The sequence below is a fragment of the Canis aureus genome, chromosome 33 (assembly GCF_053574225.1).
Source record: "Canis aureus isolate CA01 chromosome 33, VMU_Caureus_v.1.0, whole genome shotgun sequence".
NCBI lineage: Eukaryota > Metazoa > Chordata > Mammalia > Carnivora > Canidae > Canis > Canis aureus.
This window is the reverse complement of record NC_135643.1, coordinates 23,361,199-24,383,105: the sequence shown is the minus strand read 5'-3', so window position 1 is coordinate 24,383,105 and position 1,021,907 is coordinate 23,361,199. Positions and strand designations below refer to the sequence as shown.

General features: G+C 36.8%; 3 protein-coding genes, 8 long non-coding RNA genes and 3 pseudogenes across 33 annotated transcripts; 6 read left to right on the top strand and 8 right to left on the bottom strand.

The window, feature by feature from the left end:
* The first annotated feature begins 2,861 nt into the window (after positions 1-2,861).
* Positions 2,862-10,370, top strand: LOC144303772 (uncharacterized). The gene is made up of 2 exons (XR_013370758.1): positions 2,862-6,893; positions 7,030-10,370. It is a non-coding gene; the product is annotated as an uncharacterized LOC144303772 (long non-coding RNA).
* Positions 8,678-127,835, bottom strand: NFKB1 (nuclear factor kappa B subunit 1). 5 transcript variants are annotated; one of them, XM_077882143.1, is made up of 24 exons: positions 127,818-127,835; positions 100,763-100,808; positions 95,791-95,866; positions 91,929-91,969; positions 87,345-87,443; positions 60,326-60,474; positions 48,828-48,991; positions 46,838-46,996; positions 45,262-45,366; positions 42,769-42,860; positions 41,241-41,379; positions 34,268-34,411; positions 32,673-32,762; positions 30,091-30,276; positions 28,824-28,965; positions 25,390-25,504; positions 18,988-19,189; positions 18,345-18,514; positions 17,915-18,017; positions 14,389-14,513; positions 12,929-12,995; positions 12,094-12,266; positions 11,215-11,395; positions 8,678-9,528 (listed from the first exon to the last, which is right to left on the bottom strand). In XM_077882143.1, exons 2-24 carry the CDS (start codon positions 100,799-100,801, stop codon positions 9,371-9,373), a joined length of 2,919 nt encoding a protein of 972 aa, XP_077738269.1. In that variant the 5' UTR covers positions 100,802-100,808; positions 127,818-127,835; the 3' UTR covers positions 8,678-9,370. The 5 variants fall into 5 exon arrangements, with proteins under 5 accessions (XP_077738269.1, XP_077738271.1, XP_077738268.1 ...); XM_077882145.1 differs by having other exon boundaries at positions 91,929-91,966; positions 127,818-127,832; XM_077882142.1 differs by lacking the exon at positions 127,818-127,835 and adding an exon at positions 126,903-127,047.
* Positions 72,784-75,373, bottom strand: LOC144303773 (uncharacterized). Its single transcript, XR_013370759.1, has 2 exons — positions 75,308-75,373; positions 72,784-73,637 (listed from the first exon to the last, which is right to left on the bottom strand). It is a non-coding gene; the product is annotated as an uncharacterized LOC144303773 (long non-coding RNA).
* Positions 112,358-115,881, bottom strand: LOC144303768 (SURP and G-patch domain-containing protein 2 pseudogene; annotated as a pseudogene).
* On the top strand, positions 126,112-158,814 carry LOC144303771 (uncharacterized). Its single transcript, XR_013370757.1, has 4 exons — positions 126,112-126,255; positions 151,352-151,492; positions 155,621-155,747; positions 158,669-158,814. It is a non-coding gene; the product is annotated as an uncharacterized LOC144303771 (long non-coding RNA).
* An 89,516-nt stretch (positions 158,815-248,330) lies between these two features.
* SLC39A8 (solute carrier family 39 member 8) lies at positions 248,331-321,804 on the top strand. Its single transcript, XM_077882141.1, has 8 exons — positions 248,331-248,564; positions 271,912-272,074; positions 280,765-280,934; positions 282,068-282,190; positions 282,890-283,057; positions 316,946-317,153; positions 317,348-317,532; positions 320,021-321,804. The coding sequence occupies exons 1-8, from the start codon at positions 248,346-248,348 to the stop codon at positions 320,168-320,170; spliced, it is 1,386 nt and encodes a 461-aa protein (XP_077738267.1). The 5' UTR covers positions 248,331-248,345; the 3' UTR covers positions 320,171-321,804.
* Positions 321,805-342,426: 20,622 nt separating this feature from the next.
* LOC144303766 (uncharacterized) lies at positions 342,427-350,732 on the bottom strand. Of its 2 annotated transcripts, none has more exons than XR_013370754.1 (3): positions 349,938-350,732; positions 344,656-344,949; positions 342,427-342,575 (listed from the first exon to the last, which is right to left on the bottom strand). It is a non-coding gene; the product is annotated as an uncharacterized LOC144303766 (long non-coding RNA). The 2 variants fall into 2 exon arrangements; XR_013370755.1 differs by having other exon boundaries at positions 344,809-344,949.
* On the top strand, positions 350,269-485,427 carry LOC144303762 (uncharacterized). Of its 16 annotated transcripts, none has more exons than XR_013370741.1 (11): positions 350,755-350,865; positions 353,130-353,245; positions 357,384-357,565; positions 358,452-358,582; positions 363,399-363,528; positions 395,865-396,010; positions 396,083-396,140; positions 412,835-412,968; positions 433,630-433,711; positions 434,688-434,805; positions 485,298-485,423. It is a non-coding gene; the product is annotated as an uncharacterized LOC144303762 (long non-coding RNA). The 16 variants fall into 16 exon arrangements; XR_013370740.1 differs by lacking the exon at positions 485,298-485,423 and adding an exon at positions 438,527-438,737; XR_013370743.1 differs by lacking the exon at positions 434,688-434,805 and having other exon boundaries at positions 485,298-485,427.
* Positions 411,972-442,885, bottom strand: LOC144303765 (uncharacterized). The gene is made up of 3 exons (XR_013370753.1): positions 442,664-442,885; positions 433,862-434,031; positions 411,972-412,295 (listed from the first exon to the last, which is right to left on the bottom strand). It is a non-coding gene; the product is annotated as an uncharacterized LOC144303765 (long non-coding RNA).
* Positions 446,953-728,272, bottom strand: BANK1 (B cell scaffold protein with ankyrin repeats 1). 3 transcript variants are annotated; one of them, XM_077882140.1, is made up of 17 exons: positions 728,071-728,272; positions 694,457-694,855; positions 650,679-650,833; positions 644,131-644,269; positions 635,330-635,466; positions 618,457-618,562; positions 598,896-599,092; positions 492,419-492,497; positions 488,398-488,697; positions 483,998-484,300; positions 471,491-471,556; positions 459,426-459,601; positions 455,052-455,115; positions 450,145-450,174; positions 449,290-449,345; positions 447,913-447,977; positions 446,953-447,658 (listed from the first exon to the last, which is right to left on the bottom strand). In XM_077882140.1, exons 2-16 carry the CDS (start codon positions 694,833-694,835, stop codon positions 447,918-447,920), a joined length of 2,247 nt encoding a protein of 748 aa, XP_077738266.1. In that variant the 5' UTR covers positions 694,836-694,855; positions 728,071-728,272; the 3' UTR covers positions 446,953-447,658; positions 447,913-447,917. The 3 variants fall into 3 exon arrangements, with proteins under 3 accessions (XP_077738266.1, XP_077738264.1, XP_077738265.1); XM_077882138.1 differs by lacking the exon at positions 728,071-728,272 and adding an exon at positions 727,690-727,769; XM_077882139.1 differs by lacking the exon at positions 728,071-728,272 and adding an exon at positions 727,690-727,769 and having other exon boundaries at positions 483,998-484,297.
* Positions 728,273-841,080: 112,808 nt separating this feature from the next.
* Positions 841,081-843,339, top strand: LOC144304179 (uncharacterized). The gene is made up of 4 exons (XR_013371132.1): positions 841,081-841,154; positions 841,315-841,410; positions 842,205-842,324; positions 843,093-843,339. It is a non-coding gene; the product is annotated as an uncharacterized LOC144304179 (long non-coding RNA).
* Positions 843,340-875,217: 31,878 nt separating this feature from the next.
* On the bottom strand, positions 875,218-892,205 carry LOC144303960 (small ribosomal subunit protein eS17 pseudogene; annotated as a pseudogene).
* A 13,646-nt stretch (positions 892,206-905,851) lies between these two features.
* LOC144304178 (small ribosomal subunit protein eS24 pseudogene) lies at positions 905,852-906,324 on the top strand (annotated as a pseudogene).
* A 55,456-nt stretch (positions 906,325-961,780) lies between these two features.
* Positions 961,781-1,018,954, bottom strand: LOC144303760 (uncharacterized). The gene is made up of 5 exons (XR_013370735.1): positions 1,018,754-1,018,954; positions 1,016,181-1,016,323; positions 985,573-985,646; positions 967,189-967,223; positions 961,781-963,615 (listed from the first exon to the last, which is right to left on the bottom strand). It is a non-coding gene; the product is annotated as an uncharacterized LOC144303760 (long non-coding RNA).
* Positions 1,018,955-1,021,907: the final 2,953 nt, after the last annotated feature.

The window sequence follows — 1,021,907 nt, the reverse complement described above, 5'->3', positions numbered from 1 at the left end:
CTTACTTTTATGTTTGAGTTCCAGATGCACACTAGTAGGCTGTTTGACATTGCAAATAAGTTACTGAGTCTTTCTGTGCCTTAGCTTATCTTTAAAAGTGAGAGGGGCTCATGGGTGGGCTCAGTCACTTAAGCGTTTGCCTTCAGTTCAGGTCATGATCCCAGGATCCTGAGATGGGGCTCCACGTCAGGTCACTGCTCAGTGAGAGTGTGCTTCTCCCTTTCCCTCCCCGACCTTCTCTCTCTCAAATAAATAAATAAAATCCTTTAAAAAAAGGCGGGGGGAGTAATATGGGGAGCCTCTGTGGCTCAGTCAGTTAAGTGTCCAACTCTTCATTTCAGCTCTGGTAGTGATCTCCAGGTTGTGGGACCAAGCCTGGCATCTGGCTCGCCACTCAGCATGGAGTCTGCTTGGGACTCTCTCTCTTCTCCCTCTACCCCCATCCCCGCTTGTATAATAAATAAATAAATAAATAAATAAATAAATAAATAAATAAATAAATAAAGCTAATGAAGACTAAATTAGATGATGCATAGAAATTGATAGCACACAGTAACTATTCAACAAAATGTTAGCTATTATAATGATCATTTCCTCTGTGTTAAGTCATCAAAGAAAGCCTAGGCAAGTGGGCAAAACAGGAACTTACTCAGGCACTGGGTGATGGCTGGGAACAGTATCAGTCAGGGTCGCTGCTGGGAGTAAGGGGCCAGCAGTGGCTCCCGGAAGGGGAGAGGTAAAGACCTTGATTCCTTCCCAAAGCCTTAAGCTCATCACCCTACCTGGTCATCCTGAATGTATAATTGTAGGAAGCTTGTCAGGTCACACAGGTCATATTTGGCCAGCAGATCATTTTGTTGGTGCTAATAAGGATTTGAAGAGTTAAATTACTTGCTAACATTTTTAAAAATGTGAAATCTAGATCTATCTATCTCTGACCTTGTAATGATAAAAGAAAACCACTATTGGTTTAATCTAATCATAGTCAAGTGTTCTTACTTGTAATCAGAAGCATTCAAACAGATGCAGGCATGCGCTGGGAGGTTAGACACAGCTGGGCCTTGGAAAGAGTGGTGTGGGCGCCTGGGTTTTCTCTCAGCCCAGGGCCTCCTAGTCATCACTTCTCTGCACTTGCATGTCTCTAGTAAGGAAGGCTATGGAGGCCCAACTTGCCCAGGTGAGTGAAGAGCCCTGCTTTTTCATCACCGGAAGCCAGCCTAAGTTGGGTGATTGGCATGCTTCCCTATCCCTATTTTTGGTACTTGAACAAAAATAACTAGATTTTGTCTTGTTAAAGATCCAAATCGTGTGTGTGTGTGTGTGTGTGTGTGTGTGAATGTGAGTATGTGTACACACATAAAGGCCCCATGTAGTACAGTGCCTATGAGTTCATGCTCAGATATGGAACCTCCGATGTACAAATTTGGTTCCAAATCGTACTGAACTTGAGCAGATCACTTAAGCTCCACACCTCTGTTTCCTTATCTTTAAGATGGGATTAATAGTAATTAGGATCTCATAGGATTGTGAAGATTAAATAAGATGCAGAACGCAAAATGCCTAGGATGAGCAAGTAGTAAATGCCGGCTTACAAGGCTTATTCCTCTCAGTAAGGTTGCCCTGGCTGGAAGGATCAGGCCTAGGAGAGTTTACATTTTTCTTGCCAAAAGAAAAAACAATTTAAGTCTTCTCTGCTAAGGGAAAATAATCATCAGGCTTCTGTGACCTGAACTGAAGGAAAAACACTGAGGCAGAAAGCCCAAGAAGTTTCTAATTCCCTTTTCTTGTAAGCCGTTTTCCAAATTTGTCGAAGTAAAAAAAGTTGAGTAGCAAGAGGCATACCAGCTGTTGCATGATTGTGCAAAATTCTGCTGCTTCCAGCAGAGGCCTCCTGTGCACAGGAAATGGGGCTGCTGATAGGGGAGGGGACGGAGGCGGGCCAGGGCACTGGTTTCCAGGAGGCTTCCCCTGAAGAAGGTAGGGAGGAGGCTCTGGGGAAGAGCCTGCAGAGTCTCCCCCTGCACCCGCCCCCCAGCCCCTCTCTGCCTCAGAGTGCTGGAACCCAGTGCCCTGGAATGGATGAGTCTTCTTCAAGGAAGGAAAGAAAGAGGGAGAGGAGGATGGGAGGAGAAAGGAGTGGGGGGTGGGGGCAAAGAGAAAGGAAGAAAGAAAGGGAGAGAGTGAAAGGGAAAGAAAGAGGAAGAAGAGAGAAGGGGCCAGAGGAGGAAGCCAGGCAGACAGGGGAGGGAGGGAGGGAGGAAAAATAGAAGGCATGAGGGAGTGGGGAGGGATTATGGTTTTTAATCCTAATTTAGTTACTACAGGTCATGAAAACTTGGCACAAAGCCTCCTGGAGAGGTGATGGATGAGGGAGAAGTCAGAGGAGCTCTGGCAAGGTGCAGTGGAGGCGAGCAGTGGGAAGGGGCGGAAACCCAGTTCAGGCTCGTCTGAAGAAAGGCAGGACCTTCTGGTGACGAAGAGGGAGATGGAGACTGGCTAAGGAGGCGGCCACCTGGGCGTGCGGGTGACTCGCCGCCCACAAATTCTGTCTTGAAGCTTTAAACCTGGTATCGCTTTGCCTTTTAGAGCTCAAGTGGTCCCTGGCTCATGTAAGTGTGTGTAGTATGATGACTGTCACTCAAGAGGTGCTCTGGGCCAGGTAGGAAGGAAGTCAGGGCCAAAGAGCAAAACTGGGAAGGAAAAGGCCTCTAAGGACCGCTGGGTCCAGGAGTACCTGGACCTCCTGGGCGGCTGGGCCCCTGCGGGGGAGGTCACGTCCTCCCCCCCACTGCAGTGGTCTTAGGTGTGGTGGGAGGGGTGCAGGCCGGGGACTCTAGGGAGGGGGTGCAGTCGGGCTTCCTAGGGCTGTGATTTCTGGCCCTCTGGCTTCTCCGGGCCAAGCAGCGCTGCAGCTGTGGGGCGGGATCCCACGTAAACTTGGGGGGCCCTCGGGAGAGTTTGGAGGTCTCGGCTGAATTGTTGGGGGAAGAAAACACAGAACCGGACAGAGTGTGGAGAAGCAGCTCCCGAGAGCCCCAAAGCAAAGGAGGCCGGGAGGAAGGACAGGGAGGACAGCGGGCAGGAAGAGGAGAGCGGCCCCTGGGGGGCTGCTCGCAGGGCCTGGTGCGGGCGCCCTGTGTGGCCCTGGGCACTGCTGATGGGGTGCTGCTCCCGGCCACTCCCGCCAGCCTTCAGTGCCTGCACTTGGCCGCTGTTCCTTCCCTCTCCCGGATGTCCTTGTGACCTTCCCCTTGGGGCACAGCCACTCGTTCAGTGAGGGGGCAGTGCGAGCACTGAAGGCCGAGTCCAGCCCTCACTGTTTACACCAGCTCAGGAAATCCCGGGTACCTCGGGGGCTTTGCCGTTTTGTGGAAAATGGTGGGAATTAAACCCCTCCCTGTTTACTCTTCAGATTGCTATGGGAATAAACATTTGGAAATATTGTGTAGGGGAAAGTTTGGGATTTTGCTTTTGGGTTTTTTCCCTTAAAACTACAAAAGGAAATGTATTTCAAAAGCAAAAGGGGACGTTTACATCTGACAAAGTGATAAAAGGGTGTCCTGCAAAAGAAAAAAAATCCATTAACTAGAAGTATCTCATTTGAATTTCTGAAACAAAAATAATTTGTTGTTGATTCTTTTTACGTTAGGAAAGGGAAGGGGAACGGCACAACAGTTTGGAACTGAGAAAAAAAAATCTTTTTTGCCAGAGAATAGTCCTAGCACCCTGTTGTCTGGTATCCAGCATCAACTCATATAACCTCCTCTGATCCTACACATTCCCCTCATGTGCCCGGAGGTTTCATCTGACCATCTTCAGCACCAACTCGGCTTCCTGGGTCCTAAGAAGGAACCCTCAGAGAAGGGGTTTCTAGAGTTCTGTTTCATTTGCTATTCTGGCCTGGAGGGAATATTAGATCCCCAGGAACCCACTGCTGCTCCTGATTCCATCTGAGGAATGGGAATCAGGGTCCTGCCAGTTCTCTGTGGATCGCAAGGATGATAAACCTGCCTGCCCCTCTCCTTTGGGTGGGACCTCAAGGCCACCCAACAAGACTCTTAATCTTGGCATCAGCAAGCCCATGGTGTGTTGTGCGGCATTCAAGGAACCACAAACCTCAAGGCCTGGAGAGCAGGAGTCCTCCTGGGTCAGTGCAAGGGCCACACGACTCTGCTGTAATCCTCCTCTGCCCGCCTGGTCTAACACCCTGGGTCATCTCCCAGGAGTTCCTGGAAGGAACTGCGACTGTCCTCACAGTGCATCTTCCATTCTTAATCCTAGGAAATGATTTTGCTTTTGGTAATGGCCACTTACCATGACTGCAGGGGGACTTTCAGGGTGAGTGAATTTTTGCATCTAAGCTGGAATTAGAAAGATCCTTTGGGTTCAAGCTCCTCTATCAGTTGGGTAAAAAATTTTGATCTGTGCCAGAGCCTGGGATCTGTTCACCAAGATCAACCTCCCTCCTAATATTGGGAACAAAAGTTGATCACGCCTATAGCCTCGCTGCTCTTAGCATGGCCATGGGACTGAAGTCTTTCTCTAGTGCAATGTGAGAGGAAATGGCCATTCAAAACTCGGACATGTACTTCTCCATGCCCTTTTGCCCTTCCAGCTGCCTGGGACCCTGGGAGCGAAGGGTGGGAAGAAGAGGACTGTCAGCCAGGATCCTTTCAGGACTATACGTACATGATCTATACATGCCCCAGCCACCCTGTCCCTGCTGCAGGTGTGCCTTATGAAACCACCTTACTGGAATCAGGAGATCCTGCGGTTAAATGCTTTATGTGTGCTTTAGTTTAGTCATCTGTAAAATAGGGACTGGGGGTTTCTTCACAGGTTTTTCAAACAAGGAATATGAAATTATGAATGGTGACCACCCATTGTAGTACATAAGCCTGGCATGCAACAAGTGCTCAAAAAATGTTGACTGAATATATAACTTCATACCTGGAGGATTATTGTGATATTTCAATGAAGTTACCATTTTAGAAAGAGAGAGATCAAGATGGAAAAGCTAGTTGATGGAAGTAACAAAATGATAATTCAGTCCCTTCCTCCCTCTCATTCTAAGAAGCTTGAACATTTTGTAGGACTTGTCATTTGTCCAGGGTAATGGAAGCAGGCCATTGGAGGCATAATGGAATCCATAACAATGGAGAGTCAGGGAATCCATTTGATTTCCTCTTTTGCACCTCCCTCAACCAACAGGACAAGAACCTACAGTCTCTGGGATTGGTGTTTAAATGAAGCAGCAGACTCTAGTAGGGATTATACAGACCAGATACTTTCTATCGTAGGTGTTTAAAAAAGATAACAACTTAAATGATTTACTTAGGTGATCTTTAAGATACCGTCCAGCCCTAAGTTCCATGATGCTTAAGAAAATAAGCAGCATTAGAAAAAAGTAATCTCTGTGTCCAACATGGGGCTCGAATGAATAGTCCTGATATCAAGAGTCGCATGCTCTACTGACTGAGCCAGCCAGGCGCCCACAAAGAGAGAGCACTCTGGTTTCACCTGCTCTTGATTCCTGTGCCTCCCCAAGCCCATTACCTGGCAAAGCACAGATCAGAGGAAAATTTCCCCCAAAAGCACAAGGAGAATGAGATGCACCCAGTGACCTTCAGTCCATGGATAATTCATACCTAGACATCTTAGCTTGGTTTTAGAAGGAAAATCAAGTCAGGTTAACACTTAAGGAGCATACCCATTTCATGATATTCCGGGTTCATTTTGTATTTTGGTTGGGATATATTATGATCCCAGCCTCCTTGTATAGAATTGTATGGAATTTGTTTTTCCTTCTTTCTTAGACACAACAGCTTTCCTTCAAAGGTCTTCAGACATGGTTAAAGAGTAACCTTGGGCTCTGACAGACCTGCATTTAAATCTGGGGTGAATTAGTTAATATTTAGATCATCCTCCCTGTAAAACTGAGGTTAAATACCTCAGAGGGATGTCCCCCATAATTGTCATTTAGAAATCATTAATGCAAAGGGGATCGCACATGAGTTCGCCTGGCTCCTCCCGTTCCTTTCTCTTGCTAAGGTGTGGAAGGTGTGGTTTGTGAGGCTGCATTCCACCTCCACGGCAGTGACCAGGAATATCCACGGAGGACCCCTTGGCGGGGGGGGGGGCCTGGGTGAGGAGGCCTCCCTCTGCCAGGAGAGCCTGCCCGTCCTGCGAAAGCCTAGGTGATGCCTGCAGAGGAAAGATGACAAAGTTCTGAGAAAGCTATTTTTAAAAGGCTTCCTGCTGAGAGACCAGCTTTCTGGAAAGGTTTATTCTGGGCCCATTGTAGCATCCCCCTGGTCTCCCACATTCCTCCTGGTGTTTATCTCCATCTGCTGGTACAATAGGAAAGACGCTCCTTCCTCAGAGGCATAGCCTTTTTGCTCGAGCAACGTGCAGAGGCTCAAGCCACACGGAGATGTGGGAGGAGAAAGAGGAAGTTTCTGGAACAGAAGAGAAACCAGGTTTCTTATTGAAGAAGGGGAATGTTATTTTTAATTCTCGGCATGTTTTGCTTAGTGGTTCCTCCTGGAGTCAGCTTCCCTTTAAAGTGGCTTTCTGGCATGGGAGCTATCAGGTTAGAGACCGGGAGAGTGGTAACACTCCACAGGTAGGACTTAGAACATCGACCATTGACCATTATTTCACTCGTGAACCTGCCATTTGCGCAGGGCTCGCCTCTCCTTGGGCAGCATCGGCAGAGGCAGCGTGAAGGTTAGACCCGTGTGACTCAATGGCTAGCACCTGAAATCATCTAGAGGCTTCCCACCCTCACACATCTGCTGGTTGGTGCTGGCGTTGGCTGTGACCTCAGTGAAAGCTGTTGGAACACCTACACATGGCTTCTCCATGTGTCCACTTGGCTCCCCCAGGGCATGGTAACTGGGTTCCAAGAGGGAGTGACCTGGGGCTGGGGGTAAGGGGTGGGGGCGAGGGCCCCGATGGACAGAGCTGCATTGCAGTTTCCAACCTAACCTTGGAAGCCACTTACCATCACTTCTACCCTTGTCATAGGCCTGCATGGATGAGGGAGGAGCACAGGCCCCTCCCTCAGTGGGAGGACTATCTGCCTTCACACGGTAGAGAGGAGACCTGGTGTTGGCCAGCTGGAAGAGGCCACTGAGAGCAATGGGTGAAGGAACACAGGCACAGGCTTGTTGTTGGAAAATTAAGGAAAGTAAGGTTTTGTTTTTGTTTTTTAAGATATAGCTTTCAAAAACTGGAAGAATGGATTGGAGCATGTGGAGAAATGGCAATGTAATACAAAATAGAAGTCAAATTTTAAAAACGTATTTCATTTTTTTTTTTTTTTTTTGTGAAATGAAGAACCCAAACTGTATTACACCAAAGAACAAAGCCTTGCTTAAAAATGCCTCCTCTATTTCAAGATTATTCATCCATGATTTCTGGTATTTCTAGCATTTTAATGGTTTCATTTCTGATGTATTTGGAAATTATTTGATAAAAGGAGGGAAATGGGAGTTCAGATGGACTTCCTCCCAGTGATGAACGAGATGGAGTATCTACTTATTAACTATCTTTTCCTCATTGAATTGAAATTTACCATTATACTAAATTCCTATATATTTTGGGGTCTACTTCTAGACTCAATTATTTTAATCTATCTTTTTATCCCACAGCAAGATAATTCTCTAACCCATATGCTCTGGAACTAGACTTGGATATAAACTCAGAAGCAGCTTAGCCACTGCCTCGTTGAATTCTTGGGGCTCAATTTCCTTTGTACATTGGAGCTAATTCTGTCTGCCTGATTGGGTTATTTTCAGGGTTGCATGACTTCAGGTGTTGGGCACTAGAGGTTAGCATTAGCTCCCAGCCCCTGTGCTGGTTGGGCTCTGTGGCAGCCGGCTCTGAGATGGAGCCTGGGGCCCTGGGAACAGTGCCTGTGGCAAGCGGGGGAGGAAGCCGTCCTGGACAGAGGGTGGGTAGAGGGAAGGCCGGTGCTGTGATGCAGACCCAGACAACAGCTCAGCCAGTAAGAGGGCCCTACAACCTAGTCCTGGGCTGAATAGCCTTTTGTATGCCATGTCAATCAGTGTTACTTGGGGCCATCAGGGAAATGAGTGTGACCTGTTGAGGTGGCTCTCTGTGCCTGAGACAATCCCAGAAGGAACTGACAGGCAGAGAGAGCTTTGGCCAAGTGGGAGCCCAGAGGTGGGGTTGACATGGCCTTTGTTAAAGAGGGTTCTTGGTTGCAGATGACAGTGTTCATCACAGCACCTCCTCCAAATGCTTTTCATTTCTCCCCTCCCTTGTTTCTGAGCCTCTGTGTGTAGAGCAGTCAGCCAAGCCTCATGCTGGAAGGCCGCTGGCCCCAGGCCCCTGGGGTGCTGAGCGGGCAGGACTTGAGGCATCACAGACCCAAGAGAGCCCACTGTGGGGTGGGAGGAATGGCCCTGCATGAGGAGGAGGGGGTGAGGGGGATACAACTGAAATGAAATGAGCCAAGTGAGGATTCGATTTGGCAAACCCAAAGCTTTCATCTCAGCTTAAAATACGGCTCTTTTGATCATCTTTTGGGTTCATTTCTGGGTCAAAAACTTGACTCTAAAGGGGAATGTGAATGTGATAACCGGCTGTGGAATGATCCCATGATTACAAGGAATCATCGTAGAAAAGTATTTCTGGAGATCAAACAAAATGAGGTCATCAATTTGCTTTTCCTTTTATTATAAAAGTAAAATAAAAAATAGCATTTATAAATCCAACATTTTTTTCCTTTAAAGTATTTGATCTAAAAAACATATTTACAATAGCAAAATGCAGAAAAAGGGGGAAAAGACCATTTTCAGCACTGATTGTAACCATGTTTACATATTGACATTATATGTTCTTTTTTCAAATCACATAGATAACCACATTAGAAAAAGCAGTAAAGCCTTTTTTTATTATTATTATACACCACATAACTTTCATTTAAAAAATATCCCTTTTCTTAATCCTCAATCTGAATGCACAGCAGTGCTGTGGACGGCGAGAAGGAACACCAGGTGGGGACTGTGCCACCTTTGAATGCCAGCAGGAGCGCAGCGAGGGGCAGCAGTGGTGACAATGGAAGCAGCTGGAAAAGCTCAATAAGCAGACTGGCCCACATGGAGGCGTCAGGCCGGCTGAGGCCTTGACTGCTCCAGACGCTGTGGCCGTGGGCCAGACCAACGTTCCTGTGAGAACCGAGAAAGAAAGCCTACTTCAAAAGGCCTTGAATTAAATTCAGAGAGATTCAGGCAGGCCGGTTTTCTTCCAAGCACCCTGGGATGCACTTTGCCTTCTTTCTTTTGGACAACGGTGGAATCGCAGAGCTTTGGTTGACCTAGTGTGGGCAATGGGCAGTGGGCTAGATTTTGCCCTCTATCGGTCCTTCCTGCCCGTACTCGTGGGGCGCTTTGTTAAGAGTCAGCAAGGAGCTGCCACTGGTCAGAGACTCTGTGAAGCTGAGCTTGCGGAAGGAGGTCTCCACGCCGCTGTCACAGATGCTGTCGTCTCGGACCTCGTCTGCGGGGAGAAGCACAGATTCACTGGGAAGCATGGCTGGGAAAACGCAGAGCCCTGGCCCTCGGACACCTGCTCTTCCAGCCAGGCTCCCAGCAGGCTCGTGGGCTGCTCTTGCCCATCAGCTGCCACGGGTCCCCGCAGCGTGCCCCTGTGGCCCGCCTGTCCTACGCAGTGGCTGAGGGCGGGAGAGCCCTAGGCAATGGAAACACCGCGGAGACAGCAAAGTTCGTCAGGTGTTTTCACATCTCTTCCTCACCCTCACGTTTATCAGAATCCCTTCTGAATTTTCCTGACTCACAGTGTGCCTTTTTTTTCTTAGAAATCGAGTCTATTTTTCCAACCACCAGGTTACCTATTTTATAGCTGGGGAAATGGCTGAACCCAGGCAAAAGAAATGGGTGACCGAAGTAGGAACTAAAAATGAGATATCTCTCTGGGCCTCCTGTGCTATTAAATGCTATACACTGCCTCAAAAACATTCTAGTAACAAAAAAAAAAAAAAAAGGTGGTTACGGTGAAAATGAGCCTGTGATGAATAATTAAGTCATATCCTCCCTGTTAAGAACCTCTTTAGAGACCTGAACAATGTTGACTTATTTCCTATAGGGAGAAAGTGACCAAGAAATAGAGTCTAATATACACAAATCAAAATGCCATCTTCTTGTATCTTAAGTTCCAATATTAAAATATGAAGACCTTAATGGCAGCGACATGCTATTGTTTTGTTATAGATTTGTTGATTTATTTGGTCACCCAATCTTTATTGGGTTTCTATTATGTGCTAGGACGTATTTTTTTAAATGACTGTAAGTCAGGGATCAAATAAAAATTTAAAGATGTAAGTATTTTCCTATTTCTTTGTGTGGAAGGAGTCATTAGGACACGAGGGCTGTTATTTCTTTCCAGCGTGTACAACATCTGTCCCGACTCTCCTAGGAAGGCCCCTCAGAAGGTGACACTTGTGCTGAAACTGAAGGGCAAGAAGGAGCCACCAGGTGAGGATCTTTGCAGGGGAGGGGAAGGGAAGGTTCGGGTTCTTAAGACAGGATCAGACTTGTGAGAGGAGTAGTTGGGGTCAGGAGGGTGCAGGAAAGTGGGGCGGGAGGAAGGGCCTATGAAAGGGATAAAGGAATGTTGCCTTTATTACTAACTGCTCCATCTTCAAACCTCGAACAGTGCTAGGTGCAAAGGATGTGCTCAGTAAAGATTTGGCGAATGGATAACTGAGAGGTATACAACAGGTACAGGTATCACACTAACTTAAAAAGAATCTCCTTGCCTGTTGTGTCAGGAGTGGACCGAAGGGAGAGGGGTGGGCTGGAAGCAGGGAGACTGACTAGGAGTCGCTGCCACAACTGAGGCAAGAAACGAAGGTGGATGCACAGGGGAGGCGGTCTCAGAGGAAGCTGGGCGGGGTGCGTGCGCAGTGGTCAAGGGGCAAGTGCTTCTGCCTGACGTGGCCAGGCCAGGCCAGGCCAAGCATTGAACTTTCAAAGAGGAGGGAATCCTCGGTGCTCAGAGTGGTTGTTGAGAGTGCGAGCGAGGATACGCTGGCAGGGACACAGAGGGTTACTGGGCTGTGCTGCGAGTCCGTGCTGTGTGTCTCAGGGGCAGTGCTGTGGGCCGGGCAGGAGGCCCAGGGGAAGCAGGAGATGATCTCAGCTGCTTTTTCTGTTTTTCCCTTACCTACTGGCGACCTCGTGGAGGCAGATGAGAGGGGCAGCGAGAGGGTCTGAGGTGCACCCTTCCCTGGGCTGGGGGCCGCAGTTTCCGGAGCGCAGAAGGCCGCCTGGATCACTTCGATGGCTTCGGTATAGCCCATCTGTCTCAGGGCCTCCACCAGCTCTTTTATTGTCCCCCCGGAGACCTGCAAGGAAGACGTGAAGAGTGTGTTCTGGTGTCAGGAGCCAGCAGGCAGGCTGTCACCGCGACGCAGGCCCCTGCGAGAGCCCGGTGGTCCTGGAGGGGTCAGAGCCAAGAGCGGCTAAGAAGACAGGTGACCTTCGAGTCGAGTTTCCTGTTTCAGTTCAGAGACCACTCAGGAAATCACAGAGAAGCGGCTTCCAGTAAGCACAGAGGACAGAGAGGGAGAGAAGTGCTGAGGCAGTGAAACTCTACCTGCCATGAAGGTCATGCAGTATCCCTGCTTAGGCTGGAGCTCTGAAAACCACTGAGAAACAAGAACTACCAAGGAAATTTCAGTAGACAATCATTTCACCTCACAGAAAGCTGACTCGGTGTCCTGACATGAGATCAAGGCGTGCGCTTGGGGACAGAAAGAGAATGCATGTGGATCACAGTATATCACGTTGGTTCAAAGGGTCAAAGTTCTGCGACAAACCTGACCTTCTAGTAGGGTTTCTGCAGGAAATCTCAAGGTATTTGAAAATAGGGAACACCTTGGGATATCTGAAAACCACCTTTCTCACGAAGGCAGATTTTCCACTCTGGCCTAGGTCATGACTCATCTTCCTCCTCGGGGTCGAGGGAGGGGGAAGGGGACCATGCTTGGGTCAGTGATGTTAACAGAGGGGAGTCAAGTAAAAATGTGAGCTGATGTGTTACCTCGTAGTTATCCATAAGAGTTTTAGAAGGAGCAGGACTCAGCCGGAAGGCATTATTCAGTATCCCCAGACCTAATTTCTGTGCCAGAGTAGCCCAGTTTTTGTCCGGATCAGGGATCTCTAGCAACTTGTAGAGCTGCAATTTAGCATCCTCAGTCAGCTGTTTCATGTCTCCTGAGGGAATGAAGAAGAAACACAGCTGTCCTGAGCGACCAGAGACCCTCGGGGGGTACTGAGCATGGCCACACGGCTGCCCTCTGACACCCGGTGCAAGCAGTGAGGCTCCTTTACTTGGTGTCAGCAGCAGCCCCGCTAAGGAAGGCGGTATACGTGTCTTAGCAGATTACAACGGGATGTTCTCCTTTGCATCCGCCCAGGAACTTTTGATTCTGAAATAAGCTGCTGTGCCTTTTGCAGGACAGCCTGGATAAATGCTGGTTCTCCCTTGCCCCCCTTTTTTTAAAATTATTTTTAATTTTTAATAAATTTATTTTTTATTGGTGTTCAATTTACCAACATACAGAATAACACCCAGTGCTCATCCCATCAAGTGCCCCCCTCAGTGCCCGTCACCCATTCACCCCCACCCCCCACCCTCCTCCCCTTCCACCACCCCTAGTTCGTTTCCCAGAGTTAGGAGTCTTTATGTTCTGTCTCCCTTTCTGATATTTCCCACACATTTCTTCTCCCTTCCCTTATATTCCCTTTCACTATTATTTATATTCCCCAAATGAATGAGAACATATAATGTTTGTCCTTCTCCGACTGACTTACTTCACTCAGCTCCCTTGCCCCTTTAAATGACAGTGTGGATCGAACACTGGTTCAGAGCTCACCTTGTGCAAGTAAATCGTCAGATGTAAACTCTGGCTCATATGGTTTCCCATTTAGTATATCAAACACCTGTTGGGAAGATAACCGTGGAAAAACGTTATACATGAAAGGGACCAGGCAGGGAATCAATCTCTTTGGAATAAAGAATTCACTGGGTCCTCCTGCAGGGGGCCTAGTACCCCAAAGATGGAGGAATGCCAAGAAGTCAGTCCTGTGGCCCACAAAGTCATGACAATGCCCTCTGGGAAAAGAAAAGCCCCAGGGGCTCTGGGGCCAGGAGGCTGTGCCTTACAGGGGCTTCTGAGGTGGGCAGGAAGACCCGAGCTAACCTCACAGAGAGCCAGGGCCATGGTCCTATGGAAGGACAAAGAGTCCAGGCCACCAGCTCAGCCATGTGTTGGTCAGAGAGTCATTGCTAAGTGACATTTCCCTGAGAACCGGGATGAGGAACGAGCTTATATACACAGAACTGGAGGCTGTGCCTCCTCCCTTGCCCTCCACCCCAGAAAATGGCTGCTGAGAAGGAATTTTAAAAACCTGCTCACACTGAGGTATGGTAATGCTCACACGGCTTGGTGTTCTCTTTCCAGCACCGTCTACATTTTAAACTGAGGTGACAGGAAAGCCTTAGGTTAAAAGGAAAAACAACATTCTGTAGCTCTGGAGACCTTTCTGTGTCTTCACAGTTACTCGGTGCTCGCTGACTAGGTAAGGACAACATGGGGTCACTGAAGTGGGTTATCTTTCTGTGCTCTGTGGTAAGGCTTCTGGGAAAGCCAGGCGCTCAACATAAAAGGGGAACTGTGTGGTCTCTGTGAGGGTCACTCAGCTCAACACCCACTTGGCGGGCTGAGAAGAGGAGAACGAGCAGTTTTTGGATGTGGAGCAGCACTTGTCCCTAAGAAAGTCGATCTGGTTGTGCTGGAGATGTGTCTGCGGCCCTTCTCCCTCTGGCTCTCCTCCCTGGGCCATAAACACCCACTCACGGCTTTTCATCTCAGGTCACTGGACTTTTGGGGAAGAGTTAGTCTATTTACTAGATTTATATTTATTAAAATTCTCAAGAATCCCTCGGTTCTTTTTATATAAAGAAATCACTTGCGAAAGTTCTAAGCAAACTAACATTTATCCCAGCTTCAGAAATGGAGACGGGAACAATTCTGGTGTGAGTTCAGAACGAGGAAACTCTCACGTGAATTTCGTGTTTTCTCTTGCAGAGCCCTCTCTCACAACTGAACTGTGATCTGATTAGGCATACACTTTTACACTCAGAACTCCGCTGACCTAGATCTTTCATGGATAGGCTTTTCAAGATAAATATGTCTCTTGATAAGCAGACTTTCTTAAAAATAAAAGGCATGTGCTTTGGGGGATAAAGACCCAAAAAGACCATCTGTTCGTACATTCCTGAACCATTAGCTCCCTCTGGAGCTGCCATCAAACAGACTGAAGCTGCACTCACCTGCCAGTTGGTGGCCATATCTAGAGGTGTGGTTCCAGGCACGACTCCTTCATCCTCTCCATCTTTTTCCCAAGAGTCATCCAGGTCATAGAGAGGCTCAAAGTTCTCCACCAGAGGATCTGCACCTATGAAGTCAAGTTACACAGCATTAGGCAAAACCCCGTGTTGTCAACTCTGAACTACCTGCCGGCAGAGGTCAGACTTCCAAAGGCAAAGCGCAACAGCCACTCGAGGCAATTACTCAGATAATTTTTAATACATAACATGTTTCTACTGAAATATTCAGAGAACTTCTTTTAAATTCCCATTTATTGGGCAGCCCAGGTGGCTCAGTGGTTTAGTGATGCCTTCGGCCCAGGGTGTGGTCCTGGAGACCCGGGATTGAGTCCCACGTCAGGCTCCCTGCATGGAGCCTGCTTCCCCCTCTGCTTGTGTCTCTGCCTCTCTGTGTGTGTCTCTCTCATGAATAAATAAATTAAGTAAATAAATAAATAAATTCCTATTTATTTTGGTGGTAAAGATGTCAGATGATACTCTATATAGCCAAGGACATTTTAAAAAACAGAAGACTTGGAGTACCCTGAGCCTCATATTTAACTCTCTAGGGCAGTTTTTTTAAATTATTTTTTTAATTGGAGTTCAATTTACCAACATATAGCGTAACACCCAGTGCTCATCCCGCCAAGTGCTCTCCTCAGTTCTAGGGCAGTTTTCAACCAAATGATGCACCTGTACTCTAAGGAGTTAACAGCAGCAGTTTTCAGGGGTTGGGGTGTGCCCTGTGGATCAGGGACCTGAGTCAATGTTCAAGTTTGTGCCCACCACTGAGCATTTCTCAGGCTATTCTCCCACTTGCTCAAAAGGGCAAAGACGTTTGCTGCATTGGGACAACATGCTCACTTTTATTCTTGGGTACAGCACTGCCAGGGTCCCAATACTTTAAAGAGACAAACAACACAAAAACCTTCTACTAAGATGGATAGTTATTCAAAAGTTTAGGGCTGATCTTGGAAAACCCTAGTCTGTTTCTTAATGTGCAGCAAGAAAACACCAAAAGTAACTCAGAGATTAGAGCTAGAGTTACTTCTTAGAAGCTATGTTGATGAGAGTGTTTAGTCTGATGTCTAACAAACAGTAGTAAGTTCAGCACACCCTTCTGGGAAGAGCTCGTTTTTATCTTGCTGGGAGATCATTTGATTTGTGCCAACTTCAATAACAGGAGAGGGCCTAATGAGAGTCAGAGAAGGATCTTCATGCTGTTTCTTATTTCAACCCTCCAGCCCTGGCCTGATCTAGAAGACAGTGAGTGCCATCTGACCATGGAAACAGAAGAGAAATTAAGAGGAACAATTTATGGACTGGAGAATGCTGGAGGGGCTGAGCCATATCGGTTCCTTAAGTGACCTTCATGACTCTGAGCTCAGGATGAGGTTTTCTTTTTTTTTTTTTTTTAAGATTTTATTTATTTATTTATGACACACACACACACAGAAAGAGAGAGAGAGAGAGAGAGAGAGGCAGAGACACAGGCAGAGGGAGAAGCAGGCTCCATGCAGGGAGCCCGACATGGGACTTGATCTCAGGATTCCAGAACTGCGCCCTGGGCCAAAGGCAGGCGCTAAACCGCTGAGCCACCCAGGGATCCGCCCCCCACCCTTTTTTTAAAGATTTTATTTATTTATTTATGACAGACACACAGAGAGAGAGAGAGAGAGAGAGAGAGAGTCAGGACGAGGTTTTTTATCTGAGTGCCTTCATTTATGTAATGGAAAAACCGTTACTTGCTGCTCCTTTCATGGGATATTGAGAATTCAAGAGAAAGCATTTTTGATAGGGCTATAGCTTCCTGTCTGAAGGCATTTCTTAATTACAACCAGTGACTTCCCAAACAATTCATACATACTGCAATCAGAGTCTTTTATTCCAGAGAAAGTTGGGAAAAAGAAAAAGTTTGACTTGACTGAGACTACGAAAAGGCTATTGTTTATTTGGATATGCTTTTATTTGCTTAGAAATATGTGGGGCTCCTAAAGAAAAAGTTTCTACATCTTCCTGGACTCAGTTTTTTTTTTTTTTGGACTCAGTTTTTATTTTTATCTTTATTTTTATTTTATTTTATTTTTTTAATTTTTTTAAAGATTTATTTATTTATTTATGATAGACATAGAGAGAGACAGAGAGGTGCAGAGACACAGGAGGAGGGAGAAGCAGGCTCCATGCCGGGAGCCCGACGTGGGACTTGATCCTGGGACTCCAAGATTGCGCCCTGGGCCAAAGGCAGGCACCAATCCGCTGAGCCACCCAGGGATCCCTGGACTCAGTTTTTAAAAGGGTATTTAACTCTCTCTGTTTTCTTTAATTTATGAAGCATTTACTGTCTAAAAAAAGTTTGAATAACTTCTATAGTAAATCAGATAGCTCAAGGTTTGAGAGACTACTTCCATTAAACATTTGTTGAGGTTCTAAATATACAAGGCAAGAGAAATTTAAGAGTGAGCAGAATAATGTTCTGTACTTCACAGGACTAGAGAATAAATGGAATAACACCTGCAGGTCCTAGAGCAGAACAGGGGAGAGAAACAGTAGAGAGAAGAAAGTCTGGAAGTTCAGATGGATGAGCTGTGATTCATAACTATGCCCTTACTAGGACCCCGGGACAGGGTCCCACAGGTCTCTCCATGGTTTCCTTGGCTGTGAGATGGGAAAAAAAATAATGGTATTTATCTCTAAGGGTTATTGCAGATTAAATGAGACAGTGCATCTGACAGGCCTAGCACAGTGCATGGCACATAGCAAGGTTAATAAATGCTGGCAATTTCTAGTGCCTCACATATGGTAGTACTTAATACACCGCCCATTTGTTTTTTCCCTATTATTTCAACTTCTAAAGGACCTCTCTTGCTGAAGAAAATTTTAAAATTATGTCATATACCAATAAACTTTTTTTTCCTGGAGACTTCTGACATGATCTGAGGTTGGTACTGCCCAGAGGTTTTTTTTTTTTTTTTTTTTTTTTTTTTTAAGATTTTTATTTATTTACCCATGAGACACACACACACACACACACACACACACACACACACACACACAGAGGCAGAGACACAGGCAGAGGGAGAAGCAGCCTCCATGCAGGGAGCCCGGATACGGTACTCGATCCTGGGACTCCAAGACCATGCCCAGGGCTGAAGGCAGGCAGTAAACTGCTGAGCCACCCAGGGATCCCCTGCCCAGAGTTCTTTAAGGAATCTAATTCAACTGTAAGAAGCTCTCCTGACATGAGAATCAACCTAAACAACCAACATCCAAAACACATGAATCAGAGAGTACAGACTGACATGACCATCAGGACCAAGGCCAGGATTGCGAGTCCCAACAGCTCCATTACGTCTGTGGAAGTGTGATTTTTATTTACTCTTGCCTTTCAGCAGTAGCTCCACGGCTTAAAGAGGGAGACGTGGCTGCTCTAGTGGAGTTTCGTTTGCATTCCTGACAGTATTTTCCATCACTAACCACCAGGATGCCTTACCTGCTGCTTTGAGAAGAGCTGCCAGCCTGGTGGACCCTCTCCCGGCTGCTATGTGCAGGGGTGTAGTTCCATCGTAGGTCGTACTGTCTACATGGGCATCACCCTAAAATCCAGTCCACAGGAAAGAGTTAGTGGAAGGTTCTCTCACCCTGTAGTCCCCACCTTCTCCTGTTTGCATGATGTGTAGGTCATATAAAAGGTCTTAGTACTACCCAGGGTGCTATTTGGGGCAAGCTCTGCCATTGGAGAAACCCCCAATTAGAGACCTGGGGCCGATGGTATGAGGACTGCCCAAAGCTGACTACTCTGAAGCCCTGAGTAGATATGGAATAAATAGAGGTGACTGTAGGGAGAAAGGCTGTTCCTGACATCATCCTTAACTCCCCCTCCTCGGGAATTTACTGCAAAGGCAAATAGGGGCGTCCTTCACCTCCAGGAGCAGGCAGCCAGCCAGGGAGATGTTGTCGTGCTCCACGGCCAGGTGAAGCGCCGTGCGCCCCGACTTCCGCTCCTGGGCGTTGACGTCGGCCCCGGCGGCCACCAGCAGCAGCAGACACGGCATGCTGTTGCTCATCACGGCTATGTGAATGGCGTTTAGACCTGCAGCCCAAGCACAGAGACAGTCATGGAGCTGGAAGGCTGCTCTCAAGATGACACAACCGGGCCCTAGGGAGGGAATGCTGTCGAGTTATGGCACATCTAGGGTCTTTCCTCCGGAGATCCTAAAAAGGCGCTGTGAGTCTGCTGTTCTGCACGTAAAGCCACAGTCTCCTTATGTGCTCTCAGGAGACACTGAAAGCAAATAAACATTCTCTGGATAAATGATGCTTTCTACACTCCAAGACCAGCGTTGGCTCAGTCCTCTGTCTTTTCCCCCTACTAACTGTTCCAAATCATCTTAAAGACATTAGTTATGGCGAGCAACAGAAATTCTCACGAGAGATTACAAACTCCAGGTGACTAAGGGAAGCATTTCTGGGTGCAAATCAAATAACACACATTTATCAAGTAGCTACAAATTGTTTAGAAAGCAGAGAAAGAAGGTTATTGCATGATGCCTGATTGTCTCTTACCTTCCCCGTTAGGGTGGTCCATAAGTAGTGCTGCCTTTTTGTGCTTGAGTAAAATACTGAGAATCTTATCTTGTCCTTCTTTGGCAGCTAGGTGCAAAACAGAGTTACCCAAGCGGTCCAGAAGGCTCAGGTCGGCCCCGGCCCTCAGCAAGTCGTCCACCACAGCCTCCTGCTTGGTAATCACTGCCAAGTGCAAGGGCGTCTGGGAAGTAGAGAAGGGTTAGGAGAGACACTGGTCAGTGGCAAACACTTCAAATGCCTGGGCTTGAACCTATGGGCTTGGTAGCTGCCACTGCAGTAGGTGGCATCATACTTCAGGGCCATTTCCCGTTGCCAACTCCTCACCTTTGCATAACCCGTGCTAAAGTACATATGCTGAACTGATACTGAGCCATGGGATAATTAAGATTTTTTTTTAATGTTTGCAATTCTTTTAAAATTTTATTTATTTATTTGAGAGAGAGAGAGAGAGAGAGAGAGAGAGCACGTGCCAGAGAGCCAGAGAAAGAGCATGAGCGGATATGAAAGGCAGAGGAAGAAGCAGACTTCCTGCTGAGCTGGGAGCCCAATGGGGAGCTCTACCCCAGGATGCTGGGATCATGACCTGAGCCCAAGGCAGACACTTAACTGGACTGAGCCACCCAGGTGCCCCTATATTACAATTAATAACTTTCTTGTTTCTCAGTATTGCCTGCTGACTGTTGATATATTAATTCTTCTATTAATAAATTTAGCTTTCTTGAATTTCTAGCAGGAATCTATCTTCAGCTGCTAATTCTGTATATTAACAGATCAAAGCAAGACTTAGTTTTACTAAAGAAGTTGAAATGAACTACTCAATAGAAACCAATTAACAAAAGTGCTGTCATTCTATTTTGACATAGAAAATGAGTTTGCTGAATTAAAAAAGTATTTTCCTATGGACTGGCTCCATGAGGAGAACAATCAATAGAATAATGGCACACCCAATTTTTTAAAGATTTTATTTACTTATTCATGTGAGAGACAGAGAGAGAGGCAGAGACACAGGCAGAGGGAGAAGCAGGCTTCATGCAGGGAACCCGACGTGGGACTTGATCCCTGGACCTAGGATCACACCCTGAGCTGAAGGCGGATGCTCAACCGTTGAACCACCCAGGAGTCCCTGCAAGCTTTAATTAGTAAAGAATTTTAAGCAGAATTTGGGCTGAGATAGATTAGTAAAAAATTAACAAGGTTTTTATTTCTATAGCTTTTTCAACGTTAAAGTTCCTATCGCTGGTGAGAGGGATGTGTTCTACTTCCCAGTACAAGGAGGGTACCTTTCGTGTGGGAGAGGTGTTTCCTGCTTTCAGGGAGTCAGAGGAGGGTCTGAGCGTCCCTGCACTGGCTGCTTCCCAAGTGGCTCCAGTTCAAAATAATCAGCATGCTACTGTGGGCACCCCCATTTTATAACAGGTTATCAAAGGATTCTAAATATTATAACCAGGACCACAGAACCATCTCACTAAGAGGGCTCAGATGAACATACTGAATTGCTGACACCTAACAGGTGCATAAATAGTCCATCTGATTACTCTGCCCAGAAAGCAGGGCCTCGGCGAATGCAAATGAGATGTTTTGCAAACCGAGTGTTTTCAAAATGAACAAGACAAACACAATCATCAAAGGATCTTTCAAAGAACTGAGGTCACTGACAGAGAATAGTGATATATTTTTATATAGATCATTGTATTGCACAGGAGTTTGTGAAATCCAGCCTGTCTAGTGACAACTTGCCTAAACTTTCTCTCTCAGTCAGCGATTGCTGGCCACAGCAGTGACAACAGGATAAGTCGTCGATGCCCTGGCTGGTGTAGGAAGATCACAACACTGGAGGTGCTGAAAGATGCTCCTGCGGCTTGTGCTCAGTTAATTGCATACAGCAGAAATAAGACAGGCTTTTTGGCCACATTTCCATACTCTCCTTTTTTTTTTTTTTTTTTAAAGATTTTATTTATTCATTTGACAGAGAATGAGAGCACCAGCAGGGGAGTGGCAGGCAGAGGGAGAGAGAGAAGACTCCCCAATGAGCAGGGAGCCTGATGCGGGGCTCATCGCAGGGTCCCAGGATTAAAATCTGAGCCAAAGGCAGACACTCAACCACTGAGCCACCCAGGCAGCCCTCTCTCTCTTTTTTCTTTTTTTTTTCTTTTATACCCCAGCTTTAAAGAGAATGATGTCTCCAAAAGTTTAGATACTGTAGCGAAGAGCCTTCCTCTCAAAAATATATATGTAAAAAAAAAAAAAAAAAAAAAGGTTGCATTCATTTATCTGAAATGCTATTTGGGGAGATGGAAAAAGTCTAGAAGAGAATGAGATTGTAGAAAAGAAGATCTGAAATTATAAACTATTATACCATTCAGAAATTAGTAATTATCTCTAGTTTTAACATGATTCTCTTCACGTTATACAATTTCTGTTACCATGAGTAAGAGCTTTTTTTTTTTTTTTTTTTTTTTTTAAGTTTTCTCCCACAGACCCACCAAAGGTTTTCTACAAAATTTCAGGCATTAGGTCTTTAACCCCAGGACTATATCATATAGTGTGGTTTGTATCTGAGAGCATAACCAAAATATCTCTGTATTTCAAGTGTGTATGTTTATGTTGCCAGTCTCTGGAAACATATTTACAAATGCAATAGTTATACTTGGGAGTGGGGTTGGGGGACTTATATACTGCCGGGGAGGGCAATTTTTGATTTTCCAGTGTATTCCCTTATGTATGATTTAAAGAACTATGAACATATGTTATATTTTTAAAAACCAAAAACATAAAAGAAAAAATCCACGTGCACGAAAGCCCTCATTAATGTTATATAGGAAGACACGCAGATAAAACAATCCATATCCACCACACTGGAGTGGTGACCTATGGCACAGGGTGGAGGAAGAGAGAGGGTTTGACGGCAACAGATTTCAGAAATAGTTCCAGAAGAACCCTAACTCTACGCACTGGGATTATTTTGAGTGTATCTCCAGAGAGTGGGTGGGGAGAGAGATCTGCTCATGACAGATGGCCACCAGAATGTACTAAGATTAGTGAATGGTATTTCAGGAGGTTGTCTAAGACAATTGCCAAATAATCCAAATTACTTAGAGAACTGTGTCATTTTTCTGTTGAGAATAGATAACAGGAGAACCTTTACAAAGATAAACGAGTCCAAATTTTAGCCTTGTCTAGTTCTCAAATCAGAGTTGTCATGAGGTATAAGTTTGAGACCTAGATGGCATTAGCAGGGGATCCTAGGATCCTCGTCCATGAATGAGCGCGGTAAGTTGGGGGGAAATGGATCTGTGTTCTCCTGAGAGGCCCCAAATCGGAAGGCAGGAAGTATCAAAGGTGGTGGTTTTGAGATTTTTGTGTCTAGCACACCAGAGAGTCTCAATATATGTAACCAATGATACAGGAAGGAGGTTAGCACATAATAAATCACAACTACTAATCCTCTTGTGCGGTGTCCTTTGCAGGGCCTATTTATAAACAGAAAAACAAGTAATTCCTTGAATCTGACCTACAGGCAGTGAAGTTGAGCAGTCTTTGAGAGGAGGACCAAGAAACGACAGCGTCCCGTTCCCAGTTTTATTCGCATGCTTGTGATGGTTTGAGAGGAACAATCAGTCCTATAAAGCCTGAGAGAATGGAGCTTTAAGGGCCAGATGACTCTCTAAATACCAACAACCCTCAACATGGTATGAAAATTTGAAGACATTCTTTAAATGTCTACCTAAAATTAGACTTCACCCTCATTACTTTATATTATGAGTCAGTGAAGAATCCCCGACTTCATTCTTCCTCTGACATTAGGCACTACTGCCAGGGGAGGAGCTTAAAGACTTATATCAAATGGCAAAAACATCTTTCCCTTATCAGGAAACACCTATTCACACTTAAAAATCTAGTGAGAGGGGCACCTGGGTGGCTCAGGGGTTGAGCATCTGCCTTCAGCTCAGGTCATGATCCCAGGTCCTGGGATCAAGTCCCGCATCAGGCTCCCTGCAAGGACTCTGCTTCTCCCTCTGCCTATGTCTCTGCCTCCCTCTGTGTGTCTCTCATGAATAAATACATAAAAGCTTAAAAAAAATCTGAGAGCTATACGTAAACATTTCAGTTCTGCTTCGAGGAGATCAAAATGATTCACACTACCTGCCTTAACAACTGAGAACTGGAACAGGTGCCTTTCCTGTGCAGTTAATTGCAGATGATTATCAACATTTTTAGAGTAATGGGTATGCTTGGACCAGGGATCTGAGCCCACCGCCAAGGCCAAGGAGGGCTGGGAAGTCACTTTGGGTGGACTGAAGGGAAGGAGAAAATGGGAAAGGTGATACGGAGTGAGACCAGGAGCCTGGCACCACAGCCAGGTGGGTGGAGGTGAAGGCAGCTTGGAGGGGAGAGTGCCCCGAGCGAGAGACAGAGCAGCCCTGGAGGTAGCACGCCCCTTGGCCAGAGTGGCTGGACCAAGTCTCAGGCTCCCAACACCAGCAGCCAGGCTTTGGTTCTGTCAAGTGGCAATTTCAGTCTCCTATCTGCTTTTCTCACCTGAAGTCTGCATGTGCCCATCAGGCAGCCTCCCTGCTCCCAGCTACCTTTTCTCTATTACATCTGAAGACAAGTTCTCTGTAGCAGGGTTCACCAAGTTGCTTTTGAACCCACTGAATTCCTGCTCGAACCTGATCTGTGCAAAACTTTGGTATTCCCTGTTTTCCTCGATTTGAGCTATCTTTCTGTTTTTGAAAGACACTCTCTCCTTAACCAATCTGTTTACTTTCCTGTGTTCTGATTTCAGCACCCTTTATTTGATATACACTTAATTCAGATGTTGTCAAAATGTGTTGCAGCCTCAAATTCTTATATATTATTGGTTTTCCAAACTTGATTTTTTTCAATTGTATTTTTCTTGACAGATGTGGCATATTTACCGTAGGTTCTCCTGTATTGCTTATTTGAAAGTTTCTAAGACAGTGGATCTTAAAAGTTCTATTACAAAAAAAAAAAAATCTGTAACTATAGGTGGTGATGGATGACAAGTAAACTTATTTTTGTGATCATTTTACAGTATATACAAATATCGAGTCACTGTACACCTTAAACTAATAGAATGTTACCTGTCAATTATATTTCAGTGAAAAAAAAGATAACATCACTCATCATCAGAGAAATACTAATAAAGCCTGCAGTGAGATATCACCTCACAACCTGTCAGAATGGCTAAAATAAAAAACACAAGAAAAAAGTATTGGCGAGGATGTGGAGAAAAAGGAACCCTTGTGCACTGTTGGTGGGAATGCAAAATGGTGCAGACATTATGGAAAACAGTATGGAAGGTCCGCAAGAAGTTAAAAAAAATAGAACTACCCTATTACTCAGTAATCGCACCCACCCCAAAATACAAAAGCACTAACTCAAAGGGATACACGCATGCTGATGTTTATAGCAGCATTACTGACAACAGCCAAACTAGGAAAATAGCCCAAATGTCTACTGACAGAGGAATGGACAAAGAAGAAGTGATACACACACACACACACACACACACACACACACACACACACACACAGTGGAATATTAGCCATAAAATAGAATGAAATCTTCCCATTTGCAATGAGTGGATGGATCTAGGGGGTATTATGCTAAGTGAAATAAGGCAGTCAGAGAAAGACAAATACCATAAGGCTTCACTCATATGTAGAATTTAAGAAACAAAACAAATGAGCAAAGGGAAAAAAAAGACAAACGAAAAAACAGACCCTTAACTACAGAGAACAAATTGATGGTTACGGGGGGAGGAGAGAACCTTCAGAGAAATAGGGGAGGAGGATTAAAGACTACACTCACTATAATAAAAAGAATAAAGTAAATTTGAAAAAGAAAAAAAGAGAAAATGGATCAACTCTTTGACAGATATCTTTTTTTAAAATATTTTATTTATTTATTCATGGGAGAGAGAGAGAGAGAGAGAGAGAGAGGCAGAGACACAGGCAGAGGGGGAAGCAGGCTCCATGCAGGGAGCCCGACATGGGACTCCATCCCGGGTCTCCAGGATCACACCCTGGGCCTAAGGCGGCGCTAAACTGCTGAGCCATCTGGGCTGCCCTCTTTGACAGATTTCTAATGTTTAAACCTTGCTTTTCCTTCCAGCAGCATGTTGAATTTCACTGAGTGATTTCTATTATACTCACAGGTTAAAGGATCCTAAATCATAAATAGTATTCCCAAGTAATGGGCTTTTAGGATATAACCTAAAGAGATGCACTGTATTTTTGTTACTGTTCACATTATTAGAAATAACACATACACACATGTGAGCATGTACAAACTGTGGATTTTTCTTTTTCCTTTTTTTTTTTTTTTTGATTTTTCTTAGTTGATATGTCTGCTTACCTGGTAGAGATCATTCCTCATATTGATAATGTCGTCAGAAATCAAACCAGATGTGACTTCTAGTAGATCCCTCACAAGTTGAGCATGAAGATGGATGATCGCTAAGTGTAAGACACTGGAACAGAAACAGAATGGCAACAATCAACTAAAGGTTAGTGGAAAAAAAAAATCCCCAGAAAGGATCAGACCTGCAAACTGTACCTGGGTCTCACACTTCATTGTATTTGGCCCCCAGATGTCTTGAATCTCAAATGTCTTAAATCTGAGGCAGGAATGTTCTACTGCCTAGCCAGGCAGCTACACTCATTAACCTTGCCTGCCTCACCTCTGGGGGCATATTGGTTTGACCCCATGAGGTGTAAAGGTACCTGGGCCTCGAGGTAGAGCCACCTAAGTTCAAATCCCAACTCTGCCTTCCTGGGAGTGTTCATGACATTTTCTCCTCTAGCTTTTTCCTGGCTTCCCTTGACATAGAGATGATGTATGCAAAATGCCTAGCACTTGGAACTGTTTAGGAAAGTGTAGTTGCCTTCACCTAGCCTTCTAGCCTCCTCCAAAATACAGTGTGGTGGCTTTTCAAAGATCTTCCCAGATCCCAGGAGGGATGGGGTTAGGGTTTTAACTACTGGGATAAGACTCTTGAGGTAAACTTCTGAAGGAACAATGTGATTTTATTTCTCCCTTGCAAATATTCCCTCTGCCTGGAATGGTTTTGCTTCTCTTCTCTGCCTGGATAGTGCCTGCTCCATCCTTCAGATTCCAGTTCAAACCTTCCCTCCTCCCCAAACTTCTCAGGCAGAGCACACAGTCTCCCCTCAAGTTTACTGCTTGGTTATGCAACTACAGTTTTCTATCTGTCTTTCTCCCTCTCTGGCCTGTGATCTCAGGGCTGGTCCTCCCTGGGTTGGCCCTACAGCCCTGGCACACAAGTTAGGCACTAAGACAAAGGTGATAGAATGAGCCAAGGGGCTTAGGTTAAAGAGGTCGAAAATATTGGCAGGTGTCAAGCATCACTCCTAGGGACACAATTTTTTAATTAACAAAAAAACCCTTACTATTAAAATTACTTGAAATGACTCAATAGTAACAACAATAAAATGTGGCTGCTATGGGTTTATTAGTTTCTATTTACCAGACCCTGCTAAGTTGTTGACATATATGGCTTTATTGGTCATGACAAGAAGCCCTACGAGGTAGGTAACATTATATCCTCATTTTTCAGCTGGTCAAACTGGGACTTGTAGGTCTAACAGAACTCAAACCAGGTCATATAACTATCGAGTGGTGAAGCTGGGAGTCCAGCTCAGGCTCATCTGGCTCCAAAGCCATCTCTTGATCCCTTAGACCATCCTGCTGAAGGGGTACCCAGACACCCGAGATAGTGAATACTCCAAAGAATGGGCAGATAGTGACGCACAGTATACTCAAAGCATAGCACGGAGGCAGGCTGTCTGGGATTCTAAGGCACAGGCTAGACTTTCTCCAACTGAAAAATACAGGGTGTCATGTTTCACAGGCCTCTTTCTTAGCAAAAGCAAGTGCATCTCGGGGGGGTGGGGAATAACGGTGCAAGAGGGCTGAAAAAACTGACCCTGTGACTTCAGTACTAGAGAGAGCAGCTGAATGATGTCGAGGTTTCACTCCTGTTTCTTGAATATGAGGCTGGAGGAAGACTTCTAAAAAGGGCCTGAAGTCTGACGCAGACATGATGCACATATACCAAGAAAAAGGTCATACTTCAAAACAGCAAAAAATTTCCAGGCGCAGCTCAGCAGTTCCTAACAGAGGTACATTCCCCTCCCCCATAAATCCTCACCCCCTCCTGGGAATTTCCCCAATACAGAAGTTCTCTTCTCTTTCTTTTTTGTATTTTTTCTGTGATGACTAATGGCCTCAGGATCCAGATTATTAGCTGAGCGTGACAAGTTCAATGAAAACAAGAGACCTGAGGTGTGAGGACCAACAGCATTCATGTGAGGGTTCCTCCTTGGTCTCCCCTCTCTGCTCTTTAGCTGTGGCCAACCCTAAGAGCCTGCTCATGGGAGTCCATCTGTGGTCCGAGGAGGGGATCCTATTCACATTCAGCCTGGGCAGGGAAGATCACCTCCTAGGTCCCTCCACATGTGTCCTTAGAGGTGCCTGCACCTTCCCCTTGGTGCACCCCCTTGAATGCACACACTGTGTATCTTTTTCACAACCTCCTCCCCACCCCCCCAGTCTACCAGCAGTCTCTGGCTAATTTCTACAAGCGCTCATCTTTCTTCGGCTCCTCCATTCCGCAGGCCCCTAAAAATGTCGCTTGAAACGCTGTCAGTTCTGTCTCGGTTAATTCGCTGCTTTCTCTTGTGGTTACATGCTATTGAATGCTAATTGGATTCTTTAACCCTGTAAAACATTCTGCTGTTCACAGCATTACACAAAGAAGGCTCTACTGGTTCCTCTCATACTGTATAACAGGGCCAGTGGTTATACCACATCCTTGGTTACGCTGCAAGGAATGAGAACAAAGGTCTTCGTTTGAAACCCTGAGGTTGGCACTTTCCTAAAGCGTTTGATTCAGTTTTTAAACCGAGGTTTAAAACACAGCACTCAAGAGCTCCTCTGCAGAAAAGGATTTCTCAGTGTTGAAACTATTTTAGGAAAGTTTTTAGATAAGGCACTTGACTTCAATCTGAGGGCTGTTGTCTCTTGTTATTCTCACAGGCTTTTGAGATCATTTTAGAAGTCTCCATGAAAGGGCCGAGAGAACTGTTTTAGAAAGAAGCCAGGTGCTTTGCAAATATAAGCTCAGTAACAGCAGAAACGGACGCATGGTGATTGGAATGCTGGCCGACTGCCGCATGAGTCAGAGCAGTCGCAGGAGCCCCATCCAGTCACAGACTGGTCACCAGTAACAGAGGCAATAGGGAAGGAAATAGTAACTGGGAAAGAATGACAGTTGCCTCTTACTTGTTTTGTTGTTGCTGTGCTGTCTTTATTGGGCTTTTTCTTGAATATCCTACCATTATAAATATGCAGTTGGGATAATGAGTGCTTTAGGGATCTGGCTGGATCAAATTTTACTATTATGCCATTTCAGTAAATAAAACAAATGTTATTAATCCAATAAATATTTATTAAAATTTATTCCAAATTTATCCCAATAAATAAGGCAAGGTTTCTGAAAAAGTACCATTCCCCATACACATCGTAGTTTTCTTGCTCAGAATGATGGACTCTTAGATGAGAACTAGCTATTCTAGAACCCAACAGGTGGGAGCCACAGGACAGGAGCAGCAAATTACGGAGTCAACCTTACTGACACATTCTTGTCCATGATAGTTTTCCAGTTATTGGCCCAGTACCTTTAAACGATTATTTTGTCTCCAGCCAGTAAGCACACAATGATTTTCTCTTCCTTCCACTAAAACAGCCTTTGTTTACAAGTGACTTACCTGTCCCCATTCTCATCCTGCACTGCAGTGAGATGGCGCTGGACAGCCAGCAGCATTTTCACATCTCCTGTCACCGCATAGTCAAAAAGGGCATTGGCATGCCGCTTGGCAAGCTGCATAGCCTTCTCTAGAAAGAGGTTATCTGCAAGGCAATGACCACAATCACAGTTGAGTTTCCTATACTTGCTCTACAGGTATGGCATGCTTGAGGTCAAAACCATCAGCATCAAGTTCTGACACCTCGACACACATCATTTTAGTTGCAAATGCTCCTTTCAGTACTTCTGGATTGTGTTCACTAGAAAAAGCACAATTGGACATTGGCTTACTGACAAATATAGAGGCTGATGTGAAAAATCTGTCTGTGGTTTGTTAGGGGAAAGACATTTCGAAATATCTGTTATCCTAGGGGGAACACTCAACCTCTAAATACTGTTGATTCGATTTACTATACTGTAAATAATCAATCTCATGATGAAATAATCCTCCACTGGAGTCTTAAACAACTCTCTCGTTAGGCAAAGTGTCAAAAAACACAGTTTATGCCACAGACAGACTTTCCATAAGCCATTGGTATTCTTGTGAAGTTTGCTTCCTGAAGGTAAGGGGAAGGCAAATTGACTCCTGCAGGCCAAAACCATGGGTGGCCTGTTTTTCTATGATCCCCCACCCAATAGTGCTTTGTACATTTTTAAGGTGGTGTTAAAAGAAAAAAAATATGTGGTAGAGAACGAGTCAAAATATTTGCTATCTTTCCCTTTCTTTTCTCTAATGAGCACTGGTTCAAAATATGCAGAATGGACGGTCCCTCTCAATCCTAATTGTTCAAAGAGGGCCTCAAGGTAAGAGGAAATTTTCTTATTTTCAGGCAAAGTTCTATTCAGTATGACAGTCAAGCTATAGTCTAGAGAGAGGAGATTATTAAAGTCATGAAAACTTTTCTCTATTATCTATGATAGAAATGAACTGGATTATCTCTCACGATACCCCGAAACTGTATAATTATGATGGAAGAATGCATATGCAAACTTCAGTACTTTATATTTGGAGAAAACACAGGGAAAACAGAAATATCAGTGTGAATAAATAATCGGACACATGCTTTTCAAAAGCTACAGAAGTCTGAAGAGCATGTTGAAGTACATATTGATATATCATTTTTAGATTAACAGAAAATAGACTTGTTTTCTGGCAATAGTTTCCACACCTCGAACCAACCCAGCTTCTCACCAGTCAGTACAATGTAATCGTGTGTGTGCTCACTTACCTTGAAACCTAGAATTCTCTTCCTTTATGCCCACTGTATATGTCAGAGTAACCTCATCAACCTCCATGCTGGACTCCTTATCTTGTTCTGTGGGTTTAGTTACTTTCCCAGAGAGGTTTACTGCCTCTCTGTCCACATTCTTGCCACAACCTTCAGAATCATTTTTAGATGGGGTGTCTATGGTTCCTAAGATAAAAGCAGAAACATCAGTTTCTTCTCAGTAAAATCTATTAAGTTATAATTTGCTGTTTCAATTGTCAGATAAAGATGGGAGGCAAGTTTACTGAAAAGGGAAAAGAAAAACTAATTTTTAAAAAAGATTTTATTTATTCATGAGAGACACACAGAGAGAGAGGCAGAGACATAGGCAGAGGGAGAAGCAGGCTCCATGCAGGGAGCCTGATGTGGGACTTGATCCCGGGACTCCAGGATCACGCCCTGGGCAGAAGGCAGGCGCTTAACCGCTGAGCCACCCAGGCATCCCAAAAAACAAAAATTTAAAATTCCTTTTAAAATAGTCAAATCAGGGGTGCCTGGGTGGCTCAGTCGGTTAGGCATCTGCCTTTGGCACAGGTCATGATTCCAGGGTCCTGGGATTGAGCCCTAGGTTGGGCTCCCTGCTCACTGGGGAGTTTCCTTCTCCCTCTCCCTCTGTCTCTCCCCTTGCTCATGCGGTCTCTCTCAAATAAATAAGTAAAATCTTAAAAAAAAAAAAAAGTCAAATCATAAGTAACTTGTTTTGAAGGTATTTTAAACTCTCACTTCTAAAAGACACATTTTTTACTGAGGTATATAACTGACATATAACATTATATTCATTCAGGTATTTTATATATATATAGTGTAGATTATATATATAGTATATTATACAGTATAATGATTTGATATTTTTATGTATTGTCAAATGATCACAATAATTCTAGTTAACATCAGTTAACATGTGTAGTTACAGAATTTTTTTTCTAGTGATGAGAGCCTTTAAGATCTTGAAAAATTTTTGTTTATATTTCTAAAAACTTCCATTTCACTTTGATTATTTGTGAAGGAGAAAAAATGAAATACAGCTCTTTTGTGAATTACAGGGAAGTGGATTTTTTCTTTTAATCAATGCATGTGGAGCCCAACGTGGGGCCTGAACCCATGACCCTGAGTTGAAATCAAGAGTCAGATGCTTAACTGACTGAGCCACCTAGACATCCCAGAGAAGTGGAATTTTTAAAGTTTAAATGAAAGCAGAGGAATTATTTTTTCCTGATGCTAATTAACCAAGCAAGTTGTTAAGACATGCTATCAAGTCACATTCTTCAGCGTGGGAGCTACTTGGTGTGCCATTTCTATGCTCCTTTTGGTCCGACCATGTCATCTGACAGGTACTATGAGAACACCTAAGTTTTGTGGGCATAACTGGCTCAAATCCTGGTTCTGCCAATAACAGATATGTGCCTTCAGTGAATGACTGAACATTTCTGAACCTCAGTGTCCTCTGTAAAATGGGAGACACTACTATTTTCCTTACAGAGCAATCATAAAGTTTACAGTCAAAAAATGTAGAAGCACCTGACATGAAACCAGCATTCCATACCTGGGAAGGCTTTATCGTGTTACTTCTTCAATGGATACACTAGAATGGACATGTTATATAAACTATGAACCCACGGTGTGACTACTGCAAATTAGGGGATGCATTTGATGAGAAAGACTATTTTCTAAAACTCAAAGTGTCTTCAAAAGTATAGTATTTGAGGAAAAAAAAAGGGAAAGAAAAGGTAAGTTTGGCTACCTTTTTATGTTTGAATGGTCAAGTTTACATGTCCCTTTTTATTTTATTTTATTTTATTTTATTTTATTTTATTTTATTTTATTTTATTTTTTGTCCCTTTTTTTAAAAAGATTTATTTATTTATTTATTTATTTATTTATTTATTTATTTATTATAGACATAGAGAGAGAGAGAGAGAGAGAGAGAGAGAGGCAGAGACACAGGAGGAGGGAGAAGCAGGTTCCATGCCAGGAGCCCGACGCAGGACTCGATCCCGGGACTCCAGGATCGCGCCCTGGGCCAAAGGCAGGCGCTAAAATGCTAAGCCACCCAGGGATCCCCTACATGTCCCCTTTTAAAGCACTTCTCTTCTCCCAGTTCATGCCACTTACAAAGTAAATATGTAAGTATAAACATAGCATTGGGAACAGAATTTATACTTGCCATAGCAAATCATATTTTTTGGAAAAGTATCTTCTTAGTTTATTTACCTTTATCATTTTTTTTCAAGATGGCAATGTTGTGATAGGTAATGATAAAAAACTTTTTGGCATTAATTTTTTTATTCTATTCTCACTATTAAAACAAACAAACAAACAAACAAACAAACAAACAAACAAACCAAGGACGCCTGGGAGGCTCAGCAGTTGAGCGTCCGCCTTCAGCCCAGGGTGTGATCCTGGAGTCCCGGGATTGAGTCCCACTCCTGCATGGAGTCTGCTTCTCTATCTGCCTATGTCTTTGTCTCTGTCTCTCTCTGTGTGTCTCTCATTATAAATAAGTAAAATCTTAAAAAAAATAAAAAAAAACCTATATTACTTACCATGTTTCATCCCGGCATTAGATTTAGTGGTTCCAGGATGGAAAGTAATTCCACCATATGTAGGAAATCCATAGTGAGGGAAACCATACCCTGAAATGGCAACCAAAATGATTAAAATCTCATGATGTTTTGTTAGTTAGTTTTTTTGTTTTGTTTTGTTTGTGTTTTACAAAGACTTAACAAAGCTTGGTGTCTTTCCCTAAGGTGAGCACAGGCTTTGGTGTGGAAAGGCAGCGTGCTGGACACAGTGCTTCCTTTGAGTTAGTAAGACACATTATGAGGGATCATGGGATGATCAGAATTCCACTCTGACCAAATTTACATTTTGGCAATTCAGACAATACCCAGACTTGGGGCAGCATGCCCAGGCGTGGGGCAGCATGGAGTTCATGCTGGAGAAAGGCTCCCACTCTGTGTGGAAAGGAGAGGCTAATGGTGAGTGGTCACCAACCATACTCAGACTTGCTGACACAGAGGACCTTGAAATAACTTCTGGCGGGAAAAACTGAACCAAACAAAATACAGAAAAAATACTGACTCCTCCAAGGAAACATGACCACATTGCTCATTCTCAGGTATTTTTGGTGGAAGCATAAACTCGTACTTAAAACTCTTTGCGGAAGCAGCTGGTATTAGATGTCATACTCTCTGACACTGTAATTTTACTTCAAAGAATCTAATTTACAAAAACAATCTGGAATAAAAGAACAGCAATATGGACAAAGGAGTTCAGTAAAAAAACAGTAAAAAACAGGAAACAGGGATCCCTGGGTGGCACAGCGGTTTGGCGCCTGCCTTTGGCCCAGGGCGTGATCCTGGAGACCCGGGATCAAATCCCACATCAGGCTCCCGGTGCATGGAGCCTGCTTCTCCCTCTGCCTGTGTCTCTGCCTCTCTCTCTCTCTCTCTGTAACTATCATAAATAAATAAAAATTAAAAAAAAAAAAACAGGAAACACATTCAAGTAAGTAATACTGTGGCATGTTCACTTGATGAAATGATGCTTAAAATATTATGCTTACATAAAATTTATATTGCCATGGGGGAAATGCCTAGGTTAACCCATTAGGGGAAAAGCAGCATATATGATTCTATATACACAATCATGATTTGTTGATAATAAATAATATAGGTAAATAGGCTAAATGCTATTTTGAGGATTGCAGCTGTGCTCATGAAAATGCAAAAAAATACATAGTATAATGTTTGCGCAGAAAAAAATTGAGAAGTTACTCTTCAATGACCAGATTTTCTGTATCTTCAGACTTTCTACAATGTAGTATATATAATACGAAACCCTTCCAATATTTCCAAAGAAAACCAAGACAGTATGGAAGGGAAGAAAGGAGAAATATGCCAAAATGTTAACAGACATATTCTTTAGATAACCAGTCTAGAGTGACTTTTCTTTCCTCTTAGAGTTTCTGGTGTTATCTATGTACTGCAAAATGAACATGCATTTCTCTGTTGGGAAATTTTAGTTAATTTAATATGTCACAGCCGCTCAACCTGCAGACGGTCTGGGAAATCTAGGAAAGGAAAATTCTACCCTCTCCAATGTGAAAAGCTCTAGAAAGAGCAGCTTTAATTCATACCTGGACCCGTACTTCCAGCACCGCCTCCTCCACCACCGCTGCCAAACATGCCTCCGCCTCCAGCTCCTGCTCCACTACCGCCACCGAAACTATCTGAGAAATTAGGCATGAGCTTCTGCCGTTTCCTCTGCACTTCCTCTTTATCTGTATTTAAAGGAAGAGAAACCAGAGGAGAAAAGACTGATTCCATTCCACTACTAGCCACAGAAAGAATATTGATTCTGATGGTATTTTTAAACATCTTAAAGGGAAACAGAAATCACCCAAGGAGGAAGAGATGCCAAATTTCAAGAAGCATTATATTTATTCCAATGGATTTGAAGACTAAGAACCTGCCTCAGAGACCACAGAACAGTACACACCCAAATCCTCTCCACAACAGTTTCTGAAGTCCACAATGTCATTCAAAATAGTGAAAGACTAGATTTCCCTTCAAAGGTTAAGATACTGAAGCTACCGGAATAAGAAAAACAATATTGAGCATTTTCATTTGGTCATACACACACGATTACCAACCGACTAACATTTATAATGCATCTACATGAGCTAAGTGCTAGGGAGAAAGAGAAGTAGAAATAATGTCTTTGCTGTCAAGAACCCTCCAATATAATTTTAAGGTTGTGGAGGAAAGACTTGGAGAGATAGCACCATAATGCTATGTATGCTTAATTGATGGTGCACATCAATTTTTCCAGGAGTTTAAAGAGGGACTTTTAGGAAAGTCTCTGTGGGCTAGAAAATTCAGGTAAGGCTTCCCAGAATCAACTCTGTATCAGGGGAGGGCAATGGGAGGATTTTCTGGAAATGAGATCTAGAGGGAAAATAATGAAGGATAGATGCAAGTTGTGTGCTTCTGAGAGCTGCAGTGGATCGGTCCAGCTGAAGTTAAAGTTTAGCATGAAAAATGCCTGAGAAATGGGGCTGATTGAGACCACACTGTAGAGCTTCTGGATTGTAAACTAAGGGATTTACAAGCAGGAGAGCCACTGTGTGTTTCTGAACTAGGGGAAGATGTGTACTGGGTGGTATTTTAGGAAGCCTCCTCTGTCACTGGTGCATAGGACAAAATAAAGAGTCAAAGTGAGAGGCAGAGACAGCACAGACTAAAGAGATGGGGGCTGTTCCTTACTGGGCAACACCATGACAATACAAGTGGGCAAACCCCAGAAATACAATGAAAGAGGGATTGGTAGTCACTGGTAACTGATGAGACTCCAGGAAAGTCTAAGACCACTACATGACTAAAATACAGTGATGCTCTCTGAGATTTTTGACTCTCCAGGTCTCGACACTAGCTAGACTGTTGTCCCTCATTCCTGTAGTTGCTGTTTTTCTTTTGCTTTTCACTATCTGTTGTTCTCACCAGCCCCACTGCCTTTGTGGTCCATTATTGTGTTATTGTTTCTTCTTTCTGTTTCTGTTTCTTTCTCTTTTCTGATCTTCCTACCATATCTTTTTTTTTTTTTTTTTACTCCCTTTTCTCTTTTGGGCTAGAAGGGTGATGGAAGGTTTTTGTTTAAATAAATAGCCAACGTGGTGTTCTTTTTTTTCAATCTGCAGGCTGATACCTAATAATTGTCCTATTTCTGATTCTTCAATGTTGATTCTGGCCATTGTTTATGTTCAGAAAGATCTTCACTTACTTCTAAATCTGTCATTGTTCCAGTCATCTCAGGGCTCAAGAGATTTCTCCTACTGATTACCTCACAGTCACCTCAGTGCAGCTGGAAGACTGAAGAATGGAAGAGTAGGATACAGAGAAACACCCATAAAATAATCGTTTAAAAATGGATTGTATCCAGACGTGTTAGGAAGAAAGCCAATGTAGGTCAACTTGAAGAGAAAGTGCTTCCACTAGAAAGGGTTGGCCTCAAAGTGGAGAAACTTTAAATGTCCTTATCAAAGGTTTTGGACTGATTTATAAAATTTTTCCATCCATTGACTATAACCAACTAATAGTCATACTTATTACTCATCCTATAAACTGTTGATCTCACATAGAATATTAGTTCATTAGAAATATGAAATACAAGAGGGAAGCAGACAACTTCATTCATCTTCAGGGATAAATGTTATCTACTGACATATTTTCTAGCAAAGCATTTGGTATTTGCTGCTTACTCCTTTGGACTTAGAAAACAGATGTTCACTATAAAATGGGAATTTTTGAGTCGACTTAAAAAATACCAACTATCCTATATTCATTAAGATTTCAATGTCAAGAAACTGATACAGAAAATTTCATTCTCACAAATTTTTAAATAAAAGAATCTGCAGTCTAAATTTCCCCAGAAGTGACCATGGACATTTTCCCATTGTATTCATTTATCTTTGTGGTCTGCCTTTGACAGTGGCACCATGGGTTGTACTATGAAACATCAATCTATTCTAGAAGGGACCAAAGTGGTCACTTACTATAAGCCCTCCTTTTACATAAGAGGAAATAGAAGCTAGGATGATTAAGGGACTTGTCAGAGGTCAGGGCATGGTGAGGAGCAGATCCAAAGTCTAGTCAGCTTTCCATTATATTAGGCTGCCATTCTTTGGGAAATGCCCCAAAATATCTCTGCTTCCCTCCCCCCACACCCTGTCCACCCCTCACTTTAAAGATTTTATTCATTTACTTAAAAGATAGAGAGGGTGAGCAGGAGGGAGATGGAGAGAGAATGTGATGCCGACTCCATGCCCAGTGTAGTGCACCATGTGGGGCTTGATCCCATGATCGCAAGATCACCACCTGAATCGCAACCAAGAGTCGGACACCTAACTCACTGAGCCACCAAGGGGTTCCTCTGTTTCTTTTAATAACTGGTGATTATGATAATAGTTTAGTTCACAAACTATTATCTAGATGCACTTTCAGTTTTTACCCCTTTTTGCTATGTGTATGCCTTAAAAGGACTTCATTCTCATTTCCAGGTTCTAAGTATTCTAGTAAAGATGTCTGCATTCCTTTCATAATTTAAATATTATGATTACATTTCTTCTGAATCTTTGTCTTTTCAGACTGAAAAATCACATGGTCTTTTTTGCTTACACACAGCAGTTCCTCAACTCTCTTCTTCCCTTTTCAATCATCCCTCTCTCATTATTTTAATTGTCTTCCCTGAACCCAACCATCTTCATGAAGTTTGTATGAGGTATAATGTCAATAACCATACAGGGTGCAGAGTTCTGGGCTGGCTATAAAATAAAAAGGAATATGTTATATTTCTTTGCTTGATGTCCTCCTTGATGGCACCCAAGAAGTTACTAGCCAGCCCAACTTGGATGAGGATGGCAACTTGGTCAGTCAATCAGTAAGTCACCTTTCATATTTACAAGAGCCAGGATATGGAAGCAGTCCAAGTGTCCATTGATTAATGAATGGATAAAGATGGTGTGTGTGTGTGTGTGATAATACACACATATATAAAATGGAATATTATTCAGCCATAAATAAGAATGAAATCTTGCCTTCTGCAACAACATGGATGGAGCTAGAGAGCATTATGCTATACGATATAAGTCAGTCAGAGAGAGACAAATATACGATTATATGATTTCACTCATGTGGAATTTAACAAAACAAACAAGCAAAGAAAAAGTAAAGAGAGAGAGAAATAAATCAAGAAACAGACTTTTAATTACAGAGAACAAACTGATGGTTACCAGAGGGGAGGTATGTTGGGGTGATGATGAAATAGATGATGGGGATTAAGGAGAGCACTTGCTGTGATGAGCACTGGGTGATGTATGGAAGTGTTGAATCACTACATCGTACACCTGAAACTAATATTACACTGCATGTTAACTACTGTAATTAAAATAAAAACCTTAAAAAAATAAGTCAGCTTTCAGATATATCTCAGCATCTACCATATGACATATATTAAGGGGTGCCTGGCTGGAACAGTCAGTAGAGCACACACATATCTCTTGATCTCAGCATCGTAAATTCAAGCCCCACATGGGCGTAGAGCCTACTTAAAAAAAAAAAATATATATATATGATTTATTTTGTTCTAGATGTTGGAAATGCAGCAATGAACATGAAAGACCAAATCTGTGACTTAAAGAAAATTTTTCCTATTGGAGATGGAAGAAGACAATAGATATATAAATTAATAGATAAGAAAAAAAAATAGATAAGACAATTTTACATATTGATAAAAATGATGAATAATACAAAATTAGGTAATGACATAGGGAGGGACTGCAGGTGCTGGAGCAGTGAAAGGTGTGTCTAATAACTTCTAAAAAATGTATACTATGATTCCCTGGGTTGTATAGTTTGGATTCACTTTCATACACTCACTCTTATATTAAATGGCCTGCTACTTTTCTGACCAGTCATATGCCTAGTGTGATAATTGCTCTTTGTGATTATTTCATCTTGGGATTTTATAATCCAGACAGTTTTACTTACTAAGGTAATTTGTTACCTTCAATAAAACATTTCTAGTCTCACACTACTTATCACAATGTATTTTGGCCATTCTTTCTGTGGAGCTCAACTTCTAATTCTTTATTTTTCCAGATGGTTCATCTTATTTGTTTGTATTACATGGAGCTTTTAGTCAATGACAGTCTGAAAGTGTTTGAAGCATGCAGGTGGGGATTTTGAACTTTCAGGAGACCCCATTCTTTAACCCCAACATCTGATAAATCCTATTATGGATGAATGTCTGAACATGCCCCTGCTGCATCTTACTCTTTTGATGAACAGATACTACTGGAAAAGGTAGACAGGCAGCCTAGAAACCAAGCTCAGCTTTGTAAGTTTCTAGGCTCATACATGTGTAGATAATCTTGGTATCCTTTTAAAATATAATCCTCTGTGTTGAGAAGAACTGACATTATGTTAAGACATATTTTAGGAGAAGAAATCTATTTTTTCCCTCAGAAAGTCCCCCCAAATTAGCCATATTTCTCTTCTGTATCTATTAAAGAAGAGTGTTTAATTGAAAGCAGTGATTTTCATCTGCAGCATCTGGAAGACCTCGGGCTGTTGCTGGGTGGAGAAATAAGGGTAGATGGGCTTCTGGGAAGGCTGAATGGGTTGGCTCCCCACTTCCACTTTAACCAGAGGCCATCAGGCAAATGTCCTGGGATTTTGCATGAGATTTTATGTGGATGGGGGAAAAAAAGGCTCTTCTGTTGACAATGTTTTCACACCATGGTAATGGAATGCACTATCAATTGGGTCCATCAGTGGACAGGTCATAACCTTTGAAAAGAAACAAGAACTCATGGAATTATCTTCTAAATGCCTCTGCCACAACACAAATTCTAGGAAAAGCACCTCTCTTCAAGGAATACGCATCACATGTTTTTATCACAGGATCCAACACCCACGTGGATCATCACTATGGCACCTTTGTGGCTTCAGATGCCAGTCAGGATGTGCCCTGTAATAATCATTTCATTGACCTCCCCCTGTGACCTCCCTCTAATCCAGGGATTTCTGATTTTGTTTGTGCTAGGACTCCTTTTTCAGTCCTGCGAAGTCTATGGATCTCTTCTCAGAATCATAGTTGTATATGTAAAATACAAAATAGGATTATAAGGAAAGCTGATTATATCAAAGTCCATTTCTTAACTTTAAAGACCCCCGCCCCTCCTTGGGAGTCACTGGATCTAGGTTAAGAAATATCTTTGAACAATTATCTCATTTAGGAGTCTATCACACTCATTCTGAGAGGATTCTCAATGCTGAATTTCCCACCCTGCCCTCTGGATTTCCAGTCCTATCTTTTGATTGGCTTGTTAGGAATTTGCCAGAGGAACCTAAAATGCAACATATTTTAAATTGAGGTCCTTCTTTGCCTACTCAAACCTACTTTTTTGCTCCCTTGATTGTTTCATCAACTCAACCACATAACAATTGTCCTAGGCCGGGATTCCTCAAACCATCTATGATTCCCCAATTTTTCCTTCACCTCCTACCTCAACCAGCATCTGGGTCTTCTTGACACCACCTTCTCCTTTCATTCTTTGCACTAATATCTTTATGAACCTCACCATTTCTCACGTGGACTCTTGCATTACTCTTTGGACTTGTCTGTTGGACTTGTACTCCTTATCTGCTGCCCAGATGGTCTCAGTGTCCACAGAAGGAAGTCAGAGCCAACATTCCAAATCCAAACAGGCCTGGTCATTACCCTCTCCAGAGTCAATCAGAGCTCTCAGCTGCCAATCACAGTACTTCTGAGCCTGGCCCTGGCCTTCAGTGGTCCATTCTGGTGCTCACAAGGCTCACTTCTTTCTGAACAAACACTAATTGTTTGGCTCCTCTAGTCCACTAAGCCCAGGAAACCCTTTTCCTTCCTTGTTTCTCACACAACTACTGAAATACACTGGCCCCCCTTACCCCCACCTGGGCTGAAGGACCTTGAAGAAACTGACTTCTTCATGGCTTCTTTCAAATCAACAGTCCTCAGCAGTCTCATATGTGTTTGTGGATGCTTCTCTTTGGAGCTTATCAAAATCATAATTCACATTATAACTATGCATGGAGACTATTCTTTCCCCTTCTTGGGGTATCTTTTGTGAGGAAAAGATTGGTGCTTCATTCATTTTTATGGTTCCACACTGCATGGTGGCTGAGTCTCCTGTTCTATTGCCTGAGGCCAGTTGATGGAATGGCTGATTCTCCTGAATAGGAAGCTATCATTCCATCTCAGCTGCCTGAACCCCAAGATCCTCAACAAATGACAGACTCTCAGATTCAAAGACCAATTCTCAAATATCTAAATCTCATACAAGTTTGGTAAAAAAAAAAAAAAAAAAAAAATAGCATTGTTTTGAAAGGCTGGACTTAATTCCATGAACCCCAAAATAGTATATCACTTCTCTCTTCCCTAAAAATAAGTACCATGGGTCCAGGGGCCAATTCCTAGGAAGTCATTCAAAGGAAGTGGCTAACAGATCTTTTCTAATCAGCTTTGTCCTTTAATGGGAACAAGCAGAAGTATGTAAGCAACCAAGTTACCTTTGATTTCAGGGTAGTAGAGAAAAGGTTTGGGTTCACTAGTTTCCAAATCAGATTTCCTCCGAAGCTGGACGAACACAGAGGCTGGTTTTGTGATGTTGACATCTTTATACTTTGGCGTTTTGAAGACAATGGCAAACTGCAGGATACAAAGATCCAAATGTTGGGGTAGGCCCACTTTTTCCCCCCAGCAATGCTACTCATTAAATGTATTCTTTATGCCCAATGTTTAGACATATTTACTAAAAAATACAGCAACCTAGAGAAAGTTACAAACCCAGAATTCTATACTCATACATTGTGACACAATGGCATTCACTGAAAATTCTCCTTGCCACCCCTAGCACTCCAATCCAGGCAATTTCTACTGTGAGCCTGCTCCCAGAGGGAAACACGACACCTTATTAATTCCTTTTGTATTCTCCCAAAATTTCTTTATGCATATGCAAACATGAACATTCTATCTTTTTTATATCCACTTTGTTTTATATCTTTAAAAAAATTTAATGTTATACTTCTGAGATTTTTTCCATATTAGTTCATAGATTACTCATTCTCTTTAATAAGTGCATAATACTCCGTCACACAATACACCATTATTTAATTGGCCACTTCCTGATGTACATTTGGATTGCTTCCAACTTTGGGGAGTGGAAATAGTATTTCTCAATCACTCAGAGTGATTAAGATGGGATACAGCATTTTCATTTCTTAGTCATATACTCAGTTGTCACTGGGAACTCTTGATTGATTATGAGGATATCAGCCTCAAGTAGCAGACTCTTCCTTTCAGTGCTTTTCATTAGAACATCTCATTAAGAGATCTCATCATAATTACTCTGGTGAACACTTAATGCACCAGCTGTGTCCCCTCAAAATTCATATGCTGAAGCCCTAACCCTTAGTGTGGCTATATCTGGAGAAAGAGCTTTTATGGAAGTAATTAAGGTTAAATGAGGTCATGAGGGTAGGGTTGTGACTGGACAAGATTTTAGTGTTCTTATAGGAAGAGACACCAAGAGCTTACTTACTCTCTTCTCTCTGCCATGTGGGGACACAGCCAGAAGGTGGCTGTCTGCATGCCAGGAGAAGAAAGCTCTCACCAGGAACCGACCCTGTCGGGCCTTGATCTGGGACTTCTAGCCTCCAGAACTGTGATGAAATAAATTTCCGTTGCTTAATACACCCAGTCGATGGCATTTTGTTATGGCAGTCTGAACAGACTAATGCAAATACTTAAAATAGTTCCACTAAAGGATCCAAGGGCCATTGCCTAATGGTTAGGTGATCAAACACCCAAATGAAATGTCTTGACAAGGTCTCAGAGCCAGTGGTCTAAGGCCTTGCTCATAATTCTATGGTAGATAACTTTTCTGGAAAACCTTCAAGAGTCTTAAAAATAGTATCCTTTTATGCAAATTAAATAAATATTTATGATTTTTTTTTCTTTTTTGTACATGGAAATTAAGCACTGAACTTCAACAGGACAGAAAATGAAAAATCATCACCATCACCATAATCCACTTACTTGTCTATGAACATCTGTGGGGGAAAAATCCCCAAATCCTTCCCAGATCCCACCATTTTCTTCCTCTTCATAAAATCGAATCTGGATGTCATCTGCAAACAATCACATTTAGGTATATAATTTCACATGGAGAAATAATATTTATAAGCCTGCTGTTTCCAGATTCTACCTACTATGTATTTAAACTTAAAAAAAACAATTAATATGAAAGATACTTTTAAAACCTTTTAAAATGTTCACAAATTACTGAATTTTTTTGTTACCACACTAATGGATCTTGAGTTTCATTTACATTCAAAGAATACTAGATTTACCTCTTCAATCTGCCTTTTCTCTTACTTAGTCTTTTTGACCTTCCCACTTTCCATCACTAGCCCAATTCACTCCTGAGAAATATGAAGGATACTGAGGAGTATTATAATCCCCAAAGGTGGTTCAAACTCCATATGGATCTACATAATAATATTTAACTTATATGAAGTTAAAGTTAAGTATACTTAGTAAAGTATACTATATGGCAGGCACTATTTTAAGTGATTTATATGTACACATTAACTGATTTCATCTTCACAATAACTGCAATGCAGGTATACTATTAATATCTTCATTTTGCGGAAGAGAAACTGTAGTCCATGGAGGTTAAGTGACTTATCCAAAGTTGAATAGCTAGTAAATGGAGAAGTCAGAATTTGAACACAGATTCCAGGCTCATAAACATATTCTATGCTGCTTCCCTATGATACTTTTTCAGTCCATACTGACAAGTTGTTAAAAATATTGTATCAGTCAAGTTCCTTTGGATGAGATTAGAATGCCTAAATTTTACACTTCTGTCATGGATTCTACTTCTGCAGAAATATCATAATATAACTCAGATTGGCATCTCCCTGGCTTCACTTCTCATTTTTATAGGAAGGACTGCACTATTGACTTATGAAAACTAAGTTCATATTTCTATTTAAATAGAATTTACAGGCAGCCCAGGTGGCTCAGCGGTTTAGCGCCGCCTTTAGCCTGGGCGTGATCCTGGAGCACCGGGATCGAGTCCCACATCGGACTCCCCGCATGGAGCCTGCTTCTCCCTCTGCCTGTGTCCCTGCCTCTCTCTCTCTCTCTCTCTCTCTCTCTCTCTGTGTCTCTCATGAATAAATAAATAAAATCTTTAAAAAATAAATAAATAAATAGAATTTTAGGAATATTAGGGTTAGATAAAACATCTCATTAGCTCCTGGTCAATTCCTTTGCCTTCAGGTAGGACTAAACTGGACCTAGTTATTCAGACTCTTCAAGCCAGGTACAAGATTTTTCTTTTTTTTTTTTTTAATTTTTATTTATTTATGATAGTCACACACAGAGAGAGAGAGAGGCAGAGACACAGGCAGAGGGAGAAGCAGGCTCCATGCACCGGGAGCCTGACGTGGGATTCGATCCCAGGTCTCCAGGATCGCGCCCGGGGCCAAAGGCAGGCGCTAAACCGCTGCGCCACCCAGGGATCCCAGGTACAAGATTTTTCTTAATGAGCCATTCCAATGTAATGATGATGATTAAGAATCACATTCATAAGCAAAGGTACTCAGATTGTGTTTACTCATTGAATGTACACATATTACTGGATAGAATGGGTTAAAAGAAGGCTGATACCAGATTATGCAGAGACAGTGGAAACTTTTTTTGGATAAAGATACATATACCTTTACCTTAAAATATGATCCCATCTTTTTCTGACTTTTTAATCTCGGGCCATTTTCCTCAAATGATAATGTTCTTTCTTTTTTTTTTTTTTAAGCCATCATTCTTTTATTTAGTAGCTATATTTTCAGTTATGCATTCTTTACTTTGAAAACGCTCACCACTTTGTCGTGAGTAGAACTTTATTATACTATTCTATTACTGTATTTTAAAAATGAGCTGTTTGAGAAAATACTACAATCGCTTTCAGCTTTTGCTTATTTATAAATCTTGTACCATTGCTAATGAAAGGTAAATGCCAAGAACCTCTTCTGAAAGTGAAAATTATGAGAAATATGCTCTGAGAATTTCCCCATAGTCCTTATTCTCTTTTTCTTAATTGACATCAGAGTGTCACATGAAAGTTTTGGAGAAGCCCTCTCAGTGTTGCAATAAAGCCTTATAAGATAAATTAAATTAACAATTTTATACTATATAAAATATTATTTATTCTGTGTGGCATGTGTGTGTGAAACATGGGCTATTACTCATTTATTTTAGTTTAACTAAGTTCAGATGCCAAAGTTTAAAGTACAGAAATATTAAAATGTCACTGATTACAATGATCACTATTTTTTTTTATTTCGTTTTAAAATTAATTAGCTTAAAAAAAACCCACAGACACACTTGGAAGAGGTGAAATGTGTACATTTTCTAAAAGAGTTCCATGTAGAAAAGGGATATTACTGAATCTACTGCCAAAAAGTGACTTACAGACACACTCAGAATTACATTCCACATCTTGAGATGGGAGCATATATTTACCTTTCTGAACCTTGTCACAGAGAAGATAAATTTCTTCCCCTCCTGTTACGCATCCAGCTGTCCTGTCCATTCTTACAATTTTCAAGTTGGACGCATTGGGGGCTTCTGATCACAGGAGAAAAACAACAACATCACAATTTATTCTCAGCTTCATAAGTCAATCTCTTATGGGAAACCCGGCCCTTAGCACACATTAACCAAAACAAAGTTCAAATAGTTTATCGTGGTGAGCATTGAGCAATGTATAAAACTGTCAAATCAATATGTTCTATGTGTAAAAGGAATATGATACTGTTATGTTAATTATACTTTAATTAAAGAAATAAACTGATGTCTTCACTTACATTGCTTTAACAAGGATACAAATAAAAAAGCTTCTGGAAGTCCTCAGAAGTCCTCACTTCTTGAACATGGATCATTCATTACTACCCAAACAGACTAGGCAGAAAGGAACAGTATTTGTGTCTCCCACTAAGACAGTAAGAAAGATTCATACAGAAAGAGAAAGAACTTTTCTGATGTTTCAGGAAGTACCAAGCCAATGGATTTGTGGAATTTCATGTAGGTCAAGACCTTCAATTATTTCCATGTTACCGATAGGCTGTTTACAAGAGTCTTCAAAATTTAGAAAAAATACAATTTTCTTAAGCTACTCATACATTCTTATTTTACAGAAAAGAAAAAGGCAGAGGTTATAGTTCTTTTCCCCAGACTAAATTAGAATTCTGTGTGGTTGGGGCAAAAGTTTCTTGTGGTAATAGTATAAAGCTTCCTTTTTTTTTTTTTTCCTCCCACAGCTGCATTTTAAGGTGATCTTTAGTATACAAGTCTACATCATTTTATAACTCTTTCACTTCCCTTCAAACTTGTTTAAATTAAAGAAATTGGCCAGTTGTTGTACTTGGGGCATGGAGTTTTCTACTTAGACCAAACTCTATAAACTTTCAGTGAGCCTAAGTACCACACTTGCAGGCTTCTTTGATTTGTTTAATAAATCCCATGCATACCAAACAAGAAGTGTGCATGGTAAAGGTTGAAGACCATGGTAAAACTCTTAAAAAGTTCTAGGAACTACAGACTGAAATAGAATTTTGAAGTCACATGCTGTTCACACTACTCATTTGGTTAACATGTAGTTCTTATCTTGTTAAAAGCTAGAACATGCAAGTACAAAGATGGATGAGAATAATAGTTGTTTTTATTAACATCTCTTTAGAGCCTCAACAAAAAATATTGAAGTGTTTTTCTAGGAACACTAATAATATATCCTCATGGCAAAAAATTCATAAATAATAAAAGATTTGCCATCATCAAATGGCATGTGAAAGACTAGCATGCACATTTGAGGAAGGAGAACCACATTTATTGCTCACCTCATAACATTCACTTTTAATCTAGACGTCAACTTTTCCAGCTAGATTTTAGTATTCCCATTTGTAGATGACAAATGTGAGGCTCCAAATGATTTAGTTACTTGCCCTGGGACTCTGAGCTAGTAAGTAACTGCCAGGGCTGGGTTGAAAGTCTGTACTTGACACTATACCAAGCTGCCTCCAATTAGAAGTCAAGGACTCACTGCTGTCGTAGATGGCATCTGACACTACGGGTTCCAGGCGCCTTGTGAAGCTGCCGGTGCTATCTGGAAGAAAAGCTGTAAACATGAGCCGCACCACACTGAGGTCCATCTCCTTTGTCTGCTGAAGAGCTGCCTGGCGGATGATCTCCTTTTCCCGATCTGGGACCATACAGCACAGCGCATTCGTGCCCAGGGAAAGAGTAAAGCATGAATGTTTTAATAAGATGTCTTTATAATGCCCAAATAAAGAATATAAATTGAAAATAAAAACCTGTTTTTTTCTTTTGAAATTATTTGTATTGCTAATAAAATTTTAAAAATGGTTTCATGTATGTCATCCAAATTAAAGGTATCCAGAGAAGCCCTCCCTGTATTTTCTGTGAATATAGTGAAATAGTGAAAACTGTCCTCCACTGGCTCTCTCCTTTCTTATCTTCTCCTGAATTCTCCTTTTTCTCCCTACAAGACATTACAGCTGAAGCCACAAAAGATGTGATGCCACAATAAGCTGATTAGGCATCAGCTGTATTGTGAAATGTGAAAATAAGTATTCCAAAAGCTCCCTAGCACAGGGACCATGTTCCTTTCACCATGCCTCGCACAGTGCCTGGCACATAGGAAGTACTCAAAAAGTGCTTCTGGAGAAACTGAGTAGCTCCATTGCATCAGACTCCTTCCTCGCCTCCTGATGGAGCTTCGTGCTGATGGATCTAGCTGTATTTAACTCATAGTGTCACCAAAGGTGGTGAGTACTGTTAAAGAGCTACAAGTGAAGAGAGATGGAATTACAAAGGAGGGAAGAACCCAGAGGCTTTGGAGCAGAAGAGACATATGCTCTATATCTTGAAGGGCTGGTACAACTTGAATTTATGAAAGCGGTACATAAAGGCATTCCAGGAAGAGGGAACAGCAAAAACAGAAAGAATATGCCAAGGTGAGGAAGTGAGAATTCCTGGTGCTTCTACGGAATAATTCAGTTTGATGTGAAGGGGTGTAGTAGGAAAGAGCATTGGAAATGCACATGGGGCCAGGTCTTGAAAGGCCTAAAATGCCAGCTTACCGAATTTGGATTTTGTAGGCAGCAGGGAGATACTGAGCAGTGGTGTGGCAGGGGCTTTTGAAAGATTCATCTGGCCACAGGGTGCAAACTGGTTCAGAGGTGGAGATGGATAGCAGCAGAGCAAGAAAAACAGAGTGGGCAGTGGAACTTGCTAGAAAGAGGACAGAAGAGTGGAGCTACAGACTGGAGATACAGCATAAGCAAGGAGGAGGATTCAAAGTTGATGTGAAGGTTTTGAGTCTGGATGTCAGAATGTGTTTAGTGAAATAACAGTGATTGGTTTGGGGTCGCCTGAGTATCGGATGACAACAGGGTGACCAGACTAATGGACAACATGTAAAAGCAGCAATGGCACAGGTGGGTAGGACAAGGATTGGGGCTGAAAGAAAAAAATATAGATAAAAGCAGGAAAACATAAAATCTTAGCATTTTTACAAGAAAAAGAATAGTTTATGATGTGCCTGAAGAGTACGAAGAGACCAAAGAGGTTCCTTCTAAGAAGGTGAATAGCAGGAGGTAAAATGGCAGGAAACTAAAACAGAGGAACTAAGTGTTGAATTATGAGTTGGTTTTGACAGGCTGAAGAGGGCAGGGTACGTGCTTTAGGTAGGTAGAGGAAGACACATACAAAGGTGTGAAGATGTATCAGGTGTTCAGAGGGAGCTGATGAGGAGAGGAGGTACATGGTGCAATTGGAGGTAAAGCTGGAAAAGCTGGCTGGGGCCAAACTGAGTGAGGGCTTGGTAAACTAGGCCACGGAGGCACAGATTTTATTCTAGAAAATAGCAGGATGCCATCAAAGGTTTCTGAGCAGGGAAAGTGGGGTAGCAGCTTGAGGTACGGTCTGGGACATACGGAAGAGTGTGTGGTCTACACACGAGCAAAGGAGAGCCTGACCTCAGGGGACCGAAGTGGGGAGAGGAGGCTCACCTGTAAGCTGCCGGTCTCCTCCGCCTTCCGCTTGCAGATAGGCGAGATCCGGATGCACCAAAAGGCCAGGATTGTAGCCCTTCGTACATGCCTCTGTCATTCGTGCTTCCAGTGTTTCAAATACTTTTTTCTTTGTCACATGAAGTATACCCAGGTTTGCAAAGCTGGAGAAAAAGCAGTAACAGCAACAACCATCACCAAAAGTTAGGCAGTCGATAACAAAGAGTCCAGTTTTCCATTAGCACGGTGGCTTTTAAAAGATTCCACAGGCCCTTGGTTGCTGGAGCCCACACTATAATCAAACACCTTACTATTTCTGCAGTGGAACATATAAGGTAGACTCACCAAATGGAATAATAAAGACTATAAATCACTGCACATCAGGTCAGATTGGGTTTTGCCACCAAATGAGTCTGGCAAACTGAGCAAAATCTTTTGGTTTTCAGGGTTTATTACACTTTCAAATGATTAAGGGAGTGGGGTACACACACACACACACACACACACACACACATTTTAGTAAGGAAGTTTTACCCAGTCTCATTTTAAAGTATTTTCTAGGAGAGTTGTTTAAATTTTTTTAAAAAATTCTGAATATGGTAGTAACTTATCTAGTTTTTTGTTTTTCGTTTTTTAATTTATTTTTTATTTTTTTGTTTGTTTGTTTTGTTTTGTTTTAAAGAATAAGAGGAATGGGCAGCCTGGGTGGCTCAGCGGTTTAGCGCTGCCTTCAGCCCAGGGCCTGATCCTGGAGTCCCGGGATCGAGTCCCTCATTGGGCTCCCTGCATGAAGCCTGCTTCTCCCTCTGCCTGTGTCTCTGTCTCTTTCTCTCTCTCTCTCTCTGTCTCTCATGAATAAATAAATAAAATCTTAAAAAAAAATAAAGAGGAATGTTTTATTTGGAAGGATTTTTTTTTCTTTTTTCATTTGGATCATCCTTGGGTTTCTAGATGGGATTTAAATGGAGTGCCATTTCCTCTTTGGTTATCTGTAAGGATGGAATTATTTATTACTACTATAATGCCATCCAATTCTTACATGGATTCAGGATGGAGAACCTTTTATCTTATGAAGCCTACATACCTTTTGGGCAAAAACATGTTAATAAGCTAAAAGTAAGTTAAGGGATCTCAAAGAAAAAATATGAAATACTTCAGCCATTCATTTAAAAAATATGAAACACACATACATGAAACAAAATAAAAATGTCCTTTACCAACGAGACTTGTTCATTAAACAAATATTTGTTCAGCTCCATAATTTAGAAGGTAGTAAGTGTTACCAAGAAAAATAAGTTAGGGATGGAGAAAAGGAAAGGCAGTAATAGAAGATACGATGTTTTAAAATAGGGAGAGGTCAGAAAAAGCCTCATTGAAAAGATGGCAACTGAGCAAAGACTTTAAGTGAGTGAGGGAAAAGATGTGGATATATGAAGAACAGTATCAAGACAGAAGGAATAGCAAATGCAAAGACCCTGAGGTCAGACATGACTGGTGTTTTCAAAAGATAACAATGGCAAGGAGGCCAAAGTTGCTGGAGGAAAATCAACAAGAGGTCAGTAGTAATTGAAAAGTTCAAAGAGGTAACTGGGGGCACAGATCTTTTAAAGCCTTACAAGCTTTTCAAAAACTTTTCTTTTGCTCTGGCTTTTACCCAGAAAGAAAGAAAGAAAAAAGATTAGTAATGGAAAGGCAGAAATAGGGGTACCTGGGTGGCTCAGATGGTTAAGTGTCGCCTTTCGCTCAGGTTATGATCTCCAGGTCCTGGGATCTAGCCCATGTCGGGCTCCCAACTCAGCGGGGAGTCTGCTTCTCCCTCCCCCTCTGACTCTCCCTTGCCTCTCCCCTTGCTTGTGCTCCTTCTCTCTCTCTCTCTCTCTCTCTCTCAAATGAATAAATAAAATCTTAAAAAAAGGAAAGACAAAAATATTATGACAACTGGACTAGATGAAACAAAGAATAAGATACTGCATGAATGATGAACTACGGGAAGAAAATATAGAGGGTGAAGGCAGAATGAGATGAGCATTCATACAGAGGTCCAGGGACACAATGAGAAACGTGTCCAGACAGTGATAGAAAAAAGTAGGACATGAACTAGCATGATGTATAAATTTGTCAAATCACTATCTTGTGTACCTGAAACTAATGTAACTGTGTGTCAGCTACACTAAAACAAATAAATAAATAAATAAATAGTTAAAATAGCTGAGATACACAAAGAAGAAAATAGACCAAAAGAATATAAGCTTCCAAGGTCAAAGATCTCCAATGTCTAGAACAGTGCTTGTCATATGAGTGTCTAATAAATGTCAGTTGAATTAATGAATGCATGAATACAGCAAGAAAAATATGCAACATGACATACTGATATGTATGGAAGCAGAGGCAGTTTTTCTGAAACGACACCTTCATCTTTTGGCCTTTTAGGCTGTACTCCTACACAGAACATCCACAACTACCTATATATAGGTAGTAAGAGTGACAAACACCTATGTTACACTTTACACTTTGCCATTTTGAAAGTAATTTTAATGTATATTATTTAACTAATCCTTGTGAAAAGGGCATCAGCCTTATGTGAATAATTTCTTTATTCTGATAATAAATGAAACAATACAGAAGCCAATCTTCTGTTTCAGTTAGTGATGGGAGTAGATTGAACCTTTTACCTTAAGTAAGTAACATGAAACCCATGAAAAAATGGTCTTCCAACCCTGGAGAACAGGTAGCATAGGATCGTGATCCTTAAGAGAAACAACTAAGATGAATCCTGCAATTATGCTGGTTTAATGCCTAGAGTCTCCAGGCTGCAGCAGAGGAAGGGAGACCCTGCCAGGACCTGGCAATCTCTCTGAGTTTTGGAGACAGAGTTAAAAATTTGAGGAGGCCAAAGAGGCTAGAATTCACAGGCAGAGAACCAGAGAAGAAAGAACCATATACAGAGATATATTCAGAGCTGTACAATGGCCCTGCCTTGAGTCTTCAGTTAAGTACTGATCAGAGCATGTGTGTGAGACTGGGGAAAAAACCACCAGAATGGGGCAGGCAAAACATTTCTTGGAGCACACATGGAACTGGAATAGTTTAAGAAACCTTGTAATACATGAATCATCAGGATGAATATTCAAAAAGTTATTGGCTTAGTTATAGCATCAAATTAACCCTAGACTAAAGGCTGCTCTACTTTCCCTAACAAAGCTTAGAAATAAATCTAGAGGGATCCCTGGGTGGCGCAGCGGTTTGGCGCCTGCCTTTGGCCCGGGGCGTGATCCTGGAGACCCGGGATCGAATCCCACATCGGGCTCCCGGTGCATGGAGCCTGCTTCTCCCTCTGCCTGTGTCTCTGCCTCTCTGTCTCTCTCTGTGTGACTATCATGAATAAATAAATAAAATCTTAAAAAAAAAAAAAAAGAAAGAAATCTAGAAAGGATCAAAATGTTCTTGAATTTAATTTCATCCAAATGTTCAAAAATATTTAAAGGCATACAAAAAAAAAAAAAAGAAAAGCCAGCATGCAACTGTCCAAAATTCAAAATATCTGCCATTCAATCAAAAATTACCAGGCATGCAAAGATGTAGGAAAATGCAACTCATAATTAGGATAACAATCAATCAATAGTAACAGATCCAGAAATGAGAAAGAACACAAAATTTGTAGAACATACATTAATATAGCTACTATAGATATATTCCATATAGGTAAGAGGGTAAAAAGCTTTAATATGTTAAGGAGTACCTGCAAGATATAAAAGAGACATCACACAAACCTACAGAGATGAAAACTGAATTCACTGAAAGAAAAACACATTAGATGGAATTAAGAACTTGTTAGACACTACAGATAAGAGGATTAGTGAACTTGAGGACACGGTAATAGAACTATTCAAAACAAAACACAGGAAAAAGAACAATTTTAAAAAATAATAGATCACCAGTGAGCTATGGGACAATTTCAAACAGCCAAACACACAAGTAGTTGGTGTTTCAGATGAAGAAGAAAAGGAAGAGTGGATGGAAAAAATATTTTTAAAAAATAATGGCTGACAGATTTTAAAATTTAATAAAAAACTATAAACCCAGAGATCAAAAAATCATAATGAACTCCAAAACACAAAAAGTCATGAAGAAAACTACACTAAAGCCCATAATAAAACTGCTTCAGACTAGCAAAGAGAAATGAAAACTAATGAAGAAAAAATCTGGAAACCTGATAGAGAAAAAAGACCCGCTATGTGAAAGGAACAAAATGTCAGAATGATGGCAGAGGTCTGAAAATAAGGCAAGCCAAAAGACCCTGGGGCAGCATATTTTAAGAATGTGTAAAGAACACTGTCAACATGGAATTCTATACTCTTCAAAAATATCTTTCTAAAACAGAGACAAAATAAAGAGTTTAAAGATGTATGAGAACTGAAGAATTTATCAGCAGCAGACCAGCAGTAGAAGAAAAAGGAAAGGAGGGTCGTTGGGCAGGAGAAAATGCTACCAGACAGAAATCTTGATCTATGAAACAGAATGAAGAGCACTGCAAATGATAAATATGTATTTCAATATAAATATTTTTTTCCTTATTTACAATTTCTTTTAAAAGATAATTGAGCATGTAGCCACTCTGGAAAACAGTATGGAGATTCCTCAAAAAGTTAAAAATAGAGCTATCCAATGACTCAACAATTGCACTACTTGGTATTTATCCAAAGGATACAAATACAGTGATTCGCAGGGGCATCTGCACCCCAATGTTCATAACAGCAATGTCCACAAGAGTGAAAATATGGAAAGAGCCCAGATGAATGGATAAAGATGATATGGTGTGTATATATATATATATGTGTGTGTGTGTGTGTGTGTATATATGTATATATACATATACATACAATGGACTACTACTCAGCCATCAAAATAAATAAAATCTTGCCATTTGCAACAACACGGACGGAACTAGAGGATATTATGCTAAGGAAAATACGTCAGAGAAAAACAAATACCATATGATTTCACTCATATGTGGAAGTTAAGAAACAAAACAGATGAACATAGGGCAAGGGAAAGAAAAAATAAGATGAAAACAGAGAGGCAGGCAAACCATAAGAGATGCTGAACTCTAGGAAACTTTCAGAGGGTTGCTGGAGGGGAGGTGAGTGGGGGGATGGGGTAACTGGGTGATGAACATTAAGGAGGACACTCAATTTAATGTTATATGCAACTGATGAATCATTAAATTCTACCTATGAAACTAATTTTAAAAAGATAATTGAGCATTTAAAGCAAAAATAAAAAACCTGTATATTGTGGAATTTATCACATCTGTAGGTACAGATATAGTACACAAAGCACATAGGCTGATAGAAGAGAAATGGAAGTACTATTCATGTACTATATATAAAAAAGTATAAAGTTACTTAAAGGTAGACTATGGTAAGTTAAAGATGTGTAGCATAACAAGCTGTAAAACAACTTCTAAACACTATATAGAGGTATAAACCAAAAAGAAGATAAAATCTTAGCAAACAATCTAAAAGAAGACAGAAAAAAGAGGAAAAGTGGAACAAAAATCAGATGTGATAAGCAGAAAGCAAATAGCAAGATGGTAGATTGAAACACAGCCCAATCAATAATCAGATTAAAAACATTGTTTTTAATACCTCAATTATGAGGCAGAGAGTGTCAAATCGAATTAAAAAAAATAAGACCCAGGTATATGCAGTGTATATTTACTCTAAATATAAAGACACAAATAGGTAAAAACTAAGAGGATGGAAAAAAAATGTTCCAAGCTAACATTAATCAAGAGAAAGCTGAGGGATGTCTGAGAGGTTCAGTTGGTTAAGCATCTGCCTGTACTCAAGTCATGATCCCAGGGTCTTGAAATTGGGCCACACTGAATGAGCACTTCCTGCTCATTGAGTCTGCCTCTCCCTCTGTCCCTCCCCCACCCTGCTTGTGCTTTCCCTATCTTGCATAAATAAATAAAATCTTTAAAACAAGCTGAAATAGCTCTGTATTAGTATCAGTCAAGGTGGATTTTAGAGCAAAAAAGTATAATCAGGGATAAAAGAGGGTCATCTCATAACGATAAAGGGATCAATCCATTAAGCAGACATAAGAATTCTAAATGTTTATGTATTGAATAAAAGATCTTCACAATATAAGAAACAACATCTTATAAACTGGAAGAAGAAATAGATATATCTATAATCAGAGATTTCAACACCTCTCTCTCACTAACTGATAGAACAAGTAGGGAGAAAGTCAGTAGGGATACAGAACTCTTGAACACTACTATCAAACAACTTGACCTAACTGACATTTATAGAACACGCGTTCTATAATGTGTTCTAATACGCGTTCTATAGCACGCGTTCACCTTGATTAGACTACTCATTCTCTATAATTGCACAATGAACATTTACCAGACGCACCATATTCTGATGTATAAAAGAAGTCTCAATAAATTTAAGAGGATTGAAATCATACCAAGTGTCCTCTTAACAGAATGGAACCTGATCAGATATGAATATACAAAAGATAACTAGGCAGGGGTATATTTAAATCAAGATGTAAAGATTAACTGTCAAAGCTTGGTAATGCGTACAGTGAGGGCTCATTGTGGTATTCTTTCTACTTTTGTGTATGTCCAACAATTTCTAGAATAAAATGTAAAAGAAAACAAGAGCAGGCATTTATTACTAAGCACATGCAACTGAAAACACTGAAGATCATAAACATTAATACAGGGGAATGCAAGATGGTATAGCCACTTTGGAAAACAATTTGGCAGTTCCTTATAAGACAAATGGACCCTACAATTCTACTCTTCAGAATTTACTTGAGACCAAAAGAAATGAAAACTTATGTTCACACAAAAAGTGGTTTCATCTTCAAAAACAAGAAATAAACGAAACATTCTTCAACAGGTGGATTGATGACTGTGATATACATGAGTACAACGTAGTACTACTTTGTAATGAAAAGGAGTAAACTGCTGATACACACAACTACCGGGAGGAATGGCAAATGCACTCTGCTAAGTAAACGAAGCCAGACTCAGAAAAGCTACGTGGTGTATGATTCAATTTTTATGTCATTCTGGAAAAGGCAAAACTATAGGGAGAGAAAACAGATCAAGAGTTGCCGGGGCCTGGAGTGGGAGGTAGAGTTGACTCCAAGGGGCACATAGAATTTTTTTTGGTGGGGGGAGGGACAATGGAACTATATACTTTGATTGTGGTTCTTATTCGAGTATTTGTGAAAATTCATTGAACTGTGCACTTTAAAGGGTAAATATTACCGTTTTTAAATTATACTTTAGTGAAACCCGACAAAAAACTTTTAAACAGATGGCTATCACAGCTAATAATAGGACTGGGACTACAATCTTGTGTCTTACTCAGGAATGCCATATTCTATACTAGTGGTTTTCAAAATGTAATTTCTAGAGCAGCAGCATCAGTGATTCCTGAGAACTTATTAAAATGCAAAATTTGAAATCCTATCCCAAATCTACTGAATCTGAGACTCTGAGAGTGGGGCTTGGCAATTTGTATTTCAGCAAATCCTCCAGGAGATTCCAATGTGCCTAAAGTTTGAGAACCACTACTCTATGCTATGCGAGACCAATGAGATCAGAATCTCTGAGAGGAGGGCCTGGTCCAGTATTTTTATGAAGTGACCAAAGGTGACTTTAATTAGCAGTCAGGTGTGAAATCCTCTACACTGTGCCAGATGTTCTATCATCATCATTATCAGTTGCGAACTACTGCTGCCCTCTGGGTAGGTTCAAACCCCCATGTCATTAGGTTGGGATTCTCAAGAGGCTCCTTCATCTGGCCTTTCTTCCTCTCAGGACTCAAACACTGATACTATAGCTGGTACAAGATTCAAAAGTACCCCTTACTCACAATCTACACCCTAATTTGGAAGTTGGATACTTCTAATCTCAGTCCATACTTTGTTCATTTTCTCCAACCAGCATTTTTTTTCTGTGTATTTGGGGTTAACACTATAAGACTGCCAATAATCAATTGTTTTTGGACCTACAAAAATACCAATTTAATACAGTTTGTACTAGCTCATTGAGAGAGGTCTTGTTTCTCTTTTGTATTTATATATCCACTTCTAGTGCAAACCAATTGGTAAATGCTGTAAATATGGGTTTAAAAAAATGACTTCAGATCTCTCTAAATCAGGGCTGCCAGGAAACAGGGGGTGTGGTGATTATTGGTGAGGAAGATGGCTTAAAGCAAAGTCAAGTAACATAGTTTCCATTGATTGAAATTTCAGAGAACTAAGATGTTGTTGAAGCAAACTGTCGATATTCAAGGTCAAAAATAAAATACTGAACTAAAATTATTTTTATGAGGACAGGCACTAAAAGCTAACTAAGCAAATAAGTCAGAAATAAAATTTAAAACATTAAAGCTAAATAAAAAAAAAATTTAAGGCAAAATCCCCCAAATGTAAGCATTTAAACCTACAGTTGTGACTCAAATTATCTAAAACATGAATATTTTAATCTAGATAACAAAATATCTTTGAAAATAGAAACTAAGTTTTATTGAGAACCCCAAAGAAAAGTATTTCTTTGGCTTTGATAATTTATTTTTTAAAATTTGCCTTTATTTGTTAAATTTTAATTCCAGTATAGGTAACATACAATTTTGCATTAGTTTCAGGTGTACAATATACTGATTCAACAGTTCTACACATTACTCAGTGCTCATCAGGATAAGTTTACTCTAAACCCCTTTCCCTATTTCAGTCACACACACCCTCATCTCCCTTCTGGATTTGATAATTTAAAAATTATTTATCTTCTCAGAGTTATTTTTTAAAATTTTTTTGTATATTTTTTATTGGTGTTCAATTTGCCAACATATAGCATAACACCCAGTGTTCTTCCCGTCAAGTGCCCCCCTCAGTGCCCGTCACCCAAGTCACCCCAACCTCCCGCCCACCTCCCCTTCCACTACCCCTTGTTCGTTTCCCAGAGTTAGGAGTCTCTCATTTCTGTCACCCTCACTGATATTTCCCACTCATTTTCTCAGAGTTATTTTTTATATATTCTTTTTGATATGCTGGATTGGTGCCTTGTTTGTGAATATATACTCAGCCTAAGCTGTGTTACTGAAAACAGGTTATCTTGGTTCCATTTCTAGTATTGACAAGTCTAAGGAATAACTCTGGCTATCTTCCTAAATTTTTCTAGGTGCTATTCTTACCTACAAGTTAGGGCCAAATAATAGTAATCGATGACATTCCATAAATACATATGTTGCAAGTCTGCTCGTGTCATTTTATAATATTAGCTAAGTCTAGAATTTTCGAGAGGTAAAGGGCCTGGAGATTAATTACAGAGCCCAACACTCATATTTTATAAAGGAAGGAATTAAAGTGCTCAAGAAGTCATACAAATTGCCCCTAATCCAGATTACTAGCACATTCTCTCTACTAAAATGCAAGAGGTTCTGACATTGGAAACTTAAAAAAAATAAATAAATAAGAGAGACAAATCATGAAGGAAATACTGTAAGCAAAAGTTTCTCAATTAAAAATCAATTATATTGGGACTCCTGGGTGGCTCAGCAGCTGAGTGCCTGTCTTTGGCTCAGAGTGTGATCCCAGAGTTCCGGGATTGAGTCCCACGTCGGGCTCCCTGCGAGGCGCTTGCTTCTCCCTCTCCCTATGTCTCTGCCTTCTCTCTGTGTCTCTCATGAATAATAAGTAAATAAAATCTTTAAAAAAAATAAAAATAAAAAAATCAATTATAAAAGGAGTACCAGTATTTCACAGAACAAACACTCTTGAATAAGAAAGTCTACTGAGTCTGTTGTAACTCCTAAGTGGCATCCTCTTGACTAAATTTCTCAGTGAAATTGTTGTATAGGGTTACAAAAATCCCACAGTGCTATGATGAGACATCTTGATCAGTCTTAGGAGTGTAGATGCTCAAAATGTTTGTTGAATGAATGAGTTCTCCCAATAACAGAACCCCACTGCAAGAGAGTAAAGGATTTCCTTCCTTTCCTTAGAAACAGGGAACTTACTTCTATTCCCACTGTAGGTTTCAAACCAAATAACCATTAGTTCCTTCTAAAATCCTAGAAGATTACTAAGCCAAGCCACAGAAACACCAAATTATAGACAACATACTAGCAGTTTTACAATAACAAATATTATTCGTAAGGAACTTCATCTATAATTTCCTCTAAAGGATATGATTATCACACAGATTAGACAGGACCAACACTTCAAACTGACAGCAGCCTACTGGGGTAAATCCGCAGAAACACTAAGTGATCAATTAGTCTGAAACCCTGACAATTACCCTACATTTCAAAGCTCTCATAGGTCAGTCAGGAACTGTAAGAGTATTCCAAAACAGACGATGAACCAACTGTGACATACAACAGGAAACAGGCCAGTCTTTCAAGAGAATGTTGAAACAAGTTCATATAAAGCACAACTGAATTTTTCAAATCAATTTAAGCTTCTTCCTCCAATCTAGAGTCTTTTTTTTTCTCACATCAAAAGAATCAGATTTTAGTGACTTAAAAGAAAGCTCTCTCTCTAGGTTTTTCACACTTGAATATTTTCACAGTCAAACAAAGAAATACCTAGGAACATGAAAGCTCAACCTCCCCAATGACAACCAACTTAAAACTTGATCGGAATTCAAAGCCTGAAATACTTACCATCCACTTAATTACAGTTGATTTAAACAATTCCTTTCTTTTGAGTGAATAGTCCAGATTAACTGGGATTTTATCACTAACTGTTTAAAACAGCATTAGGAAACCCTAGAAGATATTCTTAAAAATGAAACAATTAATTTAAAGTTTCTTACTCCTTTTAGGCTGCATCTATTTTATAATATTTCATTCATTTAAAATTGCTTGTTCTGTCTGCATTTAAGATTCTTAAATGAATATGTCTGAATATGTATTTGTGTTTCAAGTCTATGAATGTCAGAACAAATTTGCATTCCTTATCTGGGCACACTTTCTAAACAGCATAGATCTGAAACAGTATTGATCTATTTCATGTTTAAAATGTTCATACCATAAATCTAGGCTCGATCGCTCATTAAAAGAATCATCAAGAGTATAAAACCACCTATTAGGTGTTTATTTCTGCCATAGTTAGGTTTCTTCTAATTTGTCCTTATCTTTATTTCCAGAAGGAAGATACAGCTAAAAGTGGCACAAATGCTTCATAGGTTGAGTGACCATTTAATTTATCATCCAAACTGGGCCATTTCTGAGACTGAAAGGGGGTGTGTGTGCTATAAATAATTAGGCCAGAACCACGGTGCAAACTTAGGAAAACTTAGACATGTGGATATCTTTCCCCTTGGAGTCCAAGTGAGAACTCACAGTTTTATTTCAAGGCCCTCTGAGAGTCTTGGGAAAGTTCTGTATGAAAAGGACATAATCAGTCAAAGTCCCATGTTGTATCCGCTCCTACCTTCCACAGTATCACATGCTCTCACTTACCCGACCACCATGTCCTTGGGTCCAGCAGTTACAGTGCAGATCCCATCCTCACAGTGTTTTCCCACCAGGCTGTGTGCATGCAGGTGGATGTTTTTCCCATTTGTGACCAACTGAACAATAACCTTTGCAGGTCCCACATAGTTGCAGATCTATACAAGAAGCACATTTAAAAAGTTAGTACATCTGACTATACTGCAACATGGAAAAATGCTGATGACAAAGCCATAAGAGTAAAAAGTATGATACAAAATTAGGCATACCTATACATATATGATCACAGTTCCATTTAAAAAAATATATGATGAATAAATGATGGGATGGAAATAAAGTACAATGCTAATGCTGGTTGTTTGTATATGGAGGATATACTCCAGGAAGCAGGCCGCTTATAATGTTGTATATATTGTTAAAGTTGGGACAGCACATCTTGGAGGATGCTGTGTAGCCACAAGGCATCCCTCTTCCTATTAGCCAAGAACCCATTTTTATCTGCATTCTCATCACAGCTTTCAATCACAAATGCTGGGTAAAAGATCCATGAGAAGGGAAGGGGGGATTGGTGGATTGATGGAAATCAAGGGAAGGAGAGGGGGAACAGAAACAATATACCCCAAGTCTCTGCCATGAGATTAGGCAGGAGACGGAATTTTGCCAGGGATCTGGCTCTGAAGGTTGGCCAAGGACACTCAAGACCATGGACTTGGCCTGTGGTGATCTGTCGGGACACTGCAGCCTTTGGCAGCACTCTCTGCTATGAGCTCTGATAACTGGGTTACATATATCCAGGTCATAGTAAGTTTTTTCAATTCAAATAAGTGCACTCCCTACACACAAATCCTTAGATCTGACATCTATCTAGCTCTTGTTTTATAAAATCGGATTTTTCCATGTAAGGTAATTTATCTTTTTAATTGTTATATCTTTAAAATGATGACAATAGCCATAAAAAGGAGTAGCACAGAGATAATGGCATTTTCAAGCAAAGACAGCTCGAACAACCTTTCTCCTCTAGTTGGTCCTCCAGCCCCCATAGTAGACCACAGAGTCCTCCCTTGAGAAAGCCCCAATACTAAAGTCATACTAACTGAATAGACCAATGACTTTATTTTTACTTTTCTGAATTCTGTAAGTCAGAATTCTATGATAAATTCAGCCAAACTATTGGAAATACATTGTATTTCCTCAAAGGGTGACCAGCCATCCTGGTTTGCCTAGGATGGAGGGTGGGAAGGGAGGTTTCTAGGACTTTCAGGGCCAACACTGGGAAGAGTTGGTCATCCTATATCCTTAGCTCATATTGTCTCTTTTTGAGGAAGTGACCTAAATCCAGGACCTCCCAACTATACAATCATTAGAAATATTTTAATCTGTATAAGCAGCCCATAGCTCAGAAGGAAAAGAAAGTAAATGGAAATCCCATCTAGCAATGAATCCTTGATGGAAGTCTTTCTGACATTGACTTAAGGAAGAATCTACCCTTGCCAAGAAAATTTCTTGGAAAAAGATCCCCTTCAGCCAGTCTACTTCTATTAGCAATATCATCAAATGGATTCAAATGCCATCGAGATAGGGTTTTGTTAGGATTTTTTCAGTATGGATTTTTTTTTCCCCAAACCAATCTCTCACTTCAAGAGTTGAGGCAAAGTAGATCAGAGCTGGGATTAGGGTTTTGAGGAGAGAAGTTTCCCACCCTGAGCAAAGGACAGAATCCTTTCTAATCAACAGTGTAGCTCCCCTAGAAACCTGGGGCCTCTTTGCCTGAACTTCGGCCCAGAACTTCTGCCAAAGTTTGCTTTCAAACCCTCTAATACCCATTCTCAAGGAGAAGGCCCTTACCAAGAAGTGGCCTCCTGTCCTTGCAGATGTGTCTTTCATCACAAAGAACCTTTAGGATTAAATTCAGTTTTGACCACCAACTCAAAGCACAAATAATTTCTAAAACAGGTATAGCACTTAAAGAAAGCCTTCTGGGTATAAAAACAATTATGAATTTAGTGTTTTCCCTTTTAAAATAGGAAGAAGAAAGCCTCTGCCCCTCAGGGAAGGACAAGGAATGAAAAGTTCTGGGTTTGCTCCAAAATTGGCTGCTGTGCCTGCATAGTCCCTACAGAGCCAATGCCAGTTCTGGGCCTTGGTGTCAACATGTGAAATCGGCCTTTGTTAGGCTGACATATTCTACAGGGACTTCTTTAGCAGTAAATGTACAGTGAAAAGCACTAAATAGACCATGTAATTTCACTTGTAAGTGCTCAGAGCACAGGAATGCAACAGTGTAAGGCATGATGAAATGCTTCACTTGGGTGAAATCAGGTAGGATTTCTACTTAAGCAGAACACCCGAAGGAATCTAGTGATGAGAGCCCAATCCCTTTGGATATCAGGACGCTTCAAATGTCACCACTATGAAGGAACCCGTCACTAGTACTGAAGGAAGGAGTGGGAGGTGTCCTCAAAAAAAGTACTCACATCTTTTTCTTGCTATTACTTCATGACCGAAGGGTGGCAAGAATGAGGAACTGAGTAGTCTCTGAGGTAAAAGGACCTGAAAAATTTGCCAGTGACTAATGCGCAGTGTGATCCATTTAAAAGACTTCAGGTCAGCATGGCATCATCTGGTTTTTACATCAACCACAGGGCAACGACAGGGAGGCCCCTGGGTTTTGTGGACTTTCCAAAATACTGACTTGAAAGAAGAAAGCTGAAGTGTGGGGACAGAAAAAAAAATGATACTATTTTCAGGTTGTATGGCAAATGAAGACAATGGAATTCTAACTCAGAGGAGGGCATACTTCAGAGAATGCTGCCATGACTTGAGAGCTACTAGCAATTGATTCAGAAATTCATCTGTTCCTCAGAGAACTGGGGCCTTCCTTTTTATTCAGCCTCCCTTTTACTTCTTTGAATAGTGGTTCCCTTGAAAATTCGGTTTCCAGAAAGCAATGTATCTGCCAGGAAGGCTGGGTTATTCTTGAAAGAGTCTGCACAGAGCCCGCTCATAAATGCTGAGGGCTTAGACACCAGTGTCAGCCAGGGAGACGACGGCGAAAACGTGAGTAGTCAGCTACCAAGGGACACCGTACAAACATGTACTCCAGGGGCCGACTAGCTAGGTTTAAGGGCAGTTCCACCATTTACTAGCTGTATGACCTTGGGCACTGTTCAGTTCCTCATCTGTAAAACAGGGATCAAAACGGAGCCTTGCAGGTTTGTTAAGAGGGTTAAATAGGTTAAAGTTTGCAGAACACTACCCAGTAAATTAGAGCAATATACAGTGTTAACGATTATCTTATTGATCACTGTAATGCACTCCCCTATTTAGAGATATTTAAATGATACAACTGGCCTGAGATGACTTTTTAAAAATCCTGTCTAAAGGCAGGAGCTGGAAAAAAAATGACCAATTCTAAGCACTTTTATTCCTAGGGTTAAGTTTGTTTTTTTTTTTTTTCCCCAGAGTGCCATATTTTACTGGTCTTTCTTAATTTTCTAGTAATAATTGTGTTAATATTATAGTAACAGCTATCATTCTTGGAGGTGCTTGGGATTTATCAGCTTCCTTGATGAAATTAAACCTTTCTTCCAGGAGCTTTATGATGCAATAGTACTGACGATCACAGGCTAGATCTGCTTTCTGAGTAAAAAACAGAAGCCTCGTGTCGCAGATAATACTGAACTTAGTCAAATCACCACCTTTTATTGAAAGTTACTCTGTCAGGCTCTAGTAAAGTTCATACTGGTTCTTAAAAGGTGACTAAGAGAAGGAGTCTAAAATTTTCTGGCAATCAGAATTTGAAATGTCCTGTTTACTGAGGAAATTTGACCAAATCACTTTGGCAGAAGAGGGAACATGAATGTATGACATGACACACGAAGTAGTTCTTTTCTGTTTATTTTTTCTCAAGAAGTGATAACCGTGAAGAGGAGGGGAAAAAAATCCATAATTTTCAAACCAATCTATCCTACCTTTACCTGTGTACCTAACTTTGCCCCTCTACCACTAAAGCAGCAGAGCAATCTGAGTCGATCCAAGAACTCTGAAGTCAAGCTGCCAGGCTCAAATCCCTCTGTTGCCACTTATTATAGCTGGGTCAATAGGGAAAGATGGTTAACATCTCTGGACACCAATTTCTCCATCTTTAAAATGAAATGAAGTGCACTTAATTTCACAAATTGCTTTTAAGGATTAAATGAGTAAATACAGTGCTTCCATCTAATGGGATTAGCAATCTCAACTATAAACCCTTTCTCCTATCCAGACTATTACTTCCCTGAAAACTAAAACATATCCATCTCCTCAGGGAGTAGATCTTAGGCTCCTTCTATGTTTCATGCACTGCAATAGGTCGGGGAGTGAAGGGATACAATGTGAGTGCAAAACAGACATAACCTCTGTTCTGATGGGAATTAGAGAGTGGAGCTGAGAGCACTCTAAGAAAGAAACTCACAAATGAATGTAAATGCCTAACTGTGAAGCCCTTACAAAAGACATTCGAAATAGGGATCTGACTGTGTCAGGAAATGGAGAAAGGTTCCTGAGAGCAATGAAAGCTGAGCTCCGAACAGAGGGTAGGAGTGTAACAAGGGAAGGGGTAGGTAGGAGACAGGAGCTTGAGAAGAGTATTCCCAGCAGGGAGTACAGCATGTACAATGGCTCTGTGGTAAGGGTCCTCCTCATTGTCTTCCCAGCCATACTCATCACCGCTTCTCAGTGTTTCCTGCAAGTGGTTCCAATCACCCCAGGGGTGTCCCTCCCATCTCTTCCCTATCTAGAACCACTACTCATTCTCTAAAGGTAAGATCTAAATATGCATCCTCCATGGCATTCTCCTCACCACTTTAGCCCACAAAACTCCACGACTGTCCCCTTTTGGGGGAATGTGATTGGAGTGGGGCAGGAAAAGCAAATGCAATTTTTTGCAATAAGAAGATGGTAAAACCGGGGATCCCTGGGTGGCTCAGCGGTTTCGCGCCTGCCTTTGGCCCAGGGCGCGATCCTGGAGTCCCGGGATCACGTCCCGCGTCGGGCTCCCGGTATGGAGCTTTCTTCTCCCTCTCCTCTGCCTGTGTCTCTGCCTCTCTCTCTCTCTCTCTCTCTCTCTCTATGTCTATCATAAATAAATAAAAATAAATTAAAAAAAAAAAAAAGAAGATGGTAAAACCAATGGACAATTAAAAGGTTACTGGTTTACCTTTCTTGGCTTGTTAAACTCCCAGAGCACATACATCTGTGCTTCCTAACTTACTGTTCTTATAGAAGGGAAGGGAAAATGTTAACTCAGCTGATCCTCCCCTCAGCTCTATGGGGTCAGCAGTGGTAGCCCATTCCACAGATTAAGGACTGAGGCATATTAAGGTGAAGCAAACTGCCATCATTCCTGTAACTGGTGTGCTGGGCAGCCGTGTGAACCTGGGTCTGCCCAACTCCAAAGCCCATTCTCATTTTCCATTACACTGGCTGCCATTGGCTCAGTGACTTTCCTTCTGTAAACATCAGGTCTGCCCCGTGTTGTACAGTTCCCCTTCGCCTAGTATGGTGCTGGTACGTGACGGATATTCCTGAATAACCTGTTTGTTTGGTTTTGTTAGTGTGTGTTGTGAGGAAAGAAAGGAGGTCTCGGAGTTAGTAGTGAGGAGGCAAAAGTGTGCCTGTCCTCTCGCAAGGCTCCTTTATTTAAAGAAAACATGCCACGGACACTATTCAACCATGCATTCATTCTTCTCTGTTAGGCTGAAAGTCAGATGATAAGACAAAGAAGAAAGAGAGGAGGAAGCACAGAGAGGAGGTTGAAGGAGGAGAAGGGGGAGGAGAAGAGGAAAAAGGAGGAAAAGAATAGTTTTCATTATATATCTTCTCTCCGTGGTGACAAACTGATTTTATTGTTATTTATTTGTTGAGCACCCTGGAAGAATAGAATAACCTTTATTAAGTGAGACAAGATAGAACCCTGTCTAACACAGCTTCCGGCGTAGAGTAGGAAGATGCTCTGTGTCTTCTGAATGGAAGTAAGTGAGGTGAGGCGGGACGATGTGAAAATATCCTCTTCCCCCCCCAATTCACTGGTAATGAATGGCTGTTTTTCCAGGAGTTGCTCCTGGCTGTGCATTGATCCAGTCACATTCTTTTACCTTGTTTATTGTCCTACTTATCTGACCAAGAACACAGATGACTCAGATGTCAGGCTGGGGTAAGAAAGGCACACTCTGCCATTAATATGACATGTGCTAAGAGGGTGTTCTCAACTAATACAGAGAGAGGAAGAAAACCTCTGGCTACCCTATTAAATCTCCGTTCTATTTTAATTTTCAGTTTAATTACATTAATATCACTGCTCATAAATCATGATTATTTCAGAAGATAAGGAACATGCTTTTCTTTAAGAATTGTTGAGACTTGGGGCACCTGGGTAGCTCGGTGGTTGAGCATCTGCTTTCGGCTCAGGTTATGATTCCAGGATCCTGGGATGGAGTCCTGCATCGAGTTCCCCACGGGGAGCCTACTTTTCTCTGTGCCTATGTCTCTGCCTCTTTCTCTCTGTTTTTCATGAATAAATAAATAAAATCTTTAAAAAGAATTGTTGGGACTTGTACCTCAACAGGTGTCATCACCTCATTAAGAAATTACAAATAAATCCTTACACTTACACAGCCCAATCATTCATGGTTGCAAAGGAATAGATGAGGAGTGCACACTATGTAACTTATGGATCAAGTGTGTTCCAAATGTTCACTTATAAGCCAGTTTTTTGGAATTGGGATTTAGACTAGGGTAGTGGTATCCTGGTCCATCTCTTACCTTCCTTACTGCACTATATGCATTCTCAAATTATTATTATTTTTTGAACAAAGCATGACATATATAATTTCTAGTCACTCTCAAAAAATATCCCGACTAGCCCCAGTGGCTTAGAAGTTTAGCACCGCCTTCAGCCCAGGGCGTGATCCTGGAGATCTGGGATCGAGTCCCAAGTCAGGCTCCCTGTATGGAGCCTGTTTTTCCCTCTGCCTGTGTCTCTGCCTCTCTCTCCCTCTCTCTCATGAATAAATAAATAAAATCTTAAAAAAAAAAAATATCCCAAGCCTGACTGCTTCTTCCCACTACCATGGCTGTTCCTTGGGTTAAAACCATTGTGATTCGTTTCCTAACTATGTTTCCTGTGCCTGCCCCACTTCCCCACCACCTATTCTCCCGAGTGATCCTGCTCAAGTCAGGTCATGCCAAGTCTTGTCACTCCTCTGCTCAAAGTCCTCCCAAAGTGAAAGCTGTTGAAGCTGAGTGATTAGTACAAGGGGACTCATTATATTGTTCCAAGTATAAATGATTAAGATTTTCCATGATAAGAAGTTAAAAAACAACAACTCCAAACCCTCCAATGCCTTTCTGTCTTAGAGTCCTGGGCGATCTGACACCTCCACTCCCATTTCCTCTTTGATCTCAGCTGGGCAGTCAAATTAGCCTGCTTGCTGTTCCTGACTGGGCCAGCTCAACTCCCCTCATCAGAGAGCTTCTGCACTTGCTGTGTCCTCTGCCTGGAATACTCTTTTCTCTGGATACCTGTATATTCTCTTGCCATCCTTCAGGCTTTGGGGCTTTCACTGCTCACCCTACTCCTATCTAAACTTGACCACTCCAATCCCTGCACTCCTGGCTCCTTTCTCCTGCTTTATTTTTCTCTATTCTACTAGTTACTACTTAACTTACTACACATTTTACTTTTATTGATTATTGCCTACGTTCCAGACTAAAATAGAGGCTCTGTCGGAGTCGATTCCTTTCCTAGTAAATCCCCAGTGCCTGCAATGATATTTGTCATATTGTGGGTATACAATGATTCATTCTTTAGTGAATGCACGATTAAATAATTAAGCTATGATTAAAATGTTACCCATGGAAGGCAACTTATTAGCATATAAAGAGCTGTGTGAAGTTGAAGATGGAAAAAAAGTAACTATATTCTTTCTCGTATTATCTTTTCAAAAAAATAAAACATGGCTAGATCCCGATATAACCTCTTACTAGGCTATTTAAATTAGAACATGATTATTATGCATCAGAGCACAGCATTGGGCTAAATTGGTGGAAGGGTTCTGGATGGGAGCTCTAGAACCCCAGGACAAGTAAGAGGAATCTGACTGCTGAGTAGTAGGAATTCTGGTAGCTGTGGTTGAAAAGGAAGGGAAGGCCACTCTTGAGTCATCTCCCTTGGAAAACCAAGGTAGCATCTCTCTTCACATCCAAGACACCCCCGTGTACTTCCTCTCCCCACCCTACTGCTGCTGCCCCATCATGCATTCTTCCACAGTGCTAAAGAATCTTAGCACCTGACTCCAACATATCTCTATTCTTTGCTTTGTTATTACCCTTAGAGGTCCAGAATTTACATTTCTAGTCCACCTCAATTTCACAGTCCCTTCCTCCTCGTGTGAGAGGGCTCTTCTTTGATTGATGTTCACTCTGGTGACTGACAGGAGTAACCACCTCACAGGACTTCATCATGATACTGAACAGCTATACTTGCAAGATCTCAATCTACTGGGGCTCTCTATCGCCCCCTCCCCCGCAGTCTCCCTTTCAAAAAAAAGCATCAGGCTCTGGAGTCAGATGTCCTGGCTCTGAATCCTGGCTCCTCCCATTACTAGCTATGTGATCTTGAGAAAGGGGGCTATGTTTTCCCATCTGTATAATGTGAATCACAAATACATAATCTCTGAATTTTCACAAGGATTAAAGGAGATCATTTAAAGTGTCCAATATAGTTCTCGATACATGGCAGGCACAAAATAAAGGACAGTGATTCTCATTTGTCTCTTTGTTCCTTAAGCAGATTATCTGCAGCTGAGATTTCCTCCGGCTTTGTGGAGAAGGTGGAAACCATTGCCTTCGAATCTCTTTAACCTCCTTCTTACTGTTCCCCAGGCTCAAAATGTCCCTGTTACTTCACATATCCTCTCCTAATTCCGAGAAAGGTAGTTCTGTTCCCTTTTCCAGAGTTAACCATTCTGTTTTTGCCCTTAGTGCCATGCTTGTTCCAAACCTCCTTGAATTACCCTCCTCCCTTCCTCTCAAAGGGATCTTTCTCCTTAGTCACAAAACATGTCCAATCTTCTCCCTTAGTCTAAAAAAAATCGCTCTCCTGATAATAATGATGACAACAGTGAAGGTTAGCATTTATTCAAACCTATGGGCCAGGTGCTTACACCAAGAAATACAGAAATATAAAATGATTCTTTCATTTCACCTTCCCCCTATTAACTCAGCGAGGAAGGTTTTTAAAAGATACCTACACCTGCTTCAGTGCCACTCTCTTTCTTTCCAAGTGTGCAAGCAGAGCTCTGATCCCCTATGCTGTACCTAATCTGTAGCCTTTTGCAAATGAATTAAATCCCCTATTCCTCAAATGAAAGAGTGCTTCAACGTCATGGTCAGACTCCCTGTTTCCAAATCCACTAGCCATTTCTTATTCTTTATTCCACTTAACTTCTCAGAAACCTGGAATGTACTACCATTCTCTCGTAGAAATTCTCTCCTCCTGTATTTTACATACTTCTGCAAAGGTGCTCTCCTTCCCCAAAGAGAAGTCCCTTCAGAGATTCAGTCATTGGTCCACTTCTAATCTTACCATGATCACTCTCTTGATGTTCTTATCCAGTCTCCCAGATTTGATTATCTGTGCCAAGCAGATAACTCCTTGATTTAAATTCCCTGTGCTTACCTTTCTTTGAAGTGTCTGTAACACTGCCAGCTGTCTGCAGAGCACCTTCCAGTCCATAACGTCTTTATAACTCAATCTGCCCATGACTGAACCTGTCACCTTTGTTCTGAAACCTACTCAACCGTTAGATGAACCCACCTCCTTTCAAGCAGTGGAACTGGAATCCTCCTCATCATCTTAGATTCTTCCCCATTTTCCACATTCAAACAGTTGCCAAACTTTGGCCAGGTCATAGCCCTAAGGTCTCTGGCATTTATCTTTCTCTTCTATTCTCATTGCCTTAGTTTTTATCCATCTCGGCCTGCACTCTGGGTTTAACTCCTAAAGAATCACTGCAGTTCTCCTACCTGGTGTCTCTGTGCCTTTCCCTTCCAAAACCCCTTAGCACATTGCTACCATGCTATAGTCCCAAAGCACAATGCTGAGTAGAGCATCACATTCTTGTATTGAAACCTCTATGATAATCTACCCATTCGTCGCAAAACCCAGCCTAAATTCTTGAACCTTGCACAGTTTGGGCAGTCATACCTCTCTAGCCTTATTCCCACCTTCCTCTTTCATGTATACTCTTCAAACCGGCAGAATTATTCACTATTTCCCATTCAACCTCAGATTTCTATTTGTGAGGCTTTGCTGCTGATTTTCCTGCTTGTGCTGTTTTTGCCAGTTAGATGTTAGCTCTCAAACTTCCACCTGTCCCCCAAGATTTAGGCCAAAATGCAATCTCTGCCTCAGGGTCTTCTATGACCAACCAAAGTAGCGAGCTCTTACAAGTCTATCTTTGTCTGGGAGCCACTGGGTCATCCATTCTTCTATTCAAAACAAAAACAACCCGAACAACTTTATTCAACCATCTCTACCTGGCGGCTACAGGTGCTGATTATGTAGCGGTGAACCAAACAAACATAGTATTTTCATCTTTCAAATATTTTAGGGCATATTTTAGTTCCTCTATTAAACTGACTGACCCTTGAGGACAAAGGCACTAGTTATTTCTTCTGTTTCCCCAAACCCCAGCACAAAAACAGTATCCCATTAATCAATTCTTAAAAGAACTAATGACGCAGGTTTGACCTTGGGTTTCAACACCAAATAAACAAACAAACAAACAAACAAATAAACAAACTAATGACTGAGTAAATCATTGGCTCCAGGCTACAAGGAGGAAGGAAGGAGCAGTGAAGTGGTTAGCCGCCCCAGGGCACCAGTGAGGAAAAGCCCCCCCACCCCCCACCCCTCCCAACAGCAGGGCTCATCAGGCTATCTTGCCTGGAGGTCACTGTCCTGTGACAGGGTTTCTCACTAACAGAACCTGGAGGGACTGCCTGGAGGAGTTTCTGAAAAGTTCTAACAAAAGGGGGATACAGGAAGCCAATAAACTTATAAAATTCTATTAACTCTACTAACTCCTTGGCTTAATCAGTTAGGCCATGGAGCCCTGGCACTATTTTTAGTCCTAAGATTATTTTTCTAAGAACTTGTACTCCCTTAGGCTTTTCCACTGAGAAAAAAGAACTGCCATTTATGCAGAGACTGGCCTCAGAGATGCTACCTCTTTAACTTTTATAAATTCAGTTTTTAGGCAGGATTTAACCCTGACATGCAATTTCCCAATTGTTCTGGGGCTTGGCCAAGGTGGTAGGATGGGTGGAAAACAATCATCAAGGTCAGTTCCAGGTAAAACAGAAGTGAGAGCCAGAGGAGGGAAGCACTGTTTTGGCCACAGGCTCTGTGCGATCGGGACGGTGGACCTCACATTCACCATCCCTGCCACACTCTGCCGGGGCAGCGGCAGAGCAGGGCTTTCTCCGCCAGCATCCCAGAGCCACGCTGTCACCCTCCCAGCCAAAAGCAGTCCGGACCTTAGAGTGTCAGTTTATGTTTTTAAGTCACTGAAAAATATCCCAGGAGTGCAAAATCTGGAAACTTTAACCTACCTAAAGCTGTAACTTATTCTCAAGTGTGATCCCAGGTTTGGAGAAAACAATAGGGGTGCTAGCACAGTTTGCAGAAAATGAATAAATTGTGCTGAATATAAGTGCCTCAAAATGCTTACATTTGTGAAAGAATGTTCTCAAGTCTGCAAATTTTCAGATAATAGCTGGGTCAATTTTCAGTGTGAAGTTTTAGTGCTCCAGTGAGCATAGCATCCAGAGCTGTAGCCACCAGTTACTGCTCTGATCTTGGGCTAGCCACCTGTCCTCTTTGGGCCCCTGAATCCTTCGTGTGTAGAACCACTACGTAATGCCTAATACATCTTCCAGCTCTAAAATTCTATGATTCCTGTTTATATGTATAGGACACACAGGACAAAACCCAAAGATCACATTCTCAAACTGAAGAAAAAAGAAAGTTTAAAATCACAGAATTTCTGAGTTGGAAGGAACCTAATAGATAATTTTAAAACTGTGAACATTTTAAAAACATTTCACCACAATTACAAACTGAGAAAACATACAATTAACACTCAAATTACCTGTTGCAATGGGGCCTCTGATAGCATGGAAAATCAAAATTCAGAGACAAAGAAAACCTTTATGTTAGGCACAGATTTCAACTTTTGTCATTAAAACTGAAATTGAGTACCCAAAGAGTTTATTTTCAGTTAATTCAAGGAGGGCCCTGTCCTGGGTAGGTAAGTCCTAATAATAAAGATCTGTCTTTCCGGGGGGATAAGTAAAAAATGCGTCAATTACACAAGTTGGGGGGGAGGAGAGACAGACAAGCAAAACAAAGTCAGAAGGAGAAATTTTAGTCTACGAAAGTTTTTTTTTTAATCCGCACAAATTACACGAAAATAACTATAAGGATCAGACCACAGATATAATAAGACTGAAGTATGTCCAAAACAAAAACTTTAGGTTTCTGATTTATGTATTCTTTGAAAATAGAAATTATTAATATAACTTTTTAACATTATTTTTAAATAGTGTAAAGTCTCTCAACACTTTGTTTTTGACCCAAACGTGATTTGAAATAATTAAGATTATCTTCTGATTCGGATACTCAAATTGTTATTAGATACCACTTATTTCCTTCTTCTTCAAGGCGTACAGTCATCCTCATGATACATTTTTCTTGCTTACAAAATCTATTCTCTTACTTCCACTGAAACCCACTGGTTAAAGAAGTAATTAAATAATTTGGCTCTCAATGACTGAAAGTACTTAGAGACATCATTTTCTATAGAGTTTAATTTGTATCGGATCAAATACAGCTGCCTGGACAGGAATGTGGACCACTCTGGGAAGAAGACAATTAACTGGTTCTTTCTTCAGAAGGAAAGTACATAAGATAAGGCATTTCAATTCTTCTTCCGTGATTTCCTGTGGAAAACCCCTACTAAATCAGGAGAATGATGAGCGAGTAGAACTGGGAAATTTTCTTTGTCTGATTTCTCGTTGCCACTTTACTGGCTAATTTGTATCCCAGACCATGATGGAGCCAAAGAGAAAACGCGACCAAAGTGTCAGACTGAGGTTAACCAACATTTTGTACCATCTACACACTATGATGTAAGCCAAAGGAGGAAGGGGGAAACACCAAAATTTCTAACGAGCTCCTCATCAGTGAGGATTCTGGAAAAATGGCAGGACTTTAACCCTGTTAAAAAAAAAAAACAACCCTTCAATATGATAACTTTATATTGTTCAGCCTGTGTAAGATGACTAAAACACAAAGTACATGAAATGAATCATACACTTCGATGCATGGATGAAATATTCTGCAAGTTATTAATTTTTATCATTTTTAGAGATTTGTCAGAAAATGATAACTGCCCTATAACCAAATCCTGATTTCCCTTAATATAAAGTTATTAATTTATTAAGCAAAAAATATCTTCAAAGGCATTAAAAAAAGGAAATTTTCTGACCCTCAAGGATCTTCCACCAGTTAGCTTCCCTGCCCTGTAGTATTCCAGTTTATTTCTGAACTAGCCCAGTGGCAATTAACTTCATCCTGAGGCTATACGTTCCACCTCAGGCAGCTCTAACTCTCAGTAACAACCGAAACCTCTCTCCCTGGAGGGCTTCCATTCATTGCTCCTCATTTCATCCTCTTGTGATAGACAGGATAAAGTTCACCTTTTCTTTCCCATGATAGCCATTCAAATATTTGATGACAACCAAATTCTCCAGGCTATAATCTCGGGTTCAAAGACTACTCCCCTTTGAAGGAGGTTTGAGTTCTGTCATCATTCTGCCCTGAAAACACTCAAGTTGGTTTCTATTTGTCTATGTATGTGGTGCCTATCAGTACACACAGTACTCCTGGGGTAGTCTTTCAAAGAGTGGGAGGGAGACCACCACATCCGTGGTCTTATACATCCTACTTCTGTTAATGCAGCTTAATGTGGAATTACTGATTTGGTGGTCATATCACATTGTTGTGATGTTAAATTCACTATTACCTAAAACTTCTAGATCTCTTTGCCCACAATGTATTTGTGGTAATTTGTTTTCTGGATGCATTCATCTCCTTTAAATATCACTGCTTAAGAATTTAGCCCTTTGCTCCCTGCTCAGCAGGCGTCTGCTTCTCTTTCTCCCTCTTCTCTCTCCCCCTCATTCTCTCTCTTACACATTCGCTCTTAAATAAATAAGTAAACAATCTTAAAAAGAAAAAGAATTTAGCACTTTGCCTTGCTTTTCAAAACTAATTTGAACTCAAATTGTTTGTTACCTATACTTCATGTTTCTGCAAAAGTGATAAGGCCTCCATTGAAGACATTAATAAAATACACTGGAGTGGCTGGGGAGAAAGATCCCTAAGGCTGGAACTATTCCTCCATTGACAGCACCAACATGAGAAATACTGTTAACCCCTGAAGTAACAAATCAGAGGTCTCCAGCATCTCACCGTTACCACTCTAAAAACCTGCTAAACAAGAAACAGGAAGTACATTTGGTGTGATCTGTTCTTACTAAGGGGCTTGAGATGGATATCCAGCTCTCTAGCCTCTGGTTTGCCAGGAGCATTCAGTCACAAATCGGGGTGGGCAGTGGGTTGGAAGTGTGGAAACCAGAAGGTGATCTCAAGTAAGGCTGTGTTTTCCCCCAACCCTCCCCAAGATACACACATGCACAAACACTTTCATGCACGCACACACATACACACACACTGCAGAGCATCCTTGGAGAGGTATTCCTTCAGCAAATCTGGGTAACATCTATATTATCATCCTGTATATATCTGTTTCTATGAAACCCTGGGGACAGAGATGATCATATTCATGTGTGTGACCACAGAGCATAGCTCAGCACCCTGCTTACCATGTGGGATGCACTAGATAAACATGTGCTAAAGACAGCCAAGCATCCTTTGAAACCTAGAAATGGAATAGTCTAGGTTTAGATGGATTCAGGTTTCTGAATATTCCAGAACACAATTTACATCAAGGCTCTCACTGATTCCTTTTGTATCTATATTGCTATTCTTAAAAATAACAAAACAACTTGACTTTACCATGATTTCTAAAGAGTCTAGTTAATTTCATGTAAATAGCAGATAATGAGATTGATAAATACTGATATTCAAAAAATAAAATTACATCGATAAGGATGGGAAATTCCTAAAACTGAAAACAAACAAAAAGGCTGATTACATATCCTAATGATACCATATCTACAGAGAAGGATAAAAATTTAATCTAAGATACTTTTGAACACATTGCTTTGAATATCCTCTCGTGAATATATTTGAAGATCAAAAAACAAAAAAAAACAAACTGCAAAGAAAGTCTGAACTGTATTTAGTAAGCCTGCAGCTAGTATTGTTATTGGTATAGCAATTTAGAAGCTATTCTGTGTGTACTACAGGGCTGAGCAAAATGAGGAGGTATACTGATACCATTGGCAACTACGGTTTTCATTATTAGAGAAAGGTGATACAGATATGGAATGGGGGAAGGAAAGGAAGAAGCCTGTGGGGTTAGACTGGAACTAGAGGTATCAGAATGAATTAAAATTTTTTAAATTAATTTTCTAGCTCTGTCTAGTGAAAGCCTGAAGAAATTTCTCTGATAAAAGGAGCTAGGGCTTCTTGAAGAGATGGATGATTCCAGGGTTGGCTCAGGGAATGTATAGAACGAGCCTGCTGCATTATATTATTTCAGAAACAAGAAAGTATTCAAAAAGTGAGTGGGTACATATCAAAAGGATAGAGGAGCAAATACAAATAACTTTCACTGGCCAAGACTGGGACCAATTTAAGCATCAAAATAAATAATGACAGGAATGGCTTAAAATACATGCACTAACAAAATAACCAATGAGTACAACTGATACTAAAAAAAGATTTTTAAAGGAATGTGAAGAGAAAGTTCTGTGTTTTTATTTTTTCGAGAAAGCTCTATTTTTTAAACAGAATTCCAATTGACAAAAAGTAAAAGGAATGATATAGGTAGAAAATCACCAATTGCTAATAATAATTAATTCAGGAAAGAATCATCCATGAATGTAAAAACCACTGGAAGAAAAAGACAAGGATGGTGGCTTGTATCAGGGTGGCAGAGTGAAGGTGGTGACAAGTGATTAGGTCCTGGGTAAGATTGGAAAGCACAACCAGTAAGACGGCCTGACAGATCAGATGTGCGGTAGAAGAATAGAAGTGTTCAGGATAACTCCAAGAGTTTTGGCCTGAGCAACTGGAAGGATGGAATTGCCATTTTCCAAGAAGGGAAAGATACTAGGAGAAGTAGTTTTGTAAGGAAGATTTGCCATGGAGAGAGTCCACTGAGGAGCCCAAGGGAGAAGAGGCCCCATTTCAACTCAGAAAAGTTGGGAGACTATCTAGGATATGATCTCACACCCGTTTTCTTTACAAAATTGTGTAGTGGTACAAATGGCATCGGTCTGGCCAGCTCACAGGAGTAGATGGTTAAATTTTCAGAAATATTGCAAGCCAGCACTTCACACTGATAGCTTGAAATTGACCATGGTGGGAGTATTTACATCCAGGAAATTGACAAATACTACAAATCAGGGTTTTTGCTTTTGTTCTCCAGGAAAGCTGGTTATCAAACATTTACTAGCACACAACTATACTAAAGGCCCGACTCAGTGGGGAAATAATATAGGAATTACTTTCTTAAATAAATTATTCAAAACTCTGCCAAACTTCTCTAACTTGAAAGATTTTCTACTACTCCCCAAATATATAATAATGATATATAAGGGAAAACAATGGATACATATGTGTAAATATCTTGCTAAGTGCAAAATGGGACTGAAACGGTCTTTATCCCATGCTTTAAGACCACTATTTATAGTGGTCATATGCGTAATGAGTTGAATAGTATTCCCCTGAAATTCATGTTCACCCAGCACTTCAGAATGTGACCTTATTTGGAAATGGGGTCTTTGCAGATGTAATTAATTAAGGTGAGGACATACTGCATTATGATGGGCCTGAAATGCAATGACTGAGTTTTACAAGAGAAAGGAGAGACAGATTCAGACAGAGGGAAGACAGCCATGTGAAGACAAAGGCAGAAACTGTGGCGTGCTGCAGCTAACAAGTCAAGGAGTGTCAAGAATTGCCTGTATGCAATCACCAGAAGCTAAAAAGAAAGCAGGAGTCTTCCCTGGAGCCTTCGGAGGAAGCATGGCCCTGCTAACAACTTAATTTTTTACCTCTGGCCTCTAGGATTGTGAGAGAATAAATTTCTATTGCTTTAAACTACCCAGTTTGTGGTAATTTGTTATGGCAGCCCTGGGAAACTAATACAGTGCTCATGCAAATGAAATTCATGTATGCGTAGCGTCTAAGAGAACACAGTTAAGAAGCCTAACAAAAGTTTAATATACCCCTTTCTGGCTTCCTACTACCTATATTTTCATAAGAAATCATGTGCTACATCTAAAAGTAAGCTTTTTGGCACAGTATCTCTTTGCAATCTCCTACTTTAACAACTCCAGATAAAAGGAAGGACATGGTGGAAATAGAGTGGAAGCAATACTAATTAGTGAAGTTGTGCTAAAAATAAATTAGTGGACTGGTGAAGCTTTTGTATAACTCCATGATTCCATAAACCAATCAGCATAGTTGTCATTCAACATTCAAATTAGTGCGGGTATGCAAAAATAAAATTAAAGGGGCGCCTGGGTGTCTCGACTAGGTAAGTGTCCAACTCTTGATTTCGGCTCAAGTCATGATCTCAGGGTTATGGGATCGAGTTCTGTCTTGGGTTCCATGCTGGGTGTGGAGCCTGCTTAAGATTCTCTCTCTTCCTCTGCCCTCCCCCCACAACCCCTGATCACACATGTTCTCTAATAAATCAATAAATAAATACACCTATAGTTTTTAAGGCTTACTATGTGCTATGCACTGAATAACTCAATTTTATACATATATCTTATACAGCAGGTATTATTTATCTTAACTTTACAGATGAAGAAACTGAGGCTTGGCTGAGTTGAGTGACACTGCTAAGTAAGTGGCAAAACTAGAAATCAACATCACACCCAAGCCTAAAGTAACTAACTTTAGAGCTAATGCTTTAAAACCTAAAGGTGTGGTCCTCAAGCCACCTGATCTTACCTCCCACCTTAGAACCTCTAAGTGTAGAATGGGAAACCTGCAGCTTTATCACCTCCTTCCAGGACTTCGGTCAGACGCCTGTTGCTCTGTCTCCTGTATCCCTTATCTCACCATTTCCTTCAAGTTTTCCACCTTTCTGTGCTACATCCCAGGACATTATTTCAAATATATTTAATAAATGAAATCAACTCTCTCTAATCTTGATTTTAACTCATTCACTGAGTTAAATCATTTCAGTGACTATATTTTTAATTTGGAATCCTGTTTTCTTCTTAACATTAGTTTATAAGCAGTATTCCATATTATACAGAGTCTTCATATTATTTTTTAAAAACAAGTAGCTTCATATTTTATCCTGTAGTTATATCATGATTTACCTATGCACTCATCTGTTGTTATATCTTGTCATTACATGACATGAGTCTTTAGAAGTTATCATAGAATTACAGAAGCCCAGATTGGCTAAATGATCCATTGTGATTAAGCATGTGTGGAATAGGGGATCCCTGGGTGGCGCAGCGGTTTAGCGCCTGCCTTTGGCCCAGGGCGCGATCCTGGAGACCTGGGATCGAATCCCACGTCGGGCTCCCGGTGCATGGAGCCTGCTTCTCCCTCTGCCTATGTCTCTGCCTCTCTCTCTCTCTCTCTCTCTGTGTGTGTGTGTGACTATCATAAATAAATAAAAATTAAAAAAAAAAAAGCATGTGTGGAATGGGTCCCAGGCATCTCTGCAGTTACTCCTGGGTGATTCTGATGTCTCAGACCACAGATTTAAAGGCCCCTCACACAGACCCTTAATATTTCAATAACAAATAGTATCCTGTGATGGTTAAGAGTGCATGGATTCTTAAAGCATACTGCCTGAACTGACATCTTCACCTCCATCCCAGAAAGACTATGAGACTCAGGGTAAGCTTCTTAAGTTTTCTAGGCTTCAATTTTCAATTTAACAAATGGAGCTCAGAGAACCTATGTCAGTAGATTATTGTGATACCTAAACGAGATAATGAAAGTACGCACAACAATCCATTCTTATAATTGTTCTGTTGGGTGGACAGGGACCTCAAGGGAGAGGAACCGTCTGTGAATGTCCACATGCACCTTCCAGTCCACCCTCAGGAGACCTCAGGGAGGCAAATGTAGACCAGAGGGCTCTGATCTGGAACTCCTGTGCAGGTGAGAAGAGGAGGCTGAGACTTCAGGGTAGCCTACAGCCTCACCTCTAGACCTGCTGACAGGCAGAGAAACAGCTTGTCTGTGGAGGAAGGGATTTCGAGGGTTGTAGTACTTCCAGATACCCTTATCTTTTCAAGAAGAATTACCAGTATATGACTTTATGAGACCTGAATTTTTGAACGGAATAAAGAGACACTACATATAATCTTCAGACAGAACCCAAAGGGGTTAGAAGCCATCAGAAATTTGCTATAGACTGAACAATGGTCCCAAGACAATCATGTATTCAGAGAAGAGTAGAGGGAAGAAAAATGGGAATGGGCAGCAGAAGAAGGTCACCAAGCCAGACCAACAAAAACAAAACTAAAAATTCAGGAATTTGTGGTTGGTTCCCTTGATAATCTCTAAGGGTTAAGACTCATAGCTATGATCTCTGCCAGAAGTTTCCTCAATGAATAGCTCACTCTAGTTCATAACAGAGGCAATGAATACATACAGTGAATTTAGAGGGCTATTTTATTTTTTTTATTTTTTTTTTTTTTAGAGGGCTATTTTAAAAAATATTCTACTGGGTAATATTTTATTCTAGAGGCTGAATGCAAAACTTCTGAATTACTTGAAAGAAAAATTGTCTAGAAGTCTAGATTGTGGTTACACATGGAAGAGAATTTTATCTGCTTGCCTAGAGCAGGACCGGATACACAGGGCTCAATGACTATTTGTTAAAGGAATTTTCTCTCTTTTGACTTTAATCACTAATGGTTACTTCATGCTGAAATCAGTATCAATATGGAAGGGCAAGAGGGAAAAAGCAGTGAGGCCTATTCACCTTTTTTGTTTGCTGATAGTAAGTTTCCCTTCTTTTTCATCCTGTAGTCAAAGTAAAGGGAGGCTTTCCTGAGCTTTGTGTTGGCACGCTGAAGTATTTCAACTCACTTAAAATGGATTTTAAAAAAGGAAAAACATAACTATAAAATTAAAAGGTACAAAAATTAAAAATTTATAAAGATATAACATATATATATATAAATACACACACATCAATCTTTTAATTAGCTGCTGTCAAAAAGCTAAAGAGATATGTACTCTATGGCATTGATTCTTAACCCTGTTTGAGTCCCTTCCTTTGAAAACCTGATAAAAAAGTTATCTCTTCAGAAAAATGTATATACATTTACATAAAATTCTGCATGGAAATTCAGAAGTCCTAAAATTCTCTGAAAACACCCAAAGGGACCCAGGTTACAAAGCCTTCTCCTCAATATACAGAGCAGAGGGCTCCCCTAGGGGGAGGTCTTTTTTTTCCCCTATGAACATATGCAAATAGGAAACAGCTTAGGGGTGTTGATATAAATTTTAATAAATGCTACGAGCTTAGGTTCTATATGCATGCCTCATTGATTATTGGTGATTTTCTTCCCTGTTGCTTTTAGAAATTGAGTCAGATTAAATTATTCAAAATTAGTCTTAAAACCATATCCTCAAAATGACAAACCTCCTGGATCAGACAAGTCTATACAAAGCAAAGGTTATGCAAGGATATGTGATATCTCTAAATGCCACAGCAGATCAGCCAGTCTTTATTTGACCTCGACACAACTTAACATTTAGGATTTTTAAGTGAGAGACACCAGGAGTGGGGACTTAAAACAAAACAAAAAAATATTCAAGCGGGCAGGAGGGACCACCAAAAAGCTGTTGCTGACCTACATATCTCAACACGTGCCTTCTGTTCAACGTACAACACTCGGGAAAGAACACATATGTGAGAACAAGCTTTCAGAAAACATTTGATTAAAAATAGTTATGCTCACATCAGCTGTGGTTCAAGTTGTAGTCCATCGCATTTGATATTTATAACTGAAGAGAAAATAAAAATACCAACTGGTAAGCTATTTGTATTTTCGAATCAAGGTCACTGACACTGCTTTCTGGTTGGCATTGAGTGGGCTCTGCTGGAGGATGTCAAACTGGCTGAGGATGGGTGCTTTCTGCCGCTTTGGAAGAGAACACTGAGAGTTTCTAAAACCCCACGGGGCTGCTCCTGTTGGCACCCTTCCACCTCTGCGAAGAGGAAAGCGGTTTGATTAATAAAAAAAAAAAATCTGATGCATAACTTTCGGGAAAAAGAGGGAAACGAGCCTTCCTTGGCACTCCTTGCTGAGTCAAAAACAGGCAAGGACAAGCTTGGCCCGGAGGAAGAAGAAGGTACTTGTGCTTTTCTGCCAGCCTCTCCCATTAGGAGTTCCGTGATGAAATGAAAACTGAGGAAACTTTAAAGAGAAACTTTATTGGAGAGTATAATAGAATATTAAATGTTTAACAACAGGAAAGCTATTCTTTAAGAAGGGTGAGGCATAAGGGTTAGTTTGCATATTTACTTTCCCAAGATTTTTCTCTTAGTGCTATTTTTTGTTGTTGAGTCAGAATAAACTCCATAGTGTAAATGAATACATTTTATCTAAATGATAAAGAGGAATCAGTAGGTTAAAAGTGAACACTGATCTTCAGTGGAGCCTAGTTTCAACTCCTATTTGCCCTGAAACGAGCCATGATATATAATAGAAAAGTAGGGTGGATATCAGTAAAATCAATTTTCTTGAAAATGTCAGTATTTATGGAAGCATACTTACGCAGTAAAAATAGCAAAGCATATTAGAGAATGAAATTTCACAATAGTGGTTTACTTACCAAAAGAAGGAAAAAATTATAGGTGGATAGAGTTATAGCCATAACTATGTTTCATTTGAGAGAGAGATCAGAAGCGAACATGGGAGAATGTTAAGATCTATTAAATCTAGATAGCATATGCCATGTTTGTTGTACCAATTTTTAAATACTCTTGAAGTATGCTTGAAGTATTTTGTAATTAAAACAATTTTTTGAAAAGAATGTGAAGACTTACACAGCAAGGCTCTAGAAATCTGATTGGGATTCTGCCTTGAAAGAAGCATGCAGAGCACCAGATGGTCCCATAGCCTATAGCCCGAGTTCTAGAAATAATCTCTACCCAGTAAGAGTGGGTCTAAGCCTACCCCAGAGCCAACTTATTAGAAATAGGGTTTTAGGCATGGGACAAAATTCCAGTAGAAAAAGTAGAAGTGGGTAGACCCCTAGCGTTGTTTTAAAATGATAACTTGAGTATCATATTTGGACAATTAACAAGAGAGTAACCCAACTAGATTTTACATTCACATACTGTGTAAAGTGTAGTTAGAGGTCTGCAGCTCTGAAGTCACAGCCAACCCCAGGAGCTTTCTGGATGGCCCCCAGCCCTTTGCTGGTGCCTGCATGTGACAGAATGCATGGGGAGCCACCAGCTTCTCAGAGGCCCGTCAAGGGAGTGCTGTGCTCCAAGAGAGGGGTGAGGCAAAGAGAGGGAGTAAGAACGGAGAGGAGAGAGAGAACAGGAAGAGGCTGGAGATGAGGAAAAGGCAGAGCCTGTAATATTTCACTGTTACAGCTAAAGCATATGTAGGCCTCAGAAATGGCATTTCTTCACAGTAAATCTAAATGACCCCTTCTGAAGTTCCTGCAGGAATGGATTCTGGGGTAAGTGCGGGGCGCCCTCTATTATACCTTCCTCCCTCCACTGGAAGGGAGGATGAAGGCCATTCCAATGATGCTACCATTGTTCACAACCTCGGCTCTGCAGGTTCACTGCCTTGGCTAAACCTATTTCACTTTCACTTTCTCTTCTGTTGTTTCTCTTCTGCAACAGTTCATAACCGAGTGCCAACAGAACTCCTAAGTTAACTTTTAGATATGCAGTTATCATAGAATATGGAATGTTTAAAACATCTTTTTTCTTCTCTTTAATATCCAGATATGCTAGCTCAGAGATCCCAGAAGAAATTATATAGTCATCATGATCATCTTGAAAATAAGTATCTTCTAGTAATGGAGAAAAGTATGTATGTTTGCAAAATAATATACTTAGGCAATTCGATATAACTCATGTGCTACAGCATTAGAGTAGAAAAATACACATAGGAGAAATGTTAAGGTTGATCTGACCCTGCATCTAGATCAGCAGTTCTAAAGCAGGTTCTAAAGCATTTTGCCCCCCACTCCCAAAGTCGGCATTTGGCAATGTCTAGAGACATTTTTTGGCTGTTGCAACTATAGAGAGGCTATTGGTTTCTAGCAGGTAGAAGCCAGGGATGCTGCTGAATACCCTGTGATGCACAGGAAAGCCACCCTAACAAAGAGTTTTCTGGGCCAAAATGTCAGTATTGCGGAGTCTGAGAAACCCTGACAGAGTTGTACCCGGCCCACCCCCTTCCAGCCCCACACAGAACAAGAGCTTAGTTCACTACAACAAAAGACATGTATAATTGGAAAGATCCTCCTGATAAGAGATATATACCAAGAGCAACTCTTTCCTCCGTCTAAATTTTTACAGAGAATAAGGATTGAAAATCCATTTGAACCTGAAAGGTGACCCTTTTACTATCACTGTTAACAGTGATACTGGGAGAAGAGCTCTGGGACAAACGCCTCATGGTTGTGTCTTTCTCTTCCTCCTCTCCATCCTTCTGATTAAGAGCTTTTAAGATAAATAAAATGACTTCCTTTAACTGTTATGAACAACAGAGGCACTAAAACTCTCACTGAACAATGATAGCTAGGAGAACAGTGACAGTTTGTAACAGATTCTCTAAACTGTTCTTCCTTTTCTTACAATTGGACTAAGTGCTTAATGAATGTATCTTGAATTAGTGAATAAAAAATAAATGATTGGGTGAAATAATGACACGTATCTCAAGTTCAATAATGAGCAATCTTACACATTTATACTGACTTTATTATTTGTTGTTTATATACCTATTTTCCCCCTAGTATTAAAATCTTTGATATAGAAACTATGATTTGATAAGAACATCTAATGTCTCCATTAGGATGCTTCATTTCTGAATTATTTTGTAAATGTGAGGCAGCAACCACTACACGAGGAGGATATATGAAGACTGAGCATAAATGGATGAAGTTTTTAATTAGGTGATACATTTACAACAAATATGCTATGTATTTGTTAGTATCAAAAACTGTTACTTAGCCACAAAAGACTGGAGCAGTACAAGTAAATAGTTCATGAAAATACCGTAATTTACATTTTTTGTACAGAACCAGTCTAGAAAAAAAAAACAAACATTTTTTTCTCTTGATGTTAATTCCTCAGTAGTTAGAACCAGTATCAATGCTGATAACATGTATCTTTCAATTATCCTTATTATAAGCACATACACAAATGCATAAAATACTTATATATATATATGATACACAGACACATATGTTAAAAAGATAAGTACTAGGAGTGCTTGGGGGGGCTCATTCAGTTAAGCATCTGACTATTGATTTCAGCTCAGGTCATGATCTCAGGTCTTGAGATCAAGCCCCACATGGGGCTCCATGCTGGGTGTGTGGAACCTGCTTAGGATTCTCTCTCTTCCTCTCCCTCTCCCTCTGCTTCTTTGTCACATTTGCACACAGGTACTCTCTCAAAAAGAAAAAGAAAAGAAAGGAAAAGAGAAGAGAAAAGAAAAGGAAGGAAGAAAGGGAGGAAGGAAAAGAAAGAGAAAAGAAAAAGAAAAAGGAAAAGAAAATGAAAAAGAAAAAGAGAAAAAGAAAAAGAAAAAGAAAAAGAAAAAGAAAAAGAAAAAGAAAAAGAAAAAGAAAAAGAAAAAGAAAGATAAGTGTTGGATCTGACTCCTTACCATCAGAAGCCTCTTGGCCCCCTGAGCCTCTCTCCCTCTCATCTTCAAGAGTTCCAATTCTCTGCTCTTTATTTTACTATAGTCTCCCACATCCTATTCCCGAGGCCCCTGTCTCCAAGACCCTACAGGCACACACTCTGCGGGAGAGTGCAATAAGCAACAGTCTGCTGTTGGAAGAAGAGCCACCAACCATTGAGAAAGGCAAGTGAATTCCTCTGTCTGAGCCTCAGTCTCCTCACAGACATTATGCTTTTCACCTGTCAGAACTGTTAGGAGGATTAGAGGAGATTATGTATGTAAAGCACTTGGCAACTCTTTGGTGCTTAATAAATGCTAATTCCTGTGTTTATTGCTGCTCCTCTTTCCTTGCCCAGATTCTAAAGGACTTGAGCCCCTAAGACTGTGGTCTCCTTCCATGAGTTAAACACATTATATTGACCCCACCTAATGACCCTGCATGGGAAAATCTTTCATTCTGTAGGGCAGCGAGGACACTTCCAATGCAAATATGACAAGTAGGGCTGAGACCATGTAATAGGGGTGAATTTCACTCAAAAGGTAAGGAGTAACATCACAGTATTTTGTCTTTTGTCTTGGGACTGGGATGAGACACTAGAGAGTTCTGGACCTAGAAGTGGAGAGGGAGGAGAGGGAGGAAGCAGAACACAAGGCTGGCAAAACCAAAGGCAAATTTCCTCCACATCACGGTTTTACTGAGGGTCTGTCCTGTTGCCTTTCACCTTCTCACAAAGACAAACCAAGAGTAAAAGAAATAAGTATGTTCTACCCTGAGAGGCACACACCCCTCGGTGGAAACTGAATTGATAACCCTTTGCCAAAGCCTAGTATTACTGGACAAATAAAACTTTTACAAATAGCCAAACTGTAATTATCAACTGGCTTATCTGCAAAATTCTTACCAGTCCATGAACCACGGCATCATGTTAGAACATAAGAAACTCAAAACCACTCTGAGAATGATATTCTCAATTAAACTAGTGAACAGAAAAAGAACCTGAAGATGTGTAAAGGTTTGACCAGGCACGCTCCAGACATGTCAGAAAGCAGTGGGTTCTGAGGACCAGCACGTGTAGTTGCATGGTTGCTCAAGAGAGGCCCTGCAGTACTTTCAAGCTCTCTGAAAACACTCACACACACTCTCTCATTCAATCTCTAGAAGACTCTATGAAGTACAGACCATTAACATTTCTGCAATGTACACAGTAGGGTCCTGAGGTTTAGAAGTGTCAGATAACCTAGGCAGAGGCAGACGGCTAGTCACAGAGCCTGGATCTTAGTCCAGGCTCTTGAATACCATGCCACATAATCCACAAACCCAGTCATCTGTTGTTTTTCACTAAATCTTCAAAGGGCAAGCATCACCGGGGTGGCTCAGTCAGTTTTAAGTGTCTGCCTTCAGTCTGGATCACGATCCCAGGGTCCTGGGATCAAGCCCCACATTGGGCTACCTGCTCAGTGGGGAGTCAGCTTCTCCCTCTGCCCGTCCTCTTACTTGTTCTGTCTCACTCCCTCTCTTTCTCTCTCAAATAAATAAGATCTGGAAAAAAAAATCTCCAGAAGGCTGAAATTAAGCACTTCTTTCAAACACTTATTAAAATTTCCAGAAGTATACAACTAAAAAACCCTTGGAGATGATCAAGAAATAGTAAAAGTCAGTCAACATTGTAACGATTTTGACTATATGGAAATATTAATCCAATTTAAAAATTTGTCACTTCTGCTAAGAGACAAATTTCTACTTAAAAAGTAGAAGAATCATTTAAACATCTTAGAACCAAAGACAGACTATATTCACTTAGAGCATCCCTTTCTTTTGCTCTTAGGAAATCTAGTCTTCCAGAATCATATAACTTACTTTGACCTGAGGGTAGGACTTCTTGTTCTTTTCACTAGATGCACCAGGGAGTCCACCATGGGATGGGCCTTCACATACATAACGGAAACGAAATCCTCTCTGCAAAGGTGAATACAGAGCCAACAAACTTGAGAAATACTCATTACAAATTATATGAACAAAGTTATATATAAATGTTTAATTCTTGTGTGTATTAGGTGAGAGAGGAAAAACATAACCTGTGAAAGAGGACTGCAAACGAGACCCACTTTTCCCATAATCTTATTATAAACATAGATGTTAATCGATACTTGTGCACTGAGCTGTGGCTTAAAAGCCAGATCCCTCACCCTGCAGAACCTCTTCTGCTGTGCCTACGTGGGGAGTGAACCGCTGAAGAGTTTAAGCCTTGGACTTGACATGCTGCAGCTTGTTTGAATCAGAGCTTCCTCATCTCAAATTGCCGCTGCCAAGCTCCTGAACTTGGCCATGTTACTGATTTGTGCTTCTTTGACTTTTACTAAAAGGAGTTCTTTTATCTACTCTGATTACAGTTGGTTCAGAAGGGAATACAGAAATGTCCTGTTAAATATATTGCTTCAGTGTTGTAGAAGACACTATGCAACAGTTCAGAAGATAAGATTTTAGGTTTTATGATTATTGATATTATTAAGCTCCAGCTTGATATATTAACTGACCCGAATAATCCAAAACCAGATAATGTCTTTCAATACTATTAACTCAAGAATTCTACAGATGTAGTAAATCAGTGAAGAGATAGCTGGAAGCCTTTAGCACGTGAACTACTGTGGGCAGATAAACACTGAAGTTCTATGTTTGTTTTTTTTTAAATCTATACATATGAGAAGATAAGACAAGACCATCTGTAAGGTTTATTCCAGTTCTAGCATTTTATGATTTACAAAGCTAACAGTTATAACTGTATATATTTGCATACTAAGAATAAAACTAGGACTATTATGACAATGGATCTGATATTAGGGAAGCTTAATATTAAGGGAGCTTTCAGAATTTTTCCTAAAAGGCTCAACTTAAAATGATGTCAATCAATATGTGGTAGTGTTATAGTTTAAACTTAACCAAAGGTTTTCTTCTTTCAAATCCTTTTCAAAGATCTTAATTAAATTAGTTAGTTCTTTAAGGAACATCCCCACCTTTCAATTATTTTTACAGTAGGACTGATTTCATATAAACGCTAGAGCACTAGGCTATCAGGAGCTCTGCACACCCACTACCTGGTGGTAGAGGCTTTCTACCTTGCATACTCAACAACCACAAAGCCTGGCAAATGCAAAGGTTTTCACAGCTTTGAGCTCATGAGCCAATGTAAAAACTCTTGTCCTCCTTGATCGCTCTATATGCACTATGTATCATAGGGTCTTACAAAATAGTCTGAGTGGTCCAAGGGCCCTGAACTAATTTACACCTTTGATAAACATCTGGAAATGTCCCTATATTTTCTGAGAACTTTCTGATTTCCAAAGAGGATCAGTCCGAAAGCATATTTTATGGGATGAGTAAGGCCCAAAGTAAATTCCCTAGTGTGGGCAAGTTCCTCAAGTCATACGTGGACCCAGAGTGTATCATCAACTCAATAAACTGAGACTTAAAATACTTTTGCATATGACTCCTCAGGAGATTTCAAACCCAATACCAGGGAAACCCTGAGGTATGGTTAGTCATTAGGAGCAATTTTGCGACTTTGCTTCTCACAAAATTCAAATTAAAACTAAGTTACAAATTCAGCCCTATGCCTTTTGTGGACAAAGGCTGCTGGCTTATTTTTAATATTTAAATGAAATTTCTAAAAGCATGAAAAAGCAGCAGCATGTGCAACATGAGCCTCCAGAATTGGCTAACCATAAAGATAGAGATTTATTGACTGCTAATCTATTTAAATACAACTTCAGTTTTTATTTTTTATTTTTTATTTATTTTTTTTCAACTTCAGTTTTTAAAAAGCATTAGATAATTAGCACTGAATAATATGCAACAGAACTGGATATTCTAAAGATTAGTGGTCTACGCTATGACTCATCTCTGTCTGAGCTAGGGAAAATTGCAGCAAAAAAAAAAAGACAATTTTTCTAACTTTTTAAAAAATATTTTTTAATGAACAATTTTAATAAAGTAATTCGTTATCTTTAATCACAAAATTCCTTTAGGCAGGTGGAGAAATATATACATGTATGCTTTTATATCTTATTGGGAGTAGTGTCAAATACAATATGAGTAAAGAGACATGTCTTAATAGCTTGCTTACAGTTTAAATGGTTGCATAAGAATATCTAAACTTCTATGCAAAGGAATTTTTAACCTGAGGATGGAAATTTATTACATTTTTTTTCAGGAAGATAAGCTGTCTCCACATGTATAGTCTAAATGTGTTTCTGATTCTAAATTTTTGAGATTAGAGGTTTGTTGATCCACAACCATTCATTTTAGTAACTCCATTTGCTTACAATGAATCATCAACCTCAAAAGCAAGGGCTACATCTATCCTGTCAGAAAGTCTGACTTAAATACAATTTTTTACTTTCACTGGAGTCAGACATCAAAATAACATTAGTTGGTAAACAAACACATTGTTTTACTCAAGTGAGCTTTTCGACATTTACGTGTAGTGAATTAAATTTTGAATTTTGGAACTACATAGCCCTTTAGGTAAATCATATGTGTCAATTTTTCTTTATGACTGGTAAACCTGTAATAAGGAACTGCATTTTAAAATTCTTATTATTTATGCTTATGAAAATAGATACTTGAAAAACATGCTTTGCCTAGTATGTAGAGAAACAGATTTTAGTTTGATTTCTCACTTTCATGGGTTATGCAGGTTTTGCTAGCTAGAAAAATTTCCAGGCCAGGTCATTGCATAGACTTCTAGGGGATAAACTTCCACTGGGAGAGTCTTTCAGAAAATTAGCTACCTCTTGTGAGAATTGGACATGGAGGGCAGCCTGGGTGGCTCAGTGGTTTAGTGGCGCCTTCAGCCCAGGGCCTGATTCTGGAGACCCGGGATTGAGTCTCACGTCGGGCTCCCTGCATGGAGCCTGCTTCTCCCTCTGCCTGTGTCCCTGCCTCTCTCTCTCTCTCTCTCTCTCTCTCTCTATGTCATGAATGGATAAATAAAATCTTTAAAAAAGAAAAAAAAGAATTGGACATGGAGGTAAAACAAAGGCAAGTCATGTTGGCAGTCCATGGACTCTGTCTGTCACTGCAAGCAACTGGAACAATAATACTACGAACTCTCATGGGGCATTCTGTCTCCACATCAAAAACTTTTATCCAAGTTCAGCTTTATAATAATAGTTAAGAAAGTTATATCCTTTAAATTCCAACCAAAATCCAAACACATGTCACAATTACAGTAACCACAATGAATGCTTTAAGTTCTTGACCTAGTTAGCATGTGTTAAATGTTATACAATGCAAAAGTGTTACACTCACTCAGTTGAGCTACTAAAAACATTTAGAAAAGTTTTGGGTAATAACTGCAAGACAGCAGGTATACTCATCTCCAGTCTCACACTAATGTGGTAAGCACATCCGTTCAGAGATTTACTTACTTTTTTCTCTCTCTCTCTTTTTAAAAAAATATTTTATTTATTTATTCATGAGACAGAGAGAGAGAAAAGCAGAGACACAGGCAGAGGGAGAAGCAGGCTTCATGCAGGGAGCCTGATGTGGGACTCAATCCGGGGTCTCCAGGATCATGCCCTGGGCTGAAGGTGGTGCTAAACCGCTGGGCCACCAGGGCTGCCCTTACTTTGTTCTCATTCTGTGGGGGGACTATACTATTCTCCTGAAAATCTCATAATAATTGAGCTGTCCCCAATAAGAAAAGTATTAAGACTTTTCTTCTTCTTTCATAGCAATGGTCCCACCCAATTTCCAATAAGTATTCATCTACAGAGTGGGGGGCATGGTAAGGAAGCCACTTCAATTCCCAGGTATCCTCAACAAAATCTAGTGGTAAGAGGAAGAGCCTGACAAAATAAAATGCTCCTGTCCTGTCTCCAAAGGGGCTGACTCTAAAGTTAACACCAGAGGGCAGAGGACCCAATCGTCCATTCTAATACTTTATCTACACCCCACTGGTACTTATAGTATCTTAGGTCACATGTTCCAAAGAACAAATAGAAAAGGGTGGGGCTTCTAAAGGAAGGAGGAAGGCTAAGAAGTACCGCATGTACATGGACAGGGTTGATGGGTGTATCTCAGTATATATAAACTGCATACATGGCTATTTCCTTATAAATGAAAATGAATGGAGACAACTTAAGTTTTTCCTAGGGAGTGGCTGCTAAGAAAAGATGGTGGAGACAGTGAGATAGCAAGGATCTATAATCATCTAGGTTTCACAGAACTACTACTGAGGCTCAGGACACTTGGAAGAATGACTAAGAGAAATATGAAGTAGACAAATGAAATTGTCACATAAATTGGCAGGGTGTTAAAGTTCTAGATAAACTACTTCCTTCGTAAAATTCACTTGTTATTCTATTCAGTGCTTGAGATATGAATTCAGTGCTTATGGATCTAGCATTTAAAGAGGAAGTCCCATCCCTTTAACCCTCTTACCTGTTTAGGTTGCTCTAATATTTGAAGATATGGACCATCTGCTAAAAGCAAAAACAACAAACAGAAAGCAAAAGAAGTGTGAGGCTTCTGAAATTTGCTACAAAATATAAAGCAAGTGAAAAACTCTGAAATTATGTTTTTAAATAGAGGTTTCAAAAAATTCATTTTTTAGCTACAATTCCATACTGATATAATCTACCTTCCTCACCTGACTAGCAAATTTGTGTTTAACAACAGTTTTATGCCTTTAGAGAGCCACAACAAATAAACATTTGTTGAATGGTGATAGCATATTGCACAACCCAAGAGAAGGTGGATGTTCGTCTGGCAAGGATGAAGATGTCAACAGCTTTCAGAATCTTGACTACTAACAAAGCACTTTTAAAATGACACAAATACCAATTAAAAGCAGCAACCATTTCCTGGGCACCATGACATTTCCTTTTGCCTTCACATCATTAGACACTGACTTCCATTCCTCAAAGAGAATGTGCTTAATGTGAAAGTATAAGAGGCTGAGCTAGCACCCACATGTGTGAAATACAGAGATAGTGATCTCAGGCTACCTGCCTTTCTTGAGCTAAGTGTTTGGTTCCTTTCCCTTATTTGAATCCCCAAGTACTGTCTTCATTCCCCAAATGGCTAGGTTGTTTCCCCCACCCTCCCAAATATCATTTGGCCTATCAGACATGGTTGACTTCTCTTGTTAATTCATAGTTTTGATGTTTGTATACAATTTCCGAATACTGCGTACTCTATCAACTCTTCTGAAACAGCACAGGCATTTTATAAAATCTTGAAAATAATTTAATTGAAGATAGGCACATTCCAATTAATTAGTATGAAAACATAAAGAAGACTAGAAGCTTAATCCATACCTTGACTATATTTGACTTTGGAAAATTCAAAGGCAAATTGGAACCTCTGGTAGTATAAAATCAAATTGTTCAATATGAGAAAGTCCCTAATCTCCCCAGCTAGTTTTTATGTCAATAGTATAACAACCTATAGCTCTGCAATACAGGCATATGGTGTTTCTCACTCATTTGACAGTAAATTAAGGTGTTTGATACTAACAAAATTCTAGGAGAATGTTTCTGTGTTCATTTCAGTCTTCACTGTCTCTTGGCCAGAAGTTCATTCTTTTAGATAACAGAGGTTCATATTATTTTAGATAAATAAATTTACAAAGATTTAAACCTTCACAATGAAATTAAAAATAAACTATAACTTAAGAGAGAATTTATTTTTATCTTCTCAATGTTATGATGAATCAGGATAAGGCTAGAGAACTGGAGGAAACAAAGGTATAATTATTTCCTATTATTATGTAAGAAATTTATAAGGAAGTCAGTTGAAAAATATACTGTACAAAACATGTACAAGAAAGGAAAAATTGGTAGTGACTGGGCAATGCCATATAATTTAAGAAAATTATCTTCTCTTGCCTATATGGAATTTATCCCTGGATATTTTAAAATACTTTTAGAAAAAAATTCCAATTTAAAAATTCCCCAAAATGGCTAGAATTTAATTTTTGGTAAGGAAATAAAACTGCTTAGAAATAGAACTATTCTCACACAACTAATATAACTTGTGTGATAATGTAACAGATCTATTCATAAAAACATTCCCTCTAGGATGCTAAAATCAAGAAGAGAGGCCTCTAAAAAAGTAAGTTTTATATGTCATGGAACATACAGAAGAGTTACATCATGTTTACATTAAACTCCAAGCCTCTCACTTATTAACTCTTCTAAAAATACTTGAAGGTTTCCTATTATTTTTGCTGTATGGTTTAATTTCATTTAAATACATGAAATTCTAAGGTTTTGGAATTTTATTACTGAAATGGGGCCATTTACTCTTTTAGGGAATACACTCAAAAGTTAAGTCAACTAGAAAATTAGATTTAATATGCATGTAGTCAATTTAATGCCAATTTTCTTTTGGCCACATTTCTATGCCATGAAGTAACATCCTACTACATAGAGAAATTTAACTTACAGTACATATAATGTTACAGACCTAAAAGTTGGATATATCACATAGAGTTTCCAACAGGTAGTAGAACTAATAGTCTCAGATTTCAAGGAGATAAAACAGTCCAAATGAGAATTACAAGTTAATATTGGTTTACATAACCTCTCTACCCCTTTAAAATGTGAATAAAACATCTATACATCTTCCTGGATCATAAAAATTGGACTATACCACCACAACAGACAGGGGAAAACATAATAATAAAAATGATGAGGTAATAATTGGGATATGAGATTTTAAGGTATAATTTTAAGAGTTTTTCAAATATTATGGCAAAAATTATTTTTACAATGTGAAGCTCTGACCACATAATATTTACTGAGATGTTTCTTTTGATAATCTTATTTCAACCTCCACAAATTTGATGAAATAAAAACATCTATTTAATTAGATGAAATAAAAACGTCTATTCAGGGTACTGTTTGGAATTTACAAGGCATTAAATGGAAATGTTTATGTTTTCTGAGGGCAGAACCAAGTTCTTAGGCTTTCAATAAAGCACTGATACTAAGAAAGAACTTTGAACCCCAGAATAAAAAGTTCACAGGAAACACAGAAGCTACCAAGATATTTACTTGTTCACAGGAAGCTGACCTACAGCTCAGATTGGACAGCACTTCATGAGACCTCACTTACAGCAGCCCACAAAATATGTTATGTGGAGTAAAGAGAGAAAGGCCTCAGCAATACAACTTCTGCTAGGGAAGGTGAACATATAGCAGATTTGCTTTTTCCCTCCCAAGAATTCCTAGAAATACATAATAGAGATAAAAATACAGAATATTTTCATCTAAAAAAATGAAAAGTGGGTACCAGAGTAACAATAATAATTTCAAACAAGAATGATACAAACTGGATGAAGTCTCCCAATGAGGACAAGCAAGTCCACAGTAAATAGAATACCTGATGTCCACTTTGGTGATTACAAAACTCTCTGGATCTTTTTCTTTTTTTTTTTGTAATTTTTTTCAAAGTAATCTCTACACCCAATATGGGACTCAAACTCACAACCCCAAGATCAAAAGTGGCATGCTCTACTAACTGAGCCAGTCAGATGCCCCAAATACGAAACTCTGTTTTATATACAGCTTCCATAATTTACTCATATTGCTTCAGAACATATGTTAAGTCTCACTGGTGATATGAGGAGCACATAAAAAGAGCCATCACACAAAGCTTACATACAAATCAATAAATAAAAAGAGACTAAATGAGCTGATTTAAAAATCATTCATATGAGATTCAACAATTTGTCCATGGTAATAGTATAGTCATGTTAGAAGGAAGGATGATTATCATGAGTTCCACCCAATTGGTTAGAATGTGAAGTCAAAGGTTTTTAGAAAGATGATTTTTCTACAGAGATGATTTTTAGGATTTTTGTAAACTTTTATAACCTTGGTTTCCCCAGTACCTGGCATACTGGACAGCACACAAGAGACTCAAATAAATGTTTGGGGAATAGATCTGAGAAGTTCAGAATACCTCATGCGGATCTGGGATAAAGGAAACAGGAGTTATAAAGAATCCAAAAGCTAAAAAGATTGGGTGAAAAGGAAAATGCTACCAGTAAAAAAAGCCTTTCTGTGCCATCCTCAGAAATCACTAACAATTATATAAATCAGATAATGAGTAAGGGGGTGGAACACTTTGTGCAAATATAGTTCCAAAAAGTCCAGTTAGTTTTTAAAACATATAGTACCATTTCCTTTCTTGGCATATTACTGACTTTCTAAAAGAACTATTAGCAAATCTCAAATTTAGAAAAAAGCAAAAGCAAAATAAATGACAGAGCAACAGGCATGAAGAGTGCTCTTACCTGTGGGTAGTGGCATCTCTGGTTGAAATAATTCTGGATTAAATATTGTATGAGTCAAAGGATCCAAATGAAACATCTGTAAAAAAGAAAATTTAATTTGATCCTTATTTGTCTGACATTGCATTAAATATTTGAAGTTGAAACACCTAAAACAATTACTGGAACAAAAACTAAAGTAAAAAAAAAATCTGAAGATATTTCAAATCGGGATTTTAAAAACACGTTCATGAGACTTAGCCAAATTCTCATGTGTACAGAACTCTACATGTCTGGGCCATGTTTATGTGACAAAGGAATTTGAGAAGAAAGGTCAGAAGCCAGCACCCAGTGTGGCTTGCTTACTAATATTTCTTCAGGGTCCAGTATATGTTGATCACAGAGGGGATATTTAATATCTTTTGAATGAATGATTTAAAGCTGTACTCTCAAAAATACGAGCATGGGGATATAATCCTAGAAATCCTAGAAATATTTGATGATGGTAAAATAAACTCCAACTCTAGCCATACAACTTCAAGGCCTGTAAGAATTAAGCATAAACCCTGGAGCAATTTACCAAAAAACTGAAAATATAACCTACAGTTGAAGCAGCAGATATAAATGAGCACTGAGCTCCCTCACTTTTTTTTTTCACCTGTACTTACCTAGCACAATGCAAAATACCTGGAATTTAGTGGGTGTGACAGGCTGGATAATGCCCCCCACCACCACACCGCCCCCCGCCCCCCGCCAAAGACAACTACATCCTAATCCCAGAACCTCTGAATGCTATTTCATATAGCAAAAAAGGATTTTGCAAATGTTATTAAACTATGAATATGGAGACAGAGGGGTGCCTGGGTGGCTCAGTCGGTTGAGTGTCTGACTTCAGCTTAGGTCATAATCTCAGGGTCCTGGGTTCGAGACCCACATCACACTCCAAGCTCAGTAGGGAGTCAGCTTGTTCCTCTCCTCCTCCTCCTCCTCCCCCGTTCATGTTCTCTCTCTCAAATAAATAAAATCTTAATTAATATGGACATAGAGAGAAAATCCTGAATTATTGAAGTGGGCCCAGTAAGAAGGATGGAGGGGATCAAAGTGAATGGCAGGAGGTATGATGATGAAAATAAGAGGTTGATGTGATGAAGGGGTCACAAGTCAAGGAATGCAGGCCACCTCTGGAAGCTCAACAAGGCAAGGACAGGAAAGCCTCCAGAAGGAATGCAGCCCAGCCAACACCTGGATTTTAAACTTCTGACCTTCAGACTGTAAGAAAATAAATTTGTGATGTTTTAAGTAACTAAATTTGTAGTAATTTGTTACAGTAGCAACAGAGAACTAACAAGCAAGCAGTATGTATTGAGTGATTTATATATTCTATCTTGATAAGTTACTAATAATTACTTATCTCAAGAGAAAATTTTCTTTTCATTTAGTTCATTCAGGGCTTAAAATTCATATTTCTGAGCTAAGCATTTGTTTCAATGTAAATAAGTCATCTGTTTGAAACATCTGTGGACTGCACAAAAACTAGCCATATTCCATTTTTTATGATATGCTAGTTAGTAAGTGTGCTGGAGCTGGTATTAAACAAAAACCAGCATTATGATTTACTCCTTTTTTTTTTTAATTAGTATATTATTGGAGGTTCCTGGAACCTAAGAGCCTAGTATGCCTAGTTAAATCAAGAGTAAGAAACAGTGTTTAAATAAAGAACATTTCAGATCCAGTTGTGAGGTATGCAAATTTTCAATTGAGGAACAGTAAATGTGCTCCACTTCAATGCTGAACAGTGAAGCTCATCTACACTACTCATTGTTCACTGTAAAGGAAATATAGGAATCAAAAAACATGGTATTATAAGAAACAGGCCCCACCTTACGGAGAGTATTCACAAGTCTCAGAAGAGATGACCTAGCAAAAAAATGTCTTCCCTATTGTCCTGCAGGTGGCTGAAATCACTGAGGAGAGGGCAGAGCACTGGTCTCAGGAGAGAGACACACAGTCCACTTCAGACAAGAAAGACAGAAGCCACGTTGTGTGCTGAAGCTTGCATTGTGTATTGGGCCACAGCTGGAGAGCAAATTCCGGAATACATTAAAACACTGAGGATATTTCGCTGAGGACATGTAAACTTCAGGAAATATACACCGTTAAGTTAGAGACAAGGGAAAAAAAAAAAAAAACCCTCCTACCTCAAGGACCTCTCGCCTCAAAAATGGAAATATCTGATCGTACCGCACCCCTGTTGCTGATGATCACAAAAGTGCCCACATAAGAAAAACTCTCGAAATGAATGTTTTCAGCAGGTTTTACTTTTGTGTGGCATAAAGGACCATCTCCTGTTGATAAGATTTCCTGTGTATAGACAGGAAAGCATGGTCTAAAACCAAGCAGAACAACCCTAATGCTGGCTAGAGTTTGCCTTCAAATGTTCGAGATAGCACATTAAAAGTGAAAGGTAAAACATGGGTTTTAGATAATATGAGTAGCCAAATATCTTTTATGCTGTAATCAAAGAAAGTGTTCCTAGATTGATCCTATAGACCATTTGCACAATAAAATGCAAAAGGAGCATCTTAATGTGAAAAGCAATGCTTACTTTCTAAATAAATCAGAACATTGTCAAGAGTAAGGAATGCTACACAAGTCTATTTTATTTGAAGAAGTGATACAGATCCCTTAAAAAGTATTTCACTTTTGGTTTTATTTTTCTGACTGATTATTTGCATGTGTAAATTTGGAAAATCCTTTTTTTTTTTAGGTGGTTGCCATTAAAGTTTTAATGTGAAATGATTATGAATCTTGGACCAGGGTCTTCTCATACCTAGTGTTCTCTCTCCTGGTGTAGTCTAGCAAACTACATCTTACAAATTGCAGCTTACATAGACTTTTTCTGGAAAGTCCTTCATAACCCTATTCTTCTCTCCAGGTAGTAGAGTGATCCCTTTCAACATTTCTAGCTCATTCTGTGCAAACTACTACAACAGCATTTACCACTATATAGAAACTATGTTTCTGTCTCTCCTATTAGAATGGCAGCTGTACCACTTACTTTGTAGTCCTTCTTAGCCAGGGTTCTGGTAGTCCATAGTAATGCCTCAATAAATAGCTGATGAATGAATAAATCTCAGTATTTTAAATACTTCTTAAAAATCATTACATTAAAAGTTTAATATTGCTATTGTAATTACCCTAGAGTCTGAAAGCTGCTTTCAAGTGGTTCATTTAATATACATTTCATATAAAATACATACATATGTATGCATGTGTATATATACAGAGAGTGGGGGAGGAGGAGGAATGGAAAAGAAACAAAATATTAATAATCAACAGAGATCTGTTGGACTATTCATTTTTTTAAAGATTTTATTTATTTTATTCATGAGACATGCGCAGAGAGAGAGAGAGGCAGAGACATAGGCAGAGAGAGAAGCAGGCTCCGTGCAGGGAGCCCATTGTGGGAGTCGATCACGCCCAAAGGCAGACGCTTAACCGCTGAGCCACCCAGGCATCCCTTCAATATTTCTATAGACCTGAAGTTTCTCAAAGTAAAAAGCTGGGAGAAAAAGGGGAAAAGGGGGCAGCCTGGGTGGCTCAGCAGTTTAGTGCTGCCTTCGGCCCAGAGCGTGATCCTGGAGACCCTGGATCGAGTCCCGCATTGGGCTCCCTGCATGGAGCCTGCTTCTCCCTCTGCCTGTGTCTCTGCTTCTCTCTCTCTCTCTCTCTCTCTGTGTGTCTCTCATGAATAAATAAATAAAATCTTTAAATAAAAAAAAGAGAAAGAGGGGAAAAGGACACGAGGTATCCCTTCACAAGTGAAAATAAAATTATAATGAATAGTTTTATGTTCCCAAAACACATTCATTGCCTATTCAGTCTTTCCAACACCCCTGTGAGTGTGGGGCTAGCATTCCTATTTTGCAAATGAGAAAAGTGGGATGGTGGGGGGTAAGTGATTCTTCAAATTTTATGAGCTGATCAGTAGCAGCCAGCACCTGCATCAAGATATCTGAATTCTATGACCAAAGGTCTTTGCACTACACTAATCTGCCTCCTCATTAGATGAGTTTTAAATATTGTATTTCCCTCAACAAAGAGACATTCAAGTCCTAATCCCTAGTGCCTACATACGTAGCTTTGTTTAGACATGAGGTCTTCACAGATGTCATCAAGTCAAGATAAGGACATACTGAAGGGTGGATTCTAAGTCCAATGACTGGGAACTTTATAAGAGAAGAGAGAGGGAGACTTGGATACAGTGATGCAGGAGAGACACATAGCAAAGAAGGTGGGTCTGCAGAAACAATGCAGCTACAAGCCAAGGAGTGCTGAGGACTGCTGACACCCACCAGTGGACTAGGACAGAGGCCGAGCACAGATTTTCCTTCAGAACTTCCAGAAGTAACCAGCCTTGCCATCGTGTGGATTTTGGATTTTGATATTTTCTAGTCTCCAGAACTGTGAGAGAATATATTTGGTTTTTGTTTGTCTGTTTTTCTTTGTTTTTTGAGAAGGAGAGGGGGAGGGAGCAGAGGGTAAGGGAGAGAGAATCCCCAACAGGCTCCACACCCAGCGTAGAGCCCAACATGGCTGGATCCCACAACTCCAAGATCATGACCTGAGCCAAATTAAGAGTCGGACGCCCAACTGACTAAGCGATCTAGGCACACCATATATCTATTTTTTTCAGCCATCTGGTTTGTGATAATTTGTTACAGGAGCCCTAGGAAACTAATATGGTATTTATCATTTGACTTGTAGCATATATAATTTTTATGTAGTCGTGTGTGTGATAAGAGGGTTTAAGTTACTCATTTTATGTAACATGTCCTCTCTGACCTCACATGGAGAGACACAGAAACTGCAAAAACAATTTAAAATAAACTTTTACCAACGTTAGAATTTTTCTGATAAATACTACTGCTGCCTCTATATATTTTAAAGTATGAATACATTTACAAAAAATTATCAGTGAGATTATAATACTTACTTGCTCATGCGCTCCCAAATATGTATCGTCTTCTGCCATTCTGGAGCTGTGCATCAAAACAAAACAAAACAAAACAAAACTGTAAGAATGGAATGACACTTAAGAAATCCATCATGCAGGAGAACACTATATTATTCCATTACAACCAAACTTAATCTTTTTTAAAAGATCTTAGGAAGAGGCATCAACCTTAGAAGAGTAGTTCCTTTTTGGAATCTAAATCTAACAGCAGGAAAACTGCACAATCAAGGAATTACCATTCATGTACAATCCAAAACTCTGTCAAGCTCACAACAGTGTCCTGGAGTTTGGTGCAACCAATCTTCACCTTCTGTATAAAAGTCAGATGTACTGAAATTCTTAGAGGTCATTTCTATTTGTCACCATCTAGACATCAAGGATTTAGTCTTAGCTTTTTGTGTAGATTATTTTCCAACCTTTCATGAATTCAGTGATGGTCCTAGAACAGTACTCAAGATTTCTGCTCACTGCTCGAGTTGAGGAGCTCAGAGAAGGTCCTCCTGCTGTCAGAAGGCCTGATCAGTGCTTTGCACAGCACAAGGGGAGGACAGCCACCGTGTGCCATGCTCTGCTCTCTAGTGTGTTCCACTGCAGTAAGCCATTTCCTACCACTGTCAAAGTGGTACAGAAGGGCATCTGGGTGGTGGCTGAGTTGGTTAAGTGTCTGACTCTTGGTATGGGCTCAGGTCATAATCTCAGGGTCATGAGATTGAGCCCTGTTGGGACTCCATACTCAGAGAGTGGAATCTGCTGGAGATCCATTCCCTGTCTTTGCTTTTGCCCCTCCTCTCACTTGTGTGTGCACACACACACTCTCTCTCTCTAAAATAAATAAAACTTTTTTAAAACAGTGGCAGAGAAAAACTGTAAGAATCCTTATTATCAAGGCTATAGTCTCAGATTTAAACAACCGTAGCCAGATACTAACATACTGCAGGCCCTAGCAATCTTCAACTACCCAGAGGCCCTGAGAAAAGTGAAAAACCACATGGCCAGATAAAAACAGTGTCTAAAAATCACATATCATTTTGGATTTACTTACTTTAGAAATATCCTTATTATTACTTTAAAGATAGCTGATTTTATTTAAATTTATCTAGATCAAATTTTAGATCTATTTACATGAAAGATTAAAGGACAAAAAAGGCTGAAAGCAAATATTAATTCCTGAGATAAATTTTTCTTTTATTTTTTACTGAAATATAGTTGGCACATGATTTTACATTAGTTTCAGTTATACTGCATTTCTGAGTCAAATTTTTTCTTTCTTTTTTTTTTTTTTTTTTCTTCATGAAGTCTATAAAGCACTCAAGGGCCCTTGGGACTTGGGCTGAGAATGTTAATTACATGCCAAAATCTGTTCTTTCCTTTTGCACGGTGATAGGAGCTGTAGCTGGAAATGTGACTGCTCAGCTAGAGTATACCTCTCCACTTCCTTTGGTGAAATGCTCACCAATGGAATGTCAAAACTATTTGTGTGCCACTTTCAGGTCTGGGCGTAAGGCCCTTGACATGCTTCCTTCATATTTTTGTTTTTGTTTTTTCTCTTTGCTGCTGGATAAAACCTAGACATGAAGAAGACCTAGCTTCTTCCACACAGATGATGATGAATAATAGCTAATACTGGCGATGATATGAGAAAGAAAGAAATTTCTTTGTTCTTTGACCTAGAATATTGCTCGGTCCCTCTCTTAAAACAGACTAGCCTTTACCCTAATGAATACATCTCCAGTAAGAACAAAATCCTCCAAAGAGGACACTGACTTCAAATGAAGTCCTCTCTTGTCAGAGACCTCTGTGCCTGATGAGGAGTGAGCAAGCCTTGTGAGGACTGCTAGTGGGATACAGAGCAGTGTCCACCTGTAGCAGAAGGTTGAAAGGTACATTCTGTAGGATTAGAACTCTAGGCAGATTTGAAAGAAATACTTGTCTAAAATATAAAACTGCTAAAGATTGACAAATAACTGTAATCAATTAAGATAAGCAATTAATTTTCCTTTTAAAAAAAGGAAAATTGCCCTGATGCAGTAAAAAAGGAATTAAGTCATTCAAAACTCCAAAGTTCTTCCTGCTGCTGGGTGTGTGACTCTGGATACACAATGACACTCACTGTGGCCTCTGTTTCCTCATCTGTAAAGTGAGAAGTTTTTGTTTTTGTTTTTTAAGATTTTATTTATTTATTCATGAGAGACACACACAGAGAGAGAAGCAGAGACCCAGGCAGAGGGAGGAGAAGCAGGCTCCATGCAGGGAACCTGATGTGGAACTCAATCCCAGGACTCCAGGATCACGCCCTGGGCTGAAGGCAAGTGCTAAACCGCTGAGCCACCTGGGCTGCCCAATATATGAATTTAATATAAAATGGGCCTCACTTAGATTTAAAAACAAACTTCATTTACTTTCTTAGAACTGCCACAGGATTCCTATCATGATCTTTATTGTAGTTAAAACCTTAATGAATATGTAGGCATTAGACACACTATGCTACCTAGTTAAACACAGTCCTCCTGCCAATATTATCCCCATGATTTATGCACAAACGTGTGCCAAAAGATCAGTTTTAAAAGCCTAACAGCAGCGGTGCCTGGGTGGCTCAGTCAGTTTAACTGTCTGCCTTTGGCTCAGGCCATGATCTCAGGGTCCTGGGATTGAGCCTCACATTGAGCTCCCTGCTCAGTGGGGAGCCTCCTTCTCCCTCTCCTTCTGCTTGCTGCTCCCCCTGCTTGTACCTTTCTCTCTGTCAAATAAATGAAATCTTTAAAAAAAAAAGTCCAATAGTAGCCCAAGAGAGACGTGGGTGGTGATTAAAATCTGAACTTTTATAGTTAAATGCACCATACAGAGCTAGAGTAACAGTAACCCTCAGAATGATGTCAATGTTAAATCATAATTTAAAAACAAAATGTCAAAAGAAACCAGGAATTATTTAGAAAGGATGAATCAATGAGAATTATTTGCATTAATTGTAAAAGCAAGTTTTATTTCAAAATTTTGAAATACCGACTAAGCCTTCAGAACTGAAGGATTAGGAAAGAGCAGGGAAAGCCCCTAATGCCCCCCAGCTCCCTGAGCCCTTCCTCTCACTTTCCCTTTGCACAGTTCCGTGCTTTTGAGGAAGGACCTTGAAACAGAAAGGGAGATAGTGGGTTGACTGGTGAGAAGACGAGCCTAAGCTCTCTGCATCTCTCTCCCCCAAGGGTGAGGTTTTCAGGAAAATTTTCACACAGTGGAAAGAGAAATAGAAAATGTGGCTTGCTAGCAAGAAAAACAGCTTCTCCAGCACATTGTTTGTATTTCTCACATGAGAGGCATAATGTTATAACTGGCTAAATTCGAAATATGTGACAAATTCTATAGGAAATGCCTAATGGATTATTTTCTACACATCTGTGACAATCTCACTACTGACATCAAAGGCTGGCACAGAGAGTTCTTAGTGAAGGCAGCAAGCAAGACCAAGGCCACTTCCCTCCTTATATCTGGAGGAATTTTCTAGGATTAGATATATTCACATTTTTTGGTCAGGGTCCACTGTAAGAAAACATACTTTTTAAAATTCTATTACATTTCATTAAAAAGAAAAACAACAAACTTCTCAAACACATTGATTTCATGACCCACCAGTGGGTGACAATCTGCAGTCTGAAAAACAGAATGTTAGGTCATTCAGAGGATGCAGCTGGGAATGAGAGAGATACAGTGTCTCTATTTTCAAGATTATATTCAGCTGTACAGACACCACCTAGGTGTCACTTTAATACCTCATCCTGGACAACAATGAGGATGAAATTACAGGAAAAAGAGTGATTTTTTGCTATTTCTTTGTTAAATAATAAATTGATATAAAGGCTATTTATCCAGATAGAGAAATTTTTTGGAGAAAGTGTACTGTAAAGCACAAATACATGTGTACTACATATAATGTGAAATATTCAACTGACATTTATCTTTTTGCTCTGCAATCCTACTCCCAGAAATTTGTACTAAAGAATTAGATGAGCAAGTGTGCAAAAAAAAAAAAAAAATAGTACAAGGATATGCATTGTTGCAAAAAACTGGCAACAATCTAAATGTTCTTTGATAGCAGATGTTTGATTATAATTATGTTACACTTACACCTTATATATTATGTAGCTGTTAAAAATAATTCAGATCCATATATAGTGACATGGAGACTATTACTCCCTAAGTTACACCTTCCTTTTATAATTCTTTTTTTTTTTTTAAAGATTTTATTCATTTATTCATGAGATTGAAAGAGAGAGAGAGAAGCAGAGACACAGGCAGAGGGAGAAGCAGGCTTGATCCCGGGACTCCAGGATCATGCCCTGGGCTGAATGCAGGTGCCAAACCGCTGAGCCACCCAGGGATTCCCCTGTTTTAATCTTCTAACTCATATATGTAATTAGAAATATATGTTTTTAAGGAAAAAAGAGAAAATCAAACGCCATGCTGAACTTAAAAGTTTAACATGTTTAACAATTAATGACATATAGTGAATAAAACATGAAGTATGAGTAAGTGAAAAATTTCTAAACACTACTGGAATCCTTTTCATAATAAATATGATAGAAAAAATTAACTTTAAAGAGGATATTTATTTATATCTTCTGATATTTTGGTTTAGTGATCATGAAAGAAAAATTAATGGTGGGTTTACTTTTCTCAAAATAGCTGTTTTTTTTTTTTAAATCAATATTTATAATCTATCACATTTAGATAGATTTGTATAAACTCACTTTCCATCTTTTTCCACACTTCCATCCATTTTCAGTTCCTTATTGCTTTATTTGGGTACAATGCAACCAATTTAATCAATGTAGAATAGCTACCTCATAAATACAAATACATTGTGGCTGGAGCTGGTATAAGGTTCCTGTTCATAATGGAATACCACTCTAATAGATGGCAGATACATACACAACATTCAAATATTAGCTCATGGGAAGCTTATTAGCATAGCCAGTAGCACACAGTAAATGTTAACCATTTTGTTAGAGCATAATAAATAAGTTAACTTATGGGAAGAGTAATAAAAGACAGTAAGGGTTTTAGGCATTTTGAGAAGAATCAAGTACTTCTCTTTCCTATCCTACATTGTGGGTACATTGCCACATTCTTCTTTATCCCTATCCTTATAACTGTTGAATAAAATGTTTGCATATTTTGCCACTAGGGACATTTGGCAATGTCTGGAGACATTTTTAGCTGTCACACTGGTGGATGGTTCTATTGGCATCTAGTGTGTAGAAGGCAGAGATGCTGCTAAACATCTTGTAATGCACAGGACAGCTCTTTATAATGAAGAAATATCTGACCCCAAATGTCAATAACACAACAAAAGAGAAACCCTGATGAATGCCTTCATACGCCAGTACTTTGGTTCACATGTAAAAAGAACTAAAACTTCACTGATTACCTTCCATAAATCAGGAATTATAGCTAGTGCTTCACAATTTAATTTTCACAATATTTCCTGAGAAATATGGTCCCAGATGAGAAAACAGATTTACAGAGATTAAGTCATTTGCTGAGGTTGACAGAGTAATGCTAGCTAACCTGACTCTACAGACTATGGTTCGTTCATTCACCCAAGAGGCAGATATGATTTTTTTCCTTGACTTACAATTTTATTAATTTTAATACAGCATCTTTGCTCCTGGTCTCCTGCATGTTCAGGTTGGAGTTAGTCTACCTATAGCAGAGCCTGAGAAGGGGAATAGGACTGTGACAACGCATCCAAGTGAGTTCTTCCTGAGACAATAAAATGCGAAGGTGAAAATACCAAACAATCATAGCTCAAGCAATAGTTGCTTTTTATTTTGTTTTGTTTTAAATATCTTCCTTGTTCAATTATAAAGGATAGGAGGAGAATCTAGAGACTTTCTAAAATATGTCCATAGAAAACACCATACTCTCTAATGGTATAATAAAAGTATGTATATCTTTAAGGTATATTGAAATATTCCTTGAATGTTTTCCTCCTTTCATTAATTTAGTCACTCATTAAAAAAATATTTAGGCTTCCTATGTATCAATTACCAAAGAGAGCAAAGTATACAAGAGCGTATTCCCAGAGTCTACAGTTGTGGTAGATTGAAAGCAATGACCAAACATTCTTTGTAACTCCACCCAACAAATGGTAAAATCTATTTCTCCATTCCTTGAATCTTGGAAGGCCTGTAACTTGCTCTGACCAACAGAATGAGATAGAAGTATGATTTTTAAATGCAAGCTTCTAGAGGCCTTGCAACAACCATTCCTGCTCTCTTGGAACTTTGCTGCCATGTGAAGAAGCCCAAGCTAGCCCACTGGAGAATGAGACATGTGGAGCAGAGAGGTCCTACTGGAGGCCCCTCTAGACCAAACAACATCAGATGTTAAACAAAAGTCTTCAGAGATCAGCAGAGCCAGCCCAGACCATACAACCTAGAGAGTCCACCAAATTGAGAGAAATAACAAATGTCTGTGTTTTAATTAGCTTTGTGGTAATTTTTCACACAGCAAAAGCTAACCAATGCAACAGTTTAGTAAGGAGGAAGACAAATAGGCAAAAGCAATCCAACATGGTAAGTGTCACAGGAAAAGGAGAGTGTTTAAGGGCATGGGTTAGTTATCTTGGTAATTGAGTAATTACATTTTCTTTGTTAGGGTCCTATTCAGAACCTACTTCCCAGCCCCCACCCCCCACTTTGTACTCATTTTTGCTGTATTTGCTTATTCACTTCCTAATAAAACAAAGGAAACAAGTTCATTAGCTAAAAATACTGTGATGTAAACAGAAATAAAATTAGCAGTATAAAACCTTCAAAATGTAAATATTTATACATTACATTATACTGCCTATTAGCTTTAGGCAGTGATACCACTAAAAAACAAAATATAATGCTTTTAATACTTTCAACTCTCTAATAACTAATTAATCATTCCTACAGCAATGGCCCTGCTCTTACCTTCCTAATTTCTGCCAATAAATCACTGTCTCAGGTACTCAGGGTCAAAAGTTCTGTCACCTTTTCCTCCTTTCCCTCTCCTTCTCTCACACATATTCAGTAAATAACCGATCTGCTGATTTCTTCCTTGTATTATTTCTTGTATCTGCCCATCCTTTCCATTCCCACTGTTTGTATTTGAGCTTTCACTGCCTCAGTTCTGCATGACAGTAGTAGCCTCCCTACTATTCACCCTTATAAACCCAACAGTCCTCAACCACTCAGCTTATTATATTGCATTAAATCACATTATAAGCATCATCTATTTCTATATCCTAACCAAAATCCTTTATTATAAGCAGACTGAGTTTTGTTCATGGTAGCCTTGCATCCTGAAATGCCATCTCTCTTACTTAAATATTACCTACTCCTCAAGCTTCGACTCAAATCTGACCCCTGCCCAGAAACCCTGTATTTACTCCATAACCTATAGCTCTGCAGTTCACATAAGGGCTATAACACTTATGTGTACTGGTTATTTTACACTTGACAACATACTGCTCTACTACAATTTAACTTTATATAGTTGCCATCTTAAGTGGGTATAAATGCCTAAAAAGTAGATATAAAAGCTTTGCTTTTTTGTATCATCAAATTAGTAAATTGTAAGTACTTTTAAAAATTGATATTGTATTAATAGTAGGAAACACTGTAATTTCAGATTTGTCAAAATGTGGACTCCTGGCTTCAGTCATGACAGAGTAATGATTATTAAACTTGCCTGACTCAACTGTAAAACTATACAAAATACTTGAAGCAATAATAGCAGACACTGGACATGGCAACACTTGAGGTGAGCTCTAAATTCACTTTTTGACAGAGTATGTCCCAAACCATGATACAAGGAAGTAGAATTGAAACAGAGAACAGCAATCCCACTCATCAGGGGTCAGAAATGAGTAATTTACACTGACAAACTGGCTCAGAAATCTGCATACGAGTGACTTCTACTCAACAAATACATATTAAACTGTATTAGTGCAGGACAAGATTCCACCAAGCCTACTAGAAAAACAGCTGCCAGTGATCTAAAAGCTGAACAGAGATTCCATAAGTTTTGGGAACTTATGAGAAACATTGAAGTTCCAATCATCCAGGGCAAAGAGATAAAGAGATATTACTGAACAATCTGAGCATTCACCTGTGACCCCAGAAAGACCATGCTATGGGAATAAGGGGCATACTCTAGAATAAAGGCTACTCTAAACCGAACTTTATAAAACCAGATGATTCACCAGTAAATTTATTGCCTATTACAACAAAACTCAACATTCAATAAAGGAAGACAAAAATACATACTCTACAATGTGGTACCCACAGTGTACTACAAAAAAGCATAAAACATGCAAAGAAGCAAGAAAATATGACTCAAAAGAAAAAAAATGACACAAATTATGGGATTAGCAACCAATGACTTTAAAACTGTTAATAGCAATACGTCTAAGAATATAAAGGAAAAGATGAACATAATAAATGGATAGGGAATCTTGGAAGATAACTGGAAATAAAAAAGAAAAAGAACCTATGGAAAATTCTAAATCAAAATGGGATTTTACTGGGTGACCTGATCAGCATATTAAACACTATAGAGAAAAGGATCAAAAAACTTGAATATTAGTCAATATAAACTATCTAAACTGAAACACAGAGAAAAAAGGCAAAAAGAAATTAAGACACTTTCAGTGACCTATGAGATAATACTAGGTGGTCTTACATATGTGTCATTTAGAGCCCTAGAAAGAGAGAGAGAAAAAATATTTGAAGAAACAATGGCCAAGAATTTTCCAAATTTGGTTTAAAAAAAAAATAACCCATAGATCCAAGAATCTCAAAGATCCCCATGTTGGATAAAGACAAAACCATGTTTAGTCATATCACAACCAAACTGATAAAAATTTATTCTAACGAAAACAATCTTAAAAGCACCCAGGGGACAAGGGGGAATAATGATAAGTATGATGGCTGACTTATCAGAAACAATGATGGAAATGTTGAAAGAAAAAAAAAAAAGATTAGTGTACAGTTCTATACTCAACAAAAATAACCTTTAAAAATTAAGGTAAAATTGACATTTTTCAAATAAACTACAGCTGAGAGAATTCATCCTCAGCAAGCCTGCAGCCTGTTAAAGAAAGTTCTTTATGCTGAAGGGAAATGATACCAGACAGAAATTTGGATTTACATGAAAGAATGGAAAATGCCAAAGATGATGAAAATGTGGGTAGGTATAAGACTTTTTTCTTGCGAGCTATTAAAAAAATATGGTATATTTTGGGTTCTATAACATATGCAGAAGTAAAATGTGTAACAAAAATAGCACAGAGGAAGGGAAAAGGACAAGTGGAAGTATACCACTGTCAAGTTCTTACATTATATATGAAATGTTAAAGTATTAATTTATGGTTGACTCAAGGATGCATACTATAATCCCTAAAGTAACCAGTTTAAAATACAGCCCATAAAGGAGATGAAATGGAATTTAAAAAACAAACTTATTCAAAAGATGCAGGAAGGAGGAAAAAACAAAGAACAGATGGCACAAGTAAATAATAATGACCAAGATGTAGCTTAAGCCCAACAATATCAATAATTATATTAAACGGAAATGGACTAAACAGACCAAAGAAGGTAGAGATGGTCAGACTGGGCAAAAACAAAAACAAGACTCAAGTATATGGTTCTCATAGAAATTAATATTACACTTTAATATTAAAGACTCCAATAGTTTAAAAGTATCAAGATGGAAAGTTATGACAGTTATACCATGGAAATGCTAAATATAAAAAAGCAGGCTATACTAAAATATCAGATACAACAGACTTCAAGAAAGGAAATATTACAAGGGGCAAAAAGAAACATTTCTTAAGAATAAAAGAGTCAATTCATCACAGAGAAATAATGATCTTAACGTGTATGCATATATTCAGAGCTTCAAAATACAAGAAGCAAAAGTGTCAGAATTAAAGGAAGAAACAAATATCTACAATTATAGTTAACATTTTTAACACTCCTCTCTCAGTAACTGATGAAAGCAAATCAATAGAACATCATATTCAGTAGTAAAGATATATAGTAAAGATATAGAAAATGTAGGAACGTCATCATTAAAACTAAGTGCATGTATAGAACACTCCAATGACTGTGGAAGACACATTCTTTTCAAGTGTACATGAAACATTCACGAAGACAGACCATATGTCAGACCATAAAACAAGTCTCAATAAATTTCAAAGAGGTGAAAGGATACAGATATGTTATCTAAACACAATGAAATTAAATTAGAAACCAATAATAGGTATCTTGAAATTAAATTAGAAACCAATAACAGAGAGATACCTAGAAAATTCTCAAACGCATATAGTTAAGTCAAGATGTTAAACTGGGGGAGGAGGGGAACATACCTCTTAAAATCAATAAAACATAGTAAACATAACCTCTTTCCCTGTGTGAGAGCAGCATATAAATTCTTGCTGTATCATGTCCACTGCAACCATGGAGGACAGGGATTTTCTTTAAAAAGATCAGAATGTATTCTAATGTGTTCCATAAGTATCAAACTTTGCCTACGCTTGTATTCTTAATCATAGATGATTAAAGTTTATAGGATCAAAGAGATGTTTTGAACATTTTCTAATCATTTTATAATTAAATGTGATATATATTAAATGGCAGATTCCATTCTAAGTAAATTTTTGTTAATAGTATAGAATAAAATATGGTGAATCTAAATTTGTATAGCTATAGAAGTTCTCTAAAGATTATAGTAAATTAGATAAAACCTTACATGTTATAACTAAAGTCACTTATGAGATATTGCTGACTTCCACTTCCACATAAAAACCAATTCAATAAGTTTTCTCAAGGTTTGAAGTCTTTCATTTAGATGGCATCAGAAAGAGGTTTGATTTACTATAGATTTCTTCGCTAAAAATGAAGTGTGATGGTGGGGGTAGGGAGTGAGGAATGAATAAGTGGAACACAGAGGATTTTTAGGGCAGTGAAAATACTCTTGTATGATATCATAATGATGGATACATGTCATTGTACATTTGTCCAAGACCACAGAACACACAACATAAAGAATGAACCATATACAAACTATGGACTTCGGGTGCTTACAATGTGTCATTGTAGGTTCATCAACTGCAACAAATGTACCACTCCGATGGGAGATGCTGATAACAGGGAGACTATGCATATACAGGGGCAGGGATGTATGGGAAATCTTTGTACCTTACCCTCATTTTGTTGTAAACCTTAAACTGCTCTAAAAAATTAAGACTTAATTTAAAAAAATGGAGTACAACCAAATTTTAATATCATCTCTGGCCTTTGTCTTGAACACCATTTTGGAGAATTTGTATTTTCAGATCAAAGAAGAAGTAGATATCAAAAATTATGAATTAGAGATTAATATTATTTTAATCAGATATAGAAAAAATGATCACGTTCTCTTGAGTATGGCAACTTCAATTTGGATTTTCATTTTTATTAATCTTCACATATTGATAAAAGTATATCCTTTATTATTTATTTATTTATTTATTTATTTATTTATTTATTTATTTATTTAGGGGGGTTTCCTCTACATTTATTGTAACTGCTAAATGATTAACAACATTCACAACTTCTTAGATTAATAAAAAAGAAAAAAAAACCCCAAAAACTTCCATTTTGTAACATCACAAATGTCTTCTAGGTTTTACCAAGGACCAAAAATGCTAAAATTCTCTATATGATTTCCAGTGATGGAAACAAGCCAGAGACAGTAAGCACCCAAAGTGGTGAGTTAGCACTTTCTGGATGCCTGTTGTCCTCATGGAAGAGTCCCTGGAACTATTTGTTGGCCCATTTGTGTCTGTACATCTGCATCATCCTTTGACGGAACACGTGTCTTCCTTGTGCTCCTGCCCGTCAGCACCTAACGCTTCCCCTTCCGATGCAGTTCCCATGCTGACGGGCTCCCTGATGCCCTTCCCACAGGAGCCCAGGCCGTGGCCCTCCTTCCAGCCCATCTTCTGCAGCATCTGGAACCCCAGGTTCTTGTCGGTCAGCTTCTGCTGGGCGAAATCAAAATCCTTGGGTTTCTTCTTTTTGGACATGGGACAACCCCGAGGTCTGTCGTAGGCAATTCGAACTGGTTCATGAACTTTGGGTTCCTGGATGAGACACAGCCTCTCTGGAGCCGGAATCATGCCAACCTTCAAGGACTTGCTACTGACCCTCTTCCGAGGGAAGCAGGCCCCTGAGGTGGCCTGTGATAGGGCAGGTGCACCCGCCGGGCCATCTTCGGCTGCCTCGCTCGGGAGGCCATGGGGGGGAGGGGGGCTGCCCTTATAGCCCTCGGACTTGGCAGCCCCTCCTGGTTGCCTGGAGGCCCCTCTAGGAGTGGAGGCCTCTTCGGTCCCCTCCTCATCCTCATCTTCCTCGTCTTCATCATCCTCCTCAGGCATCACCTCTGGGCTTTCCAACTCAGCCTCATGCTGAGGGGGCTCATCTTCAAACTCTCCTTCCCCTTCCATGGGATCAAGGAGGCTCTCTTGAGAATCAGTGCTCTCACTGGTGTGGAGGTTCAGTGGAGATGATGTAAAACAAATTGATGGCATAGTTCAAATACTTTCTTTCGATAGAATTTGAAGGCTGAACTATTTTGGTCATGGAGAAACCACAAGTCAGGGTTGTCAGTACTGTTTTCTACGCTGAATTGTTCAATTTCTGGTCCCATCTGAGCAACAAATCTGGCCAGTTTCTCTGCAGTCTCCATTGTCTTCATGTCAACGTCAGCAGATGGGCAGGGAGAGGAGGATTGAGGAGCTTCAGAGACTTCCGCTCCTGCTGGCTTGGGGGATACGCCCAAGACTTCTGGGCTGGGGTCCCCAAGAGAGGGTCCAACTGGGTCAGGTGGGCAGTCCTTGACAGTATCATTTCCATCTGGCTGGGACAGCTTTCCCTGCAATGAACCTGGAGCCTGCCGGCCATGGTGTTTCAGTCTGGTGCTTGAGGAGAGGAGGGTCTGGGTTCCAGTGGTTGCTTTCCTCACCTTCCAGCCCAGAAGCCCTTGAGTGTGGAGCAGCTCCCGCTGGAGGCCTGGGAGGAGCCTCTTCTTGAGGCTCCGGATTGTCCAAGCATACAGCATGGCCCAGACCCCACATTCTGCTGCTATTGGCTTTTGATCTGCTCCTGGCAAGGTGTGGCTCATCCGCTGCATTTCTGCCAGCTTCAATTTGTAGTATTTATACTCCAGACTACTGTCATCAGACAAAAACCAGTAAGCAGGGTCCTCCTTGAGAAGAGCTCTCTCTTTGGGAGATAGGCTGCCTCTGACAATGCGAGTGGGACCAGCTGATCGATGGTGTCCACCACCTTGTGATCTGCTCGCTGGGGGACAGCATCATTGAGACCACTCGGAGACTTGGCCTGAATTTTGGGTTTGGTAGGAGGAACAACTTTCTCCTCATCTTGGGTAGGCTCAGGTTCAGCTTTCTTGACCTGAAGTGGACACCCACTGGTGACCAGCCAGGCCTTCAGGTGATCGATGTATTCTCTCCCAAACAGAGTAGAGTCCTCAAAATTTGGAAATGCAGCAGGAGAGGGAGCTATATCTTGGAAGCCAACAGCTTCTAAGATTTTCTCTTGCTGGAAAGAAGAGGCCAAGGAGAAAGTCTGTCCCAAAAGGGCTAAAGACTTCTGGCAGAGAGAATTGGTGGTCTCCAGGGCAACAGCCAAGTCCAGGGGGTTACTGAGGGTTTTCATCTTGACACTCAGCTCATAGGCATTGCAAGCCATGAGCAGGGGTGTGACACTTCAGAAGGCCGTCTTGAAGCCTCATTATGTACTTGTCAAAATGCTTTATGATTTCAAAAAAGCAATTTTTGGTCTTCACAGCACCTTTGTCTAAAAGCATGTTTAAAAACTCATTATCAACTCTGGGTGTTTTCAAAGCAGAGTGCTTTAAAAATTTGATCGTAAAAAAGTAAAAATTTCTGTGCTCTGGTTTTAAGGAGCATTTGAATGAAGCGAGCATTTTAGCACAGGTTTTGGTTTCGAGTTCAAAGAGCGTCTGGAAAAGCTGAGAAAATTTAACATCATCTTTTATGGTGTGGAATCCTGCCCATTTGATATCCCAAATCTTGAAAAAACATCAGACTTATCTATGAGGTCGAAGCTCATCTTTCTTCTGGGAAGCCGAATATCCTTCAGATTGAGCCCCAAAGGGATCTGAGTGGGAAACTGGATATCTTCTGTTCCTGGGTTTGTCCCCAGGGTCACATCAGGACTTGAGGTGGTTTTCTGGATTTGGTTGGTGCCCTGAGTTTTGGGAGTAATATGATTTACAGTGGGTACGTTCTTCGTGCTCACACTTCTTAGTGTGACAAGTTTACCAACTCCCCCTTTAGATGGGAGCAAGCCCTGAGTCTCTCCCTTTCCTAAAAGGGTCCCTTCCTGGTCAACAATGTTTAGACCTCAGCCTCTGCCCTGGACTTGGCCACTGCCCCTGAGCACAGAGTCTGTGTCCCCTGGACGGTCCACGTTGTAATCCCGACTTTTTTTCTTCAAACACTCTTTCTCAATCAGCCTAGAGGAACCAAAGTCCCCAAGCAGTGCAGAAGGACCAAAATTACACTCCTGTGACAAAGGGGATTCTTGAGAAACGGGGTGGCCAAAGTCTTGTTCCCAAGAGCCACGGAGTGCAAATTTCCAATCCTGAGAACGGAAATGTCCCAATTTCCGGTGGCCAAAAACTTGGTCTCGGGAATCAGGGTGGGAAAACTCCAGATCCTGGCCACACTCTTTGCGAATGTAGTTGTCTTCACTTACAGAAGGATTGCTTGATCTGAAGGAAGGTCCTGGAAATACATCACCTCTCAAGCTTTCTCTCCCAGTGTCTCGAGGGTGGGCTATAGATCCAGCCAGAGTGTATCTGCTGTCACTAGGAATGTCATCATACATATCTGCTCTTGCTCTTGGGACTGTCCTTAGAAGATCTTGAGCTTTAAACTGAAGAGCTTCACCTACAGCCTCACCACTGGGGTCCATGTGATATTGGTTAGCTTTTTCTTGCAATACAGCATCAAAAGTCTCCTGTGCAATTCGCCTAGCTGCCATGAGCCGCCCCCCACCCCCAGCTGCCGCCTCACGCTCCTCACCCGCACGGCAGCTGGGGGGGGGGGGGGCTCCTTTATGTTTTAAATGAAAAGGATTAATTATGTGAATCATCAATACTTGCTTGGTTCTACAGATATGGTGACAATTGGTCTGGAGGAAGAAAAGCATTTCCTTGAAGAAATAAGCACAACGGTGACCTTCCAATTGCACATACACATAAATGATGATTTGTAAGCATCAAAATCAGGCCTGATATGGGAAATTTCAGTCCTTAATTTAGTTATGAAGGCATTTCCACATTGACCATTCACAGAGATAAATCCTTCAATTTATGCAGATGTGAATGTATAAAGTGAACAGGAAGAAAAAAATGAACTACATTCTCTTCCATGTCTGATATGGTCTGATGTGAATACTTCTTTCTCCCGTGACTCTTTGTCAGTGACCTTGACTGCTGGGCAATAAAGAATAGTAGAATAAAGTGTGAGTTAATTTACTCACACTCAAAAATGACAAATTAACATGAAAGTGTGATTTGTTTTATATTTTTACTAACATATTTTGTTTAGTGATTAAAGTCTCAAGTGAACTGACCTAAGGGCTTTTAACCACAAGTTCATACTTGTGTGAAGCTCATTATTAGCACCTTGGAGCAATGAATTTATTCAGTCAATTCTCAATTTTATGTAGATGAACTTCTACGTGGACTTATGGACTCAACATGCATAAGGTCCAAAAGTCATTAGTGAAACCTTTTATTTTTATATTTTGTAAGATATTTATTTATTTATTTGACAGAGAGAGACCAAACAAGCAGGGGGAGGGGTAGAGTGAGAGGGAGAAGCAAGCTCCCGTCTGTGCAGGGAAACTATGTGGGGTTCAACCCCAGGATCCTGGGACCCTGACCTGAGCCAAAGGCAGACACACAATGGCTGAGCCACCTGGGCACCCCCAGTGAAACCTTTTATATGACAGTGAAGTAGGGTAGACGGTCCTGAACATGAAGGGACAGAAATAGGTTTTTCAGGGTACTGGTAACATTCTTTCTAGAGCACCACCTAAGATTCACTTTGAGGTAAATCATTAAAGCTGTAGTCTTATGATTAATGCAATCTTTTACTTATGTGATTCTTCAATTTAAAAAAGGCTAATGTAAACAGAAAAATTTTAAAACTGAAAACATGACATGATCTAAGCTCTGCGAAATTATGGATTTCTGTCTTGTTCAGTTTTCCAATGTCTAGTACCTGGCACATGTAAAGGACCCAACATATATTCAAATGAACAATGGCTAAAAAAGAAATCCTACTATGCAAACATAGACGATCTCCTATAAGAAAGCAAAGATTCCCCTACCTTACCTCTCATCTCCAATCCTGCTTTTCAGAGTGACTAACTTTTTAACACTTTTAACTCTCTTTTTGGTTTTCCTGGGTGTTGTTTCCTATTTCCAAATACTATGTTTATGTCTTTTTTCTTCATTTGTCTATTTTAGACATTATGTTCTTGTTCTGACACACTGAACTCACAATACCATCATTTTCCTTTTTTCCTCCTCTAACTATAGCTATAATGAATGAGAAGTTGAACCCATTTAGAATTAAAATACTGAATTTTATATTCAATTTCTGTATCCAGCTTGTCTTCAATTTCTTTGGAGAAATATGAATGTAAGTTCATAGCAGAGATTAATTATTAAGCAAAAGATGCAACCCCAGAAACACCTGAAGCCAGAAAGAAACTAGACTGAGACCATAAATGATAACTAATAACCCCAAAATGAACAGTTCCTTATATTATCATAATGACAAAAATTGTCTTTGTACCTTCCCACATACATTTTTCTTAAGGTGACCTGTCTCAATAAAGCAAGAAAATCTCAAGTCTTCCAAATACTACTACTCTATCAAAGAAACAAATAATTTTAGAACTAGATGGTTTAGTCTAACCCTTTCATTTTTATACACAGAGAAAATGAGACCCAGAGAAGTTAGTTTGCCCAGAGCCACAGAGCTTAATCAATAGCTACCTAGTCAATATCTGCTGACATTCCATCTAGTTATTTACTTACTCATTTAGCAAACTTACCGGGTGCTATGCAAAGAAAAAGTAAGATGAAATACCTGCCCTCAAGATATTTTCTGTCTCGAAAACATAAGAAGTCAAGAGAACACGGATTGGGGGGCACATAACTCTTCATGGAGACGTCAGGGAGAATGGATAGAAGAGAGAGAGAAAGGATGTCTGAACCACCTCTGAAGGTTGAGTAGTTGGCTAGGGAGGAAAGGACACTCCTCACATAGGGAATGTGTATGCAGAGGCATTGAAAATGAGAAAACATAATGGATAAGGAAATGAAAATTGATGTGGATGATTTGAGAAATAGGGGATTGGTGAAGAGCAAGAGTGGGAGGTGAGCTGTGCAGAATCAGCTTGTGAAGACAACAAGAGATTCATTTCAGAAATATAAAGATTATGACAGGGGCAGCCCCGGTGGCACAGTGGGTTTAGCCGCCACCTGCAGCCCGGGGTGTGATCCTGGAGACCGGGGATCAAGTCCCACATCGGGCTCCCTGCATGGAGCCTGCTTCTCCCTCTGCCTGTGTTTCTGCCTCTCTCTCTCTGTGTCTCTTATGAATAAATAAATAAAATCTTAAAAAAATATATAAAGATTATGACATGATCAGACTTGTACTTTAGAAAGCTGACCTTTATGCTGGAATGAAAGATGGAATAGAAGGAGATAATGAATGAATCAGGAGACAATGCAAAAATGAAAGTTATAAATTCAGCGAGGAAGGGATGGATTCTGGGTATGAGGAAGAGGCTGAATTAACAGAACTTGATGATTGGAGGAGATAAGTGAGTATGCATGAAGAATAGTTTCCTAGATTTCTGGCATTAGGAAACTACTGAATGGATCACAGTGGGCTAACATCTGCATTTCTTTTTTTCTTTTTAAGATTTTATTTATTTATTCATGAGAGACACAGAGACAGGCAGAGACATAGGCAGAGGGAGAGGCAGGCTCCCTGTGGGGAGCCTGATGCGAGACTCAATCCCAGGATCACCACCTGAGCCAAAGGCAGATGCTCAACCACTGAGCCATCCAGGTGTTCCTAAAAACTTCATTTCTTAATGTGTGTGTTGGGCTGGGAGGTTGCAATTTGGTAAATGAGGATGACGCTAAATTTGATACTGACATACTGATGGGGATATCTATATGAAGATATTTAAGTGGCTCAGCAATAAAATTATTTTCTGTGGCTTGCCTTGAATGACCGGGTTCCTTCAGTTTAACAAATATTTAGTAAATATAGCACAACTGCCCCCCAAATCATCCATCTTTTTCAACACAGGACTGGACTACCTTTCTAATTCCTATTTGGCTATTACAGTAGACTTTCTAAGAGAAATGGGATACTTTCCCTGACTATCATAAAAAGAACTTGAGCTAAATTATTGTTTAGGTAATGTTTCAAAATAGGAACTATTAAGATGTTCTAAGATGTGCTTGTTAAATTCATTTAAATGACTAAAATGGGAAATTGGGTAAAGACATGAAGAGAAACCATAAAGATATTTTATCAAATGAATGCTATATCATGACATGAGAGCAAGGAAATACATTTAATTGTTAAACACATGCTTTTAAATTTACCAGGTGTACTGAGGTTTCCTTAATCACAACTGATTTCTAAAATATTTTAGGAATGAAGGGGAAATAACCATTGTTTTCAATTAATCAAAAATAGGATAATCCGCAGATGAATGCCTATAAAAATGTTCTTTTTCAATCTCTCTTTTCATTATGGCCTCTCCTTCTCATCCATGGTACAGAGAATTTATTCTTTTCTCTGGAATTCTGATTCATTTTCTAGGTTATTTTTCTTGTTCATATTCAAGTCAGTAATAAAGTTCAAGATCTAATTTTATAGAGAACACTCCCACTAAGTCCTTACCTATGCTTTCATTATCCTTGATTGTGACCAAATCTTTGAGACTTATAGGTTTAAAACACACACATACACACAAATACTTAACTTACATACCTTACTATATGTTAACTTCATAATGAATGAATTAAATAATATAGTATGGGATTCGCTCTGGTTTTGGTTCATTTTATCCATCTCCAACAAAAAGTATTTTCCTAGGCTTCCTGGTTCGCTTGAAATCAGCAGTGTGAATACATTTTATAAAATAATCTTTTCTAGGCACCTGGGTGGCTCAGCTGCTTAAGCATCTGACTCTTGATTTTGGCTCAGGTCATGATCTCCAGGTTGTGAGATCCAGCCCTGCATCAAGCTCCGTACTGGACATGGAGCCTGCTTAAGATGCCCTCTCTCTCTCCCTTTGCCCCACTGCACACCCCCTCCATTAAAAAAAAAAAATATATATATATATATATATATATATATTTATATATTCTTTTTGACTGCCTAGATTCTATATTAAATTTTAATTTTATATAAACCAATGGTTTTGTGTATTCCCTCAAGTACTTCTCTGAATATCCAACAGAACTGAAAACATCCAGTTTATTTTTTTTTAAATCTAGTTTAATTTTTATTCTTTATCTTCTTCATGTTTCTTCCTACTCTAAATTTCCTCTGTATAAACAGCCATTCATACTCCTTCCAACCTTTTTGTATTACCTTTAACTTTCTAAGCCATGAAAATGCTTATATTATTGAGAAAGCATTACACAAAATGCTATAAATTGTAAGGGATTCTTTTCCTTTCACCTCACCACTATACCTAGCCCCTATTTAAAAGAAAAAAAAAATATTGAAGTTTATAAACCAGGTCTTAATGATCAAACACCAATAAATGCTTAAATCCTAAAAAAACAACCTTATAATTAAGAACTAGCAGACAAATTCTTCAACTATCAATAAGATTTGAGGAATTCAAGTTAAAACATTAAAAAAATAGTCATTCTCTCCATTCCTAAAATTCGTGTCTTGGAAGGCATATTTTCTAAGACAATCAAGTAACTTCTTCTCACTATTTGAATGAATTGCAGGTGTGGACACAGGACCAATAGGCAGGTAGACTGATTAGGGAGTCCGTCATCATTTTTTTCTTCTTTCATGCTTGATATATGTTAGAATTGATTTCTGGAGATAAAAACTGACTTCTGGAGGGAGAGATATGTCCTGACATTGAAATAAAGTGTAATATGTTCAGTCCAAATCACATGATAAACAATAATAACAAGTTTTTTAAATGACTGCTATATTGACAAAATTCATTATAGCAACTGAATGTTTTTAAATGTTAAATGCTTTCTATAGAGGTGTGTTTAACTTTATGCAGGTTTTGTATTTTTTTAGTTGAAGTTAGAAAAAAGACACTTGCCTACAAATACTCATATCAAAAGCCTTAAACCTAAGAAAAATCCAGAGCTTTATTTTTCAGGATGGAATATATGAATTGTCCATAGATTTTTGACTAATACAGTAAACCTAAGGACATTAGTTTTGTGTTTTTGTTTATGCTTCTCTTTATGCCTAGGAGCTGTAGACTGAGCTGATTATGTAATGGAACACAGCAGAATGTATCCTTCTCTGCAACTTCTTGCAGGGAAACTTCAGGCAAGGTAGTTGGATTATTTTATTATTTTAACTTACAAATTGCTGCTGGGAGTAGTTTTCAACAATAACAGCTTTACAGTGGACTTACATATAAGTAAACATTTAGTTTCTTTTGCAGTTTGTTGGCAACAATAAAAATGATTACACATATCAATATTTGTAAACAACTTTTAAATTTAATTTTTAAAACCTGAAAGTATGTTGGTAAGTGATTCAAAGACAGGTGAGTGTCAGAACCAGAATTAGGTGGGCAGCAAAACACAGTGGACCAAAATCAGCAATTTCCAATAAAATGGTTCTAACTCTCCCTGGGGTCAGGACACCAGGACTGGGAGTGCTGGCATTGTATTCTTTTCTGGTCTGGATGGTAGATTTCATAAATTGTGTCCACAGACAATACATGGTTAGATTTAGAGTTTTAAGGACAGTTTTCTGAAAATGCTACAAGTGAAAAATAATCAGCCAAACCCTGACATGAGGAGGTCCTGGGTATTGCAAAATCACTAAAGTATGAAAGTGGAAAATACAATAAACCTTACTAACTGCCTGCTTCTTCCTAAGATTTCCTGCTAGTAACTATTTCCCCTCAGTTTTTTATAGGTGGTAAGTATTTAATTCTGGATGGCTTAACTTATTTTGTTTTTACTTTTTAATTGATTAATTTAGATAGGCTTTAACAAAGCTTTGGATTACAAAGAAGTGCATGTAGCATTGTTTCCTTTTTTAGATACTAATGTTGAAATTACAGTTTCAATGGAGAAATTCTAGAGTAGCCAAAAAAGTCAAATTTATTTACTTGCTTAGGCACCTTTTATCATTTCAATTACTTTATTACCCTGCTTCATAAGTGCCTCTAAAACCTGGAAACTAAAAGCCATTTTCTTTTCCAGTTCATAAACTCCCTTTCAGAATGAAATGCTTTCCTTTTGAAAGGCACTGGGTACTTTTTATTAAGCTCCTTGTTCTAGTAAACTTCAAGTAATCTTTAGATAAGAATATAATATCTAGGAAGCCATAACTAGATTTTGGTTTCTTTCTTCCCTAAAGGCAAGGCAAAATAGTGTAATTTTTGTTCCTTGCAGAAAACAGCTGTCTTATTTTTGAACAAAGAAAACTTATGCCATTCCTTCACTCAAAAAATAGTTATTGATGACCTACTAGGTACCAACAAATACAATGCTGAATGTCAGATATTTCTTTGTCAGTGTAAATTAGATATGATCTCTTTTTGGCTGGAACTATAGGATTTTTATTCTTTCAGATAGTTCTTTTCTTCTCCTTTCTATTATCTTAAAAAATAATTAGAATAGGCCATATAGTCTTTATATTCTTCTTTAAAGCTCTACTAGTCAGAATCTTTTTTCACCATTTAAAGAACTTGAGTATCTATTGAAAGTATGGGTCAGAATAAAAGCCAGTTGTAAGATTTTTGGCCTAATGGTGAAATATAAAGTAATAAGCCAATTTGTAATCCATTTCATTATTCTAACTTCAAAAATAGGCAGCAAATTAAAGCAGTTCATGAAACCTGTACTACTGATAATTAAATCTATGAGTTACAGAAAAATAAGGAAAATAATTAATTGATTTCTTTTTAAGATTTATAATGCAATGATATTTTTATAATTAACACTCTAAATATTTTAATTCATAATCTACTCTTAAAGATTCTGTAATCTTTAACAAATGACATCTTATACTACTTTTATGTAAAACTGTTAGGCCTGGGCAGCCCAGGTGGCTCAGCAGTTTAGCACCGCGTTCAGCCCACCGCCTGATCCTGGAGTCGCAGGATGGAGTCCCAAGTCAGGCTCCCTGCATGGAGCCTGCTTCCCTCTCTGCCTGTGTCTCTGCCTTTCTCTCTCTCTCTCTCTCTCTCTGTGTGTGTGTCTCTCATGAATAAATAAATAAAATCTTTAAAAAAATAAAATAAAACTGTTAGGCTTTAAATTATCTGTAGTGAAGCAATAAAATATTATTTCACAACTTATTTCTAAACTATTAGTTGATTTTCAAGGGTAGGTCTGTCAACCTCAACCAAAATATAAAAGACAGCTCTGTAATTTGTACCCAGGAACACTCTCTCAAATATAGCAGAGACCAAAGGTACAAAGCAAGTTTATCATCATGAGAAGAATGCTATTTTTTTTTTCCAATAGTGAGACACTAGAGACTCATGAATGAAATATCACAAACAGTCTCAGTTATGTTACTCTACTAACTCTACCAAATTATATGGCTTGAAATATTAATCTTTATTGTTTAAAAAAAAAAAAAAGTCAAGGAGCCAAACTAACTTGTAGGACTGTGTCACAAGTCTAAACATTCCTTCCTAAGGCTGAATGCTTCTAGTTCTTGAAAATCCTCAAGGTCCTCCTAGAAATGACAGGGTCAACTCATAGGGGTATATGTGCTTCTGACGGTTTAGCTGCTCACCTCTAAGAACACTACAGTGGAGTTCAGGATTTGTGGGAGGTGCAAGAATGCAAACGAGAATTAATTCCCAGAAAGCAGCACAAACTGCTTCTACACTGAAGTGTAGTTTACTGGTCATCAAGAAGCAGTTGTCAATTAACTCTAATCAGACATAAATGTAGATCTATGAGTAAGACATTTTAAAGTGTCCTATGACACTAAAATTCTTTTCCTCCTCCTCTTCCTTCTGTTCTTACAATGTTAACAATCAGGCCACCTTATATGATTCATACAATAAACAGAAAACCAATAAAACAAACAATCTCCCTACTAATTTGCATAGCCATTGACTCTTATACATCCATTCCTGATAATATGATTCCTGTTCAATCTGTAGACTAGAATAGCATAATCTCAATATTTACTCTATTGGTTAAACTACTCTGCATTTCCAGATACACATTCTACTGCAGTCATCTCTGTGCTCAGAAGAGCATATCTACTAACATGTTCTCAGAAGAAAAAGGTATTTTCACTACTTTATCAAGAATCCATCTGGAAAGTCGTATTTTTTAACTTATTATTTTAAAATGTCAATACTGTTATTACTTCTTCCAAGTTCAAACTAATTGAAGGTTATGAAGTAACCACTTCCCCCCTCAGAAGCCAGAACTTTCACCTCTTCTGAACAGGGGAATACCTCTCATAAATTAGGTAAAAAAAAAAAAAAAAAAAAAAAAAAAATCTTGCTGATTGAATGATAGTCCAAGATTCCTGCAGCTGCCAATTCTTTATCTAGACCTTCTATCTTACCACAGTGAGCAATCCCTGAAAGGCAAGCTAGTAGCTTACTTCATCAATTATCTGGAAGTCCGAAAGCAGTAATAAAAACAACCTGCCTAAGAATTAGTTTCTTAAACTAGCTTCAGTTTGTTCCAAGAACAGGACAAGGGAAATAGGAGGAATATGATCACAAATCTAACATTCTGCCTATTTCAGACTGAGCTTTTTTTTTTTTTTTACCAACGGCAACTCAGTCATCTCAGATGAACTTGTTTAAGAGGTAGAAATAAGAAGGAAGTGCAAAGATCAAAGTAGTGCTTACAAAGGGGAACGACTATTTTTGTATGTATACTCCAGTATTTACTAACTGGGTTTGAAAAACAAGGTGTTTATTCAGCCCATCTGAATGCCAGCTGCAGAACATAAGATCAAGTCGAAATCTGAAAATAAAGATAACAGACTTTCAAACCATAATTTTCAAACCCACCAACACCTAACTGGATTACATTTCCCTTAAAAAGTCTTTCAAACAGATTGGAAGTGATTTACTATCCACAGCAAACAGTATTTCAGTGCCAGCATTAAATCTACACATAATGAGCCTTTCTTTGTGTTCACATTTGTCCAGAAGGCTGTGGCCCAGGAAGACATTTTATCTAAACAAGCTCCAGAGGGCATTGAGAGTTGCAGGTATATCAATATGGATGAATAATTTCAGGAGATTTCATGTTTCCACTTACATGTTCAACTCCCCTTAGCAACTTAATTACATGATAAACGTAAAATGCTACAGGAAACAAATCTCTGTATCTCCTGTCTTCCCAAGCTCATAAGCTCAAAAAATACTTTATTTACATTTCTTTAGTGCATCAAACAGTAAACTGGTTTATCTCTAGAAAGCACAATATTAAAATTAGGAAAACAACATACTTCAGCTAAGAAGTTCTGGTTAATCAAGACTCCCTTTGAGTTTTAACAAACGCTATGCAATTTAAACTACTCAAAAATATTCTGCTGAGATGTTTGCTAGAAAAACAAGCACTGAGCCTCTTGATCCCAAACTTCGCTGTTTACCAAAGACCATCAGTTTATAGAACATTTGTACTCCAGAGTTTATTAAAGGTTTTAGTAATACTATAGTCATTTTCCCCGATTATGGGCCTTATAACAAAGCCTTTAAGTTAAATATAGTCATTTAATAAGCTGCAATGCTGAAAAACCTTACTTGGCAAAGTCCATGAAAAGGTCTTAAACCTAATTAAGCACTGTATCATCAAGTCCCATCCAGATTTCAGAACAGGCCAATAAATAAATCAGGGCGAACTTCTACACTGGTATCTATTTTTAAAGACCATAAGAAAACTTGTATTTAAAATAGTCTTTGTCTATCGCATTGTTTTTGTTTTAGAGGTCATGCATGATACATCGTGGCGTTGAGACGTGCAGTCCCAGTGTTTTACATAATCAGTGTTTAAAAAGTGCTCTAAGTAGATCGTTTCTTTTCTCAAATGCCAGGCTGTGTAGGATCAGTACCAGGCCCTCCTTGGTTTTTGAAAACGAAGATACAGATCCTCTAGTAGGTGAATATATTCCGTCCTGGCTGGTCAGCGTGTGCGCGCGTGTGCGTGTGTGTGTGTGTGTGTGTGTGAGTGAAGTGGGGGCTTCTTTTTGAAGTGGGAGATGAAGGAATGAGGCTGTTCTCTCCAACCGGGGGGGCTGGGAGGGCTTTCCCAGTCCAGAGGACTGACACACACTTCTGCTTTCATTTCATGGACCGCCCTTAGGTGAAATCTGGTTCAGCACTGCACCAACCACCTTCCCCTCTCCGAAGCGCACCTCGACACCCTCCGGCCACCCGGCGGGAGCGGGTGGAGGTGGGGGCGAACCTTAAAAAAAATTAAAAAGTTTGCAAATGCGAGCGTTCCCCTCGGGTTCCCGCTGCCGGCGGGCGCTGGGACGCGGGCGGGGAGGGCGGGGAGGGCGGCCGCGGCCCGCGGTCCCGGGGTCCCGGGGTCCCGGGGTCCCGGGTCGCGGCGCGCCTCTGCCCCGGGCCGGTCCCCCGCGCCTCTCCAGCGCGGTCACCCGGGTCCCGCGTCGGCTCCAGCCCCGCGGCCAGCGCGGGAATGAGGAAGTCCGAGCAGCGCAGGGGGTGCGGGGCGGGAGGTGGCGGGACGCGGGCCACACGTCCCCGGCGGGGCCCCCGCTGGCCCGAGTTCGGCTTACCCTGGCGGCGAGTCCGCGCTCGGCCTCCCCGCGCCTGCGGGCTCCCCTGCGGGCTCCCCTGCGGGCTCCCCTCCGGGCCGGCGCGGGCCTGCGGGCGGGCGAAGGCAGGAGCGGCGGCCGGGGCCGGGGCTGGCGGGCGGGCGGGCGGTGTCTCCGGGCCGGGCCGGGCCGGGCCGCTCAGCGCCGCGCCATGTCCGCAGCGCGGGCCGAGGGAGGCGCAGGGCGCGCGGTGGCCGGGCCGCGGCGGCTCCGGCCTGGGCTGCGCCGGGCGCTGTCGGAGCAGGGGCGGCGGCGGCGGCGGCGGCGGCGGCGGCGGGGCTTGGGGCGCGGGGCTTGGGGCGGCGGCGGCGGCGGCGGAGGAGGAGAAGGAGGAGAAGGAGGAGGAGGCCCGACCGACGGGAAGGGCAGGGGAAGCTGTCAGCGCGTCGCCGGCCGCGCCGGTGGCGAAACCTCCTCTTCCTGCCCCGGCTCGCGGGTGCACTTCTCTCTCGGCCTCTCTCGCTCACTCTCTCACTTCCTGGCTGGAAATTCCCACTGACGTCGAGAGAGAAGACAGACCGACGGACACCGGCGCGCACGCAGCGGGGGCGGGAGGTGGGGTCGCCGCCGGGGGCGGGGGAAGCCCGCGCTGCTGGGGGCCCCCGTGCGCCCCCCGCCCCGCGCGCCCCGCGCGCCCCGCCCGGCCTCGCCGCCCCGCCCCGCCCGGCTCCCGCCCCTCCCCGCAGCCGAGGGGCGCAGGCCGGGGGGCGGCCGGACGCGTGGGCGCCCCGCGGAGCCCCGAGGGCGGGGGCGGGCGGGTCCGGGGCCCCGGGCAGGCCCGAGCATCTGGAGGCGATGCCGGCGCGGCCTGGAGCCCGGCGTGCGGCGCGGGGAAGGGGATCTCATGTATGGACGCCTCGGAGCCGTCTCGTTTACGCTGAAACCTCTCCGCAGGCTGAAGCGGGACTGCTGCATCCTAACCGACTCGTGTCCGGTGGATCCCGAACATCTTTAAGACCTTCTGCGAGGTCCTCAATCGCCTTCCTGCTTGTGACAGTTCTTCAGAACATTCATCCGCAGGGTGTTGTCAGGCCTTTAGGATAATCGCCGCGGATAGAGTCATGCAGCGGCGGTAGCGCTACTTTTGGGTCGCAGCTCGTGAAGGAAAAACTAATCCAGCGGATGGGAGTTTTTCTGTCTTTCTTTCTGGAGGGGCCACTACGAGAACCCCAGTGACCACCATCCACTAGCTTTGGGGCTTCTTCATGTTCCAGGCACTGTGTTAGGCAAGGGCTGGGGATACTTAAGGAAAGACTAGCTCCCAGAATAAGAAACCTTGAGCTAAAGTAGATACTACAAGGCTCATTATCCCACCACTGAGTTCCCTGGCCACTGTGTAAATTTAACTTAAAACCTTAATAATCTCGCAATAACTAGGTGGTGTTATGGTGTTGCTATGGCATTTGATTGCCCTTGAGAGTTGGCCATTGTTTTCAGGCTGCTCCCAGCCCCCCCCCCCTTTACACCCCCCCTTTCGTCCCTCCCCGAGGCTATGACAAGGTTCTCCAGTGCTTGGCGGAGGAACAGAGACCCATTTGGCTGGGTCTGGGGGTCTGGGGGGAGTCTCTGCAGATGAATGTATAGTGTAGGTAAAATGATTTTTGCCACTCACACGAGTATAAAGAGTGCAAATTTCCATTAGACAAAAGAGCGTTAGGGGAGTAGTTTTCTTCTTTATGGGGCAGATGTGAACATTCACAGGCTTCATGGAGGGGTGTGGGGTGTGGGGAAGTGGGGATGGCATGGCCCATTGATGAAAGAATGGAGAGATAGGATTGCATGACATATTTTGGGAACAAATAAAAATTTTTTTTAAGATTTATTTATTTATTTATGATAGAGAGAGAGAGAGAGAGAGGCAGAGACCCAGGCAGAGGGAGAAGCAGGCTCCATGCCAGGAGCCCAACGTGGGACTCGATCCAGGGACTCCAGGATCGCCCTTGGGCCAAAGGCAGGCGCTAAACCACTGAGCCACCCAGGGATCCCCAGGAACAAAAATTAGAGAACATTATTTAGTAAAATGGAATTAAATCAAATTTCAAATTCAAAATTATCCCACAGGAGAAACATAAAATTGAGGATGGAGTGGGAAGAAGCAAGTATATTAGTTTCCTGAGGCTGCCATAACAGTTACCAAAACTAGGTGGTTTAGAATAACAGAAAGTTATTCTCTCACAGTTCTGGCAGCCAGAAGCCAGAGATCAAGTTATTGGCATGCTCCCTTTGAAGGCTCTAGGGAAGAATCTTTCCCTCTTCCTAGCTTCCAGGGGCTCCCACAATCGCTAATACTCCTTGGCATTTAGCTGCATCAGTCACACATCTCCCTCTGTCTTCACATGGTTTCTTCTCTTTGTCTCCTCTGTGTCTTTATAGCTGTATCTCTCCTTTCTCTTATCAAGACACCAGTCATTGAAGCCCACCCCAATCCAGTATGATTTCATCTTAACTTGATTACATCTGTAAAGACCCTATTTCCAAATAAGGTCACGTTCATAAGTGCCTTGGGTTAGACTTCAACCTTATCTTTTAGGGGAATGCAATTCCATGTATTATAGTAAGCAAAGCTGTAAAATTTCCCCATCTGCTCTTTTTGGTTCACCGGTTAATCTTCCTATACTCTTGATTTGTTTCCTAACACTTTCTCTACACCTGGTACATACCTGCTTTAAGGAATGTTTCTTATAAATTCACTACCCTAAAGTGTCAAAGGGCATTTGCCATTATCAGGCTACAAAGAAAAAAGAAAGCCTAAATACAGAATTTCACACATCAGGACTGTGGAAAGGGCAAGTTGTGTTGTGTTTGTCACCAGTCTTTGAAATTACATAAACATCCCTTCTCCTGAAGCTGAATGTTGGAAATGTCAGTGCCCAGAGAATTTTGAGGTTGAGAACTCTATAGTGTGTGCACTGACAATGAAAAAATGAAACAGGGTGTGAAGGGGATTCACAAATACAGATCCACATATCTGAGTCTTACAAACTCTCAGACCCATCTTAGTGATATAACAGGCCTAAATTGTATTTCTGTAGAGGTTGCAACTTGCTTCAGGTCATGAAACTACCTCCAGATGCTTAGAAACACCCAGGTTACAGGCCTTGGCCATGGGCGCCAAGATGAAATAGAAAGGTTTTACTAGATTTGAAATCAGACTTGAGGTGGAGTCTTCGATTTGCCTTGAATTATCTGTGTAATCCTCTTCCAAGTAATAGTTTGTATGAATTTCAGTTTCTTCACCTGTACAATAAGCATGACATTATGGCTTATATTGTCTATTTTGCTGTATAATAGCTTTCTATAATGTCTTACATTTATATGTTGTATTGCTATGATCTGAATATTTGAATGTTCATATGTTGAAGTCCTAACCTTGAAAGTGAAGGTATTTCATAATTGATTTAGTATCCTTATAAGAGACCCTAGGAGCTTCCAGTCTGGTGAACACATGGAGGTGGGGGGGGAAATGGCATGCCTGGAGTGAGCATGGAAGCTCTGTGCCCTTTCCCCATACCTTGCCCTGTGGATCTCTTCATCTGGCTATTGATTCACATCCTTTATCATGTCCTTCAATACACTGGTAAATGACACAGAAATAATTCAACACTATGGACCATTTTTCCACCTATGGACTATATATCATCCAATGACTATCAGTTTGATGGAGAAGCCATTGAGGAGTACATATGCTCCTCCATTCAGTAGAGGCACGAAGAGGGTATCATTTGACTAGTGGCAGCTGTGTCAGACAACACACACACATCAGCCAAAAAATCAAAAATTATTTGGAAGCTATTACAATGGTTTGTGGAACAATTTGTGCTACAAGCAGATCTTCTGGCATATATAAACCAATTCCTGAAGAATGGACAGCAGCTGCAAATATACAGCTTTAGTACTGCAAAGGCTGGTTTCCCTACTTCCTATCCTTCAGTGCATTCAGGGATGTTAAAAGAAAATATCACATTCAAACAACTAAAGAGATTATTAAATTCTCAAATATACAGCTTTAGTACTGCAAAGGCTGGTTTCCCTACTTCCTATCCTTCAGTGCATTCAGGGATGTTAAAAGAAAATATCACATTCAAACAACTAAAGAGATTATTAAATTCTCTCGTATGCTGTTGATAAAAAGAGGGAGAGACTCCAGAGACCTAGCTCCTCCCTTCTGCTATGTGAGGATACAACGAAAAGTCTGCAACCAGGAAAAAGGCCTCACTAGACCATGCTGGACTTTCAGTATTCAGAAACGAGAGATATAAATCTTTGTTGTTTATAAGCCACCCCGTTTGTGGTATTTTGTTATAGCTGCCCGAGTTAGCAGACTAAGATATATACAAAACAAAAACGTATGTATAACGTTATTAACAACCTTACCTCACAAAGTTCTAGAGAAAAAGAGGAGATAAAGAATGTAAGGCCTATACAAATGTAAACATTTATCCTAAGAAAAAAGACTTGAAATTAATTTTTGTCATAGGCTTCCAGGGCATATGTACTTGCACTATTGAAAGACACTGAGTAATAGTCTCTCATCCTTGCAACATCTCTCCGTACTGATAGTGGAGTATTTCATTTCACCACCATTAAAGTGCTTGCCATATTCTGTGTTGTGCTTGCACAGTTAGCATGTCTTATTGAAGGGACACTCAGCCTATATAAGTGGTTATAAAAGAGAAAGAAGATACAATCTCTACTAGAAGAATGACTCCTTATGGAATAACCAAGACAAAAGCCATTTGTACAATGGATTATTTCACTAAGAGTAAAACCAACCTGATAGGGCAAAGAAATCATCTTCCTCTTTCAATTATATAAAGAATTGAGAATTTTATTCCCTTGGCAATGAAGACACACTGAAATAGAGACAGCAACACATTTAAAAGAAGAATGTCACTGGGGCACCTGGCTGGCTCAGTTGGTAGAGCATATGACTCTTGATCTGAGTAGTGAGTTGGAGCCCCGTGCTGGGAATAGATTTTGCTTAAAAAACAAAACAAACAACAACAATGACAAAAACCAAACAGTATCATAATTCTAAAAAAAATAATACAATAAAAATTAAAATATTAAAAGAAGAATGTCCCTGTATCTTTCCTATCAGTTCAAACAAATATTTATGTACGACCATCACTGCCTTCAAAGAGTTCACAAAACACAAAGGAGTGCTTAAAATTATTATATAAGGCAGAATATAGTGAATGTTTTCATGGAGGTATATTAAATACTTAGGTATAGGTAGAGAGAGATACCACAATGCTGTCAGTATCGTCGGGTGCTTATGCCCTTGGACTGCAGAGTCGGGTGCTAAGTTCAGATCTGAAGCTGTACCTGTTTGTGCTCTTCACAGGAAGTAATTCCCTCCTGCTCTGCCCTGACTAGGTGTATGACCCTAGAAAAGGAACATCATTATTCAAAGCCTCCTTTTTCTTACGTGTTAGACGTGATTACAATGAAATCCAACTCATATTGGTATTGTAAGGGTCAAATGAGATGCATACCAGATGCTCAAGAAACTCATTTATATTGTTTATTATTATGGATATTGTTGTTTTTCAAAGGAAAAACTTGATGAAGAAGATAGCATCTAGCGAATGTTGGAATAGTGAATAAGATATGATGGTGAATTGATGAAGAGAAAGAAAACAGATTGGATGAGGGGGTGAGACTTAAAGGCATGAAGTCTGGCTTTAAAACACACTTAGTGGGGCAGCCCCAGTGGCCCAGTGGTTTAGTACCACCTGCAGCCCGGGGTGTGATCCTGGAGACCCGGGATCGAGTCCCATGTCAGGCTCCCTGCATGGAGCCTGCTTCTCCTCTGCCTGTGTCTCTGCCTCTTTCTCTCTCTCTATATATATCTCTCTCATGAATAAATAAATAAAATCTTAAAAAAAATAATAAAACACAGTTTGTAACAAAAAGACTTCCACTTCCTAAAAGTAGAATTGTATGTTGTAATAATTAATATAAAAAAATCTAGATTTAGAGGCACCTGGGTGGCTCAGTCAGTTAAGCGTCTGCCTTCAGCTCAGATCATGATCCTAGGATCGTGGAATCAAGCCACGGTAGGCTCCCTTCTCAGTGGGGAGCCTGCTTCTTCCTCTCTCCACCCTTTCCACCCACCTACAACCCCCCCCCCCCGCTCATGCTCTCTCTCACTATCTCTCTCTCTCTCAAATAAATGAAATCTTAAAAAAAAAATCTAGATTTATTCCCAGACACCCACCTGCAAACGTTTTTTGTCTGTCACCTCTCTAAAAGCACACTCATAGCATTTAAAATATGTCCCATAAATATTAAGAAAATATTAAAAAAAGACTATTCTCTTAAAAAGTGTAAACTAAGGGCTTGATGGAAACAAGGGAAGCACATATTGTTTCATCAAAGAATTGGCCATAAAAGCATATCCTATACATGGAGAGACTCAGGAAGAAGGAGAGGATGTGAGAGAGCCAGGATTTTATTCTAAGTCAACCTGACATCTACATGTGGGAGGCTGAGATGCAGGTGGTGGGAAACAAGTTGCAATTTGTGAACATGTAGAAGTCCTGGCATCATTTACACTTTTCTTTGAGTCAGTAAAGAAGGAATGGAATATATATTGTTTTTCTCTTTATGGATATCACAAAATAATAGTCTTTTGCTGCTTCTAGACAATAATCATTCTGGAATTTACCAACAATATAAGTGGGCAAAACAAATACTTTTTTACAAAAACTTGGATAGTACAATATATCCTAAATAAATGAACTACTCAGTAAAGCCAGAAAGAGTTGATATTTTACGGGGTCCTTTCATAATCTAAGTAAAAGATGATTTGGACTCAAGCTAATATATGATAGTAGAAATAGTAATCTCTATCATTTATTGAATGCTTACTATTTGTGACATTGTTTCCAGTCATATTTATATGCTGTTTGGAGTAATAATACTAGCAACTATTTAAAAAAAAACCCAAATCAAAATAAAATAAAATAAAAATTTAAAAAACCCAAATCTTGATGGTTTAACACAATAAAAGTTTTAAAGTTTACTTTTCTTTCACACAAAACTCACTGCAGAAGTTTGTGGTTGGGTAGCTCACCTGGGCAGCTCTTTTGCAGTGATCCAGAATCTTTCCATCATCTAACTTCACCATTGTTATGTGTTGTTTCCAGTGTTGCCTCAGAAAAGAAGAGAGAGCAAAGGAAATGTAATCTTCTTTTAGCCGTCCTTTATTGTAAGTGACACCGTACTTCTGTTGACATTCCATGGTCCCACTTAGATGCAATGGACCTGGGAAACAGTTTGGCTGGGTGTTTAGGAAGAGGACACAGGTTAAGTGAGTGTATTGTTAATAATCGCTGTACATTTATTAACTTATTTAATTCTCAAGCAATTGTATAAGATAGGTTATTTTTTTTTTTAAGATTTTATTTATTTATTCATGAGTGAGAGAGAGAGAGAGAGAGGCAGAAACAGGCAGAGGGAGGAGCAGGCTCCATGCAGGGAGCCCGATGTGGGACTTGATCCCCGGTCTTCAGGATCAGGCCCTGGGCCGAAGGCGGCACTAAACCACTGAGCCACCTGGGCTGCCCCAAGATAGGTTGTTATTACTCCTGTTTTGACAGATGAGAAGTCAAATCATTGTTCTAAGGTTTCATAACCATTATGTAGTAGGGGAAAACAGATTTCATCCCAGTTGATTTGGCTTTAACACCCATGCTCTCAGCCACTAAACTAAATTATATTTCCAACAAAATGAAAAGGAGAAGAATTTAAGAGATTTTTTAGAAATTAAGGCCAATAGGACATGTTTATAGATTATATGAGAAGAAGAGTGAGAGACAGCTCTGAGATTTTTCATCTGGGTAATCAGAATGGTAACATCACAACTGAGAAAGAACCTATGGGAATATGATACATTCAGTTTTAGACATGTTAAGTTTGGTAAACTCAATGAGATCTCCATGTGAAAGTGACTCATGCTCAAATGGAAATTAAAGCCTGAGGCTCAGAGAGACATAGGGTTGGAGCTCTAAATCAAGAAATAACTATAGGAGCACATGGGTGGCTCAGCTGGTTAAGCTTGCCTTTGACTCCGGTCATGATCCCTGGGTCCTGGGATCTGGGATCAAGCCTCATGTGGGGCTTCCTGCTGAGGGCTTCTCCCTCTCCCCACTGCTCCTGTTCTATCTCTCTCACTATATCTCAAAAATAAATAAATAATAAATAAATAAATAAATAAATAAATAAATAATCTTAAAAAAAAAAAAGAACTTAAAAGATGTGATAATTGTAATGAACAAATATTAGTGACCAAAGAAAGTTGGAAGAAAAGAGAACCAAATACAGAAATTTGAGGAATAATTATTGCTGGGATTGAGATATGTGTGTGTGTGTGGGGGGAGGTCAGGAGATGCTTAAAGGCTCCCAAGGTGCCATCAAAGGCAGGTAGAAGGCCGAGAAAACCAGAGGAGAGAGAGAGAGTTTCCAGGAGCAGAGTGCTCAACAGTGTCAAATACTGAAGTCAGCTCTTGAAAGGTGGGGATGAGAAAAGACAGTTGAATTTGTAAATTATGAAATCCCGAGCATGGCTATAGGGGATGGTTGTGCAGCCAAGGGGGGAAAAAAACAGTCTGCATTCTGCTTGTCCTGTTTTCTCTGGAAGAAAAGGGAATTTTATTAACTCTCAAAATGGTGCTGATAACAGTGGCTGTGGTCTGATGTTACTATATGCAATTGTTTCAGTATAATGATGAGAGCCAAGAACCAGATCATAGGGGGCTGAAAAGTGAGTGGGAAATGAAGAGTAAATGCAAAAGAATCTCAGAGTTTGGAGGGAGAAGGAAGGAAAGAGAAGTTAGTGTGATTCTTCATTTATTTGACTAACATTTATGGAATTTTGGAAAGGTTGAAAGATAGTTTAATGGGTTAGTAGAGTTCATAAGAGAAAGAGGATTAACGTAGGGGCAAGGTGCCAGAAGAAAAGAGAACTGGGATCTGTGGAGGTCATAATCTAGGTAAAGAGATTAGGGAAGACAAGTCTTCCTGTGTGAAAAATGAGGAGGCAGAGCAAAGGTAAAAGAAGATTAGAAGATTAGACTCTAATCACCAGCTATAATGCACTAAACTTCAACTAAGAAAAGTTTATAAGGAGTATATTAGTTTGTCAGGGCTGCTGTAACAAAATGCCACAGGCTGGGTGGCTTATAAAAAAATTAATTTTTGTATTCTCCAAATACAGTCACATGCTGAACTACTGTGGATAAAGAATTCAGCATGTGAATTTTGGTCAGGACACGACTCATCTTATAATAGAGATATCCTCTATTGATTTTCATGAATACATGGAGCTAAAAAACCAACTCATGCCAGTTTGCCCAGAACTATTCTGGCTCAAGCACAGAAATCCTTTGTCTAAGAAACCTCAGTCCCTGGCAAACCAAGGTAATTGATTAGGCTACATGAAGCCAACAAAATTAGTTTGAGTGAAACCAGACTGGCTAATGGGCATCCCATTTAGACAGGTGCCAATTACTTGTTTTTATGAAGGAAATTTCTATTTCCTGAAAGATTCCATATCTAGCTGTCAAAGCTATTCATAAGTGATGGTTTGAGGCCTGTATATCTCTCTTTCTGTATATATCTTTAATATGTTTAATAATCTATCTCTCTCTCTATTTATATCTTTAATAAGATAATTATGTCCTTGCATACATCTTTTTCGTGACAAGATTTTCAAAGAATCCTGAAGAACTCATTATAATAGTAATACCCATTATAATAGATCTCTATTCATGATATTGGTAGCAAGACTTCTATAGAAAACATTATCAGGACTTGTCAAAGTGCAAATTCAAGCAATGCTGTTTATCAATTGACTATTTGACTGTTTCAACAATTTTTAAAAACTTTCAGTTCAGTATACTTTAAAATTACAGCCATATCACATAAGTAAATTATTTTAGCAGCACTTATATTGTCCTTACAGCCAACCTTTTCTGAGGGTGTTAGTGGTGTGTGTGTGTGTATACACATGCCCACACAGTTGTAGGCAGATGCCATTAGATCTACTGAAGAAAGTTTGGAGTGACACTGGGAGAAACAAACCCTGGTAGTCCTGAGGCTATCACGCAGTGAGACCCACAGATCCTGAGTTGAAAGGGCAGTGAGGTTACCAAACCCTACTGACCTCAGTGGAGTCTTTTCCATTTGCCAAAGTTGTCTAAGATCCTCCTATTTGCTTCTCTAGTACCTGGACTATTAGCTCATTGTATTGAATTGTATTATATTGAATTGTATTATATATATCATACAAATCGTTAAGTCCATATTTAATTATTTTTTAAAGGTTTTATTTATTTATTCATGAGAGATACACACACACACACACACACACACAGAGGCAGAGACACAGGCAGAGGGAGAAGCAGGCTCCACGCAGGGAGCCCTTCATGGGACTCCATCTCGGTCTCCAGGATCACACCCTGGGTGGAAGGCGGCGCTAACCGCTGAGCAACCCGGGCTGCCCTCCTATTTAATTATTTTTAATATAAAAAATGTAAAACTTTCAAACATAATGTCACAAATTAAAAGTACAGAGTATAAAATATAACCAATTGGACTTCCTCTGTGTAGCAATCCGAGTGCGGATAGAAAACAGATGGTATCTTAACAGTCATGAAAGAGAATTTAATGAAGAAATTATTGACAAGGGTGGGGCAAAGTTAAGGGAAACCAATAAGTGGTGGTGAAGCATCCCAGAGATAACAAGAGCAGGGAGACTTTATCACGCCTAGGCTTTTAAGGGCAAGGAGAGACAATGGTTGCTCAGAATCAAGAAAGAGCTTGTAGGGGCACCTGGGTGGCTCAGCGGTTGAGCATCTGCCTTCCCCCCAGGGCGTGATCCTGGAGCCCCGGGATCAAGTCCCACATCAGGCTCCCTGCATGGAGCCTGCTTCTCCCTCTGCCTGTGTCTCTGCCTCTCTCTATGTCTCTCATGAATAAATAAATAAAATCTTTAAGGAGAGCAAGCAAGCTGGTGGCTGTAGAAGAGTTTTCGAAAAGAGTTGGGCACTTCACTAGAGAAACTGGCCAGGGACCACTCACCACATGGCAGGAAGGGAAACAACAGAATATATTACTCAACCTCTCCCCCCAATTCACATCTCCAGTGTTTCCCGTTAAGAGGACTGAAATGCAAGCCAAAGCCACAGAGCAGGATGGAGAGAAGTGGAGAGAGAGTGGATCTGGAGGAGCAAAAGCAGAGTATCCAGACCATAATGCATATCCAAAGTCATTATTATAAAAAGAATTCAACTGGTCAGTTTATAGTGGTACACGCAGACACCTGCTGTTAATTCATCTGTCCTGACGGGAACAGAGGGTGGTTGTGGGGCGTGGAATAGTACAATGCCTGGAAATATCATTATACAAGTGTGATTTTAAATACCCAGTAATCCAGTTCCGTTTACAAGCGCGTTAAAGGGAGATTATAAGTAGGCAAGAGAACTACCTATTCTTACAACAGACTAGATCAGCAGAAAGCCCCTCCTAAAACCAGATTACATTGGTCCATGGAAGATTAACTTTTGGTGGTTTGAACCTAAATTATTTCTAAAGCATTTTATCCACCTGGTCAGATCAAGTCACTTCTCAGTTCAAGATCTTCCAAAGGCTTCCTCAATCACTCAGCACAAATAGCAAAATCTTTAAAATGATTCAAAAGGTCCTTCAAAATCTGTTTGATGCTTCTCTGATTTCATCTTCTACTTCTCTGCTGGTTACTCTCTCTGTCCCAGGAAAGATGTTATTGCTGTTCCATGAGCACATCAAGCACGCTCCCCACATTGCCCCCAGGACCTTACATATACGCTGTCTTCCATGCTCGAAACACTTGGCAACGCTCCATATGGTTCACTCCCTCACTTCCTTCACATTTCTGCATAAATGGCACTTTGTAAAATAGCAGCATCAGCCCTTCAGCCTCTGGAATACAATTGAAATATGATTGAATACAATCATATTTATGTAACACTGTTAATTCGAGTCACTTTTTTCTTTTTCAAAGTGTGATCTGGCTATATTCAAGTAGCAAATCTTATATTTTGGAATTTCCTTTAGTGTCACTTGATTGTCATTGTTCTTAAGAAATTGTTTCATTGAATATGTAGTCTAGATTAGGAGTTACTTTCTTTTCATACACCGAAAGTTTCATTGTACTCTCTTTAATTTTCATTGTTGCTTTCAAAAAAAGTCAGCCTGGATCAGCCTGATTGCTCCTTTTTTGATCTTTTCTTTTCTTTTTTTCTGATTTTGTTGTGATGGGGGTAGGTGTGGTCTACTTTTATATGCCCTATTTAGATTTTATTGTGTTTTTTAGTTTTATTTATTTTATTTAAATTCAATTAGCCAACATATAGTACATCATTAGTTTCAGATGTAGAGTCCAGTTATTCCTCAATTGCATAGAACAACCAGTTATCCTCACATCAAGTTCCCTCCTTCATGCCCATCACCCAGTTACCCCATCCCCCACCCACCTCCCCTCTAACCACCCTCAGTTTGTTTCTTATAGTTAAGATTCTCTTATGGTTCATCTCCCTCTCTGATTTCTACCCATTCTGTTTTCCCTCCTTTCCTCTGTGCTGTTTCTTCTATTCCACATATGAGTAAAACCATATGATGTTTGTCTTTCTCTGACTGACTTATTTTGCTCAGCATAATATCCTTCAGTTCCATCCACATCAATGTTATTGTTTTTTTTTATAGGGTTTTATGGATCTCAGAATTTAATATCTTTCTGGAAAAATCCTAATCTATTACATTTTCCAATATAGCCTATTATTATGACTAATATTATATTACTGATTACTAACATTACTACTAATATTATAAATACCATTATAAAGTTATTACTGTAACTTTTAGGTCTCAATATCTCTTAATATCTTTATCTCTTTATGGTACATTCTGAATAATTTCTTTACATTTATCTTCCAGTTTACTAATTCTCTTTTCAGATTTGTCTTCCAGTTCATCAATTCTCTCTTGAACCACATCTCATTTGCTATTTACTACAGCAACTGAATTTAAAATAATAAATTATCCACATTTCTTGAAACGGTATCTTTGGAAATTGTTTGAAGCTTGGGTTGACATTGAATGCTCTAAAGAATATTTATGGGTTTTTTTTCCCCTATACTTTGGGCACATTATTGGGTTGAGAACACTTATAACAATTTTTTCTATTTTTTAAAGATTTAATTTAATTGAAAGAGAGTGAGAGCACACAGTACATGAGCCAGGGTGAGGGAGAAGATGACTCCCCAGTGAACAAGAAGCGCTACTATGTGGGGCTCAATCCCAAGACCCTGGGATCATGACCTGAGCCAAAAGACAGATGCTTAATCTACTGAGCCACCCAGGTGCCTCTAGCTTGGGAACACTTTAAGTTAAATTCCCCACTTAAGTGTATTTGACCTCTACATATAGGGTGAGTGATTATGAATTCCCAGGAGAGAATTTTTTCCTCTTTTTACACAGTGACAAGGCTTAGACAGGCAATTTTTTCAGCTGTTCATTCCTTTTTTTTTTTTTTTTTAAAGTTTTATTTATTTATTTATTCATAAGAGACAGAGAGAGAGAGAGGCAGAGACACAGGCAGAGGGAGAAGCAGGCTCCATGCAGGGAGCCCGATGTGGGACTCAATCCCGGAACCATGAGATCAGGCCCTGAGCCACCCAGGCATCTCTCAGTTGTTCATTCTTGCTTTCAGCTTTGAGAATGTATGAATTTCTGATTTTCATGCAACCTCAGCAATTCATCAATTTTTAAAGCATGTTATGTGGGATTTTAATCAGTTATTTCTATTAGTTATTTCATTTTAGTCACTTCAATCAGGAAGTGCACACTGAGAAACACATAGTTATTTTTAAATGATAATTTTCCCCTCCAGTTATAGCATCTGCATAGATTTAACTGTTAATCTCTTAAATTTTAGTTATATCTTCTCGAGTGATTTTATTACTTTTTAAAAAAGTTTTCATCTGATTCTGCCAACAGATCTATTTCAGAGAAACACCTGTTTGAAGTGTTTATCTTGGTTTTCCTCTCTGGCTTGTTGGTACTACTAGGGCAAGTAGTTATTTTCCATTTCCTGCTCAGACCTCAGAGTTTGTATACACTGACCTATAAGTATGGGTCAAGTAGTTTAGGGTCTTTTATGTAGTGGCAAATTTGCAAGGAGGAAAGTTTCTGCTCTGGCGGACTGGTGGTGAAGCAACTGGCAATAGTCAACGTCCAGCTGAAGCTTTGGAAGAAAGCCTTTCTTCTTTCAGATCTCCCTGGGTGCAAGTGGAGACTCTTTCCTAGCCTCGGGGGCCAGGAGCAACTCATCTCATGGGTACAGCTCTCCTCCATACTATCTGTCTGGATGAGGTCACCTCTCACAAAAAAACAGACACATAAATAAGCATGTGTAGCTCTTTTCTGAAGGTGTTAATATGTTTCTCAGGACGATCTTTCACTAGGGACCATGAAATTCAGAACTTTGCTTTAGGCAAAGAATTCTATCCTGATTGCATATTGTAATTGTTAATGTGATTCTCAAATGAGAATATGCTTATCTTGGTTAGGATGTTTTTCACTGCAAGGTGTAGAACCCTGACTCAGGATGATTTAACAATTATGGAATATTATTAGATCGTATAGTTGAAATCCTTAGATAAAGAGGACTTCAGATCCAATGCAATCAGGACTTTGGGCCCCTTCTCCTCAGAGGCATTTGTTTCTGCTTTCCTGTCTCTGTGTTAGCAATTTTCTCTTGCTGGCTTTCTTCTTGGTCAAGAGATGGCTTCCAGCTATACCATGGACAACATTTTTTTTTTACACTGAGAAACTGAGAGAGAGAGAGAGAGAAAAAGAAAGAAAGAGAGAGAGAGAGAGAGAGAGAGAGTTTGTTCTTACAGTTTTTTGTTTTTTTTTAGATCAAAGTAGAACTTTCCCCAAAACTTTCAGCAACCTTTTCTTTGATTCTTACTGGACAGAACTGACTCATACACACATTCTTCTTATTTTATTTTATTAAGGATTTTACTTATTTATTTGAGAGAAAGAGAGCAGAGTGAGCGAGAGAGATCACAAGCAGTGGGGAGGGACAGAGGGAGAGGGACAAGCAGAATCCCTGCTGAGCAGGAAGCCTGACACAGGGCTTGATGCTAGTACCCCAACAGCATGACCCGAGCTGAAGGCAGATGCCTAACTGACTGAGCCATTCAGGCTCCCCCATGCATTCTTTTTAAATGGCTTTATTGAGTTATAACTGACATACAATTAGCCACACATATTTAAAGTATACAATTTGGTAAGTTTTGATATGTGTATACACCATGAAATCATCACCACAATCAAGATAATGATGATATATATTATCCCCCAAAGTTTCTTCATGGCCTTCTGTACTCTCTCATTTTCACTCCTCCATCCCCAATTGATGTACTTTCTGTCACTATATATTAGCTGGCATTTCCTAGAGTTTTATATAAATGGCATCATTCAGTGTATACTCTTTTATTGGGTTTCTTTCATTCAGCGAGATCATCTTGAAATTCATCCATGTTGTTCTGTGTATCAACAGCTCATTCCTTTCATAGTTGGGGAGGATTCTGTTATATAGATATACCACAACCTATCGACTTATTCCTCTGTTGGTAACCATTGGGTTGTTTACAGTTTAGGGCTGCACAAATAAAGTTGTTAAAACATTTGTGTATAATTGTTTGTGTAGACATATACTTTCTTTGCTCATGGGTAAATGCCCAGGAGTGAAATGGCTGGCACAAATGGTCAGCATATGTATAACTTTTTAAGAAACAGCAATCTGTTCTCTCAAGGACGATAGTATTTACAATCCCACCAGCAACTTATGAGAGCTCTAGATCCATCATACTCTTGTCACATTTGGTATGGATGGTCTTTTTAATTTTAATCACTATAAATAGGTATGGTGGTATCTCACTGTGATTCACTTTGCATTAACCTAATGTCTAATCTTTTCATGTATTTATTTGCTATTTGATGCAATGTGTTCAAATATTTTGTTCATTTTTAGTGGGTTGTTTGTTTTCTTATTACTGAATTTGAGAGTTGTATGTTCTGGGTAGAACTCTTTTATCAGGATGGCTGGGTGGCTCAGTGGGTGGCTCAGGGCATGATCCCAGGCCCTGGGATCCCTACCTCAGGCTCCCCACAGGGAGCCTGCTTCTCCCTCTGTCTATGTCTTTACCTCTCTCTGTGTGTGTCTCTCATTAATAAATAAATAACATCTTAGAAAAGAACTCTTTTATCAAATATATAATTTGCAAATATTGTCTTCCAGTCTGCAAAGCTTGTCTTTTTATCCTCTTTTGAAGAGCAAAAGGTTCAAATTTTGATGAAGTCTAATTTATCCATTTTTTTGACAGCATTATACCCAAGAACTCTTCACCTAGTTCAAACTCATAAAGATTTTCTCTGTTTTCTTCTATAACTTTTGTAATTTGAAGCCTGAATTTAGATCTATGATACATTTTCAGTTAAGTTTTGCATATAGTGGTGCAAAATATGGATTGAAATTCCTTTTTTCTTTTATTAAAGTATGGTTATCCAATTGCTCCAGTATCATTCGTTGAAAAGACTAATTTTTCTCCACTAAATTGCCTTCACAACTTGTCAAACAATTGTCTATATGTGTGGGTCTATTTCTGGAGTCTTTATTTTGTTCTATTGATCTTTTTTTCTGTCTTGATAATATGATGTTTAACCATTAGAGTTTAATAATACATCTTGAAATCAGGTAGTACTAGCTTTCCAACTTCTTTTTCAAAGCTATTTGGGCTATTTTAGATCCTCTGAGTTTCTGTATGTATTTTAGAACCAGCTTGTCACTTTCTACACTAAGTATACCAGGATTTTGGACCCCTTTAAAATTACAGGTCAATTTGGGGAATATCATTGTGTTAATAGTGAGTGTTCTTGTCCCATAAATAAGGGTCTCTGTTTATTTAGAAAATCTTTTAATTTTTGTCAGCAATGTTTTGTAGTTTCCAGTGTTTTAAAATTTTCATAGTTTTTTGGTCAGATTTATCCATAAATATATATATATATATATATATATATATATATGTGTGTGTGTGTGTACATATACATATATGTATATATATACACACACAGAATCTTTAATTAAAGATTTTTATTTGAGAGAGACACCGAGAGAGTGTGTGCAAGAGGGGGGAGGGGCACACAGCGAGGGAGAGAGAAATTCAAGCATACTCCTGCACAGAGCATGGAGCCTGATGTGTGGCTCAGTCCCAGGACTTGGAGATTATGATCTGAGCTGAAATCAAGAGTCAGTCATTTAACTGACTGAGCCACTCAGGATCCCCTCGTATTTATATTTTTAATGATATTTGTTTATTTAACTGGTAATTGGCTAGCTGGTAAATACTGATCTGTTCTCAATTTCTATATTTTTGTTATATCAAAGATGTCACATAAATGGAATCATACAGTATGTAACCTTTTGAAAAAAAATTATTCACTGAGTCTAATTCCTTGGAAATTCATACAAGTAACTATATGTGTCAATAGCTCATTTCTTTATATTGCTGAGTAGTATTCTGTGGTATAGATGCTTCAGCTTCTTTGCCAGTTGAAAGACATCTCAAGGGCAGCCCCGGTGGCTCAGCGGTTTAGCGCTGCCTTCAGCCCAGAGCCTGATCCTGGAGACCCAGGATCGGATCCCATGTTGGGCTCCCTGCATGGAGCCTGCTTTTCCCTCTGCCTGTGTCTCTGCTTCTCTCTCTTTCTCTCTGTGTCTGTCATGAATAAATAAATAAAATCCAAATAAAACTTTTTAAAAAAACATAGAAGGAAATCTTTGGGATACCAGCTAGGCAAAGGAGTATTAGATTTGACACAAAAAGCATAATCTGTGAAGGAAAAAAAAGATACATTGGTCTTTAACAAAATTAAAAACTTTTGTTCTGCAAAAAGGTGGCTAAGAGGATCAAAAACCAAGCTGCTGCCTGGGAGAGTATATTTGCAAACCACATGAGCAACAAAGGACAAAGTATCTAAAATATAGAGAGAACTCTCAAAACTCAAAATAAACAATCCAGTTAGGAAATGGACAAAAGACATGATCAGAAACTTAATTGGATAGACAGATGGCAAGTAAGTACATAAAAACTTCATTAGCCCTTAAGAATGTATACATTAAAATCACAATGAAGTTTTATAATACACCTATGGCTAAAGTAAAAAATAGTGACAATGTATAGCCGGTCAGTGTGAAGAAACTGGAGGACTCCGATATCACTGGTTGAAACGTAAAAATGATATATAGTCATTCTGGTAAGCAACTTAGCAGTTTCTTAAAAAATTAAACATGTGGGGCACCTGGCTGGCTCAGTCAATAGAACATGTTTTTTTTTTTTTTTTTTTTTTTTTTAGGAGAGAGAGAGAGAGCAGGGAGGAGGGGCAAAAGGAGGAGAGAATCTCCGGGAGGTTACATTCTGTGACCTTGTTGGACTTTCTTATTAGTTACAGGAGCTCTTTTGTAGGGCCCTTCTGATTTTCTACATAAAAAATCTTATCTTTAACAGAGACAGTTTTATTTCTTCCTTTTTTGACTGTATGCCTTTTATTTGTTTTCTAGTTTTACTGCAATAGCCAGAACCTATTGCATTATGTTGAATAAAAGTGGTGAGAGTGGGATGCTTACCTTGCCCCTATTTGAGAAAGAAAGCATTCAATCTTCAACCTTTAAGTGTGATAATAGTTGTGAGCTTTTATGGATGCTGTTTATGAAGTAGAGGAAGTTCTCCATTCTATTTTTTTTATATTTTGTTTTTATCATGAATGGTTTTTGAATTTTGCCAAAAGTTTTGTTGCATCAATTGGTATGATCATGTGATTTTTTTTTTAGTTTTGTATACTGTGAATTATATTGATTGATTTTTAAATATTGAAGTAGACTTGGATCCCAGAAAACAATCCCATTTTGTGACAGTATAACTCTTCTTAGATATTGCTGAATCTACTTGTTAAAACTTTCACATTTTGGGGATCCCTGGGTGGCTCAGTGGTTTGGCGCCTGCCTTTGACCCAGGGCGCGATTGTGGAGTCCCGAGATCGAGTCCCGCATTGGGCTCCCGGCACGGAGCCTACATCTCCCTCTGCCTGTGTGTCTCTGCCTCTCAATCTCTCTCTCTCTCTCTGTGTCTATCATAAATAAATAAATAAATAAATAATAAAATATATCCAGTATAAATAAATCTTTAAAAAATAAATTTTTCACATCTTTTTTCATAAAAGTTATTCATCTATAGTTTTCTTTTTTGTACTGTTTTTGTCTGGTTTGGTATCAGGGTAATACTAGCTTCATAAAATAGATTTCTCTTGTGTTTGCTGGAAAAATTGGGTAGAATTGGTGTTAATTGTCCTTTCAATTTTTGGTAGAATTCTCCAGAACAATTCTCTGAGCTTGGAGATTTCTTTTTTTGAAGCTTTATAATTATGAATTCAATTTTTTAAATAGTTATAGGGCTATTCAACTATTTTATACTGGATAAGTTGTGGTAATCTGCATTTTCCCAGGAATTGATTGATTTCACCTCCATTGTCAAAGTTGTGCATGTAGAGTTGTTTCTTTACTACCTTGTGATGTCTTCAGGGTCTGTAGTGATTTCCCTATTTTATTCCTGACATACCTGTTTGACCCTTTTTTTTTTTTTTAAAGATTTTATTTATTCATGAGAGACACAGAGAGGCAGAGACATAGGCAGAGGAAGAAGCAGGCTCCCTGTGAGAAACCTGATGTGGGACTAGATCCCAGGACTCCGGGATCATGACCCGAGCCGAAGGCAGGCACTCAACCACTGAGCCACCCAGGTGCCTGGTTTGACCCTTTTGGATTAAAGTTTAGTTACAGGTGAAATGAGAGGCTTTATCCAGTTATCCTTTCTGTCTCTAAAGACCTGCCACACTGTATGGAACTGTGATTCAGAACAACACATGCTTATTCTCATTTTAAGTGGAATATTTATTTCCAGCCTCCCTCTTATAAAGCACTGATGACATACTTAAGATTGGAATTCAAACTCTTATAATACCGTAGAAGTTGTTTAGAGTTTAAGTTTTTAAAAACTAGTAACAAAGAAGTGACGAAGAGTTAAAGAGTTGCTCTTTTAAAATCTGTTCTTCTACAAAATAATCTATTTTACAATTTCATAGGGAGGACTCAAACTTTCATTCCCAATAACTCTAAATTTGGGTTTTAACTGAAAGGATGTGAATAGTAAACTGTACTCCCTCAAACAGTTCACATTTCTTTTATCAACAAGCTTAAATCCTGCTGAGGGAAGGAAGTTGAATACAGGAAATAACTCATTTAATGACGTGATGCATTGAAAAAAAAAAAAAACTATCTCTACCATCACGACCAGCATCACAGACTTGGATCAAATCTGTATCTATGCAGCCATTAATAATGGATCAGAAATTTTGTGTTGATTCACTTCAATTAGCTGTATTATCAATTGCTTTCTCATTTTCTCCTGTATATATTTCTAGTGAGATTTATTGGCAATTTATGTGAGCCTTCTATAAAAATGCTTGCTATACTAAAATTTACATGCAAGAAGAAATTCAGTTGTTGTGGCAGTGGTGGTGGTTGTGTTTCTATAACTATAGGATAATTGGCTAGATGTTGCATTATCGTGGAAGCAAGAGTAGGGAGCTTGGTGTCAAAGCTATCTGATCAATCTTTGTATTACAATTTATTAACTGTATGATTTGGGAAGTTACTCAAGCTCATTGAACTTTAATTTCCTTATGAATAGTAAGATTAGTAACAATTACCTTTCAGTGTCATAAGAATTAGAAAAAGTTTAAATAAAGAGCCTACCATAGTGCCTGCCTGATAATAAACATCCAGCAAGTGGTGGGTATTATTATTGTTCTACAAGAAGAAAAAGAAATAAAATAAATAAAGATTTCAGTATTACTTTAAATATTGAACTGGAGTTTTAAATTTAAATGACAGTCTAGCAGGTACTGTTTTAGTAACTCTTTGAATTTCTCAAAAAATATTTATGAAGGCACAGTAAAGGATGAAAACTTATAGCAATGAAAACTAAGCTGGACAGCATTTTTTTTCAGGTTATTTAAAGAGTAATCATATTTGATGGTCATGCTCATAATTTGTGACCAGTGTGGGTAGGTAGTTTTGTTTTGTTTGTTCTTTATTCTCTTTCTTTCTGAAATGGAATAAACATATTTCCTTGAAAGTAGGTTAAGAAACTTGTCATCTGCTCCCTTCTCAAAAAAAAAAAAAAAAAAAAAAAAAGAAAGTTCTATGGTGATGGACAAAAAGTGGGGCAACTGTCTCTCTGTAACCCAGGAATTATTTTTTGAGCACCAAGAAGATGCTTCCTATTCTGACCCCAATCTCTTTCCTATTTAATTGGTACTCATCTTCATAGATCCATTTCGAAACTGTAATCTTTATGTAACCATTTAGAAACAAGACAGGACATACGGAGTTTTGGCGATCCTGTTAGACACTGTGCTAGTGAGAACAATAGTGGCTCATTGTATACAAAGAAATATAATCCTGAAAGAAAATGAACTTATTCAGAGTAAATATTGGGAGAGCACTGGGTTGTGGATTATGTGTATTCTGTGGGATGAGAAGGTCAAAGAAACTGGCAGTCTGGGTCTCAGAAGACTGACTCTAACTCAGGTTTATTAGTTGAGAAGATTAAACCAGTACATTTGCATATCAAGTTGCCTCCCAGAAATAGCCTATAAGAAGAGACTTCTATTAACTTCATATACTGAGGTATGACTATGGGCAAGTAAGACTCTGACAGTTGGCATTTATAAGGGCTGGATAAAAATCTTTCTTATTCAATGGAATTAAAGAGGGAAAAAGTTAACATGTGCTTTTTTTTTTTTAAGAAATATTTTATTTATTATTTGAGAGAGAGAGAGAGAGAGAGAGGCAAAGCACAAGCCGTGGAAGGGGCAGAGGGAGAGGGACAAGCAGACTCCCCACTAAACAAGGAGCCTGATGCAGGGCTCGATCCCAGGACCCCAGGATCATGACCTGAGCTGAAGGCAGATGCTTAACTGAATGAACTCACCCAGATGCTTCTTAACATGTGCTTTTAAAAGAAAAAGGAAGACAAAAAGAAGTCATTTTTTTTTTACCTCAAAATTCAGAAGGATTGTGTATTTTGAAATGATTTACTACTAGAACCAGGAGAATGTTTTGGGAAACTTTCTGGTAAAATTACTAAAATGCCAGAAAAGATGTCTTTGTGAAGTTGCAACATAAATCTGAAGAAGAGAATACAAATTAGTTTAAAGAGATAGCAGTATAAAATGTGCTGGAAATATGTGATAAACATAAAATCATCTGCCTGAGATGAGGAAATTGTCGAGAAAATGAGAAATCCAGTAGAATTAAAATCAATAATGTAGTCAACAAAAGTAGACTTGATTTAACAGGAAATTTAATCAATGATATAAAAGAATGTCTTGAAAAAATTTTCCTAGAATGTAAAGGCAGAAAAAAAACTATGAAAGAAAAGATGATAGGTACAAAGGATAGAGAACAATGATCCATACTAAAAATTATAGGTTTTCAGAATGTGAGGGTGATCTGGCTGCAACATCTGTCACCTCACTGATCACCAAGGTTGGTTTGGCTGATCTGGCTGGCTAAGCAGGTGTCCTGGTCCTCCCTCACTGCTCCATGTGTTCACCCTTCCGAAAACTGTGTGCTCAGTCTAACACTAAGACCTTCCATGATAGAGGGCCATTTTTTGGTCATGGGTATAGGAGTAGCTGTGTTTTCCCACCAGAACTTCCAACAAACTCTTGAGGTCTATTTGTAGGAGAATGTGGGTGGTCAAGCTTCCAAGACTCCAGACACATCCAGATGAGGTCTTGTGTATGGCAGTCTGCCTCTTTAAAAATAAGAAAAAAGAAAAAAAAAAAACATAGGTTTTCAGAGTTTTAAATCAGAGAAGTATTTATCAAAGATTAAAATTGGAAAAACCAACCAACCAATCAACCAACCAATGCTTTTCTGAGCACAAAAAGAGACATCCTAATGCTTATTGGTTTTTAAGACTTACCAAGTGGGACGCCTGGGTGGTTCAGCAGTTGAGCCTATGCCTTTGGCTCAGCGCATAATCCTTGGTATGGGGATCGAGTCCCATATCAGGCTCCCTGTGAGGAGCCTACTTCTGTCTCTGCCTGTGTCTCTGCCTCTCTCTCTGTGTATCTCTCATGAATAAATAAATAAAATCTTTAAAAAAAAATAAAAGACTTACCATGTGGGCGCCTGGGTGGCCAATCAGTTAAGTGTCCAACTCTTGATTTCAGCTCAGGTCATGATCTCAGGGTCTTGAGATCAAGCCCTGTGTGGGACCCCACACTGGGTTTGGAGCCTGCTTAAGATTCTCTCCCTCTCCTTCTGCTCCTCTTTGCTTTCTCTCCCTCTCTAAAAAAAATAAAATAAAATACTTACCATGTTACAAAGAAAATTAATGGAGGGAGAGGCATATCTTAGCAAAAATTTCCATTTTAAGGATAAAGCAAAATAATTTTTAAAAATTTTAGATAAAAAAAAAATAAAAAAAAATAAAAATTTTAGATATAATCATTTTGAAATAAAACATGTTACTTTTAAAACAAAAGTCAACAGATTTGAGAATTTTCTTTCAGAGTAGTAAATATCAGTTTATAAGGTTATCTTTTCTACAGAATTTTGAATGTATAAAACTGTTGTCCAAGAATTCTAAATCCACTCAAGTTTTTGTTTATCTGCAAAGGCAACACAAGGACACACACACACACACACACACACACACACACATATATAAAATGGCTCAGAAAACACACTGTCTGAATGCTTTTTATTTTAGAAAACCTACACAAAGACATATTTCAGATGACTGTGAGGTTAATCAAAATGTTAATCACATGTTGAAGTGTTTATACATACACATACACACACACACACATATGGACTTATAGGGTACGTTGAAATAATTCAAACATAAAAGTAAGTGCATTAGGGTTCTCCAGAGAAACAAAGCCAATTGAAGATTATATATATAAAATAATATATATAATGAAAAACTGGTTGTGCAATTATGAAGGCAGAGGAGTCCTAAGATCTGTAGTCAGTAAGCTGGAGATCCAGGAGAGCCATGGTATAGTTTCAGTCTACTACATCTAAAGACCTGAGAAATAGGAGGGCTGATGCTGTAAGTGCTAGTCCAGTCCTAACATAGGAGACGACTGATATCCCAACTTGAAGACAGCCCGGCAATGAGAATAAATTCTCCCTTAATCAATCTTTTTCTTTTATTCAGGTCTTCAGTGGATTGGATGAGGCTGACCTGCATCGGTGAGGGCACTCTGGTTTACTTACTCTACTGAATCAAATGTTAATTTCATCCAGAAACACCCATTCCAGACCCACCTATGATAGTGCTCCTCAAACACATCATTATGTGAGTACTTTGTGATCTAGTCACCTTAACCCATAAAATTAACCATCACGCTAGATTGTAATACTTTGTTGTGGGTTTGGTTATAAAAAGTGAATGCAGATGTCAGAAATTGTTCTTTGAAAAGAATAATCTTAAAATTATATATAAAACTAAGTCACAATAAAGTGGGCCTAAATGTCCAGATACTATGAATGAAGATAATGAATCACTGTGAAGAGTGCTAACTGGGAGAAAGTAAGAAGATAGCATATTACGTTTTAAAAAAGTCTTACGTGAAAGTCAGCAAAAATTAGAAAAGAATAATTTTTAAATTATAGCAATATAACTTAAACAGGACTGAAATCTTCCAAATCTGTAGAAGATAAAATCAACCCAAATAGCAATGACAGAAAACAGAGGAAGTGACATAAAAGCCTGGCAAAAGGAAGAAAAGAAAGCACAACCAAAGATAGTAAAATAAGATGAAACATATCAATTCTGATAATAAATTTAACTGGGTTATGCTTCCTAACTAAAATAGAGTTTTGGGGGATGCCTGGGTGGCTCAGCAGTTGAGCATCTGCCTTTGGCTCAGGGCATGATCCTCATCTGGGGACTGAGTCCCGCATTGGGCTTCCTGAAGGAAGCCTGCTTCTCTCTGTCTGTGTTTCGGCCTCTCTATGTCTCTCATGAATAAATAAATAAAATCTAAAAAAAATTAATTAAAAAATGAAACAAAGTTTTGTCAAATAAAGAGGTTGAGAAACAGTATCTCTGGGCTATTTTCAAGGGGCACTTCTAAAAAAACCCCAAATTTTAAATATAAGAGATTGAACAAAGATTCATAAGGTAAATTGAAAAAAGAGATGTGATTAATGATTTCAAACAAAATACATGTTAAGGGTTAAAATATTAAAAGGCTACAAAAACAAAACAAAACAAAGCTACAGAGGTAATTTCTCTCATGCACACAACATTACACAATCAAGTTATAACAATCATAAATTCTTATACACTGAGTAAAATAGTATTCAACAACGGAGCGAAAAACCATTAGGAGGAAAAAAAAATGAACACAATCCTATAGTTGCAGGAAAATTTAACATTCACATCTTGGGCTTTGAAGAACAGAGTGGGCATCTATTTTCTTCTGTTCCACATCACTTCTTTGGAGAACTGCCTCTGCCAACCCATCAGAATATTTTGGTGGGTTCAGGGCAAGAGGCTGCTGCATTGTGACTATACAGGACTGGGTGAGTTTAGCAGATGCTTGATGCCCCACTCAGATTTCTTTGGATCCCTTTTGACAAGTTTTGTGAGTCCATACCCAGCTTGTTTGTTAGCTGAGCTCCTTAGAGGCTGGCATTTGGGTGCTGGGTCTGCTTTGGCCTGGTCTCTTTCCCTGAGGACAAACTTGGAGGTATAACTTAGACTCTGGAGCTCCCTTATTTGGCTTTGGGAATTGTAAGCTTCTTTTCCTTCCTCTTGGGCTGTCCCTACTCCTTTACCATTTTCTCCTAGAAGCTGGTCCTAATAAATCACTCTCAGTGGATTTCCTGACTCAAGATCTGCTCATGTGAAGCCTGACTAGAGATGGCAGGTGACCCAAATGGATCAATTAGGTTGGTTTGTCTTTCTAACCCAAGGATTGGCCCGAGATGGACAATTTACTGAAACTGGGTCAATCAGGATCTTTTATCTGGTCTTGGAATAGTGCTGGGAAAAAGGAAGAATGTCTTTAGAAATCCCTGTGATTACAACGTGCAAGCACCACATAAATCTGGCTTTTCCAGGAGCTATGTCATTGCTGAATAGACAGAGCCTGAGTGAGGAATGAATTCAGGGAAACAAGACTAAGAGAATAAGAAAGACAGTACCAGTTCCATCATTTGAACCCTGAGATCCAGCCTTTGCTGAAGAAGTTTGTACTTCGGAAATTTGAGTTGTATTATTTCACTAGTTCTTGTAATGAATTGCCCTGTTTGAATTGGGTTTGTTATTTGCAATGAAAAGATCCCTAACAACGTAGCAGTTCAAGCAGGAAAAAATAGGTTTCGGAGAGTTTGAATAATAAAAGTAATAATGGATTTGGAAAGGAGATGTACTGTACTTCTTTTTAAAATAGTATATGGGGTGCCTGGGTGGCTCAGGTGGCTAAGCTTCTGACCCTGATCTCAGATCAGGTTTTAATCTTAGGGTTGTAAGTTCAAGCCCTGGGTTGGGCTCCACAGTAGGCATGGAGCCAACTTATAAAATAAAATTTAAAAAATAAAATAAAATAAGCAGTATACTAGCTACAAAAAGAACCTCATTTTATTACTCAAAACATAACTTTCAAAGAACACATTCTTTTAAATGTAACATCCTAGAAATTAATTGTAAAAGGTTAAAGAAATACAAAGACTCATAGAGAAATTTAAAAATCTTTCTCCTGGGATGCCTGGGTGACTCAGTGGTTGAGTGTCTGCCTTTGCCGCAGGGCGTGATCCCCAGATCCTGGGATCAAGTCCTGCATCAGGCTCCCTGCAGGGAGCTTGCTTCTCCCTCTGCCTGTGTCTCTGCCTCTGTCTTTGTGTCTCTCATGAATAAACAAATAAAATCTTAAAAAAACAAAATCTTTCTCCCATAACCTTAGGATAAAAAAGAGAATCTAAAGTTAATAAAAATGAAAACGTTAGTACTATGGGGATAATAATTTTAGAGACAATTCTCCATCTGACCCATATTTCTTTTTATTCCCCGTCATTGTTTCAACATTCAAGCATCTAGGCCAATCTGTACTCCTTGGCTCAGGAAAGGGATGTGACAGGGTAAAATGAAATAATAATTTATTTCTTATAGTTATGTAATCTGTCTTTTAAAAGTGTAGGGTCTTTAGGGAAATACTGCGATTTGGAGAAAATGTTTGAGCACTGGTGGTAGGATATTTTCTGCTACTCCACTGAATACAGAAAGATTCCTAAAGCTGGAAGGAGAGGACATCATCACTGGAAGTTCTGTATAGGGTCCTTGTATCCTGTCTTATTAACAGAGCTTTAAGAAATGGCATCTGCCCAGAGAAGGAAAGACAGGCCACCTTAGAGTGGCATCATGTCTCATTGTCACCTAGTTTGGATTGATGATGTCCAAGCCCTGAGGAATAGACTTGATGAGGAACATCTCAGCTGGTGCCTATATGGATGGTCAACCCGAAGAGCAAATGTCCTGCCTTTCTATATAAACAACGTTAAAGGGGCGAAGGGAGGAGTCAGGCTCACTTTGACTGGCTCCTGGTGGAATGGGATCTTGATGTAGATCTTGAGTTGATTTGTAGAAGAATAACGTAAGTTTTATTCCTGATGCTTTTGAGTTTGTGACTAGAATTTAAAGTCATCACACTTTCTATTAACCCTTGTGGATATGGTCAAAGGAGCTTGGGTAATCAGAACTTTGCTTCTTTAACTCCAATTCTCTCACCTCAAATGGAGACTTTGTTCATGTAACTGAGGTTCATTGAGCTAGTTTAACACTTTTTTAGAAATATGCCAATTTCAACTTCAATTTTTTTGGCTTTTGTATTCAATTTAGTAACCACATTATAATAATATTTACAATATAATTTATAATATAATCTGGCTTTTTTTTTTCTTTAAAGATTTTATTTATTTATTCATGAGAGACACAGAGAGAGACAGACAGACACAGGCAGAGGGAGAAGCAGGCTCCATGCAGGAAGCCCGACGTGGGACTAGATTCCAGGACCCCAGGATCACGCCCCGAGCAGAAGGCAGACAGGCTCAACCGCTGAGCCACCCAGAATTCCCTCCTTCTGTCTTTCTTTCTCTCTTTTCGCCGGGATCCAGAAGAACTTTCATTTTTCTGATGTAAAACTGTATGATGTGACTGACTTGCAAGGGTATTTATCATCTTGCTACAAAATTCTGTTTGGATGAAACAGTTGATATTACCCTGGTTCTTCTGTTTGTATTTCTCCTAACCCAGGAAAATAGTTACTTAGGGAAGACTAAGGTGGAAGTCCCGTGTCTCCAAAAGTAAAGAGAAAGGCACATTGATAATTCAAAAATGCAAATTCCCTTTTACTGAAATTATACATTGAAATGTGCAAATACACTTTATTGTGAATATATGTATTTTTATACTCCACTTTAGGTCCCACTCCTTCACTTGTGGTCTAGGCTGTGGTGGAGACATTAGACAACTTTATGTCCATGGATTTGGAGAATGTGCATATGTTGTGCTACCACATCTTAAAGATAGTTGAAGTATGAAATGTAAGGTGAGTTGAAATTATGTTCCCATCTCCTTCCAGACTGTTTTTGGTTAGACAGCGGAAGCATTTGCTATATGGTGCCTCCCTTCACACTATTTTAGTGAAAAATTTACCCCAAATTTGGCTTAGGGCCTTCTAAGTTTACTGAACTATTTCAAGTTTAAAAACAAAACTAACTGGGGCACCCAGGTGGCTCAGAGGTTGAGTGACTGCCTTTGGCTCAGGTTGTGACCCTGGTGTCCTGTGTTACAGGATGAGTCCCTCATCAGGCTCCCCATAGGGAGCCTGCTTCTCCCTCTGCCTGTGTCTCCGCCTCTCTTTGTGTGTCTCTTATGAATAAATAAAAAAATCTTAAAACAAAACAAAATAAAAAACCAACTATATTCATGTTTTTTGTTTTTTTTAAAAGGTTTTATTTATTTATTCATGAGAGACACACACAGAGAGAGAGAGAGAGAGAGAGAGAGAGGCAGAGACACAGGCAGAGGGAGAAGTAGGCTCCATGCAGGGAACCTGATGCGAGACTCGATCCCGGGACTCAATCCTGGGACTCCATCCTGGGACTCCAGGATCAGGCCCTGGGCTGAAGGCAGGCGCTAAACCACTGAGCCACCCAGGGATCCCCTATTCATGGGTATGTTAATGAAAAGTTGGAAAGAAGCATATTAGGGGAAATTGAACCTGCCTCCTAAAGTCCTGAAAAATTTTCTCTTTAATTTTCTTCTTGCCCACAAAACAAAGAAGTACTTTCCCCCCTGTAATTTCTCTGTGATATAGCAGAGTTTCCTTGTACTTTTGTTGTCACAAAAATGCATTAGTCCATTTCATCTCTTTTCCTCTTCCACAAATACTTGTGCCACTCTAAGCATTTTCTCCTCTTTTTAAACTACACAGGTACGTAGATGTTAGTATTGTCTCTTTTTAAGCTTGCTATAGTTAAGTGTATGCCAGGCTCAGCCAGAGAGAATCTCATGGAAAGGCCTTTTCAAGTAAGAAAGCATGTAACTGGCTGTATGCAATTCACATTCACATGATTAGTAATGTAACCTTTTTTCCTGAAAAGAAGGAAGACTTCAAAACCAAATACTTTAAATTACATATGTATATGTAATTTTTAATTATGTATTACAAATATATATGTAATTATATATATATATAATTTGGATATATGGATATATCTGTGAATATATCATGGATATAGATAGAGCCACAAATATTTTGAAATAACATGTTTTAAAATTTTTTATTTAAGTTCAATTTAATTAACATATACTATATTAGTTTCAGAGGTAGAATTTAGTAATTCTTCAGTTGTATATGGCACCCGTGGTCATTGCATCAAATTCCCTCTTTAATGCCCATCCCCCAGTTAGCCCACTGCCCCCTCCAGTAATCCTGTTTGTTTCCCAGAGTTAAGGGTCTCTTATGGTTTTCCTCCTTTCTGTTTTTATCTTATTTTTCTTTCCCTTCCCTGATGTTCATCTGTTTCTTAAATTTCACATATCAGTGAAATTATATGGTTCAAAATAACATTTTTAACATTTAACAATATAAATCTTCATCGAATTCTTTAAATTTTCTCATCTATTATATAAAAATGTTATGTTATCTATATGCTTCTCTGCTAGCTCTAAATTTCCCTTTTGAGCCTTAGTAAAGTAGAATTTGGTGGATTTTTAAAAAGCAGTTTGGGTCACAAACTTGCACATTTTTTTTTCTGGGAAATAATTTATAACAATTAGCATGTCTATTCTTTAGAATTTTGAGTCATTCCAAACTGCGCATGAGTCATTGCTTGTTCATTTTTAGTTCACTCTGGACGAAAAATTCACAAGATACAAGATGATGTCTAGGGAGACATCATCCTAGAATATATTTTAGTCTTCAAAGATTTGAGCTCTGTTTCCGATAATAAGAATATTATACATTAATGATGAAGTAGAATTTTGTAGGAAAAGAATAGATGGGCTTTTAATCAACATAACTTGAAGTCTTTTTTTTTTTTTTTAAGGTTTTATTTATTTATTCATGAGAGACACACAGAGAGAGGCAGAGACACAGGGAGAGGGAGAAGCGGGCTCCATGCAGGGACCCTGATGTGGGACTCGATCCCAGGATTCCGGGGTCACACCCTGGGCCAAAGGCAGACGCTCAACCACTGAGCCATCAGGTGCCCCCACAATTTGAAGTCTTAACAGTGTATCTCAATGGGATATATACAGGCCACTTTTTTAAGTTAGGAAAGGATTTATTTTTTACAAATTATTCATGATTTAAAACGATGAGACATATGATGAGTATCTTTCTGTGCAAGAGCATAAATTAAGCCACTGATTCATGATAAGAAGGGAGACCTTTCAAATTGAACATCGATATGAAGCTGTGGCAACCAGAATAATTGTGTCTTATTGTTAGCTTGAAGCCTTGCTCAGAAAGAACAACTTTATTCCTGATTTCCTCTCTGCCAGGTTTGTCTGCTACTATTTCGCAGACATCCATGGCTATTATATTTTTTCAATGACTTTTCTGTGGGGAAAGTGTGAGAAGCGAAGACACAACTCCTAGGGATTGAGAAGTAGCTAGGAACTATGATCCGTAGTGCAAATCTTCTGCAATAGTGGGGATAGGTTAAAAAAAAGAATGAACATTTATTGAGTTTTCTTACTGTGTACTTGGCATCATGCCAAATTGACACCAATATAATGTATGAAGCAATTCATGAAGACAGTTGCAGAACTACCCTTTGGTCCTTGTCTCTCAATTAAATCTGTGCTCTCCTCGTGTCTCTCTTTCGATCCTTTGAAAATTGCAATAATTTCTTTTTCTTCTCACTAGCCAAGATTTTTGTCCTATGTCCCCAGGTTAATTTCACTTCAAGTACAAAATTAAGTTATAATATCGTCCCAATGCCTTTTCGATCTAAACAGACTGCTGCCACATTACCCTTATCACACTCTCTTACTCCCTGTGAATGGAATGTACCAGACCATTTTCTCTGAGAACCTCTGGTTGAATTACAATCACACAAGCTGCAATGAATGCTGCCATCTCCTGGTACCTTTTGAAGAGATGAAATCTGGTAAGCAAAGACTTCGCACTTGGTTCTCATGCTATTTGCCACTAACTACACTCCTCAGACATGGCCCTTCATGTATTTATTCTCTGCTTGCTTAGAGTCATCCATGTTGGGGTGCTTATGGGAAAACAAAAAGATCTTGGGTTGGGACATCTGTTCTCCTAGTATGTTCAACCTGATGGAACTTGAAAACCTAGTTGGTGACTCTATTTTACCATTTAATATGTATCAGGGATAGCACTCGATGCTCCTGAAAAAAAGTGAAATTTTTGATGAGTACAAGATTTACGCTGTTTATACTATACATAGAAGTTTGAGGTAGAAGCCATGACTTTAATTTGAAGCACTTGGCCATACCAAGCCAAAATTAACTGAAGATTTTCTTGCCATGTTACTATGCATATTTGCTTTAAATTTAATTGATATGCTCAATTAATTAATTCATAAGATTAATTGATTACTGCAATGCTTGCAATAATGTAGTTGCTAGTAAATTATGCCATGCATATGAAAAATTTAAAAATTTTATCACTAGTTAATTCAAAATAAGCCAACGCTGGTTCATTGGATTAAATTGCCACAGTGATTTTCAACATGTAAACAGTCTGGCTGAATTCCTAAAAATATGTCTGGAAAAAGTTAACACAAGGAACACATTAATTCATTTTGACCTGTGAATTAAGAAAGCTCATTTATTTATTGACTGATGAAAAGTCTTTCAGTCCATGTTCCTTTTGTTCTTTTTGGGGAACAGTCAAAAGTAGCTTTATCAAAGGCACCTAAACCTTAAAAAAATTTATTTTTAAAAAAATGAACTTATTAAACAGTAACATAAAGAAATATGTATGTAAAATAACTATTTTTCCAAACTAATTTCTCCAAAACAACATTCAATGCACTGAAGACATTATTTTACATTTTTGCATGTCTCTTTAATGCCTGGCTTAATGAACATGACTGAATTTTCATATCTACTTTTACTTTCAATCTGTTGAAATATGTTGTTTCTAAGGCACTTTTTGGTTTAGTTATTGTTGAATGCCTAATAACCACCACAAAGCCTAGCACATACTAAGCTCTGTAATGCTAATGAAATGAATAATTCCCAGCCTCTTCATTTGTAAAGGTTCCTGAATTCTTTATTATTTTTTAAAGATTTTATTTATTCATTCATGAGACACACACAGAGAGAGAGAGAGAAAAAGGGAGAGAGGCAGAGACATAGGCAGAGGGAGAAGCAGGCTCCTTGTTGGGGAGCCTGATGCGGGACTTGATCCTAGGACCACCACGGGATCATGCCTTGAGCCAAAGGCAGACACTCAAGGACTGAGCCACCCAGGTGGCCCAAGGTGCCTGAATTCTTTACATTAATTTATAAAATTCTCTTTAAACTTATCAATGGATATTGCCATTGCCATAAGCAGGGTCATACTCTTCAATTGTTACTGGTCAGAGTGTGTTTTGGGGGTCAGCAGTACTGGTATCACTCAGGAACTTATGAGAAAGGCTGAATGTCAGACTCCACCCCAGACCTACAGAATCAGAAGCTGCATTTTAACAAGATGCCCCAAGCAATTCCTGTACCTGTTAGAGTCTGAGAAGCACTGCTTTGAAGCATCTTTGCTGCCTTTATCATTTCTGTGTGGCTATAGAATTCATTCTTCCATAGCTTGCTGTTTTCCTAAATAAAATTCTTTTATGACTAGACTTTGCACTACTTTCTAATTGAGTGTATGCAAAATAAGTTTTCACATCTTTGTTTCTTTTCTAAGGGTGGTCAAGCTTAGAAACTGTGAATTCCTACTGCTGAGCTGTGAGTCAGGGGGCTTTCTATAAGGGAAACTCCCTTCTAGGACCATCTGATTAAAATTTTTAAATGATTGGACCAGTGGGTGGCTATGAAGATATTGCTGCTTATGTAGTTTTCTTCCATAAAAGAATGTTTGTTTAGTATGGTATAGACCTGGCACAAATTTAAGGGAAGACTTCCTGCTTCAAATTATTTTAACAGCTCCTGAAGGAGAAAGTAATCATCACAAGTCATTTAGGTCTTTTTCTTTTTCTTTTTCTTTAGGCTTTCTTCCCTGGCTGAGATTGGCTATGTGTAAATTTATGGAGGAGGTTGGGCCACCAATTTGTAAATTATTTGCTTTTCACTTAATTAACTCAACAACTTAGTTTTTATTAGAAAGGCAACTTTGGCTGATTTTTTTTTTTTTTAAGATTTTACTTATTTATTCATGAGAGACACAAAAAGAAAGGCAGAGACATAGGCAGAGGGAAAAGCAGGCTCCCTGCGGGAAGCCGGATGCGGGACTCAACCCCAGACTCCAGGATCATGCCCTGGAAGGCAGATGCTCAACCACTGAGCCACCCAGGTGCCCAACTTCATCTGATTTTAATCTGCCTGAAGTTACTAAGATTTTTAGTATAGTAAAGCACTTACAGTAGTTGTTCTTTTACTTTTCAATGTAATGAGATGCTTCTCTTAAGTTTATACATTTAAAGTCAGCTCCAGTAGACAAAGTAAGCTGTACCAGTGCCAGCTGCAGTTTGCCTGGGGCCAGGCCATCTTTTTCCTGATAAGAGGTCTGTATGCAAGTCTGGAAACCTGTGGCAAGAGAAAGAAAACATATTTAGAAAAAATGAACTGCTAACACATGTGCAGGTCTCTTCCTGGTACTTAATCACTCTTTGTAGAAATGATCCGTGTACTAGTAGGTGGTTAAGGATCCTGGAAAGAGCCTGGGACTTTAGAGTCAGACAGATCCAAGCCTGGTGGGACATCGTGGGTCTTCTCAGAAAAAAAAAAATTTTTTTTTAAGTTAACAGTGGTAGGTTTGAGCTGTGGTTTAATGGTGTTAAAAAACAAAATTTAGAGATGCCTGGGCGGCTCAGTGGTTGAGCATCTGCCTTTGGCTCAGGGCGTGGTCCCGGAGACCCAGGATCTAATTCCGGATCGAGCTCCCTGAAAAAAACAAAATTCAGTCGAGTAAATTTGAAGTCTAATTGGCTTTATTAAATAATATGTGAATTGGGCAGCATCCCCTCTAGTAGGTAGAGGGGAAGTTCTGGAAGGAGTTGTACAAAATGGAAGATTTTTAATAGAAAAGAGGTGTGGCAAGAAAATTCCTAGCAGAAGAAAAGGATTGTCTTGCAAGTGCTCAATGTAGGTGAGCGCATGAATGAAATAGTGTCTAGGTGCTTGCTAACAGTTCAGGCACCACCCACTCATGTTTTCTCACTTAATCCTGGCAATACCCTTATGATGCAGCAATAATTGACTCAATTGTTCCAGACAATGTTCTAGACTCTTTATGTGTATTAACTCATCTGTTGCTTGTAACAATTGTTTGATTCTTGAAAATAGGTACTACTGTTATAATTTTCATTCACAAATAAGGAAATTAAAGCACAAAAGGGTGAAATAAATTGCTCAAGCAATGTTCGTAGAGAATCAATTTCTACTGATTGATTTTGAACCAGTTTGACTCCAATGTCCGTGCTCTCAACTACCATGATAAAGTTGTTCATCAATTTTCCCATTTTGTGAGTGAGCAAGTTGAGTGTGAGTTTCGTTAGAATCACACATCTATAAATTGCTAAAGCAGGGAATTGAGTGTGAGTTGCCCACCTATAGGCTAGGGTTCTTTCCATTACAGCACATTTCTAGACATTTCATTATGACCCCAGAGGCAGAGATTTCCAAGAAGAACCTATTTAAATCTCCATTGCCAAAAAGGCCAAGAAGATTCACCATCTGCAGCATAGTCAAAGCAAAATAAAGCTTTCCTGCATTTCAACAAAGCCCCTGTTATGTATAAATCTGTAATATTCTTTGTGGCTCCAGTCAACGCATTTTTAAAAAAAAAAATAGAAAGATGTTGTAGAAGGTCCAAGAACTACCTGGAAAAAGGATGATGGAATTGCTGTGTATGGGCATCTTAGCAAATGAGGATGCTTCAGTCTAGGAGAACAAACCTGACCATGTGTAACATTTAAGAATTACAAAATGTACGACCAACTTTTAAAACAAATGACAAAATACTATTGAAGCTTGAATAATTTAAGTCTTGAGAGTTTAGTCTAAATAAAAAGTTTCAGGTATTGGATTATTCTACACTAATAGAAGTAACTAGACCAATTGGGATAAATACATGAATGTGTGTTTTTAAAGGTTTGATCAGTTAAGGGACACATATCCCTAATGTGTAATTGAGGAAATTTGGCGTTATTATTTATCTCTTATTCTTGAGACATCCAAGAGCTTGGTGGCAGGAACCAGAGAGGCCTAGGTTTGAGTCTTAGTTCTGCCTCTTGTTATATGACCCTGGGCAAAATTCTTAACCTCTTAGTTCATCAGTTTTCTCATCTGTACAATGGGACACTGGTGATCCTCACTTTGAATTAATTTTGAATTGAATTATACTCATTGAATTTAAACACATGAAAAGTGTAAAAAACAGAGATTGGTACATTGCCAGGGCTCAGTGATTGTTGGCTAACATTATTAGCCATTGTCAATGCACAAGATGGCATGAACTACTTGTCTTTTGTCCCAGTCAGACTAGTCTCGGTTTTAGGAAGATAATGCAGAAGTATCTCAGTAAAAAACAAGATCTTTTGTTCTTCCATACACAAAAGTTTCATGTGAAACCCTCTAGTGATATGTGAGGTTTGTCTGTGGAGGGTAGAGTCCATGTCCTAACTGTTTCCAACTGTTTGCATATTGTCTTGGAGCTCTGAAGATCTTAAATCTGACAAGGATACTAAGAGTTTTCTTATTAAACCTGCATCTTCTGTGTTGCTTCAACTTGACTACATATTAGGCATGTGGGAAGGATGCTGAATGAAGAGAATGACTGGGTAAATACCTACTGAATGGTTCAGTGATTGGGGAGAAAACTCCCATGAACAATGAATTCTGGCCAAGATGTTACCTTGTTCTTGATTGAGTCAGAAAGAAAAAAGTCATGCAGAATATGAATGCTAGGAAGCTAATCCTCCTGTGTGTGGCAGTGGTCTAGGTTTTAGTGGAACAAGTGGTTAGAAATTAGAAACCATCTTATCTGAAATAATTTCCAGTGTACACTTATAAGAATGTGTGACCTCTGTTATATGCTTGTTGGCCACAATTCCAAAAAAAGCTTCAAAAGCACTGCCAGTTTAGTGAGGGAAACATTCAATTTTGTTAATAAAACAAAGATTGTGCTTAGATATTTTTCTTTTCCAGGATGACTAAAGAATTTTAGATATTTACATATATTAAGAATTAGTCAAAAGGAAATGCTGTTAAAAAACTGGAGAAACTTTTACACTCATGCATTTGTAATGTAAGCAGTTTCATTTTTTTCAAAGAGCCATTGATACTTTGTAACAAGAACCATAAAAAATTTCATGCATGTCTCCTGGAATCCATTATTGGGAATTTTAAAAAAGATTTTATTTATTTATTCATGAGAGACACACAGAGAGAGGCAGAGACATAGGCAGAGGAACCTGATGTGGGACTTGATCCCAGGACCCCAGGGATCACAATCTGAGCCAAAGGCAGATGCTCAACCACTGGGCCACCCAGGTGCCCCGGGAATTTGTTTTAATCAAGTAATTGTCTTTCTGTCTTTTGATAAAGACTCTCTTTGATCAAACGTTAGTAAGGCTCCTCTGAGCATTCTTTTCAACTAAGACCTTAACCTTGGCCTTCCTTGTCTGTCTTGTCCTAGCTGGGCCTGCATTAGATTACTTTAGCAAGAATTGCCCCACCCTTGATATCTGATCAAGTTCCTTATCCCCACCTTCAAAGTCTAAGTCCTTGGTTGGCTTTAGCAAGATTCATGTGAAGTCAGTTTAACAAGAATCCCCCCCATCTCTGATGGCTCCTCTTGCTGATTTCCCATCCACTGACCTCCTCATTTTGCTTCTTGGCTCTACATTCCCATTTGTCCTTGCTGTATTTGGAATTTAGCCTAATCTTTCCTTCTTATTGCAGTACTTTTATTGTAATAGCATAATATAATATAATACTCTATTATAATAGAGTGAACAAATTCTTTACTATTTTAACATGTATCAGAATAATTTGTTTTTAACTGATTCACTCTATCATCTATCTATGTATCTATCTATGTATCTACCTACCTATCATCATCATCATCTATCTTGTTAGAGTAGAGAATTGGAAACAGCCTTAATATTTAATAGTAGTGGGTTGACTAAATAAATTCAAAAACAAAATCTTTGCAACAGCATGCTGGCATTAATAAATAAATAATTGCCAACACTCATAGAATACCATTGTTCACACTGAATTAAGTGCTTTATCTGCTGGCCTCCAAAAGAAATTACAAGTCACCAGGAACCTAAAGCAGCAGTGCTGCTCTTCATCTTGCATCCTTTGCTTCATTATTCTCTTCAGCAGCAGCTTCCTCGTCTCCTCAGATCTTAGAGCAGAAAACATGGCCGCTGCCCAGCTGCTCACGTTTTTAGAAAGGAGCAGACCCTTCGCCTTTCCCATCCAGAAGGGAGCAATATCAGAAGAAACAATTCTGCCCTTTTTTCTATTCCTGTGGCATGTTCCTGCTCATAGGAGGAGGACTAGACTATATTACTGGTGACATGGAACCATGACTGGTATACAATTGAGTTTTCTTTCTTTCTTTTTTTTTAATAATAAATTTATTTTTTATTGGTGTTCAATTTACCAACATACAGAATAACACCCAGTGCTCATCCCGTCAAGTGCCCCCCTCAGCGCCCGTCACCCATTCACCCCCACCCCCGCCCCCCTCACCTTCCACCACCCCTAGTTCATTTCCCAGAGTTAGGAGTCTTCATGTTCTGTCTCCCTTTCTGATATTTCCCACACCTTTCTTCTCCCTTCCCTTATATTCTCTTTCACTATTATTTATATTCCCCAAATGAATGAGAACATATAATGTTTGTCCTTCTCCGACTGACTTACTTCACTCAACAAAATACCCTCCAGTTCCATCCACGTTGAAGCAAATGGTGGGTATTTGTCATTTCTAATGGCTGAGGAATATTCCATTGTATACATAGACCACATCTTCTTTATCCATTCATCTTTTGATGGACACCGAGGCTCCTTCCACAGTTTGGCTATTGTGGACATTGCTGCTAGAAACATCGGGGTGCAGGTGTCCCGGCGTTTCACTGCATCTGTATCTTTGGGGTAAATCCCCAGGAGTGCAATTGCTGGGTCGTAGGGCAGATCTATTTTTAACTCTTTGAGGAACCTCCACACAGTTTTCCAGAGTGGCTGCACCAGTTCACATTCCCACCAACAGTGTAAGAGGGTTCCCTTTTCTCTGCATCTTCTCCAACATTTGTGGTTTCCTGCCTTGTTAATTTTCCCCTTTCTCACTGGTGTGAGGTGGGATCTCATTGTGGTTTGGATTTGTATTTCCCTGATGGCAAGTGATGCAGAGCATTTTCTCATGTGCCTGTTGGCCATGTCTATGTCTTCCTCTGTGAGATTTCTGTTCATGTCTTTTGCCCATTTCACGATTGGATTGTTTGTTTCTTTGCTGTTGAGTTTAATAAGTTCTTTATAGATCTTGGAAACTAGCCCTTTATCTGATACGTCTTTTGCAAATCTCTTCTCCCATTCTGTAGGTTGTCTTTTAGTTTTGTTGACTGTATCCTTTGCTGTGCAAAAGCTTCTTATCTTGATGAAGTCCCAATAGTTCATTTTTGCTTTTGTTTCTTTTGCCTTCGTGGATGTATCTTGCAAGAAGTTACTGTGGCCGAGTTCAATAAGGGTGTTGCCTGTCTTCTTCTCTAGGATTTTGATGGAATCTTGTTTCATATTTAGATCTTTCATCCATTTTGAGTTTATCTTTGTGTATGGTGAAAGAGAGTGGTCTAGTTTCATTCTTCTGCATGTGGATGTCCAATTTTCCCAGCACCATTTATTGAAGAGACTGTCTTTCTTCCAGTGGATAGACTTTCCTCCTTTATTGATTATTAGTTGACCATAAAGTTCAGGGTCCACTTCTGGGTTCTCTATTCTGTTCCATTGATCTATGTGTCTGTTTTTGTGCCAGTACCACACTGTCTTGATGACCACAGCTTTGTAGTACAACCTGAAATCTGGCATTGTGATGCCCCCAGATATGGTTTTCTTTTTTAAAATTCCCCTGGCTATTCGGGGTCTTTTCTGATTCCACACAAATCTTAAAATAAGTTGTTCTAACTCTCTGAAGAAAGTCCATGGTATTTTGATAGGGATTGCATTAAACGTGTAAATTGCCCTGGGTAACATTGACATTTTCACAATATTAATTCTGCCAATCCATGAGCATGGAATATTTTTCCATCTCTTTGTGTCTTCCTCGATTTCTTTCAGAAGTGTTCTATAGTTTTTAGGGTATAGATCCTTTACCTCTTTGGTTAGGTTTATTCCTAGGTATCTTATGCTTTTGGGTGCAATCGTAAATGGGATTGACTCCTTAATTTCTCTTTCTTCAGTCTCATTGTTAGTGTATAGAAATGCCACTGATTTCTGGGCATTGATTTTGTATCCTGCCACGCTACCAAATAGCTGTATGAGTTCTAGCAATATTGGGGTGGAGGCTTTTGGGTTTTTTATGTAGAGTATCATGTCATCGGCAAAGAGAGAGAGTTTGACTTCTTCTTTGCCAATTTGAATGCCTTTAATGTCTTTTTGTTGTCTGATTGCTGAGGCTAGGACTTCCAGTACTATGTTGAATAGCAGTGGTGAGAGTGGACATCCCTGTCTTGTTCCTGATCTTAGGGGAAAGGCTCCCAGTGCTTCCCCATTGAGAATGATATTTGCTGTGGGCTTTTCGTAGATGGCTTTTAAGAGGTCGAGGAATGGGGATCCCTGGGTGGCGCAGCGGTTTGGCGCCTGCCTTTGGCCCAGGGCGTGGTCCTGGAGACCCAGGATCGAATCCCAAGTCGGGCTCCCGGTGCAAGGAGCCTGCCTCTCCGTCTGCCTGTCTCTCTCTCTCTCTCTCTCTCTCTCTCTGTGTGACTATCATAAATAAAAAAAAAAATCAAAAAAGATGTCGAGGAATGTTCCCTCTATCCCTACACTCTGAAGAGTTTTGATCAGGAATGGATGCTGTATTTTGTCAAATGCTTTCTCTGCATCTAATGAGAGGATCATATGGTTCTTGGTTTTTCTCTTGCTGATATGATGAATCACATTGATTGTTTTACGAGTGTTGAACCAGCCTTGTGTCCCGGGGATAAATCCGACTTGGTCATGGTGAATAATTTTCTTAATGTATTGTTGGATACTATTGGCCAGTATCTTGTTGAGAATTTCTGCATCCATGTTCATCAGGGATATTGGTCTGTAATTCTCCTTTTTGGTGGGGTCTTTGTCTGGTTTTGGAATTAAGGTGATGCTGGCCTCATAGAATGAATTTGGAAGTACTCCATCTCTTTCTATCTTTCCAAACAGTTTTAGTAGAATAGGTATGATTTCTTCTTTAAACGTTTGATAGAATTCCCCAGGGAAGCCATCTGGCCCTGGGCTTTTGTGTCTTGGGAGGTTTTTGATGACTGCTTCAATTTCCTCCCTGGTTATTGGCCTGTTCAGGTTTTCTATTTCTTCCTGTTCCAGTTTTGGTAGTTTGTGGCTTTCCAGGAATGCGTCCATTTCTCCTAGATTGCCTAATTTATTGGCATATAGCTGTTCATAATATGTTTTTAAAATCGTTTGTATTTCCTTGGTGTTGGTAGTGATCTTTCCTTTCTCATTCATGATTTTATTAATTTGAGTCTTCTCTCTCTTCTTTTTAATAAGGCTGGCTAATGGTTTATCTATCTTATTAATTCTTTCAAAGAACCAACTCCTGGTTCTGTTGATCTGTTCCACAGTTCTTCTGGTCTCGATTTTGTTGAGTTCTGCTCGAATCTTTATTAACTCTCTTCTTCTGCTGGGTGTAGGATCTATTTGCTGTTTTTTCTCTAGCTCCTTTATGTGTAAGGTTAGCCTTTGTATTTGAGTTCTTTCCAGTTTTTGAATGGATGCTTGTATTGCGATGTATTTCCCCCTTAGGACTGCTTTTGCTACATCCCAAAGATTTTGAACGGTTGTATCTTCATTCTCATTAGTTTCCATGAATCTTTTTAATTCTTCCTTAATTTCCTGATTGACACTTTCATCTTTTAGCAGGATGGTCCTTAACCTCCACTGTTTGAGGTCCTTCCAAACTTCTTGTGATTTAGTTCTAATTTCAAGGCATTATGGTCTGAGAATATGCAGGGGACGATCCCAATCTTTTGGTATCAGTTCAGACCTGATTTGTGACCCAGTATGTGGTCTATTCTGGAGAAAGTTCCATGTGCACTTGAGACGAATGTGTATTCAGTTGAGTTTGGATGTACAGTTTTGTAGATATCTGTGAAATCCATCTGGTCCAGTGTATCATTTAAACCTCTCGTTTCTTTGGAGATGTTGTGCTTAGAAGACCTATCGAGTATAGAAAGAGCTAGATTGAAGTCACCAAGTATAAGTGTATTATTATCTAAGTATTTCTTCACTTTGGTTATTAATTGATTTACGTATTTGGCAGTTCCCACATTCGGGGCATATATATTGAGGATTGTTAAGTCCTCTTGTTGGATAGATCCTTTAAGTATGATATAGTGTCCCTCTTCATCTCTCACTACAGTCTTCGGGGTAAATTTTAGTTTATCTGATATAAGAATGGCTACCCCTGCTTTCTTTTGAGGACCATTCGAATGGTAAATGGTTCTCCAACCTTTTATTTTCAGGCTGTAGGTGACCTTCTGTCTAAAATGAGTCTCTTGTAGACAGCAAATAGATGGGTCCTGCTTTTTTATCCAGTCTGAAACCCTGTGCCTTTTGATGGGGTCATTAAGCCCGTTCACGTTCAGAGTTACTATTGAGGGATATGAATTTAGTGTCATCATGATATCTATTCAGTCCTTGTTTTTGTGGATTGTTCCACTGACCTTCTTCTTAAAGGGGAATTTTAAGAGTCCCCCTTAAAATTTCTTGCAGAGCTGGTTTGGAGGTCACATATTCTTTCAATTCCTGCCTGTCTTGGAAGCTCTTTATCTCTCCTTCCATTTTTTTTTTTTCTCCTTCCATTTTGAATGAGAGCCTTGCTGGATAAAGTATTCTTGGTTGCATGTTCTTCTCATTTAGGACCTGAATATATCCTGCCAGCCCTTTCTGGCCTGCCAGGTCTCTGTGGAGAGGTCTGCTGTTACCCTAATACTCCTCCCCATAAAAGTCAGGGATTTCTTGTCTCTTGCTGCTTTAAGGATCTCCTCTTTATTTTTGGAATTTGCAAGCTTAACTATTAGATGTTGAGGCATTGAACGGTTTTTATTGATTTTAGGGGGGGATCTCTCTATTTCCTGGATCTGAATGCCTATTTCCCTTCCCAGATTAGGAAAGTTTTCAGCCATGATTTGTTCAAATACATATTCTGGCCCTCTGTCCCTTTCGGCGCCCTCGGGAACCCCAATTAAACATAGGTTTTTCTTCCTCAGGCTGTTGTTTATTTCCCTTAATCTATCCTCATGGTCTTTTAATTGTTTGTCTCTTTTTTCCTCAGTTTCCCTCTTTGCCATCAACTTGTCTTCTATGTCACTCACTCGTTCTTCCACCTCGTTAACCCTCATCGTTAGGACTTCTAGTTTGGATTGCATCTCATTCAATTGATTTTTAATTTCTGCCTGATTAGATCTAAATTCTGCAGTCATGAAGTCTCTTGTGTCCTTTATGCTTTTTGTAGAGCCACCAGTAGCTGTATAATAGTGCTTCTGAATTGGCTTTCTGACATTGAATTGTTTTTGTTTTTGTTTTTTTTTTTGTTTTAAAGTGTATAATTTAGTGGCATTGAGTTCATTCACAATGTTGTACAACCACCACCACTATCGAGTTCCAAACATTTTCATCACTCAAGAAGAAAACCCCTTACCCAGTAATAGTCACTCTCCATTTCCCTTCCCCCTCAGCCCCTGGCAAACACCAATCTGCTTCCAGTCTCTGTGGCTTTGCCTATTCTGTGTATCTTATGTAAATGGAATCATACAATATGTGCTCTGTTGTGTCTGGCTTCTTTCACTCAGGATAATATTTTTGAGATTCATCCACATTGTAGACCATTGCTGTACCCTACTGTCCTCATTCTTTTTTTTTTTATTTTTATTTTTTTTAATTTATTTTTTATTGGTGTTCAATTTACTAACATACAGAATAACCCCCAGTGCCCGTCACCCATTCACTCCCACCCCCCAGCCTCCTCCCCTTCTACCACCCCTAGTTCATTTCCCAGAGTTAGCAGTCTTTACGTTCTGTCTCCCTTTCTGATATTTCCCACACATTTCTTCCCCCTTCCCTTATATTCCCTTTCACTATTATTTATATTCCCCAAATGAATGAGAACATATAATGTTTGTCCTTCTCCGACTGGCTTACTTCACTCAGCATAATACCCTCCAGTTCCATCCACGTTGAAGCAAATGGTGGGTATTTGTCATTTCTAATAGCTGAGTAATATTCCATTGTATACATAAACCACATCTTCTTTATCCATTTATCTTTCGTTGGACACCGAGGCTCCTTCCACAGTTTGGCTATCGTGGCCATTGCTGCTATAAACATCAGGGTGCAGGTGTCCCGGCGTTTCATTGCATTCTGACATTGAATTGTAATCCAGATTTTGTAACTCTGTGGGAGAGAGGAGTGTTTCTGATTCTTTCTTTTGAGGTGAGGTTTTCCTTCTAGTCATTTTGCTCAGTGCAGAATGGTCAAAAACAAGTTGTATTGGGAAAAGGAGAAAAAGAGACGAGAGAAAGGAAAGAAAAGAGAAAAAGAAAAAAGAAAAAAGGAAGAAAAAAAGAAAAAAAGAGAAAGAAAAAGAAAGAAAGGAAAAAAAGGGTGGGGGAAGCAATCAGAAATCAAAAAAAAAAAAAAAAAAAAAAAAAACCACGGGGGAGTATCTTCTGATTCTGTATACTTTAAGTCCCTTGACTTCCCTAGGAACTTGTCCGTCTAGCTGGTCTTCTGGGGGAGGGGCCTGTTGTGCTGATTTTCAGGTGTTAGCACTTGGGGGAGACACTTGAGTTTTCTTAACCAGCAGTGAGATCATGGCTTTAGAATGTGGGTAGCAATGTTTTGTCTCTGGTCTCTTATGGACCTCTGTTGACACTTGTCCTTTGTCTCCTGGAAGTAAGGAGGCCAGACAAATCATATCTGCAGCAGGCCGTTTGAGTTCTAAGCCTGCTAATGGGTGAGTAGATCAAGTGAAGCTGCTCTGTGGGGCCAGAGATCTCATTTCAGGAAGGGCCTCAGCTGAAAATTGTGTGCCCCATTATATTACCCAACTCTCTGCTTGGGGATTATTTGGTTTTACCTGACCTCTAATGCCTGGCCAGTACTTTGTTCTCTAACTGGATACTTTGAATATTTGTCAGATTTTAGAAACCAGAGGTAAGAAAGCAGTGGTGTGCCAGTAAACCGACTTTTGGTGGGGGAGGGGAAGAAAGGGCTGGATTTGTAGCAGTTGCTGATGTTTGTAATGTAAATGGTCCATCACGGTATATTTCCAGCTCCCAACAGGCTGCTGGACACAATTTCTGAGTGTTTAACTATCAGCCCTGTGAATGTGCTCTAGAACCACATGGGAAGGAGGACACCCATTAAGCTTCATCCTGTGTGATTTACCACAGTGAGGGAACAACTTTTTCTCATTCTGTTTCCCAAATTCTGGGGAAAATTCTTAGTGACCCAGCTTGTCTATCAGGCTTCTGTCCCTGTGGCCAAGGGACCATGACTACATAGTAGAAGTAAGCATGGTTGCTGGAAGTCTCTGCAATGGATCAGAGAGGCAATTGGGAGTCAGTGTGTGCTGGGATAACATCCCACTCTTAGTTTGGGTCTCTCCAAAGCAGAACTTGAGACAAAGGCTTATGTACTTAGGTATACTTAGTACATCTAAGTTTATCTTAGAAATAGGGTCCCATAAAGCCAAACTACAGAACCAATAGGGAAAGGGAGAAAGACAAAATAAAGATAAATTACTAAGTTTACAAATCTAACCCTTCTGCTAATATTGAGTTATAAAAGGGCAATCTCCTCAAATAATACATGATGAGAGATGAGCTGGGGTTGCCCCAGGCCATCACTGGAGCTTGAGAACAAATCCAGTGCAGATGAGGGGAGAGCTAAGAGAGGAGCACAAGCCAATCCATAACAAAGATCACATCATAATCACATTGTCTGTTAGTGTCTTCGCCAAGAAGTTGTTGCCTCCTTGAGGTCAGGGCTTATGCATTTTATTTAGCTTGTATCCCCACACCTAATAGAGCACCTGGCACAGGGTAGAAGTTCAGTACATGTTAGACTGAAGGAATAAATCTATAATGGTAATTTGGCATTGTTAGTATTGGTCCTTTTAAGTCTCTTAATGCTTTTATTTTATTTTATTTTATTTTATTTTATTTTATTTTATTTTATTTTATTTTATTTCATTTTATTTTATGTAGGCCCCAGGCCCAATATGGAGCTTGAACTTATGATCCTGAGTTCAAGAGTCACATGGTCCACTGACTAAGCCAGCCAGTCACTCCTGTTAATGCTTTCTTAAAGAATTTATGTGGGCTGATTTTTTTTTTTTTTACTGCAGACAGGAAAAGCAGATGACAATTTATAAGAAAATCCGATGAAATACATTCACTCAGGAAAAAAAAGAGATGGTTAGACCAGAAAGTTAACATTTATTTAAAGATTTCCTATCAAAAGTACATCTCTTTAGAACATTTTTTTCTTTCTGATTATAATAGATCTAAAAGGTTAGTAAGATATAGTCATAATTGATTGATTTTGAACTGTAACTAATATAATGGAAATTTTTTTTCTGGTTTTATTTGTATGGACAAAGTTATGGAAAAGAAAATGCTATGATGTTGATAATATTCTATCTTGCTTAGTCCTAAAAGAGAGTTATCATGGGGGTACCTGAATGGCTCAGTCAGTTGAGCATCCAGCTCTTGATTTTAACTCAGGTCCTGATCTCTGGGTCCTAAGATCGAGCCCTGTGTCAGGCTCCTCAGTTGGAGACTCTGCTTGGAATTCTCTCTCTCCCTCTCCCTCTGCTTCTCTCCCTGCTCTCATGAACACACACACACTTTATCTCTCAAATAAATAAATAAATAAATAAATAAATAAATAAAATCTTAAAAAAGTTATCATGAACAATTACAATCTTATAGATTAGAAACTCACAAAAGAAAAGCTTATTGCATATTTAAAAGTTGCATGGAGAGATCTTAAATGTTCTCATCACAAGAAAAAAATTGTAGCTATGTGTGGTGATGGATATTAATTAAAATTATTATAGTGATCATTTTGCAATGTATACAAATATCAGATAATTATGTTCTACACCTTAAACTAATATAAATTATATGTCAATTTATATCTCAATTAAAAAAAAGAAAAGCTCATTCTATAGCCCACTTCATCTCTTTATATTAAGACTATCCTACTTCATCCCTATTAATTGAAAAACTTTCTGATAGAGAATCTGTAAAGTTGGAAGTTCAGAAAGCCCACAACTATTCACTCATTCATAATTCTTTCTGCATATTTTGCAAATGATTTATTGAGGGAACATTTAAAGCAATCTTTATGTGAAAACTTAAAACTATATATGATCATCCAAATTGAACCATGAAGCCATTATCTGAGATGCTCACTTTTGGCAAGAAACTGGAGTGCTATCCAAATCTATTTCTCTAGAACATTTAGAACAATAGAAACAGATAAACAAAAAAAAGAATATATTTTATTTTTTTTAAAGATTTTATTTATTTATTCATGAGCAACACACACACAGAGAGAGGCAGAGACACAGGCAGAGGAGAAGCAGGCTCCATGCAGGGAGCCTGATGTGGGACTTGATCCTGGGTCTCCAGGATCACGCCCTGGGCTGAAGGCAGGTGCTAAACCACTGAGTCACCCAGGGATCCCCTATATTTTAATAATAATATATTGAAGACCACAATAAATTTAAAGCAAGCTACAAACTTTATTTTCCTTTCATAACCCCAAATACCAGTTTTCATCAAGTCAAAATATTAGCAGCTAATAAATTTCAGTCCCTAAATAAACCTCTTTTAGACTAGTGTAAAAAATTAAAAAAAAAAAAACCCACTTTTTTAGTCAAAATTCCAGACTGAATCAAAAGAGGAAGAAAAATTATATCTTCCTTGCCTTTTAGTAAGGAGCAAACTAAGTTTGATAGAAAGAGTGCTTTATGATTCCCTCTTCCCAGATAAGGGGTCGAATGCCATAACTGACTTTTGTTAGGTCTGATGATGCCCCACTTTCTCTGGGTTTGTGAGTAGCTGTGTTAGTGTTTGGGTATAGTCTATTATGGAAGCCAAGTAGACTATTCATGGATGTATTCTAGGCATCTACAGAATTGGAATGAGTAAATAACTTCGCATTTCTAAAATGCTTGTCTTTATTTGTGAATATTCACTTTATGTTTCCCATTCCAGGAGGCTTTTGAAAATAGTTTCATCTTGATTAATTCTCCTTAATATCATTTATGTTAGAGAAATTATTAAAATTTGAAAAAAATCAAATGTTATAATTCTTCAGTGTGAATTTGAGCTTATAATATTTTAAATGAATGAATCTCTCTAGCGAAAATGAAATATTTCACCTCCCAGACTATTTGTTCTATATGTAATCATTTTCATGATTTCCTATTATTTTTTTCTTGAAATTGTTAAAGCTTAAAATTTTTTTTTGTTGAAATACAGATAGCAAACATTATATTTTGAGTTTTATAGCAATGATATGCTAACTTTTGAACTACTTTCCAGATGTTTTTTAAACCATTAAAAAATTTATTTGTACTAAAATATCCTTTCTGTAATTAACCAAATTTTGTTACAGGGTTAGATTAGCATCTGGTCAGAGTGCAGGAAGGCGGCTTTAAAATCTAAAATCCTCTCTTGATTTATTAAGAAATCTTCTCCTCTCCCTTCCTTCTTCCTTCCTTTCTTCCCATCCTCCCTCCCTTCTCCTTTTCTGTCCCACCCTGTCTGTCTCTCTTTCTTTTTCTTTTTTAAAGATGATGATCTCAGTCTGGAATAAACATTCTTGCGAAACTGGCCAGGAATTTTGCCAAGCATAGGGTGTACACGTCAGCTGTTTTCTGGAAAATAATTACACCATGTGACAATGTCTGTGATTTTAATTAGTACTGAGGACTGCCTCCAAGACATTTCATCAAGCTGGTCTTTCTTACACAGGCAATGGCTTTTTAGTTCTTCAAGTGCTGATTAAGCAGATAGATGACATTTGACATTTCGTATAGGTGAACGAAATAATTGTTATAATTAATAAGCCAGAACTCACAGAAGCAACAAGCCACTCCTTAAGTATACAGAAGCTTAAAGACCTGCATCCTTGCAGTGTGGAGCTTAGTCAGTCATCTGGGGTCTGTTGTGTTTCCAGGACACTTACATATGTTTGTGTGTTAAATGTGTGAAGTCTTCATTCCAGGATCGGAACAAAGAGCCACCCTGTGAAACTGTATTGAGAACAGTGCATCCAGAAATTCACAAAACTGAAAACAATGTGTTTCCAATAGTGCTGAAGTGGGAAAGGGAAGCTTTGTTTCCTCTTTTCACAGCTGTTCCCCCCAAATCACTGCAAGATGACTAAAGATTAGGATGAGAAGTGTTCATCTGACAAGGAAAGCAAATGTATAGTCGTTATGCTGTGCCACACGGTATCAATGTGGTTTTGTAAAACACACGTATGTCTTCTCGGTGAATAAAGGTGACTGGTCAGTTTTAAAATGAGGCTTTGAGGAGGCTGGAAAGCCACACCCCTGTAGGTGAATATGATCTCCTGTTAGAGATGGTAATCCCAGATGGTAGGTGCTCTGGGAAGAGGAGATTTTCAGACTGGAACCAGACTGGCATAGGGTGGAGGAAGGAATTCCCTTCCTCTTCTGAGTCTCTTAGTCTAAGTCTAAATACATCAGAAGATCCTGGACTATGCCTGTGGGAGGCGGTTGCTGATCACTGAAGCGCTGGACCCCGATCCTGCCAGGCTTCAAGGAGTGCACATCTTTATGTGCAAGCTCTGTCATCCACATAAAGAGTCATCTTGGAGTGGCAGGTGTCAGAAGTGAATTTCCTAAGGAGAAATGAATCTATCAACTTGATATGGTCTTCATGCCTCTGCTGTTCTTTTTTGTGTGGCAATCCTTTGGCCACTTGGGAAGATCTGGATTTTATTTATATTAAGGAAAGAGACAAATTTTTGTACAAAGCGCCATGGCTTTGCTGGGTTCTTATGTATTATGTGGCACTTGCTGTTGCAACCAGGGAAGCCCCCTAAACCATGTGTCTTGTATTTGTGTTTCTTTTTCTTTTAGATTTTACTTACTTATTTGTTTTAGAGAGAGAGGGAGTGAGAGTAGGCAAGCAGTGGGGAGAGGGGCAGAGAGGGAGGGAGAGGGAAAGGGAGAGAATCTTCAGTGGACTCCTAGCTGAGCAAGGAGCCTCACAGGGGGCTTGGTCTCAGGACCTTGAGATCACCATATGACCCCAAACCAAGAGTCAGAAGCTTAACCAACTGATCCACCCAGGCGCCCTGTTTGTGTTTCAAGGTGACATGGCATTTCATTCTCACAGGAGAAATGAAAAAGAATCCTTAGCTCCGGAAGCTCAGAAAAATGGGAAGCTGAATGACAGTCACAGGGTTCCTCCCTCCATCCCCATATTCCTTTCTTTATGTTAAAATAGTATATGAGTAAATCTAAGCTAACTAGTTGCATAAATTTCTCATTTCTGTCTCTAAGTCATGACTTAGTCAAGGTTTGTTAATTAGTAACTATGTTTAAAGAGTCACTACAGCTGGATTTTTTTTAGTGCTAATCACAGGAAAAGAGAAAGAGAGAAAATTTGTGAGGTTCTGTTTTCTAGGTTGGACATGCTCATCTAGGAAACAAGTAGTTATTTTAATATTTTGCTTCTATTTGAGAACTAAATGATGATTAAAACCATGAAAAATAAGTCATTTAAAAAAATGCGACCAAACTATGTTGCAAATATTTTGAAAGCATGCAAAACTGTGGCATATTTTCTTTGCTTTTGAGCTAGATTTATAGCTATCCCAATATTTTAAAAAACAAATTGCCCTTGAATGTGACTAATTTCCAACTCTTTAGAAAAGAATCTACTGCCACCTAGCGTCTAACTCCTAGAATAACTGAATTACTGTGTTTAGCAGTAGTTGTAAACTGATAGTGCCTCTTGGTGGCGCTATAGACAAGTACATTCGAGGCACAATTCACCATTTCCGTATTATTTGCTTTAGCTTTGATTTTAAGAGCTTGTTAAATGTGACAAATACATTGTTTTCCTTTTTAGATGAACAGTGCTATATTTTCTAAGACAGTCTGACGTATTTTTGGAACTGCTGTTTGGGTTAACCTCATACATAAGTCATGAGAAACCTGAACACCTTCAGATTTAATTTCTGATTCTTGATGTTTTATGACTTTCAGTAATTCAAACTAGATTGTCCTTTCATCTTTTCTCCCCTTTATCCATAAAACTGTAATCCAAACCAATTTCAACATGAGGACAAAGGTTTAAAACATTTGCAAAAACACGAAGTGAATATATGCAACACATTTCCCACATACTCCAGAAGAAGAAAGAAAGAAAAAAAAAAAAACCTCAGATGAAACCATAACAGGGTTTTTTTTTTTTTTTTTTGTATTTAAAAGTGTGTTATCAGAGGGGATAACTTGTTTTAAGGATTATATCTAGTGGGGAAAATGTACCCCCTATCAAGAGCATCTACCAGAGATGAGAATTCATTATAAAGTGATGTATAGCTTGGGTCCAGAAAATCAAGAATGTCAGTATGGAAATTTTTGTAATCTATTATGTGAGCATACTTCAGGTTTTGTTTTGTTTCTTGATACCATCAAATTTTGTAGTAGTGACTGACAGTGGGAAATGAAATTAATTCCATTTCCTCTAATTGGCAAAAAAATTCTTGAGGAAATCGCTCTAATAAGCTGACTTCCCTTATGGTTATGCAAGCAAGAGAAGGATAAAACAAATCAATGTTTGAAAACATAACAGCTGGCTAAAATAAACACTGTACCCTAAACACATTAAAACAGCAAGTACAGTTTTGGTATTTAGTATCATCTATCTATCTATCTATCTATCTATCTATCTATCTATCTATCTATCATCTATCATCATCTAGCTATCTATCTGTCTAGCTATCTAGCTATTCATCTGTCCACCTATCCATCATATGGCTATATCATATACATCCATATTGTCTTGTTTAGCTTTTACAATTTTGTAAGTCTAATATATTAATGGCAAAAATATAATGATTCTGTCTAAATATTTTTGCTAGGGAAATACAAAGAATAATTGCCAAAATGTTTCTTTGGTGTATGTTCTGGTAATGACTATCAAGATTTTAAAGGCTTATAAGAAAAGAGTTCCCATGGCTTGTCACAGAGCAATAGAACATACTTGTTTGAAAAGCAGAAGCAGGCTGTAAATACAGAGAACAAACTGTTGGGTGCCAGAGAGGAGGAAGGTGGGGGGGGGATGGGCAAACTGGGTGACGGGGAGAGGGAGATCCAGGCTTCCAGTTGTGGTATGAGTAAGTCACCAGGATAAAAGGCACAGTGTAGGGAATATAGTCAATGATATTGCAACGGTGTTGTATGGGGACAGATGGTAGCTACACTTGAGGTGAATATAGCACACTGTATAAACTTGTCCAATCACTATGCTGTATACCTGAAATTAATGTAACGTTGTGTGTTAAATATACCCAAATTAAAAAAAATTATTTGTTTGATTAGATTTCTTTGTCATCCCTGCTAGCCTCTATTCCAAATCACCATCATTCTCTTCCACATTTGACTCCCAAAGCTCTCAGTGGAGAGACTTGTCTGTTAACTGACAGAGTTGTGACCACCTGTCAGGTGTTAGCCTACCCTCCCCTCTTACTAATGTAGAAGCATTTCCTGGCCTCCTTCCTTCATCCTCAGGGGATGATGTACTCCTGTTTCTGCTCAAAGCCAGACCTGGAGCCCTTCATTTGAGCCCTCGCTTCCATCTCCCTTGCTGGAATGTTACCTCATCAGTCACTTCCATTTGGTTCTTTAATCTTGTTGTTGGCTCTGATCCTAAATCCACAAACCCAAAGTCTTTCTCATCCCTAAAAAACAAACAAAATACCCTCTAAAACAATTTCTAAAAATCCTCATAACCAGTAAGCAAAACAGATACAACATACAAAAAATCAGCTGTTTTTTTAACCTGAAATTCACCCTTGACTTGCATTCCATCTTTTCCTTCCTTTGCTGTCCATGAGTTGTCTCCATTTTTTCACGTTCTGTTTGCTCCTCAATTCACTACACTCTAGTTTCTTCTCCCCTCACTAGATTGACATAATTTGTGAAAGTTGCCAATGACCATTTTAGCTCTTTATTTTGTTGGACAGCTTTGCCAAATTTTCCTGAATTTATCATAATGTTTTCCTTAAAATCATCCACTGTTCTCTTTGTAGTTTTCTTGTAATTTGTTTGATCTTCTCTTACTCTGTTTATTCCTTAAATGTTGATTTCCTCCTGTTTGATTCTCAAATTATTCCTCTTCTCATTTGGCATCACACATTTTTAAACACAGGTGGGGCTCATGGGTGGCTGTCAGTTGAGCATCTGACTCTTGATTTTGACTCGTCATGATCTCAGGATTGTGGGATTGAGCATCTCATCAGGCTGGTCCTTAACACAGAGTGTGCTTGAGATTCTCTCTCTCCTTCTCCCTCTACTCTTTCCTCTCCCCCACTTGAGTCTGCATTCTCTCTCTCTCTCTTGCAAATAAATAAATTAAAAATAATTTCTTTAAATACAAGTTCTTCAGGGGTCCACAGGCCTCCTGAAACTGTGTGCAGCATTTTGAGGGTTTGGTTATATGTAATTTTTTTAGTGGGGAAGTCCAGAGTTTACAGTAGATTCTAAAAAACATATCTCTTAAACAGTTAACAATCACTGTTCTGTGTGGTCTTCCAAGGTTATCTTAGCAATTAATTTAGCCTTTAAACAACTAACATACATCAAGGACTAACTAAAAGATATAATAGTTTTATTAAGTAACCTTCAAAACAACTCTATGATAAACCCCACATTACAGATTAGGAAACTGAGGCACTGAGCCATAAAGTGATTTGGCTAAGGAGATGCAGGAGGTCGTCGCTGTCATGGTTTTAACTCTCCATTTGCTGATAATTCCCAACCTCTCATCTCCTGTCTCTATCGTTGAAGCTTTGGATTCATGAATTACTCAGCAAGTCATTCCCACAGATGCCCCAACGGGTAACAAGCTCAACATTTCTGACACCAAATTGTCTTCTTTCCCCAACCTGTTTTTCTGGTATTTTCCATTCAGGGGCCCCATGCTGTGGGAGTCATCTTCATTGTTTCCTTTCCTCTCCTACACTCAACCAATCTTCAATCCTACTGAATTTAAATCCGAATTATTGCTGCTTCAGTTCAGACCCTAATCATCTTGAATCTGGTTTTAAGTAACAACATCCTGCCCACCAAAAATCCTTGGATGACACGGTGTGGTGTGGTAACAGGATCAATGAGATAGGCCTTCCCTGATCCAAACAAACCGTACCTACTTCTCTCCAACTATCTCCAGCTCCTTTCTTCCCATTAGTTACCCTTGATTTATGCTGAATTATGAGGTGTTCCCCCAGATACCCTGGTATTTCTGACTTTAATGCTTGTACTAATGCAGTCCCCTCTATCTGGAATTTTTTCTCCAGTTGGGTCCTCTTCATTCCCAGGTGTCACACTGTGAAGACTTGTGGGCTAATTCCCTGTGTTACATGACTTGCTGATGGGGTAGATCAGAAAGGGAAGAACTGAAGAGGACTTCCAGGTTTGAGTTTCAGCACCTAGAAGAATGGGATTGTCATTCTTTGAGATGGGAAGGAGTGAGGCTTTAGAGGCTAAGATCATGATCTGGTTTTGGACATGTTAATGGAGTTTGAATAAATATTAGATATCCAAAGGAAGTTATAGATTTTTTAAAAAGACTTTATTTATTTACTCATGAGGATACAGAGAGCCAGAGACATAAGCAGAAGGAGAGGCAGGCTCCCCACAGGAAGCCCTCTGTGGGACCTGATCCCAGGACCTTGGGATCACGACCTGAGCCAAAGGCAGATGCTCAGCCACTGAGCCACCCAGGCATCCCTCAAATGGAGTTATAGATTAGGCATTTGGCTAAAAGAGACTGGAATTCAGAAGAGAGGCCCAGACCAGAAGTAGATGTCAGCATATAAAGGGTGTTTAAAGATAGGAGACTGAATGAAACTACCAAGGGAATGAATGAAGGTCCAAACACTGAGGCACCCATGTCACGGTAATCTGTTTATGTATCTGTATCCTCATCAAATGATGAGAGGGTTTCTGTCATCCCTTTCTTTTAAGTATTGTGGAATACTGTGTTCATAAGCTTTGCTTAATAAATGCTCATTGAATCAAACGAGTAAGAGAATAGATGGGTGGGCCAAAATGGGTGATAATAAATAGAGATTACTAAACCCAGTATCTACGGAACTCAAGCAATAGTGCAAGTAAATGAAACAACTGAGGTGTAAGTAATAAGAAGTGGTACAGATCACGGGAAATTAAGAAATACATGCCCTGGAAAAATTGGGAAGCCATAGCTGATCTCCATTTGATTGCTACTATGCACAAATGTGGGTCAAGTGTAACTAATTGTTCAGATTTTAAAAAAAGCTGGAAATCTCTGATTTTTTTAGTGTAAAATTTTCTGTGAGCCAACATTCTGCACATCAAATGAAATTTGTACTTGAATCTGTTCATTTTCCTGCCAGGTCACACCCTTTGATTAAGTAGTTCAAAATCATTTTATAGATGGAAAAAAGCAGGCCATTCTTTAATCTATTCTTTTTATGTTTATCTATTTATTCTAGAGAGAGAGTATGCACCTGGGGGGAGGGGCAGAAGAAGAGGAAGAGACAGTCTCAAGGAAACTTCTTACGGAGCATGGAGCCTGATGCAGGGCTCAATCCCATGATCCTCAAGATCACTACTCTGAGATCACGACCCGAGACAAAACCATCAGTTGGAGGCTTAGCTGATTGTTCCACCCAGGCACCCCACCTATTATCTACTGTTAGATGGGATACTACACGTAACAGACAGCAAATTTCTCTTTAACCCTTTTGCCAATATTTATGCTGCTTTTTAGCTTCAACAGAGATGTGGAAAAATGTAACCTCGAAAGCTGTTCAGTAGATATTTTTCTGCTTTAACTTGATTTCTTAAATCACTCTTAATTTGAATTCCAGAGTTTTAATTATCACATGTCAGTTTTGCCATCTGAAAAATGGGGATAATAATCTTTGCCTTAATTTTCTAATGGGTTATTATGTAAATCAAAAGAGATATTCTATATTTAAGTGATTTGAAAGGCTTAAATAGAAAGCAGCGGTAATGTGTTTTTATCACATCATTCCAGAGGTTATCCCAGGATAAGACATAAATAGCTAGCAAAGCTTTATGATCTTAGCCAGTTCGATATCATATAATGGATTCTTTCCCCTGACACTTAATTATTTTTCCCCCCAATTTTAAATTCTTACTAGACTTTGGAGTCAAGAATTATGTAGAACAGTGTGGTATGAGCTATTCTATTAATGGAAAATTTAAAATATTTCTCTTAGTGAATAGGATATGACATCACATAAGTCCTTTAGAGATTAGGCAACGCATTGATGAGGATGCAGGGAAAGGGGAACCCTCTTGCACTGCTGGTGGGAATGCAAACTGGTGCAGCCCCTCTGGAAAAGTATGGAGGTTCTTCAAAAAGTTAAAAATAGAACTACCATTTGGTCCAGCAATTGCACTACTAGATATTTACCTGAAGGATAAAAAAATACAGATTCAAAGGAATACATGTACCCTGATGTTTATAGCAGCCTTATCAACAGTGGCCAAATCATGGAAATAGCCCAAATGTCCACTGACGGTTGAATAGATAAAGAAGATGTGGTTTATATATACAATGGAATATTAGCCATCAGAAAGAAAGAAATCTTGCCATTCACAATGATATGGATGGAGGTAGAGTGTATCATGCTAAGTGAAATAAGTCAGTTTAGAGAAAGACAAATACTATATGATCTCACTCATATATGCGATTTAAGAAGGAAAACATAAATATATGTGAAGGTGGGGGGAAGACAAAGGAAAATAAACCATAAGAGACTCTTAATGATAGAGAACAAACTGAGGGTTGATGGAGGGAGGTGTGTAGGGGATAGGCTAAATGTGTGATGGGTATTAAAGAGGGCACTTGTGATAAGCATACAACAACTGGGTGTTGTATGTAAGTGATGATCATTGAATTGATTCATCTAATACTCCAGAAACCAATATTGCACTCCATGTTAATTTATAAAATTTAAATAAAAATAAAATAATTAAAAAACAAAGAAATTAGGTAATGCAATGTCATTTGAGAGCAAAAAATAAGACAAGAGGTACTATACAGCTTGAAAAAGTTACATAATTCAAACCTGAAGCCTTTAGGGTGCATAGCATAAAAGTGAAATTTTGCAATCAAGTTTTTCAGGTAGGAAAATATTGTTGGCTGGAGTCTAAGGCAGTTCTGCCTTGTACAGAATTCTGCTCTTTATCATTAATTTATATTATTATGAGGCTTCACTGAGTTATTTTAAAGCAAATTTCCCCTTCCTCATTTAAAAAATATTATATGTTCCTTGCAGAATATTTGAAAAATATGGAAACTGAAGAGAAGAAAATAAAAATTACTATTAATTCAAAATCCAGAGATGCACACTGTACGTAATTTGGGATATTTCCTTTCAGATACACAAATTTGTGTGTATGTGTGTGTTGTGAGTATGCAAACACACAATATATATATAATGTATATGCATATAAATACATTAGCAAAAGTGGAATTCTAATGTTTATTCCACTTATTTTTAAACATTACATCGTTAATTATCCCTCAAAAGTATAATTTCAGTGGCTTCTTATTTTTCCTTTGTCGTGTGTAAACTAATGGAAAAATATTTAACCAGTTCTTTGATCTTCTCTTCATCCAATGATAGGAGCTTCTTACTGTGTTTATGAATTTATTTTGTAAAAGTAAGTGGGAAAAGTTCAATGAGGATAAAGGGGTTTTATACCCTGAAATAACATCTGCACATCTCTGTAATGATTTGTCTGACTAATGAGCCATATTTAATCCATCAGTACCTAAATGCAAATTGGTTATTTGGCTTGAATGTATGGATTGTCTTGTCACTACAACTGCTGATAAGGTAATTAAAATGAGGGAGCCAACTGGTGCCCCTAGCATTAAAAATCTGCTATGTCTTGTCTAAGGAGATGTGACCCAAGATGCACTTCTTAAAGCTTTACTAATTATTCAAAGTGTATCTATACTCAAAAACTGTAGAACACTCATGAAATAAATTGAGGAAGACACAAAGAAATGGAAAAACATTCTATATTCATGGATTGGAAGAACAAATATCGTTAAAATGTCTGTACTACCCAAAGCAATCTACACATTCAATGCAATCCCTATCAAAATACCACCAATTTATTTCCAGAGTTGGAACAAATAATCCTAAAATGTGTATGGAACCAGAAAAGACCCGGAATAGCCAAAGGAATGTTGAAAAAGAAAACTTGTGGTGTCACAATCCTGACTTCAAGCTCTGTTACAAAGATGTGATCATCAAAATAGTATGGGACTGGCACAAAAACAGACACATAGAGCAATGGAACAACAATAGAGAATCCAGAAATGGACTCTCAACTCTACGGTCAGCTTATCTTTGACAAAGCAGGAAAGAATACCAATGGAAAAAAGTCTCTTCAACAAATGGCACTGGGAAAATTGGACATCCACATGTAGAAGAATGAAACTGGACCATTTCCTCACATCATACACCAAAATAGACTCAAAATGGATGAAAGCCCTAAAAATGAGACAGGAATCCATCAAAATCCTAGAGGAAAACAAAGGCTGCAACCTTTGTGACCTTGGACACAGCAACTTCTTGCTGGACATGTCTCCAAAGGTAAGGGAAACAAAGGTAAAAATGAATAATTGGGACTTCATCAAGATAAAAAACTTTTGCACAGCAAAGGGAACAGTCAACAATACCAAAAGACAACCAACAGAACAGGAGAAGATATTTGCAAATGACATATCAGATAAAGGGCTAGTATCCAGAATTTATAAAGAAGTTATCAAACTTAACACCCAAGGAACAAATAATCTAATCAAGAAATGGTCAGAAGACATGAACAGACATTTCTCCAAAGAAGACATACAGTTGGCCAGCAGACACATGAAAAAATGTTCAACATCACTCGGCATCAGGGAAATACAAATAAAACCACAATGAGATACCACCTCACACTGGTCAGAATGGCTAAAATGAACAAGTCAGGAAACAACAGATGTTCGTGGGGATGTAGAGAAAGGGGAACCTTCATACATTGTTGGTGGGAATGAAAACTGGTGCAGCCACTCTAGAAAACAGTATGGAGATTCCTCAAAAAGTTGAAAATAGAGCTACCCTACAACCCAGCAATTGTACTACTGGGTATTTACCCCAAAGATACAAATGTGTGATCCAAAGGGGCACTTGCACCCCAGTGTTTATAGCAGCAATGTCCACAGTAGCCAAACTATGGAAAAAGCTCAGATATCCATCAACAGGTGGATGGAAAAGAAGACGTGGTGCATTATATACAATGGAATATTACTCAGCCATCAAAAAGAATGAAATTTTGCCATTTGTAATGACGTGGATGGAACTAAAGGGTATTATGCTAAGATAATGAAAAGTTTGGTGAATTTTTGGTGCAGGTTTTATTTTTGTGATAAGCTCCAATGCAGAACAAATCTTAAATGGCACCTCTTCTCTCACCCAGAGCTGGGACTATTTTAAAGGTACCATAATCATCCTGGATGCACTGACTCTGTCTTCTCATTTCCTTCTCTCAGAGAGGTAGCCCTGCCCTTTGTTCAATTGATTGAAAGGTATGCATTTATAGGCACTTGGACACTTTTTAATTCCTAGTCTAAACTAGGAAATATTCTGGTGTGTTCATAAGGGATAATCTATTTAACATAAGGGGTAGAAGTTTTGTGAGCTTTTAACCAAAATTAGAAAAGTGGCTTTTTTCTACTCACTTCATAATAGAGAAAAAATACCAGATTTTTAATCATTAATCCCCAAAGGCTTATCACTGCTCTCTATGAATAAATTTAGTGAGAAATTTTTGGTCTCCTATAGTAATACCAGAGACCAGAAAGCCAACTTTATTCTTTCACCAATATTTCTAGTATTATGGGGTGCCTGGCTGATGCAGTCTGTAGAGCATGCAACACTTGCTCTCAGCATTGTGAATTCAAGCCCCACACCGGATATGGAATCTAGTTAAACAAACAAACAAACAAAAGAAATAATACTTCTAGTATTGTATGATATAAATTTGTATGTACAAGTGAAAACTTTTCTGATGCCTTAGTCAGTGTAGTGTGCAACTCTTGATCTTGGGGTTGTGAGTTTGAGCCCCACGTTGGGTATGGAGATAACTTAAAAATAAAATCTTAGGAACACCTGGGTGGCTCAGTTGGTTAAGCAACTGCTTTCAGCTCAGGTCATGTTTCTGGGGTCCTGGGATCCTGGGATCGAGCCCCATATCACTGAGCTCCCTGCTCAGTGGAGAGCCTGCTTCTCCCTCTCCCTCTGCCTGCTACTTCCCTTGCTTGTGCTCTCTCTCTCTGTCAAATAAATAAAATCTTAAAAAATAAGATAAAATCTTAAAAAATTGTTCTGTTTTTAAATTAAAAATGTTCAATTTGTTGACAAGGAGAATTTGATAGAGTAATAGAAGATAGTACAGACATAGAGACTGTATGTAATCTAGTGCAACTGTGTTAATAGATTGGAAAATATTAGCTTTTCTCTCAAAAATAACACCCATGTATTCTAGTCAACTAATTCACTCTCTGCCATCTGGGTTAGCTTTAATGACTTTTTGTTTTCAGTCTTCTGACAACTGAGTAGCCAATTCCCTATTTTAAATCTCCATGTCTGAAATAACTGGTGTGTTTTTTTGTTTTCTTGGCTGGACACTGGCTGAAGCATTATATTTTAAACCGGATAAAGATAAAAGTGTGTTTTTCCCTCCTCCTAATTAGTGGCTGGCACTGAGCAACAAGACCATTTTAAACTGAGGCAAAACAACTTTTTTTTTTCTTTGCATATCTGAATTACAGCATGAATGAAATTTGCAACTTCATTCTACCTCTCCACTTCTACATTTTGGCAGTTCAGAATTTCACTTAGGATTAATGTTTCTTTGACACAGTTTGCTAATAAAACTTATAAATTCTGATCAAGGCAATACCAGACTTTTCAAGATTTTTACAATTACTATTCAGAGTAAGTGTTTCGATAGAAATGTTGAAAACTGAAAATTGGCTCCCTTTTGAGATTAGGATACTATATATTATTATTTTCACATAAACCAGATCATCGTTTTTAGTAATTTTCATTTAGTTAAAAATATGTGATACCTTCAGGGATATCTGTCATGATTAACACAGTAGTGTCTTTACAAGCATTATCTATTCTGCTTCTTACCGAATCCTACCCATTGTACAAATGCTTAGAAAGCTTTCTTATCGCAGGATCATGATCATTTATTAAATTATAAGCTACTTCATTTCTTTTTTTAAAGATTTTTTAAAATTTTTATTTATTCATGAGACACACACACACACACACACACACACACACACACACAGAGGCAGAGATATAGGCAGATAGAGAAGCAGACTCCATGCAGGGAGCCTGATGTGGGACTCGATCCCGGGACTCCAGGATCACACCCTGGGCAAATGCTCAACCACTAAGCCACACTGGAGTCCCAACCTACTTTCTTTCAAAAAAGTTTTGAGATATCTCACTGGATCACACACAGTATAATAATATAAAAATTAAAGAAATTTATTTTCAAGGAAAAGAGATTTAGAATGTTGAAATATAATTTTAGAAAGTTATTAATACACAGAAATATATGCTGCAAGGTTCCACACTACCATTAAAAGAGAACTACATATTAATATTTGATTCCAAACTTCTGGTTCATCAAAGTCAAAAGGACACAATTATGAAGTGAAGTATTGTCTGTATAGTAATAATAATAATAATAATAATAATAAATGCAGATAGAACTAAAGAAGTCAATATTCTTCTGCTTATAAAATTTGAGGAAAATTTCTGCACAAATTTAGTATTTTGTATACTTAAGAATAGGACACAGAGTCTTGGAATGAACAATATTAGCAACAACACCCTTAAAATTAAAACTGCTTGTTTTTTGCAGCTATTTCCTACAATGCCTTTCAATGGAAGTGGAGGGCATAGGGCCAATACTACCACGAGGTAGTAAATGCAATTCTCTGTATGTGGGTAGTACAAAAATAAACACAAAACAACAAATAAGTTTTCTTAATGTCTGAGTTGATCTAAGGATCAATATCTAAATTACTTACTGGGCTGAATGGATTCTATTCCCCTTAATAAGTCCTTCAGGAATATTATTTCTTGCTCTTTGACTCTTTTTTTTTTAAGATTTTATTTATTTATTCATGAGAGACAGAAAGAGAGAGAGAGAGAGGCAGAGACACAGGAGGAGGGAGAAGCAGGCTCCATGCAGGGAGCCCAATGTGGAATTCGATCCCGGGACTCCAGGATCACGTCCTGGGCCAAAGGCAGGCACCAAACCACTGAGCCACCCAGGGATCCCTGCACTTTGACTTTTAATTAAAGTTGCCAGTGACAGATAATTGGGGTAGTTATTCGAGTAATTATTTGGTGTTATTCATTGAAGTACATGTATTTTTAAAACTCACATACTTTGAAAAGTATTTATTTTAAAAATCAGCTGAGCAAAGAGAAAAAAGTAAATGTCCCCTTATGAAAATTAAGGTGCTTAACTTAGACTTTGTCTTGAGCAGGCATTGGCCTACCCCTGCAGAGCAGAGGCCTGGGGAGCACCGTAGACAGTATAAAGATTTTTCTCAGAAAACAATTCTGGGTCTGCTCCAGGATAAGGGCAAATCAATAAACAAGGTTCCAAAGTTCTACACTGTAGACCATGGCTTTGACAATTTTAACCTAGAAAATCTTCAAAGCAGAATTGCCCACAGAAAAATTTTAGAAATCCATTTGTGAAATGTGTGAGTTTTGAGAGCTTCCCAGACAATCTTCTAGGGGTACTTATGAAATGTACCCTATACTAATAAAAAGTATTGACACGGTGTTTAGAATTGTTGATTTAAGTCAATTAAACATTGGAAGACATCTGCCAGAAATGTGAATTGTGTGTTTAGAGATAATTGACCTTGAATGAACTCTTTCTGACCCTTACATGGTAGGAAGATTGTATATGGAGCCCATTACAATCACAAAATAGTTTTCTTTTTCAGTTTTTTTTTCCAAGTTATAAATTTGAGATTGATGTCTCTCAATTTCTGATAGTCTTAATGAGATTGCTGCTGCTAACTGGGTATTTGTCTACAAGTTATTAACAAATTGTAAATATTAGGATTTCCTACACAATAGCTTGAGAAAGGTGGAATATTAGAATAACTACTCCGAGGCCTTCAAAATTTCCACTTAGTAGATATGGACCAAAACTGTGTATGGGGCACCTGGCTGGCTCAGTGGGTAGAGCATGGGACTCTTGATCTAGGGAATGTGAGTTCAAGCCCCCTGTTGTTTTGTTTTACTAAAACAAGAAAAGTATATGTGTTGAAGGAGCCTTCAGTGACTGAACTTGTGTATAATGAGTCATATTCCATTTTACTTGTGTACAATGGCTTTTCTCCTTTGAGTGAGCTCAAGCCTCCTTCCTCATTTCTACGTTTAACTCAGGTGCTATCAGAGTCTGATGAACAAACATCATCATAGGAGGATAGGAGGAAGGGGGAAGGAAAAAGAAAGTTGACATGTTCTACAGCTTTAAAAAAATTAAAACAACAATTTTTTCACCTTTTTTATTTTTAAGTAGGCTTCATGTCCAGTGTGGGGCCCAATTTGTGGCCTGAATTCACCACCCCAAGATCAATGCCACAAGATTAAGAGTAGGATGTTTAACTGACCAAGTCGCCCAGATGCCCCAACAACTTTTAAAAATCTTTTTATCTTCAATTTTTGAAGAGAGATTAAATCATTTTTAATCTCTCTTCAAAAATTGTGAAAGTAATGTGAGTTTAGTGTGAGTAAAATAGTATAAAGATAAATTTAAAAAGTGAATGATTAATAATTTTTCCCACCTCCTTTTCCCCCACTCCCCTTCTCCTAAGTCCTCACAAGTGACAGATGTTAACAATCTGGCGCCCACCCTTTCACACATTTCTACATGCTCATTCATTCCTAAACCTGTATGTACATGCATGTGAAATCCCATGAGTCTTGAATTCAGCTTCTCCTTTCTCTCAATGGACCTGGACTTGGACTATTTTTTTTCTGCTTCTGTTGTTTTTTTCTTTAAGGTTTATTTATTTATTTGAGAGGACATAGAGAGAGAAAGTGTGAGCAGATGAAGAAGGAGACAATCTCAAGCAGACCTCTCTTGAGTATGGAGCCCAGCTTGGGGCTCAATCTCACAACCCTGAGATCATGGCCTGAGCAAAAATCAAGAGTCAGTTGCTTAACTGACTGAACTACCAGATGCCCCTGGACTATATTTTTTCTTATGGACATTGGGTAGCTGCTACAGTAACCTGGACTATGAAATGAGGACTGGTAAGAAACTTAGAAAGAGCACAGTGGAGATGGCTCTGGGGTCTCAGCTAGGATGATTCAAATGGCTGGGGTGACTTGAATGATTGGGGGTGGAGATCAACTTCTAAGACAGCTTCTTCATTACACATCTCTCTTGGGCTGTGATGGCTGAAGAACTAGCTCAGCTAGGATTGTCAATGGAGCCTCTGTCTGTGCCCTCCGTCATGGTGGACTCAGGGTAGTCAGATTTCTTCTATGATGACTCAAGTGATTCTGACATTGAGCAAGGTAGAAACTGCATGGCTTTATATGACCTCACCTCAGAAATCCCATTATTCTGCTTCTCTGTATGCTCTTGGTCAAAGGAGTCATGGGCACCCAGGTTCAGAGGATGGGCACATGGGTCCCACCTTTTGATGGGATGTCAGGTACAAAATTTGTGGTCATTATTTAAGAGCCCTCATATGAAATAGTTATCTGAGAAGCTCATATTTGCATTCCATCAAAATGGAGTACAGAAATGTTAATGGGCAGATGATTTTGTGTCGCTCTTTTAAAAGTTGCTCTTTGAAAACATAGGGCTGGGTATATTCTGAGTCTAACCAGGCAGGACCATATTCTTTCAGGTTATAAGTGCCAAGAGAGATTTTAAGTGTGAAAGTCAGCTTGCCAGAAAAGACTTTAACTGAACCATGGCAAGAATTCCTCATTAAGTACTTTATTGAGCTTGAGTTGTTAATCACCTCTTCTAAAGGTAAAAACTTTACTAACACTGAGGTAGAAATAAGCCTGCATCACAAAGTTCAGTCATTGCCCTAAAAATAAAGCTGAGAAAAGCAAGCTTCTCAGGCATCACGTGTGATTTGGACGTGCATGATCTCACCCAACACAATGATAACGTCGGCTTCTCTATCTCCACATCTGCCTTCATTAGTGGTTCCAACAGTGGAATGCAGGCCCTGCACAATCATTTATTATACTTAAGGGTTCACAGTGCAGCAATAAGTTTACAGTAAAACTATGGCTAAGTGGTGGGCATGGTATCAGGTGCTTAGATACAAAGATGAATAAGGCAGGATGGCTGCTTACAAAGAACACAGTCTGGTGGGTGTTTTGGGCATGCCAACAGATAAACTGCAACACAAGGCATTACTTGTAAACGAATCAGGTGATCTCAGAGGGAGATCTTCCTGCCTGGGTGTTCACCTGGATTAGCACCTATAACCATTACTTCTCTGTCCGCATCTGAGCCTTTGAATCTTATCTTTTATCTGGCCTTCTAGGATGTCTCTTTGATAGTCTTCAAGCCCAGTTTTTCCCTCTGCTTAGATTTTTTACTTTAAGTTCTGACCTCTATTTTAATCTCTTTCCCTGGCATTCATGTCCTCCTATTATCCTATCTCAAAGCTGTTTATTATATCTGTGCTCTAAAGCCTGAGGGCAAGAGATTCATTCATTAACATATATAAGCTGAACAGTGACTATATGCTGGGCAAAATGTTAGATGCTGGGGATATAGTGGTGAGCTGGTTGCAGGGAACTTAATTCTAGTATGATGCCTCCTCAACTCTTGGAATTATATGCCCAGCATAGTCAAATGTAGGGTAGTGGAGACCCTGAGAAAAATCAGAGGAGCCTTTCTAGTCAGGTGACATTTGATTGGTTGATTGATTTTTTAATGAAAAAAAGTAGAAGTTTTCCAGTTTGGAATGGAGATAGAGTGGGGAAGATCAGACATTTCATGCAGAAGACATAACACATATAAGAAGTAGCAAGGGCGTGGGTGGTTTGGGAGATGAAGAGAAATTCATTTTTGAGCATAGTGAGGCATATCAGTGAAGCTGGAGAAGTAAGTTGGGGTCATACAGTGAAGGGCCTTGTATGGATAGCTCTTCTGATTAAGTTTGGGCTTAATCTTAGAGTCAAGGGAGAATCAGCAAAAACTTATAGGTTTGTGACAAAATGGGATTTATTGTTCTTTAAGAAGATACACCCAGTATCATATGGTTTCATTCATATGTGGAGTATAAGAAATAGTGAAAGGGACCATAAGCGAAGGGGGGAAACAGAGTGGGGAAAAGTTAGAGATGGGGACAAACCATGAGACACTCCTAACTCTGGGGAACAAACAAAAGGTTGCAGAAGGGGAGGTGGGTGGAGGGTTGGGGTAACTGAATGATGGCATTACAGAGGACATGTGATGTGATGAGCACTGAGTGTTGTACTATATGTTGGCAAATTGATTTTAAATAAAATGAAAAGAATTAAAAAAAAGAAGATAGACCCAGGAGGATGGTCTCAGAAGTGGGGAAAAAACAATTGACAGGAAGGTCACTTAGGAGACTATTGTATTAGCCTAGATTAGAACACAGAGGAATGAAAGCCAGAGAAAAATATGGGAAGAAGGAACAGAGCATAGAGGTTAATTCTGTGACAGCATTTTAAGGTGGAATCAAGAATGCTTGGCCACTCATTAGAATGGAACATTTGATGGATGGTAAGATCATGAATCTAAGGTGGAGAAAAAGGGAAGAGGAACAGATTTTGTAAAATGATATCAAGCTTTGTTTTGGATACTTGGATATTCAAGTGAAAAAAATAGGTAGTTAGAGACTTTGATATGAATCCAAATAGGGAGAGAAGATGGGGTAGAGACTCATTTTTGGAGGCCAGAAGAGAGGCAAATGGACAGAAAATTAAGCAAATATTTGGCAAAAGAGAAAAAAATTCAACAAAGATGTGAAATCAGTGGATAAGGAGGAGAACCAGGGCAAGATTAGCCTCCTGGAAGAGAGGAAAGGTCAAAGAGATGAGTAATGTTGCTTTGCTGACCAAAGTTCTGTGAATGCCAGTGTCAGATGTTGGCCATGTCATGACAAAGATATAATAAGGGTCAGTTGTCAGTCTTGGTGCTTGGGAGGTTGCCATTGATGGTTGCACTGAAGGTGGTATCCTGTGTGCTTCCTGGCCCTCCCTCTTGGTTCTTGCCAGTCAGGAGTCAGAAAGGAGTTAGAACACTTTCCAGATTGGTTTTACTCCCGAGAAAGAGAAGACTCTAGAAACTTGGACACGATTTTCCAAAATGTGAAAAACATGGAAGACATCACTGCTGTATCTTGGGAGGTAACAGCACTTAGGTTTCAGCTTTAAGCCTGGTTTTCTGGGGATGCCTGGGTGCCTCAGAGATTAAGCGTCTGCCTTCAGCTCAGGGCGTGATCCCGGTATCTGGGATCAAGTCCCACATCGGGCTCCCTGCATGGAGCCTGCTTCTCCCTCTGCCTGTGTCTCTGCCTTTTTCTCTCTGTATCTCTTGTGAATAAATAAATGAATCTTAAAAACAAAAAACAAAAACAACAAACCTGTTTTCTGTGCCCGAATTTCTTTTGCCCTGTTATTTTCTGGTCGAATACAAGTTTTTGCTTTCTATTATATTAGAAATGTTTTTGAGTGTACATGTTATGAAATTTTATGCTGGAAAATTTTTCAAATTATTCTAGTAACTTCCTCTCTGGGAAACGGGTAAGAATTTTTCTCTTTCCTCATCAAACGTAAATATACAAGCTAGCTGACCTGAAGAGAAGACTTGTCCAAATGTCATTTGTTTCCATAGTTTATTTATTTCATTCAGTTTACACTGGGAAGTGTATTAATTATAAATGCTCCAATTGTTTAAGATGAATCATTTAATTGCCCAGTCACTTGTGAAGAGTGTTTGATATCAAAGAATCTGGGCTCAGTTCAGATGTTAAGTGACACTTAACTCGGGTGTGGTGGAGTTAGGGCGGAATGATGTTGGCTAACTGTGCCGGAAGGATTAATATCCAAAGGCTGGATTATCTAGTTGGATGAAAGCACTGCTTGTAGAGTAGAAGAGAGTATATAACAGCCAGGTGACCTAGAAATAATCATAACAGTGGAGGAAAGTCACAATAAAAACCAAATCAAACCAAGTCAAACCACTTAGTCTGCCCTAGGAGGGTGATACTGGGACAGGGCTTATGGGAGCCCTGAATTTCCCTTCCAAGATTTAGTCTTTGCACTCCCTCATTGTTTATAGCATTTTCATTTTTATTCCTTCTAAGTGATACAATCTGTGTGATGACTCCTTTCTTCTTTTTAAAAATTAGATGTTAATCAGCAGTGCAATTGAAGCTTTCCTGTTTGGCCTGTGAATGAAAGTGCTCCATTATATGCATTTAACTAGGCTTTCTTTCAGATCAAAATCTCTGTTGTTAAATACAGTGGCAATCACGCAACATCCACTGGCTTATATCCACTCAACTATCTGTATACAAGTTGTATTTTTCTTGCTTTATAATAATAAATATCTTGAGGGTAGGAAATACTAGCTTTTTACCCATCTGTCCATCCAGCCATTTAGTTAAAATATGAATATCTCTGTGTCAGGCACTGTGATGAATTTAGGAATGACCAAGAAATCATCCCTTCCCTCAAGGAGTTCATAGTCTAATTACAGCAGTGGCTCCCAACTGTGGCTGCACATAAGAATCACTTGGGTTGCTAAGCTTCACTTTCAGGAAGTCTGTTTTCCTGGTGCTAGAGTGTCACCTGGGTACTCCAATATATTTTTTAGAGCTTTCAAGTTGATACCTGGAACAAATAGATTGAGAACCACTGAGTTAGGCACATGGGCCTATATTATGTTAAGCTCTATAACAAAGAAAAAGCAGATTTTTGCTGGCAAGCAGAAGGAAAGATAGTCATATAATTTGTTTTTTTCTTTTACTCCTTGAATCACCCACCGTAGGGCACAAAGTCTTGAATATATTGAACATTTCTTTAATTAATGCACTCATTACTGTTAGACTCAATCATCTACTTCAGCATCATTAGGTGCCTTTCTGTATTGCAATTAAATTAGGACAATTCTTTCATGTATTAATCAGCTTTCTGTCCCAACTTAAACAGAGTTTGGGGTCCTTTTTAATTAACCTTTTATTTTTAAAAGTTTATTATTTTATTTATTTGAGATATATATAGAGAGACAGAGAGAGCGAGCACAAGCAGGGGGAGTGGCAGAGGGAGTGGGAGAAGCCGATTCTCTGCTAAGCAGCGAGCCCAACTCCGGGCTTAATCCCAGGACCTCAGGGCTTGATCCCAGGACCCTGGGATCCTGAGCCAAAGAGAGATGCCTAACTGATTGAGCCACCCAGGTGTTCCTGCAATGTGGTTTTATATATCTTTTTACCTTCGCCTGTGCTGTTCCCTACACCAGAAATGCATTTTCAAATACATTTTCTCCATCAGCCAGGTAAACTCCTACTTGTTTTTAAAGACTCAGATTAAATATTACTCTCTCGGAAGTCTTCCTTGATATTTCCATGCAGAAGTGAGAATCTTTTATGATTACCTTCAATAGACCTTGTACATAATTACAATAATGACAATATATACACTTTATTGAGTGTCTACTGTATGTCATGTACTTTATTTTTTTTTATTTTTTATTTTTTATTTTTTTTTGTCATGTACTTTAGATTTGCTTGGCATATATAGCTCATTTGCTCTTACAAAAGTTTTGTGGGGTATGTGTATTAAACTCATTTTATAGATGAAAAATCCAGACTTGGAGAGAGAGGCTAGATAATTTGCCCTAGTTCATAATGTTAGAATAAATAAGAGAGCTGTAATTCAAACTGGATTAACCTGGTTCCAATTCTATGTTCTATCTACCCTGTCTTCATTATAGCACTTCTTTTTAAAAATTTTTTTAAAGGTTTTATTTATTTATTCATGAGACACACACACACACACACACACACAGACATAGACAGAGGGAAAAGTAGGCCTCCCGCAAGGAGCCCGATGCAGGACTCGATCCTGGACCCTGGGACCAAGCCCTGAGCTGAAGGCAGATGCTCAAACGCTGAGCCACCCAGGAGTCCCATTATAGCACTTCTTATATGGAATCACATTTATTCATTTACATACACACCTTGTCCAATGATATGCTGGATTCCTCACATCTAGCTCATTGTGGGAGCTCAGTAGATACAGGTTAAATGAACTGAACTACTCAATTTTCCTCACCAGTTACCTTCCAGAGTAATGGTACAAACTTTAGAAAGAGCACCATGCTGCAGGTGCAGGGCCAAGGGTAATCACTGTTTCATATTCTGATGCCTCTTTAGATTGTGTATCTGTAATTGATCTAACTCTCCATATGCTTTGCTAGGCAGTATATTAGTCCGCTAGGGTTGTCATACCAGAATACCCTAGGCTGAGGGGCTTAAACAACATAAATTTATTTTCTTGCAGTTCTAGGGTCTGGGAGTCCAAGATCAAGGAGCTGGCAGGGTGGGTTTCTGGTGAGACTCCTCTTCCTGGCTTGCAGATGGCTTCATTCTTGTGTTTTCATATAGCCTTTACTCTGTGCCACACATCCCTGGTATCTTTGTCTCTTCCTTTTTCTAAGGATACCAGTCTTATCAGCTTAAGCTGTGCCACCTTTATGACCTCATTGTTCAAGTGAATTTCTAGACCCAAGATGGAGCCACTCCTGCCCCAGGTGCTAAGTCCGTACTTAGATAATTTTCCTTCCCTGTAAATGTTGGGCTTGACCAGAAACATAGTATACCCAGTCAGTCAATTCCAGAATGCCAAGCCAACTTTGGGCTCTATATTTATTTTATTGTTTTTTTATTTTTTATTTATTTATTTATTTTTTTGGTATTTTATTGTTTTTTTAATTCATTTTTCTATTTTGTTCCTTATCCTTTATGCTATTAAAGTTTTCTGCCTTCCACCCCATTTTGCAGTTCTCTGGATCCTTGTGAAGAGAGGCTGCCCACTTCATGAAGTGTTGGATGAAGTTGTTGGTGTTACCTAAATTGTTTTCTTGAATCATTTTTAACACTATACACACAAAAAGCTCCCCTCCTCATGATGTTCTAGTACGCTGCTGTCCAAATGTGTCATGAAGATGTACAGTATGCCAGCTCAGCCTCCCTCATCCTTAGTTTTCTAATATTTGAGATGGGAATAATGATAACAGTCCTGTGTAGCTCACAAAAGTTTTTTTTTCTTTTTCTTTAGTGTTAAGTGCAAAAATATTCAGAAAGTGCTTTACCAATTGGTAAAGCAAAAAATCTGAAATGTTCTTTTCTGGACTGCCTGGTAAGTGTTGACTCATTTTTAAGTCTCAGTTTAAATATTACCTCCATTGTGGAACTATTATTCTTGCTTTTCATAAGTATTGACTGGTGGATGGGTGAAGTTTTTTACATCCCCAGGGGCCAGGTCTCATTCAGTTGGAACATTAAAAAGAGCACAGACAATTTGCTGAGAGGTCTTGCAGGTAACCAGCACCTACTTTTCTAACCTTAGAAGTCCATTGTCCTGAGTAGGTCCAGACACAGAGCAGACTTCTTGTTATTTCCTTCCTTCTCATCCGTGTCTTACAGAAAAAAGAGTAAGATTTGAAGTCAGATCCATCAGGGTTTAAGTCTTGATTCTGAGACTACCTACTTATTTGACCTTGTGCAGCTCATTTTAGCTCTATGAGTCTTAGTGCTCTATGAGTCCAATTCTTCAGATAGAATTGTTCCTCTGATTTGGTTCCTATCCCTGCATGGCCGTAAACTGCAGGGGGATGTAGGTGCAAGAGAAAAGAGGGGTGGTGGAAAGTGAGAGGGAGAGGTACTGAGAACTCTGAAGATAAGTGGCATTTGTGCCACTCTTTGAGTTTTTAACTGCCATGTGTGTCCCCAAATTGGGATCTATCTCTAAAATCTATGGATCTTCTATGTTAATTTCCCATGGAATAAGATAAGGCTTGTATTATCTTTCATAAGTGGTATTCTTTGTGTTTGGGGGAGACATATGTCATAGCTTATGCACAGAGTTCCAGGAGCTGGAGGAGGAAGGAAACAGGAGGCATGGCTGATAAAGCAGGTGGGCAGGCCGAGGATGGCCATAAAGTGTGTGTGTGTGTGTGTGTGTGTGTGTATGTGTGTGTAGTGTTGGTTATTGTGTTTACTTGACCTGGAGCATAGGAGAGCTTGAATTTTCCAAGAAAGAGAAAGAATTTTTTTTTTGGCACGTGGGATGGGACAAAACTCACCTTCTCTGACGGTTTCAGATTTGCAGGGCTCTAAGGAATTTGAAAAGGGTGTGCCAATTGAGCAATAGTGGAAGCTCCATAATGTGAATCAACTATTTTGAGGCTTGCACAAGTACTGAATAAAGGCCAGGCCTTTTCAATAAGCATTTATTATATTTCTCAATTCTGAGATAGCGAAAGAAAAAATAAGGAAGCACCTAAAAAAGAAGAACCTATTTATTTATGAAAGGACAGAAAAGGTTTTATCGTAAGACTTCCAGTAAATGCTGTTTTATTCCAAGATGATCTGAAATGCTTAGTAGTGACTTAGAGGCTTCATCTTCCCCTGCTCTAACCTGCTGTCGGGTATAGATTCATTCTTTTATTAGAGTGATTTTTTTTCAATGAACAATGTTAATTCTTACCCATCCAGTGATTTAACATTAGCAATGTAGATGTGGTTTGAGAGACTCCAGGGAAATGAATTGACAGGTACCTAAGAGCAAAGTTCGGTAGTAATAATTGGGTTATAACATTTGCATCTGGGAAAGGTGTTTTGACACCAGGAGAGAGGAAGTCCTGGGAAATGGGTGGTATAAAAGGCATGTGTTTCCCAATCCAAGCAGTATTTCCTCCATCCTGTCTTTATGGTCTGTCCTGTCCCTTGAAACACCTTACTTGGAAAATCTTGCCCAAAGAAGCAAAACCAAGCACATGTGTATCCATCAAAAGGTGACTGATACCTTGAGTGGCTCTTAAATTAAGGAATCCATGCCTCAGTTTACATTCTTTTAAGCCCGTTTCCTTCTCTGAAGAATAAAGACAATAATAATAGCTCTGTATAGTGAGCACCTACCAGGTGTTTCACATTCATTATTTTTGGCTATAAAACAACCTTATAGGGGCAGCCTGGGTGGCTCAGCGGTTTTGTGCAGCCTTTGGCCCAGGGCCTGATCCTGGAGACCTGGGATGGAGTCCCACATCAGGCTCCCTGCATGGAGCCTGCTTCTCCATCTGTCTGTGTCTCTGCCTCTCTCTCTCTCTCTCATGAATAAATAAATAAAAATCTTTAAAAAATTAAAACAACCTTATAGGGGCGCCTGGGTGGCTCGGATGGTTAAGTGTCTGCTTTTGGCTTGAATCATGGGATTGAGCCCTACTTTCTGAGCTTCCCTGCTCAGCGAGGAGTCTGCTGGTCCCACTCACTCTGCCCCTCCTCCAGCTCATGTTCTCTCACACGATCTCAAATAAATAAATAAAACCTTAACAAAAAAACCCAACCTTATAAACTAAGCACGATTTTCTCATTAATAGAAGAGAAAATGAGGTACAAGGTGGTTAAATAATATACCTGAAATCATCAGGAGTGAGTGCCTGAGCCAGGATTCAAGGCAGACCTGTGGGGCTGACAGCCTGCTCCTACAGCCGGCACCACAGGCCTGGAGGCCCCGGCTCTGTCAGCACCATCCTTAACACTGTAGTGTGAGCATGTCCTGTGTGGAGTTGTACATACTGGGCATTTTTCACATGTTAGTTCCCTAACCCTTTACTTCAGGTGCCCAAACCCTGCCCATGTCAACATTATTTCCTTCTCCGAGATATACTTGTATGTATGGGATACAGGGCATTCTCAATAAGATGCAGTACCACAATGATTAATCATGAAAAAGATGTTCAGCTCTTGGTCACTTGATTGTCATTTATTATCTTATTTTTATTTTTTTTAATGTACAGAGAGAGGCAGAGACATAGGCAGAGGGAGAAGCAGGCTCCCTGTGGGAGGCCGGATGCGGGACTCGATCCTGGGACTCCAGGATCACACCTGAGCCAAAGGCACGTGCTTAAACACTGAGCCACCCAGGTGCCCCTGGCATTTATTTAAGGAACAATAGAGTTCTATCTTTCTCTGTACTTTGGGCATAGATATGAGGGGAAGCCTAAACATTGGGGGATCAGAGGAAGATACATACTTAAAATGGAAACTGTGGTACCACATCCAGTACATATGAGGGCAAAGCAGAGCCTCTGTAAAGGGATGCCAGAGGAGGCCAACAGTGGCAAATGTGAAAGGCTCTTCACCAAGGAGTTCAGGATGAGCTGAGTATTGCAGGACAAGAGCTCAGCAGGCTGGTGTGAGATTAAAGTTTCACCCATGGGCCAGGGTCTTAAGGTGCAGCAAGTTTTTTTATTTGAAGAAAGGACATACTTTCTAAGAAAATAATAATGAGGCAAGATACCTCAGGGTCAGTGGGGTTATTTAGCAATCGGATAATGGTGATGTGTCTCTAATCTCTGAAGGGCCTTTGACCATATCTACTGAATAGTCTAGCTCTGAACATTCTGAGGTTGTGTGTGACTGTATTCTTTTTGAAGAGAACTTTGAACTATAGATTCAAACTAGAAAGAAAAAATAATCAATAGTCCAAGAAAATCCAGGCAGGTAAAGAGCCCTAGTTTTAGGCTGCTGAGCAGTGAAATGTTCTGCAGATATCTGCCAGGAATTTATTCCAGGAGGTGATTTGAAGCTGAACCTTCCTGGAAAAGCTCTCAGTAAACAGTCTTCCTTTTTTTTTTTTTTTTTTTTTCTTTTTTTAAGAGACTGCATCTATTCCCATTTTTGCTGAATGGAAAAAATAGCATGTGAATGGACTAGGATGGCCAGAGTGACAGCTGAATTTTGCAAAGCACAAACCACCCTACGTATCTCCCTCCAGTATGCCTGCATATGAATGCCCCCCTCCCCCCGCCCCCCTCCACTCTGAGTTTTGCAAATCATCCATCAGCCCTGCTAAAATCAAGAAGAGAGAAGTTTGGGTTAACATCCCTCTCTTCCCCACATTGCACCACCACTACAAAAACAAAAACGAGAACAAAAACAAATAAAACTTAACAAACGAAAGCAATATTCTGTACAGGAGGGTTAGTGATTTACTCCCACGGGGATTAAATATGACTGAGGCTGAACTCCTTAAACAGTATCTGAGTAGCTGTTACAGTGAGACTATTACCATTGTTTCAGTCTAGTCCAGACATGCTGTTTAATTAAAGAAGGTACTAAATTTAGGGATTGGGTTTTGGAGATCTAATTATAGATCATGGTGACTTGTGAGCCTTCACCATGCCTGAAGCTAGAGGTGAATGACGCAGGTCAGGGCTCTGAGCCTGTGGCTTCTTGTCTGGGGAGCTCTCTCCAAAGGAATTTTCCTCACAGATTTCTCTTAAACTCTCTTTCTGATCCAAGAAAAGGGCACTAAGTGTTGTATATGTAATCCTTGAAAAGTGCCTTTGAAATTCACATTTTAGCAATTACTCAATTTTATATCTGATAATCTTTTGTACCTTGGTCTACAGTTGCAACTTCCAACTTAACATTCTGTGGTGTGTGTGTGGGTTTGCAGGAAGAGAGAAGATTTGGAGAGTTCTTATTTTCTCCTTTATGCTTATTTCTGTTTTCTATAATAACCATATTTTACTTTATAATAAGAAAAATTCATGTGAAGTGTCACTCTCATTAATTTATCTTTTTAGCTCCAAAATGCTCAATGAAAAGCTAAGAAGTTCATAATACCAATCATGTAGAGAAAGATTGCATGCATAAGCCAGGTAAAACAGTTTGGAGAAGTATCTATCTATTTTAATTTTGAAATAGTTTTAAATTTACAGAAAAGTTATGAGAATATTCCAAAGAACTCCCATAAATCTTTTGTTCAGAGACTGCATTTAAGTTTCCCATTATTGTAATAATGGCTTTTATAGCAAAAGGATCCTCTTGGGCACAATGTGCTATATCCAGTTGTCAAGGTCTCCAGTCTGCTTCATTCTAGAATGGTTCCTCAATATCTCCTTCACTTTCAAGACCATGGTATTTTTGAACACGATAAATCAATCATTTTATAGAACTTCTATCAATCTGGATTTGTCCATTATATCCTCATGATTATGGCCAAGTTTTGTATTTTTGCAGAATATCACATTTTTGCAGAATCACAGAAGTAATTTCTGTTCTCATTGTGTCCTATTGGGAACATACTGTGCCTATTTGTCCCATTACTGGTGCAGTTAATATTAGTCACTTTATCAAGATGTATCTGCCTGGTTTTTCCATTATAAAGTTGCTACTCCACCTAATTAATAAATATTTGTGGGGAGACACCTGGAGATCAACTAAAATCTTTTTTTTTTTTTTTTTTTTTACTACTTGATTCTTTTTTTTCCCCTTGTTTTAAAATTTTATTTATTTTCAAGTTATTTAACATATACTGTGGTAATGGTTTCAGGAGTAGAATTTACTGATTTGGGCAGCTCCAGTGGCTCAGTGGTTTAGCGCTGCCTTCATCCCAGGGCCTGATCCTGGAAGCCCAGGATCAAGTCCCTCGTCCGGCTCCCTGCATAGAGCCTGCTTCTCCCTCTGCCTGTGTCTCTGCCTCTCTCTCTTTGTGTCTCTCATGAATAAATAAATAAAATATTAAAGAAAAGAATTTATTGATTCATCACTTACATATAACACTCAGTGCTCATCCCAAAGAGTGCACTCCTTAAATGCCCATCACCACCTAGCCCATCCTACCACTCACCTCCCCTCCATTAACCCTCAGTTCTCTATATTTAAGAGACTCTTATGGTTTGCCCCACTCTTTATTTTTATTTTTGTATTTATTTATTTGACACAGAGAGAGTATGAGTGTGAGCGGGGTGGGAGGGGCAGACGGAGTGAGATAGAGAAAATCTTAAGCAGGCTCCATGCCCAGTGTGGAATCCAATGTGGGGGCTCAATCTTGCAACCCTGAGATCATGATCTGAACCAAAATCCTGAGTCACATGCTTAATCGACCGAGCTACCCAGGTGCCCTTTAAAAATTTTTTTTAAATTTAAATTCAATTTAGTTAACATATACTGTATTATTAGTTTTGGGGGTAGAATTTAGTGATTCATCAGCTGCATGTAACATATACTGCTCATTACATCAAGTGCCCCTTTTAATGCCTATCATCCAACTACTCAACCCCTATTCACCTCCCCTCCACCAACCCTCGCTTTGTTTCCTACAGTTAAATGTCTCTTATGGTTTGTGCCCCCCTCTGTTTTCATCTTATTTTATTTTTCCTTCCCTCTCCCTATGTTCATCTGTTTTGTTTCTTAAATTCCACATGTGAGTGAAATCATATGGGATTTATCTTTCTCTGACTTATTTCACTTAGCATAATACCCTCTAGTTCCATCCATATCATTCCAAATGGCAAAATTTCACTTTTTGATGGCTGAATAATATTCCTATATATATGTATATAATATATACATATTATATATAATGCACATTATAATATGTATATATTATATATATTAATTATATATAATACATATATAATACATATTATATATAATATTCATATATATAAACATACAATTTCTTCTTATCCATTCATCTGTCCATGAACATCTGGGCTCTTTCCATGTTTTGCCTATTGTGGACATTGCTGCTATAAACATTGGGGTGCAGGTGCCCCTTCAGATCACTACATTTGTTTCTTTAGGGTAAACACCCAGTAGTGCAATTGTTCGGTCATAGGGTAGATCTATTTTCAACTTTTTGAGGAATCTCCATGCTGTTTTTCAGAGTGGCTCACCAGTTTGCATTCCCACCATTGGTAGAAGAGGGTTTCCTTTTTCTGCATCCTTACCAATATCTATTGTTTCCTGAGTTGTTAATTTTAGTCATTCTGACCAGTATGAGGTGGTATCTCATTGTGGTTTTGATTTGTACTTCCCTAATGATGAGAGATGTTGAGTATTTTTTTATGCGTCTGCTAGTGATTTGCATGTCTTCTTTGGAGAAATGTCTGTTCATGTCTTATGCTTATTTCTTGACTAGATTTTTTGTTTTTGTTTTTTTTGTGTTGAGTTTGATAAGTTCTTTATAGATTTTGGATACTAATCTGATATGTCATTTGCAGATATTTTCTCCTATTTCATAGGTTGCCTTTTAGTTTTGTTGATTGTTTCCTTAGCTGTGCAAAAGCTTCTTATCCTGATGAAGTCCCAATAGTTCATTTTTGCCTTTATTTCCCTTCCTTCTGGAGATGTGTCTAGTAAGAAGTTGTTGTGGCCAAGTTCAAAGAGGTTGCTGCCTGTTATCTGCTCTAGGATTTTGATGGTTTCCTATCTTATATTTAGGTGGAGATCTGGTAAAGTCTTCTTCCTTTTCCTACTCTCACCTATTAGTTTTAGCATCTATTCATAATAATTGTGCAAATAATTATGATGGTGATTGTCAAATTGTGATTTTTAATGTTGTCATTCATTCTACATTTATTAATTGGCATTCGACTCTAAAGAGAAAATTACTCCTCTCCCATTTATTTACTCATATATTTATTTATATCCACGATCCTTTGAATCCTTATTTTAATAAATGGGTTACAATTCATTGCTGTTACTACCTATTGTGATGCTCAGATTATTCCAGATTTGGCCATTAACTGTCATTTCAAACAGGTTTCTAAATCTTTTTGATGCATCTCTATCATTTTTGGACATATTTTAGAATCATTTTGTTCTTTCCGTATTCAAGTCCTAGAACTAGCCACTTTTTCCAAGCACCTTGGTTCTGCTTAGTGGAGAGTGATATTTAGAAGCCCAAGATCTGGGTGATAGGTATCCTTATTGCTGCTAGAATATATAGGTATGCACACATCCCTATCTTATTTATTTCTACATATATTGCAAAACACGAGTTCACACCCATGCTTCCTATTCAAGCTCAACACCACAAGGTATATTCCAGCTTTCCTCCTTTCTGTATTTGTACCTTTCTTCTCTGACATTGAGTAACATTGCTACCATTATTCTCTTCATACCTAATTTTTCAATCCCTCTAAATATTGCTAAGTTGATAGGTTACAGCCCCATTTCACCACTCTCTTTGTGTGAACCCTGACTCACTCAGGCACCGTTCTTGTATGGACTCTGATTTCTGTTAGGTTGCTTTCTTGTTCTCTGGGACCCTCATGTGGGCCTGGCCATCTCTTGGCTGCCATCAGGAGAGAGTGAAAAAAGAAAAAAAAAAAAGAAAGAAAGAAAGGGAAGAATTTGAAGAAACACCCACAATGTTAATGGTATAAAGGAAAGCCATTTATATAGTCATTAACTTTTTGGAAACTCAAGTTATAGATTGTGTTGCTTTATAGCCATTATTATAGAATTGTTACATTGAAGCCTAAAAGAAAAGTTAAAGAGTATTTTTTTTAAGATTTTATTTATTTATTCATGAGAGACACACACAGAGAGAGGCAGAGACATAGGCAAAGGGAGAAGCGGGCACCATGCAGGGAGCCCAATGTGGGACTCGATCCCTCAACATCAGGATCATGCCCTGAGCCAAAGGCAGACGCTCAACCGCTGAGCCACCCAGGCGTCCCAGCTAAAGAGTTTCTAATCAAATTCTCTCATTTAACACAGGAGATAGATATTCTGAGAGGATAAGTTATTTGGAAAGGATACATAAGTAATTAGAGCCCTTAGTCTAAACAAGAAATCAAGATATCTGAGTCTCTGGAAGGTTCTGTCTTTGCTAGATTATTCTGGGGCTTTAGAAAATGGTTTATTTTTTTTTAAGCATCAAATATGATTCCATATTACAGTGAGCATTTGTTGTTTTTGCTTTCTTGGTTTACCATTTTTTCCTTTTGGGAGATATCTCATTGCCACCATTGGTTCACTCTCAGCTATGACCAAGTATGGGGTTGACTCCACTCCCTGGCTCCAGGAGTGGGCATGGCCACAGGCCTGTCTAATGAGAACAACTGGGGGCTTTTGTGGGGCTTTCACAAGGGAGGCTCTCTACTGCAATTGTCAAATTGATAGGAGGTAAATCTGGCACTGTCTGGAAAAATAGAGCCTCAAGATGGACTTGATTATAATTTAGGAAAAGGCTGATTATTAATGTAGCCAAGAGATGAAGAGAGCTTCCTGATGACACCCTTAAGCCCTGGAGCAGTTTGTGCTTGAAACTGTTTCATATCCCTAAACTTCAATGTTGTGTAATCAGTAAATCCTTTTGTTTGCTTAAGACAATTTGAATTGGGCTTTTGTTACTTGAAACCTAAAGAGTAATATGCTCCCAATTAATATCTCTGTCTCTAAAACTGGGAAGAAGTAAAACAGAGCTGAGTTTATTTTCTGTTAACTTGATGTCAAGGAGTTCTTCCTTAATACTTAGCTACAGGATGGGAGGGGCTGTGAGAAATATTTGTTGAATGCCTGGTCTATTAGGAAGAAAGCCAGACCCCTTTGCTTAATTAAATAAGTGCAGTTTCACTCATGTGAAGTTTCTAAAGGTGAAGATTATTACTTAACAAAATAGATCTTTAGTGGAAAGCCATATCATCTTTCAGGAAACAGAGGACTTTATCTTTGCTTTTAGTAATTAGCCTCCCTAACGAGATGGTTCTTACTATGAAGCAATGATGGTTCATTTACCTCAGTTGAAAAATAGAAATGTATGTACATCAGACTGGTTCTGTTTTCTCTGAAGAACACTAATATAATAGCATACACTTTTCTTCTCATAAAATTCTTACTAGACTTCCTAAAATCAAGTGATTAATGTTTCTGCTTCTTTGTGTCCTCCTGAACCTTAGGAAAGACTTGCCCAATATACAAAGGAAGAAAAGAAGGGTCAAAGGAGCTCAAGAAATCCAGCTATTTAAATAGTCAGCTGTTAAATAATTGAGACTTTAGTCATAGTACATTTCTGAATATCTGAGCAAAAAGAAATAAGGCAGGAGGAGTTGACTAAGGCCAAAGGAAGGTAAAGAGTTTATGTTGACAATTTTTTTGTAAAACTTGTATGAGTTCAAAGGTTTTTAAAAATATCTAGAACTGTGGCCATTAGAATCTTTTATGTTTGCCTAACTATTAAAATTTTTTGGTAGCTATAGTACATACTCATCTTATTTCTGTTTGAATGTTGTCACAATAAACTAGCTCTAATGTTTATGAACAGGTTAAATGACAGTCTCCCCTTTGAACATACCGTCAGTATGACCCTTTCCCTGGCAGCCCTGTTCTCACATGTGACTGCTTTTCTAGATTGTGCTCTCCTTTGAAATTCTTCTTTGGTGTTTCCTATGACAATCTTAGAACTCCACAACTCTTCTCACTGTCAGATCCAGAAATACTGGAGAAGAGTTACAATTATTTGATATTAAAAGATATATGAATTAAAGGAGATTAATATATACGTTGCTCAAGTAGAGTCATAATTCAACATCTGCCACCTGAGTCAGTCTTAATCACACTCACTAGAGGAGCTTGAGATTCGTAGCATGCCCCAAATAAAGCTATGAATTGGCATAGGGAAGCAAAAGTCCTTCTAATATGGAAGTGTTTACTAATGAACTTTTACTCAAAAAGTTAGTCCTCACTTATACTTTTCTTCCTCTTATCACCACTGAAGATTTTGAGACCTATAATGTGCCTTCTCTATCTGCACCTTATAGATTTTTGGATACCAAGATAAAATGCAAATCAATTGCAATGTGAAACTTCATATCTTGCAAAAAAAGGAGGATTATATACAGTGTTGAAGAATTTCAAGAATTTCTCAACCCTTTTTTTGCAAAAAGAACATCAAGTGCAATTAAATCTGAGCGATAGAAGATAGCAAAAATCTACATAGATGATAGAATAATTGGAACTTCAAAAGATTGATTTGAATACATTTTGAATATCAAAGGATAAAGAACTGTACATTAGCCCCCCCCCCTTATCTGCAACCATGGTCTGGAAGCACATGATCCTCCATTTGACATATTGTCAGAAGGTCAACAGTAGTCTAACACTTTATCACAATGCCTACATCATTTACCTCATTTCATCTCATCATGTAGACATTTTATCTTCCCACATCATTGCAAGAAGAATATGGGTGAATACAGTACAATAAGATATATGGAGAGAGAGTCCACAGTCACATAACTTTTATTACAATATATTGTTATAATGACTCCATTATATTACTAGTTATTGTTAATCTCTTACTGTGCCTAATTTATAAATAAACTTTGTCATAGGTATGCATGAATAGGAAAAAACAGTATTTATAGGGTTTGGTTCTATCCATGGTTTCAGATATACAGTGGAGGTCTTGGAACATATCCATATGGATAAGAGAGGAGGCTACTGTACCAGCACTCAAATATTTCTACAAAAATGATTACATTTAGACCATGCTGCATGATCAAATGTGAAGGATACAGTGACCTCTTGGAATTTTGTTGGAAAAATTCTACCAAAAAACGCCCAAATCCAAATAGTACTTTGGCTCATATTTTTTACTTTCTACTCCTCTTTTGTTTGATTACTAGTGGAAAAGGTTAAGTTAATAATACTTTTTGCCTCATGGCATACCGTTACTATTATTCTATTAGGTCCTTCTCTTGTTCTGTCTGTTTTCTATCTACTTATCATCATCAACAACGTCACCTATCTATTCATATCTCATCTATCTCATCTATTCTGTTTTTACCCTATTTCCTAATTCTGTTCAGCAACCTCCCATATGAACTCTAACATATTTATTGTGTATCTAAGTGATGTCATCCTTTGACCCTTGGCTGTTGACTTTTAGACTCCACATTTGAGGGACCTGAATATCACAAAAACAAATTTATTTAAGAGCACCAGGAGCCTCTATCACTTGAAATCCAGTGTTCAGAGATACAACATAGCTTGTATCTCTCAACATTCACACTCCTGATTAACACCTCTTACTACTCCAGGGAGAACATCTGTGTCTTTTGTCTGTATCCTTTGTGGGCCAATACACAGAAAGTTTGTGCATTGTGCTGTTGCCACCATCAGAACAGACAATGTCTACAGTGCAGGAAGGGTTTGAGCAGGGCAAACACTACTTAGGTAAGAGAAAAGACAAATTACTTTTTCAAATCCTTGCTCTTAGTATGAATGTCACAGATTATGGCTAAATTAAATATCATTTTAAGCATTCAATATTTTCTTGAATTCTCTTTGGGTACATTTCTTGCTTCTTTTTGTGTTCAAGTTATGTGGTTCAAGAAGGATTTGTAAATTAGGGGGTTATTTGCAACAGTAATACCTGGCAGCTAAGGAATAGTCTGTAATTCAATAATTACTCAGCCAAACATTGTTATACTGTAGCAGAACTCCTAGCTATGTGCATCGTAATAATGAAGTTCAATCTCATCGCTGATATTTTGTCTTTTACATATATGTATTTGTAAAGATATCTTCACATATGCTTTAAAATTATATCATTAGGAAGGTATATTTGTCAAAGTAAAAGGATAAAATATTTTATTTCACAACTTATTGGCTTAATTTATAACTCTTAAATCTTTAAATATATGCAGACCTTATTTGCATTCTTATTCCAGGCCTTGCAAAATTTATATGCGGACTTGATCCATTTATTTGTTTGTTTTGCTAAATTGTATAGTTGTCTATGTACATTTTTAAAGAGAGATTATAGAAGTGCTATTCTTTTGTAGATTCATCTCATTATTCCCCCCTTTTTTTGAACTTGGCTTCTTGATGTAAGATCTATCCATGTAACTGTGTAAATAGCATAGTCTTTCCAAATATTGTGTAATATTCTTTACTGTGCATCTGTCACATTGTACTTATCAGTTCTCCAGAAAGAAGGCTGTGAAATTGTCTTTGACTCACTTTTATGATAGTGCTGTGATGAGCAGCCTTGAATATGTTTCCCACAGACTTATGGGATTATCAGATTTCTTTCCAGAAAGACTGCACCAGTTGGCACTCCTGTCAGTAGGGCATGGGGTTCCTCTATCTGTATATTCCTGCCAATACTTGTATTACCTGCTTGCTTACTAATTTTTGACAATATAGCATGTAAAGTGAAATTCTCTGTTGCTTAAATTTGAATTTCTCTAAGAGCTGATAACTTTGGTTTCTTCTGTGAGTTGCCTGTTCATACATACACCTGTCTTCTTTTTTTTTTTATAGTTTATCTATTTTACATATTAGATTCTAGTAAATAGCACATATTTATTTCAATCTACCACTCATTTGCTTATTTTATTGACATTGTTATTTGTTGGAAAGACAGCTTTACTTTTGGTCTAATCAAGTGAATCAAATTTAACCTTATGGTTTGTACTACTGGGATTTTATATAAGTTCTTTCTCTTTTTCATGAAGATACTCTCCTACATCAGCCTCTCTAAAGCATATCATTTTAGCATTCTCTCTTGGGTCTGTAATCCTCTGTGACCCCATGATGCTTATCATGTTAGATCTTCAATCCATACAGTTTTCACCTTTCCACTGGCATCCACTGCAACAGTAATTACTGTCCCCATTGATTTATGATGTCTTTTTAATTATACTAAATTCCCATGTATACAATAATCTATTTTTGAGTAGTTTATTCTGGTACATTGTTTCATTTTCTCTTCTTGCATTATAGTATCATCATAATAGATTTTAATATCTGGCAAGGAGGTCCTCCCCTTTGCTCTTTCATTCAAAGTTGCTTTAGTTATTTGTGGCCATTTATTCTTTCATATCAATGTTATAATTACTTCACTGAGTTTCTTGAGTTGAAAAATTCACTAAAATTGAGAAGTTATATTATATATTAAGAAATTATATATTTTCTCTCTTTCTAGGATCCTATTTTCAAGATGCTGGCATTTCTACTTCTGTTCTCCATACCTATTAGTTTTTCTTCAATGTTTTTATTTATTTATTTTTAAAAGATTTTATTTTTAAGTAATTTCTATACCCAACGTGAGGCTTGAACTCACACCCTGAGATCAAGAGTTGCATGCTCCACTGAATGAGCCACCCAGGCACCCTTTCTTCTATATTTTTGTCCTTTCACACTTTCTGACAGTTTCTGGGAAAAGTTCCTTCACTTTATCTTCCATTTTATTGACTTATTCATTAATAGTATCTGCTTATTTACCCAGCTTATTGTGTTTTAGTTCAATTATGATATTTCTTCAACTTCTATGACTTCTTTTCCTTTTTCATATCACTACTATACTCTTGTGTGTCTTTAAGGACAATTATTATGCTTACTTTCAATTCTTCTCCAAGTGGTAGATTCTTTTCATTTTGATTTGTTTCTTTTATACTGGTAATATTGCTTACAAGATTAGTTACATAGACAGTTCCTAGTATTTCTATGGAGATGCCAGCTTCTTGTCTGGAAACATGTATTTGGAAGACCTTTAGATTTTTATTAAATCTAAAGGTCTAAAGGTCTACTACTACATTTATTCCAAATGAATAAATCATTTCAGTGAAGGTAAGTGGTATGTGAACAATAAATCAGGCCAGTGTGATGGAATGGACGTGGGAATATTAGGTATGGTAGCATTGACTGGTTGGTAAGGGACAGTCTTTCTGAGGTTATAGCTGAGCTAGGAGTGGACTGGGAAAGAACAGCAATGAGCAGGTTTGGGACATGAGGATTCCAGGTAGACCCATATGTAGACATTTTGAGGACAAATAAACTTGGTGCAAACTTAAGAGTAGATGAGAGACCAAAATCATTGGAGCAAAATGACATTGTGATGGAGTCATTTTGGATGAAAACAGAGAGCTCTCTTGGGCCTAGATTATACAGGGCAGTGTAAGCTATGCATCAGGAGTTTGTGTTTTATTCCAAATGAGATGAGAAGCTTCCTCAGGTTCTATATAAGGAATGAAATTTGCTCCTCCATCTAACATTTTATTATGATAATTTTAACATACAACAAAGTTGAAAGAATTTTACATCCAATACTTGTATGTCCTTAGATTCTACTATTCACATTTTTCCAAACTTGTTTTATCACATACCTATTTACTTGTCCATCCATTAATCTATAAGATTTTTAAGTGCATTTTATAATAATTTACAGACTCCAGTATATTAATTAATTCAGTGTGTGTATCATTACTTAGAGTTTTGGTTCTTTTTATTTTGATGAAAAATTTACATAAAACGAAGCCCACAAATTGCTATCTTTTTTAAAACTTAAATTTAATTTAGTTAACATATACTGTATTATAGTTTTGGGGATAGAATTTAGTGATTCATCAGCTGCATGTAACATCTATTGCTCAAGTGCCCTCTTTAATGCCTATCATCCAACTACCCAACCCCCATCCACTTCCCCTCCACCAACCCTCACTTTGTTTCCTATAGTTAAGAGTCTTTTATGGTTTTATCTATATCTATCTATCTATTATCTATCTATCTATCTATCTATCTATCTATCTATCTATCTATCTAATTTCTTCTTATCCATTCATCTGTCCATGAACATCTGGGCTCTTTCCATGTTATGCCTATTGTGGAGATTGCTGCTATAAACATTGGGGTGCAGGTGCCCTTTCGGATCACTACATTTGTATCTTTAGAGTAAACACCCAGTAGTGCAATTGCTGGGTCACAGGGTGCTCTATTTTCAACTTTTTGAGGAATCTCCATACTGTTTTCCAGAGTGGCTCACCAGTTTGCATTCCCACCAATGGTATAACTGAGTTCCCTTTTTTCTGCATTCTTGCCAATATGTATTGTTTCCTGAGTTATTAATTTTAGCCATTCTGACCAGTATGAGGTGGTATCTCATTGTGGTTTTGATTTGTACTTCCCTAATGCTGAGAGATGTTGAATAATTTTTCATGTGTCTGCTAGTGATTTGCATGTCTTCTTTGGAGAGATGTCTGTTCATGTCTTATGCTTATTTCTTGACTAGATATTTTGTTTTTTTGGTGTTGAGTTTTATAAGTTCTTTATAGATTTTGGATACTAAGCCCTTTATCTGATATGTCATTTGCAGATATTTTTTCCTATTTCATAGGTTTTTAGTATTGTTGATTATTTCCTTAGCTATGCAAAAGCTTCTTATCCTGTTCAAATCCCAATAGTTCATTTTTGCAAATTGCTGACTTTTGACAAATACTTCCACCTCCAGCTTGAACTCCTATCAAAATACAGACAATTAGCATCATCCCAAAAACCTTGTGCTCTTCTCCAGTTAATGTTATTACTCTCTGCTCCAGAGGAAGCTACTGTGCTCATTTTTCTCACACTATAGATTAAGGAAGCCTATTGTAGTAATTTCTATAAATATATTTGTACAGTATGTGCTCTTTTGTGTAAGATATCTTTCATTCAACATGTTTTCTTTGAAATTCATTCATATTTTTTCATGTATCAGTAACCTGTTCCTTTTTATTATGGAATAGTATTCCATTATATAAATATTCCAGTTTATTTATTTAATTGGTGGATATTTGGGGGTGTCTGTGGTGCTTGGAAATTATGAATAAAGCTGTGATGAAAATTATTTTTTTTAAAAACATTTTATTTATTTATTTATGAGAGATACACAGAGAGAGGCAGAGACAGAAGCAGGCTCCCTACGTGGAGCCTGATGCAGGACTCAGTCCTAGGAACCTGGGATCATGACCTGAACCAAAGGCAGATGCTCAACCATTGAGCCACCCAGGGGCATCTGTGATAAGAATTCTTGTACAAATCTTTCTATAAACATGTACTTTCATTTCTCTTGGGCAAATACCTGGGAGTGCTGATAGGTCATAGAGTAGGTCTGTTTCATTTTACAAGAAACTAGATGACCCTTTTTGAATTGCTCATGCCATTCTCATTGAGTTTTAAAAACCATTTTGATTGCAGTGTGGAGAGGTTTGAAAGGGGTTGGGAATAGAAGCTGGGAAGCCAGCATTTTGTCCTAGCCTGTAGCCAGAATGTATGTGTATGTTTCACCCAGAATTTTTGTAAACTATTTGTATGATTTTTAATTGCTAGCAAAGCTGATAATTTACCTCAGAATGTGATAACTAACCACTGGAGCAGTTTCAACTGTGTACTTTGTAGATATGGAAAGAATTTAAAACACTTGTACTTACTGGAAAGAGCTCTTCATTTTAGAGAAGGCAATACTTGTAAATCATGCAGGGAAAATATTTGAGTGAGCCTGTGTGGTGTTGTCCATGTGAATGATGAGGTGTCAAATAAAGATAATTTGTTTAGTTGCTGTTGTTTTTTTTTTTTAATCACAAGGCATATATATATTATTGTAAAATAAAATACAGATCAGAAAAACACACAAAAGAATTGTGTGGCTTCAAATTATTATCAGCTGGACACTCTTTTTTAACTACCACTCAGATCAAAATGTAAAACTTTGCCAACCATTCCAGAAGCCTTCCAGGTGATCTGTTCTAATTACACCTATCCCTCTCCAAAGATGACCACTATCTTGGCTTTTATGGTAATCACTTCCTTCTTTAGAATTTTATATCATGTGGGTATGCTTTTTCCGATAATATAGTTGATTTTGCCTGTCTTAAAAAAATTAGTACGACTTTTATGTTTCTTATGTTTCTATAGGCTTATCCTCCATCACATTCTTTGCCTCAGTTTATCTGTTGAAGAACGTAGGCCATTTAACATAAAGTGTCTTACACCCTGGACTTTTCTTATTGCATCCTCATGGTGAAGTTCAGCATTCTCTTTTATATTTTGTGTTTCCTAGACATTGGCAGATGGGTTCAGGAGCTTGATCAGACTCAGATTTTATTCCATTGACCCATATGTCTGGCTCCTTTACTTTATCTAATGTTAGCAGACATTAACACTTATTGCCTCAAATTATTCATTCATTGAGGATTGTAAAAGGATAATACTCTAATTCTATCATGGTTTTCCATTATTATCTAAAATACTTTTATGAAGAGATGCTTCCTTCATTTACTGGGTTAGTTCTACTAGTGCAATGTATATAGAAAAGGCAGGTTAGATTTTTGATTAATGCCCTCTTTTTAAGTAAAGAATTGGAATTGGTTCCATATCACCCTCTGAAAGTGAATAATTAATTTTATGTATGTATGGGGGAGGGGGTTTGAAAAAGGTTTTTAAAAAATTCTCTTACCTACAATGCTAGCAATTGTGCTAGCATTAAAAAAAAATGGCTGTTTTGGCAAGGTATACATCATGAGCGTGTGTGTGTCACAGGAGAAACAAACTAGCACAATAAAAACGTTGATGAATAATGGTATTTGGCTAATTTAAGTATTGCTCTTCACTTTCCACATAATAATTTTTCTGTAAAGCAAGGCAAATTACTACTGTTTGTCTGCCCTATGACATAATACATTGTACTAAATCACTATCCTTGTGGAAGTTTCTGTCCTTGTGCTTATATAAGAAATTTTACTTCATAAATTACTCGGCAATAAAATATTGCAGGAGAAAAGAAAGTTAGAAATCATAGAGTTACTTCATTGAGTTAATATGTGAGGATCAAAGTTGACAATATTCTATTAATCTCACTTTATTTCTTTTTAAAAAATATTTTATTTATTTAAATATTTTATTTATTTATTCATGAGAGACACGGAGACAGGGAGAGAGAGAGGCAGAGATACAGGCAGAGGGAGAAGCAGGCTCCATGCAGGGAGCCCGACGTGGGGACTCGATTTCAGGTCCCCATGATCACACACCGGGCTGAAGGCGGCGCTAAACCGCTAAGCCACCGCGGCTGCCCCTATTTATTTATTTATAAGAGACACAGAGAGGACAGAGACAGAGAGGACAGAGACACAGAGGCAGAGACAGAGACACTCCCACTATGTGCTACCTGAGGAGATACAAAGGTGGATAAAACATGCCCCCATTGTCTAGGAATATATATCCAAAAACAGTGCTACCCAAAGTGTGGGTCATGGACCAGTGTCAGTCCACATACTGTTTCTTATCCAGTCTATTGTGACATAAGTACAGTGACTGAGAGTAACGTTTAAGAAATATATAACAGGGAGCCTGCTTAGGGACTCAATCCCAGGATCCTGGGATCACACCCTGAACTGAAGTCATACTCTCAGCCAATGAGCTACCCAGGCACTCCTCACTTTATTTTTTTCATTTAGGAAATAGAATAACTTCATCTCCAAAAAATGAAAAAGAAGAGATGTACTTTCATGAAAGGCTGTCCTGGTGGCCAGACATTTTGGGGCATGGGATCATAGCCATAATCTGGGTCCATAGTTGTGGATCCCATTCAGAGTATCCTATTCTGGGTAACTCCTGTGCACCAGCACTTCCCCTGCCTCACTTCTTTTTTTATTTTTTCCCTGCCTCACTTCTTTAAAGGCGAGCAACCATAAGAAAGTTTTGTTCACTCTCCAGTGGTGAAAAGCAGATAAAGTTAGCATGGCATACTTTTTCAAGCCCTAGGTAGAATTGGGAACATTCCTAAGACTAAAAATCTTGTCCTCAGGAATTTTTCAACTAACATTTTCTCCTTAGGTGGGGTTTGTAGAGACTTAAAATCATTGTTCTATAAGTTCTATGCAATAATAAAGGGGTATAGGTATCCACCACTTTCCAAAAGTTTGCATTACCCCACTTTGTTTTTTAAAAAATTTATTTATTTATTTGAGAGAGGATGTGAGTGTGTGCATATGGGGTGGGGTGGGGAGTGAGCAGAGGGAGAAGAAGGAAGGTAATCCTTAAGCAGACTCCCCGCTGAATGTGGAGCCCCATTTGAGGCTTGATCTCACAACCTTGTGATCAAGACCTGAGCCCAAATCAAGAATTGGTTGCTTAACTGACTGAGCTACCCAGGAAACCCATACTCTGTTTTGCATTTATGAAAGACCTACATTAGTCTCTGTTTTCACTAAAAGAAATCCAAAGAGGATTTTCATTTTTAGGAAAAACACCATTACTGTAATAGTGTGGATCTTCCATAAAAATGAAATAGACCAGCATGAATTTTTGGAAATTTTGGAAATTGAGTTATACTCTTCATTTTAGGCCATTTGGGCTTACAAACATTTTCACAGGAACATCCTGTTTTCAGATAGCAGAGGAAAACTGTATTTTGAAATCTGCTGTGGCGCCCTAGCCCAGTCACAGATTCCATTTCTCAGACACTTCTCATTCTCTTGGTTGTAAAGACTTCTAGCAGCCACTTCCATAATTGCTAGCATTTCAAATTCTGCACCCCTGCCCCCCTTAAAAAAAAAGCTAGGGCTATTCTCAGTAACATTAGGAATCACTTTCTGTAAATAATCTATGAATTCTGTATGAAAGTTTGATGCAAAGTTCTTTGTCATTTTAGAGCTAAAATGGTTCTGTCTCTATTTTAGGCTTTGTTTGGATTATGTAACTGAACTCCTAAAGATGTCACCCTACTTAATGAAGTTAAGGTATAAACCTATGAAGTGAGAAAAAAATAACTACCATTTAATGTAGAAGAATAATTAGTGCTGCCATTATGAACCGTGACTCTGTAGGTACTAATTTTTGTTGAGCTGATTTTAGCCAATATCTATTGCCTGAGTTTTGAATCTAAGTCTTTTCATCGGTTGTTTGAATTATTTATCACTGAAGCTGCTATCTATAAGTAGATTGATTAATCTAATTCAACTTGCAATCAATCCATCTATGCTACCTGGGCCCACTCTGTGCTACCTGAGGAGATACAAAGGTGGATAAAACATGCCTGCATCATCTAGGAATATATATCCTAAAGCAGTGCTACCCAAAGTATGGGTCATGGACCAGTGCCATTCCACATACTGTTTCTTATCCAGTCTATTGTGAAATAAGTACAGTGATTGAGAGTAGTGTTTAAGAAATATATAGCAATTTAACAGAATAATTTATGTTGATTTTATTCTACTAGTAATTTATTCTTATTATATTTTTAAAAAGTCTGAGACAGACTGAAAACAAAGAAAAAAGTTTTATCCTGGTTTGAGAGTCACCTGTTAAAATACGTCAGACACATAAATAACTACAAGTAATCAAAAGATAATCAAGGACTATAAATAACTGATGACTAGGTTTCCTGTCATCAAATTAATCTCTGATTTAAATATTTTCTTAATATCATAAGTAGTTTATTTTTCTCTTTTATTATTTTAATTGGGAATTGATTCATATACAGGAAAATCAACCCTTTTAAAATATACAATCCAATAGTTTTTGGTATATTCACAAGACTGTGCACTTCACACCCCTATCTAATTCCAGAACATTTTCATCACCCTGAAAAGAAACCCCAAACCCGTAAACAGTCACTCCTCATTTCCCCATCTTCTTAAGCCTTGGCAAACACTAATCTACTTTCTGTATGTATAGATTTGCCTATTCTGGGCATTTCCTATAAAAAGTATCCTATAAAAATGACCTTTGGTGTCTGGCTTCTTTCACCTAGTGTAATACTTTCAAGGTTCATCCATGTTTTGACTGATATCACTAATTCACTCCTCTTTATGGCTGAATAATATTCTAATGTATTGACACATCACATATTGCTTCTCCACTATTTTCTGGATGGTATTTTTAAAACACAATTTTTTTTATTATCTATTATTTTTAAATTTTATTTGTTTATTAATGAGAGATACAGAGAAAGAGGCAGAGACATAGGTAGAGGGAGAAGCAGGCTCCCTAAAGGAAGCCTGATGTGGGACTCGATCCCAGGACCCTGGCCAGGATCCCGACCCAAGCTAAAGGCAGATGCTCAACCACCGAGCCACCCAGGTGCCCCCAAACACAAATGTTTTTAATTTTGAAATTCAAATTTATTTATATTTCCTGTCATTACTTGTGCTTCGGTTGTCAAATCTAAAAAACTATTGTCTAATCCATTGTCACAAAGATTTGCACCTATGTTTTTCTAAATGTTTTATAATCTTATCTTTAACATTTTGGTCTTTGATCCATTTAGAGTTAATTTTTGTATATTGGTATGAGTTAGGGGTCTAACACCATTCTCTTGCATGTGGCTAACCAGTTGTTACAATATCATTTGTTGAACAGCCTATTCACTCCTAATTGAATTGTCATGGTACCTTTGTAGAAAATCAATTTCCACATGTGTAGGTTTATTTTTGGACTTTTAACTTATTCCATTGATCTTTATGTTTATCTTTATACAGGTTTTATTGCTGTAGCCTTGTAGTAAGCTCTTGTAGTAAGGTTTGAAGTTGGAAAGTATGAAATATGAAAACTTGTTCTTCATTTTCATGACCATTTGTCTAGTCTATGTTTCTTGCATTCCATGTGAATTATGGGATCAGCTTGTAAATTAAAAAAAAAAAAGCCAACTGGGATTTTGGTGGAGCTTCAGTGAATCTATAGATCATTTTGGAGAGTATTATCATTTTAACAATATTAAATTTTATGACCAGTAGAAATGAGGTGTCTTTCCATTTACTTAGTTCTTTAATTTATTTCAGTGTTGTTTTGTTGTTTTTAGTGCACAAGTCTTGTGTCTCTTTTAATTTATTTCTAAGCATTTTATTCATTTTGATGCTATTTTAAATGAAATGGTTTTCTTAGGGGCATCTGGCTGTTCCAGTTGGAAGAGCATATGACTTTTGATCTCAGAGTCTTGTATTTAAGCCCCACATTGGATATAGAAATTAAATAAATAAAAGTTGAGAAAAAAAGAAATGGTTTTCTTAATTTTAAGATTGTTCATTGCTACTGTATAGGAAAGCAATTGAGTTTTGTATATTGATCTTGTATCCTGTAACCTTGTTGAACTCATTTATTTATTCTAATATTTGTGTATGTGTATTTCCTAGGGTTTTCTATATATAAGAATGTATCATTTGTGAATGGTTTTACTTCTTCCTTTCCAATCTGGACATTTTAAATTATTTTTCATGATTAATTGCATTAGCTAGAAATTCCAATGGAATATTGAATAGAACTGGTGTGAACAGACATCCTTGTCTTGTTACTAATCTTCGTGGTGACCCTTCTGTTTCAATCAGAGATATATAAGATGTGAGCTGTATCTCCACTGTGTTTTCAGCCCACTCCTTCCTGTGAGGGTTCACTTTATCATTTTTTAGGCTATTCAAAATCTTAACACTTTAAGATTCTAAAGGGTAATCCTTTATTTTATGTAAAGTATAAATAAATCTAGACTAGGATATTACAAATTATAATATGTACAGTAATCTTTTAAAAATCCAGAAGATAATGTATAGAATGTTAGATTAAAGAGCTAGTTCTTTTATAATTTGTCATTCACTCTAAATTTTATTATTGTTACTGTAATGAACTACTGTATGCTAAATAAATTTCAGGACATATTTTAGAGGTGAATTGGAAGGGAGGGAAATGATAGTTCTTGGTTGTTCAAGACTTGCTTATTGAGCAAGTAGAATTTAGAATCATAGGATTTCAAGGTTGGAATTACAAGTCCACAAAGTTCAACCATTATCCAATGTTTGAATTCCCTTTACACTTAGTTTTTCTTTTTTTTTTATTTTTTATTTATGATAGTCACAGAGAGAGAGAGAGAGAGAGGCAGAGACACAGGCAGAGGGAGAAGCAGGCTCCATGCACTGGGAGCCCGACGTGGGACTCGATCTCGGGTCTCTAGGATCGCGCCCTGGGCCAAAGGCAGGGGCTAAACCGCTGCGCCACCCAGGGATTCCTACACTTAGTTTTTCTAAGTATGTATGTAACCTGTGATTCAAACCCTCTGGTGAGAAGAAATTCTATCATATAATGCCACCCATTCCACCTTGAGCACTTCAGAACATTTGTTGTTTCAATGATCTAAACTTTTTTCTCATTAAAACCTTCTGCAGAGAGTGGTAAAGCAAGCTAAATAAGATTATTATTATCAGTAGTAGTACAGTTAGCTAGAAGTTAAAGTGAATCGCTCCCATATAATTTAAGAATAATAAATATTAATTTCTTTTAACTTAGAAAATGAAATTTGATGGAAAGTCAAATATCAAAAATAAACTGAACAGTATTTCTTTAAATTTATAGTCAAATTTTCAACTACTTAGGTCATAGTGATCATCAAATTTATCAGTTAAGCATTCTTAGTGAGGACTTCTGTTGTAGGTGCTGTGGATGGTGAAGAAAATCTCGAGATTCTGCCTTTTAATGGGCTTATAATTTCTTTGAACAGGTAAGATAAAAATAGAAAAAAAATAACTGAAATATGAGGACAATGACAGAATGTCCAATGAATGGTTAAAAATGATAAAATATAGGGGTTCCCAGGAAGGTGAGGTACTGAGTGATCAGTGGAAAGCACTGTAGAGTTTGGAGGGTCTGGGGATTGTTGGAGGACAGGACTTATCTATGGAGGATATCGGGCAGGGGATTGAGCTGTGCCTCCAAAGATGGTGTGATTCAGAACACTGACGATGAGGATGTGGATGAAGATGAGGAGGCCATTTCAGGCTGAAGGGTGTGAGCACAGCCACAGAGACAAGACAGGAGAAGAATGCCTGCAGGGATGTATAAGAGTTTTGGGGTGGTGGTGGTGGGAAGTGTTGACAAGGTGAAATAGGGGCAGATGGTAGAGGGCCAGGGTAAGGAATTCAGGTTTTTGTCCTGCAAATGTTTGAGAATTAAAAATGAGTTTGGATAGGGTCATGCTGTGTTTCTGAAACTCTAAAAACCCAGAAGAAAAACCAAGACTACAGTTATGTAGACTTTGTGATTATTTCAGAATTGAAATGAAAGTCCAATCTATGTCAATAGTGGTGGGAATAGGAGAGCAAGGCTGGGTGTTAGTGAAGCTATACAAGAAAAATCAGAAGAATTTAGCAACTTAAGAGTCAAGGGGCAAATAACTCTCAAACTTATTGATAATGATTATTATAAGACAGACATTTATATATTTCACATATAAGAATATATATGAATAATACATGTATGTGTAAAACAGAAACAGAAAGGAAAATTGTAAGAAACACTTAAACCTTTAAGTGTTGCCTGGACATTTCTATTTCATTAAAAATAGCCCAGTGTTAACCCATTCAGTGGACTGTTATCCCCAATTTGAGTACTATGTCCCAAGGGGTATGACTTAAAGGATATCACAAAGGTATCTTTCCCTAAGACCTTTTACTGATGTTGCATTTCTAGCACTAGAAATGAGCTTTCGGTTCTCTGTTAAAGAAAACATCTTTGGAATGGGGCTAATTTTTGCTAATCTTGTACTCGAGAATGAATGATTTATTAATTTTTCTGGAAAGCAAGTTGCGTAAGAGGGAAGAGTGGAGAAAAACTGGAAGACTGAAATGTGTACCTGAAAGGGACCAATGAGAGAGGTGCTGAGATAAATGTTACCTTAACCATTTTACCTAGAGTTGACTGCTATATGTCCAAAATAAAAGTATTATTTCTTGCTAAGACAAGACCTTAGTGGTTCATACTTTGAATGAGGAAGAAAGAATTTGGGAAGAAAGTTAAACCAGGATTGGCAAACAGGTCACTAATACATCATTTCTTAATTATGCAGATAAAGGATTAACCAGCACAGCTGGAAGATGGAAGACATGAAGGGGAATGGTCTAGAATTACCAGAAGAGGAAAGGAGGGAAAATATAGGGTTTACCTCATATATGTATATATATATGAGTGATCAGTGATCACCAGTGATCAGATATATATATATATATATATATATATATATATATATATATATATATAGAGAGAGAGAGAGAGAGAGAGAGAGAGAGAGAGAGAGAGCGCGCGCGCGCCTGGGAACCTGGCTCTGCAGGGGGAGGGACAGAGGGAGATAGAATGGGAGAGGAAGAAGCAGACTTCCTGCTGAGCAGGGAGCCCAACTTGGGGCTCTATCCTAGGACCCTGAGATCATGACCTGAGCTGAAGGGAGCCGCTTAATGTCTGACAGAGCCACCCAGGCGCCCCAGAGTTTACCTCTTTTAAGCAAGATGTGTTAATGGGCCATAATAACAGTGACTCTGGTCCTCAGGTTTACACAAGTTGCCTAATCTGGGTCCTCTATCTTTTGTTACCAAGACTCAGCCCCACCAGAGTAATCTGTCCAAACAAATCAACAGTTGGAGAATTAAGAAAATTGGTTCAGAGATTATCAATAGTTTTGTCAGGAGGACACGAGAGTCAGGCTGCTGGTAATCTCCTAGTGATTCTACAGATGGAAAAAAATCATATTGGAAAATAGGCTTAGAGAACATGTCTAAATTTGTGTGCATAGAGAAGGAGTCTGCTACCAAGCTTGAATTTTGCTGTGTTGGGGATGTTCTGCACTTCCATGATTTTGTCTGGGCTGAGGGGTTACTTATTAACAATGCACTTATTTGTACCAGGCCTCTTTGTCAGTATGTAGAATTTGGCAGTTTAACCCTCAAAACTTAGGTGTTAATTTAGTACAAAAGGTAACCAGTGAGTGAAGTCATATAATTTAAATGGATCACAATGGATGCATTAAATTTTATCACAGTCTGTTATCAGTTGTGTGAGACTACTTTCTCTGGAAGGACCAATGCCTGCAGAAGAAAGATCAATTTTCTTTTATTTAATCAATAGAGGCATTATATATTAAGTTGCAATTCAACCTTCAAGATTTCTACCTAAAAGTTTCTCTTTAATTTGAGAGCAATTTCCGTGGAACTGGAATAACCAGATGAGTTCATCTGTTTTCTCTTTATCAACTTACAGAGAAGGAGTCAGATAAAAGGATATGGCCACATTGCTTTCATCCCAGAATAACAACACTCAAGTGCCTGAGAAGCCCAACACAGAGTTCAAAGTCTTTAGTCTCTGGTGAGAGTGTAAAAGGAAGAATGTGGGCTTGTTCTTACCTGCCTGAGATTGAAGAGGAAGGGAAGGGCGGGTGTGACCATCCCATCCCACCTAGTGACTTTGCCATTAAATCCTTGTGTTATGCACATAGTCCCCACATGCTCTAGACTGGTAGCAAGAGAATTTAGTTGGGTGGTGGGGATCAAGAATCCCCCCTGAATGTTGCGCCCTGAAAAAACTTTTGTCATTTCTAATAATTGTGTAAAATAACATACAACTAACAGATGGCTGTGACTCCTGCTCCTCAACACAAGTGCCCCTCATTCTCTACTCCCTCACAGAGATAGAAGTAAATCCTATCTAAGCCACACTTGTGATGCTGCCAGCCTGGGGCAGAAATGAGAGTCTGCAGAAGAACCAGTGGACCACAGCACTGGATCTGGAAGTTCTGAGTCTCTCTCGTTGAGAAGCAGAGAGTACCTGTTTGAGATCTTTAGTGAGTAACAACACCTGTTTCCTCTGGCAGTACTCCTTCATCACTTCATTGATTCTGCAGTGAACCATACTCTAAAGGTTTTACCGGGGGATCTGGTCTGTGAACATTCACTCCTAGTTCTGTTTCACAAGAAGAGGTGTGAGAACTTCAAGATCATAAACAAATCAAATGACCACCTTGGAAGACTAATTCGCTGTCTACAGGAGGATAGCATTTGCACATTTGATATGATTTCACAACCGTGATAAATAACTAAGAGTAGCATGGAACATGCAACCAGGCAACTGCTCAAGAATGACTTCAAGGGATTGCCTCTCCATCCTCTGAAACACTAGGCTGAAGAGTCCTGATTTTTGTAGCACATCCCTCTCCTTTTCTGACTTGTAGTTGGATAAAACATTGGGCTGTATACCAGTGATTCCTAACCCACCTGGTACAGTTATTCACAAAGGCATGGTGAAATGAGAAAAGTCACAAAATTGCGTGGGTTGTTCGTGAGACCAAGCTTATTGCATTTAATAGAATTTTTCTCACTTTAAGATTGTGCTTTTAAAAAAAAAAAAAAAAAAAAGATTGTGCTTTTACATTTAGGTGATAAAATATACTTCCTCCTAAAGGAATATTATGTAGAGTGAATGTGGATATATGTGTATGTGTATGTGTTCACATGTGTATGTATTCAATGTACTTACTTGGCAAAGGAAAGTGGAAAAACCTATCTCTGGGAAATTTTACCAGTCTCTGAAGTTCCAAGATCTGGGAGCCACTGTTTCGTACAGTGTTTTGTATACTGGAAGGTAAAAGAGATAGAGTTCATCTTAGCTATTTCTTTAGAAAATTTAATTGATTTATTTTAGAGTAGTTTTAAGTGTACAGAAGATGAGTAAAAGTACGGAGAGTTTGCATAAATCCTGTTCCATTCACTCAGTTTTCCCTTAAAAATACGTAATGTAGTATTCATTTGCTACTAATAAAAGGATATTTATCACGAAATGTCAAAAAGTACAAGAAATATAAAAAAGAAAATAAATGTAAAAAAGGTATTGGTCATCTCACTCCAAAGATAGCACTAGTAAGTCTTGGTTGTGTATATGTACTGTTTTTTCCCCTAAATCTGTATCTAGCTACATGTGGAAGCTATCTGTATGTCTACATATGCCTCAATTAATTTTTTTTACAAACTTAGGAATCATATATATAGAGAGAACTATATCATATACATATATTTCACTGTACATATATTGTATATAAATAGTTTTGTATCCTAGTCTTTTTCCCACTTAAAATGGAAACATTATGTGTACATATTTTCAAAGCTTTACATCTTATTCTTCGGGAGATGATATTTAAAACTACACAGTGACTCATCATCTGATAAGTGTTTTTTTAAAAATGAACTATGTGTTATTTCATTCTACTCCTACTAAAATATGAACTCTAAGAAAGCAAGGATTTTAGTCTGTTTTGTTGTTTTGTTCATCAAAGATCCTTTAGTATATGGAAGAGTGCCTGGCAGACACATAACAGGAACTCCGACAACATTTGTTGCATAAATGAAAAAATTGTATTTTGGAAATTTGTGTGATTTCATTAGCCAACTCTTTCGAGTCACCCAAGAACTTATAGTAAAAGTTATTGCCTGCTAAATTGGGAATTGAAATAACTGTGCAGTCTCAAACATAGCATTTTTAAGGAACTGAGTACTTGTAGCTCTCTCATAAACTTAGTGATGACAATATGTCTACAATTTAGGGTATTTCAGTGAAGGGGTAGTTTGGTGCCTGCCTTGCCTCTTCTCTTGAAAACAATGGCACTGTGTTGCCAAAAGGCTGAGCAACACTGTTTGGATTATTCTGAAAACAACTCCTATGTGGCAGCAGTGATACCCTGATGATAGAGTCTCAGCTAGAAAATGCTTCTCAAGTCTTTCTGGGATGGGAATCATTTACCCAGAGTGATTGGTAAGGTTCCACAAATTTCCTATAGAATGCCCAGAAAACCAACCTCCTCACCATAGCTCACCTCAAATTCCCACTCATGCACTCAAGTGCTGTCATTTGTTTGTATCTAACAAAGTGGAGAGGAAGGGAATGGTAATGACTATACATTATTTAGATGGTGGATAGCTGGGAAGGGCCATTTACCAGGATATCTGGTAAGACTCTTAGATTCACCAAGGGGCAGGGAGGGGGGTGGGCAGACATAGGAGGCTTCTGACTTTAGAGCACAGACCTGAGGTAGAAGTAGTGAGAGGAGAATGCATTGTCAGAGTGAGAAATCATGGAGTCAAGGCCTAAAACAAGTTTTACTTAATTCTCAGTCTTACTGAAAGGGCAGTCCTGTTTAGCACCTTAGTGTTCCATCGAGTGAGATCATAAATTAAAACCATCTCATTAAAAGTCATTTCAAAATTCATTAAGTTGTGGTATTGACTTAATTTTCTATTGAAAATGCTGGCTTTGTATTACAAGCTTTTAAAATTGCTTTCTAAGTAATAGATTTAAAAAGTCTGAGTAGGCATGTATCCATGGTTACAGCAGTAATGGTATCAAAGATTTCTGAAGATAGCATTTTTGTCCTAGATTTTTATAGAGTTTCTATTTATTAATCTTCCTTCTGTTTTGCTTCAGCCTTTCTATATGATATGATCACTTGTTTGCCAGGTTCTCTGTTGTAAAAATGTTTAGTAACATTATTCAACACTTTTCCTTTCATTTCTCAATTCATATTTTTAACCAATATTTATTGAATATCTGTGAAGTACTTGAGAAATAATGGGAAATAGAAACCTTCAAAAATTATAATCAAATATTGGACATAAATAAACCGGAAATTAAGATATAGCATAATATGTCTTGAGAGCAAATAGAAGAGGCACCTAATAAATCAACAGTAGAGGTTTTTGGCAGTAAGTGCCAACTAAGCTAGGAATGGAAAAGCTGAGTGGCAGTGGTGATGGAGAGTGGAAAAAAAGCATTTCAAGAGCAGGGAGCAGCATGTGCAAAGGCCCTGAAGCAAGATATTGCATGGCTGATCAGAGACCTAAAAATAGCTTAATAGATTTAGTCTACCAAGTGAGAAATGAAAGATGAAACTGGGGGGGGGGGGGACTAAAAGACCTTGTAAATCACGTAAAGGACATCATGCTAAAGACAATTGGGAATATTTGAAAGTTTTTATGAGTGAGTAAGTAGGATCAGATAGTCTATTTAGAAAGCACACACTGACTTCCCTCGGTAGAACAATTTGGTGAGGGGCAATTCACAAGGCAAGGAAAATTAGTGAGAAGATTCTAGCATAATCCAATTAAGAGTTGATGGCAGCCTGAACCCAGGATAAAGGCTGTGGACTTAGAGAGAGTAAACTAATTTGAAATCCATGGTAGGATCACCAGAATTTAGTAATAGATGGCCAGATAAAATGATTAAAGGAGAAAGCTATGAGAATGTTGTTGACTATCTTCATGTGGGTTTCCTCTCAAAACAAGTTTGAGATAAAGACTGGGGTGCAGGAGGCTTATTTTAGAGGTGATCCCAGGAAGTAAGAGTGGAGGAATGGAGAGAGTGAGTCAGAAAAAGAGAAAAGCCAATTTAGGAAGGAGGAAAACCAAAAATTTATACATTTACTGAGCCGTTTATTGCTGCAAAAACTGGAGCACAAGCTTTGAGGGGGATCTGCTTTCTTTCTTTTTTTTCTTACCTTTTTATTTTTTATTTTTATATTTTTTTATAAATTTATTTTTTATTGGTGTTCAATTTGCCAACATACAGAATAACACCCAGTGCTCATCCCGTCAAGTGCCCCCCTCAGTGCCCGTCACCCATTCCCCCCCACCCCTAGCCCTCCTCCCCTTCCACCACCCATAGTTAGTTTCCCAGAGTTAGGAGTCTTTATGTTCTGTCTCCCTTTCTCATATTTCCTACTCATTTCTTCTCCCTTCCCTTCTGTTCCCTTACACTATTATTTATATTCCCCAAATGAATGAGACCATATAATGTTTGTCCTTCTCCAATTGACTTACTTCACTCAGCATAATACCCTCCAGTTCCATCCATGTTGAAGCAAATGGTGGGTATTTGTCATTTCTTTTTTTTTTTTTTTTTTTTTTCATTTCTTTTTTTTTTTTTTGTATTTGTCACTTCTAAACCATGTTGAAAGCTCCTCGGAAGCATCCCTCTGGATCACTGGAGATGACCTTTATTTCTGGACTTTCCTCTCTTTGGTTTGTTGTTGCCTCCAGGGATAACTCCTCTGCACTTGAGAACTGCTGAGCAAGTTCTTAGAATTTTGGAGAAAACTCCAACACACAAAATTGGAGAGAACTACTTGAGATGAAACTGGTGTTTGAGGTGGGTGAAGGAGTTTGACATGGGGCACAAGTAGCATCCACCACAGTGACCATGCTCCCGGCTTGGGCAACCAGATGCCCCAACATATGGTGAATTCTCAAAATATTTTTGAGACACCCATGCAGTGAGATTGAGCAAGAGTGGGATATGACCTGGTGATTAGAGATGACACCACAGTAATGAGTTTAGGAGCCACAGCCTAATCACAGGTCATGCATGAATTTGCTGGGGTTGCCAGGCAAATTCTACAGACTGAGTGCCTAAAACAACAGAAATGTACTTTCTCACAGTTCTGGAAGTTGGAAGTCCAGGACCAGTGTGTTTGCAGGGATGGTTTCTTGTGAAGATTTTCTCCTTGGTTATCTCCTTTATCTTCATCTTTTGTCTGTGTCTACCTGTGCCCAAATCTCCTCTACTTATAAGGACATCTGTTATATTGGATGAAGCCCACTCATATGATATCATTTTAATGCCTTTTTAAAGACCATTTGTAGTCACATTCTGAGGTATTGGGCATTAAGATTTCAACATCTGAATTTTGAGGGGACACAATTCAGTTCTAACAGGTAGTAACTGACACAAAGGGAATAGACAAGCTTATTCAAGAAAAGAGGAGCTAGAACAGAGTTCATTTATTTTTAACTATTATTATTATTTAAGACTTTTCTTTTTAAAGTTTTTTATTTATTTAAGCAATCTCCAAATCCAACATGGGACTCAAATTCACGACCCTGAGATCAAGAGTTGCATGCTTGGGCAGCCCCGGTGGCGCAGCGGTTTAGTGCTGCCTGCAGCCCAGGGTGTGATCCTGGAGACCCTGGATCAAGTCCCACGTCAGGCTCTGCATGGTGCCTGCTTCTCCCTCTGCCTGTGTCTCTGCCTCTCTCTCTCTCTCTCTCTCTGCATCTCTATGAATAAGTAAATAAAATCTTAAAAAAAAAAAAAAAAAAAGAGTTGCATGCTCTTCCAAATGAGCCAGCCAGGGGCCCCAGAAGAGGCTAATTTAGAGGGATACCACCATTTAATGGGAGTAACACGAACTGCTAGCAGGACCCACATATAACATTAGCAAAACAGACTGATAAGGAGTATACAAAAGTAGAAGAAAAACAAGGTGAGTGTGGCTTCGTGAAAGACAAGGAGGGTTGTTTCAAGGAGAGAGTGGTCAGCCGATGGCAAATGCTGCTAAGAGGCCTAGCAAAGGAGGGATACAATGAAATAGGTGAGCCTGAGGATTGGTCATTGAAAAGAAGACTTTGGCAGGGAGAAGAAGAGTGTTGGCTCCAGCATGGCATGGAGTATGTGGATGGGTTTGAGTGCTGCTGGGAAGAAACCGAGGACCAGGAAAAGGCTGAAGGTATGGGGGAGAGAGGAGACCATTGGTGAGCAGTGCCTCAGGTGTAGGGAAGGGATGAGGGTTTGTAGTTCAGGTATGGAATTGTCTTCAGATAAATGTAGAGATGCCTCTTCCATTTGTATAGGATGGAAGGAGGAGATGATGGGAAATCTGACTGAAGAGTAAGGAAGGGTGATTAAGAGGCAGAGTTTTGAAGGACAGGGAAGATAGTTGAATTAAACCAAGGGTTGAAATAATATTTCAGGGATGCCTGGGTAGCTCAGTGGTTGAGTATCTGCCTTCAGCTTAAGGCATGATCCTGGAGTCCAGGATCAAGTCCCACATTAGGATTCCTGAAGGGAGCCTGCTTCTCCCTCTGCCTATGTCTCTGCCTCTCTTTCTCCGTGTCTCTTGTGAATAAATAAATAAAATCTTGACAACAAAAAAAGTAATGCAAATTGCTTTAACAAAAAGAAATAAGATTTCATAAAATGGAATGTAAATGTATTTTTATCAATACTTATTGTATTGTTAAATCCAATATCACTTTTCCTTGAAGTTTCTGGAATTTTCTTCATGAAATTAGTGAGTTAACATAATTTTTAAAAAGATGAGGCGAGTGGAAATATGAAACACAGTATTCATAAAAGTATTGGTCAGCCGATATTGTTAATATATATATATATACACACATAAGTGATTAAAATACCTATTGTTATATTACTCCTACTTCCAAAAAATAGCTTGAAATAAAATTAATAGTGCTCTTTTTCTATAGAGGCCTCCATAGGAAGTGTAATAATGTACCTCTGATATCTTCATTAGCAAAGATTCAATATCTTGAATTTGCTCTCTTATCTTGCTGTTACTGATATGCAGGGCAATGAGAAAATGGGAAGACAAGTTTATGTGGCTATAGATGATTGATGACTGTGAACTGTTACATCATAGACTAATGTGAGCATAGTCTTGTTCACATTGTAGATAGTACGCTTTATGAATACGTTTAGCAGTGCTCCTTAATTTTCTCTTTTTACCAGTTCATTACGCTAAGTTTCTGCTGCTCCTCAGAGCACTGACCTGAGCAAGGAATCTTCATTTATTGCATTTGTTTGCATAATATATCTGATTTCATACTCCTCATTTATAAATTGTCATAATATGCAGGAGGAAGTTATTTTTTCTCATTTAGTATAATCAAGATAATAATCTTAAATGTCAATGAAATTATAAGGTAGGGTTGATGATGGGTGATTTTAGTGGAAATTAAACTGATTTGATCAGTTTGCATTTTCTCATTTACCTACTTAGATGTCACAAGAAGGCCCATTAATTCATAAGTCACTTAGTTTCCAAATCTGTAAGATAAAAGTTAAAAAAAATTGCCTTTCCCCAATACATAGGATGAATGCGAAGATTAATAACTGTTAATAGCTTTTGAATGTATGATATAAAATAATGATGTCATAGTTTACCTTAGGGTGTGATATTAGTGATAATGTATGATTGCAAAGCATAAATCACTTTTTATCGTCTTCAAATTCCTGAAAACTGCAACAAATTCCATATGAAATTTCTATCATTCATAATTGAGTATTTAAATCCCAATAGAAGCTTTATGTATCACATGTAATTAATACCCTAAAAGTAAATGCATTGCATCATTCAACAAAATATCACTAAGGACCTACTGAGTGCCAGGACTTGGAGGGTGCTAAGTGAAGACACATCAATTCCCTGTCATTTTGGAGCTTAGATTCTAGTGAGAGAGATAGACAATAGCTAAATTAAGAAATAAACATATACTATTATTTGTTTTGAAAAAAAGTTATCTTGACAAAAATGGTATTTGAAGACTGGTGATAGGGGTGAGGGTATTGACCAGAATGAGTACACTAGAGGACAGGAGGAGGGTAAGTAATGGCAACACTTAGAAATGACTCTAAAAAGACATTTCCTATAAAAATGGAAGTGCAGGAATAGGGTGCTAGCTTAAGGAAGATTTAGGGCCAAGGGAATTTTTAAGTGATAAAAGATAATGTTTTCTGCTCATGGGAATGATCTAATACAGAATGGAAATGATCTATTAAGTTTTCCAGAGCTGCTGTACCACAAAGTGAGTGGCTTAGAACAACAGAAATTTGTTGTCTCACGCGATTCTGGAGGCTAGAACTCTGAAATCAGATTGTTCACATGGCCCTACTCCCTCTGAAACCTCTAGGGGAAATTCTCCTTGCTTCTTCCTAGCTGCTGGTGGTTTACTAGCAATCTGGCATTCCTCAGCTTGCAGCTGCACAACTCCAATCTCTGTCTTCATCATCACGTGGTGTTTCCCTGTGTGTCTCTGTTTTCACATGCCCATTTTCTTCAAGACACCAGTCTTATTGGATCAGGACCCACCCTACTCCCATGTGACCTCCTCCTAACTAATTCCATCTGCAATGACCTGATTTCCAAACAAGGTCGTGTTTTGAATTACTGAGGGTTAGGACTTCACTCTGTCTTCTTTTGAGGAAAACAATTCAACTTATCACAAAGAGTGTGATAGCTTGACAGATTTATAGGATGCAAGGAACTCTTAAGGAATAAGAGAATGCTTTTTGCTTGGGTATGATCTATTACAGAGGGAAAAACCGATGATGTGGTAGGAGAGAGAAGGTATAACGTGGGGACAAAGAACCTGAGTAAGGAAAAGAAGATATGATCCATTGTTCCAGTGGAGGGCTGGTCCTGAAAAAAAGCCTAGAATGTTCATTTGCTCTACCAGAGGGGAAAGTTGTTTAAGAATTCAGGTAAGGGTGGGCTATAGATTTGATGTAGGAAAATAATTTTCTCTTTTGGGGGTTAAAGAAACAAATGTTCCTGATCTGAAATTCAGATCAATGTCATAATCGCAATTAGTATTATTTTAGGGAACCGGGGTGGATATGACAGTACAGTACAGTCCCCCCCCACCACACACACACACATGCACACGCACACACACACATCTTTATGCCTTTATGCTAGATACTCTACATATATGACCTACTCTAATTCTCACAATATTTGAAAAAGGCATCTCCTGGCTAAAGATCTTCTTTTTCTATATACCACAAAGGTTTGGATTAAGTATTAAATATGTTCACATAGTAGTCCAGAGGTTAACTAATAGTGCCTTGACATGTCAATTAGTCCTGTGAAGGTTGTAATGTAATCAGTGCAAAGTTGAAAAGAACAGTTTAACCTTTTTTAAAAGAAATATTTAGGATACAGATTAGTGAATATTTACCAAATAAATCCACTTTATTAAAATAATTGTTGGGATGCCTGGGTGGCTCAGTCAGTTAAACATCTGCCTTTGGCTCAGGTCATGATCGTAGAGTCCTGGGATCAAGCCCCAAGTTGGGGCTGAGCAGGGAGCCCACTGAGCAGGGAGCCTGCTTCTTTCTCTCCCTCTGACGCTCCCCTTGCTTGTGCTCTCTTTCTCTGTCAAATAAATAAACAAAATCAATGTTTATCAATAATCAACCATGTTCTATAAATGGCAGGATCAAGTGGTCCCAAACCAACCAAAGCAAAAAGTCCCTCTTTTGTCTTTTCAAATGTTTAGGAACTCCATATTATTATTTTTGTCATATGTTTTAGATAATAGTTGGTAGAAGAATCCAGCCAAGAAAAGAAGTGGAAAAAAACCCCCCAAAATAAAAAAACAAAATAAAAAAAACAAAATGAAACAAAGGAGAACCCATTCTAACAGTTCTAAAAGAGTTGCAGGTAGAAAAGTACCATGAACAAGCACACTTGGATTCGTCATAACCCACTTAACCGGCTGGTCAAACACTGCAGCTTCTTTGTACTTTGACCTGGCTTCTTGGCAAGAAGCCCAGTGACAAGACAACTGCTGAGCCACCAGGGCTGCCGGACATTGTCTCATTTTGTTTTTTTCTCAAACGTACATCAATTTGTTAGCAGGTAGTGCTTTTTACCATCCTTATCAATATTTATATTAAAAGAAGATTAAAAATTTGAAATATACGCTGCTTATGATTTTATGTTGGTCTTTGTTTGAAATGAGGCAACATTTAAAAACCAATTTGCCTTTCTGTATTTGGCCTATCTTTGATTTAAAGGGACTCCCAATATTTAAGAATGTAAACTATATGTGAAGAGTTCTGGTGAAGGCAATGAATTAATTTTCCAAATGTTGACTTGTTAGAATTGAAATGCCAGGTGGCAATTCAAAGACATATTATATGACCAAAATAACATCTGTAAGAAAAAGATGGCATTTGGCCAACTACATATGAATCTGGATGATGCAGTGAAAATGCTCTTATCTTCATAGTAGGCCTCCACCAGACCTGTCCCATAGACCAGATTGCTTCAGAGTAATTATGTTGCTGTAGTAACTATGGATTTGAGAGAGCAAATTACAGATATTTTGTTGATGACATTGGAGCTGTAGTCATAAATATTAAGTTCTAAAGTTTCAGCAGGGATTTATCTGAGTAAAACATGACAGTGATATAAATGTTCTCTAATTATCTTAAAACCTAGGCATCTCTGAACCTACTTTAGAAATGGTTTTAATATGATCTAGTCTGTGATGGTGCCCAACCCTGTTCTTTGGTTCTATATCTACAACAGATCCAAGGGCAGTGTATGCAGACGGTGGTACTATGGCATACCTCTTCCTTTTCTAATCCCAGCCATTTTGCTAGTCTTATTCTCCAGAGTTGGTCAATGGATATTGTAAATCTCTTTTAAAATAAAAGAGCAGAAAAGACATTAAGTTTTATTAGCTTCACTTTCTGTCTGAGCTCTCTGGTATGACAAATTTATTTTGGCTCCAAATTTGTTCCAAGATTTTTCCATCTTCTTTGAAAATTTAAATTCTAGAATCACAATTGATGTAGAACAAAGTAGGCAGACACCTAATAGAAATAATTTTGCATTATAAATATTAAAAACTTGAATATACTATTGGTAAAGTCCTTTTTATATTAACTTTCAGTGGATTAAGTAGGAAGAAACAAGTTGGAGAAGTTACTTATTCTAATTTTAGATATTTTAGATGAAATGCTTTAGATTTTTTAATTTTAAATTGTTAGTTTTATTTAGGTGTTTTAGTTTTTAGATATTTGATAACATTTTTTTTATTTTTTTTGTTTTTTTTTGTTTTTTTTATAACATTTTAGATTAAAATTCTCTAAAGTAATTATTATTTCTATGTAATATTTTATTTCATTATTATTTTTTAGGAATTTAGTGATTCATCACTTCCACATAACACTCAGTGCTCATCACAAGTGCCCTATGTATTCCTATGAAATATTTTATCTAAATATATAATATTTAGATAAAAACTTGCAAAGTGGTTACCGCTTAGAATTTTTTTGGCAATTTATTATATCTTAATCATTTAGATTTTAAGGTTTTAGTCTATCTTTTTCCTTTGTTTGTAGAAGGGAGCAATTGCTGCTGGAAAGTTTTATGGAGCATAAAAATTCTGACGGAGATTTTTCCCTGCTACATGTTGAGTTTGCTGACTCAGTTTTTATTCTTTTTTTAAAGATTTTATTTATTTATTCATGAAACACACACACACACACACACACACAGAGTGAGACAGAGACATAGGCAGAGGGAGAAGTAGTCTCCAGGCAGGAAGCCTGGTGTGGGACTCGATCCCAGGACTCTGGGATCATGCCCAGAGCCAAAGGTAGATGCTCAAGTGCTGAGCAGACCCGGGTGTCCCTCAGTTTTTATTCTCAGTGTGAGTCTGTAATTAACCTTATCAATAAGGAAAAGAAGAATTCTTTCCTCAAATTAAAGGAAATCCCACAGATATGAAACCCACAATGGGGATACCTGGGTGGCGCAGCGGTTTGGCGCCTGCCTTTGGCCCAGGGCGCGATCCTGGAGACCCGGGATCGAATCCCACATCAGGCTCCCTGCATGGAGCCTGCTTCTCCCTCTGCCTGTGTCTCTGCCTCTCTCTCTCTCTCTGTATGACTATCATAAATAAATAATAATAATAAAAAAAAAAAAAAAAAAAAGAAACCCACAATGGGAAAATTTCACCCCATCTTAACATTGGCTTTTCAATGAAAAGTTGTGCATATCCTCATTCTTCTTAACTCTCTAACTTTTCATTTTATTGTTACTGTTTTAAAATTAATATTAAACATTTAATTGTTTTTATTTTATTCTGCAAATGATTTTGCAGATTTCGAAAATATAAAAAAATCATAAAGAAAAAATTTCATATTTCCACCATCTAGAGATGATCAGTGTTGATAAATTTATGCATTCAAGTCTTTTCTATGTGCACAGTTATTAACTTATTTTTCACAAAAATGAATTCAAGCTCATTTAAGAAAATTAAGATGATCTCAGCAACATTTTCCCATAACATTTAAAATAATGAAAACTGCAATTAAAGAGCAATGGTCGTAGGGTGAGAGCTCAAATACATAATAAACCCTCAAGTTCTCTTCAAAAGTTAAAACAGTTTAGAAATCACAGTTTGGAGATTAGATTCCATTTTTAATAATAAAACTAATTGAGAAGTGTCAAAGGAAATAACTTAATTCAGTATGTGCAACTCATTTTATCAAATTTATATCATTATAGAATATCCCCTCTACTGTCCTTTTCTCCTCTCCTCAAATTCACAAATGATAATCAATGATGGAGAAGGAATCCATCTAAACTCTCTATTTTCCTGGAACTAACACCATTATAGCAAGTCTTTCTTCTTTAGAAGAGAGAAACCTAAGCAATAGTTATGGGGCTCTGGAATAAAGTATCTACTTATTCCTACATGTAATAAGCTTAAAAACTCATGATGTTTTTGTGTGAATAAATATTTAGGCTTCTTTTTTTTTAAAGATTTATTTTTATTTATTTATGATAGACACAGAGAGAGAGAGAGAGGCAGAGACACAGGCAGAGGGAGAAGCAGGCTTCATGCCGGGAGCCCGACACGGGACTCAATCCCAGGACTCCAGGATTGCGCCCTGGGCCAAAGGCAGGGGCGAAACTGCTGAGCCACCCAGGGATCCTCTAGGCTTCTTTTAACATGAGTTTTTCTCATATCTAACTGAGTTACCAAACTTCAGTGGAAAATATATTTTTCTGTTATGAAAAAGAGCCATCATGGTTTGAGTAGCTTGAATTACAAAGCTGTGGAGATCCTAGAACACACCCAAGGGCCATCAATTGTCCATTGGTTGTCTATGTCTTCCTCCAGACAAAGCATTTCTAGAGACTGTGCATGCAACTTAAAAGACCTTGGACATCAGTGAACCCATAATTCTCTCAGTGGCATCAGATTTTATGTCTGGAGAATATTTCTTCTATCATAAATATAAGTTGAAAACTACTCTACAGTTCTTAGGCTACTAGGATATGTTATTTTTAGATAGCAAGTTTTCCATATATTCTAACCATTATCTTTCCCTGCAATATCTATCCTACTTTTATTTCATTTTTGTGTAAATCATACTTTATCCCAAGTACATTTATCCCCATTAAGACTTTCATATAAGAGTGGATCATATTTGAGTGTAAAGCCACAGGTATCAAAGCTTGGTTTTTCATTTTTGTGTGCCAAGAATAATTTTCCTCCTTCTAAAACATACCAAACAAAGGCATCAAAACAAGAAATAGAACTAGAAAACATTAAAGTTTCTTTGATAAGGTGACAAACCCCATCCAAGTTAAAAAAGAAAGAAAGAAAGAAAGAAAGAAAGAAAGAAAGAAAGAAAGAAAGCTAGCTCTCTGGACCATGTTTTGGCCCTACAGAGAAGCAATTTTCTATCTGGAGAAGATGAACTTCCTGGCTCATTTGATGTTGTGTGCCTCAGAGAGACAAATAGTGTCATGATGTTGCAAACTGCTGAAAATGACGTCTCAATCTCGTTTGGAATTTTAGTATTCCTTAGCTTTGTAGTTTATAAAATGCTTTAATTTGTATTCTCTCAGTGAATTCTAATAACAACTGCAGAGATACCTGGAAGAGATCAGGAATTCCAGCTACAAAACTGTTCACATGATTCAGTTAGAATGAGAAGTCAAGGGATCCCTGGGTGGTGCAGCAGTTTGGTGCCTGCCTTGGCCCAGGGTGCAATCCTGGAGACCCGGGATCAAATCCCACGTCGGGCTCCCGGTGCATGGAGCCTGCTTCTTTCTCTGCCTCTCTCTCTCTCTCTGTGACTATCATAAAAAAAAAAAAAAAAAGAATGAGAAGTCAAGTCTTCTGATTCTTACTTAATTTTTTCTTCCTCAATGCCTTGCTGCCAGAGAGCTTGGGTGGGAGTAGTCTCTTCATGTTGCTTGGAGATCATTCGACTCTCAAACAGGGTTTCACTGCTTTATCAAGAGTCCTAGATGAATGTGTAGTTAACAGTGAGAGTACTTCTTGTTCAGCAAAAATGTGGTATGAATGAGTTTCTGGAAAAAGACTAGAAGTGAAGTTGGTCAAGCAGATTCTACTAGTGCAGACACTGAAGAGACAACACTTAGTATTTTGTTTTCTTACTTTCAGTAGACTCATTTAAATTCTTGAGTTGAAAATTGTTTTGTGAAGTAGAAAAGCCAGTGATACCATTGGCAAAAAACAAAACAAAACAAAACAAAACAGAAAGAAAGAAAGAAAGAAAGAAAGAAAGAAAGAAAGAACAAATAGCCACTTATCACTTTTTAATTCTAAATCTTTTATATTTTAATAGGAACGGGAGATCCTGGGATTAGATTATATGAAGAAAGAGAAGGCAAAGGAGAGGGTGTGAGTCCCAGAGATTAAAGGGATGAGAACCCAGTGGAGAAAAGAGTTCCTTGTTATAGTTTCATTCTATAATTTCACCCAAGGCTAAGCTTTGTACTAAATTCTTATCTTGAAAACAAAATTCTTAATTGTTCTTACATGATTATATTTCCCAGCAGCTCAATTTCAATCAAGTTTTGGGACTCTGAGCCTCAAGTTTTGGGAGAGTTGAGATATGAGTAGTCCCGTGGAGATTTACTTCTTCATGCTTCTGTTCAACTCAGCTCGGTCCATTCCCCATCAAAGACCTGGGGCTATTCTGGATTCATAGAGTGAGGAGTGGATGCCTTTTGGAGCTATTTTTATAAATCTGTGTTATTTTTGTTAGTTTTCTCTGATAAAAAGAAACATGCCAGCCACGCAGCATGGGAGCTCTGCGTCTGCTGCTCAGGATTGTCCCCATTGGGCACATGGAGAGGCACTGACTGATTCTAACTCCCCATTTTAGAGGCCTTCTACCACCAGACTTCTACCACCTTCTACAGTTTGTAATTTTTTTGTTCCTTTAATTATAAAAGATATATACCTTAAAAAATTCAAACACCATGAAAGTATATATATGAAGAAAAAGGTATGTTTTCTAGAGAAAGATATTATTCTTCCCTTTGAACCCCCTGTCCTCCATATCTGCTCCCACACCTTTGTTAATTTAAGTACAAACACACAGACACACACACACTGCTCTTTATGTTGTTTTACAACACATTCTGTTCTTACTTGTTTTCATTAATTTATTCAACACCTTTCCATGTTAGTACATATAAATTTTCCGAAAGTCTTAAGAGTATGATAAAAATTGTATAGAATTACAAAGCACAAAAACCATGCTGAGATCATGCTGGGTAAGCTGAGCTGAATGGGAGCAAAAATCTTTGGGCTATTGGTCTGTTAGAAAAGAACTCAAGAAAAGGAAGGAAGAAGAGTGACAAAAAACAAAGGCTAATATGATTTCATTTAATTTACTCAAATTAAAATCACACAGGTATTATTTTTAAAACATTGACTGGTGGGTTTTGTTTTTGTTTTTGCTTTTTGGGTTTTTTTTGTTTTTGTTTTTGTTTTTGTTTTTGTTTTTGTTTTTGTTTTTGTTTTGTTTTGTTTTTTTGGTGGTAAAATGGAAAGAGGCTGATTTGGGCCTATGCTCCAGTCTAAATGTGTTACTTTGCTATTTCATTTGGCCCTCCTGAGCTTTCTTTTCCTTGCTCAAAAAATGACCAGATTAGACTTGATGATATCCATGGGTCTTTCTATTTCTGATTAGCGCTTTAATTTCCTGGAAAACAAAAACCTCAAGAATTTTGTTAGCTATAAAGTAGTCTTTTGTTCTAGGGTATTCTTGGTTGTTTTTGTCCATTTCTCAATGGCACTTCACTGGGCTGATCACACTGGCCACATTCCCCTACCATGTTAGCTTATAATAATACCGACATTCTGTTTTATGGTTTCTAAAGAGTTTTCACACACCTCATCACATCTGATTTTCACAGTTATTCGGTGACATAGATTGAGCAGATATTATTTTAATCCCTGTTTTATAGATTAGTAATTTAGTTCACAGAGGACTTGAAGAAATCTGATTCCTACCTACATTGTCTGTGGCATTGATGGCTGAATAGACATATTACACACGTAGGATATGGACAGAGCAAGGGTTACCTTTTATGTGTGGCATGTTTTTAATAATAAGGAATGGATATTATTTGGTGTTTATAATATAGGAAAAAGGAAGTTTAATTCACTGAGGAGATTTTTGTCACCGATGATCATAAAGAATCTTCCAGAGCGTCAGTAGATGAAGATGTCTTTGACCCGGTGGAACTTGGAGAGTTTTCTGGAATCCATTAGATCCTGCCGTTATGCTTCAGTCTCTCCAGTTCCAAAGACCCCTTTGTGGTTCTCCTTGCTTTTTCAGGCCTCTCAGCAGTTTGATTTTGATTTTTTAATTTTCAAGTCTTTCAGCATTTCTTCATCTTGAAATGTGCTTCCACTCCTAGCTTTTCTCTCACACTTCTGCTTATCCTTCAAGCTCAAGGGTTACCTGCTCTGTCAATTATTCACTCAGCATCTTCTGTAAATATAGGTGCTTTTAGCTCTCTCTACTGCAGCCTTTAAAATTGCCACTGTGCAATCATCTTATTTCTGTTTAAACTGAACTACAAGCTTTTTAAAGGTAAGATAAAAATGTATCCTTTCATTCTGGTATCCCCAGAGAGCATGGACTGTGATACAGATGTTAAAAATATGTATGAAATGAAGAAATTAATTTCATTGAATATTATAAGGTTGGGATTTTAGCAAAACTTTAAGATTTGATTTCTTTGCAATTTGTTGTGGGAGCTTTCTTCTTACCTTCAATATCCAATGTTTATTTTTTAAATTTTGAAGCAATTACAAACTTACAAAAAAGATGCAAGCAAAGACCTTTCCTCATGGAACCATTTGAGTGTAAGTTGCTGATCTAAACGTTTCATTATCTTGGAATAATTTAATATGTATTTTCTACATTCTCTGACCACTTCCTTGTTTTCAGGAACAACAAGAGACTCCAGGGTTAGCTTGTACTTTTACTACCTAGTCCTAGAATCAACCTTTGCCCTAGGGAACCCCGGTTCCTATTAGTGAAGAATAGATTTTATTTTATTTTTAAAAGTTTTATTTTTACTTAAATAATCTCTGTACCCATCGTGGGTCTCAAACTCACAATTCCGAGATCAAGAGTTCCATGCTCTTCCAACTGCGACAGATAGCCACCCCCTGAGAAGAGTTTTTAGAAGCCAAGCTGAGGGCCATAGGTATCCTCATTGATTGCTGTGGGGATCACTGTTTCCAGGACCTGCCAGTGGACAGAGCTAGGATATGTTTCACAACTATTTGTGTTTTTTACTTGTTTATATGGTGAAAATATGAATTTGCAATGACATCTACAATTCCAACCCCAAAGCATGGGGTCATTCTAAGTTTTCTCCCTCTCCAACTTTGCAGATTCCCTCCTTGGCAGTGAGAAAACTGGCTGTTATTCTCAATATATTCACTTGTTTGATGAATTCCTTCATGTATAATTAATTTATTTCTGATGCCATTTTCTTCCCCCTACTTGGATTCTGACACCCTATGATTCTGTACCCCAAATTCAATACAAGGGGATTTTACACACATATCTGACAATCCTCAGACACCAGCGGAGTGTCCTACAATTCAACTCAGTTCTGACATTATCTATCTGAAGATAGCATCAGAACCCATAGTTTAAGGGCTCAGTCCTACAAGATTGCCCCCTATCCCTGGCAGTTACAAAGTCCAGGTTGGCGTCTGTGCTCTGACAGAGCGACTATAGACTGGAGTTTCCAATGACTCACAGAACTCAGAGAAGCGCTTTATCTACTAGATCCCTTATGTGACTCAGGAATGGTCAGATGGAAGCGATGCACAGGGAGAGGTGTGGGAAAAGGGCTTGGAGCTTCCATGTCTTCTCCAGGGGTACCACTCTTCATGAATCTCCATGTGTTCACCAACCTGGAAGCTCTCCAAACTTAATCCTTTTGGATTTTCATGGGAGCTTCATCAACAGGTAGGGTTGATGAAATCCTTGGCCATTTGCAATGGAGTCAACTCCCAGCCCCTCTCCCTTCTCCAGAGGTCAGGGGGTGGTACTGCAAGTTGTAGCCTTATAATCACGTTGATTCTCCTGGCAGGCAGTCCCCAACTTCAGGTGTGGGCCAAAAGTCACCTCAGATACCTTGGTCACTCTCATAACTTAGGAAATTCCAAGTGTTTTCATTGCTGTGTGCCAGATACAGGGATGAAGATCAAATACATATTTCTTATAAATCTCACCCTCACACCTTCCATGTCAAGCAGTTCTCTGCTCACTGCACAGAGTCTGGTACCTCATGCTATTGTTTGGCTGGATCTCTCTCCTCACCCACCCTTCTCTATCTGACATTTTATGCAGGTCCACCATCAAGCACAGATGCCTTTCTCACCCATTCAGGCTCTGTCTCTCCGGAATCAGCTGCCTCTCTCTCCCTCCACCTACAGATGGCTTCCTCTCTTTGCTCTGACTCTGAGACCCCACACCAGGCCACTGCGGATGCACCCATCCTCCAGCCTGGGCTCTGACAAACAATGCTGGGAAGGCTGCTCCCCTCATATACCTGGGTGCTGACATTCTGGGGTGCATGCACACACTTCCCAGAAATATGTGCCCATTAGGGATACATCTTCTGATTTTCTATCTTCCTCCTACCATCTGGACACCTTTGTCACCCTGTGTGGACTATACATGCCCACACTAAATTTCCCTCCTACTTGGATACCCTTCTCTTGTTCAGGTTCTAGCACCCCTCTTTGGGCCACTGTGACTGCCCTCCATACAGATACTATTTACCATATTATGCTCCATGTTGTGATTTGAGACTGGAGGGAGCAGAAGAGAAAGGAAAGGGAAGAGAGGAAAGGATGTGCTGTCTCTAAGGTTTGCTTGTTAGATTTCCACAGGGAAATGAATGCATGAGAAAGTTTAAAAGATGCCAATTTGCTCCTTATTTTGCAATAGTAATGCAAGAATGAAGACTGAGAAAAATTTAAAGGTATTAAAAAAAGTAAGACTTGACTTTAAATGTCCTTTCCATTGGAGAATTGATTTTTTTTTTAAGATCTATTTATTTGAAAGAGAGAGTGAGAGAGAGGGCATGAATGTGGGGGGCGGGCAGAGAAGGGGGCAGAGGGAGAGGTTTAAGCAGGCTCCTCACTGATCGGGGACCCTGAGGACATGGGGCTGGATGTCATGAGCTTGAGATCATGACCTGAGCCCAAACCAAGAGTCTGTGGCTTAACTGATTCAACTACCTAGGTGCCCCTGGAGAATTGAACTTTTATTTCTCTTCTAGGAGTTTCATGTTTTGTTCTGAAAGGTGACTCCCAAATTAGACATTTAGAAATAAGGCTGGAGTAATGCCTGGGTGGCTCTGTGGTTGAGCGTCTGCCTTTGGCTCAGGGCATGATCCCGGAGTCCTAGGATCGGGTCCCACATCGGGCTTCCTGCATGGAGCCTGGTTCTCCCTCTGCCTGTGTCTCTGCCTCTTTCCCTGTCTCTCATGAATAAATAAATAAAATCTTTAAAAAAAGAAATAAGATTGGAATGAAATAAAATTGGAATGGATGCATGTTCTATCCCAGTTTTCCTGTTTGATAGGTGAGGGAATTGAACCCAAGACCAAGTTTCCCAGGTGACATTGTCAGAAAGAGAAAGCATCTTTTTATATCCTGGCTGGTATTCCCGGTATGCTCTCTTAAATATTACCATTTAAAATTACTTAACCTTTAAGGCAAATTTCTGAGAGATATTATAGTCATTAACATCACGCCTTATATTTTAAACTGTAAGTCCTTTCTCCAGTAATGATATTGCTGATAGAATGCCATATTTTGAGCCCCAAAACATTATCTGAGTAGTACTTTGGTGATCATATTTCATTAGAGTGGAAGATCTAGAAATTAGCCTTACCAATTTGGTAGTTAGTAGCTTGTAATTTTCTGAACACTCTCCCTTAATTGCATGCTTAAATTATGTTAACTGTAGTTGGAAAAGTTGCCAAGCGAGTTGATTATTATTTATTTTACTGTTTATTGTCTTTTGGGGTTGATGGGCAGGCAAAACATATGTATATAGACATGAATGACTACTACAAAATTTTTATTTAAAAAATACACAACACAAAATTTGTATTATTTAAAACCCATTTATATTTGTGGAGAGTCCAGCATCTTATCAATGTTGCAGTTCAAGCCATTTGCTGGATGTGGATGAACCACCTAAAGCATTCATTAATTTCCCAGAATCACTTTGAGTCACTGGGGCCAAAAGGAAAAATAGGCAACAAATTACATTTAAGAATCCAATAAAAATCTGGAAGAGTCTCATCTTTTGTGTAATTTAAGAGCTTAACTGTAACATGAACTTACTTCTGGCCCCCGGGTGAAACATTTGCCTTTTTGTACCATTGTAATTCCCTAAATTATTACTAACAAATATACAGATTTTATTATTGGAAGGGGCACGTCATCCAAGGTCATTTTGCTGATCTCCCTCCAAGACAAGAGGTAGGAGAACCTATCGCTTACCTGTGGGTTTGAAACACTCTGAATCATGGAGAAATCACTACCTATCAAAGCACTTGTGCTTTATCTTCCACAGAAACCTTCCTCTTGGGGACTCTGCCCTGTTACTAGTTAGAGCATAGTTAACACTTTCCATATGATAGCCTCTCAGTTATATCTCATCATTAGAATTTCCTAATCATTCTGGATTCTCACCATTCTGGAATTTTCTCTGTTTCTGTTTTTCACATTTGCATCTAAGTTCCTCATGGGAAAGGAGATTTTGTCCCTTTGCCTTTTTCTGCACTTAAAATCTGCTGCTCTGGGAGGCTGTGCGCTCTCCGTGTGCAAGGCAAGAGCACCGAATTCTTCTTGTACTTCTCCATGCAGCAGCGAATCGAGATTTACTTTATTTCTGGACAATTATATCCACTAGACACAACCTTTGTCCCCAAACACCGCATTCACTTTGCACAAGTTTGTTGATCTCACACCTAAGTCAGCCTCTCTTGATCCCTCACTTGAACAAACAAACATTCATTCTGATCTGCGGATATCCTGTGCGGCGTCAGGAAGGGCCGACTTGGGCAGTGCAGGCTCAGTTAGGCCGGCACCACGCTGCAGATTTGGTTTCCTTTTTTCCTCGGAGTTTACGAAGTAAGACAAAAAAGCAAATCCTGCTAATCTCTTAGACAATGCATGGGGCTCCTGACTCTATTCCAGGAAGTTAGTTTCGTCAAGGTAACAAAGGGACCACCGAGACCAGAAAGGAGGCTGGGGACGCCGACCCAGATGTGGCATCCAGGTAACCCCCCCCCTCCCCGGGGGGAGGGCGGAGAGCCCGGTCGGAGGAGCCACGCGCAGCGCCCGCCGCCCTGCGCCCCGGCCTGGACGCGCGCGGGAGCTCAGGCCGGGGGAGTGTGTGTCACCGAGTGCCAGAGAGGCGGGGACAGGGCACGCCTCTTATCTGTAAAGGGCGGAGGGCCGGACCTCGGAGTTCCAGAGCTGACTTGCCAGAGATAGTGTTGAGAGACAGAGGGAGAGAGAGAGTTGGAGAGAGTTGGAGAGAGAGAGGGAGACAGAGTTGGAGAGAGAGAGGGAGACGAGAGCGAGCGAGCCTGAGACTCACGTGGACACACACAGAGACGCAGAGACAGAAACAGGCAGGCGAGGTGAGAGGTCAGCCTGCAGCCTGGCCGAGCCGGCGCGGCCGTCGGGAGAGGGAGGGTCCCGCCTAGACGCCGGGTCCGGGACTCGAACGCGCTGTTGCCCGCGGCTCTTTGGGGCCTGCGCGTCTAAGCCCTTCCAAGTGTGCTCTCAGCCCATTTAGCAGCAAGACAGGAGCAAGAGGTGGGGTTCTGCCCTGAGAACGGTTTTCGCTCTTCCCAAAGTAACTGCTCGGTTCGGGACTCTATATCCGGGAGGAGCGTGCGGCCCCACACTATGCAAATCCCGGGACGTTTGCAAACCCGGCTCCGGGGCAGGCGGCCCCTGCCCGGCGGGCGTCCGAGGGAGCTCCCGGGGCTGGCCGGCGGGGGGCCCGCTGGCCCTTATCTCTGTCCCCCTTTGTCCTCTTTATCTTAGGCTCTCCAGGAGGCCCGGGGCCCCGCTCCGCCTATCGCTCCCCACGCCCGGCGGCACCTGCGCTTCGATGCGCCGCAGGTCGCGGGCTGCTGCTGTCCCGGAGGCGGCGGAGGCCCAGGGGCGCCCGCGTCGCGGCTGACCCGGACCCGCGCCGACGCCCGAGCCGCGCGCCCTTGGGCACCGACGGCGGCGCGCCCAGAGCGTCCCGGAGCGCTCCAGCCCGCCCCAGGCCCCCGCGAGGCGGCGCCGGCCGGCATGGCCCCGGGCCGGGCGGTGGCCGGGCTCCTGCTGCTGGCGGCCGCGGGCGTCGGAGGCGCGGCCGCGGGCCCCGCGCTGGCCTTCAGCGAGGATGTGCTGAGCGTGTTCGGCGCGAACCGGAGCCTGTCGGCGGCGCAGCTGGCGCACCTGCTGGAGCAGCTGGGAGCCGCCCCCACCCACGGCGTGGCCGAGCCCGCGCGGCTGCACTTCAACCAGGTACGGCGGGGCCCCCGCGGCCCTCGGGGCGCTCGGCGTCCGCCGGCCTCCAGGGGCCGGGACGCACGTCTTTGGGGAAAGCGGAGGGGAGAAGAGGATCGCGGCGTTTCCCAAGTGTGAGGCGGGAGCCTTTGCTTTTCCGCACGCCGCGCTCCTTGTAGCAGGCGCTCACTGAGGGCTGGTGCTGCTGCGGGAGCCGGGCTTCGCGGTGCTGCTCCCGGGGCGCTGGGACGTCAGACCAGTGCGGTTATAAGACTTTAGAGGACACTTTACGAAGGAGGTGAGGCCTAGAACACAGGTTTAGCTAGACATTTGGTAATGCCTAGGATTTCAGGACAGCCATGGGCTACCTGGGGGAATGTTAAGATCATACAGTTAGTACATTTCAAAAAAAAAAAAAGATGCACCTTAGGAGATACTTTTTAGATCGGGACGGTGTGCTTGAATTTTCCCAGCACAGATGGTGGCTCACACGCCGCCCTCATCAACAGTTGCCTGATGGAGAAGAACTGCCCACGAGGTACATACAGCGCAGGTGTCTTTCCTAGGCGGGTTTCATAGGCGCGCAGAGCTGAAGGGGCTGTTGTACAGAGATGGGGAAACCAAGGAGGCCCGGACCGAGATCACATACCCGGTTGGTGCCCAGACTGGGTTTAGACTCTTAGTCTTTAGTCATTTGTCAGGTCAAGTGTTTGATTTTAATTTTCATTCAAAACAACAACAACAAAAATATATTGCTCAGTACCTATACACAGGTTTAGCTAGACATTTGGTAATGCCTAGGATTTCAGGACAGCCATGGGCTACCTGGGGGAATTTTAAGATCATACAGTTAGTACATTTCACAAAAAAAAAAAAAAAAAAAAAGATGCCCATTATAGATACCTAGTCACCTCCCTAATAAATATCCTATGACTGAGTATTTCTTAAAGCTGTGAGGTGGGCAAAGTGCACATTTAGCATCCTCTCCAAAACTCCTCCCCGCTTTTGAAAATCCGGTTAACCCGGTGTCTTGATTTTTTTTTTTTTTCCCTTCTGTTCTTGTTCTGGTGACAGCTGATGATGAACAGCAGTATTCAGTAGTTTGCATAGTGTTTGCCACTTCTGAGCAATGTTCATTTGTGTTACCAGAAATTTTTGCATTCTGAGATGTTGTGGGAAATACTGTATACTCTATCTCCACTCAGGAATTTAGCATTTCCCAACATTATCTAATCTTAGATGCCAGCTAGGGAAACTTTAATCAGGTAAAATCCTTGCTAGTCACATTATAGATAGGCTGGCATTCTTTTCACTAGAACCCCCTTACCTCAATTAAAACATATAATACTTGGGAAGAAGTAGAACTTTCTGACGCCACAGGGGTTTCAGAGGGTGACCTGCCTTTGACCTGGAAGGGTTTTGGGGTCCGCTTATGTATGTTCTTTAGTAAACTGTATATAGGTTCATTTCTGGCATGCTATTTCCTTTTGCTTAGTATCCGAGAACTTCTGTGTTGGAAAACTGTAATGCCCTCATAGTATACAGCTATTTTAGAAAATGAAGCAAACACCTTCCTAAGTGTTTTCTGTCTAGTTGCTTTTTCTCCTTTTCAATTAGGGGAAACAGCTGACTAAAGTATTCTAGGTAGGAGGAGGGGCGGTCATCTGCTTGGAAAGGAGTGCGGGGATTTCGCTGGCAGCTGCATATCTGTGGCCCACACATTGTTTTGACTTAAGTTATCTCCTTATCTTGTCATGTCTGGAGGTGTAGATGAATTATAAAGCGACAGAAGACCCCGAACCATCTTTTGGCAAAGACACTGGAAAATATGCCTAAATTATTTAGGAAAATCGGTTAACTTTATTAGCAATATGATTCTCAGTTTATGAATAAGTCGGATGCCTTAATAAATAAATTATATGTATGTTGACACCTTGTTTCTTAATCTCGTGTTTGCATATTTAAGTACCATCATTATAGCATCTGTGGGCATCAAAAAGAGACAGGAAGAAACCCACAATTACTTTGGAAACAAAGGGAAGCTGAGGAAAGTTTATCATGTAATCAGGCCTAACAAACATCAACTAAAAAGTGCTAAAGAAAACAATAGTCATCAGTTAAATGGTGACAAATGAAATGGCATTCCAGAGAATCCATTAATTTGCTGGCTTTCATATCTGCTCCAGCAAGACACCATCCAATCTGGAGCAAAATTTAGAGCCATTAATCTCTCTCTCTTTTTAAAAATATATTTATTTGATAGAGAGAGAGAGCCAGAGTGCACATAGCACACATGAAGTGGGAGGGACAGGAGGAGAGAGAGAATCCCAGGCAGATCCCAAACTGAATGTGGGGCCCACCCTGGGGCTTGATCTCACTCTGAGATCAGGACCTGAGCTGAAACCCAGAGTTGGATGTTTAACCAACCGAGCCACCCAGGTTCCCCTTCATATCTCTATTTTGAAGAATACAACTTCAGTTTCCCCACCTGCAGTAAAGTAGAATAAATAATGCATGGGCCTATTGTGAGAAGCCTGACTTTCTGACTTTGAAAAAGGCTGAGAAAATAGAATTTATTTTGATACGCCAGGGATTTATCAGATTTTCTAAGAGATCTATTTACAAACGGCATTGTTCCTTTGGATGAGGGCTGTAATGTTTCTTAGGTCAGCTTTTCTCAAGTAATAGACTACCGTACCCTGGAGGTTTGTTAGACAATTTTGGAAGGGCTTCTAATATATATATATATATATATATATATATATATATATATATATATATATATTTTTTTTTTTTTTTTTAGTATCCCCAAGTACTATTAAATTAAGTTGTTGCTTTGGGAGACCAAAGTGACCCAAGTTCAAAACAGAGACAACAAAACAATTGAGTTTATCCTTCTGCTTCTTGTGGTTACTGACATCCAAAAAGCAGGTAGAACAGGCAATCCCAGACAATGAGAGGAGGGACCTCTTTGAGCTAACTGAGTCTTGGGCCCCTAGAATTGGATGTAAGTTTGATCCATCTTAGGGGACTCCCACCATAAACAGGGGCACCCTGGCTGAATGAATACCCCTCGTGATTGATTTAGGGGATTTAAGAACGGCCTCAGTGTTACCCTTTATTTGTTTGGATGTTCCTCTCTCCTCCAAATGTTCTTTTCTCTTCATTTTCTTTTCAAAAAAACCTTAGCTTCTAGTTCTTAGGTGTAGACACTGGTTAAACAGCTTGATAAAAGGGAACACTCTTATCCTCCAAATGATAACTCCAAGCTGCAGGAAATGTGTCTCTTCAGATCAATCAGTTGGCTAGTGAGGGTTAGTTGGGGTGCTGGAGACATGGGTGTGGATGCAGGAGGTTGGCCTGGAAGGTGACCTTTGTTTCACCCATCACCCAACCCTATGATTTTACTTCTCTCTCTCAACTCCTTCTCCTTCCCTTCTTCTTCTTCTTCTTCTTCTTCTTCTTCTTTCTTCTTTCTTCTTTCTTCTTCTCTTTCTCCTTCTCCTTCTTCTTCTTCTTTCTTCTTTTTGATATTTATCCTGCAGGACATATCCTGCTTTTATTTTTCCTTCTACATTCCTGCACCCTGTTACCTGAGCCTTGTTTTTAATCCTCTTCCAATTCATGTTCAATCTTCCTAACACAACACTTGGAATATGCTTCTCTCCTTTCAAAACTCAGCCAGGAGCCGGCTGTCTTTTTGTTGGTGAAGTTTAAATCCTGCGACTGACATTCAAGGTTGACCCTGAGATGCCAACCTATCTCTCTCTACACCTAGCGCTCACTAAACTAAATTATTTGCTCTTTGGTGAATTCACCTGAAACTTTTGCACATCTACTTCCTAGCTCATTATCTTCCCTGTATCCTTCCTATGTCCAACTAGAAAGTCCTCCTTTTCCTTGAATTACCCTATCAAAATTGTACATTTTTATGAGACCACCAAACTCCTCCACAAACCTTTCTGGGGCATCGAAGCCAGCACCAACTCACTGATTACTCTCTTTTTCAAATTCTGGAAGTATTTTTTTTTTTATTATGCTGTTTACACTTAACTATTCATATGTTCAACAGATAGTTTGAATGACTACTATCTAATGAAAATGGTCATTTTTAAAGTAGATGTAGATTCTGATCGTATCACTCCTCTTACTAAAGGAATTCAATTCCTTCAAGGTAAACTTCAAACACTTTAATGTAGTTCAAGCCCTTTTATGATCTGGTTGCTGTGTATTTCTCAAGCCTTATCCTTTGCCACTACTCCAGTCTTCATGGACTGCCCACAGTTCCTGGTTCTCTCTGTATATCTGTTGATGCTTCAGCTATATCAGTTTAGACGTTATTTCTTCAGAGAAGCCTTTCTTGATCTGCTCAAGTGTTTAGTAGGAGCCCCTTCTATGTGATCCTAAGTTAACTGGTGCCTATGCAATCGTAATATATATAGCAATTATAATAGTATGATATGTAAATAATTTCATGCATCACAATATTCTGTTTATATGCCCCCTTCCCCTACACTGATATCTACACATCTGATTTTAAACAAATTGAAGAGAATGACCTGACTCATCTCTGGGGGCTAGTATAGTGCCTGGTACTTAACACATATTTTATGTATTTCTTTTTTTTTTTTTAAGATTTTATTTATTTATTTATTTATTTATTTATTTATTTATTTATTTATTTATTTATTCATGAGACACAGAGAGAGAGAGGCAGAGACATAGGCGGAGGGAGAAGAGGCTCCCCATGGGGAGCCCAATACGGGACTTGATCCCAGGACCCCAGGATCCTGACCTGAGCTAAAGGCAGATGCTCAGGTCCCGATTTTCTGTATTTTTTGAATGGATGTGTGAAGATTGTTTAATACGAGTAATATAGTTTGGGTTCTCCCATGGCATTACAGTTTATTGAGTGAGGGATGACATACACACACATAACTATAATAATGCACAATAGCATGATATGTCTAATTAAAGAACAGCAAACGATCAGCCTTGTGTTTTCAGAAAACTCATCTGCATGAGAGTGTGGAATATTGGGTTGGGTCTAGACGGAATGAAAGAGGAGACTGCAGTGGTTGCCAGATGTAATGATGATTGCTTGAGCCTGGAGACAGTCAGGAGGTAGCATAAAGGCTCTGCCTCTTGTACTAGAAGGACAGGCAAAAAAGTATCCCCCAAACAAATACCTTCTACTTCCATCTTTTGCCTGTAGTGTCATTTAACTATTGTTAAATCTTTTACTTCATTAGTTTCCAGCCTAATGATGCCAAAGGAAGAGGCAGTGAGGGAACTCTTGGCTTTTTATTTCGCTGGATGGTTGGGCGAGCAGTGTGTAGCCAACAGAAGGTGTGTGTGTGTGTGTGTGTGTGTGTGTGTGTGTGTTCATTACATATGTGTTGTATGCATAGATTGTTGTACTTTTTCCTGGGGTGGGGGTAATGGCGGGTTAGATGAGGGAGATTGTGGGAAACCCTGACATGGACGGAGGAGAGAAAGAACATCTTTTTTTTTTTTTTTTTTTTGGCTTTTGTGTTCTGAGAAATGGGTGGGGGTAAATCTTCTAGGAATGCCTTCCAGCCGGCTTGTTCAGGTGAGAAATGAAGGGTGAGACAGAGGGCAGGACAGAGGGCGAGGCTGCATTTAGGTCTCTGGTTGCCTTTCCTTCAAGACAATGTATCTATTCTCATCTATTATTCACTCTCATTTAAGTTGACTGTGTACAGTTAGATCATTGTTTCCAAGAAGTTTTGGGAAAATGAAGGACACTCTTAATTCATTTGACTATGATGTCAAGAGCTTAGTTTGCCTCCATGCCAGGTATGATTGGGATCCATTTGGGAAAATGCCCTTTATTCTTTCTATATCTAACTATCCTATGAGTCACATGCACTCTTTTGTACTTATCAAAAAGAATTATATCTAGGAATTTATTGATCTTTTACTATGTGTCATACCTTTTAACTAATTTATTTGTATTATTGTATTTTATACTCACAACAATCCTCTGATAGTGGCACCATTATCATCTTCATTTTACACATGAGAAAAATGTGGCACAGAAAGGTTAAGTAACTTGACCAGTGTCACATAGTAAGTGGTGGAACCTCAGGTAATCCTAAACACTATCCCAGAATGGATGTTTTTAATTATAGTCTTGAAAAATCACACTCTTCCTAGCCTGGGCAACTATTACTTCAGATTTTGAATGACGAGTAGAAATTTCTCATCATTGATCACAATCATTTTATTGATTGTTTAGTCACATGAAGGGAACTGTGCCAAGACTATAGAAACCCCAGAGGTGATAATGGGTTGTCTTCCTTAAAGAGCTTCTAATCGAAATAAGGAATAAAACGGAGACTTATTCCTTATTCCTTTGCCTTGAGAAGGTGTGCAAGGCAAAATTGTGTAGTAGTTAAGTAATCACTGAGATAAGGTGAGAGATATCATTAGATTGGCCATGATTAACCGTCATATGAATGCTGGTGATAGCATATGCTACTGGTTTCACGGGAAGCAATGAGGGAAGAGTAGGTGAGGGGAATTACGAACTCTGACCGCAGGCAAGTCTGTGTTACGAGGGGGAGTTTGAGCTCTCACACACATTAACAGGAGAGGGCAGAGGTAAAAACTTTTTTCCTTAATGGGGGTAGATCTTTATTCCTCACTATGGGTGTTCAGAATAGAGTAGCCCGGTGGGAGATTTGCAGTTTTTATGTTTTCCAGGATTCATGCCCTACTCCTGTTTCCCAATGATACCCATTTTGGGAGATGCTGAGGGCCAGGGACTTCTTTCTCCCATCATAAAAATTCATTGCTTTTCAACTATGACTGTTGTTTAAAGGTTATTTTTTTTCTTTAAATTTAATGTTCATTTGAATTCTGTATGTCATCAGTTTCTTTTGGTGGTAGTAGGGGTTGGGGGAGAAAAATAGGAATATAAATTGGAATGGAAAATGAGGCCTGGAATTGAAAGGGATTGATATTTCTCAGGGAAAAGAAAAGCCACCCCTTTTTGAAGGCAGCTTAATGTGGTTGGTGATAAGAGTCTGCAAGTTACTTATTTTCAGAGTGGCATTTCCTTAAGGGACTGACCATATTGCTAGGTGCAAATGGTTAATATTACGATCTTTTACCATGAAATTTACTTTGAAAAAATAATGTTTCTAAACTCTAGACCACCTAAGAAGCTGTAGTTTTCAGAGAGTTTTCCCATCCTCAACTCCAGATAACAGTAGGTTCCTGCATGTAATTGAAACTAATTAATTTATTCTCAAACTATTCCAAGTTTTCTGTTTCAGGAGCCAAATGGGTTCACCAAGTCTTGAGATTTGTTTTATAAAGAAATGAAACTATCATTGAATTACCTTTGTGATGATGGGATTTGGGAGCAGAGAAAATCTCCCGAATGGAGCCTTGTTTCAGCTGGTTTCTGTCTGCTTCCAAAGATCCTCTGTTGTTTTTCTTGGCTTGGAGTATAAGGAGAACAAAAACAAAAATCTGTAAATCTAGATCAAAGGTGTTAACCTGAAAAGTAGTATTTTGCCTTTCAAGTCTAAATATTTAATACCTTGGCTTTTTAAATAACTAACTGAATGGCTAAAGAACAAAAACAGGTGTGCATTGATAAGGCCTCTAAGGCTTTAGTTCCATGAACCTAGCTTAAAAATAATCCAGAGTTGTCATCGATTTATTTGGTGAGCTTCTTAGATCTCTAACTATAGTAGCAAATACAACATAATGGTTAACAATTTGGCCTCTGGAATCAAACAGACCTGGGCTGAAATTCTAATTCTGTCACTTATTAGCTGGGGAATCACAGGCAAGACACAGGCAAGTCACTTAACTTCCTCAGTCCTTAGTTTTTACATCTGTGAACTAGAAAAATAAGAACCTTACTCATAGAATGGTTGTTTGAACTAAAAAATAAATAGGAACAATCATAACGTTTACTGAGCAATCACTGTATTTCAGGCACTTCTATATTTATTACATTACATGTAATAATGCAAATAAGATTTTTTCCCCATTACCTCTATTACTTCAAATAACATAACAAGTAAGACAATATGTGTAAAACACTTAGCATCATTCCTGCCTCAAATATATGCTCAATGCATAGTTATTATAATACTGTGTTACTTGATACATCTACACTCTTCTTAACAAAGTCGTCTTTCACTAGAGGCCTGAGGACCCGAGGGTCAGTCAACTTACAGAGGAAAGCACTACTATAAAAGGACAGCTAGGATTAATGAAATGAAGAGTTCAGTGAGAAATATGTCAGTCCAGTGACTTTGGTTTCATTGTTAGTTTCCATTGCACCTCTCACCTTGAAGTTCTTTTACCTTTTGCCTCTGCTTCCCTTTGATTGACCACTACTGATAAATTCCTACAAATGTAAACCTTAAGTGTATATAGGCTAATGAAATAATATTAAGTATTTCAATATGCATTGAAATTATGGACATTTCTTCTCCTCCAGATTTCTTCTTCTTCAGTGTAGCCTCCACTTCTGAGGCTACATTAAGGAGTTGGCTGTATTTTATTATTTTTGTCCAAAATTTACATCACTACTGAAATGTGAATGGTTGATAGTCTATGTTATATTTCTAGAAATTGATGCAATTGTGGTTTTAAGTTTAGATTTACTTCAGGGTCTCTGTATGGGTTTTATAAGCTGACTGAATCCAGGGCCCTTCACATCTAGCTGGCCTTGTTAGTTGATAGCACAGGAGCTGCTTTGGTCTCACTGGAATAAGTGGGAGATGAAACGTAGCCCAGACTTTAGATCAATGGGAATGGTAAAATCAGTAGGCCAGTTCTGAGTTGGGTCACAGATCGTTCCTGCTTCATATACATATGAGCACATGTGCAAAAAACACAGTTTCTTTTATTAAGGAATGCAAGCTATTGTCCTGGCTGATTGAGTTTCTGTATCAATCATGATGGATCAGGGATCTTAGAATTTAGGGATATTCTTCGCTTACTTTACCTACACACCTTAATGAGAAAAGCTAGACCTTGGCTCTATTTCTAATCTTGAGATGAATGCCAGTTAGGGAAATATTCTTTTTAAAAATTAATTAACAATTAATTTTATTAATTTTTATTTTTCTCTTTTTTAAAAGATTTTATTTATTTATTCATGAGAGACAGAGAGAGAGAGAGAGAGAGAGAGAGAGAGAGAGGGGCAGAGACACAGGCCAAGGGAGAAGCAGGCTCCATGCATAGCCCGACATGGGACTCAATCCTGGGTCTCCAGGATCACACCCTGGGCTGAAGGCAGCGCTAAACCACTGAGCCACCCAGGCTGCCCACAATTAATTAATTTTAGAGAGAGGGAGAGAGGAGGGGAAGGGGCAGAGGGAGAGGAAGGGAGAGAGAACCTAATGCGGGGCTTGACCCTGAGGTCATGATTGGAACCCAAATGGAGAGTTAGATGCTTAACTGACTGAGTTCCCCAGGCACCATCCCCCCTTTTTTCAGTTAAGGAAAGATTCCGGGTAGGACCTGCACACTAGGAGAGGAAGCAGGTTCTGTCCTAAGAGGAATGAGGCTAACATTTATGGAGTACTTATCATGTTCCAGGCACTGTGCCCAGTACTTCCTTAAACACCATCCCATTAGCCCTCTTAATCTCACCGGGTAAGTGTTCTAGGTATTTCCAAGAGAAAAGCCAGTCTTAGTGGGTTAAATACTTCACCCAAAGTCATAGCTCAGAAGTGGCAGAGTGAGAATTCCATTCTAGGGTGACTGGACTTTGAAGCCTATGCTCTTTCCACTTTTGTTCCTCATGCTGAGGAATATCATCCCAAGAGCGACTGATTGATTTTCCAAAAAGCCAAGTGTCCCCTACTGCCATCTGTGTACTTGGATGTCAGGGTAGAATTGCTGTGAGCTTCTTGAAGCCACTGGGAACTATACAGTCATTTGAAGCAGGAAAGTATTCTCTGTTGATATTACTCTTGTTTCAGTAAAAGAAGAAAAAAGTTGTTATTTTTTTCCTCGTGCTGAAGTTGTCTCTGCAATAGTCAGGACTAGCTCTAAAACCTGATGTTAATACCTTCATAGTTTTTTTTTTTTAACCTTGCAATGTTATTTCCTGATTATTGGCATTTGATACTCAAAACATTATTGTGAGAGAATGAAGCCATATATCAGTCTCCCCAGAAACTGAGACACAAATAAGTCATTTGTCAGAAATGTCCACATTTGTCTGGGAGAACAGGCATTCCGAGTCCGAATGTCCATTTCTTCTCCATTGTCCTGGTTTGCAGCAGATGCTGTGTTAGTGGGGCCCCTATGCTGTGAATCCCCTGAATATGAATATGCCTTTGTGCCCTGCTTTCTGTATATAATTGAACAGTGGAAATATTTGAATTCATATTCCATTTCCCCACCTTCCACAGCACATAGGGCTCTGGCCCTGTCCCCAGTGCTTTCATGAGATTACTCTGTAGGACATCCCCTAGAACCTTCTTATGGCTTCCCACACTGGGCGCTTCTCAGGCCTTACCTCTGCCAGCGCTGGTAGGTCTTACCTCTACTACTATTGAGCACATCCTACAGGAAACACACCCTCCCCTTGCCGGCAACCACATGTGCCTTGATTTTCTTATCTCTCTGCTTCTTTTTGATTTCAGTGTCCTTTGCTCATCCTTTAACTATTATTGTTCCACAGGATTCTGTTTCAAGTCCTCTTCCTTTTGATTTTACACACTCTCTTTGCACAACCGCAGCCTGTCCTCTGGCTGAGGTTATCACTCATCTGTCTATGCTCTGTAAAGAGAGGGCTGGGTCCAGATTTCTCTTTTGAGGTTTAGCCTGGCACATCCAGTTGCCCATTGATGTGCCAACTCAGCAGGTCTAGACTTGTCCCAAATGGAGCTCATCAACTCTATCCTTCCTCCGTCACAACCTCCTGGTAAGTCCATTTTGCCAATCTCAGTAATCAGCATCACCATCTGCTTGGTTGTTTGACTAAGCTGAAAACCGATGTCATTCTAGACACCTCTCCCCCATTATTGCACCTAAGTCCTGTCATGGTAATGTCAATGTCAACATATTTCTGACTTAATCTTTCCAAACTCCAGGGTTCTCTGTTGTCTAATGGGGGTAGTTTTACTTACTTGATGGGATTGTTGTGAAGATGAAATGAGTTATTGTATCTTGCCATTTAGTCCTCTGCCTGGCATGCAGTAAATGCTCAAAAAATCCCTGCCATGTTGCTGCTTCCGCCAGTCTTGCCCCGTGCCAGTCTGTGTGCTCCTCATTACTGCCTCCAGACTTAAATCTCTCATTTGCAAATCTGGTCATTGCATCATCCTCAAGTGGCTTCTCATTAGTGTTAGAATAAAATCTAAACACCTTGCCTGATACTTAAGGCCCTGCGGTAATAATCCTACCCCCATATTTCTCCAACCTTATTTCTCCTTTTTTCTTTACATCTCAGCTTAGATACTGTTTTCTCCTGGAAGCCTCTGACAGTTCCGTAACTCTAGGGTGGGTTAATTATCCTTTCTTCACATGAAGGAATCCAACTTTAGCACTTATCAGGCTATCCTATAGTTACTTATATTTATATCCAAACTTTTCAATAGTCTGTAAGATCTGGGAGCTTAGGGGTTGGGCTTTTTCAATCACTTTCTTTTTTTCTGTAACTAGCATAGTATCTGGCATTTTGTAGGTATTCAGGAAATATTTATTGAATGAATGAAAACTTCTACCTTGTAACACTAAGTTTTATACTGACATACTAACATAACTTTTTAAATTAATCTAGTTGCCTCACTTAATTCAAGGTAAGCCAGCCATTCCTTTATTTTTTTGCAGGCAAATTTTTAAAATAGTATAAAAGAAATAGTATGTTAAAATATAACCTGTGTATCATTGAAGTAGAAGGAAATAATAGTTTTTTATTCCTTCTAATTTGTGAATTTTGTCAGAATTTTTTCCTCATTTAGACTTGGATTTTCTCCATGGCTTATAGTTATCATTCTTAGGGCAAGTTGGAAATATTGGTGTCAGTATAGCTTATTTGTAGTATCAGGGCCACCGAACTGGTTCTGGGAAAGTTTCCTGGTATGAACAGAGAAAGTCGTGGTTGGAAAAATTGGCTCTTCAGAGATAAATGACTGGTAAGTGACTCTCAGGTTGTCCAGTTGTATTTCTCAGAATTATACTCAGGTACCATGTGCCAGTTTCTAATTTTTTTTTCATCCATCCTTCCTTTCCTTAATCTGGCAAATTAGTGATTGTTATAAATGAAGTATCTTACATGTCCAAAGCCTTGTTGGGGTTGAAGAAGATATAAAAGGAATACATCCACCCTTCCAAGATCTTCATGTGATCTTATTAGAAAGCTATCTATTTTCACCAGCAGGTGATTATATAAGGAAGCACACTGTGAGTGCTAACCGAAAATACCGTGGGTATGGTAGTCTGGTGAGCATAGCAGTATTAAGCAGAGGAGGTGGGGCCAAATGTTAGGACAAATAGGGATTGTAGATATATCCAAAGATATATATCACATATATATCTTTGAGAGGAGATATATCAGAATTGTAGGTGGGCGGCATGGGGCATAGAAGGTAAAATACAAGACACATGAAAACTTTTTAGTTAGAATAGCGAGTTCAAGTATGCTTTTGGAGGATAGTGAAGGGACTAAGGAAGATTGGACACAGATAATTGAAGTTCTTCAGTGTCAGGACTTTAGATTCTTGGCAGAAGGGAAATTTTTTGTTTTTCTGTGGGGAGCCAGTTTGAGTAGAAGAGTGACAAAGGCAATTTTTAGTAGAAACAATCTTTTGGGGATGTAGGATAAACAGGGTGAGAGGTATATTAGATAAGATCGATTAGAAGTTCTCAGGGTGACAGTTAAGTGGTATGTGTCATTCTTATGTGCCAGACCAGAGTTTGTAACCCTTTGTACTCTTACAAATTATTGAGAACACCAAAGACCTGGAGTATATGTGGTTTATATCTATTGGTATTCACCGTTATAGAAATTACTGTTGAAAAAATTTTAAATATTTGTTTACTATATTAAAAATAACATTAATAAGCCTATACCATATTAACATTTTTTAATGAAACATAATTGTATTTTCTATGACAAAAAATTAGCGGGAAGAATGGCATTGTTTTTACATTTTTTCAAATCTCTTTAATATCTAGCTTAGTGGAAGACAGATGTATTCTCATATATGCTTCTGCATTCAATGTTGTGACATATGTCACATACTATCTGGAAAATTCATTGTTCACTTATAAAAGAATGAAAGTGAAAAAGGAAAATGAAGTCTTCGTATTATTATAAAAATAAGTTTGACCTTACATTTTCTCTGGAAGGGTTTGGGTAATCTCTAGGGGTCCCTGGATCACATTTGAAAACCACTGTGCTAGGGATACCTGGGTGGCTCAGTGGTTGAGCATCTGCCTTTGGCTCTGGTTGTGATCCCAGGGTCCTGGGATTGAGTCCTGCATCCAGGTCTCAGCAGGGAGCCTGCTTCTCCCTCTGCCTGTCTTTGCCTCTCTGTGTCTCTCATGAATAAATAAATAAAATCTTAAAAAAAAAGAAAAGAAAACCACTGTGCTAAAGATAACTTTGAAAGATGAGCTCACTCTTGGTGGCATATGCCCCAGCTCTGCCTGGAGAACAGTCATACCTCCTACACCTTAATCCTGGAGGGACTGAATGGGAGGCTCTTGGTGAGCAGCAAGGCCCAAAGAATCTTCTGATCGTGGCAGCAAATGGGAGAGGGCCATCCTCACATGTGATGGAAAGTATGGTAGCTTCTACCATCTAGAAGCAGGTCAATGTCCCAAAGCCAAGAATCCAGACTGAGTATCTGTGCTCTGATATTATGTCAGGCTTTTAGGGGTGAGAGGTCCTTGAGAAATTGAATGTAGATGGGACAGGGCTGAGAAATCTGTCAACAGCTAAAAATCAGAAAACTTTGTAAACCTATTTTAAAAAAGTGCACCATAGCTTTTAAAATTCCTTTTTCTTCAGTAAAAAAAAAAAAAAAAAAAAAAAAAAAAAAATTCTAGCCTGTCTTAATTGTGTTTGGAGGTACCTAGAGAAGGAGATTTAAGAAACTCCTCATGATTTAACTTTATTTTTCTAATTGAGATAGGAATACATATATATTGTCTAAAACTTTGGCATCTATTGAGAAGCACAAAGAAAAAATAAAAATCACCCATAATTTCATCAGTGTTTATCCTGAGATAAACACTGTTAATATTTTGAAGAATACATTTCCAGATTTTATTTAACTTTTTTTATCATAATGATGTCACTCTATGCATATTGTTTTATAATACATCTTATTTCCTTGAACAAGGTTTCATAAAACAAGGTATCTTCTATTTTATTTTATTTATTTTATTTTATTTTATTTTATTTTATTTTATTTTATTTTATTTTATTTTATTTTTCTTAAGATATCTTCTTTTAATAGCATATCCAGGAAAAGCCTGTTTTGTCTCCTCTTAAGAAATAGTGTTGAGAGTGAATGTGAATGCATGCATATATGTGTATGTGTGTATGCATGTGTGTGCATGCATGTGTCTGTTTGCGTGTATATGTGTGCATTCTGGGTGGGAATGCATTAGCACTCTAGTGGCTCCAGGAGGAAGTATAAGAAAACTTGAGGGAAAAATGGAAAATAAACTGGGAAATCAGAGTTGGGAATCACTTGATTAGCCATTCCTTAAACCTAGAGAACACTTGCCTAGAATGTATTTTGCTCAAACCTTAGAAAAGTCTGTCTTATCTTGGTAAAATAGTATTGAGAAAACTCTGAAGAAGAAATTGAGAGAGAAAAAGTTCAAGAGAGTGTTGGTAAGTGTGACTCAGTGCATATATGCATTGAGCAACATCAAGGAGGTTCAGAAGTGATATTCATGTTCCTTGTGACTAAGGTTTGGTCGTTCCACTATTGCATCAGTAACAAATATAGAGGTGATGTTCTCAATCATTCTTACTTTGAATACTCCTGCTGCCAGTGTAGTTCTGTGCTGCCACTGGTTCTATGACATTGTGCAATCACCCCTGAAAGGATAAATGAATGGGACTATTCACCTGTGTTGGAGTCAGAAATGGCCTTCCAATTGTTAAACTCAAACTACCCTTTTAACATTTAAATATTTAAGTTGTTCTTTTGGGAACTTTGGCTAGTTGCCATATTTGAAACACTCTTAATGTAATACTTTACTTTCTGCTCTTGTTTACTTTTTCATTAATTTGCTTAGGTTACTACTATGAACTTAAAATGTTTTTGCAATTGGCTTTTAAAAATACCGTGAAGTGAGGGGTTCATTCATGCATTTACACATTTATTCATTCAACAAGTATTTACTGAGCCCTATTGTGTGCCAGGCACACAACATTATATTATTAGTATTAGCATTATTGAATACTGAGGTAAATATGATCTCAAGGTTTCCAGAGGTTTCTTTCCCATTACATTATTATTTTGGATCTTCTCCTTTTCCTCCTCTTAATATGTTCCAAAGAATCTATGGCCAGTCGTACTGGTGTCATAGTCGTATGGTTATGTGATAGTAGCTTGGGTGGATGAATTAACCGGTTGGCTTCTCTGCTTGAGCTGCAAAAACACTGACTTTAAAATAGTAACAGGGAAGCAAAGCATTCAAAGTGGCACACATCCAAGTATTCTAGGTTTGATGATTCTGTTACAGGAGGACTTCTTGGCAATGTCAGCAGCCATGGATAGGTAGTAGAGAGTATTGTGTCAGGTTCTGGGCTTTCTGCTGCTTGAGTGTGGTTATTGTACCTGTTCAACATTCCTGGTTGAGTGATGAGTAGGAGGGCTATTTGAGGGACAAAGGATTACAACTATCATGCATTTCCTTCTTAACTCTCACCATGGTGGGAAAACCTGGCTGGTGTTTGATTGTTCTCAAGGTTTCTCTTTGGGTATGATTTAAGAGTAATTTAACTCTGTGACTCAAGTCACTTTAAGGGCAAGAAATATTCTCCTTGCCAGAGTCTAAACAGTTCTCTCTTTCATTATTTGTGTTCTTATCAGTGTTCAACCAGCAAAACATAGGGGTATAGCAGCAAGAGTATTGGCTTAGAAGTCAGAAAGTGCAAAAAGACAGTCTGAATTCTGTCGTTAACAGTAATAAGTTGTTTCATCTTGGACAGCTTACTTTTCTAAGACATGATTTCTCCATCCCAGATTTCTCCTTAAATTTACTTTAGTAACTGGTGTAGGGATTCTAAGAATATTGCTTTTATGTGCTCCTCAGTACTCTTGTAATAACTATTGTTTAGACAATTCATTTTTCAATGAATCATATATTTACTTGCTTTACTGATTTCTGCCTAATGTAAGTTTTTGTTGGTCACATCTTATCTCTCCAGCCAGCAAAAGCACTAAAGAACATTTCAGACTCAGCACATGTATCTCATTCTTCAGGAAGTCTTCCCAGACCTTTTCCTTCACAGTACTTTGCACCTATTTTTACTGTTGCCCTTCCTACATTAAACTGTAGCTATATCATTTGTGTATATATATATAGAATCTACTGAATGGTAAGCTTATTGAAGATGGAATCATGTCTTGTTCTCAGCACCTATCAGAACATCTGGCCCAGAGAAGATGTGATCGACCTGTGTTTGGTGAATGAATATATGAATGGCAGTGAGGGATAAGTTGGATTGGCTTTGATGAGAGTAGGACAGATGAAGATTTTGGGTGGATTCTTATTCAGACTCCTACCTGTCACATATCTTCAAAAAACAGGAGATGAGTCCTTCACTTAGGGTATGGGGAAGGATGAGTTGTTTGGCTTTCATCTTAGCTCCATACTTGGCAAGTTCTGGAAGATGGCTATAGCTCCTGCTGTAAAACAACAGTGTGCAGAGCAAGGCAGTGTAGAGAAGTTACTAAAAGGAAAGGAGTTAGGGCTCTTTCAGACTTGGATTCTAATTCCCATTCTATTCCTAGCTCCCCTGGGGCTTGGTAATGAAATTTAAAGTTTCTGTGGCTCATTTACTTGACATCCTAGAAAACCGACTGGACTAGATCTTTCATTCTAGTTTTGATTGTCACAGAGTCTAAGTGCATTACAAGGTGCTTTCTCTTCCTACTTTCACCTTCACAAGAGAGTACATAGCCACACTTAGCAGTGTACTTACTGGGTATGTGAATGGTTCAGTTTCCACAGAAGCACAGATCATGAAAAAACAGAATCTGAAACCATCATTGGAGTGACTTTTGAATGGGATTAGATTTCATTTCTCATGGGGTGTGAAGGCCTTGGGACAATGGGTATGAGGTCAGATGGTCCTAGGATTCTGTATGACTTAATTTGTGCCATTCGAGTAGATATCCAAGTAGAGAAAATAGCCTACATGTTGAGAAAAGGAAGAATGGAGCAGATTTAAAGAGTGAAAAAGCTTATCTTTTCGTTTTCCCATAGGTTCTGGATGTAGCATTCATTTCCTAGTTTTAAAAATGTCTTTTGAATGATTATATATCAATCAGGACTCTTTCATTTGTAAGTGAAGAAACTTAATTTTAATTAGCTGAAGTCACAAAGACAATTCATTGTCTCAGGTCACTGAAGAGTCAATCTTTAGGCATAGCTGTATCCAGGGATTAGTTATGGTGCTGGAAGCCTATCTGTCTCTAAGCAATAGTTCACCTTCTTTCACATACTAGAAAGATGGCCTAAGGAAATCCTAGACTCATAGCAATCCTAGTCAGAAAAGAATTTTTTCCAATAGCTCTACTAGATAGTTGACAGGTTTGGGTCACATTTTCCATGGTCAGCCCCAACTACATCACATAGAAGGAGGCTCCCAAGACAGGAAGGTGGTCTGTTACAGGATGATGGGGGTCCTGGACAGGCAAAAACAACAGGTATTCAATATATTTTACTGGCCTACATGATTTCTTCTGTTTTGGGCTGGTCTGGCTTTTTCTTGTTCTCTGTCTCTTTTTACTGCTTTTGCACAATTTATATATGTATTCCCAAAGGTTTTCTCTTCTTTCTGTGCTCTGTCCCCTGATGATCTTCTCCCCTCCCACTCATCTCTTATCTCTTTACTGAAGACAGCTGCATCCTTATCTCTGGCCTCTACCTTTCTCAGAAAAAGCTCACTCATCATTTCCATCTGGTGACCCACAGGCATTATAACTTAAAATGTCTAAAACCAAACTGGCCACCATCCTCCCAAATATGTCCCTTTTCCTAGGTCCCTCAGTCACACTGGTGGCGCTATCTTCTTTCTACTTTCTCAGAGGTCTAACCTCAAAGTTGTTTTTGACGATTTCCTCTGCATATCATTTCTCCCTTATAGGAACTTTTCTAATGCTTTATCATTATGTATCATGAACTTATCACTTTTTCTCTCGTTTCACAGATATTAGTATGTGATTTACTTCTGCCATAATTACTAGATTTCTTGATGGAGGGTGTTAGGACTATTTTTTCTTGGTTGCCATCCTTCAGCTTCCCCCACCTGCTCCTTCTCCCATCAGTATTATGCCCAGACGTTTGTGATTCCAGAAATATTCGTTGGATGAAGGAAAATATTTATGCAATACCTAATATAATTACATTGTTATTATACATGTAGTATAATACAATAGTAGTTGAAGAGATAAAAACAGATTTTGTTTAAGAACTATTGCAATAGGGGGATCCCTGGGTGGCGCAGTGGTTTGGTGCCTGCCTTTAGCCCAGGGTGCGATCCTGGAGACCCGGGATCGAATCCCACATTGGGCTCCTGGTGCATGGAGCCTGCTTCTCCCTCTGCCTGTGTCTCTGCCTCTCTCTCTCTCTCTCTCTCTCTGTGTGTGTGACTATCATAAATAAATAAAAATTAAAAAAAAAAAAAAAAGAACTATTGCAATAGGGAAGAAGGGACCTTAGTGTAGAACTGGGCCCAGTTCCAAATACATCATGGACAAGTGAAGATTTATAGCCAAGGAGCAGGGTAGGGGTCAATGAATTGAAAATTGCTATGAGGAAACATCGTGTGTGTGTGTGTGTGTGTGTGTGTGTGTGTATGTGTGTGTGTATTTTGGTTAAACAAACTTAACAGGATTCTTGTTGAAGGCAGGCCAGGGTGACTAGATACCAAAGATGGAAGATTCTTTCTAAGCTGACTTAGTAGGATTCTTGCTAAAACTGAACAATGCTGGCCCTCCAAGGATGGACACAAGGCTGAGGCCTCACAGACTTAGAAGAGCCTGACCAAAGTTTTGTCAAGTACAGCGCCTGTATCATTAACCACACTGTGTCATTTCAAATCTTGCCTGATTCTTCATGTATCATAAGCAAGTTTTAACTCTACAAAATTTTGGAGGAGTACGTTGCCCTAATCATTCAACCCTGCCCCGAGCTCTCCCTGCATCGGTGTTTCCACAAAGATATGTCTGGGAAAGATGCAAAAACAACAAAACAAAACAAAAATTTCTGACTAGTCAGAATTGGTCAGGGAAAAAGAGTAGGGGAAGTAGAAGAAGAAAATGCATGGGACTCTGGTTTAATGATTTTGGATATAATTTGAGATCTTATTTTATGATATGAATCTAAACCCCCATACCTCTACTACTTTCTTACTTTGGCACTTCATCTATATAAGACCCATTTGAAATCACCTTAATGTGGCAAGAGACTAAAGGAGTTTAACTCAAACATTGAGAAAAGTTCTTTAAGAAAAAAGTCAACCCACTCAATAGTAGGGTGTTTGCGGGCTATAGTCTACCTCTGACAGCACAAAGCTCTGTAGTAAACAGCTGGGTGGTACTCTTGAGAATGGCAGTGTTGTAAAAACAGATGGAAAGACAAAAGCTCAGTAAATAAATGTAAAACAAATGGTAAAAAAGCTCAGGAAGTTTTATTAGGACACATACTATCCAGGCTTATCATCCTGGATTGTTTTGTGAAGAGCCCTTGTGGATCTACTGGTTTCATAATTTATTCCTTGTTTGTTTTGGAGGTGAAGGGGTGTGTTTGAGAGGATGTTTGACCTTCCTCAACGGTTCTACCGGTTTTGTTGTCACCTCACTGTTCAGGCACTGGGCTCTCATCCTGTTTGTCCCTGCTCTGGGAAACACCACCCTTTTCTTAGACAACTGCTTTCTTTGTTTCAGGTTCAACTTTGTTAAATCAAAGCATTATGAAAATTGAGATTGTAAAGCCAAATAGGCGATTGTATAAAGCTATTGGGATCCTAGTTACTGGTAGAGGACTATTTTAAATAAATCAGGCCTGCCATTAATTGAGTTTTGTCACACTGCTAGTATTCTGTTAATATTCTGTCCTCATTCTCAAAGGCAAAGCCTAGAGTTTTTTTTTTTTTTTAAGTTTTAATTTAAATTCCAGCTAGTTAACATACAGTGTTATATTAGTTTCAGGTGTACAATTTAGTGATTCAACACTTCCAGGCAACACCTAGTGCTCATTGCAACAAGTGCCCTCCTTAATCCCCATCCTCTGTTTTCCTCATCCCCCTACTCACTCTCCTCTGGTCACCATCAGTTTATTCTCTATAGTTAAGAGTCTGTTTCTTGATTACGCAAGGCTTAGAGTTTTGTCATCTCTCCACCTCCTTGTTCTTTCTGGAGATTGAGCAGTTGCCACTGTCAAGGTGTTATTGTTCCATGACCATCTATCCAGCCAAAATTTCTACACAGATGTTGCATAGATTGTCAAGACTCTACGCTCTCTTACAGTACTGATTATATGTTCCTTTGGCTGCACTATATATTTTTTTTCCCCAACTGTATGAAGGACAGTGTCTTTAATGACATATGGTGGGCAATTAAGGCATTTTTGAGGGTATCGACTTTCAAACTCTTAACTGCCATTTACAGTAAAAAAATGAATTTTACATTGTGATCCAGTATATATGTGCATGATGCATACATAGTTAGAGCAAAAGCTTCACTAAATAATAATTTCCCTTGTTGTGTGTGGTACACTCTATAGTTTCTATTATATCTTTTAGCTCCTTACAAAATGCTGACTGTGACATTGCATGTGGATTTCCTGACCCACTGAGTCACAATTTGAGTCTGAAAAGAAATGCTTAACAGTCACCAAGTTTTAGGAAGTCTTAGTATGCTAATTCTGAGAAGACTTTGGAAATTATCTATGGGCAGTTCCCCTTTTCATCCTAGTTTATAGTTGGAGGAACTTGAAGTCCAAATAGGTTAAGACTTCCTTGTGAGGAAACAGTGCTGTTTTATGTTTATGCTACTATATTCATTTATTTCTGGAATCTTGCAGTGGGCAGTTTGACCACATTGACTTTAACTTTTGAGTCTAGCAGTTATGCTCCTGGGTGGCTTCATGATAACAAATAAATTATTCCTACTTTCCTTCCTTCAGTTGACCTATTTTCCCCTTCCATTAGTTTATTATCCCCCCTAGTTTCTGCTGAAGACAAGACTGTTAACAGAGCGTTGAGTGTGCTGTCTCTTCTTCTAGGGAAGGCATGCAGCTATCATTGTCATGAATCCAAACCCATTGTCATGGGTTGAACAAGGAATAGCTTTAGGCAAACACTTAGGCATTAAAAAACAAAAAGTCTAAATGAGAACTTTCTTTAAGGCATCTGCAATTTTAGTTTTGCCCACTGCATACATCTTGGTGTATTTGATGTTTTTTCATCTTAATAATCAGTAGTGATCTCTTTATACCGATACCTTTCATTTTTAGTTTTATTGTTTCTGTTGTGAAGGAAATCACAGAACTTTGTGGTCAAACAGTTAACATCAACTTTGAGTTCTAAATACCATTCATAGAGTGTTAGTCAGCTTGGAGTGCCATAATGGAATACTATAACCTGGATAGCTTAAACAATGGAAATCATTTTCTCACAATTCTGGAGACTGGATATTCAAAATCAAGGGGTCAGAAGGGTCTGTGTCTGGTGACGGCTCTGTCTTTGGATTGCAAATGGCTGCCTTCTAGCTGTCTACTCACATGGTGGAGAGAGAGAGAGAGCAGGCAAGCTCTTTGGTGTCTTCTCTTATAAGACCACTAATCTAGTTGGACCAGGACATCACTCTCATTGCTTCATCTAACCGTAATTATTTCCCAAAGGTCTCAACTTTAAATATCAGTATATTAGGAGTCAGGGCGTTAATATATGAATTTTGGGAGAACATAGTCCAGTCTATAGCACAAAGCTAAGTTAGATCATAGTCGAGTTTAAATATTGGCTGAAGCATACAAAGAATTTTCTCAATTGTATTTATTAAAGATAGATTTTTCTGTTTGATTGAATGGATATTTTTCACAATCTGTAACTCTTATCATGATTATTAGCTATAGTAACACATTTAATTTTTTTTACATTCTTAATAAGCAAGTATGTGGATGATACAGTTAAAATATACCCAAGAAAAAACTGATACATCTAAAAAGTTATTTTCATAAAGAATTTTTTCCTAAAATTTTTTATTAATAGTTAATGAATTTCTAAGCAGCCCAAACACTATTTTCAAAACCTTACATGGTATAGAAAAGCTATCCGCCATCACTGAGAACCATACATATTTTAGCAAATAACCATATATGCTAAAGACATACTTTAAAACAACTTTTATATATTGGAATTATTATTGCAGTCTAGAAGCATGGACTAGTTTCTTAATTAAGAAACTATAAGGAAGCCAGGTGTTTGGCTACAAGAAATGTTACAGGGAGCTACTCCAGTAATATACACAAAATATCCATTCAATCTAAAGAAAAACAGAGAGGGGAGATTGAGAATATAGAATCATCTTTAAGTTTTTTTTTTAAATTTTTTTTAAATTTATTTATGATAGTCACAGAGAGAGAGAGAGAGAGAGAGAGAGGCAGAGACATAGGCAGAGGGAGAAGCAGGAGGCAGAGACATAGGCAGAGGGAGAAGAAGCAGGCTCCATGCACCGGGAGCCCGACGTGGGATTCGATCCCGGGTCTCCAGGATCGCGCCCTGGGCCAAAGGCAGGCGCTAAACCGCTGCGCCACCCAGGGATCCCCATCTTTAAGTTTTTGATTTGAAAGTTATTGGTCTACTTTTAATGTCTGTAAAGTCCTTGGAAACCCCCAAACCAGTTCTTAATCGTTTTGGCTGCCATAGGTAGACTGTTGATCAAGAAGAGTTTTTGTTTTGTTTTGTTTTTTTAGTTTGTTTTATTTTTGCTATTTTTTCTTGTTTCTAGGTTTAAAGAGGCATGGGCTATATTAAAATTTTAGGGTTTTTGTGTAGAGTTAGTTCTGTGTGTCTAGCTGAAATTCTCTGTCTCTTTAAAGTATCTTTGCATGCTTTTACTCTGTTAACACATATATGTTTACTTTGTTTATCCTGTTTCAGTGTCTATCAGCAGAAGAGATCTTTTCCCTTCATGGCTTTTCAAATACTACTCAGATAAGCAGCTCCAACTTCTCTGTGATCTGTCCAGCAGTCTTACAGCAATTGAACTTTCATCCTTGTGAGGATCGGCACAAACACAAAACAAAACCAAGTATTTCAGAAGGTATGTTGGAAGTTTTCTCTCCTATTTGTTTGAAAAGTCTACAGGCTTGTCTGAAATTAAGTTAACATGCTTCTTTCTCTGCTTTATTGCTTTTAATTAATCTACGGAGAAGTCCTTGGTAAAATACTTGCATTCTAAAAGTATTTGGAATAAGAATAATTAGAACTCATTTAAACTTCATAAGTTGTTCTCTTCTATTTGTGGAGTCAAAATTACACTTGGTATCACTTAAAAACATTTTAAAACTCAATACCTTATTATTTATTTAATTTTATTGATTGATTTTTTTTTTTTTAAAGAGATGGCGGGGAGGGGGGTAGGGGGTGGGTGGGGGGGAGGTGGCACTGAAGGGGAGGGAGGGAGGGAGAGAAAGAAAGAATCTTAAGTAAGTTCCACGCTCAGCATGGAGTCCAATGTGGGGCTGGATCTCATGATTCTAGATCATGACCTGAGCCAAAACCAAGAGTTGGATGCTTAGCCAACTGAGCCACACAAGCACTCCCTCAATTCTTGATTTTAAACAATATATGCTTTATACTGTACATGTTGGATCGTATATTAACTATTTTGCTCATAATTGATCAATTTTCATTACCTTATGCTTATTATATTATTTAAAATCTTGACAATTTATCCATAATTTTCAGTAAAGGGATAGGGAATAGCATGGTTCTAGATTAAATATTAAGGTACAAGTTATTACTGCTTTAATTTTCATAAAGGATAAAAAGTGCCAGTGACTATTTTAAGTGCCTCTAATAGTAGTGGCATAGATGTTGCATTTCAAAGGAATAACCTGCTGCAAGGAAATTTGAAAATATAAGAAAACAAGTGTGTGCTTACTATATGGTTCACATACTTAAACATATAGAAGAATTCTTTTGCAGAAAATAAACCACTTGTTCAGGGGGTCTATTTGCTATCTATGTGCAATTTCTTGATATCTTCAAATTGTTAACCTGACCCACATGGATATTTTAATTTTCACTTTTTTGGTACATTGTTCATTCAATAAATGTTTATTGAATGACATGTAAAGCACTCTTCTGGGCATTAGGATTCAGTAGTGAACAAGGAAAATTCCTTGACCTTTTAGGACTTATGATGTAATGGAGAAGAGAAAGAATAAATATTTATACAAAGAAGCAAATAAATAATAGAATTTCAGGGTGATAAATGCTATGAAGATAATAAAGTAGGTAAAGAATAGAAGGAGACAGTGGGCAAGTATGATTTTTGACAAGTCAAAGGAGGCCTTTCTGATGAGATTACATTTGAGCAGAGTCTTAACTGCAGGTAGGGAAAGGACCATGGCAAGGTCTTTTTTAGGAAAAGAACATTTTTAGTCAAGGAAACAGTCAGCATGAGCTTGGCAATGAGCTTGGTGTATGTAAGGAACAGCAAGAAAGCCTGTGTGTCTGACACATAGTAAGCAGGAGGGGGAATAGAAAGAAACGATGCCTGGGGCCTTGTAGGATACAGTGAGTTGACTGGATTTTATTCTGAATGTGGTATGAAGACACTAAAGTGTTCTAAACGGGGGAGTCACATAATTTTGTTTGGATTTGTAAAAGACTATTCTACTTGCAGTTTGAAGAATAGATTGTAATAAGGTAAGAATAGAAGCAAGGAAATCAGTCAGGAGGCAGTTGCCAGGGGTTGGTGCTCAGGATTGGGGACTTGGACTAAGGTGGGAGAGGTAGAAGGGAGGAGAAGTGATCAGATCCAGGACGGATTTTGGAAACTGTGCTGGAATGGTTTGCCTCTGGTTGGATGGGGGTGGAGGGAGGGTGTTGGGAAGGAAGAATCGGGATTTGAGCCACTGAAATTGGAAAGATGGTTGTGTCATTTCCCAGGATCAAGAAGACAGGGAGGTGCAGTTTCTTAGGGAGAAAGCAAGTGGTGAGCATCGGGTATAATTTTTCATATGCTTAGTTTGAGACATTGACATAGACCAACAAGGGGGAATTACCAGTAGGCAGTGGCATGCATACATTTATGCTTAGATTACAGGTAAAAGCTAGAGATTTGACTGCTTAGAAATGGCATGTGAAGCCACTTCTAACCTGAGCCTAAGAGACTATAAAGAGAGAAGATAGAGAAGAAAAAGGATACTTAAACAAAGGAAGTACTTATTCTACTGACTCTTGAATTCCTTTGTGTATATATGATCTCTCTCTCTTTGAGTAACAGGAATAACAACAATGACAAAAATAATGATAGTAGCCAACTCTTATGTCATACTTACCATATGGCAGGTACTATTTCAAATACTTGATCTATGTTAACTCATTTAATATACATAGAACTATATGGTGTAGGAACTACCATTGAATTGTCAAGCTTTTAAATAATATGAGTTTCAAGTATTTTGCTTAAGAGTACACAACTTGTACATAATCAAGTCTGGTTCAAACCCATGTTCTCTTTTATATTTTATATTTACATACATAAAGAACAGAAGGCTCCAACAAACATACTTTATTAATATAGTTAGCAATTTTGTGAATAACAGTAATATAACTAATTGTCTAAGCAAATATTTTTCTAAGTTATATACTGAATAGGAATATATTTGTATTTCTACAAGTTTGTTTAATACGGTTTGCATTTTATATTCAAAAGTAAATTCAGAAAATGCTTTATATACTAACATTTAATAGTAGTGTAACATAATAAAAGCATAGGTTCTGAAGCCAGCCCACCTGGGCCCAAATCCCAGCTCTCTACTTTTCCAGCTATGTTGGGCACATGACTATGTCTTTCTGCCTCAGTTTTCTAATCTGAAATAGCACCTTTATGATAAGGTTGCTATAAGGATTAAATAATATTTGTAAAGCTATAGAATATAATATGGCACATAGTTAGGCCTTATATATATATTAAATAAGATATACCTACCATGTACATATTTCGGGGCATAGGCGATGAAACTTCAGAAAAAGGAAGTCCTCTACTCCGTGCAGATTAGTAACTGACATTCAAAAGTGTTTTTTAGGGGCACCTGGGTGGCTCAGTTGGTTAAGGGTCTACCTTCAGCTCAGGTCATGATCCCGGGGTCCTGGGATTGAGCCTCACATTGGGCTCCCTGCTTAGTGGGAGCCTGCTTCTCTCTTTCCCTTTGCCTGCTGCTCCCTCTGCTTGTGCTCACTCTCTCTCTGTGAGATAAATAAAACAAATGTGTTTCTAACTTTAATTCCTAGGTTTCCTCTATCCCAGGAACCAGGAGGTAGGAACAGGGAATTGGGAAGCAGGAAGTGACACATTCCAGGGTCAACACTGCAAAGTCATAAAATGGAAAATCAATAATTCTACATTACAAGATTAGACTGGCACCAAATATTTGGATGGAGGCCCAATAAAGACAGAAATGCCTCTTACAGTACACCTTATCTTAGGAATTGAAATGGGGCTGGAGTGGGTGGGATGGGATAAGAGAAGAGAAAAAAACTCTGGAGAATTAGGGAAACTGGTAAAGTACTCATTATTACTAATCTAAGATGTTTATTTATTTAATTTTTTAATTTATTTTTTATTGGTGTTCAATTTACCAACATACAGAATAACCCCCAGTGCCCATCACCCATTCACTCCCAACCCCCCCGCCCTCCTCCCCTTCTACCACCCCTAGTTCGTTTCCCAGAGTTAGCAGTCTTTACGTTCTGTCTCCCTTTCTGATATTTCCCACACATTTCTTCTCCCTTCCCTTCTATTCCCTTCCACTATTATTTATATTCCCCAAATGAATGAGAACATATAATGTTTGTCCTTCTCCGACTGACTTACTTCACTCAGCATCTAAGATGTTTAATTTGACACTACATTGTCTTTATTTGATGTGCTATCTTATTTTAGTGCAGCTGTGTGTGCAGCTTGGTTGAACGATTTATTTAATATCTCTGTGCCTCAGTTTTCTCATCTGTAAAATGGAGATAATTATAGTACATTCCTTCTAGAATTGTTGGGATATTGAATGAGTTAATATATGCAAAAGTCTAGAATATCTATGTCTTCACTCCTTTTATACATGTTTTCACAGGTTTTTTTCCATTCCCTGCTCCCTGTGTAAGCCTATTCTTTTTTCACAAATAAAATATTTTTTAAGTATTAAATTCATTGGATTCTTGATGTAACTGTTCACTTAATATAGAGTCAATTCTGAGCTCATTCAAAGAAATGAAAAACCAAAATAAAACTAATCCAAAGGAGTCATGATATAAAGATTTTATAAATGTGTTTACACTGATGTTTCAGTGGGCAGATAAAATAGTCTCATTTATCAGAGACCTTGTATTTTGTGATTTTGAAATTGCCTTTCAGGTGTTTTATAAGCTCTTACTGATGAGCACAATAAACTGATGGTAAATTAACTTCTTTAAGAGAATAATTAAGCTTTAGCAATAATTTGATGGTCCAAAATTGGTGTGTTATTTTGATGGGGTCACAGAATACTGCTTCATTCAAATAATAGGTAAGAGGAAAAGAATTTTACTTATAACATTTCTGGAGATCACACTGTCCAACTCTGTAGTAGAACTGATGACTTAAGTCTAAGCACCAGAGATGTTGAATGGCTTCCTCAAGGTATAATATCTGGATGAGAGCACAGGGTTTTTAAGATCGTCTGTTTACTAATTTATTATTTTTAAATAATAATGATATGTATTGAAGGCTTACTGTATATTTTGGGGACTGCATTAGCTGATTTTATTTTATTTTTGTGAAAACTGTATGTAATAGGAGAATTAAATGAATCTAAGTGGATGCAGTTTTTAGAAGAATCTTAACACACAATGATCATTCAATAAATGTTAACTATTGGATACTAATTTTCCTTGCAAATTTATCAAAATCTTTCATAGTTCACTAAGAAGCAGAGAGGAAAAGATCCTCTTTCAATCAGATCATTAGAATGAGGCCTATGGGTATAGGAAGAGGTTCAAGGAATTTCCTTAGAGTAATTCATTCTGTTGTGCCCCACTTGAAGAGATGGATGGAATTTTTTTTTTAATAATGTCCTAACAAAACAAGAAGAGGAAGCTATGTAGTATGCCTAGAAGGCGATGATTCACACTCCCAAACTTCCCCAAGTGGTCCTGAAAAATGTGCACAATGGTAATGAAGTTGGAAAAACTGAGTAAGCAAATGATTTTTTTTTGACAGAGTTCTGGGTTCTACCATGAAATATGGCATTCATTCATTCATTAAAGAATGTGTGCTATTTGCTGGCAATATTCTAGACACTGTCTAGAATAAACTTAGTTCCTCTCCTTAAAAATCTCTTGACTTGTATGATGTAGACAAATATATGTGATAAAACTACTTTTGTACTCAAGATATGGCACGTGGTCCAATTACCTTTAATCAAAGCCTAAGGAGCAAGGGACAGCTGCCTGGAAGAGCTGGGAAAGCTTCATAGGAGAGATCTTGGAGTTGGCTTAGAGAAACACATGTGAATTTCTCAGGCAATGAAGATAGACGTTTTCGGATAAAGTTCCTCAAATAAAGTTCCTCATACTGCTTTGTGTGTGTATGTGCCTACACATTTACCAGTTCCCCAAGCAAAGATCTGGGCTCCCTTTTGGCAGGAATCATGGTTTGGTCTGCTAGGCTCCATAAACATTTGCTTAGATTGTTTATATGTAGATAGAATTGCTTGAACTAGAATAATGGTGAGCAATCTGGTATTCATGAAGCACAATGTAAATTCAGGCAATGAAGATAGACGTTTTCGGATAAAGTTCCTCAAATAAAGGCAATTCTGTACTTGGAAAGCATTCTGTTAGCATAAATTCCATGTTGAGAAGTGTGTAAATAACACTGGAAAAGTTGTGTGAGAGTCAGTTTGTGAACAGCAGCTTTGAATAGGGGCATGAGATGATTTGAGTTGTGGTTTCAGGATAGTCTGGTGGCCATGTCAAGTAGGGGTAGGAAGACTGTCATAACACCTCAGAAGAGGAAGTGAGAGATGATGCCTGAGCTCGAGACATTTCAATGAGGAAGAAGCTAGGGTGAGAGATGTTTCAGGCAAAACTGATAGAGTTCTGTCGCGAATCGTCTATGAAAATGACTGGTTGGGGTGAGAAATTGAAATTAATCCTAATGTATTTGCCACCTGTGGAGATCACAGATTTCTCAGGGGAAGGTGATGTGTTTAATATGTGTATGTGGTTTTGCCTCAGTTTGGTACTCACAAACTTCTTTTGAGTAACACAGCATGCTTCACTTGTCTTCCTGTCGTATCCTTAAGCCAGCCTCTCTAGAATAATCCGGAGGAAATAAAGGTCACACCTACCATTAGCTATAAAGCTTAGGATAACATTCGTTCATTTCATTGTCAGCGATATTTATTAAGCATCTCTTGGATACCAGGCCTTAGGGACAGAGAGTTGATTTTTTTTCATTCATTTCATTGTCAGCGATATTTATTAAGCACCTCTTGGATAGATAGCAAGCCTTAGGGACAGAGAGTTGATTTTTTTTTAGCATGTTTCAGCATGTATGTATCCTTTCTACTGGATGAGATTATAAATATTTGTTGAATGAAGAATGCGTATAGGTTAGTGAAAGGATAGAAGGCTATTTGTGTTAAGGGAAACTATACATCATTATACCATGGAGGCAGATGTGAGATTGAGAGCTCTCTCCAAGTGGAGAGTCTGAGGGGAGTAGCTAGTACTGTTTTAGGTGATAAGGTAGTAAATGGGAATGAGGTGGACCTTCATAGTTCCAATGAGATGACTTTGCAGGACCTGGTCAGGGGTCTGGAACTGATAGGTAAGCATCTGGAGAAGATAAAGGGATGGTCAGTGCTGTGAAGATTCTTGAGGTCAGAGTAACATTTATTTCTGTTCATTTCATTTGGTATGCAGGACAAACGACCTCATACTGCTTTGTGTGTGTATGTGCCTACACATTTACCAGTTCCCCAAGCAAAGATCTGGGCTCCCTTTTGGCAGGAATCATGGTTTGGTCTGCTAGGCTCCATAAACATTTGCTTAGATTGTTTATATGTAGATAGAATTGCTTGAACTAGAATAATGGTGAGCAATCTGGTATTCATGAAGCACAATGTAAAATACTTACAGTTTCATTGAGTCCCTTGGTCTTTTTAAAAATTAGAATACCTCTACAGGAGTAACGAAGCATATTGCTAAAATATGTCAGCACTGGAGCCAGACTGCCTGAGTTCAGAATCCAGCTTTTCATCTGCATGACTCGGGCAGCTCATTTGAACTCCATATGCTTTGGTTTCCTCAACTATATGAAGGAGGCAATAGTAGTACTCACCTCACAGGGCTTTGTGATGATCAAATTAATTAATACATATCAGTTTCTTAGCACAGTACCTGGCAATGGTAAACCCTCATAAGCAGTAAGTGTTGCTATGGTACTCTACTGAGACTGTCAAAGAGAAAAGAGGCCTAACATTTAAAAATGTTTTCTGGGCATTTTAAAGAAGTGCCTGTGCTGAGGCAGCTTCCTCATCGTTCACGCTGTCCTTCGTGCTCAGTGTGTGGGGCACAGGCAAAGCCACATGTTCCACGGTTCCAGGGGCCCGGGTTATGTCAGTCTGCACTGCCGTCCCAGTGTGTCCTGGGTTCACACAGCATGCTTCACTTGCCTTCCCGTCGTATCCTTAAACCAGCCCCTCTAGAATAATCCGGAGGAAATAAAGGTCACACCTACCATTAGCTATAAAGCTTAGGATAACATTCGTTCATTTCATTGTCAGCGATATTTATTAAGCACTCTTGGATACCAGGCCTTAGGGACAGAGAGTTGAAAGACTTGCCACCTCCTTCTGTCACCGGAGTTCTCACCGTATAGGGTATTTTCGCCTTCATCTGGGCTCAGCAGGGTGAGTTGTGCAATACAGCTCTCTCTGGTCCCCACGTGCTCCCCTCCTGACTGCTCACTGCACTGGGCTGTGTCCAGGTCCTAGAGGCCCCAGCTGGGTGAGGTGTTGCCTTCCCAAGGAAGTGCACTTCACAGGCGCCTGCAGACAAGTGATTATGCCAAGCACAGTGTCAGCAACTATGGTCACCTTGAAGCTAACCAGACCCACCCATCTCCACCCTTACCCTCCACCCATCACTTTGTACCTTTTCCCCGAAACTCTGTGTTCCTCTGAAAGGCTAAGTTTTAAATCAGGCTTTGAGCTACAGATGAAAGTAGGTGACTTGGAACCTGCAGCCCTCAGGTGGTTTGTCACACTCTTCCAGATGTTCTCCAAATTCCCTGCGAGCTAGAAATTTCTTTGTGTCTGTAGTGGTGATTTAGGACTGATGACAGCGTAAAGCCATGTTACTATTTGTATTTATTATTCTATATTTATATCACAGTTTTCTGTACAATTTTCACTGAGAAGATTTTGTTATTATTTTTTTAAGATTTTATTTATTTATTCATGAGAGACACAGAGAGAGGCAGAGACATAGGCAGAGGGAAAATCAGGCTCCCTGTGAGGAGTCCAATGTGGAACTCAATCCCAGAATCCTGGGATCACACCCTGAGCCAAAGCCAGATGCTCAACTGCTGAGCCACCCAGGTGCCCCAAGATTTTATTTTAAAGAAGATATCTGGTTCAGGCTTTCAAAGAAAAAGATTGTTTCAAGCTTCATGTACAGTATGACTTCATTTGGCTCCTTTGTTCTGATTAATTTCTCCTCTTTCCCTTTGATCTACAGTTTGGGGATACGGACTCTTGTCAGTGACAATTATTAATCTGGCATCCCTCCTCGGATTGATTTTGACTCCATTGATAAAGAAATCTTATTTCCCGAAGATTTTGACCTTTTTTGTTGGTCTAGCTATTGGGACTCTATTTTCAAATGCCATTTTCCAGCTTATTCCAGAGGTAAGGATGATAGCTATTTGTTTCTGTGAGTAATTGTTTCTTTTAAATGTTTTAGCACTTTGTACATTTTAAGGCTCTATAATTCTCACAGCATTTTATGGTCTGGTTGATAGGGTTGGATAAGAGAAAGCTGAATCACAGCAGATGAAAAAGCTTGTCTCAAGCTACAAGGGATACTGGTGTCAGAGATAAAATTAATATTCTAGGAGGCCAGCCATCAGGACGTGCCCAGACAGCTCTGGGACACCTCTAAGGGCCTGAAAACTTTATTTTGTCTTGCATTTGGCAAATGTAATTTTTCTACGGACTTTATTTATTTATTTTCTAAAGAGCCTGTGGTGTCAGGTTTACTGAAGATGTACCACCAAATGTCTCCAGACATTTACTACAGCTTTTATTAAAGTTCGTGTGTCTTGTCTGTTAGGAATACCTTGACTCTTTATAATTTCAAACTCTAGCTCTTGCCCTTGCCCTATGTCCTTTAAACAGTGGATTATTTCATTCTCCTGTGTGTGTGTGTGTGTGTGTGTGTGTGTGAAAGAAATCTTTTCTTCTTCATTCTCAGATCCAGCCCTTGAGTTTTTTTTATCTCTTTAGGACCAACCAGGATCCTCTAGGCTTAAAAGGATCTCTTTTGGGAAAACAGTAATCCAAGTGGCTTGTTATGTTTCCTTTAAGAATTTGAATCTGGGTATGATGGACAAATATATTACTTTTAGAGAAAATGGATTATCAATGTCTCATTTTTCTTCATGACCTAGATCTAATATTATCTGGAAAGGTGGGAATCAATGCTTCCTCTTTACTGCTAAAAGCTTGCTCTTGCAAGGCAAACATTGATGAAGGTAGGAAACTATAAGATAGAAAACTATCTTATAGCTAGGAAACTATAAGATACTCTGGGGTTTTATGAATAGAACTTCCTCTGGTTATAAGACTCCTCTGTGATCTCTTACAGTTTGGTTACTTAAATTTCAGAGTTTTTGTTTGCCTTTGGTGGTTAAATTCCCAATATTACCTGATCTGAGATGGATTTAGAACTTTGGTGAAAATCGTACACTGAAAAATTTTGTATTATATTCCAGAAATCAGGTTAAGTTACTTGGTTTTACCTGGATATTTTTCTCTCTCAGGCATTTGGATTCAATCCCAAAAGTGACAACTATGTTGAGAAGGCAGTTGCTGTGTTTGGTGGATTTTACATACTTTTCTTTTTTGAAAGAGTGCTTAAGATGTTATTAAAGACGTATGGTCAGGTAAATAGACTTTATTGAAATGTTTGATGTTTGACTCCTTAAAACTATGTTATATATTTTTATAGGCAAATGACAGAAATTTTATTCTTTTCTTTCCCTTTTTTTTTTTGAGAGAGATATAGACAGCATGAGCAGAGGGGAGGGGCAGAGGAAGAGAGAGAGAGAGAGAGAGAGAGAGAGAGAATCTTAAGCAGGCTCCATGCCCAACGCAGAGCCTGCCATGGAACTCAATCTCACAACCTTGAGATCATGATCTGAGCTGGAATCAAGAATCAGTTCCTTAACTGACTGAGCCACCCAGGTGCCCCAGGAATTTTGTTCTTATAATTATGTGAACAGCTCAGTTATTAGACTTGTAAATGTCAGGAGAAAGAAAAGTCAATATATTGAAAAGTATAAGAGAAGCAATTGATTCACAGTGTAGAATTTGGAATAAGGACCAACAATTTAATGTTAAGAAAAATGTGCCCAATTTGCATTCATTCATGTTCATCAAAATAACAAGGCATAGGTACCCTAACATGAAAAAACAGAATCTAATAAATGAAGATACTTTTAATCTAAAAAGATTACTTTACAGAATAGATATACACATTTTCTCTTACAAATAAAAAGCACTAAATTCTCTACTTTCTTGTATGTGTGAGCCATCATTTTTTAATTTTTATAATCTCTTCCTTTTTAAAATTTTTCATGCAGAATGATCATACCCACTTTAGAAATGATGACTTTGGTCCTTCTCATGAGAAAACTCATCAACCTAAAACATTACCTGCCATCAATGGTGTGACCTGTTATGCAAATCCAGCTGTCACAGAGCCTAATGGACACATCCATTTTGATAATGTCAGTGTGGTATCTCTACAGGTATGGTGATTCCATTTTCTCTTTACTATATTGCATCCTTTATATAATGTGAAGACTTCTGTCAATACAACCAAATCAGTATTATACACTTAAATGTGTCTGATTTATTCTATTATATGTGGGATAAGTGAAATGTAAGTCTATATTCTTTTTCTAATTTTCCTCCATACCCTAAACAAGTGAGTTCAGCAAGAAATTGAGGGTTACTGGATCTGAGACTTCATTATTCTTTAAGATTATTTAACTATAAGTGTGAGTTACTTAGATTTATATAGTAACATGTAGCAAACTTAATCAGAGCATTTCTCTTATTTTGGAATTCTTTCAAGATCCCAAACCAAAAAATCCCGTTGAGTAATTTTAGAACTGCAAGAAAAAAAGATTTGTAAGCTATTAAAATTGTGTTCATTAATTAATTGATTTAGAATTTGTATCCCACCTTCTAAATAATGTTAATAGATATCATTTGTTGAGTGAATATTATATGCCAGGTAGTATGCTAGGCATACTAATTGTTTTATCGCATTTACCTTTTATAACAGTTATTCAAAATAGGGTTTATTTTCTACATATTAGAAATATTTTGGTTTCAAGTGATGGATATCATACCCAAATTATCTACGCAGAAAGGAAACTTTATTGGAAAGATAGTGGGCTGTCTGATGCAACAGCTAGGCCAGAGGAAGAGCAAGAATCTAGGAACAATCAGAACCATTAGAACTCCTGGTCTTCCTCCTCCCTGTATGTTAGAGTCATTCTTTCACTGTGCACTGGCTCCTTCTGTAAGTGGGAAACAGAGCCACTAGCAACTCCTGAGTTTTATGTTTTACAATTTCAGCCACTAGAAGGAAATTGACCTGATTCTTTCAGCCCTAAATCCAAAATTCCTGGCAAGTGCCTCCTTGGTCTGGCTTGAATTAGATGTCCACTTCTAGACTAATCTAGAGGGTTGGCTACCTTGTATGACTGCAGGGCATATGGATGGAGTAGAGGAGTGGTTATGAAAAAGGGATACTAAGTGACAAGATCATTGATGTTCACAACAATTCTCTCTCTCTTTTTTAAAGATTTTGTTTATTTATTCATGAGACACACACACACAGAGTGAGAGAGAGAGAGAGAGAGTGAGAGAGAGAGAGACAGAGACACAGGCAGAGGGAGAAGCAGGCTCCATGCAGGGAACCCAATATGGGACTCGATTCCAGGACTCCAGGATCACGCCCTGGGCCAAAGGCAGACGCTCAACCGCTGATCCACCCAGGTGTCCCCACAACACTCTCATTTGACAGATGAGGAAAATAAATTCTCGAGGGTCATTTAGTTGGTAAATAGTAGATCCATAAGCCACAAAGTTAAACACAATATAAAGAAGAAAAATTGAGGGGTGCCTGGGTGGCTTAGTTGGTTAAGCATCTGCCTTCAGCTCACATCATGATCTCAGCATTGAGGGATTGCATTGAGCCCTGCATCAGGCTCTCTGTCAACAGTGAGTCTGCTTCTCCCTCCTCTTGCTCTCTGTCTGCTTGCCACTCTGCTTACTTGTGCGCTCTCTCTCTCGCTGTCAAATAAAATCTTAAAAAAAAAAAAAAACGGAAAAATTGAAAATAAAATCAGAGAAAGGCAGCCAAGAAAAAACAAAAATTAGAAAAAAAATATCTGGAAGAGGTTATGGCAACTGACCTGAGTTTCCTTCTGGAAAGAAAACATGATCAGTCATATACTTTGCCCCACCTGATTAAGGAAAATCTCAAGTGTGTTTGAAGAGGCCATTTTGTGTTTGCACTGAGCTAACAGAGGAAATTATTTCATGCAATGATACTTCCAGCCAAGATTTTGCAAAGAATATGAAAATGTTCAAGTAGATAATCTCTTACAATAATTATAGCTAACATTTATTAATGCTCAGGGATTCTGCCTAGAATGTTAAATGAATGACCTCCTTGGGCCCTAGTCATGCCTGGGAGACAAGTACTGTCATAATTCAGAGACCGTAGCTTGGAGAGATTAAATAACAAACCCAAGGATATGTAGCTCCTACACGGCAAAGCTTGGATCAAGATAGAGGCCAACTGATACAGAAGCCTGCACGTTTGTATACCTTACCAGATTATTGGGTCATGGCTCTACTAGAATCAAGATGATGACATTAGGGCTCCTGGGTGGCTCAGTCGGTTAAGCATTTGCCTTCAGCTCAGGTCATAATCTCAGGGTCCTGGGATGGAGCCCCACGTTGGGCTCCCTGCTCAGTGAGGAGTTGCTTCTCCCTCTCCCTCTGCCTCTCCCCCTACTTGTGCTCCATCTCTTTCTCTCTCCTCTCTTTCAAATAAATAAATAAAATCTTTGAAAAAAGAGATGATGACTTAACTCTTAATAAGTATTAATTTTTGTAAGGGAAGAAGATAATTTGGCCTGTGGCCATTACTTTCTGAGAACAAATAAATTGAAATGCTCAAAAGTTTGATTTTAGTTTTAAAGTTTTTGGTTTTATGATTTAAGATTTACTATGGCTAGAAGACAGGTTTGTAGTAAATATAAACACCATGACAAAAATGGGATCTTACACATGATGCTGTTTCACATAATTTAGAAATATCAATTGAAAAGCTATTCTTACTCTACTTCTCAAAGTAATGCTAGTACACAGGCTTTCATTCATTTACCCAATAAGCATTTATTGAGTACCCACTCATTGTCCTAGGCAGTGGGGATTCAGAAGCAAATGAATTCTCATGAAGCTTATCATTTATTTAGTAGACAATATAGAGAGGAGTAAAACAAGAAAATACCACATAGCAATAAATACTTTGATGAAAATAAAATATGATGATGTGGGAGTGACCGGTGGGGTCTTCTTTTTTGATCAAGAAAGGTCGGTCTCTTCAGAGATCAACAGATAATTAAATAATGAGAAAGAAGTGCCAGCCATGCAAACATCTGAGAAAAGAATGTTCTGAAATCTTTGAGAATAATCAAATGGGTTATGTACAAGGGGACTGGAAGCTAAATAGCATTGGACTTCGTGACGTCAATCTTGGAGACCAGTGGCACAATTCCATCGATATTCTGAATAGAAATGACTGTGGAGGGTGCCAGGGTGACTCGGTCAGTTAAGCTTCTGACTCTTGACTTTTGATTTTGACTCCGGTCATGATCTCAGGGTCCTGAGATTGGGCCCCGTGTCAGGCTCTGTGCCCAGTGCGGAGTCTACTTGAGATTCTTTCATTCCCTCTTCCCCTCCCCGCCAACCACTTGAGTGCTCTTTCTCTCTCTAAATAAATATATAAATAACTTTAAAAATATTTAGACTAGTTAGTGACCCTTGCTCCAGACCCAGTAAATTTAGGCATCACAATCCATGTGGTGTGCAGGAGTATGTGTGTGTGTGCACGTGGGCACACAGGTACTTGTACGCAAGAACACACATATTTCCAGGACAAGTTGGAGAATAATAAGAGGCAGTTATAGGAGAACACAGTTACTCAGTTATTGCCACTAGGTGTAACTGCGGCTGTGTTGCTGTGTTCTTTTCTCTCTTTGACTACTATGTAACCCTGTGGAGAAGTCATTTCAGTATCTGTGCAGCCAAATGGGTCTTTTTCACCTGAATCTACAGCTTTAGAAGGACTGTATTTTTATTAGGTGTTGATTCCTTAGGAATGTTAGATACTCAGGAGAGTGTTAGCTTTTCTAGGCCACTAGAGGGACCATCTGGCTTATTTCTCCTGTAGTCTGTAATCAGTCTTTTTCTAAAGGAAATCTCTTGTGCTTTTATTTAGGAATCGATGCCAATAAATATAAAGTGATAGGACTCACTTTTTTTTTTTTCCTAATAGAAGAAACATTAACATCAGCGATTTTATGTTTAAAATTGAGGTACAGTGAAGTGAAATATAGCTGCAAAATGTGGTGATGTTAGGACACTTCTTTTGTCAATAACTGACATGAAGTGACATTCTCCAAATACAAAGAGAACATTTTTGAGGTGCTTGGGTCTCTATGAGGGTCCAATAGATGTTAAATACATTTAATTCATCCATCAAATACTTACTGAGCACCTAATATGTCCTTGGCACTATTCTAAGTACTGAGTACACATCAATGGGATAGAACAGACAAACTTTATGCCCTTTCATAACATAACAAATATAGTGAAATGTGGAAAGAATTATTTTTAAAAAAATGTTTTATTTTTAAAAAATTTATTCATGAAAGAGAGAGAGAGAGAGAGAGAGAAAGAGAGAGAGGCAGAGACACAGGCAGAGGGAGAAGCAGGCTCCATACAGGGAGCCTGATGTGGGACTTGATCCAAGGACTCCAGGATCACGCCCTGGGCCAAAGGCAGGTGCCAAATCGCTGAGCTACCCAGGGATCCCAGCATTCTTTTTAAAATTAAGTATGAGATAGAAAAGCCTGATCAGGAAGCCATGGATGCGGGGCTTGTCTACTGGTCTTTTCTCTTGGATGGCTGGTATTTCTCCATTCTCACTTGGAAGGGGCAAAGGTGGTGTGCATTCCTGGCTGCCCATGTTGGGAGTGGGGTGGGAGCAGAAGGGGGCACTGTGCATTTCTCACTTAATATCCCTGTCTTCAGCACTGTGCGTCATTGTGGCCTTCAGTTTGCTTTGTGTCCTCCAAGTGAAAGTCTCTTTAGTTCAATATTCTCAAAGGGCAAATTTCAGGTGCCTGGATGGCTCAGTTGGCTAAGGGTCTGGCCCTTGATTTCAGCTCAGGTCATGATCTCAGGGCAGTGGGATTGAGCCCCATGTGGGGCTCTGTGCTCAACACAGAGTCTGCTTGTCCCTCTCCCTCTGCTCCTCCCCCTGCTCTCTCTCTCTCTTAAATAAATTACAAATCTTTAAAAAAGGGCAAATCTCTAGTCATCACTTGGGGTGGTTGCCTTGCTGCATTGTCTTGGAAGCAAAGACCTGTTTGGAAAACAGAAATCAGTTACTTTCCTATATGTGGTTATATTAGGCATTAATCAAAATGGAAAACCATGTAAGTAATAAAATTATCCAGAAGTGATTTGTGTTGATTTTGATTAACTGGTGTTTATGGAAAAGCTGGTTTAGTGGCAGACAGATGATGCTCCTAGACTGTCAGGAAGGGGACTTCTGGGTAGATCTGACTGTCAGTGGAATTTGCTCTCACTGGATCCGTCTCAACGCTTCTTGCCCCATGCATGGGCCATTTTATCTGGCTTTTGTCTTTGTGTCACAAACATTGATAACTGAATCCTCTCTGAATTTAGCCCACACTTCACTGGTATTAACTATACTTTTATGCATCTCTAGTGAACCTTTTCAAATTTTCAAGAATATCTTGAAATATCTTGAAAATATCTTCTAAAATCTTTTCAATGCTCTGCAAAATTCCCACTCCTACCATTGCTTCCTTTAGTGAGATGGAGATCATTATTTAGAATCTGTGAACTTTGCTGTTTTACCTTATTTGTTACATCCTGAAAACGGCTGTCTCCTCATCTGCTCTCCACCTTTTCATTTTTGTCAGGGCTTGTATCCTTTCTCTTTTTTAAGGCCAGTTCCTCTAAAAGTATCCATTGTTCCCATGGCTTCTTCCTGTTTTTCCAGAATATCTCCTTTCCCTATGTCTACAAACATGCTCAAGACTTTTATACCTGAAGGTATTCTTTTCTCCTGACTCTGCTTCTCCCCAAGATTTTCAACCCTACTCCTTCCCTGCACTGTCCAACTTCTTGAAGGACTAGTTAATACTGAAGACTTTTTGTCAGACATTCTTAAGTGCTTTATATATTAACTCATTTACTCCTTTCAGTAACAATCCTATGACATTAAGTATGATTATTATCTCCATGTTAATGATGTGGAACCTGATGTACAGAGAAGTTAAGTAACTTAACCAAGGTCACACAGGTACCAAGGTAGGATTTACATCCAGGTATCCTGATTAACCAGTCCATCTGGTTAACCCTACCCTGCGCTACTCTGCCTATCATTTCCATTTGGTAACTAGTCTTTATGTGCACCTTCCTCTTTTTCATCATTTTCTCAAATATTTAATCATGTATTACTTAAAAAAAATCAGTACCTGTTCTCTGAAATTTCTCTTTGGGGTGATACGAGTGATTTTTCTAGACAGTGTACTATATTCTTAGCACTCATTCTTTTTGAGAAATTCCTAGAGTTTAGCACATATTTGAGTACTTCTTGTTGGCTGAACACTAGGAATATAACAGCAGATTTTTCACTGAGAGCCATTGCCTCCGTCTTATAATTGCTCATTAGGTGGCTTCTGTGATGCTATACTTACCTTCTCTTGCCATTTTAGCTACTACTTTCCTGGTGCTTTCTCTGAAACTCCTTTTCCTTGTAGGGCAACTGGATGTGGAGGAGGAAGCAAGGGTTTTGGAGTGACATGGGCCAGTGCTCACATTTCAGCTATAAATTGTTCATTATATGATTTAAGGAAAATCAATTAATGAGCCTTTGTTTGCCTTCTGTTAAATGATGAGCAAAAATCCTTAAGCTAATGATTTTTTGCAAAAATTAAATAATTTGTTTTGGGTTAACTATGTAACAGTGTCTGGCACACTGTATGCTTGTGATAAATACATGTTTCTTTACTCCCATTCATTAGTTTTTATCCTTCTCTTTTCTTAGTTTGTAATCATAGTGATCTCATAAAATCCTATCAGTGGAAATTTCATTCCTCTGGGAATAACTTCTAAATCTATATGCTTAATTATTTACATATCAACCTTTCCAAAAGGCCTGCTTGTACTAAGTCATAAAGGCTTTTGAATCTATTTGCATTTTTCCACTGGGAAACACAAAGTAACACATTGAAAGGCTAAAACATACAGAATTTCATGCTTTCTCAGCTCCATTATTTACCTTTTTTATAACTTAAGTACTTTTTCTAAAAACTAAAGTTTGATTTTTAAAACTTGAAAGCCATCTGATAATAAAGACAACCTTCTAGATATAAATGCTTTCAAGTCAGACATTGACTTTCTGTTAAATAGACTAAGAGAGTTTGAAACATTTACTCTCACTTAATGGACTAAAACTTTAAAGTCTAATTTAATTTGCCATTTGAATGATATCAGTTTTTGTACCCCAGATTCTTTCTTTTAAGATTTTATTTATTTATTCATGATTGACACACAGAGAGAGAGGCAGAGACATAGGCAGAGAGAGAAGCAGGCTTCGTGCAGGGAGCTCAATGTGGGACTCGATCTCAGGACTCTAGGATCACGCACTGGGCCGAAGACAGGCACTCAACTGCTGAGCCACCTAGGTATCCCGGACCCCACATTCTTTATCAGAGTTGTTCAGCTGTGCACTTATAAATCCAGTTGTATCTGTCACACTATGACACATTCTGTTCATTTGAAAGGACATTCTAAAGGATGTTCCTAAAGGAAATCCCTAAGGAGGGACTTTGGGTTATCTGCTGGGACTCCTTAAATGAGCCAATCATTTGGCCAGCTAGGACATCTCTGATTTCACTCAGGGAGGCTGGTATTACCACTGACACATTAACAAAAAATGTTGGTACTACCAATTACTAGACCAGCTGAGAGAATAAAATAAGTTAATGTATATGAAAGTGCTTTGAAAAGTAGTCAAACCTGTACTATTTAATCTATTTGAAAGACAGACTGTTGCTTAAGGGTTTCAGTCAGGGACTGCTATGGTATCCAGATGAAAGGGGAAAATATAAGGTAGTTTCCCAATAAAGATTCAAATGGAAAAAAAAAAGATTTAAATGGTTACTATTCTTCGTGAAATTTATAATTTTAATCAATTGATATGTGCTATCAAGTCCATGTAAGCATAATTAAAATATTATTAAATTTGACTTTTGAGTATAACTTGAAGATTTTTAGGACTTTCTTTTCCCTTTGTATATGGATACAAACACAATTTAATTTCTGTTGAATGAATGAATATCTTGAAGTAAAAAAGAGGAGAGAAAAGATGTTCAAAGACAAGACTTTCCAAGAGAAGCCTTCTCAGCTTCCCTAGAAATTACCAGAGATATATTGAGTAATTCCTGTCCTACATATTGTTTGCCAAAGAATCCTTAAAATACTCTCAAAAGGTCCTACTCACAGTGGACAGAAAGAAACCTTTTATGAGGTATCAGGATAAGATGCCAAAAACGTCTTGGTTTTGAACTTGATTTATAAAACACGGAGTTTTCCCTTCCTCCTAAGGGAAACTACTATGAGTTCTAACATTATATGGTAGTTTTTCATAAATTATGTAATCATTTGTATCTTCCTTCTTTTGCTCAATATTACATTTGTGGAGTTCATTTATATTGTTGCTTATAAGAGTCACCCATTCATTTTCATTGCTTTATAGTATTCCACCATATGTATATATTCATGACATCAGTTTCATTATTGTGAATTTAATCTTACCATATCTATTCATACTCTTATATTTCTATTTATCCATATGATATATTGAACTTCACATTTTTAAAACTAAGTAAAAATAGTATTTTGGACATTTCATTGTATAACTTGCTTTTTTTTGCTCATATTTTAGTACTTATATTTCTACTTCATTTTAACTGCATGATGTTACTACTACTTGTTTATCCATTTCCCATGACATTGATAATTTTTTTCCTTTTAGCTTTTTGCTATAACAACAATGCTGTAATGCACATTCTTTTTTTCTTTGAGAGAGAGAGAGAGAATCTTAACTAGGCTCCACATCCAGTGTGGAGCCTCTTGTGGGGTTTGATCTCACAACTCTGAGACCATGTATGACGTGAGCAGAAATCAAGAATCGAGTGCTTGACCTACTGAGCCACCCAGGTGCTCCTGCCATGTACATTCTTATCCATGCCTCATCAGGTTTCCATGGAGAGTCTGTCTAGGACTGTGATGGGTGTTAGTGGCACTTCAGGCAGAACAATTCTTTGTGTTAAAATGCCCTGTACATTGAAGGATATTAAACGTTGAAGGCTCTCAGGGTGCTATTTATCAGACGTAGCACTCCAGTCATTAATAACAAGGGAAAAATAGCCCCCATTACCCTCACATTTCTAAATGACCTTGGGTGACATTAGGTAGTTTCTGATTCAGAATCATTGATCTTTTCTCAACTTGAGCTTTGTGAGACAAATTTTGTAAGACAAGAAAATGATTTAAAGTGACTATTTTCTCTCATCTTTTGAGGATGGTACATAGTTAATATCATTGTACATGCACAGAAGAGAAAATAATTTATTTTATTTATTTTTTTAATTTTTATTTATTTATGATAGTCAGAGAGAGAGAGAGAGAGAGGCAGAGACACAGGCAGAGGGAGAAGCAGGCTCCATGCACCGGGAGCCCGATGTGGGATTCGATCCCGGGTCTCCAGGATCGCGCCCTGGGCCAAAGGCAGATGCCAAACTGCTGCGCCACCCAGGGATCCCCGAGAAAATAATTTATTAAGCATGAAGGATACCTTATGGCATTAAGACTTGTCTTGCAGAACATCTGTGAGAAAGATTGGGGTATATAGCTAGACTTGTAAGAAATGGGTCATATATACACATATAGTTTTACTGAATACTAAAAAATTGCTCTATAAACTGTTATGCTTTTTTTTAACATTCTTATCGAGAGCAGAAAAGAATTCACTTTTTCTTCACATCTTTAGCAATACTTGGAAATTTCAGACTTAAAAAATTCGTTGCCGGTTTTAACGAGTTTGAAATGTTATCTTTTTGTGATTTGTCTTTGTATAATTCTGATTACTCGTGAAGTCGAGCATCTCTTTATCTGCTTATTGGTCATAAGTTTATTTTTGTGTTTCCTGTTCACCTATTTCACATATTTTTTGTTGAGTTTTTTTATCAATTTACATTAAAGAAAAAATTATTCTGATGTTTGTTAAAATGGTGAAAAAGACTTTAGTCTAGACTATAACAATGTGGGTGCACTCTATAGAGGATGTGGATTGGACTCAACTTGGAATACAGCAAAGCCAGGTGAGGATTTGTAGCTAATGAGCAGAGTGAAGGGCTCAATGGATAGGAAATCACTAAGAAGAGACATCAAGGATAGGGGACCTTTCACAAAACTGACTCTATACATTCTTGCTACAATTGGACCCTGCAAGGACACACACAGAAACCCAGATTGATGCCTTGATGACAAGAGGGCTGACTGAGGAGACTGACTGAAGGTTGGTTGAAGAATCTTTGTCATTTGCAGGAGTTTATATATATATATATATATATATATATATATATATATATTCTAGATCCTACTCTTCATTGAGTAAATGGATTGAGTAAATGGATTACACATATGTTCTTAAAGTCTGTGACTTCTTTTCACTTAGTTTGCCTTTTATTTTTATAAAGTTTTAGGGGTGCCTGGGTGGCTCAGTTGGTTAAGTCTCTCCCTTCAGCTCAGGTCATAATCCTGGGGTCCTGGGATTGAGCCCTGGATCCCTGTTCAGCAGGGAATCTGCTTCTCCTTCTCCCTCTGCCCTGCCCCCCCCCCCTTAGTATGCTCTCTTTCTCAAATAAATAAATAAAATCTTTTAAAACAGTTGTAATTTTAATGAGGTCAATATATTAATACTTTCTTCACATTTTCTATGCTCTGAATCTTGTTTAAGAAAGATTTGCCCTTTGCCAAATAAAGAAGAGATGTTTCCATACTTCTAAAAGTTTTAAGCGTAACTTCCCATGTGGAATTTTTTTTTGTATATGATATAAGAAAAAGATCTAGTTTTTTTTCTGTGTAGATAGTCAGTTATCTTAGCTTCTTTATTGAATAGATCATTTTATCTCTGTCATATATCAATTTTCTATAGATCAATGCATCTGTATCTGGGCTTTCTATTCTCTTTTGTTTATCTGTATAAAAAATTTCTGGTCCAATACCATACTACCTTAATTATTATAGTTTTTAGTGTGCATTGAATCTCCTAAGACAAGACTCCTGTTTTTTTTTTCTCCATTGAAATTTATCTTTGTTCTTCTGTATCAGTATGATACGGAGTTTTGAAATTTTTATTGACATTACATTGAACTTAGAGCTCCGTTGAAAGACAGCTGACATCTTTATAATATTTCAGATTTTCCTTGTTTTGTGATTTTTCACATGAGTCTCTTTAAGTTTAAAGCGAGTTCAGTTAGATGTATTCCTAATTATTTGTAGCCTTGCAGGTATTCCAAGTGTTATCCTTTTCCTACTATATTTTCTTTTCCTTTTTTTTAAAGATTTTTATTTTTAAGTAATCTCTACACCCAACATGGAGCTCAAACTTACAACCCTGAGAACAAGAGTCACATGCCAATTAACCAGCGAGGTGCCCCCCTAATATATTTTCTAATTGAATATTACTGGTATGCAGAAGTGACAAACTTCATTTAGTAACTGTATCCTGCAGCATTGCTGAATTCTCTTATTATTTCTTGTATTTTAATGCTTATTCTTTTGGATTTTCTATGTAGACACTGAAGAACAAATAAGTACATTTTTTTTTCTTTTCCAATTGGGCAAAAAAATTCTTATTTTTCTTTTCTCATTACATTGGTAAGGATTCCTGAGATAATACTGAATAGAAGTTGTGATGGTCAACATTTTGTCTTGTTTTTTTTTTTTTTTTTTTTTTTTTTTTTACTTGTCTTGTTTTTGACTTTGATGGGAATGCTTCTAAATTCAGTAGGTTGCTTGTTTTAGTTTTTTAATAGATATCCTTAATTAGATTAAGAAAATTCCTTCTTATTCAGAATTTACTGTCATTCTCAGTGTTAGGTTTTATTGGATTTTTTTCTTTTCCTATATTATAGCCAAATATTGATAATCTATAACTTTTTCTTTTAGAATTGAGGAGTCTTTAATCAGGGTGAAAGACTAAATGAATAAATTATTTTCTCACAAAAAAATAGTGTCACTTCCGAACTACAGTATTATTTATTAGATGTAATTGATTAGTAACTTTTAAAACTTTGTTTCATCAAAAGAACTTGAGTCAGATGGATTTGAGTTTAAATTCTGATTCTGACAACTAATCAGTTTACTTAACTTTTCTAAAACTTACTTCTTCATTTGTAAGTTTGAAAAATCTCTACCAGTCAGGATTATTACTAGGATTAAATGAAATATTTAAAAAGTAATGAATAAGTATAGGTATGCAGTAAATATTAAATCGTATTACTAGTATGGCCATACTATCAGACATCACCATGTTCCTGAGAAGCAATGGGGATTAGGTGAGAGTAACAGTGAATGTTGTATGAGGACTCAAAGCCATAAAGTCCTCAGTTCAATGGCAGAATATTGAGCAGTTCTGGAAAGGAAGCCTTGGTAGAAATTTGTGTGATCATATATATGCCAAGTTTTTAAGTACTTGTCAACTGGAAAGAGGAGAGCATTTTATGCATTTTATCTCCTATGAAGATATGGTCAGAAAACATTTTAAAGATTCAAAAGTAGATGGCTTACTTCAATGCAGGAGCAATTTATAGCTAAGAGTTATATTAATGAAGGTTTCTGGAATAGAAGAGGAGAACAGAGCTTTCATCACAATTTTCAGAGAACAAAACCAAGTAGTGAGTTTGAATAAAGGATCTGGAGGCAGTTGAATTGAATTTGAATGTTGATTTGCTTACCTTTCAGAAAAAAATTCCCAAAGTCCAGGTTCATTAGAAGAGACTTTGGTGGATAAAGTCCTGTATACTAGGCAGTACTATCTTCAGGGACATTAGAGAGAAAAAGTGGAAGAAAATGGCCAGGCATGAGGTGGTGCCAAGTTTCCATCTGTGATTGAAGAAACCCTGTATAGGTACTCCATTGTATAGTAGATCCTCCCTGATAAGATGTGTCTTTGTTTATTTTAACTCCAGCACAGAGTATTGAAGGTGAGTAATAGATCAGTGTCCACAGTAATAAGTTTACCTGAAGATGGAGAACTGGTGTGGGGTGGGGAAAGAAAATCTTGGAAGAGTTTTCAAGAAAGAGGAGATTGGGAAAATCTGCCCTGATGGCTGGAATTACCGGCAAGGAGAGAGTTCTGAGGGATATTTAGAAGTGGCGCCAAATGTTGAATAATTCCTTCCTCAGTGTTTTGGAAAAGGCTTTGGAAAAGAATGCATACATTTGCAATGCTTCTGAAGCCAGATATAGCTACCTTTGGAGGCATTATTATGCTGCAGTTGGCTGTTAGGAGAGGAAGGCCAGATTTAATAAGTACAGAAAAAGACTAGAAAAGTGAACTATTTCAAGGAGTTTGTCATTGAAGGGACAAACAATATTTGGGAAATCCAAGGGAGATTTCATACAGGTAGGAAAGCTGAGTGGACAAGGAGAGCTAAAGATGCAGAAGAGAATGGAAGTCATGGTAAGAATATCTGTTGGAGCAAATTCCTAGAAAAGAAACAAAGAAGGAATTAGAACACAGGTAGAGTTACTGATCATGAAAATGAGAAGGGGTCCTATTCTGAGATGGAGTGGAAAGTGGAGAAAATATCTGTGGAGTAGAGGAGAAAGAACGTGAGACAACTTCCATCTCAGGCAGGTGGGAAGTAGCAGTGAAAGAGTATGGGGTTGGGGAAAAATGGAAAAGGTTTGGACTGGACTCTGTTAATGTGGTGATCAGAACAGATCGAAACAGATTGCTGAGCAGAAAGGCAGAATTCTCAGCCTTGAGCCTGTGTCCTTACTTACAAGGATGGGTATGTAGACCTTTACAGTCTTGTGTGATGCCCACAAACTTGGGCACCGCTTTGCACACATGTGAGACAGAGCAATAGTCCATCTGCATAGAGTCCCACAGTATTCCAGACAGGGAGAATGACGTGCTTGCTACCTTCGGAGGCTAGAGGATTCAGGGAGCCAGGTGGTCACATACGGGAGTAGCTTGCTCCTACATTGAAGTTCCAGAAACATCATTTTGCACTCTATCTCCTGGAAGGCTGTTTCTGCGCAGATTTTCTTTTCTCTAGGCTCTAAAACATAGTATCAGGTAGAGCAACCCATTAATACTCATGTTAGATTTTTAATACTTGTCACTCCTGAATAATTCACAGCAATGAGGGTGATGGCGCTACTCGGTGTGATGGTGGTGGTACCTATTATGTGCAGGAAGTATATTCAGGACTTAACAAATATTACTCATGTACAACCTTGATTGGTAGTAAGTGTGATGATCTCCGTTTCATAGATGAGGAGATTGAATTTCAGAAAGGTCAGAATTTAATTGAGTGTAGATTGATCACACTCTTTTAACAAAGCTAAGTTGCTTCCTGATTTGCATGCTTCTCATCAACTAAAATGACTGCTTTTGATGAAATCCAAATCTAGGTAGATTTTTGTGAGAAAAAAATTCTTATGTACTTGACAGGCATCTACCAGGTACTTGGTACTCCTTACAGTTACTTATAGACATGTAAAAAAATAGTTGGAATACAGTGTGATGAGTACTGTAGTGGGGTGTACATAAGTTGCTGAGAAAGTTGTGGCACATGTTAGGGTGGGAAGTGGTGCAAGTGAAGTGAGCATGGGTGCTTTCCTGAGAAGGTGATGCTTTACCATCTTGAAGGACAGGTGGGAGGTTGCTAGGTAAATAAGATTTGATGAAATGGTAACCAACCTGCAGGAGATACTTCCAATTATTATTTTTAAACATTTGGCCATTTAAATTTTTGAAAAATTTAGGGAAGTGTGCCTACAGAGCATTCTTAATTATTTCCCTTAGGAAGCTGCTTGATGAAGCGCATTAACTTTTACAACAGAAGAATCTACATACTCACCAATTATTATATACAATTTAAAGGGGTTCATGAACCCATTGAAATGTTCCTATAATCTCCCAACTAATCCTCTCTGATATAAAGAGATATTTGAAAAAAGAAGATAAATGCCTAAGGGTAAGAGTGGGTAGCACTATATAGTAGGTGCTTTATAGCTGTTATTATGTTTGATTCATACAACAGCCCTGTAAAAGAGGTATTAAATTAATTTATGCATGAGTAATTTAAGACTCTTAAATCACTCACTCAAGTTCACCCAGATAATAAATGGCAAAGCTATAATGAAATCCCTTCTTATGGTCCTGAGTCCCAAGTCCATGTTCCTTCCACACACATGAGACTAACTTCCTCATGGGAACATTGCTATAATGTGTTCCAGTTTCTAACAAGTAACTTAGAGGTGAGCTTCTGGAGTACAACTTGTGGTGAGTTGAGGATTGTCTGCACAGTGAAACCTCCCTATTTTTGATTCTACTAATCTGTCCTAGGTGATGAATTATTATTTGTTATATTTTGTTTATATGCTAGGTTATATGCTGGGCTGTAGATTATCTTGGCAGCATCTACAAAAATTGCTTTTGAACAATTTGTAGTCAAGATGCATCTAAGGTTTTTAAGTTATCTAAAGAAATAATAACCAAGTTGTTTTTATGTAATTGATATGCTACATTATTCTTATCCATACAATGTGGCAGGTTTTCTTAAGGACCTCTACCCACCCTCCACCATGCTTGCTGTGGAAGCCATTTGTTGGTGTGAGTTCCAGAAAGCAATAATAGTGTATTTATCTAAACACACTCTATACTAAATTGCTTTCACTAATCAAGCAGGACTTATCCCTATTTAGAAGAATTAGTGAGAATTTACTCAATTAGGCTTGATGTCAAGTTAATTTTCCCCCTATTAGTATAATGAAGAATTGCTGTCTTGCTCTGTCATGCATGCTGATTGATAAAAAAATTTAGAATGGATGCCAACACATTTTTCTTTTTATAAGTGAGGAAGAAATTGAGGAGGTTCAAGTAAATTATTCTGGACATCAGAAAGTTGCTTAATTATTTTGTGTAGAAAGCCCAGTTACAAACCAGCATAAGTGATGGAAGAAGGTAAATACATATTCTATTGCTGGTGTGTCTTTAACATCAGCTTTTTCAAAATTTTTTGAAGATTGCATTATAAAGGACGTTTGTATCATAAATATCAGACTAGCCAACATAGGCCTCTGTCTTTTCTTTGACTTCTGTTATTTGCTTATTTGAAAATATTTATAAAGTACTATATTCTTTGCATGCTACATCTTGCAGTTTGGGACTAATGGATCAAGACCTGGTAAGTAATTTTTACTCAGTGGATTGCATGATGGGAAATTTGCCAAAGCTTGAGTTGTTTTATTATAATAAATGGAATTTATGTCTCAGGGAGAAGCAGTTGGGGAGGTAGAATTTATTCTATATTCAAATATTCCAGGTTGTATTTATTCCATATATTTAAAAATAACTATTCTAAATTAGAAAGATTACAAAGTGAAACCATCTTGCAAATGAAGTGTGGTCGTACCGAAATGTTTTTGGTTTGACAATACTACACTACTGAGTATTAGCAGATTAGCAGATTGTTGCACACACACACACACACACACACACACTCACTCATCTGTAGATATTTATCTTTTTTTTAAAAGATTTTATTTAATCATGAGAGACACACATCCACACACAGACAGAGAGAAAGAGAGAGAGAGAGAGAGGCAGAGGCACAGGCAGAGGGAGAAGCAGGCTCCATGCAGGGAGCCCGATGTGGGACTCGATCCTGCGTCTCCAGGATCACGCCCTGGGCTGAAGGCAGCGTTAAACTACTGAGCCACCTGGGCTGCCTGATACTTGTTTATCTGTCTCTCTATTCGTATCTATTCAGTTTTATGTCTGAGGCACATGTCCAGTCCAAAATATCACTTTTATAACTATTAATACCTCTCTGATAATCTTAGTGAATAAAAATACAATTGGAGGTGTTTGAAGACCGAATTAGGTGTTCACTCTTAACAAATGTACCAACAAGTTAGAATCAGATCATTGATTGGGTGGTAAAATTTGATTTTACTATATGTCTACTTTTTAGATAGGGGATTTCAGTCTCTTTCTGAGGATCTCATTCCAATTAAGTTAATAACTCATTTATTTTAGTTAAGTGGTGACTTTCTCCTATGTTTAACTTTGTTTGCTGTTTTAATCAGTGGATCAATTTATTCAGATATATTGTAAGTTTTAAGTTCTTATCAGTAGAGAAGACAGAGCCCAATGTGTGAGTCTAATGATTTTTGAAATGGTTGAGAAATTATTGCTTTATATTTCTGTTATCAGGTATCAGAGTATTAGAAGTAAAAAAAGAACAAAATTTATTTTATTGAGTCTTCTTCTTAAGAATACCAAATTGTTTAATGAAAATGACTTTATTTAACCTTTATAGCAACTTAATGAAAGTGCATTAAAGTAAAAAAAGTTCTATAGCTGAGAAAGTGCCAATAAAGATGATCTTTGCAGGTTCAGTAAATCTTGCAGATCTTTGGTCTAATACTTTCTAGTTCATCCATTTTAATTACTAGGTTATAAAGTATGTATCAGAAAAACAGAGGTGAGGGATCATCATCAATAGTTTTCTAGGCTGCAAAACAAATACTTAATCTACAGGTAGTTTTACTTTTTTTGCAAAAATCCTTTACTTGGAAGAAATAGTCCCCATTTTCTCTGGATTCTTTATATTTTTTGTGACTTTGACCAAAATTTCAGAGTCATGCAATGTATATATTAAAACAATATTGGTAATCTTTTTTTTTTAAGGATTTATTTAGTTATTTATTTGAGAGAGAGAAGGCATGCATGAACAAGCAGAGGGAGGGGCAGAGTGAGAGAGAGTCTCAAGCAGACTCTGTTCTGAGTGCGGAGCTCACCACAGGGCTTGGTCCCAGAACGCTGAGATCATGACCTGAGCTGAAATCAAGAGTCAGACATTTAACCGACTGAGCCACCCAGCATCCCAATAATGGCAATTTTAAATTAGGACTTCTGTGAAAACATTCATATTCTGAATGACATTCTAGTCTATAGGTCAAATCAGTGAACCTATATTAAAGGGCAGGAGATGGTATTCATTTATTCATCCTGTTGTTCACTCACTTGTCACGTATCACATGATCACCTCCCCAGTGCCATGCTCTGTTCTATGCCCTGGAAATACTGTGGCAAATTAGAAAATATTCCTGCTTTCTGACACTCTTTCTATTCCAGTGGGTCTCACAGCTCAGTATCCTAGTGTTACATATGATGTTTAAGAAATTAAAATGTGGTGGCGTGATGATGTTTGGGTGGCTACTTTAGTTTGGGTGGTCAGGGACACATTTAAACTAAAGTTTGAACCATAAAAAGCAGCTATCCGTGCAAAGATGAGGGTAAAGAAGGTCACGGCTGAGGGAACAGCCAGTATAGGTCTCTGGGGTGGGGGGAAGAGTTTGGTGGGTTTTAGCAATAGAAAAAAGGTCAGAGTAGCTAGGGCACAGTGAATGCTGGTATACCAGGATACTGGAGAAAATTCAAGATGTAAATCTTTCTTCAAAGTTTTCTTGTATTCTAGAACTTAAATATATCGATAACCTCAAATAAGTGCCTGGTTCTAAAATTACATTTTGTTATATGTAATAAACTCAGGAAGGCATAGTTAAGAAAACAACTACATTTTTCTATCCATAATGCGATCTGTAAACAACAGGTTATGGATTTGAAAGCCTAAGGATGGTGTCTTTTCCCTGCAATGACTGGAATTCTTTTCAGTGCATATGAAGTGTTAGCAAACCTCAGAACATCAGCTTAGTGTATTCTGCTCAAAACCAGAAGTATTTGAATCCCTGGTACCTAACGGAATGGAGGCTGGCAACAGCAGTAAAATAATCTATTATTGTAATAATAAACCACTGAACTCAGAAATTCTTACCTGAAAAAAAACAGTTCTTTTGAGCAGTCTCTGGCTTTTATTGCACGGGCTTAGGAGCCAAATCATGTGGGTTCGAATCCTGGCTTTTCCATTGTCAGCTGTGTGGTTTTGGTCAAGTCGTTGCCAGTGGTATCCTCATTGCTTCATCTGTGATTAGGGTGTTAGAAGTACTCATCTCATGGCAGTCAGGAGAATGCTCTGCAAACAGTAAGCACTCCTCAGTGTTAGTTGCATTTGTTGCTACTACTCTTATTTTTATGCCTCCTTCTCCATCAGTCTTCTGAGGTGAGTCTTGTAGAGGGAGATGCAAGATGGCTGCTGATAGAAATCTTCTGCTCTTTAACACCCTTACCAACACCTACTAATGTTAAACTCTGGGCTGAAATGAAAACAAATCCATGCCCCCAGGAGCTTTTGACACCTTCAACTTTTAGTCCCAGAGGATTGGTAAGGAAACAAAAGACCATAGAACTGCTTCTGTACTTTTAGTGGGTTTTTTTTTATGATGAACCAAATTTGGAATTGACTAATGAACATTCTTCTTTCTACCCCCTTCTCACGTTGTGTATGAATGCTCATGTTTGCTCCATGGGGAGATCGGAGTAGATGCTTCACATGGCAATGATTTGTGAGAGGAAATGTACTTTTACTATTCTTCTACCTTTCTTTGGACATTTCTTTGGACAACAAATATTCAGGGTGCCTGCAGCAGTGCTAGATGCTGGGTGAACTGGGGTGAACAAGAAAGAAAATAAAATTCCACATCTCCTAGAAATCACAAGTATGCTTGCTTGGCATAGATGTTTAAATCCTGTCTCTGCTCCTCTCTAGAGGTATGACTTTGGGTATATTATTTAACCTCTTTGTACCTTGGTTTTCTCATCTGGAAAATGGGAATAATAACCACCTAGGGATGTTGGGAAGAGTAAATAACTTGTATTGTTAATGTTATCATTATTACTATTCTGTGCCAGTGAGTATGTCCTATATCTTTCATGCTCAATTCTCCACATAATTCTTCTTAAACTGAAAAAAAAAAAAAAATTCTTCTTAAACTGGTGAGCAGATCTTCAGAGGGAACTAGGTCCTGGTACCCTTATCCCCTGTACATTTCCACTCCCCCTTTTCCAAATATGAAGTAAATTGGCCTCTATTTTTCTGAACTACTGAAATATAGATCGGGCTGCTGGCTGCCCCCTCACAGAGAACAGCTCTTTATTTCCAACTCTCTGTTGCTCATTTTCCTTTCTATCCCTGGCTGATTCCTTATTTCTCAACACCTCCACTAGCACCTTAGTTATCTACTCGGTCACAGTGACCACAGTTAGCTCTCGCTCTTATTTCTCCTGTCATCTCTCTTTCTTTGCCTCTTTTCACTTTTCCCAAGCTTCTTGCCCTAAGTGGCTTGCATTTCTAGATCTTCTCTGCCAATCAGAAAGCACTCCTTCCTCTTTTAATGGCTGGTTAATCAGTCATTTGTATTACATTGGGTGGGATCTTCTACATTTCAGTTCTTTTGACATAACTCATGTCAAATGGTAATTACACAATGCAGCTCCCACATGGGTCTGGTTCCTCTATCACACCCCAACCTACCCCTTTCCCTTGTCTGAACTATTCTGGAAGCCTTGAGGCTGAGCTATGTAGATATTTCTGGATTTGGGGAAAACTACTTTTCAAGAGCCTGGCAACATTCTTCAGCTTACATTAAAACTTAACCAATTTCCTGGTGCCTCTGGACTCCCTTTAAGACTTCTCAGTAACAATGAGAGTTGTGTGGGCTGGGGCGCACATTATACAGCTTTTTATAAGAAATGATATCCTGCTTCCCGAATGTGTCAGAGAACATTAATGCTATTCCCATCTGTAGGAGCAGTAGGCAACCTTTTAAAGTGGTGTAAATAGTCCATTAGGATAACTGCAAATACTTAATTAGTGTATACTTTAAATTCCATTGGCAAAATAGTAGCATGTTTCTTGAAACCTGTCAGATTTCTCCTAAGTAATTTTTTTCAAGACAGTAAAATGATATGGTCCCAGACTGAAAATGAAAGGCAATTATTTCAACTCCTAAAGACCAAAACAACTTTACTCACATTCCACTGAAGGGATGGAGGGAAAGGGAACAATTTTCAAGGCTTCTGGAAATTGTTATTTTCCTGTTAATAGTTGTTTTCATTAGCAAGGGGAGTTTTGGAAATAGTTAAGAGATTTTCCAAAACCAGATGACTAGAGACTAAGTGCATTTGAATTATGTTTGTTGCATACATTAAAGATAAAATTGATTTTTAAAAAGATTTTACTTATTTATCCATGAGAAAGAGAGAGAGACAGAGAGAGAGAGAGAGAGAGAGAGAGAGAGGCAGAGACACAGGCAGAGGGAGAAGCAGGCTCCATGAAGGGAACTCGATGTGGTACACTATCCTGGGACTCCAGAATCACGCCCTGGGCAGAAAGCAGGCACTAAACCGCTGAGCCACCCAGGGATTCCCGATAAAATTGATTTCTTCTTTCTTATATATATGAAGTTTCATTTTGGTTATAGTAATCTGAGACTGACTTTTCTGGGCCAGAGGAAGGACAAAGGAACCATCAGCTATAAAGTACATTAAGATTACTAGAAGATACTGTAATAAAACCAAAGCCCACTAAAATTTTACATTTGCTATTTTTCAAAAATTTTTATTATTTATTTATTTATTTATTTATTTATTCATGAGACACACACACACACACACACACACACAGACACAGAGGCAGAGACACAGGCAGAGGGAGAAACAGGCTCCATGCAGGAAGCCTGATATGGGACTTGATCCCCGGTCTCCCGGATCACACACTGGGCTGGAGGTGGCGCTAAACCACTGAGCCACCTGGGCTGCCCTATTTTTTATTTTTATAGTAGGAGAATGAGGGAGGGAAGGCCAGAGGCCAAGAGAGAGAGAATCTTGAGCAGGCTCCATGCCCAGTGTGGAGCCTGACGTGGGGCTCTATTCTCACAGCTCTGAGATCATGACCTGAACTGAAATCAAGAGTCAGACGCTTAACTGACTGATGAGCCATCCTGGCACCCTTAAAATTTTACATTTGTATGGCACTTAATCTTTATGATATCTTTATATCTATTTAACCCTTTTTGTAATCTTCATATCTATATAATCCTTTTTTTTTAATTTTTATTTATTTATGATAGTCACACACACACACACAGAGAGAGAGAGAGAGAGGCAGAGACACAGGCAGAGGGAGAAGCAGGCTCCACGCACCGGGAGCCCGATGTGGGATTCAATCTCGCGTCTCCAGGATCGCGCCCTGGGCCAAAGGCAGGTGCCAAACCGCTGCGCCACCCAGGGATCCCTATATAATCCTTTTTATAATTTTTCCCATTAAAATGTATTTGATGGTATATGTAGAGTCTGTGAGCATTCTCTGTGGAAGAGCTTAGGTTTTAGATCAATTGTGTTCTTTACAGAAAAAGGTGGCACATTCAAATAAGGATAAATAATAAATAGGAAAGGGAGAGTTTACAAAACTCTGAGCAAGGTTAAGCAAACCATTAGGAAGAGTGCAGTAAAACTGGGACTTAGAATAGTGGAGCTATGAGTAATCTTATCAAGCTATGAATAATCAAAGAGAAAAGGGAAGGAAGAAGTTACTAGAGCCTAGGAGGTACAGAAAAACACTGTACATGGGACAGTGATCTTCATCTGGGTGAAAAATGCATGTCCCCATCACAGAGACTGCATAAATCCCATCAACTACTGTGTGGTGTATCATCCCTGTGTGATAGCAATTCAGTAATATGCAATCTAGGACTAAAATGTTGGCCACCACTGGTATTCTTAATATAAAATACCAGGGGATGGAAATAGGAAGAAGAGATGCAATTAAGGAATATAAATTTAAATTGTAGCTGATCCTAGCTTCTGTAGATGGTTTCAAGGCCTAAGTTGGTAATTATAGCTGCCTCCTTCCACTAAACCTTGTATATTTACCTCACTGTCTGGCATCACCTTGACTGGTAAGGTCCTTTTCCAATTGAAGTGACCCAGACCTTCATTCCAGCCAGATCTGAGTCCTTGGTGGTCTGGGTCTTCACTGGGTTGTTGCTGTTGTTCCCTGATGAGGATCATTGGGAGGGGAGTATTAAGAAGTGCCCCACTGAATTTCCTGAGTTCCAGACATTGTTCTTATCTTTATTCTGTAGCAGAAACTCAGGTTTTCCTGCTCATTGGGTGTCATTATCCTAGGCAATATAGCGACCCCCTCATCTACCTCTTGGTTTAGGGATATAAAGAACTTTAAATTTCCTGGGGTAATCTCCACTTCCAATGAATTGGAAAATGACCTTGTTTTTTAGTGGAAGAATTGTTCCTTGGACGTTAGGATCTTCAAACTCACCAAGTCTAAGGTGTTGGGGATGGGAAGCAAGAATACTTCAGGTGGGTTATTAGGTGTAAACACAAGATGGGCCACCCTAACCTCCACTTCTAGGTCCCTGGATCTGTGCATCCTTTACAGCAGTGATAGCCTCATGTATTTGACTGGTGGTATAAGGCACATATCTACATCCTATGGGCAGAACTCCAACCTTCCAGAGTTTTATCTCTTGGCTTATACCCTAGCTGAGCCTTCAGTAGGGCATTCTATAATTCTGTCAAGCTAGTTTCTTCTATGAAGGGGCAGGTGATAGGATTTGTGAATTCTAAGGATTGAGCCCACCGTCTCACTTACTTTGCTTCAAAATGGTTTGGAGACAATTTATATGGGTTATCTTGGCTATATATTGGGCATACTATAAATCTGTGAATGATGCTGCTAGCAGAAACACTGCAAGTAGGGAAGGCATATTAAATATGTCTATCTTTGTGAGTGAAGAGTATCCCCTTATCATGGGGAAAATCATTAATGTGATCACCCTGCCTCTGTGTGTAGCCAGCTGGGCCTTCCTGCCCCATTGGGTGATGATGCCTTTTGTGGGGGTGGGGTTCAGCATCATTCCTGGTTTTTGACGGGTTGACGGGTTGGACCTTCTTCAGTGCTGGTAAGCCAGATCCTGGCTAGAGGAAGAGAATGCTGAGCTGTGAATAGTCTCTATCCTCACTATTCTGACCCCTTTGTCTATGGGCCCATTAAATCAACATTGGGATGACTGATGAAAGATACCAAGTGAGGTTTATAGTCAGATCTTGTTCACTTCATTATTGAGACTACACTCTGTGATAGTCTCTAATGGGATTTAACAGAGTAGAATTATCTTCATCTTCTGTGTCTGTCACAAGAGGTCCATCTGCATAGTTCTGTCCAGATATCCTTGCCACCAATCTCCAATTTTGGTTTTTGGAAGCTTCTGACCACCTAGGCAACTTTTTAAAACAATATAAATGTATTTTTTATTGGTGTTCGATTTGCCAACATATAGAATAACACCCAGTGCTCATCCCATCAAGTGCCCCCCTCAGTGCCGTCATCCAGTCACCCCCACCCCCCGCCCACCTCCCCTTCCACCACCCCTAGTTCGTTTCCCAGAGTTATGAGTCTCTCATGTTCTGTCTCCCTTTCTGATATTTCCCACTCTTTTTTTCTCCTTTCCCCTTTATTCCCTTTCACTATTTTTTATATTCCCCAAATGAATGAGACCATATAGTGTTTGTCCTTCTCCGATTGACTTATTTCACTCAGCATAATACCCTCCGGTTCCATTCACATCGAAGCAAATGGTGGGTATTTGTCGTTTCTAATGGCTGAGCAATATTCCATTGTATACATAGACCACATCTTCTTTATCCATTCATCTTTCGATGGACACCGAGGCTCCTTCCACAGTTTGGCTATTGTGGACATTGCTGCTAGAAACATCGGGGTGCAGGTGTCCCGGCTTTTCATTGCATCTGAATCTTTGGGGTAAATCCCCAGCAGTGCAATTGCTGGGTCATAGGGCAGATCTATTTTTAACTCTTTGAGGAACCTCCACTCAGTTTTCCAGAGTGGCTGCACCAGTTCACATTCCCACCAACAGTGCAAGAGGGTTCCCCTTTCTCCACATCCTCTCCAACATTTGTGGTTTCCTGCCTTGCTAATTTTCCGCATTCTCACTGGTGTGAGGTGGTATCTCATTGTGGTTTTGATTTGTATTTCCCTGATGGCAAGTGATGCGGAGCATTTTCTCATGTGCTTGTTGGCCATGTCTGTGTCTTCCTCTGTGAGATTTCTGTTCATGTCTTTTGCCCATTTCATGATTGGATTGTTTGTTTCTTTGGTGTTGAGTTTAATAAGTTCTTTATAGATCTTGGATACTAGCCCTTTATTTGATACGTCATTTGCAAATACCTTCTCCCACTTTGTAGGGTGTCTTTTAGTTTTGTTGACTGTATCCTTTGCTGTGCAAAAGCTTCTTATCTTGATGAAGTCCCAATAGTTCATTTTTGCTTTTGTTTCTCTTGCCTTCGTGGATGTATCTTGCAAGAAGTTACTGTGGCCAAATTCAAAAAGGGTGTTGCCTGTGTTCTCTAGGATTTTGATGGAATCTTGTCTCACACTTAGATCTTTCATCCATTTTGAGTTTCTCTTTGTGTATGGTGAAAGAGAGTGGTCTAGTTTCATTCTTCTGCATGTGGATGTCCAATTTTCCCAGCACCATTTATTGAAGAGACTGTCTTTTTTCCAGTGGATAGTCTTTCCTCCTTTGTCGAATATTAGTTGACCATAAAGTTGAGGGTCGACTTCTGGATTCTCTATTCTGTTCCATTGATCTATGTGTCTGTTTTTGTGCCAGTACCACACTGTCTTGATGACCACTGCTTTGTAGTACAACCTGAAATCTGGCATTGTGATGCCCCCAGATATGGTTTTCTTTTTTAAAATTCCCCTGGCTATTTGGGGTCTTTTCTGATTCCACACAAATCTTAAAATAAGTTGTTCCAACTCTCTGAAGAAAGTCCATGGTATTTTGATAGGGATTGCATTAAACGTGTAAATTGCCCTGGGTAACATTGACATTTTCACAATATTAATTCTGCCAATCCATGAGCATGGAATATTTTTCCATCTCTTTGTGTCTTCCTCAATTTCTTTCAGAAGTGTTCTATAGTTTTGAGGGTATAGATCCTTTACATCTTTGGTTAGGTTTATTCCTAGGTATCTTATGCTTTTGGGTGCAATTGTAAATGGGATTGACTCCTTAATTTCTCTTTCTTCAGTCTCATTGTTAGTGTATAGAAATGCCACTGATTTCTGGGCATTGTTTTTTGTATCCTGCCACGCTACCAAATTGCTGTATGAGTTCTAGCAATCTTGGGGTGGAGTCTTTTGGGTTTTCTATGTAGAGTATCATGTCATTGGCAAAGAGGGAGAGTTTGACTTCTTCTTTGCCAATTTGAATGCCTTTTATTTCTTTTTGTTGTCTGATTGCTGAGGTTAGGACTTCTAGGACTATGTTGAATAGCAGTGGTGAGAGTGGACATCCCTGTCTTGTTCCTGATCTTAGGGGAAAGGCTCCCAGTGCTTCCCCATTGAGAATGATATTTGCTTCGGGCTTTTCATAGATGGCTTTTAAGATGTTGAGGAATGTTCCTTCTATCTGTACACTCTGAAGAGTTTTGATCAGGAATGGATGCTTTATTTTGTCAAATGCTTTCTCTGCATCTATTGAGAGGATCAGATGGTTTCTTGTTTTTTCTCTTGCTGATATGATGAATCACATTGACTGTTTTACAAGTGTTGAACCAGCCTTGCATCCTGGGGATAAATCCTACTTGGTCATGGTGAATAATCTTCTTAACGTATTGTTGTATCCTATTGGCTAGTATCTTATTGAGAATTTTTGCATCCATGTTCATCAGGGATATCGGTCTATAATTTTCCTTTTTGGTGGAGTCTTTGTCTGATTTTGGAATTAAGGTGATGCTGGCCTCATAGAACGAATTTGGAAGTACTCCATCTCTTTCTATCTTTCCGAATTGCTTTAGTAGAATAGGTATGGTTTCTTCTTTAAACGTTTGATAGAATTCCCCTGGGGAGCCATCTGGCCCTGGACTTTTGTGTCTTGGGAGCTTTTTGATGACTGTTTCAATTTCCCCCCTGGTTATTGGACCTAGGCAACTTTTTAGCACTCACCCACCAGTTAGTGTAGATCTATATCTCAGTCATTTCTTTTACACTACACCTAAAAGTTCTGCCCATGTGGAGAATTTTCCTTTAAGTTCCTTTAAGTATTTTAAGTTCATTGTGAGTACAGTTGTATAGCTAGCTGGAGCTGGCACGCTTACTGATGTCTCCACAGTTGACTGGCTTTAGGGAATACTCACGAAACCTTATTGTTGTTGAGGGAAAAGAAATGAAGCATTAGGTTCAGATACTATGGAAGTCTGAATCATCTGCCATTGCGATTTGCTTGTGTTTTCTAAAGCTGGTGTGAGTCTGTTCATTATATATAATTTAATAAAGGAATGCTGGTGTGAACAGCTGATTTTATGACTTGCTGGCCCAGATAACATCCAGTTCATGTTAGGCATGATGCCATGGCCACTTAATATCCCATGGGCACAAGATAAGTCTCTATAAGGACCCAGGAACAAGCAAGGCATGCCTTGAAAAAAGGAATAGTTAGTGGCAAAAGAGGAAATGGCTTTATTTTAACACCTTGGGGTTTGTACTGTGATTCTCTGATCAGGACTTGCTGAAGGTTTCTTTCAGCATCTCTGTCTGCCATAGACTCTTCTAATTCCACTGGGTCTGCTGGGTCATAAGAACCAAATGACAGGAAGGTTTGCAACATAGCCCAGACCTTGTAGAGCCTTTTCATGTTCTGGGCACTACTAAAAATTGCAGACCACTTATGAGTGACCAATATGCCATTTCCCCATACTTAAAATATATGAAAAACCCAATTAAATTCCATTTGGGGGGCTGCTTGTTATGGCCACTTCTAATACCAATGATTACATCATTTAGGATCCCAATAGAAAGCAGATGGAATGCTCAGAATAACTTAAGGAAAATATATGTATAAGGTGTGAGTGGGGTGTAAGAAGACCACAGGAACCAGTAATTGCAAGTTTTTGCCACCCTGCCTGGACCCAAAAGGGTGGAGGGGAGAGAACAGTTACTAGAATCTGCAAAGAGAGTTGTCTTGAGATGAGCTGTGGCCTTCATTTGAAGGTCATAGACAGCCTTAGATGACTACACAAATGGGTATCAAAGAAATCAATACCTTGAATTCTCCCTCCTTTATCCTCTGAACTCCCTCTAGAGATCCCCAGTGGTCAATCTCAAATGAGAACTAGAGGACAAAGAGCCTGCAGAGGTGGCTCATTCAGGACAGTAGAGTGAGAGAGTAGAGAGTTATTCTGGAAGGTTAGATAAGAGCTATTTATCACAGGTCTGGAGCTTGAATCCTGGCTGTTCCTTTCTGGATTATGAATTCTAGCAAGATGGAGAGTCTCTGATTTATGTTTCTGTCCTCAGTTCTTAGCACAGTTCCTGCCTACTATATAAAATAGGTGTTCAGTAAATAATTAAGTAGCCTAATCCCAATAGCTCCCATATGACTTTGAGCAAGCCATTTATATTCTTAGATTGTCATTTTCATCATCTTTAAAATAAGGATGCCAGTATCTGTTCTGTTTCACTCATGAGGATGTTGTAAAGGTCAAAAGAAAATGAGGACACTAACATATGCAAGTGCTTTGTAAACTGTGAAGTGCTGAGTATGCAAGACATTACTTTACATCTTTGAGATTCATTTTCTCCCATACCCAGTCAACTATCTGATTCATATAAACTTACCATGTCAGATTTCAATCTTCTCACAGTAGGTTTTACTTTCTCACTAATTAATCTCTTAGCTTTCATATACTTTGGACTCTTGTAGTTGAAAGTTCTATGGTTTTCTTCAAGAGTATATTTATGCTCAAGCTCAAGCACTTTTGTTGAGTTTTCCTTTTTTTTTTTTTTTTTTTTTGGTTAACAAGTCTCTGAACACTCACTTTTCTAAAGCTCTTTTTTTGGGGGGTAGATTTTTCTCCCTTTTAAAAAAAATAATCTTAATCAATGTGCTCCTAAATATATTCAAGGATCATATGTGAGGAATCTCTTGTCTTGCACACTTGTAGGCAGTTTTTGTTTTCTTTCCTGTAATAAATCCATGTTCATCTGTACTGTTAGGTAAAGTGATCTGTGGGAGATGGTAATAAACATTCATGGAGTACTTGGTGGCTTATAAAAATCTCATTTCATCATCACAACAATCTCTCTCATGAAATCAGTAATATATTCTCCATCCTACAGATAAGGAATTTGAAGTTAGATTTAAAGTGATTTTTTTTAAGGACTTTATTTTTTAAAGAACAGTTTTCAGCTCACAGAAAAATTGAAAAGAAAGTATAGAGATTTTCCATAGACTGTCTGCCTCCACACATGCATAGCCTTCCCTGTTATCAGCATCCCCTGTCAGGTCAGGACATTTGTTGCAATTGATGAACCTACACTTACACATGATAACCACCCAAAGTCCATAGTTGGCAGGTGACTCTTGATATTGTATATTCCATGGGTTTGGAAAAATGTGTGATGACATATATTCATCAATGTAGTATCATGTAGAATATTTTCACTGCCCTAAAAATTCTATGCTCTGCCTATTCAACCCTCTTCTTCCCCCAATCCCTGGCAACCACTGATCTTATTGTCTCCATAGTTGTGCCTTTTCCATACTGTCAGATAGCTGGAATCATACAGCAGGTAGCCTTTACAGATTTGCTCCTTTCACTTAGTATTATGCATTTAAGATTCCTTATGTCTTTTCACAACTTAATACCTCATTTTTTGGGGGGGAGGTGTTAATATTACATGCACTACAGTCTATTCATTCATCTACTGAAGGATATTTTAGTTGCTTCCAAGTTCTAGCAGTTAGGAATAATGCTGCTATAAATATCTGTGTGCAAGATTTTTTGTAGACATAAGTTTTTAACTTCTTTGAAAGATACGAAGGAACATGATTGTTGGATCATTTGGAAAGTGTGCTTAATTTTATAAGAAACTGCCAAGCTGTCTTCCAAAGTAGCTGCACATCATGTCTAATGTACCATTAAACATAAGTTTTTAACTTCTTTGAGAGATACCAAGGAACACGATTGTTGGATCATATGGCAAGAGTATGTTTAGTTTAATATGAAATTACTTAGTTATCTTTCAAAGTAGCTGTACCATTCTGCAATCCCATCAGTAATGAATGAGAGTTCCCGTTGTTCCACATCCTTGCTAGTATTTGATGTTATCAGTGTTCCAGATTTTGGTGATCTTCATAGGTATACAGTGGTATCTAATTTTTGTTTTAATTTGTATTTTCCTATGATATATGCTGTGGAGCATCTTTTCATATGCTTATTTGCTATCTGTATTTTCTTTGGTAAATTGTCTGGTAAGGTCTTTGGTCCATTTTAAAATCATGTTTTTTTTTTCTTATTGTTTAGTTTAAAGAGTTATTTGTATATTGTAATAGTTCTCTATCAGATGTATCTTTTGCAAGTATTTTCTCTCAGTCTGTGGCTTGTCTTCTCATTCTGTTGACATTGTCTTTGGAAGAGCAGAAGTTTTTAATTTTAATGAAGTTAAGGTTGTCAGTTATTTCTTTTATGTGTTGTGCTTTTGGTGTATCTAAAAATTCATCACCCTATTCAAGGTTGTCTACGTTTTCTTCTATGTTATTTTCAAAGAGTTTTATAGTTTTAACTTTGCATTTAGGTCTGTGACCCATTTTGAGTTAATTTTTTGTGAAGGGCTAAGATGTTAAGAGCCTTGCTGATGATTATACAGTAGTTGCTATCAGAGCCAAGCTAGAACTTGGTTCTCCTGGGCTTCAGACCTAAGTTCTTTTCACTAGATTAAGTTGCCTCATCATGGCTGAGGTTAGAAATAGCCTAAAAAAAAAAAAGAAAAGAAATATCCTCAAGTGTACAGAAGCAAGCAAGCAAGCAATGACAACAGCAAACAAAAATAAAGGAGAGAGAAGAATACTCACTAACTTAACTAGAGGGATTTAAATTTAGTGTTTTCTTTGCTCAGTGGCTCAGTACCAGGTAGATTAAAAACAACTCCTTTGTGAATGTCTGTCTACTTATGTTTGTTACAAAAGTATTAAAAATGTATGGCTGTTAACCTATCCAACAGTGTCATTTGACACATAAACTTACAGAGCATAAGAAATATAGTTAATAATATCTGTACTTAGAGGTAAGAGAATCATGACTGATGTATTAATTTAATTTCTTTTTCAGAATTAAAGGAGTTTGTATACAGACTGTATGTAATATCAGGTAGTCAAGATTTGATCTTTTAATCTTTTCTGTAAATCCTCACAAGTAAATAAAGCCATTATAACTATTTGTTTAGGTAAACCAAGTTGGAAGACGAAAACAAATGATCTTATTAAGTGTCTCTTGGCAGTAAGTTTTCGCAAAGCCAATGTCTCTTCTACCGCTTTTCTCATGACCACTTTTGTTTCTTCTTTGGGAGCTATTGCTTCTGGCTCTGGGGCATCTCTTACCCAAGTCACCCATATGACCTTACTAAATTATGATTGTTTATTATGTTGTCCATTTAAGATGTATCAATTGTTAAATTAATTAAATAATGAGGCCATTAGGCTGGGGTGGCTCTAAGGCCTTGGCAGCCTATATAAAGAAACCAAAATCTAAACCTGTAAATGTCTCAAGGCTATGAAATTGAAACCTAAAGACAATTGGTCACAAAAAGCCAACTGGGCTTTAAGTTAGAGCCAATCAATAATTTTCTTTCTTTGCTTCTGCCTTTTCTCTGTGAAAGTCTCTCCTTGAGCTTTTGTTGATTGAGTGCTCCTAACCACATCCGGTTTGACACTGCCCAATTTGAATCAATTTTTGTTCAAATAAATCTCCTAAAGTTTTAAATTTACCTCAGTTCATCCTTTAACACTGTAAAGTAAAAACACCACATTTGAAGGCCAGATGGAATTCTTATGCTGCTGAGATTTACCTTTAAAATAAAAGAAAATTGAACACTTATTCCAACATTGCTTCAAGTGTTGAGAAGGGGGTATTCTCCTTGTGAATTGCCTTAAGAGCGTATTTCAACAAGAAGTGTCTCCTCACCCCCATAAATTCAGAGTAGGAAAACAGTTAGTAAAAATTGTCCACTTATTCCTTTTTCATCCCTGAGTAAGTTCACCAACATTTTGTAGTTTCCTCAACTCTAAAATGATAACAGTAATCCTTAATTCACAGAGTTGTTCTAAAGGAATTAAATATCTCAAGTGCTTAGAGCAATGCCTGCACATGATAGATACTATATGCCTTTATTTTGTCTCTTTCTGCTACTACTACACCACTGCTGCTACAAGTAACAATCCCTCCTCCTTCCATGTTAATTTAAGAATTTAGTGGCTCCAAATGACTTTTGGCTGTGTCTACAAACAAAAACATTCCCCAAGGATGAAGATTTGCCACTAATGACACAGTGAAAAGATGTATTGCAGGATCTAGTTAGTTCTGAAAGAGCAGTCCCCAAAGCAACTGAAGCAACATTGGGATAAATCTAAAACCTCTCAGATGATGACTTGGAAGGCAGCCCTTCTCGGCCGGATGTATACTGAACATTTTAAAAATAGTCAGTCATATACTTTACATCTTGTTTCTCCAATATAAATATACTTCTGGAAGATAGAAGTTGTATTTTCCACTTCTGTGCACTCCCCATAGCATCCAGCACAGTGTTTTACAAATTGCAGATGCTCAATAAATATGTTGATTAGCTGTTGAGGTAGAGTCGAGGGGAGGAGAATTAGGAATAAAATGTTCTCCAGTTAATTGCAAATTGCTTCCCTACTTAAAAATAAATTTGCATTTTATCATCTTTTTCTACAGTTTCTGGAAAATGCTTTAGTTGGCATTTGGTATTTGATTTTATACCATTTTGTAAATTTTATGGAAATCTAAATTTTTATAAGGGATTTTCTGTTTTTATTATTGTTTCAAAATAGAAAGAGGTGTTAGTGCAAAGGCAGGCCTGTTCCAATCACAGTTCATGAAATTTGTTAAGAGAATCATGGAAATTTAGAGCTTATAGGGAACACATTGTTACAGCTTAATTATCCGACACATTACTTGGAACACAATGGAAACTTAATAAGTCATTAAAAAATAAATGAATTATTTAGCCCATTATCTTCATTTCTTCATAATTGAAAAAACTGAGGCCCAGATAACCTACTCAGATGACATAGGAGGGATTACAGTAAATGTTCTTTATGTCATTGTGCTTGATTTATTATTTATTTATTTATTTATTTATTTATTTATTTATTTATTTATGAGATACAGAGAGAGGCAGAGACATAGGCAAAGGTGGAAGCAGGCTCCTCACAGGGAGCCTGATGTGGGACTCAATCCCAGACCTGGGATCACAACCTGAGCCAAAGGCAGACACTCAACTGTTGAGCCACCCAGGTGTCCCTGTTATTGTGTTTTAAATTTGGATTTCACATGTACATTTTAACATGGAAAATGACTTTAAATTTAGTCTTTGAAAAAATTCCTTCATTTTAATGTATGCAAATGAATCAGATTCTTAGGGTAGTACTGTTACTTTTTAGGAAGGTGATAGTAAGTATTTTTCATATAAATCAAAAGGATTTTAAAAGAGGAACCAGAGTAAAATGTCTTTTGAATGGCTTGTTCAAAGCCTGTCAACCTATTCATTTCTTTTCTCCCTACCATAAATTTTTGTTGTTTTTGTGTTCATTGTTGTTTTATTGTTATAAATAATTAGGAGTTCTTAACCACTATGAAAGATTCTCTGTTGGAACCATTGGTCTTTCTTAATATATATCTCCTACTTCTGTGTATCTATTCATTGAAAATCTACCTCTTAGACTTTCAAGAAATGTCGGTTATTGGGGTGCCTGGGTGGCTCAGTGGTTTTGGCATAGGATTCTTGATTTCTGCTCAGGTAATGATTTCCTGGTAGTGAGATCGAGCCCCATGTCAGGATCTGGGTCTGGATCCTGCTTGAGATTCTCTCTCTCTGCTCCTCCCCTCAGCTCACGCAAAGACACTCTCAAGAAAAAAAAAATGTTATTTTGTTGGTTGATTTTCTCTTATTTTACAGGATGGAAAAATGGAGTCAAGTTCATGTACCTGTTTGAAGGGACCCAAACTGTCCAAAATAGGGACAATTGCCTGGATGATAACGCTCAGTGATGCCCTCCACAATTTCATCGATGGCCTGGCGATTGGGGCTTCCTGCACCTTGTCTCTTCTTCAGGGACTCAGTACTTCTATAGCAATTCTGTGTGAAGAATTTCCTCATGAGTTAGGTAAGAGGCTCTGTTCACACAGTAGAAGTCAGTCACTTCTTGGTTTTGGTGGAGTGAGACATTTTAGGCGGCGCACTCTTAAAAATACCATTGGTGCATCACAATGAAGGAGCCCCTGTTGGACATTGATGCTTGTCTTTCCTCATCCAAAAAATAGCAAAAACTACTCACTTGATACTTTTTTCTTTTTCTAGGGGACTTTGTGATCCTACTCAGTGCAGGAATGAGCACTCGGCAGGCTCTGTTATTCAATTTCCTTTCGGCATGTTCCTGCTACGTTGGGCTAGCTTTTGGCATTTTGGTGGGCAACAATTTTGCTCCAAATATTATATTTGCCCTTGCTGGGGGCATGTTCCTCTATATTTCTCTGGCAGATATGGTAAGAAATTTTAATATTTTATTTTAATTTAAAATTTAGAAATAAACATCTGTGTTATGAGCTAAGGGTAAACTTCCACTTTCATATGTGAAAATTCTGTTGTAATTTAAAACATTCCTGGTTCAAGAGATAACTCTTCTTGTACTAACAGTAATTCCAAAGTAGATTCTCACTGATCTTTTGATCTATGATCTCATTGATAAAAAAATGAAATGATTTACTTTTGCTGAAGTAGAGATATTTTCATAGGTTTTTTGCCTAGTGGGAGGTAAACCTTGCATTCTACTATAGTGTGTCCGCATGGGACCTTACCCCCTCTTTTGTGAGGATGTCACATCTAGAAAGGGATAACTTGTTAAATAGCATTTTGTTATTTCAAAGTTCTTTAAAATTTTTATAAAAAATTTATTTGAGAGCAAGAGTGTGTGTGCGCGAATGTGAATGGGGGAGGGGCAGAGGGAGAAGCAGAGTCCCCACGCAGCAGAGAGCCAGAAGTGGGCCTGGATCCCAGGATGCTGGGACCATGACCTGAGCCAAAGGCAGACACTTAACCCACTGAGCCACCCTAGTGGCCTGTTATTTCAAAGTTCTGAACAGTGAGAGCCTTTTGGGCTAAACTAGGGCTGGTAAATTGAACTAACAACATTGACTTGGGTTGGTATGTATTTGTATCTATGTTTATGTCTGTGCTGTGTCTATGTCTTTATCTATGTCACTGTGTATATGTGTGTGTGTGTAAGAGAGAATATCAGTGTTTCTGTGCATTTTCAAATGAATCATGGACAGCTTTCTACAAAATGAAAATGTGCCACATATATGTAAATCAAGGAACATTTCCTTTGCATTTGGAACTGAATAAGTACTACATACATAATTTAATAAGTTAACTTCTTTCAAATGCATTCTTAGCTCCAAATGATAACTGTCTAGCTCTGGTCTTAGCTCTTTGCAAGCCCTTATCAGAGCAAGCACTTCATCTCTTGGCACTGTCACTGCATTTATATTTTTCTTCACAGAACTAATGTCTCATACTGTATCTATGCTAGGGCATCACTCGTTTCTCTGTTATAAGAATGGAATCTATTAGAATTGTTCAGTTTAAGGAAATAATACTAATAAATGATGCCTTATGTCCTTATAGCAGTTTTGGTTTTTTTTTTTTTCAGAATAGTTTCATAACTTTCACTCACTTTATCCTGCTAATGAGTTTCTTAAATCAGGCACATGGATTGACTGGATTCTGGAGACATCTTGAATGCTTTGGTACAATGTGCCATTGTATATGTAGCAAATCATTTTGGAATATGTTTTAAAAAGCTGGCATCGGGCAGCCCTGGTGGCTCAGCGGTTTAGTGCCGCCTTCAACCCAGGGCCTGAGACCCAGGATGGAGTCCCATGTCGGGCTCCCTGCATGGAGCCTGCTTCTCCCTCTGCCTGTGTCTCTGCCTCTCTCTCTCTCTCTCTCTTTCTCTGTCTCTCATGAATAAATAAATAAAATCTTAAAAAAAAAATAAAAAGCTGGCATTTACAGATCTTATGCAGCTTTTTTAGTAGAGTATATTTGCTGAGTGAGGGTAGATTTTAAGTACAGAACTTGGAGTTTTAATTGCTTTCACTATAATGAGATTGTTATAACCTTCAATTCTAGAATAGCACATAAAAACTGTAAGATTTTGTGAGGGGTAGTGCAAGTAGAAGGAAACAAATTGAAGAGAACAGAAATTAAGTATATAGTGATTTCTAAAAATTTACTTAATCAGCTACTATAGATTGACATTTCTGTGCCTGGCCTGGAATTTGTAAGGCAGTTGAGACACTGGAGTGAGGAAAGGAGCCACGGTCTCTGCATCTGGGGGGCATTCTGTCTTTAAAGAGAGGAAACTGGAAATTCAATGAACAAAGTCACACACCATGACTAAATAAATACAAGTAAAAAAAAAAAATCTGTGAGCTAAGAGGAAAAGCAATATATGTGGTGAGACATGATATTAGGGGGATTTATTATAAATTAGGAGGGGCTCAGGGAAGCCTTGCTAGAAAGTATGATTTAAACTGAAACCTCAAGGGTGTAGCTCACTGGAAAATTGGAGGGGGAAGAGTTCAGAGAGCAGTTTGGGTGGGTGTGAAGATTGTGACAGGGGAAAGTAGGTGGGTACATCTGAGGTCCTGAAAGAATGGTGTGGATGGAGCATAGAGAGTAAGGGGGGGATGAGAGAGAGAGAGAGCCAGATGGACAAAGGAAAACAGGACCATTAAAATGAGGTAAGTCCCATCCCACTGATTCACTCTCTTAGGGAACACTATTTCCATACTTTTATTCCTGTTAGTGTCTGATAGGGCTAGATGTCCCTTTTATGCTATCTCTACTAAAGCTTAAACGTCTGAATTAAATCCTCACCCCCCTCCGCGAAAAATCTCTAGGCCACTGTTTTACATTTTACCACCAGATGGCAACAGTTATCTAACAATCTCTCTCTCTCTTTCCCAGTTTCCAGAGATGAACGATATGCTGAGAGAAAAGATAACTGGAAGAAAAACCGATTTTACTTACTTCATGATTCAGAATGCTGGAATGTTAACTGGATTCACAGCCATTCTTCTCATTACCTTGTATGCAGGAGAAATTGAATTGGAGTAACAGCAAATGAAAGATGGTGTTTTTAATGAAGGCATTTAATAAATAAAAACATCTCCAAAGGGATTTTTAAGCTGATCCTGTTTAGTTAAAAGATAATTTTATTTTCAACTGTAGGTCAAGAAAACTGATTATTGGTTTTAGATCTGTGAAGTAAGCCATTGTTTGTTGTTAAAAATGCTTCAAAGGGTTTTCAGTTCCAGTCTGAGAAAGGCTGGTATAGGAGATCTTTGGTCAATACCCACTTCTTCATGTGTCATGCATTCTACAATCATTTAGACACCCAGACCCAGAGATGAATACAACCTTTGTATTGCCTTTAAACCTATTGTATAAGCCTTTAAACCTCTGTGGCAGGCTCAAAAGCTCAGGCAGTTTCAGAGTGGTTTTCTTTTGGCCAATTTGTTCCAGTGCTTTCATTAACATGTGGAAGAGAATCGACATGCATATAACACAGATATAAATGATTCCAAGGCCTTAATGAGCCTAGGGAAGAAAGATTGCTCACAGCTTTTCTTTGTTTTATATACCAGTTAGAGACCTGCAGGATTGTTTTAAAACCCATCCTAAAATAATATGAATTCTGAAACCAGTAAAATTTTGTTAGCCCTACTAAGTTCAGACTTGGTCTCACACTTCATCTCTAAGTGGGAGCTCTAGTGGATCCTGCACAAATCCGGAATTGCTTTTTTTATGACTTAGGTTGTAATTATACCATAACACCTGGGCCGCTCGGCTTCAGAATACCATGTGTCTGCCTATGAAGGGAAAGACTCCGTGGGTTTGGAGAAAGAAAATGAATGTAATTTTAAGCAATTTACTTTTAAAAATAAACACGATTATTTAGCAGAGGATGTTTTAAATAAATGCAAAATAACAGATGGACTGCTATATCAAGGGCTGATTAACTAGAAGACACATTGCTTATGGGTGATTGAGAGCAATCAGAAAAGACTTCTGTGTTCAATCTACATTTTTCCTGTATGGCATACCTTGAAAAAATTTCCACGTACCATGGTTATGTCTGTACCTATTTTAGGTGATAGGGCCTGTTTGCTCCGTTAGCAGCTATAGAAAGTTGGTCTGCAATTAAACATCCTAACCCCAATTCACACTCCCACGTCACTTCAGGAGAGATGATTGACAGTGAGGAAAGTGATGGATAAAGGGCAACAATGATCTCAGGAATCCCATTTGCTCACAGACCATACAGTGGTGTCACACAGCAATAATGCAGATTAGATCAATATTTAACATATCTGTTAATGTAGATTTCACTTTATGACTGACAATTTAAAAAAAAAAAATCTTCTTTGACCAAATAGTAAACACCGTTGAAGCCATCCATTGTCTCCTTCGTTGTTCATTTTAATATGTATCTTTTTGAGTGACTTCCAGGTATTTGGCATTACAGGGAGAGAGATAAGTAGGAAATTGGTGATGTGTTTATTGCAAAGATATTCAGCAAAATAAATACTGTAAAGATTAATCAGTAAACATAGAATCTATTTTTATCATCTAATCTTTTTACATTAAGTCTTAAGAAATAATCTTTACCTTTTTAAAGCACAGATTGTATGTCTGAGTTAAGAAACTATTTACGTGATATTAAAACAAGATAGTTTAACAAACTCTCATTCGGTGTAGATCATTGTGTGTGGGGGCTCTCTGGGTGCTTCATAGTACTCTCTCCACCTGTTGATTTTTTGGTCATTGCCCTCAACTATGAGGAAAACAGAGGTGATAGGACATGAAGGCCCAAAAAGCAAAAAGCAAAAAGAAAATAGCCTCTTATTGGAGGTTATGGTTGTGGGTAGAAGCTAGGATATGGAAAGCCATGATTATACTTAAATTATCCTAGATAACAATTCAAAAAATCAGTTGACATATACTGAGGCATGCATTAAACCAGTTAAATATTCCTTAATTTGAAACTTTAAAGATTCAACTCTGACACACCAAAAATTATTTGAATGCATTACATTTTGTGTTATGTACTTTCATTTTTTTATTATTGAACTTTCACAAAAGCCTACTGATAGCTGGCAGTTTTGTTTTTGTTTTTGTTTTTGTTGTTTTTTTAGCTGGCAGTTTTTTGAGTATTGAATTAGACCCTGTCTTTATCCGTCCAGGCTACCACAGACTGGGGGGCTTAAAAACAACAGAAATTTGTTTCTCACAGTTCGGGAGGCTGGAAGTTCAAGATCAAGGCACTGGCAGATTTACTTCATGGACAGCATCTTTCTTGTTGTGGCAGAAGGGTAAGGGAACTCTCTGGACCCTCTTTTAAAAGCACTAATCCCATTCATGTGGGTTTCACCTAAGGACTTAAGCACCTTCTCTGAATTCCCCCTCTCCTAATATCATAATCTTTGGGGTTAGGATTTCAGCATAAAGACTTGGGGGACATAGCTGGCCCCTATCACCATGCTGACCGCCCCCTGCCCCGCCCCCGAGACCCGAGGCTTACAATGTGTTATTCTTGTGCTCATGGGTCTGCAGGTGAGGTTTGGCTGATATAGCCTGGGCTCTGCTGGGTGGCTCCGCTTCAGGCTGGGGGTCATCTATGTGGAGCCACTATAGTGGGAAGTGCTACAGTCATGTGGTCAAAGGGCACAGGTGAGCAGTTCTAGTACAGAAGAGTGGAGAAATACAGTTTCAACTTACCTAGGTAGTCTCCAGAGACTATTATGTTACCTAGTAAAAAATAACTCTCATATCAATAATAATCCACCCACAGCTTCCAGAATTACTTCGTTTGAACTCTAATATTTATCCTTATTCCTTTTTTAAAAGATTTCATTATTTATTTATTCATGAGAGACACAGAGAGAGGGGCAGAGACGTAGGCAGAGGGAGAAGCAGGCTTCCTGCGGGGAGCCCAATGCCAGACTCAATCCCAGGACCCCAGGGTCATGACCTGAGCCAAAGGCAGGCGCTCAACCACTGAGCCACCCAGGCATCACTATCCTTACTCCTTTTATAAGAATATTATTTCCTTTCCTTTACTAGTACGTCATTGTGTGCAATATAGCACTGCTTTACCCCAAGTCAGGATAATTTATTTTTCTTCGGTTTGTGAGTCTCACCCTGCACGTTCATTTCTATGGCAGTTGCTTAGCATAGCCAACACAGAAGTCCAGTTGTATAACCATCCCTCAGTGGCATTTTATAATGATCTTGAGATGCTTGGTAAACCCTGCCATGTCTACAAGGGTTTCTTTAACCAGAGCTCAAATTTTTAAAAAATGAATTAATTGAGAAGAACCAAAACAGCACTAGGAGTTTACCAGATAATTAGCATGAGTGTGTTATCAGAACTAGTTCCTCATGGCCTGTGCCAGGGGAAGAACTGCTGGTCTACTCTCCATGCTCTGATTGGCATTGATTTCCTTTGGGTCTCACTTTAGTTTTTATCAGTGGGCTACCATGATTTCCAGACTTTCTTTGTGTTTGGTCTATTAGAGTTCTTAACCTTGCAATAAATAAGTTCCCTAACATTGATGTTGCTACAGCTGCTTTCTCACTGACACTTTGCCTTCTCCCAGCTGTAGGTTGCAATAGCAGTGTTAGATTGCATTTCCTTTAGCTGCCTTTCTGTGATGACTATGCACAAGGCATGCTCTCATGGCTATTCAACTTCCTATGCTGGAGGCTTCCAGCTTCCCTATGTCTCATAAGCAATGAGTTTACCAGTAAGACTGCAGGCAAGCCAAGGCAACAGGATGAATTAAAAACTTGAATACATGTTCTGTTAATTCTTAAGATGTGCATTTCCCCCCATATTTTAACATTTCCAAATGATATGCTGCTCTCACTGGCAACCAGATGGCATTGTTGAGATAGTTATAGTTGAGTGAAAATGAAAGTCATCTGTTGGGATCTGGTAAGGCCAAGAAAATGCCAGTATCACTGTGTTTAGGATTTGGTGGTATATGATGATAGGCGCCTAAACATGTCAGGTTTACTTTCCTTCTTACAAAAGAATGTTGCTGCAGCAGTGCAGGGCTGGCTGGCATGGCAGTTTCTTAGTCATTGGGAATCCGTTCTGTCATTTGTGGCTTCTGAGTTCAAGATGATTTCATGTTCTTAGATATTTGCTAGAGAAATCCAGTCTTAAAATCTAATTCCACATGGCGGAAGGGAGGAATGGGTAGAAAACAAAAATTCACACCCATCTCTTCATTCCCCATAAAGGAGCTTTCTCAGAAAGAACATACACCAATCTCTACTTACATTCACTGGTCAGAGTTAGTCATATGGCCACACCAACTTGCAGGAGAAGCTGGGAAATGTTGCTTCTAGCTAGATACACTACCACCAATAAAATCAGGGTAAGTTACTAAGAAGAAGTGAAGAATGGAATTGGGTAGACTAGTGGCCCTCTCAGGTATACACAGATTTGTGTCTGGTTCACTGGGGGAACTTATTATTCTAGATGGTTCTGGAATGGGCAGTTCAGGGAACTGCTTCTTTTAGGGATTCTCATGATTACTTTCAGACTAATTCCTTGCCACCTTGACTATTTTAATTATACTGACCCACTTGACCGGTCTTATCTTCAAACAGTATTGTTCATAAACATTTTTACTTCCTTTTATAGTCCCTCTATCTTGGTCTGTTGTGAGTACTACTGTACCTTGAAGACATCTCATGTTTTTTTATAGGATGGTCTAAATTAGAAGGAAACTGAAATAAAACTCTTTTCCTATGGACTTTGATCTTTCTGTTTAAAACTCTTCTGCTCACTAGGCTTATATCCAGAACTATGAAACTAAGTACTATTAGCAGATTTTGGCAGAAATAACATTTAAAAATCATTTATCCCCCAGCTGGATCATCACAGCTATTTAGCATAAGCAAAGCTGAGTCAAAAATGTTATTTTTTTACCTGATTTTGTAGGTAATTAGATGGGCCACTGGAGACATCAAATCTCAAGGTCATTTAGCTTGCGTGTGCATGGCAAGATTACCAAAGAGTGTTGCTGATGGTAGGGTTTGCATGAGTTCAGCTTTATATGATAGCTTAATTCCTACTGCAGTGATCACATATGTCATCCCCACAATCCTGTAGACCAATCTGTGGTAAAACCCCAGTAAGGCAACAAGTGGAAAATTTATGACCATGTTCATGGTCACCAAAGGGATATTTGATCAGGTGTCATGGGAAAGAAAAATAAAGATATAAAATTATGAGTTACAGGCAAAGTCTCTTAGGAAGATTTCAAGTCAGGAACGCTTCCCTCCCTCAAAAAGCTGAGGAAGTGCATAAAACCTCTCTCATTCTATATTTTGGGGCAGACTCCACCAGCATGCCCTACAGGATCCTCGGTGGGAGCTCGCTGCAGTCAGGATAGACAGGGTGAACTGGTGTCTGACTCCCCCCCCAGGAAACAGAGGCTGAGAGTTTCCTGGTAAGTGGCTCTGGAGGTCAAGTGGGGAGAGTTGCTGCTGCATTTGGCTAGACCTTCAGAACTAGAGTTCTTTGGACAAAGGATACATGAATATTTCCTTCACCTACTATGAGCCATGTGGTGGGTAAGAGGTCTGTCTGGTTTGAAACAATTTCAAGTCATGTGTAAGGGGGATAATATTCTGAGGACAGAGAAGGTGAGTACTGGGTGGACTTCCAGAAACTCAAGGACTTAGGTGGTGCAGGTGGAGAACTAGAAAATATCTTTGGGAAGGAGCCTCTCTGAAGCATCCTAAAAGTGTCAGTAAGAGAAAGAAAATTAGCCTTTAGCACCTATCAGTCCAGGTGACATGAAGCCACACTTTGTATCCATCAAATAAGAACTTTCTATGACTCTTTTTCTCTCCCCCATCCAAGCAGGATGGGGGAGAGAAAACTCTGGAGGGGCCAGAAGCCACAATCCGCAAACATGGGGAGTAAAAGAGATAAAAGACGAGGACTTTTTCCCACATGCCTTGTCTTTGAATAAAGATGGAAGTACTGATTGGTATATTGGACTAGATACTTTTTTTTTTTAAAGAGAAATATTTATTTATTTATTTATTTATTTATTTATTTATTTATTTATGAGATTTTATTTATGTATTCATGAGTGACACAGAGAAAGGCAGGGACACAAGCAGAGAGAGAAGCAGACTCCATGCAGGAAGCCCGACGCGGGACTCGATCCTGGGTCTCCAGGATCACACCCTGGGCTGAAGGCGGTGCTAAACCCCTGAGCCACCCGAGCTGCCTGATACTTTCTTTTTTAAAAAAAGATTTATTTATTTATCCATGAGAAACACACACAGAGAGGCAGAGACATAGGCAGAGGGAGAAGCAGGCTCCCTACGGGGACCCTGATGTGGGACTTCATCCCTGAACTTGGGATCACGCCCTGAGCCGAAGGCAGATGCTCAACTGCTGGGTCACCCAGGTGCCCGAAGGTTTTGTTATTTTAAAGAACATATCTGTTTCAAGATTTTAAAGAAAAAAGTTGTTTCAAGCTTCATGTACAATAAGACTTCATTTGGCTCCTTTGTTCTGATTAATTTCTCCTCTTTCCCTCTGATCTACAGTTGGGGGATATGGACTCCTGTCAGTGATAGGACGCTCAACCACTGAGCCACCTAGGCGTCCCTGGACTGGATACTTTCTATAATTGACCTGGGACTATGTGATTGTAGGATTTGTCCCCCCAAGTCCTGTGTCAGAACAGTCATTTTGCTAGCCTCAGTTTCACCCAGGGGTAGAAGGACTGCCCCGGTCCCAGGCCCCAGACCCCAGGCAGGTGGGGAATAAAATCAAAGTTGTTTTTGGTTCACCCTGTGTGAACTGCATGTCAGTATACTGATTATATATGCGTTTTAAAAATTAGTACTCACAACCATTCTGGGAAATGGGTTCTATTTTTAATAGCAGGCCGAGCTGGAGCTGAGAGCTTGCAGAGGGACATGGTGTCTGGTTGGGTGTATGGTTGGGGTACAGCATGACCGAAGTCCTGCCAGCCACACTGCTGAACTGAACAGTAGGAGAGCCCCTTCCTCCTGGCAGTAACCCCCAGGGCCTTCTCCTGAGAGCTCAGTATGGTGCTCCCTGTGCAGGAGAGGTGTGTAAAGAATTCTGTCCATCTGGGCAGAGCATGTACGAAGGGTGAATGTGGAGCTGAGGGGTCATAAATTGGTAAGTGGCACGGGGGGTATGACCCAAATGACATTGCTTTGTGATGATGGAACTTTGTGCATTTGCTATGTTGGGGACATACACTTTTCAACTGTACAGGAAGGAGATCCACTCTCCACACTTCTCTATCCTGCTATTTGTCTCAGAGGACCGACTTGTATGGCCATCAGAGGGCTTAGTCCATGGGGAACTTCAATAGGACATCAGAGGGAGAGAGGAGCATGAGGCTAGGGTATCAATTTCCTTGACTGTCTTTCCACTGGGTTCCCTCAGGTTGTTTGTGTTAGGTAACTTATGGGCAGCTCCTCTCTGGAAAGTCTCCAGAGCAGAGCTTCTTACATTATCCAAAATGAAGGGCTGATTTGTTTTTCTTATTTCCAGTTTGTGGCAGGTTGGTACTTTTGTAAATAAAGTGCAAAAGAATTACCAGAAAAATGAAGTAAAATTTAAAATAAAGAAATAGATAATCCACACTATTTTTATTATTAGATACAAGAGATCTATGATTATTCTATCAAATTGCTATCGAAATTTACTTTTAGTTTCTGGACCTACCTCATGGAACAGCTACTGGGCTAGCACCAGTCTGTGGATTTCCCTCCTTTGCTCCTTTGCTTCTCTCAAACACCCTTCCTGTGCCCTTGGCAGCTGGGATACTCTAAGCCCCAGGTTCACAGAGAAGGGCGGGTCCCTAAGTTCCACTTGTATATTTGCAATTAAACCTTTGTTAAATAAATGAACCCACCTCACCTTATCCTACCTTAGGTGGCCTTATTTCTCCTGTTGTGATTCCATTTGTTTCCTGTTGTGATTATGACTGATAAGCAGGAAATGTCTTAGCCCAGAAGAGGAGACGGCTCTGTGAATCAGGGGGGAGAGAGTAAGACACTAAAGTGGGTAAAATAGGAGTAGAGTCAATACAGTTTGACAGCAAACTGAAAATTCATAGGGCTAAAGATGATCAGAAGACATGCATTAAGTGTTCTTAGGTTAACAGGGAAGAATTGACTTAGATTAATTTGTCTGGCTGACTATTCAAACAGAGAATATCTAGGGTGTTTTGAGAGATTAGCTGTGAAATGGACTTATTACCCTTCTGACAGATAAATATCTTTTGAAGAGATAAAAAATCCCAACTACCTGTGTGGTGACGCTTCTTAAATGGAAGTATCACTCCTTTTTAAATAAAGACAGATTTCTAGGTAGAGAAGAGTAACTGCATTTCTGTAAACACTTGCTGAATAAGCAGTTTGTGCCTTATGAGGATCTTTCCCCTATAGAGGTATTATATTCCCTCATTGAAAATGTACTGTGAATTATTATGAGGCATATCTGAATGGGAAAAACAGGCAATCCAGAATATAACCAGAGAGCTGAGAGGCTCCTCCTAGTTGCTGCAGACACCTGTAAATACATAATGAGATTCATTATATTTGTTAGCCTTAATGTTATTCTTATAATTAAATGAGGGATGGTCAATGAACTTGGAAACATTGATTTTAGAAATCTTAGAAACTGTTGGGAAGGTACTTCCTATGCATCTTCTGCCTTTCTCCACCTTCATGTTTTGCCTTTCAGTAACAAATCTTTTAATTTGCAAAAACCAAACCTCAGGATTCTGTGCGAGCATTTTATAGATGTCTGTGAGAATACTCGACAGCACTGTCATAACGATCACTTACTATTGAAGGTTAAAGAGGTTTAAGACATTTTATAATGGTGAATATTCAGGGCAACAATTGTGTAAGATCAGGAATGGGCTGCCCTAAAGTCTTGTAGTGGCAAAACCGGTGAAAGAATTAAGAACACTGCCGACAGGGTTGGAGGGATGGGCTTCTGCTTATCTTGATGTCAGCTTTGTTCATGTCACAGCTTCACTCTTCCTCTTAGAGATGGTTGCTGCCATCCTCAGGGGCTCTGGAGGGCCTGTCAAGCACTGCACCTACACCCCCCCCTGCCCCCCCACAAGCTACACAGGATGCCCAGGCAAGGCCGGTCATAACCTTTCCATACAACTTCCCACAGTGGAAGCGAAAAGCCAGAGTTCTCACCTTTTGGACATGACTCCGGGGCTGCTGCTGGTCACATCCTTCATATGAAGAGGAGCCTGAGAATATAGGACTGAGGCCTGGAGTGAAGTAGAAGATACAGCTGAAGACTGGGGTAGAGAGTTATTCAGTCCTCAGTGGTTCTCACCTCTGACATCCTTGGTCTATTTCTAATTTTTAAGTGAGTCCTTCAGTTTTGTGAAGGACTTACTCTAATGTCTCCATATGTCCTTTTCTTCTTTTACTTTAGGTAATTTGATTTGAGTTTCTCTTACCTGCAATAGCTTTCAGAGGAACACAGTGGTTCATATTTAGATATTTATTTTAAGCACAATTTCTAGCTTTTCTAACTCTTGAATTCAGCACATGCTGAGTACTTTTTGGACCTCATTGTCAAATTGTGGGGTGGGCTTCCTATTTGGGGCAGCATATAGCAAAACCTTCATTATGATCCACTAGCGGTAGACTGAAGTCTTTCAAAACATGCAGATAATATCCAATTTATTTTTGTTTCACTTTGGAATATAGAAACATTGCAGGTATTTTAATTTCTGTGTTTCGCTATGTTAGCATATCAGAAGTGATGAGCGTTCCTCAGTAGTGACTGCAACTCTTTGGAACTAAGGGGGGCCTCAGTCTGTAATCTAAATAAGCTGAGGTTCAGAACAGATAATGGTGTTGAAATCATATTCTATGTATAGAACTGTGATTTTTAATAGCAGGGGCAGCATAGCAGAGGGAGTGACTTCTATGCCTTGACAAGCCATGCAAAATCAGACTTTTTAGGTAACTCCAAGGAAGATGTTTTATGTAGGATATGAATCTAGGGCATACTTCATACACCATGTGTTCACAGAAAAATGCAGTTTCTTAGCAACCATCACCTGGTTGTCAAGGTAGTACTTGATTTTTATAGACACTTGGCTTTTTTAGGCACATGCCTCGCTAATACTTAAACCTAATATCCAGGTTAGTATTGGAATAATTACATGTCACTTTCTTCCAAATCTTTAAAAACTAGCCATTCAAACTTTACCTCTTTTTTTTTTTTTAAAGGTAAACTAGTGCAGGGAATCATTACAGAGAATGAGAAAAAAATCTGAGCTTATTCTCTTGTGAATGAATGAATTCATTCATTTGTTCAATACAACATATACTGATGCCAGGCCCAGAGGATGCAAGATGAATCAGAGCTCATGTCTGCTCTAGAAGGATTGTGGGAAGATAGTCTTGTAAAAAAACCCCAATGATTCCACAATTCAGGGTATTATGATAGAGGACATGGGCAGTCAGATGAGCAGACACATAGACAAATAATAATTAAGCACAAATGGGGAATTTTTAGGCTGGCATGAGAGTCAGATAAGCAATAATTGACAGAGGAGGTAGCGTTTGACGATCTGACTTTGGCCTTAATGAATAATGTTTGATTCCTTTCTGAACAGACTTTCTCTCCCAAGCCATGGCTGGGAACCAAGAACTTCACTCTGTGACTTCACTTGAGATGGGAAGCCTTTGTAATTAATGATATCAAATGATACATTTAGTATCATCAGAATGATGCTTTTGGCATCATTTATAGTATCATTTATACTTTAACAGTCTGATTGATATCCATAGGTACCAAATGTATATATTTTGGTATATTTGCCCTGCAAAGTACAAATATGTTGGATGGAAGTTGTCCCAGATAGTAGGATAGTATCCACTGGTGCCAAATGTATACCTTTTCATATCATTTACGCTATAGATTATAAATACATTTGAGGTGAGGCACTCCAGATAATATGATTACTATGATCACTACAACAAAAAAGGAAATGTAAACAATTAGATTAATATTAACTAAAAAGAGCCTTTGGCTCAGGTCATTAACCCCGGGGGCCTGGGATCGAGTCCTGCATCAAGCTCCCTATGGGGAATCTGCTTCTCCCTCTCCCTATGTCTCTGCCTCTCTCTCTGTGTCTCTCATGAATAAATAAATAAAATCTTTAAAAAATAAAAAGAGCAGTCTTCTCAGCAATATACATTCTATAATTCCAATTTTTGTTTATATATGCTTAATATAAACAGATAAGAAATATATTCTTTAATACATCAGTAAGGGGGGATCTCTGTGGAATAATGAATGGTTTTAAATTGGTTCTTTGTAAAATATTAACCTTTTTTCTCAACTTCCTTCAATAAGCATGGATATAGCTGTGTTTCAGAAGAAATCTTAGTTGTTGGAATTTGAATCATTCAAAATTTGTCATTTTTAGTACTTTATTTTCTTCTGTGACTATTCTAAAAAAGCTAATAAATGCAATCAGCAAAAATAGAGACTTTCTCACAACTTAGATGACTGGAAAATATAAGTGTGCATCCCTATTACACGTGTAAATATCTCACTATGCTCTTTTTCCTTGTCTACAGTGGAGACAGTAATTTTGCCTCCAATTTCAACCCCTTTACCAGAGATTGGTTAGAGGTAGGCATATCAAACAGTTCTGGCCACCAAGAGAAGACAGTATGTGTCCTGAGACGTTTCTTAAAAGGAGTGAGAAAGAGATAGCTTCTACTTCCTTGGGACATTGGATCTAGATGTGATATTTGGAGCAGCTGTTTTTCTACTGTTATAGATCATATTATGTCTCCTCCCCAACCATGTCCCCCCCAAAATTATGTTGGAATCCTAACACCCAGTGCTTCAGAATGTGATCTTATTTGGAAATAGGATAATTACAGATGTAATTAGTTAAAATGAGGTCCTACTGGAGTAGAGTAGGTTCCTAATCCAGTATGCCTGGTGTTCTTCTAAGAAGGGGAAGTTTGAGTACAGATGTGCATGCAGGAGGACTGCCAGGACAAACTGAAGGCAGAGATTGGGGTGATGCTTCCACAAACCAAGGAATGCCAAAGATCCTCAGCAAACAACTAGAAGCTAGGAGAGGGACGTGGAACATATTTTCCATCATGCCCTTAGAAGGAACCAACCTCATACAGGGTTTGATCTTGGACTTCTAGCCTCAAGAACTGTCAAGACAATACATTTGTGTTGTTTAAGCCACCCTGTCAGTGGTACTTGGTTATGGCAGCCTCGGCAAGCTCATCCTGGGACTCTGAGAGGAAATAACCTGAAAGCCCAGGTGAGTCCTGAAGAAGCAAAGTAGAAAGTAGAAATGTGGTGTGAGGTGACATCCTTAGTGGCTGGATTAACAAACCTTCTCCTTGAGGTCTCCCTTCCTTGGGGCTTCTTGATGTGTGTAATGCCAGTTTTCCTAGTTGTACAAGCTCTTTGAGTTGCTTTCAATTACTAGCAATTAAAGCAAACTGATTCATCCCTCTCTAGTGTTCCCATTTGCAATCCAAATTCTCTTGTCACATGCTGCCCCTGGTCACCCTTCTCTACTTGTCCCCCAGAAGTTTCTCTATATGTCTTATCTCAAGAGGAATCATATATATATTTTTTTGTCCTTCTGTGACTAGATTATTTCACTTCACATAATGTCCTCCAGGTTCATTCCTGTTGTCACATATTGCAGAATTTCCTTCATTTTTTTTAAGGCTGAATAATATTCTGCTATATCTATGTAGAATTTTTTTCTTTATTCACTCACCAATGGACATTTAGATCTTTTCCATGTCTTGGCTATTGTGAATAATATACTGCTACGTACATGCAAATGCTAATATCTCTTAAAGATCCTGATTCAATTCTTTTGAATAAACACCCAGAAATGGGATTGCTGAATCATATAGTAGCTCTATTTTTAATTCTTTGAAGCACTCCATACTGTTTTCCACAGTGGCTGCACCATTTTGCATTCCCATCAACAGTATACAGAGATCTGAATCTCTTCTCTACATTCTTGCCAACACTTATGTTTTATTTCTGAATGTTTCCATCTATTTAAAGGCATTTTATCTAGGGGTATCTAAAATAGATACAATCATAGAATTGAAGAAGATAACTATGATTGTCTGTGCAAGGGGAAGGGGGTAACAGGGAGTTGCTAATCAATGGGAATAAAGTTTCAGCTAAGCAAGAGGAATATATATATTTTAAACTTTATGTATTTATTTATTTAAGAGAGAGAGAGAGAGCACAAGTGGGGCGGGGGAGGAACAGGAAGAAAGGCAGAAGGATAAGCAGACTCCATGCTGAGCACAGACCCCAGCACGGGGCTCCATCTCAGGACCCTGAGATCATGACCTGAGCCATGAAATCAAGAGTTGGTCGCTTCAGTGACTGAGTCACCCAGGCACCCCAAGAGGAATAAGTTTTAGAGATCTGTGGTACAACATTATGCCAATAGTTGACAATACTATATTGTACACTGGAAATTTTGTGAAGAGGGTAAATCTTATATTTAGAATTCTTACAGTAAATTAAAATAAAAATCCAGGAGGAAAAAGAGGCAAATTATTTATTTCTAACCCGAGGTTGCCCTGCTTCTGAAAAACCCAGAAGGAAGGGTGGTATCTTGCTCTTCCCATCAGTAGGAGTCAAGCCCCTTCATGACCAATGCTCTGCTATTTAGATAGCAGCATTCAATGAGAGACTAAACAGACCTGCCTGCTAGGTTTTCATCATTATGCATTCTTTACTTAGTGCTTTAGCGAGTGCTAGATTGTTGCTGGGTAGAAACAAAAGAAGCAATTTCAGGTCTATGCACTTGCTCTCCACTTCCTAGAGTTGGCTCTTGGGCCTAGGCTCTCTAGGCCTGAGGAGACATAGCTATTTTTATACACTGCTTTGATGGAGAGAAGCTTTGGAAAGTTTTGTGGTTGGACATAATCCCCAAGAGGAAAAGAGGGAAGAAAGTGCCTAAGGGGGCAGCCCGGTGGCTCAGTAGTTTAGTGCTGCCTTCGGCCCGGGGTGTGATCCTGGAGAGCCGGGATCAAGTCCCACGTCGGGCTCCCTGCATGGAGCCTGCTTCTCCCTCTGCCTGTCTCTCTCTCTCTCTCTCTCATGAATAAATAAATAAAATCTTAAAAAAAAAGATAAAGTGCCTAAGATCACAAGGCCTGGAAAATCAAAGACGACTTTGAGGTGGGCTATCATCCCTGAAAAGCTGGTCTGTCACATCTCCCCTTCCTGTACAACCCAGGTAGTTGCCAATGCTAGACTTCCCTGCTCAGGTACAGGGGCTGCAGTGTCCACATCCTGCAGGTCCCCTCTGCCTTTTGCTGACAGAATGGGTTCCTATGACTTCTTCATCTTTGCATGGTTTCCTTGTGTCTTTAAGCTGTGAGCTAACTCACACCTCCACAGGAGAATGGGACATGGGTTTTGAGGAAAAAATTGCTCTCATAAGCTATCTAGCCCCTGATTTCTAGATGGCACTCCTTATTAGCTGTCCTGCTTCCATTTGTGTTATGGGTCATGGGCTTGAATGATCTGCTGGCAAAACTATGTTTTTATCCTGAGATGTTGTTGGTGTGTGCTTTCACCTTATTTATTTGTCCATTGAAGAAATGTTAGTAGATTGATATTCAGGAAAAGGTATTTTTGAAGGTGCTATTTTCCTGTTGAAGAGTAAACTAGTGGGAAGAGTCGTCCTTGAATTCTTTGTTTATCAGAGCTGAAAGGAATGATTTGTGAGGTACCTACACAGAACTTGTGAAGGTAAAAAACTTTCTTAAAAAGGACTCAGAGGGTGCAAAGAAACTAGATCATCCTTCAACCTGGTTTTAAAATACAGAACTTGCAATTGCTATTTCAAGTTCAGTACAAAAATAGATAATATCGAGCAGAGAACATTTTATTAAATATAACTCTTGTATTTTTTTAGTGCTGATCTATTGTCAATCAATCAATTAATCAATCAATATTAGCCATTAAGTGCTTCTGCTATTTTAAATGATATTATGCTATTTCTTTCATGTATCATTTACACTACCATTTACTAAGTAGTACTTCTGTTAAAAGTAATTTTCCTTTTGAAATTTCTCCTATGTATGTAATTATAAAAATAAGTTTGGGGGGCATCTGGGTGGTTCAGTGGTTGAGCATCTGCCTTTGGCTCAGGTCATGATCCTGGGGTCCTGGGATTGGGTCCGCATCCAGCTTCCTGCATGGAGCCTGCTTCTCCCTCTGCCTATGTCTCTGCCTCTTTCTCTGTGCCTCTCATAAATAAATAAATAAATAAATAAATAAATAAATAAATAAATAAAATCTTTTAAAAAAGTAAGTTTTGGGGATAAACTATAGAAATGTTTTTTTGTGTTAAATATTTACTATGAGCTTATTTTCAGCTACTTACACTTTTAGATTTCATCTATGTCACCAAAACCACTTGTTTTTAGTTTATTAATTTTTAAAATTATTTTATTTCTTTAAAAAATATAGAAACAGCAGACTCACTGAATGGGAAAAGATTTTGGAATCAAACAGACCAGACATTTAATCCTACTTCTGATATGTATTTGCTGTGTGAAGTTGGTCATACTTCTGTGAACCTCCATTTCCTTATCTGTAAAACAGGGCTAATAATTTCTATCTTAGGGTGTTAAGTGGACCATGCATGAAATGTGTCTGGCGAGTGGTGGACACTTACCTCATTATTTTATAAGCCTCTTTATTTTCTGAATATCACTTAGGGAGGGTGAATGGTTTCTATTTCATAGTAACAAGGCCACAGAACTGTTACCATTTATAAAAAATTCTAATTGAAGGTATTTTTAAGATTCCACCATCATGCTAGATTTGCTGTCTTTGAAAGTATATATAGGTAGCAGGAATATTACTAACATTATTTTCAAAGAACATTATTTTCAAATTTTCAAAGAAAATTTCAAACAAAATTTTCATTACTAACATTGTTTTTCTTTGATGATTTCCATTACTTTGTAGTTTGTGGTGGTTTTCAGACACACATTACCCAAAATGCTATGGATTCTTTCCCTTTTCCTGTATTACCTCTGATGGAGGAAATGTGATTGCATGTTACAATTATAATAATAATAACATAGCATAAAGCATAGCACTTTATGCTCTTCATAGTTTTCTTTATTTCATTATTTCATTGTCATATTAACTCTACACAGTACACAGGATAAAGAATATTTGAATGAGGAAATTAAACCCCAGAGAAACTGTGATTTGTCTGAAATTATAAGCAGAATCTAGAATTCAGTGTTAATATCACCTTTGTAAAGATTATTTTTACTGTGTAAAGTACAGTTGGTTCTTAAGATTTTTTGGATCGTGAAATTATTTGAATGTCTGATGAACATGACAGAGACTCTTTCCATATGACAGTGGTATATGATACCACATAATAGAAATAGACGCATATAATGTCTGTAATTCATGTTCCCTCCCCAACTCAGGTAGTTCGTGAACTTCTAGTTTTATTACTTATTTATTTTTAAAGACTTTATTTATTTATTTAAGAGAGAATGAGTGAGTGAGAGAGCACAAGCAGGGGGAAGGGCAGAGGGAGAGGGAGAAGCAGTCTCCCTGCTGTGCAGGGAGCCTGATGCAGGGCTCAATCCCAGAACCCTGAGATCATGACCTGAGCTGAAGGCAGACACTTAACCAATTGAGCCACCCAGGCACCCTGAACCCCTGGTTTTAATAGTCTTGCTTATGGATCACATTGTACTGTACCTGAGAAGGCAGTCTTGTTTTTTTGATTTAGGATACTATGGTACATGTAAGTGTGCAGGGATGTGATGACCTGAGACCCACAGCACCAATCCTTCCCCCTAACAATGTGCTCTGTTCATTTGTACCCCAGAGAAAGAAAAAAGGCTGATTACTTCATTCACCCAGTGTTCTATGGAGAGTGGGCAATCTACAAAATGTTAACATGTTTTTCTAAAAAAAAAAAAAAAAAAAGGAATGCTGCATTTAAAAAAGTTTAGGAAATGCTGCATATTACAGTCATATAATGGAAATTCACTTTAGTTCATCAAAGACTCGGGCAGTCTTTCAGGAAAGAAATCTGTGTAACTCTTTGATCCAGCTTTTCCCCATATTATCAAATCTCCTAACCTGTCCCCATATTTGTAGAGCTCTTATTAGCATCACTCTGAATACACTTTTAGAAACAGTGGCTACTTTCTTTCAATTTTTACCATTCTTCTAACATCTGCCACTTTATCTTCAATACCTACTGTGTTGTGGTTGCACCAGCATTTGGGAGGTGTGGATTCCTGTGCTTATCCCCTCAGCTTGGCCACATCTGAGGGCTGCTGCTCTCATCTGTCTAGTGGTCCAAAGTACTGAGGCTGATAGGGAGCTCATTTTCCTGGTTTTTACTCTAAAAGTTTTTGGAGATACTAGATGGGGATCAAATGCCCCCTTTGTAGTAGTTACCTCCTTCTATACTCTCCACAGTTTCTATTTCATTTGTTTTTAAACTGTTGTATGTGCCATTTTAGTGATGGTTGAAACTAGAGCTTATCCTTCTATAATCTTCTGATTTCCCTCCCATCAGGCAGGTTTTAAAGGCAGAAGAAGGTTGTAGATGAACACCATCATGGATGGAACCAAGAGGGTAGACTCACATTCTCAATCCACTTGTAGTAGCTCTGTGAGCATGGCAATCTGCTAAACTGCGTCTGTGAAATGGTTATAGTGATGGTGCCTTACCCCATCAGTGACTGGAAGCAATCAATCAATGCATATGATGGAATCGGAACAGGGCCTGATTATAGTGAGTGGGTGTTATTTTTATTGAAAGTCAGTGGATGGTCAAAAGGTGCAAACTTCTAGTTATAAAATGAAGGGGTCACATGGATACAATATAGAACATGGTCACTTTAGCTAGTAATACCATATTATATATTGGAAAGTTGCTAAGAGAGTAGATCTTAAAAGTTCTCATCATAAGAAAAAGATTTTTTTAAGGGAAAAGTTTTATTTTATTTTTTTAGAGGGAGAGAAAGAGAAACAAGAGTGTGAGCAGAGGAGAGGGGCAAAGAGAAGGGAGAGAGAATCTTAAGCATGGAGCCTGACACAGGGCTCGATCTCACCACCCTGACATCATGACTTCAGCCAGGATCAAGAGTGTCCTTAACAGACTGAACCACCAAGAAAAAGATTTGTAAGTGTGTGGTGATAGATATTAACTGTTGTATTGTGGTGGTTATTTTACAGTATATATAAAAGCTGTACATGTGAAAGTAACATAATGTTATATGTCCATTATATTTTAATTAAAAAAAGCCGAATCTGGTTCTCATGACCTACTCATGGCCGACTACACAGAAAGCACCCAAACCTTAGGTATTATTGCCATTATCACCATTACTCTTTTGATAATTCGACTGATTATGTTCTCATGGTCTTGATTTATCTGACTGCAGAATGAAGATAACTTTGATATGAACCTATTAGATAAACTTTAATTCTGGCGCCTGAAGTTCCCCTTATGGAATTGATACATTATCTTGTTGTTGATTTTTAATAACTTATACCCAGTAAAGAGCAGACAATTTTCTTTCTTGCTTATTTGAAAGAATTTTCCTGCCAAACTGACCCGGAGGGTAGAAGAGCTAACCAAGTGTGAATGTGTCAGGATGTATCTAAAGCAGCTTCAGGAAGGGGGAAGAGGCAATTATGCTAAACCTTCTGGAAATGCACAATCATCAAGAAAGTCATAGGTAATGGAAAAAACAACCTGCTCCCTATTGTGTTTATTTTGTCGTTCCTAACCATTTCATTACATTTGTCACAAGTGAAGGAGTAGCTTCAGTGTAGTTTACTCTCACAACTTAAATTGCTCAGAAAAAAGAAAGTTAGGCCTACATTTTCTGTTCTTTGCTTGTTTTTCCTTTCATTTATTTACTTACTTAATTTATTTTTTAAGTAGGCTCTACCTCCAGCGTGGAGCCCAACATGGGGCTTGAACTCACAACTCTGAGATCAAGATCTGAGCTGAGATCAAAAGCCAGATACTTAACTGAGCCACCCAGGCACCCCTGCTTATTTTTCTTTTTAAACTCCATTTTGCCTCTCTTACTGTGGGAATAGTTGCTAAACAGCTTTAAGTGTGAAATAGTTTTGTGAATCAGATTAATTTCTTCATGAAAGGAAAAAAAAATTACCAGTACCAATATGGATTTATTTGTAATGGTCATTAGCCTTTTTCATCAATCAGAAATATAACCTTTTAAAAAGCAGAGCAGTTAGGTTTGAAAGCAGGTTGACTGGGATCTCTTGGGAAGTGCCTACTCTCAGTGGTCACTGGAAGAAGATACGTAAAAGAAGTTTTTGGCATAAGGGAAGCCCTGTTTCACTTAGGAAGTAGTTTTCGGATTTTTTTTTTTCAGTGGTACTAATTATTTGCATGAAATCTTATTTGGAACTCAGATATGAAAGAAGAGGCAATAAAAATGAAGTGTGAGGACTTGTTGGCTTCTCCTTGCCCTCATTTTTTTCTTCCAAGATTATCTCTGAGGAAACCTGATAACTCCAGGTTTGAGCATCACAGTTATGTGGAATAAATGAATATCCTTGATAAATTTATCACTCTAATATGAGGTGAAATCCTTAAAAACACATTTTGCTTTCATATTTGTATTTGGGACTCTAGAAAAGGAGTTGGCGTTTTCTTCTATAAACAAGCCAGATAGTCAATATTTTATGCCTCGTGTGCCACGGTGCAAAATTGAGACTATTTTGCAGATAATTATATAATATGAAAGCAAACAAATTTCCACAAAATGTTTTGAAAAAATTCAAAATGTAATAATGATTGTTGGATACAAGTTTTCATAATACAGGTTGGCTAATGAGAAGAATTGATTTTTTTTTTAAGATTTTATTTATTTATTCTGCCCCAGAGAGAGAGACAGAGACATAGGCAGAGGGAGAAGCAGGCTCCTCGAGGGGAGCCCGATGTGGGACTCATCCTAGGACTCCAGGATCACGTCTTGATCTGAAGGCAGATGCTTAACCGCTGAGCCACCCAGGTGTCCCTGAATTTTTTTAAATAACGTTTTGCTTAATTGGAGTTCAAGTTAGCATGGCCTATAATCAAATTGATTGCAAGTGTTCATCTGTAAAAACATTTCTTACCTTGTGGATGTGCAAAAGTAGACGGCAGGTGAGATTTGGTCTGTGGGCCATAGTTTGTCAATTCCTTCTCCAGAATAAACTTCAGTTGGAACATAGCAATTAGAAGATTTTAGTTAGCCAATAGAGTGCTTTTATTTCACACTGACAGCAATGAAACACTTTCTCACTGGTATCATATTGGCAATGCCTTTTCTCTTTGAAGGTGAAATTATAATACCTAGTGCTGTGGATAGTTTCAGAAAAAGAGAATTTCACATATTCTCAGTGGGAGTCTTTTCTGGAAGAAAATTTGTCAAAATGTGTCAAAAAATCTCAGAGAGTGTGCATTCACTTTGTTTGACTTAGTGATTTCACTTCTAGAATTTTAACGCAGTGAGGATTATATTGAAGTATTTATGTGCAATGTTATTTATCATGGCATTGCTTATTATAGCAAAATTTGGATGCATCCTAAAGGCTCAGCAATAAGAGGATCAGTGAAATAAATTATTGTAGAGCTATAAAAGAAAGTATTAAGTAGCCACTGGAAATTATATTGTGGAACTTTATCGACATGGGAAGATTGTTTTAAAAAAATGAACTACAGACATTATGGCATTGTATGATCCCATTACTGAATAAAAAAATATGTGAAGTATGCAAATAGAAAATAAAATGAAAGCCTACATGCCAAAACATTAATAGTGCTTATTTGCGAGATGGGGATATAGATCATTAGTAGTCGTAGCACAATAATCAGTACTATTTCTTGGGTGCTTAGCAACCGCAGGCACTCTGGGAAATGCTTTACATGCATAATCTCATGTAATCTTTAAATCAATGGTCTGAAGTAAAAATGCTTAGATCCTCTAATATAATGGGGATGCTGAGGCTTGGAGAAGTTAAATCGCTTCCCCAGTTGACACAGCGAGAAATGGGAGCGTCTAGGTTTTGTACTCAACTGTGTCTGATCCTGGAATTTTACTGTTATCTTGTATGCCATACTGCCTCTTATTTTCTTCATGCTAATTTATATTTCTAATTTTGCTCTAAAATATGAGGTGTATTTTTAAGAAAGTTGAAGATAAGAATATTGAGTGTAATTACACTAAAGCCCCTGAACTGCCATTAAATGGAACATTAAACCATTTCTTGTTCCACTACTGCTGATTCTGGGGATTTCCATCTGTCTGTCCTTTCTACTGGCTCAAGAGCTTCCATGAAGACTTGAAGATAAAAGTCATTACTCTAGCTATTGGAAAGAATGGGTATTCCAGCTACTTCTAAGTCTATAGCCTAGCCAAGAAAAATTTGCTTTATATAAGATGAAGAATAATCTTCCATATTTTAAACGTAAATTCCTTTTCTTCAGAGATGATATGACTCTCAGAGCTTTTTAGAATCAGTGCAAGAAGTGGGAGTAGTTGTCAACTGGTGACCAAAAAACTTCCTCGCACTTCTTCACTATTTCTCTCCTCCTTACCACATTCCCTCAAAAGTGGATAGGAACAGCATTAGTCCAGGAGGGGAGTGTTAACTTATTCAAATTAAAACCTTAAGTGCTTACTTAATAATGTGTCTACCAGACATAAATTATCACCTGGATTTAAACTTCATGATTCTTTTTTTTTTCCTGTATGCTAGGCCACAGATGCTATAAAAGTGATAACTATTAAACTCCGACATTTCCCATTCACTGAACAAGATGAACTGTTCTTTCCTACTAAATTGCTCTTTAAGGTAATGAGTCCAGTCACCAAATGATCTCTGTGATCATCTTGCCACTTTGGTTTGTGTGATTACTGGGTTATAGAGCATAGTCAACATGATCAATTTTTTTTTCTGACCTGTTTTGTCACATCTTTTGTTCCCAGCTCCTTGAAAACAGAATGATGGGTAAATTTATCTTTCTTAGGAGTTATGAAGAACCATAACTTTATTGAACTCAAGGAAAATGACCATTGTGAAATGATGCTGGATCACAGATAGATAGACAATAGGGTCATATAGGAGACACATGACAAATCTTGAAACACTGGTAAATTTTTTTTAAAAAAGATTTTATTTATTTATTCATGGGAGACGCACAGAGAGAGGCAGAGACACAGGCAGAGGGAGAAGCAGGCTTTATGCAGGGAGCCTGATGTGGGACTTGATCCTGGGACTCCAGGATCACGCCCTGGGCCGAAGGCAGGCACTCAACCGCTGAGCCACCCAGGCATCCCATAAGCACTGGTAAATTAAAAGAGATTATGAGCACAAATCTGGACATTGAAGTGAGCATATAATAGTCACTATTCAATCTGAATCATTTTGGAATAGGCAAAAATCAAGTTGTATGGAGGACAATAATAAATAGTTAAGTATAGTAGTTGGAGGTGGGGTGAGGGATAGAGGGAACTAGTCTATAATGGTATAAAGTCTGATTCCTTTTTAGTTCCTATTCATTTAACAATTAGCAGTTCTTTAAAATTAATTTCTTTTAAAAATTAATTTCTGTATTGGGAACGGTTAGTCTCTGATTTCACAGACTTTGTTCTGTTTTGTGCATAGTCTTAGAAGAGGGAAAAAGGAATTAGTTCTGGAGGACAAGATGGTGGCAGAAGCTCCAAGGATCATGGCCTCATATTACAGTACTGGGAAGAAAGTGGCCTTTTCTTATATTCCTTTATTCCAGAGCTCTTTGCCGACTTCCCATCAGGTTCATTGATCTACACTTAAGCCAATCACTATAAAGGTAAGTGGAATGACTGTGCTGCCCTTTAGGCCAGTCATGATTCACCCTCAGGGCCTGGGAGAGTTCAACTTTCCCTGTGGCCAAAGGCTTCTTGAAGAAGGGTGAACATAAGAGGGTTTCTTGGCACGAAGGAGAGTGAATGACTATTGGGTAGGGAAGGGAATATGTTTGCCAAAGTTGTTTTTGGCAAGTTAATATTATCAATTCTGGTTAAAAAAAAATCCTGTTATATTTTTTATTTTTTTATTTTTTTCTGTTATATTTTTTAAACATTCTTCTCAGTTAACAGTATTCTAATTCTTCTTCACATTGTTAATTTGCTAATCAAATGCATTGCTTATGGATAACAAGTCCAATATTTTAAAAATATATGAGTCAATATATAATGTTTTACTGTAATAACATTTTATTAGAGTGGATGTATTTTTACAATCACTATTTAAGGGGTACCTGGGTGGCTCAGTTGCTTAAACGTTTGCTTTCAGCTGATCTTGGAGTCCCAGGGTCTAGCCCCAGTCAGGCTCCCTGCTCAGTGGGGAGTTTGTTTCTTCCTCTCCCTCTGTGGCCTCCACCCCAGCTCGTGTTCTCTCGCTTGCTCTCTCTCTCTTAAATAAATGCATAAATAAATTATATATATATGTATATATATATATACATATATATTAAGATTTTATTTATTTATTCATGAGAGACACAGAGAGAAAGAGAGGCAGAGACACAGGCAGAGGGAGAAGCAGGCTCCATGCAGGGAGCCTGATGTGGGATTCGATCTGGGTCTCCAGGATCACGCCCTGGGCTGAAGGCAGGCACTAAACCGCTGAGCCACCCAAGGACCCCCATTTTTTTTTTTTTTTAAAGAACCACAACCTAAAATTTCAGGATTTAAGAAATGATCAGGGGTAGGTAAATAAAGTTTACAGTTTATTGTAGGAATAGGAAGTTATTATACAAAAATGCCTCTCTTTCTTCAGGCTGTGATAGTGGGAGTATTTAACTCCTATTTCTTTAGGTTTTGTTTGTTTGGTTTTTTTGTTTGTTTGTTTGTTTTTTTGTGGTATCTAAATTATCTGATATGAAGAATAGTGTTATGGCCTGAACTATATTTCCCCCAAATTTATAAATTGAAAGTAACTCTCCCCCTTTTTTATGGATTGGCCAATGATTTAATGATTATGATATCAAAAACATAGGCAGTAAAAGAAAAAAATTAATAAATTGTACATCATCAAATTTAAAAACTTTTATGTAAAAGACACTACCAAGAAAGTGAAAAGGCAGCCCACAGAATGGGAAAAAATATTCCCAAATCACATTTTGATAAGGGATTGAGACAATATGAGGAACACCTAAAACTCAACAACAGTAAAAACCCAATTCCAAAATGGGCAAAGGACTTGACTCCAATGAAGACATTCAAATAGAGTAAAGGACATGAAGAGATGTTCACAATCCTTAATCACTAAGAAAATGCAAATCAAAACCACCATGAGGCACCATTTCATACTCACAAGAATGACTATAATCTTTAAAAATGGGAAATAAGTTTGGCGATTTTGTGGAGAAATTGGAACTCACACATTGTTGGTGGGATTGTAAAATGCTGCAGCCTCTGTGGTAAAACAGTTTGCTGTTCTTCAAGAAGTTAAACATAGACTCACTGTAAGATCCGTTAGGTTGGGTCTTAATCCCATCTAACTGGTGTTCTTGTAAGAAGAGATTAGAACTCACAGAGAGACACCAGGGATGTGTGTGCACAGGGGAAAGACCATGTGAGGACATGGGCAGCCATCTGCAATGCAAGGAGAGAGGCCTCAGAAGAAATCAAACTTGCTGACATCTTGCTTGATCTTGGGCTTCCAGCCTCCAGAACTGTGAAAAAATAAAATTCTGTTGTTTAACCTATCCATTCTGTAGTATTTTGTTGACAAATTAATATAGATAGGAATTTTAATGAATACTTAAAAAAGTATCAAAAACTATAATAGGAGGTTTTACGAATTCCTCCTTGATGTAAGAACTATCCCATTTTAACAACTGAGAAACAACTGAGCCTCAGAGAGGTTAGGTAACTTGTAAGCGGAAGAATTGGGAATCACTTCACTCTAAATAGTTTCAATATATTGTACAGCCTGGATAAGTATATTTATGCTACAAATTTGGTAAAAACTCATCTTACTGAATTCTTCCTATTTGTTAGGCATAAGGTGCTAAGCATATTATATGATTTAGTGTGTTTAATCCTCACCATGACATTATGACATGTGTGCTATCATTATTCCATATTACAGGTAAGGCTCACAGACTGTAAGTCAATTTCCCTGGATCACAAAGCTACCAAAAGTTGCAGTGAGGACTGAGCTTGATAACCTGACTCTAGGGCATACTTTTTTTTTTTCCTTCTTTGAGGTTCATTCTTCAAAGTCAAGTTTTATTTTTTTAATTTATTTTTTAAATTTAAATTCAATTTGCCAACATATAGTATAATACCCAGTGTAGGGCATGCTCTTATCCAGCATCCAAACTACTTTCTATTTAATGGATCATCAGAAGGAAGATTTTATAATGTAACACTTTAATCAAAATGACACAGAGCACTCACAGTGTGGGAGACATGTCAATTCAATGGTGTGTTAATTGGTAAATGAATCTTGAAGAGATTTTTAAAAGGCAAATATGAAATATTTTTATGAAACTAGTACATACTTGGAAATAATTATTTACCATCATAGCACACAGGCTAGCCTTTTAATAAATTAGTCAAAGGATTAACAAACGAGACACAGGCAGCCCCTGAAATGGCATCTTGTTACCAGAATGGCCAAGTGAATTCCACTTATGTATAGGGACATGCTATAATTAGGGCTCTAACAACAAATACCCATTGTTAGATAATTTACACATGTGACCCAAATCTGTCACAAACAGGGAGATTCACTTGAATAAAAAACTGTAAGATATCATAAAATGAAAAAAAAATATATATGTTTAAGTCTCATAAAGTGGGCATTGGTATATTGCTCTTCCCTTTTCTTACCAACTTTAAGTTTCGAAAAACTGATAACAGGTCTCTCATATCAACTATGGAGAAGATGCAGAAGAAGCTGTCATTCTTGATGATAGCAGGTGGGGTCTATGAAATCAGAATGCAGCTAGAAGTCTAGGTTTTTTCACTAAATGCCAGCTATACCTCTCTCTCACAGCTTAACTTGAGTCACTGCCCAGAAACCAATGGATGAATGGGAAATGCAGCAAGATGTGAAGCAGAGTGTTAATTAGTAGCAATGAATGAAAACTCATGATTTGTGAAGAACTCAGAAGCAGAACTGACTGTAGGAATTCCTGTGATTCATATAAAACATTCTGACTTTCTGAGCTGTAAAATCCTTTCTTGGTTAATTTGAGTTTTATTTCTCTTGCCATTAGTAAATTATATGTAATAAGCCATATGGTCTGGAACTAAAATTAATTCAGCTTCAAGAAATTTTGTATCATTCTTTGGTATAAATATTTAAGACCTTGAAGGGAAGGAAAAATTCTTCTTCTATCCTTCAAGTTCTTCCAGCTGGACTAAGTATTAAATTGACATAAAAAAGATTAACAGGAAAAAAGCCCAGAGTTTAATTAAGTGCATAGGGATTTTTTTTTTTTTTGAGAGAGAGAGAGAGAGAGAAAGAAAAAGAAAAAGGACAGAGGGAGAGGGAGAGAGAGAGAATCTTAAGCGGCCTTCATGCCCAGTGCAGAGCCCAGTCCGGGGCTCAATCTCACGACCCTGAGATCACCACCTGAGCTGAAATAAAGAGTCGGACGCTTAACCAACTGAGCCACTCAGGCACCCCCCAATAATGAAATTGAATAACGAATTGACCAAGGCAGGTAGTTCTTATACCTTTTAGACAAAAGAGACAAAGACAAAGATAATAAATCTGTGAGGAATTGACAAAGGAAAACTTAATATTGGAAGCTTCAATTAGTAAGGAATGCCCAACAAAATTTGGGTAAGTAAATTCATAAAAAGTAACAAGAATTGTTCATATATCCTTCCTGGCTCTAAGTTTTCCATCTCTGGTGATTAGGATGTCTCTTTACCTCCTGGTACAGGGAGGGGTACCTTCACATGGGAGATTTCTTTTCAGCTTTCAGGAGGACAGAGGAGAGGCTGAGTGCCTTTCTTGCACAGGCTCTTTTAAGAAACTTTTATTTAAAATCCAATATGTTAAAGTGGACCATCTTGGAGTGTCCTGCCCTTGGTCCCCGTAAACTCAAAAGTTCAAGATTGAGAATGATTTCCTTTGAGTTGCATTTAGCATGGTACTGGTAGGAATAAACTTAAAAAGTATGTCACCTTAAATCATGCCATAGAGATTTTCATACCATGGAATAAAGGATAGGAATTGGAAGAAGTGAGGTATTTAAAAAATATACCTCACTGTCTTATAAAGGGAAATGCCAATATATTCAGCAATAAACTCTCCAAAATTCACATCTGGCATACAGAGGTAATAATAATGATTCAGCACTTCTGGGGAAGAATGAGAAATACTCAAACTGATTTCTGTCAAGATTAAATGGGGAATTTTCATAAATGAGTTAGGGAGTTTTTCATGATGGCTAAATCAAACCTTTAAATTTGACTCTTAAACTTACACTTTCCCTGAATATTTAGGTCACAGTGGTTAACTAGTTTCACTTTACATTCATCAAGGGGCCTCCTGTGCTGCTGGCATAGTCGCATTACAATTCTCAAATTCATTCCCTCCCAGTCTCCTAGACCACGACATAATTCCCAGCCATATGCTCTTCTCAAACCTCCAAAGCTCTTTTTCTTTATCCTTCTTACAGATGAGCTCATTATCTGTTTTCCCAGAGGAAAAAAGCAAACAGCAGAGAACTTCTATAAGGTTCCACAACCACTTCCACACAGCTAGATGCGTCTTTCTCTTCTGATGTTACAGATGGACAATTTGTTAGTAAAGAGAAAAAATTCTCATGCCTCCACTTGACTATTAGCTCTCATCCCTTGTCTATTCAGAGACATTGCTCAGTAATTCTTGCCTCTTGTCCCTTGTATTCAAATTGGTCCTTTCTACTTGAGTATTCTTAGGCTGCAGATATACCCTAAAATCTCATATTAAAGAAAGGAAGAAAAGAAAGGGGAAAAAAGTCACTTCTGATGACCTCATATTTCCTTCCATTGTCATTCCTTTTCTCAGCTCCTATTTACAGCTGAAGTTTTGAAATTAAATTTTTATACTGCTTCTTTCCAATTCCTCTTCTATTCATTCTTTAATTCCAAAAAACTGGTATTTTAATCCCACCAGTATATCTAACTGCCCTTGTGAAGACTATTATTCACCTGCATGCTGTTAAATCTAATTGTCAGTTCCCAGCCCTCATGCTACCAACTTTGAAGCATTTGACATCTTGATCACTCCCACTCTTTGAAATGTGCTCATCACTTTGTTTCAAGGACTTTCTTTTCCTATTACCTCCCTGGCCACTCCTCAGTCCCTTTTTGATGATTCCTACTCAGATCCCTGATCTTCAAACGTTGAAGTACTCTAGTATTTAGACATTGAGATTCTTTTTTCTGTTTATACTCACACTCTAGGAAACAGCACCCAGACTGGTGATTTGCAAATCTCTACCTCCAACCAGGTATCTCTCCTGCATTTCAGTCTTATAGATCCAGCCGTCCACCTGACATTGCTACCTGGCTGTCTAATAGATGATTTAATATCAATGTGTCCTCAAACCTTCTTCTCCCAATCTTCCACATCCAGTAAAATGCCGCTCCAATTTTGGAAATTCTTTCCAATTTCTCAAATAAAAAGCCATGACTTACCCTTCTTGATCTCATCTGCTTCTTTCACAAATTCGTTTGGCTCTGCCTTCAAGTTTTTTCTAGAACCTTACCATTTTTCATCACCCCAAAACTGCCAGTCTAGTCTTATCCAACATCATTTCTCCGTGAAAGACTGGAATACTTTCTACCTTGTGTCCTTTTTCTATCCTTGTGTCTCTGATAATCTTTTCTCAATTCAGATGCCAGAATGATCCTTTTAAACATAAGTCAGTCAATGTAATTTCTCGGTGCAAAATCTTGTAGCTTCTTTCCATCACAATTGGAATAAATGTCAAAGGTCATACAACTTGCGTCCTGTGCTGAAATTGTTATGTGTCACCTCAACTTCTACTACTTTCTCCCTCATTCACTTCCTTCCCTCACACTAACCTTGGAACATTCTTCTGATAGGCCAAGTATATTACTGCCTTGGCTTTTGCACTTGTTATTTCCTCTGCCTTGAACATTCTTTTCCCCAATATTTGTAAGACTTATTCCTTCATCATGTTCAGATTTTTATTCAAATGCTATCTTCTTTTTTAAGGTCTTCTCGTACTGGTTATTAAAAACTGCAACCCTCTTATTCCTTGCTTTATATTTTTCTGTAGCACTTTTCCCCATGTGACCTAGTAGCTATTTTACTTAACTTTATATTGCCTGTCTTCCCTCCTAAAATGTAAACTCTAACATGGTAGGGGTTTTGACTTCTCTAACTCCAGCACATAAAGTGCCACCTCGCACTTAATAGGTTCTTAGTAAACATTCGAATATATGACGTATGATTAAAATTGGATGGGCATCTAAATGTAACTTCTTCAATTTTTCAGATGTGAAATAAGGTAGTGATTTATAGCATTATGTTTTTTTCTGTCGTTTAACATAAAAATTCTGTCTTATAAGAAATAAAAGGTATTCTTTGCTCTGATTAGTTGGGCATTATTATAACTGGTAGGCAATATAGGAAATTAAATGAAATTAGTCAAACCAAAGATTACACTTTTCACTTTTAACTTACAGTTATTTTTCCAAAATAGATTTTTGTTCCCTTTCACTTCAGTGATTTTGAAGGCTTCCCTATATTTTTTGTCTCAAAAATGGATTATCTCTGTAGGTCATCTGTAGAAAAGTGGCATCTGTCACATTTATAAATGGTCTTTTGAATGCCAACATAGATAGCAGAGTGAAGGAAAGTTAGCTAAAGTTGGATTTTTGAGTAATCCTCCAGCTCTGAATGGTTTCAAACTGTAGGGTGCACAGGAAATGCCTGGAGCTTCTGGTTCAATACAACTTCTCTGGCTCTACTCCAAACTGGCTTTTCTAGAATCTCTGACAATCGGCCCTGGGAATCTGTACAGTGCGCCCAGGGATTCTGATGTAGGAGTTCCTGGACTTGCCTTTGAGCTATGTAGCTCTGATCATTCAAAAGATGTTTAACATCTTTCCTAGAAACCAAGCAAAAGCTCATGGTAAGAAGAAAAGTATCATAAATTTCACCCCTGTGGAGACCAATTATCTTGCTATGAATGGTGGCTTGTCTGTAGACTGTCCCCTATCCCCAGGATGCCATCTTACATATGTGCCATGGCGTACAAGGTAGGAGGGGGTAAGTAATTTCAACTAGGCTCTGCTTGATCAATACTAACCTATCACCCTTACTGAAAAAATAATTCTGAGGAAATGTCACGTAACGGTAGGTGGTTAGAATCACCTCCTGGCTCTGTTTGCTGACCTGTCATCATCTACTGCACAAATGACTACTTTTTTTTGTCTTAGGATTTTTGTCTCCTTGCTCTTTCTTTATCCTAAGGGAATCAGGTGATGAAAGGGGTCAGATTATGACACACTGTTACCATGGAGACCAGAAGCTACTCAGCTCCTGCGTGGGTTGATTTTCCCCCTTTCTAACCAGCTGTTATTCCATCAGAGTAAAAGATTTTTACCAGGTGGGAATATGAGCCTTTGAGATCTTTTCCTTTAGCTGTGGCTTGTGAGAGAGAGGAATGCCACAGAACACTTTTCATTATTCTGAGACAAAGTGCCAAGAAAATGTAGGGCTTGGGGTGGCGAAATTTCCTGTCATCATGGTGTTTGGTTTCTGGACTTGTAGTTATTTTGTTTTAAGCTTTGGTTAGCGTATTATAATTATAAATGGGAAGACATAGAGTGCTTTTAAGCACTCACCACGTGCTATGAGAGAAGGAAACGGTTATGTTCATAATTGCGAATTATTTGATAAAATTCTATCCATCCCTTTGAGTACTTACTATATCCAGGCACCCTTCTAAGTACTTTACATGTATTATTTCATTTAGCCCCACCTCAGACTATGAGGTGAATTTTATTATGTCCATTTTGTAAGGTGAGGAAGCTGAAAGACACTGAGTTTAAGGAACTTGTGTATGCAGACTTTCTAGTGATGAGACCAGGAGAAGAGCAAGGTCCACAGAGCCCACACTGAGGCCATGATCACTGCTCCAGAGAAGCTACTGCTAAGTCAGTTGTGTGTATTGTGATAGTGCTGCTCCATAACTGTAATTACGGTCATGTTCATGTTTGTATGAATGTATAAATCACAAGGATGAATCAATAGTTATTTCAGCAAGTTGTGAAATATGCTGGACTTACAGTACAGCTCACATGCTGGTGCCTGGACTATAGCCTCTGGGTCCAGCTTTAATTTCAGTAGTGGCTAAGGCTACAGGTCTCCTATAGCTCAGTCTCAACTCAACCCAGCCAAGTGCCACCTGGAGGCCAGGTATGGGTCTTTCTGGGCTTTACCCCAGGGTCTTCTCTGACTGTAGGGGCCTGTTATATTGTGCAAAACAACATCCAGAAATTGCAGGAGAGTTAACATGCCTAGGGAAAACTCTCAGACAACGGAGGTAGAGGTAGATTAGTGTGTAAAGGTTCCAGCCTTCCATTGACAGCTGGATAATTCCGGAAGGCATTCTATGTGTTTCTCAGAGGTCCTGGTAGAGAAAAGAATCTGTCCTAGGGGAATCCATCTGTGACCTTGAAAAGACAGCTTGCAATAGTTTTCCTCTCTCCTGTCTTACTATCGATACCCACTTATTTGCTCCTGCTTCCTGGGTTCAGTTCTTAAATAAACTACCTGCATCAAGTCTTTGCCTCAGGTTCTGATTTCTGGAGGAACCCAAACTAAGAACCAGAATCATTAATCATTGTTCAGAATTATGATGATTCTGCTATGTGGACAGTACAGTCACCAAAATATGGTCAAGTCCACATGCTCAAGATATACTTGTGAGTGTGTTTGGATCCTGGCTCTGTCACTATATACTTTACAACACTGTCAGGTAGATATTCTGAGCCTCAATAACCTTAAACGGAACATTGGAGAAAACACTACTACCTCATAGAATTGTTGTTAGCTTGCTCAGCACCCTGATAGACCAGTCTTGGTGTGGCTGTGATCCTTGCCCCATCTCTGGACTTCCTCCCACCACAACCAGGCATTGGGAAGAAGGGACAGCGTGAGATAGTCATGAAGACGTACGTGTGGCCAATGAGGACTTGGAATATGCATTTTCTCTTTCAGGACATCAAGGAGAATGAAATGCTGGTCAGCAGTCTGTTTATATAAAACATGACAGAGGATTTGTGTGGCAATGTTGTCTCAACATTCTTATAAAAAATTTTATAAAAAGCATCTACTTTCCTCCATTCTCCTTAAACAAAAAACTCCGAGTCTACTGTAACGTACAGAGAGAACTCTAGGGACTCCAAAAATGCCAAAAGCTTCCGTGTAAATTATCCTTCCATTTATTAAAATGCTTCTATTTTATTAAACTTTCTGTCTCTTGCTGTTAAAGAGATATTACAGTGAATGGGAACAGAAAGTGGGTGAATGTGAAATGTATCTAAAGTTGCCATGGAAACAGGTGGTACAACCAATCTATGAAGAGATATGTGTTCATCCAGGAAGTCTTCAAATTGTCCCCAAAGGCTGTCTGACACTAAGTGAACTGTGTAACCATGGCTGATGCCCTGGGCCCACTGTGCAGCCCTGTATCTAGGTAAGGGGGTAGGAGAAAGCTTATCTTCCACAAACTGCTATATGATTCTAAAGATGAAAGAAATCATCTATGTGTCAGTTCCCTCCCCTGCCTCTGCAGATAACAGGGGAGACAGTGAGGAAGGCAACAATAGTGGCTTACATGTGAATTGCTCTTCCCATATTTCCTAGGGTTTTTATGTTCATTGACCAATTTGGTCCTGTAAGACAAGCAGTCTTGGCCTTACTATTCCAGCAGCAAAAAGAGCACTGAGGCACAGAGGGATTTGTTCAAGGTCATACAAATAGTAAGTAATTAAAGTGGAACTAGATTCCTAAACTCTTGCATGTGCAACATTTTTTTTTTTTTCTGCTAAGGCATAGCCCAGGAATACCTTGGAAGACTTGGGTATCAGTTCTTCTGCAATTCAGAAGAAATCCTGGTGCTGCTGGGAGCTCAGTTGAAGTGTTAAACATGGGTTTCCCTTCTCTCCAGTCTGTCCACCATTTCTCCCCATATCCAAACCTTAATTTTTTATCCTCCATGAAGCTTTTCTGAAGTTAAGTTGTACCCACATATATATCTTTCTAATGCATAGTATGGAGATACTGTGATTCATAAGAAATATAATATTTATCACTCAGGTGACCAAATCATCCAAGGTTTCTGGCTCAAAAGTTTCCCAAAAGTCTCGGAATTTCTTGAGTGATACGAATAATGGGAGCATCTTTTGTCATAATATTGGATTTCTCATCCTCAGTTTCTGAAATTGTGAAGACTCATAAAGGGGTTATTCGAGGAGACATTGGTTTGGTAAATTTCCCTTGGTGTTATCCTTTACTTGTTGCAAATAAAACCCTTCCTTCTCTTATTCTTTGGCTTGATTGTGTCTTTTGGTTTGACATCTATCAAGAGATGAATCCAGTTTCAGGTAACACGGTGAGCCCTTTGCTTCTCCTCCATTTCTGACAGTGTTGGACACAAATTAAGCATTTAGATGTCCTGATTAATAGTGTGATGATTTGCAGCCCTTTCCTACTCCAGAGCTGTGGTTGTTAGCCTTTGATTGCTGTTTAGCGTGTCCAGAAATGTGATATTTCATTTTTTCCAGTTTCTGAAATTTTTATTTGTAATTATTATTATTTGTAATACATACATTTCACAAACAGAAACCTTCAAACACCACATACAATTCCATAACCAAATATTTAAGTTTTATCAATGTTCTTCAACTACTTACACTGTCTTCCCTGTGATATTACATTTTACACTTGATCTTAGCCAAAAGGCCGAGAAGCGATTGATATTACATTTTAAGAGATAATATCCCTTCATGATTCACCTGAAGTCTTAATAGAAGTGAAGTAAACAAGTTGTTAACACTACCAGAACTCCCTATCAATTGCTGTGGCTTCACTGAGCTTCTGTGCTTACTTAGTAAATTAACTTCTAGAATCTTAGGATATTTTACTGACCTTAGCCTGTGTTCTTACAATGAGTGAAGTATTGAAAGTCTAACTCAAAGGAGTTAAAACCGCTTAATATAGGTGAAGCTTATACGCATTGCAATATGCTTTCCTACTTCAGTCATTCTCTATACTTAGGGTAGGGAACTGCTATCATAAATACACTCTTAAATGAGTAATGGCTTAAACATATTAGAAGAATATTCCTGACTCATGTAATAGGCTTTAGAGGGTCCATAGATCAGAGATGCTGCTTTCCACTTATCATGAGGCTTGAGGTTGATTTAAGTCTTGCCTTCTTCAAGGAATGGCTTTCAAGTTCATCCTGAGGGTGTCTCCACTGGAAGAGAAGAGAGGAGAAAGGATTAGCTGGTTTGTATGGGCTGGACTTGGATCACATGCATTCATGTTTAATGGCTTCACCTAGTTGGAGGGGAGTGAGGAATCTAGTCTATGCACCTAGAAGATTTTGGAGCATAGTTAACAATCTGAGACACCTCTCTCCTTCATCACCCCAATGACCTATCTTCTATGTAAATACTCAGACTCAAAATTTTACCTGGAGATACCAAGAAAAGCAAAGAAAAGCAAATTTATGAATGCTTTCTTTATTCCCCCTAAAAGTTTGTCTTTGGAGGTATGGACCAGTAATCTTATGGTCTCTTAACCTCTTTCAGCACAGATTGAAGGGTTTACAAAATGTCCTTGGTGAAAAAAATTACCTGTCACAGAGGCTCTGCCTAAAGACAAACTAAAGACGGGGAGGGACACTGATTAACCAAGGAGGATTTGTAATGTTACAGATTTTCAGACTTGGTAGCCAGTACATCTCATTTCATTTGCTTGCGTATTTATTTCCCTGGTGACTGGTTATAAAGGAGAAAGTCTAAGGCTTTTGCAATTGCAAGGGAGGTGGACCCTGGCAGTTATGGAGCTGTGGGAAAGGAGACATGCTCAGGGCTTCATTTTGAGTAGCAGTTGATGGATCACCCCGTAGGGAGTGTGACTTGTCAGATTTCTATGAAATCACTGATGCCACATAGTCTGACACTTCTCTGCACCTCTTCATTAGGTTTCAAATAAAACCCTTCTTTTCCTTATTTTTTGGCTTGATTGTATCCTTTGGTTCACATTCTCTTTCTTTGTAATAACATTCAGTACCTTGGGCAGAAATTCCTCTACTTCGTCCGCCAGATTTTGCACCAGGGTGAAGCTAACCAGAAGTCACAGTACTTAGCACTTATTTACTGCTTGCTACATTTGCTTGTGGTTTTTTTCGTAATGTCAGTGTAAGATTGAGCGTTTCCTATTGTTAAGCAACTAGTAATAGAGTCTGTACAAGGTAGTCTTACTTGAGCTCATTAGTTGCACGTAGAGTCCCTCTGTTCTGGTCTTTCCTCATTCTCGGTGTTGACAGAGGGCAAGAACACATACCATGTCATTGTTCTATAGATTTTCTCTTCATTGTTTCTCTTCAGCTCAAAATTATGGCTGACCAGCATAGTTCAGCTGAATTTTCTAGTTTCAGGAGCCTGGAAAGGAGGCAGCATAGGAGGACCTTAGTTCACCTTCTCCCGCTGATACACTTGGATAACAGCTACCTCACTCAGTGTGTCTAACCCAGAAAATGAACTGAGTGTTGGCAGAACTGACTCTCCACAGTTCATCGTAGTAGAGAGGAAGCCACATCCAAAACAGCAGGGAGGACAGAGTCCCTCTTGGGAACCAAACTAACTGGCAAGACTGAATTTACTAATTTAGCTTACTCTGTTCTTTCTGCTGAAAGCCAATGTCTGTCCTCTTCGTCTATAATGGGGTTTTCCTTTCTCATCAACTTATTCCATTGTATTTTTTTAATGGTTGCATATTACTTCTTTGCTTTGTTCTTAGTTTTTCTCTCTGATGTCTTAAAAATGCAAATTGATCTGATTTTTCTGTGTTTTAGCTTGCTCGCTTTTAAGTGTATGACATATTTTAATAATTTAATAAACTTGGACTCCTAAAGGTATAATAAATACTAATAAGACAAATGCTGTCTTTAGTGGCAGAATAAGCATAGTATTTTGAAAAACTCCATACTTTTTAGAAATGAAGGTAAACAGTTTTTAAAGATGCATTTCATTTCTACCAGATTATTTCGAATCTAATACAGTTATCAACCATCCTTCAAAAGTTTACATTATGCCACTTCACTTTTGTGAAAGACCTACATTAGTACCCTTCTTTTTTTTACTAACTGAAAGAAATCCAAAGAGGATTTTTGCTTTATCGAAGAAAGGTGAAAAGTGAAAATCGCCTCCAGTGTTGTATTTGCAAGGAGCAGTTACAGAGGCGGCGCTCACCCCGAGTGGTGAGAGTGGTCCCACAGAGCCCCTTCCCCCGGAACCACGCTCGCTTAGCATCTCAGCTTTGAACTGCCATAGCTTTGAACTGCGTCTGTGAGCATCTGGGCTTTATCTCGAGTTTTTTGTGCATCCTTTAGCAAGACGTTTCCTAAGGTATCAGAAAATCCCAAGTTAACTTATTTTTTGGATCTGGGAAGGCTCAAGTATTTTTCCATGTAAATTAATGGTAATTGCTTCCTTGCCTCATGCCATTTCAGTTTATGAAAGTGTTCATAGGAATGCTCTTACTTTAGATAGTGGGGGAGACTTGCATGAAGTTTGTTTTGGCCTCAAGGATGTAATAATTTCAAATAAAATCTGAATAATTCTAAAATGACTTGCATACTGATTAAAACCAAATTGAAAGGGTCTAAGAAAACAAAAATCAGAAGATGGCTGTTCTACTCTATACTATGTATTTATTCCTGTACTTTTTCTTGTTTTCCTTTTGTGCTTGCTATTGAATATAGGTAAATCATGTCATTTTGGCTTACTATTTTCAAATCATGAAGCTAATTATATTTGACATGAAGAAGAGTAGGTTATCATATATTATTTCTACCTCCATAACACCTACATTTGTCTTTTTACAAAGATGTTCTAAAAATGATATACTGAGAAGCACTTCCAGAAAGATGCAGTAAGGATCTCAAAAAATGCATTCCTCCAGAAAAACAAGAACACTGGCAAAAATTATAGAAATCAACTTTTTCAGAACTCTGAAAATCAACTAACAGCTTGTCACAATTTAAAGAGCATTTATTCAATAGAAACTTGGTAAGAAGAGCAAGCTTTGTGGATTTATTTATTTATTTATTTAATTTATTTATTTTTACTTTGTGGATTTAAAATTTTCCTTATCCCATTTCTCTCTCTCACTTTCTCAAAGATTGGGAGGTTGCTGGTTTTCAGCAATTCCAGAGAGTTGTCACTATGTAACTTGTCTTTTTTAGCTTGCTTGCCAGCTGCCAGGATGGCGTTAGCAATGGATATTGGATAACACCAGGCCTTGCTGGGGTGGAAAGAAACAAACAGTGGGTGCAGACACCCTCTGAGCATTCCTCCCATTCCTCTCCTTTCAAAGAAGATGACATGATTTTTAGTGTGAGATGCTGGATTGCAAAGGAACGGTGCCAGAAGTATTGCCCTTAACACTAGAGGTTTTCCCCTTGAAGGGTATCTTGCCCCTCTCCATTACAGAAAGACCCTGGGCTCACACCCTCCTCAGAGGAATCCATTACTAGCTAAGCTCTCTAACACCATTTCCTACCAGGGGGGAAAAGAAGACATTTTAAGTTTGACATTATTTAAAAACACAACAAAGTTTGGAAAAAAGTATACTAGATTAACACATGAACCAAACAAAGAGTTTAAAATAAGCAAATAAAATCTTAGAGAAATGAGGGTTGTGGCAGATACTGAAGGTTGGCTCCCTCAATGTTCTTTCCAATGAATGAGCTTTTGCCATGTGTTCAACCACTATAAGAGTGTAGGAGGCCAAAACCTATCATCAAGAAGACCTTGCAGTTTGAGTTGGATGTGTGACACAAAGGTAGATAATAAGATAAGAAGTCTGTCGAGGATTTCTGGGGAAAATCTTTGCCTGATAAATGTATAGCTTTTTCTCTCCCTTCTCTTTGCTCTCCCTTCTTCCTGCTACCAGTTGCAAGATAGCTGGAGGTTGCTCACTATCTGGGCTCTATGAAGGAAAGATGTGGGGAGAAGAGACCTTGATCCTAACACTTGAAACTGCCAGCAATCACTCACTTATACATCTCTTGCTGTTTGTGAAAGGTAAGCAGTTTAATTTGCTTAAACCATTATCAGTTAGATTTTCTGTTACTCATAAGTAATTCCCAAATGATGCAGTTAGGAGATTGGACATATGAAACAAAAAGCAGTCATTTATACAATTCATTGGAAATATTTAGTATGAAAAATAGAGCTTGAATATGTAGCTCAATAGAGGGGTTAAATAGCTAAATAGGGACAATGGAAGTAAATTGGAGAGCTAGAAAAAGAAGATCCAGGAACTTTCTCAAAAGGCATCAGAAAGGGATAAAGAGATGGACCATGTGACCAAAATTTAAGAATTATGGAAAAGAATAGTAACATTAGTATCTGAATAAACGGTATTTCAGATGGCAAGACAAGCAATAAATAGAAGTAAATAGTTGAAAAAAAAGATGAATAAGATTTACTCAAACTAAAGAAAGATATTCATGTGATGAACTGACAAGTTTCATGCAATGTGAAACAAAATAGGTAAATGAGAACTTAAACATCTGCATATGATGATGAAATGTAAGAACATCGAAGTCTAAGGGGAAAGTTCCAATAGCTTCCAGAGATTAAAAGCAGATCGCTTCAATCATGATAACAAGAATTTCATTGTTATCATGCTGTGGCAATAGCAATGTTGGATAATGGAATACTATTTTTAGAGTGTTGAATGGAAAGATATTTGAATCTAGAATTTTTCCCAGCTGGATTATCATTTAAATTAATGAAAAAAACCCTCATGTGTACAGTGCTTCAAAAGATTTGCCACCTAAGGATCCTTTTTGAAAATACTCTAGGAAAGAGTCAGAAAACCACAGGCCATAGATAGGCCCAAACCGGTCTACCACACGTTTTTGTAAATAATGTTTTATTGGCACACAGTCTACTCAGTCCTGTATGTCATATCTGTGGCTTCTTTCCAGCTACGATCACTCAGTTGAGTGGTTGCAAGCAGATTGTATATAATCCACGAGCCTAGGCTATTTTCTGATAAAAGAAAAAGTTTGTCAACTCTTGCTCTAGGACAAAGTATGCATAACATAAGGGAAGTTAGGATGAGTAACTAACTTGGCAAATTCACTGCTTAAATAATAAAGGATGAGAGCAAGTCAAAATATGTCTCAAGCAGTCCAGAACTAAAGTGTTTTATGTGACGATCACACTGTCATGGAAAGGCCAGAGGAAGCAAATTTATGCTAAAGTATTTGGCTTGTTCAGGCATCACTGTAGCATAGAGGTCCTCAGGTTTGTGCTGCACGCTAGCATCACAGATAAGGAGACATCGTTTTCATTATAGGTACATAATCAAGGCCTGGATTCTGGCCCTCACCTTTCTATCTTACTTCCTGTAGGGTGGAGTGGGGGTGAGGCCAGAACTTGTCTGTGCTGCCACACTGTGATGTCTGAGATGCTGAGGGGGGAACATGTGTGAACATATGGCTAGTGGGGCTGCAGCTGGTCAAGGCTCTGGAAAATCCCCCTAACCAATTTAAAGTGATTCTTTTCTTGAGGAAGTGTTGTCTTCCTCTAACTCATACACATTTGCCCTCTGAGTGAGCAGCTGACATTTTAGAAAGGGAAAATTTGGCTTTGTATAGGTTTAAAAGTGGTAGGAGAAAGTAATTGGATGTATGCTATCAATAAATTAGTGGTATCCAGCAGAAGTATAGAAATTGACCAGCAGAATAGTCTATCCTTCCAATGGACAATAAGAAAGGAGGGAAGGGATAAGAAAACATGATAGGCAGAAATGTAAAATAGTCCATAAGAAATAAATCTCAATGTGGTAGTAATTACAATATATATAAACGCATAAAACTGATCCAAAGATAGAAATGCTCAGGTCAGATTTCAAAATGGTAATTGTTAAGCAAGAGAATCAAGTGACTGTATCTTCATGGAAACACAGACATGACATGGCAGTTGTCAATAATAGTTATTACGGTGCTTTTTCCATATCAAGTTAATTATTCAGAATCAAAGTAATATCTGATATCCTGAAGTCAGAGGTGGGCATCCTAAGGTGTTACTTTCCAATTAATGATCTGTTTTAGCAGTGATTCTGTTTAGTAAAGTCTTAACATGACAGTGATAAGAAAGAAAACTTTTAAAATAATTCTCAAGAGATCCTTTTGCATGGAAAAACTTCTGCCTTACCAAAAATAAAGCTTAACAAAGCAATACTTGGGGCACTTGAGTGGCTTAGTCAGTTAAGCATCCGACTCTTGATCTCAGCTCAGATCTCAATCTCAGGGTCATGGGTTCAAGTCCCGCACCATGCTCCATGCTGGATGTAGAGCCCACATAAAAACAAAACAATACTAAATATTATAATTTTGAAAATTTTGATTAACTTGCTTGGAACCAAACTTGTCAGGAAAGAGCTGTCAGCTGTGATAGAAAGGATGATTAACATGTGTATAGCGTCACAGAGAAATTCACAGACTCACATATTTTGCATAAAAGTCAACTAGTTCATTATGAAGAACAGAGAAACTATAAATCAATGAATTTTTTATTACATGACCACTTGTTTGAAGTGTTGATAGATTTCATCTGTAGACTCGATTCTGTTTTTCTAACTTTGGGTTATTAAGTTGCAAACTACTGAATATGATGTAGTTTTATTTCAGTTAGTAGGAACCAAAAACCTCATCTGTTTCTATGATTAAAGGCCACACACACAAAAAAGAGAACCCACAGTGGGTGATGTGTGATTGGACAATAATTACTATTTTTCACTAACAGCACTGAGTTCCAAAAATGCATTTAAGCGCCAAAATATAAAGTCATATAAAGGACATATATGGGATTTTTTTGGAGATGGTGAACAAAAGTCATTCTAAACCATACTTACTGAGATAGATCATGGCTTTGGTCTTTCATGATGTCATCTAACATCTAAGAATGTTTGTATTGCAGAAGTGCAAAATTTCCACTGCTTTGCTACATCTGGTCTGGTAATGGGAGAGAATGATTAACATTTAGGGAATGTTATACTAGTAACCATTCCAGCATCTTTTTCACCTATAAATGTTTTCTACAATAAAATCCTTAAACCTCCAAATATCCCAATGTCTAGTCCTTTTGGTTGACATGCTAAAAATCCAAAAGAAAGACGTATGATCTGTGAGTACATAGAGGAAGTTGGAAACCTAATATGTCAGCCTCAGCTCTATAGTCAGCATCTTGTGTCCAATAATGAGTTAAACTGAGCCCAAGGCAGGCATAGGACTGAAGAAAGGAAATACACAGGCTGACTGAGGGTGGAGCATCTGGTGAATGAAGCCCTAAAGAAAGTAGGGAAGAGGAAAGTGATAGGATTTGTTCTATGACTAACATTTAACATGTTTACCCAGGATATGGCAGGAAATCTTGTGATTACCGTAATGCTGCTGAGATTCATTTGAAAAATGGTAGCTTTAGGTGCTGCACACTTACTTAACATTCGGCTGCAGATAAATATCTACAAAATTTCTAACAGCTCTGGCTTCTTAGGCAAAATTTGGTGACCCCCTTCTAGTCAACAATATCAGCATTAAGTCAGAGATGAAAACAATCAGGGTGAATTCTGTACCTTTTTTCTTTTCTTTTCTTTTCTTTTCTTTTTTCTTTTCTTTTCTTTTCTTTTCTTTTCTTTTCTTTTCTTTTCTTTTCTTTCTTTTCTTTTCTTTCTTTTCTTTTCTTTCTTTCTTTTCTTCACATACATTTGTTATATATTTTTTTGTCATTTGAAAAGTAATTATTGAAAACCTAAATGTCAGGCATTTTGTTTGGTACCATAGTTAGCTCTGGTTAGAATAATATCCCTTCATTCGAGGAGTTAATATTTTTGTGTGAAGACAGGGAAATGAAGAGGCAATCACAATGTGGCATATGGTTCTAGGATACTTTAGGAGTCCATAGGAGTGTCACTTGACCTAATTTCAGATATCAAGGACAGCTGCTTGGAAAAAGTGCAGTTGTTAGCCGAGAGCCAAAGCATACAAATATTAGCCAGGTGAAGGCAGGGGTGGGAGGGGGTAGGTAGCAGTGTAGAAGTATATTCTGGGCAGAGAAAACTGCTCGTGCAAGGTTCAGTGGCAAGAAACATTGTGATTTATAAGGAATTCATTATAATTCAGGAATAGAGTAGCAGGTTGAAGGAAGGAGGGAAAAGAAATGAATCATTAAGAACTACTCTATAATTCGTGATAGGGAGTCTGAACTTCATGACAAAGCCTTCGGAAGTCACTGGAAGATTTAACTAGGGTTAGATTTGTGTATTAAGAAGATCATTTTGGAAGCAGTTTGAAGAATGACCTGAAAGGAGAAACCTGGGGCCAGGTGTGAAATTGGGATACTATAGTGTGAACCAGATAAGAAATGGAGGTGGTCCAATTCATATAAACAGCTGAGAAAATGGAGAGATGAGAAGGAGATTGGATAATTGGAACTGATGATTGATCAGGCATAAGGGAAGAAAGAGAAGTTAAAGCTGATTGCTGGAGTTTGTCATTTGGGCAACTGGGGGATGATGATATTCTTTGGAGACAGGGACAATCAAATCAAAAGGAGCCTACAGTCTCATGAGAGGTTTTAAGTAGCATTATATGCTTGCCGTTGTGCCTGACTTGCTTTCTGTTTCAAGGATTCTTATTGTTCCTCCTTCATTTTACAATTTGGTTCTCATTTCAAGACTTCCCTCATTATTTGTCTATTTTCCCTCTCATTGGGATGTTTTGTTTTTACTTCATTAATGGATATTGCTGGTCAAAATTTTTTTTGTTGTTGTGGAGGGCTTACATGGCTCAGGCAGTTAAGTATCTGACTCTTGGTTTCCACTCAGGTCACGATCTCGGGGTCATGAAATTAAGGATTAGTAACCTTAATTCCATTTGCAACTTTAATTCACATTTGCCATGTTACATAATATATTCACAGATTCTGGGACTTAGAACTTGGACATCTTAGAGTGGGTAAGTGGATCATTATTTTGCCTACCACACTTATGAAATTCAATTAAACAGTATTTTAATTATCAAGGTTTTTCTTCTGTTTTTCAGATTTAATCACACCGAGGTCATTAATAATTCTCATGTGGCAAAGTACAATGGAGAATTCTCAGTTCTCTACTTGACCTAAGAGCAGCTTTGATTTATGAATGATTTACTTCTCCTTAATGCCCATTCTTTCGCTGGCTTCCAGGACATTACATTCTCCCTTACCACTTTCTTCTGTCTCATGGACTACTTCTCAGTCTCCTCACTGGGTGTTCCCATTTCTCTGAGTGCATGATGATAGAGTGCCCCAAAGAGTTCTTTGTCCACTGCTTTCCAGCATTTGTACTCACTTCCTTGGCAACCTCATGGACTCTTAAGATTTTAATATTACTCATATGCTGACAGCTTTCATGCTTGTATTGCTATGTCTAAACTTCTCAAATTCCAGACCTTTATATTCATGTATCCTCTACATCTTTATTTGAAAGTCTAACAAACATTTCAAAGTCAGCATACTCATAACTGAAATTCTACTCTTCCCATCAAAATCTGTCCCATTGTAGTTTGCCCTATCTGTTGATGTCAACTGTGTCATTCCAGGATCTTAAGACAAAAATCTTGTAGTTGCTATTGAATTCTTCTTTTCCTTCACACCCCATATCCCTTCTGTTAGAAAATCCTGTGGCTGTGGCTTTAAAATATACCCAGTATTCATCACTTCTCAACAGCTTAACTACTATCACCGTGGTCTATGAACTATTTTCGGGACCTCATGACCCACACAACAGTGGTGAAAGTTATCTTGCAATAAGGAACATCAGATTCAGAAATATGATATATAAAAATTGAGAAATCTGCATTTTTATGCACAGACAATATCTTAATACTTTTATCATATGCTATATATACCTTATTGATTCCTGCATAAATGCATTATCAAGTACAAACTTTCTTCAATTCTATTTTCTAAGAAGTTTCATTCTTTAAGAAGAAAAGAAAGTCGTTGGACTTTAAAAATTATAAAAAAAATTATAGCAGCATTTCAAGTTAGTTTCCATGGCTGGCCAAATATTAAAATGTTCTGAACATGTTTTTGGTCAAGGTAAATGTGGAAATGCTTGGATTTGGATTATATTCACTTCAACCTTTATCAGACTATATTAACACTTGTCTCTAATGTTTGAATAAGAAATTTAGAGTACTATATCCTGATTACATATGGCGGTAAGCATCAACCCACAAATATTTTAAACATTCCTTTATATGCCTCCTAAATACCTGATAGTTCCTGACCAGAGTAATAGCATTAGGCTAAATTTGATGCACTGAAATAATTTTTAATTATAGAGAGGCTGCTTTTGGATTCATTATCAATTTGATCTCCCATTAAAATGAAGGCAAAAAGTAAAATTTGCAGCCCAGATAGAGATTATGTCAAACTTCCTGTATCAACAGATATGATGATTTTGCATTAGTATCTTGAGTGTTTCTTTACTACTAAAAAGGTTTTTATTTCTAGTTGCTGGTTCTGATTAATTTCTTCCTCCCTACTGCACTCTCTTGAGGATGTTTGTTTGAGATAAGTATTCCAGAAAAATTTCCTTGCTATTTTTTAGCTATCTTTTGAAAAGCTTTCTAATTTTTAAAGTGATATTCAAAACTAATTACTATGGCACACTGGAACTTCTCAAACCAACCCAATGTTTTTTAGAATATTGATGAGAACACACTGTTTGTTCCCAAGTCTAAACTATTTTTTGTCTCTTCTCCAAAGAGATCCATCAAAGGAGAGAAAGAAGATGACTTGGGACTTCTGAAATAAAATACCACTAAGAAAACTTTTAGGAATAGAAACAACAATAAATAAATAAACAACAGCAAAGTACAGAAGATCCTAATATTTAGGAAGATGGATTTGAAAGAACAATCAGGAAGGAGAAAGAAAAGGACTCTTCTGAGACACATCAGTTACTATTCTTCCATTTTAGAATGCTCTATACATTAAGCAATATAGGTCTGATGGACCCGCAGAAAAGGCAGGAATTATGACCTCAGCTCTTATGTTTATGCATCCCAGTGGCTATCCCGCTGACTTAGCACAGCCTGCAATATCCCATTTTATTTGGTATCTGATTCTCCAACTCAAGAGCATCCTTGGAGGCCTACTTGGCATTGAAGACAGAGCAACTGTTCAGAAAGTTTTAGCATCTCCATAAAATAAGTGACAATGATTTTCTCAATACCTAAGCAAAGTGGGAGGTAACATTTCTAAAAGATGCTTCCCATAGCTGCTCTCAACCCATCTTTTTTTTTTTTTTTCAACCCATCTTTTAAAATACTGAAATTGCAGATCCTAATTGGCCTCTGGCACACATTTTTCCTATGGTTGATCCTGGGGTAAACATAGACATTAAGTGTGATTGATATCCCTGGAGCTAAACTATTTGAGTTTATTTGCAGGTCATCACTCACTGGTTGTACAGTCTTGGACACATTAGAAAATTTCTTTATTTCTCAGTTTCCAATTTATACTATGAGGATGATGATAGTAATAATATAGGCCTCATAAGTTTGTTGACAGGGTTGGATTAGCACCCTCAAGTAAATGCTGGTCAACATCATTGGGAGGAGTGGTTCAAATTTTAGCAATGACAATTTTTCTTAAAGGTTTAAACCAGATTATTTACGCTAAAATAAGAATGAGATGTTTTGAGAGAAGTGGCCTATTTTAACCCTCAGAGTTCTAAACAATACTGGATTGAAAGATTTTACCAATATTGAAATTGTGTTGTAAGAAGGGACACTGATGATTAGAAATAGATGCCTGAGACTTTGGTAGGATAATCACAATATATTTACCTGAAAGAGTAAGTTCTGAAGCTCAAAACACTAGAGTTAGTTTTGTATAAGTCTATCAAACAGGAGCCCAGGTGGCTCAGTAGTTTAGTGCCGCCTTCAGCCCAGAGCCTGATCCTGGAGACCTGGGATTGGGCTCCCTGCATGGATCCTGCTTCTCCCTGTTCCTGTGTCTCTGCCTCTCTGTGTGTCTCTCATGAATAAATAAATAGAATCTTAAAAAAAATAAAAAATAAAACAGGTTATAAGTTATATCTTAAAAGTCTATCAAACAATACTGATGTCTAAGTGCTTGGGGTTTTTAATTGTCAGGAACTATCTAAAAGGCAGATAATGTTATTTTGAATATGTGCTCCTATTACTAATTGGCAATTGGGATAACCTGTGTGTTTGTTACCAATGACCATAAAATCAACAAACAAACAACACAATTATCTGGCTTCTTGATTGCTCATGGCAATTAAGAACTTCAGCCTTTGCCTGAATTCCCATGAGTTTACCTAGAAACTCAATTTCCAGGTTGCTGTCATCCCACTGCCCAGGGAGTATGTGCCCAAGGAAAAGAAACTGTAGTAAAGCTTATTTCAACTGATTCAATTCAAAAGATTATTAAGTACCTACTATGTGCAAAGTTAGTGTCAAGGACTGAGAAGAGATATCAAGGAAAGACAAATACAGAAGCAAATAGATTCATTAACAGATATTGTTCAGAGCTGAAAGAAACTTAGTCTATATGGTGCATAATATAATAATGTAACAAGCTTAATATTACAACACTGTGTTATACCTGATGGTCAATGATACTGGTGGATGTAAGATATTCTGTTTAGCTTTATTTATTCATTTTTTAAGTAGGCTCCACATCTAGCACAGAACCCCATGTAGGGCTTGAACTCATAACCCTGAGATCAAGATCTCAGTTGAGATCAAGATTCAGATGCTTAACTGACTCAGCCACCCAGGCATACATTTATTAATTTCTTTTTTAAGTGCTATCATGTGAAGAATGACTTACTGTCCTTCGCCCTCTCCTCCTAAAATTCTCTGAAATCCCATAGAACTTTATCTTTTCCTCACCTAATTTTCATCAAGTTCTATGATTTATTTAATTTACAAGATAGAATAGTTATTGCTACATCAATTACTGATATCAGAATTATTAAAAACATTCTCAGCTAAAACACTTACTGTGTAAACTTGGACAGGCCCTCTAATCATTTTGTGTGCCAGTCTCCTTCTATTTAAAATGGAAGCTAATGACAATACTTATCTCACAGAACTATGAGGACTGAAGGTGTTAATAACATGTAAATATGCTTAAAAATTGTCCATATTATGTACAACAATCATTATATTAAGATGAATTAGAATTTAAAAGTGTTTTTGTTATTCTTTTTTTGAATCACATTGAAAACTAAAAAAAATCATACATTTAACTAACACAAATTGACATAAACCATTCTACCAAATAGTGCCCATAACATTATCTTGAAACACTGGAAACTAAGGGATACCAGAGAAGATTGGAAGGAAGATTCTTTTTAGATTTTCTTTATTTATTTGAGAGAGAAAGAGAATATAAGCAGGGGAAGGGGCAAAGAGAGAAGCCAGACTGGGCGGGGGAGGGGCTTGATCTCAGGACCCTGGGATTATGACCTGAGCTGAAGACAGATGCTCAACTGACTGAGCCACCCAGGCATTCCTGCAAGAAAGATTCTTATAATTTGCTATCATTACATGTTTGATCATTGATTTTATTTTCTTCATGTGTAACTTGAAAATCTTCCTACAACAAAACAATTAGAAATTATGGTTAAGATACAGCAGTCATCCTTTTGACTGCATAGCTGAATTTATAGGAAATTTAGTGATAACCACATGGCCAAAACAAAGAATGAAATAATATATAACTAATATCATGGTTCCAAAGTGACTAGAAGAGCTGGACTCAATGATCACTTGAGGCAGAGAATTAGATTTGGATCTTATCAGCACAGAGAGTAGGAGCTGAGACATCTCTGAAAGCTGTACCCCTAGTGAGGTATGAATAAGGGAAAGAAAAAAAAGCTGCTTACAAAGATGGGAGAGGGCAGCCCCGGTGGCTCAGTGGTTTAGCGCCACCTGCAGCCCGGGGTGTGACCTGGGATGATTCCCACATTGGGCTCCCTGCATGGAGCCTGCTTCTCCCTCTGCCTGTGTCTCTGCCTCTCTCTCTGTGTGTGTCTCTCATGAATAAATAAATAAAATCTTTAAAAACAACAACAACAAAGATGGGAGATAATGAGGAAGTTTATATTTCTATTTAGTTCCTTGTGTGAAAAACCTCTCTTAATAACTTGTAATCATGTTTTTGACATATGTGTGAGGCTTGCGTTTATACAAACTGCATTATGTAGAAATCACTAACTTGAGAATTTTAGGATAAAAAAAATTGCTCTGCCTTTTGCCAGGCTGAGAGTGGCTGGTGAAAGTAAATACATACCCTTTTGAATAGGCTCACCCTAAACTTAGCCTGCACAAGATTGTCACAGATAGAGCCCCTCAACAATCCAAAATTCAAAAGACATGAGGAATATCTACTAATGGTTAGTGTCAGTAGACACACAAACAGTAGGATTAGATACCTAAGGACTTTAGGTATAAGAATTATTAGTAGACATCATGAAATATTTATGTCAGGAGATATAAAAATGAATCAAAATCATAACAAAAGAGAGTGTTAGGAATAAAAAGTATATTGAAAAGGAACAAAATTGAAATTGCAGAAATGAAACAAAAAATCTACTAAAAATAAAATAGAGATCTTAAATAGATATAGCTGAAGAGTGAATTAGTAAATAGAAAAGTAAATCTGAAGAAGTGAGCCAGAGGCAAAACAAAGGGTTAAAGAGACAGAAAATATGAAAGAGAGGTTAAACAATATGGTAGATATTACAAAAAGACCAAACATACTCTAATAGGACCTCCAGACAGTGAATTGAGAGAATGAGTGAGAAGGATTCAACAGATATTGAGAGCCTCCTCTGTGCAAGTATTATTCTAGGTCCTTGGGATACATCAGTGAGCAAAGCAAATAAGGGTACTTACGCTCATGTTGTTCACATTCTAACATAGAGAACAGAAAATTAAATATATATCTATGGATATAATACCTACATACACAATAGAGTACATTAAATAGCAAAAGTGCAAAAGTGCTACAGAATAAATAAAGAATAAAGTAGGATAAGGTATAGGGAGTATGTGATGCGTGTGTGTGTGTGTGGAGGGGGATAAGGTTGAAATTTACAGTAATGTGGGAGGAATAGGCTTCGTTCGAGAAAGTGACATTTGAGCCAAGATTTGAAGGAGGTGAGGAATTGCCATTCAGATTTCTTGGGGCACTTTTCCATCCACTATTAAAATAATAGTTCAAAAGCCCTAAGATAAGAGCCACCTGAGTGTTAAAGGACCTTGTTTTGTTTATTGTTGTTGCCACAACACAGTGAATATTAACTAGGATATAATAGCTTATCAATTAATATTTGTGAAATCAAAGAATATGATATATATATATATATCCTTGCTTATTTATTTTTTAAAAAAGATTTTTATTTATTTATTCATGAAAGACACAGCAAGAGAGAGGCAGAGACATAGGCTTAGGGAGAAGCAGGCTCCATGCAGGGAGCCTGATATGGGACTCGATCCCGGATCCCAGGATCGCGCCCTGGGCCAAAGGCAAATGCTCAACCGCTGAGCCTCCCAGGCATCCCTCCTTGTTTATTTCTATTGTAGAGGGTGTCTTTTCCTTTTTTCATTCTGAACTTTGTCTCAATAATCTGTGCAGACTTATCTTGAAGATTATTATGATGTTGATGCCATATCATCAATGTGATGTATGTAGGCAAGGTGCAGGTGTAGGGGGATTTTGTGGTGGAAGCATGTAGAAGTTATTTTTCTGATGGTTTCTAATTTTTTTTAATTAAATGAGAAGGAAGGCCACTACCAGGGAGTGAAGAAAATGGAAATAGTGTTAGAAGTTTGAGGAGACTAGAAAGTGTAAAATAGTGATCTAGGAGACCAGGAGAATGAGTTAGAAAGGGAAATATAATTGGATTACTAGAAAGTTCTTTTTTAATATTTAATTTTAATTTTTTTTAGAGAGAGATGGGACAGGACAGAGGGAGAGGGAGAGAGAGAATCTTAAGCAGGCTCCATGCTTAGTGCAGAGCCAGACACAGGGCTCAGTCTCACCAACCTGAGACCATGGCCTGAGCAGAAATCAAAAGTTGGATGTTTAACTAACTGAACCACCCAGGTGCCCCCAATTACTAGAAAGTTTTAAGGAAGATTTGTGGTTAGTACTCAAGTGACATAGTGAGTGATCACACCAGATACAGGGCATACGGAGGATTGGATTTGTCCAGTAATGGGGCTTGGTCAGGCATAAACAAGGGAATGAGAGGGACAAGAAAGTTATGGCTTATGCAGAAGAGTTGGTATAATGATGTACAGAACTCAAGGTGAAAGTAGAGGGGAGTAAGGATCTGAGGAGATGAGTTTCAGTTTAAACGTGGCCAGTGTGGTGAAGATCAAAGGGGGATGAGAGAATATTTAGAAAAGGAATAGCAGAAGACGTGGCATGCTTAAAATTGATATTATGAGGAACTGAAGATATTGGTAAATTTTATTGAATATACATGGGTGTGGGTGGCTGAAGTGAGGTGGGGGGCATATCTGGAGGAGGGCAGATTAGGGACAGGGAGTCCAGTGTGGGGGGATAGCCTACTTTATTGATTCTCAATCCTGGGTGCTTAGCAAAATCACCTGAGAGAATAACTAAAAAATATGAAACCTAGGTTCCATCTCAAGCTAATTACACCAAAATTTCTGGGAGTACGATGTAAACACTAAAAGTTCCTCATGAGATTTAGTTTGTAGCCCAAATAGCAAACCACTGATAGACGTGGATAGAAAATAATGATAGAGAAAGAGAAGATGGGCCAGAAGGTAAAACCTTCAAAGAATGGAGTAAGGGAGGTGATGACGGGATATCGGTAAATTAAACTGCTACAGACATTTGCAGAACTATAGTAGTGCCTCCAAGTGAAACATCTTGATTCAGTCTACAAGAATGCTTGAGGAATGTTTGGATTCCCAAGCCCTAGAAATAGCCCAGTTTTTGAAATGAAGAAAGAACCCCCTCCTTTGGTTTTGTCTTAGAGAATCCTTCTGGTATCTTGATTCTTCTTTAGCAACTCTAGTTGCATTTAATTCTGCAACTGTGGTACGTATTATAAAAGTGGCTTTCAAAATAAAATTTTCTATAAAATGCAGAACGGAGGAAAGAATAGTGAAAATTGAGTTAAGTATATATTTCTTTTTTTTTTTAATTTTTATTTATTTATGATAGTCACACAGAGAGAGAGAGAGAGAGAGGCAGAGACACAGGCAGAAGCAGGCTCCATGCACCGGGAGCCCGACGTGGGATTCGATCCCGGATTTCCAGGATTGCGCCCTGGGCCAAAGGCAGGCGCTAAACCGCTGCGCCACCCAGGGATCCCCTAAGTATGTATTTCTAATGCATGATATAAATGGTCTGGAGGTCCCCTGCTTCCAAAACAAACTAGAATAATTTCCATTAAAAAGCTGAATCTAACAGTTAATGCTCACCTTGAATACCCTGCTTTAATTATTCAGGAAGCTTTGCTGGTGTTACGATCTGCTGAGGTAGATTCTCCCCAAGTTTTATGTTGAAAGATGTGAAATCAGCCCTTACTGGGTTGAAATTTAAATTCTCTTTTGTCCTTGCAATCTCTCTTAATTCAATTTTGCAAACCTCAGCAAGAGCCTGCATAGCTGCCAGACCTTTTCACAAATGATCGCCATGGGTACTTTTCCCAGTAATGGCTTGGTCTTACAGTATATGTGCAAAGGTAGAGCATAAAACTATCTGTGCTCTCTTCATGTCTGTGCATTGTTCTTGTTGTATGTACATGTTTAAGGATGTTGATATAAATCATGTATCTTTAAAAAAGACAATGGAACTAGGCTTTTGATATGTACATGTAAAACTGTGGTTGACAGGGATTATCGCATTTGAGGGAGTAGGGAAGACGATAATAGCTCTGTTTTGCCTTTACACTCAGAAAATTGGCTACTGGATATGCTGTTGGGACCTACCATTCCTCTAGGTACAGTAGGAAGAGTCAGCTTTATGAGTGAGTAGATGGGAAGGCAGCGCTGTATACCTGTAATTTAAGGGCCCTGCAATGTTTCTGTCACATTGCCTAAGAGGTACATTTAGAGGTCTAGTTATTTTCAATTTTGAATTTTATTATCCTTTAAAAGCTCACAATTCAAATGTCAGTAACACCAAGAATCTATATCATATAACTTTGGGAGGCCGAAGACTTCATTTAGCTGAGCTCAGAGATGTATAGTTTTTTTTCTGGTAGGAAGTCAGAATGAGTGTGTGAGGCAGGAGGGGAAGACAGGAGAAAATCAACTAGAGGAACAGAAGAGGAGTGGTGTGAGTCTATAATTATATTGGAGTTTTGCCTTTTGCCAGGCTTGTCCCCATGGGAGTATGCAGAATGGAGGACTAAGGACACCATACTTATTTATGAGTTCAAAATGGTTTTTGCATGTGTTTGAGTGTGAGTGCTGGTGTGGGGACATGAGTTCATATAATAAACAAATTCCTACAACGGAGTGTTTGATATGAGGAGCTCAGTGAATCATCAAGAACAGAAATTAGTTTCTCTTTAATAAAATGTCAAATGCAGGTGAAATTACCAATGATGGAAAGTTATAAGAATATGAAACCTTTTTTAAAAATCAGCCTTTAATAAAATAGAATCTAGGTAATGAATAAGGATTTCACATTAGAAGCTCTTTAACAAAAAGATATCAGGAGAGGCTGATAATAAAATTTTCTTGGCAGTCATTCTCTTGGAATTCTACTTTGTATAATTAAACCGAGTGAGGAAAAAGAAAGAAAAATAAAATATAATATGGGATCTTTTGACCTCAGTTCTAATTTAATTGATTCATACTGGCAGAAAAGCATCCTAATGTCTACATTATTATAATGGAACACAATTATTATTTTTTTCACAATTATTATTTTTAAGTTTATTCAAGTTTTGGTATTAGTTCATTTATTTCTTTAAAAAACTTCTATTATAAAAATCTGAATGTGATATTTCAAAGTAAAAAGCAAGGGCCTTGATTTTACATGTACATACACATGTGTGCTCATACATGCTATATATATGTCCATATACACATACCGTACATACATATTTCTACATATACACTTAAACATCTACAGATACCCATAGGCACACACATGTGCACATGTATACAGTGTATGTATTTATGCACACTTATAATATACATATAAATCCACACACACATATATTAGGGTGACCTGAATGAGGTTAAGTCTTCAGGGGAGATTAGACATGTGAGACCCTGTATCCCCTTACCCCCACCCTGCGAAGAGAATTATTTGACTGAGTTGCATGCATAGGGACTTGTTTCTTTGATTGAAGATGGAGAGAGGATGCTAATATAAGAGCAACTGGGACAGAAAAAGAGAGGAGAAATGAATATCGGAAGGATAACATGGTGGCTTGGTACTGTGTCAGTTTAGCTAAGCTGGAACTCTGTTTCCCAGAATTCTACTCCTCTACAGTTCAGAGTTAGGGCTGGCCACAAGAGAAACTTGAAAAAGATATGGAAGCTGGTAGTAAAGCAGTGGTCATTACATTAGAAAGGTTTGTGCAAGAAAACAGGTGCTGTTCACATATCTTGTGGCTCATCTGCTGGCTCACTTTGGGGCATAGGCAGGGACTCTGGTTCTTGAGATGTTCCTCCTTCAGCTTCTCCAAGTCTTGGGCCAAGTGCCTGGACATCTACAGGGTGAAGGATACCAACTTCTCCTGCAGACTACCAAAGCCATTAAAGATAGAGGCAGTGATAGACACATAATCCTGTTTGTCCTTATGTGTTCTTATGAGGTCTGGTTTGTCATTACTCTTTTCCCCTTAATGTCTAGCTTTTCTTTCAGGAGCTGAGTTTTCTGAAAATTAGCTCACAGTCTAATACTAGGGGTGGCTATATTATCATGTCATCTCATGTCATCTCATCTCATCTCATCTCATCTCATCTCATCTCATCTCATATCATATCAAGTCTTATATATTATTGTATATATGCAAATTGAGTTCCTAACCTTGTAGATTCTCTTATGTAAAAGATAGACTTTGTTTGGGAAAGAGTGGAATTGTAAAAATTGGGATGGAGATTTTTGGACAGATTCTGATGAGGTCATATATTCCACCAAGCCTGCTTTTTCACCAGCCTTTCTTCTCGTCTGAAGAAGTTAGACTCCCTTTCCTGAAGGACTTGTAACTGCCTCTCTTGAGATAGTTGCATTGTAAGAGATTGCTGATACTTCTCAGGACCTATTCTTAACATCTGTTATTACTTCTAGAAATGTAATCATACTTAAGTTCAAAGATATCCTAGAAGGTGAGGTACAGAGAATTTGCCATGAGGAGTTATAGTACACACTAAAATAATTGCATAATTTTGCCAATTTATAATGATATAAACCTGGAGAACATACATCAGAATAGAACCTCAGCAAAGAGACCAGACTGAATTCATTGATATGGACACATTGAGCACAAATTCTGGATTCAATATATTAACATGAGCAGCTAAGAGTAGCTTTAAAAGTTTTTCAATTAGTTGACTTAAAGCCTAAATCCAAGATGCCCTACATTAAATCAAAGTGAAAATGTCAGAACTTCCTTGAAATACTGAGGAGAAAGCCTTTGGATAAAGGCTTTGGAAGGTCAAAACGTTACAGTGGATTTATCCTGTAAAATATGTTTACCCATCCCCTATTTATATTTCCTAAGACAGTGGAGAGGACACTTGCTTCACCAAATTTGTGAGAAATGTATTCCTGAGAGAGACCTCAGTAACATCACAGAGGAGCTCTGTGGTATCTGTTCTCTCTAGGCCAAGAATGACAGTAGTGATTGCTGCCATTGGAGTGAGCTCTCTCAAGTCAATGGAAAATGGAGTTCTGAGGTGGCAGGAGCTAATGGCGACAATTAATTGGCAGAGGCAATGTGGGCATGATTATGATAAAGGACAAAGGAGCCAAAACTGTTATCAGAATAGTCTGATTTACAGATATCTTTGGCATTGATAATCGATCATGGTGTCATTAATCTCCTTCCCTTTCCTACAAGCCACTGTGGTCCTTTGACCTTTAATTGACCCTCTGGGAACTTAGTCAAGTTACCAACTCCACTAGGCCTGGAAAAAAGGGCAGCAAAGAACAGGGCAAAACTATTGTTCACCTAGCACACTGACAGCAGAGTCTTGAGGAACGTCTCTCAATCATATGCTGGCAGTAGACCCCTGGGAGTATGTCAACTTTTATCATTAGAACTAATATAGAGTTTCTGACAGAGGTATCTTTGGTCTTTGATGTTGAAAGTGTATTTATTTATTGAGTATTTTTGTACCCCCCAAATAATTTCTCCTCCTGCTATTTATAACAATCACTTGAGGGACGCCTGGGTGGCTCAGTGGTTGAGTGCCTTTTGCACAGGGTGTGATCCCAGAGTTCCAGGATGGAGTCCCACATCAGGCTCCCTGTGGGGAGCCTGCTTCTCCCTCTGCCTGTGTCTCTGCCTCTCTGTGTCTCTCATGAATAAATAAATAAAATCTTTAAAACAAACAAAAAACCTCCAATCACCTGAAAGGCTCAAATGCATAGACAGAAGACATTTGATGAGAGAGGAAAATAAATGTTGCAGAAGTGAATAAAAAATCTTCCTTCAGTCAGTTCTCTCAGTTGATTCTAATTCTCACTTTATTCACTTTGTAGAGAATAAATCTAAGTCTTCTCTTACAAGTTCTCTCTCAAATTTGTTTTTTTCTGAAATAACATCCTTGTTTTCTTAGCAGCTTCTCATAATGCCTAATAAAGAGCTCTTTCTCTACCTGGCTGCCTTACTGTGAATTTCCCTGGGGAGTATGTTTAGGGGTTGAATTGTGTTTCCCTGTCAAATTTATATATTATAATTTTAACTTTCAGAACTTTAAAATATGACCTTATTGGAAGGTGGTATTTTTTTTTTACAAAAGCAATCAAGTTAAAATGAAGTCATTAGGGTGGGCCCTGATTCCCCTTATAAAAGAGGAAATTTGGACACAGAGACCCACGCAGAGGGAAGACAATGAGAAAGGACATAGGGAGAAGAGGGCCATCGATAAACTAAGGAACGAGGCCTGGAACAGGACATTCCCTCACAAGCCTCAGATGGAACCAACCTTACCAGCACTTTGAGATCTAACTTCCAGCCTCAAAAACTGTGAGACAATACTTTTCTGTTCTTTAAGCCATAACTTTTATGACAGTCCTAGAAAACAATTACAGGAGAGGTTGGCTTCTATAATTGACTCTCTGTTACATGAAGTGATGTATGGAAGGAGCTCTGAAACTGGATTAAGAAAACTTGGTTATTTATAGACTTGGTTTTCCCACTTTCCAATTATATGACTTTAGTAAGTCATCTAACTTTGCAGATCAAGTGTTTTCGCACCTTTGTAATCCTTTATTCTCAGGAATTGATCTTAAGCCAAAAGGATGTTCTAAGCAGCCTTAGTCAAAATGCTTGTAGTTGACACTATTGAACGTCCATAAGTCCCAGGGTGAGTGGATAGTACTAGTTTATATCTGTCATATGGGGGAATTCTTGATCATGCACCCTTTAATTCTTAGTAATGTTCCACCTGGCTAATAAATTATATGGTCTCCTTATCCTTTGCCCTCTTCCTAATGTCAATTTTGCCCAGATATTCACTCTATCCCTAGCTTCAGGACTGGATCCTGATTAGTTAATGTCAATGATGTTAATCTCATTCCTTGCTTGTGATTGGTTCAAGTACACTTGCTCACTTTAATTAGGAAATAGCATTTCTAAGTAGTTACTGGCCCTGGAGTGAGCACATGCCCTAATTTGGCCAAATCAGATTAAAAGGCAGTATCTGTAGACCATGACTGAGTGACAGCTTTTCTTAAATCAATGAATGAGATAGTATATTGTCCCATGGTCAATGGCAGGAACAAAATTTCACACAGAGTGGGCATAAATGGGAAGGCAATCCAGATCCTTGATTTTACCACACCTAAAATTTGCCCTAATCTAGATTTCCTGATACATGAAATCATGCATTTTCTTATTGTTTAGATCTTTTTGAGCTAAATTCATTGTAAGTGAGATAATGTTTTATTCATGTACTACGATTGATGTGACAATTTAACAGAACGTGGTGGCTTAAAACGACAGGAATCTCTCCTCTTATAGCTCTGGAGGCCAGAAGTCCTTAGTCAGTTTCACTGAGCTTAAATCAGTACACAGGACTGTTTCCTTCTGCAGGCTTTAGTGGAATATCCATTTCTTTACATTTTTTAGGTTCTGGAGGCCTACTGCATTTCTTGGCTCCTGAGCCCTTCCTTGCATCACTCCAACTCACTGATTCTCCCAGCACACCTCTTATGGCTGAAGTCAAATGTCCTTCTGCCTCTCTTATGTGAAGACATTCATGATTACATTTAGGGATCACCTGAAAAATGCAGGATAATTTCTCCATCTCAAGATCCCCAAATTAATCACATCTGCAAGGTTACTTTTGTCGTTGAAGTTAACATATTCATGGGTCCTAGGTGTCAGGATATGAATAAGTTTGAGGGACATTAATTCTGTCTACTACACAATGCTCTTTTTTTGGTTAAGATTTTATTTACTTATTCATGAGGGGGGGGTGGGCAGACACATAGGTGGAGGGAGAAGCAGGCTCCATGCAGGGACCCTGATGTGGGACTCGATCCCAGGATCCCAGGATCATGCCCTGGGCCGAAGGCATGCACCAAACTGCTGAGCCACCCAGGCATCCCCACAATGCTCTTGACTTTAAAGCAGAATGACAGAGATTCTGCAATGGTAAGATAGATGACACAGGATGTTGACTAGGATTTTTCCTGTTGTCTTAGAATTTCAACTGAGGTCATAAACCTGAGAAAGGTAAGTACACACAAATTTTAAAGAGATGCAGGGATGCCTGGGTGGCTCAGTGGTTGGGCATCTGCCTTCAGCTCAGGGCATGATCCTGTGGTCCCGGGATTGAGTCCCACATCAGGCTCCCTGCATGGAGCCTGCTTCTTCCTATGCCTCTGTCTCTGCCTCTTTCTCTCTGTGTCTCTCATGAATTAAAAAAAAAGAGAGAGAGAGATGCAAACTTGGGGTGCCTGGTGACTCATTCGGTTAAGCGTCTGACTCTTAATTTTGGCTGAGGTCATGATCTCAGGATCATGAGACTGAGCCCCATGTCATGCTGGGCTCCACACTCAGCACAGAGTCTGCTTGAGATTCTCTCTCTCCCTCTGCCCTCCCTCTGCTTGCATGCACACTCTCTCTCTAAATAAATAAAAATAATTTAAAAATCTTTAAAGAGATGCCAAACACACCCACAGCTAAATGACTGAAAGATAGCAAAACTTACCTAGGAAATCTCAACCCAATTGCCAATTTCTACTAGAGAAGAACACAAACTTTAAAGCATGATCAGAAAGAGTAGTTAAAATAGGTATGCCGGGCAGCCTGGGTGGCTCAGCGGTTTAGCGTGGCCTTCAGCCCAGGGCCTGATCCTGGAGACCCAGGACCGAGTCCCACGTCGGGCTCCCTGCATGGAACCTGCTTCTTCCTCTGCCTGTGTCTCTGCCTCTCTCTCTCTCTCTCTCTCTCTGTGTCTCTCATGAATAAATAAATAAAATCCAATAATATTGGAAAAAAATAGGTATGCCACTGAATTAAGAGTAGTATGGCATTTTCTGTCCCCTCCCAACTAAATAAGTAAGAATAGTATTCTGGCACTTTCCTCAAGCCAAATGATGGGTGTTCAAGAGACTGCAGATATTAGGAATTTGGAAAGTGTAGACTTTTATTTCCTGGCTGGATGCTTACATAGTTTCAGAAAATTAAGCTTGTTTAGTATTCCCACCAAACTGAGGTCTGGCAGGAAAATTCTCCAGAGATTTTGACAGGTCCCTTAGAGCAGAGACATACATAAACAGAGAAATTGGTGCTTGCTTCCTGTCTGCTTCCAGCCTGGAGAATTCTTAAGTCGTGAAGTTGGCTGACATTGTGCAGTGGCAAGAAGAGTGGGGAAGACAAAGCCCACACAATGGTATTCTATTATTTGGTGGGTTAAGAACACACAGTCTCCCATGGTCCAAGTAGCTTCCATGGAAGGGCACCTGTCTCACTGAGCTTTTATCCAACAAAGAAGCCTTCTGTGGAGAGGGAACTCCTAGGTAAGAGGTCAAGAGAGTAGGATTTGAGGGTAGTTGGAACAAGTCAGATGGAGATGCATCACTCATATAAGGGCAACTTGTAGGCTGGAGGTTCCTTATAAGTGGGGTTCCCAAAGAGGACATAAATGTGCCCCATGAGGGCATCTGCTATGGAAAAATTATAATTTATCTGCTATGTAAGTTATCCTATATACCTGACATATAAGACATCATGATCTCCCCTATCTATTGCCTTCACCCAGGGAGAAGCTGCAGCAAAAGACAGCGCAGATTCAGGAAGGAAGGGAGGAAACAGACAAGATCACTTTGTCATTGCAGTTATCTCTTTCAGTGATCAAGTTTGAACTGTGGGAAAGCGTGAAGTTTTGAAGTGAAAGCCATATTAAAGTCTTAATTTAGACAGGATGGGATTTTTTTTTTTTTGGTACCTAAGGTAAATCATAGTTACTTAAATGAAATTGTTTTTGATACCAAAAGAGATTGGATAGGTATGGGGTATGACTGGGATATTATCTTGGATCAGCGAAGGGAGCTGGCAACAGACAGTGCTGGTCAACAATGGCTGGAGAAAAAACTAGTTTACTCTTTTTGACAAACTGCTGTATAGGTAAGAATGTGTCAAGGAATAAAGAATAAAAGTGTGACTCTGCCAGCAATATGGAATAGTAGATCCACTATTAAGTATATTTTGAAGGTAAGAGAACACCCAACGTTAGAATAAAGCTCTAGGTCTCTTTAAAACAAAGCAAATAATAAACCAAGCCAAACCACCACCAATCTGACCAAATGCTACTTTTTCATTGAAAATTTGAATACCTTGGTTACATACTGACAGTTTGCAACTTGAAACTTAGTCAAATTTGCTTTACAATTTTTTAAAAACTTCGGGCTTTTTGCAATTATTTTATTAAGCATGGGATGGTATTTCTGAATTAGGGGGAGAGTCAGATTCCATTTTTTTTCTTACCCCAGCACATGACTCAAATGAAGAGGAGGTATTCATAGAAGTAAGAGCAAGCATACCGAATGAATAGTGTACATGGCATTTTCCTGCTCATTTTATTTAACAGAAATGTTAAAATAAGCTTTTCATGTGACAGATTAGGTAACAGCAACCTAAAAGATCTTCTTTTCACAGCTGGCTTTTACTGTGCCATTTCCTTTCATTTCCTATAAATGTGTTTGGCCCACAGACCTCCCATTAGTTTTAAAGGGATTCAGTGTCTAAATATATACAAGAACATGAAAATGTGTCCTACTAAGGAGAAAGCTCTATTGCCTCATGCAATAGTGCTTCAGGGGAATCCTGAAAGATTTGCTAGCCATTAATTCCATTTTCTGCCCCGGTCAATGATTAGATAAGGAAACAACATAGCTTTAAAATGAATCAACCACACGGAAGACATTAATAAAACCACCAACTTTAGAAAATAATGTAAGATTTTTTTTTCTTCTTAAATCTAAGTGTAAAGAATCAAAGGCTTTGTTGAAATGCCAAGGTAAAGCAGAGTCAATATATTTAATAATGAAGACTGTGTATCTGTTAAAAATATGAACATGTACATTAATTTGTTCAACTAATGATTTTGTGGCTATTGCTAGGCCCTGTTGTAGATGCTGGAAATATGAACAAAATGTACAACAAAGTCTATATTCATGTAGTTTACATTCTAAAGTGCAGAGGCAGATAATATATATAATAAATTTTATGTATATGTACATTTTATGTATACACACACAGTGATGAGTTCTATGGAGTACATATAACCAGGAAGTAGGTGGCAGGAAAAAGAAAGCTATTTTATTATTTATTTATTTATTTATTCATTTATTTATTTAGATTTATTTATTTATTCATGAGAGACACAGAGAGAGAGGCAGAGACATAGGCAGAAGGAGAAGCAAGCAGGCTCCTCACAGGGACCCCGACGTGGGACTTGATCCGAGTCCAATGTGGGACTTGATCCTGGATCCTGGGATCATGACCTGAGCCGAAGGCAGGCACCCAACCACTGAGCCACCCAGGTATCCCAAGAAAGCTATTTTAATAGTCCTGGGAATTCTCACCAATTAGATTAGTGAATAAATATCTGCAGGAAGTGAAGGAGCTAGACATGACAATTACTGGTAGGAGAGGTTTCTAGACAGAAGGGGAAGCAAGTACATATTTTGGTTGGTAGTTATTAAACCAGTATGGCTGGAGGAGACAAAGAAGGAAAGCCATAATAGATGAGGACAGAAAGACTGCAAGGATGTTAAGTTACATCCTTGTCTATAAGTCTATAAGACTTGTCCATAATGTCTCTAAGTCTTTCAGACTTTAGAGATCATTATAAGGAATGAAACATTTTTCTCTGAGTGGAATGAAAGCCACTGGAAGATTCTGAGATGTTGCATGATGTGAACTTCATTCTAGTTTTGAAAGAAAGTTTCTGTATTCAAGATAGATTACCTATGAGATGAAGGAAGACCAGTTGGGGGCCACAGCAATAATCCTGATAAAAGATGATGGCACTGAGCAGGGTAGTAGTGGTTAGGGTCATGAGAAGTGGATATGTTTTGAAGATAAGTACAGTAAGATTTGTTAATGCATTGGACATGGAATCAGAAAAAGAGAGGACCTAAGTGTGACTCCAAGGTTTTTGGTCTGAGGAATAGGAAGGATGGAAGTGCTCTTTACTGAAATTGGGCAGGTAGCGGGAGGGGCAGGCTAAAGGAAGTTCTGTTTTGGGTCTGTTAGTTTCAAAGTGTCTATCAGATATTCACGTGGATTTGTCTAGCAGGAAGTTAATCTATGAATTTGGAGATCTGGAGAGAGATCTTGGCTATTAATACAAATTTGGGAACCAGAAGCATATGTGCATGTAGATATCCTGGAAGTGAACAGGGATAAAAATTGAATCATAAGGGACCACTCATGAACCAGAAAAGATAAGAAGTGAACAGTGCAGCTAGAAAAAAGTCAGGAGAGTATGTTATTCCAGAAATCAAAGGATGGAAGTTTTCCAAGGGAGCATAGCTGACTGGTCAAGTTGTTGACTAGTGATTTTGTCAAAGAAAAGTTGGTTGGTGTCTTTGATAAGAGGAGTTTTGAGTGGAGTGGTAGTAGAGGGTGAAAGCCTTATTATATTACAGTGGGTTCCAAAAAATGGGGATAAATGGGATATAGCAGGTATAAGAAAATGTTAAAGGAGTTTTGTAGGACTATAGATGCAGATACATGGGGAATGACTGGAAGGAGATATGAGGTCAAGAGAATTTTTAAATGGTTTTTAGATGATAGAAATTATAGCAGTTTTTGCACACTGGTGGGAATGTCACAGTGGCAAGTAGAAAATTAATGATGGAAGAAAGAGAGATGGAGGCATTGCTGAACTGATGAGTTTGTGTAGGCGAGAGGCAATGGGATATAGTGCACCAGAGGAGTTGCCTTTAGACAGGAGCAGGGATAATCCATCTGAAGTAATGGGTGCGAAGGCAGACCACGTGGGTGCAGATGCTGGTACAGAAATAAATGTGGTGTGGGCGCCTCTGGAAATTCTTTTCTGGTTAATTTTCTCAGTGAAATAGGAAGCACATTCTTCAGCTCAGAGTGAGGAGGGCAGGTATTGGAGGCATGAGAGAGGGGAGATGGTGGCATGTGGTCTTTCAGGAGGCTGCAGGGGCGTGTGGGCTAGAGAAACCTAGGAGGTCAACTGGTCTGCACCAAGGCCTGACCACTTGCTTGCTGTTCTCCAACCTGGCACCTGAAGACTGTTTTTTTAATCATTTCTAAAGCAAGTCAGCATTGTTTTATAGGCTGACATTCAGTACATGGGGCAGGCACAGTACAAGGGAAATATGGCTGTTGGCAGGTTTGGGGTTTTGCCAAGTGAGTACGAGCAAGTGAGGAAGGAGCGAGAGAGAAGCAGATCTAGGCCAGGGAGGCTGTGTTGGTCGGCTGTAGGGCAGGTAGGGAAGTGGACGGAAAGAGAGGGAAAATATAATAAGGTGGGTTTCATTAATGATTTTTAGATCTTGGTGAGGTCAGGGGGCATTGGATATAGGTGTGATGGTTTCGAAGTGTGATGCTTGGTACCAGTCACAACAAGGTGTACTCTAAAGTGTGACAGTGGGAGACAACTCCAGGCTAGGAGGATGTGGTTGTTGGAGGAGTGGAGGACGAGGAACCGAGAAGCAAGGTTCGTACACATTGATACTTGGCATCTCCAAAACTGATGACTGAGTTGTGTTGGAGAAACAAACAGTGAGCCAGAAACTAAAAACTTCAAGGACTCAGAGAGAGTAATATAATAGAATGATTCATTAAAACAAAACAAACTAAAAAAAATAAATAAATAAAAATAAATAAATAAATAAATAAAACAAAACAAACTAAAACAGAACAGTGATATGAATATATATCCTAGGACACTCAAAGAAGTCTTATCTGCAAGAGCAAAGAACCCCAATTTAAATATCTTTTTTTCTTTTTAGAGAGAAAGAAAGAACCAGAGCATGTGAGTGGGGATGAGAAAAGGAGAGAGAATCTAAGGAGGCTCCACACCCAGCATGGACCCCAACATGGGCTCGATGTGGGGGTCCTTCTCACAACCCTGAGAACATGACCTGAACTGAAATCAAGAGTTGGTACTTAACCAACCGAGCCACCCAGGCACCCCTAAACATCTTTCAATAAGTGAATGATTAAGTAAATTATGGCATATCTATACAATGGGTTGCTCTGTAGCCCTAAAAAATAAGGCTAATAAGCATACACTGACCAGGAAATATGTTTATGATATATTATTTAGGCGAGAGGCCTAATATGTGGTGTACACAGAGATAGGTGTATGGCACATGCGCAGGGAGAGAAGTACCCAACAGAAGTTCTCAGGGGTTGGAGCCTGCAAGCCTGTTAGTTAAGGAGGAACTTTTCATTTCTTTCTTTTTCTTTTTCTTTCTTTCTTTCTTTCTTTCTTTCTTTCTTTCTTTCTTTCTTTCTTTCTTTCTTCTCTTTCTTTCTTTCTTTCTTTCATTCTTTTTCTTTCTCTTTCTTTCTTTCTTTCTTTCTTTCTTTCTTTCTTTCTTTCTTTCTTTCTTCTCTTTCTTTTTCATCTTTCTTTCTTTCAAAATATTTTATTTATTTATTTGACAGAGAGAGAGTATTAGCAGGGGGAGCAACGGAGTGGGGAGGGAGAAGCATGCTCCTGCTAAGCAGAGAGCCCCTATGCGGGGCTCCATCCCAGAACCCCAGGATCATGACCTTAGCCCAGGCTTAAGGCAGAGGCTTAATGGAACCATCCAAGCTCCCCCATTTCTTTTAGTAGCCATGTAAGTTTTTTTAACCTTTTTTCTTGTAAAATATAATATATAAATAAAAGTGCATAAACCTTGAAGTAGAGATTGCTGAGATCCCAAGCCAGTATTAGTGAGACTGCCACTTTGATCAAGAAACACAAGACTGCCAGTACCCCAAAGGCGAACCCCAGAGGGAGTACACTCCTGCTTCCTACTTTCCTCCTACTTCCTGCTCATCTCTGTTCCGGATATAAAAACTATCCCAACTTTTATGGTTACCACATTCTTGCTTTTCTTTAAAGTTTACTACCAAAGCATGCATTTTCACACACTGAGGTATAGTCCTGCCTATTTGCGAACCTCGGACAGATAGAATAATCCAATATGAATTTCGTTGTGCTGACTTCTTTTTGTTCCATATGTCTATCAAATTGATCCGAATCGCAGGGTGTTGAGTCTGTGTTACCACCACTGCCCCTGCCTTATGTATGTATGTATGTATGTATATGTATTTAGGTGAAAATATTTAACTTCTCCTCCCTTAGCAAATTTCAAGCATTTAATACATATAATATTGTTAAATGTATAATTAAGTGTAGTCACCAGGTTGTATATTAGATCCTCAGATCTTACTTATCCTATAACTGAAAGGAAGCAGTTTATTTTTATTTTGTATCCTATATATGAATGCATGGATTCGTTTTCCCGTCCTTCTATTAACGCCTTTTGGTTTATTTTCAGTTGCGGGCTGTCATGAGTAACACTGCTATGCATCCTTGTACGTAGTGTGTGGTGCTCTCGTGCATGCATTTCTGCGGAGCACACTTCTAGCTGCAGACTTGCTGAGTTCCAGGGCTGTGTGCTTTCAGATTAAGCAGATGACAAAACGTCTGACTCCCACCAGTGGTAGAGTCCCTTTTGCTTCATAGTCTTTTCAACATGTGGTATTGTCATTTAAACTTTTTTCCAAGATGTGTTTAATGGCAGCGTAGGGATATTGTTTTACAGTTTTAGTTTTTATTTCCATCATTTTCTGTGAGGCCATTTTTTTGGCTATTTGAATGACCCTCTGGTTCAAACTGCCTATTCATACTCAAGGCCATTTTTTTTTTCCCCCATTGGATTGTTTGACTTTCTCTTTGGATTTTTGCAAGTTTTGGGGTTTTTTTAAAATGTAAATTCAAGATGTGTGTCTTCTCTTGGCTCTATGTTTTGCGAATACCTTTTTTCATTCTGGACTTTGCTTTTTTTTTACTCTGTTAGCAGTGACATTTGACAAAGAACTTTAATATGGTCAGATTTATCAGTGTTTTCTGTGCAGTTCAAGCTTTTTGTGTCCTGTTTAAGAAGTCTTGCCCCACTTTAAGGATATAAAGATATTCTCTTTTATTACTTTTTAGAAAGTTCCCTGTCTTTTGTCCTTTACATTCGGCTTAATAATCTATCTGCAATTGATTTTTGAGTTTAGTATGAGGTAAGGATCTAGTTTCATTTTTGCCCCTATAGACATCCATATAGCTATCTAATTGTTTCAGCACAATTTTTGGAAAAAAATGTTCTTTCTCCACTGCTCTGCAGGGCCATATATGCAGTAAATCACATGTTCATCTCTGTATGAACTTATTTCTAGAATTTCTATTATATTCCTTTGGGTTATTTCTATTTTTATGGTAGTCCTTACTGTCTTAATCACTGTATGTTTATAACAACTATGTGGAGAATGTGGAGTGCATTCTCCAACCCATTTATTTTTCTTTAAGAATGTCTTGGTTAGGGGGATCCCGGGGTGGCTTAATGATTTAGCGCCTGCCTTTGACCCGGGGCCTGGAGCCCCCGGGATCAAGTCCCATGTCCGGCTCCCTGCATGGAGCCTGCTTCTCCCTCTGCCTGTGTCTCTGCCTCTCTCTCTCTCTCTATGTCTATCATAAATAAATAAATAAATCTTTAAAAAAAAAAAAAAAAAGAATGTCTTGGTTAGGGTAGTCCCCGTGGCTCAGCGGTTTAGCGCCGCCTTCAGCCCGGGGTGTGATCCTGGAGACCCGGGATAGAGTCCCACTTGGGTCCTGCTTCTCCCTCTGCCTGTGTCTCTGCCTCTCTCTCTCTCTCTCTCTCTGTGTTTCCCATGAATAAATAGATAAAGGAAAATCTTAAAAAAAAGAAAAAAAGAATGTCTTAGTTAAACTTAGCCCTTTCCATTTGTACCTTTCCATATATATTTTAGTACCGGCTTGTCAAGTACCACTTATACATACACACAACATTTGGATTTCTATTGTTATTAGGATTATATTGGATTATATCAAATCTATAGGTCAAACCGGGGAGATTTGACATCTTTATGACATCCAGCATTTAATTGATACCCATGGTATATTTTCTCATGTGTTGCAATCTTCTTTGATTTCTCCTTTATTGAGTTCTTCTTTGATTTCATTCAATAATAATTCATAGTTTTCTGCACTGAGTGTTTCTACGTGTTTTGTTAGATTTATGACATTAATGCATATACCGTCTGCAGTGGATGTCATGGTACACCCTCAGCTCCTCCCTCTGGAACTGGAGCACTTGCTTCCTTTTCTGCTGAGAGCATAGAAGTTCATGGTGCTCAGCTGAATCTCCTTGAAACTTTCCCTACATTCCACGATTGTGTGACATAAGAGATTAAAAGCCTGGCAGTCCCCCAAATAAAATTGTAGCTGTTTCTCTCTGTGTTAGTTATCTATTGCTGTGTAACAAGTAAGCCCCAAACATAGTGTTTTAAAAGAACATTTATGTTCTCACAGTTTCTGTGGATCAACAAAGGCTTAGGTGGGTCCTCTGGCTTTCAGACTCTCACAAGTCTGCTCTCATTTAATTCTCATCTGGGAAAGATCCACTTGAGGCTTACTCACAGATTGCTGGCAAGATTCATACGTTGCTGGCCCAAGGCCACTTTCAATTCCTTGTCACGTGAGCCTCTCCATAGGGCAACTTGCAAAAAGACAGCTGGCTTCGTCTGAGTAAAGAGAAAGAGAGTGCCCGCCAGAGAGAGCCTGCTAGCAAGACAGAAACCCCCATCTTTTGGTGACCGTTTTACTCCAGAAGCAGGTCACTTGGCTCAATCCATGCTCAAGGGGAGGGATTACACAGTGCAAGGATTCCAGGAGGCAGAAATTGTTGGGCATCATTTCAGAAGCCTCTTAACACACTATCCATTTCTACTTTTTGGAAAATTGTGTATAAGATTTGTGTTATTTCTTCCTATGTATTTCAAGTTATCTAGGACAAGAGAAGTTAATTTTAATGTTTTTAAATTGTTGGATGATTTGGATTCAACATCTTTAATAGTTAAAGGAATATTACATTTTTTTCTTTTGATAGTGTTAGTAAGTTCTTTTTTCAAGAAACTTGACCTATGTGCATGTTTAAATTTATTATCTATAACCTATTAATTTTTCTCTTATATTTCTTTTCCTTCCCTTCATTAGGCATGAGATTTTTTGAAAAGTCAGGTTTATAGACACAAAAGTTATATAAGGCAAAACTACAATTTTAAATGCAATGTTTGATGTGTTTTGATGAATGAATACATTCATATAGTCACTATAATTAAGATGTAAAACATTTCTATCTTACCTAAAAGATGCTTGTGTCAGAGATTGTGGTCAATCCCTTCTCCAGTCCTTTAGTCTCCAGTAACTATTTATTGATCTAATTTCTGTCCCCATGACTCTGCATTTTCCTGAATGTCATATACATGGAATCATATAGTATGTAGCTTTTGTCTCTGGTTTCCCTCATTTACCGTAAAGCTTTCAAGATTCATCCATATTGTTGTATGTATCAATAATTAGTTCTTTTTCATTGCTGAGTAGTATTGCTTTGTATGGATATATCACAATGTTTTTATCCTTAACTGATGGACATTTGTTTTTTTGTCAGTTCTGGGCTATTATGAATAGAGCCACTATAAACATTAGCACCTAGGTCATTTGTTGGCATGTTCTTTTAGTAATCTTAGGTAAATACCCATAAATTGAATTTGCACATCATGCAGTAAGGGTAAGTTCAGTTCCATAAGAAAATGCCAAACTGTTTTCCAAAAACAATACCATTTGTAATCCCACCAGCAGTGTATGAGAATTCCAGTTGCTCTGCGGTCTTGGTATCACTTGATATTGTCATTAAAAATTTTTTTTCTTACCAATCTAGTAGATGTGGATTATTTATCTCATTGTAGTTTTAATTTGCATTTCCAAGTGACTAAGAACCCTTTACAGCTAAGTCCCCAGAAGAGAGAGTTGCACCTGGTCAGTGACACTAGGGTCCTCTGTTCTACCAGCTAGCAATGCCATGAGACATAAGCCACAGAGCCCCCTGGAGGATCAGATAGGACCTCAGGTGTCTAGCAGGGTGTTGAGAAGGCTCGCTGAGCTGGGTAGTGGAGGCATGGATAACACCATTACACCTACATTATTTTATTTAATTCTCCAACAACATTAGTATTTCCTTTTCACAGATGGGGAAGTTGAGGTTCATCAACTTTGTATAATTTGCCCAGACCCACAGAGCTGGTAAGCAGAGGCACCAGAGTTTAAGCTCAGGTTTTTGTGGTTCCAAAGCTCATACTTGAAATGACTCTAAAATTTACAACTGATAAATATCCCCTCAGGGTTCTTTTCTCCAGACTGAATAACATCTTTTTTTAAAGCCTTATTTTTCAAAAACTTTCATCAAATTCAAGGATTTACTGTGTCTTTTTTTTCTCCTTATATCACTCTGGGTTTCTACACTACAGTGTTGAATAATTAAATCCATATTTGCTCCTTCGGTGACAATTACTGTCACCATCGTGTCAAGCTATTCTGATTGGGCCTATTGACTCTGAGTAAATGGAACATGGGACTGTTGGCCAGGGTTAGCACAGGCTGTTATAATGGAGCTTAATGTACCCGGAGGGTTCATGGATGGATAAGCTGCACCTAAGCAAGCCAGCTACACTTTATGGCAAGAGGTACTGAACATGTTTATTCCAATAATGCACAGGCTGTAATAATTTAACATTTAGCACTCATGAGTTGCTGTTTGACCTTTTATGTTCTAAAGAACGTGATTCAATTTAGAGGGTTGCTGTTATAGGTGCTCAATTCATACTATTGTAAGTTAATAGTTGTGGTCGGTAATGGGGCTATGGTCACTGCCCATTACAATTTATCTCTGAGTTTTGAGTTATATAAAAATATGGGGATTCTTTACTGCTCCCTTTCTCTTTCATACCACAAGTAATTAGCCTTACTACTTTTAGCAAAAGTTAAATAGTCATGTTTTATGGTACCTGTTGAGGTATTTTGCTATACTTTGACAATGTGTCCAGAATGAATCACTTTTAATGAGCTTTATTTAATCACACAGAGACAATATCTTGGGGGGAAAAGTAAGAGATAGTTTGTAACATAAGCATGTTTTGGCACATATTATTGGTGGCAGATGAAGTTGCATTTACTGAATTTTAAACTGGAGGGCTTATTATGCAAATGCTAAACTGGGTAGGACAGAGAAATTTGAACATAATTCTGATTATTTGGTTAGCTCTTACAGTATAGAGGGCAAAGCTGGGAATATAAATGGAACGGAGTAGCATTTAAAATTTTTAGTATGCTATTCTTTTTTGCCTTCCAAAAGACCTCCGACCTAATTTGTATGGGCATCTAACTACCTGGTGGCTGGGAGTGGGTAGGGGGCAGAGATTATAATTTATTAGGGAAGGAATACCAGGAAGAGACCAAGAAAATGTTCAGCTTTTACTTTTTTAAAAAAAGATTTAATTTTTTTATTCATGAGAAACAGGGAGAGACATACGCAGAGGGAGAAGCAAGCTCCCTGCAGGGAGCCCATGCGGGACTCGATCCCAGGACTCCAGTATCACAACCTGAGCCGAAGGCAGATGCTCAACCACTGAGCCACCCAGGTGCCCCAATGTTTAGCCTTTATTATTCTATAATACAATTATGTAGCAGGATCACAGTGCTAGCCTTCTGCCTGGAGAGACTTTTCTAGTTTTCCTGATTTCCTTCTTTAGTAGACTCGCAATCAAGGATGGAGGATTCAGCTTCCGGAGCTCCCCTGTAATAGAGCAGAGATGTAACAGCCTGCCATTAAAGATTGCCTGGAGTTCTGAAGAAGATGTCACTAAAGAAGGAAAAAACACTTTATTTCTATCCCAAGAAATAAGCATTACCTTATTGAATACCTCCTAGCTTTTGCCTGCTATCAGTATTTATATGTATATAGATACGTATTAACTCATTGAGTCCTCACAAGGACACTATGAGGTAAATTCTTATATTTCACAGTTCTGGGACTGGGGCACAGAGCCAGTGAACAACTCTTGGGAGATCACATGTCTAATGAGTAGCAGAGCAGCACTGGGCTGTCTTGCTCCACCAGCTCCAGAGAAGGTGGGTTAGTGAGGATAATGTGCAAGGCAAAGAGGGCAGTCAGCTTTTGTCCCTATGACCTATTTAGGACTAGGATATCACCTCTGAGCCTCATCTTGCACCACCTTCGGGCACAGCCATAGCAATGCTGCTGTACAATGTGGTCAGAAGAGGGAGATCTTACAGTGTGGCCTTCCTGAGCTGCCTCCAGTGGCCTCCAGGAGAGGCTAACCCAAGAGCGGGGGGGCCCCCGGGGTGATTTTGCACCCACCGTGGGTGCCAGGCTCAGGGACTGGAAGGAGACTGTGGCTGTCCTGCAGACATCTGTGGCCAGCAGGAGCAGAGGACAGACAGGGTTAACCAGGTTAATAGTACTCGGTGCTGACAAAGCCAGCCGACTGAAAGAGTCCTGCCATAGAATGGAACTCTGCAGCACAACAGCAGGCGAACAGCACCCAGGAGCCAGGGGTGTTGCCATGGAGACCTGTGGAAGCAGAGTACAAGCATTAAAGACTTTGACTCTTTATTTCTCCTGGAGGACTCAGAAACCTTATTCCCCACTCCCACTGCCATGCACCATGTCCTGACAGTGAGAAGTGCAGGCGAGCTGGGCTAGCTCAGGGACTAAATGATTTCTTTGCTTTTTCTTATTTTTTATTTTTAAAGATTTTATTTCTTTATTTGAGAAAGAGAGAGAGAACAAGAGAGTGCATGAACCCCATGAGGAGCAGAAGGAGAAGCAGACTCCATGCTGAGCAGGGAGCCTGATGCTGAGGCTCAATCCCAGCACCTTGGGATCATGACCTGAAGCAAAGGCAGACACTTCACCAACTGAGCCACCCAGGCACCCCCTAAATGATTCTTTTTTTTAAAAGTCTGAATATGTCCATAGGGGAAGTTAGCACTATTGGATGAAATTAAGTTATAACCTAAGTAAATCTGTTAATGAGTAGGGAGAGATCGGTAACAGAGGGCCCGAGTAAGTAGAGAACTCTAAAGAACTTGCGTTCTCTCCTTGAATCTGAGTTAAAGTGGGAATTAAATTTCATAAACCTGCTACAAAATCTGGCTAATCAGAAAAAAAGAAAAAATATATATTTTTATCAGCTGTATGGGCAAGGGGAAATGCACACATAAAACAATAAAAAAAATTAAAGGGAGGAAATGGAATTATAGAAAGAGGGCAACAAGATAATGATAGCCCTATTGATGGTAGCCAGTTATAGTTTAATTTAACAAAGAAGAATTTGCGAGGCATTTAATGTCAGTGCTCCCTTGCTGTAACAGAAATTTATACAGCTGTAAAAAAAAACAAAAAACAAAAACAAATACCTAAATACTGTGAGTAGGATGGAAAAATATATAAATTATAGGGAGAGAATAATAATTTCAGTTTCAATAGGTTGTACCAAGGCCACCCACACCTTTATTTGTCAGACTGTACTGTTTTTCCTCCCCAGTGCACTTCTGGGTCTGGGCCAGAGGGTGGTGGGTGGAGGGAGAACAGTCGCCTCCACCATTCTCCATAGCACTTAACCACCTCATCTCATTCCACATTTTCCTGTCTGCACCCACTGCTCTACTTTGTTCAGGCCCTCATTTGCTCTTACTTGGGCCATTGTGAAGGCTTCACAATTGAATTTACCTCCCATAATCTCTCTTCCTTTAATCCATCCTATATGACTTTGCCAAATTCAGTTTACAGAAGCATAGTTTTATCGTGTCACTCTCCTGCAAAGTATCTACGGAAATCCCTTCAAAGAGCTCTCATTTGGTGACTGAATTGGGTAAAAACTCTTTTTACCAGCATGCAAGGGGCTTCATAGGACAATAGCAACCACTCTGCTATCAAGGTCGAAGTGTTCCTTTCCTTGGAGGTGTTACAGTCACTACAGGGCTTGTTCCTTTGCTCCTGGAAGATCTATAGTTTTGATTATTCAGTAATTCTAGGCATGCAGATAAACATACAGATGGAGAAAGAAAAAAAATTGAAGAATATAACCATGTGATCAGGTTAGGTGGAAGCAAGTGGGACCTTAGATGAAGAATCATATTATTAGAGAGGAGATCTCTTAGGATTCCCAGAAGAGGCCCCATCAAGACTCTAGCCCATTTGGAAGGCCACAGAAACACACAAGATCTAGTGAAATGGAAGATATGATATTCAGCCTCCACTTCTGGTAATACAAATAGGAATAGTGGGTTGTTGAGCAAATTTTTGCAAACTCACATCTCCCTACCTCTGATATCCTTGACCACCATTTTTTTTTTTGTTCTATCAGAGATTGATTTCTTTCTATATCTATCTATCTATCATCTATCTATCTATCTATCTATCTATCTATCTATCTATCTATCATCTATCATCATCTATCTATCATCTGCTACCTGCTTTGTATCTACATATTTCTTGTCAGTTTTATTGAAGTATAATTTGTATACAATAAAATTTATCAGTACTGGTTGTGTAGTTCAATGAGTTTTCATAAAGGAACCCAACCAGGTAATTACCAGCACAATCATGACAGAGCATTTCTATCACTGCCTTCCTGCCTCTTTGCACATACTTCCTCTCTGATCTCTCTCTCCACAATCACTGATCTGCATTCGATCACTCCAGTTTTGCTTTTTATTGAATTTTATATCCATAGAATCTTATTGTATGCATTATTTGATGTTGGGTTTCTTTAACTTAATGCATTTGAGACCAGAGAACCCATTTTTATATAAATCAGTAGCATTTAGGCTGTGGAAAAAAACAAGAGTTCTCAGAAGGCAATGATTTCATTCCTAGACTTGATACTTACTATCTGTATGGATGTGGGCAAGTTAACTTTAATTTCTTTGAACATTGATCTCTTAACCATTAAAATGGAGGGGGAATATTGACTTCATCGGGTTGTTTTGAGAATGAATGTTATACATAAAAATATTTAATATATTAATAAGTAGAAAGCCAAGAGAACACTACACATCTGACACATTTTTGGCCTTCAAAAATGGTAGCTAGTATTTTAACAAAAGCTTGCTGTGCCCCAATATCTGAGCTCCCTGGGATGACCATTCGTCCCAGACTATGTGTGCTGTCCTGGCATAATAATAATTGTGCCTTCTTGGAACTCAATAGTTTCAATTTGGGAGATAAATTATATGTTAACTCTAGATTTCCCCTTCTTCCTCAGTACTGAAATTCCCAAATTTTGATTGGTATGTGGCGCACCAGAATCAAGATTAGTTTTATACCTTCCTTGGTAGCCCAGTGGTTGACTAAATTGCGGCCAATGACACATAAGTGAAACTGTCAGGAAACTTTTGGGAAGTTTTGTTTTGTTTTTCTTTTGAAAGTCATGTAGTTTACTTTCACTTCTCTATTTTGATATGATTTTGAACCTTGAGAAAGGTTGTAAGAATAGTACAAAGAATTCCTGTATATATTGTATATAGTACCCAGAATCCCACCCAAATGTTAACATTGTACCAACATTCTTTCCCTCATTCTTTTTCTCTGAGTGAGCAGACACTCATTATTGCCCATTGTTTTGCTTATAGCTCTGTAAGTGGGTATGATATGGTATCTTATTGTGTGTTTTTTTTAAGATATTATTTATTCATTCATGAGAGATACAGAGAGAGGGGGAGAGAGAGAGAGAGAGAGAGAGAGAGAGAGAGAGAGAGAGGCAGAGACACAGGCAGAGGAAGAAGCAGGCTCCACTCAGGGAGCCTGACATGGGACTCGATTCCGGGTCTCCAGAATCTGGCCCTGGACCGAAGGCGGCGCTAAACCGCTGAACCACCCGGGCTGCCCTCTTACTGTGGTTTTGATTACATTTCCCTGATGGTTAATGATGTTGCTCATCTTTTCTCCTGTTTATTGACAAGATACTGTTTGTTGAATCAAAAGATTTGGATTCAAATCCCTTTCCAATTTTTAGTTATATTATTTGTCTCTAAAGAGTTGGGTTGTAAGAATTTTTTATATATTACGGATATTAGACCATTATCCTATATCTGATTTGAAAATATTTTCTCACATTTGATGGGTTGTGATTTTACTTTCTTGATAGTGTACTTTTAAACACAAAAACTTTTAATTTTAGTATCTACTTTTCTTTTTTAATTTAGATATAATTGACTTATAACATATTTCAAGTGTAAATATAATGACTTGATATTCATATATATTGTGAAATAATCATCACAATAAGTCTAATTAATATATATCACTATACATAGTTATAAAAGGTTTTTTCTTATGATAAAAACTTTTAAGATTTTATGAAAAATTTTGAGTGTTCTTATGAGTGAGGGTTATGCTTTTCTCTCTTTCTCCTTTTTTTTTTTTATCTCTGTTTACTGGAATGGTGGGAAAGCGGACACAGAGTGGCCAGAGCTAGAGTAGCCATCTTGGACAATCAGGTGAATTTGACAATGGAAATCATGCCAAGTGAGCCACAAAAAAGAAGAATCTTATTGTATTTTCCTTGAGAGAGAAATAAACTTCTATTTATTTTTAAAGGTAATATTATTCTACATTTTTTGTTTTTCACAGACAAACCTATTTCTAATTAATCTGCTAATTTATTCTCAGATCTTGAAACCCTAACTTGCATTGGGAAAAGTGCCTCAAAACTCAGTGCCACTGGAAGGTAATATCTCCTTTTGTTGCCTGTGAAATAGCAAAAGAGAAATGTCCTTTATCAGATTTCTATTTTTCAAGTAATTTATTTGCCAGTTTGTGGCAATTTTATTTATGTCTGTGGGACCCACTTGGTTGAATTAATATTCACGTAGACTCCAAATGACCTTCTGTTTTTCTTATCATGGTGTGGAGCAACACTCAGAGAAGTCATCTAATGAAGAGATTAGGATGAATAGTGAGGGTCTTCCACAAAGGAAGCTCAGAGCCTCTTTATTTGTCTTCTTTTGTTTGCACGTGTGCTCTCTCTTATCTTTTAGTTAACTGACATCGGCCAAGGCTATTGTCTCTCAAACATATTACTTGCTCTTTATTCCAGTTGCCAAAGGCTGCATCATAAGAATCAATATGTTTATTTAGATATCACTGGGTCTTAGACTTTTCGAACTAGAAGGTATGTTAGCAATCATTTGGTTCAAAGACTTATTGCATATATGTTTTTGCTTTGTTTTTAGAGGGTGGGGAGGAGCAGAAGGAGAGGGAGAGAAAGCAAACTCCATGCCCGACGTAAAGCCTGATGCCAGGCTTGATCTCAGGACCCTAAGAGCATGACCTGAACCAAAATCAAGAGTCAGACACTTAACTGACTGAGCTATCCAGGCACCCCACTGCATATGTGTTTTAACTATTTTCCTTCTTTTACTGTTTATTACAACCAAATATTCTTTCATCTTTGTAGTATCTAGTCAGTTTGGCCAAAGTTGACTGCAAGAAAGATTTTTTAAGTTGTCAAACTATAATTCATAAGAAGTAAAGAGTAAGCAGAAAATATAATTAAGAGCACTTAGAATGTGAAATCTTAATTCAGAAGACATTTTATCAACAGGCTCATCTGAAGTTGGTGATGAGTTAAGTATGGACTGTAATTGGGGAGGTACAGTGATTGAATACTTGGTTTCTACTTAATTATAGAGGGGACATTAATCTCCATCAAAATAAGTATTTAAGCTTCATAAAAATGCAGAGAAAGAAACTCCTTCCCAATGGTCCATGACTATTACCTTAAATATGAGTGCCTATATTCTTGCATGCGGGCAGGTTCTCACACTATAAAATGTAAACAGTATAATGAAAGGATTAGAATTGTATAACAGAGACACAATGGCTTCTTCAGCATTTAAGCATGCACAGAGAAGTATGGTCATATTCAATTCACTCATTCGTTCAAATGATGTTCATAAGGATATCGAACCCAGAATAGGACCAAATAAAGATTATTTCCTCTTCTGCTGAATGAATCATGGCTAGAATTTTAAACCGGTTTGAATTTCATAGTCAAAGAGCATGTTTTTCTGTAGTTTTGAGAGAATCCATTAAGTAATGGCTCTTCATTGGTTTGAACTACTTCTAAGAGGTTAACCAATGAAGGTAAGGAATAAACACTCATGCATATTAACATGAAGTACTGATTCTATTGTGAGAATTTGTGTCTTTCCAAATTAGAGGGACTTTTGAAAAACATTTCTATCATCCTCATGGATTTATTTATTCTGTTTTTCAGGGTTATAATTTGTCTTTAGAAGGGGTGTGTGTGTGTGTGTGTGTGTGTCCGTGTACTTGTGCATGTACTTGTGCATATTTTGAGTTCAAAATTTCTTGATGGAGAATTAAGAGACTAAGCAATCTCACATCTTGTGCTTCTGGAAGATCTGGAAGGAGAATAGATTTAGAAGGTCCATGACTACCCTGGACCACCATTTTGCAGGATTTTGAATGCCAATGGATAAAATTTTCCATCCTACTCCCATTCTCTTGGTGTTAATCTAGACCTGTGGTTCTTAAACCTAAGCATGCATCAGAATCACCTGGAAATCTTGTTATGCCACAGGTTTCTGGGCTTCACTCCAGGTAAGTTCCTAGGTAATGTTGATGCTTCTTATTTGGGGATCACATTTTGAGAAACACTGATCAAGACTAAATAATTTAGACATTAAGAAATGACTTTATATAGAGAGAAGCCTGGATCCTAGGAAAAATAATCTCTCTTGGTAGGGGCAAATAACTTCTGAAAGATAATTGGTATTTTGTAGATATTAAATCATTTAAGCAACAGTTGATTTCTATAGTTGAGGCTTCAGAAGGATGGCACGACTTTCTGGGTCATCCAAATAAATGTACAGAAGGAGCTGTTCTTTCTTGAAGGGCAAATCTTGAGAAGAATATTTTTGAAATGATTCTCAATTTTTATACTTGAACATAATGACAGAGGTCATGCAGTGAATTGTTCTGCTGCTGGAGACCTATACAATGATTTGATGAGCACTGTCAGATATATCCTGGTGAGATTTGTTTCAGTGGAGATCCCCAGATTTTAGTCCCAATTATTCTAACTTAATAGGTTTGGATGGGGCCAGGAGTATATATGTATATATTTTAGAGGATTCCCAAATGATTTTGATGGGAAGACCTATAAAGTACTGAACTAGTGTATATAAGCTCATTCAAATATCTGCATGAGGAGGAAATGCATTCTTTCTAAGATTACCAACTTATTGAAATAACCATAATTCAAAAACTCATGTTGAGTCAAATTTAAACCTTTTAAAACCTGGTACTCTTATAAGCAAGTTTTGGTTCCAGTTCAGCTTCCTTCCCCTCTTTTTTTTTTCTCTTTAAAAGATTTATTTATTTATTTGAGAGAGAGAGAGAGAGAAGGAATGAAAGTGAGCAGGGGAGGGGCAGAGGAGAGAGAGAGAAAGAGAGGAGAGAATCTTTAGCAGATTCCCTGCTGAGTGTGGATTCCCCAATGCAGGGCTCAATCTCACAACCCTGACATCATGACCTGAGCTGAAACCAAGAGTAGGATGCTTAACTGACTGAGCTGCTCAGGTGCCCCACTAGTTCTGCTTTCTATAAAGTAAAACAAATCTATAAATTCTTCCTCATGACCTTTTTTTTTTTTTGCAGTTTTTACTACTTATTTTCTGAAGGTTACCTATTCATGATTTGGTCAAATGTTCATATAAAACATGATTTACAGACCTTCTCTATCCATGTCATACTCCAATTTGTCAAAGTTCAATTTTAATTTCTATAATTCAGAATTGAAAATGTTACTCCATTTTAATTTAGAAATCTGGCCATTGGACATTTCTTAGTGCAACTTGAGATTACACTGACTTTTTTTTTTTTTTAAGAACATACAACACTGTTGGATCATATAAAACTTTCAATCAGCTAATATTCCTAAACTGTGTGTGTGTGTGTATGTTTGTATACAGTTTTAAAACTGGGGCACAAGGAAGTTGATAACTCCAAAATAGAAATTGTAATTTCCTATACCTACATAGAGCTAGCAGGTGAAAGATAAATGTGTGAATTAAGCCAGTTGTAAACAATTAGGGATGGTAGAGGCTATCGCAAGATGGAGAGATCATATTTCATCTTAGAGCTTTAAAGTTAAAAAAAAAATTAAAAACATTGCCATACCAAAATTCAACACAAACTATTCCAAATTGGAACCTTACCAGTGGGCCAAATGAAGTCATTTCAGCTCCCTTCTTGGGTCAAAAAGTTGAAAGTCTTGGAATATGTTTCCATAGATCATTATGTTGTTGTTGACATTTTGAAAGAAATCTTTAGGCATAAGATATGGCCATTTTACCATATGTTCCTTGAGACCTCCAATTTTTGAAGACATGCAAATAATATGGGTTTACTGTCCATAATCAGGATATGACCCAAGTACATCATTCCAACACTCATTTTCCCCTCAGGTATACAAGTAAGGTTGCTATACAAAACTAAGAGTACAAAAGACAGTTTCCACTATAAAGCATTTCTCCAATAGGCATCAACCTAAAGCCTAGTTGAAAATGTTTACATGTTTCCAGCACTTGCTTGCTTATATTTATTTTTATATGTATCCCCTCCCCGCCCACCAACTCATAAATTAAAATTTCTCTTAGGCAAGTGAACTGTTTGTATTACTCTGTAGTCTTCCCATAATATATCACAAGCCATTACGTTACAGTGGGCAGTTCACGTTGTTTGCTTACTGAATTCTAAATCGATTTGTGAGATCTATGATAATAGTCTTTATAGTCCCACATTTACATTAGAATAAAGGTATTCCAACTCTAGGATTTTGCTTCAGCTGTACATCTGCTTCGATCTGTTCCTTCCTGTACAATCTGTGCCTGTCACACTCAGGATGGATTACAGAAAGTTGAAAGACTTCTTCCAGGCTGCTTGTTTAGGCATTCCTAACCACACCTGTCTTCTTGCTTAATGCTACTGCTTCTCGCTTAACTGGTTGCTATTTTCAGCGTTGAATTTAGTCTTAAAAAGATTCCTGAGTAAACTGTTATTAAGGCCCTAACCGTTATTAACTTTTAAACTCTCCTGACCTTCACTTGTAGCTTTAGGGTCTAAAGGTAGTTTTTGAGCTTTTTAAACTATTAAATCCTTCTACTAGGAAGGAAACCTTGTTGGGTCAGTTGTTATAGTAACCTTGGCTTTCTAAATTTTTTTTTTTTTTTTCTTTTACAAAGCCATTGTCTTTGGCCAAAGAAGCTTAATTCAGGAGAAATGAGACAGGAGTGTCACCAGGCAGAGGAAGCACACAGCTTATATTAGCAGAGCTGTTGATGCACTTTCTTATCTCAGTTGTGGCAGTAATTACAGCAAGACTGCCTTTGATTTAAGGCAAAGCTCTAATTCAAGCCTTTCTCTTCTTTAGCCGTAGGTATCTGCAGGAGTTTATTTATGTTGGTATCTGCTGCAGGGGATTTGGGACTACATAGAGCTTGATGAAATCTGGTTTTAAAACCTTAGAACAACAAGGTGAAAGCAACCTGATGATTTTGTGTATGAGAAGCCAGAAGAATAGCTCCATGCTGGGCCTTTTTATTCCACTAATCAGCATAGTAAAGGAAGCCTGATAAGTAGCTTTCCAAAGTCTCTCCTCCCTAAACTCTCTTTACACAATTAAAAAAAAGGCACAGTTGCCTCAATCACTTTTTTTTTTTTCCCCTACAGTTGAGAGCAAATTGTAATAATTTGGATCTTTGGGGGAGCATCCTTTATCCTGGAGTATTAGATCATAGAGCGAAAACTAAAGAGAGGCCTGTGGGTGGTTGCCTACAAGACATCTACAATTTGTTTTGATTAAAATCGGAAAAGGGGTACCAGAATATTCATTTTTCATCATATGGTTTTATCTAAGTGAGAATCTGTGATTAATGTCTCTTGAGAAAGCTGTCATGATTTTTAATGTGAATTTAAAGAACCCCAAAAGGGCAGGCATTTAACTACTAGCAGCTTTAACATATAAACTGATTTGGCCAGGTTCCCTGCCCTGGTTCAGGGCTGTAGGATGGGGGGATGGGGGTGCTGGTCTTCGTTAGAGGCAACAGTGAGGGGGAAGTCACCGGTGTTTCTTGAAGCCCAGCTATGTGATCTTAGGCAAATCATGTAGCTCTATGTGTTTCATGGTTTGGAATTATAAGATAATGGGTGTAGAGTTAGATTATACCTAATTGAAATTTCTTTATAGAGATAGTGTTACCAAATGCAGTTGCCCTACTGAAATTAAAGGTTTATTATTATGAGAGGCATTAAAGAATATTTCAGAAAACTAGGAAGATCACTGAGTCTTTACACTAACAATCTGTTGCCCTTGACTGGAACAAAACTGGTTATGGTATGAGAGCGATGGCTAGTTATGATCTGAGGGTTGATTGGAAAAGATGATTTAGTCTACCGATATTTTTCCAGCTACCAACAGCCATTCTGGAAGAGGTATGCTTTAAATACCAAATTCATCAATTAAAAAGAAAGCTGTGATTTCTCAGCCAGTATTTGCAATTTATTGGAATTGTGGATAGAAGGATCAGACTGTAGAGATATCATAAATTGGAGTGTGTACAGTATACTTATTTGATTACAGTTGTTAGCTGATTTCTTACTGAGATGAAATCAACCTATCCATGGATTTTTTTCAACAAAAAACATTATGAGCACCTCCTATAAGTCAGGCACTTATGTTGCTCTGTTTTTTCAAACAAAGGGCACATCTTTATTTCATATCTTCCTCCAACTGGTTACATATTTTCTTTTCTTTCTTTTTTTTTTTTTTAAGATTTTATTTATTTATTCATGAGAGGTAGGCAGAGACAAAGGCAGAGGGAGAAGCAGGCTCCCCACTGGGAGCCTGATTTGGGACTCCATCCCAGGACCCAGGACCTGAGCCAAAGGCAGACAAAACACTAAACCACTGAGCCGCTCAGGTAGCCTGGTTACATATTTTCTTTCTTTCTTTCTTTCTTTCTTTCTTTCTTTCTTTCTTTCTTTCTTTCTTTCTTTCTTTCTTTCTTTCTTTCTTTCTTCTTTCTTTCTTTCTTTCTTTCTTTCTTTCTTTCTTTCTTTTTTCTTTTTCTTTCTTTCTTTCTTTCTTTCTTTCTTTCTTTCTTTCTTTCTTTCTTTCTTTCTTTCTCTTTCTTTTTTTTTTAAGATTTATTTATTTATGATAGACCTAGAGAGAGAGAGAGGCAGAGACACAGGCAGAGGGAGAAGCAGGCTTCATGCTGGGAGCCCGATGTGGGACTCGATCCCGGGACTCCAGGATCGCGCCCTGGGCCAAAGGCAGGCGCCAAACCGCTGAGCCACCCAGGGATCCCTGGTTACATATTTTCATTGGTGAACGCGTTTTTTTTTCCAAGCCTCTATTTTAATTATAAAACGTTGAATCACTTTTTCTATGGAGTAGTGGGTTCTTTATTGGCATCTTGGACATATAATCTTTCAGTTATTTTTAGGCATTAAATAGTCCAGCCCCACACACATATCTTGATTCAAACTTCTGTGCAACCGCTTCTTCAAGGCTTCCTTTACTGTGCTGGAGTGGGAAGAAGGGAGAGGTAACAGGGCAAGCATCTCATTATTTAACTTTCTCCATTTTGTGGATCTCTCCTACTTGGTTGCCGTTACACCTATGACTACTCTTGTATTAAAACCATCTGTCTATAGAAGGAGTGAGTTTCTTCAGATTTTTGCTGTTAATATAAAGAGAAACTCAGATTGTAGTTTTAGCTATTAGAGTTTATTTCGTACTTAGTAGTGCAAATTTCTTGAGCAGGTCAAGCTAACCAGAAGTCTGAAAATTCTTCCAGAGTTTAGGCCCGATTGGTTCATCCCTTGTACACTGATACAAGATGTGGCTTCAACAGATTACCTCGTAGTAGAATCCAGAGACCAACCGAGTAGGAAAAACTTTGTTTTCAGTAGTCTCATAATTCTTCAGCTGTTTATGGAGCATGTGACTTTCTACTTATAAACTTAACGTTTATAAACTTAGTTTGTATCTTTGATCTCTATGAGACTTCAAAGTTTCCCACAGCATATGACATGGAGAGGGAAAGAATACAAAGTCAGTTTGTAAAAGGATGTTTCTAAATGAATATGATGCTATAAACTTATGCAATTAGTGAATGCTTAGAAGAAAATCTACTATTTCCAATAACTCCTTCCAATACTTCACATATCTTTCCTTTTATTTTTTTCCCTTCAGAATTATAGTAGCATAGGGTACTGTATCTTTTGCTTATTTGTCTTCTTATCTCCTGTCCTCCCACATTAAAATGTATACTTCCTGAGGCCAAGGATTTTGTTTTGTCCACTGTGGTACTCTATCCCTAGAATAGTGTCTGGCACTTAGAAGGGGTTAAGTATTTGTGAATGAAGAAATGAAAGAATGAATAACACACCTTCTTTAGCCCACAATTCCTAGTGTCCACAAAACACACATATGTTCTTATTGCCAAATATAAGGAACACACTGGGGCATTTTAGCCAAGTTATCACAATCTGTGTTGGATTACTTTTAACATAGAATATTTTGGTATTAGAAAAAAAATTTAATATGGGGATTTATCATTATTTTCACATTATTTTAATCTAGGTCTTCAACTTCTTGACTTTTATGGAAGCAAAGGCAAGAATTAGAGTATCTTAATTTTTTTCAGCTCTTGTTGTCAGTAGTGAAAAAAGAAAATATGAAACTATTTTATTTTAAAAAGGCTACATTCTTGGCAAATCCAGAGGCAGGACAGAGGCCCAGGACACAGGGTAGGGGAGGTGATGTTCACTGTAGTATTTTCTGTCATTTAGGCATCTGAGTTAAGAGATATGGTACAGACTCAAAGTTAATGGGGTTCCCGAGAGTGAAGGGCCAGTGTGGCTATGATGAGGTGTGCACTCCATGAGGCAGTGAGCCAGAAGTCAGCCAACTAAATGGGCCAGGGAAGCTAACTACTAGGCCAGAAATGCAACCTGAAAATACTTGAATACTATATTTGGATGAGAGTCAGTACATCAGACCCAATAAAACCTTCATTTAAAAATGTAGGAGTAGAGTGGTTGGTCATGTTTAGCGGTATTTATTGGGAAGAATTATTTGTCTTAGTAATTATTTGAGTATGGTTAAAAACAAAACCTCTCTTCCTTTCTTTTTTTTTTTTTTCTTAAAAAATTCTAAAAGATTTGTTCATTTTGCTTCAACAACAGTGAAAATACTGGTGGCTGTGAGACACATTTCTTTCCTGGATGGCATTGGCATTTCTGCTCTTGTGAATAGTTCTTGAGTCCTGAAACATGACAGGCTTGGCTGAGAAAGCAAGAGAACTGAAATAATGTTGATTTCTACACTCATTACATATGATTAACAAAATTCAGAGGTGACTACCCGTGGTTATGTTGTTGTTAGCTTATTGATTATGAAAATGAAATCTTGGCAGAGCTATAGATGACGCAGTGAAGAAATAATAGCTGGGGGATGTCAAGGTGTTCTTGTGACCCAGGCACAATGGGGAGGATTTCACTGGATGGAGACTCGGCCTCGCTTGTTAAAAGAATAATACGTTTTGCTTTATACTGTAGCTGTTGTGAAAACACTTTTGAATAAGAAAATTATACATCAGGATACTGTTATGTGAATAGGAACATATTCAATTTACCTAAATAACCCCTCTTTCTCAAATTCTGACCATTTTTTCTTGCTTTCTTTTAGTTTGATCTGTTTGCTGCTCTCACTGATTTTTATATTCTATTGCCTGGTGTTTACTTGTGTTTGAGAGGCTGAGTTGAAAATACCCTTAATCCTTTTCCATTCTCTAAGCCAAAGGTAAAATAACAGAGTCATGAAGGTCTCCACTGAGCCTCATTTCCTTCATCCTCTCTGCTTAGTTACCCTACCCATTTTATGAAAGAAAACAATTGCATTTATTTTATTTCTTCAAACTGTTTCTTGTTGTTGTTGTCTTTTTCCCCCATTTCATTTTATTCTTGTAAGAACACTTAATTGGCTCAGGTCACAGAGAAAGCCACTTTGGGTTTGGCCTCCAGCTGGTAAAAGCCTATTGTCTTATGGACTAGGAGCGAGTTTCCACTCCTTGTGTTATATCTGATTAGTTATAGAATGAAGCTTAATAAGAAAAAAAATCTAATATAAAGGGTTTATATTTTCATCTTTTAAGCATGGTATAATGTAATGTAATTAAATACTTAATTTTCATTTCTATGGTTGACAGTGTGGAGTGGTACATTGAATCTAGGTGTTGGGGTGGAGCAGACCTGAGTTTCAATCCTGAACACCCTTCTCAGTAGCTCCCCAGGATATGTCACTGTTCTAAGCCTCAGAGTCCTCCTCTGAAAAATATCTCTGGGAGAGGCTTCCGGAAGTTAGCTCTGACCTCAGATTGCCTGCGTTCACAACACAGCCTGGTCACTTAGCTGAGCAATCTTGGACAAATTAGTTGTCTTGTGACTCAGTTGTATCAACTGTAAAGCGGATAGTAACAGAACTACTACACAGAGTTGTGGAAGCTAAATGACTACTGAAGGACTTAATGATAATAAACAACTTAAAATAGTCATCTGGTATGCAATAAATAGTCAATAGCTAATAGTTCGCATCGGACTGATGATTAAATGAGATAATTTGGATTAAAATCCTGGAGGTATCCAACAGCCATCAGTTCCCTTTCTTCATTTCTTTAATCTTTGTCAAATTATTTTCTTTTTGAAAAAGATTTATTTAGAGACACCTGAGTGTCTCAGTGATTGAGTGTCTGCCTTTGGCTCAGGTCGTGATCCTGGGGTCCTGGGGTCGAGTCCTGCATTGGGCTCCTGATAGGGAACCTGCTTCTCCCTCTGCCTATGTCTGTGCCTCTCTCTCTGTGTGTCTCTTATGAATAAATAAATACGATTTTTTAAAAAAGATTTATTTATTTGAGAGAGAACATGCACACATGAATGAGGGGAAGGGCAGAGGGAGAGAATCTTCAAATAAATTCCCTGCTGAGCCCAGAGCCAGATTCAGGCTGGATCTCCTGACCTTGAGATCATGACCTGAACCCAAACCAAGAGTTGGATGCTTAACCAAATGAGCCCCCCAGGCTTCCCTTTACCAAATTATTTTCTGATTTAATCCTTTTGTTTGTTTAAATCTAGGTCCTTGCTAACCTGGCTTCTACATCATAAACTGTTGGCATCTCCATTGCTACCTGTATCCTACTTGTAATAATTGTTATTAGCATCGAAACATTCTCGCTATGATGTTGCAGAGTTGAATGGTTGACTTTTGGTGGAAAGCAAAATTTTCCATCAGCGCACACTAAATGGCATACACTGTACCAAACTCTCAAATGTCTTAAATATCTGTGCCCTTGGGAACTTTCGCCCTAGGAAGTTACCTGATTGAACAACACTGCCTCACCAGTTGATGAGCTGCAAAACTTAGAAACAGAAAAAAGCTAAAGAATGAATTAATTTGAAGACAAACAGACCAAGGGAAAAATTAGCTGTGGGATGGCTTAGCTTAGGGTTAGCTTAGGGACAGCAAATGTGTGCCCATAGCATTTCCTGCAGCCTGTGGCAGTCATTGCTAGGCTCAGACACAGCTTTGTCATGTTTTCAGCCCAATTCTCTCTAAGTATGCAAGCCATCACTGGCATCCTGGTTGTTAGTTATCTATTGGAAATAAAATAGTGTGGTCAGATTGGCTTATCTGGATTGGACAAATGTCCAATGTCTATCTTGGAACAATGGTCACCTTTTAGAATAATAAGTAGTTCTTTAAGTCTCTCTAGTCCTTTGTGAACATGGAAACAACCTTATGTTTGTATTTACCAATTCCAAAGATGGTCCTTTTGAACTGGAAGTTTATTTCCCTTAGGAAGATTTTAAAGGTTTTCTGCATGAGCAAAGGAAAGATTTTGGCAAATGATTTGTTAACATCAGCCAATGAATTCATTGTATTTGTATGTTCTTCTGACATTAAAAACTGTCAAACTATCTTATTTTTGTAAGAAATGAAGAATCCCTCCTTTTATGCTAAAAGTAGTTTTTAATGAGTGATACTGGGTCCATCTCTACTTCTTCACCCCACGGATTCTTCCTAAGGAGCATGTATATTGGGATCCATAAAACCGTGGTACTGATCAGAAATAAATTATTTTATCACTGTTTTTAGATAATGTTATACTTTGGAAACTTGGATCAGATAGCCCTAGTAGCCTGCAAGAAGGAATTAAATTGTGCTTTATAATGCATCTCACTATTTTTACCAGAACTTGGTGGATCAAAAGTCACAACGGCTGACCTATATTCTTAAAATTTTTATTTTATTTTTACCTTTTCCCTAAGAAATCTATCTAGGCTTACTGTCACTGCTGCATCAGTCAGTATGCTGTAGGCCTCCTAAAAGCAAAAGGACAGGTTGCTCTTACCACCAAATACACACAGGCCATCCATAGCCCTAGGGATCCCTTTACTCCGATGACTTTGCTTTCATTTTCAGCAATAATAGAGGCAGTGCTGGTGAGAGGATGAACACAATTACGACGCGAGTTCCCAATGCAAACGCAGGAGCAGACAGGTGGAGGCTGAAGTGCAAGGAATGCCATAGAAGAAATAGTTCAGGGATCCCTGGATGGCGCAGTGGTTTGGCGCCTGCCTTTGGCCCAGGGCGCGATCCTGGAGACCCGGGATTGAATCCCACATCGGGCTCCCTGCATGGAGCCTGCTTCTCCCTCTGCCTATGTCTCTGCCTCTCCCTCTCTCTCTCTCTGTGACTATCATGAATAAATAAATAAAATCTTTAAAAAAAAAAAAAAGAAGAAGAAATAGTTCAGGCAAGATTCAAAGAATTGAGTAACTCATTCCTGGCAAGCATTCTGTCTCTGTTCCTCAACCAAGGGGCCACTGGCCTTTACTTTTTAACAGCCACTACCGATGGTCTGGTATCCAGAAACTCCACTGTCAGAAAAACAGAGTTAAATAATTCTTTAAGTTCGTCCTGCTTCTAGGGATCATTCCTCTCCCGTGCCCCCACTGCTACTGCAGCCACTCCTTGCATTTCAGAAAGTAGGTCTTCATGTGAGAAATTTGAGTGGCATGAAAGTAAAGGGCAAACCCAGCCTTTGCACATGACACCCGCCGCCTTTGGGTCCTCAGTGTCACCTACTTTTGCATATTCCACATTCCTTGCCTACAGTTCATCTCCCCTTTGTTTATTGTCCAACTTCTGCCCATCTTTCAAGACTCAGCTCACAGCACTTCTTTCAAGAAGCTTTTTATGTACTTCCTCTCATATCCAGGGAGGAATAAGTTCTACAGTTTTGGTTCCTTCTAGCACCTTGCACACAATGCCAGTATCTTGTGGGAGACAAAGACCTGTCTTCATCACCAGGATTCGAAGTCCCCTTGGTAATCCCAGGACCACAGTTCTTCCTTAATAAAGTTTGTGAGTGGAGATTGCATACCTAATTGTAAACCTTACATAAAAATGCAGGCGCATGAGTGAGGTAAGATTGTGTGATTGCCTAGTTGTTTACTGTAACTAGCAATAAACTTGCCTTGGAAAACAACCATTCTGCTGCATACAGGTAACATATTCACTGCAACTTGTCCTTCTCTTTCTACCACAACCTCCTGGCAACAACAACAGCATAATGCAGATACAGTGGCTTTAGGAGGTGTGGTTGGTAATGGATGGACTTGGATTTGGAGCTGTCTCAAAGATTTACTTTGGATCCTCTGTGATGTTTCAAGCCCTTCGTTTTGGCAAGCCCGTCATTTGCCAGTTGTCAAATAGGTTGAGTCATTAGTCTGGCCTTGTCATCTGGGAGCCTCCAAATGATGGATTTGGCTCTGCTACACTTCCCAACGGGATAATTAAGTGTCCACTCAACTCTATCTACCTGGTTTTATAAAAAGTAAAATAATATAAAAAGTTATGTTATTCCTTTTTTCTACCTGTGAAAGCAGCAAGCTGGGAAAATGAACTTGAACAAGCCATTTGCTCTAATATTTACTCCCCGAAGGACAAATTTCCTATTGGAAAAGCCAAACCTTGAAATTCTTTTTAAGCTAACAAAACAATTTCCATTTGTCTACTTTGCAGAGTGATTTTGTGTACATTTTCCTTTCTTCTTCACAACTACCCTGTGTAGCAGAAAGAACAAATGTTATTTTCTTTGTGTTGTAGATAAATATCTTGAACCTCAGAATTCATTTTAATGTCATAATCAGTTCCTCTGACTATTGGATTAATCTCTTGCCATACTGTGCTATCAGACATCCTGTACAAAAGGGACGTCTGATTATTGCATATCTGTGTGATTCTTCCATTTAGGGTCTATTTCTAAAGTGTATAGGCTTTGATAAACTTGTTTGCCAAGATGCTGGGATTCCTTAGGTGACTGTGTGGGGAAGGAGAGTGAGCAAGACCGGGTCATCCCATCCCAGAGTAGAGAATTTGTCTCTAAGGCGCTATAACCAATGGGCGGAATTGCAGGGTAGGATGGAAAGTGATAACTCAATATCAGAACTGATGAGAAATCTGTGAGACATTCCCTCCTTGCCGACACAGATGATTCTTTTCAAAGGCCAGGTGCTTATTGTCTCCAGTATAATGTGGCTTTTGGATGCTATCCAGTCAGCAAAGTAGAAACTCATATTTGGCAAGGTGAACCCAGCCATGGTTTCCTGGTGTGCTGAATCAATAGGAAATGACTTTGGAAAAATACAGCAATGACCACAACAAATGGTTTTGAACATTTTTCAGCCAAATACTATAAAGTGAACTGCCAAGAATTTCCCCTGCGATATCCCTTTTCAGATGATAACATATGACTTTGAACTTTTGCCCCCTACATACTATGTGACTTTCATTCTTCAGACATGATTAAACCAAAGTTCTTTCTACAGCTGGACATTGGTCCCTCTAAGGACCGTAAGTTGTCTTCATTCTTGCCCAGTGAGGGCCCATATCCCGATGCTATTGTCAGCTTCTTGGCACCCATTCTCATTACTGTATTTTCTCAATACCTCTGTTTTCTTTTCTTTTTTTCCTTTCTGTTTTGAATGTCAAGTGAATATCAAAACAGAGTTACCATGTGATTCCTCACTCATCTGGGCAGCCTGGCTGTGAGCGAGGAGGAGTCAGTGGAGATGGAGGGAGGAGGAAAGGCAGATTGAACAGAGTCAGAGCTGCAGGACTTGGGGGCTGGGAAGAGGAGCTCTGGGAGCTGGAACATCATTCTGTGGACATCAGTGGGGGGCGGTGGTTAGCATGGGTCAGTTTGTTGTTCTGGGTGCTTTTGTTTTCCGTTTTTTTTTTTTTTTTTTCTGTTTTGGTTTTGAAGTGATGATATATTGATTTGGTGACTATTTTATAATGGAAACATTTTGAGTATGAAAAAAATAGACCATTTGTAGCAATATGCGGGGATTGCCTTCTCAATGTACATGCAAACTGATATGTCTAAGGACAAGCTTTCGTCTCATTGCATCAACATTTCTGGACAATTCGGGAGAAGATTTCTAAGACACAGAAAATCTTCAGTGGCCTCTGCTCCATTTGGGGTTATAAAGGTTCAGATGTCAGGCAAAACTAAGCACAATACACCAAGATCTAGACATTCTCATACTTTCTCTCCTCTTTTTGTCTCTCTCTCTCTCCCCATTTTTTAAAAAATATTTTATTTATTTATTCATGAGAGACACAGAAAGGCAGAGACATAGGTAAAGAGAGAAGCAGGTTTCCTGTGGAAAGCCCAATGTGGGAGTTGATTCTAGGGCCCCAGGATCACGACCAGAGCTGAAGGCAGGTGCTCAAACACGGAGCCACCCAGGCGTCCCTTTTTGTCTCTTTTTGCCAGTTAAATGAATATGAGTATTTTTAAACTTCATCTAGACTCTCTGCTAAAAACATGTAATATCAAAGTGTCTTGCTGTTCAAGATCTCATACTTCCTCAATGTCAAGGATGATGATGAAGACATATTTCTTGAGCACTTACTATCTAGCAGACACAAAGGGTAGTCTGATACATAAATGTACCGCGTGCCTTATTTCATCTGCTGCTCTACAATCTGGGGGTAACAATTACTCCTAATTTAAAAATGAAAAACTTGAGGTTTAGGAAGACTAACATGCTGGATGCTATCCTGCATTTAGCAGTAGAGCTAGGTTTGAATCCTGCTCAGTTATTTCAAAGCTTATAATCTTGGGGTACCTAGGTGGCTCAGTTGGTGAAAGGCCTGCCTTCAATCAGGTCATGATCCCAGGGTCCTGGGATCCAGCCCCTGCCCCTCCTCCCTGCTTCTAGTTTCTCTCTCTCAAATAAATAAATAAATAAATAGATAAATAATAAATAAATAAATAAATAAATAAATAAATAAATAAATAAATTCTTTAAGAAAAACAAAAGCTCATAGACTCAATCTATATGCAATATTATACAAGATGTATTACTGTTTTTCTTTTTCTTGAAGGGTGTTACTGGTAAATAATGTTCCACAAAAAAGTGGAGTTACCTATGTATTAGGCAGCTTTATCCAAACTCTGAGGTGACTGCTCAACGTGTGCCAAGTACGACTTGGAGAGCTGGGGTTGCAGTCTATTTCTACACAAGTTTTAGAGAAGTCCTCCAATTTTCAAATACAATGCAGGCTGCCCATTGTACTTCTTATTTAATTCCAGGATTATCCATTTTGGCTGATGGAGGTGGTCATAATTGGGTGCCTGTAACTGTTAATATGTTTCATTTGCCTATTATGATTTGAAAATAAGGTCCAAAGTGCTCCACGATTAATTCTGGATATCTGAAAAAATCAAAATAAAAGTAGCATCACACACCAAGCATCTGGTACACCAAACAGTGCACTAAGTGCTTCATATGCATTCTCATTTGAATCCTCACTAGGGTGATACAGAGTATTTGGTATTATTTTCACATTATCCACGAAGAAACTGAGCTCAGAGAAGCTGAGTAATGTGGACAAGACCTTTTATCAAGTTGTGGAGTCAGATTTAAAACCAGCTCAACACGACCCATTTGAAACATTCCATGAGTGTTCACTGAACCTCAGTTCTGTGCCAGGCACAGAGTTGTGAACAGGGATTCGCAAGGTGCAGGACCAATGTGGCCTTGTGGCTTTAAGGAGCCAGGACAGTTGGACTCCCTGCTGTGCAGCATGCCTGTAGCGACCTTGACAGATCACTGTATATGTTTATAATTGTATTTCTATCCTTTGAGCATATCATTTATAATCCTTGTGCTGGAAAAATCACACCTGTTAAGTAGCACTTTGCTCATGTTACTGCCGCTGAGCTCAATGTGGTATTCTTGATCTAATTACAGACTTCCTGAGAGAACATAACTTACTGTGGACAAGATAGGAAAGGGATAGATAGCTTTTCCTTCAAAAACAAGAACAAAAATAAAATAAAAACAGATAAACATAACAACAAAACGAAACAAATGCCAGAGTGAAGGTAGGCAAAACTCTCCTTGAAAATGTTTTTGACTGCAAGTCCCAACATAAAACATTTTATTTTTTTTGAAGGACATGATTGTCTACTTTAGAAAGCTGTACCACAATGATCATAATGATCAGAATATACATTTTGATAGCATTTCTCTTGAGTTGCAGTATTTTTGTATACTGAGATTTTTCAATAGGTCCAAGAATTTTAGAGAAATAAAGATCTTAGATGAAAATGGACACTAATAATTATGGCGTCCTACCCCACAGAGTTCATTTACACCCCTCTTGAATCAGTAGCATGATAACATTATGTAGTGATGAAGAACCAAACTTCTCTTCTAAGGAGGCAGCATGAACTTATACTTCCTTGTACTCTAATCTTTAGTTTTTGTCATTTAAGTTATGTCCACCCAGACTAAAGCATAACCATGTGAGACACTTCAGATAATTTTCATGTCACTATTGCACATATCTAGTGAGTATACTTAAGAAAAAAAAAATTAAGGGGTTCCTGGGTGGCTCAGTTGGTTAAACATCCAACTCTTGGTTTTGGCTCAGGTCATTGGGATTTGCCCTCAGTAGGGAGTCTGTTTGAGGATTCTCTCCCTCTCCTCTTTCCCCCCTCCACTGTATCTCTCAAATAAATAAGTCTTTAAAAAAAGATCAAACCACCATCAAAATAAAGAAGCAAATAAAACTGATTTTTAAATCATTTGAAAAGCATAGTGCTTATCTGTCCAATATAGACTCAAATTTAAATTAAATGCTATAATTATAATCTCCAAACTTCTGTAATATATATAAATATTATATATTTATATAATTTATAATATTTTAAACAACTGATCAGTTGGTCCTTAGAAAGTGTATTTCTGTTCCTTGAACACTGACAGAGAATGAGATCTTAAGTCAGGTGATAAATGCCCTCACATGGGCAGAAAATGCCAAGAGAATTCCACTTTGACCTTCCTCAAGGCTGTCATTTTAAATTGCTGTCTTTGTTACACACTTCTCATTTCTAAATTTAAGCTTAAATTCCATGTTAAGAAGCTACCATTTTTATCACATGAAAAAAATTGTCTCTTTAAATCTTGTAAAGGGAGCTTGAAGATTTCTGGAACTATAAGTATGGACATATACTTCACAATCTAGATTTCTTTGGATATCTGTCCCCATAGAGTGTTCTACGTCTCTGTTCACCCCACCTTCCATTTGGTACATTTTTGCTTCAACCCAGACTCCATGTAGTTTATTGCTGTTGATTGAAACCAGAGAATAGATTATGTTAGGAAATTAAAAAGCATACACCTGCTAAATGACCTTCCTTCAGGGAAATTTAAAGCAGGTCCACATATTTATAGTAACCCCTATAATTTAGGACTTAAATGAACACGGCTTATAAAGAAATACATTTAAGTCCAACTTTAACTCTTTCTAATAATATTACCATCAAAAATAACTACCATTTACTCCACTATGTCAGCTACCATGCTTGAGCTAAATGCTTCCATGCATTACCTTCTAATGCTTACCAGGAGATCCTGCGGGAGGCCTATGCTCTGTGTCACTGCCTCCCTGTGCTCAGCACGGACTTTTACGATCAATGCAATGACGTGGGACTCATGGCCTACCTTGGCACCATCACCAAAACCTGCAACACCACGAACCAGTTTGTGTACAAGTTCAATGTCCTCTATGACCGACAAGGCATCAGCAGGCAGATGCAGGGTGGGGGTGTGGGGGGTGTCTCCTTCTGAGAGGATTCTTGAAGGGACGATGCACAGATAGGACAGTGGTCCTACGAAGGGGGGGGAATCACACTCCCTTTAGAGAAACCTCCTGTTGAAAATAAAAGGGGAGCAGCCCCTCAGCACCCCTAAAAAAGTGCATCAACTCACTCTGTAATGTTACAGAAAAGAGGACTATCTTGATCAAGATGATGCTATTTATATATTTTTAAATATATTTTATTTATTTATTGATGAGAGACAGGGAGAGAGGCAGAGACATAGGCAGAGGGAGAAGCAGGCTCCATGCAGGGAGCTGGATGTGGACCTGATCCCAGCACCCCGGGATCACGACCTGAGCCAAAGGCAGAGGCTCAACCTCTGAGCCACCAAGGTGCCCTAAGATCACACAATTTTTAAGTGTTGATAGGAACAAAGATTTGTCTAGACGTCTTCTCCTATTAACATTTAATTATAGCTGTTATTTATTGAGCATTTACTACACGTAAGATTGAAAAAAGGAGCTTGACCTTGGAGCTCTTAGAGAGTGCAGGTTGTCTGGGGGCAAACTCTGTGAACGGCAGTGAATAGTGATGAGTACTGTATGGAGGTAGCACACGGTGCTTCCTGAGTACTTAGAAAGATTATGCTCAGGGAGCATGAGCAAGGGACAGGAAAGGCTGCCCAGCAATTAGTGTTTAGTTGAGACCAAAAGGACAAATAGAAGTTGGGCAGAGATGGAAAGGTTGGAGAACGGAATGAGAGAGCAATGCATGCAGACATGAGCAAACATGGGAACTCAGATGCAAGAGAGCCTGTGATGTGAGAGAAGCACAGGTGTCTTGGTGGGCCCAGGGCTGGTGAGGATCAAGAAGGGCTGCGGATGCTCTGCTAGGAGCCCAGACTATCTTGGTGTCAAGGAGGATTTCTCTGGCTGTCAAGTGGCCTTTGTGGCCTCAGTTCATGGGATCATTTGCATCCTTGGATCTCCTCACTCTCCCAGTGTTCAGAGCTGCCCAAGCAGAGGGCCAGTGCTCCATCCCCCATAGAAAGCATTTCTTCTCAGATGCTGCCTTTTCATTCTGCCTGTTGCTTGTGCTACTCTTTGTGTACATGAGCTTCTCGTTGTTTTCATCATATTCACAGGAGTGAAATTGGGAACACTTGGCCCTGAGGACCCTGAATGCCTAATCATTGTGTTTCTTGAATGTCGATGCAAGCGTAATAATCATGTCAAGTCTTGGCACCACCCTCCCGCACACTTTTCAGTGCCTGCTTCTCCTCCCTCTCTCACCACTCTTTACACATTTTACAAAAACCCAGGAAACATCATGAAATACAGGCTGTTGGGAAGATCACTACACTAAATCAAGCTAGATTATGCTGCTTCATTTCCATGAAGCCTGGTGGTTATTCAAATGAGTATGTTTTTATTTTTTTTCCCCACTGTGTGTACTTGTTAGCTGATGGAAACACCTGTTTCGATATCATTTCTAAGAGGCATACTCCATTTTCTTCTGGGTGAATCCCAAGGAGGGAAAAGTTAACACCCAAGACGTTAGCAGCTGGTGGCTACAGGAATGATCAAATCGACTGATGAGAGAACAAAAATCCATGTTTGGTTGATGTTAATTGCTGGTGGCACTATCCTTTGAAACGCAGATGATAACTTTTCAATATTTAATCCATTTGACCCGAGAGAGCACTGGGAATTCCGCCAAACTTTTGTTCCACCACAATTTGTCTCTTAAAGCAAGCATTTGTACAGCACTGTCGTCTTCATTAATCCTTTCAGGAGTTGTGCTGGGAAACAAGAATTGTTATTCCCATTTTACAGACACTGAAAGTGAGAGATAGGGGGGAAGTAACTTGTTATAAATATTTTAGCACGTTATTAGGCCTTAACATTTCTAGGTTGTCATTAAGCTTATTGAATTTTCCTATTGACTAAGTTGTGCGGTCTCCTTCTAAATGAGCGCAACAATTCTAAAAGGGGCAGAATATTTAGCACTTTGGGTTAACCTTTTTGCCATAAATTACTCAATGCCAGCAAAGCCCTCTCCTTGCATACTTTGTTTTCTTTTGTCTTTTTCATTTTGGGGATTATATTCTAAAGGCTACTAAAGAACAGATTATCTCTGACTCTACTTCCCTTAGGTTAAGTAAAGAAGAAACAGTCCTCTTTTTTTTTTTTTCTCCTTTTATACATTAAAAAAAAAAAAGACTCATATGTAAGGACAATTCACTACAGGGAGGAAAAATAAATAGTAGCCAATGCTCATGCTAAAGAATTCTGGTGTTGCAAGGAAGATGGGTTGCACAAATAGTTATATCTTAATATAACATTAACAATCACTTAAATTTATTGAGTGTTCACTGTTTTTCAGGCACTTTCCATACATTATTTCATTTAATCATCACTGATATTAGACTTCTGAGGAGGTAGTGTTTTAACCTCATCATGGGTATGAGAAAGCCAAAGCTTAAGGAGTTTGAACAATTTGCCTGAAGACCTAGAACCAGGAAAACAGCCAGTTTTGAAAATCCTCTGCTCTGATTCCTCAACTGATGAGCCCTCTGCATTCTTTTCAAAATTGTTTAACTATTCACTAGCCAATACGTTTTAGAATCAATTTGCCAATTTGTACAAAATATCCTGCTTTTACTTGCAGTGCAATGTCTTTAAGGATTACTTGGGGGAAATAAGACATCTTAACAGTAATAGATTGTTTCATCCAAGACCAAGGCATGGCTGTCCATTTGTTCAGATGTTCTTTTATGTTGCTTAATATTTGAAACACAATATAAATACATTTTCTTCATAAAATCCATGTACATGCTTTGTTTAGTAACTTCTGGTTACTTTATAACCTTTGTTGCTATTTAAATGGTCTTTTATTCTGCTTTTGTTCCTGGTTTTGTTATTGCTGATATAAAGAAATGCTGTTGCTGTTTTTTTTTTTAAGATTTTATTTATGTGTTCGTGAGAGACACACACAGAGAGAAGCAGAGACAAAGGCAGAGGGAGGAGAAGCAGGCTCCATGCAAGGAGCCTGATGTGGGTCTCCATTCCAGGACCCCGGGATCACGCCCAAGGCAGATGCTCAACTGCTGAGCCACTCAGGCATCCTGAAATATTCTTTTTGAAGTTGACCTTGAACCTAACAACCCTATTTATCATTCTTAATGACCTCTAATAGTTTTGGCCCATTTGCTTTTCTCTGTAGATGATCATATCATCTTCAAATAATGACAGTTTTTTTCTCTTCCTTTCCAATTCTAGTACTTTTTTTTAAGACTTTATTTATTGATTAATGAGACACACACACACAGAGAGGCAGAGACACAGGCAGAGGGAGAAGTAGGCTCCATGCAGGGAGCTCAACGTGGGACTCAATCCCGGGTCTCCAGGATCAGGCCTTGGGCTGAAGGTGGTGCTAAACCACTGAGCCACCCGGGCTGCCTGAATTCTAGTATCTCTTTTTAATTTTTCTCCCAACCAATATTGGACAGGAGAGATAAGAATGGACATTCTGTTTTCTGACCTGAAAGGAAATAAATCTCAAGGAAATATTTTATATTTTTTTCCACTAGAACTAATCAAGTTCAGGATCAATTCCTAGTTTTATATCTTTGTTTTCTTTTTAAAACATAGAACATTTCTGATCAATTAAGTTAATTATGTGATTCTTCTCCTTTTGGAGGTGTGAGGACTCTACTGATAGATTTCTCTGTTGTTACATCATATTTACATATGATTTAAATATGTAGAAAGAAATGGAGCAGTTTGGGATAAGCCTTCTTTGATCATAGTTTTTTCCTTTTTATTAAAATCAATTTGGATATGCCCAGATAATATTTTATCTACAAATTTTGTGTCAGTATTAATAAGTTATTTAGATGCATATTCCTTTTCTCATATAGATCCTCACTTGGTTCTGGAATCAAAGTTGAACTAGTCTCTTAAATGAACGGGCAGCTTTCCTTCTTTTTCTGCTTCGTGGAGCAACTTGAATGGGATAAGAATTTTATAGTCTTTTTTTGAATTTTTCAAAATATCACCAGACAACCTGTCATTAAAAACACACACACACACACACACACACACACACACACACACACACAAAACTAAGTTTATCTGAACTCACTGCAGTACGGGGGGAAAAGTGCCATTTTGACAGAGTCCTGGTGTTTCGGAAGACAAGTCAGAGGTAGGATATTTACATGGCTTGGGGGTTTGGACTGAAGTGGTTTAAGATGGGTCTTGCAAAGAGAGAAACTGAGAGTGGATAAGTTCGTATAAAATTTAGGTTTGATGAGCACAGTGAGGCAAAGATCTTAAAGTGAATATTGATGAGGAAACTGTTATTTGATGAGCAAGATATTTACTGGGGTGAGCGTACTGTTTTCTCTAATAAACTGATCTGTAAGAATCGCCTGTAGCAAATGGCTCCCTGGGAGGATGACATTTGAGCAAAGACCAGATATGGAAATCTAGTGGAAAGTCATTCCAAGCAGAGGGAACAGCAAATGCAAAGGCCCTGAGCCAGAAAGAATGAATTCAGAACAGCAGAAAGCCAGTGTGCTGATAGTCACTATCAGAGCATAGATATCTGAATCACAGAGAACATCATAAGGGCTTGGAAGTTTACTTTGAGAAATATAGGAAATGACTGGAAATTTTTGAGGGGAAGAGTAATATGATCTAAGATTTAAAAAGGATTGCTATGGGCATTGTGGTAAGAGTAGATTTTGCGGAGCAAGTAAGGGTGCTGTTACAATACTGTAGGTGAGAGATGATGTGATTGTTGCTTAGATGAGAGTGGGGTGAGCAGAATTGGATCTATTGTGAAGGTAAAGCAAATGGACTTTGCAGGTCTATGGAACATGTATTGTGAGAGAAAGAGAAAAGTACGCAGTGAGAGTTTTGGCCTGAGCTAGTGGAATGAGACAGTAGTTGACATTGACTGGGAAAGGAAAGGCTCGTGGAGGAGCAGGTTTTGAAGCTGTAGGTAAAGAATTTAATTTGGGCCTTATCAATGAGGTGCCTTGTAGATATGCAAGTAGAGATGTCATAGAGGCAGTCAGGTACATAAGTTTGGAGCTCTAGGGAGAGGTCAGAGATAGAAACAGGAATTTGAATTTCTTAGCAAATAGTGATATATATGGTCATGGGACTAGACGAGATCACCTCAGGAACTAGAATAGATAAGAAAGCCCAGACAATGGGCACTAGGTTTTCCAATGTTTAGATGATAGAGGGAAGAAGAGGAACCAGAAAAGGGTACTGAGAAAAGCCCAGTCAGGGCAGTGGGAAAAAAAGCTAGGAGAAAGAGTTGTGTCCTGGAAGCCAAGTGACATAATTGTTTCAAGAAAGAAAGAATAATCAACTTTGGTCAAATACGAGGATGTATCCTATTTGGATCACCTGACATAGCTCTGTGAAAGTAATGGGGGGCCTTGAAAAGAATAGTTTGGGTGAGTGATGAGAGGAAACCTGACTGGAGAAGGCTCAAGAGTGATGGAAAGAAGGGTGGGGGGTGGGGGGGAGGCAGGGAGTGTAGACACACTTCTAAGGAATTTTGCTGCAAATGGGAGCAGAGAGAAGCTAAAGAGGAAAGTGGCATCAAGAGATTTTGTATGCTAATGGGAATGATGCAGTAGAGAGGGAATAAATTATGTTAGACAGAAAGAAAGGGAATGGGGACACCTGGGTGGTTTAGTCGGTTAAGCATCTGCCTTCTGCTCAGGTCATGGTCCCAGGATCCCGGGATTGAGTCCTGCATCAGACTCCCTGCTCAGCAGGGAGTCTGCTTCTCCCCTCTTCCTCGCCTCTTGCCTGCCTTGTGTGCTTGCTCACTCTCTCAGATAAATAAATAAAATCTATAGAAAAGCAAATAGACTTGAGTGATAGTCTATTTCTCCCCATAATTCTATCTGCTCTTGCTTGTCTGTTTCACACACACATACATATGTCTATGACTATTATAAAAATGTTATAGGTATAATATTATATAGAATTATAACTATATAATACATAACAATAAACTATAAGTGTCTATTATATAATATATATACAATTTTAAACTTCCTCCTACTTCAAGGATATTACAATCCTTGTGTTGCCTTAAGCTGTTCATGCCTTTTGTTTTAATATTGCTACTACGGCTGTCTTTTATTTCAAATTTGCCTGAAATATCTTCATTAATCCCTTCATTTTAAACCTTTCTATATTATTTTACTTTTAAATTTATGTCTTATAGATAATATATTGCTGCTTCTTACTTTTTTAGCCTCATTTGAGTGTCACTATTTTACCTTGTGAATTTAGTTCACTTATATTCTTTTAATTTTGTATTAGCTCTTGTTTCTGATATATTGGTTGATAATTGTATATTTATCATTTTTCTTGACATTTTTTTAAATAAGTCAATTTTTCTTTTACAAGTTGAAAGTTGTATATTCTATGCTTATTTTTTGATTGGTTTTTGCTAAACTATTACGGGCAGTATACAAGCCTATTTTTTCCCCAAGGAAGACATATCCTTTCATGTCCTTACTGCCTTTGTTTTGTTCCCATCCTCAGGTACACTTTTTTTGGATGATGTTATCATTTAGACTTTGATTTTCTTGGTTTTATGGCTACTTCCTCTTCCCTTTTTATTTCTTTTGGTTTTCTGCTTCCTGTTTGGTAATTGATGATTTACATCATATCCCCAAAATGTATTACTTTGTTTTCTTGTCCTCGTGTTTTATGAAAGTATTTTTATGTTGATTTCTCTCTTTTCATGAGTACCTCCTTCAAGAGCATTTTAAAAGCAAGTTCTGGTACAGTAAATTTTCTGAACCCTTTCATGTCTCAATATATCTTTAGTCACCCATTTAAAAATTAATATTTTAGCAGAACATATTCTAAGTTCAAATATCCAGTCCTCTCATAGTGTGAAAATATTACTTCATTGTCTTGCATTCAGTGTCCCTGACATGTGATATCAATTTACTATTGTTCATTTTTAGGTTGTCTGTTCTTTCTCTCTAGTACATAGCTAATAGAATTTTCACTTTGTTTTTGATACTCTGGTAATTTATAATAATGTGTTGGATATGGATTTCTTTTTTTTTATTATTGATTTTCCTCAGCATACTTTATTTTAGATATTGGGAAAATAATACAAGATGCAGCTTGGCTGCATAAGCATAATACCAGCTATACTGACCTACATGAATGGTTTTTCATATCAGCCTAGTTACCATGCAGGAAACAATGATTACATATAGTTAACAATGATAGCTAACCATTTATTGATTCTTATTATGTTAGACTCTGCAAAAAGAGTTTTTTTTCTTCTCACCTTTCAAGCTTTTATTTAAATTCTAGTTAGTTAATATATAGTGTCATATTAGTTTCAAGGATAGAATTCAGCGATTCATCACTTACATATAATACCCAGTGCTCATCACAAGTGCTCAGCAACATGCAGAAGAATGAAACCGGACCACTTTCTTACACCACACACAAAAATAAATTCAGAATGGATGAAAGACCTAAATGTGAGACAGGAAACCATCAAAATCCTAGAGGAGAACACAGGCAGCATCCTCTGCACAAAGAGTTTTATATGCATTATATTTTAACCATTATAACATTTTTATGAGGGGCGCCTGGGTGGCTCGGTTCTTTAAGTGTCTTCAGCTCAGGTCATGATCCTGGGCTCCTGGGGATCCAGCCCGGCATTGGGCTCCCTGCTCAGCAGGGAGTCTGCTTCTTCCTCTCCCCCTACCCCTGCTTGTGCTCTCCCTTTTTCTCTCTCAAATAAATAAATAAAATATTTTTTAAAAACCCAACTGTTTTGTTAAATAGATACTACTGTGGTTTTTTGTTGTCGTTTTGATTTTTTTGGAGATGAAATTGAAACTTAAGGTACTTACATGACTTGCCCAAGATCACTTAGTCAACAGATGATGAAGCCAACGTAGGGTGTAATTCCAGTTTTTTTAACTCAAGGTCTTTCTTGTTTCACTTTGTTACCCTGTATGTCTAGTTGTATATATTTTGTGACAAATTATTTTTATTTAATTGATCAGCACTCTAAACATGTATGCTTTGGTTTAGTAATTTTGTTTTTTTATTCAAGGAGGAATCGATTTACCTACATGTTTAAAAAGTTACATGATTATATTTATTAGTGTTTGTAGAGAGAGAGACAGGGAGGGTGGCAGAGAGAGAGGGTTTAATGCAAACTGCTTTGAGAATAATGTAATAATGTAATACAGTTGTGAAGATAACTGCAATGTCTGGGGCGTGGCGTGCAGATGAAGTGGTTTAGACGCTCTGTGTGCTCATTATTCTTTCCCCACAAACTGTCATCCCCTGGTTCCTGCAGAAATAATTTCTATTAGTAAAACAAATGTAAGATCCACTTTTGAAAGAAGGAAGATTGCTAACGAAGAACTGTGGGCAGGGTTATAAGCCTCTCTGCCTTTGTCAATAGGAGGACGCATTTGTCATCCACATGTCCAATTAACAGTTTTTCCAATGCTGCTCCTTGATGTCTGGCTCTGATAACAAGCTCATGTCAGACTCAAAAGGGTAAACATGGTGGGAAGAGATTAAGTGTTGCTTCTAGAATCATTTTCTTCCTAGATAATTTCTCTGAGATCAGATGATACTCTCCAAAAAAATGCATGTGATTTGGATTAAAAAAAAAGTAGTTTCAGTTCTTTGATTAACCAGTCACTTTTCCCATTTCTGTCTCTAATTTCTTATAATTCTGTACTGAGTTTGGGAAAGTATTAATGCAGAGAAGAGAATTTTGATGACAATAAATAAAACTTGTGGATGAGGGATTTCATTTGTAGGTGTTCACTTGTTAAAAAGAGGCTCTTAAAAAAAAAAAAAAAGAGCCTCTTGATTCCTAAACTTAAAATTGACCTCATGAGATTCAAATGGTATTGGCTGCTAAAACTATAATTCTTAGTTATGTCTGTCATAATAACATTAAATACTGTTTATTGAGATGCAAGATTTTTTTTTAAAGATTTTATTTATTTATTCATGAGAGAGAGAGAGAGAGAGAGAGAGGCAGAGCCACAGGCAGAGGGAGAAGCAGGCTCCATGCAGGGAGCCCGATGCGGGACTCGATCCCGGGTCTCTAGGATCACACCCTGGGCCGAAGGCGGCTGAGCCACCGGGGCTGAGCCACCAGGGCTGCCCAATTTGTTTTGTTTTTTAAAGATTTTATTTATTCATGAGACACCGAGAAAGAGAGAGAGGCAGAGACACAGCCAGAAGGAGAAACAGGCTCCCAGCAAGGAGCCCCAGGCGGGACTCTATCCCAGGACCCTGAGATCACTACCTGAGCCAAAGGCAGATGCTCAACCACTGAGCCATCCAGTTGCCCCAAGAGATGCAAGAATTTGGAGCACATTATTTATGGTCCTCTCAGTAATCTGCAAAGTAGGTACTATTATCTTCACTTTACAGATGAGCAAACTAAGGAAATTTCTCAAGGGCACCCAACTATGAATGTCAAGCTAGGATTCAAATTGAGACCATCCTTAAATGGCCACACGCCACTCACATCCCTGCCAGTTCCTCACCTTACCCACAAGATAATGCATCTTCACCCATCTTTCCTGTGCTGATTCACTGCCTTTATTGAAATCCCTTTGGTCTTTTTCTCAAGGTACCCTGTCAGTCAGTGCCTTGGTTATGAGTAGTTTACATGTTGAACTCCTAGGCTGAAATCTCATGTTTCTATTTTTAGCACACATTTAACATTCAGCAGCTTTCTAAATAAAACATTTCTTTCCTCAATAACTTTGAGTGAATACAGATATGTTAATTTACTATTGTATTGAAAGTGGAACAGCAGGAATTATGTGCAAGCATAAAGACTATTGGCTTTTGTATGGTTCAGGTTCTTTTTCCTTGACATAGCTAAATCTAAGAAGAATTATGCCTTCAATACTATGTAACCCACTGATGGATTGATGGATTGCTACCAAAAGACATCTATAGATTCAATTCAGATAGAAGGCTGCCTTTGATCCGGCTGAACCATCTGATGCAATTTCTCCCCTGGTATTACATGGTGCTTGTAATGATTGGTTCTCTGGGATTTCTACACTTCAAGGCTAATTTATAGCTAAATCAGATAATATGCTTTATAGCACCAAGGATGTCTGCCAATTCATGCACCATCTAATGTGGTGGCCGCTTGTCACAGGAGGCTATTTAAATTAAAATTTGGACACCTGGGTGGATCACTGGTTGAGCCTCTGCCTTTGGCTTAAGTCCTGGTCCTGGGGTTCTGGGATCGAGTCCCACACTGGGTTCCCTGCAGGAAACCTGCTCCTCCCTCTGCCTGTGTCTTTGCCTCTCTGTATCTCTCATGAATAAATACATAAAAAATATTTAAAAAAATTAAAATTTAAATCTGTTAAAGTGAAATTAAGTTAAAATTAATTTTTCTATCACTCAAACCATATTTCAAGTGCTTAGTAGACACATGTGGCTACTGGATACTGTATTGGACTGTGACACTATAGAACATTTCCATCATGGCAGAAATTTCTATTGGATAGGGCTAATGATCAAGAAGACAGAAATTGGATTAAGAATAATTACTTCACAGAACATGCTGGTCAGCATCACCTGAGTTATAGAATGAAATGAGTCATACTCCCTCTCTGTTTATTTGTCTTCCTAGATACCTATTGGGAGGAAGGGATTCAGTCTTACACACACAGTACCTCTGTCATACAGCATAGTGACAGACTCCTAGGGGCTCAGAAAATATTTGCTCAATGTTGCATGAATGAGAATTCAAAAGAATAAAATGAATAGAGAAGAATTCTTGCAGGTTATAGAAGAAAGTGATTATTTGGACAGTATAAGTAAAACAGCCATTTTCTTTCCAAACTGAAATATATCAGCCTTCAAAATGGAATAGTTGATCCAAGTGTTTCAATGTAGAAGAGATGACAGTTGTCCAGGCTTCAAGGCCTAAAGACACTTATCATGAGAAAAGAAAAAAGAAGCCAGAGCTTAATAGCATTGTCAGGTTCAGTAGACTCTGATTTGGAGAGAGTGGCTGTCAAGTCGTGGTGAACATTTTGCTTCTACGAGTTGAGTGAGACTCTGAAAAGGAAAATAATCTTTTTATTCAAAGTCTTAATTTATTTCCTCTTCTAAAGCTAAGTAAAAAATATGATTCGAGGAGTTATTGGAAAGTCATTTACAGGAGCTTTTATTTTGGAGATGATGAGAAAACCATGATAAGTGAATCATTTATTCCTTTGAATCTAAAAGCCATGTTTTAGATATACCCCCAATATAGTGCTACACTTGAAAGGAATAGAATAGTGTGTTGCTCTGTTCTTACTCTCATATCTCACATGTTTTGTAAGCATATTATATATAAAAAAGAGTTACAATTGTGGTTGCAATAGCAGAACAAATTATTATATCATATTTGTTTTTTGTCGTTGGCACAGCTAGTGAGATCTGGGGTATGGAATCACAAGATTCCTTTTGGCACTGTAGAAGAAAGTTGAACTTGGGATTTAGTTGGCATTACTTTGCCTATGATTTAGCACACACTTTATGGCAGGCAGTGTTTCATATGGTCACTTATAAAAACAGAACTAAAAATGTGTGTAGTTAACCTCACAATGCAATTGTGTGATTATTGTGTTCTGTGGATTGTATTCTTCTCAGGGACTAAGTCATTCTGCGGTTGTCATAACACACTTTCCTCTTTGCTCGGAGCTGCATCTGCTGGCCCAAGTCTTTGGGCATGCCATGAAGTTGCTTTTCCACCAAGAGTGGATGACTTCTGTGCATCCACCCAGATCCTCTCATCTGGCCCTCATTTTGCCTTTTGAGTTAGGGACCTACAATTGTAGTACAGAATGGGGACACCTGATCTCAGTATGGATTGAACTTTACTTCTAATCTTGATTTCATTCATTGCATGCTCTCAACAACTGAAACATGAGAGGAATAGTTAGTTAAGTCATGTCCTCAATTTTTGATGATAGAGCCGTTGTCTGTGAGTGTGGCCTGGGAGGGTAGCCCAAGATGAAAACATAGTGGTATTGTTTTGATATGGTCTCCAGCAATCCTGAAGATGGATTTAGAAACTAGGATAGCCTTGGCTCTAGTTTTCCTTAAATCCTCTTCCCCCTAGTATAGTGCTACCCAATAAAGGAAGATAGAAAACTTGAGGAAATTAATCAGCCAATTACTTTAAAAAATAAGTCAATATTGTAGTTTTTGTCTAGGTACTTTATCTAGGAATTTTGGAGGAAAGCAGACCTTTTTATATAGTAAAAAAAATGTTTAATGTCAAATTGAGTGGAAGGAAGTAGTTGGCTATTCATAGGATTAGATATATTAGAATAGCAACAAGGTGCTTCTTTTACAGTTTTGTTCTCCCTTATTCCTTTATGCTTTCCCCCCTTCTCTTACTATAACAAATAAGGTTTCTCCTTACAACTATGCCCCCCATTCATATAAAAAAAGAGACTCCAAACCAAATTCAGCTCTGTGGGAGCTGGGAAGAATAATGAAATGGAAAACAACTTGTCCTGCCATCCAATGCTCGATAGGAAAAATTCTGAGTTAGCTCAGAATTCTCACAAAGATCAAAAGATATATTTTCCCTTTGTTTTAATAGAAAATAGGTATTAATGTGTGAGTGGGAAGGAATACGTCAAGCTGCTGAGCTATAAAGAAATCTAAGGAATAACTCTAGATTATTGAATTGAATTTAAGAAAGCTTTGGCCGCTTGCCTGGATAGGTATGTCAGAGATGGACAAGAGAACAGTTCCTCTCCTTAACTTCCTGGCAGCACACCATACATTCTCTTCCCATGGAGGCTGCATTATTAAGAGATCCAAGTGAGTCCTGAGGATGTTAGCTGAGATTGACTCTGGCAGGCAGCCCCAGAAACTTAGCTGGAAAGCTCTTATTCAGAAGGGACCTTAAAGTGTTTGTGACATGGCTGGAATATGTTAAACTCCACTGTAGACTCGGAGGCCTGGGGGTGGAGACTATTTAAAGCTTCACAGTCACACTCAGATAGATGCCTTTCTAGAAGAGGTAATTCACTTCTCCTGACAGGTGTGAAGGGGGACTTGCCACTCCTGGAACAACTCTGATGTCCCAGTTTAAACCAGAGAGCCCTTTATGGACTCTTTATTTATTTATTTTTATTTTTTTTTAAAGATTTTATTTATTTATTCATGAGACACACACACACACACACACACACACACACACAGGCAGAGACACAGGCAGAGGGGGAAGCAGGCTCCCTCTAAGGAACCTGATGTGGAACTCGATCCTGAGACTCCAGGATCATGCCCTGGGCCAAAGGCAGGCACTAAACCACTGAGCCACCCGGGGATCTCCTGGACTCTTTAGTTTAGTTCTGTGATTAGTTTTTTCTAATACATTTAAATCTATACATTCTGCTAGCAGAGTTCGAGGTGCATGCCAAGAGAAGCTTGAGTGTAACAGGTCAATGACATCAGCTCTGAGGTACAAAGTCAGCTGCTGTCAGAGAGCACAAGTCTCTAAACCTCTGAGTCTACCCTGCAGTCAACCATACAGGCCACCATAAGCCTTTGCAGGTAAAGCAAATGATTTCTTCCATTCTCCAATGGGATTTTTCAGGGACCTTGATGAGTTTGATATTCTCCATAGGGTGCTAAAAGTATTTTGGGAAAAACAATGTGTGAATAAAAAAAAAAGCAACAAGATTTGTCCCCTTGGAAAAATACCCTCAGAGCTATGGCAACAGCTGAAAGGTTTCCTCAGTGCAGGTATGAGCAATTTTCATGAGTATGTTTGGAAATCCATTCACTTTGAGCCCTTCTCTTTAGTCTTGACTGCTGTCTGTAGGCACAGGTCTGTTAAAACTTGTGGTACCTTAGGGTCTGATTTTTCATTGCTTTTGGGATCAGCCATGTAAATGAACCACCCTCTCCTCTACCCCACCCCTAGCCCTGAAAGAAGTTGCATTTCTCAACTCTGAATTCATGATGTTTAGATTCCAGCAGAACTGGCTACTGAGATGATCATTCAGTCAGATGATATTGCTGCCTAGATCTTCTCATCCATGGGTGATTTTACTCCTTAAGGAGAAATTTAGCAATGTCCAGAAATATTTTTGGTTATCAGAACATGGTAGGGATGTGTTACTGACACCTAGTACATAGAGGCCAGCTAGGGACGATGCCAGCTATCCAGAAATGCACAGGACACCCCCCACCACAAAGAATGACCAAGCTCAAAATGTCAACCTCTGCTGAGGTTGAGAAACTTTGTGCTATTTTGTAGGATAACAGACCATCTGGTCAATTCCCCTGCCCAGATGACCCACTCATATGGAAACCAACAGCCCAAAGACCCTGTTCACTGAGGAAACTCAGCCAATGAGGGAAGTGACACTTGAAAATCAGCCATCCCGTGAAGACTCCCCTTGAGGCTTGCCTCATGGTCTAGAATGTTTCAACCTTGGGAGAAGGTGTTCAAGAAGAGTTGTACTCTCTCTCTCATAAACTATGGATAAATTACATGAATGGCCATCTAGTATGCTTCCCTTTACTTAAAGAATAATTTACTACATACTATTTTCATATTAGCTACAAATTTCTCCTTACTTAATTTGTGTCAGGCACATACTAAGTGCTTTGCTTTAATTTATTTCAGCCTTCCAGAGTACATTGACATTGTCCTTAAGAGCTTCCTTTGTGTGGATGAGGAAATTGAGACTTAGAAACAGGTCACAATGTTTTGTAAATATTGAGCTTGTCAGGAAAAGAGTTGTGCAAGTATTCTAGAACATAAGCTCCAAGAAAGCTTGTAGTGTATCTCCAGTGCATGGAAGTACACAGTGGGTGGTAGATTTACACTGTTGAGCCAATAAGTTATACTACCAGAGTAAGGATTTTCATGGCTTTTCCATGGTGACAGTAACTGTCAAAGCTTTGTTGCTTCCTGTCATAAGAATTCCTGTCAGAATTACTTAAATAAACACAAATTAAATGAAAACAAGAATTCTATAGCAGCTTATGGAAGACAAAGAAATATTAAAGCATAAGACCACAGAAGAATTCAGTGCAGTTCTGGGAGATTCTCGGACTTTCATTCTAGTGCCAGGCCCACCTCTCAGCTCTGCCTGTGTCTCAGTTCAACCATCTGAAAAGAATCCGCCAGGCTTTTGCCCAGTAAATAAATGGTCTCCTCTGGGTCAGGTGATACTTTGGTCCAAAAAATTATAGCCAGGGATGGAGCAAGGTCATGCCATGCACATGTGACTAACTTTAGCAGTCACTGCCTATGGAAGAAAAACTTTCAGAGGAGAAAGGTGTGGCCAGGATGGATACCTCCTGAGGTGTCTGGAATGTTGACATTGCTACCTTGAGAATGTGTGTAGGCCTGAAGGTGGCCTGATGTCAATACCTCCTGATTTCTCATATTCAAGGCACAGTAGCTGTCATTAGCTCTTGCAATTGTTTGTGCATTTGGAACTTGGTTTAGGGTGAGTACTGTCCAAAGAAAGCACATTATTAAAGTGATTAGATGTTTATGATTGATAATTGGTAAACACCCTTCGTTGGCAGATGACAGTTGGTTTCAGCTGATGTGCTGGCATTCTGAATCAGATGGGCAAATTAGTGGTCTTAGGCATCTCTTTCCATTTTAATGTATGGAATAGATGATGTACTAAACAAATTCTTATTTTCCATGAGCAAAAGTCCATATTTTAAGTACTTTGCAAATGAGATTCCTCAGTCACTGGTGAAGCGTGTTGCTGGAGTTCATGTGCATTTAATATTGTCACTGAAGCTTTCCACAATAGATTTATGAGGAGAATGATTGTGTGATTCAAATTAGATTAAGAAGCACTGGTCACCCACAGAAAAAAATGACCAGAGCCTGGGAGTATTGTAGAGTAAGGAACGACATTTTCTTCTCCCTCATTCAGACCAAATTCTAAATCATCGTCCTCATTCATCGGGTAAGAAGGGGATGTCAACGAATTTTTTTTTCTTTAACCAGTGGTATAATTCCAGCACCATTATGATATGGTCATCTGTAATGTGTAGAAATGAGACACCGATTAGGAATACAAAGCTGGTGATTTCAATCTGTGCTGACTGGATTGTAAAACTCCATTGAGAGAGAGGACCAGGTTGATAGCTTAGTAGAAAAAGCCCTAGAGGACTGGATTCTCAGTAACACAAGATTTGAGCTTGTAGGGGAAATTTGTCAGCCTCTCCTAATACTGAGGTAAACACTTTTCCTAATAATGAGGTGAGTTACTTTTCACAGCAGTGAGGAAATTGGATTATACCATGAGTCCAAACATGTTCCTTCTCCTGACTTTTCCTTTCTCTTCCCCTGTCTTTCCTGCTACAGCTCATTACAGAATGTTAAGAGCCATTGCAGTGCGGGGACCATCAATCACCATAGCAGCTAAAGGTCCTCATGGAAATTTGATTTGTGTGGCTTTCTTCTTAAACATGTAGCCTTCATTATTCTTTTATTCCCCATATTGTGACTTTTAAGGCCCTAGGTGATTTGTCCCTTGGATGTTTTTCTGACAACATTCTACACTCTTCCCCGCATGCACTCCATTTCAAACACACTTGATTTTTTTAAAAATTTTTATTTATTTATGATAGTCACACACACACACAGAAAGAGAGAGAGAGAGAGAGGCAGAGACATAGGCAGAGGCTCCATGCCCTGGGAGCCCGACGTGGGATTTGATCCCGGGTCTCCAGGATCGCGCCCTGGGCCAAAGGCAGGCGCTAAACTGCTGCGCCACCCAGGGACCCCCCCACCCACACTTGATTTTTATCAAACATCTCAAGCATAGTCCCATTCCTGGACCTTTGGACCTGCTACTTTCTGGGCCTGGAAAGCTCTTCCCCCATATATCAGTGGAAGACTTCGTCTCTCATCCTATTCATTTTTTCAATCATCGTTCCTCCCCTGACCACAATATATAAAATGTCAGCTCTGTCATTTTTATCTCCTTCTTCTAGTTTGGTTTCTGTATAGCTCTTATATCCACTTGGCATAAAGTTGTTATTTATGTATTTTTTAATTGTCTATCTCCCCCTAGGAGAATGTAAAGGTCTATAAGGGCAAGGTATTTGTCAATTTGGTCTACCAATGTATACTAAATTCTAGAATAGTGCCTGGCACATAGTAACTTCTCAATAAATACATATTGACTAAGTGAATAAGTAGGCAAAATAAAAGTATAGGCATCTTTTACATTTGCATCAGGAAATGCATTATATTTGCATTACCCTAAGTAGCATATTTTATTCATGGATGTGGGGTATTAGACTAGTAGTGAATTCCAATTGAACTAATGAGTAGAATAACTTAAAGTTGACTTCCATCAGGTATCTGTTTAACAAATCTGCTAATATTATTTTTTGTAATTTATCACTTTGCGTTTATAGCAAGGATTCTGGACTCAATATATCAACTCAACCTTTGAATGTGTTATAATTTCTATTTTGTTTTCAGGTCACCAATTATGAAGACATAGGAGGAGGAGGAAAAAGTACATTCTATTCTCATATGAAAAATTTAAGCTCTATTAAAATCAGGGACAAAGACTTTTTAACTTTTCAATCGAGAGACTCCTTAAAACAAGAGGTAGAAAGCACAAATTGGTTCTAGATCAGCAGATCTGGGAAAAATATACTTGAACCCCTTGACTTTAAAACAAGTGATCAGCATTGAAGATTAGCTATGCAACAAGAGTTAGACAGAAATGTCAAGTAGACATGGCTTATCTTTAAGATTTCCCCTGTATTTAGGTTCTTTTCATGCATCAAATGTCTCATATCTTGTGGATTGTTTCTCAAGGTGTATGGTTTCTGTATCATTCTCATCCTCACTTGACATTTCTCTGCTGGAACCTCTTCCTTTTGGAATATGGAGAATTTATGATGATAAATTATAACTACTAGTAATGTTATTAATCATTATCAAATAATTCAGATTATTATTAGTTAATAATTGTTCAGATAATTCAAATGATTAACAGTTACTTTGATAAATCAACTTTTACTCCTGGGTTGATGGAATAATAGGAAAGGGTGCAAGATCTGCAATCCAGTTAACATAAATGTGTTCTTCCAGTCATCTGATGATATAGCCTGTATATTTGGCATTACTGGTACTCAAAATTTATTTCTGAATGCCTTATAATGACTTGTGGTTCTAGAATAATTCAGATCTTATTAAGGATGTAATCATAAACTTAAATAGAAGGAGAATTTGTCTAGGTCATAGGTAATAGGAAGAGTTAGGGCTTAATGAAGCAAGGGGAAGATGCCACATGACTCACTAAATAATGCCTTTAATTTTCCCAAATGGAAAATGATAGCTCACCATCTTATCATGTATTATTTTTCCAGAAAGCAGATCACTTTATTATCAACTAGCATAGAATCAGGTTGAGAAGTTGAGTGAAGAGGATAGTTTTTAGTTCTGATATATCGATATTTAGAAAAGACAAACAATGGCAATGATAATTCCTATAGCTCTTTTAGCTTTGCATCCATATTCATCTCTGTACTATCTTAGGTAACAGAGATCTTAGCTGGAAGTTGACTGTATCCACTGCTGGGTGTCCAAATAGAGCGAATGAACAGGAGGGACAGCTACGGAGACAATTTTGTACGAGAGACTGAGACAATACGTAGGGCAAAATTGCTCTATTAATGAAGTTGCTGATGATTGTCACTGATGTTTTCTCTCTATTCAGTCATCCTCTAGCTCTGTCGGAGTCTAACAAGAGGTAGTTCTGAGTCCTGGTTGCAGATCTGCTGTTGACTCAGAATAAGGACTTAGATGCTGACTTTATTTCTAAATCTTTTTTTTTTCCTTTCCAAGATGAAGAAAATGCCTTTCTGGGATACATTTCGGCAATCTTCTGAAGAAATAAAAACTAGGTGACATAATGATCAAAACAAGGGTAGGTAGTTTAAAATTTAAAGTCACAGATGAATTTGTTACAGATCGTTAGAATGGCAAAATCATTTAATAAATAATGTAGTTACTCAACATGGACTAGATATGATTTATGTCATTTTAGCAGTAGAAAACAAGTATGAATTTTACTTACATTAGTTTAACATTCTTTTATCTTTTCTTCCTCTCCTGACCCCCACTTTCTTTTTCTTCTTCAATTTCCTTCAGGCTTTTCATTTACCTGCTAGTGATACTCTTCCTGCTTTAAAGTCAGGGAAGGTGGGATTTCTCATGTCAACTCCAGACAGTATCTTGCCATTTCTCCTTTTGTAAAGAATAGAGAAGGTGACTTACTTCCTCATATCTAATTTAAGATGTTGATTTTGCAAAGAAACTCGACAGCAGTAATTTCTGTTTCTTACACTGAGTTTCAGAGGTTGGTTGCATATCTATTTTTGTTAGTTTGTAAAGGGAGGTAAGTCTCTGAACAGATTGGGAATTAGAGATTCTATAGGCTTTAAAAAAGAAAAACTCTCTCATTTTTGCTGGTGGAGTTAGTAGCTGATTTTAAAACTTAAAATGAGCCTCATATTTCTGTTCCTTTGGGGCTTATTCTGCATCTTCTAATGACCAATATCTGCAGTCTTAAAGCGAGTTCCATCTTTTTCTCAATTTTAGTATTTCTTCCTCACACAGCTGTCAGCGGTACAGCATGGGGGCTCATCTGTGGGCAGAAGTGCTCTCTGGGTGGGCACTGCCTGTGTCCCGCAGCACAGATGGTACTCAGGGGACGGAGCAGGCACTTTCGTTTTCTGTATCCTCTCCTCTCCTCTGCCCTCTAATAAAAATTCATTCTCAGTTTCTATAGCATCATGGGGAGGTTGATTAGCCTACAGGTTCCATTCTCTTTGTTTACAAAGAAAATAAGAATTTGTATGAAAGTGATGCCAGTGGATAATTTAGAGTCATGACCCACACAGGAAAGGGAGGTTGGTGATGTAGACAAACCTGGAGTGAATGGAAGCTTGAAAAATCATTCCTAAAGAAATATGGAACTATGTCCAGGACTTCTTTCCAAGAGCAAATGTACAAATCTGGGTGAGTCCTAATGCTGACTTTGTGTAACGGTTGTGATCAAATGAATTATAAGCTTTGGGGCATTACATACTTCTGAAACCAAGGTTATTTAGGTTAAATTCACTTCAAAATATACACTTACTTCACTTTCCAAATACTGAAAAACAGAAAGCAGGGCAGTTTAGAATTATAAGTATCTAGTGTGAATGGCAATTCTTAACGAATACCTATACCTGGATAACTCCAAAGTCTATTAGAAGAACCCTTTTGCCCCCTGTCCACAGAACTTCTGTATCAATATCAGTAGTGCATATTTCACTTTGAGCTAGAGAGAAATATGGGGCACTGGATACTATAGGAAGACCAGGAAAAGGCAAGGTTCTGTTTGAAATAGTTATGGAAAAGAAAGCAACGCTTTACAAAAGAAATTAGACTTTGGAAATGGCATATGCTTCAGTAGAGGGGAGAAGAGGTGATTTGTTCTCTCTATGGTTAACATTCATTTACATTTTTGGCTTCCAGCATGATAAACCAGAACTGTATTAATTTATATACTTGTTGGCATCAGTTCAGGTCTAGCCAGTGGATACTGTGACAAGTAATAAAAGGAATCCTCTTTAAAACAGAGCTGAGAGGCTAGCAGGGAGATCTCTCACACCCTACCATTCATGTCAACTACAGACCCCAACAGGGAAAGACCACCCCAGCAGGAGGAAGAAAGGTTTTTTCCCTCCCTCAGCAACACCCCAGCCAGTGAGAGAATGTCACAACTCAGCCAATGAAAAGTCGCTATACTTTGAGCTTCCAGTTTATTCCACTGGGCATTCTGGTTTATAACAACTCCTCCCAGCGTCCCCTTTTCCTCTATAAACCGTCCCTGTGTTCTCTGGGGGGTGCCCATGGTTTTGCCCTAGCTTGCTTGTCCTGCAAGTCTCTGCTCTTCTCAAATAAACCTATTTTGGCTGATAAAATAACCGACAGTTTTATTCTTAAGGTTAATATCATGAGGGAATTAGAGGTGCAAGAGATTTACTGGGGCTAGGGGGTGGGGTGCGCTGTGAGAGATACAGAGGTAGGGAGAGACTTTAGAATGTGCTGCATGCCCCACACAGGTGGAAAGAGAGGGCAAGAAAGAATGAGTAGGCTGGACTAGTCAAAGGTTTTGGTGCCACTCCCAGAAAGTCTCAGTGAGGCTGATGGGCTGCCCAAGGCAAGAGCCGTCCAGCAGAGGAGTCCAGCCTGTTCAGGAGTTGTCAGCTCCCCAGCTCCTTGCAGCAGGTTCTCTTTCTCAGGGCAGCCTGAGTAGAGCACCTCTTTGCCTACCACACTGCTTCTACGTTTTTCATGTCATGCGTTTTAGCTAGTTTTAGCCTTCAAGTTCTTCTACTGAGGCCTGAGAGTTTTAGCAAGTATTTCATTAAAACTCATCCATTTATTTCTCTGAAATTGGCATCCGTACCCAAACTTCTCTGCTCTTTTGGGCTGTCTATTTCCATAAGATGTGTGACTTAAGGAAAATTTGTCTGAGAGTCGTGACTGATCCCCGTCCCACAGCTGAGGCTGTGCAAAATATGTGCTATTTCTGATACAGTTTTTGCTAGAATATTTCCTAAATCTTTTCCTCAAAGTGTGTCACACACTGTTTACCAAGTAAGTCCATCCTTTTCTCTAAGATCAAGAACAGTTTTTAGGAAGTACACCCCCCACCTCCAGCCTATTTGAGAGGACAGGAGGGAGGGAATGCTGGCTCTGGGTGGGAAGAAGATTGATGGCTTTTCTGCCTGTAAGCCAGGTTCTCCTTCCCAAGATGGTAATAGCAACATTTCAATTCTAATATATTCCCATCAGGAGGAAGCATCTGAGATCTCTGACTCAGCTCTAAATCTAAGTACACCATAGGGCCAGCATGTCTGAGAGGGATGCTCAGCCTGCAGACACCTGCAGCATTTCATCTGCTTCTAGAAAGTGGCGAATTGGTAAACCAATTGGCAAAGCAGATATAAATTGCCCTGAAGTCACTCCTGGGTTTTGCTCACTTCTTCCTCTCAGGGTTCATCAGGACAGAATATTTTCACTCTGAGAGGCATCAGGAAAGCAGCTTTTAGCATTGAAATGACATCTTTCTAGATTTTAAAAAAAAAAAAGATGCATATTACAGGTGGTTTGAAGACTAGAGATTTAAAAAGTGATTTAGGATGACTGCTTTGAAAATGTCCCCTCTCCAGTGTAGTTCCTCTAGAATTTAATCTCATGTCCACTAAAGCCAGGCCTTTCATACTTTATCCCAGAATCAAATCTGGATGTGCTTATTTGTGTAGGCCCTTGGCTCAACGACCAAACAACCTGACCACTCCCTTCTGTGGGGGTAAGGATGCTTTCCAGAAATGCAGATTCTTGGGTTAAAAAAAAGTACTGTGAACGTTAAGATGATTAGTGTCCTTACAACTCAGAGAGAGTGCAGCTAATAAAGAATGTTTTTGAGACTCAATCTAAAAAGCAGCTTGTAATTCTGTTTTGAGATGCATATCAAAAAATTAGTTGTAGCTACTACTGTTTTTTATCCATATCATTCCAAATTAGCTACCAATAAGTCTATTAGGCAAGAATCATTCCTATCTGTTCTCTTCACTGCTGGAGTGAAACTCTTGTCAAAGAGAATTGTGTTAAGTTGGTGCCCAAAGCAAATGTTTACTGTTGTAACAATTCTATAAAGGTAAGTTTTGGGGCCTGAGAGTCCATTCTCTGAAGAATTGCTGATGTACATCTGCTCAATACAGGACTGTGAGTGTGGGTCTCTGTGCTTAGGTTTACTCAAATGCTTGGCTAATAGGAAGAAACCTGATTTAGCGCTATTTCCATAAGAGACAGCACTTGAGAGTCCCTGTTCTGATTATGACCTCAGGCAGCCACTTAGCATGCTTCTTAGTTGCCCATCTGGCCTTAAAAATATGCTATTTCTATTATAGAAAAGGAAAGATTCTGCAGTGGAAAAGTTTGAATATTTCTGGAACTCAGTAGATTTAATACTGGATGTATTACCGTTGAGTTAATTGTCCAATAGTTTTAGGTGAACCTAAGTTTTTTTTTTTTTATTATTTGAAATTTGGATTCTCTAATGGAGTTAATGAAGTTATAATGCTAAAGAAAATAAGCTGATTCTTTATAACAACACACATAAAACTAGGTTTTCTCTTTAGTTCCTCACCAAATCTTTAAATTGAGGCCATATTTTGCTCTATTTAGTTTGCTATTCTTCTTCTGGCACTTTGGTGAAATAGTACATATTTAAAGATTGGTATTTTGGAACTCTGCAAACTGCATAAGTGTTTTTGCTGGGAGAAGTTATTCCTGCTAGTTGCCTTCCTTACTTACAAGATGACTGTAAAACATCATGAAGTTTATGCCCTATATAAATTGCTTTAATTATATTGGGTTTATGTAACTCCTTGTTTGTATAGCCTAAATGGGTACATGAATTTTTTTCTAAAGAACTCAAGAAGATTGTTCAATGCTACGGCAATACATACAACCACATTTAAATGAAAGTATTTAGTCTTACTGGCTTTTCTTAAGTCTTGATCACCAAGATCATTGTCTTTGCATGATGATAATTCATTTTGGTAATTAAGTGGGAAGAACAGACCAGTATTCTCATCAAAGCAGTCCCAGATGGCAAGTGTAATTCTTAGACTTCCAGTTTACCAACATAAGAATTCTTCCTACCCTCTCCTCTGTCCTACAGAAACAAACATGGCCCAGATGCTGTGATAAATGTGTGGGATTCATCCTATATTCTTGTAGGAACATTTGTCATGGCCAACTCTAATTTAAGACCAAGAAATGCTTTCAGCTGCTTTTATCCAGTTGCTAAATCAAATAACAGTATCAGAAAGAAATTCGAGGAATTTTGAGATGACTGCAGAGCTGTTATGTAATAAAAATCCCAGTAACGAATAAAGATTATATCTATAACACTCATTTTTGTTTGCTTAGTATTCTCAGTCAAATTGGACTTTGTCAAATAAAATATAACAAAACCTCAAAGAAGTTTAAAAATCTAATCATTGCTCACGTTAATTACACAATTGTTGTCTGGTCAGTTGCACATAATATGTAAGCTCTTTCTGGACATCCTCGTGTTATGAATATCTCTATGTCCTTTTTGTTTTTAATATACTTCCATTTTACTGCTCTTAATAATTCACAGTACATTGAATATGAACAGAACTGAAGAAATGTCATACCTGCTTTCCTTATTTTCATATATTTCAGGGTTGGTGATAGTGTTGTCATAGTAAAAATCCAGGTCTCCTAAAATTCCTATGTTATTATATAGTATCTAACCCTTGGTTTGTGAAGGACTTGGGTTATTTTATTTTGGTAAATATTTATAGAGCATTCAGAAAGTAACCTGGTTGATGACATGAAGGACATTTTATTCATGAGTAGATAACAAGATGAGGAAAGTGTTGGGGAGAAGAGGGTAAGAGAGAAAATACTTAAGTTCTTCAGGTAATCCCACTCTGCCCAATGCTTGCTGTTCATTTGTATATATTAATTGGATTCCTATTTATATGCTTATTGCATACAAAATTTGGGGTTGGGCAGGTGAAAAACATTATGTGACCAGTTCTCTCGGAAAGGGTTTCTGTGTTATAGATATATAATGAGTACCTTGAGTAAATAGTATAACTAATGGTACATAGTTGTCATTAGTAAGAATTGAAGTTATATATATTCTAGGCCTGCTGTAACAAAGTACCACAAACAGGGGGCTTTCAATAGATATAAATATACTGTATCATGATTTTGAAGACCAAGAGTCTGAAATCAAGAGGTTGCCAGAGCCATGGTCCCTCTGAAACCTGGAGAAAGGGGAGATGCTTCCTTGGCTCTTCCTTTCTTTGCTGATTTGTCAGCTCTCCTTGGTGTTCCTTGGCTTGCAGCTGCAGCACTTCAATAATACTCTTGGCTCATGTGTCTGTGTGTTCAAAGGGTGTTCCCTCCTTGTGTGTGCCTCTCCTCTTCTATAAAGACACAGTTTGTATTGGATTCAGGGCTCACTGTACCCTAGTATGACTTCATCTTACCTTGATTACTCCAAAGACCCTTTTCAAATAAGGTGACATTCATAGTTGGTGGGGGTTAGGACTTTGTATCTTTTGGGGCGATACATTCAATCCCAAAACTATGTGTTTTGATTTCTCCAATCTAGAGTATTAATTACCCTACAATCTGGCTCTCCGAGCAAATGGAAATTTATTATGAAGATATTGGAAAGTGACATAACCAATGGAGACTGGAGGACTGGGCTAAGAGGATGGCTGGGAATCAAGGGTCTGCTGGGGGTGGAGCAGGCAAAATTGCAGCCAAGGTCATGCCACAAGAGCAGTCTGACCTCTAGTCTGTCCCCACACCATGATTAGAATGACTTCAGCCACTGAATCAGCATCTCAGGAATGAATGCCTGATTGAATTTAGAAATCTGATTGTGCCAAAAGTGCACTGAATAAGAATCTGCCACCCTCAGCTTATGAAGTGGGAGGCTTCAGTGGGAGTAAGTTGGAATTACTTTCTTGTTAAAACTATAGTCAATCAGGAAATTTCTCAAAAGAATGATGGCAGTGCCAATAGGAAGAAAGAAAAGCCAGATACTGGATCATCAATATGACAAATATTTGCCTCAGGAAGATAAAGCCTGTGGCACCAAACTAAAATGATCAACTTGTCAATGCTCAAGTTCATAAAGAGGCAAGATTGGGCTTTGTCTTCTAACTTACCCATTGGCTATCAGTACTAGAGGGAATACCAGTAACAAACATATATAATCTTAAAAAAAGGAATTAAAAGATACAGATTTTGAAAGGAAAAGATTGTAACAGGGCATCCTCCTATGTAAAGACAATGGAAGGAAGGGGGCGGCACTTGACTCTGTAAGGGACTTGGTTTTCCATAGCAGTTTGAAGTAACTATGCTTACACAAACCATGGAAAATTTTAAATAAAAGTAGAGAATCTTCCGGGTTCTGGTGACCAAATGCTACACCGAATTGGGAAAAGGGCATCTTCTTTTATTCCCATGAAATTTGGCTGAGAACCAAGTAGGTCACCTGTAGGTGGCAGTCATCTTAGGAGCAGTGTCTTCACAAAGCTACTAGCAGCAGACACAGCTGAAGCACATATGAGAGTTCCTCCAAATAACTACAGAGATGCTTTAGGAGGGGTGAGAGCTATTATGAAGATAGGATTGCTGGCTAAAGAATACAGATATTTTAAAGGTAAAAGTTCAGTGTGTTTCTAATAAAAGATGTTGATCACACTGTTCAATCTAATGCTTCCCCTCTCTGTGGAAAACAAAGAAGTAAAAATGTACCAAATGATTAGTGCCTACTTTTCTGGTAACACTGATAAGGTCATGCCCTTTCCTTGGGGGACATCAAGCTATGGTGCTCAGCAAACGGCCAGGTAATTAGTATCATTTCAAGAAGAGCTTATTTTCATCTGTCTATTGTTTCTTCATAGAACCTGTAATCACCCTTGGTCCTTTTTTTTTTTTTTTAAGAGTTTATTTATTTATTCATGAGAGACACAGAAAGAGGTAGAGACATAGGCAGAAAGAGAAGCAGGCTCCTGCTGCAGGACTCAATTCCAGGACCCCGGGATCACGGCCTGAGCCAAAGGCAGATGCTTAACCACTGAGGCACTCAGGTGCCCAGGCCTTGGTCTTTTGAAAACCTTAGTGCCTAATCCAAAGTGAACAAAATGGGTCAGAAGGCTGTCTAGAGTTTACTTTGGGAAACACCACGTCCAATAGACAAGATTCTGACTTAAGTGCTGGTGTCAGACATGCTTTACTCTTCTCAGCCTCACAGTCTAGGAAGGAAAATGGATCTGAGCAAATGATACTGTTACTCACACTCGCTGGGTCACCCTTTAGCAGTATTCAATTCATCAACTCCCCCCCTTTGTTTCCTTTTGTGTATCCACCATATTTCAAAACTGAGAAGTGTGTAAGACAGCCGCAGTTCTGATAAATGTTTCCCTTGGTGTCAGGTTTTCTAAAGTTTGTTTTTCTGCAATCTGAACTTTTAAAGTATGGTTAAATCAGATTATAAGATTATTAATAATGAGGATTGAACATATTTAAATAGGAAATAATTATATTCAACATAATCTAAAATTTTTATATAAAGAAGAGAGCTAACAAAAGAAGAACTAATCAATGAATAATTTAATACTGATGCCTTGATTGTAGATGGAAGTGAAATTCTTCCTGAATTTGTAATTTGGTATTTTTAGATTTTAATGAAAAATGAATTTAATGAGGGTCATTTTATTTAACTATATATTCTTGAGAAATAAGGAGAATCTGAATTCTACAACTAGGTAGTCTATGAATAAAGCTTTTGTTGCTCTCCTGGCAATACTGGCATTTAAGTTTCTTAAAATTATGTTATTATATATATATGCTTAGATTATATAAAGCTCAAAAGGATTTTATATTGATTTCAGACACCTGAGTAATTTTAATCATATAAGATTGGCTTGGAAGTTGGACTTATGCCAGGAGGAATGTCATTATTTTATGAATCAGGTAACCCAGAAGGTGACCTGATTAACATTTATTCATTTACAAAACATCAAATAAGCACCTGAAATGTGAATTGAGTGCTTGAAATGTGAATTAAGCAGCAGGCTAAACAGATTAAAATATTTTGGTTAAGAAATACATTTTCAGATAAAATTCTTATTAGGGAAAAACTGAGTTAAATTAGACTCTTGATTTTATTCAATGTACCAGTCAGAGATCCAGAAGAAACAGAAACTACTCTAGATATTTCAGCCAAAAAAGAATCTAATAAAGGGAATTAAGAGCTTACAAGATCCTTCAGAGAGCTAAGACAAGTTGGTTCAGGTTAACATGACTGTAGCTAAAATCCAGTGGTCAGGAAGCAGCTTGTGCCCATTACCATCACTGATACCACTTTAACTGCCTCAAGCTCCTGCAGCTGGTGACCAGAGCCTCAGATGAGGATCCCACTGGCCACAGAGACCAACATGGGTCTACCCTACTGGCCAGTCTCCACAGCAACAGCGGGTGCTCCCTGTCTCAACTCCATCTTCTAGATCTTCCAAGAGATCATCTCATTGGTGGAATGTATATCATACATAGCACCTTCCAAATGGTCAATTCTGTATGGAACTAAGCTTGATGTTGATTTGTAGATGTAGAAAGAGTTATACAGTATTACAGTGTTTTACTTAGAGACATGTATTACTAATTCATTTATTTGAAGACAAGTGATCTTCATTCTGACTGAAACTAACTTTGGTTATTTGCAAAAGTCAGAATGTAATATTTCACTTTATGCTATAAGCAGGTGCAAATCCTGAATGCCAAATAAGTATCGTGCATGCCACCACTCCTGTCACCCCTGGCACCATCTCCTGTGGCAAACATTCTGAAATGATCTTGACACAGTTTTCCATTGAACCCAGGTTTCAGGCTTCATCTAAACACATCACTACAGTCATCCTTCAGCCAGTTTTCCTTTTCCCTTTAATTGGGAAATGAGGCCAGTTTATATTTACACAAAATGTAAATCAGTAGTTTTCAAACTATATAGATTTCTTTATTGCAGGATTACTTAGTCTTCTGTACTTGTATGCCTATTATGCTATTCTAAAGAGGACTAAAATACATAGAACTTTCTAATGTCACTTGATCACGGAGACACCCCCCTCCTTTTTTACAGAGCTCCTTTTTAATGCAATAACCATGAGTTCTTTGTAACACAGTCTGGGAAACACTGCTGTAGTACTTTACTGTTGATGGATTTTTCCACCTGAGGTTTTTTATCTTTCTGGGTGACCCAGGTGGTCATTCAACACCTTGTAATCATTGTTTTTTAAAACAATGATATAGATTTGAGCCAGATGCTCTAAGAGCCAGTCAAATAAAGAGCCAGCCTAGTGTATCACAACGGCATTCACATTTCAGAGGATTATTTTCTTGCAAACTGTCTTCCTTGACATTTACTCCTAGCCAAAATGTTCTAAGCACTTACATCTAAGTAGACTGACCACATATGCCAGTTTATGCCTGGATTAGTCCTAGTTTATACTTGCTTTTCTATTGTAATTGTTAACACTACTCTATTTTACCATCAAAAGTGTCCTCTTTGAATGATGAATTATCTCCTTACATTTAATTCTCGTCTATGCTAACATTGGTCTTATTACCTCCATTTACCAATGATTAAATAAGGCTTAAGAAGATTGAAAACTGACTTGGTTTTGCACAGCTAGGACATAGCTGAGCCAATATTCAAACTAGGTCAGTCTTACCTCAAAGCTCATGCTCTTGAATGAAGTACTGCATTGCTCATGTAAATATCTGATGTCATTTAATAACCATAAAATTACTTAAGAATTTTTATTGTCTACATTTTGACGATGAAAATATTGAGGAAATCATGCTGTAATTTATAAATTTGAGGTCCATTGTATTAAGAATCTTATCTTTTGTTGTCTTTTATATGGTAATCCCTGCCTTTAATGATCAGCCCCACAAATTATGGCAGGCCAACAAGATGGCTGGCAAGTACAGCTACAGAAAGGGCTGCTAGTAGGGCTGCATAGCAGCCCTGAGCCAATCAGCTGGGACCTAGTAGATCAGGTCATGATGCAGATCTCTCTCTAAAAAATTTACCCATTTAGAAAAGCACTATGCAGTAAAATTCAGGTAAGCCCAAGTTATTAAAATCAGACCCCTTAGCATTATAGGAAACCAGAAGGAACTCAGATGGGCAAATACCTAGTGTACAAATAGGACATAATGATGACTCAAGTTACAAGGTCATTCTCATTAGAACAATACTGAGAGCAGGCTTATTTTCTAAAACTTGGAGTGTCTATTGGCAGAATAATTGAATGTTAGATTTATGAAAATATATTGGAGTCATCCATTCTTTTGAGTATTTAATGATCCGTTTAAGCTTAAGCCATATGCACTTCAAAACAAAGACATTCATTGTGCTATCATAAGGTTTTCTACTTTCAGAAAATTTTATATAAAGCTGTTTTTGTTTCAATGATGTTCTTTAAAGTGTTAATCCCATTTTACTGTCTAATCTAGATCAGGGTTTTTCAACCTTGGTGCTATTGACATTTTGGACTGGATAATTCTTTGCTTTGTGTATTGTGGGACATTTATTAGCATCATTTGTCTCTACACACTAAATGCCAGAAGCACCTTCTCCATAGTCATGACAATAAAAAATGTTGCCAGATTGCCAAACATCTGGGGCAAGGGAAGCAAAATTGCCCAGTTAGGAACCACTGGAATACATGCTTCCTTTATGTTAGCCTAGAAAATTGACAAGGTAGAAAACAAGGGAATTAGTATTATACATAAAACTCTGATAATGTTCAAGGCCAGTTCAAATTTCTTTAGAAGTCTGAGTTCTGGTAAATTTAAGAAGTTAAGGAAGGGGCCAGCTCTTGGCCAAAGTTAGGAGTAATGGCTTGGAAACAAACCTGACTTAAGAAGGGGATGATGGGAAAGATAAAGTATATTAGCTACTGGCTGCTCAGGTTTCCAGAATCAGCGCAAAATCCTCAAAAGATTCCCCCATGTATGTCTTTCCCTTCTGGCAGTGGTTAGGACTCTCTGAGAAATGCCCCAAATCTCCAAGGAAAGGCCACATCTTGTATCTATTTTTTTGTTCTTTGCCCCGTCCTCTCTCATCTTTATCATGAATGCAAAGCTTCTGCTGTGCAGCTCAAAGTTAATGGACAGTATTCTGCATATTAGGGGTGGAGTCCAGAGATGTAAAAAACACTGTCTCCACGGGGCATTTTCAGTTGCCCAAGTTATTAAAAATCAGACCCTTTAGCATTATAGGAAACCAGAAGGAACTCAGATGGGCAAATACCTAGTGTACAAATAGGACATAATGATGACTCAAGTTACAAGGTCATTCTCATTAGAACAATACTGAGAACAGTCTTATTTTCTAAAACTTGGAGTGTCTATTGGCAGAATAATTGAATGTTAGATTTATGAAAATATATTGGAGTCATCAGTTCTTTTGAGTATTTAATGATCCGTTTAAGCTTAAGCCATATGCACATGAGGTCACTCCTAAATTTGGATTAGTCTTCCTCCACCCTTGCATTCTCTCTATTTTTCTTTGCATCGTCCAGTGCAATAGGTAATGATATGGATTTCACCAGTTCCCCCAATTCCAACCTTCTCTAACTTCCAAATCAATTAGGGTTGGGAGGAGTCATGGTAGAGGAAGCATGAGGAAGACCTCAGTTAATTTTAGGTTTCCTTTTTACCAGGTCTCTTTGTGATGACAAAGTGGTAAGATTTCGAGGGCCAGAGTATCCCAAGAAAGAGACTATTAAAGGGGCTTTTTGCCATGGTTTTATTCTAAGTTAGCTCAGTTCAGAAGGGTAGTATTTAGAAGCCCTGATTTTAGATTTCCATCTATGCTAAAGACCTGAATAATATTCAAGCCTCATCTTTCTCTTCCACTCTTAATTGAGTCTCAGCTTAGAGATAATCCAATTGCTTTATAATTAGAAAAGTTGACATTTCACCTGTCACTAGATTTCACAATTTTAATAAGAATAAAGCCAATGACGAAACTGTAAGTATCAGTCACAGGCCAATATAGAGGTTTTTACTTTAGAGACAATACATATATTTGAATTTAGAGATGCAGAAAATTATATAAAACCAGTCAGTTGTTCTAGTGCTTTTCTGAACTCTTTGGGTGGGACAGTCCACATAAATGGGGGCTCAGGGTGTGGAAGGGCATGCTGTTTCTCGAAAGCTTAGGTGTGAAACTATGGACTAGATTTCCAGATGTCACAATCAAAGCATCATCTGTTAGGGATGAATCAAACATCTGTATTATTTTTTAAAACTTGAGTTTATTTGAGAATGTTACTAGTCATGAGAAACTGTGGTCAATATTTTGCAGAATCATTATAAATAGATATTCCTAACACTGTTTAGAAGCTAGAAAAAAATCATTTGTGTATTTACTGTGTGGGGCTTATGCAATGAAATTCAATGAATTAAAAGCTTTTTCAGGAGGCTTCCTTCTGTAAATTGGTGGTTAATTATTATACATTTATTTTGGAAAGTCAGACATAGTTTTAAACATTCATTTTATTTGCAGGAATCAGGCATGGAAATCATAGAACAATAAAACTGTGTTCTATTCTAAGCTAGTACATAGTTTCTAAGACATAGGCTGCTGGAATTGTAAGCCTTTTAATAAAGAATGTAGGTTGTAGAAATGTATGTTAATTTGAAATATAGAAAGTTAAAATAATATTCTCTCAATAATGGGCACTAACTAAAGGAAGGTTTCTGAAAACATGATGTGACAATAATAGTTAGACCTTTGAATGTCAGAAATTCAGAAAAAGGACCAGCCACTTAAAAGGCAAATATGTATTGAACAAATTTGTATTTCCATGGTCATTCTGAGGACAGAGGAGTAAAATGTTAAGGTTAGTGCTTCAAACAGGTGCAATAACTTTGCTACAGAGCATTTCACTTCTCTGCTCTTGTTTTTCTTCAATTTTCAAAATGGGTAGCAGCTGCTTCAGTGGCAAAATGCACTGAAAACTCCAAGAATTGTCAAAGAATGCAACTGCTCTATGGCATTCAATTGGAATCTTGATATACCTATCTGAAGCAAGTTAAATTGTGGCAATAACAAATTGTGAAATCCAGAGGTTTACTTCTGCTTTCATGGTATTTTCCCTGAAGATAGTAGGCAATCCAAATGCAAGCTTGCTTCGCTCAGAAAGCAGAGTGTCTGCAGATTTTTGGGTTTCATTATAATAACCTGAAAGTGAGATCACAGGAAATAGATTAGTGAATAATGGATCATCAATCGAAATTGATTAGCTAGCATAAAATCACCTTTATACATAAATCTTTCTAAGGAACAATCACCTTTACCTTGAAAAATACATATGTTTATCATTTCAGGAGGAGACAGTGAAATATTTAAAGTATTCTGTGTGCTAGACAAATGGTCCCTTCAAGTCTCTAATAAGCCTGCTTTAAACTTTATAAAAAATATAGCTGATATTTTACCTTCTTTAATAATCTTTCCTGCAACAGAAACTGAATTCCTTTTCACCTTGGAGTCGAGTAGGAAGCTAAGGAAAAAAAAATACAGAGCTAGCATTTCTCCATTTTAAGGCAGAACAAAGAAACATGATAAAGTCATAGTTGCCTTTTATAGGACAACAGCTTCATTGAGGGAATTGGCAAGACGCTCCTCCATCTTAAAAGGAAACAATTATTGTAAAGCTCACCTACACAAAGTCATTGAGTTCAAATTTTATTTCCATCTTGATGGAGAATAGCCTAAGTGTTGGGAATTTACTCTTTTCCTCGTACCCCAAATGTTGTTCTCAAAAAGTATGCTATGGTTGCATAGTCCTCCAGATCTTGTAGAAGGATCTTTGTTTGACAAAGGTATTTTCATAAACTCAGAGGCCTAGGTGGTACCCCATGATTCTGCTATGGTCCAGTGAGTCTAAAGGGTCCATATACTGTAGACTCACTAGGTCTGTAGCTTACTGGTGGGTCACAGGATGATCCAGAAATATTTCAATCAGTCCTTAAGGGTAAATGACTTTTATGATTCCTTATGATTCACCTAAAACATAAGATAACTTAAAAGCGTTATTAAAATTGGTTTATTATGAGAATTTACCATTATGAGATTTACCATTATGAGATTTTAGCAAGAAATCCAGGGCCACATGATCCTAGGCAATACTGAAAATTTCCTACATCACATATGTAGATAGTTGGAATAACATGCCTGTTTTTGAGGAAGAATTTATGGTCTGGACATTATCAGTGTTGCCTTGAACTAGTCCTGGTTTTCTTTTATTTTTTTTTTTAAGATTTTACTTAAACTCAATTTGCTAATATATAGTATAACACCCAGTGCTCATCTCATTAAGTTAGTCTTGGTTTTCAATTGCTGCTCTCTTAGTGTTATTTTTAGCTTCTTGCTGGCAATTCATTTTCAGTTAGCTCTACATGTGAAGTGATGTATATTTACGTGAATGATATTTTGGGGATACATCTTTTCCTACAGCTAGACTTTAAGGACTGTGTACACTGTCATTCAAATAGACTCATCATATTCCTGTTGCTAAAAAAGATATATGCAAAACTCCTCTAAGATTTATTTGATCTGTACATGTTAAGTTCAGTCATACTTTGGCCAAGGTGACTTTTCCCTTTGGGTTCTTTGCTTTTTTCCTAAATAGTTAATTTCCTTACATTACTGCTCATGCAGTAATTTGCACCCAAACGCTTATGTAACCTATTTTGTTCATAGTTGTTAAAATGTTTCAAAGCATAGTCAGGATAGAAGGCTCTTACATTCTTTTTCGACAAAGAAGTTCTTTTTTTTGCATTTTTATAAAAATTAACATAAATACAACCTACCTTATTGCGGAAGGGTATGTTATGTAACATATTTTCATTGCGGGCACTTTCATTACCTAGAAATATAAACTCTGTTACTATTTCTTCAGTCTTTCGCGTATTTAATGATTCATATATTCAGGACTTTTAAAAAACATTACATGCTTTGAGTACGATATGGGTAAAGGGAAAAGTTATTGAAGAAACAAGGGGTGTGGCCACTGCTCCTCCTGCCTTTACTACAGGTTTTCCATTTTCAATCCCATCCATGTGGCTAGGTTCTATTGCTTTTCTCCATTCTCACAGTCACTGCTTTGGTTCAGGTTGGAGACAGTTGCTCCAAGTTTAGTCAGGGCTCCCCAGCTGGCCTCTGGCTCCTCTTGACCCTCCCAACCTTCTGCGTACATTCCTCCCCACCACACTAAAGTGAATCACCATCTCAAGTGTTTTTCCACTTTCATTTGCTTTATCAATAATTCCCACTTACCAAGCATCGACTCCCATTGACACATCATTATCAGTCTTTATAGCAATCCCCTATGTAGAAGTCTTGTCTACATTTACATACAAGGCAACTGAGGCCTAAACAGCTTAAGTGGTTTGACAAAGGTAGTAACTGGTAAGTTGTGAAGGGCTAGGCCCATTGGAGTCCAAAGCACATGCTTCTTTTACTGTGTAACCACACCTCTACATTGCTGTTCTTGAATCACCTCAAAGTTATTTTGGATGTCAAGTGGTTTTGCATATACATATGAAAATCTATATGAGTTTTTGCACTGACCTGCCTCATCATATTAAGTTTACTTTAATTTTGAAACTGGTTTATCATATACTTTGTTGTAGTCCAAAATTCTTTGGTAAATAGCAAAAACTTACCATTTGGATGGTGCACAATAGTGAGTTTATCTAGAAGACAGAAAAAGCACATTCTATTGAGTTTTGCTCTATATTTATCTTAAACTTTCTTCTTTTTATTGTTTGACTACTTCTTGTCTTTGAAGTGACTATGAAATCTAATAGTCTGGTTACAAAGATACTAATGTATGGCCACAAAGTGTGAAATCATGTCTTTTACTACTTTTGTCTTTTTTCCTCCTGATGTTTGTCCCAAGGTGTTACGATTTTAGAAACATTAGACACTTAATAAAAGCTTGCTATTCTGCTTTAATATATTTTAGCCTGTGATATTCCATTCTTTTTTTCAAATTAACATTATTCAGTATGTTTAGTACAATTCAGACATTTTAAAGTATGTACGTTTACGACTTTTGACAAATCTATACAGCCATGTACCCATCACCCAGTTAGGAGAGAGAACATTTCATTTCTACAGAAAATTCCCTTGTGCCACCCATTAATATTCACTCCACCATTACCCCTAGTGACCCCAATCTGATTTTTATGGCTATAGATTAGTTTTTATCTAGAATTCCAGATAAATGGAATCTCAAACCATGTACTCTTTCGTGTTTGATATTTTTCATTTAGCATAAAGCTGTGAGATTCATTCGTGTTGTTGTGTGTCATAGTAGGTATTTCTTTCTATTGTTGACTATATTCCATTGTGTGAATATACTATGGTATAACTATCTCTTCTATTATTGGACATTTGGGTTGTTTCTGGTTTGGCCATTATAAATGAAACTGCTATGAATTTTGTGAACAAGACTTTGGGTACACATAATGTTTCCTTTTCTTTTCTTTTCTCTTTTTTTTTTCTTTTGGCAAAATACATAGGAATGGTTTGTCTAGGCCATAAGGTAGGTGCACATTTAACTGTTTCATCACAACTGTTTCATGACACCACTTTACCCTTCCATTAGCAATTCATGCAATGCATATCCAGTGTACTATATCCTTATCACTTCATTTTGACAATATCTAAATATTCTAGCCATTATATTTGTTGTGTATTGGTATTTCATTTAGTTTAATTTGCATTTTCCTGATGATTAATGATGTTGAGCATATTTTCACATGATAATTTGCCATTTGTTTTTATAAACTAAGGTCTAGGTATGAGATGTGCTCATTGGTGCTGGGCTGTCCTTGCTTCTAGGGCTTTTCAGCAGAAGGGCTAAAGAAACACATTTTTATACACACAGTTATATTTCTATATCTATTTGTAATAAGTTGTTACTTTTACCTCCAATTCCAATCTAGAACCACAAGATTCATTCCAACCTTCCTTCTTTCCTTAGAAGTTACTCCTTTCTCTGACAATAGGAAGTCTGGCTATTACTATCCATATTACATTTATTTATTTACTCCATCTTGAATGTACAAATGGTACTTTTGAAATTGCTGAGCTAAAACTCTATAGAGAAATAAACCTACTAACTGGAGTACAGAATACATTTTTGTGTACTGATTTTTTAAAAAATTTTATCTTTGGAATATTCTGTTTTCTAAATTATTTTGTTAGTTTTCTTCTGTCTACCTTCAGTATGGTAACACCTCTAGGTTCATTTTCTTCTGCTCTTCCTGCCTCCTTCCCAGCCTCATCTTTGTTAAATATGTAAAACATTTCATTCAAAGGAGTGTAATTATTTTAGTTTTGTAAGTTTTGCTTTTTGATTAATTTATTCTTTTTGTCTAAGTTAAGTGTATTGGCAAAAAATTAATTATTTTTCCTTAGTATCTTTATAGTATCTATAGGATCTGTTATGATAACCTGACTTTACTTTCCTGATATGGTAACTCTTGTTTTTGCTTTTTTCCAGTTCATTTTATCAATTTTAGTTATGTTTTCAAATAACTGATTTTTGGTTTTATCTCTTTAATTTGATATTGATTTTTGATTTCATTTTGTATTGACTTTTGATCTGTTCTTTATAATTTTTCCTCTTACCTCATTTTTGGTTTGAGTTTGCTTTTCATTTTCCAGTTTCCTGAAGTGGAAACCTAGATCACTGATCTTAAGCTTTTCCTTTTTCTACTACAATATTTATAGCCAAAGATTTACCTCAAAGTACTATTTTAGTTGCATTTCACACATTTTGATATGTTGCACTTTCATTATCATTCAGGTTGAAATATTTTCTTGTGATTTCTTATTTGATCCATGGGTTATTTTGAAATGTACTTAATTCCTAATGATTTGGAGGGACATTTCTAATTTTTCAATCAAATTCTAATTTCTGGGACGCCTCGGTGGCTCAGTGGTTGAGCGTCTGCCTTTGGCTCAGGGTGTGATTCTGGGATCCGGGATCGAGTCCCACATCAGGCTCCTTGCACAGGCCTGCTTCTCCCTCTGCCTCTGTCTCTGCTTCTCTCTCTGTGTCTCTCGTAAGAAAAATCTTTAAAAAAACATAATTTCTTTCTGTTGTGGTAAGAGAATATAGGCAAATATGTACTCTTAGTTTTTCCCATGTCATGTTCTGTAAACATCAATATATTTCCTATTTATTCTCTCCTTAAAACCATATTTTAAAAATTAATTTAACTATGGTTATAGAAGTTTCTTTAAAGTATTTGTCTATTAAGACCTACAATGGGACCATTTTAGATTCAGTTTTTATTAATGGCTTTCCTTTTCTTTTCTATGAATTACATATTCCTATATCTTTGTATGCCTTCCTTTTTTAAAAAAAATTGAATACTGGACATTATAGACAATCAATTGTATATTCTAGATTCTGTAATATTCCTCTACTAATAAGTGTAGGTTCTTATTTCAGCAGGAAGTTTGATTATTGGCATGAACTTATATAGGCCTGGTTTTATGCTTTCTTTTCAATGTTGACTTATAGATAGCCCAAGGAATTTTCTGAAGCCCTCAGTAGGAATGAGCCTGCAAACTCTCCCTTCCATGTGGCTCTTGTAAGGGCTTGGTGTTAGGCTTTGTTAGGGCAGGTCTACAGGAGTTCTCACCCTAAGTCATGGTCTTTAATCATTACATTTCTTGGGTGTCACAGCAGGATGCAATGTTTTAACAAATTGTTAAGAAGATCTTTCCACTCTGGCAGGGCAAGAACTCGACTTCCCCAGTATGGCTTTTCCCTGGCTCTGCTCAAACTCTAGTATATCTGTTTTGCTTTCAGTGTCCTAGAAGCTGTTATCTTATATGCCTCAGTGGTCTTGCTCTGCACATGTTCAGCTCACCTCTTGACCACAGATTTGTGAAATCCCTCACTCCATCTGAGGCTACCTCTCTATACAGCCATCTCCTCTTCAGTGACCCACCACACACATTCTTAGAAGCTTTGGTTGCTCTGAATCTGATCTTTCCCTCCTCATTTCAAAGGATTGCCTTGCTTTGCACAGACTCTAGTCAGAAAATCAGTCTCCTGGGTCATCATTAGAGCCACCCTGTAAGTTTTGTCACTGGAATTATGGTCTTAGGCTGTTAACTGCCTACTCTCTGAAGTCAACTGCCTCATATTTTTGCCCAGTGTTAGTGTTCTGTACAGTGGGAGGGTTTGTCTGGTACTACTTTTGGTTAGAAAGGGAACTAGCTGATTCCTAATTAAGACAGCAATGATTAAAAGCATTGACTTTGGAGTAAATAATTTTTTTTTTTATTGGTGTTCAATTTGTCAACATACAGAATAACACCCAGTGCTCATCCCGTCAAGTGCCCACCTAAAAAAAAATAAGTTGTAGTTTCTAGTCTGTGTGTCTTTGGGCTTCTTAGTTTCTTACAATCTCAGTTTCCTTATTTATAAATTCAGACTAATGTCTACCTCAAAGGGTTATTGTGAGAAATTCAAAAGGTAATATTAAGTGTATAGTAGTCAAATATTAGCTGTTACTACCTAATAGTCCTTAGTAAAAGTATTTATATATTTTGTGATTTTATACATTGTTAAAATTTTAATCTTTTTCCACATTAGAATGGAGATCTATAGGACTCAGTCATCTGTAAATCAGCCCCGTGTTTATTAACTTAATTATTTTAGAAAGTATATTTCTGTTTTTAGAAAACATTTCTAAGAGAGCTTAAAGAATTTTCTATGGAAAAGCAGATACCAATTTAATAATATGAAAATAAAAATTTTCAAGGTAAATTTCAACATGAAGCACTAGCTAAAACCTATGCAATCTTACTGAAAATGGAAGAGATGGAAATTTCAAGGTTTGCTAGTGGTTGTCAGTTTTTAATTATCTGTGCAGGGGTTAAGGACTTAGGGAAAGAGTGGTCCAATAGTGACAACATAATTTATTTTCAATTTTGGAATGTGCTGTTTATCTTTGGAGAAGATTTACCAACTTAATAATGTTTGGTTTGTATTAAGATTAAAACGAGTGTCCCCCCTCCCAGAACAATTAACAATTGTTAATTATTAGCAAGGGGAATCTGCATTGCCAAGAAACATGCTTGCTGCATGGGAAAACAACCTGAGATTTATAATTTAAAATTATCCACATGTGGACAATTGTGAGAACTGATGTATTGAGAATATTCAACCTTATTAAAAAAGTATGACTCAATAATTCAGTACTCTGTGTAATGGCTCATACATATTAAAATTATGGGGTGGAATTAAATTATTTGCAAATTTCACAGAAATCAAAGGAAAGAAATTAGCATTTATTGAAGGTTTGTTATGGATCAAAGAAGTTGAAAAATGTTTTAGATATCAAGGTACACAACCACTTTCAGATATATCTATAACTACTCCTGTTTTGCAGACAAGGGATTCAAGTACCAAGGATTAGACACTGTCCAGGCATACAGCTGGGAAGTGATGAAGCGCAGATTTGAATTCAGGCTTGACTCCACAGCCCTTGCATTTTCTTCTTTTAGAGTGATAAAGGAATAACAGGCAAATCTTACTTACCAGAAACATTTTCTTCTTCTGGCCTTTTCCCAATAATGCAATCTCGTAGTTGGCGTAGTTTTTCCTTAATAAGGAAATGACCAGAAAATACAAGTGAATATCTACAAATTTGTCATGGATCAAATGAGAACTTCAACTACTGTCACTAGGACTACCATGACTGTATAACACTAATTTGGTACTTACACTGTCCCAATCAACCATCCCTGATATTTTAACCATGTTATCTTACTTAATATTTGCAAAGTCATAAAGTATCTATATCACCATATTATTTTACATATATAGAAACTGAGATTCAGAGAGGTTACATAATTTTCCCAAAACACACAGTTGTAAGTGATGGAGTCAGCATTGGGACTCAAACCCCAATTCTTGTGGTTGCTGTTTTTTCCCAATCTAACACCTGAGGGGGCTATCTTGGCTATCTGGTGTCCAAGAGCATTAGTGTGACACTGTGGTGATTTGCTACTGCCTAAGCCTACTTTCAGCCTCTGTGGGCACATTTTTTCCTATAAATGCTTTCTAAGAACTAGGAACTTGGAAACAAATGATGGACTCCCCTTCTTAGCTCATTTGTGATCTTTCTTTGCTTTCTAAAACATTCTACATTGAACATCTATTATCATTTTAACCAAAATGTAAAACAGGCTAACATTCAAAAATCTTTTAGAAGAGAATCTAAGAATAGCACTTTTCCCTAAGTGTTTCACCTGAAACCTAGAAACCATGCTTCTTAAAAAGAGAGTTATTTTCATTGCCATAGACATCCTCTCTGTGAGTGGGGTAAACATTCTTCTATAGGCACTCAGTGGTTATGAGCAGCAGTGAGGAAGGTGAAAGTCAACGTTCCTATCTTCTCAACCATCTCACCTTCAACTCCAAGGGTTCTACATGGGCTTCACTACTCTAGAAACTCTTCTATTATGAACTCTATGTTTGTGCCATTTTTCCTCTTATTTTCTTCAGATAATACCTCTGTCAATAATGTAATATCACAGTTACCTCTGATAGATTTATCCTTGGGGTATAAATGGATATTTGTGCAAACTACAAGATTAATATTGAAGTGTACATGAATGAGTGTGTACATATGTTGGGGAAATGTGGAAAACATTCCCTTTTCTATTATTGTGGGTTATCACAATATAGGGGAAAAATGTAGGGGAATAAGCTCCTTGACACTGGTCTTGGTAATAGTTTTCTGGATATGACACCCCAAAGCACAATCAACAAAAGCAAAAATAAACAAGTAGGATTACATCAACCTAAAAAGCTGCTACACACCAAAATAAATAAAAAATAATGAAAAGGGAACCCAACGAATGGGAAAAAATATTTGCAAATCATATCTCTGGTAAGGGGTTAATATCCAAAATATATTAAGAATTCAAACAACCCAATAGCAAAATGCAAATAATATAGTTAAAAAATGGCCAGAGAAAAAAATGGCAGAGGAAATAAATAGGGTTTTTAAAAAAAAAAAAAAAAGACATACAAATGGTCGACAGGTATATGAAAAGGTGCTTAATATCACTAATAAATAGGGAAATGCAAATCAAAACCACATTTTGGTATTATCACCTCATACCTGTTAAAATGGTTGACAGAATGTGGAGAAAAGGGAATCCTGGTGCACTGTTGGTGGGAATGCAAATCGGTGCAGCCATATTGAAAAACAGTATGTAGGCTTCTTAAAAATTTAAAAATAGAACTACCATATGATTTAGTAATCCCACTCCTGGATATATATCTGAACACAACTAAACAATATTGAAGAGATATCTGCACCTTCATGTTCACTGTAGGATTATTCACAATAGCCAAGATATGGAAACAACTTAAGTGTCTGTCAATGGATGAATGGATTAAAAAAGAAGGAAATCCTGCAATTTGAAAAACAGGAATGGACCTTGAAGGCATACTAGGTGAAAAAAGTCAGAGGAGAAAGATAAATACAGTATGATATCATTTATATGTGGAATCTAAAAAACCTGAACTCAAGAGAGTAGAGTGGTGGTTACCAGGGACCAGGGGAGTGGAGGGAAAGAGAAGTTGGTCAAAGGGTACAAACTTCTAGTTTTAAGAGAAATAAGTTCTGGTACCCAATGCACAGCATGGAAACTATAGTTAACAATACTGTATGATATACTTGAAAGTTGCTAAGAGAGTATTAAATGTTACACTATTAAATACTGTCACCGCAAACGGAAATGATCCTTTTGTGACATAATGGAGATGTTAGCTAACACCATGGTGGTAATCATTTTGCAATATGTAAGTGTGTGAAATCAGCACGGTGGTATGCCTTAAATTTACCCAATGTTATAGCCAATTATATCTTACTAAAGCTGGAAACATAAAAAGGAAAAAGACTGACTGATCGTCAGAGTATTCATTCAAAAAAAAAAAAAGTATTCATTCAGAGTCACTGAACTCTGGCTCTAATGGAAAGCAGTCTTAGTGCTTGTTCTTGTATTTACAGGTAAATTTTGTTTTGCATAAACACTACACGTATTCATTACCCCATTATCCCTATATACACGACAAGTCAGACCACTCTCAAAGTAGTAATAGGCCACCCTAAATTCTTTCAAAAACAATATTAAATATAAATATACAGAGGCAGCCCTGGTGGCTCAGCAGTTTAGTGCCGCCTTTAGCCCAGGGCCTGATCCTGGAGACCCAAGATCGAGTCCCATGTCGGGCTCCCTGCATGGAGCCTGCTTCTCCCTCTGCCTGTGTCTCTGCCTCTATCTCTCTCTCTTTCTCTCTCTCTCTATCATGAGTAAATAAATAAAATCTTTTAAAAAATAAAAATAAATATAAGTATACAACAAAATAAAAACAACCAAAACTTTAAAATAACAACTAGCAAAATAATTTCCAGGAAGGTATTTCGGTTGGATTCTCTAAATTGTAAGCCTTATTATGGTCCATGGAAAATGAAGTATGATTGACTTATTTCAACAAAATTTGCTAGCAATGCTAGGAAAGTGTTTGTGTAGGTCTACATTTAGGCACATTTTATCCTTTTAGGGTAAGAGGGACCTTTGACAGTGATGGTTTTGGTGCAGGTTGAGAAGCAAGGCTATCATTCTGATCAGGAATGACGATTAGTTGTAGAACTGTAAAATCAGCACTCTTTCCCATTTGTTTGGCAAAACAACTGGCCTTGCTTGGCACTGCAAAACCTGGCTCAGGACCAGCCACTGCCAATCAGAACTGTCCTTCAAGACAAGTGGCTTCTGAGAAGGAGTGATCTCAGAGGTGCTGGGCAAGTCCCCTTGCCTAAACTATCTTCTGCCTATAAGCCACACTTGTTTGAAATGCTATCACTGGGACTCATTTTTCTGTTGTTTAAAAATGTTTTCCTAAGCATTGTTTTTCGATAAAAATGATCTCCTGGGAAAGGTAGTATATTAAGCTATTAATGATTATTTGTACTTTGGTCTAAACTAGCGAATTAAATGTGTTTAATCAGTTTCCTGTGAACTGGTTTCTATGGCGCTGGGGCTTTCTGTGATGAGAATAAAAAAACTGTTTTTGGGAGTAGGAGGGCTTGTGGGATGACACGGAATCCAGTCTTGATACCCCTCTCTGAGGAATGTCATAGGGTGGATATGGCATATTTTGTTTTCATGTTCATAGAAGAACCACCTAATACCTCTTGGGATGTATGTTATATTAATAGAATACAAGCTCACCTGAAGTTAATACTCTTGGCAGCATTTCTCAGTAAATGTTGACTGATATATATAGTTTTTTTCCCCCAAAGGTTAAAGGGAAGAGAAGAGAAAACTTAATATATCTAATTGAGGACTATTACCTAATATGATTTAAATTATTTTCTTTTTCCCTTTAAGCCTAGTTAACATAATACACTCTTCAGAACGCTGAGCACATGTTAGAGTAAAGATGCTTCATCTGAATTTCAGCAATGAGATTCACAAAACATTTACTAAGTTAAGAACAGCCTTATAAGGGAGCACCTTGGTGGCTCAGTGGTTGAGCATCTGCTTTTGTTTCAGGTCGTGGTCCCAGGCTCCTAGGATCGAGCCCTGCATCAGGCTTCCCTTGAGGAGCCTGCTTCTCCCTCTGCCTCTCTCTCTCTCTCATGAATAAATAAATACAATCTTAAAAGAAAAGAACAGCCTTATAAGGTGATTAGGAATTATCTCTGATGCACTGGGTCCCAGCACTGAGTTCATTGATCGTTTATAAACATGAATCATTTAATTGGTAGTTTGAAAAACATCTTTTTTGTGGCCAGTTAAAATCAAAAGAACAGTTACCTGTGTTTCTTGTAAAGACATTTACAGAGAGGCTCTGCAAGTGAGTGAATGTTGCAGAAGGGATTGGGGTCAGTATTACCTGTTGAATCATCTCTAGCTCGGTCTTTCCCATCTGCCAATGTTTAAATTTCTCTAGGGCTTCATCCACAGATAGTTTCCCATTTTTGACCTTCTCCTGCAAGAGGATGAGTTCCTCCTGTCCAGCAGCAAGGCAGTCCACGGTGGAAAAGGCTTGACTCTCCATCCGAGCTCTGTCTACAATGTGAGGAGAGAAGTTTTAACAAGAAAACAATATATAACAACTGGGGAACAAAAGCACTGTAAAAATTAATCAGTTGAGTTTCTTGTTCCTGCCAGTCTATAAGCAGTTACAGAATAAATCAGTACAAAATTTTTAATGAGTTTTTTCTAAAGATTATTGTGCAAAGTACCTAGTGTTATGGGCATCAAGAATGTGTGTCATCACTGAGGAAAGAAAAAGGGACAAACAGAGAAAGAACAGTAGTAAATTTCTGCATTGTACTAGTCGTGGGCAGTAGAAAAATTTCATGTTCTTTTTGTGAGGATTATTTTTTATCACATGCACAAAATACTTAGCATAGTGCCTGTCATGCAGTAAGTTAAATAAAGATTAACATTATTATCAATGATAAACATTTGTGGAATAAACATAATCTCTGTAGCTTTGGGAAGAGAGATCCTAACCAACATCCAAGTATCATGAGATTTTTAGGAACATTGACAACTTTACTCCTAAAAGATTTAAAATAAGCAATTACTGCCCATTTTGTAACAAACTATTCTCTTTCCAAAAGAGTTTATTTTTCTCAGCGCAATAAGAACATTGGATGGTCCAATTTCCCATGTGCTGCAGCTAATGCCACACCATAGACCAGTCCAAGGTACAGTAGCAGCAAACCACAGACCATGGGTAAATTCAGTGCTTTATTTGTCCAATGTAGTGTTTAAAGACATAAAAAAGGCTGCATACCCTTAAGGATGCTCTGTGCTCTCCAGACTACCTCAATCCCTGTCACTCCTTATGGTCACCAGATGACATCACACTTGTTAACTGCCTGGTTGCAGAACTCATCTGAGTTTGTACCTTCTTTAATAAGTACAACATATTTATTTTATTATCTCAAGAGGGATTGGGTAACTCCTCAGCAGTATATGCCTCATGCAGTATCAAATCTAAATATGTCAACAGAGTCTAGAATGAGAGAATAGGTATTCCTGTCCAGCTGTGTACTGGTTTGCTGTCCCTGAAGAACTGCTCACTACTCTGGGAAATACAAATCAAAACCACAACGAGATACCACCTCACACCAGTGAGAATGGGGAACATTAACAAGGCAGGAAACCACAAATGTTGGAGAGGATGTGGAGAAAGGGGAACCCTCTTGCACTGTTGGTGAGAATGTGAACTGGTGCAGCCACTCTGGAAAACTGTGTGGAGGTTCCTCAAAGAGTTAAAAATAGACCTGCCCTACGACCCAGCAATTGCACTGTTGGGGATTTACCCCAAAGATACAGATGCAGTGAAACGCTGGGACACCTGCACCCCGATGTTTCTAGCAACAATGTCCACAATAGCCAAACTGTGGAAGGAGCCTCGGTGTCCATCGAAAGATGAATGGATAAAGAAGATGTGGTTTATGTATACAATGGAATATTCCTCAGCCATTAGAAACGACAAATACCCACCATTTGCTTCGACGTGGATGGAACCGGAGGGTATTATGCTGAGTGAAATAAGTCAATCGGAGAAGGACAAACATTATATGGTCTCATTCATTTGGGGAATATAAAAATTAGTGAAAGGGAATAAAGGGAAAGGAGAGAAAATGAGTGCAAATATCAGTGAGGGTGACAAAACATGAAAGATACTTAACTCTGGGAAATGAACAAGGGGTAGTGGAAGGGGAGGTGGGTGGGGGGTTGGGGTGACTGGGTGATGGGCAGTGAGGGGGCACTTGGCAGAATGAACACTGGATGTTATGCTGTATGTTGGCAAATTGAACTCCAATAAAAAAATTAAAAAAAAAAGAATTTCTCACTACTGGGAACCCATCTTCAAGAGAGAAACAGATCAATTAGACTGTCACTAGATCAGACAGATAAGGATTTAGGAAATGGAGGGCATTCACATTTTTAAAAATATTTATTTATTTATTTGAGAGGCAGACAGACAGACACACACACAAACAGCATATGTGTAAGTGGGGGGAGGGACAGTGGGAGAGGGAGATCTCAATATAGAGTTTGATCCCATGACCCTAAGATCATGACATGAGCTGAGATTATGGCCTGAGCTGAAATCAAGAGCCAGATGCTGACTGAGCCACCCAGGTGCCCCTCAAATTTTACAGTAATAAGGATTCATTGATAATGTTCAGATTGGTTAGTCTGGAAAAGAAGCATTTCAAGTACTTCATAGCAGGTTTTAAGTATTTCCAGGGGACTTGAGCCTTGGGGCTGTCTTGGAATGACCTTCAATGGCATTCTTGGTTTTGAGAAGGATTCTAGCAGGTAATCTTGGAACAGGGACAGAGAGAGGGTTCCTTTCTAAAAAGATTCACATACACATAAAATTGCTCCATGGCCAATCATTCCGATTCCTATGGGGGTTTTCTTGGCTTGTCTTTTCTCTTCAGAAGTTCTATTCTCCAGAACTAACAAGATGTCAACAGATTCCTCACTCTAAATCTTTTTCTTCAGGGATGACGGAGCATGAAATCCCAGGAGAATTGGAGAAGCAAAAGTCAGCCAGAGGGCTCACTGGTTCAGCAGCCAAAAAACAGATAACAATTGAGATCTTGCTTCTTATACCATTTGCTTTTTATAGGCCTCCCTACCCTACTCCAACCTGGGAGGTGCAGTTAGCAAAAGAATTCTACGGGCCATTCCTGCCAGAGTATGGAGGTTTAGCTTCATCATTTAATAGCTAAAACTTAACTAACAACTCTCTTGTATCATTCCTTTGACTAAGGATGAATGCGTTTTTTATTTCAAGTAACCTATGAAGCTGGATTTTCTGTTTTTGTGTGAAGTCGTCTCAAGGAAAGTTCCCGGAAAACCATATCAGCTTGTTTTGCTCTATGTGCAGGTTTAGCTGAATTCAAAAAAAATACTGAATCATCTTAACTGTATTCATTTCAATTATCCCTTCATCTTTTAAATTCTCACCACTAAAATATAAGTAAGATGACTTTTTTTGAGGGGGTGGAGCTCCATCTTGCGTGGTTGTGCAGAGAGAACAAAAGAACAAAAGTTAGGAGCAGCGGGGGTTTTCTAGACAGCAAGTTCTGGAAGTGAGCTGTTTACAATTAGACTAAGTTTACATACTTCTGCTTTTACTCACCCACCACCCAGCTCACTAAAAAGTTTGAAGCAATTGTCTTGATAAATTAATATTAGCCATGACAAGTTGCAAAACAAAATGATTTAGGCATTTTATTATCTTTTCTCCTGAGGGTAGACTAGTCAACCCAAAACGTGCAACCTGTTATTTTTTGTAGGGTGTGCAAAATTGCTGTAATGCATTTAGATTACTGTTTTATGTGGGATGGAAAGTTTTTTTCTTTCCTCCCCAAATTTATATTTATTATTAGTTTATTTTCAGGAAATTTAGTATGATTTTAACAGGATTTTTGCTGAAAAGCATTCATCAAAAAAAAAAAAAAAAAAAAGAAAAGCATTCATCAGTTTGCTAACTGTACATATTCCAGACTCTTGGTCTCTTAATGTAAAAGCTTTAAGACAAACTATAGTTTCTAGAGTTTTAATTACTTCTATTACTATTTTGGATCAGTTTCTCGTTACAAGATTTTCTATTTGATCAAATGTTGGTTACAATATTGTGGTGAGTGTATGAATCTTCAGATGAGATATGAAAGTGAACTGAGCTTTTCATGAAGTTATTTCTATTACTGAGTGACTGGCTGGAAGAGCATTTTTTACTGAAAATTTGAAAGGAAACAACTTGATTGCTAAACAACAAAATTTACTTTATGAAATATTTACTCAATAAATATTAAGTAGCCATTAAAATAAACACAATAATTAAAAGACCATGTGAAAGAAAAGACCATGTGGTAACATAAGAAGTACTTACATAATGATGAGTACAGAAGAAGAATACAAATTTGTATACATAGTAAAATTTTAATGATATAAATGTTCATAAAATAAAGCATGGAGGGAAATTATCTTAAGATGATATAAGTTGTTCTATTGTGATAGTATCAGATTACTTTTTTCTAATTATCAGCTTTCTGTGATAATACTGTATTTAAAAACATTTTTTAAAAGATTTTATTACTTGATAGAGAGAGAGAGAGAGAGAAGGAGCAGGGGGAGGGGCAGAGGGAGAGAGAAGCAGACTCCCTGCTGAGCAGGGAGCTAGATGTGGGGCTGGATCCCAGGAGATCATGACCTGACCTAAAGGCAGACGCTTAACTGACTGGGCCATCCAGGTGACCCTATATTGTTTTTACAGTAAGAAACTTTCTCCCACTTTGCTAATAGGCTTTCCCATGGAATACATACCATTCCAAGCCATGCCAGATATGCTGTACCAATGTCATACCATGCTGTACCATCTCACCAAATTATTTTGTAATTGGAAAGGACTTGCCAGTAACAGAACTTAAAAACCCAGTGGCCAAGATTTACGTCTGAAGTTATTTTTTTGTTCCATAACTAAGGAACTAGGAGGAAAATTAACTCTGGGCTATGTGAGTGAATTAGGAGATACCTGGAATACTGAATTATATGTAAATTCCAAACAAAGTATCCCCATTTCTTAAACTTAAGGCTGTATATTGTATTGCCAGAGTTCCTCCCCTGACCTAACTTGAGTCGGCCTCTCTGAGTCCTCTTCCCAATTATGCTTCACTGTTTGTACTTCCAGGTCTGTCTTTGTATTGTTCAATTTTCCTAAGAATCCTGCTACATTAATGTACTCTGACTCCCCCACCCTCCATATCTGATGACCTTCAGTATCTGCTTGGGTTCCTTTACCTTCCATCAACCCCTAAGTGATATTTGATCACCTGGCTCTGCCTTCAGCAGGAATACTGTTAGGCCAGCTTAGCCCGAATCCCTCCTACCCCTCATGTTTTCTCTTAATAATTTTCCATGTGCTAAAAATACTAGTTTCTGACTTGTTATACAGACTATACAAGTATATGTATACATATGAACACATACACGCATATAAATATAATATTAAGTGATTTGGAAGGTACATATTTTATTATAAAATAAACTTCAGAGTTTATTACTTTATTTATATAAATATAAAAAGTTTATATACTTTATATATATAAATATATATAATTTTTAATTATATATTTAAATTTAAATTTAAATTTTTAATTTTAATTATAAATTAATATATATTTTTATATAAAAAGTTTATATACTTTATTATAAAATAAACTGTTTAGCTTATATATATATATTTTTATTACTAAGTCATGAGTGAAAGGAAACAATTTTAATTTCACATTTTCTTCTAATTCTTAAAGGATTTTATATTATTTGAGCATCAGACCCAGAATATTGCAATAAAATTATGATTTGCTGTATTACCTATTTTTCTCATCAATATTTCACAATCACATTTTATAAATAAATTTACAATAATTACTTAAATGCAATTCCATGTTTTACTGAATTCATTTTTCACCACAAATTCTTTAATACCATAAGTTCTCTTTGAGCATTTTACTTTGTTTAGTCTCTCATTTACTTAGAATATATTTTGGGTAATACTTTCATGATGTACACAGAAATTACATCTTTTCTAAAACCCGGGGTATCCAAAAACTGTATCTGTTTTCTTCTTACATGAATGAAAAGCCAGACTAAATAAATTTCTTAAGTTGCGATCTTTACCTAATAAATTGTTTAGTTCATTACCTCAAATTTTTGTTACACAGATTCTCTAATTTTTAAAAGTGATTTTGATTCTTTTTAAAATAGAAAAATCTGAGATGCCTGGGTGGCTAGTTGTTGAGTGTCTGCCTTTGGCTCATGGTGTGATCCTGGGGTCCAGGGATTAAGTCTCCCTACATAGAGCTTCTCCCTCTGCCTGTGTCTGCCTCTCTCTCTGTGTCTCTCATGAGTAAATGAATAAAATCTTAAAAAAAAATAAAGGTGAGTATAGTTCCTCATTGTTTTCTGGGTCATAGGGAGCCCATGTAGCCCTTCACTTCCTTGTTCTCCAAAGCTTTGTTTAGCTATGTCATTGATTGTATTTATATTTTATTAAAAAAACCTTAACCAAACCTATATACATGAGTTGGATCTCTCTTCTCCATTTCATCTGATTGTTTATAGTCCTTCCTGGTATTGAGAAAAAATCCTTCTCCAATTATGTTCTCAACTTCAATAACTGATTTTTATCCACCAACACTCCTTTTTGTTGTGATCAAGGTGGATTTTCATTTGCTACTGAATTATTAGCTTAAGTTTATTTTATTTTTATCGTGCTTCCTTTTGTCACTAGATCTCTTTCTTCATGTCATATGTTTCCTATCATCCTACCCTCTTACCTAAAATGTCTTTCATGTATTTTGCTTTCATCTTAGCCTGACATTGACCCCAGAATTTCTGCTGCTGTTTCTTCCCTATGTTTTCAATTTGTTTATGAGTTCACAGTTTTCTGAAATTCTATTTTTTGGCTTTTGTATAGGTGTCAGGTGCTGTACCTGAAGATTGAATAGTTCAGCTTAAATGTAATAAATGAAAATTCAAAATAATCTATACTTCTTTACTGCCTTACAATATTTTTAAAACAGGTAAAATACTTTTAAAAGCCTAAGATTTAAAAAGTTAGAAATTGTTAGTTGAAATGTTCTTATTGTATGTGTGAATGTATTTCCCATTACCTATATTTTGATCACTTGGTGTTTGACAATCTTACTCATTAAACAAATCATTTACAAAAGTATAATTATCCTGAGTCTTCATGATCAAATTATCCTTCCTTTTCTCTGGAGTGGTTTTTGAAGTTCTCATATTATTTATTTGTACTCTTCCTCAATCCTTCTTGAAAGGGAACACATCTGTAGAATCATGTTCACCAAGAGATTTAGTGTCTATTTATCCTTTGCTTCTATTCCTTGTGCTCAGTCAAATTTTGTTCCCTGCTCTAGGTTGTAGAGGACTTTGATAGTTGAAATTCACAGCTGAGGATCCTGGAGGTTAGCAGGTTTTGTTACTGCAGCTTTGCCACATACAGGTAAAACATGATTCCTTGGCGCTATATACTGATTGGTCTGTAGGCATCGAACTCCCCACCTCAATTACTAACAGAATTCTTCTTGAGCATACCATCCCTCCATCACAGAGCTTTATTGGGAGTGTCTCAGGAGGCAAAGTGTAACATTAAATCTCTCCTCTTTACTTTCTACTATGGGCTGTTCACACATCACCATTTCAGACAAGAACTCAGTTATCACACAAGTTTTCCCAGGTATGACTTTAATGAAAAGACTTTTGTGAACATGGAAATGTAAGTTATACTGAAAAAGAGAACTGAGGCCATTATTCTTTTATGGAGTTCAAATAACCACATTTTGATAATCCCCCCTCTTTTCTCTTTAATATATCTACTGCTAGCAAAAACAGCCTGATGAAAATACTTCAGAGACAAGCATTCTATTTTCCTCTATGTAAGGGCGATACCATCTATGTCTACATTTCTCCGGGCCTCCAACTTAGAGAAAATTCTGTTGTTTAACATTTATCAGACTTCTGCAGCACTAGGCACTTGGAGAACACAAACAAGATATTTTCCCTGACTGTATCTTTCCCCTGAGCATTCATACCCTCTGAAAAGACCAGCCAACAATGACTTTTCAGTCTGTATTGAAGAGTCAGTGGTCAGAGACTATACTTAAGGCCAGGTAGATAGTTACTTAGCAGAGAAGATTTAGTGACTGCATATTAAACCCACGTGAATAGTTTCCATTATCAAAAATAAATGTTTCCTTCATGTTTTTATTGACATGATTCCCTTGATATATCTTCTATTTTTTCCCCTTTTGTAGAATTATGAGTTTGGGGGAATATGCCTCAGATGTAAGAAAACAACATGGAAAACACGTTAACAAATGATAACGGCAGAAGTCATTTGTAGCAAATGATACCATAATATAATAAGGAGTGGTTGGAGATTTGAATTTTTATGTGAAACATGGATTTAAGCATGGTTAAAACATGGCAAAAAATAAAATTATATTGTATAGACTATTTTTGAAATAAAACATAGTTAGCAGTCAAATTTGACACAATATGGCCTTCAAAAAAGTTTCTCTTGGTTATATTTTGTCTTTTGCATGCTGGTTTTGAGTTTATGGCTCATTAATATTCTGATGTGTTCCATTTTTAGTCATGTCTAAGGTAGGACTTAGGCAACCAAATTTTAGAAGCTCCACAAATAATTCTTATACTCATCTAGGGTTGGGAGTCACTAATATAGTCACTAATATAGGCAGCCGGCTAGGGTGAATGTGCTCCCCTTACCTCCCACCTAACCCCAAAGAAACGGTTTATCTTCCAAGAGTGAAAGCAGCAGCACATCCTTGATGAGATTCGTTACTTAATTGTGTGACTGAGATTTGTGGATGTGACCCATAATCACAGGGAAGTTCAGAATGGTAGGAATGCTAAACCTCATCAGTTGCCATGTATCATATTTGAGGTAAGACTATGTTAATGATATGCAGATGATTCCAGTGAGGATAGAAAAGGCCCCTTGACATAGTCCAAGAAAAAGATATAACAGAGAGGGAAAAAAGTGTAATGAGTATGGGAGATATGAGTAGTCTTGAACCAAGACTATTATATGAACATATAAGGCAGGGAAAATTAACCAGATATTTCCATTTCTTTGAAGAACCAGCCCTTACGTTCCTCCAGCCCTCTTTGACTTGATCATGTTCACTTAGTGGTCTTCTAATTACTAATAATATTTCATAGAAAATTTATTATTTGAAAAAAAAAAAGAAAATTTATTATTTGTCAGGGGTCTAATGAATCCAAGCATTCTAGTAACTGGGAAGGAATCTTCCTCTAGTATAGACTTAATAGACTGAAATTAAGGGTTACAAATCAGTCCTCTATGAGCATCATTAACATGACTCAGACTTCAAAACTCTGATCAACTCCAAACTCTACTGACAAAATTCAGTTCTCTGGCTTGCAGTGTTGATGAACAAACCCTCTACCACCCTGTGAAGCTCAGTTTTGGGAAGGGGTGGGAGAGATGTGCTAGCAGCATATTCTGCAATACCACTTTGGCATTTTCCAAGTTCAAAACCAACTCAGGAAAACAGATTTTATAACTGTATTTTGATGGAAACTTTTATCTGTGATCCAAAGTCCTCACCATTTTCCCTATATTTTTTCAGGATGTGAAAATTGAGTTGAAGAAATCTGTTAAGTTTCCATGAAAATGGTGCCAATTAATTTTTTCTGTTCCTCAAGAAAATTCCTTGACTTAGCAATAATGTAACTTCCTGGCAATCCCTTGGCAGTCTTGAATGTAGGGCATCTGAAACACTTAGAATTTCAGAGGGAAAGTAGTTGGCTTTTGTAATCCCTTTTTATTCTAGCATATAGTGAAAGAATGAAATGATTTCTTTAACCTTCCTTAGAGAACATGTCTAGTCCTTTAGAAAATCTTGATTCTGACAAACATTTCATAAAACAACTCCCCTTTTTTTGGTTCAAAAAAAGGTACTGCTTTTTCTATTATACTATGAAATCCCAGGATAGTTAAAGAGTAATCATTACTTCAGGATTAAGCAGTTTTGATCACCCATGATGTCCCATGGACTGGATGGTCATAAAGATATGAAAAAGTTTAGAGAAAAATGATTGGACAGAGTAAAGAAAAAGGTAAAATCTTTAATTTTACAATCTTCCCAATTATTTTTAATGATCTCTTCTGTTCTCATAATAGATTCTGATTTCCCTGCAGATTACAGTAATCGGGGATGTTTTTCAACATTTCACAAGGTTTAATGTTCCTCTTTTCCTTGCAAGTAGAATAATATTCTTTTCTGTTCTACAGAATTACTGATATGCAGGGTTAAAGGAATCTAGGGAAATTGCTCTAAGGTGACTAATCTAAAACATCATCAATAAGTCAGATCGAAATAGCAAGAGAAAAAAATTCATACAAAATGAGTAAGATTTTCAGTATTCTAGCCCTGAAAGGATATTAAAAATCTACTTATCCTTGATCTTAATGAAACAAGTTAGGTAATATGGTATAGGCAAATATTAGCCCAATTAAATATTTCATAATTAGGTTCTAGTTTCCTTTCACTATTCTCCCCTCCATTTTTTTCTGGGTACAGAATGGACTATTTTTCTGTATATACAGTAGAAGAATAATTGGTCTCTTCTAGGCTTAATAGAAACTAGCAGCCTTTCCTTATGTGGCTCTTTGGAAGTAGCCAGAGGACAATTGGTAAGATCAAGAATTCCAAGGATCTCTTCACTCCTCTTGCTATTTGTCACTTTCCTTCATCTCTGGTGGCCTTCTTCACTTTTCCCCACAACTCTAGCAGAACTTAATTAAAACATGATAATTGAGTAATTTATTTCAAAATGCTTCAGGGAAATTTTCTCCTAAAGTGCTCAAAGCATCTTTTCTCTATATTCTTTCCAAAATTCTGTGAGGTATATGGGGAGTCCTAGTAGGAATAATCTCTACTTTGTTAATTCCTCAGGAACTGTTTGATTCTAATTGTAGAATGATCTCATATGGAAGTCTGCACTTATATCTTGAGAGAGGTAAAGGTTCAGTGGAAGGATAATAGTAGACTTAAAAAGAGAAATCTGTCTCCTGAAATTATGAAATCACTAGAAATGGAAGGTTGTCAAATAGAAGGTTTTCTTTTTTTGCATGTAAATTCGTGGGCAGTATATCTATGTGTTCAGGGCCAGAAATTCAGCTTCATGATGTGCTGCATTCAAGCATCATGTACTTAATTGGAAGGATGATCTAAGTACAACCTTGCTCCCATGGGAAGTGCCACTTGAAGTGATAGATGAAGAACACCCATTTAAGGACATACCTTTGCTTGAGGATAATCCATGATGTCCTAGGAGCAGTTCTACTGAGATTGTGTATTTAGTAGCTTGGTGGGGTAAGGAGTGGGGGCAAGGGGTGCCTAACCATCTCTATGATGGCACAAAGGGACACTGGCTAGGTGTTTAGCCATGAAACACCACCTGCTGTGAGATAACCTCTTGGTTTTATTTTAGTATCTCTCTCAATAATTTTCTGGTAGCGATTTCAAGGCAGTGCTGTTTTGGATTGAAGTTATTTCAACGGTGCGTTGAGGTTAAAAGCATCTGCACGTGTTCATTGATTATCAGAGCCAGCCTTCTACATCTGTCGCCTTTTGTTTTTGATTTTTGAACTTTAACCAAGCTCTTATTATCAGGGGAAAGAATAATAATAAACAACCTGCTAGAGTTTCTCTTTTCAACAGGAACCAGATATGTTAGGGAAAACTTGAGACAGTGTCCTCTTTGTAGAGCGAGAGAAAAATTTTTCTACTATGTGTGATGTCTCTGGAGCTACAGTTTTAAGTTCTTTTCTGCATGACAAACAAGTGTTCCAAAAAAATGCTAGATCAAGTGCTGAGGGCAAGAGAATAGTGAGACAAGGGTACAATCTCTGATTGGAGTTCAATGCAGAGTACAGAAATCCCATGCTGGTTCCCTTCTTTGGGGGAATCAATCATCTGTCCCCTTGCCCCCAACCCTCCCAACTTAAACTCCAGAAGCCTCTCTCTAACAGTCTGTGAAAGCCTGGTCTCCATGCATGTTAGAGAATTTGTTTTATTTGACTTTCCTAGAGCCCTGGTAATAATATCATCAACATCATCATAAACATTCTCACAAGGCTATTTCTTGCCTTTATTATTTGAAATAATTTTCTTGTATTAATCTTAAGACAAAATTATATTTGGGCAAGACACTAGTTTAAGAGTAAAACTAATCAGGCACAAAATTATTTACTTCTATCCTTGGAGACCTTATTCATTATTTATAAGACTTCTTTAAATCTCACTTAGAGATTATTAAATAAACTGAAGTTCATGTCAGTACCTTGTCTTTTAGGACCATGGAACTTGTCACCATCAGATTGTCTTCTAGCTGTCTTTTGTTGAAACACTGTAAAAAAAAATAGTGCATAGTATTTATTGAACACAAACATAAAAAAGAACAAACTGTGGAAGTCTCTAGGAAACTAGAGTGTGATACCTCATTTTCCTTAGTAGCAAGTCTTGAATTGTATTATTTTTGAGTAGGAGGATCATTAAATTTACAATTTTCTCATTTGCACAGCTTATCATCAGTTATTTCAAAAAGCATTTTCTTTAGGCGGAACAGTGCAATGCTGATGGAACACCTTGTTAAACTGTTTAAATCAAGATATGATTCCATTCTGATATCAGGTATATATAAAAGGTGCACTTTGTTAAAAGTGATAAATGTTAAAATCACATGCAAAATTCCATTTGCACAGAAATTACTCATGCTGACTTTCTGGTGATAAGCAAGGATAATGACTATTTCTTCTTAAACAGATGAAAAGACTGCTGTATTTCACAGATGTGATAATGAAAAAGACACTTTATTCTTGCATCATCTAGCTAGACCTCAGACCTATTAAAGCAGCGTATTCGAATTACTTCATTATCTGAAAAGTGCTTTGTTCTCATTTATTATTTCTCGCATGAAATTCTGTGAGACAAGTCAGCATTACTCATCCCATTTTGCAGATGAAAGATAAAATTCATTGTTTAATATTTATTGAGCACCCACAAAGTTCCGTATAGCTTCTGGCATTTGTTAATGAAAAAGCCTATACCTTTTACAACTTGACTTTAGAAATTGAACATCCCAGAGTTTGTTCCATTATTTTTTATGGGTAGTCTGAATTACAGGGTTTGGGAACTGCTAGAGGTCTTGGAGATTTAGTCCAACCTCATATGCTTAAAGTGAGGGAGGTGGAGGTTTTACTAACTTGTAAAAGGGCTAAGTAATTTCGCAATGATCCCAGAACTGTTGTTAGTAGAGAACGTGATTTAGAGCCTCAAGCCTTTAACTTTGATCTATTGCTTGGTTCTCCACAGCACTGCTGCCTCTTCTCTTCCATAACTATTTCCTTTTAAAGATAAAGAAGAAGATAGAAGGAGGGGAACCAAAAGAACCTTTGAGCATTCCCAGCATTGTTGAGTCTCTGGTTTCCCTTAGCAGCTCACCAGACTCTCCTGGGACAATCCAGCTGTGGCATGTGGGAGGGAGAGCGCCGTCCAGCTGGATGGTGCTTGGCCACTCTGATTGGAAGATGTAGCCCAGAGTGCCTGGGTGGCTCAGTCAGTTAAGCTTCTGCCGTTGGCTCAGGTACTGATCTCAGGGTCCTGAGATTGAGCCCCATGTCAGGCTCCCTGATCAGTGCTTTCTCAAATAAATTTTAAAAAATAGAAAGATGCAGCCTAGAAGTTGACTTATATTTTTCATCTTTAGTTTTAATATTCTTTAGATTAATCTATTGTCAAGGTCATACCTGTGTTTAATCCAGATGACATTTTTATTTTAACTTAAAAAATTGCTCCAGGGGTGCCTGAGTGGCTCAGTGGGTCGAGCGTCTGCCTTTGGCTCAGGGCGTGATCCTGGAGTCCCCAGATCAAGTCCCACATCAGGATCCCTGCGTGGAGCCTGCTTCTCCCTCTCCCTGTGTCTCTGCCTCTCTCTCTGTGTCTCTCATGAATAAATAAATAAAATATTTTTAAAAATTGCTCCAAATCCTATCACATCAAAATTATTATTAAGCATATGCAGTTTGTCAGTATTGTCAAGAGAAAGAGTACTGTCCTCTTTCAAACAGGAAAAGCAAATATATTTTCAAAGTATGATGTGTATAAGAAAAATTATACACATGAAATAACATTTCTGGTTGAAAATCAATTTTCTGCTTCAAATTAGTATTTGGAAAACATGCTAAATATAGCTTAATGGCAAGTTCTGGGTTTGTGGTTTATACTTTTCCTTAAATAAAATATAATAATGGATGTATGGTATGTGAATATATTTTAGGATATTAGAAAAATTTTTACAAGTGGTGCTTGATTTTTTTTTCCATTGGCTAGCTCTAAAAAGTCTTGAAAAAATGAAACACTTTTGAATTTTAATAACAGGCAGAGTCTTTGTGTGCTTTTTCTTTTTTTGCTGATACTAAGATAATAACTGAAAATATCTAAGACAAAAAAAAATCTGTAGTCTGCCATCATTAATATGGAAAATAATCTGAATCCAAAGATAAATCCAGACAACAAATTCTCCAAATATAAAGTACATCGATCGATTGATTTTAACGATTATGTTGCATTTTGAAGCTGTACTTGGAATTGGTTTTTCCAGATTTTTGGCATTACTTTGTTAAAAATCACTTTACATTTTATATGTGGTTTTGCTGACAAGTGCCTAGTGTGTATGAAATGCAGTAAACACTACAAAGTCAACATTCTCTTTCAGTTTCTAGCCTTAGAATTATAAACAGTACATTTATTTCTTATTGAGATTTCACCAGGGCTTCTAGTTGGAAGAGTCTTGGGATCTGACAGAAGACTGGGAGGGGAGTTGGGTGTCTGAGAAGGATGGTTATCAAAGTGCTCACAACAGAACTTTTTAAAGGCAGGGTGTGCAGCACATCACACCCACAGTACAAAGACCCTTTCTACCTGGATAATCTCTCTTGAAATTCTCTCTTAATTTACCTTCACCTGCATGCATTTCAACTGGTCCCTTCCTTCCACTTACACACAATCCTTATTTCTTTACAAAGACGCAATTAGCACATTGACAAACACACTATTTTCTCAATGCTATGGAAGTTAGGAGGTGTTTTTGAATATGAGGTAATCTTGGAAAAAGACCTATATTAACTTGTCTCATGATGAGCTAGTCCATCAAAATGATCACTGACTCTAACATGCATAACAAAGTAAACATACTCTGTTAGCCTTAGGAAAAGGATAGATAGAAAATGTCAGAATTCTCTAATTTTTCAGTTTTTTACAGTTAATAATTAGCTGAAACATTTAACATTTACTACTAATACTTTTGTTCTAAAGGGCTTTATATACTTTCTATTTACCATGCTCACTGACACAAACCTTTATAAGAGGTAAATGCAAAATCCATGATATCCTGAGAATTGAACATTGAGTTATGGGTCACTCAGCTTTATATTGTATATACTTTTGTACAAGATTTGTGGTAAGATGAGAGTCTGTTTTAAACATACAGAAATTGGAAAAAACAAATAAACCCAATGCATATATGCCAGAATGCTAACCAACGTGGCACAATGGAAAGAGTATAGTTTTGTTTTAATGTTAACATATGTGACATGAGAAAATGGTTTTCCTGCCTGGGCCTTTATTTCCTTGCTGATAAAGGTGGAGCTCAGATGAGATCATTTCTGATGTCCCACTTAGCTCTGACATTTTAAGATGCTACCAATTCTTATTTTTCAAGTCACTCCAGGCTCAATAGTGCTGGATAAATTCTTAAGCATGAATTTAAATAGGAGGCTCTGTTTTGTGGAAGAGATTATTTGTACCAAGAGCTTAGAATAATAGAAAAACTAGAAAGTTAAATCATAGACCAAGGTAATTTTTTATAAAATATGGAGGTGATTTTGTCCCTAATGTGTTTGAATTCTTACAGGACACTATTTTTTACAATCATATTTTACTTCATCAATGTTCAAAAAATGCTATTAAGGCAATTATGACATACATCAACTTGGATGACTCTGCCCGAGTGAAATCTTATTTTTCTCTTCCTACCTAAAATTGGAATTTGAGAAGAAAGGAAAATGAATACATTATTAGTAGTTGTCACTACATTTAAACGCTAAAAAAAGTCCACAGGGAAAGAAAAACAATTTATGCGGTTCAAAATAATCTCAAACAATACAAACGTCCCAAATACCATCCCCATTTATCTTAAATATTGGCAGAACAACTTCTATAAAATTTTCTCTAGAATAGAAATGACACTAAATGGAAAAATTAGCATAGTATTAAATATTCAAAACATTAAGCAAAGCAGAACTATCAGAAGAACAGAGGAGGAGGAGAAGGTGAAATATAACAAATTCTCTGGCACTATTTGTCTTCCTAGGTTGCTTTTGCAAAAATATTCTTCATGCAACTTCATTTGTGGCCTATTTTAAGTGAAGGGACCCTTCCAAAACCACCTTCTTTAAAACATCTGACAAAACTTATTTGGAATTTCTTTGTAAGTGGCTAAGTTAATGGAAAGTCCGTGCAATAGCCAAATGCATTCATAAAGATGTGGCTTATAAACAACAAACCCCTTGATGTCCCATGCCCATTAGAAGTGCAACACAAAATGTTTAGAGCTATCACTGAAGATTATTCTTGAAACTAGAGATTTGATATAAAAAAGTATACAGATTTGTATTGTGCTCTGGGTTCTCAGGGAATGATATTGTACAGGTTGCAGCTGTGTGTTTATTATTCATTCAATAAACTTTCATTAGGTTACTAACTGTGTTATCAACTACAGTGTTAGGCAAAGGCAAGTAAGACCCAATCAGAGTTTCCATACTGTCCTCCATTTTGATGTTTTCATTTAAGCAAAGGTCAAATGTGTCATGAGTGCTTACTAATGAAAGAAGATAGAGATGAGAAAAAACAATCAGGGAGGCTAGGGTGGTAATTTGACTCTAGTAGACTTACTCTTCCTACCTTGTTCCCCCAATATTACCCTGTGAAAGGTAATAACAAAAAGGTAGCATGAGGTAAAAACGAAACCAAACCAAACCAAACCACAATGTGTAAACAGCTCCTTTGTCTAACCAGCAAAAACAGGTTAAGAGAATATTCAATCATATCAGAAGTCACACTGGCTAATCAAACTGAAGCTCAGAGGAGAGATGTAGCTTCTTTGCAAATTGACCAAGATAGATTGAGCACTGTAATTGGCTTAAAACCATCATTGCATTTTGTTAGCAATAGTTATAGGTTATTAATTTAAACAAATTTATCAAATATAGGCCACCACATTTGAATAGGCACATTAGGGTTGGCATGGCCACAGATAGTCACATCAGCCACATGCTATGAAGCCTGTCCATCCAAAACTAGTTTACTGCCTGGGAGATATATGTAGTCAGGAGTTGTGCTATTCTTTTTTTTTTTTTAAGGAGAATACTGCAAATGGTCAATTAGCACACAGGAGGTCACTGAAGTGTTTAAGCTTACCTCTGAGATTGGTAGGGAAGGAAAGTTGGAAATCATATAAACTACCAGAAGGAAAATGGCATAAACACTCTAATTCAATGGCAATATCAATTTTCTCCTAAGGAGAAAGCATGAATTTTCTTTCCAATTTGTAATGGAAACTTTAAGTCTAATAATGTTCCCATAAAAATTTTCTTCCCAAACAGAAAACCTTACTATAAGTTATGTTTTCCGTGTCTAAGGAAATTTTTACTAGAGTAGAATATAAACTGTTTTTATTTGCATATTTATTCCTTTGATGCAAATAAGAATATTTCTATTCTAGAAATGTTTCTTATTCAGGAAGTTGAGACACTTCAAAAGACAGAGCAGTTGGTTTATGGAATTCTGTGTAATTAGAGCTTGAGGCCATTTGCAACGAGTTTATTAGTGAAATCTCCAATTCATGACTGGGCAGGCAGGTCCTCCTTCGTCTTGTTACCAGGCAGGCAACATGTATTGAACACCTGTTGCTTGCATAGCCCTGGACTGGGGATTTATCTCCTCCCATATGACTTCATTTAGGTTCACTGGCTGATTTTTTTTTTTTTTTGACCATTTGTATTCAATGATGATATAAATGAAGATATTACTCCAGTAACATCCTAGTAATTTTCCTTTCGTTTTTTTAAGAGAAATGGTTTGGGTTGTTGAGAAGCCTCTATAATACACTAGAAACTATGATGAGTTCATCTTTTGGTTCATGGTTGGTGATTACCCAAAAGAATTTCTGTGACTTCTCTTTTTATCCCTTTATTAGGAAATGTTGCTATCTTAAGAGGTAACCATTGGACCTGGTCATGCTTACTTTAACAGACATTAAATACTAATTTTGCTATTAAGACTCAAACTACAGAAATGCAGATTGAAAACTCTAAAAGGACAGGGCTGTCCCACTTGTTCTATGTAGTGTTCAGTATTGATAGTTAATAAATACCTTGAAAAAGTCGTGCAAGATGAGATATTGGCATATGAAACCCAGGCAAGAAGCAAAAAACACAACGACTGAAAAGATCTAGCAAGTCCTATCTCATGTCCGTGTATACAGAATACTCTCCTTCATACCATTTTTGCATCCCACTCTGTGCTAGCTACTGTACATGTGTCATTTCAATTCCCATGAATAATTCTATGCAGGAAGTTTTATCATTCTTTATTTTTTTAATGAAGTAAGACTATGTAAGTTGTACAAAGCCACACAACTTTTAAGTGGCTAAGTCATGATTCAAATTCTGTTTCATCCAGTTTCACAGTCTTCATGAATTTTATTCCACCATGCTGCCAATCCCTCAGAGGAGGTTCTTCTCAGTGAGCCAACCCCACAGAACATCTTATTTTTCTCCAACTGCTACATATTTAGAGGAAAAAAGATATACACACTGAAAGTGCTGGTGAAAAAATATTGTGAATTTAGGAAATCTAATGTGAGAAAAAAGACAACTTGTGTGGGTAGCTATTTGATACATCTATGATTTAATGTTCAAATGACCATTCTCTGAAGTATTCTATTCAGATGTTTACTTTGTCTTAACAATGGGCACAACCTATGTCATGGTTTCTCAGCCTTGGCACTATTGACGTTTTGAACTGGGTAATTATTCATGATGGGGCCTTTCTTGTGCCTTGTAGGAAGGATTAGTGGTACCCCTTCCTCTGTACACTAGATGCCATTAGTGCTGTCCCAGTGGTTATAACTGAAAATGTCCCTAAACATTGCCAAATGTCTCCTGGGAGGCAAATCATCACCAGTTAAGAACTAGTATTCTAGGCCAATTAAATTTATTACTAAAGAGATATTTAACAGAGATGCCATAAGCATCAAAATTTAAGGGGAGAAAGACCAGAACTCACTCTGCTGTTGAATGAAAATTGAAGCACTTGATAATATTTGCATTTATTTTCACATGTAACATAAATCTTTTGATGTCAATTTACACCACAGTTGATTACTCTTTCTCCCTTCACTAACATGAAGGAATTGAATTTCTGGAAGATGAGGCTGGAAAAGTTCTTCATTATTATGCCAACACTCTAACAGATGGTCAGTAAAGCCCTTCATAGGTTTAATTCAATGTTTCTGTGATATGCTATTGTGAGAAAGACAAAAAGAACCAATCAAAAACCCTGGGTTACATAGCCAGGCTTGATTCCTTCTGAAGGATAGTGAGAGCACAGGTCTGAACAGTTGTACCAGCACCTTATCAAGGAAAGGGGAGCGGCAGAGAATCTCAGGGGAGTATACAGGGACATTGGGTTTACAAATAGAATAAATATGTCCCCTCTGTTCTGAAAGCACCTGTGATATACATACTAAGTCCTGAAGCTAAATGGCTCGGACAAGGTCACCCTGCCAGAGAGTAGGATCCAAGGCAGTTGACCTAAGGCCCACTTTAATCCATTTGACCACATTTCTTCACTAATGAGGACAGAGACCATTCTATTCTGTTACATATACAATGATACAGATTAATTTTCCTAAGAGATTTTACAAGGTCTTTTTTTCTGTTTGCATTTCAATTACATTGTATGTGATCAATTTCAAGTATAAATGAATTGCAAGTGGAAAATTTCTGAGAGCAACTGAGTTGTACTTGACATTTTAGGGCCCCAGTAGTTGAGTAGCTCTCAAAAAGGTCATATACAACTTTGTTGCTCTGCAAAATGCCAAGGGCAACTCAGTAGCAATTGAAAATGGAAAGGGAAATTACATTCTACCCCAAAACCAGCAACACAGACTCTGAAGGATCTTTGTTCTACTAATTGTGTGAGGGTAAAAAAAAGAAATTGACCATTCATGCTGCAAAAGTTTCCCCAATAGGCAGTCATCTCTTTGCATGATTTATGGATATTCTTTTACTACCAATCTATATGCACTACCAAAATGTTCATTTTCTTCCTTGATTAGTCTTAATCAACAATTCTGTCATTAAGGAGGACTGTAAATCCATATTAATTCCTCCATATTCTTAAAACTTAATGAATGATCCTTTGCCATATCATAGGGAGAAAAAGGTGGGAGAGAATGCAACATCTGAAAGCATGTGGACTTCAAAAACCTTTCATTTAAGAAAAATGAATTATTCTTTTTGTGGTTGCTCACCCAAAATTAGGCTTAGTATAACAGGAATGAAATAAACAATCAGAAACACAGCTCTTAATAAAATGAACCCTGGGTTTAGTTTTGCATTAATAAGTTATATTTCTGGGGGCAATGGTGGAAATAGAATCCCTTTCTGCTATGTTATGCTGTGTGAAAGTGGTTAAACTGCTTAACTCTATGTCAATATATATCCTAGAACTTTGTCCCATTTTGTATGAATTCCCCTTTTCACATTAGTAGTACTTCAAACATAGGATGGTTTAACTGTTAAAACAAATACTGTATGATTTCACTTATATGTGGAATCTAAAAAAAATGAATGAACAAAAAGAATCAGACTTGTAAATATAGAGAACAAACTGATGGTTGACAGAGGGGAGGTGTGTGTGTGTGAGGGGGGTTGCATAATGGGTGAGTTGGAGTATGCCATCCTTCCTGTGTGGATCTGTTTGGCAACATGGAATCTCTGGGAATCCCCTATTATTAGGATTTTATGGAGCCCTCCTCACATAGGTACTATTGACCAAGAAGTTTGTGTTCAGCCCTTCTCCCTTCTCAAGAAAATGGGGGTCTGGGGCTGAAGATTCTAAGCCTCTATCATGGCTTGGTGTATTTGATGACCAACCCTCATCCAGGAGCCATTCAAAAGCCTATTCAAAGTTGCCTCATTAGAGCAAAAAACACTCCTTGTCATCCAGGAAGTTACCAAGGTTTCAGGAGCTCTGTGCCAGGATCTGGGGGTGGACACCAATACACACGTTTTCTACTATCTTGCAAAAAACCAAAATGATTTTCCTGTATCTCTCTGGTTTATTTGCCTAGTCTCCTTACCAGTACTTCCTTGCATTTCTGAAGTAGTTGGAATTCTGCATCTTTCATTCCTCTTCCATCTCCTATTCTACACTCTTCTTTTTTGGCAACATATTCTGGATGTGCCAACATCCTCTACTACTTCTGTGTTCCGGCAAGAGTGGGGGCAAATTAATGCTCTTCTAATTGAATGGATGACTTTCTGGGAAATGATGGCAATATTATTTAATACAGCTGCCTGAGCTATGAAAAAAAAAAAAAAAAGAGGAAAGATGTGATGGAAGACTTTTACCCTGTGAAATGCAAAGAACATCAAGAAAGAATTAGCTCATGAGACAATTTTTCCTAATGTGGGAACAGAATGGTCAACAATCAATAACATAAAAGGAAGAGGCAAGCAAGTATATCCCAGTGAAAAAGGAAAGGAAGAAATAATGGAAAGGAACTTTGGTGACCTCATTTACAGTTCAGATTTTGCTATTGAGTTGGGACATGGAGCCAAAACCTGTAACTGCTTTTATATACTTAACTGCAAAAAATATGAAAACAAAAATCCTGCATATTATAACACAGGTTGCTGTCTGCATATAACATGAATGTAGTGAGAGTAATTTATGTTATGTAATTGAATTAGAAAGATTTCTTATAAATGCTGAAGGGTGTCAAATGTGCAATAAGTAGGTAAGATAAATAGCTTTTAAAATTTCTTAGAAACTCAAGATTTCTAAGATTTTTTAGAGTTCCTGCATATATGTATGTGTGTGTATGCAAGTGTGTGTGTATATGTATGCATGCGTGTGTGTGTATGACAAATGTACCATTGACATGTAAGGTATTTACTTAACACACAGAGATTTTATCACCTGGTACTCAATAAATCTTTATGTAATTAATAAATGAATTAAGTGAAAAATCATCACAATTCTCTTATTTAACATGAGATTAGCTGTAAGTCTAAAGCAGTCATAGTCCAAATTCCTTCTCTAATGAACTGAGGCAACTGGCCAGGATGGAAGGTTTATTTTTTGGAGAAAGAATAAAGCAGTTCTGGCCATGAAACATGAGGCACCATGAGCCCAGGAGTTATACACTGGACTGAACAAAGGGACTTGAATTGTGCATTCTAAATGGTGAAATTTCCCAGTCTTCTTCCCATGCTCTGATCTCTCAAAGTTACAGCAACCAGATATATACAGTAGGTTGGAGTTTTGGATTTTATTCTAGGTAAACTGAAAAGCATAGGAAAATAGATCTAAATAAACTAATGTGGGGTAATTCAATGCAAAATTTGGTTACCTCCCCATTACCCTACAATGTAGTCCACAGTTAACAAGTTGAGTTTCCTTTTAGGTTTTTGGTGCTTCATTCTTACACATAAAAGCACAGCTAAGATATTTGATGGAAGTATTAAGCATTCTAGACAGCATAAACAGCAAACTAAGAAAACAGAAATAATATGAAAACTGCAGAAAAATTAAAATCACAGAAATCTGAAAAATCAAAGCAAAATGAAAGAAAATGAATTATACTGCCCTCAGCACTGCCAAAGAAGAGATAATAATGATGTAAAAAAAAGAAAACAAATAGAGAACAAGAAAGAGTTCGTGGAAAATAAGAATATGACAGCCGATAGAAGAATGGGAAGATAAAAAGCAAAAAACAAAACACCCCAAAATGGGAGTCTCTACTTGTGGTCCTGAGAATTCTCCAAGGATTGGGATGTAGAGGACAAAGTGCCACTGTAGAAATTTCTTTTTTTTTGTTTTGTTTTGAAATTTCTTTAATACAACTAAATTCTTGTGTTGAGCTGTATCTATATTCTGTCTTTAAAAAATATTTAGTGGGAGATAGTATCCCTGCCTAAGAGCTAGTAGCAACCTAGAAGTCACTATATTAGACAATCTAAGAATTTCTAATTATAGCTATTCCCTGCCTTAATAATCTAGATAATTATTCCAGTTGCCATTTTATTTCAGCTGACACATTTATTAATTTGTTATTTTCTGATTTTAAATAGTTTCTTGAACATTATCAGCAGTAGATCACTGTTGAGTAAATATATTGTGCACTGGTACTTACATATACTTGCTAAATTTTCTTGTACAAATTTCTTTTTTTTTTTTTAAGATTTTATTTTTTTATTCATGAGAGACACACAGAGAGAAGAAGAGAGAGAGGCAGAGACATAGACAGAGGGAGAAGCAGGCTCCCTGCCAGGAGCCTGATGTGGGACTTGATCCCAGAACCCCAGGACCACAACCTGAGCCAAAGGCAGATGCTCAACCCCTGAGCCCCCCAGGTGCCCCTTTTGTACAAATTTCTAATACATAATGCTTAAGCGATTGAATGGTTTCTTTTGAACATACTAAGCACAGACGAGTAATTGCTTCGTTGGGTAGGTTTGTGGTTTATATTTAAATGCTCTGTTTGTGTACTTGGTTTAAATTGTTTGAATGTATCACCTATTGGTTCTCAGCTTTAGTTAACCCCCAAACATTTTGTTAAAAAAATCTCTAATAAAGGGTCCCCTTGTACTCTGGATATTTATATTTATTTGCATATCTGTCCACAAGGAACTCTTCAAGAATGAAGAAATTGTTTTATCCCATTTTCTCAGCCTCTGGGATGGTATGTTAGTCCAAAAAAGCACTCAGTGCACATGTATGCAATGTACTGATAAATAAAAATCATCTCTAAGACACTATGGACTTGTGGAATACATCAAACCATAACAGAGTATACAAGAGTGCCAGAAAATAACAATAGTGTAAATATACCCTGCTGGGGCTATAGATATAAAAAAGCTCAGGGATTTGTTAGTTTTTTTTATTTAGGTTCAACTGAGTAGAAAATGAGAAAGAAGAATTAGAGTCTAAAATGAAGTTGAAATTCAATGACAGATGAAGTGAATCTTAATTGTTGGGGTGCTGTGCAATTATCAGAGTAATTGGGATTGCATGTCTGGGATTCTAGTGCTCAGAGATTTTTAGGTTTTAAGTGGAATTAGGAGCAAAAAATAGAGTTGGGGCAAAAAGTAAGGGGAATACCTCTTTTCCTGTGTTGCTATTTATTCATAGGAATTGAGCTTCCCTCTTATAGAATTATAGGAAAAATTCCAAATAGAATTTCTCCACACAAGTCATGGTTTCATGTTCTTCGGATAATTTATCAAAACTATCCTTCGAAGAATTAGAAACCAGAACCTTACCCATTATTTTTATTTTCCTTATTTATTGTGTTTCTAAATTAAAAATGAGCCAATACAACTCACTTATGACCTTAAAAGAATTTTTCATCTTTGGGGCTTTTGACCCCACTAAAAGGAGGACAATTTCTCTGATCCCCAAACACGTACACACACATACAGAAAACAAAAAACATTACCTTGAGCTATGTAAGGTGTGGTTTCTTCTTTTGGAGGGATATTTGTGGGTCGAGGTGTAGGGGCAGGAGGTCTGTTTATAATAAAAGATCGACTCCCAATTTTTTTCTTTGTGCTCATATTGGCTAGTATCATATCATATTCACTGTCTTCAATCTCAGCAAATGTGTATGGATCTTCCTCCTTCTGCTCCCTTTCATCTTCTTTCTTTTCTTCTTCTTTGGGTTCACCTCCTATTTCTTGTCTTGCTCCGAGATCACAGCAATTCTGACCTCTTTCCATTTGGCCTTCTACCATTTTCCCTGCTTATGAAATATTTAGATGGTGGTTACTCTTCCATTATATGCAATATTGTTCATGTCCATCTATTGTTTTCTTGAAACTCCCCCCCAAATAATTTACATATTGTCTCATAAATTTAGAAAAGAAAAGTACACCATATAATTTATTAACCTATTCTCCTGCAATTTTTAATTGTTAGCTTTGTTTTAAAAAAGTTTGTTTGGGGTGCCTGGCTGACTCAGTCAGTAGAGCATGTGACTCTTGATCTCAGGGCTGTAAATCTGAGCCCCACATTGGGTGTAGAAATTACTTAAAAATAAAATCTTAATAAAGTTTGTTTAAAACACAACCTTTTAGGAAAACATATAAATAAGCATATAAGTATTTGCCACATAGTTTATAAGGGATTTAGTATCATAAAATTGAGTGATAAAACTAAGCCTCAAATTCCAAATGCTTTGAAAACTTGTTTTTCAAGTAGAATATGCTAATTTTTTTTTTTTTTTTCACTTGAAGTCATTTTACCTTTCAAAAGGGCTTGCACTGGGTATTTTGCCTAACATTCAATTTCTCTGAAGATGACAGGAGGAATAGCCAAATGTTCCATTACTTGGTTTCTTACAGTTAAGTCTCACTGTGGCTTGACAAACTGAGCTTCAAAAATGCAACTCTTGATTTCTATAAGCCAGCATGAACCTTATTCTTAGATAAAGAACACTGAAAGTAGGGTTTGTGACAAGATGGAAAGGATAATCAATGACTTGAAGATTAAATCATACGAAAAGAATAATATTTTATGGTTTTAATACTTGGAAAATCTTTGCATATTTTTAAAATAATGTATTAAAATATTTTAGTAGTATTTAGGAGACTAAGGTATCACCTACTTTGGTTAATGAATAAGTTGGAAATTTTTTTGATAGCTCTCTAACACAGTAATGAGAATTTTATTAAAAATTAGACTTCTGGGATGTCTGAGTACAAAGTTGGTTAAGTATCTGACTCTTGTTTTTGGCTCAGGTTGGAATCTCATGGTCGTGGGACCAACACCTACTTTGGCCTCTGCAATCAGCATGGAGTTGGACTGAGACTCTCTTTCCTCTGCCCTTCCCCACCCATGCTCTTTCTCTCTCTGTTTCTCTAAAATAAATAAAATATTTTAAAAAATAGACCTTTGACAGATGTTTTACTTAAAGCATTAATGAAAACAATAAAATGGAAAGAATTTCAGTTATCGAGTGAAAAATCCTTGCCTTTCTTGGTTGTTCTGAGAAATTCATGCACACGAAATGAGGGAGAACTATTCTCCTTCCTCTTTGGTGATAATCTGACCAAAAAATTTTAGGTTACTTATGGGTATTTCAGTGGAAAAATGTAGAAACTAAGAAGACAAGTTGTAGAGTGGAATAAAAGTATATTATCTTAAGTAGGTCAGCAATGGTTTTGGGTAGGCTCATGAGGAGAGGCCAAGATCCTCCCCCAATAGAGTCTTAGATCTGATTGTTTCAGTTCGTTTAAGCCAAGAAGTACTAATGCCTAAATGCTTAGCACTAACTTTCAAATCAGCACGACTTGCCTCTCTCCCTGTGAGTAATATGGTACTGAGATTTTGACTTCATGACTTCTGTTTCACTGACAGCGTAACAGGTGAAACCAGATTAAGTGTGTGGGAAACATTTTTACAGTGTTTCATTTTTAGCGGAATGTGTCAACTATCTTACTTTTATCAACCCATTTCCTGAGCTGTTAACTCCCTTTGTTTCTCCACCCACCTTCCTTCCCAACTCCTTCTAAAGTTGGGCTTGCCCCAGAAATAACACATTTTACTTTTCTATTTCCCAATGTATCAGATTCTACTTTTCACCTCAGAGTGGGGTCTGAGCATTCTTAATTCAAGTTGTACATTAGCAAATAAAGATAAAACTAAATCACTCCTATCATTCTAATTTTTGAAGAAAAAAAAAACAGAGTAAGACGTGTAATAAAAGGAAGAATCTTAAAAGCTGAGGAAGCCTGTTTACAGAAGTATTTGATACATTCTAATTACAGGGTCTGTGGTTTTGGGTCTGAGTCAAGGGAGGGATGTTAGTGATTGTTGCCTTGCAAATGTGTGGTGAAGATAAAAATGGACAATGTGTTCTTTATAAACTAAAAAGTTTTCTATAGTGTTTTATATTATTGTTTTCTCCAGTGACTATGCCCATAAATCCATTAGGGGGAATCTGATGCTCAGGACGTGAGGAAGTTACCTCTCTTTTTTGGTAATTTGAGGGTACATGGAAACTAGTCCTAGAAGACAATTCTGAAGGTATCACTAAAGTCTAAGAAGCCATACAAATTCTCTGGCAAAACAAAGCAAAACAGTGGTAGCTTCTAGTCTTACTTTCAAAGACCTTAATCAAACAATTTTAAGAAAAAATACTGACATTTTATTATCCATTTATAATACTTGCAATATTAGCCCTTATGAAAAGATGAGATTAAAAGTAACACTGCATAGAAAATGTAAAAGTAAAGTTTTAAAATAAAAAGTGGGGATTTTTGTTTTATTTTGCTTTTTGTATTTGGTATTTTTCAGAAGATATATTAGCAAACATTACAATTCTGGTTTTAGATATCTGGTGAATGCTCTCTACAGAGTAGTTTTAGACCTCCTAACCAACATACTATATACAAGAATTTACATTAGGGAAAATATGATTCATTATTAGCTCCTTTAAGAAATTTAGCCAGATAAAAGACAACTTTGCCTTCTTAACACTTTATTTTAATACTTATATAAAATTATTCCCTCTGTAAAAAAGTGAGAAAATATATCAGAATGTTATTGTCAGTGTACTGCTTATCTATGTTTCTCTCTCCACCCCCAGTATTGATTAACCTACTTCACTCATCTATCACAATGGACTATAAGAGCTTGGCACATAGTAGGTAATCGATAGATATTTGTTGAATGGGTGAAAGAATCAGAGCAGTACCCATTAGGTTTTCCATACTTTCCAGTAAGAAGGATTTTTCATCTCTAAATACAGTGTATAACCTTAGTAAAAGGTTTATTATGTTCATCAACTTGAACCTTTATAGAAATAAGACCTTCAATGATGCAAATGCTGACTTTCAGGGCTTCAAAATTCATTTTTTTGTTTTTGCTTTTGTTTTGTTTTGTTTTTCAAAATTCACTTTTTTGAACATATTTATACACTTTATAGCCCTCTAGGACTCAACAGCTGTGAAGTATAATGACAAATGGAATCTTAATAATAGATATTTCTTTCATCTTTCTCATTAAAGTTTCATTGTAAGAGCACTTTTTGAATGTGGAAAGTGTGTATAAAATAGTGATCAATAAAGTGGATGATAATTAGTGACTGTAAGGGTAAACCTGGAGCTGGAAGTCTGTCAGGCTGTTGAACACTCCAGCCAGATAAGCCCAATATGGAAGGTCCTCTTGAAGGTACCTGCACCACCCATCTCCCCATCACATTTGTAATTCTTGCATTTGGGAACAAATGTGATCATAGCCATTTAACTGTTCTCCCATTTTAGCAATATATTGTTGAGTGTCCTTAGACTTTGGTCTCAAGGCAGTGTGCAATAAGCCCTTTACCACTTGCTTCCCCTGTTGCTACCAGTTTAGTAAAGTGCCCAAGGTCATTTTCAAATCTGTAAAACATTAGCCTTTTCCTTTTGCCAGACGACTAGGAGTACTTTTTAAAAGGAAAGTTGTCATTTACTTTTCCACATGATGTTTGAGGCTCATTTTATGTGGAGCACTACAAACTCCTTCCAAGCTTTATTGTTTTACCTCTTTAAAGCTTTGTAATGTAGACTGTTCTAGAAGAAAGGGAGACAGAAAGGTGGAGAGAGAGAGAGAGTGAAGGGAGGGAGAAAAAAAGAAAGAAAGAGATAGAGAGAGAGAGAGAGAGATAGGGAAGGAGAGGAGGGAGTGTGAATTAGTGTCAGGTATCTCTTGCTTGATTTCTGAGGCCTTAGTTAAGGAATAGTAGGAAAGTTGCTCTTGGTTTTTGAAAGTTGGTCTTCCCTGTAACAGATTTGTCACTGCACTATACACTATGGAAGCCCGTCAGACTCGTGTTGTTGTTTTAAACCTTAAACTTACCCTGTAATGTGCAGTGAGGTTGGAAGGCAGCAGCTACAGGTCGTGGCGGGGGGAGAGGTGGTCTGTTGCTCATGAGTGGCTCTTGTGAATTATTTTCTGGATTGTCTCCAGGAATGAACACATACAAGTCATCATCGTACTGGTTTACAGAACTTCCACTGCCAGCCTCTGCTAAGCTGTGCTCAGTCTCTGTGCCTGATTCATTCTGGTTTTCTTCTGCCAATTCATCTGCCTCAGCTCCTTCTGCACGTTGCCTGTATGTCTGCCTGCTTTCGTGATGAAATGCTGGGTTCTGTATGGCTGTTTAGGATGAACATAGTAGATTTCATTTAAACACACCATCTGGAGGCATTTTGTATTTTCTAATTTCGTACAGAAGTGGTAGTACTGCTAATAAAACTTTTATGATCTGATATGGTGGAGAGCTGACAAATGCATAATTTTAGTGAATAGTCATTCTTGGGCTTTTAAAATATTTACCAAATGAACAGTTAAAGCTTCATTATATCTTTCTACCTTTCTATAATGACTCACTCATACATACAATAACATTTTGATTCTCTAGGGTTATTGTTTGAGCAGATTCATACATATGTCTGTATTATTCCTTTTTTATCAGAATACAGTATAACTGACCTAACAAGTAATAAGTAAGCTATGGAAAAGGTAAATACAAAGAATAAAATAAACCTTGACTTGCTTGTAAATAATGCAACAAAAGTGAATCTGTGATCTTAGTTATTATTTTAATATAATATAATTATCACCATTTATATCCCCAATTATAATTATCACCAGATTGTATCTTAATTCTTGAAGATATTACTTGAGGGAAGTGTTAATATTTTTTGGTGGAGAAGGCATCCAAATCACCAACAGTAGGTGAATCTTTCTAAGACTCAGTTCAGTCACCTATAAAATATATCCAATTCTGAAACTTAACCAAATAATACAAGTTCCCTCCATCTTAAGAATCATGATTACATCTTTTGTTTTTATAGTGTACATAATAAATACATTTTAGTAGGAAGAATTGAAAAAATATATTATAATGCAATAACTTTAAGTCTTACAATTTTTTTGTTTAAATTTTCTGTATGAAAAGTCTGCTTTAAGAAAAGATTCACAAAATTTTAAGATGAACTTGGAATCCCTATATTGGAGGGAATATGTGAATTGTTGTCATTGTCAGTGCAATAGACAAGCAGATGATTATTGTTTTGAAGTGTTGCTAAGCTGAAATATAGTTAAAGAAGCCAACTGGCAGACTATGGAGAAAAAGTACCTTTTTTTTTTTTTTTTTTTTTTAACCAATAAAGAGTTACTCTGTAGAAACTTTTCAGTTATGAGAAAAAATTAGTCATGAGGAAATATTGTGCCTATGATGGTACCCATATTTCTACATGGAATTTAATTTTTTATTGTTCTTTCCTTTCATGTGAGAAGAAAGATATTGAGTTTCAGTACTAGAACTGCAGACCAAGATTCTTTAATTAGCAGCCTGAGCAGAACAACCAACAGAATGAGAGCTCTTGCACAGATCTCATTCATCTTTCTACCTTTAATGTGAAACACTGAGCTTGAAATAAAGTAGTCTCTAGAAATGCTGATGGAATAGATGATGTAGTGGCTGAAAAGGATTTATTGCTCAGGATAGTAAAGGAATTTCACTATTTCTGTCAAATTGATCATCAACTTAGAATTACACTCATGCTATAGGAAATCACTTGTAGCCACCTATGTTTATGTATTCAGTGTTTACATCTTAAACAACAGAACCTCCTTGCTCCTTGCCAAACATGTCCAGACCTAGAATACAGCCCTGGAGAGTTGGATGTGGTGGCTCAGTGAATTTTAGCAAACTTCACAGTGATGGTGATACTAATGGAAATCTGCCAACTAAGGTGGCTATGCTTCACCCCCATCCCTGGGATAGTAAAGAGCCTGAGGCCTGAGAGTCCAGTCACACAGAATTCCATATACCAGACAAATTCCAGGTCCCATGATCTATGGAAATGAGGTTGCTCTCTATAAATAATTGAAATAACATTTTTCTCTTTATAGGCAGTCCTTCTGAGGATTTAAATGTCATAATAAATAAATGGTCATTATCAATGATAGCCTTTATCATCAATTTTATTATTAAAAATGAGAATAAAATTTATGACTTTAAAAATCAGCACATTAATTCTTATTCTAATATTTAGCACTATTTGGTGTTATGGCATAACTTCTGAAGGTGTTTACTAATTTGCCACAGTATGCTAGTTAGACATTGTATTGAATTTTATTTGATTTGAGGTCAATTTGCCTACCGTGTGAGAAACCAGTGGTCAATAATGGTTAGCTGAATATCAATTGTGCATTGGTAAAAGGGCAATGTCCTGAGGCAAGAGCATGCTTGATATGTGAGATGTTACTGTGCTGTGAACAAAGAAGAGAGTGGTTCAGAGATGGGATGAAAAGGTTATGTCGGGCTTTTTAGATGATGAGAAGGATAGATATGAAGGGAAGGTATTGGGAAATTTGGAACAGAAAAGTGATTAGTTCCTTCATGAAGCAGAGTATTAGGAGTGGCAAATGTGGAAGCTAACACAGTTTTCTTTCTTTCTTTCTTTCTTTCTTTCTTTCTTTCTTTCTTTCTTTCTTTCTTTCTTTCTTTCTTTCTTTCTCTTTCTTTCTTTCTTTCTTTCTTTCTTTCTTTCTTCTTCTTTTTCTTTCTCTTTCTTTCTTTCTTTCTTTTCTTTCTTTCTTCTTTCTTCTTTCTTCTTCTTTCTTTTCTTTCTTTCTTCTTCTCTTTTTTTTTTAAGATTTTATTTATTTATTCATGAGAGACACACAGAAAGAGGCAGAGACATAAGCAGAGGGAGAAGCAGGGATCTTGATGCGGGACTCAATCCCAGGACCAGGGGATCACGATCTGAGTTTAAGGCAGACACTCAATCACGTCACCCAGGTGCCCCACAGTTTCTTAATAGTAATACTGCTGACATTTTGGATCAAATAATCGTGCATCGTGTGGGGTATGTCCTGTGCATCGTAGGATATTTAAGCAGAACTTCTGGTGTCTACCCACTAAATGCCAGTTGTAAACCTCCCTTCTCAAGTCATGATTATAAAAAAAACTTCTGTTCATTGACAAATATCCTCTGTTGTGAATGGGAAATACCCTGACAGAGTGCCATGGTGCTATTGCAATAATCTAGGGGAGAGCTGATGACGGCAGCATAGACCAGGATAAATAATGAAAGAGTGAGGAACAGCTGAATGCTGGCTATGCTGTGAAGGTAGAATCAACAGTATCATCTGACAGATTGGATGTGGGGTGAGAGAGGAAGTAAAAAAAGCCAAGGGAGATGCCCAGGTTTTGGGATTGAATTAAACAAGGAAAGAATCTTCACTTACTGAGATGGGAAAGTCAGCAAGTGGTATAGGTTTGAAAGGGTCAAGATATTAGTGGTTTTGGATTTGGAAATGTTGAATGGGAAATGTCTATCAGACATGCTGGTGAAGATGCTGAGCAAGCTGTGTATACCAGTGGCATAATGGGTAGAGTTACATATGTGCAGAAAGACAGCATTAGTCTTCATACATTAGAATACAGAATCACATCCTATTATAGCCAGTTAGGACCTTCGAGAGAGTTGTAGTCCAAGTTTCTCATTTCCTAGCAGAGGGAACTAAGGTCTGAAAAGAAAGTCACTTTGTTTTTAAAAAAACTGAAAAAACAGAGTTGTCAATAGTCAGAATATTTGCATCACCCTGACTTGTGTTTTCTCTCTGCGTAGGAAAGACTGGTGTTTGATTACTTAACACTGAACTTAGTAGAAGTATTTAGATTAGCAAGGCAATGTAGTAACATCTTTACTATATTATAAATGAAAAGTCATTCAGCTAATTAAATGCCTTTCCAGCTCACTATGGTCTCCTATACTCTCTTCAGTCTTACTTTATCAGTTACATGTACCTTAATATAGCTGTTACATATATACATGTGTTCATAACACCCAAGAACACTTACTGGGAGAATACGTAAATAATGAGGTAATATCACCTTCATAGTCATTTTCTTGCCCATTATTTCTGTTAACTTCTGGGATCTGAAAAAAAATGAATCTTATTTTTAATAATATCCATTAATCTTAATATATGTGCATCTCTACATAAACCAAATGGAAAGTTAATACCAGTCGAAATAAGAAATTGCTTTAGTTTTTATTTAAATACTTTGATTATAAAACATATCTCAGCTAGTATATTTGTGCCAACTACAAGTGTTCAATGACGCAAAACATTAAAGTATAACTGTGACAGGAGAACATTTATAATAAATAATAAATTAATTTTGAAATGAAATTTATTGCTACTACATTAAGATTCAAAACAACAGTCATAAAATTTAGGTGCAATAAGTAAGTCTTGAATAAAATTGAACACAACTATGTCTCTTAAAAGCCATGAGAATTCAGGGGTGCCTGGATGGCTCAGTCAGTTGTCTGCTTTTGGCTTAGGTCACGGTCCTAGGATCCTAGGATGGAGCCCTGCAGTGGGCTCCCTATTTAGTGGGGTGTCTGCTTCTCCACCTCCCTCTGCCCTGCTCTGATCTCTCTCTCCCTCTCTCAAATAAATAAATAAATAAATAAATAAATAAATAAATAAAATCTTTTAAAAAAGCAAAAACAAAAAGAACAAACCATGAGCTCTCTTTCTTTTTAACATTTCTGTATCTTTTATCAGTTCAAAAGACATTCTTAATTACATCAAGTATTATGATACAGTGAGAGTGAAATTGAAAAGTGGCTTATTTTCCATCTTTGAGAAAAAAAAAAGAAGACAAAAGAAACAGAGTAAGGGGATTTATGCTTGTTTTTCTGAAATCAGTTCCACTATACTTAGAACGGAGAATTGGTGAAAAAGACAGAAACCTGTTATCTCTGAATTGCTAGTATTTATTTATAATCTCTGAAGGAGATATGGGGCCTACAGTAGTGAAGCATATTTGTGCTCCTAGAGAAAGGTAACTAATAGTAATTACAGCTCTATTTGTGCAAAAACATCTAGAGAAAGAGATGGAGATTGGTTGCATTAACATTTGTCACATTTGGTTACCATGAACTGCAAGTGATCATTCAAATGACTTATGCTCTTGTTTTTATTAAAACTGAAATGAGGGACCCCTGGGTGGCTCAGCGGTTGAGCACCTGCCCCTGGCTCAGGGCATGATCCGCAGTCTCGGGATCGAGTCCCATATCAGGCTCCCTGCCTGGAGCCTGCTTCTCCTTCTGCCTATGTCTCTGCCTTTCTCTCTGTGTATTTCCTGAATAAATATATACAATCCTTAAAAAAAAAACTGAGATGATTAGTCCATTTGCTCTGCATTAGGAATGTTTCTTTAAAAATTAGAAGCATCCATATTGAAGCATTATTAAATTTAGAATCATGTTGACTTCATCAATTTGGTTGGTCACTCACTTTGGCCAATGGGACCCTAAAGGAATTTATTTTCTTTCTTCCTTTCTTCCTGCCTTCCTTCTTTTTCTTTTTAAACTAATGCTATCCAGAGAAACAATGTGCTTTGATTTATAGTGGAATCCTGAAAATAAAAGTCTCTTTAGTTTTATTTGTTTTTTGTTGTTGTTTGTTTGTTTGTTTGTTTTTTAGTGAGCCTGATTCAGAAGCTCATTTTATTTTTAAGTCATATTTTCCCCTTGGTGGACTCAATCAAATGCTAATACGAAAAGTCATATAATTTTACCAGGGAGATTGGCATGTTGATTGATATTTATATGCTTTGGTGTTACATGCATTGTTTAATACAGCCATTCTTTGTTTCCAATTAGCCTGACCTCTTTGTTTCATAAGATATAATAAGAATACATTAAAAAAATCCATAATGCTCTTAAAATCATATCAAGGAAGTTTTTGCTAGTTGGATAACAGGGGTGGTTTTCAAAGATTTCAGAAATTATGTGAAAATGTCCCATATATTCACAAAGCTAGACATTATGAACTCAAAATCAGTGTGAATTAATAAAGAGACTGTGAGTAAGTGTGTGGGTATATGTGTGTGCACAGAGGTCACAATCTTTTTTTTTTTAAATTAATTTATTTATTTATGATAGTCATAGAGAGAGAGAGAGAGAGAGGCAGAGACATAGGCAGAGGGAGAAGCTCCATGCACCGGGAGCCCGATGTGGAATTCGATCCTGGGTCTCCAGGATCGCGCCCTGGGCCAAAGGCAGGCGCCAAACCGCTGCGCCACCCAGGGATCCCAGAGGTTACAATCTAATGGAATCATTTTTGTGTTATAACTTAAGCTATATGACATCTGTATTAATAAATGAATAAGCAAGCCGAAAAATGTATTGAAGGAAGAAGCTTCCCAAATTTAAAAAGTAGCTAAGTTTGACAGATTTGAGCACTTTCATAAATATTACATAAAATTGACATTTTGTATATCTGGCTAGGCAGAGATTAATTGTTTTTTCAGGAATGAGAGGATCTTTAGAAATATTTAAACTAAAAAAACAAATGTTTCTTACTTGAGTTCCTTACACTTACAGTCAGATTTATCTTCAAAAATATATTAGATTAGTAACATATTAATAACTATTGAATGAAATCAATGGTGGCTTCAAAGACAAGTGTGATGGCACTCTGACGTAATCACTTTAGTACTTGGCTGTGTGGTGCAGTTGGTGGAGCATGGATGGTGAAGTCAATCTAAGGATAAATCACAGCTCTATTATTTATTAGCTGCATGTTATCGGGCAAGATACTTAACTCTAAATCTCAATATTCTATCCTGCCAAATGTGAATAGTAATATGTATGCCATAAGATTGCTGAGAGGGTTAAATTAGGATAATGTAAGCAAAACACGTATTACCTCTACTACATAATAAGTGCTCAATAAATGTAACCTGCACATGTTAGGTTTTCCTTCACCCTACAAAAAATAGGTCTGCATTTAATAAGCACAGGGATTATGTCAATTTGGTGGGTAAATCCTCAATAATAAACCAATAATTATTTAACTCATTATCAACTGTGTGCCTCCAGAAGTTCTGCTGGAATATAAACTTTCTTAAGTGTGGCATTTTTTTGTGGTTTTGTTATTAGAAATACTTAGATAATTTACAAGATAATAGAGATAAGAAAGGAAAAAAGAGATAATTCTTTAATAAGTTCCTTTTCCTAAGGCTAGAGTCTGACTTCACTCATTTGTTAAATATTTATGCAGGCCTAATATGCGCTAAGTACTCTGTTAGCAATTAGGGAAAATAAGTTAAAAATAAGAGAGATAACTTTCATTCTCACAACTATCATCTTTGTATAGGAAATAAAGACAAAATAATAAAATGATTAGAATACAATATTTTACTTACTTCACTACATAAATCCAGTCCTTAGAGTTGAAATGGAGAATTAAGAAATAATCAGATAATCAGGGCAAAATTTTACTCATTTGCTTTTTTGTATGAGGAGATTGGATTAAAAAATTATCTCGATGCTTGCCTTGAGTCCTACTTCTCTAAATGAAAAATCCAGGTTAAATAATAAAATCTATTAGCTGAATATGCTCAATTTAATATTCCAACCCACAGATAGTCCTTGCAGCATACAATGTTTAATGAAATTAAAATCATTCATTATCAAAGATAAACTAAAAAGAGAACTTCTTGTTGACTGAGGTTTATAAAGCTCCACATGGCTTTGGCATCTAGCACTGTACAAATTGATCATAATTTTTTGATTTTGAAAGAGTGAATAAAAACAATCTTCACATGGCAGTTGGTTTCCAAATCTTGTTATGAGATTCTGAAGATATTATAAGTAGCTTAACTCTTGCCCAACTTTCCATAGTGTTGATTATAAACGATTTTGCCAGCTGTCAAGCACATGGCAGTCTGTGGAATGAGAGTTGGAAGACACATGTATGTTTGAAGGGTAACAAATTGGCCCCGTAATATTTTATATTTTATCCCAAATGAATGTACTAAGCTACAGAATCTGAAGTAATATTCCAATGGAAGTAATAAAGATTATGCTTCCTAAATGTTAAGAATAATGAACAATGTTTTACTAAAGCCACCAATAATAATATCAGAGACAATTTTTTCAAAGGTGCATAGTAAGTCTACATTATCTTAGCTCTCATTACATCTTTTTTTTTTTTAGAGATTTTATTTATTTACTTGTGAGAGAGACACACACATACACAGAGGCAAAGACACAGACAGAGGGAGAAGCAGGCTCCACGCAGGGAGCCCGACGTGGGACTCGACCCGGTCTCCAGGATCACGCTGTGGGTTGAAGGCGGCGCTAAACCGCTGAGCCACCGGGGCTGCCCTACATCTTTTTTTTTTTTTTTTTTTTTTTTAAGATTTTATTTATTTATTCACGAGAGACATAGAGAGAGAGGCAGAGACAGGCAGAGGGAGAAGCAGATTGCCTGCGGGGAGCCTGATGCAGGACTGGATCCCCAGATCCCAGGATCATGACCTGAGCCAAAGGCAGATGCTCAACTACTGAGCCACCCAGGCATCCCTTTCATTACATCTTTTAAGAAAATGTATTTCTCCTTACACTTCTCGGAATATGACATAAAAGCAGAATCACATGATTTTTTATGAAAGTTTTCTTTGTATAATAGGAATTGAAATCTTGAGTGTAAAAATTAAATAGGAAACCCACCCATGATTGGGAAAAGAATAAAGAAGAATAAAATAGATGAGCTGTGAGAAGGAAAAAGTGGACATTTTCCTTAGTATGAACTAAACTTTTGATAGAATAACTTGAGGATATATGTTCCATTTTTTTTAGAAAGGCTTTTGATTTTAAATCTCTGCCAGTGATGCAGCTTTACCAACAGCTCTGAACTTTAGGTTTGGCACCTGACTCTGTAAATATACTCTTGCTCTATTTCGGTAGTGTTTGTTTCAAATCAACCACAGCTGTGGCTTCATCTGTGAGTTATCTGCACACTTATTGGACCATTAACTTGGTTTGACTTTAGCCATTTCTTTCATTAAGTGGGAATGACAAAATTTGAAATTATTCTTTTGTTAAGATTTAAACTGTAAACATAAAAAAATAGTTATCTTCATTTAAAATTATAGAATCCAAAATCTGAAAGAAACCTGTGGATAGCTAGTTTATTCTCTTATTCACATATTGATACAATACTAAAATGATGTGTCACAATAAAAACGTAATGATTTAAGTATTTTTCCAAGGAAAAGTTGTTTTTAAATGTGGTCTATAGTCTGCACTGTCCAATCCTTTTTACAAATTGGCTTTTCTTGGGTTCTATACTTGTCTCTCTCCTCTTGTCACAGAATGCATTTCTTCTAGGTGATCTTATTCACTTCATTGTCTTTAATTTACACCTGTATCATAATCATTCCTGGATATATCATTTGCTTCAAACTTTTCTGATGTATATATTGTAGGCTGCAGCAAAGGATATTAGAATAAACAGTTATAAAAGCAAAGAGAAAAACCCAGAGGGAGGGATATCAGAAAAATCATGAGAGAGAATGTTTTAGATTGAATGTTTGTGTCTACTCCAAAATTCATATGTTGAAATTCTAACTCTCAAAGTGATGGCATTAGGAGGTGGGGCCTCTTGGAGGTGATTAGGTCATTAGAAAGGGCCCCCATGAATGGAATTAGTAGTGCATTATAAAAGTAACCTACAGTGATCTCTTACTATTTCTGCTGTATAGGGGTACAGTGAAAGGTGGCTATCTATAAACTCAGAACAATGCCTTCACCAGAGACTCAGTCTGCTGGGACCATATTCTGGGCATTCCCAGTCTCTAGAATGGAGAGAAGTAAATGTTATTTATTAGCACCAGTTTTGGGAATTTTTCTTATGGCAACCTGAATGGACTAAGACAGAGGGTTTCAAGTAAATCCCAATATTAAATTATTCACCAAGAATGAAAAAGAAAAGCTCTTAAAACAGTTAGTGATATTTTTCTTTTTAAAAATTTTTAGAGGGATCCCTGGGTGGCACAGCGGTTTAGCGCCTGCCTTTGACCCAGGGCGCGATCCTGGAGACCTGGGATTGAGTCCCACGTCAGGCTCCCGGTGCATGGAGCCTGCTTCTCCTTCTGCCTGTGTCTCTGCCTCTCTCTCTCTCTCTCTGTGTGTGACTATCATAAAAAAAATAATAAAAAAAAAGTCTTTAAAAAATTAAAATAAAAATTTTTAGATTATTTTTTATTGAAGTTCGATTTGCCAACATATAGTATAACACCCAGCGCTCAACCCATCAAGTGCCCATCTCAGTACCTGTCACCCAGTTACCCCATCCTCCTGCCCACTCCCCTTCCACTACTCTTTGTTCATTTTCCAGAGTTAGGAGTCTCTCGTGTTTTGTCACCCTCTCTAATTTTTTCCCACTCTCTTTCCCTCCTTTCCTTTATAATCCTTTTCACTAGTGATATTTTTCAATCAAGGTCACTGGTGACCCTAGTGAGGGGAATTATAACAGAATTGGATGAATTCATACTAGAAGAATCTTAAAATGGAAGTGAAGAATGGAAAGCAACATGAATAGGATTTCAAAAACCATGATCTGCATAGGGCAACTGTGCTTAAAAGTTTTCAAAAAATGAATTAGAGATGTCAGTGAAAGTGTTTTACTGCAGGCAAGGGCTACGAAGATCGTAAGTAATAACATCCAGAGCATACATGCACAAAATATGGTATTAGACAGAGTGGGGTATACAAATATGAAAATTTAATGATCCCAAATCTTAAGTATTGTATAACTGTGAAGAAGAAAAGGAGTATAGGTAAGACAAAATGAAATGAACATTTAAAATATACATATACTTGAAAGAGGCTATAAGGTAGAAACGTGATCATTTCCATCAGGTGGATAGAACAGAGAACATTTCAGGGTAGGTGGTAATGAGGCTGAATCTTAGAAGATAAGTATGGTTTTAATCTGCAAAAAAAGAGAGGAAGCAAATCTTGACTGAAGGGTAAGCATGACTGAGACAGTAGGAAGACCTGGTGAATGCTTCCTAATTGGTTTGATTAGGTTTCATGGAGGGATATATTTGAATGTCAAGATATGGTGGTGCATTATGATTTTATTTTATAAACTTTTATAAGTTCTTAAGTATGTATTTATTTCCCAAGAAATGGGGCATAACTTGTTCCTGCCTGTCTTTTACACAAGTAATTCTGATAATGGCCGGTAAGAGGAAGAGGGGGCTATTTCAATAGTCAACTTGAAGGATAGTGAGGACTAGTGAAGGATTTCTATATTTAATAAAGAAGGCAGATTTGTAAGGATCAAGGAGATGAGATGAACAAGATCTTTTACAGCTTTGATGACAAAAGCTGGAGGAAAGGGTCAAATATGACCATGTAAATTTCTGTTCTGCTCAAGGCTATCTGGTACCCTCTAGAGAACTCTTGTTTAGAGATGAGAACATTGATTAAAAACATCTTTCTATGAAACTGGGGGGGGGGGTCAGAATCCAAGGTCAAGATATAATATCAACAACCTAGATATCCTTTGCACCGTTTCATGTAACATTTGAATATATATTTGGAATGGGTATATGGCCATCGTTGGTGATTCTTCTCATTTCTTTGTGAATTTAAGAAGTTTACCAATTTGAACAAACAGAAACCAGTTAAATGTATGGTGATCAAATAAACGTTTAAGTCAACAAGACCTTTAACTATGAAACAGGCTGATAGAATTGAATGAAAAATAAGTATAAAATCCAAATTAAGTTATAAAGATACCAAAAGAATTGCTTAGAGACAAACAACTGGACAACAAACTATAAATTACATTTGATCGAATCTTACTGTATTTCTTTCTTAGAAATGAAAAAATTTTAAAAGGTTGCCATGATATTTCATGGGTTGATTGGTTATTAGGTGCTTCTGAACAATACACTGAAAACAAAACCCAGATAATTGTGTCCATCTCTTAGAAATGAAGTTAAATGAAATGGAGATAGCAGAAAGAAGGGGTTTAGTAAAAGAGGAAAAAAAACAGAGAGAGAAAAATGTCAGAGGTAGTCAGAAGGAGGATGTAATCACAGAAGTCAAAGGTCAAAGCTAAGAGAATTATTCTTAATGAACTTTTCTTGATTTCAGAATGGTATTCAGAATGCAACTAAAACATCCTGAAGATAAATGAGTTTCTTTTTTTTGTTTGTTTTCTTTTTTTTTTTTGATAAATGAGTTTCTGATATAGAAAACTTTATGAAAACATACAAAGCTTGGAAATTCTTAGTATGTACCTATACACGCCATCTAACATTCTTGAGCATGACAATATCACTCATCTTGGTCAATCACTCAATAAATGTTTATTGAATGTTTGTTTGCTTTGTGCATAATACTATAACACTAGGCATTTTCCAGGGGCTATACAAAATATGTTGCATATAATATGTTCCCAGGATGCTGCATATTTAGCTAGAAAAATAAAAGTGAAATGTATAAAACAATTGTAGTCCCTTCAATGGTTTGACCAGAGTGCAATAGAAGATAAAAAAGAATGAAATTATCCTAGGTTGGAATAACTAGAGCTGAAATTTGAAAAATGAGTAAAATTTGAGAGCTAACTCTTGAATCTAGTCCCAGAAACTAATCATGCATGATTACTGAGCTAATGCATGAATAAACAATAGGTGAATTGGTGAGAGAAGAAAGAATGTGGGTATTCTTGGTAAGGAATACTAGTGCATGCAAGAGCTAAGCTGAGCAGGCCATGGGCACAGGGCAAAGATCAAAGCTACCCAATCAAAAAGGCAGGTGAATTTTTGGGAGAATATGTGAATTTTGATACTAAAAGTGGAGTCAACATTTGCTTTTTATATCCCAATTGTGGAATATTGGAAATATTTGTATATGATAGTAATGATGATGATTGATATTGCTATTAAACATCCTCTATAAAAACATGTAGGTTATATGAGTTAAGAGTTTGAATCCAGAAGTATTTTTTTTTTGAATCCAGAAGTATTGTTAGACAAATATGGATTCAAATCCTGGTCTTCTATTTATTACCCAATAAGCTTCAGCAATTTCTCACTTTTGATCTCTCTGGATGTAAAAATGATTATAAATATACCTAATGTCACAGGGTTATTGTGAATGTTAGATAAGAAAATATTTATCAAGAACTTAGCACAGAGCTTGCTACATAAAAAGCACTAAATAACTGTTATCTCTATTATTTTCCTTAAGATTATTATTTTATTACAGCATGACCTTTTATATTTTTCTCATAGCACTAACCTATGTTTATGTAAAAATTTATGTTAAGTTATAAGATTGGGTAAAGATCAGTTTTATTCAAGTTGAAATCTAGAGAATAAAAATAAAGAGCTCCAAAGAGTAGGGATATTTTTGTAGTTTAAAATAAAAAAAAATGTTTATTTTGAAGTGTGAGGAATTATAAGACAGATGCAATGGTGATCAATATTGGACCAATTAAGCTAATGGAAATTAAGCGAGGCTCTTGGATATGCTTGCGTAGGCTGTACATGGAATTTCTCCCAGGGCACCATTTCCACGGACTATGATATACAGAGCACCCTAAATACTGGATGTCAGCAGAGTTGTTGAAGAAAAGGGTCTCTTCAAATGATTTTACAGTGTTAAATTCCCAGATGGTTTATTTTTGGTTTTACAATGTTGATAGTACAACAAAGTCTTGTTTAGATAATATTAAACTTAGATTGCCTTCTTCCAGCATAAAATGATGTAAGGGAACACAGGTGCTAACTCAAAAGGGTATATCTTTCTGGGTTCGCCAAGAGTAGAGAAGAGTAAATTGGCTATGAATGAGGCTCAAAGTACATAAATGAGTAGTTAAGAAGAGAATAAGGAATTTGGTTTTAATAAACCATGAACCTATAATTGCTGCGTTCATTACCTTAACTCTGTTTCTGTATTCCTATAAGAAAAATAAAAGCACATCCATGACAGCAGCATAAAGCTTTACTATTCACAATTCTAAAATCTTGAAATAAATTTTAGTTTCAAAATTATAAGTTAATAAATCATAAATAAAGCATAAATCATTATGCTGTTTTGAATGATCCAATAAAATCAAATTAAAAAAAAAAACATGCTCTCATTTGGAGGAAAATGAAACAGACACTAAATAATGGATGGGTTTACATGTTTCCAAGTTGGCAGACTGGAGTTAGTAAAGAGGTGGCCGGGTTTATGTGTATGTTGATTATATTAAAAATCACTTTTTCTTCTTTTTTTTTTTCCCTAAGCCTTGGATAATCTAAGTGTCAAAGAGAACCAATGGAAAAAACCAAACTAAATAACAAAAGACTGGAATTGTCATCTCCACAGCTGTTGGAAATTTCATTTATCTAAAACTGGAGGAGAAAGTGGTATCTGAAATCCAGGCCAGAAACAAACATAAAATACCACTCAGAGATCCAGCAGTTTCCAACAAAGATTATACTCTTCAGTTGCTGGATAATAAGTATTATTTTGACAAATGAAAGAAAGGATCCTTAAAGTTTATATTATTACTATCAGAAAATAAGTGTTTTTGACAAATTAAACAATGATTCTTAAAGCTTGTATTGTTGCAAGTCTAATTTCCATTGGGTGTTTATATGGCTCGAATAATCCTTCACTTCCAATACAGAATTAGAAGAGTCAATTCTTATTGATCAGAGCATTTAAAACATGAAGGATAGACAGAGAAGGTGAATCATAAATTAATGAAGACACGGTGGGATAGTACAATTTCTAGCCTCCTACCTCAATTTGAAGGCAGGCAACAAATTCAGAAGAGGCTGTTCCCATGGAATAAAGTTTTATACTTTTGTATAAAAGTATACCAAAAATACATATTTTATATATGTGGATTCAATATTTTTTATATACTGAAATGCATCATAGTACTTTATGTATTTCCTCCCATTTTATATTTAAATTGTGGAGTTTAACTAGTAACACTGTTAAAATCATTTAGTAGCAAGGCAGTAAGATCAGAAATTATGAGAAATATTCTCATAATCAGAAAAATCTGGGAGATGAACACATAATCCTCAATGAATAATTCTCCTTATTAAAAGTCACCATTTTCACTCCATCTCAATTTACCAGATTCCATTCAAATCAATTATCAGAAGACTTGTACCATTCTATTTAACTTTCTAAATGCATTGGCAGGATGTACACATTTAGATCGTCCCTAAATATGAATTTATTTAAGGAAAATTACAAAAATGCATTTTCATGTACTCCAAACAACAAGAAATGGTAGTAGAATAAGCTTGATAAGTTGATAATAGAACCTGTTGAAATGAAATTTTCAGTGCATTTAAGGTAAAATAAAATGGAACACTTTTGTGATGGAAGAAACAGTATTGTTATATATTAAAGAAACTTCTTATCCACCCAACTTCTTATCCACCCTTAAAGTAGAGGAGAAACAATAAACCCATAAAAACACTTTGGAAGAAAAATGCCATTTTCTTTAGCCCAGAAACCTGGTGAGTGGCATTGATGGTGGGGGAGGCTATGCATGTGTTGGGGCAAGAAGTATTTGGGAACTCTTGATACCTTTTTTTTTTTTCCATTTTGTTGGATGTCTAAAATTTCCTTAAAAAAGGAAAATATATAAAAACTTAAAAAAAAAACATATGCCACTAGATAGTCAATTTAATGTTCTTCATTTTATCTGAAAGCATCTCTGAAACTGTTTAGGGTAAAATTCTATAGAAACCAACAATGGCATAACACAGAAATATGATTCCTGAAACACCTAGGTCATCTAGCTTTCTACCATTACATATTAAATTTCTGTTTAGATATTTGAGCAACTTTACATTGTTATGGATCCTGAAATTAAAACCATAAGATAAAGACTGAATTACTTTATCTGAGATTTGCATTTATTAACAGCTGAGTTAAGTGAATGAATAAAAAATTAAATATTACGCCCTATGTTTGAGGACATTTTGAAGTTTTACAAAGAAATGTGCCTTACTTGGAAGTTGAGTCGCTCATCAAACTAAAGCAGTATCAATTCAGTTTAGGAAAAGTTCAATCTCTAAAGAATTACAATAGCAAAGGAGTTTTTTTTTTTTTAAGATTTTATTTATTTATACTTGAGAGACACCGAGAGAGAGAGAGAGGCAGAGACATAGGCAGAGGGAGAAGCAGACTCCCTGTAGGGAGCCTAATGTGGGACTGGATCCCAGAACCCTGGGATCACGACCTGAGCCATAGGCAGATGCTCAACCACTGAGCCACCCAGGCACTCAGGTGTCCAAAGGAGCTTTACTTTCTTTTATTTACTTATTTAAAAACATTCACTCATAACCTAATAAACAGTAAAAAAATATATTAGGAAATGGAATGATCAGAAAGCATAAATCTCTGGAAGAAAAAACACAGACATCCACATATATGTTTATAATATATATGACAGGTATAAGAATGTTATTACAAAACGAATAACTTACTTAATATTACTATGTAGCAGACACAGGTCTAAATTCTGTACTTATATTAACTTATTTAATCCTTAAAACAATTTTACTTTTGTAATCCTCATTTAATGAGTGAAAAAAATAGGCACAGTGGACTTAAATCACTTGTCCCAGTTTACACAGCTAATGTCTCTTACTAAGGGGCCCAAACCATTAGGAAAAAAGTAAAATAGCATATACAAAGAAGAATGTGCAAATTTACCCAAGGGTACTATGAATCAAGAGCTGTAGAGATTCGCAGGAGAGCTGACAAAAATTTGCAAGAAACCCTCAAGTCTCAGGGTGATGGCTAGCATTTGACACAGCTTCAAAACATGAGAAGGTATTTAAAAGCCGGGATAGAGGTGGGAGCTGGGCATCCTGGGCAGTCAAAGCAAAATAATAAAATGTGGACGTGGAAAAGCAGGGGCTGTGTCTGGGAAAGAATGGACTGTCCAGCTTTACCAAAGGTTAGGGGAAATGGAAATGCGTCTATGGAGTACCTAGTTGTGCAGTGCTTCCCGTCTGCTCTGTACTTCTAGCCTTCAGGTCAGGTGTGTTCTACAGGCTACACTGTTCATCAGTGTAGCCTGTAGAACACAGGCTGAGAGTAGTACTGTCTCAGCTATTATCTGAGTTAGGAGGCAATGGAAGGTGCACTCTTAGTCCCCAAAGAAGAGATGGGCAAAACAGCAATAATAGCATTTGAAAGCACAAGCCAGACATCATAAAACCATATCACAGCTGTACAGTTGCCAATGCAGGAGAGCTAATGGGGGAACAGGGGCCAGAGGCCAGAGAAAACAGGTGACACCCAGCAAAGATGACTCCAGACTTCCCTGTTCATTTTCCTCTGCTGCCACTGCTTGCAGATGAGCTAGGTATTTTGTGAGAAGCAGAAGACAGCTACTTTTTTACATTTGGCTTGGTACAAATTCAGGAAAAATCTCTTATAAATGTTTCTTGTGTTCTGAGAAATAAAAAACAGGATAAATGGACATATGTTATAATCTTGCTTTAGGCCCAATTTTTCAGGGAAAAAACTGTTGTAAGATGAAAATGTTACAAGTAAGAACATATGGGTTTCACAGTAATATCATTTGATAACTTAATGGTGTGTCTCCTTGGTAGCACAGAACTAAAGTGTGTGTGGCTCTTATTTCTTCTAAACTTACTTCAAGCAATATATACAATTACCTGTTTTTATACTCATATCGAGAATGGGATAACAGAGGCAGAGGAGTTTTTTAATGATTTGTTTATGGTCATTAGATGAAATGAGTTTCTCCTAATGAGGGTCTTACCTACAATTCTTCTCTGAGATATATGCGATATGTGGCTACAGGTACTCCCTTTTGTCTTGCTGTCAAATAATGAGAGATGCAGATTCCATGATTTAGAAAGGTCCTGATTCCAGTTCTCTACATTTATAAAGCACTTAATAATTTTCAAAGCAGTTTCCCATATACCACCATCCTTCTATCAGGACTATCACACAGGATTTTTTGTCTAACAAGATAAATGTAGAGATGGTGGCTTATACATGACTTTTGGTATTGAAAGCAGAGATTCGAATCCCGGATAACCCAGGGCTTTGGGGTATGTGGATCCAAGTCCAGTGCTCCTTACACTATAAGATGGCATTGTCTGTCAAAACAATCTGTACCATGTATAGATGAAATTAGTAGAGACTAGTGAAAATAATAGATACTAGGAAATGAAAGTTTTTGCTCAATGAAAAAATTGTATCGGACTATAGATCAAAGTTCCATTCTAATAAATGACGATAGAGGTTTAAAAATTTATGTTGGTGGTAGAAATGAATTTGTAATTCATATCTTCTATCTTTGATTAATGTACTTTCTAGAGAATGTGAATAAAGGAAAATTGTGGAATTAATCCATCAAAATCTAGTAATCAATTAAAATCTCGTGATACAGTTCAGGATGAAAGATGGCCACTATGCCTTCAAAGTCATTAAAAGATGACTCTGAATATTCCTGATGATAGAAAAGTCTGTATTTTATCATCTTTTTATTTAACGGCAATTGACTTTTTTTTTTTAGAAAGTGTCACCCTTCTCAGAGGAAAAACATTTTTGTCAGGTAGCCTTTGTCTTTTGAGAGCTGTAATAGCAGAAGTAAAAGTAAAATTCCACACATTAGAGTTACATTTGTTTAAGTTTTGTGACAAGCAGGTTAAAATTAATTTTAAATTGTGGTTTCACATTACCTTATTTCCCTGGCCCCCATTACCACAGCAAATTTTATATCCATGCTTGTTTTCTTATTTCCTGAATCTTTAGTTAACATTGCAAAGACAGGCCAAAGCACTTAACCTTTCAGCACTGATTTGTCTCTGGAACACAATACCCACTTCTGTTTAACAGCCTCTGTAATTGCTATCCACATTTCCAGCTCAGAGCCTATAGACAGGTCATTTGCTAAAAGAGAGGTGTTGGATTTGTGCTTGTTTCTTCTAATTATTTTTATCTGAAAAATTATCTGTCCAGATATGCATTTCTAGTTTATCCAATATTTAACACGTGATAATCCAGACATCAAGTATTGTATCTCAGGGACTATATTTCTTCACCCTTAAGTTAACTTATTCTTTTTCAGACTTGCCCATTAGCTCAATGTTCTCTTTTTTTTCACTTTGAAAAATAAATATTAAAAGAAAAAGAGAAAGAAATAAACACAAACTGCAGAAAGATAGGTTTTTATATAGTGAGTTGCCATTTTCAACTATAGTTTGGTGAGACATTTTCTTTTGCCAAATATAATGCAGCATGAATCAGGTGACCCTTATGTTATCCTTTTGTGAATCAGAGCTTCACTAGCTAAAAATTGTGGGCCAGGTATACTAAGATAGAAATACAGCAAGAAGGCAATTTAAATAGATCATATGTTTTGGAAAGATAATCAGAAAGATCAGGAAAAAATTAAACTTAAAATTATAACATCCTACTCAGAATCACCTAGTTATTTCTTACTGGATAAAGAAATCCATTTCAAACCTGTCAGCGTTTTATATAATAAAACCCATATAAGAAAGCACTGGAGATTGCCAATCACTTAAGTTTCCTGTCATACCCTACCCTATCCTGGAAAGCATAATGTAGACTACTGAGTTTTAGGGAGCTAATGCCAAAGATAACTTTTAAGATGAGGAACAAAATCAGATAGAGTAGTGATCTTGGCTTTGGATGCACATTAAATTCACACGGGGAACTTTTATAAACTACTTATTCCTAGGCCCCACTAACTAAGACCAATTAAATTAGAATCTCTAGAAGTGACACCCAACCATTTACATTTATTAATGGGTCTTCTAAGGACTCTACTGTGCATTCAGGAGGAGAAACACATAGATAGTGATTATAAGCACAGATTTGTGGTAAGATGACTTAAAATTCTAAGTGGTTCCTAGCTATTGACTGTGAACAAGTTACTCAATTTTTCTGAGTACGAGTTTTCATTTGTAAATCAAGTATTTATTTCTTTGAGTTGTTTCAAGAGTTAGATGAGCTAATTCTTGGCATAAATTAAGTACTATTACTATAATGCAGTGGGGGAAAGGCCCCTTCGTGTGCGGGTGAAGTGTGATAGCATGTGTGAAGTTCTGAAACTGTATTTTAGGGCCTATACCCCAATATCCAATGGCATTCCAGATTTTCACTATCATATAACTTCCTGAATTTGGACTTTAAATTTTTCTTTATAGGCAATGTCGTGCCTTCTTGAAGCAACAAAGCAGCATATTTAAGAGCATAAACTCAGGAGTTGAGTTGATAGGTTCAAATCTTGACTATGCCTCTATTAGCTCTGTGACATTGACCAAACATTTAACTTGTCTGTCCTTCAGTTTGTTCATCTGTAAAACTGGCTAGTAGTAGTACCTGCCTCAGAGAGATTTTGTGATGAGTAAATGCATTAATAAACACAATACATAAAGCTGTTAGTGTTAGTGTGTTCCAGCACATTAAAAAGTTCTAAATAAATGTTATCTATCATGAATATGATAATAATAATGATGATGGTAATAAGTGAACTCCTTTATTGATGTTTCAAACAAAAGTTTATTTTCCTTCAGTAGAAAAATCTAATATTGTGTCAAATAGATCTTTCTATTCTTAGCTGTTCCCCAACACCATTTCCATTAGAATGCCATGTCATACTTATAAGAACCATGTATGAAGAATAAAGTTTTCAAGGGCAAGATTCATGTCTTTCTTATTTATCTGCCAGTTCACAGAATTTTTAAAAGTAAAGATTCAAATCCATATTCACTTCTTGAAAATGATAGGAAAGATCATGTTCTGTTGATGGTTAACACATAGCACCCCCCTTGTATTCATTTATTTTATAAATATGTGTTGGTCATATATCATATAGTTATATGTGATCACATATTGATGTTGATATTAAGGGAAAACATTAAAGAGAATCCATAAATTATGTTGCTATAATATGTTGTAGTTCTCATATAAAAGCTTCTTTTGGAGGCTTTAATACAAATATTCTTACTGGCATCTTTAGAGATTTTGAGTAAAGAGATGTTTGGTTTTCTCCAAATCGTGTTCAATATCACATTTTAGAATTTTATATTACTCTTTTTGTCTTTTATCAAAATTTCCTATCTTAAAAATGCTTTACCAGAGAAACATTATGTAATTCATGAATTTACTATTTGCTTTTTCCTCACTGTAGCTATTAGTGTTTTTCATTACAACAAAATGTCTATGGAGGAGGCCACATTATAGTGTCAAGGATCCTATTAGATATCACAATTAGCAGCTGATATAAGTGTTTACAACTACAGCTGTGAAGGTACTTGTCATAAGGGATTCATTATAATGTATCTCATATCTGACAAAAGGCACATAATAATCTTTTATTGCTTTCTTTGCTTTCAGGCCTTTAATTTTTCTAAAGCCAAACAAGGTCATTTCACATCATTTTTACTTGACCCTTAATGTGACAGAAGATACTCTTTCTGAAATAAATACTATTATGAGCTACAGAAAACACCTTAAGGCAAAGTAGGCAACTTATTAACTACGCCTTTATGAGGCATCTTGTGGAAGGCAAATAAAATCCTTATATCTGTCACTGCCTTTTTCATACTTCACAGTTACCATCTTAAAATCCCTCTCCTGAGGCTTTTAGCAATGGCTGGTCTATGAAAGAAATAAAATGCAGAGGAAAAAGAAGTTTTAGAGTTATAATTTCCACGGAGTTGCAAATGCAGACATCAGGAGCTTCAATAACATTCTTTCTTTGTCATGTACCAAGTTTGTATATGGAAGACAGTGCCACTAACCTTTCTTTTAACTGATGTTTCACAGTCTGGCCTGAGGGCCAGCATGTATGTTGGTGAATTTATGGCCCTATATATTGGGGACAGTATTTTTTTTTTTTTTTTTTGTTTGGGGACAGTATTCACTTATGCATGAGTGAATTCATTTAGTCAACAAATAAATTGAGCACCTACTATGTGTCAGACAGTGTTCTGGGTAATAATGATTTAGCAATAAAATAGGATAAAGTTTCTGCCTCTATGGCACTTCATTCTAGTAGAAGGCAGTCAGATAATAAATAATATATGATATGCCAGGTGATTACAATTATTATGAAAAAAATAAAGGGATAGGTAGTGTCAGAGTGAGACTGATATTTTTCATAGCTTATTCATATATATAGGGCTATGAATATGTACATTTGAATATGAAATATGTACATATATATTTTTCATATGTGTGTATATGCATGTATATATTTCCCACCTCCTATATTTCCTACTCTGCATGCTCTTCCAGAACCTTGCTACTTCTAAGAGTAGATGTGAATGTTCTCTTTCCTTGAAAGGAGTGAGTCTTTGTAATTGGCTTGACTGAAGAGTAGAGCAGAAATGCCTCTATATGGACTTCTAAAGTTGGTCATGAAAGTGATACAACTCTCTCATGATACTCACTCCTAAAACCTAGCTACCAAGCTATAAGGTAGTCCAGGAATCATGGAGAGCTTCATCTACATGGAGAGAAACAGAGGCTCCCAGGTCCAGCTGAACTCTCAGCCCAGTGCTCCAATTGCCAGACATGTGAATGATCCAGTTTTGAAAGTGTATACTCCAACCCTAATTTCAACTGTCCCAACTGAAGTCATTGGAGCAAAGATGAATTTCCCCCATGGAGCCCTGCTCAAATTGCACATTTATAAGCAAATCAGTCATCCTTATGGTCTTAATCTACTGTTTGGGGGGGGGGGTTATTACACAACAATATATAGACAGGACAGTACAGGTACATACATATGCATGCTTGATTCAGTTAAAGCTCTGCTGAGTGTGTTCCTTCCAATTTTAAGGATTAGATGGCAAATAAAACAACTTAGGTGACTTGAGGAAGGGACCACTGTGCTTCCCACTACAGCTACTAAAAGCAATAACATGGCCATTTTAATGGAGTTACATCCTTGGTTTGTTCTGTCAGATTGAATCTTGACAGAAGGTCTTAACATTTTTCCTGGAATTGCTTGAGTGCTGTGTCCAGGTTTACCAAGTAAGGCACTGAGCCTGAGGTCTAAAGTTGTGTGATGAAGCTCTGTAAATTGGAGATGTATAACTTTGAATCTGTTATTTAACCTTTAAGAGTCTCTTTGGAGTATGTGTGTGTATGTTATTTATATTATAAAAAATATATTTGTATTAATGCTGTCTACTGCATAAAGGTTCAAGGTTAACAATGGTAATAAGAATTGCTAATATTTTTGAGTGAATATTATGTGGTAGTCAATGTGCCATGTGCTTTTCATATCTTATCATTTTAACTCTTAAAACTATTCAATTTCTTAGGTTACCTCCCTTTTCACAGAGGAAGAAACCACGTTACTGAAAGATTAAGTAATTTGTCCAAGATTGAAAGTTAAGTATCAGAAAGGGATTTAAAAATAGTCTTTCAGCTAGCAGAGTCAGGTCTCTTAATCATTATATGGCATATCAAGTAAGCTTATGTGTGTGAAAGATGTAAAGTGCTGAAAACAGGCAAGTGAACAAAGAGAGCATGATATGATTATACAAAGGGAAGGAGCAGGAATGCTAAAGGAAATGAATGACAGAGAACTCTGGAAAGGCTGGACACTGCTGACACTGCCCACAGTACCTTTTTAAGGTGTAAAGTAGAAAAAAAATGGTGAAGTTGGTGGACAAGCAGCCTAAATGCTGTCTGTGTTCCTGCTCTGATGAGTAGGGCTTCAGAGAGACAGATTGTGGAACGAATAAGGGAATGGAGTAGGGGACTCCTCTCTTGGTTTTGGTGTCCTGTATTGATTGTTCAGATAATATCATTGAGCTTCTAAATTTTGTTTCCAGGGCTTTGTGTTGGATTCAGCCTGTGGCACCGTGTTACTTAGTCTGACATCATGATGAATATTGCCCAATTTTCATCTGGGCTGGATTCTATTTTACCCTCCCAGGGACTGGTTTCTGAGCCTCCCTGGCCAAAATTCCCTCTGTTTATGTTCTGCCCCCACATTACTGGAGGCTTATAACAATCATTGATAATTGACTGCCATCCACATTGTGATCATTAATTTTTTCTTGTTCCTATGGTATCTAGAAGTCGGCTCTCTCATCTTGTGCCTCTATAAAATCAAAACCCTTTAAGAGAAAAGAAGATGAGAGAAGAAAAGATTTCAGGTTTTCTAAAGGGACTTCACTACACATTGTTCAAGATTTTACTCAGATTATGTGACCTCTCATTTGCCCATGCCAGGAATGGAAAGGTTGCCTTTATTCACAAAGATTTATTGTTGCTCCTTTGATATTCTAGAAACCAGTCTGTGATCACACATTCCTTTGCTTCTGCATGCCTTTGCTTTCGTTTCTTCATGGGCTTTGTATTCCACCAACTGGTCTCCGTGTTTCTATTATAGCATCAACTGTATTCATTCAGTGGCATCATTTAGGACTTAGTCTAACACTTTAGAACAACAACAAAAAAACCCAACTACACTCGTCCACAAAAATTCATTCACAAAACACAGTGCAACATCTTCAGTGGCTGATACCTTGTGTGATGGATCCTTCAGCTCAACTAATTTGCACAGGGCAGAAACATGAATACTGTACTTGGTGTTTATAACTTCCTCTTTCACTACTGAATCCTTCAAACACTCAATCAGCAAGTCCTTTTGATTTTATTTCCTAAATATCTATAAAATTCATCAACTTTTTACCATCTCCATTACTACTGCATTGCTAGTCCAGAGGCAACCCCATTGCTTACTTGAATTATTGCAACACATGTATGTTTCCTTTTTTCCCATTTCTCTTCTTTTTTGCAGACCTCTGCTTCCCTAACCCATTACTAGTCCATACTACAGCAAAAGCAATCTTTGTCAGATGAATATCGAAATATGTCATCTTCCTACCCTCTTACTTAAGACCCATCAAAGGTTCCTCAATATCCCCATGATAAAGAGGAGAATTTTACATTGCTTATAAGTAAGGCCATATATCTTAGCTTGTCTCAGATTATACCAATTTGTTGGAAATCTGGTTTATTTATTTATGGCATAGTGATTAGTATTATCTCTTTCACTTTCCAAAACATACAGGTTTGGGTGATACATATGATTACTAAATTTATAGGGTCATTCATGATTTTGACTCTCTAGACTTATCTCTATTTCTATTTGTTTAAGCCTCAGATTACATGAATAATTTTCCTGAAAATACTATTCCTTCTTTCACTTCTGCGTCTTTGCACAGTCTATTCCCTCTGTATAAATGGCTTTCCAATTTTTTGTCTAGGTGACTCCTATTTATACTTTAGGTGTCCCAGGAAAATTAAAAAATCTTTTTCTTCTTTTCCAAGACTATTCTAAGATACTGAATATTCTCAGTATTCTAAGACACAGAATCTCCTTCAGAATCCTATAGTATTCTACATTCATTCTACAGTAGCATGTGTTCTATATGGTAATTGCTTATATATTTGTTTGTTTCATCTACTGAACTGTAAACTGCTTAAAGTACAGATAAAATTATGTTTATTGTTGTATCCCAGTGCTACACAGTCCCTAATACATGGTATATGCTCAAAAAATAGTCCCTAAATGACTGAATGATAAATAAATAAATGAATAAATCTAAACTCTCATAAGGAAGAAGTACTTAGGAAGAGTAAATATATATCCAGAGAATTTAAAAATTGTTGAAACATCCATGCTTAAACAACATACATCCTTTCTGAATGAGGCAGAGTTCATTTGAATTAAGAATTTGTTTCTTTCTAATTCTGGACTACAATATATTCACAGTATTTTTTGTTAGCTTAATTAGCTCAGGAAACTTCAGTCTTGATAGGCCATTGCTGTGAGTATTCTAAATGGGAACCAAAGAATTCCAAGATTCTTTCACGGTGCAGTTCTTTGCAGTTGGTAAATTGAGTAAGGATATTACTAGAAGTTGTTATTTTTTATTGATAATGGTAGACACAGTTAACCAAACAATTTTGAAGCTCACTTTAACTAGGGAGAATATTTAATGAGTGACTCATATAATTCTGGGAAGATTGTGATTCAAGACAAATTATATAAATTTCAAGATGCATGCGGAAGTAAGATATCAAGAACCTAGATATTTTGTAGAAAGGGCTTTTTATGATCAGGTGAATTTATTTATCAAAATGTAAACTTTTGTTTCTATATCTTAAATGAATTTAATTATAAAAGAAACATTATTGCTAAACAAATCAGAAAGAGGAAGAACTGGTTATTAACTGATTAAAGAGATCTACAGTACAAAAACCCTATAAGAAACATCCTAATTAATATTGAAATGCAATGGCACAAAAGAAGTCTTCTTGCTATCACTGATTTTTTTTTAAAGATTTATTTATTTGAGAGAAAAAGAGAGAGACCACATATGTGCACATGAGCTGAGGGAGGGGCAGAGGGAAAGGGAGAGGCAAAGTATCCCAGGCAGATTCTGCAATGAGTGCAGAGCCTGATGTAGGGCTCAATCTCATGACTCATGAGATCACAACCTAAGCTGAAATCAAGAGCTGGGTGCTTAACCAACTGAACCATCCAGGCACCCCTATTACTACTCAATTCAAGATTGTTCTGCTGATAACAAAATAAGGCAAATAAATAAGTAAATAAATAAACAAACCACTGAGATTGATAAGAATGCTCAGAAAATGACTGGATATAAAATTGGTATAAAAACCAACTGCATTTCTATATGCCATAAATAATTAGAAAATGAAAAAATTTAAATATATAATTTAAATACTATTAACTACTGAGTATTTAGGAATAAATCTAACAAAAATTTGCAAGAGCTTTATGGTGAAAATTATAAATCTTTATTTAAATATATTATGAAAGATATAAATAAATGTATACATGATCCATGTATGCCATTAATTGATTATACTGGAGGCCTCATTCCTTCACTCCATGCTGTATTGATGCTCTTTGCCATTTTATTCTGCAGTTTCTCTCACCATAGAGGTGATGCCTATTTTAGCACCAGTTGATACTGAGATTAGGGATGTGATTTGTGATAGCCAATGGTGCGTGTAAGAAGCTGATTACTGGCTTCCCAATGATCTCCATATCCTAATCCCTAGAATTTATGAATATGTTACCTTTTATAATGAAAAGCACTTTACAGATGTAATTAAATTAAGGATCCTGAGATGGGCAGATCATCTTAGATTATCTGGGTAAATCTGATATAATCACAAAAGTCCTCATAGGAGGGAAAATGATATGAAAGTGGAAGCAGAGAGAGATTTGAAGAAGCTACACTGCTGCCTTAAAGATTCAAAAAGGAACCATGAGGCAGGAAATGCAAGAGTGGAGATATCCTCAAAAAGCTAGAAAAGGCAAGGAAATATATTCTTCTCTAGAGCCTATTAAAAAACCCATCCATGCCATAATCTTGACTTTAATCCAGTGAAATTTATTTCAAACTTTTGAACTCTAGAACTACAAGAAAATAGATCTGCATTGTTTTAAACTATCTGTATTGTTGACTGTAGTAAGTTGTTAGAGGATCCATAGGAAATTAACTTAGGGTATAAGCAGATGTATACATGAAGAGGCTTGAAAAAAATACTTGACTACCAGCACTGTGAGATTAGGTTCTGGTTAATGAACTAGAGAACTTTACATAAAATAATTTATCAAAATATCTACAAACTGGAGGTCAAGAGTTTTGATATTGAGAGTGTCTCACTGAGTGTTCAGTGAAAATGATGAATAAAGATCCAAGTCACGGCATATCACAATGAAATCTGGAATAACACTGGAAGCTATGCGGCAATGCTTCAAAATTTCAAGGAGAAAGTGATTTCTATACTAAACTAGATTTTTATATCCAGCCAAATTATTAAGCAAGAGTGAGCTCAGAATATAATATTTTCAGCCCTATGATTATGAAATATTTTATGTTCTCTTCACCCTTTCTCTTAAAATACAGAAGTAAATGAAATAAGGAAAGAGAATTCAAATATGAGAGAACTAAATGAGTAACCAAAGGATAGTGAAGCTGGGTTATGCTAGTAGGCCCAGAAGGCTATCAGTATATATTACAACAGAAAGGCTCAGGAAAAGGTAAAGTTGATGGACATCTGATGATTCTGAATGTACTAAGTTGAAATTTACTCTTGTATCAGAGGGCTTGGGTGTGAATTACTGATAGTGATGCAGGTTAAGTGAGCAAGTCAACAATGGTGATAAAAACAGGGAGAAAAAGTTGAATAAGATAGGAAATGTAACCATTGCCTCTGAATGGCTCAGCTGTAAATGTTATTTAAATAATTATAAGATGCCAACACTGAGTATAATCTAACTGAAATGAATGTTATAACTATATTTAGAAGATGGGAATGGTGAAGTGGAAGGAAAGTTATGTTTGGATGGAGGTGTGCATGAGAAGAATCAGTCTTACATTCTATAGTAGTAAATCAGTAGATAGTACTTAAAAGTAATTATCAAGAAGTAATAGTATAAAATATTTATTTAGAAATGTGAAAGTAAATATAAAAAAGAACATCCCAAAGAAATGAATGTGTGTCTCTTGGGTATCACAACTGCACATGGAATGAGTAGAATAGACTACATCCAGTTTTTGGTTACAAAATCTATAGATCTATTTGGCTTTTTAACTGTGTCCACAGAAAACTTTCATTCAAAGAAATAGTTTTAAAAATTTTGTTTGTTCTATTTTACCTCTTATTGTAAAACCAAAGGAATTTAAAAATCAGAAGAAACGTATTACTGGGAATGAGAAAGATGTGATTTGCTGATGATATAATGAAAAAAAAAGATCAGGAGATACACGTTCTCTGCTTTGCCAACAATGAGCTGGATGTGTTTCTCATCTACAAAATGAGGAAGTTGGACTAATTGATCTCTAAGGCCTCACTCAGCTCTAACATGCTGGGTTTTTTTATTCCATTTTCATGCACTGTGCACAACAGTATGTAACTCGCATCTTTTTGCTTTTTTAAAATTGACATGAAGCATTTAAAAATATCATAGATTCTACCAATTAATTAAGGAAACAATTGCTAACAGATGGTGAAACTCTCACAAAGTACAATGTATAGCAGGTGGGCTAATGTGTAACTTGTCCAAAAGCAAAAGGGTCTTTTATTGAGTGAATCTCAGCTTTCACAGAAATCCCCCAGATGTTTCCTTCTGTCAGGCATAGTACATAAACTGCAATAATCATTCCGAAGCATACATCACAATAGCCCCTAGGCTATTACGTGGCAAACTAAAATCAAATAACTCAATCTTTAACTGGCATTTAACAGAACTTAAATGTATTCTCTTTTGAAAGAAATTTTCTTTCATACTTATTTATCCCCAACTTTTAATCCAAACATGAACCATAACATAGTAAAGCAGTAGAGATCTTAATCTAACCTTTCCATCTCACAGATGAAGAAACCAGGGCCTATAGTGATTAAGTGCAGCGCACGAAGTCATGCACTGAGTGATCAGTAGCACTGCCAGAATCAGGGTCCAAGTCTCTGCCTCTATGACACTGTGTTGGTAAAACCATAACTACCTAATATAGCCAGTGTGAGTTTGTTATTAAAGTACATACATATTGGGGAAACCAAGCAAATATCAAAATGGTAGGAAAAGCTTAAGTTTAACCTACAAGTTCTTGGTGGGTCTGTTAGAAAACAGAATCCAGAATGCATTAACCAAAAGCTTTAATCATCTACTGGGTTGTGCCAGCTTTTTAATTTGGCAGAAATAAAGAATATTCCCTGTAATCAAACACCCTGCCTAGGGTTCTGGGCTATAATAAATTAATGAAGTGAATTTCTCTTCTCTATTAGATTATCAGTGGCTACCATTTTTCCAAGACAAAGATAATAAAACACCATACCATAAAATGTTCTATCAGCAAGTGTTTCTTTAGTGCCAAGTGATTATTAATGCGGGGAAGGAAATATGCTGGATCAGCTTTGGCAATGCATTTAAAAACGTCAGGCCCTGAAAATCTCTAGAGCCTCATGCCCCAATTCACCATACTTATTCCCTCAGCTGTACTCTTTTCTTTCTATTGTCTTCTGTCATAGAGAGTTCTAGAATCAAAAATCTGGAAGGGTCTTACCAGGATTTGCTAGACTAGTAATTCAAGAGAGAATAAAGTAAATTAACTGCAAGAAACCATGATTGCTACTGCTGGTGAAACACTAACCAGAAAGTATTAGAAGACTACATAAAACTTTTCCCAATTGCTTTAGGGCTCCTATCTGTCCTGTTAAATAGTTACTTTCACATTCTTTCATATCCAGAACATGTAGACACATATTTATAGACACTTATTTGGGCAGGTCCTTTACAGAATGAATGACTGGATTCACATGTAACAGATTTCATAAAAATGTGATCTAAACAGATGGAAAATCTGTAGACTTCACGAGAACTGATTGTGCCTCTGTAAGTGGTCCAGATGAGCTCTCTGGGGATAAACGGCACTTCCTGAGGGGACTATGGATCAACACCTCCATACAGATGTTGGAGGACTATATAGTAAAAACAATCTGAGACTGTTCGGATTTTAGCAATGAAAATTCTAAATCCCAGAGAACTCCTCATTTCTGAGCAAAGCAGGACAGTTGGTCAACCATCATACAAAATGTTAAAAAACCATTTTTTTTTTTTTATCTCAAAGTACTTGGGGAGAAATTGTAGGATTACATTTTGTCATAAAATGAAAACACATGCTTTAATCAGTAATAGGCATTTATGTCCATAACTTATTTTCTCTAAATGATTTTAATCACAAACACATTTAGTCTTTCAAAACACCTTTTCTCATTCCAAAAGTAATATAGGCTCATTAAAAAAAGTAGAAAATACATAGAATCAAAAGGAAGACAATGTAAGTCTGTAGTCTTATGAACTAGAGAACAATCACTGATATCTATTTATATCACCCAGACTATTTTCTTTTTTTTCCTCCTATACAACCATAACTTTCTGATGTCCAGCAGATCATGCATATGTTTTGAACTTTGGGAAATGTATCATCTTGCTCTTATCTATTTGCAATTTAAATGTTTTACCAGAGGTCAGGTGGGGAGGTAGATGGTACAGAATGAGCCATCTTCTAAAGAAATGTGTAGAAGGAAAACCAAATCTTCAATAATGCTGCTATGCTCTATTCTAATACAGTTTTTGCAAATATTTATGCCCATCATATTAAGTCTTTAAACACAAGGTCTATAAAAAGAGTGATAAAATAATGGCTACATTTTAAATTTAAAGTCATGGAATTTAAGATATTCTTGGTTGAATGAGAAGAAATACTTGTGTCCATATTTTGTATGTCCTCAATTTGTGATTTAGGTGGAGGGAGGATTTCCTAACAAATATCTACATTATTATTATTATTATTATTATTTTAAAGATTTTATTTATTTATTCATGACAGACACTGAGAGAGAGTCAGAGACATAGGCAGAAGGAGAAGCAGGCCCCTCGCGGGAAGCCTGATATGGGACTTGATCCCAGGATTTTGGGATCATGCCCTGAGAGGATGGCAGATGCTCAACACTGAGCTACCCAGGTGTCCTGCAAATATCTACATTATTTTGTAGTCCTCCTTTTTTACTTATAGTTGGTTTGTTTTGAAAGAGACCATTGCACGTGATCATCCACAATACATGGTTCATCACCAATACATGATTCCAAAAACTTTCCTATTCCTTGTGGTGTTTTGTCATTGTTGTTGTTTGTTTTTACCACTGAACTAAAAAAGCAACATGGTTCAGTAAGAAAAGCATGTGATTGGAATAACACCTGAGTTGAATTCCTTACTGGATCACCTAGTAAATATATAATTTTTAACAAGCCCTTAAACATCCCTAAGACTTCAATTTTTCATCTTTACAAATGAAGCATTTCAAAAATATGGGTTGTTCTATACTTTTGAACAACCTATTTTGATATAATGGGTTACTTCCATTGTACATATATCATACACACTTAGGTGAACCAAGAAGCAGTGCAAAAAGGCCTCATTCATTTGCTTTCAGAGTTTAGAAAGAATTTTGCACACTCAAAGATATTGGTGAGAATTTTATGGCAATCTACTCTCTATTAAGCCTTGGAAGACTGAGTCTGCTAAGAAGAAAGCAATGACCTGACTAGAAACACATACTCCAATGCATAGACTTTGTTCATTTTTGAAAAGCCCTACTAGGGTGTTTGTTTGTTTTGTTTCTTCTAGATGTACATGGAACTGGTCTGTGTAAAGGATATGTAAAATGCTTGGAAGGTTTCATGAAGCCTTATAATGTGGCAGCACTTGTATAAATTAGAGTTCCAATGTTCACTTGTCCATGGGCCAATAAAGCCATTTCCTGGGCTCATTTTTGAAGACAAGTGTGTCAACAATGTGATCCCCCTCTGGTGGGATTTAGTAGAAGGCATTTTCAGTGTCTCTGTCTGTCTCTGTCCCTCAGACAATTAGATATACAGATGTGCAAAAGTAAAAAAAAAAAAAAAAGACGAAACAACAATAAACAATTTACCCATCTAGGATATAAAGAGCTCATTTGGGACACTGTGTACGGGCATGCCTGATATCTGGTCTTGGAAGTCATTACTATTTTCAATTGTGAGTGACCACAGTTGCAAAAATTGCTATAATCACTTTAGATTTGTTTTCTTCCAAGAGGCAAATGAGAATTTTCTCACAGGCACAAACCTAAGGAAGCTGGGATAGTGAAGGATCTAAGGAGGTGTGCTCTAGAGCTTGTAGAGCAGGATTAAATCCCAGCTCACTCACCACTGGTATGTTTTGGCCAGTATCATAACCATCCCAAGCCTTCATTTCCTCATATACAAAATGGGGATAATATTGTTTATCTGAAGGCTATAATAAAGATTAACAGACTAATATATAAAAAATCCCGACATGGTATCTTGTACTAAGTATTCAATGTAGAGAAGCCATTCACTGCCCTACAAATCCTCTGTGTTCTGCCCATTCATTAAGAAAGCACTTTTTGTCAATTTTATTGAACACTTACTTGCCTGCCAAGCGCTGTTCAAAACACTTTACATGATTTACATTATCCTCAGAAGAATCTTATGAGTTAAAAACCATTATCACCTCGGTTTTACAAATGAGAAAATGGTGGCAGCAGTGGTGGTGGTGGTGGTGGTGGGAGATAGATTAAACATCTTGCCTAAATTTTCTTGCATAAAGAATTTGTATTTCAATGATTTTTCAATATCTTGAAATATATTGCATTCTGTGGTTTATTTTGTAAAACCTAACAGAGGTGTTACCATACTATGTAAGTAGAGAAGCTGGGATTCAAACATGGGACTTTTCGATATAGGTATTCTTTGCTTAATCACTATGCATACTGTTTCTGTAGATCTTGTGATTCTCCTAAAGATTTGGATGGAAAATGTGTTCCATCTTTTACATGTCAAAACAATTTGCAAATGACAGTGCTTTTTATGGGAAGTTCAAATGACAATGCTTGTTCTGTGAAAATACCATAGCAGTAAGTGTTAACATAAACATAGTGAAAATTAAGGGAAGTGTCTCAGAACTCACAGGGAAAGTCTACATAATTATTAGATCTTGCAGAGTATCCACAGAATGCAATATATTTTGAAGCATTTAAGATATTGTTAAAAATTCTTTATGAGAATAATTTCTAATTGTTAAATCATTCATGCTAATTCTCAGAGCCAAGGAAGGAATACCTCTTTTATTTGTTGCTTTGCTTGTTGTTGTTGTTGTTTTAATGAACTGAATAAGCAAAATAATTGAATTTCTCTTATAATTCCAAGCAATGCCTAGGATGCTCTTTGATTATATGCCAAAATCCTCTAAAGTCATAGACAAACATTTTGCTTTTTCACTAATATGATTATTAATTATTATAGTTAGGGACTGAAGAGTATATGGATCTGCTTCTGGAAGCTTTCCCAAGGATGTGTAATCAGATAATCATATAGATAGAATCCCAGTAAAGGAGATAGTGGTGTCATGTTTTTGGATGCTCTGCTGGTTTTGCCATTTAAAACAATCATTCTGTGGACAGGAATGGGTGGGGATGGGCTGCTCAATCAATAACCACATTATACTCAAATTCTGATAATAATTTGGTTAACCACATCTATTATGCCCATCTCTGCCTATATTTTCCATTCTTATTCTTCATCTTAAAGTCTGAAGTCCCATTTTAAGCCATATCCATCTACCCTCTCAATTCTTTTTAAAAAATAGACTTTGTGAAATAAACAAACAAATAAATGAATAAATAATAGACTTTGTTTTTTAGAGCAGTTGTAGGGTTACAGCAATATCAAGAAGGTGTAAGATTTCCCATATAACTCCTTGTCCCCATATATGTATAGTCTGTTCCAATTATCAATATTCCCAACCAGAGTAGTACCTTTGTTAGAACTGATGAACCTATACTGACACATCATTATCACTCTAAGTCCATGATTTACATTAAATCATGTACTTGGGGTTGTACATTCTATGGGTTTGGACAAATGCATGATGACATGTATCCATTGTTATGTATCCTATGAAATAGTTTCACTGCCCTACAAATCCTCTGTGCTCTGCCCATTCATTCCTCCCTCCCTCCTGAGCCCTGGCAACCTGCTATTTTTACTGTTTTCATAGTTTTGAACATTTTGTTTCTGTCTTGCCTGCATTTTAATCTCATTTAAACATTGAATCCTTCAATTTCTCTATTCTTCATCTATTTTATTAGATGATGGATCTGATGCCTTACATTGCAATCATCAAATGATCTGGACACCATGGCCAATCACTTTACTTACTTTTCTCTGCACCCTCAAAGTCAGATTTCCTTGTTTTTCCTTGTTCTTACTCAAGCACTAAGCTAGTTAGTGTCAGTTTAATCATTTGCCTATCTTTGCCAATTTCTGTGGGCTATGCCTTTACTATTCATGGAGGCAGACTTCTAGGGATAAGCCTAGAGATGAAACTCTTCTCAAACAGATTATGTTCCAGTGAAGTCAACTGGATAGGCTGAGTACATGCCTCAGTTTCCAAAGTTGGCCTATCAATCAAACTTAGATTGTTTGTCTTACTCAACTTGAAATGCTTATACAAATTAGATTTGACACCTACTTCTGAATTAATCTAGTGCTCTACCAACCACACATACTCTTACCCTATTTTTGTTTTCCATGGTAGCTTCTTGTATCCTACTCATGGGCTCTCAGAAGCTGACCTTAGCCTACCTATGGTTTTTGCTTCTTTCTCACCTCAACTCACAGCCTAAAGTCATCTTGCCCCATGTAATTAAAATAAGATACCCTTGCACAGATTGACCAGTTCTCAAAGGAAAATTGCAAAATCCTGAGATTTGCTAAGATGAACTGGCCTGCAGAATTTAGTATTTCCAATCTCCACTGAGTTATAGAAAACCTTCATTGATAAAATATATGAGCAAAATCCTGATAATTTTTATTTTTCCTGATACCGATTATATTTTGATTATGTCATCTGCTGTAAGTCACCTGTATTCTCTCCATGGCCCAGCTTCTTCAACTTTGAAATGGAGGAAGGACTTAAATCACATGGGTGTTAGAAGGGTCAAGCAAAATATTAAGGATGAAAGCACCATGTAAAATATTAAACATGAAATGAATATAATTTATTATTGTTTTAAGATATTTAAATTAAAACTTGAGTTTTAGCACTTTTTAAGCTCAAAGAATACATTAAGACATAACTCACTTAAATACAATTATTTATAGGGAGAAGGCAGGCATATTTCAGTTACTGTGCTCAAAATCTATTGACTGTATTTTCTCCTTATTAATTGGGCAGAGGGAGCTCCAGGCACAGCATCTCATGTGCTATCTGACAGTATGTGACTCTGTTATCCATCTCCTGCTTCTGGCCCATGATGCTAACTGCAAGAGAGTGTTCCAGCCCATTCTGGTCCCTGTAGGCATTCTTCGACATCATGCTCACAGCTGCAAAGCATGTAGTTTTTTCTCTTGTCAGGCTGTATTCTGGTTGCAGTCAGCCCAAGTACCATTAATTGCCCATTTTCTGAGAGGCGTGAGATCACTGCTCTGGCCTCTGTGAACCTTGGATTGAGCTCAGTCATAGTCAAGTTATCCAAGGAGAAAGTCTGGATCCTTCATCTTCACTGCCAAATGTATATTGGATTCTAAGTGATTCTGCTTTCAAGGTACTTTCTTTAAATTATTCACAAATTATAGAATGAGTTGAGACCAAGCATGTGTGGCTTTAGCAGAAAAAGAAAACCAGGGGGAAGGATAATTTAAGTAAATATAGGGAATTTATAATGGATTTCTATGCTGCACAGCATGCAATTTTCTTTAATTATTATTATTTTTTGTTGTTGTTAAGGAAATAGCTAGAAAGACATATAATTCCAGTTTTTTGAAAGCTTTAAGTTCTAGAATGGAGCAGAGTGCAGTTTATTTTTTCTTTCACTCTACCATATGGCTGCTGCTGGGGCTGAGGTTTCTTTGTTTATTTATATTTTTAGAGATCTTATATATTTGAGAGAGAGGGAGAGAGGGAGAGAGGGAGAGAGCATAAACAGAGGGGAGGAAAGCAGAGGGAGAGGGAGAAGCAGACTCCCTGCTAAGCAGGGAGCTCCAAGTGGGGCTCCATCCAAGGACTCCATGATCATGACCTGAGTCAAAGGCAGACACTTAACCCACTGAGCCACCCAGGAACGCTGGGTTGAGGTATATTTAAGACCAAATTTTTAAGAACGTACTAATGGCTAAACTACCCAGGACAACTTGTAGAAGGCCACTTTACTATAAAATTAAGTCTTTTACACATAAGAAATCTCTATTTTAAAATATATAGAAGAGGCAGGGGAAATAATACCAGGAATCCACCAGCTTAATTAGTGGGTCTCACATTTTTCCACTATCATCACTTCACATCATATTTAGGAAGAGAAGAAAGGAGGGAGGGAGAGCACATATAGTTATTTAAAAAAATATTTGTTTGTTGAAAGAATAGCAACTTTACAGTGGAGAAATCTGGCAGACATCACTTTGTTCAACTGATCAAAGTTAGTATCCACACTAATGAGAATAAGCAACATGTTTCTTGATGGGATGCCCTGAAAAAGGCACAATGTCACTGCTTTGGCATTCTTATAAAAAATAAATAACCTAAATTTAATCATGAGAAAACACCCAGACAGACCCAAATGGACAGAAGTTTTTTACAAAATAACTGTACTTTTCAAAAGTGTTAGTCATGAAAAAAAAAGAAAAAACTGTCTAAGATTAAAAGAGTCTCAAGGGACATGACAATTAAATATACTCTTGATTCCAGATGGGATCCTGGCCCAGAAAAAGTATATCAGTAACAATTGACAAGAATGGAATAAGTTCTTTATTTTTTAAAAAGATCTTATTTATTTATTTATTCATGAGAGACACACACAGAAAGAGAGATAGAGAGGCAGAGACATAGGCAGAGGGAGAAGCAGGCTCCCTGTGGGGAACCTGATGTGGAACTGGATCCCAGTACCCTTGGATCACGACCTGAGCTGAAGGCAGATGCTCAGCCTCTGAGCCATCCATGCATCACAGAATAAGTTCTTTAGATTAATTAATAGTATAGTATCAATAGTACTCCTCTGGCTTTGAAAACTACAATGTTGTTATGTGAAATATTAATATTTTGGGAAGCTGGGTGAAGATCTGGGTATTTCTTTGTACTATTTTTATAACATATTATACATCTGAAGTGAATTCAAATAGAAATTTTTAAAAATAAAAGCCTCAAATTTAAAACCACAGGCAATTCAATGTGCCCTAGATGACACAGTGGTGAATGGTGTCCCATTCACGGATCTACCTCAAGACTTTTATTCCAAAGCCATGCTGCTAAGAACACTGGAAAATGCAATTGCAGCATTCTTGAAACTCAAATTTGTATACAATATTGCTGCATCTGAACACTAGGTTTATAATTTTATAGAAAAGTCATCATGAGTAAGAAATAGTTACTAACCATTTATTTGAAATTATTCCTAAATTCAGCCTATAATTTTAAGTGTAGGGAGATAGTCTATTGCCCATACAGAATTTCCACAAACAAAAACATCAGACTTGAAAATACTACTTTTTTTCTTTTAAATCTATGCCATTTCTTTGCAATATGAGATAAATTAGGAGGACAAGATTTCTAATGAGTTGCAGCTTCTTTGACATTCTTCTGCGATTTTCATGAAGACTGCAATGCCAACCCCCGATGGCCTCTAGAGTTGATTTGTATCAAGCCCTTGGGTTAGAAGTAATAAGGTGACTTACCTTTGTGTTTTTGAGCAAACAAACAAGAACAATGTTTTGTTTGGTATCAATGAGCAGGAGTAAAAACCTTATTAAACAGATTTTGAATAGCTCCTATAGTTTTCTTTTAAACTGGAATATATATAATATTGATGTATGGCCATAGATAGCTAAGCATTACTCTATTGATGATGGAAAACACCCCTCCCCTCATCTTATAATGTAAAAAAGCTCTGCTGCAAACCAGCTATGTTGTGATGGAAAGCTGAGCACTAAAACTCACAACTTCAAACAGGATAAACTGTACCACATCAGAACTGTCACATCCATCATCAACTACTGAAACTCACTCTTTTAGCATCAGTTCATGTAAATGTTTATGTCCCAAGATTAGACTTGGCAAATTGATCTAACTCCTCACAAACTTTTCTGTTCCAAAAATAAGACCACTGACTGTTCCAGAAGCTCCCTAATTTTAATATTCTGACCAATACCTGCCACTATTGTCCCCAAACCTATGAGTAACTTCTTCCTATGTTATCCCCTCTGAGACATCCTCTTCACCATTACCCAGGAGGTGTAGTGTCCTTGGACACTTGGGGTTCCTTGTTGCAGGAAGTAAGAAACCTAACTTTGTTGTTCACAAATTTGTTTCTGGAGGTCTCTGGCGGAGGGGAACTGGCAAATATTGTTTTAGAGAGTAATCTTAATAAGTAGAAATTTATTTTGTAATTTTAGGAGCCCCCTGCAGTGATTTTCTCAGAACTGCTTTAATGCCTTTGGAAAAGTTAAGCACAAAGACAAGAGCAAAATGAGTACCTGTATCACACAAGAAATAGAATGAAAATTCTCCATATTGGAAGTGTGATGATCCAAAACACCTCAAAAAACACTTTAGAAGTGTGAAGAATGAGGTGCAATTCTCTCTGACTCTAACCAATGTCTCCTAACCTTGGTTGCACAGAGAATTATCTAAAGGGCTTTTTAAAATACTAGTTTTCCAGGGACCTCTTTAGACCAACTTGATTAGAATCTCTGGAAATGAGGCTCAGGAATCAAAATGTTCCACATGATTCAATTGTGTCACCAGAGATGATGATCACTACTTTAAGGTGTTCACATAATCTTCTACTGTAATACTTACTATGATGTTTATTAAATACTAATTCATTCAACTACCCATCTGTTTAAAAAATACTATTGTGGACTTGGTGCAAAACATCATGGTTTGAAGACACGAAGAGAGCTGAACATTTAAAAAGTTGCATGACTCAGGAAAAATCTGACAGAAATACAATAAAACCTAAGAGCAAAATCTGAATTAAAAATGGCTTTTTTTCTGGCACATAGGATGCTTTGCAAAACTAGGAAGGCTGACTTTTGTGGCATATTCAGTTTTTGGATAGATGTATACAGAACAGAGACAAGGAATCAGATATCTACTTAATAAACATATCAACTGGACATAAAATAAGGTGGTAAATGTAAGGGAAGATGGCCTTTCTCGCCTCCAGGACACTGCTGGGTTCTGCCTCCATGCTCACTTAATATACGTCCAGGGAAAGCCAGAAGCTACAAAACTAGGGTGACAAAGATGCTGCTTCCATAAAATGTTATATAATGATCTCCAGAGCCAAATATTAATGCATTTTGGATCAGTTCTGGTTTTGAATTTATGTATATACTATTTCCTTCCATGAGTTTGAATAATCAGGGGCTTGACCATTAGAAAAATGAAACTCCAGAATGATCCAAGCTGGAATGATCTCTAAAGATTTGTCAAAATCAGTTCTTGGAGGCTGTGATGAACACACACACATACTATGTGCTGCATGCAGCTATGGTCAATAACTAGGGGAATTGTGGGAAGGAAATGTTGTAGTTGAAAACTTAACCAAACTGTATTAAAACAATCTGAAACTTTCATTGGTGTATCTACATCCAGGAGTCTGCAAATATGGAAGGAGGGTGAACTAAACATTCCTAGCAACTCAAAATCAGCAGTAAAAACAAAAACTGAACATTTACAACACTAGCATATTTATAATTATGAATAACTTCCTATCTCAGGGAACATCCCCAGAAGTGAAAGCATAAGCTATTTCAGTGCTGATTAGACCTTTAAAACCTGTCTTAATACCTAGGAAATATTTCAATCATTTACTTATATAGAAAACGCATGTTGTGAAAACTCACAAAAGCATAAAAGTTGAGTCAAAGCCATGTATTTTGCTAACTATTAGAAAATTAAGCTGCCTTAGATAACTATATAAACTATATAAAGTATTTCTAATGACAATTAAACCTCGAAAAAGACAAGATAAACTGGTTTGGTAGTAGCCGTAAATATCTCAGGAATTAATTTAAGGAATGTTTGTTGTTTAGTCTATGTGCTCATTATGAGTTGCCCAGGGACCTCTGTTCTGCAAGGTTATTCTGGGACTCAGCTTTATCTTAATCCCTGTCTTTATGATCACCTCCAAAATGGGAAAGGAATGTAAAAGTTTTGCATTGGCTTGTCATGCTTTCTCCTACAGGTGATATGCATCACTACTCCTCACATTTCATTGACCAATCCAGCCTACCGTCCATGTCTGACTTCAAAAGGGCAGGCTAACAACCACAACAACAACATAAAAAACAAGAAATCAAAAAACATACTATCATACATCTGGAAGGAGAACTGTAAATATTTAGAAAAGAGGTCTAATGACTCCCCCATACCTGTATCAGACTGAAATTAAAGTAAGGGCAAAAAGGATAGAAAATAATTTCTGCTCTGTTTTTAATATTTGTAGTGAACAGAAAGGCTTCTTTGCACATAGAAAGTTCCAAGAATTACTTGGGAAAGTAACAGGTACCAACCGTACAATGACCCCCAGGTCACTGAGATAGAATAATTCACAAGAGATTAGCTTTACTGGCATGAAATATTTTTGTAATTGTACACTTTTAAATGAGTGTAAGATGTAAGTGTGAATGTAAGATGATATGAAAAACAAGAGTCAGTACACTGAGTAGTTAAGACCACGGAGGCTGGGTTTGAATCCTGGCTCTGCCACTCAACCAGCAGCATGACCTCGAGGAAGGAATTTACCCTCTCTGTGACTCAGTTTACTCATTTATAAGTGAGGACATAATATTCATGGCCTCTTCACAGGGTTTATGAGGATTAAGTAAGTGCATGTATACACACATTTATTACTCAATACATATTGGTAAATGTGCTTGCTACAATTCATTGGACTACTTATCCATTTGACTAATTCCTTAAAGGATTGGACAAGTGAAGAGTTGAGAATAAATTTGGTCTGCTAATAAATAGCAATGCTTTCTAAGAGACAGTGTCATTTAGACTGAGCATCAGGAAGTCTGGCTCTAGCCCCACTTCTGCCCCTAAATAGTTGTGTGACCTTTAATACATCACTTAACATTTTCTTGGCATCTCCTTCTCTTCTGTCTTTCTTTTGTTTTTTCTAGGCTAGGTGAGCTTAATTCAACTTAAAATATATTCACTAGAGATGCTATAGTGTATACAGTATAAAAACCCAACCATGTAGCAGAGGAGTAACCACATTAGAAGAATGAGTAAAATTAAGTTTTACATGAAATGCAGAGCTTTAGAGACAAAATGAATTTTATCAGGGTGGATGGTGATAGGGCATTCAGTACAGAGAGTACAACATGACAAAATCTTAATAATAATAGTAACTTTAATTTATTAAATGCTTACAAAATATCAAATACATTTACTTATATTTCTTGTCATCAAAAAACTCAGAGAGGTGAATTTATCCTTTATGTTTTAAAAATAAGGTAACTGAGGCTCAGTTTGAACCATGTAAATTGAATCCTGGTTTGTCTAACCCTAGAAAGTCAGTGATTTTTTTCATTGATGTTATTCCATGAGGAGGAGGGGGAGGTCAGAGAACAGTGAGCAATCTGGGCCATTTGATTTATTTAGGGAGTTGACAGGAATGTAATTTAAAAAGGTCTATTCCATGTATTAAAATAATCTGTCTGTATTGTCTAAAACTTAAGCTCAATTATAATATGTACAACTTGAATGAAATATCCACCTCAGGGGTCCCTTAGCATTTTACACATATACTTATTTGAGCCCCTTTCCCATACCTTAGCTTTCATACATGTATCTGTTAGAGCATTTTAAGTGATTTGTTTATGGTCTGTAAAACAGAATTTTGAGTTTCTTGAAGGGAAGAACCAACCATATGTTATTCGTCTTCATATCCTTGAGCTCCAATCTCTGATTTTTAGACATTAAATAAATATTTGTTGAAGGAATTAGTGAATGAAGGAATAAGTGAATAAATGCTTTTAGATACACTCTCTGATGTTTGACTATTTCCTTGATTCTTAGCAAGCTGTCTCAAGTCCTTTGAAATCAAAATATAACAAGATATAAATCTTGAATAAATGCGTAATATATACAAAGTATTACTTTGCTACAGATGAATTTTATGTGTAATTAATGATAAGACCTTTGGATCTCCTATTATTTATTGAATACATTTTTTATTTTAAAAAATTACTTCATTTTATTTTCATATCAGAAGACATTTTGTACTGATAATAAACAGTAATGGAAACACATGATTTAATGTGTCAGCATCTTACATGCCCCAGTTTAAAAAGTGTTTCTGAGGCATAAAGCAAAATCAACTAATACTGCCGTGAAAAAAAACAGTAACATTCAAAAGTAACATTCATTTTCAGCTCACAAATAAAAATTTAGTATCCATTCTCCAATATTATGAATTTCTGCTTTGGGAATTCAAGAAATATTAAGTGGTAATATATTTTGAAAATGAAAGAAAACATTGGATCATGTATGTGGGTAGAGCTGGTTCTCCTCTAGTGATTGTATCAAAAGATTGGCATAGGTAGGCATCTTTGCTAGCAGGATGTCACTTCAGGACACATTCATGAGCATATGATCTCAGATCTCTTAAGATACTCAAAGGATCTTGTTCCACCCTCCCATTTCTTATGCCAATAGATAGTTAAAAGAACCCAAGAGGCTAGTTTTCTTTCTGCTTTTAAGGGTCCCAAAAATGAAAGAGCACTTATTCCTCCCCATAGAATCCCTTTTTCATGTTTATCACAGTGATAAGCAGCAAGTTTTTTCTTGGTTCTAATTGAAATTGCTTTCAATTAAGCTGGTTTCTTAAGAATTATGATTATTTTATAAAACTATCAATGGGAGTAATAATAACATCCCTTAGTTATATAGTACTTGTACTTCAACTTGCATGCTATGTGTATAAAAGTCTGAAAGCTCAGTGGCAAACTAAATACAGTCTCTCTTTTCTGGATAGGGAAATTTCATCAGTGTTTCTTGGTAAACTAGTGATCTTGAGGCTAAGATTAGCTATGTTTTATGCACAGAGAACAATTGTTTTGCGTGACTTTAATAAAACTCCATCACATCCTTAAGGGGAAGATAATGTTGATCTTGACTTCTACTTTGTAGGCTCACTACCATAACTTGTAACTTTCTTCCCAGTACTTCTTTTCCAAAGATATCTTAATTTTTTAAATTCCTAATAAAAATATTTTATTTATTTATTCATGCATGAGAGACACAGAGAGAGAGGCAGAGACATAGGCAGAGGGAGAAGCAGGCTTCATGCTGGGTGCCCGGTGTGGGACTCGATCCCAGGACCCTGGGATCACGACCTGAGCCAAAGGCAGACGCTCAACCACTAAGCCATCCAAGAGCCCCCATTCATTTTCAAGCTGATTTACAGGTCTTTTACATCTTTTTGGAAGTTTGGCACCTTAAATTTGACACATTATTTGAGGAAAATTATGACTAATAAATATTTAGGTTTCTTGTAATATAATTGAAATTCTCTGCTCACCTAGGTTGGATGTACTTCTATCTGATATCAGGATGTCTTGACATAGTGATACATTGGCTTTTCTTATCTACTATAAACATTAACTGTGATATAATACACTGAAAACATATTATGATTAGCTATTTCTCACATACTGCAGGCTTTTATATTATTCTGAGTACTTTCCTTCTCTATTATGTCTAACAACATTAAATAATAATGTCGTTCAATATGGTATATAGGTTACCTTTGGCAAATAAAATAATATGGAAAATGAATAAGATCATTTGGGGGAGGCTTTTAAGCACAGACAAATCTCATGCTTCAAGTTAAGTGATTTCCTTCTGTGTTAAATATCTGGAGCATTCATTTTCCTTTCTTCCAAAAATTCCTTTGTGGTGGCAGTCTTTAATTAGATCCATCCATTTTCTTTCATCTCATGCTTTTAAATATCTGTGAAGACTATGTTATGCTTCCGATATATCAGTTATTCAAAATCTGGTCTGGCAACAATAGGAAGCCTCCTATAGCTACCACTCTGTGCCAGGCATTGTTGTAAGTACTTTATACATGTTAACTCACTTTATCCTCCCAGCAGTTTGTTTTGAACAAATTGTGGAAGGGAGTATTTAATGGATAAGGAAATTAAGGTACAGAGATTTAATTATTTGCCTGAAGTCACAATAGCTCCTAATTGGTAAAGATGAGACTCAAATCAAGGTAGTATGGCTGCCAAGCCTGATCTTTTGAAGACTACACTAAATTGCCAATAACTTCTAAATGATTTCCATGCATTTTATGTAGTTTCCCCCTAACATATAATATGGTTCAATGTAAATGCCATATTTGAGAATACGTAGCAAATGTGCATTCTAAAATAAAAAAAATGCAGTTCTAATTTCAGATTATCTATAAATTTGGCTTTGCACATGACATGCAGATTTTTTTAAAAGATTTTATTTATTTATTCATGAGAGACAGAGAGAGAGGCAGAGACATAGGCAGAGGGAGAAGCAGGCTCCTCGTGGGGACCCCGATGTTGGGGGTTCGATCCCAGGACCCCAGGATCATACCCTCTGCAAAGGTAGAGGCTCAATTGCTGAGCCACCCAGGGGCCCCTATGTGCAGAAATTTTTAAAGATAAATCAGCAATACTTCCATTACTTGTTATTTCCAGATCAAAATTTATTCCAGAATATTTACGGTGTGCCTTGGAAGAAAAGTAAAATAAAAATCTTTAAATTTTCCCATCAGAGGGGCACGTGTGTGGCTTAGTAGTTGAGCATCTGTCTTTGGATCAGATCATGATCCTGTGATCAAGACCTGGGATCAAGTCCCGCATCAGGCTCCCCCATGGGGAACCTGCTTCTCTCTCTGCCTATGTCTCTGCCTCTTTCTCTGTATCTCTCATAAATAAATAAATAAAATATTTTTAAAAATTGTCATCAAAAAACTATCCAATCACATTTTTATTATTTAAAGAGGAAGTTTGGGGGGGAAAGCTTCCACATAATCTTGATGAAATTCCATGCATATAGATAAGCATAATCTCAGAATAAGATTGTTGAATATATAAAACCATTTAATTTGTTGCATTGGTTGAGTGATATTTTAAAATCATACTTCATGGTTATATTTGTTAAATTACTTGTCAGTTGAATAAATATGATATAACTGCTTCACTCATTATATAGTAATAATGTATTCTTGAAGCATTATAAGTAAATCAGGCATGGTAAAACATTATAATCCAAATGTACAATAGTATTTCTAAATCTTATGAATATTGTAAGTATTTTTGTCTAATGAGGGATTGCTTTACAAAGTTATTGAACACTCACAATTTCTGTTAAAGAGAATCTAGTATTTAAGTAAGTCATATTTGGGCAGCTCGGGTGGCTCAGCGGTTTAGTGGCGTCTTCAGCCCAGGGCCTGATCCTGGAGACCCTGGATCGAGTCCCATGTCAGGCTCCCTGCATGGAGCCTGCTTCTCCCTCTGCCTGTGTCTCTGCCTCTCTCTCTCTGTCTCTCATGAATAAATAAATAAAATTTAAAAAAAAATAAGTCATATTCATTTATCACAACGTAAACGTACACCTATTTGGCTGTAAGTGTTCCTAGATGTAATACATAGCACAACAAAGAGAAAAGCAATTCTTTACTAGACTTCACAATGACAGGAATTTCAAGTAAGTAGGAGGCCAGACTATTTTTATTTGTGAAAGAATATTGATCACAATCATAGTCATGGGCCACCAATACCAATTTGCATGGGTTTTTAAAAGTCTTTTCTTTAAGGTAGTCTTCATTTTTTTTTTAAGATTTATTTATTTATGATAGACATAGAGAGAGAGAGAGAGAGAGGCAGAGACACAGGAGGGAGAAGCAGGCTCCATGCCGGGAGCCCGACGTGGGACTCGATCCCGGGACTCCAGGATCGCGCCTTGGGCCAAAGGCAGGTGCTAAACTGCTGAGCCACCCAGGGATCCCCAGTCTTCACTTTTTTGATTCATGACTATATAACTCATCATTTTCCCTGCCTCCTCTGGAAATCATATACAAGTCACAAGAAAAGGAAACAAACATAGAAAGTTCTATTGTTAATGAAACTAGAAGGAAGGCACCAAAAGTATAAAAGTACTGGGTTCTTATAGGAGCCATCAAGAGGAAGGTAAGTGAAGTGAACAGACCCTTTGGAGAAACTACAGATGCAGCAGATCCCAGGAAAAAATGGTACAAGTACAATTCCTCAAAGTGAAGGGTCAAAAGCTCTTCTCATAATGGGAGAAGCCCTGGGAAACTGAGTGGAAATAGAACCACATTCCCCATCTTCATCCTACTATACCTAGTTCGCCTCCAAAATGCAGAAGGGTAGGGGAAGTAGCAGTGGTATACCAAGAAGATACAGAGCAGCCCTAGGCAGCTTCTTCCAGAAAATGTTTTGTTTTGTGGCAGCTGAAACTCAGCTAGCCTCTAATACAACTGTGTTCCTTACACAAGTAGGTAAATATCTTATAGGAAAATTTGACAACTGAATGTCAAATAATTATAGAAGGAAGTATTATGGCAACTCAGAAAGCTGCAGAAAAATTATGAAGAAAGCAACAGACTGTTTTAACAGATATAGGTACTCTTATCAGAAATCCCTTGCCATAGATCAGGATAAATATTTAAAGTTATAATCCCAGTATTACTAAAATGTTACAGAACATATGAAAAAAAGAGTATATTTCCACAGTCTATTTAAACCATGAATACCAATATTCAACAATCACACAGAAAAAACACTCTAGAAATCTAAACTCATGCATTTCAATGTTAAATAATACAATTTGTCAATTAGAACCCATCAGCACCATATTAAGAAAATATATCATGACCAAGGGGGACTTTTTCCAGGAATACAGAAATAGTTCAATGTTCTTAAATCCATTCACTTATTTTAGATGTGTTCAAGTAGAAAAAGAATATTTTATTTACTGATACCAAAAAGGTATTTGACAAAATAGAAACTCATAGAAACAGAAAGGATGATGGTTTCTAGGGGCTGCAGGATGAAACGAAACGGGTAGAAGTTGGTAAAAAGGTATAAATATTCAGTTGTAAGATGAATAAGATCTCAAGGTCTAATGTATAACATGGTGACAGGTTGATAATACTGTGTTATACAATTATAACTTGATAGAAGAGTAGAACTTAAGCTCTCACACACACACAAAGGTAAATATGTGAGGTGACAAACGTGTTATTTTTTGTGGAGGGGAATCCTTTCACAATGCTTGTGTATATCAAATCATCATGTTGTACACTTTGGATATATTACAATTTTATTTGTCAATATTACCTTAATAAATATAAAAAAATAATAATTTTGTAAGGTACAAGGGTAATCCACGTTAATCAATAGCTCCATTATACATAAAGAATAACCTGTTAGAAACTACAAAGACCTTGTTTATAATTGCAGAAAACAACTGCTGAGGAGTGAATGTAGTAAGAATAGGCAAAACAAAAAAAATATAAAACTATCCTTAAGAACATGAAAGAAACCATGAGGATAAAAATGGAATGACATACAGTGTTTTTGAGAGGAAGATTAATATAAGGTTGTCAGCTGGTCTTATATTAGTTTATAAATAAGAGCAATTCCAGTAATGTTGTATTTTTCAGAATTACACAAGATTTTTTGAAAGTTTGGAAGGAAAAATAAATGACACTATGAAACAAAAATTCTATGGAAAGGGAGGAACCAGCCTTAACAGGTTAAAACACATTATAATGACTTATTCATGAATCGAAAAAGAGAGTAAAAGAATAGGATAGCAAAAGGTACAGAAATCAACCCAAATACACATGGACATTTATTGTGTTAAAATTATGGCATAGGAATTAGTGGGGAAAAATGAACCGGGAATTGTTGGGAATGAGATATCAATTTGGAAAAAAGGAAAAAGTAGATCCAAGCTTCATTCATTAAACCAAAATAAATTCCAAATGGAGAAATGATTTAAATTTAAATAAAGTTATGAAAGAAACATGACAGAATTATTTATACTATCTTTAATAATCTATCACTGACACAAAAATCTATAAACCATAAAAAAATAATTGATGAACCTGGCAACACAAAAATATTAAGTTTCTTCATAGAAAAAAATCAATGTGTGTAAACTTAAATGACAAAGGAGAAACTGGAAAAACTTTTACAATTTATATTATAGAACAATATTAGTCTCCCCCAAATCTAAATAACTTATCAAAATGGAAAGGGACAAGACTAACATCCAGCAACAACAACCACAAAAATGGGCAAAGAATATTAACAGTGTTCACAGAAATGTCATGCAAATTGTTCGAAAATATATGAAAAGATGTTTAATCTCATTCATGACAAAAGAAGTGAGATATTCCTTTGCCCTTAATGAGAATGGCAAAATTCCAGAAGTTTGTAATTCATAGCAAGGAAATCTGACACTCTTCTACATTGATTTAGAAAGGTGTAAATTGTTTTACCACCCATAGAGGGCAATTAAGTAGTTCCTATCAATATACATACAATTTATTTACATATTTACAAATTTACAAAAATTTTAAAAATGTGTATTTATTATATATATACATTGTAAATATATATATACATATAAATGTATATATATATATACACATTTGTAAATATATAAATTAGAAGCCCTTAAGAATGTGACAATCAAAATCATATAGACAAGTGAGACTTTGTTTTGATGACCTAACTGAAATGGCAAAGTTCACATCATGTATTCATCCTTTATGATTTGTTCTCAGCTTATATGTTTTTCAGAAAATAGCTTATTACTTAAAAATGCTGAAAACTGATTTTATGAGAAGGAAACATTTAATAGAAGTATGAGTCATTTGGAGCATTTCAATAACAGCCAGGTAGTTTTTCTACTCAGAGTAATAAAGGGTTGTTTACTGTTCTTTCTCTTTCTGGATTATATCCATAGCCTCATTGGTTTCCTTTGAAATCGTTTATACAAATTAATTTTATATGGTCAAAAATCAATGATACCAGGGGCAGTCTTTTTTTTTTTCCTAAAAAAGCTTCTGCTGTTGAAATATATAACAATGTTACCATTCTTCTCAAAGAATAGTTTTTTACATTGGCTATTATCTTGCAAGTAAGTATTTACTTAAATTTATTTCTTCTTGTCTTACTTTTCACAAGTTTTTGGGTCTCCATTTTATAAAACTGTGTCTAATACTTGCATGAATGCTTTGTTTTGCATGTCCCATACTCTTTGATAATTCATCAAGAAGATAATTAGATGAAAAAGGCATGTGTTATTCCAAACATAATTATCTACCAGCCTCCTTGCCAAATGACATCTACCAAGTTTACATTTAAATAGGAAAGCTAAGCCTTAAGGCAACAATGACTCATCACCCTGGTATAAATGGAAGTCATCGTATCTCAATTTTTGAAATTTGGGGATTTCAGTTAGGTAGAACATAAATTTTAATGTTTTCAATTATTACACTGCATTTATGTCTGTCTTTCACAAGAAAAATATTTTAAGCAGAATGCTGTATCATCATATAATAAAAGTAACCAAATACAATGACATTATTATCATGGTCAAACCATTATACCATTTTGCAATTGGAAAGAAACAGAATATGCTGTGTAATCTATGGTCACTAACATCTAAGTTCATTCAACACATTTCATAAATATAATCAAGAAAGCTTTCTAATTGCCTTGAAAACTCTATAGATCTGGTAGTGTTCAATCAGTAGCTAAATATTTATATGCCAGGTGTACCTGGGAAAAAAATATTAGGAGAAAAGTTGGAATAAAAGGACTACTTCAAAGGTGTAACAATAATGTTGAGTCCTTACTACATTGCAGACACATTGTCTATATTATTAAAATTAATCAGTTGTAGAATTCATAGCTTGATATTTTTCCTTATTGAATTTAATATTATGAAGGCAGGGATTTGGTCTATCCTATTCAGCAAAATATTTCTTGGGCCTCAGTTTCTTCATTTGTTAATGATTGGGCTGGGGTGTATGGTCTTAAGGGAATTCTCTAGAGGCGCCTTGATGGCTCAGTTGATACAGCATGTGATTCTTGATCTCAGGGTTGAGTTTGAGACCTGTGTTGGGAATGGAGACTACTTAAAAAAAAAATAAAATGTTGGGATTCTAAAACTAAATTCCATAATTTTTGACCTGTAATTATAAAATTGGGTAAATGGAATCACTAGAGTTTCATGGTTTTACTTTTGTTCCAAGTATCTACTTTATTTTTTTCTATTATAACTTTCAAAACTATTTTAGAAGTATTTCTTTAAAACTGAATCTTAAGGGGCACCTGGATGGCTCAGTAGTTGAGCATCTACCTTCGGCTCAAGTCATGATCCCAGGGTTCTCGGATGGGTTCTCGGATGGAGTCCCACATCAGGTTCCCCACAGGGAGCCTGCTTTGCCCTCTGTGTATGTTTCTGCCTCTCTCTCTGTTTGCCTCTCATGAATAAATAACAAAAATATATATATATTTTAAAACCTTGAATCTTAATATACCATGTTTTTCATTGGGATTTGTTGAAATTCAAGAAAGAAATATTTGATTTTTAGAAAGTGCACATTCATCTTTATGCATATTAACTAGATTCATCTATTTTTAAAATAGCACTTCTTATAATAGTTCTATCATTTTTCTTTAAGAACAATGGAGAAATAATAGAAGTGACTCATTTTTTTCCAAGGATAAAATTTTTGGCTGGAATGACCATGGGTCTGACTCAGTATGGGAATTCATGTGATCCTGTTGATATGAGGTCAGAAAAGACATGAAGAAAGAAATAAAACTCAGCTACCATTAGTCTTAAAATCACTGAATTCTTAAGAATTCCTATCCTGCTCCTTGAATTAATCAGGTAACCAGTAAGATAGAGTGGGTCATATTATGGAAATCTTTTGATTTATTTTTTTAGAAATATCTTGATTTTATCAGTAATAATGGGTGTATGACAAAAGGATGCAAACTGTAGCACTAATGACCACAGTGAAGAACAATTTTTACAGCTAATTTGTGTCATAAATATTTGTATGCCTTTTCTTTTGGGGCACATTATAATGTAAGATTATACTTCTCTGTCCTCTTTGAGTTAGGTTTGGCCATGTGGCTTGCTTTGTCAGGAAGCTTGAAGAATCAGGATGTGATTCACCACATTGCTTTCCTCTTGAGGCAGGAAGTGTGGAAATGTGAGCTGTGATTGAGTCCGCCAGCCTGGGTTCCTTAGTGACTTTGATGAGAGAGGCCCCCAGGCTGAACTACATTTAATATGTAGAGTGTGTGAGAGTGGTTTTAAGCCACTGAGAATTTGAGTGTGTCTCACTGCAGCTAGCCAGCCTATCCTGACTTAACACAGCAGTTTTTAAAAGTCAAGGACTCTCTTCCTCTTTGACTCTATGCATCAGTCCTGATTAAATACACAAAATCCTGATGATTTCTACAAGACTAATTAATTTGGCTTTCTGATTCACAATATTTTCTGATTTGAAACATGATCAATTTTATTGTTATCATAGAAATAAATTAAATATTGCATTCTATAAAATAATCCTACCTTGAATGTGCCAAAGTGCAAGATTCAGATTGCATATAAAAACTCCAACACTACAAAATCCTTAAAAAAATACAGCCATGAAAAAATTCCTGTTTTGACTAAGCTTGCAAATAACTTCTTTATTAACACTATTATTCTAAAGAATAAGCTTTGCAAAAGTATTATAAAATTGAGTAAAACTCAGGAGATGAAATTTTATGACATTCATATGAAGCATATGGCACTCTTGTAAGAATCAAATACAATTTGTAATTGACAATTAAAATATGATGTGGCATGTGAAGGGAACAAGCCTGGATTCTTTCTTACCCAAATTTTCCATTTTAGACATATTAACACTCAAAGGAGAAAACTGCCAAATTGACACTTTACTTTGGCTAGAAAATTAAAAGAAATGTTAGGATGTCAAATCTACAAGTACTCACTCCATCATATATTCTATTAAAATGACTAAAATAAAATATCTCTTTGTATATTATTTTTGTATATTCTTTGCCAGCATTTACCCAAATCCTGGATAGTTCAATATTTCCCAGTTCTAGTCTCAGACTAGAAGATTAGTTTAGAAAATGGAGAAACCTTACCTCTACTCTCAGCATCTTGTGTTATTACTATCGATTTTCCCTGTGGCATTGAAGTATAGATCCAGAGACAGCCAAGCTGTATTTAGAATACTGAAAAGAGGCAGCAATGAGCAATACCTCTAATTCACTGTTTATGACTATAGATACTTTAGATCTTTGGACAAACTGAGTACCTGAGATATTTCTTTAAATGTTTCTCAGTGCTAGTTTATATATATACCAGGTGCTGAAAATTATTTACTGAATGAATTAATGTCTAACGAGATTGTGTCCCTTGTTTGGGGAGGAAATATTGTGTAAAAATGTCTTTGAGAAGAGATCTCATGAAAAAGTGTATGATACAGAATAGCATATCTAAATAAGGAAGTTGGCAGAGAAAAATGATAGAAGCTATCAAACATCATTAGTGGTTATAATCAGTCACTGGTTCCATTCTCATTATACCAAGGCTTGCACATTCATTTATTCATTTAATAAATAATGATTGATCATTTGTCACATCTAGACTTGTGTTCATTAATAAGGATAAAGGGCAAAAAGAGAAATAGTCTTTATGGAACTTATATCTTCTCAGAAAAGCCAAATAAAACAAATGATAATAATGATATCTAACATTTGAGTGTCCCTTCCAGCTACTAGTAAAATGACTTGTAATGTGTTCTCATTTAGTCCTCACAATATTTTTCATGAAGCATGTTCTATTTTTAGCACTATATTTTATAGATGAGAAAACTGAGACAGAGACAATACCTGCTTTGGGGCAAATAACTAGTAAGAAGCAGATCAAAGTTTTGAACAATAGCATCTGCCTGCACATCTCATGCTCTAATGTCTCCCTAATGAGCTTAATGACCACAATATTAAAGGAAACAGAGGGACTGGTATGCTTTTATGGCAACTGTAACTTCATCCAGACTCTTGGGAAGAACTTGTCTTTGATCCAGAATCTGAATGAATTAGTCACATAAATATTTTATATAATTCATTCCCAATTTGAATAAAAGGGAACAGCAGTTAGCTAAATATGTTTAATGACAATCTAAATGTTATCTCCAAAACCACTTATATAATTTATTGAAATTATAAATTAGATGGACTTTCCCATCATTATAGAAGTAACTGTGAGGTTAGCATTTCCTTGTAGGTATTTTGGAGAATTTTCCATTGGCTTCCCTGAAAATGGGTTTAGAATGAGCAGTATCCTTCCCTGCCCCTCAGTGCTATCCTCTCTGCCCACCCAGTGTCTCTTATGTTAAACAACTAGAGAGCCATGTTTGTTCTTTTAGGCTTCTAGGCTACCAATGAACATAGAAACATAAATGTTTCAGCTTTTAGATAGATACATTATCAAGATGAAACCCTCATAAATGAAAAAGTGAAGACTATCAGGGGTTGACTAGAATCTCAATATGACATAACAGGAGAGCTATAGTTAAAAGTATGCCAGACTTAGGGTCATGTAACATTACTGGTAAAAATTCTCTGTTGCACAGCAAACTCTGAGACCAAAGAATTCTCTGCTGGAGGTTTTCTACTATCAGTCCATCACTGGCAATCTCACTTTCAACCTTGGAGTCCGGCGATGTAATGAGATAAACTTACGCTGTCTCTAGAGACTAAGAACATGAAAAAGGTAAGAGATATTATGGTGACTATAACTCATCCCCCTGATTCCTATCCAGTATGTCAGAAATTTGTGAATATCAATAATATTAATAATATCAATCACCCCAAAATAAGCTAAATGGTATGTAACCCTAGGGATTTTTGAATAATATGAAAAAGAACAAGTGAATTCAAAATCTTTTTAAAGTAATGCATAAGGACTATTTCCTACCACTAGAGAAGAATTTAGCATTTCCTGGAATTTCCACACCATTAAAGAGTCTATTTATTGATCATCTATATCCATGAAAAATATCTCTGGCAGAGGAGTTTAGAGACTCAAGGCAGTAGATTTTAGTAGTTAAGCAAGCTCTGGGTTCAGTCATGTCTAAATTTCAACTATGCAACTTACCAACTTTAAGCAAGTCACTTAAATCCATTAATGTTTCCTATTCTGTAAAATGGAGATCATAATAAAATCTGCACTGTAAATTTTTTGAAGATTACTTCCATAAAAAAGTAAAAATGTAAGTGAGCTTTAGATGGGAAAATACTAGCCAAATTGACCTTATTGTTTTAATAAATGATTTTGGCTGATTCATAACTTTTATCATAGATCTATGTTGCTACATCAGAATTTCTACCAAAAAGATCAGTGATTCTCAATTTTTTTCTGTTTCTGATATATTTTGCTTAATAGAATAATATGTGGAGGAACAATTTCATCTTCTGTAAAAGATACAAAATATTTCAGTGTCCCGTGGAGTTCTAATTTACTTGATTGCATTATTTATTGCCCACAGAGTGATCCCCTAGATATTGAGAAAGTTCGTGTTTCTTGAGTAACACGTTGGAGTTATTCTATATTTCTTGTCACTTCCTTTTTAAAATGCATAGCACATTCTACACCACATTGCATGGATGGTTCACCCCAAAGTTCCATCTGGTTGTCCATCATTTGGTAGCTTCACTACACACCTGTGTGCCGAGGCACATGTGGGATAAGCTGCAAACAAGTTACTTGGTGTCGAATGTTCAGAATCCCACTACAGAAAACATTTTAAAATAATCATAGAGAAAACAAAGGCTTAGGAAAATCATATTGCCTCCTCATATCTCACTCTTGGTTGGGTCCAAGAAAAGGAAAACTAGATTTTAGTGATTTTTCCTTACCAGCTGTTTGGTTTTCTCTAAGCTAATATTAGGTATCTGGGGAATATGGTGGGGTTGTGAGAGATTTCCCAAGTGAGGACTGTGGAGACTGGCTGGAAGGCTACGTGGACATGTTCGGAAATTAACTACAATGAATGAGCTGACATCCACCTCTGCCTTTCCCATTATCTAATTAATTAAAATGCCAAGCTGCACTGGCCAAAATGACTTTCTCGAAGTGAATATTCTTCCAAAATGAGGCAAACAGGGTTTTATGTCCAGGTTTGTTTGTTTAGTTGTTACTGTTTTATTCCACTTCAGAAACTGTGGTGGTCATAGGACAAAGATATAATAAAATAATAGTGGAGACTGTTCACTTCTGACTGTTCACTTCCACAGCTAACTCATTTTAATTTTCCCACTCCTGACTCTTATAGGTAATTCCTGAATTTTCTAAGCATATTTTATGACACAACTGCCAAAATTCCTTTCCTCAGCTATTCTAGAACTGACTCCATAACCCTAAAACTCCCTAACCCTAAACTCCAGTTTCTCTAACTTGACTGTAACAATATCAAGGGTAACAGTAGCTACTTATTGAGTTCCTAATGTACACCTGCTCCTCTCACCCTTACAAGGGTCTGTGGGATAGCACTGTCTGACCACAGCAGGGATTCAACAGAAAGTGCACTCAGGTGGAAAAGAAAGAGCTAAGAAGGAGGAAAGGGAGCTTAGGGAGATAAAATAACTTCCCCAAGATCACACAGCTAGTAAAATCTTTTAAAACTGATCACTCTCTGACTTAGGAGACAGGGTCACTTCTCGTCCTCTCTAATATAACAATATATTCTTATACAATCTTACTGAAAATCACCCTTATCTATTCCTATTTCCAGACCTACAGCAATGCCAAGAGCAACAGGTAACTTATTAAGGTTATTTTAGCATCTAGAACCATTATACAAATAACTGGCCCTCCACACACACAGCCTTACACGATGGCTTAGTTGGGAGAAATGATGAATTTTGCCTACTTCTGATTATATGTTATTTTATCTGAAAATTAGCATGATAGGAGGAAGTCTGAAATGGTCCCTATTTACAATTTTCTTGAGGTGCAGGAGGCAAACATGCCCACTCTCTGCCTCTTTACTCTAGCTGCCAAGGAAGATGGTTATCAGTCCACTGATAGTAACGAGAGAGTCTTTCATTCAATAATATAATTCCCTAGAATCTACCTACATTTGTATGCATAGCTCTGATAAATTTGGACACCAAATTTAATGATAGGGGTTGTTTTCTAGTCAATGGCTATCAGCCTCAGTAAAATGTTATTACAAAGAAAACTTTAGGAATCTGGAAATATTTACTAGTATCTAGAATGGAAGGTACTGCGTTGTTATAAAATTGCTAACTTATAATAAACTACTAGAATTTTCTCAGTTTGTATAATATTTATCAAGGTACTTTTAGCTAGTTACACTAGTCAAATAATGCCCGAAACATCATTCTTACTAATATGCTTCTCATTATGCCAACTTCTAAGTTAATTTATAATTAGTTGTCTAGGCATCTTCAATAGCCAAAGAAATAATTTCATTCCAATTTCACTTACATTAGCAAATGTTAGAATACAAACTCATATGTATTTCAGATGACTTAACTTTCTAGTTTGATTTGTTTTTCAGATTTTCAGATTTTCATTTTTTCAAGGTCAAGTATAGAGAAGGATATGGTTTAAAACCCTGGGCTGACCCTTTTCTCTGTATTTTGATCCAGTTCCCAAGGAGGCAGAGCATCTGATCTTCATCAAACACAAGAAGCTTTAAGTCATACCTAAGTTTGCAGAGAACAGTCTGGTAAGGGTGGCTCTCCTTCCAATGAGCTTAAATCTCAGACATTAGCTCACAACATCTTCCTTTGTTTGTTTACAGAAACCTTCACAATCACAAACGTCTGGGAAAGGGTATGGCTTCTCATCTATTCTATATTGCCACCATCACTTTTGGGTGTTCCTATTCTCAATACAATTTAAGCATCCTATCATTTTCAAAATATTTCTTTAATTATTTTGCAGCCAATTTTTCTCTTGCTTTATCATGAGTAACAGTTTTATCCTCTCTGCCTCCTGCATAAGAAATTTTCTAGCATTTTCATGCTATATGAGGGAAGAATCCTTACTGATTTTTATTTCTTTTCTCTGCAATCCCCTGCAATTTTAAAACTTTCCATTTCATATTCAGATTGGTCTCATTTGTTTCTTCAGCAGTGCCCTGTACTTTTTGTTCTCTAGAAACACAGACCCCACCCATAGCCTGGTTACTTGTCAGTTCTTCTGCTGCAGCCAACAGGACCCTGTCAGATTCTGCTCTGCAACTGCCACAGAACCCCCAGTGGTGAACCTGGAAGCTCATTTCTGTCTGCTGGTATACTCTCCAGTCTGCTTTTGAGACTATATTTTGGTCATTAAAAGGAAGCAACTTTTCAGGGCACCTGGGTGGCTCAGTGGTTGAGCATCTGCCTCTGGCTCAGGGCATATCCCAGGGTCCTGGGATCGAGTCCTGTATCAGGGTCCCCACAAGAAGCCTGCTTCTCCCTCTGCCTGTGTCTACCTCTTCTGTGTGTGTCTCTCATGAATAAATACGTAAAAGATTTTTTTTAAAAAGCAACTTTTCAGGGGCTCCTGGATGGCTCAGTTGGTTGAGCGACCAACTCTTGATTTCAGCTCAGGTTATGGTCTAGTGAGTCATGGGATCAAGCCCCAGGTCAGGTTCCATGCTCAGTCAGAATTCTGCTTGAGGATTCTCTTGATTCTGCTCCTTTCCCCATTCATGTGTATGCTCTTTTTTGCTCTCTCTCAAATAAATAAATAAATAAATAATTAAATAAATAATCAATAAATAAATCTTTTTAAATTTTTTTTTATTTATTTATGATAGTTACACACAGAGAGAGAGAGAGAGAGAGGCGCAGAGACATAGGCAGAGGGAGAAGCAGGCTCCATGCACCGGGAGCCCGACGTGGGATTCGATCCTGGGTCTCCAGGATCGCGCCCTGAGCCAAAGGCAGGCGCCAAACCGCTGCGCCACCCAGGGATCCCAATAAATAAATCTTTTTAAAAAGCAACTTCTCTGTATAACTCTCCTGCACACCTGACTTTTCCATGTAGATCCAAATCTATTTGAAACCTTGCTGGAAGAGTTCACAACATGAGAGTGCCATTTGTGCAGTCATATTGCTGTGTTCTTCACATTCTGTGACTAAATTAAATATACTGTTTTCATCCCTTGGTGTTCAACAGATTCTCTGTACGCGCCTCCCAGCAATTTTCTTTTTTAAAGATTTTATTTATTTATTCATGACAGAGAGAGAGAGAGACAGAGACACAGGCAGAGGGAGAAGCAGGCTCCATGCAGGGAGCCCGATGCGGGACTCGATCCCAGTTCCCCGGGGTCACACCCTGGGCGGAAGGCGGCGCTAAACCTCTGAGCCACCCGGGCCGCCCGCCTCCCGGCAATTTGGTGGGTTCTTTGTATACATATCTTAACATTTGTCATGTATCATTCCATCCCAAAAGGTTAAATCAAATTATTTCTTGCAGGCAGTTTGAATTGCAGTAAATATCTTTTGACCTAATTCTCAATGAATTATTGATGCTCCCACCCCTCCCTCATAGCCTGTGGTGTGGACATTTCACCTTATCCTCTGTGCACCTTATGCGGACATGGAATTGTTATTTCAAAGGTTGTGTGAATTTCTTTTTTTCTCTCTGAGACTCACGTGCTTCCCTGTTCAGCAGCACGCCCTTCCCTCTATGCCAGGCAGCGGCCAGCTACATTCCAACTCTTGCTTTCTCTAATGCTGTCTCTGCAGTTGGTTGCTTGCAAACAGCTATTATGCTTTTGTATCTTATTCAGAGTCACCCTAAAAGTCCCTTGTTTCTACACTGCTGCTTAATTTGAATTTCACTTCTCCCCCAAATCCTCTTCCTTTTATTTCCCCAGTTACCTTTCATGCTTACTGCTGCATGCCTACTGCTTTCATGCTTCATGCTTGCGTCCTTCCTCACAAGCCACAGTTGAGCTAAGGTTGACGCCAAAAGCAGTAGCACATATGAGTGGAATGCAGATAGTCTGGGTTATGAGGCCTAATTCTGTTATATATGAGCTATGTGACCTTAAAACTTTCAGTACAATAACACCTTTTTCATCTCAGTAAGACAACATTAGGATAATTTAATTATAAAGACCTCGTGGGTTTACTGAATTTAATGCTATTTTCTCTGAATAGTTACTTCCACCCTCTCTAGTGTGATTAAATCTATCATTCCCTCCTTGGTGCTGCTCTGTGCCCAAGTTTTCCAGAACCATCCTGCCACCACTGCATTGTAATTATTTCTCTAGAGATGGTGAAGTGATTGTGAGTGTGAATTCTGGAGCCATAAACTTGGGCATGAATCCTGGCTTTAAACTGTTGAATAACTTTTGTGATTTCCTCGGGCTCTCTGTCTCCTGGTTTTCTCATCTATAAAATGGGGAATGTAATAGCATCTACATCATGTAACTATTATAAGAATAAATAATTTAATGTGTGTAAAGGACTTAACATAGTGTTTGGCATGTGGTAACTACTTAGTAAACATTTATGACTCTCATGCAACTGTGACCTCTTTGGTGGCAACATTTTGGTTCCATTCATTTATTTCTCCCTAGCAGAAAGCATATTACCTACAATACAATAAATGCTCAATTTATGTTTAATGAATTGTACTAAATTGAGTAAAAACACTTAGAATGCTTCATAGTTCAGGTAAGACACTTGATGCATGTTTGTTTTTCTTGTTACAGGTTTTATTAACTTCCCTGTAGGATGATAGAACATTGCTATCTTCATTTAAAGAAAGTTTGTCATAGAAAAGCTGTGTGTTTTCAGTAGTCCATTAACTGAAATACAAGTGTGCTATAACTCAGGTGTTCTCAATGTCCAGTTAAGATATGCTGCTTCAGGAGTGGACTATGGGTCTTGAGTCCACACCTTCCCAGTCTCAAATCCTGGCTAATGATTAATACTTCTTATCTTTGGAGATGTTTTCATATGATTTATTTTGGCTTTGTTAGCCAGGGCACAAGGTGTGTGTGTGTCCTCGCTTGAAGTTCCAATCTATTGCTAAATTAAAGACTAATGAAGTACCATTGATAAAAAAAATAAGCCCTTGATATACAAAGGGCAAACTACTGCTTTTCCTTCATCCATCCTCAAGGAATTACATTAATCAAATTTCACATTAACTACTTTCCATGATGTCTATTAAAGCCAGCTTAAATAATTTAACTATTATTATTAGTTAACTTACTCACTCCTGGTCCAACTATTACTTTTCTAGGTAACAAACTCTTGCCTTGCTTCCTTGCATTAAAAGGAAGCCTAATAAAAATTTCCTAAAATCAAAACCAAGTACTCATTCAAAATCTTCCTGATTTCATGACCTCTGTTTTGTAAAGAAAAAAAAAAAAAAAGGAGAAGGAAGAGAAAGAGTTTGTTAGAAAAAGGAATAGCAGAGTAAACCATTCAGTGAATGGTTAAAGGTACTGTGTTTGAACGGACTCCTTGAAGTGGCTGACTAAATTAGAAAAAAAAAAAAAAAGTTGCTTCTTGATTGGTATCATAATTTTCAGGATATATGAATTTTAATCATATTGACATTCTAGAAGGACAAATGGGTAAGAAAAATAAACTTCTGTTAGGAAAAAAACTGGAAAAACACCTCATCTCTTGGTATTTTGCACTTCACTTGGGTTTGATTAAGCAGCAAGCCACAAAACAAATGGATGCTGACCTTTGGGACAAGAGGGCTACTGAACCTTCCAGAAGATCACAAGCCTATGAATTAGTTTAAAGTGCATTATTCCAGCATGTCTTATACTATTATAAAATTAAAAATTTCTGAAGAAAGATCATATCAGTACAGCAATTAGAAATTATTGGTACTTACATGAAAACACTGGCAGAGAATCTGAAAACTCAGTGGATGCTCAACTATTTATATCTATCTCAGGAAGTGTCCAACCAATCTGAGGAATGCATTTTTTTGCAGAGAGGTTCCATAGTGCTTTAGGAATTACTTGTTGATACCTAAGGTTCATGTATCATAAAGGTTATGGCTTTACACAGGGATTCTGTGTGGCTTCATAAAGAAATATTCCTAATTTTTTCCAGTGTCTTAGCTAGGAGACTGTTGCAAATGAAGAATAGCTTGGCATATAAAACCAATCTGAAACTCTCTTTAGATCTCAAAGAAACTGTACAATTTAATTAAGAAGAAACAGGCTTTACCATTATCGGGGCTTATAACACTACTTGTCACATTTGCTTGAATTCAGACCTAGTTGTTTGTATGCTTTGTGGCATTGCTTCTTATTTAGGTGGTTATGCAATGTGGAAACATTGTGATGAAGAGTGGCAATAGCTATTTAGATTCTTCTGGATTTCAAAGAGCCTGTTGTTTTAGACTGAAAATGCTTTCCCTATATTTTTGAGTAAAAAACAAAAACAAAAACAAAAAACAAAAAAAAACTCCACCAGATTAAAAGGCAGATGGCATTCAAATACTATAAATAAAAATAGGTCAGTATTTTGTCTATTTATTTCCTCTTAAGAATATTTATTTTAACTTAATCTCATCTCTAATGAAAAAAAAAAAAAAACAGTCGAACTCCATCCCTAAGGAAGAGGAAAAAACTGTTTCAGTAAAGAAGTCATTTAACACAGAGCCTTTGTGAAAAATGATACCCTGTTATAGCTTTTAATATAAATGTATTTTGTAAGGTTCATAAGTGAACTCCAAGGTACATACTAGTTAAAACTGCAATATAAAATAACATTATGTACCTATAAGATATAAAATTAAATTATAAAAATAAAATGGACATTTTTTCCCCAAAGTAGCACACTTTAACAGCCAGAAGGGAATGCAATTACAATTTCAGTTCTATAAATAGGTTAATATTTTTCAGATTTTTTTTTTTTGTTTTTATGGTGCTGTGTGATGATGCATTTTCTTAAGGTAAAGTAGAAGGACTATTCATCAGGAAGAAATCAAATAGCATTTTTTATGAGTATATAAGAAGCCTGTGTTCTGTTGACCTCATCATCTAATTCCCTATCAGTGATGGATGGCCAACCAAACTTTCATCCACTCATGATTAATGGTATATCAGTGGGATGAATAGAATATGGAACCCTCCCAGCTAAGATCCTAGATTCCAGACACTTGATATATTAGAGTGAATAAAAACATGTATATTGAGCTCTTTAACAACATACAACAAAGGAGCAGTAGATACCACAGAAGAAATGAAGATGACAAGAGATAGCCCCTGCCACCAATTCATATACAGTCTGATGATTAATGTCACATGACTTGTATATGAAGTGATATGGGAGCTATCAATGGGGGAAGCTATCAATGGCTTCAGAGGAGGAAAAACCAAAGTGATGTTAAGAATATCAGGAAAGGATTCATGGAAAAGAAAGAACTTGAATGTTGGATAGAAATGGAGAATTGGCAGAAATTGCCAATTGGAGAAATGAGGATAAAAGCACCACAGGTGGATGGAAGCCTGAAAGTGGGACAGTTAATCCGGTACAGAGCATAAGAACAGACCTCATAAATGGTTTGGTTGAAGATTTATTTCTTCCAAAATTAAAATCATTCTTGGCGTTGTGTTTATGGTTTGAGAAGTACTATATCTCATACTAAGATAAATTAAAATAACACCAAATCTTTTGATGAAAAATATATAAGCCCAAGAGAATTAACAAGTAAATAAGATAGTTAGGTTGAGTGGAAAATCCAAAATTAAACTAATGACATCAAAAGCCACCTGATACGTTAATAATATCTTGTTAGAAAATATAATAAAAAATGCATTTGCGTAAATAACAATATTGCTAAAGATGAGACTAATAGTAAGTGTCCAAGGCCTAAGTGGAGAAGATTATAAAACATTAATGAAGAATGTTAAGGGATGCCTGGGTGGCTCAGGGGTTTGGCACCTGCCTTTGGCCCAGGGCATGATCCTGGAGTCCCGGAACCAAATCCCACATTGGGCTCCCTGCGTGGGGCTTGCTTCTCCCTCTGCCTGTGTCTTTGCCTCTCTCTCTCTCTCTCTCTCTCTCTCTGTCTCTCTGTGTCTCTCATGCATAAGTAAAATCTTAAAAAAAAGAAGGATGTTAAGAAAAATCAAATAATTGGGGCTCATGAGTGGTGCAGTCAGTCAAGTATCTGATTCTTGGTTTGGGCTCAGGTCGTGATCTCCGAGTCTTAAGATTGAGCCCCACATTGAGCTTCATGTTCAGCATGGAGTCAGCTTGAGATTCTCTCTCCTTCTCCCTCACCCCTCCTTACTTGTGCTCTAAAACACATAAAGAAATAAATCTTTAAGAAAAAACAAATAATTGAGATATGTATATTACTCCTGAATTAAAAGATTCAATATTGTAAAGATCCAAAAATGTATAAATTTAATACAGGTAAGTTAAAATATCAATTACTAGCTGTCCGTGCAGGAGGCCTTATAAATTCTTACAAATGCTAAGCTTTTACTAGGAGAATAATCATGAAGATTTTGAAAAAGAGAGACTAATAAGGAAGGATTTGCTTAAGTAGATAGAAAATATTATAAAATTAAATAGGATTGTATGGTACTGGCATAAGTCTCAGTGAAGATCAATAGAAATATATTCTAAGCCCCAAAAACTAATGTATGCATTAGAACACAAAATAGCATTACAGATCACTAGGAAAAATATGGATAACAAATCCACTTTTGGAACAGGGTAAATTTATCCATTTTGAGGAGGAATTTGACAATATTATCATAACTTAACTGTGCAGGGATCCCTGGGTGGCGCAGTGGTTTAGCGCCTGCCTTTGCCCCGGGGAGCGATCCTGGAGACCCGGTATCGAATCCCACGTCGGGCTCCCGGTGCATGAAGCCTGCTTCTCCCTCTGCCTATGTCTCTGCCTCTCTCTCTCTCTCTGTGTGTGACTATCATAAATCAATAAAAATTATAAAATAAAAAAATAAATAACTGTGCATACCTTTAGATGCAGCCATTCCATATACGTATCAATGATGATTTCATTATAGCATTATTTACAATAAAAAAAGGATTGGGAATAATATATAGTGATTAAAGAAATTACCATATACCAATATTTTGGAATACTATATATCCATTAGGAAGAAAATGTTGGCAAGGCAAGTACAAATTGAAAAAGGCAAATTACAGTATGTCGTTTACAGTATGGTTTTAATGGTTGAGACTGGTGGTAGGAAAAGCAAAAATCAAAGAAAGTTCAACAGTATCCATTCAACTTCAGATGCCTAGCAAATGATGGCATCAGTAAAATAAAGGGCTATAGGAGCAAGGAGTTGCTTTGGTGGAGATGGTGAACTAATTTTTAATATGCCAAAAGCTCAGATTGATGAATTTATTCAGCAGGAAGTTGGAAAAGAAGGTCAATGGAGAGTTTGAGAGGCAAATATTTGGGGTCATCTATATGAAGATGAGAGATACATCATGGTGCATGAGCTTCTTATAGTGTTAGAGAAAGTAGAAAAAAAATATGGCCCAAAGACAAAACACTGGCAATGCCTGTGTTTAAGCAGTAAAAAAAGGAGTGGGAAAGAGCATAGAGTAAGAGAACCAGAGATAATGGAGGAAAACTTGATTTGCATGATGCCATTGGGCTGCCATAAGAGAGTCTAAGGAGGGTGAACCATGTTATGAGCTATAGAGAGAAGCCCACCAGAAGCAAAACTGAGCTACCATGATTGACACTGCGGTTACTGATAACCTTTGAGAGAACAATCTAGGGGAATGAATGATAAGAGAGGACAGATTACAAGGGAGTGGGTGATAGCACCCCAATTATATATTTAACTTCTATCTCCACTTGCTTTGTAGTCTTTCTAATTATTTCATCAGTAAGGCATCAGAAATAAATAGGAACTAAAGGAATGAAATACCAATCACCATAAAATGATTCCTGGTGACTGAACTTACATAAAGAGGTACCTGTAGGCCTTCCTATAAAATTTTCCAATTTATTCACTAGACACTTCAATATACCACTTAGCAGGGTAACCTGTTTCCCATTCTTAAGGGATCCAGTTGGATGGAGCCAGAGGTGGAGGGTAAGGCAGGGGGTGACAATATTTTAAATTGCACTGCAGGGGCTGTATTTACTTTCTCTCTCTTGTAAAGAACATAAATGAAATGAGACACATTTCTCTAATCCATCTGAAACCTTTGGTTTCCTTTTTCACCTGAAGTAAACTGACTTTTTAAAGAACCATTTATTTGCTTTAGATTTTCCTCAAAATAATCTATTTCAAAATAATAGTTTGACATAGAAATCAATGTGATCACAAAAAGGCAGGGAGATTGTTACCATGAAGATTAAGGAGATTCTAAGAAGAGGAGAAATTTTCTTAGTTGGATAAAAGAAGAGTAACTAAAACAAATATGATTTCACTCACCAGGGAAATGAATCTGTCAGTCCTCTCAGAGTTGGTAGCTTAATGCTTTAATGTGGGGCAGAGGGGGTGGTTCCCCCTGACTGGCTGATTAAGCTAATGAAATGGCCCTCATCAAAACAGAGTGACTTGGTAGCATGAGAATCCAGACATGGCGATGCTAACTTTGTGTTCTGACAACAGCAATGGCGCTGTCACAGTCTTATTAAACAGTATGTCCAATCAAACTTCATTAATTAAATATTGTACACTGACTATAGAATGATCAATATACTACTGTCAATAATAAAAGATTATAATGTCATCTTTGGATATCTCCCACTTGATACTTTTTTTCCACTCAATATTTTTATTTAGATTTTTACAGTTACTGGCAAATAATTTTTTTCCCACATAAGCCCATGGAAGTGCTGAAAAACTGGGGAAAGAGATTTAAGGAGTATCACTATTTCCCCTCCACATATTTTCAGTATTTGATCAATATCACCTTCCTTCTCAATTCAGAAATATAGAGATAATAAAACTTCTTTAGTGATCATCTAGTTAAATCTTTGCATCTTACAGATGAGGAAACTGAGTCTCTAAGAGGTGACTCATTTGGGGTCCAAGAGTGTGTTAGTAGACGAGGCAGAGCTAAACCTCCTATCACTTTTCCTTTCAGTCTTCCCTCCTTATGTATATAATACATTGAACAGTTACTTTGTTGGTCGTTAATGGCAAATAACTTTGCTTTAAAATTGTTCATTGATTATTTATTCATGAAGGTTTGGTATGTTTGAGCAAAGCTGGCTAGAGCAACAAAAAGAAAACCTAGAGGGGTGCCTAGGTGGCTCAGTTGGTTAAGTGTCTGCCTTTGGCTCTGGTCATGATCCCAGGGTTGTGGGATTAAGCCCCATGTCTGTCTCCTTACTTGGTGGGGAGCCTGCTTCTCCCTCTCTTTCTCTTGCATCCCCTGATTATGCTTGCTCTCTCTCTCTATCAAATAAATAAATAAATATAATTCTTAAAAAAAGGAGAACTTAGACTGTGAAGGCAGACTTTCCTAGTCACCTTTGTTTCCTTTCACCACCGGTGAAAATAATCTCTTTTTCACTGCTTGGCCCTGTTAATTTCCCCACTGCCTGCTGTCTTGGTCTGTGGCCTCCTCAGACCTTTTCCAGTTTTCCACTGCCCACTAAATAATCATCTGCATAGTTACATGCCACACAGGTGACTTGTAAATGTGCACAGCCATGGAATTCAATGTCCCTGCCAACAGTCTTAACCAACAGACAAGAAGTTCTAAGTGACCAAAGCTGCTTATTGTTTTCGGCCTTCAATCCCACCATTATCATTTGTACTTGCTTGTGTATGGTTTTGTAAATTATCTACGTGTATTCTTGAGTAGAAAATAAGATCTTCAAGAAGGGCTGTGGTGACCCAACTTTCTTTCATTCATTTTCTTACAAATCAGCATACTGCAGTATGGTAAGGGACCCTGAAGCCCCTTAATAAGTTCCAGTCACATTCTTAGACTATGGTGATTTCCAGTAAAAATGGCCTTAAGCTTTCTCTATAAAAGAAATAATGAATGAGAATTATGAGATTTTACTCATAATCATTCATCTGGACTTCAGGCTTTTCACTTATAAAGTGAGGGAGTGCACTTGCCCATTTCTGAGGTCTCTTCCTCTTCCAACATATAATGGGACAATGTCAGAAACCTGACTCATGATGATGAGATCAAAAAAGGTAAATACCACATTTTCTAAAAAGGACACTGTGTACTACTATGGGAGGGAGGATACCAAACTTTAAAATCTCTATTTACGCCATAATCTATATGTTGTTTTAAAAAAGTGTATAGCAGTTTGGTTACATAAGATTTTTCTTGTCAACCTAACTCATGATGGGTGGATTTCTGTTCTTCTAGCCTTGACCAAAGAAGCTGTGTGGAAGCAAGCACACTCCTGTTCCAGTAGACTGACCACATTTGATTAGCAAACAAAACTACCTTTCCTGTTAATGCTAAAGGTGCTTGCAGATAACATAGGGTAATATATTGGAGAAGCTCCTTGTGATATTGTTATGATGTTTTGATAGGTATTGCTCTTATACTTTTGATAGGTATTACTCTTATATTTTTAGTCTTGTCTCGGCAATGTGGGCATTTTCATGCTATACTTGATTTTTAAAATTCCAAAAAGAATCTCAATTTTCCTTGTCTATATAAATCAGAACATCAGAAAGAACATGTGGCATATATATTATTATTATTATATTATAATATTATTCAGCCACAAAAAAAGAATGAAATTTTGCCATTTGCAAGGATATGGGTGGAGCTAGAGAGTATAATGTTAAATGAAAAGAATCAGTCAGAAATACTATATGACTTTACTCATATGTGAAATTTAAGAAACAAAACAAATGAGCAGAGAGGAAAAAAAGGAGAAAGAAAAACCAAGAAACAAACTCTTAATTATAGAGAACAAATATAGTTTCCAGGGGGGTGGTGGGTGGGGGGCATGGATGAAATAGGTGATGAGGATTAAGGAGGGCACTTGTGATGAGCACCGGGTGATGTATGGAAGTGCTGAATCACTATATTGTACATATGAAATTAATATAACATTATATGTTAAAGAAAGCAAAACATTAGTAATTTACCTTCTAAGTAAGTAAAATAATAAGAGTTTTTAGTATTGAAAGTAAACATCTCTAAGTGGATATGAGGGTTCTCTGCTATATGGTGTGTGCTTTTAACTTTCTGTGCCTAATCATGAATACTTAGGAAAATGTTGATTTTATAAGACAATCCATGATTTTATACATCAAAGTGAAATTATCAACATATCCCATAGTCCTCTCAAGGACTCATGGTCCTACACGTTCTTAGCTAGTTGAGGTGTAAGAGTTTCTCAAAATACCTGCACTACCATTCAGTCTACCACTAGAGTTCTGGAATGCAGCCATTGTGCTAGCAGTGAACAGCATTTGCTGCACCAGGACTCCGCTGAGCTGAGCATGTGTAGAGGATGAATGTCAGTATCCATTATCCACACAATTGCTTGGTATCCTGCTGACATCCTTAGGCCCACATGCTTAGCTCATCAGAATTCAGTTTGCAGCAAGGTGACCATGGTAAAGTGACCATTGCAAAGGTGAGCATAAGTAATGTTTTAAGGAAATTTCAAAGTATATCTTTGAATAAAAAGGCAGTACTGTAAAATTCTGGGAAAACAGCACCAGATGGGCCAAGCTGGCATACAACTATCAGAAAGAGCAAGAAATATTTTAGGCAAAAAGGCATTGGGGCAGTCTGCAAAGCAAAAGGAAAACTACAGTGTCTTTAACATCGTTTAGTAAAAAGGGTATTATGGGTTTTAATCTCAGACTTGTTTTAAATCCTAGCTATTTAACTTACTCTAGTCTATTCTAGGAAACTACATAGCACCTGTAAGTCTCAATTTTAAAGAATCTATAAAAAATTGGGGATGGTAGGGCTTTTCTTTAAGAGTTATTACTAGGATTCAATAAGTCAAATACATAGCCTAGTGCCCATCATGTACCAGACAAATAAATGGTAAATATTAATAAACATTGATGCCTATACAGCAAACTGTAAGAATAGTTTTCATGTGCACAAAATGGAAAAAGAAGTTTTGGCTTTGAAGTCTGTGTTTCCAGTTATAGCACCAAGATATTCAAACACAAGATTAATAAATTAGGTAAAATGCAAAAAACATGATTCTCACTTTAAGTGGAAAATTGAAACACTTTCAAATTTTCCACATAATCTTAAAACATTCAGAAATTGGAAGGACAATGTCCCAATTGTTTCCCTTCTAACTTTCCAGAGTGAGTTTAGCCAACAATTCCTTCATGATGTATAAACTGTCCCTGAGCCAGTGAGTTACAGTAGATTCACCGACCACAGCTCAAAGGAGAAAGGGCTGTGCATTGTCTAGATGGTGGCTTCCTTGGAGAAAAGAAATCCATTCAGTGTGTTAGGCCCTGAATAATCACATAAGTGTAGCTTACTTCTTTTTATTTATTAGAAGAGTAAAGCTGGTTTAATGGTAGGTAATAAGACTCAGGATCCACAGGAATACAGCTAATGCCAATGCAAGCCTACTCCCAAGTCAATGAAACCCTGCAAGAGTGGCTATGAGACTTGTACAGGAGGAAGATGAAAAGAATAGACCAAAGCAGTCATATGGCTTAACTAAAGAAAAATAAGATGCAGAGATACCACTTAAACAGTTAATACCATCAAAGGCATTTCCAGCTTTCAGCAAAATAATGCAGACCTAAAGGAGATTCCATATTTATCTTCTTGTTAGTAGATATAGTTTCTGGTGAAATTAAGCTTATAACTAGGGCAGCTCCGGTGGCGGAGTGGTTTAGCGCCGCCTGCAGCCCAGGGCCTGATCCTGGAGACCTGGGATCGAGTCCCACGTCCGGCTCCCTGCATGGAGCCTGCTTCTCCCTCTGCCTGTGTCTCTGCCTCTCTCTCTCTCTCTGAATAAATAAATAAATAAATCTTTTTTTTTTTTTTTTTTTTTTAAGAAAAGCTTATAACTAATGGGAGGGAATGGACTCAGTAGCTATATCATTATAGGGGAAAAATGGGCCATGGGACCTTTAGAAGGAGATGATGGGCAATGCTCTCTCTATATTCAGTGGCAACGGAGCCTGGGAAAGAACAAGATGTCAGAACTCAGTTCTAGCAAGGACACTGCTGTTAAACTATCTGACCTTGACTAACTCATGTCCATCTTCCATAATTGTCAACTTTCCATCTGTACTATGAAGACTCTGAGGTTCTCCTTTCTACATAATCCTTCCTACAGGAGAAAATATATATTGGGCAGTTTCTCTGAAAATTTCAAGTGGGAAGATTTGGTTATTCTCTTTGTTTTACATTGGCAGTTAGGCAGAGGAGATTGAGCAGGAGTGATGAATGCTGAAATGAGTTTTGGTTTGCTCTCCAGATAAACAGAGAGCTTTCAAGTTAGCCTGGTCCTTATCTTGAAGTGTTATATTTGAGGCTGTGATCAGCTTGATGCACTTTAAGTGGCTGGGGTATCACAGAGGGGATTGCCTAAACTGCCTGAAATAGATGATGTTTAGGATTTTTAGGTGAGTGAATATCATTTAAGATTTTTAAACTATAATTAAAGAAAAAACAAAAACAAAATAGAAAATGAAAGCAAAATGATGATAAGAAACAAGACAATAGGCTTGGCTTCCCTGGAATAGAGGATAATCATTAGAGGAAACAGGGCCATTTAGTCCTGCCTTCTGCCCACAAGGGCTTCATCCCATACTAGCCCTTCCACTTTTATTTAAACATTCCAGTGACAGGGAACATACTCCTTGCAAAGAAACCCATGTTGGGTTTTAATGGTTTGATTGTTAGAACAGTCTTGCATATTTTGAGTTCTCAAATTATACTTTCTTATATTCCTACATATCATATGGAAAATTATATTTTTGAATATTTAATATTATTTTTAATTAAATGGGTAGACTTGATGAAATTATTTTGAATGTTTATTTTGGAAATATTTTAGTGTTCTTTTTGTTGTAACAGTTATCAAGCCCTTAATATACAGACACTGTGGTACACATTGTACATAAATGATCTCATTTAATCCTTACAAGATATGACATAGACATATTATGTCTATTTTACAGATTAAGATACTTGAAAGCTTTGTCTCAGGAAACACCTATAGTTAGTTCATGGACCTGGAACATAAACACAGACTCTTAAGCATAAAGCTATTATTAAATAATTTTCTAGCTCATTTTGCTTTGAACAGAGGTTTTTTCTTTGGATGTTAACTAGATTTTTTTGTGGCAATCATTTTGCAAATACATATAAATATTAAACTATTATGTGGTTGTATATACACACACATACACACAGGAAAAATAATGAAGGGTTGATTTGCTTCCTCTTCTTCACCATAATCAAATAATTCATCTGCAAAGAACTGGCACTGAAGCTAATCCAACTAATTCACATAAATATAGATTCTTACATGTCACTTCCAAGGAGAGAAATTTTATAATTCAAAACTGTGAATGATCTTATATAACCTTAACCAAGGAGAGGACCAGGGAAGACACACTTTTCTCCTCAACAAGAAATGAAGTATCAAATTCCTGTTACATAACCAAGCTGCATTATCTTTCAAGAGGTCATTGGTGGAATAACACATAGGGCACCATTTTTCTTGTTTTGTATGATGGAATAACAGTGTAAATGGTAAAATACATGACATGAAAGGAAAAGAAGCAATGGCTCTAGCTACGTGGTGGGATTACAGATAGAAGGACAGCTGAACTGCAGTAGGAAATGAAAAGCAAGTTTTTGTTAGTAACAATGAGAAACAGGAAGAGACACAGTCCTAGACATGATCATTATTTGTCTTACTGAAATCTCTAATGGATCTCTGGAACAACCTATTTAAATGTGTGGTCTGTCAGTAAATACAGTGGCTGTGCCAGAAAGATGTGCTCCTGTGTGAACTAGAGTCTCCCTCAGTCATGACTTGATTGCTGTTTCTGGCTGCTCATTTGGCCTAATGTGCTCTCCCTTGCTGCACCGTTACCCACATGTGCAATAGCTCATTCGTCATCCTCCTTTCTAGAGCACCTGTCACTATAGCATTTATGAGCTATAAATGGGGACTGCACAGCTTATACCCGTGGAGCTGACATATTAACATAATCCCTCATTAAGAAAGATTCTTTATTCTTTGCATTAATTGATCCAGCTCATGCCTATGCATCAACAACCTTTACATTTCTAATCTTTTGTTCTACAAGCCATACATTGCTCGTCATGGAAAACAAACAAAAGTTTAGAAAATATTCTTTGCAGCATTCAAATCTGCTGTCTCATCTAGCAGTGGGAGATTCCTTTTTGGTAAAATGCAAGATTCCCTCCCTTTGTGATTTTAATGTGTGCCCCATTAAATAAAATGTTTCTATTATATTTCAAGTAATTGTGTGTAGTTTTTAAAAATTCTCAGCAAACTGATTGCATATTTTGTGAACTGTGATGACAATCAATTGAGAAAAAATTTTAAAAAAGCCTCAGTGGATGTAGGTTCATGAGTCTTTCCCCCTACTGTTATCTTGGTATTTCTTTTGTCAACATGTCAGACGACCAAGCTCTTGCTCAGTCTCTTCTTGCTGTCAATCCAGTCAATTTACTGGTTGGCTGCTTAACAAAACAAAGTTCTTGGACATTGGAGTTTACCGCCACCTTTTCCAGACATAACGATGTTTATCATTAGCTTTGTCTGAACTTGATATTCTCACTATGTGTAGAGGTCAAGAGAATAGTAAGACACCACAAATGAGCTCTCCATCAGTCAGAATGTAAAGATCTCCTTCATTATTTCCTCAAAATGAGGCTTCACGAGGAGGGTGTTGTGTGTTGAAGTGTACACAAAAGATACATTGCAGTCTTAATTCCTGGTACCTGTGGCTGAGGTCTTGTTTGGAAATGGGATCTCTGCAGATACAATCAAGTTAAGATGAGTTCATAGTGTATCATGATGTGTCCTAGGCTCAATGACTGATGTTCTTGTAAGAGAGGCATGTGAAGACAAAAGCACACAGAGATACACACAAGGGGAATGCCATGCGATGCCAAGGAATGTCAAGAATTGCCAGTAAAACAAGAAGCTCAGAGAGAGGCGTGGAGGATTCTTCCTCAGGGCTTTGAGAACGAATCAACCCTGCCTACACCTTGATTTCATACATCTAGCCTCCAAAACTGTGAGAGAATAAATTCATTCCTGTTGCCTTAAGCTACACAGTTTATGGGAATTTGTTCCCATAAACCCTAGGAAACTAATACAGAAGGCAAGAGGTACAAGATAGCAGAGAAATATTAGATTGAACATAGGTACCATCTTGTTCACAAAACCCTTCTCATGAAGCCCCATTTTGAGGAAATAATGAAGAAGATTTTTACATTCTGGCCAATGGAGGGCTCATTTGTGGTGTCCTGTTATTCTCTTGATCTCCACATGTAGTGAGAATATCAGGTTCACAAAATACAAGTCAACCTCTCCACTTTTTAAAAGTCACAACTTAAAAATGCACATGAAAATGAACTATCAGATACCCAGTGTCTGTAATCAAGGAGAGAAAGAGGCAAACATAGGAAGAGAAAGGCAATTGGCAGCAGTTCAGACACTTGACTTTTCTGCTAAATGGATCCAGAAAACAGGCAATGCAGGACAGGTCTGCTGCAAAATTTCAACATGTTATGATCATTTGTTCTACATTTGTTCTACAAACCTCTTCTAATAAGTCTATTCTCACCATATGACCCTGCCATATTGGGATCTTGGTATTTACTGAGCAAGAACAGAATTGCTATAACTATGGGAAGATTTCTCATTGTTCACTCTTTTAAGATTAAGTGTTCTGCACATGGTGTTTTCTATAAAAATGACAAGAGATGGGAAAAACAGATGGGAATGTTTCAATCCCGACTCACCTTTATTTATGCTACCTTTGTTCTCATCTAAATAACATCAACTTAATGGCTGAAATAGAGCTATTCTATTACTCCCAGGGTTCTTATGCACAGTAAAGCTTCAGGTAACAAAATATCTTGTTTATTTCATTTCTGTCATCTACACCTTCGTGTAAGAATTAACTGACTCACCGCCAACATATTTCTCTCACCTGTTTAAATAGGTGTGGGGTGCCCTCTATTGGTGCAGATATAAGTGAAAGGCCTTGGCCTAACTAGTGATCATTCCATTAGTATAAGAATTTTTGTTCTTTTTCTTTGGTTGTCAGTTCATTTAAAAAAAAAAGTAGCTGGGAAGATCAAAAGTATTGATTTGATTTCAATTCTATGTAAAACTTAACTGGCATGAATGAGATATGGTGATGTAGTAACATGGGAGGAGCACAGATTTGACATCATCATGTCCTGGATTTGAAAACTTGCTTTAACTGAAATGGTTCATTAACAATTCTCATCCCACTTTTGCTCACATATCCAACACAAAACACCCAACACCTCACTGATTTGCTATAACCAAGGCCTTGCATTCATTTATCTGAAAAATATTTCCTGAGTACCTATTATATGCTGTTGTTCTATGCTGCAGACAGAACAGTAACCCAAACAAATTTCTGTCTTCAGATTTTTCAACAGAATGGATGTTTACCCAGTTATAAGCATATACTAATAGTTATTATTACCTATACCAATAGTTATTTCTAATGTTATTACTATTTGGATTGGAACTACTATAGAATTACTAAACATAGATGTCCTTTTTGTTAAAGTTTTATTTTCTATTTTGAGCAGTTCCTACGAATCTATGTATACATTGGACAATTCTTGTCCTCAGGAAACTTCACCATGAAGACAAACACAGGTAATTATAGTAATCAGAATACTACTGTACACATACAAGGGCCTATGTCCTTAAATATAATATACTCTTGTGCATTTATTTCTGTACTACATAAAAGCCACAAGTATGTGGCCTACCATCTAGACAGTTATGAAAAAGCATCCATCAGGTACTCACTTTGTTCTAGAGGGAAATATACAAAGACAGCATGTGGCCATTCAGTTGGTACAGCTGAGCTCTGAAATGATCACACATTTCATACTTTTCTATTTATGAACATGCATTTATAATTCCTCTGTTTTATAAATGTGAATGGGCTCTGAGTATAAAAACCAAAATTAAACTAAAATTTAAAAAATCATTTTTATTGATAATTATTTAATTTTAGCTAGACTGTTGAAGGAAAATCCCAGCTAATATTTATAGGCTTGTTTCTATTGCTTCATATAGGATTTAATAATTATTCTTAGTTTCTACATTGGCAGAGTGGAATAACAATTAGAGGTATCCTTTTGGATTTGAATTTATTATAGCAAAAACGGTATTTTTAAAATGTCAAAACCAGTATTTTTCTTTCTTTAATTTCTGCTTATAGTCCATAAATGTTTGTATAAATGAGTATAACTAAGGACTTGTTCTTACAAAGGGATACTCTAAGATAAGAGCTTTTGAATACAAATGGTAAAAATAAAAAGGTTTTAGATTTTATTTAAGGAACTGTAGAATAATAATGCAGTTAGAAAATACTTCAACTTGAGATGTGAACTGTTGAAGCAACTGCTTTTAGTTACCTCTAACTTTCCCCTATAAATTGGTGTTTGGGCTACAGTTTATTCAAACAGTCCTTGGTAAACAGAAAAAAATAATATGATTATTTAATAAAAATCACATAAAAAAACTCGTATTTTTATATTTTATTTAAAATTCTGGTTCTTAATCATTAAGTTAGAATCAGTCTTTTAAAATAATCTTTTCAGGTGCCTGGGTAGCTCAGCTGGTTTAGGGCCAGACTCATGATTTTGGGTCAGGCCATGATCTCATGTGTCCTGGGATAAAGCCCCTGATTAGGGCTATGCACTCATCAGGGAGTCTGCTTGGGACTTTCATCCCCTTCCTCTCCCTCTGCCCCTCTCCCTGCATATGCACATGCTCGCACTCACTCTCCCTAAAGTAAGTAAATCCTTAAAAAACAAAATAAAATAATCTTTTCATTATAAGTGGAATCTATTTTTTTTAAAAGATTTTATTTATTCATGAGAGAGAGAGAGAAAGAGAGAGAGAGAGAGAGGCAGAGGGAGAAGCAGGCTCCATGCAGGGAGCCCGACGTGGGACTCGATCCCGGGACTCCAGGATCACACCCTGGGCCAAAGGCAGGCGCCAAACCGCTGAGCCACCCAGGGATCCCCTCATTATAAGTGGTATCTAGAAGACAAAACAAACAAACAAAAAAAACAAACAGATTCTTAAAAACAGAGAAAAACTGGTGGTTTCCAGGGGGTGGATGGGTGGGAAAAAGGGAGCAACAGATAAAGAAGATTAAGAGGTATAAACTTTCAATTATAAAACAAGTCATAAAGGTGAAAAGAACAGGACAGGGAATATCATCAATAATATTTTAATCACATCATGTGGTGACTACACTTTTGTAGTGAGTATTGAATAATGTATAGAATTGTTGAATCAATATGTTGTACATCTGAAACTAATACACAATTATGTCAAATATTCTTCAACAATAAAAAATAAAAATAAAAATTTTGAAACAAAATATTTCCTTCATTTTTAAATCATTTTAGATTCAAAGAAAAATTGCAAAGACAGTAGAGCATTTCCATATACTCCACACCCAGTTTCCCCTATTATTAAGGCCTTACATTAATATGGTACATTTGTCTTGACTATTGAACAATATTGATACATTGCTAGTAACTAAAGTCCACATTTTATTCAGACTTCCTTAGTTTTTACTTAATGTCCTTTTTTGTTGTTGCTGTAACAAGATCCCAACCAGGATAGTATGTTTTTTATTTTATTTTATTTTATTTTATTTTATTTTATTTTATTTTATTTATTTTATTTTATTTTATTTTATTTATTTTATTATTTTATATTTTATTTTATTTATTTTTAGTATGTTGCATTTAGATGTCATGTCTCCTCAAGCTCCAGAGGCTGTGACTTCTTGTTTTTGATGATTTCTCAGCGTTAAAAATTACTGGTCATGTGATTTGCAAAATGTTCCTCAAGAGAGGCTTGTCTAATGTTTTTCTCATGATTAAACAGAGATTATAAGTTTGAGGGAAGAAGGGGTGGGGAGTAAGTTACATCACATCACATCACATCACGTCACGTCACGTCACGTCATGTCACGTCACGTCATGTCATGTCACATCACATCACATCACTGGTACAAACTGCCAGCACCACTCATCACTATTGATATAATCCTTGATCACTGGGCTGAGGTAGTATTTGCCAGTTTTCTTCTCTGTAAAGCTACTATCCCTATTTCATACTGCAGTTTTGGAAGGAAGTCATCATGTGCAGATTTAGCATATTTTAATCTTTAAATTTGATTGCATTTTCCCAACATGAAGTGGTAATTAAGTACATTTGAAAATATTTGGTTTCCAAAGTAAGAGCGAGAACACTGATGCATAGGACATCAGTCTCTTCCCTCACTGAAGCACACAGCTGGGAGTGACGTTGTAAATGGTGATAGAACTCACTGGGCTATTCCTCACCTGGAGAATTTTATTGGTTTAGGTCCCAGTTTCTCTTTAAATCTGCAGAATCCCAAGAATTCTCATAGAGTTTTATATGCAATTTAACACCTCTTACTCCACTCTTTAAGCATTTACCCACAGTGCACATTTTAACAATCATCTTCCTTAAATTTTCTAGTCATTGCCTCTCTTGTGTGGCTTATGTATTTTGGAGTTATTACTAAAAGAAACTGGGAGTAGCATAATGATGGAAAATCTCCACCAGTAACATCTTTCACCACCTTCACTCATCAGTCAGCTCCTCAAGAGGAAAGGAGCCCAATAATCACAGCATTGACTGTTTCACCCATGCACACACACACACACACACACACACACACATTTTACCTTCTTAAACTAAATTTAGGGTTTTTTTCTTTTAAAGATTTTATTTGTTTATTCATATGAGACACACAGAGAGATGCAGAGACATAGGTAGAGAAAGAAGCAGGCTCCCTGTGGGGACCTTGATGTGGGACTGGATCCCAGGACCCAGGGATCATGACCTGAGCCAAAGGCAGACACTCAACCACAGAGCCAGTCAGGCATCTCTAAACTAAATTTAGTTTACAGGTGTTCCTGCCCATAGTTAAATTAATAAGATGCTCTGGAGACAATCTGATCCTAGAAAAGTCAAGGCTTCTCTCATGTGGCCTATTTTTGCTCTTTATTTTTCCTCTAGAATTTCACTTTGATAGACCACATGTACTTCTCGATAAGGAAACTCTGGCTCTGTTTCAAATAATATTGAATATTTGTGTACAAGAGGCATTTTGATAGACATTTACATTTTCATATATGCTTTATTTAAAAATCTACATGTTGATCTTCTGTATTTATTGCTTCTATTATCTATATTAGAAAACAGAGCATGCATTCTTTTTTTTTTTTTTTTTTTAATGATAGTCACAGAGAGAGAGAGAGAGAGAGACAGGCAGAGACATAGGCAGAGGGAGAAGCAGGCTCCATGCACCGGGAGCCCGATGTGGGATTCAATCCCGGGTCTCCAGGATCGCTCCCTGGGCCAAAGGAAGGCGCCAAACCGCTGTGCCACCCAGGGATCCCCAGAGCATGCATTCTTTCCCTCATACCAAAGGATAGTCCAATTCTCTGTTGTCCAAAATGTTAATTCAGAATGTAACATACATTCAAATATCTAATAAAATAATAGCTGTTATTGAAAGCTTACCACATGTCAGGAACTCTATTAAGAGCTGAAATGCTTCATTCAGTGCCCTCAACAATGTTAGGTAGTAGGTTCCACAGTATTCCTATTTTACACTGAAGGAAGTCAAGGTGTAAAATATGTTAGATTGATTATATTATGGTTCTAATTAATGGTCTTCCTGAATTTATGCCCTCTGCCTGTAACTCACAACTTCATAGTCCCCTCCTATACTGACTGCTCTTGTGACTTGGTTTGGCCATACAGTGGCAAACTTAATAGAAGCAGAGACTTGCAAAAGAGCATGCATGCCTCTGCTTTCTGACTCAGTTCTCTGTTCATCTAGAGAACACACCCAGATTAGCCTGAGAATAGACCTGGTCTGTCCTGCTAGAAAGATACAAGAGACACTTGACATGAGATTGCACAGAGCTGGGTCAAGCCATCCTGGTCAGGAATATCCTAAACAAGCCGGCTCACAGATGACCTGTCAGGTGACCGAAGACACATGTGAGTAAAACCAAGACTCAGTGACAGACAGATTAGAATGAGTTAACGGGACATTGGCAGTATGTGTAAAGTTTAAGGAAGCACCTCCAAAAAAATCAGAAATAAAAATAAATAATAATGCAGTAGTTCAAAAAATAAAAAATGATGCAAAGAAATCTATGATGAACAAAATATCAACATTTTAAATAAAGACAGAATCAGTATTACTGGTTTTCCCTTTTGCCTCAGGCACCAATACAGCATGGCACAGCATTGTTCAGCAGAATCGCCCAGGAAAATCAAGAAATCATGAAAAATAACAAATGATTATCGCTTTAAGCTAATCCATGTTGGAAGCTGTTTCCTACGCATCGATAACACACTGATAAGGGTCAATTTTAAGGTCACATAGATAATATTTGGGGAACCTATATTCAAATAAAAGCCATTTGACCACAAAGCTTAATTTCTCACTCTTACATTAACTAGCTATATATTTCATTATATATAAATTTCACAGAAAAAGAACTGATTTTGAGAGATGTGACATTGAATGAGTATTATCGTGGTTAATAGTATAAAACCTAAAGTCAGATGGGTCTGAGTTTGAATTCAAGCTTTCAACCTATCAGCTATGTTATTTTGGAAAGTTACTAACTTCATATCCTTATCTTGAAAATGTGGAAAGTAAATTTTATGCCATAATTTTTATTAGAATTATATGAGAATATTCTTATCATAAGGCTTAATACAATTTAGAATTTAATATGTAGAAAGTACTCAATAAATGTGATTTTCTTTTGAATATATTAAAAGCATGTATTTCCATTTTCTACTTAAATTATGCTCTGTATACCCTCTACTTTCAAGCCTAACCTGCTCTGAGGCCTATGTTAACAGGGAAAATAAAGGCAAGAGCAGAACAAGATTATTGTTTAGCCTTCATTTTCAGAGACATATTTTAGTGAAATAGAAAAAAATTTTCCAAAATTCATTGGCCCATATTATTATATCTGAAGCAGGTCTGGTCATTTGATCATGTAGTATTACATAAATAAAATGCCATTTAGACTTAAGGAAAAATAAGAACACATGCTTTTCCAGACCTGGTAGATTACGGCAGGAAGGAAGATAGCTATAGAGTTCATGGGTGAGATGCCACCTTCCCTGCTCCCCTTGGAGCCACAACTCTTTGTAGGATTGGATGTAGCATGCTTGGGAATAGCCCAAGAACATAAAGACTCCTGGGATAATGCCAACCTTACTTCTAGCACCATGATCACTTTGCCTTGGGAACAGGACTGCATGGGTGGTGGTGGTGAGGATTCTCGATAGATGAGTCTGACATAGACACACTTACTGAGGCCATTTTAGATGGAAGTAAGGGGCAAGGGGAAAAATATAAAGAGCAGTCATCCAACAGAGAGTGAATTTCCTAAAATGATTGTTTTGATTATTAAACTGTAATGAATTTACTAGATTATAATAAATGATTCCTGCCCTCCCTCTTCGGGATGAGGGTTCTGTGAAGAAGATAAAATCTAAATCAAATGTTTTATTTACATATCTGAGTTTCAGTTTGGACACTCTGCAACCTGTTACATGATTACATAACCTCTGGAGAAAAGAAGTTCCCATTCATAAGGGCACTTCAGCTATGGGTGTGGGTGGTGCACAGGCCAAGGAAAGAGTATTTGGGTGGTGAACCAATAGCATCCACTAGGTGTTAATCTAGTGGTATTCCCCCAAATTACTACAACTTTAAAATTTTTAGCATCTTCCTCTTGTGTAGGGCTATGGTGATACTCTTTTCCTTGCAAAATACTAGTAACAGTAATGCTTAAAAAATGAGTACACTGTATTTAAAATAATAAATAATACACATTCATTGTTTTCTTAATGTACCAAACTGCAGTGTCAAATTAATAAAATTACAATGATAATGATTATTTCTTGTATCTAGCATCTAGTAAGCATGTATTACTGTTTACAAATGAATGTAGAGTCCTGAGAAGGAAAGAACTGTTGCCTGGAAGAACAACTAACTGAATTTACATCAGTCCTGGGAGAATTTCAGTGACTTACAGAAAGGAAAAAATAAATTCTTCAAAAGTATTTTATATCATTTTGATGGAATGGAAAAGATTGACAAGTCAATGGGGGAAAACGTGAAATGCTTATAGCAATGTTATGTGATAGAGGTAAAAGAAAATGATTTGTGAGATCAAAGTTCAACGGAATTATTCAGATGAATAGGCATTAAGCATGATTATGTGTATTTCCTTGTGTATGTATGGATTTAATTTTATAATTTACATTTTCATGGTTTATGGGTAGAATTAATGAATCATAAGGAACAAATTTGCAAACATTAAATCTAAAATGTACATGGAAAGATAATGTAAAATAATGCCACCTGGAGCTTTCATGAATCAGACTTGCAGCATCTGTGCTTCTTTTTGAACCTGACAGACATCCTTAATGAATTCAATTAAATGTACCCTTCAGTTAAGTTTTCTATTTCCAGACTCTCATGGGCACCCAAGGGTTCACATATTGATTAATCTCCTATGAAATGGAGGTTGTCACTCCTGAATTTGTTGAGGAATGGAATACATAATACATATTTACAGCATCTTCAACCAGAAACCTTGCTCATCTTCCTCTGGAACCAGCTTTTAGTTTTTTCAGTGTCTCATTATTTATATTTGGCCTTACTGGGATGATCACCTCTCTTTCCATCTTCTTTACATGCTCTCTTAAATATGAGCACAACAGAGAACTTACTGTAAAACATCATTTATATCTTTAAAAATTTCTTCTTTTTCTTCCCGTGTTTTCTTATTGTGACTGGAAAGTTAAAATGTCATCAGTTTGTGTTTATTATTGGATTGTATTTATTATTTGCTTACAATTATTGTTATAACATGATCAAATTTAGTTTGGTTATTATTGTTGTTAGTTCAACTTTCTGAGATACAAATTTTTCTGCAGGATAAGGAAAGAAATGTAGATTGTGTTACGTTTAAAGAACAGGTTCCTATGATATTTGGATAATTGAAATCTCCTTTCACTAATATATATTGTGTTTTTGCCAGTTTTATATACTCATTAGGAAAGCATATTCCATAGTTTTCTGACAGGGCAATATAAAGTCTATGTGCTGATATCATCATATCTCTATCTTCTCTTATGCTGGCCCAAATATGTTTCAAAAGACGGCCACTCACAACTTTTTTATTTTCATTCATTCATTCAACAAATATATACTGAGAATCTCCTTTGTGCTAGGCCTATTTTAAATACTTGGGATATAACAGTCAATAAAATACAGCAAAATTTCTATACTTATGGGCCTTAGAAGATAATGGAGGGAAAGAATCAATTATAAATAAGAAAATTGGCTAGTATATTAATAAATGACAAGCAGAGAGAAGAAAAAACGCACCAACAGAGTAAGAGGTATCAGATGTACAAATGTGGTAGAGGAGACAACGCAATTTTAAATGTTCCATTTAGATATATCATTTCCATACCCTTCTTCCTACTTATCTTTCTTCTGTTGCATATTCTATTTATGCATCTTATCCAGTAAAATCTTTTTCATTGTTTTTCATCAGACTGTGGCAGAATTTTACATTATATTTTATATCATTACAACCTCTGCTTTATGTATGCTAGCAACTCAGCCATTGGATACTACCTTGCTTCTCCTGAAAATCACTAGGGGCCTCTTCTACCACCGATGCTCACTATGGAAAATAAGCATCACCCTGATGTTCACCATATTATACCTGGATGGCAGAGTTTGGCAGATTGTAGGAGGTAGCCAAATACAAAAGTACCAACCAAGAGTGGGAAGCTATGGGAACAGAAAAGGTAAAGGAGACAAAAACAGAGAAGTAATCACTAACGTGACTAGGTTGCTGTACTCTTGCCCAGAATATTCTTGTCCTGAAATATCCCAAAGTGTTCTGGTCTCTAAAACCTCAAGTACTCAGTTTTATTGTTTTATCTTTACCTCACAAATATAAGGTTTAAGTTTTTTTTAAAAAGATTTATTTATTTATTTATTTATTTATTTATTTATTTATTTATTTATTTATTTATTTTTATGATAGAGAGAGAGAGAGAGAGAAAGAGGCAGAGACACAGGAGGAGGGAGAAGCAGGCTCCATGCAGGGAGCCTGATGTGGGACTCGATCCCGGGACTCCAGTATCGCGCCCTGGGCTAAAGGCAGGCGCCAAACCGCTGAGCCACCCAGGGATCCCCAAGGTTTAAGTTTTAAATTGACATTGGGTTAACTGTTTGAAATATTTTTTTTCTTAGTCTTCATAAGATACCACATCCCTTCCCCACAGATAAGCATTATTTAATCATGCAGCAAGCCCAGAAAACTAGTCTATTCTTTGAAGGCTTTAGTATATTTATCTGTTCACTTCTCATACATGCTTTATTTCTTTTCCAAAATCACAAACTTCAATCAGAGGAGAAAACAGAAATAACACATGGGCTTCCAAATGCTTCTGTTTCCTAGTTAGAATAAAGAATTACATGGAAATAATAAAATAATGTTCTGCTTACCTCCGAATGAGGAGCTATAAAATGAGAAAGAGTTTATAAAAGTATGAGGTGGGGATCCCTGGGTGGCTCAGCGGTTTAGTGCCTGCCTTTGGCCCAGGGTGTGATCGTGCAGTCCCGGGATCTAGTCCCGCATCAGGCTCCCTGCATGGGGCCTGCTTCTCTCTCTGCCTGTGTCTCTGCCTCACTCTGTGTGTGTGTGTGTGTGTGTGTGTGTGTGTGTCTGTCCTGAATAAAGTCTCTAAAAAAATTAAAAAAATAAAAGTATGAGATATTGTACAATTATAAAATATTCATTCCCTTATATTAATTCCCTTATTTCTACTCAATATTCCTCACAAAACCCAGTATAATTCTAGTGCATAGAAGGTATGCAGTTTCCTCAAAAAACAAAAAATGGCACTAAAAGATATTGATAAAAAGTCTTCTTTTGAGTTGCATGAGAACATTTAGCCCACCTAACTCACTCTGATATTATATATCTAGGGTTTTTTTGTTGTTGTTGTTGTTGATTCATGAATTTTGCTCATTCATGGCACCAAATCATTTCTAACTTAAAAAATTAAGCTTTCAGTATAAATGCTATACAATTTCAGCAAGCATGTAAGTTTTACCTAATATCGAGAAAATAATATCTCATCAAGTTGTTTTGAACAGTGAATAAAATGGCATATACTTAGTGCATGGTACAGCACCTGAGATGTAGCAGGGATGCAAAAATATTAGCCCCTCCTGCCCCCAAAGCACATGGAAGTTTGTAATAATAATCTGCACAATGATAGAGGAAAAATTAAAAATTGCCAGTGGCTTTTCCATTGTTGACTCAAGTTAAATCTATTTGGCTATAATAAAATAAAAATCATTTAAACCTATGAAGAAAGCAAGCTTAGTCATGAGCCATCATAACATACTTTTTAAATTTTCCAAAGTTTTTTTATCTAATTATTTAAGAAAGGCCCTTAGTATATATAGTCACAGCACAACTTCCTCACCCCAAAATTTGGAGGAGAGGTATATTAAAGCATTCTCTTGATTACTTTCCATTGACAAGTTTGTCACTCTTTAAAAAAGGGTTTACAAGCTTCTTTCTATCTACGAGTTTGCCAAACCTTTTAGAAAACTGCAACATCTGAAACATATCTGGGGGATACCTGGGTGGCTCAGGGGGTGAGTGTTTGCCTTCAGTCCTGGGATCGAGTCCCACATTGGGCTCCCCCTGGGGAGCCTGCTTCTCCTTCTGCCTATGTCTCTGCCTTTCTCTCTGTGTCTCTCATGAATAAATAAACTAAAAAAAAAAAGAATATCTGGGACCCAAGTATTGCTATCTATTTGAAATGCTTTCTTTCTTTCTTTTTTTTTTTTTTTTTTGCCCACACTGGCTTCTTTCTGGTCACTCTCATTCATGCAGGTGTCTTTTCCTTCTCTAGAATTCTTGAATAACTCGAATAAAATGATTTGAGGAAAAATAAGGGGCTATGGGAAACATAACAGGGGACCTAATTTAGTCTCAAGTCAGAGAAAGTAATTTCATGGCCTATGAGTCTTAGCTGAGATATGGGTGGTAGAAGCTGGCCAAGTGTCAAGGGTTGTCAAAGCCTTAGGAAACAGGGACACAAGTCCTAAGGCCCTTCTCTAAGGAAAGGAACATCATGGCATTGGAGGAGCCAAATGAAATCCAACATGGCATGATGAAGTTGAGGGACAGGGAGGAGGATAGGGAAAATATATCATTACTCACTGCTGTTTTACTCCTTTGCAATCCTTGCAAATAGTGAATTTCTTGGCAAGTACCATGTTTTATGCTTCTCTTATAGTTTTAACCAATACGCTATATACTAAAACTCACTGACTGACACACTGACTATAAAGAAAACCAGTATATTAAGCAGTCTCAAATAAGTTAAGGTCTGTGCACAAGCATGCATGTGCACACACACACATGCACACATACATGCACTATTTAAAGCAAATCACACGTATTAATTTATGTAATCTTCTTAACTATTATCTTCATTTTATAGAGGACTTGAAAGCTAAATAAATTAAATAACATTCTCAAAAATAATAATACTAAATAGCAAACAAGACCAGAAAACTAGGTAGTATAGAGCTTGAGGATTTAATCACCAGGCTGTGAAATATTTTACGTTTTCCCTATTACTATTACTTTTTTAAAAGTATGCTCTGTTAAGGTCACTATTCCCATTCCCACTGTCTGCCACACCACTATCTGCAGTCTGGATCCTTTTCCTGAAAGCTAGATCTAGGGGTCAGACTTTCTACTGGCATCTAAATTTGTATATAAAACAAGCCCTGCAGCACAACTTGTGCCTGTCCTCCCTCTGAGCTCATATCTCCCTCTCAGATCTCCTCTCTCCCCTTTATTCCCTGTACCAGTTAAAAGCCCCACCACTTACTCAGGAATTAAGCCAAAAACTTCTTGTCCCCTCAATCCCTATGCCAACACAGCCAGCATGACCTGTTGTTCTGTCTCCTTAGTGTCTCACTGGTTGACAACTTTCCACCTTCCCCTCTGTCACTATCGCTATTCGGCTCCCCATCATCATTCCTCTAATGGTCCCTCTGCATCTGAGGTTCCCTTACAACACATTCTTCATCCTGCAGCCAGAATGTTCTTTCTAAATCTTAATTACTGGGGACGCCTGGGTGGCTCAGCGGTTAAGCGTCTGCCTTTGGCTCAGGGCATGATCTTGGAGTCCCGGCATGGATACTCACATCAGGCTCCTTGCATGGGGGCTGCTTCTCCCTCTGCCTGTGTCTCTGCCTCTCTCTCTCTGTGTCTTTCATGAATAAATGAATAAAGTCTTAAAAAATAATAAAAAATATTGATTACTATCATATCTTTGTTCTGTCCATACTCCTTTAATATTCTCCATTATCGTTAGGCCTGAGTATTAATTTGTTATTATGACTGACTTCAAGCTTATCTTTCTAGTCTGACTTCTTGCATATTCTCCTATGACATGCCATATATTTATTGTAACATTATTAAAAGTATTTGGAGTTTTTCAAATAAATCATATACTCTTGCACTTCTAGCCTCTGCTCATCCCACTTCTTATGCCTAGAATGTCCATTCTTTACTCTTCTTGGCTACTCCTATTTGGTTCATTGGGACTCAATTTGGAGGCTGTTTGGATAATCTACTTATTAATTTCTGAGTGGATGTTTGGATGGTATACTTATTAACAACACTTACCACACTTCCCTTAATCACACCAGATTGTCATATAATTCAAGGCATTTCATGAATATTTATATCCTCAATGTTTGCCATAGTACCTAGCACCCTGATATTCAATAAAGATTTGTTAAATGAAAGAATTTATTTCACTGTGAATAGACACAGCATCTCAAATGCTTAAAATTGATACTTTTCTATTTTTCTATCTTTTTCTTCTTTTACCTTTCAGCATGTTCTGTCCTGTGTCTATGCAGAGAATTAGCTACAAACTCTGGTTGTAAATAGATGCTTAAATTATGGAATTATAAAAATGAGATTATAAGTTGTTTAGAATTCCTTTTTTTAAAGGCAGAGATCAATTTTTTTCTGTATAGTTACTTAACTTTAAGACAAAACAATTTCAGAATTCCTTTTAGATTGCACATTTATTTATTTTCTCTAAGAGAGCAATGCTGAGATGTGTACGTGGTCACTTACGTTATTTCCTCACTTTTAGATTTCTAGCTCAACCCTCAGTGCATAACAGTCTATAGAGAAATCTGGGCCTTGAGCTCTCTGAGAAAGAATAGGCTCAGGATGCCCACCATAGGCTATGTCTTCTTGAGTGGTTTATTAGAGGTGTTCCCACTATGGGTATGAAGAGGCCTGTGTGATGGCACAGAACTTTCAGGGTGCATTAAGAGCAGGCTGTGGAGTTAGAGAAATTTTGTGGAACAATTTTGGGTGACACAGCTGCAGAATCATTTAAGGTTGAGTAAGTCCCTGGTCGCCAACCTTAGTAACAGCAGAAAAATGAAGATGCTGAGGCTGGTAGTTGCCCAGATGTTTCAGCTCTGGTGACTGGCACATCAGCGTTCACTCTTTCTGATTCCTTTTTTGGTTCTTGGATTAACCTCCTGATATAAGTAAGTATCGCTCTCACTCTCACGTGAAGTTCAATTACTGGAGAGGATTACAGTACAGTAAAAACCAGAGTCTACTCTTCCATTTCATGGCCTACGAGTCTTAGCCAACCTACACAAGTGGAGATAAGAAGGGTTAACAAAAAATAACACAAAAATATAAGGAGCAATAATAACAACTCGAAAGAAATATGGGGGAAATAATAGCAGTACTAATTCAATTGTTAAACTGAAAACTTTGAAATAAATTCAAACCTCCCTACTTTTATTCAAAGGCACTTTTTTAAAAGATAGTTCGTTTTATCCTCTTATAGGTTTCCACAATTATCAAAGTAATTTAGATAAGGAGGAAAGATATTTAATTCTAGACTAGGATTGTTGGGAATCCCAGCAAATCTTAGGGTGATCTCTGTCAATACTGAATGAAAAACTCTCATCTTTCTTTGCTTTGTCAGCTATCAGTGCCTAGGAGGAATGCTAACCCCGCAGCAATGGGTTGTTCTCAAATCTTGATTTCTAATATCATTCTCCTACAAAAGGAACCAGAGCTCCTTGAGAAATAACTGATAATAGGCTAGGGGTGGGAAATATATAAGACATTATATAAAATATAGTGCCAGAAAGTAAAGAAGTATTTTTTTTTAAAAAAACATAATTTTGGGTATATCAAAGGGACAAAGAAATCAAATGAAACAGCTCTTAATGGCCAAAGCTAGAATAATTTGGGCAAAAAAATTACATACTTAACATACTTTGTATTATAACCCAAAATATAAAATAAACATCTATTAGTAAATACTGATATAAATAAATGACCGCATAAAAATAAGTAAATGGTGATAGAATAGACAATTATTCTGTGTAGAAGAATTCTGTACACTTTATGTAAATATTTGGACCTCAGGAGGTAGGGTGTAGAACCTGGCCATACCTCTGAGGTGAGCTGCTTCTACACTATGATTGATTGGGGTGGGAGGCTTTGGCTAGGATTAGGATTTGAAAAAAGAAGTGAAGCATAAATCCCCACTCCTTAAGTGGAGGTTGTGCATAGTGACTTCCTTTCAAAGAGGACAGTATGAGGTGTACGTGAGGAAACACCCTTACAGTGGCAAAACCTAAGGAACACTGCCCCAGCCATGCTGACAAGGATAAAAGCAGTGGTGAGTCCCACTGACAGTTTGTTCTATTGACGTGGTGTGATGTGATGAGACTGGCACTCCATCTCTGTGGTCTTTCTCTCCCAAATCCATAACCTCCATCTAATAATGAGAGAAACATTAGCCAAGTCCATCTTGAGGAGAATTCTATAAAATATCCAATCAGGACTCTTTAGCACAGAGAAGTCATCAAAAACAAGGAAAGTTTGAGAAACTATAATAACCAAGAGGAGCCTAAGGAGATATGACAAGTAAATGCAATGTAGTATCTTGTATGGGATTGTGGGAGAGACAAGGAACATTAGCTAAAACCTAAGGCAATCTAAAAGTCTGAATAAAGTATATTAAAGGTAAGATATAAATATTGGTTTATTAATTGGGACAAATATACTATAATAATGTAGTATGTTGTTAGAAAATACAACTGGGTGGGGAGTGTAGGGGTACTCTGTACTATCTTTACAACTTGCCTTTAAGTCTAAAAGTATTCTTAAATATAAAGTTTACTTTCTAAAAGATTAAATAAAATAACTTTATACATCACTTTTTTTCTACCTAGAAAAGTGAAAAGTCCTTGCTATTGTAATATTTAATATATAGAACATTAATCATTCTAATTACATTTATTTATCTAGGGAAATATGTGAATGCTTCATAATGATGTACAGGGGAGGGAAACTGAAAGAACACATCTCTTAGGGGCAATAATCAAAGAAAGAAATTGAAACGAATTGACAACAGATGAACAAGCACTATGTAGCTTGGTTTATGGACTCACCCAATGGTCAATAAGAAAAGTATGAGCTGAGTTCAGTCTTGTTCAAGTTAATGTGTCATTTAGAGGATATATGAGTAGCATCGAAGAAGGTAACTTGTCAGAGGAGATCAATTTTGTGATTTTAGTGTTATTCTTTACAATTACTTTCTTACTGATGTATTATATTCCATTCTTAGGTCTTCAGAATATCCAGACACATTAAAAATGTATTTTTTATTAAAATTACATGGTTTGAAGTTTGATCTATTCTAAGTTAGCACCCATAGTTGATGTGGGAAACATGTGGCAAAGATAGTTCTTACCAAATATTCCATGCATTCCACTACATTTCTCAAAATTTCTTGTAGTTGGGTTGGGGCCATGTGACTGTTTTGGCTAATGATTTGTGGGAGGAAGTAAGGTCAGTCATTTCTAATAGAAGCAGTGAAGAGCCCAAGTCTCTTAATCTCCATCTCTCTGTTCTCCTGAGATTGTGACTTCAGAAGTCCTATTTCCAGGTGCTGCTGGTATAAGGTGGTGAGCATCCATTAGCTTAAGTTTCTGAGATATTGTGTAGTAGAGCTATCCCTCTCCAAACCCTGCTAATCTATGTTGAATATGTGATATGTGTTACGGTATTATGCCACAAGAATTTATCTGTTGCTATAATTAGTGTAATTACCCTACTACAACTAGTAAGGAAAAATGAGTTTATTTTAAGAAATTAATATCACATTTTGGGCTATCTTATAATAGGTAGTCAGAAGTAGCTTTTAATTAAGCTTTAATTAAGCTTTAAAATTCTATAAGATTTAAAAAAAATAAAATAAAATTCTATAAGATTTATCTGCTACAGAACCCAAATCACAATGCTTTATTCCACAAAAGAATATTGTAAAATTTAGAAGCCAGCAGGTGTAGAAGTTACAGGTAGGGACAGAGGCCCTTGTAGAACCTATTTGGTAAGGAAAGCTACTCCTGTCAAGCCAAGAAAAATGACGTAAATTCAAAATATTGAAAGGATGGGTATTTCAGCAAAAGATTAGTATTTCAATGCATACTATTTCAGGAAAGGCTACATCTCAATTGAAGAGAGTGAGTAATATCTACTGCTTGGGCTGTAATTTTAGGAACATGGGATGAAGACACTCGGGCCATGTTATTCCTAGAAGTAGGGAGAGATGCGTTTTGACTGAATACATTTAAAATATTTTCAGGATTGACTATAAGATGCTGTGCACAATTTTTAAGATGATGGGGTACAAACAGAACATGTTCTTACTCTGCATGCAAAGGTCTTACAGCCCAGCTTTGGGATACAGTGTCATTAGTCAATGCAGGAAATGGCTGTTAGGACTGATACTCCCCAAGGCCTATCTACCATTCACTTAATTGTGTCTGATATATGTGTTGTCAGTTCTGGTATTTGTTTTCCTGGTGATCGAACTTTTTAGTATGACTGCAGTGAGAGGGTTTGTTTCATGTTGCATATATTCCCTAGTGGCCTCCTTAAACTAATTATTTGAGGGAATGATGACAGGTTCTATCAATTACGATGTTATACTTAAATATTTTCAATGGCATTTGATGATAAATTAAATAAATGTGTTGAATCAAGGAAGAGCCCTTTTTCCTCCCACCCTTTTATCTTGATAAATTTTCAAAAATTAAAATAAATATCTTATCGAAAAGTAAATTATGGGCATTGGGTTAAGGTATTGATGGTGTATTCCTCTCTACTCAGCTAATGAGTAGTTGCAGTGCCCCACTAATGAACCAAATGTATTTTTCAGAAAATTACCAGTCCACAGCAAGATTTATATTTTAATTTACATCCACAGGGCAATTTTCTGACACAGATGTTTTCCTGATTGACTCCTTAAGAACTTTTCTTATAAGTTTTTCATTGCTTTGCTTTCAGAATTGCAGCATGGGTGTTCAGTTTTATATATGCTAATTTAGATAATCTACTTTCTTCAACTTTAGAAAGATTTTTAATGCAATAAAAGCAAAACAAAGAAAGATCCTTGTCCTCATAATATTCTTGGGTAGTGTGGAAGCAGACAATAAATACTGCCATGTAGTATTTCAGAAAGTGATAAGTGCTACAGAAAAAAAGAAAAGTTGAGCAACATAAAGGTGAATTGGAATACCAGGGGAAGGAGGAATTGGGGTTGGCAGTTTAAGCAGAGCGTCAGAATATTGAGCATTGACATGACATTTCAGAAAATTCCTGAAGAAGGTGAGGGAATTAGCCATTATCCTAATTATGGAAAAGGTAGGTAAACACTGCCCATAAAATAAGAAGACAATGAAGAACTGTAGTTTTGGCAAATATGTATGTAATTTGCAAGAGGTGACCTAGCAAAATTGTTTGAAAATGACATTCTAATATCAGTATAACACAACAGAGCCTATTATGGTGCCACAAATCAATGAATTGTGGTATCAATGAATTGTTCTAAGAATTTGAAGGTGAGCTAGTGGTTTTGTTTTAGTTTTGGTTGTTTATAAGCTATGGTCATAAGGTCACTGGCTACACCAAACTTTGATTGTCTTATTTTGACAGAAACTCTAAAAATCTCTTCATAAACATTAAACAAGGGAGCAGTTCTGATTTCTAGAATTTACTTGGGATGCATGTTGTGGGAGCTCTTAAATTTTCATTTCCTTCAAAGATAACAGCCACTAAATCATTTTCCCTTTACTCCTTTCTATTTTAGCTTGTAGGCATATCACATACACAACTTGGCCTACTCATCTAGTTACTACTGAGTAGAGAGATACTGAAAGACCCATTTTAAGAAGGAAGTTGTAGGGCTACAGTCTCATTTGTTGACTACACACTGTTTCAAAAGGCTGAGCATTTACCCTTTAAGTTACAAATGAAGGCTTTCATAATTCAGCTTGGAAGCTTCATCCTTGTTAATGCTAATACATTCTTGTCCTTCTTTCTGGCAATAAGAGATCCCATGTCCTGTGCCCCCTCCTTTGCTTTTGGCTCTTGGCTTCACATTTACACTGGGCAGCTTGCTGGTGGCATCCAGGCCCTAAGGCAGAATTCACAATATTTATGTGGCTGCAGTGAGACAAATTGTGAGACACCAGCTTTTTGGCAGCCAACTAGAATGAATGAAAAAACTCAAATCACTCTAAACAAGCCAGCAATAATTATAAGAGAATCCTGACTGCTGAGTGGCACTGTCTCACAGAGTTTATAAAAGCATCCACAGTCATGACACTATCCATTTGGTAGCCTTTCAGCACTGTCATAAGGTCTGAGTAGAATTGTTTTCTGTCCTGGGCACTTTCCACTAAACTTGGAAGACAGAATTGTCACTGTTTCAATAAATATTTGACCTTCTCTTGCTACACACTTGATGTTACTTCTTTCCCTCTTATTGTTGCAATAAGTTGTTTCTGTCTCAATGTTACATTGGCGCTGCCTAGCTCAATATTCTTTTTGATAGTCATCACTATAACATTATATATGCTAATTTATATTTTAAAATACATGTGGATCAAAATTTGATGATACACTTGGGAAGAGACTGCAACATAGCAATGAGAACTGCTGTGAAAACACTGAGAAACATTCACCTTTCTTATTAAAGTATAGATTTAATAGCCTTTTGTATTAGGCCAAAGGTGCCAATGCTACAGTCATATAAAACCTTGCACTTCTTCAATATGCTTTTCTTCCAATGATTTGTTTTCTCTGCAAAAGAAATTATTCCTTGTGGGTGTTCTCATGCTTCATCTTTCTTTTTTCTTACTTTTTTTTTCTTTCTCCTCTGGTCATTGAACATGCTACTGTATTACTCCAACATAAATAAAATTCTTAAATTTCATTTCCATTAGTTTCTCCAAATAATCTCCCTCTCATTAGCCCAAGTCCCACCATGGACTATTGTTTTTTATAAATTTCACAATCATCCCTTGCAAATAATTTATGACATTTGTGTGTCTGGAACTCAAGCTTGTACTTCAAGGGGAGCGGAGTTTTTGGTGTAAATAATTTATACCATAAATTTTGGAGGCAAGAATATTTTTCAGGGTACATTCTCCAGATGAAATTATGGTATCTATACAGCATAGGTCATTTCAAAATCACAGGAAAAAGAGTACAATAATATCAGACAGCCCTATATAAACACCTTTACCAGATCCATTTTAATGATTAGTCTTATCACATAGTTTCATATTTAGTTTTATCCTGTAATTTTTGCCCATTCTCAAAATCTATTGTTTTGCCTCTTATCTATATTTGAGGGATAGGCTTAACTCTATTTGAAAACGTTTTATCTTCTCTAGTACATACACATATTTCCCAGAAGAACGGGTGGTCTCACATTATTTCTCTTTCAGAAATGCAAAAATGCTATTGACACAGAAGAATAGCAATTCATTAAAGTAGGAAACAGCCACTTAGTGGATAATATGCATTACAACATCAGCCATAATTTCATCTTTAGTTTATTTTCAGAAGCTGTTTAAGCTGTGCTCTATGGAGACACCTGTGCCTCACAAAATGGTGCCCTCCACTTTCTGACATACTACAATTTATTGAAATATTCATAAATATTTAAGAAAATGGATTGACAACACAACAACTAATCTGAAAGCATAAAAAAGTTCCCTTAGAAAAGTCCAGATTCTGACATCATAGTCAAGGGAACTGAGAGAAATTTTATGAATGCATTCAGACTGTTAAATTAATTAAACAAGGGGGGCTATTAGACTGAGGTGGCTCTAATGTCATGGTGACCTACTTTTGGCAAACCCAAACTGAAAGGTACAAAATACCACAAGAGTACAAAATCGAAACCTATGGACAACTAATAACAAACAGCTGACTAAGCTTTAGGCTCTAGCCATTCAATAATTTCCTTGGTTAGCTTCCACCTTTTCTCTATAAAAGTCTCTCCCCCAGCTCTGTCAGTGGAGTGCTCCTAACCACTTCCAGTTTGGCACTGCTTAATTCCAATAAATTTTGCTCAAGTAAACTATTAAAATGTTTATTATACTTCAGTTTATCTTTTATCAAGACACACATACAGGTCATGTTTGACTTACAATGGGGTTACATCCCAATAAACCCATCATAAATTTAAAAGATCATTGGTAATAAATGTATTCAATATACTTAACCTACCAAACATCCTAGCTTAGCCTAGCCTAGCCTACCTTGCATATGCTTAGAACACTTACATCAGCCTATAATTGGGCAAAGTCATCTAACACAAAGCCTATTTCATAATAAATGTTGAATATCTCATGCAACTTACTAAATATTATACTAAAAGTGAAAAACCAGAACAGTTGCATGGGGACAGAAAGGTTGTAAGTGTATTGGTTGTTCACCCTGGTCATGGCATGGCTGACTGGGAGCAGTGGTTTGCTGCCACTACCCAGTAAAGGGGTTTGGGATAGGTGCCTCAGAAGGTACCACTCTGTCATGTGGATTATTTTGAGCCAAAGGCAACTGAGACCATATCGGCTCAAGAGAAATTTTGCCCTTCCCTTGATTACATAGAAAAATCTAAATTGAGAGTTTTTCCCAGAATAAGGGTTATTAACAGAGATAAATTTTATCTGAATGATCTGAATGTGTATGGCGTGGCAAACATCTAATTATCAAACATCTGCTCTTCTTATTGTCCTGCGAAATGCTTTTCTTTCCTCTGAAACGCGATACCCCTATCCCCTTTTCCTTAGTTCAGAATGACAATATATGTCACTTCATTTTGCCTGTCTGTGGAATTTCCATGTCGATGTGGATTTCCCATATGTATACTATTAAATCTGATTTTCTCCTCTTAATCTGTCTCACGTCAATTGGATTCTTAGTCCAGCCAGAAGAACCCTTAAAGGGGACAAGTATTCTTGCTCCCTGACACCAGCATCATGGGAGAGTATTGTACTGTATATTGCTAGCTTGGGAAAAGATCCAAATTCAAAATCTGAAGAATGATTTCTACTGAATGCATATCGCTTTCTCACCACTGAAAAGCCAAAAGATTCATTAAGCTGAATCACTGTAAGTAAACCATCATAAGTCAAGGATTATCTATATAGACATATTTACACACTTATAGAAACATATATAATATAGCCATTGTTTAAATTCTGTTTAACATATCTACTTGCCAGAGAGTTAAGGAAATCAGAATATGGTAAAAAGCTGAATTCTATTTTTACTGAGGTTATAGGTAATTAGCTGAAAATCTTTTGCTAGTATTTTTTTTTTAAGATTTCATTTATTTATTTGAGAGAGAGAGAGAGAGAATGCCAATGGGGAGAGGGGCAAAGGGAGAAGGAGAGAGAGAGAACCTAGAGTTAACAAATTGCATTTTAAGGAGACATTTTAACTGGTTCTCATGATATTTTCCTAGAACATTTTAGTTACCTACTCCTGAACTGTTATGGATTTTTAATGTTTTGTCTGAGGTCCATCTGTTTGCTTTTGTCTTTCTGGCTTCTGGGGCTCTGTATTTCTTACTTCATCTCTAGGACTCCAGCTCACTCTTCTCACTCTCCTCACTCTCCTGATTATAGCCCCAATAGCAGATAGGAACATGAAAGGATTAATTTAGCACTCAGATTATTTCCTTATCTTTTTTTTTTTATTTCCTTATCTTAATTTGTACTATTGAGTGATTGAAAAAAAATCATAGAAATTTAAAATGAAATTAATACTTATATTAGTCAGAGTTCTCCAGAGAAACAAAACCAACATGATGTGTATATATATATATATATATATACACACACACACACACACACACATATATTTACTATATGTGTGTGTATATATATATACACACACATATAGTAACTATAAAGGAACTGGCTCACACAGTTATGCCTGGAAAGCCCCAAGATCTTCAGGGTGAGGTAGCAAGTTGGAAACCCAGGAGAGCCAATGGTGTAGCTCCAGTGCAAAGGTAAGCAGAAAGGACTGATGTTTCAGTCTGAGTTTAAAGACAGGAAAAAGCTGAAATCCCAGTTTAAAGGATATTTAGTCTTTTTGTTCTATTCAGGACTTCAACAGATTGGATGAGGCCCACATTCATTAAAAAGAGCAATATGCTTCACTCAATCTGTAGATTCAAATGTTACTCTCATCCCAAAATACCCTTGCAGACACACTAGAAACTTGATCAAAATCTAGGCAACCCATTGTCCAGTCAGGTCGACCTAAAAGCAATCATCACTATACTCTTGAGAAGAAGTAAAACTATAGTGATAAAATAGTTCAGAAGAGGAATAAAGCCATTAGTTAATTTAATTTGACCTATTAAAACTAGAATTTGTTATTTTCTCTTTCTGTATTTTTAGACATACTTTAGTTCATCTGCATAGAACAGAGGTGAAACTGAATTCGGACCCAGACTTCTATTTGAATTGAATCATATGTGGTGTACTACAATAATGTTATGCAGAAAGATCTGTCATATTTAAAGTGGGATAAGCTGTTAAAGAATACACTAAAAAAAGGTTATGTGTGCCTTTCCGAAGTATTGAGATAAAGTCTAGTGCAGTGTTAAAGCGTGCAAGCTAGAGCTACCCTGCTTGAATTCAAACCTCAGCTCTACCTCTTGCTAGCTATGTAACTTTGGGCAGTCACTTAACCACTCTATGCTACATCCCTTTATCTGTGAAATGAGGATAATAAAACTTAGCTTTTATCACAAAGCAGTAAAACAGATATTAGCACTTATCAAATTCTGTATACAGTTTTGCTAATTTTATTATTTTTGATTCTTAAACTAACCTGTTCTTTTTTCCAAAGTACTTAACTGCTTGTTGAGGATTGTATAGGGGGTTAAGTTTATGGTAGAATTTTGAAGGATAGATAATAAAGAACAGTTGTTCACTGTCTATTCCTCCATTTAAATGTGAGCTCATGAGAGGAGTGACTTGTCTGTCTTGTATTACTGTAAATATAATATTCAATATAGAGTACATTCTTAATATTTGTAGAAACAATTACTTTTTATGCCACAAATACATATAATGTACAGATAGGTATATATTTGTATGTGAGAGAGAGCATCTACCGAGGTAGCCACTGTTTTGGGCATGACAGATACAGTGGTGAACAAACATATGCTTTTGTGGAATTTACAGTTCTGTGGGATAGATATTAAACACATATCCACCTACATTAATACATAAGTATAAACTCTGATATACTGTTTTCAAATTGATGGTATGATAAAGGAAATAGATTCTAAGCTTGAATTTATTAATAAATGAATTATATTAATATATGATTATTTTACGAAGATGCCACAAGATCTAATATTAAGTGGAGGTCTATATTTATAACACATGTGATATTAAGCATAATGTGACGGACTTCCATTTTATTCTAACTATATTTAAATTGAATTTTATTTCTTTAATTACAAATATTCATAGCATATACCACTCTCTGAAATTACCTTGTCTATTCATTTACTATCTATCCATAATCAACTAGAATATAAGCACTAGGAAGGGCTACCAGCATTAGCTTAGTGTTGCTAAAAGCCAATCTCTATTACCCAGATTATGGACACTTAAGGTTTTCTGGGAAATGAAACCTTTTTTGACTTAATAGGGGTGGTGGAAGGGGAGGAGGGCGGGGGGTGGGGGTGAATGGGTGACAGGCACTGAGTGGGGCACTTGACGGGATGAGCACTGGGTGTTATTCTGTATGTTGGTAAATTGAACACCAATAAAAAATAAGTTTATTTAAAAAAATAGAAGATAGACTAAAATAAAACATCATAAACTTATTCATTTTCTGTTTGAGGGAATGTTACAGTAAAACTGGTTTAAAAGGAGATTTGATGAATATTATTTGTTATATTTACTTCTGGGGTGATAACTTAAACAGGAAAGAAAAAAAATTCATAATATGGACTATTCATGTATAATATATGTAATTAAAAAATACTAAGTATTAAAATAACTCACAAACTGATTGAAATATTCAAATATGTTCATGTGGAAGTTTAAAAATCATGATAAGCTTTATAAATTCCAAAGGCCTTTCATATACATAATTTGAACCACAAAACATTCTGATATTTAATAAAATAGATTTCAAAGAAAAATTAAAGTACAGAGTTTTCTCTGTTATTTCCTCTAACAATCCTATTATATCAGATACAGAATGAGTGCTCAATAAATATAGGGGAGTGATTATAATGATAACAATATAACAATGACGTTGGCATTCTATTTAGAAGCATTATATGGATATAAGGTTGGAATGCTAACCGCAGAGAGCATTGGAGGTGAGGATCTGGCTCCTTCAGTGACTCTTATTAAAATCTAGATCATTCTGGCTCTCTTCCACTCTTATAGTCTATGCTAAAATTGGGAAGAACCATTCTAATCATTTCAGAATTTACATAGTGAGACCCTAAAGTTAGTAGGTTCTTATTATTTTTATGGCTAGCCATCTCTTTTGGAAGTCATCTGATAAAGATTCTGGCTCCAAATTTTACTGACTCCAATTTATGAGCCTCCATTTCCCAAAATGTAAAAAAAAAAAAAATAACAGTCCCTCAAAGAGTAGTGGAGAACACAGGACAGGGAAATCTGCATAGAGCTTCTAGCCCAACCATATAGGTAATAGGTCTTCAACAAATAATTGACTTCAAAGGCCTCCTCACTCCCACGATGCTATTGTAATCGACTGCAGACTTGTTCAGCAACAGTCCAATACTGTGGTAATGAACCAGATTGCTCGGATAATTGGCATTCTCCCCACCAAATGCAAGATTGATAGATTCAATATAAAATCTATGCAGTAACCCATTCTTGTAATAGAGAGTTCTCATTAAGGAAATGGATTAATTGGCTTACTGAGATTTTAGTGAGAGTCACATTTGAATAAGTGGGCTCGGCAGTACAGAGAAAAGCAAATTAAACACTAATAAAGGCAGAAATGTGCTTGTCTAGGCTGAAGTCTCAGCCACAGGCTCAAATTGAGGATCTGAGTTTAAGATTTGTCAATGTGAGTGGACTTTAATGTCTGACAGATGAAAAACGCTCTGATTTTTATGCCTGGTAGCTCCCTTTCTCTTCAAGACACTCATCCCAGCTGGAGGCTGCATGTGTGTTTCCTCCTCTAGATGATTTTCACCAGAGATTCCTAACTCTTTGTCAGGGAATGCATGTCTAATATAGAATATGCTTCATACTTGTTTCCATACACAGCTAATAAGACATATTTGGGACAAACTAAATTAGAGTAAAATAGTCACCAAACTCATTCCCAAAGTATCCAGGCGCTCAGGCATCATTAGAAAATGTTACCTTAATCTTTCTCTTCTCCCAATGAATCACTGTTCCATTTTTTCAACACTTGGAAAGACATTTTTCTTAAGATTAATTTTTAAGGAGAAATATATAAATATACACACATAAATGTACATACACACATATCATTCATATCAGCATCCTTCTTGTCCTACTTAAGAAATACAAAAGTGTTTTGACAGTGCTTTCCCACTTTTCCAGAACCACTAATTTTTCTCTCTTTCTTGGTCATTCCCACTAACTTTACAGTGTGTAATTTCTTCAATCATTTTTTAAAAATTATTTATTTACTTTAGAGAGAGACTGAGAGTGTCAGGGAGAGGCAAAGGGAGAGGGAGAGAGAAAATCCTCAAGCAGACTCCCCACTGAGCATGGAGTCTGACATGGGGCTCCATTCCAGGACCCTGAGATCATGACCTGAACTGAAATCCAGAGTTGGCCACTTAACTAACTGAGCCACCCAAGTTCCCCAATTTCTTTAATCTTTATTTTCTTTCAAGATTTTATTTATTTATTTATTTATTTATTTATTTATTTATTTATTTATTTATGAGAGAGAGAGAGAGAGAGAGAGAGAGAGAGAATGAATGAACAGGGAGGGAGTGGCAGGCCGAAGGAGAGGAAAGCAGACTCCTTGCTGAGCAGAGAGCTCGATGCGGGGCTCAGTCCCAGGACCCTGAGATCATGACCTAAGCTGGAGGCAGACATTTAACTGACTGAGCCACCTGGGTGCCCCTTCTTCAATCTTTAAGAAAATGAAAAACAAACACCTCTATTGACCCCATGTTCCCTACTAGCTACAATATATTTTCTCTCCTCCCTTTACAGCAAAATACCCCATAAAACTGTTATATACTCATGATTCCCCAATTTCACTCTTCCTTTCCTCTCTTGACTCTCTAATCATGTCAAGGCTTTATTACTTCTCTCCCACATCTCTGACTGCACCTCCCGCCCTCAGAGTACTTCCCACAAACTGCTCTTGATGACCACAGTGCTAAACCCAAAGGCTGATTCTCTGTCCTTATCTTAGTTAACTTGTCAGTAGCATTTCACATAGATGACTACTTCCTCTTTGAAATTTTTCCTCCCTTCAGCTTCGAAGTCAATAGATTTTCTGATGTCTCTTTCTACTTCAAGGGCTGCTGCTCATTATTTTCTGCTCGTACTCTCATCAACTTAACTTCTAAACTTTGCAATATCTAGTAGGTATTTAAATTTTAACATATCCAAATCCAAACTACTGATCTTCCCCAGCAAACTGCTTCTTCACACAATCTTCCTTATCTCACTACATAGCAAGCAATTCATTCCTTGTACCAAAATCCTTGGAGACATCAATAACTACTCCTTTTACATTCTGCTGCCTAATAATCAGTAAATCTTTTAGCTTTTCTGTAAAATACTGGAATATTTAATATCTGACCACTTTCCACAGTCTCTCCTACTGTTATCCTAGTCTAACCTGCTTTCATTTTGTCATCTATACTCTGGATGATTGAGATGGTCTCCAATCAGTTCTCATCCCTCCTGCTTTTGCCTTGTACCGTGTGTTGGCAAAGCAGCAGCCAGAGAATTAAATCAGAACTCATCATACTCTCTTCAGAATTCTTTAATGGCTTTTATTCTCCAAAATCCTCACCATTGCCTATGTGCTTTACAGATAGTGGCCTTTGTTACCTTTCTGACACTGTTACTTTTCTCTTTATTTTTAAAAATTTTATTTATTTATTCATGAGAGACACAGAGACAGACAGAGGGAGAAGCAGGCTCTCCGCAGGGAGCCTGATACTTGACTTGATCCCAGGACCCTGGGATCATGGCCTGAGCCAAAGGCAGATGCTCAACCACTGAGCCACCCGTGTGCCCCTACTATTCTCTTTCTATCTCTTTTACTCTGCTTCAGTAACACTGGCCAACTTGTTCTTTTATGGACATGCCAGGCATACCAGCCTCCAGGTCTTTGCATTTGCTGTGCTCGTTTTCTCTTATTGGAATACTTTCCCTCCAGATATCTGCATGGTTTTCATAGCTTTCAAATTGTTACCCAAAGGCTGCCTTTACAGTGAGGACTTCCCTACTCATTTCAAAATTTCTGCCCAAAACTCTCCCCACATATCACTCAACTCAATGTAGTGTTTCCTATTTCTTCTTGGTCTTAAACACTAATGTTCACTTGACACATTGTATGTCCTAATTATTTACTTGTTTATAGTCTGTCTTTTTTTCCTGGTAGAGTTTAAATTGGTCTGTTTTGAATTCCTAGTTTTTAGAACAATACTGATACCTAATGGGTACTTGATAAATATTTGTTGAATAAGTCAATGAGTTGACTTGCCAAACTAAAATTAAAGAGACTATTGATTTCCTGGACCAAGTGAAAGTTAATTAATTTATTTAAAACAAATCCAAGATTTAGCCTTCAACTGGTACCATCTATTTTTCTTTTATATTATATTTTTGGAGGCAAAATAAGTCAGACATAATCTTTAATTTCTCACATCCATATATATCACAAGGAAGGTGTTGCTACATAAGGAAAATGAAGAAATCATACTGCCTGGCTCAGAGCTATGATATTTGGTGAATATCCTTTTTTAAAAATATATGTGGTTCTGCATTTTTCTCATATATAATCTGACCTTGGAGAGGGCTTTATACAAAGTAGAAACCATGCCACAATACCAGTAGAAAAGTATATATCCCATCTACATTGGATTACATGAAATACCTTTTTGTATCTTAAATCATCAAAAATGACTGAAATTCAAAGCCAATTAATAGACAAGAATTTCCAAGACTCGTATTTTCTCATTGAAATTTCAATTCATTTGCTTTTGTATACTTTTCATTCTGAAAGCATAATGTCATTGTGTTTATTTCATGAGGTCTAGCCTCTAAAGCTATGGTGTCAATACTGACTGCTCTAATTAACATTTGTGATTAATTTTGCACTCACTGAAATTGCATTTCCTTTTGACCAGCAGGCATGTAAGTGACAGCTCAAGACTATTCTGTTCTACACAAGCTAATTGGCTTTAACGAAACCAGAGAAAAACAAAAGAACTCAAGTTTGGAAGGTTTCTGAGAAATTAGAAGACAAATGATTATAAAAACATAAGGTCACAAGGGGCTTTAAAGACCATTTAGCCACCATGAGCAGGGGCGTGACCCTTGTGAGGATCCCGGAGACTTCCCACATCTGAATCAAATACATCAAAGATAACAATGCTTGCAAACTGTAACTGGAGTCTTAAGTCAAGATAAAGGCCAAGGTTAAAGACAATGACTTAGCTATCAATCATAAGAAAAGATTATATAGGAAGAACCTTAGCTGTTTGGGGTAAGAGAAGAAGCTCATAAGGGGTCAGTGGAGATTTAGGAGAATGGCAGTGTCAGGGAAACCAATACCAAAGCCTGAGCCAAAGGACAAAGTAGATATTGTGGATCTACTATAGATTTAATACTTTCACATTTATTTCATCAAGTCCTAAAAACACTCTGTAAGGAATTATTTTTTTCCATTTGCAGATAAAGGAACTAAAGCCAAGAGAAAGCAAAGAGATTGTTCAAGAATGCAAACTTGGTATTTGATGAAGTCAAGATTCAAATCCAGAGCTGGCTGGATCTCAAAGTCCTATGTGAAGAGAAAAACGGAAAATTTGGCAAATGAGAGGGGATATGGCAGTTGAAGGAATGCTAAGAGCTGCAGAATTAGAGTATTAAAACTGGGTTTGCAGACTTGCAGAAGGGTAAAATTCTGTAATTGCCACTCTGGTGCATCTAATGGGATTTTAGAAAGAGGTTGCTAGGTAGTTCCAAAAGCATAACTGAAACATGAAAGTGTAATGCATGCAGTCAAGTTCAGTTATGTGTCTTGTTCCAGGTTCTTTGGTTCTAACAGAACATCAATATTGAACAAAAGCCAAAATTTTAAAATTCATTGTAGGCTGGCCTATAGAAAATATATGCTGAGGTTAGCAGTTGGGATATTTGTCCAGGAATTCTCTAAAACTGAACTTTAAAAAACCCTGAATATAAAGAGAATATAACCAATTATTTTATTTGCATCATGGGACCTAGTTAAGGATATTATCAGGTAAGTGAGATCAATTTGACACTTACCTTCTGCCTCATCAATGAGTAAATACATGCTGAGCACCCCCTGTGCACCTAACAGTGGGAGGGAAAGGGAACCCATTTCCCATTATCAGCTTCTAGGCTTATAAGAAAGTAAAACTTTCCCCATTCTCACTGGTGTGAGGTGGTATCTCATTGTGGTTTTGATTTGTATTTCCCTGATGGCAAGTGATGCGGAGCATTTTCTCATGTGCTTGTTGGCCATGTCTATGTCTTCCTCTGTGAGATTTCTGTTCATGTCTTTTGCCCGTTTCATGATTGGATTGTTTGTTTCTTTGGTGTTTAGTTTAATAAGTTCTTTATCGATCTTGGAAACTAGTCCTTTATCTGATACGTCATTTGCAAATATCTTCTCCCATTCTGTAGGTTGTCTTTTAGTTTTGTTGACTGTATCCTTTCCTGTGCAAAAGCTTCTTAAACCACAATGAGATACCACCTCACACCAGTGAGAATGGGGAAAATTAACAAGGCAGGAAACCACAAATGTTGGAGAGGATGCAGAGAAAAGGGAACCCTCTTACACTGTTGGTGGGAATGTGAACTGGTGCAGCCGCTCTGGAAAACTGTGTGGAGGTTCCTCAAAGAGTTAAAAATAGACCTGCCCTACGACCCAGCAATTGCACTGCTGGGGATTTACCCCAAAGATGCAGATGCAATGAAACGCCGGGACACCTGTACCCCGATGTTTATAGCAGCAATGTCCACAATAGCCAAACTGTGGAAGGAGCCTCGGTGTCCATCGAAAGATGAATGGATAAAGAAGATGTGGTTTAGGTATACAATGGAATATTCCTCAGCCATTAGAAATGACAAATATCCACCATTGCTTCAACGTGGATAGAACTGGAGGGTATTATGCTGAGTGAAATAAGTTAATTGGAGAAGGACAAACATTATATGTTCTCATTCATTTGGGCAATATAAATAATAGTGAAAGGGAATAGAAGGGAAGGGAGAGAAATGGGTAGGAAATATCAGAAAGGGAGACAGAACATAAAGACTCCTAACTCTGGGAAATGAACTAGGGGTGGTGGAAGGGGAGGAGGGCACGGGGTGGGGGTGAATGGGTGACTGGCACTGAGGGGGGCACTTGACGGGATGAGCACTGGGTGTTATTTTGTATGTTGGCAAATTGAACACCATTAAAATAAATTTATTATTTAAAAAAAAGAAAGGAAAACTGCACTGGCAAAGCAGGGTATGCTGCTATTTGGACTGAATTAGTATGTACTAATATATGCTAAATTAAATGAACAATCTACTAGAGAGCAAATACCATGTAAAGCACCGAGAGAGCAATGCTAATACAGAGAGATATAAGGAGTCAAGAAGAGTGATGTTCTCTGGCCTAAACATAAAGTCTAACTTCTGAGTAATAGGTTCTTTATCCCAGTCAGTCAATCATTGCTTTATGAAGGGATGCTCAAGATGCTTCAGCATCTACTTCTCTGCACTTTCATTCTAAACCCTGGACCATTTGAAAAGAAAGTCCAGGGTTATTGTCAAACAGACCATAGAGGAATCTGTCTCGCTCGCTCACTCTCTCCATCTCCCTCTCTTTCTCTCTCCCACACACACACTCACACATAAGGCCACTGTCTACAGAGTCAGAGAGCAGCGTTGGGATGGGTTAATGAGAGTAAGATGCCCCAGGAATCTCATCACAGCTGTGAGCAATAGAAATATTTCCAGGGAAAAGTCCTTCTGAAAAGCCAGCTAGAGAAAGTACTTGGAAAGCTGATTTTCTATTTCCTTAATTTTAATGAAAATGATTTATGTTTAAGATCTTATTCACATATACATAAAACTACATAAGTGAACACTGTGGCGTAAGAAAAAAGATCATAATCTGAACGTTATTCCTAAGAGAAATAAACATCTATTCTCCAACTCCACTGCCAGCTAATAGAGAAGGACATATCTATAACTCCCTATCCATTTACACACTGATGTCATCATTTTGTTAAGTGAGTTAAACTAGAGATGGATGGAATGACAATATTCTACATAATACAAGGAAATATCATATATTATTTTGCTTAAAATGCACTCTAATTTTTGCTGTATATGTTGAATCACAAAGTATGTCTTAATCTGTGGCCAAGTTCCAGTTGATTTTTAATTTTTCAGGTATTTTTTTATTTAAAAGATTAAGTTTTCAGAAAGCTGAATTGTCAATATTGCTATTTTTTATTTGAAATAGTCTGGGATTTCTTTAAAACTCTGTTGAGTGGTTCACATTCAGTTGTGGACTTAAATACCAAGCCTTATCCTCTTTGTCCATCCACCTTTCAGAGTAATGTCTCAGAGACATCGTCAGAAACCAAATATAGAGTAATTTATTTGAAAGACCTTATGGATTTTAGAAATATATGGTATTATCATCTATAATAGTACTGAAAATATGAAAATAAATGTAAGTATTAATTAGATAATGTTCTCAAAACACGAAAGCTATTCATTCACAATAAAAAGATTCTGCTCGTATATTCTGTATAAATTATTAGCTTCTCAAAGGAAAAATGTCATGAAGAAATGTAAGAGGTGTGATTTGAAGCTTCTTCTCTTCTTTTTCTTTTTCCTTATTATTCATATGGTTTCACTAAGATATGGATGGCATTTATTTGCTTATGAATGCTTGCCAATGTTTTTTTCTCTGTATTATTAAAAATCACAATTGCTTTTTCCTTCTACCCACTTTATCCAGAGCTGACCAAACACACTGTGTTGTAATTCTCTGTGAAATTATAAAATTAACAGTGTCTCAATGATGGGATATTAGAAAGAATTGAACACATCAGTCAATCATTTGAGGGCAAAATGAATTTGCATTTAAAATATATATTTCTTCTGTATGGTTCATTGGATTGGAAACCTCAAACCTGAAAAATATCTACTCCTTTCAACAATTCTGAAACAATAATTATTTTTTTTCATTAATATATGGAATTTTTTTTTATTGGTGTTCAATTTACCAACATACAGAATAACCCCCAGTGCCCGTCACCCATTCACTCCCACCCTCCGCCCTCCTCCCCTTCTACCACCCCTAGTTCGTTTCCCAGAGTTAGCAGTCTTTACATTCTGTCTCCTTTTCTGATATTTCCCACACATTTCTTCTCCCTTCCCTTATATTCCCTTTCACTATTATTTATATTCCCCAAATGAATGAGAACATATAATGTTTGTCCTTCTCCGACTGACTTACTTCACTCAGCATAATACCCTCCAGTTCCATCCATGTTGAAGCAAATGATGGGTATTTGTCATTTCTAATAGCTGAGTAATATTCCATTGTATACATAAACCACACCTTCTTTATCCACTCATATTTCGATGGACACCGAGGCTCCTTCCACACTGTTGGGGATTTACCCCAAAGATACAGATGCAATGAAACGCAGGGACACCTGCACCCCGATGTTTATAGCAGCAATGGCCACAATAGCCAAACTGTGGAAGGAGGCTCGGTGTCCATTGAAACAATAATTAATGGAAAGTCTTTTTAATGGAAAATTTGAACACATAGTGATGACAATCTTAGATTGATCAGAATGTGATTAGAACACAGAATCTCTTCATTATGAATGAATAGCTTTCATTTTTTTGAGAATGTTATCTAATTAACACTGACATTTCTTTCATGTTTTCAGTACTATCATAGGTAATAATACTGTAATACCATCAACTTGTATCATTGCTATTACTGCAGGAGCAGAGCTGAAAATACCCAGAGGATGTAAGAGAAACAGAAAATTATTTCCTATATCCATCAAATGCTACCTTTGAATTTATGTTCATCTCTACTGTCATTATTATCTAGTGTCATGTTATCTATGGGGGACTGCACCTGTTAAAAGCTGGGTCTTCACTGGAGAAGGACAAGTGGAAGTATCACTCATTGAAAATCAGGGTTTATCTTAGAAAGCAACCATGGATGCTAAAGACTTTCACAGAAAATTTTAACTTCAGTCCACCAGTGGTTAAAAATTTGAGAATAGGGCTGTAGAAAATTGAGATAGGCAACCAAGATGTACTGCACAAGAGTATTGTAGGCAAATATGCTCAAGGCTAAATTGATTCATTGACTTAATGGAGATGCATACCATGTAGCACTGGTGAGTGGATGCATAGAGTGGATACTTACTTAAATGAATGTACTCATTAGATATCTGAGAATTACTATCTGAAATCTTTTTAGGGATAAAAATAATTCTTATTCCTGATATGAAGGATATAGAATAAAAATAGGAATCTCTTCAATTTTATTACAAAACCGCATTTCTTTCTTTCTTTCTCTTTCTTTCTTTCTTTCTTTCTTTCTTTATTTCATTTCATTTTTGTATTTATTTTAAATACAAGCCAAAGATATCCTATTGTAATTCATTGTGAATGAAATCCACGCTATACTATTCTTAGAACTATTTTTCTGTTTCTTAAAAGTGGGGAAAAAGTTAGATTGGTTGTCATTTCACTCTCTGGAAGTCACAAATATCAATGGTTTATAAAGTCCAATATTACATTGACTTAATTTAATAATCAGAATGAATGCTAAAAAAACCAGAAGTGACCCACGGCATTTCAATGTTCTATATTAACTGTTCATCAGCAATAAAATTATTTATCTTCTGAGAATCTAAAGACAAATTTTGACATATTCACTAAGACAATTATTGTCTTATATTTTCCAAAGAGCCATCAGAAGCATAATTCACTTTCTTAAGCAAAATGTGCATATGTTTCTCCTATTACAAGAGGAAATAATTTCTCTTCTAAGGTTGATTACGAAAAGACAAAGTGTATTCTATATACTAAGGTAGTATCCCCTTCTTCAAAATCTACCTTGATTGTATTCTTACTAATTCTAAACTAATGTCCTTCTGAAATCTAGGACTTCAACCTGTATAATAAGAATCTGAGATTTAACAGAGAGAGAAAAGGAATCACATATGAGAAACAAATTTAACATGAATTAACTTTTTATGGAATAGACTTTTTGAATGATTATCAAAATGTATTCCTTTAACCTAATAATTATTATCTGATTTCATGAGCGTAATAGTATCTTACTTAAGCTCTTGAATGAAAGAACAAAGGTAATAGATTTTCATATCCTTTTCACCATTTCCTCTCCAATATGGAACAGGCTATATAGAAGCCAGAAAGACAAGTTTTAAAAGAGACTATTTAGGGGAGGAAGTGTGGAGTCAGAGCTGGTTTATAGTGATACTAAAACAAGTTGACCTATCTTGCAAAATGCTTTTAACACAGTGAATGACTCAGGACCAAAAGACACTACAAACTTGCTGAGCAATAGCATCATTTCCAAAAGAGCACACGCACACATATACACAAGCTTTATAAAAAGAGTTCTCGAGATAAAATGGGGAAAAAAAAAAAAAACCTTACTGAAAAGTCTTCAAAGATTTTCTTGAGTTCTTTGTGACCATGCCTTTCAGCAATATGTGCTGGATCTGAACCCTCGAAATTTTTCATCTCAGATGCCCATGCTGCTCCTGAACATTGAAGCAAATGAATAGCCAAGTTCTTTAAACCAAATTTTGCTGCACAGTGGAGAAGAGTTGGAAGTTCTTTGAAATGAGTATCTGTAAGCATAAGAGGTAATAGGATTAATATGCTTTTATCATGTCTGGAATTCCATAAGAAAAAGTTGAACACAATCTAGTACTAAAAGTAATTCTTACAAAGTAGAACAGGCTTTCAGTGTCATTTTGCATAGAAGAAACTATCAGTGGCTTTTTAAAAAGATATTTATTTGAGAGAGAGAGAGAGAGAGAGAGCAGGAGTTGGGTGAGGGCCAGAAGGGCAAGCAGACTCCCCACTGAACAGGGAGCCCGATGATGTAGGGCTCCATCCAAGGACCCTGGGATCATGACCTGAGCCAAAGGTAGACGCTTAACTGACTGAGCCACCCAGGAGCCCCCTACCATCAGTCATTTTAACAATGATGCATCTCTTTCCTATTTCTCATCATACAATAAATATAAACTAATATTCTCATTAACAAATTAATGCCTCAGTCTTACCTGTGGGGTAAGTTTAGGAGTCAATGGGTGACGGGCACTGGGGGTTATTCTGTATGTTAGTAAATTGAACACCAATAAAAAATAAATTAAAAAAAAAAGGAAAGGCACATCAACCTCTTAAATATAAAACAAAATAGAACAAAAATATCATATTGCAGTAACTCTTGAATATATTTCAACATTAGCAAAACACTAAAAAACAATATAAAATAGGTCCATCTATAAAACCTTTCTGTGTTTTCTATTGCCATGCCTGGTTTGCTTCCTTCTGAAGGTGAAATGGACACATAATTGCTGGAGGGGTTATATTAGATCTTTATGTGAAATTTTTGTTTCAAAAGGAACTGCAACAGAAAATACAGGTGAGTACTTTTATAAATATTTTTAAATATTTTTAGTATGGAAATTTCCATCAGGATTTTACAGCTTTTGTATCAATGTTTTGGAGTTTGAATTTCATAATTAGTTGTTAGCTATCAATTAGAAGTATTAATTATGTATAATTATAAAATGGTGAATGCAAGCAGCTATTGCAATGACAAAACACACACAGAATAGTGATGGTTTGTTATTATTCTATATTTTCACACCTAGCTGGAAAAAATGTGTTATAGAAATGACACACCAGCTTGCTTGAATAGCTGTGGCATTATCAGAAGCAAGTAATGCAAAGACTTACAGCAACAGAAACGAAGGTGTCAAAGCAAAAGTCAATTTTCTACCATAATGTTTTAGAAAACTGAAACTGGCTTTATTTACCTCTTTGCTATTTTGTAGATTAAAGGGGAAAAAAGGGAAATAAGGGGAGTTAGATTTTGAGTTTATATTCACTTGGGTGTTTCAGGGCAGAATAAATTATTTAGCTTATTGGTTTTTATGGTTTAATAGGAAACAAAACATAAACCTCTAGGATACATTAAGAACTTACTGTAAGGAAATATTTTACCCTTCAAAATGTGTTAATACTAAATGGCCATAGGTAAATTCCATGGTTATATTTCAACAATAAATACACCGGTCCCTTCTTATATGGTATGCAGTGTGTCAAAATTTACCAAATATTTTATGAAGATGAGCTTGTGAAACCTGAAACTGTCTAAAGTAGTACCATTTTTGAAATAAAAATCTAGTTTCTTAAAAAGGTATTAAGATATAATTTTTATTTATTTTCATTAAAAGGTACCATAAACAAAATTTTCGATCATTAAACCAGGACAAAGTTAATGAAAAAATATTTACATGATAATGTCAGATTTTTACATGCCTTTGGTCATCTCTCTCATTGACACATCATACAATAAGCAAAAAAACCATCACCTGGCAATCAATGCATTATGCATTATTCCCCCACATTGCTATTCTGGTGAACTTTTAAATCACCGTCAATGCAGCTTAAAATGTTTTTATCTTTAAATAAATGTTTAATCATTATGAGAATGCAGTCACTTTTTAACCTCACTGACTTCCTGTCAGTAAATCCCTCAAGCTTAAGGTACTATAATATTAGAATCAACAACCACCTTCATTAAGAATCTCTCTTGTATATCAAAGAGAGTAATCAGGACCGTGACAAGTGTTCATGACTTTTCAGGGTACATTTTTTAATAGTTGTGCTACTTTAAACTGTGTTTTCTGATACAAAAATGGAAGTTCTGCTGATTTAAGTTTATAGTGATGATACTAAAGGGTGCTACAGGTTTAAAGGTTGGCTTCTTTATTTTCCATTTATTTACTTCATTTTTAGTGGTAGCTTAAAATCCACTAATATACTAATATATTTTGTGAAGTTATAGTCATGAAAGAGCCTTAAAGGGTATCTTTCCAGTTTCCTACCCAGTATTAGAATTGTATTCCTAGAATTTATACGAGATGCTCTGGGTACTGCTTGCCTACCTCTAGAGACAGTGTCCTTTACTTCTTAAGGCAGACTGTGTCTTGATTAGACAACACTGATTTTAGACAATTATTACTTCTGTTGAGGTGAAAGGTAATTCTTCTCAATTCTCATGTATTCATATCCTTCGAGCAATATAGAATATAATAGTCACAAGAGCACAGGCTTAGAGTCAGTATTCAGTATGTGAACTTCAACAAGCTACTAATTACTTAATTCTCTTCCAAATTTATAGGGCTATCAAGATAATTAAGTGACTGGACATAGAAAAAGTGCCCAGAGAAGTGTCTGAAACATAAGAGACGCTCAAAAAATATTAGTTTTCTTCCCTTTCTCTCTTCTCTGTCAAATAAAGCATCCTTGTCCTAATTCATCTTTGTTCCAACCTTAAGTTCCCTGATTCTTTTCATTATTCCAAAGTACTGACCATCCTGATAATCTGCCCCTAGAATAGCTGCTCTTTTATAAAATGGTGAATTGGTTTTAAACTGGCCTAAATGATCATTTACAGCAATGCTTTTATTATCTTGAGTGAGGTTATTTTGTCTGCTTATTTTCATTAAGTAGGGAATGCTCAGCCTGCTAATATACATGGTCAATAACTAAAATATTTCTAATTTGAGTTTTTTTAATTAAAATATGAAAGCATTAACTTTTTAAAGAATTTGAAATGATTCATAGGAGCTATATTAGTTATTTTAATGTTAATTAGATCATGATCTTTAGCATTATTTTTGTAGAACATCAAATTAAATATACTCAGTATGTGGATATAATATATTTTATATATGAATAAAAGAATTTATGTCAATACAGGTATGATTATGTTAGGAACTAGTACAGGATTTTATGTATATACTTTTTATAAAATCATACTTTTTATATTTTCACCCTGATTTGGTAATTATGAGAATTTGAGATATGAATGGATTCCTCTGTATCTGGAACAGGTATGTTTGCAATCACACGATCACTATAGTTCTTTTTTAAAGATATTTATGTTTCTAGGGCTTAAATTTTTTTTATAAAAGTATAGTTTCAAATTGCACTGATGAGTTTGATGAGTTTTAACAATTCTTTGCACTCAAGTAACCACAACCGAAAATAAGCTAAAGAAAGCTGTGATAACCACAGCAAATTCTCTCATGTCTCATTCTAGTCAATTCTCCACTTTAGAAGTGGACTACTTTCTAATTTTTATCAACATAGGTAAGTTTTACTTATTCTTGGATTTCATATAAGTGGAACCATATATACTTATGTATTGCATTGTCTTCTGGCCTCTATTGCTGATGAGAAGTCAGATATCATTTTTACAATTGTTTTCCTGTATGGAATGAGCTTTCTCCAACACAAACTCCTCACCTTCTCTTTCTCCCCCCACAGCTACTTTTAAGATTTTACTTCTACTTTTAATTTTCAGCAGTTTAACTATGATGTGTGTAGGTATATATTTTTGTATTTAGTCTGCTTGGGAGTTACAGGGCTTACTGAATCTGTGGATTGATGTCAATCATCAATTTTGGATCATTCTTGGCCAATATTTCTTCAAATATTTTTCTGCCTCATTCTGTCACCTTTACTAAGGGAATACAATTACACATATGTTAGATTATTTAATATTATCCTATACAGCTTGGATCAGAATTGAATCAAATTGATATGTAGATGAACTGAGCCTGTTCTTTTTTATGGCTTTATTTTGAGTCTAGATTTTTCATCTCTTTTTCGTTTTGAATACTTTATTTGGACTGTCTTCAAGTTTACTGATTCTCTTTTCTTCTTTGTTTTGTCTATAAGTAAGCCCATCTAATTTTTAAAAAATTTTTCTGATATTGTATATTTCTAGGATTTCCTTTTTTATGATAATTTCTATTCTGATAAAAATAATTTTAATTTAAAATTAATTATTGTTGCCCAACTTTTACAATAGAATTTATCACATTTTATCATAATTATTTTAATGGTCCATCTAAAAATTTCAACATCTGGAACATTTCTAAAGATTTTTTTTTAATTTTTATTTATTTATGATAGTCACACAGAGAGAGAGAGAGAGGCAGAGACATAGGCAGAGGGAGAAGCAGGCTCCATGCACCGGGAGCCCAACATGGGATTCGATCGTGGGTCTCCAGGATCGCACCCTGGGCCAAAGGCAGGCACCAAACCACTGCGCCACCCAGGGATCCCTGGAACATTTCTGAATCTGCTTCTAATCACTGTCTATTTTCTTGACCAAGAATCACCTTTTACTCCTTCTTCATAGTTCCTGTAATTTTTTTGTTATACACTTAGCATTGTATTAAAGAACTGAAGTAAATTATATTTACCCCCAGAATAAGGCACAGCATTTCTTTAGTCAGACAACAACACTTGGGATCAGAGTCAAATTTATCTGTAGGTGAACTGAGCTTGGTCATTTTTGCATCTTTACTTAGCTTCAATTAACAACTGGCTTCAGATATTTTGAGGGCAGGATCACAGCTTTCTTCCACACAACCTGGGATCTGAGCCCTATTAAGACTCAAGAAACCTCAGTGGCTTGGGTGTCACCTTTGGGTTAGCAGATAATTCTTTTTTTTTTTCCTCCAGTCCTGCCTCCAGACTTCTTCACATCAAAATATCTCTCTCAGATTTTGTGGGGCCTCTATAGTACACTCAGACTCCTTACCATCCCATCCCAATCACTTGGAGGTATTTCTTCCAGTTTTTATGCCTCTCTGTATTTAGAACTTGCTTTCCATAGGTAAAAGCTTTGGTGGGATTTGTCTCAGCAAACCTGTCCCCCTTTCACTTTTCAGCAGTCACTAGTGGGCCTTCAGAGAAGACTCAGAATATTTTCAAGGATCTCTCTCAGCTTTCCTGCCCTCCAGCCCTTGGTTTAATAGCTCTATGCACTTATAACAGCCTACAAGAGAGGTGTTGGGTGATCTGTAATTGGGCTTTTTGAGATTTTTGTCCATCACACTAGCCTAATAAAGCCATTTAAAGCTTGCTAAATGTTTAGCTGGTTTCTCTTTACTTCTCATCAATAGTGGATTGCTCTGTAAGGGAAGAAGGAAGTCTTGAATTTCTTTTTTCTTGTGAAGGACTGGTCCCTTTTTGGAATTTGGTTTATTTAGATTTCTTTTGTCATTGACTTTCAGCTGGATTAAAAAAAGAGACTGATTTGGAAAATCATCTTGCTTCTTGTTACAATGGGAGCAGTAGACTCTTGTGATGTACATCTTAAGGAGAAACAGAAATCCTATTAGTCTTAGCTCATACACCATTTAGCAATTTTCTTTTTTTTAAAGATTTTATTTATTTATTCATGAGAGACACAGAGAAAGAGAGGCAGAGAGACAGGCAGAGGGAGAAGTAGGCTCCCTGCAAGGAGCCCGATGTGGGACTTGATCCTGGATCCTGGCTGGGATCACGCTCTGAGCCGAAGGCATATGCTCAACCGCTGAGCCACCCAGGCATCCCCATTTAGCAATTTTCTTAAACTTAAATTTATTTTATAAGCAGCTTATCATCTTAGTTATTAGATTAAAATAATGGATTTCTTAGGAAGATATAAAAAACATGTAAAGTTTGCTTAATCTATAGCGTACATCTGCTTAATTTCATGGAAGTTTTCATTGAATTAATCAAGATTCATTGCATCTGTTTTTATATTCTTGGTGTAAATAAGCAGCAACAATTCACATTAAAGTATAGTCAGTTTGCTTTTGACTTTTTTAATGGAAATACATTTTCAAGTTTCAGTTGTTTCAACCAAAGTATGTTGAATGGTAATTTCAAAGAACAGAATTAAATGTCTCTCATTTTCAAGGAAATTTCAATTTCACTAGTTTTTGCAAATAAAAATGAATAAATTGGTACATAGTAAAGAAATTGAGTCATATATTTGTGCTGAGCCATTTCTAACAGTTCAAGGTAATCCCTATAAAAGGTGGCCAATAATTAGATTGAAGTAATCAAACCAAAGCTTTCAAAAGATTAATCCTGCTCACCAGAATAATAGAATGGGGAATATACCCAAAGTTAGAATATAAGCTTTAAAAATTTAAAAGATGACTATGGAAACTGGAAGTGCATGATCATGTAATCCATTTGTTCTCATAAATCACTATCTAGAATCATAAATATTTATTCACTCAAAGTAGAATGACCAGGTGGCCACTTTAGGACAAAATAATGAAGCACACAACAAAGAGGAGACGAGTCAGGATATCTGCTTTCTAATCTAAGCTCAGCCACTAAATCTGTAATGCTTAAGAAAATTCCTTTGTCTCCCTGAACCTCTGATTCTTCGTGTATAAAATTAGAGGGTTGGGGACTTCTGATTTTCCTCTGGGTAAGAAGTCATGTCATAGGTGAGATATCAATTAAAAGAGTAAGGATAATATTTATGAAGGTTGAAGAAAGCTAATAATTTTTGTTCTTTCATCATAGGATTTGGATTCTGATAAAAACATTCATATTTCTGTGGATCTGCAAAACAGCATTGCTGGGTGCAATCCGTTCTATGAAAGGAGAACCACAAATGCTACATGTGAGGTACCATTCTTCAACCCTGTCGAAATAGTAAACTTAAAATCCTAGTTAGAAATTCAAGCACAAAAAATAACTGCCTTGACAATGTAAATTAAATGCACGAGGGAAATAATGGTCCATCAATACCCTTGCTGCAGTTTTGTTGTTATCTTTTGTATTACATAAAATACGAGTGGGAAGTACACAGAAGTACACTTTAGTATTAAACTCAATTTTGTATTTACCTCACTAACTATTGCAATTATATTCTTGTTACTAAAATATTTTCTTGGGGTGGTTCAGTGGTTGGGAATATGCCTTTGGCTCAAGTCATGATCCCAGGATCCTGGGATGGAGCCTCCTTCTCCCTCTGCCTATGTCTCTGCCTCTCCCACTCTCTGTCTCGAATAAATAAATAAAATCTTAAAAAAATAAAATAGCTTCTTAAAATTTATGAGAAAATATTGAAAGTTGTATCCATTTTGTATGTCCCTTGTTAATTGTTTCAGGAAACTTCATGTCAGATTTTTTTTTAAAGATTTTTAACAGATTTTTTTTTTTTTTTAGTTAAAACAGTTAAATTCCTAATCAGCATTAAATTCAAATGAATCCTGGTTTCATCTTAATACATAAAATTCAAAATAACATCTTTCAGTATTATAAATCTTAAAATTCTAAAACTTAATATTTACTTAATTTGGGAGTCAATATCATGCAGTTAGTGCTTAAGCATTAGGGCTTTGAAACCAGATTAAATGGATAGAATCCCAATTCTAGCATTTACTAATGATGTTATTTGGATAAGCTACTTGAACTTGGTATCACGATTTTCTCAACATTTAAATGAAGATAATAACATTTAATCAATAAGCTATTAAACCTAGGTCCAATGTATTCTTTCATACAAACAACTACTATTGAGCCTCACTATTCAGGAATTCCATATTTGCAAATTTTCCAACTCACAAAAATTTATTTGTGTCCCACCACCCCTAAACCAAAATTTGTGGCCCTTTTGTGGTCTTTGTATACATGTGAAGAGCAGTGAAAAATCTGAGTCTCCCAAAGTGCATGTTCCCAGCTGAGTCCAAACAAGGCAACACCCTGCCTTCTAATTTCAACTCTCATACTTTAAACAAATGTCTTCCTTGTGGTCTATGTAGTGCTACGTTTCCCATTTTTGTGGGGTTTTTTTTGGATGTTGGTGGTGATTTAGTAGTTTACAAAGTGGCTCCCTGGCACAATACAGAGGTGTTGTTTGGTGTTCCCAAGCACAAGAAGGCTGTGATATGCTTTATGAAGAAAATAAGTATGTTAGATAAACTTTGTTCAGGTATGAATCAAATGATATTGTTAATGAGTTCAATGTTAATGAATAAAAATACATATAAATGCTGTGTTTTTAAACAGAAACATGCAAAAAAATGAGTTTATGTATTGATGGGTTGACAAAAATGTGACCAGAGGTTTGCAAGAAACTAATCCTATATTTTTCCTAAAGCAATGTTCAGTATTCTCTATTCAGCGACTGTATAATATGTAACTACTGTGAACAATGACAATCAATTGCATTTTAATGCAATCTAAAGCCCCTTCTCCTTTTGGAGAGAGAGTTCAGAATTTGTTTCCCATTGCAACACGGCTAGAAATTTTCAAAATATGGTGCCTTCTTTTCTTTCTTCCACACAGTGAAGGAGTCTCTGAGTGCAGTCCTTTGTGTTGCTTCAGAGTGAGGCCAGGAAAGGCATAGGGCTAGAAGAGGAACCTGTGAATATCTCACCTTATGATTTCTGAGGCATTCTCCCTGCTTGTCTCTGTGTTTAGAGCCTACAAAGTTAAAATCCAAACTGGGCATGTTTAGAGTCCACACTGGCAACCACTCTGGAAGTAGGAAGGACAGTCCTAGGGCATGACTCTGTTTTGCCTATTTTCCCACTTACCATGCTTAGACAAAACAATAGGAAAAATCTAGTATGAAAGGGAATCCTTACCGTGCCGTTCTCAGATAATACAAATTCCTTTGAGTGATTGTACATCTTATTAATTTTGGTAGATTCTGTATATTTTGTTGTAACTAAATGCTTAAAATTTGGGAGTTTTATAAAACTAAAAAAAATAAAGTTCTGGAAGATTGATGTTCTGGCATGCAAAACATATGAATGATAACTGATATGAAGCATGGGAAATGAATGGAGCATGTGACCTTGAATCCAGAAAAAGTTCATTGTTCCTAAGTACCCAAATAGAATCCACCAAAAATTAGCAGCAGTAGTAATAAGAGGAGAAAGAGGAAAAGAGGAAGAAGGAAGAGAAAGGAAAAGGGAAGGAAATATGACAACTAATGAATGAAAGGAGTTGAAAAGGAGGAATCACAGACACATAGTGTTGGAATGAGTGATAGCAGAGCAGAAGAACATTAAGCAGCAGGTTGACGCAAGATGGTCTGATCCCAGAGAAAGAGTATTTGAGGACACACTGTAAAACATCTTCTCATCCAGGGCAGTGGGCCAGGAATGGCCAGGGTGAAATAAGGCAGCATGCAAAAGAAGACTGAAGCAATCCATGAGGCCACAATAAATAGCCTGGGAGCTGGGACCCCATGCCTAAAGGTGATGTTAAGAAGCAAAGGAGCATACAGAGTCCTCATTTAACAGTTCTTGGAATGATATCAATTAAAATTAAATCTTACAACATTTGAACAGGTTTATTATCCATTTTCCAGTATCAAACTCAGTGATGAAGTAATAAAAAGAGTAATGCTGCCCCAAGTAAGGCTGCTCCAAGTTCAACCAATCCAATCAATCTGTGGCGAATCTCTGTTTAAAATAAAAAATCTCTAAAATAAATAAATAAAATAAGAAGTCTCTAGAAACTTCATTTCTCTAGATGTGTGACTGTATTCTGTTTCTCTGTGTTCATTTAAAAATGACTTTTGAAAATCACTAACTTTGTCTCTGATGAATCTTGACAATATAAAACACTAAGAAGCGAGGAAGAAGCAGAATGGTGTCTAGAAAGAATCAGGAAACCTAGAACAATCTAAGTGTGGAAGCCCTCTGGATAAAGTTGTACACTCTCCCATGAGGCTATGACTTACAGATAGAAAGCTGTCCACTGGCCTTTGTATGGGTTGCACATGGAAATCAAAAGATATGCACCACGAAGCAGTAAATCAACATATCAGGCAAGAATGCTTGATTTCAGTAGTCAAGAGTATTCAGCATTTTTGAGGACTTCTTATAGTCTTTAGCAATGGATTTATTCTTTAAAAAAAAAGTTAAATAATTTTGATAATAAAAATGAACTAAGGCAAGGAGGAAAATCTGGGCAGTATTGGAAACAATAAATGGACTGGTTAGAGCTTAAGATGCCTTTGGAAGCACCATCATACATAACATAGGGACAGAATAAAAATGGAACATAAGAATGTTTGGGGAGCACTGAAGTGTAGGATGGAAAATGAAACATGTTAGAAATACCTGCTAGAAGATTTTTTCAGGAAGAAGAAGTAACTGATGGCCTGAATTAGAGTGGAGACAGCCTGGAATGGACAAGGAAGGACAGAAATATCAGACACGTTAAAAGAAAAGTTAGTAGGACTTGATTGAGTCTGCTGAAGAAAGAGGTGAATTTAAGATAACATTCAGGTTCATGGCTCCAAAGTTACAAGGTAAGCGAAAGAGAAATTTATTAGGGAAAGTGACAATGGTGGTCATGGAAAAGTATAGGTGTGGGTGTTGATGAGGTAGCTGTCACAATAAATTACATAGCAATAAGTTAAATTAGACATATGGGCCTTTGAGTAGAGCATAGTGGTTATAAACTTAGCTCCTAGGTCACCACAGGGCAACAAAACCAACTCCTGCTGAAATTTCCAGCCCCCTGGAATGACGTACACATTTCAGAATTGCCAGCGCCACAATCACATGAGCCAGTTCCTTAAAGTAAACCTCCCTCTGTCTCTTTGTCTCTCTTAATACATCTATTCTATTTCTCTGGAGCATCCTGCCTAATGAGGTGAAGAAAATGACCATGGTGGGTTTGGTAAACCATAACTTATGGCTACAAGACATAAAAACTATTTTGTGTCTTTGAGTTACTATCCTTCTCAGAGCAATAGAATGAGTTTTTACACATGCAGTGACACTACAAATCACTACTGCACATCACCTGCAAATGTAAGAAGAAATTCCTTAAGTAATAACTTATTCAATTTATAATAAAAGGTCCACTTCCATTGTGAGTGTGTGTATATAATTGAGGCTAACCCATGCATGTATTTTTCTTATTAAATGGCTATTACAGAGCCTCTTTCCTGTTACCAGTTACTAATGGACAATGTTTATGTATTTTCTCTAACTCTATGATAAACTTACATATTTAAACTTATTACTTTTGTCTCTGAAAACCCTTTATTTTTTTGTGTGGACCCAGAGAAGAATAACATATGTGTCTTAGTCATTTGAGTAGAGAATTCAAGCAGCATATTCAGAAAGCTCATATGTCATTTCTTCCATTCTACTGTCAGATACTACAGATCAGAAGTAGAAAATCAAGACAGGTACTGTCTTTCCTAGGGATTCTTGTGAGGAATTAAATGAGTTAAGGTAAATAAAGTGCTTAGAATTGTTCTTCACATAGAGTATGCAAAATGTGGATGTTAGCTCTTATTAGTAGAGCATACACTCTATGAGTGGCACTTATTTTTGTGACGTCTTCTCTTCCCTTGTCATTGGTGCCCTCTGAATGTATGGTTTGTATTTTACTGATTTCATATTCCTCTACCTTCCCTCAGTATGTGGAAGAGTGCCTATTATAAAGCAGAGTTCATTAACGTCTAAAAATTCATGAGGGTTTTTTTGTTTTTTCTAATGATACACACAAAATATATTTCTTAGATAAGCACTCTAAGATTACTTCATTTGCAGCCAGACTTTAAATTCTGGGACATGGAATGATAAGATAAAAATAAATCTGCTATCTTGACTTTAATTGGATTCGTGTCAATTTTATTTATGTATATGACAGTACTGCCAATTATTGCTGTGTTTACTCAGCGGTTTTCATTGGTGACTCATAGACCAGTAGCATCAGCATCATCTACGAATTTGTGAGAAATTTGAAATTCCTGGGCCCATCCCAGACCTACTGTATCAGAGATTCTGAGTAGGGCCCAGAAATTTGGGTTTTAGCAAACCTTCCAAGGAATTCTGATGTCCACTAAAGTTTATGAGCAAAATGCTAAATACAAGAAAGAATGGGGCTTGGTTCAAATAATTAAGCAACAGTGGACATCCAGGAAAACTGAGGTTAACCTCACAGATTGCTAATAAAACTGTAAAATATACAAAGTATGTCTGGGGTAGTACTTCTTCTCCATTCTATTCACTGTTTCTCCAAGAGATTCCCTCTTCTGTCTTAGTTTACATATTTTATTCATTTTTTTAAAAAAATATTTTATTTATTTTAGAGAAAGAGAAAGAGAGAGTAGGGGAAGGGGCAGAGAGGAAGGAAGAGGGCCAAGCAGACACTGTAGGGACCAGTGGAACCTGACTCAGTGCTCAATCCCACAACCCTGAGACCATGGCCTGAGCTGAAACCAAGAGTAGGATGTCCAACAGAGCCATCCAGGCACCCCTGACTTACATATTTTAAAATATCTTTTCAGGTTGTCAATGGTAAAGTCTACAATAGAAGACAAAACTTAATGCTAAAATACATATACTTTTATTTCCTGGAGGAATGTACAGTCTTACAGCAATCTCAGAAATAATCATTGTTAGAAATAATATTTCAACCATGCATCACATGTCATATTCTTATAGAGGTAATGTCTATTCAGATTCTGTGGATAATGAGCATGGAGGAAATAACTTCTTATAGTCAGTCAGGTATCATGGGTAGAGGTCACATTTATTTCCCATATTTCCATTATTATCAACAACTTCTTCCATAAGGATACAACTTTTGCCTTTCCAGCTCACCTTTCTGGCTTCCAGAATGAGCCAAGTCAGAAACTGGTTCTCAGGATAGAAATGCTACGAAAGCAGCTAGACACAATGCAGCCGACTACTTCAGCTTTTAAGCCTCTATTGTTCTTTATCATGTGCTGTTAACCCTGCTGTTACCACATACTTTGGATTCTCAGCCTGGTCTGTTACTTTTTTTTTTGTTTTTTTTTATCTGCTATTTTGTCCCTTGTATTATACATTGCTCTAGTCACAATTTTGTCCTATAGGCTTCTATTCATATACTAATGTGTGTATGTGTGAACACATCCTACAACTTTGGAGATGCTTAAAATGGGGGAAGGGCATATAAAAATGAAATTCAGTCTCACTACCATGGAAAATGAACCTATGAGGCAGTTAATTGATACTTTTCTGTTTCTTCTGTGTAGTGCTTTATTTCACTCTGAATTAGTCTGTATTTCCAGTTACTTTTAGATTTTTTTGCAGAATTTTGGGGGTCCTGGGGAGTTACTCAAAACTATAATTATGGGCACCTGGGTGGCTCAGTAGTTGAGTGTCTGCCTTTGGCTCAGGTCATGATCCTGTGGTCCTGGGATGTAGTCCTGCATCAGGCTCCCTGCGGGAAGCCTAGTTCTCCCTCTGCCTATGTCTCTGCCTCTCTCTGTCTGTCTGTCATGAATAAATAAAGTCTATAATTCTTCCCATTATTTGCTCTACAGATTGCTCTACAGATACTATCTATTGATACAGAGTTTGAGGAGAAACTTTGTTTACACTTATAATATGAATGAAAACCTAAGATTGCTTAATATAATCTTTTAGATCAAAATTCTCTTAACTTGAGAATATATTACATTTGAAGGCTCATCTTTTTCATCTATAATTACAAAATTCTCAAATATTATAGAATATGTGTTGTTACAGTAATGGAAATGGGCATAATGAGAAAGAATTACAAATGTTGTTGAAATGTGAATGGCTGACCATCATAAAAAGTTGCTTGACTCCAGATAGCACATTGCTTATCTTCACAGTGTTAGGATACATCTTAAGACCAGGAAGGTTTCTCTGATTCTGTAGGACATACTGTTCTTTCTTATCTATGCTCTCTATGGACTCAAGGCCAGTGGTGCTTCCTTTTCTGGAGAATAATTTAAGTGTGAAAAAGGCCAAATTTTGGACCTGGTATCAACATTATCTTTTTAGCTTCCTTCATTCTTTTCTGTCTTACTTAAAAAAAATATATACATTCTTCAATCACAGTTATGATGCTTATAAGCATAACTTTTCAAACTTCATGTCTGGAGAAATAAAGAATCCTCAAAGAAATACTGTAAAAGTGAGTAACAGTGGTATAATACTAAAGGAATAACTCTTTTTTTGGTTATTCAAGTGGAAAACATTTTAAAGAATTCAAAGTGGTTGTTTTATTTTATTATTATTTGATAAAAATTGAACCATCAACTCACAAAAGTAACTTGAGAATATGCTAAAAATGTCCTTGGTAGAAGCTGTGAAAATCTATACCTATAGGTTGAGTTATCAAGAAAATGAAGTGAAAAAAAATCTGTAATTTCACAGTCAATTTACATACTAAATCTCCAAATTACTCAATTACTACGTTAGTGTTATGTGTAAATCTATACCTAATTTAGTGTATTTACTAAACAGTGATGTGTTTGTAACTAATTTAAAGTGTGTTTACATGACCTTTTCTTTCCCTACCACCTATTCCTTCTTATCCCAGAATAAGGAATAATCTTGACCATTTACCCTTCAGATTGATTTTTTCATTGCTTCTGATTTTCTTCTCAAATGATTTAAAATGAAAAAGGAATACAGGTTTCCAGTTATGGAATGAATAAGGCCTGGCATAAGGAATATAGTCAACGTATTGTAATAGCAATGTATCCAGACAGGTGTATAAATACAAAAAAAAGAAAACCTATATTGGGCAAAAATAGTAAGATGAAGGGAAAAATGTGATATCATTTACATGAAATATACAAAACTGTACAACATAAATTATGGAAACAAATGTATCTAGAAAAAATGAACTGCATGAGAATGATCAAGAAATTTATTTAAAACAAGAAATTTAATCAGTCACTTTTCAAGTGTGTGGAATCACAGAGGGAGATTTAGAAAAATTCAACTAGATATTTAGCATTTTATTTCTTAAAAATAGAAGCTCTGAAGCAAATGTGACAAAATGTTAAGATTTGGCAAAGCGAGGTGATGGATACAAGGGTGTTTTTTGCATTGTTCTCTATATTTTCCTGTATGTTTAAATTATTTGATGATACAAAAAGAGCACAATAGCATGTGGTTCTCCTCTCCTTGGTAAATGAGCTATTTTCTATGAACCTAAACTTATTACAAGTTCATGACAAATCTTAGAGCTGCAGTGACTACTACATTTGTACCTAATATTCAGTTATATGCTCTACATTTTATAGACATATATGGAGGTAATATTCCCAGTTAATACTTTCAGTTGTTACTGGCAAGTGTATGCTGTCTTATGTTAGATTAAGATATTGCTATTTGTTGTAAATGGATATGTTTTGACATGTTCTAAAAAATTGGCATGGGCTTAATTAAACCAGTACTCTTCTCTGGGTGTAGGTAAATAATCTGCCTCAAATTAACCTAGTTTCCTTTTTCATGAACTAACTCCCATTGGTGATTGAACCAGCAGCTGTAGCCTTTTAAATAAATAAATAAATAAATAAATAAATAAATAAATAAATAAATAAACAAGCCAAGCTATTTATTTTTTCCTGTCCATGACAGGGGAGTCTCTTTATGACCCAGTCCTTGGAAGGGTTCTGAAGTTAGGGAAATTCATGTAACTACCACAGCAAGACTTTCCCAAAACTCTGCAGAGAGCTTGAAACAGGGGAGAACTGCAGACAGGTTAAAGCAGTCTTGTCTGGCCGCTGTGCTGCTCTGTCTCATCACCACACAATGTCAGGTGCATTCGAATCAATTTCACAGTGGCCCATACCACGTGTGTTTATATATAAATCAACAACCAAAACAGAATTTTCTCAAAAATCATACTCTTGCTTTAAGGAATGTACTCTGATATTTCCTATTCTAGTATCTCATGTCTCAGTAGAAAATTGCCTGTTAAAATACCATATATTGATTTCGTAGCCCCTGATGATTCACATACTGGAAAGTTGTTCATGAATTATTTTGATGACTTTTGTGTTCAAAAGTTCTATGTTACACTAACATAGCAAGATCATTTAGAACCCTTTTATTATTCTACTCCTAGGGAGAATTTTTTTCTTATGGAAAATTCTCCTCAATGGAAAATATTATTTTAAATCAATAATAAAGCATTATAGGGTAAGAGAACACTAAAGTAGATTTGATTTCTTATATAATTTTTGAGTTATCTCTAATTATAGAGATATAATATACCCCAACTCTGCTTGCCTGGGGAAAAGAAAAGTCAAGGAAATTAATTGGTAGATAGGAGTGAAAATGACCAAGGCATAATGGCAAGGAATAACATTTTACTTATTATAAATGAAGTGACAGGGAACTAAACCCAGAATTTACCAAAGTCGACTTGAGAAGAAAAGAGGATGAAACAATGATATAACAGTTTTGATTAATATAGCATTTAGCATCATATTTTTAAGAACCATAGCTATCTGTATGTAACTCCATGGCTCACCCCCCCCAAGTACATCCTACCGATTCCTTATGGCTATCTTCTTCACACAGTGTCCTAACATCCAATTTATTTCATCTAAAATATAGAGTAATAAATAATAAATATTTAATAAGCAAAATATTTCACCAAATAATTGTAGAACTGTCTTCAGGGACAGATATCTGAAATTATACCTGATTCACTGTTTGCTGAACTTACTGCTCAGTTCATATCTAGAAATGTTTCTACAGAACTTACTTAACAACCTACCATTTCTTTCCCAAACTCTCTTGTTGAATTAATTCCACTTTGTGTATAAAGACCTCTCAAATCTTCTCATCAATTTAACTTGAACACTATGAAAATCCAGGTGCAAGTTCCTAAAGACCAGGTATTCTGAAGCTGACTTTAATTCAAGATTATGAGGTCAAGAAAGCAAGCAAAACATGACTGCAGTCATATTCATGTCTATCTTGGGTATTTTTGTTCTGTGATTTGTATTTTGTTATTTTGTACTTCCACTAGGAGTAAAAGCCTCATATCATGACGGTTGTTTGCATGTTACAGGTTTAATAGCATCCATCATCTAACAATATCCAGCAATGAGGTTTCTGAATGAATTACCTAGATTACATTGAACTTTTCATTTGTAGCTTTCTTTCAAAAATGTTTAAAAATCTCTTTCAAATATATAATGATTATTAAATTCTAGTAATGATTCAAAACTTTCAGACTCTACTAATTTTATAGCCTTTGTAAAGAGAGAGTAGTATTTTCTTTATGCCAAAGATCAGTATGAAGATGAATTACTTCCCTGTAGAAATCTGTAATAAGTTGAAGACACAAGGGGTGGATAAACTTGGCTGCCCATTGGAATCACCTAGAAAACTTTAAAAACTACTGAGAGCTGGAACCATTCCCAGATTCTTCATTACTTGGGGGTGGAAGAGGGATGTGGTTTAGGCATCAAATGTTCTAAAAGCTCCACAGCTAATCATAATACTCACTAAGTTTGAGAACCACTGCTCTAAACACTTAGTACTCATGAAAGATCTGAGACTAGCAGCATCAGCTTTACCTGGAAGTTTGCTAGAAAAGCAGAAGTTTAACTGTATCCACATTATCAGGAACTGTGATTTAACGTATCCAGAATTCTTTTTCTATAAAAATAAGGGACCAGAGCTCTTCCATCATTTCTAACTCTAAAATTCACATTTTACAGCCTAAACAAGGTAACAAGCACTTTTCAAACTTAGCTAGAATTCTTAACCCATAAAAATGAGAGGCCATTCCATTCTCTCAGTTCCATAATTCTCATTCCACAACCTAAATAAATTCAAATGCTGAAGGAATTTGAAAAATTATTTAATAATTCTATCTCATATCTTTCCAGCACTTTTTCCTGCATAGAATTCCTATTTCTTTTCTCTTTCCTAATTGGAACACGTTATTCAAGACTCACGTAAAGATCATACCTCCTTTATGAAACAAGTCTTGAAAAATAATACAGCTTTTCTCTAAAATCCTATTGTTGAGGCAATCAATTCCATAGAGTTTAGTACATTGTTTCTTTCTATTATGACTTATACATTATCTTGTTTCCCAATCAAATTATGAGTGTCTCAAGTGAGATATCATGTTATGTTCCTTTTCTACCTTAACTTAATGTCTAACTTTTGTGAGTTATATATTGTTAAAATGCATTTGGGGAATAAAATAAGTTTTCACCATTCTCACAAGATTTCTCATTCAAAACTAGCCCATTATTAACCTTTCCACATAATGTAAACTCATAATGTAAACATCTTAGGGGTTCTTGCACATCTAGGTAATTCAAAATTGCCGGTGATTTCAGGCTCCTACTCTTTCCCTTCCTGTTTCCCTGAGGCTTGCCAACCTGAGGATAAAACTACTTCAAATAGCATAGAAACTCTACAGAAAAAGCCTCTGCTAAATAGTCCTACAGTATACCTATACTAGACCTCTCCTATTCTTTAGCCTCATGCCTGTCTTACTCACCATTATGTCTCTATCATAGTGTATGGCACATAGTCGGCATATAAGTGAATTATAAACAGTGTGTCAACAAACTACATAGGAACAGGTAATTTTGAAAACGTACTGCTGAGCTCATGATAAAATTTAGAAGTATGATTTCTCTTGTAGTAGCTCCTCTATATACTTTTCTTGATACGTATACATATTTCTTTTTATGATACAAATAAGAGTCATTGTAGAAAACACAGATTAAGTAAAATGAAAAAAAAGATGTAATACCTTAAATTGAACAACTTGTTAACAGGTGCATGTTTGTCCAGACTCTCTTTCTACCTATCACATATATAAACATATATACTACTAAAGCTATGTACTGTTTTAAGCAGATCACATTCTATCTACTGCTATGTACCCTGCTTTTATTCAATTAAGTATATATCAAAGCATCACTCCAGCCAGCAAATCAGTTCATAATAAAATTTGTTTATGATTGTTGTATTAATGGATGTGCCAAAATTTATTTAATCAATTACCTACATTTGGAAGAATAAGTTATTTCTACTTTCAGTAATTACAAATAATGCTATGATGAACAATCTCCATTATCAATTATCTAGAAATTTCCTTAGAATAAGAATCAGGAAGCAGGTTTGCTGATTGCAAAGGTTAGGCACATTTTTAGGGCTTGTGATAAAACAATTTACCAAATGGAGCTTTAGAAGTTTGTTACAAATGTGCTTTCTTGCCAGGGGATGGGAATTGTCTAAAACATTTAATCACCAATGCAGATAGCTATATTCCTAGCTATAATATTTATTAAATAGTTGCACAGAGTGAATAATTGATGAAGCTGGAAAATACTTACATTCTTTCTGTGGGTCGATTTCAGGTTGGAATGATCGAAACTCATAATATGGTATCTCATGTTTGAATATGGATGTGAGAATATCATCAAGTTCATCCATGTCCTTCTGTTTTCAAACGAAAAGGAAATTTTCTTAGTTCATTTATTTACATAGAAACTCATCTTAGTGCAACATAATAAAAATTAGCTGGAGTAAATACTGGTTAATCTTTCTAATAATACTGACACCTCTTTTGAAAGGAAAGTACAAAATATTAGAGGCTTACCTAAAGGTCAGTTATTTTTTTTAAAGATTTTATTTATTCATTTGAGAGAGTGAGTGAGCGAGCAAGAGAGAGAGAGCACAAGCTCGGGAGTAGCAGAGGGAGAGAGAAGCTGATTCCCCCCACTGAGCAGGAAGCCTGATGCTGGACTTGATCCCAGGACGCTGGAATCATGACCTGAGCTGAAGGCAGACACTTAACCAACCGAGCCACCCAAGCAACCCTAAAAGTCAGTTATTAAAACAACGGAAAAACAGATGCAATAGATAAAAATCTTTTTGTCTGGATGAGTAACTTTATTTAAATACTTACTAATTTAAAAAAGTATTACATCAGATCAATGATAACACTGGAATTTGTTTTGAAACTAAATTTTGTTAAAATACATGTTATATTTTATTTATTTTTGTTTATTTTATTTTTTAAAGATTTTATTCATTTATTCATAAGAGACACACAGAGAGAGGCAGAGACATAGGCAGAGGGAGAAGCAGGCTCCCTATAGAGAGCCTGATGTGGGACTCGATCTCAGGACCCCAGGATCACGACCTGAACTGAAGGCAGAGGCTTAACCGCTGAGTCACCCAGGTGCCCCTACATGTCACATTTTAATAAAAGAAATAATAAAATGATAAGTCCAGTTCTTCAATTTAAACATCAGAAATGGAATAGTTTTAAATAGATTATTTCATTTCTGTGCCAAAGTGAGGGAGAATATTCATCTTGGTTTCCCCTTGCCCCAGCTATTGAATAACCATATATCTACTCTATTTTCCTAAACTGAGCATTTGGGGATGAACCATGTAGAATTCTACTATGGATGACAAACTGGTTACAGAGCTACCATTCTTTTAAAATTGTGTTTTGTGAAGCTATGTCTGAGACCAATTTAACTTGAGACATAGATAACTATATCTAAGGAGGTGGACCAATCAATAAAGATTGCCAGATTGGTATAGAGAGAGGATTGTGAACAAAAGTTCCTAATTAAGATTTTTGAAATGATTTCCAAATAAAATTAGACTTATTATCAATACATAATCACAAAAATTAAATGACTGGATTGAAACAAAAGACATTTTTGTTACTCTATTTATTTGTCAACATATCCACATGCTTTAAATAATAAAGCAGTTCAGACTTCTCTAGATTTTTAAAAGTTCTCCTTAAAAGTAAGGAGAGAAGATGAAAGTCTTCTCAACTTGTGGCTAAGAATGCTCAGCAAAATCAACATTAATCTACTTAATGCTATGGACTATGTGAAGCCATTAGCTTTGGAGCATTTTGTCCTTAAAAAGGAGGAGAGATTCAACAATAAACTCATCTTCAAGGAATTCATGGTCATCTAATTACATATGGACAATGAATTAAGTTCTAGGTACGATGATAGAAAATCTTTATGGGTGTACAGTGCAGGCCAAAGGGAAGCAGCTCAATTCCACACTGGATCAGAAAAGTTTTTTTCAAGGAGATGAGCTAAAGTGAGATTGCTACATATATAAAAAGTATTCTGGATTAAAGAAACAACTTGTATATAGTCATGGAGGTATCGTAGCATGATCTGGTTAAGGATTTTGGAATTTCAATAAAACTGCAGAAGAATGACAAAGAAGGAAGTGGGCATTTCAAAAAGAGTTTTGTATATATAATATAAAGTTTCTAATTCATCCTGTAAGCAACAAGGAATTGTCTAAGGCCTATAATAATTAACATGGAAATGTTTATTATGTGGATTAAATTAAGCTTATATAAGTTTAAGAATGATTATGATTATTTATGTAGTTGGGTATTGATATTGAATGGAATCTATTCTATAAATATAGATGTGACAATTTCATATTACTAATTACTTGGTCTTTTCAGATAAGAGTGGTGGAGCAAAACATCACTGGCAATATATTTTATTTTATTTACATTAAGCTTCAAAAAGAATATGTCTTGGGGATCCCTGGCTGGCTCAGTGGTTTGGTGCCTGCCTTTCGCCCGGGGCGTGATCCTGGAGACCCGGGATTGAGTTCAGCGTCGGGCTCCCTGCATGGAGCCTGCTTCTCCCTCTGCCTCTCTCTCTCTCTCTCTCTCTCTCTGTGTCTCTCATTGATAAATCAATAAAATATTAAAAAAAAAGAATATGTCTTAGCTATGCAAACTGATGAAACAGGCCCTGAAAATATTAAAATCATAACATGAGTTTATAAATTTTCCTTAAAACTTATGCCATTGGCCATGAGAGCCGTGCATAGGCTATTATCTAGTTAGTGATATTTCTGTATGAGGAGATAAACTTGGCATTTCTTCCCCAAAGTATATAAGATTTAATAGACAGATTGGTGTGTCATTGAGTTACCACACTTATGTATAAGTTAGGCATAAGATCACCTCTATAATTCCTTCCAGTACCGATATTTCGAGACACAGATGAGAATTCAAAAGAGTAAGAATTCCCAGTAGGAATCTGAGAACTACCATTTCTTCCCCTGAGACACTATGACACTTTAATTTGAGAAATGCTACAGCTTATATAGCACTGAATTTTAAAAATGCAGTAGCACTGTTTTTAAAATCAGAAGAAGAAAATTACCTTTACCATGTAGACAATTATTTAAGAAAGAATATAGACACCTTTTAATATTCTAGCCTACCATAACTAGTTGAGTCACTTTTATTTTCAATTTCATAATTATATTACTAGTATTATGCCTACAAAAATCAGATAGGACACAAAACAAACATGTAAAAAAAATCACAGAAATGGCTATTAAAAAATAATCTCCAAAGGATTTCTCCTTGGAAGATATCCTAACTAGAAAAATCTGATACAAGTAGTTATGCTTATTTTTTTATATATATATTTTTTATTTATTTATGATAGTCATACAGAGAGAGAGAGAGGCAGAGACACAGGCAGAGGGAGAAGCAGGCTCCATGCACCGGGAGCCTGATGTGGGACTCGATCCCGGGTCTCCAGGATTGGGCCCTGGGCCAAAGGCAGGCGCCAAACCGCTGCGCCACCCAGGGATCCCAGTTATGCTTATTTTTAAATTTCAAGGACACAAATAGGTATCCTTTCTAAACACTGGCATTAAAATTTGAAAATACCAGAAGTTTTCTCCTTAAAATAAATTGTTCAACCTAAAATATACTTAATGAGATTGATACAATTACTGTTCAAATAAAGAGATCAAAATAGAATAGTTTAACATGAATATTCAGCAATATTCACAACCATCCTAATATTGTATTTATTATTTTATTTTATTTTATATGTTTTTTTGAGAAGATTTTACTTATTTATTCATGAAAGACATAGAGAGAGAGGAAGAAACATAGGCAGAGGGAGAAGCAGGCTCCCTGTGGGGAGCCAGATGCGGGACTCAACCCAGGACCCCGGGAATCCGACCTGAGCCAAAGGCAGATGCTCAACCACTGAGCCATCCAGGCACCCCCATCCTAAGATTTTAGATATTAAGGAGGAACTTGATGAAAAAATAAGCATAGAGTGAGATGACAAAATTATGTTGACACTAGTATTTGGTTATCAGAAAAATTACATATATATTTAATCTAAACATATATACATGTGCATTTTTGCATAGATCTATACCTATTAAGAATATTACAAAAAGAATTCAGAAAAAAACTAAGATATGAAGTGGATAGAAATATATTACAAAATAATAACTTTGTACATATGAAAAATTTCATGTGAGGAAATGTGGGATTGATCAAAGTACTTTAAAAAATTATTTTCATAGAACCTGAGTGGCTCAGTGGTTGAGCATCTGCCATTGGCTCAGGGCATGATTCCAGGGTCCTGGGATCAGGTCCCATATCAGGCTCCCCACAGGGAGCCTACTTCTCCCTCTGCCTGTGTCTCTGCTTCTCTCTGTGTCTCTCATCAATAAATAAATAATTTAAAAAAATGTTTACATACATATTTATGAATCTGAAAAATTATATATATACATATATAGTGTCACTTCTTTATACATATATACGCATTTTATATATAAAATATACATACATACACACATATATATAATTATTACTGATAAGCCACTTTTTATAATAAGTATTCTTCCTAAAAGAAAAATATATAAAAATTCTGCTTTAAAATATGTTTAGAATTAGGGACTTCTACTTCTGAGAAGATGGAGTAGTTGTACTTTCTCCTTTTCTTCTTCTTATACAACTAAATGTCTACATTTCGATAGAAAATAAATTGTTATACTAAGAACCAGAAAGATTTCTAACTGAATAAAAAGTGACAATCAATAAATGCCAACACCAAGAGGACAAAGATTTTTAAATTATCTGAAAAAGATATTAAAACAGCCATGATAAAAATGCTTCAACAAGCAAATACAGTAATTCTTGAAATAAATTTTTTAAACAAACCTCAGCAAGGAAATACAAAGTTTCAGCAAAGAAATAGAAGGTATAAAAAAGAATCAATTGGGATTTTTTAGTACTGAAAAATACAATAATCAAAATAAAACCTTGTGTGGATGGGCTCTACATCAAAATGGAAAGGACAAAGGAAGAATCAGTGAACTTGGAGATAGAACAATTAAAGATAATCTCAACGAGAGAGACAAAGTAGACTAAAAAAATAAAAACTCAAATAGACTGCAAGGGACCTGTCAGATTATAACAAAAGACTTAATATTTATGTGATCAGAGTCCCAGGAGGAGAGGGGAAAAAGAATGGAGATGAAGAAGTACACAAAGAAATAATGGCTGCTAACTTCCTGGATTTAGCAAGAAATAAACCTACAGATTCAAGAAACTGAGCCAACTATAAACAGGTTAAAGCCAAAGAATTCCATGCTAAGAAACATCATAGTTAAACTTCTGAACTTGAAGACAAAGAAAAATTTTTGAAAAGAGCTAAAGAGAAACAAAAACTGACCCTATAGGGTAGAAACAATTAGAAACACAGTATTAGTATTAGAAAGAAGTGGCACCACATTTGTCAAAAGTTGAAAGAAGAGAACTATTAACCAAGAATCTTATGCCCAGCAAAACCTTTAGGAATGAAATGGGAATTATGACATTTTCAAACAAAGGAAAAGAGGAAATTTATTGACAGAAGATGTACCCTACAATAATGGATAAAGGAAGTTCTCCAAACAGTAAGAATCTGATAAGAGAATCTTGGAACGTGAAGAAGAAAAAAGAACATAGTAAGTAAAAAATATAGGTCCCCACTTCAAGAACCTAAAAAAATCAGAACTCAAAGCAAGCAGAAAGAAGAAAATTATAGATATAATACAGAAATCAGTTGAATTGTAAATAGAAAAGAGTCAGTGTAACAAAAAGATAATTCTTTTTAAAAGATCCGTAAAATTGACAAACCTCTAGGAAGACTAAAGGAAAAAGAGAAGATAGAAATGACAAATGTCATGAATGAAACATGAGCTATCACTATAGACCCTGCAGACACCAAAAGGATAATAAAGACATACTATTAACAACTCTACACACATAAGTATGACAAGTTAGATGAAATGGATCAATTTCTTGGAAAACACAAATCAAACACAAACCAAAACCAAACACAATCTCTATTATTTCTTCAAATACATATGCATCTACAATTTCTGTTAATTAAAAATGCAAATAAATACAAACAAACCAGGAAAAAAATGAACCAGAAAAATAAATAAAAACAAACCAGGAAATATTCATGACACAAAGCTGAATCCTTTGAGATGAAGATCTATTTACATAGCAACATCCCTTCAAAGTCTAATTTACCCTTCTTGAATAAGGGGCATGAACACTGCTTGGCTATGACTGCATTAAAAGACTACGCTTATTAGGATTTTAGAACAATATCATATAGTAAAAGCAGTGAGGAGATACTTCAGATATTTGGACTCAAATGAAAGGCTGTATGTTGCAGGTATAGGATAAGTTTATACAGTGAAACAGACTCAAAGAGTGTAGGTAATAATAATAACTAAACGTTGGGCACCTAGAATGTGGTAGGCTTTACATAATTTGTCTCTAATTTTTATAACATTCCTGCATGGTAAATTTTTTTAAATCCTTTTTTTTTTTATAGATGCAATAACTATGGTACAAAAAACTTAATAACACCAGAAACTGTAGAGCTAGTAAGTGCCACATCAAGGATTTTATTTTATTTTATTTTATTTTATTTTATTTTATTTTATTTTATTTTATTTTATTTTATTTTATTTTATTTTATTATTTTATTTTATTTTATTTATTTTATTTTATTTTATTTTATTTTATTTTTACATCATGGATTTTAACTTGTGCTTTTACATTCTAAACACAATGTACTTAATACTACATTGTAGCCCTAGTGGAAAGAATAAAATTTGATGTAGTTTTTGGGTGAATAATAAATTATGATCCCATAGTTTCATGATGGACACTGCAGTTCAAAAATCACATGTCTAGTCAGAAAGTGGAAGGAAGGCACATAGATGGAAGGAGGATGGTAATGTAGGCTACTGTCAACCACATCTATTCTTTTAACTACAAAAGCCAAAGCTCTGATGATGTTCCCTTGTGTCTCATTGTCTAAAACTGTCTTACATGACAATTGCTAGCTGCATGGAGTGGTTGAAAATGTGAGAATCTGGCTTGTCTGGCTTCCACACCAAGAGGGGCAAAAAAGAGGGATTTTAAGCATTGACGGTGGGTGAAGAAACCTATAAGGTTGGCCACAGGATATTGAAGCAATTTATAGATATGGCAGAGAAAGACAGTAATAGTAAAGTACCTTAATTAGCAAGAAAAACCACTTAAGTGAAATAACCATAGGAGGTATGTAAAATATTATAGGAGACAAGGTCCATTGAATGGTTACATTTTACTCTTTGCTTCAGATATCCAAAAGGAAAGTCAATGGTTGAGCTGAAAGCATGTTCTTTTTATTATAATAAACTGTTACGCTTATTTAAGTTTAACTAGTAAAAGAAAGGTCACTTTATTTGTTCCATTGTTCATAATGTGTGCTGTAAAAGTGAGTCAAAATAGCCATTTAAAGGGGAATCTTACAGCTTACATAACACATCTTAAACAAAATTTCCTACTGCAGCTTGTAAAGACAATGGCAGGTAAAGAAGCAAAGCAAATACTTGCTGGGTTTTACAAAGCCCCCACCCCTTTTATAACTTTTGAGTATTTAACCCCAAGCAGTTAAAGGAGTAATCTAAATAAGTGAATAGGGTAGTTAAAGGAGATATTTTTCCTTGTCAAAATAATTTTTCTAAGTTTTGAGTAAGTCAGGTTTTAGTCGTTTCAACATGATTACAAATGCAAAAGTAAATACGAAAATATGAAATAATTCAGTTTAAGACTCCTTTCAAAAATGTTGTATTTATTATTGGTTCAGTATTCACAGAGCTGTGGAATCTCTTTATATAACATGAAAATGATATTATAATAAGAAAAAAAAAGTTTTGAGATCTGAGAAACCTGTATTGAAATTACTGCTCCAGGATTCATTAGCTATGGACCTTAATAATACTTAACTGATAAAATTATTTAAGAATTTAAATAAGTAAATGTGTAAAATCTCCAGTATATATTCATTCCCTTTTTCTCTAAATACTATAATGTGAGCTCTCATAACTACTCATGAAATATAATCACTATGATTTAAAATGGCACACAAGTCTCTAATGAGGAGACAGCTCCCCAAACTGGCTTTTGTAGCAACCAAAGAAAATAGTTTGTTTTTTCTTTCTAAATTCTTAAATTAAATGGCACATCTTGTAAATCAATTAGAATGTAGGTTTTGATACTGTAGTACTGAGACTCAAAATGCCAGTGGTTTAAACAAGATGGAAGCCTATTTCTCTTTAACATGAAAGCCTAGAATTAGGCCATCTGGGGCTGATTAAGGGATGCAGGCTCTATATGGTTCTCTGCTATACTTAATCTTCATGGTCCTAGATGGCTCATCCATCACTCCTTTGTTGTCACTGTGATCAGTCAGAGAAAAAAGTCAGTGAAGGAGAGACTCTACCCTCCTTTGAAGGACATGATCAGAGATGTGCACACATCACTTCTACTGACATGCTTCCAGCCATTGGTTACTTAGATGGTTGTGCCTAGTTCCAAGGGAGTCAGGAAGTGCAATATTTACCCGGGCAAGCATATGCCTAGATAGAAGTTATGTTATCATATAATAAAGGAAAAAAGAATTTCTGGGGAAGAAATAGAAGTTTCTGCCATCTCCATTAGTCATGCATAAACATCACAATTTAGGTAAAGGCAATCTAATAGAATTTTTTAAAAACAAAAACAATTTTCCTAGAAGCTGATGGAAGCTTGATCATGCTAAATTTTTCAATTTGACCCGCTGTTTACATAATGTCAAAAAATCTCAAAGCTTTAACCTAACCAAACTTGAACAGACTCATTAATAGGCATATTTAATGACATTAATAATGAAACAAAAAACCAGAGTTCTCCTATTGTTGGCATTAGAAAGAGTGGTCATAAGAACCATGAATTTTCTCACCTCTACTTCTGTTTGGCAATCATTTTGTAACAACTTACTGTCAAATATGTCATAAGATAAATTTTAAAACAAAATTGCAATAACATAAGATAAATTTTAAAACAAAATTGCAATAACATATTCAGAGAAATGTCTTTCAAAAAAGACTTCTTTAAGGGCAGGCTGGGTGGCTTAGTGGTTTAGTGCCTGCCTTCAGCCCAGGGTGTGATTCTGGGGACCCGGGATCGAGTCCCACCTCCCTGTATGGAGCCTGCTTCTCCCTCTGCCTGTGTCTCTGCCTCTCTTTCTCTGTGTCTCTTATGAATAAGTAAATAAAATTTTTTAAAAGATGTCTTTAAATGATGCCATGATTTCCTAAGTTTTTGAAATTATTTTTTGAGTTGTTTCAGGTACTCGTTCCCAAGATAGTTAGAATTAGTCTCATTGTTTTATACTCACTTGATTTTTTCCTTTGTCTTTCTTTCCCTTCTTTGCCTTTCTCTTTCTACTTCAGTCAGAAACAGCACTCCTTCAGCCAACAGTCCAATATACTAAGCCATGAAAAAGGGTTGTGCCTGTACTATGGGGAAACTGGTGTCTGTTGGGACAAGGGGCTCTGATAGCCAGGTTACTTGAGGTTGGGAGGGTAACTTAATGTATAAAATACTTTCACCCTCTCATTCTTTGACCCAACAAAACAGGTATTCATCAGCTATGTGTCTGGCAGGGTACTTGGCTCTGGAGATGAAAGAGGGGAACAAATAAACAGTAACTGCCCTAAATGACTTTGGAGTCTAGCAAGAGACAGATATTAATTTGACAAATATCACACACATAGAATGTGTTCAGTGCTACAAAGAGATACACAGGGAGATGTACAAGGTCAAGAGAGTCTTCACTGAGGAAGAGAAGCTGTAATTAAAATTTGGAGGATGAACTGGAATTAACTAGGGGAAGACAGTGAGGGGAAAGGAGATTGGAAGAATATTTCAGTTAGAAAGAGGAGCATATATAAAGGCCCTGTGGTAGGAGATTAGGAACTAGCCATCTAGACTAGTGTGTCTGGAGTGCAGAGGGAGAGAAAGGGGAGTGAGACTAGCTGGAGAAAAAGAGAGGGGACACTGTCTACAGGGCCATATTGTTCATGTTAAAGATTTCCTTTTTTAAATCCACACAACTGGAAACTATCAAAGGGTTTGAGCAGGAGCATTGCCTGCTGAGATCTTTTTTTTTTTAACAGAACTCCTCAGACTATGGATCTGATATAAGTAAGTAGGTCATGTGCAAGAACACATGGCGGGGGACCAGGCAGGAGCCCGCTGTAGTTTAGGGATGAAGAAAAGCAGAGGATGGGGATGTTAGAACTGGAGGGATGTGAAGAGAAGTGAGCAATATTTAGTGAGTAAAACTGACACGGCTTAATGATGGATTGAATTTATTGGGTAAGACAACAGGTTTTAAGGAGATTCTTCTGTTTCTGGTGTTTGAACTGGATTGATGATGATGCCTATCTCAAGGCAGAAAGAGTGGGCCTTCAAGGAAAAACCACATTTGGATGATATCTTACAAGTTAATGAGCTACCCTACCAAGGGAATATTTATCAAGAAAGGAAGAGAGTCTAAGAACCAAAACATTGAAATGGAAACTTTTTTTTTCTAGATCACAGAAAAAAGAGATTACAAAGGATTTGGAGAAGGAAAGCTAAGGAAGTAGAGGAAAACCAGAAAGAGATGGCTTCATGAAAGATAGGGGGAAAAAATCAGGAAAGTGAGTTTGGTCAATGGTGTGTGTTAGCTGCTGCTGAAAGTCAAGTTAAATTGAATAAGAAAAATATCCACTGGATTTGCTGTGTGGGACTTGAGCAAATTGGAAGTACTATCTTTGTGTGCTGCTACTTTGGGTAATGAGGTTGATGACTAAATGGCTGACCCAGGCGATGGTGGGGGAAAGAGAGGGAAGGCAGGATTCTTAGAAGTTGAATTTTCCTTGTCAAAGACTTCTTTTACTTCATTTCCTGCGTCTTGATGCTGTTTACTGTAGAGGCATAGTTCGTGAATGCTAAACACAATTTAGAGTTCCCAGATTATATATTTACTTTATTTCTTTATCTTACTGTTGATACTATAACTATTAGTAAAGAGGCCCACAGAATGCTTAATGACTTTTTAAAAAATGCCAACAAACACATTTTTGCCATAAGGATTTTTCAGTCTTCTAATTTCCAAAGGGTTACTGATGATTTGAGATTCATTCCAGAGGCAGATTCTCTAATTTTCTCTAATTATCTTGTTATGAATAATAGCTATGGAGGAACACTGTTAACTGTATTTGACTTGTGCTTTGTTTTCTGAATTGTTTAAAAACATTATGGTTAAAGAAGATCTGTAGCCTCTAAAGAGCTAGACAGGAAGAGCAGAAGGCTGCACTTGAATGGGGTTGGTTTCAGGTAGCACTCACATGGGCACACAGACATCCTCTGCAAAGGGCAGTCAAAGCCACCCCAGTGACAAGAGGAGAGGGGATTGTAAAAAGCAAAAGAGATACTTAGTTTAGGAGAAATTAAAAATGGATGGAGTATTTATTTCCACTGAGTAAGCAGACATTATAAATTAGAGTGTCATTAATAAAATATATTCTAAACAATAGTTAAACATAAGCTAAGATGAATGGAGCCAATATGGAATGAGATGGCTTATGAGATAGAGAATTAACAGGAACTTAAAATATGGTTGTTAATAACTAAGTAACTGCACTCAGAAATATTTATTTCCCCCCCCTACAATGGCTGCTATATCTGCTGTTAAAATTAACTAATTTATTTTTCCTAAATAAGTGGACGTAGGTACTCAGTGGTATGTTTCTGTTTGACTCAATAATTGGTAACTGAGCTGAGTACTATTGTTTAAGTCTGAGCTAACACAATAAGGCATCCTTAACCATTGCTGAATCATTACCACATGTAGAGACATGGCACAAAATGTCACTTATTTTATCAGTAAAACACAAGCTTTAATAGATATGCCTTATTCTTACTGATCCATTTTAACTAGGAGCATAAACTATGGAAATTGAATCCAGAAATAAATGTCCAAATTGCATTTTATTTTTTAATTCCCCTCCTCATTTCAAATATTTCATCAGAAATAGGAAACAAGTAATAAAAATGATGAAAGGTACATGAAATCTACATCATGTCCTTATCTGAAAGGAGAACTGGGAAGAAGTGCTAATACAAGTAAAATAAAGGCTGCATGGAGAACCCACATACTTGCCAATGATTCCTCTTTGGTGAGAGTGGTCATAATCCCCAACTGAAGTATTTTTTTTTCTTGGCATAAAATTGTGGATTATTTGAGTCAGAAGTGACCTTAGAGAGCATATATTCTAGCTTCCTGCACTGTACACATGAGGAAATTCCATTCACACTAAGGAGAATAAAGTCTCATGTAGTGATTGCTGATTCGGTTAAAGAATCTAACTCTTGCTCCCGCCCATCCAGAGCTACTTCTCCTGGACTATCACTTTCACTTCCATCACTTTCCAGGAAAGGGAAAGGAGAGATAGTATGCAGCCTTTGGAAAGAGACAGATCTTAGGTATTTTTTGAGTAGTAATCATTTTCTTAATACTCAAAGAACGACAGACTGGAATCTGAAACCATATACCTGTTCAAAGTCTGTAATGAGCTACACGATGAACATATGGTTCATTACTCAGGTAGAACATGAAAAGTTTATAGCACAAATTCTTCACTTCTCTGGTATCCAGGGCCACCAAACATTCTTCATTTTCATAAGTATCAGATTCATTTATTCAATTTGGGAAATAAATAAGTGTATTTTAAGAGGGCAGTTTTCATTTTCCTTCTTATCATTTATATAACTATATTATAGTTCTCCATTTATGTTTTCTAAGACCACTTATGTTTTCAAGGAGGACAAAGCAAGCACTCCTATTTTCCCATTTTTGTTTCATGGTGTCTCCCATGTCAGGAGCTAATTATGTGAAAGTAGCTGCATGTGCAAAGATGAAAAACACAATGTCCATGCCTTAAAGAAGGTGGAGGGAAGGAAGAGCAGAATATGTTCAAGAGTGAGAAATACTGGAGGGCTAAAACATAGGAATCATGGAGAGAATTAAGAAGACACGGAGAGAATGCTACGGTTAAGAGCCAATGCTGGGAAAGATTAGTGACTCTGCAGCCTGGTATACCATTCAAAGGAGTCTGGACATTTTCCAGTGAGTCACTAGAAGGCTGTAGCAAGAGAGTGTCTTAGCTAACACTGGCATTATGGTGAAGTATAGTTTAAAAACTAGCTGCATTTGCACCTCTCATCAACAGAAGCTAATGAAAACAAGGAGGATGGTATACACCAATTCTTTCCCAGGAGACAAGGACCTAAAAATTAATTAAAGGCTTTTGGAAGAATCTCCTGAAGAATTCTTTAAGGGAGACACTTGCTAACATCTGAATGTAACCTTGTGAAAAAAACTAACCTTTAAGAGAACTATCCACAATTATGAAGTCCCTCACAATACAAGACTTTCCTACGCCTGTATCTTCCCTCAACCCAACTGTAGCTGGGTTCATACTGTATTAAATATTTGCAGGCAGCAAACCAAAGATGGAAACATATATACAATTTAATAAAATTTGGAAATGAAGTGTACCTAACATGAAGATGAAAATAAGATTCCAATGAGTATAAAGCAAACCATGCACAATGATCAGTATATGCAACAGAAAGATATCATTTCACCAAGAAATACAGCTAAGAAGAATTATTTGGTACTACCTCAAAGTTCTTTTAACAAATAGGATGCTAATGCTTTGATCAATACTTGCTATGTTCTTTTAGCATTTTGACCTAATTTGCTTCTTAGATTGTATCTAGTTGTTCCTATACAAAGTTAACTTTATGGTTGTCCCCAGACACTTTTGTAAATAGGATGAACATCTCAAAGGTTTTAATTATCTCAGTAAAGTGGGAGTTACTAGTATTTCTAACACTAGCACTTGCATTCTAATTATCTTCCCAAGTTGGGCTTTCAATTTTCTTCATTTTTTCACTCAATCTCTCTTAAATTTGTTGTTTTAGGTAATGCTCTGGAAATTGTACCTTATGAGGCTACATGCTGGGATTTAATATCTACCCCAAAAAGATGAAATAATTTAGGAAGCAGTTAGATAATTAAGCTGATTTAGGTAAACTATTTAAAACCTAATGGACATACATTAAAAATAAACTAAGAAAATCAAATTTCTCATCATTTCTTTTCTCAAATGCACAGAATTGTCATTTTGTTATATGCCCAACAGCTTTTAAATGATAACATAAAGTCTCTTATTACAAATTCTAGGATTACTGAAAAATAAAACCCACAGATTTCTCATTAGTACTACTTTCCTCAAACTCACAGAGTGTTCACATTATTATACGCCAATAGCTTTTAAATGATTATAGGAAGTATCTTACTACTAAGTTTTTCAGATTACTTAAATCACATCTGCCATGAAAATTTACAAGAAAACCCAGGATGGCTCTTACAATACGCCATTTAGTGAAGTAGGTGAGATACTGAAAAAAATTGAAATCTGCTGGTGTATGTTCTTACAAATACACAGTAACCACAGTGAATAAAATTACAATGCATGCTGTTCTTTGAATAGAGATGTTCAGCGGACTATTTGCAAAATATCCAAATTTCCCAAATAAGTGACAGTAGCAAGCACACGAAATAAACAATGACTGTAAATGCTCTATGCTGGAATAGAAAAGCAAAGCTTTTTGCACATTTTTAAAAACATAATCTACTTGGGAACAAAGCCAAATGTCAAAAGGGAAATCCAAATACTTGCAAGGAGAAGCATAGTGTAGCCTGGGCCCCCTCCTCTGAGGCCAAACAACCCTAAAACACACTAAGGAAATGCCCCTGCAGCTGTTTCTTTTTCATCAAGGGTAGAGTTTGCCTTGCACTATCTCTACAAATTCACCAGAGGGATAACTCATGTTGTCCAAATGCCAGTGGACTAGAGAACCATCCTGTGTCATTCCTGGTCTAAGACTTGATGGAGGCTGACTGAATTGCTGCCTGCTTCTTCCGCCAGGCCCGTGAGAGTACTGCTGGGTCTCTTCTGAGATCTCAGCCTCAGATTTTGATCTAACTTCACTACACGTCTAGGTCCCCTGACGACAGTAGCAGGACTCCTAAGCCTATCTGAAGTTCTATAGATCAAACTACTTCTCCTAGTGTCTCTTCTTACCATGCTGTGGTCTGCTGTCACCAAGTTAGAATAATTCTAAGTCTTAGCACTCCCTCAGGCTCAGAGTGACTCTCTCCTGATAGTAAAAGCCTGCATCCAGCTGTGACCATTCAGCATCCTTCTTTTCACTAGGCCATCAGGGAGAGGGGAAGAGGAGAATCCTAAGAGGTAATCATAACAACCCTTTCTCACCTCTCATTTCTGATGCCGAGGGTGAAAGGGGAATAGTGTTGTGTAGTTATCTTAAAACTGGGCTAAACAGTTTTTATTCACTCACAGCTGTAGAAGAAATCATGACTTGGCATAATAAAGCACTCTGAAACATTGTCCAAGAATCATACATTATATTTAATCTTATTACATATAAAAAGTTGTTTCTCCCCAAAGGCAAAAGCAACACAAAAATGTGTTGGGGGGCTTCTGTGCTGACTGAATACTGATAATCCAATATATCACTTTTATTAATCTTTTTGCAGTGAATGGAATTTTTAAAGTGGAAGATAAGGTAGACTTGTCACAATAAAATGAAACAATCCATATTTCAAGCTGTTACTTTTGCTTTTGCTTTGCAATTACAATATAGACATTTTATCAAATGTCCTCAGACTCACAAGTTTGACAAATGATATTTTATTCCCTGAACCTTCTCTAAGACATTTTTACCTTTGCCATTGTTCTAATAGAAAAATGTGTCACACAAAATAAATAACAAAGCGTCCAATTCCAAACTAGTTTAAACAGATAAGGCTTCATGACAACCTATCAGCCACAGTACCATTGATGATTTTGTTAAAGAGTGTTTTGTGGTAAATTTGAAGATCTCATTCTTCAGCTACCTTTTTTCGCCTTTACTCCCTTTTACCCTCCCCCTCCACTGCCAAAAACCCCAGGCAAGGGTAGAATTGAACCATCAGGTAGCTATAAAAAGAAATGCCATTTATTTCACTTTGAAAATGCAATGGAATAAGCACATCCAAAGGATAAATGTTCCACATTAAACAAGCTTTCTCTTTATTGAAAGTGGGTCAGGTAACAAAAAAATCAAAATAAAATGCAGAAATTAAACCAATTGTTTAAGATGAATCAAAATGCAATTGTTATATTCTATACCCAGGAGGGCATTGGCAGCATCTGCATTTACTGATAAACGTCTCAAAGAAGGGTCTTTTGAGAACACTAGAAACTCCTCACCAAGTCCTCCTTGTTGAGTAATGCCTTGTCGCACTGGCAAAAGAACTCGGGGCTTGAAAAATCCCTCTGAAAATCTGAGCAGTTCTGGAATTCCTAATAAACACTATCAAGTTATAGCAATAATTTTCACTCTCAGGTGAGTAATAAATGAAACTAAGAAAGACACACCAAGCTTGGAAATTTCCACATGAAAATGATAATTCCTCGATTAATGCCTTATGTTCCCTTTTTGGTAGGATTCTTGGTTTGTCTGACTCCTGAACCTCAAAGCATCAGGTGATCTGACTTTTCTTTTGCATTGTCCAGATCTGGTTACAGAGGTATTCGTTTCTTAAGAGTTCTTAAAAAAAAAAAAAAAAAAAAAGAGTTCTCCTTAATCTTTCTATCTTCTCTATCTGCTCTGTGACAGCTTTAAAATGAGCCCAACCCAAAAGCGATTTTGAAATGGAGAACCTGTTTCCCAGTGACATTCTCTGGAATGACTTGAGGTAAGTAAACTAATTCATCTGTATCTCTGCACCTCTGCACCACAGAAGTCAGTTTCCTCCCTCCCTATTGATCCACAATTCATTCATATAACCAACATCCAGACTTTATACCAAAGCATCATTCTGTTATCCAGCATTGGCTCTTTGGCTTGTCATCAACTTTGTGGAAAGATCAACTTACCTGGCACACGCCATCTCCAGGACGGGCTACCCCCAGTAGGTATTCCACAGCCTTTGTTGTAGAGTATTTAATCTCTGCTGTGGCCTTAATGACTCCATCGCAGTAGACATGGACATTGACAGAGCCAGCAGGAAAGTCTTGTAAAATGCAAAGAAGAGTTAGGAGCTGAGTATATAATGCATGTATCCTATTATTATACCTTTTAGAGAATATGAAGGAATATTTAAGAATTCATTTCGATCTTGCTTACTTCTAGAACTAAACGTTTCATTTTATCTTGGTATCCACAAAAAATAATGTACAATTTTCAACTTACTTAAATAAAACCTTACAGGATCAGAACATGCTAAGATTACAGTAAAAGCAAAGCCCTAAAGCCTTTCTCCCTACTACTAAACTTCATTTTTTGGAGTAATCTATACCTATCTTTACATAATACTTTAGAATTTAGAATGATACAATCATTCATTTAAAGTTGTGTATCTGTTAATAATCGTATGAAGGAAATTCTTGTTAATTATAGGCAAGCTTCTCAAAATTGTACTTGGAAAGAAAAGGTAGAATTGATTGAAATTACTGAACTTTTATGTAATTGGCTACAGTGAAAAACTCTTAGGAAGGCAAGGTTTAATACCCTGCTATTTAAGTACTATTTATACTATACATTTATCAAAACCTTTTTTGTGAACAAGTTGTTCAAAGTGACTGATATGATGCCTTGTGAATTCTGCATTAACATATCAACAGGGCTAGAGTTCTCTCAGAAAGTTGGGTTTGTTATGAAAGAATAACAACAATCATTTCAGTAAGAAAGTTATTTTGTTTTGTTTGTAACAAAAGTAAACAAAATTAAGCCTTGAAATCCATTTGCAGAACATACTTTAAAAAATCTGACACTCTGTCATGGAAATATTTCCCAAATTCTCCTGGAAAATTGTCACCCAGACATCTGGTGTTTGGAATATAAGCTGATAAGTGGAAGACCAAAAGAGTCTGTTCTAACCTTAGGCACCCGATGAAGCTTTAAATATTTAAATGTTTCTAAGGTTTAAGTATTAATTTTACTTTATCTCCTGAGGAGATTAAAGAACCCTCTTATAATTTTGCTCAGAGAGATTTAAAGCCAACAAAACTAATCTTAAGCTTAAGTAGATCAAGAAGTTGTAATTTTCTCTTTCTATATTGCTTGACTAGACACGTAACCTGTGTTATAAAGAAAAAATATATATCAAAATTCTCTCTTCCCAAAGTCAGCATCCGCCCAGCAGTTAATGAAAGAGAAAATGCAACAAAAGTGCATCTCATCAGCTGAAGCTGCCCACATATGGTAAAGAGGGCTCTAGAGTTACTAAGTTCAAATGAAATCAATTTTGGTAGATTTCAGAAAGACAATTTTGAAAGAAGATATTGATTTTATTTATCAGGAAAGAGATTAGAGTTTGCAATGAGGTGTTCACCTTCTGAAAGAAAGTCAGGTGATGAATCATGAGAAATATATGATGAGAAGATTTGCTTGGTAGTTCTTTGATATAGAATACTTAAAAAAATATTCTAACTCTTTAAAATCTAACATGAAAGCAGATGAACTGTTTTATTCTTGATATAGTGTATCATCAGCTCTATTGATAATGATGTTGATTTTTGAATAATCTTCCCAAGAGGTGTCCTTTGAAGTACTTTTACACTATATATATTTTTTATCTATTGAATGTCAGTATTAAATCAAGACCTTAGAGGATTCCGTATGGATTCATCTGGCTGGGAGGCCCTCCTTAAATATATATTATTGGATTGGCCTTTTCATAAACAGAACCCTGTGCCATCTGAGCATTATTTTATTTTGAGTGTGGTCATTACGATATCTACATTTTATAGCTCTTTAATAAAAACAAAAGCCAATTAATTTAAAGACTCAGAAGAGAGGGAAAGTGAATTCTGCTATTTACTATCTAAAGTTGGGAAGCAACATTTAACACTGGAAGTACACATAAATGTGGGTCAAGATAACCAAACCAAGTGAGGGTATTGGTGTAAGTTATGGAGAGGAAAAAAAGGCTTATAGTGCAAGAAGATAGAACTCCTTGCCCACAACAAACACAGATACTCAAGAAAGCAAACTAACAGAGGAGCAACAATAAAAGGGAATTCTTTTCAAATTTAACGTCTCAAGGTTCAGGCCACTTAAGACTCTTTGTCAACCTGCACTGTCTCTGGGATTTAAGTGATTTGTCCTTCCAGATGAGGGGCAAACTGAAACAGTTCACAGAAAATATAATCTTAAGTGTTTTTGAATAGTCAGAGCTAAATTCACTAACCCCTTAAAAACACATATTTCACAAATCCAATAACTGAGGAGCTGTTTGCTTTCTTTATTTCCATTGTCTGTGAAGCTGTGTTCCTTATTTATTTATTTATTTATTTATTTATTTATTTATTTATTTTTAATAATAAACTTATTTTTATTGGTGTTCAATTTGCCAACATACAGAATAACACCCAGTGCTCATCCCATCAAGTGCCCCCCTCAGTGCCCGTCACCCATTCACCCCCACCCCGTGCCCTCCTCCCCTTCCACCACCCCTAGTTCGTTTCCCAGAGTTAGGAGTCTTTATGTTCTGTCTCCCTTTCTGATAATTCCTACCCATTTCTTCTCCCTTCCCTTCTATTCCCTTTCACTATTATTTATATTCCCTAAATGTATTTATTTATTTATTTGTTTGTTGTTTGTTTGTTTGTTTATTTATTTATTTTTGCTGTGTTCTTTTATGAACCAATTTTAGCCCTTTATCATGTGGTAAACCTTATATGAACCCATCTAATGTTTCCATGGAAATTGAAATCAATATGGTTTTCTTTTGATTAGAACATTATTAGGAAATAAATATTTTGGTTTCAAAAGCTTGGTCATGCCTAAAAACTGATATCAATTTAGTACATATTAAAACTGCCCTTCTCAAATATGATATTTAGAAAAATTTCTTATCAATTGTTATTTTTCTGCTCAGGTTAAGTATAGTACTGGGCATGCCCTAAAAGTATTTTTCATACCCTTTCAATGAAATATGAAATTATAATTTATATTATTCAGAACAGCTTCCTAATTAACAAAGAGATTCTATATTTTTGTGGATATTTTTACATTCCTTTCAACTCTTTATTGGTTATCCCCCTGCTGTGTAAAGTATTTTTCTGGCTGAGCTGCAGGTACCAGAGGAATACCCTCTTCCTTCTGGGTAAACAATAGTTAATATTTCTAGTTTAGAGGGCAGCCCGAGTGGGTCAGCGGTTTAGCGCAGCCTTCAGCCACAGGTCCTGGTCCTGGAGACCCGGGATCAAGTCTCACGTCGAGCTCCCTGCATGGAGCCTGCTTCTCCCTCTGCCTGTGTCTTTGCCTCTCTTTCTCTGTGTCTCTCATGAATAAATAAATAAATAAAATCTTCACAAAAAAATTTCTAGTTTAGAGACTTCACATGTATTTTTACAATTTTTGGCATAAGGTGAGACTACGTCAGATTCCTGAGTAACTTCAAATTTGTTTAGCACAGGACAGTTCCTGTCAGTGACAAACCTGTAGATTCCATTAGAAAAGTGTGTTTTTTAGAAAATGAAGTAATTATGAGTGTATGAATTTGTTAAGCTGAGAGGCAAAAGAAGATAAAATTAGAGGATAGTTTCTTTAAAAAAATCAGGTTAAGATATGGAAGTGTATCAGAAAAGAAAGATACCATTTAGAAAAAGAGCATCTTAAGATTTCTTCACTGGTTGGCATAACTGTACTTTAACATAATTTTTTTCTTAATTATTACCTAATTAGAAAGAAACATACATTTAGAAAGAATATTAATATGGCAAAGAGTTGGGTTGGATGGTGAAAAATCTGAGAGTTCTGGGCACTGTAAGTAGGTCTCAGAGTATATGACATGCCTCAATGTTGAGAGTATTCACACACACACACACTTAAAACGACTAAGAGAAAGTATCCAAAGAAAAGAAAGAATAATAAGGAATAATAGTTTTAAGAGGTACCATTTTCTAAAAGAGAATGCTAATTGCCTATCCCAAAATCTATTCTCTTCCTTTTAGAAATAGAATCCTGATTTTTTTTTTTTTTCAGGGCACATTGTTATCCAGCTAAAAAGAATAGATTTTCTGTTCTTCCTTTCAGCTAGAGGTGATCTTGGGATTAAGTTCTGATTAATGTGGTATCAGCAAATGGGTCTTACAGACACCTTCTCAATTTAATGGGGGTCTTCTTTATCCCAGTATTGTGTTGATAAACTGACTCTCCCAAAAGAAAATCAGAAAGTCCTGACTTACAGTTTTTGCCAATTTCTGTGATGTATATATTTCCACCATGGCTTATTTCAACTACATGAAGCTCTTAGTATCACACAAGAGAATATTTACAGAGAGCAAATCACATTTTAAGTAACATGGCTGATTAAATCATGATCCAGATATGAGAAATCAAATTATATGAGGAAATTTTCTACACTTATAGAAAGATACTGGCAAGATGGAGGCCATCTTCTGAACTTGATGCATCCTAATACGGAAGAATCTCTGGTATGTTTCCATTTTAGTTTAGATCCCTCCATCTTAACTTGGTATTCAAAGAAGTACAGAAAATTTTTTTTAGAGACTTAAGTTTATATAGACTCTTATTAGAGGTGTGGGAGACAGAGGAGATCTTTCCTGCCCCTGGAAATCACCAATGAGTTCAGGGATTTTATATGAGATAACATGTATTAGGAGCTCTCTTGAACATGATTCCCCAAGGGTGAAGGGGGATAAACAAATTTGGTGGTTTTCATATCAATAGATATAAACAGAGGAGTAGGAAAAGGCAGGATGTTATATTCTAATACAATACTTAGAAAGATGGTTCCCCTAAATTTTCAAATGGTTTATTACACCCCATCTAGAAACTGAGGGTGAGATATTCCAGAAAAGCCACTTCTTATGTTTAAAATAATTGCTAGAAGGAAGGAAGGACTAACACTTTATTCCTTTATTGGATGTTTAAGTGTTGTCTTGCATTTTGTTCTCTTATCTATTTGAAATGCAATTAGAGAAGTTATTTTGTCAATAAAGAAGGTGAAGCACAACTGGGACTTGTCTACAGTACCCAGTAAATGGCTCAAAACAATAAAAGCAGCTCTTTTGGCCACTAGTTAATTGTTTCTTTGGCTACACTAAAGACTCTGGAAAAATTATCAGCCTTTAAAGAGCATGCTGGACACTCTTTTACTCCACAATTGGTATAGAAGAAAAAGAACTTTACTATACTGTGCTGTTCACTGCTGTTCAATGGAACTTTCCAAGAGGATGGATATGTTCTAATGAAGCACTTGAAATACAGTTAGTGCAACTGAGGGGCTTAATTTTAAATTTCATTTAATTATAATAAAGTTTAAATAACTAGCGGTGGTTAGTGGCCACCATATTGGTCAGCATAGCTACAAAGCAGTTTCTCCATCTATGATTTGTGACCCATCATGTTATCAATTTAGTTGGTTTTGACTAGCACTGAAGAAAATGAAAAGAAATGGAATTTCTCTCTACTTATCCATATATTCGTACATATTGTTTACTTTTCCATTATAGTCTTTAAATATTAGCATAGTTATTTAAAATTTCCTGTCTGATACTTCCAACATCTGTGTCACATCCAAGTCTGGCCTGATATTTCTTTAGACTATTTTTGCTTTTTGGCATCTCCTGTAATTTCTTGTTGAAAACCAGACATACTGTGTCAGGTATAAGAACTAAAGTAGGTAGCCACGTAGTGGGAAAATTTATAGTAATCGGACTGGGCGGTGGGCTATAGTCCATGTCTAATATAGCCATAGGTGCCCAGGGGCTTCAAATTTCTCTACTATCTTTGTTTTTGTCTTTCCTCTTGCTCTTGTGCTTCCCTAACTATTCCTCCTCAGAAAGATTCTGCATCTTTTAGTGCTTCCAACTATAACCTACAGCCATTTATATTGAAACTGTTTTGTGGTGGTGGTCAGGTTGCGGTGGGGGGAAGCATTCTAATATTGTGATTAAGTCTTGGACTTCAAGTGGACTGGTGTCTCTGGGCTGTCACCTTCAAGTGTTTCTCCTGTGGCATACCTTCCTCCCACATTCTAAGTGAGACAGAAAAGTTAGAGGGTGCTACGATGGGGTAGATGCCTTTCCCCAGCTGAGATAAGGCACTATAAACTGGCTTCCCTGGAAGAGTAGGCTTTTGTTTGGAGAGTACACTGGGAGTATTTCACCGTGATTATTCTTCCTCTAACCCAGCAGAACCTCTAGACGATCTTCCTCAGATCTTCACTATGTGAACCTGGTAGGGTTCATGGAGGTGAATCCCACAAAATTATGGGTGCTCTCAGGAATTTCTGACTCGAGCTAGTCCACTCTCCACCTGAGCAATTCATTAAAATTCCCATTTAAGTGTGCTACCACTCTATGGCTCCAGTGACTTCCGTCCCAGCCAAGGCGATCTTGGATGTCACTCTCTTGATTTCTTTTCCTCTCAAGATTTTGGGATGGTGGTTTGCCCTGCAACCTTAGTTCTCTGAGGAGTTCAAGGATAGTCACTGATTTTCAGCTTGTTCAGCTTTATCTTGTTGCAGGAATAGGAGTGACAAATCCTAAGTTCTTCACATATCATGGCTAAAACTGTTAATGACTACTTTTCAAACTTTTGCTTTATTTATATATTTCTGAGTATGTTCTGAGTTTTGATATAAAATGTAGTTCTTACCAGGGTTAAAAAAATGTCAAGAAACACTGGCATGAGGCAAAAAAAAAAAAAAAAAAAAAAAAAAATTAAGACTCTGGGGGCATTTCTGTGGAGGTACATCCCATCCATCTTCCCACACACATTCATGGAACCATCGTATGTATTTCTACGTTTGGTAAGAAAATTTCTCTTTAATTTCCAGAAAATATGAGTTGGGAAGGTTAAACAGCATAACTGGTAAATAGTGTTCTATTTATTTCTTATTACAAATTTGCTGTTCAATCACATAGAAAATATATGACCTGGTATATCTTTTTTTTTTAAGATTTTATTTATTTATTCATGAGAGACACAGAGAGAGGCAGAGACATAGGCAGAGGGAGAAGCACATTCTCTGTGGGGATCCCAATTTGGGACTTGATCTTAGGACCCCAGGATCACACCTTGAGCCAAAGGCAGATGCTTAACCACTGAGCCACCCAGGCATCCCTGGTCTGGTATATCTTAAAAGATATAGACTATTAGTTTTCTGCTTTTCTGAAAAACATTTGAATTTTGACATAATTGATTCTTTGCATTGCTCTTAGCTGCTAGGTAAACTGAACATATAATCTTAACGTGAATAATTTTATTTGACACTTTGATTTGCTGTTTGGGAAATATTATCTAAGTACTTCTTAATTTGCAATATTGATTTTTCTGTAGCAATTTTAGTCTAACTAGATTTAGTTTAAACTTGAAAACTAATTAGTTAGAAATTAATGTTCATTAAATCATTATAAAATGTGGCACGAGTAAGGGGTTTTGGAAGAGAAAGAAAAAGACAATGTTCTTTCCATCTCACTTCTGCATATCTTCATCCATGATAGGGACCAGTGTCTGAAATGTTTATGAATGCTTAGTGTACAGTCTTTCCTTTTCTATAATTCAAGTCTGACCTAACCTGTGCAAGGAAGCCCATAGAGGAGACATATGGTTTTCATAACACAATAGAAATGTCTAAATGTTCTATAAATGGGCTTCATAATAGCTGTATTCAAAAAGAAAAAAAGTTTAGTATGCATTTGACATAGTATTTAATTTTAAATGTCTTTTAAAAAAGATTTCATTTATTTATTCATGAGATACAAGAGAGAGAGGCAGAGACATCTGCAGAGGGAGAAGCAGGCTCCCTGTAGGGAGCCTGATGTAGTACTTGATCACAGAACCCTAGGGTCATGACCTGAGCCAAAGGCAGATGCTCAACCACTGAGCCACCCAGGTGCCCCTAATTTTAAATGTTTGTATTACATTTATAGATTCATAATAATATTGTTTACTTTTTATTGTAATGTATTTTTAAATGTCACATTTGTGAAGTTTTATAAAAGGTAATTTTGTTCTCTGATTGCAAAATATCATAAATTCAAAAACCAAGTAGTCCTACATTTATAGCAAAACATTCAGAAATTAATAGAATAGACTGATTTTAGTACAACTATTGTGGCAGGTGTGGCTATTCCACCTGGAATTTTAAATCTGATACAATTTATCACGCTGCAAGCAAAGGTGGATAATAAAATGGTTAACCTCATAAATTAAATAAGGAAAAGAGGGAAGACTGTATAAGGAAATGGTACCATGATGATAAATAGTGAAAAAGAAATATGCTTTCCAAAGCATCAAAAATATATTCACAGGCATGGAAAACAAAAAGGAAAGGAAAAAGTTCATGAATGAAAGTCTAAATGTTCATTAATCCTATTACAATAAAGTAAATAATTTTAGTTCCATATTTAATAGCTGACATATATTAAAGTGATCTCTGCTGACATATTTAAAACGATGTAATTTTGCAGGCAGTCATTTCACCACATGGTACACAAGCTAATTTCTCATAATTTACACATTCATACTTTTGGGAACCTAGATTACTAATAACCACCTCAGGTATGTGAAACCTATGCACAGGAAGCACCTGCAGAACAATATTAGTTTCTGTAAAGAAGTGAAACCATTTATCATAAATTTATTGAAAGAAACTCAGGATGATGTTTTATATTTATTAATGCATAAAAAAGTTTCTTACCTAAAGCTTTCATACACCAGACTGTCTTATTCCAACGGGTTGGCTGCATCCTAATACATTTACTATTTGATGTAAATTCAACCTCCACGGTATCACCAATGACTTCATCTCTCAAGATAATAAATATTTCACCAGGATTCTATAAGATAAAAAATATTACCCAATTAGGGCCTTGAAAAATATTACATTAACTAAAACACACATTATATTTATTAATGACAAAGTTTGCACATGATAATTATTTCTACATGTCCATATTTTCAACCATATTCAGAAATAAAATACGTAAATATGATTCTCACTACATCTTAAATTTCTCAACTTGGTGTCTGTTGAGTACTCATTTTTTTTCTCCAACCCTATCTTTTGCAACTGAAAAAACAGTGAGGACACACTTTTTCCATGTTTGTGAGGCTCCACATCTGAGAGTAATGAGCATCACTTCACAGATTCCAGGGAGCTGTAATTTGCAACCAAATCCTTTTTCCCCCCAAATCCTTTTCTTTCACCTTTCTAGAACTTGGTACATTTATCTATAAATGAGAGGATTAAATAAGTTTACCTTTAAGATATCTTAATATTTATAATATGAGTTTTAATGTCCAATGTTTTAAATGTCCAGTAGTTTTAAATCTTACTTAATTGGGCTTTTCTGGTTATACTTTATTTGTGATGAGTATCTGTGAAGGTTGGCTAAAGGTTACAAATCTAAAAGTTTCAAGATATTATGGAGATCAAAAAGCTAAATCTACGTATATAAGGCAAAAAGGATTATTGAAAACTTCTTTTGAAAAAAATCCAAAAAAAAATAATTAGGGATAAAAAGATTGGCATTAATATGGAGAAAAAAAAGAAGGAATAAATATTTGTTGAGCACCTCTTTTATACTAGGAATTATGTTAAATACTTTTATTTTATTTTATTTTTTTTAATATTTTATTTATTTATTTATTCATAGAGACACAGAGAGAGACATAGGCAGAGGGAGAAGCAGGCTTCATGCAGGGAGCCTGATGTGGGACTCGATCCCGGGACTCCAGGATCACGCCCTGGGCAGAAGGTAGATGCTCAACCACTGAGCTACCCAGGGATCCCAAATACTTTTAATATAAAGGTACTTCCTTTAATCCTAACCAAAACATACATACTCTGAAGCCAAAATGGAAGGCTATTAGTTTTCTCTTTGAAGAACATGGTAGCTAATACAGAGTTACATTCTGAAGATTAATCAGAACTATCTCATTCAAAATCTGTATGCTACATTGTGCTGTTTAACCCCTCAAAATAACCAAAACCAAACACCATTTTTATGTTTACCTCAGATATCGCCTTCCCAAATGCTTTCTTCAAAGTCAATCTAAATTTCAGCAAAATAAAATAAACAGCAACCTCATTTACACACTCCTATAAAAACTGTGTTTACCCAAAAGTCATTAACTTCAAAGTTCTCTTATTTAAAAATTATCTCTCTAAGCATAAACCACCTACAGATAAAACATATATCTTTACTGCTTTGCACCAAAGAGTTTCTACAAATACGTTGATGTCACTGAATTGGTTCAGCTGACACACTTCCACTTCAAGCATTTTTCCACCAGTGTCTAATGCTCCCAAGTATCTGTCTGTAGGATATTTTAATTAAATTTCTCCTTACCAATTACATTGCAAATGGAGAAAAGAAGCCACTATTCCAGCTAACACACCTTCCCACATGTCAAGAATGCCCCTCTGCTTTCTTCTGTATGCCTCACCAAGCCACTGCTTCATGTGACTCCTGACATCAGGAACATGAAGCTCTCCTCTTCCTCACATCTGCCACTTCCTCTTCACAGGGCCTCCTGTCTATCTCTTTTAGTTCCTTTGTTGCTCACATCTGTCCCCTTACTGCAAATCTGTAATGACTTCCCATTTACTTTGGCCCAGATCCCCAAGATCCTCTGCTTCAAAGTTTTCAGAGCTCTCTTTCATGGGTACACTACGTCTTGTTTAATTTTGACCTCTCTGCTTCCAAGGCTAGTAAACCTAAGCAACCTCTTCCAATGTTTTATTCACCCAGCTAACTCATTCTCATTCATGAGTGCTCACACAAGCTTGCTGCGTCTGCATCAGATTCCCTCCTTAGGGACGACCTGGTGGCTCAGAGATTGAGCGTCTGCCTTCGACTCAGGGCCTGATCCCGGAATCCGGGATCAAGTCCCACATCGGGCTCCCTGCGAGGAGCCCTCCCTCTGCCTATGTCTCTGCCTCTCTCTCTCTGTGTGTGTGTGTCTCTCATGAAAAAATAAATAAATCTTAAAAAAAAAAAAAAAAAGATTCTCTCCTTAATAGAGGACAGGACTCCAACTTTCAACCATCTCCAAAGAATAGTTTTAAACAAAAGGCAAGCATATTGGCCACCCCAAAAGAGGCACTTACATCTTCATTTGTATCCAGGACCAGCTTCATGGGCTTATGAGCCGTGCATTTGCACAGGCCCTGCACTTGGGAGGTCCTGTACTCGGTTAAATGTTCCGCTGTCACTGCCTTAAAGTCCTTACTAATTTGAAGGAGAGCCCCTATATTTTCATTTTGCACCAGCTCTCTTTGTACATAATGCTGGCATGCTATTTAGTTCCTACTGCCCCTCCATCTCCCCACACTTATCCTCTTCATTAACGTCCAACTCAGGTTTCACAAGCTCCATAAATCTTCCCTACAACTTCTGCCTATAATAACTTCCAAAGGAATCATGGAGCATTTCACACCCATACTCCTCATTTGACCTTTTCTAAATTATGCCCTCTGCTCTGAATTAATACTTCATGTCTACGTCTTGGCTTCCCAGCTACATTTTCAACATCCTAAAGTATTTTTATTTTTTTATATCATTGTGGCATCTTGTAAGAATTATGTACATAAGAGACAATCTGTACATATTTTTAAAATTAAGATGGAATAAGTCTGTTAAAATATGACATTTTGAAATTGAACATGCCCAGCTCTACTCATGACACCCCTGAGGACTCACAGCTTCATCTGTTTTCTGCATCTCCATGGAGGAAGCGGCCTGTTCTAGGAGGGAAGGTCCAGCCTGTCCTTAACTATTATGAACATCTTAATTAAAAATATAATTATATGGGTACACTTAATTCAATGGAGAAAGTACTAAGACACTCAAATGATCATAAATTTGGTTTTATCAGTTATGAAGCTGCTATTTTGCTCTCAATCTTTCTGACTCATCTGTTTATCCCTATTTTGTTCTGAACATCCAGAGACAGAAAGAATTCTGATAATCATCACTTCCAAGGCCTAAAGTTTTGTGGCATTGGTCACAAACCTTAGGACCTAAACAAAATGGCTACAACTTGGTCTGTAATATAACATATAGATGGTGAAGTTTCTGGTTTTGATAGGGTTGTTTTCTTTAGGCTTTAAGGATATGTTATGCACAGGCAACAAAGAATTTTTATCCCAGTGCATCATCATGACTTTTGTATACCAAAGGCCAATGGCTCTTTTCATATATTTATAACTGCTTTAATATGCACTAGGTTAGCAAGCATAGTCTCATGGGCTTTATTAAGCCAGGACTGTACAGCTTCCTCCAGCTAACCTCTATAGGACCCACAACAGCACAGTGAGGATTAGGTTATGGCAATAGTTCCAAATTTGGCTGTTAATTCTCACCTTTAGGATCACCTGGGAAGTTTTTAAAACTGCCAATGTTCAGGCCATAACCCAAACCATTTATATCTGAATCTTTGGGGACAGGATTCAGGCATTATTATTTTAAACCTTCCCTAATAGTCCCTCTGTGCAGCTTAGTTTGAGAGCCACTTGGTTTAAGGAAAAGATATCTTTTGGTCACTGTAAAACCTTACCACCAAAGGGGCAGCACTTCACCACAGAGACACTTCAAGCACTGGTAAACACAATAATATTCTGTAGCTTTTCCTGTATTTTTCAGTGAAGTCACGGGATCACACTTTAAGGTAAGGTTGGTTACCAAGAACTACTGTGATTTGGTATGAGAAATAAGTGGGCAGTGCTGTTAGTTTTCTGTATATTATTTTAAACTATATCTGGGTCCAAGGAATGAATGGGTAGGAGGTAATCTCTAAGATTCTTGTTACTTTTCCATGGGCCCTTCAGAGACATACCCCTTCATATAGTCTAAGAGTTGCTCTAGTTTTGTTGGCTACATAATTAGGTCTGCATTAAAGTTGTAGCTATTTTTAAAGTGGCACAAGATTTTCAAGGTCTAAGAAACCTAAAATCCATGGAAAGGAAAAATGATGAGAAAGATGAATATGCAGAAGGATCAAGACTCCCATGCTCCTGGGTCCTGGGTCAAAGCAGTAGCAACATAACCTGCTGACTTAGTTGAACAAATCTACTAAAGCTGATTCTCCAGAACAGAAGAGGGAATAGGGAGGGAAATTCTCCAGACCCAAGCAATTTTATAACAAGAAGCAGCAGCAGGAGAGACCTTAACTCCCCCTTAATCAGAAAGAATGACGGTCATGCTACTATTTAAGACTCTTACCCAACTCAGTGGTGGCATCTTGGAAACACAAAACTGTAAGGAAACTTACTAGATTTCAAAGGTACTAGTTATGAAAGAGGCATGTGTCAAATAAGACCTGGTGACTCGCAATGTTAGTATGCTAAATTTCTAGATTTTGTAAGATGGTGGTGAAGTCTCAAGTCTCAGGAAGAGGGGAGGACCTATTCTCCTATTCAGCATAGGAGGACCTATGCTGAGAGTTATCCTGGCAAATCTGAAACATGATTTTCATTCATTTGGACACAAACATCTTTCCTCTGGTACTTGGCCATTGTTACATGGACTAAGATTGTACTAGATCTATGTTCTGAGAATACAAGATTTTGACTGGAAGAACTATTTTTTGTCCAGCGGTTAGTTTATTTTGAATGTTTTAGTGCATGTGGCTGGCACTAAAATTATCTTGTATGACCTTCTAACTCAGGATTCCTTAAGAAGCAGGGTACCCAAGAGAGATATGAAATTGAAATAATTTAACTTCCAAGGATTTGAAAGAATTGTATCCATGTCAATAAAAGCGCAAGTTTCTGCTATTAAAAGAATCCTGATCCTATCCAACCATCTGAGTGAGCTATCTCAGCCTGGAGGGTAGTGGGGTCTAATTTTTACATTTCAATTTCTTTGCAAACTGAATAGTGGGGAAAGTTTCATATTCTTCAAAATTTACTTTGTAGGTTTTGTTCAGAGAAGTTATTTAGACTCATTGCAGAATTCTTGGTGAGTAATGTTTAGTTTCAGAGGGATTTTTTCATTTTTGTGTAGATTTTACCTACTTGAGAATAATTCTCATTTCCTGTTTATTACAGTTTTTTCTATTTATTTCTGTCTTTTCCATTGTTTCTGACTCAATAGGAGACACCAGTTCTGATTGGTTAGCCCGCCATTCCCCAAGTTCTGGAGGTCTTTAAGTGAGTCGTAATTTTTCTTTGCCTGGTCACCTTGTGTCGGTCCCCTGAAACTTGAACAGTTTAGTTCCTTGGACTCTTTAAGGGAATGTCAAAGAAGTTCTTATCTCTCTGGAATTGATACCATAATAGCTTAAAAAATGATTCTTCTGCTTAGGCGTGGGGTCTGGGGATGAAGGAATTAAATTTTGTATAACTGCACAGAAAGAAAGCTCGTCTTCTCCCAGGACTGCTAGTACCAGCAAGATCAGGAGATTCTTTTCCCAAAGACACCTCCTAGCAAACAGACAATTGCAGCCCCTGTCATCCAGTGGCGTAAATTCACTGGCTTCTACCAGAAGGACCCTTTCATGCAATTTCCAAGGCTCTCCTGTATTTTTCACCTGTTCCACTGAACACCGCAGACACTGAGGGCCAGCATTTTTCTATTGTCTGGAGATTATGTAGACCCAGATTCAGGTCCAGCTCTGCCCGAGCTTATTTAATAGTTCATTACAATGAAGACTTAGGAGGAAGATGTGTTTTCATATAATCATCTTCTCAGAAACCCACACTCCATCCCCTGCTACATTACACTTTTATTCCTAAAAGAAACAGCTCTGCTAGCTCATATTTCCACTTAATAATGTAGGCCTTTACTACCTGTTTAAGAATTGAAAAATTGGTGATCCACAATATACATATTTTCAAATTCTACTCAGGAATGTTTCCATTTATAAAAATAAAATCCTTGATCTGGTTAATATGAATCCAACTTTTTTATAGTAACTTGATATATATATATATATATGTTATATATATATACATTATATATATGTTATATATATATAATGTATAGCAACTATATATCTTTTGGCAACATGTCAAATAATACCTGATAAAATTAAGCTTTCATATATTCTCCAATATTAAATTATTCAACAAATGTTAATCAAATGTCTACTAGTTGCCAGGTATTGTTCTGGATTCTGAGGACAGAGCCATGAAGAAAGTAAACAAAAGGCCCAGCTATGTTAGAGCTTACATTCTAGTGAAAAGCAATATTTATGAAAACAATAGAGCCAGCCACTTAAATAACAAGGTATCTTACTGACCTCACATGGAATTTCAGCAGGAAGCACCACTGCCAGTGGTATGGTGCCTCTTGATGCTATTGATAATTCTTCAATTTCCTTTCTCTTACTTATTTCCTTGGAACATTCCACTCCTAGGTCTGTTGGAATATTTACCTGAAGGTAGTCCTCAGAACCTAGAGAAAAGTTTGTGAATGTGAACTATATCATGATTATAACATAGCTAAGATCATATTGTTTCCAATATTGTTATAAAGACTAATTGATAAACAATTAATTTAATTAAAATATGAGACGATCAAACTGAGTTTAAGATAGCTGGATGTTAATAATTAATATAATGCTTCACAATTTAACTTGTATTAAGTTTAGTCACCTTAGTGACTAAACTATACCAAGTATATATATTCATTTAATAGTTTAAAGTTTCTCTCCCAAAAAATCCAACTACCATTTAAGATTTTTCTTAATATTAAATTAACAAACCTGAAAAAGATGAAACTATCTCTTTTCAACTACCACCATTAAGAAAATTTATTTTATTTTAAACCAAAATACTTATTTACTCTTTAAATATATTTCCAAATTTTAAAAACAAATAGCACAACTGGGAAACATTGCTAAATAAACTAGTATTTATATACAACACTGGTTTAATAGTGAGATATTAATATTCATCCAAATGTTAATATGTTCTGTGAAAATATGTTTGTTCTATATCAAATAACATAGGATTCTTTATGGCAGTATTACTAAGAGCAGTGAAATATGCTAATGTGAATTTTGAATCTCAAGGGGAAAGAATATTTGACTTCTTTTTGTTTTAACATTTAGTAATTTAACACTTGGTCTCAATGGTTAAAATATTTTTATCTATTGAAGAAAAAAAAGTTGTATTAAGGGTGATGGATAATTGTTTCATAACTCAATGTTTCAAAGCTTGAAGCATCTCATTAGACTAATGTGGCTGAAACCAAGTCTAACAACTAGATCACACAGTAAACTCTTAGGTCAACTCCAAAAGTATCCCTCAAATCCACAAAGAAGAGAACTGGAAAAAAGGAAAATAGCCCCTGACAGCTACAAACTGCCCTGACTCTGTGTAAAAATCTTGGTGTTACTGGGAGCTGGCTTGGTGTTCTCCTAGTAAAAGCAACATCAGGCATGGCCACTGTGTTACCATCATGGATCAAGTCAGAGATGAGACTACTTTATAGTCATGTATGAATCCACGCAAAAATATGAACATTGCCAAAATCCCAAAAATAACCAAACATCCCAAATCCTAGCTCCCATCAGTAGCTACTACTACTTTACCAATTTCAGCCTTAGCCTCTTTTCATTTTGTTTGCCCTCTTGATAGAGTAACCTACCCCTCAGTTTGCCAGGGATTTTCCTGGTTTGGGCAGGGAACATGTTGTGTCCCAAGAACCCCTCAGTCTGAAGCATTGTGAGATAGCTTGTCACCCTATTTTGGATAAAAGTGATTAATAAACCAGATCATAAAATTACAACTGCTTTTTGGAAGCAAGCAAACTATAGCAAAGCCCTGCTTTCTTAAAAACTCCCTCAAATCCCTTAACAATAAACCTAAATCCTATAGTAAGTCTTTTCTAATACTTTTACTGAGATGGCCCATGGTTCTCTATGGTGTGCCTTTCCTTCATTGGCTAGCAAAAAAATCCAAATGGTTCAAGTATAAGTGTGTTCTTAGTGTGTCACAAAAGGACACTGACAGGATGAAAAGCAAGAAGAGTCAAAGGCAATATAGATGGAAGCAGCTAGAATTTTGCTATTTTATCTAAAAAAATAAAATGAAGTTACCAGTTTCATATAGGTAATTCTATCAGTAAAGCTGAATAACAAAAAAGATGCCCCCTGCAGAAGAGCTATCTCCATGCCACATCTAAGGACAGTGGGTATTTTTTTTTCTTCTGTCTTATAAAAGTTGCAGAATAAAAGCACAAAAATACCTGGGATTTCCAGATTCTTCCAACTACTATTCTTCTATAAAATGAAATGAAAAATAGCCTTTATTTCTCTAACAATTTAAACTACTTTCAAAAGCAGTTTCATTTTCTCTCTCTGTCTTTCTCTCTCTCTCTCTCTCTCTCTCTCTCTGTGCCCCCCCTCCACCCCCCTTCGCACACACACATGCACATGCAAGCACCAAACAATGAGAGATTGTGAGAACTGGCTCCATCATTTTGTGAATTGATGAAAGAACAAGGAAACTAATTTTATTTAATCACCGTGGAAGGACGTGGAACTTATTCTACTATAGCAGTATCTAGATGTTTTCTGCTAATGCTTCTGTGGCATTAGTTTAAGAAGAGCTATTTTATTTACCCTAAGGACATGATCATGACTGTACACAAAGATTTATTTTCATGAATGTTCACAGAAGTACTGTTTATAATGCAGAAAATTGGAAGCAGTCTAAGCAATAAAGGACTAGATAAAAACATGCACTATGAAAAAGATACTTTCACCAATAAAAACTCCATCAAAGTGTTTACCATTAAAGAACAAGTTTATAATATAATTGAAAAATTCAAGTTACAAAATTATCAATTTAGAAGGTTCCATTTTATTTAGTAAAATAAAAAGTATAAGACTTCTGGTTTCAGGTTCCACATATTAGGAACTTTGGAAATCACTACTACTAACAAAAAGCTGAATAGACTGACAAATCAACAACTTTTCTTTGATCCTTAAGAAAGGGGTGTACATAACACAAATTGCTGTCCCCAAATTGGAGAGACAGGAAAATAACAGGGAGTCTCAACTTATAAAGAGTCAGGAGTGAAAAACATGCTAGGAACCTGTGACAGGGTAGGGAAACCTCAATTATAATTGAGGAATTGCTGGATGCTCCATGTAGGCAAATTTGAGCATTAAGAACTGCAAGAGAAACCAGCCAAAGGAGGGGTTCCACATTATTTTGAAATTTACCTCCAGGAGCTTGACTAGATTCCCACACAAAATACTGGAGAAAATTCCCCTCTTGCTCTGGCAGAGAGAGGAAGAAAGAAACCATTTTGAAATACTCCAGAGCACTCTGTTCTAAGAAAGGTTTGTCTTCAGGGCATACTGGTTAGTGACAGCCTAACCTACTGGGGTATTATCAAGAGTCAAAGTGGGGGAAGAGAAGTACCCAACAATAGCCCACTGTAGCCATCTTGTTCCACATAAGGGGAGAAAAAAACCTAGGAAACTCTTGTGAAGTTCATGTCCAGAGGTATAGGTTCATTAAATGACTGAGACCTAATCATAGGGCTCTCTCTAGAAAGCTTCCTCAACCCCATAACTCATTACCACATTACCAAAGGCCTATTTACAGTTCCTTTTATTACCTAGTGCATTATGTTTATTGAGAAAAATTAGAAGGCATATCAAAAAGCAAAAAACAAAATTTGACAAGACAGAGTAAGCATTAGAACCAGATATGGCAAGGATGTTGGAATTATCAGACTGGGAATTTAAAACAACTCTGATTAATATGCTAAGAGCTCTAATGTATAAAGTAGATACCATGCATGACAGATGGGCAATATAAGCAGAGTAATGGAGCTCCTACAAAAAAACCAAAAAGAAATGCTAGAGATTAAAAACACTTACAGAAATGAAGAATGCCTTTGATGGGTTTATTAGTAGACTGGACATGACTGAGGAAAGAATCTCTGAACTAGAGAATACATCAATAAAATCTTTGAAAACTGAAAAGTAAGCAGGAAAAAAATAAATTAAAAGAATCACCAAAATCAAAAACAAAAAAATAGAACAGAATACCCAAGGACTGTGGGACAATTACAAAGGTGTGACATACATGTAATGGGAAAACCAGAAGTAGAAGAGAAAAAAAGGAACAGAAGAAATATTTCAAAGAATAATAACTGAGAGTTTCTCCAAATTAATGTCAGATATCAAATCATGGATCTAGGCAGCTCAGAGAACACCAAATAGAAAAATTCTAAAAAAGGATATCATCTTTAAACTGCAGAAAATCAAAGATTAAAAAAAAAAAATCCTAAAGGAACTTAGAGAAAAAAAAAAAACACTTGCCTATAGAAAAACAAAAACAAGAATGATATTTCACTTCTCCTTAGAAACCATGTGTAAGAAAAAAGTAGAGTGATATCTTTAAAGTGTAAGAGAAACAACAAACACAAAATTCTGCATGCTCTGAAATTAATTTTTAAAGGTGAAAGAGAAATAAAGACTTTCTTGGATAATCAAATATTGGGATAATTTGTTGTTAGAAGATCTGCCTGCAAGAAAAGTTAAAAGAAGTTTTTTAGAAAGAAGGAAATAGGGCAACCCAGGTGGCTCAGTGGTATAGCACCACTTCGGCCCAAGGCATGACTCCAGATCAAGTCCCACGTCAGGCTCCCTGCATGGAGCCTGCTTCTCCCTCTGCCTGTGTCTCTGCCTCTCTCTCACTCTCTCTCTCTCTCTCTCTCTCTCTCTGTGTCTCTCATGAATAAATAAATTTTTTAAAAACGAAGGAAATAATATAGGTCAGAATCTCTGCTCTGCATTCAAAAAAGGTAAAATAAAAACATTTATTTTTCTTATTTGTAATTGATTTAACAGACAACAATTTGTCCAAAATAACAATAGCAATGGTGTATTTGAATATATATGTTTATGTGTACAAATGAAATGAATGACAGCAATGATACAAAGGATGGAAGGGAAGAATTAGGATTATTATATTATTATAAGGTAATGATACTATCTTTGAAGTGTATAGTGTAGTTTGAAAGTGTACTTGAATTAGCTATAAATGTAGATAGTAAACTCTAGGAAAACCACTAAAAAACTGAAAAAAAAAGGTTGATATACTAAGAAAGGAGAAGAAATGGAATCATATAAAATGCTCAGTTAAAATCACAAAAGACAGATGAAGAATGGAAGACAAAATATGAGTAAAGGCACAGAACAAGGGAAAAAAATAGCAGTAATGATTATGGTAGGTATAAATCCAACTATATCAGTAATCACTTTGAATACCAATGGTTTAAATGCACCAATAAAAAAGACAGAGATTGTCAGAGTAGATCAGAAAATGAGACCCAACTATATGTTGTATACAAGAAATCCACTTTAAATATAAAGATATATAATGATTAAAAGTAAATGGATAGAGAAAAAATACAATATTGATACTAATCAAAGGAAGAAAAGGAGAAATAGCTATATTAGTCTCAGACAGAGCAGACTTCAAAGTAAGGAAAGTTATCAGGGATAAAAAAGAGATGATATAATGATAAGGAGTCAATTCTCCAAGAAGGGTTAATTCTTAATGTGCAAGGGCCTAAAAACAGAGCATCAAATGGTTTGAGGCAAAAACTGATAGAACTGCAAGTAGAAACAGATGAATCCACTATCATGGTTATAGAATTCAATACTTTTGTCTCAGAAATAGATCCAAAAGGCAGAAAATCAGTAAGGATATAACTGAACTCAATAACACCACCAATAAACTGCATATAATTAATACCTATATCCTAATTCATCCAACAACAGCAGAATGCATATTTTTCTCAGGAAAAATATTTTACAAGAAACATTCACCAAGACAGACCACATTCTGGGCCATAAGACACATTTTGACAAATTTAAAAGTAATAAGGCATATACAGTGTCTGCTCTCAGACTACAATGATTAAACTAGAAATAAATAACAGAAAGATAACTGGAAAATCCCCAGATATGTGGAGATTAAACACACTTCTAAATAATACATGGGTCAAAAAATAAATCTCAAAAGAAATTACAAAAAATATTTTTAATTAGAATGAAAATGAAAGTACAACTTACCAAAATGTGTGAAATGCAGGGAAAGTGGTGTTCAGAAGAAAATTTACAATATTGAGTGCATATATTAGAAGAGAAGATCTAAAATAAAATTCAAGTTTCTGTCTTTTGAAACTAAAAAATGAAAATCAAATTAAATACAAGGAAAGCAGAAGAAAAGACCAAATTAGAGGAGAATTAGAGTAGAAACAATGAAATTGAAAAAAAAAACACAGATTAGGAAGGAAGACATAAAATTGTCTTTATTGGGAGAAATTTGATTGTCTATGCTGTAAATCCAAAAGCACTGACAAATTCTTGGAACTAATAAGCAATTTTACAATGTTGTAAGATATATGGTTCATATGCAAAAAAAAGGTAATGTTTTTCTATATACTAACAAATGAAATTAAAAAAAATTCAATGTCATTTACATTAGCCCCCTCAAAATGAAATACCTGGGTATAAATTTAACAAAATATGTGCAAGAGCTAGCTAAATGATGAAAACTACAAAACTCTGATGAACAAAATCAAATAAGAACTAAAAAAATGGAGAGATACGCTATGTTTATGGATAGAAAGACCCAATATTGTCAAGATGTCAATTTTTTTTCCAATTTAGTCTATAGATTCAATACCATCCCATTCAGAATCAGATATGAGCAAACTGATACTAAAGTTTACATGGAGAGCAAAGGACCCATGATAGCCAACTCAATATCAAAGAACAAAGTTGGAAGACTGACACTATCCAACATCAACACTTACTATAAAGCTACAGTAATGAAGATAGTGTGGTCTTGGCAAAAGAGCAGACAAATAGATGATTAAAACAAAATAGAGAGCTCAGCTGAGAAAAAGAGTCACATAAAAACAATCAATGAATCTTTGACTAATGAGAAAAGGCAATACAATAGAGCAATAGCAGTCTCTTTAAAAAGTGGTGCTGGAAAAAAAAAGTGGTGCTGGAATAATTGGAAATCTACAGGCAAAAAAGTACATCTACGTACAGACATTACAACCTTCACAAAAACTAACTCAGAATGGATCACAGACCTAAATGTATAATGCAAAACTATAAAACTCCTAGATAACATAGGAGGAAACTTAGGTGACTTTAAGTATGGTGATGCCTTTTCAGATACAACACAAAAGATATGATCCATTAAATAAATTATCCATAAGCTGGACTTCATTAAAAAGGAAAAAAAAACTCTGCAAAAGATAGTATATAGAGAATTAGAAGATAAGGGATGCACTGGGAGAAAATATTTGCAAAAGACATATCTAATAAAGGACTGTTCTGCAAAATATACAAAAAAATTCTTAAACTCATATAAGAAAATTACCAAATACATTAAAAGATCAGCCAAAAACTTTAACAGCTTTAACCTCACCAAAGAAGATGTACAGGTGGCAACCAGGCATATGAAAAGATGCTTCACATCACATGTCATCAGGTAAATGCAAAATTTAAAAAACACACAATTAACAGTACACATCTATTCATTAGAACAGCCAAAATCTGAACACTGACAATGTCAAATGTTAGTGAGACTTTGGAGAAACATAAACTCTCACACATTGACGGTAAGCCATTTTTGAAAATAATTTGGTGGTTTCTGACAACATTAAACATAGTCTTACCATGTAATTCAGCCATCATGGTCCCTGGCATTTACCCAAATCAGTTGAAACCTTATGTGAACATAAAAACCTGCACTGGATGTTTATAGCACAGCTTTATTCATAATCACCAAAACTTGGGAGCGATCGAGATGTCCTTCAGTAGATGAACAGATAAACTGTGGTACATCCAGACAAAGAAATATTATTTAGAGCTGAAATTAAATGATCAAGCAATGAAAAGACATGGAAGAACATTAATGCATATTACTGCGTGAATGAAGCCAGTTTGAAAAGACTACATATTATTATACCAACTGCATGACATTCTGGAAATTATACCAACTGCATGGTATAATTATACCAAATTATACATTCTGGAATTATACCAACTGCATGACATTCTGGAAAAAGTAAAACTATACAGATAGTAAAAAGATCAGGAGTCGCCAGGGCCTGGGGTAAGGCGGGGTCATGAATAGGCGAAACACATAAGATTTTTTAGACAGTGAAAATACTCTGTATGCCATCATAGTGAAAGGTAGGTGTCATTATATATTTGTCCAAACACCTAGATGATACAATGCCAAGACTATAACCTAAAGTAAACTACGAACTTTAGGTAACTATGTGTCAATGTAGATCCATCCTTAAATGGTAAAAACCGTATCATTCTGGTGAGTGATGTTGATAGTAGTGGTACCTATGCATCTTGTAGGGCTGGGGTGCAGGGAGTATACGGGAAATCTCTATCTCCCTCTCAGTTTTGATGTAAACATAGAAATGCTCTAAAAAATAATAAAGTTTTTTAAAGAAAGTATACATATACAGAACTATATGGTAGGGATTCAAGACTTATTCCTGAATGCATAAGAATACATTGGAGATATATATATATATATATATGTGTGTGTGTGTGTGTATGTATATATATATATATTCCATTAATATCAAGAGTGGTTATTTCTGACTGGTAGGGTTATGGGTAATTTCATTATATATATTACTAATAATATTAATAATATCTAATATACATAATATATAGTTTGGTTTTCTATAATGAAAATGTATTTGTTTTACAGATTGAACAATATACATTCCTCAAGTAATTGAATGATTTGAATGATCAAGAATAATTGATGAATAAAATAAACTGATCAAGATTTTAGACGGAGCATGTTTCTTTACCCCTCCTCTAGACATGTAAATGAAACAACAGAAAAGCTTATTTACTTTATAGGTCATGACAAAAAAGGGTAGGAAGCACTGCTGTGTACTTAGTATGTGAAATGAATCAGCTTTTCACTAATCATCTCTATATTAAAATGATCTAAGCAATTCTAAAAGATATATCTAGAATAAAGATGAATCTCCTCTTTTAAAATGAATTTAGGGCAGCCTGGGTGGCTCAGAAGTTTAGGGCCGCCTTCAGCACAGGGCCTGATCCTGGAGACCTGGGATAGAGTCCCACATCGGGCTCCCTGCGTGGAGCCTGCTTCTTCCTTTGCCTGTGTTGTGTCTCTGCCTCTCTCCCTCTGTGTCTCTCATGAATAAATAAATAAAATCTTTAATAATAATAATAATAAATAAATAAATAAATAAATAAATAAAATGAATTTAATGAGACTTCTGAGTGGCTCAGAACTCTCTCCCCAGGGCATGAACCTGGAGTCCCAGGATAGAGTCCCACATTGGGCTCCCTGCATGGAGCCTCCTTCTCTCTCTGCCTATGTCTCTGCCCCTCTCTCTCTCTCTGGGTCTCTCATAAATAAATAAATAATATCTTTTAAAATAAAATAAAGCAAATTTAATATTAGGCAAAAATAATCACAGATACCTTAAGCAAGATAATTTTATTTTTCTTAATAACCATAAAAAATGCACTGTAAACTTAGTAAAACTTTGTTAAATAGTAAAGCTCTAGAAAATAAATTTTCCTTTATGAATTAAGTCACAAAAATAGGTATATATATGTAATTTTCTTAAAAAGGTTTATTTATTTATTAATTCACAAAGAAGAGAGAAGAGGAGTGGAGGGGCATAAGGAGTGGGAGAGAGAATATCACGTAGATTCCCTGCTGAGTACAGAGTCCAACCACGGGGCTCCATCCCAGAATCCTGCGATCATGACCTGAGCCAAAACCAAGAGTTGGATACTTAGCTGACTGAGCCACTCAGTGCCCCTATATGTAATTTTTAAAGCTTGCCATATGCTTTTCAAAACAGACACCCTTTAATAATCCTTTTTCAAAACAGATATTTTTTAGCTTAAATTTTAAAAATTTTGTTTATATTTATTTGTCTATTGATTAAATCCTCATTTGGCAAGAGGACAGGTTTTCAGATAATCAATAAAACTAGGTGAAGACTAAAAAAAGTGGAATCTTTTATTTCTATCATATTTGAATTGCTTTTGTTATGTTGATTTGAAAAAAAATGGCTATTCCTCAATGCCCAAAGACTCTTCAAACCTGAAAATAGTTAACTGACAAAATCAAAGTTTCATTTTTTCATCACAAATGATTTGGAAACAACGACAATAACAAAAATTAATGTAGGAGAAATATACCTACTGCTAATAAAAGCCTCTGTCCTCTCATGTAACCTTGGGAAAGGTACTATATGTACTCTTCAGTGTCCTTAATTACTTAACAGGATAAATAGTACCTTTCTTGTTGGACTGTTTTCACTACATTTAATAATATGTATGATGTGTTAGGCCTTAAACAGACATTCAATTTTAGTTTCCTTCTCTTTTTTCTGATTTCTTGTAGCAAAATAAATACAAACATTTTATATTTTCAAAATATTTTATATCAATCTTTCTCAATTTATAATCCAACTATTATTTAGAAACAACTATAATATTTCCCTGTAATTTCAATAACTGAACATCATTGTTTTTGTCAAATTTATAATCTTGGTAAATGATTCTATAATCACAATACTGCTGATTTTATTAAGTGTGCCTAAAGAAGTACAAAACCTAGCATGCCTCTCTGGAGTTTTAATGTTCATAACCAAGAATACAATACTGTCCACTATTCAGGTAAGTAAACACATAATTTTCCCAAGAGATTAAAAAAATAAATGTACTGTAAAAAGAGATGTAATTTTTGCCAACATCTTGGTCTAGTCACTAGCATTCTTAACCTTTTTTTTTTTTTAAAAAAATATGTATTTTTAATTGAGAGTGAGTGAGAGAGAGAAACTGAGCAGGAGGGACGGAAGGAGAGAGAGAAGTAGACTTCACGCTGAGCTAGATCCCAGGATCCAAGGACCATGACCTGAGCTGAAGGCAGAGGCTCAACCAATGGGGCCACCCAGGCACCCCTCATTCTTTTTTTTTTTTAAGATTTTATTTATTTATTCATGAGAGATGCAGAGAGAGAGAGAGAGAGACAGAAACAGAGATACAGGCAGAGGGAGAAGCAGGCTCCATGCAGGGAGCCCGATGTGGGACTCAATCCCGGGCCTCCAGGACCACACCCTGGGCCAAAGGCAGGCGCCAAACTACTGAGCCACCCAGGGATCCCCAGCACCCCTCATTCTTAAACAATCTTTGTTGTATGTTGCCCATTATAATGGACATAAGACATATTTTGTTCAATGCTACCTTCAATAAAACACCTTACTTCCAAATACATAAAAAATAAATATACTTAATATAGCCAAGCAAATGTTGGTTTCCAATAAGAAGATAAATCTACTTTATTTTAAATGTCCATTTCTTTCTTGGCACTCTAATTTCACAAACTACTAGCTCAAATTCTCTCAAACGTTAGCATGAATGTACATTTATACTTGAGTCTTTGACTCTAGACACTTTAGCTTTTTAATTTTAGTTCACAACATGCAAGGATAGTGCAGAGGCAAAGCATATGTAAGGAGATGGTTTCTTTGGTGGCCTATATGTTCCATTTTTACCTGCATTTCCATCCCATTTTCTTTATTATATTTTCTCCTTTTTCCTATCCTTTCCCTTCCCTTTTCCTAATCCTCCAGCCACTACCCACTCTTCCTTTAAGGGGCCATTTCCTACTGACCTCTTAGTCAAACTTGGTGCGCAGAAATGATACTATACCTTGCAACTCAGAGTGTGGTCTTCAGACCAGTGGCCTGTTAAGAAATGCAAACTCCTAGCCTGCTGCCCTGGACCTGCTAAATCAGAATATGCCTCCTAAGAGGATCCCCATTGATCTGAATGCACACTGAAGTTTGAGAAGCAATGTGCAGTAATAATTAATACCTGAGTATGAGACTTTTTCATTACATTATCATATCATAAACCATTAATCGAAATGATATCATGTATTCATGTTTCCTTGTCTCTTGTCCATCCATCTAGAAGTCAAGCTTTTGAGATAAGGCAATTAGCTCTTTTCCTTCACCTCAATGTCTCCAGTACATACAAAAGGGCCTTTCACAGAGTAGGTGCTATAAGTAATTGTTTCCTGATTTAATGATTGAATAAATCCATGCCTACCTTTTATTACCAGCTGTGTGTGTGTGTGTGTGTGTGTGTGTGTTGGGGGTTGGGGGGGGTAGTAGTGGTTTGAATCTCAAGGCCAGTTAATTTATCTATTACATTCTATGCCTGACTGTTTGAAAAAGGTACATCTGTGATTCAGTAGGTATAACTCTAAAAATAGGAACTGAACAAAGCTAGAGAAAATCACCATAGCTTAGAAAGCACTATTTGCCTCTTTTCCTTTTTTTTTTTTAAGATTTTATTTATTTATTCATGAGAGACAGAGAGAGAGAGAGGCAGAGACACAGCAGAGGGAGAAGCAGACTCCGTGCAGGGAGCCCGACGTGGGACTCGATCCTGGGTCTCCAGGATCACGCCCTGGGCCAACGGCAGGCGCTAAACCGCTGAGCCACTACATTTTCATTGTTATGTTTTCTGAGAGTTGCTAAGGCAGTTTAAATATCATCATTCTATCAACATTATTTCCTATATCTGGATATATGACGCGCTAAGCTAAAGGAATTAAAAGGCCAGATAATGAAACAAACCCTATATCTTCTCTGAAGAAGTTCAACATGTATCAAGATAACTACTTTAAGCAGATTGTCCACAATGAAATAAAGTCAAGATCTGTTGAATAAAATTGCAAACAAAACTGACCATCAGACTTTCAATTATTACCTTTAATGAATAACATCGAAGGTTTTCAATCTATTTGGTTGCTATATTTTCAAAATCAAGCTACAAGAAAAATGTTTGTATGAATTGATCATACCAACCCTTAGTATTAAATTATACACGGGACATATAATTCATGAATAGAGGAAAGATTTTTTTGTTGTTTTAAACAATATTCCATTGAAATACCTAGGGTATGATAATGCACACTCAATCTTGACATATTCAGCAATTTTCCAGTTTATTTTGTTATTTTTTCTTAGAATTAAGAAAAAGAACAGATTAATTTCAATAGAGATTCATAAAATATATAGTCTGAGCAATAGCATGAGGTAATTTTTGTTATAATGTTATCTGAATTAAAAAGCCTAAATATGTATATGTGTACAGTATATGCACATACATATGTATATCCACAAATATATGTAAGTGTATATGTATATATTATTTCTACATATACATATTTATATATATAATAGGACAAGAAAAATCCCCATTATCTTAACTGTTTATTTCTGAGAGGTGGGAATAAAAGTTATTTTCTTTTTCATTCTTTATAATATACACTAGACTTTCAACCCATAAATATTATTTTTCTAGTCACTAGATAAAAATGAACATCAAAAATTGTTCATCATTTTTATTGGATAAGAGGATAGCAGCAATTCCATTTTTCATAATCAAATTTATGTATTTTCACAAAAGTAATAAATATTATATGTAATTTAGAACACACAAATAAAAAGAAGAAAATAAAATCACATATAATTTCAATTTCTAGAGATAACTACAGCTAACTTTTTGATATATCCTTTCAGCCTTTGTTTGAAGAATATATATGCATATTTTTGAAAAGTAAAATGGGACAATCCTATATGTGTTTATATTACCAGGTATAATAATAATACTTTATACAGGCATACCTTGGAGATACTGTGGGTTTAGTCCAGACCACCAGAATAAAGCAAATATTGCAAAAAGACAAGTCAAATAATTTTTTTGGTTTCCTAGTGCATATAAAAGTTACGTTTATACTATACTGTAGTCTATAAAGTATGTGATAACATTATGTCTAAAAAAAGTATATACCCTAATTTAAAAATTTTTGTTAAATTTTTAGCAAATTACTAACCATTATCTGTGCTTCAGCAGGTCATAATTTTTTGCTGGTGGAGCGTCTTGTCTTGACATTGATGGCTGCTGACTGACCAGGGTGATGGTTGCTGAAGGCTTGTGTGACTGTGGTAATTTCTTAAAATAACACAACAATGAAGTTTAACACCTCGATTGGTTTCTCTGTTCACAAATGTTTTCCTTCTAGCATGTGATTGTACTTGATAGCATTTTATCCATAGTAGAACTTTTTCCAAATTGGATTTGGAACTCTTTTGCAAACCCTGCTGCTGCTTTATCACCTAAGTTTAGGTAATACTCCAAATTCTTTGTTGTCACTTGCAACAATCTTCACCAGAAGTAGATTTCATCTCAAGAAACTACTTTCTTTGCTCATCCATAACAAGTAACTCCTCATCCATTGAAATTTTATCATGAGATTGCAGCAATTCAGGCACACCTTCAGGCTCCTCTTCTAATTCTAGTTTCTTGTTATTTCCATCACATCTTCAGTTACTGCCTCCACTGAAGTCCTGAAGCCCTCAAAGTCATCCATGATGGTGGAATCAAATTCCAAACTCTGGTGATATGATATTTGCATGAATCACGAATGTTCTTAATGGCATCTAGAATGATGGACCCTTCTAGAAAATTTCCAATTAACTTTGCTCAGATCCATCTGTAGCCTTAAGAAATGTATTTCTTAAATCACAGTACTTCAAAATCAAAATTTCTACTTGACCTATGGGCTGTAGAATGGATGTTTTGTTCAAAGACAATAAAACATTAATCTCATTGTATTACTCCACTGGGCTCCTGAATGACTAAATGCATTGTCAATGAGCAGTCATATTTTGAAAAAAATCTTTTATTCTGAGAACTAGGCCTCAACGGTGGGCTTAAAATATTCAGTAACTATGTTGTAGACGGATGTACTGACATCCAGGCTTTGTTGCTCCATTTATAGAGCACAGAAAGAGTATATTTCACATAATTCTTCAGGGCCATAGACTTTTCAGAATGGTAAAATGAGCATTGGCTTCAACTTAGAGTCACTGCATTAACCCCTAACACAAGAGTCAGCCTGTCCTGTGACGCTTTAAAGCCATGCATTGATATCTCCTCTTTAACTATGAAAGTCCTAAATGGCATTTTCTTTTAATAAAAGGTTAATTTCATCTACATTACAAATCTGTTGTTTAGTGTAACCAACTTCATGAATGATCATTTTACTTGAACACTTAGAGGCCACTGTAGGGTTACTAACTGGCCTAATTTCAAGATGGTTTTGTCTCAAGGAATAGGAAGGCTCAAAGGGAGGGAGAGAGATGGGGAGGCTGGTGGGTGGATCAGAGATAACACATATAACATTCATCCATTTAAGTTCACCATCTTATATGGGTGTGGTCCATGGCACCACAGAAAAATTACGACAGTAACTTCAAAGATCACCGATCACCAATCATCATAATAAACATAAAAATAGTGAAAAAGTTTGAAATATTGAGAGAATTACCAAAATATGATGTTGAGACACAAAGTCAGCAAATGTTGGGAAAATGGTGCTGATAAGCTTGCTTGATGCAGGATTGCCACAAATCTTCGATTTGTAAAAAACACAAGCAAAGCACAGTAAAACAAGGCGTGGCTGTATTCCAATGGCTCTTTGCAATCTGTATCCCAATGGCTCTTTGCAATCAAGATTTTCACATACATTGTATTTTTTAAATATGTAAATAAAACTATAATCCCTGTTCAATGCTGAATTACTGAATTTATGTCAACCATTTAAAACTATTTGCAGAGATTTTAAAATTCTGTATCAGAAATGGTTCCTCCCCCATAAATTTTTCAGCTAGACAGGCTCTTTTACTCCTCTTATATTACATTTAAAAATTGTGCAGATGATATTTTGCAGTATTTTGTATCAAACAGAGTTTAAAAAGCAAAAAAATAGATACAATTAACCCAGGAAGAAAGTATTACTTTCTATAGAAGCCATAAATAGTAAATTCAAAACTTAAATTTTGCAAATTAAATGATGAAGATCCTCTTGTCCTGTGTAGGAATAAAATTTCAGTATTGTTTATAAAACTGTTTAGTTTATTCCTCCTTAAACTTTAAGTAGTTTAACTAGAGAGATATTACTCTGTGCATATGTGTATCCTAACTAAGAATACTAATGTTCCACATGTTGGCCATTAAGATAAAGACCACTGTGAAGATCAAGCATTCAGACTGACCTCTCAGAATGGGCCTTAAATATAAAACAATGAAAAGGAGAGAGGAGAACATTGTAGTCACTGGAACCATGCTCCTATCACACTTTTCTTTAATCTACATGAGATTGAGGAACTGACTATCTTATTCATTGTTGAATATATAACAAATGATCAATAATAATTTGTGCAATAGATGAATTAATATATTTCAATTGGAAATGCTTGAAGAAGATGAGGCTAGAGGGAGTTGAAAAAAAAATTAAAAAAAAAAAAAAAAAGAGGGAGTTGATTAAGAGCAGAGAAGCGCCAGCCTCTCTTTGTGATGGGTCTACATAGAATTGTCTTACCTTTGAAACTAAGGGAACCATCCATTTTAATGGCAATTATAATGCTTTTGGTTTTGCTGCTGCCTTTGGTACAGGTATTTACACATAGCTACAGGATCCAGTGTGCTAGGTTTCAGGAGATACAGAAGCCTAAGTACAGGGAAGCAAGAGCAAGGAAACTATGTCTAATCTGACTTCATCAGTGGCTCAGCAGACATAAGCATGAGCCTGTGGAGTAGCTAGACTTGAAGAATGACTCAACAGTTGAAAAAGAAGGAGGGAAGCTATTAGAAGAACAGGAACAAGATTCAGAAAGACAGACTAGAAAGAGAAAGGTACATGCTTCTATAATGCCCAAGAAGTTTCCCTGAGAGAGTAAGAGATTATACGTTAGAATTATCTAAATTTAAGTCAATAGTATTGCTTTTTTTTTAACTTCCATGAATTAGATTAAATTAAATAATAAAAGCATGAAAAAAAATATCAGAATATCACCTTCACTTCAAATTCCATGCCCTTGACACTGGACTTGACTTTCTCTTACATCATCAGTGAGTGAAAATACTGTCTTAACAAGTTGATGTAACTCCTGACTTTTCCTCTCTCATTGTAGCAAGATCAGTCATAAATTACTGTCAAAGACCTGGAATTTTAGTCATGGTGTTTAGTAAGTGAAAAGCTATAATCAATTCAATTAATTGCCTCAAAGGAAGAGAGTTTTAAAAAGAGATTTTATCTAAAATGAATACCCATGATTTTTATAAACAAACTTCCTTAGGATTATTAACAACACCTAACAACTACTGAACATTTAATATGTGCTAAGTAGTGTTTTTAGTGCTTTGCATATATTAACACACTTAATACTAACTCCATGAAGTAGGTGATATCATCCTCATTTTACATATTAATTCATTTGTTCTTTGAACAAGTATTTATGAAGCACTAACTATGTGCTAAGTGTTACGCAGGATGCTGAGGTGAGCCTTACTTCCCAGACAGACTGCAATCTAATGGGTTTGGGGGAGGCAAACAATACCTGAGTAAAAGGCGGACAGTGGTAGATGCTGTGAAAGCCCAGGCAGTGAGTTAAGTCTTCCAAGGCCACACTGCCAGTTATTGCTGAAGACAAAGAGAAAGCTAGCTAGTCAGATTTCAGAGGCTCCTCATCACTACACTATACTGTCTCTCCCCACAGAGTGAAATCATGCATATGGCAATTTATCACAGGGACAATCTGATAGAATCAAAGACACAAAATTTTCAGAGCTGTTAAAAACAACATATGGTGCAAAACTCCAGTGAAAATGTCTAAGGCATTAATTCTTATGATAGCATAAGACTGTATTCCATTTGACATTAAATTGATATTCCAGTTAGGATAGCTAATTTACATAGAAATGGCAGTTTATGTGTGAGAGTGTATGTTTACCAGTCTTATTGCTCACTGAATTATCTCACAAGAATGTTTTATTTTACAAAGAATTCCCAGGAGCAGTTTACGTGTTGTTGGATTGACTCTTGCTGCCAGATAAAATGACTCTTTTTATAATGCCAAACATGTGGAATCATTATCAGTAGGTAATGATGATTCTTCTCAGCCTAAATTGGATCTGAAGGAGAAGGATACATTTCTGATTTTTTTCTTTCAAGTATCTTCAAATTCTTTACAATTATCTAAGAGTATAACTTGAATTTTGATGACAAACTTTCTTTGCTATGTTTTAGAAAAATGTTTACCAGCATTTAACACATTTTAAATAATAAGTGACATTTTAATCTGGTGTGTTTAAGACTATTTCCATAAAGTAGCAGAGACTCTGGACCTGAGGACATTATTTTCACTTCCAAATCAAATAAAAAATTTCTTTGCTATATGTAAATAATTTTAGGATGTGTTATAGTTTTTAGTTTCATCTTTTCATGTGACTAGACAAAATGACTTTGAAATTGCCTGCTTTCATGTAAAAGCAGCTTTCTGAGTGAAACTTCCGCTTTCCCAGAAATATTATATATAAGCATGACTCTTCTTACACTTGAAGAAAAAGTATAGAAATTGAATCTACCCACCTTTGGGGCAGAAATAGGTTTTGCTTTTTTCCTCATTTATTCTGTGAGATATGTTAAAATGAGAAAGAAATTTTACAGTTACACCTAAAAAGGATCACTTTGTTGACAAATAAGACCCTAAAGGAAGTCTTTTTGGGTTTGGGTAAAAGTAAGAACCAACATGCATTGATTTTGGATTAAGTCTGAAATACCCTGGGTAGAGATTTATATACATAATTTCCTTGGATCTTTACAATTATCCTAAGAAATGCATACTATTGTTTTCTGATTTTACTGAAGAAGAACTGGGTTTTTAAAAGGGTAAATAAATTGTCATAGATCACAGAGTTGGAGCAAAACTCTTTGATTTCCAAACACTGCTCTCTTGGCCACAGAGCTATACTTTCCACTAAAGGGAAACACCCTTTGCTGATCCACATACATCTGGCCCCTCCCAGTACTAGTAAGCTGATATCATCAGCCAACTTGATTCTGTTAAGAGCTAAGGGGAGCCCTAATGACCCACTTTGTTTGCTTTTTCTGTGACAATTCTTTACTCCCCTTGCAGCCATTCTAATCTCCTTTCCAGTCCCCAAATATAACCATAATCTTTCATTCTTTCACATAGGCTCTTTTCTTTTTGCCTTTTGTACCTAGTCCTGTTTTTCCTCCTAATTAGTTTTCAACACACCCATCAATGTTTACTCCCAGTAGAAGACCTTTCCCAACTTCCTGGTAATAGTAGCTCTTAGGATGTACTACATTAGAAAGTGTCATAGATCATATCACTTATATATTATTTATTCTCCTATCTCTTTCATTACACAGTGAGCTCTTGATAGTTTCAACTTGTAATCTTGTTTCTACCTCAATATCAGGTAACTATCAAAGATCAGACACATGGTAAAAGCTCCATAAATGTCAATTGGCTAAAACCATTATTGCAAACGAAGGATCTTTATAGTAAATACATATATTTTAAAAGAAAATCATTCAAAATTGAGTAAAGAAGAAAAATAAATAATACAGGTTTCATACTAACTAACATAGTAAGTAAAGAAGCATATTAGACAGAAAATATGAATTTTCTAGGTTATGGAATAAGTATTCCTAATATCCAGATGCCTTCAGAATTATGGGAAAAATGTATTCTTAATATATAAATATAACAATAAAGGGGAAAGCAATAAATACTTGATTCTAATGTTTCAATTAACAATGTGAAAATACATCCTGGTGATCAAAAGACTGATACAAAGAAAGTGTCTAAGTGCATAATGCAATTTGGTATGATTAATATTCTGATGAAGAAGGCACTATGGGTACCATTGTATTTTATTGAGTCAGTTAATATGATAGAATATTTATCATAAAAAGTACAAAATAGGGAAATAATAGTGATAAGGAAACATAAAAATAAATCTTACTATAATAAAATGAGATCAATGAAGGAGATACACATACTCTGAAGATGGTAGATCAGGAAAAGTGGGTAAAATTTTTTGTTTGCAATTTTGAAATGTGATATCTAAAATTAGAAGAATACATTTTGGATAAAATAGGAAATGTTTCAAATGGAAAATTTCGGAAACCTATTTATTTTAAAAGTTATATTTTTTAAAAATAGTGTTATACTGTTTCAGACAGGAAAATGTTCTAAAGCTCATCCAGCATGAGAAAGATAACTGGAATGGAAGAACTGCATAATATTGTATTCAAATAAAACATATTTCAAGTTTATAAATGAAAATCAAGATGCAGGGCTTGAGACACAAAATATGTCAAATCCTAATGCTCTTACTAAGTTTAGAATGTAGAGGTGCCTTATGAAACCTTAACATCTCCCCACAATTGAAAATATAGATGACAGGGAAGAAGATTCACTGCTTGTGACAGCCCTGACCTCTGCAAAGCTCATTCTAGTTATTGTTACCTCAGGTTTCATCCTAGTCTCTGACAATTTTAAAAACACTCTAATTAGAGCTGAGTATGTGTACATCCAAATCGTTAAAAATGGTCTGGTATTCCCAAAGTACCCTAAAAGCTATTTTTTCAAAGTCAACCCCAAATTTGTTTACTGGTGTATTTATTTGAAATGTGGGCACTGGAGGTATCTGGTCCATTCCAGTTCTGTCATTTTCTAGTCGCTTACCCTTCTATGTTTGTATTTTTGCTTAAAAATCAGAATGGTACAAGTATCTAGACCTCATCTATCTTGTAAAAATTAAATACATATTTACATTAAATTATAATAATAGTGCTTGACTTACAGAAATTCATAAGTGAACATTAGAAAATATTTTTGTTGAAAATGTATGGAATAAGTGGATCAATCATGAACAAAGAATGAAAGAGAAGTAATATGCTTTCTCATGCAAGTCACCATTTGAGAATGAGACTTCAGAAGGGAGGCACCAACATTCTGACTCTCTTGGATTTTTCCCAGATTCCTCCCCACTCTTACAAGCATGAGACCTGCACAAATAATGTAATGTCTTGGGGTCTAATGACATTATTTGTCAAAAACAATGTTGGAGAAGATATTTTAGATGAGTTTTAACTGTGAAAACTCTAACTTTTAACTCTGTGATTTATTTATAAAAAGGGTTTTTAAAAAATAATTCCTCATATGAAGTACTAGAAAAATCTTCATTATAATTGTATAACTTCTTCCGTTTTTCATAATAGTTTATTTGTTTGTAGCTCATCCCTGAAACACTTACTTTTGCTTCTCCCTACATCAATATTTTGGACAATTCTGTGTAATTGTCATCACCATTTAAATCTATGCTTCGATATATTAATATTTTGTTTTATTATTTTGAACTATTTGTTCCAATCTTTCATTAAAGTACAACATTGATTTTGGGGAGATTTTCATTTTCTCATTGAACAGTTCTTAATATATCATTCCCAAGCCAAAGGCAAAATGTGACATTCTGGCCTATCATTGCAGATGTTTTAAAACTTTAAAAAAAATTTTTATTCCCACATTCTTTCAGCAGTATAGTTCCATGCTTACCATGTGTTGCCTTTTCTTTGAACATAAATTATGATTTAGTGTTAAAATGATTGTATGTACACATTTGGCAAATATTCTCTCAACTTTAAGTATCTTATATTCTACATATAAGAATTTATCTTTGAAATGAAAAATGCCAAAATGTTAACAGTGATTGCCTCCAGGTATTGTCAGTCTGAGTGACATTTCTTCGTGTGTGTGCTTCTTTTATATTTTCTGTACTAGTCAGATTTTTACATGAGCACATATCATTTTTATAATTAGAAAGAATAAAACCTTTAAATATTTTTTTTACTTTAAAATTCTTACCCATAAAAAAATAAAAAGAAAAAAAGAAAATTCTTACCCATAATTCAAAGTCAAGGTAATACATTTGTTGAGATAAAAAAGCCATAAAATTATATGTGAAATTATATAATATCCTTCCTAAGAAGGAAAGTAGGAAAAAAACTCCAACTGCATAGCTCCTTTTTCCTACCTCCTAAACAGCTTTGAAAGACAAAGAAACATTTACAGATTAGACATGAACCTTACCTTCTCGTCTTTTTAAAGAATTTAAATGAGTTATAAAGAACTTGGCCAGTTGAATAACAAAATTATTGTGTTTGGCTCTAGTCATTGTGTATAATGGAGCAATGATTGAGAAAATCCTTTACTTAAGAAGCTCCAGACTATAGAAAAGGGATGATAGAACATTTGTTGGGGGATTGGGCGGCATTCAAACAGGGCTGAAAAATACATTCTCAATTACTATAATGTTAGTCAAATTGAATTCTTGTTGAGGTGCTTGAATAAAAGGAAATGTTGAATAAAAGTTAAGCTTCATGTGGGAAGCTATTAAAGAGACTGATGAGCATTACTTATGTCCCTATAAATACGCTTTATAGCATTATGATACTATTAACAGTAAAAAAAAAAATGCAGATACAGAATAAACTTAAGAGAAGGACTTCTGTTGATTTCAATCTGCCCAAACATTCCCATTACAATTCAAAAGAAAATCCTAATTGCCTAGTAAAGAGTACAACCATAAAAAGTTAATGGATATAGTTCCTAGGAAGACCTGTAATTCCAACTCTGCTATTATGCAACTGTAAGTGGTGATTTAAAAATTTTTTAACTCTCCCAATATATAGGAGTATTAAGATACTAGTAAAAGTAATTTGAAATCTCTCATGCAAACTTAATGTAAAAAATATACATCCTCAATATATGAGTGTTAAGTGAATTCCCATTTGGTGATATCATAAAATGTCTGACTTTTTAAATCTTTTTTTATTTCTCAATATAATTTAAAACTGCATATTGTGTTTCCCAGTGAAAAATTAAGTTAAAATATAAGGACCTCTCACTTTATTTCCTATGTGAGATATAAAAATATGGGAAAGTGATCTAAATACATCATTTTGTTTCAAGCTGTTACTTAATCTGATATGATTCTGTGCTTGATCTTCCAGCATAAACCTAAGTGTGGATAGGAAAATGTTACTGATGTTAAAAAAATAAAACTTAAAGTGTCTGCCTAGGAAAATAATTAGAAGACTCACAAATGGCTAAATACCAGCTAGAATAAGGCATGTTTAATTAAAACACAGTTCATGTGTAAAATTTCCCTCCAATGGCTCAATCTTCACTTGAGACGGAAATTTTATTGACTTCAGATTATAATTCTGTAGGCTTCAAGATATTGACTTTCTTGAAATACACTTCAAATCTAGATATATATTTGCTGCAATAAGAAATGGCCATCTTTTGTTTTTCTGTTTTATACATAGTATATTTCCTTTAACACTGGACTTAATGTTCAGAAAGCCTCAGATTGGTGCTGTTAATGCAGCAGATGAGCATTTCCATGTGTAAATGAAACATGGAAAAGACCAGCTTTCGGCAAAAATGAAGAGAATAGGATTTTTGGAGTAGCGAGGAATGACATGAACTAAGTAGTATGTAGTCAATGGAATAATTATTCAGGGTGATATGAAACAGTACACCTTAGTTTTGATTCAAAAAAGGGAGGTCTAGAAATCTTGAAGACAGGCAATACATTTACAATATGAATGTGATAAAAAAGCATAGTGTTTAAAGTGCCATTGTTGGTGACCCTGGGTGGTGCAGACAGGTGAGCATCTGACACTTGGTTTTGGCTCAGGTCCTGATCTCAGAGTCATGAGATGAAGCCCCAAGTTGGGCTCCCCACTAAGCATGGAGTCTGCTTGAGATTCTCCCTCCCTCTTCTTCTGTCCGTTCCACTTGTGCTTTCATGCTCTCTCTCTCACTTATTTTATTAACGTTATTAAAAAATAAATCTTTTAAAATGCCATTGCCAACACAACTGAAAATATTCTGAACAAATGTCTTTTATTTATTTGTAATAAATAGAGTGTAATTACACTCTGGTGTCTAGGACTAATAAGCTTCTGCTAACGATTTTGGTGTTTGAATTTCATTCTTCAACATATATATTGACTGACATTAAGATACAAAATAAAATAAAAACAATTCAAAATATAAACTGATTAAAATTAAAAAGATACACTTTAAAGAGAAGTTGAAAATGTATCATAAAGTGAGAAAAACATTTGGAACTCTTAGTCTCCACAGCCTCAGAAATAATTTGAGCTACTTCATTAAATCATCTAAGACAGAGAAGTTTACTGGTACAAAACACAACCCTGTGTAGAGCATCACATACCTGAACTCACATTTATAATTCAGACTTTTTGAGTAATTTACTTTTCAAACAATCCATCATTTTAATTGGAATTCTGAAGTTATAATGAACTATTAGTTTCTTAGGGAAAGGAAAAAAAGCAGATACTCAACCCTTGAATCTAAAAGTTGGCAGCTAATAATTTCTCAAACCTTAATACATTCTGGAAGTACAAAAACAGTTCTACCAGCCTTTGTCCTAAATATACTATGTTATCATTACACATTTACGGTTAGAATTGATTAATTATTGTCTAAATTAGTGAACAATCAATGTATGTGTTTTAAATCATGCTATTAATTTCAAAACATTTAATTATAAGTGCCTGCTGCTCCAAGGCACTTTGGCTTTATTCTGTTGGTGTGTGTGTTTCAGAAAGAGAGGAGAAAAGCCACCAGCAGCAGACTGTAAAAAGAAAGATGGTGATACAGGTCAATGAGGATGGAAAATGGAAAAGCAGAGATATTTCTAAGGCAAAGAAATTACTTGAATGTGGGAGAGAGGGCTCTGTGATAGCACTCAGAAAATGGGGATAGAAGTGATGCCTTTAAAATATGGAACATATGAATAGGGCAGTTTTTTAAGGAGGGACAGCAGAAGAAATAAAATAAAATAAAAACACAAACAACATGAAATCTAGGGGAAAAAGTGCATATTAGAACAGTGATTCAAGGAGTCTCTGAGGTCAAAACAATTTTGGTGATAATACTAAGATATCATTCACCTATGATGGTGCAAAAGCAATGAGGGGTAGAACAACTGTCACCTAAACAATGATGATAAAGGCAGTGGTGCCAAATTATGGTATTAACCACCGTGCACTCGTGGTTGAAATACATGTTGATTTTGTATAAGAAGGAAAACCCAGTAAGATACCACTCTACAACCATGAAAATAACTGAAATTAGAAAGACTGACCAAGTGTTGACAGGCTGTTGAGCAGCTGGAACTCTTAACAAAGTTGGTGAGAATGTAAAATGATACAAATACTTGGGAAAACAGTTTTGTAGTTTGTGCTCCACTAATAATGTGAAGCATCTTTTCATTGCTTTCTCGCAATCTGGATATCTTTTTTTTTTTTTTCAAAGTATCTTTTGCCCAGTTGTTTTTCATTAGATGTTTGTTCTTTTTGTATTGTGTTTTCAGGGTTCTCTATATATATTCTGGATATAAACCCTTTTAGATTAATTTTTCTACTGATTATGTAGAAAGTTGTCCTGCTTCTTTGCATGCTTGTGGACATCATGAACTTTATTTTCTTGGGTGCTATATTCCTACAGATATTCCCAAGCTTTGCTCTGGGATGCAGTTATGTAACTTGAAAACACTTTGATATTTTTAAAGCTTGCTTTCCAATTTTGTGAGAGATGGCCAGAAGAGCCTTTAATCTGTGGCTAATTTTGCCTCCACTACCCAGGCAATACCTTTCTAAATACCCTACCCAATGTTTCTTGAATTAGGAGGTTTTTCCACTCTTGCTGGTGGCAACAAAACTATTTCCAGCTCTGAGTGATCTCCTGAAATGTTCTTCTATTCCCTCAGGATGGTTTTTCTATAGGTCTTGAGGCGTTTCCTGGCAGGCATGTCACAGTGAGTATTCAGGTGAGGATTCAAGGGGAATCCTCTGCACCTCTCCACAGCTCCCTCTCTGCACAGCTTTCACTGCTCTGGAACTCTGCCTGCTAACTTGAGATGCCACAGCCTCATTGTGCTCCCACATCCATCTCTGAACTCTGGGATGCCATTGACTGCACCTGTGGCAGGTTCCTGTGTTGTAGCCTAAAATCTCTCTCCTGGTAGTAAACCAGGACAACTACAGGACTCCCTTTACTGCTTCCTCTGTCTCTGTATAATATCCCTGAACTGCCCGATGTCCAATTTCTGCAAACAATTATTTCATATATGTTGTTCATTTTGTTTATCAGTATTGAATTCTAATTACTTTATTTAGCAAGAAGGAAAAGTCCAGTACACATCTTTTTAATTACGTAGCAAAATGCATATTGCATTTCTGCTATATAAAAAAGTGCAAGCATTATTTCAGAAAAAGCACCTGCACAATTCTTTGAGTTGATATCTAAAAAAGTCATTGGGCTCCCTCTTACCTAATCCTTGACAACACGAAACATTTGTACTAGAAAGAACAAGTAATAGGCAAACTATGGCTATTCAAATTTAAGTACCAGCAGAAATCTTCTTGAAAGCGATAAAGTAAACTTGTCATTTCAAGGAAAATTGACAATATTTGCTGGCAATGAGATCAATCTGTATTTTAAGCAAAAAGAGAAATTTGGAAAATATATGCATACCTTGAGCCTGACAACCACAGGACTTGATACTTTTCTGGTTACAAATCAACAGTAAATTAATAAACCTGACTTGAGGATGCTTTATAGTGAAATTTATCAATCCTTAAAATATTTGCATCTCATTAAACCAATATCCACATGTGCAATGTATGATGGTACAAATCATGTGTGTAAAGGGTCATCTGAAGTGCAAGATAGGCCAAAGGACTGTAATTTAACAAAGTACAAAAAGTTCACTGATAGGATTTTTATATTCCCATTGCAAGTAAGACTTAAGAAACTACCACTCATCAAGTTTGAGTGTGGTATTACAGAAGAATATTACTCTCTTTACTAACTATGTATCAGGGTGAGGCAAGATTTTATTTACATACAACATGCTGCCAAAGCCAGTATAAAAATCTAATTCTCGTATTAAACCAGATGTTAAAGAGTTTCACAGAAATGTAAACCAATGCCACTTTTCTCACCAATTGATTTTTGCTTTTGAAAAATAGCCCTTTTACATAGAAATATGTTATTTATGTTCACCTGTAATGTACTTACTATTTTAAAATGAATTAATTTTTTAAATTCCACATTTTAATTTCTGACATAGTACAAATTGATAGATTTAACAGACAAAAAGCTCTTTGGGGTTCTCAAAAAAATTTAAGAATAATAAGTCATTTTGAGATCAAAAAGTTTAAGAATCACTGGCCTAAGATTATAAATATGAAAGTCTTCAGATTCGACAAAATGTTTTAACCACATTTAGGGAGAGCTAGTCAGAACAAAAGGGCCAAGGACAGAAATCTGAGAGATTCTTAACTTCCAGCAGTTGCTCAACATCTATACATCAAATCTGTCCTTACAGCTTGTTTTTTGCTTTTTTTTTAAAGATTTTATTTATTTATTTATTTATTTATTTATTTATTTATTTATTCATTCATCCATTCATTCATTCCTAAGAGACACAGAGATAGAGACAGAGAAACAGGCAGAGGGCGAAGGAGGCTCCCTGCAGGGAGCCTGATGCAGATCTCGATCCCAGGACCCCGGGATCATGACCTGAGCCGAAGGCAGATGCTCAACCACGAGCCACCCAGGTGCCCCATTATAACTTGTTTATTTGATCCTTGAAACATCTCCAATTTTTTCTCTAGAATCCATCCCCCTGTTTAAATTCAGACTCTCACTGCTTCTCTTCTGTATCATTGCAGTATATTCCTTGTCCAGTCATTACAGTCATTATCAGTCAGAGAAATTCTCCTAAAATCCTTGTCCAGTTGTATCTTATCCACACTTTAGACAGCTTTGAAACCAGTGCTTTGAAGTTAAAATTCAAACTCCCCAGAAGCATGAGAAAGCCCTTCAAACTGCATAGATCAAACTAGCTCTGCAGTCTCTCTATACAAGAACACCTACACATGAATTACTGTCAATTAAAGCCACATACAGTTTTCTCAGTGAGACCGATTTGTCTTAGCATCAGAGTATTTGTCCAGGTTGTCACATACTCCCAAAGAAAAGAGTTTACATAAATAAAAACAAGTAATTGAGCCTTCCTAGAGTCATTTTTTATCTCTTTAGATTTCTGAGTAACAGATACTGCTATAAATAGGTGACTAGACTACAATTATTCAAAGGTTTTCTTTCTAATCCAGTAAACAATTATGCAAGAGTGGAACTGCCGGAAATGATCTGAATGGGGCATTTACATGGCTGAAAAACAATCACCCTATATAAGGTTTACAATTTCCAATCAGCAATTGACTAGAGATTTATTTATTTATTTATTTATTTATTTATAAGATTTTATTTATTTATTCATGAGAGATGCATAGAGAGAGGCAGAGACAGAGGCAGAGGGAGAAGCAGGCCCTGTGCAAGGAGCCAGATGTGGGACTCCGTCCTGGGGCTGCGGGATCACGTCCTGAGCTGAAAGCAGACGCTTACCGCTGAACCACCCAGGCGTCCCATGACTAGAGATTTAAAGAAAGTTGTAGTGTACTAAAGTAATGAACTTCACCGTTACTACTCTTTAGTTACCATTTAAGAGTTCATGAACTTATCTACAACATTCTTTTTTAGCTATACCTTCATTTCAGCATACAGCCTCTCCTGCCCCAACTCCCTCATCACTCAGTAAGTTGGAGGAGAATGTACTAGAAAGAAGAAAATTCAGCAAAGCCAAAAGTAGATTCTTTTTTTTTTTTAATTTTTTTTTTTTAGGTATTTATTTATTTATTTATGATAGTCACAGAGAGAGAGAGAGGCAGAGACACAGGCAGAGGGAGAAGCAGGCCCCATGCACCGGGAGCCCGACGTGGGATTCGATCCCGGGTCTCCAGGATCGCGCCCTGGGCCAAAGGCAGGCGCCAAACCGCTGCGCCATCCAGGGATCCCCAAAAGTAGATTCTATGCCACATTTCCATAAACATGTGTGACCAAAGGCCAGCACACAGAAAATGCATGATTACTGGATATCCTTTCCACTATAGAACACCATGGTTTCTCATAAAATAAGCTCTCCCAAAAGGTTTCCCCAGGGTAGAAATGTGCAAAAAAAAAAAAAACAAAAAAAAAAAAAAAACAAAAACAAAACAAAAAAAAAGAAACAAACAAAAACCCACAATACAAATGTTTCCATTTAATTAATATGCCATACCACATTTATTTCTAATTTGCTGTTATTACAAATCAGTAAGTTTTCTTCACTATTAGGTACACTATGAACAAACTAGTATTCTCTTTGATATCACTCTGAACACAACTACCTAATGCAGTATCATGAATGCCAACAAAACATGAATATTAATTATATCTCATCTTTCCTACAATAACATGGGCCTATTTTTATCTTTTATGACTGACAGATGATGGGAAAAGTAGAACACAGTCATTATTTATAATGGTATCTTTTTTCTTTTTGGTTAAAGAACTGTAGTTGGCTTATTTTGAAATATTGATTAAATTTCACTGTTTCTAAGAAATCCTTTCCTCATATATGTTTATTTTTTTATATGTGTTTAAATATATCTTCTTATTTCACTGGAAATTTTTAAAAGAATCTTTATTTAAAAAACATTTTTTTCCTCCCAAATTGGAATGTCTACAATTTTTGCACTAACAATCTACTCAGGCTTATGGATTTTTATTTTGTGGGTGGATTGTGACAATGAAAATCAAACATCTAGAGAAAAAACAGAGAAAAGGCAGTTTTAGCTATTTGGTTCCGAGGCACCTGGAGGCCATTAAGTCAAGATGCATCCTTAATTAGCTGAAATTTCTCATTGTTCACAGTCCTTATTATATTTGTCGCTGATAATGATTCTTTTTTACAATTTACAATAAGTATTTCTAGTAATCTGTTTACAGAAATATAACAGACTAGAGATTCAGAAGTACCCAGCCCTATATATTAAACCTGAAATACCCCCAAATAATAATATTAAGAACAGTAATATTATTAATAACAACATTCATTCACGAATAACTAACTGAAGCTGAAGTAGAAAATTTCTCAGAGACAAAAACAATAAATAGGCTCAAATTCATGGTGTTAAGGATATACATTGGAACCAATTTTTGCTCTGAGTTTTTTTTCTGCTGGTCCCTAGCGGTGCTAGGTTTTAAGGAGCTCCATACCCATTGAAAGAGAAAAGTCCAGGCATGAGCAAAATGGAGATCAGACCAGAAATCTTGTTATAAATTGGGGCACTAAAACCTGCACGCAAAAAAAAAAAAAAAAATGTTCTTTCTCAGCCTTGGCTCAAGGTGGAATTAAAATGCAGAAAGATTGCTTCTTAAGATTTCCCAGACTACAAGCATTCACATGGGTTTAGGACCTGGATAGATTCTACTGAAAAAACTGCCAAAAAAACCCCAAGCCAAAAATTTAGTTTAAAGTGGTCCCAGGTGGAAATTTGAGTTCCTGGCAGAAACAGTCCGAAATCTTTTCTTTAGCAAAATACATTAAAATCAGACCTCAAAGGGTTTCCATAGATAAAGTTCCATGTTACATCAATTACAACGAAAAAAAATTACTTAAATAACAGAAAATCTTAGAAAACCAGGCCAGCAATCCACATATTACTATTTCCAGGAAAAGAATATAAAAAGTGTTAATATAATGAAAGAAATAAAAAAAGAAAAATGAGGCTGTGGAGAAATCAAAGATTATTAGGAAGGGCTAGGCTTTGGATAAAATATCCAAAAGGAACTCTTAGAGATAAAATGTTAATGGCAAGTAATAACTGAATTTAGAAACTCAATGAAATTTTCACAGGCAGATGAGAAATGGTTGAGAAATTTGTTATCTAAAAGATAAATCTGAAGAAATTAAGTAAAATGAAGCAAGAGGACAAAGGGAAGGCAGATGTGAAAGGGTGGTTAAAAGATAGTGAGAATGAGAAGGCTGCACATGTGCTTAATCAGGGTTCCAGGAAATAATGAGAATGGAGAAGAGGAAAGATTTTACTAGTTGGAATGAATGAACATTTTTCAAATTATGGAAAGACATGGAATCTCAGATCTAAGTAGCTCAATAATTATATGCAGGATAAATAAAAAATTAAAATCTAAATGATTAAATACCATTACAAACTGAAGAAACCCACATACAATGAGAGGATCTTAATAGTTTGATCATGGTGGGGCAGCCCCAGTGGCTCGGCGGTTTAGCGCCACCTTCAACCCAGGGCGTGATCCTGGAGACCCGGGATCAAGTTCGAGTCAGGCTCCCTGCGTGCAGCCTGCTTCTCCCTCTGCCTGTGTCTCTGCCTCTCTCCGTGTCTCTCATGAATAAGTAAATAAATAAAATCTTTAAAAAAAAAATAGTTGATCATGAAAAAAACAGATTGCCTACAGAGCAAGTGTTGTCAATGTCAGATAACCAACTTAACAGCAACATGGATGTGAGATACAAGAATAGTATTTTCAATAACCAGGAGAAAACAACTCCTATATCTAGTGAGGCTATCTTCAATAATGATGCAAATAATGATATTTTTGCACACATTGAAACTGAGATTTAATTAATTATTACCTCAAGAGCTCATGAAAGAAAAAATTTTAAAGATACACTTCATGAAGGAAAAATGATCCCAAAAGGTAGTTTGAGATGCAAGAAAGAACACCATATAAAGAAAATTATAAATATGTGGTTTAAGTTAAACAAATACTGATTCTATAAATATAAAAAATGTGGAAAGAAAAACTAAGAATAATTATCCTGTAAAATTGGAAAAGAGATAATTAGAATTAAAGCATTATAAAGGGCCTTTTTACTTTTTCAGTATGAAGGCAATATAACAATTTAAGATAATAGTTAATAATTAAAGGCAATTATTGAGAATAATTTAGTTACCATTTTAAGTATATATCCTGAAGTTTTTAGGATATCACTAAAGAATAAAGTAGCATGCCACTAGAATGGGAAGGGCCTCAAGATAAAAAGGTGGCAAAAAAAAAACACATTAAAGAAAAGAGAAAAATGAAAAAGTGAACAAGTAAAAACAATAAATGATAGAATTGAATCCATTTACATCAGGTATCATAATCAATATGATTTGATTAAATTATGCATTAAAAGATTAAGGTGCTCAGCCTGAATTTTAAAAATCCAGCTTTGTACCATTTATAAAATATATACCTAATCTATAAAGACAGAGCAAAGATATAAAGATAGTTCAAAATAAAAGAGTATAAGAAGACATATCATATAAATAACAAGCTTGATCCAATGGCCATAAGTAACAGTGCATACCAAACATGGAGATAAGTGTTCTTTTCAAGCACACGTGGAATATTTTAAAAATCAGTCAAAATACTAGGCCATAAATAGAACTCAATAAATTTCAAACTATCTGACTAATAAAGACTGCACTCTCTGATCATACAACAAAATTTAGATATCAATGGCAAAAAATCAATTAAAGCCCATACTTCTGTTTATTTATACTTCTAAAGACGAAATCAAAATAGAATCAGAAAATAGGTGGAACTGAATAACATTGAAGAGTTGTAAAAACCTGTTGGATATAGATGAAGAAGTGCTTAGAGAGAAAGTAGAGCCTTACATGCTCATTGTAAAAAGAGAAAATAGAAAGGTTACATATCCATAAACTAAGCATTTAAAAAAATTCAAAAAAAAGCAGAAGGAAACAAAGATTAAATATAATACAAAATAATTAAAATAGAAAAATATACAACAGAAAAAAATTTTTAAAGGTTGTCTTTTGAAAAGACAAATGTCATTTAAAAAATGAGAACCTCTATTAATATCTTAAAAAGGAGACACAAATAAATGATCTTAGAAATAGAAAAGCACGCAATTTATGAGGAGTAGATATAAAAAATAAAGAAATGTTATAAACAACTTTATAGAGAGATATTTGAAAACAAATGAAATCAGCAAATTCCTAGAAAAATAAAACAACAAAAATGACTCAAATAGAAAATCTGGATGGTTCCAAAACTCTTAAATGTATCTAGTTGAAACATTCAAAGAACAGGTAATTCACAATGGAAAATATAATCTGGAGGCCAACCTCATACTGCATACAGAATTAATTCCAGATGGATATTATACTTTAATGAGAAAGTCAAAAGTTTCAAATTTTTAGAAGATATGCTTATGACCTAAGAGAAGCAAAGATTTCTTAGACAGGATATAATAAATAGTAAGCTTTAAAAAATTGACACACTTAACTATATTAAGAGCATGTTTTCTTCTTTTTTTTTTTTTAAAGATTTTATTTATTTATTCATGAGAGACACAGAGAGAAAGGTAGAGACATAGGCAGAAGGAGAAGCAGGCTCCCTGCGGGGAGCCCGATATGGGAATCAATCCTAGGACCCCGGGATTATGACTTGGGCCAAAGACAGACAGACACTGAACCACTGAGCCACCCAGGTGCCCCAAGAGCATGTTTATCAAAACTGTTAAAAAGTAAGTTAAAAATTGAAGCCCCAAACTTAAACTTTGAGAAGGTATCTGTAAAATATGTAACAAATAGTTTTAAAAGTATCCTATAAACCATTTTTACGAAGACAAAAAAAGGTGGGTAAAAGACACAAGGTAGCACCTCCTAAAACAAATTGGAGACTGTGAACATATGAAATATATAAATATGGGAAAATGCCCATTAGTAATCAAGAAAGTATAAATTATATCTATAATAAAATATCCTTTCACAGCCACTAAATTGCAAAACTAAATTCAGAAGGTACTAAGTATTAGAAAGAATAAGAAGCACTGGGGACCCTTATATTTCTATCAGGTAAACTGGTACTACAGTGCTGGAATGACTATTTATATTATATTAACTATTATATGCACAATTCCTGTGACCCAATAATTCTCTTCCTGGACCATGCTCCAAAACGAAGATTTGTGCACCAGGATTGTAATTGCATCAATTAAAGAAAACCAAAACCACAATGTTCTGTAAATAGTTATAATTTATGTGAGTAATAAAGTTGAGAGATAAATTGTGGTGCATTCCAATTATGGGCAATGAAAATAATTTAACTATATACACATCATCATGGACAAGTCTTAAAAACATACTATTGAATCAGAAAAAGAGTTAATGCAATATGTTTCCATTAATATAAAGTAAAAAACCCAAGCAATCCAGATAATACATTTTATAGATAAATATACATGCAGTAAAACTATAAGCATAACAACAACAACAAAATATATAAAGAAACTGGAGAATGGTGGTTATCAAAGAAAATGGGAAAGAGAAAGATGATGGGGGAAGAAGTTCCCAGAGAGTTCAAGGGAATTAGTAACATTCTGTATCTTAAGATGAAGGCAAGCCTGCAGGTGAGTGATTTTTAAATTTCTCTACAAAATGCTTATACACATATACTCTGCTCTGTATGAATAATATATTTCACATCAGAATACAAGAATAGAATTTCAAAAATAACTTTTTCATATCAGTATAAATGATCAGGAATCATGCTTCAAGGTAGTCATTACTTTCTAAAGTAATGAGGTAAACTATAATTGCATACATATTTACAAAATCCACATAAATGAGTTCCTTTTCCAAAAGAAAATTTAGAAATTTTCAAACGACAAAGGAGAAATACTGATTTAAAATGTGCAATGCCACCATTTCTATTCTTTGAGCAATGCTTTATTATCCATCAACAGAGATTATATTCATGAGAAAATTGGTCCAGATTAGTAGTTCTTAAACATCAGGGTATACCAGCCACGTGGGGAACTCACTTAATGTTTATTCTCAAGACCTCTGCTCTCTGCTTTCACAACTCACTCCCAGAGTTGTAATTAAATAGGACTAGGGTGGTGCCGGGCATCTGAAATTTTGGCAAGTCCTCTTCTCACTCCTTGCATAGTCTGAGATGGATAGAGACTCACAAAATGAATAATGATTTATATTTATTCTTCTTGCTATTCTATAAAGTTGGAACAATGTAGGAAGGCTCTCTTTACTTCATGAAACAACACAAGAATATTTCCATTACTTCATAAAACCAGTAAAGTTCCCTTTACTCTTTTATTTAATTGTGGTGTTTGTTTGTTTGTTTTAGAGAGGGAGAGCAGGGGAGGGGCAGACAGAGAGGGAGAGAGAAAATCTCAAGCATGATCCATCCCCAACATGGAGCCCAAAGTAGGGCTCTATCTTACAATCCTGAGATCATGACGTGAGCTGAAATCAAGAGTCAGACACTTAATCTACCCAGCCACCCAGGCACCCCAAGTTCCCTTTACTCTTAAAAAATATTTAAAATTCGAAAATTACAAACATTTAATAAACTAGGAGTGGTTCTATTTTATTCATCTTATTAGAGAAACCCCAAACCCATCGAATTATGAAAATGAACAACTAGAACCACTCGAAAATGGAATTTCTGCTTGCTTTTAACATGTATACACTTTTCTCCATATTTACCACATCTAGCTAGTGAGAAAAACAAACCCAATTATCTAATTGATAAGTTACCAGAAAGACAAATGTCATTTCTCTCAGAACTTCTCCTTGCTAGCCCCCTGCAGGTGTTTTTTTCTGAGCCTGGTCCCAAAGCTTCAGGGCCTCACCTGAGATCATCCTCAGCCTTGCAAGGGACTAGGTGCAAATGCTGAAATAAATGGAGCTATTCTTTGTTATCAGCCTTGGTGACTGAAATCAATGCTCCTCTTCCTATTCCACCCTATTTCCTCAATTTCCACTTGTTTTCTGTTCCCTGAACTTTAACCCCTCCTTTATTTGTTAGTGTTTACCTGGTACCTGACCCACTTCTTTCCTTGACATTCTTTTCAACCTTGGGTTTTCCATTCACTACTCTGATCTCTGCTTCTTGCCCAACCATTAATATCTTGGCCCCTATGTACAGTCCTAGAGCACGCCTGTCTCTCTCATCTTCCTTTTCTCACCCACTCTCAGCCTCTCTCTTCCCTCTCTTCCACCTCTTCTTCCTACATTTTACCTCCACTCTTCCTCCCTCCCTCCCTCTTTTCCTTTTACTTCTGCCCACCGTCCGTCCCAACCTTACTTCCCTCCCTCCTTCCTTCTTTTCATTTTATGTATAGAAAGAAAAGTAATAAAACCAGCTTATATTTATTAAGCACTGATTCTTCAGCAGAAACTCTTTAAAGTTCTTTTATATGTACTAAATAATCTAATCAGCATAGTCATATCAGGTGAAAAGTATTATTACTTAAGTCAGGTCTCTGCAATACCTATTATTCAAGACTAGAGGCAAGTAGCAGGGTTTCCATGTGAGACATTTGTATTTACAATTTGTTTAGTGAAAAACTAAATTTCTCTTTTAAACATTCTGCTTATACAGGAAATTTTGAGGAGAAACTCATTGTAAGTTGATGATTCCTAATCATTATCTAATGTCTTTGAACCACTCAGTTTTTCTAGGAAGGAAACACAATATACAACTACTCAAAGTATAAGACATAAGATATGGTACTTGACTGGAGAGCTGAATCTTACATAGAAAAAAAGATTGACCTCTCCTGCCTCATGCCAGATAATTCCCCCTTTCCCCACAGTAAGAATGGCAGGAGAATGCTGTATTATTACATAGGAAATAAACATTTAGAGGCTCTGTGGATACCAATCACAGGGAAATGAGGTCTAACTTCACAGTGCATGCACTGAACTATGTCCCTGAAAAGCATCATTTTTCAAAGCTACACAGCACCTAGCACAAGAGTGTGGTAACTTTGCCTTTTGTTCATTTTTTAGAACTGCAGATATGCAAGTAGATAACTCAGGATATTTAGCCAATTATCATACACACAATACACACATAGGCATACCTATATACATATGGCTGTGTAAAAACAGATGCATATGTCTATCTACATACGTGTGTGTATATATATGTATGTGTTGTATACATATGCCAGTTGACATCCTGCTACATTACCCCTAAAATCTTCAATATGTATTTCCTTAAAAAAGGATATTCTTTTATCTAATCACAATATAATTTCAAAATCTGAGAACTGAACATCATACAACACTACTAACTAATACAGTCAATAATCATATTTCATCAATTATCCCAGTAATTTCCTGTATGGCTGTATTTCCTAGTCCAACATCCAATTCAAGATTATTCACTGTATATAGCTTTCATATAACTTTAGATTCTTTTAATCTGGAATAATAATTCATCCTTTCTTTTAGTTTCTTGACCTTAGCATTTTTGAAGAGTACAAAAAATTCTTTTGTGGAATATCTTTTAGTTTGGGTTTGTCTGATATTTTCATCATGATTAGATTCAGGTTATGTATTCTTGGCAAGAATACTGCGGTAAACCTTTTCAAAATTATCAAAGAGAAAAGCCCAACTGCACCAATAAACATTTACAAACCTGCAATTAAAAAGCACAATTTGTACTCTTCTGTTTTTCTGGATGTTTAGGATGCTGAAATGTTTTAAAAAGAAAGTTACCATCATTACATTCTTAAAACTGAAATAAGGAGAAGAAAAGAAATTGTCTAAAATAGTTACAAAGGATTGAGAGCCCTAAGTAAATAATAAAATTTTAATAGAGTTAGGGATGAGGAAAGTATTTTTTCAAGCAGAAAGGATCTGAGATGAATTCATCGACAAACAGCTTTTCATAGTTGACCTTGAAGGATGGCTGGGATTTTAACTGAAAATATGGGAAGGGGTACTCCAGGTAAAGAAGGCAGCATAAAAACAATGGTACAGGCAGGAATGAGAGACTACGTGTTCAGTGGGAGGTGGTGTAATTGCCCTCATGTACAGCATGTGCTTATACTAATGTTAACAACAGAGATGGCCTATGCTGGAGCTATACCCTTGGGGAGCTAAAAGCCACACAGAAAGGATGGACTTCATTTGAAAGGCCATGTGACCTCACTGACCAGCAAACCAGAGCTCTTGTAGCAGTACGTGGCTCAAATAGGAGAAAAGAAAAACAAATGCCTCTGCATAGTTTGTTTCTGTTGTGTTGTTGCTGTTTTGTTTCTCCAAAAACTCCATTGTTAACATTGCTATTTTTTAAAGAATGTATGTATGTATGTATGTATGTATGTATGTATGTATTTACGAATTTGGGGATTAGAGAGTGAGTGGGAGCAGGGGGAGGGGCAGAGGGAGAGAATCTCCAGCAGACTCCCTGCTGAGTGCAGAGCCCCACATGGGGCTTGATCTCATGATCTTGAGATCATGATCTGAGCCGAAGTCAAGAGTTGGACACTTAACCCACTGAGCCACTCAGGCACCCCTAACATTGCTATTCTTAGTTTTAGGCTTCTTCTTTAGGTTTAATGAAGCTAAAAATAATAATCCCTTGTTTGGTAATATGATAAGAAAATTAAAATTTTCAAGTTCTTCGTGAAAGAGCAGCTTTCCCACCACTATTACATCTACCATTTGACAGTGAAGAAAGCAAGATAAATATGAAATATTGAGATATAAAATTGTTAGGCAGGAAACTAGGCATGACAGACAGGATGGACCTTAGACATCCTGAGGGAGAGCCCCAATCTAGGACCACCCAGGCACCACCCCACTGCACCCCTCTAGCAGTCATTTTGCCACTACAGTATTCCTTCAGAGAAGAGTTAAGTTTGTAGCGCTTGTTACATTTGTGCAAGAAAGCAGCCCCTTGTCTTTTGCCTGTCTCCAGAATGGAAATAATGTTCCGATTTCCTATCCCACACAGACATTTTGAATACCTCTTGGAAAAGGACATGCTTTGTTGGCTAATTATGATACCATCCAGGCCTGTCTCTCAAACGCTGTGATCCTAGGACCCACCCAAAAGAAAAAATTAATATAAGCCGACACCCCAGAGTTTCCCACCCTTGTCTCTCTTGACTGGCTCGCTCCTCCCTTGAAGTGCACTTTAATGAAACTTTGCTCAGTTTTACTTTCGTTTTGTTGTCCTGTAATTCTTTACTGTGGCAGCGAAAAGAACCGAGGCTTCTTTCCTTTTCCATCTCACCCTTGGTAACAAAATAAATAGGAAACATGAATATTATCTTTTCATACACATACGAAAATATGATAAATGTTGGAGAGCACTGACCCAACTGTTAGAACAAACCACAGTGCTTAAAAGAGTCCAAAGGCAAAAGATATCACAATAAAAAACAAAGAGCAGGGAGGAAAGAGACCAAATAAACGTGCCATGATCACAGAAACTGCTAATCATTTTTAAGGGTAAGATTTATAAACAATAAAGTGCACAATGGTAACACTCAAAAGTATTAGTTTATTTTATGCAAATCTGAGATTAGATAATTTTATTCTATATAAACAATGCTATATGAAACCTATATATGTAGAAAGAACAGATGGAGAAAATGAAGTAAAGATCCAAAAATAAAAAAAAGAAACAGAAGACTGAAAAAAGAAGAAACATGGTCAAAGTGGTTGTACCACACACAGAAACATGGAAAATACAGATGGGTCTGTATTACTTTCAATTTGGGAATTAAGAAGACAGGAAATTTAACTTACTTAATTCCTTAAAAGGAAATAAAATATTCAGAATAACCATGAGTGTATCTTTTTTCATCTTTTTTTAATATTAAAAACTTCTCTGGAGCCTTGATTAATTATAAAATATCTTTCTTTTTCATTAAGTTTTACAAAAATCTCCTCTGGTTTTTCTTTCCTATGTGACTACATTAGAACATTTAATTATTTCCATGACTTTTTGGCATTTTTATTATTCTCCTTATCATGTTTCTGAATAATAAGTTTCCTTTTTCTTTTATAATTTCTCTATGGGATAGAGAGGAGGTAAGAAAAGGGACAATAAAAATTGAATTCCACACCTTTCACCCTATTTCACTTATTTTTTTTAAAACCAGACTTTATGTATTCAACACTAATAGCAGTATGAAACAAAATATTTTAGCAGATCACTTAAACTGTTTATTTTTTTAAAAGATTTTATTTATTTATTCATGAGAGACACAGAGAGAAGGGCAGAGGCACAGGCAGAGGGAGAAGCAGGCTCCATGCAAGGAACCCGACGTGGGACTTGATCTATCCCGGGTCTCCAAGATCACGCCCTGGGCTGAAGGCGGTACTAAACCGCCAAACCACCAGGACTGCCCTTTAAACTGTTTATTAAAACAAATTTATTATTGCATAAACTACAGCATTTACACCAATTTAATCAAAGAACACAACCTACACATAAAAGTTCTTTTATACATGGTTTAAAAATCATTTATAGAACTAAATTCTGGTTGCATGCTTGTAGTTCAGACAAATATATCATCTTGAAATGTATTTTCCCACACAACTCTGTTGTATTTTCCATTTAGCAGGTGCATCTAAGTTATTCCAAGAAATCAGAATCTAAAACTTGAATGGACTGAAGATGAGAGTTAAGTATCTCAAAGTAGTCCTATGTTATCCAAAGTGTAAGCTTTTCTCCTACTAAATATCAACAGAAATATAATTTGAAGATATAGCAGAACACCACTGCCATAGCCACCCAAGGGGACTCATCATAAAACAAAATAAGTAAAACAGCAAGAAGATATTGCTCAATATTTTTATATTACCTACCAGTGATACTGTAATTTAAGTGATCAAAACAAATTTGAGTTCTTCAAGGAAATAGAAATGATGAGTGTGGACAATCACTCAAAATTTTGTCACCAATTTTTAATGTTCTTCTGTCTCAGGGGAGAAAAATTAGCATAAAATCACTTGCACTTCATGTACATTATTGTAATTTTTTCCATAATTCCCAACTGTGATATTTTCCTTTTTCATCCAAAAAAAAAAAAAAAAAAACCCAAACCCTATAATATACTTGAAGAGTGCTAAAAACCCATAGATCATAAGAAACTTGAGGACTGCCAATTTGAAAACTAGTGCAAATATTTTCCCCGTTTTGTTTCTAGAAATCGTTCCAAAACATAGAAAATGACAATTGTGCAAATGCCTTTTGTATTGAAAACAGGAAACAGTGAAATCTTAAGACCTCCAGATCAATGGAATGGCTCCAAAATCAGTGATGATTGAGCAAAAGGGTGTGCAGGAGGAAACAGAGAAAAGAAACCTTGAAGAAATAATCCAGAAGCTGCAGATTTCAAAAAGAGCAAACAAAAATACCTTCCTTAAGGTCAAGAGTCATGCCTTTTTATGTTGCAGACATAATGCAGTAGTTTCAGGTAGAAGCATCTGTGGAAGCAGGACAGTTTCAGAAAGCAGAGAAAGTGAGGCTAAATAAGGAACTACACAGAAAAGACAGATTTGTAGAAAGCAGTCTCTATCTGTGGAAACAGAGAAGTAAAGTCTTTCATTGTGTGCGAGAGGAATGGAACAAAACCAACAACAAAATCCCATGTTCGGATTTTGGCTATCACCTTTGGCTAGACCAAGACAAACTCGTTCAGTTTGGTGACACAATAAAAAAGCTGGACCAGCACTGGATCTATATGAAGACACTACAAGAGTAGGAGAAAAGGACAGGGGAGGAGGGGAGCAGAAAACCAATGACATACACACTAAAAAAAACGCCACCCTGAAAGAAACGGAAAATTGTGGCCAAATATTTCACCACGACTTTTTCAAATATAATGAGAACAACCACCTTTTTGAAGCAACTATATAATGCAAAAATGCAAGGTGTCAAGGCAAGGTTAACAGTATAAGATTAGGAGACAAATTGTAAGCTTTCAGTGCTCAACCAAATGGCATAATGGAAGAAAGTAAAAGCACCATAAAAATGAAGGAGAAATTGGAAGTAATATAGGGGAAGAGAAAGTACTGAAAGCATAAGAAGGTAGCAAGGGTTGAAGTGATATATGCATGCTAAATATATATTAATGATGAATGAAAAAGAATTAGAAGTTATAGAGTGCAGCACAGACAAAATAAATTCAACATACATATAGAAGGAATCCCTGAAAAAGAAAATAATAATAAAATAGTGCAAATAATAATGATAAAATAGTGTGAATATTTAAAGATATAAGTAAAGAACACTTAAATCTCTATATTGGGGGAAAGACCAAAACAAAACAAAAACAAAAATAATCATGTCCATGGGAAAAATAGTTCAGAAGAGTCAGCACTAGAATAAAATTCTAGTGAAAGTCACTAGACTTCAAATATAAATTAAGAATCATTTATCAGCCAGGTAAATAAGAATTCCCTATATTCTACAATGCTAGAAGAAATAAGAGCAAAATGGTTCTCAGCCCAGCTATACTTCAAGAAACAAACACGCAAGAATTTTGAATATGCAAAATTTCAGATGTTGCTCCCAAGGGCCTTTCCTCAGGATTCTATAAGAGATGACTTTCATCCAATGATACAACTAAAAAAATAATAACAAACTTGCCAACAATGAAAGCTCCTGTTGAAAGTAAATTTTCCCCCAGTGGACAGTGAGACCTTCAGATGACTGTAGCTATGGACAGCTTGACTGCAACCTCACAAGACACCCTTATGCACAACCTCCCAGCTAAGCAACTCCTAGATTCCTTTTTTTTTTTTTTTCTAGATTCCTTAATTGTAGAAACTGTAATAGAATTATCATTTGCTGTTTCCATTTGCTAAATTTAAGGATAACTTGTCATGCAACAATAGATAACTATAAAACAAGGCTTAAAACATACTGAATTTGAAGAGGTTAGAATGCTAGAAAACAGGAAGAGGATTTTTTTAAGAGCCATTGGTGCACTGTGTGTCCCACCATGCGCCATGGGGAAAACTGACAGATGGCACCATTTTCAAGCACAATGACAGGGGCCTCCAGCAAAAATATCTGTGATTGACATACATTCTTTGGTTCTACAGAACAGGATTCATGCAGACCCATGTTTGGAAATGACTAAAGGTAAAAGGCTGTGGCCATGTTGCTACTCTAAGGGTAGGACAGTGTTGGCTATACTGAAAATGGCTTGCATGCCCAGAGTTTGACAAGGAAAAGATAAACACGTGTTTTTACAGACTGGTGTAGGCCGAGTGGGAGAAAAAGCCAGCTGGGGGGAATCTCGGAGTGATTTCTATCAAAAGTGACACAGAAGAGTAACGTAGATATCAACAGTAAGAAACCATTAACCACCACAAGTAGGAGCATCAAGAGAGAACACAGTCATCTCATCAAGGAGCCACAGGTGACACATCCCAGTGAAGAGAGGGAATGTCAAAGAACCCAGAAATATGCTCCAAGGAGAAGAGGCAACACTTAATATTTGACATGGCCAATAGAAAATCAGAACCTCACCTCTGCCCTGTAGAAGAGGGAGCTATTGCTAGAATACTGGTAATAAAAGGCTAAATGCAGGTTGAGAAAACCAGTAATGCAGCTAACACAGCACCACTTCCACACTCAGGAGGAATTAGAATAGAACAGTAGGAGGGAGAAACTAACAATAGACAGCTTCAGAGTTTTGACTCTTACATGGAACTGCAATTAATTACTGTAGAGGAACCTTATGTTCTGCTCATTAACATGTAGCTATGTGACTAAAACAAATTTTCTTTAAATTTAAAACTAATAAAAATAACAGTATACCCTACCATAGTAATAGATACCATACAATAATCAGCACAACAGAAGTTTTATCATTCTAAAGCAGACATTCAAAGCTTAGACTGCTACTGACTGGTAACAGTACTAGGGTAGACATTAACTCAAGCCTTCCCAGTTAAGTAAGAAACCAGCTTCTGAAAACTCTAGAATCAAACTGACATATAGTATACCATATTTTTTCTACCAAGTATGATATGAGCTTACAAGACTACCCTAAGGAATATATTTACAAACCATTTTTTAGAGCAACTAATAAGCCCTGATTGGAACATAGCTAAAACTTAAGAACCTTCATGCATTTGAGGAAAGTGCAACATACATACAACATAATGTTGGCTTTTATTTTCTTTTATCCTAACTTCAGATATTCATTGGTCCAAAAACACTTTAGATGTCTTAATTATAGAAAAATATATAAAGAAGATTTGGTAACACTACCTCTGAATACGATACTCTCGATTACAGCGATGTAATCTTGGGGCTCCTGCTCTGTAGATATCTCCCATCTGCCTCCAGCGATATTTAATAATTTGTAGAGCTGATCTGAACTCTTCACTCCACACAGCAGAGTAACCACACTTTCTGGTGAATGAAGTATCTTTTCCAGAAATTGACATTTCTTTGGAGTTAGGTTTTTAAGCAGGCCATTTGATAATATCAAAAGTTTACATTTATAACAGTTTAAACTCAGCAATTCCAAATCCCAAAAAGAGTAATTCTCCAAGTGATATAATAGGATTGCTTCTCTTTTCACAACATGTAAAAAAACTTCTTTCAAGTACAGAGCCCATTCCTCAGCATCTTCTTCATATATCATTATGATATCCTTTGCATTTTCTGGAAAAAAAGAAAACAATGTATTAATTTTCTTATGTTTGAAGTGCTAACAGCAAATTATATTATTAATCTCAAAAAGTGTATGTATCCTCTAAAGAATATATTACTTTTATTATACCAGAGACCAATAATATAATTCATGTTATCCCCATTATGAAATAATACAGGATTAAAGTAAACCTTAAGGTCAACACAGTTCATGATTTGTGTGAGTCTACGCTGTACTCATTGAACCAGAGTGAACCAAGATGCTCAACCCAAAGAACAGAGAAGTCTCATGACAGAATAAAAAGAATATTTTGTAGGATTACAGGAGCTAGGCTACCAGGCATGGCTGTGCCAGTAACCACAAAATTTACCTTGATCACAATATTTAACCCCTTTAAGCTATTGTTTCTCCTTCTACTAAATGAAGGTAAAAGTAAATACATAAGCTCTACCTAAGGAATCAGATTATTCTGTAAAGACATGAGAGAATTTTCATAAAAAAAAACTTTCAAATCTTTTTTCCAGGTAAAGATAGTGCACAAAAACAAGTGATAGAATTTCTATGCCCAGAATACTAACAAAATAAAAATTTTAAAAAAGAAAAATTCAATAGCAGAAACCAAATAAAAAGGGTACTATCTTATGTCATCATGCTGATGAAATAATTCAAAGGTTCTGATAGGACAGCACTAATCCCAGACCTCTCTCTGACCCCACAACCAATTCCGAAAAAGAAACTTCAGTCATCACCATAACCACTAGGGTGTTTATGAATCCCTTTCCCATCTGGAAACTGATCAGGGGGTGTCTGCAGGAGTAGGAAAGACTGTCAGGACTCTCCCCAAGCCAGGACTTGGGCTGAGCCAGGAAAACCAGGCAAATCCCACAGGAACTCAAGTGGGCAAGAAGAGAAGGGGCCTTGCAGACAACATTTAACAGGTCTCAGAGACCACAACCCAGGACCTCCAACCGAGGACACTTTGCATCTCCTCTCCTTTTCTTTCAGGTCATAAAAAATTGAATGGAATACAAATTTTGTCACTCAAATTGTAGCTTTAGGAAAAAATTAAAAGCAAAAAAGATAGGGATAGGGAGGGGAATTTAACGAATAATTTATCAACACTATATTAAGCAAACAGAAAGCCTAAGTAGAGCTAAGAGAAACACAAGCAAGAAAAAAAGATTAGCAGATTAGATTGTTGTTGTGAGAAGATATTATGCAAATAATATTAACAGTAATAATACGATCATAAAAATAAAACACAGCATGCAAAAACTAGTAGAAATAATAAGCAGAGAAGAAAAAAAACCCATAGTATAAAGTATAAAAAGACCAGAGATTAAAATCAGAGTTCAAAGAAATTGATTTAACTTTTTCAAAAATATCATTTAAAAGTATATACGAGATAGGGAGACAAGTTGAGCCAAACAGTACCATTACCCTGATAATATATAAATTAGAAAAGCAATAACTAGGTTAAACATAGATAAAATTTTAATTTCTGGAGTAAAAGAAAAGCTCAATATTTTCGTAGTAAATGCAGAAAAAGAGAACAAAGTCCTAGCAATTGGTAAAAATATGAATATCTGGCTAAAAGACTAAAAAAAGGAAAAGACTCAATATGAAGACAACCTAAAAGCTAAAGTAGAACAAAAGACATAGCAAAATATTTTAAATGTAATTTTAGAAGTCCTTAAGATATGAAATAAAAAGAAACCAGTTTCATGTATCAGTGGAGCACAATCATGTTCTAAGAAAAATTGTTAAGGGAAAACCTATTTTGATTAAATTGCGTTTGGTTTAGTGATTATTATAAAATGTCTCCACCTACTCAGGAAGGAAGAGCAAGTCACCCAGGAGGAGAAAAATATTAAGTTAGCCATAGATTTCTTCAGAGCAATTTCAAACCCAGATTATAATGAATTATAAGAAAGTTCTTACAAAAATAATTTTTATAGTGTATTCATATTGTAGTATATTATACAGCAGTGAAAATGAATCACTGTTAAGTACCACATGGATAAATCCAAAGACATAATATGAGGTGAAAGAAAAAAAAGTATATTTCATGATTGTATTTATATGAAGTTCAAAAACAGAAAAAAGATCCATGCTAATGCAGATAGTATCTGGGCATAGGATTAAATGAAAGCAGGGATGGGAGAACATGCCAGGATTCTGGAAATGTTCTTATCTTGGTTGGAATGGCTGTCACATAAAGTATACACAGATAAAAATTTAATTATCTGTGTACCTTAGATTTTGTGTGTAAATTATTCTGCAATAAAAAGTAAAGTATCAAAAGAAAGAAGAAAGATGCTTTCTCTTTCAACTTTTTGATTCCTAAACAATACCTACCACAATTTCTTGAACAGGTTTTCAATAGATTTTTAAAATTTATTTATGTGTGTAGGATGAAAATGACATCTGGCAGAAAGCATATGGGAAATCATACACAAGTTGTGTATGAGTCATCAAGGTAGTTCTGTTATTCCCTGTGTAGTAACTCACCCAGCCTGGATGCTAAATAAATACATGTTGAACAAATACAAACATGGTACCGTAATTCAGTATTTTTATGTTTGAGGAACAGTAGAGAAAGTTTTCCTTCTATTATTATATACAGCCAGAGTAAGCTACTTTATAGTTATAAAATAAGGACAGTAAAGAAAAAACTAATAATTAAATTACCAGATGCTTCAAGTAAACTAGGACTCTACGTGTTTTACATATATCATTTTACTTTATTCTCAAAATTATCCTATGTAATAGGTTCAAATATTAATGTCATTATACAGACGGGAAACTGAAGTGGTACGGGAATTAGGATTCCAATGCAGGCAGTCTGATCCTACAGCCTATAGTTTTAACCTCTAACAGCAAAGGACACTATAGAATTATTTGAAAGATTAAGATAGATTCTTTGTAGTGATATAAGTTAGGTTAGTCAATATTTAGCAGCCTATGAGTTATTCTTAAGTATGCAAAGTATGTGAAAGCTTACCGGGACTCTGGTTTCCTACCAAGGAAAAAGAGGAAATAGAACATATGATATACTCCAGATATGGTTATCTATGAAGAACTTACAGAACTTTCTTCTTAACTCTAAAACTTAAATCAATAAAATTACAGAACAAGCTTTGAGGATATTTGAAAGTACAGAATGAGGGGAACCTGGGTAGCTCATTTCGTTAAGCATCTGACTTGATTTTGGCTCAGGGTAATGAGATTAAACCCCAGGTATGGCTCCCTGCTCAGTGTGGAATCTGTTTGTCCCTCTTCTTCTGCTCCTCTCCCCCTCTTACTCTCTCTCTCTAAAAATAAAATAATAAATAAATAAAATAAAATAAAATAAAATAAAATAAAATAAAATAATAATAATAAAATAAATAAAATAAAATAAAATAAAATAAAATAAATAAAAACTTTAAAGTACAAAATGAGTAATTCCCATGTTATGTGGTTGGGTATCACACTACCATAAGATATCAAATCTAGAGACAATAATAACCTATCTTTCAAAACTTCCCAAGAAAGAGTAGACAGGTAGTCTCTCTCAATACTCTACGGCCATTTTACTTTTAGGCTGAAATTAAGTGTTCCTTTTAAATTTATATTTGACCTATAGTTAGTCAATAACCCCTACAGGACACATTTCAAAAGCATTAAATGTCATCCATTTCTTCTCTATGGATAAAATCATTTCAATATTTTAACCTTTAACTTTCTCAATTATTATTTAATAATATGTGTTGCTAAGCACATAACATGTATTCTTTCATTTAATATTCATAAAACTATATGCAGTTGTCTTGTTATTCTTATTTTACAGGTGATCATACTGAGCCTCAAAAAGTTTCCGTAACTTGTCAGGGCCACAAAGACAGTAATTGGTTCTTATGCTGCCTTCCAATCTTTTCTTTTTGAAACCATGTTGAGTCAAAATACAAAAGATAATAAAAGGACTTTTCACAGCCATGATTTTTCTCTTCTTTACTCTACAAAACAGAAGCTTGTCCTTGAGTAAGATTTGGACTATAACCCCAATAATAGTTCTCTGTTGACTCTCAAGACAAACCTACTAGCCTTTGTTTTATACACTTGAAATAATCAAACTTAATCATCATTTGCCAGTTTAATGTGAGTTATTGTCATTAAGATTTTCTGACTTCTATAGGTTGTGAAATGAAATAATAAATGATGAATCTGAAATACACAAATACAAAATTTTCATTCCTAAAAAGCTTAGTCAAAATAAAAGGAAATTGCTTTTGAAGATTAAATAAAGTCTGTAAATAAATTATTTAAAATGTAAATTTCCAGTCTGGCAACATAATGTAAATGACATCATTTTACAATGATAGAACAGAATACAGCCATGTAATTTTTATAAATATACTCCAAAATGTTCTTTCAGATTCCATAATGATGCCTTTTATTTATCCTACAAAATACTATAGTAACTTTTTTAACTTGAAGGAAATTTGTATCAGTAATTGATATCACTAATTGCTTTTACACAGAGAGCAGATTACACTACATATTACCAAAAGAAATGTGACTGGTCATGAATCAAAATCCTTCCTGAATCAAAATCCTTCCTATTACATATATGTAGTTTTAAATGGCATATTTTCTTCTTTTTGAATAATATCCCATCTTTTATCCATGTGTGCATAATGAAGAAAAACAGTATAATGCATCTTTTCAATATTATATTTTTTTACCTGGTGACCAAATTGTAGGAAAAAAAGAGCAGAAAATTACGAAGAAATTATTTATAGCCATAATGGACTCAGTAGTCATAACATGAACATTAATCTTGATGGAATCACACACACACACAAAATATATCATTATTCAAAATATACAGTAAATGTAAACAAACTTGTCTTATCCTCTAACTTTGTGCTGTAACTAGTACAACAAAGAAACAAAACTAGGGACTTTTTTTCAAAGGCATTAATGTAGTAAAACACACTATAACTCATGTTTCTTCCCCAGGAAAGTTGGTTAATTTCACTTATTCATAGTAGCAAAAAATATCAGGTGCTTTCTTTATATATCTGTATAGCAGATTCTACTAATGTACATCCCATATCTTCCTGGCCCAAGAGCTGCAGCTCAGTGATAGGCTATTAAGCACAATGACCATTTCCAACCTCTGTTCTACTGCCTGAACACTTTCTGTGCTCTGAGGGAGTTTCCTCAGTGTGTGCATCTGCCTGGCAGCTCAGAGGTGTGGGGATTTAGGGCAGGGAGGGCTGGAAGGCAACCCTCAGTCAATGCAGGATGGAAATCAATGTGTAAATAACAGCTCTTCCTTCACTAGGACTATTCTGGGGTTTAATTCTATACAGTAATTAGAGGAACCCCAGTGATGCTGAATTGTAATTGTCTATTGTTATTCTGCTTATTAATATACACATTATTAAGCTTTTCTCCCCTTGTCTCACATTCCCTATTTTTTCACTAGTGCTTCATGGGCTTATTCTCTAAATCAACTACCTGCACTCATGTCCAGTTCTCAGTTTTCTTCAGGGGAAATATCTCTCTCTCTCTCTCTCTCTCTCTCTCTCTATATATATATATATATATATATATATATATATATATATATATATAACTTAGCTCTTCCTTTCAAATACAGGAAGGCACCAACACATCATTTTAAGATTATGCTTTTCAGCTATAATGAAGAACAACCAGGAAAAGTTATTTTTATACAAATGCAAAACCTTCCTCTTTCTTCTTCCTTTAAAGATGCAAACAAATGCTTTTATGAGTCACAGAACAAGCTTGCATGAGAATTTTTTCTTTTTTGTAAAAAAAAGCATGGTTTGTACTGTTACAGGATTATTTTGCAAAGCCCTTCTACCCCTCACATATAAACTGCAGGTGTTCATTTCCTCTATTTCTATCAGTTTTTAATCTCTGACACAAATTGTTAATAGTTTATTTGAAAATTATAAACACAAAAGATTGTATATCTATGAACAGATTTTAAAATATTTAAAACTTACTTAGTGTAAATTTGTGGAATCCTATTTCTGCAAAGTCCATAACCTTTCCCTCCTATTATTGCATTACTCTATAGATTACTCAATCTAACACAACACTGACCATAAGACAGGCTATTATTTGATATTCCTCTAAGAAAAAATACTGTGATCAAATAAACATAATATACTATAATTTTTTTAAGAGAGGGAGGAGAGAGGTGCAGAGGGAGAGGGGGAGAGAGAATCTTAAGGAGCCTCCATGCCTAGCACCAAGCCCAATGCAGGGCTCAGCTTGATCTCACAATCCTGAGATCATGATCTGAGCTGAAACCAAGAGTCAAATGCTTAACTGGCTAAGCCACTCAGGAACCCCAATATACTATAAATTTTAAGATGAATTCTGATTTCAGAGAATTTGACTAGCTCCAAACAAAAGCACTTTCAGAATTCATTAAATATGGTAATAGTATCATCTTACATACTCTCAAGTGCTTCTCATTTCTTCAATTCACTCTCAAGAATAATCTCCTTAGGACTTGGATATTTTTAATGATCTGTCCAGACTGATTACATCACCTAGGCTCCCATGCCCATGCCAGTGGAAAGCACCATCAGAACACTAGATGGTGAGAAAAAGGAATGATAGAGTTCATTACTGGCTCTCTCACTCACTTCCCCCTTCTAGTTCTGGTAGGATCTGCATTCTTTTGTGGCCTCTTTTCTGTGGCTTTTCTTTCATGGCTCCAGTTTTCATAAGCTCTAGCAACAATTGTCCCTCCTCTTCCCTCACAAGGGTAGTAAAGGGTTCCTGCTATTAGTCTTCCAATACTTAACTATCCCTGCTTGAGTTCTTCAGCCCTGCACATGTTAATAAATAATCCTTTTATAATTGTTTTCAGTTAAAATCTTTGATAGTGACATCTGTTTCCTGTCATGATTCTAATAAATACAGGTACTGGGAGTGGCCACAGGAAATAAATTCTATGAGATGGATTTTGGAATTGTGTTGCTTTCATAATTGCAGAGTGTATAAACAACCCCTTGCCAAAGGAAAATAACAGATTGGCAATTTATGGCATGCAGAAGCAACATAATGACTCAGTGTTTCACCAGGGATAATTTGGTATGGACTGTCAATGGAAGGGAAAGTTTTAGGAGATCAAATGCCTATGGAATTTAGTTAATACGGTGGCAATAGGGATTATGGAGAAGGGCGAAGGATATATAATGGCTTCTCTGACTGTCCTAGAGAGCATGCATATGAACAAAGACAGGGGTAGAGCTCCGGTAGCAGGGAGACCCCTCCAAGATTCTTAAACCAATGTGAGGACAGTTTAAGAAAGGGTAGAATCATAAGACTCAAGTAAGACTGGGGACAGAGATGAGGCTGAGAACTTTTTTTTTTTTTAAAGATTTTATTTATTTATTCATGAGAGATGGGGGCGAGGGCAGAGACATGGGCAGAGGGAGAAGCAGGTTCCATGCAGGGAGCCTGATGTGGGACTCGATCCCAGGTCTCCAGGATCAGGCCCTGGGCTGAAGGCGGTGCTAAACCGCTGAGCCACCTGGGCTGCCCAAACTTTAAATTCCCAAGCATCTCTGAATCATTCTTAACTGAGGGAACCTGTGTTCCCTTATAAAAACAAAAACAAAATTAAAAAGAAAACATTTTAAGAATTTTACCTAAGACAAATGCCTTACAAGCAATGTCAGATTTTCTCAGCATCTATGCCAACACTCCTCCTTGATTGCCCATAAGATCAGTAACTAGCATGAGATCCCATAAGTAAAAGGAATTCCAGAAAAACTATTTCACATGCAAAAATTATTACAGAATCTTGCCAATATGTATCAGCATTAGTCTGGAAACTATGTATGGAATGGATTTTAAGAGGTATTAGACCAAGGATGGCAAAAGAGAAAGACTAAACCTGAATGAATCCATCAATATGGTTGTATTCCTATAAGATTCAGAACTCAAGTGCCTGGGGTAGCACTAGCAGCCTATTAGAATGGATAATTAAAATCTGGACTCCATCAGTATAGAGTAATGTGATTACATTGCCAGACTTGCCTTCCATTATGAAGAAAAGGGGCAGGCAGGCAAACTTCTTCTTAAACAGCTAGACAGTAAATACCTTAGGCTTTGGGGCTACATATATTCTTTTTCTTTCTCTCTCTACCCCACTGCTCCACCTCTTTTCCTTCTTATTTTTCTTTTTTTATAACCTTTTACAAGTATAAAAACTATTCTTAGCTCATAAACTATAGACAAATAGGTCACCACCTGGGTTTTGCCTATTGGTTACAGGTTTCTAACCCTTGTTCTAGAGTATTCTGATATTCTCTTTACTAAACATCAAAAAATTCAATCATGAAAAACTCTGTGGTATCTATCCTGTGTAGCCTGGACATGATAATAAGAATTGGATATTCAAATTGAACTTTTTAAGAAATATATTTTATTTATTTATTAGAGACAGAGAGTGAGTGAGAGAAAGAGCATGCGTGGGGGAAGGGGCAGGGGGAGAAGCAGACTCCCCGCCAAACAGGGAGCCAGACTTGGGGGTCCATCCCACTGAGCCACTCAGGGGTCTCGAACTTTTTCATGTCAATGAGGAATAATGAAGTCTGGATTGGTAGAGAATTAATGACAGCACTTAATCATTAGAGGCAATTAAGTAATCCACATATTTTTCACCGCAAGGATCTGTTGAGGTAACTGATCTGAAAGTCCTTATAAATAAACTATACGTATAGTAGATGAAGCTTCAGTTTTACCTTTATAAACAAAACAATTCTAAATTTGGGTACAAAAAATGACTTAAGCTGTGGTAAGTGAAGATTCACAGCCTCCTATTTGGTTTACAGACTCAGAACCCTTTGACTGAGGGAAGGCCAAATCCCTTGAGAAAGGATTCTTCTTTCCTTCTAAACATGCATACAATGAATCTTCCTTTAAGCATTTCCCCAAAGACCTGCAGCCATGTGCACTGGGAAAAAGGTATACCCATATCTCCTAGTCCTTATTATTTATTGATTTCCATGGACACAAATTCCTGAAGACCTAAAATGGCATCCTGGTAAGAATGGGAGCTTATGGAAACCTGGTGTAATGACAAATGACATCTTGCCTTGGGCATATTTAATAATAGTTCCAATGGGTCCATAAAGATATCCTGGGCAATATATAGTGGAAATATACATACATAGCAAAGGGCAGAATTCTTACAGGGAATGAAGATATTATGGTAGGAAAGGGAATATATAAATATCTAGAATTGTTCAGCTTCATCCACCCACCACCCACTACCAAAAGCATAAATTAAAACAAATACTATATTCCTGGGATAATTGTAAGGATTGGCACCACCAAGAAAGATTTGAAAGATGTAATAGTGGTTATATCTTCACATCTTCACTCAACTCATCAGCTTACTGGTACAAACTGTCAATTTTCATCAACATTACTAGGTGTTGATATCAACTGCTGTTCTACACATATCTTTATTGGGGCAAATTAACCAGCTTACAGAAATTATTTACAGACATTGACCTGGTAAATACTTTCCTTGTAACGGCAATCAATAAAGATAATAACCAGTTTGCATTCACCTGGCAGGGACAGGAGCACCTGTCATTGACTTACCTCAAGGCTATGCTTTCTGTCATAATATAGTCTGCAGAAATATTGATATACCATAAGGCATATTGTAATACATATGTAATGTATAATTGATGATATTATTTTAATTAAACTTGCTCACAAAGAGCAAATCCCCTAGAAGATTTAATATATGACACTTATGTACCAGAGTGTGAGGTTTATCACCATGCTGAAGTTCAGTGTCCTTAAATATTGCAAACTTCTGTACACCCAATGGTTTAAGGCATATCAGGACACCCCTAAATATTGAAAAATAAGTTACTGAATTTTACCACTGGACAGGTCTTTTTGTATCCTGAAGGAAGCATATATACCTGGGTCAGTATCCCGACCACTTACCAGTTAACCAATAACTATACCAGCTCTAAGTGGGGCGAGATTAAGAAAGAGTTCTGCTATAAGGCTTGGCTGCAGTGCAGTCTTCCCTGTCATTTGGACTTTATAATAATATTATTTCATGCTTCTGATAACTATAAAAAATCCATAATTCATACCCCTAAAGTTTTGGAGACCATGTTTTATTCTTCCAATGATTCTTTACCAAAATATACATTTGATTGTGAGTAACCATATTCTATTAGGAAACCGAAATGATAAATACACAACCAGCCCCATGTAGGTCTGTATGGGTTAAGTTCCATGAGCATGTGGCTAAATCTTCTGTGACAACAGATCCTATTGTTTTAACACCTTTCCCTCAATACATAGCTATAGCCTCATGGAGACTTATTTAACTTGTGAAAGGAAAAAAGAAGCATGACAGCAGTTTGAATGGGTCTGAAAACATACTGGCAACAGCCCAGAATGAGTGGTTACTGCATCATAGCCCATCCATAGCTATCCCTGAAAGAGAACAGTGAGAAGAATTTCTCCCAGTTTGACAGAACTTTGAGTTGAATCTCTTAATTGTCTACCCGAACTATAAATCTACTATCAGTAAAAGAAGAAAGAGCAGGAAAGGATATGCTCATTTCAGAGTTAAAATATACAAATGAGGTTACTAATTAAGAAAATATCAAGAATATATATTGATGGCCAATAGACACATGAAAAGATGCTCAACAGGGGGATCCCTGGGTGGCTCAGCAGTTTAGCACCTGCCTTCAGCCCAGGGCGTGGTCCTGGAGTCCCGGGATCGAGTCCCACATCGGGCTCCCTGCATGGAACCTGCTTCTCCCTCTGCCTGTGTCTCTGCCTCTCTCTCTCTCTCTCTCTCTCTCTCTTTCATGAATAAATAAATAAAATCTTTAAAAAAAAGAAGGATGCTCAACATCATTGATCATCAGGGAAATGCAAGTCAAAACTACAATGAGATATCACCTCACATCTGTCAGAATAGCTAAAATCAAAGACACAAAAAACAACAAGTGTTGGCAAGGACGTGGATAAAAAGTAACCCTGTACACTCTTGGCAGGTGTACAAACAGGTGCAGTCACTGTGGAAAGCATATGGAGGCTCTTCAAAAAGTTAAAAATAGAACTACTCCAAAATCCAGTGTATTTACCTCCAAAACACAAGTCACTAATTCAAAGGAATACATGAACCCCTATGTTTATTGCAGCATTATTTACAATGGTCAAATTATGGAAGCAGGCCAAGTGTTGAGCGACTGATGAATAGACAAATAAAATGTGTTATCCATACACAATGAAATATTATTCAGCCATAAAAAAGAATGAAATCTAGCCATTTGCAACAACATGGATGGAGCTAAAAGTTACAATGCTAAGTGAAATGCTAAGTGAGCTACAAGTTACAATGCTAAGTGAAAGTCAGAGAAAGACAAATACCCATATGACTTTACTCATACCTAAATGTAGAATTTAAGAAATAAAACAAATGAGCAAATGGGAAAATAAAAGAGAGGCAAACCAAGTAACAGAATCTGAACTACAGAGAACAAATTATTGGGGACTACAAGGTGGGTAAGGGATGGGGCAATAAGTGTTGGGGTTTTAGGAGTGCACTTGTCATGATTGTACCTCAATTGCTATAACTATAAAAGATAAATTTGAACACAGGCAACACCCTTTTTGAACTCGGCCACAGTAACTTCTTGCAAGATACATCCACGAAGGCAAAAGAAACAAAAGCAAAAATGAACTATTGGGACTTCATCAAGATAAGAAGCTTTTGCACAGCAAAGGATACAGTCAACAAAACTCAAAGACAACCTACAGAATGGGAGAAGATATTTGCAAATGACGTATCAGATAAAGGGCTAGTTTCCAAGATCTATAAAGAACTTATTAAACTCAACACCAAAGAAACAAAGAATCCAATCATGAAATGGGCAAAAGACATGAAGAGAAATCTCACAGAGGAAGACACAGACATGGCCAACATGCATATGAGAAAATGCTCTGCATCACTTGCCATCAGGGAAATACAAATCAAAACTACAATGAGATACCACCTCACACCAGTGAGAATGGGGAAAATTAACAAGGCAGAAAACAACAAATGTTGGAGAGGATGCGGAGAAAAGGGAACCCTCTTACACTGTTGGTGGGAATGTGAACTGGTGCAGCCACTCTGGAAAACTGTGTGGAGGTTCCTCAAACAGTTAAAAATATACCTGCCCTACGACCCAGCAATTGCACTGTTGGGGATTTACCCCAAAGATACAGATGCAATGAAACGCCGGGACACCTAGTCCCCGATGTTTATAGCAGCAATGGCCACGATAGCCAAACTGTGGAAGGAGCCTCGGTGTCCAACGAAAGATGAATGGATAAAGAAGATGTGGTTTATGTATACAATGGAATATTACTCAGCTATTAGAAATGACAAATACCCACCATTTGCTTCAACGTGGATGGAACTGGAGGGTATTATGCTGAGTGAAGTAAGTCAGTCGGAGAAGGACAAACATTATATGTTCTCATTCATTTGGGGAATATAAATAATAGTGAAAGGGAATATAAGGGAAGGGAGAAGAAATGTGTGGGAAATATCAGAAAGGGAGACAGAACGTAAAGACTGCTAACTCTGGGAAACGAACTAGGGGTGGTAGAAGGGGAGGAGGGCGGGGGGTGGGAGTGAATGGGTGACGGGCACTGGGTGTTATTCTGTATGTTAGTAAATTGAACACCAATAAAAAATAAATTAAAAAAAATAAAAGATAAATTTGGCAAGGAATTAACAAAAATTGAAAAATATGTCCAGAATGGCAACTCCCTAACAAAGTAACTAAACTATTTAAAATATATTTTAAACTCTATTTATTATATGCCATATTACCTAACCTTGAAAATATATGAAGAGAGAACATGATACAACTCTAAAGTAGTCACTAATAATTTCAGTAAATCTCTATTCTAAAAGTTGCATCTTCTTTAAATGACCAGGAGACATTAGTAGGGACCAGGATTCAACTAGTATCCCAATCCTTACCTGTAGTTGTTTCATTAAGCTTCTGTAGTATACAAGGGCATATGTTCTTGATAGCTCTTGGTCTATGGTCAAAGATCTACTGTGTTTGGCTGTGTAACTCTGTCTAATTCTGAAATTTCATGGTACAAACTCACAGATATACACCACAGTAGGCAATGCCAATCTCATCAATAATTAAGGCAATATTTTATTTCATTTCTATTTTATTCTTTTGTTTTCTCAATTGTTTAACAACTTGAGGATTGAAGAGGGATATTTATTGTTCCATCCCATCACCATTCTCAATACAAATCTCTGACTCTTCTTTTATTGGAAGATGACTTAACACTGAATTGTAAATGTGACATATTTCAAAAGAACTTAAGTTCCTTTTAATACTAATAATACACGAAATGCATTCATATTAATTTTGTGGTGTATTTTCTTTATTCACAGTGTTGCAGTTTTAAGAAAAGGTTTTGAACTCAATTACAGTTAAAAACAAAAATTTAAACTTAAAACACAAGTTGGAATGTTTGACAGACTTGCCCAAGATCATATCAAGAGTAAGTCACAGAGCTGGGCTTAAATTCACACTGACTACCAACTCTGGCTTGAGTATCCAGCCACAATGCAGGCACTATTCTCAAAAAAAAAAAAAAAAAAAAAGAATTAAACTTCAGTCCCTTCATTGAGGTTGGTTCCCAATGGATAAGAGCATATGATCAGTTGATCAGATTAAAAAGAGATTTATCTTTAGGTACATTGGCAAATCTAATTTTGCTGCCCTAGTTCTGAGCAAGAGAAAATTGTGTTGGTATTCCCTTGTTTCTTTGCTCTCCCTCACTCCCCATATCTACCCCTTCTTCCCAGAGCACAAGATGATGGCAGTGGTGGGGGAAAAAGTACAGCTAATCATGGCTTAAGAACAATGACCAGATAGTTTGGTTTTTTTCCTGAATTCCTTTCATGGACTTTAGGAGAGATTTAACTATGCAAATAAATACTCTTCAGTCTCCATTACTGAGGTATATAAATCAAGGACATGACAAATACACTCCATGTCCTCAAATTCTAATGAAATATTGCAATCTAATTACATAAGCAAATATTTGATTATCATTTAGACACTAATGTCTTTCAATAGTTTTGTTATGTGCAGAATTACATATGATGTCATAATATGAGAAAATAACTGAGTAAGAACACACCTTTAGCAAAACTCTGCAGGAAGTTTATCTCACAAACTACTATAGTAGTTTCTAAAATATTCTAATATAGTAGATTCTAAAATATCTTAGAAATGGCTATATACTAGAAATATATGCATACTGAAAGGAAGAATAGGATGATTGTCTACTCATTTGTTTAAAGTAACACCAGCAAGCGTGTAAACTCCCACCCCTTCCTTCCTGATATCTGCGTTCTCTGCAGCCATTATTGACTAAAAGGGAAACAGCAGACCTAGCAAAGTGTATCTCCTATCACTCCCAGAAGCAACCCAAGGCCTCCTGGGGCCTATGCTCTCAATAAACATGGCTTCTGGGTAGAGCTCACACAATGGCAATGAATCAAAACCCTGGGTGCCTCTAGGAAAGGCCTCAACCCTTTTGTGCATTTGGTAAGAGCTACCCTGCCCCATTCTGACTCCATTCTCTTCTCATAATGTGGTCAAGGTATTACTTGCACCAGAACCACTTTGGGAACTTGGAAAGAATTGGGATTAGGGTTATCATCCATCATATAATGAAGCATCCAAAGCAATCCTGGTAATTCTCTAGTCCATTCAAGTGAGAATTAATGTAATCCTTTTAAATATAGATAGTATTTCTAGTACCATATTTGGTGATTTCATTTTTTTTAAAGATTTTATTTATTTATTCATGAGAATACACAGAGAGGAGAGAGAGAGAGGCAGAGACACAGGCAGAGGGAGAAGCAGGCTTCACGCAGGGAGCCTGACATGGGGCTCAATCCAGGGTCTCCAGGATCACACCCGGGCTGCAGGTGGCGCTAAACACCTGAGCCACCGGGGCTGCCCATATTTGGTGATTTCAGTTACAATTATTATCTCTCAAGTTTTGCTGATTTATAAAAATATAAAGATTTTAGTTTCTTCTAATGAGAAAAAATCCAAATGGCTTATGTTGTTTATTAAGGAATGAATTCATATGTATAATTTAATTCACTAAAATCATTAAATCATTTGCTTAAAATCTGCCTTATTTCACCAATATGATTTTGTCTGTCATATATGGCCAAACTGCCTGTATTCAGACAAAAAACACGATATTTGAAATTATGTAGCTAAAATGGTAATTCTAAAGTGAATATTGGTTTATGATATTTATCCAAACTGTATAATGTAACATAGATGGTGAAGGGTGGGGATTTATAGCACATGTGGTCATGTAAAAGCAATTTTAAAAGTATTCTATTTCCAGGACACCTGGGTAGCTCAGCAGTTGAGCATCTGCCTTCGGCTCCGAGCATGATTCCGGGTCCAGGGATCAAGTCCCATGTTGGGCTCCCTATGAGGAGCCTGCTTCTCCCTCTCTGTGTCTCTATGTCTCTCATGAATAAATAAATAAAATCTAAAATAATAAGAAGAATAACAATAAAAGTATTCCATTTCATACTAACTTTTTTTTCAGACTTTTACAAAAATTGTTGTTTTACTATTATTAATTACCAGTCTCCAGGTGCCATTTTAGGAAAACTAACAGCCCAGAATTCAGGCTTTAACCTGGTTACAAAAGCCAAAGTTAAAAAAATTAATGTTATATTACTTTACCCATGGCTGATATTTTGCACAAGATTAAATACTAAATTCTATTCTGAACTGAAGTAATGAAGCACAGGAAATTCCTGATGGGACTATTTTCATTCATATTTGACATTTGGAAATGTATAATATAATAAAATCTGTGCATGAATTCTTTTAAAAATGTGAACTTTCTGACAAAGAAATAGGATTTTTGAGTATGAAGAAACAAAGAATTTTTACAACTGTTTTTATATTTCTTCTCTCTTATTAAAATATATAAGGAGAAGCTCTATACCATATAAAGTTTTAGAGATAGAGCTAACAAGGATTTTTAAAGTAAATGTTTTACATTTATTCTCAATTTTAGTAATCTGTTTTATTTATTGAATCTTATTGCTTAATTACTTACATGTAAACACAGTGTAGAGAAATAGCTATCCAACTACTGAATTTTCCTCTATATTTTTTCTGAACACAAAAAAATAAGATACTATAAGTATTTAAAAATTTTACTGCTTGAACTTAAAGAATTCTTATATTTTAACATAGTTTATAATCACAAGCAAAGTTGAAAATCAGACAGACCTAAAATATATAGAGAGACAAATGATACAATTCATTCTTTGGAAATTATTAATATGTCCAGACAGCCTTATTTAACACATAACTGTCCCTTTCTTGATCTTGACCCTCATTACTGTAACACTATTTCTGGTTTAATTTCTTTTTTAATGTTTTATTTGAACTCCATTTTGTTAACATACAGTGTTATATTAGTTTGAAGTGTACAATATAGTGATTCAACAGTTCCATATGTCACCTGTGCTCATCATTACAAGTGCACTCCTTAAACCCCATCATCTACTTAAACTGTTCCAACATTTGATAGTCTCATTCATTGCTTAGATTGTCAGATCAAACATTTTGACATTTAAGCAAGAGACTTTCCATAATCATCCATAATTATCAAAATGTTGACAATACCTCCATATCAATTTCATAATCATTTATATATTTTCATATATTTACTTAATAATCACTTAATGATTATTATTCAAAACAAATGTTCAGACCTTAATAGATATAAAGATTATGAAGCACAATTCCTGCCTTAGAGGAACTTACATATTATAAGAAGGAAATGGATTTTTAGAAATTACCTCAACACAAGGTACTTTATTATAATATTGCATTAAGATCCATGTTGAGAAATCTTCTAACTTTTTTTATCCTAGGTTTAATGTAAAAGTATTATCTTGAAAAGAAAGTACCAATAATTCTTCAATATTACAAATTGCAAAATTGAATTATTTAAACATTTAAAAGATTTAAATCTTACAAAATGTCTCTTTCAACATAAAAGAGTGAAAATATATCATAAATTAATGTGCAAATCACAGTGAACATTACAAGACCATATATACTACGTGAGCTCTTTTATGAATGCACACAAACTCATATAATTCAAGATAAATATTATCAATACTAATTTCTGAGGGGAAGACTGTGTATTATAGTATACTATAATTTTATTCTTATATTATTCTCTATTTTTCAAATGTTTTACAATGCACATACATTACTTTTATAAGAAAATACCCTTAGAAATTATCACATATGGTTTTATTCATGGCTAACCAGCCTGACTCCAACCATTTATCATTAGGAGAAAATAATCTCAAAATAAATCTCTACTAGGATTCAAAATGGTTCATATTCAGATATTAAACAAAGTGTGACCATAAAATAATATCAGTGACCATTGGAGGCACATCTACATCAGTTGCCTCTCAGAGTATCTCTGTCCTTCAAAGGGTTGGGATGGAAAAGACTATGTATTGGAAGCTGACAGCATCTAGCACACTAACCCTACAAGAAGTTTAGCCAAATATAACAAGACAGCCACACTCCTCAACCTGGTTAAGTTGTTTCAGTTTCTTAACCTGAGAAACGGTAGAGACTGACTCCTAATTCCTAGAGATAAAATCTGAATAGGTCCTGGCCTTCAGCAGTCACTGCTAAGCATAGTGGTAATTATGACAGTGGTGATGATAATTTTTTTATGATAGTAATTATAATAAAGGCTACCTAAATGGAGCTAGTGCATAATATGTGTCTGTGACTATTCTGGTGTTTTACAAGAATGAACTTCTTTTAACCTCATGACAACCCTGTGAACAAGTGCTCTTCATATCCCATTTTGCACTTGTGGTGCCTACGGCACTGAGAAAGTAAATACTTTGCCGAAGCTCACATGTCTGTACTAGTAGGAATTGTAATAGCAACAGCAGCCAGTAGCAGTAATGATAAAAATTATTAAACTGGCAAAAACACCCAAAGTGAACAATAACAGGACTCCTTTTTTTTATTTCACTATAAAAATAGTGAATTCCAGAGAGATGTTTCAATAATGAGTAAGGATATATCTTGTCAAAGATAACCACCTAAGGATAATATTGATATGCTGTTTATATTTTATAAAAGCTTATTTCCTCATGGTTTCATCCAATGCTTTCACTAAACCAATGGTATGTGAAGTCTAATGCAAACAGCCTGATCTGTGGTATGCATGCTACTCTTCGTCCTTGTGGGGTCCACATGTGTTTAAAAATCTGCATTCATTTCCTATTGCTGCTATATAAAATCACCACAAACTTGCGGCATAAAGCAACAGATTTATTATCTGACAGTTTTGAAGGTTAGAAGCCTGAAACCAGTCTCACTAGGCTAAAATCAAGATGTTGGCAGCACTATATTCCTTGGAGACCTTAGGAAAGAATCCATTTATTTTTATTTTCCAGGTTCTAAAAGCTATCCACAGATCCTGGCTCTTGGCCCCATTCCTCCATCTTCAAGCCAGCAAAATTGGGCTAAGGCCTTCTCATGCTACTATGCCCCTGGTTTCTCTCTTCTGCTTTCACTTATAAGGACCTTTGTGATTACACTGGGCCCACCTGGATAATCCATGATAACCTCCCCATCTCAAGGTAAACTGATTAGCAATCTTAATTCCATCTGCAACCTTAATTTCTCTTTGCCATGTAACCTAACATATTCATAGCTCCAGAGATCAAGATGTGGACACCTTTGGGGAGCTAGTATTCTATCAAACATCTGAACGCTATTTTCAGCTCTATGTTCTTTTCTTCCTTTCCTAAAGCCTTCTGAAGTAAAATAGATATATGTGCAAGTACACTTTCTGCTTCCTCACAGAGTGTTTGCAGGATGACCTTGATTAAATAAATGATCGTTTTTTAGATTTCTCACTGAGTCAAAGCAAATGATACATTAGAAATTTTCTGAGTCGATTAAAGGGGTTTGAAAATTCCTTTGAAGATGCAAAGCATTAGGCAAATGCAAACTATTAGGCTTGCATTTTTGAGTACTCTTCATTGCAGCCATTTTGCAATATATTTTAATCACATCTATATTACAGCCTTGATGATTTTAAATATCCTAACAGCCTTCATTAAATACATTGTTTTTCTAACATTATGCCATAGATGTTTCACTTCTTGTTACTTCATTCAACTCTAAGGGTCTTGAAAAGAGCAAAACTTTCTAAAGTTTACAATTATTAGTTAGAAACAGTGGTTGCTTATTTTATCCCTTGTAAAGAATGTTTCGATGTTGACCTATTAATGAGTAACAATATAATTTACTCATTTTCTGTTAAAATGACTTTTTATATACATGGCTACTTCATTGACTATAAAAATGGAAATATCCACATGGGAGGGAATGCTTTTCTGAGTGTACGCATGTGCTTGTGTGAGAATAAAATGAGTTCATTTCAGAGAGTTAATATATTGGCTGGGAGATCAGGCTTTGGAGTCAGGCTGTCTTGGAATCTAAATTCAGCCAGATTCAAGCGAATAATTAACTTCTCTGAGCTTGGATTCCTCACTTGCAACATATAGATAATACCACTTATGAAATCTGTTGTTGTGAGAATTAAATGAGATAAACTATGTGAAGAATTTATCATCATTCCTGACACCTTTAAGTCCTAACTAAAACTTCATTTCAACCATTTCAATAAGGCGAAATTGGCCTTTGAAGGATAGCATTTGCCAGTAGGTAGGGATGCCAATTCCCTACATAGTGACAGGGAATCATAGAGAGTCATTCCCTTTAGAATACTTCTTCAATCCTGATTCAGTCAAGGACAGTGTCTCAGATTGGGGGCTCTTGCAATTTCATGAACTCTAACACTATCAAATTGAGGTTGACCTATGTGCCCAAAACCTGTCCCTACCTATAATTTTTAAACATTATTTTATTTCCAATCTGTTTATTTGTTTTGTTTTGTTCAATATGTTTATTTGTATGGTCACCTTCTCTTTATGGCGAGTGGTAATGAGCTTTCATTTATGGTAGTGATAAAAATGTTCCTTTAAAATATATTTAAGCTAAAAAAATTAAAGAACATTTTTTTCTTAAACAAGAGGGTACTATAACCAAAAATTGAGGAAGGTTTTGTGAGAACGACTGAAATTTGCAAAACTCTGTCCCTGGGGGCTGTACTCATGACTGCATTCTGAAATAAGTAGTGACTTTCTGGAACAGAAGTTATGCATCAGGAGTTATCCTCAGTAGTCACAGTAAACACTCTTAGCTGTAGCTCACCCGGCTAACTAGTTCTCATAACCAAATTATTAAGATTTCAGCAATGAAGGTTTTTGAGTCATCTAATGTTCAGTTAGAGTGTAGATAAGAAATAATGCCACTCAGCTTTTCCCATCCTTACTTCTCTAAAATACAGTCCCTGAGGGCTGGAGCTACCTTTTTATGTATTTTTTGAACCTAGCACAGATCAAGAATAAATGTTTGAAGAGTAAATGAATACAGCATAATTACTCATGCATAAGACAATAGAGTAATTGGTCCACTCTTTCTTGATGGATAGCCTCAATCCCAGATACCTAGAAGAAGTAATTTTAATTTCTGCAATGTTTTTCTCTTAAAATAAGATATAGTAATTGGATTATTATTATGAGCCAATCATTCTCATGAGTAATTAATGTGATCATCAATATTCATAATGTCTTCTGGGCATCAGAGAGGTCACGTGGCTCATTAGTGACAGAGCCATTACTTAAGCCATTACTTAATCCTGTGCTTTTTTTACTTCAAATCCAGGGCAATGAAAAAGTATTTCCTATATTATTAAAGACTATTTAGTCTTGGGATGCCTGGTTGGCTCAGTGGTTGAGCATCTGCCTTTGGCTCAGGGCATGACCCTGGGTCCCGGGATCCAGTCCTGCATCAGGCTCCCTTTGAGAGCCTTCTCCCTTTGTCTATGCCTCTATCTCTCTCTCTGTCTCTCATGAATAAATAAAAATAAAATCTTTTAAAAAATTTAAACAACAAAAAACTATTCAGTCTTTCTTTAGATTAATAATAGTTTTATATGGAAGATGATGTAGTCTTTACCCAATAAATCATTGTGGATTTTCCCTTTTCTTTTGTTTTTAAACACTGTACAATAGATTTACATGAGGAGATAGCAAAATTGAAATACTTATGAATGACAAGTCACCAAAGCCATACAAATGTAACTTTAAAGTGCATACACAAATATTAAATATATTAACACTGCAAAGCTGAACAAGTAAAATTGTTAAAAGTCAACATAGAAAAATAAAAGCTAGAAGAACATATACCATGTTTTTTCCTACATTTTTAGTTGCTGTACATATTTCAATTATGTGCATTTATTATTCTAGAAAAAAAGAATAATAAAACAAAATTATTCCATTCTAGACACACATGGAGAATATTAAATTTCATTTGCTTTTAGATCCTAATCCTATTTTTTCTATTTGCTCCAGAAGATATTTTAATAAGCCAAATATTCTAAGTTATATTAAAAGGCTATAGTAAAAATAACTAAACTAGTTGTTATCAAATTAAAAAAATTAACTTAATATTGGAAAATGCCCTGAAATTATCTTTGTGTAAAAGGTGTCGTGAATTTTTAATATTTTTTCATAATTAAAGAAAGTGCTTCTGCAAACCAAACAATTTGAAAAAGAAAACCAAAACCAGGGTCATTATGTAAGGTTAGATTTACATTTTAGAAATAGGGCATTCAGAAATGGCTACAACTTCGTTTATCCTTTTTCATAAACTTAATTTGACTACCTTACCGTCATTCTTGTGCTACCAGCAAATCAGCAAGCATCTATTCATGTGCTTACCTCTGCTAAATGGATGCCAGAAGCTACTCCTCCCTTTAAAGAGCATCCAATCTATTTGAGTAATGAATAGATTCATTGTCTTATTACTGTTGTTTACATGCACTGTTTGTCAATCTCCAAGACATAAAATTGTCAGTTTAAACTCTTTGCATTTATATAAATTACTGTTGTTTCCATTAGGAAAATATGTCAGCGGTAATTTATTTGGGTGACTCCTAATAACCTATTTGCTTCAAAGATGTGTCTTACTGACAAACATTTCTAACATGGAAACATTCGGGTTATGGCCAGGTATTCAAATTGATCTTCATTCTGGAACATTTTGATGAATACAATCCCAGTATTCAAACAATGTGAGACCACTTACATAGTTTACATGATTATTGAGATAGTGGCAGGTTTACATAGTCTGAAATGTGAAAATATCTGTAAAATCAATTGCTCAGTTGAGCCACATACAGCTATTGACATACCAACTGCATAAGCACACACACTCCAAAACATCCTTATATTTAGAATACCATATGCATATTCTGAGTTTTATTTCATTTATACAACTTTACTTTCTCTAACAGATAATCCCCTTCTGATTTTCCTCCCATTTTTTTCTGGCACATTCCACAATCAAAGCACTCTTTTGAATGATTAGAATTAATCAGAAGGGAATTAAAGAAATAGGCAAATCATATGTGCCCTACACATCCTACCAATGTCATTTTCCCTACTCTGTGTATCCTCTTGTGTTTCTATTCCTAATATGCGCCCATCTCCCTCTTGTTCAAAAGGTGGCCAGAGCACTGAAGAAAATCTAGCTAAAAGTAGTGTTACCAATCTCTGGTTTGAAAGAACTATCCTCTCAAGAACTATCTGCCATTTCACAGGGGTGAAAATTTGGTGCAAAAAAAAACAAAAAAAACAAAAAAAAACTTCCTCTCTACCAGTGGTAAGATAACAATGCATTCCATGGTTAAATACATTTGTGAAGCAATGGATTAGAGAAAATTGAGGATGCATTGTTAGTTGCAGAATTTCTCAGACCTTCGTAATGTCCCAGTATGCACATTTAAAACTTATTTTACACACTTTTTCCAAGGAACATACATGCTACACAACACAGTTTGAGCAGCACAATATTAAAGAAAGCAGGCCCTGGGAGAATGAGCTCAGGATTTTCACGTATTGGCCATCAGATAAAAGAAGTTGTGAGTCACCCTTCATAATGTCCAATGCGGCCACCCATTTACTCATCCAGCAACAGACATGATAACTATCAATCACAGTCCACCTACTATGCTGCAAGTATTACCAAATGTTCTTTCCTCTTTTCATCATGAGGTACAAATGGATCTTGTAACAGAATTACCTAAAGAGTGAGGAGCCTAGATTTTTATATGCACCAGATGAGAAAATTATTCTAACGAGTCATAAAGTAATAAAATATTTTAAAATAATAAAATAAAATATGAACCAACTTTTTAAAGAATCTTCTGTATTTTCCTAAGGAGAAGCAGAAATGAAATGTGTGTTAATTGCTAACTTCTCAGCACACTGGTCCTCACAAAAGAAATAGAAAAGCTCCCCCTTTCTTTCCATAATTACAAATGCTTTCTAATGGGATGCCTAGGTGGCTCAGTGGTTGAGCGTCTGCCTTCAGCTCAGGACGTGATCTCCAAGTTTTGGGATCAAGTCCCACAACAGGCTCCTGCATGGAGCCTACTTCTCCCTCTGCCTCTGTCTCTACCTCTCTCTGTCTCATGAATAAATAAATGAAACCTTTTAAAAAATGCTTTCTAATTACCCATAGGTTACTCAGAACTAGAAATTTTCTTAGGACCTTTCTATTATTCTTCTGATTTAAACTCTTTGGAGAACAAACTGCTTAGACATAATTCAAGCAATTCCGAATATATCACTTGAGCTTTACCTATACAGCTATACCAAATATTATTTTTACCTTTATTAGAAATCCCTTCATTTCAAAAGGTAAGAGGCTTAATCAACTCCACTGTGATCCAGTTTCTGTGTGTGTGTTTTTTTCTTTGGGGGGAGTGGCAGAGGGGATGAAGGATAATATATGGATAATATATAAATCATCTTCAAGAGTAAAGAAATGAAAAATTAATCACATTTTTATTTTAAAATAATATAACACGAAAACAGAATTTTCAAAATGGGAGAAAAATGTTCTTTACCCATTAACTATTTTCCCTGAAGACAACACATAATTTCACATATAGAATCATATAATTTGTTTTCATAGCATATTATAGGTTTATACAGGTTCAATCTATAGGGAATATCCAGAGAAACATGTTTGAAATATTACTGTGTTTAATACAGCAATTAGAAAAATTAAACAGGAAACTGAAAGAACATTTATATGAGGCTCTCCATCTGGACATTCATTTAAGTATATGACACCAGAAGCACAGAGAAGGAGCCATGTAAACACCTTCCTTCTAATAAAAGTGAAATTTGAATACTATCTCATGCTGAAAGTAGTAACATTTGTCATTTACTGAGCACCGACTATTAATGCTCCAGGCACTTCACAAACAGAATCACATATAATTATATTGAAAATAAGTATGTTATGTATCCTAGATATAAGAAATTGGATTTTAGATGAGAAATTTGCTCAGCCAAGGAATAAGTAAGTGACACTTCCCATATTTAAGCTGATATAGATTTATATAGATATTGGTATAGACAATCCACAAATGTGGACACACTTAGTTGTCCTTAAAATATTATTTATCAATGTTAAATTGGAAAAATGTATAGGAAAACAGGTGAGAGATAGGAAATTAGTTTACTCTGTAATAATAATTAAAATCTTGATATATTTTAAACTGTAATTCTATATGCATATCCAAAGATCTATCTTAAATTTCTTTTTAAAAGGCATTGCATGCTTTTTTTCATTGTAGCATTTTATACAGTTTAATATTAAGTAATAAAATATTAGATATTTTCCTTCCTATATTTTCAATATAAAGGTCACAATTAATGATTCAAGGAATAAATTTTGTGAGAAAATTCATTTACATGGAAAGACATTTTAAATATAGAAAGCCATATCTTGTTACATTTGTTCACAGAACCACATCAGGAAAGTTCAACTCTCATGTGGTTATAACATAAGTGAGTGGAAAGTTTCCAACTTTGTCATTTGATTTAAATAAACCAAGTTACTATATATTTCTTCTGAAACCTAGGACCTTTAACACACAGAATTTTCTACTCAAATTAATCTAATAGAAGACTTACCAGCATTTAAAGTTGATTCTCCCCAAATAAGTGTATAAATATAATACCATTTGGATGGAATGAAAGGCATTTATTTTTGTTGGTGCAGATCCAGCAAATAGGAGATGGCTCGTGAGCCAGAAGTTCTTGGGATTCTGGCACCAGTCTGTTCCAGGTGCCAACAGCTGGTTCAGTGGCTTCTGATTCCCCAGCTTCCTGATGGTGGTAAAATAGAAGATTCCCCCTGGCCAGTTATGAAAACTGGTTCCTGTAGCCTAGTTTGGAAAATTACTCCTGATGGCCCGACTAAGGAGTTCTCCCAAACCTCTTACATCAATTATGTAAAAACCTAATTTCCTATATCAAGGTTCTTTTTGTTTAAAATGGTTGGGTTGCTTTCATTAAATGCCCTTAAATCAAGTGTTACACACTATTCTGATTGTTTCATGGAAGGAGAAGTAGATAAGTTAGTCTCTAAATCGAAGTGGAAGAATGAAAGACTACCTAATAATAAGCAAGAAAATTATGGAAAAGAAAATCTCTTGGGATAACTTTCTCTAGCAGATATTGGTTTGGAAATAAACACAGTAGTGGAGCAGAATAAAGAATTCAGAATGCAGATTCCAGGATATATGAGGCTTCATCACATGGCAAAGGTGGTACAGTTGACATCTGAACAATTTGGGGGCTAGAGGCACCAGCCTTCCATGCAGTCGAAAATACTGTGTCTAACTTGTGACTCTCCAAAAACTTAACTACTGAACGCCTACTATAGACCAGAGGCCTTCTCAATAACATAAACAGTTGATTAACACAGTTTGGATATGTATTATATACTATATGATCACAATACAAGCTAAGAGTAAAGAAAATGTCAAGAAAATCATATGAAAGAGAAAATACATTTGCAGTACTATACTGTATTTATCAGAAAAAAAATGTATAAGTGCACACATAGTTTAAGGGCCAACTGTATTTCAATTTACTGGAAAGAGTACAGTTCACTTAATAGATGCTGATTTCTCAACTGGCTGCTCTTATTTTGAAAAACTTAATCCCCCAGGGGGACTGAAATATCAGCTAGTACACTATGCTACTTTTATACCCCCTCCTCCTTTTTCACTAAGATAAATGTCACAGGCATTCTCTCACTCTGTATGCCTCAAGTTATTTTATTTTATTATTTTTAAAAGATTTTATTTATTTATTTATTGAAGATTTTTATTTATTTATTAGAGACACAGAAAGAGAGAGAGAGAGAGAAGCAGAGACACAGGCAGAGGGAGAAGCAGGCTCCATGCAGGGAGCCTGACATGGGACTCCATCCAGGGTCTCCAGGATCAGGCCCTGGGCTGAAGGTGGGGCTAAACCGCTAAGCCACCGGGGCTGCCCTAAGATTTTATTTATTTAGTCATAAGAGACACAGAGAAGAGAGAGGCAGAGACATAGGCAGAAACATAGGCAGAGGGAGAAGCAAGCTACCTGCAGGGAGCCAGGTGTAGGACTCAATCCCAGGACCCCAGAATCACGCCCCGAGCCAAAGGCAAGTTGCTCAACTACTGAGCCACCCAGGGGCCCCTGTATGCTTCAATTTATATAAATTTTTAAAATTTGCTCAAAACAGTATGTTATCAATTTTTAAGGCAAAAAAATTAAAACAATATTGTTATAATTTTATAATTAATATAATTTTATAACTACATAATTCAAAATTCTAAACTTCTTAACAGTACTTAACTCTTATAATATTAATCTGAGTGAATTATTTCCTCACCAACTCTAGGGACTTCAAGTATAGAGACAAAAATAATTGCTTGGATTTTCTTCAAATTTCAGTAATAAAGTGAGAGAATTTCAAATATTCTTATCAGGAGGACTACCAGATTCATAAGGCACCCTACTCTCAGTGCACAAAAGATGTAATTTACAGATTGTTTGACTTCAGATGAAAGATTCATAGCAGACATCATTTTAACAATAACAACAACTTTCTAAAAAAAGAAGCAGCTTTACAGAAACAGAGAAGAGGCAAGTATTTGAGAAATATAGGTATTCTGGTCCAAATCTTCTTTTCCTCCAAAGAAAAAAAGAGAGAGAGAGAGAGAGAGAAACTCATTCAAACTAGCTCACCTAAGAAGAAGGGAATTGTAAGAATATCGCAGCCATTTATGGGGATCAGATCAGAAAAACGAATACAGCTGGGTGTTACCGGGCCTGGCAATGGAAAGTCCAAAACTAAGATCACCTCTCTCTTTCAATCCTCCTCAATTCCTCAACTCATCTTTCTAATCATCCATCGTGGACAAGAGTCCACTGGCTGTCATCTCCTATTGTGGGTCATTGAACATTACCCTTCCACTGACAACAGTCTCATTCTCTGTTTTGAAAGGAAAGGCTTCATTAAGTCCAACAACTCTGTAAAAGCCACACAGCACACACATCATTGGCCAGTAAGCAAAAGCAACAAGCTACTTCTGAATTTAGTGCCTGTTCTTGACCCACATGACTGTATCCAGGAATCTGAATGATACAGAGTTTTATCCATTTCACAGGGGTATGGACAGGACATGATAAAGAATGAATCTCTGGTCCATAGATAAGTGCCTGAAGTAGAGGAAGTTCTAAATCTTTATTGAAAAGTTATGAGAGAAAAAAAAAAAAAAGAAGTTATGAGAGAATTAAGGAAATTATCTCATTAACTGAAATGAGGGTAGAATTTTGCTTCAATTTTATCTCACTGACTTTCTCATTAGTGACTCAGTAGTTCACTAATTGTACTAAAAATCCAGTTGTCTTCTGAGATTGTATATCAGTCTATTAAATCTAAATAAAAGGAGATCAACCAATGAGAAAAACATGTAAATCCTAGAGATTCTTCACACAGTTCCAAGAAATACTCTACAGTGTGTCATTCTAGTGACATGATTTTTATAGAATCTTACTACATTGATATGGTATGTTTCTTCCTCACGTCTTTGATGTGGATGTTTCTCCACTTTCTGTATCCTCCCTAAAAAGATACAATGACCTAGAAGTTACAACTTTAATAGTTTAGAAAGGTTCTTATAGGAAATGAAATAACACAATGAATTATTACACACTTTCTTCTAATTATACTGAATACTATAACTTCTTATTCAAAGTAGGTGCTAATCTTCTGATGATCTCACTTATCAAAGTAATGTGATATCCGTACCATATGAATTCAAAGTAGTAATAAACGCAGTCTTAAAGGCCAGAATTTCAAGTGGTCTTGCCATTATGCTATTTTTCTGAAAGTTAGGCATGATCCTACCTATGGCTAAATTAGAACAAAAAATGACAGATGCCTGGGTGGCTCAGTGGTTGAGTACCTGCCTTCCACTCAGGGCATGATCCTGGTGTTCCGGGATCGAGTCCTACATTGCGCTTCCTTCAAGGAGCCTACTTCTCCCTCTACCTATGTCTCTGCTTCTCTATATATATTTAAATAAATCTTAAAAAAAAAAAGAAAAAGAAAAATCTTTAAAAAAAAAATGGAGTATTGTTCCTAAACAAAGGGTGAGAGTTAGTCTTCAGCATGGATCATGACCAAAAAATGAGGCACCTAGTAAATGAAATTCCAAGGCAGATACTGTTCTTGTACTTCTTAGGATGTCTTTATAAAGCAGAGCATATTAAAAATGAAGAATGGGAATTACTAATACAGAAAAACAGTAAAAGAGCTTAAAAGAAAGGAAAATATGACACACAGTGTGATAAAACATAACTTATTTTAATTAATTGGATACACAGGAAGTCTTATAAAGCCACAAGACATTGAAAAATTACTTCTCATGATTAAAAAGGGAAGTGGTCTTTCTGGATTATTTCAATGTGGAGCACTAGAAAACAACAAAGAAATTTCTGTTCAGTGGTAAATGTCTAAAGAAAAATCATTCCTTTCTTCTGAGCGAAAAATAAATACAAGAGGGGTATAATTCCATATAATAGCCGATATTTTTACCAGTTGGACTATTTCAATGTCTGCAGTGAACTTAGATCCATTCTTTATATTTATAACGGCAAAAAATTACAAGGCCATATTAACAACTTATTTTTATAAAATAATAACTTCTGGAATGTTTGCCCTTCCTATTCTTATTTCACAGCTATCTCCAAAGTTACTGTAAGATACCCTGTAATATATAAAGAAAATAATAAAACAGCAATGTAATCCAGGTAATCAGGTAACAGCTATTGAAATTCTTAAAACTTGTGACTCATATTTGGCAGGAATAATATCTCTTTACATTGGATTTTTTTTAAGCAAACAGTGAATATTTTGGTAAAGTAGATTCTCCTCTTCTTATAATTCAATGAAATATCCCATAATTTTCAGTTTGATCTTTACTTTTCCACATGTATTTACAGATATATTTTTAACTGGGTCACAACTGATACTCTGTGATATAGGAAAATAAAGCATGTTCTCATTTTGTCCTATTAAATTCCCATTTTATTCTTTCCTGTAAATGTTGTAGTCTAATGCCCTTTTAATCAATTTATCCTTAGTTCTTCTCATTGTGGGTTCTTTTTCTCCTTCTCTCAGAACTATTAACCACAATATTTCCCTAAGGATATAGCAGTATCTTTCTACAGGAAGCCACACTCCTTCATTTATTTCATGTGGGAGCTTGATGGCTTCGTTCAAGTTTTCCTCCAATTCAATAGACTTTATTTTCTCAATAAAACTCTATCTTTTATATGTAAATATGACACTACTGACTGACCAATGACCTAAGAATTAAAATAATAACTAACATGTATTAAGCAATTACTATTTGCTATGGCACTCTGAAAATGCACTCTGAAAATCACATGCACTTTCTCTTTTATTCTTCAAAACCACTCTTTCACATAAGTGTTACTGTTCACTCCACTTTTGCTTTTAAAATGGATAAATTGAGATAATGACAGATTTAGTTATTTATCCAAGATCAAACAGCAAATAAGCAAAAGAGACTGATGGGAGGCAGCCTGAGTCCAGAGGCCGTCATTAGTAGGGCATGATCACCTACGACATGTGTTCAGATTGATGTGGTGAAAAAAGGCCCTCTAATTTTCCAAGTATACATCACATACATTGCTGTTTAAGTCTGAAACCCTAAGCAATTAGATATCATAGAATTATTCCATATTAAAATGAAATGCCCTAAGAGAGCTACCACTCTTTAAAATCTTAGCAAAAATAACCTTATTGGAATATTTCCAGCTGAAGGAGGCAAGTTTTACCAGTCACCAGAACAGATCCGGGCTATTTCTTTGGAAGGAGAAATCAAGGTTATTTTCTATGTTGGAAGACTGCAGTCAGAATAAAAAGCTTCAAATCTTCAAGAATTTCAAGACAGAGAGACCTAGACAAACTATGTCCCTCACAAATTATACATAAGCATCTAATCTAGCATATAATGAGACAGGGTAGATGCCTTTTGTTTTTAAACTATTTAAGTCTCTTCATCAAAGGTATCAAATACTGTTAATAAAAAAATACAAAAATTATGAGGTGGGGGATATCTGTGCTTTAATAAATAAACAGTTTTTATTGAAGGTAGCAGTTGAAATGAAATTCGTTTTTAAAATTACCAGTTTAGCAATAATGCAAAGGAAGAATTTCTCATTTGGACATTCGGGGATGGTATCTAGTTAAATATAAACCAGAAAAGTACATTCTAAATGGGATTTTCATCTAATGTGCAATATTTTTACCTTGTTTTAGTACTGAGTATCCTATCTTTCCTGCTTCCATTAAAAGGCAAGTTGGATACTCATAGATCTTTCTGGTGGCACCACACACAGATGTCATTTCAATATACCATACGCCTACTGCTAGAAATATAAAGTTTTCATAGGCATGAAATTGTGCTTACCATTTTATACTCCTATTAACTACACAAATATGGTAAGGAGATAAAGGATCGTTGGTGAAGCAACGAATAAATGATCTTCAAGTAATTGTTAGTTATGGGGCCACAGGAAAATCACTACTTGGGGCTCAGCTTTCTCTCTAAAATGAAGTTGGACTAACTTTCTCACAATGTGACACCTTAAGGTAAGCCCACCATGTTGTGGAAACACTTGTCCGAAGCAGAAAGAAAGGTCACACAAAAAAACCCTCCATGTGTTAAAGGAATCCATTAGAACTAGTTCCCCTGGAAGACTACTCATACCCACGTACTCAAGACTTCTCGAAACTCATACTCATAAGGACTGGGCATGGGTTAATAACAAAAGATAGTTTCTTTTAGAGAAAAAAAAAAATTCATTACCGTGGCCAAAGGAGGTAAATGAAACAAGTGATAAATTACCACTACTGGGAAGGACCACAGTAAATGGGGGGAAAACACATGGAAGGCACAGGAATAATCAGAATGAGCTAACAGTGGCGTCACGTGTCTCCAGTATTATTCACAGTAGCAAGTACCTCAAAGTGTTCTTGGGAATCAAGTGGGATAAAAGTCATTCTCTGGCTAAACCGTTCAATCAAGAAGTTCGAACAAACCTTCGCCCGCTCTGTTTAAACTAAACTGTTAGGCTGAAATCACAAATGTCAATATATTAACTAACATATCATATCAGGGGCTCTAATCCTCCTGTTGTCATTTAAATTGTCACAAACACACTTCCCATTTTAAGAAAGAGCAGCCTTTCAAAATTCATAAATTGAGGGATCCCTGGGTGGCGCAGCGGTTTGGCGCCTGCCTTTGGCCCAGGGCGCGATCCTGGAGACCCGGGATCGAATCCCACATCGGGCTCCCGGTGCATGGAGCCTGCTTCTCCCTCTGCCTGTGTCTCTGCCTCTCTCTCTCTCTCTGTGTGTGACTATCATGAATAAATAAATAAAATCTTTAAAAAAAAAAATTCACAAATTGAAAATATACACTGGGCAAGAGAAGCAACATCGCCCTAAAAGCTGCTGGCAAGCTATGAGAGCCTGTTCAGTAAGCTCAGAGTTTCACTCCGGTTTCCTGGCTGCGTGTCTCGCTGTGGACCACGGCAGCACTCCTGCCACCCAAGTGAGGGCTTCTTCCCAGTTGCAAAACTGAACCCTTTTAGCATCATCGCAAAGTTCACAAATGCACGTTGGAAACACAGAAAGAACCGGGTACAGCCGCCTTCACGTCCATGTGGTCCCTAAATCAAACGTATCCCACCGCTCTGACGGTTCCTAGTTCTCACGAGCGAGCAGAACCCTGCGGCGGGAGGAGGCCGCGCGGGGTAGCGTGTCCCGGAGCGGATCCAGGCGCATCCTGGCCCCTCACCCTCTCCCCGCAGGGCCGGCAGGTGCGGCGGCCCCAGGCCCCAGGCCCCAGGCCCCGGAGACGTGCGCGTCACGGTGCAGCACGCGCGTGGCTCTCAGACGCGTCCCACGGGGGCTGCGGGGGGCGGAGGCGCCGGTGGCCGCGGCTCTGCAAGGCTCCGAGCCCTGGGACGCTGGCTGCCAGCGCGTCCCGGCCGCACTGCCCCCCTCCCCGCCCCCGGGCCGCCGCGGGAACTGGGGCGGCCCCCGCAGCCCGCCCCCTCCCCCCCCCGCCGCAGCGGCCCGCGCGCGCCGACACCCACCTGGGGGCGCTGGGCCGCGGCGCCCGCCCGCCCGCACCGACGCGCGGGGCAGCATCTCGGCGGCCGGAGCCCGGGCGCGGACGGCGCCGCCTCAGCTCCTTCCTGGGCGAGCTCCGGGCGGCCACCGCCCCTCGCCAGGGCTGCCCCGGCGCCTCGTGGCCGCCCGCTCCGGAAGCGCAGCGCCCGGGGACTCGGGCCACGGGGCCGCCGCCCGGCCTCGCTCGGAGCCGCGAGGAAGTGAAACTGCCCGGGGCTCGCGCTGGCCTCGCCTCGCAGGCTGCCCTGGGTGCCCCCCCGACCCCGACCCCGCCCCCGCACCCCGCACCCCGGGTCCTCTGCCCCGCGCAGCTTTTCGCGCGGGGAACCTCCGAGCCACAGTACCTGTGACTTCAGGTGTCCTAGGACGGCCCCGCTCCCGCTTCCGAAAAGACACTCGCCGGGCAAGGGGAGGGAGAAACGTGCAATCCGGTTGTGCAAAGACAGAAGTAGCTACAGATACAGTTAAATTCTTTTAAATAATTTCATGTTGCTCAGACTTTGTAGGCTAGAAGCACAACTTGTAAAGCGATTTAAAATCCCGTGTAAAGTTTATTTCCTTCTCCTGCTCCAGGTCAGAACTGGGTCCAGTAAAAAAAAAAAAAAAAAAAAAAAAAAAACAAGAATTGGTTGTGGATTGAAATAGGTTCTCCAGATAAGAGTACTCTGTTTGCTTCTTTGGAGATGGAAATCCTCAGGCTGTTCCCGGAGCCTTAATATAAATGTCCCCTTTTCTCTCAAGGATCTCTGAATTAGTCATTTACCTTTGGAAATTGAAAATGTTTCTGGAGATGAGATTGAAGATTTGGTAATAATTCATGGGTTAAATGTCCCTCTCCCTCTTTTAGAAAAGAAATCTAGGGGCACCTGGGTGGCTCAGTTTGGTTAAGCGTCTGCCTTTTGCTCAGGTCAAGTGGTCTTGGGGTCCTGGGATGGAACCCCTTGAGTTGGGCTTCTGCTCCGCCAGGAGTCTGCTTCTCCCTCTCCCTCTGTGTGCTTTCTCTCTCTCTCTCTCTCTCTCTCTCTCTCTCTCTCTCTCAAATAAATAAAAAATCTTTTAAAAAAAGAAAGAAAAGAAATCTTTAAAAAAAAAAAAGAGAGAGAGAGAGAACTGTGTAGCAACTGTTTATCCCATGCAAAGTCTTTTTTAGTATCCAAAATGATGACTTTTTCACATAACTCAATTTGTTTTTATGGTTTATACCATAATGAAGAAACCTTGGAGAAATATGTGAAATGACAGCAATTTTGAAACTATCACAGTTGTAGTTTGCTGCTTTCCAGTATTTCCTTCAATGTTATTATTAACATTGAGTTGATTTTCTGTATTTGAATTAACAGGAGATTTTATCTAATTTTTGTACTGATATATTGAGAAGTGTGTTGTCTTCTATAAATACCTGTTTGCTAAGAGATCTCAGTACAATAAGGTAAAGACAAGGGGTTTGGTTTGCAGGAGACCTATAAACCTGTGGTAAATATTTTCAAAAATTCACTTCTTAGGAATGTATAAGTCTTTTTAAAACAACCCACTGGGGAGAAAATGTCCTAACTGATGCATTTGCATATATATGTATGTGAGTGTGTGCATGTGTGTGTGTATGTGTGTGTGTATAGATAGATTTTTCACAAAAGATGTTTCAACCATGGTTTCGAAGAGGAAGGGACATAAAAATGGTCCCAATTAAGTGTCCAAATCTTCAAAGACATTTCAGTTTGTTCCATAGAAATACACAATGTTCACTCCCTTTATGCACACAAAAATTTGTGAGTAAGGATAGTCTTCAGGTAGCAAATTGTATCTGTCATATGTATGGAGCAACTTTCCTGGAGGAAGAGCCTTGGACTGAAAATCAGAAGGCTACGGTTACCATCTTGACTCTCCTCTCTGTTTTCTGGGCAACCAGTGCAATTCTGAGTATTTCTGAGCCTTGGACAGTCACTAAATGAGGAAATTTAACTAATTACAATTAAATCTCTCCCAGCTATACAATTTTATGATCCTGTCATCTCTAATATACATTGAATAAAACTTAAAATACACAGGAAAATTAAGTACATTTTCAGATCGTCGCTTAGACATCTGTGTCAATATAATCCTGGTAGATGGAAAAATGAAAGCAAAAATGTGTCTAAAATTTGGGGCTGATCTTTAAAAACTGTTTAATAGGGCTTCATGCTAAAAAATACCAAGAAATCATCCTCTAAAGTTCAAAAATTCTTCCAGCTTTGTTTTTGTTTTAGGCACTGAATGAAAATATAACTTCTTCAAAGTTATGAGGTAACATTTAGCTCCTTTATCTGTTTATTCTTGTGTTTCCCTACTGTTGCTGTTAACAGCTACCTTATTTTGTTGTGTATTTTATGTGCCAAACACTATGTAAGTATTTCGCAATGTTCATGTCCTTTGGTTCTCAAAATAATGTGGCTTTAACCATATTTTATAAATGAGGAATCTGGGGTTTAAAAGTTTTGAGTAACAGAGGTGAAATTCAATCCTAGATCTGTTTCCATAGCCTGTCCTCTTAATTACAACCCTCTCCTTCCTTTTAAGGTCATGTAAAGTCATTGCTAAGGATTACATGGACATCATGGGCAAGGTTATACCTATATCCATACCCAAAAGTTGCTTTTGTTTTCCTACCAACTTTCCTACAGGAAATAATCTCATGGAAATAAACATCTATATCTTTAAGAATAGTCATGAACTACACTCATAAATCATTATAATGTTGGCACTCTTTGGTTGAGGATATGTAGACATTGTTTTCAGAAAGACAGGAAAATTGTAGAGATCACAGACACACACAAATGCTGTGGCCTAAGTCTTATGTGTATTCTAACTGCCCGTGCATTTATGAAAAGATATTTTAGAAATGTTTTCACTCATTTGGTCTTGTTTCTCAGTGTCAAGCACATCTTTAGTCACAGTTGACTTTATTTTCCTGTGCTTTCTCCCTTTAGGAAATGATACTGTCTGAAATGCTGGGTTATCTCTTGTTCCACATTTGTTCTCAGGGAAGAGGCACTTAGTAATTCTCACACTGAGATGCTTTTGCAGGCAGAATGCCACCAGCAGCATGTAATCACATATTTCTGATTTTACCAGTGTTACAAAATGACAAAAAAATGCTAGCCACAGTTGGTTTCTTGTTTCTCAATATATCAAACTCCTGGATCCATTGACTTCTTCCCTTGTATTCTTTTTCTAGCAGCACATTGAGGCCCTCAATATCATTACCCCACTCAGTGGAGATTATAAGAGCCTCATGCTGACTCTGTGTTCCAATAAATGGACATGGTTCCAATAAATGGACATGCTGTTGCCCTGTTGTAGTTGCTATGGCTGATTCCTTATGCCCTTTGCAGACTGGATGTTTTTGCTAATATTGTTGGCTTCATTTCTACTTTTAGATTCTGAATCCTTTTAAAAAACAAAACTTTTTTTCCCCCTAAAGCAGTAACCTGTTGTAAAAGTGAAATAGTATTTTGCTTCTTCATGGTCATATATTAACAGACAATTTTCCTTTTGAAGAACATGTCCAGATCTTTAGACACTGAATTATATGTTATTTTCTTTTTTTTTTAATTTTTATTTATTTATTTATGATAGTCACAGAGACAGAGAGAGAGAGAGAGAGGCAGAGACACAGGCAGAGGGAGAAGCAGGCTCCATGCACCGGGAGCCCGACGTGGGATTCGATCCCGGGTCTCCAGGATCGCGCCCTGGGCCAAAGGCAGGAGCCAAACTGCTGCGCCACCCAGAGATCCCTATATGTTATTTTCATAGGATGTTAAGACACTTCCCATTTGCTAGCTCAGAACTGGATGAAATATTCAGAAGGTTTAAAGGAATTTCCTAGTCAATAGAACATTTTTTGTTGTTACTGAGAGGCTTTCCTCATTTTTTACTTTCCCCACACTTAATTATTTAATATTAATCTAATTGTGTAATGGTCTCTCTAAAGATGTCCACATTTTAATTCCCAGAACCTGTTTATATATTACCTTACATTAAAAGGAAGATGAGGATCTTGGGATGGGAAGAGTGTCCTGAATTATCCAGGTGGGCCCAGTATAATCACAAGGGTACTTATAAGATGAAAGCAGAAAAATCAGAGAAGAGACATAGTGAGGAAACAGAGATTGGAGCAATGTGCTTTGAATATCAATAAGGAGACACAAATGAAGAAATGCAGGCAGCTTCCAAAAGATGGAGAAGGCAAAGGAATGGTTCCCTGCAGAGCCTGCAGAAGGAACTAGCCCTGCTGACACTTGGCTTTTACCCAGGTAAGATTAATTTTGAACTTCTCACTTCCAAATTGTAAGATAATAAATTTGTGTTATTTTAAGCCTCTAGGCCTGTGGTAATTTGTTATAGCAACAATAGGAAACTAACATACCAAGTTGTGGTGATAAGTTGAGTGTTTGGGGGAAATTCATTAATAAAAAATGTATATTTGTCTAAATAATATATTTATATTTTATTCATATAGAATATTCATAGCAGAAAACACATTTGTTTGAAGTACACATGGAACATTCTCCAGGATAGATCACATGTTAGGCCACAGAACAATTATTAATAAACTTAAGAATATTGAAATCATATCATGCATCTTTTATAACCATAACTAATTTCTAATGAAATTAGAAATCAATTAGAAGAAAAAACTGGAAAAAAACCCGCAAACATCAAGGTTAAGCAACATGCTACTAAACAACTAAAAGGACAAGAAAGAAATTAAAGAGAAAATTAAAAATACCTGGAGACAAATGAAAATGGAAACACAATGATTCAAAATCTTTAGGATGCAGCAAAAGCAATTCTAAGAGGGAATTTTATAGCAATATTGTCCTATCACAAGAAATAGGAAAAATCTTAAAACAATATAACTTTACATCTGAAGGAACCAGTAAAAGAAAAGCAAAGCTGAAAGTTAATAGAAGGAAGGAAATAATAAAGAACACAGAGGAAATAAAGGAATTAGAGACTAAAACAATAGAAAAGATCAGTGAAACTAAGGATTGGTTCTTTGAAAATATAAACAAAATTTATGAACCTTTGAATAGTCTCATCACGATGAAGAGAGAAAGGAATCAAGTAAATAAAATCATAAATGAGAGAGGAGTTAACTGATACTGTACAATTTTTTAAAAAATATGAGTAACTATAGAGAAATTATGCCAACATATTGGACAATCTAGAAGAAATGGATAAATTCCTAGAAACATACAATCTTTCAAGACTGACTCAGAAAGAAATTGAACATCTGAACAGACTGATTATTAGTAACAAAATTGAATTGAAATTTAAAAGTGCCCAAAAAACAAAAGTCCAGCACCAAATGGATTCACTGATGAATGCTACCAAACATTAAAGAAGAGTTAGTATCTATCCTTCTCAAACTACTCCAAAAAATAGAAGAGGAAGGAAAGCTTACAAATTCTTCTATGAGGACAGCATTAGCTTAATATTAAAACCAGACAAAGACACTACAAAAAAAAAAAAAAAGGAAAAAGAAAAAGGAGATTTCAGGCCAATATCACTGGTGAACATAGATGCAAACATCCTCAATAAAATTTTTGCAAACTGAATTCAGTAATATGTTAAAAGGATCACTCACTGCAATCAAGAATTTATTCCAGGGGTGCAAAGATGGTTCAATATCCACAATCAATTAACGTGATAACAACATTAACAAAATAAAGTATAAAATCACATGATCATGTCAACAGATACAGAAAAGATATTTGGCAAAATTCAACGTCCATTTTTTGACGTCCATTTATGATAAAAATTCTCAACAAAGTGGGTTTAGAGGGAACATATCCCAACATAATAAAAGCTATATATGACAAACCAATAGCTAACATCATAGTTACTCGTGAAAAGCTGAAAGTTTTTCTTCTAAAATCAGGAATAAGACAAGGATTTCTACTCGCACCACTTTTTTTCAATACAGTACTAGGACTAGCCACAGCAATCAGAAAAGAAAAAGACAAAAAGTCAAACTGTTACTATTTGCAGATGACAATAACTGTAGACAGAAAACTCGAAAGATTCCACACACACACACACACACACACACATAAAAAAAAACTATTAAAACTAATAAAGAGATTCAGTAAAGTTATGGGATACAAAAGTAATATATGGAAATTTGTTGCATTTCTATACACTAATAATGAACTAACAGAGAAATTAGGAAAACAATCCCATTTAAAACTGAATTTAAAAAGAATAAAATGCCTAGGAATAAACTTAACTAAGGATATGAAAGACTTATACTCCAAAAAATTGATGAAAGAAATTGAAGGAGACACAAATAAATGTAAATATATACCATGCTCATGGATTAAAAGAATATTTTTAAAATGTCCATACAATCTAAAACAATCCACAGATTTAATGCAATCCCTATCAAAATACCAACAACATTTTTCACGGAACTAGGACAAATAACTCTAAATTATATGGAACAATGAAAGACTCCAAAGAGTCAAAGCAATCTCACGAAAGAACAAAGCTGGAGGTATCATAATCCCAGATTGTAAACTATACTACAGAGTTGTAGTAATAAAAACAGTATGGTATTGGTACAAAAATAGATACTTAGATCAAAGGCACAGAATAGAGGGTCTGAAAATAACCTTAGGCTATTTTGGTCAATTACTTTATAATGAAAGAAGCAAGAATATATAATGGGGAAGAGTCTCTTCAATAAATGGTGCTGGGGAAACTGGACAGCTACATGCAGAAGAATGAAATTCTTTTCTATAGCTTACACAAAAATAAACTCAAAAATTATGTGTTTATTTATTTGAGACCTAAATGTGAGGCCTGAAACCATAACCCTTCTAAAGAAAACACAGGTTTTTATCTCCTGGACATTGAATTTAGCAATATTTTTCTGGCTATGTCTCCCCAGTCAAGGAAAACAAAAGCAAAAATAAACTATTGGGACTACACCAAACTAAAAAGCTTCTTCTATACAATGAAGAAAATCAACAAAACAAAAAGGCAACCTACTGAATAGGAGAGGATATTTGCAAATGTTATATTGATATGGGGTTAATATCTGAATTATATAAAAAGCTCCAAACAATCCAATTGAAACATGTGCAAAGGATCTGAATAGGCATTTTTCCATAGAAGATACAGAGATGGGCAAAAACTCAGAAAAAGATGCTCATCACTAATCATCAGGGAAATGCAAATCAACCACAAGATACCACCTTGCCACAGTCAGAATGGTTAGTATAAAAAAGACAAGAAATAATTAATGTTGATAAAGATGTGGAGAAAAGGGGACACTTGTGCACTGATAGTGGGAATGTCACTTGGTCCAGCCACTATGGGAAACATTATGGAGGCTCCTCAAAAATTAAAAATAGAATTACTATGTGACCCACTAATTTCACTTCTGGATATTTACTTGAAGAAAGCAAAAACACTAATTCAACAAGATATATTTACTCCTATTTTTCTGGCAGTATTCTTGACAATAGCTAAGATCTGAAAGCAATCTAAGTCTCAATCCATAGATGAACAGATAAAGAAGATATGAGGTATAAATAAATATATATAGAGAGATAAATATAGATATAGATATAAATGGAATCTTACTTAACCATGATAAAGAACAAAATCTTACTATTTGCTACAATATGGATGAACCTGTAGGATATTGTGCTAAGTGAACTAAGTCAGACAGCAAAAGACAATATGTTTCATCTATATGTGGAATCTAAAAACCAAGCAAACAACAATAAAAACAACAACAAAAACTCAGAAATAAATTAATACATGCAGAGAATAAACTGGTGATTGCCAGAGGGGTGAGGAATAATAGGTGAAATAGATGAAGGGGGTTAAGAAGTACAAGAGGGGTTAATAAATCAAGGGGCACCTAGGTAACTCAATCAGGTAAATGTCCAACTCTTGATTTCAGCTCAAGTCATGATCTCACAGTCCTGGGATTAAGCCCTAAATCGGGCTCCAAATGGAGCCTGCTTAAGATTCTCTCTCTCTGCCCCTCTTCCCATGTTCTTTCTCTTCCTCTCTCTCTCTCTCTCTCTCTTTCTCTCCCCCCCCCCAAAAAAATAACATTAATAAGTCAAGGGGATAAAAAGTACAGCATAGGAAATATAGTCAATAATATTGCTATAGCCCTTTTTTTTGGTGAAAGATAGTAACTAAACTTATAGTAGTTTTACTGTACCTCATCATATCTTTAATTGTTAAATCACTATGCTGTGCAGCTGGAACTAAAATTGTATGTGAACTATACCTCAATAAAAATAAATAAAAGACATGGAATGAACAATAATGAAAAGACATATTCAGTTCCTTTCAGCCTGAATTTACTAAGTCCATATGGAATAGTATTTCTTGTCAATTGGTGGTTGTGGTAGCCACTTGATATTCCTTCCTGCAGGGCTGTTTGAATTATGTACTTGCTCCTGTTCTCTAGTGATTGAGTAGATGTGCTGAATCTTCTTTTCTATTCTGTTGAGGATACTTGTGGAACTGAGTTTCCTGCTTATACTGTAGCTGATTCTGCTCCCCTTCCATACTCCTGCTTGTGCTAACAAGAGAAGGGGAGTTTATTGTAAGGGAGCCTGCTCAGTATATCACCCAAAACTATAAAATGTTTGAATGTTAAGAAATCTAAAATTCTCCATTTTTCTTTTTGTTTGTTTGGTTGTCTTTGTGGCCTCTGGTAATTTACTTCCATTTCTACCCTATATATATGGATTAGGTTAGGGTTTCAGCCCCACTCCCTACACAATTTGTATTGATGTTTTCCTTAGCACCTAACTCCCCACGGGTCTCTCAGTATCTGAATCAGTTAGCTTCATTCCTCATTCCTCCTTTCATAAAAGGAGATATTAGTCCTCATGTTTTCGTTATTCATTTATTAATTCTTTCAAAAAAGAGTTTGTAAGTACCTACCGTCTGCAAGACACAGCTGAACACTGAATATACAATGATGAAAGTTTCAGACCTTTCCAGACATTTTGCTTCAATTTTTTGTGGAGAATTGTGTAAGATAAAGTAGTATTAAATGGTTCTGTAGTAATTGAAAAACACCTCTGGACCATCAGATGGATCAAGAAATTCTTCTAAGTAATGTGATTATTGAGACAGTTTCCATTGTAAATAAATCATACTTAAAAAATTGAAATTGGGAGCATTAGGAACAAGAAGACAATAACAGGAAGTGGTTGGAGAAAAATTTCAACAGAAAGAGAAGCAAAGATAATGTTTCTAGCCAGTGGTGTAACTAGTTATCACTGTGCTTAGGGTAGGTTCTGAGAATTGTGCCCCCTTGACACAATCCAATAATTGTAAGAGAATATAGAAATTATTTTCCACATATACCACATCATTTCATAGGGTAGTGAGTAGCCTGGTAACAGTTTAGAAGAGAAGAAAATGAGAACATTTATGTGAAGCAAGTGAAGTAAGCTTTCTTCTGAAGTCTAGGTCATCTTGGAGTATGACACAAAAAGCAAGTCATTGTAGTCAGTGTCTGAAACACTCATTCAGAGAAGAAAAAGCAGTTAGCATAGTTGACTCTATAAAGAGCCAAAAAGAAAAAAGTGAATAAGAACAGAAAGTGGCACTTTACGGTGAAAATTCTTACCAAAAATTAAGTTTTCATTCTCCAAGAGCAAATAACAGTGTTTGCAACATGAAACCAATACCAAAAGAATAATATCTCCTGCAGATATTCTGAGAATTATTTTTGCTCTTTTCCTTTGGTAGTTTAGAGTTCATTCCCTACCTTCTGAGAGAGCAGCTGTGTAGTATCAATTCCTCTTTTTAAGAGGACACATATGAAGGACCTCTGCTGCCTTAGTGAGCTATGAGTTTTTAGGGTAGGGGTTCTCAATGGCCCAGGCTCTACATTCTGTTGCAAGACCTCACATAGAGATCATGCATCTTGAACATTTGAAGAATGCTGGGGGAAATCTCAGGCAATACTTATTGGGATCTGTGATAATTTAATTTATAAGAACTAAATATTTGGTCATTTAGATAACCAATTATATACTTCTCCTATATATTTGGTCTGTGTCCACAGCTCCCAAAGCCCCTGGAATGGGCTGTTGACGGTGATACAAAGTATCTTTTGTTATAATTAGATCATTTTTTTTAATTAGATCGTTTTTTTTGTAAGTGCCTAAGAATGGGGCTATTTTCAGGAGAATCAACCAAGTGATTAGAAAGTTGGAACTTTTAGGGAGGGAAGGAGGAGAGGCTGGAGGAGGAGTTCATTTGTCAATGGCCAATGGTTTAACCAATCTCTCCTATGTAACAAAGCCTCCAGGGCAGCCCCCGTGGCTCAGCAGTTTAGTGCCACCTGCAGCCTGGGGTGTGATCCTGAAGATCCCTGCATGGAGCCTGCTTCTCCCTCTGCCTGTGTCTCTGCCTGTCTCTCTCTCTGTGTGTCCCAATGAATATAAAAAATAAAATAAAATAAAAAGAATAAATAAACAAAGCCTCCGTAAAAACCCCAAAGGACTGAGTTCAGGGAACTTACAGGTTGGTGAACACTTGGAGGTACTGGGAGAGTGGCACACCTAGAAAGAGCTTGGAGGCTCCGTGTCGCTTCCCTCATAACTTCCCTATTCACCTCCTTCATGGCTAGTCTGGGTTTTCATCCTTTTACAATAACTGGTGATCCAATAAGTACAATGCTTCTGAGTTCTGTGGCCACTTTAGGAAATTATTTGAACCAAAGGAGGGGGGGGGTCACAAAAATCTCTAAACCAGTGGATTAGAAGCATAGGTAACAACATGTGTTTGTGACTAGTGTCTTAAGTGGAGGATCCTGAAGTGGAATCTCATGCTATTTCCAGGTAAATAGTGTCAGAATTTAGCTGAATTTGCAGCACCCCGCTGGAGTCTGAAAACTGTTTGTTGTTATAGGGAAACTTCTACTCACACACAGGTTGGAATTGGGTCCAAGAACCCTTTAAGGATCAATAAAAAATATTTCTTCATGAAGACCTCCTGGAATCAAAACCCATGTATACTTTTGAAGAAGAGAGGAGGCAAGGGTAATTTCTTCGTGAGTCTAGGTCAAATATATGTAGAGAGGAACATTTAAAATTATATTGAAAATAGGGGGATCCCTGGGTGGCGCAGGGGTTTGGCGCCTGCCTTTGGCCCAGGGCGCGATCCTGGAGACCCAGGATCGAATCCCACGTCGGGCTCCCGGTGCATGGAGCCTGCTTCTCCCTCTGCCTGTGTCTCTGCGCCTCTCTCTCTCTCTGTGACTATCATAAATAAATAAAAATTTTAAAAATAAAATAAAATAAAATAAAATTATATTGAAAATAGGAGTTTAAGGCATGAGCATAGAGCTACCTCCTAGGAAGTAGCCTGAGTGGCCAAAAAAACAGAAAGTGAAGGGTATAGTGAATTTGTATCTAATGGCTACAGATGTGAATAGGAAACACTTTGAAAAATTGGCTGAGAAATCTAAGAAATATATATAATCCTGTGTCACTGAAAATATTTTGTAAAAATTTTCCTACATTTGTTTCCCACCGATTAAAAAAAAATGTGCCTTTTATTTTGGGAGGCTGAAAAATACTTTTGAAGAGTAACTGAATAGAAGACAATAAATTTAAAAATTTAGGATTAAAAAGAAAAGCTATTTTTCACTCTATAAATATTTACTGAGCATCTTCTATGTATATAATATTCTCATAATGATATATAATGGATGGATGTTTCATATGCTAAAATAAATAATTCACGAGGAAACTTTAATAGTATAATAATAGGCAGGACTGATAAAAATTCAACTTAAAAATTAAAGAATTTTGTTTTATTGACACAATAAATTGTTGCCATGAAATTACCCTAAGGAATTTGAAAAAAAAAGGTGAATGTTCAAAATAATTATAATGGATTATTATCTAGTCACTCAGCAATTATGTGTTGAATATCTGCTATGTATCATGACCATGATTTCTATGCTGGTAGTGTTTGCTATAAGACAAGTTATAGTAGCAGAATAATTGTAGAAGAATATTCCAACATTATAGTAGAGAAGGAATAATATTATTATAGAATAGGCAATGGGTTATATGGGATGTTTAACAGATTAGAGAAGGTCATGGGGAAGTTGGCCTAGCCTTACAGTAAGGGAAACTCTCCCTGAGGTTCAATTATCCCTACACCTAACCAACTTAAAGTAATTAAAATCCATTGTCTAAAGTAGTCAATTCAGGAAAAGTGTCCCTTGCTACATTGAAACTATTTTCACAAGGGGACCTCAACCTACACTAAAACAAACTAATAAAAAATTATAATAGATCAGTAAAACTGTTAGAGAGAGAGTTCACTTCATTTTCTAAATCTTTACGGTGGCTTACTCATTACTACACTAGCCTTAAAGGATAATTTTTTTAATCTTCTTTTCTTAAAACTGATTGAAGGTGACAGATACCAACTATATTGATAGTTACTACTTTCATATATTTTGCACTTAATAAAAAGGGATATGATTTCAGTGACAAACTGAAAGATTATAATTTCTATCTGGCCCACCACTTTTTTTTTTTTTAATTAGAAGTATAACCTTAGAGAAGAAAGAAGGAAGCTACATGTGAGAGAAATGCGTCATTTTTTTTCACCCTTTGCAGAGGGGACTTATTCTGCAAGGTTTTGGGTCATCCCCTCCTAATTAAGCATAAACAGTGAGAATGGTCTAATAGTCTACTAGGATCCTTCCAGTTCCCAGAAGAAGGCCTACCTATCTAATTCCTATTATGACACTAAGGGCAGAAGAGATCCATTCTCTGAGATGTGTCCAAATGAACTAGAAATCACAATTCCGATTAGTTTGAGACTTGTGACTCCCTTGAGAATCTGAAACGGGCTAGTTAGTGAACTCACATACAGTGTAGATTAACCCTTATCTAACCATTACATATGTTTGTCAGAAACTGAAGAGGATTTCCTCCTTGGGCTTAAGAGTGGATTTGCCTATAAATCTAAGATTCAATGATCTGAAGAGAATTGGCTCCATCTTTTGATGTCCCCTGTACTTATTTTTATTTTTACCGTAACAGTTTTATAATTCATTCTTATTGACTTATAGACTTCCCATAATAAAATGTAAGCTCCTATGGGATCCTATTCATTTTTCTAACCCCAGGCCTACCTCGGTGTCTTGTATAGAATATGTAACTAATAGGTAAAAAATAATGTGTCTGTTGAATATATTTCCATGGAACTATCAGAAATACAAAGTTGAACAAGAAAAATCTCAGGTCTCAAAGAGCTTTCAGTCTAATGAAGAAGACAGATTGTAAGCTAATGCAAATTTAATTCACATAGAAGAAAACCCTAAATAAAGATGCAAAACAAATTCTTTAAACCTAAAAAGGAAGAGATCATTATATATCATTAGATAGCTTTCTGAATAAAGTAAGTTTTGGAGTTTAGTACTTGAAGACTGGGAATTATTTCCACAGACAGGTTATTTCCGCAGAGAGATGAGGGAGGTAGAAAGGGGGAACCCCTATAAATTTTTATAAATTTTAGACTTTTGTGATTTAAAGAGCTTCCCTGCTATTATTTAAGATTTTATCAGAAGTCATGTATTTCCCTGAATTATTTTATATGTATGTGACAGAAACCCAGTTCAAAGCTACTTATGTAAAATTGGATATTTTAATTGATCATATAACTAAGGTATGGGGAGGGCAGTGGTCTATGTACCTGGGAAAATGAAAGAAAGGGTTATTTTCTCTCCCTTCACCTCTTTTCTCTCATTCTAGAATAGCTTTTTCAAAAGGTTAAAAAAATGCCCAGCTGAGGCAAACTCAGTAGGATTGATAGTTGATCTCTCTGGTATCAAATTCAGAAAACTATGAGGCACAAGTATTCAAAGCAGTATTATCCATAATAGTCAAAAAGTGAAAGCAACTCAAATATCCAACAACTGATGAGCAGATTAGAAAATATGGTCTGTACAATATACACTGGAATATTATCCTGCAATAAAAAAGAATGAAGTACTAATACTTCAACATGGGAACCTTATGTCAATTTAAAGAAGACAGGCAAAAAAGACCATATATTATATCATTTTATTTATATGAAATGTCCAGAATAGGCAAATCCTTAGGGACAGAAAGTAAATGAGTAATTGCCAAGGGTTGGGAGTGAGGAACAGCTGAAGAGTGACTGCTAAAGAGTTCAGGGTTGTTTTTTCTTTGAGGGTGATGAAAAATTCTAAAATTAGATAGTAGGGCTGCTTGTGGAACTTGATGAATATATCAATGATAACTGAGGTATATGCTCTTAAAGGATGAATTTTATAATATATAAGTTATATCTCAATAAAACTATTACAAAAATTCATAAAGAAGGACTTTATTTGACCTAGACAGATTTAGAAGCTAATCTTTGCAGTTAGGGAAGGAGGTGTAGAGCATGCTAATTCATTTTGCTGGGGTCATGTGCTCATCTTTGGGACAATTAACAACAGCTGGAGAGGGAGTTAGGCTATTTTGGAAGATGGGTACACAAATTCCTTATTAGAAGGAAATAATTTCCTGGGAAAAGTTGAAAGTTATTCCCAGAAGGAAGAGAGAAGCAATGTGGGCAGATTAAAAAACAGATGTCTACTCCGAAGAGATCAGTTTGAAAAGTCTAGTTATGGCTTTAGTGGTCAGCTAAAGTAGTGCATACTGCAGTGTATTGAAAGCCACTTCTTTAGTTCTGTGGCATGCAGCAACCAGCTCCTGGGAGCATTAAAGACAGCTCACAACTGCATTCTCTCTAGGAATTGCCCTTGGCAAAAAAGAAGCTGCAACCTATATTCAGGAGTGGCTCCAGTGGAAGTTTAATGTGGGATTAAAAGGCTGGATACAAAAAAAAAAAAAAAAGGATGGATACTTTACCCAATTGGGACATCTTTGAAGGGTCATTCAGCACAAGAACTCCTGAAAGTATAACTTGAAGTCTCTGTTGCAACTGCTTCTTTGTTCAACATTTTCCTTTGCCCAATCCCACTTCCCTTACCCCATGTGTGTTGTTCTTAAGAATATTTCTCAACAAACTTCCTATATGTAAATATCAAAATGTATTTCCTAGAGAACTTATGACAGTTGGTACCAGGAGCAGCCCTAGGAAGCATACTCTAAAATGAAATTTGGAGCTGGATCCCACTCCAGCTCTGAAGACATCATCACTGGCACTGATAGCTCCTGGCATATGGTTTTAGTATAACTGCTAAACATTTTTTTCAGTAGTGAACTGGAATGAGATGCCAGTAGAAAGGAATGGATTGATGGCTGCAATATCTCAGACATATGAGAGATTTGAGGAAAATAGTAATGATAAGGACTATGGAACTGGATGGCTGTAGCAAAAGCCATTGATTTATTGAAAGAAGAAAACAAATGGTGGAGGGTGATTAATCATCAATTTAAAACAAATTTTGAAAGACTGAGAGTCTCCTAGGGAAGGATATAACTAATGAAGAGATTCTCATCCCCTGTGCCTGGAGGTCAGAGAAGGCTAAGGATCAGGTCCACGACTTAATTTTATGAGTAGCAGAACTACAGAGAATTTCAAATTCTCAATTCCAACAAATTTGCTATGCCAAGATCAGGGCTCTGACTAGGAAGGAATGGACCCTGAAACTTAGGATGGTGATATTTGGATTTCTGTGTCGATACACTTTAAAACTTTTAATCGTCAGATTTCTCTGAACTCCATGCCTAGGAAGTGTACCATGTCTCCATGAAAGGCTAGCACTTCTTCCTTGCTTCACAATGCACAATCTTGTGCCTTAGAAAACAAGATACTTCATCCCTCCACATGATTCATCTCCATCTTCTCTCTTGGCCATTAGATTAATAATTAGGGTCCAGCAGCAATATGACCGGGTAAAAAAGGATAGCGGCCCCCCCACACACACACACACACAGGAAGAAAGGGTCTATTAGTCAAAAGATGGAAGATCTAGTCAACATGTGCCAGCAAGATTCAGGACTGGATCCTGAAGGAGGTGAATCAAATTGAGAGAGGCATAAATTTGAATAATAGAGGGTTCTCAATATGGATTCACCTTCTTAAGATATAGTATTTTATATCCTAAAGCCTCAGGAGATGGAAATGATGATAATACACTGCTTAGTTGGAACTGTGAAGCTTAGAGAAATCGATGGCTCATACTAGATGAAGTAGAACTGCCATAGTAGAGTAAGGGGGATTAAAAGTTCAGATAGGCTTGCTAAAGATGATATATTACAGCAGAGAGAAAACTCATGAGATGACTGTTTTATGAAGAGGCCCAGAGAACACTGTTTATCAAAGTGACAAAGAATGTGTTACTGAGAGAAGAACCAGAATTGTTAAGAAGCTTAGTTAGCAGCTGTCATCCAAAGGCTAGGGTTACATAAGGAGTATCCCAGGTAGTAAAGGGTTGATAGAATCCCCAAACAAGCAATGCAACATTTTAACCACCAGAACAAAATGGGCACAATAATTGTAAATAAAAGAAAGATTGGCATGACAAACAGGGTAGCTTTATCTGCAGAATTCTATGGTGATGATTAATAGGACACAGGACCCCTGGGGGATAAAATAACCAGGCAGCCTACAAAGACATTATTTAATCTAGATTGTTCCAACTATATTTAAGAAAATTAGCTTTTAAACCTGATCCACTTCACAAGATCAGAACCCATTAAATGAAAGATTCTCAGGAAGAAGAACCTTGGATCACTGTATCAAGTGTTCATGGTAATGATTTCCCTAGTCCTTGTCCAAATTGCAGCCATTTATTGTAACCATGCAGTCATGTATTATATGCTGGAGAATTAATAGATGTTTTACTGAATTCACATTCAGTGTTGAGTAAACCTGATTTAAGCATGTGATTATCACAAGATAAATAGAATTTCTTCTTGGAAATGGTAGCTATTATAATGGCAGCCCACTAAGGTACCAGTCCTGGTATTCATGCCCTTGTGTAATTCCTTTCCACACTGACTCAGGGACTGACCATTTGATTTTGACCAATGGAACACTGACAAACTAAATACATGGAGAGGCTTAATAAGAGCTTGCACATTGGAGTTGATATTGTAATGCTTTCTTTTAGAACCCAGAACCATTACTTAAGGACATCCAGCTATCCTGATGGATAGACCAGGTGGATAAAGAAAAATATCCAGCCAGTCTCTAGTTATTCCAAATACTCCTTCAGCTGAGGAGTGAAACATGTGAGTAAATAAGCCATTTTGGACATTCAGCATCAGCAGTCACCACATGGAACAGAAGAACCACCTAACTAAGCCCAGATCAGATTGCAGAATTATGGGAAGTAACATTTTAACCCATTAGATTTGGGGTAATTTGTTTATGTGGCAATAGATAAGTTAAATATTTTTATAAAGATACATGGATAACACTGGCACAGAAAATAACATAATTGGTTATTGACAGATTGGAGTCATTTAAGCATGGTATCCTATTCACAGTTCAATTTAAAATACAGCATAGGCATCAAAGGGACAGAACTATGTCATGGGAACTATTGCCATATATAAGATCATAGCCATCATTTATTCAGATTTCTGAGTTAAAACTCCCTTGAAAAGGTTATAAAAATTATCCTGGCCAAGCAATTGGGATAAAAGAGGAGAGGTTAAACTGAATAGAGAAATTGATTATAGATACCATTAAAGTGGAATCAGAAAAGAAGAAATAATCTGTTTATATATCCCAATAATTTAAATCATATAGGTATATACAGTCACAAAAAAGTTAAACTATTTGATTTCAGGTAGGAGGAAACAATAAGAAATGAAAGTTCATACTATAAACCAAAGCTATTGATGTTTTGAGACATTGAGAACAGGGATTATAGCAGTATTTTCATTTCTATGGCCTTAGAATCTGCTGGAGTACCTAAAAACCAAAACCAAAAGCAAAAGCGACACTAATGGCTTCCTATTATATTGAGTATAAAGTCCATATCCCTTTTATGCCTTCAAGGACCTCTATGATTTGACTTTTTCCCATTATCCAAATCTTATCTTTCAAAACTCTGTCTTCCACTTAACATTCCAGCTTCACTCTCCTCCTTTCTGAGTTTTAAACATGTGAAGCCTGTTGCTGTTCCTATGCCCTACCTTGAAGTCTTTGTAGGCTTTCATTTTTCCCTCAGTTATATTTCAACTTGAATATCACTACAGAAGATTCTTTTTTCCATTATACCTAATGTTGTTCCCATCTCCATCACTCTTTTAGTAGCTCATGAGAAGTCTTATTGCTTTGGCACTTCAATCAGACACAATAGCACACCAATGCATTATGAAATAAAATTCAAAACATGTAAGCACAGTGCAATGTGAGTCCATGTTATGCTAATAAGGTAGGCCCTGCATCCTGAAATACTGCCCATCTCTAACCTGAAATGGTCTGCAGATAGTGAGATGGCAGTTTTACAATCCTTAAAACTATTATCCTCTAGCCTCCAGAGCTCTTCAAATATGAGCATGAGTAACAGGAGAGATATGAGGGAACTACATTCACTTACTCCCTCATTTCATTTTTCATGGCAAAATTCAATTATCTATCATCTATTTATCTATCTATGTCCCTACTAATCTGATTATTGTTTTCTCCTGGAATAAATGTTAGCTCTATGAAGGCAGAGATATTGTCTACTTTTTTCATCCCTCTTTACTGCTACTGAATTAATAAATTAAAATTTAGGATTAGGGAAAGAAATCACTTTATTCTAAGTCACAGGGTAGTGTACATGTCCAGAATAAATTCATGGGTATCTCCAGGAAAGTCTCAAATGACAATTAAGTGCACATAGCTTTTGTTTACCTCAGATAACTTCTGAAAAAAAGTGATAGCAGGCAACACAGAATCAAACATTCTAGGTCTACTGGCCACCATAATATTGAATAGCAGCCTAATAACACCATAATTTCCAAAAGCTGAGATTATTACATGATTAATTCCTAAAATTAAAGTAATATTTAATCTGTACCTATATCAGATTTTTATTATAGAAGAAATGTTGGTTGAAAATAATCTTTTGGGGCAGGCCTGGTGGCTCAGCGGTTCAGCGCCGCCTTTAGCCCCCGGCGGAGTGATCCTGGAGACCCAGGATTGAGTCCCACATCAGGCTCCCTGCATGGAGTCTGCTTCTCTCCCTGCCTGTGTCTCTGCCTCTCTCTCTGTGTCTCTCATGAATAAATAAATAAAATCTTTAAAAATTTATCTTGATTATTGAGAAAATTTGTCCACCTTTCTAACATTTACAAATATTTTCCTAACTTGCTAACAAGTCACTTGCTTTAAGACATGTTTCACTAGAAGTTTTGAAGTGGAATAGTTCACATAGCATAAACGGGATTAGACTGATAGTCAAGAGATCTGGCATTGATTTTTATTTTGCTATTTATAATACGTTTGGTATTGGCCTTGGGAATATCATTTTACTGTAGCCTGAATTTCACCTTTTTCAAAATAAAACTTGGACCAGATGTTTTCTATGCTTCCTTTATGCTCTTCAAATCTAAAATCTGATAATTTAAGATCAAAATATAGATCACACATCCAATCTGAAGGTGATGATGAAAATTTAGCAGCTCGCCCTTTTCAATTTGGACACCAACCAATGCATCAAGAAAAGCAAGAAATAGGTAAAATCCAGATTCAAATAAAGAATAATTCAACAAAACCCAAACTTACAAGTTGGTAGAACTTGTGGAGGGAAAAAAGTACAGAGAGAGTATTTATAGTAGTTGGTCACCAAAAATCCAGCAGATACTATTTTTAAGGTAAAATTTGTACATTGAATGCAAACAGCTCTTGTTTGCAATTGTTGCACAGAGAAGGAAAGGTTGGCAAAAATAAATAAATAAATAAATAAATTTCCCTGACATGAATATGTTTGAAAAGCAGAGGAAATAGAGCCAAATGTAGAATTTCTTAGAGAAGTCCCATTAAGAAGAAGAGATCTGTACACGTAATAGATAGGAGAAGGAGGATGTAAGACATTTGCATTACAAAAAGATCTACCTAAATATCTCCTACCTGTTGAATTAGAAGAAAAAAGGTTAATTCTGTATCATCACATGTAAAATAATTGCTAATCTAGATCAAATCATAAGTCCCTTTCGAAGTGAAATTTCTCAAATGCATGAGCAAGAAATATTGCTTCATATAAAGATGAATACATAGAAAAATATTATGAGTAAAAAAGAGAGAAAGAAAAGCAAGTCGGATGATAAAAACTCAGAAAAATATTGCCATGGAAAGATGAACATTGAAACCAAATATCTTGTCACTAATATTCTGCAATCTTAATATAGTAGCTATTTCACCTATATATTAAGAATATAAAGAATGGATACAAGATCTCAGGAATGAGATATTCAGATATAAGGAAAAGAAACAATGCCATTTATGCTAAAAAAAAGTTGAAGGAAAAAAAACCTAATTATAACTGAAATAAAAATTGGAATTAATACCAAAAAACTGGAAACTGCTGAAAATATATAAGGAGAATAAAAAAATAGGAATAAATAAAATAAGCTGAATGGAATAGAAATGAAGAGTTAAAATATGGAAGGAGGGGCACTGTCCTGGCTCAGTCAGCAGAGCATATGACTCTTGATCTCAAGGTCATGAGTTCAAGCTCCACAGGGTGGAGAGATTCTTAAAAAAAAAAATGGAAATAAATGCTTAGCTAGGGAAGCTACAAGAAAACTATTCATCATAGGCATAATTGTAATCCCAAAAGAATGAAATCTAAGTAAATGAACAAATAAATATTTGAAGATTTAGTTCAAGAAAATTTTCCAGGTATCAAAATATTGCAGCTATACATTGAAATAGCATAACATATCTGAGAATAAAAAAAACTGGATATAATGTAACAAAGTTTCTAAACTTCAAGGATGAAAGTTATTCCTTTAAACATTAATATATGTAAAAGAGGATTAATACATGTAATATTCTTTAGTAATATTTAACACAAGAGGACAATGATGCTATCCATTTAATTTGACCTAAGAATCTTATACACAGTCAAATTGTTCTTTAATATAAATGCAATAAATAAATATTTTTTCAAAATAAAAGACCTCTGGAAATATTACTCCATTGAGATCTTGAAAAAAACTAGTTGTAGACTGAAATTTAGCCAAATAAAAAATAGATTGAAATATTAAAGTAGTAAGTATTGATTCTATGTATTGTAGGGAAAAGAAATTATATATAACTAATGGAAGTTTAGAGATAAAGGAGGATAGAAGTATATCTCAAATTGGGTTCCCAAAGAAGTAGACTCAGAGATTTGAGTGCAAGCAATTTTTTAAAGAAAAATAATCCTAGTAAGCACCTGTAGAGAATGAGGAAGTCAAGCAGATAAGGGAAGTTGCCATTAAAGGTGCATCCTTAAGTAATGGGCAACTGGGGGTTGATTCTACTAGGCTGCTTTGGGATAGAGTACAGAACAAGCATTGGAGTTTTCTCAATCAAGGACTAGGGGAGTTAGTGTGATTATCCACCAATTTTCTCAGCATTAATTAAGAAACTACTTTGTCAACCGACCAGGAAAAATTCTTAAGCAAAGAGTAGCATGTGTTTGCTATCAGCATGTATGTATATGATAATTGCAAAACAAAAGTGGTCAGTAACAATAATGTCACTACATAGTAGAAGTGTGTGTGTGTGTGTGTGTGTGTGCATGCATGCACATACTTGCAATTATTCATTCATTTATAGTGTCTGGAAGTCAAATAATATCTCTTAATACTGATTTTTTAAAATATAGGTTAATCAAAGCCAAAAATAATATAGTAAATTCAATTTGTTAGATTGGGAGAAGGTTGAAAAGAGAGGAATGAACATTTTATCATTGTTAATAATACAGAGGTAATGCAAACTAAATACATAGAATATAAAGCAATGTATAAATTTATAGATATACTAAAAATATCTTCCAGTTTCCAGAGGAAATAATGCAAATTGGCTACAGAGTGAAAGATTTTTTAAAGCAAAGTTATATAAATAGAAGGCATAGTATAAAATAATAAGAAATTTAAACTGAAATCTCTAAAATATCAAGCAAGATAATTGGCCTAACTTACTTACTTAAAGTAAAATGTGGGTCTGAGGTAAATCTTTTGTAGACAGCATACAGATGGGTCTTGCTTGAAGACGAAAATCCACTTACCATGAAATGGAAGTGAAAACAAAGTAGGAATAATAATATTTATTTTGGACAAAATTGACTTTAAAACAAAGACTGTTACAAGAGACAAAGAAAGACACTACATAATAATATAGGGAAAAATCCAGTAAGAGGATATAACAATTGTAAATATCTATGCATTCAATATGGAAGCATCTAAATACATAGAGCAACTATTTTTTTTAAGATTTTATTTATTTATTCATGAGAGATACAGAGAGAGAGGCAGAGACACAGGTAGAGGGAGAAGCAGGCTCCATGCAGGGAGCCTGATGTGGGACTTGATCCTGGGACTCCAGGATCATGCCCTGGGCCTAGGGCAGGCGCTAAACCACTGAGCCACCCAGGAATCCCCTAGAGCAATTATTAATATATACATAAAAGAGTTGACAGTAATACAATAACAGCAAGAGACTTTAAAACCCTGCTCACATCAACGGATAGATCATTCAGACAGAAAATCAACAAGAAAATAGTGGTTTTGAATGACACATTGAATCAGATGAACTTAAGAGGTATATATAGAACATGCCATCCCCAAACATTAGAATACACATTCTTTTCAAGTGCACATGGAACATTTGCCCGAACATATCACATAATAGGCCACAAAACAAGTCTCAATAAATTTAAAAAGATTGAAATAATATCATGCATCTTTTCCAACAATACTAGGATGAACTTAGAAATCAATCACAAGAAAAAAATATCCGAAGAACACAAATATATGGAGGGCAAACAATATGTTATTTTTTTTAATTTTTATTTATTTATGATAGTCTCACAGAGAGAGAGAGAGGCAGAGACACAGGCAGAGGGAGAAGCAGGCTCCATGCAATGGGAGCCTGATGTGGGATTCGATCCCAGGTCTCCAGGATCACACCCTGGGCCAAAGGCAGGCGCCAAACCTCTGCGCCACCCAGGGATCCCAGGAGGCCAAACAATATGTTAAAGTAATAAGTGTGTCAACCAAGAAATTAAAGAGTAAATTTTAAAAATATATAGAGACAAATTAAATGAAAACACAATGGTGAATAAAAAAACCCACAATGGTGGATTAGCAAAAGCTGTTCTAAGAGGGAAGATTATAGCAATATAGGCCTATTACAAGAGAAAAGAAAAATCTCAAGTAAACAACCTAATGTCACACCTAAAGGAGCTAAAAAAAGAACAAAGCCCAAAGCCAGTAAAGGAAGTAAATAATAATAGAGAATATATTTTGTTTTCAAGCACCATGAAAACACTCATTAAATTCATATCTTAAACTGAGAAAAGCCTCAACAAATTGCAAAATGTAAATAATGTATTCATTATCTAGGATGCAATAAAGTTGGAATTAGTAACAACACCGGAAAAAAACCTTCAGCATCTAGAAGTTTTAAATTAATACATTCTTTCTTATATGCTTTTGGTTTAGTATGAAATCCAAAGGGAAATTTCAAAACATTCAGGATGGTGAGATAGGCAAGAGGAATTGGGTACATAGCAAAAATCAGAGCCTGTGGAATTTATAGCTGAAGTGAAAACTCAGAAGAAAAATATATAGCCTTAAAAAATACACAACAAAGAATGCAAGCAGATAAAAAAAGCTTTCAAGTTAATGAGTAAGAAAAAGGACAATAAAATAAACCTCAAGAAAGCAGAAGTTTGAAGTTTAAATTAAAGGAGAAATCACTGAAGAAGGAATATCACTTCTGGCTTTGTTGCAGTAACTGGGTTCAGACTATGACTTCTCCTCCAAGCTCCCACCTCACCCCCACCTCCCAAGACCAATTACAAGTGTAAATCTAAATAAGTATTTTAAAAGCTGTTTTTTCAAGACATTGCAGAATAAGACAAACTGAATGTAAGGAACCAAATCCTCAGGAAGATGGAAACACAGGAGAGCAGGAAACTATATTAGACGCCACAAAACCTTTTGGGGAATTGTTGATTCTTACCATAAAATATAGGTGTAGAACAGCAGGAAGTAAGTTAAAGCTTGCAGCAGTCTCACTGGGCAATTCAAGGTTCAAGATTATCAAGGCTGCTAGGATTGATGGCTAAAATTTTGGAAAAACAAGTCACAGAAAAATGGATCCAATAGAAAGATCACAATTTTCCAAAGATACATTTGCAAATTCCTAACTTGTGAATGGACAGAGTTTTATGGCAGAAAGTGGCTGCTAAATGGCAAAAAATTAAGCAGGGATTCTTGTGGTCTTCAAGTGCTGAGGAGACAGAAATTCGAGTTCAGGGCTTGCCAAAGAGAAAAGCCAATGGAAACACCTCAGGCTTTCCACTCACAATCCAGAAGAGCTGTCCTTTTTAACTAACTGCAAATTGGAAATAGACTAGCCTTATCTAGTCAAAGGTGACTGATCTTACTCAGTTTGCCTACGAAAGAAATATTCTTTTTTTTGAATTTTTTTTTTTTATTTATTTATGATAGACACACAGTGAGAGAGAGACGCAGAGACATAGGCAGAGGGAGAAGCAGGCTCCACGCACCGGGAGCCCAACGTGGGATTCGATTCCGGGTCTCCAGGATTCAGCCCTGGGCCAAAGGCAGGCTGCGCCACCCAGGGATCCCCTAAAGAAATGTTCTATACATGAAGATATAAACCACAGCTTCCATAGTTTTTCATTAGTAATTTCTGGCATTCAATGAACTCTAACAGTCTTGTCAAGAAATAGGAACAAATGTCCAAAACCAAGAGAAGAAACACACACACAAGACAATAGGAAGACACACATTGTTGATATAGCTTTTGAGTTATAGATTTGAATCTTAAGTACTCATAAATACTATGATTACAAATAGAGATGATAGAAAATTGCCTCAGAATAATGGAACCTCTATAAAATAATTTTAAAAAGTCTTAATGCTAAAAAGCACTAAACTCTAAAACTTGAAAATTACCTGAAATTAATAATTAAATAGATTGATTTAAGTACAGATCAAGGTCTTGGCAAATGGGAATATAGGAAAATTGACTGAAACACAGAAAAAAAGGAAAGGGGACACAATGATAAAAATTCCTACAAGTCATTGGAGTCTAAAGAAGTGATAAAAGAGAGGAAAGATAAAGTGTAATATTTGTGGAGATAAGATGGTGGAGAATTTTCTAAAACAAATGAAAGGCATCAAATCACAAATTCAACAACTTCTGTAAAGCCAATGATGAAAAACAAAGAGAAAATCACTCAGAACAATATCATAGAAGCAAACACAAATCAGCCAAACAAAAAGACACATCATTTTCAAAGGAACAACTGTATTTCAACTGCTGATTACACAACAGAAGATATTGAAGTCCAGAAATAATGAAGTATCAACTTTTAAATAATAGAAAATGTTTTTTTAATCTAGAATAATGTAATCTGCAAAAATATCATTCAAAATAAAGACAAAAAGGGCATCCAGGTGGCTCAGTCAGTTAAGAACCTACCTTCAGCTCAGTTCATGGTCTCAGTGTCCTGGAATTTAGCCCTGCTCACTGTCAACAGGGAGTGAGCTATTCCCTGTTCTTCTCCATCTGCCCCAATCCTTCTCATACACTCCCCTTTTCTCTCAAATAAATAAATAAAATCTTTTTTAAAAAAAATATAAAAACAAAAGAAAGACATATTCAGGCAAAAGTAGTAAATAAACTGGAAAAATTATTCCCAGTACACTAAAAATAAAATAAATACTAAAAGAAGTTAATTTTGGATAAGAAAAATTGTCTTAGGGGATCCCTGGGTGGCGCAGCAGTTTGGCGTAAATCTAAATGAGTATTTATGTTAGATAGTAATTATAACATCTATTGACGTTCTGAATATGTACAGAAATACAACACATGATAAAAATAATACATGAATGAGGAGAAGTAGTATCCAAACATTCTGAAAACCTTGCCTTGTCCATGAAATGGTAATACTAATTTAAGACAGACTGTAACAGTTTGGGGACTCATGTTCAAGTCGAGAGCAGGGCTCAGCAAGTAGGTTCTCTAAAGAACCTTGGAGTAACTGTTTTAGTCTTTGTGCGTTACATAATCTTGGCCATAACTATCCAACTGCTTTTGTAATATGAAAGCTGTCATAAACAATGAATAAATGAATTTATTATTAATGAGTAAAGGAACAGACATGGCTATTAGCAAAATATTATTTACAAAAGCAAGTAGCAGATTATACTTGGGCTATGGGTCACAGTTGTTGACTTCTGGTCAAAAGCATTTACTAATAAAAAAACAAAAATTATGTAACGTAAGTGTAAATCAAATAAGGAATGGAAATGGAATATTTTTATTTATTTTTATTTTTGGGTAATCTCTATACCTAATGTGGGGTTCAAACTCACAACCCTGAAATTAAGAGTTCTATGCTCTTCTGACTGTGCCAGCTAGGTACCCAGAAATGGAGTATTTTTAAAAATTAATTTAAAAGGATGCAAAGAAAATAAGTAATAAGTAATAAGATTTAGATTTAATACAAATGTTTGTGCTTTAAATGTGAATGAATGTAAGTTTCATATTTCAATGAAATAAAAATGGTTAGATTGAATTTTAAAAGAATACAATTTTTGTTAATTGTAACAGGTTCACCTTATATTTGAGGACACAATAAAATTTTATAAACAGATGATAGATAGATAGATAGATGTATATATACCTCTATATATTTATATATATAAACACCAGTAAAAGAAAATGGTGTAATCTATAGTATTAATATTTAACAACGTGCCTTTAAAGAAAAAAGCATTACAAGAGATAATGAGAGATATTTCATAATGATAATAAGGTTAATTGAGCAGAAAGATAAAGCAATGTTAAATTTGTTTGCATATAATCTTCTACCTTCAAAATATATAAAGCAAAATAGGCAGAACTCGAAGACTTAGTCATCTTTGCAGACATGAGATATTTGAGCACATGCCCTTGTTGTAGCTGGAACAAGCAAACCAAAGTTACTTAGAACATACAAGTTTTGAAAAGCACAATTAATAGAAACACAATATTGATCCAATTTACAGAAATCCAGTGTAAACCATAGAGTTGACTTGCCAAATGTACATGGACCATTAACCAAAATACAGTATACTAGCTATGAAATGAATTTCAAAAAGTACTAATGAATTTACAAAATTCAGAGAATTTTCTCTGATAACAGTGTAGAAGCTAAAAATGAAAATGAAGTTATAAATGAAGTAGACAAACCCTTCCAAATATTTTGGAAAATCAGCAACATACTTAGAAATAACACATGGGTAAAAGAAGTAACTAGAAAATATTTAAAACTGAAAGAAAATTAAAATATGATATGTCAAAAATTCTTGGATACAGCTAAAGCCTTCCTTAGAAGAAAATTTATAGCCCTAAATGTATTTATTAGAAATTAACAATGGCTGAAATTCAAGAATTCAAGCATCTATTTCAAGACATAAGAACAGCAAACTAAATTCAAAGAATATATAAAACAGGAAATAACAATGATAAGAATAGAAACCAATTAAAGCAAAAAACAAAATTGCAAAAGGAAAACTTTCCAATAGAAACCTTAGTTCTTTCAAATAGTAAAATTGACAAATTTCTAGCATAACTGATGAAGAAAAAATTAGAGAACACAAATGATCAATTTCAGGAATTAAAAAGTATATTAGAGATTCTATCAATATTTATTATCAATAAAAATATATTAATGAAAAACACTTATTTGCCAAGAAATGTAATCAGATAGATAAATTGAACAAATTCTTTGGCAAACGTTGGCACATGCCCTTAGATATGTACTAAGGTGATAGAGTTCACAACATAAGGGAAGACCACTCAAAGCTTCTGAGCAAGGAGAAAAAGTAAGAGTAAGAAACAAATATATAAATAACTTTGCAGATGAGGGAATGAGTTGAGGGAGTTATCCTATTGTATTATTTCTCTTTGTGAGACCGAAGGCAAGATAATGGTAAATGAAGTGACACGGAGAAATCTTGACCTAAGTTGTAAAGGCTTAGAAAGACAATGGAAGGTCATAGCCCTAGGGACAAAGTACTACATGGCTTTCTGGAAAATATGGGAAAATATACATGCACACATACACATGCACACACATAAATGAAACCCTTAAACTGAGCATGGCAGTTGTCCACAACTCCCAATTTCAATAATTACTCTTAGAAAATAAATAGAATTATCTGCATTATTTTAATACATTTCAAAGATTTTAATACTTATGCAAAAAATCTAAATGCCACAATAGATTAACACTTATTGACATAGGAAGGCATTTGGGATTGCCAAGAAAAAAGGCAAGCTAAAAAGAGTTTAAAGTTATATATGCTGTATGATATGATAAGAAATTATATATACTATATGACAAAAAGTGTGGCAGGAAAAAAAGACACACATCAAAACTACTATCAGTGCTTATGAAAGGCATTAAAGAATTTTCTCTTCTCGGCTTTTCAGTATTTTCTGAATTTTCTGATTTGAGCAAACATTATTTCAGTAATTAAGGATAAATGTTATTTTAATTGAATAATTTAACTATAGGTTAGGATCTGCTCAAAGAAAGTAATGGCACAAATTTTAAACATAATGGTATTTTTTCAAAGGAACACCTTTTTTCCCCTATAAAACATCAGAGGGCTGACTCACTTTCTGATCATATGGAAAAATAAATAAATAAAAAAGGAAATGCATTTGTGAAAAAAAAATCTGTATTTTGTTAAGTGTCATCCAGGGCTTCTGCAACATCCCAAATAATAATTTACCAACTGCTGCATTGTGACCTAAGCTAATTAATACAAAAATTGTTTTTGTATTTCACGTGAATCTGTAAGACGTCTGAATAACTGAATGAATGCCTCCATTTTGAATTTGATGCTTGGCATTGTAAAGAGTGTCAAAAGAAGACCTAACTCATTTGAAATGTCTCAATCAAAATAATGCTTCCTCTGAATTTTGTAGGGGAAAAGCAAAATGTTTATTGTAACACTTTCTGAAAAGCTCTGTTCAATAAGTTTTTGAAAAGTAAACATGAATATGAACAATATTCAACATTTCCCTACTACCAGTATTAGGATTGAAGATTTCTTCATTTTTTATTGTTGTTCTTACTGTTCTTAAAAATTCCAACCACATGGAGGCTGAATGAAACCTCTGAGACAGGCAAACTATTGCTTGGTTCAAAGATGTATCCTGAGTGCCTAGAACTGTAGCTTGTCCATAGAAGGGTTAAATAAATGTCGAATGAAGTGGTCTCAGGCATATACAGATTAGTATATGATAAGTTCTTCTCTCTCTTGCAGCATACTTCTCCCACTGTTTTATTTTAGTTTTCAGTTGTATGTTTGCTCTAAATCTAATTTACTTTCTCTAATGTTACTGAGAAGTTTTGATAAGAAAAGAAATTAATAGTAATACTACATGGTTGTTGTTTAAAAGAACATTCTAAGCCATTGGAGAACCTGGAAGATGGTTTATATTGACAAAATTGGGCGAAGTATTTTACATTTTAAGTGCTGGTGAACACAATTTGAATAGAATTTTTATATAATGTTAAAATATTTTTGTACGTGTTCAGTGCTTGTGTAATCATATTAGCTTTTACTGGAAACCAAGAATACAAATAGGTTAGGGAAATACATTTTTTAAAATGCTTCTATTCTTCCTTAATTTAATTCTTATTTATAGCTCTAAATTGACACATGGACTGGCCTCTTATCTTTAAATAAATATCTTTAACATTAAGAAAAAGCTTCTGTGAAAAGTCAGTCTGATCCATTTAACTGCTGTTAACTCTCAGTATGCAGGACATGCCTATATCTGGGAGAATTGTGAATTTCATTATACTTATTTTCCTTTGCAGGGTATATGATAACATCTTAATGTATTTTCTATTGAAAACTAACTTCAATAAAATAAGAGGAATTTCCTCTCTGAATATATAATGGATGAATGACTTTTTGAAAGAGATACATAAATAATAAATCAGCTCTCAGATATTGCTGCCATGTATTATTAATTAAAAATAAAGATCAGATCTACATTGAAAAATACATCATGGTATCTAGCTGTAATATGTCTTAACAGTGGGGATTAAATTTTATGGGCAATGAAGTGGTCTTTTATCATAATATTCATGATGGCTCAAGGCCTTTGAATATTCCATTCCTCCTCAGTATTACACATACTTCTCTAAAGACTTGTCTCAAAACTTACTCTTTTCTTGGAATATTCAACTCACTCTTTCTGGTAACATTCCTGGAATAAATCTCACCCAGATTTTTCCACTACATGCTCATTAATACAGCAACCTCATTTCATTGTTTCCGGACATAGGCAGTATTTATCCTGTGATTATTGTTGCCTCTATTACCCTGAGTCTCATAGTATATGATGCTCCCTAGATGTCTCCAACCTAAGCAGGAATAAACTCTTATATTTGACACATCTGAAAAGTTCTGGAGGATTCTAAGTAGCTCTATAAACTCTAAGGGGTTACCAAAGGAAAATAAGCACAACCAATAAAAGTCAGACTTACAAAGCACTGATTGTGATATTAACAAGTTTTAATTAGCCTCCAGATTCACATGCCATCTCTTATTCTAGATAAGCTTTGACAAGCTGTTTCCAACCTCTTGGTAGGACTTCACAAGACCAAATCTATCTTGTTCACTGTTGTATCTTCAGTTGTTACTGTCTACTTCTTTTTGATGTCTCCTGAGTCTGGGCTTAAATTCTGGAGTCTGACTTACAATTTATTGCTGCACATTTTAATTGCCTGCAATTTCCTGTTTGACATATGATATGCAAATTACTCTGGAAAGAAAAACCTGACAATAGTCTTATGTCTTATTTGCTTACCAAATTAATGAGAAAAAGAAATAATGTTTGGCTTCAGATCAAGATTAATACTTGAGTTCACACAAAAAAATTGTATTGCCAAGTTAGACTTACATGGATCAGAGAGCCTTCTAGGTGTCTATAAATTCACACTAGGCTCTTTTCTTATCTCCCTTTTCCCCTCATCATTAAGCATAAGCTGTATGAAGAGCAGTTAACTTTATATCACAATATTAAGTTACAGGATATTGAGAAGAAGGGATATCACCCAAGGACTTTATAACCTGTCCTGGGGGAAAAGTGTTGTTTTGATTGTTTGCAGGATAGTTGTATTATGTTAGACAGGAGTATGACTTTGTAACTCTCCTTATTTACAGATTTTATTTGTTTAAAGATATATGTATGAGTGCCAAGTTGAAAGAGGTGAGCTTTTTTTTTTAATTTATTTTTTATTGGTGTTCAATTTACTAACATACAGAATAACCCCCAGTGCCCGTCACCCATTCACTCCCACCCCCCGCCCTTCTCCTCTTCCACCACCCCTAGTTCATTTCCCAGAGTTAGCAGTCTTTACGTTCTGTCTCCCTTTCTGATATTTCCCACACATTTCTTCTCCCTTCCCTTATATTCCCTTTCACTATTATTTATATTCCCCAAATGAATGAGAACATATAATGTTTGTCCTTCACCGATTGACTTACTTCACTCACCATAATACCCTCCAGTTCCATCCACGTTGAAGCAAATGGTAGGTATTTGTCATTTCTAATAGCTGAGTAATATTCCATTGTATACATAAACCACATCTTCTTTATCCATTCATCTTTCGATGGACACCGAGGCTCCTTCCACAGTTTGGCTATTGTGGACATTGCTGCTAGAAACATCGGGGTGCAGGTGTCCCGGCGTTTCATTGCATCTGTATCTTTGGGGTAAATCCCTAACAGTGAAATTGCTGGGTCGTAGGGCAGGTATATTTTTAACTGTTTGAGGAACCTCCACACAGTTTTCCAGAGTGGCTGCACCAGTTCACATTCCCACCAACAGTGCAAGAGGGTTCCCTTTTCTCCGCATCCTCTCCAACATTTGTTGTTTCCTGCCTTGTTAATTTTCCCCATTCTCACTGGTGTGAGGTGGTATCTCATTGTGGTTTTGATTTGTATTTCCCTGATGGCAAGTGATGCGGAGCATTTTCTCATATGCATGTTGGCCATGTCTATGTCTTCCTCTGTGAGATTTCTGTTCATGTCTTTTGCCCATTTCATGATTGGATTCTTTGTTTCTTTGGTGTTGAGTTTAATAAGTTCTTTATAGATCTTGGAAACTAGCCCTTTATCTGATATGTCATTTGCAAATACCTTCTCCCATTCTGTAGGTTGTCTTTTGGTTTTGTTGACTGTATCCTTTGCTGTGCAAAAGCTTCTTATCTTGATGAAGTCCCAATAGTTCATTTTTGCTTTTGTTTCTTTTGCCTTCGTGGATGTATCTTGCAAGAAGTTACTATGGCCGAGTTCAAAAAGGGTGTTGCCTGTGTTCTTCTCTAGGATTTTGATGGAATCTTGTCTCACATTTAGATCTTTCATCCATTTTGAGTTTATCTTTGTGTATGGTACAAGAGAGTGGTCTAGTTTCATTCTTCTGCATGTGGATGCCCAATTTTCCCAGCACCATTTATTGAAGAGACTGTCTTTCTTCCAATGGATAGTCTTTCCTCCTTTATCGAATATTAGTTGCCCATAAAGTTCAGGGTCCACTTCTGGATTCTCTATTCTGTTCCACTGATCTATGCGTCTGTTTTTGTGCCAGTACCACACTGTCTTTGATAGTATTATATGTCAGCTTAGGTAGGCTATATAGCACACAGTTACTTAATCAAATACTATATAGATATTGTATTCTGTAGATGTGGTCATCTAAATCAGTTGATTTTTTTAAATTATGCTTTTTGAAAAAAGAAAGATTCTATTTTTATTTATTGAGAGAGAGCAAGAGTGAGAGATCACAGAGGGAGAGGGAGAAGCAGACTCCACTGAGCAGAGAACCTGACATGGGCCTTGATCCCTGGACTCTGACATGTTCTGAGTTGAAGGGAGATGCTTAACCAACTGAGCCACTCAGGCATCTCTTAGTTGACTTTAAGTAAAGGAAATGACCCTCAACAATGTGGATGGATCTCATCCAATTAGTTGGCAGTCTAAGTTTTATAGGCAAAAACTGAGGTTTCCCAGAGAAAAATTCTACCTCAAGACTGCAGCATCAACCTCTACTCAAGCGCTTTAACTGCCAGCCTGCCCTACAGATTCCAAACTTGCCAGCATCCATAATTGTCTGAGCTAAGTCCTTGCAATAAATCAATTTCCCTCTGTGTCTGTCTCTGTAAACATATACATGTGTGAAATTTACTGAAAACTATAGTGGTCACAGCACACTTTGCCATTAGAAATGAAAGCCTACTGCCTACAAGAAGATCTGGGAAAGTGTTACCCTCAAGCTGCTGTGAACGGAAGGATCACTTAGTAGCCCATTTGCTTGCATCCGTAAGCAGGGCTACAGACACTCTAACAAAATGGGTTTCCTGAGGGAGGAGGGGCGAGATGGAGGAAGAGTAGGGTCCCCAAATCACCTGTCCCCACCAAATGACCTAGAAAACCTTCAAATTATCCTGAAAATCTACGAATTCGGCCTGAGATTTAAAGAGAGAACAGCTGGAACGCTACAGTGAGAAGAGTTCACGCTTCTATCCAGGTAGGAAGACGGGGAAAAAGAAATAAAGACACAAAAGGCCTCCAAGGGGGAGGGGCCCCGCGAGGAGCCGGGCTGAGGCCGGGGCGAGTGTCCCCAGGACAGGAGAGCCCCGTCCCAGGGAAGCAGGAGCTGCACCAACCTTCCCGGGGGAAAGGGGCTCGCAGGGAGGTGGAGCAGGACCCAGGAGGGCGGGGATGCCCTCGGGCTCCCGGGGACACTAACAGACACCTGCGCCCCGGGAGATGCGCCGAGCTCCCTAAGGGCTGCAGCGCGCACGGGGACCCGGAGCAGCTCGGAGGGCTCGGGGGCGGCTCCGCGGAGGGGGCTGCGGGGCGGGAGCAGCTCGGGGGGCTCGGGGGCGGCTCCGCGGAGGGGGCTGCGGGGCGGGAGCAGCTCCGGGGGCGCGGGTGGCGGCTCCGCGGAGGGGGCTGCGGGGCGGGAGCCCGAATCCAGCAGCGCAGGCCCCGGAGCACAGGGCGCCGGGACACAGCCCAGGATCCAGCCTCCCCCCGGGACAGGCAGAGGCCGGGAGGGCCCAGGACAGCGAGGACGCTCCTGCCCCGAGCTGAGCAGATCAGCGGCCCCGCCCCGGAGCCTCCAGGCCCTGCAGACGGAGAGCTCCGGAGCTACTGCGGGGGCTGACTCCAGGGCTCCAGAGCTGGCCCCGCCACTGCGGTTGTTTCTCCTGCGGCCTCACGGGGTAAACAACCCCCACTGAGCCCTGCACCAGGCAGGGGCAGAGCAGCTCCCCCAAGTGCTAACACCTGAAAATCAGCACAACAGGCCCCTCCCCCAGAACACCAGCTAGACTGACAAGTTCCAGGGGAAGTCAAGGGACTTAAAGAACACAGAATCAGAAGATACTCCCCCGTGTTTTTTTTCTTTCTTTTTGATTTCTGTTTGCTTCCCTCACCCCTTTTTTTCCTTTCTTTCTTTTTATTTCTCTTTTTCTTCTTTTTTCTTCCTTTTTTCTTTTTCTCTTTTCTTTCCTTCTTTCTCTCCTCTCTTTTTCTCCTTTTCTCAGTACAACTTGCTTTTGGCCACTCTGCACTGAGCAAAATGACTAGAAGGAAAACCTCACCTCAAAAGAAAGAATCAGAAACAGTCCTCTCTCCCACAGAGTTACAAAATCTGGATTACAATTCAGTGTCAGAAATCCAATTCAGAAGCACTATTATACAGCTACTGGTGGCTCTAGAAAAAAGCAGAAAGGACTCAAGAGACTTCATGACTGCAGAATTTAGATCCATTCAGGCAGAAATTAAAAATCAATTTAATGAGATGCAATCCAAACTAGAAGTCCTAACGACGAGGGTTAATGAGGTGGAAGAACGAGTGAGTGACATAGAAGACAAGTTAATGGCAAAGAGGGAAACTGAGGAAAAAAGAGACAAAAAATTAAAAGACCATGAAGATAGATTAAGGGAAATAAACGACAGCCTGAGGAAGAAAAACCTACGTTTAGTTGGGGTTCCTGAGGGCGCCGAAAGAGACAGAGGGCCAGAATATGTATTTGAACAAATCATAGCTGAAAACTTTCCTAATCTGGGAAGGGAAACAGGCATTCAGATCCAGGAAATAGAGAGATCCCCCCCTAAAATCAATAAAAACCGTTCAACACCTCTACATCTAATAGTGAAGCTTGCAAATTCCAAAGATAAAGAGAAGATCCTTAAAGCAGCAAGACACTGGAAATCCCTGACTTTTATGGGGAGGAGTATTAAGGTAACAGCAGACCTCTCCACAGAGACCTGGCAGGCCAGAAAGGGCTGGCAGGATATTTTCAGGGTCCTAAATGAGAAGAACATGCAACCCAGAATACTTTATCCAGCAAGGCTCTCATTCAAAATGGAAGGAGAGATAAAGAGCTTCCAAGACAGGCAGGAACTGAAAGAATATGTGACCGCCAAACCAGCTCTGCAAGAAATTTTAAGGGGGACTCTTAAAATTCCCCTTTAAGAAGAAGTTCAGTGGAACAATCCACAAAAACAAGGACTGAATAGATATCATGATGACACTAAACTCATATCTGTCAATAGTAACTCTGAACGTGAACGGGCTTAATGACCCTATCAAAAGGCGCAGGGTTTCAGACTGGATAAAAAAGCAGGACCCATCTATTTGCTATCTACAAGAGACTCATTTTAGACAGAAGGACACTTACAGCCTGAAAATAAAAGGTTGGAGAACCATTCACCATTCGAATGGTCCTCAAAAGAAAGCAGGGGTAGCCATCCTTATATCAGATAAACTAAAATTTACCCCAAAGACTGTAGTGAGAGATGAAGAGGGACACTATATCATACTTAAAGGATCTATCCAACAAGAGGACTTAACAATCCTCAATATATATGCCCCGAACGTGGGAACTGCCAAATATGTAAATCGATTAATAACCAAAGTGAAGAAATACTTAGATAATAATACACTTATACTTGGTGACTTCAATCTAGCTCTTTCTATACTCGATAGGTCTTCTAAGCACAACATCTCCAAAGAAACGAGAGCTTTAAATGATACACTGGACCAAATAGATTTCACAGATATCTACAGAACTTTACATCCAAACTCAACTGAATACACATTCTTCTCAAGTGCACATGGAACTTTCTCCAGAATAGACCACATACTGGGTCACAAATCGGGTCTGAACCGATACCAAAAGATTGGGATCGTCCCCTGCATATTCTCAGACCATAATGCCTTGAAATTAGAACCAAATCATGACAAGAAGTTTGGAAGGACCTCAAACATGTGGAGGTTAAGGACCATCCTGTTAAAAGATGAAAGGGTCAACCGGGAAATTAAGGAAGAATTAAAAAGATTCATGGAAACTAATGAGAATGAAGATACAACCGTTCAAAATCTTTGGGATCCAGCAAAAGCAGTCCTAAGGGGGAAATACATCGCAATACAAGCATCCATTCAAAAACTGGAAAGAACTCAAATACAAAAGCTAACCTTACACATAAAGGAGCTAGAGAAAAAACAGCAAAGAGATCCTACACCCAGCAGAAGAAGAGAGTTAATAAAGATTCGAGCAGAACTCAACAAAATCGAGACCAGAAGAACTGTGGAACAGATCAACAGAACCAGGAGTTGGTTCTTTGAAAGAATTAATAAGATAGATAAACCATTAGCCAGCCTTATTAAAAAGAAGAGAGAGAAGACTCAAATTAATAAAATCCTGAATGAGAAAGGAGAGATCACTACCAACACCAAGGAAATACAAACGATTTTAAAAACATATTATGAACAGCTATACGCCAATAAATTAGGCAATCTAGAAGAAAGGGACGCATTCCTGGAAAGCCACAAACTACCAAAACTGGAACAGGAAGAAATAGAAAACCTGAACAGGCCAATAACCAGGGAGGAAATTGAAGCAGTCATCTAAAACCTCCCAAGACACAAGAGTCCAGGGCCAGATGGCTTCCCAGGGGAATTCTATCAAACATTTAAAGAAGAAACCATACCTATTCTACTAAAACTGTTTGGAAAGATAGAAAGAGATGGAGTACTTCCAAATTCGTTCTACGAGGCCAGCATCACCTTAATTCCAAAACCAGACAGAGACCCCACCAAAAAGGAGAATTACAGACCAATATCCCTGATGAACATGGATGCAAAAATTCTCAACAAGATACTAGCCAATAGGATCCAACAATACATTAAGAAAATTATTCACCATGACCAAGTAGGATTTATCCCCGGGACACAAGGCTGGTTCAACACTCATAAAACAATCAATGTGATTCATCATATCAGCAAGAGAAAAACCAAGAACCATGTTAGATGTAGAGAAAGCATTTGACAAATCAGCAAGAGAAAAACCAAGAACCTCTCATTCGAAGCAGAGAAAGCATTTGACAAAATACAGCATCCATTCCTGATCAAAACTCTTCAGAGTGTAGGGATAGAGGGAACATTCCTCAACATCTTAAAAGCCATCTACAAAAAGCCCACAGCAAATATCATTCTAAATGGGGAAGCACTGGGAGCCTTTCCCCTAAGATCAGGAACAAGACAGGGATGTCCACTCTCACCACTGCTATTCAACATAGTACTAGAAGTCCTAGCCTCAGCAATCAGACAACAAAGAGACATAAAAGACATTCAAATTGGCAAAGAAGAAGTCAAACTCTCCCTCTTCGCCGATGACATGATACTCTACATAGAAAGCCCAAAAGCCTCCACCCTAAGATTGCTAGAACTCATACAGCAATTTGGTAGCTTGGCAGGATACAAAATCAATGCCTGGAAATCAGTGGCATTTCTATACACTAACAATGAGACTGAAGAAAGAGAAATTAAGGAGTCAATCCCATTTACAATTCCACCCAAAAGCATAAGATACCTAGGAATAAACTTAACCAAAGATGTAAAGGATCTATACCCTCAAAACTATAGAACACTTCTGAAAGAAATTGAGGAAGACACAAAGAGATGGAAAAATATTCCATGCTCATGGATTGGCAGAATTAATATTGTGAAAATGTCAATGTTACCCAGGGCAATATACACGTTTAATGCAATCCCTATCAAAATACCATGGACTTTCTTCAGAGAGTTGGAACAACTTATTTTAAGATTTGTGTGGAATCAGAAAAGACCCTGAATAGCCAGGGGAATTTTAAAAAAGAAAACCATATCTGGGGGCATCACAATGCCAGATTTCAGTTTGTACTACAAAGCTGTGGTCATCAAGACAGTGTGGTACTGGCACAAAAACAGACGCATAGATCAATGGAACAGAATAGAGAACCCAGAAGTGGACCCTGAACTTTATGGTCAACTAATATTCGATAAAGGAGGAAAGACTATCCATTGGAAGAAAGACAGTCTCTTCAATCAATGGTGCTGGGAAAATTGGGCATCCACATGCAGAAGAATGAAACTGGACCACTCTCTTTCACCATATACAAAGATAAACTCAAAATGGATGAAAGATCTAAATGTGAGACAAGATTCCATCAAAATCCTAGAGGAGAACACAGGCAAAACCCTTTTTGAACTCGGCCACAGTAACTTCCTGCAAGATACATCCACGAAGGCAAAAGAAACAAAGCAAAAATGAACTATTGGGACTTCATCAAGATAAGAAGCTTTTGCACAGCAAAGGATACAGTCAACAAAACCAAAAGACAACCTACAGAATGGGAGAAGATATTTGCAAATGACGTATCAGATAAAGAGCTAGTTTCCAAGATCTTTAAAGAACTTATTAAACTCAACACCAAAGAAACAAACAATCCAATCATGAAATGGGCAAAAGACATGAACAGAAATCTCACAGAGGAAGACATAGACATTGCCAACAAGCACATGAGAAAATGCTCCGCATCACTTGCCATCAGGGAAATACAAATCAAAACCACAATGAGATCCCACATCACACCAATGAGAATGGGGAACATTAACAAGGCAGGAAACAACAAATGTTGGAGAGGATGTGGAGAAAAGGGAACCCTCTTACACTGTTGGTGGGAATGTGAACTGGTGCAGCCACTCTGGAAAACTGTGTGGAGGTTCCTCAAAGAGTTAAAAATAGACCTGCCCTACGACCCAGCAATTGCACTGTTGGGGATTTACCCCAAAGATACAGATGCAATGAAACGCCGGGACACTTGCACCCCGATGTTTATAGCAGCAATGGCCACAATAGCCAAACTGTGGAAGGAGCCTCGGTGTCCATCGAAAGATGAATGGATAAAGAAGATGTGGTCTATGTATACAATGGAATATCACTCAGCCATTAGAAATGACAAATACCCACCATTTGCTTCAACGTGGGTGGAACTGGAGGGTATTATGGTGAGTGAAGTAAGTCAATCGGAGAAGGACAAACATTATATGTTCTCATTCATTTGGGGAATATAAATAATAGTGAAAGGGAATAGAAGGGAAGGGAGAAGAAATGTGTGGGAAATATCAGAAATGGAGACAGAACATAAAGAGTCCTAACTCTGGGAAACGAACTAGGGGTGGTGGAAGGGGAGGAGGGCGGGGGGTGGGGGTGAATGGGTGATGGGCACTGGGGGTTATTCTGTATGTTGGTAAATTGAACACCAATAAAAAATAAATTTATTTTAAAAAATGGGTTTCCTCCACGGGAAGTTTCAGAGAATCGCTCCTTGCACGAACTCATGAACTTGCTCCAATTCTCTCATCCCAGGTGCAAACTCCACTCTCTATTTCTCTTCCTGACTCTTTGACTTATGTTGGGAAAAGGTTTTTGCTTCAATTCTTTTTAATTCCACACCCTGCAGATACACAGTCATCTCACTATTTCTTAGAATTCAGATACAAGAAATAGGGTAGGTTTTCCTCTTTCATTAAGAAGGAGACTTCTCTTTGAAATGTTCAGAGAGTATTCCTTCCCCCAAGTCAGTGTCTTCTTCCTAGTCCATTAGCAAACAACAACATCCAAAATATAACACAATAGGACAATAAATAATACTGTAACTTAATTTTTTACATTATGCACATTAAATTTTATATTTTAAATTTTATATGTAAATTATATATTTCTTAATTTTGAAAATTTTGAAATAGTCAATTAAGTATGTAAGTGGAATAAAATGGAATACCTGACTAGTGGACCTAAAAACTGTCTACTATCTCCTTTTTAAAATAAGATTAGAAGTTAATTACATGGTTTACATTGTATTTTAATGGTGGAGATATGTAAACAAATTGTGGTACAGTAACAGAAGATCAATAATGAAGTTCTACACATGGTGATATTAGAGCCTAGTGGAGACTCCATTTCTACATAACAGGTGATACTTCAATGAGACTCTGAAAGCTGATCAAATTGTTCTAGGCAGTGATAGTGCTAAGAACACTGAAGACAGAGGGAATGCCATGTTCAGAGGTGTATGTTTAGCAGATGATTGGTCAGAGTAAGTTGATGTGTGTGGAACAGGACGTTAAGTTTAGAATTGGATTGTGAGGAAACTCCACTGCTACAAAAATATTTAGACTTTATCCTGCAGTTAAGATGAAGTCATGTAAAGTTTAAATGCAGAGATGTGATATGATAAAATGTGTGGTTTAGAAAGGCAATATAAGGTTAAAAGACGGCAAGAACTAATAGGAAGTCATTGCAACAGTGAAGATAAAAGATGGTGAACCAGTATCCACCCAGTTCCCCAAACCAGAAACCTGAGTCATCCCCAACTTCTCCCTTCCTCTCACAGAAACAGTCACCAAGTTCTGTCAAATCACTTAACCAGAATTCTTAGAATTCTAAAAACAGAATTTTTTAGAATTCATGCTTTTTTTTCATCCCCACTATAACATCACTGAAATACAGTGAAAGTCAGGTTCCTTTTTATCTGAGAATCCAGAGCACGTTGGCAAACTGAGATGCTGAGTAGTTTTGAATCCCTTTCCCCCCCTGGGGAGATCCTGGCATTTTCTCATGCCTGAAATCTGAATCCAGGGTGATCTGAAGGCCTGAACCCATGCTTCAGGAATAGTTGAGAAGGGAGTTGCAGTATGGCAAAAGGTAACAATGAGACAGAAAAGTGTTTGTGGAATCTTGGTGGAATTGATGTGTGACTTTCTAGGCAGTCATGGAGGCAGTGACAAATGGAACATGTCACAGCAGGGAGAAGGATCAGGCTGTGTCCAGCAAGATAGGACCAAATTTTGAAAATAATAGGCTCCAAGCAGGTTATTAAGGTCTAGAATCATGCAGAAGGGGAAAGTTTTGTACATCCTATTTGTTATCTAGGATATCTGAAAATGTTATCTGACTGAACCTTGAAAGAGGACTCTTAGTGACAGTATGCAGAATACAAAATTCAATTTAAAAAAAATTTTTCCCCAGTGACAATTTGTTTGTTTCAGGTATAGAATTTAGGAATTCATCGCTTACATATGACACTCAGTGCTCATCAAAACAAGTGCCCTCCTTAAAAACCATTACCCATCTAGCTCATCCTCTGCCCAACCTCCCCTCTAGTAATCCTGTTTTTTCTTTATACTTAAGAGCCTTTTATGGTTTGCTTCTCTCTCTCTCTCTCTCTCTCTCTCTCACTCTTTCCCTTCTTCTATGTTCATCTTTTTTGTTCCTTAAATTCCACATATGAGTGAAATCATATGGTATTTGTCTTTTCTGACTGACTTATTTTGCTTAGCATAATACTCTTTAGCTCCATCCATGTCATTGCAAATGACAAGATTTCATTCTTTTTGATGGCTGAGTAGTATAGTCCATTGTGTGTCATACCACATCTTCTTTGTCCATTCATCAGTCAATGGATACTTGGCTCTTTCTATAATTTGGTTATTGTTCATAATGCTGCTATAAACATTGAGGTGCATGTGCCCCTTCAATTCAGTATTTTTGTGTCCTTTGGGTAAATACATAGTAGTGCAATTCCTGGGTCATAGGGTAGTTCTATTTTTGGCTTTTTGAGGAACTTCCATACTGTTTTCCAGAGTGATTGTACCAGTTTGGGATTTACTACTGGGCTGCAAGACTGGGGCAGTATTTGCAAATCAATCAACATGATACACCATATTAATAAACGAAAAGATAAGAATCATATAATCAACAAAAAGAAATTAAATGCATCCAAGTTGGCAAGTAAAAAGTCAAATTTTCATTATTTGCAGATGACATGATATTCTATGTAGAAAACCTGAAAGAATCCCCCCCAAAATTCCTAGAGCTAGTAAATGAATTCACCAAAGTTATAGGATATAAAGTCAACATGTAGAAACCTGTTGTATTTCTATATACCAATAATGAAGCGGCAGAAAAAGAAATCAAGGAATCGATCCCATTTGCAATTGCACCAAAAATAATAAGATACCTAGGAATAAACCTAACTAAAGAGGTAAAATATCTGACTCTGAAACCATAAAACACTTATGAAAGAAATGGAAGAGACACAAAGAAATGAAAAGACATTCCATACTCATGGATCAGAAAAAAACGAACATTGTTAAAATATCTATGCCACCCAGAACAATCTACCCATTCAATGCAATCTCTATCAACACACCACAGAGCTAGAACAAACAACCCTAAAACTGAACAAAAATGGAGCCACAAAGGACCCAGATAGCCAAAGCAATCCTGAAAAAGAAAAGCAAAACTGGAGGCATCACAATTCTGGTCTTCAAGCTTATTACAAAGCTGTAGTCACCAAGACAGTATGGTCCTGGCAGAAAAACAGACACATAGATCAATGGAACAGAATAGAAAACCCAGAAATGGACCCACAATTATATGGTCAAATAATCTTCAACAAAGCAAGAAAGAATATCCAATAGAAAAAAAGTCCTTTCAACAAATGGTGTTCTGAAAATCGGACAGTCCCATGAAGAAGAATGAACCAGACCACTTTCTTACACTACATACAAAAATAAATTCAAAATGGATAAAAGACCTAAATGGGAAATAGGAAACCATCAAAATCCTAGAGAACACAGGCCGCAATCTCTTTGACGACAGCCACAGCAACTTCTTAATTAGAAATCTTGCTGGAGGAAAGGGAAACAAAAGCAAAATTGAACTATTGAGACTTTATCAATATAAAAAGCTTCTGCACAGTGAAGGAAACATCAACAAAACTAAAAGGCAGCCTACGGAATAGGAGAAGATATTTGCAAATGACATATCTAATAAAGGTTAATATCCACAGTCTATAGAGAACTTATCAAACTCAACACCCAAAAAACAAAAAGTGCAGTTAAGAATGGGCAGAAGACATGAATAGACATTTTCTCAAAGAAGACATCCAGATGGCCAACAAACACATGAAAAGATGCTGACATCACTCATCATCAAGGAAATACAAATCAAAACCATGATGAGATATCACCTCACATCTGTCAGAATGGCTAATATTCACACAGGAAACAACACATGTTGGTGAGTATGCAGAGAAAGGGGAACCCTCTTTCACTGAAAATTAAAATTTCTAATGCTCAACAAAACCTTGAATATAAGGCAGGCTGGGTGGCTTGGCGGTTTAGCGTTGCCTTCAGCCAAGGGTATGATCCTGGAGACCAGGGATTGAGTCCCACGTCAGGCTCCCTGCATGGAGCCTGCTTCTCCTTCTGCCTGTGTCTCTCCCTCTCTGTCTCTCTGTCTCTCTGTCTCTCTCTCTGTGTCTCTTATGAATAAATAAATAAAATCTTTTAAAAACACTGGGTGTTATTCTGTATGTTGGTAAATTGAACACCAATAAAAAAGAAATTTATTACTAAAAAAATCTTTAAAAAACATTGAATATAGAATATTTGATAAGTTCAGCTCAATTTAAGATAAAGAATTATGGCTTTTATAAATTACCTTCATTTATTCTATCACTAAATTAGTAATGTAGTTATTTTGGGACACGCAATATACTTTCTAAAAGTAAAGTTTTTGATATACTCTTTTTAGTGTGCAATACGAACCCTAAGTAATCGATAAATATAAATCACGGTAGTCCAAAGTTTTGTGGAAAAGGAACAGAAATAAGATTTCTCAGTTACTACCCAGAACAATTGGCATAGGGGAGCTAATTCCTTGTGAAGTTAGAATAATTACTTCTTGGGAAATGTAAACACTGGCCTCCAAGGGTTATCTGTGTCACATTCCCACAGCAGGAAGTACATGAGATCTGAAAATAAACGAGCTTCAGTGAATTGCCAGTTATTCTGCATTGTATCAATATTATTATGTCTCTGACACCTACTTGGGAAATGTTCTTATGATTTAAGAACAATGTAACCCCATTTAGTCTTTATTAAAGCCATCTCTTCAGCATTTGTATAACTTCTATTAAACAGCATTTCAGTATTTTTTTTTAATTTTTATTTATTTATGATAGTCACACAGAGAGAGAGAGAGAGAGAGGCAGAGACACAGGCAGAGGGAGAAGCAGGCTCCATGCACCGGGAGCCCGACGTGGGATTCGATCCTGGGTCTCCAGGATCGTGCCCTGGGCCAAAGGCAGGCGCTAAACCGCTGCACCACCCAGGGATCCGCATTTCAGTATTTTAAATTATTATTTAGTGCTTTCCATGATCTTGGGTACTTAAAAAGCCACAAGTCATCTCTGTTTTTGAAGAATTTAAAACCAGTACATAATTTCTGTCTCTAAATTGGTCTGTGTAAGACAGAGGTATACAGTCTCAGAGTGAAGGCATGCGGCTGACTGTCCAAAGCTCTGCTAATAGGGCAAGTCAAATTAAGATAATAAACTATTAATAGTTTTCAAAAAGGTATAATCATGGGTAAAAATGTCAGGTAATCTTTAATATGGGCAACATTTAAGATAATTTATTTGAGGAGCATAGAAAAAAAACCAAGGTCTTCAGAGAAACTTTTAAGAGCTAAACACTTTGTATATATTGTCATTTGGTCCTTCTAATGGCCTAGAATATAGACATTGCTAATGAAATTAATAGGCAGAGAAGTTCAGGTTCAAAGATGCTACCTCACTCAAGATTATTTGGATAGAAAATGGTAAAGCTGGATCCTAGGCTCAGGTATATCTAATTTCAAAGCTAATGTGGTTCTCATCACATTATTATTTCTAACTAAAGAAAAATGTCAAATTATAAATGACCTGCTCCTAGCTAATATATTTGAGAAAGGGGATTTGGTAGTCTTTGTCAATTATTTCTAACATTTTCTTAAATATCAGGTTAATTCTATACTTATTTCCATTATAACATTTACCCCATTTTGTGTTTTGTCTTTCATTTGTCACCTCCACGAGATTGAGTGTTCTTTGAATGCAGAGATGTGTCTTTTATCTCTCCAACCATAAGATACTGTGCATTCATCCATTCATTCACAACATTTATAGGGAACCTACTATGTGTCAGGAATTGTAGCAGCACACACACAGTCTTTAGGAAAAAGCAAGAAATTACTTTCTTAAAAGGCAGTATACAGGAAGTACTCTGAGAATATTTCAGGAGGAATGCATCCCCAAAGTGCAATTATTCTCATTTCTATTTACTGGATTTCTAAGAGCCTCATTTCAAGAAAGGCAATGATGAACATGCATTTAAAACAGAAACCAGGGGGATCCCTGGGTGGTTCAGCAGTTCAGCGCCTGCCTTTGGCCCAGGGAGTGATCCTGGAGTCTTGGGATTGAGTCCCACATCCGGCTTCCTGCCTAGAGCCTGCTCCTCCCTCTGCCTGTCCCTCTGCCTGTGTCTCTGCCTCTCTCTTTCTCTGTGTCTCAAATGAATGAATGAATGAATGAATGAATGAATGAATAAAATCTTTAAAAATAAATAAATAATAAAACAGAGACCAAAACCTGGCATCAGAAGACCTAGCACCTAGTTATGATTTTTGCCATTTGTACCTTGGACACATCAATTAACACCTTCAAACCTTACTTTCTTGCCTTTTATAAGTCAGAGATGTCATTAGCAAAACAAAAATCTTACCACTCCTAAAATATAAAGAACTCTTGTACCCAACCAGGAAAACAAATGCCATCCTGAAGGGGGACAATTCAAAATCCTATCTAGCCAAACGTTTAGATTTCTTTACAACATTTACTGTTCTCAGATCCAAACTGATAATAGTGGAGTATGGAGGGAATAAACACAATGAAGTTTCCCAAGGGAGGAGGGAATGACACCAAGTGACACTCCTGGCAACGTGGGACCCCCCACTGAGCAGTACAGTGAAAACCCCCTACTCTACTTTAACATGGTCATTTGTCAAGAAAGTTGAGATGGAAACTCTGTCCTCTACATTTAATGGCTTTCAAGGTCACTTGGTTATTGGCACCACTGGCTGCCAAAGGGAAGAGAGATTGTGGAGGAGGACATATGGAGAGGTTTCATGTGTCAGACCTAGAGGTTGTAGGCAATGTGCATTTTCACTCACATCACAGAGGTTGGAGCTCAGTTATGTTACTGCAACTGGGATTTTTGGCCTAGCTGTGTGCGGAAGAGAAAAGGGAAAAAAGATTTTGGTGTTAAGTAACATCTCTGTTGCAATAACCATTAGAGAGAAATCAAAAGACAAAAAAGTAGTGTCTAACTTCCTTGTGTTTTATCTCTTTTTTGTTTTTTTGTTTTGAACTGACAGTTATTTGTTGTTTATCTGTGGAAATCCCTAGAGTTGAAATTGTACATACTTCCTCCAAGATGATTTGACTTTGCTCTTTATTGACTGCTGGCCTGGGACTACTGTTATTTCCAGGGAAATCCCAGCTCAGTGAGAGTCTCAGGTGAGTTTCTCACCTTGCTATCTTTTGTGCTTAACCTGACACCCCCATTTCCTCTCAGTGTCTGTCATTTCTGCCTTTCTGTCTGTTCATTGGTCAGAAATCATAGCACTAGTTTCAGCACACAGGAACATTTTGGACGGGAGCCTAGAGATTGCCTTTTCTTCTTATAATCTGAACAATGCTCTATGAAGTATATTTTATTCAGGATGCAGTAGTTTTATAGTGGGAGGAACTTACAGTTAAAGTAATCCAACTTATATCTGAAAGCTTAGCTCCAAGAGAAGAATTTTGCTTTAATGGTCATATTTAAAGATTCTTTCTGACTTACTTCCTTACCTTCTCAAATAAATTTGAAATATTTTTTCTCAGATGGTAAAAAACAGAACATATCTTTAGCTTTTGAAGACTACTATAACTTCTATAGTTTATGTGCTTAAATATATTTTTGTAAAACTTAGTATTTGATAAGAAAATTTTATACAGTGAACTCAAATATGAAACTGGTGTCAACAAAGTATTAAGCTCATCGGTTATCACTGCACTACTTCCAGAAATTGCTGATGATATATGTTTCAAAATCTTTTTAGAATAAACTATTTAGAGTTCCACATGTTTTCTGCATGTTATACTTTTTTCTGAGTTTATGAATGTTTCAAAAATTTTGTAACCCATTTAAGATGCAAGAGTTCACAATATTGACAGTACTGAGACTGTTCCAAGATTGTTTTCATTTTTTTACCAAAATTTAATGGTTTTTAAGCTGTGTCATGGAGACCATAGTGTCCTACCAAGGTATTAATAGATCCAAAAGTAAAATAATTCTATGGTCAAATAAATCTGGTTGTCTTTTAGAGATTAATAATGTGCACTAGCATACTGGAGTCTTGATACATTTCTATATTCTTTTTAAAAATATGTATCTGTATTCTTAGTGAAGATATACACTTTGAAGTCTTTTAGAAAAGAATTTGGCATAATCTCATGACTCATAAAATTTCAAAATTTGGTGAAAACCTATCTCATGAACTTTTTTGCCACAATTTTAAAATAATAATGTTATTTAAGAGGGAAATCACAATTGAGCATGGCTACAGTATCAAACAACTGAAGCAGAAAAATGCATTTGTGTCTCATGCAGATGTAATGATGTAAAGCTAGAGAGGTGTCAACATGAACCAACCAAAACTTGCAGTCTGGAGGAGAAAATGGCAGCATGATGTAGAACACATGAATGAAATATTTGAGGTTATTGAATGTTTTTGAAGGGCTCCTTAGAATTCTTTTGTTTTCTATCCCAATGAGATTTTTGTTTATGAAAAAGACAGAACTTTGGCTTAAATCACTTAATACATGTAAATGAATTCAGTGTTTGTAGCTAACTTTGATAGTTTTAGTTAGAGTTACAAATAATTTTGGAAAGGAATGGAGAAGGCACACTATTATGTTATCAGATCTAATGAAATTAAATAATAATAATTATTATTATTATCATTATTTTTAATGTAGGTTTCACACCAAACTGGAATGGAGCCCAACGCAGGGCTTGAATTCAGGACTCCAAGATAAAGACCTGAGCTGAGATCAAGAGTCAGACACCCAACCACTTGAGCCACCCAGGTGACCCATGAGATTAAATTATTGACTATATTGGGAATTAATCATTTTGAAACATGGAAAAAAAAACAAATCAGAAAGGCATATTTGGAGTGCACATTTAAGCAAAGTGCAGATAACAGGGCACCCTGGCCTAAGAGCTCCTCAACTATGCTCTAATGGAACAAAAATTCCCATTGTGGAAGTGGGTGCAGCTCTCACTGCTTTATACCAGAGCTTCTGAGCCTCAGGAATGTTGACATTTTAGACTAGTTAATTCTTTGTTGTTGAGGGATGACCTAAGTATTGTATGATGTTTAACAGCATTACAAGCCTCTGGGTATTAGATGCTAGTAGAAACACTCTCTTCCAGATATGACAATCTAAAATGCCTCCAGATGTTGTCAAATCTCTGGGGCAAAATCTCTCTCAGTTAAGAACAAACAGGATTGGTTGGTTCTTTTACCAATCACTAAAGAGGTAAATCAGGTATCTAAACTTTTGTTCTGATTATGTGCTTAGTAGGCCATCTACTGAGGCACTATTGAAGAGTAGGTGACACCAGATTACCCCAGTTCATAACCCAACTATACCAGCTATTAGCCATATGACCATAGTCAACTTTCCTGATTTTCCTGTGTCTCAGCCTCCTTATTTCTAAGACGGGGAGAATGATAGTATCTACTTTACAGGATTGTTGAGATTAGATGACAACTTTTATAAAGCATATTAATCAGTGCCTGGCACATAATGTTTTATTCATAATTTTAATGAATTGCTAACTATTATTATTATTAACTTCACTTATACTCTCTAAGTGACCAATGACTCTACCAAGTCTATTCAATGATTGTGTTCCTTTTTTATTAATTAATACGTTGACATTCAGCTTTCTACTTGAGTCTTCTGTAATTTTGAGAGGTGTAAGCCAGAAGCCCTTAATTTAGTCAACTATTTGACACTTGCATTATGGAGTTCTCCAAGCTGAGAGAAAACTCTGTATTGCCGTAAATTAATTAGAGAAAATATATAAGAGGGATGGCTCTGGGTAGCCATTCTATCAAACTTCCTGCATGACAACTCTATCTCACCTACCTGCCTTCTTTCATTTTCAACAAGTTGTTGCTTAATTAAATATGCTATACTATCTGTAACAGAAATATCCCATTGCCCTCCTCTCCCATGTACTTGTATGGCCATGTGCATACCAATTCACCTTCTTTGTGAAACAAGACCATGGCGTTAAAGTTCCCTTATAGCACAAGTTAACTATAAATGTAAATATTCACTAGTGATTTTCTTTTTTAAAAAATTTTTATTTATTTATTCATTCATGAGAAACACAAAGAGAGAGATGCAATGACATAGGCAGAGGGAGAAGCAGGCTCCTGCGGGGAGCCCAATGCGGGACTCAATCCCAGGACTCTGGGATCCTGACCTGAGCCAAAGGCAGATGCTCAACCACTGAGCCACTGAGGTACCCCACTAGTGATTTTCTTAACAGGTCAACTAGTCTTCTTTAGAGAACAGGGGGGCTTTGGGAATTGGGAAATAACAAGGGTCGGTTTTGATTGGGTGGGAAATGAGTCTGCGTGAGGCTTTGCAAGGGAAACCTTAGAGCACACAGCATTAGGAGCATGAGGAAACTGGCCTAGAGATAAACTGGTAATTCACAACTTGGCACAGGGCCACCTCTGTTCATAGACATCCTTCCTCAGCTTTCTCACAACCAGGCAGGGTAGAAAAAGAGAAGAGCCCCTATTACTGACATCACACCTTACTGACTGTTGGAAATTGAAGAGATCACTCTTCCTGAGTGACAGGTGAGAGCTAAGCCTTCATTCTCTAAAGGAGCATGTAGTGTCTGAGTCATCTCCTGAAATGACAGCTCAGTTTTACTGACAGTGCTGTGTCGATGCTCCTCCCCCCAACCTGTGAACGGTGCCTGGACTCTGACAGCTCCGTCACTCTGCAGAGGTTGAGAACAAGAAGAGAGGGAGGGGTTGCTACTGTTCCATTCCCATTGTTGTTCTGCCACCACTCAACACACTCCCATCCCATATGCTCTGATGTCTGCAGCCCAGATTGTGTCACTTCACCCACGGCCCTAGAACTTGGCTGCAATGTACTCTTAATCTCAAACTGCTTCAAAACTCTTCATGGAACAAGGTAGCATGTAAATGAGCGACACTATTGTGGAGAGAACATTTTCCTATGCAACTGTGGATACGTTCTTTCTTTAAGTAACAAGAATTACTCGTGTGGGGTGACTCTAGCCTTGGGGGACGAAGGACATTGAAAAGTGTGAATAAGAAATACAGAAATTGTTGGAAATGCTGATTAAATCTGGGCATTGTGAAGCTTGGTAAAGTTAGCTTTAAGAATATCTAGCGTCTACACAAACCTCTCCTTCAGCAAAGTGTGGAAACAATCGTGAGCCTGTTTTGATGGGTGTTATAAAACCGATTTTACTTCTTGGACTGGCAGGCCTTCCTTGTTTGATCTGGGATTTAAAGTGCTACTTAAATGATTTGATCTTTTCAATTTTTAACTATAGATATCTCTTCACTTGGTTCCTACAGGAGACTTTAAAATAAAAACTTGGCTTTAAGTTTCTGAAATTCAGTGTTAAACTCATTTGTTGAGAATAATATATTTTGCTTTTATATCTAAGTGTAAGTGGGAGGTATACTTACCACTTTACAATTTCAATGTATTCATTATTACTGTTAGTCTGTATATATGGAGAGCTTTCTCCCCTTCTAGATTCTGAAGGCATTGCAAAAGGAACCGCAGTGTCAGAGAGTGCTTACTCTCAAATACCTTCAATATTTAGTTATAGTCTCCTGGATTTAAAACATATTTAGTCATGAAAGAAAGTAAGGTAGTCTATCTTGCTCTCAAATGGAAAATAGGCTGTTTTTTAAATTCTTAGCACATTTCTGGTAGATAGTATATGCTTAATGAATTTATGATCAATAATTCATTGAACACCTGAAGTTTCTTCCTTATTAAAGTCTTCTGCATTTTATTTAGAAAGAAAAACCATGATTCCAACCTCTGATAAGAATACAATTCAGAATACAATAGTAACCCAAAATAGAAAAATCTTAGTAATCAACAAATACATAAAATGTATTGTAAATTATTTATAATTATATTATAAATATTGTTTATTATCATAAATAAAATTTGCTTTATAATTATAAAAGAATCTCCTTTAGCTGTCTAATAATGTCGATTTTCTCAACACTATTTCTCTATGATGGTGCCCCTAAACTCTCTCTGTAATTTGGCTGTGGAAAACAAGTTACAACCTTTATGTCCTGAAAACACAGTTGAACCAGTTGCTTACTTTTCATGAGGGACAACTTCTAGCTGCATAACTGAAGATGCCAGGGTAGCAGGTACATGGTCATGATTGCAGAAGTGTGTCTGATGTATAGCAAGATTATGAAGTAGGAGACTGAAGTTATGGCTTTTGTCTAATATAACATACAACTCTGATTAACTGATGGTGCCCTTAACCTCAGGATGAGAGAAAGTCCTAAAACTGATCAAAACCCACAAAAAGTTCATATGCATTAATAACTTTTGCAGAGATATCCAAGTTTTAACATTGAACACGTCTTGGCAAGATCCAAATACTTCTAGTTTCAGGATTTTTTTTTAAAGGTTTTATTTATTTATTCATGAGAGAGAGAGAGAGGCAGAGACACAGGCAGAGGGAGAAGCAGGCTCCATGCAGGGAGCCTGACACAGGACTCCATCCCGGGACTCCAGGATCACGCCCTGGGCCAAAGGCAGGCACTAAACCTTTGAGCCACCCAAGGATCCCCCAGGATTCTTTTTAAACTGTCCTTAATCATTTGCTTTCACTAACTAATTTTATTTTATTTTATTTTTATTATTATTTTTTTAATTTATGATAGTCACAGAGAGAGAGAGGCAGAGACATAGGCAAAGGGAGAAGCAGGCCCCATGCACCGGGAGCCCGATGTGGGATTCGATCCTGGGTCTCCAGGATCGCGCCCTGGGCCAAAGGCAGGCGCCAAACCGCTGCGCCACCCAGGGATCCCCACTAACTAATTTTAAAGAAAATCTTTTGAAGAATTTGATAATCTCTTTCTTTCTTTTTTTTTTTTTTTTTGATAATCTCTTTCTTTGTTCAAAATTATCCATCTTTCCTGGATAAAATGGTTTCATTTAATATTTAATTAACAATGCTTTTCACACTCATGAATGTTTCAGTATGCCAGATTCAAAAACTTCATAAGTAAACAGTTTATGAGAATTTTCAAAAACTGCCCAATATCTTGCTCTTTCAGGGTCTGCATTTCTGGTTTCCCTCCAGAAGGTATAATACATACAGTTACTCTATTATTTTTGTGTTATGTAGAATACAGTTGGCTTCAAATAACAAGACCCAAGAAATACTTAAACATACAAACATAAACATAACGAGAAATCCACAGGATTCATTAATGTAATGATTGCGCCATTCCTAACGCATCATTGGAAAAGGAGAAAAGGATTTCTGTGACATTGTCAGACCTAATCTAGACCCATCACTCAAAGCCCTTCTTTATCCCAGCCTCCTCTCAAGGACCCAGGCTTATAATAGATGGGCAAAATTGGGATTCCCTGTGCAAACAAGACGGTCCAAAGGAACGAGGGTTGAAGTTTTCTGTACAATGCAGGAGTTTTCTGTACAATACAGCTCATACAACACTTTCCACAATTAAGAATCCTCCATGGAAACATGATCAATTTTGGTCCTGTAGTTAAGGATCTAAAGTTTTGACTGTTTGAATGAATTGAACATTATAGGCTTGTAAGAAATGAGGTTTTCATACTCTAAACTCCCATGTTCCTATCATCTTTTTAAAAATCTGGCTTTCAAGGAGAGTTTTCCTCTGTTTCTTCAGCAGTTCAGTGATAGGTGTATAACACCTCAGTTGAATTCCGAATGTCACTAAAAATACCAGTCTCACTTTCCTAGAGCTCTGTCATTTAAAACAAAAACATAAGCAAAAGCTGAGTGTGATTCCATTTAAAACAAAAATCAGTAGTAGTTGCTTAAGGCTTTATACATTTTAAAGTGCATTATTATAAAATTTTATACATTTTAAAGTACATTATTATAAAATTTCTCTATTTCTCAAAAGGGAAAAAAGTGAAAATTTAGCTACAATATTATCATGGGGAGATACGAGTACAGCCAATTAAGTAGGCAATAAAAACAGATTTGGAGTCATAGTAACACAGAGCATGAACCTATTGAGTAAAATGGTAGAGTCTAGAGGCCATTGACACTGATAGGCTCAGCACTCCAAGCTCTAAACCAAAGCAATTTTGTGAATTCTTGACTGCGTTCCAATAAGAGTTCCCCACAGTATGAAACTGATACAAGAAAAAAAAATGAATAAATAACCAAGAAAAGCTTTTTTCCCCCTAGAACTTATTTCAGACCATTTTAAATACTGGAGCCTACTGAATGCTGACATATGTTAACCTCTGCTTACTGTTCAGTCTTGGAGTTGTTGGACTGGACCGAAAGCATAACTGATTACAAATAATCCTTAGTTATTAATGATCACGTAGATTTCAATAAGCAATATTTTTCTCAGGAGTAAGATTTTGTAGAAAAGATTTCCAGAGCAATAAAATTTTCTCACAGGAAAAAACAAGGTGTATTCTATTCTGTTTTTTTTTTAATTCTTCTTTAATTATCACTTTAAGATAAGCCAGATATATACACATAAACCAGGAAAAATTTAAGAAGTATATAAGTAGGCAATGATGTCCTATTACTACTAAATTGGAGTGGCTAGAGTATCACCAGCTGAGATGCTTGCTCATTTACTGTAGTTAGAATGAATAACCAGTGATTATTTTCAAAATAAAACTATTTTCATACTTGTTCCTACAGGTCCCTTGATCTATAACTTATATAATACTTACTAAGTCCTATGCACAGATCATGCAGTTTCTAGATATTTACTCATTTTATTTTTACAAGTTTCCAAGGTTGGCACTACTATTCTGTTTCTCAAGTGATTGCCTGGGGTATGGAGGGTAATTAAGTTGCCCAAGTCAAAAAATTAGTAGATGACAGCCAGAAAAACTCCATAACCAGGTTTCCTCATTTTTTTATCTTAATGCTTGTTTGTTTCACAAATAGTTTATCTTGGTGCACACTCCAAAACATAGTTCAAATCTAGTTATAGGAATGCCTTACAGATATATATATATATATATATATATATATATATATATATATATATTTTTTTTTTTTTTTTTTTTTTTTTTCGGAACACCTGAGTGGCTCAGTGGTAAAGTGTCTGCTTCTGGCTCAGGTCATGGTCTCAGAATCCTAGGATCAAGTCCCACATCAGGCTCCCCACAGAGACCCTGCTTCTCTCCCTCTGCCTAGGTATCTGCCTCTCTCTCTCTCTCTCTCTCTCTCTCTGTGTCTCTCATGAATAAATAAAATCTTTTTTAAAAAAAAAAAAGGAAATTATTTTTTCTGAGGTGGATCCATTGTAGTAGCATTTTACCATATTATGAAACTAAAAATATTTTAGCAGCTTTTGTTTTCAGAGTAGCCTGGATAGTATAAAACTTCTGCCAATATAAAATGAATATTTTAAAAATGTATTGCTGAGGAGTGCCTAGGTGGCTCAGTCGGTAAGCGTCTGCCTTCAGCTCAGATTGTGATCCCAGGGTCCTGGGATCAAGCTCAATGCTGCAAGCTTTCTGCTCAGTGGGGAGTCTGCTTCTCCCTCTCCCCCTGCTCCTATTCTTGCGCATGCTCGATCTCTCTTGCACTCTCCTCTCTCTCTCTCTCAAGTAAATAAGTAAATAGAATCTTTAAAAAAAATTATTGCTGAATGGGCGAAGAATGAATAGATGTATTCAGAGGCCACACTCAAAGTAAAGATTTATGTTTCTGCTATGACAGATGTTGTACTGGACTGACCCTCTTACAGATAACAATTTTAAACTGAAATTTATTATATATTCACATATATATCTGGCTTATTTTATATATATATATATATACACTTTTCTTGTGTGGGTGCACCAGTAAGTGTGGTGTGGGGTACCTAGAAAAAAGTAGAGACACACAGCTTTGCCTTTCAAGGAGTCAGAGGATGGGATTCATTGTTGCATTAGTTAATGGAAAGTGAGAGAAAAAGGCTGGAAATGAATATGGCACAGAAGAGAAAGACCCATACTTTTCGTATACACTTCAGCAAAATCTTTGATTAACACCTGAAATATACTTATGGGAGACAGAGAGAATTCAGGGATTATAGGGAAAAGCATAGAACACTTAAAGACCAGAGTAAAAATTTCTTCTGCTCCCTCTATAGGAAAGATGCAGTTTGTAATTTTAAGGTATTTAACTGCTAGAGCAAAATAAACACTCTTCAGAGAACGATAACAAAATCCAGTGTTTGTATAGCATATCAACCTCAATTTTTAGAATGTAAGTTAAAAATTTTTTTCAGTAGCAATGTGAATAAAATAGGAAAATAAGATGCATAACTGAAGTAAAAGCAGTAATTGAAAAACAACCTATGGATTATGCAGGTGTTGGAATTAGCAGCAGTTGTATTTTTAAGGAAATAGTCTCATAGAAAAAAAAAACTTAGGAATATCAGCAAAAAAATGGCAACTATAAAAAAACTAAATGAAAATCAGAGACTAAAAAACGCAACATTGAATTAAGAAGTATAATGGTTGACTTATTGACAGATTGAAGATGGCATAAAAGATCATCAGAACAATGATCAATAGAAAATATTCAATCTAAAGAACTGAGAGAAAAATAGTAAAAGGAAAGTTAACAGATCCTCAGCGCCATACAGGTACTATCAAGTGTTCCAATATATGTTTAATTGGAATCATATCTAAGGGGATCAATTTTTTAATTGTCATTTGAAGAGATAAACCACACTCATCTGAAAATCACTTCTTAGAATACCACATGTATAACTTACCATAAACAAAGGGATTGTCGTTCTAGAATGGTGAGATACTTTTTGAAAATAATATGTGGAAAAGACAAAATAATCATGTCCTTTGCAACAGATATAATGTTCTTTCATGCATGCACTATATTGTCAAGCTATCTTCATGCACTTAAAAGGATGATAATGCAGTCTTCAGATTGATTATTTCATAAAGTTTATGAAAATGAACTGTCATTGACTCTTTGTATCAAAATCAATTATGACAGACATAAACACCTGATGTTTGTGGGTATCTGGGTGTGCGTGGGGATGTAATAGATAGAAGCATAGATGTAGATGTAGATATAGAGTTAGACATGTGAGTGTACATATGCATATACATACACATATAGTCTTTATTTATTTTTCCACATATAATCTTTAAACTCAGTGCTATGCTGTGTATCTTCATCATGGTACTTGGCTCATAGTCAGTGCTTAAACATGTTAAATGAGCAGAACAAGAAACACAGAATAGCTTGTATTTTCTAAGGATTATAATTAAAACTCACTGCTCTTTTTATTTGTTTAAAATTTCTTTGTGAGAGGAACAACGTTGAAGATGACTTCCATGAGGTCACTCTTTCAGGTGTCCTAAAATATATCCCTATGTTAAGTTAATTACCTAGACTGTAATTGTTTCTTTTGCCCCTGTATTTCTCAGTACCTTTCAGCAAATAAGCAAGACTTACCATTCTTGCCCTCACTTCTGTAGCCACAGAAGTATATTTACTGAGCTGCTCCTTGGATAATCCAAGAAACTTATTTAGAAACAGTCTATAAAGCTATTGTCGCTGCATCTATTTTAAGGGTGCCATTGAGGATGCTGTTTATTACTTCCAACGATGTACCCTTTTGTAGAAGCTCAGGAGAAATCTTTGCCAGCTCTCAGTACCAAGAACAGATATTCAGTACTGTCTCTGGGCAAATGTGTTGTGTAACTAACAAGGTCTCCCTTTGCATGTGAGTTCCAGAAAGTGAGAGCCAAATTTGAGGCCAACATTTTAAGTTATGTATAGTGCCTTCTGGTTTTCATTGTAGTCATATGCTGGCTTCTTTATTCCTCCATTCTTTTTTTTTTCTCTCAATCTCTTTTGCTTCAGTTCCACAGTGTGTCCTTTGTCATATTTTATGCATCACCATAAAGCATAATCTTATTTGGGAAGAAAGTGGATAATAAATAAATATTCCCTTATTTTAATTAATGCTGATAGCCACCCAGTTTGTAGGACAAAGAATATATGCTATCCTATTTTCCACTAAAATAATGCTGTAGGTTTAGGTATCATATATCTTATAGTGAAGAAACTGAGTGCCAGAGATATGAAGTAACTTGCCTGTGGACCAGAAGCGTATCCTTGGTGAACACTCTCAAGTCCAGGACTCTTGTCACTAAATCCACAGCTGCCTTTGGAATTAATTCTGATTGATCTTACATTTGCATAATAATATCGGGCTTACTACAGGAATACTATACTTATGATTTAGAAGATCTTGTAGATCGTGGATATTTAGCAATCATTTCTCTAGCACCTTATTCACGATGATCACCCCTTCATGCTTGACCAAGTAATATAGTTAATGTAATATTTAATCTACTTTGTAGTTTTCAATATGTGCCTTGAGTAAAGTCAAGCAGGCTGTATCCCACCAGGTAGCCCTCTGTCAAAAAGAGAGTAACTCTATAAATATCCATGTTTAATCTATATATATATATAATATAATATAATAATATATATATAATAACTCATAAGGAACTCACTAATGTAGTGAATTTGGAACATAGCCACTCTTTTAATCACTAAATCTGTCATGTCTTTATTCATTTATGCCTATTCTGCAGATTAGAAGTAGAAAATAGGGACTATCTCTAGTTTCATAAATGATGATATTACTGAACATGATTCATATTTAACACAAACAGCAGGTGGCCAGCGTATGTTACTATTTTAAACCAAATGACTTCATTTTGTACACTTGCTGATTTGCCCTTGTTATGTGTACTTTGTGTAGAACATTAAATCTTTGTAAATAATGTTAAACATAAAAACGAACTTAATCTTTAAACAATCTCTTCAAAACCTGGACATTTTAAATTGGACATACTGCTTTTTGTTCATGTAAGACCATCAAGTCTGAAAGGAGAATTTATGTCAAATGAAACTAAGGAACAGTTAATTAGGTATTTTAAAGTCTCCATTCAAATGCTAAAATAGGTTCTGAAGGAAGTTCCAAAAGAAGAGTTCCTAAAATGCTTTGAGCTTAGCAGCATCTCAGGAATAAATTTGTAATTTCCTTTGCCTTTGATAGACACAGCACTTGTTGGACTGTATTAGTTCTGTGTATTGAATGATACTACTTCATTTTTGTGCACTAGTTTTCTAAACTCCATTGGATAATAAGATGTTTTACAGCAAACATCATGTCATTGTGCACTCTATTCTCTGCGTCTGGTATAATGTTTGTATATGCTGAATAAATGAATGAATGCCCAACCTTCTCTCTTTTTCAAAGCATATTTCTTTTTGGAACTTTTTTTAGAGCTGTTTTAAGTTCATAACAAAATGAAGAGGAAGGCACAGAGATTTCCCATAATCACCTGCCCCCATACCTGCATAGCCTCCCCCATCATCAACATCCTGCATGAGAGAGGTACCTTTGTTACAAGTAATGAATATATACCGATACATCATAATCACTCCCAAGTTCATAGTTAACATTAGGATTCAATTTGGATATCTTACATTCTGTGGTTTTGGACTGATGTGAAATGACACGTACCTGTCATTATGGTGTCATACAGAGCATTCTCCTGCTATAAAAATACTTAGTGATTTGCCTCTTTATCCTTCCCCCAACTTGCAGCAATCACGAGTCTTTCTACAGTCTCCATAGTTTTTCCTTTTCTGGAATGTCACATAGTTGGAATCATCCAGGATGTAGTCTTTTCAGATCGACTTCCTTCACTTATTAGTATGCATTAAGTTTCCTCCATGTCTTTTCCTGACCTAATAGATCATTTCTTGTTAGCAAAGAATAATAGGCCATTGTCTGGTTGTACCCCAGTTAATCCATATACCTACTGAAGGACAACTTGGTTGCTTCTGTGTTGGCACTTATGGGTAAAGCTCCTATAAACACCCATGTGTAAGTTTTTGTGTGGATATAAGTTTTCAACTCCTTTGGGTAAATGCCAAGAAAATGTAATTGCTGGATGATCTGATAAGACTATATTTGTTTTTGTTTTTTTAAGATTTTATTTATTTATTCATAGACACAGAGAGAGAGAGAGGCAGAGACTCAGGCAGAGGGAGAAGCAGGCTCCACGCAGGGAGCCCGATGTGGGACTCGATCCTGGGTCTCCAGGATCACACCCCAGGCTGCAGGCGGTGCCAAACCGCTGTGCCACTGGGGCTGCCCTATATTTGGTTTTGTAAAAATCTGCGAAACTGTTTTCCAAAGTGGCTGTACTATTTTGCATTCCCATCAACAATGAGAATTCCTATTGCTCCACATCCTCTCCAGCATTTGGTATTATAAGTGTTTGGGATTTTTGTCAGTCTAATAGGTGTATAGCAGTATGTATTTCTGTTTTATTTTTTTTTCTCATTGCTGTTTTAATTTGCATTTCCCTGATGGCATATAATGTGTGGCATCTTTTCATATGCTTATTTGCTACCTGTATATCTTCTTTGGCCAGGTGTCTGTGTAAGTCTTTTGACTACTTTTTAATTGGGTTGTTTTCTTACTGTTGAATTTAAAGTGTTTTTAGTATATTTTGGACAATAGTCCTTTATCAGGTGTGTGCATTGCAAATAACTTTCTCCAGCCTGTGGCCTGTTTCCTCATTCTCTTGACATTTCTTTTGCTGAGCAAAACTTTTTAATTTTAATAAAGTCCAGCTTACCAATTTTTTTCGTGGATTATGCCTTGATGTGTGTATCTAAGAAGTCATTGCCACACCTAAAGTCATCTAGATTTTTTCCTATGTTGTCACCTAGGAGTTTTATAGTTTTATGTTTTACATTTAGGTCTGTGATTCATTTTGAGCTAATTTTTATGAAGGGTGTTGGGCCTATGCCTAGATTCATTTGTTCACTTATGAATGTCCAGTTGTTCCAACACATTTGTTAACATATTACGCTGTTTTAAAAACTAAATCCTTGTACTATTCAAAAAATTAAATTTCAGAGAAATTAAAAAATAAAACTAAAAATTTTTTGAATAAAATAATTTGTGAGTAGAAGTGACCTTCTTAAATAAAACAGATACTATAAATATTAGAGGAAGAATAGAGAGATTTGATTGCCAGTTACATGAAAGTATCTTTCACAATAACATAAAGAATGTTAAGAGGCTATGGAGAATGTAGGGTAATTTTATTTTACAAAAGATGGAAAAGGGTTGATATTTGTATTTGTATTTTATGTGCTTCTACAAATTAATAAGAACAAAAAATTAAAGGGGAGCTCCTTGAAGAAGAAACCAGAAATTCAAGAAGAAGAAGAAGAGTAGGAACAGAAAAAAAAAAAAAAAGTTCTGCCAGAGTAGTAATCAGAAAAATGCAAATATCAGTAAGAATGAGACATCTTTCATTTATCAGATTGGCAAGAGATGAAAGTTTTATAACATCAAGTTCTGGCAAGGCGCTAGGCCCACTAGTACAGGCTTTATGAAAATATAAATTGATACAATCTTTTGAAAAGTAATTTTAAATTAGCATTTAATTAACATTGAAAATTCATGTATTTCTGACTAAGCAGTTTTACCTATATAAATCTATCCTCATCAGTTGTAGATATGTGCTCAAGGGTGTTTATCCAGTTTATTTTGTTCTGTGGGAGAACAATAAAATAAATTATCCTACAACTGCAATATCGAAATGTTGTGGAGCCATTAAAAAGAATCAAGTAGGGCAGCTCCAGGGGCGGTTTAGCGCCACCTTCAGGCCGGGGTGTGATCCTAGAGACCCGGGATGGAGTCCCAGTTGGGCTTCCTGCTCGGAGGCTGCTTCTCCCTCTGCCTGTGTCTCTGCCTCTCTCTCTCTCTGTGTGTCTGTCGTGAATACATGAATAAAATCTTAAAAAAAAAAAAAAAAAGAATCAAGTAGGTATGTTAGTGCTAAACTAGACAGATGATCATTGATCATAATAGATTAACAGATCAAGGTGAATAGCAAAGTTGTAGGTTTTCATTTTCATAAATATATATATATATATATATTAGAGTATATACAACGCATTGGCATATGTTTATGCAAATATGGAGAAAATAGAATATTACACCCAAAACCCTTAGAGTAAATACTCTGGTGACTGGTACTGGATAGTGGGGACCGAGAAGGTTTTTGGCCTTTTACTTCTCTAATTTGTTAAAATATTGTAGGATTAAGGATGGTTCCCCACTATGTTTGTGGAGAGATATCACTAATTTGCAAATATACAAATTTTCTGAAAAGAAAGTGCAAAGAGTTTTTGAGATATATTTGGATAAAAAGGTAACAAGCTAGTGGAAAAGAGAAAGCAGTGAAAACTTTAAAAGTAGTGGTGATAATAATAAATGCTGCACAGGTCCAAAATCTATCATCCAGAATCTTCCAATCCAGCTATCTTTTTCAGATTTAATAAAAGTATGAGGCACCTGGGTGGCTCAGTAAGTTAAGCATGTAACTCTTGATTTTGGCTCAGGTGGTGAGATCGAGCCTCAAGCCGAGGCCTGTGCTTAGCAAGGAGTCTGTTTAAGGTTATCTTCCTATCTATCTATCTATCTATCTATCTATCTATCTATCTATCTATCTTTCCCTCCCTCTGCCCCCACCCTGGTCTCTCTCTCTGAATAATAATAATAATAATAATAATAATAATAATAGTAATAGGGAGTGTTTACCAATTAGGAAGGGGAACCAAGGGGAAAGGATTGGAGGGGGGAGGGGAACAGGGGGAATGACAGTGAAGAAAGAAAGTGAAGTGAAAGGGGAGGAGGTGAAGGGGGATGGGACACAAAGAAGAACCCCTGTGTGTGATGACACCAGCACTCTTTGGAAGTAAATTGCAGCCCTGAATTATGAAACGGTTCCCATAAATGCTGAATAATCTGGTCGAACCTTGCAGTAGGAACTAGAAATGCCAGAAACTGCAGTTAGGCACAACCACTAGAGTGTCTGTAGATATGGGCACATGCAATTATCAAAAACTAAGGTGGTAGCATTGCAAGTTGGGAGAAAATTTTGACTTTGCAGACTTTCATCATATGCTTCAAGACATTACTGTATTAAAGTTATATTGCCATGTTCCATAACAATTTTGATTTATGATGAAGCTAATCATATTTTCTGGTCTTGCAATGGCTTTATCTCAAAATTACATAGCAGTTTCTCATCTTTATTTAGCCTCTGAGCCGAGGACAGCTTGGCAGAAATTTGCCCAGGAGGCTCCTGTGCAACCCACTCACACCTACGCATCCCAGCAAATGCCACTCACAGATGGCCAATTTCCCCCACAAATGTGATTATGTCAATCATCAGTGAATTAAGCCCAGAGATGTTTCTTATGAAACCTTTGTCCTGAAGTGACTTGCTCAAGAACACACTGTAAAGTGCAATATCTGTTGACTGAAACTTTTGCTCTTGGCTTGGCAGAGCCCTTCCACCAAATAAGGATAACATTTTTATCCTAAATAAGAATATGAACAAAGGAAAAACTCTCTAACATAACTCACTGTGTTCCAAAAGTGTTCCATTTTTGGCTTCTATTCTCTTTTTTAATATTTCGCTTGGCCTGGCACGTAATCTTACTGTTTAGGAGGTCTCCTTTGAGTCAACAATAGATAAGTAAGTTGATTCTTTGCACCTATCATTCACTAAGAAGTCACTGGCTAAAGACTTGGAAGATTATTGCATGTGGTGGCACGTACTAACTGTACATTAGTGAAACAGCATGAACTAGGAGCTATACATATAAATCCTGTGCCAACCAAGACAGGAGAGAAAGGAAACAACTGACACTTCGTTAAACAGGGTCCCAACTCAGCTTTTGGTTTTAGTATTGCTTTGAAAGGTGACTTGGTATCTAACAGTGTCTTAGAATAGGATTAGAGACTGATTAAACAATTCAAATGGAGGAAGTGGCAATGCAGACAACACTTCATCTATTACTCATTCTTTTATAGCCTTAAGTATTTCCAGATTCCTAGAACATTCTGTGATATTTTTTTCTGCATCGTAGGAAAACCAAAAAAAAAAAAACCTTCACAAGAGCACAGTTACAAATAAAGTTGGCATTCAACCATAGTATTTTGTTAGTTTAAACCAGTATTTAAGAACCTGGTATCACAGTTTGGTATTCTCCTTTCAAGTTTTTGAATAAACCAACCTATTGCCATAAAAAAGAGATGACTAGCAGCAGCCATTATGCTTTAGATGTGCCTTGAGATGACTCTCATCATTCAGACTCCTGGCTTTTTAGTTCCACAGGGGGTCTTATAAACCTATTCCTGCTTGACTTGCTTGCTTTCAAAATCCTATAAAGGTTGAAGTAGTGAAATAATAACCACTTTGCCAAGAATTTAAATTGTGCTATAAGTTGGACTGAAGGCTCAAGGCCTTCTTTCCTTCTTGTCAGGTTTTCCCTGTGTCTTTGTTAGAAAATGTCACCACAACACGCCACACTCAAGTCACCATAACAAAGAGACCTTGAAGGTCTTCATAAGGAGATAATTAGTAACAACTCTGGTTGCAAGTTGCAAAACCAACTTGAGCTTGGTTTAGTTAAAAAGAAATCGGGAATTTATAACAATATAGAAAGGTTTCATGAAAATTTATTATAGAATTGCCTGGAAATGAGAACAGGAAAGCCATCAGACACTAGTTTGTTCTCTTAATATCTTTGTCCTTTCTTCTCTGTAGATCTTTTTTTCTGGGCTTCTCATTCCATGTGACAGGGTTATCAAGTCACAGTTTCCAAGATTATTTCATTTCTAAAAGCAATAATGAACTAGAGTCTTTCAGAATAAAATAAAAAAAAATATGGGGTAGAATTTAACTGGTCTGGTTTGAGTCAGGTATCTACCAGTTATCCAATCAGTCATGGTCAGAGACGCATTACTATCAGAAAGCCTCTATTATGATTCGGAAGTGAGGGAAGGGTGGCTCACTTAAGAATATCAAACAAAAAAAAAACAAACAAAAACCCCAAAACTAGAAAAACAAAAAACAACTCTAAGATGTGTCTACTAAAGCATCCTTGATAGATTCTTCACAAACACGCACTTCTTCACACACATGCAATTCCAATGATACCTTCACATAATGTAGGCAGACTACTAAGATGGTCCCCAGTAATTCCTATCTCCTGATATTCATGTTCTTCCCCTTGAGTGTTGGGTGAACTTGTTGACTGGCTCTTATTTTTTTTAATATTAATTTATTTATTTCAGAGACAGTGTGTATGTTTGCAAGTGGGGATATGGGCAGAGGGAAAGAATCTTCAAGTAGACTCTTTGCTGAGTGAAGACCCAAAAGAAGGCTCAATCTCAGGACCCATGGGATGGTAACCTAAGCCCAAGCAAAGAGTTGGATGCTTCAGTGACTGAGCCACCCCAGGGGAACCTAATGACTGGTTTTTAATTAACAGAATATGGCATAGGGGATGATATGTCACTTCTGTGATTATATTACAAAAGATTCCGACATCTATGTATTGCCAGGAAATTCTCTTTATTGCCTTTTTGATTTGCATGCCTTGATGAAGGAAGCTGCCATATTGGGGAGGCAAACGTGCCAAAAAACTGAGAATAACCTTTGGCCAATAGCCAGCAAGGAACAGAGGCCCTCAATCCACTGACCCATGAGAAACTAAATCTTGCCAACAATCACATGAGCTTGGAAGCAGATCCTTCTCCAGTCAAGCTTTGAAATGACCATAGCTCTGGCAATACCTTGAATGCAGTCTGTGAGAGATCCTGAGATAGAGAACCCAGGTAAGCTGTGATCAGATTCTTAACTCACAGAAGTTATGAGATAATAAATGTGTGTTGTTTTAAGTTGCTAAGCTTTAAGACAACTTGGTACACAGTGATAACAAATGCATAAGCATGATCTATTTATCCTGTCTACAACTACAAATGCATTCATTCCCAACCTTATAAAATGACCATCAAAAGTCATGAACTGATCCTTAATCTAGAGGCAATATCTTTGAGCTATTTTGCACCCAGTTGATAATCTCTGGATGTCATCCATTCTTCCTCTGATATAATTATTACTTAGTCCCAGATGACTTCCCTTTAAATGATAAACATAAACTGGTTTAACAAACATTTATTGAGAACCTAGTACGTGGCAAGTATTGTTTTAAGCACTGGGGCATATCAGTGAGCAAAAGCATACAGATCTTTGCTGTTATAGACTTAGATCCTGGCATAGGGAGATGGAGAAAAAAACTAGACATAAAAAATAGGCATTTCATTAAGCCTGAGATGGAATTTTTTTCACATTTCAACATCACAGTAGGGTACATCCAAAAATTTATGTCATATCATAGTTTGATTGGCAGCTTTTCTTTTTTTTAGTTGTGCATAAAATAATGGTACATCTTAAATTGTTGATTCTTAGATTTGCTGAAATACTGTAACATACAGCATTACACATACGATACATATATACAGTGTATAAGAAATTATATTAGAAAATACATGCAGTGTGTTATAAAGCACAAATGGTCCAAAAAAAAAAGGTTGAGTAAAGTAAGGGGAAGCCCAGGCTGGGTAGAGATGGGAAGGAGAAGCTGGTTATATTAACTAGAGCCGTCCAGTAGGGCTTGCTCTCACTTCTTAGAGAGATGCTTTTTGAGCAAATTCTTGAAGGTGTGAGAGAAGTAGCTAAGCAGATACCGGAGAAATAGCATTGCAGCTAGAGAGAACAGCTAGAGGAGAAGCCCTAAGGCAGAAACACCTGGCATCTGGCCCTTGTGGCTTGAGCATACCTAGCAAGAGGGAGGGAGAGGAAGGAATGGCACGAACTAATGGGAATCTATTCAGGTGGGGCCTTAGCAATAGATGTGAAGCCTGTGGCTTTTACTCTGGATAAAGCCAGAAGAGCCACTGAAGGATTTAAGATGAATGAAGATCTGACTTAAGTTTTAACAGAGTCACTCTGGCTACTGGATTGAGATGAAGCTAGACTTAAGCAAAGTTTCCACTATTATTTTGTCATTTGCATTTAACACTAAAAATATTGTAAGATGGGTTCCTCTTCCTATTCATTCACTTCACTCCAGTGTTTGTGGGGGGAAAAAGTTGTTTATTCTTCATGGATGATATAACCAGACCTGTTTTTACTTTGATTACCTGTATTTTGTTGAAAAGGAATGAAAGATATGGAGATCTTATCTTTTTATGCTTTTATTGAAGATTTTTTGGATATGAAGATGAAAACCCCATATACTTTCTTTCCTTTGCGTATTTTATTGTGAAAAAAATTATGTAACATATTTATGTAGCATGAATTATATACTGTAATAAAATGCTCCTTGATTGTGCACCATCTACCTACTGTATTACCTGTTAATAATTCCGTAGGAAAGCATAAAATGTAACGAGCTCTTTCTTGTTAGCATCTCATCTTCATCCCTCTTTCCTCACTCCTCCTGATTCTTGCAATTGATCTTAGGGTTGCTGATCCTGAATACTTGCCAAACAAGCTCCTAAGTCCAGGTTCACATTTCCACTGCCCATGAAACATCTCCACCAGTAAGTTTCATAAAATCTACAAACATACTGTACTTAGAACTAAACTTAGCACCTTTTACTCACCAACCTATCTTACACTTACATTAAATTCCTTTCTCTCCTTCATCCCAATTCATCAGTTCATGTAAAACATTCTAGTAATGATGGCTAAGGTGATTAAGCTAATATATATATATATTAGCTTAATATATATTTATAAAATACATATAACATATAATATATGTATTATATATACAGATGTATTATATATACACACATATATAATGTCACATAATAAATATTTATTATATTTATACTTCTCTCTATAATCACTATTAGTTTATGCCATCAATTTTGCTCATGTAGACAAACTTAAGAACTCTCTCAAAGAGATCTAAGTTTGATTACAAGCTCTTCTTATTATTTATTTTTATAAACAAAATGAAGTAATCCTTCACCTGGTAACCCCTCTGGGAAACAGATAAAGTATCAACTTCCTAGAGATTTATTGAAAGCAAACTTCATTGTGCTTTGCATCTAGTAAGAGTCAATAATTGCTATGTAATTATATATACATGTATAATTATTGCCATAGTATTTTTTACTAATTATGTCAATCAATTTTTTAATGATTTTTAAATATTTAATCAAATAAAAGTATATTTGGAACCATTGTTTTTGGATGATAGAAGTAGGAATATTTTATTTTTAACTTAATAAAATGAACTTGTATCACTTTTTTAGTACAAACAATAATCTTTTAAAAGTTCCAATTAAGGGGAGCCTGAGTGGCTCAGTCCATTAAGAGGCCACCTTCGGATCGGGTCATGATCTCAAGGTCCTGGGATGGAGCCCCGTGAAGGGCTTTCCTTCTCAGTGGGAAGCCTGTTTCTCCCTCTCCCTTGCTCATACTCTCTCTCTTTCTCTCTCAAATACATAATAAAGTCTTTTCTTAAAAAAAGCTCCAATGAAATCAATTGAAAGTGCTTACCTTCACTTTTACTAAAATTTTAAGTTCTTCATCACAAGAGAAAGAACCAGCTGCTAGTAAAATATTTTCTTCTTAAGGTAATCATTACATTAAGCTTTCTTTTTTAAAATTCACCACATTAATTTTTGTTGTCTTCTGAAAATATAACTATCATCATGTCCAAAATGGTCAGTAAAATATTAAATAATGAATATCACACAGTCTCTGCTATCCTATATGGATATTATTGAACATACTGTATTTTCAATCATTCGATATTTTCTCTGGAATTGTACTGGGCAGTAAAGCCTTGCAAGGAATAGTGGTTTCTCAAGAAGTTTGTTGTAAAGAAGTTAAGGTGACAAAGTTTCTTTTCCACAGTTTTACCATTACCAGGAGAGTGACTCTAGACAAGTTAATCAGCCCCTATTTGTCCCCTATATAAAATGGAGATAATGCTACCTGATGAGGGGGCTGTTGTGAATATTAAGTAAACAGTTAATAAATGTTAAATATTTTTGTCACATTTGGATTCACATGTTAAAGACTGTGAATTCTTGCAGTAAAAAAATAATCTATTCAAATTGTTCACCTCATGTTCCCTAAGTGTTTCATTACTCTCTTCAATGGTACATTTAAATGTGTCTTGTAATTAGTGTTCCCCGATTAAAATGTAAAAGTTGCTGTGCAAAAACAGTAAGATTTGGGGTCAAGAAAGAATGGACGTCCTAGCAAGACTACTTGTACCTTTCAACAAGTTGAGCTTTTGTTAGATGTTGATTCTTATTGAGGACAATAATAATTCACAAAAATGGGGGCACCTGGGTGGCTCAGTGGTTGAGTATCTGACTTCTGCTCAGGTTGTGATCCCGGAGCTCTGGGATTGAGTCCTGTATTGTGCCCCCCTCAGGGAGCCTGCTTTTCCCTCTGTCTACATCTCTGCCTCTTCCTCTGTGTCTCTCGTCAATAAATAAATAAACTCTTAAAAAAAAAAAAAGCTCACAAAAATAATGTAAGTTTTCAATGGTGACATATGTACAACATTCAGCACAGAGTCTGCTGCAGAGTTCCAGTTCATGTTGTTTTCCTTCCATCCTTCTTGTTCCCATTCACTCTTCAAGAAGTATTTTAGGAGGAACGCAGCCAACCTGCAAGAATGGAGTAAAAAGGTTCCAAGCATTTCATAAATTAGCCTACCTTCACGGGTCCCTTCCAACCCTGACATACCATGATCCTATGATTCTAATTCCACAAGAGAGGGAGAAAGAGTGGTCCATGGGTCCCTGCACCAAAACCCGAGCCAAGTTTTCTGCAAACTTGAACATGTCACTGATTTTGATGATCACTAATTCCTATTTTGCTGATCTTACCTTGGACTTCAATAATCTTGAGGGGAGAGAGATCAAGGATTCTGCTTCTTGCTTTCACAGTACTCATGGATAGGTGTCAAGAGCACTTTGTTCACCATATGTCACTACAGATAGAAGCAAATCTCTAGAAGAAAAATTTTCTTTCCAGCTCTTTGGATGCTCTCCTTCCAGAACAGCAGAGTCCCAGGATCTTGCAAAAAATTAACACTTGAGACAAGTCTTAGCAACTCTCTCCCAGCTCTTTGCACTTCTTTGGGCTTCTCTCTTGCTACTGATTTCATCTTTCCAGGCCAGCTTTTCTTCACTGTCGGGATGTGAAGAGCCAAGATTCAACATTAATTCAAGAGAGATTCAAAGAAGTCCCTTTGAAAAAAACTGGTTTCACCTGAGAAACATCTTTATCAAAGCAAAGAGAAGTTTCCACATGGTAGAGGCTAGCCTTTTAGGAAACTAAACTGGGATTTGGAGTAATGTCCCATCTGGTGATGGAGTAGTAAATGTTACTATTGTCTTGCTTCATCTTGTGTGTGTATATACATATATATATATATATATATATATATATATATATATAGACTTTGGGACTGCACACTGCTGTATGTGGTTAGTCAAGGATAGGGACCTGATACTCAGGTCATCTGTGTCTCAGGATCTGTGTCCCTCTCTCTAGTTTCCAATAGGCTTTTACAGAGAAAAAGGAGTTCCAAGAATATGTAACAGCGTTCACTAATGACAACGTGCGGCTCGATTGAGAAGTGTTCTGTCCTGGTTTCTCAGTTCAGGAAATTAAATTCAGAAATACAAAAATGGAGGAAATGATTATCAAATTTCAGAATTCTTTGGTTTAATTCTAGTGCTAGATTCGCATTTTCCTGAAACTGTTTGGATGCCAGCTCTGCAGTGAAATATCTGTCTAACACAAGGCTTTAGAGAACAGATGCAAAAGAGATTAGACTTTGCCTTAAAACAACTTGCCATTTGCATTTGGGGATTGAAAAGGGGTAGGATTAACTTGTGGTATTGGCCCATATAATACCCATTTGGTTTCTCCGGAGATTTTTTTCCATTTACTCTGCTCTAGTGCAATCCTTACTATTTCAATAAATGGTTAATCTTATTCTCTATTGAGTGAGTCCTGTTTGAAGCACACTGTAGTCCATCTGCCATAATAATGCTTAAATAATGCAAACACTGGCTTTTATCATTACAAAAGCCCTCCAATGGACCAATTAATTTCAGAATTGTATTTTATGGATTCTCTCTATTCTATACTTGTACAGATTCATTTTAAGAACTCATGGTCCAGATTTTCACTGAAAATTTAGTGAAATTATTTCAGATATCCAAATTCGTATGTACAACAATGGAATACTAAACAAAATAGGCACTAGAGTTGATTATTATATTATAACCACAGTACTGAAAGTTTCAACGGAGGAAAAGGAATAATTAAGGGTGAGCAAGTAACTATGTCCCATGAATATCACTTCTTGAAAATAAGCAAAAATATAGTTTCTAGTTGTAATAAAATTACACTACAGCTAAGTTAATAGACCACATTTTCATTAATTTGGTCTCCTTGCTTTGCACCAGCAAGTCAACTTTGAAACCATTACTTAGTACCACTGATACTCATTTTCCTCATCTGTAAAACTAGGAACTGACTCAAATGATCCACAAGGTCCTTTTCAGATCTGTAAGTGCCATTCTGAATGTATGTGTTCTGCTATATTATAATTAGATAAAAGTATAATGAGTTATTATAAACAGTTATAATTAATATTTCTTTTGTATAACTGCACCAGATTAAATTTTTTCTTTAATGTTTACTTTTCTAGCATCTGCAATTACTGTCAACATCAGTAGTGAATCATCATTATTACCATCTTCATGCTGATCTCTTATGGTGGAAAGTAAAAGCATGGTCATAATGACATATCTCCAGCTCCTGCCAATTTTCTCATTGGTCTTGTCCTCTCATCCCTAGGTCATTGCCTGTGCTATTCCCTCTTCAGAGATCATTTCTGCTCAGGATCCTCCTGACCAAGACTTTACTTTTTCTGTCTAGTTTTAACCCATATTCCGTGATTCATTTTAGGTCAGTTCCCATAGCAGTCTGAATTTAGTCCTATTGTACAACACATTGTAAATGCGTATTTGGGTCTCCAACCCCTATCATACTGTCAGTTTCATAAGGGGGAAGACCAATTTTTTTTTTTTTGTCCTTTTACCTGCCAATGCTCAGCGCAGTGCCTGAAGCAAGATCCTAGAAGAATAAGAGCTGCTAGATGCCTGGCAGAGAAGGATGGACAGAAGGGAGTGGGAGCGTATCATGTATAGGGAGGTAAAAAGAGGATAGAAGGGCAAGGCTGGTTAAAGTACTTAAAGATGGGATGCTCAGATATATTCTAGGGTACTTATCAGCTCTTGCAAATAGGTAATACACAACTACATCCTCGGGTTATCTTTTCCTGGGAAGAAGTCGGGGATTAGGAGTGGGGAGGGACTCAGAGAACATCACTAACTCCTGTGTAACTTTAAAGAAAATTAAAGTGGGGTGCCTAGGTGGCTCAGTGGTTGACCCTTTGGGTCAGGTCGTGATCCTGGGATCTAGTTCCTAACAGGCTCTCCCCACAGGGAGCCTGCTTCTCCCTCTTTCTATGTCTCTGCCTCTCTCTATATATATCTCATGAATAAATAAATAAAATCTTTAAAAAAATAAATAAAACTAAAGCAAAATAGTTAGAAGCTGTCTTTTTCCACAAACTACCCAAGCATTTAGGTCCTCAAATTTCAGAAAAGGAAAAGAGGGAGAGAGAAAACTCTTTATTTGGGTGCAATTTGCTAGCTTCTAAAAAACGTTCCAGAAGTGATAGCTTTTTTAAATGGAGATTTTTTTTTTCATAATCTCACTGATCTGTTAATGGATGTGAAAGAATCTATTACAGAATCAAGTAGAAGTAGCAGTTGAAATGGAATTTTTCTGAAACTGAAAAGCAAAAGTTTAAATTAAGGCAAATATCGTAGAGGAATGTGCGAATGGGTGTGAATGTATGACAACCAAAGTGTGAACGTTCTTATTTTATTAAGGGGATGAAGTGGTCTAAAGGGGATGAATGGGTGTGTGGCAAATGAATCAAAATAGGAGTAAAATGGACAAATAGCAACTTCTTTGCCGTTTTAACAAGGGCCTGCTGGTTTATCTAAATATTCATCTGTGCAAAAACAAATAAATGCTGTGAGCAAAAATACCATACCCCCTTTCCTTGCTGAGCATGCAAGCTATTAACAGGAATAAAAGAGGGTGGGAAGTGTGATAAGGATGCCAGAATGGAACTTCGGCCTTGCAAGTAGCCACCTGCCTGTAGTGAACAGCTATTCATACTTACTGATAACTAAAGAAGTCTGACTTCATTTGATTTTAATCTTGTCTGCCTCTGGCTATTTGAGGCAGAAATATTAAAAATCTGGGCTGCTAAAGGCTGAAAATAGTGGTTTATTTCATAAGAAGGAACGACAATCAACAAATATCTCTTCTTTTCAGATGTTATATATAACTTCTTAGATTTCTCAAGAATTCTCCTAAAGAATTTGACAGAAAAAGCATTATTATCTGGTGAGTTACCTGAGTTAATTGAAAAGCAACATGCTGAATTTTAAATGAATGTGTATATTGTGTAAATATAATGATATAAATATAAAATCGCATAGCATTTTCATAATTATAGAACATTCCTGAAAATATAGTAACAGCAAGCATGAGTTTATGGGGAAGGATATTCTGCTCTCGTGCAAAGAATGGACTACCCTTATGAAGAATAATGTGCTCTGATAAGCCTTGTTGAAAAATGAAACTTAAATAATATCTCAAAGGTTAAATCTTTACAGGCTCGCTAAAAAATTCTATGATAGATACCAGTCCTCCAGATCTTATTCCAAATATTTCACCAGCAAGTATCTCAGCCTACTACTGGGTGTTTCATAAACTCTGTATTCAGAGTTGATGCTTAGGGCAGCTACTGTTTTCCTCAACTTCTTCCTGAAACTGATGCCCAGCTTTCTGACAGAAAAAGATAGGGAGACAAAAAAAGTACCTAGCAGTCATTCTTCAAAATCTAACCCATAATGGACTCCATGTGCTAAATAAAACTGGGATACAGTGGAAGTGGTTTCCTTGGCAACAATAGCTACAGAAGTAATTTTCAAGCTTGGAAAGCTCTTTGTGCATTTTTTACTGTGGATATCCAAGTGGTGGAAGTAACAGAATCAAGAGTAAATGATGAGGGAAATAAGGGCTGATTCAGCTCCTGACTGTGGACAGTTTGGTTAAACCAGAGCAAACTGGGAGTCAAATAACAGGTTAAGTGTTTTAAAAAGCTGAAATGGAAAAGAAATGAATTATTTAGCTTGGTTCAAGGGAATAGAGGTAGATATGAAACTCAGAGAAGAAAATTTCATCTGTCAGGAGACATATCCCATGGAGAGAAAGAAATGAGTTAGTAGTTTGGTTACATATTCCAGAATAGCCTCTGAAAAGAAGTCAGGCAAAACTCTGTCCTCCAGGATATGAGACAACTGAATCACGACAAAACATTAAAGGCAATATTAGAGCAAGCCATACTATTCCAAAAAGGAGTGTGAAGATCTCTTCTAGACTTTAACTGGTGTGACTATTTGGCTCATTTGATCTGTGATTTTTCTTTTTTTCAGAAAAGACAAAAAATACAACTGTCACTTAAGTCATAGGATCTCTCTAAAGAGAAAGCAAATAATAATGAGCTGGTTGTCATTTTTATAAACAAAATGAGCTGGTCCCTGAAAACTCTTCAAACAGGGCATGTTTTCTGAGCTTGTGAAAGTAGCAAAGAGTCTAACTACTATCCCAGGAGTGTCCCCTGTTAGAGCCTACAGGGCTCTAGCACCTGACTGGAGCAGATAAGCTTTAAGGCTGACAATTGCAAGTTAAGCATTTGGACAAATCTTCAGCACCTCGGAGAACATGTTAAGAGTCACAGGGACACTTGCTCCATTGAGAGGGTCTCCATTTACACTAATGCCTGGTTCAACAGTAAACACATGGGGGTCCCAAGGCATGCTCTCAGGGGAAGAGGCTGAGTGTGTTCTTATGCACCTTCAGTTCAACTGTCTCTCACTTTCCACCAAATCTAGAAACGCAGTTTCTTTTTTTAAAAAAATATTTATTTATTTATTTATTTATTTATTTATTTATTTATTTATGAGAAATACTGAAAGAGAGGCAGAGACATAGGCAGAAGGAGAAGCAGGCTTCCTGCGGGAAGCCTGATGCTGGACTCTATCCCAGGCCCTAGGATCATGACCAGACCCAAACGCAGATGCTCAACCACTGAGCTTCCCAGGCATCCCTACAGTTTCTTTTCTTTTCTTTTTTTTAATATTTCTATTTATTTATTCATGAGAAACACACACAGAGAGAGAGAGAGAGAGAGACGCAGAGACACAGGCAGAGGGGGAAGCAGGCTCCATGCAGGGAGCCTGATGTGGGACTCAATCCTGGGACTCCGGAATCACGCCCTGAGCTGAAGGCAGGCACCCAACTGCTGAGCCATCTGGGCTGCCCTGCAGTTTCTGATAACAGAGGAACCATCAACTATAGATTAAGTTACAGTAATAGCTTATGTCTGTCAAGTACCTCCAGTGCATTGTCAACTTCTCAACTCTGCTACTTGCCCAGTTTTACCAATCAGGAAACTGACTGCAGCTCAAGAAATGTTTCTCTTTCTCAGTCTTTCTCTCTGAATGGTGGGATTTGTTTGCCTCAATAGTAAGAGCCTAAACCAGAATTCAGTCAACTAGGTATATCTCCAGTGTTCTATTTTACTTTGCTACAGTCTCTAAAGTTATTCCCAGGTATTCAAGTTCTTGAACAATTTGAGCTCAATATATATTTCTACTCTTTTGCTTGTTTGTTTCTTTAAAGATGTATTTATTTATTTTAGAAAGAGCTGTGGAGAATGCATTTTGGAGGGGGCAGAGGGAGACAGAGAAACAAATTCTCCTGACACTGGATTCCAGTGCCCGAGAACACTGGATCCCAGGACCCTGAGATCATGACCTGAGCCAAAATCAAGAGTCAGATTCTTAACCCACTGAGCCACCCAGGTGCCCCATTGTTCTTTATTTCTTATCATGCTATATCATATGTTCTACATACAAGATGAAATTAACCTCTTACTGTTCTACATATATTTTTAGTACTTTCCTATATTTATCTTTGCACATACTAACCATCCCCAACCAATTTCCCTATGTCAAATCTGAACTGGTTTTTAAAATCTCATTCCAGTACTTATAATCCATATTATCATCCCTAATTCGTTATCAGGAAACATCTTTTTTAAAAAAGAAACATATTTTTCTTTGCTGTCCTTTTATAGCATGATATTTCTTCTTGTTTAAATAACATTTACCACTCTTAATCTGATTTAAGCTATCTGTAGCTCTCTTATCTCTGTTAGCAGCCTCTATTTTGTGGTGATCTCCATGTCTGATTTAATTTACTTTCCTATCAAGTATCTTATAGATAGCTACTAATGAAAACATTTTTCTTGAACGGCTTAATTAATCAATAAACCCCAAATGATTTAGAAGTCAGTCTCAGGTCCTCTTCCTCATCAGCATCATTGTGGAGGTGGCATGTATGATATAAACTCTTTGAGTAGTATATGAAAAATATACTTTGATGATGGTTTTATATGGTTTTAGGGAACTTTTATTAAGAGTTGGATAGTATTAATTTTCTTTCTCCCTCAAATTTTGTGCATTCCTTTCCTTTGAAATAGCATAGCATCTTAAGATGGTCAAGGAGTTGGAAACTGTCAGAAACAGTGACATCTTGTGGTCCAATGAAGGGGTTGTTCTGGAAGGTAGATGGAAAGATACCACAGATGGCAGAAGACCCACTCATCTTGAAATTCCCTTAACTTACAATTAAATAAACATGAAAGGAATTAAACTAATAATAATTATATAGATAGATATTTCCTGACTTAATGTTCTATGCTAGACACTGTTTTAATAGCTTTGCATGTCTCAATACATTAATTTTCACAAAATGCTCTAAGTTAGTTACTATTGTTCTCATAATGCAGATGACAAAACTGAGATATGCCCAAAGTCAGAGAGTAATTGGAGGAATGACGATTTGTGTCTAGGTAGTCTGAGTCCCAATTCACTGTTTTATTCTACATTAACTTTAAGTGAAGACACAAACATTGTAATACCGGCTCAGCATTAAATCACTAATTGTATAAAACCAGGATTCAAAAGTACACATTGCTCTGGTTATTCTAGAATGACCTAGATCCCATCTGAAACATCTTTACTGATCTTTAGTTGTAAGCACTCTAAACTACCTGAAATTAGACAATTGTCCTATATTCAAGATAGTATTTGTTGAGCCAAAAAAACACCATTCTTCTGGATTGTTGTTTAAAAGGTTTTTTGATTAGATTATTTGGAATTTCTCATTGGGGAATCTTCAGAAAATAATGCCATGTTAGAGCTGAAAAAAGCTTAAGAATATACATATATATATATATCTTTTTCATTCAGCCTCTTTATTCTACAGATCAGGCATGAGAAATAGAGTAACTTGCTACAATATATCATTTTAATTAGGAAGTGTTTCCTTTGGGGTGCATTATTAGAAAATACATTTAAATTTTAAATGAGATTTTATTAGCCATTTTTCTTTTGACAAACATTCCCTAAAAACTTAATATATGCTGGATGCTGCATTAGTTTCTAGAGATGCAATAATAAACAAAATACAATCTCTGTGCTAAAAAGTGCTTACAGGCTAGTGGGAGAGACAGGCTAGTAGTCACAATACAATGTGGTGAGAGTTGCAACAGGCACTCTAGATGCCTTTAGCAGAATGACATCATTCAGAGTTTGAGTGAAGCAGCAAAAGAATTCTAGAGAAAATAACATCTGAGCTAAAACCTGAAGGATGAGAAGGAATCAACCCAATGACAGGTATAATGGAACGGAAATGGCTCTCCAGGGAGAGAAAAAAGAATGTACAAAGCTCTGAGCTGACCTGAGAAGGGAACATCTTGAGGGAATTTAGGGTAGTTTAGTGGGGTTAGGCTGTAGTGATCAAGCAGAAAGTGATGGGAGATGGATCTGGAATCAAGCTGTGATAAACTCACTGTGACAATAGATTAAAAGCCTCTTTTCTGGAGAAAAGGAGACCTGTTAGGAGATTATGAAATCCTGAAGTGTCATTGACAAAGAGGTTGAAACAAAGTAGACAGATACCAGAAATATTTAGAAGATAGAATTGACAGTCCAATTATTGACTGGAGAACAGTCATTGATGATACCATTTTTGGCTTGGGCAACTGGCAAGCATTGCCATTCACTGAGCTAGGAGCTAGGGAAAACAGAGGTAGTGATTACACTTCAAGATTCTGGAAATTGGTTGGATTATGACCTAGAGATAGAGTTGAGAAGAATCAATGAGTAGATGAAGTTTCAAGGATGGGAAGAGAAGATACTGTTTACAGCCTATTGCTTAGGAAGGGCCCCAAAGAATACTCATTTTTCAGGGAAAAGAGCTATAAAGGAGACAGAGTATCTAATAAAGAAGAATGAAAACCCTCCTTAAGCTTGTGCCCGAAACCAAGAGTGAAAGCATTTCTAGAAGAAGGGAAAAGAAAACAACAGGGCATCTGGGTGGCTTAGTCAGTTGAATGTCTGACTCCTGGTTTCAGCTTAGGTCATGATCTCAGAGTCATAGGATCGAGCCCTACATTGGGCTTTGTGCTGGGCATGGGACCTGCTTAAGATTCTCTCTATCCCTTTGCCCCTCCTTCATCTCTTCTCTCTCTCTCTCTCAAAATAATAATAATAAAAAGAGAACACCACCAACATAATAATAACAATAGCAAATGTCAGGGGAATACTAACTGCATATTTGCAGCTCATACTAGCTCTATAAAATCAGTTCTATTGTTATCTTCATGATACAGATGAGGATAATAATGGTACCTAAATTAGAGAATTGTGAGTTTATATTGCAAATGCTTCAATTCCTATAAGGATAGTTCCAGTAGAATGATTAGGGATAGAAGCCAAGTTGCAGTGGATTGAGAAGAGTAAGGAAAATGGGCAGTCAGTTAAAACAGGAGATGGGAGACGCATTCAGGGAAGCTTAGGATATGGGAACAGTGGTTTATCATGAAAGGGAAACTTGGGAAGGAATAGTGAAGCTTAAACAACTTTATCAATTCTAGTCACATTTACTTTCCTATACTACTTAGTATTCTATACCTAATGCTATTCCTCTTATATACCTAGCCTGAGACTATCTTAACACTTTGACATTCAATAGACTAGTTGACTGGACCAGTTGTCAATTCTCAAATAGAGAAGTTAATTTTGGTTGCCCTAAGATGGGGGAAAAAAAAAGATGTTTCAGTTCAGGGCCCAAGGTATACCTAAAAGTATTAGTACTCCAGGGTAGACAAGCTAAGAAGAGACTGACTGGTCATAAACTGTATCAGTCATACAGAGCTCTTGTGATTGACCTTGTCCTCTACCAAATGAATACAATATCCAGGCTCTGTAAAAATAAGAAAAAGAGAAAATGCAAAGTGGGTAATAAAGTACTCACTGGGCTTGCCTTTTCAATTCTGATTGGAACTGTACCTAATCAAACAATAAACTAATTAGGTCATTTGCTATTTTATCCTAGCCTATAGGATAAGTCTTATTTTCATAATAAGGCCAAGTCTTATTTTCATAATAACAAAAATGAACATTTATGTAGTAATTTCTAACATAAAGTTCTGACATACTATATTTTGCTTAAAATGCTTGTATGAGTTCTAAATATATGAAGGAAGAAAATAAAGTTAAGAGAGGGCTAAGTCAAACATCTTCAGACTCCAAACCTCTTTTCCATTTGTTATTAAATGCAAATGAATAACTTTTAATGAGGTGCCCCTTTTTAGAGAGAATGCATCTTTTCACTGTCATATGTTTTGGCCAACCAGGATCATGTTTAAATGAATAGAAGTTTAAAAGTGACACAGATGTATAGATTATGTCTGAATATTAGGCCTTTAAAGCCATGGAAATGAATCACAGAAAACAGTGCAAAAAAAAAAAAAAAAGTGGGAGGATAAAAAAATAATATCCAAAGTAGCAGAACCTTATTCCATGGAAATTGAGACTGAGTGGGTCTATTTTTAAACAACAAGCCTCCTACTTATGAGCCTTAGGAACTTTATAATCAATGTGAAAGTCTAGAAAATCATTGTGTCAAAATTTTTGATAAAAATGAATGCCCTTGTTGGTAAGTTACATATATGAAATAATCAATGATATTAATAATTAAGATAAAGATATCAACAATTTAGCTGCATACTTAATATGCATTATATTCCCTGTTTTGAATTTGTACCTCGTTCGATCCCTATGACATCCATGGAGTGAGGGTTTTTAGTTCCCTTCTGCAGATAAGGTAACTGAGGTTCCCAGCAGATGCCCTCCAGCAATTGCACTGTCATTGCATGAGTAAGATTTTTAAAATGGGTCTTCTTACTACTCATTCTACCACCCAATACTGCCTCCAAACATATAAAATGAAATGAAGAATTCAGCATGCGTATGGAGAATATTAATAAACTTCAAAACTCCAGGTAAAGTACGTCAATAGGTAAAGGATTTGGCTATGAACAGTAAAAACTCAGCTGCTTCTTCTTCACTGGGAAACCACTATCTCACACTCTGAGACAATTACAGTCTTGCTGACTTGTATCATGAACACTTATTATGGTTAATAGGTTGACAGAAAATATTTGAGATGCTTGACCACAAAAATTCACATTATCAGTACTATATATGTAATACTTCAACTTAGAAAAAGAAACCCAAAATGAAAAGCTGCTATTAAAATGTGAACCAGAGATACTGATATACAACTGAAGCAACATATCTAGATACGTGAAATAAAGCAAACTAAAAATATATGCTAGGATTTCCAACAGAAGAAGAGATGGAGACCAAGAACAAGCATGGCTCATATGTGCAGCCTGCATAACTTGGGCATTTATGCCTGCCTCAGAGTGAGTGAAGAGCTGAGGGATAAAATTTATGTTAGCTTAATCATCATATAACCCAGGAGAGATGTAGCAGGAATCCCTGGCTCTCTCGCTAGGGAGAGGATCAGCCAGGTGTGCACCTGTGCTAGCAATTTCATAGCTGGTCACTGGGATCTGTGGCTACATCTGCAAATAAACCTCTTTCAGCAAGACACCAACACAGACACATGTCAAGAAGCTAAACAAGCAAATTTTATGCAACAAAACAAAGTGAAATAAAGGTCTACTCCACCTGTGATTATGAAATCATATTGGTCCCCATCACACCCCCTCTAAAATTTCAACTCATGATCTTTCCAGTGCTAACCCCAGGCTGGGAAGAATAAAATATAGAGAAATAGACCAGAATAATTAAATTCAGTAAGTAATTATTATGCTTAGCGAAGAATACTGATATACAAAAATATTTAATACATACTCATAGACCTTACATCAAAGTAAAATATTACAGTATATAAAAAGTAAATTTACTCAAAAAGTTGAGAAAATGTGGTGAAGTAGATTTCAACTTCTTTTTATAAGCACTCTAAAAATGTTAGTTTTACCTGAATTCTTGGTGTATTTTAAAACATGGATAATGCTTTTTTCATGAGATACTTTGCCTCAATTGTTCTCTTTTGACTGATTTTATTAAGTGTTCCTTTTGTATTTGTTTAGAGTACTTCATATTTTACCACCTGTGTTAGACTGGGTAGGTTATGTTGCAGTTACAAATAACTCCCTAATCTCAGTGCTATTATACAATGAAAGTTTAGTTTTTCATACACAAGCAAATCTACAGATCTGGGAAACCCCCAAGGCAGCTGTGTCACCTCATTTCAGATTTCTGGGTTACATCAGACTCAAGGTAGCTGCAAATCATACAAGGCTTTTATGGACACCAGAACAGGGGAGAGGCTCTCAGGAACCAGAACACTGTCCATTAAGTCCTTCTGCTTGGAAGTGACACATATCACTCCCGTTCACATTTCACTGTCCAAAGCAAGTGATCCTACCTTGTCTTAAAGAAATTTAAGAGAATTGGGAAGTGAAGTCTTCTATAGCCAGGAAACAAAAGAGAGATAAACATTGGTGAATGCTTACCAAACCATCAAATATAGACCAGTCAATGTACTAGATTTCTTTAAAAAAAGTACAAAATGCAAATTTAAAAGATGGGATGTCAATAAACTTGCCTGCATTGAAAATACTTAACTTATTTTCTTAAAATTCCTTGATAGTCTTTGATCATATACATTGAAAAAAACTTTTAATGAATTTTTAGGAATATAAAGTTTCTGCTCATTCACAATATTCCAGGAAAATTGTACGGATTTCTTCTACTTTAATCAGAGTTAACTTATCCCTTTCCTTCCTATATGTTGTTATTTTGTGCTGTTGCTTCTAAAACAAATATCCACAGAACTCTTCCCACACATATGAAATTCTATAAGCCCCAAATTAATCAACCCCCCCCCAAAAATACACAAGATATTATATACCGATTTTAAGCCATCTACTTAATTTATTTAACTTGTTGGAGGCTTAAGAGTGTTCCAAATCCACTTTTTTTTTACTGTGTTCAACACACTATTTTAGTTCAACAGTTCGACACATTTTAGTGAATACTTAGTACTTAATGTTTTCCAATAAGTATTTAATTTTGCACTAGAGACCTTAGCATATGAAAACTGCACTATTGTGCAATAAAGACACAAGTCAAAAAACTGACTATGCAATTCCGGGGGTATCATTACCTTCACTCAAAGAGAAAAAAAATAAATATGCCTCTGTGTGTGTGGCAGAAAAGACACAATCACTTAAACACATGGGAAGTCAATAAAAGAACAAATGAAAAAAAAAAAAAAACCCTCAAAACTATTGTTACAAAGGGGATGACTCAGCTTAAATCCCTCCTCTACAGAATTTTTTATTTTTTAAGGTGAGTAAATACACAATATAAAATTAAATTGTCAAAGAACTTTCTTTTCAAGTTAAGTATGTAGCTATATACCTAAAAACAGCTCACTATCAGGTATCTCAAATTGGGGTAGAGTATATTTAAAAACTATTTTAGTACACATATGAACCATATAGGTGAAAGGAAATGAGAAAAATTCTTTCCAAGGTCAAAAATGAAGCAGCCTTATGAATCTAGAGAGGAATTCAAAGAGGCCCTACAGTCAGCAGCTTCTGTGTGGTATCTACCAATCTTCTACAACATGGAGTTGTAATTTTAAAAACCACATTGGAGATAAAAGACAGGATATTTGGATAGCCGTTGTACTGGAAACTCACCCATAAATCTAGGAGCCATAATGAGCTACATTCTTCGTGAGATGATGAACTAGAAACAAATTGCTTCACAAAAGAACCAGGAAGGAAACTTATCCAGAGTAATTTTGGATTACTGGGGATGTGAGGTGGAGAGGTGGGGTTGGAATCGTTAAAATAGTCTCTGAAAATTTATAAGTGGAAGTCAGTCATTATGTAGTGATTGCAGGTCTGAAATTACAATAACTATATGATGAAAAAAATAACTGCATGATGTAAAAAACACCAAGGAAAGAAATCAAGGTGGCCCAATTATAGAAGGGATTCTGTGTGGTTGGCAGAAATTAAAGCAAATCATCTCTGCAGGAATATACCCTCAATCTAAGCCTCACAGTTCCTCACAAATAAAGTTTCAGTAAACATAAGCTTGCAGTGAGAATTTTCAAAAAGAGAGTCAAAAGATGATAAAAATACATGAGAAAGGATAAATAGAATAAATAAATTGGATTAGATGCATAAATATTTCAGATTTTCAGTATGATTAAATATAGAAAACAAAATCAGCATGTTTGTGATGTCTAACAAAATAATAGAGGTAGTAAAAAATATAGGCACTGAGCAGGAAGATTAAGAAAAGGACCAAATAAAAATTCTAGAAATTAAAAAAAAAAAACATAAAATGTAAAATTTACTTGATGGGGAGAGCTGCAGTCTTCTGTTTTCTGGACCATCATATAAGAAGCTTGGAACTCACATTCCATCCTAGCAACAATAAAAAGCTAAATGTATTGAAAAACCAATAACTCTTCTAGATCCATCAGAAAAGTGATGTCACAAGGCAAATTACTACAGCCAAAATTAGACAGACCAATAAGCAAATACCCCAAGCAGAAACTCCTACAGGAAACTTGAATTATAACTGATGAATTGCTGGAGTCTCAGTATTAGACAAATCTAAGAAATAAAATCTCCAAGGGGACCCAGATATAGGGAATCCCCACTACTTTTGTGTTTTGTCTCCAGAGAACTCAACCAGATACTCTTAGTGAATATCAGAGAAAAATCTCATGATTCTGGCAAGAAGGGAGGAACAGGAACTATTTTGTAATATACCAAAGCATTCTGTTTTTTCTAAACAAGGACTGCCCTCAAGTAAACTAATCTTATCAGAGGCTATATTACTGGGATTTTATGAAGACCTAACCAACCTGAGCAAAAGGAAATACCCAACTCAGCCCAGTCTGGCCATCCTGCCCCACAAAAGTAGAAGAAGGAGATCTGAGATATACTTGTGAAGTTCATAATTCAGAGGCACAGACTTACTAAAAACTGAAACCTAATAATAGACTGTAGAATGTCTCCCTCCCTCCTACACCTTACTATCATATTGCTGAGGGGCTATTTATCACAGTTTCTTTTACCCAGTACATCATGCCTAGCTATCAGGTTAAAAAAATTACAAGACATACAAAATGACAAAGAAACATAATTTGAAGAGACAAAATAAACATCAAAATCAGACTCCAATATGGCAGGGATGTTGGAATTATGATATGAGAAATTAAAAAAAAAACAAATTAATATGCTAAGGGTTCTAATGAATAAAATAGACAGCATGAAAGAATAGATGGGCATTGTAAACAAAGAGATTGAAATTCTAATGAAGAACCAAAAAGAAAAGCTAAAGATAAAAAACAATGTACAGAAATGAAGAATGCTGCTGATGGGTCATCAGACAAGACAAGGATATGGAAAGAATCTCTGAGCTTCATGATATGTCAATAGAAAGTTCTACAGCAAAAGAGAACAAAACTGAAAAAAAATAAACAGAACAAAATATCCAGAGACTTTGGGACAATTACAAAAGATAAAACACACATATAAAGGCAATACCAGAAGAAGATGAATGAAAGAAAGGATGGAAGAAATATTTGAAGCAGTTATGACTAAGAATGTCCCAAAATTAATGTCAAACATCAAACAAAATATCCAGGACTCAGAGAATATCAATCAGAATGAAGTTTTTAAAAACTAAGCTTATCATATTTGAACTGCATAAAATAAAATATAAAGAAAAATATTGAAAGAAGCCATTGGGGGGAAAATTTACCTATTGAGAAGCAAAGGATTACATCTATATTTTCCTCAGAAATTATGCAAACAAGAAAATAGGGAAGTGAAATATTTAAACTATAAGGGAAATAAACACCAATCCAACATTATGTACCCTACAAATTATCCTTCAAAAAATGAAGAAGAAATAAAGACCTTTCAGAAAAATTAGGACAAAAATTCAGATAATTTATATCAGTAGGTAGGCCAGTCTTGAAAAATAACTAAAAAAAAGTTCTTTAGAGAGAAGGAAAATAACATAAGTAAGAAACTCAGATAAATATAAAAAAAGAGAAAAGCATGAGAAAAGGAACAAATGAAGTTTTTTTTTTTTAAAGATTTTATTTATTTATTTATGAGAGACACAGAGAAGGAGGGAGGCAGAGACACAAGCAGGAAGAGAAGCAGGCTACATGCAGGGAGCCTGACATGGGACCCAATCCTGGGTCTCCAGGATCAGGCCCTGGGCTAAAGGCAGCACTATACCGCTGAGCCAAGTTTTAAAAAACTTGTTTTTCTTATTCTTAATTGATCCAAGGGATAATCGTTTGTTCAAAATAATAATAGCAAAAATTGTATTCATTTATGTATATATCTCATGTATATATAAGTTATATATGTTTATATATAAGAGGAATGAATGACATTAATGATGCAATGGATAGAATGAAAGAATTAGGATTATTTTTTATAGGGTACTAATGCCACTTGTGAAGTGTTATAGTGTTTTTTGAATATGGACTTGTATTAGCTGTAAATGTGTATTGCAAACTTCAGGGAAACCTGAAGAAAAAGAAGGAGGAGAAGGAAGAGGAGGAGCAGGTGTAGGAGGAAGTGGAGGAGGAAGAGAAGGAAAGGGAGAGGGAGAGGGATAGGAGAAAGAAGAGGTAGAGAAAGGAGAAAAGGGAGGGGGAGAGGGGGAAGGAAAAGAAGTATAACCATATACAAAGAAAATAAAGAAATGCGAAACATAAAAAACTCTCAATTAAAACCACAGATAGCAAAAAGAGCAAAAATAGGAACAACAAACAAGGGCAACAAAGAGAAAACAGTAACAAATATGGTAGATGCTAATCCAACCATATCAATAATCACTTTGAATGTCAGTGGTCTAAATGCACTAATTAAAAAAAGAGTATAATTGTGAGCATGGATCAAAAAACAAAAGCCAACTATCTTTTGTCTACAAGAAACCCACTATAAATATAAAGAAACATGTGGATTAAAAATAAATGGATGGAGGAAATATATCATACTAATGTAAATCAAAAGAAAGCAGGAGCAGCTCTATTAATTTCAGGCAAAGCAGAACAAGGAAAAGTACTCAGGGATAGAAAAAGACATTACATTATGAAAAAGGAATCTATTCTCCAGGAAGACATAACAATCCTTAATATGTATGCATCTGGCAACAAAGCATCAAACTATGTCAGGTAAAAACTAATAGACTTACATGGAGAGATAGATAAATCCTCCATCATAGTTGGAGATTTCAACCTCCTTCTCTCAGAAATGGACAGATGTAGCAGGCAGCATCTCAACAGTAAGGACATAATTAAACTCAACAACACCACTAATCAACTGGACATAATTATCACCTATAGATTACTTCATCCAACAATAGCAAAACACACATTTTTCTGAAGGTCACATGGAACATTCACTAAGACATCACATTCTGAAACATAAAACACACCTTAACACATTTTTTAAAAAAATAGTCATTGAACAATGTCTGCTCTCAGATTGCAAAGGAATTAAACCAGAAATCAATATCGGAAAGATTGCTTGAAAATCCCAAGCTATGTGGAAATGAAACAACGCATGTCTAAATAATTCATAGGTCAAAGAAGAAATTTTAAGAGAAACTTAAAAATATTTTACAGAAGTGAAAACACAACTTATCAAAATGTGTGTGATGCAGCTAAAGCAGTGCTTTGAGGGAAATTTATAGCATTAAGTGCATATCTTAAAAAAGAAGAAAGATATAGAATAAACAGTTTAAGTTTCACCTTATGCAACTAGAAAAGGAGAGAAAATTAAATTCAAAGTAGTCAGAGGAAAAGAAATAATAAAAATTAGAGCAGAAATTAGTGAAATTGAAAAAGGAAGTCAGTAGAGAAAATCAATCAAACCAAATCTGGTTCTTCAAAAACATTAGCAAAATCAATAAGCCTTTAGCCAGGCTAAGAAAGAAAGAGCGAAGACACAATCAGAAATGAAAGAGGGAACATCACTACAGATCCTATGAACATTAGAAGGATAATAAATGAATACTGTGAACAACTCTGTGCTCACAAGTTTGATACACAAGTTGGAATGAACCAATTCCTTGAAAGATGCAGTTTGCCAAAACTCATACAAGGAAAAAAAAAAAAGACCATTTAAATAGGCCTATATATTTTAAAGAAATCGAACCAAGAATTAATATTTCCGAACAGAAATCACCAGGCTCAAGGTTCACTGGTGAAATCTACCAAAATTTTAAGCAAGAAATTATGCCAGTTCTTATTATCTCTTCCCAAAGATAACAGACAGGGAATATTTCCTGAATCATTTTATGAGATCAACATTACTCTCATACTAAAGCCAGACAAAATATTATAGGAAGAGAAAACTGCAGATTAATATCACTCAGGATATAAATGCACATTTCCTCAAAAAATATTAGCAAATCAAATCTAGTAATGTATAAAAAGAATTATACACCATGACCTATACACCATGATCAAGAGATATTTACTTCAGGTATACAAGGCTGATTCAATAGTGGAAAATCAGTTAACATATCCATCATATCAATAAGTGAAAGATGAAAAATCATGTGATTCTATTAGTAGATGCAGAAAAGACATTTGCTTAAATATCAGCTTAAATATACCTGAAAATAATAAGTAAACAGAAGATTTGACTTGAAGAAATAACCCAGAATTTAAAACAGAAACAAAGCAATATGAATATGAAGGAGGGGTTAGGGGATGTGAAGAAAGTGTAGTAAATAGTGTAATAAATCCCTGCCTAGGATGCTGGAAAATAGTAAGGCAGAAAACTGGAAATTATAACATTTGATCAGAGACTATCTGATAATTTTCCATAATTGATTAAATAATATGTTTTTAGGTTTAGAAAGCCTAAAATCCCTAGCAGGATACAGACATTTTAAAGACATTTTCATTTTGACATAATGTAGCACCACTACAGAGCACTAATGCAAAGAGAAGGTTTTATAAACAGGTAAAGAGAAAAGAAAGATTACTTAAAATAAAATCACAGTTCTAGTGGTAGCTGATTTTATAACTTGATGAAAACCAGAAAACAATTTAAAAATTTCCTTAAAGTGCTGAGAAAAAACCTGTCAGCCTAGCAAACTATACTCAAAAACACTTGCAAACAATACAAAAAAATCTGACAGTTTATCATCAAAAGTCTTTTAAAGTAACTTTTATTTTTTTAAATTTTTTTTTAATTTTTATTTACTTATGATAGTCAAAGAGAGAGAGAGAGAGAGAGAGAGAGGTAGAGACACAGGCAGAGGGAGAAGCAGGCTCCATGTACCGGGAGCCTGATGTGGGATTCGATCCCAGGTCTCCAGGATGGTGCCCTGGGCCAAAGGCAGGCGCCAAACCGCTGCACCACCCAGGGATCCCTAAACTAACTTTTAAAACATATTTCAGAAAGAAAGAATATGATCCCAGGATACAGGTTTGTAATTCACATTAGAATACAGAATTAAGAAAAGTATAGATCTAAATCTAATAGAAAGTTCCCAGTATAAAATGATAATAATTATAATATAAAATGTGTGGGTATCAAAAAAGACAGACTTGAATTATTATAAATCTAAACCTGTAAATGTGGGTAAGTTGTGTACAGCTAATGTACTCTAAAGGAAAAGGGTAAACTTACTGATTAAATTTGGACTTCATACTGATTAAAGTTAAACATGAGCATCATATTTCCTATAACACATAACAAATTAAGATATTTTATGACTTTCAAACAAATGGAAAAAGAAAACATTTAATAATGGAGGAAAATATCAGTTAATACAAAATAAGCTTTGTAAGAAAAAAAATGGAGAAAAAATAGAGCAAGCAAAAAAATAGAAAATATAAAATGAGATGATAGAAAAAGTCCAAACATATTAGAGATCACATGTGAATGGCCTATTTCAGGTAAGGAACTAAGATTCTCAGACTTGTATATGAACTGTAAAATATAAACTAAGTGATATTTATGGCAGACATATATGAAACAACTCCTGGGGGCTACTAATGAGATAGAAAACAATATAAAATATATAAAATAAATTACAAAATCAAGTAAGTCAAAATTTGTTTGAGTGTAAGTTGTTTTGAGGGGAATGTTAAAGTTGTTAAAAACAAAATTTAGTGGATAAACTGAGGATATATTTGCAGATGTAGTAGAGATTTTTAAAAATATTTTAAGCCAATCGATTTGAAAATCAGCATGATATGGGCAGATGCCTAAACAATATCATTTAATAAAAACTAAGCAGAAAACCCAAATAATACTAAAACCTTTAAAGATAGTGAATCAATATTTAAAAATATTTCCATAAAGGAAACAGCAGGTCCAAATGACTTTTGCAAATGCATTCTACAACACATTCAAGAAACAAATAATTCTAATTTTACACCAATTATTCCTGGAACTAGGAAGAGAGAAAACACCCCACTTACTTTGTTAAGCCAACATAACTGATTCAAAAACTAGAGGACAGCATAAGGAAGAAAAAAATACAGACTAATGTTGCCAACAAGATAGAAACAAAACAAATTCAGCTATATATACAAAACATATATAGCTAAAATATAAATAAAAATCAATTATACAAAATTCAACTACATTTCCATATAATATGAACAAATACAGCTATAATAGCAACTCTATCTATCTATCTATCTATCTATCTGTCTGTCTATCATCTATCTATCTGTTTATTTATGGAGAGACTATGTCATGACCAAATTAAGTTTATTCCAGGAATGAAAGGTTGGGTTAATATTAGGAAAAAAAAATCTATTCATGTAATTCAATTTATTAACAAATTAAAGAGAAATTGTATCATCACCTCAATAGATTCATAAAAAGCATTTAATAAATTCATCAACCATGTAGGGATTCTTGAACAGAAGTGAACTTCCCTAATGTGATAAAAATACAAAAACAAAAAGCCTAGAGCAAACATACTAAACGGTGAAAGATTGAAACCATTTCCTTTAAATTCATGAATAAGGAGGAAGTCCACTCTTCCTGCTGTTCAACATTGTAGTGGAGGTCCCTTTGAGGGAAATAAGATGGAAAACAGGAAAAAGAAATAAACATTACCAATATTGGAAAGGGATAAAAAATCTAACCATTAACCTCAGATGATATAATCTGCTACCTAGAAAACTCAAAATATTATATAGATCAATTATTAGCAATGATCATAGATTTAAAGATGTTGTTAGATTTAAAAATCAATTATTCAAAATTCAATTGCATTTCTTTTTATTTTATTTTATTTTATTTTATTTTATTTTATTTATTTATTTGAGGGAAAAAGAGAGACCACGAGCCCAAGGCAGGAGCATAGGTAGCATAGGCTCCACAGGGAGCCTGGCATGAGACTTAATCCCAGGACTGTGAGATTATGACCTGAGCTGAGGGCAGATGCTTCATGGACTGGGCCACCCAGGCACCTTCAATTGCATTTCTATATAATAGCTACAAATATTTTTTAAATGTAGCTTTTAAAAGATACCTTCTTAAATAGTGACAAAAAAAAAAAAAAAAAACAGTAACCAAGGATAGTTCTTTTTTAAACATTGTGTAAGATCTGATGAAGTAAATTATAAACTTTACTAAGAGGCATTAAATAAAAAAATATAAACAAAAGGAAATGTAACAAGCTGATTATAAAATGCATGTGATAAGCTAGGGATGAACTATTGCTAAAATTTTCTGAAATAGTAAGGGAGGACTTACCCTACCAAATAACAAGATACAAAGAAGCCACAGGAATTAAGATAGTGATGTTGGGACAGGTGTACACAGCACTGACTGGAAACCAAGTAGAATTGTGTATCAGTGAAGAATGGGTACATATATTGTGCTGAGGCAATTGTGGCATTCATATGGAAAAAAGTGAATTTGTACCCTATTCCACACACATGTAGAATCAGTTTCCTGTTATTCATAGGCTTAAATTCCTATGTAATAGATTATCTTGATAGCCTCTGGATTGTAAAGGTGTTTGTGAACATGTTTACACAAAGAATAGACTTCTGACTTTGGAGAAAAGTCAATTTAAACAAGACATAAAATGTGCAAACTCTAAAGGAAAAGAATGATAAATTCAACCATATTAAATTAAGGACTTCTGCCCATCAGTTCTGACTTGGCTGTTGTTGTAATAATGTGGTGTAATAAATCCTGTCAAATCAGATATCCTATCACCACAAGCACTGCTTTCCTTGCTCATGGGTCTGCAGGTTAGCTATAGGTCAGCTGGGCTTGGTTCTAGACTTGAGTGTGGGTTGCAGCTGCTCCAGGTGACTTCCTTGGACCAGTGGCTAAACCAGGGCATGATCTTCTTATTGAGAAGAGCAGGAGCACACGATGGCAAGCTGAACCGTGCAAACACGTTGATGCCTCTGCTTGCATCGCATCTGCTCACATCTGCAAAATACCTGACCACGCCCAACACTGACGTGGCAGGGTGTTATACTCACACTAATCCAGAGGCAGTCCACTATGGCCATATGGCAAAGGGTATGGGCCTATCACTCTATTACAGAGGAGTGAAGAATTGGCAACAGGACTGCTATCAACCAGAGACAACTTAAGCCATGTAAAAAGCCAAAATTTGGGTGACAGTGTTTATCACATATATGACTGTCAATTGATTAGCTTCCCAAATATGAAAAATGTATTTTACAAGCCAATAAGAAGATAAATGATATGATTTAAAAGAGACAAAAAATAAGAAGAGGCATTTTACAGAAAAGAAAGCATGAATGTACAATTAAAAAGAATTGTTCAGATCTATTGCAAAGAAACCAAAATATGATGGCATGTCACACCTCCATATTTGTAAAACTTGAAGTCTCACTTTTCTAAAGGTTGGTAAGAATATAGGTATTTGGAACTTTTATACCCACTGGTGGAAATATAAATTAGTATATTACCTTGGGAAAACTACTGACATTAACTTATAGCTGCAGAGATACTTAAATTCTTTGACCCAGCAATTCTACTGCAAAAACTTTTGCCCAGATGCTACAGAAGATATACACATTGTGGCATTTTTGTGAAGACAAATAACCAAAAACAACCTAAATGTCCATAGAATGGTGAAAGGATAAATAGGAAATGGGATAGGGACGCTTGTGTGGCTCAGTTGGTTGAGCATCTTAGTTACAGCTCAGGTTGTGAACTCAGAGCTCAAGCCCCACAACAAACTCCACACTCAATGTGGAGTCTGCTTGAGATTCTCTCCCTCTCCCTCTGCCCCTCCTCCCTGCTCACACTCTCTCTCTCTCTCTCAAATAAGTAAGTAAATAAATAAATAAATAAATAAATAAATAAATAAATAAATAAAATCTTTTTAAAAATAGGAAATGGGATAGTCATACAACATAATAGGTACAGCAATGATAATAAATGAACTGCATCTCTACAACCCCACATGGATGAATGTCAAAAACATAATGTTGATTTTTAATAAAAAGCAAATTTCCAAAAACTATAGGGAGCAGATACCAGCATATGAAGTTCAAATAAAAGTAACAGCAATCAGGTTGCTTAGGGATTATTAATATATTATAAATTTATAAAGAAATGCAACAGAATTGTATAAACACAAAATTCAGTGAGAGGTACACAGTGGTCTTAAACAGCAATATGTGCTTTATCTTCTTAAACTGCACTGAGTACATGGTGCTTGTTTTATCAGCTTTTACACTTTATATATATATATATATATATATAATGTATAATATATATGCATTATATATATCCTTTTACATATACAAACTCTTTTAGAGCTGAACAACATCAAAAATCCAACTATCAAGATAATTCACAAAATTTCTTTTTTTTCTTGAGCTCCTATAACTTCCTCACAGAGGGGTATTTAGTCATCTGCATGTCCCCAAATTTATTCACTGTCAATTCCGTAACTTTCCAGCATTTCCAGCTAGACATTTTTGCTACAGTATTGCTTTTTTACTGTTCTGAATTTGGATGGGAAGCATGAAATATGTGTTCAGGTAGTGGGTAATGCTGACACCTTACGTGGGTTAAATGTGGTTAAATCTAGGTAAGTAACAGATCAGCTGGATAGTAAGCAAAACAAATTTAAAAAACAACAACAATGGTTAAACATTTTCTCTAGGCCAGCCTCTGAGATAGTTAATTTACCCTGAAATAACTTCGAGAAGGCCCACAACAGCCCCATGGGTTAGGTTCTATTAGCAGCCTCATTTTTCAGGACTCCAGGCCCAGAGTCGTTATGTAATTTCCCTACATCACATAGCTATTAAGTGATGATGGTACTGCTTTACACTCCTGCTCTCACCCACTGTGCTGTACAGAATTGACTGTTAACACAAAATCACAGAGCAATCAACTTAAGTGTCAATACACAAAATATGTAGCAAATGATCATTTGTAAATATAAACACAACATTTTAAAAATCTGCAAATTAATTGAATAAATTATGTGCAGGATGGTACCCCTGGTACTTTGCTCTGTATCGCTCCATATGTTTTCTCTCATTCTTTCCAACTACTCATTTTTTTGTGTGCCTCATTTCTTTTTCACCTTTTTTCCACCTCCAGGGATATCTTTCCTCATTTCTATTCCCAAAATGTCTCTCAAATTTTCCACAATTCTGTGCAGTTTAAATTGCTTTCTGGTATTGAAATGAGAGATAACATGTAATAAAGGAGGGAGAGGGTCCTAAGCGGTCAGAAATACTTAAGTTTGAAGTGCATTCTCTCTAAATAACTAGCTTATTTTAGCTATTCAATTTATTTAATATGGTGACTATTTTCACCTTCATGCTCAAGAAATTAAACTTTTAAACTCTACCAGTTCCAGTTAAGTGTGTTTCAAAGCAAGCGCTTCAGGTCATGCCCTGGTTCTGGAGGACCATTTGTAAAGTGCCTTAGTCCATGCACACCCCTCCCACAGCACTTAAACCACTTACTAAGGAGAATTCTTCAAGGGCTAAGACTCTGATAAGGTGAGCAGGCCAAATTAAATTACACTACAACAACACATTTTACATTCCCACGCAGAGGTATATTTTTCCCACTGAAATTATGATTTCAGCCTCTGCTTTTTCACCCAACTACCCCTGCATTAGCACCCTCTCTGACATTGATCACTCCCTGGAAGATTTCTACACTCACAAGGAGGCACACAGGTCAACTTGTATACAGTCAGAGAAAGCTGCATATCTCTGAGGAGAAAGCCACATACATTAGGCAGGAGCCTTCAGGAGGTTCAGGAGGCAAACTTCCCCTCAAGTCACTCATGCACTACCCACTCCCAGGTCAAGCCTAAAGCCATCACAAGAGAGCCAGCCCACTGACAATTTCCCTCTCTTGTGCCTACATACTACATCAGTGCTTCTCAGTAAGAGGTGATTTTGCTTCCTCCTCCTAACCTGCCCAAGGATTTAACACAGTAGTTACGACTTGGAGGGGGGTTACCCTTGGCTTCTATTGAGTAGAGGCCAGGGAAACGGCTGAACATCCCAAGGTGCACTTAGTAGCTCCCACAGTAAAGAATATCTGGCCCCAAACACCAATAACGCCAAGATTGAGGAACCCCACAATATGTCTCTCTACTTCTCTTTGTTAAGCCACTGAACTTATGGCCTGTCACATGTCAGCCTACATGACAGCCATTCACCCCTTCTTCCTGCCAAAAGAATCTCCACTCTCTTAAGTATCAGATGATCTTCAGTGGGTTCTGGGCCCCTTTGTTTGGCCTGAGCCAACTAGACTCGTTCTTTTTCTCTTGCTCTACTTTATGACTAGAAGAAAAGTGCAATTTTGTCAAATGAGATATGAGATTGTAAATACTGACAGGCTTCTGGGAAAACCTCCCTCACTCTTACAAAAAAAGAATTTACTGTCTTCTCATCTGGCCTGTGGATATTGTACAGGATGTGAGCCTACACATGTGAGCTGGTGCAACTGTCTTGAAACCATGAAGAAAATAGATGAAATGCTAAAATGACAGAGCAGGAAAATGGGGGGCGGGGGGGAAACCTGGATCTTGAATATTGTCACTAAGCCCACGAATTAGCCAACATTACAAATGCCATACCCCAAAGTCATAGTAGATTTTCCTTATTGTTTCCTTATTGTTACATGGATTTCCTGTTACTTCCAGATGAAAGTATCTTAATATATTCACTATGGCCTACTCTGTCTCTCAAGGGAAGAAGATTGGAACACAATATTATTAGTTTTTCTACAATATTATTATTGTAGCATTCAAATGAAATATCTGATTAAGAGGCAGCTATGGGCTGAAACCTAACTAGGATCCCAAGCATCATCATAGCAGACCCCTGACATGTCCCACAAGGAAAAACCTATGAAACTTTGTCCTTTTCTGGATTGCATGGGGTATGGGCATGTCTGCTTTAGCCAATCTCTTTAAGGGCCCCAACCGTATGAATGACATTAGAGCCACATAAACGGAACACTTGAGAAATGATAAAATTTCATAGAAATAGCTCCAGGTATTTTCTTGAGTCTCTTCTACTGTCCTGTCTCTGTCATCATATTGCTGAATCTGTCATAGTGTGCATCCTCTCATGCCTAGGAATGATGGTAAAAATGTGCTACAAATTCCCTTCCAATTGAATTCGCCTCTGATTTCCTAGCCTTCGTCTTCTCCACAGTCATTCAACAAACTTCATAATGACACAATTATAGAATCTTCTATTCTTCTGTGACATTCTCATCCCACAACCGGTGTGAAATCACAGACCGATGTCCTGCTGTATTTGGAAAGAGCAGAAGTCCTGTCAGATTCAGGTCTTCAGTGATAAACTCATTGTTAAGTCTACTTCATTTTGATTTATTAAGCAATTGTCTTTATAAACAAACAGGACTACTAGAATCAACTAGAAATATTTACAAAAAAAAATAATTCCTTTGGTTTTAGAGGAAGCTTTGTTCAAAATAGAAGTCTAAGGAAACCAGATTTCTACATTCTCAGAGAAGAGAAATTTGATTAACATAGTCATTTTGCAAATACTGTGCTTTACTTTCTCAGAGACAATTTTATTTCATTTGTAACCTATGAATTATAAAACAGATTCCTGGCATTGTTATCTGCATGACCCAATAAACACAAATATTTCCATTTTTCTGCTCTTCAGGGAAGATCTTAACAGAGTTATCACTGAGCCTGGCTGTCTGAACCCATCTTCTTAATCCCAGTTTACTAATATATGTAGGATCTGATTAAAGGTCCCAATGGGAAAAACAAAAGTTGAGAAATCTAACTATAATGGATTAATTTCTGATGAAATTAAAGCTGATAACTCCTCCTCCCACTCATTAATAACATCAGAATTTTCCTTCTGTTTTCAAGGGTGGGTTTCCTGGAAAAATTCCATAATAATTTGACCCGGCTTTAAAGAGACACCATTAACCAACCAAACATTTCCGCTTTACTGAACAATTAAATCTGTCACGTTGCAATTGACATTCTCAAACATGTTGGAAAATGCTTCTCGATAGAAATTCATTCAGTGAACTCTTGGCACACATCCTGAGCTTACCCTTTGAAAAGCAGAATATAAATACCTGTAGTGCTAATGGGTCTATTACAGCAGTCATTTCAAGGAAAGGGCAGAGCAGCATTATATTACTTGAAACAGTTTTCAGCTACAGCATCCCTAGAGATTAGTAGGAATGAAAAAGAAACTATTGCTATTGCAAACTCAAATTTTTTTAAGTATCTGTGCTAGTCATTTGCCCACGTACCATGTGTAGTGCAGTTAGAACATTGTGGCAATTGATGATACTCCTATTTTTACCGTGCAGAATTCACATTTTCAGGACATCATAAATTTGTGCAAGCATATTGATAAAATATAATCACTATATCTAGAAGCAGACATTCAGATTAAATACACTTTTATTAAAGGTTCTTAAATCTATTCCAAACAGTTTCAGCTCCAAACGTTTGGATGGGCAAGCATAGGTGAATTTTACCCCTGAAAGGTGTTTAGAGATAAAGCCAGCCTTTAATATTGAGACATTTTTTATCACTGATGCTGGGTTCAGGGGGTAAGAGTAGAAGGTTTTTTGGTTATATTTTTATTATGTTATGTCTCCAAATGGACAGTAACTTAAAAGGAGAATAGACAGACATTGAAGGCAGACTTTGTGGCTTTTCTTTCTTCACTCTAAACACTAAATAGCTCAATCAATATTCTGATTTGTAGGTGGAAATGGACTGATCCAGTTGCAAATGTTTTATGGAACTTGGAGACAAATTAGAAAACCTTTTAAAGTATTTTTTTATGTCTGAAATGTCAAAAGATTGGGATCCCTGGGTGGCGCAGCGGTTTGGCGCCTGCCTTTGGCCCAGGGCGTGATCCTGGAGACCCAGGATCGAGTCCCACGTCTGGCTCCCGGTGCATGGAGCCTGCTTCTCCCTCTGCCTGTGTCTCTGCCCCTCTCTCTCTCTCTCTCTGTGTGACTATCATAAATAAATAAAAATTTAAAAAAAAATAAAATGTCAAAAGATTTTTTTGTTGAAAGATATTTTATAGAGAAAATTATGTATAGAATTTGAGTCTTTTTGCATTTTTAAAAAGTACATAACTTTCAGGCCTCAGTGGAAGTGCCATTATTTCTAGATGATTATTCCCATTAATAACCCACAGCCTTACATTTAGACATTCAGACATTGAGTTTAATTCTCAAAAGTTAAGAACTATTTACCAGAAGTTTGTGTTAAGAAGCAAGGCTCACCATATATTTAGAGCAGTTACACTTGCAAGAGGGCAAGGTACCCCAAAGTCAGACAGTCTCTGGAAAATCACAGCAGAGGGGAAAACAAGTACACAGACCTAAAGGGAGTGGGGCTCCCCATTTCAAAGGAAAGACAAAGCCTGCATGACTGGAACAGAGGCAGCAAAGGGAAAGCTGCAGGAGGGATTTGTAGGCTGTAAGGAAAGCACACATTTTATTCTGTATGGAAAGGAAGTCAGCAGGGGATTTTTAAGAGAAGGGTGAGGTGATCTGCCTATTAAAAAATATTTTTGAAATGTATCAAATGTTCAAAGCAATCACCAATATTTGCTAGTGGAGTAAAAAGTTCATAAGCTTGCCTCTCACTTAAGTCACTTACACAATCAAAATTTTGATGAGCTGGAGAATGAATAATGTTCAAAGAGGATTTCTAGTGACACAAACTAGAAGCACAATTATGAAAGGCTGGGCCTTGGGCTCCTCTGGTTGATGAGTTCCCAAGTATGGGAAATTATCTGCGATACTCTTGGAGTTTTAAAAATATAACTGATTTTAGCTTTTGTTTCTTTATATTTATCTTCACAGCTATCTTGACATGAGAATCTAAAGCTGCCACTCTTTTCCATATCAATGAAACAAAGGCAAAGTGAAGGTTAGGGATAAGAAGTATCCCCAAAAAGATCTAAAGAAGGACCAAGAATGAAGCCAACTCTGAGAAACACTCTCATCTCCACACTCAACCTCTTTTTCATTTAAAATGAAAGCTACATGGATTTCATGATAAGCAAGGTTAGAATACAGTAGAAAGTTTTGCTTCTATCCTTGTCCTAATTCTCTTTTTGTGTGAAGGTAGGCTGTTTATCTCTTCTTCATACTCCCACCTGGAAAAGAGGATAATAGTTCTCATCTGTTTCACTGAGGTCTTATGGAAATAAATAAACTCACATGGGTGAAGTACTTTGAAGATGGAGTGTACTGAGTACATGCTTTACATTGACTGGTGACTACGTAATTAAAAGAAATATGTTAACAAATAATAAAAAGCTGCAATATGACCTTTCACTGCCAGTTATCTCCTTTTGTAATGCTTAACATGCTGTACTTAAAGTAATAATGCATGATCATTCAAAATAGGACGAAGTTGTTAGGTATTTGCAATTATATGAGTTCCATGTCAACTGTTAGAAAGGTTTTTCTCCTTGTGAAATAAACTGGGTTCAATGTTGAAAGTGCTATACCTCCAATAAGCCTGAGTAGTTTAAGTACATTACTACTTATAAAATAAAAGAATATTTAAGTGCCAGTGTCAGAAATAATAGAGCAAAAATCATATTTTTATTTAATTTCTTGCTTTTAACTTCATATTTTTGCATTACACTTAGGAATGAAAATTTGTTCTATACTACAAGAATGATTGCAGTGGATTTCAGCATAGTAAGAAATACTATAGTTTATATGAGAAGAAATGGCCTTTTCTTAAGGAAATACTTTGGTGGCTGCTGTGGGTCTGCAAGAAGTCTTCCATGTGTTGCCTTCAGAGAGAACATGGAGTCCAAGGAGGATGAGTGCTGGGTGGGGCATAGAGAAAAGGAGGAGATGAAGAGTTAAGAAGAATTTAAGAACAATAACAATAAAAAAGATAGAAATGAGGATGATACAACAACCAGTTGGGAAGAAAAGAGGCCTAGCAACATGGTAAGAGGCTGTGCTCAGGGGATTCCTTAGGAGTAGGAAGCCATACAGAGACTTTTAAGAAAATTCTTAAATTGTAAATTGTTTTACTAACCTTCCATTAACGCCTGCCCCCCTGTACCCATAAATAACATCCAGAGTGATACATGCTGGATACTGTGTCTTCTGATGCTTTGGAGTAATCACAGACAAAGGCTCATGGTCCATGTTTGTGGTGATCTTGGATGGACAGATCCAAGATCTGAGACCCAGAAAGACAAGCTAATCAAATTGAGGTGGGAAGTAGAATGGCTGTGCATAAATCCTTGAAAATTTCCAGAAATCACAGGAAAGATATTGGTCTTCCAGTGAGGTATGGAATGGGACCATAAATGATATTTTTACAAATGTTAAAGGAAAATTTGACCCCATAATGGTGGACTCAACATGGTCATGGAACTGTGGGTCATATACATGTGATAGAAATTATTGTGATGCTGTTTTTTTTTAAGATTTTATTTATTTATTCATGACAGACACAGAGAGAGAGGCAGAGACACAGGCAGAGAGAGAAGCAGGCTCCACGCAGGGAGCCCAATGTGGGACTCGATCCTGGAACTCTGGGATTACACCCTGACCTGAAGGCAAATGCTCAACCACTAAGCCACCCAGGCATCCCATGATGCTGTTATTTCTTATAAAAATTGTATTTAAAAATGTATCACGTATTTAAGTGAACACTGCACTTTCAAAAAATTCTCTAGAAATAACTAGTTGGTTACTTATTATTTAATAACTTTACTTCCTTAGGTATAAACTATTTGTAGTCTTTTTTATCTTTAAAACTTTGAAATTCAGTAGTTACCTTGTTTGAATCTTTGTTAGCCTCAATTTATTTCTTCAATTTTCAATTTCCACTTCCATGATCAAACACTTCAGTGAAAAGAAGAACTGGGGCAGCCTAATTGTCCCCATCAGCTCTCTATGCTCATTATTGCGTTGCCAAAATTCTGTAGGGTCCAGTCCTATGCCACCAAGACAATTAGATGAGGACAGAGGGTAGACATCCCAAGTAATTAGAAAATTAAAATGCTTTATCTACTCCACTATACTCAGGCATTTTTCAGATGGCCAGAAAGGGTGATAGTGTCACACAGCCGTTAAAAGTCTGGACTTCTGACAGAAGGCTCTTTCACAGTGGAGCATCCTTCTGGGAGCTTTGTGGTAAACCTAGACTTTTCCATGTCCATGTTCCCCATAAAGTATGCCCAATCTCAGGCGCTAGTACAGAGTGCTCTCTCTGCTCACATATACAGCCCAGTGCAGGTTCTACTTGGTAGCTGGCATTTCTGCATTGTGTCACTGTTCTGGAAATTGGTATTTCTAAACTAAAAAATGCCAAATAGACCAGGCACATGACTTTTTTAAAAGATTCCATTTCATCATGTTAAATGCAGGAATATAGTACATGGAGTTGTCAAATTCATCTTTATAAATGATGTATCTATAATATGGTTCAGAAAAATTGCCTAATTATCTGTGACAGTCAGACTCCACGATGGTTCCCAATGATCCTTGCCTCTTGGTAGTCACACTCTTGTGTAGTGCCTTCCTATGTTGTACCACGTTCTCTGTGACCTACAGAATTAAGTAAAGTGATAATATTTCAGTTCTGGGGTTAGATTATAAAACACACTGTGGCTTTTGTCTTGGCATCTTTCTCTTGTACTTTTTCTCTCTCTTGGATCACTTACTCTGGGGGAAGTCATGTTATGAGCAGCCCTATGGAGAGCCTCACATAGCAAGAAACCGAATTTCCTGCCAATGGCCACTTGAATGAGCTTGGAGATAAATCCACTAGCCTTAGTTGCAAGTCTTCAGAGATGGTAGTCAATACCAACAGCTTAGGAGACCTGAACCACAATCACCCAGCTAAGACACTTCCAGGTTCCTGACCCCCAGAAACTGGTGACATAATAAATATTTGTCATTTCAAGATGCTAAGCCTTGCAGTGATTTGTTACATAGCAAAAAATACCAAATATACTTTCTTATATCCTTCCTTTGGCAAGTACATGCTAGGACAAAATGAGCCTTTGACTGGTGCAAAGTATGGTATAGTTCTGGGAGCAGATGTGGGAACATGACATCACTAAAATTACTAACCATTTCTCCAAAGTGGTTTCAAGAAACTCTATTTTGAATGAGTTATAGATGAAGACAAAGTAAACAATTTGAAACCAAGATGCTGCTTTCAAGTAGGCAGGACAAAGCATAAAGGATGAAATTCAAAAGGAATGCAGAAATGAAGCCTGAAATACCTTTTCTGAGACTTTGGCATTGCCTTATGTGGTTTCTGTGCCCCTGAAAATGGTGTGCTACAAGGACTCAAAGAGGTTGCTCTTTAGCAGATATTAATATGACATTCAAGGGCTTCCATAATTGGGACCGATCTCACTGTTTCTCTTTACTACTAATCCTATCTCTCAGCTTTAAATAAATATAGTGCTTTCTTATCTTTATGTTTTTATGGAAGTCATTACATCTAATAGGAATTCCCTATATCCTTCTATTCACATGATCCACTGTACTGGACCTATCTTTTAGAGCCCGCTTGATTTATTTTCCTCTTTGCAATCTCCTCTGAACAACTCAATTCTTAGGGTTTGCACTCTCCTCTTACAAAGAAATCAATATCTGTGTCATGCATATACTGCCTCCATTCTTTGTACCTATTTCTACAATATGAATAACAATTTCTAGATGGCAGGAGCCCTCTCTAATATGTTATTGTATCTTCTACAAAGATCCTGGTACAATAACATTTATTTGACAGCTAAGTGATAATATTGGTTAATTGACTTCTATACGTTTTCTTATTGCAATATAAAGGCCTGTTTATTGTGGGCAGTTTTTAAAAAATGTATTTATTTCTTTATTAGAGATACAGAGAGAGAGAGAGGCAGAGACATAGGCAGAGGGAGTAGAAGACTCCTTGAGGAGAGCCCAATGCGGGACTTGATCCCAGGACCCTGGGATCACACCTCAAGCTGAAGGCAGATGCTCAACAACTCAGGTGTCCTATATTGTGGAAAGTTTTTAAAAGTCAGTTAGAAAAAAAAAGAGATAAAATAACAACTCACCATTCACAAATAACCACTCAAGTATTTTTGGTGGTCTAGTCTTTTTTTTAGGTATCCATGTATGTGTATGTGTGTGGGTAGATGGGTTGTATATGAAATGAAATCAAACTGATTATGAGCTTGTTTGATAATGAATAGCAAAACTTATTCATCGAATGCCTCATTTGGACATGGAACAAAGTCTTGGGATGCAATTTTTCTTAAGCAGCTCTACATTTATACAGGGTGCTCTTTTGCCTGTGAAAGCAATATGTCATTTATTTTTGACCCTTTACTGGCTATTTCTATCTCAAATATCATCATGACTATAAGCAGCATTCTCAGCTACAATGGGTTTCTATGTCATGTCATAAGCAGTACCATCTACTTCAAAGGGAATAACTATCAAACTATTTCAATGAAATTTAAATAAAAGAGATAAGAAAGCCAACTTGTAACTCAAAATCCTTGTACATAGCTCATCTAATTTTCCAATATTGACCATGGTAAGGAAGGGTCACTGTTCCCAGAAAATCTGTCATCTTTCATTTTATCATAGCTTAAAAACAGCTCGGAAAGGACAGGAAATGACATAATTGCTACTCCCTTTCCCTTCTAATTTCCTCTGTTTTAATCACTCTTTTTCTGTTGAAAACAAAACAAAACAAAACAAAACCAAAAAAAAAAAAAAAAGCATCCTCATATGATCTAACATTTAGTTTCATAATCTATGAAATGGGAAACATAATGGTATTTACCTCATGATGTAATTCTGAGAACTTAATGAGTAAAGTACTTGAAACAATGTCTGGCATGTGATAAGCATTTCAAAATGTTACTACATATTATATCTGCCTTGTTTTCTTACCATAATAGTCACACTCATGCATGTATGTGGGTGTGTGCGCACATTCACTTTATTTAAACCAAAGAACATAACTCTTACAGGCTCTTTGATGTGTGAATTCTGAGTCTCATTCTTGATTATTTCAAACAAGAGTCAGCTACATAATTAATTAAACAGGTAAGTATGAACTTTTCACAAGTAAAGCCAACAGATTGTTTCTATTTAAAGTAAAATGTTCAACATTTAAAAGAAAGTACGGATTAATGATTCCTGAAAGAAAACAACTTGGATTGCTTGGAGACTGGGTTATTAAGATACATCAAAAACTTGTAATTAACATCAAAGATACTTATTTTGTTATTGGAAGTGAATGGTTGAAATTTGTAGATTCATAATCTATAACAGAAAACTACATTAAAAGCTGACATTTGATCTTAATACTACCCTAGTACTCTCTTAACAACCCTCTTAATGAATGTGCCATGATCCTGACTTTGTATTATGTCTACAAATCCAATCTGAAAATGTAATATTATAATCCCTAAATAGACTCACCACTGGCTCAGGAATCCCTCAGCCCAAGAGGCAGCTTGGACATGACTGTCTTTATTGTTAAGCCATAAATGTGTCACATTCTCAACAACAGAACATGGCAGCAGCAACTTCCACTGTTCCAGCTGAAACACAGTCCTGAGGCTTGCTCTTGGACAGCAGAACCACATCTGGGAAGAACCTGGGAAGTGGTCATTTGGTCTCTCCTTTCTTTGCTACTTTCTCTCTTCAACATGCCCTGTCCCAAATGCACTTTCAGCTCCAGAATCCCCTGCTCTTTCCCTCTCCCATACTACAACCCAAACTACTTGTGTTGATGCACCAATGACCAAGGATTCTTCAAGTATTATTTCTCCAGCTTTTTGCCTTCATTTGAGGCCAAACAATGGAACAAGTCTATAAAACTCAAAATTCAAGCATCAGCATTAAATTACTGGTTTGAAAACACAGCACATAGTCCTTAATTATTCCATCTTAGTGGTCAATGTTGAATTTGAGGATGCAGTAACATATACTTAGTATTTCGTCTTGCGGCAGCTGAACAATCCCTATATTTATAGCATTTGGATCTGATTTTATATCACCAGAGACTGATCAGAAAGATGGAAACAGTTTGATGCTGGTGGTGGTGGTATTTATAGAGAAGATAGAGGGCTTAAATAACAATTTCATATAACCAATGGATCTTTTCAAAGATTTTATTCATTTACATTAGAGAGAGAGAGAGAGAGCATGAATGAGGGGAGAGGCAAATGGAGAGGGAGAGGCATAGAATCTCAAGCAGACTCTGGACTGAGAGTAGAGCCTGGCTTGGGGCTTGATCTCACAACCCTGAGATTATGACAGGAGCTTAAACAAAGAGTCAGATGCTATATCAACAGTGCCACCCAGACCCCACATAACCAATAGATTTTTTTAAAACTTACTTGCTTCATAAATATAATATTCAAAAGAAGATTGAGTAATTTTATCAAACATTTCACTACTCTAATAATCCATGTTATTTTGTCATGTGCATTAATATAATAGTTCACTCACCAATGTTTATTGAAAACCTTCTATATCCCAGGTGACTGGCCATCCTTCTTATAATCTTTGTCATCCTCATTTATGCAGAATTTTAAATAACCAAATCATGGTATAGACTATTCTTTTCCTTTACTTACTACATCATTAGCATTTTTCTGTGCTGCTATTTAGAGATATGAGTTAAATTAGATACATTCTTCAGAAACAAAAAGTGTTTCTTGAGATTAGCCAATTAAGAGGTGGGTGGGAAATACCTTTCCTGGAATTAATGGGAGGCGTTATTAATGCCATGAAAGCCCTTCCCATAATTTCAAAATAGTTTACCTGGAAAATTTCCAAAGAATCTCAACATTTGTGCCCAGTTCAAGAGGGAGACAGCTTTTATTGGATTTGAGAAAAGCTAATAGCCCTCTGAAAACTTATTATGTATAATTTATTTACATACTAGACATTAGTATGTGCTCACAAGGTGTCTTTCAGGCTTTTTTTTTTTTCTTTTTTTCACAAAAGAAGGCTGTAGTGGGGAGCTGTATTTTGTTTCCAGTAAAGCTTACAGAGGCTTACAGTCTCCCTGTCAAGGTTCTGGTGAGTTTAGAAACCAGACATGCATGAAGGATTTTCCAGGCCAAAGGACTTCTCTGTGTATAGTCATGACTTGCTAAAGCCTAAGCTGCAGTATCTATTTTGCTTTCAAATGAAATCAAGCTGCACAAAGGCACAGGGCTTGGCAAGACTGTGAAATGAACAGAGGAAGAGTAAGCACAAAGAAGTAGGGAATATCGAACTCCTCTTAGGCCACCTTTCTATCTGCCTAAAATATGACTCAAAGAGTAAGGTTGCAAACTGGTATTAAAGTTCTTCCCCCATCCTTAAAAATATGGGTGAAGATAAGCCAAATTTTCCTAAATCAGGTCCTGGAAATAAGACAAAGATGATGTGCTGGAACAAGGTGAGGGAGGAAAGTAGTTCAGCCTACAGGCAAATGTTCTCCATTAACAAGCTGTTAAAGCATAGAAATCTTAGTCACTATTAAGTTTGGCAGGAAGTTGAAGCGTTGAAAGACAAGAATCTGTGGATTCTGGGAGTATGATGAGGTGAAAGTATAAGTAGGGTAAGTGTGGTGAAGCCAAAAAAAAAATTCTTTCTTCCCTCCCTCTCTCCCTGTCTCCCTGATTTCCTCCCTCCCTTCCATACTTCCCTCCCTTCTTTTTTCCTACCTTCCTTTTATTCTTTTCTTTATTTTAATATTTATTTATTTATTTATTTATTTATTTATTTATTTATTTAGAGAGGCAGAGACACAGGCAGAGGGAGAATCAGGCTCCATGCAGGAAGCCCGACGTGGGACTCAATCCCAGGACTCCAGGATCACACCCCGGGCTGCAGGCAGTGCTAAATCATTGCACCACTGGGGCTGCCCCCTTTTTTTCCTTTCTACCTTTCTTTCTTCCTTTTTTTTTGAAAGGAGGTCTTATTGTAATAAAAGTCTGCCAATAATAAATTCTACCTTCTTTATTTTGCCCGCATTGATTTGAATACCCACCACCATTTTCTTCCCATAGTTCTAGCTAATGCATTGCCTGTCCCTCTTATAGTGAGTACACCAGCTCCTGCTGTATCATGACTAGTCATAGAGTGGTACTTAGGCAACTAAGTATACAACTCCCACATTTGATTCCTTCTCTTGGCTCCACTCCTACTACATGAGAACTGGTCTCCTACTACATGAGAACAGAGGTCTCTAAAAGCCATTAAAAATTATCAGTAATAGTTAATTATTGAAAGCCTGTTATGTGTGAGTCTCAGGTCCATCTAACTCCACATATAATAATTGTGGTCAATATTTCTTACAGGCTATATAGATTTGAAAAAAATAAAGTGAGACAGTAGAAATTTAAAGATGTTTCTTACTCAAGGATGCACAACCATTTAAAATGGCATAGCCAAATTTATACATCCAAGAGAAAGTTGTGAGAACAATGCCTCAAATTCCTGGACTGTGCTGCTTCTCCATTCTCTTCTTCTTCTCCCTTCCCCTCCCCTTCCTTTTCCCTTCCTCCTGCTCTCTCTCTCTGTCTCTGTCTCTGTCTCTCCCTTTTTGTTCCAGGGCCTTATAGTACTACTAACATGGATGACATAACAAGTATATTTAGAAAATAAAAGTGATCTAGAGAAATCTGTTATATATAAAAGCCAATAAAACTATATGCAAAGTTCCTAAGGCCTATGTATTATGCATTTCCAATGAGTTAAAACAAAAAAATTTGTTTTAATGCAGCAAGGGGGATAAAATAACTCAACTATTACAAATAATGCTATAGCTATCAAGATAACATATATTCGTTTCACTATAATTCATATCAAAACAAAAAAAAAACCAGAAAACATAAAACAACAGAATAAAACAAACAAACAAAAAAAAAAAAAAAACAGAAAAAAACAGTTCACTTGAAGTATATACTTGTGTCAATTTTATACATATAAATTTAAAATTTTAAGTGGCAGGGAGAATAATCTGAGCCTCAAACACTAAAAGTATTATAACACAAATCGGGTCTCTTCTCTACTGTAATTAAATGGAAATCTTTTTCTAAAAAATAATAAAATAATAACAATTTTGTTTTAAAGTTCATGCAAAACAAAAAAGCATATATAAAAAGAAAGAGAAAAATGACCAGTAATGTCCTCATGTGACAAAACTGGTTAAATAAATACCACTAGAATAGAGCAAAAATTGATTAAGGAAAGAAATGAACAGAGGTCTGTCTATCTCAGCATAACACATTTCTAAAAAATTTTATTTCAAGTGAGTTTTCATTGCTATTTGGCAAATGTTCTCTCCTTGTTAACTTCATCACACATTCTCCAGAGTTGCCTTTGCTAACTTCTGCTTTCCTTGGCCCCCACTTGCTTCCCCTAGTCCACCTCTGCCCACCTCATTCCAGTTAACAGATGATTTGCCTCCCACTCCACCAAGGGGGGTGGTGGGGGGCACATCCAGCATAAATTCTCTGATGTGTTCTCCTCTAATTCTTACTTGACCTCCCTACTTTGGGACAGTCTGTGTGTTCATTTTATTCTCCCCAACAGCATCTCCATCTTTCCTTGTTCATGTGCTTCTTGCCTTCCCCTCTGCCTTTAACAGAGTCACGTTTTTTTGCCCACATCTCCCACTCTCTTTTTTCTTTTTTCTTTTTTTTTTTCACTTTTGGAAAAAAAATATCAATAGCTAAATTATAATCTAAGAAAATTTTGCCTAAAGCATCCTCCCAATTTTGATATTTATTTTTAATAGTGACTGGTTTGGTCTTCTAAGTAGTGGATGTGAACAGTTGAGAAAAAGAAATGCCCTATTTCCATATTTATTAACTCAGGGTTAAAACAAAGTAATATTACAAATGTATTACAAATACAAGCCTCAATTCAAAAACTGAATTGTATAAGAAATTCAATGACTATTTCAACATGTCCTGACGCTCATTCCCAACTCCATGCAATTCCCTTTGTGGCAATGTTGCTTCTGTGTTCTAGGGAGTGCAGGAAATCAGATGATTAGATATCACTTTCTGAGATATTCAACATCCTGTATGGACCTTAGTTGTTGTCCAATCTGGGTCACAGATACATTCTTTCTCATCCCATGCAAAGGGCAATAGGGTTAATTAATGCTCATCAGGGCTCTCCTCATTTTCTCATTCTCTTTTTTCTCTCTCTTTCTTTCCTTCTCATGCTTCATTGTTGGTCCCTTTGGGACTCTCTGACTCACTCTGCTCCTGCCTCATGCTGTAATACAGGCAGTTCATGACTATGTCACACATGCATCTGCCTAGACAAACCACTCTGGTCTTTCCTCTAAGAAGTTTTAGCATCTCATTGGGCTTTCTCAGCAGAAGAGACACAAATCCCTTCTGCTATCACATGCCCCTAAATTTGTCTAGGGTTTGATCATCCCTGCTGAATCCCATCTTCTTGAGTGAAGGGGAGAACTGGTCTCTCCTTTCTCAGACCCCCACACCTCCTTTCTCGACTACCCCCTTGCTTCACCTTTACCTCTTCTCCTCATCTCCAAACCTAAAGCTTCAGAGTTGCAAGACTTGTTCTGACTCACGGATCATCTCTCTACCCTGAGTTCTCTTGGGAAAATAGGACTTTTAAAATTTCACTGAGCTTGTGCTATAATATTCCTTCCCTAAGGCAATTTATGCTGCAAATCGCAGATGCCTAAATTGCTTGTTAATAATACAAAAGATCATCCTGCCACTGTGTCTGTTCCTATTTACTTTAAAACCATCCATATTGATACATCCAAACATGAAGCTACTCTAAGCCTCACCTCTGGTACCACAGCCACTGGTGTACAGCCTAGAGGTCACAGCCACACTTGCAGTCCTGCTTCCCCTCTGGCTGTAATCCCCACCCTCCTGCTGAATGATGCACAATACCATGGCAGCTCTACAGTGCTCCTGCTTCCTGCAGCTACCACTGCTCTGCTCCTTAAATCTGACTGGGACAGGGGCTGCTTAGCAGGGGAGCTGCTGTCATCCCTATTGCTCAGTGTGGCCCTCCAGGACTTTGGACAGGATGGCTGAAGTATTTCCTGCAAATTGCAACTCTCTTGCTCAAGTATATTAGGTTTCCTGCTAACATTGAATGATCCTATCTGTAACATAAAGACCATCAAGATAGCTTAGCTAATATAGTGGACAATTTCCTCAATAGAAGGAACAAAGCTATCGTAAAACAGCTCCTAACAATTGCTCTTAATCCCACTGTGCACCCTTCCCTCACCCCCCAGAGTTTATTCTGATCCAGTAATTATTGCAAGATTTTGAAAACAAAGTCCAAGCAAATCAAAGTATGACACTTATCTACTCAGAGTCCTCCAATGGCTCCTCACATAATTGGGAGTAAAAGCCAAATCCTTATCAAGGTCTACACAGTCCTATGTGATCTCGTTTCCTATTATTTATCCTTATACTCTCCCTTTTTTGCTTATCCTGCTGTGATCTCAGTCTTCAACACTGGTTCTGGAACATATTAGTATGCTCTCACCTCAGAGCCTTTGAACTAAGACTTTTTCCTTTCCTTATAATACTCTGCCTGGCTCATTCTTGTATTTCTTTCAAATATTTGCTCAGCAGAGACATAAAGCCTACTCTGGCTTCTCCATTTAAAGCTGCAACCTCTGGCATTCCTTACCCTCTTCTCAGATTTATTCTCCTACTAGCACTCATTGAATCTTCTATTTTAACCTCATGCATTATTTATTGACCATATTTATTGTCTTTCTCTCTCCACTGTGATGTAAGTTCCATGATGGCAGTGATTTTTTATCAGTTGTCTTTTCACTTCTGTATTTTTAGCACTCAAAACAATGCCTGCTGCACAATATTTGTAGAATGAATGAATGATACATATTTCTCAGGAGCTGACTGTAAAGTGAAGAATGCGGCACTCTTCCATTTGGCATTAACAGAGTTCCTTCACTAAATCTTCCGAAGGGAAGAACATCTCTGCATATTCCTGCTTAATAATGTAGTCTCCCTGAATTTCACTGAATTGGGAAAGAGTTCATCCCCCTTTCTTTTTGTGAGGGATTTGGGCTGGTGACAGTCCTTTCTGCCCCATCGGTCCTTCATAATCTGACTCAGTAAACCTTAAGACTTCCAAGCAAATCAAATCATGATGCTCTTTTCTAAATCCCTACTGTTTCTAGATGAAAATAGTCCTCCTAAGAACATTAGTAACAGGATAAATGCCTTTTGTGGAATATCCTCTTGTCAGTTACTACATTAGATGCTTTATATACATTAATCTAATCCTCAGAACACCATGTAATATAGATGTTATCTCTATCTTTCATTTCTCATCTTTCATATTGTGAGGCTCAGAGAAGGAAAAATAATCCATAGTTTACAAGGCTAAAGATCCCATAGCTCAAAAGTATTTCAGAGACTTTATGAGCCCCTGTAACTTCCACGAACACATCTATGGTGAAGACACAAAAGCCTTTGTCCTCACCACTTCTATACACTAGCAAGCTTACAGGGTCTACTAGGACCTAGGTGGTATCCTTGGCACCTGGCAAATATCTTCCATTTATTTACTGCTAAATAAATATTTACTAAGATCGATGAAATCAAACTTCATACTATGAAGAAACATTATATTTTCATTGAGTATAATCCACAAAGGTAATTTATTAAATGCCTTAATATGTCTTGGGATGATGGGTGAATGACACATGGTAGTCCCCAAGAAAACCATGAGAAAAAGAAAAACTTAGATTAAACTATTGCAATTTATGTGCCACCTTCTTATCACTGATTTTCATCAAATAGCAAGAACCATAAAAATCCATATTTTTTATCAGCTGTGTAACAGTCCATAGCAAGAAATTAGGAATTAATATACTAAGGGTAATAGTCAATAATTTAATTTCTTTTTGTTACTGTTGTTAACTAATATTCTCTGAAAGAATTAGCCCACTCTAGAGTGCATAAATGAGGAAATTATTAATTGTGAAAGAATCCATTTAAATTATGGGTGACCAAGTGTTGAGGAGACTGATTTTTTATACATATGTCACGTGACAAATGTGTCACATATGCTTTTGTCATAGCATAGCCATATTATGCCTATTTATGATATCTCTGCACCATATCCAGACTTTTTAGAGGTCCTATAATATTCTGAATTTCTGGAATACAACAAAATCCTAATAAATTCCCAGCTATGAATTTTAGTTTTACCTCTACAGTGAGTTGAATGATTTCCATGCTGGCCATCTGGAACTATGACTAGGCTTAAAATGGTTTTTAAGTAAAAAACCACACTAGCTAAAATAATATTTCTAAGACCCATTTTCCATTTGCTTAGAAAGCAAATGTACTTGACCTAAAAGCAAAGAGATTATTTGAGTTGCCATTTAATCCCTAACAATTTTATTGTATTATTTACTCTTTTCCATGTCCAACTGGAGATAGTGCTTCTCTCTGGGGAATTGTTTCCACTGGTTGTGAGACTTGGGAAGCCAGTATTCTAGCTCAGCTCAGCTAGCATTAACAGTATTTGTGCTGGTCTTCCATTTTGTATTCTAAGCCTCTTTATTTCTTTTGGAGGGACTGAATCATACTCTCAAAAAGAATCTATCACTCAAAGTTACTTTCATGTAGATGGAATTTTCAGATATCTAAAGAACAATAACCTCGTTCTTTACCAGAAAGTTCTACTGAGGCAATAATAATAAACATTATTAGAGAAACAAAAATGAATCCCCATACTCAAACTTCAAAAAACTGAGACAAAGTACCTCATGTGTCAACTCCAAAGAATCTGAACATGGAGTTATTCATAATCATGCCAGCATAAGAAACAAATGGTAGTACAAAACACTGAGCAAAAGAATTCTAGGTTATTAGAGTTCAATGTGATATCCCCAGAGATAGAATTATTTCATTTTTAAATATTTTTATAACTGACTGATTTTAGAATTAATTTCAGAAGCCCAATTTTGCAGACCAAGATTAACTGGGAAAAGAGGTAATTACTATCTTAACTCAAAATATCTTGGAAAACTCAAAGCCAGGAGAGTGATTCCAAAATGATTCCAAAACATAATAAATTCTCCTTAAGATACAAGGGTAGTGTTCAGTCTCTTTATTTGTACTTCTCAATTTTAAATAAGCCAGAGTCAAGATGGACAAATTCCAGGTCAGGTCTCTTCTGCCTGACAGTGACAGAGATACTAGCAGGTCCAGATCTCATTCCAGTAAGACACTTGCAGGAAGAACACAGTCCCTCCTTAAGAGATGCTGTCTCTTCAGGTTTGGGATATGAATGTAGTCCTTTCTGCTACTAGGCTTTTGGAACTAGAGCATGTCACAAAACATACTGGCATTCTAATCTAGAAGCCAACTTTCAAACAGTGTTTCTTTCTTCCAGGTGTTGAAAGGTACTACTCCCCAAGCAGCAAATAGCAGTGATTCATTAGCATAATGGCGTAGAAAAACAGATGACCAAGAACTGTGTGAATGGATTATTCTATTGCTGGAGTTGCAGTAATGAATCACCATTTCCACTCAATACTCCTCCCTTCTTCTCATTTTGAACAGCTTCCCCTCTTGAAGGAAGACATTATGAGGAAGAGACTTTATAAACCAGAATTGGGAAATAATGCCCTTCAGCTTTGACTAAGAAAGTTGGCTGAGGTAACTCAACTACCCATACCGATATTTCAAAGTTGAGGTCAATATTTTCATTAACTTTGAGCAATCTTTTTTTCTAATTCATTTTTACATAGGATATAAAGAGCTAAAATTTCACACACATGTGTGCGTGTGCACACACATCCATGCCCAAGTTTAGGTTAGGATGATCAGACATCCCTTTTATAAAATATTTTCCCCTAAAAACTGCATTTTGATATGAAACCCAAAGATATATTTTTGAATATCAAACCTTCCCTACTTTCTAAATATAGGAGCAGGAATTTATCTTAATTAATTGGACTAGTCTGGAAGAAGTTTTTATCAATGATTTAAAAGTTTCTTGCAGCAAACAAAAGGAAGGAAGGGGAGGAAAAGAACCAAGGCTCTAAGAGATCTTATCAGAGTTAGAGAACTTAATCCATGCAGCCACTTTCTCAGAGCCATAGCATCTACCTACACTGCATTCCTCAAATCTCTAATTTACAGGTTTTTGGAAAGGTAGCTATTAGCTCAAGCTTCAGGACCTATATCTCTACTCATGTTCTTTATTAAACAGGCAATGGTATGAACAGAGAGGAAAGGGATTGGAAAAACACTTTCAGTGAATAAGGTGAGGTTTTTGTTTTTGGCTTGTTTTAACAGAAAAATCTGTACCTAAGCCAAATCTGAGTAGGGTGACTGCTGGGAAGCCAGCCAAGAGGCATCTGGGAATTAGTGGGAACTTCACTAGACAGAATCAGGAGGGTTGTCTTACCTCAGCTCTTCCCCTACCTGACTGTGTGACCTTGACAAAGCCCCTTAGACTCCTACTCCTTCATTCCAATTCTTACACTGATGGGACTTGGACAAACAAGCTGGTTCCAGTGAGTTTCATCATTGTATTCAAATTTCTAGCTAAAGAAGACCAAGCCAAGGTGAGAACACAGTACAGTCTCTCACTTACCTTCCAATAAGTAAAGGACCAAAGAAATCTGGAGAAAATGGTACTGGGTTTGACCCTTTCAGTAGCATCGCTATATTTTACTATGAGGCTTCTTATTCATTTGAAAAAGAAAAAAAAAAAAAAAAAAGGAAAGCTGTGATGTTGATTTAAATGAAAATATTTACTGTTAGGTACAAACACTCAAATACAGACACACAGTAACAAAAGTTAATGCTAATATAAGTAAGATTGATAATCATGGTAAATTGGTAAAAGTCAAGGACTACCTTGAGAGACACCCATTTTTTTTCAGTTTTCTATAAAAGCTTGATAAATCATAGCATAGTGAGTGGGTTGTTTTTGTTTTTTTTTTTTGAGAGAGAGAGAGAGAGCAGGAACAAGCACATGTACATTGGAGGTGGGGGGCATGGAGCAGAGGGAGAGAAAGAATCTTAAGCAGACTCCACGCTTAGCATAGAGCCAATGCTGGGCTCAATCTCATGACCCTGAGATCATGATCCAAGCTGAAATCAAGAGTCAAATGCTTAACCGACTGGTTAAGCACACCCAGGCACCATGCCCAAACCATAATATAGGTTTAAACGTAGTGTTGAACAACATAGCCATAACCACTATTGTAATATCCCATATCCTTTGAGTCATTATAATGTATCTGAGATTTTAAAAGCACTGTTTAATGTATTCTTGGTAATAACATTATAGATATCAAGTAAATAGTATCATTGTTTTCATTTTATAGATGAGAGCAAGATTTGTAGAACAGAGGGACTTTGTCTGAGATTGCTCTGTCATTAAAGAGAGAGCGGGTACCTGACCTGAAACCACAGCCTATCCTCTCAGAAACTATCCTCCTGAGATGCCTGGGTGGCTCCGTGGTTGAGCATCTGCCTTTGGCTCAGGGTGTGATCCCAGAGTCCTGGGATGGAGTCCCACATCAGGCTCCCTGCATGGAGCCTATTTCTCTCTCTGCCTATGTCTCTCTCTCTCTCTCTGTCTTGAATAAATAAATAAAATCTTAAAAAAAAAAGAAACTATCCTCCTCTGTCTCCCTGCTTATGTTTAACTCACCTGGTTCAAAATGCAGTTCTATTTTTCAAGAAAAATTTTATAAAAAAGTATGCCTATGAAATAAACTTATTTCTTCAGCTATTCCAGACTAGCTCACCCATGGGCAGCTCTCTGAATAATAACAAAAGTTATAATTTGCAAGAGAAAAGCAAATTTTATAAGATGATTAATCTATCAGATTTCTCCTTGGCAAATTTCTCAAAATATTTCACCAAACCTGGAGAGTTACCTTTCATTTATTCTCTGTAAAAACAGTAGAAGCAGAGTAGAAATGACAGTGTTTTGAAAAGATCACAAAAAATTGTTAAAGATTATTTTTTTGTATTACTTCCTATGTGAAGTTTACATTTAGGGTTCAGAATAATGTTGAGTTTCATCTGCACACTCTTTTTGAAAGACTGCTGCCATGCATGGGGGTGACCTCAGACTTAGATTCATTATGAATCTTACTTGTGGATCATGAGTATTTACCCTTCTTTTGATAGTTCTCTTGAAAAATAATTTCTCTGGCTTGCATACCTTTCCCACATTATGAAGCACCAGTTGCAGCCATTATGACTTATAACTATGTCTTCTACACTTGATCGTGCTGCTAACTGCATGAGTGACTCTCTCAGGTTAAAATAAAGTTTGCATTGCAAGCATGTAGGGTTTAAAATTCTTTTGATCCTCAAATTTGGTGTGCTTAGTATTGTGGTCTATGCAAAGCAAAGTTATGAGCTGAGGAAATGAAGATATTTGAAGATATTTGTGTCTATTCTTTGATGTTAAAATTAGAAATGGAATTACAATAAGTCTGTTGGTATTATCAGATTAAGATAAAGGTCAGTAATATGAAAACCAAGTCAATACCTTAAACCATACAGTGAAAGTAGAACAGGACTTGAGTTCATAGAATATTAGTTTGAAAGAAAAAGTATGATAGAATAGAAAGAACATGAGCTTTGGAACAATACAATTCTGATGTGAGTTGGCAAATCTTAACTTAAACACCTACCCAATTTGTTATCTTAATGGAGCTACTTAATTTTTCTGAGCCCTAGCTTCCACGTCTGTAAAATGGGATCCATGCGATTTAACTTGTGTCACATTTACGGAAATTAGAGATGCTGAATTAAAACAAGAGTTGTTTAAGTCACTTAACATCGGTTTTTTTACCCTTCTTGTGCTCCTTTAAGACAAATATGATTAATACAAAAAACACAATCGTTACGAACAATTTTGTAAATTTGAAAATGCTGGCCACTATAGTAGCAACAGATTTTCCTTGTCTAGAGTTTTCAGCAGCTCTTAGTGAGACATATGATTAGGCATAAATTGCTTTCCCTTGGGAGAAACACTGATGGTTGGGATACCTTGATAGTCTTAGGTTTCTCTCTCACTTGTAGCTTTTTAAAATTTTTCCAATTTCCAAAAAAATGTGAATCTTTGATAACTAACCACTTATTATTTGTCTCCCATATGAAGGTGAATACTTCTAAGAGGAAATAAAATTTTCTGGGAGAAAGAAAAAGTAGAAAAATCTGGTTTAGATGTGTGGACAAGTGGGCTACTTAAAATGGACATCTAGAATCAGCTAGGCTTGCCAAGCCAATAACCCAGCACTGGTACTGACTAGATCGCCCCACCTCCAGGGCTACCCATAGGTTGTACATACAGGAAGGATGCAAAAAGGCAAATGCATGATCCTTGTATCCAGCTCACTTCCCGAGAAGAACAAATTGGGGAGATAGGCATGAACAATTCCTGTTCTCAAACTCACCAATCATATTAAGTGATTCATCCTCCATGAAGCAAAGTGTGCAAAAAGTGGAAAGAGGCTAGGAGAATATCACTTTTGAAGATTTCTCCACATAAAAAGAGATCACCAAGAGTAAGGAAGAAGCATTCCTTCACTCAACATTGATAGATTTACTAACACCTTGTTGGGATGCGCATTTTAGTTGAACACAGACAAGTTTAAAAAAATAATAATTTTGCTATTCAGCTCCAAACTTTGAAATAGAAATGTACTCAGTATGGTAGATAATTGACCTGGTGTTAGAGTTAACAGTAACAATAATAGTCATCATGGCAATTACCACTACCATATATTGAGACAGACACTGAGCTACATCCTCTGTCTGTACTACTTAGTAAAATATCCCTGAGCAGGTTTTCTTTTTTCATTTAACCTCTCACAATTTTTTGTTTTGTTTTTTAAGGAAGAGAGGTTTGGGGTTTTTTTTTAAGATTTTATTTATTCATGAAAGACACATAAAGAGAGGCTGAGACATAGGCAGAGGGGCAAGCAGGCTCCCTGCAGGGAGCCCACAGCAAGACTTGATCCCAGGAACCCAGGATCGTGTCCTGAGCCAAAGGCAGACACTCAACCACTGAGAAACCCAGGTGCCCCACCTCTCACAGAGTTTAAATAATTGGCATAAAATTGCACAACTTGATAGTACATAATAGAACCAGAACTTAAATCATAATTTGTCATAGCAAAGCTTGTGATCCATTGTAAATATATATTTATATAAGCTTTTTGTTCTAATATGACAAACTCCTGTATCTTTTCCCAGTTTTCCATGGTGGGATACAAAATCAGGTCAGAAGTCTTCTGATGTTAATGTATAAAAACTCAGCTTATTTGTGTCCAAACTGACTGGAAGAACAATCTTTCACGGAGTTTTCTCTTCCAAGTATTCAGAAAGATTCCCCCCAAATTAAGCATTCAAATGAATTCTTCCTGGGCTTAACTGTGCAATAAATCAGATGTACCCATTGTGACTAGTCTCTGTATGGCCTGATATTTAAGCAGCACCCTCTGTTGGCCTACCTCAGTTTCTCACAACGTAGCTCCAACACTTGTAAAGAACAGGGCACTGGTCACTGCTGACCCTGGACAGTCCAACAGTTTGGCAAAAGGCCCTCTCAGTGCCTCTGCTGGTCTTTCAATGTTTCCTCAGGTGCTAGGGAGGGTACACCTGTCTTCAACTTTATGCTCAACAACCATCCCATAGGTCTAGCCTGAATGTTATAGGTCTTTATCACTTGGGTTTTTGTGTACTCATTTACATGACTCCCCCTTAGGACACAAGGTTGCCAAGAGGACAGTTCAGTCAAGCAGGTTCTAATGGAAGTCACCTAAAGGAGCTTCAAACTTCCAACTTATAATTCAGGCACCAGTGTATTGTTCCTCTGACTCTTACTTCAGCAGCCTCGTTACTTTCTTTACCCTACAGCCTTGTTAAAAGATACCTGATCTATTCTAAAGTTTTGGATAACTTTTTCCTTCACAACAAAGTCCTTTAGGTCTTGACCCCTTCCTGCCCAAAAGATCTCTATACTCATAAAACAAATCTTTGTAGCTTTTCACCAAGAACTCCCAGCTCCCCAGAGCAATGAGTAGGAAGAAAGGGCATTAGGTCACTTCTCCATGCTGATTTACTAAATACGTCTATATACACTCTTGCTATAAAAAAAATCGCTTTTCTCTCCCACCTCCTTTCATCTCTCAAAATGGCATCATTCCAAAATAAGTGTACATCCCATCTTACCTATAGGAATCTACATAATTTTTCTCTGTTATCATATGTATGGTATGTATCACCAATATATAAAATTTTATTGATCCTTTTATCTTTCCACCTAGTTTGAAAATTATCTTTTCTCCAAAGTTAATCCTACTGTCTAGATCCTACTCTTTCCTAACTGCTGAGGGAACTCGGTCCTTCTTTCGCTAATTTAATGCATTTCTTCAATCCTCTTTTCATTGGTTTGGATTGTCAGCAATATGTTTGCATTTAGCATCATTTTCTTTTTTTTTTTTAAAGATTTTATTTATTTATTCATGAGACACACACAGAGAGAGAGAGAGAGAGAGAGGCAGAGACACAGGCAGAGGGAGAAGCAGGCTCCATGCAGGAAGCTTGACGTGGGACTCGATCCCAGGTCTCCAGGATCAGGCCCTGGGCTGAAGGCAGCACTAAACTGCTGAGCCACCCAGGCTGCCCTTAACATCATTTTCTATATGCACAGCTGTGCCCTCACTATCATTACTTCCTGTCCAGTTTCTTGAAATACACCGTCTGGGCTCTACTTGTTGCTTTTATTTTCTTACCTTTCCATTTCTCCTTATTTGCAATCTCCTTTCCCTAAATGAAACCTCGATCTCTAAGGCCAAAAATAGCTTTATTCTCACCAAATTTTCCTTCTTGTAAAACTGATATCTCTTCTTGATTCTGCATCTTCTCTTATGGCCTTGAACTTTGTCATTTGTTCTTAATTTTCTATACCATTTTCATGAGAAATGTCACCCACTTTCACAGGTTGAACGATGCCAGATTCATAATTCTCTATCTTAAGCTCTGATTTCTTCCTCAACTTTGAGCCTTTTGCTCCAGCATCCATGTCAATTGAATATCGCAGACCATGAAATCGGCATATTTAAATTGGATTCATAATCCTGTCCCCATTCCTCCTCCACACACTTAACTCTTCATTTAAGAGATGAACATTAAAAATTTTAGATTTACCTTTGGTTCATATCTTCTTTTCATTTCTTATATTCCAATCAGTCATAAAATTCTGCAAACATATTTATCAAAATGTCTAAGCTGTATCCTTTTATTTTAATCCAAACTCTCCTCGCTTCTTGTCTGAGTTACTGCCATGGCTTCTCAACTGGTCAATCTAATTTCAGTCTTTTTTTTTTTTCTACAACCTGAACTCTGTGTTCAGTTTAGTTTTCTAATACATGACAGTCCTATATTCAACGCATACAAATAAAATTTTTCATTCTGGCTTTTTAGTTTATGAAAAAGTGGTTTCACTTACTTCTCCAAACTTCTGCTTTGAAGCATAAAATTCTATCCAGTTATGTTTTCTCACCACTTCCTCCAACTTTTGCCTAATATTTCCCTCCCACTACTATCCTATACAACCATTCCACACTCACTATTGTCTCATAGATTTTTGTAATTATTATCTTCAGACTAAAATTATATATCAAAATCCTACCCAAAACAAAGCTCTCCTTTCTCCAGCCATGTTTATCTCTAGGCTTCACTTTCTTCCTAATTTGAGTAACTGTTGTTTGTCATACCATATTCTTTGTACCCATTCCAGGGGCAGTTACCCCCTGAAAAAAAAAAAAAAACTGAGTGTGTTTTCTCAATTTCAAATATTTATATCATTGTCCACTTAATTTGTAGTCTTCCTTATTTAAAATTGTATTTTAGTTATTCAGATGACATTATGAAAATTGCCTCATTTAAGTACCATTAGCATTCATTCATCTCTCTAACTTGTTTATGCTAAAGCATTCTGATTATAATAGCTGTAATGGCAATGGTTGGGAAGAAGGAAAGCAAGGCATGAAATGAGAATGAGACAGTGTATAGTAAATACTTCGAATCACAAACCTCAGACTCAACAGGGATATATTTAAAAGCGCATGACCACAGAATTTTAGAGGTTGAGGGAAGGCAACTCAGCAGAGATTTCTTGAACACACTATGTACACCAGTCTAAAACTTTTAATGAGACAGAGCCCTTGGTTTTGTGGAGTGGATAGTTAAATGAGGGAATTTATTTATTTTGCAATGACACATCATTAATATTTTAAAATTTTTCTCAAGCTTGAGGGTGGTGTACCTTTTTAATAACTTTTAATACATACTGGAACATTTTTTTAAAGCCTAGCCAAGAATTACTTAATTATTTAGGTTAATGTATCTTTGTTTAACTTGCTATTTCTATGTAAATAAAAATTCAGTTATTGGGAAGTTACATGATTTCTGTCCAATAGAAAAGATAACCCCAAATATTACAGTTTTATTTTCCTGTAGGACATTAGCAAATTTTTATAGCTAACCTAGCAATCTTCTTTTAATTGAACATCCTCTAAATGCTTTTGTAATGAGTTATTCAATGACTGAATAAATATATATTCATCCTATATCTGCATGACAGAACTACAACCAACATAATTTCCTGTCCTTTTGTTAAATGCAAAGATGAGGCATATTTTTCTGTTCCTGTGTTGAACAACACTGGGATCAAGTTAAAAAATGTTCTACCTGCTTAATGAAATATATTTGCTCCTAAAAGATAAGACTATGAACCAATGAGAAGAGTGTTCGTATTAAGGCTCATAGCTTGCTTACCAAGATTTACTTCAAAATTCTTGCTCTGCTGTTCTCACCAATCCAAAACTATTATGTATAAACTCTGCCCAATCCCAGATTGTTCCCTGACTTACAAAATCACCCTGCTCAGATCTAAAACTGTAAAAATATTCTCACTTAATTTATCCTATTTGAAACCCTAGTGTTGAATTCTCTAAAATATCATCAAACAACAAATTAATACAGCTGGGTTTATGTAAACTGTTGTGAAGCAGAACACCATGTTAGCAGTGTCTTAGCAGAGAGGAGTTAGAGGGAGAGATTTATAGACTTTGATCTGAGTTCAAGTAGTTTAAGGTGAGTCTTTCAAAGTTTTCTAGGGAATGGAATGTACTGGGAATGGGTAAAGTTTGTGAAAATGTGGTGTTGATAGATGCACTGAAAGGTTTTGACGTGAGTCTTCCTAAGTAAATTGCTATCTGAAAAGTGAGCTGTTGACCTAGGTGAGCAGATTGTTATCTCAGAAAACTTAATTTATGTGAATTTTCTGAAGCAAATCGTGAAAACATTTATTGGTGTATAGTCTTATCTTTCCTGAGTAAAGATTTCTTGGGAAAAAGCCAGATTGGCACAGGTCATCTCAGTTCTCAGTGCTAACATCTATGTCTTGATGTAGACAGTCTTCTTTCTCATGAAGACTGTCAAGTTGGCATTCTCCCTAACTGCAATGGGTCTAATAAACCTAGCTTTGCTAGCTCAGTACATTAGTGTTCTGGTCTTAGATCAATTGATATTGAACAAGAGTTATATTTTTAACTCAGAAAAACATACTCTGATATCTAGGCCAGATACTTTTAAATAGGTGATCAACAAACAATTGTTGAATGAAAAGACATCTTATGACATAAAATATAATAAAAATATTCAACTAAAAATAAAGAAGTGATATATTTTTTATTTTTTTATCTAAAAATGTCATAATTGAAAACTCCCATCACTTTAATGGCAAAGTTTAGACCTTTCATCACATTCAAGGTTGTGGTGGTTAATTTATGTGTCAGCATGACAGTGCTGTGAGATGCCCAGATAGCTAGTAAAGCATTATTTCTTGGTGTGTCTGTGAGGGTGTTTCCAGAGGAGATTAGCATTTGGATCACTAGGATGAATAAAAAAAGATTTCCCTCATCAGTGCCAGCAGAAGACATTCAATCCACTGAAGACCTGAACAGAACAAAAGGGTCAAGAAAAGGCAAATTTGTTCTTTGAGTGAAACATCCACTTTTCTTGCCCTCAGATGTTGGTACTTCTGGTTCTCAAGCCTTCTATGGTACTTACAGGCTTCCTGGTTCTTGGGCCCAGGGATATTCCATAATTAATTTTAATGATTCATACCGTTGGCTCTTCTGGTACTTAGGCCTTTGGGTCTGGACTAGAATTACACCATCAGCTTTTCTGGACCTTCAGCTTGCAAATGACAGATCATGGGACTTCCTTCATAATCATGTAAGCCAATCCCTTATAAATCTCTTCTATATCTCCTATTGGTTCTGTTTCCCTGGGGAACCCTGACTAATATAATTGTCTAACAAAATTGATAAATAATTTCTGTTGTAGATCTATAGTTCACATTAACCCATTAATAGAACAAGTTTTATATTAAAGTACCAGTTTGAATTTTACACATTCCCAACATTTCCATTTTATTTGACCAGAGAACTCTATTTTTATAACCTTTAACAGCCTACAGGATTGGGTTCAGTAAACATTCCAGGAAAAATAAATGGTGATACTGAACTTGTCTTTATTTCTGTCATAAAGTAAGTTCAGGGGCTTAGATACATTTCTATTACAAGCCATACACATAGTAGCTACTTACATACTTGATGATAATTATGATTCTTTTAACAAGTAACTGACTCAGAACTAAGGATATCCTATAAAATATGCAACAACATGATTAACCTAAATATTTTATTTTTTATGACTTTCATCACTATTGGTTTAATTTTACTCACTTTTTTTCTTATATAAAGTTCTGCTTCTATCTTAGGTTTATAAGATTCAAGGGAAGACAATTTAAGGCCAATCACTTTTGAAAATAAATAATTTATCTGAAAAAGTTGTTAAGTGGTCTGTATTTACTACTTGCTATTGAATTATATTTTGCTAAAACTTTAGAACTAAAAAACATAAAGTGATTTAAAAATAAAACTCGTGAAATTCATTACAAATTGTTGCATTGAAAATAATCAAGATGTTTTATAGTTTTTGGGCAATCAACATTCCACAATTATTTCTAATGATTCCCAATAATTTTATTTTTAAAAAAGATTTTATTTATTTATTTATGAGAGACACACACAGAGAGAGAGAGAGAGAGAGAGGCAGAGACACAGGCAGAGAGAGAAGCAGGTTCCATGCAGGGAGTCCAACGAGGGACTCGATCCTGGGTCTCCAGGATCAGGCCCTGGGCCAAAGGCAGCGCTAAACCACTAAACTGCTAAGCCACTTGGGCTGCCCTCCCAATAATTTTAAAATAAAATCTGAATTGCCGCTCTTGTTTGTCACTTCGCAGAATACCAAACCAGTAGGAATATTTTGATATTTTTAAAAATTATTCCAGATTTTAGAAATACTGAGGCATTGGTATCTTTGTTTCATAATATGCCTCTGAATGTGATTCTTAAGAATAATAAAACAGGGGTGCTTGGGTGGCTCAGTTGATTGAATGTCAGATTCTTGAACTCAGCTCAGGTCTTGATCTCAGGGTCATGAGTTCAATCCCCACACTGGGCTCCATGCTGCACATGGAGCCAACTTAAAAAAAAAAAAAAAAAAAAAAAGAATACACATTAAGCAAGGCACTTTGAATTATCTATAGAAAAGCACAGTGATTTTTGTTTATTGAAATAACTTCATAAAGATAATGACAAGTAGGCTGTCCTTACATTTTGAATTTGTGAACTTTTTTATGGGATCAGGTCTTTTTCTGTCTTTTTAGAGAGGGTTAGAATTCTAATGCTCTAGAGAAGTACTGTGAATTACCCAGTAGAGAAGGGTGAAAACAATCAGCAGAAGGAGCTAAAATCCTAGCAAAGCTGGAGGCAATTCCTTAGACCTCAACAAAGTCAGATTTTTAGCTGTGGTTGCCAGTGTCCTTGCAGAAGTTAGCATAAATGCGAGTAAGATTGCTACCCATTTCTCAAATGGATCTGTGGCTAATCTTTTGAAGAAAGCAGTTGTATACAATAGAGACAGCAAAGGAGGGTAGTTTACTTCCTAGACTATTAGAAAACTACATGTAAAAAGAGAGAACACACACACGCACACAGAACTTCCCAGTATTTCCTGTGCCTTAAGAACTTTGAATACAAATTGAATATTCAAAGGAAAAAGACTTAAAATTTTTCGTTGTTCTATTTTTTTTTCTTGTGTGTTATACACATGGATAGCATGAAGATCTATTTCCAGTTTATCTCAAAGCTTCAAGAAACCCACTGTATTTTTTGTTGTTGTTCCAGTTGGTTTGGTTTTGCTTTTTCCTTTCCTCACTTGAACTAGTCTGGGCAGTGATTAATAGAGAAGGCGATTTACTTGTGGAATTTGGAATGTGGATGAGGTTTTTCAAAATGGCACATAGACACGCTGAGTTTATAAAAGCCAGAACAGGGGCAATTTCCCTCAGGCCTAACAGTAACTCATAATTAGTCAGCTGTTAATCAGGAAGGAGACCTCATTCTCTCAATCCCCTAAGTGAGCTTCATGCTTTAGGCTCTGTGACAAAATGCGAAAGGCAAGGCCCAGAATGTCAGCAAAGGATTTTGCATTTTCTTATTGGGGCATGAATCAATTTAGTATGTCCTTTAAAACAATGGACTTAAAGCATTTTAGGCCATTATTTAGATATTAAATTGGGTAGAAAAAAGACAGGTGAATAAATGTGAAGTTGGTGGAAAGCAATATGGCTTAAAAAGGAAACAGGATATCTGTAAATATAGGTAGTGATACAGCAAAATTTCCACTTGTCACTGGCCTCTCCCCACACTCCCAATTCGAAATGGACTTTTGGAACAAGAAATATACAATGCCAATGGCAATTTGGCATGAAACTGAAGCATCTCCAAATCCAGGACCTCATAAGCAAAGACTTTTTTAAAACGTATTTTATTTACTTATTTGAGAGAAAAAGTAGAACAAGAGAGAGCACAGGAGTGGGGGGAGGGGCAGAGAGGTTGGGAGAAGCAAGCTCCCCACTTGAGCAGGGAGCCTGACATGGGGCTTGATCCCAGAATCTTCAATCCCAGAACCTTGGGATCATGACCTGAGCCAAAGGCAGATGCTCAACCAACTGACTCACCCTGGCTCCCCAAGCATAGATTTTTCTTCAAATAAACTCCAAGATATGATCTACCTTATGTTCAGCCAGTGTGAGAGGATGTGTGCTAGCAAGATCAAGTCTGAATTTGTAGTGCCTGAAAGTCATTTAATCTAGAAGAATGAGATAGATTACAAAAGAACAGTTTTTGAGTCTGTTTTAATGATTAAATATTACATAGTTAAAAACTTCATCCTGCATAGTCAGAGATAAGATTTTCCATAAAAGCAAATTTCACAAGTAGTTTTTGAGTCAAGCTTTTAATTTTTCTTAACAATTTTAGTTGAAAATACTGCTAAAATGAATCCATATTTCCTGTCTTACTAAAAAAAAATCCCCTAAACCTAACAACTTTTTGTGGGTGGCTCAAATTCATTACTAAAAGCAGCAATTATAAATACAGTGCCGGAAAAATAGTCCTACTCCTGGTACTACTGAGGTAGGCAAGATCATTACCCCTATACTACATGGGTCAAGATTAATCTCACTGTACTTATTTGACTGTTATAACCATGTTCTCTCCTCTCCATCTTGTCAGTCTACTTGTTCTGATTTACATCTTACTCAAATAGTGCCCTTTCCTTTTCTTCTCCCTCTATTCGCTCCTGGGAACCTGCAGCTAATCATCTGACTCTTGATTCTGGCTCAGGTCAAAATCTCAGGGTCATGAGATTGAGTCCTGCCTTGGGCTCTGTGCTCAGTGGGGAGTCCACTGGAGATTCTCTCCCCTTTCCCTCTGTTCCTCCTCCTGCTGGCATTTGCTCTCTCTCAATCAATCAAATCAATCAATCAATCTTTAAAAATATATATATAGATGTATGTTATCAATGGAAGTCTGAAGAATTCCTCTGTGAATAAAGTAGAATGGCCCATGAGTTTAAACTCAAATATATATCTTTTATTCCAGGCAGGTCTTTGTTTTCTTTTTCAATTCAGTTTGGTTTTTCATCGGCATTCACCAGTTTAGTAATGTTCCAGATAATTTGTTTTCAGACTCATGAGTTACTATGTCTATAAAAAAAGCAGAATCCTATACATTCATTGCATTTTAAATAAAAACAAATCAGTATAGATATAGTAAACTATTATTAATAAATATTAATGATATTCTTGTTTAATAAGTTTAATTAATAGTAATTAACAATAGGTTTAATATATGCATTATATATAACAATTAAGTTTACTATTAACTTTAATAAATAATAACACAAGTTTTATATGCATATGAAATTTTTTCTCTTATTAGAAAAAAATGGTTTACCTGGCACATAGGTTCCCTTAAATAGCATAAATATTTATTGAATGAATGAGTGCTCTGCTGATTTACATATACATACATATACGCATATTATCTATTGCTGTCATGGGTGGGCAGTTTTAATTAGAAAATAATCATAGGGATTCTTTATTATTTTTATTAGGGCATACCAAGTATAACACATAACCAGAATTTTCTTAATTCAATTCTTTCTTGGCAAAAATCAGAGATACCTTTTCTTCTGTCTTACTTTTTCTAAATTTTCATTCTATTTTCTTTTTAAGCAAACCTCTCATCCTAACTTTCCATTCCTAGCATCCCTTTACCAAATGTTCTTTGCAGTAAAATGCACACACACATATACACACACATACAAACATCAAAATGGAACTGCTGTTTTAATGTAGGCCACAAACATTCCATGTGGTAACTCAAAGAAATGCAACAATTCCTTCCTTGTGCCCAAGTGCCCTGATCTACAAATACCCAAGAGGCTGACTGTAATAACACCTCAATGTAGGTGGTAGTATTTATTAAGACATCACATGGAAAACAGATGGTTACAACCTAATCTTCCATGACTGCTCAGCATGGCCTTGTCATCACCAACTACATGGTGTCATTAATCTTACTTTGTGAACCAACTGCAAAGCATCCCGTTTCTGGGACATTCACTTATTTGGTGAATTTCTCAGAGTCTCTCAGAAGAAAATCACAATCATATTTAATCAATAGTGAATATTTGAAAAAAAAACTTGAGGCTTGGAGATTCCTGTATTGCATCTGAGTCAAACATTTACAAAAAATTGGCCTAACTTTATTATTTAATTGGGCAGACATTAATTGGGCATATATAAAAAAGTGCAAACATAGATGTTCCTCCGAATGAGAGGTAAGAATGTGTGCCCCATATTTAGAGATATATTAATCTCACTTTTTTCCCTGATTCTTTATTAGAGCATACTAATTTGCCTGACATATATGTAGTATCCACAAATATTTATTGATTGAATAAAAGATATGCTAATTTTTTAATATAAATTTTAAAAAGTTATGTTTTCACTTGGGCAGGGCCAAAGAATTGCGAACAACCAGAAACTGAGACCTCAATGTTATTACCTAAAAGACAAAGATCTGGTGCTCTAGAATTGTCATATTGGGGTTTACTCCATTATAAAATAAACAGCCATCAGTATCATTGACAGAGCCAGTCCATTTTACCTTAATTGACTTACCTCTGTCAACTCTTTCAATCTCTGGCTAAGTAGTCTTAAATGTGTTCTTTCTAAATTCTGGTGAGGATAGGATGCTGCAATAAGAAGGGACTCTCTCTCAAGCAAGCAAGACCTCCATACTCTGTGACTTTGACTCAGCTACTGTTGCAAGGAGTAAAAATGAAGAGAAGCCCAGGATAGTGCTGAGCTCAGAATCTTTTACTCCAAAATTCATGCAAATTTTTCACATGGTACAAATTAAATCAAATTGATTGATTCCATTTCTGTCATTATGTATTAACCCTTAAACATTTGTGAGGTGTTCCGTCAGCTATTTAGTCTGAATTGCCTAAAGATGGTCTCTCTACTGGCACATACTCCTTTCATATTTGAAGATGGCTATTGAGCATTATGACTTACTTGCTCCATGTTTTTTGCCTAACTGTTTTAGACAAGAGGAAGGAAACAGAAGAACTGAATCCATCTCCTTTTCTTCTAACCTAAAGATTCTGTTATTCCTTAGAATCCTGCTTCAAAATGTCTCCTGACTATTAAGCTTTTACTTCCTTCTGGAAAGAAATAGATCATGTTTGTTTTGTTAAACAATTGGAGCAAATTTTACATACTGTATATAGACTAACTGGATTTCAGATGGGAAATATTTAGTGTTTGCATACATAAAGTTAGAATTAAAATTATTTACTTAATAAAGAGGAATACTCTGTGTTTAAAGTGGTTTTAGGAAAAGTTACTCTTTTCACTAAAACAACCTAAGATGACCCCTTTGGCTCTATCCTCTGGGTTAGATTATCCTTTGATGGTAAAGAAGAGAGGTCATGGGACTTAAAACGGTAAACAGTCAAATAACTTTAATCTGGATAAGAAGTGTCTTTCCCCTTCACTCAGTTCTAAAGAAATGAAACTTCAAGTTCTACTCATATAAATATATAAAAATCATACTTTCAGCTATTGTCACATTCAGAGCAAGGCCCACAGAGAAAGGGCATTTGTCTTTGGGAAAGAGTAATTTTCAATGCTTGATAATCAGTGATTTATGCTTAAGTATATTTAATAGCCATCAGCTTAGACATATTTGCAATAGCTCATATTCTGATTATTTAGTTATTATTTTATATTCCCTGTCTCCAAAGAATCATATAGTTTAATCATAGATGTGATGATGCTAAGAGCTAGTTTAAGACCTTCAGAGATCCTAAAAACTAAAAAGAACACACCTACACACATTCAAGCCATGACTATTACTAAACCATAAAATAAGTACTATTAGTGGGGCACCTGGGTGGCTCAGTCAGTTAAGTGTCTCACTCTTGATTTTGGCACAAGTCATGATTTCACAGTTGGAAAATTAAGCCAATGTCAGGCTCCCAGCTCAATGAAAATCTGCTTCAGATTCTTTTTCCCTCTGCCCCTCCCTGCACACAATCTCTCTCTTAAATTAAATAAATAATTTAAAAAAAAAAGTAGTATCAGAAATTGCAGTAAGTCTCTAAATTTTTCCATAGTGACTTTGATTTTTTTAAAAATATCACATATAAAATAATTTTCAACAAAATTTGGTTTTCTTATTTGCTGTCGCCTATGCATAGCCTTGACCTGCCACCTAGGTGTTCCAGAGTGACTATGTCTCAAACGTGACACTGCAAGTAGCACCAGACTTTAGCATCTAATCTCTGTCTCCCCTCCCCTCATTTCTTTGAACATTTTGATCAGCAATCATTTTAGTAGAAACAGTTGAATTACCTAATATAAGCATGCTTTAATGGAATTGTGTTTCACTGTGTAATGATTCTCCCAAACCCACCACAGGCACTGTCTCCCCCAGCTCTTTCTGTTACCTTAGTCTACTGCTGCTTTGGAAACTGGTACAGAGGAGAGACCAGTGAGCATCATGTTGCACTCAAGTCTTTTCCTACCAGCAGTTCTTCTGATGCCAGCAGCAGAGGCAATGGTGACATACTCCCTGAAGAGATATATTCCTGGAATTTTTTTAAGATAAATGAGGCCAGGGTTAGGGGGTGGCTAGTGTCGACCTTTCTATTGCAAAAACCTCTCTACTACCATATTTCTTTGATATGTGGAATCACAGAATAAAAAAATTGATGTAATCTAGCTCATTTATTTTTGCATACAATTTATTTTATGATTCAAGTAACATGTTTACTATAGAAAGATTAGAAATGTCATCAAGCAAAGATAAGGAATGTAAGGTCACCTTAACTTTTAAGAGTTTAACATTTTTTAAAAGTTTTATTTATTTATTTATTTGAGGGAGTGAGAGAGAGAGAGAGTGAGCACAAGCAGGGGGAGAGGGGAAGACAGGGAAAAGCCCTTCCCTGAGCAGGGAGTTTGACATACGACTCAAACCCAGGACCCCTAAGATCATGACCTGAGCCAAAGGCAGATGCTTAACTGACTGAGCCACCCAGGTACCCAGATTTTAACATTTTGGAGAATATCCCCCAGTAACAGCAACACAGTGACCATGTGTTCCAGTGACTAGTCAACAGTGATACCTGAGACGAATAGTATCTTATTTGGTCATACTGTCAGCTTGGTGAAGGAGTGACCAAAAGGGAGGAATAATTAAAATAAATTAAATGGAGACCAGACTTAAAATCCCCTGAGAAAACAAAACTGGTTAAGCCACATAAACAAAACTTAATCTAGTTTATTCCATGAACTTAAGTGAAATATAACTTAGGTTATTCCTTGTAAATACCTCTGATAAATGAAACCTAAGTTGTCTTCCATTTTAATATAATCATTTTTAACCAATCTATTGCTGTCTGGAAATTCTCATTATAACAATCAATCACTGTAAAGGTTAAACGATTTCCTCATTCTCTTTATAAGCTATCCTATAGCATCATTCTTCTGAGCTTTATCCCACATTCAGATTTGAAGTCTCCCTATTCACCAAAGATTTGTTTCCTGCTCAATAAAATATTCATATCACTTAAAGCTATCTGAATTTTCTTTTGTACAGAGTGTGTGTGCTGCACATGTGTGAATAACAATTTATATTTTCAGTTAACCCTTAAACAACATGGGGCTTAGTGGCAATGACCTCTGCCCAGTCAAAAATCTGTGTATGACTTTTGACTCCCCCAAACTCAATAGCCTACCGCTGACCTTAGTGATTGGCCTTACCAATAACAAACAGCCAATGAAGACAAATTTTATGTCATATGTATTACATACTGTATTCTTACAATGATGTAAACCAGAGAAAAGATTATGTTATTAGGAAAATAATAAGAAAGAGAAAAAACATTTGCAGTACTCTCCTATTTTTATAAAAAGTAATCTACATGTAAGTGGACCTACAAAGTTAAAATCCATATTGTTCAAAGGTCAACTGTATGTAAAATGCAGTTTATGAAAAAAAATGCAGTTTATCTATATACATAAAATAGTTCCTCTTCCAAAAGATGGGATCATATTATATATCCTGTTTTTTAACATAGTTAATCACAGCTCTGTCACCTCCTAGCAAGTGATGGAGTCACATGTGAATTCAGGCCTTTGGACTCCAAAATTCTTGGCTTGGTTAAAGAATTATTCTACGCTGTATCACATGAGAATTTCTTCACACTAATGGTGAGGTGCCTGTAAATCTCTAAAGGTTGTTGAGATCACAAAGGTCATTAAGATAGCATATTTCCCTAAGGACCCAATTCATTACAAGGGTCTTAAGCATGATAAAGAATCCAATGGCCTGACATTGAAAGATGTAACTCAATTCACCAAGCATACTTATGTCCCTACTCTTTGCCTCACAGTTTCTCAGGCGTATTAACAGCCTGAGAATCCCCCTCTGTGTTCATATCTCACTCGGTACAAATTTTTCCTTGTAAAAAAAACCCTGTTGCTTTCAGTTGAGTTTTGAAAACTGCTTCAATAAAAAGAGTAGAACTGTGGGATCTCAAGTTCTCAAATGATTGGGGAGGAATTAGAGTATTTGTTAGGCTTAAACTCTCTGTGTTCTCCCCAGGCTGTGGAATATAGCCAACAATGCAGGAACGAGTAGGCATACTGAGAAATGTTGAATAGATTTGTTTATGAGCCAAGACAGGAGGTCATATTTCCCCTTTTGAATAAGAAAGAATCCTAGGCAATTTTTTTTTGTGTAGAAATATGAAATTATTCCATCCTTTCAATTCTTTGCTCCTTTTACATATTGCTCACTTGTATTTTATAATAAGTCATGCCTGCAGCAATCTAAGCCTTGTCCTGCTTCCTTGTAACCATCTGCTTTCTCATCAGCTCAATTCATGAAAACTTCAGATCAAACCAGAATACATATTTTTACTGATTTTTGTGTCCAGACAAAAGCCTTCAAATTAATGTTGGAAAACTACAGCCACATATTTTGTCTACAAACAAAGAAAACCCAAGTACTGAATTCTCAAAGGGAAAACTGGCCACTTATGTATAGAATTCTGCATGTTCATTTCATAGACAAGTTACAAAAGCTTTATAGAATATTTTATCTTTATATACATGAAGATGTTTCCTTTCTTTAGCTCCTGATAGAAGATGCCAATATCATATAGAAATTTATGGGTAAATAATGATAAATCCAAGGAAGCAATGATAAAGATTTGTAAAATAAATAAAATAGCTATTTACCATCCTGCACATTGATTCACCTGATTAACTCTAGAATCCACTAGTGATAACTCTGAGGGTTAAGAGGTTAAGGATATGCTGGAGCAGATTAGACAGCCAAGTCCAACAGATCAGAGCCAGGAAATATTATTTCTTCAAACTGTGAAAGCTGAATAAATGTAATAGATGTAGGAATGAGTTAGGGGCAGATGAGGCTAGGCAGGGAAAGATAAGGGAAAGGCCCCAGAGTCAGGATCCTACCCATCCCAAGAACAGAGATAAGACAGTAAAAACAGAAAAAAAATAAACCTGGCTCCCTGTCTCTAAAATGTTAGTGCATCTTTAATGACTACGAAGTAATCACAGAAACTCACCAGACCCCAAAGAAATATGTCATTAAGGTGTTATCAATAGTCCCTGCTCAAACCAAGATGGCACAAGAATCTCAAGGCCATGGGCTACCTGACTAGGCTCACAGAAATCCCAGATGTAGAGAAATATTATGGAGGAGATACTAACAAGAGAGCAGGGAACACCTTGTTTGGGCTTGTGATATTTACAAAAACATCTTGTTATTATGATAGTTAAAAGTCCACCATGTGTTCTAAATATCCACCCTGATATTGGCAAGAAATTTACCAAGTTCCCTATAGAAGACAGACGTGAAAGCCCTCAGTGGCAGCCCTTTTGGGACCCCTCTCACTTCTGAGAACTTTTTCTGTATCTCTGCTTAATCAACCTCAATCGCTTTGCTCACTCTTTTCCACAAGACTCATTCTTCGACTCCATGAGACAAGAACCAAGCTCTCGCGTATCATAGTCATCGATTTAAATGCATTGTACAGTGCTGCACATAACAGAAACCAAATAAAAATTAATTAGCTTTTCCCTTGCTTTCATCTTTGGGGGATTCACAGAATTCTTTGTAAAGTTAGTGAATGATGTTGGATATTTTTCGCAGGACGTAACTAGAAGCATTTGCATTTTAAAACTTTACCACAGAAGGGTAGGAGACATTGACCTCTCAAACCCTTCCAACTAACAGTGAGGAGAACTTCCATAGTCCACAGATAAGGAGGGGAAACAACTACTTCTTCAGGAAGTCTTTCCCCAACTACTGATATGCTTTCCATATCCTTAGGACTAGAATCAACATTCTCATTTCACAATTCAAGGACTCCTCATGGTCTGTAAGACACTTAGAAACAGTGGAATTTGCTAACAAAGTTGCTCTATTAAGATCTAGACTGCCCTCTGGGGTCAATTAATTCAATAAATACCAATTTGTAAATCACCCATAAAGATGTGCTAAGGGTTTCTTCAAAATTCTTTAGGAACTATGAGTCCAAGACTCTAAGAATACTTTGTATATATTTTGCTTTTATGTTTATAAATATTTACAAATGTGTCCTTCTGGTCTTAGATATTTTTTATCATTACGTTTGACATCATTGATGAGCATTAAGATGTTGAAAAAATCAGCTCTGTTTCACAGCTTTCTTTTATCATTAGATCCAATAAATCATATGAGTTTAAAAATAACTAAACTCAAGACATATATAAAGCAACACTGCAACTTTCACTTGAGTCTGTGTATGTACATTAGCACCTAAAGTTAACTCGGACGCTTTAACTCTCAAAAGACCTAAAGTTGCTAATAAAACAAACTACAGAAACATCTCCATAAGCTTGTTTAGGATTTGCCATAATGAATAGCATGAATATAGGTTTGGGACCCAAATACGTTTAAGGCTTTGGTTGGGACCCTAAGGTTAAGTTGAGTCCTCACAACTGTAGGGATTCCTTGTAAATTTGAGTAATTAGAGAGTTGCTTTCCCAGCAGGCTGCTAAGATTCACTAGGCGAACTCTAGTCTAAGTCCTGAAACTGATTAAGCCCTGAAACCCATCATGTGAACTGGATCAATTAACCTCTCTACACATCATCTGCAAAGTAAGAAAGTTTAAGAGTGATTTCCATTCCCTTTTACCTCTAAGTTATGATTACTTGGCATGGGCAGCTCAGTAATCATCCAGTTGGAGGACATAAACTGAGGGTAATCACCACAATGTATCATTTGGCTCCTTGTTGATTGTATCAGTGATGGGCTGAGAAACTAAGCTTGAGGGAGGGGGGGGAAGCGTTGAGAGGGGAAAAGCTCTCATTCATGGCACTTGCTAACTTCTATGGTGTAAATATTCTCACCTTTGCCAATTTTAAGTTGCCTATGTGATGTCCCTAAACACAAAGTTGGGAAGAGATACATAAATTGAGGTCTTCAGGAACTGGTACAATCAAGTTCCAGCACCCATTGGACTCCATTCTCCAGATCTAAAGCTTACCCTCAAGCTTTAGATAACAAACATCAATTATCACTTTTTAAAAATGATTTTATTTATTCATGAGAAACATCCAGAGAGAGAGACATGACCTGAGCCAAAGGCAGATGCTCAACCACTGAGCCACCCAGGTGCCCCCCACTATTATCACTTTAAAATGATACCTTAATAACAAACCAAATCAAAGCTTTCCTCAGGAACATTTTCCTGTTTGGATGAGAAGATACACAGTACCCATTTGTTTCAGCCTTTGGGAAATAAAAGTGCAAACTAATATTCCTAAATGAAATGCACAAAACACATCTCAGTTTCATTTGGCACTAAAGTAGGTTGCAAGTTTGCAAATTTTTGTTCAACAGAGGAGCTCAAGTGAATCCTTGCACCAGGATAGGCTAGAAATATCTCTTAACATCATGCTACATTTACATAAAATAAAGTTGTGAAACAACTCTAAATTGGAGGGGTTTCAAATGAATAATTCAATTGAACACATTCAGGAATCTACAGAAGACAGCTCTTCCTTCCCTGAAGGCATCACTCAAAAATATCTGTATTCAAAGATCCTAAAGACCTCTGCCATCTTTGGCATCAGCCATACTAACAGTATGGAGACATTTTGAGGAAAAGATATATGCCTTTCCTTGAATACTCAGCAGAAAGCAGACTTTGAAAGATAGGCTAGGTAGTTTATTTCCAGAATTGGTCCCCTGAATGGGAGTAGGGGATGGGAAAGAATGTAACAGGGAAAGAAAGAAAATCAATATTCAGGTATATGTTATCAAGTTGACCCATGCTTGGGTACCTGAACCTCAAAACTCTCAATATGTAGAATATGTCTGGGAATTGCTCTACATTTAGAACTGGGGAGCATTTATTCACCAACATTTCTACTACACTGGTCAAAAGATACCTGTAGAATTTTAAAATTTTCATCACTTTATTGAGATAATTTATATACAATATCCACAGATTTCAAATAATTTGATATATATGTATCAATTTGATATATAATATATATAATTTGATATATATTTTTAATTTGATATATATTTATATATATATGAATGAAATTCTTACCATAATTATCAATTTATATATTTCCATTGTCTCCAAAGTTTCCTCAGCTCTTTTTTCAATCCATCTATTCCTCTACCTGTGTCACCAAGCAACCAGTGATCTATTTGTTTGCTTCTTCTAGAATCTTACAGAATTGAAATCATAGAGCATATACTGTTTTTGTCTAGCTTCTCTCACTCACCATTATCATTTTCAGATATATCATTTTTGTTGCACGTTGTAATGCTTTTTTTCATTTTAATCGATAAGTGATATTATCTTGTTTAGATAGCCTACATTTTGTTTATTCATCAACATTTGAATTGTTTCCAGTTTGGGGCTATCACAAATACAGCTGCTATGAATGTTCAAGCACAAATCATTGCAGAGATACATACTTTTATCACTCTTGGATTGTGAAGTAGATATATGTTAAAATTTTAAGAAGTGAAATTGTTTTCCAAAATGATTGTACCATTTACCTTCTCACACATCTTCTTGTACTCCAATCCTCCCCAAATATACTAACTTTAAATCTTTAACTCAAGACATCCTACTTATTAATGCTTTTAATACTCTATCACATTAATCAGAGATACCTTTACATTACGGCTTCTGGACAATGGCACTATTGGCATGTGGAACCGGATGATTCTTTGCTGTAGGGAGTTGTGCTTTTTAAGATATTAAAAAAATTGTTGGCCTCTACCCAACAGATGCCAGGAACACTTCCCAAAGTTATGATAATAAAAAATGTCTCCTGAGGGGCAAAATTGGCCCTGGTTGAGAATCACTACTTTACATGCATGTTTGTATCTGTGGATCATTATTGCCAAAAATGTATATGGTCTGCCTAAAACTGGGGGGCAAATTAGTCATTAAAATATATCATTTATTTAAGATTTTACTTATTTGATAGTATGTGAGACAGCACAAGCACGGGAAAGGGCAGAGGGAGAGGGAGAAGCAGGCTTCCCCACTGTGCAGAAAGCCTGATGTGGGGCTCAATCCCAGGACCCTGAGATAGTGACCTGAGCCTAAGGTCATGTTCTAACCGACTCAGCCACTCAGGTGCCCCAAAGCATGCCATTTTTAAAGCTGGTATATCTAATCCTCACTTTAAGTAAGGAAGTTTTTCTATAGCTGTGGATTAGTATATAATAGAACATGGGCTGTGTTATCTATAAAATGCCTCACCTCTTTTCAGCCAGTAAACTTTGTTGGCCTCCAACCACAATAATAACATAGCTTAAATGTGACTTTTACCTAAAAGACTGATATTTTAAGGAGAGCCTTACATTCTGTTATTCAAATTTATTTCACTCTGTATTTTACTTGCACTTTGAGGTAGTTTGCCTAAGTGATTCAACAATCAAAAATAAATTTGTTCAGTTGATTAAAGTTCATTTAGATCATCTTAAAAGCATTTTTAAAAGAAAATAACCAAAAGGGACATCTCTTCTGAAGTATTAGCAGAAAATCTGACAAAAGGCAAACATTTGAATATTTTTGAGAGTAGTTCTTTAAAGGGGGGATTATTCTGCGCACATAGTTATGGTGACAATAAACTTTCTAAATATTAAAAAAGCATAATTAAAAGGTATCAAGTAAAAGCTGTTATCTGTTAGGTTAAAGATTTTAATTGAGAATGAATCAATGTTCATAACCTTTGTTCATATGTATCTGTGAATTAAACAAGGAAAGTGTGTGTTAACTAATTTGGTTATTTCTATATCTTAACTGTTATTACAACTAAAAAAAAATTCCGGTACTGGTAATAATAATATCAAAATTATTTATGAATATTTTTCACTCATTGTGTATATGCTTATAGGTACTTGGCATATTCAAGATCCAAACCGAGTATCTTCTCATTATAAGCTTGCCTCTCTACATCAAGGCAAATCAAGCCAAGTATTTAGAAATAAAAGCTAAAAACCAAAAGTATAGAAGTAGGAGTATTTGGGGTTAGGAGGAAAACAAGAAAGAAAAGATCTTAAAGATCATTCATAATTTAACCTGTTGATGTCATGTCAGCATATCCTCTATCTTTTAATTAAAATCCGGGGGCTTATATCAGAATTTTTATAAATTGGGTATACTTCAGGAAACATTAAAAGCAACTTATTTTAAAAATATTTACAATTCGTGCCATCTAAAAAAAATTGTGGCTTTATCGTAATAGAGAAATGCTTCATAATGATACTTAGAAAATATTTTATAGTGTATAAACTCTTTCTTGTACAGCTTGGCTATCTTGGTGTATTTTCTTGGAACATTTCCAAAAGGATAAAGTGAGAAGCCAATGTAGTTCACAAGTTTAACATTCATTCTCTTTTACTGATAGACAATTCAGAATGCCAACTATACAATGGAAACTGTAAACCAGTTGCATGTGCCATTATAGGAGTATTAAAAATTCAGCTTTGAAAAGTGATAGATCTGGGTCTGAATCCCAGTTCTATTCCTTCCGATCTATGGGACTGTTGTGAGATTTCTTAACTTACATGAGCCTCTGTTTCCACATATGTGAAAAAAGGATAATTAATACCTTCCTTTCAGGTTTGCCGTGGTATTCAGTGAGGTGACTGGGTCCTGGCATGAAAGAGCAATTTTACTGATGTGATACCGTTACTCTTATTTTTGTTATTATTTTTATTATTATTCATAGTAGTCCTGGAACTCTTCCTCTTGAGGTGGGAGAATCAATTTATCAGTGAAAAACACTTTTAAATTAAACTATTCAAGGGATTTTTAAATCCTGGTTAATATATGAGAAATTTATGGCAGGATCCAGAATTTTGGTGATACTTAAGATGGTCTATCTCTGGCACCCTGAGACAGCTGAGCCAACTCCTCCCACACAATGTCTTCCCTTATCTCTGCCTGAATGTTCTTGATACTTGCTGACATCCATCCATATGCCATCCTTCATCATAAACTTCCTACTCACTGCTGGGATTATACTCTTTTCTTTATTCATAAGCTTTCAAAATTCATGAAAACCCCAAAAATCACTGTCAAGAAATATAGGAAAATCTATCTTTTTGTCTGTTCACAGCAGAAGAGATTGATTTTCTTGCAATAAATAATTTTAGAACTTATATTTGAATTTGTACTTCTATGAAGAAAGAAGTTAATTTACTTTGTCAACATCTTAATGAGGTAGATAAATATTTTAATTCCATTATCTAGAAGGCTAACATAGTGAATATAGAAGGAAGGCAAATATTTTACCAAAGTAAAACGCATGCCACCCCTACTATTGACTGTCCAGTACAAAGTGATCTTTAGGTATTTTGGAGGCAGGCAATCTCCACCTTGTAGGTGTTTCTTCAAGGTGAACTTAGTGTTGAGGTAGCACAATGGAAACTTAAAAGAGGAAACAAAAATGATTACACCTAGGCTGAATGCAGTCTTTTTATTTTCTCAATGTTTCTTCTTTGGCTTATTTTATTCATGAGTTCTTTTCAAGGGTCTCTTCTTCCTTGTTCTTACTGTTTCAATAATATCACTCACATGGGATTTCCCTAATAACAAAAAATAGTAATAATAATTTTTATCGAGTGTCTCCCATGAGCCAGGCAATGTGCTGGATTCACAGCACATGTAAAGCCCGTTATAAGGTCAAGAAACCAAAACAATGCAAGTTTAACCCACTTGCTCAAGGTTAGAAGGTAGTCAGAAAAAGGAAAGGCTGATGACAATCAGGAATTCTTATGGTCTATTCAGTACAATTTAATAAAAATTCTTCTCTAAAAAAGAGGTTTAGACAAAATGTTCTTTGGTATCCTTTTCTACAATACATGGTGGGTGAAAGTAGGTATTACTCTGCAAAAGAAGAGACTGGAAAGGGTGAAATTACATTGGCTCACAAACTAGCCCGGCACACAGAGTATAAGGAGAATGGAAGAGAGAAGCAGATCACCCCAAACTGGTAGGCGAGGGTTTTAATAAGAAGGGAGTTTGCATATGAGTCTTGTCCTCATCCATCCAGCTCATCCATTCTCTCAAAGGTGTGTTCTTGCAATAACTCTAGTTACAATAATGGTAGGTAGAAGGTAAGTTCCAAGGTGCAAGAGAGAAGGTGAGGAGCCTCTTATTGCCAATAAGGCTGGAGTCAAGCAGAGCTCATGTTCCCCCTATGGCCTCCAACAAGTAACTTGTTCCAGTTGGTTTTGAACCCAGGTTCATTTACGTTATGAAGTTATGCCCTTCCCACTGTGTTAATTTGTGAAAATTAGGGTTGCTCATTAGTCTTTTGTGTTTCCAACTGACAGATAGCAATGATCTCAAGAAATATTCCTCTTAAGGACTTCTTTCTCCAAAGCAAGGGAGTGAAGGTCTATCAAAGCATCTTCTAGAAATGCAGAAATATATTCTGCGCCATAGACATGGATGCCTAAGAACAGTGCTAGCTTTAGGTCTGAGAGTTTTCACAAAATGTGTGAAACTGCAAGCTTAGTAAGTGTGATTTCTCTTTCCATCAAGCCTGAGTATTTCTATGGGCCCCTCTTACCAAATACCATAATGTACGAGACTAGAGAGATACATTGCAAAGAAAGGGATTAGGTTAGTAGTACATTCATTAAAAGATCCAAAATTGTGAGGAAACTGGGAGTTTTATTTGTTTTTCTGAAAAAAAAAAGTCATCAAAAACCTCCCAAGACACAAGAGTCCAGGGCCAGATGGCTTCCCAGGAGAATTTTATCAAACGTTTAAAGAAGAAATCATACCTATTCTCCTAAAGCTGTTTGGAAAGATAGAAAGAGATGGAGTACTTCCAAATTCGTTCTATGAAGCCAGCATCACCTTAATTCCAAAGCCAGACAAAGACCCCGCCAAAAAGGAGAATTACAGACCAATATCCCTGATGAACATGGATGCAAAAATTCTCAACAAGATACTGGCCAATAGGATCCAACAGTACATTAAGAAAATTATTCACCATGACCAAGTAGGATTTATCCCTGGGACACAAGGCTGGTTCAACACCCGTAAAACAATCAATGTGATTCATCATATCAGCAAGAGAAAAACCAAGAACCATATGATCCTCTCATTGGATGCAGAGAAAGCATTTGACAAAATACAGCATCCATTCCTGATTAAAACTCTTCAGAGTGTAGGGATAGAGGGAACATTCCTCGACATCTTAAAAGCCATCTATGAAAAGCCCACAGCAAATATCATTCTCAATGGGGAAGCACTGGGAGCCTTTCCCCTAAGATCAGGAACAAGACAGGGATGTCCACTCTCACCACTGCTATTCAACATAGTACTGGAAGTCCTAGCCTCAGCAATCAGACAACAAAAAGACATTAAAGGCATTCAAATTGGCAAAGAAGAAGTCAAACTCTCTCTCTTCGCTGATGACATGATACTCTACATAGAAAACCCAAAAGTCTCCACCCCAAGATTGCTAGAACTCATACAGCAATTCGGTAGCGTGGCAGGATACAAAATCAATGCCCAGAAGTCAGTGGCATTTCTATACACTAACAATGAGACTGAAGAAAGAGAAATTAAGGAGTCAATCCCATTTACAATTGCACCCAAAAGCATAAGATACCTAGGAATAAACCTCACCAAAGATGTAAAGAATCTATACCCTCAAAACTATAGAACACTTCTGAAAGAAATTGAGGAAGACACAAAGAGATGGAAAAAAAAGGTGAGTCATTTTTAACATGTTTCTTTCCTCAGAAATACCATTCCATGTGACAAGATGGGGAAAAAAAAGGCATTAAGAAGCTTTTTATTAAATAGATATATGTCTCAAAATAATATCTAAGGATATAATTTTTTAATTTAAAAGATAACATTAGATTACACTTTGAACTTTTTCTTATACTTTAGACAACTAGCCGCAATGGATAAAGTAACACCTAAACATTAACATGTGCTAATCTAAAACAAAACAAAGAAATAAATGCATATCAGTTAAGATCCCACAAGGAAACAGATGTCACTCTCTAAAGGGTTCAAACTGTAAAAAATTAAATGACAGTACCGTATGTGGAGGTATAGTCAGGATGAAGAGAACCAATAAGGAATGATGCGTCACCCAGGAGCAGGCAACATGTTAGGGGAAGGATGATGAAGGAAGGAAATAATGATACTAGTTGTGAGTGAGAACCAAAACTTTCTTAAAATAAGATCATTAACACTTTGTCAAAGTTGAATACATTTTATTGTTCATTTTAAACTCACAATTGCAGGTACTATAAACCAAGACAAAGATAGTTCACTTTACCTCAGACATTCTAAATTTTACTATTAAGCCTCAATTTGTCTTATTGTCTTTCATATTCTACTGTAACCAACCATTTTACTTATTTACGCTTTTTTCTCCTTCCTAGACAAAAATCAAACCCATTATTTTCCATGAACTTTATGTTTCTTTGCAGTTTTTTAATTTATTAGAATCTCAGTCACCCTGTTAGTTTCAACTCAAGCAAAGTTGCTGACTTCTGTCACAGACCAAAGGCTACTAGGGAATAAACTTAGAACCATCTGTCACATACAAACATGTTAGCAGAGTAGCAAAGTTCCAGAAAACACTGCACACCATTATACATGCCTACATAAGGTAGACTGTTATTGGTCCTAATCCTTCACTGCTCTGTTGTATTATTTTACTTTCACACACTTGCCATGGCCTCATGGTGGATGAAGTGTGTTTCTTTGCCCCTTCATTTGGGATTGGCCATTTGCCTGGCTTTGGCCATTGGGATGTTAGTGACTATGAGGTGAGCAGAGGCTTGAAATGTTCTTTCATAACAGGGCGTGTCCTTTATGCTCCAGTGATCTACCATTAGAGAAACGTGACCCAGGTAGTTGATGCCCTTCTGCCTATACCCTAGAAGAAATACATTTGCACCACAAAGTCTAGAGCCTAAATCCCAGAGCTGGAAGTCCAGCCCAGGCCAGCTAATGTGCAGACTACCCACAGACATATAAGCAAGGAAATAAATATTTATTCTTTCAATCCATTGACTTGAGGGAGTTGAGGTAGTTAGATATGTAACATTATTGTGGACTGAATCATGACATAGTTATTTGTATGCTTTTTACATTTGTGAATATTAGTAAGAAACATGTACATTAATATAAAGTATTTTATATCCTTTTAAATCTACTAGCTGATAGCCACTTGTTACTATATAAAATTTTTAGCCTATTTTTAGCAAATTTTAGTGTATTTGGACTAACATTGCACTAACATTGATTTGTAGCATAGTAAGTTTAAAGAATAAACTATTTTAGAAAATGTTATTATAATTTAGTTTAGTTGTGTATTTAAATATTCCCTAAACATTTTGTGGAAATAATTATAAAGTATTTGATTCATAAAATCAGTTTGGAAATTAGAAATTTCAAAAGAAATAAGCTTTTTATGAACAAATAAATACGTCTTATATAAGTTAAAACATTACTAAATTAAGCAAAATAAAAAAATAGGTTAACTTTTTTTTCACAGTGTAATGACATCAAGGAGGTGGCATATATTATTTAAATCAAAATTATTAAATCAGTATAATTTGTTCTAGATAAGGAATATTTTCTTAACTATTTTCAACATTTATATACTAAATACATATATTTAATTGTTGCATCTTGTTTTGTTTTTACCTAATGTGATTTTTTTCTTTTATTACTTTATTGTGACAAATTTTAAATATACAGAAAAGTTGAAAGGATTGGCTAGTAAACATCCATATAAAACTGACACTTAGATATACCAATTGTTAACATTTTGCCATATTTGCTTTATCTCTTTCTAAGTATATATATTTTTAAATAAACCATTTATTTTGGAATAGTTTTAGATTTACAGAAAAGTTGAATCCTATTGTAGAAAGAGTTCCTGTACACCTTTCACTCAGTTCCCTTTACTGCTAACATTTTACATAGCTTTGCTTCAGTTGTCAAAACTTAGTAATGAACACTGGTACATTACTATTAACTAAATTCTAGATTGTAATCAGATTTCACCTTTAAAAAAAGATTTTATTTATTTATTTGAGAGAAAGAGAGAGGGAATACAAGCAGGGGGAAGAGCAGAGAAGAGGGACAAACTGACTCCATGCTGAGTGTGGAGCCTGACATAAGGCTCTACATCATGACCCTGAGATGATGACCTGAGCCAAAACCAAATGCGCCACCCAGGGGTCCCCAGATTTCACCCTTGAGGTGTATTTAAAGATTCTGAAGTTCTTAGTTGGGAAAAAAAATCCCCTTAATATTTGTCTGATATCAACCACATTTCAATGCTTTTTATTTTGTAAACTATCAAAGTCCTTATTTTAAAGTTCTCCCTCTCTCTTTTTTTTTTCCTTTTTGGTTACATAGCCCAACAAGTACTCAAAGTTTCTTTTTCAGATTTATGAAAGTTTGTAAATTTTCTTTTTCTTTTCTTTTCTTTCTTTCTTTATTTGAAAGAAAGAGAGAGAGAGCGTCCGCGAGCAAGCAGAAGGGTGGAGCAGGCTCCCCGTTGGACAGGGAGCTTGATGTAGGGCTGAATCCCAGAACTGTGGGATTATAACCTGAGCTGAAGGCAGCTGTTTAACCAACTGAACCACCCTAGCACCCCTGAATTTTCTCATTTTAAATTTACATAGGCTTTATTAGTCTTAATAACCCAATAAAAACAAGAGCTCTATTCATTTTAAGTGAATTTGTAATCTAACCCATCAGCTTGTCTTTGGAGATAGTTATGTATCATTCTGTTTACAAAATCTTTCAAATCACATGATGGAGTATTACTATAAAACTGGTCATGCTGAGTACAATTTAAAGTTTATTAATTCCTTTTTGTTTGCATGTGAAGCTTTCCCTCACATCATGATCCAAGTGATTTGTATATTTCAATGGGACTTCCTTATTTTGAAGAGAGGAGAAAGGAATGTCTTATACTTAGCAATCAGTAGATTTTTAAAAAACTAATTAAGACAAGCTAGAAGCCACTTTTTAAATCCCCAAATGTTCAGGATTATGTTTTAAATTGTAGATTCAAAATGAGCAAAGCTTTCTTTCAGAAACTATCTTTTTTCCAAGTCACTTAAGCACATAAAAAGTTGTTCAACCTTATTTATTAAGAAACTGCAAAGACAAACTCTAGTGGGAACCAGTTCTCACACTCTTAAATGGCTAAAATTAAGAAGACTGGCAACATTCAAAGTTCATTTTGCAAGAGGAGCAACTAAAAACCTCATAAATTTCTAGTATGAGTGTAAAATGGTAAAACCACTTTGGAAAACAGTTTGGAAGCTTCTTATAATAAAGAAGATACACCTACCCAATTCTATGTCAAAGTATTTACACAAGTAACATTAAAATATGTCCACAAAAGTGTATGTAAGAGTGTTTATATTATTTTTGGTTTTGCTGAGCAGTATTTTGGTCATATTATATGTCTATTATAACAACTTCAAACTGGAAACAGTCTGAGATTCCATCAACAGGAAAATATATAAACAAACTGGTGTATTTATACACTGGGATATTGCTCAGCAATAAAGAATGAATTACTGTGATAAGATGGATGGATCAAAAGAAACACATGCCCACAAGAATACATGCTGTATAAGTCAACTTATGTAATGGTCAAAAACAGACAAAACTAAGTTCTGGTGATAGAAATCAGGAAAGTAGAGAACAACGGTTACCTTGGTGGGAGGAGGGGGAATTATTTAGTGTAATGGAATTATCTTATTTACATATGTATGATAATTTGTCAAAATGTATTAAGATCTGTGTGTTTTACTAAGCGCCCAAATTTTAAAAATCTGTTATGAAAATACAAAATTCAGGGTTCTCTTTAACTCTTAAAGAGACAACCGGATAGGCCAGGATAGGAGCATTAAGTACACAGCATTGGTACACAGTATTGGAATGCTTCAAGGCCTTAAGTGCAGTGATATGTTCACAGATGGTTATTACTATGCTTTACAAATATATATATATATGTATATACAAATCATATATATTGTTTTGCATTTATTAACTATTATATTTGGCAAAATTCCTTCTTTTTCACTTTTATGTAACAGTTTGTTCAATGTTAGGATTATTTGTTTCTTGAACGTTTGGTAGAATCCTCTCGGAAAGCCACATTTGTCCTTGATTTTGCTTTGGGAGATTAGCTGGTGACTAAATTTCTTTAAAGAGTATAGGACCATCCAGATATATCTTTTTCTTAAAGTTATTTGCATTTTTATTTGAGGTCAGAGATGAATTAGAAATTTCACAAAAAACAAAGCAAACTAAAGAAAAATGAGACTGTGATTAAGAAAACAAAAAAGTAAAAGAAAATATAGTCCTAGTGTACTGTATGAATCAACTGTGAATAATAACAGAGTCCGACAATGTAAGCCCCAGTTATTTATTTATGCATTTATTTGTACTTTGTTTTCTAAAATGTTAATCCCAGTATAGTTAACATACAGTGTAATATTAGTTTCAGGTATACAATGTAGCGACACTTCCACTCACCACCTGGTGCTCATCAAAAGTGCACTCCTGAACCTCTGTCAATTATTTCATCCATCCCCCCACCCACCTGCCTTCTTGTAATCATCAGTTTGTTCTCTATAGTTAAGAGTCTGTTTCTTGGCTTGTCTCTCTCTCTCTCTCTCTCTCTCTTTTCCTTTGCTCACTTGTTTTGTTTCTTAATTTCAACCAATGAGTGAAATCATATGGTATCGGTCTTTCTGTGACTGACTTAGTTTGCTTGCATTATACTTTCTAGCTCTATCCATGTTCATGCAATACACACATATATATGTGTGTGTAAAATATATGTACATTTTTTTGTCCAAGGTTTATTGAAGATATTACAGCACAGCAGAAAGATTCAAACAGCTCCCCATGATGTTTTGAAATTCATCCCAACTGTAGGCTGAGTGACCTGCAGGTTGGACAGGCTTCCAAAGTCCAAGAGTTTCAGCATCTCCTTAGTGTCAGGATCTACCTCAATGATCTCCTGATCCAGGGCTGAGCCCTCGGGCACATAGTTATCCCTCCTTTCTCTCTCTTCCTCTTGCAACTTGATGGAGATGCCTCTCACCGGGCCCCACTGAATCCGCTTCATCAGATGTGTGACATAGCTTGAGATCTTGTTTCAGAGCTTCTTGCTGGGGATGATGGCAATCTCCTTGCACACGCGCTTATTGGTGTGGAAGTCGTTCCCCAGGCGCGTGTAGTACTCCTCGATGATGACTCGGGCTGCCTTCTTCACGGTATATATATATATATTATATATATATTATATATATATAATATATATATTATATATATATATTGCATGAGTGTGTATGTATATGTGTGTATATATAATGTATATGTGTATACATACACACACGCACACATAATGTATATGTGTGTATATATATACACACACACATATGCACACACATATACTGTATCTTCTTTATCCATTCGTCTATTGAAGGACACCTGCCGCTTCCATAATTTGGCCATTGTAAATAATGCTGCTATAGACATGTATCCCTTTGAATTAATATTTTTGTATTTTTGAGTAAATGCCCAGTAGTGCAATTACTGGATTATAAGGTAGTTCTATTTTTTACTTATTGAGGAACCTCCATACTGTTTTCCATAGTGGCTGTATCAATTTGTATCTCCACCAGCAGTGCAAGAAAGTTCCTTTTTCTCCACATCCTTGCCAACATTTGCTGTTTCTTATGTTTTTGATTTTAGCCATTCTGACTGGTATGAGCTAATATTTAATTATAGTTTTGATTTGCATTTCCCTGATGATGAATGTTGAGCATCTTTTCATGTGCGATCTAGATGTCTTCTTTGAATAAATGTCTGTTCATGTCTTCTCATTTTTAACTGGATTATTTGTTTTTTGGATGTTGAGTTGTATATGTTCATTATATATTTTGGATACTAATCCTTTATCAGATATGTTATTTACAAATATCTTCTCCCATTCTGTAGATTGCCTTTTGGTTTTGTTGATTGTTTCTTTCACTGTGCAGAAGCTTTTTATTTTTATGTAGTCCTAACTGTTTATTTTTGCTTTTATTTCCCTTGTCTCAAGAGACATATCTAGAACCATTACTAATGTCAGAGACTTTATTGCCTGTTCTGTCTTCTAGGATTTTTATAGTTTCAGGTCTTACATTTAGGTCTTTAATCTATTTTTAGTTTATTTATGTCTATGGTGTAAGAAAGTGGTCCGGTGTCATTCTTTTGCATGTAGCTTACCAGTTTTCCGAACACTATTGTTGAAGAGACTGTCTTTTTTACTTTAAATATTCTTTCCTCCTTTGTTGAAGATTAGTTGACCACATTATTGTGGGTTTATTTCTGGGTTTTTTTTTTCTGTTCTATTGATCTCTACTTCTATTTTTGTGCTAGTACCATATTGTTTTGATTTGTACAGCTTTGTAATACAAACTGAACTCTGGAATTGTGATATATCCAGCTTTTTCTTGTACAAAATTGCTTTGGCTATTCAGGGTCTTTTGTGGTTACATATAAATTTTAGGGGTTCTTTGTTGTTGTTCTAGTTCTATAAAAATGCTGCAAATATTTATTTCTTGAATTAAGTTTAGCAGTTCTCTTTTTCTAAAAATGTGTATATCTCATCTATGACTTAAAATTTATTGACAGATAATGTTCATAATATTCCATATCTTGTCACAGCATACACATTTTTTGTTTTCTTTGATCTTAATATTTTAAAAATGTGTTTTCTTTATCTTTTCACAAAGATGGCAATTTCATTATTTTGTGAGTTTTGCTGATCTTTTCTATATTTTCTTATTCATTAATTTCAAATCTTGTATTTGTTATTTTCTTTCATGTGCTTTTTTCTATTAATTTCTATTCCTTAAATTATATACTTAGCTCATTATCATATGTACTGTCTTTTATTACAGTCTTTATTTTAAAGTGTATTTTGTCTGATGTAGCTACACCAGTTTTATTTTTGTTTCCCTTTGTATGGAATAATTTTTCCATCCCTTCACTTTCAGTCTGTATGCCCTTATATCTGAAGTGAGTCTTTTATAAGTAGCATACAGATGAGTCTTGTTTTTATTTTTTTCATTCAGTCCATGCCTTTTGATTAGAGAATTTAGTCCGTTTACATTTAAAGTGATTATTGGTAGCTATGTACTTGTTGCTGTTTTCTTAATTGTTTTCTGGCTGTTTCTGTAGTTTGTCTCTGTTCCTTTCTTCTCCTGCCCTTTTGTCTTGTGGTCTGATAACTTTCCTTAGTAATATGTTTAGATAGCTTTTTTATTATCTTTTGTGTCTCTACTATAAGTTTTTGCTTTTGTAGTTACCATGAGGCTCACCTATAACATCCCATATATAAAAAGTCTATTTTAAGTTGTTTACTTAAACTTGCAAGCATTCTAAAACTACATTTTACCGCCTCCCCCCACATTTTGTTTCATGTCACATTTTACATCTTTTTAAAATTCTGAGTATTGCTTAACTAATTACTTTAGTTCATTTTACTACTTTTGTCTTTTAACCTAATGCTTTATAAGTGATTAATCCACTAACTTTATTATATATATACCTTTACCTTTGAGATTTTTACTTTTATATTTTTTATTGTTACTAATTAATGTCTTTTCTTTTCTATTAAAGAATTCCCTTAAAAAATAAATAATTCCCTTTAGCATTTCTTGTAAGACTAGTTTAGTGGTGGTGAAATCCTTTTAGCTTTGTCTGTCTGAAAAACCCTACTTCTTCTTTAATTCTGAATGATGACATTGCCAGGTAAAATATTCTTGGCTGGTAAGTTTTTGCTTTTGGCACTTTGAATATGTCATACCACTCTCTTTTGGTCTGCAAAGTTTCTGCTAAAGAATCTGCTGATAGTCTTATGGGGGTTCCTTTGTATGCAAGAAGTTATTTTTCTCTTGCTTGCTTTTAAGGTTTTATCTTTAACTTTTGACAGTTTAACTGTAATGTGTCTTGTGTGTATCTGACTGGTTTATTTTGTTTGGAACTCTGAGGGCTTCCTGGATGCATGCCTGTTTCTTTCCTCAGGTTAAGGAAATCTTGAGCCATTATTTCTTCAAGTAAGTTTTATGCCTCTTTCTCTTACTTTTTCTCGGTCCCCTGCAACACAGATTTCATCCTTCTTGATGTTCTGTAGGCCCCTTAGCTATCTTCACTTTTTAAAATCCTTTTTCTTTTTTTGCTGCTCTGTATGAGTTCCACTGCTCCATCTTCTAGATTACTGATACATTCTTCTGTAGCTTCTAGTCAGCTAGTGAACCCCTCTAGTATATTTTTCAGTTTAGTGATTGTATTCTTTATCCCGATACTTCTGTTTGGTACTTTCTTCTATTTTCTCTCCTTGTTTAAGTTCTCACTATGTTCATCCACTCTTCTCCAAAGTCTGGTGGACATCTTTATGACCATTACTTTAAGTTCTTTATCAGGTAGATTTTTTTATATTGAGTTCATTGAAGTCTTTTCTGACATCTTATTTTGTTCTTTTGTTTGGATCATATTCATCTATTTTCTCAGTGTGCTTTACTCAGTCTACGTGTGTTTCTGTGTATTAGGCAAAGCAGTCACCTCTCCTGGTCTTGAAGGACTGGGCTCATGTAGGTGATGAAACTCATTGTTCAAATTTCCCTAGCTCTTAGTTGTCTCTCAAATCTTTGTGGTTGTCTAAGCAGCCTGATTTATTCTGGACAAGTCCTTGTTGAGAGTGTGCCAAGACCCATATTTTCCAAGAGGAATGGACTCTGTCAGTACCTAATTTCATGATTAGAAGCCAGACCCTCAGGCATCAGCTTTTAAAATATGTAAATGCATATAGTTCTGTGGGGCCACAATTATAAGCCCTGTTGGCCTCTAGACCAGGAGATCTGAACTGTTCCCTAGCTGACAGATGGAAAACTTAGGGTTCCAAATGTGTATATAAGCTCCTTTCTGGGAAGTGAACTGTAGTGAGACCAGGGGAGAATACAAAGATGGTGTTTCCTTGACAATGTTCCCTGAGAGCTCCACTGTAGTCTCTAGATGTGTGGAAAACCTGAAGACTGTTCCTCAGGCTGAAGCACCAGGATAAGTAAATAGGCCTTTTTCACAAGAAGACTGGGAATGTGCTTCATTTTACACTCTGTGCAGTACCCTGTGTATAGAAGCCTACCAAGAACTCCTTTCCAATTATTATAGTTTCATTAAGCCCAAGAACACAAGCCCTCCTGGCCACAAGGCCAGGCAATTAAGGGATATTCCCTGTGTGGACTGCATGCATCTACCAGTTTTAGCTTGTGGGTTAGGGCATGCCTGCCAGCTTTAGCAAGGGCCTGGGAGAATGCCTTGGTTGTGCACACCTGCTGGTTTCAGCAAGGTGACAGGAAAGTGTTGTGTCTCCATGAGATCCTCAGCTCCAGCACAGCAGCAGGACAATGGTGCAGCTGCTCATCCCCACTGGCCTTAGCAAGATGGGGGAATATCCCATCTGCTCATACTAGCTGGAATTAGCAGGGCAGAGGGAGAATGTAAAAATGGTACTCACTGGCACCTCTACCTCTGGAGAAATTATCAAATGGCAGATGCTTTAGGATTAGCAAATGAGTCTCCTTTATATATAGCTTAGATGTTTTTCAAAATGTTGTTTTTGCTCTGGGTCTCAGGGCAAGTGACAGTGCATGATAGTCCTTTAATAGGAGTATCTCAGTTCCCTACAGGGTCTCTTAGAGGTAAGCCCTGTTAGTTTTCTAAGCCAGATGTTTTGGATGCTTGTATCTCCAGTGTAGATCCTAAGTCCCTCCCTTCTCTGGTAGAAACTTTAGACTTGTGAGATCCCTCCCTATTATGGGTTGCCATCATGGTTGGAGTAGGTTTTTTTCAGACTATGTTCCTGTTTCAGTGTGGTCCACTTATCCTTTCCTATAGAGGAATAGTTCACTACTTTTCAGTTCTTTTTAAGAGGACATTTTTCCATATATAGCTGTAAATTTGATGTGTCTGAGGGAGGAAGTGAATTCAAGGTCTTACTATGCTGCCATCTTGGACTTCCCCCTGTAACATAAGCATTAAGGCTCTGTATTTCCCTATAAGAATTGTTTTGATTGTATCCCATAGATTTTTATATATAGCCTTTTTATTATAGTTTGCATATAAATATTTACTACTCTGCATTATGATCTTTAATTCATAAATTAAAACTTTTCTTTTTTTTAAGATTTTATTTATCTATTCCTGAGAGACACAGAGAGAAGCAGAGACATAAACAGAGGGAAAAGTAGCTTCCTTACAGGAAGCCCAGTGTGGAACTCAATCCTGGACTGGGATCACTCCCTGAGCCAATGGCAGATGCTCAACTGCTGAGCCACCCAGGCATTCCCAAATTAAAACTTTTCTTAACTTTAAAGATAATTTTTTTTATTTATATTTTGTTGTTATTTTTAATTAATTTCACTGTATTCATATAATGTTGTTTGGATGCTCCCAATAATTTGAAATTAGTGAGATAATCAGAAGTTCTCCTGATTTAAATTTCTATATGTATCATTAGATAGAGCTCAATATTTTTGTTGCTCATATTTACTAGTTAATATGCTAGGGATAAATACACAAAAAAATATTTATTCATTCAGTTAATTACTATTTGCCAGAGAGATATTAATTCAATAAGTATCCAGTTAGTTCCTACTATCTGATTCAAACTATGCTCAATGATCAGGGTCATAAGATATTTTACTTCATAATTATTTATTAATACTTTCTTTTTGAAAAAAATACTTTTTTGGTATTCTGATTGGAGAGGGAAATAATATAAATAAATAGATATCATATATCATAAGTTATACAAATATTAATTTATTCAATGAGATCATAAATGTGGGACTCAAAACTTTGGAGGATCCAGGAGGTCTTCTCAAAATAGGTAATATTTGAACTAGACTTTAAAGAATGAATGGAAAAAAATAAAAAATAAAAAAAAAATAAAGAATGAATGGTGGACAGCCCGGGTGACTCAGTGGTTTAGCGCCGCCTTCAGCCCAGGGCCTGATCCTGGAGACCCCGGATCCAGTCCCACGTCGGCCTCCCTGCATAGAGCCTGCTTCTCCCTCTGCCTGTGTCTCTACCTCTCTCTCTCTTTGTGTATCTCATGAATACATAAATAAAATCTTAAAAAAAATAAAAAGAATGAATGGAAATTTTGATAGCTGGAGCAATGGAAACCAGAGGGAAAGGGTATTTTTTTTTTAACCTAATACAGGTATTTATTGATTAGTAAAATAATATTAATATCTTGTATGGTTTTTTTCTTTGCCTCTTTATACCACGTTTATTTTTTTAATTTATTTTTTTAAAGATTTTATTTATTTATTCATAGAGACAGAGAGAGAGAGGCAGAGGGAGAAGCAGGCTCCCGTCCATGCAGGAGCCTGACGTGGGACTCGATCCCGGGTCTCCAGGATCACGCCCTGGGCTGCAGGCGGGACTAATCCGCTGCGCCACCTGGGCCGCCCTTATTTTTTTTTTTAATTTTTGTATAGTTGACACACAATATTACATTAGTTTCAGGTGTACAACATAGTGATTCAACTACAAGTGTAGCTACCATCTGTCATCATACAACGCTATTAGAATATCATTGACTATATTCCCTACTCTGCGCCTTTTATTCCCTTGACTTACTCATTCCATAACTGGAAGCCTGTATCTCCCACTCTCCTTCATTCATTCCCCCCAACTCTTTCTCTGGCAATCATCAGTTTGTTCTTTGTATTTATAGATCTGAATCTGCTTTCTATATATTTGTTTATTCATTTGTTTTGCTTTTATAGATTCTGCATATCAGTGAATTCATATGGCATTGGGGAAAGGGCATTTTAGATGGAGGAAACAATGTTTTATTAGAGAAATAATAGCTTGTATCTTTACATAGTTGGAACATGAGATGCTTGGTAGGATCGGAGGAAGAATGTATGTGTGAGAATTTTATTGTTTTTCAAGATGTGCATAAGTGAAATAGAGAAATATGAATGCAGGACATTTGAAGATAAAATGAATGACCCAGAAGAGAAATTGGTGGGAACAGGTCTTATTAAGAAGGTGAGACTAGGGATCCCTGGGTGGCGCAGCGGTTTAGCGCCTGCCTTTGGCCCAGGGCGCGATCCTGGAGACCCGGGGTTGAATCCCACGTCGGGCTCCCGGTGCATGGGGCCTGCTTCTTCTCCCTGTGCCTGTGTCTCTGCCTCTCTCTCTCTCTCTGTGACTATCATAAATAAATAAATAAAAATAAAAAAATAAAAAAAAAAGAAGGTGAGACTAAGGTTGTGTGGTAATGAGAGGAGGCTTTGAATAGAGCAAGTGGCAAATAGAATTCTAATAATGACCAATAGAAAGACAAAGGCAGTGGGCCAATCTATAGTGAGTTTAAGAGGGCCCCTAGCATTTGTATTGCAAAACAATGAAGGGAAAGTTGAGAAAAATTAATATAGGATTAGGGACATCATAAATGCCATGATAAAGAATTAGCCATTTTTTCTGTAGGTCCTTTAGGTACTATAATCACAAAATTAATAGCACACTTAGAAGTAAAAATGTTATGCATGAAGTACATATACTTTATTATTTAAAAATAATGTTTATGAATTATTAAGGATAGTTGTTACAAAAATGGGGTTGGACAGGGATAGATTCTTTAGATCAACAACCTTTAAACTTCTTCCCACATATACATTTAAAATTTTTCTTTATAATTTAAATAGTTAACAATATTTTACTTTTTTTCTTATTGCAATAATATATTCAATCTTCTGACTATACTATTGCAATCATCACTAATATAAATTCATTCAAGTGAGACTATCTTCTAATTTTAGAAATATATTAAATATGAAAAGTAATTTTTTGTTGGAAATTCAACCCATAATGGGGCTTTTTAAAATTTATGAGTTTGTGAAGACATGTTACTTCTTACTACAATAATATTTCAGATTTATATAGGCAATGAGAAACAGTGACATATTAAGTCGATGAAAATGGAAGAAGTTTTTTATAGCAGTATCTAATTGTTGAATTAGTTCAGAGTTATATATCACAAATCACATAGTGAGCATTCACCAAAAGATATATGTAATGATTTACCAGTGGCAACCCAATTCTTTTTTTTAAAGCAAAGTAGAAACCATCTGACTCACTAAAGGATTTCTTACCCAGTCACTGTGAATCATTCACTTTTTCAGTTTCTGGGAAATACACCAAAAAAACTTTATCAGGACTTACCAAATGACTGCTAATTATAATTCTTTTGCTAGAATTACCATGATCTGTTTAGAAAAGGTTGAAAATATCAAGATGTTGTTAATTTCAATATGCATTTTCCAGTGCATTACTTTTTAAAGAAATTACTTAACTTGTAATTTAAATATATTTATTTCAAAAGGGTTTGAATTGCAAACTTAGCTCATTAAAATTATAAAATGTTTGCTATAAATTTAATAGGTAAAGCCCATCCTCATTATCTAGCCAATAAAATATACTTTCAGTCAAGTAGAGTATGGCTTTGATTTTCAGTTAATGTTTTAATACACATCTCTATGACAGCCATTTGACCTCTGAGTTCCGATTTTAAGAAAGATAAATCTGGAAGCTGGACATAGACTGGATATCTGGGTATAACACTTATCGAAGCCCTCTTTGCTCTGCCCTCTCAAATTTTTCTTTCCAAAAGCTCAGACAAGGAAAAGGTATATTTTACTTTTATAAAGTGAGAGAAGAGTGATTTAATAAGGCAATATGGGAAAGAACAATTGGCATAACTTTGACCATTTTTAGATAAATTATTTTTAGCAATAGCATTTTTAGAGAAATTATTTTAAGAAAGAGTTCATAGGGAAGTTGAGAATTTGGGAGGTGATTCTCTTCAAACCAGAGTGACCATTCATTTATTAATCAAAGCAACACACTTTAAGGATAAGGAGGAGTGATACTTAACAATAAGTTAGTAATAATAGGCATAAATGGGGACTATGATAAAGAGACCAGGATATGTCTGGTCACTTCAATGAACTCTCTATGCCCATGTAACCTTTAGAAAGACTTCATATACCCCAAGAGGTGCATATATTTGATTTGAAGACCATGCCCCAAGTTGCAGACTTGGAAACATGTCCTAACATTTATTCAGCAAATACTATGCCCCAAGGATGGTATTATGTGATTTCTTTGCTTTATATTAGTTAATCCTACAAGGCTGTATATAGGGACTTTATCTCTCTTTTACAGACAGGGTAAATGAAGGATAATGAAATAAAGAAATGTGTTCAAGTCTACATAGCTAGTAAATGATTGAACATAAATTAGTAACAGAGTCCTAAAATTGTGCCCTTTAAAACGTTAGTGTGAGGCTTTTGGATGGTGTCAGTAAAAACAGTCATAAAGTAGGGTAATCTGACACTATCCAGTTTTCATTACAAAATACTTATTTTTATTACTCATTCTTTTTTCAGATTTTCGTATTATTTACTCTCTTCAGTTCATTTGCTAAGACACTATTATGTACTAGATACTCTCTTAGTACTTAAAGAAAAGCTTTATTTCATGTTTATCACTGCCCTGGGTCACAGGTCTTACCCTTAAAAACAAACAAATTCAATAAAAGAAGGAATATAATCAGGATCACACAGCTAGAAGGTGAGATGGTTTAGTTTAAACCTAATTCTTTTGGTCAAAAGTCCGTAGAAATGTGTAGCATAAATGTTGAAGTAAAAATAAAATGTAGAGGATATTATAGCAGCTCTCTCTATTTTTTTTTAAATTTTTGTTTATATATGATAGTCACACAGAGATAGAGAGAGAGGTAGAGACATAGGCAGAGGGAGAAGCAGGCTCCATGCACCGGGAGCCCGACGTGGGATTCGATCCCAGGTCTCCAGGATGGCGCCCTGGGCCAAAGGCAGGCACTAAACCGCTGCGCCACCCAGGGATCCCAGCTCTCTATATTTTTTAACAGGCTTTATATCACACATAACTTCAGGTTTCCCAAGAAATTCTTATTACAATATAATCTCTAGTATCATTAAAATGTTTTTACTTAATGCTGCCTGACCATGAATATTGACAAATGAGTCTTAAATACTCTTCTCAATCATAGAAGAACTAGTTGCTGAGTGGTTCTGGGCACAGAGAATGCTATTGTTTGCAGTTCTTAGCATTTTGATTACCAGGAGCCCAAAAGCTCAGAGCAGCAATTTAATATCTGAAAATCAACTGTAGTAGATTAAAGAATTAATGTTCCTTTTTATAATAGTATTGCCAGAAAACATTTATAAAGAAAGTTACCTTGTTGAGTTTCTGGTTCACTTATGAGTATAGTTGTTAATCACCACCTGTAATTATCTTTTGAATCCAACTCCAAATCTTAATGCAATTAGATTTGCTGAGGCATTTAGCAAGCTACTGTCTCTATTTTGGTATTGAAATGTGTCTTAAAAATATGAACAGAGATCCTAAAATTCAGTTACATACATTTCCTAAGTGTATATAAAAGGATATGGTGGGTGAGTTATATTGGTTTCTCAAATCTGAAACTCCATTTCCTGTTAAGCCATTAACTTGTCATTAACTTTCTCTGAATTTTCAGAAGAAACAGTGATGCATTTTTCACCTATCTCTCTTCTCCTTTTCTCTCCCATTCTCTCTCTCTCTCTCTCTCTCTCACACACACAACACACACACGTGCACACACACAGGCACATACCTAAGTTTAATATTTGAAAAGCTCACTGTGTGTACCACATAAACTCTTTAATAGCCTAAAATACACTTTAACTTTTTCCTAGGCATATAACATTAGTTGCCTGTCCTAATTCATTACCAATGAATTGAACTACATTGTGATACAAAATGAATCAATAAGAATAGATCAACATTAAAAGTAAAAGATACTTACTTTTGTTTTTTTTTCGAAATTTCTTGATCCAAAATTGTTACCAGAAAGTTATTTAAAATAAATGAAATAGAGGTAACATCACCTTAATTTTACTGAAATCTGGCAATTTAATTTTATTGGCAAATGCCATTGGCTTCCAGGCTAGTCTTCCTAAAACACCACAATATTGTCTTGTTTCCTTTTTTAAGAACTGTTTTCCTGCTTCCTACTGTTCCTGTGTTATATCTAAACTTCTCTCAAAACTCTGATTGCTATCCATAGACCACATTTTTTAAGTGGCTCCCAATGTTCACACCCAGTCACCTTCTCCATTTCGAGCCCTGTATCTTTCCATAAATTCTATTAGGAAAAACAGGAGATGTATTTTTAGTGGAAGAGGACAAAAAGGAAGCCAATATTCTGAAGTCTCTTAGTCTCCTACCAGCCACCTACTATGGTCACAGACGCCCTTTTTATACACTTCTCTGGCCAGGGCATACAGGGACTAGAGGCAAACAGTGACAATCTACTACTAACTGGGGTTTTGACTCTAACCTTCTAGTTTCCTGCTGAGCTACCCTGGACCACGTGCAGTTCATGACAACTCCTCTGAGAGATGGGATAAGAAATAAAGAGGAGATACTTTTTCACCACATAAACTAAGTGGAATCTTTGAAGATCAGGACACCAAAGATAAATCAAGGAGCAGAATGTAGAAGAAAGCTTACCCTTAGATGCTATATTTATTATCCGTTCTTGAGTCACATTAAAAGATCTATCTTCTACTACTATGGCCCAGTTTTTTCTTTTTCTTCAAGAGAAAGTTAAGATAGCCCTAAACAGCCTCAAGATGTAAGTGTACATGGGAAACAATTTCCTATTTTTTTTCCTTTAAAGCAAGTGTAATTTTCCTTGATGATTAGTCTCCATTCATTCATTCATTTAATGAATATTCACTGAACACCTACTATGTGTTACACCTTCTCCTAAGAGTTCAGGACATACTAGACATACTAAACAAAGACCAACCAAATGAGAAAAGCAAATGTTATTTACCCCGAGTTTGCTATAGTAAAGGAATCAGCTACTGTCACTGGCATTTTGGCAGAGATTCAAAGGAAAATGGAAAGCTTTACAGTGGAAGGTAGAGAAGGCTTCAGGTCTGCTTGAAGGGGAAGCTAAAAGGAGGCTAACTAGAAGTGGGGCTTCCTATGGGACTGATTAAAGGGGTACATATTTAGCTTTCTCTGGTTGTTCCTAAGTTGGAAAAGAGGACAAAAATTAGAGAAGTTCTGAATTATTAATGAATTCCTGGTGATTTGGGACTGATTGCAGAAGGTATTGTTTAGCTTCCTAGACTGTCACTAGAGATAGCAACCTGGCTTCCTGTGAGTCTGACTTACAGCAAGCTGGCTTCCTGGGTTATTTATTATAGATAAGAGGATTGGCTCCCTGGGTATGTTGCTGCAGATTTTAGGTCAAAGTTCTATTTTTATATATGATCTGACCATTTTCCATTTGTATGTTCAATCTCTTAGTAGTAAACAAACAAACAAAAAAAACCCAGTCTTTGTAAAGTGTACATACTAGAAGGGATCTTACCCTGACTTCTTTCTCTAGATCTTTATGCACTTATTGTTTCATACAATTGGTAAAGAATATATAGTCCTTTTCTTTAACTATTGGCATTATACAACTTGTAAATTTACTATGTTCACAGATAATATTAAAATATGTGTTATTTATTTAAAATATTTGTTGATCACCTACGATATGCCAAGAGCTGTAACAGGCAGTGAAAATTCAGTGGCCATCAAAGTTCTGCCTTCATTGAGCTTATGCCAGATTAGAGGGACATAAATAATAATCATAGTAAATAAAACAATTTTTGTTTGTTATAAGGTGATAAATGATATAAAAAGAAAAAACAGCAAAATAGGAAGAATGGAGGGTACTGAGGACAAAGATTTAGAAGGATAGAGTTACATGGTTTGCATGTGTAAATAGATTTTAGTCAGGGCTGACCTCAAACAGAAAATGACATTTGAACAAAGACATGAAGGAAGTGAAGGTAAGAGCCATATGAAAATCTAAAGAATAAGAATCATTGGCAGAGAGAACAGCCAGAACAAAATCCTTAAGTGAGAACATCCATGACATTTTTGTGAAACAGCAAGAAACCAGTATGGCTGGAATGAAGAGAATGAGAAGGAGAATAACAGGAGAAGGAATAGCAGAGACGAGTTGGGAGATTATATACATTCTTATATGGACCAACATAAGGCCTTTGTTTTTTTTTTACGAAGCACCAAAAGGGAAGTCACTGTGGGTTTAGAACAGATGAGTGACCTGACTCACAATTCGTTATTATTTCTCCATTTGCTACATAGAGAAGGTAGTAGGGCTAGGGAGATGTAAGGGTGGAGAAAAGAAGACCAATTAAGGACAGTTTTGCAGAAATCCACATAAAGCAGGAAGGTGCCTTAGACAACTTAATAGCAGGAAAGGTGCTAGGAAGTGGGCAACTTCTATGCATGTGCTGTACTCCATGCCTGTTAAAGGATTAAAATATGAAGCTAAACCTTTGGAGAATTATTTAAAAATGAATAATAGAAGGTACCAAGTGGAATAGCTCCCAGTTTTAAACATGTCACATCTTTATTCTCAAATGATTTAGTAATAATTTAGCTTTGCTAAATTATGTTCTAGGACCATATGGGAAAAGAATCCTAATTTTTATTTCACAATAACAGAATCCACTTGCAAACATTATTTAACATATTTCAAATAAATCCTATCCTGATAAAAATTAAAGCAGGCAAGCTTGGTGTAGTCTTACAGAGTATGTCTTCTCCGTGGTACTTCTGAGTCCTTTAATAACTGGAAGAAATACCCCAAACCTCTCAGAGCTCTGAACAGGTAAAGTCGTTTGAACTTTTGGAGAAAATTATTGTGAAGAATTAAATAATGAAGGAATAACTTTGAATGAATGATGAATAATGATTGGGCTCTATTCACAAATGGAAAAATGAGGCCTGAGACTACGGACATTTCAAGAATATATCCTGGCTACTTCAAGACTGGGCCAGCCCACTGATTCCCTAGATTCAATGTCTGGTGTTATTTAGCCTAAACATCTTTCTCAGCACTGACCCAAAATTCATAATAAAAGCCCTTCCCCTATGGAGGCCAAAATTTTAATTCAAAAGATCTTTCTTCTCCTGAAGCCTTATGAAGATCTGACAGAGAGTGTAAAAGGGCAACCTATTCTTTTTCTATTTCATTCATAGGAACTTCTAATCTTTCTTATAGTCTCTTTATCTGAGCTCCAGTCCTCAGAGAAGCTGAGCTTCCACTATCTGCCTCTTTCTACTGGGTATTTACATGTGGTACATCCTATGTGGTTATTAGTCTAATTTTCCTACCCTTTTCTGAGAATGTCAACTTTGAGCCAGTATAGACTGTGAGTTCCTATATACAGAGGGCATATTCATTCAACAAACATTTTTTTTGGGTTACAATATGCTAAGCACAGAGCCAGGGTCTGAAGAAACAAAAGTACAAAAGAAAGAGTATCAGTATCTGCCCTAGAAGAACTTAGTGTGGTGACTACTGTCACATTCATTTTTGTTCCCCTGGTATCTTAGTGTGTTGTGGGGTGAAGGATAGGAGTGCAGACGGAGTAGGGTAGCAACTAATGTGATGTTTGCATTGTGCCGGGTACTCTATATGTCAACATTAAATTTCACGGCCTTCTGTTATCCTTACTTCATCAATGGCAGGTATGAGAATTAGCAAGAATAGATTGTCCAGGTCTCATAGCTAATAAACAACAAAACTGAGATTCAAACTGAAATCAGACTTCAAAATCAATGATCTTTCCACTAATGAGGCTTATCGGCACTTAATATCCAAGTTTATTAAAAAACATCTAAAAGAAATAAAAATTTTAAAAAACCGAGCCATTATTGACTGGTCTGAGAATTGAAGTCTATTCTTAATCATCTACTTTATTTATGTCTGCCTTAAATTTGCCACTCTTTACTCAGTGTGATCTCAGCTACCTTCTGTATCTGCCCAGCAGTTGGTTATCTGGGAAGGTAATCTATTGCAAATCTATCTTAATACTAATGTGGGCATACATGATTAGGAAGGATAATAAAATTAGAACTCAAATAGCTAATGAAGCATCAGTACCTGAGAGTGTCCAGCTTCCCCCCAAAGCATTAACACATGACAAGCTCTAAGCTCTGTGATGCAAGGACAAGCCTCAGACCATATACTAACAATTCAAAATTCTTGAAAGGTAAATCAAACCTTTTTCCCCAACAGTAAAATGATTCATGCCAGCATTTGAGTTTGACCCACACGGAAAAGGGAAGATGCAGGCAAGCGGGGAGGCAGTGCATCCATGGGAAAACTTAGAAGACCAGCATTAGGGGAAGCAGAAGAAAACATACTATCAGTGACACACTAACTATTAGTCAGACATCAGTAAAGATAGCAGGGCTGAGTTACTGGTGTCTTGCCCACACTGTGAAGAAGGGAAGTTTATTGTCTTCTTTTTACAGAGGGTAAACTGAGGCATACAGTAACAGTTAGGTCTCAGTCACAAAGCTGAGATGAAAACCCATCTCACTGACTTTCCGTGTTTTCTGCTAGATCACATAACCTCCCTGGATAGTTTTATTAAACTAATTACGATTTAGCTCTTCATGCTAGCTGACTTCAGATTTCAAATATAGATAAACTTTAATAATAAGAGTGAGTGGTTTTAATTACCAAAAGCTAAGCCTCGGAGTATTATACTGGCAGAGAATACTCCAACACCATCTTAGTCTGTAAGGAATAGAAAAAACTTTATCCTTATCCTACTCTTTAGGACTCTACACACCATTTTCCAGCAGTTTTAAGTTGGGCATGAATAGCTTTTATTGATTTGATTAGTTCAAATCCATTGGTAACCCTTTACCTTCTAATAGTTCTTCTTCACCAAAACCACATGTAGACCCTGTAGCTTACTACCTTGTCAAAATGAAGCTTACTGCCTTGTGAATGCTTAGCGGCAGCCACTGAAACTCATGTGAAACATAATGCAATATTATTCAAATTGAATTTGCATCATACAATTGAAAAAGCAAAAGCCCTTCAGGTATTTTAGGTTGCCTTATAGGTATTTCAATAGGAATATCTCTTAAAGAAATGCTAAAAGAGCTTGGTGACTACACTTTATGTTCCTGGATTTATATCATGTGGCTTTATCAGTACTGTCTCATGTTTATGGGGCTTTTTTATTTTCAGTGGGAAAAGTACTTACCTTTCTTAAAATCAGAATTTCTATCCCATTGTAGATTCTTTTTGAAAATGTTGGTAAAATATTTCCTTTCCTAAAAATAGAAAAATGAATAGTAGAACCAAAGAGAGTTTCTTCTATAAACTCCCAAGTTTAACTTAACTGGGTAGAGGAGGGTTTGTTTTTGTTTTTGTTTTTGTTTCTGTACATTTAAAGCTGAGAAATATCATTAAATGGAACATAGTGGAACAAGGAATATTTTAACAAAATGAATATCTATAAAGGTACAGGTGAAACACGAAGAAATTGGACTCCATCAAAAATAAATTTATTACTGAAAAAACAACTTGGCCACAAAGAGAACAAGAGATTGCTTTTACTGAAATAGGTCCTAAATAAAACCTTTATTTATTTATTTATTTTATTATTATTTTTTTTAAACCTTTATTTTTTGTTTTTGTTTTTGTTTTGTATCACATATGTGCTGCTTTAGTAGCCAGGGATGTACTTAAATGTATACTTGGTAAAATTTCTATTCCCATCATCTTTTCTTTATTATTCATAATAAATTTTTTCAGTAGGTTTTCCTTACCTTCGCCATCGTGGACTACATTGTTTTAAGTTACACAGTGTGTGGGTTTTTTTTTTTTAAGATTTTATTTATTTGAGAGAAAGAGAGAGCACGCGCATAAGCGGGCTGATGGACACTCCCCGCTGAGCAGGGAGCCAGACACGGGGCTTGGGACTTGATCCTACACGGGCCTTGATCCTGAGACTCTGAGATCAGGATCTGAGCTGAAGGCAGACACTCAACTAACCGAGCCGCCCAGGCGCTCCATTAAGTTACATGGTGTTTAAAAGACTGGGCTCTAGGTGGACTAAGAGAAGAGTCAAAACTCAGTCTGCTACTTGCTGGATGTTTTGACCCTCAATTCTCTATGTCTCTATTTCCACATCCTTATTTCGCTTTAGGATAGAACTAATTTCATAGGTTGTAGTGAGGATTACATGGACCAAGACACATCCGGTACCCAGGGTACTCAACACTCAATAAAAGTTATTGATTAGTAATGCAAACAAACCCACCCTATGACAAGTCTCTACTTCCAATTCATCATGTACTTACAGATCCTACTAGATCTTCCACACCAGGGAACTTCAAGGGCTTTAGATATGATAATAACACGTACCTTTCACAGTTTTTAAGGAGAGTGAATATTTATTTGAATACTCCTAGTACTGTTGTTTATGACAAGAAGCAGGAGGCACCTGGAAGTCTCAAATTTCCTTCATTCTCCAATAACCCCCTCCGGCTTAGACCCATCAGTCAGCACCAAGTCAGACAATAGAGTTAAGAGCCGCTGCTTTAGGATCAGAATTCAGTCTGCTGCCTTGAAACACACTAAGAACTCTGAAATCCAAGACTATCCTCTCTGTCAGTCAGAAGCTGTCTTTGTCAGAATATCTCTTCCCCCAGAAAACCAGGATTCCTTACAGCCCTTATTATCTTCACGCTTTTAGCTCTCCTTTCACTCACCATTTCCCCTTCAGAGTAGAATCTGGATCTTTTCTTTGCATAAACAGAAGTTCTGCTAAAGTGTTTTTCCTCACACATAGGAGCAGTTTTTCTGAGTGTTAAATTTTGCCAACAATCTTGGTACAATAGCTGCAGCCTGCAGGCAACTTTCAAATGGCATATTTCTGATCCCGATGTAAAGTGCTCCTATGCTGCCATAGGGGCCCTTATAGAATAGACAAGAAGCCAAAGGAGTTAGTCAGCAATTTTAAGTTGTATTCTTGAATTATACAGGCAGACATGGCAGGTAGGTACAACTCAGGCTAATATGTCTGGAAATTGCAAGCTGTTTGGTATAGATGGAAAGCAGACTACAATGGGAAAATGGGACTAGGGTGACAGGCAAGGATCAAGGTGATAGAGGACCATATAAGGCATAGTAAGGAATTTGGACTTTATCTAGGAAAACTGTCTTTCCAACTCTGACTGATAAGATCTATTTGAGAAGCTTTTTTTTCAAAGATAAAATTTTCCAAGTCCCAATCCAGACCTATCAAATCAGAGTATTTACAGTTGCTACTCTTCTTCCTTTCTCTTCCTTTCTTTCTTTTTTCTCTGAGAGAGAGAAAGAGAGAGAGAGAGCATGAGTGGGGGCCGGGAGGGGGGAGGAGCAGATAGAGAGGGAGAAGCAGATTCCCAGCTGAGCAGGGATCCTGTCTCAGGGGTTCATCCCAGGACCCTGGGATCATGACCTGAGCTGAAGGCAGACACTTAACCACCTGAGCTTCTATACATTTGAAGGGTTTCTGGAAACATGCTGGTGGAGGGGGGGATTTCCAAAATGTAAGGAATCACATTGTTTTTATACTTTAAGCTTTTAATTACTTTAGATTAGTTTTTATTTGGTCAAGTAAAAATTCCTTGACCTTGTATAGAAGGCTATGTTAGGCTATAGCCAGTCTTTACTTGGGATGACTAAATAAGAAATGGAGATCCAAAGAATATCATCAGGCTTCAGCTAGGATTGCTTTACATGGGAGTAAAAGGATCTTTCAGTGGTGACTTAGTTTCTCCCTCAGCCCAATCTGATAAAAGCTAGAAGCCTCCATAGTTCTTCTGCTATCTGACTTTTCATTCCATAGCCCACACTGCCTGTCACTTATAGATCAGTGTGGAACCAGAGCCTAGTTACTCACTTATTTCCTCATTCACGTATCCTTTCATGAGTTGTTTGCTGAGATTGGTAGTAAATTGAAGTAAAAGGAAATTTGAACAGGAGCTGAATGGTAATTCTTCTCAACCACCATGTCCAGACCAGCCTTTCTAGTCTGATCAAAGGTCATTAGTGACCTAGGCCCTGCTTACATTTATACCTTCTTTTCCTTTCAAGTCTGCTACAGTATACTTTATTTAGTCCAGGCTCTCAAAACTACCTAGAGTTCTCTCAAAACACAATGCCTATGCAAGCCTCTTTGCTTTGTTCTTAAAATCCCCTTCATCTAAATATAACTTATCTATTGCATAATTCTTCCAAGAAATCTTAACAGATGCTTCCTTTCTCCTCCAGACTGGATAGGCCTACTTCCAATCTGCCCCCATAGCACCCTGTAATGGCTTTATCAGAGCGCTGATCACAAGCTACTAAATGTCTTTACTTATTGGAATCTACCTCTAAAGTCCTTGAAAGTGGAATGTATTTTATTTAACTTCATATCCTCATGCCTACTACCATGCTTGTCATATTCACATACTCAGTGATTTTTACTGAACTGAATTATAGTTTTGTTTTTTTTTTTTAGTGAATGCAATGTCAGGTATTGGTGTTCCCTATTAAGATATATGCACAATCACAATTTTCCCCAGAAGAGATACTGCTGCAAAACAGGAGGAAAATTCTATTCTTATTCTCATTCAGCTCTACCCATTAACAAAATGTCTGTGCAAGTTTCACAGTGTGATGATGATGGTGACAACAACAACTGAGAGGACTTATGATCAGGCTAAGCACTTTTTGTACATTTTCCCCCAATTTGACAACAGTATAGGAAGGTTCTGTTATTTATCCACATTTTACATCTGCAAAGCACAGAGAGAATATGCCTCTGCTCCAATCGCACAGCTACTGCATCACACAATGTGCTCTATCTATTTATCATAGAATTTTCCTAGGCAGCCCAGGTGGCTCAGCAGTTTAGCACCGCCTTCAGCCCAGGGTGTGATCCTCGAGACCTGGGATCAAGTTCCATGTCGGGCTCTCTGCGAGGAGCCTGCTTCTCCCTCTGCCTGTATCTCTGCCTCTTTCTCTCTCTCTCTGTGTGTCTCTTATGAATAAATAAATAAAATCTTTTAAAAATTTAATTAAAAACAACAAAAAAGGATTTTCTAAAACAATTACCATGTTAAAGATTATAAAGCTGAATACAAAATGGCTCTGTGAAGCACATTTGAGCTTAATGGGAAAGTATTATTGTTTATATTGGTTTATGGTTTACCATTTATGGTACTGTTCCAGCATCTTTTACTTGTGACTTCTCTGGGCACTCCTTGGATGTAGAAAGCATTCATAGTCAAATACAATTGGACAAATTACAGTTGTGAGCACAGATTCCTGAGATATATTTGTTGGTTAATTGCTTATTTAAAGACTTTTAGTGGAGGTATCAAGTACTTCGTACATGTCTCTCCATATAAAAACATATAGCCTTTATTCACTGAAGAGTCCAGTAGGAGCACAGGTTTCTCTTCCAATTTTTTTACTTACCCTGTAGTCTTTAGTTTTGTTTTGTTTTTTTTTTTTCTAGGCACACAGTGAGAGAGAGAGCGAGGCAGAGACACAGGCAGAGGGAGAAGCACGCTCCATGCACCAGGAGCCCGGTGTGGGATTCAATCCCGGGTCTCCAGGATCACGCCCTGGGCCAAAGGCAGACGCCAAACCGCTGCGCCACCCAGGGATCCCCCCTGTAGTCTTTAGACCATTCCCTTGGCGTGTCAAATAGGGATCATTACTTGATCTTCCATCTACCTTTTGAATTCTGGCTTTAACAGTATCATTTCTCTCATAGAAGAGTAGATTTTTCCAATTAAGATCTGAACAAATTAGCTATATTTTACATATGTCATTAAAAACTGTGTTATGCTTAGCTGCATTCAGCCATTCTGGTCCTAAATGAATTTCACAGTGCTGCAAAATGTTACCTATTCTTCCTGTTTTTCCAACCAAGTAGTTCCCATCCTATAGAGTGAACACCTAATATATTATGAAACTTTGAAATAGTGGTAACAGCTTATCGGGGTCTCAGAAATATTTGGAGACACTAAAAAAAAAAGAGGAGAGAAGAAAGAAGAAAAAGAAAGAAAGAGAAAGAAAGAAAGAAAAAAAGAAAGAAAGAAGAAAGAAAGAAAGAAAGAAAGAAAGAAAGAAAGAAAGAAAGAAAGAAGCAACAAGAGGTGATTTTTTTAACCTCTTTCCTTAATGAAGCAAATTCTATTTCAGGCCGTACAGTATCTGAAAAACCCTCCTTTCTTGTCACATTCACACAGTGACTGACATTATATCTAATTGCATATGCTAAAAAATATCCAAATCCTTGCGGATCCTGCTGTGGCCCCGAGTAAATCATGTCAATTTAATTTGTGTTACAGAAAGTTCTGTGGTATCCTTTCCTTACTTCGTGTTCAGAAAGAAAATGCCATTTGCATGTTGGATGTATAATTTCTGATGTTTGCTTCCTTTTGAGAACAAACATAATGAAATTACACTTGAACCAATTTTCATAAATAATAAGGACAAGTAGATGTAGAATTAGGCTGAGTAGAAGACTCACTACGATCTAGTTCTATCTCTGATTGCATTTACCCACCAAGATTCATTTAAATGATGCAAACTAAAAACTTGTATTTTACATACAGGTTTGTGGAAGAGTGAAGTTTAACTTTTAATCCCTTCTTACAGCTATTGCTGATTAACCAGGACAAATTGCAAATCTTATTAATTAATATATAACACTATTAAGCTACTATCATTAAATGTGTTTATTATGTGGCATTGGATAGATCCTCAAATCTTTTTGTGCTTTGTTTTCTCATTTGTAAAATTAGATATTGAATTAATCTACAAAAGTAACATCCTGGTAAGCCAAGTTAGAACACAAAAGCAGATGGATATTTGGTATGTAAAAAGGAAACTTTCACATGACAAAGTTTTTTACAGAGGCAGTGTTGTGTAATGGAAAGAACACAGATTTTATTACTTGACGATATGAATTTGATTCCCAAATATAAAATTTAGCAGCTATATGATCTGTAAAATGCGGAAATCAATCACTTATCCTGCATAAGTAACTAAGGTTTTAAAACAGAGTATATAAATGGCTAGCATTTGATAGATGCTCTCACAGTAGCAATTTGAGGCATAACAGGATGCTCTCTCTTTCATCACTCCTTCTCCTTTCACATCTTCACCTGTGGTAGGAAAATGATTTTTCACGTAAGAGTTCATAGATGCTGTGGGATGAGAAGTGATGGATATGAGCGAGAGAATGGTACATTACTGTTCTTTTTTTTTTTAATCTTTATTTATTTATGATAGTCACAGAGAGAGAAAGAGAGAGAGGCAGAGACATAGGCAGAGGGAGAAGCAGGCTCCATGCACGGGAGCCCGACGTGGGATTCGATCCCGGGTCTCCAGGATCACGCCCTGGGCCAAAGGCGGGCGCCAAACCCCTGCGCCACCCAGGAATCCCGGTACATTACTGTTCTAATGTCACTTCTGCAAATCCAAAACAGCCCAAGCAAACTCTCACAAAGCATGCATAACTACAACACAAATGGTTAAAGATGGAGTCAAGGTACTAGTCTTCTGGTAGTGACCTCTCAGAGTCAGCTTTAACCATTGATTTTGACCATTTAAATGAGATCAAAAAGCAGAGAAATAAAAATACAAAGACTAACAACAGTAAAGGGCCTCTGGAACCTCATCTGAGGCTATTTCTGTTGCATTAATATGTGAGCTGCTAGTAATTATTAAAACAAAATTTTATACCATCTTCATGAATCTCAGAATCTATGTGATTTGCTGCTAATAAGATTTTGTTTCTTCTCTAATGGATGAGGTATGTACAGTGACCCATTACTAAGAGAAGGAAAGAAGAGGAAGATTTTATTTGTGACCTTGTTAGTTTGTGCCCTGGAACTGACCATCTGAAAAAAAGCCAGTTACCTCTGATGCTTAGAAAAAAAGCGAATAACCTATAATTGTCTGTAAGTATGCTCTATATGTTGCTTTAGTGTATATTTATTTATTCTAAACTCTTAGGCCTTTCATTCTAAATAATCAATTTGGCAAAATCACTTGGAGTTTTAGCAGGAAAATCAGACTGATCTTGACCAAAATAAATTTCCTGTGTCCACCAAACCTGCCTTACCACTAGTCTTCCTCACCTCATTAAACAAAGGATAAAAAAAAACAATAGTCTCTTCTTGCTCTTTCTCCTCATACCATACACCCATCACAACAGAAGCCAAGTTCACTCAACTTCTAAAACATCCTAAATCTTGCACATCTCTTCATTTACACCATTTCCACCATAGTTCAAATCACCACCTCTCTAGGACTGCTTCATATTCCACAGGAGAGTAGTGATCATTTAAAAATGTAAATCAGATCATGATGTTCCTAGTTTGTAGCATTCCAATAGCTTCCAATCAAAATGAGAGTAAACATCAGACAGCCTGGCAAACAAAGCTCAATGTCATCTGTTACCTGCTTCCTCACTGACTTCATCTCTTCCATTCTCCACCCACCAAGTTTTATGGCCTTCTTTCTCATTTAAAAAGTGACAAGTTCATTTCTGCTTTCAGAAATCAGTTCTTGATCTGCCTGGAAGGCTAAATTCAGATTGCACTAAATTTATGTGCAATCACATAAAGCCCTGTTATCAAAAAGGCCTCATACTTAGTTTAATGTTCTACTGATACTAACTCCAATTTTTAAATAATTTTATCTTCTAACTTGTGTTTTGTAAGTGAAATTTAGCGGCACAGTGGAACACTTGAGTGAGCGGAGGAAATATATACCATATTTCCATCATTCATTGCCACCTCATTTGCATATAGCACTGACAATGCCCCATGAGCACAGAATTCTGGTAGACCTTTAATGTGTAGTAGAGGTTCATGATGACTCAAAGTGAGTACAAGGTAAGCATGTCTAGAACTGAGTAGGCAGGGACACTGACAGCTTTAAGAGGGCACACCTTCTAGTGAGAACCAGAACTTGCTTCAAGAATAGAAAGGAAGTAGTGATGTTTTAAGAAGATGAATAATCAAAGAGCCCTATCCATTACCTTTCTTGCTCATGTATCATCCCAGTCAGTATTAGCTAATCATCTACACTGAAATTCATGATATAGAAAGAAAGAGAAAAATAAGGTAACCAACCTATGCTTATCTTATTTAGTCCTTCCTTACTTATAAGTAAGTTCAAAGTAGAGAATATGTATAGAATGTACTCCTGTCAAGAATTAAAAAAAAAAAAAAAAAACAGCAGAGAAAAACAATTGAGTCAATTTTATACCAGGCTTCTGGTATGAGTTAAAGTTACATGTGTACACAAACTATGAAATAAAAAATTGTGTAATATTCATGATACCACCTGTGAAGTGATGCCTGTGGGTTAAATTCTTACTTTTGCTTTTAAAATTGGCACTACACAGTATAAAGATGAATGGTAACATTTATCTAATAATTAGGAATTTAATTTCCTTCGCTTAGAATAATAATATATCAATAATATTGATACAACAAAAAACACTATGACATATCCAAAGAAAGATCATAGAAGAATTGAGAAAGCTTTGTATTTCAGTACATCTAATGGTACCTTTTTCTGTTTTTAGAACAAGGAGTCTCACATTTTTTTTTTGCAAGGGGCCCCACAAATTATGTGGTCAGCTCTGCCTGCATGGAATGTTCTTTCCCTCTCCCAAATTCACAAAACTGACTTCTTTACGTAATTCATGTCTCTGATCATATTATGAGCTTCTTTGAGAAGCCACCTTTCACCTATCAATCTAAATCAGTTATTGAGTGTTCTTTATCTCACCACCCTATTTCAGTACTCTGCATATAGTTATGTATGAATATTTGTACATTTCTAGCTATCGTTATTGTCTCTCATGGGAGCAGAACTTTGGCTTTCTTGTTTCCCAGTTATCTTTGGAGCCAAAAACAGTGGCTGACATTTATTAAGCATTCAAGAAATATTTGTGCAATGAGTGAATAAATATGATTGCTACAGTATCCTATTTAAGATAAACCTTTTTAAAGTTATACTATAGTAGTCATAATCATATAACAATTACAATAATAAAACAGTGCTTTTACTATTTAAAAATATAAATTTTGAACCATAGAGAATCACAGGTTAATTTGAAATATAGCAGCATACAATTTTCAGTATGGCTATAAAAATAGTGGTTCCAATATTTTTCTGCTATCAGTCTATTACATACTTTATTTTTAAAGCCTTATGTATTTATTTATTTATTTATTTATTTATTTATTTATTTATTTATTCATCCATTCATGAGAGACAGAGAGAGAGAAGCAGAGACATAGACAGAGGGAGAAATAGGCTCCATGCAGGGAGGCCGATGTGGGACTCGACCCCCGAACTCCAGGATCACGCCCTGAACCTAAGACAGATGCTTAACCGCTGAGCCACCCAGGCGTCCAGTATTACACACTTCAACAGGAACTTTCATTTCCAGATAATCCTTTGTTTAAAAGCTAGCTATCAATGACCATTTATAAGTTTCTGGTGGAAGCAGAGTGTCATGCTTTTTATTTTCTTTTATTTTTAAATTATTCCTTCATAAAGCATGTAAGATAGGGCAACTGGAGGGCTTCATCTTGTAGGTAAGCTGGCTAGATAGGAATTAATTACCTGAAAGATTATGTAAAAATGATTAACATTCTTTCACCTTACTCTCTGGAGTAGACTGCCCTGGCTGGTTAATGAGATATGTCTCCATTGGTACAGGAATGGTGAACAGGAGCATGAATACACTATACCCATCATCCCCATCCTGAGATACTCATCCAAATGCACATAGTATAAAGCTACAAAAATTTCAGCTTTTCTGGCCTAGAATAAAAGTGTACATTTTCTTTTTGTGCTACCAAGGCAACAGCTTTGCCTTAGGCTACACTGAAAATAAGGATAAATGATAATAAGAAATCAAAACTCTGCAGAACATGAAACTATGTCACTCTGTGATTTGTTATGAACTAGAATTCCTATAAAGCCAAAATATAGCTACACCTAATAATTGTTAATACTAATATATTTTCATCTTTAATAAGATGGGTTATAGATTTTTGGAGGGAGATATTGAGTTGATCTTGGGATATTTGGAATACAAGGTAGAAGTAAATTTATATGTATTGTATATTGTACAAAGAATCCAATTGTTTTTTGCACAAAGGATTAGAATGTAATTTAAAAAGCTTTTGCAAAATACTTTCTTCTGTCAGAACTTATAACAAACTTTTTTCCATATATAATTGTGCTATCTATACCAAAGATAGAATAAAGCAGTTTTTCATTTTTCTATTCAACTCTGGGTACTCCATGACACCTGTTTGAGAATGATTACCTAAATTATGCATATCTCAGATACTCCAAGGAGATATTTATAGTATAACAATATATTCTAAGTAAGTAAATTAAATATCATAGATGACTATAAAATGAGGATGTAGGGGAATACTACCAACAACTCTATGAATTTGACAATATAGATGAAATGGACAAATTTCTCAAAAAGCAAAACTGGTCCAACATGAAAAAATCAATTAATATATTCTATCATAGTAACAACTGAAGAAGAAAAATCACATGACTATATCAATTAGTGCAGAGAAATAATTTTATGGTATTCAACACAAATTTCTGATGAAAACTCTCAGAAAACTGGGAATAGAGGGGAAACGTACCCTAAGAGAAAGAAGAAGACAAGGATTTCCTATCTCACCACTTTTATTCAACACAATACTGGAATTTCTAGCCAGTGCAAAAAGGCAAGAAAATAAGAGGCATACAAATCAAAAAAGATCTATCCCTATTTGCAGATGACCTGAAAACCCCAAGAAGTTGGCAACAAAAAGAGATTCTTAAAATTATTAAGAAGTTTGGTAGAGTATTGGATATAAGATTAACATAAAAAATTAATTGTATTTCTCCATATAAGGAATGTGCTCGTGAAAATCAAAATTAAATGCTATTTACAATTGCTCATAAAGAATGAAATAGTCATAAACTTAACAAATATGTGAAGTCCTTGAATGCTAAATCACAAAATACTAAGGAAAAGAAATCAAAGACAATCTAATAAAACAGAGAGACATACCCTGTTCATGGATTAGAAGATTCATTATATTAAAGATGTCAAATCTCCCTCAAATTTATTTAGAGGTTTAACACAATTCCTTTTTTCTAAATCTCAGCAAGATTTTTCATAGATATAGACAAGATTATTCTAAAATGTATATAGATAGTCAAAGGAATCAGAAAAGCTCAATTTTGAAACAGAAGAATATAGTGAGAGAATCAGTCTACTTGATTTTAAGACTTATTATTTAGCTAAGATAATCAAGACTAGTACTGGCAGAGAGATAGTTCCATAGAACAGAACAGAGAACCCAGAAATAGACCACATAGTACACAAGTCAACAGAATAATGGCCTCCCACCAGGGTATTCAATCCTCAAAACTGTGATATGGTAAGTTATATAGAAAAAAGGAGACTGCATGTGTGATTAAATTAAAGATTTTAGAAGGGAAGATTATCCTGGATTATTTAAGTGAGCACAATGTAATCTCAGGGGTCTTTATAAATTGAAAAGGGAGGCAGAAGAGTTAAAGTCAAAAATAAATTTGAAGGTGTTATGTTGCTAGCTTTGAAGACAGAGGAAGAGGCCAAGAGCCAATGAATGCAGGTGGCCTCTAGAAGGTAGGAAGGGCTAAATAAAAAGCCTTTTATTAAAACCTCTAGAAAGAATACAGCCCCTACAAACTTGAATTAGCTCAGTGAGACCTATTGCTGTATTTCAGACCTTCAGAAGTATAAGACAATAATTTGCTGTTGTGTTAAGCCACCAAGTTTGTCGTGACTTTTTACAGCAACTGTAAAATACAATGGCCAACTCATTTTTGTCAGAGATGTAAAGCAATTTGATGGACATAGGATAGTCTTTCAACAAATGGTGCTATAGGAATTGGACATCTGTAGGCAAATACATACTTTGGGATCTTAAACTAAAACAGCTTAATCAAAAATTAATTCAAAATAAATCATAGATTTGGGGCACCTGAATTGTTTGGTTGGTTAAGTATCTGGCTCTTGATTGATGTTGGGGTCATGATCTCAGGGTCATGGTATCAAACCCCGAGTTGGGTTCAGTGCAGAGTCTGTTTGAGACTCTCCATCTCCCTCTGCAAAATCCCCCACATGGTCTCCCTCATAACTAACTAACTAACTAACTAACTAACTAACTAACTAACTAAATAGATAAATAAATAAATAAATAAATAAATAAATAAATAAATAAATAAATAAAAACAGATCATAGATTTAAATGTAAAATGTAAAACCATAAAACTTTAAGAAGAAAATATAAGAAAAAATCTTTAGGAGGTGGAGATTGATGCAGATTTCTTACATGTGACACGTAAAGCATGGTCCATAAAAGAAAAAGTTAACAAAATTAGACTTTATCAAAACTAAAATCTTTGCTCCATAAAAAATCCTGCTGAGAGGAAGAAAATCCAACTTACAGACCAGGCGAAAAGATACCTGGTTAGCATCCAGGTATCTAGATATCTCTGTAATAGGTTAGATATTGCCTCTCTGCCTCTCATTTCCCAGATCCTGAAATGTAGCACCAACTCTCATTTACCTGTCAATATTCTGCACGGGGAAGAAGAGAAAGAGAAGGATAGGAAAAGTATAAACAGTTCTCCAAGAAATAATCTGCTTTCACATCTTTCAACTACTTAAAGCCCATTTAGTAAATTTTACCTTAGAACCTGGAAATAAATCCTCTTTCAATATATTTCCACTGTACACTAGTCTTACAGTAAGGCTGCAGGACTGACAGCAAACCAAGGCTTTACTGCATGGACTTGCCAACATTTATTGCTATTGAATTATTAGTCCAGATAAAGCAATGAGCTGAGAAACACCTTTGTATGTTTAGTTTGAGGAACAATTTCCAGGGCACAGTTCTTCCCATGCAGTCATTGCTTATCTTGAATACCCTGAATGCTTTCAATTATTTTAGGATATCATTGTCAAATGTCACATTCTCAAAACAAAAATGTCTTTAAGCTACTTCAATATTTACAAATACTTTGTGATATACTTAGCACTTCATAGGAAGAAATGGCCAAGGAGAGTCACAATTCCAAAAATATTGGTGACATATATTGCTGATACCAAGCTCTACATATATGTGTATATATCAATTGATTTACATATATTATTTGTATATATATATTTATATATATAAAGTCAATATATCTATATCTGTGTATCTCTCTATATATACATCTATCAATGACTTGAAAATATGGCATAATGCCAAGAAATACCATGTGTATTTAAATTTATTAACCATGGTAATGCATTGTCACTAACATTTTTTGTTTATAGTAAACATCATATTTCCTCCTCTAAACTCATTTTGAGAAAAATTGAGAAGATAAAAGACTTTTCCTTCTAAGAGATTTGGAGGAACATACCTACTCTGACCCTCTAAGGAAACCTACTGAATATTATAGACTTCACTTCTCCCAAGGGGCTGCTAGGAGGCACTTTTAGATTTTCATTTCAATGGTGTTCGAAACAGGCAATCATTCCTGTATCCTAAGGAAACTTGGAAGTTAATGCATAATGTTAAGTCGTCATTTTCCACTGGCTCTGAACTGAGTTTTCATTGCGAAGACTAACAGTGGCTTTATTACTAAGCCAATAGGTAAAAACAACAACAATAACAACAAAAAACAAAACAAAAAAAATGGGAAGAATTAGAAGGCTTAAGTTAGGTAGGTATAAAAAATTGCACTTTTTTTTTCCTTTTCACAGATTTAACTTATTCATTCATCAGAGACACAGAGAGAGAGAGAGGCAGATACACAGGCAGAGACATAAGCAGTGGGAGAAGCAGGCTCCCCACAGGGAATCCAATGCAGGACTTGATCCCAAGACCCCAGGGATCATGACCCCAGCCAATGACAGACGCCTAGCCACCGAGCCACACAGATTGAATCTTTCTTGATTCAATCAATAGAGGCTTTTTTTTTTTTTTGCATTGTTTATTAGGAAAGATAGCATTTTTTTAAAGATATGAAGCATCACTCTTTGCCTCTTTGCAAAACAAATTTTGCTATTGATTTATTCTGTTTGCACGTTAGTTACAAAATAAAATATAAAGTAACATTTCTTTAATAAAGTTGTTATTAGCAAAAAAGCAATATTTTCTAAACTACGCCTCACATGGTATTTTCCTAGATGCGTTCAAATTCTGAAACACTCCTAAAGTGAAACACCCCTAAAGTTGTGTGGGGCAAATGAACATGATCTTCTCAAGGCACTTCACAATTCAACATAGAGACTTTCTCCTCTCCCCATCCAAGCACATTAGAATTTGGAGAGTGATCTTTTTTTTTTTTTTTTGCTCCCCGGCTGCTTGAAGCTCAGTCGCCATCATGAAGGACACAGTAACTACCCGAACCAGGAAGTTCATGACCAACCGACTGCTTCAGCGGACACAGATGATTATTGATGTTCTTCACCCCGGGAAGGCAACAGTACCTAAGACAGAAATTCGGGAAAAACTAGCCAAAATGTACAAGACCACACCAAATGTCATATTTGTATTTGTATTCAGAACCCATTTTGGTGGTGATAAGACAACTGGCTTTGGCATGATTTATGATTCCTTGGATTATGCAAAGAAAAATGAACCCAAACATAGACTTGCAAGACATGGCCTGTATGAGAAGAAAAGACTTCAAGAAAACAGCACAAAGAACACAAAAACAAAATGAAGAAAGTCAGGGAAACTGCAAAAGTCAACGTTGGTGCTGGCAGAAAGTGAGCTGGAGATTAGACAACAGAGTGAGTAAGGATTCTGCAGTGGCTTTATCTGTGGTGATTGTGCAGATTCTTCATGAGAGGATTAATAAACTAAGGACGTTTTAAAAAAAAAAGAATTTGGAGGGTGAAGATTATTCTAAAGAAAACTTCCTCTGGAGATTCTAAGGGCTCTGCTCTTCACTAGGATAAATAATCATTTAATTTACTTGCCGTTCTCGATTTTAAGAAATTGAGAAATCTTCCAATCGCATAGCAGGCAGGTTCACAAATTTCCTGGTATATATGCAAATTTTTTGGTATATAAAAAATGTGGATCATTAGGATACATTCCCAGAGGTTTTAGACAATCTCCATTTCACAAAGCTGCCCCCACTGCAGATAGTTTTAGTACAACTAGCCTAAGAAGCATGATTTGATAACTGGACAGTGGGCTTCCAAATCTGGAGGGTCATAAAAATTACCAGAGTACTTAAAAAACAAAAATGCAAATGAGTTATTTTGCCCCATAACCTCCAAGTTTAAATTCTGTGAACCTATTGGGTATAGAGGATTGCAAGTGGCTGTTAGGTCAATTCTTCACAAGTTCTTCACATCACTGTGATATGCAGCCAAGTTTGGAAACCATAGCCTAGGGGACCCTAGTGAATTTTATAATGATGTCGGTTTGGTCCTTTCATATAGTTTATGTTCTGTTTATAAAACATTTGCCTAAGAAGCATTTATCAAGTACCCACCATGTGCCAAAAACAGAGCTGGTGGGAGACAGAGATGAATGGACATTGTGTGGTCCTAGAGATGTTCCGAGGGTAGACTCATGGCCAATCCTCAAGTGAACAATTACAGCAGATAGTGATACTTGAATAGATATTTTTGCAAGCTGCTAAATATAGTGACCCTCTTTGTTCAAGGATTTATCAGGACAATGATGAACAATGTAACCAAATCTATCTAGAAAAGCACTTCTTGACAAGGGTAAAAAAACCAAAAGGGACAATGATTGACCTTTTACCATATGTTATGAATTATGCTCGATGCTTTTCTTACTTCATCCCAGTTAATCCCCATAATATCCATTGAGATGGGCTTTATCATCTCCCCCCCTTTTTTTTTCCAAAGAGGGAACTGAAGGTCAGAGTGATTTGATCAACGCTTTCATGTAGAAAGTGCATTCTAGCCTGCATCTAAATCTGAATCTACCTGACTCTTCAGCCTATGCACTTTCCTCCCTGCCTGGATAATGTTTACCAAAGGGATGATATAATCTACTACATACTGTACACAGATGGTTATTTGTTCTTACTTCCCCTCTGCTGGTTTACTGATAGTACATGTAACTGTACTGTTCCAGTAAACTGACTGTTCTTATCTCTAAGAGAAAGTGTGGAAATATTTGGAAAACATGCTATTTTTAAAATATTCTAAATAGAGATTAAGGGATAAAAGATGCTATTGCTTACAGTGAAGATTTGGGAAATAGCTATGACTTTCATTACATCATGTTTATTCCTAGCTATGAACTAGTTCCTATCTACCTCTATACCTTTTACCCTCTATCTTCCCACTCTCCCAAAAATTGTGTAGTTGAAACATGCAGACCAACCATATTTATATATATAAACATATATATCAACATGTTGTTGGTTATATATACCTATATATAGTATGTATATGTATGTAATATGTGTATATGCATTGTATATATATAATGTGTGTGGATGTATGTATATGTGTGTACACACATATATATGCATAGAATTGAGGCATTTACATCACTGTGTCATTTAGTTATACTGCCGGACATACAGGAATAAAGCAATGAACAAAACAAACGTGATTCCTTTCTTTGAGTGGCATGTAGTCTGGAGAATAGTAAGGAAATAAATAATAAATGAAATGAATATATATATGTAAATGCATATATATGTATTTGCACATATAAATGAACATGACAAGATAGTGTAAAAAGAAAACTTTCTTTTTCTAAGTTTTGCAAAAATTATTATAGTGGTAGATGCCATAGTTATGTTTGATCAGTTCTGGTTATAAAGTAGAGCACTCAACTCTGATTGTAAAACAAATATAATTGACCCTTTGAAAACATTGGAGTTAGGGGTGCCAACCCCACACGTAGTAGAAAATCCATGTATAACTTTTTTTTATAATTTAAGGTATTTTAATAATAAACATAAAAGAATAGCACAGAAGACAGACAACATTAAAAACACATACTTGCATGTAGGACTCCAAAAAATATAGTGAATGGATGGAATCTACTCTATGATAAGAATGCTATAAATACCAAGTAGTTGCTGTCAATAAGAAATTTATTTGTTGTAAAAAAAAAATCCAAATGCTGACATTGTCTAGAGAAACATAACAGGCTTATTCATAATTATTATAAAGTTGAACTGAAGAACTGTGTTCACAGAAACATTTGACACGCCTTAATGCTTTCTATCCCCAAATTTATATTAAACATTCACACACAAATTAAAATGGAAAAATTGCCAATACTTGATTTCTATCCCTGTCTTTCCACTTGCAGTCATATACTTAGGTATCTTTTGACCCCATGGAGAAAAAAAAAATGTCTAATGTTCAGACCTATCAATAACAGGAAGAAGAGAATTTTTTTAAAGAATGAAATGTTTTTCCATCATAGTGGCTGCTTAATCACATTCTCCACGTATGCAGTGTGAGAGCTGGATGTCTTTTGGCATGGATAGCACACAGGTTGGTGTCTTCAGAAAGGCCCACCAGACAAACCTCACTTGACTTCTGCAGAACACTGGAAGCGCAGATCTGTTTTGAAGTCCTGAGCAATTTCTAGCATCAGATGGTGGAAAGAAAGTTTGCAAGTTAGAAGTTCAGTGATCTTGTGATAACGTCTAATTTCCTGGAGTGTCATAGTAACAGGCCTATAAGGTTGAGGTTTCTTCACCCCTCCATAGAAGAAGCATTCTCGTGAGTGGCTTTTGTAGCCACGCTGGTGCATTTGCCGCAGTCTGCTTGTTTGACCCATGGTATCAGAGACCACCTTACCCCCTTTCTCTTTCTGCTGGAGCTCTGTGAGCTGGATGTGGTGCTGGCATCAGCAAGTGATGGTGGTGCAGCAGTGGTTGCGAACCTCCATGTATAACTTTTGCATCCCCAAAAACTTAATGACAGCCTACTACTGACTAGAAGCCTTACCACTAACATAGATAGTTGATTAATGAATATTTTGTATATCTCATATATATAGTATTATAATAAAGCTAGAGAGAAGAAAATGTTAAGAAAATCATAAGAAATAGAAAATAAATTTAAAGTACTGTACTTATTTTTTTTCTTCAAAAATAATCTGTCTAAATGCAGTTCAAATCCCTGTTGTTCAAGGGTCAACTGTATACTGTTTTTCATGTCTTCTTGACATGAAGTCAACCAGAAAACCAAGAAAATAATTCCTCCAAAATCTAAATAAGATATTGATTTACTTTAAAGCAACAAAAATTTAATATTATAAGAAATATTCACAATCACATAGGAAAAAAAATTGTATCTCCTGAGGCTACCTCAAGAAAGGAACTACAATCCATTAGTGCAGAGTTAATTACAAGTTTAATTCTCTCATTGCCAGAGAAAACATTTGTTGTCACTGGCAGCATAGCAGGAACTTAGCTAATTTAATTTTTTAATAGCGATGCATAATGTTTTGTTAAGTTAGTTTAATATTTTAAAGGAAGAAACTGGATAAAAATTCTTACATGGAAGAATGGTTTTCTAATAGTGAAATTTCAAACATCAGCTAAAATTGGTTATCATTCAGCAAGTTTTTTTCTCAGCGCTCCTCCTTCTCTAAAAATCTCCAAAATGCTAAGATAGACATTTGTAGGGAAGGAAAAGAGAGAGATCCAATAGTGCAAAACTGCTCGAAAGAATCTTATTTTATGTACCATATGTTTCAGAGTAGCTAGCATGCATTGCCATGTATTGTAAAAAGAAAAATCTACATGTCGACAATGCAACCAACTATCCAGGTGTTATGACAAGTAAAACACCAAATAAACCTTGAACAGTGAAAGAGAAAAAAAGTACACAAAAGAGAGAAAGAAGAGAAGGAGGGCTGATGAGAAAGAGGGGAGGAGATAACTGAGCAGTCATCTTTTTTTTTTTTTTTTAGGGTTTATTTATTTATTTTAGAGAATGAGAGGGCATGAGCAGGGGGAGGGACAGAGAGAGACAAGCAGACTCCTGGCTGAGGGAGGGGGGGGTGGCCAACCAAGGGTTCAATCTCAGGACCCTGAAATCATGACCTGAGTTGATATCAAGAGTCAAATGTGTAACCTGCTGAGTCACCCAGGTGCCCTCAGAGGAGTGAGGTTTTTTGTTTTGTTTTGTTTTTTGTTTGTTTGTTTGTTTTAATAGCTACGGGGATTCTTCTCCTGCTAAAGATAGTGCCCTTAAGCACTCATCTTTATCTTAGTTGACTACAGCCAGTGCTGACCATTTGGAGTGAGATGGATTCCATTTCCTCAGAATTACGTCACATGAAGCTGAAGCACGAAGTCTTTTCGGTGTATGCTCTCTGCATATGACAACCCATCCCATTCTTACACTGAAAGGTAATTGATTAGTGCCTCTGTTATGACCTCTCTTTATTGTTTATAGCCATACAAAACCTTTTCTTGGTTTCTTCTGTTTAAATTCAAAAGTAAGAAGTAAATTGGATAATACTGGGGGTTAATTTAAAAGGTAGAACCTAAAGAAGACATGTGGGAGAACTAAGGAGACAGTAGATTTGTATACTCCGTGTAGTCCCAGAGGAGTTGTTATTTTTTGCCTTTCATTGTTGTTGGGTTTTGTTTTGTTTTTTAGAGAAAGAGAAAATGTGAGCAGTAGGGGGGAGGGACAGTAGGAGAGAGAGAGAATCTCAAGCAGTCTTCATGCCTAGCATGGAGCCAACAGGTGCTGGATCATGACCTTGTGATATGACCTGAGCTGAAATCAAGAGTTGGATGCTCAATTGACTGAGCCACCCAGATGCCCCTTAGAGGATTTTTTTTTTATAGCTACAAGGATTCTTTCTTTCTTCAACAAAGAAAAAGTGATTTATATTCAGTATGATGTTGAAAACTTATAATTATAAAAAAATAAAATCATAAATTTTATGTTAATCTAAAGTTACAAGCCATGTCTTTACATATAACTTTTAGCAAAGGAATGAGGTTTGAGCATCCTGGAAGGTGGGCCAAACTGAACTAAAGAAAGACGTAGCTGGGAGGCAGAGATGATTGCTAAAACAACAAGAGAAATATCCTATGTCCTAGGTGATTACTTGTCAGAGTCCCAAGTAGCCTATGATCAGTAAAGTCAAAAGAGGAAATCATCCCATGGAAGGAAGGTGATGGAGTGAATTCTGAAAAATCATTAGCACAATTCCCACGTGCAGACTCAGTTGGCATTAGATCAGCTGCTTTATTTTATCTACACCTCTAACAACTTCTTTGGATAAACTAAAGGTAGAGCTGGAGTTAGAGCATAGATTCATGGACACCCAATTAAGACCTCCTTCCACTGCCTCATGCAGCAGCACCTACATGGGATATTTTTGGTTTTTTGGTTTTTTAAATTCCCCCCCATCTTTATTGAGTATAAGTGACAAAAATTATATGACTTGATGTTTTGATATACATATATATTGTGAAATAAGAGCCACAGTCAAACTAATTAACATATCCATCACCTCACATGGTAAAATGGGGAGATGTTCAGCAAGGAGTACAAAGCTTCAGTTATGCAAGATGAATAAGTTCTGGAGAGCTAATTACAGCAATGTAAATACGGTTAATGATATTGTATTATATACTTGAAACTTGCTAAGAGAGTAGATCTAAAGTGTCCTAACCACAAAACAGGTTGGTTTTAATGTTATATATATATATATATATATATATATATATATATATATATATGGGTGCATGTTCCTTCATATACAGGTGAATTTAAGTATATATGTTGCTATTAAATATGTATGTTACTATCGTAGTTATTAAACTACAAATGCACTTGAAAGCATTAATAAAATTTTAAGTAGTGTTTTGTATTTTTTTTTCAATAAATCGAGCAATTCTGTTGAAATATTTAAAATTTGGAGATGTTAAAAATAGTTCTTGGGTAATAAAGGTCAGACCATTTTTCTTTGTTCATCATGATAATGTAGATTCATATAATGAAAAATATTTTAATTGAAGTATAGTTGAAAAACAGTGTTATATTAGTTTTAGGTATACAACATAGTGTTTTGACAAGTCTACATTATGCTATGTTCACCCCAAGTAGAGCTACAATCTGTCATCAGACCACACTATTATACCATTAACTATATTTCCTATGCTGTATCTTTCATCCCTTTGACTTATTCATTCAAAGAGTGAATTATAATTTGAAGACTGTACTTCTCATCCCTACACTCATTTTGCCTATCCCCTTACAACCCTCCCTTCTGGCGATCATCAGTTTGTTCCCTGTAGTTATGGATTTGTTTCTGCTTTTAATTTGTTTGTTCATTTGTTTTGTTTTCTAAAACATGTAAGTGAAATCATATGGTGTTTGTCTTTCTCTAGGTGACTTATTTCACTTAGCACAACACCCTCTAGCTCTATCCATGTTGGTACAATAGCAAGATCTCATTCTTTTTTTATGGTTGAATGATATGATATGATTGAGGACGCAGGTTGCTTCTATGTCTTGGCTATTATAAATAATGCTGCAATAAACATAGGGGTGCATATGTCTTCAAATTAAGTGCTTTTGATTTTTTTCAGCGAATACCCACTAGTGGAATTACTGGATCATATGGTATTTCTATTTTTAATTTTTTGGAGAACAAACATATTGTTTACAAAAAGGTATGATAATCAAAATAGTATGGGAATTAATACTAGTGCTTGTCCCCTGGGCCACTCTCTTCATGTGGTCACACATCATTCAGTAGGCTATTCTGGGTTGTATTAGATAGTAGTGGGAACATTTCAAGAAGATGAAGTCTGAAGGTGTCAGATCTCTCAAGACCTAAGCTCCAGAACTCACATATTTTTACTTCTACCATATTCTATCAGCCAAAAAGTCACAAGATCAATTCAGATTCAAGATGTATAAAGAAATGAACTCCTCCTAATAGAAGCTGCAAAAATTTGTGGCCACATGTAACCTATCATGCTCCATATTGAAAAATGCAATAAAGTTTGTAAGTTAAAAATAACAAATAGTTTCACTCAATGGTATATGGTAGGAAATGAAAACACCAATTGGAAAAGATATATGCACCCTATGTTTATTACAGCATTATTTGTAATAGCCAAGATATGGAAGAGACCCAAGTGTCCATCAATGGATGTATGGATAAAAAAGATGTGTAGAATGGAATATTACTTGACCATAAAAATAAGATCTTGCCATTAGCAATAGCATAGATTAACCTCCAGGGTATTATGATAAGTGAAATGAGTCAGAGAAAGACAACTACAATATGATTTCACTTATATGTTGAATCTAAAAGACAGAACAAAACAAAAAAGTGGAAACAGATTTATAAATACAGAGAACAAACCAATGGTTGCCAGGTGGGTGTGGGGGATGGACAAAATGGGTAAAGGAGAGTGCAAGGTCCAGGTTTTCAGTTATGGAATGAATAAGTCAAGGGAATAAAAGGTAATACATAGGGAAGATAGTCAATGTTATCTTAATAGTGTTGTATGGTGACAGATGGTAGCTACACTTATGATAAAATAGAATAATGCATAGAGTTGTTAAATCACTATGTGTACACCTGAAACTAATGTAACAATATTTGTCAACTATACTTCAATTAAAAAAAAGAAAGGAAAACACAGTCTGGGGTCAGCCTATCAAGAAGAGTTTTCATGGGCAATGGCAACCCTCAGAATCTTCTCAGATAAAGACTATCCATTTTCCCTCAATTATGTTTTGTTCAACCAATGTTTATAGAGAACTCATCATGGACCAGGCACTTTATAAGGGTCCTGCATTTAAGTTTTATAGTGTTACAGAGAAGAAGGATGCAGCTACATATATGAGTTAGAATTGAAATTCTTGGGGGCACCAGGGTGGCTCAGTCGTTGATCATCTGCCTTAGGCTCAGATCACAATCCTGAGGTCCTGGAATGGAGTCCCACATCTGGCTCCATACAGGGAGCCTGATTTTCCCTCTGCCTGTGTCTCTGCCTCTCTCTGTGTGTCTCTCATGAATAAATAAAATCTTAAGGAAAAAAAATAGAATTCAGACTCTTGGAGTCACAAAGATATGCAATGGTTCAGAGCTAAGATATTGGTAATAGGGATGAAAAGTGGGGAATCAGACTGAGAAAGACTCAGATCTTAGGTGATTGGTTATTTGCTGAGGGAGAAAAGATATTTGAGAATTAAATTGAGATGTTTTTAGCTTGGAGTGAGTAAATGTGTGGTGTTGTCTCCCCAAACAATATGAAACAGATAGACTGAGAGCATGTTTGGGATTTGAGTTTATTTCTGGACAATGTCAAATATACGTACAGCCATATATCCAGGTGAAGAAGTATGGCAAGCAGTTCCAAAGTGAGATTTGGCCTACATACATACCTTGGAAGTTATCAGTATACTACACGTGACAGTTAAACCCAAACCCTCCAAAGCTCTGATTTAAACACCCACACATAGTCACACAACTTCTGTGCCTGGTATAAGGGAGATATGAGAAAGGTTTGGAGATTCAGGGGGTGGTTTACTCTCTGTTGTTTCAGGCAGAGCCCAAGTACCATATTTCACTAAATTATTCCTGCCATTGGCATCTTCATATTAAGATACATAATTCCCACATTCAGCTATCATATACCTAAGCTTATGGTTTTGTTGATGGCAATAAATTGAAAAGATGATCTTGAATATTTTCCAATTCAGGACCAACTACTTTTAAATACTTAACCAGTATGAGTGTTGATTATGGAAAAGATAAAGCAATATTTACATTGCTTTTATGGTCATCATTATGATATACTCTTTCCAACAATATTATTTAATCTTCTTCCTAAACCTATTTTATAAATAAGGAAACTGAGGCTAAGGGAAATTACTTAACTTTCTTAAAATCACAGTGTGTGGGCAAGATATTTAATAATATTAGCAAAACAACTTAAGAGTTCTTCAAGTTTTTTTAAAAATAAGTTTCAATATTTGTTTCATAGAACAAAATTTACCATAAAACTTAATACTTCCTACCCTTAGTTGAAACATCACTCTCCCATCAACTCTGTTTTCCTTTGCTTTCTTTCTCCCTTCCTGTCTATATTTGCATTGCTTTTATGATGGATTCAATATTTTTCAAGTTTCTCAATGTCTAAAAGACATTTCAATTCTGCTTCACTTTTATAATTTCATTCTTTTACTCACTGGAAATTTCTGCTGGATGCCTCACAGAGATACCACAGTTCCTAAATGAGTCATCAAGTGATGGGTGCCTTTGACACCTTAGATCTGGTGTCCCATCTCGTTAAGTGCATTCTTGTCTAATTGATGATTTCCCTTGTCCCTTGTCATTTCACTACACATGTATAAAAAGTAATCTCAGCTATGCCAATCTACCAGCTTAATTTCTCTTTTCCTAAACAATAGCTGTTTCTGAGTCCTACTAGAGAAAATTATACAATCCTACACATTGGTTCCCCTACAAATTCAGTGTCCAATAGATGACAGTACTTGAGGCTCCTCAGAAAATTCTTCTATGTGCCTTCATGTATTTCTTCCATTCACCTCAACATCTGTGTTCCATTTACTCTTTAAATCTATCCCTTTACTTTTACTTTCAGTCTCACCAGATAATCTCAATTCCTAATTCACAGACAAAACATTGATGTCCTACAATACTTACTTCCTGCTCCATTTATCTTGCCCACAACATGCCTACACAATCACCCATCTTTTAGACCACTTTCCTCATGTGTTACCAAATGTGGTCCATTCCTATTGATGGCTAACCTCTCATCAGGGCACTGGATGGCATTCCTATCTCTACAACTCACATCTCTAGATTTCCCTCTTTCACATTCCTTCAAAATCACACTTGTTGGAAAAGTGGTCTAGGCTTTGCTTTCTACTTTCTCACTCCTCTTTGACTCTTCAAACCATTACAGTCTAGCTTCTATCCTCACTACGTCAAACTAAAGTGTCTTTGTGATGTTCTTATTTCTCGGAACAATTATATTTGTTATGGCTTGCTCTGCCAGCTTCAATTACAATACGGGTTAGCCTCTTTCCCTCTAAAAGTAGCTAACTCCGGTATTACTCTTTGTAAAAAAATAATAAATCTCAAAGTCAGGGACAAAATTATAAAACCCAGGCAATAAAGATATTTCCCAGAATCCACCTGCATCTGTTTTAGAGAACCAGGTGGTTTTGTTTCTCTTTAGTTTATGAAGCACTGTTCCACTTGACCTGTAGCATCATAGGAGCAATGATTTCTGGGGGCTTCCAGACAGAATTTGTGTCATTTGTTTTGTCTTCCAGGGTCAGAATATTTTTTCCAACTTTATCATTCTGTAGTATGCATAAAGAAAGAGTCAGTCATTTCTCCTAGGATTTTCCTAAGTAGCCTGTGTTTGCCTGAGGATTCTGAGTATTTCTTTCAGGGAAACATAATCCACTGAAGATTGCTAATTATAAACATTTGAAAATCTAGAACAGTCATCTGGAATACACAGCATAAGTTAGTGTGTGACAGGTGGGAGTAAGCTTGATGTCCGCATAAGAAGTAGTAATCCCGTGGGACACAGACTGTATTGAGATTAATAACATCATCTAACACAAGAAGGAAATCAATTTCTGCCTTAAGATGGGCAGATTCCTGAGTACAGCTAAAGGGTTTCTGGAAACAGTTTGTAGCATCTCGTGAGAGAATAAACTAACGACTATAAAAGAATGGCTCTAAATTAGCTCTCATTCCCGATGAACAAGATTTTGCTGATAGGATGGTAATAGCTTTGGCAGAAGCATTTGTTGACATGAAGTCAAGTCTAATTTTTATTAGACTGAAGTTTGTGAATATGAAGTAAACCTAAGTACCAAGAGGTAACTGTGAAAGTGAATCTACATCTGAAGTGTTTAAAGGAATGGTTATTAAATTTTATCAGTAATCAGTTAAATCAGAGCAATAGCTATAGTGTGAGAAAAAGACACCATCTGAGAGCTCTGTTTTTTTTTTACTTGGCAGAAGAGAAGGATCAAAATTAACAAGATACAAATGACGATTATATTGAGAACCTTTCAGTTAGTAAATAGAGAATGACAAAAAACAGCAATAGACAAGATTAGTGGTAAAAGGAAGAAGTGCTGAAAATTTTGAAAATTAATCCTGTTCCATTGTTTTGAGGAGAAGCTGTCTACTTTTCTAGTCAGGAGTTTATCATTTTTGGCAGAGGTTGTTCACCCTATATAGTCATCAATTTAGGGTCTCCTGTTGAAATGGAAGTCCAGTGTGGTCAGCAGGAATTGCTGTATATGTTTTGATTTGGTAAACATGAATCCAAAGATCAATACCTTGGAATTTTACTGCTGTAATAATTATTAAGAGTAACTTATAAGGTTTTTCTTGCTGAGGTTTGAGGGCAGTTTTTTTGCTATTGCCTTTTCTAGAAGCTCAGATCTCCAGGTTTCAGATCCTGCAAAGGCTGCTTACCTAACCTTTTTGGAAAGACAGTTTTCCCTATTGGTGATAAAGCTGCAGATATCATTTGAGTCTTCTGCAATAATTAGTCATATTAGCTTCTGATAGAGTAAAATCTAAGATTGGAGGTAATTCTCAAATAAATTAGGCAGGTTTGTTATTAATTCAAAAGGAAATTATTTATGGGTATTAGAGATGATTGATCTTATTGTCCTGAAGACTATAGGCAGCAGTTTGAGCCATGATGGTTTGAGGTTCCCAAGAGCTTTGTTAATTTTAGTTTTGGAATTCCCTCAATTCTCTTTATCTTGCTTGAAGTTTGGGATGATAAGAATTATGGAGATTCTGAGTGATTATCATCTATATCGTTCTTAAATAATGGTGCCAATGAAGTATGTCCCTGTTACTGGAAAGATAAGTTGGAATTCCCCAAGTCAGGATATAAAATCACACATTTTTTTTTCTAACTTAGTGATAAAAAAAACCGTAGCTCTACATTAAAGAGAGTGGTAAAAAAAAAAAAAAACCATAGCTCTCCATTAATGCTTCAAACTACCAAAGAATGAATAACAATAATTAGAACTTACTTATAGTGCATTTGGAGATATTCAGAAGGGCCCATTAGTTTATGTTCTTGTCCATGTCCTACCTTAATGGGTCCACCAAGATTGTGTTATTAGCCAGTAGGAGGTAGGACATGTCTTGAAAACATCTTCAACAGCACCCTTAAAATATCTACAAAATTGGTTCAGTATCATGACTAATTTATTTTTGCTATTTTTTCTTTTTTTATTTACTTTTAAAAATTTTTGCTATTATAAGTAATATCATGAAGCATTTTTGGCACATTCCTTTATCATGACAATCTCCTTAGGTAATAGCAAAGAAGCTACAGTTTCTTTAATTTGCCTTTCATTTTCTAGGAGTGTCTGTGGTAGTCAAGAAATCTCAATAACCCAAGCATTTCAAAGTCATGGGCTAACACAAAATCACATATTTCTGACCAGTATAAATATTTAGTCTTTTACTTTTTTTTTTAAAAGGTAGGTCTAAGCAATAACAATGAATTTCTTTTTTTTCAAAAGGTAGGTCTAAGCAATAACAATGAATTTAGCCATCTAAATTGATGTAACTGTGAAAAGCTTAAATTTTAAGGAAAATTCATGTCTGATACAATAACCTACTTGAAAATTTTTATTTTTTTCTTTTTGAGAATGAAACATTCACAAACATAAGTAAATCAAATAATTATCCAAGAGAATTTCTGTCTAAGAAGTCTGTGCAAGGTATGTATTCTAATCATGGGATTCTCCTTCTAGTAAAGGATAGAGGTAGCTGGCTTGAGAGTATTGCAGTGACAAACAGTTGCATGTGAATGGGAAAGGAACACTATTTCATTATTTGACAAATGCCCCAAAAGTGCTCGGGCTATTTTGTCAATAAAAGAGCTTGTATAGTATGGGAAACCATTAAGCTTACTTGGCATTTTAAAACTAAGTCAGCTGAGGTTTTCATACGTTTTTCTATTGCTGTGTCATTCTTAGTGGAGGGAATATGTCTTGGTAACTGAATCTAAAGAAAGACTGGAATAAGCAATACGCCTCTGATGATTTACATCTCATTGAATCATATCCCTAATACTTATTTAGATTTTAAATGAACAGTAACAAAAAGAGAGAGAATGAGAAAAGAAAAAAAAAGTTTTATAAGTTTAGAACCCTGGAAACAAATTGCTTTGGCACTATTATGTACCCTATCTTTGAGCTGAAATAGGAATATGTGTTGTTTTGCTTGAAAAATATTCAGTCATTAAAATATCATTTATATTCACATTCATGTTTGTTAAAAAGACAAACTTTGCCTGAATTTTCAGATTTTTTTTAATATAGATTGTTTGATAGTCAAAAGCTTTCAAAAAGTTTTGAATTAATTAAAATTTACAGGATTTTTAGACAAACCTAATTATTCTTATGGTCCTTTCCTTTATAGGGTGAAGAAGGAAACCTGTGTTACCTAATGACCATTTTGGAAAACCCAAAGATAATATAGTTATAAGAGACATCTTAAAAGTTGTTTTTTTTTTTTTTGCAGTTTTATCTTAATTTTAGTTTTTAATCAAACATTTCAAAATATTTTACTTAACAGTTGTTAATAATTTTTACTTCTTAGGGCTTTGTTGGTATTTAATAGTTAAGACGGATCAAAGGCAGTGAGAAGTAGTTGGCAATGGCCTGAGTGAGAATCAGTATTAGCTTCCGAGGCAACTGCCCCAGTTTGCCAACTTTAATTCAGAGGAGGGCTGATGGACAAAGAGGCCCTTCCACCAGCAAGCCTGGGAATTATAAGGGAAGATAGAGATTACAGATCTCAGTCTCAGCTCCCATTTTCTCAAGGTCCTACTTCTTTCCATCAATGTCCCTGTTTTAGGATGAGAGATCTGGGGAGACTGAGCATTTGATGTGGGGCTGCAACTCTGCAGTCATACTTCCAGATCTGCAAACTCAGGAGAGGAGGAAAGGATTCAAAGCTTCCATGGAGCCTTCTACTCCTGTGTTCTTAATTATATGCTCTTAATTTCCACCAATGCTTTCTGAGGCCCAAAGAGAAAAATGGTTGATTCCACCTTAAATTGTGCTATCAAGCATGACAGTGTGAGGAAAGGTGATTCTATCACATGCCATGGATTATCCATGTCCCTTTTATCCTGGCAAGAAGGCTATCCCTGAGCTCCTTCAAATGCAGACCACCCAGTGTCTGAACCCATCTTTAAGGTGCATTTCTTGGGGACAATTATAGCATGAATTATCACATCAGTTGGGTTCCCAACAGGAAACAGTTGACATACTCATGGTAGAATAACTCAAGGACTGTTTATTTACTAAAGGAATATTTACAAAGATATTGCAAGATACAGTGGAATTAAAGAGGATAGTGCAGGATCTTGGGGTTAATAAGAACTCTTATCATCCCTCAGCCTGAGAGGATAAGGGGAGGGAACAGTTGTCAGAGGCTGAGGAGGAGTGTGTCAGGTGAAAGCCCCCGCAGCAGTCAAGGGACACAGACTTCATGAAGTAACCTTGAAAAGAACAGAGGCAGGAGAAGAATTCCCCTAACCTCACTCTGCTCCCCCCTCCCAGAGCTCATGGTACTCTTCATTGGCCAAAAGCCACTGGAAGCTGGAGGACAAGGAGGACCACTGATGGTGTCCATACAAGTCAGCATCCTGGAGCAAAAAAACAGGGAAAAGGGGGCTGAAGATAAGATCTGGAGAGGGAAATAGATGAAGTCTGGCTCACTTGCATGAAGGACTTTTCACTGTGCTCCTATTTCATCTCTGCTGGCAACTAGAAACTTCCAGATTTCCTAAAAGGGATTTTTCTGATCTTTGCTTTTTGCAGTTCTTCCCATAGTTATCTAACTTAGATTCTTTATATTAATTTTCTTCCCACGAACTATATCTTGAGTGGCTTCTGCTTTCCCAAGCAACCAAATCTGTTTCATCCAAGAACACTGCTTCCCTTAAAATGGGCTCCTTAGCCAAAAAGTAAGTGATTAGAGAGAAATGAACCCAACGCTTCTTTCTCCAATTCCTCTGGTCAGAAAGACGATGAGAGCTGAACAGAGAGAGATTTTTTGTTGTTGTTTCCTTGGAGACCAATGGTATTGAATGAAAGTTCATGAGAAGTTTGAAATAATATTTTTAGCCTTACTTAAGAACATAGCATTTGAGATCAATACATTCAAATTTGTGTATATAACATTTACACAGATAGAATAGAACTTGTTAAGGCAAAATTCCTATAAAGGAGTGTTACTTTTTATTTCTTCCTCTCTCTGGGAACCAAAATCTAGACTGCAGCAAATATATGGAAACTAACCAGAATGGATCTCCTAAACCTGGTGAAGCTTATTAATTCAAGACAGATGAAAAGTAAGAACTGAAAATAAATAAACACACACTTTAGGATAAGAACCATCTGTAGGACACTCTGCAGTTAATCTTATTGTAAATCTAGACAAAGAACAAAGCTTACATTAATTTTTAAGGAAGCTGTGAAAACCAATAATCCCATCTCTAGCTCAATTCATGTTGTTTCTCTCCCCAAGTCTGATGACTCTTGTTCACCACACATGTCTTCTTTTAGTGGTCCACACTTCAGTGTTGTTTCCTGATGTAAATAAAGGCTTTTGCTTTCAGATGCTGCACGTGTACTTGTTAAAAATTTAACTACAGCCTTTATTAGTGATTTTTCTGGGGCAAATAAGAACAGCCCCAAATTCCAGAGCACATGTATGCCTGGCCTAAAGCATTAAGCATTCTACATGCATTATTCAAATTAACTCTCATAGAAACTACATGAGTTCATTTGTCGTCTTTTTATTTCCAACTTATAACAAAGAGAAACGGAGGCTTAGGTTTCCTGTCTATATCCGCAAGTTGGAGTGTGAATGCAAGTCTAATTGACCTTAAAGTCATTGCTCTTAATCCTTATTTGTGTCTCTTCATCCAAGCAAACCTGCAACCTATGCTAGGAAATGCTTTTTCTCTTGTTTTCTACAGTGGTGGTGTTCTTTTGTGTCTCTCTCCACTGCAGATGGCTAATTCTATTTATGTCTTTTTTCCTGCATTATTCTATCTGTACGACAGCAAGGGAAAAGATTATATTCCACCAGTTTTGTCATGAAGAATGACTAACTGATTGGGGCAAAGGCTGAAAATACGTTCTCATATTGGGAGATATTTGGATGCACTGCTACTTCTTATGTAGCGTAATGAAACTTCCATGGAGAAGTCACATTTCCTTTTTTGATGGGGATCATGAGTTGAGTTTTTATCACCCTGTAACACCTTTTCTTCCATAATCTAGAGTCATATCCTATTTGCCCGGGCCCTATGAGTTCACTGTTAGCAGTGAAAACTGTCATAGCTTACAGCTTTTGTATCTCAAAGTCTTGCTATTCCCACTTCACCTTATTCATTTCTAGAAACTGATCACTTAGTGTATAAGAAGGGAACACCTCACATTTATCTTTTGTTTTCCCCTGATTTGCCACAAAGAGGAGTTACATACTAAAATAAAAAATAGAGAAACTCAGATATGAACATATACTGTATTTTAGCAACTAAAAAGGTTTTCTGTGGATTGCTCCTTTGATCTAAAAATCTTTAAAGTGTTTATCAAAGACAATGAACTAAGCTTTGCCGTAGTCTTATATATCTTACCAGCTGCTCTAAAGCACTTCTTACAAATTTTTGAAACATTCGAGGAGAGCTTTTAATCCCACAGAAAGCCAGAGAAAAAGAGGCTGTACCATCATGCCCCTGATTGGCAGAAGTGAAAAGTAAATATACTCTGAAGTGTACATGAAATCTGTGTCTGTGATTATCTGAAGCTTTCTAAAGATGAAGAGATGGGGCCTTCCTTTCTAGCCAATAGAAGGTCACAGAATGCCATTCCACCATCTACCTCTTTTGCTTTTGTTTAAGAAGTTTAAAAAAGATATTTTATGTAGAAGAGTTGAACCAAGGTCTTCTGTAACTGATTCAAAATCCTTGTCAGCTATCAGAAAATAATGAAAAGTTCAAATGCAGATTGAGATCATCCTGGTTAGATATAATTGAAGTCCTTGGTTTGGGTTTAATTCACTGTCTTGATGGAAAGATTTCATGCATCCTGTTTGGAAAAGCCTATTTGCAGAAATATTTTCTTGGGTCTTTTTCTATGGTATTCCACATGCTGGTGAAGCTATAGATTGAAGTGTCTGTCTTACTTGGAGGTGAACAGCTTTCTGATGCATAAATGTAGGGAGAATGAAATAAAGACTTAGCTTTTGCGCACATTTCTCAGTCTTCTTATCTGATTACATTGAAAGTTCAGATTTCTGTACTACATTTTTAAACACAATGGCCTTAATTTCACAGTTATTTAACAACCAGTACAGAACTCTAAATAAATTATGGATAGGACAATAAGTTCTTGCACTCAGGGAACTGTTACATATACACTCTACTCTCTTCCAAACTAATTTAAAATGAAACTTTCCTAGCAATAAATAAATTGTACTAGTAATGAGTTGAGTAGCTTTATGACTTATTGGTCATTTTCTTGGTAATATCTCTGATCATTTCAAATACCCACACATAAAATGAGTTTTCAAAATGGAAAATAGCACTGAACATTAGGGTAATGGGTTCAAAAATTGAAAGCCAGATTTATATAAGAAAAAATATATTCCAATTGGTTTAAACCTCCACGTTTAATAAAGGATGTTCTTGAGGAAATTACCACAATATCGAGTCACTAATCAATTATGCAAATATTTATTCCCAAAGGTGATTAACATCTAGTACAAGTGCTTAATTCAGATGTGGAATGGACAAATTAAAGCTAATTGGACAAAAATAAATAAATAAAGCTAATTGGAAATACCAAATTTTAAAAGTTAAACTGGTAGAACCTAGATGGCCCACCCAAGAAAAAAAGCTTTGTTAACAATAGAAAAGAACTGCCAAATAATATAGTTGGTAAGATGAACCTATGAAAAGCTCCTTATATATTTGTAATATTTTTTGAGAAAATCCCATTGAGTTGGAGGTATAAAGAGTCATATCTTGATAATCAGCACTATAGAAAAGCTAAATAGACAATCAAAATTCTTATATTTGATACTTTTTTACTTTCATTTGAATACAAATATGGACTTAATTTCTGAGAATTCACAAATGGTAAAAGAATTCATATATTAGTATTTCACAGTTCTTGCTAATTCAGATTTAAGCTTGAAATGGTTTACCTATATACTACCTATATAAAGAGAATTTTATTAAGCATATTAAAATCCTAATGAGATTATAGAGGAATGTACAACATCCTAAGAGCCTTGTCTTTAAGAATTTTATAATTGTACTGACAAAGTACTCAGCATTTTGCATGTATTATCTCATTTAATTCTCATAACATATTAGGAATACCCAATTCATAGTATCCCCATTTCATATGTGAAGAAAAGGTATAAAAAGTTGAACTTCCACCAATCCTTTCAGTCAGTAGAGAACAGAGTTGGAATTTGGAGTGTTAGACTCTAGCCCTTAGCTTGCACCACACTCCTTTTCAGTGGACTCTGAAAAGCAAACCAGCACTAATGGTGTGAAAATGTGGGTGGAAGGAGGACTAGAAATAGGGAGCATTTGGTTGTTTCCCTTTCTACTCACATACCATTACAGCCTTGAGTGAACTATTAGAGAGCATCTACCCAACTGGCTCTCAGAGTGAAGAGGTGGTTTTCCCAGGAGAAAACAGTCATTCCTTTTTTAAATGCCCACTGTGTGCCAGGCACGGCTCTCAATATTTGGGGTACACTAATGAACAAAACAGATAAAGCAAAGGGATACAGATAATAAAACAAAAAATGAGTAGATTACATAGCAATAGAAAAGCTGATAATTGTCAGAGGAGAAGAGGCATGGTGAAGGGGTTAAGGGAGTTTGTGTGGTAGCATGGGCTGTACTTTCAATAAGGTGATGAGGTAGGTTTTTTAGGCTTATATTTGACAAAATGCTTAACAGAAATAAGAGTTATCATACAGAGATATCTAGCAAGAGAAACACTAGTGTAGGACATTGCCGTTAGATCTTGCCTGCCTGTTCCGGGAACACAGAAGTGAGTATGACATGGGTAGAGGTGTGGGTGGGACAGAGAGAGCAGGAGGAGGGCAAAGATGGTGACAAGTTAGCAGACTTCCCAGGCCTTGTAGGCTAAGACGTGGATTTTGGTTTCTTTTCTAAGAAAATTGAGGAGATTTTGCAGAATTTTGAACAAAGAAGTGGCTCAATTTTTAAAAGATTATTGTGGGTGAAAAGAGTAGGAGAAGAAACAGAGGAACATTTGCAGAAATCCAGGTGAGAAGCAATGGCTGCTGGGCCTATGTGGTAGCAGTGGCAATAGTGAGAAGTGGCCAGGCTCCACATTAATTTTGAAGATATATTCAGAGGACTTCATAATAATTGGATGTAGTTTGGGAGAGAGAAAAGTGAGTCTGAAGGAAGCAAACAAGCAGCCTAAAAAAGGAAGGAAATGCTGGCATATTCTACAACATGGATGAACCTTAGGCTAAGTAAAATAAAACAGCCACCCCCACCCAAACATATACTGTTTGGTTGCAATTATATGAGGAACCTGAAGTAGTCAAATACATAGACACAGAAACCAGAATTGTGCTTGCCATGGCTCGGGGTGGGGGAAATAGAGAATTGTTTAAGGGATATAGAATTTCAGTTTTTCAAGATGAAAATAATTCCAGAGATTCTTTGCACAAAAGTGTGAATGTACTTAACACCACTGACCTCTACACTCAGAAATGATTAAGATGATAGGTTTTATGATATGCATATATTACAATTAAAAAAAATTTTTTTAAGGAAGAAACTCCAAGTCAAAGATGACACAAAGTATTTTGGCCTGAGCAAATGGAAGAATGAATGGATTTGCCCGCCTTAGATAAATCTAGCCCAGGTGTTGGTACTCACCCCTTCCAAGAAATTCTCGGAAAAATCAGACCTTAGTTCTCCACAGTCTGAGGTTCTCCATCAAAGTCATAATATTGGTACTTCAAATCTCCTCTAAGAAGAATTTTTTTTAGAAGAATTTAATAATATTCTTTCTGAGAGTTTCTCCTTGGTGCTTCCTGTTCATACCATGCTTTGTTGTCTTCTATAGACAAACAGTGAAAAGTATATGCTCCCATCTTAACCGTTCTTATTTAATAGCAGCATAATCATGCAATTCTTCATTTCTACAAATGCATAACAGCAGTCGTTATGTTTTATTTCAATATTTTGATTGCTTATTAACATCATATGCCATTACCTTATATTCCAAAGGCTGTATAATGCCCATTTCCTTACCCTGTGTCTTAACCTCTACCCATTAAAGTGACTCTTGACAACTTTTATAAGAAGATCCCTTTAACATTGTTACTTCCAAAAAACAAACATTTTATGACGTAGATAGCATCTTGGTATTGCTTTCTCCCTTTTTCACCATTGTTTTTACCCTACCAGGGACATGCAGTTTTGGTATCACACTTGAATCCCACTGCCGCTTTCTTGTATGAATCACCATGGCTTGAGCTATATGTGTATATGTCAGCTCCCCTGACTGCTCTAGAGGAAACTCTTTCTGTTTCTTTGGAACCATCTTCTTTGGCTAAAGGGAATGTATTGGGGAGGTAGCTGGGGAACAGTAGAGGTGGGTGTTGCTCTGACCCACAGTAGTCAAAAATGTCAATGAAAACCATTCATTTCAATTAGTAATATTAGCTTCAGTGTTTCTGCATGAGATTTTCTGAATTCTCCAGAACAACATCATCAATTAAAGTGACAGTTGTATTCTCTGTTGGAATGACTCACACACCCTTGGTTCCTGTCTTTTTCTAGAATGCTTTCTTATATTTCTGCAGAGTTGAGAAAACCAAAATCATTATTCCCCAGACTCCTATGGGTCAGGGTTCTAAAAGCAAATTAGGTTCCATCAATTACATGTAATCAGGTAGATGGAGAAGGCAGACATGCACACAAAGCCGTATTTTGCTCCTTTTGACTCTTTTACGAAAAGGCAGTTTCAGTGGTGGCAATTTTTTCTTGATTTTGGTTCCCTAATCCCAGATTCACAGCTATGAGATATGTTTCGGAATTCAATATTGCAAGAATAGTTGGGAAGGTTGCAGAAGAGTTCCCATGGCCTGTCACTTCTGAGGTAGTCCTCAAGGATCGTCCTAAGAGCTCATTATTAAAGCTGTACCAGCAACATTCTAATGATTTGTAAATACAGAACTCTGTATTAAACCCTTGTCTTTCTAAAATATAGCATAGCAGTTTTTGTTTCTGGAAATGAACACTGAGTAATGCATACTCACATATGTGCAAAGAGATGTGTTTTAGGTCATTCAATGCAGTGCTCTTAGTAATGGCAAAAAGCTGAATATCAATATGTAGAGAGTGTTTAAATATTATTGCCACTGTACAGAGAATTAGGGGGATTTTTAGTATTAATATGGCATAATCTCTAAATTATGTATTTTTTTAAGATTTTATTTATTTATTCATGAGAGACACAGGGAGAGAGAGAGAGAGAGGCAGAGACACAGGCATAGGGAGAAGCGAGTTCCATGCAGGGAGCATGATGTGGGACTCGATTTGGGGTCTCCAGGATCACACCCTGGGCTGAAGGCAGCGCTAAACTGCTGAGCCACCGGGCTGCCCTGAATTATGTATTTTAAATGAATAAAGCAAAGTGTAGTGCAGAGGACGCAGTATGTTAGCATTTGTGAATATCAATACAGAGAAAGATACTGATGTGGAAAAATATAAAGGTGTATAAGAAACTAATCACTTTGCTTCTGAACACAAAAAATCTAGGTGGCTAAATAGACAAGGGATATAGAATTTTTACTATATTTTTCTTTGTACCTTTTGAAGTTTGAATGTTATTATAATTAAGTGCATGACATCTACAATTATCCTTTATCTCTTATTATCCTGACTTGTGAATGTCCTTTCTCTAATGTGTCCTGGTCAATTCATGTCTTTTCTTACCATTCCTTTCCCATCTCCCTCCTGGAGTTTTTAGTAATTTACTAGGTCAAAAGTTAAGGAAAATTCCAGGAGCAATGCCTCAATAGAGCAACAGTTGAAGATTTTTGAGAAAGAAACAAAGCTCTAATTCCTGGGAGTTTGTGGAAAGAACTGAAAAAGAGAAGTTGAATGTTTGGTGAAAGTTGCTTCACTAAATCTAATTAGAATGCTGAAAGACACCCTGGAAGAAAAAAAATGGGTGGTCCTTGTTTTATTGCGTGAAAAACTGAACCTTGTCTGGGGCCTTAAGAACCATTTCTAATTCTGTTTCCAGTTCTTATTTTGTGGACAAGTACACTGACCCACACTATACTTAGTTTCCCTACAGAGATGGCAATTTTTTCTCTTTATTTCACAGGGATTTGTAATTCAGTGAGCTGAGTTTTCACAAAGGTCTAATACAATATATAAGAGTTATGAGTCTAAAAAATAGTATGAAGTAACTATGTTCATAGTTCTTCATGAAGTATGAAGTTCAATGTTTCATACAGATACTGTGTCCTCCAACAATAATCCATGCTATTAAAAACAGAAATCAATAGAGGCACAAGATAACTTAGAAAACATTCTAATTGCATGCTCATTCGAAACCAGGTAAGAACATCTGTAGTACTGGAATCAATGGTAATTGTGGCTGGACAAATCACATAGAAAGTGCAGGATGTCATTGTTGTACAATGGACAAAATACCACATGTATGTAGCTATAATAAGAATGACCAATATTGTGGGCCATTAGACTCAATCTCCTAATTTTAACACAGTCATGTTGGTAAAAATGACGATAATAATCCAGCTAACATTATTATATGCTAGACATAATGCTATTTGTTTTATTTATTTTATCTTTCCCAATTCCCATGCAGTACATGATATCATCTGCACATATGGGGACACTGAGATTTAGAGAGGCTAAAATAATTGCCTAGTGTTGCACAACTAAGTAGCACATTAGGCAGCCCAGACTTTGCTATGTCCAAGTTCAAACTCTTAACAACTGCTTTATACTATTGGTGTCTGTATAGCAGCTGCATTTGTTTTGCTTTTATTTCTATGACTTCTTCCTTGTGTTAGAGTGACAATGGTATGCTGGATTGAGCGATGCCTTTACATTCTTCAGGCCATCCTCTAGGGAACCACTGGAGAGTCCATTTCCAGAGAGGTTTTCTACTGAGAATGCTTGCACCCCTACTCTTTAACAAGTAAAAAGTCACATTAAGTAAAAATCTATCATAAATATACTATTTTTAGCTCTGGTACTTAAATCATAAATAATTTTCATCTGGAAGGATAAAAGGAGATAATAGAGACATGTCTACTACTTCTTTGATGAGGAAGCGTGACAAGCCATTTGTGAAAACAAACACCTAGTTAGGATATTGTCTAAGGAAGAGAGATATAATCCAGGGCTTGCATTCTAGGCAAGAGTGTATCGAGTGGAAAATTCCTGGGCTTCTAGATGTTTTGTAATTTCAACTGATATAGAAAGAATATGGATGGGACACCTGGGTGGCTCAGTGGTTGAGCATCTGCCTTCAGCCCAGGATGTGATCCTGAAGTCCCGAGATGGAGTCCCACACCCAGCTTCCTGCATGGAGCCTGCTTTTCCCTCTGCCTGTGTCTCTGCCCCTCTCTGTGTCTCTCATGAATAAATAAATAAAATTTCAAAAAAAAAAAAAAAAGAGGAAAGACTATGGATATTTTCTTCCATTTCCCTTCATGGGAAATGTAAGTCTTCATGTAAGTCTTCGCCTATTTAAAATACAGTTTACCATAAAGGGTGTTTTCACTGCCTTTAATAATTCTGGAAAGTCCCATATGTGACAACTGTAAAACTTGGCTAAGGGAATTACCGACTTCCTCTCTTGTCCCCCACACATAGACATACACAGCCCACAGAGCTCTCAGAAATCATATTAAAGTTTACCTTGACTAGAACTTATCTTTTACTAGTACCTAACTCCGAAGTCATTAGAAAACGTAGCAACTTTTATTAGAAATACTTGCTAGGGGCAGCCCCGGTGGCCCAGCGGTTTAGCGCCTCCTGAAGTCCAGGGTGTGATCCTGGAGACCCCGGATCGAGTCCCGCGAGGGGCTCCCTGCATGGAGCTAAGCCATGCTTAGCTCTCTGCCTGTTTCTCTCTCTCTCTCTCTCTCTCTCTCTATGAGTAAATAAATAAATAATCTTAAAAAAAAAAACAACTTGCTAGTAATAAAGTAAAGCCTCAAAGGAGATGGTATCTCAAAGGGCACTCTATTGATTGCATCTTGCTTCCTTGCAGTTTTCCAGAATTAACAAGTAGGAAAAAGCAGCAGGAGCCATATTCTGGAAAAGAGTGCCTGCAGGCTTCAAGTTCAAGGCATTTGGTTGGAATGAGGATTAATGTTTCTGGAGGACAGAATTCTGTGTTTTCGTGTTCTCTATTATGAAACTGATACATCATAATTCTTGCTTCCATTTGAGAGTTGCTTTGTTAATCAACAGAAAAAATGTCAATAAAGAGCAATTGACTACTGATTACTTCTCTTCTTAGAGCTCAGGTGAGCACAGCCATGTGCCCTTGCACATGAGGAAAGAAAATATCCCCTCCACAGTATTCCATCTCTTTCCTAAGCCCCCAAAAAGTTAAGGAATACTAATTCATTTCCACTACTGTGTTGTTATATTCAAATAATTTTGTGTTTGGGGGCAGCCCCGGTGGTGCAGCGGTTTAGCACCTGCCTTCGGCCCAGGGCGTGATCCTGGAGTTCCAGGATCGAGTCCCGCGTCAGGCTCCCTGCATGGAGCCTGCTTCTCCCTCTGCCTGTGTCTCTGCCTCTCTCTCTCTCTCTCTCTCTCTCTCTCTGCATCTCTATGAATAAATAAATAAAATCTTAAAAAAAAATTGTGTTTGGAGAAAACTCACAGAATTTACTATGAATAGAATGTTTTGGTTTTGCACCTAACAGTTCTACAAGAAGGTACAAGAAGAAACCCGAATGGTAGAAGATAGTGAAATTGGTAAATGTGCCACTCTAATTGTATAGCCAAGTTGATCTTATCAATGTCAATTATAGTACAATATTCCTTTCTAGAAAAAACGGTAAGTTGTTCCTAGAAATCAGAAGAGGCACTTGAGTGATAAATTTTAGTCTCAGGAGAGACTAAAACCATGTCTGTGCTATAACTCTAAAATATTTTAAAAGTGAAACATGTAACAAAGTCTTTAGTGATTGGTAATATGCCCAAAACCTTTTTTTTCTGAAAAATCTATCTTCATTAAATTAGAAACATTAGTACTGTTCCTATGTATTCTCTTGCACTAAGTGCATCTGCTTATTTTATGAGGAGAAACTGACGAATACATGGGATGGAAATTAATGCTCTGTCAAGCACTTTGTATAGTTAAGTATAAAACCCCTGAAAAACATCAGATCTTGTTCAAGTTTAAGATTTAAGTTCAAGTTGTAGGGACTCAATTTGCTCATTTGGGGCAGGAAAGTCTTACTGCAAAATATTAGTTTTAGCCTATTTAGTTTGTACATCTCTTCTTAATATCTAGAAAAGTAAATCCTAGATTTTTTTAATCTTAAGAATAATTTGACCCATTGTAATTCAGTCTTTATACTTCACCAAAATCAAATAGAAATATATATATATATATATATACACACATACATATCACACATAGAAGTAACAATTATCCCCGATTACCTGTCAATGTTGCTAAAATCACTTCTCATGCATCTCAAAGCAAACAGCTTGACCGCCACATAAAATGGCTGAAGTCATGGAGAATTTCTTGCTAAGGATGTGAAAATTTGAATAGAATTACAAGTGGCTGAAAATGTAATGACAAACATGTCTCTGATACTGAGTAGGTGTAATTCTTCCTCCAGTTTCTCCAGTTTGTCTATCCATTCCAGATAGACCCTGCCCTCCTACCTATACATCCTTTGGTTCTTGAAGTAGTTAGCACTGGGTTGTTGAATGCCAACAGACCTCCTCAGCAGAGCCAGTATCCATATACATGCACAGATGTTCTTCTATATTACATATGTCATTACAGAAGAGTTTTGTTGGTAAATACAGTCCTCCTTACTAGAGAAGTAAGGAAATGCTCAGCTAAGGGTAACGGAGTGGGATTCAGCTGTTAAAAAAAAAAATGGCAATAATCCTTAAGTCTTGAATAAATGTTTTCATCTCTTTGAGCCTCAATTTCCTAACCTGGGAAATGGGCATGATAATATCTATGTCAAAGATTTATTATGAGGATTAAATGTGATTAGATAATAGACTCTCCCTCTATACTGGAGTCACTTTGTCATCCCTTTCTTCATCATTTCTATCCTGTGTACTTCTGTCTGTTCAGCATTACGCAAACACCAGGCTTTAAAACAATGGTTACCCTGTCAGACCAGAATTGATACTGTACTTGCTTCAAAAAAAATAGCTTAATTAAACTATGTTTTGAAAACTCTCTCCACTTCATATCCTACAAGTCACCCTATCTTCATGGAATGCTGACATTCCACCAATGTAAACTATGTAAAATTGCTTCCCACAGTTGTTCTGTATCTCAGGCAGCAGTGAGAATTAGTTTTCAGACCACTCAGGATTATAGCAGGAAGAGAACAACTTCTGGATTAACTACTACCAGAAAAAGTATTATTTTTTAAAAAATGTATTTATTCATGAGTGACACAGAGAGGCAGAAACATAGGCAGAGGGAGAAGCACGCTCCCTGTGGGGAGCATGATGTGGGACTCAATCCCAGGACTCTGGGATCATGACCTGAGCCAAAGGCAGATACTCAATCACTGAACCACTCAGGTGCCCCCAAAGTATTCTTTCAACACTTGGTGATATTCTGCTCTTCCTTTCTGGCTTTCATTTTCAGAGTCCCTATCATTCTACTCCAGTAATATTCTCTAACCTTGCCCCCACACACACCCCCACCAGCTAGACCCAGAAGTCACACAATGCCAGTGGAAGTCTGACTCCCAACTTCAATATTTTTGGCATGTTGATGGATCTACCCACAATGTTTGCTTAACTTCAAAAATAATTTTTACCTCTCTTAGATGGTTGCCAAAGACATTTCTGCCCCAAATCGTTGAGTCAGTGGCTGTCTGTAGGCACAGTTTAATCTGCTGTATGAACTCATACATGTTAAATGACACTTTTTGGTCCATGACTCACAATGTCCTGTCAATTTATATGAATGCTCCTTTGTTAGTTTTTAGATTAAAAGGACTGATCAGTGTGTCAACTATAATATTGGATTATTTTATTTCACTTTCATTTCTTTTCTTTTTTTCACACTCTGCTTTATCTATGGTGAATGAACAATTCCATTGCTTACAGCAAAATAATAATGTAAAGTGAAACATTTCTCCTCAAGGTCTCACCTCCAGTTTTCTTCTTGCTTTAGCTGTTGTTGCTCTCTAAAAATGCTTGTACAAATTTTGTTTTGTTTCTGTTTTGGCTTATTTTACTGAGGAAAACAAGATTAATACTGGTAGAGTCAGGTCCTTTGAAAAATGGCAATGATTATTAACCAAAATTGTTTACCTTAAGTAGAAGACTTGTGAAGCTTATTATTAAATCAGAGTGAGGGTGGGAAATCATAAGGCATAAATCATCATTGAGTCTATGAAATAGAAAAATCAATTAGAAGGAATTTATAGTTTTCCAAAAAAACTGTTCAAGAAGGAAGATGTTTTTAGTCCATTTTCTTCATCCTGATTCTTGAAAAAAAAAATGGAATAGAAATTGGAAATTTAGCAGATAACTCCCTTTGCTTTATTTTTTTTTTTAAAGATTTTATTTATTGAGACAGAGAGAGAGAGGCAGAAACATAGGCAGAGGGAGAAGCAGACTCCCTGTGGGGAACCCAATGCGGAACTCGATCCTGGGACCCTGGGATCATGACCTGAGCCAAAGGCAGACACTCAACCACTGAGCCACCCAGGTGCCTCACTCCCTTTGCTTTAATTCTATACTTAGCAAACAATCTTTCCTAGTTATTATTTGATTTCCCGAATTCATGTACATATTCAAATCGCAGAGCAGTGCACAGCACAGAGGAGGCTCTCAATAAATATTTGTCAACAGTAAAAAGGAATAAAAAAAGGATATAAAAAAATGACCTTATCTGTTAAGTCGTGTAAGTAAAGGAATGAATTCTTCATCACTACAGCTGACTAAAAGTAGATGATACAGAGTGACCTGCAGATTAAACAAAAAATTTTTTAAAGGATTTTTTTTAACTCAAGCTTTTTTTTTTTTAAGATTTTATTTATTTATTCATGAGAGACAGAGAGAGAGAGACAGGCAGAGAGAGAGACAGAGAGAGAGGCAGAGACACAGGAAGAGGGAGAAGCAGGTTCCATGCAGGGAGCCCGATGTGGGACTCAATCCAGGGTCTCTAGGATCATGCCCTGGGCTGAAGGCAGACACTTAACCGCTGAGCCACCGGGGCTGCCCAGATTAAGTAAATTTTTAAGAGACATTTTGAGGGACTAAATATTGGCTCTTGAATGCTCGTATCAAGAAGTATTTATTTACCACCTAGTGTTTCTAAAGCATTTTAAAAAGAAACTCAAAAGAACTGGCGGCTTCTATGTCAAGCAAAATCTGATGGAGATAACAAAGTACACATTACAAGTATATATAAAATGCAACAGGGATCCCTGGGTGGCGCAGCGGTTTGGCGCCTGCCTTTGGCCCAGGGTGCGATCCTGGAGACCTGAAATCGAATCCCACGTCGGCTCCCGGTGCATGGAGCCTCCTTCTCCCTCTGCCTATGTCTCTGCCTCTCTCTCTCTCTCTCTCTGTGACTATCATAAATAAATAAAAATTAAAAAATAAATAAAAATTTAAAAAAATGCAACAAAAGCAAAAACCTATATGAAACATTTATATTTAAATATAAAAGAGTCTCAGTAAGGAAGAAATTGTTAAGTCTGGGATTAAGGAAGAACTCTGGAATTAAAGTAATTAACTTGTACCATACTGAATATTTTTCCCAAAAGAAAAGAGGATTTATAGAGAAGAGCATTGTTAAACTATAATTCTCAAAAAAATAAATAAATAAATAAAAGGTAAAATCAAGATTTTCATGCAACTATGAAATAAACATGGCAAGGATTTTATTTAATTCTTTAGTTTGTGAGAGAACCAGTAAAATGTTATGACCAGGTCAAAGAGCATTTGAAGAACTACTTATATGTGCAATTAAATATAGAACTGTTAGGTTAAAATAGCTGGGTTAAAAACAAAACTGGTTTATTTTTTACAGAGCAGTGAGCCATATCCTTTGGGTTGTCTCTTCTGCAGGAAAGAAATTATTTGCATCTGTATCAGAGAAAAATCTACAAGTTAATCTCAGCCCTACAAAGCTGTGAGAGAATCCAACCTCTAGAAACCAGCTGGAACTTCCCTGAAAGCACATTCAGCAATCTCTTTTGCCTGTTTTCAAGTTTTAAGGCAATTTTTCTAATAATACTAATTTTTGTTTAGCACCCTCATTATAATATATTTATTGAAGTCAATGCTATTTTTTAAAGATTTTATTTATTGTTTTTCATGAGAAACTCAGAGAGACAGGCAGAGACACAGGCAGAGGGAGAAGCAGGCTCCACACAGGGAGCATGTGGGACTTGATCCTGGGACTCCAGGATCACACGCTGAGCCAAAGGCAGACACTTAACCATTGAGCCACCCAGGCATCCCTTCCGGGTTGCTTCTAATCTTAGCTTTTTGGTTTGGAAGAGGGGTAAAAAATATAGAACGAGGCAATTATAGAAGCTTCCAATTCCCTTATTTTCTACACCTCAAAATATAACTTCTACTTCAGTGACATAGGTGACCCAAATCCACACACCCAAACAGAGTAGAGAATGCAGAGCAAAAAGCCTAAAAGACCTTCTCCTTTGCTATTATGCACTACAGTAGCTCTTAATAACATGTGCCTAAATAGGAGCAAAGTAAATGTAGTATCCAGGGAGTGATTGTAGCAATTAACTTTCCTTCCCATAACTGAAGATAAACACTTGGCATTTTTTGTCTGTAAGGGTGGAAGATTTACATAGGCTACCTTGAAGATATGTGTAAATTAAAATTGGTAAACTGTCAGGGCAAGTCGCTGCTGGAGATGAACTCAAGCCTCTCCTCTTCCTCTATCTCTTCTTCCCACCCTCCCTTCTCCTGTAATCATTTTTTGGAGGCCTCACTGCTTCCTGCTGAGTGTATGATCTGTCTTCTCAACATGAAATAAAGGCCGTTAATCTACCACATTCCATATAAATTCCACAGAAAACTAGAATAATTGGGATATCTGAGCATCAACTCCTAAATTAGGAAAAGCCCTGTGTACCCTGACAAGCTGTTGGATTCCCACAAGCATACGTTGAGCACATTTGGATCAGGTGCATTTCTAGTCCAATCAATGCCTATCCCAGTACAGAAGAAACAGTGTTGTTTCACTAAAATATGGGAATGAGGTTTTCTTTCAGGTAGAGAAAGATGCTGGACATGGTCGCCTGTGACTGATGTGTTTGATATAAAAGTATAAGAAGTAGGTTTCACTCCTTGTTATTTTCTACAAATTTAAAAATAATTTCTTACAGCATGTATGTAAGATCTTTCATGTTTCTTTTCATTATAAACAAAAATACATATTCATTGTAGAGAGTATAGAAGTTATAGATAAGTAGAAGTCATAACCTGTAATTCTCTCACTCAGAGAACACCATCACTGTTAAAAATTTTATGAGAATATATGCACATGGATATATATGCATATATACACTGCATAAGTATATATCCATTTATATACGTGTGTGTTGGTATATCCATACATACACATATATAATTGATAACGTGTTCTTTCACTTAACAACAGAATAGAAATTTACTTCATCTCATTCAGCACTAATCAATAACATAATCTTACATTTAGTTATCCCAATGTATGATTCTAATTGAATAACCTTATCAATACCATATTGTTGACATATAGTTGGAGCCCAAATTTTTGCTCTTAAAAGGATAATATGACATAGCAATTGACAGATGTCTATAAACATTAATGATTACTCACTTAGCCTTAATTCATAGAATTGCTAAGTCAGAAAAAATCAGTCTTTTAGACATATGCTGTATTGCCAAATTGCCCTCTAAAAACTTTTGTGCCAACTTATATTCCCACAGAAAGTGCTTAAGAATGCTATTTCCCACACATGATACGTTTTAATAGGCTTCATTTTTAAACTTTAATTCTTTGATGAAAACAATATAAAATCTAAATGTAAAAATTGTAAGTGATAATAAACTTATGAAAAGTATTATTTTTTTCTCTTGTAAATTGCTTAGGCACACTAGCTTTTTCCTTTTGACTTGTAAAAGGTCGGTTACCATAATGATATTGATCCATTACCTAACATTAAAGCAGCAGGTATTTTTCACAATTTATTATTTGTCCTTTGATTTACTTATTATGAAAAGAATTTTTAATTGTTATATAGTCAAATAAATATGTTCTTCTATAGATTTTATCTTTATCAGGTTAAAGAAATATTCTCCTACTTTTCTGACATAATTAGGAATCACTCTTTAGTCTTAGCTAATATCTCTGGCATTTTTAAAATAACATTTTATTTTGCCTATTAAAGTGATGTTATGATAATAAAAATCTTACTAATTAATTATTACATATCTTGAAACCAATTTCACTTTAGTAATTATTTTTCTTTGCACTGTCAAATTAAATATTTTTTAAATGTAGAGCCTGGGTGGCTCAGTTGGTTAAGCATATGCCTTCAGCTCAAGTCATGATCTCAGGGTCCTGGGATCAAGTCCAATGTCGGTCTCCCTGGTCAGCAGGGAGTTTACCTCTTCCTTTACCTTTGCCCCTTCCTCCCTGCTCTTCTCTCTCTCTTCCTCTCAAATAAATAAATAAATAAATAAATAAAACCCTTAAAATCAATGTTTTTTAAATGTATAATTAAGTGTAATATGTAAACATAAACGTGCATAGCTCATAAGTGTACAGCTCGATGAATTTCCACAGGTTGCATCAGCTTTGTCAATAGCACCCAAATCAAAAAGGAGAACATTAGCTACACTAGAGAATTCTTGCCATATTCCCTTCCAATACTACTTTTATGAGAAATCAATACCCTGAATCCTAACCTGTAGTTTTGCCTAGTTTTGTACTCAAGCAAAACACTCTATTCCTTCTATCGAATGAAAGTAAACGTTTAAGCTGATTAAAAATAGTTAGAACATCAGAATTGGTTTGAAACCATGTTAAAAAATTGAATGCAATGGTTTCACAAAGAAAATACCAGGCTTAGAGAAGCTTTTTTTTTTTTTTTTAATTATACCAAATATTTCAGAAACAGACAATCCCAATCATAAGAAAATTTTTCCAGAAACTAAAAAAAGAGGAAAATGCCTCAACTTTTTAAACTGATATCCAAAATTGAAAAGCCAAATACAACACAGGGAAATTACAGGCATTTGACTTTGGTGAATATAGATAACAAAAATCTTAACAAAAGTCTTAAATTGAAGACTATCAAAGAAAATACATCATGAACAATTTAGATTTATCCAAGAATTTAACAGTGGCTTGATATTAGAAAATGTGATTAACTTAATTCACACATTAACAAATCAGAAGAGACAAACTTGGCAAGCTCAACAGACACAGGAAAAGAGGTTTGATGAAACTCAAAATATATTCACGAAAGGAATCTTGAAAGAAGCTTCTTAATTTAAAACATATATTTATAAAACATCTACAAAAATCATAATTAATAAAACTTTTAATAGCAAAGCCTTTCTTTAGTATTAAGAGTACATTAAGTATATCACCATGCTTTATGGTGGTACTAGAGGTCTTGAACAGAAAAAGAGACACAGAAGAAAGGTATAAAAATTACAAAGAAGAAAAAAAAAATTACAAAGAAGAAAGGTGTTATTTTTGAAAGATATAACCAGTGATGTAAAATCCCAAAAGAAACCCAAGAAAATGTTTGAATAAAAAAGAGGGATTAATAAATTGCCTAGGTATTAAGTCAATATACATAATCCAATCACATTTTATATAACTTTTAAAAAATCAGAAAGTATCATTTTTAAAATATGACATTTTAAAAATAACACAAAATAAAAAGTAATCCAAAATAAATCTACCAAAAACATGTTCGTGCATGTCATAAAAATATTATAAAACTTTATTAAAGCACATTAAATGCAGCACTATAAAAATGTAATTCATGATATACACTAGGATAGAAAATGGACATCTGAAAGATCTCAGTCCTTCCCAAATTAACCTAAAGTACAGTTAAAATTTCAACAGTGTTTGTATAAAACTTGGAAATGAAGTATTAAAATTAATTTTGAAGAGCAAATATCCAAGAATAACCAAAAAGCTCATAAAAAAAAGGAAAGATAATCTGAAGAGGCTTCTCCTTCCAGATATCAGGGCTCATTTTCAAATTTTGTTACATAAGACAACGCAATATTGGAATAGAGCAAATGAATAAATCAAAACATAGAATAAAGAGCCTAGGAAAAGAAAGTCATGAAAAGATATATAAACTTGGTTAATGAACCAAGTTGGCATTATAAATTAATGGGGAAAAGATGAGTTATTCAATAACAAAGATACCAAATTCCTAAAAACTTTGAATTTAAAAAATATTTTGTTATTTATTTATATATATCATTTATTATTTATTTTATTATATATTATACATTTGTATATTATTTATTATTGTATCTACAAATGTATAGATTCAAACACACCTAAATTTTTTTGAAAAGATTATATTTATTTATTCATGAGTGACACACAGAGAGAGAGGCAGAGACACAGGCAGAGGGATAAGCAGGTTCCATGCAGAAAGCCCAACGTGGGACTCAATCCTCAGGACCCCAGGATCACACCCTGAGCCAAAGGCAGACACTCAATCACTGAGCCACCCCAGTGCCCTGAGAATTTTTTTTAAATAGTAAATTGATCATCTATATCCCTATATTAGTCATGATTCCCAAAAGAAACAGAACCAACAGGATGTGGGAAGAGAAAGAGAAAGAGAAAGAGATTTTAAGTAATTGGTCGAGCAGTTGTGGAGACTTGGTGAGTCCAAAATTTGACAGGGAAGGCAAGAAGACTAGAGACTCAGAAAAGTTACAATTTGAGTTTAAAGGCAGTATGCTGGGAGAATAAGTGCTTGCTTAGAGGAGATTAGTCTTTGTATTGTTAAGACTTTCAAAGATTGGATGAGGTCCCCCTTCATTATAGAGGGCAATCTGCTTTTCTTAAAGTCTACCCATTTAAATGTTAATCTCATCCAAAAAAATACCTTCACAGAAACATTCAGAGTAATGTATGATCAAATATCTGTACACCGTGGCCTAGCCAAGTTGACACATAAAATTAACCATCACTGTAGCCATCATCTAAATTTTCCTCTCTCTTTTCTTCATAAATTGTTATTTGTATACTATCCGAGCAATTAATAGTAACACTATTCTTCACCCCTATGCGAATAATTGTTTTAGACCATTTAGACTTAGTGTTCAATAGCAATCCTTTTTTCCCAATTATCATCCTGGCAGATTTCTCAGGAAAAACTCACTAGTTTAATACATCCTTAGATTCTGAATATTCAAAATAGTTTTTCTCTAGTCTTGAACCTGGAAGGATAGTTTGGCTACATACTGTATCATTTACTCATTATTTCTTAGCACATCTTGAAGATGTTGCTATACTGTCTTCTAATAAAATACCGCTGCTCAAAAGTCAGATACCAACCTCCTTTGATTCCCTCTGAAAGAACTTGGTCCTTTTGTCAGAAACCCAGAGAAGCTTATCTTTAATGTTTAATTAATACTAGCATATGCTCCAAGTTGACAATTCAGTGTATAGATTCAGTCTTCCATAATTTCAAAAGAGTTTTCTCGAATTACATCTTGAAATATTAGTTCTCTATTTTTTCTTTTTTTAGGGTTTTCATTTGCATGTTTATTAGATTTACTTGTCTTTCTTCTATACCTCTTGATTTTTTCTCAGATTTTTCTTCCCTTTCCTTATATCTATGTAGTTTTCTTAAACTTCCTTATTTCATCTGTCACTTTATTATTATATAGTTTATATTAATTTATCTTTGTGTGTCAATAATTTATCTTAATTTTTGAGATGACTTTGTACTTTTTGAAATTTTTTCTAGTTCTCGCAGATGTTCTTTTACTTCTTGTTTTTTCAGCCATTTTTCTGATTTTTTGTATTTTTCCTTCATGATGACTTTTTGTATTTTTGAGTGCTTCATTTTTATTTCTATGTTTTGTTTTTGTTTCACTTCTTTTGTACTTTGTGTCAGCATTTCTCTCATGGACTTTTATTTGCAAAACGATTTTGAATTTCATTATCTACTCTTTTCATATAGTATCTCTGTAGGGTTTGCACATTAGTTCTGGCTTTTTGCTTATTTTTAAAGATGTTAGGTATTCTTGGTATTTTAGTTAGAAAGGAGATTCAATGGAATGAAATACAGCAAGTGACTGAAATGGATTTTCTGATTTCTCAACTTGAGAGTTTCCTCTTTTGTTGCTACAACTAAGGCAAGTTTTATATTACATGATATTTTTTTGTGGCCAGCCTTTCTCTGATTCTTCATTCCAATCATATTCTAAAAAGACTACTTACTTTTTGAATCACTGATTGTTGTTTTCAAAGGACACTCCCAATTTCTAGGTTGTTTCTCTTTCTACCCTAGAATTAGTTCCTTCCTAGGACTGCCAATTCCAGACCCATGCACTTAGAAACCTGCTCTGTTCAACTCCTCCATTGTGAGTCCTCTGAACTACCCCATCACACATTTGCTCTCAAGAGTTCCTTAGGGTGGAATTCTTTCTTAAGGTATATTATTCTACTGAAGTCTTCTGGCCTCTGTCACTGCCAATACACCTCTGTGCTTCACAATTTTCTGTGAAATGTTTTCTGGGTTCTATGCAGTATTAGGGGTTCTGGAAACAACTTTGTCTAATGTCTTTTCCCTAATTATATGCAAATTGGAGTTTATAGTTGTCTCAGTCTCCCAGTTACAGTATAGAAATTGTGAAAATTTTCCTTGATTTATTAATTTGATCTATTTTTACTATTATTTTTACTATATGAAGATTTTAGAAGGTTTTGGGATTCCAATGTAGATTTCTGCAATAATCCTAGAAAGCCCAAAACTCCTAGATTTCTTTAGTTTAATTTAAATGAAAAAAAAATCCATAATATTTAGTAGAAAATATAGGTCATTATCTGCATGAAATTAGGATATGAAAGACTTTCTTTAACAAGATACAAGAAGTTTTATTCATCTTCTTGGGTTTCCATAACAAAATACCATATACTGGGTAGCTTAAACAACAAAAAATAATTTTTTCACAGTCTGGAGGCTGCAAGTCCAAGATCAGGGGACCAACATTATCAGGTTCTGGTGAATGCTCTTTTCCTGGCTTGCACAGAGCCACTTTCTTATGGGGCTTTACGTGGCAGAAAGAAAGAAACAGAAAGAGACACAGAGAGAGAATGAGAGAGAGAGAGAGAGAGAGAGAGAATTAGATTTTTGGTGTTTTTTCTTATAAGGGCACTAATCCTATCATGAGGGCCCCATCCTTATAACTCATCTAAACCTAATTACCTATCAAAGGCCCCATCTTAAAATACCATCACATTAAAGAATAGGGCTTCAACATATGAATTTGGGGGCTTGGAGAGACACATTTCAATCTATAACAAAGTGGAAATCATATAGGGAAAGACTGAAAATTCAGCCATATTAAATTTAGGAATTTTTGCTCATCAAAAGACAGCATATATAAATGAAAACAATAATAACTGAAAAAATATGCCTAATACACGTAACCAACAAAAAAAATTGGTATCTCAAATATATAAAGAAGACCAAATGAGTCAATGAGGAAATGGCTAAATCTGACAAATGGACAAAGACATACATAGGTTTTTCACAAACAAAATTCCATGGTCAACAAACATGAAACTATTCTAAACTTCATTTAATGTAATCCTTGTAACAAGGAAATGATACTTAAAACCACAATGAACATAAATATATACTCACAAAGATCAGCAATATGTTTTTCAAGTGAGGGACAAAAAGAAAGGAGATATTAATCCCAAACAAACACACATGAAGGTGGTAGAAGTCAGGACAGTCATAAATTGGGAGTGGGGTGGGAGTGAATAGCAACATGGGGTGTGAAGTTTTCTGGAATAATATTTTGTTTCTTGATCTGTATGTTGATTAAACAGCTGTAAGTAGTAATGCACTTCATAAAAATGTATTGTTCAGTAAAATATGACTTATGCATTTTTCTATATGTATGTGAGACAATAAAAAAGTTGAAAAATTTTAAGTTAACTTTTAGATTAGAAATAAAGTACAAACTTACAAAACCCCAAGGCTGGAAAAAAAATTTATAAATCCAACAAAAAGTAACAGAAGAGTAAAAAAAAATCAGGTAAAAGTAAACATAAAAATATGACAATAATTTTCTGTAAGTAAATAAGCACATGTCAACTTGGTGGAAATCCATTTTTATATAATTTAATAGGGGAGTTATTTAATACAACATGACAAGGAATGATTGAATATACCATAAAAATACTAAGATAAAGAAAACAAGAGTGGCAGTTATGACCATAAAATAAAACAGAATTCAATTTTAAGAAGTGAGCAAAAATAAGAAAGCAATTATATAATTGAAAGTTAAATATAGTCCACTAAAATAATAATAATAATAATAATAATTTAGTTATACAAACCAATATGTTTTTGCTATTGTAGTTGTTTGGGAAGAACACTTTAATTTTACTCTCTTTGAACTAAACTTGTTACATATGGTTCAAGATTGCCCAGTTAATATTTTATCCATGTTCTGAACCAATTCGGAAATAGAAAAAGAGTCAGACAAATGGAGACTGAATTATCAAAGCTGATATTGGAGAAGATGGCCGTTTTCTGTCGACATTGTAGGCTAATGAATCCCATTAATAGACACTCATAACAAATCCATCACTGGTACCTTTAAAAATCATTACAGGCCTATCCTGCAAGGGCAGATTCTTTACCACTAAGCTTTTCACCTATCCAGAAGAAACTGAGCACACATCACTTTTACAGAAAGGTCACTAACAAAAAGGAGAAAGGAAGAGGCAGAGCTGTGCATGTCCAGTTCTTCATCTCTAAATCATCAATTACTATGTTACTCTCCAAAAGAAGGATAAGTGAGAAGGGTAGAGGAAGGTCATTGGTGATATGCTAATGGCTGAGCCTCCAATTGGCAGAGACTAATTATCAAAAATGTCCATACACCCTTTCTTTAATAATAATTTAAAGACATACCTCCTTATTTTGACTGGATAGATGGATGTCCCATCTAGACATGACATTTCCAAAGTCTTCCCTGCAAGCTGATAAGGACATTTAACTGAGTTCTGGCCAATGGAATGAAATAGAAGAGGATATGTTGCACATATCATCAGCCTTTCTATGTTCATGTTTTTCACTGGCTGGGGGAAGATGTAAACTTGATACTCAGAGTTGCAATAGTCGGGAGATAAGCAGTTCCACTGTCTTCGGTTCTGCCACCCTTAAGTCACATGTATAAACCACTGGATTTTAGGTTTTCTTAGTTATACAACTTAGCCTCTACTTCAAGTACCACAAAATAAGTACCTGAAAGTATAATGATGCCAAAATGGAAGCCTAAAAGCATTAGATTAGCTATTAATTAGTAGGTAGTGATGGCAAAGATATTGCATGATGGAAAGTTGATATTTATTGTGCTAACATAAAATTATTGTCATCTAGTTCAGGTTGAAAGGTGGACTATATGTTCACATAGTTCTATAATTTTAGCAGAACGTGTTGGTATGTTTCTACTTCGCTACTTACAACACATTTCTACTGAAGCTAATTAGAAGAGGTAGCTCTGAAAAAAGCTAACGTAGTGGGAGAAAAAGTCTCAGACTTCAAAACCTCAAATTAGAAGGTTTTTTTTGTTTGTTTGTTTGCTTTTTGTTTTTTTTTTTTTTTTACCAAACAATGAGAGGCAGTGCGAGGCAACCAGCACTAAAAAATCTATTGAAGAGTGTTGTATGGCCATCAAAGCGTAGATCTGCACGTGGCATCAAGGCAGTCCAAATAAAACTGAAGTAGAAAATGAAGGATCAGGCAAAAGGCAATATAATAAAAGAGGAAAGTTGGATGTCTTCATAATTTTTCTAAAGAATATCTTTGAATGCATAAAACAGGACCTTATTAAGTCAGAAAGGGCAATTATATTTCCAAAAACTCACATGCTTGACCCTCAAAAGCATGTGACAGTTTATTTTCTGAAATAATCCCCTACAGCCAAACCAAATCAGCAGGAAGCAGGTGGTGACAGCTGTTCAACTTCCAGTACTATTCTGATGTAACTACAAAAGATAATGGAGCAATGTTTGCCCTCAGAGGGCACATCCAAAGGCCACACAGAATAATGGACTAGAGAGCTCTGCCCAGGGGGCACAATCAATATCAAAAGGAGGAAATTTCTCCATGAACAGAGCAGGGAGTCCATGCAGGTCCTTCCCAGCAAGATTTCTTTATGGCTCTGGTGCAGTGACTCTTGTGTGTTTCCTGCTCTTCCTCTTCCTCTTGAATTATTTTCAGTTAACCAGTTCAAACTCACCATTGTGTTAGGTGTTAGGAGAGCCACAGATAACACATTAGCCAGGTCACAAGTCACAGTGTCACAGATAGAAATACTTTGATCTGCACACAATCAACATATAGGACTTTGGGTTGTTTACTCTAGGAGATTTGAATATGTTCTAGGTGCGGAAAGCAGGGTGTGGCTGGATATGTGGGCATCAAGGGGAGTAGACTCTGGCAGTGATAGCTAGTTGTCCACTAATTTCCATCCCTACCTTCTTTAATTACAGAATGCCTGAATTATACCCAACCATTTATACTAGACAAAGGATTAATACTCAGAATCTATAAAGAGTTTTTAGAAGTCAGAAACAGAAGTGCCTGGTGGCTCCGATGGTTAGGCCCTCCGACTCTTGATTTTGGCTCAAGTCAAGATCTCAAGATAGTGAGAATGAGCCCCACTTGTGGTTCAGGGGCAGTTTGCTTGAGATTCCCTTTCTCCTTCTACCTGTGGCCTTCCCCCCTGCTCATTCTCTCTCTCTTTCTTTCCCAATTAATCAATAAGTCTTTAAAAAAAAAGTCAAAAACATAAAACACAAGAGAAAAACAGTGTTCTTCTGGCTTAAGATGGCCACTGGAACTCATGAACGACCATTGAATTCCCGTCGTACTCCCCACCACACCCCTCACAACATTAAGTAAACGAGAGTGAAGGGATAGGATAAGAGTGAGGGGATAAAAAGGAGAGAGGGAAAAAATGCCACCCACCAAGGCAACAGGATTAGGAGAAGAGACTAACATCAGCACTCTGGAAGTTGGAAAGCCCTGGACAGTGGTAACCGATACAGTAATCCTAAGTAAACTGAATCCTAAATAAGCAGTGGAGAAAATAGAAAAGTATCACTATTTATGCTGCAAAAGCCCTGAAAGGCTTAAGAATAGAGGTGAAGGTGGCTCAGGAGGTGAGGCTAAAGGTCGTATTAACATAGAGGACTGTTCCAAAATCAGGATAGGAAACAACAGGCGGCCTTGAAAATCCTTTCCCTTACTTCACACAGTAGGTAACTGTTCCCACACCCAGCCAATGCCACGGTTTCTCCCTTCCACTCACCTTTTAATCTCCCACTAGGCCTCCAGCAAAATCTTGGTCTCAGGACACTGTTTTATCTTTTGGTTTATTTTTATTTATTTAATAAATATTTATGAGTACTTAAATATTTATTTGTTTTTGACTTATACTGAGGTGGGTTTTTTCTTTCCTTTCATATTGCTGAATCCATGTAAAGTTTCCATTCCTGCCTTTTTTTTTTTAATTTTTTAAATTTTTTATTTATGATAGTCACAGAGAGAGAGAGAAGCAGAGACACAGGCAGAGGGAGAAGCAGGCTCCATGCACCGGGAGCCTGACCTGGGATTCGATCCCAGGTGTCCAGGATCGCGCCCTGGGCCAAAGGCAGGCACCAAACCGCTGCGCCACCCAGGGACCCCTCCATTCCTGCCTTTATAGCCACTTTATGTATAGTTATTAGATGCGTGGGGAAAGAAGCCAGCATTCATAAGATGGACCAGCTAGTTTAATGATTTTTGAAAGCCTCTTCTACAGTGGCTATATTTTTTTAAAAAAACTTTTTAAAGATTTTATTTATTTATTCATGAGACACACACACACACACACACACACACAGAGGCAGAGACACAGGCAGAGGGAGAAGCAGGCTCCATGCAGGGAACCCGATATGAGACTCGATCCGGGGACTCCTGGATCACGCCCTGGGCCAAAGGCAGGCGCTAAACTGCTGAGCCACCCAGGGATCCCCATATAAGAAATCACATGAGACACAAGATCATCCCACTGTGTACCTATTACAAGAAATCCATCCACATACATCTTCTCTAGACTCTTTCACCATCAATCATCCAATCCTGTTCTTCCCAATAAGGGAATCCTTTCTAACCAATAAGCTGAGCCGTTCGTTGTCACTCAGGAGTAAGATCGTCAGGTCATGCCTCCTTTCAAGTAAAATGGAAAATTATATATATTGACTCTTTTTCTCCTTCTCTAGACCTTCACCTCTGAGTGGGCATATGAGGTAGCAATACATCATTCTCAGCTGGTGCCAGCTTAGCCTGCAGCACTCTTTAAAAACAAGGTCTGGGGTGTTTTTTAATGTATGTGTCAGCTATTCACAAGAAACTCTCTCCATGACGCTATAAGTGTGAGCTTAAAAAATTGTGACAATGCCTCATGAGTAGGTGTCATGTGAGCATCAGCCACGTGTCCAGGCAGTTTTCTTATTTCTTCAGTACCTTCGAGTCTAATCTAGACCATAATACTCTGCATCTAATCACTCAATAAATCATAATTATCGATCCTTCACAATCTTAAGGATAAATCTGATAATGCCTAATGCATGGTAGACATCTCAGGTTACACTGTGTCCTGGTGTCTAATGATCTAACACCTAGTCTCTACCAGATCTCAATAATAAGTCAGGAATTGCTTCTCAAAATGAAATCGTTACCAGCAGAAGACTTTTCCTCCAAGTCCTAGGAAGCTATCCATTCATCTTTTAATATAGATTAACAGAGGTTTTATATGTTATCCTTATTTATTATTCATACTTGGAACACAATTGAATTTGATGGATGACAAGGAAGCTTGAGTGTGTGGTAGTCTTCTTTTGCTTTGTTCCCACCCAAAACATGCAAAGTTGTGGGTAACTCAATAAACGGATCAGAGCATCACTCCCAAAAGTTCTCCAAGAGAGTCTGACAAGCACTATACTACTCTGTTAACGGTAGACAGTGAAAGGCACATCTTCCCTTCCATTCAGAAGAAATATCATAAAATTCCTAAGACCTTTGCACTCCCAAAATTTACTGACTTGGCAATCCCTAGATAGGATTTATCTCTCAAGTACTAGCACATATGTAGACAACTGTGGAATCTAGTACACTTGTAATTTCTCCACAGTTCAAGTTGCATGACGTCATTAATATAGTGCTCCACAGCAAAATGCTCTAACAGATGTTCAGATGATCAATGTTGGAGCAGATTACTGTGCATCAGTTACCAATCCCAGGAGAGAACTCTAAGCCCTTCTCCCAATTGCACCTTGTCATCAGAGTCACCCGGAACACAATGCAGTCCAGCACTGGGTGAAACAATACTTAACCTTAACTTTTATAAAGAACAGATAGAGAAAGATAAGCTTCTATAGTGGCTGTCATTCTTCTATGGCTTTGGGTCTTTTCCTGTGGCTGATACAGAGCAATTTGCCTACTGTAGCTATCCCTCTTGTACCACAGGAGAAAGACTTTGTCTCCTCCCTTCGGAAGACAGATATAACAATGGAGTTGACCATGTGCCATATGTCTCACATACATCAAAGACAAAAGAATTTTATTTGATTCTGAAACAGGGAAGGAAATTCCCACACAAGATGAGTTGTGGACTATTTTCTCTTGATAAGGAAGTGTTCCAAGCCCAACACCCATTCTTACATGGTGAGTGGGAGTTGAAAGACTGAGTGTGTGAGACTGTTCTTCCCAACAATTAATGTTCCACTGGGCTCTAGAGTAAAAAGATTTGAAAAGACATAAACTTGACAGTGAAGGTACACTTCCATTCATGTCAGGTGAAAATGAAATGCTTCTCATCATCTTTCTGATTCCTGTGATAGGGTAGATTTCTTGCAAACATGTATGCAATAATTCCTCATATCCCTATATGATACTTTTTGGCAATGGGATTGTGCCATCCTTCACATGAAGTAGCATATATTTCTCCACCCTTTGAATGAGAAATGACCTTGTAATTTGCTTTGACCAGCAAAATGTCACAGAAATGATGCTGTGAGACTTCTAAGCCTCAAGATGCCTTGAAGCTTCTGCTCTCACCTTCTACCTAGAATCTGACTTTAAAGAAGCCATAAAAAAGGACAACTAGGAATATGATGACCTTTTGTTTTATTGTTTTGGAGGTAAGGGGCAGTTCCAGGAGTTTCTCTTGTCCCATCTTCCTATCATAATAGTTCTTACTTCACACACAGGGAGGCAATGTAGGGATTTTTCAGTGGCCAAGAATGTTTTTTCCAACTCTCCTTTCAGAATCTGAGATCTCCATAGGCTGGATCTGTGGGCCCATAGAAACCTTTCTGAGATGGAATCAAGCTTGTAAAATACTCAACACAGAAGGGACTTTTGCCACTTTTACTCAGAGCCCAATCACACACCTGTGCCTAATTACAAGAGGATTAGAAAATGTACAGAAGAACATACATAATTTGGGGGCAGTAAATTCTGCCACAATTGTCTACTGCTATTTGTCAGAAGAAAAGAAACTAACTTCAGTTTTATTCCTCTGTAGCTAACTTTCATTTGCTTTTGTTTACTAAGATATTTTATAGTATTTTCATCTTGTTTTAATGTTTCTCAAGGTGAATGTAAGTATGGATTGATTTTCACTGATTTTTCTGGGAATATAAACTACTACATTAGTCTCTAGTTCCTGCCTGGTAGTTTTGAGAAAAAAACTTTCTCTGGATTCTGGTATCAGTGTTAGAGAAAAGGAAGGTGGAAAAAGACAAGGGGCAAAGGCAAAAACTATTTAACAGAGTAGAGAAAGAATATTTTCTCTTGGTTGGCTCAGACCTTGAATTTCTAAGTCCATTGACATAGTGGGAAAGTTATAAATTGTCTTTCTACTTTTTTTAAAGAAGCAAGGCAAAATGTAAGTGTGCTATAACTTCAAATCAGATTAGATTTTCTTAACTTTAGTTCTATTTGCCTATAAGGAAAGGAAGACTTTGCATGGTTTCCAACAATAAGTTGTTTGTTTTTTGAACTTTAAAGTTCTATAATGAGGTTTCAGCTCTTTCCATGTTTTCTTTAGTTTTGCAGAAGGTTGAAAAAGACTGGGTAGATATGTGACTTTTTAATCCAGGGCACAGCACAGTAATTTAACATACTATTGATCATGTTGTATCCTCAAAGTTGATAAGGATAGACTGGTACTTTGAGAACATGAGATTTAGGGTGGTTAAACTATCCTGCTCTGTAGCAGTAGCAGTTTCACTAAATACAAGAGTGTATTTAATGTTCACTGGCTCTCTCAAGCCTGCTGTAATATGACAAGATTTCCAAAGCCTCCTCAGAAATACTAAGTTGACTTCCATTCTTCTCACTGATTGTATGTTCCCTAGTCCAGCCTTGAATCCTACATATCATGGAAACTCATCAGCATAACATGAAAAAAAAAAAAAAAAAAGAAGCCAAGAAAAGAAAGAAGGGAATGAAAAGAAAAAAAAAAAATGCTTCAGACCGGGAATGTTTCTATGTAAAGAGATCTGAAATATTTATTTCCTAATTGAGAGATAAAATGCATGTAGAACAAAGCAGTTTGTGACCTGAGAATTTTCTTTTTTTATCTTCCCTAATTCTTATCTATTTTCCCATTTGAGCAATATGCAGAGAATAAAGAGAGCCTAGAGACAGAATCTATCATAGGCTAAAGCAGAATGAATCATGAACATGTGTTCTATTGCACAATTGTCAGGTTCCAGATCTGTCCACTAGTTCCTAGCACAGCAACATGAACATTTTTATGACTGATGAGGGACAGTTTCTTTTTATTATTTACATATAATTCCTGCACATCAATTGAAGATTATCTGTGTGTTCATCTACTAAGGATATAACAAATAGAAATAAATACTTAAGTCTGATGTATATCTCTTACATTTCTCTAACCATTTTGAAATATGAATAGTATAGAAAATGTCATATAGGTGCTCAGTAATCATTCCTTCAATTTAAAGGAAAAAAAAGACAATGAAGTACTTAACAAAACTGCAAAATTCTCTAATTTTCTGCCATTATTCACCATCTCCTCATATAAGTGGTAGCTCCAAATGTAAGAAATGGTAGCAAATCAGCTGTAATGTAAACTTACAAAAAAAAAAAAAAATCAGTAAGCTCTCCACAATGTTTCCTCAAGGAAAATAGTCCCTTTTGCATAAGATAGTATTAGGATATGTGAATAGAGTCTTCCAAGAAAGGAATGATATTTTAAAAGTTCTTTTCTGCTCTTCTCTGATAATAATTTTGTATATAGATTGGACTAGAGTGGAGATGAAAATTTATCTAGATAAAAAACTACATTGTAAAAAAAGAAAGTATAGGTATTTTTATTGACCTGTTATCCAGAAAGTAAATTGAAATTTGAGTATATTTTTCAAAAAACTGATAATAGATGAATATCATTTGCAATTTTACACTTTCTTGTAAAATACATAGTTATCACAATTATTATGTTTAGTGTGACCACTTCTCAAATGTGCAATGTAATTTTCTAAATTCTTCAAAATGTACATACCCATATATTATATTCCTCAAGGATTTAAGGCCAATTATAGAAATAAATGTAACATAAGAAGATTGTATACCCAAATTTTGGCCAAAAAATGGGACTTAAACATAACTAATTGTCCTTGATTGTTCTAGGACCAAAATGATACAAGGAAAATATAGATTTAGCCCTGGAAAATATGAAAGGGGCTATTTGTATCATAAAACTCAAGAAAAACATCAGTGCTGAGGGAGCCAAAAGAAAATAAAACACTGAGGTGATTTCAAACTTTTACTTATGAGAAAATAGTACAGCATTTAAGCAAGTAAGGTGAGGTTTACTGTAAAAATTGTAAACTCTTTACTGTATTTTTAAATAAACCACAAACAGAAATAATAACACTTATCTACTTTAACAAAGCAATCAGGAAAGGTTAACTATAAAAGGAAGTTAGCAACAAACATTGTTCAAGAATAGAATCTATTAAATAACTCTTTACCAAATAAAGAAGAATTATCACATGATTAAAACAGTAAATGCCATTTTGGGATTTGAAAAACTTAAAGATTCTTTTCTAATGTTGGAAAAAGTAGGATTAAACTAAAATAGAAAAATGTTTCATTACCACACTTTAGGATATCTATGTAAAAACAATAACCAAATTGTACATATGAGAAATACTAAAAGAATGCTTACACTTTTATTTAAAATGTTTTGAAAGTGATAGCCAATGAAGTAAGACAAGAAAACATTTTCAAATTTAAAATAGTCAAATTATCACCTACTGAGAAAATCCAAGAAATTAGCTAAAATAATTTTTAAATAATTTAAAAGTAGTAACCAATGAAATAAGGTTTAAAATCATTGGCTAAAATTATGTTTAAATAATTTCATAAGCACGAGAATGAAATAAGAATTTCTTCAAATTTATAAAAGAGAAAAATAATTAACTAGGAAATACAAGGTAATTGGCTAAAATATTTTTCAAAGATAATTTAATTATATTATTTGAAATAAACCATGTGTACACAAAATTGAACACTTTTCTATATATCTGCAATAATTAGCAATCATCATAGCAGAAATTCCCAGGTAAATCATGCAGTTTAAAGATACTTGTTTTACTTTCATACTTTCTCAAAATGTCAGTATTTTAAAAGTTTAAGGCATTAACTTATAAGAACAAAAACAATGAGACTAATGAAAAATGAAATCAGACAAAGAAAATCACAGAATTTTAGCACCTAAAGAGCAAGTGAATCAGACAAGAAAATGGAAAAGACAGGGGCCTCTGGGAGGAGAAGTCAAGAAACAAGGCCTGATACTCTCTAATGACAGCCAGGAACCAGAGGCCTCAGCTGCCTCTGAAGTTAAGAGAGCAGGTAGAGAGGATAATGGGTCTGATAGAATTTCTATTAAAAAAAAAAAAAAGATAGAGTCCTATATATCCACTTTGTCCACCTATGCATGTGAGGAAAACCTTTAATATGAAAATGGAACCAGGGAAAACAAAGTGCAGATAGGGAATTAAAGAGATTTTCAAAGTAAATACAATTAATAAATATCCTTAGAGAAATTTTTTTTTAAAAGATAACATATTCTTTAAAAAAATAAGAGGATGATGTTCACAAAGACTCATGGAAATCTAAAATATTATAGAGAGGGTGCTTGAGTTAAGTGTCTGACTCTTGATCTTAGCTGAGGTCTTGTCAGAGTTGTGAGTTCAGGCCCCACATTGGGCTCTAAGATGGGCATAGAGCCAACTAACTAAATAAATGAATTATTATATGAGAATTGAAAAATTAAATAGAAGGGTGAAAAGATAAATTTGAGGAAAGCTCTTATAAAAGCGAAGAAATGGAAAGTAGGGGGAAATGTTTTTAAGTAGATAATTTTTCAAGAAGTCTCTTATGTGAGCAACAGAATTCAAGAAAAAAATAGCAGATAAAATGAAAATGGAGAAAAGGAAAGTATGAGAAGTTACAAAAAATATCCAAGTAGAAAAGACTCATTGAATACTCAGAACATTGAATGTAGAAAAAAGAAAATTCATGCCAAGTTACATTATCATAAAATTTTAGAATATCTGAAGAGGGAAACTTTTATGTCCAAAAACTTTTAGAAAGAAAACAAAATATAATTTGCAAAAGAATGGGAATGTAAATAGTTTCATTTGATATTATGTTAGATCTATATAGATGTTCCCATTAAGATGGATCAATTTTCCAATATTGGGGTAAGCTGAGGGAAGGATACATACATGGAACTCTACAATTTTTTTCAACTTTCTGTGCATCTATAATTATTTCAAAATTAAATGTTTTGAAAATAGCATCAGACACTTTAACAGCAACACTGGAAGCTGGATGAAAATGAACTAAGTTAGCAAAGCCTTCAGAGATCTGTTGGGAAGTGATATCCAATCTAGAATTTTATATCTAGCCAAACAATTATTGAAGTGTGTGAATAAAGACATTTTGTAGAGGTGCGAAGTCTCAAATAATTTTACTCCAGTGATCTATTTCCTATATTACTGGAAGATGTTCCTTGACAAATCAAGGGAATAAATCCAGAATAAGATACAGAATCCAAAAATATGTGGGATCCAGACAGAGTCTTAGGAAATCTTTACAATGATGATGAAGGAGCTGCTCTGTATCACACTCTGCAAAGCCAATAAGCAAAGGATCAAATTGAATGAGGGTGGTTATGGAAGACAAGGTCTCAAAAAAATCAATACAGATGTTATGTTACCTGATATGTGTGGACTCTTTGAGAAGGAATTTTTTTTAAGAGTCCATTCATTCATGAGAGACACAGTAAGAGAGGCAGAGACATAGACAGAGGGACAAACAGGCTCCCCACAAGGAGCCCATGCAGGACTCGATTCCCCAGGCCCCAGACCAAGCCCTGAGCTGAAGGCAAATGCCGAACTGCTGAGCCACCTAGGTTCCTAAGGAGAAATTTCTATTTCTGGTGAGAATTTAAAGGTAAATTAATAAAAAGTGTATAGGGATCCCTGGGTGGCGCAGCAGTTTGGCGCCTGCCTTTGACCCAGGGCGCGATCCTGGAGACCCGGGATCGAATCCCACGTCGGGCTCCCGGTGCATGGAGCCTGCTTCTCTCTCTGCCTGTGTCTCTGCCTCTCTCTCTCTCTCTCTGTGTGTGACTATCAGAAGTGAATAAAAATTTTAAAAAATTAAAAAATAATAATAATAAATAAATAAATAAAAAGTGTATAGAAGAATACAATGCAAATGAAAAAATGAATCACTCCAACTCAAAACAAAAATAGATGACCAAGGAAAGCAATTATAATTGCTTGTATAATGTATGTAGCAATTATAAATAATATTCACAAGTCATAATAATATAAACACTGAATAATAATTTAACTAAAATATTTGGGGTGTGGTGGAAGACATAAGAGAATTATATACTCATCTTTCACACTAGGACTCTAGGTATGATATCTGATGTTAAAAGGCCAAAAAAAAAGGGAAAAAAAAAGGAATCTGAGCATGCTATTGAGAAATGTAATGGCAAAAACAAAAAGAAAAAGCTAAATACTTGGGCAGCCTGAGTGGCTCAGCAGTTTAGCACCGCCTTCAGCCCAGGGCATGATCCTGGAGACCGGGGATGGAGTCCCACATCAGGCTCCCTGCATGGAGCCTGATTCTCCCTCTGCTTGTGTCTCTGCCTCGCTCTCTGTGTGTGTCTCTCATGAATAAATAAATAAAATCTTAAAAAAAAAAGAAAAGAAAAGAAGAGAAAAGAAAAAGCTAAATACTGGACAACCCTGGTGGCCCAGTGGTTTAGTGCCAACTTCAGCCCAGGGTATGATCCTGGAGACCTGGGATCGAGTCCCACATCGGGCTTCCTACATGGAGCCTGCTTCTCCCTCTACCTGTCTCTCTCTCTCCCTCTCTCTCTCTCTGTGTCATGAATAAATAAATAAAATCTTAAAAAAAAAAAAACCTAAATACTGAAAATGGTTTACACTGGGATATAACAATAAGATTGTGACAGAATGGAGCCCAGGGTTTTCATTTCTTATTATAAACCTTAAAGAAGGGACACCTGGGTGGCTCAGTGGTTGAGCATCTGCCTTCAGCTCAGGGCATGATACAGGGTCTGGAGATGGAGTCCTGCATGTGGCTCCCTGTGAGGAGCCTGCTTCTCCTTGCATATCTCTGCCTGTGTTTGTGTGTGTGTGTGTGTGTGTATCACTCATGAATAAATAAAAATAAAATATAAATAAATAAATAAATAAACAAACCTTGAAGAACTATTTAACTATTCAAATCATATATATGAAATACTTTGAATAAAATTATATTAAATTAAAAATAAAAGATAAAGAAGATTCTAGGTTCTCTTGACAGAAAGTGAGCAATACCTAATTCATCTGCCCTCCGCTTCTCTTTTATTTTATTCTTTTAAAGATTTTATTTATTTATTAGAGATACACAGAGAGAGAGAGAGAAGAGAGAGAGAGAAGCAGAGACACAGGCAGAAGGAGAAGCAGGTTCCATTCCATGCAGGGAGCCTGTCGTAGGACTCGATCCCGAGCCTCCAGGACCACACCGTGGGCTGAAGGTGGCGCTAAACCGCTAAGCCACCAGGGCTGCCCCCACTTCTTTTTTAAATAGTTGTGGAAGTATTTTTTTTTTAAGATTCAAAATTCCAAAAGTACTGGAAACTTAATTTGTAAAAGCCACCTGTTTTTACAAAGTCAGATTGTAATAGAATTAGTAAAATATTGGAAGAATCCCCTGTGGTGGGAAATGCAGGTATAGAAAACTCATGTGGAAGATTTTCTACATTTCAGACACAGATTATTTTTTACTCATGAGAAAGAGAGAAGCCTCCAACTTATGTTGCAGGAACTGCTTTCTAGTAGAATTACAGCTCTTCCATAACCTCTCCCCACCATCCTCTCTCTAATAACTTTTTGACCCCAATTCTGGAAACAATTTTCCCAGTAATGCATTTGCATGAAAAGTCATTTATATGTGAGTATCTATCTGCCAAAACCAAAAAGACTGGAATGGAGGTATCTGAGAAATCACAATTTTATTTGTTTGGGAGTTTGTTTTAGTTCACCATTTCTAATAAGGAAAGAATCACAAAACACTTAAGAAGATTTTTAAAATAAAATTTATTTCTCATCAAAACAAGCTCAAAATAAAATCAGGAAATTCCTCCCTCTGCCTAAAATATCCAAATTAAATACTAACAAAACAGCAAAAATCTGGCCAGGGTCCCTACAGGTTACAATAAAAGAGGAATCTCTTCCTCTAGCAGGCCTTTCCTGATGACCTTGTCCAAAATTGCAAACACCTTCACACCTCTCCCACTGTGTACACTATTATTTGTTTTGCTTTTTCCTGAAAAATTTACCATCATCTAACATACTATGCATTTTACATACATATATAAATACATGTATGTGATTCTTTCTCCCCTTGCCCTGCAACAAGAATATAAACTCCATGAACACGTAGTTTATATTTTTTAATATTTTCACTGATGTAGCCAATGGCTACAGTGATGACTGGCACATAATAGACAATACCTATTTGGTGAGTAACTGAGTGAATTATAACAGACGCTAGGTAAATGAAGGAAAGAGCCAAGGACTAACCATAAACTCAGTTTATGGAGATTAAGCCTGGAAAGAACTTTTCCTTGTATAAAATTTTTTTAAAAAGGAAAAAAATGAAGGCTATAAAAATAGCTTATAATCTAAAGGACTTAACCATGTGACAGCCATTTAAAACTTTTATTATATTTTTAAAGGTGATACATTCAAAAATTCCCAAATCGAAACCATGTGAAGAAACAGGAGCACAGGAATCTTGCTCCTACCCCTATCCCTATCCTTCCCCTTCTGCTAATTAATCCCTGTTTTGGTTTTCTTCTTCAGGAAATCAGATCTCTTGCCTGTCTGCTAAATATTAAAATTCCTCTCTATTCTTTTGACATCTCTTTCTTGTTTTCTGCCTCATTGTGTTTGCTTTTTTATCATTAACTCATCCCCTCCTTGTTACACTTTCTGTGATGTTTACTCACTCTTATGTCCTTGTAATTTACTCTTCTTCCCTAAAATACTTTTCTCATCTACATCTATTTCTCTCCTGAATTTTGCCACTTCCCATTTCCCTCCAGTTTTCTGCTTCTTGGTTCCCCCTGTCAACTGTAGCTTTCACTGAATTCTTGTATTACTGTTTCTGGTCTGTCTTCAGAGCTGCAATTAACTCCTTACATTTTCCTTATCCAAGTTAGATTATCATTTCCATCTACCTGTGACAATATATTTCTGGCATGTGTTCTTTGTATGCAGAGAATTTTTTCTGTATATTATTTGTTCATAATTTCATCGAATAGAAATTGGATTTACCCCTTCATGTAATTCCTGTTTGAAAGAGTTGAATTCTTTTGTATCAGCAATCAGCAGGAAGTTCCTGCAACAGGGAAGAAAGGCCAAGGTAGCTGCCCAGGGTTCAGTAACTGAGGGATCTTTCTAGTTTCTTAAGAGATCATCTCTGTCAGGCTGTGGGGATTGGAGAAGGAAGACTTATTTAGTAGGTCTGAGATTCAGTTTTACCAGATGAAAAGAGTTCTGGGGATTGATTATGTTAACAGTGTGAATGTACTGAATGGTGCATTAAAAAAAATGGTAAATTTTATGTTATGTGTATTTTACTCTGAAAGGTTTTAAAATCTAACATATATCTTATTTACATATTTTAAATATATATTTGTTTATTATTTTAATATACTAATTATATATATGCATATATGTTTATATATGTATATATGTATTCTGTGTGGCCATGCCATGCTGCTTTTACATCCCTAAACTTAACCTATTTCACAGGGCTTCTCTCATCACTCTGATCTCCCTGGAATTTGCCTGGGGTGATATTAAGAAGGGATGTAACTTCCTTTCAAATGTGTTCCTTTTCTTCTAGAAGGAGGTACTGTGAGACACACACACACACACACACAAACACACATAAAGTTATTTAATATATATATAATATGCAATAAAGATGCCATGTAGAGAATGACTTGGAAAGAGAGAGAATATTTCATCTTGGCATGGAGAGGGAATAAGACTAAAACAGAAGCCATGAGAAATAGTGTGAGGACAGAAAAATGAAATTGATGTAAAGAAAAGAATATCCTAAAAGTAAAACAAAAAATAGGAAAAATTTCATATGAGTGAAAAAGTTTCAATATTCTTGATTTAAAATGTTCTTAGAAACGGTTAGAGAAAAGATGCATATGCCTGTTGAAAACACTAGGCAAAGAATATCAATAGACAACTTAAAAATATAAAGAATTTCTTCCTTTAGGAAGAAATATCCATCTTCAAAAGCAACTAAATAAATGCATATTAAATAGTAAGACACTTTTTATCTATTAATTTGTAAAACATGTTCATTTTTTTAAAACTCCATGAGGATGCAAGGCAAATAGCATTTTCATTGTATTAGCTGACAGTTAAACTGGTGCAACATTTCTAAAGAGTAATCTAGAAAATGTGTATCCAAATCTTTAAAAATATTAATTTTTTTATCCAACTAGTGCTCTTCTAGTAATTTATTCCAAGTAAATAAGAATACAGTTAAAGGTTACATGCAATGATAGTTTTAATACCATGTTGTAGTTGTAATAATATTCTTATAAATAATAATATCTTATAATATTAAAAATGAGAAAACATAATGTTTCTAAAATAGGAATTGACCAAATAGATATTCATTCATACACTGCAATATTATGCTGCCATTAAAAATCAAGTCATAGAGTAATGTTCAATGAATTGAAAAATTGGTCTCAATGCTGAAAGGAAAAAAATGAAATTTTGAAATCTGTGGTATGACCCCAAATTTATTTTGTACCTATTTGTTTAAAGAAAGATTAGAAATCATGTATTTTTAAATACTAATAATGGTTTTATATGTTTACCTTTTTCTATGTCTGTGTTCTAAACTTTCCATGCTAAACCTGCAATTTTTCATAATTAAGAAAACTGGTTTCTAGGGGCACCTGGGTGGCTCAGTCAGTTTAGTGTCTGCCTTTGGCTCAGGTCATGATTTCAGGGTCCTGGAATCGAGCCCCGTTTAGGGCTCCCTGCTCAGTAGGGAGTCTGCTTCTCCCTCTTCTCTGCCTCTCCTCCCACTCATGCTCTCTCTCTCTCTCTCTTTTTCTCTCTTTCTCTCTCAAATATATAAATAATAAAAATCTTTTTAAAAAGAAAACTGGTTTCCAAATTTTCTCTTCTTCCTCATTCCTTTGGATAGCCACATTTTTTTACCCTTTCCTCTCAAAAACTCTTTCCTATTGTGAAGACTTCATAATTTCTAAGTTTTAAAATGAAGAACTCATTGGAAAAAGAGAAGATGGCACACACAGTTGTACTAGTGTTACATGTATTTCTAGTTATATTTACAAATGACCTATAGTATTAAAATTTATGAAACACAAATTCCTGACTTTTACAGAATGATTTTTTAATAAAATTGATCTTCTCTATTTTAGAATATTTCATATTTCTCATGATTAACACTGTTTTTTTTTTTCCTCTAAATCTGAGTTTACAAATGTAACTGCACATCAGAATCACTGGCAGAAGTTTTAAAATTACAAGGCCTGGGCCCACCCCAAGATGTTCTAAGTCAGTAATCTTGGGGCCAATTTAGAAATAGGTCCTTCTAAGAAGTTCTCAGATGATTGTGATACTAAGCTAGTTCAGGAAAATGCAGCTTTGGGTGACTAATAACTCCATTCTATGAACCTCTTACACCGTTCACTTGTGAATTAAAACACCAATAAATCTAGGCAAATTGAAAAGTGAGGTGTCTTTGCAAATTGTAATTGAAACTAAGCCAGTTTAAATGAAACTTACAAAGGCATCTGTCTAGCTACTATTTCTACACAGCTTGAATCATTCTACGAAGCTACTCAGCAGAATTATGATGATAATCTAACTCCACATCTACAAAAGTACCCTTCTTTCATATTCTTAGAACAGAGTTAAGTGGTAAACAAATAACGTCTTTAACCATTAGTGGAGAAAATAACCAAGAGATGACATCTGTACTATTCCAAAAGTACGTTGTTTCCTTTATTTTGGAATTTTTTTATATTGTAAGAAAATTACATACAATATTTAGTGTGAATGAAGGCCTAAGAGAAACTTAATCATTGAATCAAGAAAAAATTACTTTTGTTGAGTTCATAAAATTCTGTGGGTTTAAATTAAAAGAAACATAATACGTGCATCTAGGAGAAATGTTTGCATGCACAGATGCCCAGAAGACCAAATTCTTTTCTTTGTATGCAGCCATAATTTCTAATTTCATAATTGACATGGATCTAGCCCCATGTCAGGCTCCCTGCTCAGTGAGGAGCCTGCTTCTCTTTCTCTTCCCAACTCGTGTTTTCTGTCACTATCTCTGTCTCTCTCTCTCAAATAAATAAATAAAATCTTTAAAAAGAAGAAGAAGAGGGATGCCTGGGTGGCTCAGTGGTTGAGTGTCTGCCTTCGGCTCAGGTCCTGATCCCGGGGTCTTGGGATTGAGTCCCACATTGGGCCCCCTGCGAGGAGCCTGCTTCTCCCTCTGCCTATGTTTCTACTTCTCTCACTGTGTATCTCTCATGAGTAAATAAATAAAATCTTGGAAAAAAAGAAGAAGAAATGGTGGCAGTTGAGCCATAGTTAGTTGTTGCTTATTTGACTTAAGTAGAACTAGTGCAGCAGAGCCTGAACACAGATTTTACCAGCTATCTGAGACTAGACAACTTATGTTCTAGAATTCCTAAAACTTTTCAGTCTGGGATTAGTAGAAGGTTTGAAGTATAAGGAAAGAGATTATATTAATGTTTACAAGAAAGCTAAGGAGTAGAAATAGAAAAGATCTCAGCCAACTGTGGTGTCACTGCTACACTATTCAGAGGAACTATGTTTTAAAAAGAAGCAGAAAGCTGAAAGTTGAATTTATTTGTGAGGGGCATCATTCATTTACAACAGCAGCAGTTGGAAAAGTGACTTTACAATTTCTTTGTTGAGTTATACAGAAATAATGAAAACCAGAAGGAGGATAGTGTTTGGTGTTCTGGAACAGGCTTAAGTGCCCTAAGAGCTTGCTTTAGGTCTCCCACAAACTTTCTGTTTGAACTTGAGAAAAATCACTTACACTTCATGAGCATTAATTTAGTAACGTGTACAGAAGCAGGATGGTAATCAAAGCTTGGATTTGGGAGCAAGCTGCCAGGTTTGAATCTCAGCTGTGTCACATACAAGACGTGTAATCTTGTACAAGTTAATATTTCTGTGCCTTGGTTTTCTCATGTACAGGATGGGAACAGTAATAGTACTTACTTCACAGGGTTACTAAGAGAGTTAAATGATTTATTATATGTTAAGCACATTGAAGAATGCCTGAAACACAGTAATTGTTTTAGCAATTATATGATGAAAACTTCCATCTAAAACTCAGTGGTTTTCAAATTACTTTAAGGAATGGAGCCTTGGTTCAAATGAAATGCCCTATAGATATCTAAGTAATAATACATGGAATTAGAAATGTTTTCATTGGACAGACACAGATGAGTTGAGATTCACATCCTCCATCTTTCCAACCCTTCCCAGGTAAACCTCTGAGTAACATCAAGAAACCACAAAATGATGGAGCACGGTTTAAAAACACTAATGAGGTCTTCCAAATCTGTCGTAGGTTGTATATCAGTTGAGAATTGTAGCTAGTATAGAAATCTGACAATAGTTGATTAAACACATATGGATTTATTCTTTGAAGAAGTTCAGCAGTGGGCAGCTAAGGCTTATATGGCAGCTCTCCAATGCCATCAGAAAGCCAGGCTCTCTCTGTCCTCTGGAGACCCAGTCATCATCTTCATGATGCAGACAGAATACTATAGGAAGGGGAAAGGGAGAAAAAATAGCTTTCTAATAAGCCTATTCAGTATCTTCTGTAAAAAACCTTCATCCTTAGATACAAAGGAGGGGGAAATGTAATCTTTTAAATGGATGTGTGTCCACCTAGAATTAAGGAAGGAGAGAATCAAAGGAAAGAATGGAATATACTAGGAAATGCCTCTACATATTAATTTTAAAATATCAGGATCCCTGGGTGGCGCAGCAGTTTGGCGCCTGCCTTTGGCCCAGGGCGCGATCCTGGAGACCCCGGATCGAATCCCACGTCAGGCTCCCGGTGCATGGAGCCTGCTTCTCCCTCTGCCTGTGTCTCTGCCTCTCTCTCTCTCACTGTGTGCCTATCATAAATAAATAAAAAAAAAAAATTAAAAAAAATAAATAAAATAAAATAAAATAAAATAAAATAAAATAAAATATCATTGTGTTTATGAGTACAAGGACTGTACAGGTTACTCCTGGATCAAGGAAATTGGGAAAAAAATAGCTCATCAATCAAAATCTGATTCTTTTAATTGGCTTTTAATTACCTTTAATTTGTATATGGTTTCTAAAAATATCTATTAATCCCTCTGGTGATTAAAATCATTTTCAGTGAATCTATGCCAATAAGTTTTAAACTATTTTCTTCTTGGCCAGGAGAGTAAAAGGTTAAATAGACGTCCATCTACAAAATAAGTGTTACCTTACAATTACAAAATTCATGATGTACACATGGAATATAGCATAATGTCCAGGACATATTTGATTTACAATAGATGATTATTCTTCATTCTCCCTTTATTACTCTGAATTTCAATGTCTTCATCAAATTAAGCCAATTATACCTAAGGTTTTATAAAGCTCAAACATCCTGTGAGACAATAAGAAAATCCCAGAAAATGAAAAACATTTGAGAGGAGAAGGGCTTTGGATACTTTCAAAAATAGGCATCAAGTATATGATTTTACAAATCTCAGCTCTTACATAAAAGCAAGACTAAAAGGAAAATAGAGGGGAAAAAAGTTTCACCCTCAGACAAGTCATCTTACCTAGCCAGCTTATTAAAAATGAACAGTTCTCTTATTAGTAAAACTCTTTGAGCCCCTAATATTCATAGGGCCACAGCAATTTATATGACTTCATGAGAAATCAAATTAAGTAGAAAATTAAGGGTCTGCACTAGATAGCCTTGAAGCACGGCAAGCATACATTCACTGAACTTCTACTCTGTATCAAGTTCCACACAAAGAATGAGTATTGAAAGCTGAATAAGACCCAAAACTTGACATCAGTGTTGGGTTGGCCATCAAATCTTATGCCCAGGTTACTATACCCTATGCACAAATAATGTTATATTGTTACTCAAAAACTGCCCTAAAACATTATCTACCAAAAACCACTTCCTGTTCCACAGTTCTTCTGCTCTTGTCGATACTTAAGACTAACTTCATTTTTTTTAGACCAAAGAAACCACCACACAGAATAGATCCTTGGAAAGTTTTCATAGGATGTATGGTGTTCTTACTAGTTCTGGAAGCAAAGGATCTTGTTGAATTAAGAAGATTATCTGTAGGGCACATATGAAAGCCAATATCTGAATTTATAAGAACATAAATTATAAAAAAAAGACTTGCCTAAATCTTAGGGAAAAACCCACTAACAAAGTCAAATTCCAGTTTCAAAAATTAAAGTGAGAATTGAAATATTGCCAAGCTCAGTTCTTCAAGACAAAAGATGGGAAACATATTTTGTGTGATATGCTAAGCTTAGCTTTTCTCATTATATGATTTCCATAGCATCCTCTCTTTTCCCTTTTTACCTCTTTGCTTTGAATTTCTAGTTTTGTGTCTCTAAGAAGTGAAAAGCAGCTGGAGATGCCAGGCTAAGCATGATGTACATCTCAAGTCATGTAGTAAATTTTTAGAGTCTTCCCTTTCCCTATATGCATAATACCTTTAGGAGGCCTGGAAGATGTCTTTATCACTTTCCTTTGAATTTGGTTGTGTATTTTATGCTTTAAAATCAAATCTTGAATCTTGAAACAGATTTGGAGAGTTGTTGTTGTTTGGCTAGAGGTACTCTGGGTGAGGAGATGATTTATTCCTGGGTAAAGGAGAACAGAGTCAGAAGAAGGAGGGGATGCTCCTTATCCCAGAATAAAAAGATCTCCATAAAAATGTCTTGATATCACCTGCTATCATGCTCTGGATAAGTTTAACAAACTTCTGAAAACTTCTCACTACCAAACTAACAGATTTAGTACTGCATTTTCTTTTTTTAAAGATTTTATTTATTTATTTATTTATTTATTTGAGAGAGTATGAGTGGGGGGAAGGGCAGGGGGAGAAATAAAGAGAGAGAGAGAGAGAGAGAGAGAAGAGAATCTCCAGCAGACTGAGCAGAGGAGGAAGCCCAATGCAGGGATTGCTCTCATGACCTTGAGATCATGAGCTGAGCTGAAATCAAGAGTTAAACGCTTAACCAACTGAACCACCCAGGTGCCCCAGTACTGCATTCTCTACCCATACCCAAAATTTAGGAAACTGAGCCTATGATAGAATATATTAATCTGTGCTTCTATCCAGAAACCGAATGTTTAAGAGCTTAGAACTACTTTTTTATTAACATTTGATTTTGAAATTCTGTTACCTAGAGTTAGAAAAAAAAGTAAATTCTTGGAAAATGAGAGGTACCAAAGAAATTACTCAAAAGGGAGCAGTTAATATCAGTGATAGATGTTAAGATTAAACCCTTCATATAGGAAATGGGTTGAAGACATCATACTATTAAATGAGCTCGGATATTATTAAATAAGGCTGAAATCAGCATCAAAGTTAGGTACTAAAGTGTGTGAGAAAAGGACTTTGAAAACTAGTAACCAGCTAACAATTGTTATTTATGCTTCATTAGAAAGATTATTCTCCTTAGATTCTCTGTGAAAATGAGATCAGTCTTTCTTTACACATCCACTAAGGTGACCTGCAAAAAGCAGTGATCTTGGAATCCGTCAACTTGGTTTAGATTGCAGCTTTAAACTAAAGGTAGTAATAATAACTGTCATCCAGAGTTGTTCCTATGAAGAGCTTATAAATGCTTAGTAAAATGACCACAAATTTGCTTTTTTTACATTCCAAATTAAAATTCATGTTTCCTTTGATGAAGAAGGAGGAAGGAGAGGAGAAGGGAATTCTTATTGAGATAAGTATGATGATTCACTTGTTCTTCTTCTAAAATAAGAAATCTATGGATGTTATCATTTTATCTTAGAAGAGTAAAATGGATTTCTTACACTTGCATCATAGAAACATTTTTCTTTTAGGAATGACTCTACCATTAAGCCTGCTGTGTTAAGAGGAATTTCAAGGATTGGGGAAAATATAGGTTTAAAGATCGCTTACATATATACCTAGCATTTTGTTACTAAAATGTTCTAACTTTGAGAGTAGTTGTAAAAATGATTACTTGTAGCAAACATTATTTCTATAACTTTGGTAGAATAATAATGTTCCTTAATATTTAGAAATGACTGTCATACGAAATCATATAATGATAGCACATCATCAAATACTCACCATTTCCTTAGGGTAGCCAAAATATCTCTTTTCTCCTAATAAGAGGAAAAAAATTCAAGTCTCATAAATTACTGAAATAAAATAGAATAACAATGGTATAGATAATGATAGAAGACAGAGTTTTTATTTTTCTTCATATAAATGTATGTATGGATGTATTTCTTTATATATATATCCTTTTCTGATGTAATGAGTCTGAATTAGAGAAACTCTTCAAAGACCCAGAAACATGTTAGAAGTTCACCAAAAAAGAAACATAAAGGTAACATGCAGGAAGAACTAGGTTTCTGTCAATATTTCACTCTCTCAGAATCCTGTGGATTTTTCAGTTCATAATCAAAACAGGGAAATCTGGGTTACCATTAAGTAGATTAGATGCCCCACAAGCTGACCAAGATATAGATAAATACATAGATATGCAATTTATTATTATTTTATAACTAGGTAAATGGGACTTAAACTTCCTCTTCTACCAATTTCATTGATTATAATATAGGATTAACAAAATTGCCTGGCTTCTCAATCCAAATGTCCATCAATGACGAATGGATAAGGATGTGAGATGCACACACAGACACATACACAAACACAGTATTATTGAGCCATAAAAAAGAATGAAATATTGCCATTTGCAACAACATGGATGGATCTAAAGGGTTTAATGCTAAGTGAAATAAGTCAGTCAGAGAAAGACAAATACCATATTATTTCACTTATGTGGAATTTAAGAAACAAAACAAAGAGAAAAACAAAGAAAAAAACACTCTTAACTATGGAGAACAAATTGATGGTTACCAGAAGGAAGGTAAGAGGGGGGATGGGTGAAATAGGTGATGGAAATTAAGAGTACGCTTATCACAATGAGCACAAAGTGTTATATTATATTATATTATATTATATTAATTATATTATATACCTGAAAGTAATATAACACTGTACATTAATTATATTGGAATTTACAAATAAATTAATTTAAATAATTGCCTGGGGATGCCTGGGTGGCTCAGTAAGTTAAACATCTGCCTTCAGCTCAGGTCATGATCCCAAGGTCTTAGGATTAAGCCCAACATTGGGCGTCCCTGCTCAGCAGGGAGTCTGCTTTTCCCCTCTCCCTCTGCCCTCCCCCTGATTGTGCTCTCTCTCTTTTTCAAATAAATAATAAGATATTTATTTATTTTTAAATTTATTTTTTAATTTAAATTCAATTAATTAACATGTAATATATTATCAGTTTCAGAGGTAGAGTTCAGTGATTCATCAGTCTTATATAATACCCAATTCTCATTACATCACATGCCCTCTTATGGTTTGTCTCCCTCTCTGATTCTATCTTGTTTTATTTTTCCCTCTCTCCCTCTATGATCCTCTGTTTTGTTTCTTATTTTCCACTTATGTGTGAGATCATATGATAATTATCTTTCTTTGATTTATCCTTAAAAAACTGAAAAAAATTAAAAATAAAATATTGCCTGGTTTCTGCTAGGGATGATGAAAGTTATCTTGTAATTTATGTAAAATATATTGTTGTATATCTAGTTATAAGCTGTTACAAGCTATACGCTGAAATTTGAAAATAAAGAGCAAAGGAATATAAACACTTTGATAAATGAAATTGTAACAAGGGCCTTAATAGCTGGCAAAAATGAGGGGTGGAACAAAAACAGCAAAACAAAGAAAATGCACCCTGACCATAAAAGCATGCTAAACTGTTGTGAAAGAAGAATAGCTCTACCATAAAAAAAAAGAAAAGAAAGAAAAAATAAAGAATAGTTCCTTAAACATGGATTATAAGTAATGAAGTTCAGAAGCTTAGACCATTTAGATGTGATGACTGAGTACCATGCTGAGAATTATGGGAGGAATCTGTGGCAGGTCTTAAGCATTTTTTAAAAGGGGAAAAAACTGAACTTTATTTTGTAGTTATGCTCACATGAAATTTTCAAAGCTGGAACTACAATATGGACATCCAAGAACCAGGAAATATATAAGTGAGGCAGTAAAGAAAGAATGGTGAAGAGAGGAATAAATATGATTGGCCACATGGAAAAAAATAGTTTTGTTTGTCAGGCACAGGTGAAATAAGTTCTTCAAAGATTTGTTAGGAAAGGAATATCCCTGGGGTTGTAGTTATAGTGGTTTGGAGAAAGTGATTCACTGACTTTTTCATATTCACTATCAGTCATACATATTTTCCAAAGTCTTGCTTAAATTTATGGGGCACGGCTCTAACTCTTATGGAATATACAATGCAAGTTTCTCTGTAGTCTAAAAATTAAAGATGGCTTATAAATTCTTGGAATATTAACCCTCAAGTTTTCTGACAAGAAAGATATGGCACAGTAGAAGTAATCAAAGACAATTTATTGAGGAAACAAATTACAAGGTATAGACAAACTTACACAAAAAGTAACGGTAAAAAATCTCAGTATCAATAATTATAAGAAACCATTGCAACTCCTAAAAAGGGAAAGGTGTAATGAACAAAATTAGCAAGATACACATTTGTCAGGGAGAAACTAATCTGAACAGCTATGGCCCTTAATATAGGAACAAAGGCACAAGCAGAACCATATAGAAACAAGGATGGAAGGAGATAGGACAAGGATATACATCACAGCTTCTGTGTCTTTCCATCGTATGATTTACTGCGAATACTTAACATAGGCAGAGCCTAACGGGAAACGAGGCAATGGAGTCCATTGTTTCAGTCATAGGAGGACAGCCTCCCACGGACAGAGCAAGATGGGAAACAAAAGTATAAAGTGGATCCAAAAAGTCAAATAGAGAGTATCTGGCACAAACTGCCCATTCTAAACATCTTCAAGTTGCTTCAGTGGTTTGCTGGATCAAGAACACATTTGGGTAAAAACAAAGTCCATTTAGTCTATCATTTCTTTTGTGCATTGTTCATGACCAACCAACATAATGAAAGAGTTGAATTGGCAGTACACACACACACACACACACATACACAAACGGTAAGTACATTTTTTAAAAAAATGGAGGATTGGATGCTTCAAGGATAAAAATGATTATCAAAAAGAATGAAGATTTTACAGTATGGATTGACCCTTTAATCTTTGTAGTACAATCAAAACAATGACATAAAATACAAATTTGGTTGTGAGAATGAATTACATCAGAATAGAATGGTCACAGAGAGAACATTAACAAGTAACCTTGAAACTATGGTAATAGAGTACACCGCAATAATCCCAAACAAAAGTACCAGAAAACTGATAGCATCTTTACACCAATTTAACCAACCAATATGTCATGGGAAAGAGGATACCAATATAAAGAGCTGTTCAGGTTAATTAATTAATGAGTTTTAGTCATAAGTTCAAGGACATAGCATAGCCAGGCTCCTAGTTACTAGAAGCTAGAAGACAAATAAATTGTGTGTTCACCAACGTTCCAGTCTCCAGTTTAGTTCCATAAATTTTCTCTGATGGCTGACACTCTTTTCCAAATGCTAGAGGCAGAATTACAGAAGCCATGATTACTGCCCTCTAGGAGGCTATAGGTTTAGTTGGGGAAATGGGCACATAAACACATAATCCTTTCCTCTAAAAAGCCCAATTGAAAATGGTTGTGATGAGATGGAAAGAGTAGAAAAATGCCTGGGCTGAGGATCATGAATATCTAAATCAGATTTTGCCACAGCTATCCTTCCTCAAGTTCCCTGAGGGAGATTTATAGATAAAGAACATCTGATGAGGAACAACCTTATTGAAAGTTTGGCAAGCAAAGCCCATTGTACAACCTTAGAAGTTATATCAGACTTAATGAGGTTCTTTTGCCCAGCCTAGGCAGGCCTAAGAGTCCTTCTTGTACCTAGGACTGATTTTCAAAGGGAGTAAGGGAGACTTGGTCCTTACCAACACCCAGCAGGAAGGAGGGCTCAGTGCTTCATCATACCACCAGACTAGACATAACTTACTAGACAAAGGGAAGCAAACCGCAGACAGGAGAAGAACTGCATGGACAGGGTCTCATTACATAATCCCCCTTTCTCTTCATCTTGACATTTCTAGACCCTAATACCATACCACTAAATAAACATCCCTGTTCCTGTCCTCTTCACCAGGCTGGGGTTCTCACAGCATGTCTAAGAGAATGCATCTCAACAGCATGCATTTGAAGAAAATACTTCAAGCTACCACTGTTCTTTGTTTTTTTAAGATTTTATTTATTTATTTAGACAGAGTGTACATGTGAGCAAGGGGAGGGGCAGAAAGGGAATGAGAGAATCTCAAGCAGACTCTGGAAGCATGGAACCTAACATGGGTCTTGATCTCATGATCCTGAGATCATGAGCTGAGCCAAAAATCCAGAGGCAGTAGCTCAATCAGCTGAGCAACCCCAGTGCCCCAATCCACCAGTGTTCTTCAAGTCTAGGCCTAGAAGAGACACAGTGCCACTTCTAACTCTTTCCATTGAAGGACTGGCTCAGATTCAGAAAAAAAGAAAATAAAAGTAGAATTCCCAAGCATTTGTACTTCACTACAATTCTTGAACATAAAATAATCCTATCAAGCACACCCAAGAATGAAGTAAGGGGCAGTGGTGAGGTGTTAGTGCAGATAGTAGTCATGAGTTCTCTCTAGAGAACAGCATCTTTTGTTTAGTGACCTTGAGTGGCAATAAGTAATATTAATTGGCCAATATTGTCAACCAGCTAGGAGTTTGGGACAGTTGCCTAGTTCCTGATTGATTAAATATATATCAGATTTGCAAGCAGAAAAATATAGAATAAAAAGGAGTCAAAGGAAATGGAAACTCAAAATGAGAGAAGTTCAGATAGTAAGTGAAGGGAAGATCTGACCTCACTAAATCTAGATGGTAACAATTCACTCAAAGAGTAGAGTTCAGGAGAGATGAATTAAAAACCATATAGGGATCCCTGGGTGGCTCAGCAGTTTAGTGCCTGCCTTTGGCCCAGGGCGTGGTCCTGGAGTCTCAGGATCGAGTCCCACGCCAGGCTTCTGCATGGAGCCTGCTTCTCCCTCTGCCTGTGTCTCTGCCTCTCTCTCTCTCTTTGTGTCTCTCATGAATAAATAAATAAAATCTTTTTTAAAAAACCATATAGAATAAATATGATGTTTAGCAAAATGTCTTCTTAAAGATTATGAACTGTGGAATAGGAACATGATGAATTCAGTTTCTTATAATTTAATGTCCTTTCTTTTGTGCTCCCTCTCCTTCAACCAAATAAGCATGTTTATTATTTTAAAAAACAATAATGATAAACTGGGAATATTCTTAAACTCCCAGGCCTAATCTGTTCAATCAAAGGGAACTATAGATAGCATTCTGTTACAGAATGTGAAGGAAATAAAGACCAAAAGTAGTTGAAAAACCTTTGAGCCAAATGTGGGTTTTTTTTTTTTTTTTCTGTTTGAACTGATGAATTTACTTATCCAACGTAAACTAACTTAAGAAACACAAAAAGAACTTTTTGTTTCAAACTCATTGTTTACATAGCTGCATATATTGCATTAATCAGTTTTAAACATTTATTTTTAAATTTGTTGCCTTTAAATGTGTTTCTATTTTATTTGTCAGATTTTCTGGTGTAGCAAGTCTCCAATTTTATAATGAAAGTCAACAAGAAGATCAGCTTTCATGTGTAGAGAATTGCTTTCATAGGCAATATTTGTTGCTCAAAGAGTAGCCATCTGCCTTCTCCAGCTGACGGTTCATAGCCAGTAGCTGTTCTCTGAGACTACTTTTCTGCTGTTACCTTAATGTCAATTATTTGAGATTAGTTTATTTGGGTGGGGGACAGAGAGAGACTGTGAAACAAATTATGTCTAATGGCTGAAACCAGAGGAGTCAGGCAAAATTTCAGAGAGCAGCCAAGGCTGGAACTGCCCAGGCCCAGGGACATCAGTGTGAGTAATAAAACCGAATCCTCTGGAGATACTTTGAAATTTTAGCCTGCAGTATCTTTAGAAATGTTTCACAGTGAAATTGTATTTCCAATTCCATAGCCAATAGTTGTCACAACCACCTCCTCCACATTCTCCCAAACATGCAGTGGCTTCTAACTCTGTTCATTTACAGCAATCACTTCAATTTATACCAACAGTGCACGGTGGAGGGTAAGGCACACAGCCACTTATTCAATCATTTCAAAACAGGGCTGCAACATCTCTTCCCTCTGCACATTCATCAGAGGAATTGTGCAATCTTCATCAAGTGTTCCCAAAGAATATTCAAAACGGATGATTGATAAGTACTACAGGAGTAGCTTGATTCTTAAGACTGAACATATGAACCTCACTTTTCTTCATGGTCAGAGGAAGGAGAGAGAAACAGGAGAAAGAATATAAATGTGGTCTCTCACTTTCACTCTCTCTCTCTCTCTCTCTCCTCCACCACTCTCTCTTTGGCTTTAATTTTCTTAAAACTGTTTTTCCCCAAAAAGAACCAAACCACAGTTACCATAAAAAGATATGTGCTGCATGCTTATTTAACTTCTTAGTACTCTCTGTGCTTGATCTAATGAGGATGCAGTCATAACCCTTACTCTATAAGGTGATTATAAAGATAAATAATGTGAAATGCTTAGAAGAGTGCCTGGTCCATAGTAATTAACCAGTATATGTTATCTGTGCTTATAAATCTTTACATAGGACTTGGGTTGATATGCAACATAGTCTAACCTCGGTCCTTATGTGAACTGTAATTTATAACCTTATTCTCCCTACTGTTAATCATTTGGACATGGACTTGTCTTTCAAAGACATCATATTCGTGTTATTTTTTTTTAAGATTTTATTTTTTTATTTATTCATGATAGTCACAGAGAGAGAAAGAGAGAGAGGCAGAGGCATAGGCAGAGGGAGAAGCAGGCTCCATGCACCGGGAGCCCGACGTGGGATTCGAACCCGGGTCTCCAGGATCACGCCCTGGGCCAAAGGCAGGCGCCAAACCGCCGCGCCACCCAGGGATCCCCATATTCATGTTATATATTCAATCCTTTAACATTGAAAAATAATAATGATCACTTTTGAATACTTTTCTGTCTTTTAAACATTCATGGATATATAATTCATTAATTCCTCAACTGAAGACTAATGCTTTTTAATCATGTTCATCCAACTGCCACTACAAACTTAAATCTAATAAGTCATTTGTGTGGGGTTTCACTTTATTTTTTGGATAAAACTCAAGTACTCTTTTCATTCTGAGAAATCTTTATCTGTTAACAAACAATTAACATTTAGAGCCAAATGAATGATTAGCTATGATCCAATTGTGTTACATGAAGTAAATATTAAACATAACTAGATAACAAAATCCCAATAAAGTGGATTTTGGTCTGTTTTTAGGACTTGTTTTCATGACTTTGGCTAAATTCATTATTCAGATAACAACCTGCCATTCACTGATTTCTGAATAAAAGAAAGTGAGAGCTTATGTTTTATCTTTTCAGAGTGTGCTGGGTAAACACAGAGTATGCTGTGTTTTTAATCTAGTAGAATTATTTCCAGTTAAGACATATAAACTCTTACAAAGTAAAATAATCATGTGGGATGTTAATAATGTCTAGTTCTGTGGGTACTTTAGCAGGGAAAATGGTGACCAAGAACAGGATTCATTCTACACTGTTAGCCCAATAAAAGGTGCCAGGTACACCTTATTCCAAGTGATTTCTCTTTTTGTTTGGAATGGCAGCCAAGCATGACAACCCAGGTTGGTAGAAAGAAATCTTAGTTTAACAATATGCCAAAGGGAATCTGAAGATATACATACCCTACAACACAGCAATTTCACTTTGGGAAATATATTCTTGCATATATGCCAAGAACACTTGCATGTGTAAAGATGCTCTTCCTACCATTACTTATAATAAAGAAAAGCTAGAAGGAACTCAAATGTCCAAAACACACACACACACACACACACACACACACACACACACACACAGGATAAGAAGATTCTATTGTGTGAATATTTTAAAATAAATATAAACTAAACTTAAATATAAATAAACTTAAATATATCCTTTATATCCTTATTCATAAATCCATTGAATGACAAAACCATCATTCAGAGAGAGACATACAATACAATATCACATATGCAAATTTTGAAAGCACAGACTGTTATGAGATGATGGTAAATTATGTAACAGATAAAAGGGATGTATACTAACTTTAGAAATGAAATTTCTTCAAGCTAAGAAAGGATGGGAAAGGTTGGGAAGCTAGGAATTTTATGTGTAGTTTTAATAGACTTTTTAAGAATTTTAAATACAAATGGCCAAATCTTGACATTTGTTAAGTCTGAGTTATAGGAAATATGTGCTGTTTAGTTTATTCTCTTTGATTTTCCTTATAATTAAAACATTAGTGATTTTAAGCTAGTTTTCTAATCACAAGAGTGACATGTAAACTTGGATCAGATCTGAACCAGAGTCAGTACCTAGCGTAAGAAAATTGTGTTTGGGCCATCAAATGGCTTTCATTCTTCTCCTCAAGCTGATGATGCAATTATGATTCCAGGAGATTTGTCCAATTTGAAGCAGACCCTACTTGAGGGTATTTAGTAAACAATACTTACAGAGGCTGAACAGGTTGGCCAGGGCCTCTGATAAGGATGCTGGACGCCACATAAAATGGAAAATAGGAGTACTAATGAGGAACCTAGCTGAAAGTTGGTACACAGCCTGGGTTCACCTGACAGGAAGAAACAAAAGATAATAGACTGAAGAAATAAAACTAAACTGAGACTAACCACACCTAATATTTTTGATGGCTTTCCTAATTTTCTACATAACTTTATCATATTATGTGAAGCATTGTGCCACTTTACCTCTTCACATGGGTTGCTTTATTTTATACTTATGTCTGGGCTTGCTTTATCCAGTTGTGTGGATAAGGGAACTGAGCCATTGTAACTAAGTGTTGAAACTGGAGTTTAAATCTAAATAAAGGAAAAGAAGGAAGGAAGGAATAAAAGGAAAAAAGGGAAGAAGAAGAAAGGCCCCACAATATAGTTCAGTAAAACAAAGATTTCGGGGGAAATATCTAGGGAGAAAAATTCAAGTAGTATAAGGGTAATAATTTTTTTTCATAGTTAAATCCATTGTTGCTACAAATGGAAAAGCTGACTGACAGTACCTCTACCTAAAGAATCAGAAGAAACTATCCTCATGCAAACAATACTCTTGGTTATCATTTCAAAGTTTTCTGTGGCCTTTTTCATACCTTAAGCTGAAAAGAGCAGGTGAATAAATATGAAATAACTTTGGAACAAAAAGAAAAGAGTAAGTGATTCTGCATAAGTGTAAATCAACATTCAGTTGGGGAATCAGGGGAAAAACTGAGCATATACCAGTTGAATGAGAATTTTATTTTTACATCTTATGTTTAACATTCCAGGCTTATAATGAGAAGCCATTTTTGTCAGTGTCTGCTCTTCTTATGAGGCAAAATGCAGTGTAGACCAAAAGTCTGAATGACTGAAGATCCTTTGAGAATATAATTATTCAGGCAACTTAAAGGAAATGGGGTGGGGAGAGACCTACAGATTAAGTTCTAAAAAAAAATCCATATAAGTAAATTATGTTTAACTTTATAAGAAATAGATTTTTAATTGGAAATACCTTTTTTAATTATAGGGATCCTTTAACTTTATCATACTGGAGAACTGAGCATGTTTTTGTTTCCAATCGTTGAAAATATTATTAAGAATAAGTGGCAACTCTTAAATCCCTTTTCACTGAGTACCCTCCACCTCCTACTTCAGGAAAGAAGCAATAAATTAAGTAAACATAATTGACACCTGAGTCACTTTCTAGGGAACAGGAAGCAGAGCTCTTTCTGATTCTGGCAGTCCCCAATGTAAAACAAAAGAAATCTTATGATCTTCAATGAAATTATGGCACCTCATGGGTTCAAAGCTATGCTAATTGCCAAAAGTCTTTCCTCAATACACATTTTGAATATACTTCCATGATGGGGAGCATGATTAAGCTGGGATACCAAAGTAGAATAAATGCTGTTTTTCAAAGGAAGTGTCAGACAAAATTTATAAAGCAGTTAAACATAAAAAAAGTTACATGATTCTTAGACTTGTCAGCCACACTGAGTTGATGAAAGAGCAAGTTGTAAAGAATTAGTGAGTTAAGATTTTTGGAGAAAACTCTAGGGAGCTACAAAGGGAGTAAGCAACCAGATAACACAGTGAAGTTTGAGGCTATTTCAGGTAAGAAATACCTAGAGATGGAGGGGGACTTTCACATAACCCATTAAAAATGCTCCACAGAAGAATCCTCTTCAAACAGCTGCTGCGATCAGAGAGCACAGAGCCATCAGATGTCAACGTAGTCAAAATAAGTACATTTCTGCTCTCCTTAACTATTACTCCCTCTCCTTTATGTCCACCCTGCCCTGAACCTCTGCTGAGACAGAAAGAGTAGCCAATAATTAGGGATGGAAATTTTTAAAAGAAGTGACTGGACATTCTCCCTCCCTGCCACACATATAATAAGAATAAAGAAGGATCATGAAACTACTATAGGTGAACAAAGCTAAGTACCCTCTGCTTTCCCCTAAAAAAAAAAAAAAAGACAATGGACTTCATTACAAGTCTCCAAATAAGTAGATATATTTTTACTGTTTTTATTCATTTACAAATGAGCTTTCCATTTTTCAAATAATCATTTACAAGTTTATTTTATGTAATTTTTACTGAATTGCTATGTATCAGCTACCAGCTCTACTAGGAAAACAATTCTTCTGTTACTCACTGTGTGCTAACAGTAATGGTCCTACAATGAGAATCAAAAAGATCTTTGTTTTTTTTTTAAGATTTTATTTATTTATTTGACAGAGAGGAGAGAGAGAGAGAACAAGCAGGGGGAGCAGCAGAGGGAAAGAGAGAAGCAAGCTCTCTGCTAAGCAGGGAGCTCAATGTGGGACCCTATGCGGGGCTCCATCCCAGGATCCTAAAATCATTACCTGAACCAAAGGCAGACACTTAACCAACTGACCCACCCAGGTGCCCCAAGATTTTTGTTTTTGTTTTTTTCCCACGAACTAGAGCTAGAGGTAAGAGTAGGAGTTTGAAGAATCAGAATATTGCCACATTCTTTTTACACCATCCCATATTTTCATGCCTAATGATTCCACATTTGTAGTTGAGCATAAATGTGAGCCCCAAATTTCAATTTCTTCATTACTCATTATATGGAAAAAGCAAAGGAGCCAAAGACCCTATTGCACATAACACAGACAACTCAAAAGAGAAATCTGTACAAAAGAGCAGTCTAACAAATAAAATTAATGAGTTGTCACCAACAGTAATTACCTAAAAATATAGTAATGTTAGCAATGTTCTTTTTGGGGTGAATAGTTTGTTCAAATTTAGTATAAATTAGTTGGCATTTAACTTTTAAGGATGCTAATTTTAGAGGAAATGTATTTATTGGATTAATTTTATTTTGATCTATTTAATTTTCCAACATAATTTAAATTATTATTTCTAAACACAATATGCAGTACTTGTAAAATCCTTCTTTATTAGTATTCTGCAAATGCCACTGGATTCATTTTTTTTTTAAGATTTTATTTCTTTATTCATGAGAGACAGAGAGAGAGAGAAAGGCAGAGACACAGGCAGAGGGAGAAGCAGGCTCCATGCAGGGAGCCCATGCGGGACTCGATCCCAGGACCCCAGGATCATGACCTGAGCCGAAGGCAGTTGCTTAACCGCTGAGCCACCCAGGTGTCCCTGCCACTGGATTCAATCACAAAAATCTAAGTAGTCTTTAAAGGGATATTCTGTTCTTATAATAGTGTTGTGATGATGGTCATCTACCTGACACTAAACAAATTTTTAAAATTTCAGCTTGGCCAAAATGCGTGGAGAATTTATCCATTCTGCCATTCTCACTTCCTAGATTTTGTGTTAAATGAAAACTCTTCGCACAAAAATTAATCATTCACCATGAGTAGACCCTTTGCTAGGCAATAGAAGAGTGATAGATACATTTATGTATTACCTTTATCTACAAACTCTTGAGATTCCAGTGGTCCTGAAGAGGCCCTGGATTGGGCCTTTGTGAAAAAGTTTTCCCTAGCCATAAATCTTATAGAAGTTAAAGATTTCCCACTATAAGACAAAAAGAAAGATGACCTTTTTCAAGTAAAGAATAGTAAGCAGTGTCGGGCTAGGAGATGTTACGTGTGCTTGGCTTAGGGTCCTACCAATTCAGAAGTTGCCACTGTCGGGCTGCAGAAAGGCCCAGAAGAGGGATTTAACAGAGTTTCATGTACCCCTAACCACATCAACCTAAATCTTCAGCATAATTATCTGAGGTGTTGCAAAAATTGCTTTCAACCCATACAATACTAAGCTTTATCATCTGGATTTCAGGTAAACTGATGATCCTTCCTAATTACTACACAGTGAGTAGGTATCACACGTGTGCACTTAACCGGCCATCATTTAACAATAACTAAGCTGTAGGGGCACGTAGGTGCTTCTATCAGTTAAGAGTCTGCCTTCAGCTCAGGTCATGATCTCAGTGTCCTGGGATCCAGTCTGGAGGGACAGGTTCCCTGCTCAGTGGGGAGTCCACTTCTCCCTCTCCCTCTGTCTCTCCCCCTGCTCCTGCACACTCTCTCTCTCAAGTAAATAAATAATTACTAAAATATATTTGAAAAAACAATTACTAAGCTGTAAACATATCCAGTCGTTGCAAGGAGAATTTAAGTGTGGATATTCAGAGCCTGCAAAAATAGGACCGACGGAAAGTATTACATTCAGGAAATAAATAATGTTATTAATAAATCACCTTCTAATAACATTATTAGAAATAAATATAAATAAGAAATGAGGCCTACAGAACCTCTTTGAGCTCCATTCTACAAGACAAAGAGAACATTTTTTAAAAATAGCTAATGTCTGGGGCATCTGGGTGGCTCCAATGGTTGAGCAGCCAACTCTTCATTTGGGCTCAGGTTGTGACCTCAAGTTGTAGGATTGAGCCCTGCAACAGCCTCCAGGAGCTCAGCGAGGAATCAGGATTCTCTTTCTCTCTCTCTCTCTCTCTCTCTCTCTCTCTCCCTCTACACCTCCCCCCACTTGCATACTCACTCTCTTTCTCTCTCTTTTTCACATAAATAAATCTTAAAAAAAAAAAAAAGCAAGTATCTGCCACTGAAAAGCAGCTTCAGTCAGCTTAGAATGTTCAGATGATCTCTCTGGTAAATGAAGTAGATAATGGGCCTGTAGGATCACAGATAGCCAAAGCACCATATTATTCCAACGACTGAGAGGCAGTGGTTCTCAGTAGCAAGTCCACAAAAGAACAGCTTTCAGAATATACCTCAAACAGAATAATTCACAACAACAAAAAATAATGAAATAATCTGAAAAGGATTTTTAAAATAAATAGATTTAGAGTACTCAGAGCTAATGAGGAAGCTGTATCCTTGACATAAAAATAGATCATCTTCTTTAATGAATGGAAGAGGTGAAAACTAGCCTTTGGAAGCCTTGGTAAGAAAACAACGTGGTCACAAAATTAAATACAGAACAAGTGTATTTAAACTAAAATTTAAGGAGTCATCTAGAACAGAGCAGAAACACATAAAAAGTTAAAACGCCTCCCAAATGGAGTCAGAACTCAAATTCCCAGACTGCCTTGAAGCTTGGATTCAGTTATGTATATTTGACTCCACTATTCAGACATTCACATTTGAGACTTTGATTTGAAAGTGAGCCAAGAAAGGAATTAGTCTGTTTATGCAACTTCCACTTTTTTTGGCATAAGTAGTGAAAGAGCAATTGGTATTTTGTGGTGGCAATCAAAGCCAGAGTGGTTGCAAGACAGTCTTCCTGTTGTAGAAGAGGCCTCAGAGTTCTAGGAAGGGTTGTTCTCCCCTCCATATATACTGAAGAAATAGACATGGCAGCTTGCTTGTCAGAAAAATTCTGTGATGTAGTTTTGGAAAAAATATTTTTCTGCTTGGACTGAGAATCATAATTACAAATCGTGAGTTAAAATATTGGCAAACTTCATTAATATATAAATATTGACTGCAAATAATAATAATGACTTTTTATGTTTAAAACAGGATTAAATACCCTAGAAAATTACAGTTTTAATTATCTTAGCAGAACATCATTATGTCCTCTTTGAGTTTCAACGTCAAACCAACAATATTTAACTTGGAACACAAGCCCTTATATACTTTTCAGTGAATTTTCTCTATAGAAAGTCTCTCACTTTGGAACAAACTATATCTTAAAAAACATTTTAAGTCAAATATATAAAATAGATATAGATATATAGGATATATATATATATCCTCAAAACCATTTTAATATAGCAATTATTTCCTATTTTAACCCACAGATGTGAAATATAGCATATACTTGAGCAATAATACCACCAAGTGTAGAAGAAAGAAGCTAGTTGAGAAAGAGCTCAGAAAATGTGTGACTAAGAAATATATTAAAAAGATGGTCTAAATAATTGGACTGAGCAAAACATATCTCTTAAATAAGAATACTCCAGACTTTTTAAAAGAGAAAACATTTTTTTCTTTTCTGTGATTATAAAACATCATTATAAATCTTAAATAGTTGATGGAAAAATATGTTTTTAAAAAGTAAAAAATCACCCTAAATTCCAATACATAGAAATAGCCCCCATTAACAAAAATGGCCTCTGATTTATAAATGTCAATAATTTTTCTGTTTTTAAATAAAGATATATGTTAGGGGTGCCTGGGCAGCTCACTTGGAGAAGCATCGGACTTCGGCTCAGGTCACGATCTCAGGGTCCTGGGTTTGAGCCCCACGTGGAGCCACACATGGGGCTCCACACTCAGCAGGAAGTCTATTTGTCCCTCTCCCTCTCCCTCTGGTCCTCCCCTGCTCATGCTCTTTCTGTCTCTCTCTCAAATATATAAATAAAATCTCAAAAAAATATGCTAAGGAATTAGATCACATTTTCATGCCACTTTTAGTATTATTAAATATTTCCAATTATTGATGGTGAACAAAGGCATGTATATTCTGAGGTGCCTGGGTGGTTCAGTAGACTTAGCCTCGACTCTTGGTTTTAGCTCAGGTCATGATCTCAGGGGCATAAGATCAAGCCCCATGTTAGGTTCTACATGCAGCATGGAGTCTGCTTGAGATTCTCTCTCTCCATCTTCCTCTGCCCTTCCCCTGTTCTCTCTCTCTCTCTCTCTCTCCCCCTCTCAAAAATAAATTAATTAATTAAATCTTTACCAAAAAAGAAATGTGTATTCTTATCTCTTTCTAAAAATGCCATAAATTTAATTTAAAAATTAAAAATATTTTTTAAAATACAAATAAGGAAAGTAGGGGAAATGCAAACACTAAACTGCCAAATTGCTTCTATAAAATAAGGTGGAAAAAACAAAACCATTTGAATCAGTTAACATAATTGAGTAGTTTGGCTTTTCCTTTCAAAATACAGGTGCATTCAGTTTGCTTCAAATGAAGAAGATCCAGTTATTTACTACTAATAAGAAGTATTCATAAAGTAGAGTATCAAGAAAGATTAAAAATCTAGAAATGGTCAGAATATTTCAAATATTTCTTGAAAAATAGCTTACTATTTTAAATACTATTTAATTAAGCAGGGTTTACAACAACAACAACAAAAATTAATTGGAAAAATGAGAGAAATTTTCATGATAAATGATATATAATCAATAAGGCATACAACCATAAGCCTTTGTGCCTCAAGGAAGGGAATAAGGAATGCTTCTAGAATTATAAAGAGAAACTGACAAAATGATTAGCAAATGTATTTATCAAGCGTACCTCTTTCAGAATTAAGAAACATCCTAAGAAACATTATAAGCTATAACATGTAAAATTCAAATATACAATAACTGAGCTTAAACTAGTATATTTTATAAACTCTCTATATATGTCCCTAGAATATGAGCTTGTAAAGTCATACAAGCGCTTCCTTCGGCCCTGGAGTCCTGGGATCGAATCCTACATCCAGCTTCCTGCATGAAGCCTGCTTTTCCCTCTGCCTGTGTCTCTGCCTCTCTCTCTCTCTCTCTCTCTCTCTCTCTGTGTGTCTCTCATGAATAAATAAATAAAATCTTTTAAAAAATAAATAAGTAAAATAAAATGAAAAAAATTTTGAAGTTTAAAATTCTGTCATATTCCAGAAGTAGATTAGAGAGGAATTTCCAGTTCCCAGCTCCCATATAAGAACACCACTCTTCTAACAAGTGAAAAGCTGAGCAGACTGAAAAATAAGCAATTCCTTTTTGATGCATGAGAGAGAGAACACAAGCCAAACTGCTGCAACCAGGACTGGAGAGACAGACAGGTGAATTGAGGTAATCATAACTTACAGAGAAGCAGAGACTCACAAGCAGAAACTGCCTCAGGAATCAGTAGCGGGAAACCTGAACTATAATTAACACATTGCTAGTGGCTTGGTGGGGACAACTCTTGAAAGTTAAAAACTCCAGGGGACCCAATCATAGGGGTCCTCAAAGTATCGTGAGACTTGACTCTCACAGTAAATATTAGAGAAATAGTCCCTCAGGTTTCTAGGAGAAGTAGGGGAAAGAAACCACTCTGAAATACTCCAGAGCACTCATTTTCTAAAGAAGGACTGCCCTCAAGAAAAACTAATTAACCAGAACCTAGCCTGCTGGGGTATTATTCAGAGTCTAACTGACCTAGGGAAAGGAAATACCAAACTGCAGCCCACTCTAGCCATCCTATCTCCTCTCTGGGAACAGAAAACAAACAAAAGAACTGAGAAATACTTGTGAAGTTCACAATCCAGAGGCATAGGCTCAATCAAAGAATGAGATCTAAACATGAGACTATAGAATGCTTCCCCTCCATATTTCTAAAAGCCTATTTACAGTCAGTTCTTTTACCTGGTACATCATTTCCCTCTATCAAAAAAAAAACATCGTGAGTCATAACAAAAGGTAAAAAACAAACAAACAAACAAACCCCCCACTATTTGAAGAGATACAGCAATCAGAAGAATTTGACATAGCAGGGATGTTGGGATAACAGACCAGGAATTTAAAACTACTATATTAATATGCTAAGGGCTCTAATGGATAAAGTATACATTATGCAAAAACAGATGGGGAATGTCAGCAGAGAAATAGAAATCCAAAAAAAAAAAAAAAGGATCACAAAGAAATACTAGAGATAAAAACACTATAACAATAATGAAGAATGCCTTTGGCAGGTTCCCTGGGAGACTGGATATAGAGGAGGAAAGAGCCTTTGATCTAGAGGATATACCAATAGAATCCTCAAAAACTGAAAAACAAAAAGAACAAAGATTTTTTCAGTCAACATAACAACAACAGAATATCTAAAGATTGTGGGTGGGAAAACCATGAAAGGTACAACATGTTATTCCTTTGGGCATACCACAAAGGAGAAGAAAGAAAGAAATAAATAGAAAAATTATATGATAAAATAATGACTGAGAAGCCCAATGTAAACCTGAAAAAATGTCTAATTCCATGAGGAAAAGTGCTTGTCCCTCTAATGGGAAGAGTCTCATAAAACCAATGGCCACCAACTGGCTGTCATATCCCAGAAATGGTCCATGTTGGGGGTGCAGCATTAGCCTTTGTTGCTGTCAGTTGGGTGCTCAACAATGGCAGTAGTAAGATCAGATTTCCTGAGTAAAGGACTCTGTTGAGCCCATACATAGCCTCCCTCCCTGCTATCATGGTCATCTCATTCATGGGCCCATTGTGCGAGTACTGAGGTAATCAGGGGTGGGGGGGGAAGGGACCAACAACTAGAGTCCAAATCATTCTGTAATGCTAATTATGAAGAATATCCTCCACTTTGGATAATTCTAGATAATGGATAATGTAGATACTCTGGTGAGTATCTACATAGGGTACAGAGGTATTTGCTTATTTTTCCTATTATAAGAAGCATAACCATATATATTTCCCCCACATTTCCTGGTCACCTATTTTCCAGTGTTCTTTATTCCGGGTCACTAAACATTTAGTCAATTAGCCAATGTCCATAAATCAACATAGATACAAATCTCAGTTCATCTTTTTTTCCCATAAAAAATGGACACCCAGGGCAGCCCAGGAGGCTCAGTGGTTTAGCGCCACCTTCAGCAGAGGGCGTGATCCTAGAGTCCGGGGATCGAGTCTCACATCAGGCTCCCTGCATGGAGCCTGCTTCTCCCTCTGCCTGTGTCTCTGCCTCTCTCTCTCTCATGAATAAATAAATTTTTTAAAAAATGGACATCCAGATGTATCTCCAAAGACTATATTCTTGAATTTTACTTCACTACACTCTTTCAGGGTCACTCCTCAAAGGAGTTATAATGCAGAAGCAATTGACTTCTACCTGATAATGATCATCATGCGCGTCCATCATGCCCATTATGCTCTCTTCTCCATTAACTGGTTACAGGAAACTTCCTGTGAAGTGATAGGCATGAGTTAAGTAGGAGACAGTGAAGGAACAAGACATAGCAGGAGTCTGAATTGATGTTCATGCAGTTTTACTGCTACTGTCCAGATCTACGTAAGCCAAGTCTTCTATAAACTACTTCTATTTTATAATGAAATGCTGCTGCAGATGCAGTTGTATGTTTCAATAGAGCAGATAATAACCGGTTCATGATGGCAAGTCCACATAGTTCCTTGGCGTCAGAGTCAGGTATCTACCCCAACCCAGCAGCAACCCAAGAGCCACTTTTCAAATGGAGAAGGGTTGTTAGCCAAAGAAAGCACAGCTCTACTCCAAAACTCAAAGGGTACACAGTGTTATTCTCTTCCAGAGCTTTCCAATGGCTTTATACAGTGTCTTTTTTTTGCCTTGGGTATTTCAATAAAATTGCATCTGTTAGGTTGTAAGGATTGAGTTGTGGGGCAACATGTACCACAGACTAGAACTACTGCAGAGCCGTACTTATATGTCCAGGTTGCACTCAAAACTAGCAGCACTACTAGATATATAGTAAATAAGTTAATAACTAAATTAAAATGTCCAAATATTCTATATGTTACCTCCAAAATGCAAAACAATCCATGAAGTGGTATGTTCACTATTATTCATACTCGGTGCTACAGGGGATAGAACAATTTAGACACTGTCCTTAGAAAGAATACCTCAATGTGGCCCAGAACACTGTATCCCAGAAACCTCATCATTGTGGCAGACCTCCAATATTTTGCAAGGATTATTGCCCACCCTCTGGCATAAATTAATTTTATTAAGGTGTCTTAGTTGTTTGCTTTTTTATTCTTGCTGGATCAAGTTGTCATTCTGTCTGTGAGCACAATAAACCTGTGCAATATTCTGTTTGTTGCCAAGATGATGAAGGAAATTCTAAACTATGTTACAAGATCATGAGAGAACATAAAAAGTGTGACAACGTCTTGGGGCAAGTCAGTAAAATTATATTGTTGTGTCTGCCACGTAAATATAAAATGCTTCTGCTTTTATTTATTGATGGGAACTGACATGAGAACATTTGCCAGATCAATAAACTGCATATTGATTTCCACAAACTGTTAATTTACTCCCGTAAAGACATCACATTTGGAATTTCAGCTCCAGCTCTCATGGTTATCTGCTTATTTGTGTATCTAGTCTGCTTTTCCATGCACTGTCTGGATTTTAAGGTGAATTTTCAGTTAAAGATCAAATAGATCGGATATATGCATCTCTCTTAGTCTTTGATGATGGGACTAATCTCTGTTATTTCTACAGGGATGCATTATTGCTCTTGATATACAGTTTTGGTGGGGCTTGTTGGAGACAGCTGCAGAGGCTTGCATTTGGCCCTTCCTGCTCTAATATCCTTTACCCCATGAGTCAGGGAACCACTATTGTGATTCTGACAGATATTTAATACACATATAAGGTCTGGGGCTGGGAAAATAATAATAGGTCTAATAGGACTGGTTTGTAGTCTGTCTAGACATGTGAGATGGAATAGACCCAAAATTCCATTCATTACTTGACCTGCATAGCACCTACTATGGCCAGTTATTTATAGATACATTTGGGGTCTTTGAGGATCAACAAAAATTTAAAGTCAATATCTAATTAGTCCTAGAGATTCAAGGTTTTTTCTTTTACCTAGTGTTCAGTCACTTAAGTTCATGGTTGGGGTCCCTCTGGGGAAAACTTGGAGAAAGAATCACGCTATGCATTGTAATCTTTTCTTCAGAATACTTGGCCTCCTTCTCAGTCGAGGCTGTATGGATTTGTGAAATCGTATAATTCTGAAATTAGGATATGAAACTGCAGAATATAATTCTCCTACTCCTACAGCAAGTTAGGTTTCTAGAAGCAGCCATAGAAGTTCTTTTGTATCAGTTACCAATACTTGACAGATTGCATATATTCTTTCATGTACACCATGATCAGTTAGCCTAGGTCACAGATTTTTGTGAGTCAAAACTGATTAAATTCCATCTCTGTGGTGTATTGTGGTAATGAGGACTTCATAGCATATGATGATTAAGCTTTGCCATATAACATCTAACACTTTGCATCATTTACTCCCACTGAAATCAAGAAACTTAAGTCCAACGGGGCAAGTACCACTTTATCCTTGGCCTACAGAACCTAGTCATCATAAAGTTCTTCAGGGTTGCCAGAGTTCTCCTAACTAACACATTTTTTAGTACCTTAATAAAAGTCGAGTCCACCATGCCCTCACAAGGTTACAGTTGAGAGAGGTAGGTGCTGCACATATAGATTCACTACAACATTTACATGTTTCTGAGGCTTGAACTGTTTCTTTACAGATGCCATGCCAAGAACGTTCTTGACCTGTACGATTCACCTTACATTAAGTATCATATAAAGTAGTTAAATTCATTGAAATAAAAAATAGAGTAGTATTTACAGGGACTGGGAAGGGGAGGAAATGAGGATATGTTTAATGGATATGTAGTTTGAATTTTTCATGAGAAAGTTCTGGAGATCTGTTTTACAACAATGTGTATATACCTAACACTACTGAAGTGTACACTTAAAAATTGTTAAGATGGTAAATTTTATATTATGTGTTTTTTTTTTTACCAGAAGAAGAAAGAAAGTTAATTTTTGATAATGTAACCTTATTGCCACTCCCAGGTGATTTTAAAAATGCAATAAATGCCAAATCCAGGGTAAGGGCACCCCTGCCAGTGAATTTGGCCTGATCAAACCTCATATTTCTACCCCCTTTGGCTTAATACTCCTAAACATATTACCCTTATTATAACTTATACATTTACCTTTACATATACCTATTGTCTTTCTGATGAAAAATCAATGATATCTTTTAATTTTTGGTATATACTTTATCTCTTCCTAAAGATCTTATACTTCCTAGCCAAGACTATCTTGGAATCTAACTCTTACACTTGTCTTGGAAGCCAAGAGTAGGTGAAGGTAAGCCAGAAAGAGAATTAACATCACCTTGCTAGAAAACTGTCCCAAAGGGAGTGATTGAAAAGATTTCTGTGGTGAGGAGGACTGGTTCCCTCAGATTGCAGACGTGGCCTCTGCCAACGGGATATACCAGAGGACTTTGAATTTTCAAAGTTCTCAGCCTTATCAATGTCTGCTGAAATGTCCCTGTCTCTGGGGCCTCTTCCTTCTCCTTCAACATTTTTAGTTTATTTTTTTTATTTATTTATTTTTATTTATGATAGTCACAGAGAGAGAGAGAGAGAGAGAGAGAGGCAGAGACACAGGCAGAGGGAGAAGCAGGCTCCATGCACCGGGAGCCCGACGTGGGATTCGATCCCGGGTCTCCAGGATCGCGCCTTGGGCCAAAGGCAGGCGCCAAACCGCTGCGCCACCCAGGGATCCCAACATTTTTAGTTTAATTTAAACCTCAGTGTTTAATTGCTGCTACAATTTCATAATCCTTTTTGTCAGATAGAACTTGGGTGTGGAAAAAAAAAAAGAACTTAGGTGTGGTCCTGAGCCATATCTGCCCTGCATCTACAGCAGATGCCAGATTATTTTATAGCTGCAAGGAGTCCTGAGAGTCTCCCTATTTCTTTTAAATACATATTCATAGTTTTCAATATTTCTATTTACCCTACTTCTCTAAAGGGACATAAGAAGGATCTAGTTGACTCCTCAATCTTTATCATTACTATGACTATTACAGAAGTTGAATGTAACAGCCACTTGATTTCCAGTTCCTTCTGCTTAATATGCGGTATCATATCCATTGCATGAACATCATATGGGAGCTTGTTAGAAATGCAGCGTCTTAAACACCATCACAACAACCTATTTTATCAGTAACAGCATTTTAACAACAACAAATAACTGCAGTGGTTTTTATGTACATTAAAATTTCAAAAGCACCATCCCAATTCCTTGCTTTCCTCGGGCACTACCCATGGTGATAGGTTGAGTAATTGTGACACCATGGCATGTCGCAGATTTATCTGTGACTCATTTTCTCTTTGCAATGAAATTATCTCTTCATTTCTTGATTTTATGGGCAATTCAATCTCAGATAATATTTTAACAATCTGTTTTCTGGGACTACTTTTGGTACCAATTACTTTATCAATCAGGTTCCTGGCAGAAAATAGATGACACCAAATATTATAACTTAAGGATGGCAATAAAAGAACTATTCACAAAATGTGAGTAAAGACAGAATAATATATAATGGAGTTGTGAAAGCACATACATCCAAATACCAGAGAACTCTTTTTTTTTTTTTTTTTTTAAGATTTTATTTGTTTATTCATGAGAGACAGAGAAAGACAGAGAGGCAGAGACAGGCAGAGGGAGAAGCCCCACGTGGGACTACATCCCAGGACTCCAGGATTACGCCCTGGGGCTGAAGGCGGCGCTAAACCACTGAGCCACCCAGGCTGCCCCCAGAGAACTCTTTGATTGGAATTTAGCTCTGTTTAAATTACTCTTCACTTTTCATGTAAATTTTATATATCCATTTATTTTATTTATCTGTTCTCCTACTTTGCTTCTATAATTAACATAAGGAGGGCAGCCCTGGTGGCGCAGCATTTTGGCGCCGCCTGCAGCCCAGGGCGTGATCCTGGAGACCCTGGATCGAGTCCCATGCAGGCTCTTTGTATGATGCCTGCTTCTCCCTCTGCCTGTGTCTCTGCCTCTTTCTCTCCCTCTGTCTCTATGAATAAATAAATAAAATCTTAAAAAAAAAAAACATAAGGAAACAGAAAAACGCACAAAATCAAGAGAAATTAAATCCAAAAAAGGAACTAGAATGGAAAAGCAAAAAACTGTAACATGAAGTCAGAAATGAGAAAATGAGACCATTAGAAAAAATTGCATGCCATATAGTTGGGATCAAATATGGCCATAAACTTCTAGCAATAAACAAGGAAATTCGCAAAAATCTAAGTCTCCAGAAATACCAGCTTTTCCTATTTAAACACCAGAAATAAATATCTCTTGTTCAGAGAGAGTACACTATGTAACACAGTAGCCATGGCTGTTAATAATGGCTTTTCTTTATAAAAATATGCAGTATCTAAAGCTGTTGGATTGAAAAATTAAATCAATATTGAAACTTTAAAGGTACTGTTCAGCATTTAAATACTTTTTTTCTAATGTCAAATACTTAGCAAGTAAAAACAAAAAACAACTAAACAAACAAAAAAATGTAAATACAGATCCATAACTCCTTATCTTAAATTCTTAGGCAACTTATATTTTAAAAGCTTTATAATTTTAGGAGCACCTGAGTGGCTCAGTGGTTGAGCCTCTTTGGCTCAGGGTGTGATCCCAGGGTCATGGGATAGAGTCCCACATCAAGCTCCCCACAGGGAGCCTGCTGCTCACTCTGCCTGTGTCTCTGCCTCTCTCTGTGTCCCAAATAAATAAATAAATAAATAAATAAAATCTTTTAAAAAAAAGAAGTTTTCTCCTTTTAGAAACCTTATACAGGGCGCATCGCATATATATTAGAAGACATATGACATTCCCAGTAGGGATCTGACTGTAGCAGCCTATAGTCAACACATTAATACGAAATACACAAATCTTCACATATACTGTGATAAAAAAAAGGACTATGAATACCCTCATTTCAGTCCAAGGTAAATTTTAATACTAAATCAAAGAACTTAGGGTTTTGTTCTGTTGTAATTTTGGATTTTAGAATTATCTTCATTTATATATTTTATTTACTTGAGAGAGAGAGAGAGAGAAAATGAGACAATGACTAGGGGAGGGCAAAGGAAGAAGCAGACTCCCTGCAAAGTCAGAAGCCAGGCATGAGACTCAATTCTGGGAGTCCAGGATCATAACCTGAGACAAAGGCAGCCACTTAACTGACTGAGCCACCCAGGTGCCCTGGATTTTAGAATTATAATTAAGGGACTGTGGCTTTATATCACTCTATTCTACTCATCAAAGTAGATAATATTTGCTAATATATTATTTGCAGGCAACAGTATAAAAAATAATTGCAGATGTTTGAAATATTTCTAATAAACAACATTCTTACATGGTGGAAATAAGATAGTCTTACAATAAATCAACAGATAAACTCTCCTCAGGTGATATATCCTAATTCAAGATGATATAGAAAGTCAAAGGAGTGGGACATCTGGGTGGCTCAGTGGTTGACAATCTTCTTTGGCTCAGGGCATGATCCCAGAGGCCTGGGATTGACACCTCCCTGGGGGAGCCAGCTTCTTCCTCTACCTATGTCTCTGCCTCTCTCTGTGTGTCTCTCATAAATAAATAAATAAAATCTTAAAAAAAAAAAAAAAAAAAACGAAAGTCCAAGGAATTTCACACAGTAATTCATATCAGTGCAAAATCCAAAATCATTGCTGCTAGGAGTAAATTATCACAATCTTTCAATTGAATGATATGGAGGTATCTAAAAAATTTTAAGTATTCATAATTCTGATTCAGGAATCCTAGCCAATAATTTATTTTCCATAACGTGTTATATAAAATTCGAAATACATGAAGAAAAGTATACCAAACAAAAAATGCACAGCTCAATGATTTTTATAAGTAAAATATCTATTATTCAAGTGAAAAATAGAACATTTTCAACATTCCAGAAACTGTTACTATGCTTTCTCCTAATCTCTATCCTTTTGCTCTGCTTCAAAGATTTTTATGATTATCACTTCCATGTTTTTCTTTGTAATTTTTCCAGCTAAGCTTGTAGCACTTAACATTATCATTTTTCCTACTTTTTGAACTAACCATAAATGGAATCACTCACCATATCTTACTTTGTGTATGGTTACTTTTGAGAGATTCATCTATGTTCTATGTATCTGCAATTTCATTCACTTTTATTGCTATTATTCCATGGCAGAAATATACCATAATTCATTTTACTATTGATGGAAATTGGATTTGTTATCAGTTTGAGGCTCTTCTAAACAGTGCTACCATGGACATTACTGCATATGTCTCCTTCTATACAAGTGTATGCATTTCCCTTGGGTATATATGAGTCCCATTGCCAGTTTGAACAGTATGCATAATTTCAGCTTTGGTGGATAATGCCAAATGTTTTCCAAAGAGGAAAATTCAATTTATGCATATACCAGTAGTACTACCAATACAGGGTATTATTTGATTTATAAATTTTATTTTATTACTTAGTAAAACTATGGAAATGGAGTTTATTTTCTATATCACCTTATATCAAGGAACTTTGCAAAATTCCCTTATTAATTCTAATAATTTATCTGTATTATTTTGCATGTTACGTACACAATTATATCATGACCTTGGGGTTACCATTCAGGAAAATAAAGAAGTGTTACTCTCAGGAATGTTCAAGACAGAATCCCAAATTGTTATCCTGATTGTCAACCAGGATGCAAAACAGAGGAAATGAGGCTATTCCCACAAAAGGAAATTTCCTCAATGAGTGCCTAGGAAGTGCAGATCAGAAAAAAAATAAGGAGAATAGAGTCAGAAAACTTTTTGAGTCAAGTTTTCAGTAGATATTTCTAAGACAATACAAGGTGCTGTGGATGGTAGAAAGGATGGAAGATCTAATCAGAGATCTTGACTGTTAGCCTGTTGTTCAATAGCTTTTGCAATAAGCAGACCACTGTCAGGTTATAAATGGCATAGATTTGTTTAACAAGCCACAATGGTTTGGATGTCAATCTGGAAAAGTGTTAACAGTGGCAAAACATCACCAGTAGCCCAAAAATGGTCAAACATCTGATACAGCCAATCTTTCAGGTGCACATATGAACAATACTCTGTGCAATGTGACCTAGATTCCTTACAAAACAAGTGGGTCATCCCTGGGCAGATTCCTTCAAGGGATAAAATAATTGTCAATCTAGATTTCTATATCCAGCAAAGATTAAAAGGCTACTGATGATGAAATAAGAATTCTCCCTGAAGGAAATTCTTAAGGATGTACTTCAAGCAAAAGTAAAGTACCCCTATATGAAAAGTCTGGAATTCAAAAATAAAGAATAAATAAATTATTGAATATGAATGTAAATATAAATATAATTTATTTATATAAAATAATGATAATATATATGGTTTTATAAAATGAAAAAATGAAGACTGATTAATTTTAGATTATGATAAGTTAGGTATGTATGTTGTAATTTCTAGAATATCTTCTAAAGATATAGCAAAGTGTGTATAATTCGCAAAGTGGTCAAGGGAGAAAAAAATGATGGGTTGATAATTTCTAATCAATCCAAGGATGGTACGAAGGAAAGAAAAAGAAAACAAAAACAAGTAGAAAAAATTGAAATCATACTACCAAATAATAGATTAGAATGCCAACTCATTAGTAATTATATTAAATATAAATAAGCCTCTTCCTTGTAGTAAAAGACAAGTGTTGCCAGGCTAGATTTTTTAAAACCCAATTCTGCTAATTTAAAGTCTTTCAGGTAAAATCTTAGGATTAAGAAAAATTAAGTAAAAACATTAGAATATATATGGTGTGCAATACTATTGAGAAAGGAAGATGGCAATACAGATAAAATGGAATTGAAGGCATAAAGCATTAGTATGTATAAAGAAAGTCACTTTATAATGATAAAAAATTTAATTCACTAGAAATATATTAACTTTCTATTGAATCCACTTAATAACATAGCTTTGAAATACACAAAGCAAATTTTGAGAAAATTGGGAGAGAAATAGACATTTTAAAATACTTTTGTAATTGATAAAACAAGCAGACAAAATGTCTGTGGAAATCTAAATAATTTGACAACATAATTTTAAATATTTGTCTAATATTATAGGATTATAAAATATCTATCCATATGTATAATAAACCTAATTTGAGAGTTACAAGTAAAACATTTTTTTGCATGCTTGCTAAATGTGCATTTATTTCTAGCACATGGAGAAACTTCTCAAACATTAAGTTGAGAGCCAAAAGAAAAGTCTCATTAAGTTTCAAATCATTGAAAACATAAATTATTTTTCTTTAACCATAATGTAAATGAAGTAGAAATCAATAACATAAACATAACCAGAAAATTAACATTTGCTAGTAAACCATGGACAAAAGAAGAAATCATAATATAAATCAGAAAACTTTTCAAACAGAATGCTAATAAACATACCATATATCAAGACCTGTCAGTTGCAAATAAATAATGGTTTAAGGAAATGTTATCTTTTAATTACATATATTAAAAAGGAGAAAAGCAAAAAATTAATGAGGTAGAGACATTTTTAATAAGAACATTTAAAGAAATCCAAGCAAGGGAAGAGGGAAAATATAAACATGAAAAACTGATTAAATAAAAAAACAAATGAAAAATAGAGAGAATTGGTAAATTTTAAAGTTGAGCTTTTCAAAAAACTAAAAATTATAGAAAAACACTGGCAACGTTGATTAAGAAAAAACAGGAAGAGAGGTACAGTAATAATTATTGCAAATATAAAAGGTACAACTACATATTCTATAGATATTAAAAATAAAATGATATTTTTTTAAATTTTTATTTATTTATGATAGTCACACACAGAGAGAGAGAGAGAGAGAGAGAGAGGCACAGACATAGGCAGAGGGAGAAGCAGGCTCCATGCACGGGGAGCCCGACATGAGACTGGATCCCGGGTCTCCAGGATCGCGCCCTGGGCCAAAGGCAGGCGCTAAACCGCTGCGTCACCCAGGGATCCCAAAATAAAATAATATTATAAACAACTTTATAGTACTAAATATAATTAAAGTGGATGAATTCCTCGAAAATTTAAACAAAATGACCAAAGCAGGGAGAAATATCTTTCAGAGTCTTGTGATATTTTTAATAATTGAAGGGTACCTCAATGGCACATTTGGTTAAGCATCCAAATCTTGGTTTTGGCTCAAGTCATGATTTCAGGGCACTGGGATTGGCCCCTTTCAGGCTCCATGTTCAGTGCAGACTCCACTTGAGATTCTGCCTCTGTCTCCCTCTGACCTCAACCATCCCCCTCATCTCTCTCTCTCTCTCGCTAAAATAAATAAATCTAAAAAAGAAAGAAAGGAGAAAGAAGAAAGAAGAAAAGAAAGAAAGAAAGAAAAAAGAAGGAAAGAAAAAAGAAGGAAAGAAGAAAGAAAGAAAGAAAGAAAGAAAGAAAGAAAGAAAGAAAGAAAGAAAGAAAATGAGCCAGTTATTGATAATCTTCCTTGAAAGAAACCTCCAACCCCAGATGTGGGTCTTCATAAGTGAATTGTATGGACATTCAAGGGAGAAATAATTTGTTTTAATTATAGGGGATCCTACAAAATACTTAACCACTACCCTACAAAACTATCCAAGTCACAAAATACAAAAATAAAAAAAAATTGAGAAGCTGTTCTCGATTAAGACTAAAGGGACATAATAACTAAATACAATTCCTGATGCTGGATTGGATCCAGAATGAGAGAGATAAAATATATTATAAAATATATTATTGAGATAATTGGCTAAAATTGATTATGGACTATATATTTTATTTATTTTTTAAAGATACATTTATTCAGTGTCATGATCAGACTATTACATTTAGCAATCACCAGCATGAGTGCAAAAAAAAAAAAAAAATCTACATTAAAATCCTTTGTTTTACAAAGTGCTTTACACTTTCCACAGAACAGAAGCTAAAATAACCTGTTATATAATTAGTCACAAATACAGTCAAGTTTTTTTGCCCATACACATGAGTATTGTCTGAACCATATCTTCTTTGTAGCAGCTAGGCCCTGCCATCACTGTGCTTGGCTGAGTTCACAAATCTGTTGTAACCTGTAGCTTCCCTGTCACTTCTCTGCCTCTCCTTTCCTGCTAAGCTTTGTTTCCCGGCAACAATTAAAACCTTCTGCCACTGCCATAGCTGCTGCTGCTCCTGGAACCACCATAGCCACCTTGGTTCTGTGGTTTGGCAAAATATTGGCCTCCACCACCATAGGGGCCAGAGCGTCTGCCTCCAAAATTTCCTCCTTTCATGGGTCCAAAATTTGAGGATTGATTGTTGTAATTGCCATAATCATTATAGCTTCCACCACCTCCAAAGTTGCTTCCATCATTACAAAATCCGTTATAGCCATCCGCACAGCCACCATATTTTATTGTTCAAGAGTATTTTATTAATATTAATACCAGCAGCTCAACAGTATTTTATTAATGTTAATTTTCCTAATTTTGCTAATTGTACTTTAGCAACATAACAAACTGCTCTTCTTATGAAATATGTGATAGAATTTTTATGAATAAAATATATGATGTCTGCAACCTATCAAATAGTTCAGGAAAAAATAGGGAGAGAATGATAAAGTTATACAATAATGTAGTTGACCCTTGAACAACATGGGGTTAGGGATGCTGAACCTCCACCCAATCAAAAATCTGCATACAACTTTTAATTCTCCAAAAACTTAACTGACTGGAAGCCTTACATAAAAAAAAAAAAAAAAAAAAAAAAAAAAAAAAACTAAAACATAAAAAAACTAAAAACATAAAAAAATTCCAATTTTACATAAATGAATATGAAAGACAGAAAAAAGAGTTAACACTCTCCCAATGTTAGCATCACTTCATATCTCAATATACATAACTTCAATCTCAAACTTCAGAAATGGCAGGAGAAAAAAAGGAAAATGACAGTAAACACATGAATGAGAATGACAAACTTTCTAAGCAAAATATTAGCAAACTGAACACAGAAACAGAGAAAAGGATAATATATCATGACCAAATTTCATGTATTCCATGAATCGGGGTTAATATTTAAAAACCAACTAATGTAAACCACTATACAGACAGGAAACAGAAATCAAATGATATTATCATTAAATGACAAGGACGATAAAATTTAACATTGTTTCATGATATAAATTCTAGCAAGCTAATAAAGGTTGATTTTCTTTTTTTTTTTTTTAAAGGATTTTATTATTTATTCATGAGAGACAGAGAGAGAGGCAGAGACACAGGCAGAAGGAGAAGCAGACTCCCTGTGAGGAGCCTGATGTGGGACTCGATCCCAGGACCCCAGGATCACACCCTGAGATGAAGGCAGATGCTTAACCACTGAGCCACCCAGATGTCCCCTAAAAGAGGATTTTCTTAAGTTGATAAAGGGTATTTACAGAAATCTACAGTAATCAGCATAATTAATGGTAAAACATTAGAAGCTTTCCCTTTGAGAAATACAAATCAAAACCACAATGAGTTACCACCTCACACCAGTGAGAATGGGGAAAATTAGCAAGACAGGAAACAAATTTTGGAGAGGATGTGGGGAAGGGGGAACCCTCTTGCGTTGTTGATGGGAATGTGAACTGGTGCAGCCACTCTGGAAAACTGTGTGGAGGTTCCTCAAAGAGTTAGAAATAGAACTGTCCTACAATCCAGTAATTGCACTGTTGGGGATTTACCCCAAAAATACAGATGCAGTGAAACGCTGAGACACCTGCACCCCAATATTTATAGCAGCAATATCCACAATAGCCAAACTGTGGAAGGAGCCTCGGTGTCCATCGAAACATGAATGGATAAAGAAGATGTAATCTATGTATTCATGGAATATCACTAAGCCATTAGAAACGACAAATACCCACCATTTGCTTCGATGTGGATGGAACTGGAGGGTAATATGCTGCGTGAAGTAAGTCAATCGGAGAAGGACAAATCTTGCATGGTTTCACTCATACGAGAAATATAAGAAATAGTGAAAGGGATTATAGGGGAAAGGAGGGGAAGTGAGTGGGAAAAATCAGAGATGTTGACAGAACATGAGAGACACCTAACTCTGGGAAACAAACAAGGTGTAGTGGAAGGGGAGGTGGGCGAGAGGTTGGGGTGACTGAGTGACGGGCACTGAGGGGGGCACTTGGCGGGATGAGCACTGGGTGTTATGCTATATGTTGGCAAATTGAACTTCAATAAAATAAATAAATATAAATAAATAAATAAATAAATAAATAAATAAATAAATAAATAAATAAGAAGCTTTCTCTTTGAGATTAAGAATCAGATAAATATTAATTTGGATATATCTTCATGACATCAGAATAGGGAAGGATTTTTTTAAACAAGTACAAAAAGTAATAATCGTAAAAGAAAAAAGTTGATAATTTAGACTAAATTATAATTAAGAACTTCACTCCTTAAAAGACAATGAAAAAGAGTTAAACTAAGACTGCAAGTGGGAGAACATACAGACTGCACATACAACTCAACTTTTGCTTGAAACAGAAATACATAAAACTCAATAAGGAAAAGACAGACATCTAATAGGAAAATGGGAAAAGGCTATGACATGACCCAGCTATTTACAAAAGGGAATATTTTAAATTTCTAGAAATACGTAAATATGCTCAATTTCACTGGCAATAGAAAGTGCAGATAAAATAACATGACATTTCAAACTTCAAAGTAACACAATGTGAATATCTGAATTTTAAAATATATATACATATGTGTGTATTATATTATTATTATATACCTATCACAAATCTTAGGGCAGAAAAATTATCCAGTCATATAATGTATATACTACAATAAGCTCACCAGTTATTTGTATAATCATTGCTTAGACACCTCTTGATATCAGGAAATCTATAATCTTGAACAGCTCAGTATTAGAAAGTTTTTGCTTTTCATGCTTTTTGATTCATTTTTTCATTTTTAAATTAGGATTTACATCCTACTGTTTTATTCATTTGAAATTTGTTCTAGAATGAGTCAAGTTCCCTTTCCACCTGATACAAAGTGCTTTATAAATTAAAATAGTCCAGTAATAACAAAGGTTAATTCAGTAGGTAGTAGTCTACTACTAGATATGCAAAAGGAGAGGATAAATTATCATTTTTCATTATATGAAAGGTCAGATGCATTAAATGACTTTCCACGTTACTTCTAAGATCATGTTTCACATAATACAAGCAATATTCAAAATTCCTTGTATTCTTTCCTTGGGAAAACATATCCCATGAACAGAGCCCCTCCTGTCTGCCTCCTGCACCTACTCTGGCAGCTGAACCCAGATGTAGCAATGGTAGGAGTAGCTTGGTAGATAGAAACAGGGAGAGCCCTGGTGAAGGAAGACCATGACTCTTTATCTAACCAAGGACTTGCTCACTGTTGATGTGTATATAAGAGCAGGCATTCTAAGCCTTAGAGAGTGTTAGCCAACGTGGAGCCACTAGTCACATATGGCTATTAAGCATTTGAAATATGACCCTTAAAAAGCAAAATGTGTCTTCTGTATGAAATACATACATACAGTAGTGCCTTCCCCTCTCCTGACATTTATCCATGGAGGATAACTTCCAAGATGCCCAATGAATGTCTGAAACCATGGATAGTACTAAACCCTATGTATACTATGGTTTTTCCTCACATATACACCTATGATAAAGTTTAATTTATAAATTTGGCACAGTAAGAGAGTAGCAACAATAATAATAAAATAGATCAATTGTAACAATATACTATAATAAAAGTAATGTGAGTGTGGATCTTCTCTCGCCCAAAGCATATTGTTATACTCTACTCACCCTTCTTCTTGTGATGACGTGAGATGATAAAATACCTACGTGATGAAATGAAAGGAGGTGAAGGATGACGTAGCATTAAGCTACTGTTGGCCTTCTGACAATAGGTCAAAGAGAAAACCATCTGCTTCTGGACCCCAGTTAACCACAGGTAACTGAAACTATGAATAAGGGGCGACTACTGTATTGAATTTCAGACTCAACACAAAGAGTGTAAAATAGCTCATTAAAACTTTTATCATCATCACATGTTAAAATGACAATATTTTGGATAACTGGGATAAATAAAATATATTATAAAATTAATTTTGTCTATTCCTTTTTCCCTTTAAGAGAGCTACTAGAAAAATTTAAATCACTCGTGTGACTTTTACTGCATTTCTATTAGACAGCTGTGCTTAGAGACAAGGTAGGTTATTGCCTGGTACTTTATGTGATAAATATTGTTCACAAAATTGCTTTGTCCCTTACAATATGAAAATTTAAACTTTGTTGCTAACTTTGAAAACCCATCAGTATTATAAAGTTGAGCTTTTTAAAAATTAATTTTACTTTAAAACCCAGGAGATTGGCATTTCTTGGGCTACTTTTGCATTTCTGTGGCAATAATTTTCTGGAGCTGAAAGGCTATGAAACTTTTTATTTTTGTTCTTTAAATATTTAATTTTAATTCAATTTGCCAACATATAGTATAACACCCAGTGCTCATCCTACTGAATTCTTTTTAGACCAGGCTTTCCACTTCACCTAGGTCCCCAACCTACCCTATTGTTAGTATTTGTCCCTTCAAGAGGAGCAGTATTTAGTTGTTACTCATCTGAGCCCTGTAGGCTTTTGAATTTGTAAGCCCTAAAACCAATATTGGACATTCAACTTAAAAGTGGGGAGGAGATTGCTGCCATGTTTGAGAGGGAGAAAGAATGGATCTTAGTAATGTATTATTCCACTGGTCTATTTTGTGATTCAGGTATTAAAAAGTAGAAATTTTCATTTGTATGTGAAGGAATCACCTCTGGGAATAATTATTGTCAATTAAATCAGGTGAATGAATGAAGTAGAAGAGAGTTCCTATCCGCTTGCTGAAACAGAGGATTTTGTTTAAAAGGTGTGTGGGGATTCCACATCCTGAGATCAATAGGGAGAAGTGATACATGTGTATACTAGAAAAGAATTCAACACTAAGTGGTTTGTTGATTCTTCTTGAAGAGAAACCAAATGGCAGCTACCCAAGCCTTAGAAAGAAAAGTCAAAGGAAGCTACAAATCAGAACAAACAAGGAAACCTTAGGGAGGTGGTGCCCCCAAACAGAGAAGCCCTTATTCCTGTTTGATAATCAATTTATAATGTGGCCACCAGGAGGGATCTAATATACTTCCAAACAAATGGGCATTTACAATTACTTTGCAGTCAAGAAGGTCTGATAATACTCCTTTATATAATCTGTTCTTCCCAACATTTCAGCTTCTCCCCATTTATCAGTTGGCCATTTAAAGAGCTGGTTTAAAAAAAAAAAAACACAATTGTACATTGTTTTCTAGCTCAACACTCTTCCTGACAGAATTATTGAGGAAGCATTATGCAAATCTATTGTTTACTAAAGCCATAAAACCATCTGGTCCTAGCGGTTCATTTTTTGTAGCTGGGTTCTGGAAGCCAGCATGGATTTAACTTCCTCTGCCCTCCCTATTCCAGCTGCCAAGCCACTGTTGACACAACACAGGTGTTTTAAGTTTCTCATTTTTGACTGAGCTTTCCATCCTGATCCTTGCTGTATTTGCCTTTGTTCTATGTTCTATAAGATCACCTTATCTTTAGCATTTACATGTTGCAGTCCATTCTTACATGTCACATAGGTTTCCTTTGAAAATTTTCTGAAGATGTTTAAACGTAGTCAAATATTTATAAGTATATCTTAGAGACACAAAACACATTTGTAGGAAGTCACAAAAACAATCTTGGTAATAAACATTACACTCAGGTGACAGGCCAAGTCCATGACGTTCAGCTGACAGCATCTACACACCACAAAATATCAACCATCATCTGAGGGATTTTAGGTTTTCAAAATCAGTCTCTGATCCTGCTCAAATAGCCATACATTTTGAATAACAGATATTAGGAGATCTAAGATTTTGTTGCCACTAAGTAGGCTTGGTAAGTGGATTTAATTTTCAAGAGCATTATATAAAATTACACACTTTCATTACCATTTTCTATGAGAATTTGGGACATTTCTTTTAATATGTCAGCGTTCTTTAACACAAAAGCATTCCTCCAGATTATAGCAATTGCAGCACTTACTTAAGGACTGGAACTATATTTCTGCCCACAGAATTTCTCCAACATAAGCTATCGAGGCTGAAGCAGATCATAGCCTAGAAACTGAATGATGCCTTTTCTTAGTTTCTAAACACCCTGAGGCAGTTGTCAAATCACAGAGCTGTTGGGGCTGTCCCCAGATCTTCTCACTATCTATAATTAACATGAGCAGGAAGCAAAAGTGAAATGATCTTTTTCCAGTAATTTAGACAGGTAAAGAGACACATGCTACAATATTTATTTTCTGTGGCATTTAAAATGTTTCTAACATTTAAGCATTTTAAAACCCATGGTAAACAATCTTAGATTGACTACATTGTCCAAGTACTAGTAGAACAGGTTGAACTTTCTGTGTGCTTAGATAGTTGCAAATAAAGTCAACCAGAGAAGAAATTATGTTTTTTTGAGATAACAAAGGACAGCTAATTGTTAACATGAGATGATAAACAACTGTTGTTTATCACTTTTTCTTGGTCCCTGTTCCCCCCCCCCCCCACCCCGCTGGAACATTTTAGCTAAATGAGCTTGGCTACTTGCAATCTCTAATGCCTAATATATTTTTTTTAATTTCTATACCCTGCTCTCTGTACAAAGTTCCATGTGAGAATTGCTGATGAAAGAAGGGAGCATAATAGCAATGTGAAGAAGTTTTGAACTTTGGTTAATGTCAGAATCCTGGGAGTTGCCATCAGCTAAAAAAAGAACTGGTGGGAGGAGGATGTGGCTAGTTGCTCAAAGACTTATAGCTCCGCTCTGGCAGCCACATCCTGCCTGTGGCTAGGACAACCCAAGTACCACATCTTACCATTTTCTTCAATGATGAAGCACCATCTGTTGTTGAAGAAGGGGGTCTCTCTTTGCAATAAACCCATGTCATCATGAAAGGCTAATAAACATTTATGGTTATAGGAAACTTGGGGCTTTGAACATTGTGTATATGTATGTATTCATCTAGTATATGAAAGTGTTTGTGGCCAAGATATTTTAATGATAATAAAAAGTAATATGCCATCACACAAGAGAATTTGGAAAAATATGCAGAGATTCAAAGGAGTAATTTAGAGTCAATTCCTTTGATATATTTAGAATAATGTTTTTTTTCTGCTAGGTTGGATAGATAGATAGATAGATAGATAGATAGATAGATAGATGATAGATGTGTGTATGTGTGTGTGAATGCACATATACATGAAGGATTTTGATTTTACAACTATATGATACATATGTATTAACAAAATAGGAAATCGTATTATGCATAATTTCCATGGTCAATTTTTATTCTCCCTTTATTCATTTTATATTAGGTTATAAGAATTTTTCCATGTTAAGTGTTCTTTAAGAACACTTGGAATGTCTATATAATATTCCATTATATCAGTGGTTCTTAGGCCTTATGCATCAAATTATCTTGAAGGCTTTGTGAATACTGGGCCCACTATCAGAGTTTCTGAGAAAATAGGTGTCAAGTAGAACAAAGAATGTTCCTTTCTAACAATTTTCCCAGTGATGCTGATCTTGCTGGTTTGGGGACTAGACGGTGGTTGACTAGATTATATAAGAATTTTCTTATAATTGAATATTTGGATTGTTCACCATAAATACCATCAGAGTGATGATTTGTGTATATGACAGTTTCCATAAGATAGGTTTCTTTTTTAAAGATTTATTTATTTATTTATTTTGAGAGAGAGAGAGAGAGAATGCTATGGAAAGGGGCAAAGAGGTGGAGAGAAAAAGAGACCCAAATAGACTCTATGCTGAGCACAGAGACCTACTTGGAGCTCCATCTCCCAACTCTGAGATCACAACCCCAAGATGAAGATCTGACCGGAAACCAAGATTTAGATGCTTAATTGTCTGTGCCACTCTGGTGCCCCTCCATAAGATAGAATTCTACAAAAAAATAGCTGACCAAAATGTTATGAACTTTTTGGAGACTTTCAATATGTATGGCCAGACTGAATCAGAAAACCTGTCTCAATTTATACTGTATGTGGATTCTCTTATTCTACTAAACCCTTTCTGCTACCTAGTATATTTTGTTTTCTAAGCATTTGGTCAACATAACATCTTACTTCAATTTACATTCCTTCAACTACCAGGGAGGTGAAGTATTTCATTGTATATTCAATATCTATTTGAAAGAAATATGAACAAAGCTCAGTGGCTGTTTTTTCAAGCTCTTGAGATCTTAAGATTTTTCTTACGTATTTCCAGGAACCATTTATATTTTTCTGATATGAATCCATAGTTTGTTATATTTGTCATAGATATATTCTCACTTTATGGTTTCTTCTTTATTAATTTACTCTTTTTGACAGAGTGGTTTTGATTTTCCCATTTTTATGTAACCAGGTCTACTTTTTTTCTTTGTGATTTTTTTTTGTTACTTTGAAAATACAAGTCTTAAAATTAAATGTTTTCTCAAGTTTTGCTCTTTATGGTTCTATGCTTAGCATTTGCTTCCCCAACTGGAATTGGGGTGTCTGGAATTTCTTACCTTTCCCTTTCTTTTTTCTTTCCTTCCTTCCTTCTTTCCCTCCTCTTTCTTTCTTTCTTTCTTTCTTTCTTTCTTTCTTTCTTTCTTTCTTTCTTTCTCTCTTTCTTTCTTGTTTTACGAAATGTAAAGCGAAGCCCAAGTAGTTAATTACCTACCCAGAACCATTTATTTTATAATTATTCCTTTTCCTGTTCTAATATGATGCATGATCACATTTAAAAGTTAATCTGCAAGCTGGGAATTAGTTCTAGGTCGGTATCAGTAGGAAATGTGACCTGATATAAGATATTGTTTTTAGTAAGCATAACAGGAAACACATGTATGACATCTAATGAGAAAACCAGAAATTGAGCCATGGTCAAGGAATGATGGCCTTAATGTCAATATGTGTCTTAGCTTCATCTTAGGTTTCCAATCAGTTATTTAGAGGGTTTCCTTGTTTTGTTCATTGACTTAAAGGTAATGCCCTCAAAGGGACCAAAAAATAAAAATAAAAAAAGAATTCTCATTGCCTTCAGGAAATATTGAGTGCATTTTCCAGAGTATGAGGTAAACGGGAACTTTTATTTTAAAATCTTAGTACAAAAAAAAAAAAAAATCTCCGTACATCATTTAACAAAGAACATAGTTTTATTGTCTGGCCTTCCTTGTCATTTGATCTGCTTAACACTAGGTTTTTCTCCATCTATTATATTAAACTTTTCCCACCCACCCCACCCTTACTCCAGGATATATTGGAACTACATTATAAGGTGTAACAGAGAGTAAAATAACCTCTTGATATTTTCTTTTGATAAAGTCAAGTTTTGTTTACAAATATAAAATCCCCTCCTAAGTAGCTGTCAACAATTCTTTAAGATTACTGAGCTCCTTCCATTAAAAGCATCTTAATTCAGTGCTAGCAGACAAATAACACTACAAATCTAATCTCTGAAGCAGTGACAATTATTTAGCACTTTTTCAGTTAGCTTGTACAATAAATATAATTACCTTTAAAACACTAGGTCTCAGTTGTTACAATGGTAAAACTGAATGGAAATGCCGGACCTTCAGACTATGAACCAAACTAATGACCAATTTCCAGGTTCTGATGATCAAATGGCAAAGAAACTATTTTTTCCAACTTGAATTTTCTAAGAATTGACAGCTTATGGATTTTGAAGTGGGAAATATTGTTATTAATAGACATGAAATTGCATTTATAATTCAAAGTCAATTTCATTCCAAAAATGCATTTAGCAGCTATCTGACAGTTCTGTGGGTTTTTAAAAACTTCTAGTAATTTTAGTGCTGTAGAGATTTGTGAAGGCTAAGTTTGGATTTTGTAGAAATTATATCCAGACACTTCACACCATCCCTCTTGTCCAGTTCTTATCTTTTCCTACCTTCATGCTGAAAATAGCAACATCATACCTGACTTATTTTTACTTTTTCCCCACCTAGCCACTGTTAGTGATATGAATCAAAGAAGAAAAAATTCTAATCATGTGCTGCAACTTCCCAATTCTAGCCTGATGATTAATATCGCTAAGTAATTGCAATATTTTTCCCTTTTTATTTATTATATGTCTTTTTTACAACCCTTCTAAAGGTAGAGAGATAACTAAGCTGTTCAAAGGTCTTCCCTGACCCTGACTGTGGGAAAGGACCTTATGCATCATTTCTTTCAACTCCAAATGGACAGAGGAATTAACAATATCAGTAAGAATGGAAGACAAAGTAAGAATTTGTTGGGGATCATAGGAGTCTATTCAGTCTGCCTCAGATTACCTGCGGATGATCACCAAGATAATGAAGATTGCAGGATATCTGTTTGCTAACATGACAACTAGAAGCTATATGCACAGTTCTTCTAACCTAAATGAATCCCAAGTATGGAGTTCCCCCTCAAAGAAGCCTTCATTGTCATGGAAAACCACTAAAAGGAAACATTTGTAAATGGCACAGCTTAATCCATATCTTTCTATGAAGATATCTATTTATGACAGCCACTGTATCTACTTAGGTATTTTTTTATGAGACCCACCTTTCAAGCTGTTTCTCCAAACATAATCTATACATGTAATATTAAAATTTAATAGACATGAAAAATAAACATACACAATGTATAATTACAAAATACATTTGATTTCTCCCTGAAACTTCTGAAATAATAAATATTTGATCAATTGCTAAAATACATAGAACGAAACATTTTTTGCCTTAAGACGTAGGATTGCAACAGAAAGAACATGGGCACATGGCTGCTGCTCTTACACAGAATCCTAGCATTTCAGGCACAGGCATTCTGGTAGGATTGGGACAGTGGAGGAATCCAATATTTTGGAAATTTGCAAGAGTATTTTGGCCCCTCTCCTTTATTTGGCTCTCTATACTGTGGTCATCACTAGTATTTTTCCAAGAGCTACATTTAAGTTTCTGATATAGCTAAGAGGGTTACATGTAGCTGCATAAAATATTTAGTATGTTCTTAGGCAATTTTTAATTAAGATATAAGTGATATTTCTCTAATTTTTTTCTTCTCACCCACTTACCAACTGTCACTATCTAGATCACAGTTGCCCAATGTTTGGCAGTGGGATTCTACTCCCTCCATCTGGCCCTATCACAGCTATCAGTAATGGATCACAGAATACTTTCCCATCAGCCTCAGAATCCAACACAGAATCCTGAGCAGCTTTTTCCAACGTCTTTTGGTAGTTGTAACAGGTGAAACTTAGTTAACTCCCTGGAACAGTCTGAGGTCATGGGGTTTAGAAAGATGTTCCTACCAAACTAGTCTTCAGGAGTGAGTATCCTGGAATTTATATTTAAAAAAAAAATTCACCAGGATGATTATAACAGAAACAGCCCTGCAGTGTTCACAGATTGGGAATCAAAGATATTGGTAGAAAATAAAAAGATTAATCAATTTATTTAAGATTATTGAAACTTAGTTTGCTAATCTATAAAAAATATTATAATACTTTCCTTGGTGGGTTCTTCTAAAAACAAAATAAAATCATGTGCTTGGATGTGCTAATACCAGAAATGAAAGTGGAGAAATCACTACAGATTTAATGGGCATTAAAAGGATAATAAGAAACCACTATGAATACCTCTATATGCACACATTTGATAACTGAAGAGAAATGGACCGATCTTGGGAAGAAACATTTGCCAAAACTCACACAAGAATAAATAACACACACAATGTTGTGTGTCAATTAAAGAAATTGAATCAGAAATTAATAACTTTCCAAAAGAGAAAGCACCAGGCCTAGACAGGTACACTGGTGAATTCTACCAAATATTTAAAGAAAATATATACCAATTATCTTTGGTCTGTTTCAGAGTTAGAAGCAGAGAAAATATTAACTCCATAAGATCAGGATTACCTTAATTCCAAAACTAGACAAAGATGTTACAAACAAAAAAATAAAAATAAAAAGCAAAAAAGTAAACAGTAAAAAAATACAGACCAATATATTTCATGAACACAGATGCAATTCTCAATAAAATATCAGCAAATTGAGTCTAACTCTATATAAAATTATTATATACCATGAACAAGTGAGATTTATTCCAGGTGAACAAGACTGGTTCAACATTCAAGAATTAGTTAATGAAATCCATTCATCAATAGACTAGCAAAGAAAAATTACATGATCTTATCAACAAATGAAGAAAGCATTTGACAAAATGCAGCAAACTATGAATAAAGAAGAACTTAATCAACTTTATAATCAACACCTACAAAAAAAATTTATATTAACGTCACATTTAATGGTTTGAAACTAGAAGCTTCCTCCCTAAGATCAAAAACAAAGCAAGAATGGTGTTTCCTTTCACCATTGCTTGTCAATATTATACTGGAAGTATTAGCTAATGAGAAAAGGACAAAAAAAAAAAAGAAAGAAAGAAAGAAAGAAAGAAAGAAAAAAGAAAGGAAATAAAAAGTACTCAGACTGGAAGGAAGAAATAAAACTATCTTTGTTCAGAGATGGCATGATTAAACACGTAGAAAAAAATTTTAAAAGGCAAAAAAAAAAAAAAAACCTTCTTGTGCATATAAGCAATCATAGCAAGGTTGAAATATGCAAGATAAGTACACGAAAGTCAATTACTTTTCTATATACCAGCAATGAACAAGTAGAATTTGAAATAAAAAACAAGTTACCACTCATATTTGTAGACAAAAGAATGATATACTTAGTTATAAATCTAATGAAATATGTACAAAATGTATATGATGAAAATGACTAAATTCTGATGAAAGATATCAAGGAAGAATTAAATAAATGGAGAGATTTTCCATACTCATGCATAGAAAGACTCAATATTATCAAATACCAATTCTTCCCAACATGATATATGAATTCAATGTATTGTCAATCAAATTATTTTGTGGATATTTACAAACTGATTCTAAAATATAATACAGAGGCAAAAAGATCCAGAATGTCCAACTCAATATTGAAGGAGAAGAACAAAGTCTGAGTATTGACACTACCCAACCTCAACTTATTATAAAGTTGCAGTAATCAAGACAGTGTGGAATTGGTGAAAGAATAGACAAATAGATCAATAGAATGGAATAGGGAGTTCAAGAATAGAAACAAAGAAATATAGTCAACTGATCTTTGACAAAAGATCAAGGGAAATAAAATAGAAAGAGGTAATCTTTTTAAAAAACAGTTTAACTCTATAATTCACATTTTAAAAAAAGAATTTAGAAACAGACTTTTCACCCTTCACAAAAACGAATTCCAAATGGATCATACACCTAAATGTAAAACACAAAACTATAAAAACTTCTACAAGATAACATAGGAGATAACCTAGATGACCATGGGTTTGGTGATGATTTTTTAGATACAATACTAAAAGCACAATTCATGAAAGAAGTAATTAATAAGCTGAATGAGGAGATAAGCCATAGCCTGGGAGAAAATACCTGCAAAGAGACATCTGATAAAATACTGTTATTCAAAATATACAAAGAACTTTTAAAACTTTTCAAGAAAAAAAAGAACCTGATTAAAAGATATATAGATACCAAATAAGTGTATTAAAAGATATCCTACATCACCTGTTAGGATTGCAAATTGAAACATTGAGATATCCATACCTATTAGAGTGGCCAAATCCAAAACAATGACACATCTAAATGCTGTTGAAGACTAGAGCAACAGGAATTCTCACTCCTTCCTGGTGAGAAGGCAAATGGTACAGCCACTTTGACAAATAGTTTGACAGTTTCTTACAAAACCAAACATTCTTTAACCAGATGAATGACACTTCTTGGTATTTACACAAATGCATTGAAAAGTTATGCTAAAAAAAAAAAAAGAAAAAAAAAAAGAAAAGTTATGCTCATATAAAACCTCCAAACGGATGTTTATAGAAGATTTATTCATAAATTGCCAAACTTATAAACAATCAAGATGTCCTTTGGTAGATGAATAGATAAGCTGTGGTACCTCCAGACAATGGAATATTATTCAGCACTAAAATAAATAAAAAAATAAAAATACATTTAAAAATTTAAGAAGAGCAATCAATCCAGGAAACGACCTAGAAGAAACTTAAATGCAAATTGCTAAGGGAAATAAGCCAATCTGAAAAGGCTGTATGATTCCAACTATATGACATTCTGGAGACATTAGAAAGATCCATTGTTGATAGGGGTTGGGGGAAAGATAAATGAATGGACGGAGTACAGAGAACTTTTAGCACTTGAAAACTATTCTGTATGATAGTCTAATGGTGGATATTTGATATGATACATTTGCCAAAAACATTAGAATATATAACGCCAAGAATGAACTGTAATGCAAACTATGGATTTAGAGTTACAAAGATGTGTCTTTGTTGGTTCATAGATTGTAACAAATGTACCACTGCAGGGGTTGATAGTGGAGAGAAAGTGTGCCTGTGTGCTGCACAGGAAGTATATGGGAACTTTCTGTACTCTCTGCTTAGCTTTCTGTAAACTTCAGACTGCTCGAAAAACTAAATTTAATTAATTTTTTAAAAATGTTGACAAAGATGTGGAGAATGTGCCACCCTTATACATTGCTGGTCAGAATGCAAAATGGTACTCACTTTGGAAAACAGCCTGTCAGTTCCTCACAATGTTAAACATAGAACTATCATATATGATAAGCAAATAATAGGCCACAAAGATGTCCGTGTACTAATCCCCTAATCTGTGAATATTACATTACATGGCAAAAAGAACTTTGCAAATACACATAAGTTTCTTGAGCTCTAAAGATTGTTCTAGATCATCAGGGCTGGGGAATGTAATCATGAGCATCTTTATAGGGAAGGGACGAGACAAAAGAGTCAGTAAAATAGATGTGAAAAGGAAGTAGAAATCATAGAGAAAGGTTGGAGGACACTACACTGCTGGTTTTGAAGATGGTGAATAGGGGCCGTGAGCAAGGAGTTCAGGCGCCTCTAGAAGCTTGGAAGTGATTTTCCTCTAGAGCCTCTGGAAACAATGCAGCCCTGCCAATGTGTTCTAGATTTCTGACTTCCAGAACTCAATATAATAAATTTGTATTGTTCTAGCAACTAAATTTGTGGTAATTTTTACAATGACAATGGGAAACATACTGTATTACCCAGCAATTCTGCTCTTTGGTATCTACTCAAAACCATTGAAAATATCTGTGCGCACAAAAATGTGAATGTTTATAATAACATTGTTTATAATAGTCAGAAAGTACAAATAACCCAAATGTCCATCAAATGATGAACACAGAAACAAATATAATTTTTCATACCATGGAATATTATTCATTAATAAAAAGCAATGAAATGCTGATACATTCTACAACATGGATGAATCTTGGAAAATGCTGACTGAAAGAAGCTACACACAAAAATTTACATGTTGTATGATTGCATTTATATGAAATGTCCAGAACAGACAAGTATATAGAGACAGAAAGTAGATTAGTGGTTACCAAGGGCTGGAGGGAGGAAGAGGGAACAGGAAGTCATAGTTTATAGGTACAGGGTTCCTTTTGGGGATGTAGGGTGATAAACATTTCCTAAATTTGATAGTGGTGACAGTTGCAGAACTCTGTGATTATATTTCAAAATTAAAAAGGAGAATTTTATGAGATGTGAATTATATCTCAATAAAGCTATTATTTAAAAAAGTAATGTAGCTGATGCACCAAATACCTAAATTTTTATCCAGATATCATATATTAAATTAATCTCAAAATACTGACACCTTTAGATAAGGTAAAACATAGTTTACAAATTGCATTCTCTCAACTAGCTTCACATTATGGAACATTACATCTGGGGTTGGGGGAACTATTAAAATTATTGTATTTAAACTGGAATGAAAGAGGTAACATGATTTTCCCAGGGTTATAGAACCAAGAATTTGAAAGCCTAGTTAAAAACTACCCAGAGTTCTGCCCTTTGCTTTCCACTAAACCATCCTGAAAAGTTGAAAATCATTACCACTATTTGAATTCTAGAAATTCCTGAAAGGAGATAAAAAAAAAAATTGGAAGGACTCCAGATAAGACATAAAGGAAAAATTCAGAAGAAATGGCAAGCTAGATGAAAAATAAGCGTTAAAAACTACTAAGCAGGTGTACCTGGGTAGTTTAGTGGGTTAAGTGTTTGCCTTCAGCTCAGGTCATGGTCCCAGGGTCCTGGATTGTGCCCCATGTTGGGTTCCCTGCTCAGCAGGGAATCTGCCTCTCCCTCTGCCCCTCATCTTGCTTGTGCTGTCTCTCAAATAAATACATAAAATCTTAAAAAAAAAAACAATTGCTAAGCAAAACTCCTATAAATTGAGCCATAATGGATTAATGAACCTAAAAAGATGGCAATAGACATGAGCAAATATTTCATAGATGACCCAGACATTAACATGATCCACATTTTCTTCCTTTTTTAGGACACCTATAGGTTTTGAGTATTTGTCTTATCTACCACAAATTTTCTTTTCTTTTCTTTTTTAAGATTTATTTATTTATTTATTTATTTATTTATTTATTTATTTATGATAGACACACAGAGAGAGAGAGAAGCAGAGACATAGGCAGAGGGAGAAGCAGGCTCCATGCCGGGAGCACAATGCGGGACTCGATCCTGGGACTCCAGGATCGTGCCCTGGGCCAAAGGCAGGTGCCAAACCACTGAGCCACCCAGGGATCCCCCTACCACAAATTTTCAAATGACACTAACTAATATATTCTGTTCCTTACCAAGCCCTCTACTTTCTTCTCTCTCATTATTTTCTTTCTTTGTCTCTCCATTTCCAATCTAAATGACAGTCTTCAGATTTTCCATATTTCTGCCTTTTGTGCAGAATTTGAGGCTACACTTGTCTCCCTGGACAAATATATTTACTCTTTGATCTGTCTCACTTTCATAAGTTAAATTTATTCTGTTTACCAGCATCCTACATGCCCTATCTTGTTCTCAGTGACATACTCTTAGTCACAGGGCCAAAATTTCCCTCTACTTGTTTACCGTGTCATTGTCTTCTCAAAATTTGTAGAGCAGACAAAGTAAAAGAAATAAAAGTGGGATGGAATTTTCTAGAAAGATAACCTGCCATGTCCCAGAGAAAGAAGGATTATGAATGTTTGAGAAGATGGATTAAAAGAATGTTAATAAAATATAACAATGGACTTAGTGCAGATGGGGAGGGTGTGTCAGTGGTCAAGAACTGGACACTGAGGAAAATGAGAAAATAGATATTATCACAAAAGAAATTACATTTTGATGTGTATATTTTTCAAAAGATAAAAAAAAAAAAAACAGTATCCTTTCAAATAATTTTCCAAGAAACTTTTCAAAAGTGATTTAGGTATAAAAGGGCACCTGGATGGCTCAGTCAATTGAATGTGTGCCTTTGGCTGAGGTCATGATCTCGGGGTGCTGGGAGAAGGCCTACATTGGGCTCCCTGCTCAATGAGAGTCTGCTTCTCTTCTCCCTCTGCCTCTCCCCCAGCTCATGCTATCTTTTTCATGCTTTCTCTGAAATAAATAAATAAATAAATAAATAAATAAATATTTGTTTTTACGAAGTGATTTGGGGGACCCCTGGGTGGCTCAGTCAGTTAAGCATTTGCCTTCAGATCAGGTCATGATCCCAGGGTCCTGGCATTGAGCCTCACATGGGGCCCCCTACTCAGCAGGAACCTGCTTCTCCCCTTCCCTCTGCCTGTTGATCCCCCTGCTTGTGTGCTCTCTCTCTCTCTCTCTCTCTGTCAAATAAGTAAATGAAACCTTTAAAAAAATTTTTTAAAAAGTGATTTGGGTATAAAACATTCGAAGATGACAAAGCAAGGTCAAAATGTAACTATCCATGGGAATTAAAGTTATACTGTTCAGTATATAAAAATACTTCCTATTTGCATTCATTTTCACATATTTTTAATGAAATAATTTAAGTCCTCTATAATATAATTGGGCTTTTAATCTTCAAAGCATATTTTATCAATCCTCCCTTGATTTTTCCATGATACTTCATCTTCATTGACCTAATGGTTACACAGTTACAATAAAGTCTTCACCTCTAGAAAAATAAACTAAAATAAATTTAGAAGATTAATTTCCATGAGCGAGGAGCACTCAACAATGTTTTTGGTTTTATTTTAATTTAATTAATTTATTTATTTTAGAGACAGAGAAAGTGTGAGCGACAGGGAGAAGCAGAGAGAGAGAGAGGGAAGAGGGAATCTGAAGTAGACTCTGTACTGAGTATGGAACAGGACTGGGGGCTCCAGCTCAAGACCTCAAGATCATGACCTGAGCCAAAACCAAGAGTCAGACACTTAATGACTGAGCCACTCAGGTACCGCCACCTTTTTTTAAACATTTATTTATTTATTTGAAGGGAGAAATGGCAGAGGGAGAGAGAGAATCCTTGAGCACTGAGTAGGGACCCCTTTTGCAGGTAACTTGATCTCAGGACCCCAAGATTGTTTCCTGAGCCTAAATCAAGAGTGAGATGCTCAACTGTGATCAACCCAGCATCAGGCTCTGCACTCAGCAGGGGTCTGCTTGAGATTCTCTCTCCCTCCCTCTGCTCCTCCCATCACACACTTGTACACACACACTCTCTCTCTCTCTTTAACATAAATAAATCTGAAAGGAAGAAAGAAGAAAGAAAGAAGAAAAAATAAATAAAAAAAATAAAAAAATAAAATAAAATAAAAAAAACAAACAAGAAAGAAGAAAGAAAGAAAGAAAGAAAGAAAGAAAGAAAGAAAGAAGAAAACACTTGAAATATTCTGAATGCCTACTCATTACTATTAGAAGAAAAATGATTTAAAGAGAAGAAAGGGGAGGGAAGGGAAGAAGAAGAAGGAAAGGAGGAGGAGGAAAGAAGAGGGAAAAAAGGCTTCATGCTAACATAGTGAGTATAGTAAAAACCACTTACTTGATAAAATTAGAAACAGTAATTGGTCAGGTAATTTTAAAAAATGAGGTTAAAACAAATAATCATATAAACTATATATATGTACTGTCAAGAATTGTGAAGACACTCTGATTTTAATCTCCTTTCAGGCTAGTACATTTGCCTGCCACAATTTGATCCATCACAAAGCTTCTAAAAATTATGGGCAAAATATTTTGAAAACTTAAAATTAATTCCTAAAGTGGCTAGAAAATAAGACATCTTAAAAGAAAAAATGAAGCAAACATATGGGTCCAAATTTGAAGCTAGTGACAGTCTAAAGACTTTTTATAATCCCTAGAGACATCAGTCTTAACACAAATGGTAGGTGAGAAATATGCAGATATGAGCCTTTGGGAAGAAGTCAGAAGCCCCATTTTCAGGATGGAGTATGACATAAGCAGATGAGCATGCAGAGGAATAATTGTCATTATTGTCAGGTAGAGTCTGGGAGTCTAAGGATAAGCCTAAGCCTGAAGGTAGGTACTAGGGTTGAAGGCTTTGTGACCAACCCAATCCTGGTGTCTTAAATTACACACTTTAATTCTCCCATTTTTAATGATTTCTTAAAGACTTGGGTCATTCAATTTAATCCTAGGTATATAAAATTGCATGTGCTCTCAATATTCTGGAATGGTATTATTACTCTAATTGGCACATCTTTATTGTAAATCAAGAGCCATCTATATTTGGGTTTGAACACAATATGTTATATTTGTAATTCAGAGATCAGTTTTAGAAGCAAGACTTACCTCATTTTTCTCTTATATTCTGAGAAGTTCAAACCACTGTATTTATAGTTCATTTATTTATTAATCACCGAAGGAAGAGATGGTAAAGGGTTTCACTTTCTACCTTCTCACAGAATGGGAGGATGTTTATCTGCATGAGCAATCTGGAGATTTAAAAAAAAAGTGAGTTGCAAAAAGGTCAACACTACAGGCAGGATATTACCTCCCTTTTTTGTCATCAGATTACATTGTTATTATGCACACGGAGAATCTCCTGAACACTTTCACTCTCACTGGCCTCCATGCTGCAAGAAAAATAGACCACAGTTTCTTGATTTTTGAGCTTTGTGGGCTCACTTCTCTGTGTTCTGTAACATGACTGGCAGCTTGCTTCATCACAGCCAGGTTTCTCTGAATCTCCCAAAATTCCCCTGCCAAATTCTTGGGAGCTTTGCATGTCAGCTGGATAAACCTGGACCCACCAAAGCAAATTCTTTGATCCATGTAACTTTTGAAGTGCAAAATAATTAATCTATTAGGAAGATCCATCATATTTGCTACTGTTGGCTATGTTAGATACTAATTGATAATAAGATGCTTTGGGGAGCTTCATTAAATACAGTTACATAATTTTTTGGCATAGACTATTTCACTGCAATGTGAGGAAAATCAATGAAAATGTCTAGGCCTCAATAAAGAGAGTACTTATTTTGTGGCTAGGAAGAGCTACAATACTTTGTGGTGAGGCAGGTTACAATGTGCAAAAGAGGAATATTTATATAATGCAAGATGTAACTTTGAGAGGTCCATTTATTTGTTTTATTGCTACATGAAGCACAGGAGTTAAATATTACTGGCTGTTTGAACCGCTGGTAACACAACAACAGCTTTGCTTGAGTAAGAAAGATTTATGTACATTGTTACCTCACACGGCCTTCATTGAGGGCTATAAGGAAATTCTTTCTAATACTGCAGCAAAAAAGACACATTTCTTAAAAACATTAAATACTTAAAATCATTTTTAAAGGCCATTTTTTGAAGAACTCAGTAAAGCCTGAAAAATCCTGACTGATTTATATTTGGGGGGGGTATTTATTTTACCAAGAAATTGAGTGTAGTATGTTGAAAATACTTGAAAAATTCATGCCAATCAAGATTATTGCCAAGGATCATCAATAGTACTGTGTGTGTGTGTGTGTGTGTGTGTGTGTGTGTGTGTGTGTGTGACAGAGAAAGGTAGACCCCCATGCACACATACTAAGGTATTTAAAATTAGCTTGTCATGTTTATTTATTGTTTTAGCTTGTCATGTTCAGATCATAAATGTTTTCTGAATAAAACAAAAGAGTTAAGATCAATAAATTTTTTAAAATCCTCAGTTTTATCTCATGGCAATAAATTCATGTTCTCAGGAATGAAATCAAGTTAGTCTAATGCTAAATAAGTAATCACAGGGATACATTAAATGATCAGTACAAAACTTTAGGAGAAACTCTTTTCCTCTGCCTCTTATCCCAAAACACTGGTCTCCTATCCTGAGAGGTTGCAGAAGTTATTTTACCAATTCTTTCCTGCAGCAGACTGATATATTGATGACTTTACTTGAAAAAAATGAAAAGAAAAAAAAAGGAAAAAACACTACAAACCACAGAGATCTGCTCCCCAGAGGAAGGAACACTTGATTTTTTTCAGCAGCTCAACATGTCAAAAGATTGATTCATCAGGAAATCTGACCTATGAGTGACCTCAGAAAAGCCAAAAGAACGTGAACTAATGCTAGGATTTGCTACTTCTCTTACATGTCATTAAAATATTAGTACCTTGACATTTCAGAAGGTAAGTCTAATCACAACAGCTTTGCATTAACTATTTATCCTTCAGGATCTAGTAATAAAATAAAGAGGTTTTCAGCTTTTTCATATGAAAAGATTTAACACAGGATTTGTTGTTTTGGTAAAAGTCTCCCTTTGTAAAAGTGTTCTTTCTCAATCACCTTGATGGGTACTCTTATCACTTACCTTTTTATTGTCATGATATACTCATAAATATTTCTTTAGCCTCATTGTTTCTCCATTTGCTAGGAAAGATGAATGTGGCAGTTGTAATAATAATTATGAAAATAATAAAGTGAAGACAAAGATAAAGATAAAGAATAGTTCACTGAGTTTTATTATGTGCTAGGTACCCTTTTGGGTGCCTTGCAAACATCTTCATTCATTTAAACTTCACAAGAATTCTGTAAGATAGATTTTACTCTTATTCACATTTTAGACATAAGAACACAGAGAAACAGAGATATTAAGTAAATTGCCCAAGGTCATACATCAGCCCCCAAATTGTAGGCTTTTTAGACTGGGTTCTACCAGTATGACTTAGGCATCCTTCCTGTCCTTTATGAGAATACTTTGCCCCACTGTGTCTACTTAGCACAGATCTTGGCAGGTTCAAGCACACATATGTTTCTTCCAAAAATTCTCATAAAGAATTGAGATATAGTACACCATGAAGTCCCAAACCAAACAAGCTAACCTGGCATAAGCTTAAAGCTTTACACTCTGGTTTTCTTTATCTACTGACCTTTTGTTCCAGCTCACCTTTCTTAAAATCCTGAACCCAAGATAAGGCCTTTCTTTGTGTCAGCTATCAAGATTCCCAATAAAGCCAAGTCTAGTCAATCTCCCTCGGTGTAGGGCCAAACTCGTCAAGGTCACTTCATTTAGCCTGTTTTTCTTGGCACCTCCTTATATGATTTCTCCTTTGGTTTTATCAGTGGCCTTGCAGTCAAATGTAGTTTATAAAACATCAGCAGCAGCAGCAGCAACATTACCAAGGAGGTTCTTAGACATGCAGACTCTGTAGTCCCACCAGAGATCTACAATTCTTATACATGTCACATTTAAGAAGCACTATTCTAGGACATTCTCTGTCCTTTGATAAATGGACCTAAATCTCTATGGCAGTGGTTTGCAAACCCTAGTTGTCATTAGAATCATTTGGAGATTAAAACAAATTTCTGGATCTCACTTACAGAGCATCTGATTCTGTAGGTCTGGGGTAAGGGGATTAAAGATTTCTAACAAGCTCCCAGGTCTGGTTGCTGCCCACCTGTGTACTACACTTTGCAAACCACAGCTCTAACTCTCCCTGAATTCTCCCCTCTTTTGTATTCACAACCCATCTAGAAAGTTGTGAGTTCTGCCTGTGTTGTATTAGGGAGAACATTCCCCCTTAGTGATTCATACATGAAATAGTTCTACAAAGCTATTATTGTCTGAAAAGAAATTTTAGGCTGATGAGAGGTGGCATATACAAGGTGGGGGAGTGGGGATGGATATCTGAGATCTGCTCTGATCTTGATTATCTAAACCATTGCTTCTTCTAGTATGGTAGTTTCATAGAATATTTTTTGTTCCAAATTTAATTGAAGTGGTCACAATTACAAACAAGATGGGGCAAAATACATTTTGAAGAATCTACTATAGGAACTTCTAAACTAGTAATAATGTAATAAAGAGAAAAATTCAATTGAGAATCCATGGAGTTATTTGAGTGTCATTGGAATACAAGGAGAATTTGGGATTGGAGAGAGAGAGCAACTAGAGGATAATAAATTATTTGTCTGGGTCTTTACTGAAGAAAAGTTTGGGAAGTTTCTCACTCCCAAATTGTTTTAGAAATTGATATTTTGGAATTTCTAAATTGTAGAAAAGTAAAACTACAGGATATTCTATACCAAATCTCTATGAAAATATAAATAATTCACCTAGTTGTCACTAACATGTAAGATTGGAAAAATTTAAGGTGTACAATTATGGAATATTTCCCAGAATGTTCAAGCCTTTATATAAGATAGCTGGTGATTGTGCAATGTGATAATCATTTCTATCATGGTGCAGAGGAGATGCTGGGAGCTACCATTTACTAAATCTCTTTTCCGTCTCACAGAGGTTGTTGGAATTTACAATACAGCACTGGAACATAGGAAATACAAGGAGGTATATATATTATATTACATATTATATATGTATCATACACGTATATATGTATATCTTGCATAAAAGCTAACGGATTCTTCAAGGAAACTGATGCTTTTTGGAATAATATGAGAATAATAAGAACTAGTAATTTTATAATCTATTTAGATTTTCAGATTTTGTTTATATTCAACACTATTAAAATGCATTATTGAGTTACCTAGTAATGAAAGGCATGGTTTTACAGTGGACTTGAATAGGAATTATAGGATAATGATAAATAAACTCATCCTTGTAGTCTTCTGTTACAGATTTATAAATAATTTTGAGGAAGCAATCCATAGTCAAATCCCTAAGTCTATATAAATTGTGTAAGCTTTTTACTGCAGTGAGATTCTAACCTAAAATAGATAAACTACAGAAATCTCTTTTGGTATAACAGGGCATAAAAATGGCAAATGAGTCTCTATATAACAGAATCTAGAAAGAAAGTTGCTTATGGAAAGATAATCCAGACTTTACTCATGGGATGACAGCCAGAGACAACAACAGTCCTGATAAAAGGCTGGACAATCATTATAAACATTTTTCTGAAAACATTGATTCTCTGTGTTATCTCAGGGAGAAAAATCCAAAAGCGAGTTATCCTTCAAAGAAAATAAAAGAATAAAACTTATCTGGATATTGCACAAAGTCATAAACAAGGATACAGTAGAAATGAAGCCCAATGATGGGAATCTGAGAGCATGAAGGGGCTGGCAAATTGTTTAATTAGATTAGAACCTAAAGACAAAATCTTCAACCTGCGAAAGTGATATATGGGCACGAGATGGAACTCTTTGAAATGTGAAATAAGTAAGCATATAAGATGGAGGTGGGAAAGGAGTCATTTTAGACACTGGTGAAGTTAATATTATATTCTGAAAGTTAAAGCTGCAAGTAAATGAAAATATTCTGAAAGCTTTTTGATATCATGGGTTGTGGTCACATAATGACTCTCCTTCTAAGGAAATATGGGGAAAGGTAGATTTTCACTGGCAGCTTCTCAGTCTTTGGAGTGAGGACAGCCATGAATGACCATCACACTCTCCAGGGGCCTTAGTTACCAACAAAATATGAGGTTGGATATACCTTGCTAATTATGTTCTTATTGTTCTTAATGTTCTGTAAAAGTAGCTCTCTTTCTGGTAAATAAAAATAAAGATTGTCCTTATATGAGCCTCAGTCCTCCACTTCTATCCTTGGGGTATTTGTGCATGTCTCCTCTCTGTATTTTCTCCTGTCCTACTGCTTGCCTTTCTTCTTTTGTCTTCCCATCATGCTTTATTTTATGTTCCACAGCAGTATATTCTAAGCCTCCTTTATCACTTTCTCTCTCATTTCTACTCTCCATAATTTCTTCCATCTCCATTGTTCTAGCCATACTGCATCTTCTCTTTACTCCTATTTTTCTCTCAACCCTTGCTATTTGATGTTTTTGAAATTCTTTTTTTTTTTTTAAGATTTTATTTATTTATTCATGAGAGAGGCAGAGACACAGGCAGAGGGAGAAGCAGGCTCCCTGTGGGGAGCCCAATGCTGGACTCCATCCCAGGACCCTGGGATCATGACCTGAGCTCAAGACAGATGTTCAACCACTGAGCCACCCAGGTGCCCCTGTTTTGGAAATTCTTAAGGGGAGGAAAGTGTTGGGGAGGGGGAATGTGACTAAAGAAAAGGCAGAGAAAAGGAAGATGTAAGATAAGAAAAGGAGGAACCTTGTAAACGCATGTAA

What these genes read in the sequence shown, in the direction of transcription:
- NFKB1 (XM_077882143.1), bottom strand. Translation starts at nt 100,801, where the DNA reads ATGGCAGAAGACGATACATATTTGGGAGCGCATGAGCAA. An exon ending in TGAGGAATGATCTCTACCAG is followed by an intron (nt 19,190 to 25,389) that starts GTAAGCAGACAT and finishes TCTACTTCCCAG; the next exon opens with ACGCCCTTGCACTTGGCAGT. An exon ending in GGACCACCCTAACGGGGAAG is followed by an intron (nt 18,515 to 18,987) that starts GTAAGAGACAAT and finishes CTTGGGCTGCAG; the next exon opens with GTCTAAACGCCATTCACATA.
- SLC39A8 (XM_077882141.1), top strand. Translation starts at nt 248,346, where the DNA reads ATGGCCCCGGGCCGGGCGGTGGCCGGGCTCCTGCTGCTGGCGGCCGCG. An exon ending in CGCGGCTGCACTTCAACCAG is followed by an intron (nt 248,565 to 271,911) that starts GTACGGCGGGGC and finishes ATCCTGTTTCAG; the next exon opens with TGTCTATCAGCAGAAGAGAT. An exon ending in ATATTTCTCTGGCAGATATG is followed by an intron (nt 317,533 to 320,020) that starts GTAAGAAATTTT and finishes TCTCTTTCCCAG; the next exon opens with TTTCCAGAGATGAACGATAT.
- BANK1 (XM_077882138.1), bottom strand. Translation starts at nt 727,744, where the DNA reads ATGCTGCCCCGCGCGTCGGTGCGGGCGGGCGGGCGCCGCGGCCCAGCG. An exon ending in CACACCTTACATAGCTCAAG is followed by an intron (nt 471,557 to 483,997) that starts GTAATGTTTTTT and finishes TTTTTTTTACAG; the next exon opens with TGTTTCAACAAAAGACAGCT. An exon ending in ACATACCCTTCCGCAATAAG is followed by an intron (nt 447,978 to 449,289) that starts GTAGGTTGTATT and finishes TTTTTTCCTTAG; the next exon opens with CTTCCTACTCGACTCCAAGG.